Here is a 1153433-nt window from a genome sequence, read left to right on the forward strand (position 1 = left end):
AAGTACCAATCGCTCTCACCTCTGAGACTCCAGCCCTAAAAACAATAAAATGCTTCCATGAAGCAAACTGGGAAGAATACAGAAAACACATCGAAGAAAACATTGCCAACCTTTCGGTGGAACAAACCCCAGATAGTATAGAATATTTCAATAATAGACTAACAGCAATCATAAAAGAAGCCGATAAACTGCACGTCCCAACAAAAACAATAAACATAAGAGAGAAACGTCTCCCCAGGCGAATAGTAGAAAAGATTCACCACAAACGTTGGCTAAGAAGACAATACACCAAATACCGAGATCCCCATACCAAAACAGAGATAAACAGATTGGATAGAGAAATAAAAAGAGACATTATAGAGTACAATGAAGAAAACTTCATCACCCTATGCACCAACCTGAACGAAGCCAGACGTAAGACACCGCGGCTCTTCTGGAATGAGGTCAAAAGATTCAACCACAAACCCAGTGGCAGTATCGCCAGCAACATAGACGAACAACAATTAATAACCACAGCAGACAAACTACAATTCTTCGCGAAACACACGCAAGAAAAGTTCAGAAGCAGTCCACCCCAGACACATGAACAGGAACAAATTCAAGATCGAGCCACACATATCAGAAACATCATAAATCACCATAGAGACCTAACCACAGCAGACCTGCAAGATGTGCACCCAGGAAACACTACAATACTAGTAAACGAAATAGAACCGTCAGAGATACACAAGGCACTAAAGAAAAAGAAAAACACGGCGCCAGGCCCGGACAGAATAAGAAACAAACACCTGAAGGAAGCTCCCCCCACGCTGCTTAACAAATTGGCCTCGCTATACACAGCGAGCCTCAAGACGGGATATATCCCCTCCTTCTGGAAAAAAGCCGAAACAATCATTATACCCAAGCCAGGAAAGCCAAAGAGCAGCTCCAAAAGCTACAGACCCATATCCCTAACATCAACCATCTCGAAACTCATGGAAAAAATCTTAGTAAATAGAATGCACAAATACTTCAACATGAGCAAACAACTTACACCAAACCAGGCAGGGTTCCGGCCTCAATACTCCACAATAGACCAAGTCCTCTGTATCTATAACGACATGGAAATAGCTCTTCGAAAAAGGCTCAGAGGGGGAGCAGCATTCCTGGACCTCACCAGCGCCTTCGACGCGGTGTGGCATGACGGACTGCTGAACAAAATCACAGATTTCAACCTACCTACAAGCATTATCAGATGGATAAACAATTTCCTCAGCAATAGAACCGCCCAAATTAGAATAAACAACCAACTCTCTGAAACCTTCTCAGTGGACAGGGGAGTCTCCCAAGGATCAACCATAGCCCCTCTCCTCTACATCATGTACGTCAATGACACACCAGTACAACAGCACCTCAACACCAACCTCGGCCTGTTTGCTGATGATACGGCATACTGGACCTCCGGCAAAGCGGTTACATACATCCTGAAAAATCTCCAGACCCAAATCGCCCATTTCCAAGCCTGGTGTGAGAAATGGAAATTAGATCTGAACCCTACGAAAACTCAAATCATCCTTTTCTACCCTGCAACAAACCACAGAGACATTTTCAGCGACCTAAAAAGAACCATCAAAATAGGAGACCAATACATTCACCCCAAACCAACCGCACAATACCTCGGTATCACCATAGACAGCAAACTCACACTCCAAGAGCACATCAAACAGCTAAGGAAGAAGGCAATACGCACTACACTTGCCCTCCTCCCTCTAACCAGAACCGGATACCTCGAAGAAGAAAACAAGCGATACCTATACAAAAAGGCAATAAGACCCCTGCTCATCTATGGACACCCCATCTTCTCACGCAACAATATAGAAGACATTGTCAGAGCAGAAAGATACTGGATACGACGAACGTACAAGGCCTTCAACGAAACAAAGGAACAACAATACCGGCTGGCGAAACTGGACCCCATAGATCAAGAAATCCAAACACTGAACAAGAACTACAGCCAACAACTAAGAAACAAACCATTCTACGAAGATCACTTTTAGAAATACGAAAGAAGAAACGACAACAATAGCAACACAACCTTACAAAACATCTTATCCGTAACCTAGTAAGAAATAATAATAACAATAAAAATAATAATAATAAAAATAATAATAAAGTGAGACGCACGACGCCCGTCGAAATACACTAACCTACAAAATGACCACATTAGATACAAAAGACGTACTCTCACACGAAAACAACTCACAAAGAAGAACACGAAAAACACAAACATAATAAAATCACACACAACAAAGAAGAACTCACACAAATAAAACAGCTCACACATGTAACAGAAGAAGAACACAACAATTAAACCATACCACAAAGAAGAACTAGAATATAAAGGCAAAACAGAATAAACACCACACAACAAAGAAGAACACAAAAATTAAATCTAAACACAGGTCAGCAAACAAGGAACATATATACGAGAAACATATATATGTCAGCATACAAGGAACAAACAAGGAACATATATGTATGTGCAGTATATGTTTTAATACAAAAAATAAATAAAAATAAAAATAAAAAAGTAAATAAAAAAAATCCAAAGCTCTAAAATTCAAAGAAAAACATCAAAACATATAAACAACCTCCATCCTTCCTCGATAGGCAAAACACTCTAGTAGCTAAATAACACCAGACAAAACTCACCACTGACGAGACAAACAGGCCTGGCATCCTGCCCGGACACCTGACTCCCTTTCTCCGGGCTGTCGTTTCGGTGGGACATGCTGGCTCACTGCACAAACTTTTATTCAAACAAATAATGTTTCCTACACTGGACAAAGCAGCCTAAGGCTGGACGTCCTTTCATCTCCACAGTGAGATGATAAACAGACTCTTTTGCTTGCTTGCTTGCTTGCCACATTTAACATTGATACCCAACACGGTTACCAACTGAAAAACAAACCAAACGCTTCAGTTTCTCTTCAAAGTCCGCAGCACTCAGATGAAACGTTTGCCTCAAAAGTTACGGTTCATTTCGTTCAACAGAAAAAAGAGGAGGGGAAAGAAAGGAAAAGGACTCCCTAACTATAAATAAGTTATTGCAAAGAATATGAATTTTAATTAAGAATATATATATATACACAAAGGGTAGGTAACTCCACCGACAAACTTTGGGAGGTGATTCCTTATATGAAATGAAAGAAAAAAGTTCTAAAAAAACATGGGACGAAAAACGTCTCCATTCAGAGTTATGAGCCGCCGCACATTCATGTTTCGAAACTCTCTGCCTTAGAAACTAACTTACAGGACCGATCCCAAGCGGTTTAAGGAACTACAAAGGAACTAGTATGCGCTCTATCTAAATATCCATGTTCTACCGTAGTCCGTTATCGGCTAAACGAACTGTAAAAAGGAAGTTGAGGTATAGGGATACTCCTTTAACTACTAATGGTGCCTTTGTTTCGCCTATAACGGAGGATGTTAAAACATGGATATTTAGATACGAGATTCACTACAAAAGTTTTGAGATACGCATTGTTGTGGCATAGTATTTGAATTCCAACAATAGCGTTCGGTAGTGGTATCCAGAGCGAAAAAGCGAAGCAAGTTTCAACTCGCTTCGCTTATCGGCGTGCCCGTATCGCCTTGACCTTGCTCCTTCCCGTGCTACAATTTTTCGGTGGTTTGGTGAATTCAGAAGAGGCCGGACATCGCTTAAAGAAGAAGAGAGAGCTGGACGTCCGGCAACAGCTGTGTCAGATGAAAACATTGCCGCTGTGGAACAAATGATTCGAGAAAATCCTCGAACAATTTTCAAGGACATTGAATCTACAGTGAACATTTGATAGCCAGCATTAACAAAAATTCTTCATGATCATCTTCGGCTCAGGAAGGTTTCATCTCGTTGGGTTCCTCACACTTTGACTGAACAGCAGAAGCGCATGCGTGTGGAATGTTGTAAAGAAATGCTTGCAAGATTTGATGGAGGCAATTCTTGACGCGTCTGTGACATTGTTACTGGTGATGAGACTTGGATCTATCAATTTGAGTCTGAAAATAAACGCCAGTCTACAGTTTGGATCTTTCCAGACGAAAATCCACCCACGAAAGTGGAGCGACCGCGAAGTGTGTGGAAGAAGATGGTCGCAACTTTCTTCTCTAAATCTTCCATGTTGCAACTGTTCCACTTGAAGAACAAAGGACTGTTACACGGTTTTAGGACAAAGGCACACACGGCCAACATCACAATTCAGTTTTGAGAATCTACGGAGGTCAAAGTTATGACTCATCCGCCGTATAGCCCTGACCTGGTCCTGTGTGATTTTTTCTGTTCCCCAGGATCAAAGATCGCATGCGTGGGAAGAGATTTTGCAGCCCTGAAGAAGCTGTAGTGGCTTACGAGAATGAACTTTCAACACTTGAAGAAAAAGACTGGCAACCCTGCTTCCAAAAGTGGTTTTTGAAGATGCAAAAGTGTGTACAGTGTAATGGTGAATATTTTGAGAAAATGTAAGTGTTAAATTGATTTTTTTAAGTATGTATTAAGTTATTTCACATCTCCAAACTTTCGTAGTGACCCTCGTAGATCGCATACTAGTTCCTGTCTAATTCCTTAAACCACTTGTAATAGGTCCTATAGTTTCTAAGGCTGAGCGTTTCGAAACATGATTTTTCGAATTTTCGGCGGTTTATAACTCTAAAAGGAGACGTTTTTCGAACTATGTTTATCAGAACTTTTTCTTTCATTTCATATAAGGAATCACCTCCCAAAGTTTGTTGGTGAAGTTACCTACAACCCGATATATATATATATAACTATGGATATGTGTCCGTAAGATACAAATGAACACGTAATTATAATACTATTACTATTATAAAGAAAAATAAAAACGGAGAAAACCTTACCTGATGTACAGAACTTAATATTCGTTCTCCCTATCTCATCATCATTGCCTCCTAACGATGTAATTAGTATGTTGACATTTTTTGAAAATCCCGACTTTAGTCCAGGCCTCTTATTATTATTAGGTATTATATCATATGCATATCTCACTACATTATTCGATATTAAAATAGCCCTTTCCTCTGGTCTAGTAGCTACCGCGCGTGGCTTTGGTGCACATAGTCGCGGGTTCGATTTCCAGTGAAAATACAAAACCGTAATTTTATAATTCACTTTCATCGACCATCCGTTTCATTTAGCCTAAAGGACACAATCGTGAAAACCTTTTTTCATAATAAATTGTACACTTGCTATTGCGAGGTTTCTCAACCTTGGACTCGCGAGAATATGAGAATTGAAAAAATGAAATCTTAAGTTTACGTCCTACGATCATGCCGGATAGGCTAAATAAGACTGTGAGGATGAAAAATGAATTAAATGGTAGAATGAAGTAGGAGGAGGAAACGGGAGAACCTGGAAGAAACAGGTGCACACGATGTTTGTCCACCACAAAGCTCATTTGGCCGGATCTGGGATCGAACGAAGGACCTCATGCACCATAGGTGAACGCTCTACCATTTTTTTTAAAGTTCGTCCTAACTGGGATACTATTTGGCATGGACATTTCATTCAATCTCTGCGTAATCCAAACACGACAGGGACACGAACACAGAAAGGTCCAGGACAATTAAAAATCCGACCCTGCTCTTCAGAGGGATTCGAAGCCCCAGTGGACTGCACCTCATGATCCGAAGCCGAACAACCGAGACCACTCGGGTATTGCCACAGACTTGCCACTGACCCACTGCAGCCCGATATGAGGGTGAGAAGGAAGATGTAAATGATAAATGTAATTAGGGTCTAGTAACAGAAAAATATTTTTTAAAAATATTTTGAACTTCTTTTGATAGACATATTTTTATTTGTAAACTTGTTTCCAAATAGAAAAAAGCATATTGAGGAATTACGAGAGTCGTTTTAAAAACAATTGGAATTAAAAGAGGAATGAAACTCGTTAAAATCTGCGTATTTAAATACAAAAAAGTACAAAAGGAACTTACAACTGTGAGCGATGAACAGCAATAATAATAATAATAATAATAATAATAATAATAATAATAATAATAATAATAATAATAATAATAATAATAATAATAATAATAATAATAATAATAACTTATAAACATAATTGTAAGGGTCGCAGGCAAGAAGGTGTGATAAAAGGGGGCGGTGTTGAGGAAGCCTAGTCTTTTGCATCATTAAGTCTTTTCGTAGTCTTTTATATTCCGTGGTCTTTGTTTTAACGAAGTGCAAGAGAAATTAAATCAATTATAATAATGGAACAGCAGAATGCATACCTAAACTTGCCGGTATATAAAAAGAGTAAAGAGCTCATACAAATGCCTATACGGAAGCTAGATACTAATAGGCGTGTGCTAGTCTGACAATAGTTTTACAAAATAAACAAATTTTGTATCTACTACCAACACAATATTAAATGATCCTGAGTAAAAAGACTCTTTCTTCCTATTTTTTGACGTTTAGGTAAAATGAAGAGGAAAGGGACGGGGAAGAGGGGTAGGGTGAAAATGTGGCAACAGCGGCTTGCCAAACAGAAAGCGGGAAGTGTTCTGACCGCCTAGTTGATCCTAGCGCCACCACTGAAATTGGAGTTCACAGGAGTTCACACATCACGTCATCTGTGTTTTACTTGAAATAGTATTTATTCGTATGGCTTTGAGATTTGTCAATGTTGTCCCCTTAATTAATTTGTCATCTATGGAACGGTCCCAGAGGTGTAACTTACTGCTCCGCAGGCCTTGCCGTGCGGGAATGCCCAGAGGCTTCGGGGGCCCATAAAGAGTAAGAGAAAGATAGAAAGAGGGGGACCAAGAATTAGGAAAACAACTTTTTATGGGGCCCAAATATGCGTATTAATGTTTGTCGGAGGGCCCATAAAGAGTAAGAGAAAGATAAAAAGAGGCGGTCCAAGAATTAGAAAATACTTTTTAGGGAGCCCAAATACGCGTATTAATGTCTGACCCCCTCTAGAAAAAATCTAAGCTCTATATTCTCTTGTTCGACGTAGACGCACGGCAAATCGACTCTATGTAGTTGACCCAAACAGTCTTTCGATTATTTCAACCAAAATTGAAGCCTACTTGTCGATTTGCTCTTCTTCGGTCGATTCGAAAACGACCAGCAGTTTCAATTCAAGAGAAAAGAGTCATTTTCACTTCGTAATCACTTGAATTGAATTTCTGGGTCGATTTGATCAGATTGACTATGTTGCGTAGTTTAAACAGCTCACTTGTTGCTGGGTAGAAAGTAGAATTTGCGTGCCTTTGAAATGGTTCGTTTTTCAACTAATGAGGTTACATTGCGTACTAGTGGAATGCTTCAAAATAGTCAGGTACCAGTGCGGTGACCATATACCAAGAAGAAATTATTTGGTCTCATGAAACTGTTTTTACATCACACTATACAAGGATGAAAAAGCTCCAAAATATTAATCGAACTCGTCGAGATTCATGACCTGTCGTTCAAAAAACGCTACATTTTAGTGCTAAAGAAAGCTTTCTATTTTATTAGATAACTTATGGTTACACTCGTCGTTGTGAAGTTAAAGTATGCGTGCCTACAGATAAGTGAGTAGATATCTTTTATTTTTAAAGCTTTTCATATTGTAGTAAAAACAAATACAAGTTCTCCTATATTAATACACCTGCTATTAGTATAGATCCCTTTACAGACATGTAAACAATGAGAACATGTTACTGTACATAATGACAGAGATTGGGGTCTAAAAATGAAAGGATGGGCTCTACTACAAGTCACTAGGGCCAGTAGCGTAGCTAGGAATTTTGTTTAGGCGTCCTTAGTGTTGATACACACGCACACACACACACACACTCACACACATACACACACACACACACACACACACACATATATATATATATATATATACAGTGACGGATCCAGAATATGATCAAGGGAGGGGCTAAACCATAATTTGCCGTTTTATCCAGTGTAAAGCTGAATTGAAGTCCATTTTATCCAGTGTAAACCTAAGCGTCAAGGGGGGGCTATAGCCCCGTAGCCCCCTTAGATCCGCCCTTATATATATATATATATATATATATATATATATATATATATATATATATATATATATATATATAGTAGATGTTTCCAAATATGTTGACTTTTCACTCCTCATTGGTTGATCCTTTTCTCCTTTGTTCTAAACGATTTCTGATTGCCTGATGCAACCTGTACATGCTTCAGACAGGAATCCATGTTACACATATGGTAGATCCAGTGGGAATGGATGTTACATAAAAGAAACGACAATTTGTATTGCCAGACTGATTTCTATGTAGCTGCTTTGAAAGTTCTGAAAAAGAAAAGCATTTTATCACCAATTGGAGATAATGTTGACCAATTCCTACAGAGTACATGTATAATGAAAAATGAATGTGTCTACCTAATGAGAATTTATATGTGCTCCGCACAGATGTACAGGAAACTGACCAAAGAGTAGGAAACCAATTATTTGGATCACCCAGATTTTTGTGTGTATATGTGTATGTGTGTGTGGGCTCTTGCACAGAAGTACAGGAAACTGAGCGAAAAGTGGGAAAGCAATTATTTCGAATACCTATGTTTTTTTGTGTGGGGGCTTTTAACGAATTTCAGTGTGTATGGGCTTTTGCATAATATGTAGAGATAGAAAATGTCAATGATTTGTTGTTTTTTTATGTAGAAGGAGGTTTTCTAACTGTGAGAAAAATGCTGGGTCTTTTAGTAAAAATTCTGGATAATTCGTTTTGTTTGAGAGAGAACGTCCAGATGTTTTTTCTTGGGGAAAGAAAGGGTAAAAAGAGACCAGTTGCATGCTGATTTTTGTTAGAAGTGAAAGTATAGCTTTGAAAGGGAAATGTGATTTACGAAAAACTGGATGTAAGTCATACATTTCCTCCGCCCTTTTAGAAAAAATGTGAGGAGAAAATCCTTTTTACGTTTTAATTGGGAAGACCCCCGTGTTAAGGAAAAAAGATAACCTCCCAGTTTGCCTGTATTGCTAGTAAACTGTGAGAAGAAGTGATTTTTATGTTGGAATGACGACGCAATGAAAAAAGGAGGGACCGAGGGTTGACTTGGAGAAGAACTGAGATTTTTTTGAGGGAACATGTTGCTTATAAAGCTGGCGCAGAAAGCATACCCATCTTATTATTATTTGCTTAGTATTGCATTCTGGAGTTCGTGATTGTTTTTTCGGCGATTGATTTTATTGGTGCTGACAAACTGATTGGTTCTGCGAGTAACTCATCATTAAAGTAAGAATTTTTATTAATTTTTATGCACATGAAATGTGAACATATTGAGGAGGTGTACCCCTTAGCGGTTATATGTTTGCATGAATGAATATTTGTTGTTTTGTGTCAGGATAATGAATCATTGAAACTGTGTATTAGCGAGAACGGAATTTAACTGCGGTGAAATGAAAATAAATATATTGATTGGTTAATAGCACAAAAAACAAACAATTTATATACGTATGTTTGTGAAATAGAATTCGGATAATACTGTAGACGATACATTTATCGTTTGTAGGAATCGATGACCGAACTGTTGTATTGAAGATATACGTGTTAGGTTGCAATTTTTTACAAAGTTAGAATCGTAACTTAACAGTTTTTTCATTGTAAACATGGATTTTATAAAAGACGACTAGTATTATGACGGATATATATGTGTGAGTTGTTGCCTTATTATAATCCAGTGAAATTAATTGAAATTAATAGAATAGAAAAATGATATTAATTATGCTCATTTTATTCATTTTATCTTAAAATATATAGGAATTTTAGGCATTTTCTCTATCTTAGATACCAGGCTGCAACAAATCAGAAGTAGGTACTTCTCTTTCTTGGTGAAACAGCTATAAGGGATGAATGAACCAATGAATATATATACGAGTTGTTTAAACTACAAAAAAAGAAGAAAACTAATATGGAAATCTTGAACGAACTGAGTACAACCGCCTTTCCGAGGAAAAAGTTGTAACTGGCTCGTAACTTAACAGTTTTTTTTATTGTAAACACGGATTTTATAAAAGACGACTAGTATTATGACGAATATATATGTGTGAGTTGTTGCCTTATTATAATCCAGTGAAATTAATTGAAATTAATAGAATAGAAAAATGATATTAATTATGCTCATTTTATTCATTTTATCTTAAAATATATAGGAATTATAGGCATTTTCTCTATCTTAGATACCAGGCTGCAACAAATCAGAAGTAGGCACTTCTCTTTCTTGGTGAAACAGCTATAAGGGATGAATGAACCAATGAATATATATACGAGTTGTTTATACTACAAAAAAAGAAGAAAAAGAAAACTAATATGGAAATCTTGAACGAAATGAGTACCACCGCCTTTCTGAGGGAAAAGTTGTAACGGGCTGTCAATGAATGTCGGTTTCTGGTTACTTTATTGCTGTGATCCTTTTTGGGTTGACAGGGCACGTTTTATGACATCAGGTAGACGAGGAAAAGACGTTTCCTGTTTTTATTGAATAAATCGAAATGGGTATTCATTGAACTGAATATTTTTTTCTTTTAAAAAATAGATTATCATTCATCTGCAAAGGTGTAGCAAAACATTTTCAGGGAGTGGAATTGGTATATTTATAGCTTACATGTATGTAAAATAAAATGTATCAGTTTATCGTCCCAAGAATATGCATGTTGAGCTAAGGGATACGACTGATTAAAAGTAGTGAATGAAGAATGGGGAATGAGAATAAGGGAGGAAAGGGGGATGCAGAGAAGTTCATATCGTATTATGTATGAAGTTTCATTGAAATAGTATATGTATGTGATTTAGAACAATTTTTTTATATTAAACCTTTATTTTCGAAGGAATTTAGGTTTTATGTTCGTATATATATATATATATATATATATATATATATATATATATATATATATATATATATATATATATATATATATATATATATGTCTGTCTGTATCGATGTCTGTATATGCTATATATATGTATGTATGTATTTGTGTGCGCGGGACGTATGTTTGTCTTTGTGTGTGTGTGGAGTTACATTATCGTGTTTTTGCTACAAAAACATACATTCCTATATGCTTATATGTCTCTGTAAGAACGTGAGGCGTATGTGTCTGTGTTTGTGTGTGGATGGACATTTGTATGTATGTATGTATATGATCGGATCCATCCCTGTATAGTGTGAGTGAATGTCTGTAGGTCTGTATGTATCTGGTCCAGGTGTGTATCTGTACGTGGGGCGTATGTTGTCTGTATATGTGTGTGGATGGGTATTTCCATGTATGTATGAATGTGAATGGGGGTATGTCTCTGTGTGTATGTGTAAGTGAATCTCTGTAGGTATGTATGTATTTGGTCGGGAGTGTATGTGTCTTTGTATGTACGAGGGGCGTATGTTGTTTGTATATATGGATGTGGATGGTGTTTGACTGTATATGTGTGAATGGTTATTTACAAGTATGTATGAATGCGAAGGATGTGTCTGTTTCTGTATATGTGTAGGTGGATCTTTGTAGCTCTGAATGTATGTAGAAGGGATGTATATGTCTCTGTATATGTGTAGGCGTATGTTTGTACGTATGTATGTTTATGGATGGTGTTTGTCTCTGCATTTGTGTGGATGGGTATTTCCATGTATGTATGTGGATGAATGTATGTTATTGTTTATGAATACTGTACAAGTATATTGGTAATGAAATAAGAATGCATGTACACTTAAATACACTTTGTGTATGCAAGAAAAAGAAAGTTTTGACTTACCTAATGATGGATTTCCAATGTATGTCGGCAGAACACTTTATGGAGAATGTACGTAATATTTCAGCGGGAACTGTACACGGTATTTTGGAATAAAAGCACACGGTCACTTTCAGGAAAGATTTGAATGTGACCGCACACAGTAAACGCTTGACATATGTATGAAATATGTGGAATACATTTTTATGAACGATAAACAAAGAAACAAATATGGTGGCTTATTACTTAACAACCAAATGTTAATGTGAAGCCGTTTTGCTCGACACTTTTTTCGCGTACGTGATTGCAAAGCCTCGGCCGGCGCGGAGGAAGCGCGAAATAACCGTACTCGCCAAGCGGACGGCCTGCGCCGAGCATCCGTTACTAACAATGTGCGTGAACACGGGATGGTGCAGATACGCGGATCGAGACAGTAATTATGGTTCGTGGATTGGCGAACAGACGGTGCTGATTGAAAAGATGAAGATGGCGCTCAAGATCGTAGATATTGGCAGCTTTTCTGCATAACGGCATAGCATTAACGGCAAGCAATGTTATCTTGTACATAGTATGCAATACTGCGCATACATGCATAGGGGAAATGCATAGCGGTAGTAAACGCAAAGAATAACATAACATTAGCGGCAAGCGACGTTACCTTGTACATAGTATGTAATATTGCGTATGGACGCTGAAAATAGCACCACTGAGGGTAGTGAACGAATGCTAACTTGCACATAGTATGCAATACTACGTATGGATGCATATAGCATACAATACGGCGTATAGTTGGTGAAAATAGCTGCACTGAGGGCAGTAAACGGTTGTTATCTTGCAACAATGCCATACAAACAGTATCATACAATAATGCTTATAGATGGATAATAAATAACAGAACAGTGCCGTCAGTGGCTGTTAGGATACGTAATATGCAGTGGTATACAATATTGAAAATAAAACATGGTGAGCTTCGCATCATAATTATTTCCATATACTGCATAGCATACATAGCGGCTATCACTTAGTTTATGCGTGAGAAAAATATTTTACTCGGTTTTTATGCGTTTTATATGAGATATGCGTGGAGGACGGCATACTTAGTGGCAAGGAATAAGTATATACATTAGCAAAATATTTTAATTTTTATGCGTTGTATAGCAAATATGTACGGTAGACGGAAAAAGTGTTGCTTGCCACTCAGTAAACGTAAAAATACTCATCTTACATACGTTATGCATACCGTGTTGCACATCAAATATACATATCTAGTACATGTATTTGAATTGATTATTTGGCTTACGATACACATTTAGTGATACTATACCTCAGAGAGAACATAAAATTTCACTTTGTTTTTATATTAATATAAATGTGAAATGTGTTAAGGGAACTCGGAATAAAATTTTGACGACAAGTAAAGGTGTCCTTAACTGATAAACTAAAATGTTAAGTTCCCCGCTAGTATTAAAATTTTATCGCTTTTTTAAGAATAGTACATTTTTCCCGATTTTCTGGAATTCCCATCATGATTTCAGCATAGTATTTTAACATTCTTATTACTGATGTTCAGATGAATGTGTTCACGGCTTTTGTTTTTGTTTTCCGGACTTTCTGGATTTCCTATGATTTTTTTCAGCATACTATTTTAGTATTCTTGTTACTGAAATTGCGTTAAGGCCAAGAAAAAATGAAGAAATAAGAAATTCTGAGGTCTCTATTGAAAACTTGATGAACTTCTCATTCAATAATGTACTTAGCAATGCGAGACCTAATGATTTTGTTGGAATGTACATTGATACCTCGAATATTAAGGATAACATAGCAGTCTGTGTTCCATGGAGACACCGCAAAGATATTTCTGCAAACTCAATACTACCTTCCATTACTAGGGGTTTAAATAGTAATGAAGACTTCCTCTTAGGTGATAATGTCCTCTTTCGTTTCCAACTAGTAAGTTCGATGTTTGGTTATGAAAGAAGTACAACCAACCATTCCCCACCAAATAAATATTTACCCTTAAATGAATTTTTGGTACAATTTTTAGGTAGATCTTCCGGAAAGAGATACTGACAAACTTTGTCTGGGCATAGATAAGCATACTGATTCTCGTTTTAATTTATTCCATTTAACAGCCCCAGTTAGTGATACATTAACACAAAGCTAATGTCCTCTGTACACGTGCAGGTGTTAACGTTAAAGGGGAAAATGGCTGTGATTTTAATGATGTTGAATTATTTCAAAAATATTTGAACCCGAACTATCAAATTAATATTTATCAAAAAGTTGCGGAAACGAAATGAAAATTTAGAGTGCGTTATCCAGAAACGGGAGTACAACGACCAGATTTGCAGGGAGCAAAACTGTTTATATATAAGTTTTCGTATTATGATAAAAGGTGAACTATTGGAGATTTTCGTCCTATTAGAACTATTACTTAATTTTTAAGAAGTTAGAAGTATTGTTTAAATTTTTAATGAGTTTTAATGTCTGTAATCGTTCGCATAAGCGTGAATTAATGTGTTAGCCTTCTGAACAATTTCACGCAATAGACGTTAGCATATATAAAATGAAATGCAATGCATACAACAGATATTTTACTAGGGGTGAATATTTTGACAATCACTTAAATGGCAACACATTTGGCAAGAGGCTGTGTGAATATGTTAAAGTTTGCACCAACTGTATTCATTCTATATATTAAGAAAACGGATATCGGATCATACATGTGGTGAATACTTTTGCAGTACATGTGAACATGTAAAGGAGGGTTACTCACGTTATATGAAGAAACTGAAACCTACTCATATCCAGAGGTTTCTTTATATGTTTTATGACGTAGAGACCATGCTCAAATTGGAAAATGAGCATGGGGGGAACATGTTGTATGCCTAGGGTGCCTTAGACCTGTTTGCCATGAATGTATAAACAAATATATTAATGAGCCCTGCAGTACATGTGGTGATGAAAACGGTAACCGCAAGTTTACTTTTAAAAGCATTGATGAGTTTATTACACAAATTTTATTAGATAGACCTCTAATTAATAAGCTCTGTATAGTTCTGCATAACGGTAGTCGCTTTGACAACATCTTCAGTTTGAGATTTCTCATTGAGTCCCAGCATATTGTTTCGAAAACCTTAATTCAGGGTCAGAAGATTTTTAGTATATGTCTATTCATAATAAAATTATTTTCAGAAATCCTTATATATTCCTCGGGGTAAAGCTGTCAAAACCGCGAACACATTAGGCCTTTCTGGAAATGTAAAGAAGGGGGATTTCCCATATTTGTTTTATACTTGGAAAAATCAAAATTATGTAGGACCCTATCCGGGAATAGAATACTAGGACCTTGAATCGCGAAGTACTGAAGAAAAAACAGCGGTTGGGGCTTGGCACGAAGAACCTGTGCGATTGGGGGAGCAATTTAATTTAGATTGGGGGAGCAATTTAAATAGAGAAATGCTAGAGTACTGTGAAAACGACGTGAGAAGTCTCACAGAAGCTGTTATCAAATTTAGTAATATTATAGAAGAGAAAACGGGTGCCTTACAATGTTTTCTTACTTCGTAAATGACTGCAAGTTTAGCTATGCAATCATATCTAACATCATATCTTACAGAAGAACGTATCTCTATTATCCCACATTTGGGGTTTCTCCATAAAAAAACAAGCGAGATAACAATGAAATGGCTAAAATACATGGAACACCAAATGGGTATAGAAATCTAGCATGCTGGACGAAACGGAGAACATTCTTTTGAAAGGTATAATGTTGTCGGATACGACGCAGAGCTCAACGCTGTCTTTGATTTCATAGGTGTGGCTGGCATGGTTTGCCGGCTTTGTTTCCAGAATAACCGTAATGCCGTAGCAGCTAATGCGCATGGTTCGTACACCACATTCAAAAAAGGTACGAACACACGGAACTATATCGAAAATATTTCACAGAAATTATAAAAATGAATTTGTATGAAATATGGGTGCTCTAGGGATGATAAAGTGCAAACAAATGTAGAGTTGCAAAAGTTCCTTAAATAACATTGCACTACTGCAGGCCACTTTTATTCCTAGGAGTTGCTACAAATGAGGACGTACAGAAGTCTTTCGTTCGCATGTGGATTGAGCGGACGATGAAAAATATTTTGTACCACGATATCACGTCGTTATATTCTCACGTCATTGCAAGGAACCCTCTTCCGTTGGGACCACCTAAGGTACATAAGGGGCCGGTTTTCCCAAGTGTGGGATTGTGAAGTGTACCGTATGGCCCCGAAACAACTCCTTTCCCGTTTTACTGTATGTGACGCAAGGTCGATTAATATTTGGCCGTGGCAGCTCATGTATGGAAGAAGAAACTGACAAGAATTGCATACATAGCGATTCTGAACGCGCACTGACTGGAACTTTTTGTACACCAGAACTTCACTCTGCTGTTACAGTTATAAGATCTCCAAAATATACAAAATATTTTGAATTCGAACTTATTGGTTCTGATGATCGGAAATCACCTAGTTTATTCCGGAATACGTTCCTTCAGATGAAGCGGGAGCCTTCAGTATTTCCTGCTTGGTGTAAGATTGAAGAAGACAAGCAAAAATATATTGACGATTATTATGGTCATGAAGGCATAAGATTAAATAAAAATAATATTAGAACGAACCCTGTACTTAGACAAGGCTCGAAGTTGTACCTCAATTCCTTATACGGAAAATAGGGGCAGCGCACAGATATGACGCAGTGTGTGATTGTTGATAGTGGTGCAGAGTTCCATAGGTACCTTACTACACCGCGGTATAAAGTTCATAGTGTTATTCCAGTTGGTGAAGAACATCTCATTCTCACATATAAAGGCCTGGAAACTGAGAATGTACCTCTGGAATTTTACAACGTCATACTTGCCAGGTTTATTGCCTCATGGGCCAGGCTGCAATTATGTGGCTTACTTGTAACTGTAGGTCCTGATGTAATTTACTGACACAGACAGTATTATGTTTACGTGCAACAAACATAGGGGACCTCCGTTGAAGCTTGGAAATTATTTGGATGATCTGGCTGACGAAAGAAAAGAAGGTCACGAGTCTGTAGTGTTTATATTGTTACGGCCAAAAAATTATAGTATGAGGCTTAAGAATGCCTCTGGGGAGTTTCGTTACAAGCACAAAATTCAGGGAATTACACGAAATAGTAGGACCTCTCAAAGAATAAAGTTTGATTTTCTATGGATTAGTGACAGGACAAATTTATTCAACAATCATGGAGAATCCAAATAGTATCGTGCAAAAAGAGGCCTTAACTACCTTTTCACATAAAGAACCCCACCAAGAGATAAACAAAATCGAAAACGAATTTACGACATACATAATGACGGACCAATACTAAAGACACGAAGTTTACCTTATGGTTATGTACAAAAATTGTACCTATAAGTAATAATGTGTGAGTGTGCATTTACAAAAATTTGTTTGCTGTGCAAACTCTTTAGGAATCGTTTCCTGTGGAAGGGCGCCGTTAAATGTATGAGTATGAATTCTTAAAAAATAATTTACTCTTAATTTATTTCATTAATTTATATTTCTTGAATGCGTATGTGTGAATATGTGTATATAAAGTAAAGTATTTGTTGTATGCAATCATTTTAATGCAAAATGTTAAAATTTCAACATCCTTCAACCATATTAATTGCTAGTTCTTGACATGCAGGTAAAACTTCTTTTGTAAATCGATTATTAAATGAACGTGATCAAATGTTTAGTATGAAATTTAATGAAATTGTACGATGTTACGGTGCAGTCATACCAAATTTAGATGCAAGAGCAAAAATCGATTCATATAAAGAATTCCAGATATCAATAATTTTGAACTACACGAAAATTCATTATTATATTAGATGACTTAATGTTTGAAACCAGTTGTAATGTTGCAAAGTTGTTTACAAAATATGCACATCATAAAAAATTAACAGTAACATTCATTCTTCAAAATTTATTTCGAAAAGAGAAACATGCACATGATATAATTTTAAAAGCACATCATATTATAGTATTTAAAATTCACGTGATGAGATACAAATACAATATTTAGCAAGACTAATTATGCCACGATATAGTAAAGAAGTCATGAATGTGTTCGAAGATGTAACACATGAACCTCACACTTATTTGTTGTTCGACTTCACTCAGAAACAAATGATGCATTACGATTACGTACAAATATTTTTGCTGATGAACACTGTATGTCTTCGCAAATTTAAAAGACAATAATTCAATCGTTTACGTTTAGTTTAGTCCAAGATGTTGAAGTTGAAACAACACATTGATGCTCTCCGTGATTTGTGCAAATGCAAAAGTGCAAATCGTAAACAAATTATACGACACATATCCAGTGATATAATACGTACTATTTCACAAGTTGCTAAAGACAATAATAAAAGTGAACATTCCGTTGAATTCGCGTCAGAAGCAACGTTTAAGTAGACAAAAAGATCTTGTGTGCTTTATCTGCCCAACATACAGCACTTAAGAAGAAAAAGAAAATTTTATTACAAAATGGTGGTGCGTTTTTACCATTAATTTAGGACCATTACTTGATGCAGTACCAAGTAGTTTATTTGGAAGGTAAGTATGTTGGTATTTAGTAAAATGACATTATTTCCTGAAAATGTAATGCAACAAATGCATGCAAACATGAAATCAATAGATTCACATCCATCGCGTTTACATGAAGAAATGAATAGTATTTTACAACGTCGTGATCTTAGTATTGATGAGAAATGGAAATTATATCAACTGGCATTACAATAGTATTTAAATTATACTTCATCAATTTCAAAAAATCCTCTTACGTTACCTATTATTGAAAAAGATGTTCCGGGAACATCAACATCCTCATCTGAAGAAAAGAATAATTCTACTTTACCCTTTGTATCGGACATTTTAGAATCAGTACCGAAAACACAACGAAGGCAAACAGATCTATTATTATTGAAACGGTTAACAAGTTCTGATAAATTCATTGGGATCAAACGGGAACAGTTCGTATTCAAGGAAAATCAATAGCAGGGTCTAATATTATAGATTTAATAAATGTTGTTCGTACACGAAAATAAGCTAGAAATCCCATAGGCATTCAGTAATTTAAAAGTTTATTAGATGATCTTAATGTGCCGCGGGAATGTATTTCTACACCTATAGTAAAATCACATAGCAAAGTTGAAAAAAACAAGAATTTCGTCATTCGTAGCAAATATATTTAAAAATTAGAAGGATTATAAAATGTAAAAAATGGTAAAATTGTCAAAATTATATTATCATTATACCAATCCTGCTTCTTTATCAAGTATTAAAACATTACAACGTAAAACAAAATTATAAAAGTAAATTAAAGATTGATTAGCATCTCATGATGCATATACATAACATGCACCAGCAGGTAAAGCCTTTGAGCGTAAACTATATTATGATAGTGCACTAAATGAAACATTAAAAATTGATTTAACAGATGTGCAAAATATTACAAAGTATTACAATATATATATATATATATATATATATATATATATATATATATATATATATATATATATATATATATAATGTTGTATTGATATTTTTGACGGCACGCGTATGGCTGCCTTAAAACAAAAACGAGTCCTGAAATGGCAAAAGCAGTCAGAATTTTTTTTAGAAAAATTTAAACAACCCGTCTTTAATGTACAAACTGATTTAGATAGAGAATTTTATAATCGTCATGTAAAACATTTGTTTAAATTATATAAAATTAATCATTATAGTGTACATTCAGAAATTAAATGTGCATCAGCAGAACGATTTATAAAAATATTAAAAGACAAATTGTATCAATATTTTACTGCTAGAAATACATATCCATATATAGATGTTTTAGATCAATTTGTAAAAAATTATAATCATAGTAGTACCATCATAGTATCATAATCATAGTAGTATTTAAATGTTACCTGCTGATGTAAATCATTGTAATGTTGATCAAGTTTGGAAGACGTTGTACGGGGATAAAATGAATAAAAAGGAATTAATGTGTAAATTTCATCCGGGTGATTATGTACGTGTCAGTAAATAGAAAGATATGTTAGGAAAGGGATATTTACCAAAATGGTCACAAGAAATGTTTATCGTTGATAAATTAATTCCAACAAATACTATTACGTATAAATTAAAAGATTTGAATAGGGAAAAATTTAAAGGTATATTTTATACACAAGAATTACACAAAGTAAATCTGAATTCATACAAGACTTTTTAATGGAAAAAGTTTTAAAACGAATGAAAGATATGATGTATGTAAAATGGTTAGGATATCACAACTTATTCACTTAAGTGAAGGTGAATTGTATGTTGCAATAACAGAAATTAATATACCTTTTAGTTTTTGTAATGTTCGTGAAAATAAAAAATGCAATTCAAAGCATCGTTGATGATGAACTTGAAATTAATGACATTGATATTAAACCAGGATATTATACTTCTGTTCATTCTATTTTAGATATAATTCCTGAAGATGTACGCATGTCAGAATATTATAAAAATAAGAATCAAATTTTAATTAAACATTTTTTAAAACTAGAAGATTTTTGTATAATTCGGATGACAGAGAGATTACAACATTTACTTCGATTTATAAATGAAAATACAACCGAGTTTCAAGATACTGTTTTTCGAAAACTTGCCAATGAAGAAGTTCCAGTAATAACTCGTGGAAAATTTCGTTGTAATTTAATTATAATATTCCAAACTTAAGTAATGTTTCTTTTGATACTGTGAAACAACAACAAAATATTGGACCGATTGTTTGTAAAGTTAGTGCATATAATATTGAACATGGACACGTAAAATGTTTTCTATTTCACTCACCACATTATTGTAAAGTCGAAAAATGTGATTTTGACACGAACACGTTTATTTTGAAGTAAAGTTAAAAGATGAACGCTTTTTAAAATAGCCATTTGAATTTGGAACTTCAAACTTGACACATCACTTTAAACGAAAATGATTTCTAAAAGTATAGATGATACTTTTTACATTACACTTGTATCAAACGCTAGTATTTATGAACATCCTACAAATAATGCATCACATTTTATAAATCAACTAAAAATAATATTCAATTATCACAAACCGATTGGTATGTAGGATTAAGTAAATTACAAGTTCCGTTAGCATGTTATAATGTTACTGATAAGGAAAAGGTTATTCGGTATAAACTGAAAATGAAGAACTACAAAAAATGTTAAATTGTAAATGGATATTATTCGTCCGTACATCATATTGATGAATTAAATAACGTATCAAAATATATAAAATTTTCTGTTTTAAATATTGTACAAGTAGATTGTACTGATCGTGTTGAATCATTTACACTTTCACCAACATTAGCATTACAATTAAAATTTCCTGAAAATAAAAATCTTGTACTTCATTCTCGCGGGTTTACACAACCGTATGTTGACATTGGTTATTCACATCAATTTTTTATATATACTATCATACAATTCTTAGATGATACAAAAGCACCATTATTACGTATTGCAAAAATAGCAAATGTTAAATCCGGTAAAGTGCGAACAATAACATTTCAAGATATTCATTATCCTCCGCTTGCAAAATTTAACACAATTGAAATACTTTTAAAAGAGCATGCAGGGCTAAATTTGCTATTTTATTCTGGGACACTAAGTGTTAAACTCCATTTTAAGCGCTCTTCTTATAAAAATTAATTAATTTTATTCAAAATGAATTTTAGACGGCAATACGGTCATGGTGGCCCTTACTTTTCAGGACCTCTATATCAACGGCGACATGGTATAGGTAGTTTCTTGGAAGGATTATTTCATTTTGCACTACCATTTCTTAAACAAGGTGCAAGAACATTATGTCGTCAAGCATTACAAACAGGAATAGAAGTAGGAAGTGATGTCCTAGAAGATAAACCATTTAAAGAATCTGTTCGAGCACGTGTATAAGAAAGCTGGTGAAACATTAAACAAAAGCTGCTAACAAAGTTGGTCAATTAACTAGAAGGGGTAAGAGGGCCACGCAAATATAAAACTCCTTCAATTCTCCGTTTTGGTCCAACAAAACGTAAGCGCACAAACAAAAGGAAACGCAAAAGAAAAAGAAAAGTAAAAAGGAAAATAAGTCGTGTTAGAGATATATATTTTTATAATGGCATTACTTAATTCAAACAGTTTAGAATGTTGCATCAACGATCTTGATTTATTTAGTACTCCAATGACACTAACTGCAATTGAATTTTCCGACCAACTTCAATATTAACTTCTAATAGTCCTATTGAATTTTTTTATTCTGGGTGAAACAAGCGAATTTATCATACTGCATATGTTTATCTTTACATACGTTATAAGAATAGAAAACCTGATGATACGCCTTTAACTCACAATGATGTATCACCAACAAATAATTTCTTAGATTCATTATTTAGTCAAATTGACTTTTCATTAATTGATAAATTAATTACTTTTTCATAAGGATTTTATCCTTATCGTGCATATGTTGAAACATTATTAAATTATTCCCGTGATGCTACTACTACTTTTATACTTTCTTCATCATACTGTACGCATGTTTAAATTTATTCAGAAAAAATAATCTTAGACAAAATGATAAAATTGTATTTAATCGTGTAACGAATATATTAAGAATAAAAAACAAGTAGATTAGATTAATAAAATGTTTATTTAAATTTTAAATCTTGTGTTTTTATTTACAAGAACAAATCATCATATATAATATCTTTTTACAACTTTACAAATGTATTAGTTAATGTTATTGAACGACGATACTTCCACCAAAAACATAATTGTTGTGCATTACGATATGCACATTCTGATTTTTCTCAAGTTTGATATTTTGTTCATCAGAAGTACAATAATCATTTAATATTAAATACGTTCGCATGGAACGTGTTTAATGGTTGACATTGTTTACTTTCCATATCAATAGCATTAGCTACTGCAAAAATATTTTTAATCCAAAGTGATTTTTCTCCCCCTTTGCCATAAAAAGTTGTATCTTGTTTACAAACTTCATTAACAAGGTTACATATGTGTGATACAATATAACCGCATTTATCATTCCAACTTAGTCCGCGTAAGTTTAATATTAACCATTCAATTAGTTTTGACAACATGACGGAAATAAAATGTATTCCATTAGTGATTTTATTAAACAATGCAAATTTACTGTATCATCACAAGCAGTTAAACAAAATTCACGAATAATAAATCCATGATTTGAAATCTTAAATCTTGTATGTCAATAATGTATTCATTAACACATTGTGAAATTTCATGCTCACGTTACACGAAAAACGTAATAGTTTGTCCAGCGAATTCCGTGTTGTTTAAACATTCACGCGCTTTTCGTACAAAGTTTATACTTGAGATTTCACTATGCTGTTCTTGAAACACTTCAAGCAAATCAATAAAAGATATTTCGGTGGATAAGTGGTCTACAGCAAAACTTCCAATATCATGAAGAAATAAGCAATGATGTTGAAGATTCAACGTACATTGTTCACAAGAAATATTGTTTAACGTAAATATACACTTATAGTATTTAAAATACAAACTTCACTAATATGTTCTTCACTACATAATACACAAGAAATATTATTGGAAAACATTTTGCTCAGTACGTTTTCTTAACATACTTCACTATATGAGTTCTGTCTTTTTCAAGTAAAATACGCAGATCTTCTCTTGCATGCATATCAATTGTTCATCATATGTAATATTAAAATAGTCTCTTGTTAATGGTCCAATAGTATGCATTATTCCGTAAATGTCAAACATTCGTCCTGTACACGAGAACTCACCAGCACAAACCAAACACGTATGACTAAGATGTCATCATCACAGTAAAAACATTCATGAGCTCATTGAAATGTCTCATTCCAATAACATTCATGACATAAAAACAATAATTAGAATTCCATTTTACAATGCACTCTCTAATACAATTCACATCCACATAGTTAGCACAACATTCACGGTTCCAGCCTAATACCGTTGAACAGGTGAAGGTGCTGATTCACCTGTACCCATATTTGATACCAGGGCTTCGTTTGATTGCGCCTCAGAATCGAAGTTATCCTCCTAAAACTCGTACACTTCGTAATCGGGTAAATCGCGTGTATTCACTATCAGATAATAAATATGGGTAAACTTCTACATTATTATTTTCATATCTTTCTAATTCCGTTTCGTTGAATGATGAATCCAGAGAATCTGGATAGTCTTCTATCTTTACTTTCTTTTTACAAGAAGTATCATTCTGAGCGTCTGACTTTCGCTTCTCAACAACGCCTTCTACAAACTGACGGTTCTCCATGGCTAACACAACTATACATGTAAATTTTAAGACTAATATTTAAACAAAAGTTTCAAATTACGTCACGCGCCCGCGCATGCGTATGTTTTTCGTTAGCGCCTGCGTCCCGCGCCGTGTTTCTGCTACTGGCTGTGGGGATGCGTGTTCTAACAAATTTTCCAAACATGTCAATAACCTCTATGTTTGCAGTTCATGGGCGGCTTTTTCATGGGAATAATTATTTTTCTTTAAACCATCCACCTGCAAAGCATTGTATACACGTTCTCTTCCCCCACCCACACTATCCTCTACTATTTTTGTTTACACTCTATATCCGTCCCCACCCCACCAGCAACAACTGCTACTATTCTTTTGTTTACATTCTACATCAGTTCTCACCCCCACCAGTACCATCTGCTGGTATTCTTTTGTTTATATGCTGACCAGGGAAACTATACACGTTCTTACCGCCTCCAAAACATGTGTGGCATGTACAGGTGGCATCAACCAATCAGAAATCGTTTAAAACAATTGAGAAAGAGATCAGCCAATGAGGAGCGAAAATTCAACATATTTGGAAACATCTACAATATATATATTCAGGGATACAAATAAGCAACAAAATTTTACTCGCCTAATTAAAACGCTACCAGGCACATCCCACAATAGAAAAAATTAACTTACCTTCGGTATGATGTTAAATACTTGCCCGCAGCGATGAACCACTTGCTCTGGGTTATATATATACCCTTATATATATATATAATGAACGTTGGTTACAGTTATAAGCCATCTTTACTAGGCTAAATTAAGATAAAAATAGTAATATCTTCTGTTAGTCAGTTATTTTTACTATTATTAAAGCGCTCTCTGATATCGGTCATTTTCGATTATTTTTATATGTCTCCTCACTCCTCCTCCCCATGTTGCGTGGTTGAATTTGCATTTACACGGCATCGGAAGTGTTACGGCTCATCTCACCGACTCCGAAACCTATGGATTCAATACTGATATTGATCGTTTTCGATCGGTTTTATATATATATCTCCTCCCTCCCTCACCCTCAAATTGGGGACTGAATTTGGATTTAAACGTTGTCGTAAGTGTCACTTTTCATCTAGGAGGTCCCGAGAACTATGGATTCGACACTTATATTGTCCATTTTTATATAATTTTTGTTTCCCCTCCTCACCAAAGTTGTTGAGCTGAATTTAGATGTAAATGGGATCGGAAGTGTCACTGTTAAACTCAGCGACCCCGAAAACTATGGACTCGCAATCGACATTGATATTGATCATTTTCGATCATTTTTAAATGTCACACTCTTCCTCTCCCTAAATTGCACCGTCAAAATGATATGATACAAATCATCCCAGGTCTGAACCTCATCTATGGTAATCGAGATCAGCAGGGTGATTCAAGAGTGGTGAAGTCCCAAAAACTGTTATTTTAACTTCTATTTTATATATATCCCCTCTCATGCCCTACGTTCGACCGTCAAACTAAAAAATCTTCGTAGGCCCGAACCTCATCTATGTTGAAAATTTGATCGATATAGGTTGGGTTGTGCAGGAGTTATTAAATTTTATTTATTTTTATGCGTCTCACCCTTTCGTCCCTGCCCTAAGTTCTACTGTATAAGTGAAATTATATATATATTGCAAGAATCCCCATATCACGACAGACGCATGTGTTAACTCAACACGTGCTATTATTTATAAACAACCTATCAGACAGCAAGCCAACACGGAGGACACCGAGGAACGCCGAGAGCAGACGGACCTCACGGAAGGACCCGAGGAGGACAAATAAAAGGAAGAACATCGAGGGATCCAGCATCAGTCGTCCAACTATTAAATCGCCTACACCGCCCTGAGGTCGCACTGGACTAGAGATCGTCTCAACAACAAAGCCTTGCGAAGCTGCCTTGAGCTGAGGGGGCTATCCTTCCAAACTCACCAAACCGGCAGGTGCCTTGGAGACTGCCTTGAGAGAAGGGGCACCGTGCAAAACACCTATACTCATCTACTTGGAGATTAACGAGAAAACAGTATTGTTCTCTATGTAATAAAAGACTTTTGTATTTATCAAATTTTATAATAAATTGGTGAAGGGCTAAATCTTGGTCCATTATTGACTCTATCAAAATCATTACATGGTGATAAAAACCGGAGTTTTGTTCGGGACGCTCTTTTTATTAACTTTTTAACAGGCACGAGGTCAGTATCAGAATCTAAGTTTCAAAATTCTAAGTTTAATTATCAACTTTTTCACTCTTCCTTTCCTTAAGTGCGATTTATGCCGGAAACTAGATCGGGTAAACAGACATATAGATCAGGAGAGAATAACATGAATATGACAGAGGGTGCATCCAATTTATCCTTTAATATGCCACACTTAACGAAGTATGCGGGAGACATGCACGAGGATCCGGACAGGTTTTTTATGCTATTCGACCAGCAATGCAGGCATGGCAGCATATGGCAGCAATGCAGGCATGGTCACCGGCTAAGAAAAAGGAAATTTTACCAATATATTTACAAGACATGGCACTAGATCTCGTATTACAGCTTAAAGATCAAAATCAATTTGATCCAATGACATATGACAATCTAAAATCTAAGTTAGTAGCTTTATGTAGGCCAAAGTTCCCATCGTATAAAGCAGAACAGGAATTGTTCGAGGTACAACAGGGAATGGACGAGCCAATACACTCGTACTTTTTACGTAAACTTCGAGCAATAAGGCAGTTATTAGCGGAAGCGACTGAAGAACAAAAGATTCACCTTTTATCTTTGGGTTTGCAGAGGAATTTTTTTAATAAGATAGCATTAGAAAGGTTTGCAACAGTAGAAGCGCTACAGAATAAATTAAAGACACTGGAAGCCGCTAATGACCTTATAAGGAAAAGAGAACATGCAGAGCTATCACAAAAATTGCATATGCTATACGGCCAGAATAATATACCTAACCTGCATAATACATCCTATGGCCTATCAACCCAGCCAAAGTCAATATATCCTGGACAACAGTTATATCATCATACCTATCCTGTACAAATGCAACCTGTTACACAACAAATGAACAGCTATATACCTGGATATCAACAACAAAATAATCCTTCCATGTCAATTCCTCAACCCAACCCTCAAGAAATTCAAACCCCAAGCCAGGAACCTAAAACCGTTCCCCACCAAGAGCAAAATCCTCCACAAAGTGACCTCTCTACCTTGGCCAATAAAATGGCAGAATTGTCGCTGGTGATAACCCAGACGAATTACAAAAGCCATCCGAGGAATAGGAACCAGGGAAACAGAAGGATAAATAACAATAATAATGGGAAGAAAAAACAGAGACAAGCCCGGAATAATCAACAAGCTGCTCCCACGGAAGATCAAATTTTGGTGTGCGCAATATGCCGGAAGCGGGTGCAAGGGGCATCGGATTGCTACAAGCGTCAGAAAAACGCATAAGGCAGCCCCTTGACATGGGGGCCGATAGTTACCATCACACGAAACGAGGAAACCTAAAAGAAACTGGCAAAAACTACGAAATTCCTGTAATAAACAAACAATTAGGACAATTCGCAGAAAGAAGGGAAAATATTGCGCTAGAGGACAGAATAACAGGTCGCATCTAACAATCAAATCTAAATTAGGCCTTGAGAATGCCATAATTGATACAGGAAGTACGGTTTCCCTATGGCCAGCCCAAACCGTTCCCCCTGGGACAAGTATAATTCCATTTCAGACAATAATAAAAGGAATTTCAGGCAATAACATTCATTTGAACCAAATAGCATTAATAAAATTTAAAATAGGTCAGACAACATTCACTCATTACTTTAGAGTAATTGACAAGGCAATGCCAATAATAATAGGAATCGATTTTCTCCAACGTTCGCATTCCACCATTGATTTAAACAAGATTACAACCGAGGAAACCGCAGTTACCAGTTCAAAGTACAGAGAATATATTGTCAGCTTTAACGACTCAGGTAGTATCGCAGACGGACCACAATTGTTTATACCTGACTAAGCAAATAACTTTGCCTCCAAGATCGCATACATATGTACAAGTAGCAGGAAAGAAAAAATAGCTGACAGAGAATTTCTATATGCATCATTGCTTCCTGGATTACGCGAGAAATAAATTTTAAATGCCCTCGATCAAAAGATAGAAACAAGCAAAATGACAATTTTAATTTCTAATCCAAATGGCAAAATCGTAACTATAAAGAGGAACACGCCAGTGGCGGCTCTTGAGGAAGGCCACGAAATTTCTTTTAACGCCCTAGAAGAACCAGATTTTTTTGCAAAAGCATATCAATTTAAGACAAAAGAAGAAACGGAAAAACTTTTAAAGTACACAAAAACACTTTTCAATAAAGAGCTCTTTGACGTCAATCCCGACCTAGACAGAAAACAAAAGCAAGCAGTTTACGACTTGTTATTTAAATATAGAGACGTTTTTACATATGCACCTGATGATATCGGATATTTTAGGGGATACGTTCATAAAATCAGAATTTCTAAATCTGCCGTGTTTCACGACCGCACCCTACCTATTCCATTGAATATCAGGAGTCAAGTAGATAAGCAGATTCAAGACCTTATCAAGGCAAATATAATCAGGCCTACTGACAATAATGAGTTCTTTTCTCCACTTCTTGTGCTCAAGAAGCCTAATACGAAAAAATTTCGAATAGTTCTCAATCTGCAGAAACGTAACAATTACATCAAGTATTTGTCGGTGCCATTTCAAGCAACAGAGGACGTTCTAAACTCCATAAAGGGGAAAACTTTCATAACGACTGCCGATCTTTCGAATTCGTACTTCCAAATCTTGTTGCATCCTAAGAGCCGTAAATATATGACTTTTGAGCTCAATCATAACAGAAAATCATACGAATTTTTTAGATGCACAATGGGGGCCAAAATAAGTTCCCAAAGTCTCAGTGTCGCCACGAAAATGATTTTGGAGGGACTACCAGATAGAATTACAAATTTTACCGACGATCTTGTTACTAGTTCGTATAATTTTCCACAGCACTTGCAGGATTTAGAATTATTATTCCAGAAGCTTAGGAAACACGATTTTCGAGCATTACCCAAGAAGACACACGTTGGATATTAGGAACTTAATGTATTAGGACACCTTGTTAGTGGGGAATCCATTAAAATATCCCCAAAGATAGCTAAAAAGATAAGAAATATTAAGGGACCAACTACAAATCGGGTTCTCAAAAGCTTTATAGGCCTATGTTCATATCTAATGGCCTACATTAAAGACTTTACGTTAAAAATTGAACGTTTCCAACAGTTAGTAACATCTAAATCTAAATTTAAATGGACAGAGAATCACAATGTTCTCTTTAAACAATTAAAAGAGGGTATACTAAACGCTCCATCACTTGCTCACTTTGACGGTTCGCTAGAAATCCGCGTCTATAGCGATTGCAGTCAAACTCAGGCAGGAGGACTACTCGCCTGCTATGACCCAAAAACTGACACGGAGAAGGTGGTTGCTTATTGTTCCCGGAGGCTAACGAAAAGTGAAAAGAAAGGTAGCATTTGGCAAAAAGAGTTGTACGCTTTCATATACACATTGCGCAAATTTCGCTACTTTCTTCTAAATAGAAAAATTAACCTGTACAAAGTGTATCGGGACGATGAACACCCAGCCGGACAAAGTCGGGAAGTACACAAGATATAAGCTATTTCTAGCTGATTATAATTTTGATATATAATATTTGCCTGGATCCAAACACCCAGCAGATATAATCAGTAGGCTAGAACAGGCCCATGATATTAAGAAAGAAGGTAATAAAGAAGAAAATGACGAAGAAAAGGCAGACGACTACTATGCTTTTAAATCAAATAGTCTTCAAGTTAATACTATAGAAGCAGGAAATAACGAGCCTTTACCGAATATCGCAAGAGAGCAGCGCAAAGACGAAAATTACGAAGACATCATTTCCGTTTTAGAGGGAAGGGAGCCGGAAAAGATTTCCAGTCAGATCAGCAAGATTTTTTTGTCTTAAAAACGGGATCTTATATCGAAAACAAAACCACCCCGATTATGGATTACTTACTACATCTTTTATGCATACCGAATTCCTTAGCTAATTTGTGGTTCACAACCTTTTACCGCCAGGCAACCAATCCGCATTTTGGATTTTCAAAATCATACAAAACCGCTATCAAGAAATGTTATATGCCATATCTCAAAAATTATCCAGTTCACAAGATACGCACGTGTACAGATTGCCAACATCTGAAGAAACTAGCACAAAAGAAACAAGCCGAAGTCTTACATCACCCAGTGGGAGAGATAGAAACAACATGGATGTATGACGAGCTAGGGCCCCTCCCAAGCAGAGAAGGAAGAAATAAGTACATACTAGTAGCCACGGAACTAGCCACACGATATGTCATTGCAAAGACAGTAGACGCCATAAACGCGGAAACATAGAGAAATTTCTGGAACACGATAGTAGCCTCAAATTTGGAGTTTTTACAACATTATATTGAGACCGACACCCAGTACATGGAGGAACTCCTTTACAAAATTTGGCGCAGAAGTACGATTTCGTTTATAAGTACTCACCCGCATATAATTATGCTTCCATAGGGTTAGTAGAACAAAGTAATAAAATCATACAGAATTGCCTAAATTTTTTCGTGCAAGAACACCATACGAGTTGGGAAAGATGGTTACCGCACGTTATTTTTGGCATCAATACGTACGTACAAGGAGGGACCAAATATTCAGCAAGTTTCTTATTGTTTGGTTATGAACCCAGGACACCGCCAGAATGTACGCTCGAATCAAGAAAACATATGCAAATTGACAGAGATAAACTAGCGGCCATCAGAGAGAAAGTACGAAACAACCTGGAACAGGCGTATAACAAACAATAGCAGTTTTACGATAAACGCCATAGACAGGCAATTTATAATCCAGGGGACCTTGTTTTCGTATATTATCCCACAAGGAAAGTAGGTTTACCCGAACACTTCACAGTTCACTACGACGGCCCGGCACGCATCGTGGGGAAGATTAATTCAAATTTATATCGAGTACAATTGCCGTCTAAATTCAAGGACAGAATTCAAGAAATTGCGATCGACCGCTTAAAACCGTTGCACGAGGTTCAAACAGAGGGAAGCAGAGGTGGCCATTTTCCAATGGGCTCGCTCGGGCTCGTGCTCACCTGTTTCAATTGGATTCGCGCTCACTTCTTACAACTGAGCTCGCACTCACTCGGGCTCGCGCTCGCCAGTCTGAACTGGACTCGCGATCACTTCTTCCAACTGGGCTCGCGCTCACTTGCGCTCGCACTCACTAATCTTATCTGGGATCGCGCTCACTCGGGCTCGCGCTCACTTCTGTCCACTGGACTTGCACTCAGCCGGGCTCGCGCTTACTTATCTCAACTGGACTCGCGCTCACTTCTTTCAACTGAGCTCGCACTCACTTGCGCTCGCACTCACTAATCTTATCTGGGATCGCGCTCACTCGGGCTCGCGCTCACTTCTGTCCACTGGACTTGCACTCACCCGGGCTTGCGCTTACTTGTCTCAACTGGACTCGCGATCACTTCTCCCAACTAGGCTCGCGCTCACACTCACTGATCTTATCTGATCTCGCACTCACTCGGACTCGCGCTCACTTCTCTCCATTAGGCTTGCACTCACCAGGGCTCGCGGTTAGTTCTCTCAACTGAGCTTGCACTCATTCAGACTCACGCTCTTGTCTCAACTGGGTCCTCGCTCACTTGGGCTCACGCTCTCTTCTCTCGACTGCGCTTGCGCTCGGGCTCATTTCTCTCAATTGGTCTCGCACTCATTCGTGCTCGGGCTCAGATCCCTCAATTGGGTTCACGTATTTCATTAGGGCTCAAGCTCACTTGTACTCGGGCTCACTTGTCTGAGTTGGGCTCGCACTGACTTGTTTCATTAAGGCTCGGGCTCAATTATTGAGCCCGAGCCCAGTTGAGCGCAAGAGCCATGCGAGCCATGCTCGCGAGCTTCTACACCTTAATGGGCTGATTAATGGCGTATGCCTCCTCCAATTTCAACCCCTGATGGAGTTGTTACAATTAATCGGAATTTTCTAACTTTTCCTATTTTTGCGGCAGCCCAAACTATTATCTAAATCGATTTGTTAAAATAATGTGAGCCACTTTTATATCGATTTTCATTGTTTTTGTTTGCAGAATCTACGTGGATAGAGCTATCAGTTACAAAATAATGTTTTTTTCTTATCTCATAGAAATATCTGACACGTTAATACTAAACTTCGTTAAAAAAGCTGCTTTAACAAAATGAACTAGTCCTACAAGTCATAGGTTGTTTATGCAGCTGAAATTTGAAATACTGTTGATTGATTAATTGATTATCTTACACCGTCCCCTTTCATCAGCGAGGCCATATGAGACATGGGGACCTGTCACCAAGGCATTCAAAGTGAAAGTGCTAGTGCTCTGAAGAATGTTAACCCTCCCCCCGTCCCAACCCCATTGTTAAGAAACCAACTATCCAACCCCGAGTCAGTAAAGCGGAAATCGACCTTGGCCGATGATAATTTTGTGCTCAGGAACTGCATGAATTAGTAAGTACAACAAAATTAGTAAATCCCAGGTATGTTAAAAGCAGACCTTCACCTTTAAGCTTTATTGTATTGCCAAGCCTCGTGGCTCATTCATTGTCGTGCTCTGTAGATAATAGCTATGTATCCGAACCACGCTTCAAAACCATACACTGAGAAAAAAGTGTACATGGCGTACGTAAAATCGTATGTTACATTTGTAAATCCTGTAGTTTTTGGGCTGCAAACGTACTACAAACGTGCTGGAAACGTATAACTGAAAACGCATGTTTTATAATACTTTCTGTAAGCGTTCCATGTGTACGTACTTTCCGAATGAAACAATATGGGCGGTTAGGATCTCATACAAATGGACGTATATAACATACACATATATGTACAGGACCGGATTTAGAGGTGAACCAGTGCACGTGCACCGCCTTCGTTGTGAATATACACTATCTAAAATGAGAAACTAGCAGTGAAAATAGCAACACTTTCCGAAACTTCATGTTTCCGTTTGGGGATTAAAAGAAAGAGGAGTTTTGCAAAAGCAATAGTTTAAGTTGATTTTCTGAATGTTCAAGGAAACGGATTCACCAAGCAAAGCAATATAACATTTGTCAAGTAGGGAAGAAACAAGCCAGGAAGAGAGAAGAATTTTTCCTGCATATCGTTTGCGACCCTCTTTAAATGTCGCGGACATAAGCTTACCTATGTTAATGCAAAAGCAGACATAAGCGAGCAGTTTGTATTAACAAACAAGCAATATTTTCTAAAGTTAATTCTTCAGTAGTTTCTATATTTCTTTACGTTTCCAACTTCTGATGAAAAAATAGGCCTATTAAGTGATATGACACCTCCATGAGTACCGGGATGGTATAGTCTTAATGCGATTTCTTTACATATTTTTCTAGAACCTGAAGCCCCACAATAGTGTTCCCATTTGGGACTGCATCTTCTAAGTCCATTAGATTACTTTTTCCCCTGACTTTGAAGCAAGAAAACTTTAATTTTTTAACTTTGTGACTTCCCTCAACAGCAACCTCTACTTTTAATTATGTATTTGAAAGCATATTGTTCTGCTAAAATACATTAAATATGAATATTTCTTAATTTAGGCCAAGTTTAAGAGTATTAAAACTGAAAATTTGAAAGTATGCGTTGATTATAGCCTGTATTTTGTTAAAACAATACCAAAGAAAATTAGAAGTTAATGAAAGCTCAATAAAGATGTTTATGAAAAAAAAATTTACGTTATAACATCAGTTTGAGTCGAGAAGTTGTGTGTAATACTTTCGAAAATGGAAAGCATATTGTGGTTCTAGTTTTCAATTCATCTTTACACTTCCTTATGTATATTAAAAACCGGTTCTTTAAAGGCGTAACATAACGTAAAAATAGTACATATATAAAATGAGGTCATATTAAGGACTACGTTAAAAGAGGAAATGTAATTATGTCAATTTACGAAGCTATCGTGAAATTTAGAATGTTTTGTGTTTGTTTGTTTAGAGCTTAATATTCTTTTTCATCAGTAAGGTTATATGAGACCTCGCTCGTCTGGAAGATGAGAATAGTTAGCACTTATTCACAGTGAATCAATATGAATAAGCTGGCAACCCTTAGCTATTTCGTCAGGTATGTGCTAATCTTCACGGTAATAAGATTTGATAAATCCGCAATGAAAATATTGTGTCAAACAACATCAAAATCGAGTTGTAACCAGGGGTAAAAATGAATCTGAAAAGGTTGGGGAACGCATGACGTCATGCCGTCCCTTGTGCCTATCTTTGCCCACTATATTTTTTAGGAAGTGGAGGGGCGCCACAGATATTTTTGGAAGTGGCGGATGACGTCCCCCGTGTTTTCCCTCACTTTTAACTCTGGTTGTAACAAACGACACGCCATCGTTTCAGGGTAGCTTTCGAAAAAAGACTTTAATGAAAGGAGGTTGTGTGTGTCTTATTTTTTTGGATGTTGAATTGCTATCTTTTTTTCTTTTTTTTTAAATAGCCCATTGACTTATATGATGAAGTATTTTTCTTTTAAATAGGCGAGATTTTAATCATTCAATTTTACTAATTTCTTCTTCTGGTCTATTTAAGAGTTCCTTGCTTTAAAAACATTCAATGTAATATTGTTTTAGTTTTTATTTATACCGGTATATATTAAAATTACACAATACAGTGGTTAAATTTCGTATAGAATACATTTAAAGATCTCAAGAAGAAGTAGTCAGTAAAATTAACAGGCTAAAACTCTTTTATTTCAAAAAATTAAAACAATGTTTCCTCATATAAATTAATGGGCTGAATGTTGCAAGTTACGGTGCAAGTTATCAACATTCTTAAGAGCTACTCTTGTTTATTGTGATTTAAAGAAGCTACCATTAAATAATACATAATTATTTCCCTCGACTTTTTTACGAATGCACAGCTTCATTAATTGCTAGCAAATAAATTTCCTACTTCGCAAGGTCAAGTAATTTCCTTACTCTATGATCTCTCACACAAAAAAGAGACTTAGATTATGGAAGTTGTTACTAAAACAACAAAAATAAATATCTGCCTCAAACATTATACCATTCTTTATCGAAAGGTGTTTGAAGTCCTCTGGGCAATAAAATGACAGCTCAGACCTCAAGAATGTGCGTATTCTTTTTGTAAAGTTGTTTCATTCTTCCTTTACAATTCTGCACATGGTATGAGTTTCCTATTTTTTTGACTCTAAAGCAAATGAGTCCATGTGAGTGTGAAGTGAGCGCGGGCTCGCACTCAATTTAACTTGCGCTCGCTCAGGCTCACGTTCACTTCTCTCAACTGAGCTTGCACTCACTCGGGCTCGTGCTCACTTTCCTCAACTGGGCTCGCGCTCACTCGAGCTGGCGATCACTTCTCTCAACTGGGCTCGCGCTCATTTCTTTTAACTGGGCTCGCGATCACTTCTGTTAAGTGGGCTCGCGCTCAATCGGGCTCGCACTCACTGCTCTCGATTGGGTTCGCGCTCACTGGGGCTCGCGCTCATTAATCTCAAGTGGGTTCGCGCTCACTCGGACTCGCGCTCACATATTTCATTGGAGCTCGGGCTCCCTCGGACTCGCTCTCAATTATTGAGCCCGAGCCCGATTGAGCGTGAGTGCCGAGCTCACGAGCGTCGGGCTGGCGAGGTTGGACACCTATGGAGGGAATACGAAATTAAGGAGAAAGAGGCACAAATCTAAAAAGAAGAATTTAACAAAATTCCTAGTACTTATCAGGAACAGAAGAGGAACTAACACCAGAAGAAACGAAAATAAAAATGCACTGACATAAATTTGCACTTCTTTATTTCAAGTATAAACTATTTCTCATTCTATTATTCAACTTCGTTACAATTAGTGTTTCCGTTCTCGCAAAGTGCAAGATCAACATATTTTTCTCTTTCTTTTTTAGTTTCAAAAGTCATTAATTCTTGCAAGGTCGAAATACAATGCTTTCTTGTTTCTAACATCTTCTCTTCAGTACGAACGTACATGAATGCTTATTACGTCACTTCTTCTCCTTATACAGGATGTTCATAAAATCAGGCTCTTGACAACATTATACAGAGTAACCAGAAATTCACATTCTCTATTTTTTTTCTTTTTTTGAAAGAAAAGCTTACTAATTCCAAAACCGATTATTCTCTTTTCATTAGGTTCTCATAATAATTAAAATGTGCCTCAACCTTCATAAGTCTCGTTACAAAACAAAACTTGACCGATTGGCTAAACATATCTTCACCGTTAGGAAAACTCAATTCCTGGCGCCTATTAATACAACGAAAGAGACTCCACCGACATAGACTACCCATACCGAATGTGACCGATCCTTAATAAACTGATATATTTATTCATCACAGTGATGACACTTCTGCCCACTTTGAGGGAAATGATAAACTGTTTTTGATCCTGCTTACTTGGGACAGAACTACAGTGTTATTACCATTATGTGTATATTTCACAACATGTTTTTCATTGTGATATTGGTGTATTATAGTGTTTATAGTGTTTTCTTGTGTCTAAACAGTATCAAGTGTGTCAGTGATGGTGCAGTTACTTTTTACTAATTACAATTGTGTATTTTCTCAAAATAATCTTCCAGATTATTTTTCCCAGTGTGGGGGTGCAAGGATCCCCACATCACAACAGACGCACGTGTCAGCCCAACACGTGCTATTATTTATAAACAACATAGCAGACAGCAAGCCAACACGGAGGACACCGAGGAACGCCAAAAGCAGACAGATCTCACGGAAGGACCCGAGGAGGACAAATAAAAGGAGGAACACCGAGGGACCCAGCATCAGCCGTCCAACTGATCAAATCACCTACACCGCCCTGAGCTCGCACTGGATTAGGGGTACACCCATCCTTCCTGAGGTCGCACTGGACTAGGGATCATCTCAACAACAAAGCCTTGCGAAGCTGCCTTGAGCTGAGGGGGCTATCCTTCCAAACTCACCGAACCGGCAGGTGCCTTGGAGACTGCCTTGAGAGAAGGGCGCCTTGAGACTGCCTTGATATATATAAAGTTCCCAGTCCCGAACTTCATCTATGCTGAAAATTAATTGAGATCGGTCAGGTGATTCAAGAGTTATTAAGTCACAAACAAAGTTACTTTCATTTATATATATATACCCCTTCTCTCTCTCCCCTATGCTGCTCCGTCCAAGTGAAAGGATAAAAACCTTTCCAGTCCCGAACCTGTCTATGTTGTAAATTTGATCGAGATCGGTCGGGTCATGGTGGAAAGACTACAAGGTGGTTGCATGCGCATGTCGCCTCGAGCGCTGTCGTGGCTGTGACGTCATCTGGTTTGCAAGAAACAACTAGTGATGTGAGGTGGAAAATTTTCCGCGGAAAATTTTCCATTTCGGAAAATTTTCAGGAAAATTTTCCGCTATATTTTTCCGGAAAATTTTCCGTTTTAAAAAAATATCAGTAATCAAGCAACAATTCCTCAGCAATCAAAAAATTGGTTGAATTCATATGCAGAAATGTAAAAAAGTGAAAGATCGTTTAAAGAATCTGAAAATTTTCATGGCTCAGACAATTTTCAGTACTATGTAGGAACAAGCTAAACAATTTTTTCTGAATCGAAATATTTTCAGTCTTATATGGAAAAATTGAAGAACTTTTTATGAGTCGGAAAATTTTCATAATTTTGAAGCAAAAAGTAAAACAACTTTTGTGCATCGGAAAGTTTTATTGCTCTGTAGAAAAAAGTGAAAGGATTTTCATAGATCGGAAAATTTTCATCACGATGTAGAAACAAGTGGAAAAACTTTTCATAAGCTGGACAATTTTGGATATTATGTATAGTGGTGTTAGGTGGAAAATTTTCCACTATATTTAACTGCACATTCAGCTACAAAATTGAATTTCTGTAGAGGAAAGTTAGTCAACAACAAATTATTTGGTCTAGGAATTAATTCGTGCGGTTGGTACGCACACATTGAAGCTGTAGTACAAACACAAAATACATAAATACCTTAAGAAAAATATTGTCCATCGCTAGCCACTACTTTCGCCCATCTGTCAGGCAATGTACGGATTCCGTGGCGAAAGAAGTCCTCATCCTTGGAAGCGATCCAGTCAGAGACCCATGTTTCGATATCTTCTGAAGAAGTAAACCGCTGTCCAATCAAATCATTGTTCATGCAATCGAACAAGTAGTAGTCCGAAGGAGCAACGTCTGGTGAATACGGCGGGTGGGGTAAAACTTCCCATCAGACATTTTCTAAATAGGTTTTGACCGGTTTTGCGACATGTGGGCGAGCGTTATCATGTTGAACAATAAGTTTATCATGTCTGTTCTCCCATTCTGGTCGTGTTCTGGCCAGAGCTTGCTTCAAACGCATTAATTGTCGTCGATAACGTTCTCCATTCATAGTTTCACCCGGTTGCAGCAGCTCATAGTACACCACACCTTTCATATCCCACCATATGCACAGCATAACCTTTGCACAGTGAATATCTCGTTTTGGTTGTGATGGACCTGGTTCACCTGGTTTCACCCAGGCCTTTTTTCGTTTAGGGTTCTCGTAATGGATCCACTTCTCATCACCCGTAATAATTCGATGCAGAAACCCCTTTCTGCTCTGTCGTTGAAGCAGCAATTCGCAAATGGTTTTTCGTCTTTCAACGTCTCTGTCTTTCAATTCATGTGGAACCCAATGTGACATCTTTTGAATCATTCCCATGGCTTTCAAGCGTTTGGAGACTGTTGTTTGATCAACGCCTAATGCTGCTGCAAATTGTTCCTGCGTTTGACACGAATCCTGCTCGAGCAATGCTGTCAATTCTTCGTCTTGAAATTTTTTTGGCTGTCCAGCTCGCTCTTGGTCTGCCAAGCCGAAATCACCACTTCTAAACCGTGCAAACCACTTCTGACACGTTTGCTCAGCTAGAGCATGGTCACCATACACTTCCACCAAAATACGATGACTTTCAGTCGCACTTTTCTGCATGTTAAAGTAATGCAGCAGAACACCCCGCAAAAACACTTTATCAGGCACAAATTGCGCCATGTTCACTTAACTACAAACTGGTGTTGTTGACGCTTTAATCCACTGCCCTATACTACGAACGATACGCGATGACAGGGGTTTGCAACACATGTGTGGATACACGGAACTGTGGGACGCTCCGTTCGTTGCGCCATCTCTTGTCCACCCACACGAATTAATTCCTAGACCAAATATAATTTTCCAATTAGCTTTCGGGAACCGGAAAGTTTACTAATATTTCAAGTTGGGAAGTAAACTTTTGCACAGTTTTTCTCTCTCTCTTCATCTACGAGCTCCTTCGTTGCTAAGCGGCTAGCATACGCGCCTTTGGCATGGAAGACCTGGCTTAGATTCCCAGCGGAAGCTCATGTAGTTCGGATTTCACGTTAATCAGTTGGTCCCGTCTTATATAGTCTCGCTGCTGAAAGGGACGTTAAACTCAAAATCAACTCAATTCAACTCCCCTCTCTCTCTCTCTCTCTCTCTCTCTCTCTGTGTGTGTGTGTGTGTGTATGTGTGTATGCAAAGTGCAGAGGACATGCGTTCGTAGAGTACAAACATCCCATTCTATTATTTAAAATTTCAATTTATTAAAAGTCATGAATGTTTTCCGATTCATAAAAACATACTCCACTTATTCCTACATCGTTGTTTAGCCGTAAAGTTTATTGGTGATAAATATTGTCTTAGAAAGTTTCATGAAGTGAAAATCTAACGATTCTTCATTTCAAGAATGTTTGAAAAACTTCAATGCGTTCTTCCTTCAGAATCCACCTTTGATCTTACAATATTAGATTTCGTGAGTTTAATACGCATAAGACGGTTTTCTCATAGCTTTACTACTTTTATAGATTTACATTCTGCAACATTTATAAATAAGTAGATATAATAGAGAAAGAGAGAGAGGGGGGAGAGAAACACTATGTAAATTTTTACTTCCCAACTTGAAATATTAGAAAATTTTCTGGTTCCCGAAATCTAATTAGAAAATTATAATTTGTTGCTGTCTAATTTTCCTCTACAGGAATTGTATATCTCAATGTGCAGTTAAATATAGTGGAAAATTTTCCACCTAACATCACTATACATAATATCCAAAACTGTCTGGATTATGAAATGTGTTTTCACTTGTTTCTACATCGTGATGAAAATTTTCCGATTCATGAAAATTCCTTACATTTGTTTCTACAGAGCAATAAAACTTTCCGATTCACAAAAAGTTGTTTTACTTTTTGCTTCAAAATGATGAAAATTTTCCGACTCATAAAAAGTTCTTTCATTTTTCCATATAAAACACAAAATATTTACATTTATGAAACATTGTTTCACTTGTTCCTACATAGTGCTGAAAATTGTGTGAGCCATAAAAATTTTCAGATTATTTAAACGATCTTTTAATTTTTAACATTTTTATACCCGAATTTAATCAATTTATGAATACTTAGTAATTGTTACTTGATCACTGATATTTGTTAAGAACGGAAAATTTTCCGGAAAAGTAAAGAAGAAAATTTTCCACCTCACATCACGGCTATACACGGATGTAGGAATAAGTGGAGTATGTTTTTATGAATCGGAAAATTTTCCGGAAAATTTTCTGGAAAATTTTCCGGTAAATTTTCCGTTTGAAAATTTTCCGGAAAATTTTCATCACTGGAAACAACGAAGCGGCGCGGCTTTAAGTGACCACAAGTGGAAATTCTTTGTTACTTTGTTCTTTTAAATGATATCGAGAATGCCTAACTGTGCAGTGTACGGCTGTAGTAATTATTACAAAAAAACTAAGGGAACTAATAAAAAATACTTTAGATTTCCTCAAAAAGAGGGGGAATGTCTACAGAAATGGATTTTAGCTTGCAGGGGACAGGACAAAATAAACCTAAAATATGGTAAGTTTTACATAAAAGTAATAAATAAATGCAATGTTAAATGAAATTATAAAAAAGCGATTTCATTATATAGTTTCTTTTTAGTATTAATAGTATGTAATAATAGTATATAAGGCTACAGTAGCTTGTGTTGATTCTGCATACAAAAATCCAATAGTACGATTTAGAAAGACGAACTTTGGGGCAAGACCCGGATTCGAAATGATGAGGGTGGAGAACCGACAGAGGTGATCATTTCTATCATCATTTCCTTCTACATAAGATACTGAGATAAAATTTTCCCCACAGAGGCAGGCATGTAACTCGAGAAGGGAGGCACGATGATCTAGGAGGCTTACCTCCCTCCAGTGGCGTAGCACACTTTTGCGGGCCCCCCTGCGAAGTATAGAGAAGGGGCCCTAGTTGTAAAGCCGATAGAAGTAATGTTGAGGTTCTACTTCTTTAAATCTTTATTCATCGCAAGACTTCGGGGGCCCCTATATCTCGGGGCCCCCCCGCACTGCGGGGGTTGCAGGGGCAGCTGCTACGCCACTGCCTCCCTCGAGTTACGCAAATGGAGAGCATTGAACGCGTTAAAGTAGCTGAGGTCTGCATTCTCTGTAGCCTCGGTGCTAAAACGGGACGTTGCACTTCAAATTAACTAACGAATGGAAGGTTCGTAATAACGATTAACGGTTACAAAGATATATAACAATGTATTAGATCAAGAGAATAAAGTATCCACCTACCATGTCAGGGCGACATTGTCGGGACATTTTTACACTCAGATTTTGAAATTTTTGTTCATTTGAATCATAACTTTGGATACATATTTAGGGGTTCCCTCCATAATTACAAAATTGAGAATGACTGCAGTAAATTTAAAAATATGGTAGATTCTCAACCAATCAAGGAAGCACGGTGGCTCAGTGGCAGAAGGCTCACCTCTGGAGCAAGGGGTACTGGTCCGCTTCTCGGTCAAGTGAGTTTCTGGTGGACAACATCGTGTCCGTGAGTTTCTTGGGGTACTCCCTCATTCTCATTCCACCAAATTCGACATAATCATTCATTTGCAATTATCTTTTGTCTCCTTTGGTCCACGGAACAGAAAAGAGAAAACTTATCAAGAAAATTAAGAAAATTATGTAATTTTATGGTTTATATGTTTGCTAGTCTAGCTGTTACACCCTACCCTAGTACTTTGTTTCTTGCTTTAGTCATGTTGCAATTTCTTTGTTTGAGGTGCTTTGTATATACATATTTATTTCTATATATTTTTAGAACACAATAGTATATGTAACGTTTTATTTCGTATAAATGTTTAATAATACAGTTTGTTATGGCGTAAATTTTGACACTAATATTCAGAGAACTGTCAGTTTCACAAAACCTTTTATTCAGATACAAATTCTATAAATAAGCGATCAGCGATTTCAAATAAAATGTTTTTTTTATAAATTAAAAATTAAAACGATGTTTAAAATATTAAATACGTGCGTCCCTGCTCAATAAAATGTTTAACCTCCCCTGAAATTCTGACGAAACTTACATGGGAGCAACGTCTTAAAAAAAAAAAAAAAAAAAAACTGTCCAAGCATAAGGAAAATATACGTACGTGCATTTCTGTTTACAAAAACCATGAATTCTCCCTTGAGATATTCTCAAAATTTATATGGGGTCATCAGTAAAGAATTCTCTTTCAAGCAAAATAATAATAGTAAATCAAAAATCAATGTGTTACGAAAAGATATTTGAGCATACATAAATGTATAATAATGAAATGCATTAACGACACATTGTGTTATAGATTATTCAGGCCTATACATACTCGAGTGTATTACTTCAGATGTTTAAAAAAGAAAAGAAAGAGAAAAGGAAAAAAAGAAAAAGCAGAAAATGTAGTTAATAATATTGGCTTGTTCAAGCTTCAAAGTTGTTTAATATGAACTGATATTGCTGTTTCTTTTGCTATTGTATATCTTCCTTTGAATTCACTTAGCTTAAGCATTGATTACATTACGTTTATATAATTATTGTTTGTACTAAAATTTAAAAGATTACTATAAATAGAAGAGAAGTTTGCGTGTAAGATACCAGCGAGCAAGCGCTTGTTAAAAGTTCATCTGACTCTCGCTGGCCACGTCTGAGAGTCTTAAGACTTAAGATGACGTCATGCGCCAGAGCGACAAGAGTGTAGCACTGCATTGCATCCACCTTGTAGTCTTTCCACCATGGGTCGGGTTATGTAAGGGTTATTAAGTTCTATTTATTTTTATATATCTCCCTCATTCTCCCCCACCCTTAAGTTCTACCGTGAAAATAAATAGATAGAACCCAATCCATGCCCAAATCTCATCAATTGTTGATAATTTGATCGAGATCGGTCGGGTGGGTCAAGGGATTAAGAGTCACAAACATAGTCACTTTTAATTTTATAATAAAGACTAGCCTTTGACTAGGTGGAGGCTATGCGCCCAGATCCCGTGTTTACTCGGCCTACGACCTCACATCTATCAGCCTTTGCATCAAGAGTGAATTTCGCATGTTTCTCTTAATATTTTCTGAATTTGGCCAGCTGGGGGTTTTGCCCCTAAACACCCGCGTTTGCTCGGTCTACGGCCGATCACTTCTTAAGTCCGCAATTCTACCGAATTTCAAATTTCTTTTGCTACTTTAACTACTTAAAAGATAAGCTTTTATATCCCAAGAAAACATCAATTTAAATAACATGAGAATTTCTTCATCCCCCTTTAGACTCAAGAAAAACTAAAAATATTCACTTTTGGCAATTTTTCCTGTGTGTTAGTCCCAAAAGGCTACAATCAATCCAAATGTCACTGTTCTAATCTTGCTGGAAGTGCATAAACACAAGCACGTAGCGAAGGGGGGTCCGGATCCCCCCTTCGAAACTAGAAATGAAAAAATTAAGGAAGGATGAAACAAAAAGATACGAGAAAAAGAAGAATCCGCTAATAAATAGCTACAGCAAGCTTTTGGTTACTCTTTCTTGAGGTGATTTGTATTACTTGCAATACATGATGGTGAATAAGCGGGATATCCTTTAAAAAATCCGGGAATTTGAAATTTCTAGAAAAGTTACGGAATTCTCAGAATTTCTGCTACTAGTCAGGGAAATTTCAAGCTTTCGAAAGCATAATGTCGTTCTGTAACTGTGTGGACATTTTTCATCATAGTTTTTCGTCATCACTTCTCTGCAGAATCGAACATGTTATTTCAGAAAGAGTGTTCCTGTAACCTGTCATTTTGAACAGACAGTGGTTGACGGAATAATGAAAATAAAAAGGCTATGTGGAAAAATTTCTGCAAACATTTGATTCAACAGAGAAAGGAACGGAGATATTGTAAAATATTTACAAGACATTATTGAATATGTATAATAGTGGATATGTACTTTTCATAATAGTTGAGGTCATAATGAAATGAAAATTGTTATATTTGAATGAACAGAGCAAGGAACGTAGATTTTGTAAAATCTTTTTCGACTCTCGAGATTATTCTTTACTCGATATTTAAAAGAGTTTTATATTCTTTTACTCGAGATTTCTTCAGTTTGTTATTAAAAATACTAACCTATCCTCATTTTATTCTCCTAACAAACCAATTCAGACAATATGTTGTCAGTAAAGTATTTAGATTGATCGAGCTTCTGGGCCTTCAGTATTTCATGTCACAATCCCCCCCCTCCTTCCCGGTTACGAAATCCTGGCTAAACGAACCAATATATGTTGCAGTAAAATAGTTCAGAATGATTGAGCCCCTGTTCCCCTGTTGTGATGACCTCAGTATCTTATGTCACGAACCCCCCTTTCCGAAATCCTGGTTACGTGCCTGCTAAACATTTTGCAGTGCCCCATATAAATAACGTGGGAAAGATTTTTCAGTTCCCCATAAAACCACATGAAAGTTGAAAATTTTTATTCTTAGTTATTTACTTGGATAACGCTAACGAAAACGTACAAAGCATACCGAAATTCAAGTTTTTATTCCAATTCCATGTACCTAAAATATAAGATTATAGGTCCAAATAAGGTAGATTTAAATTAGTGCTGTCGAAATCGGTTTTTGAAAAAAACGAAAACCGGTTTTTGAAAAAAGTGAAATTTCATAAAACCGAAATGTCGGTTTTGAAAACCGCATTTGCGGTTTCGGATTTGAAAACCGCATTTGCGGTTTCGGTTTTGAAAACCGTTTTTGCGGTTTCGGTTTTGAAAACCGCACTTGCGGTTTTCGGTTTTCAGAAAACCGGTTTTCTCAAAAAACGAAACCTGCAAAAGTCACAAAAATTCGACAGCACTAATGTCAAGTAACGACGAGAAAACAGCAAAGAATCTTTCCCATCTTCGACTCACAGTTGCCAGATGGAGGAAAAAAATGCTCAAAATTTGCAGAGGGGAAAGAAGATATTTTTTCTTAAAATGTCTTAATGTGTAGGGAAATTCTTGTTTAGTATACTTTTACAATTGGCAGAATAAAAAAAATAAGTTGCAGTTTCTCACAAAGAGGCACGGCTATCGTTATTGGGAAGTAATATGATATACGCAGAATAAAATATGATCGGTGTTCCCTTCACGTATGAACTATTGCAGGTATCTGGGACTTGCGATAAGAAAGCAGTCAACACATACAAAACCACAACATTCTCATTTATCGGAGTGGCAACAAATCAACAATAAAATTGTGTATTGCGATCTATTTTTTCTTTTCTTTTTTTTAAGAAAGGGAGGTGGTGTTTGTTTGTTAACATAAGAAAGAGTGGCAGTACTGTTTAAAAACAAGGTGAAAGAGTAATGATAATATAAAAGATCTTAATCACGAAAAACCACCCGCATTTTGGGATTGAAGAAAAATCTAAGACGATTTAATGGATAAAGTCTTGGGATATTCAACGTAAACCGCTACAACTCTGACAATCTTAACCGCTACACCTCTGATTTTTATATATTTCGTAAACTAGATCACAAGGAACACGAATCTGAAGGATTTTTGACAATCCGACTTCCGGAACTCGAGATATTAAAACTTTAAGTTTAATATAGATATATTCTCTATACGAAAAATATTATGTCCTGTGAGATATATAAAGGTAACCAAGAAAGTTCTGTCGCTTTTTGTGGAGTCTGTGTTCAACTGATCCTCACACCGTGAGTTGAATGCGAATGGAGAAAAGGCGAAGGTCAGATGTTGGTGTGGGTATATCCAACACTCTACCTGCTTGTGGCAGTTCAGTTACAACGTGAACTTGTGTAAGGACAGAGTGAATATGGAACCTCCACAGAGCGTCATAAGGGCGTGTATGCTGTACGAGTTCAAACTTGGGTCAAACGCCACTGCAGCGGGGCGGAAGATATCTCAGGCCTTTCGTGAGGGTGTCTGATTACGCAGACAGTGCAAGGGTGATTTAGAAAGTTTAAGGACGCTGACAAAACACTCACGAAAGACGCACCACGTGCCGGAAGACCAACACATGTACAAAATGAAAATCTTCAGGTAGCAATTGAGGCGAACAGCGGAGAGACCTGTGAGAAACTGGGGCTAACATTCAATGTGAGTGGAGAAACCATCCGGCAGCACCTCCATCAACTTGGGAAGCAGTACAATTTGAGTCTATTGGTCCCACATGAATTAACTCTGGGCCAGAAAGCTACGCGAGCAGACACCTGTGTTTCTTTGCTGTCTCGTCTGAGAAAGGAGCCATTTCTGGACAGGATGTTGACATGTGATGGCGTCGTCATCATTGGTTAAAATCCCATGAACTGGTTCCAAAACAGCTGAAACCAGTAATGCAGCAGAAAGTCCTGCTGTGTGTTTGGTGGACTGCTCGTGACATCGTGCATTGGGAACTGTTACCGGCTAGTCAGAGCAGAACATTAATGCAACTGTTTACTGTCAGCAGTTGAGCCGTGCTCAAGAAAAACTCAAAACCCTGGAGCCAGCACTTCTCAATCGCTAAGGGGTTTTCTCGTTACGGGACAACGCTAAGCCCCACATGGCTAGATTGATCCGGGACACCATCCTATGCCTTGGATGGGAAACACTATTGCAACCGCCATACTCCCCGGACATTGCACCGTCCGAATATCGCCTGTTCCATTCCTTGGACACTCACCTTAGAGAACTCCAGTTAAACTCCGTAGTAAAAGTGCAAAATACACTTGATACCTTCTTCGCTTCACGGTAAACCAAGTTCTACCGCGATGGAATCCATGCCCACCCCGAACGTTGGGAGAAGGTCGTTGATACTGATGGGTACTATTTTTGATCTTCCAGGTACGTCTTAGGCAGGGATGTAGCCACGGAGGGCCCATCGGGGCCAGCCCCCCCCAAATGATTTCCTGGCACTCCTAATGGCCAGATGTTAAAACATCATCGTGAATTACTTCGCTTCAGTCGTTTAAAAATAACAAAGTTTACATATAATTAATAATTTACGGTAAAATAGTATGGAAAAATAGTATTTTAACATACCGATCACAAAATAGTATGGTATTTCTTCCTTATAGCCATCCGAAAATAGTATGGTATACTTTTTGTGACAGCAGATTACACAATTTACGGCGATTTGTATTTGACAGTTTGAAGACAAACGTTTTGACAAGGTACTATAAATTCTACCATAAAACAATGGTACTAAATCGTAAGTACATTATATTATTTATATGCTGTAATTAGTGTTTTAAGAAAACTTTTTATCAGATAGAAAATTTGGTGAAAAGCAACGTTTTTATTCAGTTTTTCAGTTTGGAATTCATTCGCTTTTTTAAATGCTATTTCGTAAAACAGTAAGTGAGATATAGCTGTTAATCAAATAATTATGTCTTTTTCGTCACGAATAATAAATAACATTTTTGTCAGAGAATCTTAAATAAATTAAGTGCAATTTCAAAGAAAATCAGTCCTATGTATAAAAGTAACCAAGAAAGTTCTGTCGCTTTTTGTGGAGGTCTGCGATAATTGGCCCTCACTGGCGGCAGGGTTTCGTCGAGTCGAAACATATATCTCGTGTCGGGGTGTTGAAGTTACCACCGCGTAGCAGCGACCAGCGAGAACTTTGTTTTGGTCCGCACTTCTTAGATTCTTTGCGGAGAATCTTGAAGGAGCCAACACGAACTATCGCCAGTCATGTGCATGCGGTTATTATTATATATTATTTTTTCCTTGAGAATTGTTCCTAAAGTGAGCTCCGGGGGTCAAGAATAACCTCTGCCTCAACATCATGAAGTGAAAAATCTTGAGATAAGTGCGATAATTGCATGAATTTAGATGGCAACTGTCGTCGATCATTAGAAAGTGAGTATGGGAGAACTATGAAATAAAGTAAATAGACACGCGCGATTTTGTTACAAAATTACACCCATTTTATCTAATTCCAAACAGTTATCGTCGAATATACACGGTTAAAGGAGCACTCTGATTTACCCAATTAAAAAGATCTTAACGATTTATCCCTTTACAAGCGACGTTTCCTTCATCGCCTTCGTGGCGAAGTAGGAAGAACACTTGCCTAGTAATCATATGGTTGGTGGTTTGAGTCCCCTGCGGGGTAATTTTTTGATACTTTTTAAAGTGTTTTTAGACTCACCTTAATGTAAGTAAATCACACATATAGCCGATTTAACATTTTGGGGGAGTAATTTTGTGGTTCGTTGGCGCTTTGTCGCGTCTCTGCCGCTGGTGGTATAATTTTCAAAACGGTAGAGGGGCCACCGGGAATCGTCGCTGCGGCGTCGCCAATGTTTGGCGAGATGTCGCTAATTGCCCATTTGTGGTCCACCGACGCTTACGGCATGGGGACAATTCAGTGTGAATGGCGAAACCATTCAACAGCACTTTCATCAACTGAGAAAACACTAGAAGTTGGGTCGATGGGTCCCACATAACTTGATTCCGGGTCAAAAGGCAACGCAAGCAGAGACCTGTGTTTCTTTACTGTCTTTTCTGAGGAAGGAGCCATTTCTGGACAAGGTGTTGTCATGTGATGAGAAATGGGTCCTGTACGAAGTTCCACGGCGCCGTCATAATTGGTTAGCATCCCATGAACGGTTCCAAGACAGCCGAAACCAGCACTACACCAGAAGAAAGTCCTCCTGTGTGTTTATGAACTGCTCGCGGCATCGTGCATCGGGAACTGTTACCAGCTGGTCATCGCATCAATCAACTGTGTACTGTCAGCAGTTAAGCAGTGTTCAAGAGAAACTCAAAACTCTGGAGCCAGCACTTCTGAATCCCAAAGAGGTCCTTATGTTACAGGACAACGCTAAGCTCCTCGTGGCTAGGATGACCCGGGACACCATTTTACGCCTTGGATAGGAAACACTATTGTATACGCCATACTCACTGGATATTGCACCGTCCGATTATCATCTGTTCCCTTCTTTGGACAATCACCTTTAAAGGATGCCAACTCGAATCCCAAGTAGAGGTGCAAAATGCACTTGATACCTCCTTCGCTTCACGGAACACCAACCTCTACAGCGATGGAATAAATGGCCTTCCAGAACGTTTGCAGAAGGTTGTCGATGTATTCTTAATCTTCCAGATACGTGTTAGGTGACATATGAATGGTAGTGGGTGAGAAAGCAATAGAACTTTCTTGTTTACCTTTATAGATCGGTTCTGTGTATTGAAATAGTTATGAACAAAGGTATAATGTTTGGTCGGGGGCAGTAGTTCTTGGTTAAACATAATACAAACTATCTGTAATATAATTTATGAAATTATTATTATTATTATTATTATTATTATTATTATTATTATTATTATTATTATTATTATTATTAATAATAATAATAATAATAATAATAATAATAATAATAATAATAATAATAATAATAATAATAATAATAATAATAATAGTAAGAAGAAGAAGAAGCAGCAGCTAAAAACAGTGTTTTTAGTTTCCTGGAAGAAAACCAAAATTTTCCAGTTTTTTTCAGGCTTCAAAAACACTAGCTGCAACACATCTTTTTTTTAGATTGTAGCTCGCCCCCTTCAAAAACGACGAGCCTCTCCTACAGAAACCTGCTGGCTACACCCCTGGTCTTAGGTGACATATCGATGCTCTAAGGTGATAGGTCAAAAAGCGACAGAACTTTCTTCGTTAATTTTATACATACTATGTAAAACTACTGTATAAGTTCTAGTATCTCGAGTTCGGGAAATCGGAATGTCAAAATTCCTTCAGATTCGTGTTCCTCGTGGTCTAGTTTACAAAATATATAAAAATTAGTTTTGGCCCAGTTTGCTTCCGTGGTCACTTTATGTTCGAATATCTCGAGTTCCGAAATTCGGAATGTCAAAATTCCTTCAGATTCGTGTTTCTAGTGGTCTACTTTACAAAATATATAAAAATAAGGTGGGGTCTAGTTTGCTTCCCTGCAGCCGAAAAGTACATTGGAAGTGTCATCAAAGAAGTAACTTTAAAAAAAAGTGCGAAGGATCCAAGGTCAGTATTTGTAAAACACAAGTTCACATCAGTACTTACGGTTTAGAACTCCCCACTTTTCTGACTAAAATATTTCAACCCTAATTTATCTGTGACTTGTACAACCATCGAACAATCCCTTTCGCACAGTGCTGCATATATTACCATAATAGTCTTGGAGCAAATAAAAAAAGTTAAAACACAGACATAAATCAATACAATTGTCTCGACCAATAAATGCTTTCACAATTGTTAAAAGGTGTAATTAAAAACATCAAACATTGTTTCTGCTTTGAAAAGGACAAACAAGGTTTCGTTCATAAAACCGCAAACACGGTTTCGGGCGGCTTTCGCTTTCGAAAATTGCTTCTGCGGTTTCGGTTTTGAAAACCGCATTTGCGGTTTCGGTTTTGAAAACCGCTTTTGCGGTTTCGGTTTCGAAAACCGCTTTTGCGGTTTCGGTTTTCTCGCGGTTTGCTCGCGGTCTCAAAAACCGAAAACCGCAAATGTCACAAAAATTCAACAGCACTAATTTAAATAACATGGAGAATTTCTTCATCCTCCCACCCTTCAGACGCCGTTAAATTTTAAAATATTCACTTTTGGTAATTTTTCTGTTGATTAGTCCCGAAAAGCTACAATCATACGAAATTTAGTTATTGTAGCCCTACAGAAAGTACCCTATAATTTTGGAGGTGTGAGGATAGCCCATTTAAATAACATTGGAAATATCTTTCAATTGCCCATAAAACTCCACTTAAATTGGAAATTTTTATTTCTAGTGATTTTCTTAAAAAACTCTATGGAAAACGTACAAACATACCGAATTTCAAGTTTTTATTTCACTCAAAAGTAGCTAAAACATGAGATTATATGTCCAAAAAAAGGTCAGTTTAAATAGCATAGGGCACTTCTTTATGTACCCTTTAAACCCCCTAAAAATTAAAAATATTAACTTTTGGGAATTTTCCTGTGAGTTATTCCCGAAAAAGCTACAATCATGCCAAATTTTAACTTTCCAGGTCAACGGAAATACCCGTTATTTTATGTCAGTTCATGTCATGTAGTTTTATATATAATTAGGATTAGGATATATATATATACCAGAGATGGAGTGGGTCAGTGGGTCAAGTTTTCTGGGTGGGTCAGTGGGTCGTGGGTCAACAGCATGTGACCCACTGTGACCCACCACCCACCATGACCCACTGCAATCCACCGACTCAGTATGATCTACCGACCCTCTGCTCACTGCATTGTAGACAGTATTTTCTGAGGACTTTCCGTTCGAATTTGTTTCCGTTTTACTTTCAAGACCTTCATTTCCCTTTCTTTTCCACTTGTTTCTGTCTACTTACCTGAGGTGAGTAAATCTAACCAAGTGAAAAAAGAACTACAGGCACTTTTGGATATTGATATTTTTAATTGTAATAGTAGCAATACGACTTATACTACTACTTGGCTTTCGAGACTTGTAAGTTTTTAGAGCTAACTACTGGAAAAAATACATTTTTGAATCACTGTAATATATAAATTATTATATAAAAAATTGAATGTAACTATGTGTGCCTCATCATCACGGTCAAATTGAAAAGTCAAATGAAATTACTTTTGGTATATAGTTAGGTCTTAATCCAAATTGGGATGTTATATTGCTTTTATTACAATGCATAATATCCTAAGGAGGTAGTGAGGATCCGAAATTTTGCGGGAAAAAAATGAGTATCTCGCAAACCGTTAAACTTACGGAGCTGAAATTCAGTATATTAACTCTTTATTGAAAATAAACAGAGTGTGTCCTAGCATTTTTAAAATTCTCCTTTATGTGGGAGGGGGGGGGGCATTTTCTATAAATGGAAAATTGGTAGTGAGTTGGTTTGTAGAAATGATCGAAAACGATCGATGTTATTTAAAAAAAAAAATTAGAAACAAAAAATACAGTGCTTGCCTTCATATATCCATTGCTTTCTGCTATAATAATTGCTGAAGCTTATGTTTATTATATGGAGCGCTTACAGCACAGGGCAATCAAAAACGCGTGACTAAAATAGGCATAAAATTTGTACTGTAAGCTCAATTACACGGAAATTTGAAGTTTGGATTGTACGCATAATTGTATGGAAAATTTTACACTTTTCCTCCCTTTACGTTGGTCTACTTACTTTGATTTGGAACTTTGAAATTTCATCCTTTTTCCCACTGAAAAGTATTGATAATTCAACAAGGAAATAATTATACTATGATAATTAAATTGAAACTCATCGTAATTTGGCGCATGGCAAACAGCAGTGTGATAATTGAAGTTGAAAAAGGAGGGAAATTCCCATTCACCTCTGAACACTTTCCAGGAACCTCGTTTCCTTTCGCTTTCTAGACGGGGGAGGGAACTTGGTAATGGTATCAAACCTTCATGTGTAATTACAAAAATTAAATTTATGAACAAATAAGAAATCATCAGTTTATCAGGCTTTAATTGATAATTTATTCACAAGATTCCCTATCAAAGGCGTGGTAGATGAAGTTTCTGTTCTACATGGGTCGACATTGCCAACTGACATGGTCGATATGGAAAAGATGTTGTATGGCGATAGAGAGATTATATTTCTTGGTGAGTATTTCAAACCTGACCAAGAAAAATCGTTATCAGACTTAAATCTAACAAGCAGATTGTCGATGAGAAGTTGCAGAAATCGGGTAGAAATATTATCAATTTCCACGACAGAGTGCGAACGGGGATTTCCTCTTATGAATTTACAGATGACTGATATTAGAAATACACTAAGTGCTCAAACATTGTCTAATTTGTTGTTCATCAATGTTAATGGCCCACCGCTAGACAAGCTCAAAGTAGACGAGCTAGTTATTTCTTGGCTGAAGGATGGACATCATTCCACTGCGGATGATTTACCGCCAAAAAGTTACCAACAGGAAATAAATCCGATTTCAGATTTGTTTTAAGGTGGAAAATTACCAGTTACGGAAAATGTTTACTTGTATTACTAATGGCTTATTTGTGTTATTCTACTTTATACCAAATTTTTAGTAAGTCTCTTCTTTGCTTTAGGTAAACTACTTTGAATAAATATTCATAATAATTGTAATTATGAATATTTGTAACTTGAATTTAACGTGGTGTTTTAGTGATTACACAAATTACAATTATGAGCATACTTTATTGAGACGCTCTCACAGAGGGTACCCGAGCACCTTTATACCCTATGAACAACTGATTTTTCAAGTCTTTTGTGAGAAAAATACTGTGAACTGAGAAACCATAACCTTTTCCATATTGTACAGGGGTATTTTCCTGCGAATAGAAGTTTCTTTTGGAATGCGTTCAGAAATTAACACTTGAAAGAATACTCTCTTAGTACAAGTATATTTTAGGCACACACTAATTTCCCCCCACCTCGAACTGTTTCAATTTCCTCACTGACAAACACTTTACCATTTTATATCGTAAAGGTCAGATCCACTGTTATTGTAACAGAGTGGTGCTTGAGCGATTGACTAGAAATTTAAACTGCGATTAGTGACAATTTCACAGTCTTGTTTTATTACAAGTGTAAATTCTTTAGTCAGTTCAGAAGAGGCCGTGGATCGTGTTCAGAGTTGATGACGATGGATTTTGGTGAGTCAGAGTAGGTCAAAGTGGATGAGAGTGGTTCCTGGTGGGTGGTGGGTCAGAGTGGGTCACGGTGGGTGGTGGGTCAATGGGTCGTGGGTCACGGTGGGTGGTGGGTCAGTGGGTCGTGGGTCAAGTTTTCATTGACCCAGGCCAACTCTGGATTCCTGGTAACACCACCGCCAAGTAGAGAATTACCAGCGGTATATTGGAGATTATTCAATGCAATTGACAACAAAAGACATACAACCCCCCTTCAATACAACAAATAATGAGGATAGGCGGATTACAGAAATGCATCTGATTCTGTAAGTACTTATCGACAACCTCTTTTATAACATTTATCTGCCCCATGACCTTCTTCAGGTTCAAGGTATTTTCCTTCCTTCTCTTCGGAAGTTTGGTTCCTGAAAAAAAAAAGAAAAAGAAAACAGTGAAAGAAAGTACGGCTCTTTTTTCATTTAACATTTTCCATTTTCTTTTTCCACCAAAATTCAAGAAGTTTTTTCTTTTTCATTTCTTTCTCACTTAGTTCCCTTCCATTTACATTAAAGCCTAGCCTCCAAGCTAATTTAACCAAATTTCCTTCCTTTTTCATTTCATCGTTCCATTTCCATTTTCCCCTGATTTTTAGAGTTTCTTCACATTTTAACAATAAGTGTTCTAGTGTTTCATCTCCTTTAAAACATAGTTGACATTTTTCGTTCACTTCTTTAAATTTTTTCAATCTTACCCTTGTTTCAAGGCTCCCTGACCTGGCTTTGAAAAGTAAAATGCGTCGTAAATCGTTGTTCATATAATTTATTTTCTCATAACGCTTTTTATATATGTGTATATTCCTTTCAAACTGCTCTTCCTGACAACTTCTTCATACCATTTTCCTGCGCTTTCTCTTTAATTGTTTTTTCTGTGATTTTTGCCCAATTTTTATAATTTTCTTCTCTGTGCCAGCGGGTAGTTTGATCATACTTTCTTTCTAATTTCCTAACTTTCCTAAACCATTTTGTGTTCTCCCCTTTTCTCATATGTTTAGTGGCCTCATGCACTACTTTTACTAATCTTGTTTTTTCCATAAATTTTAATCTTCCAAGATATTTTGCTTTACTCATAACTTCTCTTTTTTCAAAATCACTTCATCCCATCTCTCCTGTTATTGTTACGTTTGCACTTAATTTATTTGCTCCTACGGCAAACCTTCCTTTTTGATTTTGTGCTTGTTGTAAAATACTCCTGGTTTTTTCCGTTAAAGTTATTACTTCATTTGCATATGTTAGCGCCGGTACCGCTACTTGTTTCCATAGTATTCTTGACACCTCATATCTATTGTATGACCACATTGCTTTATTTCTTATAAATGCTGTATATTTTTGTAGTTTATTTTTCAGTTTTTTCTCATGTTCAAGTAAGTTTTGTTCTCCATCTTCAAGTGTGGTTCCTAAAAATTCTATTTTTTCAGTCCTGCTTATTACTATGTTCCCTGCTTTTATATTTTGATCCTCTATTTTATTATTATTTTTTTGCACATTGTATCTAGGAAAAAATGAAACCACGAGCAAAAGATTTTTCCGAACACGAGAAATGTATTGCAATTTCATTAGTGGAAAAATGCAAAGACACTATTGGATGTAAACGGACTGACTTGGATCAAAGAAGTTTAAACCCGCAAATTCGGCCGTTCAAGCTTAAACCAAGTTTATCCACCATTTGACCGAGACTTAACTATGAACGTTGTTGGTGCAATAGACATTTACACCGACCTTGGTTATGACCCTCGTTCAACAGTTGAACTTCGTTGGTGCACACGGCCGTATGTCTCCACTAAAAACCATGAACTTCCTTTTTTCTTAATTTACTTTTAAATCAATTTCTTCTCCTTTTCTAACTACTGTTTCTAACATTTCCTTAATATCTTCAATATTAGTACTCATTAATGCTACATCTTCTGCAAATAGAGTGCTAGGGATATTTCTTACTTTTTCTTTTCCTTGCAATCTTAAGTCTAACCCTCTGTTTGTTTTGATGAATGCTTCTTCCACTTCATGTATGTATATCAGGAATAGAACTGGTGATAGAGGACATCCTTGTTTCAAACCTTTATTACTGTCTATCCATTTTGATTTTATGTTTCCCATTTCATATCTGTATTTGTTATCCTTATATAGTTACTTAAGAAGCATAATACATTTCTTTGATATTCCTATGTTTTCCATTACTTCCCATTATATATTTCTCTATTGTTTGGATATCATTGAAAATTGATTACTCATCATGTGTATCACACACCGTCTTGTTTTAATATTTTCTTTCAGCATACACTTTCAACCCGCCTTATGGCATATGTTCCAAGGTGGATATAATGAAAACATGGCGAAAAGAAGGTGGTTGACACGTTATCCCACCAGTCAACGAAAATATGCCTTGGCTAGGCTGTGGCAGGAATAAAAAAATATGCAGCCCGGTACAAGCAATCAAGACATTACAACCTTCCCCTCAACCTGAAGAAGAAGAAGAGCATGATGACATATATTTCTGTTAGGGGAGTTTTCTCTTAATTTTTTTTATTATAGGAACCGAATTTATTTAGCCTTGTCTCAGCGCGGAAGATTGCTTTTTTTAAAAGCCATTTCTGGTTATTTTTAGGAATTGATTTTAGCGACTTTTCATAGTTTGGTGTTGGCAGCACTGATTAAGAGGAAGAAGAAGAAGAAGAAGAAGAAGAAGGTGGTACTGTTACTCAAAGTTTATATCTGTAATATCGAAGCGCATGTTAATAATGATATAGCTAGCACGTGGCAGTTGGTAATTAACGAGAAGTGAGCGTGTGGAGTCTTGGAGGAATTCTTACAGTGTTTTCATATTTGTGATATCTGTGGTGCTGGTGGGTACCTTACTTTAAGGCATACGTGCAGTTTTAATATACGGATCCGCAGTACAAGTAGTAGTAGTAGGAATGGGATAGAAGCCCCGCAGGGGTTAATTGGGTTCTGTTCTCTACATAAAATGCGCAAATTAAAGACTTGCCCAAAGTTTTCTGTACATTTTACAATCTGTGGATCCGTATAGTAAAATGCATCTTTAGTATTTGTTAGCATGATAGACGTACGAATGTTTTGCAAGAAATCATGCCGTGATTACATAAGCTCATTCGATTATGCATATTAATAGTGGGGTAACTAGCGGGCCCACAATAAGGGAGACCCCAGAGCAAAATAGAACACTTTTTTTAAGTTTTGATTATGTTAGGATGTTAAAATTATATGTTGTTAAAACTTACAGGGCAAGTTTTTGCACAGCACTCGAAATAATTGTTAAAAATCATAATTCTTTCACTAATTACCTACTTATTGTCCCCTAAGGCACTAACGCTGCGTGACATGAATGTTATTGCTTGGCATAGATGAGGTTCAAGCGGGCCACAAGAAGCAATTGTTCAAGAGCTCCAACCTGTGGCAGGTGGGCACTAAATAGCAGGAATGCTATGTAACCAAGTCAGGTCTAGGTGAGGCTAGTTGGCTCTCGTGGAGGTGCGTCTGTAATTCGTAGGCGCGTCAGCGATGGTGAGCATATGCAAAAACTACTATTTACGAGTAAAGCACTCACATTTTCCATGTGACTGTCACAATAGGGGTTCACTCGAGCAGACGGCTCTATTAAAAATAAAATTTATACATAAAATACGATGTCAAACGCTTTTCGTACTTGACTTCAACCGATTCATCTGATCCGGTTACAATTACTAACACAGTGAAAGTAATGTACGATGTTAAGAATTATCCTATAAGTACAAGGGCCACAATGTTACTAAACATCAATTCAGGTGAAGCGGTGACTATGAACTTTGAGATCTAAATGGGGGGCTACCGCCCCCCAACCCCCCCGCTCAAGTACCATAAAAACATCCAAAATAATAATAATTAATCACACCACTACTATAAAGCTAAGATAAGAAGGGAAAATTAAAAAAAACAAAGAAAAGGCTCTAATCATAAATCAGTGCATGACAAAAAAAAAAAAAAAAAAAAAAAATACATCTCAACAAGACAATATGACAAGCAGCAGCGAACCAAATACTCTGCCTAATACTCAAATGCAAAACAAATCAAGAATAAAAATAATATGAATTAAAAAAAGAAAACACTCACCATTTCGCCATAGGAGAACACTCATGAATAATGAACTCATAACTGCTGATTCCACACACGAAAAAATAAGATACCAAGAACACATGTGCAATACTCAACATTACTGAAAAATGTTCCTTTCCGCACAAACGTCGTTTTATTAAACCGAGCACACTTGCTATTATTACAAACAAGAAACCAATAAACGTCCACTTTTACAATACGTCGAAAATATCTTCAGTTTAGACCACAACTATGATAGGTTTTCTCTAACTCAATTCAACCAATTCAATTACGAGCTTCCCGCATGCCATAAACAGCAGCACACATATATGCACACAAAACATGTGACATCACACTAACAAACTACCATATGACTACACAGACACCTAGTGGGAAAAATATGAATTAAGACGTCACACCAAAGCCACGAACAATTCCAAAAAGTGACTCACGCACAAACAGTTCGAGGAAGTGACTGAACCTATAAGAACCGATTAAAGTCACAGTTGGAGTCAAAGTAAAGACTTGCCGAAGTGAATTGTGAATATAAGTAATTTCTGTCATTATATATCATATTGAAATACGTTTTGAGTGGGAGTGAAAGTATTCTAAGTGTGACTATTTACTGAAGCGGAAGGCATAAGAATACAAGAATGCGAAAAAGGTGGAAATAAATGGAGGGAATGTTCTGTTCGTGTTAGCAATGGACATTTGCGATGGATATAATGTAAACATACGATTTTATTACAAAGAATTATGCGATAAAGAGCGTCATATTATAAAGTTTTAGCAGCGTCATGGTATGTTGAAACGTAAAATCAACTATGCGAAGTGTGGAAAAGAAGTAAAAATTAGACGAATTTCTCCTCGCAGCGGGCCATTTGTACCCGGGAAACTAGTGAAGCCATTTTGAAAGTAAGAGTTGTTTCGATTATTTAAGTGTTTTTGAAGGTATAAGTTATTGCGGATGTTTTATGTATTTTTCCACTATCTTTTTTATGCGTATGCCCACCGTCGCTGACGCGCCTGCTCCCTACGGACGGATTCCCTGCTGCGCTCCTGCCCTCACTCGGTTGGATAGCATTCGTGCTTTTTAGTGGCCACCTAGCACAAGTTGGTTCGTGGTTTATGTATTAGCTCCTGATATAGTGCATGCTCTGCTAGAAGAAATCGGAAAATGCAGTAAATGTGTGAAAATTTTAGTAGAGCCGTCTGCTCGAGTAATGCCCACAAGAATTATATACGGCAAGAATCTTAACACGCAGGTCCTCCTCCCGGTCCACGACTCAGAGGACAAGTTAAGTGAATACGACAAAGTAAACTATTTCGAACTAATAACTAACTAAAGTACCACTTGCATAAAATGATTTCCTCCAATAATCTACTTGTAAGATAGAGTTGTTGTGAGCTGGGGTCAGCACCCCCTAACCCCCAAACGTATAGTATTTTATAATATGTTAGAAGGAATCCTTCAATGCAAGTGGAATTTTCGTTAATTAATAATTTTGAAGATAACTCTACTTTGGCCAAGGCGGTGATATCCTATCACTATTATTCACAGGTTGTCACTGGTTCCTTGCTGTTCCTCATTCACATGGGTGTAGTTTGTATATTTTCTCACTAGATGTTGTTGCAGTTCGATCTCCATAGTATTGCCGAGCGAGCGTCAGCGAGTGAAGGCGGGTTAGAAACCCGCAGGCAGGGTTAAAAAAAAAAAAAAACAGGTATTTTTGAAGAAGCAACTCACCTGGGCCCATGTGGGTATTTTCGGGTTTAATAGGGTTTTTTCGAAAAATATTTCTGTCTTTGGGGTAAAAATGTTAAAATATGATTTACATATCAAGATTGTCATTGTCACAACCTGCAACAATTTTCTATTCAGTGCTGTTTTGAGAAAAATGGCCGCCATTTTGAAATTTTATATTGGATAGCCGAAAAAATTATACAGCAAATTTAGAATGTCGTGTGCTTCTACCCTCAAAATTTCAACTTAAAAGGTCCGAAAATTGCACCATGTAGCATCAGGGTTTGCCTAAGTGGGTCCAGCCCGAAAAAACCCGCCGGGCGTTTTCGGGTTGGACCCACCTGAAAAAACTCACTTCAAAACCCACCTGGGTTTTTGACCTTTTTGTTAGTATATTATTGGTACAACTAAGGTGATCACATTGAAAGTGGTTTTTATCAGATATTGGACTTTCTTTGGGCGAATTAGATGCTTTCATGTTAAAGCATACAACAACATTCAACGTTAGACCTATATAAAGTTCTGAATGTACTGAATGAATAAAATAGCTTACCTTAGCTTGAGATAATTATAGAACAAATTAATGAATGGATTGTGTTTATAGCCTGTTTAAAGTAAAATATGCAGTTTTATATTTTAGAAAATACTTTCCGTGAACAGTGTGCTCGCCGGGGGACGTTATCCGCCATACATTTGACGAGTTTAAGGCGGTAGGTGCCAGTATCAGCAGCAAATATGTAAATACATTTGTATTATTTCATACATTTGATGGTAACACAAGTATTCTTCAGTAAAATTTTGTTTTCCAACAACAGTAGTGTAATTCCGTCATTAGTTGCTACTCTTCAAATAAGCATCCTGTAGGATCAACACCAGCAATAGCGTAAGAATTCTTGTCAGATTTAAGAAGCTTAATGCTCGGAGTTCCGAAGACTATGTAACTACTATTTCAAGTGCTGAATTCAAATTTCCGTACTGGTGGAAGTGTCGATGTACAGTAAAGAAAAGTACATTTTCGGGAAAAACACGTCGTGAAAGAAGTGCTCGGGAAATTCTCGCAATTGAATGCACAAAGCATCGGAAGTGAATACGTCAACAATAAAACTATTTATTTTAAGCTGGAAGATATTTAAATTCATTTAAGGCAGTTTGAAACACTTACTTTATAAAATGTGAATTATCTCTTTGTTAATTGTTTTAAATTCATTTTCAGGAAAGAACCGTCTTGCTAGTACTAGGGAAATTCCCGTAATTGAACGCGCTAAGTATCGGAAGTGAGCTTCAAAAACAAAATCATTTATTTTACGCTGTAAAATATTTACCATGAATGATATCTTTGTTTTAAATTAATATATTTGGTATTCATATTTGGCGAACGTTACTAAGGCTCCTGGGATGACTTGATCTACACTTGTTCGTTTGCCTGTACCACACACACATTACAGGGTACAACTTTCGGTCTTTTAAGTTTAAATTTTCAGGGTACAAGCACGAGTCACACTAAATTTCCTGTATAGATTTTGGCGGCATATCAACGTAAAATTTCAAAATGGCGGCAATTTTATTTAAAATAGCGGGTATCCACACTACAAGGCGAAATTTTGGGTCCGCAGTTCATGTCTTTTTTTCTGTCTTTCATTAATGGGAACTGTAACTAACTGCGGAAACCGGTTCAGATGAATCGGTTCCGGTCACTGCCTTGCCTAAAGTAAAGACTTGCCATTTTGAATAATTTATTTTGTCGTAATTCACCCAACTTGAAAAAAAAAAGCCACATAAAAAAATGTAGAGCCATAAAACGCAAACACAACGGATCAAGAAGTAGAATACTAAAAGAAACTATAAAATGTACGCAGAACACACGAGGTTAAAGCAATATATTACCATTAGACAGATTCACACAATACAGTCGTATTCCCCGTCTATCGCCAATGAACAGTTCAACATCGACTCCGAATACGAAAATGAGACTGAAGGGAATTTCGGATAAAATAAAAGGCAAACTAAAATAAAATTTATGCGTCACGTGAAATCAAAGGAACAAAAAAAAAAAAAAAAAAAAAAAAAAATTATCTAAAATTATAATTAAATAGAACATTATTATTATTACTTTTGTGTATAAAAGAATAGACTTACATATGACTAGTGTGGTTAAGTAAGCAAACTTGGTAATGGACTGTTCAAAGATTAAAGTTCAAGGCTTTGAGTTTCGGTAACAAAATATTTCAACGATAACAAAGTCCAAAAACTGGATGGAAACAACACAGAAAAGAATAAGGAACCGTAACAAGGTACTTAAAATATATTTCATTAGTTCTATAAAGGGGGCCTGTATTCTATTGCCTTCCCGTTATATAGTTACACTTTCTCACTGCCTCACTTGGTGAATGTCAGCTTCTTTCTACCAGTTCTTGGCTTGTATGATGTTGAGAAACTTGGTCATGATGTGTCTTTTTGCTACAGTCTCACGTTTGAACATAAATGGAGCTAAGCATAACGAAAAATCCATTTGTCTGTTGCATGTTTTGGAGACATTTCTTTGCGGTTCTTCAAGTGCGGTTAGTTATCCTTTCGTTTCAAATGTCTATCTTTCCCAACATTGGGAAAGATCACGTTCCCTTTTAATATAACTTGATACTCAATTTCGCATGAACACTGCACTCTAAACATCGCAAACGTTCAATTCGGTTCGCATTCGTTTTCCACAATTATTAGTGTTGTATCCCGATCTTTCCCCAAGCAGCCAAGATTCAGTGCACTCGTTTGGCGTTTGTTGTTTCAAAGTGCTACTGTTTGTTTTCTCAAAGTGCTACTGCTAGGTAGGGATGTACCGATATGTCGGTATCAGTGATATCGGCCACTTTTTGGAGTATCGGTATCGGCAAATGGACCTGATATTTACCGATACATTTTCCTAACTATTTGGTCTAGGAATTAATTCGTGCGGGTGGACAAGAGATGGCGCAACGAACGGAGCGTCCCACAGTTCCGTGTATCCACACATGTGTTTCAAACCCCTGTCATCGCGTATCGTTCGTAGTATAGGGCAGTGGATTAAAGCGTCAACAACAACAGTTTGTAGTTAAGTGAACATGGCGCAATTTGTGCCTGATAAAGTGTTTTTGCGGGGTGTCCTGCTGCATTACTTTAACATGCAGAAAAGTGCGACTGAAAGTCATCGTATTTTGGTGGAAGTGTATGGTGACCATGCTCTAGCTGAGCGAACGTGTCAGAAGTGGTTTGCACGGTTTAGAAGTGGTGATTTCGGCTTGGCAGACCAAGAGCGAGCTGGACAGCCAAAAAAATTTCAAGACGAAGAATTCACAGCATTGCTCGAGCAGGATTCGTGTCAAACGCAGGAACAACTTGCAGCAGCATTAGGCGTTGATCAAACAACAGTCTCCAAACGCTTGAAAGCCATGGGAATGATTCAAAAGATGTCACATTGGGTTCCACATGAATTGAAAGACAGAGACGTTGAAAGACGAAAAACCATTTGCGAATTGCTGCTTCAACGACAGAGCAGAAAGGGGTTTCTGCATCGAATTATTACGGGTGATGAGAAGTGGATCCATTACGAGAACCCTAAACGAAAAAAGGCCTGGGTGAAACCAAATGAACCAGGTCCATCACAACCAAAACGAGATATTCACTGTGCAAAGGTTATGCTGTGCATATGGTGGGATATGAAAGGTGTGGTGCACTATGAGCTGCTGCAACCGGGTGAAACTGTGAATGGAGAACGTTATCGACGACAATTAATGCGTTTGAAGCAAGCTCTGGCCAGAACACGACCAGAATGGGAGAACAGACATGATAAACTTATTGTTCAACATGATAACGCTCGCCCACATGTCGCAAAACCGGTCAAAACCTATTTAGAAAATGTCGGATGGGAAGTTTTACCCCACCCGCCGTATTCACCAGACGTTGCTCCTTCGGACTACTACTTGTTCGATTGCATGAACAACGATTTGATTGGACAGCGGTTTACTTCTTCAGAAGATATCGAAACATGGGTCTCTGACTGGATCGCTTCCAAGGATGAGGACTTCTTTCGCCACGGAATCCGTACATTGCCTGACAGATGGGCGAAAGTGGTGGCTAGCGATGGACAATATTTTTCTTAAGGTATTTATGTATTTTGTGTTTGTACTACAGCTTCAATGTGTGCGTACCAACCGCACGAATTAATTCCTAGACCAAATATTTTCAATTTGTTTAGTATTAACAGTGAAGCTTATATTTCATCGATTTCTTTTAGACTTAAAGTTGATCTAAATTATTACCAATTGTACAATCACTTTCTTTCTGCATGTGTACACCTTTAATTTGCACTACGCTACTCAACTGATATTTTTAGTCCCTCTATGCAAAATAGTGGTGAAGAAAAGCCAAAGGTCCTCAGTCAGGATCATGGGCGCCTGAAGAAAATTTTCTAAGGAAGGCCCATTCCTTGATTGCTATATTACGTCTGGTATTTAATATACGTGGTTTGCTATATTACGTATACATTTTCGTGAGTCAAGGGGGCCGGACCCAACCTGCCTTCCCCCTTCGGGCGCCCATGGTCAGGATAAGAGACCCGTCATTCTGTCCTAAACGGGACAGAGGTTTCGATTCAGAAGAAAATGTTATGGAACAAGCCCACTTTGTCGTTATTTTCTCCTACTTACTGGTTAAAAACAATTAGTTCTAAAATTAGTTTTATCGTTTTCGACTTCGGTTAAATAACCCTCTTATTTTTTTAATGATATACATAACAACACCTGGTTCACCACGCATATTTTTTTTTTTAAATAAAAATTTGTAAGGATAGTATCCGTTTGTAGTATTCTATATGTATGCAGAGTTGGGAGGGGTTAGGAGGGAGCAGTTGCCCTCCACTTTTTTGAAGTGATCCCTTAATGTATATGGTTTCATTTGGAAATGTAAAGTTTTTGTACGTATTACTGGTTCATAGAAAAAAAAATGGTGCCATATAATATTTGCCGTGGCGTGAGTACGTACTGGTTATTTGTCTTCCCGTGGTGTTAAGAAAGCTACATGAATTGCGTTTTAATTGCCATGGAAAATGGCCCAAAAACTAACCTTTTGGAGCGCAATAATTCCAGCGTACTTTCATTTCTTCTAACAAGGGCTCATATGTTAGTCAGCGGCTTTGAAACTAATTGAGAGAACATTTCGCAAAACAAGAATAGTCTTTCACAAGTTATTCTTTAATTGCACAAAAATGAAACAGTTTTTAAAATGTCTTTTTTTTTTCTTTTTAATAGTAAGGAATATTGATTAAAAAGAGAGTAATAAGAATCAACTTCTAGTTTTCTGTTGTTTTGCCTACAACATTTATAATATTCCACAGTTACAAATTGGTGGCGAGAGAAAAAAAAATGTTAATTTTTTTACCAGCAAACACAACAATGCTCTTTTCCCAGGCACAACAAAGCCCTTTTCATTGGCTTTTTTCTTTGAACAGTAAACAAGAAAGAAACAGTTGTGAATGCTCGAAGAGCATTGCCAAAACGAACTTTCAAAATTTATATGTAATTGTATATTAAATTTATTTGATTAAATTCAACTTACATATTTGGAACCTACATATTGGGGGATCTGTTTAATTAGCTATATTGAGCTGTCACTTTTTATAATATGTACTGTATATATATATATATGAAGAAAATGAAGATATAACCAGTGGCTACCGGTTACTATTTGTTAACAAAAAGGTTCACATCCTTTTAGGTATTGATCAACATCAATATCATCTTTAATACACAATAACACTGAGCAAGGCTATGTGATAATATGTATTAAGAAAAGAAACTATCACGTAACAGTTTCAGCACAATAACTGTATCTTCATCAGACTTCCACTCCAGTTCTTGTGTTGAAACTGTTACGTGATAGGTTTTTTTTTTTAAATATTATCACATAGCCTTGCTCAGTGTGTTATTGTGTATTAGTACAAAATGGAAGCAAGGCCTGATAGAATAATCATCTCTCTATGACTTACGGTTCGTTAGATATGGCTTCTTAAATCTCCCGAAATCGGAACATTTTTGCCCATATCTGGGGAGCGGTGGCCGGTTGGCCAGTGTCCACTGGTTATTATCTAGTACCAAATGTTCACCATCCTCTTATGCATTGATGAATACCAATATCATCTCTCTATGACTTACGGATCCCGAGATATGGCTTTTTAAATCTCCCGAAATTGGATTTTTTTTTTTTTTTTTGGTCAATATCTTGGGAACTGTAAGTCATAGGGAAATTTAGTGTTGATCAATACCTAAGAGAATGGTGAACATTTTGATACCAAATAGTGACCAGTGATCACTGTCTAACTGGCCACTGGCCAAATCACAATTTTCCAGACAGTATTTTACGATGTTCGTGAGCAAGGAATCGAATCTCTTCTTGGATCTTCGTTGTTTAAGAATACAAAGGGCTGCTACCTACCTGCGTTGCTCTTGTCAATTTACTTAATAAAATATGAAATACGATATACGGTATTTTAACTGAAAAATAGTATCCTATTAATTATACAGCCTTTAGTCAAAGTGTACAGCCTTTATACAAGAGACAATCAGGAAAACTAACATTGATATACAAATATATACAAATATTCAAATCATGTCCTACTCCCTTCCCCCCACTTTTAACTTCCTATCGCTGCCACTGTATGTATGTAATAGAAACTAGTAAATGCAATGTAACTATCAAAGTACACTACCACTTTAAATATCAATCTCTCACTCTTTACAATTAAGTTTACACTATATAAGTATTTGCTGCTTTTTAGTTTATTTTATGTGAGCTGGATTAAATTTAGAGGAAATATATTTTTTATGTGGAACCTAATATGAATTTCTGCTTTTGTCTTTGTATGTTAAATTTTGGCCGTATATCTAATATACCCTATTACAGTGTTGATCATTTCATTTATTCTGAAAATTCCTGATAATATATAAGAAATGTGTCGAAAAGTATGGGTATCGGCAGTATCGATCTCTTCAGTATTGGTATCGAGTATCGGTGAAAAAGCAGCATCGGTACATCCCTACTGCTAGGTCCGGATTCTAACCCAATATGAGTCTGTGACGCCAAACAGTAATCGCTGATACTACACTTCAACGAGATTTCACGTATGTTCATATGTCGGTTCCTGCTTTAATAGTTTGTTTCATTTTGTCACCTGCAGAAATTTCTTCGTTATAAATATGCCTTTTCATGCAGAGAATTTTACCTCTATATATATATATTCCAGAATGTGGTGTGCGAAAACTTGACCAGCACCGTTAAGAAATTGTGAAGTTGCAGCTGTATATCATATTTTGGCTGTGACGACAATATCTGAGCTACCAGGTATTATTCAGTAAACTAAAAGCCAACAAAGCATACACTGATCAGCCGTTACTTTTTGAACGAAATCATAGCTGGCGTAAGACACACGGGCCACAGCAGAACCGCTCGCCAGTCGGTGATAGGGATCCCACTCGATTAATGAGTGTAACGCGTATGCGTGGAATGGGAAAGGGCTTGATAGGGTGATCAGAGGGCTAAGAATGGCATTTCAGAAACAGCGCGACTTAGGCGGTGTCTGCAATCTACCGTGCTTCGTGTCTTCCAAGGTTAGAAAAAGGATCGTCAGATCATCATCAAAAAGCAAACCACAAAAAATGGGAAGGCCACAACTAATTAGAAATATTTGTCGTCGGAGACTTTCGAGGTTGGTACAGCAGGATAGCGCAAAATGTGTGATACGGTTAATAGCAGACTTCAACTTCTTCAGCAAATCATGCAGTTGCAACCTTTTGGATGCAACCCAAATATTATTTTTAACTATTATCCCTATTATTTAATCAACTCATGTTAAAGATCCTTGGTTTCATTCGTGGTAAAGTCCTATGAGGAGAATTAGTAAGAATGTTAGTTTAACGAGGGATCATGATAATATATTAGTGTTGTTGATGGTAATTGTTATTGGTAAAAGAAGGGCAATTTCTACATCAAAAATGAGGAAGATTGCTGCAGTAAGGAAGAACCATAGGGAGAAGGGGATTCGAGCAGATGATTTAGGGTCAAAGCCACACTCAAAGGGAAAACTTTTTCCTCGATCATTAATGACTTTTTTTAGAGAGAAGAGTTGAGATGTCTATAACAATTAGACAAATAATAATGGGGTCATTCCATGTGAAATCAACAAATTAAACAGGGATTTCTGACCCGACCATCTTAATTTTTTACCAAATTTTAGTATTTCGTAGGGATGGTCGAGATATGGAATTGTGCAAAGTTGTAGCTTCCTGTGTGGCGAGGTTTCTGAATTATGGGGGCTCAAAAGTACGAAAAAATCGTCCACTTTGGTACATACACGAAACTTTCGGACTACACTGCTCTTGATCTAATTGATGTAGAGAGCTGATTCTTGTTTTGTTAGAAAGAGCATAAAATAAGCTTTCCAACAATATATCGCATGCCTAATTTTGAAAGAATATCTGTTTAAGGTCACCCAGTGTGACCTTGAACTTTTGCGGATGCATATCTTCGATTTTTCTAAAACTTGCATATAAGTTACACATAAGCTTACTCTATAACATAACGGAAATACAAGTTGGGACAGTAATGGGAACTTTCAATAAAATTGTGTTTTTAGTAACAATTTGTTTGTACCAGACAGAGTTTTCATGTGTAAAGCAGTTTGCAACACTGTAGCATTGCACAACAGCATGATAGATTGCGCAGTCATCTGCTACAGAAAGGTTTGGAAGATTGAGAGGTGTGGACACGTTAGTTAGAGGAATGTGTTGATAGGGGACTGAGTCCACACGTTCAAATGTACGATTGAGGTGTTTATGTGCTGGTGCTGACTTTGTACTTGAAAATAGAAGTTTGATTGTGGTGTCTGTTAAGTCAATGTTCCAATGGTCAGTCTTATTTAACGAATTGTTATATCAGAATAATGTCATCCTCAAGATTCAAGAAGACAGTTTGCTGCAATGCATTTAATATAGAAGGTCAAAAGAATTTGAGAAATATGTTGCCGTGGATGATTTCAAAGTGTTCATCGCTAAAAGATTAATTTTAAATTTGTGACTCCTGTCGTAAGAATGTAGCAACACCTTGTGATACGAGTGCGACTCCTGTAATAACAGAGAATGTGATGATTAGCAGCACCAATACTGGAAATAGTGATATTGAGCAGTGCGTCAAAGAAAGTGCGTTGGAATCTCTGAACCACAGCCCAAAAGATCACAAAATTATTAGACACTTCTACAGAGTATGGGAAGCAAAATGCAGCAGAAAGTGCAATTATAATGCAGTTGAAAGAAAAAAATCGAACAGCAAATAGAAGTGTGCAAGTAAAATTGCTCACTGTACTTCCAAAATGTTGACCTGTCAGAAAACATCAGCAAGAATTTCACTGCACTAACTACATGGCTTGTAAAGCAAAAGAACTTACTCATCAACAATTTTCATATCTTAAGGATCTGAAAGAAAAACTTTTGATAAACAGTGCATTGTTCTCTCCGATTTTGCAGAAAATTATTCGTTCGTTTTCCTAGAAGCGTCACAAGGTTTCCACTGGAATAATGGTCAGGCAAATATTTTGCTTATACTCCAGAAATTCCCAGACGTCTACAGTTATAACTGACAATGTGATCGTCGAATATGACTGTCTCAAACATGATACAATTTTAGTGCAACTATTGCAGAAAATAGTTATCACCTTTCTGAGAGATAAATTCGGTTCTGAAGATTTAACAAAAATTATTCTATTTCTCCGATGGAGCAGCAGCTCATTACAAAATTCACAAGAACTTAATCAATATTAGATATATTAAAGCGATTTTTCCGTACCTGCTTTTTTTTTTTTTTTTTTTTTTTTTTTTTTTTTTTTTTTTTCCGCCGCCGCACATGTAAAAAGTACGTGTGAGGGTCTCGGGAAACTTGAAAGAGACTTGCTGCAAGACCAAGTTTGAAAAGGCCTTATAGTGACCAGATAATAACACCAAAATAATTATATGATTGGGCAAGGCAAAATATAAAACATATGGCCTTAAAATATGTCACTAATAAGGAATACGCAGCGGAAGTGTCACTCCTGTGGCTTTCGTGGTACGTTATTTTTTTAAAAAAACAAAATCTTTTCCAGCTTGTTCACGATAGCTATTGCTTATTATTATTATTATTATTATTATTATTATTATTATTATTATATTAAATGCAGTGTTGCAAACTGCTTTATACATTAAAACTGTCTGGTACAAACAAATTGTTACTAAAAATACAATTTTATTAAAAGTTCCCATTATTGTCCCAACTCGTATTTCCGTTATGTTATAGAGTAAGCTTGTGTGTAAATTATATGCGAGTTTTAGAAAAATCGAAGATATGCATTCTCAAAAGTTCAAAGTCAAAAGGTCATACTGGATGACATTAAATAGATATTCTTCCCAAACTAGGCATGTGATATATCGTTGAAAAGCTTATTTTATGCTCTTTCAAATAAAACAAGAATCAGCTCTCTACATCAATTAGATCAAGAGCAGTATAGTCCGAAAGTTTCGTGTATGTACCAAAGTGGACGATTTTTTTGTATTTTTGAGCCCCCATAATTCAGAAACTTCGTCACACAGGTACTATACGACGAAGTATTTACATATAAAATTTTACCAATATTTACCAACTTTGCACAATTCCATATCTCGACCATCCCTACGAAATAATAAAATTTGGTAAAAATCTAAGATAATCGGGTTGTGGGCTTTGTTGATTTCATATGGAATGGCCCAATGGTTAGTAGGGCGGTCGTTAGAATTGTGTTAATTGCCTATTTCATTTAAATGATCATTTTGATTGAAATTCAAATATACTTTATATATTAAATAGGCAAACCTCTTCATCAATAGATAGAAATATAAAGGAATAATCATACTACGTCTGCAAAGTGTGAATACCAGGCGGCAGCTTCAAATCCCAAGTGGTGTGTAGGAGAAAAGTGTGATAGGAGATGGCGTAATAGACAGGTGGCTAGAAATGTAGAGCCAATAATAACATGAAGGCCATGAAAGCCTGTTGCTATAAAGAATGTCGAGCCATAAACAGCATCTGCAATGGTGAGTGGAGCTTCATAATATTCGTATGCTTGTAGTGCTGTGAAATATAAGCCTAAAAGGATCGTGAGTAGCAGTGGGCAAATCATGAATGTGTCTGAGCATGCATTTCCTCCGTACGTTGTTAAATATGGGGCTCCACACCTGACGTCCCACATGTATACCATATTAACCACACAGCATAATTGATAGCAACTGGAATGGGACATGCCAACCGTTATTGGACCTTAGAGCGATGGCACAACATTACATGGTCCCACAAATCACGATACTGCCTTCGTCACATTGATAGCAGGTCAGAATCCGCCGTCTTCCAGGGAAATAGCTACTCGAGACAGGTAGAGCAGAGTGACGACAGACCTGTAGTGTCTTGGTTATAATTTGAGGAACTTCCACATTGTCACTCATGTGCTTCGTAGTGCTTGCGCAGGGCACCACGTCGGTTCCTAGCTATCGGCTAGTCACCGATGATTACGTACACCCACTCATGTCGGCTATATTTCCAGCTTGAATCTTTCAGCAGGACAACGTCCATTCTCAAGGCTATCCGTATGCGGTGGTTGGAGGATCACTGATGAATTTCAATTGCTTTAGTGGCCCACAAATTCAACCGATCTTAACCTAATTGAACACTTTGGGGTATCATTAAACGTAAGATCCTAGCTCATGGACACCTTCTGAGGAATTTACGGTAACTAAGTGACTTGTCTGCGTGTGCAGTAGAGACCTGCACGGGCCGAATTTTTCGGCCCGAACCCAATCCGGCCCGAACGTACCTAGGCCCGGACCAGCCCGGGCCCGAAAAGTTTTGGAGATTTTCGGCCCAAGCCCGGCCCGGCCCGATAAATTAAAAAAAAAAAAAAATAGCTCGAGCCCCAATTTTTCTCAAAATTTAGTACTAAATTTGACCTAACCCTCAGAAACATTTTCTAAACTCTGGTTCACAACCTGACGCTTGCCTCCCGAATGGTACCATTGCCTTCTAGAACTTTGCCTGTCATAGAGAGAACAAAAACTCCATTCTCTGTAACAAAAATCTAACTTAATTGATTTTTAACATAAAGTGAAGATGGCAATATTGTTTAGCGACAGACAAAACATTCCCACCCCTTCTTGTTATATTTTGAGTTCAGTGAAGGTCAAGGTCAGAGCTCAATTTACCACATAATGCCTGCAATCCTCTATAGTGAAAGTAGAGCCGCTAAGCAACACAAACTGTAAATAGCTATTGCATCCTTTGTAACATTTTTCACGTACACACTTCTTCAACGTTTGGCTTTATTCCAATTATCGTTTAACGAAAGTCAATAATTATTAAAGAATTGCAATTGATCGGCCCCAGCCCGGCCCGACCTGAAGAGAAATCAGTGTCGGCCCGCCCAAGCCCGGCCCGGCCCAAAGAAATAGCAGAGTCGGTCCGCCCAAACCCGGCCCGTGCAGGTCTCGAGTGTGCAGATGTGCTGGGCCATACCTCCAGCCACCTATCAAGGTCTCATTGTTTCCATGCCCAACCACATTATTGCTGTCCTTCAAGACGAGGTGGATGTACCAGATATTTAGTAGGTAGTCATAATCCTGTGGCAGATCAGTATATATTCATAGCATAATCTCGCAAATGATTTAACTTTTTCTCAATCTTGAGCATTGAAAGCCAGGAAAATTGCCTTGTTGATATTAACACTTGTCAACAAATTCCTTTTCCAAACGGTTCACCGGTTTGGAAAGTTGTTAGCAGCATCGAGAAATTTTGACGTTTCCATATATTAGTTATGAACGTATTATGTGTTAATTTATTTAGAAAGATTGTTTCTCTTTAACCTTTTTAGTTCTATGCGATTACTTCAAATAGTAATAATAATTGTAATATATGCAATTCTTTCCATAATATGGGCATTTAGTGACTCACTAGACGGAACATTCATGGCCAATACGTTGTTTATAAATTTTACGTGCTTTATGAACATGAAAAGAAGGGTCCCTTTTTGATATTTTTACGGGCAGGTCCATGCATTCTTTCTTACGCTGCTGCGTGTTAAGGATTCGAAGGATTGAAGTATTTCATATAGTTGTGAGAGCTATAATCAATGTTATAAAATTATTTAATGCAGATTCACTATTGGAATCCATATATAATTGGGTTATTTACATTTTTTTTTAACTTTAACATGTAATCTTTAATATCTTCTAGTTCGTTGTGGGTGGAGTTGCATTACTGGGTGCAAATTAAGAATAGGTGGTAAATTTTTAAAAAAGAAAATGCGTGAATTTTACGTTTTTAAATGATTCTCTTTGTTACGTTTTTAAATTAGTGTTGGACAGTTTCTAGTGTGCCGTAAGCCAGAACAAAAGAATCAAATTTGGAGGTCATTTTTACTTTCCTTTCGCCCTGAGGCCAGGGTTCGCTGAATGTATGTGCCATGCGTTTTCTGGATCTTCGTTGTATTCTTCGTATCCTGCTTCTTGTTTTATATGTCTATTAGAGCGTACGATATGAACATTTGAAAGTAACTATACCAATTCGCAATTTTTTTTTTTTTAATCGATCTGGTCCCAATGCCGTTACCTTGCAGAGAGGGTTGATAGCAGAAAGTTAATGATTATTAGAATCTCGATGATTCGACAATCGCTTTTCTATTTTTCTTTTTAAATTGCTAAAGGATTTCTGCTGGTGACCAGTTTTTACTTGAGTCATTTCATTCAATGAATCGATTCCTAAGGAACTGGGTCTTAATTTCGTAGATATAACGAGAAACCAGTTCCTCCGAAATCGAATCGGTTAGAAGTATCTAACTAACTAACTAACTAACTCTATGGCCTATGGAACCCGGAGGTTCAATGCCGCGTTCACAAAAGCTCTCCACTGACTTCTGTCCTTAGCTAACTGCATCCAGTTTCTACTTTGTATTCCAATCTCTGCGAGATCCATCTTAATATTGTCCCCCCATCTGCGCCTAGGTCTTCCTAATGGTCGTTTTCCGATTGGTCTTCCAGTCAATACTTTGAAAGCGTTTCTACTTTCTTCCATTCTAGCTATATGACCCGCCCACCTAAGCCTCCTAGACTTGACGACCCTAACAATGTTGGGTAAACCGTATAAATTATGTAGTTCCTCGTTATGAAGTTTCCGCCATTCCCCATTCCCGTTTCTCTTGGGTCCAAATATTCGTCTCAAGATCTTGTTCTCAAATACTTTCAGTCTATGCTCTTCCCTCACAGTAAGTGACCATGTTTCGCAGCCATAGAAAACAACAGGCATGATTATCGTTTTGTATATTTTAAGTTTCAAATTCCTCGGCAAAATTCGTGACAACAAGAGATTTTGAACCGAATAGTAACACGAATTCCCTGCTTTTAGACGACATTTAATTTCTTCGTGGATATGATTTTCCTCTGTTAATATTGATCCTAGATATTTGAAACTATCCACTTTATCAAAAGTATTATTTAATATTTTAACGCATCTATAATTTGCTGTATGACGGTCCCGACGCACTTCCATGTATTTAGTTTTCTCTGCATTTACTTCTAAACCCATGTCCCTACAAGCGTTTAATAAGATCTCTGCATTTCTTTCTATTGTTCTCCTATCATCCCCTATTAGGTTATCCCCGGTTAGAAGTATCTAGAGATTGTATTGATCGTACCAAACACATGCCGATTCTCTTTCTACTCTTGTTGAAGGGTAATAATAATAGCTATACCTGGGAGAAGAAATTCACTGGAAATGCACGCACAAAAAGATTCTGAGTGAAGAAGGCTACAGTACTCACCAGATTATGATTAGCACAAAATACCGTTGACAGATCAATAAGTAATTTCAATACTATTGGAAATTGTGGCTATAGGAAGCCAAAAGGATGTCAAAAGTGCACAAATAATCGTCTGGATGACGCCGTACTTTTGCCAGCAAAGAAGTCATACAGAATATCAGTCAAGAACAATCCACAGGAGGTTACTATGTGCCAATTTCTGATCCTATATAAGCCTGCCAAAAGGTCGAAGCTGTCGGCCAAGAACATTACCGACCGATTGACACTTTGTAAAAAGTGGGCTGTTGAACAATGGAACAGAGCTAAGTTTTCGGATGAAACCCAGGTATCGCAATTTTATGCTTTGTGTAGACATATACGACGGCCTTCCAGTACAAGGAATTCTCAGCACTACATCATCGCATGGTTTGGGATGCGATTTCTGCTAAAGGAAGATGCGAATTGTGGTTCATACTTGAAGGAACATCAATGAATGGAACTGTCTATCTCAGTGTGCTTAAAGGGAAGTTACCAGTGTTTATGAAAATTAATCAGTGCACCCACTTCCGACATGATGGAGCTTCATACCGCAAAACAGAAGCTGTTAAGGAATAGCTTGAGACTAGCGGCTTTCAAATTCTTAGACCTTGGCCCGGAATTTCTCCTGACATAAATCCCATCGAGAACTGATCGGTAATTTTAAAGCGAAAAATGGCTAAACATAACCCCAGTTCAGTTTCTCAATCAAGAGGGAAGCTGAAAACAAACAAACAAACAAAAAATAACCCTGGTACAGAAATTATACCAGAATACTGCGAAAGAATGTGTTTGTCCATGCCTTCTCGAATCCAAGCTATGTTAGAAAACAAAGGTTTTCACACCGAATATTGAACTCGCTGTCAAGCGTGTATGCTTTACTATGTTTCTATCACTGAAATGTATCCTTTCTATGTATTTTTAAACTGAAATATATCATTTATATCAATGATGTCTATGAAGTTCGTAAAACTTCAATTTTTAAATATTTTCAAAATGTCTTAACACAGTTCTGAAGATAATTACAGACATGTAATTACCGAAAGCTTGAACTGGACACGCCTAAAAGCAATCGACATATTGACAAATAAAGAACGAGACCATAGAGTTACGGAGTTTCCGTATTAGAGAGTAAAATTTCTGAAACTAACTATTGAAGTTTAATAACAACTTCAGAAGTAATTTCACACAAAAGTAAATAGGTATCCACTGGTAGAAGTTACAGGGCATATTCATAAGAAAAGTGATTTAGCATGTGCTCCGTTTTTGTTCCTCATTGAATATTTTATTCCTTGCTACGATGTCGTGAGTTTTTTTTTTTTTTTTTTTTTTTTTTTTTTTAAATTTATTTATTGCGTCTCCAGATTGTTACCTGTTACCTTCTATGTCCTATTGTAGTTTTTCGTTTTCTTATAAACAACAGCTTACGCATAATATTTCGTAGACCTAATTTTGGATTTTAATTACCCCTAATTATTATCACTGTATTTAACAGAATTCCACAATATTTCTTCCAGTTTGATTGCTCTAGTGTTGTTACCATTAAAATTCACTTTGTTTGCTTCGTAATTACTGTTCGATTTAGGAAAGCGAAATAGCTTTGACTTACATGCTTTAAAAGATGGAAAAGATAAGCATGCGACTATTACACAACAATAGGAAAGTTGACAAAAAACAGGTTTCCTTACTCTCAAGCATTTCTCAAAGGTTAAAGAAAAGTAACATCTTTGAAATTAATTTTTCAGTAAAATCTGGCACTAGTTTCGAAAGTAGTACCAACATATAAACTACCTCAAGGATGAATTGGCTTCTCCAGTTATCTATGGTATTTCATGAAAGTGAATGTTACTGTAACAAGAGGAACATTTCAACCAGAGTTGGAGCATGTTAGAGAAGCGAAACACCTGCAGGATACAATACAGCATAGAACGCACAACATTTTTATATTCATGTTCCAATAATACAGAAAGAAATATTTTTGAGTCCTTTTTTAAATCAGGGTCAAGATCATGGGTGGAACAATATAATCAACATCATTATGTAAAACAAAATTAATGTATAATATTTTTCATTGTGTAGTTTCAAATATTTCTAGTTTACACACTTTCACCGTTAAGAAAATTGGCATATGTCCTTAACGTTATTTGTAACTTGTTTATTTTTTATTTTAAGCTTCACATACGTTGTTTTATTATTTCCTTAAGGCTTTTTTTTTTTTTTTTTTTTTTTTTTCGTTTTCCCGGTGTATTTTAGATCACAATCCATACACTTAACTTTATACACTACACCTTCATCCTCCTATCTTGTACTCCTTGTTTTAAACCACGTCCAGAACTCTGTCTTCGTTTTACGTACATCTTTATTCCACCACCTCTTAATAAGGTCTTCAACACTTCTGTCTTTACTCCAACGCTCCTTATTCTGTGCCATTTCTTCCTCTCTTGCTTTTCTTCTTTCCCTCTCCTCTTCTATTCTGCTGTTTCTTTATTTATTTCTCTTTGTTGTTACCGTTCGTCTCTAGTAGACATGTAAAACTTTGTCCTCCTTATCGGAGAATAAAATTAAGATTAATCTGGTAGTACATCTAGTGGATGTAGTTGGCCAAGGACAAAAATCAATGGAGAGGTTTAATAAATGCGACATTGAACTTTCCATAGGTTCGCCGGTTCCATAGGCCATAGTTAGTATAGGAAAGCCTTTTTAGTATTGGCCTCAAAGGACAGATTTCATCATAGAGGTGAGGTGTGTAATAAAGCTTTTGTCTACATGTTGTGAAAAAGATGTTAATATCGATCACCAGTTCAAAGATATTCGTGTGGACACTGCCCTTGCTGTACTGTATAGAAATGCATACATGAATTAAAGGGAGGAGGGGTCAACTGCGGGTCTGCCAAGGTTCGGAAGCCCAACTTGTGTAACCACCACAGAAAACATTGCTTCTCGTTAAGCCTTCGTCATGGAGGACAAAAGGCTGATTATTGAGGATAAGTATAACCTTGCAGGATTCTCTCATTGCATCGTGGAAAGAATTTTGACTACTTGACCATTTAAAGTTGTCCGAAATCGTTTTACGTTACGTCCTCGACAGCTTGTTGAAGAGAGGAGGGTTTCCCAAAGAGGAAGAAGATCACTAGGATAAGAACATCGAAGTGGCCCCCCTCATCCATTCTGCTCTCAAGAACTATTCCGAAGTGATCTCTGTTATTTGAGACTGAATGATTTATTGCAACGTAGGCGTTTTGAGTCTTGAAGTGCCCTGGGAAGTGTCATATTCTAGTGTCTATGGTACTTCTCAGACATTTTTGATAGATACGAAAATTGGAGTGATATAGATTTGGACGGAAATTGAAGAGTTATATGGTTAACATACATATCTTAGACACAGAAGACTCGGATTCGATTTTCAGCTGGAGTTCGTGTGGTTCGGATGCCACTTTAAGCTCACGTCTCATGTAGGCTCGCCGCTGAAAGAGACGCTAAACTCTAAAATTGAAAACTGCAGGTGTTGTGGAAAAACGATACATAATTTTTGTATACACCTCTCAACATTAATAAATGTTCCCTACGTTGTATAAGCAACATTCTACAAATATATCGTTGATATTAGATGCGCAGATCACGTATCAAGAATGTTCTTTCATTGTAATAACATTTTTCTCAAAAAGATTGTTCGGTGAAACCACTAACTACATTAAAACGTGGTTATCTGTTTATAGTAACCAGTAACTACATTAAAATTTTGGTAATAATATTTTGTCCAAAATAGATTGTATGGTTTCATATTGTAAAGTTTCAGAACGCTACTTCGGTATACATTGTTTCAGGTTTCTCAAATCCTATTGTTTAGCATCGTGAAGCTGTTCGGTAGCTTTGTAAGTGAAGAAAATAATAAAAGTTAAAAGTATGCTGTTAGAATTTAATGCATTAACCACATACCAAGTACATTTTCATTGTAATTTTTAATTCATTTCGATTCCTATTGCGAGCACACGTTAATTGTTCTTGGCTCGGCATTGTTAAGAAATAGCTACCTAATTGAGGGTAAACTATACTTGGTCAAAAGTAGTTAAATTCCTGTGATTTATGTGAGCATCTATGAAAGTGAAAGATCAATTAACGTATTAGTATTGCTTGAAGGACATTGACAGAAATTTAAAAGAAAAACAATTTTTATTTTGCAAATCTTTATACTGTGTTAATAGTTTAATGTTTCAAAAGCTGAAATTACTTATTTTTAAAAGTGTTTACGACGGTCTATATAAACGACATTTACTCAATTTTCTCTGAGTGGGAGTGTATACTGTTGCTGTTCCAATGAGCAACTATTAGACATACATAGAGACGAAATTTTTTCGCAACAATTTTGATATTTTGTAGCATTAATTATCACAATTTTCCCATTTATGTCGCATTTATTTTTTTAAATGTAGCACTTTTTTTTTTTTATGGTACTTGTAAACAGTATATTTTTGGTAGTAAGGTGTATCTAATACAAAAATGAAAATATATCCTAATAAGGTGCACGTTCTAGCTAATGTATTCACTGAAATATAGAATGTAATGCAAAATTTTAAACACTTCCTCTAACCTCATCCTTAGTTAAAGGATAACATGTAACAAGACATTACCAATTCTTGTTTTAAGTGTGTTCTTCTGTCAGTAAAATCGTATTATATTTGGAAAAGAATCTCTCGGCATCAACACTCGTGATTGGCAACCATATTGAACGTAACGAGCTGACAGCAATGACCTGTGGTTAACTTTTAAACTGTTTAACAATGATAAAAAGTCAACTTCCTTAAGCTCACCGCAGAGAACTTCAATAACCTTACTTTTAAATTCACCCTAAGCAACCAACAGATCATGAACATTTTCACTACAAAACGAAGTCAGCGATTTAAACAACAGTTACAGTTTTGTTGATGTCTACATCTTTATGAAGTGAAACAGTTTCTGGATCAATTAACTTGCGGAGCTTTTCGTACTCTCCACACAGAATTGTTGTCACTTGCTTTCGTGTAATTTTGCAGCTTCATCAATACTTTTGACATGGAGTTTTCAACTTAACTTCAGCCTGGTGAGAAGCACTACCCTTTTTAATTAACGCTGCAGTATATAACGACTCACCAAGGGTAGTCGTCAACCTGGTTCGATCGGTGATATAAAGAACTTGAGTGGTAGTAACTGTTTTCATGTAAAAATATCATTGATAATTATATCTAATATTATTCTCACCTTTTCTATCAGAATTATAAAGTTGATGAACGGTTTTAAATGGTTTATTAGTTGATACACTTTTAATGTATTTTCCATTCACACTATCGTGCACACATCCATGATAATTAGGTATCCATAAACAATTACATAGCAACGAACTATATAATAATCTCTATATCTTACAGATATTAAAAACCTTCTTCTTTTGTTATTATTAAATTAACATTCTATAAGGTATAGTGCTTATGTATGAGCACTTTTTACCCAAGGTACAGGTAATTATTAACCTATCCAATATTTCGTTATATAAAAATGTCGCCCGACGATGGGACTGAATATAAAAGTCATAAACGAGCTTGGCTTTTATCTTCAAGAATCACTGGTCCGTTTACAATAGTGATCTTACATTACATATATCTTTTACATTTTGATTGCCCCTCGTATATCTTCATTACATTTCATATATAGATACATTTATAACAAATCTTTCATTTCATTAATATTTATATTTTATTACATTAATTATATTCATTTCATTATCATTTATTACATTATTATATTTTATTATTAAATGTCGTCGCTTATATAATTTTTGAAGGGTACGAAGTCAAAATTGTAAGAATCAATTACGTTTTAATACATGAGTCACCGTGATGCAGGGCGCATTATATATATTAATTATTTTAGATGATATTTCAAAATAAACATTGGATCTATAGGGCATCTTAATAATGAAGAATCTTATTCAAGATAGTCGTTGAATAATTAACTTAAAAGAATGAATCTTATACTTAACATAATCTTTGACAATTAAGTTTTCAACACAAGTCAATCTAATATAAATAATCTTTGCTTTTAATCAATTATGAACCGAATTATAATTCCTCATATTGCTTGTATATCGAAGCTATAATAATTGTTTTCATTATTGATATTAACACATAAACTTAAAAATAAAAATTCACAAGAATATATAACTGATATGGGTTTAACCCTAACTTCATTAACTAGAGTCAGTTTAAATTTGTACTAGCATATGATTCTAATAAGGTACATTGTACGGCACAATCTTGATTAGGTTCCACAATATGTTGTACATGTATTGCATCGTGATTCTGATTTTGATACGAAGTGCCATCTCTTGAACAGCGATTATGTCTATCCACGTAATTTGTCGTATTCCTGGAATTTTGCCATATCTTTCGATTGTTTTTATGTCTACTTCGATTGGGTGATCTGACATAATTATTGTTGTGGTTGGTTAGGTTAGGTTGATTTCCTACATAGCTTTGCCTATTTTGCTCGTTTGTATTACTAGAATTTACTCGACTTCGGTTGTATTCCGTATCGTTCATACTACGGATATCTAGATTCCTAACAGGTACAAAATGATCTGAATTATTCTTATTTTTACTCACACCTGCTTGTTGATTCAAAGCATGGTATTGAGTTTCATAACATTGAACGAGCATTAACAAATGGTTGAAACTCATACACTGTGTAGAAAACAAGATCTGTTGTAACTTAAATGGGAGCAAATTTCGAATGGATGCTATTATTCTAGATTCCGACTGCAGTGGATTAACAACCTTTAATTCGTTGTAGGTATTTACAACAAACTCGACAACAGATTTGTGTAAACGAGGATTGAAATGTTGATTTCTAATCGTGGCATCTCTATTTGCAAGCAAAAAATCATTTTCATAATTGGCGATCAGCGCTGCCTTGAATTCCTCATATGTATTGATGTGATCACGTATTGCCTTAAACCATAAGGAACATGGTGGGAGTAATAAATGAGGGATTAGCTTCATATATTGTGATCTATCTATACACATTATATTGCATTCGTCCTGAAATTTTTCCAGGAACGAAGTAGCATTCTCATTACATTTACCACTGAATTTACTCATGGCGCGTATTTCACTCATCTTAACACTTAACTTTACCTTCCTTTTATCATTCCGTGTACTTATTGGGTGACAATTCCTATCCATGACGTGATGTGTTGTTGCACCGTCTCTTATCCGCCCATCTGTACTCTTCGGATGAATTTCTTCCAAAATAATGTCCTCATCGGATACGGATGAAGGCGAGGTCATCTCTGGTGTATGGGGAAACTCTAAACGATCACTAACCGTATTATTGTGGTGCGCGTTGTCCTTGACCTGTAGCTTCCTCATTTCCTCCTGTAGAGTAGCTATCAGTTGCGTATTTGCACGTATGTTGTTTGAATTATTGGTGACCTGAACCTTTTGCTGACGAACAGAAGATTCCATTACTTCTAAATCCTTTTTTACACCACTGATTTCTTGGATAATGTGGTCGTGATTATCCTGACAATCCTCAGATATTCTTTTTAATTTTTCCTCGAACTGCGAGGTGATGTCATCCATCGCCTGGATAATTGATTGTTTCGTTTCATCTGACTTCTGTTCCATTCGTTTACTTAATTCCTCATATCGCTTGTTGGATTCTTCAAACTTCTGTTCTATCTTCTGTTCTATCGTCTGCTTCAATTCCTCGTATTGCTTGTTGTTTTCTTCGGACTTCTGTTCTATCGTCTGTTTCAATTCTTCGTATTGCTTGTTGGATATATGAACCAAATTTTGTTCCAGTCGCTTCATGGCTTCCGAATCGTCTTTACGATATTGTTCTTGCCGCTGTAAGGCTAACAAGATTCGGTCTTCTAGTGTCATTCCTGGTGTTACACTATGTTCACCGTTGTCACTATCATTGGGTTCATTCTCCATAGCGTTACCGTTCATTTTTCTTATTATTATTCTACCACTTCTCAGTCTTGTGAAATTTGTATTCATTAACTTTATTACAAAAGTAAATTCACCCTTACTTTGCTTCGGGTAGTGAATTTACAAGAAATCCCGGGTGAGGTAAACCAAAATTTTTATAACGACTCACCAAGGGTAGTCGTCAACCTGGTTCGATCGGTGATATAAAGAACTTGAGTGGTAGTAACTGTTTTCATGTAAAAATATCATTGATAATTATATCTAATATTATTCTCACCTTTTCTATCAGAATTATAAAGTTGATGAACGGTTTTAAATGGTTTATTAGTTGATACACTTTTAATGTATTTTCCATTCACACTATCGTGCACACACCCATGATAATTAGGTATCCATAAACAATTACATAGCAACGAACTATATAATAATCTCTATATCTTACAGATATTAAAAACCTTCTTCTTTTGTTATTATTAAATTAACATTCTATAAGGTATAGTGCTTATGTATGAGCACTTTTTACCCAAGGTACAGGTAATTATTAACCTATCCAATATTTCGTTATAAGTAGCAGATCCAAATTTTCCTGCTTGAGCTAACTCTAATTTATTTTGAAAGTTTTCGTGTTCCCGACAATAAGGTGTGCATAAAGTTCGCGGCTGGCCTTAGTGACGCACAAAGAGGCGTTGAAAATCCCAGAAAGTGACATCACGGATTTTATAGAGAACTTAATTTAGCGTCATGCACTTCGGTAAAATGCAACGATTTTTAAGTTAAATAATATTGGAAATGCAATTTTTAGTTATTATTAACAATAATTGGCAAGAATTCCACTTTTTCGCTTTTATTCGCATTTATCGTAAGTAATGCTTAATTTCGCAAAAATTCGCGATAATATAAACGTGATTTCTGGCTCAGAAACGAAAAGTTTGAGGTTTCCTGAAACATATACGCGTTTTTTTAACGTTTCGCACATATCGCATTTGCGAAAATGTTTCGTCTCCAGACATACGGAACCATCGTAAACAATTTCCAAATTTGGTATTTTTTATCTTTTAGAAATGATAACAAAAATATGAAGAATTTCAGAACATGTGAAGCATGTTTCCATTTCGAATTTCATTTCATTGACCTCCTGCGTCAATATCTTTCAGTCAGAACTAAAATAATGCTTCATCTTTCGCACTTTTGTTTATATTATTAAGGACCTATTTCAAATTGTCTTTTTGCGTGTCCAAAGAATGATAATTAAATATAATTCTTCAGTTTCTCTTACACGGAATGTACTTGAACCTGAACCCACAAAGTGGGGGTGATGTATATATTTCCTGAAAGCTTGGGTCAAGGTAAGATCAAAACCAGTTACCAAAATTGGGGAGGTCTCAAGCATTCCGCTTGAGGGCAGCACGTTACTTATTTTTATTAACAACTTTAAGAGTGTCTTAAAGTCCGTTGCAACCCCGAAAAATCTGAAACGGTGGGACGAATATGAAACACACGACTTCATTTCAAAAGTATAATGTATCAAAGTAAAATAAATTGTCCCAAGGTCCCCCGCAGGATCCGAAATGGGGTCCAACTCAAAATTTTTAAATAGAAAGGGGGGTCAACTTGCATATCGTATGAAAGTTGGTGTTAAATAAAAGAAGATAAATCAAGTCGCGACTCTCTACTAGAAACCTGTGCAAAATAGCGGTGGGTCAGATATCAACACAATCTTTATTGCAAAGTCTATGGCCATTTGTATGAATCTGAAACGGTGGAATAGGTGTAGAAATAAAAACATGGATATGTCATTATTTCAAAAGTATAATGATTCAAAGTAATAAATAAATAAATAAATAAATAAATAAAAGTTCCAGGGCCCCTCGCAGGGTTCTAAACGGTATCCAATTCAAAATGTTGAAATGGAAAGGGGTTCAAGTTATGTATCGTATGAAAGCTTATGTTAAGTGAAAGAAGAGAAAACAAGTCTCGACTCTTGATGAAAAAGTCTTGTCACTCCTATTAATCTGAAGCGGTAGACAGGTGCAACAACAAAACAAAACAAAAACTAGAATGTATCAAAGGAAATGACTCGTGCCATTTTGCAATGCTTATCGACAGTCGAGACTTGTCCAATGTCCCATTCTGTATCATTTAACACAAGCTTTCACATTATGTGCTTATTTACCCCCCTTGGCACTTGAAACTTTTGAGTTAGACCCCGTCTGGAATTCTGCAGTTGGAACTGGGATATTTCTTTTTTCCTTTGATACATTCTAGTTTTTGTTTTGTTTTTACACCTGTCTCACCGTTTCAGATTAATGGGAGTAGCGGGAGATTTTTTTTTTTTTTTTTAAATGAAGAGTCGAGACTTGTTTCCTCTTCTTTCACTTAACATAAGCTTTCGTACTATACTCAATTTTAACCCCTTCCTATTTCAACACTTTGAGTTTGATCAGTCTGCAACCCTGCGAGGGACCCTGGAACACTTTTTTTTTTTTTTTTTTTTTAAATACTTTGAATCATTATATTTTTGAAATAATGGCATATCCGTGTTTTTGTTTCTACACCTATTCCACCGTTTCAGATACATACTAGTGACCATAGACTTTGCAATGAACATTATATTGATATTTTGACCCTCCGCTATTTTGCACAGGCTTATCGTAGAGAGACGCGACTTGATTTATCTTCTTTTATTTAACACCAACTTTCATACGATATGCAAGTTGACCCCCCCTTTCCATTTAATAATTTTGAGTGGGACCCTGCGGGGGACCCTGAAAAATTTATTTTACTTTGATACATTATACTTTTGAAATGATGAAAGACATGTGTTTCTGTTTTCATATCTGTCTCACCGTTTCAGATTTTTCGGGGTTGCAACGAACTTTAAGACACACTTAAAGTTGTTAATAAAAATGAGTAACGTGCTGCCCTCAAGCGAAATGCTTGAGACCTCTCCAATTTTGGTAACCGGTTTTGATCTTACCTTGACCCAAGCTTTCAAGAAATATATACATCACCCCCACTTTGTGGGTTCAGGTTCAAGCACATCCCGTGTTAGATCTCGATCTAAATATCGTCAAATATTATGCTTTAGATAGGAGTATTTGTGAGAGACAGCGTCAGATTTCTTGTAGCAAAACAGTAGGTCCGCCGTAGATACTCACTCAAATCGGAGTGTTCTAAAACTTTTGACCTTTACTGTAAATTTGAGTGAGAAAGTTGAAAGTACTTTGTTGATATTGGATGCTCTGAACGCATGTATAATACATTCATGCCATATTTTCGTATTATTTATTTTATCGAAAACAAATTCGTATTATTTATTTTATCGAAAAGAAATTAAATGAAATTTCTAGTTTTACGTTGCAGGGCTATGCCCTTATACTAAAGGAAACGAATGAATAATGAAAGTGAATGACTATAAAATAATCAGTGAAATGAGAATGGGAAAGAAAACAGAAGACTGCCGAGAAAACCTACGGACACTGTTATCTCCACCAACTTACGTAGAAGAGAATGAAACCATCTCTCTCTCGCACCAGATGTGCGTGCTCTATCGCTGATCCACCGTGCTCCCTTTTATTTTATCGAAAACAGGGTTCGTTGTAACCACAAGCGATATGCAAATTGGATGACGGTCAGTTCAATGATAATTTTTTGTACGAAATGGTCACAGACATGGCGGAGAATTTCCCGGATTCACTTCCAATATTTGTGGTACAGGGTTTATTTCAAAATTGGTATCGTACCATCAGGTTAAAAAACAAAATTATCTTCAGAAATTAAGAAATTTGAGGAGCGCCGGAAGGTGTTAAGAAGTTCGAAAGAAAAAGAGCAAATTAAATCAGAAATTCAAACACTACAGAAGTAGTATATGAGTATATTTAGACTGCCGAGATATTAAAGTTCCGTTAGTGTATAGTTATTGTTTGGTACTAGCGTTTTATTGTATTCCAATAAATAAATAAATAAATATTTACAGTAAGAAAGTAAGCTTATAGTGTATTTTAAAAGATAAAAAGGAGGGCATTGGACAGCTGTACGGTGATGGAGATCGATTAGGAAAATTTTTTTCTAAACCTAACCGTAAATAATACTTTTCTCGGGTCGGGGAAATGTTTTTTTACTTAGTGATGGAAATTCAGGGAAATGAATACCAGAACTTCAGGATGATTCCTGTTCTCAAACAGTTGATAGCAACAACTGACAAATTCTCGATTTTTTTTTTTTTTTCGATAGAATCATCCAAAAATTATTTATTTATACCTTTTCGTATTTAACGGAATCGTACAAATGTTATTGGTTTATACATTTTCACTTGATTTACAGAGTTGGCTGGTTTAAACAAAGATGGTTTAAACAAACAAGCAAACAAACAAACAAAAAAAAAAAAAAAAAAAAAAAAACGAAAAAGGCTTTAAATCGTGTGAACTGCATGGTGACGTTTCCACATATTAAACCATTTGTATTAGTTTAGTCTCCTTTTTACTTTTTAATCAAGGCGTCCCATGTTCAATTCTCGGTCGAACCACAACTTTTCTTTCAAGTGTAAACCAAGTAGCGGTTCGGATGCACTTTAAGCGAAAGTCCTCTCCTTGATAATCTCGGTATTACATAAGAATGTTAAGCCTAAACATACGAAACGAAACCAAATTGTATATTTCTGCTTGCCTGAATGCCTATTGTTTTATAAGGAAACCAGGTTGCTTAAATATATTGATAAATATTGGCAAATTTATCGACTTCGTAGCTTCCAATAGCTTGGATTGGACTTAGTTTTAGTTTTGTTGAATGATATCTGCATACTAAATTTGTAATTTAATACCCCAGTTTTAGCGTATTGATTATGATACGTTGACCATAATATTTTACATACCAGGCAATAACGAGAGTTTTCCGTTATTGCTTCCCGATTGCTAAGGCGGGAGTTTCCTCATATATAATTCTGTATAATGGTTTCACTTGTGCAACTTCTGAACTCTCGACAATTAAATTAACAAGTATGTAAAGATCAGACTTTTTTTTTTTTTTTTAATCAGGAGTCCTTCGTTAGTGAGTCGGCAGGCTCATTGCTTTTGTGGCCCATTAACTCCTGTTTCGAGTCCAATTTTTCTCGGATGTAAGCCGAGAACGGTTTGGATTCCGCTTTTAGCTTATGAGACCCCTTTTAGCATAACCCCGTTGTTGAATAATAACACCAAAGCGAAACAAACTTATTTCTGTTCATGCGTAATATAAATACATAGAGAAAATTATTTAAACCAAAAATCCTGGTGTAAACCAAAAACACCAGGTTTAAACAAACAAACAAACAAACAAAAACAAAAAATTTAAAAGGAACATCATTTTTGCCAACCCTGTTTATTTATCACCTTTTCTCCTTCGTTTTGTGTGTAACACATTTGTTTCTGGTGGATGTATTCAGGGTCTGAGTTTCCGGTGAGTTCCCTGCACAAACTGTAGAGTTGGAGTTGCCTGTAAACTATTGCTTTTGTTGTCTGTAGCATTATAACTGGAAAGGAATATGAAAACAAAATAATAAAATAATTACTGTTTACAAAATTTTACATTTATCCTATGTATGTCCTGCTTTGGAAAACTATCAATACAATTTTGATCGCCGTAGAAAGCCTATGAAGAGGATTCTGCGGATCCCATCTGAGTAACCAACACTTAGCATTTGCATTATAATGAAGCAGCTAGTAGCTATACTACAATTTTTGGCTTAAAAAATGTGTATATTCAATGATTCACTCTATTCCTCATATTTCTCCCTATAGGATTAGGGTTAGGAATTAGGTTTCTGTGCTTTCGGCATCTATGGCCATGTTAGCCCGTCACGTATGGAGGAGGAAGTCCTTCGGCAATCACACTATCTGAGGAAAGGGAAGGAAGCGGTCTGGGACGTGTATGTTAGGTACCATGCTGGCATTTGCCTGGTGTGAATGAGGGAAACAGGAAAACCTCACTCAGGATGGTTGGGCTGAAAAACTTTTACAATTTTTCGACCGAGTGCCCTCACTGGGAATCGAAATTTCTTCCTATACAATTAAAATGGCTCCTATTTGATGATACTGAATTCATTGAAAACTATGTAACATCGAGTCTTCGGTCCTCACAACAAATAGCCTATGGAAATTGTTTCATCATTCGTTAGTTACATCATGTTGTTAGTTGTATACTATTAACTTTTTTAAAAAACTTCTATTATATTTTCAGTAGCTAAAGCGCTTATTCTTCGTACCGAAAGAATAATGTTCATGCAAAATCTTTGAAAGTAAAGAAATATCATAAAAATGTAGCAACGAGCAATGACCTTTGCATTGTCTCTGTTGATTCTCGGACCAGCTGACATTCCCGTTTTTCGTACGGGAAGAATAATGTTAATGCAGAATAATTCAAAGATCTGAAAGGTAAGCGAGTTGCATCACCAGAAAAATGGTTTGGTGCCTACCTCACATGCACAGTGGTTTCATTGTATAAATTTTGCTTATAAATTTTACTTCCCAATCCCCATCGAGTCAAAAATGGGTTTCGTATGCGATTAGATCTGGTGAATATCTATAGGTGTACAAAATTTGGTTAAGTGTGTTTTTCCTGTGTGAAAATCTGATGGCAGAGACACACATTATCTTGTATATATTAAATATAGAATTTCAATTACCTTATTTTGTCGGAGTGTATACTGGTATACTTACAATGGTGTGCAAAACTTGAGGACGAAAGTAACTTTTACATGCTGTCACACACAAATGACATAAGTATATGAAACTTGATCGTACATAGAAAGTAGTGTTACAGTATGGTACAGGGAACAACAGACAGAAACACATGAGTAGAACAAAAATTACATTTTTATACAGAGACAATAACTTACATTGAAGGGACTGCGATTCATGATAGTCTCTCTAACAGAAGGGCATGTGATCATCACGAACAGCTATGTATGCTCTGCAATATGCTTCCGTGCTGCTCAGAAGGTTGGTAATGAGTTTTATGGTATGGAGTTCTATTCCTCACTAGCGCTGTTGACAACTGTTGGATGGCGTGTTGCCAGCCTTTCCTTATAGCATCCCACACGTGCTCGATGAGATTCAAGTTAGAGGAATGAGCAGACCAGTTCATTCGGGGTCTAATATCCTCTCGTTCGAGCTTCGTCACTTGCACTGTTCAATGCGGTCGCGCATTATCATCCCTAAAGATAAAGACAGGGAAGACTGCATCTCTGAATAGACGCACGTGAAGAAGGAGTACAGAGTTACAATAATCTTCACCATTGAGTGTACTGAGTTCAAAAATTTGAGGTTGATATGTCCATGCAACATTATGCCACCCTTTACACAAGAACAGCTGGATTACCAAAACGATCGTGTTCGACATTTCCATGAGTTCATTGCGTGTTCCCACCTCCCACAGATGAGTGTATGTCCAGAATCACTATTCAGACTTAATCTGGTCTCATCTGAGAAGAAACCGCGACTCACTCTTCTTAGAACGATGTGTTTGCCACCACCACAAACTGTTCTGCCAGTTTGCGGGTGTTAGCGAAATAAAATGTAATGGGAATCGGACAGGGAAAGCATCCCCATCCTGTCGACGTTGCATTGTAGACCGTAGGATTGGGTGCATAGCAGTTCTGTTAACCCCTTCCGGATCCTATGGTACAATTTGTACCATACGCATTTTTCATGGTACATTGCGTTATTTCCTTTCTATTTGAGCTTTCTCGTCCGGTTTTTTTTTTCCAAGTCCAGAGGCCTTGTAGAAGACATTACGTATGGTTTCAGACCGTCCTGCGTCCAGACATAGGAGGTGATGACGTCATAAGTCAAAAATTTCTTTTCTCATTTTCTAAGCGTATGTTCAATATTTTTTGGTGGGCTTATTTTTCTACGTAGAAGATTGAAATTTTGCACAAACATTCAGTCTACCGAGTAGTATTTACCAGATTTTTTGTTCCGATGTCAGTGCTAAAACAGAGGGGGAACCAGAGGGGCAAAGGGGTGAAAAAAGGGATTTTTTACCCCCAAAATCCCGTTTTTCGTCATTTTTCCGCCTCACATACATGATGGGGACACTTGAGTCATACTGTCTGAAAGGCAGTTCCATTCTGAAGAGAATGACGGTCGAATCATTGTCCTAGGGTAATTAGGGACGTCTTAGGAATTTTTTGAAAAATATACTTCTATATAGGGGAAAATGGGACATGCTGGGTATATTTTTTTTGGCGGGCTTACTTTTGCACCTAGAAGATTGAAGTTGTGCACAAACATTCAGCCTACCTAGTAGTATTTATCAGATTTTTTTCAAGTCTCTGCATTAAAACAGAGGGGGTCCAGAGGGGAAAAAAACTGAAAAAAGGGACTTTTAGACCCAAAAAATCCCGTTTTTCAGGATTTTCCCGTCTCACATACATGATGGAGACACGTGAGTCATACCGTCTGAAAGGCAGTTCCATTCTGAAGAGAATGACGGTCGAATTATTATTCTAGGGTAATTAGGGACGTCTCAGTGAATTTTTTTCAAAATGTACTTCTGTATAGAGTAACATGGGGAAATTTCTGAATTTTTTTTTCTGGCAGGTCTATTTTTGCACCTAGAAGATTGAAATTGTGGACAAACATTCAGTCCACCAAGTGGTATTTAACGGATTTTTTTTCCAGATTTCTGCGTTAAAACAGGGGGGTCCAGAGGGGCTAAAAGTTGAAAAAAGGGAAATTTAGACCAAAGAAATCCCTTTTCTCTGCAATTTCCCGCCTTAGATACATGGAGACATGTGAATGGTACCGCCTGAAAGGCAGTTCTATTCAGAAGAGAATATGGGCGACACATGACCCTAGGGTAATTAGGGATGTCTCAGGATTTTTTTTTCCCTGAGATCATAGTGTTTTGTGGTAATTTGGGGCATTGTGGGAAATTTTGATAAAATTTTTCCCTCCCTTACTATTCAAGATAGAAACTTGAAATTTGGCACACACGTTCAGTATACTAAGTACTATTTCTTTGATTTTTTTTAGATGGTTACGTTCACACAGGGGGGGCCAAAGTTCGAGAAAAAAAATTTTTCCTCCAAAACTTTCACTTCGACTTTTTTTTCCCGCTTCTGGTATATGGTATGAGCATGCAAGTGGTACCATTTGAAAGCCAGCTCTATTCTGAAGAGAATGAGGTATGAACCATGATGCTAGGATAAATAGTGACGATACAGTAGCTGCTTGACTGAAAGTCTAAAAAGTAGCCCAAAAAGCCAGGATCCGGAAAGGGTTAAATGTGTTTACAATTGCACTCGCTGTGACCTCGGTCCCTTCTTGGCTGTTTCACAGTGTAGCCGTTTTCCGGTGATGTAGTTGACCATGGTCATTTTCACTTCATTTTCTTCGCACAGCATTGCTTGAGATTCGGAATGCTTCTCATGCACTTGAAACAGTGCCATGGGCAATATCAAAATTCTGGGCCCCACACGTCATACTTCGTAATTCTCTGGTTTCCTATGATTCTTCCCTTGTGAAGTCATCTGAATGTTGTCTCCCGGTGATGAGTTTGTAACACCACCTCAGTTTACCTTAATAGCTCTCTGACGTATACTGTCTTGCCGCTTTCATTCAACGGCTTGTTGGGGAAGCAAACTTATTCGGTGATCACGCTGGCATCACACCGTGCCAAGTCTTTCTCCCTGTGCATGAGTGGGAGACAGCTGGCAACATGCTTTCGGGCTTTTTTATTTTCAAGGTCTATGCAGTTTTTTATGTTATTTATTTCGTCCATAAGTTTAGCACACCAATGTATAATAGATCTGTCATGTGCCACTGGCTGATTTATGTACTGATCATGAATTAAGAAATGTACGAATAGTTAATGAACATATTATCGAAACATCTTCTTGAAGAACTTTTTAAATTCATGTTATAAAGAAAAGGGCATACATGCCATTTAGTTATGGTATTATCGGCTATACATGACAGGTCGCTCATGTGAACCAAATGTGAAATGGTGTTTCAATGTTTTGAAGGATATTGATTAAAGGCCCTAGAACCAGGAACCTAAGCAATTTATTGAAATATAGTAATTTTAGACGCGGAAGACTGTTTTGAATTGTAACTTTCTCTATGTCATGTCCAAAATTATATGATGAACTCTGCTACCTTGTAACCCTACTAAATTGGTTTCAGTTTTAATATTTATGAGACCATTCTTAGTTTAGTTCCCAAGTAGTTTATCTTTTTTCCAGAACGTGTCCGTGTATAGGACCCTAGCTGAACAGCATTTACGTCTTTCATTCAATTTAAGTAAAACATGTTGCAATGTTCATAAACCTCCAGCATAAATACTATTGTTTTGATGTTCTATCAGACAGTTTCCTAATGATTTTCTCATGTAGGCATTACCATAATTCGTTTTCATGTAGGTATTACAAGAAATTTGATTTCACTAATTTTAAGGAATATTCATTAATAACTGTAAGTGATCACTGTTTTTATTTATAAGAAAATGTGTATTTGAATATTAATAATCATTGTGATTCATTATATTTGCAGATTTTCTCCAGTAAGATGGGTATTACACAAAAGAAGTCTCAAAAAAGAGGGAAACCTGGCCACTCAGCACATAGTATGAACCCTGACCGAAAAAAGGAAGGCCTGAAAGGAGTGGCTAAACCACGTGATAGGTCAACCATCAAACGCCTTCAAATGTATAGAAATTTTAAGGCTAAACGAAACAAAGCTGGTGAGATAATTGTTCCTGCACCATTTCAGGGAAGACTTCCGTCAGGTACAATGGCAAGAGTCGAACCCAGTCAAAAGTGGTTTGGTAACTCTCGAGTGATTGGGCAGAACGCGTTGCAACAATTCCAAGAACAACTAGGCGCAGCTATGAAAAACCCGTATCAAGTAATAATGAAACAGACAAAATTACCTATTTCACTATTAAATGAAAAACGAAAATGTATGCGAGTGCATTTGCTTGACACAGAACCCTTCGAAACAATTTTTGGACCCAAGAAAACAAGAAAGAAACCAAATTTGAATACAACAGACTTACAAAGTTTATTCGTGAAAGCTGAAGACTCACAGACTATGTATGATAGTTCGAAAGATCGGGATCTGGTGAAAGAGGATGAAGGTGTGAAAGATGCTCCAAGAGATTGGATAATGTCTGCAGGACAAAGTAAAAGGATTTGGAATGAACTGTATAAAGTTATTGATTCTTCAGATGTAATTTTGCAGGTTCTAGATGCACGGGATCCTATGGGAACAAGATCCACTCACATTGAAAACTTTCTGAAGAAAGAGAAGCCACACAAACATCTTATGTTTATTTTGAATAAAGTTGATTTAGTGCCTACCTGGGCCACTCAGAGATGGGTAGCGATTTTAAGCCATGAATACCCTACCATAGCATTTCATGCCTCGTTGACACATCCTTTTGGTAAAGGTGCACTGATTAATTTATTAAGACAGTTTGCAAAACTTCACTTAGACAAAAAGCAAATTTCTGTCGGCTTGATAGGCTATCCGAACGTAGGTAAAAGTTCTGTAATTAATGCCTTGTGTTCAAAAAAAGTTTGTAACGTAGCACCAATTGCTGGCGAAACAAAAGTGTGGCAGTACATAACACTAATGCGTAGAATATATTTGATCGATTGTCCAGGAGTTGTGTACCCTTCTGATGAATCAGACACCGAAAAGGTTCTAAAGGGAGTTGTCAGAGTTGAGTTAGTGCAGGATCCTGAAGATTACATACCCGCTGTTCTCGAAAGGGTAAAGAAAGAGTACTTAATGAAAACATACAAAGTAAGTGACTGGATAGATTCTGAAAACTTTCTAGAGAAGTTAGCACAACGCATGGGAAGATTGTTGAAAGGTGGTGATCCAGACATACCTGCAACTGCTCGTATTGTACTGAATGACTGGCAAAGGGGTCGTTTGCCGTACTATATTCCTCCTCCTGGCTTTGAAACTCCTTTGAATCAAGAGCAAGGTGAGAATGGTTCGAAGAATTCGACTACAGATGTTGAAGAATCATTGCAAGGTTCTTTGCCAGAGTGTACCAAGGTATGTCAGAATTCTATCCCAGGCTCTGAAGAAACATGTTCTACGTCTTCTGAAAACATCTCGCCGAATAATCCCTTAAGCGTTTCCCAAGATTTTAGCCAACTTAAAGTGAGCTTTGATTATGAAGTGGATAAGTTGAACAATTCCAGTGACAGTTGTGATAAAAGTGAGTGTAAAAATTTGAGATTTCAGGAAGACTCGAAACCACCTCAATGTGATGTTCAAGCAGGATGTGAGAACGCAGCCAAAACTCTGTTAAAAAGTTCCTCGTTACACATAAGCAAAACTATATATTCAAGAAGTGGTGCAATTTCTGTCACTCCTATGGATAATAAAGACAGTTGCATTACGATATTAAAAGACCAAACAAAGGCAGCCAATGACAAGAGAAGACGTAAACACAAAAAAGGAAAACAGAAAAGTTAAGTTTTGACATGTGATAAAACTGAAAGAACAAACTTAATTCTCTTAATAGACGCTACTGGGGGTTTGTTGTAAAATAAGCAATAATTAAAAAAGAAATTCTGTAGTTTAATAGGCACAACAGTATGTTCCAATCATGTATGAAAATACTTTCGGCCAAATGCTACGCGATTCTTGATATTATGCTATTAGTTTTCCCCTCAAGATGATGCTTCATGTCGTGACTGATGTATGATTCCGTCGTTCAGTTCGTCGATGGTTTTGGTGTGTAGTGTTAAGTTTCCAAGTAGCCCAAAAGAGATAATTGAAAGCTGTCAACTCGTATGATCTTGGCGCCAGGGAGATTATCATTGCGTGACAAGCTCCTTTGTGGCTATATGGTTAGAGTGCGATCTTCTAGCGTGGGAGACCCGAGTTCGATCCCCGGTGGGAGCTCACAGTTCGTTTCCCGGTGGCTTATTCCATGTTAAGCTGTAGATTCAAGTCTCATATAACCTTTCTAGTGAAAACACACCAAACTCCAATCCAATCAACAGCCTTTGCGTCACAGTATTCTGCACTTTTAGTAGGGTGCATTTCTGTTTGTTAGTGTCAAATTTTGCAACATAGATTTCACGTATTCATACTAACTAGAATTGTAAAATTTTGTACAGATATGTAAATCCGATGAAACTACAATATTTTCACGTAGCTTTTGCTGTTGCTTATTGTGTTGCTTTAAAATAAATTCAGTTATTACATATTTATTTAGATTGCATGTATGGGTAAGAGAGTTAATTAAATAATTTTTCAATAGATGCAAGAGTTATTCAGTACAGGTTTGAGACCTTTATGTGGCGCATTTAACTGAGAACTTAGAGACTCTTGCCCTCTACAGGTGCTATATATAAGTTTTGAATGAATTGTTAAGTCTTATAAAATGTTCTTAAAAAATATAATATGATGTTTACGCATCAAAATTGTGTATAATAGTATTTTCAAGTTAAGGAAGTGAGACGTAAAGAATTGATTACAAAATATTGAGTAAAGGTTTAAAAAGTAACAAAGTAACAACAACAACAAGAAAAAAAAAATGCTTTACAAAATGCATCAAAAGGGGATTTTTTGATTTAATTTGTTTTGTTCAGCGTCCCTTTCAGGAGCAAGGCTATATGAGACTTGAACCTACAGCTTAGCGTGGAATCCAAATCACATGAGCACCCAACGGGAATCAAACACGGATCTTTCATGCCGAAGGCACGTATGCTAATCGCTTAGTCGCGAGGTAGCACGGAAGGATCTTTTTGGTGGGAATACAGGAGGAGATATGACAAGACTGAAAGTGCCAAAGCTTTTATGGATGAAACATTAAACCGCACCAAATGCATCTAATATTAGTCCCGTTTTTTTCAGTTAACCTCTCTCCTGAAAATATCGTTTGTAGTGCATTTTATAAAAACATTGATTTTATTTTTTATTATTTATTTATTATTATATTTTTAACGGTTATTATTTCACCAATGATCATTGTGCGGTAGTGGTGGTTAGTCACTATGCAATCGGCCAATGTCATTTCCTGAAAAGTGAGAACTAATCACATCTTCGACCCATTAACTGTGTAAGGAGTGATGTGTTGTATAACACGTCGTATTTCAAGAATTTTACTCGAAACTGCCGCGTGTGAATTTTTGATGGATTGTTACTGCATTAGATGCACGAAAAACGAACTGAAAGACGGAATTCGATGGGCCGTTGACGAGACGGAGTAGCAAAAACTCGTGAAATTACCTTGCCGACAAACTAGCCATTTTGCTAATATTATCTTCCGTATATTGCTAGCTATGTTTTATTTATACGAATATCCAGTGGCTCTTATTGAAAGCTCCTGTAAATGTTCATAAATATATATACTTGTACTAGATGGCAACTGAATTGAAGTTTAACACGAGTCATTGATGTGCAGTGTGCTATTGCCCAACCTCCCGTGAGAAAGCCAGCTTTCAGCGGGTGAATGTTGCGTGCTTGACAACGTACGCGTGTCTTAAGAGTGTACATGTATGTTCTTACTATAATGTGTGCATTATAATTAATGCAAATGTCTTCACAAGTATGGTAGAGGAAATGGTGATATATGGAGTTCCTACTTTCTTTCCCTAGCGTAACTCTGACAAATATGGTAATTGCAAACTAAAACTTGGAAAAACATACTTTGGTATGTCTCTTCCTATACTGCACTGCATTTGTAGTGATAAATAAGTTATGAGTTAATATAAAAATATTTTTGCAAAAGATAACACTTTGTAAAATATGTAACATATGTAGGTAATATGAGCCACCTAATGTAAGTTGGAATCTGTGGTGTCTGAAGGTCTGCAATTCAACAAAAAGTGAACCATTGCTGAATTTTCTTTATTGTGCAATACCTTCAAGAAATTGACTTAGAACGTAAATGAGAAAACCAGATTTGAAGTAGTGTATCAAAAGTTAAACTCAAAATATGCTGGGAATGTGAGCTCCCATGTTTAAAAATGAATGAAAAATGAAAATCGTTAACATTACCTAGAACTTTAGTTGTACAAAAACTTGAAATGTGCAGGTAATCGTTGCAATTGGGTGTTAACAAGATCTATGTTCAACCAGTTGAGAATGCTTCAAGAGCATTGCCAGAACGAACTTAAAAAGAATGGAGAGACGGGGCGGGAAGGATAACTGTGATTGTTCGTATATGTAAAAGTAAATCTTTTTATCCGCACCTTCTGTTTCTCGCAAAAATTCGGAAAATATTATCTCTCTATGACTTACGGTTCCCGAGATATGGCCCCGTAAGTCTCCCGAAATTCGATGGCCAATACCTGGGGACGGTGGCCAGTTGGCCAGTGGCCATCATTACTATTTGGTACCAAAATGTTCACCATCCTCTTAGGTAGTGATCAACACCATCCTCTTAGGTAGTAATCAACACTAATATGATCTCTCTATGACTTACCGTTCCCGAGATATGGCTCCGTAAATCTTCTGAAATTGGATCTATTTCTTGGACAATATTTTGGGAACAGTAAGTCATAGAAAGATGATATTGTTGTTAATCAATACGTACGAGAATGGTAAACATTTTGGTACCGATATTAACTAGTGGTCAGTTGGACAATGGCCACCGGTTTCTATTTAGTACCAAAATATTCACGATTCTCTTAGATATTGATCAACACCAATATCATCTTTCTGTAACTTATGACTCCGTAAATCTCCGGAAATCGGTGATTTTTTGGCCAATATCTCGGGAACAGTAAGAGTGACGCAAAAAATTCCACCACTTTTTCAGCTTGTAAATTATTCATTGTAGCTTTGGAAAATTCAAGATTATTAATAAAACTCCAACTGACCAAAGCAGTATATATATATTTTAAGATTATATATTTGTGTAACACAAATATATAATCTTAAAATATATACACTTTTTCAGATAGTTTTTGATGCTTTATCGAATGGAGGACCCAAAATTGAAAAATCGCAAACAACACACACACAGATTGAGAATTCAGTAACAAACTTTTTAAGTTCGTTGAAAATCGCACACGTAAATGTCTTTTTCACAGCTAGCGCATTCATTACGTATCCACAAGCACTATAAAAACAATTTACCCATGGTTCACTCATCGTGTCTTCAGAAAAGAGCCCTGCATAAAATAAACATACTGCGTCACCATTCATCTGGTTTCTGAAGATCAAAAGAAGGTTCGAAAACAGATTTTCCAGAATCAAACTGAGTCACTTTGATCATCATCAGAGTTCCCCAAAGAAAGCACACGTTTAGGTCTACACGACAGTTTAGGTTTCTTTTTATTTTCTCTAATCTTTTCCTCCTCTTCTATGTGTTCTCTACTGTGATTCCTATTCTCAGAACTTTCTTCTCTTGTGCTGCGTCTAAAGACTTTCTGAAGGAAGAAGTTGTTGTTAGTGCTGATTTTGTAGGTTTCCGTCCTCTATTAGTCATTTTCTTCTTAGGCTTTGGGATCGGCCAGGTATCCTTCGGTGAAACTACTTTCTGTTGACCCCTGAAGGTGAATATTACTCACCACAAAATCCAGATGATCCTGCCTCACCAATATCATAAGCACTTGGGCTGGGATATGAACTTCAGTAGGATTAGGTATATCTCCTGTTGGGTCATTTAATGAATGAATAGAAATAGGTGTCGTGTTGCAAGGAAGAATATAACAGAATTCATGTCACAATTCTTCTGGTCATCAGTATCCACAGTTGCAATAGAATGGGTAGGAGGTTTATGAGATGGAACTGTTGCCGTGTTTGTAGCATCTAATAGGGTACGCACATCCATGTCCTCGGTCACAGAAGGTGTAAAATCGGCATCGATGAATATTTTGCGGTTGCAGGGGATTCAAAGTGGAAAACGTTAGATCCAGACCGAGTGGATCCTCCTTAAGTGCGCTTCTGATGCATACAAAATCTATATATATTTAAAAAGTTACGAATTTTGGGGGAGGGTTGGGTTCCGAATCCGATTGATTCCTGTGGGTGCGCCTGTGGATTGAACCCTCTCAACCCACACTATATTCTTCTAAAAGACTCCTTCCTGGAGTTTCTTGATGTGTCATATATGCCGTTAACTGTTCGATTTACTTTACGTTTTCACTTATATTAGTACTTTATAATACGGTATAAGTTAAGAAATATTATAACGCGCCAATTTTCGTAATATTCTGCATAGTATTGTCAAGAGGAAGATTACTATCAGAAGCAGTTATTGTCCCTTCGAAAAATTAGTTCCTTTTTCACTTGAAGCGTCGTATTTCAAGGCTCGGGACTGTCGAACTGAGTGCTGTGTGTTTGACGTTGCAGGTAACAAAGGGCCTGTGACACATCCATAAGGTAGGTGTCTGGGCCACAACAACCGATCTTGATTAAACTTGGTAGACTAATAGGAAACCTTGCAGAACTAATGTAATTCGCAGGAATTTGTCGAAAAAGCTGTAGTTTCTGAGATACAGTCGATTCATTAAAGATGACATTTGTCGTGATATCTCGAGAACAGCTCCACCGAGATCAAGCAAACTTTGCAAGCCATAGTAGATACATGATAGACTTAAAACGAAATTAAAACGAATTGTCTGCACCTGCGCAGAACCGCAAATAATTGTGCGCATGTGCATATCTCGAAAACATGAAGACTGCGATATATTTTTCTCTTGCTTAGTTTGAACTACATGAAGAGTATAACATAATGCAAAAAAAGCTAGTCTCAAAGGTTAGCGTTTTCAAGCAACTGAGGTGAGATGGTGTTGGGGTAGTCTGCTCCCGGATACCCCGTTTAGCTACGGCACTCTGTCTGGCTTCTCAGTCGTATATTTCCATTACACCTGTGTAGAAGTCAAATACTTAACGTTAATAGTCGTCATATTCGGGTCGTAGTAATATCAAGTACTGTAAGTCATCAATGTTGCACAACAGTAACACAGTATTGAGAGAACGTAAGGATAAACTATCGGGCCTATAGTCGCGATCTATTGAAACTAGTGGTAGGCACAAGAACAGGTTTTTCGTTTTTAGGAAAACCGAAACCGGGTTTTGAAAGTTTCAGAAACCGACTTTTCACCGAAACCGGTTTTAACCTAAATCAGTTCGGTTTTCGCCGAAACCGGTTATCTGTTTTCTACAAAGCAGGTTGTTTTCTTCAAACGCGGTTCCGTTTTTTTTTCAAAATTGGTTCTATTTCTGACCAGAATAGTATCCGTTGTTCTCCGGAAATAGATTCCGTTTCCTTTCCAAAAATTTCACAGAAATCAGTTTTGGTGAGAAACCGAACCGGTGCCGGTGTTGGAAAAAACGAACCCGGTTTCGGTGGAAAAACGAACCGGTTTTGGGAGAAAACCGAAATGTCGGTTTTCCGGATTTCGTCTTTTCTGGAAACCGGTTTTTATATTAAAAAAACGGTTTTGCCCATCCCCAATTGGAACCAGCCTATACTTTTGTGACGAGACTTTCACGCGACGAGATGAAACAACCCCAAAGGTCTCGTCTCATGCCACATTAACTATATATAGGTAACCCTATGGCCTATGATTTTGCAAGTTTCTTTGAAGCATAGATGCCAGCATCACACTGACGTGTTTCAATATACCGCTAGAATATTCCTGATAGTTTATCCTTACGCTCTCTTAATACTGTGTTACTGTTGTGCAACATTGATGACTTATAGTACTTGATATCACTACGATCCGAAAGGGGGCGCGGTGGCTCAGTGGTAGAGCGTTCACCTCCGGTGCTTGGGGTCCCTAGTTCGATCCCAGCTCGCGCCATGTGGACTTCGTGGTGGACAAACACCGTGCTCGTGGGTTTTCTCGGGGTTCTCCCGTTTCCTCCCATTTTCATTCCATCATTTCACTCATCCTCACCGTCTCCTTTAGCTTAACCGGCATAACCGTGGGACGTAAAACTTAAAGATTTCATTTCATTTTTTCACTACGATCCGAATATGGCGACTATTAACGTTAACTATATGACTTCTACACAGATGTAATGGAAATGTACGACTGAGAATCCAGACAGAGTGCCGTAACCAGGGATGGTATCCATGGGCAGACCGCTCCCAACATCTCACCTCAGTTGCATGGAAACGATCACCTTTGAATCTAGTTTTTTTTTGCATTGTTATACTCTTCATGTAGTTCAAACTAAGCAAGAGAAAAATATATCGCAGTCTTCATGTTTTCGAGATATGCGCATGCACACTATTATTTGCGCGGTTCTGCGCAGGTGCAGACACTTCGTTTTAAAGCTATCATATATCTACTATGGCTTGCAAAGTTTGCTTGATCTCTGTGGAGCCGTTCTCGAGATATCACGACAAATGTAATCTTTAATGAATCGACTGTATCTTAGAAACTACAGCTTTTTCGACAAATTCCTGCTAGTTACATTAGTTTTGCAAGCTATTAGTCTACCAAGTTGAATCAAAATCGGTTGTTGTGGTCCAGACACCTTATGGATGTGTCTCAGGCAGTGATGAAAATTTTCCAGAAAATTTTGAAACGGGAAATTTTTCGATTCATAAAAATATACTCCACTTATTCCTACATCGTTGTTTAGCCGTGATGTGAGGTGGAAAAGTTTCTTCTATGCTTTTACGGAAAATTTTCCGTTCTAAACAAATTGTAAAAAAAGACCTGCGTGCAGTTAGCCCCCCCTCATGCTAAATTTAAAATTATTTTTATGTCAATCGTTTGATCATCGTTTGATCAGGTATGATCAACAATTTTTAACGTTTGATCAGCTTTACTAACAGAAATATAAGCGATATTTAGTAGGGGGGGCTAACTACACGCTAGCCCCCCCTTCACGTCAGATTCGAAATTTTTTGATGTCAATCGTTTGATCAGGTTTGATCAACAATTTTCAACGTTTGATCAACTTTAGTAACAGAGATATAAGGGTTCCAAAATGGGGGGCCAGCCCCCCCTTCACCTCCGATTCGACTTTTTCTTATGTCAATCGTTTGATCAGGTATGATCAACAATTTTTAACGTTTGATCAGCTTTACTAACAGAAATATAAGCGATATTTAGTAGGGGGGGCTAACTACACGCTAGCCCCCCCTCACGTCAGATTCGAAATTTTTTGATGTCAATCGTTTGATCATCGTTTGATCAGGTTTGATCAACAATTTTCAACGTTTGATCAACTTTAGTAACAGAGATATAAGGGTTCCAAAATGGGGGGCCAGCCCCCCTTCACCTCCGATTCGACTTTTTCTTATGTCAATCGTTTGATCATCGTTTGATCAGGTTTGATCAACAATTTTTAACGTTTGATCAACTTTACTAACAGAGCTATAAAAGTGAGATAAGTTTGAGAAAGAAACAATGATAAATTGCCACCTACCAGGGGAAACATTCTGTTCTTTACCCAGCGACGCAAATCTGTATTCAACATAGGGGGGGAGGGGGGGAGTGACGGATAAGACCGTTAGCAATTTTTTTAAGATGTTTAAAATGTTTATGAAGTTGAAAAACAATGCTGTGGAGTATCAGAAAACTAGAATTGTCTTTAGGGATGCGTACGAGACAAGATTTGTGGCTGTCTCGTCTCGAAAATGTTCTGTCAAAGTGATGTCTCGACTCGAAAAACGTATATTTTTCTATTGGAAGAGCCGTGTCTTTACTCGAATTTTGTCAGGAAATTCCTGTCTCGACTCGTCTCGTGCGCATCGCTAATTGTCTTCAACATTGGGAGACCTGCAGGGACAGATTTGAGGCTATTCTGAGAGGACTTAAATTTCTTCTCTTTCCTTTGTGGTAATCGGACACAAATAATCATATTTTCCCCAAAACACATTTCAAATCGAATTATTGGGGGAACAGTCCGCCTCAGTTCTAAGATTGGAGGGGACTCATCCCCCCGGAGTTTTGCCAATGTATCCACCTATGCAGAAAATTAAAGTAAATCGTAATTCTGTATGCTAAGATGATGGACCAATAAAAATCTCTTCCCTGAAGGAAAATGAGTGCAGAAAGTTGGAGAGTATAAATTCTCTTCTTTTCGTTTCAAGTGATTCAAATAGCGCGTTGTTCGTTGTTTCACAATAATGAGAGAAAGGGAGTCAAGATAGGTATGTAAAACTAACATGAAAAGTTCTTTTTTTTTTTTTTTTTTTTTTTTTTAACTCTCTTGGACCATGGAGTAGTGAAGAAACTCCTGAATCAGCAACATCAAATAACAGCTGAAGCATCTTCATGCATCAATTTACGGTAAGTACCGTATTGTGATCTTTCGTGTACAGTCGGAAACAATAATAAGTAAAGGTAGAGGTATAAGAAACAATAGGTCCAACCTATACTTAATATTGTTTCTGACTGTACATCTACTCTTGCTTACTTCTTACTTATTTCTGTATAATTTCCTTGTGTGGACTGCTAACAAACTTTAAACGTTTAGATACTTGTGTGTCCAAGGACGTAAACATTTCGAGACCTTATTCGACAAATATTTCGGCGTCGCTTGCTCCCCCCCCCCCTTCGGTGCCCTCACCTTGATGAAACTTACACCTTTCTTAGTATCTGTTAATAATTATGTTTGCAAGTTTCTACAAACATTGGAAATTATATGTTAACAAAAATACATGTTATTTTTGCTATTTTATTTCAAAACTTAACTTTCATATTGATGTATGTAATTTATATCAGATTGCACTACTGTAATACAAAAGCAATGCCGAAGGCGTTATTCAGAGGTATATATTTTTATGCATTTTGTACTTTTAAAGATTTTACATAAACATTATTCTTCTCGTGCTAAGCCGAGTACTTCTACCAGTATATATAGGTATATAGTGTATTATAATTTATACACTATGTTAAGTGTGGCAAGTGCAAACCATCATATCTTTCACTTACGAGCCGCCACCGCTATCAATTTTAATTCTCCTCTACCTAGGACATTGTTTAGCTTACTTGGGAAGAACTAAAATATATTTAATTGTTATTTATTTGTAACGGTGTTCGTCCGACGGCATTTTCTTTGATAAGGACACCAGTGACCGCCATGACGTACAAAGCAGCCGCAGGTTCCCGTGTAAGCTATTTTTAAAATACCTGTATATATGATTAACATTTTTCGAAGGCAAAAGTAAGGTAACTTTTTTTGAAGAGATCAGGGGTGTAGCCAGCAGGTTTAAGTAGGAGGGGCCCTTCGTTTTTGAAGAGGGGCCAGCTACAATGTATAAAACAAACAAACAAAACAAAACATGTGTTGAAGTTAGTGTTTTTTGAGACCTGAAAAATCGGAAAATTTTTGTTTCCTTCCGGAAAAGTAAAAACACAGGTATTTAGCTTATTATTATTATTATTATTATTATTATTATTATTATTATTATTATTATTATTATTGCTTTTTCTCCATAAATTATGTTCCAGGTAGTTTTTATTATGTTTCATCAAGAGCTACTGAACCGGACCAAACATTATACCTTTGTGTATAACTATTTGAATTTAAGCCCTTGGACACACAACCTATCTATAAAGGTTACCAAGAAAGTTATATCGCTTTTTCACCCAACACCTTCGAACATCGATGTATTATCTCTGGCTAAGACTACCTGGAAGATTAAAGCTAGTCCCCATTAGCATCGACGATCTTCTGCCAACGTTCTGGGAGACCATGGATTCCATCGCGGTAGAACTTCGTGGAGCGTGAAGCTAAGAAGATATGAAGTGAATTTTGTATCTCTACTAGGGATTTGAACTGGCATCCTCTAAGGTGACTGTCCAAGGGATGCAACAGGTGATAATCGTACGGTGCAATGTCCGGGGAGTATAGCCGATGCAATAGTGTTTCCCATTCAAAGCGTAGAATGGTGTCCCGGGTCATCCTTGCCACGTGGGGCTTAGCGTTATCCTGTAACAGGAGGGCCCCCTTGTGATTCAGAACTGCTGGCTCCACATCTTTGAGTTTTCCTTGGACACGGCTCAACTGCTGACAGTACACAGTTGCATTGATGCTCTGACCAACTGGTAGCAGTTTAAGATGCACGATGCAGCGAGCACTCCACCCAACACACACGAGAACTTTCTTCTGGTGCAGTGCTTCTTTCGACTGTTTTGAAACTGGTTCATGGATGCTGACTAATGATGGCGGCACCGTGGAGCTTCGTACAGGTCCCACTTATCATCACATGTCAACACCCTGTTCAGAAATGGCTCCTTCCTCAGACGAGACGACAAAGAAACAGGTGTCTGTTCGCATTGCCTTCTGGCCCGGAGTTTAATTATGTGGGATCCATCGACCCAACTTGTAGTGTTTCCACAGTTGATGGAGGTGCTGCCGAATGATTTCTTCAATTATATAGAATTGTAGTCCCAGTTCCTCACACGTCTGGCACTGTTAGCCTAAATTGCTGTTTGGAGATCTTCATTTTGTACATGTGTTGGTCTTCCAGCATGTGATGCGTCTTCTAGTGTTTCGTCACCGTCCTTAAACTTGTTAAACTACCACTGCACTATCCGCGTACTCACGACACCCTCACAAAAGACCTGGCATATCTTCTACTTCACTGCAGCGTCATTTGACCCCAGTTTGAACTCGTACAGCATACACGCCCTTATGATTCTGTGGAGGTCCCATATTCCCTCTGTCCTTACACAAGTTCACGGAATAACTGAACTGTCACAACCAGATAGTATGTTGGATATACCCACACCAACAACTGACCTTCGCCTTATCTCCATTCGCATTCAACTCACGGTGTGAGGGCCAATGGATCACATACCTCCACAAAAAGGGACAGAACATTCTTGGCTACCTTTATACATAAGACTGATCTTTGGAATTGCACTTAATTTCTTTAAGATTTCCTGACAAAAATATTTATTTATTATTCGTCACTAAAAACATAATTATTTTATTAACAGCTATATATCCTGTTACACATCAAGTAGCATTAAAAAGAGCGAATGAAATCCGAACTGAAAAACTGAAAAAAAAAAACGTTATTTTCCACTAAATTTTCCATCTGATAAAAAAAATTAAAAAACATTAGTTACATATAAAAATATATAATATCGTTACTAATTAGTTTAGTACCGTTGTTTAATGGTAGTATTTGAAGTACCTTGTTAAAACATTCGACTTCAAACTGTCAAATATGAATCGCAGTAAATTGAAGACTTCGGGGCAAAAACTCGTCAAGTCCAAAAAGTGAGAGTGTAAAGGAGATAGCTTCACAAGGTTTTCTCGCCATCGGATTTTCTTCAAATTTGGCACATACTAGACCGAAAATAAATAGACACTTTTTTTGTGTCTTTCGGGAAATAAGTTAAGGAGGCCAAAGGGCCCCTTTTCAAAAAGGGCCACATTAAAGGAAGGAAACTCTGCCGATGGAAAGATGACTTAGAAATAGGAAATACGTGTTTTGTCGTTTTTGCGAGAATCGAGTTATAGAGGGCAATGGCCCCCTTCGAAATGATAAAGGACACAACCCTTAGGAATTTAGATTTCCGTGAAATTGCTTGAAACCGTGATATGTTCTAGATGTTATATTCCTAAGAAAACGTCTCAATAGGCACAACCCCAAATCACTGACTGTTTGGCCACTACAGGGCCACTTTTTTGAAAACAGCCGAATATAACCACATTCTGAATTTTGGTAAAGTGACTAAAGCCGTGATGTGTTGTGGATATTGTGATCCTGAGAAAAATCTTAATGGGTATAACCACCAATCATTGATCGTTTGGCCACTCAGGGTCACTTTTTTGAAAGCAGCCGAAGATAGTGATATTGTGGATTTCGATGAAAATGACTGAAACTGTAATATGTTCTAGATGTTGTGATCCTGAGAAAAAGTCTCAACAAGCCAAGAAGCACAACCACCAATAACTGACTGGTTGCTACAGGGTCGCCTTTTTGGAAAAAGAAGGTAACGGTATTCTGAATTTAGGTGGAATTGCTTGTAACCGTGATATGTTGTAGATATTATGACCCTGAGGAAAAGTCTTCACGGGCACAACTACCACTCACTGACCATTTGGCTCCTACGAGACCACTCTTTTGAAAGCAACCGAAAATATTGATATTGTGGATTTCGGTGAAAATGACTAAAACTGTGTTATGTTATTGTGATCCTGAGAAAAGGTTTTAATGGACACAACCACTAATCACTGACCGTTTGACCACTACGAGGACACTTTTTTGAAAGCAGCCGAGCCGAAAATAGTGATGTTCTGGATTTCGGTCAAAATGACAGAAACCGTGATATGTTGTAGATATTGTTATCCTGAGAAAAAGTCTCAATGGACACAACCACAAATCACTAATCGTTTGTTCACTACAGGGCTACTTTCTTGAAAACAGCTGAGTACAACGATGTTCTGGATTTCAGTAAGATTGAGTAAGACTAAGATATGTTGAAGATCTCATCATCGTGATTGTTTGGTGGGTGCGCACGTTGAGACTTTTCTCTGGATCACAATATCTACAACATATCAAGGTTTCAAGCAATTCCACCGAAATCCAGAATAACGTTACCTTCTGCTGTTTTCAAAAAAGTGGTCCTGTAGTGGCCAAACGGTCAGTTATTGCTGACTGTGCTTATTGAGACATTTTCTCTGGATCACAACATTTACAACATATCAGAGTTTGTCATTTTGGTCGAAATCCACAATATCAGGATATTCGGCTGCTTTTAAAAACATGGCCCTGCAGTGGTCAAACGATCAGTGATTTGTGGTTATATTCGTTAAGACTTATTCTCAGGACCACAATATCTACAGCATATCACGGTTTTAGTCATTTTTACTGAAATCCAGAATGTCGTTATCATAGGCTGTTTTAAAAAAAGTGGCCCTGTAGTGGCCAAAGGGTCAGTGATTTGTGGTTGTGTCCATTGAGACTTTTTCTCAGAAATATCATATCTACAACATATCACGGTTTCAAGCAGTTCCACGAAAATCCGATTTTCGTAAGGATTGTGCGGGGTCCTTTGTCATTTCGAATTGGGCATTGGCCCTATAACCCTTTTCTCGCAAAAACGACAATACCGGTATTCCCTACTTTGAAGTCATCTTTGCATGGGCAGAGTTTAGTTTCTTTAAAGTGGTCCTTTTAATCAGGGGAACCCTTTTTTGAAATGGGGCCCTTTGCCCCCTTCAACCTATTTCCCGAAAGAAACAACAAATACGTGTCGATTTATTTTCGGTCTTATATATAAGTGCCAAGTTTGAAGGAAATCTGATGAAGAGAAACAGAAAATTATTATTTATATATAAGCATTAAAGCTGTCGTTTGGGGGGGAAGGAAGTCATTTGGGGGGCTGGCCCCGTTGGGAGCCCCCGTGGCTACACCCCTGGAAGAGATAAAAAACAATGCAAGCCGTTCGCACTATCATGGCACCCAAGCAGGGGGTTACTCACACCCTTTTTTATGCTAGTCACTTTGACCCATGTGGATGAAACAAAGATCAGCAGTGTGTCAGAAATATAAACATCTACAGTAGAACCGGTTTTCTTTTATCTTCATTAAAATAATAATAATAAATACAAATTTACACTTGTAGAATGCAATAATTCCGCGTGAGTCGATGAATGCTTTAACATTGTAATTGAATCTGGAACACTATCACAGAAACCACAACTTTAAGGACATTTTCTTCGAAATACAGGGGTATACAATTTTTTAAAAAGGTGTACAAAAGTATACAAAATTCGTAGATTATTTTTGTCTACTTAAGTCTTTCATATGAACACTCCGTACTCCAACGTGATCGTTGAGTTAGAAACCCTGACGGTAATTTTCTCGAAACACAGAAGTGTACAAAATTATTTTAAAGGTGTACAAAATTGTACGAAATTCGCATATTATTTTTAGCTACCTAAATCTCGAATCTGGTGATTCCGCACTCGAACGTCAAGTTGGAGTGCGGAATTTTGATCGCAAATTTCTGGAAACACATGGGTGTACAAATGTTTTTAAAAGATGTACAAAATGTGTACAAAATTATGAACATGTTTAATACGTGATTTGCCGATTTCCCCCTAATAAATATTGCTTATATTTCTGTTATTAAAGCTGATCAAACGTTAAAAATTGTTGATCATACCTGATCAAACGATTGACATAAGAAAAAGTCGAATCGGAGGTGAAGGGGGGGCTGGCCCCCCATTTTGGAACCCTTATATCTCTGTTATTAAAGTTGATCAAACGTTGAAAATTGTTGAACAAACCTGATCAAACGATGATCAAACGATTGACATCAAAAAATTTCGAATCTGACGTGAGGGGGGGCTAGCGTGTAGTTAGCCCCCCCCTACTAAATATCGCTTATATTTCTGTTAGTAAAGCGGATCAAACGTTAAAAATTGTTGACCATACCTGATCAAACGATGATCAAACGATTGACATAAGAAAAAGTCGAATCGGAGGTGAAGGGGGGGCTGGCCCCCATTTTGGAACCCTTATATCTATGTTATTAAAGTTGATCAAACGTTGAAAATTGTTGATCAAACCTGATCAAACGATGATCAAACGATTGACATCAAAAAATTTCGAATCTGACGTGAGGGGAGGCTAGCGTGTAGTTAGCCCCCCTACTAAATATCGCTTATATTTCTGTTAGTAAAGCTGATCAAACGTTAAAAATTGTTGACCATACCTGATCAAACGATGATCAAACGATTGACATAAGAAAAAGTCGAATCGGAGGTGAAGGGGGGGCTGGCCCCCCATTTTGGAACCCTTATATCTCTGTTACTAAAGTTGATCAAACGTTGAAAATTGTTGATCAAACCTGATCAAACGATGATCAAACGATTGACATCAAAAAATTTCGAATCTGACGTGAGGGGGGGCTAGCGTGTAGTTAGCCCCCCCTACTAAATATCGCTTATATTTCTGTTAGTAAAGCTGATCAAACGTTAAAAATTGTTGATCATACCTGATCAAACGATGATCAAACGATTGACATAAGAAAAAGTCAAATCGGAGGTGAAGGGGGGCTGGCCCCCCATTTTGGAACCCTTATATCTCTGTTATTAAAGTTGATCAAACGTTGAAAATTGTTGATCAAACCTGATCAAACGATGATCAAACGATTGACATCAAAAAATTTCGAATCTGACGTGAGGGGGGGCTAGCGTGTAGTTAGCCCCCCCTACTAAATATCGCTTATATTTCTGTTAGTAAAGCTGATCAAACGTTAAAAATTGTTGATCATACCTGATCAAACGATGATCAAACGATTGACATAAGAAAAAGTCGAATCGGAGGTGAAGGGGGGGCTTGCCCCCATTTTGGAACCCTTATATCTCTGTTACTAAAGTTGATCAAACGTTGAAAATTGTTGATCAAACCTGATCAAACGATGATCAAACGATTGACATCAAAAAATTTCGAATCTGACGTGAGGGGGGGCTAGCGTGTAGTTAGCCCCCCTACTAAATATCGCTTATATTTCTGTTAGTAAAGCTGATCAAACGTTAAAAATTGTTGATCATACCTGATCAAACGATGATCAAACGATTGACATAAGAAAAAGTCAAATCGGAGGTGAAGGGGGGCTGGCCCCCCATTTTGGAACCCTTATATCTCTGTTATTAAAGTTGATCAAACGTTGAAAATTGTTGATCAAACCTGATCAAACGATGATCAAACGATTGACATCAAAAAATTTCGAATCTGACGTGAGGGGGGGCTAGCGTGTAGTTAGCCCCCCCTACTAAATATCGCTTATATTTCTGTTAGTAAAGCTGATCAAACGTTAAAAATTGTTGATCATACCTGATCAAACGATGATCAAACGATTGACATAAGAAAAAGTCGAATCGGAGGTGAAGGGGGGGCTTGCCCCCATTTTGGAACCCTTATATCTCTGTTACTAAAGTTGATCAAACGTTGAAAATTGTTGATCAAACCTGATCAAACGATTGACATCAAAAAATTTCGAATCTGACGTGAGGGGGGGCTAGCGTGTAGTTAGCCCCCCCTACTAAATATCGCTTATATTTCTGTTAGTAAAGCTGATCAAACGTTAAAAATTGTTGATCATACCTGATCAAACGATGATCAAACGATTGACATAAATATAATTTTAAATTTAGCATGAGGGGGGGCTAACTGCACGCAGGTAAAAAAAGTGAAAGATCGTTTAAAGAATCTGAAAATTTTCAGTACTATGTACGAATAAGGGAAACAATTTTTCATGGATCGAAATATTTTCTGTCTTCTATGGAAAAATTGAAAAACTTTTTATAGTCGAAAAACTTTCATCATTTTGAAGTAAAAAGTGAAACAACTTTTTGTGGATCGGAAAGTCTTATTGCTCTGTAGAAACAAGTGAAAGGAATTTTCATGAATCGGAAAATTTTCATTGCGATGTAGAAACAAGTGGAAAAACTTTCATAAGCCGGACAGTTTTGGCTATTATGTATAGTGATGTTAGGTGGAAAATTTTCCACTATATTTAACTGCACATTGAGATATAAAATTCAATTACTGTAGAGGAAAATTAGACTGCAACCACCGCCCGTTGGACGGAAGGTTCGCTCGTTGCTGTCATTCACTGTCTGCTCAAAGACCTTTCTTCCTATTGTTTTCCCCGAAAAATGTTTTTCGAAGTTTGACGCTAGGGTGCAGCACAAGCACACCCTACTCCAAACTTCACAACATATATCACCATACAGAGTGAGATATATTTCTGTCGTTGGTTTACAATGTATTGGTACTTGCTAGATATATTTTGAAAAATGGTATACTGCTGTGTTTCTTTTTGTAAATCAAAACAATGAAACCCGGGGTTTCGTGGTGTATCTTTTCGTGAAATACCTTCAGAAACTGAACTGAGGCAGAAGTGGTTGTAAGCAATATCAAGTGTTGTTTAGTGCTGTAAGAATAGGGAGTGGAAGCAATGACATGACTGATGCCAGAACAGCCCGAAATGCCATAAAAAGAATTGTAAGATCTGGATTTATTCTGGCATCAAAAGATGCAAATATTGCATGCCAAACAGACTGATTCTACCTCAAAATCCATCAATCTGAATTCGAATAATATAATGCCGCCAACATATGAACTACTAGGTTCGTTTCTGGTAATCTTAGAGTAAATTTAAGAGCCAAGAACGCCCTTTTAGGTAAGTCTGGAAACTGCAGCGCAGGCGTTGGTTTCAGAATATTTGGTGCACGTAGCTGAGGAAAAAATAGGCTGCACTACATGTGTCGAAAATATTTCGGCGCCACCAACTAGAACACCGATTAATGGATGTGAAATGCAGTCAGGATAGAGGACGACTTCGTTATTCCATTTCTCACTTTCTGCGAATTGTGAAAAATATCCACTCATTTGGTGAAGCGGCTTTACCCTATTGCAAAAACGCCAGACTGCCTTTTTCCAAACTTGAGTCATTATATAGCTCCAGCGTTATGCCAATCAACTGCGTCCAGATGCCCAAAAGATACAACCCATACATCTCAAGTCGTACCTATAGTGTTACAGAAATTCGTAAAAATCTGCTCTTACAAACATTGGCAAGAGACAGTCGGAGGAAGTAACACGAATTCGTTTCAGATCAAGACCTCTTCACGGAAAATATTAAAATTGTGATTTGTAAACTTCAGAATGAATTAAAAAAAAAAAAAAAAAAAAAAACACTATGGAAACAACAGAATATCAAGTGTTTAGTGTTGTTCTTCATATGGCTCTTCTCACGAGATCAGAACACGAAATTATACTCTCGAGTGTAAGTATGTTTTAAGTTCTGAAAACATTATGAAAATATGTCTATTTAGCAGTGGTGGCTTTAGCGGTAGGCCGAGTGGGCACGGAACTACCCAAAAAATTTGAAAATATATAAACGCTAAATGATACAATAAAGAGTAAATATATTTTCCACTACTTATATTAATGGCAGATAATTAAACATTAACACTACTGTAAAAGAAATTTTCTACTGGCATTCATCAGTTAAATATGTATATGTATCTATAACCAAGGGAGCGGGTCTACCCAAAATTACAATCCTAAAGCCGCCCCTGCTATTTAGGTATACATGAAACTCTTAAGTGAATTTATGTGAACTTTTGTGTAGATATTGCTTTATATTTGGTGTGTGAGTGATAGCATCATAAGTAGATGAACGGCGAGACTTATTACCGGTCTGGAACGGCATCGCAAGAAGGTAAGTAATTTAGTATTTAGTAATTTCGATTTTATTAAAGAAAATAGAAACAAGCACACAAAACAATAAATACTTTGTCAGACGTAGCCTAACAATTTCACAGAAATTTCTTTGAAGTGTACCTTTAAACAAACATTCAAGAAATAACTATACTCAAACATTTAGAAGCCAGAGTTCTGGGGTGGTATAGTAGCGACGCCAAACGGCGAAATCTGGCGCTACTCGTGTACGTGAAACCTCATGGAATGATCGGGCGGTAACGACGAGCGAACCTACCGTCCAGCGGGCGGTGCTGCAACAAATCATAATTTTCCAATTAGCTTTCCGGAACCAGAAAATTTTCTAATATTTCAAGTTGGGAAGTAAAAATCTAGAGTCTCTCTCTCTCTCTCTCTCTCTCTCTCTCTTTCTCTCTCTCTCTCTCTCTCTCTCTCTCTCTATATATATATATATATATATATATATATATATATATATATATATATATATATATATACAGGGTGTTTAATAAGTAATGGTCATAAATTAAACCGTAGATAGTACATGCCAAAACTAACAAAAAAGTCTTAGTAAACAAGTGTCCGCAAACGCTTCGTAACAGAGATAGGGGCTGTCAAAAGTTTGGGAAAATGAAGTTTAGAGACGAATATCTCAAAAAGTATGAATCGGACAGAGGGCGGTCCAATGAATGACTATCGAAGTCAGACATGCGCTATGCAGAAATGCATGGTTGATAACTCTGCAATGCGCGCGCAAGGGATTTGCCAAAGAAACGGAAGGAATCCCGGAAAATTGTCTAAGGAAAGGGGGCTCGAGATGAACATCAAGGGCGAGTCGATCCACCAGTAATTTGTACGTCGTGGTACCAGGTCGAAAGCTCGAAAAGATTCAAAATGGCGGACAATGTTTACGTGCCGTGTGTGGTTGCATAACCAGCAGGAAATGACAGAGGTAATCGAAGTGTGGTGATGTACGTTCAAAATTGCTCCAGGAAGAATTCCGACAACTAATGCATACGTACAAGTGTGGCAGCACTTAGGTAAATCAAACGGTATGCAAGGCACTGATGAAGCATTATGTGCTAAGCAGTTAACGTAACGAATATCCGCAAACTGGATTGCAATGGGAAAAGCATGACAACATTCGAGTATGTGGGAGGCGAATCTGAAACATTCCGCATGTTGAACGCGTAAATGTATTACAACAAGCAAAAAATGATGGACATGTAGTGTTTCTCCATATCAACAAACAGAAATCGTTATGTTGGTAATGTGTACAGCATTAATCATAAGGTAAACAGTAAATACCCAGATGTGTAACCACAGAAGAGATGCATGAGAAATTAACGTACCTCTATCATTAAAGTAAATGTTGGAAGTGTCGTCCATTCATGCGAATGCATGCTCGTACTCGTTTTCGCAAAGATCCACGTACTCGTGATAACATGTCGGCATCCTGTTGAATATGTCCGCACCATTGTTCCACCCTTTCTCGAAAATCTGAGATCAGAACCACTGCATTCAGTGGGCACTTCAGCGGATTTGAACCCGTAACATCATGCACCCAAGGTGAGCTCAACGTCTGTTGCAACCCCGATTCAGTATTTCCAGCTGGCTTGCATGTTCTACCAGTGTTCCTTTCGGCCATTCCATTCATTTTCGCGCATCGTTTGTTTTACCTTGGTATTGGTACAGTAAAGGACTACTCTGTACATGTGCATTCGTCTTAGGAATGTGCTCTGAAGTAGTTTAGAACATGCACCACCACCTTTCTTCGATTGCCTCTCTCATTTCCTGTTGGTTATGCAACCACATACGGCACGTAAACAATGTCCGCCATTTTGTATCTTTTCGAGCTTTCGAACTGGTACCACGACGTATGAATTACTGGTGGATAGACTCGCCCTTGATGTTCATCTCGAGCCTCCTTTCTTTAGACAATTTTCCGGGAATCCCTCCGTTTCTTTGGGGAATCCCTTGCGCGCGCATTGCAGAGTTACCAACCATGCATTTCTGCATAGCGCATGTCTGACTTCGATAGTCATTCATTGGACCGCCCTCTGTCCGATTCATACTTTTTGAGATATTCGTCTCTAAACTTCATTTTCCCACACTTTCGACAGCCCCTATCTCCGTTACGAAGCGTTTGCGGACACATGTTTACTAAGACTTTTTTGTTAGTTTTGGCATGTACTATCTACGGTTTAATTTATGACCATTACTTATTAAACACCCTATATATATATATATATATATATATATATATATATATATATATATATATATATATATATATATATATATATATGTATGTGTGTGTGTGTGTGTGTGAGAAACAAGAAATCGAAAACAAACCTTTGTGAATTTATCAATTATTTGAAAAACAGAAAATCCCACTATTTCTTTACATATAAGCCTGCCTACGTAATGAAATAACTACATAAAAGTTCCTTATGAAGATTGTTTTTGTAACATAAAATAAGAAATGCTTTGATTTTATTGTGTTTAATACTCGTAAATCATAATTCCAATATTGGAATTTTGTATAATCAAAATCTTAGAGCAGATATTTGTATTGTAAAACTGTCATTATTATGTATAAAAATGTATTGGAAATAATGACGATTCGATAGAATAAGTACACACATATATAAAACGAAATATGTTTTTTTTTTTAAAAAAATTTTGTAAATTAAAATGAAATTACTCGTTGCTTTTAGAACGCAGCACTAAGAGTGCAGCTTTTTACGTTTCTTTTATTATTTTATTGGAAGAACAAGTACACAAATCAGCTTCCTTATTAGTTATATTTCACTTTCTCTTCTGAATGAATATATGAATAAATAAATGTTTATTTTCAGAAAATGATCAGTATTTGTTTTCGTGAGTTACTTAAACTCGAATTTTGGATAGTCAAAAATTTACAGTAGGCACTTTATATTATCTCTACTTATTTATAAATGTTGCAGTATGTAAATCTGGAAAAGTAGTAAAGCTATGAGAAAACTTCGTCTTACGCGTATTAAACTAACGAAATATAATTTTGTGAGATCAAAGGTGGATTCTGAGGGAAGAACGCATTGAAGTTTTTGAAACATTTTTAAAGAAATTACGAATCGTTAGATTTTCACTTCATGAAACTTTCTAAGACAATATTTATTACCAATAAATTTTACGGCTAACCAACGATGTACGAATAAGTGAAGTATGTTTTTATGAATCGGAAAATATTCATCACTTTTAATAATTTTAAATAATAGAATGGGATATTTGTACTTTACGAACTCCATGTATGTTCTCGGTACTTTACATATATACATACACACACACAGAGACAGACAGACAGAGAGAGAGAGAGTTGATTTTGCGTTTAACGTCCGTTTCAGCAGCGAGGCTATGAGACGGGACCAAGTGATTAACGTGGAATCCGAACCACATGAGCTCCCGCCGGGAATCGAAGCAGGTCTCGCATGCCAAAGGCGCATATGGTAACTTTTAGCAGCGAAGGAGCTCGCAGAGGGGGAGGAGAGAGATAAACACTAAATTTTTACTTCCCAACTTGAAATAGAAAATTTTCCGGTTCTCGAATGTTAATTGGAAAATTATAATTTGTTGCTGACTAACTTTTCTCTACAGAAATTCAATTTTGTAGCTCAATGTGCAGTTAAATATAGTGGAAAATTTTCAACCTAACCATTATATATAATAGCCAAAATTGTCCAGCTTAGGGAAAGTTTTTTTCCACTTGTTTCTACATCGTAATGAAAATTTTCCGATCTATGAATATTCCTTTCACTTGTTGGTGGACAAACCGCGTGCGTGGGTTTTCTCGGGGTTCTCCCGTTTCCTCCCACATTCTTCATTCCACCATTTCATTCATCACTCATCATCACCGTCTCCTTTAGCCTAACCGGCATAACCGTGGGACGTAAAACTCAAAGATTTCATTTCATTTTTTTTCCTTTCACTTGTTTCTACAGAGCAATAAAACTTTCCGATTCACAAAAAGTTGTTTTACTTTTTGCTTCAAAACGATGAAAATTTTCCGATTCATAAATACTTTTTCAATTTTTCTATAGAAGGCAGAAAATATTTCGATTCATGAAAAATTGTTTCGCTTGTTCCCACATAGTACTGAAAATTGTCTGAGCCATGAAAATTTTCAGATTCTTTAAACAATCTTTTACTTTTTAACATTTCTATATATGAATTCAATCAATTTTATGATTACTGAGGAATTGTTACTTGATTACTGATATTTTTAGGACGAAAAATTTTCCACCTCACATCACTAGTAACAGGCCCTTTCAATGTACAATATAGAAAGCCTACTTTATTCATTCAAGATAACAAGTCACGAAACTTTCATAATACGGTAAACAGATAAATCTAAAATTTAATTTAGTTAGCTTAAGAATTACCGAACTTATTGATGATTGAAAATGGAACTTAACAAGACCGGAGATCGAACACCTCACCCTACAAAACTCAAGGTTAAATATCAATTCGGTTTTGACGCAGGGGCGGCTTTAGGATTTTAATTTTGGGTAGGCTCGCTCGCTCGCTTTATGGATACGTATACACATTTGATTGATTAATGACACTAGGAAAGTACTTTTACAGTAGTGGATGATGCTACTTGTTAAATAATTATCTATCATTAATATAAATTTATTCTATCTTTTAGTTTTTTATATTTTTCAAAATTTTTGGGTAGGCCCGTGCCTACCCGCTAAAGCCGCAACTGTTTACACGCACAGTAGAACACGAATCACTTTTATGATTATTGTTATTATTCAGTCGAGATATCCTTGTGAAAAGACATTGAATTTAACTTGATTATAAAGTCTAGGCAAAACGATATGTTACGATATTGTATAAAGTATGATTTGTAAGTGCTCTCTTAGCACTTTTGATGCATGACAGGTAACTTTTAAATGTTTATGTAATTTTCAAAGGAACTGTATTGTTTATTTAGTTAAGCACAATCATACAGTTTCAAAAAAAAAAAAGTTATTCATTACTAATACGTAAATATTGTAATTTTAATTAACGAAACTTAATTTGTGATAAAAGTACTTTTATTATGCAGGCGAAGTAAAGAGAACTTTAAGTTCAATTCCAATAAATGAAATATATTCACGTATAAATATTGTAATGAATGGATCAGGTAGATATTTCTTTTCTTATTTACTAGTAGTGTTCGTCTTTGCGCTTGTTAACTTATGTAGAAAGCTGATAAATAGCTTCTGCTGCTTTGCAAGCGTATCTCAGAGTACCCGTGGTCATAGGCATGCGCACGTGGGGGCGCTCGCCCCACCTAATGTTTTGGCATTGCTTTTTTTTATTCGATTTTTTAAAATAATTTTGTCAGCTAATAAGGATTATACGTATTTCACTAAAACGGACCCTGAAGGAGTCTGTAATCATCGTTATACAAGTAACACTTCTAACTTTGCAATACTCGACCAGAATTTCCCGATTTAATTATATTTCAATCTTTTTTCCGTTTGTTTCCTCCCAGCAGTATATTACACACACACACACACACACACACACACCTAACACACTATCTGTAGACGCCGACTTTAAAAGGGGAGGGGGCTTTTCTGTTTCCTCTCTCCAATCTAAAAGCAGAGGAACAAATGAAAAAATTAAATTATAAAGAAAGTAATGATTACAAGGTGATTGCATATCATCAGGTGTACCGCTATTGATTGCCCCCCCCCCCCTAATCCAAGAGTCTGCGCACGCCTGTGTCCCTGGTTTTATTGCGCTTTCACTTCTGGTTGGTTTTGTCGAACAAAAAGACAGAAAAGTGCTTTTTCTTGTATCTTCGAAGTGAATATTTATGTTATTCTCAGCATTATTTTTAACATCACTAACTGCTGCAAGATATTTTTTTGTGTAAGTTCGATTTTCATTTTAATTACTCTAAATTGTGGTATGATGAGACATGCAGACATTTTTTCGCGTGACTTTATTATAACCATACATCAGTTAAATGATAATCAGATAAAAAAAATGAACCGAATAGTCCAATTTTGCCCTTCTCGTTCGTTTAATGGCTAGTGCGGACCTTCGTTGTTTTTGTTCTCAATTTAGATTCCAGGTGGGACTGCATTGAAATTTAAATACATTTCTGTGGTTCAAATTTCATTTTACATTATAAATCCACGTTTCATATAGCATTTGTGCTAAAAAGGAACACTAAACTTCAACAAACGTACAAACCGAGAGGGAAGTGACTAATGTACTATGTGCTAAATATATGAATGACATCCTTGTTATGGGAATTCCTTCTGGTACTTCGATTGCTTCTGTGACGAATGAATTTATTTTTAATGAAATGAATTTTGTGATGAACCTGTTTACCATAACCTCAGACTAAATACATCTCATAGACAACACTAGTCGACAGAAAAAATACTTTTTCTCTGGCACACGGAAGAAAATACCTGATTGTAATAGAACGTTTCACGTAGAATTCAAATCTGCAATCAGTTTTTCTCCATCACCCTCAGTTTCCCCGTGACAGAAGGATTTTCGGGAAATTTCCCTTTTTTTAATACCATTTTCATACCTGTAGCTCGGGAATCCTTAGATATATACACACACAAATTATATCGTAAAACTCTGTAATTTATAGAAAGAAAGCAAAAATAAATAAGAACGAGTAAAAAGGAAAAAATCGGAGAAAAACGCAATTATTCCAAATTTTCATTGCATAGAAAAGATTACTTTTCTTACTTCATTCAATCGGCCTTCAGCATTAGCCGGGAAACAGAAATGCAGACAGAGCAGAAGATTGAAAAAAAATCAACGAAACTGTAAACCTAAGATAGAAACACATTGAGGAGAGCTTTCCCATCGTCAAGAAATCGATTTGCTGAGGTATGGACGCTTCATCGCTCGAAGAACGCCATACAAAGTTACAAATAGGACTAACGATTTGTAACATTAATCTTTTTGCCTCTAAAACTCTGTCGCGCAAGATCTCTGTGTGCGAGCTCATCCTATTTGCTTTACTTCATCACCGAAAAGCAAATTAATATGAGGAAGAAGACATCCAATATGTAAAAAGACTGTTTTATAAACGTTTGGATCGTACCCTCGACGTCCTCCCAAAAAGAGGGAAGTCGCCGAAAACATCGCCCTCACAAGAGAAGGGAAGAGACGATTGCTAGCCGACTACGATGCTGGGACCCTGACTCCTTATTGGTCACCGCACAGGACTGATTTTCTAGCAATTTTGATGTCCAATGAATTAGAGGACTTTCCATTCTTCTTTATAGACTACAAACTGTGTTAGTGAAGTGTTCGTGTGTTTGTGTTGGTGCCAATTACGACGAACTGGAATGGAAAAATTTAAGTCTGTAAGTAGTAATCATTTATTGACATACATCTGAATCTGTTGCAGTTTCTTTACAAATGCCTATAACTGTGCTCTCCCGTCTGAATGTCTGTTTTTAGGCTAAGTGTTGTTTTCAGTCCGACACTAATCAAAATTTTCCTAGAAACTAAATCCCAAATTAGATTCATTTTAAAAAACAAAGGTCTCGCATTGAGCCTCACACACTACCTTTGCTATTAATGGATGTTTCCATTTGCTCACATTTTCCTCCACGAAATTTGTGTACCTTTTATTTACTCAAATAATCTCCCTAGTAGAATAAACATGAGAATATGTTCTAGATTTGTAGGTATAGAAACCTCATCTGGAAAAGAGCGTTTAGTGTGCGCTATGCCTCTGAGCCCAGGTAAGCCTCAGTAGCACAGTCACACAACGATATTGTATGTTAGCTTGATTTATACTTAGTAAGCCGTCTAAGTTTCATAAGAATCGCATTATTCTTTCTAGAGAAATAAACATATTTATATAAAAAATATGCTAAGTGTACCGTTCATTTTACCATATTCATTAGTGCAGATAAAATCACATTTAACTTCCACGAAATTTACAATATAAGCACGGTTGATACCTCATTGGATTTGAAATAAAACATGTTTTCAATGATGTATACATCGTGTCACTGTTTTTTGTATGAGGGAATTTCTAGAGGGATTGTGTGGGAAATTCCCCCCAAAAAGTAGTTTATAATATTTTTTTGTCTTAAATTGCTCTTTGTATATAGTGATACAGAAACAGGAACTACATAATTTTATGTCTAGTAAATGAATAATACAAAAGAAGTGAATGGTATTTTCTTAATAAATGAACACTTACTTACCTTAAGAGTCTTCACTACAGCGAAATTAAACTACCACTAATTTTAAAGTTTTTCTGTAATATCTTCAAAACAAATAAAAATACTCGAAAAGCAGAAACGTAGTGAACTAGATAATACGATTTTGCATGTGTTACCGTTATCACAATTCATCTACCTGCATTCGATTTGTAACTGCAGAAAGATTTTTTTTTTTTTTTTTTTTTGCGGATTCTGTAAATAGCAGGATACCAAAATCGGATAGATGAATTGTGGTAAAGGTATCACATGCAAAATCGTAGTGTCTAGTTCACTACGTTTCTGCTTTTCGAATATTTTTATTTGTTTTTAAGATATTACAGAAGAACTTTAAAATTAGCGGTAGTTTAATTTCGCTATAGTGAAGACCCTTAACTAAAATGTTTTAGTTGTCGACTTTCTTCTGTTTGGCTTCTGGAACATCTCTTTTGAGTGTTCAACAGTAATCAGCTAGCATTTTTGAACTCCTGTCCCTGGTATCTCTTCTCCATGGAGAAAATGTCCTAATGAAAACGTTTCCCATGCTCATCACTAACAGCACCAAGGTTTTCAGGAAAGAAATCCAGGTGGGAGCCTAGAAAGTGAACTTTAAGGGATATGTTGCAACCCATTTCTTTGAATGATTGCAGGAAATCACTCACAATTTCACGGTAATTTGGGTCTTTCTGGTTTCCTAAAAAAATCTCTGTTAAACATTTAAATGAACACCAAGCTGCTTTCTCAACCGGAGTTAAGATAGATATCCTCAAATTTTTGGTCACGAATCAAACATCTTATTTGGGAGCCTACAAAAATCCCTTCCTTGATATTAGCGTCACTAACTCGAGAAAGTTTTTCCTTGAGATGATAAAATCCAGCCTTACTTTTATCCATTGCCTTAACAAAGTTTTTGAAGAGCCCCAACTTTATGTGAAGAGGGGGTAGAATTATCAGGGCTCACCAGTGAGGAATAAACATTATTATTCTGTCCAGGAGTTAATACACGCTTTGGCCATTCCTTCTTGATGTAATGTTCCGCTTTGTTCCTGCTGTCCCATTAGCAGATGAAACATTATTTCGTATAACCAAGCTGCAAACCCATTAACGAAGAAACAACTTTTAAATCACAGCAAACGGTCCACTTGTATTTCTCATACTGAATTCTTTCTAACACTATTTTGATGTTTTCATAGCTTTCCTTCGTATTAGTTGAATAAGCCAAAGACACTGAAGGAAATTTGTTGCCATTGTGCAAAAGGACAGCCTTGAAGTCAATAAAAATCTCCACTCTATACTTATATGTGCATGTCCGAGTGTATCCATCACAGCACAGACATCATTACAATACACTAAATCATTTTCTAGAGAATAGTAGTTTTGAAGCTCTGTATGAAGGTTTCGAAAAATACACACTTTAGTGTCACGATGGAGCAGATTCCAGCCTTTAAGTCTAGAAGCAAGAAGTTCTGCCTGTATCTTGGAGAGTTTTAAATCTCGTACGAGGTCTTTTAGTTCACCCTGAGTTATCAGATGGGGATCCAATGTAGATGTGCTTCTTACATAAGTAGGATCATCTTCATTTGGAACTTCAGTAGTTGCCTCAAGTACGTAATCCTCATTTACCGTAAGATGAGCAGGAAGTATACTGCACTGTGTGGTTCAAGTAATTCTGCACTGTGTGCAATTGCTGATGGCAAATTAGGGTACCGTACTGTGTGCCTAGATTTACTGGTTATTCCTTCTATCTGTGTCATACAAAAGTAGCAGTCTGAAGAACGATCTTTTGGTTCCTTCCAGATTATCGGTACTGAGAAGATCGTTTCGTTCACCATTTGCCCACCCAGTCAGACGTTGCACGCAAGTACAAAAAATGTAGTGAGAAGCCCAATTCTTATCTTGGTCTCCTGCATAGCAACTAAAATATAACTGATAACACTTCCTCACAAGTGGAGTAAAACATCGACGTTGCGATTTAAATGTCAGCTCCCCACATACATAACAGAAATTGTACGGGTGATTTACACACTTCTTCGGCATCTTGTATCCTGTAAGGTATCACACACACGAATCTACACTCCATCAATCATGAAGCAGCACAAACTTAATTCAACTCAGTGCATCATCACACAACACAATCTATTCGAACTCCACAATGCACGAACACTTCAGCTTACACGCGGCGCATCTAAAACACGTCCGGCTTGGACCGTCACTCAACGCTACTAACAGTCGTCAGGCTACGTGAGTCATCATTTTTTTATGCATTGTTGCCAGATCAAAATATTAAAAAGGACTTATTTTACACAGAAAGCATGCGTGTATTTGTGCTTGTATTTGAGTATCCATCTATGTGCCGACAATAATACGTCAACGTTAGTTTTTTGTATTTGGTAAAATCTTGCATAGTATATTCTTTATTACCTATAAATAGACACAATAGTTTATATCTATAAACAATAATGTGATTCATATGAAATTATTTATTAAGTAGACATAAAACTGTTTTAGTGCAGTTCCTGTTTCTGTATCACTATACGAATAGCAAGTTGAGACAAAAAAATCTTATAAATTACTTTTATGAAGGAATTTCCAACAAAATCTCTCTAGAAATTCCCTCATACAAAAATGGCGACATGGTGTACACATCATTGAAAATATGTTTTATTGGAAGTCCAATGAGGTATAAACCGTGCTTATATTGTAATTTCCGTGGAAGTTATATGTGATTTTGTCTGCACTAATGAATATGGTAAAATGAACAGTATACATAGCATATTTTTATATAAATATGTTTATTTCTCTAGAAAAAATAATGCGATTCTTATGAAACTTAAGGGGATACTAAGTATAAATAAAGCTAACATATAATACAATTTGTGTGTTTATATACCTAACATTGTAAAAAAAAAAAAAAGAAAAAAAAAAAAGAAAAATTTGAGGGGAAATATCCCAAAAATCCCTCTGTCACGGAGAAACTGAGGGTGATGGAGAAAAACTGATTGCAGATTCGAATTCTACGTGAAAAGTTCTATTAGATTCAGGTATTTTCATTTCTGTCCCAAAATCTTGTTGACTAGTGCAATTAAGAGTAGGGGAGATCGGGGGCAATTGTAACAAATTTTACGTTTTACTTTTTTTCTCACATGTTTATGCTCCAATAAGTCTTAAAATTATACAGTATCTTAAGTGAAGCTTTGTTGCTCCATTCATTTTTTTTTTCATCATGACAATTTCTAATATAGGAAACTACGAAGCATTTTATGAGGGGCGGATCCAGGACGGACTTATGGGCGGGGGGCGATGGGTTGTAATACTTGCTACTTAGAGCTACTTTTAAGAGCTCCAAACTTTGGGATGGGTTTTATTTATATATAAAATAAGAAAGTGTCCTTTTCTGGAAGGGCAATCGTCCTCCCCTGGATCCGCCCCTGCATTTTATGCTAGCATCTGTCTTGTTACAAACATCCTCGTGCCCAGGTCAATTGTAACAAGGCTTTGGGACAATTGTAACATAATACTTTTAATGAAAAGTACAATATATATATATATATATATATATATATATATATATATATATATATATATATATGACATGGCAAAACAATATACATGGTTAAATAATACTGATAGTACTAAAAAAAATACTGATAGGTTTAACAACGGGTAGGGACAACAAACTAAGAATACATCCTCAAATTTAAAAGTAGACCTATTTAAAAATACAATTTCTACGCCGTCAACAAGATACATGAATGGTGAGTTCTTGTTACTGGTACCGTGCCACATTAGGTCGAAATAATTTAAACACGGACAAGCAAGCCAAGATTAAAATGTGACGTAATATAAAAATTCGTCAGTAACGTAACAATGGCATTGGTGTTCCTAGGCAAAATCCGTAGTGGCGCCCCCATACCCCCTAATATGCCCAAGCGCACTGCGCCCCTAGGTAATGCCTACCCTATTGCCATGCCACTGTTTCAAGTCATAATGATATTGTACTAATCGACACACACACTGCATTTGTAACCCCTATATACATCCCTCATACAACGACGCGAACAGAGAATGCGCTACTAGTAAAACAAGTGAAAAGTTACATTGTTGATTATTTCTGATGAATCAGAAAGGGACCCTATTTGACAAATGAGTCTTTAAAAACTTATAGGATATTTAAATACATCACAAGGAAGGAGTATATTGAAAAATTAGCCTATTCTGATACAACATCGAAAAGCAGTGATCCGCAGCCAGCCAGAAACGTTTGTGGGAGAGTATAGAGAAGTTAGGAGTGGCCTCATAATGAAATATGGGGTGAAAGTCTTTTCTTTCCCTATAGTAACCATAATGATATACACTAAGGATGCCAAGGAATTTTTGGAGGGTCGACCCCTCCCGTACGTGCTTGTGGCCCCGTAAAAGCTTCCATGATACGTACATTGTTTTATTAATTAAATCAATTGTATTCGGTTATATCGGGCCTTATGCAGAGTCATTTTGACGTATAAGTCTTAATTATCGTCATACTAAATGCCTGACTACTGCAGGCAACATATTAGTACAAAAGCTTTAGTATTGCACTAATCATGCGTCAAAATGACTGCATAAGGCCCATCTAGTTTATTTTCATAGTAATTTAGTACCAGTGTTCGATTTGTAGGGGGATGGCTAGGATTTCCCCCCCTCTGGAAAAATCATCCCGGCTTCTGGTTTAGCTAATGTCGTCCTAACCAGGAATAGTGGTTTCCCCTCTCTGTACATAGTTCCTTTATCATGGAAAATATTTAAAATCACACTCTTATAGTATTCTGTTTACTAAGTTTGGATAACGCTTCTACTGTCTCACTTCCCTTTTCTTCTTTCCCGTACATGAGGCTGTATTTGTTTGTGCTAGCTACTGGCATAAAAATACCGTTTTGGGGAGTTTTAAACGAATCTTGCAAGAAAACAAAACTAAAGATGCGTGTTGTTTCCAGGGGCGGATCCAGAGGGGGGCGATCGGGGCGATCGCCCCCCCCAACAAGAGGAAACTTTCTTATTTTATATATAAATAAACCCATCCATAACAAGTTTGGAGCTCTTAAAAGTAGCAGTATTACCGCCGACCGCCCCCCCCAGAAGTCCGTCCTGGATCCGCCCCTGGTTGTTTCAAGGTCTGTAGTATATTTGCAAGGTCCCATTCCTCTTTGTTACTAAAGATGAAGAGGAAGATTTGATATTTAAGCTTACCATTGAAACTCGGAGCACCCGACATCAATATACCAATAATGCGTTTCTTCTTCCGCCGACAAGTTAAGAAACAATTGAAGTACTAGCAAAAGCACAAGTGGACCAGTGTTTTCCCTCTTTCCCCGTGCATCACATTGCAGAAGGAAGAAATGTTTATTGGTCTTGCGGCCAACATATGTTTGAAATTTTGGACCCTACAGCCTCCCCAACCAAAGGTAAGAATGAATACAAGCTGTGTTGTCATCTACAGTAGTCTTTTTTTTTTTTTTTTTTTTTTTTTTTTTTTTGTAATAGCTAATAAAGGAATAGAACTGGAAAATTTGATCTCAGGAGACCACTGGAAACCTACACTATCACTAGAATAGAATGATTGTTGAGAAGGAATAAAGGCAATGGGGAAATTACAAGTATAGACAGTGGTATAATACTAGTGTAATAATAGAATTTTTGGTAGGTATATACTCGATTGTTTTCAAAAGTATAGCGTATACGCAAGACTACTTGGCGTATACGCACCAATGTAAGCTTATTCTTTCTTACATTTAAGGTGAGTATACGCTGGACTATAAAAATTTTAGGTGGATATACGCCGTATACACCCGTATACACCCCATTATTTCCCTGAGTATAGAGGAAATTCAAGTTACTATACAGTCGCGCTTGCGCGGTCAATGCCATATTTGTTTTTTAGTCTATGGCTGTCGCCGTGACAGATCCGTTTGGGACATCAAGTTTAATTGCTCTTGGGCGTAGGAAAACATAGATGCTTTCCTCTATCTATCGTATCCACATAGGGGTCAGCGTTAAATCGACAACAATACACCACTTTGGTTAATTTCGTTTTTCAAGCAATCGAAGAGTATATAGGTTCCATTTGGGTTTAAAGAAAAAGAAAAGAAATAGGCAGGGCCAAGACTTTAGAGTTGTTCGCAGCAAGTTAGATGTGGATGACCTCTAGTGTTCTCTCGTGTTGAGTTGATGATAGCTGTGCGGTCATTCTTGCGCGAAGTGCATTTTACACCGGTGTAAACCGAATACTCACATCGATCCATTCTGATAGTTTCTTTCTCTCTCTCTCTCTCTCTCTCTCTCTCTGTCTCTCTCGCTCCATATATATATATATATATATATATATATATATATATATATATATATATATATATATATAAAGAAACTACCAGAATATTTAAAATCAGGGCCGTGCCGTGGGGGGGCGACGGCCCCGGGCGCCGAAGTAAGGGAGCGAAAAATTCGGGAGAAAATACGAAAAAAAGATAGGAAAAATGCTTGGAATATATGTATAGGGGCGCCGTCATATACTCTCGTCCCGGGCGCTGATTTTCCACGACACGGCCCTGAATATAATATAATATTTATGAAATCAAACCTATGCATGTGTATTATTTTTGAAGTGAAAGTAATACCGTGGAAGTAATACCGATATCAACGGCAGAATGTGAACGTGGGTTTAGTGCTATGAATCAAACATTGAATAGTCTGAGGAATCGTATGCAGATTGTAACACTCAGCAAGCTCCTTTTTGTATCTATAAATGGTCCACCTTTGCGTTTCTTTAATGCCGAAAAATATACAACAATGTGGATAAAATTGAAGCATCACAGTGCTACAGACAATCCTACCGGGAAAGCAAGAAATGTCGAAGAATGTTCACATGCATCTCGCCTTTTCAACTAAAACGTAAGTAATGTTTTTCGTTTAAAAAAGAACAGCTTTAGTTTGTTGTGTGTACGTAATTTTTGTATTACTCTACTACATTTTCTGTTATTTTGATACTTTTGATAATTGAATGTTTTGTTTAGATATATTTTGAATTTGAACATAAAATATTACTCTGATTAGAGAAGGCTCCAGGAAATATTTTTGGCCATCTCACAACTTTGAAGCCCCACTGTCCCTAATGTATATACAAATGCACTACACATTGTGATCCACCTATCCCCCCACTGGTAAATTAACAAATCGAACCCTGTTTAGTACAACTATATCTGGGACGATTGTAACGTGTTACAATCATCCCCGATCGCCATGGGGCCGCGGTGGCTCAGTGGTAGAGCGTTCACCTCTGGTGCATGGGTTCCCGTGTTCAAAGCCTACTTCCGCCAAGTGAACTTCGTGGTGGACAAACACCGTGTGCGTGGGTTTCCTCGGAGTTCTCCCGTTGCCTCTCACTTTCTTCATTCCACCATTTCATTCCTTCCTCATCATCACAGTCTCCTTGGCATATTCGTGGGACGTAAAACTCAAAAATTTCATTTCATTTTTCCCGAACGCCATGTTACATTTGTACCTGTTCAACGGTCAGTGATAAATACCATGATTTCCCATAAGTATATTGAGTCAAAGCATCAATACAAACGCAATATCCATGTTGTCAAGGAAAGAAAATAGATTACACATGCACAGGGTATTTGTTTACAGTATACGTATATCTATCCAGAGAAAATAACAAGCCAGTTAAAAATTTACTTACCTCTGTTAAAATCACGTTTCTCCTTGTCCAGTCTTCCACACTTTACGAACGAAGCTTTTTTGTTTTCTTCCCACATACTCCTTTCATGAGTGACCGATGACATGTACAAACGATATTTCGAAACTGACTTCTACAAGTAATGGCCAGTCTTACAATTGACCTGCGTTACAATTATCCGCGGTCTCCCCTATACTATTATTTTTACTGGACTCTCATTGACAATCTGATTAGTATTTGAACGAAATAATTGAATTATAACCACGCTTTCAGAGCATATTCAGCTATATGTTCTGTATGTTTCACACACTATATCTATTATAATATTTTTTTATTAACTTTAAGTATTTAGAAGAGAGCATATTGAAAAGCAACTTACAAATAGGTACAGTTAAACTACCCCTTAAGGAACACCTCTCAGTAGCAGACCCCTCCATAATACGGACAGTAGGGGACACATGTATGTTCTGCAGACAACTTTCCCCCTCCACCCCCTAACTACCAAAAAATTATGAAGCCGCCACTGGCTATTGTACTTTAACACAGAGGGATAACCCAAAGTGAGATTGCATAGGCTTTTATGACATTTAAAATCATAAAAACTTACATCTAAAACTTATAACTTATAGTGCTGTCTTTGATTGAAAAAGTAGTTTTTGTTTGATCGAAATCGGTCCACAGATGGCTGAATGATGATAAGTTAAAGTTAAGTATGTTGATTCGCTGGTTACATACATATATACACTTACACCAGACGTACATACATATATTCAGCTTACAAACCAGTTTCAGTTCAGAGAAGCAAAGAGTATACATATATGTATTTGTTTTATAGCCTCTCTCTTTCCTTCTTAGAGCGTGACATACAATTTGATTTTCTTTTCCTACTCCTCACACCAACACAACTTCTAGCTAGCAGTCGAGAGGGCGCTGTATATGAATGACGTAATCCCACGGGATGGGACTACGCAATAACTATGACGTAATCCCACGGGATGGGACTACGCAATTGATACACGTCATATATCCTTCCACCTCCAGCAAGAAAGAGAGAGAATGACTTACATATAGCTCAACATAATTTCCTCAACATCATTTCCTCAAATAAAAGAAAGAAATTCACAACTCACAAATTGTACATGCTGTTCTCACTAGATCTCTTTTTTAGAATCAGTGTCTCCAACTCAATATTTTTTTCGGAACGTTCCAGGATTTTAATTTTTCAAGATATCGCTTTAAAACATATAGGGATGAATTCACCCCATTACTAATAAATATGATAATTGTTAAAAGTGAGTTGGCAACACTGGCAGCCTCACCCCCAAATAACTTTAAAATTCAATAGCTCGGTCCCTAATTAACCGATTTCAAAAATTCAAACGGCAAATGAATACTAATAACATAACCAATTTTATAAAATGCATAAATGGTTGCATAACCCTGAGGATGTTTCCCTTTTTTAATATCTCTACAAAGTTTCATAAAATCGAAAACATAAAAAATACTACCATAATCACAATAAAATTCTAAGACTTTTTTAAAGAATAACATTTTCCTGAAAACTCAAAAATAAACCCGTAAAAAATTCCCGAAATTTCGAATTTGCTATAACTTCATCAAATATTAACCGATTTTCAAAATTCAAACGGCAATCAATAGAGAAATAAATATCTATCGAATTTCTTATACATTGCATAACTCTAAGGATATAATTATAAAAAACTCAAATAAATCCCTTATTTATGCATGTATCTTTAAAATTTAAATGATATTATGTTCTCTATATCCAAAAGTCTTAGTTTTTTATAGTCTTGATACTATAAAAACACTTATACACTTAAAACATACTTAAAATTACAAGTTCGGATATTGATAATGAAACCATAAAAACACTTATACACTTAAACAGTTAAAATTACAAGTTTTATTTTTGTTATTTTTTGGATTCATTTCTAAAGTAAAACTGATGTATTTTATAACCATTATCTAAATATTTCAAACCCTCATACTTAACAAACAGCTTATACTTTTTCAAATCTTTCAATACTTGCTCAGTTTCGTCATTATATCTTTGTGGTAATAACGTTTTATATTTCTCATCTAAATGTACTAAAACTCTTTGACCATAACGCTGTGTTTGAATCAATTTCCATAATGTTATCTCGTACGCTTTACCTTTTTGTAACTCATCTATGCGAAGGAATCTCAATGCTTTAACGTCATTTTTTTTATTCAAATAAATAGGCATAGCTTATTTATTATAAGGAAAATGCTCGTTTTATGAGAAATTCATAAAACCGATTCTCATTTACATACAGAAAATTTACATAAAATTTACATACAGAACTCAACAGTTGGATAATTATCTTTTAGACCAGTGTATTTGATTTTTATTCCATCTTTAACGATCTCATCAATCATTTTATCTGTTAAGTGTTTTGTAAATCTAGGTGGAAGAAAGACCTTGAACTTCTCACACTCAACTAAAATGCTCTTTCCAAACTTAGTTTTAATCTTTTCCATTTTCACAATCTTATATTCTGTACCTAATTCTAATTCTCTTAATCCAATAACTTGTTTTTGCTCAACACTTCCAAGTTTATTTAAAAGCTCAATATGACTCGACATCGTATTTATTATATAGAAAATCAATGAACACTTCAATTTTTATCTTCAAAAATATTTAATCATTTTTGTCAATTTCGTTTATGGAAAACTCTTATAAACAATACAAATATACGTTTAACTATCTAAAACTCTTCTACTACTTTATCATTCTTAGGATCATATGTAAAGTTCTTTTGTCCAATTAAAATCGCATAGCATATAGTATCAGCAGCCACAGCTTCTGCAAAGTCTACTACAATCTTTGTTCTCTCATTTACCGATACATTCTTCCTCTTACTACAATTAATCACATACATTGGTCTGTTGTCTATAAACTCTTTAGGATCATAGTACATTTCGGTATTACCACATGTTATTCTCTTAAATGCAGTATAATCTTCGTACATCTTAAAATAATCCTTGTTAGCAATATCTAAGTTTCTTGATTCTTTTGGAAATACCTCATTCCTTCCATTCTTAAGTTAGATATTCTTTACCTTACAATGATCGAACTTACTTGCCTCTGCTGTTTGTTTACCTCTTCTATCAGTTTGGAACATTACAACTACGAAATCAGGCATATCAAATTGTCTAGAATTAAATTGAGTAGTAACATCAAACTCCAAGAAAGAACCTACAACAGTCTTCTGAACACATTGATAAGTATGGAATGAAAACATGATTTTAGGTTCTTTAAGAATATTCAACTTTAACTTGTTTTCATAATTAGATTCGTATTCAACAATAGGCATTCTTATCTCTATACTTTTTATTGTTATTTTTCCATCATGAGGAGCTGCTGCACCTGCTCCTGATCCAGTCCATTTGTACAAGACATCGTTATTGTTTTTAGCCTTTGTAAATGTTATTCTCAATCCACCTTTCCACATAACCTCTTTATAATCACTTGAAAAGCCTGGAATTAATCTTAATGGGTACAAAACACTAATGTCCTTTCTTAGACCAAGTTTATCATCTGTTTCAAATCCTGCTTGTTTTAAATATTCAACTTCTGGCTTAGAAATCTTTAATGTTCCAATAGCTGTAGATGTTATTCCTGGTAGCTCAATCTTATCTATAACAACACCATGCTTTCTTACCTCAATTTGAGAAAAGAAGAATGGTAAGAAGTTATCTACAAGTTTTATAGTATCGTTTGCACCAAATGTTCCTCCAACTGATGCACCAACAACTTCAAAAGTCATGTGACAATCTGCTTTGTGTGGATGTATAAAGCCATTCCCCACATCGAAATCAAACTCAATATCTTTGTTAGCTTCATTCAAATTATTAAATGTTCTTATGTTAGCTTTAAAACTGTAACTCGTAACTCTCAACACTATCCATTTATTATAAAGAAAATCTTGAAACAACGCTTTTATGGGATGTACCCATAAAAGAATTATACATGATAACATTTAAAAACTTATAATCCCCATCCTAACTTAACCTTAGCATTCATAGCAGTACCAACCCCAAAAGCAGCTAATCGTTCACCAATTGACGCATCACTACTAAATGCTCTTTTCCATGCTTTAGTTTCTAGTTCCTTATCTGCAATGTCTTGACTCTGTATCTTTATTGTCTCTGTAGTATATATCATGTTCTTTACAAGCCTCATCTAATGGGTTAATACCTTCATCACCTCTCTCTAACCTTTCTTGAAGCTTCGTAAAAGGCCCGCAAAATCTGAAGCCTGGTATATGTAACTCTGGTATCCCCTTCATGTTTAAAATCTTATTCATTAGTCCTTTTCCAAGCTTCTCATCATTCCAGAATGGTGGTGGTAATGTATATAAGATCTTAATCAAATACCCTATACCTTTTGGAACATTAGGAATAAATTGTGAAAGCTTATTATTAATCATACTTACTATACCTACTTTTTCATTATAAAAGTTATTATTACCAGTCTTTTCTTCTCCATCTATAATTATTAACCGATCAATTAACTTTCTCACATCATCCATCCATATATATTCTTTAGGTATCTCTGTACATTGTTTAATTCCTTCACCAGTCCTTTTAGGAGTTGGAGGTAAAGATGGTTTAATATAATTATCCCAAATAGGCTTGATAGTATTAATGTACTTAGAACCTCTATTAGATGCTACTTTTATCTCGATTATATTTTTGGAAGGCAGCATCTGATTGTTATTATTTCCTTGTACTGTTCAAAATCATCATCATAATCTTCAATGGTTTTATTAGTACTCATGGTTAATAATTCCCATAGACCTTCTGTTCCTTTATAAGTTTTACCATTAATTATCAAATCATTACCATTCACTTTAACTTCAGAATTTCCTATCTTATTTATTATTTTTCCATCTTCTTCTACAGTTCTTATTCCAAACACACTATCATTTCTTTTACTATAATATTTTGTTGCAATCTTACCAAATGATTGCGCTGTTGTTAAAGGTTCTACTCCTTCAACTTTGTCTTTAATTTGTTTTCTCATTTTTATTTCTGGGGCCGCGGTTGCTCAGTGGTAGAGCGTTCACCTCTGGTGCTAGGGGTCTCGGGTTCAAACCCTGCTCCCGCCAAGTGAACTTTGTGGTGGACAAACACCGTGTGAGTGGGTTTTCTCGGGGTTCTCCCGTTTCCTCCCACTTTCTTCATTGCACCATTTCATTCATTACTCATTATCACCGTCTCCTTTAGCCTAACCGGCATAACCGTGGGACGTAAAACTTAAAGATTTCATTTTTGTCTCACTTCGACCACTGCGTCGAGGAGTTGGAATTTCATTTCATTTTTTTGTTTTATTTCTCCCGTTATAGGCGTATCACTACTACTTGGAGAACTATCATAAGTTATCTTTTTAGGTGTTTCTAGTAGACTAGGATCTATTGAAGCCGACTTATGTACAACTGGAACAAGTTCAGTTATTAGATTTTTATTTTGTTTTGCTACTTCTTTGATCTCACTTCCCAAGTTTTGAATAGCATCTATTACAGGCTGCTCTTGTGTCTTAAATTTATCATATATACCTGCTCTCTCTTTCTTCCAAGATTTGAAGCCCTTTATCAAGAACTCCTTTAACTTGATATTCTTATTAATATCTTTCTCATCCATTTATTATATAGAAAACGAATAAACTTCAATAAACGTGAAAAAAGTCAAACGTTTATAAAGTGTTTTATCTTGTTCCTATACTTACCATTGTGTACCTTCCTTGTCATATCAATTACTATAAAACCATAATCTTCTTGCCAACATTTTGAATATATCTCTTTAAATGTATCATAAGACATATCTCCTCCAACAAACTCATTATACACATGTTTAAGATTAGTATCATCTTGTCTCAATATGCATAGAAAGTTAACGTTATCTCTTATAAGCTGTTTAGGTACTTTTGAATATGTTTGTGCAAGATAGAAACAGTCTAAATGTCTATGTCTGCCTCTTGTAAAGTAATTTCTAACAGAATCTTGATTCTCCAAAATGTAATCGTCAAACACAACTACAGAGTATTTTTCACATTCATCAATAGGTACAATACGATCATTACCGCTTAAGAACGTTGCTATTTGCTTCTTAAACTTTAGTTCTGCTTTTTCAAATCGATCTTTTAATTGCTCATACTTTGGCTGATTCATGCTTTTAGAATATATATAGAAGTAATTATTGTTTAACCAACCTGACTGTAATAAAAAATTAAATAACAAAAAAGTTTTACCACACCCAGATGGACCCACTATAAGGCATCGAATATAATCAGGTATAAGTTCTCCATTTCTTTTCTTAACTGTTGTTTCTTTTATCATCTCTTTTACATCCCAATTAATAGTTTTCTTACTCATTTATTATAGAGAAAATCGTCTCTTTTATGATCTTATATCTTTAAGTTCTCTGATCTTAAGCAACGTATCTTTTATATATTCGTTATCCATTTCACCATTTAATGTTATTATCATCTCTAACTGTTCTTTAAATGAGTTAATACAAGTGACAATGGTTTGGTATTCATCTTTTCTTTTGCTTATGTTTAACTTAGAAGATAAACCTGTTATAATAGCACTTCCAGTTGCAAGAGACGTTGTTAATATTGCGTAAATTGTTACAGGTATAAAAATATTAATAAATCCAGTTGTTGCAGAAAGTATAACTGATAACGTGATCAAAGTGTAGTATGCATATTTAACAATTCGTAGTTTTCTCTTTTTCTTCTTTAAACTGTATTCTAACTTTTGAATGATATCTTCTATTAACTTGATTACTTTTTCTCTTGGAATATCTCTAGGTAAATCAAACTCATTCATTTATTATATAATAAATGGCTGTGGTATTTAAGTTAACGAGTGATACTTCTGTTTTAAAGAAGAAACTCCATTACGAATTAGACAACAGTAGCAACTATTTAAGTATAGGACTAGTTGGGTTTTACACAACATACTTAACTCCAAACATAACAACAGAAAAAACAGTTTCTCATATGGTGATAGACAAGTTTTTATACCAGAAGGGCAATATAATTTAAAATCACTTAATGAGTATTTAAAATCTCAATCCATCAACATAACATTATCAGAAGATCATTTAAGAAATAGAGTTAAAATAGAAACTGATAGTAATGATGTTACAATTGGGGGTATAGGTACTGTCCTCGGGTTTAATGTTCTTGAAGTTTTAGAAAAAAAACAAAACACATATTGGAAGTAAGTTGCCAAAGTTTCACCCATTCGATACAATTAATGTTCACTGTAATATAGCAGATGGTATGTTTGTTAAAGATACAGAATACACACATAGAGAAACAGGAATTATAGCATCATTTAAAACAGATGCCGAGTTTAAACATAGTATTATTTATGAGCCTACTTATCCATTATTTTTCCCTATATCCAAAGACTAGGTTGACAATTTTGAGATAAGGATAACAGATGAGAATGATTCCTTAATTGAATTTGGTGGAGCAACAACAACTGTACTTTTACAAACTAGGATTTTCTCTTAAATAGGAAGATGTGTTCTATTAAAGGTTGTATGTTTAGTGTTCCTTATAACGAACTAAAGGATTTAAATATTGATCATGTATTAACAAAGAAACAACTTAGTGATAAATCTAAGAAAATTAAAGAAGGTAAAGGAATGGATTTAACTTCAACTACTGCACAAATGAAAGATTAAGAAAGAGCATATGGGTGGTTTTATTTTTACAATTGCAGCCACTTTGGCAGCTTTAGGTGCAGTCGGTTCATTAGCAGGTGGTGCAGCAGCGATTACTAAAACTACTTGATGCTAAGAAGAATAAACAAGAATTAGAAGAACAAAAAAGACAATATGGCTATAGAAGAAAAACATGGAGCAGGTAAACCAAAGGAGTCAAAAAACTAAAACCATTGACCAACTTCGATATAGAGAGGTTGGTTAAAGAATTAAAGTTAAAACGATTTAGAGGTGTATTTATGAGTGATGAACTTTCACAAAAAACCTATGTAAATGAGTGTGGTGTAGTTAACCTCGATAAATCAGAAAACATTGGTACTCATTGGATATGCTATTGGAAAGATAACAGCATAAAGTACGTGTTCGATTCTTATGGTGGTGTTCCTCCTAAACAACTAGTACAATATCTTGGTATTGAAAACTTATTTTACAATGACGAACGAATACAAGACTTTAATTCAGTTATATGTGGTCATCTTTGTGTTAAGGTTTTAAATCTTCTAAATCAAGGGTATTCTTTTAGTGATGTTATGTATATGATTAAAAATGATTAAATATTATTAAGTTTAAGTACTTTTATGGTTTATATCCATAAAAGTTTTAAGATAAATATGGAAGCTATACACAATAGATTTTTAGATTATTTTGAGAAGCATGAGGATGAACTAGATGCACTAGTTAGATTTAATTTTAATTGGTGTTTTCGAGATGTTAGTAAGATAGACTTATAAGATAAAAACAATGTATATAATGTTACTGGTTTATGGAAAATGTTAATACCTAAATTTTTGTATACGGAAGAACAGTTGGTAAAGTTATATCCAATAATTACCTTAAAGGATATGTTATCAAATTATAACACCAGACCATTAAAATGCAGTAATTGTGGTAGTAAGTCATTAACAAAAGGTATGAGCAGTTACATTTGTGATGATTGTTCTGTAGCGAATGGTTTTGTTTACAGTACTAATGAAGGAATGAGAGCTGCTTGTGTAAGAAAACCATGGTATGATACTATAAAAAGATTTAAGTTACAGTTATCTCGTTTGCAAGCTTTACAGGATAGAATTATTCCTGAAGATGTGTTCAAGGTGTTAAATAATGAATTTAGAGGTATACCAAAACATTTAATATCAACAAAAGATGTTCTAGAAGTACTAAAGAAAAATAAATACACAGAATATTATGATGATGTCTATTTAATACACTATCACGTTACCGATCAAAACCCATTAAACTTACGACATATGGAGGAAACACTTATAAATGAGTTCGAAAACTTATACGAAACCTTTAAAGAACTGTATCCGAAAAGAGTATTGTTTATTAACTTAAAATGTGTATTGTACTATCTGTTGAAAAAGCACGATGTTCATGTTGATATTGATTTTAAACACTCACCTAAACAAATAGAGATGTTAAAGAAATGCTTTGAAAAATTAGGATGGGCATTTTCTGTATAATAAATGAGTATGGATATATGTGGTAATGTTAAAGATGGAAAAGGTGATATTGATATTAGTGAAGAAAAATTAAAATTGTTGGAGAATTTAAATGATGTTAGCGTAAGTCAACTTAGATCAGTAGAAGCTCAATTAGAGAACGATAGAAAACGATTTGAAGATGCATTAGAAACGTTACAAGACACATACATAAAGAAAGAAGATTTTGAAAAGGCTAGAATGGATACTACTAAATTGATTATGCAGAAAGAAACTATACCTTTATTATGTCGATTGAGAATTAAAAATGTTAAAGATCCAATCTTTAAAATATTCAATGTTTCTAATTTTTACAAATTTCTCTATAATGGAAAAATAATGCACATAGAATTAAGTTTGGATAAATAGTTTTTAGAGATATATTTAGGTGATACTTTGATCGAAAATGTACCTTTTAACTTTCACAAGAATGATATAATTACAATTAAACCAAATAAAAATTCAGCTATGGAAGAAGGACAATTTTTGTTTGTTGTAATGTATATAGGAAGAGAGCTTTCATAAAATTACCATTTGCTATATAATAAAATGGATATTTTTGGTAATGTTAAAAGTAAAAAAGAAGCTAGAGAAGTTTTTACATCCTGGGTTGATTTTAAGAACAAAAGATTGGGTAATGTATCTAATGCTATTGATAAACAAGATGTTGTAACATTAGAGCAGCTTGAATCAGTAAAAGAAGAGTTTAATTTACTTACACGAGAAAAAATTTTTGAATTACCATGTCGATTAGCAGAAGATGATCTTGGGAAACCGGCCTTTTTTGTATATAATTTAGCTGCTGCCTACAAATTTCTTTATAGAGGTAGGTTAATACATAGAATCAAGTCTTAATAAACATCTTATAGATCTATTTTTAAATGACGCTTTAGTTGAAAGTTTTCCATTACACTTTAATATACATGATCAGTTAACAATTAGACCAACCAAAGATTCTGAATTGAAAGAAGGTAAGTTATTATTGATTATTATGTATATAGAAATAGAAGATGAAGGTGAAAACGAATCAAGTGATGATGATAATGTTAAAATTATAGTATTAGGTAGTGATAAATTTTAATTTTTTTTGTTGATTTTCTATACAATAAATAATGATGATGTATTGTGTTAAATGTAGGAAATTGATAGATACGGAGAAATATACCATTAGGATAGAACAAACAAAGAATGGAAGATATCTAAAGAAAGGTATTTGTTCTGTATGTGGTGTTACTAAAACTCAATTCGTTAAAAAGAATGATTGACTATATGATGGTAAAGGTGTTAGAGAAGACATTATAGAAGAAATTCACAAACCATCTAGAAAAAACTTTGACAGACTAAGTGTGGTTATAAAAGGTATCGATGATCTTGGGCAAGCTGATCTTGTAGAAATGGATAGTGGAGTATTAAAAGGTGTTTCCAAATTAAATCAAGGCTTTAAGTATTTGCTAACGATTATAGATGTGTTCTCGAAATATGCGTTTGCTGTTTCTGTTAAAGATAAGAGTGGTAAGAATGTTACAGAAGCATTCGAATCCATATTAAGAACGAAAAAACCTAGTAATTTACAAACTGATCAAGGCAAAGAGTTTAAGAAGTTAATGGATGAAAATAAGATTAATCATTACTCAACCTATAGTGGTAAGAAAGCTTATGTTGTTGAGAGGTTTAATAGAACACAAACAAAACATGTGGAAAAGGTTCACAACACAAGGAAATTATAAATGGATAGAGATATTACCAACATTGGTTAGTGAGTATAATAATAGAGTACATAGAACAATTGGTTTAAAGCCTATAGAAGTTAATAAGAAGAATGAGCGAACAATATTGGAGAAAGTATATAAGAAAGAATATAAGCGTGTTAAACCAAAATACAAATTAGGTGATTATGTTCGTATAAGTAAATCGAAAGGGTTATTTGAGAAAGGATATACACCTAATTGGTCAACAGAAGTATTTGTTATTAGCGAAGTTATTCCATCTAATCCACCTACATATAGAATTAAAGATTTAGAAGAAGAGGATGTACAAGGTAGATTTTATGAACCAGAACTATTAAAGACGAAACAAAGATGAATACTTGGTGGAAAAGGTGTTAAGAAAGAAAGGTGATAAAGTATACGTTAAATGGTTAGGTTTTGATGATTCGCATAATAGCTGAATAGATAAAAGTAATGTTGTAGTGTAAATATAAATGTTTGTCTTTTATGGAACAATAATCATAAAAGACTGGTTTAAGAATTAAAAGAACTAACGCAATACTATAATGAAAAAGATATGCTCCGGCAAAAAAATCAACATTTTCTATATAATAAATATGAGTACTATGGATAATTCTCTTAGTTTAAATGATATTTGCTACGAACAGATTAAAGACAATTATTGGTATGGTATTTTTGGTGATTTTAAATTGCTTATAGATAAAAACACAGGATATTTCAATGCAACAAAACTATGTAATGATGGAGGTAAGAAATTTAAAGAGTGGTTGAGAAATAAAGAATCAAAGCAATTAATACAATATTATAATGAAAAGATTAATACAATAGAAAAAAGCACTGGAGAAGAAATACGCACCTGCTCTTCTACATATCTAATAACAGGAGGAGATAAAGAAACAACATCGATCATCTCAGGAACATATGTATATAAGAAAATATTTCTCGCTATTGCTTTATGGATATCACAAGACTTCCATGATAAATGCTATGATATTATCGAGGACTATTTCGTTTCTAATTTTAGACAGATTCAAAAAGACCAAGAAGAGTTGCAAAGAAGAGTATAAGAGATAGAACAAACAATGGAGAGATTGAAAATTCAAAACGAGGGCTTAAAAGAAATCGCAGCACCATATACAAGCAATAATTTAAAAGATAATTGTCTGTCTAATCATATATAAGAAGAACAAACCTAATGATCCTTTCCTTTATTATGTTATCAGATGCCAAAAGAAAAGTCTATATAAGTCTTTTAATGAAGCAGAAGAAAAATATCCTAATCATGTAATAATATATGAAAAGTTTAGAGATCCTAACAGTATTAAGCTATTCAACCTAATGCAGCAAGAACTAGATATTCGTAAAGGTAAGGGTAATGAGTTTTGGACATCACTATCAGAAGAAGAATTGATTAACAATATAGATTGTTTGTATGATCAGTTATTATCTTATAATTAAGGCTACAACTTTTATGATATAATAATCATAAAAGTTAATTAGTTAAACATTAAACAAACCATCAGTTGTAACATCGAAAGCTAAATTCAATATACCACCTAAATCAGGATTATTACGTTATTTTCTTATTATAACTCTCCAATCTACGTAATGTCTAAATAAATATATAAACTCTACAGAGAGGTTTTGATAAATTGAAATGTTATGCCAATGAACTCTGTCTTTGAACTCTGCAATAAATCCTTCTGTTAAATTTTGAAATATTGAAATTATTTCCCAATCTACTTTGTCAGCGTAATCTCTTATAAGGTTTTCTGATAATTGTTGAGTTCCAGATAAGCGCCCCCAAGAAACTTTATCTGCATGTTCTCGTATAAAGGCTTCAGAGAGTTTGCTTCCATAAGATATAGCATCAAAATCAACTTTGGCTATAAACTCATTAATAAATTCTTCAGATAGATTTTGATTATACGATACTTCTTTCCAATCAACTCTATCTGCAAATTCTCTTATAAAGTCTTCTGATAAGTCTTGGCTTCCTGAAATAATCTCCCAATCAACTTTATCAGCTAATTCTCGTATAAACTCTTCCGATAACTTTTTCCATGAACATATTTCGCTCAAATTAACTTTCTCCTGATATTTGCGTATGAAATCTTCTGTAATGTGATTATAATTATATTCCTCCTCATAATCATCATAACCTATAGATAACCATTGTTCATCAGTCAGTGAATCTAATATCTCATCAGACAAATTCATAACGTTTGCATAGAGAATGTTTTGTATAAGAAATGAGTTGTTTTCTTTAGTGGCTTTCTTGAACAAATGATCTAACATACCTATGGAGATGCTAAAATTTATTTTGTCTTCATCATTATAACCACCAATATCTAAATATTTACATACACAATCAAATATAGGTTTGTAAGATAATATTTCCTTAGCACTAGTCATGTTCATTTTTATTCTTAGATTTTTTAAAATTTATCTCATTTTAGTTGGTTTTCTATATAATAAATATGGAGAAAGAATTTGATTTATTACATGATAGACTTAAACTAATTCATCATGATCTTAAACTCTTAGCAGCACTATTAGAGAAACAAATACTGTTAAAGGAAAAAGAATTATTAATAATGCAACAAAAAACATCTGATTTGAGTAGTGATGATGAATATAAATATGGTAGTGATGATTATGACGATGATGATGAGTAAGTTTACAAAAATGATTTAATTTTAATATGTGTATATGTGACTTTGATGGGTTATTCTCATCAAAGTCGTGTTCTAATACAACGCGTAATATGTAGACAATGGCAGGAGTGTACAATGTTAAGTGTTGTATTAGGATAAATGGAAGTAAAAATAGTACAAAAATGATTACGAATAATCCGACTAAGATAAAAATTGAGTTATAGTAAGATTTTGTATATATTAAATGAGTAATTATAGTAGATTTACTGTAATAGAGTTAAGACGACAATGTAAAGAAAAGGGGATCAAAAGATATTCCCGATTAAGAAAAGCAGAACTAATAAACCTTCTTAAACAATATGATGATGAACAAAGCAAAAGACAGATTAGAGATATATTCCCATTTAAACAAGAAGTAATTGAAGAAGTGAAACCAGCACGTATACCTATAAAAGTAGAATTAGAAGAAACAGCATTAAAGAAAAGTTTACAAACTATTGAAGTTGAAAATATAGGAGGATATAAAGACCCAATAAAATTTTTAGATACAAGTGGAAGAGTTGCTATTAACGAAATCAAAGAGGAATTAAAATTTCACCCTGTTAAAGTAAATCTCGTTTTCATTTGTGACTATATTAAAGATAAAGAAATTCAAGAACGCAATTTCAAAACATCAAACGAGAGAATATTAGAATCAACTGACTTAAATGAATATATATCTTATGCAAAACAAAAACTTCGTAGAGAAATGGAAGAGTTTGAAGGTAGAGGATCAGGATGGACATTGCATCAAATTAAATATTTACAAATCAGATTAAACAAGTATGTACCATTAAGAGCTTCTTCCTATATTGAACTTCCTAAACCAATTAAAAATAAGAAAGCAGTGATTAATATTAAAAATAAAAACAATAAATCTTTCTTGTATTCTATTGCAAGCTATTTAAAACCTATAGACAGATGTTCTCAGTATCAAAGACCTTCACATTATAAACAGCTTGTTAATGAGTTGCAAAAGAAGTATTGTGATGACATTGAATTTCCTGTACAATTAAAAGATATTCCAAAATTTGAAAGAAAAAGTAATATTTCCATCAATGTTTACAGCTATGACAAAAACTATAATATATATCCACTTCAAATCACAAAAAATAAGCAGGAAACTCATATCAATTTATTATATATAAAAGATGATCAAAATAATAATAATTTTTGTTGGATAAAAGACCTATCACGATTAATAAGAAGTCAAGTGACAAAACATACTGAGAAGTTATACTTTTGTGATAGATGTTTAACAAGACACTTTCGAAATGAGAAGCAGTTGCAAAACCATATGCTATATTGTAAAGAGCATGAGGCTGTTAGAATACAACTTCCAAAACCATACGACAATCAAATAGAGTTTCAAAACTATAATCGTTCATTAAGAGTTCTATTTGTCATATTTGCCGACTTTGAATGTATCTTATGTAAGTTAAAAATAGAGCATAATTGTAGTAAAACAGTAAAATATCAAAAGCATGAAAAAATGAGTTTTTGTTACTATGTCAAATATTCAAATGGGAACTATAAAGCCCGTGTTAGTTATATAGGTCCAGATGCTGCGAAAGTATTTATTGAAATGTTACAAAAAGAAGCAATAGAAATTATGGAAATATATAACAGGGTAGTTGATATGACCCCGCTTAGTGAGGAGGAAACAGAAGCTTATAACAATTCGGATACTTGTTATATATGTGAGAAAACCTTGAATGACTTACCACCAGCTGTTGAGAAAAAAATAAATATATTAAAAAAGAAAATAGAGTTCTACAAGGATAGAGATGATATGAGTGAAAAAAATAAAAGAATGGAAGCATGACTTTAAAAAGTATTTGTATAAGATAAATAAAAATAAAGCAAAAGTAAGAGATCATGATCATTTAACTGGAAAGTTTAGAGGTGCAGCTCACAGTTATTGCAATTTAAACTATAAAAATCCCAACTTTGTTCCTGTATTTCTTCACAATTTAACTGGTTATGATACGCATTTGTTCATTAAGGAATTAGCTTATGATACACAGAAAACTAAACTGATTGCAAACAATGAAGAAAGGTATATAACATATGAAAAATATGTAAAAACAGGACCAAAAGAAGATGGAATAAATTTAAGATTTGTTGATTCATTTAGATTTATGCCAAAGAGTTTAGCAGAGTTAACTAGTAATTTAAAACCGGAACAATTTCGAGAAACATTAAAGTTTTTCCGAATTGATAAACTTGATCTAGCTAATACTAAAGGTGATTATCCATTTGATTATGTTGATTCATTTGAAAAATTAGAAGAATCTGTTCCATTATCTATAGACAAATTTACAAACAGATTAACAGGAGAAAAAATGAGTCCTGAACGTCATAAGCTTCATGTGCGAGTTTGTAAAGAATTCGATCTGAAGTTAGTGAGGGACTTAACTGAACATTATAACAAAACAGATGTCCTTCAATTAACAGATATATTTGAAAACTTTAGAGATGTGTGTTTAAAGGCATATGGATTAGATCCTGCTTGGTATTATACAGCACCGGGTCTATCGTGGGATGCAATGTTAAAGATGACTAAAATTAACTTAGAAATGTTGACTGATTATGATAAAATACTAATGCTAGAAAAGGATATACGAGGAGGTATCTCACAATGTAGTAAAAGATATGTAAAAGCTAACAACAAATATATGCAAGATTATAATAAAGATGAGTGTTCAACATACCTAGCATATCTAGACGCAAACAACTTATATGGATGTTCTATGAGTCAATACATGCCTTATAAAGACTTTAAATGGATTAAACCTTGCATAGATATAATGAACATTCCAGATGATTCAGAAACTGGTTACATATTAGAAGTAGATTTAGAATGTCCGAAGTATTTACACAACAAACATTCTGATTTACCATTAGCTCCAGAAAATATGTGTCCACCAGAATCTAAACAATCGAAACTACTAACAACACTTTATAATAAGGAGAGATATGTAATTCACTATAGGAACTTAAAACTATATATGCCACTTGGAATGAGATTAAAGAAAGTGCATAGAATATTAGAATTCAAACAATCAGACTGGTTAAAGAAATACATTAATTTAAATACAAATATGAGAACGCGAGCTAAAAACAAGTTTGAAGAAGATTTTTATAAGCTCATGAATAACTCGGTATTTGGAAAGACTATGGAAAATATTCGAAAGAGGCAGCCCATACAATTAGAATGTGATCCTGAAAGAGTAGAAAAATTAATTGCAAAACCAAATTTTGATTACAGAACAATATTTACAGAGAATGTATGTGCTATACATATGAAAAAAGAGCGACTAACATTTAATAAGCCAATATATGTTGGTATGAGTGTATTAGAACTATCAAAACTATTAATATATGATTTTCACTATAACACTATGAAGCCGAAATATGGAAACAATATAGATTGATGTTATATGGATACTGATAGCTTTATATATGAGATTGAAACTGATGACTTTTATAAAGATATAGTAGAAATAGTTGACCAGTTTGATACGAGTGAATACGGGGAAAATAACATATATGGACTGCCACTAATAAGCAAAAAAGTAATAGGTAAGATGAAAGATGAGAATAAGGGTAAGATAATGACAGAGTTTATTGGATTGAGATCAAAGATGTATGCTTGTAGAGTAGAAAATAAAGAAGAGAAAAAAGCTGTAATATCAAAAGAGTTGCAGTTTAATGATTATAAAGAAAGTTTATTTAAAAATGTTAAAACATATAAAGACATAAACCTCATTAGGAGTTATAAGCACGATATATATAGCATAACCGTTCATAAGCTGGCACTAGATTCCTCGGACGATAAAAGATATATTATGCGAGATGGTGTAAATACATTAGCTTGGGGTCATTATGGGATAGAGTAAAAGTGTAGTTATAAGTGGTGTAGTGTAGTGTAGTTTTAGATGTAAGTTTTTATGATTTTAAATGTCATAAAAGCCTATGCGATCTCACTTTGGGTTATCCCTCTGTGTTAAAGTACAATAGCCAGTGGCGGCTTCATAATTTTTTGGCAGTTAGGGGGTGGAGGGGGAAAGTTGTCTGCAGAACATACATGTGTCCCCTACTACGGACAAAATTTATTGTCCTGGCAAAGATATATGTATTGTTATAGGACATAATGCTATCTTTTTAGGACACTCACTTGTGAGATGTCCATCATTGTTCATCGTTAGTAGGGTGGGGTCACTTGCGGGTGTTTTTTTTCCTACTGCGCATGCGCAAACCCTTGACGCTGATTGGCTGGCGCAGGTCACGTGACACGGCCACGCCCCCTGACGCTGATTGGCTGACCACGCCCCTTCACGCTGATTGGTCGGCGCAGGCCACGCCCCCGGCCACGCCCCTTCACGCTGATTGGTCACGCTCTTTTACGACCTCCTATCTACTGCGCTGACTGGCTGGTACCGGACCTCGCCCCCTTAACGGCGATTGGCTGGCGCGGGACCCCCGCCGATTGGCTGGCGTCGGACCTCGCCCCCTTAACGCCGATTGGCCGGCGTCGGATCACCGTCCACGCACATGCCACATAAGATTCGTTCCCTTTTATGACCACTTTACGAACACATAGCAGATCGATAACACATTCTCCATCCACCTATTTAACGCAGCACATATTACATAAGACTCGTTCCCTTTTATGAGCACTTTTAACATAGCAGAAATTACACAGAGACTACGAACACATAACATAGCACATATAACATAAGACTATATAGCTTAGCAGGGGTGCACTCATTCCCTTTTATGAGCACTTTTAACATAGCAGAAATTACACAGAGACTACGAACACATAACATAGCACATATAACATAAGACTATCTAACATAGCTGGGGTGCACTCGTTCCCTTTTATGAGCACTCTTTTTAAACATAGCAGAGAATAATGGGGGAGTATTCGCCCTCCATTTTGAGACCAATTTTTTGACCTACTGCGCATATGCGCAAAACTGTTCCGATTCCGCCGTTAAAAAAATAACAACACACACACAGCAGACCGCAGATTGTTCCAGTTCAGGAGCAGACTACGGCTATGCGCAGAAACATAAAATAAGACATAACACCCCGTTCTCTTTTACGAGCACTTTATAGCAACATAATAGAGCAGACCGCAGATTGTTCCAGTTCAGGAGCAGATTACGGCTATGCGCAGAAACAAAAAATAAGACATAACACCCCGTTCTCTTTTACGAGCACTTTATAGCAACATAATAGAGCAGACCGCAGATTGTCCCAGTTCAGGAGCAGACTACGGCTATGCGCAGAAACATAAAATAAGACATAACACCCCCGTTCTCTTTTACGAGCACTTTATAGCAACATAATAGAGCAGAGAATAAAAAAATAACAACACACACACACACTTGATTGCTTATGCGCAGTAAAATTAAATTTCCAATTAATTACACATCGCACGCATGCGCAGAAAAATTACACTAGACTACAGCCTGTTCCAGTTGCAGTGCTGGTTCCGGTTCAATAGAGCAGACTACGTGCAACAAGCAGGTCATAAAAGACTATGACCTATTTTTCATCCCCTAAATAACATAGTATACACCCACACTTGGAAATAACACGCATGCGCAGAAACATTTATATTTCCGATTCGACCATGCTGGTAAAGAATACCACACTTATTTCTACCTGGGTCTTATAGTTTATGTGGGATACGCCCTTTCTATGACAATTTTAACCGATTTGGATGAAACTCGGTATATGGCGGTTTTCGAACATGCTGATTACGAATATCATACTTATTTTTACCAGGGTCTTATGGTTCATGTGGGATACGTCCTTTCTATGATAATTTTAACCGATTTGGATGAAACTCGGCATATGGGGTTTTCGACCATGCTGATTACCAATACCACCCCTACTTGTACCTGGACGTCGTTTGTATGACACTTAAAACCTAATAACTCAAAAACGGGTCCACATATTGAGGTCGTGTTTCCACATTTAGTAACGGGTCACCAGCAACCACAAGTTCCAAAATAATGACCATCGAGGTCAAAGGTCAACATACTTAAAACCTAATCACTCGAAAACGGAGCCGCATATTGAGATGGTGTTTCCAAGTCTGGTAATTGGTCATCAGGTACTACAAGATCCAAAACATTGACCATCGAGGTCAAAGGTCAACCTACTTAAAACCTAATCACTCGAAAACGGAGCCACACATTGAGATGGTGTTTCCAAGTCTGGTAATTGGTCATCAGGTACTACAAGATCCAAAACATTGACCATCGAGGTCAAAGGTCAACCTACTTAAAACCTAATCACTCGAAAACGGAGCCACACATTGAGATGGTGTTTCCAAGTCTGGTAATTGGTCATCAGGTACTACAAGTTCCAAAATAGTGACCATCGAAGTCAAAGTTCAACATACTTAAAACCTAGTCACTCGAAAACTGAGCCACATATTGAGGTGCTCTTTCCACATTTAGTAATTGGTCATCAGGTACTACAAGTTCCAAAATAATGACCATCGAGGTCAAAGGTCAACATACTTAAAACCTAATCACTCGAAAACGGATCCACATATTGAGATGGTGTTTCCACATTTAGTAATTGGTCATCAGGTACTACAAGTTCCAAAATAATGACCATCGAAGTCAAAGGTCAACATACTTAAAACCTAATCACTCGAAAACTGAGCCACATATTGAGGTGCTGTTTCCACATTTAGTAATTGGTCATCAGGTACTACAAGTTCCAAAATTAGTGGTCATCGAGGTCAAAGGTCAAAATACTTAAAACCCAATCACTCGTAAACTGCGCCACATATTGAGGTGGTGTTTCCACATTTAGTAATTGGTCATCAGGTACCACAAGTTCCAAAATAATGTCCATCGAGGTCAAAGGTCAGCATACTTAAAAGCTAATAACACGAAAACTGAGCCATATATTGAGATGCTGTTTCCAAATCTAGTAATTGGTCATCAGGTACCACATGTCCCAAAATAATGTCCACCGAGGTCAAAGGTCAAAATACTTAAAACCTAATAACTCGAAAATGGCTCCACATACTCAGGTGCTGTTTGCACATTTAGTAATTGGTCATCAGGTACCACAAGTTCCAAAATAATGTCCATCGAGGTCAAAGGTCAGCATACTTAAAACCTAATAACACGAAAACTGAGCCAAATATTGAGGTGGTGGTTCCACATTTAGTAATTGGTCATCAGGTACTACAACTTCCAAAATAATGACCATCGAGGTCAAAGGTCAACATACTTAAAACCTAATAACACGAAAACTGAGTCACACATTGAGATGCTGTTTCCACATTTAGTAATTGGTCATCAGGTACCACATGTCCCAAAATAATGTCCACCGAGGTCAAAGGTCAAAATACTTAAAACCTAATAACTCAAAAATGGCTCCACATACTCAGGTGCTGTTTGCACATTTAGTAATTGGTCATCAGGTACTACAAGTTCCAAAATAATGACCATCAAGGTCAAACTCGAATACGAAGCAACATATTGAGACGGTGTTTCCACATTTAGTAATTGGTCACTAGCAACTACATCCCCCAAAAAGGTCAACATACTTAAAACCTAATCACTCGAAAACGGAGCCACATATTGAGATGCGGTTTCCAAATCTAGTAATAGGTCATCAACTAGTACATGTTAAAAACGTACTGACTTTCGAGGTCAAAGGTCAAATATTTAAGCCTTAATAACTCGTAAACGTAGCCAGCAAGAGATTTCTGTGACCTATTCAATTTTTTGTTCCAAGCAGAAAAAGTGAAGAATGAATAAATTTTAGTGACTTATTTGCTATTGTACTAACGAGAAAAAATCAAAACAACGCCATTTTTAACTAGCTCAGAATTTCTGTACATTTTGGGTTATTCAAAATTTGGATGGACTAACGAAAAAGAAAGCAAAGATATGCCATTTTAGCTAGCTGAGAATTTAAAGAAACAAAGGGAACCTACTCAATTTTCTATCAACGAGAAATGCCATTTCATCTACCTCAGAATTTATGTGCCTTTTTGTGCTAAGGTCTGTTTTAACTGCTCTTGACTAATTAAATAAACGAAGGAATATTGTACCAATGAGAAATGCCATTTTTTCTAGACCATGTTCTAATATTTAAACAAACGAAGGGTGAATTTGAGTGACCTATTCAATTTTGCACCAATGAGAAATAACGTCCTATTTTAAATAAACAAACAATCGGATAAATTTAACCGGCTTAGAAGTGTACTATTTAAACAAACGAAGGTCTCTTGAGCGAGATTTCCAATTTTGTAGCAAAAAGGACTATTTTCTAACTAATTCTGAAATTTGGATGGAGTGTTTAGTTTTGTTCGAACCAGAAAAATTTGATTGGATTATTTCCTTATGTACCAACTGGGAAAAGTGAAGGGCCATTAATCAAATAAATGAAGGAATAAATTTTGGTAGAATATTTAGTTTTGTACCTAGCAAAATAAGAAAAAGAAGTGAAGAACGAATAAAATCTGGATGGACTATTTTCTTATGTACCAACAAACAAAATGGAGCACCAGCGACAAAAAAGAAACCGAAGAAGGAATAAATTTGGGTGACCTATTCAGTTTGCAGAATCAGCATTCTATACTTTTTTCTGCCATTCATTGGGGCTGTCCTATTTCTTTTTGTGACAACGAGACCATTTTTAACCGACATAGAATTTGTACCAAACAGAAAAGAGGAGCTACACGATTAAACAAAGCAATCAATTTTTAACTAGCTCAGAATTTATGTGCCTTTTGTAACGAAGAAACAAATTTGAAGAAGGATCATTTTAACTAATCCTGCTGCGAGAGATCAATTAGTACGTAGTAAAAAAATAAAACAATATGGCATTATTGAGACTTTCATTTTCGAATACATACGGATTAAGCCACTATGGCAAAAAAATACTGCTCTCTCTTTGTGCTTATTTGGAGCAGACTTAAGAGGACCAAGCATTAGAAACCCGCTAGTAGGGCGTCGATTCAGTAAACTCTACATCTAGTAAAAGAAAACGAATAGATAATTTTGAGACAGTTCCATATGGGTAAATACAGTATTAGTAGAAACGATAGTTTTTAATTAAGTAGAGATAAGGAGAGAGAGAAAAAAAATGGAAAATTAAATTTTAAATCATTATTATTATTATTTTAGAGGTCAAAAGGAAGAATAAATGAATTTGAGTGGCATATGTACGGATTTTAGTTTTGTATCGGGCAAAAAATTTGAATGGAATATTTTATTTTGTATCAGCTGGGAATTTAGTGTTGTACCATTGTATCAACTTAAGTATTTTGTACTATTTAGTACCACCGATAAGGTGTAGGATATTTAGTTTTGTACCAAGCAGAAATTTGTTGGCTTCTTTATTTTGTATTAACGACTAAAACCTTTAACACATACTCGGTTGTGTGCATTATAATGGCCGAAGTTTTCCATTTCCCTGTGGTACAACGTAATGGTCGCCGCGCTTATTCTAGGTCTACAGTTAGATATTTTCGATTGGATAATGGTATACAACCACGTTTTGTTGAGCACAATGCCCACTATAACGATGTGGTAGACAATTATTTGATGGATAGATATTTGTTTAATAGTCGCTATAACAAATGGTATATGATAGAATTTGTTAAGCATTTATCGCAGGTAGATATTAAGATAGACTTTTTGTCGTTGGTTACTCGTTTAACCGCACACAGTTCTCTTTTCCAATCAGCTACCTTTTTTGCCATGAAAACTAAGGGTAATAGTTATACTGTGACAGCTTTCTTTCGCTATGGGGGAACGCAGGACACTTTGGATGAGTTATTAAAGTTTTGGAATCATGTGTGCGAGTTCAGGCCAAGTATCCAGATTGCAGATTTACTTGGTTGCTTTACACGATGTGGTAAAACTGGCCTTTTTGCGGTATCTCCTGATACCTATCTGTTGGACCTCGCGGTATTTGGAATCTTGGTGAAAAAGAATAACAAATGGTTTTTCTCACAATAAAGCTATACATACAGAATAATCCATTATGGCAAAAAAATACTACTTTCTCCTTATGCTTAGTTGGAGTAGACTTCGATAACAAGAACGATACATTGTGTAAGAATTTCCAAATAATAGCGGCATTGCACTGTACTTATAATAGTCTGTAATAGTGCAGTTTATTTTTCGAGTGAGAGTAGGTTTTAAAGGTGTATTGTAGTCTACCAGCAATAATGATCTCTAAGAGAGTAATTAGGTAAAGATAACAATTTGTTAGTGGCGAACCAATTACACCGCCATTCTGCGAACACATTTATACGATCCAATTTCTCAGATTTAAACAAAGAAAGACCATATTCTGCTACTCAAACAAACGAAGGAATAAGCTCAGAATTTCTATACCTTTTTGTGCTATTCAAATAAATGAAGGAATAAACCTATTCACTTTTATACCACCTTTTAGTTTTGTACCATCCACAAAAAAGGGAAGAAGGACCATTATAACAAGCTCACTATTTTTATACCATTTTGTATTATTCTATTTCATTTTTGTAACAATCAGAAGAAAACAGCTCAGAATTTTATACCTTTGTGGCTCCAATACAAGACTGTTTAGAACTAATTTTACACATCAAAGAATATTTACAAGCAACGTTACGAATGCGTTACCTAACATTTGTATTGCTAGTATAGTGAGGGTCCTTAGGTACTGCCTATAGCTCAACGATACAATTATATTTGATTAATGGAATTATTTTTTAAACTTTCTTTCCTCGTCTAAGGTAAATTATATGATACTTATTAAGTCCAAAAGACCAATATATATTTTTGAATTTATGTATTTTATTATAATGGAATATAAGTTTATGGACAATATTTGGAAAATAATAGAACATATATCATGATGTTATATTAACGAATTATTTTGCATTGCCTTGAAACATATTATTAAACACGGGGAATGCATAGAATGCTTTTATTGTAGGAATATAAGTAGATGTGTCACACTTGATTTGTTTTTGCTGAAGAGCAGAAAAATGACTAGCATGGAAATTGTTTATGTTTCACCTAGAGAAAAAGAAATTCAGCGTGAAAACGAGAAACCTATACTGTTAATTCACCCATCCGACCCCGATTTGCCAGATGAATTACGTGATAAAGTGAGAATCATATATCCAACACAAGAAATAGAAGAAGTGTATTATTTTAGACGCTATAATAGATATAATGATGAAATACTCCCGGAAAGTGATGATGACAGTGTTTCAAATATTACCTGTTTTGAACTGGAAGCTAATGAGTGCGAGTGTACTAGTGAAAGTATTAGTCATACATGTGTTATACAATTATTTAAAGAGTATACACCAAATTCAGTATTATTATGTGAAGCATGTTCTAAACATAATGAGAATGAAAAAGATCACAACTGTTTGCTGCAGCATGATTACGAATTATTGCAAAAGGTGTGGACGATCTTAATTAAACGTGAAATGAGAGAAAAAATCTATAAACTTTATATAAAGAAGCATTTTAAAGGTTGTAATATTAAGAACACTTATACTTTGGAGAAAAAATTTAATCTGGTATATGAATACATTACAGAGTGTGATTATTATATCAACAAAATAGTAGAAATGTTTTTAGAGAAAGATAAACAATTATTTAATTCTGTAAATGAACACTGAGCCCACTGTAGCATATGCATTTGATTGTGTAAAAATAGAAGAACTTGAACTGTTAAATGGATCAATCTGTAGTATTGTAATATTACAAACATTGGACTCCGGCAACTGAATTGTCGGTGAGAGTCAATTTAAATTGTTCTCTGGATGACACAAACATATACAAAATTTAACACCACAAAGGTATAAAATTCTGAGCTGTTTTCTTCTGATTGTTACAAAAATGAAATAGAATAATACAAAATGGTATAAAAATAGTGAGCTTGTTATAATGGTCCTTCTTCCCTTTTTTGTGGATGGTACAAAACTAAAAGGTGGTATAAAAGTGAATAGGTTTATTCCTTCATTTATTTGAATAGCACAAAAAGGTATAGAAATTCTGAGCTTATTCCTTCGTTTGTTTGAGTAGCAGAATATGGTCTTTCTTTGTTTAAATCTGAGAAATTGGATCGTATAAATGTGTTCGCAGAATGGCGGTGTAATTGGTTCGCCACTAACAAATTGTTATCTTTACCTAATTACTCTCTTAGAGATCATTATTGCTGGTAGACTACAATACACCTTTAAAACCTACTCTCACTCGAAAAATAAACTGCACTATTACAGACTATTATAAGTACAGTGCAATACCGCTATTATTTGGAAATTCTTACACAATGTATCGTTCTTGTTATCGAAGTCTACTCCAACTAAGCATAAGGAGAAAGTAGTATTTTTTTGCCAAAATGGTTTATTCTGTATGTATAGCTTTATTGTGAGAAAAACCATTTGTTATTCTTTTTCACCAAGTTTCCAAATACCGCGAGGTCCAACAGATAGGTATCAGGAGATACCGCAAAAAGGCCAGTTTTACCACATCGTGTAAAGCAACCAAGTAAATCTGCAATCTGGATACTTGGCCTGAACTCGCACACATGATTCCAAAACTTTAATAACTCATCCAAAGTGTCCTGCGTTCCCCCATAGCGAAAGAAAGCTGTCACAGTATAACTATTACCCTTAGTTTTCATGGCAAAAAAGGTAGCTGATTGGAAAAGAGAACTGTGTGCGGTTAAACGAGTAACCAACGACAAAAAGTCTATCTTAATATCTACCTGCGATAAATGCTTAACAAATTCTATCATATACCATTTGTTATAGCGACTATTAAACAAATATCTATCCATCAAATAATTGTCTACCACATCGTTATAGTGGGCATTGTGCTCAACAAAACGTGGTTGTATACCATTATCCAATCGAAAATATCTAACTGTAGACCTAGAATAAGCGCGGCGACCATTACGTTGTACCACAGGGAAATGGAAAACTTCGGCCATTATAATGCACACAACCGAGTATGTGTTAAAGGTTTTAGTCGTTAATACAAAATAAAGAAGCCAACAAATTTCTGCTTGGTACAAAACTAAATATTCTACACCTTATCGGTGGTACTAAATAGTACAAAATACTTAAGTTGATACAATGGTACAACACTAAATTCCCAGCTGATACAAAATAAAATATTCCATTCAAATTTTTTGCCCGATACAAAACTAAAATCCGTACATATGCCACTCAAATTCATTTATTCTTCCTTTTGACCTCTAAAATAATAATAATAATGATTTAAAATTTAATTTTCCATTTTTTTTCTCTCTCTCCTTATCTCTACTTAATTAAAAACTATCGTTTCTACTAATACTGTATTTACCCATATGGAACTGTCTCAAAATTATCTATTCGTTTTCTTTTACTAGATGTAGAGTTTACTGAATCGACGCCCTACTAGCGGGTTTCTAATGCTTGGTCCTCTTAAGTCTGCTCCAAATAAGCACAAAGAGAGAGCAGTATTTTTTTGCCATAGTGGCTTAATCCGTATGTATTCGAAAATGAAAGTCTCAATAATGCCATATTGTTTTATTTTTTTACTACGTACTAATTGATCTCTCGCAGCAGGATTAGTTAAAATGATCCTTCTTCAAATTTGTTTCTTCGTTACAAAAGGCACATAAATTCTGAGCTAGTTAAAAATTGATTGCTTTGTTTAATCGTGTAGCTCCTCTTTTCTGTTTGGTACAAATTCTATGTCGGTTAAAAATGGTCTCGTTGTCACAAAAAGAAATAGGACAGCCCCAATGAATGGCAGAAAAAAGTATAGAATGCTGATTCTGCAAACTGAATAGGTCACCCAAATTTATTCCTTCTTCGGTTTCTTTTTTGTCGCTGGTGCTCCATTTTGTTTGTTGGTACATAAGAAAATAGTCCATCCAGATTTTATTCGTTCTTCACTTCTTTTTCTTATTTTGCTAGGTACAAAACTAAATATTCTACCAAAATTTATTCCTTCATTTATTTGATTAATGGCCCTTCACTTTTCCCAGTTGGTACATAAGGAAATAATCCAATCAAATTTTTCTGGTTCGAACAAAACTAAACACTCCATCCAAATTTCAGAATTAGTTAGAAAATAGTCCTTTTTGCTACAAAATTGGAAATCTCGCTCAAGAGACCTTCGTTTGTTTAAATAGTACACTTCTAAGCCGGTTAAATTTATCCGATTGTTTGTTTATTTAAAATAGGACGTTATTTCTCATTGGTGCAAAATTGAATAGGTCACTCAAATTCACCCTTCGTTTGTTTAAATATTAGAACATGGTCTAGAAAAAATGGCATTTCTCATTGGTACAATATTCCTTCGTTTATTTAATTAGTCAAGAGCAGTTAAAACAGACCTTAGCACAAAAAGGCACATAAATTCTGAGGTAGATGAAATGGCATTTCTCGTTGATAGAAAATTGAGTAGGTTCCCTTTGTTTCTTTAAATTCTCAGCTAGCTAAAATGGCATATCTTTGCTTTCTTTTTCGTTAGTCCATCCAAATTTTGAATAACCCAAAATGTACAGAAATTCTGAGCTAGTTAAAAATGGCGTTGTTTTGATTTTTTCTCGTTAGTACAATAGCAAATAAGTCACTAAAATTTATTCATTCTTCACTTTTTCTGCTTGGAACAAAAAATTGAATAGGTCACAGAAATCTCTTGCTGGCTACGTTTACGAGTTATTAAGGCTTAAATATTTGACCTTTGACCTCGAAAGTCAGTACGTTTTTAACATGTACTAGTTGATGACCTATTACTAGATTTGGAAACCGCATCTCAATATGTGGCTCCGTTTTCGAGTGATTAGGTTTTAAGTATGTTGACCTTTTTGGGGGATGTAGTTGCTAGTGACCAATTACTAAATGTGGAAACACCGTCTCAATATGTTGCTTCGTATTCGAGTTTGACCTCGATGGTCATTATTTTGGAACTTGTAGTACCTGATGACCAATTACTAAATGTGCAAACAGCACCTGAGTATGTGGAGCCATTTTTGAGTTATTAGGTTTTAAGTATTTTGACCTTTGACCTCGGTGGACATTATTTTGGGACATGTGGTACCTGATGACCAATTACTAAATGTGGAAACAGCATCTCAATGTGTGACTCAGTTTTCGTGTTATTAGGTTTTAAGTGTGTTGACCTTTGACCTCGATGGTCATTATTTTGGAAGTTGTAGTACCTGATGACCAATTACTAAATGTGGAACCACCACCTCAATATTTGGCTCAGTTTTCGTGTTATTAGGTTTTAAGTATGCTGACCTTTGACCTCGATGGACATTATTTTGGAACTTGTGGTACCTGATGACCAATTACTAAATGTGCAAACAGCACCTGAGTATGTGGAGCCATTTTCGAGTTATTAGGTTTTAAGTATTTTGACCTTTGACCTCGGTGGACATTATTTTGGGACATGTGGTACCTGATGACCAATTACTAGATTTGGAAACAGCATCTCAATATATGGCTCAGTTTTCGTGTTATTAGCTTTTAAGTATGCTGACCTTTGACCTCGATGGACATTATTTTGGAACTTGTGGTACCTGATGACCAATTACTAAATGTGGAAACACCACCTCAATATGTGGCGCAGTTTACGAGTGATTGGGTTTTAAGTATTTTGACCTTTGACCTCGATGACCACTAATTTGGAACTTGTAGTACCTGATGACCAATTACTAAATGTGGAAACAGCACCTCAATATGTGGCTCAGTTTTCGAGTGATTAGGTTTTAAGTATGTTGACCTTTGACTTCGATGGTCATTATTTTGGAACTTGTAGTACCTGATGACCAATTACTAAATGTGGAAACACCATCTCAATATGTGGATCCGTTTTCGAGTGATTAGGTTTTAAGTATGTTGACCTTTGACCTCGATGGTCATTATTTTGGAACTTGTAGTACCTGATGACCAATTACTAAATGTGGAAAGAGCACCTCAATATGTGGGTCAGTTTTCGAGTGACTAGGTTTTAAGTATGTTGAACTTTGACTTCGATGGTCATTATTTTGGAACTTGTAGTACCTGATGACCAATTACCAGACTTGGAAACACCATCTCAATGTGTGGCTCCGTTTTCGAGTGATTAGGTTTTAAGTAGGTTGACCTTTGACCTCGATGGTCAATGTTTTGGATCTTGTAGTACCTGATGACCAATTACCAGACTTGGAAACACCATCTCAATGTGTGGCTCCGTTTTCGAGTGATTAGGTTTTAAGTAGGTTGACCTTTGACCTCGATGGTCAATGTTTTGGATCTTGTAGTACCTGATGACCAATTACCAGACTTGGAAACACCATCTCAATATGCGGCTCCGTTTTCGAGTGATTAGGTTTTAAGTATGTTGACCTTTGACCTCGATGGTCATTATTTTGGAACTTGTGGTTGCTGGTGACCCGTTACTAAATGTGGAAACACGACCTCAATATGTGGACCCGTTTTTGAGTTATTAGGTTTTAAGTGTCATACAAACGACGTCCAGGTACAAGTAGGGGTGGTATTGGTAATCAGCATGGTCGAAAACCCCATATGCCGAGTTTCATCCAAATCGGTTAAAATTATCATAGAAAGGACGTATCCCACATGAACCATAAGACCCTGGTAAAAATAAGTATGATATTCGTAATCAGCATGTTCGAAAACCGTCATATACCGAGTTTCATCCAAATCGGTTAAAATTGTCATAGAAAGGGCGTATCCCACATAAACTATAAGACCCAGGTAGAAATAAGTGTGGTATTCTTTACCAGCATGGTCGAATCGGAAATATAAATGTTTCTGCGCATGCGTGTTATTTCCAAGTGTGGGTGTATACTATGTTATTTAGGGGATGAAAAATAGGTCATAGTCTTTTATGACCTGCTTGTTGCACGTAGTCTGCTCTATTGAACCGGAACCAGCACTGCAACTGGAACAGGCTGTAGTCTAGTGTAATTTTTCTGCGCATGCGTGCGATGTGTAATTAATTGGAAATTTAATTTTACTGCGCATAAGCAATCAAGTGTGTGTGTGTGTTGTTATTTTTTTATTCTCTGCTCTATTATGTTGCTATAAAGTGCTCGTAAAAGAGAACGGGGGTGTTATGTCTTATTTTATGTTTCTGCGCATAGCCGTAGTCTGCTCCTGAACTGGGACAATCTGCGGTCTGCTCTATTATGTTGCTATAAAGTGCTCGTAAAAGAGAACGGGGTGTTATGTCTTATTTTTTGTTTCTGCGCATAGCCGTAATCTGCTCCTGAACTGGAACAATCTGCGGTCTGCTCTATTATGTTGCTATAAAGTGCTCGTAAAAGAGAACGGGGTGTTATGTCTTATTTTATGTTTCTGCGCATAGCCGTAGTCTGCTCCTGAACTGGAACAATCTGCGGTCTGCTGTGTGTGTGTTGTTATTTTTTTAACGGCGGAATCGGAACAGTTTTGCGCATATGCGCAGTAGGTCAAAAAATTGGTCTCAAAATGGATGGCGAATACTCCCCCATTATTCTCTGCTATGTTTAAAAAGAGTGCTCATAAAAGGGAACGAGTGCACCCCAGCTATGTTAGATAGTCTTATGTTATATGTGCTATGTTATGTGTTCGTAGTCTCTGTGTAATTTCTGCTATGTTAAAAGTGCTCATAAAAGGGAATGAGTGCACCCCTGCTAAGCTATATAGTCTTATGTTATATGTGCTATGTTATGTGTTCGTAGTCTCTGTGTAATTTCTGCTATGTTAAAAGTGCTCATAAAAGGGAACGAGTCTTATGTAATATGTGCTGCGTTAAATAGGTGGATGGAGAATGTGTTATCGATCTGCTATGTGTTCGTAAAGTGGTCATAAAAGGGAACGAATCTTATGTGGCATGTGCGTGGACGGTGATCCGACGCCGGCCAATCGGCGTTAAGGGGGCGAGGTCCGACGCCAGCCAATCGGCGGGGGTCCCGCGCCAGCCAATCGCCGTTAAGGGGGCGAGGTCCGGTACCAGCCAGTCAGCGCAGTAGATAGGAGGTCGTAAAAGAGCGTGACCAATCAGCGTGAAGGGGCGTGGCCGGGGGCGTGGCCTGCGCCGACCAATCAGCGTGAAGGGGCGTGGTCAGCCAATCAGCGTCAGGGGGCGTGGCCGTGTCACGTGACCTGCGCCAGCCAATCAGCGTCAAGGGTTTGCGCATGCGCAGTAGGAAAAAAAACACCCGCAAGTGACCCCACCCTACTATCGTTGTTAATCCATTTGTCTCGGAACTATTCCCAAGACAGAAAGTGCAACAAAATCTTACCTCAATTCTTATAAATATTTTTACAAAGTTTGAGATCCACACACCCCGAACCCTTCCCCTGGCTACCCCTGCTTCTAGAGATGGCTTTGGTATCTTAATCCTATAGTACGTTTTTCCGTTGGTAATATATGCGTATGCTAAATGTGTATAAAATTCCTCCAGGGGTTTGTGGTGTATCGTACGAGCTACCAATTTTTTCTTCTTACAAGGTAAGCTATCCAACTCCTCGACGCAGTGGTCGAAGTGAGACAAAAATGAAATCTTTAAGTTTTACGTCCCACGGTTATGCCGGTTAGGCTAAAGGAGACGGTGATTATGAGAGATGAGTGAAATGGTGGAATGAAGAAAGTGGGAGGAAACGGGAGAACCCCGAGAAAACCCACGAGCACGGTGTTTGTCCCCCACAAAGTTCACTTGGCGGGGGCTGGGATCGAACCCGGGACCCCAAGCACCAGAGGTGAACGCTGTACCACTGAGCCTCGAAGTGAGACAGTATGCGGTGGTATGCCATACCACCTCTGGTTTTTCAGTGATGAAGGCATACCGTCTCTGTTTTTCCAATGATTAAAACATACCGTCACTGGAAAGTAGATGCTAAATACCGTTAACAAATCCATTTTTATACACAGTAATTGACGAATAGCTTTGCACGTTAAAGATTTTATTTTTTATGTAACAGGGTTGTTTTGTTCAAAACAAAATGTTTAAAAGAAATCATTAAAACTTGTTTGAAACAATTGATTTTGTTTAAAACGAATTTATATACGTTTTAAACATTTTGTTTTAAACACGTGTATTTTTTAAGGCTTGTTTTAAACGTATGTTTATTTTTATTTTATTTAATTTTTGTAAATAAATCTTCCACAGAAAGAAAATCACCAAAAAGTGATCCCATTCAGAATGCTATTTTCTTCCCGTATACAGTGTTGCCACACTTGGTACAATTGTCAAATTCAGCCCTTTTTGTCATTCATCGATCCGTTGGTACCACGCTGGCTTTTTCACCCCCTTTTGTGAAAAAAGTTGGTACAATTCTATCCAATTCAGCACGATTTAACAGATACTTCGCACATTTTCAAAAGTGTCAGTAAGATTTTTCCTACATCTCATGATTGATTGATTGATTGATTGATTTGTTCCTCGTTTCATATGATAAAGGAACAAAGAAGTTCTGCGTCATTCACTAAACTTTGTTGCGTGATTCGGTGTCGTGAACATCGTCCTAGCGTTCTCTAAAACCATGAAAATTGTTTCACTGGTAACATGATATTGTAGTGCACTAGTTACAGTGTTTGTGTGAATAACAATGGAGAAGTCCTATTACAGTAAGGACCGTATTAAATGTTTTGATTATTTTAAAAGGCATAAGAGAATTGTGTACACAAAGAATTCTTGGCATTTTTTTACGCCTGTGAAGTTGTCCCGCGCACCTAACGATTTTTTCTTTTTCTTATCTACATCGTTAGTTTACGTTAGTTTTGCTAAAATTATCGTTAGTTTCGAAAAAATAAAATTTTTATTCAACAAATAAATGGGCAGGCCAACTTCACGGTGAATTTCAAAAGTTTTTCATATCACATCGTTAGTTTACGTTAGTTTTGCTAAATCTAACGTTTGTTTTGCAAAAATAACGATTTTATTCTAGAAATAAGGTTTCCCGCCAAATGTAAAGTTAGCCCGCCCATAATGAATTACCATAAATTTCCATCTCACATCGTTAGTTTATCGTTAGTTTACGTTAGGTTTACTAAAACTATCGTTAATTAAGCAAAAATTACGATTTTATTCGAGAAATAAATGGGCAGGCCAACTTGACGATTCGCCACCCGCAGGTGATGTGGGGGAAATTGTGCTTCATGTGATGTTCACAATCATTAATGAACACCAAATATCAAATAAAATCCACGTAGTGTCATTTGGAAAGAAATAAAAGTTCTACCAAGTTAGCATCACTGCCAACCGAATTGCAACGCACGTAAAAATAATCATATAGATACAAATTAACTTTCTGAACTTCATCATAACTTTAACACACAGTTCCTGATTTAACACGGAATATATATTTTATTTTCTATTGTCGCGAGCTGATCTTGTGTCCCAAGTTGGAAACCCTGCAACTCGAAAACGAAGCGGAATTCAGTTCATGTTTATAGGAACTTTTCTAGTTGATTTGATGTCAGAATTCATCTCTCAAAAGTTTCGTACTCCCTTTCAATTCGCCTTGTGTATAGGACCTAAATATCCATAGGAAATATCTACATTTCAAGTACAAAAATCAAATTTCAATAATTAATTGCGAATGTTAGGGACTGCAGCCCCATGAACGGTTAACGGTTAACTCTTACGATTCGCAACGTCGTCGAACCGGGAGTAGAATGATCATTGCCCCATAGACCCTGAAAGTTATGTACTTTGGCCATACATGCCAGAATGTGGTACAATGGAACCTGTTTTCTCGCGAAGATAAATATTGCTCAAGATGATAACAGTCAATAGTGATTGCGATCTCTACTACGTCACTGACGCGAACCGATGTCAAATGGAACACGATACAATACACCGATTGTAAGTTTCAAACGAACACGTTTACCTGGTGGAGAAAAGGGACACGCTGAAACCACAACGCAAAAATGGTTTTCTACGGTTGTCTTTTATTGTTATTAGTATAATTATTATTAGATTAGCATTATTAATATGAGCTGTATGATGAGTAAAAATAATAATAATGAGAAGAAGACAACAAATAGGCTGTATTGTTGGGGCGTTAAATAACGAAGCACTTCGGCCCGTCTTGAGTGTCCCTTAGCACTGCTATAAAGGTTTTAAAATCTACAAACAACCATCCCCAACCGGGATTCGAAGTCGGGACCCTTGAGTCGCTGGTTAACGCCTCAACCAACACGAACATGATGTCAGCAATAAGACGAAGACGACAAAGAAATAATAATAATAATGATCCTTTACCAGTGGTTCTTAACCTAATTCCGATCACGACCCCCCATATTATCACATCCTATTACCAGCGACCCCCTTATAATTTCTTATTTGTAATAAGCTTGTGTCGGATTTTTAATATACCTATTGCGGAGATCTCACTATAAACATCTATTTCTACAGTATAATAGTAGAATCTATTTCTTGTATATAATGGATACAGTAACTTCCCTAGAAGCCAATGGACTTAAACCAAATTTGGTCCGTTCACTCGTATTACAAATATCGAATCCGATCCGTCATACTGTTTTAAAATGGAGGCCGTTTGAAAATCTTCAAACTTCATAACTCCCTTAATTTTGGGTCATGTGATAAAAAAAAATAAAGTGTATTTGTATTCTGTTGGTATTTCAATGTGCAGTTCTCATTAATTTCATATCGTACCTCTTTCATTTAAATTTATTTTTGACCAACCCTTCACCTTGCTGAAAATGTTTAGCAGACCAATTTTTTTTGCTGTTCTTGACAATATGTATACAAATAAAAATTGTCTATCGGAACAAAATTCAAAATAATAATTATTTAAAAATATTTTCCGATATTAGATTCTAATTTATCTCTCGCTTATCTTCACGGTCCCCAGGAGAGAACCCCTGTCCTATACTATTTCTTCTTGCAGACCTCGTGTTTGTGTGGGTTGAGGCGTCAAGCCAGCGAATCAAGGGTCACGACTTCGAATCCCAACTGGGGTATGGTTGTCTGTAGATTCTAAAACCTTTATAACAGTCCTAGAGGAAACCCAAGACCGACCGAAGTCCTTCGTTACTGAAAGGGCCCCAACAATACAGCCTATTTGTTGTCTCCTCATTATTATTATTTTTACTAATCATACTGCTCATATTAATAATACTAATCATACTACTACTACTACTACTACTACTACTACTACTACTACTACTACAGGGTGATTCTTTTAAAACCAACGGATTTCATTTGGGTCTAGAATTTCTAACTTTAGTCCGATTTTCATGCGGTTTGTGGCAAATGATCAAATAAGGTTGGTAAATTTATGGGACTATGTGTCCTGGGTTAAATTTATCCGAGGTAATATTGATCACGCCTCAAGAAAAACAGCAAATTTTCGCCAGTGTACCTTACAATTGGAATGAGGTTTTGGTTTTTTTAAAGGGAAATTGCAGAATACAAATTAAGTATTAGTCAGAATACAAATTATGTGTTAGTAATACCCATAAATCACTTGTGGATAGCTACGGCCGGTTTCTTGCCACAAACGCCAGAGATTTCTTGGGCGACCTAAGGAGCCGATAACTGACATCTTCCACAACAGGCGCCTGCGGGGTTTGATACGTCCCTGTCTCACTCAGAAGCGATCCTGTTTCATCCAATTTATTTACTAGCGACCACATTATGCTCCTGTCTGGGATAGAACATGAAGCAAATTTGTTTCTGAATGCCCTTTGCATAGCAACAACAAATTCCGTTCTCCAAAACTTTTAACGACAAACTCCTGTTGTTCCAAAGAATACATTATTCTCACTGTGTTCTGATCATACCCACACAGTAGCACAGAACAGTACAGCACAATTCCCAATACAGCGGCCCAGTTTCCTTCTTCTTCTTGACCTTGGTGATGTTGCCATCTAACGAAAATAGCTCAAATCACCACACCGCACCACATTTTGTTCTAATTGTAAGGTACACTGACGAAAATTTGCTGTTTTTCTTGAGGCGTGATCGATATTAACCTGGATGAATTTAAACCGTAAAGGTAGTCACATAAATCTCCCAATCTTTCTTGATTTTGTTGCCACAAACCACATGAAAAACGGACTTCACTTAGAAATTCTAGACCCAAATGAAATCCGTGAGTTTTAAAAGAATCATCTTGTACTACTACTACTACTACTACTACTACTAATAATAATAATAATAGTTATACTAATAACAATAATAACCATAAAAAAAAAAACATTTTTGCGCTATGGTTTCAGCGTGTCTCTTTTCTCCACCGGGTACACGTGTTCGTTTGGAACTTACGATCGGTGTATCGTATCATGTTTCATTTGACATTTGTTCGCATCAATGACGTTCCAGAGATCAAAATCACCACCGACTGTTATCATCTTGAGTTTGCAATATTTGTCTTCGTGAGAAAACAGGTTCCAGTGTATCACATTCGGGTATGTATGACCAAAGTACATAACTTTCAGGGTCTATGGAAGAACGATCATTCTACTTCCGGTTCGAGGACGTTGCGAGTCGTAAGAGTAAGCATATTTCCATCTTTCAATATGTCCTTCCACTTGTGCAAGTTCCAATGCGATACTCGTTGAGGAATTGGATAACTTTCGTTGTTAGTTACAATTTCGTACTATATTTAAATATATTACAGTAAGAATGGCATATTGTATTACCACCCGACTTTCGTCACTGCAAAATTTCATCATAATCTGACGTAGGACAATGAGTGGAATTAACGTTGTAAGATTTGATATCAAATTTGAAATATTGCAAGTAGAAGAAAAACATGTAATAAGAAGTCTCATATTTGAAAATAAATTCGGCTCAAACTGCCGAAGAAGTCTCAAAGGAATTTGTGGAATACTCAAAACAACTGTAACTAAAAAACAGGAAACTTCTTTGCGTGGACTGGAACCTGTGACCCTATACGTAAAGTACAGTACGCTAACCACTCCAAGGGCGCGGATTTCTCTGTAAATTTGGGGGTGGGGGTGGCACTCAGATGCAGACGGCATATATATATGAGGATTTTAAGACAAATTGCATTCAAATTATGCCAAATATTGTACATTCACAAATGCAATGAGGGGCCCACATGAGCTTTGGGGGGCCCGGGCCCCCTGGACCCTCACGATCGGCGCCCTTGAACCACTCATCTAAGAAACCTAACGGAAATCATTCCTTTGTTTAAATTTATAATCGAGGGACACTATTATGTGTAGATCTTAATTTTTTGTCCCCCTTTCTCTATGTTTTACAAATATCACATGTTTCGGACATTTTTCAATATTAGCTGTCTATTTGGTAGTAGTTTTTAGCAGACGGTTCTTCCAAATAAAATTTAATAACACAGTAGTAATCAATGTTTTCTTTACTGATATTCTAGAGGGGGGAGAATTTAGAACCTTGGCTAGCTCTTGGCAACTTAACCCTTTGGGGATGTTATCGTACATTTTGTACGATACGAATTTTTCATCGTACATTGCGTTACTTCTCTTCTATTTGAGCTTTTTCGTCCGGTTTTTTTGTTTTTCAAGTCCAGATACATTGTAGAAGACACTACGTATGGTTTCAGACCGTCCTGCGTCCAGACATAGGAGGTGATGACGTCATAATTTTGAAATAGAAATTTTCTCTTACGAACCCTATGTTCATTATTTTTTGGCGGGCTTCTTTTCTCACGTAGAAGACTGAAATTTTGCACAAACATTCAGTCCACCGAGTAGTATTTACCAGATTTTTTGTTCCGATGTCAGTGCTAAAACAGGGGGGGAACCAGAGGGGCAAAGGGTTGAAAAAAGGGATATTTTTACCCAAAAAATCCCGTTTCTCAGGATTTTCCCGCCTCATATACATGATAGGACCACGTGAGTCATACCGTCTGAAAGGCAGTTCCATTCTGAAGAGAATGACGGTCAAATCATTATCCTAGGGTAATTAGGGACGTCTCAGGGATTTTTTGAAAAATATTCTTCTATATAGGGAAAAATGTGGCATTGTCGGGATATATATTTTTTGGCGGGCTTATTTTTGAACGTAGAAGATTGAAATTTTGCACAAACATTCAGTCCACCGAGTAGTATTTACCAAAAGTCTTTTTTTCGATTTCTGCGTAAAAGCAGGGGGGTCCAGAGGGGCAAAAATTTTGAAAAGGGATTTTTAGACCCAAAAAATTCCTTTTCTTCGGCATTTTCCCCCTTTACATACATGATAGAGACACGCGAGTCATACCGTCTGAAAGACAGTTCTGTTCTGAAGAGAATGATGGGCGAAACATGACCCTAGGGTAATTAGGGATGTCTCAGGAAATTTTTTCCCTGAGATCATAGTGCTTTGTGGTAATTTGGGGCATTGTGGTAATTTTTGATAAAATTTCTCCCGCCCTTACTATTCAAGATAGAAACTTGAAATTTGGTACACACATTTAGTTTGCCAAGTACTATTTATCAGATTTTTTGGAGGTCACTACGTTCACACAGGAAGTGGGCAGGGGGGCCCAAAGTTGGACAAAAAAATTCCCCTCAAAATTTTCCCTTCGACATCAATTTTCCCTCTTCTGGTATATGGTATGGGTATGCAAGTAGTACCACTTAAAAGCCAGCTCTATTCTGAAGAGAATGAGGTATGAACCATGATCCTATGATAAATAGTGACGATGCAGTAGCTGCTTGACTGAAAGTCTAAAAAATAGCCCAAAATGCCAGGATCCCCAAAGGGTTAAGAATTGCAGCCCCCCATCCTGAGCCAGGGGTGACCATCTTTCCAAGTACTTGGACGCTTCCACATTTATCATTCTCCCCATTCCCAACAGAAAAAAGAGTACCTATATTGTTAGCGAGATTTCTCCCCTCCTCTAATGAATTCCACACTGATTTGCATGTCACATACATGGGAGAGTACATCATTTGAGAGCAGGAGCGTAGTCATGATTTGATTTCGGGGGGTCGCTGGCTACACGTTCATTTGGGGGAGTCCACCCCGAAATTTTTTTTAATAAAACAGCAATCTTAGACCTAATTTTAACAACTTTTACAAATGCCGGCGGGTCCAGACCTCCTGGCTACGCCACTGCTTGGTAGCATCCATTGTTCCTAAACATCATCAGTCCCTCTTCACTTCCACTTTCAGCCATACTTTTATTCTTTCAAACCAAAGAGAATACATACATTCTCCTTGCATTTGGCGTTCTTAAAAGTATAATTATGGTATAACTAAACGTGCGATTTTGCCATTTTGGATGTAAATTTATGTCCCCTCCTCTTCAAAACAAATCTAATGGGCGCATCCTGCTCCCTAAACCCCACGTGTGTGCTCCCCTGTTCCAAATAGAAAAATGGAATTTGGATATTTTCTAGAACACTATTTGCGAGATACGGAATTTCATATGCAGTACTTCTGTTTACTTGGTACTGGAATTCATAGAGTTGGAAGTAATTAAGTAATTGTTTTGTGTAAGTATAATTATGCAAAACAGCCATGGGTAAATGTTTTGTATTGATAAAAATGTATGAAAATTGTTAGGAAATTAGTCGAGTCAAAATACTAAAATTGCAACCTTTAGTTTTACACCTGTATTTTGTTTAGGTACCTCACCTGATGAAAATATCCAAAATCCGACAAAATCGGACCACGGGAACACCCCCAAAAAACGGTTTCAAAATGGCGGAAAATGGTTTTTCGAAAAAATCGTAGACCTTTACGTTGGCGGCTCTAGTAGCCCTCTTAATTGACACAGAGACATAAATGATACCTCGATGAAACGCTCATAGACCACAAATTCCAACGAAGTGACTTTTGTACCCATCATGCCCAACCCGTAGAAGAAGAAGAAAGTCGATTTTTTGTTTTTTAATTGATATTTCTTGGGCCCTGGCAATACTGTACGTCCACATACGCCGGCGGAAAACTTCCTACGCGTAGACCAGACGTTGGTAACAATAATATTAAAAAATGAAGGACGTAGGTTCAACAGTAAGGGAGATAAAAATTCGGAACCGCGGAAGAAGGAGGGTCATTCTGTATATTTTTTACTGTGGTCTAACTTCTGTTTCTTAGATCTAGCATCCTCCCTAATTATCACAGAGACATGAAGCATACCGCGTTGGAAAGCTTATGGAACCACCTTGCCAACGACGTATCGTTTGTGCCCCCTGTGCTCAACCTGTAGAAAAAGAAGAAGAAGAATCCTTTAAAAATTGGGAAAATCTACACTTTTACCTTTCTTGGACTCTGGCAACCCTGATAATCGTTCTGCGCATGAAAAAAATCTTGTTTCTTTCTTTAAATCAAAGGTCGCTTTAATATAAGTACTATACATAAAACAAAAATATTTTTAAGCAAAAGAATGGGAATAACGAAAGACTTTGGGAGTCAAATTACACATCTACATCGTCATTGCCTACGCTAATACTGTCCTCACCATATTCGTTTAAACAGTTAAAACATTCAGTTTCTTGGCATACACCACAAGCAACAGCAAATAGAAGGTCATACCATAATACAGTGTACAAGACAATGCGTTTTATAGAAACATAACACCTATATATAAAGCAAAAATATTCTAAAGGAAAAGAATGGGAAGACGAAAGACTTTGGGAGGCAAATTACACATCTACATCGTCATCGCCTACGCTAACACTGTCCTCACCATATTCATTTAAACAGTTAAAACATTCAGTTTCTTGGCACACACCACAAGCAATAGTATACGGAAGGGCATGGTTTCTGCAAGTACAATACGTTCTTGCACACCCGGTAGCGCAGTTGCAATGAACAATGGTGAGCAAATTCCATACCCATCAAACACGATGGTTGATGTACCATATTTACGAACCGTATACTCAGCAAATGATGCACCAATATTGTCGTACGAACTGCCTTTACACCATGGCAGTCTATTTAACTGAGATCCTCCGTCTAAGACATACAGAATATTGTCTGGCTCCGTTTCCTCAAACTGTGCGGTCTGCTGCTTGCTGAACTCTAGTATCGCATGGGCCAGTGGGTCTTTGTCTGCCTTACGCATCATGTTGGGTGACTCAAATAAAGCTGGTGGGTAGGCACATTATTCATGCGCTAAGGTCTCCTCTAAAGATGTGCTGCCTACATTAGCGACAACGAACAGTCTTTGAAACAAAAGATTCGAATCGACGGAGATATCGCTGCTGATTTTAACACTACTCGGAAATGCTAGAGTTTTGGCTTTATCTGCACGTTTCCACTTCACAGTGAACAGGTCTTTGCCAGATAGTTTCTTCGCAAGCTCTTCTCCAACTGAAAATTAATTATGGACGTTGACCGGGGAATCCGCTGTGATGCCAGTGGCAATGTTTCTCAACGATTTGTCTCCGTCAAGTGGTGAAATGGGCTGCAGTCCTGCAAGAATGCGACGTGTGTCACTGATGTCACGTGACATTCTTGACGTTTCGGCCTCTTTATGTTGTTCGCTAGTGACATATGCTGTATGAGTAAGAGTTTGCATCGCCAGATTGTACTCGGAGCATGCTGGCATTGAGAGCACCCACAGAGATCGTTGCATCTCCGACATTCCACTCCCATGGGTTAGACCTCCAGTGGATTTTAGCGATCTCATCAGAACCTGCTCTATGACTAGATCAGAGGACAACTCAGCCCAATAACAGTTGCTTCTTCTAATAACTCTGAACCCATTTTGAAAGCTTTCGTGAACTGTTGGATTAACCGATGGCAGCGTTAACATTGTTTGCAGGTAAAAGCAGTCGACTTCAAATAATTGAAGTGTCCTACTGCAGCGAATATGGGAATGTGCTCTGCTATAGCATCAAGGCGATCCTCCCAGCTTCCTGTTTGGTCTGCTGCCACAAATTTCCTTGCTGTAGTCAACATACACTGGTATGCAAGCCACAACTGACTTGTTTTTGATGTCTTAATAAGTTCTGACTTTCATGCTTCCATTTTTTCTCGGGCTTCTTGAAGAAGAGGTGAAGAACTAGCTCCAGTTACAGTAATCTCGCCCGACATCAGACTCTGGTAGAGAGAGTAAGCAACGTTGATAGTTCTGTTTGTTCCGTTGTCGGTCTCCAGAAAAACATTCTCCACAAGCAATGCACTTAATGCGAGGTCAACCATCATGTGCGCACGTAAGGCTCTTGCTACGGACTTGCTACTTAACATACGTACAACAGAATTTTCTCCATAAACCTCATGCAAGATTTCACGTGAGCCTGAACCATCCATCGGGGAACCAATTGCTCCTAGAAGGTTCATCAAAGTATGAAATGAGCCCAACAGGAGAACCGTGTCCTTAATACTGGTGTTATGTGCTCTGTCATCCAGGATACGTGAAGCTTTCCAAAACAGTGGTTGTCTAAGATGATGATTGGTGTGACTATATTTTCTCGCAAGATTATTCAGGTACACTAAAGTGGAATAGATGCATGTCATTTCAGATGGATGGAGGTCAATAATCGGTAAGCAAAGAACAGTGGATATCCCTGAATGATGAAGAGATGGATCTGCGTGAATGGCCTGCATCATTCCTGACCAGTTTGATGTGCGTGACGGAAAGTGCCAGGAAAGTTTCCACAAAATGTCCAGGGAGCTTTCGTTCGGTGATGAAGCTGTTACCATTTCACAATTGACCTTTTCAAGAATAGCCCTGGCTTCAGTGTATGCGTGAATGGGAACACTGGCAAGGAACTTCACACCAGCATCAGAGACGGGCTTCCGAAGAATAGTTAGACTGGTAGTGGATGGAGTAATCGCCGCCAACATTTCCATACAATGGAATGTGCCTAAACCACTCAACGTTTGGAGATTATGGTCTACATTATCCGCTGCAAAGAGGAGAGTCTGGTCTGCTGGGATTTCGATCACATGATTACCAAATGTACTTGCAGCACAGCGTTCAAACCACTGCACTTCCGCGTATGAAGAGCAAAATCTCAGGTGATGCAGCGTGTCAATCAGGTGTTTCGATCGATAGTGGTGGTGACGTTTTACTTTTTAGGGCAATCGCAATATCTTTTTTATCAATATAACGTTTGCGACAAGAGACATGAACCACCATACTTGTAGCGGCGAGAATGTTACTACCGCGAGCCTTACTGGCATTGTTCACTCCTTCACCTCCCTTTTCTTGAAGTGTGATGAGGTTATCATCAGGATCTAGGCTTCTGCAGATGATACACAAACGTGTAAGGGAATCAGCCATGGTTTTTCAGTGCCTGGGTTCATGCAAGACTATGATATGTATAAAAGCTTATGGAACCCCATTTCCAACGACGTATCGTTTGTGCCCCCTATACCCAACGATTATCAGGGTTGCCAGAGTCCAAGAAAGGTAAAAGTGTAGATTTTCCCAATTTTTTAAAGGTTTCTTCTTCTTCTTTTTCTACAGGCTGGGCACAGGAGGCACAAACGATACGTCGTTACCAAGGTGGTTCCATAAGCTTTCCAACGCGGTATGCTTCATGTCTCTGTGACAATTAGGGAGAATGCTAGATCTAAGAAACGGAAGTTAGACCACAGTAAAAAATATACAGAGTGACCCTCCTTGTTCCGCGGTTCCGAATCTTTATCTCCCTTACTGTTGAACCTACGTGTTTCATTTTGTATATTATTGTTACCAATGTCTGGTCTACGCGTACGAATTTTTCTGCCGGCGTATGAGGACGCACAGTGTTGCCAGGGTCCAAGAAATATCAATTAAAAAACAAATATCGACTTTCTTCTTTTTCTTCTTCTACGGGTTGGGCATGATGGGTACAAAAGTCACTTCGTTGGAATTTTTGGTCTATGAGCGTTCCAACGTGGTATCATTTGTCTCTGTGTCAATTAAGAGGACTACTAGAGCCGCCAACGTAAAGGTCTACGATTTTTTCAAAAAAACATTTTCCGCCATTTTGAAACCGTTTTTGGGGGTGTTCCCGTGGTCCGATTTTGTCGGATTTTGAATATGTTATTCAGTAGTAATTCCTGAATCGAAAACTGTTTTAAAAACTTGTTTTGCAATTTTGCCCAGGTTGAGGGTAAAATTGCTCTAGACTTCCTGGACTAAATGTTCTAGAGGGGTGGAAAATATTCTTTCCAGGCTGATACAACAATAACTGAGTGCCAGGAAAAGAAAAAAGAGACGGGGAATTTCTCTAGCGCCCCTACAAATAAATCACTGGGTAACAAACGTTTTGTGTTGCTCCGTGGATGAGTGGGTAAAATCGTTGCTTGGTAATCGTGAAGTTCATGGATCGAATCCCGTCCAGGAAAGTTGAAAACTTTTTCATTCTTCGTTTGCCATATCTTAAGATGTTTCTCTTCCTCTGTAATCATCTGATGCTCTCGACTGAGTTCTCACTTGAATTCAACAATTGGTAGTGGGATACTCTCAGGTTCGGGTGAGCTTTTACATGAGTACTTACAAAATCAAAATTTGCGACAAAATATGAATGCTATCCGATCATTTTGTCTCTAATTATAAATTTGCACGTGTGCACTTTATATAGTATGGGATTAAACAATTTGATATATTCTTTGTGATCTTGTCTGTCTATAAGTTGATAATAGTAGCACATTCGCCCTGAACTCCATGTGTTTTCAGTTATTCTGAAGAAGAATGGCAAAAAATAAAATTAAATTAAATTAAATAAGCCAGTCAGACAAACGACAATTGCAACAATAAAAGGGATTCCTTTTTTGAAAAATCGAAAATTCTGTGTAACACACTACGCATAAAACGAAACTGACATGAGGACGACAAATTTCATCGAAAATAGCTGCTATAAAACCTTTCAGGTCAAAGAACTGCAGCAAGAGAGTGACACTGCAAAACAGCACCTGTTAACATCAATTTGTATTCAAATTCCTACAGAATACGACACAAACAAACACGGTCTATCGCTGGGATTACCAGTTTCACTAAACTACGATTGCCACGTCAGTCTGTTGAATCATGTGTGGGGGAAAATTGTACACTCTTAGTGGATAATTCATCATATTTGTAGCGTACTGCTATATAACAGTATGTCGCAGACATCATGTTTAACGAGGAGCAGTGCTTTTTTTTTGGCCAAAAATAGAGTCAAAAAGGGAATCTCACGATAAAACGGAAAGGATATTTCATGAGAAATTCTAGTGACAGATGTCACTAGAATAGCTGAACGTGCCATTAAAGGATCACCCATTCGATAGAAAGATGAATCTCTACTGTTACAGATTCAAGAAGTAGATTTCATAGTAGCCGAAATGAAGTGCCACAACTTGTATCAAGTCGTCAAGCTGAAATTGTTCATGGAAGAAACATACCTAAAGATAAATTCGTTGAAAGCGCACTCTGTGCAGGTGTGTCAGTAAGTTTTTTGGTTACTGAAGCAGCTTTATTGTTACTGCGAGCTTAGACTTGCCTCATCTTTATTTTTAGTTTGTCTATCCTTTTAGCTGCAAGTATTACAGGCCTGTCTTCGGAAAACCCATGTCGCCAAATTTTTAACGCAAGATGTTTGTCCAGCTGATTCAGGTGTGTCATTAGGGCGTGTCGATTTTTTCAATTTTCAAAATCCTAAAATGACGGGTGCTAAAAAGTTGAGACCTGACATTGTATTTCGAAGCAGATATTTACAAATTCGATATAGTATTGTTTTGCAAGGTAAATATCAGTCCAAAGTTTTGTCATTTTCGTTCTTTTTTTTTTTTTAACAAATTTACTTATGTTGTTCATAGATGGCGCCAGTGTTGTATTTCATTTATTGAGCAGAAATACATGCTTGTTAAGATTAGTTTTATCTGTTTGCACATTGCTGAATTACAGTTTTAATATTATGTCAAATTTATATTCTACAATCATTAAATGAGATACATTTTCAATTTTAAACAGGTACTAAAGTTTTCACATTTATTATACAGGGTGGTATGTAACTCCATCGACAAACTTTGGTAGGCGATTCCTTATACGAAATGAAAGAAAAAAAGTTCTAATAAACATGGGCTGAAAAATGCCTCCTTTCAAAGTTTTCGAATCCATTGAAAATTCGAAAAATCATTTTTCAAAACTCCCTAACTTAGAAACTATAGGACCTATCCCAAGCGGTTTAAGGAGTTACACAGGAACTAGTATGTTCTCTATCTAAATATCCATGTTTTACCATCTTCCGTTATCGGTGAAAGGAACTGTGAAAAGGAAGTTGAAGTATAGGGAGACTCCTTTAAGTACTAATGGTGCGTTTGTTTCGCTGGTACCGGTGAATTCTGAAACATGGATATTTAGATAGAGCGTATACCAGTTCCTGTGTAATTCCTTAAACCGCTTGGGATAGGCCCTATAGTTTCTAAGCCAGGATGTTTTGAAACGTGATATTTCGAATTTTCGGTAGTTCATAACTCTGAAAGGAGACATTTTTCGACCCATATTAATTAGAAGTTTTTTCTTTCATTTCGTATAAGGAATCGCCTAATGACTTCTAAGACAAAAAAAAAAAAAAAAAAAAAAAAAAACGTAATACATTTAAACATAGGAGTAATTTGATTGGAACCGGCAGAGAATTGTTACCCGCTGAACTTACCGTCATTAAACTATGTGGTCATGCAGAGCATTTGGTATGATGTTGGCTTGCGTGCCACAGCTGCCATATCTATTGCCGCCCTTATGAATATTGGCTTGATGACCGACAAAGACCAAAGGCTTGTGATTGATCACAATAAAGTGAAGAGAGCACAAGAAAAAGTATTGAAATCCGTGGACCAAGAATTTGATGAGTTTTGTCAGCAAGATATAATCGACTGCATCTTCTTTGACGGCCATGAAGATATTACGAACGTTATGTTGGTAGTAGAAAATTCAAATAAGCAGTTTCGTGGGATTATATGAGAACAAAACTATTCTGTTTACAGCGAACCAGGTAGACGCTATCTTTATAATTTCACTCCTCAGAAAGATTGTGACAATAAAAAGCAAGCTGAAATTTTTGCTGATAATCTTGAAGATTTTAGAAGGGCATTGATAAAATCTTACAAGCAATTGGAGGTGATTCTACTAACGTCAACACTGGTTGGGAAGGTCGTACTATGTATTGGGTAGAAGTCAAACTCGGTCGTAAGCTAAATTGGTTAGTGTGTGCTCTTCACACTAGCTGGTTACCTTTGCGACACTTAATCACAACACTGGATGGCATAATTTTGTCTAGCAATCAGTCGAAAGGTACTATTGGAGATATGCTAGACGCAGTTTCTGGACTTGAAATCGATCCTTCATAGCAAAATCTCCCAATTGGAGAGCCTCTTATTGCGCTGAGTGAAAATATCGTAAAAGATTTATCTACAGTTCAAGCATACGGATAACAGATTACACAGGCCATTCTCACTTTAAAATCTCCATGGAATCTGGCGCTTCTTGAAATTGGTCCAGTCAGTCATTCCAGATGGTTGATTACAGCACATAGACTGCGTCATTTCTGGGTTTTTAAACATAAACTTCACGTCAAATATCTCATAAATCTTAGGCGGATAGTGAAATACATTGTTAATGTCTATTACCCTGCTGGTTCAACATCAAAGTCAAGCATTGCTGGGAAAAAGGGCCACGCCACATCTTGTTTCAAGTGCAGTGACTTCATATAAAGAAGAAAATTGTTGTGGATGATGTACTTCAAAAGATATTTAACTTGATAAGTGAGGCAGTACAAGGAAATCTCTCTGTACGTCCGAGGAAAACACCTGCTATCGACCCCAATGCCTCGTTCGTGCTAGATATGATCTACTGGTCTAAAGGTGTTTATGAACCTCCCTTGACATGCAAACTTTCAACAGTAGTAGTAAAGAAATTTGTAGACGTTCCGATGAAAGTACCACAGTGGCCAAATCATCACGCTCAATCTATAGAAAGATGTATGAAACAAGTCACAGAGGCAGCAGCAAAATTCGATACGCATGAGAAACATGAGGGGTACATGATAGTTCAATAAGCAAGTCCACAGATGACGTACGAAAATGAATCAAAACAGGACATAATGAAACTTGTTTTGTGAATGACTTGTGCGTTAATGGTATTGCTTACTTGTTGCTGTTTCTTGAATACATTTGTATTAAGGAAAACAAGGACAGCTTTATTACAAAATGTAACACAAATGTAGCATATATATATATATATATATATATATATATATATATATATATATATATATATATATATATATATAGTAATACTATAGTAGTAAGTGAGAAGTGTATGAACTGTATGATGCAGTAGTTACAAAATAATTCATTATAATTGAAAATTAGTAGTTTGTCAATGTGGTTGAGTAAGGTATTTTTAAAATCAATGAAAAATGTGTTTCTCAATATTTGTAACAGAAGCTACACACTTCAAACATGGAGAATGTTACATGTTTTTTTCTAAAACAATTATAAAGTATAATAGGACGTAATCAAAATAATGCTTTCTGTTCTTAGTAGCAGCAATGCAATAATATAAAGTCTAAATACAGTATTTCAGTACGTACGTCTATGTATGGAGAAATTTTATCGAGTGTTTTATCAAAGTATTCGTTATATATTCTTTCTTACTGTACCTCTAGCTTTATTAATATGTTTGATGATTAATAAAGTGTTTCATACGGAAAAATAATTTATTTTATAGCATTGCATGGCATTTTCGAAAGTATTTCAGTATGAAATTTCGAAAACAGCTCTTGTGCTATATTCAAATCTAAATTTACCTAGCTAGAATTTCTTTAATCACAAAACTAAGTACGGATTTGAATTTCTCATACATAAAAACATACTTTTAAGACCCCTCATGAAAAATTGAAAAAGTATATTTCACTCTTAAAAATGATACGCCCTAGTGTACCATGGTTGATGTCAAAACAGATGCTCCTAGGTATAACAATCAGATATCTCACAAGCAGTACAGAATTAATAACTGCAAAATCGTACGGACACTCATCTTCATATTCACATGTATTTGAATTAGAAACAGCAATGTACACCTATGATTGTGTTGTCGAAAGCGATTATGACCTCCAGCCATGAGTCTTTATAAAATCATCTGTGTTCTCCCTCTTTTGATGGGATAATTTCCAGGGATTTGCGTATCGCTTCCACTTAAAAGGGTAAATGTAAACTGCATGAGAGATATACATCTGAACTCTTGGAATGTAGCATTCTTGCCCTGAGAGATCATGAAGGAACTCACACCCGCTGGTGATTAAGAATAGCTCGCAGTAACAGTAAATCTGTTTCAATAAGCAAAACACTTAGTGGCATACCTGCACAGAGTGTGCCTTTACCTGCACAGAGTGTGCCTTCAATGAATTCATCTTTAGGTATGTTTCCTCCATGAACTATTTCAGCTCAACGATCTAGTACAAGTTATGGTACCTTATTTCGGCTGTTAGCGTACGTGCCTTTAGCGTGGGAGACCCAGGTTCGATTCCCGGTGGGAGCTCATGTGGTTCGGATTCCACGTTAATCAGTAAGTCCACGTCTTATATAGCCTCGCTGCTGAGCGGAACGTTAAACTCAAAATCAACTTAACTCATTTCGACTGCTATGAAATCCACTTCTTGAATCTGTAAAAGTAGTGAATCATCTTCCTATCGAATAGATGTTCCTTTAATGGCACGTTCAGCTATTCTACTGACACAAGTAATACAGGTTCCCATGGAACATCATTTCCCTTTCTCCGTGATCCCCATTAGCTCCAATTTTGGCAAAATACGCACGGCTCCTTGTTAAACAGGATGTCTGCTACATACTGTTATATAGCAGTACGCTACAAATATGGTGAATTATCCACTAAGAGTGTACAATTTTCCCCCACATATGATTCAACAGACTGACGTAGCAATCGTAATTTAGTGAAACTTTGGTAATCCCAGCGATAGATCGTGTTTGTTTGTGTCGTATTCTGTAGGAATTTGGATGCAGATTGATATTAAGCGGTGCAGTTTTGCAATGTCACTCTCTTGCTGCAGTTCTTTGATCTCAAAGTTTTATAGAAGCTTTTTTCGATGAAACTTGTAGTTCTCATGTCAGCTTCGTTTTATGCGTAGTGTGTTACACAGAATTTTCCATTTTTCGCAAAAAGCAACCCCTTTTGTAGTTGTAATTGTAATCTGTCTGACTGGCTTCTTTTTGTTTGCCATTCTTCTTCAGAATAACTAAGAACACATGGAGTTCAGGGCGAATGTGCTACTATTATCAACTTACAGACAGACAAGATCACAAATATATCAAATTGTTTAATATTACGGCAATTAAAGAACTACATATCCCATACTATATTAAGCGCGATTATCTGTGTGCACATGTAATAAGAATACATGCCTTAAGAAATGACCTCGATAATTTTTTTTTTTAACTTCATATACTAGCAGATATGTTTGGAAGTTGCATTTATTGTAGAATACCAGAACAATAAGTATTTACAATAGAATATAACGTAAGCGCACAACAGTAAAATTATTACTTTGAAATATTTTCTATTATACCATGGATCAACAAACCATAAAACCTTCCTGGGGGATTTCTCGGTACTGGGAATCTGTCATAACATAACGAATGAGAAAATGAACTTTGTTTTCTATAGAAAAATAAAACGGAACACTGACACAAAGTCATACCCGTACTTAAATGAAAATCAATTATTATGAACACTGCGAGTATTATAAAATACGTATTTCCTCTGCTGCTGTTTGATCGATGAAACGAAAGTTTTAGTTCGAGTTGAATATAATATAGGACACATAAATACAGGGTGTCCAATATACAATGCAACCCAGAGTTCGGGATAGTAGAACTTTTGAACCTGAAGCGGTACACAAATAATGGTTATACCAAAATGAAGCCTTTTTCATGCATACATTTTTAAAATAAGAAGCAACGATTGAAGTACACTAGGCACTACACAGTGTTGTCAGATGTAACCGAAGGTGTAAATCAATTTTGTTTACAAAGCACGTAAATTGGCTCATAAGTATGGCTGTTTTATCGTTAATTTTCAATTTATTTAGTTGGAGTAGTTTGGAAACTATAGAGCAGAAAAAAGAATTTTTCATTTGCACCGATAACTAATCGGATGGGGCCTCTGTAAAGGGCAAGTAAGGAAATCGTAGTTTTCATAAATCAACACTGGATTGTCAACTCTGCTGATGTTTCAGTGCATCAAAAGGTGTGTTAAGGGTCTGTCTACATTATGCAATTCCTGAAAACAACGAAAAAGAAACTTTGAAATTATCATGATAAAACTTGTACTTACATATACTCGGCAACACTCCTGTTCATTTCTATGGGGCTATGTAAAGCAAGAGATATACAAGAACAATTCTCGAACTATACAAGACCTGGAAACGAAAATTCAGTGCTATTGAGAACATTAACACTTCTACTCTTCGTAAAGTTACTACTAACATGGTGAAACACGAGCCAGGGTTTGAATCAAAACAGGCGGAAATTCCAGTATCTGCTATTGAGCTAATAAGTCATTTCGTGATAGTAGCAATGTTGCTGGGTGCATGTAAGTAAAAGTTTTCTCATGATAATTTCAAAGTTTTTTTTTTCATTATTTTCAGGAATTGCATAATGTAGACAGATCCTTAACACATTTTTGATGCACTGAAAGATCAGCAGAGTTGACAATTCAGTGTTAATTTATGAAAAGTACGATTTCTCTGCTTGTCCCTTACAGAGGCCTCATCCGATTCATTATCGGTGCACATACATATGAGTTATGAGTCAATTTACGTGCTTTGTAAAAGAATTGATTTACACCTTCGGTTACATCGTGTGAGCGTGTGGCCCCCCTCACCCTCCTTCCATTTTAATTCTCCTAGTTTCTCTTGGCTGAAGTGGAATAAGGCTCCATGGATTATACGTCGACGCAAACTTCGTTAGTTTTATCCTTTTCTATGAGTTGGCAGTGCTGTGAGTAGTGACTTGTATTTCCGGTTGACCGAACAAAAAGGATGTGACATGGTGATGTTCCGAAATATAGTGCCATAGTTTCAAAAGTAATCCTAAGATGTTTGTATTAATTTCAATATTTTAATTATAATATGTTAATGGCAAGATCATTTAACGCCTTATGATATATATATTTCTTGTAAACAATATTGCTTATGGATATTTTTTTTTAAAAAATAATCCTTTGGTGTGATTGGAGCAAGCTTACCGACGCTAGAGAAAGAAGGCGGGAACGGTGTGCAGGAAGACGCCATTAGGAAGGAACGACGTAAATGACTCCGAAAAGAAATCAGTCGTATATTTAGTCATCATTTATGATAATGTACTCAAATATGGACGAGTGAAGTGTGGAGCTTACATGATTTCGTCACATACATATTTTAATGTGAATTTCAGTGAAAACGCTTCAAAACAAATTAATTTGTCTACGATTGAAGACGTCACGCCGTAACACTTCTTTGTAAATGTTACCCTTTTAGAACAAATCCAAAATCCATTGCTGAGTTTTACTCATATTAGCAATGAAGTAACGTAAGTAAAAGAAAGGATAAATTTACTTCTTAATTGTCGATCAGCGTACCACAAGTAATTTTATTGTCGACTATCCAGCCGTACGATGGAAATTGGAGTTAGTCATGGAAATTCGAAACCTATTCGAAATTGGGAAGAAGAATCCAATAAGTTATTGCCCTCCTAAATAGTCCACCAACCCTCCTCTTCTTCTTATGATTTCACCAGAACCACAGTGTTAAGTGATGTAGTGCTCTGCGATTTAATGTGTGTAAAGTGATCATTTTTATTGTCACGTAATGAGCCGGCTTCGTCGTCATATCATATTTTGAGTTGATCTTTTAAAATTCCTTTTTTTTATTTTTTTATTCTTCTATTAATAAATACAAGGGCTAAATTCACTATGTTCATACGATAAAAGAAAAAATCTGAAGTACAAACTTCTAAAGGTGTCAACGATAATCATATTAACAAAATGCAGTAGTAAGTATGTATATGAAAAGTGTAACATTTTGTGCTTGAGTAAAACCATTTTTGTGCATATTTCATGTTTTTAGTTGCAATCCATGTTTCTCGCATCGATCACTACCAGAACGGTAAGAATTCTGTACTTAATATCATTGCACTTGATTGTATGCGGAACAGGCGTGTCACTGAAGGTGGGTACGCGCATATACAACTTTGGTTCGGACTGATCTCAAGTCGCAATCTGATGCAGTTCCAAATACGAATTCTAACCACTAAAATCACTATTATTAAGGCGTACCGAACGAGATTCGAACTCAGAAGGTCATGAGAGTGTCTTCCCGAAAGAGGACAACCGAGAATCGAACCCGGCATGTTATAAGGATGGCCTTCCCGAACAAGAACACGAACCACTCGTGTTACAAGAATGGCTTTGCCGAACAGGGACAAACAGGAATCGAACCCTTCGTGTTACAATCGGTCAATACTGTGTGGTTCCTAGTGTACTTCAATCGTTGCTTCCTATTTTAAAAATATATACATGAAAGAGGCTTCATTTTTTGTATAACCATTACTTGTGTATCGCTTCAGGTTCAAAAGTTCTACTATCCCAAACTCTGGGTTGCATTGTATAGTGGACACCCTGTACATTTTATTAAGTAGTTTGCAGTGTTGCCACGTAATAACTGTACATTGACACAAAGTCGTACTCATACTTACATGAAAATCCATTATTATGAACCCTGTGAAGACTACAGAATACCTATTTCCTCTGCTGCTATTTGATGGATCAAGATGAAATTTCCAGTTTAAGTTGAACATAAAATAGGACACACAAATACATTTTATTATTCACGTAGTTTGTAGTGTTGCCACGTAATAACTAAAAGAATCGCAAGAACGAACTTTTTAAGGGAAATTTTCTTAAATATCCCTCAATTAGTCTTCTTTTGTAGACAGAAATGTCCCATTCATTATGTAAATTAAAAACCTACACCCTTACAGATCGGTCGAGCTATAACTTGTTCCAGTGTTGCACTAACGGTCTGATCTACGGTCATTTAAAGAGATCGCATCGATGTCTGTAAATATACATGGGTTAATGGCCCCTGGACCCAGGTGTTGCACTTATATGTTGACCAACAACTATTTCTTGATTCTAGGGATCCTAAGGAACATTTCTAATATAGTGGGAAAAGTTCCCAAGTAGGGGAGTTATCACTCCCTTGGCCCTTGGTCTGGTTTCTCCAGGCTGAGATGAATCTTTATTGTTTGGAGTTCTCTGCCCAATGAACCCCATATATCACTGACATTATAATTAATTGTGTATGTAATGTATTTGCTTATTACATACTGCATGCAAGAAGAAATAAAACACTGATCATATATGAATTAGAAACTCTAACCGGAAGTAAGTTCAAATCTTGCAAACGGTGCGTGATATTGATAAATAATCGAAAATATCTCCCCTTTATGCTACCCTTTGCAGATTTTTTTTTTTTTTTTAATCAAGATACACTTGTGTCTATAAAGGGACATGTACAGATGTTGTGAGGAATGACAAGGAGATTCATGCTCATTTACGAATGATACGCTGTGTAGAGAGCGCAGGTTCAGCTAGTATTTCATTAAAAACCTAACGATATGGCATAACCTATTTGTTTTGAAAAGTCTACCGGAAATATTTTATGTTTAGTGTTTTTTCGAACGATTTTTCTCAAAAGTAATTCAGATAATGCTGCATAAATAAATATTTAATTAATAACCTGACAATATGAAGTAATTCATTTGTGCTGAAAAGATCTACGAGAGATAGTTTATTCTTGATAGTGAGTGCCCTTTCAGACGACTTTGTTAAAAGGAATTCAGGCAACTTTGTTCGTATTTCATAAATAGATATTTCATTAATAATCCTATAATGTTGCATTAATTCTGCGCAAAAAAAAAGGCATAAGCAGATATGTTTAATTTTCTAATTTTACAGGAGAAGAAATTAAAGTTTAAAGTGTTCTGAAAAATAAGACTAAAATCTAGGAAACAGATTTTATTTATCATCATCTTTGTATACAACTATATAAAATTTGAAATTAATTGGTCCCACAATTTTGGAATTTTGAGGATTTTTTGTATATATATCTTGTTTTGCCATCTCTTACTATTGTCCTTTTTCAACTGTTTGTTTGCCTGATCACAATACATATTATGGGAACATTATAGTAACTGTGATTTTTTTTGTAAAAGAAAAGATTTTACAATTTATCAGTTCCCATAACAGCGTAATAATGTACTGTAATGTCAGAATTGAGGAGTTTTATTGAAAAAGGGTCCGAGTTGAATGCATTTATTACGGAACTCGGACCCTTTTTCCATCCAACTCCTCAAGTATACAAGATTACAACAACGATCATAATAAGGGCATTACTCATCCTCATCCAGCTGATTAATATCATCCACTTCGTCAAATTCTCTGGACCTGGCATCAACTGGAAGATTACGATAGAAGTCATGGCAATCACGCTGGTCTTCTTCAAAGGATTAATGCCTAATAGACCATTATAGGATTTCTGTACAACAATATTGGTAAGATTCGTTGGTCTACTTTTTGCTTTGCCTCTTCTTAAATTTAGTACTCTGAACGGTTCTTCTTCGTCTAGAGTGTACCGTACTTAAAGTACACTTTGCCGAGTTCTTCGGTGTATCTCAACCACTCTATGTTCAGCCACTGTACTTGCTGCCCGTCTTCGTCAATTGTTCGTTTCACCAATACGCCTGTCAAAAGTTTCGAGAAAGCTAAGAAATCTTTTTGTGTCATTTCAACAACATTGAATGACTTTTTACCTCTGATCATTCGCACAAATTGGAATCAGTCTCGTGGAACCATTATCTTGAACTCATCCCCCATTTGCTTCTTGGCTTTTTCGATTCGAGCATGGTCACTGTCACATTCAAGTCGTGTACGACCTGGCAATAAAAACTTTTGGTCAATAACTTTAATGGATGGTCTCTTCAGAATTGCGTAGCTGGACATGCCATGTTATGTTTCTATTCTTACCGCCGCATGTATCTGAATATGTAATAACGTGTGTTATTGGGAGTTGCAATAACTGCTTTAAAACACATGAGGCGATTTGATCAGATCCTCTACTAGCTACAAGTTCATGCCACATGAAGCACGTTGATGACTCACGAAATAGAATAACAGCACGCTACAAATTATACCTATTTTGAAGCGCGATGGAATAGACTGGTGGTCGATGAAACACATGTTTAATAGTACTGACGAACAGAGAATACCGAAGGGATTGTTCGGATATACGTATATATATATTAGAAAAATGATATAACCTGGTACATATCAGTTGAACACCCAAAGTGGTTCGGATTCTACTATAATCAGCAAGTCCACGTCTCCTTTAGCGTAGCAGGCATAAGTGTGGGACGTTAAACTGAATCAAACCAAAAATCTATTTTAGGTAATTTTACATGGTCCATTATGGTGTATTAAGGTTTCTGAATCCTATTTCATTTTCATTTATTGTAGAACGCTTTTCATAAAATCTTTGAAACATCGTTCTCAGGTTTCCAAGTTCGGTCTGCATCCGAGTCATCTTGGTTAAGAATATCACCCTGAAAATAAACGTACAGTCGATTTTAATAAGATCCTGAAGTGAAGGGGTCTGAAAATTTTGTACAGTGTAAACTACAAAATTTATTTCGTTTACCTGTTATTCTTAAACGTGAAGGAATAAATCTGCTTAAACTCAACATGAGTGAATTCAATATCAAATTAATTCCTCACATGTCTATTTTTTATGTAGGCATATATTATAAAAATTGAAAATACAACAATAGCCATTTTACATTGGGTTTAACATACAAAATGATTTATCAAGACTAGGCTTGAGCTTTACTGAGGGCAGACTATGTCTCTAGTAATTCCTAATGAATCCAGAACTTTTACATTTTTATGGAATGCATTCGTGTTACTGAGAAACTCAACATGAGAAAGAGGGTCAATTTTCTTTCTTCATTGTGAGAAAAAGAAACATTCCAGGCGTTATGAATCACCATATATCTAGATTGCCAATGTGGTTTCAAAATTATTTTAATACAATTTAACTGCCAATTCTAAGTTCAGTAAACCACAATCATGCAATAATAATAATAATAATAATAATAATAATAATAATAATAATAATAATAATAATAAATTATTGTTAGAAAATCAACTTACCAATACAGTCGAATCATCACTCCAGTTGTCGGTTTCCCAGACAATCTATAGTTTCGGGTCTTGTTTCTTGAATACCTTCAATAGTAGTAACATTAGCATCATTATCATCACTCCTTCTAGTAGCTACATCTGTGATTGTCTCCTTGGCAACCAATTGAGCATCGTTACTCACTAGATCCAGAGAGTCATATCGATAACATCCTTTATTCACATCCAATTCAGTACATTCGTTGAAATCCATCGCATTATAACCTGATTGCCTTATAAGTTTACAAGTATGTGATAAGAAGTGTACTGGTACATATGAATAGAAATGGTCAGAGCACTCCGTACACGTCAGCATCTCGATTACAAATGAACTGCTGGTCTTGAAACAATATCAGCAGTATAACAAAAGGTGTCAACAACAAAGACAGCAAGCCGAAGGTGGGAAAGGCACTATTTAACAACAATATCTGGCCATAACCGGCTACTATTCCTTCCGTAAGGAATACGAGCCGGCTATGATCCAGCACAAAGAAAACATAAGAGCGGAATTGACGATATGTTGACAAAACAACTTGCTTTCGGCATGAATAATAGTTTTTTTTTTTTGAAAGGCATAAGCAGATATGTTAACATAACTTATATTGCCAACTTTGAGAAAAAGAATCACCTTGTTAAATTAAAGATGGCAAAACCAAATATGTTACTACTAGCCACCAACAAAAGTATCTCCTCCCTAAGTGCTCTAATTCCATTACTTGGGGTCCAGGTCATTTGCAGTTGTGAGAACGCCTAGACAGATGCAACACAACTTATATGAAACTTTACTCGGCACTGACAGCAGTTGGAGCACTGATTCAGGTATTTATGCAGGTAAAATTATAAAGTAGGTGACTAATGAAATAGTTCTCCATTACGCTCAGTGATATTGTTCAACGCATTACCAGTATTGTTAACTGGTTTCTTTGGCGTGGTCACGTCTTTAGAGTTAAGCGTTCAGAGATGCTTGAGAATTTCCGCCCTTTCCTCCCTTCAATTACCACACTGGTTGCAGTGTACGTGAGAGGTTCACATGCATTTATTGGAGGTAAATTACGGACAATGTCTTGTCGTTTCCTAAATTGTACTTTTTAAGCTGAAAAAAGTAACGTTTTTCATATGTATTAATAAAACTCGCACTGACCAAAACATCACACACGTTATCGATTATACAACCTCTGTATAGAAAGTTTGGAGAATGAAGTCATACTGCTCACAGTCGTAAGAGTGCTTCGTCCACGCATCCCACGCCGGACAGATCAAAACGTCTCAACAAATTCTTGAGTGGCGGCGCTGCGAGTGTGCGTATCGTATGTAAACAGCATATTGTAGAATGAAAGTTTAGTGAGCGAGGTCGAAACCAAAAATGGATATCACATTGGAGCAGTGAACGAGTATGCTGTTCTATTTCAAACTTGGAAAATCAGTGAAAAAGACTCGTGAATTGTTGAGAAGCATTTACGAAGAACCTTCTGCCGCCTTGAAATGTGTTTATGAATGGTTTTTATGTTTCTGAGAAGGGCGGGACGCCATGAAAGACTCCCCCTAAACTGGCCGGCCTCCAACTCCACGCACCCCTCTCAACGTACAGCTAGTGAAAGATGTTTCAGAAGGTCCAGGATCATCGTGTGACAGTGCGAATTATAACAGAGGAAATGGGAATTGCTCGTAAGACGGCCCACCTCATAGTGACGCAGGATTTTCGTAAACGCAAGCTTTATCACTGGGACTTGTGCCCCAGACTTTGACGCCACAACAAATGGAACCGGTTTGATGCCTGTGGAACCTCATCGACATGACAGACGGAAAAATAAATTTCCTGAAGACTATCGTTATGGACAACGAGACCTGATGCCTGAGGTACTGCCCCAAAGGCAAGCATCAAAACAGAGTGACGGATTCTGGGTTGCCGAAAAGCAAGAAGGTGCGAAGTGAGAGATCTCGTATCAAGACAATGCTCCTGATATTCTTCAGATTTTGATTCTCTAATCCATAAATGATTTCTCTCTGAGGGCATCAGGCTAAATGGTGCTATGTACCTTGAAATACTGATATGTCTGCCGCAACGAATCAAGCGAGTGCCCGCAATACAGCAAGGAAGGCGACTGGATCCTGCTGCACGACAATGTCTGGCCACACACTGTCTTTTTCGTGCAGCAGTTTCCTGCCAACAGAGGAGTTGTGTCATTCAATCATCCACCCTACTCCCCGGACTTTTTCTTATTCCCTAAACTGAAGTCAGCCCTGAAGGGTCTAAGGTTTTTGGACATCCAACGTAATATTACGATCCAGCTGAAAGTCATCCCTAAAGAAAGGTATACCATGAGTTTCCAGGATTTGTACCTCCGTTGCCAGAAGTGCATTATCATCAACGAAGATTACTTCAAATGACAGTTTAAGGTAAGACAACAATCTATTAGAAATATTGACACATTCACAGTACTTCCTGGACAGAGGTTGTACACTAACGAAACTGTTATTTAAATGTTTTAAATATATATCTAGCGGTTTGGTCAGTGTGGGTTTTATTAATACATGTTGAGTATATTCAAAACTATTATCGTCAATGTACATTTTTCATGTGGAATTTCTAGTAATGCTGAATAGTGATGTACGAAACGGGAACTTTGGGTTTTAAACGTTATGAAAAAATCAACATTTGCTATAGCAAGTCATTATGCTTGTCCTGAAAGAATACGGGATTGCGTGCTTGGCATTCTGCATATGCGACTGGTACTGTAAATAAGGAATTATAAATGAAGTTCGTCTCTTTTCTAGTAAAAATTAAACATCTCTGTCGATAGGACTTTTAAAATGGAAACTAATAATACATAATAAGTTTCATCATATGAGTCGAGACCAAACTTCTGATTACTTGAAACACGTGTTGAAACGTAATTATATCGAACCATTCACGTAATTATATTCGAACCATCGAAAGGTAATTATATCGTATTCATTTTTAATGAAACTTTTCATTATATAAGAAAGAAGAAAAATTATTGCTGGTAAATGTTTATTACAAGGAAATAAAGTTACATTATAAACCTAATATACAAGAAAAAGTTCTCATTGTTTTTATATGTATATAATAGTAATTATTATAAAAGATACAAATGAAAACGTATCTTTCACAAATATTTCCCTTCCTTTTCATTCTACAACCCTCTTGGACACTATAGCACTGCACAATACCTGTACTATTCTTCTAATATCTGTCATGTCATTGTCCTTAAACGTCATCTGAACAGCACCTGTAAAAATGTTATATCCAAAGTCACTACATGGCCCTTCTTTTATTAAAAACAAACATGTATTTGGACCTAGGAATTTCAATATTAACACAGTGAAAGCGCTGTTAATGGATACCTCTATAGTATATACGTTCATTTTTTGTTACGGTAAAAATATATGTAATATTACGGGAATGGATACAGACAGTATTGTTTCTCTTGCTCACATGCTTTAGTGACCTCTTCGGAGCGGATAGGACATATTGTCTTTTCATACGTATTTGAAACAAAAAAAATGCATTCCGCAATTTGAAAATAAACCTCTGATGCAGTACAGTAGACAGAGTACCACCTCCCTACAAAATATTGTCATAAGCCATTGATATGGAAACCCACCATACACAACAGTTGCAACCTGTGCCTGTTTAATCGTGTATCAGTTGCATGGTTAAAGAATTCCATGTGAAACTTCCCCCATTTCCTAAAAAATTCTCTCCTCTTTTCCTTTAGAACTGGATCGTCTATAATTTAAGAGATACAGAAGTAAATGTCGCACATGCCTACGCAGTACGCAGACGTTTAAAATCATTTTTGTTTCTTTAAAGAGGATGATTTTATCAACACCCCATCAGTAATTGAAACATTGAGTACGGATTTCGATATTAACATATATTCACATTTGTAATATATGTTATGCAATGCAATGCATCGACTATGCAGTGAAATATATGAAACAGGAGAGTGGCCAAAAGACTTCCTAAAGACGATCATGATACCGATGGCCAAGAAATCGAACCCAAAGAGATGTAAGGATTATATAACTTTTAGTCTCATATCTCATGCAGCTAAAATTCTGCTGGGAGTACTAAACAGAATGTTATGTGGAAGAACAAAAGAAAAAGGTGAGGAGGAACAGTTCGAGTTCAGGAGAGGTAAAGGCACAAGAGTTGCTATTGAATCGGTAAGGGCGATCGGTGAAAGATTTATAGAAAAAGGGAAAGAGGTGTATGAAAATGAAGATATGAAAAATGAACGATAAATAAAAAGCATCACGAGAACTGTTAGAAGATCTTTAAGACTATTGTAATAACAAAGACGAGACGCATATCTTGTGAGTGACTGAATGAAGAATTACAGAAAGGAGTCATAAACAAATGCTAGGTATTGTGAATAATAGTATAAAAATGTATTTGAAAGTAATTAAAAGATATTAGGATATTATTGGAGAAGAAAGTGTATCTTGAGTAACATGGTAGAAGATATGGTGGAAGGAAAATAATGAAGTGGAGAAAGATTAAATAAAATAGTATTAAAATATAACTACTACGTCAAGACGAAGTCCCCTAAGGGTCATGACATCTAAATATGTAGTAAATGTTAGGGTAATATGTTAGACGGATAGTATCATCGAAATAATCACGTACTGGTAATTGCATATTACTAGATGAGGATCTGTGAGAAGAGACTAAACACAACAAGATACTAGAATATGTCGTAAGGACGTAAGATTATTAAGAATTATAAAAGGGATAAAAGTAAATGATTATGAAAATAGTTTTATATAACAAGAGAGACGAATAAAATGAAGATATAATAAAGAAAATAAGTGTATTTGGGATTCTTTTTAGAGTGAGTGTATGTAAGGTATAAACTGCATTTACTATTCCGAATGGCTTTAGATAATAAGAAATAACTGCAACATTTTCTGTATCCTAATAGATATTTTTAAAGAACCAATAATGGCGCAGCGTTTCTAAAGCAAAGCAAATCTTAGCTCTCATCTTGGTGGAAACATCTGCAACAATTGCTGGATGCAGATATTAAAATTTGGATCTTATCGGAATTACAACAGTGCGACAAACAAATTGCCTTGTTGAAGGAAGAAATTTCTCTGCTAAAACACCGTAATCAGTGTAATCAGCCACTTATAACACTCGGACGAAAAACGAACTACAAAACTTCAAGCGAGTTGAGTATTGGTGTATCTTCCCGATCATGTAAAAAAGTTGTCGTAGTGCACACATAGATATGGCTTTTTCTACAGAAACTAAGAGGTATTTCCGATGTTGGTTTATTGGACATTGTGCAAGAGCCTGATTTTTCAAAGAAATTAAATCCTTTGTTTCAATTGAAACAAACAAAAATAATTAGACTGATGTTCTTTCTACATTGGTATCCCAAGAAGAACACAGTACTCCTCTGATGTTGGATGGAAAACTAATTAACAGGAAAACTTCACCTAATGTAACTAAGTTACCATCAGATGTTGCCAAAGTATGACGGTCCATCAGGAAATATATACCTTCATAAGTCAAGTCACAGTCACTTCCACTCAAAATGAAAAAGGAAGGTCTGTTATCTGTAACTACTTTGAGGAAAATGAAAAAGGTTGAGAAGGAAGTTCAACAACAGGAGGAAGAAGTGAAGAAAGAGGTGGAAGAGAAGAAGCACAACTTTGATGGTTTCTAAACATATCAGCAAACGATCGGAAAATCAAAATCGTCAGTTGTACGTAAGAAAAATATCATGCAGTGTGACGAAAAGATTTATACAAATATAGACAGTGATTCGGGAATTACAAGGAACACCGATGTTCTGGAGCAGTTAACTTCAGATGACAGTTACTCGCGGTTGAGGAACAGGGTGGGGGTTTCGTGTATACATGGTTGGAGATTCATGATGATGTCCAGCGTACCGTGTCATGATTAGAAGAAGAGGAAAGGAAAGACAAAAGATTTTGAACTGTGAATTTACAAGCAAAATGTAAATCTAAGAAGTCGGTTATTTATATCTTACGAGTAATTATATTTTTAATGTGTAAAGGGGGGGGGATGCTGGGGTAATATATGAGACGGAAAGTATCATCAAAATAATTACATACCGGTAATTGTATGTTGCTAGGCTAGGCGAGTAACTTCACACTTACTTAAGATTTTGAAGTAAATTTAATTGGGGTCTACCAGCATTCTACTCGTCCCCCTCAATTCTGTAATGCCAGAGACATGTATAAAGTTATTCCTTGATGAGACCTCTCTAAAAGTTCAAAAAGTTTCGAGTGCCTTAAGCCCATTATAGACGAACAAATATTCTATCAAATATATCACCAAAGTGGAATTTGAACATGTATGATATCAAGTTGTATGCAACTTTTTGGTTGGTTACAACATTTGATGCAACTGTTGTAAATTAGTACTTGTACTATTTCTATCCAACATTGTATCAAAGAAAAGAAACGAAAATCGCTATGCGGAGACACTAAAATCGAGTATAATGTGGACACGGAATGCTGATATTCTTTTGATGTATACTAGCAGTGATTTGTGTTATATAACTATAAAATTAAAGAATATTAGAGCTAAGTACCGCAGGTGACTTCCCAAAATTGGCATAGATTGAGAATATTCCGTGAAATTAAAAAAAAAATTCTTTCACTTTTCTTGATTTAAATGATTTCTTAAGACGTTCTGGTATGTTATTACTTTGGCGCATGCTCAGATTATTGCGTACAAATTGACAATATGCCTGCATACGATGTGTCTGGAATGATAATGTGCTATCTTATTATATGTAGTTATTTCTTCACGAAATTCATTCGTAATGTCTTAAAAATTGTTTCTCAGGGTAGGAGTTGAGTTCATGAGCGCAGATTCATTTTATGAGGACTTTCTTTAAGGTATAAATACGCATCGGACGAATACCATTTAAAAAGAGACTGCAGAAAAAAAAAGCAACTTACGATAGGTGGTCATTAAAAGCGAAGATGATATATAACCGATTCAGAGCAGGAGTACAGCATGGAACCTACGAGTTAGCACAGGGTTGGTTCGCAAGAGACAGCGGTTCGCAATTTAATATCCTACAGAACCCTCTTTAATATGTACTCTCTCATTTTAACTGTAACACCTAACATTTGGTAATTGTTTAGTAATAGGGGGCCACCACTAACGAAGTCAGAAAACGTGCTCTGCGGGACTCTAACCCGCCTCCAATCGCTAACGATCGATCGGCAATACTGTCTGAATTAAATGTAATTAACTGTGAATAGAATATCTTAAAAAAGTCAATTAAAAACCTGCCCCCCCCCCAAAGCTAAACAATAGACTAACATTTTATGACGGACTATTTATTCTTAATCAGTGTCCCAAAGTTACAAAAGTTACTCGAAAATTAACTGAATTAGACCAAAGTTAAGCATCGGGGCAATAAATAGAATATAGATTCATACGTATTTACTGAACAAGAAAGGAAGCATGAAAATAAGATTTATTTGGGAATAGCAATAAAGGAGGGAAATGAGACAGAAGTAACTGTGAATAGTCATTCCATTCATTTCTACGACCTTATTCATTATGGTTATACCAGCAGGTACTACCAGAAAACTACACAGATACGTTTAAGTAATCTAACAATTGAATCAAGAAATATAAACAAATGAGCAAGTATATTTATCTTTAGGGTTAACTTTACTACGCCCGCTCCAGCAGGTATACTTACTCGGGAACGAGAAATTACACACTAATAATTTTATGGAAATGGATCAAAACTTACTTAACCTTAAGCTAACCCGTTCCTAACCCCTACCATACTTATTTATATCTTACTCTATTCTACCCTACCCTACTCTACTGTACTTTTAAAAAGGGCCTTACTTACCGATGCGCAGCTGGAGCGTGACTGGTAAAGTTTACCCCATCTTTATATTCGATCGTTTATAATGGGAGCGAAAGTTTTAGCTAACTTATTTGACCAAATTACCATCAAAGAAAAGTTTGATACAATATTTGATGGAAAAGTATGACGATGTATAATAATACACGAAACCAATTTCCTACCTTGACATAATATACTGCACCTGTCTATTACTAGTTCCAAGCAAAATTATCTAGGATGTCACTAATGATATAACGGTTTCATTGGCAAGGCAGTAAAAGGTTTGTCAATCACAAAACTTGTCAAGTATGATACTAGATAGATGGGAAGCTTTACTCAAGAAATTTGACATTATGAAAGTTATGAGAGCTCAATTCTTTTGCAATACCCATATTAATTTAGATTTATTATAGAATATCATGACGCTTTTCAAACAGACCTTTTTAACTGTAGGTAATTTTAAGAAAATAATTTTAGAAAGATGACATTGTTTCAAGAACATCATTCGAGTGTCTACTCTCTTCATTCTATGTCTAACTTCTTTTATGAAAATCAGCAATTTTGATTTAGGCTGACTAACAATTGTTATAGCTTTTAATGAGTTGCACGTCTACGTGACCTCTGAAATTCGATTAGGACATGTTAATCAATTAATAGGCTTAAAGAATTACTATGTTCGTTGTGGTTCCGTCATGTTTGAAAATATTGTTTTTTCACGAATTTCAGATGAACCATAGGTGTGTCCCGAAATACTATCCTTTCTTGGTAAGATATTCCTCATTTGATCAAATAGTATAAATGTGATAATAATCAAAACAATGAAAATAAAACTAACTAGTAAGATAATTTCACATTAATACCACATAGCGATATAATATGTAATTGCATTACCTTCTGAAGTGCCACTTTTATTCATGGATCATATACTGTACGTGTTTAGCTCTCGCATTAAGGTTCCTTTCTTAATGAGGCATATACTTGAAGTCACTGAGAAAATAAGTATTGAAGTATTCATTGTTGTTTCGTTTTCCTGACGTTTCTAATTTACGTTGTTGAAGGATTGCATTCCCATATCTCATCTGGTGTAAACGACCCAACGTCGAGCTGCCAGTGGATGTGATAGATATGTCAGGTCTATTTTGACACATATTCGAAGTCCTTAAAGTTATACATATATCTGCAAATAAAAGGCAAATTAATATCGTTAATTCAAATTAGCTTTATTCTGTTTTTAATAACAGCCATTAGTGCACCTTATAATTTCCATAAAGTACACTGAAGGAAATAGGCAAATTTTGCAACCGATGGTAGCGTTCAACTTATTAGTGTTTAAAAATACCTTTCGTTGAGAGCAGTATAAAACTTATTTGCTACACAAGCATAAAATCAATTATACTCACTAAATGGAAGTCGCGGCTTCCATAGTTGACAAACTATTGAAGTTTTCAATGTGAGAAGTGAAAGAATATTTTCAAAAACTATGATCATTTTGAGCCAGACATCACATTGGAAAAGTCTTGTTCTTATCTGCATCAGGATTCGCGACAAATGATAAAGGCTTAATATATACAATAGTGTTATATATATAAATGGTGAATGAACTAGAGCGGCAAAATGAATCACGGTGAATGAGCGGTGATTCCTCACATCAATCAAAATAAGGAAAAAAGTTCATATGGACTTGTTGTCAGAAGTGCACAGTTTCGTAGCTACAGCTGTCCAAAACAGTGGGAAAATGAACTTTGGGATCTAATATCTCCAAAACTATTAGCCATTGAGCTAAGTCGGCATGTTATTGTCTTAGATTTGCAATCTGCTCTATCCAAAAATGCATGATTCGAAATCATTTCAATGCCGGCGCAAGGGACTCCCTAGAGGAAGTGGGGGTCCCAGATATTCTGTTAAGACAGACGGATCCGATTCATGACAGGAAGAATGACGTGCCGCAAGTAACAAAAAGTTGTTGATAGACCATTGATATTTTGAACAGAATCAAAATGGCGAAGGATTTTTGATATGTTTTGCGTAGTTGCATAACTATAGCAGGGACTAAATGTCGTGGATAAAATAAAATTCAATAAAATCATTACACATACAGGTTCGTGACCCACAAACATGACCTGAGTACTAAAGGAGGCAGACATTAATAATATTTACTGATTTTGTCAGAATTGGTGCAATGGAGATTTCCGAAAAAAAAATGAAAGTATCCCCCGTAATGAAACGAATTAAAGAACAATTGATACAACGTTCTTCATCACAAACTCACTCGGTCGTGAATCTAAAGTGAGACCCCACGCCATATGAGTGCAAATTATCACTGAGTTGCCATGTACTCCTTTTCCCCCTTCCACGTAGCGAACAACAAATTTTTGACAACATAGGAAGTGATGACACATAAAAGCAACAATACTGGTTAAAAAAATTCTTAAGAAGGTAGATATCGCGAAAAGAGTTGGTAACGTATCCTTCCAGATTTGTTTTAAAGAAATTAACTTCACAGTGTTGCCTCTCAGGCTGAAGGACGCTGATGATTAAAGAAAAATGAAAAATTGGGGGAATATGCTAGACAAGGGAGAAACCCATCGACACTTCTGGAAAGATACCTGTGCATATTGCTGATCAACATAGAAAGTTTCTTGGCCATGTGGGTGACGTTGTTGGTAGTAGTAGGAAATAGGATACGTGGTGTTGTCAGGCAGTCACAATGGTGAGAATGTCATTGAATGGATCAGAGACTATCAAAGTAGCACTTTGAAAGTATCATGGAACAGCACACGGACATGACTGGGAACAATAGTACGATTCATACTGACAATAATCCCCCTCTATTCACCTCTACTTTCCTCTTTGATTTATAAACATATGTGATTATCGTAGGAACAGCGAAAACAAATTGCAAGTAGTTGAAAACTCATTAACGGGTACACTCACATTTGCGACACCGGATGAATAATATCACGAGCCACCTGTAATCAAGGGATTCCGGGTGCGCTTCCTAGGGGATGGAAGGGATTGAAAGCCAACGGGAGGTCATGACCATAATTTTAGTGGTATCGGTGTTGAGAAAGGTCATAAGACTATAACATAACGAGTGATGTAAGAAACCTATCTGTACCTGAGGCAGACCCTAAAAGTGTAAAAATATGCAACACGTTTTATTTCGAACATGAGGAACCGTGCATCTGGTAGTCTATAACATAGATTCAATCATATATAAACTGTTGAAGTGCATATCAGCAATGTGTGATTGGTGTGCAAGTGATTCCGTAGAATACGTAAGGGATTCTCAGATATGCTCGGACGTAACGATTTGTCCAAACTATGGAAAATGTAAACCTTGACGAAATGCGTCAATGTCAAGTAGATTTAAAGGACATATATGGTTATTATGTCAGTTGTGCTTGACTGCGTGACAATAAGACAATAAGTCACAATAGCAATGAAATGATGACATCACTAGATATACAATAAATAGCTTTATACACAACTCTATAGAAGCTGCTGAAACCGTCGTCCTCGGACTTAAATAAAGGCATTTCAAAGGCGACGCAGTGAATCCTCAACACGTGTTAACATGTGTATGCCTCCCTGATGACATGGCTAGGGCAAAAATTCTTGCAGCTAGCCCTTTTTCAGACAGTAGAGGTGTTTCATAGACGAGAGTTTTCATATGCCCTCAGAGAAAAAATAATGAGTTTAGGTCCGATGACTGAGCAGGCCATCTCGCAGAACCACCTAGCCCTATCCATTGCTCCGAATACACATGATTCAGGTATTCCCGGACGTCATTTGAAAACGGGACTTGACTCCGTTATGTTGGAACCAAATATGCTAATGAAGTTCTAGTAGAATCTCCTCCAAAAGTTCTAGTAAAACGTTTGGCAAGAAGTAACGAAAAAGCTGCCCATTTATTCGAGCTGGTAAAAGAAATGGAGTTAATCTTCCAAAACACTAGCACAATTTTTTTTTTTACAATATTTACAATGGTACAGATTGAAAACGATCCGCATTAAAATTGGAAATGTTAGGGTAAAATATATTACTTTACAAAGATAGAATACCCGTGATGTATAATGGACTTATTTATAGAGCTGGAAGATCTGTAATTACAATAATAAGGTAGAATGTGACCTCCATATGTGCCTCCATAAGAGAAGAACTCCACACTCTAAAAACGGTATAGTGGGAACAACCAGAAGTATGACTGGATGCAACAATATGGCTCCAGCAACACTTATAGCTGGGAACATTTGCTAACAATAAATGTATTCAAAGCATTAAGAGATTTTTTTGGTTAAAAATAAACACTATTTTGAAACCATATTTTGTATACTGAGCAGTTCTTAATCTGTACCAAATGGTTAAATCCATCCACGTAATGCAAGGTTTCCAATACTAGAATAATTGCTTTAAAAATGGGCCAATCCATATGAAGTTGCTTTCCATCAATGAGGATTGCTTCATCATTTTTAATTTTTTGTTTATATACTGTTGACATATACATTGGCAGCATAAAACTAGTTTTTAAGAATTTTAATCTCGTCCAGTTATGAGTAGTGGTCCTTTTTATGAGTACTGCGTGCCAATTAGGGACTTTGCAGATGTTAGCATAAACTTCAATATCTTAGGACTTGGCTTTTCAAAGACATTGCAGCAAACTCCATTTTCTTAAGCACTTTCTCTACTTTAATTTTGTCTCGTAGCATGAAAAGTATAATTGAACCCTACTATGCTATTGCTCCCTAAGTTAAATATCGAAATTTAACAAATTCTACATTTTAAAACCTAGGTTTGTAATGAAGGAGATAATGAGGGGCTGATCCTCAAATTTGATGAGTGATGCCTCTGGTGCGACGTGAAATAATGCCCCATATATAAAAAAAACTATAGGATAAATTTCAACTTTGATATTTGACTGTGGATGAAGTTGTGAATGGGAAAACGCATGTTTATGGCACTCTCAACCATTTGGTTCCGAACTAAATACTTATATCGAAGTAACATTTATAATAACACTTAATATCGTGACACTACACATAACTAAACGAGTTTTATAATGTAATAAGAGTAGTATAGTGGTAGTGCTAGTAATATTTCTACCTGTCACACATACGTTAATAAATTATAACACCATACCAAATATTATTCATTTGATTACTTAATTACATAACTTATTCTAAACACGTCAATTACCTTATTATATGAGAGAGATCGGGGATTTTGATAGTGCTATAGTAATTTAATAATCACAACGATTCCTAGTCTGTTTATTTGAACATATTGACTAATGAAACAAAACAAGCTGGATTGGTCCTCACAACAACTAAAATGCGTATAGCAATGATGCTTGACACGAGTGCCAGCATGGTAACTGAACCAATCAGCTTTAGTGATTACATGAATCTTAGCACAATATTAATAATACATAGGTTTACTTGAAATATTCAAATCATGTTACTCATTAATCTTACTCATACTAAATGAGGCGGGCGCGGTGGCTCAGTGCTAGAGCGCTCACCTCCGGTGCTTGGGGTCCCTGGTTCGATCCCAGCTCGCGCCGTGTGGACTTTGTGGTGGACAAACACAGTGCTTGTGGGTTTCTCGGGGTTCTCCCGTTTCCTCCCATTTTCTTCATTCCACCATTTCACTCATTTCTCATTATCACCGTCTCCTTTAGCCTAACCGGCATAAACGTGGGACGTTAAACTCAGAGATTTCATTCCATTTTCATACTAAATGAGTTATCCTATTTTACGTAATTTTGACAAATTACTAATAATACATATATAAGTGAAGATGAGAAAACATGTGTAAACACAAGTAAATGTAAATCTGAGTAAATATTAATCTGAGTCCTGGCGCAAAGGCCTAAGTTGCTTGAGGAAAATTAATCGGACCAATGCCACTATTGGTAAACATTTTATGCTAAAATAGAGACAATAAAGAAATGATGTCCAACTTACATGTCCATGAAGGATTCCAATAATAATATTACAATACAAAATTATGTATTCGCGACTACCAAAGTCTCGTCTCCTTGAGGCTGAAAGACCGTATCGAATCGTGAATAAACCACGACTGATAGTATATCAATTTACTAGCAAAAGAACTAGCAAATGAACCCTCTGGTTAAATTTACCATAGATTATATACACACTTGTTTACCACTTTTAGATCCTTCTGTTCTCTATTTCTGGACTATCCTGACCGCTAAAAGTTGATTTCTGTGGCGTCGATACGGAAATTCTTACTTCTCTTGTCACAAATCTTTTGGTGAATCATGTATATTTTTGCTACACAAAGAGTTTCTTTTCCCTTTCACTTCAGATGTTTACCATTGACAATAGCTTGCATCCTACTTGTATCCGTGAACAAACTTCCTAAACCATTTTAAAATAAATTGTTTTGTTGAAACACTAAAAACTTTTGGTCTAGTCTATATTCACGCTATACTCCTCCACTTAGAAACATACTTCTGAGTGATCCTGAGTGTTCCAGAGCGACTGAAGGCACGCAAAAGGACGAAAGGGGGTCCAACAAAATACTGACTATTCGGTAAGTATTTTAACTTTTATTTTGTGGTGTGTTCGGTGTCTTTTTATTTGTGGTTCTAGCTTTCACTTGTATCGCGTCAATATTTTCCGCGCCAACCACACACACACACACACACACATATACATACATATATATATATAACATTTTTAAGTTCATTGAAAATTTCAACAAAAATTGAAATAAAAAGTTTTCACTAAAGAATTTTTAGCGAGTGCAAAAATTTTCAAAAATTTAATATTTCAAACAAATTTTAAAAGGCAAATCTGAAAGTAAAATTTTTCCAGAGGACTAACATTTTTAAACTAATATTTTTACAGTTAGTGCAATAATCTTCATGCAAAGATTTGCAACCAAAAACTGAGAATTCTAAAATGTTCAAACTACCATTTTTACTGATTACAGAATTTTCAAACCAAGTAATTTTCAGTGAATACAAGAATGTTCAATGTAGAAAATTTTCAAGCGAGTGCAAACTTTTCAGAAATTAAAATCTTAAATTTTAAAACAAAAATGCGGTCTAAATTGTCTTTCAGCGAGTTCAAATTTTTCCAAGTAAAAAACTTTTCAAACAGAAATTTTCATACGCATATTTTAAAACAAAAGAATTTAAAGAGTAAGTTTTCAGTCAGTGCAGAATTTTGAAAAAGTATTTCAAACTATTTTTTTAAATTAAAAATTGTTTTCAGTGAGTACTAGTCTTTCTAACTAAACAAAATTATATTGAAAAAATTTCAGAGTAAAATTTATGGATAAGTGCAAACATTTTCAAACTAAAGTATTTTAACAAGTGCAAAAAGTTTCAAATTAAATTTTTTCAGTGAATGCAGAATATTCAAACAAAAGGTTTCAATTGAGTGTAAAAATTTCAATTTGTACTTCAAACTAAATATTTTCGAAGTTAAATTTTAAAAGAATAAGTGTTTAGTGAGTGGGAAATTTTTGAAACAGATTTTCTGAGACTACAGAAATTTTCAATCTGAAAATTTTCAGCGAGTACAATAATTTTCAAAGAAAAGATTTTAAACGAAATTGTTCAACAAGAAGTTTTAAACAAAACATCTTTTTAAAAAATTCCAAAAATTTTAAAGAAAAATTTTAAAGTGATTAGGCACTCAGATTGCACCTGGATTAACTTTACACCGATTTACTTAGAATATGAGTTATGACTAAGGTTGAAAATATGGAATTGTTATTATTGGATATCAATTGGTTTTAATAATTACCTATAAGATTTGAAGTCTAAAATTTTTCATCTACGATCTTAGACTGGGTTGTAACTACAATTTTTGAGTTCGATGTGTGAAATCGTTTATGTATATCAATAGGTGTTAAGTAATTACCTATTAGTTTCTAGTTTTTGAGAGGCAGGGATAAACTGATTACATGCATCAAACAACTTTTCATCAATGATCTTAGACTACAACCTCTAATGTTCAAAATGTGACACTGTCAATCTGAGGCACAAATCAACTTATCAGATTGAAATAAGGATCTTATGTCACGAGTTGTCTCAAAGATTCAAAATTTGAATTGATGAACCATGCTTCTTGTAATATTTAAGAAAATCAGTTCCTATATTGATCCGTATATATGTTGTAATAAAGCATAATCGTAAGAAATAAATTAAATCAAAAAGTCCGAAATTTGAAATTTTAGTACCTTTATGAAATAAGATAGATCACCTAAACTTTCAGAGACATATATCAAGGTCCTATGATACGTACACAAGTCCTATACACATCATCCTAGAGAACGAGAGCCTCATAATACATCATCCAAGAGCAGACCCACATATATCACACAGGAATCATAATTCTAGGACCAAGAGACCCAAAGGTACAAAGCTGGGACCATGGCCCCTGATTCAAAATCCGATGTCCTCCGAATGAAAGTGAACCCATATATGTATTCATGAATTCCATCTGTTGTAATAAAGCCTCATCATAAAAGACAATCTAGGGTAAGGAATCTGCTAAATTTGATTTGTTTTTGGAAGTGTTATACCCATATAAGGAAACGAGGTTAAACGAACCATGATCTTGAAGCATGGACCGATTCAAAAATCCTGTGCCAACGTGACCCAGGGAGGGACTAATTTTGAAGACTACGACTAAGACTACGTGATCTCCGAGGACCAATAGGAATCGTCATGTGATCTAAACCCTCCAATTAGCGACGTGTGAGATAAGAAACTATCCATACTATTGAAGTCCGTGAATGAGATTATGTGACTATGTTCTTGTGAAGTTTAATGTCCCAAGATACAAAGATATTTCCAATATTGGAGAAGTGGTATAGCAAAAAGGTGGGGAGGATTGTTGCTTTTGTTTATGAAAGAGCAACAAGCAGACTGTAAGTTAATTAGGCATCTTGTTGAATACTGTCCTTCTATTAATCTTAATGAGATCAAAATGAATCTTCCCAAACTTACTTTATGGAGGCGTACTAAAATGAAAAATAAGCTATTGATCTCTTACTGTTGATTTTCCACTTGTTTTACAAAACAGTTATATTGTAAAATTATAAGTACGAGTACGAGCTTCTTTAAAAAATATACACTCTCATATACTAATATTTATTTCCCTTCAGTGTGATGTTGAATTGGCAGTTCCTCAAAAAGGTTAACCATTATCATTGTTCCTCATCTATTGTTTCATAGTGTCCCGTTATTAGGTCCACGTCTCATACAGACTCGGTTCTGAAATGGGCACTAAACTCTAATGCAACCAACCAACCAATCTGTCGGAACACTATGAAATAATCACAATTTTTTTCTCAAAATTGTGTTCCCTAACTTTTTGTTTTGAGTTATATCAATGAATCTGTACAGTGTACATAGTGTAAGGATGGTTCTTTCAAGGCACACTTTTTTCATGAATATATCAGGGAAATAAATCAGATATTGTAAAATATAACATTCTTATTTTGTGTCCCAGTTTCCCTTGTGTAGTCTACGTATAAAAATCAATAAGCACAGAAATTTCAATTCTGATTCATCGTTGGAAGCAATAGAGGGAATACTAGCATTAAAATGTAGCAAACACATTCAAGAACGATAACTATATAAACATTTATGTCGCCATTTGCTTCATAAGAGTCAAATAAGCTGTTTGGTTCCTGGCGGGAGCTAATGAGGTTCAGATCCCACGTTAAGATGTAGATTCATGTCTTATATAGTATCACTGCTGAAAGGAACGCTAAACTTAAATCCAAGTTCAAAATGGTACCACAATCACATTACGGGCCTTCAATATCTTCTATGTTGTCCTGCATTGTTTCCCAAAGCCGTGCAGGCCGTCGTATGACGTTGGTGACTTTATTTATCTCTGCGACTGACCACCTTAATGTGTACCAAGGACGGAATATCTGAAAAGCTAGTACCTCATATGGGTTCTAACCATGGAAGCAGGAGACTCATAAAATCCTACTGGCTCACGTCTGCGAGTATGATGAACATCCGGAAACCAACTATGCCACTAAATTAACGAAGCTTGGAGTTTAACATTAAGAGTGTGCTACACAGTTTGATAACTAAATCGACCTATACCTTTAAACTCCACCCGTTCCTCAGTAACGGACGCCGCTATCAGTCCTTTCTGCTGATTCATCCACTTGGTCTGAATAATGCCTGGACCCATCGCTCAGCCGTCTGATATGGTAGTGGTTTGTTGCCACATGGTTAAGTAACCCTTCTTGACGCTGACGTGAATTTGCATCACGAACCTCTTGCATATTTTATCCAAGAACACCATTCAATTTTCATAAACACAGTTTAGTGCATTTCATACTACACTGGCCTCTTTTTTCCCACGTAAAACACCATAACTACTGGTTTTACCGACTGTTTTGGACATTCCACACTTCGATAATGGTTCAAACTATAAATGTCTATACCTTCTTGCTCATAATCACAGGTATATTCATCTTCCAACAGTGTTATCAGTATTTTATTTACAACCCTTATAGCAAAGACTTACTCACCATTGAACTTCTGATGTTTTTTCTGTAACTTCTGGAAAACAATATCCCTAAGAAGATTCCCTTCAGTGACATCAGCGAAATTAAAAGCCGCCATGCATTCCTGAAAATACAATAGTTGATATTTGGACTTAATAATAGTTGCACCAGAGAGAATATTTGCTTATGGTTGTTTATTTGTTGAATTTAGCGTCCACCTTCAGGACTAAGGCTACGTGAGATGATCACGCACTAATTAAGGTTGAATACGAACTACCGTCATGTTCTCAAAATTTCAGAATGTTCTCTCGAACTCGGGACTACGTGCACTAAAGGCGCACACTCGAGCCAATAGAGCAGCTGGTAGGTTTATTAGCTTAGTTTATGATATCATATATAATATCAAACTGCATATTACAAACTTACATGCATAATAATAATAATAATAATAATAATAATAATAATAATAATAATAATAATAATAATAATAATAATAATAATAATAATAATAATAATAATAAAAGCGTAGGGCTAAGTGGAACTTTGTTTTCGTCGTTTATTTCAAGTATGATCATTTCGTACGTGACCAATAACGAGTACTTTTGACGTGCTTCGCACTTTTGCTCTGTTCCCATTAGAATTACTGTTTGTATTTTGAATTAATCTTTGAGATATATTGTGATGTAGGTTTTCGCCCTGTATTTAAGCCAAAAAATGTCCTTAGTTGGCGACGGATTCAATCAAATGTGGGCACTGAAGTTGGCATAGAAGAACTTGGTATCAATATTGATCCAAATAAACCAAAGTCGGTTTTAATCTATGGCTTTGACCAATCTAACTGAATTTTATAGGCACTTACGTAGAAGAACACTGATCTTCACACCGACCTTGGTCTACAATGATAAAGTCTTATCTTAAATATTCACAGACAAACGGACGATATGATGGAATACTCTAAAAGCTTGTTGCAGAAGCTAAATCCCTGCTCGATTATGTATCCTGCGTTTACTTGCCTCTGTGGGTGACCAGGTTGTTATGAACAAGATGTGTGTTACTTCAAAGTAATAAACAATATTAAATATGTTTATAGCACACATAACAAAGTAAAGAAGTTTAACATATTCAAAAATATCCGAAGTAAAGAAAAAATATCTAAAGTAACCTGAAAAACAATATTAAAATTAAGCTAAGAGGTGCGAAAAATGAACCATAGGTAATATAATAATAAATAATATGATAGGTATTGATTTCAATCTGGTTCTGTTTGTCTTTCAAAAGCAATCACTCTTGTCTGTTTTACATGACGTTTCCTGTATACCAATATGAAAACAAAAACAAATTATTTGTCATAATGTTGTTAGTTTTATGCTCAAGAACTAATGCACAAGAATTCTGCTCAAATAATCGAGATTTTGCTGAATATATACAGTAATAAAAAAAACACACCAACCTGAGCTTCAAAAGTGTGAAAATATGTTCTTGGAACACAATATTGAAGATTAGTATACAACTCTTGCTCCCAGACTAAGCATTGTTCACCTGGTGAGAACATTTGGAAAAAGTACGATCGCCTTCTGAAATCCTTTACAAAACAGATTACTCCACAGCAAACTTTATACCAACGGTCGTGGTAGGGTGGTTCTGTCAAGTAAAGTTCAGCCACTGTTGTTACCAGCGCCTAAAGAATTGTAAAAGAACACACATTTGCTATAATTGCTATTAATACTCATTAGAGAGAGATGAAATAAAATAGTTCAATAAATATATAACTTGTGATGTTTGGACTTTTGCTTTCCCCATCGCCATCTTGATGACCATAGAAGTCTTTTTATATTTCTTTCTTTAAAATTACAACACTGGCAACTCAGTTTAGCGGGAAAGACCGACTTCGATTCTGGTGAAAGTTTACATGGTTCGGATTTCACGGTATGACATATGCACATGTCACATGGCCTCAGTGACGCTTAACTTGAAACTAACGGGCAACTCTGGAAATGTAAAATGTGTAACTTAATCTTCATAAACGCCTTCACCTTTACGACGAACACACTGTTTTATGTCCAAATATTTCATTAAGGTTTTAGATTCCCATCGAAAAGCTTCTGGTTCGAATTCAGAATACGAAGTATGGGATGGGATATTGCTTTTTCTGCCGTTGAATATAAATTAATAATACATCCCGTTTTTTGACAGAAAATGTTGATTCAGGGAAGGTAGACAGAGAAACACTTTAAAACGATGCTTTGGAGATGGTCTTCATCCTTGCTTACTTCATTATTTAGACCAGTGAAATTAGATAATGGAATTTAAGATTTATTCTTTCAAAATGAAGAACACAACTATTAAGGTCGTAGCCAGCCTTCAAGATTTGGTCAGACAGGCCCTTCTTCTTGTCGGCTCTAAGTATTATCGTAATAAACATAGGCGCCCAAAGGGGAGGGCAAGATGGGGCCCGAACCTCGCTGGCCCACCAAAATGTATTAAATATCTTAAGCTTTTCTCAATACAAAAAAAAAAATACCAAACGTAATATAGCAACCAGGAATTTGAGGCCCCGCCCCATAGAAAATTTTCATCGGGCGCCCATGGTAATAAATAACAGAAAAGTAAACGATCGTGTTTTAAAAGTGCAGAAATCAACTACAAATTATGTTCAACCTTAATCATCTTTGATTTACTAATACAGGGTGTCGAATATACAATGCAACCCGGAGTTTGGGTTAGTAGAACTTTTGAATCTGAAGCGATACACAAATAATGGTTATACCAAAATGAAGCTTTGTTCATGCATATATTTTTAAACTAGCAAGCAATGATTGAAGTACACTAAGAACCACACAGTGTTGCCAGATGTAACTGAAGGTGTAAATCTTTTTTTTTGTAAAACATGTCAATTGACTCATAACTCATAGTGTGGATTTTCTGTCTTTAATTTTCAGTTTGTTTAATTAGAGTAGCTTGGAAACTATAGAGTAGAAAAATATTTTTTCATTTCCACTGTTAACTAATCTGGTAAGGCATCTGTAAGGGGGAACTAGGGAAATCGTAGTTCTCATAAACTAACACTCTGAATTGGCAACATTGCTGATGTTTCAGTGCATCAAAAAGTGTGTTGAGGACATTATGCAATTCCTGAAAACAACGAAAAAAAAAACTTTGAAAATATTATGATAAAACTTTTCTTTACATGCATCCGGCAACACTGTTATTCATTTCTATGGGGCTACTTAAAGTAAGAGGTATACAAGAACAATTCTCAAACTATTCAAAACCTGCAAACCAACATTCGCAGTGTCATTAAGAAGATTAACACTTCTACCCTTCGGAAAGTTGCTGCCAACATGGTGAAACGTGTAAACCAGTGTTCGAATCAAAATGGGGTTACTTCCAGCATCGCTGTAGAGCTGATAACTCGTTTCGTAATAGTAGCAGTGTTGCCGGGTGCATGTAAGTAAAACTTTTATCATGATAATTTCAAAGTTTGTTTTTTATTGTTTTCCGGAATTGCATAATGTAGGTAAATCCTTAACGCACCTTGTGATGCACGGAAACATCAGCAATATTGCCAATTCAGAGTGTTAATTTATGAGAACTACGATTTCCCTAGTTCCCCCTTACAGGGGCCTCATTAGATTAGTTATGGGTGAAAATGAAAAAATATTTTTTCTGCTCCATAGTTTTCAAGCTACTCTAACTAAACAAACTGAAAATTAACGACAGAACATCTACAGGTATGAATTATGAGTCAATTTATATGTTTCGCCCAAAAAAAAATGACTTACATCTTTGGTTCCATCTGGCAACACTGTGTGGTTCCTAGTGTACTTCAATCGTTGCTTCATAGTTTACAAATATATGCATGAACAAAGCTTTATTTTGGTATAACCATTATTTGTGTATCGCTTCAAGTTCAAAAGCTCTACTATCCCAAACACCGGGTTGCATTGTATATTGTATGTATAATTATACTGTCACAAAAGAAATGCAACCCAAATTTTGATCGAGTGTATTTTTTGAAGTAAGAATGATAGAGACATGACTTTTGTGACAATGTTAGCGTTGTCTATGGAGATATTTTGATAATAAAACCAATGAAACAAAGAGTAACGTTAAATTCTAGTAATTGATTAAATGACCAGAGGTGTAATTAAAAAAAACTAACAAATTGCTTATGATCAATTGCGAGGATTAGAACTAAGAATTAATAGTGGTAATTCTTAATATAAATGTTTAGTACGTATCAATATTTATCGAATGGAACAAAAACTGCTTGTTGTTTTGCAGTGTTATCAGTTACAAAGGCCAGGGGCGTCGCAACCGAGAGGCAGTCGCCCCCCTGAAATTTTCATTTAGGGCAAGTTACTCGTTTTTCCCCTCCACTTTCAGACTGTAAAAACATCACACAGGAGTGATTAAATGAACTACTTTTTAAAAAATGATAATGTGAAGAAAATTCTCTATTCCAGATTCATCTTTGTCTTTGAAATAAGAGACCAGGCAGTTTTTCTGACCTCATGTTAGGCAGAAAGATTTAGGAAAATGAATCGGAAAGTCTATATCCGTTGGTGTACATTCTCAAATCATTGTAAATTCTTTAAGAATGGTTGTTTAAGCAATTGTAAGTCTGTAATATGGAACGAGTCGTCAAGCAAGATTTTAAAGTTTAAAAAAGATAATAGTCTAAATGCATAACAGGACATTTAAATATATATATTTTCTATAAATTTAAATTATCCTTACAAACAATATTCAGAGTGCAGTGACGAAAAATGTATCCCTTGTGAGCACTAACGAATGAAAGTATTTAGGACGTTCTTGCTTGAAGAGAGAACAGTGCAGGGACACGTTCACAAACGTCAGCAAGGACACTTCCGACGGGGATGTATGCAGGGTGGGTCCTGGGGCCCGGACCTCCCCGAAGTCAGAGATGGAGTGGGTCAGTGGGTCAAGTTTTCTGAGTGGTCAGTGGGTCCTGGGTCAACAGTATGTGACCCACTATGACCCACCACCCACGGTGACCCACTGTGACCCACCACCCACCATGACTCACTGCGACCCACTACCCACCATGACCCACTGCGACCCACCGACTCAGTATGATCTACCGACTCACTCTGCTCACTACATTGTAGACAATATCTTCTGAAGACTGGTAAATTTGTCTTCGTTTTACTTTCAAGACTTTCATTTCCCATCCTTTTCCGTTTGTTTCTGTCTACTTACCTGAGGTGAGTATATCTAAGCAAGTGAAAAAAGAACTTCAGGCATTTTTGGATATTGATATTTATAATTGTAATAATAGCAATAGGACTTATACTACTACTTGGCTTTCGAGACCTGTGAGTTTTTAGAGGAGCTAACTACTGGAAAAAATACATTTTTGGATCACTGTAATATATAAATTATTATATAAAAATTGAAAGTAAGTATGTGTGCCTGATCATCACGGTCAAATTGCAAAGTCAAATGAAATTACTTTTGGTATATAGTTAGGTCTTAATCCAAACTGGGATGTTATATTGCTTTCATTATAATGCATAATATCCTAAGGAGGTAGTGAGGATCCGAATTTTTGAGAAAAAAATTGAGTATCTCGCAAACCGTTAAACTTACGGAGCTGAAACTCAGTGTATTAACTCTTTATTGAAAATAAACAGAATGTGTCCTAGCATTTTTTAAAATTATTCTTTATGTGTGTGTGTGGGGGGGGGGGACTTTTTATATATGGAAAATTGGTGGTGAGTTGGTTTGTAAAAATGATCGAAAACTATCGATGTTATTTAAGAAAAAACTCAAATAAAAGTACAGCGCTTGGCTTCATATATTCATTGCTTTCTACTATAATAATTGCTGAAGCTTATGTTTATTATATGGAGCATTTACACCACAGAGCAATCAATCCATAAAGTTGTGAGAAAAATAGGCATAAAATTTGTACCCTAAGCTTAATTACACGGAAATTTTAAGTTTGGATAGTACGCATAGTTATATGAAAAGTTTTACACTTTCCCCCCCTTTACGTTGGTCTACTTACCTTGATTTGGAACTTTCAAATTTCATCCTTTTTTTCCAATGAAAGTATCGATAATTCAACATTATGATAATTTAATTGAAATTCATCATAATTTTTCACATGGCAAACAGCAGTGTGGTAATTGAAGGGGAAGAAGGAAGGAAATTCCCATTCACCTCTGAACACTTTCCAGAACCTCGTTCCCTTTTTCTTTCTAGACGGGGTAGGGAACTTGGTAATGACATCAAACCTTCATGTGTAATTACAAAAATTAAATTTATAAACAAATAAGAAATCATCAGTTTATCAGGCTTTAATTGATAATTTATTCACAAGATTCCCTATCGAAGGCGTGGTAGATCAAGTTTCTGTTCTCCATGAATCGACATTGCCAACTGACATGGTCAATATGGAAAAGATGTTGTGTGGTGATAGAGAGAGATACTTAAGTCTAAGAAGCAGATTGTCGATGAAGAGTTGCAGAAATCGGGTAGAAGTATTATCAATTTCCACGACAGAGTGCAAACGGGTATTTCCCCTTATGATTTTACAGATAACTGATATTAGAAATAGACTAAGTGCTCAAACATTGTCTAACTTATTGATCATCAATGTTAATGGCCCACCGCTAGACAAGCTCGAAATAGACGAGCTAGTTATTTCTTGTCTGAAGGATGGACATCATTCCGCTGCGGATGATTTACCACGAAAAAGTTACCAACAGGAAATAAACCTGATTTCAGATTTGTTTTAAGGTGGAAAATTACGAATTATGGAAAATGTATACTTGTATTACTAATGGCTTATTTGTGTTGTTCAACTTTGTACCTAATTTTTAGTAAGTCTCTTCTTTGTTTTAGGTAAACTACTTTGAATAAATATTCATAATAATTGCAATTATGCATATTTGTAACTTAAATTTACCGTGGTGTTTTAGTGATCACACAAATTACAATTATGAGTGTACTTTATGGAGATGCTCTCACATAGGGTACCCGAGCACCTTTATACACTATGAAAAACTGATTTTTCAAGTCTTTTGTGAGAAAAATACTGTGAACTGAGAAACAATAACCTTTTCCATATTGTACAGGGGTATTTTCCTGCGAATAGAAGTTTCTTTTGAAATGCGTTCAGAAGTTAACACTTGCAAAAATACTCTCTTAGTACAAGTATATTTTAGGCACACACTAATTTCCCCCCACCTCGAACTGTTTCACTTTCCTCACTGACAAACACTTTACCATTTTATATCGTAAAGGTCAGATCCACCGTTATTGTAACAGAGTACTGCTCGAGCTATTGACTAGAAATTCAAACTCCGATTAGTGACAATATCAGTCTTGTTTTATTACAGGTGTTAACTCTTTAGTCAGTACAGAAGAGGCCGTGAATCGTGTTCAGAGTTCATGACGATGGATTTTGTTGAGAGTACGCCAGTAGCTTGTTAGACAAAAGTAAACACTCATGAATATTCATGAGTGAGGACTTTTTTTTGACATGGTAGCACTTCGTAATACACGGCCAGTTGACAGTGTGAAAAATGGATACACTCTTTTTATCGCATATTAATGACACATAATGTATGTAAGTGCGGCCGGAGGTTGTATAGAGAACATGACATATAATAAATGTTTCCGGTGAAAAAGAAATGTTAATTGGACAAGCAGAATACAGAAAAGACCTTTCGGAAATAAAATATGCAGATCACACACGTAGAACAATTTAATATAAAGTTGGATTCATTAATATGCATCACATGTAACGCGACAGCTGTTGGAGAATATTCTGGAATTTTGATCGTCGGAATGAGTGAAAGAAAGCAGTGGAAACTTCGAGATCTTTTTCCAAGCTTATTATTGTTGGAATAGAGGAAAGAACACTCTCGAAACTTCTGGAAAGATTTAAGGGTATAAAAATAACGATTTATTTGCATGATTCGTACAACGTATAAGAGATAAGAAACGCAAATATACTGTTGGAAGAAGAAAATTGATACATAGAAGGCACCGGAAGAAAAAAATCATTAGTAGGCACTAACTTTGTAGTTTTCTTGTATTATACTTGTTCATTTTTATATGGGAAACTGACATATTGTAATTGTTTGGAGTATAAGGGGATGGAACTGTTTGGTTTTAATCGGGAATTGATTGCGGATTTTCCGGCATTGAAAATGATATGACTCGGTGTACTTTTATGGAATTATAACGTGACTAAGATATAGTATAATGTAATATGGAGGGTACAGGGATCAACATTTTTTCATTGCACCGGGACTCGAATTAGTATTCTCCCACGTGCAGAACCGCACGCTAAACATTTTGCTTAGCAGATGTTGTTACTTATATGTAGCTATGAATTGTGTAAGACATAACAGGTATATATAAATTATATTGTACAGAAAGTTAGCAGAATGCGCCCCCGGAAATTGAACCAGAGCTCTTCCACGTGAAAAGCCGTACGACAAACATTATGCTTAGCAGATGTTGTTACTTATATGTAGCTATGAATTATGTAAGACATAACAGGTATATATAAATTGTATTGTACAGAAAGTTAGCAGAATGCGCCCCCGGGAATCCAACCAGAGCTCTTCCACGTGAAAAGCCGTACGACAAACATTTTGCTTAGCAGATGTTGTTACTTATATGTAGCTATGAATTGTGTAAGACATAACAGTTATATATAAATTATATTGTACAGAAAGTTAGCAGAATGCGCCCCCGGGAATCGAGCCAGGGCTCTTCCACGTGAAAAGCCGTACGACAAACATTTTACTTAGCAGATGTTGTTACTTATATGTAGCTATGAATTGTGTAAGACGTATAACTGGTACTTAGAAAGTATATGGTAAGAATTATTATTATTATTGTAAACTGTTGTGTTTTGTTTCATAAACGCTAGTGTAACAATGAGGTTATAGGGCGACAGAACGTTTAACGTTACCGCAGATTGAACTTAAGGGTTTTTCATGTTGAAAGCTAAAAGAGGCCCGAGATTGTTTGAACATATTACCTAGGATGAAATGTAGTAGTGAAGTTAAAACGGAAACTTTATACTTATATTTTGGAATTTCAAATCGTAATACAGCAAATAATTAATTTTTAATTCTTTTATTGTTTTTGGGTGGTGAATAAAATAAAAAATCTTAATAGAAACACTGGAGAACAAATCTTATTTTCCTGAATTGTTTGTTGTTGAAATATAGCGGAGGTTTTTTAGTGAAAAGGAATTAAAGATTGGTCTTAAAATATGGATTTACTGACACCGTTGGATCTTAGTTGTATGAAATATCGAAAATATTGGATAATGTGTGATATGAATATTGAATACTGAAATATCGACATAAAAGTTATTATAAGTGTTACATCCAACGAATATACTGGCTAGACTAAATGAGACTGTGATGATGAGTAATGAATGAATATGGTGGAATGAAGAAAGTGGGAATAAGCAGAAGAACCACGACAAAAACCCACGCACATAGTGTTTGTGCACCAAAAAGCTAACTTGAAACAAGCTGTGATCGAACCAAGGACCCCATGCACCAGAGGTGAACGCTGTATTGCGTACCCACCATAGCTTTTTCTATGTATTATATTTGGATTAATAAAAGTACGCATGTATAAGTAGGTGGAACGAGAATGTAGGCGGAAACGGGAGAACTTCACACACAATGTTTAAACTAGAAATACACTTTGAATGAGGGAAAGCATTTTGTTTTAAAAGTGACTTATTTTTATGATCAGCGCTATTTAATGTTTATGAACGAGGAAAGAAACTTAAAATTGCTTTACTTTAGAACTCATACCATTAAGTACAAGGTAACCAACACCATTGGCGATAACTATTAGCAGGACGGTGAGCGATGGGAATTAGCGTGTTGAAGAGACAGATACATTTTGCGTACATAATAATAATGAGTATGAATATTTGACTTTGGCACCTAGAAGATTATGCAATCAACATTTTATGAATGTTTTGACGGTTGCATATAATATTTACAGACAGTCTGATACGATTTTGTATTTCATTTGAAGTGTGATTAATGTTTGTTTGAATTAAAAAGGGGATTTTATTTATAGGCCTTGTTTGTAAGTTAGAAAAACAAGAAAATATTCTTGTAATGGTGTTACAGTCGCTAGAAGCGAAATAATTTAATACCTTCTATTACAGGTTGTAGCTAACATGTCCTTTTTACAGTTGAAATTGATATCTGTCAATTTAAACTTTAATAAAAACTAGTCTGAATTTCGACAATTTTAAACTTTATTGTAATTGTTACAAATGCATAAGAAAATAGTATTTTAATGTTTTAGTTGTCTGCATATACAGTGCAGATATATTTGTGAGTGAATACATGACATACAGTTATAACATATCAGAAGTGATGTACTCCCGAAATTAGATCTTCCTAAACCTTAAAGAGATTATATTGTGCAGTTTTCACTTATTGAGTTAAATTTGGTAATTAAAGACGAACTGTGGTTTTGCTCTTTACCCACTGCAGTTGTATTGCATTGAAATACTGAACTTACTATATCTGGATTTTTAGTTACTGTTTTACTGGTTCTATGAATGATTTGGGAGGGCTGTTGTTTAAAGTGGAATTTGAACCAATACTAATGCTTGTAACGAGAAATTATATATATATATCTATTGGGAAGTGTGGACTTTCTTTTACGCAGATGAGAAGTAGCCTGTGTGTAAGACAGCAATACGAAAACGAATATTTGCACAACGAATTGAATTACTATTGCTTACAACAAAATTTATTTTAACTGTACCTGGACTTTTGATTGATAAGTAAATTAGTAAATTATATTTTAAAGCGGTGTTGAGATTTATTTTGTATTAGGTTATCGACTACTGTTTGGATTATTTTTAATTTATGTTTTATATAACAACAAGGTTATAAAGAACAATATAACAGTAATATGGGTTTTCGAACCACAATAGGGATAACTTTAATGCAGTTGCTGTGTACATGAACTGTTATGGAACATTAATCACTTAGTATATAGCATTTTTTATACTATTGTAATTGCAAGAGAACTGTATTATAAGACTACCTAACACATGTAAATAATAGTTAGAGCTAAAATACTGAATTACTGGCGACTGAATTGTCAGTGAGAGTAATGTATTTTAAAGAAATAAACTGATATTAGAAAAAATAATCTTAGTTGTTTGTATGCTATATAAAGGAACTAGTGTTTAAGAAGCAGTGCATTAAAAGAAAAAAAATAATTGTTTTCGAAGAATATGGTAGGAAACTGAAAATATTTATTACTTTGTTTTAGATTTTTAGAGTACCAACGTAAGTAAATGATGAACTACTGTCGATTGAACGGGAATCACTGAGCTTGATACCTTGTGTTTAGTTTATATGAAGACTTTAACATTCTTGTTTACACAGTTACTTTTAAATGAAAACAACATATAATCTTGTATGCAGAATGGATTGAATTAAGGGCGTACCTACGCGAGGGATTTATTGGATGCGGACCACATTTAAAACTCTATAACGCAACAAACATTTCAACACTTTCTTAAGAGAATTATGCTTGCAGTAGGAGAGAAATGTGTGATATACTGTAGAAAACTCGATGTTACAATACCCTTGTACTCTTTATGTCTTATAAAAAGAAGTTAGTGTACTCTTTTGCTGACAATATAGATGACAATATTGTAAAATTACGTGTCGTTTTATTGCAACTAGAATAATGTTACTTCAATAATACTTAAACGCAGTGACTGTTAGTGCAGAATCCACCCTCCAACAAATTTCAGGATGTGCAGATCCTTATTTGGTATATGATTTTAAAAAGAATAAACATTGTACGGTAACCTCTTGAAACTTGTAGACCCACAGTGAAGTATAATCGGATATGGGGGGAAGGCACGGTGACTCAGTTTTAGAAGAGATTTTGATGTTTGTGATTTAAAACCGACCAAGTGAACTTTGTGGTGGACATCTTTTTTCTCCTATTACTTCCATTTCCTACATTTATTTATTGGCTTAATTAGCTTATCCGATCTTTCTCTCTTGTAATAGAATCATTGCAAGGCTATGATCATACCTTATAATAATTATTAAATAATCCTTATTGAAGGTTTAATTTACTTCACGATTTCTTTGGAAACAATAAAATTTTTTGCTTGAGATGGATTGTTTTTCAGGGAGGAAATGTCAGAATCATGAGAAAACTTGCTTACATGCTGTATGCCAAACATAAGCCCTTGGCGGGCTAAGATCGAACCATGGACCCATCACGCGCCAGAGATGAATGATTTGAAGGCGATGAAGAATATTTTATAATTCCACAGTAGTATTAATAATTGTTTGAGATTCTTAGTATACTATGTGATACACAGGTTACACGAATTTTATTTTGTTCTTTTTGAACTAATGCTTGAGAGGACCAGAAGGATAGATTTCAAGAACTACCTATAGTCCAAGGGTTACAGTTTTAATTTTACAGCTTTATACACATGCATTCAAATTATAGGGCCATTAGATGGTTGTATAAGACTCTTGTTGGACTTGACTTGATTTTGAGTTTAACGTCCCTTTTCACCCGCAAGGCTATATGAGACGTGGACCTATTGATTAACGTGGAATCCGAACCACATGAGCTCCCGCCCGGAATCGAACCTGGGTAGATTCTTGTTGGAATAAATGTTTTCGCTGGAACCCTTTTTAAAATTTAATGTAAAACTTTAAACATAATGAAGGAAATAAGAACATGCTGAGGTGAAATAAACTTGAAAACTCCCACCGTGCAAAGGAATTAAGGAAAACAGCCTCCCCCATATCCGACTATACTTCACTGTGGGTCTACAAGTTTCAAGAGGTTACCGTACAATGTTTATTCTTTTTAAAATCATATACCAAATAAGGGTCTGCACATCCTGAAATTTGTTGGAGGGTGGATTCTGCACTAACAGTCACTGCGTTTAAGTATTATTGAAGTAACATTATTCTAGTTGCAATAAAACGACACGTAATTTTACAATATTGTCATCTATATTGTCAGCAAAAGAGTACACTAACTTCTTTTTATAAGACATAAAGAGTACAAGGGTATTGTTACATCGAGTTTTCTACAGTATATCACACATTTCTCTCCTACTGCAAGCATAATTCTCTTAAGAAAGTGTTGAAATGTTTGTTGGGTTATAAAGTTTTAAATGTGGTCCGCATCCAATGAATCCCTCGCGTAGGTACGCCCTTAATTCAATCCATTCTGCATACAAGATTATATGTTGTTTTCATTTAAAAGTAACTGTGTAAACAAGAATGTTAAAGTCTTCATATCATAAACTAAACACAAGGTATCAAGCTCAGTGATTCCCGTTCAATCGACAGTAGTTCATCATTTACTTACGTTGGTACTCTAAAAATCTAAAACAAAGTAATAAATATTTTCAGTTTCCTACCATATTCTTTGAAAACAATTATTTTTTTCTTTTAATGCACTGCTTCTTAAACACTAGTTTCTTCATATAGCATACAAACAACTAAGATTATTTTTTCTAATATCAGTTTATTTCTTTAAAATACATTACTCTCACTGACAATTCAGTCGCCAGTAATTCAGTATTTTAGCTCTAACTATTATTTACATGTGTTAGGTAGTCTTATAATACAGTTCTCTTGCAATTACAATAGTATAAAAATGCTATATACTAAGTGATTAATCTTCCATAACAGTTCATGTACACAGCAACTGCATTAAAGTTATCCCTATTGTGGTTCGAAAACCCATATTACTGTTATATTGTTCTTTATAACCTTGTTGTTATATAAAACATAAATTAAAAATAATCCAAACAGTAGTCGATAACCTAATACAAAATAAATCTCAACACCGCTTTAAAATATAATTTACTAATTTACTTATCAATCAAAAGTCCAGGTACAGTTAAAATAAATCTTGTTGTAAGCAATAGTAATTCAATTCGTTGTGCAAATAATCGTTTTCGTATTGCTGTCTTACACACAGGCTACTTCTCATCTGCGTAAAAGAAAGTCCACACTTCCCAATAGATATATATATAATTTCTCGTTACAAGCATCAGTATTGGTTCAAATTCCACTTTAAACAACAGCCCTCCCAAATCATTCATAGAACCAGTAAAACAGTAACTAAAAATCCAGATATAGTAAGTTCAGTATTTCAATGCAATACAACTGCAGTGGGTAAAGAGCAAAACCACAGTTCGTCTTAAATTACCAAATTTAACTCAATAAGTGAAAACTGCACAATATAATCTCTTTAAGGTTTAGGAAGATCTAATTTCGGGAGTACATCACTTCTGATATGTTATAACTGTATGTCATGTATTCACTCACAAATATATCTGCACTGTATATGCAGACAACTAAAACATTAAAATACTATTTTCTTATGCATTTGTAACAATTACAATAAAGTTTAAAATTGTCGAAATTCAGACTAGTTTTTATTAAAGTTTAAATTGACAGATATCAATTTCAACTGTAAAAAGGACATGTTAGCTACAACCTGTAATAGAAGGTATTAAATTATTTCGCTTCTAGCGACTGTAACACCATTACAAGAATATTTTCTTGTTTTTCTAACTTACAAACAAGACCTATAAATAAAATATCCTTTTTAATTCAAACAAACATTAATCACACTTCAAATGAAATACAAAATCGTATCAGACTGTCTGTAAATATTATATGCAACCGTCAAAACATTCATAAAATGTTGATTGCATAATCTTCTAGGTGCCAAAGTCAAATATTCATACTCATTATTATTATGTACGCAAAATGTATCTGTCTCTTCAACACGCTAATTCCCATCGCTCACCGTCCTGCTAATAGTTATCGCCAATGGTGTTGGTTACCTTGTACTTAATGGTATGAGTTCTAAAGTAAAGCAATTTTTACCCAAACTATACGTTCAAAGTGCTATCTCTTATTTAAAGCAATTGTTTCCATTAGCATATAAGACTAATCTGCGCTGTCAAATAATTGTCCGTCTCTTGTATTGTCTTAACAGTCGTTACCTACACTGCTTAAATAATGTCAAAATTGTCCCTAACGTACATTACGTGTTATTAAATATATCTTATTTACTAGTATGTATGAAGTTATATAACCACCTAGTTTTGTATAAAGAGTTTCAAAGTGTCAAAGGAATTCTCCAATAACTGCTACATTAAGTTTCTTTCCTCGTTCATAAACATTAAATAGCGCTGATCATAAAAATAAGTCACTTTTAAAACAAAATGCTTTCCCTCATTCAAAGTGTATTTCTAGTTTAAACATTGTGTGTGAAGTTCTCCCGTTTCCGCCTACATTCTCGTTCCACCTACTTATACATGCGTACTTTTATTCATCCAAATATAATACATAGAAAAAGCTATGGTGGGTACGCAATACAGCGTTCACCTCTGGTGCATGGGGTCCTTGGTTCGATCACAGCTTGTTTCAAGTTAGCTTTTTGGTGCACAAACACTATGTGCGTGGGTTTTTGTCGTGGTTCTTCTGCTTATTCCCACTTTCTTCATTCCACCATATTCATTCATTACTCATCATCACAGTCTCATTTAGTCTAGCCAGTATATTCGTTGGATGTAACACTTATAATAACTTTTATGTCGATATTTCAGTATTCAATATTCATATCACACATTATCCAATATTTTCGATATTTCATACAACTAAGATCCAACGGTGTCAGTAAATCCATATTTTAAGACCAATCTTTAATTCCTTTTCACTAAAAAACCTCCGCTATATTTCAACAACAAACAATTCAGGAAAATAAGATTTGTTCTCCAGTGTTTCTATTAAGATTTTTTATTTTATTCACCACCCAAAAACAATAAAAGAATTAAAAATTAATTATTTGCTGTATTACGATTTCCAATTCCAAAATATAAGTATAAAGTTTCCGTTTTAACTTCACTACTACATTTCATCCTAGGTAATATGTTCAAACAATCTCGGGTCTCTTTTTATTGCCTTAGCTTTCAACATGAAAAACCCTTAAGTTCAATCTGCGGTAACGTTAAACGTTCTGTCGCCCTATAACCTCATTGTTACACTAGCGTTTATGAAACAAAACACAACAGTTTACAATAATAATAATAATTCTTACCATATACTTTCTAAATACCAGTTATACGTCTTACACAATTCATAGCTACATATAAGTAACAACATCTGCTAAGTAAAATGTTTGTCGTACGGCTTTTCACGTGGAAGAGCCCTGGCTCGATTCCCGGGGGCGCATCCTGCTAACTTTCTGTACAATATAATTTATATATAACTGTTATGTCTTACACAATTCATAGCTACATATAAGTAACAACATCTGCTAAACAAAATGTTTGTCGTACGGCTTTTCACGTGGAAGAGCTCTGGTTCGATTCCCGGGTGCGCATTCTGCTAACTTTCTGTACAATACAATTTATATATACCTGTTATGTCTTACACAATTCATAGCTACATATAAGTAACAACATCCGCTAAGTAAAATGTTTGTCGTACGGCTTTTAACGTGGAAGAGCTCTGGTTCAATTCCCGGGGCGCATTCTGCTAACTTTCTGTACAATATAATTTATATAAACCTGTTATGTCTTACACAATTCATAGCTACATATAAGTAACAACATCTGCTAAACAAAATGTTTGTCGTACGGCTTTTCACGTGGAAGAGTCCTGGTTCGATTCCCGGGGCGCATTCTGCTAACTTTCTTTACAATATAATTTATATATACCTGTTATGTCTTACATAATTCATAGCTACATATAAGTAACAACATCTGCTAAGCAAAATGTTTAGCGTACGGTTCTGCACGTGGGAGAATACTAATTCGAGTCCCGGTGCAATGAAAAAATGTTGATTCCCTGTACCCTCCATATTACATTATACTATATCTTAGTCACGTTATAATTCCATAAAAGTACACCGAGTCATATCATTTTCAATGCCGGAAAATCCGCAATTAATTCCCGATTAAAACCAAACAGTTCCATCCCCTTATACTCCAAACAATTACAATATGTCAGTTTCCCATATAAAAATGAACAAGTATAATACAAGAAAACTACAAAGTTAGTGCCTACTAATGATTTTTTTCTTCCGGTGCCTTCTATGTATCAATTTTCTTCTTCCAACAGTATATTTGCGTTTCTTATCTCTTATACGTTGTACGAATCATGCAAATAAATCGTTATTTTTATACCCTTAAATCTTTCCAGAAGTTTCGAGAGTGTTCTTTCCTCTATTCCAACAATAATAAGCTTGGAAAAAGATCTCGAAGTTTCCACTGCTTTCTTTCACTCATTCCGACGATCAAAATTCCAGAATATTCTCCAACAGCTGTCGCGTTACATGTGATGCATATTAATGAATCCAACTTTATATTAAATTGTTCTACGTGTGTGATCTGCATATTTTATTTCCGAAAGGTCTTTTCTGTATTCTGCTTGTCCAATTAACATTTCTTTTTCACCGGAAACATTTATTATATGTCATGTTCTCTATACAACCTCCGGCCGCACTTACATACATTATGTGTCATTAATATGCGATAAAAAGAGTGTATCCATTTTTCACACTGTCAACTGGCCGTGTATTACGAAGTGCTACCATGTCAAAAAAAGTCCTCACTCATGAATATTCATGAGTGTTTACTTTTGTCTAACAAGCTACTTACGCCACAGTGGATGAGAGTGGTTCATGGTGGGTGGTGGGTCACGGTGGGTCAGAGTGTGTCACGGTGGGTGGTGGGTCATGGTGGGTCACAGTGGGTCATGGTGGTGGAGGGTCAGATTGGGTCACTGTGGGTCATGGGTCATGGGTCACGGTGGGTGGTGAGTCAGTGAGTCGTGGGTCAAGTTCACATTGACCCACGCCAACTGCCCGAAATGCCGACTTTTATGTATATTTGATTAATATTATCTATCCTCGTGTTGGATTTTGACCCTCGAAAACATTTGGACCCCTTCCGAAATAAATTCCAGCGTACGTACCTAACTTCCGAAGAGAATTTACAGCGCAAAAGCTTGTTTTCGTGAAAGGGGGCGGACGGGGTTTCGCATGTTCCAAGTCCCGTTCTTCTGTGAAAACATTTACTGTCAACATTTATATAAACATCGTAATTTGGTAATGATGTTTCATGAATAATTATTAATGACTTTTATATTAAAAGTGCAAGCATGAGATGAAACTTAGGCCTATGATATATACTTTTGGACAAAGAAAGACTACAATAAAAATACAGAACTGGATGTAATTATTTTCAGAAAAATTAGTAACCTATATTCATTCTTAGAAAATAGCAAGTCTATTGTAGCGTTTGTGCAAAGGACTTTATTTAAACAGTAATTGTTATGTGTTATGACTTAATTATGTACGAGTAGTATGAAAAATATCAGAATCAATATTTTTCATTATCATTGGGTAACGGTAATGGAATAATAGCAATAATCATACCAGAATTGGAGAGTACTATATTTTTGAGTAAACCTCTATAGCATTTTTGAGCAAAAGGAAACAAAGGGTGGAAAAATTGCCATTGCATAATATATACAGTATAGATTTGAAAAGAATATCGTAACATTTAGAAATTATATACTGTAGTATACTTGTTAGTAATTGAGTTATTGAGTTAGTGCACCAACCGCTTTGGTGTAATAATACTGTTTGTTTTTGTGTTCCTCTTTCATGAATTTTGTTTCCCCATGTTTGTGTGCCTTTTTAAATACAAATACGGTATAATATTTTGAGGCACAGAGTGCCCTATATCTAACAATCAATTTATTTTCTTCATATTACCCAAAATACACAAAATCAGCAACTTTTTTTTTTTTTTTTTTTTTAACAGAGATGCGACAGCTCTTCTAAATTTTAAAACAGGTAGAAATATTTCCTTTCATGTTTAATTTCTTGGATTAAAAAATCAAAATATAGGTATTTCTCTACATAATTTCCTGCTTGCTGTGAACCCAATGATTAGTGATTATAGAATATTGCAACCATTATTATTATTATTATTATTATTATTATTATTATTATTATTATTATTATTATTATTATTATTATTATTATTATTATTATTATTATTATTATTATTTTATCAGTCCCACAAAATTGATAACGAACAACCGTGGAGCAGTGGTAGCGTTATGGCTCCGCATTTGGGAGGTCCGGGGTTCGATCCCCGAGGCCGACCATCGTGACTGAGGTTATTTCACGGTTTTCCTCAGGCAAATGCTGGGATGGTGCATTCTTTAGGGGCCATGACTCCCTCTTCTAATTACTTCCTTCTTTCTTTCCTTTGTTCCTTTCCCGAGTTTTATGTTCACCGAGGAACGTCATCTCTCAATCACGTGAAGGACTGATATAGCCAAACCTGCAGAATGACCTATAAGAATTCAAATCCTATCTCATCCACAAAGTCGATGGTCTAATTACTAGTTCGCGAACCTTAGCAATGATTTTTCAGTGCACAATTTACTAATTATTAACCGAGTTGAAATTTTGGTCCAGGTGATATTTGTGTTTGGGTTCTTTTATCGTTGCTTTATCAACACAACAAAAACACTGATTAAATTATCGGAAGGGGCACTCAGTTTACGCATTAACGATCGCCTGAACTCCTTAACTACCCAAATCAGATAACGTTCACTTAGGCCTTGTAGGAAACAATGCTGACCTCTCTGACATTGAAATAAAAGAATTAACTTTGCGTTACTAAATCGTTTGCTGTTTAAGTAGGGATGCAAGGATATGCATATGTTACACAATGTTCCTTTCTTTATTCCTTACTTTATATCTGACCGAAAAAGAACTCTTTTTGACACATCATCAACAAAGAAAGTTTCGAAAAATATAAGGTTTATGGAAAAATTTCACCAATAACCAGTGCCAGCATTGGTACAGAAAGTTCACAACAAATAAATGCAATGTGCCTCACTTGAAGTACGGATTCCACGAGCACCTCCAAGCAGCAAATTTAGCAAAGTGTCGTCAGGCAAATTGCGACAAATTTCCCCAACACTCCCACACAGGAATGGTTTTATACTTACCTTAGTTACATTATGATACAGTCAGAGATTACGTTTTGTGTTTTGATTCTATAAGGCATATCATTTGACAGGTAAGATGCTGATGCAGAGACCTGAATTGACTTTTCTCGTCACAGGGCTCAAGAACTGGAAAAAACCCACAGACAAATTCAGAGCACATTAGAAAAGCGAACTTCATTGTCCGAATAATGTCCGTGTGGGCATTTCCAACACAATTAAAAATATGTATATAAAATGGTAAAAACTGTAGTTACAAACAGCCATTTTTATGTAAGTAGTGCAATTTTTACTATTTTATTTGCTCTTATCTATGATTTAAGTAGTGGGAAATTTCTGGGCCATACCAAAATCCAGCACAAAACTGACACTGGATTAACTAATCTGAAAGATGTAAACCAATATGCTTCTCATAGATAAAAATTTTACCCTCATCGCTTCTTACATCTGTTTTATTATTATTATTATTATTATTATTATTATTATTATTATTATTATTATTATTATTATTATTATTATTTTTATTATTATTATTATTATTATTATTATTATTATTGCACAACCAAATCCAATTATAGTTACATTACGAACATATATTCGTGTTATAACACCTATGTTACATTCCCGCGTCTATTTTCAAGACAGTAGTTCAAAATCAGTTTGCCCCCCAGCTGAAAAATACTTCAGACGCCACTGGCAAAGGCTAATTTTTACATATTCAGAAAAACACATTTTTTTTATAAATTGATAAAATAGCGCATTTTGGCAACATGTTCCATCAAAAATACTACTACAGGTGTAACTCATCCTTCCATATATTAGGCAATGTTATTCAACAATAAAATAATAAATGGCAGGAATAAAAGTACATAACTTTACTCGCGGTGGAATTTTGCTTTGGGTCAGATGCTTGTGGAATTTCATTGTGTGTTGTGTTGCGTTGATTATAGACATTTTTTTTGTTACAATGCTGTATTCCGTCGAAGAGAGAATACGCATTATTAAGTTTTATTTTCAAACCTATTCGTACGAAGCGGTTAGAGTACGATTTCAAAAAATCTTTCCCAACTCAATAGTTTCAGACAAAAGCAAAATATGGCGCCTTGTGCAACGATTTCTTGAGACTGGTTCTGTTTCAGAGAAGACTCCCCCAGGAAGACTTAAGATACTAATTGCAGAGGCTCTTCACAATGTAGAGATACGAATGACAAATTCTCCAAGGAAGTCAGTTCGAAAATTTGTAGCTCAATCCGGTTTACCTAAAACTACCGCTCACAGAGCCATGCACAAGTTAAAAATACCCATACAGAATTTATGCTGTACAAGAACTAAAGGTAACTGATAATGAAGCATGAGGTGTTCAACTCCACTGGTTCAATTCCAGGTGTTGATATATTGGATAAGGTGTTTTACACCGACGAAGCGTGGTTACGTAAATAGCCAGAACTCTCGTTATTGGTCCATCGAGCATTTCCATGTGTTAATGGAGTTCCGCTTCATTCTCAGAAGGTCGGTGTGTGATGTGTGATAACAGGACGATGAATCGTAGGTTCTCTCTTTTTCAATACAACAATAGATGGCATTGTCTATCGAGATTTTATTATGCAATTTATTTCCTTATTAAAAGACGATGAGTGAGACTGCATGTTCTAGCAAGACGGAGCCACGTGTCATACCTCCAATGAAAATTTGGAAATGTTACAAGAGTTCTTTGGTGGTCGCATAGCTTCCCAAAACTTGCGGCCTGCTGGTTCTCCAGACTTAACATCGCCTGAGTTTGTGGCCTGCTGACCCTCCAGACCTAACATCGCCTGAGTTTTTGCGGTAGGGTTTCTTGAAGGGAAATATGTACCAAAACTACCCCAGAACGTTAGAACAATTGAAACGAGACATTGAAACAGAAGTGGAAGCAATTACCAATAACACCTTTCAGAACGCGCGTAAAATTTTGATTTCAAGAACCTGTGAGTCGTTTTGAGCACTTACTGTAAAGCATCTTGTTCTATTCTTCGAGCCAGTAAGGGCTGCTAGCTGCGGTGCGTAATTATCGTATTTTTTTTCTTCGAAAAAATCGATTTTTATTTTATTGATATATCACATTGCCCGACATGTGTGTGGATGAGTTACACCTGTAGTAGTATTTTTGATGGATCATTGTTGCCAAAATGTGCTATTTTATTTTTTTAAAGAATCAGTTTTTCTGAATATGTAAAAAAAAAAAAAGCCTTTGCAACTGATAACGCTGCAAAACAACATGGAGTTTTTGTTCCATTCGATAAATATTGATAAGAACTAAACATTTATATTAAGAATTTTCCGCTATTAATTCTTAGTTCTAATCCTCGCAGTTGATCATAAGCAATTTGTTAATTTTTTGAATTACACTTCTGGTCATTTAATCAATTACTAAAATTCAACGTTACTTTTTGTCATATTGGTTTTATTCTCAAAATATCTCCGTAGACAATGCTAACTTTTGTCACAAAAATCATATTTATCATTCTTACTTCAAAAAACATACTCGATCAAATCTTAGGTTACATTTCTTTTCGGACACTCTGTAGATATAATAATTACAGTACATTGTTAAACTAAAAAAAAAAAAACTATTTGTATACCACTGAAGAATCATGCATTTATTTTTTCTTTTGTAAAGAAATCGATTGCGTTATTTGATTCTTCTTGTAAGTAATAAGTTCTAATAGATTATTGTAGAGTTGTAATGATTTCTTTAGTGTCCGTCACTCCACATAATGACAAATCTAAACGATTTAGGGTTCTATCGTTCCGCTCTCATTTATTAACGTTTTTCTAAATTTTGCAAAAACCAAGGAATAATTTTATAATTTCCATAAACCTTCGTGATTACAAATCACTACCTAATAATGTAGTCAATGTTGTTCAGTATTGGGCAGTTGGGCACATAAGATTATTGTGTCATAATTAAGTTGAACACGTCGTAGTATTGGGCAACGAGAAATATTTCGCTGGTGCTGATACAATAAATAGCATTTTTCAATTACTAAACAACGATAATGAGAATTTTTAAACAATAATGATGAGCTCGGTTATTCGTTTAATATGACAGCACTGACAGCGGAGAGCGAAAAGGACTTGCAGGAAGCAGTTTCAAACCTGAAAAAAAAAAAATAAATAAAATAAATAAAATGAAGATAAATAAGAAGAAAACCAAAATGATAGTGCACAACAGCAGGTCAGGAGGAAAGAAATTTATTGCTAGAGGGAGAGAACATCGAAGACGTTAAGACATTCCCTTATTTAGGAAGTCTAATATCCTCGGACGGAAGCAATGAAAAAGATGTAAGTTCAAGAATAGTGCAGGCTAAACAAGAATTCAACAGGAAAAAAGAACTGCTAACATCAAGAAATGTGTTGCTGGACGTTCGTAACGATTTATTAAGACACTGGTATGGAGCGTGACGCTTTACGGATCAAAGGCGTGGACATAGAGTGGTGTTGGCGCAGAATGCTGCGCATATCATGGACAAAAAGGAAGAGGAATGAAGACGTACTAAAGGAAGCTAACGAAGGACGACATATCATGAAGATAACAGAAAAAAGTAAAAACAGCATGCTTGGCCATCTCATTCGGCACTCCGATTGGATCACCGTGTTGATAGAGGGAAAGACAGAAGAAAAACCAGGAAGAGGAAGACCAAGGATAGAATATCTAAATGCAGTTAATAAGAAGAGACCTTAAAGTATAAAACAGCTCTCCCAAGGGAGAGAAAAATTTTAAAAATTCCATGTTGCCCACGAACCTATGGTTGAGGTTAGAAAGAAGAAGATCAGCGGAGAACATACTCTGGAATCAGCCCCTAGAATGAACATAACGTATCTAAAAGAAAAAAGCTGCTACTATCAGAAATGAGTTACCAGCTCTACAGCGGATGCTGGGAGTGTCCCCTGTTTTGATTCACTGGTTCACACGTTTCATCAGGTTGGCAACAACTTTACGAAGATGAGAAGAAATGTTCTCAATGGCACTACGAATGTGCGTTTCCAGGTCTTGAGTACTTCGAGAATTGTTCTTGTATACCTCTTGCTTTAAATAGCCCCATAGAAATGAATAGGAGTGTTGCCGGGTGCATGTAAGTAAAAATTTTATCATGATAATATCAAAGTTTCTTTTTCATTGTTTTCAGGAATTACATAATGTAGACAGATCCTTAACACACCTTTTGATGCACTGAAACATCAGCAGGGTTGCCAATTCAGAATGTTAATTTATGAAAACTACGGTTTCACTAGTTCCCCCTTACAGAGGCTTCATCCGATTAGTTATTGGTGGAAATGAAAAATTCTTTTTTTCTGCTCCATAGTTTTCAAGCCACTCGAACCAAACAAACTGAAAATTAACATGAGAACATCCATACGTATGAGTTATGAGTCAATTTACATGTTTTGCAAAAAAATTGATTTACAGCTTCAGTTACATCTGGCAACACTGTGTAGTTCCTAGTGTACTTCAATCGTTGCTTCCTAATTTAAAAATACATGCATGAACAAAGCTTCATGTTGGTATAATCATTATTTGTGTATCACTTCAAGTTAAAAAAATTCTACTATCCCAAACTCCGGGTGGCATTGTATACTGGACACGCTGTATTATGTTGTTAAGGCAACCTTGACAGGTGCATGGGAGCAACCGATATAAAACCTTAAGGTGTCAAAAGTTCAGAAGTAAGTAGGACTAATCTTGGATTGACAACAGATCTTATGCAAGTTCAATTGCATCTGTTGTGTACCTTAAGAATGATTGTGTGGTTAATAGAAAAGTGGAACAATAGTGAGCACATCTGAAGAACGATAAAGATAAACAAACCCCTACAATCTTTATATTTCCAAATTACATTTTCTTCTGAATATATAGTACAGTATGTCTTTCCTCTCTGTGCATTCCCGTTAATTACAATCCTGCACATGGTTGTAAATGAACACTGCTGCTAAAAATAAAATATACCAGAGGTGACCACAATCATATAGCAGAAGAGCACTAACGAGTGTTGGAACCTGTAATTGTAGGTGGAATGGGTCATAAGTACACAAGGACTCTGCATGCGACAGGAGTCGTGTTTTGTAAGGTACTACGCCAACATTTTGCGGTGGAAATACCCAAATTAGGTTACAGCTTCAAAACGCTATTCCCTATTAACACTAATTACTGTTGGAATTTAAGCATCTGTAGTTTCCGCCTCATGAGCAAATTTCTCATATAGCTGTTTCGAGGATCCTTAAGGTGCTATATTGATGGGATTGCATGCACCTTTCAACCTTGATTTAACAACATAATAATTCCTCATCCGCAGCAATAACTCTAACACTGTACCCACACTCACAGCCCTATTTTGATCATGTTTCTGGTTCATGTTGAATCGACTGAAATGGCAGAAGACACTAATTTCTCCTATTATCCCCTACCATTAATTTCTCCTCTTCAAAATTTCCAGCATCCGTAACTAATCAACACATAAGGGTTGGTAAAAACTAACTTCATATTTGAATTTCTGGGAAAAAGCTAGCCTAAATTGATATGTCACATTGATTTCCTTCAAAGTAAGCGACCATGTTTCGCAACCATACAGAACGACAAGAATGATTATCGTTGTACATATTTTAAGCTTCAAATTCCTCGACAGAATTCGCGACGACAAGAGATTTTGAACTGAATAATAATACGAATTCCCTTCCTTTAGTCGACATTTAATTTCTTCGTAAATATGGTTTTCGTCTGTTAATATTGATCCTAGATATTTGGAAGTATCCACTTTATCAAAAGTATTATTCGATATTTTAAGGCATCCATAATTTGTCATATTACGATCCCGACGAACTTCCATGTATTTAGTTTTCTCTGCATTTACTTCTAAACCCATGTCCCCGCAAGCGTTTAATAAGTCCTCTGCATTTTGTTCTCCTATCATCCTCAATTAAATTTATATCATCAGCATACGCCATAACCTAGTGAACACCATTTAACTCTAGGCCTTGGTTGCCATCTTGGATTTTCCTTATAGCGTATTCTAGGACGAAGTTGAATAATAATGGTTACAACGTATCTCATTGTTTCAGATCATTCTCGACGCAGGCCAAAAATTTTCCTGCCTGGACTTTACTTTGGGATTCATTTAAACATATCTTAATTAATCTAATTAACTTTTTCGGTATTCCAAATTCTGTAAGGAAGTTGTACAATGTTTCTCTCCTAACCGATTCGTAAGCCTTTCTAAAATCAATAAGTAGTTGAGGTACGGGCTATTGTATTCTCAGTTCTTTTCGAGTGTTTGTCGAATGGTAAATATTTGGTCGATCGTTGATCGATTTCGTCTAAATCCACACTGATAATCTCCAATAATTTCATCTGCGTATGGGGTCAATCTTGCTAATAGAATTTTTGAAAGGATTTTATAGAATGTTGACAGAAGAGAAATGCCTTGATAATTATTACAGTCAGTTTTGTCGCCTTTCTTGTGAATTTGAACAATAATTGATTCTTTCCATTCTTGTGGCAATTTTTCTTTGTTCCAGATGAGGAGAATGAGTTTACCTCTCTCATTATGAGTGAGTGAGTGTATCTTGTTCCACAATTTTTGCCCCCAGCTAAAATTAACTCAGCCGGAATTTCGTCTACATCCGGAGATTTGTTTCTTCAATTTCTTTATAGCGATTTCTATTGCTATTCGGTTAGGTTCTGGAATATACGGTTCTGCGGTGTGTATATCCCTTTCTCCCCGCACATTAGATTTTGGCTGCGTGTTGAGCAAATTGTCGAAGAAATCTTTCCATGTATTTAATATGCTATCTGTATCAGTGAGAACTGTTCCGCTATCTATCTTTAATATATAAGCACGAGGTTGATAGCCTTTCTTAAATTCATTGATCAACTTATACATGTCCCGAATGTTTTTATTTTTACTGTTATCTTCAAGTTCCTTTTTTAGCTTTCAAAAAATCTGACTTCTTTGTTCTAAAAGTTTTGGAAGTTTCCGGCCTGATGTCTACGAAATTTTGTATAGTTATTTCATTCGGATTTTGTAGAAAACATAATTTAGAATGTTTTTTCTTCTCTGTTGGTTTAATGCATTCCTGGTCGAACCATGGTTTGTTCCTACGTATTTCCGCGTGTCCCAGTTTTTGTTTTGCTAAAATTTTAATGCTATCTCTAATATCAATCCAAGTATCCTCAACACTAGTGAACTCCGAATCTTCTAAAACCGAGAATCTATTCGGAACTTCAATTTGGTATTCCTCTCTTACCTGGCTCTCTTGTAATTACTTTAAATTAAAACTCCGTTTTCAGACATTAAGTATTTCCTTTATTCAACGATAATCTATCTCTTATTATCGCTGCTACCAGGTAGTGATCAGTGTCAGAATCAGCCCATCTAAACTACCGAACATCAATTATGCTAGATTGTCTTCTTCTATCTACAAAAACGTGATCTATTTGATTATATGTTTTTCTTTCTGGTGAGGTCCAAGTTTATTTATAAACGTCGCGATGTGGGAATTTTGTGCTCTTCACGATAAGGTTTTTGGATGTGGCAAAGTTCACGAGTCTAGCACCATTGTCATTACTTTCCTTATGCAAACTTTCGTTCCCTATAATCGGTTTGAAAATATCCTCTCGTCCTATCTTCGCACTGAAATCCTCTAATGGAATTTTCATATTATCTCGCGGGAGTTGGTCAAATATCCGTTCCACTACTTCGTAAAAGCTGTCTTTTATATCGTCATACTTATCTTATTTTGGGGCATGAAGAGCTTAGCGAATTATGTGATTTCTCGTAAGTGAATCAAGCAACACTTTCACGTACCTTTCAGTTGAACGCTGCTATTACAGAACAAATGTTTATTGTTTGTTTACATATTATGAGCTAATATTCCTCTTTTCTCGAACCAGTCGCAAATTAACTACAATCAGTGCCTACAAATGTCTACAGTGTTCTGTATCCAAAACGACACCATTTCTATATTTATTTATTTATTTATTTATTTATTTATTTATTTATTTATTTATTTATTGAACAAATTCCCAGATACAGCATAACTTTGTCATTTTACACAGGGAAATGTTAAACAACAGGAAACAACAATAACAACAACAACGAAAACAGTGTCAACAAATAGTACAAAAGTATTATTTCGCCAAAACTCGTTTAATTTGCTCTTTCAAACACCGGGTAGCTTGAAAAATGTCCACATCAGTTGTTAAATAATTGTAACAGTTCCATATTCCGTAAAAAAGAGACCTCTGTATAATTGCCAACCTAGAACGGGCAAGATGGAATAGGTGGGTATCCCGGGTTATGCAGGGAGGGACATGTAAGGATAGTTCCTGAAGTAATGTTTCCGATCTTAAGTTTCCATTAACTATTTTGTGAAGAAATTTCAGGTCAGAGTACTTCCTGAGTCTGGATATTAAGATATCGCAAGAATTCCTCCTTAGGTACTATTCGAAAGGAGGGAGCACGAAAGCGTAGTATTGCAATAAAGAAATTAAGAATAGAATCAAGTTTAGAGAGATGTGTAGGTGCAGCCATGGCTGATATGAGAGAGCATTATTGGATCTTGGGCGCTATTAGAGTTTTATAAAAAGTTGCTAATGATGAAACAGTGCGTATTCAGTAAATCGATAAAGAAGCCCCAACGTGCACATTGAATTCTTAAGTATTGAGGAGATGTGGTTAAAGAATGTGAGTTTAGGGTCAAAGATGACACCAATATCATTATGACTAGCAGATTGTGTAATAGTGGAATCGTTGATAAGATATGTCGAGGGAACAGGAGACTTTTTCACTGTCACATTTCTTGCTGTTAAGTTTCAAGCGCCCCATTTTACACCAGCCTATTAGATAATTTATGTCTTTCTGCAGGGCAATCATGTCTTGGAGACACCATTTTTCCCTGTATAACTTACAATCGTCAGCAAATAGTAGAAGACCACTAGCATGACCTGATAAATGAGAGTAGAGGTCATCCATATACAGAATAAATAGCAGGGTCCCAAGTACACTCTCTGTGGCACCCCTGAGATCATGGGTAGGGGGGTTAGAAGTCGCCCCTGAAATAGCAACTCTCTTTTTATGGTCTTTCAAGTGGTGGGGTGCTGATTGCCACGGGTGCTGACTGCCACAGCCAATTATTGGTGCTGATTACCACGACTGACGCTGATTGCCAATATCAAGGTGCTGATTGCCACGGTGGCGTGCTGACTGCCACGAGCCTGAGAGAAAGTTGCTAGACGTAACATTACCGGACGCGAAGAAGCATAAAATAAACGTGGTGAACCTTAGGATCGTGTTGTTCAGACCAACTCCTAACAAAGGTAAACAGGTCTCTGTATGTACACTCATGTCCAAAATTATTGTCGCATGACTATAAATATGTTGTTCTAGTAATATAATTTGATAATGAATTCGCCCGGTATTTCTTATAATGTTGGTATGTGTATAATCGGCAAAGACAAGTATGTGGTAAATTTCATGTCAAAAGAGAAGTAAATAAGAACAACAAAAGGCAAATAAAATTCATTACATTTACATTTTATTTTACTCATTATGATTTTCGTATTTATAATACTTTTCCTATGAAATTTACCACAAATATACATTTCCTGATTATACACATAGTATCAGTATTAAAAGTACTCTGCAAAATCCTTATCAAATTATATTCTTACAACAAACAGTTATAGATATACGACAATAATTTTGGACAAGAGTGTACTTTAGTTTTGTCAGGGAGCGGTGCGTACAAAATTGGTAGGATTTATGTGTTCTTATTTGAACTTCCTGTATCAACATGAACTGTGTATATCTGCGCAAATTGTTTCGAGCAGCTCTTGAAAGTTCCATCAAAAAAGCGCTGCTCTCTGTTCCTCACAAGGGAAGTTCAGGAGAAAGCACTCGCCTGCAGAGAAAATAAGCATGCCCTTTGAAGCCCCATTTCATGCTGATTACAACAAGCTAATAAGATTCCTGTACGGTTGAGAACGATTCGAGATATTCAACTTGGAAGTTTATATGAGAAAATGAGGATATGCGCATTTATACGCGTTCAGTACAACATAATTAGTAACGAATATTGACATACGAATTGAAAGATATCGGAAGTAACAGAAAAAAATGTTTCGCAATAACTAATGGGTTTGTTAGATACAATTATTCATTACAAATTGATGAAAATTGGGAGATGAAAATTGATCACTGTTCTTCTGTTTGATGAAGAAATGACGCAGGCAAAAGACTTCCTTTGCACCATGAACATTTTATATGTGCAATTGCGTTGCATCCGTCAAGGGGACAGTTCACAGAACCAAAGCACAAAACAAATTCAACAAGCGATTCAAAAGTTATAGGCCTATAATTTGTTCGTAACCTGCCTTGTAGAACGCAAACTGAAACAATCCAATGTATCGCGGTGATTGGAAGTGATTCGTATGGACACGAACTTTATTTGATTGTTTCGTTGGTACATTATAACGTCCGGATGAAGAAGTTTCATACTATGTACAAATCTCCTGCCATAATCTTTGATTGATCTGAATCAAAACACATCAAATGGTTGCACAAATCGTGTGTAATTCTTCGGTATCTTCTCACCCATTACGTCTTTGCCATCCGTCATGCAACTTGTAATGGACAATTTGTCTGTGAATGGACCCCAGTGATCAAGCACTAGCAAGTTCAAACCATCAGGCTTCGCCATGGGAGAGAATACTTAACACGTTGAAACGTACATCCACTCATTTTCTCATATAAACTTCCAAGCTGAATATCTCGAACAATTCTCAACGTACAGGAGTTTTATTACCTGTTGTAATCAGCATGAATTGGTCCTTCAAATAACATGCTTATTACTCTGCAGGCGAGTGCTTTCTCCCGAACTTTCCTTGTCAGCTGGCTTCAGACCATCATATCCATTAAATAATACAATAAAACAATATGAACAATGAAATGTGCAAATTGTACATATGACAGGAAAGACAATTCCTTTATAAACATCCAAGTGTAGGCTATATCGTTGCACTTAGTGAGCAACTTTGTAACTTATAGGATGCCACATAAATTTGCTGTGATGATTACTAAATTAATCCCTACTAAATTAATTAATAATCATAAATTTAGTATGAGGGATTAATTCCTCTCTTTCCAAATATAGTTTCTCCTAGGCTCGTGGAAGTCAGCACGCCGTCGTGGCAGTCAGCACCTTCATATTTGCAATCAGCAACAGTCGTGGCAATCAGCACCAATAATTGGGTGTGGCAGTCAGCACCCGTGGCAATCAGCACCTATCCTTTCAAGTAGATGGTGATCAAAGAGAGAAATTTGCCATGCATATTAAACCTATTGGAAAGCTTGTGGAGAAGATGAATGTGACTGAGAGAATCAAAGGCGTTGGAGAGATCAAAATAGATAACATTTAATTGAGTATTGTTATTCATACATTTAACTGCACAGGAAAGAAGAGTGCTTAAGTTTGTGAGACTTGAACTTTTCGGTAGTATGCCGTGCTGAGAATTGTGAAAGTAAGGTGATGTGAATTTAAGTAGCCTGTCCTTGATTATTTTTTTCGCAAATAATTGATATTACAGAAAGAACAGCATAAAGTTACATATCGTAACCATTCCACTGGAACTGCTGGAGCAACTGTTGCGCAAGCCATTTTGCAGATGCAACATGTCGTCGATGTGTCTGGTGGCCATATGGAGCATGTTATGTAAATTTGTCACTGTAACCGCAAATGTTAATAAATATATTTCCATTTCACCTTTTGTTACCATTAAATGGAAACAAAGTTTCGTACTTCGTTATTCTTACGTTGTTCCTAAAGTTGTTGCATTTGCACTATTTGTTACAGTCACCTGGCCTCCACCTTGTTTGCAGTACATTTATTTCACCTGTTTGAACTCTTCGACCTAGATAATCGTCTTATCCATACATTCAGGACCACTTCCATGAGGGTATAACCTGTGCAGAGCCACATTTTCACCTGGTGGCTGAAAGGGGAACTAATATTTTCCCAGCGTATCTCAATTCCGCATGGACTTATTAGCACATTTACCAAATCACAATGAATTATGTTGATTACAGCCTGTGCTAGACCGCCGCGGATGGCGGCACTTTAATTGTAACCTTCCTATAGTTACTATCGACTTGTGTTTCTGATAAATACATGTTTAACTTTTATTTATGTTTATTTGAATAAAAGGATATAAGGTAACTTGTGCCAGCGTAATATTTAAAATGACAGTCATGCAAATACAACGCCTGCCGTTGGCTCCCCGTCAAACCAATCATACGAACGCCCTTGATGCTGTACGATAACTACGTCACTTAGTAAGGTGAAACCATAGGCGTAGCCATGGGGTGTGCCGGGTGTTCCCAGGCGCACTCTAATGGCCTGCTTAATGATAGGGAATTAGATAGATATTTCAGTCTCCGTCTAATTTCAGAGCATACCTCCGAATTCCACCTTCCTTGCTCAATATTGGTTTGAAACTTACCTATATTTGCAGACATGTGGAAACTGAGTCTTTCTTTCCCGAATTCTCGAAATTAAAAACTGATATAATACAAGGCTTCTATTTCCAAGCAAGAACAAAAAAGTCTATAAAATCTACAAATCATGGAGAGGTTAATAAACGTAATTCTTTGTCCTATAAAAGGACGCCGCCCATTGAGAGGTCATAATGAGCATAAATAAGCATAAGATATGAGGTTATTTCTAGATGTACTTAATTTAATTTCAAATCATGACCCCGTTTTGAAGGAACACGTAACTAACGGATCAAAAATTGCAGTTACTCAAGCCCAGAATTTCAGAATGATATAATCCGCAGTTTGAAAAATATATTTGTAAGGAAGTTGAAAATGCCATTACTTTACAAACGTGTGCATCGTCGCTGATGAAACGAGTGATTGTGGTCATCATGAATAGCTCTCTATAGTTATTCGATTTTTTGTTGGTAATAAACAGTCACCTGTTGAGCATTTAGTGGTTCTTCGTAAGTTATCTTTTGTAGATGCACTAGTGCTAATAGTGTCAGATTTCGGTGTTGACTGGGAAAATGTTCTTTCAGTTTGCTTCGATAGAGCCTCAACAATTCCTGGGACACTATCTGGGGTTTAAATGAAGTGTAAAGAAAAAAACAGTTCAGTCATGTATGTTCACTGCTATGCTCATTGTTTGTATCTTGTACTTATGGACTCATGTAGTTCGTGACCAGAAAACAAATTAATTTCAAATTTTTTCGGAACAATTCAATCCTTTTATTCTTTCATTGAAGGTAGTTCGTCAAGGCATGCAGTTTTTGAAAGTGTATATCAGCAAATTGTTCTAAGTATGAAAACACTGAAGTATTTGTAAACAACAAGATGGCCGTGCCGTGCTGAAGCTGTTTCTGCAGTGAAAAGGAACTACTCTGCAATATTTTGATTTTGGATGAAATCACTCAAAGCAGTCATCAGGATGATGTGAGAGCTAAAGGGAATGGACTAAAACAACAAGTCAGATTGTTTGAGTTCGTCTTTTGTCTGACAGTACTACATCCAGTCCTACATACAGTCCTACAAATGATCGTGAAAGCTAGCAAGTTACTCCAAAGTCCAGATGTAAATCTACTTTCGGCTGTATCTAGTGTCAGATCGCTTTGCAATTCTGTGCGATCCATGAGAAACTTATCTCAATTCATGGAACCTTACAACGAAGTTATTAAGAACTCTGATAGACTGGAGATTTCAATTTCTCCAATGAAGATACCCAAAATTGCAGTCTTGATTAGAACATTCATATTTCAGGAGATGAATTGGCAGCAGAAGTAAGACATCTGAAAGAAAAATCGCCTGTACCTAAGGGAAATTGTTCTGTTACGCTACAGCAGTGGTTTCAGTGCTTGGATAAACAACATAGAAAGAAGATATTTATTGCTTTCTACTCTGTAATGCAGCGCTTGTCTTCTAAACCTGCCACAAGCTGCATGTGTGAGAAAGTTTTCTTCAAGCTTATTCACGTTAAAAGTAAATTAAGAGCAACTCAGAAGCAGGATAGATTGGAAGCCCTCCTCTTGATGTTTGTGAATGAAGATGAAGTTAGATCTTATTCTATTGATGTAGATGAAGTTATTGATGAATTTAAGAACATTGCACCTTTTGACAGATGTCTTTTGTTATAGATATGTGCATATTGATATATTTGTTTGTAATATTTACGAAAATTTTGTGTATGTGTAGTTTCTATGCAATTTCATTTTTGTCCAGAAATTTTCAACTCTGTTTTTAGTGAATTTATATTGCGTTAAAGCCATTAGTGCTGTTAAAAAGCCAAGTGATTGTACTGTGAAACTACAAAGGCATTTAAAAAGGCACAAGACCAAATTTTTTCTTTGTGCACACCCAAATATAAAGTTTTAGTTTTAGCTACGCCTATGGGTGAAACAGATACTGTCGAAAGATAAGTAATATATCAAGCTCTTTATCAAGAGCTGAACAAAATTATATGTTCAAGGGTACGTCGGCCAGGGAAAAAACTTGGTGAGTCGGCTTTCTGTAGTCAGTACTACTATTAGGGTCTATACTGGTAAATTAGTTTATCACATTATGTATTTATGGAAACTTCCAACGTAGAGTGTATCTTACACTTATTTACCACATTATTTACCACGGATTCCAACCGTAAATTATAGACTTAGTTCTGAAGGTTGAAGGAAGGTACATACCATGTTTCATTGAAATCGAGAAATTTTTAAAGAAGTTATCGTTAGTTAGTTGAATGATTTGAAGTTTAATGTCTAATTCAACAATGAGACTATAGGATCTACAGCTTAACGTGAGATCCGAACTACATAAGCTATCACGGGAACTGAATCCAGAGTTATCGTAGAACAGACGGGCAAGTGGACGGTTCTCCACTGACTTCTGTCATTAGCCAATTGGATCCACTTTCTACTTCGTATTCCTATTTCTGTGAGATCCATCTTAATATTGTCCTCCCATCCGCACCTAGATCTTCCTAATAGACGTTTTCCGATTGGATTTTCAGTCAAAACCTTGAAAGTGTTTCTACATTCTGCCCATCTGAGCATCCTAGAATTGATTACCCGAACAATATTTGGTAAACCGTATAAATTATGCAGTTCTTCGTTATGAAGTTTACGCCATTCCCCATTCCCGTTCCTTTTGGGTCTCAGGATTGTATTGTCAAACACTTTCAGTCTGCGTTTTTCTCTCAGCGTAAGGGCCATTTTCACAACCATACAACACAACAGGCATTATTATCGTTTTACATATTTTAAGCTTTAAATTCCTCGACAGAATTCGGGACGACAGAAGATTTTGCTCAGAATAATAACACGAATTTCCTGGTTTCAGTCGACATTTAATTTCTTCGTGAATATGGTTTTCGTCTGTTAACATTGATCCTAGATATTTCAAAGTATCCACTTTGCCGAAGGTATTATTTTATGTTTCAACGCACTCATAATGTGCAGTATTACGATACTGATGAACTTCCATGTTTAGTTTCCTCTGCGTTTACTTCTAAGCTAATGTCCCTGCAAGCGTTTAACTTCTGCATTTCTTTCGATCTTTCTCCTATCATCTCCTATCAGATTTACATTAGCATACGCCATAACCCAGTGCATTTTTTAAGAAATCGCTACTGGGTATCCAGGCACAAAAGTGCCCTTGACACACATGGCAGAGTTTTTAAAGTGCATTTTTGTATAATGTACACTTTTGAAATAATGACATACAAAATGACGCATTTGTCAGACTTCTGATAACCGTTTTATTTTCGATTCAACACATCGTCATCAATACAGGAACATTGTATGTAACCCTGCTTTTCCTATGAAAATAGAATGAATGCGGTGTATTGGAGATTTCGGCATTAGATACTATTAGGACAGTCTATTAATTATGTAACGCTACAGAGCATGAGAAAGGTTTACAATTTGTTACGCTTTGTGTCATAAGGGATTCTTTTTAACAATTTAATTGTCACAAACGTTCAATCATTTAGTAGCATCTCACCGATTGTAAAATTACCAAAGAAAAAGAAAAATTTCTGGCAATATTTAAGAAAACTCGAGCTGAAGAAAAAACGGGAAAATGGACAGTGACTATAATCTGAGTAGTAGAGATTCTAATATCTGAGTATAAGGAAAAACAGGGGAATGAGCACAGAGGTAACCAGCGACAAGTTTAGAAAAATATTTTAGTAGGGGATTCTCTTTAGGAATACTTTGTATTTAGAAATTTTAAATTTTAACGGCAGGAGCTTGAAGGTTATGAGGAACATTTGATTCGTTTTCTATAGAAATCCTAAAATTTTGGGGGATTTCAGCCCTTCCCACCGGCGTAAATCCGCCACTGAAGGTAACTGCAACAAATCGGGTGAAAAATTGTTAAAAATAGCGCTTTGTATTTAATGGACAATCCCTTATTTTCTTACAACTTTGTGCCATCTATTAATTGCGTCAGAAAAAATGCGTGAACAAATATCAGTTACCGATATTGCTCATAACAGACACGAAATGTTTGATTGCCAGGAAATGTTAGGCCAGGATAAAACAGATTAGGTTAAAGCAGGGATGCAAATAACCACTCGCCCGAGGCGAGGGTTCATCGGTGCGGGCGAGTATTTAATATCATACCGAAGGTAAGGTGAGCTAGTAGCTTTCTTCTTGGGCTAGTAAAATTTTGTTTCTTATTTGCATTCCTGGGTTAAAGAGAACAATCTTTGAGAAGACTGGAATTGGGCGATAATGAGAATTGGGAATTTCTGGAAAGCGAACCAAATTACGAATGCAAGAGCGTAGCTCAGGAATAGCTGAAAGTTAGCCTGAACGGGCTTCTAAAATAATAACTTCAAAATTATGTATGCACTCAATATGACCCAACCTAAAAAAAATCAAAATTGCTTCATCGAAGTTTATAACCTAATATGCGTCGCATCAAATGAATATCAACAATATAGTGCATAGTAAATCGGTGTGATGGTCAAGGGCGAAAATTTCTCTATAAATTTGGAGTGGGATTCAGATGCAGAAGGTATATATATATATATATATATATATATATATATATATATATATATATATATATATATATATATATATATATATATATATATATATATATATATAAGGATTTTAAGACAAATTGCATTCAAATTATGCCTAATACTGTATATTCATAAATACAATAGGGGGGCCACATGAGCTTTGGGGAGGGCAGGATCGGTGCCCTTGGTGATGGTAGGATGTGCGAAACAACCACGTTATGGTAAAGAATAAAACTCTCGCTCTACTTTCTTCCATGCTCTTCAACACTTGACAATAACCTCCTCTTCAATAGGCAGGTTAGCTTACCCTCAAATATGTTGTAACACGTGGGCCTACCTTATAGATGACAGACGACAATCCTGGATTTGACTTCACGTAGCTACATTAATCATTTGGCATGAGAGATTTTTCACTAAAAAGCCATCGGCGTCGGCACTGAATCAGCAGCTCCTTCTTGCTCTACAAATTGCCGATTTTGATCTAAGTGGCTAACGTCGCAACGCAAAGTGTTCCCCAAAAGTGTTGTAAATGTTCTATTCTCAATATTTTATCAGAATAATGAGTCTTAATTGTAACAAACCAAAAGAGTATTGTAAGCTAAGGATAAGTAAAAATTCAATTTCATAAAAATTAAATATCCAAATAGCAAGTTGTTTTTTTTTCCTGTTATTTTTTCTCAGAGACTATACAAAAGGTGTATAATCTAAACGTCATTTGGATCGTTACTGATGCGAGAGTTCGGCTTCAACCTTTCTACCTCTTCAGTCGATCCATTAACTTTCTCTGTAGAGTAGAATGAAAGTGTAGACGAATGAGTAGGACAAATCTAGAAGTAGACAAATGAGTACGCGAAACGAAGGAAAGAGGAATAGCTGAAATTTGAAGAATGAAGCTCTACAATTTTATACCTATCCACAGAATACATGCTAAAACATGTAGTCACAAAACTAAAATATATTGAAGTAATTTTAAATTTACAGTAATTCAACTAATTTATTATTCATGTACTTTTCCATTATTTAAAGATTTGTGAAGTGCACTGGGTATCCAAAGGGCTGGGCCTGGGTATCCAAGTGCTGGGCCCGGGTATCCTTTTGGATACAAAAAGGTAGCTTAAAAAATGCCCTACCATAACCTGGTGAATACCATTCAGCTCTAGGCCCTGGTTGCTGTCTTTGATTTTCCTTATAGCGTACTCCAGAACAAAGTAGAATAATAATAGCGACAACACAACTCCTTGTTTCAGGCCATTCTCAACGTGGAAGCCTCGTGGACAAGAATTTTCCTACTCGAACTTTACCTTGGGATTCATTTAAACACATTTTAATTAATCTAGCTAGCTTTTTCGGTATTCCAAGTTCTGTAAGAATATTTTATAGTGTTTCCCTCGATGTTTCATAAGAATCAAGGATTTTTTTTACAAAATTTTCACGTAATATCTCTATATTAAAAAAAATGAGGGGAAGGAAATACATTTTCTTATTCTTGACTGAAAAAATACACCTTATTGCAGAAAGTGGAATGCTATGTATTTTATTTAATTTTTTAACGGATTATTTCGTGAAATGTAGTTTTAAATTTTGTAGGGAGAGATAATTAACCGAAATGGCTAGGAATGCACACGAGTCGAGTCGAGTAAAGATTTAATTAAGTCTGTCTGGACTGGTTTCGAGAAAACGTCTCGACACGAAAACGTTTCTGTCTCGACTCGACTCGAATTCGAGATGTCACGTTCAATCACATCCAGATGTGTTCGATTGGGTTCAGATCCGGCGAGTTGGAGGGCCAGCACATCACTTGGAACTGGCCCCTGTGTTCCTCGAACCACTCCATCACACTCCTGGCCTCGTGACATGGACTTAGTGCTCTCAACGGGTCGGGTCGGGTCGGTCTTCAACCCGAATTGACTGACCCGACCCAACCCGAGTGACCCGACCCGTGATCCGATCCGATTGACCTAACCCGACAACCCAACCCCAGCTGACCCGATTGACCCGACCCGACAACCCGACCCGAGCTGACCCGACCCGACAACCCGACCCAAGTAGCCTGACCCGACAACCCGACCCGTTTGTGAGCACTATGGTCACGACACTGGGTGAACGCCAAAATGCACTCCCATTGGGAATTAAACCCGGACTACGTGTACCGAAGTCTTACACGTTAACCACTAGCTAGATCAAGCGGGGGATTTGTATATGCATCTTAATGAATATTTGGCACTTTTGAGGTTTGGTTATTTTTTTTCATAACTGATACCAATGTCCGACGTGGGAGAAATTTATTTTTTCTTGCTTTAGTTCTATGTGACGAAATTTTTATTCAAGGTCAGTGTTCTCACCTGCTCGGACGGCAAGGGGTCTTCTCGGAAGGCAGTAGCAAGAGTCTCTTGGCGGAGACAAAAGGAAATCGTTTAACTACAATGATAAGGGTTGAGGAAACGGGAGAACACCTGTGATTTTTCCAACCCTTCAACTTTCATTCCAAAATAGGTTCTTATAATTCCGGGACCTGTGCCACTTTGATTTTTCTTTCTCGGTAATTAAAACGTATTTTACAGTATATATAGTTGCAAGTAAGAAGATACATAATATGAATTTTGTAATTTAAAATTTAAAAATACATTATGATAATTAATTATAAAGTACTAATTTTATTTCATCACTTTCAGCCCAACAAATGAAATTCAAATAATTCGCACCCTGGGTCTTAGTCATCAATACTGCGTCTTATTCTTTGTCTTGCACAGTCAAGTCTTGGCCCTGCATTTCGTAGTTTTGGTGGTTTTTCATGCTATACAAAAGCCAACAATGCTCGCCTCATTGGTACAAATGAAGACCAAGTGTGATTTTGATTATGGTCTATCATACTATACGGAAAGGAAGAAAATATGCTCATCGCTACTTGGTGATCACCAAAACAAGGCCAAGAGCAAGATTACTATCCACTTCGTCTTGCATATCAAATCTTTATCTTATTCTTGTGTGGATGTTCTTGGGCTTGGTGAAATAAAATGAAATATGCAGTTTAAGGTCCCTCGATTCTGCACCGAGGCTAAGAGATATGGTGGCCATGAGAAATGAATGCAATGGTGCAATGAAGAAAGTGGGAATAAACAGGAGAACCTAGAGAAAACCCACTACACAACGATTCTCCACCACAAAGCCCACTTAGCACAAGCTGGGATCGAACCATGGACACCATGCAAGAGATGAATTCTCTACCATTGAGCCACCGCGGCCTTGCTTGGGCTTGGTCGTCCCTATCCAATCTTTCTTTTGGCCTTACTTAAACAACTTCTAGTTTTGTTCTAAATCCAGACTCCATATTGGCGTAGATATTAATATTACAGTCGATTGGTAAAATCAATCTTCCACATTTAAAAATTAAAGTACACACAAGTACAAAAATAAGCATTTACCATAAAAACACTAGCTGCAAGTGTTCAAAATAGATTTATGGTTTCTATGAAATCAATTGAAAATTGCTATTTTTAATTAGGCAGCTAGTGAGAAACAGCAGCTTTCGACTTCAGCCGAGTTTAAGCTCAACCTAAACTCAGTTGACCAAAGTGAACTGACCCGACTGACCCGACTGATCTGACCCGACAACCCGACCCGAGTAGACTGACCCGACAACCCGACTCGAGCTGACCCGCCTGACTCGACCCGACCCGTTTGAGAGCACTAGACATGGTGCATTATCTTGTCGAAAAATGCCACTACTGTTGGGAAACTTGGTCGTCATGAAGGGGTGTGCGTAGTCTGGAAGGAATGTGCGATACGCCTCGGCAGTCATGGTCCCTTGCTCGATCTCCACTAAACATATGATGCTCACGGGAATTGGTTTCAAGGCTGTTTCTGAGTGAATACTATCCTCAAAATAATATTAAAAAATATAGAAAGGTTTTCGATTCATTCGCGTCGAATCTAGAGTTTTACGAGCAGTCTCGACTCGACTCGAATTTTACAAAGTGTGTCTCGACTCGAATTCGAGTCGAGCCGATTCGAGAATCGAGACATGTCTCAACTCGTGCGCATCCCTAGATATAATAGGGATGCATTCGTGCGCAATCCTAGAATAAATTCACCACTCATTCTTGACAGATTTGAATTCCATACAGACATAGTTGCTAAGTCGAATGTATGGCAAAAGTATTATTTCAAATACTTTTTTTTTTTTTAAGATTACAGGGCGGAGGGAAGTTACGCTTTTATTTAAAAGTATAGTGACAGACATTAGTATAGTATGACGAAATTTGTAATTATAAGAATTTATTATGCATCACAAAATGTGGATATTTCCCCGTTATCAGAAAACTACTTTCTGGAGTTCTTTCTCTAATATAGGCCTAACAGTATTCATTTTAATTTAACTAAGTAAGAATTTCACAATAGTATTGTTACACAGAAGCGCAAGTGACTTAGCGTCTAATACTTGAATATTGATCAAATAGGGTTAAGGATCGAGAAATTCCTGTAACAGTCTCTAAAAATCGTGTAATTTGTGAATTTGGATATAGGATTAGGTATTTACGGATTTAAACATCTTTGTGGTATCATATTATGTTGTCTGCCTTTACATATTTGATTTATTTTGACTAAAATCTAATATTTTTACTATATAGACGAAATAACAAAAATGAGACTATTATCACCCTACATTTATCAAAACATTTTTGCTTACTTAGTTCTTGCTGTGAAAATATTTTGGGTTATTTAATAAACTTAAACCACAGGGAAATAAATATAACTGTCATCTTAGTAAACAAAGAAAATTCCAATGCATTACCTGACAATTTGGTCCGATTCTCAGAGAGACAAGTTCGTTTTCTTGTGCGGAAAGTAGGCAAGAACTTCTATGTTTTTTACTAGACATGTGGAAAGATGGGAAGATCAGCTTGCAACCAACAATAAATATGAACTGAAAAGATTATTTTGAAGTTAAGCAATGTAATCATTATCATATGTGTTTGTCAATCAAGCATGTGATCTCATTCTTTTCGTATCTTTGCGTTATCTTAAGATTAGTTATCTTTAATGCAAAGCCGATGATTTGGGTTGTACTTCTGAGCACTTTAAATGATACTTTAAATGATAATATAGAAGAAGACGAGCTCCTCCGTGGCTATGCTGTTAGCGCACGCGCATTTGGCGTGAGAGACCCGGGTTCGATTCCCGGCGGGAGCTCATGTGGTTCGGATTCCATGTTAATCAGTACGTCCCGTCACATACAGCCTCGCTACTGAAAGGGACGCTAAACTCTAAATCAACTCAACTCAACTCAATTAGAAGAACGTTTATAGAAGTTACTTGCTCCCCACAAGCCTTCATCTCTCTTCTAAATTGCTTGCACGCTAGCAATATATTTGCGTCAGAGAAGAGGCAGCGGAGCTAACGACAACTTTTCTTCTGCACCATTATTTTTATAAGGATAGATCAAATTTGTAATTCTAAACTTCAAGGCGGAAATTTCGAGAAAGGAAAACATTATAATAACAATAAAACAGTTCACAAGAATATCAAAACTTTATGTTCACATGAAGAAATTATGTACCGTTGAAAATTCTTGTGCTTTTTCTTTCTTTTCTACCTACTTTCGCAAATGAAATCTTCGATTTTACGTATTTACAAGGGTCGTTCAAGGTTGACCAGGATTTTCGTACGTAAATCATCGATGAATAGCCGGATTATGATGAAATTTGCTGTATTCATTCTCGAGTAACTAGCGCCCGGCATGACGTATTTGGCGCATGCGCAGCAGTTGCAGCGAACATGGCGGCAAGCAGTGTCCCTGTGGCTGTGGAGCAGCGGTGTGTAATTAAATTTCTTGTGAATGAGAAAATTAAACCAACTGAGTTTTCAGAAGATTGCAAGCACAGTATGGTGAACAAACGATGTCACGGACAAGAGTGTACGAACAGTGTGAACAGTTTCGCGAAGGACGGGAGCAGGTGACAAATGAAGCACATGGACACATTCGCCCGACCGCAGTCACACCAATGAATATCGCACATGTTGAGTAAATGATTCTTGAGAACTGGCGAGTAACAGTGCGGGATATTGCTTCCGAGGTGAATATCAGTGTCGGTAATGTTGAGATAATCATTCACGACCACTTACGCTTCCGCAAAATCTGTGCAAGGTGGGTCAGTGGTAGAGCGTTCACCTTCTGTGCTTGGGGTCCCTGGTTCGATCCCAGCTCGCGCCGTGTGGACTTTGTGATGGACAAACATCGTGCTTGTGGGTTTTCTCGGGGTTCACCCGTTTCCTCCCACTTTCTTCTTTCCACCATTTCATTCATTTCTCATCATCACCGTCTTTTTTAGGCTAACTGGCATAAGCGTGGGACGGTGCGATTTTTGGGTAAAATGATTTCATTTCATTTTACATCCCGGTTATTGATATAGAACAACACTAAAACAATACACTGTCCTCGCTGAACTATACTTAAAATTATAGGTCGCAAAATAATTATGAAAATAGCTACAAGAGAGGAATTTTCAGATTCTCGATTTGTCTTAGATTTTTTTAGAGCCTATCTATATCAGGTGTGCCCTCGGAAAATATGCGAAACATGCTTCGGCTCACCCCCGCCATCCTCTGATGGACGAAAGCCTTCCTTAGCTTAGGGGAAAGAAGTGAATGACCTGAGCTGTGTTGCCAATTTGTCATTCAGTCCTTTGGCCTTGACGAGTAAAGATCGTAGGCTTCTTAGAATGGCTAACAAGATAGAGCACAGCGAAGTCTGTGAAATAGTTCGTTGTGGCAAAGCTTCCACAACCAACAAGTGAAAGATCTCTGCCGCAGCGATTTGTCCCTCCTCTTTCGAGGGAGGTACGGGAAATCACGCATCGACAGCAGTGCCAGAAGGAGCACAGTTGAATTAGAAAGGCTCTAGTAACTGAGCATGATAAATGAGATATGTAGGCTAGATTGTGGTTGTAATGTAAGTTGATATATTAGTAAAATAGCAAATTATATCATTCTGTTTTTAACTTAATCTTCATAATTTTATTGAAATTTTGATCTGAAAGATACTCAATTCGGCTAAGCACAAATGCTTAGAATTGATAACTTCGAACACAGAATTGAAAATGAAATCTTTCAGTTCTACGTCCCACGTTATACCGGTTAGAGTAAAGGAGACGGTGATGATAAGAAATGAATGAAATGGTGGAATGAAGAAGTGGGAGCAAACAGGAGAACTCCAAGAAAACACACGCACTCGATGTTTGTTCATCACAAAATTCACGTGGCGCACGCTGTAATCGAACCAGAGACCCCTTGCACCAGAGGTGATCGCTTTTACTACTGAGCCACTGCGGCCCCTGAATGCACAATTAGCCTGTTACAACTTGTATCTAAACAACATTTTTACTGGCTAAATGTCGTATGAAAGAGTCCACTCTGAAATAGATTTATCCATAAAATAACTAAATTAGCAACATTGATAGACTTATTCTCTATTAAAACATTTTAACTTAGTGTCATTCGTGGCGTTCCCGTACAAGATAAAGTATTCTACTGTCAGTTAATTACCTTATGAAATTCAATTTTAAGTTCCTTCGTAGACCACCACAAAAATGTTAATTTCGTTATATTCAATTTTTTTCTTAGCTTTGCCAAAATTGTAAGTGGAGGTTTTTCTTTATTTTTTATTTTTTTATTACTGTACAGATTAATTTTTACTTTGCATTTTGAAGTCGCAGTTTAATTTTGTTGAAGTTTTAGAACTGTAAAAAATTAATGAAATTTTTGCTTGTTTCATAATATTGAGATAAAAAAAAATCCGAGCAAATATGCTGATGGATTTATGTTGATGATTGTACAATAGAAAGTGTATTAAAATAAACTTTTAACAGTGATACTATTATGATGACTTCGGAAGGCAAAGGATACCAACATAATAACCAAGCTCAGAAATCGAACTTGGAATCCGTCCAGCCCGTATGCGTTGACAGCCTCGGCAAAAGCAACGTGCATTCATACAGGACTATCTACACGCAAACACTGTTACCATGCAAATTGAGATATGATTCAAACAAAATGAAGTTTTGTTCCAAACTTCACCACAAACCGCAACAACCACAATATAAGAGTTACGTTAAAAACACTATACTTCAGAAATTTGATTCTATAGATATCATAATATAAAGAAACCTTTCATAGGCGGACTATGCACATTAACAATGAAGAAATTATTGAATAAAGTGCATCCTCAGTTCAATTGATTGCATTTGAGATGCTTGTAACAATTTACTCTACTTCTTGTAGGTTAAGAAAGTTCAAAAAAAGATGAATGAAAGAATAATAAATAAAGTAACTGAAAATTTTAACATGCACAACACAGGGTTTCACAGTATTGCCATCTTGCAGAGTACTGTCTCCTTCTTCCCGCTTCCTTGACGAAGCCCGCCATTGGGTCTAGAACCAGGTGTAAAGTGAAGTCTCAGAGCCCTCATAACATACGAATTGTTATTCATTTTGTCTGCACATGTACTGTACTCTCATTAGCTGGAGCATTATCATGACGTATAAGCAAGGTACCGTATGTGGGAGTACGTTATCATAGTAGTTCCCACGGGCGAGGTTCAAACGTGAACAAAGAGTGCATTGTCACGTAAAATGAAAGAATACACAGAATTGAAGGGAAATTCACTTCTTTAAGTCAAAAGCATAATAAAATGAATATTCTCAAAATTAGTTCATACTAAAGATCACTAGAAAATGACTCCCAACAGGGTGAATGGGTCGTTCAAGACAAATGATATTTAATGTAAAAAATGACTGAAAAATTTACCACTTTCCGTCGCTTAAAAGGAACGAGATTATCTGAAGTTAACAAGAAAATTAGCGAATGATTATAGTGATAGGTTGATACTAAAGAAAAAGAATTATCATATTAATATTACTTATACGCAATGTTCAACTCTAGCAGGTTAGTTATTTTTGTCATGATTGTAATACAAGCTATGTTGTATTAGTTTGTAAAATGCATAGTTCACAGATAGTGTTCAATATGGCTCTAGCAAGTAGTTATAGGAAGTAGTCTCTCTAATCATATGTCACAACGCACGATATCTAGAGTAATTTGAACACAGCTTGCCAAAGTATGTTAACTAAGTTGGGCCACCACTTGAATTTTGTTACTCTACACCATGTCCTTTAAGAGTAAAATGAAGAGATAACAAGTGTAGATTTTTGGGTGAAACTCAACCAATTTTCGTTGATCACTCGAATGTCCAGGAAACTGGAGGTCCAACTATGGATGAACGTTCTCACTGTATGCGCTGGTGCAAAGTTTTATTGAAAGAAAGTTGCAAAATTCCTGTCTGAATTAAAGAATAGTTAAAATGTTTCTTCCAGGAGCGCTATTAAATATTGTCTAATCAAAATAGAGGGAATCAATAACTCGGTCATTCCATATGTGAAACTTGATCCAGAAGAGATAATCACTTTGAGTTTTGAAGGTTGCCTAGATGAGTTTTCCGATTCGACTATGCATAACAGTCAGTCGACCTAGATGTAAGGGTGTTCGATAAGACTAGGGACTTATTGAACTACGGGAGTGAACATTTATTGAGTTATCATCGGTTATTCGAAACCGTTCGAGTATTTGAAATTATCGAAATTTCGAGTATTATCGAAAGTTCGAATATTATCGAAGTTTCGGGTATTATCGAAGGTTCGAATATTACCGAAGTTTCAGGTATTATCGAAGTTTCGGGTAATATCAAAGTTTCGAGTATTATCAAAAGTTCGAACATTATCGAAGTTTCTCGTCTTTCAAAGTTCTAGTGTTATCAAAATTTCAGGTAATTTTGAAGATTTGATTATTACAGAAATTTCGGGTATACTCGAAACTTCGGGTGTCATCAAAATTTCGAGCATTATCCAAACTTCCAATATTACTGGCATTTCGGTTATTGTCGAATCATTAACGAAATTTCATTCATTGAGTAGTCAAAAGTTTTCAAATGTCACCAAATTTTGTCAACCATGATTTCGTTTTTAGAAGTGGTTTTAGGCTCGCCTCTTATGCGCGAGGCTAATGGGCCAATATATATATACAGCCTGACTGACTTTCAAATCGAGGACATTCAGAGTGCAACTCCCTTTGCTAGCAAGGTCGGCATGAAATCTAAAGTGCGGTAAGAATACGGAAATCAATATGATGTCAGGTATGAAGAAGAAAAGTATTTATTAATGCTCGATATTTTATCTGTAATTTGAAAGGTTTAGAGTTTATAAATGTCGCTCTATAGGAGATTGGGTAGGTGCTAGATGTTGACATGGCTTTCCAAAAATTTGGGTGGTTCAGATTCAAACCTTATAGCTATCCAGCCGTCCACTCTGACTCATTTTCTTATGCCCTGTTTAGCCGTCCTATAAGAAGGGACGGACTAATGCGATGACTCGCTCTGTATACGTGTGTGTCTGTGCTATACAAAGAGAACCAGATAGAGCGATGCGTTTTCGCACAGACAACAGAACGTACGCGCCAAAAGTTGTTAGTTGCACCATTTCATATCAAGATGGTGGCCAAAAGAAAGTGAAGGCAACGAGAAAGTGACGAAGTATAATTTCGCTAATATTCTAGACTGGTGAATGGATTCGAATAATTCTTTGCATGATTATTGACCTGAGTCACCTACAGGTCACAGGCTTATAATTTCATGGGGTGCGGGCTCCGGCGGGTGCCAAATGGAATGTTCAAAAACAGCAAAACTGGGGCTTCTTCTCCGACCTTCTCATCGGAGGGGTGAATGGGTCCGATTACTGCGGTACGTGGTCATAGGCATTTCAACATGGCAGCAAAACCAAAACTTTTGGTCATAGTAAGGCGCGCTAAAAATAGAAGAGCGGACTCAAGTCTCGATTTCTAATCGTTACATACTACTGCAATACGTGATCGTAGGCATTTCAAAATGGTAGGCAACAAGATGGTGGCAAAAAAAAGTGCGAACACTGGCGAAAGGGCGGGTCTAGTTTGTTTTCTTAGTCACATGCAGCAAGTATTTGATGGAAAGAGATCTTTAGTTTTGCAATGAAATTTAGTTTTCTGTCACTATCCCAGTATTCACGTTTTTTTATTGTAATTAAAATTTAATTGGGTTGTATAATTTTAAATTATTCTCAAATATATAATTTGGTGTAAAATCTACCTACTTCACATAGCCTACATAATATCATGAGTCCACAAAGAAGGAAGAAAAAAGGCTAAAATATAGTACTGAAACGTTGAGTTGAGTTGATTTTGAGTTTTAACGTCCCGTTCAGCAGCGAGGCTATATGAGACGTGGACCTACTGATTAACGTGGAATCCGAACCACATGAGCTCCCGCCGGGAATCGAACCCGGGTCTCCCATGCCAAAGGCGCGTACGCTAACCGCTTAGCCACGAAGGAGCTCTGTACGGAAACGTATTAAACGACAGATGCAAAAATGACAGTAAAAGATTATAGTGGTAATAGTAATAGAAGTAACAGTAATATTAATAGTGAGAAAACAGTAATATTAATAATAGTCGTAACATCACGAACATGCTCAAAGTAGGAACAAATACTCTTATTTAAGGGAGTTTCCTTTGCCGTAAGGCAACCAAAAACAATAGGCGTATGACGAAAGCAAAGAGGAACATTTTAAAGTAAATTCCATCAAAATCGGGCAATCTATTCGAAAGTTATCGTCGGATGTTACATACACACAGACATACAGACAGCGCGATCTATAGGGAACTTCGCGCCCAAAATCCTCAAAGTTTGTTTCCATGATACTTGAAGTTTAGATATTACACGAAATTTCGACAATCTCTAATATTCGAAGGGTTTCGAGTGCCGAATAATAAATTTTCAAAACCGAGGTTTGATAAGTCGTCAGCCTTATAGAACTTCTTTACCTCTACCTATATGAGAAGTTGTCTCCATCCAGATCTTTAATTTAAATCCTCGGAACCAGATTCAGATTTCTCTCTTTTCTGCCTGTCCTGTTGGCGCAATCGTTAAAGTGAAATTTGTAGGCTAATGGTGTCTTGGATTTGCAATCCCGTTCGGGTGATGCATATTTTCTCTTCCTTTCTCTCTCTCTCTCTCTCTCTCTTTCCGTTTCCTGATAGACTATTTCAGCCTTGTACATGAACATTGGTCTTAAACATCTGTGGGAAGAAACTTTTGTTTCACTTCATTTCAAGGGAGGCAACTTTTAAAATGAACACCCTGGGTATATGTAGTACGTATTATGTGCACCTCTGATAACCTTGATCGCATTGTTTCTTCCAAGCTCTCCGATAATCTCATACTTTCCAAAATATTCAAACGACACGATAAATTGCGAGCATACTGAGATATTTCAGTATTTGCTGCTTTCAAACAATTCGAGACTCACGAACAGTTCGCGTGCTTCAAACCCCTTGAATGTTTCTAACATTTCTAATGTCTCGAATACTTCGAGTGTTTCGAACACTTTGAGTGTTACAAACATTTCGAGAGTTTCGAACACTTCGAGTGTCTCGAACATTTCGAGAGTCTTGAAAGTTCGATAATTTCATAACATTAAAACTTTTATCGACGAAACGGTTGTCAAATATTATCGAATTGTAATCAATTATCGCTTATTAGAACAGCCCTACCTGGATGCAGTCGATGAGTGGCTTCTCTCTGGTTGCAACTTCCCAACAAGCAGGATCATTTGGATGTGCTCCCCATAACTCAATGACATTACTTAAGTGGCGGAAATATATGGAAGGAGATAAAGAAAAGTCGGGCATTTCCTGTAGTTTAAAACTTATGAGTCACGCTGAAGGGAGTTTTATTTGGAAATTAATATCATTGGATTAGGTTATGCAGAATATAGGTCTAACCAGGATTATCATGACATAAACATGTAACACATCAAGGTATTAAGAAAATGTAACATTTGAAGATATCTTTATTATGGAAACTTAACCATTCATTACTCTACAATATATATTTCTAACAACTTCTACAATACAATTATATTTATATACATGATTTCAACTTTGGGTAATTTCCGTCAATCCGTCAAAATATTTACTAGAATAAATCTAATAAACATTAGAACGTTTATATAATAGTTAAAGACCACTATTCACGACGTTACATATAGTTATTTAATTTACAAATGCTCACTTGCCTCTTGCTCACGTACATACATAATTCAATTTTCAATTCTTAATCATCTTTAAATTTATATATTGACCTGACCAATTCATTCTAGTATTTGAGGTTTCAATCTATTTAATTTCCTTGTAATGTTCTAATCGCTGTATTAGGTTTCGTATTTAACCTATTTTCTGTCCCTAAATTTACACTTCTCCCAGTATATCATATTGGAAAATTGCGTTAACCAGTTCATTGATATTACTTTCTGATAATCACTTGTCATTAGATATATTAATGCTAATAGGGTTGTTATATTTCAACTCTAATCTTAAATTCATTCCTTGATCACTTTTCACAATTCAATTTAAAACACATGGTGATATAGTGTGTTTTACTTGTAAGTAGAAGTTATTGAACAAGTAAGGCAATTCTTACATGTAATATTGGCCAACCAATATCTACTTGCAACTTATGATTAGGAGTTCTGTCATAAAATATATCACGGCCTGTCAAATGTCACTATACTTAACAGCCATATTTACACAGATAGATAAATATATAAATACATTTTCCTAACTCATTTTGAACTCTAACAAACTGTGAAACCACTACATACGTACTTGGAAGGCGAAGTTTTGTTCAAGTCAAACTTCATTTTTATCTCCATACTTTTAACATAAGTATCTGTATTAAATTATTGTTTGATTAAACTAGATGCACCCTACATTGAGATGAGTATATGAATAACATAGAAAAAATACTCTTCTGAATGTGTGCTAATCTACATTTGCATAGTAAACCCTCTCTTTCTTCTTTTGACAGAATTAAGGCGTATTGCTTTTAGCACTAGCTTAATATCTTAAAACAAATTAAATTATTTTGTCATTGATGAATTCACATTCATAGTGCATCCTTAAGGACACAACTATATTACCGAGTAAGTTCTGTTTCTTCTTTATATGTTTGTTTAATCAACATGTTTAAACAGAATGATAAAAGCATGGGAAATGTATACATTACTTGTAAGCCACGATTGATTCTTTCACCTTAGTATACATTCATTCTCCATATTCTGTATGATGGCCAGAGTAACAAACCTGAAGAAAATTAAAAAAAATAAATACTATATTAGTAACACTAGTTATAAGTTATTGTAAGTAATATTGTACCGAAACTTTATCTATGAAAAACAATACTATAAATACTTTTGCTTTTGTAAGTAGTTTCAAAATCTCGTATTTTACTTCGTATTGCAAACATAGTATCAGGAACAACATACGAGTACATAATAGAGGTTGATTTGGAGTTTAATTAATATCTATCATGTTGAGTAAAGGTGCTTTGTGTACAAGGTGTAAGTGAGTTTTTTGTGTATGTTTGGTGTTTCCGGGGAACTCTCGTAAAATGCATTCAATTAGAATCAAACTTGGTATGTATCTTCTATCAACTCTAAAAGGGTTATTGTTGAGGGTTGAAATCCATTACGAATAAGACTGTCAAAGAAAGTAAAATCCTCATCATGTTAGAAGTTTTCGCATATAGTATTGAACATAGTGAGATAATAAAACAATTTTCCAGCATCCTTTTCTCGATCATTTCTCACTTGTGAGGTTGACGTTTCTTATACGTCTTCTCTACAAAATCTTGTCTCGGAATTCTTCCCATTTTAGACCTTTCCTCCATGAAATCATTCTTCACCAATTACATCCATTTCATTCTCGGTCTCCTCTCTTTCCATTCACTTACATTGCCATTAAGCTTCTGACCCATTATAGTTTCTCCCACTCATTAGATAGCCATATAAGTGCTCTTCTTTGTTGGACCTTCTTAGATATCTCTACAACCTTGGTTGTGTCCCTTACTCTCTCATTCTTTACTCTACCTCTTGTTATCTCACACATCTTGCGTAGCATTCAATCTTTCTTCACATGCATTCCTTATTTGCCATGATTCTGCTCCATTAATCATTGCTAGCCATTGTTTTGTAAATAATATCTTTATTATTTATTGTGATTTTGCGGTTACACAGAATTATACATACTTTGTTTCGATTTCGCCATCTCTCTTGCATTCTGTGTGCTATTTTTACGTGCAAGTCACCATTTTTAGCAACAGATGAGCCTATATATTTATAATTTTCCACTTCATTAAAGTTTTCTTCTCGTAGCCTTAATTCGCCATTTTCTTCTTCATTAAAATAGAGATATTCATTTCTAGGGCTCTATCTCCCAGAGTTTCTCCAACTCTCAACTTTCCTATGTTCTGGGCGCACTTTCAGGTGGCCTTTTAGACCCTTTATGAACATAATTGACATTGCAGCACTAAATTCATTCGTCATTTTGCTCCTCCTCAAAACTTACTAATATTTCATTAATACTTATTCTGTACTGAAAGTGATGTTTCTCAGTATTGAGGGTAGTACATATAGATGAGTAAAAGAGAGGCACTGAAGGTAGTATACGGTTAATGTCTTGCATATCGCATACTTTATACCGTATGGATGCGAAAAATACTCCAACACCGGGTAGTAAACGCTTAATATCTTACCCAGACTGGAAAAAGAAAGAGCATAATAGAAGATGCCACTTCTTGTTACAGATGGGAAAAGAACTAATAAATCCAAACATTGTACGAAAAGCTGCTGATCCCATTGGGTTACACACTCATGTGTAAAAGTCCATAGAATCAACAGGAGTACAAGCATCCCAAAGTCGCGTCGCAACTAACCCAAAAGTACAGAAGCAAAAGAAACGAGGACGATGCTGTCTGTGTCCCACGAAATTCGGATCGGAAGGTATCGGTAAATACAAAGTATGATAATTGGAATCGATTTATGTGCAAAAATTATAGGAAAGTTCAAACTTGCGGTTTTGCTCGGAATGTTGTTCAAACTCGTAAAATGCAAATTTCATGTTTAAGCTTTTTTTCTTTTCTGTAGAGTAGAAATTACTAAATATGTCCCATTATTGTAAAATGTAGCGTTGTATAGTATTCGATTTACAAACCATGTAAGAATCTATTGTATAGATAGAACAGTAAAGCATAAAATACATAACCCTAGGAACACCAAGGTGTTTTTCGGTTACATGGAACACCAACGGGGGAGCCTCTGAGGCCCACAACATAAAGCTCATTATTTCTCACAGAAAATAATTTATCTTGTTTGATATGAACTTGGGATGTCTAAGACATCATATATTTTTATTCTCTATTATTACTAGGTCTCTAAGTACAGTGTTGCCAATTATATGTGTGAAATTGTTTAAGTTAATATTCTTTATTTATGTCAGTAACTAGGACCTATTTATTTTATTTGTTTGTGTAGAAAAATATCAAATAGATCAATAGCGACTTGGTACAGTGTAGTATGTGTACAAAGGCGGCTTCTAAAAAAATTTGGTGGTGGTGTAGTAAAGTGGGGTAGAATGGGGAAGAGTGGGGTACACTTCAGTATTCCAATGAATTCAGGATCAATATGTTATAATTCCATCCCGGTTATCCTTGGAATGGCTCAAATTTTGTTTCCGCGAAAAGACAAGACAGTGTGAGGGACGTTCATTGGACACTATATGAGATGTCACCAGAGAAACAGTGTTGCCAACTAAACATAAGTTACAATTTTTCTCGTAGCACAACGTCAGGTTTTTGTAGCTATGGAATGAACATGTAGAACGTAAGCAAACAAGCTACGACATGCCTGTCAGTTTTGTAAACTAACACCATTACAACACCATGAATGTTACAAGGGATTCATTGAAAGAAACGTACTACTGCTTCCGTTTGTTCTACTTCCTTTAACAAATAAAACGTTCAAATCACTGCCTTTTGCATCCAAATCTGACAGGGTTATTTCCACCTTGCTATATTCGAGATTCTTTTAATAGTTCTTTAAGATCTTTCTCAATTGAACTTTGGCGAAGAGCACGATTTGCCATTGTTCCAATGCTGATGTAGATTCCGACATACAGTCACAGTCACAGAATAAGGAACTGACAATTTCCTATGAAATATGCGTCAAGGGGGGGGGCTATAGCTCCTTAGCCCCCTCTTGGATCCGCCCTTATATATATATATATATATATATATATATATATATATATATATATATATATATATATATATATATATATATATATATATGTGTGTGTGTGTGTGATTATAATATAAAGTGACATTTAGGGGTTAGCAGGTTAAACGGAATAAACTAATAGAAAACAAAATATTTAGGTCCAAAAAATAATCAGAAAAATGTATATACTAATTTTTTATAAAGTCTGTTGGCAACACTGCACCAGAACAATAGCTCACAGTGTCCCTGCATGTTTTAATATCACAATTGTTTCAAAGGAAAATAAAATCAATAGCCAAAACACTGGAATATAGGAGTTAGCGTATGCAGTGAATAGCCCCTTAGTACTCCCACTGAGGCCCACAGCACTTTCTTTATGTATATGTAGAAGCAAGTACGTTTTATGATGAATGGTGTCAAGCTTGACAATATTATTTTTTTCAGATTTTTTATGCAATCAGAAATGTTACAAAATGTATCAAAAATAATTTGTGGGCCTCCGAGCTCCCCTCCCCCTTGGTGTTCCTAGTTATAAGAATGTAGCACAAATCATCACTCTTTGTATAAAAAACGCTAATATGTACAATAAAGAAACTATGAAAAATGATCAAAATTTATATAGTAATATTTAAGCTGTAGATGTGTTTCTTGAGATACGTTTTGACACACCCTGTATCTACCTACTTATCCACTATTTATGTATCTTAAAAGTAACAGGCTAAACTAAGTGTTTAGGTGTAACAATTTACAAACGGTGATCGATATTGATGCAGTAGTATTGACGTTCTTGTTTAATTGTTAGGTGTACACTTTTTTGACACACACACACACACACACACTATATATATATATATATATATATATATATATATATATATATTCTAGAATTATAAAACTGAAGATCTTACGAAGCCTAAGGCTGAAAAATGAAAGAAAAAGCATTAAAGTGACACAGATGAAACAAATCTAGTGTGAAAAAAATCATGGGGTCCCTTAGAGACCCTCCTTGGTTAGGAACGTTGATCAACTTACCTTGGTATGATAAGGGTGAAAATAGAAATGATTGAGTATTCAAACTATTTAATATCTTAATGTTTTACTTGGACGCGTGTTGGTTCATATTTCACGAATAATATCCATATTAACTTATGATAAGAGTTAAGAGGTGTATTACTTCCTTTCTTTGTTTACTGTGCTTCCGTTCGTCTGTGAACGGTTAATATTCTCGAGTTCAGATTTGGAGTATTAGGGGCTGAAATAACGCAACTAGACACCCGACTAACAAAATTCTTCAGTGACCATGAATTAATGATTTATTCCTGTTCCGCCTACTAGCCTCCAATCAATATTTATAAATATTTTTAAGTTAACAAAATTGTAGGAAGACAAACGGGAAATTTTTGAATTCAAGATTTTTCTTGGGGATTTAAACTTTATATGAATTCAGGATATTGATTTAATGCAAGTTACCAAAACGAAATAAAAATGATTTAGCATGAAATAAAACAAAGTAATCAGGATTAAAAGAAATGAAAATTAGAGAAGAGATATGTTATTTTACATGTTCATTTATTTGTACTTTTTTTTTCTCTCATACACTCATACTCAGTTTTCCAAATGTATGCAATAGGATACAGTATCAATGTAATCCATTAAACCCATAGCTCTAGATTTTATTCTCTTCTTCAAAGTATTAGTTCGCTGATCTATGCGTTTGTACTTCAATTTCTGCACTTTTGTCCGCTCTCTACCTCCTGCAACAATATTAGACTTTCATTCTTCTGCTGTTCTTATTTCAATAACTCCAGCAATGTAAATATATTGGAAAGATCATAAGATAATTCTCTATTCAGTTTTGAATGTCATCCTTCAACACTGTTAGTCGTTCTTGCCCATTTGTCATATTTGTAAATATTCCATACAATACAATAAAAAAAATGGGTAAGTAGAGTGACTATGAAATTTTCTTCACTCTTCCACTTGGGAGCTCCTCCGTGGCTAAGCGGTTAGCGTACGCGCCTTTGGCGTGGGAGTCCCGGGTTCGATTCCCGGCGGGAGTTCATGTGGTTCGGATTCCACGTTAATCAGTAGGTCCACGTCTCATATAGCCTCGCTGCTGAAAGGGACGCTAAACTAAAATCAACTCAACAACTCTCCCACTTGGCTATTCCACTGTTCATTAGTGAAATCTCACAAACCAACTCTGTGCTTATTATACGGAAGTCTGTAGCTTGCTCTACGATGGCAATATCCTCCCTGCGAAATAATAAAGAAACTAAATGCCACTGTGTTGTGTCTTACAATAAAGAAATGGACGTATCTGTAAATCTTGGGAAGTAATTGAACTGGATCCTCGATTCCCGTATTCGTCATTTTATTCACTAAATGTCTGCTTCAATTGACGTTCTTTGTGGCTCGTGCAAATATATACCTGACGATTTTATGGGCTTATCTCCAAGAAGAACAACAATGGCTTTGCATCCAAGTGTATATTTCATGTAAGTCTTCTCATCATTACGCCAATTACGCCTGTTAATCCGATATAAATAATCTTCAATATTTAAATAATTTATATTCAAACAGTTTGCTAAACACTTAGTTTTAACTAAGTTCGACATATCTGTGAGGATAAAAATACTTGTTACAAAAATATTCTCACAAAACACACAGAAGAAAATTCTATTTATAATTTTAAAAGATATGCGGCACGGGCCCAGGAAAAAGCTTAGGAAATTTCTGAGCTTTTACGTGTACCTTTCTTGGTTGCATATCTAAATGAATACTGTCTAGAAAAGGTTAAGAGAAATACCATAAGAGTGTAAATGTGTTGAAACAGATTTTAATTGGTATACGCCACATCTTAATTCACAACGGGATAGACTAATCAGGTTACATATTACACTGTGCAACAAAAATTTATACTTTTTTCTGTTCTTCAAATGAAGTTATGTGCTTTTAACTAAGTAACAGATGCTGAATTCATTGGTGGAAACAAAAATGTTCCATCACGTCACGTTTTTGTTGGGCAGACTACAACACATTATATGCGAAATGTACATATTTACGTATATTTACTATCTAATGTAGGCTGGGAAGGCGTATTATACTAACATTGAGGTTTGTTGACTTACCCTTTAAAATACTTCCTTTGGTCGCTTACGCTTGCAGATATCTTCTGGAATCTTTCTAAAGATAAACTAGCAATATTCAGCAAGATACTTTCAGTCCATTTTCCACTGTAACGCTTTTCAAATGTGACAGTTCTTATGAAATCTTTCTCCATGTTCATCACTTACTACGCGGAAGTTTTGAGGGAAAAAGTCAAGAAGTGAGTGCAAAAAGTGTAATTTTAATGATATGTTGCATCCAATGAGTTGAAAACTCCGCATCATGTCACTAATAATAGCTTCATAATTTTCAGCTTTTACATTTCCAAGAAAACCTGAACATATCGGTTTAAATGACAGCCAAGCTAATTTTTCAATTTCAGAGAGTTTGAAAAATGAAATGAAATCTTTAAGTCTTACGTCCCACGGTTATGCCGGTGAGGCTAAAGGAGACGGTGATAATGAGAGATGAATGAAAATGGTGGAATGAAGAAAGTGGGAGGAAACGGGAGAACCCCGAGAAAACCCACGAGCACGGTGTTTGTCCACCACAAAGTTCACTTGGCGGGGGCTGGGATCGAACCCGGGACCCCAAGCACCAGAGGTGAACGCTCTACCACTGAGCCACCGCGCCCCCCTTCAGAGAGTTTATTTCAGTATTCATCCTGCATGACTTTTAATCTGTGGACCAAGAAATACTCATCCGTAAGTTCGGGGATTTCTCCTTAAGATGTGTGAAAGCAATACCTTCTCTATCTAGTCCTTTAACAAAAATCGCCATCAACCCAAGTATGATATGTAGTGGTGGTAAAAATATATATTAAGTTTTCACAATTGGTGTACGTGATATGTTCCTGGTACGAGGAATGAAATCTTGTTTTTCAGGCTAGTATTTAAGGACGTAGTTGTTTACTTTGTCACGGCTGTTACACTTGCATAAAAAAGAAAAAAATACTGAGCTTGTTACATTCCTGTGAGAATACCAATAACTTTCAAGTCCCCCACACATGCGATTTGAATTTTTTATAGTCAGTGAAGTCCAATATCGCACTCATAACTTCATGCGTCCTTTGTATGAGCCGTGTATGCTACAGAAGCAGATGGATTAACATTTCCGGTATAGAGAAGCACTGTCTTCAGACTTATTTCGACCTGTCAATAAGTGCCACTCGGTGGGATTATGTTTATGTGCCAAAGACTGAAAAAAGCCATCTACATCTTTGCAATAAATAATGCCTCCGTTTACAACAAACTAGTTCTCAAAATGACTTTGTCATTTTATAAACAAACTGATTTTAATATCTTGAGATAAAAGATTCCAACTTTTACGCCTGGAATCCAACAACTCCGCTTTTCTTTTAGGAAGATTAAGTCTCGTATAAGATGGTTAAGTTCTTGTGCGATCAAGTAAGATGACGTTGATTGAGATGCAGATGGGTGAAAGTCTACACTTTCACCGTTGCTTCGAATGTCTGAGGCATCATCTTCTGAATCAATAGTGTAAAGTTCTGAAGCTTTAGGTACTGGAAGACCTTTACTGTGGGGTCGAATAGCTGACTTTAAATTAGGGTACTGAATCTGATGTTCAGAAGAAAAGTCCTTTACATCTGTGAAGCAAACGTAACAGTCAGTACATGATCTATATGTTCGCGCCAAATCATAGGAACAGGAAATTTCATAGAATTACTTTTTCCTTGTAGCCAGTTTCTCAAATTCCTGGAGCACATAGTGCAACATATGTGCGGGGCCTAAAACTTACCCTAGTCTCCAACCCTCAGCTAAAGTACAGTTCATAAACCTTTTTAACTAAAGGTGCACATTTATTCAACATTTTTTGCAACCCAGATGCACAGCAAACACTACCACAAAAATACACAACGCGGCAAATCCGACCACTCCTAACGAAACACCGCTCAGCAAATAACAATACAATCGAACCTAAAATTACCCAAATGCTAGAACATGTAGCAGCAGGTTTAGGCAACACAAATCTGAACTCGTTTATTACTAGGTGTTTATGGGATACTAATTGAAATGAATATAAAGAGTGAGGAGAAATATGAGAAACTAGTGCTCCCTATTATAACACAGAAAAAGACTCGTATGCAGTGGGAGAAAATTGGGGGATGAGGAGAGCCCCTCTTTAAACAGCGTAATTATTCCTTCTGTAAAGAAGGAAAAATTGTTGCTTGCATGATTTTTAAATGAGAGTATATTTTAAGGTATACTACATATGCAACAATTTTTACCTTAAGCACATTTTTGCGCTCCCCGATGGTCTACTGGGTAGCACGCGCGCTTTCGGTGCATGGGATCTCGGGTACGATTCCGGTAGGAGAAAGTTGAACGACACGATGGCTCGGATTCCAAATTAAACTGTAGGATTACGTCTCATATAGCCTCGCTGCTGAAAAGGTAAGCTAAATTTCAATTACCAAACCAATCATTAATCATATTTCGTCACCACCTGTAAAAATACGCTATTTCACAGTACAAAATTTCAAACTTTTCATTTTTCCCAAAATCAGTATGTGATACATAAAAAGTAATTACAGATTCGATTTTCTCATGCAAAAATACATAAGAAAAAATATTTTCATGTAAAGGACAGATTTTATGTTGCACAGTGTTATTGCCAACACGACAGGATTAACTAAACTAACTAACTTTATGGCTTATGGAACATGGAGGTTCAAGCCGGATTCACAAAAGCTCTCCATGAACTTCTATCCTTAGCCAACTAGATCCAGTTTCTACTTTGTATTCCTATCTCTGCGGGATCCATCTTAATATTGTCCTCCCATCTGCGCCTAGGTTTTCCTAATGTCGTATTCCGATTGGTCTTCCAGTCAAGACTTCGAAAGCGTTTCTACTTTCTTCCATCCTAGCTACATGACCTGCCTACCTAAGCCTCCTAGACTTGATGAGCCTAACAATGTTTGATAAACCGTATAAATTATGTAGTTCCTCGTTGTGTTGTTTCCGCCATTCCCCATTCCAGTTCCTCTTCCGTCTGAATATTCGTCTCAGGATCTTGTTCTCAAATACTTTCACACGATTACCGACTGATAAAGAAATATATAAAACTGCTAAAAAGATATACAGGAAAGAGAGATAAGCAGCAAAAATTATTGCAAATGAAAACATGATAAATAATTCAAAGAATAAATGTACAGCAGCTTGGTCTATAATTAATAAGGAAATTGGAGAACGTTTTGTTGGAGATCCCATACCAATAACCGTAAACGAGTTCAACAAATATTTTGTGTGATAATTTAGAAGATGAAAATTGTATCTCCGAAAATCAAAATTTTGACTTTAAAAGTTTATTAGCACAGTAAAGTGTAATCAACATTGAGTCTGTTTTTTCATGGACTGCAATTAATATCAGAAAAGTTTTATCAGTCGCCAGTAAACTGAAATCTTCAAATAGGATTTATATGGATTTTCTAACAACTTGTTTAAAAAAGTAATTGATGTTATAATTAAACTTTTACTTTACCTATTTAACTTGATGCTTTTAGGGGGAAACTACTTTAACTTCCTTAAATTGATTAGCACTGTAGTCATACATAAGAAAAGCGATAAAAGTAAACCTCATAACAATCGCCCTATATCCTTAGTGCCAATTATATCCAAGGGTTTTGAATAATGTATTAAAAATCAATTATTAAATTATCTAGAAACGAATAAATTGATCCACACTTTTTGGATTCAGACCGGGGTTTTCCACGACTAAGGCTGTGGAAAATATAGTAACAAACATATTAGACAATTTTGAAAGTAATTTATATATGTGTGCAACACTGGTAGATCTGAATAAAGCTTCCGATACAAAGTCACACGATTTATTGATTGCAAAGTTATGTTATCATTGTATCATGGAATAGAGTTCTGATTAATGAAGTCCTATCTTAGTAATAGATGACAGGCTGTCCGTATTGCAATTGAAAGATCAAGTTTTTTGAATTCAACATCAGGGATGCCTCAGGGGAGTGTCCTAGGACCTTTACTTTTTCTTATCTGTGTAAATGACTTCCCAAATTTTCTACCTTGTAAATGTTTTATATGCTGATGTGAACACTAAGGACAGATAAGAGCTTAGTGGGAGATAAAATTAAAAATAATGAAATTTTTGAAATGTCATAAACATGGTTAAGGTATTACAAACTTTATCTCAATGAATCTAAGACAGAAACCATTCGTTTTTATCTTGGTAATCACGTGACTGATGTAGATGGAAGTTATTCTGTAAAGCTTCTGGGATTCTATCCATATCCAAAGCTAAACTGGGATGTAATATTAAAAATTTATATAAAAGGTTATCTAGAATATTGTTTTTAATTCGCAAACTAAGGGCAACCGTTACTGAAACCGTGCTTCTTACAGCATATTATTTTTTCTTTCATTGTCATTTTCACTACGGCATATTATTATGGGGTAATAGATATGGTGCTCAAATTGTCTACCAATGGCAGAAGAAAGCTATATCAGCAATGAAACGTTTACCAGATATTATGTATCATGTACACCGTTCTCTAAGGAAATGCAGATCCAACAGTTCCTTCTTTGTACATTTTTAGATGCCTTATGTTCGTTAGAGAAAATCAAGTTGGTATTGGTTATCCCAATAATTTACTCATATAATACAAGAGGTAAAAATGATTTAAATACCCCACATGTAAGGCTAAATACAACCCAAAGAAGCTATAAATATACTGGCATGAAACTGTTTAATACATTACTAATATATATTCGAAGGTTGTGTAATGTCGATTTCGAAACCCAATGTAAAGTACTTCTTGTAAATAATGTTAGTCAGGGGTAAAAGTGGATCTAAAATGGTAGGAGTACGAATGCCATCACGTCGTTCCCCGTGCCTATCTTTGTCCAGTTTTTAGGAACTGGAGGGACGCCGTAGATATTTTTGTGCAAGTAGGGGGCCGGCGTCTCACCGCGTTCCCTCTGACTTTCGTCCCCTGTTTATAGTATTAATGAATTTGAAGAAAAATGTAAATTATAACAATCTGATTTTTGAATATTATTAGCGCTGTCTATTGCAACATTCCTTGTTTAGTGACAATAAAAAAATTATATTCTATTCTAATTATATGATACATACGGAGTTCAACACAAGACTAACACACATGTATATTCCTGGTGACTCATTAAAAGTTTCGATTCAAAGGTAGACATATTCTGATATTCTGATTTGTTCTCTCCGCAATGAAACACCTATCAGAGCGAAGTATTCATTTCGACTAGTTAAGATGATTGTCTTGAAAGTGAAAGTACGTACCTCACACCTTTGTTGTTCGTATTGTAGTTGTTTAAATCGCGAGTATTGATGCATTTTCGTTAATATTAAATTATTTTACGAAATAACTGAATTCACATTAAAAATAAAATTCCCCCCAAAATTCCAAATTCAATAATACCCCGTTTATATTAAATTACTTTACGAAATAACCGAATTCAGATTACAAATAAAATTCCCAAGAAAAATCCCAAACTCAAAACTCCTTTCCTTAACAGTAGGCGAAACAGAAATAGCCAAACCAGGAATTCCTGTCTTTCCTACAATCTTGATAATGTAGAAATTTTGGTAAATATTGCTGGGAGGCTAGTAGGTGGAACAGGAATAGGCGATACAGGAAGACACCGAATTAATACCGGAATATAAATTTAAATATTTTGTACTTTTTAGCATTCCCCACACATAAATAATACTTTCAGAGTAAAATCGAACAATACTGACAGCACTTAACAATAACTATCATGTGTATGTATTTTATCCCTATAATTCCTTTTTAATATTTTAATAACTTTGTTAATATAGGGTGGGGAATAAAATTGAGTATTTTTTTTACAACTTGTTTCCTGCAAAACAAAAAAGTTTTTTTTTATCGATTTCTTTGCAGATGAATGCTCCCTACAATTGTGATGGGAAAGTTTTGAAAACGGAAAGTTGATTTTTGACACTTCGGTATGCTTAAGTTCGGAAATTTCCAAAACTATCTTTCTACTCTGCAAAACTTACAGCAAAGCTTGTTTTCTACTTATGAATAAGTCTACGAAGAACATAGAACATGCTTTGAATGAAAATTAACAATGGCCATTTTATTTTCCAACACAGAGTTTTCTTTAACTTTTGAGAATTCTTTTTTGTCGCACTTTGGTTCTCGACCGTACGTGATGCAGGCATTAAAGTTTCTGTGAAGTGGATGAGAAATATTTGTAACATCTGCGAGCTGCAGAACGAGGAAAGAAAAGCAGGAGAGAAAGTGAAAAAGGACCCAAAAGTATGAAGTATACATAAAATAAAGCAAGGGAACTCGATATTATCTGCGATCATTTATCAGAAGAACATACAACCAAACGAGGAACGAGATGGTGATGGTTGCTTTGTTTTTGAACTTTCTTATGAAGATATGGACAATCTGAAACATATGGTGGTTCATCAACCGGTAGAGACCCTAGTGGTGCTAATGTCCTAAACAGGTATCCATAAGAAATTATGTAAGAAGCAGGGTCGTAACTTGTTGGGGCAAGGGGGTAACTGCCCCCAGGGAAGCTCCCCGCCGTTCGAGGAGGGCCCATTTTAAGACAAAATTTTCTTACTTCATGTACGATACCAACATGAAATTATAAATGAAGCATCAAACAGGTTGACTACATTACATAAACAAAACAGAACACAAAAGGTAAATAAAACAAAAATGAGTCGTGAGTCCATATCAGTAAAAATGTCTACTATTAGGAGCTCTAGAAATAATATTTATTCGTATGGCTATGAGATTTGTCAATATTGTGCCCTTAATTAATTTATCACGTATCGAACGGGCCCAGAGGCGTAACTAACTCGCCGTAGACTTTGACGTGGGGGAGGACCCACAGACCCCGAGGCCCCCATAAAGAATAAGAAAAAGATGGAAAGACGGAGCCCATGGATTATAACTTTTTCTAGGGGGCCCAAATACGCGTATTAATGCTTGCTCCTCCCCCACAGAAAAATCTAAGTCACCGCACAAGAGAATATGATTTGCGTGTGAACAAAAACTTTTCAAGATATAACACGTGTGTCTCATTGTAAACTTTGTCTCATTGAAATGCATGCTTAAGTACTAGGAGATTCTTGGGGACTCAACAAACCAAAGAATAGAAAAAAGCAATACAAGACATATATTTAAACATATTAAAACATGCGAATGCAGGAAAAGTCACTATCTGGGTGCAGATCATATTTACCATCTCAGCTAGATATTAATATTGCGGATAAGCGTTTCTGTTGGGAGCAAGATTAGAAAGGGCAAAATAAGGACTCACTCGCAAAACTTATTATTATTATTACTATTATTATTATTATTATTATTATTATTATTATTATTATTATTATTATTGTAGTGAATTCAATCTCAGCTTTGGAAATCCCGACTCAGACACCTGCTTTAGTTTGCTAAGCATTATGAGTAAATTTAAATATTTCTAAAACAGCAGATGTTATCTGTAACAGCATTATTGTACATATTTCCGTTTAATACACACACAAAATAAGTAGTCAAGTTTTGTAAAATCTGTCAGAATGTAAATATTTGGGAAAAGTATGATTTTGTAACAAATCTATAGTACATTAATCCTATAACACTCTCCCTTTGAACGTCTATTGAAAAATAACTTTTTATTAGTCTTTCCTGATTTTCTTTTTTAGAAAGCGAGTTTTGCAAAAACGGTCCTCAATTATTATTGTTAGTATCATTATCAATATGTATAACTATCGAAGGATTTATTCGTCCTTCCGTATGTCGTTAAGTATCAAAACCAAAACGGTTGAAGTAATGAGGAAATCTTTTATGATACAGATTCAGTGTGAAAATCTCTTATTGAAATCACTACGTCCTTTACTTTCAGTTCCGAAGTGATCGCTATAGTTTGGAAGTCTACCTACTTTCAGAACAACGGTACATATTCCTTATTTGTAGAAAATTCGTACACGCAGTTTTTTTTTTTTTTTTTTTTGATATCACACTGTTACAAGATTTGTTTTTCATTTTTTAATGCAAGTTACATACATATTGGAATAATTTACACTGAAAATGTACTCTTCACATTTACTTCTAGCACTAATTAAATAAGAAATTTTATGAAAATGAAATATTTGTTAATTCAGATAGTAAAAATTATCCAACCTGTGCTCTGTTTCTTATCGAACGCAAAATTAAACATTAATCACTCAAATAAATTAAAAAACAAATTGTTGCATTACGGTTACTGTAGACATTACTACCCAAAAGTAGGTATATAGTACCATACTGATCAGCTCATTGCATTTTAGATCATTTCTTATTGTTATCCATCAGGTAGACTTAGTTTATTTATTATTTGTTCTTAATTTGCTTTTACTTACATCTTAAGTTCGGAAGAGCCGAATATAATAAACCCATAAACTAGAATGTTATATTTGATCAATGCAGGGGTGTATACCTACTTTTAGGCTACCCTGTATATGGCAGAAAAGCATTTTATTGAGATAATTGTACATTCATGTTTTAATTAGTATCTGCTTACCTTTTAATATGTTTTTTATTAATCTGCCTTATCCCCTTTCTCCCATTCTTCTGGATCTTTCAGTGTGTGCCATTGTGCAATTGGCCTCCTTGGAGCTGCCAACATGTCGGCCCAATGTCGTCCCTCAGTTCCAGGCTTGCCGGCTCCTACAACTACTCTTCCGATTGGATCTGATGTTCCAATACGATCATAATCCACAACAGTTACAACAAGCTGCACTTTCTGTAAGGCACAAACATACAGCAACATAATAATTCACACTTACACAATGCATAACTTAAGCTTAAAATTATGAATTTTGAGCTTGAGTGCAAAAGTGGTCTAACCAGCATTATCATGATTTTTGAGATTTTTATAGATTTTAAATGTCAAATCTATAAAAGCTACGTTCAAGTGGCTGTTTTAAATTTTCAGAAAATAATGATAATACAAGGGGTTGCAATTCTGTCGAAAATACGAGTACAAATATTGTTTATTTTTTCCTCAATGGCCAATCTACAGGTAAGTACCATGTTTTACGAGAGCAAGTAGAAAATAATTACTCAAGAACATATGAGTATCTTGTGCTCTGATCGTGTGATTCAAACATATAGTAGCGATAGTGTAAATGCATTTGTCTCCTTATTACCGCACTGTAGTCACCTCTGTACATAACAAACGAAGTCCTGGCTGACAGATCAAAGCCTAGGGCACACTACTTAAGCTGGAAAGTTGAAATTTGGACAGTACATTAAGGTACAAAGGATTTTGGAAAATTAGAGGAAGAGGTAGTTTTTAAATATTTAACTTAGAAGGAAAGGAAATCAGTTGGGAGTGGCTCACTAATAGTAAGATGCTCATAAGACATATTTGAATTTCGTGCAAGACTACGAGTTCAAACAGTCTATAGGCAGTATAAATGAAGGACAAAAAATAATGCTCTCTATAACACAGTGAGACATTTGTTAGTTTAATAATATTTAAGCTGCTTTCTAGGTGAACAACGTCATCAACTGAAAGTGGTAGTGAATTTGACATTACTGGAAATGAATTTGACACGATGAATGACTTCAGTGTGAAACGAAAAATCAAACAAAGTAAACAGAAGTAGGACACACAATACAACATCTTTGGTATTCGTTTATCGTCAAGCAAAGCCTATAATCGTGTTGTTTGGTTGGATTGGAATATAGCGTCCCTTTCAGCACCGATATTACATGAGACGTTGACCTATAGTCATGCGTGCAAAAACCAGAGGCGCATGTGCTAGCTACTAGAATAGCAAGGAGAGCTCCTAGTCTGTGAAAAAAATATTTGAAGTCTTATCCTGGATCCTGAGAATTGCATATTGAAACAAAGGCAGAATAAGAATGCATAAAAGAAGTGACGTAGATAATAGCACGAAAAAGAATTTCATAAGAAATATGGAGAAGAGAATAGAAGATATAGATAGTGAAGAAGAGAAAAAGAAAGAAGACCTAGAAAAGTTTCACAATCTTTTAACATTGTGGTTATAACATAAAGACTATAAAGAAAAGTAGAATCAAAAAGGACAGAAAGAAAAGACAGAGAAAAGAGACAAAGGAAGAGGAGAAGAGAAAATGGCATGGGATAGAGAGCTTTAAAGAAAAGACAGAGATTAAAGAACTTATTAAGAAAAGGAAGTGTGAACACATGCAGAAAAGGAGGAAGAAGAATCCTAGAAGTGATTAAGAAGATGAGGAATGAGAAGAAGGACATAAAAGATGATGATGAAGGAATAGTATATAAAGTGAAATGTAAGGAATGTAACATAAAAGCTTAAAGAAAGAATAAAACAACATAAGGATGACGTAAGACTTAAAAGAGAAAATAATGCGATATATAAGCATGTAAAAGAAACAGGACATGATATAAATTGGGAAGGTGTACAAGGTTTAGAAAAAGAGAATAGAACATTAATAAGAAAATGGAAAGAAGTGATATATATATAGTGTTAATGAACTACACCGACAAACTGTAGGAGGTGATTCCTCACATCAAAATAAGAGAACAAGTTCATATGGACCTATGGCGTAAAGTGCATAGTTTTAGAGTTAGGGCTGTCTAAAATCGCGAAAAAGCCAAATTTTAAGAGGCCCTATTTCGAATTCGAGAGACTGTGGATGGTGGTCCTTATCAGTAATGTCCGGATTTGAATGTAACTACATATTTTTTCCTTCATATGTAGGTTCGTCAAATCCTTAAATGTTTGTGATTCACACCTGTAGGGTGCTTCAAGTTTCATATTACATATTTTTACATATTTTGACCAATATTACATATTTCTATGGTTTCTACATATTTTTTTTTTTTTACATAAAACTGTCTTAAAATTTTGCGTTTACTGAATTTTTAATTTAAAATAAAAAAGTAAACTCTCCAACTGTGCAAGGTTTGCATCTAGATTCAATTTTGTCATGTCTATCTTTTCATTTTTTTTTTTTTTTTACCGAAAGAGAAATTTCCCCATCTCTTTTTTATTCGTCAAACCATGTTTCGCAGTATTTTCGCCTATACCAAAAAAAAAATATAAAAGAAACAAGTAAAAATTCTCCCTCCGGGATACATTAGCAGCGTCCTTTATTCTCAACTCTGGAGGAAGACAGATCACGTGCCTGACAGGCGACTGGCCAGGAAATTCCTAAAATGAAGTCTATTTGATTGTTATCGGAGGTCGGACGGGAAAAAAGATGAAAGCAAATCGTGCAATTCAAGTTAAAACCGTATGCTATTGTGCTTCCAGGAAATTACTGCAAGAGTTCGTTCCAAGAAGTTGGCGACAATGGCAATATCATAGCAGGTAATCCAAGCTTTCAAAGAACTTCGCTTGTTCAACTGAATGATAGGAAGACAGTACTCTAGTATTGCACGTGTTCTGTATTGACCGTGGAAGGTTAGGTATGGCTCCGGTTGCCTCAACTTTATTCGCGAAATTGCCGTCGTGGGTAACTAACAACATGTACGAAGTGCACTCCATGCAAGAAATAATAATTTGCGAACTGAAAAAAAAATACTCGACCCAAATGCATCAAGATACTTCAGTGAGTGAGTTTCTCAAATCTTGTACCAAGCAATGATAGCAGCAAACATTTCTTGGAACAAAGTTCAAGCGTCAAAATACCGTGCTTTTCTGGAGAAGTACTGCGGGCGTCGAATTCCTGACGAATCCACTCTTCGAAAGTGTTATCTCGAAGTTTGTTATAGGGAAGCCATAGATACCATTAAGGCAGAAATAGGTAATTCATCTATTTGGATTTCTGTGGACGAAACAACAGACGTTTTGGGACGTTATGTAGCAAATTTAGTGATTAGAAAGTTAATTGAAGATGCTCCATCTAAATCCTATCTTATTGCGAGTAAATTGCTGGAACGCACGAATCATTCCACGATTGCTCGCTTTATAAACGATGGTCTTAAAGTGTTGTGGCCGGGTGGAGCTCAGGAAGAAAAAGTCCTTGTTCTGTATACAGACAGTGCAGCGTACATGTTAAAAGCGGCTAGAGCACTTACAGTTTTTTTTTACCCTCACTTAATTCATTTCATCTGTATAGCCCATGCTCTTCAGCGTGTTGCTGAAGAGGTGAGAGACAACTTTTACGAATTAAATCAACTAGTTTCTTCCACGAAAAGAAATGTTTGTTAAGGCGCCACAACGTGTTCAAGTTTACAGAGATCAACTACCAGACGTGCCACTTCCTCCAGAGCCTCTAGTAACGCGATGGGGCACTTGGATACAGGCAGTATATTTCTACAATGAACATCTTCAAAAAATTAAGCCTGTTGTTCATTCATTTCCATCGGAGTCTGCTGTGCCAGTTGGCATTGCTCAGAAACTGTTTAATGACTCAAAAGTAGCGTGTAATATCGCATACATAGACATCAATTTGGTTGGCTACCTACAAACATTAAAAACGTAGAGACTGTTGGGCGGCCTCTTCCGGAATCCATGCAAATCATAGAGGATGCAAAGAGACTGCTGCAAGATGTGTGTGGAGATGTAGAAGAAAAAGTTCGAAAGAAACTAAATGCAGTGCTGGGAAGAAATCCGGGTAATGACAGCCTATTGGCAGCGTGTGAGATTCTCAGTGGTGAAACAAGAACCTCCTCTGAAGATATTTCCCCCAACTACATCCCCCTGTTGTAATACGCTCCTGTTACCTCATGTGATGTGGAGAGATCATTCTCTGCATACAGGAATATTTTATCCGATCGCCGACATATATATATATATATATATATATATATATATATATATATATATATATATATATATATATATATATATATATATATATATATATATATATTTTTTTTTTTTTTTTACTTCTGATCATTTGGAAATGTACCTTGTAACCCATTGTGACACAACACGCAGTTGAACTGCAGGCACATCTTTTGTTAAGTACTATATTTCAAATTAAAAATGTTCATTAGTGGAAATATTCTTCAATCTTCGTTCAGCTGGTATTGTTTAAAATATATAGGACTGCTTTTCCCTGCATGAAATAAATATATATATAACAATACATTTAGTCTTAAGTTGCTTTTAGTATTTAAATTTTTATAGTGTGTATAATTCATTTCAAGATTGGGCCGTGGTGACGGATGCGCATTTAGTGTAAAAGATTCTAGATTTAAACAGGACCACACCACACCACATGAGATTTCTGAGGTACAAATGTTGTATGCATTGCTTTTCTCGGGGCTTTCCTGTTTCTCTCTAGCCGATTCACATCTCCCTTCATTCACGTCTGATTTTTATTATCCTGCAATTAGTCACGTCAGTGACGTATGGGTGTCTCAGCTGTTCAAGCATTTCACTTCATTGAAGGACTTGCATTAAGCAGGATGAAGTGTAGTAGATTTTCCTTTTTATTTTCATAATTCGCTTAAATATTGCAAACTCATACGCGTGTTAATATTACGTTTTCATAAATATATAATATATGTAATATTACATATTCTTATATAATATTACATACTTCTTACATTTTAAAGGGACGTTGTTATATATTTACGTACATATTTAGGGGGGTTGATATTACATAAAAATCCGGACTCTACTTATCAGTGTAAAGGAAGCCACACATACGCAAGCGAAAAGTGCGTATTTCATTAATTTTCAATAGGTTGTACAGGGTATTCCCTACACTGAGAAAAAAAATTGTAGGTGGCGTACTTAAAAAGATAGGTTACATGCGTAATTCCTGTAGTTTTTGGACTTAACGTACAGCAGACGTATAACTGAAAACGCATGTTTTATAATACTTTCTGTATAAGTGTTCCATCTATACGTACTTTCCGTATGAAACAATATAGGCCGTCAGGATCTCACATACAAATGGACGTATATAACATATAGCTGACGAAGGTAACATAAGTATATGCATGTGATATACGGAAAATTGTTAGATGTCAGACATCCTGCAACGGCATGATGTAACATCTAAGTCCAGTGCCTAAGTGGCATACGGATAACGTATGCTCCGTACTGATTTCTATAGTAAGCAAGAGGATACCGTATATTTGTACAATATACCGCTGTCCGGAGAACGGATTTTTCTCTTTGTACAGGGTGGAATTCTGAGATATGCTCTCAATAGAATTTTCAGATATACACAGATTTCAAGGTGGGTCCAAAGTAGGCAGGAGGTAAGCGTGTACAGCAATGGACATCCAATGTTTCGGAGGGAAATTGGAAGTGTTAGGAACCAGCAGCTGCATGTTCTTTTGTGTTCGGAATAACGTGTGATGGTATGTATTTCCTCGTGGTATATTTCACGTTTTCTTCACTTATAAGCGTGAAAGAAAACATTGCAGCACGCCTTTCCCCGAGTGCGAGAAACCGTGCTGGTGACGATCCTTAATACTTCTGACATTGCGCCAAACGGTTCCGTGTTCACTGCTATCAAGGTATATTGTTTGCCTACTTTGGACCAATCATAAAGTCAGAGCATATCTCAAAATTAGGTTGATGGCATATCTGGGAATTTCACCTTGCAGGAAATATTCTGTACACCCATTGAATATTAATCAAATATGCATTTTTGGATTGTGTATGCGTGACTTCCTTTACGCTGTTAAGGACCACCATCCACAGTCTCTCAAATTCGAAATAGGGCCTCTTGAAATTGGGTTTCTCGCAATTTTGGACAGCACTAGCTCTGAAACTATGCACTTTTCGCCATAGGTCCACATGAACTTTTTTCTCTTATTTTGATGTAAGGAATCACCTCTTACAGTTTGTCGGTGTAGTTCATTAACACCCTGTATATATACAGGGTATAATACTATCGTATTGTTACATAATTTAAATTTAAAATTATAAGCAACAACAATGAATATAAACAAATTAATATTATAATGTTCCTATTACCTACATTAATATGAACATACATATTAAAGTCTGAGGAAGATAACGTTACGTTATGGAAACTGTTACGAAATAATTTATTTTTAATAAAGAAATATATACTCTGGTCAGAAAAATATTAATTATTTAAGAATACAGTGTTTGGTTATGTAGGTATGACTGGAAGAAAGATAAAAGAGAAACTTCGAGGAAATTGTTAATGCAAATTGAAACTATTGACGAAAAATGTAAAAATACGTAATTTCTCGTCATTTTGGGCGTTAAGCAACTTTTCAGTCTTTCCTGAACATATATGCCTAGTTGTCTTACAAGGAATGGACATGAACTTTCCAATCAAACCTAGTCCATTCGATAAACATAGCAATGATATGCTCATGCGCAAAAAATTAGATGCCATGGACAAGGAGTAATTCCCTCGGGCCCATTAATCCTGTTAGTATAAAGAGAATCGTAGACTCGCAGTGAAATAGCTATTGCATCAACGCCGTTCATTGGAAAGTCATGGTTTATACTTCATTCTCTTTAGCATGAAACAAGCTTTCCAGAGGTCTATATATTAGGGCCCATAACGTACTTGAACAGGGAAAATTGGGTGAATGTCGAGAAAATTCCTTTCAGAAATCCCTCCCATCAACTTTTGACACCTCTGGAGTGGCTCCGAGTAAAAGCACACAACCCACATGTAACTCGAAAAATAATATAGGGGATAAGAAATGTGTGTACCAAATTTGGTATTGATAGGCAGAATAGATATGGGGGAAAGCGTGTATTGATATAAAAGTTTTCCCCTTATATCTATTCCGTCCAGTTCCAAACCAGCACTTGTCAATTGAAAATCTCGGAAAACTGAGAAAAACTGTAGGATTGATATGTTTTGTAGAACTGGATATATCAAATTGATCACGTTTTAGTAGATAGAAGAAGGCAATCTAGCATAATTGATATCCGGTCGTTTAGAGGGGCTGATTGTGACACTGATCACTACCTGGTAGCAGCGATAATACGAGAGAGATTATCGTTGAATAAAGTTAATATTCATTGTCCGAAAACGTAGAAATTCAATTGAAAGAAATTAAAAGAGAGCCAGGTAAGAGAGGAATACCAGATTGAAGTTTCGAATAAATTCTCGGCTTTAGAAGATTCGGAGTGCACTAGTGTTGAGGATACCTGGATTGGAATTAGAGATAACATTAAAATTTCAGCAAAAGAAAAATTGGGACACGCGGAAATACGTAGGAACTAACCATGGTTCGACCAGGAATGCATTAAACTAACAGAGAAGAGAAAACAGGCAAAATTACGTTGGCTACAAAATCCGAATGAAATAATTACACAAAATTTCGTTGATATCAGGCGGGAAACTTCCAAAACATTTAGAACAAAAAAAAGCGCGATTTTTTGAAAGCTAAAATTATGGAACTTCAAGATAATAGTAAAAATAAAAACATCTGGGACATGTATAAGGGAATTAACGAATTTAAGAAAGGCTATCAACCTCGTGCTTATATATTAAAGAAATCTGACGGTACAGTTCTCACTGACACGGATAGCATCTTAAATAGATGGAAAGATTTCTTTGACGATTTGCTTAACACGCAACCGAAAACTAGTGTGCGTGGAGAAAAGGAGATACACACCGCAGAACCGTATATTCCAGAACCCAACCGAATAGAAGTAGAAACTGCTATAAAGAAATTAAAGAAACACAAATCTCCGGGTGTAGATGGAATTCCGGCTGAGTTAATTTTAGCTCGAGGCGAAAAATTGTGGAAAAAGTGGGAATACAATACCCCGGTACATCAACTATTTATTGATTTTAGAAAGGCGTACGACTCGGTTAGGAGAGAAACATTATACAACGTTCTTACAGAACTTGGAATACCGAGAAAGCTAATTAGATTAATTAAGATATGTTTAAATGAATCCCAAAGTAAAGTCCGGGTAGGTAAATTTTTGTCCACGAACTTTCATGTCGAAAATGGCGTAAAACAAGGAGATGCGTTGTCGCCATTATTATTTAACTTTGTTCTGGAATACGCTATAAGGAAAATCAAAGATAGCAACCAGGGCCTAGAGTTGAACGGTATTCACCAGGTTATGGCATATGCTGATGATGTAAATTTAATAGGAGATGATAGGAGAACAATAGAAAGAAATGCAGAGATCTTATTAAACGCTTGCAGGGACATGGGCTTAGAAGTAAATACACAGAAAACTAAATACATGGAAGTGCGTCGGGACTGTAATACAGCAAATTATGGATGCGTTAAAATATTAAATAATACTTTTGATAAACTGGATAGTTTCAAATATCTAGGATCAATATTAACAGAGGAAAATCATATTCACGAAGAAATTAAATGTAGACTAAAAGCAGGGAATTGGTGTTACTATTCGGTTCAAAATCTCTTGTCATCGCGAATTCTGTCGAGGAATCTGAAGCTTAAAATATACAAAACGATAATAATGCTTGTTGTTCTGTATGGTTGCGAAACATGGTCGCTTACTCTGAGGGAAGAACGTAGACTGAAAGTATTCGAGAACAAGATCCTGAGACGAATATTTGGACCCAAGAGGAATGGGAATGGGGAATGGCGAAAACTTCATTACGAGGAACTACATAATTTATTCGGTTTACCCAACATTGTTAGGGTCGTCAAGTCTAGGAGGCTTAGGTGGGCGGGTCATGTAACTAGAATGGAAGAAAGTAGAAACGCTTTCAAAGTTTTGACTGGAAGACTAATCGGAAAACAACCATTAAGAAGACTTAGGCGCAGATGGGAGGACAATATTAAGATGGATCTCGCAGAGATAGGAATACAAAGTAGAAACTGGATGCAGTTAGCTAAGGATGGAAGTCAGTGGAGAGCTTTTGTGAACGCGGCATTGAACCTCCGGGTTCCATAGGCCATAGAGTTAGTTAGTTAGTTAGTTAGAACTGGATATATATTGGATGGTTTTCAAGTTATTTACATGAACACATTCAAGTCTTTCCAGTTCTACAAAACATAAAGATCCTACCTTTTTCCCCAGTTTTCCGAGATTTTCTGTAAATGGACAAGAGACGGTTCGGAATTGGACGACTCAATTACAATGTCAGTTAGTGAAACAATCTGCCAATAGAGCTCGCTTAAATAAATCTAAATATTTGTGAAATTGAGGATTGAAATCGAAATCCTTGTTTTGACATGTAAGATTATTGCTGGTTGAACATATTCTTGTTATAAATGAATTCTTAAAATGCTCTTTTTTAGATTTTGGATAAACCAAAATTGGTATTGATTTTAAATTAACCTTTTTCGTATTACATCCAATTAGATTAAATAGGTCGCCAGTATCAATATCATTAACAAGGAATTTATATAAAAATATTTGGTCAGTAGAAATTCGTCTGTTCAATAAACTATTATATTCGAATTCATTTAGTTACCTTTTACGAGATGTTCTGTTCAGAAGTGCATTTGCATGATGTATATTTTTTAAGCATAGAAAAAGCAGAAATCTTTCTAAAACTTGTTCTATTTTCTCAATATGCTATTTATTGGCAGATGACCATACAATCGGCGCATATTCCAATCTTGATCTGACAATATTATTAAAATGTACTTTCAGAACATATCCATTATTAAGATTCAATGCAAAACTGAACCCTAATTGCTTATAAGAATTATCAACAGCATAATGCAAATGTTCGTTGAATATTAATTTGCAGTCTATAATTATTCCTAGGTCTTTAATAGATTGCACACAATCCATTATTTGTTTATAAAATGTGTTGGACTAACATTGACTTCACTTTTAGTTAGAACTATATAACAGCAGTTTTATATATTCATTTTGAATAAATTTATTAAGCTCCACTCCAACTGCGCATTGATATCTTTTTTGAAATTGATGATTATCCTCTATGTTCCGAATATCTTTATAAATTTTTATGTCGTCAGCATACATTAGATAATCGACATCTTGTAAATTTGAAGGCAATTGAACCTAGGGATACACTTGATTTAGCAACGTATTCATTTGATTTAAATTGCTTATATGTTTCCGGTTTCTTAAATATGAATCAATAAGTTCCAAGAATCGGGCAGAAAATTCAAAATTACTTAGCTTAGAGAACAAAATATTATGGTTAACAGTATTGAAAGGTTTAGAAAAGTAAAATTAGATAGAATGAAGATATGAACGAGCATGTTGTAACACAAAATATGCACTTTGTACATTATTCACGAGATTAGTAATTGCAGATTAGTAATTGAAGAATAGGGAAAAAAATCCATGCTGATTTTCAACTACATAATATTTAACATTTGAAGATACGATCATATAAATTTACTAAAACACTCTTCCAGGTGACAAAGTATTGCTATTGGTCTGTAATTTTGAATATTATTTGTATCACCAGATTTAAATCAGGACAAACCTGTCTTAATTTCCATAATGTTGAGAATAAATTCAGTCTGATATTACATTAAATATTGAGGACAGATGTTTCATAAGTGGTTCCGAACATCATTTTAGTACATACGGAGGCACCCCATCAGAACTAAATGCTCATTTGGGTTTTAATTTCTTTATTGCATTTTTATAATCTGTATAAGTAGCTTCTTCAAGGAATAGGATATTAGGAAGTTACTAGTTACAATCATTAAATACCACATCTGCTTCAACATTGTCACCATAGAAGATTTACAATATTTAGCAAATCTATTTCCAATATCAGTGTTAGTTATTAAAATATTATTTTCAAATCTCATACTACATTTATCATGTTCATGTTTATCATTTTTCTTAAAATTATGTATTTATCTTTAACTTAATGTAGGAGATATACAATAGGGCTAGGGGCAAGCCTTTTGGATGATGGTTTGCGGACGGCCGCTATCTTGAATTTCATTTTTTAAATTCACACGATAGGTTGGTCATGTGACTCACGACCTTAGGCTAGAATTTACTCAGGATATCAAATCTGAAATCAGATTTCATGTATCTTTATTTGGTGAAAGGCTATTGCCAACTGAAAGTTACGTTTACCACTTTCTTGTAGGTGTTGAGCCATGCCGTTAACAACTGAGGAACGCATCCAGATCGTCAAATTGTGGAGTGGGAGAAATGCCTTCAGTAGGAGCTGATGTCGATCAGCGTCATCCACAGCGTCACCTTGTGTTACATGTTGCAGTGGCACAGTTATTAATCAAATTTAAGGAGACAGCAACGGACGACGCAACAGCCACGGCAGTGCTGGTGTTCTTCTCTCTGTCACCACAACGGAGCACACGTTGTCTCTCCATGCAATGTCTGCAACATGAGTCTCAGTTCAGTGTACAGGATGCTAAAGAGGCACAAGTGGCATCCTTATAAGGTGAAAATGCTAATCACCTATCCAAGGACGATCCAAATCACCGCCTGAAGTTTTGCGAGTGGGTAATCGAGCAATTACGGTTAAATCCAAACTTCGCGATGGAGATACTCCATTCCGATGAAGCCTACTTCTTTGTAAATGGGAGGCGAATAGGCAGAACATCCGCTAATGGTCGCCTGAGAACTCTGCATGGACAGATCCCTTCAAATGATCGGTGCAGAGAAGGTTGTGGTGTGGGCGGATGTATGAGGAACACGAATTATCGGTCCTTTGTCCTTTTCCTGCTGTCCGAAAATGGAACATTTCACAGTTTTTTCAAGAAGACAATGCGCCTCCCAACTTTGGCAAACTGAACAATTTCCTGGGGCATGGATTGATCGCCGTGGACCATCTGATTGGCTTGCCAGATCACCAAACCTCACTCCAATAACTTTTACCTTTGAGGACACATTAAGTAATGGTGTATAGTCTGAAAATTCGTGATCTTCGTCATCTTGAGCAACGTATCATGAGTGCTTGTGAGCAAATTTCCATACCTATCAAACTCTGTGTTCAGAGCAATTGGGAGAGGCGTCTGCGCATGTGCATTGCCCAGCACGGAGCACATGTGGAGCACATTGTATAACAGGTAAACGTAATTTCTCACTAAATAAAGATACATGAAATCTGATTTCAGATTTGACATTCTGAGCAAATTCTAGGCTAAGGTCATGTTTAACATGATTCACTTATATTTTGAAATAAACAACTGAAATTCAAGATGGCAGCCATCCACGAACCAGCATGCAAAATGTTTGCCCCTATCACTATTATATATTTCCTACATCGAGTTCAATATAAATACATCCGTACGGATTTTAGAAGGGGTTGCATGGGACTTTTGAAATACCCTGTACAATTTCCCATGTGGAACGGTTTCGTCAATCATAGTATTAACAGTCTTATAAAATGTAGTGAGTGCATCGTCTACATTAGTACTATTTAATAAACTAGTAAAATCGGCACGGCAAAATGCCATAGAACTCTAAAAAAATCTGCTTTTCTTAAAAAATTTCGAGTTATTATATATTCACTCTTAACGCTAGTGTGGTGAATAGTAATATAACAAATAGTAAGTTGTCCTAAGTAACCTCAATATATTCTTTTACATTAATCAATAACAAATGTAGAGTTTTACCATTTAAGTTCCTTATATCATTTACAGACTCTAAGTCATATACATTCATAAAATGAGATAATTTCCTGTAAGAAGGATTATACATATCAAACATAAAATTGGAACCAGTAATTAATGATAAATTAAAATTGGTACAATTATTAAATTACTGCTAAACATCTTTTCTAGTTCAAATAATATAGAAATTTGATATTTTCTAATTTGATCAAAGATGTAAAACAAACTGCAAATAAATATATTACATTTCGTATAGTAAATCGAACAGAAAGAGTTTCATAATCAGTTGATAACTTTACTCTGTTAGGCATTATATCTACTGTAATAGCAACCAGAACAGCATTTCCTTTTTTATATACCACATCGATCCTGTCTATATACCCAATAATTCTTATTAATAATTCATAATCATACACGCTATCATGTAGTCACGTTTCAGTGAGAACTACAGTATAATATCATAATCACTGTTAGTGGAATATGAAAAATCACTCATTAACCCTTGTGTTCAATTCTCGTACAGTAAATAAAAATGCTATAGATAGACAAAACTTACTTAACTTGGTAATATCATCAATTGACATTAATATAATAATATATCTGTCCTTGTTTATCTCCTTTAGTTTAAAAGTAACCGTATTATTTACTCAAAAATATTCAAAATCTTTTTCTTTCTTGTCTTTTCTCGCTTGGCAAAATACCCAAGAAGCCTAATGTGCATCTATAACGTCACGTTCGTTTTTGTAATTTTTTCACCCAGACAATTTAACTCACAAAACCTCTAAAACTTAAAAGATTTGTAAAAAAAATGAAGACAATACTGCCCGTTTAATTGTTTGTAAAAATTCAACTATCAATGTGGGCCAACTAATGACAAGGAGTATTATGAAGAAGGCGATTTAGGAAACATGGTAATGTTTTAAAGTTTTTTATTATTCAACTTGAAATTGTCCTGGATAGAATTTTTTTTTTATTCGACCGTCGGATATTATATAGCCCACCCAAGTGTTAATAAAATAGGAATTGTAACTTATAATGTAACATGAAGTTTCATTTCGTTGTTAATCTTGAAATTCGTTCATAGATGGAAGCACTGAGTCGCCGCTGGTCTGTAACCCGTGGAATTATTCGCATATAAGGTTTCAATCGAGATGACGTCACCTATTGATTACCAGCTGACTGTTATCCTATGACTAATTGCAGTGTTTTGCAGAACGGTAAGTGGGAGTGAGGTCCTAATGGACTTTTGAGTAATGTTGATTACGTTTCGTTATTAAATTGGTATAACATATTTTTGAGGGGAACTTTAAAATTCTGTTTTGCTTATAGATATATTTAATATATGATACTTCTTTAAAATATTGTTTAACGTCGTACCTTAAGTGGCTAGAAGATATAAATGAAAAATCTATATTGAGAATGCAGTTCTTGAACTTGTTCAATAACATGTTGAAACATGTTTCAGATATTAAATGGCCTATTTATTGTTACTGATACTTGAATACATTACTTTGCTTTGTGATTTGCTAATTTGGGACTTGTCGAACATTACATTTTCATTACAAGGATTTAACGGGGACTTGATGTTTCATAATCTAACCAATACGTGTTAAATATTACCTTAAAAAGAAGTTGTAATTTTCCCCTTGAATGCCATTTGAGATTACATTACAAAATTAAAGCTAGTGTTTCTCAAACTACGAAGCTCGGCACCTTTACGCATTCGTCTTGTCAGTAGATAGTGAATCTATTTTACTTGTAAATTAGAAAAATTCGTTAATTTTCAGTTATTGCTCTATTATCTACGATTTTTTCGTTAGTTACTTGTTAGTTGTTTTCTATATGTTTTATTATAATAAATGTTACGTAGGTATATGAATATGATTTCATGTTTGTCTTCACAAGTAGTGCATAGAACATTCCCTTTGTTATTGATCAGAAGTATTATTAAATATTCTGAAACTGCTCTATTATAATACAGCCCTATTCGGAATATTATAACTCAACCCGCGGTGTCACCAATATACTTAACCGTAGGGGAATGACATTTTCCTTTCCTTTCACAATTTTCTTAGTTTAAAAGGAGAAAACAGTGAAGCCTCTTCCCGTTAGGTTTTGGATATTAGAGACATCATTATATAGGCCTATGTTTCGTCTTCACCTTACAGTACGCAACAAAGTATTAATACCTGTTATTCAATTGTGAGATCCTGGTCTCTATTGAAGACCTCACGATCAACGAACAGTGTTGGGAAAGTGGTTAAGGGTACTCTTTTGTTCTTGAATGTTGTGATGGAATTGTCCCGGAAAAATTTGGATCACTAAGACGTTCCTACCATAGGCACTTTCTTGCTTGCCGCCCTAGTCTTGCAGTGACAATAATTTATTTATAAGCATTTTCATTCATAATTAACTTATTTACACAATATAATTATGTTTGTTGTATATAAATTTTATGTAAAGTCATTTTTTACTTTGAGTTTTCAAACAAAAAATAGAAACATTCTTTGAATCACAATATGAAAAACATAAATGAGTTTCAAAATAAATGGGTTGTCTATTACGAATTACTTATCATATGTTGTGCATATTTTAGCTTTGAATTGCATGTGGAAATTCTATCTGAAATTTACTTTTCTAAACATTTGGGAAAACAAACATTCTTTTCTACTGTCGGAGCATCGTCTATGGCCACTCTCGTAAGTTAAACCTGTCTTGCTTCAGATGCCTTGTAAAGAAAGTGCCTGCTTTAGAAGTTGTCGTTTTCTTTTCATTGACTTCTCATCGTTCATAAATTCTATGAAGTATAGTGGATATCGTCAACACAAACACCAAGAAAGTTCTGTCGCTTTTCATCCACCAAGTTGGAACATCGATATGTCATCCAAGAAGTGCCTGGAAGATCAAAAATAGTCCCCATCAGCATCGACGATCTTCTGCAAACGTTCTGGAAGGCCATAGATTCTATCACGGTAGAATTTGGTGGGCCGTGAAGTGAAAACGTATCAAGTACATTGTGCACTTCTACTAGGAACTTGAACTAGCGTAATCTAAGGTGATTGTCCACGGAATGGAACAGGGGATAATAGGACGGTATGTCCGGGTAGTATGGCGGATGCAATAGTGTTTCCCATCCAAGGCGTCGAATGGTGTCCTAGCCACGTGGGGCTTAGCGTTGTCCCGCAATTGGAAGATCCCTTTGCGATTCAGAAGTACTGGCTCCAGAGTTTCGAGTTTTTCTTGAACACTGCTCAAATGCTGACAGTACACAGTTAAGTTGACGCTCTGACCAGCTTGTAGCAGTTCCGGTTGCACAATGCCGCGAGCAGTCCACCAAACACACAAGAGGACCTTCTTCTGGTGTAGTGCTGGCTTTGGCTATTTTGAAACCAGTTTATAGGATGCTAACCAATGATAACGGCACCGTAGAGCTTCGTACACAACTCACTTCTCATCACATGCCAACACTCTGACCAGAAATGGCTTCTTATTCAGACGAGGCAGCAAAGAAACACAGGTATCTGCTCGTGTTGACTCCTGGCCCGGTATCAAATCATGTGGGACACATCAACCCAACTTCCCAGATTGATGGAGGTACTGCCGAATGTTTTCTCAATTCAGAGTGAATTGTAGTCCGAGTCCTCACATGTCTGGCTACTGGTCGGCTCAATTGCTGCCTGAAGATCTTCATTTTGGACATGTGTTAGTCTTCCGGCACGTGATGCGTCTTCGAGTGTTTCGTCAGCGTCCTTAAACTTGTAATCCACAGCTGCATTGTCCACGTAGTCACGACACCCTCACAAAAGGCCTGCATATACTCCGCCCGGCTGCAGCGGCCTTTGACCCAAGTTTGTACTCGTACAGTATGCACACTCTTATGACGCTCTGTGGAGGTCCCATGTCCACTCTGTCCTTATGCAAGTTCACGGTGTAAATGAACGCCATAACCAGGTAATATGTTGGATGTACCCACACCGACAACTGACCTTCGCCTTATCTTCATTCGCATTCAACTCATGCTGTGAGGGCCAATTGAACACAGAACTCCACAAAAACGACAGGACGTTATTGGTTACCTTTATATAACAAATATGGTGAAGAATATTAGACGAGATCGTGTACCAAGTTATTTCTACCAAACAATTTTAAGGGAGAAAACGTTAAATGCATACGTTTGCATTGCTACATTCTCTGCTAAATACATCAATAACAAGATCGTTATGAACACTCAAACTATGTAAATTAAAATTTAAAGACAATGAACTAATATCGGGAAAGTAATAGTGCGCACCCTCTTTTCACGCGCTGTTTTTATTGGCATGTTTTATTGCTACTTTTCTATTCATTCTCCTCATTTCTAAAGATACGATAATTCTAAATTTAGAATCATCCTGCTTTTACGTTCCCGTAATACTCGGATAAGAAAGCCATTATAATCTCATCTATTTCCTTTGTTCATTCAATCCGTCAGATTCCTACTTCAACTACATTTATTCTTTTCTTCACGATGACATATACTGAGTTTTCTTCTTGTTCTTCCTATTGACTCAAGGATCTTTGTCAATACTTTGTAAATATTGAATTTAACCACAAAATTATGTTTTATTAAAACTTTCGACGAACACTGGAATTTTGTTTTCTAATATTTTACTTGAAAATTTAAAAGTGGAAATGGACAAATGTTAAGTGGACATAGTGGGTTTGAGTGAAGTGAGATGGCCAGGGAAAGATAATATTCGGAAATTACAGAATGTACTATTCGGGTGGCGATAATGCCGAGGATGGTGTCGCGATAGCAATGTAGAACGAAGTAGCAAGAAGTATAACCAAAGTGGAATGCTGCAGTGACTGGGTGATGTTTGTAAAACTACATGCAAAACCAGTGGATATTGTGATAATACAAATGTAAATGCCAACAACCGACCATAATGATGATGAAGTAGAAGTAATGTATGATCAGATTAGTGACATATTGCATCAGGAACGAAGAGGTAAGGTCAACGCCATAGTAATGGGAGACTTCAACAGTAGTAGAAGGAGCTGCGAATAAGGTACTGGGACCATTTGGACTAGGTAGAAGAAAAGAACGAGGTCAAATGCTTATCGATTTCTGTAGGCAACATGATCTGGTGGTGATAAACACGTGGGTTAAGAAAAGAAAAACCAAGCTGTACACGTGGAAAAGTCCAGGAGATAAGGAACACTACCAAATCGATTACATTCTTGTGAAGCAACGTTTCAGGAATAATGTATAAGGCATGAAGACACTACCGGGAGCGGATATCGATTCGGATTACAACTTCCTAGTAGCGGAAGTGCAAACCTGGTTAAGGACAATCCATAAAAGTGGGAGGGATATCGAAAATGAAACTTAGAGCGACTAAGAAGTATAGACAATGATGTGAAAGAAGAGATTGGAAAAACATTCTGTGCAGTGGAAGATATTGTTGACAATATAGAGAATAGTTGGGGAAAAGTACATGGAGCAAATATGTGAAGAAACAATGGAACTTCAACTGCGCAGCAGATATGATCTAACTTACCAGAAAGCAAAAGAATTAGGAGGAAAAGCAAACAAAAGTATACGAACGTTTGGAATCGAAAATCGACAAGGTTATGTGATCACTGACCATCAAGAAATCCTCAGAATTTTGGAGGAATACATACAAGATCTGTATGATCAGAAGAACCGCCCCAAAGATATTGCGATCGAAGCAGAGGAAGAGATGGATGGTGATGGAAAGGACCCAGTATATTGAAAATTGAAATAATACAATCAATCAAAGACATGCGAAGGAGAAAAGCCACTGGAGACGACGACATACCAGTAGATTTGCTCAAAGGATTAGGAGACAACGCAATAAAAGTACTGACTTCACTTATTAACAAGATCTACCTGTGTGGAAAATGGCCAAAGGAAAAAATGAAATGAAATCTTTAAGTTTTACGTCCCACGGTTATGCCGGTTAGACTAAAGGAGACGGTGATTATGAGAAATGAATGAAATGGTGGAATGAATAAAGTGGGAGGAAACGGGAGAACCCCGAGAAAACCCATGAGCACGGTGTTTGTCCACCACAAAGTCCAAACGGCGCGAGCTGGGATCGAACCAGGGACCCCAAGCACCGAAGGTGAACGCTCTACCACTGAGCCACCGCGCCCCCCAAATGGCCAAAGGATTTTCTTGATATTACAATAATTGCATTGCCCAAGAAAAAGGAAGCAAAGAAGAGCAGCAATTACAGAAACATTAGCCTGATTTCTCACACTGAAAAGATCATTGCACGCATTCTGAACAGGCGACTGGGAAGTAAGATACATGAGAAGTTAGAAGAAGATCAATTGTATTCTGGAAAGTAAAAGGCACCAGAGATGCTATTGGATTGATGAGAATTATATCAGAAAGAATTCTTGCAGTAAAGGAAGAGTTGTGTTTGTGCTTCATTGACTTGCGAAAGGCTTTTGACCGAGTCAATTGGACAAAACTTCTGAAAATACTTAAAGAAATCGGAATCAACTGGAGAGATCGATTGGATAAGAGAGAGATCGGATTCAGAACCTGTACATAGGGCAACGAGTGAAGTTGCGTTTGAATGAAGGAGAAAGCAATAATGGGAGATTGGAAGAGGAGTCAGACAAGGATGTAGTTTGTCGCCCTAATTATTCATCATTTACAGGTAAAGTTTAGTGAAGGAAGCATTAATGGGAATTGGAGAGATCAAGATTGGAGGGCAGATCATTAACTAGATCAGGTATGCAGATGATACGGTTATAATAGCTAAAACCGAAGGAGGACTATAGGAGATGATTGACAGAATAGTTGACAGTGGAAAACTGTATGGGATGGAAATTAACATTGAAAAGTCGAAAGTCATGAAAATATCCCGTGGAAACACGCCCTTACGGATCAGAGTAGAACAAAGAGAACTTGAGGAGGTCGATAATTTCAAGTATCTTGACGAGAGAAGCTTACTGCACTAAAAAGATCAGGTCCAGAATTGCCATAGCTAAAGAAGCATTCAACAAGAAGAGATCACTCTTAACTATCAGGCTCAACATTAGACTTAAGAAAAAATTGGTCAAGTGCTATATATGAACCATTGGACTGTATGGTTCAGAGACTTGGACATAACGGAAGTTGGAGAAGAAATATTTAGAACGTTTCGAAATGTGATGTTGGAGGAAGATGGAGAAGATAAAACGGACAAAAGAGAACAACAAACGAAGATGTTTTAAAAAGGATAGGACAGAAGAGGACACTTCTAGTCACCATACTTCATAGAAAGGCCAATTGGATTGGACACATCTTGCAAAGAAATTGTCTTCTTCACACCGCCATAGAAGGAAAGATGGAAGGGAGGCGAGGAATAAGAAGAACACAGCTGATCGATGATTTGAGAGATAGCAGAAAATATTGGGAGTTAAAAGAGGAAGCTGAAGATCGAGAAGAGTGGAAGAAACATTTCCAGGCCCAAATTTAAAATTAAAAAGGAAGAAAAACTGATTAGTCCCAGAACCTACCAAAAGGCAGAACACAAAATAATAATAATAATAATAATAATAATAATAATAATAATAATAATAATAATAATAATAATAATAATAATAATAATAATAAATTTTACACCATTCTATTTTTTATTGCCAGAGATTTTATTTGATATTATTTGGTCTCGTCAGTGTTTCCTTAGCGAAATATATAATTCCGTATGAACAGAATTAATTATAAAGATTCCTCTCTCAACTTTTTGTATATTTATTTTAATAAATAGATGAAAAACTATTTCCATTGTAATATTTTATATAATAGTGATTTAAAAATGTTAACTATCGTATTATTGAAAATATGGAGAAACTAATGTAAAAAAAAATACAATATTTTTCTGGTATTGGTATTGCAGGATTCTGGTATTGTAGAAAAGTACAATAAAAAAGAAGAGAGTTATATACGTAATAGTAGCAGTTTGAACGCGATTGCAACAACCCTAAAACATGTACTTTAGAGCCGCTCTCACTCTATGATAAAAGCAAAACACTAATTTTTCGTTTTGATATGTCATCAAGTTGCAGTGTTCTGTATGATACTTCTCAGAGACTTTACAGTCTAATGTATACTTACCTGCATCTGTTCAAATGGCACCTCAAATGTGAATGATTCATTGAAATATGGATTCAGCGTGCATTTTTTCACACTTGTTTTCTTCTTCTTAAGACGCTTTCCATTCATCATTAGATAGATCTTCACATAAGGATCTAAGAAAGAGACAAGTTGCAAATTAATTACATGTAAAGTTGGTTTATTAAAGACCACGTTACAGATCTGAGCTTTAGAAATCACATAGAGAATAATTGCTAATCGCAGATTTCTGACAAAACGAATGGTTTCGTAAACATACATTAACAGAACACATACCGTACAAAAATTCAGTAGGCTGATACTAAACGGGAACAGTGTCATATGAGGCAATAATGATTTGCCAGTACAAGTAAAACTTTGGTGCTTTGGGAAAAATAACCAATCACTTTTTAAGGTAAAAAAAAAAAACGAAGAAAAAACAGACATACAAATTTACAGCTAGTGTTAACTTAATATTAAACCTTAAGTAGTGTATAAGAAATTGTAAATATAGCATTTAAAGGACATTCCTCAAACGCGAAGCGAGTTTCTACATTATTTGCTCTAGGTTTCTGTTTAGAAACTACAGTACCAGTGGAAGGCTTATTAAAACATACAGCCGCGTTAGGTACCAGAGTTAAGGGAGATAGATCACGATGACACTCGTCACTCGCATCCTAATTCTTGAAAAAATAATGTTTTATAAAATTATTTCTACACTTAATGTTTATTGTAAGTAATTGAGGTCTATAGAAATAAGCACCATTCCCGTAATAACCTTAGTAAAATGATAACACACAAACCCTGTTTAACTATACTATCAATGAGTATATTCAAAGTACATAAAGCCAGTTCAGCTTAATTGACCTGATCAGAATCAAAGACAATGATGCTATCATCATTTTCCTTTGAAAAACAATTGATTCGTCTACGCCCTTCGCAATGATGAAATACTTTGACGTTTTAAATAGATATTAATTTTATCAATTTTCTATCATGTCTGCTAGAAAGGACACGAAACCTCAAGAAACAGTTTTCATATGACTGTGATTATCAACCTATACAAATAGGATCAAGGAAGCTTCTTTTAAAGTTAACTTTTTTCATGTGATTTTTAGACAGCCATTAGCTCGATGTTCGACAGATTTAAACAAATGCAAAAATAAAAAGTGGTTACTTTAAAGAGCACGGAGCAGATTCTTCTACGCTAGATAAATCGTTTTAGACGTGGAGTTCTTGGACACTAATGGTGGAGCTGGAAAGGTTAGAAGCCATGAGAACAGCGGCGATGACAGAAATCGGGTCCAGGCCCAGAAATGGGATCTCAAAATTTTGGGCACGGTTCTATTCTACTTGCCAATTAAACACGGAGTTGTAGGACGTGGGTGGTGATGTTGGAAAAGTTCGTATTCCTTGAGCACAGTGGTGATGTCAGAAATCTGGCCAGGGCCCGAAGTCCCAGAAATCGGATCCCGAAGTTTGGGTTCAGGTCCCTTCTATTTGCCAATTAAACATGGAGTTGTTGAACATAGGAAGTGAAAGGTTCAGGTGCTCTAAGCACAGTAGTGATTTCAGAAATTGGGCCCGAACCCTGAATCTACAGAAATGAGTTCCCAAAGTTAACTCGTGTTCCTTCTATACGTTTATTGAACATGGAGTTGTTGAACGCAGGTGGCGGCATTGTAAAGGTATTGGTTTCTTTAACACGGTGGTGATGTCAGAAATGGGGCCTGTGTCCCAAAACTCTAGAATTGTGGTCCCGAAGTTTTGTGTTCGTGTCCCTTTTATTCGCCTATTAAAAATTGAGATGTTGGAAGCGGGCAATGACTTTGGAAAGATTAGAGTCTCCTGACTACATCGGTGGTCAGAAATCAGACATGGGCCCCAAGGCTCAAGAAATCGGGTTCCGAAGTATTTGGTTTGGATCTCTTCAATTCGTCTATTAAACATGAACTTAACGGACGCGCGTTATGTCATTGAAAAGGTCCGAGTTCCCTGAGCACAGCTGTTATGTCAGAAGTCGGACCTGGGCTCCGAAGTTTCGGATTATGTCGCAAACATTTGCTGTAGCTTAAACTCATTACTTGATTGCGCTAGATAAAACAATCATTAAGCCGTATACTGTTTATACTGTGCATACAGTATATACAAAGTATATATTGTATATGTATACAGATGGTGATCAGAAAAATGGAAACACCTGTAGTTGGTAACACGTCAGATGTATGGGTTGGCAGTGGTGTCGTGGAGCCCGCAACACCGGACCGCTGGTGGTGGTGTGTTAGGTCGGTCTCCATACTACGTCAGGCGCAGTGGAACAGCAGTGTCCAGTGGCTGCAGCAGACGGACGTAGTGTAAAATGGGAGACCTCTCAGATTTTCAAAGAGGGCAAATTGTTGGTGCGCGGTTATGTGGAGTGAGTGTGACGGCAGTGGCTACTGTGTTAGGTGTGTCTCGTGGGACAGTCTCGAAGGTGATGACGGCCTACACAACACACGGGAAAACCCACATCGGGGAAGCGGAACAGTGGGTGGAAGAAAATCATGAGTGACAGGTCACGCCGGGTATTAAAGCGCATTGTCACGCAGAACCGTCGTGCCACTGCGGAGCAAGTGACGGAGGAACTCAATCAGCACCTCCCCCACCCTGTTTCGACAATCAAAGTCCGCAGCGAATTACATGACATGAACTTACGGGGTCGCGTTACACGGGCCAAATCGCTCATCAGGGACCATAACGCTTTCGCACGCCGGAAATGGTGCCGCGACCATGCAACTTGGACCGTTGAGGACTGGAAACGTGTGATATGGTCGGATGAGTCATCCTTTACCCTATTCCCAATCACGGGCCGTGTTTGTGTGTGGAGAACGCCCAAACAAGCTTATGATCTGCAGTGTCTCCGCCCAACTGTGAAACATGGCGGCGGCTCGGTGATGCTGTGGGCCGCCATATCATGGTTTTCATTGGGTCCTGTGGTCACACTTAGCGGACGAATCACTGCCAACGCTTATGTCGCAATTTTAGGAGACCACTTGCATCCTATGGTTTGGATGTTGTTCCCGGACTATGACGCCATCTTCCAGGATGATAATGGACCCATTCACACAGCTGGCGTTGTTGCAGCGTGGTTTGAGAAACATCGGGATGAAGTTTAACACCTCCCCTGGCGCGCCCAATCCCCAGATTTCAACATAATTGAACATCTGTGGTCCGTCTTGGAAACACGACTCCGGCGACGATTTTCACCTCCATCCTCTCTCACAGAACTGGCCGATGATTTGCACCAGGAATAGTGTAAAATTCCACTTGCTACCATTCACGACCTCTATGCCTCAATCCTACGTCGCATCAAGGCTGTTTTGAAGGCGAAAGGTGGCCCGACACCATATTAATCTGGTAAGTTGCAATTTCGTTCAGGTGTTTCCATTTTTCTGATCACCATCTGTACATACAGTACAAAGTGTGTACTGTATACAAATACTATATATATATATATATATATATATATATATATATATATATATATATATATATATACAAAGAGACCAGCAATCGAAACATAAATATCCATCAAATGTTTGTCATTACATTGGTTAGTATGCACAGATTACGTGTCTTCGTTTTCCTGTGCGAATTGTGATGTATACAATCGAGTGGTGTCATTTCTAACGGACGACTGGTGGTTATGCTTGGTCCATACTCTGCAACCCTGAGTGATCCCTCCATTCTTAATAATATTCTCCAGAAAAAAACACCTACCTTTCAGGCAAATAGACGAGAAACTGGTCGCGAACCGTGGTGTTCAGGATGCTAGGACAAGTCTGGAGGCAATGTCATCCATTTTTATATTCCGCAGAAGAGGACCTTTGGAGCGGCCCAGCTGTCGACTGAGCAAGCCAACGAATCAAAGCAAGTCATCAAAGTGCGATTCCTCATCGAGCAGCTCTTTGGTCGGATGAAAGCACTTGCTATCTCACTACTTTGCTATCTCAGTTCTCAACGTATTGCTGACACATGACTTTCAGGCGATCGAAATTGCTTGTGCATCGCTCAATTGGTTTGTCCTGACGAACAATGAGAAGCAGGGCAATCCAGCTGTGGCCCAACGCCCACTAGATCGCATGAAAACGAAGAATAAGATGGGCAAGTTGATTGTGGAGCTCTTGGCCCCATCAACTCTAACGCGGAAGAATGCACTTGGTTACACGCATTTCCCGTTGCCGATATCGCCACAACTTTCCCGTGTCTCACTAAAGATGACCTTACGACGTTAGTCTCATTTACCTGTGGCTTCTATCAACTGAACAATACGATCTTATACCTTGGGACTAAGCAATGCTGATGTTAATGATGATTAGGATCGTGATGCTTCTATGGATCTGCAAAGGAACACGGACCAAACGAATAGCGATTACTGCGCCGTTGGGATCGAAATCGATCAACCCAACGCCATTCTGATAAAAGGCATTCTTCAATCACGACACTTCGGCCAAACCAACTACGAAAGGTTTTTCTGTTGTTCCATTCGGACACCACTCTAGCTGAATTTGATAAAGTGGTAGAATATTGGTGTAGTTATGACAGCGGACAAGGCTGTGGGCACATCACGATATCAAGCTCCGGCATAGCCCATATAACCATTATATGGATATAATGATTGATCATCGTCATCAGTTCGGGTCCTTTGTGGTCTTCAAGCTTGACCATTAATTATTTTGTCTTCATGATCACATGCATAGTTAAGTACCTCGTCGCAAATCAACCTAAGTGATGCTACTGCAGGGAGCAAATCAAAGAAAACTGAAACGCGTTTCTGCTAAAATAAAAATAATGATTTTTTAAGTGTTAAGGCGTTTGCACATGTTACAAAGTAACAGGGCTGATGAGGAGGACAAATAATATTTTAGAATTAATATCCGATTTCGCAAGTGCTGCCGTGGTTGGATGTTCATTCGCTCATTTCGACACTACGGAACCATCTTTACTACTTCTAATTGATTTGTCAAACGCAGTACTGCAAACGTTATGTGCCCGAGTCCACAGTTGATTTCAGCTGCCATTACACTAAGCCCAAAACTTCGCGACCAAATTTCTAGGCTTTCGAGGCCCATTCCCAATTTCTGAAATCACCGCTCTGCTCAGATTTCCAACGCCACCACAAGCGCCCAACAACTCCATGTTTAATAGGCGAATAGAAGGGACCCCACACTAAAACTTCAGGACTCTATTTCTTGGGTTTCGGGATCCGGCCCAATTTTTTGACATCACTGCTGTGCTCAGGAAATCTAGACCTTTCCCACCCGACCATTCGCTTGTACCACTCCATGTTTAATAAGTGAATAGAAGAGACCCGAATCCAAAATTTCGAAACCCTATTTTTGGCGCTTCGGGGACCGGGCCAATTTTTAACACTACTGCTGAGCTAAGGTCACCTGGACCTTTCCAATGTCACCACCCGCATCCAAGAACTCTATGTTTAATAGGCGAATAGAAGGGACCAAAATCCAAAACTTCGGGACACTATTTCTGGGGCATTGGGACTCGGGACCGATTTCTGACATCAGCACCATGCTCAGAGTATTTTTCCCACGCCATCACCTGTGTTCACCAACTTCATGTCTAATATGATTTCCTCGTAGGAGGATTTTAGTGGAATATTCTACACTCTCCTTCCGTATGACATCCCCAGTCTTATTGGGTAAGAAGTGAACTTAGAAAGTGTTGCATCAATCTGCAGTCGGTTCAGAGTCACACAAAAAAGTGAGATATGTACGGAGGTGAGCACGTAGAAGAGATCTTGATTTGAAATCAATGCTTCCCCGCAAGAACTTCACATAAATTGTGTTCTTCTACGTAATTTCAGAAAAAATTATCGACACTTACCCAAATAGTTCTGTTGGCTTAGGAATCTTATTCCAGTGCTAGTTGCTAGTAGCAAACAAGCATAAAATAAAATATGAAAAGTATCTCAGGCCTACCATTGACAACAACGTCTGAACGGACTAAACAGTAAGGCAAGGCTTTGTTAATTCAAAACAATGGCATGTGTTACGGAGTTGTGTTAAATTTTGACTAATACATGATATAACTTCAACTCATCGCACTTTGGAACAAATTGCTGAAATGATGGTAATTAAATCAACCACTTCACAGGATGAGGACTTATTTTAGTAACACAACATTCATATTGTTTTACTTTTACAAGTACTTTTACAAAAATAATTTTCTTCGTACTGAACGGACATGACTCTTATGAGGGAAAATGAGCTATAATATAAAGGATTTATAAGCAGTTATGAGGAACGAAATATAGTCGGCTACGAAGAGAAACTAGTGAATGTAGGAACAACAGATGACAGTACTTATATTCCGCACTGCCAAAAAAAATTAAGATCACCAAACAATTTTTGCGGAAGATTACAGGCAATATAACAGGAATTGGTATCAATGTGAAATTATCAGTGTTAATTACTAGATACTTATGAAATCCTTGGAAAGCAATGTGCCCGCTTAAAATAAAAGTATATACTATCTATCTGATACACGGGATTTTTAGGTGGCTATAACACCTTTGTTAAGTCATTGTTCTTACCAAATGAAAGGTTTCGCTCATTCCTGACGAATAATAGTTATTAAATATTCTTCACTAAGCTCACCTTATTTTCTTTGAATTTTAGCTTAGAGACAGTGAAGCATATAAAAACATAGAATGTAAGCCTGATAGTATCTACAGAATGCTATTAAATAAACTATTTTTAAAACTTCACTTATAGACGAGAAATTTGGGTTCGAAGTTTATGGCTTTATAATTATTGGACGCCCAAGTTTATACATTTTACGAAAGGTTTTGACGTCGATTATTAATTCGCTTAATAACATTTTGTAGATTTTACTTGATTTAATTTCTACGTTTTTAATATTCTTAATTACCTTTAAGCTATGCACTAAAATTAAAAAATTGCAGCAGATAGCTTAGCGAAGAGCCCTGATATTAGTATCTCAAAGGCTTGCGTTTACCATGCTAATATGTTACTAACAACACAACGCATAAATAGAAATATGACTGTGTCGTTGTTCCTATTTTATTGTTCCTTCCTTCAATCATCTGGTTCGGAACACCGCTGCAGACTTATTTTCACACTGCTCGGAACACCGTTTCCCTTTCAAATCGTTAACACAAGCCTGCCTTAACCCTAAAAACGCCGTGCTCGCATATGCTACGTGAAGGACCAGGGGAGGTCAAATTTGCCCGCGCTGGTTTTAAGCAACTTTCAGAGTATATTTGTTCTATTTGAGTTAAAATGTTGAACTAAATTTCAAAAAAGAAACTTTCCAAGGATTTTTGCTTTTTATTTGTAAAAAACGAACTAACTATAGTGCGTAAAACTGCGTATATATTACAAAAAATTTATTATAATACTATGCAGAAAACCAGCATTAAAACTAACACTCGCCAAGTTTATATAAAGGAGAAAAGTAAGTTTTTTTTAAAAAAAGAAAGGTAATAGAAGTTTTAGACAAAAAAAAAAAAAAAAAAAAAACAAACGAAAGGAATTTTTGGGGAAAGAAAGATGGGTAGCACCTATGCCCAAGAGCGGGTAAAATTGGCCCGCACAACATTAATTATTTTTTTTTACAACAAAAAAATGATGTATATTCCAGTTGAAAAAGGCGAAATGGACCTTTCATCAACAGGAACAATAACAAAAAACAAAGAATCCTTAATTTATATTAATCCATATAAACTAAATAAAAAAGCACTTGCGGGCAAAATTGACCCCCTAGGTCTTTCTAGGGTTAAAATCGCAACCCGTACCCTCGCTGTTGAAATAACACGCTAAAGTACTAGTCATGCTAGGACCACTTAACTATATTAAAATTGTACTAATTTAACACCATCACTTTTGTCTGTGAATTATCAAACATGATTCTCAGCTTTGAGCTGGATATTCTATAGTAATTTTCATTTGCATTTGAAGAAGGTCAGTTGTTTTTCTTTACATATTTTTAAAAGTAATGTATGAATTTTAAAAGAGTTGCAAGTCCTACAGTAAATGACCAAAGTAATAGAATTTACTGCTTTAGGAAAATTAGCAGTGTATTTTATGCGGCTAGTATAGGGGCACATCCACGTGCAAAGAAATTTTGTTCATACTTTCTACATGGGGGCAAAGGGGGCACCAAGTCATAGACTTTGATTTGCATACATGGATTTCCCTTAGAATAGGCTCTAGGTGATTATGTAATCGAAATTCACAGATTTCACACCTCATAAATTCTATTGTTATATTTATTGTCTGGGGCACAATGCTCACAGAAAAATGCAGGGTTTAATTTCATACATTTATAATTTCAATCCATTTTCTATACTTTTGCAATGCATATGGTGTTATCTAGCTTGTTGTTATTCAGCATTGGTGAAAATAGGTAAACGCTATTGTAGCCATTCTACTAATCATACAACTCTAATTAGATTTTCGTGATAGCATATTGCTAATTATTCAATTGTAGAAAGACAATCAGGTACAGAAATTTTCTACAGGAGAATAAGTGGTGTAGTTACAATTACTTTATGAGGGACTGCCAGTGGCGTGATGTGGCACTTTCAAGATTGTTACCGGTTATTAATATTACAAGTAGCTCCAGTTTCTAAATATCAGAAAATATAGCGTTCACCTTTTCTTTCAGAGTATTAACAGTGTCAAAATATAGATGTCGGAAATGATTTTTGTTAAATCCTACTTCATTTGCTCTTTACCCTTTTAAACAGTGTCTCTGCAGGTTCTAGAGTGCTTTCCATTTTGTAGCACATATAATCGAAATTGCTTGTCAATTATCTTTTGTCATCATCAACATAAAGCTATACAGTGCATCAATTATCCTACTTCTGTAGTTTCACCTTGTATTTGAGGCTGTTGTGATATTTTTGATGACTGGAGAATGCACAGCACTTGTTCTTTTTGAAGATGTCCAGAAAAGAAAGCAAATCCCGACATAATTTGAAAAGAACATTTTACACTGTTTTGTGCAGTCAACGAACTTTTGTAAGACTAAATTAAGCTTATGGACATAACATTGAACAAATAAGACTTGTGTGTGCCTTTGTTTAACAAGTACCTGCAGCGTCCCAAGTTCACCAGTCTCATCGTATGATTGAGCAACAAGTTTTCTCCCGCATTGAAAATCAGTCAGATAAATTTGGGACAGCAGTACGGTCAGCACTGATCTTCATAGAAAACCTTTTCAGATTTTGGGCTTCAGACGCTTCTTATATATATATATATATATATATATATATATATATATATATATATATATATATATATATATATATATATATATATATATATATGTATGTATATAAGAAGACCAAACCATTCATTTTTCAAAGGTAATACACGGGGAACAATGTAAAAGTTATTTGTGTTTAGCAATAAATGTACCAATCTAGCGTATTTTAAACGTTCCTTTATCGTAAATATGTCAAAATTCTTTAAAAATATGTATAATTTTACAAAAAATTTATTATTGCTATTTACATTCATATTTTTCTGTTTGCGTATTCATGTCCCACTAAGCATCTTCTGCATACTTTTCTTTAAGCATTGACCACTTATCAAAAGCATGTCAATAAAGGCTCATATTTCGGTTTAGTCTGTAAGTTTTGCATCACAGTCACGTACAAATCTCTTTCTAATACTGTCAATGTAAATATTCGTACAATCAACTATAAATCTCAAATTGTTTGCATCTGAAAGCAGTTCTAGACATTCAAGTTGCGACAACGCAGACCTACCCTCACCTTTAGGTCCTGGAAAGCGAAGCATAATATTATGAGCATGAGTGCTAATATTACGAGTAGGAGTGTCTTTTTTCCATTTGAAATTGTCTTTTGCTACGTAATAACTTACTTCACACCTGTCTTTACTACCACTACTATCAACAGGTATCATTGATTCCTGCCGCCCGGAATTCTCAGTCACATCTTATGAATTTTCACTATTTCTGTGTCCGAAAAATGTACTTCTTCGATCTCAAAATGTTCTTCACCATCATTATCGCCATCTAGAAAACATTCCTCGTAAGAACTGGCATTTTGCAAACTCATTAATCATTTAATCAGCACTCAAACTATGATGAAAAACTTTCGAGGAGTTGGAACACTCATGGCAGCAATAGTCGCGCGAGCCACAGATCTAGCACATATAACTTTCAAGCAGAATAACAACGAGCTTCTATCGATTTAACGTTCGACCACACACTAAACATACCGAATGATAGTTGATAGAAAGGTACACAGACACCCCTTGTGTTAGCATCTCGAACTACTTTGTGACGAGAAAAATAACGCTGGGCTACAATAATAGCCCACGCGCGTATTGCAGGGTTGTTTAAATCCTTTACCTACTGACTAGTCAATTTTTGTTGTCCCGAATAACATGTAGATGCAAGGCCAGAAAAGCCTTGAAATTCACTAAATGACAACCTGTTAGCCGACAAAGAAGGAGTGATGACATTAGAGGGGGCAAGGGGATGGATGTTCCCCGGTAACATTGTCTGCCTTCTCCCGACTTCCCCCAAACATGTTGTAATGAAGGTAATATAAAACTATTATTTTTGGTATAGTAGAAAATATCTGCCCCACCAAAATGTTTCAGTACCGCCGCTTGCCCCTCAAGAAACTAATGCTGACGTCGTCACTGTAAAGTTGAAAATAGTGTCTGATGAACCACACGATAATATTACTGCTAAATGACTTGTAAAACCTGTTTAACTATGAAGAGCTTGAAATGGAGAACGTTCAAGAATGGGTTACCGGGATGACAAACTTGGAACTGAAGTTTCGACCGACGACAAAATCGTTCATACTCTACTGAAGCAAACTCAAAAGGAATGGTTCCCAACTTTGTTTAGCTTGCGCCTCCTTCATAAACCTTGCATACTTCACGCTCCCTCCCCCGTTATTTTTGTTCGTTAGTCATACGTGGTTTTTGGCTAACCCCTTCTGCGATTTCAGATCCAGAATTCAGATAAAGAATTCCGAAATCTTCAATAATAATAATATTCTATTTTCACCAAGTTTATATTTGTTTCCAGCAAGACTTCTGCTACCATTCTAGTGCAGTGTTATTCTCATTCTTATTCTTATTATAAAATTAGGGATGCCAACTCTGAAAAAAAAAAAAAAAAAGACACTCCTTCAAAATTCCCTATGATATAGGTCTAAGTGTGAAGTATCTCTGTTCGGACCAATCCATGTGAAGGAAATGTACTATCGTGAACAAAAGTGCATTAGTACCTATATTGTGCATATCCTTAGTACATTCATTAATAAGCTTAGACCCTAATAGATACATTGTGCTATAAATGAGAAACTGAAATCGGCATTGATCATTTTATTGTAATTACGAGTTACTTCTTTAAAATTATCGAAACAGATGAACAAAAATACAGGTATTAATCTTTACGTGACATTTTTGGATTAAAGTATAAGTATAATTTATTCTTTAAACTTATACATGAACACTGGCGCAAATCCCGGGGGAACGAGGGGGACATGTTCCCCAATCTTGGACCTGGGGGGACTGTCCCCCCAATAATCTGACGTGAAAAGTGCTTTTTGGGGAAAGCGTGTCAATTTGTGTTCGACTGCCACAAAGGAATATAAAATGAAATTGATTTCTCTTGGCTTTTCCATCTTTCAAACTGAACTTCATGCTGTAGTGCGTTTAGTAGTCTCACCAATATGTATTAATTCCAATTCCGCTACTTGGGCACAAATTGTAATAAATGCCAGAGGAGGATATGCCCCTCTCCTCCCGCTGGAAAGTTGTCTCAGCTGTACGTACCTGCACAAATTCCGGGGAAATGGGGGGACATGTCCTCAAACATTGGAATTGGAGGCTCTCCCAATAATCCGATTTGAGAAGAGCATTTTGCAGATCAGTGTGATGATTTGTGTCCGACTGCCAGAAAGGAAAGTGAGATGAAATTGGTTTCTCTTGGCTTTTCCAGTTTTAATGAAAATGAAGGTATGCGAGTGTGCGTGACGTAACCTCATGTGAAATCTTATCTCCTCCTCTCCCCTAGGCCCTAGCATGTGAAGAGTATATACACTACCCAATGTCAGTAGAACCCATCTTTTCAGTAACTGCGCATTTCATCTATTTGTAGTATCAACCTAGGCATCTACTCATGCTTCGTAAGCTAACTAACTCTATGGCCTATTGAACCCGGATGTTCAATGCCGCGTTCACAAAAGCTCTCCATTGACTTGTATCCTTAGCCAACTGGATCCAATTTCTAGTTTAGATTCGTATTTCTGCTAGATCCATCTTAATATTGTCCTCCCATCTGCGGCTTGGTCTTCCTAATGGTCGTTTTCCGATTGGTCTTCCAGTCAAGACTTCGAAAGCGTTTCTACTTTCTTCCATCCTAGCTGCATGACCTGCCCACCTAAGACTCCTAGATTTGATGACCCTAACAATGTTTGATAATCCGTATAAATTATGGAGTTCCTCGTTGTGAAATTCCGCCATTCCCCATTCCCGTTCTTCTTGGGTCCGAATATTCGTCTCAGGATCTTGTTCTCAAATACTTTCAGTCTATGTTCTTCCCTCAGAAAAAAATGAAATGAAATCTTTGAGTTTTACGTCCCACGATTATGCAGTCAAGGCTAAAGGAGACGGTGATGATGAATAATGAATGAAATGGTTGATCACGAAAGTGGGAGAAAACGGCAGAACCCCGAAAAACCCATGCACACGGTAAAGTTCACTTGGCGGGGGCTGCGAACGAACCCGGGACCCCAAGCACCAGAGACCCTCTACCACTGAGCCACCGCGGCCCCACGTTCTTCCCTCAGAGTAAGAGACCATGTTTCGCAACCATACAGAACAACAGGCATAATTATCGTTTTATATATTTTAAGCTTCAAATTCCTCGACAGAATTCGCGACGTCAAGAGATTTTGAACTGAATAATAACACGAATTTCCTGTTTTTACTCGTTATTTAATTTCTTCTTGAATATAATTTTCGTTTGTTAATATTGATCCTAGATATTTGAAAGTATTCACTTTATCTCAAAGGTATTATTTAAGATTTTAACGCATTCATAATTTGCCGTATTACGGTCCCGACGCATTTTCATGCATTTAGTTTTCTCTGCATCTACTTCTAAACCCATGTCCTTGCTAGCGTTTAATAAGACTTCTGCATTTCATTCTATTGTTCTCCTCCCTGATTAAATTTAAATCATCAGCGTACGACATAACTTGGTGAACACTGTTCAACTCTAGACTCTAGTTATCATCTTTGATTTTCCTTATAGCGTATTGCAGACAAAGTTAAATAATAATGGCGACAACGCATCTCCTTGTTTCAGGCCATTTTCGACGTGAAAGCTCGTGGACAAAAATTTTCCTACCTGGGCTTTACTTTGGGATATATTTAAACACATCTTAATTAATCTAATTTGTTTTCTCGGTATTCCAAGTGCTGTAAGAGCGTTGTATAATGTTTCTCTCCTAACCGAGCCGTATGCCTTTCTAAAATCAATAAATAGTTGATGTACCGGGGTATTGTATTCCCACGTTTTTCCAGTATTTGGCGAATGGTAAATATTTGGTCGATAGTTGATCGATTTCGTCTAAATCCGCACTGATAATTCCCAATAATTTCATCTGCTTATGGGATTAATTTTGCTAATAGAATGTTTAAAAGGATTTTATGGGATGTTGACAGAAGAGAGATGCTTCGATAATTGTTACAGTCAGTTTTGTCGCTTTTCTTGTGAATTGGAGCAATGATTGATTCTTTCCACTCTTGTGATAATTCTTCCTTGTTCCAGGTAAGGAGGATGAGTTTGTGTATCTTATTCCACAATTTTTCGCCTCCAGCTAAAATTAACTCAGCCGGAATTTCGTCTACACACGGAGATTTGTGTATCTTTAATTATTTCTTTATAGCAATTTTTACTTCTATTTGGTTGGGTTCTGGAATATACGGTTCTGCGGTGTGTATCTCCCTTTCTTCACGCACATTTGTAATATAATATAAGCTTTCTTTAATATAAGCACGAGGTTTATAACCTTTCTTAAATTCGTTGATCCCTTTATACATGTCCCGAATGTTTTTATTTTTACTATTATCTCCAAGTTCCTTAATTTTAGCTTTCAAAAAATCGCGTTTCTTTGTTTTAAAAGTTTTGGATGTTTCCCGCCTGATGTCTACGAAATTTTGTGTAGTTATTTTATTTGTATTTTGTAGCCAACATAATTTTGCCTGTTTTCGATGTTATTTTAACGCATTCCTGGTTGAACCGTGGTTTGTTCCTACGTATTTCTGCGTGTCCTAATTTTTCTTTTGAGAGATAATGCTTCGTAAGCAAAGAAAATAATTTAATTGCTGGAATATTTTTCTTCATAATCTTAAGGTTACGTTAACTAAAGAGTATGTGATATACGTCAGATTTCTATAACGATTACTGTAATGCTATTAAGATTTTCATGATTTTGCTCAAAGAGTATTGTTGCGTCATACATAATTGATATTCTTTCTTCATAGTTTTAGGAAAGTTATTATTTATATTATTATATTATTATAAAATAATTTTAACGTGGATCTTTGTGGATGTCTTCACTGCAGTGATTTTTAATACTGATATGTACTACTACTTAATCTACATCGCCTAATATATAATGTACTCTACAACAGGTTCACCTCAGAAATCAGATTCATCTACCGTAATATGAGTTTCATCACCCTTCCCTAGAATAAGCCTGGAACACGGAATGCGAGAAACTAACAAATTTATTTCGGGAGCTTGAGCCCGAAAGCCCCCTAAATGCGCCACTGAAAACGATTCTGCTCCCTGATCCTTCACAGCATTGTTTTTCAACTTCATAAATATTTTGAGCATCTCTATAAAATATGGGAACGGTCTTATGACTCAATGTTGAAGACAAATTTGCGGCAATGTACTTGAACTACAGGCAATTGCTTTAAGAAGTCCCTTTTCACTCGCAATAAATGTATAAAATTCCTTACAAGTAAATTTCAAATCATTCCTGACATAGTTCCTGTCATCCTTGTAAAATTTTCTAAGCTCTTGAACAAAATATATATTAATCGTTGATAGATGGTGAAAGGTGACTGTTTTGGATTTACAGAATGAAAGTTATTTTTTTTTAATCTATACTTCAAATTAGATGAAATTGCTTCGAACTACATACAATTAAAAAAAAAACGGTCATAAAGTTGCTGGTAAGAAGTTTGTACCGCTCACCATCTTTAATCAAAATAACAGTAATATTTCCGGCCAGACCGGCGAAAAACCGGCCAGTTGGCAACCATATATAAAATTTTGTATTTATGAAACCATAGTTCTTACTGAATATTTATTTTGCGTTGTACAATATTTAATTTAACGTCTCTTTGTTACAACATTTATAATATTCGTATGTAAGTTAAGTAATCTTCATAAAATATCCTAATTTAGTATACATTCTTGGCTCCTTGTAAATCAGTTTTGAATTGTTTAAATGTTACTTTTAATTTATGTAGTACTTTGAAACACGCCGACAACCATTTCAACAATTACAAAGATAATTTAATTGTTAACAAATAGCTTTAAAAACGAAGAGTTGCGGGAAATGTCGAAAGAAAGCAGAGCAGCATTTAGTATTTATTTTCGGCACTGTTGGTAACAATTAAATACTTACAAGATTTGCGACATAGATGTCCCGCCCCTTTTGGGACCAAACTAGTGGACATTGTAGACCTTGACTCCCGATGTGCGGAATGGGTTGGCATTCGCCAGACTAAAGCCAAGCCAAGGAGTCCGCCAAGGCCGACCGGCATGCCTGTGGCTACAGAGAAACTGACCGTAGAGTTAGTTTGTAAAAGCGTTGTTTTGTGCTGTTTCGCGCTGGTTCTTGCTGTTTCTTTGCAAGTGTGTGTTTTAACGCTGTTGTAGTCGTATGGCAACAGCTGGGAAGAGAGTTTTGTGTTACATTAGCAGTGCGTTTGGACTGATTGTGTGGACTCTGCATCCTGTGAGTGTGGATCAAGAGTGACTGATTATAGTGGATTCTCCTTTAAGCGTAATATGTTTGACAGATAGACTTGTGCGGGATCCGGAATAAGCAACATGGCTACCCGAGTGACGAATAAAGTCAATCCTGCGAACATTGTTCAGCTCCTCCAGGAGCGCCTGCGCACACGGGACACGACCGAATCAACAGGAATATCGAGGAATATTATTTGGGACACGGTCTTGGCTGCAAACTGCAGTGATGTTTATGATGTCGAAGTCATGGAACCATTGGACATTGGATCTGTTGGGCGTGACATTGATGAGAATTTCCAGATTGTGGTTGAGGATTCGCATACCGCAGCAACTTCTGTCCATTCTCCATACAAGTCATGTCCTACAAAGCGGCGTAGAGCATCTAGTGAAGGTCCTACTGCCAAGCCAAAGCTCAAAGTCATTTCCTTGAGAAAGAACGATTTTCACCAAGACAAGAAGACTTGGAAAACTGTCAAGTACGTCATCTCAAAATGCTCGTTCCTTGGCAGTAATGAAGATGCGGCTCGGAAATCACTAAACCGTTGGCTCGAAACACATCAAAGAGGAGGTAGTCTGGAGGAAAAGCTGCGAGATGTCTACGAGCATGTTTATGACAAGTTCATTAAAGCCAGAGACAATCGCGAAATCATCCATGACACTCGAATCAAGTACTGGGCAAATGCAAGAGCGAAAGAACTCGGTGGTATTCCGAATTTCAAAGCAAGCGATCGCTGGATTCAAAGATTCAACCGCACCTACGACTTGACATCACGTAAAATCACGAAAATCATCACACGTTCAAAGTTGGTCAAAGAACCTAAACGAACCGAGGAATTGGTAGCATTCCGAGTGCAGGTCAATGGCAAGATCGAGCGGTACGGAGTCGATAGCGTTTTCAACATGGATCAGTCTGGTTTTCAACTGGAAATGCACACAGGGCGTACGTTGGCAATCAAAGGTTCACGGCACATCGAAGTCGGTGTCCAAAACGTTGATTCTATAAAGCACAGTTACACAATTCAACCGATTCTCTGTGCTAACGAAACTTTACATCCAATGTTATTCATCGTACTCAGGGAAACATCTGGCAAATTCCTGCCAATCCAAGACTACCCCTCGCAACATTTGCAAATCTTTACGTTGTCACCTCAAAGTCCGGGAAAATGACCAAGGAGCTCCTGGAAAAGTGGTGCAAAGATGTTTACCCCAACGCAGCACCTCGAGATCGAGTGTCGTGTCTGATCATCGAGTCGTGGAAGCCATACGCGGACATACGCATGTTTCCGACTGGAATGACTGTTAACATCCAACAAGTTCCCGAAGGATGTACGGACGAAGGACAGCCGCTTGATGTTCGACACTTCCGTCAACGTAAAGTTTTTCAACGATACATCGAGGACCACATATTGTGCAACGAGCCTGACATTGATTTGAAACAGCTGAATCAAATAATGAAACGGCAATCTTCAATATATCATCTACTGTGCTCTCCTAGATTTCGTGAAATGAATCGATCGGCTTGGACAAAGGATGGCTTCGACGTCGGCGATGCTGGGGAATTCATCACTCCCAAAACGTTCTGCCTCGATCAAATTACAGGTGAATGTTTCACTTGTGATGTAGCTACTTTTATTGTATGTGCTTGGTTGAAAAAGAACTTGTGTTTCAGGCATTTTTATTATGATCATAATTACCATGACAATCTTGAAGATTTTGTCGAGTAGAATTACTATATGAAATCCTGTACTCATTTTTTTGGAAACCGAAAATAAATGGTTTATGTTAGGCCCAGAGTAGCCAAAATGGTCGTGTCGGTTAGCTATAGTGTACAGCGGTGGACACTTCTAAATGGTACACCTTAGCCGTAAATTTCCATATGGCTGTACCATTTAGAAGTGTCCACCGCTGTACAACATCCTATGACACCTACATTGTTAACTTGCGCCTTCTAGGGTTCGAGAAGGAAGAGTTAGAACTTTTCCACATTTATTCTTGCTCCACCTGAACCGGAAGTCGGACGGGGTCAAATTGGAGGTTACATTACTGTACTCATAGAGTATTATTTGCGGATATATAGAAATGAACCCTAACCACCCTGGGGAGGTCAGAATCGAACAGTTCTACAAAAGTTCCAACGACGTTTACTCCTAAACCATGTTTTAGTCTGGCGAATGCCAACCCATTCCGCACATCGGGAATCAAGACCTACAATGTCCACTAAGTTTGGTCCCAAAAGGCGCGGGACAACTGTGTCGCGAACCTTGTTAGAAGTTAATTAGTGATCGATTGATAACGGGTTCTTTTTTCTTTCTTTTTTGTTTCAACAGTGCGGGTATTGTACTTCAGAATAATAAACATACCACAGACTGTCTATATCGGCAGTATTAAAACTATTCACAAGCTATTTTTCATTTCATTAATCCTTAATCACAAATTTGTCATAATTTTTACGAAACAGTATGCCCAACATTACTGCATCTAGCAAACTATGCATGCGCGGGCTTCCCTCTTCCCAGTACTGTCATAACTTGTATTGCAGTTCTGGTTTGACAACGAACGAACGAGCGAAGAGTCAATTTACCACTTCACAAAGTGTAATGGATGGACGTTCAGCCATTGGCTGATTTACCCTGAGAATTTATTATTATTGTTTTGTAGTTATTGTTGGATTTAAATGGTCGACATATTCTCAGGTGTGAGCAATTTTTAATTTTTAAAATTTCTTCCTTTGTGTGCGGAGAGTAGGTCTTGTTGCTGGAATGTCGAGCCTTCATTTCGTTCTCGTGTTTAAGTTTGCTATAAATATACCACATTGACTTGATCCCTAGTCTTCCGTTGCAAGCGCTGCTATCGGCTGAAGGAATTCCACTCGCTTTCTCTTGTTTAGCAACAGCTGAACCCTTATTGGCTAAACGTGTGGGTGTGTGAGTTTTAGTTCGCATTTTTGCCACGGCCGAAGACATTTTGGCAGCACAATAGCTGCGTCGTCTCGTGAAAAGTTGTTTCTCGCTTTTATTAAAGAACAGTGCTGTCTTGTTTGATAATCTTTGTGTCTGTGTGTTACGTTGGCATTAATAGGTGTAGTTGGTTGGGGCTTGTATGTGTTATCAATAATTTGTGCTGTGTCCGCGTCTTGACTTTCTTTTCGTCTCTTGTTTGTTTTGTGAGTGAGTGGATTTTTTAGCTTTGATTGTGATGAATTCTGTTGCTTTTCCTGTGGCTTGGTTTATCTTAGTATCAATTTCAGCTTTGGTATCTTGGTCTTCTTCTTGTTTTTCTTTCTCTGCAACGGCTGTGTGATAAGGGTCGGATGCTGGCAGTGGTGAAAATTCTATTGAATTTAGAATATTGGGAATGGCTTGTCTGATTTGGTTTGCCGAGGTCTCTGGAGACAATCACTGCTTTCTGTTTTGTGTCCAATTCTCTTGCAAGTGGCACAGAATCATCTGTTTATGTGCTTGTCGCATGGTGTTGAGTGACTATCTCCACAACGGAAACAGACTCTGGGGCGGTTGCAGGCGTCTGACAGGGTCAAAAGTTTAACAGTTGTGGTATGGACTAGGTTGTGCGGTGGTTCTCGATGGTTCTACCTTGGGTTTCTTGTTGGATGCTGATACTGTCCTGTATGAGCTTGCTGACTGCTTCTGAATTGGTTGAAAATATTCGGAAGACGAGGTCTGTTGACGACTTCAACCGAGTCACGTTGCAGAAGTCGAAACACGGTGGTACTTATATTATACCACCTTTTAGATAATGTTCTAGAAACACCATGACGCAAAGAGTTAACTACACAGGTGTAGGTATATTGTTTAGGTCGCCTCTCAGTATGTCGTGTTTCTCTTGTTGGTAGCACTCTACCTGTTCTTTTGATGTCTTCTTCTCTTCTCACTATAATTAATCTGGAATTTGGTCCGAAATCGGCTATTTTGAATTTACGTCCGAACTTGTCCATTGGTGCTTTAGTTTCTATGACCAGCTGGAAGCCTCCGCAATTTAAGGCCTGTCGTCCTCGCAAACGTTACTTGTATTCGGTGATTCTTGATGCCAAAAATCGAAGAAAACATTGGGTTTGTAGTAGTGTTGTCCATGTATGTGAAGATTTCGTGCGTGATGCTTTCATCGTGAGAAACTGGTTAAAACATTGGCTAAGAAGGAACTGTATCATAGGGGATGTGCTAGAGAATATGGTGGCAGTATAGAGATTGAGGAGGCAAAAGAGACTACAATTAATAGATGATATAAAACAGAGAAATCGTACGTGAAGACGAAGAGGTTAGCGGAAGTTTGTGGAGCATGGAAACTTTTCAGTTGCGGCAAGCGTCCTGCCAACAATAATAGAATTCCTATGCTGATGATTGTATCAAGGTCAATTTGACTTCTGAACTCTATGAAGATATACTTCGAAATCAAGTAGTACCAGCGATCAGAGAGACTGTAAAAGACAATTTCACCCACACATGGTTCCAATAAGATAGTACAGGACCACACTACAGTTAGCACACATTTTCGCCACAATCGATTAGCAGGAGAAGAAAGACTAAGTGGTCCGCTCATTCTCATTTATTCCTTTGGCCCACTTTTCTGGTGTTACCTAAAAACCTGTGTCTACCAAACAGTGCTAACCACTGTGGATGATTCTTGTCTAAGGTTAATGATGAAGTTGCACTTATTGAACGTGTTCATCAGAAATGCTGTAGTTGGCTTTCACCACTGAATTGGTCACTCACATCGGGAAAGATGAACAATTTGAGCACATGCTGTGAAACATCAATTACACTTTGTTCATCTACAAATCTTATAGACAACCAGATCGTGAGAGGCAATAGGATTCACGGTAATCAAGTACCTGGAAAAGAATAGAAAACATTACGTGGCTGGCAAAGCTGATGTTTAGTTACGCATTCTGCCGCTACGGTAACAGCAGTGTTGCCAAAACAATGACACAGAAACTCGCTAAACGAAAGATGAAATGACTCCAATTTGGAATTAAAAGTCGCTAAAATGTAAAGCCATAACACTTTCGACAAAATTAACACTATAAAGTACTAACATTATAAGATTTTTAAAAATACACAAAAATTAAAAGTTGACAAACAAAAAGTCTATCATTAGTTATGATTTCAGAATGGAATTATTTTGTTAGAGAGAAAGGGTAACAGAAAATAAATTGAAATTGTGGGAGAGGTGGTAACGTTGTAAATTTGACAATCTCCTACTTCCTCGTACTGATTAAAATAAACAAAATGGAAAAGAAAGTAACATATAAAAGAAGTATCAAACTAATAGTGCTTGATTACAGAAATATAAGTTGTTCGCAACACAAAAGTCGCTATATCTATAAGTAACTCGCCAAATCATCATTTAAAAATCGCCAAAAAAGTCGCTATTCGGAAAAACGATTTTGAGTCGCTACGTTGTAAGTTGATTCCCCTAAATTTAGCGACTTTTCCCCCAAATTGGCAACACTGGCCGACAGTAAATCAAGATTGCAGGAAACGAAGACAACAGAGTTCAGTATTCTATAATTATATGTAAAAGAGTCTGTAGTTAGTGTTCAATGAAGTTAGGGTTAGGTTAAAAACCAAATGTATCAGTCACCACTACCTAACAATTTACCTGAACTTTGAGTACATATTCAAGAAGTAGTGGGATCTATTGACTCTGGGATGTTGCAAAAAGCGGATGAATTATTAGATTGATGTGTGTCGAATTACAAAAGGTACCAACATTGACCATCTTTGCCGTGGAACACGTATATATTTAAAAGCATAAACCGTTTTGAGTTTTTCTCTCATTTAACATAAGTTACATGTAATTGTGACTAAATAAACGTTAGTTATTAAACTTTGAAATCGGGAAAGATCATTTATAATAGAGCTGTATATCAATTAATTTTCTTTGTGCTTTATCCACGGTTTGTACAATTTTTCTCTTGTGACATTTCCTATCGTAATTTGTGCTTTTACGTGTAGGTGTGATTTTTTTTAACAGTTTTATCCGTATCACGCGATATTTTACGAGCATATTCGTCTATTTGACCTTTATACTTCTAGGAAGGTTTTTACACAGTAATGGTTTACCACGGTTGTATTGAAGGTAAATGAGGGCAATTTCATTTTATATTAATTGAATAGATTGAAAATGTATTTCGTTTTTTTTAAATTTCAAGTGTATTTCTCAAGATATTGTTTATTATCAACCTCAGGTTATATAGGATGATATTCCTATTTTTACGATTATAGCGCACTTAAGAAGATAATGAACGAGTGCATCCAGTAAAAGTTTCGTATTTTCGGTTGCAGAACCGGAAACTGCATTTAAAAAATAAGGCTTTCCATTTGAAATTTTAAAGTTGCTCCTCCTCCCTCCGTTAGGGAGACAACTTCTTCTATGTTTGTTAAATAGATCACTTTAAAATATTGGACACCTATTTCCTAGATTTATTACTCGTTAAACAGTCTTTTTTGACGATTATCAATTAAAACTAACTTCCTAATTTTTTAAAAATTTATCGAAGTACTTAGCGACCTAATTAATAGTTAATATTTTGTAATTCATAAACAATTCTTTTTTGTAATCCCTTTACCTACACCAGCTTTTGGGTATTAGTGGTAAAAACTAGGGATGGCCACAAAGTTCCGGTTCTGGCGATCTTAGGAACCGGTTCCAGACCTGGATCGGAAAGTCCCCAAAGACCCGTAAACGAGGCACAAATTTCACCTTCAAAACACTGCAAAGAGGACCATGCGCTTGTGCCCTTCCCGCCCAGACTCGCTTGTGCCCCTAGAAAAAAATTTTGGACTATTAGTGTTTTTTTTTTATTATTTTGGTCCACCAGTGGGTGTTTAACCAAATGAGTTGACCAGTTTGCCTGTTTAAACTTTGAGTTTGCCATTTACCCAGTTTATTTAGCCAAATGAGACAAGCGGCCGCCGCCTGGGCGCCTGCCTGTCGCTTCCACCATTTAATCTAGCACACTGTTCACAGCCTTCCAGCAGCTCGGGTTTAGCGTAGGGATCGTCACAAAGTTTCGGTTCCAGACCTGGATCTTGAGAACCGGTTCCAGGCCTGGATCCGAAGAACCGGTTCTAGACCTGGATCTGAAGAACCGGTTCCAGACCTGGATCCGAAAAACCGGTTCCAGACCCAGATCCGAAAAACCGGTTCCGGAACCGGATCTTCTAGAACCGGGTCCGTTCAGACCCGAAAACCGGTTCCAACAGGAACCGGTTCTGGCCATCCCTAGTAAAAACCATGTTTAAAACTAGGGAGTGGTACAAGGATTGTAAGAATAATTTAAGAGTGTGCGGGTCACGGACCACAAACGGGATCGACACTCATGGTGTCTTCGTATGTATTCGCAACTTTAAACTCATTTATCCATGTCTTAATGATAAAATAAACATCAAAATTTTACAAAGCACAGACACCCGCAGATAGGGAGAGAGAAAAGCTACGAAGTTGAACAGCTTTGAAAAGCAGAAAAGCTTAGTGTCAACAGTTTACCCATCGTCTCCGTTATAATTTGTATGATTTTCTAGACATCAATCAGTATGTCACAAATCTTTCGTTTCTTTCTTTTGAGCGAAAATAGGGGAGATGATAGTGAAAAAAAGGGAATTAGAGTTCTCAACCGATCTCGTACTTGTTGCAAGGTCAAACATTCTTTTAAAAAGATATATATATATATATATATATATATATATATATATATATATATATATATATATATTTTACGTTCGTCAGTCGTCTATTCTTCCTTTTGTCCCATTGGTGCATATATACGTGGGTAGATGCCAAATTTCAAGATTTTAATAAGACTCAATAGAGTGGGTTTTTCCGAGTTTGATTCCAGACAAATCAGGAAAACAATTTAAGGGAAATTTTACTGTATTGTGGAAATCAAAATTCTCTTTACTCAAAAACAATTCTAATAATCTTATTTTTGTTTCAAAAAGTAATCTCTCAGTAGCAACCTTACAATATGGCATCAGTCATATGTTTTGAAAAGTCCAAAACGGATAGTTCTCTGGTAGAATTTTTTTTTCGCGCAAGATTTTCATTAAAAGTTTGATAATTTTATTTACTTCTCACAAATAAATATTTGATTCACAACCCTACAATATGAAATAAACATCGTCACAAAATATCAGAAAAGGCAATTTAATAACGAAAATACGTTTTGTTCATTTGATCTTCTAAAGAAATCGGCTCTAGGATGTTTTCTTCAGATATGTTTATCGATAAAGTGATTTAGAGATTTTGTTCATATATATATATATATATATATATATATATATATATATATATATATATATATATATATATATATATATATGGTGATTTGTTGGTAGAGATAATTTCTTTCTGAATTGATGCTTTTAAGATATAATCAGTGTTGGGCAAAATCAATTGAAATCAATTGCAATTGATCAATCAATTGAAAGTAATTGCTCTGAAAATCAATTGCAATTGATTTCAATTGCAATTGATTTTAATTTATAATTGACAATTAATTTCAATTGCAATTGAATTCAATCATAAAATTTGCAATTGAATTTTCGTCAATTGTTAATTGTTAATTGGTCACCAGGCAATTGAAACTTTTAATTGTTAATTGTCAATTGCAAAGGGTGCAATTGAAACATTCAATTGTTAATTGCAATTGACAATTGAAACATGTAATTGTTAATTGTAATTGTTAATTGGAATTGAAATCAGCAATTAAAATTGAAGATAAGAAGATGTGTGTATATTGTATTGTCCACTTGTTACTGTTTCACATATTTCAAATAAGGTACTTATAAGAAATGCTGGATACCTACCATCCCTTTCCCCCCCTGGGAAGAAAGCCGTGAAACTAAGTATTTTTTAAATATATTATGTTTATGGTTCTATCCCCCTCGAAAGAACTCTATATGCCCGTCATGCATACAATAGGAATGAGCACGAGCGAGTTCAAGCGAGTTTTCTTTAAAACTCGACTCGACTCGAAGCAGACATCTTTGAGTTCGACTCGAGATCTCGGCTCGAAAAATTTCCCCCAACTCGACTCGAATTCGGATCGAGTTTCCAGTCGAGTCGAGCAAATTCGAGCTAAATCCTTTGTGTAGTTCCAAGTACTACTATCTTCATCCTACATAGACAATATAATTATCAATGATACTACTACTACTACTATAACTAATTATTATTATAACACCGTGTGCATGTATAAACATGGAATATAGGCGGTTTATATCGGAATACTAAAAATTAGTTAACTGTCGATCTCGGTAGTCAACAAATCTTCAGGAGGCAAGGACATCGGTCACGAGGTTCTTGATTTGAGTTCAGGAGGAGCAAGTATTCGGGCTCGAGCCAAAAATTTTTAGAAGTTATGGGACTCCAGCCAAAGATGTTTAAAACTGCTCGACCCGGGTTTAGGGTTGTCAACGACTCAAGCGGCTCGCTCACAGCTCATTCACTTATCGAGGCGAACCGAGAAGTGAGCCGAGCCAACAGCTCATCCAACCGAGCTAGCTCGAGCCGAACCGAACCGAGCTGATTGCCCCAACCGAGCCGCTTCGAGCCATTGGCTTAGTTAAGGTAACTCGAACCCAGCCTATGGACTCGTTTCAACGGAGCTGGTTCAAGCCATTGGCTCCAATCGAGCCGAGTCGATAACTCGTCTTTACCGAGCCGGTTCACGCCATTGGCTCAATTGAGCCCAGTCGATGGGTAATCCCAACCAAGCCAGCTCAAGCTGTACGCTCAGTTGAACCGAGCCGAGCCCGTTGACATCATCACTATTCCGGTTGGGCTTCTACTTTGGCTAAAAAATTGGACCGTGAAGTTCTCAGCCTTGATGGTAAGAACTACAAAAAATGATATGAAATCTTTAGTTTTACGTCCCACGCTTATGCCGGTTAGGCTAAAAGAGACGGTTATGATGGGAAATGAATGAAATGAAGAAAGTGGGAGGAAACGGGAGAACCCCGAGAAAATCCACGAGGACGGTGTTTGTCCACCAGAAAGTCCAAACTGCGCGAGCTGGGATCGAACCAGGAACCTCAAGCACCGGAGATGAACGCTCTACCACTGACCCACCGCGCCCCCTGGTAAGAACTACAGTATATACTTATATTGGTGCTCACGGCGTCATTAACTTGTTCCACCACCAACGAATTTCGAGGTACTTTGCATCTTTTGCATCTTTTGTGCGTGTTTTGTGTCGCTTTGTGCGCCTATTCCCACATTTTGTGCATCACCGGAAGTGGGTCAAAATGGGCCTTCAAATATGGCGCAACAAATTATTGCTCTTCCGCCACCAATGAATTTCGAGTCGTTTCCTTCACATCGTTTTGTGCCGTTTTGTGCGTCTACTTCCGTTTTGTGCGTCACCGGAAGTGGGTCAAAATGGGCTTCCAAGATGGGACGAAAATGACCAAGAGTTCCGATACTATCGAATTTCGAGGTCGTTAATTTCACACCGCGTACCCTTTTGTGCGCCTATTTCGACGTTTTGTGCGTCACTGGAAGACGGTCAAAATGGCCTCGAAGGTGGGACGAAAATGACCCACTTCTCCGCCACTAGCGAATTTCGAGGTCCTTCCTTTTGCATCGACTACTCGACTACTGAATTTTCGTGCTGTTTCGTTTCATTTTCACGTTTTGTGCATCACCGGAAGTGGGTCAAAATGGGCTTCCAAGATGGGACGAAAATGACCAAGAGTTCCGCTACTATCGAATTTCGAGGTCGTTAATTTCACACCGCGTACCCTTTTGTGCGCGTATTTCGACGTTTTGTGCGCCACTGGAAGACGGTCAAAATGGGCCTCGAATGTGGGACGAAAATGACCCACTGCTCCGCCACTACTAAATTTCGTGGTCCTTCCTTTCGCATCGACTAGTGAATGTTTCGTGCCGTTTCGTGCCCTTATTTCCACGTTTTGCGCGTCACCAGAAGTGTGTCAAAATGGGCCTCCAAAGTGTGACCAAAATGACCCATTGTTCCGACACTATCGAATTTCTAGGTCGTTTCTTTCGCATCGTTTAGTGCCTATTCGGTCTTGTGCATCACCCGAGGTGAGTTTAAAGGGGCTTTAAAGTGGGAGTTGAATGGCTCACTGTTCCGCCACTATCGAATTTCGGGGTTGGTTCTTTCGTATCGTTTAGTGTGTATTTTGTACCGTTCTGTTCATCTACTTCCACGTTTTGAGCATCACCAGAAATGCGTCAAAATGGTCAATCAATGTGTGAGGAAATAGAGCCATTGTTCCGCCACTATCGAATTTGGAGGTCGTTTCTTTCGCATCGTATAGTGCTTGCTTTGTACTGTTTTGTGCTCCTATTTCCGCTTTAGTGCGACAACGAAAATGGGTCAAAAGGGCCTAGAAGTATAGCGGAATAACATAATGCTGTTCCGTCACCATCGAATGTCGAGGTCGTTTTCTTCACATTTTTTATGCATGATTTGTGTCGCTTTGTGCATCAGTGGGAGAGGGTCAAAATGGACCTTGAAAGTGGAATGGATATGTCTTTTTCTGCCATATTGGTAGGTCGTCTTTGACCCACTTTCGTTGGCCTACAAAACGTGAAAATATGCGCAGAAACGGTAAAAACATGCACTAAACAATGCGAAAAAGCGACCTTGAAATTCGATACTGGTGGGAGAGTGGATCATTTTTCTTCCCACTTAGAATGCTCATTTTGACCCACTACCATTGATTCACAAAACGTGGAAATAGGCTTCCAAAACGGTAGAAAACACGCACAAGATGATGTGAAGGAAACGACCTCGAAATCGTTCCTGACGGAACAGCATTAACTTGTTCCGCCATATTTGTAGGATAACATTGACCCATTTCCGGTGACGCAGAAAACGAGGAAATAGGCGCACAAAACGACACAAAAAATTCCATGTAATTAAGCTAAATTTCCATTTAATTATATGGAAAATTTTATACATTTTCCTTTACGTTGGTCTACTTTACATTGATTTGGGACTTTTAAATTTTATTCAGTTTTCCAATGAAAAGTATTTATAATTCAACAAGGAAATAATTATTAATTATAATTATTATCTATATAATTGAATTCATTGTAATTTGTTCCATAACAAACACTTTACCATTTCGTACTAGCTGTTGTGCCCGTTCTTCGCATGGATCCGATAAAATATCAATGTAAACAAACTGAACAACAGGAGAACAATTAAAAAACCTTTCTAAAATTAGATATATTTTGTGTGAATATATATCCAACAACGTACATGTGTTTTCATTGGAAAGGCCGATGGGGGCTGAAATTGAACGTATGCACTATCGGGGGTGTCACTATACGTCTGAGCAACCCCAATAAATATGGATTCGACACAAATTCTATTGCTTTTGCATGTCCCGGTGAACCACCCCTCAGACCTCCTTGGTTCGTATTGTGAAAAAATCTCCTCTGGCCCCCACCAACCCCCAACCAATACCGCGAAAACTATGAATGTGACACTAACATCTGCCATTTTCTACTACTTTTTTCATATGCCGGTAAAAGTCCCTATAATCCTCTGGTTCCAATTTTGAAAAAAACAATGCCTCTGGCCCACAGCCGATGGGGGCTGTATTTGGAAGTCAACGTCTGTGGAAGTATCACCATTCATCTCAGCGACAGCGAAAACTATGGATTTGACACTAATATCGGTCACTTTCCATTATTTTTACATGTCTCGCAATTCCCCACCCCCGGTGACTCCTGGCCTGCATACAATGGTGGCTAAATTTGAAAATCATCGCTAATGAAAGTATCACCATTGATCTCAGCCACCGCGAAAACTACGGATTTGACATCGGTCATTGTGGATTATTTTTACATGTCTCGTGATCCCCTTTATAATACCCCCTTTCTTAGCTGATGGGGGCTAAATATGAAAGTAAACGCGGCCTTGAGTTTCACCATTGAGCTCAGCTATCCCGGAAACTATGGATTTGACATTAATATCGGTCATTTTGGATTACTTTACGTTTCGGTATCCCCCCTCCCCGTTGACCCACGGCCCGCAGCCGAATACGGTGAATTTGGAAGTTAATGCAATCGGAGTTTCACCATTGATCTCAGCGACCGCGAAAACTATGAAATCGACACTGATATCGTTCTACTTTTACATGTCCCGGTAAACGCCCTCCTGAGACCCCCTGGTTCGAATTTTGTTGAAAACGCTTTGCCTTGGTGTGGGACCTGGACCAAGGTATCTATGACCAAAATTTGGTAGCTTTCGGACGACTTTTCTGGTCCCCAGGCCGGTCCCGGTAAACGTCCCCTGGAGACCCCCTAGTAAGGAATTAAAAAAAACCTCTTCGTCTTGTTCTGGGGCCTAGATCAAGCTACCCGTGACCAAATTTTGAAAAATTTCAGTCCACTCGTCTCGTCCACAGGCCGCACAAAGATAGACAGACAGACACACGAATAAACTCTATTTTATTTATATTAGAAAGGTCAGATCCGCCGTTATTGTATTAGTGCGGTGCTTGAGCGATTGATCGTAGAAATTAAAACTCCGATGAGTGATAATTTTATAGGCTTGTTTTATTACAAGTTTAAACTCTTTAGTCAGTAGAGAAGAGGGCGTGAATCATGGGTCAGAGTTGATGACAATGGGTTTTGGTGGGTCTGTGGGTCAGTGGGTAAGAGTGGTTTATGATGGGTGGTGGGTCAGAGTGGGTCACGGTGGGTCGTGGGTCACGACGGGTGGTGGATCAGTTGGTCGTGGCTAAAGTTTTCATTGCCCCACGCCCTCTCTGAACTACAGTGTTGAAAATTAATCAGTGAAAATCAATTGCAATTGATCAATCAATTGAAAGTAATTGCTGTGGAAATCAATTGCAATTGAATCAATTGCCAATTAATTTCAATTGCAATTGAATTACAGAATTCAATTGCAATTACTTTCCACTGCAATTACTTTCAATCAATTGATCAATTGCAATTGATTCTCCTTTTTCAATGGCCAACTGCAATTAACAATTAACCATTACTTATTTCAATTGTTAATTGCAATTAACAATTAAATTTACAGATTAATTGTTAATTGTTAATTCAATTGAAATTTGCCCAACACTGGATATAATGCATCTTTTAATTGAAAATAATGGTTTAATCCAATTTCGCACGAAAAATTTATAAAAGATGGTTTATTGAATGTTTCTTAGAATGATTTGTTGAAAAACGATTGTTAGTGTTACAAAAATAATTATTTCAAATATATGTAATTAACTATACTATAATACTGTATAGTAAAATCAATTTTTTTTTACAAAATGGCAGATGATAATTTATTTATAGAAATAAATTTTTCGGATGTTTTCGGAAAAGAAGCTTTAATGATGTTCTTTATGTTTAAAAAATAAATATTTCATTTACAATTTTACAAATACGCCAGTAGTAAGAATGTTTTTGAGAAGTAATAGCTTAACTTTTTAAGTTGGTTCTTCTTGAATGACATTTTATAAAATCTACAACGATTTCACTCATGTTTCATAAATACATATTTCATTATCAACTCTAAGATTACCATACCACAAACCATTCCTTCACGATTTGCCACAAAACTGCGTTTAGAGAGAGTATCTCATAATTTTTTCTCGGAAAAGCATTCTCGGAACATCTAATAATTTGCATCATATTTCATAAGTAAATATTTTGATAGTAATCCTATAGTATGGTATACTATGGTATCATTCATTATGCATCTGGGAGTGAGACTTCCAAAGGAGACCGAAAGCGACCTATTCACATCTTAAATAATGTTTTTTTGTTTTTTGTTTTAATGGATATGGAAATTTTGATTCTGGTTAGCAATTTACACAAGAATTTAAGAAGCTTTTGTCTCAAACACTTACATTTAAATTCTTTGTTGTCAAGTGATATTGAAAATATAGTCGAAAACATCAATTAAACAAATGAGCCACCACTCGTGTATCGCTTTTAAGGATGAGAAAATGAATTGCCAAAATAACTAGATTGTTAACACGGTATTGAAAGGTTAAATTCCAAACTCCCTTAGTAAACCAGAACCCGATTTTCATTAATGAATCTTGATTTAAGTTAAAATTTTCGCAAGAAACTAAGAAAAGAAGAAAATCATTTTTCCTCCATGTTGTCTTCTTTGTTTATAAAGTGAAACTGAAAACAAGTTGTTCATATAAGTTTTTTCGTCACACTTTCGCCATTACTTGAATAGCAAAGACATTACACTCAAATATTTGCTACACAGTATCCTTATCTTCTTCTGTTTATTTAAGACTTAACAAAACTATCATATTTCATTTAATAACTCAACTTCTGACCTGAACAGACCACTGACGGTCTGTTGTACGTGACAGAAGTTTTAGTTTAATAGAGCATTTATCATTTATCATTTAGTTTTCGTAATATTTTCTACTTTCAATAAAAAGAGGACTGCTATATAAGTTTCTGCAAACTCCTACTAAGATTCGCACTAGTGTTCAACTTTTATAAAATTCGGAAGAATATAGCTTTTTATATATTTAAATTATCTTTGATTGTTTACGGCTATTTGTTTATTTTTCACTTTCTCCACAAGTTTGAGAAAGTACTGAGAAACTACTGTTCGGAATGCATCAATAGCTGCTTCAGGAATGATAAATCGCTCATAACACATCTTATTTTTCATATATGTGAAAAAAGTTATTACTTATTCAATCAGGTAAATACAACTAGTCATTAATTCGACATTTTTACTGGACAAAAAATCGATAGTTTAATGTATTGAGTGAGAACTGCCCTTGGGGTTGTACAGCACGAGACGACAATTAGGTTACTTTTATGCAAATTAAAAGTACACCACACAGCATTTGCAGTCCTTTGACCTTCTAAAGCTGTGGTTGCCATATGTATCGTATAATCGAAGAAACATTCAGTCATTCGTTCAGCAGCATCTCGAAACTAAATAGCATGTTTGTTGGTTTCGGTTCACTTTGACACATCGAAACAGTAGACTGCTGTTTAGTATCGGGCTCGTATGAATAGATCAAAGCTTTGTGTCCTGTAACATATCTCGGTTAAATTTCTTGAGCATTTTCTTTTACATCAGCTGACACAAACCGATTTTTGAGCTTCGTCAAATTGTGTCGGATCCAACGGCTTAAATTTCCATGTGTTCAGGTGACTTTGGAAAATTGTATTTATTGTTTTCATGTCAATGTTCAAAGATGCATGAATCTCACGATATGTCACATCCCGATATCTCTCAATAATTTCACGCATGGCAGCAACATTACTGGCAACAATAGACATGGATGGACGACCTTCACGAAATTCACTGATGAATGTGCGACCACCCTGGAAATCGGAAAACGACAGTTCTATTAGATGGTGCTTAATCACCAAAAGTCAAGTGAAGCCGTTAGATACATTGTTTCGACGTAAAACTACATTTGAAACTATAAAAATATTACTGTCCAAAGTGCCCACGAGAAATTTATCTTTCTTACACAACAGCATTTCTTAAACTGCACTGAAGAATAAACTGGGTGCTGTGACTTGTTCTACCGTTAGTGAACATCAACCACTGTTATCGAACATTAGCATACGAACATTGGACTTCATTTAACAACTTTGCTATGCAATGATACTGACACACTCTGACTTATTGAATCCTCTGAAAGGAAACCAACTGCCGTTGCTATACAGACGCGCTTCTGGACAATATAACACGAAATCAAACTATGCTAAGAATTTCGGGCTTCTAGACTCTAGAACCTTTCGATTTAAATATCCTCCAAATACAAAAGCACAGTATTCTAACTCTGTGTAGGTTTCTTCATAATAGAATTATAAGATGGTGATAGCGATAATTTATTTTGTTTTATCTGCAATAAACACTATCTTACAATTTCTACATTTCATTTTGCAAGCTTAACCACATGCTCTGTTAATTTTGATACTCCTATCAAGGACTTCGTTGCGGCTTACCCATGAAAATAAAAGCACCTCGCTTCATTCGAAGCACTGCGGTATGGTTGTTCTTTAGCAGTACTATGTTAATAATTAACTATATTATTGGAATGGTAAAACAAATCCCTCCTTTGACGATTTCTTCCAAGGTTATGAAGTCTATTTGCGCCACTGAACAATGACAAGTTGATTACAATAGATCTTATAAGGAAGTGCAATATAATATGTGAGTTTAAGGCTATGTTGCGCAAAGCAATAAATGAACAAGAATTGTTTCACACTGCATTGATGCTCATACATCAGCTGGGAAGAAAATAGGATTTAGACAATAAAGTTTAGCATCTTATAACGCTTTCACCAGTGTGGTACATTATTTCGACATGAGCTTTTGACTTAATTTGACGGGGAATTCGTTGGTTGTGTATAGAGTGATTGACGTTAGCCTTTGTTTCCATTGGTAGAACACGTAGTTGCTCAATTTAATAACTGTGAAAATTCACAAAATGTTCAAAATTAACAGATAGCCCTCTTACAGTCATTTTCTCAACCTAATTTAAAATTAGTATAAGGAACGCTTATTTCAAGACTTAAAATAACATATTTTACAGTTAATCATGTTTCTCTTAAAGTGAATTACAGGAGATTGAAGAATATGCTATTTACATTTCTTGAAAACATTGTACAGTGGAGTCTTTTTAATTCGAAATCCAAGTGGACACGAAAAAAAATTCGAATTAACCAAAAACTCTCACTTTTAAGTAAAATCAAGAGAATAAAATAACTGTACTGTATATGAAAGACTAACTAGCATGCAATGCACCTTATTTTTAAAGCACCACATTTTCTGCGTAATCCAATATTGCCGCACACGAACAAATTTATATTCACTGCACTCACATAAATTAAACCACATTGAGAAAAACAATTGTAGGTGGCGTACTTAAAAAGGTAGGTACATGAGTAATTCCTGTAGTTTTTGGCTTAACGTACAACAGACGTATAACTGAAAACGCATTGTTTTTTTATAATACCTTCCGTATAAGAGTTCCATCTATACGTACTTTCCGTATGAAACAATATGGACTGTCAGAATCTCACATACAAATGGACGTATATAACATATAGCTGAGGAATGTAACATAAGTACTGTATGTGCACGTGATATACGGAAAACTGTTAGATATCAGAGATCCTGCAACTGCATGTTCTGACACCTAAGGGCAGTGCCTATGTAGCATGCGGATAACGTATGCTCCGTACTGATTTCTGTAGTAAGCAAGAGAATACCGTATATTCGTACAATATACCGCTGTCCGGAGAACGGATTTTTCTCAGTGCAAACGTATAAAGGAAAATACATTTATATATACAACAGTACCGCATACACAAGTATCAACTTTAAATATCTATTATTCTCTCAGTGAAAAAGACTTCGTAATTTTCGTTTGCTTTCTTTTCTTTGTTTTCATATAATCAATAAAATCTTCAATTTCATTAATTGCCTGAAGCACGTCGTTGAAAGTCACATTTGGTTGAAATTCAATAAATCGTCTTAATCTTTCAACGATTTCGAAACTTCCCCTGATGTAACACACGTTCTTTCGTTAGTTCATCGTCAATCTCGTCTTCATCTTCTTTATCATAAACAAATGAATCGTACAATCTCTTCCTCTGTCAAGCCTCCTCATACAGTCAATTCATGATCCGCTACTACAAACTCGTCGTAACTGGTATCAGGTGCCACGTCTCGCCACTGCTCCAAAACCACAGATTCCGATTCTTCTGGAAAGACTTCGGCATTGGATTCTTGGTTGTAAAACCCAGCTTTCCAAAAACAATTTGTAATTGTTTGTTGACTAACCCGCCTCCATGCTTTGTCCAATATACGACTAGCATCCAACAAATTAATGTTTGTTACGTCTGTAACATTGTCTAGGATCTTGAGAACAACTTGCCGTCGGTATAAACGCTTCAAATTTTGTATTATCCCTTGATCCATAGGCTGCACCACTGATGTCATGATGGGAGAAAAATAGATTATCTTGATGCACTTGAGTTTATGGGTCTTACAATGAGCCGTGCAATTATCAAGAAACAATAGTATTTTCCTGTTAGATGTGTGCAGTTTTCTGTCAAGATTTGTAAGCCAGTTTGTTACAGTTCACTTGTGATCCACACCTTTTTATTAGCCTCGTACTGTACTGGAAGATTTTTCACAGATTTGAAACTCCTTGGTTTTGCAGATTTACCTATCATTAGTAATGGTAACCAGTTGAATTTGCATTGTTCTGTTTACAATCTGTCGATCACTGCAAAATTTTCGACTGTAAATACTTCGAATTATCCAAACAGAAGGTTCAGAAGTTCGATTTACCCACGAATTTTACCATTATTTTTAGTACAGTTTTCAAGGGGAATAATTTTTTTTTCAAATTATCCAATAATTCGAATTATCCAAGTTCGAATTATAAAGAGTCCGCTCTATATGTTGTTTAACAAATCATTTTAACTAAACATAACAAATTCGATATTACTTTAAACTTACAGTAAGAAATTTAATAGGAGCAAGATAATAATATTCCTTATCGTTAAATATGGAAGTAAAGTTTATGTTAAGAGTATCAGAAAACAACTTTGACAATAGGGACTTTGACGTCTTTATCTTAGGTGTATGTTGCTGAACTGTGGTTTTATTCAACTTAGAACAAAATTTGGTGTTCATAATATTTTCTCCATATTTATTTCACTTTAAACATTGAAATTTAAGTATCGGTCAAGAATATATAAAAAGAAAGCATAACTGGTAATTATTGAATATTCTGAAAGGTTGCATCCGATCTCAGAGAGACATCGTTCTTCATTTAATTCATATGTCTCAAGCAAATGTTTCTTCAAGCTCGAGTCAGCTCCGCCCCCCATTCTCGAGCAGCATCTCTGATGTTATCTGATTTTGTCCCTTGCCCGAAAACTTCATCAAACTACTCTCACGAAATGACCCTTCAAACGAAAGATGAGCAATGAGGAACGTGCAGAAACCCCAGACCCCAGTGTCGCTCTTGTGCGATCCCTGCACGTTCTTGCCAGACACATTGAGACGCTTACCTAGAATCATCATCAGCAGCAGCAGCAACAGCAGCAGCAGCCTACGAGAAATTACGGAGCCACCTTCGATGTCGACGCCGCCATGGTTTAGGTGGCTCCGTAGTTTCTCGGAGGCTGCTGCTGCTGATGATGATGATGATGATTCTAGGTAAGCGTCTCAATGTGTCTGGTAAGACCTTGCAGAAATTGCACAAGAGCGACACTGGGGTCTGGGGTTTCTGCACGTTCCTCATTGCTCATCTTTCGTTTGAAGAGGAATTTCGTGAGAGTAAGACTAACACGTTCTGATCTCAGGGGGACACCATGGAAACTGACATTTTTTGAGAAGCCTTAGAAGAGGCAATATATTACTACTGACTATAGATTATTTAAGTTACTAATTAATCTATTACTAGTAAGTAGGAATTGAAGAATATGGACGTTTTAAGCAATATCACAAGTCTACGGGCTGCTATTGAAAGGAATGGATTAAGAGAGTTTCTTCTGAACTGGAATTTCGTAAGACCTTTTGAAGTCTGCAGCTTGTGAGGAGGTAACACCAAGATTTCCGAAAATGAAAATGATAAGTAAGATAGTAGTTCTTTATTGATCACAAATCGTAATAATATAATTGTTAATTTATATGCTATAAATGTTCATAATGTGATGGAAAAACCAAGCCTTGTAAGATCCTGCAAAGCGTAGGGTCTCATTTTGTAGTGGTCTGTGTGAACATAATGTAAAATTTCCGTATTAGTTAGTGGTAATTGGCACAACGATTATAATTGATTGTTGCATTATCTACGCTGCGTTGCAATCAACAAATTTTGCGAAAACCAATACGGAATGAAGCTCTGATCTTTTTCTTTTTTTGTACTCAAGATAGAAGACGATTGATTATTCTCCATATATTAACTAATTGCCACTTCTTTTACTTTTTTACTCGGTTACTGATACTACTGATCTGAAGTAGATGTTGGCTTTTTCTTAAATATACAGAAGTACAGCTCACAGAGCTTATTTTTTCAAGACATATTGCTCAGTATAAAATTCTTCTTTTATTGTTTTGAATAAGCCTCCCAAATTTCAAGACTAGTAAAACTGGACATTTTTTAAAAAAATATTTACAGTATATTCATAGTTATGCACTTGTTTATTATTCAGGTGTAATTGAATAAAAGATCAACACTCACCAAATTGAAGACATCCTTCGAGCTATTGAATATTTCTACCCTAAATAGTTCGACTGTGGCCATAGCTAGACGGCCTAAATTATGACAATGAAAACTATCCAGCTTTTATATATTTCATATGTTTCTGTAAAAGACTTTGACAAGGAGACTCAACTGATCCGTAGCTTTTGTATATACCGTATATGTAAAGTTATATGACAAGGAGACTCAAAAGTGCTACACATTTTTTAAACACGCCAATGTAGAAATAATTTCCACAATGTGAATTCTAAGCCTGAATAAAATGTGAAGGAAAACTACGAAAGTTTTTTTTAAAAAAAATGCGTTTACTTTCTCAATATTGTTTTAAAGTTTCATATTATGATCTGAATTTCATGTGTTGATTATGATGACCCCCTGAGATCGAAAAGTGTTAGTCTTACCGTCTGGGGCAAGATCAGATAGCATCAGAGATGCTGCTCGGGAAAGGGCAGCTGACTCGAGCTTGAAGAAACACTTGCTTGACAGGTATGAAGAAAAAGAAGAACGATGTCCCTCTGAGATCGGATTTGACCTTCTGAAACCTTCATTAACTTTCTTCTCGAAATTACACTAATGTGGCATATCATTATCTTACTCCGAGTCCATCTTTTATGGACTCGTTATTACCATAGGCACTCAATATTGAAAAGTGTATTTATATTGTTGGAATAGACTACAGATTTACAAGTGTACATACATAGAATGGAAATTAATCACTTGTAAATAATGCAGTAATGTATTCAATCATTCAAAGTAGCGCTGCCATGAGTCACTACTTCTGTAAACATTTATGGTTCTTTTTCGTATGCACTTATTGCGTTCAATATGCCACAAGAATAAGTGTCTCGATTCATCAAATCGCAATCTGCAGTATTAGAACACAATGCCTCTAAGGATTTATCTACATTGCATGTTATTCAAGAGATGATTGCATAATGGAATACAGTATTTAAAAAATATTCTTTACCCTGTCTATTAAAATTTATCTACGAAGAAGTTTGAAAAAGAAATTGAGAAAAGGAATATAAATTAATTAAGTCTTATAATTGAAAGTAAACTGTCTGATATAATTATGTTACTATTTATGTTTTAGTATTTGCAATATTCTTTTCTAAAAGTTAAAATTTTTATATTAAAGCAAATTTAAGTTTACCCTTTGAGATTTCATACCTCTTAAATACAAGTTAAAGTGATAGAGGAGTAAATAACTACAGTAAATCATTGGATTCTTTATCATATATTAAAGTGACCAATCTTCTTCATAAATTGTGACAGGACGTTTAATAGCAACTGGCTATTTATAATCTTTCCAATCAAGTGGCTGTGCCCCACATTTTTATCAATGATGCGGCGTTATGTTTCATTAAACTAAGCGAAAACTTTTGTAATACAGAAAACATTATTACTATTTATTGAGCAAAACCAATGTATATATTTACCTGATAAGCCACCGACATCCATCTTCTTCAAGTTCTTGGCCTCAAGTATCACAACTGTCAATTTACCAGAGGTTGGAACGTATCGCAGAGAGAAACATATGTCACCCAATTTTTCCTACAGAAACAAAATATATATGAGCTCAATATGAACTTGCAACGCACACAATATTGTACGACCTTAGTTTTTCAGAAGATGAAAACTAAATCCCATACATCTAGGGAGTGGCGGATCCAGGGGGCGATCGGGGCGATCACCCCCCAGAAGAGGAAACTTTTTTTAATTTTATATATAAATAAAACCCATCCCAGAGTTTGGAGCTCTTAAAAGTAGCTCTAAGTATAAGTATTACAACACATCGCCCCCTCCCCAGGAGTCTGTCCTGGATCCGCCTCTGCATCTATGAAGAGAAAGTTGTTCTATATGTTAATAGCAATTGTATACCCTGTATTTGTTCATCTACATATTCAATCTACATTTTCGTTGCTTTACAGATGGAATTTAAAAAGTCACTGCTAGCAAATAGTCAAACCCCTAAATGATTATATCCACATTTGACAAAGGACATTTACCAGAAAAATAGCGCCCTTTAGCTGAGTTGTAAGAAACGAACTTAACAATCTCATTGTTAATGCAACACCAAAGGGAGCTGTTGTTCTTAATAAGTAAATATTAAATCATGAAGTTCGAGAACTTTCGCAAGGGGATTTATTGGAGAAACAGAAAACTGACATATTTTTAAATTGAAAGATTTGCTCCAGTATCCGGTAAATTATGTACACGACGCACAGGAAATGCCAATTTTGCTGAGTAAGGCCGATGGTATCAATTCATTTGTTTCTAAATGCTTATATCATAGTTACTTTCAACAGTTCGTTGCTCAGTTCTTAACTGGCCTAGAAACATGAAACAGAAAACAGCAAAATGGAATAAAGGTTGAGGTATAACTTTGTGGACATTCAACAATCTATCACATCACAAGATAAAAAAATTGACATATTTTTTTAAAAAAGAAAAAAAATGTGATTTTCCTCCTATACCCAGCAAACTATCTACACAACACATCACAGAAAACGGCATAAATATAATTCCTGGGACGTTGGAATAGGTTCTAATTGTACTATTGTCATTTGATTAGCACAATGTGACTGTACTCCCCTAACAATAATAGGTTGGTTCGGGCCAAATTACCTTTGTGTTAAGTTTGGAGTATTTTGAACATATTTCTATACATAAAGTTTTCATAACATTTTTGCACGTGGAAACATCTAGCACAGTTATTCCCACCCTTGTTTACCAGCAGCCTCCCTTCGTAAATCCTGCATACTTCACGCTCACTTATTTCCATGGACAAAGAGAAAGTGTCAAACATATAGTGTCGGTGAAGTTTGATAAACCTAAACTGTGAATAGTCAGTATACTGGTACTTTATTCATAATTTCACATTTTATTTCTGCCTGTAAATTGTACTTCTCTTGCTTCGTGTTCGCGCCCTCAGCGTGGCGCATTCCCTACGTTGAGAACCACGTAAATGGTTATTTCTCCGCTTTTCCACAAAAACTTCCTACCTTTTCACAGCTACATTTCTCAGAATTTGCACCGTTCTATTATGCTTTTTGGATATGCTGAATCCAATGTTATGCTTTCCAATTTGATTTTTTTTTTTTTTTTTTGTAAATTATTGTATAGTAGTTCTTCCGTTTTTTTAAGCAAAAGGACTACATAAATACCTGAACCTATAATTTATTATTTCTTTTATTTCAGAATGATAGAAACAGAAACATGAAGCCATTTATAATTTAGAAAGACCTGCTTGTGTACCATCATCTTTCTATAATTTGTCAATAATCCAAAGGTGACACTCTATTCGATGCAAGTCCACAAACGTTCAGTTCTGAGCTTAAACCATTACTGGTTTGGCATTAATGATTATACCCACAACGGAAAAATTGCGAGACTCAACTCATGTTACGAGCTTACCACTTCTATTTCGAAATGTGATATTCTGCTGGCAAGACACTTGTCTTTAAGAAGTTAAAAAGCAAGGAACTTGAAATTGTGCATATTTTATCGGGACATCAATATCAAGAAGAAGACATTTGATGTTACCATTGAAAGTATGAATAATTAGATTCTTTCAGCATGCAAATACATCGAGATAATTATTGTTCGTGTGGCAGGTGTGCTACAGAAGTAGTGCTAGTGCTACAGAAGGTTGCTACCACCTAAACTGTTTAAGAAATTTCTGAGAGACACAAGTAAGACTGCAACTGAAATGATAAAAGTTGATTTAACTTGGATAGTAACGAAAGGCAACAAAAAATATCATTTGTTAGAATAGAGCAAGCTTTAGATACGTTATAAAGAACTATTTATATTATCTATTGAAATCTCCAAATCACTTGACGTTCAAGGATAAGATTGCAGCACATTATAGAGAACACTTATAATTTCGTTGTATTATGAGATCAAGCAACACCTGAACCTATGAGATCAAGCAACACATGATAAACAAGCAGTACTAGTACCAGTTAAGTTTTGCCATTTGCCATCTGTGTTTTGGAGATTTTCCTTTCCTCTTCTTACACTAAATCATGAAGAATATTTAAAACTTTAGATCTCTTACTTGATTCTTCCTTATTCTCAACATTAGGGCCGCGGTGGCTCAGTGGCAGAACGTTCACCTCTGCTGCATGATGTTCTTGGTTCGATCAAGAACAAGTGAACTTTGTGGTGGACGAACACCGTGTACGTGGGTGTTCTCGGGGTTTTCCAATTTCCTTCCACTTCCTTCATTCCACCATCTCATTCATTTCTCATCATCATCGTCTCCTTTACCCCAGCCGGCATATTCGTGGGACGTAAAACTCAGATTCCATTTATCCTCAATATTGTATTCATTTGGATTTGCATTGAGAAGTGGATGACTACCAAGTACCAGGCGGAGAAATATGTAAGCACTCGCCGGAACACAATCAATTAACGATTTTTCAGATGAATCCAAAAATTTTTGATCGCAGTTTTAATGCTATATGAATAATGGCAAGAAACTCTTCATGGTCTTTACATTTGAACACAGAGATATTGCTAAATTCTTCAAACTCGTCTTCGTTATTATTGCTCCATTAAGAAATTGGCTAATTGCAAATCTTTACTAGTACCAGTATTGTTTATCTATCACATGCTTCTTCATCTCTCAAAACAATGAAATGATAATCGTTCTGTACATGTGCTGTAATCTTTTCTTTTAACATCGATAGCCGGCTAGTGAATGATTTGGAAATTTCAATACATAATGATATTATAGTTCTTTATAATTCATATAAACCTTGCCTAATTATAACACATGGCCATTCTCTGCCGACTGCTTCAGTTATCGTCCGAGCTCAATCATAGCTAAATCCATTTTTTTCATTTCAGTTTCAATCTTATTTGCATCTCCCAGAGATTTCTTTAGATAGTTTGGGTAGTAGCAACCTTCTGCGGCAAGATCACTTATGCCTACCACAAATACCAACTGCCTCCATGTATTTAGATGTTGAACGAATTTGATTGTTCACATTTTCACTTGTAACATCGCATGTTTTCTGCTTGATTTTAGTCTCCTGACAAAATATGCATAATTTTGAATTCCGTGGCTTTGAGCTCCTTTGTCAAATGTCTTCCTGGCAGAACATCAGATTTCGGAACAGAAGTGCTAAGCAACCTCGAAATTTTTCCGTTGTGGGTATAATCAGCATACCATGATTTATGCTGAACCAATAATGATTTAGGGTCAGAACTAAACCCTGTTTCCAATCTTTCAATTATTTCTCTGTAGCTGACATAATATAACTTTTCTCGTGTTGGTTGCCACTTGCACTGAATTAAGGTCTTCTGTCAAATACCCTTCTATTATTGACAAATGATGCACCGTGTACAAAATGCAGATCTTTTCAAATTAATAAATGGCTGCATGGTTCTATGTTTCCACCATTCTGAAATAAAGAAAAAATATATATTGTAAGTTCAGTTACTTTTGTGGCTCTTTTGCTTAAAAAAGAACGGAAAACAACTATGCAACAATTAAAAAAAAATCCGATTAGAAGCAAGATTTAGCTTCAGCGTATCCAAAAGCATAATAGAATTGTACAAATTCTGATATGATTGTAAAATGTCTAGAGAACATATTTGAAGGAAAGGAGACAAACAACATTTTCTGAATGTACTTGATGTGCCGATTTCGAACATGAATTGACAAAGCCGTCAGTTTGGTTTTTAGTGACTTGGAACAAATAGCTTAAAATTTCAGATTAGAAAGCATAATATGTGGATTCCAAAAACATAATGGCAGTCATTTTGGATGGTTGTCATTTCCTATTTTAGCAATTAGAATCCCATAAAACGAAAATCGAGAGGCAAACAGAATATTTAGAATCAACACATTAAATATATTCAGGAAAGGTTGTTTGTTCGCTTTTCCTCAAAAGTTCTTCCTAATATCAAATTTTCGAAACCTTTCCTAGTCAACATTGCATATTCCGGAAGTTTCACTTTCTTTATGTTGATATATACCGCCACTCCACGATTTTCTATGTTCAAAATAACACGTGGTCACGCTTTAGATGACCCTAGCGCTGATATTATACACTTTTTATCACAGGTCCATACGAACTATTTTTCTCATTTCAATGTAATCATCTATTACAAGTATTATTATTATTATTATTATTATTATTATTATTATTATTATTATTATTATTATTATTATTATTATTATTATTGCTGTATCTCGGTTTAAACCTATTTCAGGTTAATAATCTGACGGCTGTTTCTGGCAAATGCAGATTATTTGAAGAGTTCTTCTTCTCCTAAGAACTTGCTGACCATATGATAGGTGTTTAGTATTACTGAGTTTTGTAGATTTGTTAGGAGGTGTTTTGCGTTTATCTGTTCAAGTTGTGTGACAGTATTTTAAGGGACAGTTGCTGCAGTTGAAGTAATGATTGGTCTTACTGTGACTTTCTGACATTTCAATAACTTTTCTCATTTCGTCTGCCATTTCTTTATATTTGCTTATTTTCGAACTGAATGTTGTGAGTCAACCTACAACTATGAGGGTTACTTCTTAGTCCATTTTATTGATAATAGAGATGCCGGGTCCATTTGCAGGTACTGTTACATCCGTTCTGATTTCTCGATCGCAGTAGAGTTTGTATTTAGCATTTTCAACTACTGGATTTGGCTGGTATTTGAAGTATGGCTTTGTATCGGTGATTAGTTCCATGTTATGTTCCCAAAACTGGTAAATGCTTTTGCAACATTGTTTTGTCTTTTAGATAGTCTGTTGGAGCCATTACGGCATAAGCCTGTGATATGTTCAATTGTTTCTGATGTTTCCCCGCATTTTCCTCATTTTTCATGTGGTATTTTTTGCTGCAATATGTATTTACAGTAGTTTCGGGTTGGTGTCACTCAGTCCTGGATGGCCATCATAAATTCTATTGTTTCAGAAAAGAGTTTTCTTGAGCCAGGCAGTTGATTGTCGTTTATCTTGTTACTGTCATCTAAATGACTCTTAAAAGTTGCGTGGAGCTCTTTTGAATTCCATTTGCTATACTTTTGTTCATCTGATTCATATTTTATGGTGAACTCTGTCATGGCTAGATGGAGTAATGTAGCTTTTGTGTCTGCATCGCGTATTACATGAAGTAGATTATTGTTTTATTTTCTGTTCGTGAAATGTTGGAAAAAGATTTTCAATCTGTTCTTGGTGGAATTTTGATATATCTGCGATATCAATGCCACCTTGTTCTGTGGGGAGTGTCACTCGCTATAATGCAGCTTTAAGATGTTTCATTCTGAATTCTGTCATTAGAGTTCGGATCTTCGTGTCAAATTAACTAAATCAGTCTCAATTCATTCGATTAGTCGAAATGAATATATAGTGAGGTGTACTGCAAATGTGTTATGGCTCTAATTTTGTTACCATTAGTAAGCAAAGTTTTGAGTGTCGCTTTAATTCTTGACTGGAAATCTTTCTGCAATATGTGTTTCATGTTCAATGACCCCAAGCTGCATTATTCCTAATTATTTGTATTGTTCTCCTTCTTTTAAATCTTCCATATTGTGATGTTCATCAATTGAGAATCCTTTGATGTTTGCTATTTCCCCCCTTTGCAGATGCACTAACTTACATTTGATAATTTTTAAATTCATACACATATCAGAGCTAAAAGCTATTACTATTTCTAGTATTCTGTTTAGTTGGCTTCAAGAGTTGACATAGAGCTTTAGGTCATCCATGTACAGCAGATGGTCGATTTTACGAGACGTGTTGCATGATTTTACCTTAAAGTCGTACGATGTGTGTTTGCTAATGATCTAATAAGAGGGTTGAGAGCTATGCAGAACCATAGAGCACTCAGGAAATCGCTTTGGTATATGCCTCTGTTTATCGTTATTTTCCGGGATACTATCTTGTTCTGTTCACACAGTTTTATGGAGCATTGTTTGTTAGGTGGTTATAAAAGTTCGATGATCGTAGGATGTATTTTATACATTTGTAGTACCTCTATTAGATGTGAGTGTGGAATTGGATCGAAGTCCATTTTTTTAGTTTGTAAATGTTACACTTAGGTTTCTTTTCTGAGATTTAGTCTGTTCACTAAGTACTGTACTTATTATGATCTGGTCCTAGCATTCTTTGCTGACCCTGTAATATCCTTTCTGTTCTTCTGTCATAATTCTGTTCTTATGCAGATGAGATTATGTATTTTTCAATTAGTATTGATGTTATGTATTTGTACATTGTAGGAAGGCACGTGATCGGCATGTACTTTGTCGGGATTTTAGTGTTTCTATTTTCTTTTTCGTAAGAGAAATGTCTTTAAGTTGTTAGAAATCTAGGAATGTCCCCTGTAGTTTGAAGGATGCAGTTATAGTATGTAGCGATGCTACTGTGTAATGTTGTGAATTTTTGTACGAGAAATTGTGAATATGATCATGACCTGGAGATTTCCATTTTGCTGATTTTCTAATTGCTTGTTTGACGAATGTTTCTGTTATGTAAAATGGCTCCGTATCTTAAATTGGTTGAGATCTGATTGTTTCTTCTTTAAGAGTATTACTTTTGGTGTCATGTGCTTGTTTGTTCCCAAATTTGAGACCAGTAACACGTGCTTTCATTGGTCGTTGGCAGTTATGTTTGATCAGTTTCCTTGTTCCTACTATTTTGAATTTTGTTGAAAATCATTATTATCTTTCTTTCGAGCAGTTGTTTTCTTTTATCTGAGGATCCTTCCTGTGTATACAGTTAACTATTGTGTGAATCTATCCAGGACTTGCGTGATGGTGTAATTAGTTATGTTCTATTTCTAATGGTTTAATTATGTGTTCAATCATTTTCTTCAGATTGGTTGATTTATTTTACTTTTTGTATTGTATCAGCTGGCCGATTTATATCCTTAATAAGTCTATCCGATTTTCAAGTCGAGTTTGCCATTTGAGTGTCCTGTCCGCTTGGCTCCTTTTCGCCGTGTTTGTACGTGCTGGCTTCTTGGATTTTTCTGTATTTCTTTCGTTTATCTGTGTTACGTTCATCACTGTAGCTGCAGCACAATAAGTGATAGGGTAAAGGTGTTCTAGATTTTCACATTCAGCGGTATAATTTGGTTAATCTGAGTGTTTATGTAGTGATATCTTTATTGAATCTCACGTTCATGTGTTTTGGTTTCCTTCATGGAAGTTTCTCATTCGCGTTCATCATGCATATATGCTGGTCAAACAATGACTGGAGCAAGCCAGTAAACGTCAAAATGAACGAAGATACTCAATATTGTTGACATATTTGATTGTAAGAAATTGTTGCTGTTATCACTGCAACATAATTGTGCTGGATACTCAGTACGAAAGAGCTCTGAGTGATTTGTGCACTTGAATGAAAAATTCACTCAAGAAAGCATCACAAAAACATGATTGTACTTGACATATGCATAACAAAATATACGTTCAATAATGTGTGTGGTCTCGCCGAATGTCTGCAACTGCTGCATATTTGTTTGCCATGGGTTCGACCAGGTTGTCGATGTTGGTCTGTTTTTTGGGGTTTTCCACTTCTCTAGTAGTGCCACTTCCAGCTGTTGCAGAGTTGCTGGCCTAGCTGGAACGCGTTTGCTGAGTGTGTTTCACAAGTATTCATTGGGATTTGGGACTGAGAAGGACGCCATTCATACCATACATTTGATACGCTCTGCCTGGATAATCATATCTGCCACACGTGCTCTGTAAGGTCTGGCATTATCGCCCATAAAAATGAAATAATTATCAATTGCTGCAGCTATAGGAAAAACGTGAGGTCTAAGATTCTAGTTTCTGCACCACTACACTAGAGTTTGTTCAGGATAATTTAAAGGGTTATGCGTCATGAAGTACTGATTCCTGTCCACATCATTATACCATTAGCTCCATATGGAGATATCTCCTGCACACGGGATGAATAATTTTGGAATCTACGTTTCCTCCAGATGAGAATGAGTCAACTGTAAGCTGAAACGTGACTTGATCGGGCACAAAACAGTGTTCTACTCAATATGCTCCTACTTACAATATTCAGCATTTCAGTTTCTTTGAGCTCTATGGTGCTGAGCGGTCCAAAGGATATATATCATCGGCCTTTACGTATAAAGGCCTCCTCCTCGCAGCCGATTGCGCACGGTTTAGGTTGGTACCCTGCGTCCTGTTGCCAGTACAAGCGCACGCTGCAAGTTATTTGGATTTGGCCATCTGTTTTTCCGAGCCGATAACACCAAGTAACGGTTTTTTCTTGCTGACGTCAGTAAGAAACCTTGTACAGGCCTCCAACGTCTGTTGAAAGGATGTCTAGAGTCTGAAACTGACACAAAAACACACTCCGAGGGCTTCAGCTTCCACAAGTTGTGTCTGCCCGGGATCCATCTTTCCTAAAGCTCTCCATGCTACAAATTCCACAAAATCGTGTTCTGTTGTCACTGTTCCTATGCAACACTACATCACAGTAACCCACGTCTACTTACTGCCTGTCAGAACGACACTAGTAGCGTTCCGAAGTGGTCTGATGATTTCACGTATTATACCAAGTTGTACCTCGTGACGCATAAAGTAAAACTGCGTTCGTTGGCGCGAACCACGCAGCATAGTGACAGTGCAGTGATGAAGGCGGCAGTCCCCATAATTAAATATATCGAAAATTTTGATGTCCGTTGACGTTTTAGATTTTTCTGCCTAGTTCCTCTAGCTCCTATATTGGTGGCGGTTCATAGCCTAGAAATATACTATATCACACACACACACACACACACACACACACACACACACACACATATATATATATATATATATTACATTTCTAGGTCATAGACCACTCTCTTAATACAGTAGTTGAAACACAATAGATAATTCCACATGAGTAGTATGAATACATAGTTTTACGGTTTCCGGTAACAATCGCGTAATAGTTATGTGATACTGCGGGTACTTTAGCGAGTTTCACACAGACATATTAAATTTGTAAACTGAATGTTTACTCTTGCTGTGCTCAGGAACAGAAACTCTTGAACACAATATTTCTCAGTAATTATGATCGGTAGAGTTGAACTTCAAACATTCCCCAATTCAGTCTCAGGGATCTAAGACACTGGCATGTCTTTGAAGAGTGCTTACTCACCCAGAGAAAAAGAATGTGAGAGAAACAACTGGAGAGAAAAATTAAACAGAAATAAAATAACTCAATTCGAAAATTATACATACACGCAACGTTAAAAGAAGGAAGGTTAGGAAATTTGAAAACGCAGACGTGAGAAAGTAATCCAAATTTGATAGACGTTTGTAATGATTAGTGTGATTAATGAGATATTTCATAATCTAATATGATGAGAGAGGTCCTAGTGCTGAGAAAGTAGCTTCTTGATAATCATCTGAAGTAATGTGGTGAAAGTAGAATTATTTAATGGGAAACGTAAGGAATTAAAATAGTTTGACACTAGTATAGTCTTATATAGTTCACTTTACATTCAACGGAAAAGTTACGTTGATAGTAGAAAGAAAAATAGTACATACAGGAGATTTTGTAACAATAGACTTTCATGTTGTTATGGTGATAAAGCAGGAAAGTAAACAACATGAGAGAGGAAAGTTGTATACTGAGTTTTAAAGGGAAATACTTGATTCTACTAGAACAAGGAAGCTTCATGAAAATAACCAACAGAAAAAGGAGATATCAAATTTGTTATATTGTGATTTTAAAAAAAATCAATGTAGTTTATAAAACGTGGAGACTCTCACCTCACTCAACATCTTCTGAGATCATAATCTTTGGCGGTCGAAGTAGAAAGATGGGTATACAATTGAAAGTGAATCTGAAAGAATTAAGAAGAAAATGTTGGATACTAAAAAACCTGAAGAATGAAGGGAAAAATTCTTACGCAAATTCAAAGGAAAGAGTTCATGCAGAAGTTTAAGCGAAAAGAATGACTTGGAAACAAGGAGTTACAGGTTGTTGGTGAAAATGGGGGTAAGAATAGTGCTAAATGATAGTACTAGGTGGGAAAAAAGTTAAAGAAAAAATTTTAAGTTCAACGGTGTACAGAGAGAATAAGGGCAGGATTTTGCAAAAGAAAATGGGTGAAAAGAGGAAAAACATATGAGGAAATGTTCAAGAAACTTAAATGACTAAAACTTTTTATGAAACGAGAGAGTTTTTTTTTACAGCAAAAATAGAAAAGTAAAATGGAAAAAGAGAGAGAGGAGCGACGTTTTAAGATGAAAATAATATATATTGAGAGCGTGTATGAAAAGAACGGTAACCGCGTTGTCTCGATGTTTATCAAAATAAAACACGCGAGGTTAATAAACAATTTACGGTTTATCGGGAAGAGCTTGAGATAGTGATGTGGAAGAGAGAAATGGGAAGTAAACTCTAAGTAATATACTAGGTGAGTTTATTAAGAACATAGGAAAAACAGAAAAACTATTTTCACCTATTCTGTAATTAAATATTTGAGATGGAAAGGCGATCAAGAGAAGATATTTCTTCAAGACGAGAAAAATTAAAATTGACTAAAGAATAGAAACCGAATATACTATATGTGAATGCTGCAATATCACATACATCAACAATAATGCTTCGGATACTGAACAAAAGGTTGTATGGGAGTACAATTGGAGTTGAGAAAGAGCATGCTGAGTTTTCGGAAGCTAATGGTAGAACAGATGCTATTGGCTTATTAAGAGTGATGAGTGAAAAATTTATAGAAAAAAATATGAGAATATATGTGGTGTTTATTCACTCAAAACATTGTTTATCTCTTGAGCTAAGATATATTCATAAGAGAAACTTTAGTTTGGAATTCAAGGATCGGAAAATTAGCAAAGTTTTCTTCTTTCTATGAATCAAAAATAAGAGTTAGAGATGAATATGAAATCAAAGAGGAAGTTTTAATTAGAATAACAATTCGAAATTAGTATATATTTTACCCAATAGTGTTTAATATACATTTTGAATAAATAACTAAAATGTTTCTACGTAGGAAGACTGTAGTAGAATTGTTCACATAACAGGCTCTAGTTGAGGAATCTGAACCGAAAATTGACTTTTTTTTTTTTTTTTTGTAGAAATGAAAAAACGTTGAGGAAGGTTGTAAAGAACATGAAAAGACAATACATTTATTTTGTTACTGTTCAAGTTCTTTTGATTTCAATATTAGTTTACTATATTTTATTTTTTAAAAAATAAAAATAATTCTCAATTTCAACTAAACACTGTACTGCTCGGTTTGAAGACATGATCGCTGTTTTCCAAGATCAAAATCACGAAAAAATCCCAAGAATGCAGTTTACGAAGATTTAAAATATATATATATATATATATATATATATATTGTGTTTTTATTTAGTTTGTAAGTATCAGTTGTCAGCCTTGAGTTAGTAAGTTTTCATTATTAATAGTTTGTAAGGTTTTCGTTTGTTAATAAGTATTTCGTTACTTTATTACGTGAATGTGCTTACTTATACAGGGTGTCCCAAAAGTAACGGTGAAAAATGAAACCACAGATTCCTGGCACCAAAACAAGAAAAAAACTAATATGACATATAGTCCGGAAGTGGACAGAGGCGGCGCTAGATAGCTTCGAATGAGGGGAGAAAGGAACTTCACACTTAAGGAAAGGAACTTGCCGATTTACAAAACCGCATTGAAGATGCATGTGAACAGTTACGCAACACACCGGGAGTGATAGAGTGCATTTGAAACTCACGATTATCACGTTGCATAGATGTGAGAGGACAGCACTTTGGATATCTTCTGTAGGTACTTTATTGTTAGCACGTATGATCTAGTAGTTTGTAGTGATATTGTGTGTAAGATACCAGATTAAAAATACAATACGACGTTGTGGATTCTGCCTGTTATTTCATTAAATGACACGACTAGTTACACTTGTTCTTATTTCTACCCTCTCTCTGCAAGTTTCTATCTAGTATACCACTTTCCATTGCCCCCCGAGATTATGCAACTATGCTAAGTGATCTTTGCTTTGATTACCATTGTAGATGTACGTGCAATCGTGTTATGGATAAGAACTTTTTTTCTGTATGGTTTCCATCTTTACTGCACCGTTTAATTACCCCTGCCGTACAGACATTTGGTGAACCCCTAAATTACGTATGGAGAATCTCTGTCGCAGTTACGTAACATGCGTTTAAAATGTCAAGCTGATATGATGTTTATATTTTTCTGAACTCCCTTCCTAGCTCCTATCATTCCGCTGGCAAGTATGAAGTTCCTTTACCTCCACATTCGAAGCTGTCTAGCTTCGCCCCTATTCATTTCTGGACTATATGTAATATAAACATTTTGTTGTGTTTTGGTGCCAGGAATCTGTGTTTTCATTTTTCGCCATTACTTTTCGGACACCCTGTATACATATGAACTAGTTGAAAATAAAATCCAACAAGAAACGCAAACAGTTGTGATCCCGTCGCAGTTGCGTTTCCAAAAATAATGAAACTGGAATACAATGAAAATGCAAAAAATACAATTTAAACTTGAAATTTCCGGATGGATAAGTTCTGAATGTAATCCAGATACCCAGAAATCCGTATAATTGTAAAAATCATAAAAGTAGAATATGTCGTGAGATAAAAGAAAGAATCTGTCAAATCGCTTTTAATTAATGTGACAATATATGTTGAAACTTTTAATACAAATCATTAAGAAATTCAGAAAATTCCAATTAAATTTAACGTTGATTTAAACAGAATTTTCAAAGAAATTATAATTTTATAAATGGATACACAGTGTTCGCATTTCATTTTTTAATCTACTTTTTTTTTATTTCCCTACATCGATCCCGATGATTGCAATTCGGATAATTCAAGTTATGTTGTACTTTGCTACGACGAGAGTGTAAAGTACAGTAGCACAGATGACTAACTGTGGTTAACTATAATGAGTATTTCGGATAACTATGGTTTTATTATTTGGTAACATTGCTAATGGAGATAACAGAAGCAAGAAAGGAAATGGCAGAAGAAGAAAACACAGAGTGACCTAATAAAAATTGAGAAAAACGATTTATAGAATGTTCGGTATTATGTACTGAAGTCTACAGCAGAGAAACACGTACAATATGGAGAAAGGAGTAAAGTTTTTCGAAGTGTACCTGTAACAATAATTGAAAAAGTTACTTGGATAGATTGAAAAGAAAATATAATATACTAGGATAGACAAGAAAATCGTAATTCCGGAAATAACTAGATACAGGTAAGGAAATTAATTAGAATATAGTTCGAGAAAGAAATTGCACTTTAAGGAACGTACTACAGGTGGAACGTAAAGGACAAAAGAAGAGAAGACGATACAATTCAACTACGGTATGAAATGCGATAACTGCTACGTCAAGGTGAAGAAGCTAAATAAGCAATATAGAGCATACATACTCTTTTATACTCTCTTTTGCTGATGCATACTGCAGATTTGTAGCAAATGATCTGACTGATGACAAATACTTATGATATATTTATTATGTCAGTGTAACGCTTGCTAAATAACTATTGTAGATAATTATTTTATAGCCACGTCACCTCATAGCAGTCTTGCTGAGACCCAGAGAGTTAGAAAGTTACACGTAGCGCTCGTCGAGAAGTAAAGTTGTTAGCAATTCCGAACAGCGAGAAAATGAAATGAAATCTTTTATTTAACGTTATAATTATGCCTTTTAAGATAAAGGAGACTTAAGTTTAATGAAAGTGAATTATTATGAAAGAAATAAACATTGGAATGAAAATGTGCTAGGAAACGGGAGAATCTCAAGAAAGACTGTTATCCATTACAAACACAATGTGTGTCTGTGAGTGGAGTTGGCACTACTAGCACCAAAAGTGTAAAAATGAAAAAAATGAAATCTTTAGTTTTACGTCCCACGATTATACCGATTAGGCTAAAGGAGACGGTGATGATGAGAGATGAGTGAAATGGTGGAATGAAGAAAGTGGGAGGAAACGGGAGAACCCCGAGAAAACCCACGAGCACGGTGCACCAAAAGTGTGTGCTACACAACTGAGCCACCGTGTCCCGTAAATAACGAAAATATTATAGAACAGATACTACTATAATGTGACCAAAATAGACCAAATACTATTGTATTTTTCCACATAACATGAAATTTCTAGTTTTCTTTACCTTCGAGCTACAATGTGACATTCGCCAAAGAATAATAAGAATTTCTTATCCATTTGATATAAATTTAAGTAAATATATTTGCCAGGTTTATAAAAATTACAAAATATTCGCACAATATTCTTGCATAATGAAGATCCAAAATCAAGTTTTGACATTATAAGTGAACCAAACAGAGCAAATACAACATTTACAAGTGATATTAATTACACATAACTCAAAAATTATATTAGGAAATGATACTGTTACCTTTATGATACAGCAGAGAAACAATAGGAAGGCTTATAGAGCTGAATGTACTCAAGTCAGTTAATACAAACTCTGAAATTATATACTGAATAATAATAAAGTTCCCACCATTAACAATATTGTGATTTTACATTGTTACGGATGTACCAAACCGGACTAGGAAAATTTTGTGATAGCCTAAGACAACGTTACACCAAATATCTAACAGGCTAAGTACGAGTACAACACCAAAGCACATTTCTCTATTTTCTACAAATTCATTTTGAGAAAGCCTGTACTTGAAATTTCTATTTAATGATCAGGGAGAGAACATTCGCCTTATAATACCAAAGGAAACTAATATGTATTACAATATTATGTTGATATACAGTATTTGGTGCACACGGGAGGTGGGAATGTGTGACAGTTACATTAATTGTGCACATGAAAAGCTCTACTTACAACATCAAATTAATTAGTTTTCTTCATTTATTAAATTTTCGACAGCTGAATTTGGTAAATTCCATACCTTATATGTAAGTACCAAAAAATATGCGAAAGCTGAATATGTGTCAAGTAGGCACTACTTTTTTTTTTTTTTTTCAAATATTTTAATTACACCATGAATAAATTTTCTCTTATAATAACAGATTATTGATTTTTTCAGTTAATAATATTTTGTGAACGTTCTTGTTAAAGGAACGTATTCCATCTTCTTCAGTTATTTCTATTTATATATTCCTAAAACTAAGATTATTCCTCCGATGTTGTTTTCGAAGATATATTCAAATCTTGCAATATTTCTTGCAGTGCTTAAGCAAGCGTGTTGCATGCTCAGTAACCAAACACAAGTATAACGTATGCACTTAATGTGTTCACTACATTCCAGACAGCGAGGCTAACATTTAATAATGCCAAGTAATAAAAGGTGCCATAATACTTACATGTAGTCATTTGAACCAGCATGCAAATGGGTCGTAGGGCACAACCATAAATACAGGCCAAAAGCAGAGTAGAGAAAATTTGATGAAAAAAAGAAAAGATATATTCATGAATAGAGTAACTTAAAAAGTCACGTTTGTTCAGTGGAACTGTATATCCTGTAAGAAACTGTTCAAGTTTCTGTCCTCTTGCTATAAATTTATAATTTGAAACAAAAATGTAAATTGAATATAATGTTCCGAACACTGAAATAAAAATAATACTTTAAAAATCGTTCAAATAATTAGTCATGTCTAAATAAAAATATACATTTTTCTAACAATTCCAATTATAATAAAAAGAAACTTATGTTAAATTTATATATATATATAGTGCTAAGTACATCTTTGTGATTGCCCGATATATGACGACGCTATGTTTGTGTAATACCAGAAATTACCACATATATTTTAATACTAAAAATATTTGATAATATTGCTGTCAATATGTATTGGACATATTGAAATGAACAATCTTTAATGAAAGTTGATGGTTTTGAAGGCAATGGTCATATAATATATTAAGCAAATTTATAGTTTCTTATGATTGTTTTGAAGATTGAAGACTCAAATCCAACTCTTTTTTAAAATTACAATATTCCCTTTGGCATTATTCAATAGCATCTGAAAATAGTGTGCTAGAACTATTTTTATGTTTCTAGTTAGATGCAATTGTAACTTGGGCAGGTAATTCAAAAAGTTCTGTTTAGTCTATATGCAAGAAAGTAGGAAACACTGCTATGGAAAGATTTTACAACGAGTCTTATAGAGATTTTAGAGGTGATGTTGAACTTCCATTAGTAAATAAAACAATTTCCGTTAGACCGAAATTCAGTCAAAAAAAAAAAAAAAACGATTAAAGTAATAACATCCTTAATGTATATTTTACTCATATTCTCTTTACTTTTTGTTCCTAGTCTTTCTATCCACTGAATTTACATATAGTTTACATTTATTTATTATTTGTATACTTTACGAGTGACATTTATAAGATGAGTCTGTGTAACCGAAACAAGCACGAGGGTCTGAACTCGATTTTGGGTTTGACACCAGACTTTTCTGCGTTGACCAGCATCGTGCGGTAACATGTAATTATGTGTGTCAAAACTAGTGAATTGTGTGTTAAGAGTGAGACCAAAAGTAACGGAATAGGACCCAATGTACTGGCTACACTTATCTAATTAAAAACTTCGCTTCTGGAAGGTGATAGTTTTTCTTGGATTGTAATGATAACGAGTTTAGAAATATTTTTAGTAAAAATTGGTAGATGTGGGGAATTAATCCCAATCGACGCATTTAATTTTCTTTTTTGCCCAGCATTTACTCCAAATGCTGTAAATTTTTGCCATAATGCTATCATAATAAATAATGTCAACTTAATTTGCTGCAAAAGTTAGCCAAGCCAAAAAAATATTAAAATTAATAAGTGTTTGTGTCTAATGATTTACTAATTTAATCACAGCTCAAGTTTGTCAATGTTATTCCTATACAATTATAAGAAACTATTTTAATTAAGAACTCTGGTGTTCGACAGAAATACACGTAGCCTAAGGAATAATAATGAAGTAAATTTTACAATCAAAAAATCCTAAAATCTCACTACATACATCACTGAAAAAAAAACGAAATTACAATCTGCATTGAGAACAGATAAATATTACCATAAATTGCAAAAAGAAAAAGAATCCTGACTTTCTTTAATATCAAGTTTCTCAATGTATTAGGTGGAGAGGATTGATGCTACAGTGAAATTTAAAGCTATGCCGGCGGTAGTTGACTACTAATTGAATTGGTCCTACCGAATTGGTCTCGATGGACTAGCCAGACGAAGAGTGTTCTGGGAGGAGGCAGCAGTTCTTAAATAGCCAAGTTGGGAAAAATCATAGTGATTTATATAGCAATTTGAACATTAATCCCAGGTGTGGTCAGAGTGACTTTAACAGCTGAAATACTATTGGCTGGAAGGCAACGGGAAACCAGCACTCTATTTCTTTCGCAGGTGAAAATATAGTTCCAGTGGTAAAATATACCCCATTCGGATCTCCAGGAGGGGCATGTTTTGGGAAGGACTATTGGACGAGAAATTAACAATGTGGGGAAGATATATAGAGAAAATCAGTCATGCAAGAGCAAAAGGTTTAGGACAGGAACGTGGAACGTAGATACCATGTTACAGAGAGGGAAGTTAGAAAATCTTAAAGAAGAAATGAAACAAAATAATCTATACTTGGTAGGAGTTTGTGAAGTTAGATGGGAAGGCAACAGGGAGTTGAACAGCGAAGAATATATAGAATGTTTACTCAAGTAATAAAAAAGCAGTGGGAATAATTCTTGGTAGGCGCTTAAAGGAGAATTTGCTGATGGTAGAGTTACGGTGTGAAGACTTAAGGGTAAAAAAAAGAGAAGGAACTAGTAGTGATACAGACACCGACGACTTTGCATACAATTGCAGAAATAGAGGAAAATTATGAGGAAAATGAAGAGATTATAGACTGGGAGAAGATGAGTGTATGTGAAATTGTTGTGGGAGAAAAACGAAGTTAATGTCGTAGGCAAATATGATTTAGGTAAAAGAAATGAAAGGGGAGAGGGACTGGTTAATTTCTGTAGACAAAATTCACTAGTAATTGGGAACACGTGGTTCAATCAGCACAAGAGAACAATATATACACGGGAATTCTTAATAGACGGCTGAAGATATCAAATAGACTACGTTATTATTCGCGACAGGTATCGGAATAGCTTATAACACGAAGACCTTTCCCGGGGCTGATAATTTCTCTAATCATAATCTTGTGTTGGCCGAAATGGATATGATGAAAATGTAGACAGAAGGAAAGTAGGCAAGAAGATGTTAAATACTGAAAATTTGAAAACGAGGAGGTAAGAAATCATTTCGTTGAAAAATTCCAAGAAAAGGACTCAAACGAGGAAAGGATAGATGCGAGTAGTAACAGCTGGTGAGAACATATTAAAGTTCGCATAGAGGAGGCTGCAGAAGAAGTTACAAGTTACCGTGAAGACGTAACCGCTAAGAAACCATGGGTTGGGGGAAAAGAGGGGTAGAAATAGGTTAACACAGAAGAGAGCAGAACGATGTACAGGAAGTTAAACAATGAAAGACTGTGAATTTCAGTTCAAAAATGATTTTATTCTTCGACATAATCTCCCTTAACTTCAATACACTTGGTCCAGCGTTTCTCCAACATCAGTATTCCTTCTCATAAATGGGAGTCTGGAAGGTTGTGTAAATAGTCATTCACGATCCTCTCAACTTCTCTGTTCGATGTGAAGCGCTACTCATCAAGAAATTTCTTCAAGTTTTGGAACAGATAGAAGTCCGATGGTGCCAAATCAGGAGAATATGGGGGATGGCAGAGCAAATCCCGCAACTTTCCCGTCGCTAACGCACCCTTGTGCACAAGTACGTTGTCCTGGTGAAAGATGATTTTGTTCTTCTTTAAGACAGGCCTCTACTCGCGAATTTTCGAATCTAGCTGCTCAAGAAGGCTGGAGTAATATTAGTCTGTAATTGTTCTCCCTTAAACCAATCAACTAATGGTAATCAATTAACAGGATTCCTAACGCATTTTAAAACACACTGGCCATGCCCTTTCCGGCCGATACGATCGTCTTCGCTTTCTTCGACGCTGCACCACCGCCTTCCACCCACTACATGGACAGCTGTTTCATTTCTGGCGTGTAGTGGTGAACTCATGTCCCATCCATTGTCACAAATCGCCGCACAAAATAGGTCGGATCCCTTTTGAATCGGTCCAAAGATTGCTGCGAAAATCGTTTTCGTATTTGCTTTTGGTCGGCAGTCAGCAAATGAGGCACCCATCTTGCGCAGAGCTTTCGCATCCCTCTTTGTACAAGATGTTTCGCACTCGTTCCTCCGATATCCGCACACTTTCAGATATCTCACTCACCTTCACTCGCCTATCGTCCAACACGATATCATACACTTTTTCGATTGTTTGCGGTGTGGTTGCGGTTTTTGGCCTTCCTTCACGTGGGTCATTTTCAAGGGATATGCGACCACTTTTAAATTCAGCTGCCCACTTTTTAACGGTTAACATGGAAGGAGCAGAGTCCCCGTAAAATTTTGTCAACTTCGGATGAATTTTCGTAGGGGTTAATCCATCCAAAACAAAAAAAATGTTTACGGCACGATATATGTTTATCCATTTTCACAACTAACAAGCAAGACGTCTAACTGCAACAATACCTGCACACAACCTATTTGAAAGAACAAGTTGACACTTGTTATTCGAACAACTGGAAAGCGCCCCCAGGCAAGAACAATAAAATTTTGCTGATTGGAATGCCATCTCTGGGTCAGGCCGAGAACTTTTCACCTCGACCTCATATATGTATATTGTATATGAAAAAAGTCACCTTCAGACTTTCAAAAATTTCTTCCGACCTCAGTTTTCAAGATATAAGATTGAAATTTTTCACACGTATTATGTACATAGCAATGTATCCTTTTGAAAGAATTCAGATCCCTACGTGAACTCAGGCCTGGGCCAGAGGGGCGTAAAAATTGTTTTAAAAAATTCGAAAAATCTCCCGGTTTTACCCGATATTCCCATTTCTGGTGTATAATACGGACAAGCAAGTAATGCCATTGGAAAGTATCCTCTATCCTGAAAACAACTAGGTATGAACCATAATTCTACAATATATAGTAAGGAAGCAGTACGTGTTTGAGTGAAAGTCTAAAATTTAACTCAAAAAGTGGAAATCATAAAAGGGTTAATCAGTATCATATAGATAGATATAACTTAATATAGGTTTAGATATGTAGGTTTGTTAAGCCGTTGCTTTATAATAAACTAAAATAAGCACTTATCTTCCTATGATAGATGGATTATTTTCTACGTTTTACGTTTTTTCTTAATAAAAACTGTTCCTAAAAACCCTAATCCAATGATAAGTTAGAGGTAGCAGAATACTTGATTATGGAATTGCATAACTTACAGTTTCTAATATAAAAATTATATGTGAAAAGAAAAAGAATAACAAGGGAAGCATTCGTGAGAAAATCTTTGGTAGTTTACACAAGGAGGTGGAATATATATATACCGAGAGAAACAAGAGTTTCTTTGATTAGACAATAAAAGAAAAGAATAAAAACATATATATTAATATAAATATAGAACTTTTGAACAATAATTTGTTTACAAAGATCATATATTCTGATAATAGTATAAGCGTACTGGTGCTTTTCGTTAGTTTAAAATTTGATCATTTTTATATATTGAGTAAGATTGCATTTACTTTAACGAGTAGATGCGCTTGAGCTTTGAGCTCGAGCGTCGTACACTGTAGATTAAACTTAGAAGCTCGAATTGTTTGTATTTAACAGATCTATTTTCTATTTATCATTATTATTATTATTATTATTATTATTATTATTATTATTATTATTATTATTATTATTATTATTATTATTATTATTATTATTATTATTATTTAGTTTGCCCAGCAACCAACATGCGGTTACATAAATAATAATATTCAAGTCCTAATATTTGTACGAACCTTGTCCTATTACTAAATAACTAAATTGAGATAATACAGCTCTTAAGTTAGAATGAAATCATATTAACATTTTAAATCGGCAACTTGCTGCACGCTAGTGACATTTATTCGCATCAGGCAAAACAAGCACAGATAGCGACATATATTAGCGTGACACACTGAGACGTTAAACTTTTATAAATAGGATACTAAAGGTGTTTTAGTTATTTAAAATTTGAAGCTGATTTAATTACTTATATGTTGAATAGTATTGCATTTAACACTTTTATATATGAGTTTGTAGTACATATTTTCTAAACCACTGGCACTATCGTTGAAATATTGTAAGTAAATAAACAAACACAGCCTTAAGGATCTTTTATGTAGTATATTTAAAAATTCAGCAAGGATTTTTATTTCGAAGATCAGAATTTTTTCTTATTCTTGACTTTGATACAGATGAGGTTTTTCTCTTTTGGCATGTTGATCAACTTGGTTAACTGAATCGAATTGTCTTGTCGTCACCATTCCAGTTAATCCTCCACTCTATCCAAATCCTGGTTTGTTTAGTTTTTACTTACCATCTTACTTGCGACTTAGAGAGTTAGAGCATATTTCTATGAGGTTTAAGTCCCATATTTAAAGTCTGGTAACACCACTGATAAAAGATCAGGTGATAGAGCAAATCGAGTTCGGTTTAATCTGCCGAATCATGTTCGATTTTCGCTCTCGTCTGACTTTTAATACAAATATTACGAATAAAATTATTACAACATTACTATGTGAATTAATAAAAATAAATTAACACTATGATGAGAATGGGAGAATAATAAAGGAGAAAAGAAGCGAATAATAATATTACAATCGTATTGAATCTAATTTTAAAAACCATTTTCGTAATATTCATTTTAGGTTCGTGATTATGCTGGAAGTTAAAAATATTGAAGTGAATTTAGAACTGTTCAAAGAAAAGCAGTATTTCCTACTATCGTACATAAAGACAAAGAACTAAAGAACCCAGTTTTACGTTTCACCTAGACCTAGATATTTTATTCAAAGCTCAATCACCCATGAATTTAATTATATATAAGCGCAGTAGCGTAGCCAGGATGTGTGTTTGGGGGGGGGCCAAGTGCTGTTATAGGCACATATAGAAAAATTACAAACAAAAAAATATATAAACATAAAAATATATAAAAAATTACAAACATCAAAGTACCAAAGTACATTGTCGGACCTCTTTGGGGGGGCCCGGCCCCTCCGGGCCCCCCTTCCCTACGCCACTGTATAAGCGTATTCTAAAAGCACTTCACACTAATTCAAAATTTCTAAAAATAAGAAGTGCTAAAATTTATTTAAAACATTAGTCAAAGTTGCTATTTTTTTCAAATGTGGAAGATAATCATGCCTCCAGGAATGTGTTCTGTAGCCAAGCATGGAGAAATTTTCTAGGCTTCAAGAGCGATCCGGGACTGTAACCTTAACCTATAGGTTACAACAGTGAAACCCCACTATTAGATATAATTGCACTTTCAAACAATGTTTTTCTAACAAATTATTTATATTAAATGGATCAAAGACAGAAAACGTTCCCATATACCATGCAACCAAAATTCTATCATATTGTACCCATATCCAAACTGAAAGGAAACGAAAATATTAAGCATCATGCACAAATAAATAAATCGAATTTATGTATATTGAACAAGCATTCCCTGTCAGTATAACTAGCGCACCCATGAACGTTGCGCTCCAAAGTTCATACGAATTTGTACAACTAAATACGTGATTAATAGATCTGATACATAATAATAGACTTAAGACGTTCAAGAATGTCCAGTTTCACTGACTATAGTACTAAGAAACATTATATATTTTCAACATTACCTAAACACTACTCGTAATTCCCATTTTGTTTCTTAATAGTAACATGTAAACTTAAAATGATTTCCTGAGCTTGGCATAAAGGGAAAAGACTTTACAAATATTACAATACATTACCTTAAATTGAAATAAAACATCTGATACGGCAGTTAGAACATGTCCAAGAAACCTTATTTGCAAAGCCATAACAAATTATATGCAAATGCAAAATCAAAACAAGCAATCAGCCAAACAGAAAATCTGTTGTGTAGTTTTCTCAGTAGGTTCTACACTTGAACTTACTATAATATTTACAAGATCTACCAACCTAGAATGCATTATTATATCCAATTTACATATAAAAGACACATAAAAACAAAACAGTTCATACTTTAAGTTTATGATAGAAACTGTGTTGTGAAGCTATTCTGTTAAAAATACATTTAAAATTATTAAAATAGTATAATGCCATCACAGTACAGTTTAAAATGCAAGTATCCTACTTTACAACGAGAATTGAATACTAACAAAATTTCAACATATCGTTAAAACTTCTGTAATATATGTATGTTTAAGTATTTCTGTAAATAAATGATGAGATCGACTACAAGTAAATGAAATCATTCGAGTAACTGAAACAAAATTGTAAACTTTATACGTGCTTTACTGGAACTCATAAGAAGTGAAACAAATAATGAAATTTCTCTCTTTTAGTTTTCAAATGCTTTAAACTATTGACAAAGTAATATTAATTTATGAAGATATCCGTGAAAATCGTGTTTGTAAGAAATAAAACTTTATCCTTTGTTATTAGGAAATTAACTTATGTCAACAGAAGAATGAAAAAAAGAGGTTTTTATTACTTCAAATTCTTTCATAGTACTATGATTTATAAAAATAACCAAATTGTATAAAATGAAAATTCATTTTTCACTCGGATTCAGGTAAACATATGCAAAATAACTGTACGTTTTTTCAACAATAAACTAGAAATTACATATACATATATACTGATTCATTTGTACGTAACAAGAAAACTGAATTATTGCAGGATTTGAACCACATAAAAATGCATGCACACTGCAGAACATTCTCACTGGTGATGGCGATCAATTTTTTTCTCTAATATTCTTTGAACTAATTTTCGTGTCATCCAAGTGATGAGTGCTGTAGCGTGATTCAAATTATTGAAATGAACATTTTTGTCTTAATATACATGCCGTGGAGCGTAAGAAAAATATCTATTTTTGTTTAAACTAAGAACTTACAGAATAGTAAGCAATATAGAAATTTATTTAAAATGGTTGTTTTAATACTATATCTCATTGAGTATTTACCATATAAAACTGATATGAAGATATAGAATCTGTAATTTTAGACTGTGCTGCTTAATGAACCCATAACAACTTACCGGCCCACCTTCTCCTTCTACACTCTGTAAATCTCTCCATTCTTCGATTGTTTGAGCGAGGTCAACTTGGCACAGTGGCACTTTTACTTCACCAATCTGGTCATGTTTCGAGAAACGATCATAGTCAAAGATTGCGAATACTAATGTCATACCCATTGCATCAGCATAGGTAATATTCTGAAAAGAACGTAAAAATATTTTTAAAATTATTTTCAATCACATAGAAAGCATTGATTTAATAGTGAAGCAAAAACGTGCTTACAGTTGGTATGATTATGAGGGGAATTGAAATATTACATCCAAACGTTTCACTTATGGCCGTTACTTAGTTACTCACTTTTCACTTCTGTATTTTTCATTTGTATGCAAATTTCCTTTTATGCTTCTGCCATATAACTTTATGTATTATGAAATGTTTATGCAATCGTCTACATCAGTGGTTTCCAATCTTGTCTCTCTTTTAAATACCGTCCCCCTTCGTAAGCCCTGGATACTTCATGCTTCTTCCTTCCAGCTTATTGGTTAGTGCTTTTTTCTACCCCTTCTGTGATTTGAGACACCACTGAAACCTTAATTCTCCATTAATACTTATAATAATAATAATAATAATAATAATAATAATAATAATAATAATAATAATAATAATAATAATAATAATAATAATAATAATAATAATAATAATAATAATAGTCCACTGACTAACAAAAAAGTTAAGCACCTGAAAGGAATGGTCCAATATCGACATAATTTCGTACATGTGCATACCATTCGCGGATACAAATGATTACAGTTGCAATAAACTGTTACGTTTGGAATGGCTACCAGATGATTAGTGTTGTCACCATGAGACCATGTTATTAGGCCTGATAGGGTATACCTAGGTATAAGTAGCGTGCGCAGCCTCAGACAGTTCTTGAGGATTGTGAAGGACCACTGAAAAAGCTGCGTGTAAATGTGTAACAACGTTACCACTACTTGACAGGTTTTGAAAGGGGCTTCAGTGTGTCTGCATATGGTCGGTTGGTCGAATCATGCAATCTTTAGGCGTGTAGGGCATTCAGATGTGGTAGTAGTCCGAAGTTGAACTTAATGGCAAGATATAAGAAACCACAAACGTAGTCAAGATTCTGGTCACCCAAGTTTCATCACACCAACGGAGGATCCGTGTATTGTGTCCCAAGCATACCATAACCCTTTCACATCTGTGATTGCCAACTGGACGTACATAATGGACTGATTACAACACCCCGTGACATCTTGCACCATTGCTCGTAGACAAGGAGCAGCCGAATTGCTGAATCGCCGTTTCATTCGAAGGCTACCATAATAGTGTAACTGCTTTTGGAATGCTACCATAGCAAGGAGCATGGATTATTGAGTAGTGGTGTCCCATTTTGAGCCACGACTTTCGGGTCAGCACTACCTCGGATGATCATCGTCTCCAAGTATGGTTGTACTAAGGGGAAAATACATCTTGATGTTGTTCCTGGCATGATGATGTGAAGAGGCATAGCGTATCACTTAAATCAATCTGGTAGGTATTCAGGGAACCCTGACGACACAACGATACGTCATTGAGATCCTACTTCCTCATGTGTTGCCTCAAATGAGACAGTATCCTGCTACCATATATGAACAGGGCAGCGCTCGTCCACATACAGCATGTGTCTATATAAGTTATTTACATGATATCGTCGCTTTCAATACATAAGGGCGTAACTTACATTTTTTGGGATTTTGAGATTTTCAATTCTTCCGATAGATGTCAACCGTGTCTAGCTGCTGGGAAATTTTTGTGGCTGTATGGCGAACCGTTCAGCTGTGGGGGGTCATTTTCATAAGGGCATTAAGAGATATAAAAACAAGTTGTTCAAAGCATAAGGGCTTAAATGACACATACGCACTTCTGTATTAAACGATCTGAGTACACAGTAATATGGCCTGGCGCTCATACGCCACAATGAGTACCGCATTTTTTGGTCTCTTTGTATGTAAAAGCCGCCATGGATTGTTTACGATTGTTGATTTGGATTTGGTTAGGGGTTTGGTTGTTAAAAGAGACATGGCTATTGACATACAAAGAAGTTTTTTTCTTTTGTTTTGCGAAAGAGTTCAAAAGCAATGAATAGAGAGGAAGCAACACAGTTATTGTGTCAAAAACAGGAGAGCAAGAAAGTCATAAAAATGAACAGGCGAAGCAAAAGTATTGCTAAAGGAGATATTTGCCGGTTACTGACATACAATGACGATGATAGTGCTTCAGAGTGTACAGAGCTGAAAGATGACAGTGATGGGGATCCAGAGTATTTGCCTGAAAAAGGTATAGTATATTTTCCTTAATTTAATATTTTTTCTACAGATGAATATTTTAAATTAGGAATATAATAGCAAGGGTTTATCGATTAAGAACACCCTTTAAAATCTTTATAACAAAGGAGTGCCATTAAGTTTAATTAGTACTAAAAAAAACTAACTCTATGGCTTATGAAACCCGGAGGTTCAATGCCGCGTTCACAAAACCTCTCCACTGACTTCTATCCTTAGCTAACTGCATCCAGTTTCTACTTTGTATTCCAATCTCTGCGAGATCCATCTTAATATTGTCCTCCCGTCTGCGCCTAGGTCTTCCTAATGGTCGTTTTACGATTGGTCTTCCAGTCAAGACTTTGAAAGCGTTTCTACTTTCTTCCATCCTAGCTACATGACCCGCCCACCTAAGCCTCCTAGACTTAACGACCCTTACAATGTTGGGTAGACCATATAAATTCTGTAGTTCCTCGTTATGAAGTTTCCGCCATTCCCCATTTCCGTTCCTCTTGGGTCCGAATATTCGTCTCAGGATCTTGTTCTCAAATACTTTAAGTTTAATTAGTACTAATAAAGAATATCTATAATACGCATTTAAGATGTTGAGAGTAAAACTGCTGTACAGTAGGATAGAGTCCCAATAATCTCACACAGTCTCAATAAAGTATGTGTCAAGTTTAGTAAGTTGTCCGAAGATGGAAAAAGAGCAGAACTGCAAAATTACGAGGAGCACTAACAAAGGAAGAATGAAGCAATTGAAGAAAAGAGACTAGACAAGGAGAATGCATTGAAAGATAGAACTCATAAGGTGATTTGTTTTCATCTTCAGCATGTGTTAACAACGCCGTCCTGCAAAACAGGAGTTTTGTATTGCGCGGAGGAAACTAAACGTTTACAATCTTTTTATTTACGATGTTGCTACTCCTCAGGGCTAGTGTTATTTTTGGGACGAAACAAAGGCAGAAAGGGGCACAGATGAAGTTGCATCATGTGTTCTTATATCCTTACGCGAATTATCAACAGAAGTTGAACACGTGACCATGTATTCCGACTGCTGCGGAGGACAAAATTTAAATAAGAAATTCGCATCAATGTGTGTATATATGCGGTGAGTGGTACTCATATAAAAATGATTGATCATAAATTTCTTGAGCCGAGACATACGGAAATGGAAGTTGATTCCATGCGTAGAACCATTGAGCATGCGAAGAAAATGTAGATGTGTTCGTTCCAACAGAGTGGTTAAACTGTTGCTCGAATGTCGCGCAAAAAGCCGTTTCCATACGAGGTACACTCGATGACAATAGATGATTTCTTTGACTTCGAGGAAGCACGAAAAACTTTTCTACCATGCAGCAAAGATCAAAAAGACAATGAGATTGATTGCAAAAATTGCGTTGGATAAGATTCAGTCAAGGCGACTTGGCGACAGTCCATAACCCGAATGAGAAATGATTTTTCCAGATTTTCGGTACGAAAAGGTACCCCGAGAAGCTGTATACTAAACCATCCTACACTCTTACACCGGTATTATTCTGCTCGACCTATATCTCAGCAAAAGAAGAAAGACTTGGAAAATTTGTGCGATATACGCGTAATACCACGAGACTACCACGCATACTTCCGAAATCTACAAAGTGATGAAAATATCGAAGATTTTGTTGAGGTCCTTTGTTAAAAGGACTTTCCTTTGTGTCAATACAGCCATAATGCTTACCTAAAAACATATTTTTTTATATTCTATAATGTGTAACCACAGTTACATTTTTCATACGTAAATGTTATATACAACATAATAAACACTCTTATAATTATAACAAAAGAAAAAACATTAACTGTAGTATCAATGCTCATTACGTACAAAACTGTAAAATATGTGAAAAATAAAGTTACTAAAACATACGCCATTATTGTTATTTTAGAACTAGAATTTAACATATATCTGTTCACAGCATAAGGGCGTAAGTTAAAAACTTTGCAATTTTATCAAGACATACGAACAGCTGGAAAGTCAACTCTACACGGAAAGGAACATTTGTCCCTCGCCAATAAGCGTCCAAAAAATTAAAGCTTTCCTGAAAATAGTCAAAAAGTTATGTTGACTTGAACATACTACAAAATCTTCTTTCGCTTCTCCTGTAAAATTATGAAAATGTTAGTTACGCCCTTATGTATTGAAAGTGACGATATTCAGGTACTTCATTGGGCAGCAAAATCCCTCAAGAGAGAATATAACTTGTCTCAGGAGAAGATATAATGGCCCTTCTCAATCAAATCAGAGATGCATCCAAGCCAGAGGGGATTCTGGAATAAGATTATACAACCACGTGATAACAGTAGTAATGAACTCCGATAGACCTTCTAGCGCTAACAAATCATTGCAACTCTAATCGTTTACATACCTGGAATTACGTTGACATCGAACTGTTTTTTACAGGTAGTTAAATTTATTGATAGTCACTATAATAATGACAATAATTCTCTCCAGTTTACACGTATTTCCTGTAAGCTTCCTGCATACTATTGTACAGCAGCATTATTTTTACCAGCTTTCTTCTTAATAAAACCACAGGCCTTAATCAATAGTTATTTTGTGTTTCTACGGTACAACATTCGTAATAGTACTTATTAAATAACCATAAGAAACAGCGTCATTAAGTATGCATTCTTGGCTACTTGTAAATCAGTAAAAAAAAAAGAAAAAAACTGATTAAATGTCACTTTTTATTTTTTTTAAATATTTCAACCAACACCGACAACCCTTCCGAAGCAGAAAACAAACAATACTATTTATTGTTAACCAAAATCTCAAAAATGAAGAGTTAGGGGTAATGTAGAAAGAGAGCAGTATGTAGTATTCAAACCTGTAGCGAATGTAAAATTAGCTAAACCCAAGTTGTAAATGTTCATTACAGGTGATTTATGTTCATAATTTCGGGCTTTATTTCTATCAGTAGTTCGCGCTTCTTCATCTCTCTACTATTCCCCCGTGGGGGCCTACCCCCAATTTGCAAACCATTCCTCTAGATCATCAACCAAAATATAGAGAATCCCAACAGAATTTAATAATAATAATAATAATAATAATAATAATAATAATAATAATAATAATAATAATTATTATTATTATTATTATTATTATTATTATTATTATTATTATTATTATTATTATTATTATTATTATTACTATTATTATTGCTATTATTGAAATTAATATGTTAGACTGGAATTTAGTTCCTCTTTCCGCATCCAGATTATATAAGACATGAAGTTACACTTTAAGATGGAATCCAAACCTCAGTAATGGATTCAAATGTCAAGGCTCTCCCAATGGGAATTAAACCCGGAATTAACACATCAAACTTGCCGACAGTAGTATTAGTGACAGTTGGGAAAACTTTTCTTTAATTGGCTGAGAAACGTGATGTAACCTAACACGTAGTATATCGTCATAGATGTCAATACCCTCTTGATTTTAGAACGAGTATCTTGACCCACCTGTAAATAGGGCCATCCCTTAAATTTTGGATATTGCCAACTTTAAAAAAAAAATTGGTATGGTAGTATAGGATCGGGGTATGTACCTTTGTAAGTTTGGATGGTCCATCTTGTTACCTTTCGTATGTAAAAAATTTCCAAACATGTAAATTTCGGAAGTTTTGACTTATTTTGTTCTCTTTGATGAGGCCTTATTACTTTAAATGGTTATATGGGTGAGTATAAATATTTCATAAGACATTATTGGCACATTGAAACACCACCCTTAAATTTTGGGAAGGGCACATAAGCCCGCCCCTTAAACTGGGAAATTGTCAAAAATAAAACTTGATAAATGTTTTCTACGACCCAAATAAGAAATAAAAATAAAAATAAATAAGAAGAAAACCAAAGTGATAAAGTGCACGAGAGCAGGACAGGAAGAGGCAAACGTATGGTTAGAGGGAGAAACAATCGAAGATGTTATGGCGCTCCCCTATTTGGGAAGTCTAATATCCTCGGACGGAAGGACTGAAAAAGACGTAAGTTCAAGAATAGCACACGATAAACAGGCATTGAATAGGAAAAGAGGACCACTAACATCAAGAAATGCGTAGTTGGACGTTCGAAAACGATTTATTAAGACTCTGGTTTGGAGCCTGGCGCTTTACGGATCAAATACGTAGACATTGAGAAAATCTGATATATCTAAGCTGGAAGCATTTGAAATGTGATGGCGCAGAATGCTGTGCATATCATGGACCGAAAGAAAAAGAAATGAAGACGTACTAACGGAAGCTAAGGAAGGACGATAGATCATGAAGATAATATGAAAAATAAGAAATAGCATGCTTGGCCATCTTATTCGGCACTCTGATTGGATCACCGTGTTGATTGAGGGAAAGGCAGAAGGAAAACCACGAAGAGGAAGACCAAGAATGGAATATAGATGCAGTCACGAAGAATACATCTTATCGAAGTATAAAACAGCTTTCCCAAGAGAGAGGAAAGTTTTAAAATTTCCATGGTACCCACCAACCTATGGTTGAGGTGAGAAAGAAAAACACGACCTAAATATATACCACTATAAATGAAAAAATACATCTTGTTTCCTTTTATGGGAATAAAATTGCTAAAAATTCAAAATTTCGAGGTTTTTGACCCAATTTATCCCCTTTGATTTGCGTTTGTCCTGTTATATGGTATATAATTGAGTATAGGATCCCGTTTCCTTTCTTAAGACACATTCCTTTCAAAATTTCGAAGCGATATATTGGCACACCCTTAAAATTTGGGAAGTTTCAAAAAATAAAATTCGGTAAATGTGTTCTAGGAGTGAAATATGTATCATTGTAAATTTGGGTGGCAATACTTATTCCTTTCTGTGGGTAAAAAGTGCCTGCGTAGCAGTTTTAGTCGTTTCGGGTTTCTTTGGTATCTCTTTGTAACAGCGAAGAGACACGAATTCTTTCATTCCACATTCTGCTGTATATGTTCCGGTAACATGTCTCCTTAGTGTTGTGTTCTACAAATGCTTACTGTACTGTACACATTTCACTGTCTTCGATTTTGGGAGCATTGTGCCTAACAGTACTATACCCACATGCTTTGTATGACAACGTTAAGTACTAGTTTCAGTATCTACATTTTTACACTCCAACACATATTGTCCTCGAAGGAGGACTTTTGTTGACTAGTAGTCTATACAAAACAGAAATGAACAACTTAATTGGTATTTACACTATCTACACTATAACTCTAACACACACTAGGCTATATTCTTATACAGCACACTGACATTATTCCCATCGTCCTTTTGACTCCTGGTTTGAACTAAGACTAACCGACCACAACGACACCTGTGTTCAACACACACTGTTACCTACCTCAAGGGCACACTTGAAGTAACATTTTCATACCACAATATTCTTAACAACAGCAACTGCCCATTTGTCGAACGTGCCCTATTTGCGATATTTATAATACTACGTTGTGAGCTTATCAGAAAGAACTTCTCCCTCCTCCCAAACAGCACGAGCAGAAGAAAATATTAAAGCGGCGTTATGGATGGATGGCGTTACGCCGAAGATGCCCAGCATAAGGTGGATGATGACTGGACTGACGATGCAGAACACGATTAAGCATATTTCATAATGATATTTAACTCCAATGTCTTCTCATATTTTCCTTTGATAGTTTATTTTTCTGCACAAATTATTTTTTTATTGCTTCACTGTGGATTAATATCTTACATGCGAGTTATATATAATAATGATTTTCAGAACAACCTGAGTTTGTAGTATGTTCAAGTAGACATATCACACTACAGTTTGACATAGTTCCGGTGTTGTTCTGGGTGTCCGCTCTATTGTTAATACAACTTCAATAACAAATATTGATGGCAAAATACAGGTTTGACGAACACGCTTTTTCCTAAACAAATTGCTCTTATAATGTAACAAATAAACCTGTGGTCTTACTATTTGGTCATTTTATGTGTTTTTATCAGTGCAACAAAACATTATTACGAATTTTCCCGTCATGTTGCCATTTTTCACGCAAATTCGTTTATCATGCACCCACCTCGATTTTTCAAAGGTTTGAGTCAGGGGTAAATTCCGGGCGCTCTACAGGCACAACCGGAAATGATTTCAACATAATCTAAACGACCTTTCAAGTGGAATATGGTGTAGATTACAGGTATCAACTTTCATAACAATCCATCGATTTGCAGAAAATGGCCCTTATCTTGACCTTTCTTTTAGTTTAAAACTTTTCGTTTGGAAATTGTTATTTTTCGTAATTTTGGTTAGGAAATGTTTCAAAAATTTTAAGTTGAAAATTTTGTTTGAAAATTTTAATTTGAAAATTTGGTTTAGGAATCTTTTGTTTGAAAATTTTGGTTTGAAACATTTTAATCTGAAATTTTAGTTGAAATATTTTCACTTTAATTATTTAGTTTGTAAATTTTTGTTTGAAAATGTTTTTGGTTGAAATTTTTAATATGAAAATTCATCCAGTCACTAAAAACACAAAGCTTTTGAATGTCATGAAATCTGTAGTACAACACTGAAAAATCTCACAACATGCAGTAAACATGGCTAATATGAAAATTACGAAAATATATATTCGATTCCTAAAGAACATTTACCAAATTTTGTTTTCTTCGTATTTTTTTTTCAAATTTAAGAGTGGCCCTATGTACCCTTCCCAAATATTTAAGAGAACTGTATTAAAGTACTTACCTATGTTTTATGAAGGAGAATTCTCTCCTATGTTCAACCACATAACCACATATCGTGATAAACCCTCATCAAAGAGTATAAGTTATGTCTCTAATATTCCATGCGGTACAACGTATTCGTTAGGTTACAATTTTTGGCAATTTTTCCCATAGAAAAGGGTCTTCAGAACCAATGATATGGGTCTATATATATATATATATATATATATATATATATATATATGTTCTAGAGAATATTTACTAAATTTTGTTTTTGCAGTTCCCAAATTTAAGGAGTGGAGCAACACTCCCTTTTTAATTTTGGGACGTTTGCTTCAATGTACCCATGTCTTATGAAAAACAGTGCTTCCCTGAACTTAATCATATAATCATATATAGTGTTAAAGACTCGTCAAAGAACATAAATTAGGTCAATAACCCAACACGTGGTAATAGTAGTATTTGGCAATTTTTACCCGCAAATGGGGATCAGTAAGACATCCTAAATTTACAGTGATATATATCTGATTCTTAGGAAACAATTACCAAATTTTATTTCTGACAATTTCCAAATTTTAAGGGTGCGCCAATATATCGCTTCCAAATTTTGAAAGGAATGTGTCAACCTAAAGTCCGGGTAGGAAAATCTTTGTCTACGAGCTCTGACGTCGAGAATGGTCTGAAACAAGGAGATGCGTTGTCGCCATTATTATTCAACTTTGTCCTGGAATACGCTATAAGGAAAATTAAAGATAGCAACCAGGGTCTAGAGTTGAACGGTGTTCACCATGTTATGGCGTATGCTGATGATGTAAATTTAATAGGGGATGATAAAACAAAGAAAGAAATGCAGAGGTCTTATTAAATGCTTGCAGGGACATGGGTTTAGAAGTAAATGCAGAGAAAACTAAATACATGGAAGTTCGTCAGGATCGTAATACGACATTTTATGGATGTGTTAAAGTATCAAATAATACTTTTGATAAAGTGGATACTTCCAAATATCTAGGATCAATATTAACAGACGAAAATCATATTGTCGAAGAAATTAAATGTTGACTAAAAGAAGGGAATTCGAGTTACTATTCAGTTCAAAAACTCTTGTCGTCGCGAATTCTGTCAAGGAATTTGAAGCTTAAAATATATAAAACGTTAATATATAATTATGCCTGTTGTTCTGTATGATTGCGAAACATGGTCGCTTACTCTAAGAGGAGAACATAGACTGAACGTATTTGAGAACAAGATTCTGAGACGTTTGTTCGGACCCAAGAGGAACGGGAATGGGGAATGACAGAAACTTCATAACAAGGAACTAACTAACTAACTAACTAACTCTATGGCCTATGGAACCCGGAGGTTCAGTGCTGCGTTCACAAAAGCTCTCCACCGACTTCTATCCTTAGCCAATTGGATCCAGTTTCTACTCTGTATTCCTATCTCTGCGAGATCCATCTTAATATTATCCTCCCATCTGCGTCTAGGTCTTCCTAATGGTCGTTTTCCTATGGGTCTACCAGTGAAGACTTTGAAAGCGTTTCTACTTTCTTCCATTCTAGCTACATGACCTGCCCACCTAAGCCTCCTAGACTTGACGACCCTAACAATGTTGGGTAAACCGTATAAACTATGTAGTTCCTCGTTATGAAGCTTTCGCCATTCCCCATTCTCGTTCCTCTTGGGTCCGAATATTCTTCTCAGGATCCTGTTCTCAAATACTTTGAGTCTATGTTCTTCCCTCAGAGTAAGCGACCATGTTTCGCAACCATACAGAACAACAGGCATGATTATCGTTTTATATATTTTAAGCTTCAAATTCCTCGACAGAATTCGCGACGACAAGAGATTTTGAACCGAATAGTAACACGAATTCCCTGCTTTTAGTCGACATTTAATTTCTTCGTGAATATGATTTTCGTCTGTTAATATTGACCCTAAATATTTGAAAGTATCCACTTTATCAAAAGTATTATTTAATATTTTAACGCATCCACAATTTGCCGTATTACGGTCCCGACGCACTTCCATGTATTTAGTTTTCTCTGCATTTACTTCTAAACCCATGTCCCTGCAAGCGTTTAATAATATCTCTGCATTTATTTCTACTGTTCTCCTATCATCCCCTATTAAATTTACATCATCAGCATATGCCATAACCTGGTGAATGCCGTTCAACTCTAGGCCCTGGTTGCTATCTTTGATTTTCCTTATGGCGTATTCCAGTACAAAGTTAAATAATAATGGCGACAACGCATCTCCTTGTTTCAGGCCATTTTCGACGTGGAAGCTCGTGGACAAAAATTTTCCTACCCGGACTTTACTTTGGGATTCACTTAAACATGTCTTATTTAATCTAATTAGTTTTCTCGGTATTCCTAGCTCTGTAAGAACGTTGTATAATGTTTCTCTCCTAACCGAGTCGTAAGCCTTTCTAAAATCAATAAATAGTTGATGTACCGGGGTATTGTATTCCCACTTCTTTTCGAGTATTTGGCGAATGGTAAATATTTGGTCGATAGTTGATCGATTTCGTCTAAATCCGCACTGATAATCTCCAATAATTTCATCTGCGTATGGGGTCAATCTTGCTAACAGAATATTTGAAAGGATTTTATAGGATGTTGACAGAAGAGAAATGCCTCGATAATTATTGCAGTCAGTTTTGTCTCCTTTCTTGTGAATTGGAACAATGATTGACTCTTTCCACTCTTGTGGCAATTCTTCCTTGTTCCAGATAAGGAGAATGAGTTTGTGTATCTTGTTCCGCAATTTTTCGCCTCCAGCTAAAATTAATTCAGCCGGAATTTCATCTACCCAAGGAGATTTGTGTTTCTTTAATTTCTTTATAGCGGCTTCCACTTCTATTCGATTGGGTTCTGCAATATACGGTTCTGCGGTGTGTATCTCCTTTTCTCCACGCACATTAGTTTTTGGCTGCGTGTTCAGCAAATCGTCAAAGAAATCTCTCCATCTATTTAAGAGGCTATCCGTATCAGTGAGAACTGTCCCGTCAGATTTCTTTAATATATAAGCACGAGGTTGATAGCCTTTCTTAAATTCGCTGATCCCCTTATACATGTCCCGAATATTTTTATTTTTACTATTATCTTCAAGTTCCTTAATTTTAGCTTTCAAAAAATCCCTTTTCTTTCTTCTAAAAGTTTTGGAAGTTTCCCGCCTGATATCTGCGAAATTTTGTGTAGTTATTTCATTCGGATTTTGTAGCCACCGTAATTTTGCCTGTTTTCTCTTCTCTGCTAGTTTAATGCATTCTTGGTCGAACCATGGTTTGTTCCTACGTATTTCCGCGTGTCCCAATTTTTCTATTGCTGAACTTTTAATGCTATCTCTAATTTCAATCCAAGTATCCTCAACACTAGTGCACTCCGAGTCTTCTAAAACCGAGAATCTATTCGAAACTTCAATCTGGTATTCCTCTCTTACCTGGCTCTCTTCTAATTTCTTTAAATTAAATCTCTCCGTTTTCGGACATTGAGTATTACCTTTATTCAACGATAATCTCTCCCGTATTATCGCTGCTACCAGGTAGTGATCAGTGTCACAATCAGCCCCTCTAAACGACCGGACGTCAATTATGCTAGATTGTCTTCTTCTATCTACTAACACGTGATCAATTTGATTATGTGTTTTTCCGTCTGGTGATGTCCAAGTGTATTTATGAACGTCGCGATGTGGGAATTTTGTACTCTTCACGATTAGGTTTTTGGATGTTGCAAAGTTCACGAGTCTAACACCGTTGTCATTACTTTCCTTATGCAAACTTTCGTTCCCTATAATCGGTTTGAAAATATCCTCTCGTCCTACCTTCGCATTGAAATCCCCTAATAGAATCTTCATATGGTATCGCAGAAGTTGGTCAAATATCCGTTCCACTTCTTCGTAAAAACTATCTTTTATATCGTCATCCTTATCTTCAGTTGGAGCATGTACATTTAAAACAATAATATCACACCACCGTCCCTTAAGAGTAATAAAAGAAAGTCTGTCAGTAACAAATTCAACCCGTTTAATTGCTGGTAATATTCGTTTGTGAAAGAAAAACCCTGTTCCTAACTGGTGATTTTTATTTCCTTCCCCGTAAAAGAACGTAAAATTTCCGGAATTCTCAGATCCATTTCCTTCCCACCTAACTTCCTGAACTCCTACTAAATCCATCCTGTATTTCTCTAACTCACTCGTTACAGATTTTAACGCGCCTGCCCTATAAAGACTTCTAATATTCCATGTTCCAAATCTCATGTCCATTTTCTTTTGCTGATGTCGTGCCAAGTTATCAGTCCTTGTCCGAGGCTTTTGTGAATGTTTCTGAACAAGTACCTTTTTTTACAGGATGAGGGTGTTAGCCTTACCCAAACCCCCAAGCTGGAGGACCACTCCTAGTCGTCTGTCCGCGACTGCTTATTCAGTATATTCGCAGCTAACCTCTATATCTAGAGGCCTTCTCCTCGATCCGCAACCTGAGGACGCGCCATGCCGTGGTGACAGGAACCCACGTTACACGGTCCCATCTGCGCCTATGTCTTCCTAATGGTCGTTTTCCGATTGATCTTCCTGTTAAAACTTTGAAAGAGTTCCTACCTTCTTCCATTCTTGCTACATGACCTGCCTCCTGATCCTAGATTTGATGACCATAACAATGTTTGGAAACCGTATAAATTATGTAGTTCATAACTAGGAACTACATAATTTATACGGTTTCCGAACATTGTTATGGTCATCAAATCTAGGATCAGGAGGCAGGTCATGTAGCAAGAATGGAAGAAGGTAGGAACTCTTTCAAAGTTTTAACAGGAAGATCAATCGGAAAACGACCATTAGGAAGACATAGGCGCAGATGGGAGGACAATATTAAGAGGGATCTCGCAGAAATAGGAATACAAAGTGGAAACTGGAATCAATTGGCTAAGGACAGAAGTCAGTGGAGAACTTCTGTGAACGCGGCATTGAACCTCCGGATTCTATAGGCCATAGAGTTAGTTAGTTAGTTAATGTGTGAACCTACCCACGTCTTATAAAGGGAATGGATTCCTATACTCAATTATATAACTATACAACAGGATAAACCTATCTCAAACGGGATAAATTCGATGAGAAACCTCGAAAGTCTGATTTTTTGGTTATTCCCATAAAAGGAAAGAGATGTACCACTTAAGTTTACAGTGATGTATATTTGGGTCCTATGCTACCATATCGAATTTAAATTTGGCCATTTCAAAATTTAATAGGTAATCGATGTTTCGCTTCCAAAATTTAGGGGTGGGCCAAGGTACCCATTGCAAGATCACTTGGAGATTGATGCTATGAGATCATACCACGTGATCAGAGCACATGAAGTCCCTCAGCCAGAGGACACTTTGCTTAACTGTCGGCAATGCAAATTAAAAATATTGTTTTAATGTAAAGAAGGAGCATGGTGGCTCAGCGTAGAACGCTGGCGCGAACAGTACCAGGACATATGAATTTATGGTGTCCGTGAAATCATATTTAGGTTCTCCCATTCCCCTCTACATTCTTATTTCACCATTTATCTCATAATTATTGACTTCGATTAACCATCCATTTTAGCGTACAGGCCATACTGAAGGATTTACTGCATTTTTATTTGGCGCGGAAAAGATTCCCAAGTTCGTTAAAAGATAGCCTTCAGGGGAACAAAATCTAAACGTGGTACAACAAGGTAAAGGCAAAGGAAACCGTAGCAGATTTACCACGTAGCGAGAAACTCAAAATAAACGAGGTAGTAAATGTAATGCAGAAAAACGCAGAGACGAACCGATGATGGTCTGTAGATCTAGGGATGTCGACTTGATATTACATAATATATTACGCGAAAAGTAATGTAAGTACTATGTGTGGAGATTTGTACGATCTGCTAAAAGACGACTGTGCCATTAGGAAAGAATTTTAATAAAGAATAGCTTACTACAAAAATGGTGATAATGCATTTATGTCCCTTCTCTTTTTCTGATAACTACGTGTCAGTGGGATGGTTTCAAGACTTAACTGGGTTAGTTTCAAGATCAGTCTGGGCTACGCTGTTTCAATAACCTACATTATTCATCCACTCTTCTTCCAGCAGGACCACCTATCTTAAAATGTTACAGACATTTTTTCTCTTGGAATTTTAAAAATCACTTATCACTCATGATGTCCACCTTCAGTAAGATGATCCTCCACATTTCTTTATCTATAAAGTTCGTTTGTTCCTTGCTGATCACAATGGTAAGCCAAGAATTAGTCACAGTGAACCATGTGATTATTCGCTTTATGATCGCGTCAAGACGATTCGTACAGATGATTCACCTGCGTGGTGGAAGAGAAAACAGTTCCTATATCCTCGTCTTCTTCAATAAGCGAAAATTAACTATTCCGCCCAGCACTCCTACGTGTGAGCCAGCGTTTTCGAAACCCAGACAAATACTTGTTACAAGACGAAATAAACTGTCTTCTCAGAAAGCATCCATGCTCGTGTTTCTTCACGTAAATATATAAAATCCGTGATGTACAGTGTAAATAGTACTTTCTGCAAATATTTTAAATGCACAGTGAACTGCTTAAATGTGAATGTATTTTGAGTTAGGAATAAATTATAAGACTTGACATTATTTGTAACTAGTGTAGTTAAGGATGACTAGAAGTAGTTTTAAACAATGAATATTATCTTAATTATCTCTCAAAAGCATGTTGAAATTAACATTGAAATTATATTACACGTGAGTAATACTGTCAATACTCTACGATCTGAGATAGTCAACAGACAGACATCGTGGCAAGCATCAGGTAACTTTATTTTAAAATTACTTTGTTTCTAGCAACGCGACTTCCATCCTTTTAGTTTCTACGAAAACACAAAGAAAAGAAGCTCATGCGTTAGCTTTACATTTTTTTCTTTCCCTCCCTCTTATTCCTACTACCTTCTTTTATAAAAGATCTGTAAAAGCAACACTACCGATTCGCTCATTTCAGTTGGCTGCAGTTTGTAATTCACAGTTCATACAATTCGATCACGGCAAACAATTCAGTGAAAAGTAACAATAATTTATTTGAAGAATCGATTCATGTCTGGAAAAATCATAATTCATTTGATTCACACCATGATTCGTTCATAATGGTCAAATCGTTCATGATCGGTACAGCACTAGTTAGGAAAATGATATCTTCACACAATTAAAGTAACTACCAGGTAAATAAAGTTGATACTGCTGATCACTTAAAATAAATAAAGTGGTACCTTCATTCACTGAACATAAAAGACTAGTAAAATGATATCTTCCGTCAATTAAAATGTGTAAAAAGTTCGATTAAAACTCTATTCAGAAAATAACGGTACATCATGTAAGGGTTTCGATGTTAAAGGGTTACTTAAATTGATTTGAGGTTCAATTAATTTGATTAAAGAGATAATTGAAACGATATCAAAATATCCTAAATCAACCTAATTTAAGATAGTAACACGGCGAAAAACAGTGTAAAAGTCTACGAAATACTGAAAATGTATTACTAATTAACTTTTTCGTTTAGATACCAAACAATGGCAGCACTGAAAAATACAGATTCAGAAGTATGTACTATATATCTACGTGTACACTTGTAATTCGAGACCAGGCCAATTCCAGTTTCCATAGTATCGGTTTCGCATCGAACACTGACAACAAACTACTTAAATCATTTCTTTACTGAAAACTCCCTGTGTTGTTAAATTATGTGTAAGGAAGTGGAACGATTGCTCTCGGACGATCATAGTCAACCCCTTAGAAGGCTTTGGTCCCTTTTTTACGCTTTGGAAATCATGTAGAGTAAATGAACCATATACAGTACATTTATTAATAAATTTGAAGTACATCTAGTGATAAATACAACTATTAAAAGATTGCTGGCTATTATTTAATATTGTGTGATAAAACTTACATAAAATATACAAAGTCTTACCTTGAACACAAAAGTCTCGTCGAAAACGGGACATAAGGTTTTCCTATGAACTTTGGTTTCAAATTTCTTTTTCTTGTCTGGAAGCAGATAAACTTTGACGTAGGGATCAGATGTTCCACCCATGTCCAACGCAGGAAGATCTTCGGCTTTTATTACCGTAACAGATAAGCTGTTTCCATTGAAGTCATATGTCAACTGAAAAGAAATTTACGCATTATACATTTTTATTCTTTAAATACTGTGCTTGCCATAAGCGGCCCATACATGTACACACTTGCATGACCAACATTCATGAAAGATTTGTCTCATCATGTATGTTGGAAGAATTTTTTGCCCACACACGCACCAACATGCTGTTCAACTTACTAGAAGTTGTTTGAGAAATGTGGAGGACGGAGACCGTGAAGAGTCGAATGGTAAGACAATATGATTGCTACCAACTAGTAGTGACCATCGAGGTCTCTTAATTCTACATGCCAGTACACAGGAATAAGTGTGAAAATAAAACTAGTTGCAATAATATTTTATTTTAATTACCTGTGGAGATGATTCATCAGGCTCTTCATCACTGGTGTATTCTTCTAGGTTGCTTTTGCTTACACGTGTTTCTTCCTAATCCGATAAAAATTAAAGTTAATCGTAATACCACAGGGGTGTAGCCATGGGGAGGAGGGCGTCAAGGCCAGTCCCCCCAAATAATTTCCTGGACCCCCTAAACGACCAGTTTTTAAAACATCATCGTAAAATTATATCGCTCCAGTCATTTAAATATAACAAAGTTTACATATAATTAATAATTTACGTTAAATTATATACCGATTGAAAAATAATATGGTATCTTCTGTGTAAGGAATGACCAAATGCACAGGCTGCTACCACATCTACTACAATCGATTGATCTAGTGCTCCTGTGCGGATCACTTCAAATTGGTTGAGTTGATTTTGAGTTTAACGTCCCGTTCAGCAGCGAGGCTATATGAGATGTGGACCTACTGATTAACGTGTAATCCGAACCACATTAGTTCCCACTGGGAATCGAACTCGGGTCTCCCACGCCAACATGTCCAAATTGGATGGAAATGGTTTAGATAATGGAACTAAATTATTCTACACAAATTATAATATTTTGTGTAATTTTTCTTTAGATTTGTGTCAATAGAAACTCATAACAAACAAATGGACTTCGAAATATATATATATATATATATATATATATATATATATATATATATATATATATATATATATATATATATATATATATATATATATATATATATACTTATTTGTAACAGCAGATTACACGATTTACTGTGATTTTATATAAGAGGTAGCTGTCTCTCCTCAAAAACGACCCCCCTAGATAAGCCTGCTGGCTACACCCCCGTAGTACCATAACTTTGGCATGTAAATTTCATGAGCGGCAGAACCACTTAATTTCCTTTTTCTCACTTTGATGTGCTCTCTTCTGTAGTTGGAGCGCAACGTATTTATCCTCCTTTTAACAACTATCAAGTGTGGAGTGAGGTTGAAATTCTCTCAGCTTTTCTAGATTTTCAAATGTAGAATTCTTTACGTCATTCCTCACACAGTATTTTTTTAAATTTTTATTTTACCTTCCAAAAACATGATACTTCTTTGTATACCTGAATAAATGCATGCACAGAATCCCTTGTCATGTAACGCATCTCTCTCTCTCTCTCTATGTTTTGATGCTCCAGGAATAACGAAGATCACCCATCTTGAACGACCTTGGCATGCGACGGAGGAGAGAGTCACGTGATTTCTTCCGCTGTCGTGATTGGCGGACCTAAATATAAAACAGCCACCTTGCATGAGCGAGCCCATACACGGTAAACATGCATGCAGAACGGCAAAAACATTAAGCATGTTTTCAGAAGATTTTGAAAACTTTCAACATGAATGAACGAGGCCATACACGATCAACTTGCCTGTGGTTTTATCATTTTTCATACAAGTCGGGCTGTTTCTTCAGGCATGTGTTTACGTGTATGGGCTGCTATAGGCATTATAACCAGTGTTTCTTCCAGACATGTTTCTTTGGAGGGCACTGCCCCCCGGAGCGCTGAGAGTGCCCCCCGGAGCGCTAAGAGTGCCCCTCCGGAGGAGACCAAAATAGACGTTTATAATATAATAATAAATAGAAAAGTAGCAGTAGTACCCCCGGAACATTTTTTCTGAAAGAACGACTGATTGTAACACGACGAAATAAAATAGTTTCTAAGGCAAAATTTGGTAAGTAATTAGTTTATGGCAAGAGTTATATTATTACTTTTCAAGTCTGTGCATCTTGCGATGGGGCATCGAGAACCTAACAATGACACAAGTCGCCAAGTGGTCTTCAGGAAAGGTTATTTCTAATTGAAATGTTCTCTTGGACCATCACAATTTGTGTACGCTCCAATGTGCTTCCAACGTACATTGCAATAGCCACTGGGTGTCTCTAGGGTGCGAGTTGTTTTCTGATCCAGGCACGTAGCCAAGGAAGGGGGGTCCGGAGGTCCGGCCCCCCTTCAAAACCAGAAATGAAAAAAATAAGGAAGGATGAAACAAAAAGAAACGAGAAAAAGAAGAATCAGCGTTAAAAATAAAATGCTGCAGCAATCTTTTGGTTACTCTTTCTTATGGGGAGATTTGTATTACTTGCAATAGATGGTGGCGAATGAGCGGGATAGCCTGGAAAGATCACGGAATTTGAAATTTCTAGGAAAGTTACGGAATTCTCAGAATTTCTGGTACTAGTCAGGGAAATTTCAAGCCTTGGAAAACATAGTGCCGTTCTGTAATGGTGTGGACATTTTTAATCATAATTTTTCGTCATCGCTTCTCTGCAGTATCAAACATGCTATTTCACTAACAGTTTTCTACTGCTCCTTTAACCTGTCATTTGGAATAGACAGTAGTTGACGGAATAATGAAAAAAAGGTTATGTAGAAAGAAAATTCTGTTAAAATTTGATTCACCAGAGAAACGAACACAGATATTGTAAAATATTTTAGAAGATATTATTGAATATGTACTTTTTATACTAGTGGATATGTACTTTTTATAACAGTTGACGTCATAATGAAAGGAAAATTATCATATTTGAATGAAAAAAGGAAGGAACGTAAATATTGTAAAATCTTTTTTAATACTTTTTTTATTCTTTTACTCAAGATTTCTTCATACGGTAGTTTGTTATTAAAATACTTGCAAACATATCCTTATTTTATTATCCTAACAAACTATACCATATGTTGCTAGTAAAATAGTTTAGATTGATCCAACTCCTGTTCTGATAACCATAGTATTTCATATCACCCCCACCCCCCATTACAAAATTCTGGCTAAACGAACCAATATATGTTGCCAGTAAAATAGGTTAGAATGATCGAGCCGCTGATGTAGTGACCACAGTATTTCATGTCATAGATGTTTGCGAAATCCTGGCTACGTGCATGTCTGATCATATGCCACAAGTGTTTAATAGGCAACGAATTAGGTGAAAGTGAGGAATGAGAAAGTACTGAAACATGGCACTCATCTAGAAATGGCACGATGTTGTGTGGAGGGACACCACTTTGGAACTCTAGGGGAAACTACACTACCCACTAAGTTTGAGATTTTTAAAATAGGATAATAAAATTAGCGATAGGCAAAACTGGTTTTTCTAAAAACTAGAAACTAGTTTTTAGAAAATCGAAAATACGACATCTCTGTTCTCCAAAAACCGGTTTGATCCTTCGCCGAAACTAGTTTTCGCATTGTTCAAGAAAATTTTCGGTTTTTCATCGAATCTAGATACTATTTTCTCGAAGACAGTTTCGCCCCTTTCACTGAAACTAGTGCATTTTTCAGCGAAGCAAGTACTGGTTTTTAAGCATACCGCTTTCAGTTTAGACTTCTTTCTGTTGAAAACTTATGTTTGAGGTTTTCCATGTATATATAGGGATGAGTTTGCAAGGGCTATATCCGCGATTAGGAATGAAAAGGCAACCGGAATAGATAGTATACCAATCGAATTAATTAAAAATATTGGAGACAAGCGAAAGAAAGTATTGTTCCGACTATGCAATGAAATATATGAAACAGAAGAGTGGCCAGAAAACTTCCTGAAGATGATCATGATACTGATGGCTAAGAAATCGAACCCAAAGAGATGTGAGGAATATTGGACTATTAGTCTCATATCTCATGCAGCTAAAATTCTGCTCCGAATACTAAACAGAAGGTTATATGGAAGAACAAATGAAAACGTTGAGGAGGAGCAGTTCGGGTTCAGGAGAGGTAGGGGCACAAGAGATGCTATTGGATTATTAGGGGTGATCAGTGAAATATGTATAGAAAAAGGGAAAGATGTGTACGTTGTATTTATTGATCTAGAAAAGGCTTTTGAACGCGTGAATTGGAAATTGTTGTTGGGAATTCTAAAGAAGATTGGGTTGGAATGGAAAGATCGAAGACTGATAAGAAACTTATATATGAATCAACAAGTAAGTGTTAGAATAAGGGAAGAACTGACAGAAGAGAGAGTGCAATTGGCTAGTGAGTTCGACAAGGATGCTGTCTCTTGCCAACTGTTTGTTGTCTATCTAGAAGAGATAGTGAAAAAGAGTTTACATAACGATGACGGCATTTCAGTAGGAGGTAGAATGATTAGATGCATAAGATTTGCAGACGATATGGCGCTTGTTGCAGAATCTGAAAAGAAAATCAATAAGATGTTAGAAAAGCTGAGGAAGGGCTTTGGAAAATATGGGACGAAAATAAATGTTAGAAAGTCAAAAGCCATGGTGATTGGAACGAAGCGGTCTGTGTCAAATATAAAAGTGGGAGGGGAGAAAATAGAACTAGTGAATAGCTTTCAATATCTGGGTTGTATTCTTAGTAATGACATGAAGTGCGAACATGAAATAAAAGCAAGGATAGGAATGGCGGAAGAAGCCTTTAAGACTCATAAAATGCTTCGTGCGGAGGGTTGTATTGTATGGTGCGGAAACATGAACATTACGTAAAAGTGATGAAAACCGACTTTAAGCCTTCGAAATGTGGGTGTGGAGAAGAATGGAAGAACTAGTTGGGTCGAGCGGAAAACGAATGAGAGGGTGTTAAGAATGGTGGGGGAGAAAAGGACACTTCTAGATATGATTGAGAAGAGGAAGAGAATCTGGTTGGACATTGCCTAAGAAGAAACTGTATCATGAGAGACGTCCTAGAGGGTATGGTGACAGGAAAGAGAGGGAGGGGGCGAAGAAGATTACAATTAATGGGTGATATAAAAACAGAAAGATCATACGTGAAGACGAAGAGGTTAGCGGAGGACCGTGGAGCATATATGGAAGCTTCTCAACTGCGGCAAGTGGCCTGCCAATAAGGGCAGAACACTTATGAAGATATATATATATAAGCCGATGCATTGATATGCGTGACTGGCTGAACACGTTAAGTATTTTGTTTCCGTACAAAGAAACGAGCCGAATTGCAGGGGAGATGGATAACAAATAAATCTTATAGTCATAGAGTTAGAAATACTGATGCCATGGAAATAGGAAGAAGTAGACCTACACAATTCACTGCGGCTACAATGCATGAAAGTCTATGGCTAGATGCAGGTTGTTGCAACTCCAGTGAAACTAGCTCTTTTATCTTTATTTCTTGATATCCCTTCTACATCTCTTAATTAAAAAAAAAAAAAATAAAAGACTTGTTTCCACATTCAATGATAAGGAACTTGTTTGTGACAAAGACAAGATTAACTTTTATGTCAAAACTGTGATAACTAACTAAATGGAGCAAGTGTTTCCTACTGTTCGAGAATTTAGTTCTTGTGTTTGACATCAATTAAGCAATTCATGCTGAGATTTGTTTGACTATTTGCTTTTGCACTGTCCATGTGATCTTAAACCTAACGCGACCTAAACATGATTTATGAATGTAATATTCAAATAGACCAACTTAGTAAATTTAACTACCATCATCATAAAGTCTGTTTCCAATAAGAAATATTTATTTTAAATAAAATACCCATGACAGATTTTGCTGACCCTCGAAACTTGGCGCCCTGCAAATGCACGTGTTGTACATATGGTAGAGCCAGTCCTGGTTATTGAATCAATTGGGAATAGAACCAGGGACCACATACTATGAAGTCGCGTGAGCTAACAATTCGGCTGAGAAGGTGAATAAAATTTAAAAAATAAAGTTTGAGCAACCTCTTTCTTTTCTAACGTTCTTACTCGCACTCGCAGATGGTATATTTTGATGGTTATGGTGATGAGCCCCTGTCCCCAAAAGAAGAATTCAGTACATAGCCAATTTGTTGAAATCTTATGTAGGGTTAAAAGAGCTTTTGTGAAGTAAGTTTTCTTTAACACAACTGTAGAATACTTGTGATACATAATAAGAAAAGTCCATTGTCAGGGATCGCAAATGAAATATATTGCATATTACCATAATAAATTTTTGATATCACTATACTAAAAGGGAGCAACCTTAAGCTCTTTTTTTTTTTTAATTTTTAAAACCAAGTTTCTTTTTTCTAAAAACGGAAAAATCGGAAAACCGTTTTCTGTGCCCACCACTACAATGAAAAAGTTTACTTATATCAGTGGTCTTACCTCCTGCTACCCAAGCAAAATCTGAAATGACGCTGGTGGTTACATGCGACATTCGGTTTCACACTATCCTGCTGGAAAATGGATTCATTCAGAAACTGCAGAAGTAGAATCACAAGACCGTTACGTACCTCAGTGCTGTAACAGTAACTTGTCAATATTTGGTTGCTGCGTATAAGGCGCAAGCGAGGATGGAACCTAAAGACACCACATATCATAATGCATGGGGCCGAAAGTGTGGCCATACAAAGTGAATGCCTTCGACATTCTGTTCCCGTGGTATCACCAAAGACGTGTGTATACGTTGTAATACTACATACGGAAGTGAACTGAGTTCGTTTTTTAAGTTTTAATCTACCTGCTATACAGTTTACTGTAATTGTATAAAGTAAAAAAACACATATCTTTTTCTTAGAAGCAAGACAATGGCTATAAAAATAAGTATTGTGCTATTAGTACTGAATTATGATAGAATATTAGATGTATAGATTACAGAAGCAGTATTTTGGCAAATTTTAGAAGGGATAAGTTTGCATGTAAATTTATGTCATGAAGATGGTTTTTAAAATATCCTACAAAATTAAAGAAAAATTACCTTGAAGTTTCCAACTTGAGGGATTAACACAAATATTGAAAAAGAAATAAAAGTTCAAATCACAAAATATTTATAATTTCAAGCTAGCTACATAATAAATGTACCTTTAGTATACTTACATCTTTTTGTATAATTCACCTATCCTGCCTACATTCTTCACTTGCAGGAGAATACCAATTTAACCTGTGCTACGTCTACGACTCGTAGGATACGAGTTCTACGACCATTTTTATTTCCTTCATCACATCAAAAAACATTTTTTTTTGTTTCAAATCCAAATTCTGAATTACAAATTAGTCTTTTTTTGACAAAACAGAAATATTCGTTTACTTACAATGACCAAGACACTAATTAGGGTGCAACACATTTTTCCATTAATAGATATTTGGTTACTATTCTTGGTAAGATGTTTTGTAAAATACCAAATTTGTACCAAAGGATTTCATGAGAAGTATCGAAGGATGTATAACCTTTTCAATTTTCTTATTAATGAATATATTTTTATGTTCTTCAGGTATCCTTTTAAATGTAAATATTCCTACAAAAACTCCATTTCTATGTAGTTGATAGTAAGCTCACACAAGTTTCTTACTGATTTAAATAAGCTGTTTCCTACTTTTGTTAAAATCAAATCAAACATTCCTGAATGCTCTTTGAATATGGTAGTGTGTTTTCCTAGATCATCACATTGTATAGCCTATCATTGAAACTTGATTCTATTCGGTTGTCCTTTCCTTATAAGTATAATCACAGTACTTTCATAATGTGTTTCGTCATTATTTGAATCAGATTCATCAAAAAATGTTTATCCTTTTTCTCTTTCTGCAAGGAACTTGAACTTCTGAAGACTCATCACTTTTCGCTGTTGAATTTTTAGTTTTCAAAGCCTCTTCATTCATTTTTTTTCCTCGATCGAACAACTCTTTCATGTCTTCAATGTAGCAAACCAAAGACTTCTACAGCATGTTAAATTCAGAGACACCCGTGTCTTCTATTTGCAACTTCGTCATCATCTTTACATACTGTTCAAAAAACGGACTCAAAACTCAAAGAAAAAAATTACACCTTTTAGACATTCAAGTAGTTTAATAAATTAAGAACTGTTTCAAAATACTTTGGCCTACTTTCTATACAAGCCTTTTTAGTTGTCATCGTTGGAGAATTGTTGCAAAGCATTGCAGATAGCTTGCCAATTTAAGTTCTCTAAGTTTATTTTTATCTCAATTTACTTCGTTTAATATTACAAAGTAGAGAAATTTTCATTTTAGTTTGTGCAATAAACAGCATTATGAAATTGGCACTCTTAAAAAAATGTGCTGGCTTGGGCCTGGGCTTTCTAAGTTGGGCCTGAGCCCCCATTAAAGGCGGCCCTGGGAGCACCGCGACATCACTCGATTTGTCCCATGGCTGTCCTATTTGAGTTTTTGTTCGGTTCATTTATGTTCAACCGTTTTCATATTAGTGGTACTGGATGTTTATCTGATACAGGTAACATCTTGGCGGCCATTTTGAACACAGTGACCGAATTAAAAAATCTTTTGCCGCTTTGCTTTTTAGTTTATAAAGATCTATCGAACGAGGTGTCATTTGTCCCATGTTTCCATTTAAAATTTTGAAGTTGGGTCCCGGGCCCCCCTGAAGTGTGGCCCTGGAGGGCACCGCGACATCACCATTCGATTTGCCCCATGGTATTTCCTATTAATCTTTCCACGGAAATATCTCGAAAATAACGTAAATGAACTGAACAAAAACTCAAATAGGAAATAGCATGGGGCAAATCGAATGGTGATGTCGCTATATATATATATATTTGCTGTGGAACACACACCGTAAAATAGGAAATGTGTATCCAATATATAATATCTATATCTATATCTATCTATCTATATATATATATTATTTATAATTACATATTTTATTCAAAATACAAAATATTTTAAAATTTAAACAATTTACACACTTTCGATCAAAATTTATTGAACAGAGAATATGTATAATGTATATGTATAATGTATAAATTACACAATACTGGAGTAATGAGCTATGTTACTCTTTTCCTAGACACACTAATTTCATAATAATTTACTACATTCACTTTTCTGTTAAATATAGTATTCCTTTCGAAATTAAGCTGGAAAACATCTAGAAGATTTAAAAGTAGAGATCTGACTACCGATTAAGTACATAAAATGTGATTTGAACATAATACCATATTTTCTTTAAAACCTTAGTATTGGTGAAGTTTTACAACAGGCCATCACACTAGGACTATCTAAGATATTCTTGATTGTATTAATTAAAAAAAAAAACATTAATTTTAAAATTTTAACAATAACTGATAATCGATTTCGATGTCATTGATAAGTGAATCTTCATTTTTATGACAAAATCACTATATTTTTTATCAAAATATTTTGGGACTTATTTTAAATAAAAAATTTCATCCATTTTGTGTGTGAATGGGAATGAATTTAAAACACTTATTGCGTTACCTCTTTGAATGGCAAGGCTTACCCGTTGAAACAGGGAATGTTTGCTTCTAGGGTCTCCTGATTTATTAATGAAAGCTGACATGAAATTTGTAAAAAATTTACTTGTTTCTTTACTAAAAACACCCATGGTTTCAGTAGCAAAAGCAATGAAAAAATTATCTTCTTTTAATTTGGAATATTTCGAATGCTTTCGTTTACTAGCTGCCTCGGCTGCACTTCCTGCTTCCTCGCTGGTTAATGTTATGTATGAGGGTGCGAAAGTGTCTACGCATGTAACATCCCACTAGACTTTGGCCTCTTTTCAAGGGAATTAAAGTAATTCCGTCTGGTCTTTTGCCATCATCCCGTAACATTCCTCTTGGTTCTAAAATGCTAGGAATGTCTTTGCTGGCGAGAGTTCGCTTTACTATTTGGTTTAATTCTCCGTGGCGTGAAAATCTCCCACTGCTTCTAATGCAACTCAAAGTATGAAGACCTTTAGCATCCATTTGATTCTGACATACACATTTGAATTCATGACAAATATTTATGCCAAGGCGTAAGGCTACACTTATTAGAAAGATATTATTTTCCATAAATGTTTCTATATTTTTTGAGGGTGTAGCTTGCAACCATGCTCCGGACTCTTTCTTGTGAAGCGCTTTAAGTATCAATAGAATATATATTGGATACACATTTTCTATTTTACGGTGTATCTGGTTTGAATTTCTTTGCTGTGGAACTTGTGTTTGTGCTGAATATTTGATATTCACTTTGAAGTGCCGAACATTGTTACATTCCATCGAACTTGATAATATGACTCCATGTTCGAAATATCCTGATGAAAATGGCCCTATGTTTATCGCTGACAGAACTCGGGAAAGAAATCAATTTGTGAATCGAGAAGGCTAATTTTGAAGATATTTTGTAATTCTACGCACTATTATACTAATCTACAACATTCACGTAAGATTTATAGCTTCGCAGGAAATTGGCTGAGTGCCATCCATGCATCTTACTTGGCACACCCAGTAAGTTTTGGAAATGACTGTCAGCCATGATTCTCTTTATTTGTGAACCTATAAATACACCTTCCCTCACTTTCACATAGCTTAAAAAGTCTTTGAGTCGTTGTCTAGCGTATTCCCGAAATTGTTAACGTACCCCAGTTTTAAATGAAACAATGGCATAATAACTTTATCACCCTCAAACAATGGCACACGAAAGACTTTTTTGCTTCCTGGTCACACTCTATCTCCGACCGGTCACTTTTTCTTTTGTAATGCTGCTTCGTACCTCTGCTGTCCCATTCGCAGATTTAGAAGCAGTATTTGTGTACGCTGTCTGCATTCTCATGAGAATAGTGATTAAATCAACAGAGTCACGACAATTGCACTCCCGATAGCAACTTTTTAAAGAAGTAGCAACATGGTTTTCGTACATCCTTTTCATGTGGTCAGAATATCCAACTGCTACTGACGCATATTTGTTCCCTTTGTGTAACAATATTGCCTTCGCACTTCTCTAAAATGAATACATGAATATCTATCGCCATTCTTCAATGCCATGTTCCACCCTGAAGCTTGACAGATCATGCAGTAGCAAATATTGTAAGTTATTCCAAAAATCTGCTCAAGATTTTATCATTTCTTTTTCTGATCTATGCCAAAAGTGAAAATTCTCTGCACCAGTGCTGAAAACACATTTATTCATGCATATGTCTGCATATATCAGCGCATATATGCATATATAATTCCACATGTATTTGCAAACGTCCCCTTGGAAATTTAAAATAGAAGTCGCATAAAGAGTTAAGTTTCCACGATATCTTTCAAATGTGACGTGGTAAAGCAAAACGATTTTCAGATTTGAAATCAGCATGAAAAACTGCATTAGAAAAGGTAAATACTATCAGATGCATAAAACTTGTTTTTCAGTAATATTCAAAATCACATTTTCAGTATATGCCGTCGTATTTTTCAGGAATTCATATTTGTGTTTTCCATGATCACCATATTGTTCTCCTATTGTCGCTCGGAAGGAAAAAAACAAAAGAAAAAAGTAATAAATTAAATGTATGATATAAAATACTTTCAAATAACTATTTAAAACGTCGTAAATAGTCAGCGCTTGTGTAGCATGAGCACGGACGTCTCTGACGGGGGAGACGGGGGGATGCGTAACCCCAATATTTTGAAGTGCAAAATATTCAATATTTTATTCTAATTTAATTAGTTACTAACGACAGAATAACAAATAAATAATAATTATTATATTTATTTGGAATATAATATTCCCCATTAGGAAGTCCTGGTCGGAAAGAGGGATTACCGCTGGAGGCTCCCATCCGCGGCGGCACGACGATTTACTTGTTCAAAGTTGCCGACCTTTTGCCGAGGCGGCAAGCGGTCGAAAATCGTAACATAAAATGACCTTTGCCCAATCTTTGCCGACTGTTGCCGACCGCCAGAGTCGGCAAAACATTCGGAAAGGCCTCTTTACGACCCTCTGCCAACTCCTTGTGCCGGCCTCTTTTCGACGGCGGCGCCGGCACATTTAATGCTCATTTCCGGCAAGGCAACTATTCGTAGCAGTCGAAAATCGTGCCGAAAGACGCCGGTGTCCGGCGCCGGCAATCCGACCGTGACATCTGGTCAGCATGGACAAATTGTTCGACTGTATGAGGCAGGATCCTCATGGCGTTCAGGCTGGGTAACGATAATTATTATATTTATTTGGAATATAATATAATAATTATGGCTGTGAAACGATTATAACAGAGTTCTTGATATATCTCAGGGGGTCCGTGAAGATAAGCAGAAAAGTAACAAATGGAATCGAAGATAATAGGCTAAGCAGGTTAGGCTAGGCAGTATCATTTAAATCACTTTCTTTGATGCCCCCCAGATGCCAGTGAGAATGAGAATGTGATTGTTTTAATAACGTAACATCAATATGCATTGACGGAACCCGTAATATTCTATTTGATATAATAAGTTTGAGCCATCGAATTTTTTCAAGAATACATCATACTATGACTATATATTGGTAGTTAAGCGGCATCGGAAGTGCCACATCTAAGCGATCCCGAAAAGTATGAATTTAACACTAATATCCGTCATTTTCCATTATTTCTAAATATCCCTATTTCTTGCCCGTCCTCTGAGTTGATCGTCAAAGTGAAATGATAAAACCATCCCAGGCCCGATACTTCGTGGCAAATTTGATCGTTATCGGTCTCGTGGTTCTAGAGTTATTAAGTTTTATTGATTTTTATATATCTTCCTCCCGTCCCCCTCCTCTACGCTGTACCATCAAAGTGAAATAATAAAAACACTCCGAGTCCCGAACCTCATCTATTTGGAAAATTTGATCGACATCGGTCAGGTGGCTCAAGCGGTGAGATATTAAACATAACTTTCATTTATTATACAGTATATATGAAATCGTGAAGTCATTATTAAGTTAAAAGAAGCTTTATGTTGTACTGCAAATACGCTATTATAGTTTGTTATTTGTAGAGTAATAACAAAACATTTTAACATTATTATTATTTTACTAACGAGATACTATGATTTGTGGCAGTGGCGGATGCATAATTTCTTCAAGAAAGTATTCAAGCACTCTTTTAATGCTTGAATTTCATATCCTTTAATGACACGCTTGAGTTTTGTACTACAAAACTTAGGGAGATTATTCTAGACTTGATGGGCCGCGGTGGCTCAGTGGTAGAGCGTTCACCTTTGGTGCTTGGGGTCCCGGGTTTGATCCCAGCCCCCGCCAAGTGAACTTTGTGGTGGATAAACACCGTGTGCGTGGGTTTTCTCGGGGTTCTCCCGTTTCCTCCCACTTTCTTCATTCCACCATTTCATCCATTACTCATCATCACCGTCTCCTTTAGCCTAACCGGCAAAACCGTGGGACGTAAAACTCAAAGATTTCATTTCATTTTTTTTTCTAGACTTGGAAACAAGGAAAAGTGTCTATGTAACACAAAGCCGAACACCGCATCTTTTCGGAGTTACGGGCATCTGAAAGTGTGAAGAAATGAACGTACACTTGGAATTGTGGCAAGACGACGAATCATAGAACTGCAGCGTCAGGTGACTCGCAAAGGAATAATACGCAGAGAATCTAAAGGTGCAGTAGTCGGTTGTGTACACTAAGGGCGGCGCAAGAGGTCCCTCAAAGGAAGAGAGGGATTTCCAGCAATTTTCTGATGGATCCATGGACCAAAATAGGCGAAATGTACAGCTTGCCTGCAATATGTAGGACATGCTGTGACATATGTAGATAGCGTAAGCTGATTTAAGATGGCGGACAAATATGATGTGCTGGGTTGCATACCAACACGCAAGAAGTACACGCACACATCAAAACTGCGAGTGACAACACTACATACCAAATAAGGACAGCATTAACGTACACAGGCGTATCGATGTGCATAATGATCTCAGGAACTGGACACACATATTTCAAACACTGCTACGCAGTAAAAAAAAAAAAAAAGAGTTTATTGTAGTGTTGAAACTGTCCATCATTCATCTCAATACACAAATGATACCGACGAAGCAGGTTTTGCATCGTACGATCAAATACTCCTGCCATGTCGGAAATAAGCCCGGTAGCTGCGACAACTCGGCCAATGAGATCCTGGGCTTTTGGGACACGGGTTCCATACACAAGTTTTTTCATCTCTCTCCACAGAAAGAAATCAAGCGGTGTGATGTCAGGTGAGCGAGCTGGCCATAACACAGGTCCACACTTGCCAATCCACCGCTCGGGATTACGTATCAGTGAGGAAGTCCCTGACATGTCGGTCAAAATGCGCAGGATCACCGTCATGTTGGAACCACATTTCCCGCCTAAGTGCCAAAGGTACGTGTTCTAAAATTCCGGTAAGATCTCACGGAGAAATGTGAGGTACGTGCCACCCGAAGGCAGTTTGGGAACACGTAAGACTTAATTAGATGGTCGTTTAAAATGCCGCATCACACATTGACTGCAAATCTGTGCTAGTGGTCGTTCACCAAAGAGGCATGTGGATTTTCCACATCTCACACATGACTGTTGTGACCATTGGATACAAACGTCTTGGTAAATATTGCTTTATCGGTCCACAAAATCACAGTTGGAAAGTTCAGAATGGCGATAGTTTGACGAAAGTATCAATGGCAAAAGTCCACTTGACAGGGAATTCCCTCAATTTGAATAAGTGCATCTTTTCAACGCAGAACGCGCCACACACTCATATGACTAGTGTGTAGTGTCTAGGTCAGACCACTTGTGCTGGATTGAGGACGAGTCTGAATTACCGCAACAACTTCCTCTTTAAGCTTAACAGTTCGCATCTCGAATTCGTCCAATATCCCCTTGTGGGTCTCAGAGATCCTGTTTCTCAAAGACAAAGATCGAGCCATTGAAAAGAGACGTGCGACGATAGTCGTCGATTAGGGAATCTATCACTATACAACCGCCTCGCCTCTCGGCTACAACCCTTTGCTTCCCCATAAATGAGATGCATATCAGCCATCTCGAATAGTGAGAAATGTGCCATCCTGGCCACAATGTGATATCACATACAGACAACTACCTCAGTTAACACCTGAGTACTGTCTTCCAGTTGCGGTATTCTTTCAAATCGCACGTTCCACAACTGTCCAATTTAACTCAAGAACGTAATTTGATGTAACTCGCAATCTACCGTATAAACACTGCCTGCAAAACGAAGCACTGCGATCGTTCACACAAAACTAGCTTGTTAAGACCTCTAGCGGATTACGTACAAATCTTCTGTACCTGTGGTGTGCTTGATACAAGTAGGAAACAAAGCGCTGCTCTTTATTTTTCTGTTCGGCGCTCGTTTATGGGAGACTTGTGTAAGTGATTTGGTAGCACTCGTCACCTCCCCCTCTAACCCGAAATGTATGTATAATTCGTACATTGAAAGTGATGGTATTCCTTCAAGTATGTACGTCTTATACCCGATGAAGTTAGCTGACGTCATGCATATGTCTCCTTATTCACCTCACAAAGTTGACGGTAGGCCGCCCTCATTCATTTAAACGCTCTTTATGACATTGCAGCAACTTTGACGATGCTGTGTTACGGAAAGGGAAGGGATGCAGGAAAAGTGTTGTCTAGTGTTGGCATTGTCTACTGTTACTGATGAGAAACACTGCAAAACCCTGGTCAGGGTGGCCGCCGCAAGATATCGAACGCCGGCGTACCGACTGGGAAAATGTTTTTACCTAACTAATAATATTCCTACTATTGCAACGAGCAAAATATTTTAATATCATCACTGCGAATGTGGTTAATTACATGCTCCATGTACGCATGTACTTCTTCCTGTATGTGGGTATGAAATTCCGCACATCATATTTCATCCGTCATCTTGAATCAGCTTACGCTATCAAGATATATCACAGCATGTCGTACATATTGCAGCCTACTCTTACATTTCGCCTATTTTGATCCATGTATCCTTCAGAAAATTGCTGGAAATTCCTCTCTTCCTTTGAGGGATCCCTTGCGCCCTTAGTGTACACAACCGACTACTGCACCTTTAGATTCTCTGCGTATTGTTCCTTTGTGAGTCGCCTGGCGCTGCAGTTCTATGACTCGTCGTCTTGCCACAATTCTAAGATGTACGTTCATTTCTTCACACTTTCGGATGCCCGTAACTCCGGAAGGATGCGGTGTTCGGTTTTGTGTTACATAGACACTTTTCCTTGTTTTCTTAACTAGATTCACCTCCCATGTGTTGTAAACAACGATCTGTTACACCCCGTATATATCTTAATATAGTAATGTTTATTGTTTCATTATACCTTCCTCAAAGAGTTGTTGAAACTTCGAAATCTCCCTTAACTACGCCACTGTATGTGATTATATAATTTAACGGGGTTTACAAATAAATATCCTTCTTATATTGTTCTACTGGCAATGGAAACGGGATCTTTCTAATCTAAACGTTATTCTTTGTTTTCTTTTAGATTAATTTAAAAGAAAACCAGCAAGGCAATTCAATAAGTATCAGATGCCCTAGATGTAAAATCGGAAACTGCACCTTTACCATTAAATCTTTTTTTTTATTTTTGGTAAGAAAATAATATACTAACCTTGTACTGCAGTCTGCCAAGCTTCACTTCACTTTGTTTGCTCTCTCCTTCATCAGGCTGATCTTCCATATTCTCTGTCAACTTTTCTTTATCCGCCTCCTACAAAAACACATTATGTATAAATATGTTTAAAAAAACTACAGAGTAACATTACGAGTAACTTAAAAACCTGATTGTTTTTTATAGACAATATGTAAATTAATGCATGATGATTTAGTGCAGCACTTCATTTTCTGGTTGTCACAAGAGAAACTACAACACTCATCAACAACCATTTTGAGAAATACCCACAGTTATCAAAATAGCGCCAAACAAACTCTTTTTTTATTTATTTAAGTATGCTTCCGAACATCAATAAAACAAAGTTCGTTATCATGTGAAAACAATAATAATTTGAAGGAGAAGTGCTCACTTTTCTAAATGGGTAGCTTTAGATTTATTTTACAGAATATCTCAGCATATTATTGTATTCTCTGTCCAAGGTCTTACATTTACTGAATTTGAGGATATCATGACTCTCCTAACGCTCAGCATACCTATGAGGTAACTAGAATTGAAGGAAACGAGATGATAAATTGAAGCGATATCTTTACATCTATGTCTCTATCGGAAGTCGATTCGTAGCTTCCTTTCATAAAGACCTATTCTTTTTAAGTCCTTGAACTGTCTGTGAACCGCATAAGAACGAAGAACAGATGGAGTGAAAAATAGCGCTGTCTACGATACCAAGAAATGTGTTTTCAAAACTCAACGTATTAATATTGTAGCCTATATTATTATCTTCCTTTGAGCCAAATCACCTGGAAAGAACTCCCTAAATGTAGACTTTCGTTGTCATAAGCAATGACGAAGTTTATGTGCCTCATAATCACACTAAAGTTATGGAAATCAAAATGTGTTGAAGCTGCCTAACTCCTCTATTAACCATTATTATTGGAAACTATTGCTTTATTATAAACGTTAATCCGAACACTGCCAGGAGAAAAGTCACAACATATAACATGTATGCATAAATAATAGCATGCTTAATCGGAATTTACATTGTATCTGATGTTGCAAGTATTCGTAACGAAATTCCCAGAGAAACGTGTATTCATGGTTTTGCTTATGCCGGATATTTTTATACCTTCGTGCAGTGCTTGAATTCTTTTTGTAGACTTTTGCCTTTATTATTTATACTGTGGCTATTATTACAGAGGCTAATATACTTCCATATAAACTGCTTTGATGTATTGTTCACTCATACATATCATTACATCTTACTACCAGTTGTGTTCTATGTGACGACAGCACGCTTGACAACTTCTGACTGCGCACCTTCCAATGGAGAATGATTTTTGGTAAGTGTGCAAAGGTATTTATCCCCTCTTGTTGGGACCCTGTTGAGAGGCAAGAAAATGTGAATATATCTTCGAGAGGCAAGGCAGTGTTTCAAAAGTTAATCCATTAGATTGGCGTCGGGGCTCTTCCCTGGGATGTTGAAGGAATTCGCACAAAATCTAGGTCTGGCTACTATCCGTGTGTAGAATACCAGAGATGATTTGGTGAATCGACTGTAGCCTTGTCCTGGAACAATTTCAGCCGGTTGGTGTCAGTCCAATATGGTGCGTGGATTTCGTTGTTATAAATATGAATAAAAAAATATTGCTGATAGTGCGCATTCACAGCGGAGCATCTAATAGCAAATCCGTAAATCGGGAATTGTTAATTGTAGCTTTCTAAGAATCGATTCAGTTTTGACGCCATTAGACTTCACACAATACGAGAACACGTCTTTTGACATTCTTTACACATTACACACTACCGTATCAGTGGACGTTTCACGTTTCTACATAGCGAACGCACGTATTTCATCTATATGGAAGTTCATCAGCTTTTGTATATGTCTCTTCATGTATTCAACATTAGCTTTTCTCTGGCTGTAATATTTGTTGCTAGTAATGTAATTTACAGCATCTTGAAACATTTCTCTTTTCCATGGAAATAGTTAAAATAAAAATGCTAGTGATATCGTTCCTTTAATCTGTCTGACGAATATTTCTCACTGTAAACTTTGACAACTGCGGGAAATTCTATGATTTTTCATACAATACAACAATATCCTTATTCTACCAATCAACATTGTCTTCCATAAAGTCTTCCATAATATGAAGACTTAAACTTATTGAAATTATCTTTCCGATCACAAATGTAATCCTAGAAGCATTACAAAACTAGGTATTAGCTACAAGAATAATTCATTCTAGACGGTTATTGCAAATTATTCTACCCAATTAGAAACGTTCATAACTGTCATTTAACGACATCCAGAAGCATAAAAGAATTAGTGTATCAATGGAAAGGTAAATTGAAGAAATTTTGTTTTACTATGTCAACATTCTTGTTTTTTTTATTTTAGAGATGTTTAATGTGGACTCCAATTGATACATAGATATCGAACGTATCAAGTTGAGTACTTGCTATACTATCTTGTAACTTACGACGATTGACTGTTACAATGGTTTTTGTCATGTGCACTAGCAGATCGTGCGTGATTGAAGAGTATCAACATTGCTCTAGAAACAAAATTACAGTGCGTGACTTCAAGTCTTAGATTCTACCGCATCGCTCATATATTTCGATTTTGTAGTAAAATATCGAAAAATTGCATTATAATATGCTCGAAAAATATTACACGCAAAGATTTTCCGATTTTTCCGCGTATATCAAGGCACTGTGTGTCTGATTTAAATGAATATTTGTGCATAATAGGTTTTTTTCTTTAACATGTAATCCTTCATTCCTGTCATCTAGTTGTCAACTTATAAACTAGAATTCTCAAGTCTGAAAGTAGGTTATTTTGAAATGGTTTTTAAGATTTTCCTCTGTGTAGATGTGGGCGGGCTTTAGGCATTCTACAGCATCAAATAGTAAAAATTGTCCCAATATTTGGTCTAATTTTGTATCAGTGCAGTCAGATAGTTCATGCACGAAAAACAGAAACCTTCGGTCCATATATGAAACAAAAACTTTAAATTTACTTTTTTAAGAAGGTAAATGCAGTTTTATAATTGGAAAATGAACATCGGAGGAACATTGCAGAGAACAGAAAGTTAAGTACAAAAATGTGCTGCTACAGTTACCAATGATGATAATCGTGTTTATTACTAGGGGTAAGTTGTATTCCCTCTTTGATACTTTCGAAATAGTTTCAATGGAATATGATTATTAATTACAGGAACGTGAAATATCAGCAGCGCACGGCTCAGCAAAAATGTTACGAGATACCTTAGGAAATATGAAATTTTCAATAAACGTTTTCTATTGAACAGGAAGTCCTTAACATTAACTACTTTCTCTTCAGTCATATAATCTATAAACATATAGAATGGTAAGTACACTGACTCAGTCACAAATTCACTCATCAACAGATTTCCGAAACTACTAAACGTACAACATTGAAATTTTGTATAAATACATTGGAGCGTAGACTGTAGATGACTTTAAAAAAAAAAAAAAAAAAAAAAAAGAAAACGAAATACGACCCCTAACGGTGGTAGGGGGCCTGAATTACTTTTTGCGGAAACTATCTGAAGAAGAAACTTGAAATTTGATATAAAGGTTCTCTTTGTGTCCTACGCTCCATATTAGACAGGATTATGCCAAATGTAGCTCCTGAGAGGGGAGTAGAGCTTTTAATTTTTATACATTTTCACCACATCTCCGAATCTATTGCGCGCAGAACCACGAAATCGTGTATGTTTTATTCACTTGTATAATAACGAATTAAAGAATGTTGTCTTGCAAGTTACATGAGAGGTTATAGGAAAATAGTCGTAACCCTATTCACGTGATTTAACTCCATCGAAAGACCTGGTACTTTCATGTGAGCTTTGCAGGTAGATGGGTCTCCGAAGCTCACCCGCTAGTGCTTTTAGATAGAAAGGGAGAAACGTTCTTCAATTTATTTTTGACGAAACTAGTTACAATAAATTTACACATGAAAATATTTACGTTCTATCCCAGCAGTGCCCATATCCCCCAAGTGTTTGGGTGCAATCCTCCAAATTTGCCACTCTTGCGAAAAATACGTAGGAGAATACTTCACTTGGTGGCCTTTTAAAATTAGTATATATTCGCGTACGCCTCGCATCACAATTTTGTCCCCGAGAAACCCTATGCACATGATGATTGTCCACCACAAAGCCTCGTTGGTGTGAGCTGGAATCCAACAATAGAACCACGCACTAGAGGTGAACACTGTATCACTCAGCCACCGCGACTTAAAAGAATTCATACTTTGCTATGACAATTAATTATTACACTCCAAAACTGTGTTGTACATAAGTGTCGGAAGTCTTATAGAATGGCTATGTCTAGCCGTCCGTATGTCGACAGGTGTAAATGCAAAAATAGTTGTTTGCAGTATCGACAGGTATGGGGACGGAGTTTCTTGTAATCGATCTAGCATTTTAGGATAGGTTTCATTTCCTATTCGAATCGGAATTGGTGAAAATCAACCTCATCCGGTTTCAATGTTGAACCCCATAGTACAAAAGCTGTAATAGATAACGACAAGCGAATTTTTGAAATCAATTAAGCATCTCAAGAAAATATATAATCTCTACCCGTATAATCTCAGCAATAGATATACAGAATCTGTTTTCGGATTAGATTTAACGTCTAAAATATAGGTTTCATTTTGGAATGTAACATTCAAGTAAAACCGCAAGTGGTAGATATTTACTCATACTTCCCGATTCAATATTGATATGCATAGAGCCATACAGTAGTAGATATCAAGAAGTGGTTTTCCGAAATAAATTTAAGTCCAAAAATAGGATTCATCTTCTCCATAACTCTTTATTCAAATCGGAAGTATAGAAATCAACCATCCTTGATTTGATCGTTGATCGCCATAAAACGGGGAACATTAATATAAAACGACATATTATTTTTCTTGGGGGATTCATCTTAGTGTCTTTAGAGAAGATTCTATCTTCTCCTATATTTTTCTACTAAGTACGGAAGTGGTAGAAATTTACTACTAATTCCGATTTAAATATTGAACTCCGTACAACGAAAGCAGTCAGATATCGAGAAGCGGTCTTTTCTGTCCAAAGAAAAACTTTCAATTGAACCTTTATCCGTATATGTCAACCAGAAGTGGTGGAAATATACTATTTCCTGTGTCAATACTCATCACAATAGTGCAAAACGGTAAGCGGTTACCAATATGGAGTTAATTCAGTAGGAACAAGTTCCATCTTCGACTTTATTTTCTATTGCAACTGAAAGTGGTAGAAATATAATACTACTTCCGATTTTATTATTGATTCCCATAGAGTGAAAACGGTAACAGGGACCCATATACAGGGTGTTTCAGATAAAACGTCGAGTGCTTATAAATAAGAAAGGGCTGGGAATAAAAGGATGAAACAAAAACTGAGATAGGAAAATGTCATAGGACACAACACATGGTGTTGTTGTGGTAACCCCCAGGGCCATCCTTGAAGGGGGCCCAGGAGCCAACTTCAAATTTTCAAATGGGAACATGTATTGAATCATACCTCATTGGGTAGGACTCGAAAAACGAAACAACTTTTGTAGGAAACAATTTTCGATGTGGGCCACGGTTTTCAAAATGACCACAAAAAGTGGGTCCTGTTGGTCCACGTGATGTGCCCTATGACATTTTCCTATCTCAGTTTTCGTTTCATCTTTTGGTTCGTAGCCGCTTTTGATTTATAAGCACTGGACGTTTCATCTGATACAGGACCCACTTTTTGCGGCCATTTTGAAAACGGTGGCTTAATTCGAAAATTGTTTCCTACAGAAGTTGTTTCGTTTTTCAGGGACTACCGAATGAGGTAACTGTTCCCATTTGAAAATTTAAAGTTGTCCCCTTTCAAGAACGGCCCTGAGAATATATAGACTATTACATAGATTTAGTGTTCAAACAATAGGTTTGATCTCAGCTTTATTTCTATGCTAAAATTAGAAGTTGTAAGCAATAGTGGATATTTCTGTTCAATTGTAACGGTATATGAATATACTGTATAGTAGTATTATAACATAGTCTATACATATAAACCTATTTGGCTATAGATTCAAAGCCAGGTGAACAGTTTCGTTTCTACCTCTCACATTGTCCTTCTCTTGTAGCCGGACATTTCAATATTGTTTATACATCAAAATGCTGTTTCAAAATTGCATTCGCAATTTCGGAAGTCTACCATGGGTTTACAACTATGAAACATAACTCACTCATTTCTTATTCATGCTAACTTTTTTTTTTTCATATTTCGAGTATTTATAGGAAACATTATGTTACAATTAGAATTCACTTGTGCCACTTTGAATGAGGAATTATGCCTCCTCATAAAACCTCATCGCCACATCCAGAGCCCTAAAACTCACCTGTGGATATCCCTGTTCTACCCATAACTAAGTTTTATCAGTCTCTAAGATGTAAACAGTAAAAACTGATTACAGAAACACAACCAAGTCTTCTTACAGAAAATTTTATCCGCAGGAATAAATCAAAATGTGAGGGGAAAGTAATTGGATAGTAGTTACTACAAAACATGTCTTGAACAAGAGTGACATGTAATTCCACTTTAATTTATAATAGTTTGGTAGGAGGAGCAGTTAGCCATCTCCGGGAGGGTTTAACCCCTAGAAATATGCCCTGAAACAACATATAATTCTCATACAATAAAATATCCATACGATAATCTTGGCTTGGAGTGTGGATATTTTATTAGTCTAAATTATTTTTTTAAAAAAACTTTCCTCTTAAATTTGAAACATATTTTGTTCAAAACTAGTACTAATATGAAAATTCGGAATACTTAAGCGTAGAACGAAGAAAGAATTTACGTTTTAAACAAACGCAACTGGTAAGAAAAAGTGAAATATTTTATCTTTGTAAAATAAGTATTACACAATTTCCTTTGTATTTTTTAAAGGAATTAAGAAATAGATGTTCCGAACGTTACGGTAGGTTTACAATGCTAAACGTCAAACACATAAATACAATATTTGTAATCTCTTCGTCAAATATGTGCTATATATATTTTTCTTACTCTTTCCCTTCACGATGAAGGTAAGCAAAACCATCGCTAGTATCTACTTAACCGTCTGAATTTGCCAGAAGGCAAAACATTACACAGCAATAAAGAGCCTTTACAACGTGTAAATACAACAGGTTGGACATTTCTTCTCTCATTTGTGTCACTAGACACGCGACTGCAATTAAGAACTGATGACGAATTTATACAGAGGGCTCACCGCGTTGGAAGAAAGTGTCAGGGCAGAACAAGATCCATAGTGTGTAAGTTTTCGAGTGACAAGAAAAAGGAATACATCTTAAAAAATAGAAATAAACTTCGTGGAACAAACATTTACGTGGATCAAGATTACTCTGATTCAGTAAGACAAGAGCGTAAACAACTACAGTACTATTTAATGAAAGCACGCAAAGAAGGGAAATATGCAAATATCAATTTCCGGTATTTGTATATTGAAGGGAAAAGATTCACGCTTACTGAACTCCAGAACAATGAAGAGAAGTATTTGCAAGAAACTGACCAGGCCGAGGCAGTTTACAATCAGCCACTTGAATCGCATAAGCACCCTCCTCCAACCCTTCATCGGGACATTCCAAGGTAAGAAGAAATCAACATGAGGGGGGTGCACCAAGGACACTTCCGTAAGTACAAAAACATTCAACGTTTGAGGTGAAAATGATAATATAGTTAGGGTAAAAGATGATAATTTTAATATATATGTTCAAAATGTAAGAGGAATTCGTACCAAGCTAAAATTACTGATTGAAAATGTATTAAGTAACAACAAGGCAATTGCATTAACTGAATCTTGGTTTACTGACAGTCAAAATGACTCTGAACTATTTGATTCGCGGTATGTCATGTTAAGAGCTGACAGAAATAGTATTAGTTCTGGTAAAAAGAAAAAAATGGGTGGTAGTGTTGTATTAGCAGTAAATAAAAATATCGAGTACAGAAAATTCCTTCCCCAAACATTTCTAGTGTGGACTGTATTACAGTAAAAGTTTTTGTAGATACGGTTACTTGTATATATATACGAGGGTCACTACGAAAGTTTTGAGATGTGAAATAACTTACACACATAAAATCAATTTAACACTTACATTTTCTCAAAGTATTCACCATTACACTGTACACACTTTTGCATCCTCGAAAACCACTTTTGGAAGCAGTGTTGCCAGTCGTTTTCTTCAAGTGTTGAAAGTTCATTCTCGCAAGCCACTACAGCTTCTTCAGGGCTGCAAAATCTCTTCCCACGCATGCGATCTTTGATCCTGGGGAACAGAAAAAAAACACGGGGCTATACGGCGGATGAGTCATAAGTTTGACCTTCGTAGATTCTGAAAACTGAATTTTGATATTGGCCGAGTGTGCGGAACGCGTTGTCATGATGAAGCAGGATCTCACTCAATCCAGTTCTTGGACGCCGTTCCCGAAGCTTCTGGAACACTTTTGTTTGGCAAACAGTGGTGTACCACTGAGCAGTAACAGTCCTTTGTTCTTCAAGTGGAACAGTTGCAACATGACCAGATTTGGAGAAGAAAGTTGCGACCATCTTCTTCACCACACTTCGTGGTCGCTTCACTTTCGTGGGTGGATTTTCGTCTGGAAAGATCCAAACTGTAGACTGGCGTTCATTTTCATGGTCAAATTTATAGATCCAAGTCTCGTCACCAGTAACAATGTCAGAGACGCGTCGAGAATTGCCTCCATCAAATCTTGCAAGCATTTCTTCACAGCATTCCACACGCATGCCCTTCTGCTGTTCAGTCAAAGTGTGAGGCACCCAATGAGATGAAACCTTCCTGAGCCGAAGATGATCATGAAAAATTTTTGTTGCTGCTGGCGATCCAATGTTCACTGTAGATTCAATGTCCTTGAAAGTTGTTCGAGGATTTTCTCGAATCTTGCTCCACAGCGGCAATGTTTTCATCTGACACAGCTGTTGCCGGACGTCCAGCTCTCTCTTCATCTTTAAGCGATGTCCGGCCTCTTCTGAATTCACCAAGCCACCGAAAAATTGTAGCACGGGAAGGAGCAAGGTCCCCAAATGCCCCCTGCAAACGCTCAAGGCCTTGTGTCTCGTTCAAACCACTTTTGAAATCGTAAAAGATCATTGCCCGAAAATGTTCCCTTTCGAGCTCCATTCTAGACAGCCGTATACTGCTCACATCAACAAACAAGTGAAGGCGATACGGCCACGGCGATAAGCGAGGATATAATGTACCATTACAATCACGTAATGTGGTCTCCGCTCGGAGGGGCCCACTATTTTTATCACCGACTGTACCATACTATTTTTTCCGAAATAGGTTTCAAGTTATATATGATATTTAATTGATTATAATTATACTTGCATTCAATGTGGAAATTCAGGATAATTCGGTTGTAACTATATCTTGGAGAATAATATCTTTATTCATACGTTATTTCATGATAATATTCAGTATATGGGTATTTCAAATAGGGAAATATTGAAATCATCACTTTAATGCTATACAAAAAACTAGGCCCGTTATTGGGCAGGAATTTTCAGAAAAAATACCAATCGAAATTTTGGCAGAATATTTTCGGAGCCCCCTCGTCCTTCTTGAGATGCCCATATCCTCTCTGCAATCCGGTTTGATACAGATTTTACCATTTTCTATTCGTTTTGTACTCTCCGCCGCCAAAAATCTCTGCTGTGGTTGGGACTATTTCCCAAACCATGGTATTACGGAGAGTCTCTATTCTAGTTCCAGACAGGAATTGTATAACAGCACGCTAATCCAGTTCTTCTAAATTGTGTAATTTTTTTCGGTCCACAGACATCAAAAGGAGGTAATATTAGTCCATTTTAAGTAAAGAACTAAGTAATGAAGCAGACGGGAGCTCTGAACTGCAAAATGTTGCTGTAAAAGTAATCAAAAAAATTTGAAATAAGGATCGGATTCAGCGACGCCATGTTTATGCATAGGAATGATTGTGGACAGGAGCAACATAAAATTGTATCGATTTCGCTGTTGAAAATTCGTCAAGTTTTGTAAGTGGCAGTGATTTAGACCAGTTTAAATTTCCTTCAAACCCCTCTGAAAACTATTCCGGTTAAGGTTATAATCTACAGACCTGTCCATATAAGTATAGTTTGCTTATGCATGTAGCAAGTGTAATTTTTTTTTTTAATAATAAGTAACATGGCGACAGGTGTTTCTGTAGCTAGGGTAATGTTCAATATGTCAGTGTAAACAAACCTAAGGGGCTCCCATCTACTCCTGAACTGAATATCGTCTCAGCAGAAATGTGTTGAACTGACTTTTTAGAGATTTTCTTCCTTACGGGAAGAGGGTCCCTTTTTCCATTGATACCTGCACAGTTCCTTAGACAATCATTTAACGAACCATGAATTAATTGGTCGAAGGGTCACTTGGACCCTTATTCATTTCAGTCTCTCCTCTTCGATATACAGAGCAGATTGAATATGATAAAATCTGGATGTTATTTATTTGAAGTATCGTGTAATTGTGTTGATTAGCATGTAAAATAACTTGTATTAATATGTGTCTAGTAGCTTATGTGAAATGTAGTGTACGTGTCAGTGATGTAGTATAGTAGTAGTAGTGAGTGATTGAAATGTGTGACATGTTTAAATAGGAACGGTGTAGTAATTATTATTAAAATTTTCCATTTCCGGTTTATCATAATATATACTTTGTCATAATGAAAAGTTATAGTTATTCCGTATTGCGATTTATAGAGTACAAGAAATAATTAATAGTGCACGGTTTGTTTGTAAATTCCTAGCGCCGCAGTGTTCGATTTCAGTATCATCCGCTGCTCTCATTTCAGTTACCCCAAGGTCTTAGTGATTTAGGTTTGACGAAATTGGCCTTTCTTCTACGATTAACAATAAGTAAATATTATTTCTGGCCTATATAAACAAATAGTTAGGCAAATTGATTACAAATTGAAATTTCCAGAAAATTACGATGTTCTGCATGGACCAGTAATTAAAATATTAACGAAAATAAACTTTGTGTTCCTTATTAAGCAGCAGCTAGAATATATGATTTTTCCCGTTCTTAGATTACGAACCAAAATTTCTCTTCTTTTTTATTCGTGCTATACAATAAATCTCATTGTTGTCATCAGAATAGAAACGTATTTAATTAATATTAGAGTTGATAATATTGTTCTTTGAACCTATGTGTATTTCTAACCTGTGAAGTGGTCTTTAGTTTGGATTTGATTGCAAAAGATCTGGGTTCGTGAGATATTTTCGTGTATTGGTCCGTGTGTGATTAATCTTGTAGTGACATGTATGTCGTAATTATATAATAAGACTGCTTTGAACAGTCTCTAGTATATTTAAAGTATAGGGTGTCCACAAATGAATATACGTTATAGAGTGTAATGAAGATAAACAATATATATATATATATATATATAGATAGATAGATAGATAGATATAACAATTGAATGTGAAACAATAATAGGACACCCCTCAATGTATGTGTGTATTTATGTACCGTAAGGTAAAGCGATGAGTATTTACGTATAAAGGAAAGATATTTCAGACACTGACTTCTACACGAAAACCTCTCGCGCGTATAGGTGATTTAGGGAATGGACTATGTTAGCACTTCGCAGTTTGGCGATCGGAAGTAATAGTACCTATTCGTTGAGAATCAAGTCTAGCGGGGTAAATAACATCATCAATAAATCATTCGAAATATTTTACAATTAATCACGAAAGTACGATAGTTAATTTAAAATGTGGTGCCGTAGAATTACATGCATTCGTCTTGAGGTTAACTTGCAACATTGCATTTTTTCCAAGTCACCTATTCCAACCAAATTTCCTTGTTTGTAGGAGTGACAAAATGGATCAAGTCAAACAATTTTGTAAATTAATTACATTAAACTCCGGTACTTTTGTACCTAGGTGTCGACCCTCTCTCCCCTGCAAATATTTTTCATTTTTCTGTTAGTTTTAACTTAGATAGCTATTCAAATCATTCGACACCTCAAGATGTGGCGTTCTTGCGAAGAGGGAGCCACTGATGAGATTTGGCAAATAACTCACCAGTACAAAATTCTAATTTATTTTTTTTTTTTATTTTGGCAAATCCTTAGATAGGATTTTTCTATTTTAACGACTTCACTCTAGTTTTCCATACTGTCCTCGGAATTGTTAGTTTCTGAGGGGTCGGATATTTTTTTTAAAAAAATCCTAAATTACAGACTACGCCAACCTTCCGGCTGGACCGGCCGTAATCTGAGTGAATTGGTATCGGATACAGTTAATAGTCAATCATCCCACAGGGCTTATTCCTTGTGAGATGGTTGCCTAGAAGGCACGGACTCGTACTTAGGCACTCAGAGACCCCCTTGGGCCACGCATTTGAGTAGGCCACTTTTTCGGCGTATATAAATATATTTGGCTATGGATTGTTCTGTCAAAATTCGACCACTTATCTTTGTAGTTTTAGTGTTGTAGCTTATTACTTTGGCGCCGCTTTTCTCTCTTCTTTCAACTATCTCTCTATTGTCTTCCTCAAGTTTTTTTTTAATTTAACCTCCCCCCCCCCAAGTATTGAACATTACAAATATTTGATCATTCAGTATACAGCTCTTGAACCTAATTCATGGACTGAGATATCGTGAGACATGATTCATGGAGAAATTCATCGACGTGAAGTATCGAGGGTCTGTTTTTATTTTTTAAATAGTATTTGATCCACTGCGGAGTGAATGATGGTCCTGTACACAATGTTATTCTTATTCATTCGTAATTATCCGTTTGCAGTTCTATGTTAAACCACCCGCTATTTCTACTTTTCTGCTATCAGGTATAATAAATGTTAAGGTTGGAGTAGTTTGGGCCCAATTGTGAAATTAACATTTTAGGTTTAAAATTATGTGTACGTACCTGCCTTACATATCAAGGGTCTACTGTTTAAACAGAATTATATATATATATATATATATATATATATATATATATATATATATATATATATATATATCAAAATACGAATGTTATATTTATGCTCGGAAAAATCCGTTGATTATAAGGGATGACAGATATACTCGTTTATGGAAAGTGTTGCAACCTGTTAGTGAATTAGATGTCGGGGTTTATTTATTTATTTTTTATTTAAGTATAATGTGTAGATTATTATTAAATATATATATATATATATGATGAGATGTGAATGTATATGAAACGTGAATATGACGTCGAAGTAAAATGTATAATTGAATTGAGAAAATGAATATGTATAAAGGGTTTAGTACTTACCCCGGACGATTATTGGTTGCCGTAGTTCGAGACATCCGACAAATACGAAAGATAGATTTTGGAAATACCGCCACATATAAAAATTTTGTTTATGTTCTGTAGATTCTCTGAATGCTATATGTGATTTTTCCTAACCTCATTTTTCTTTTAATATTAATTGAATGTAATATAAGATAGGGGCAGGTCGCATTCCATAATCCTAAGGTACCGTTAAGTCAATTTCTATGTTCACCAACATAACACCCTTGTACCAATCTTTCATCTAAAATCCGTTCCTCTTATCCAAATCTTCACAACCTAAACAGTGTGTGCTTTTACCTTAATCTCTGTGCGTCGAAATATACAATCTCCAAACAAAAGAAGAACAGAATAGTAATAACAATATCATGAATGTCTCATGAATTATGAATTGACAATTTAAGTTTAGAAGTATGTGTGTAGATCGAACGACCTAGTGACTTAGAGCCGGTTTATATCCCAGCTAGTGACGACTAATCGAGAATAAAAAATAACCGTTGTAATTTAGAAACCATAAATTTGTTTTATAGCTCGAAATTTAAAAAAAATCCTCAATAAATGTATCGAGTTTACGAACGGAACTTGTACGTTCAAAATAACTAATATAATTATATGTGTGCATTAGCAAACATGATAGCAAAAGACAAATGGACGCTGTGAAAGTGCCTGATAGGTAATGTGACGTTGACAATCATCGCTAGTAGCGAGATAGGACTCTTAAACTCACCAGAAAAGAAAATAAATAAATAAATAAAAATATAATTTATATAATATACATAAAGATATAGATATATGCGAAGAAACTCACTTCAAACCTTATACATTATTTTTTTCCTTCTATAATTTTGTAAGATGTAAGAATATATTTATATATGTTAATATTTTTTGTACTATGTAACTCAAACAATTTATCTAAATCCGTATTTAGATACCCCAGCCAAAATGTTTTTTAAATTTTTTTGTGTTAATACATAGATATACGTCATCAGGACGTTATTGTGTAATTTCATATGTATATTACTTCATTTTTATATATGTTCATAGCATTTTCTCAACAATTTATATTGTTTCTTTTTTCTTTCTTTAATAGATGTAATAAAATGTATAGTAAAATGTAGTTAGATGGTTTCTTTTAGACTAATTTATCCATGTTTGTACGCTGTCCCGTGTGTATATGTGTGTGAATGAGTAATAACTCTAGTTGTAAGTCCTAACATTAACGTTATTTTATTGTAATGATTTTAAAATGCATGGCTATGGTTATAAAGGATAAAGCCTAAAACTAATTATAATCGGCTCTGGAAAAAAGGCCAAACTAACAGATATGCCCGAATAAACGACGATGTTCCAGGAATATCAAAATTTTCATTTGTGACAAAGTATGCAATACTCGAAATAATATATTCTTTTTCTCCTGGTTGATTCAAATGTATGATCGATCTCTGAATTTTGAGTTCCGAGACTGGATACTAGGTAACCTTCGTTCTAAAATAATGGATAAACAACAGAACTAAACTTTCTCATCACCAGGGCTGGGTCGGGGCAACTTCCATTGGAGTAGTTGCCTGGATCCAGGTCGGGTTGTATGAGTAAACATGTGTCTATTGCGGATCCCTACAACATCGATCGTTGAGTAATAACATTCTGAATACAGACTACTCTTTAGAAATTATCCAAGTTTCTTCACCATATTCCCATAATTATCCAGTAATACGTTTCTCCTCAGATTTCCTTCCCTCTCCCTTTCCTTCTTCACCTTCCCTTTTCCTTCCTACCTTCTTTCTCTTCCTCCCCTTTCTCTCTCTATTTCTACAAACACCTGAAAGGAGGGGTCGTTACTGGGAGTTGTCGCTACTCACACGGTCATTAAAATAGTTTGATATTTCTTCGGAAGTCCGATATGAATTAGTCAACCCAACAATAAGCATTAGAAGTTAGAGTTGAGAAAATCCATTTATTTTATTCATATTTAATTAAATTATTCTATATTCAAAATTTTTAAGACCGTTTTAAAATTCGAAAAGAGGGACCAGCGACACCCCCCTTTTTGCCCCAAATTTAATAATTTTTCTCTTTTCAAGGCGAGTTGAAACTTTCTTCGTTCTGGATACTACTACCGAACGCAATTGTTATAATTCAAATACTGTGCCACAACAATGCGTATCTCAAAACTTTCGTAGTCACTCTCGTATATATATATATATATATATATATATATATATATATATATATATATATATATATATATATATATATATATATATATATATATATTGTGTATATTGCACCTGGGTCAAATCAATCAACATATAGATAACATTTTGAATACATATTTAGAGTACTACAACCACGGAGTAACATTCTTCTGACAGGCGATTATAATCTCTCACATGTCACGGGAACTGATTTCAATTTCTTAGCATCTACTGGAACCTGTCAAGAATTATTTCATTTAATGATTTTTTATAATTTACGAACTCCCAATAATATTAAAAACTCATACGGCAAAACGCTTGACTTAATACTCTCAAACCTTACTAGCGTAGAGGTCATACACGAACACCCTCCCCTTGTATCCAAGGATGCTTACGATCCAGCCCTACTAATTGAATATAAATATATTAACTTTAAAAATACTAAGTGTACAACGAAAAGCGTAGTAAGAAATATTTTTTTAAAGCTGACTTTGATAAACTGTACCGCGAAACATCACAAACCAATTGGGAACCTATCACAGATAGTTTGACTGTGGACGGCTCTGTGGATTCTTTCTATAATATACTCTATTCTATTTTTGACCGGTGCATCCCGAGAAAAAGAGCTAAATTCAATTATCCAATTTGGTTTTCAAGTGACATAATTAGATTAATTAAGAGCAAATCATATCACCATAAGAAATGGAAGTAGGGTTCTTGGGACGCACTGTATCACTACAATAAATTTAAAGAATTGAGAGCTCTTTCGAAATAAGAAATTTCCAATGCATACTTAAACAACTGTGAGGCTAATATTATAAGTAATCCTAAGGCTTCCTGGACGTATGTTAAGAATAAAAAGAGTAATTCGGGATGTAACTTGTTTCATTATAATGATCAAACTTTGAGTGACGATGCTGCTATTGCAAATGCATTTATGGCAAATTTTCAAGTGACACACAATAAATCAAGTTATAATCTTATTCCTATGGAGCAATACAATAATTCGGAAATCCTGGATAAATTAAATATTAACTTTATAGACATCGAAGATGTTGAGAATGCTATTTAAAAACTTAAACCACGGTCATCTTGTGGGCCGGATAAAATACCACCATATATCATTAAAGGCTGCTCAGAAATACTGAAACATCCCCAACAGGTTATTTTTAACAAGTCAATAGCTTTTTCTACGATTCCTATGAAATGGAAGATGTGTGACGTCTGTCCCATTCCCAAAACAGGTTGTCCTACCGACCAAATAAAAAATTATCGATCGGTAACACTGTTATCTGCCCCATCTAAGGTATTTGAAATTATTATATCTGAAAAAATTTACTCACATGTACGGTTAGTAATATCTCCCTTTCAACATGGTTTCATGCCAAAGAGGTCAACTGTAACTAATCTCTCAGAACTTACACATTTTATAGCTAATCAAGTTGATAAAAAGGAACAAGTAGATGTAATTTATACAGATTTCTCCAAGGCGTTCGACGTAATTAATCATGATATACTTGTAAGCAAACTTGTGACATTCAATTTTTCACAAAACCTTCAACAATCTATAGCGTCGTATCTTTGCCAACGCAAACATCGCGTTCGATACAAAAATATTTTAACAGAGGAATATGTTGTAGACTCTGGTGTGCCTCAGGGATCGAACTTAGGTCCTCTATTATTTATATTATTTGTTAATGATTTACCACCTGTAATAACATCCTCCCACAAACTATTGTGTGCTGACGATTTAAAAATCTATCGTAGTATCTCCACGGAATTACACGCTATTTCTTTGCAAAGCGACATAAATTCTATTTTCCAATGGTGTGAATCAAACAAATTGCTGTTAAATATTAAAAAATGTAAAGCAGTATCATACACCAGGAAAATGAACTATGTGCGCAATGTGTATACTATTAATCAAACACCAATTGAGAGAGTGAATTATATAACTGATCTTGGAGTCACTCTGCAGTCAAACCTATCATTCGATATGCATGTCAACAGAGTAGTTGGTGAGGTCTTTAGGAACCTTTTTGTGATGAGATTAGGAAGTGATTTTTCTAACACCAATGTCCTCAAAACACTATACATTGCCTATGTAAGGTCTAAGGTGGAATATGCAGCCATAGTATGGGGTTCTGATAGTAAGAAATATACAAATAAAATCGAAAATATTCAAAATAAATTTATGCGCTTTTTAACTTACAAAGAGACAGGAATATATCCGAACTTTGAGAAGTCTGAAGATCTTCGAAGCAAATATTCATTATAATCACTTGAAAGCAGGACTCACTTCATTTTATCTTTCTTACATAAAATAATTCATAGTACAGTAGATTCAGAGTATTTATTAACAGAAATCAAACTTCACGTCCCACATAGAGCAACCAGACCCCATAATAGCATATTCCATCTCTCAGCGGAAAGGACTAATACATTGGATGTATCGCCTGTCAGAAAAATGTGTTTATTGTATAATAAGATGTCAGAAAAGCACCTAGAGATTGACATTTTTAGCTATAGACAGAATTTTGTTCTAAATAAATAAAGTGTAGATCATGTTATATGTATTTTAAACTATTTTGCTATCATGTTATTATGTTATCATATGTGTATTTTAAATTATATTATCGTGATGGGAAACTGTAATAGGCATCCGCCTTTTGTTTTCTGAAATCAATATATAAATAAAATTTTGTTCGTGACTGTACTATTCCATATAGGAGACGAAGAGGAATGGGGCGCAGGAAAAGGAAATGAGTTAGGGTGTTTCGAAACAACAATGACAACGTTTGGGAGGTGATTCCTGACATCAAGATAAGACGAAAAGTATATACCAACCTGGACGCACAAATGCTTCTTTTCGAAGTTATAGGCTGCCGAAAACATGAAAACAATGGATTTTAAAGGCCCATACCTCCGAAACTATGGGACATATAGTAGTCGGTTGACGACTTTATTTAGGAATTGGTATGTACCCTATCCAAATATCCATGTTTTAGAATCCTGCGGTACTTCCTTTTATAGAGGTGGTTTGTAAGTACTTCAAATTATAAGACCGTAGCCAAATTCCTCCAAAAATTGTTGTGTGAGTACCTTAGAATTCTGAAACATGTATTTTTGGATAGCACACATATTAGTTCCTCAGTGAAGTCTTCATCCGACTACGGTAGGTTCCATAGTTTCGGAGCTATGGGTCTTAAAGTTCATATTTTCATGTTTTCAGCAGCGTATAACTCCGAAAAGAAGTATTTGTGGACCCAAGTTGGTCTATACTTTCGTCTTATGTTGATGTCAGGAATCACCTCCCAAACGTTGTCGGTGTTGTTTCAAAACACCCTGTATATATGACATTAACTATGCAAGAAACAATACATTATTAGCAAATTACTTGATAGGCTCGAAGAATCCAAAGAATTGCACAAACTATTATATATATATATATATATATATATATATATATATATATATATATATATATATATATATATATATATATATGTATGTATATATCCCTTTCCGGTACCCGGCTTTTTGGGCTATTTTTTAGACTTTCAGTCAAACAGCTACTGCATCGTCACTATTTATCCTAGGATCATGGTTCATACCTCATTCTCTTCAGAATAGGGCTGGCTTTCAAATGGTACTATTTACATGTTCATACCATATACCAGGAGCGGGAAACATGATGTAAAAGGGAAAATTTCGGAGGGAAATTTTTTCTCGAAGTTTGGGCCCCTCTGGAGCGGCCCTGTGTGAACGTAGCCACCTAAAAAAAATCTGGTAAATAGTACTTGGTATACTGAATGCGTGTGCCAAATTTCAAGTTTCTATCCTGAATACCAAGGGCGGGAAAAATTTTATCAGGAATTCCCACCATGTCCCAAATTACCGTAAAACACCATGATCACAGGTAAAAAAATTCCTGAGACATCCCTAATTACCCTAGGGTCATGTTTCGCCCATCATTCTCTTCAGAATACAACTGCCTTTCAGGCGGTATGACTCACGTGTCTCCATCATGTATCGAAGGCGGGAAAATCCCGAAAAAAGGGACTTTTTGGGTCTAAATATCCTTTTCATCAAATTTTAGCCCCCCTGGACGCCCCCTGTTTTAACGCAGAGATCTGAACAAAATCTGGTAAATACTACTCGGTGGGCTGAATGTTTATGCACAATTCCAATTTTCCAGGTGCAAAAGTAAGCCCGCCAAAAAATAATACCGAAAATGTCCAAAATTCCCCTATACAGAAGTATATTTTGATAAAAATTCCCTGACACTTCCCTAATTATCCTAGGGCCATGTGTCGCACATCATTCTCTTCAGAATGGAATTGCCTTTCAGGCGGTACCATTCACTTGTACCTATCATGTACCTAAGGCGAGAAAAGTCCGTGAAAGGGATTTTTGGTAAAAATTTCCCTTTCTCAAGGTTTAGCCCCTCTGTACCCCCTGTTTTAACGCAGAAATCTGAAAAAATCTGGTAAATACTACTCGGTGGACTGAATGTTTGTGCACAATTTCAATCTTCTAGGTGTAAAAATAAGCCCGCAAAAAATAATACCGAAAATGTCCAAAATTCCCCTATACAGAAGTATATTTTGATAAAAATTCCCTGACACTTCCCTAATTATCCTAGGGCCATGTGTCGCACATCATTCTCTTCAGAATGGAATTGCCTTTCAGGCGGTACCATTCATTTGTGTGTCATGTATCTAAGGCGGGAAAATCACGAAGAAAGGGATTTTTTAGTAAAAATATTCCTTTTTTAAGCTTTTTCCCCTCTGGATTCCCTTTGTTTTAACGCAGAAATCTGAAAAAAAAAATCTGGTAAATACTACTCGGTGGACTGAATGTTTGTGCAAAATTTCAGTCTTCTACGTGCAAAAATAAGCCCACCAAAAATACTTTACATAAACCCACCGAAAAAATATTACACGAAAATATATATTTTAGAATTATGACGTTTTCACCTCCTACGTCTCGACGCAGGAAGGTGTGAAACCATACGTAAGGACTTCTACAATGTCTCTGGACTTGAAAAAAGAAAAACCGGACGGAAAAGCTCAAATAGGAGAGTTATAACGCAATGCACCATCAAACACCCCGTATGGTACAAAATGTACCATGGGGTCCCCAAAGGGATATATATATATATATATATATATATATATATATATATATATATATATATATATATATATATATATATATATAGTTCTATAAAGTATGCCAGCATTCTTTATTGCTCTTTTGAGGGAAAAATTTTTAAGTCCAATTTCGGGTATGAACGGAAACCAGTAAACCAAGGATGCTGCTTCAAAGCTCCAAGTCAACCTTACCAATTTTGAAAAAATGTTCAGATGTGTTTTCTTCTTTTAAAATACAATAAGATATGTTGGAATGGTATTGAGTATAGAAAAAATAACATTGATTAAAATACTTAATGATACAATATTTCCAAACTATGTATTCACATGCTCGTTTTGTCGTTTTGATTTCCATACGTAAACGAACATTTACATATGTAAAAGAAGAATGAAAGGAAAAACATCGAACATAATTCTCGCATGCATAATAAAATAAAAGGGAAAGAAGAAAAAAAGAGTGTTTACAGTGGATATGAATGTCATTGTCTTGGAAATCCAGTTATATTTCGTTAGAAGGAGCTCGCCTAGAGTTGTCTTGTTAACTCAGTGGTAAACCGTTGGAGTTCAAATCATAAGCTCGTAAGTTCGATTCCCATTTGGATCATTTTTGTATGAAATTCTATATTCCGCAATGCATGAAAAATTATATAAATAATTTAAATCAAAATATATCAGTTATATATATATGCTGATTTCAACGGAATGATCGAAAAAGTTCTATCACCTTAGGTTTTTTCCACAAACGCACAACTTGCTATAGGCTTTTGCTCTTTCTCTGAAAGCTGAGTTGAGTGCACATTAAATACGTTCTCGTTATATAACAGAAAAACAAATGATAATGCAATTTCAAATTTACAAGGTACACGTACAGGAAACAAATATAATATACTTCCTTCTAATTAAATGTTTTTGTTAAGCAAAATTCAGGCACCACTCTGTTAAATTAAGCTTTGTTCAATTCTAATGGCAAATTACGCCATTTCTTATTATTGAATTGTCAGTTTGTCTATATCTATGCCAGAGGTGAATTGACTTAGCTTTGAACATAAACGTTGTTTGGTGTGCACTACAAATTCTCCAAAGTGTTTGTGAAGTGGTCTAAATGGCTCCAACGCTTTGTTGGAATACACGAGATTCGTTTTAGTATATTTGTGGAGAATATGTAGTGAAGAAATATATGCAGAACAAACTTCATTAAAAAAGTGTATCGCGCTTATTTTGGTGTAAAACTAGCTGACGAAGATAAATCCTGGGCAGATAAGAAACACCTATTCTAACCCATTCAAAAATATTAGGTTCTGATGAAGATGATGAAGATACAAATTAGTTTCAAGGTATTACAGGAAACAATGAGCCTGAGCTATTTTCACAGGTAGAACTTAATTATTTATTTAGGGATTCGGTTTTTTTTTACATGAATGCGCAGAATTACTGCATTTTCGGCTGAAAGAAAAATCTTTGCACAAGGTACTTTTTTCTTGGTTTACAAAAAGAAAAAGAGAATACAAGCAAACAAATACAAGAAGAAACCCCACTACACGGCTAGCATAAGTGATTCAATCATTTTGAAAAAGCTATATTTTCAAAAGTATTACATCTACACGCATGAAATATACATGAAAAGAACTATAAGCTCAACAAGTTTATATACCCTCCACAAATGTACAATGTTCTCCTTTGGTGACACGACACACCTCCAGACGATACTCTAGCTCATTTCATACGTGTCTGCACTGCAGTACTCATGCGTTCTTTGAGCTCGACTAAGGATTGCCACAGTGGGGATACGTAAACAAGGTCCTTAACGTACCCCCAGAGGAAGAAGTCGCAGAACGTTAAATCGAAAGATCTGGGAGGCCAGGGGAACAAAGCTAGGTCGTTCTCACCAACACCCCAATCCAGCGATGCGATTAGGTAATTACAAACTGAGGTAAGCCAATGAAGGGGTGTCAAACTCTACCCAATACAAATTTGGTGAGCTTGCGGTTCTTTTCATATATCTCTCATGTGTGTACGTGTGATACTTTGGAAAATATATCCTTTTCAAAACGAATGAATGATTTATGTTAACCCTGTATATTGTTGCAATGTCGTCGCTGAATTGATGGAGAAATTCAATAAAACATACGAGGTTAAGGACTGGAGAATATCCATCGACTCTTTGAAAGTAAGCACTAAAGCAGTGTCATTACGTAATGGTAGTAGATACGCCTCAGTTTCAATTGCTCACTCTGTTTCTAAAAGAAAGATAAGAAAATCTATCTATAATCCTCACGAAACTTAAGTACAATGAACAATATGCGGTAATTTAAAAGTTATATCCATGATTCTAGGACAATACGCAAGTTTCACAAAATATCCATGCTTCCCCTGCGAATGGAATAGCAGGGATTAAGCTCATTTCTGGATCCAGAAAGTTTGTCCACCTCGAACATTCTTCCAGCCTGGAGATAAACATATAGTATGGGAAAGGTTAGTTGATCCAAGTAGAATTCTGCTCCTGTCATTCCATATTAAACTTGACGTCATGAAACTGTTCGTAAAAGCTCTGTGAAAAGAGGGAGATTCTATTTAATACTTGACTGAAAAGTTTCCAGAACTTTCAGAAGCCAAATTGAAAGAGGAAACCAATTAATACACCCTATTTGGTCCAGACAGAGATGATGGATATGGAAATGAAATGAATATATTAATGAAAGATAAAGAGTTCGGTGATACGATGACCATACCTGAGCAAGAGGCTTGGAACGTGTTTAAAGAAGACATTTACAAATTTCTTGGAAACTAAGGAAATCCTAAGTTCAGGACCACTGTACAAAAAATGTTAGTAAAATTCAAAGTTTTTGGATGCTTAATGAGCGTAAAACTGCACTTCCTTAATTTACATTTAGATTACTTCCCAGAGAATTTAGGTGCAGTAAGTGACGAGCAGGAAGAGCAATTCCATCAAAGTATCAAGGATATGGAGTGAAGGTACCAGGGAAGATGGAACGTCAACATGTTAAGAGAGTACTCTTGGATGCTCCAGAGAGACCTTCCGCAATTAGCCCGGAAAAGAAAATGCCGAAGACGGAGTTTTCACGCAAGAGGGCAAAGGATCCGTAAACATATTTGTTCCACTTTTATTAAAAAACTGAAAGGTAAACTTTTCATAAAGCATGTTCATATAGTGGTAAAGTGTTTCATAAGGTATACTTTTCATAAAGCATATTGGCTATAAGCTGTTTTTTCTTGCAGCTATGACCCTCTTTTTATACAGAAACCTTACGTGATACAGAAATATTAATGTTAATTTTGGAATTAGCGTACCAAAATACATAAAGATCAGTAGTTATATTTCAAACACTTTTTAGTGACCTTAATTTTGCAGGCTAATTTAATCATTCCAGAACATAAGTAATTATTATGTTTAAAATATAACTTCTGAGGTAGATGCTCACAGAATGTCGGTATAATATATGGGAATGTTAAATACAAATTAAGAAAATCGCGCAATAGCAATAAATAAGTTATGTAGTGTATTTATTTGCAGCTATTTTTCATATAGAGGTTACTTCTCAATATTCTCATTACAGCATGCAATTTACGTTCTTGAAATATATTCCGAGGCATAAAGAGAGAGTATAAATAGAGAATATCTAAAGTCGGATCGTGGTTTCAGGCAAACAACTCAATAGCTCCAAAACACTCACGACAAATTCCTGATCCCCAAAGGTCACGTGAAAAGACTGAAATTGTATTTTATAAGTAAGACAAAACATATATTCTTAACATAGGTTTTCAATTCAATACTCTGAAATGCTTTTGTATATGGAAATGGGACGCTTTGGACGCTATCTCTCTCTCTCTCTCTCTCTCTGTGTGTGTGTGTGTGTGTGTGTGTGTGTGTTTGCGGAATATCCTAAATTTAATACACTATTTGCAACGGATATGAGTATCATTGTCATCGAACACCGGAAATTCAGTCATGTTTCTTCACATTGGGCGTGTTCATGTTAGCTTACTGATAGAGCGCAGAATTACCAAAGTCAGGCCTAGAGCTCAAGTTCTGCAGAGAATTTTTATTAGCAGAATTGCATAAAAATCGGATACAAAGAGTAGTTTACTCCTAGAAATATTTTCAGAAGGATTCTTTTCGGGAGTTAAGGTGGGGACACTAATATTGTGTCCAAGACCCCTCTGAATTTATTACATTCCATTCTTCTGGGCACGGAATCTATTAAATGGGTGACAAGTCTATCTCCTTCCTCTACTACCAGCCATAACTCGGAAACAAGGTAGCACAGATCATCCCGGGTTCTTGGTGGATCTGCCTCAGGCCAACTGATCCTTAGAATACGTTTCACTTCTGCCCACATATTTTCCATTGAGTTGAGGTCTCCTTGACGAGGCGACCAGCGACCAGTCGATTATATCAATCTCAAGCTGCTCTGCTAACCATTCCTGAACCACACGGGAAGTATTATTGGTGACTGGTCTTTCTGGAACTGAATTATACCATCAGACTAAAGTACACGTACGGATGGCACCATGATGTTACTCATAATGTCTAAGTACTGAGTACTGTCCAGATATCCTTTAGATCTGTGAACCTGTCCTGCACCGCGACTGGAAATCCAACTCCAACATGAAATAGATACATGGCCACTGCGATTGCAAGGCCAGGGATATATAGCATGAATCTCGGACGATACACAAAACAGCGTCCGTCATTCGATGTTGTGAATATGGATTAATCTGAGAAATACGTTTTCCCAGTTGCGATGCACATTCACATGTGCAAACGCGAGACGGTAAATGTTGTGTTAGTCTGGGAGTTTTTCCTTCACGGAAACAACATGGCCACGTAATCCAGGATGACGTAGTCTTCGAAGAGCTGTCTGCTTACTACTAGGAAGCTTCCCTTAGCTGTCTAGACGTCCTTAGTGGGTAGGGTCTAACTAGGCTTCGTTTACTAATCTTGCATTTTCCGCGTCGTAGACACATGAGGACGACCAGGAGATCGTAAATTACCAGTTTGACTTGTTGTACCATATTCCCGAATCTCGCCTTCCTCTAAAGGTCGGGATGCCTACTCGCCTGCTAGCTGCAGTTGCAGAATAGCCTTCCAACTCCCATAAGTAATTACTGCTCAACAACTATCCATAGTTACCGATGCTCTGAGTTGTGAACAGAAAGCAATAGATAATAGGCATGCGATTTTTTTACTTACACGACACGTCTATTGTGGGGAACGAATTGGTAAACGAACGCAAAAGAAATCTTGAAATAGTGGGAGAAATATAATATTAACAGTAAAAAGTTTTTTTCATAAATGAATATTAATTTAATACGAAAAGCTGTTTAAAAAAATGAATTGTTATATAGGTATTGCCTTTACACGTGTAAAACATATACCCTATTCCAAACAGATTGAGCGATATGATGATGGCTGTTTTGAGGCAAAAATGTTTAAGTCCAACTTCGGGTATCTTCGGAAAACAGTAAACTAAAGACGCTGGTTCGAGCCTCCAAGCCAACCTTAGCAATTGGGTAAAAGTGTGTAATGTGCTTTTTCTTCTTTTAGATATTATAAGACATGTTGAAATGATATTAAGTGTAGAAAAAAGTAACCTTGATTGAAATACTTAATGATACAATATTTTCAAACTATGTATTCACATGCTTGTTTAGTCATTTTGATTTCCATATGTAAAGGAACATTTACATATGTAAAAGGAGAATGAAATGAAAGACATCGATCGTAATTCTCGCATGAGTAGTAAAATAAAAGACAAAGGAGAACAAATAACAGCGTTTGAAATGGATATGAAAGTCATTGTCTTGGAAATCCAATTATATTTCGTTAGAAAGAGCTCGCCTGGATTTGCCACATTAGCTCAGTGGTAAACCGTTGGAGTTCAAATCAGAAGGTCCTGAGTTCGGTTCCTATTTAGGCCAAACATTTTGTATAATATTCTATTTTCCCGAATGCATGAAAATTATACGAAATAATTACATTAAAATGAATAATTTCCATATGTATGCACATAATCATTTCACGACATAAGAAATAATTATGTTTAACATGTAACTTTTGGAGATATTTGTCAGGTAAGTGTTGACAGAACGTCGGTATATTATATGTGAACGTTAAATACAAATTAAGCAAAATATGTAATTGCAATACGTAAGTGTGTTGTGTATTTGTCTGCAGTTATTTGTCACACGGAAATTTCTTTACAATATTCTCTTCACATCATGGGATTTACGTTCTTACATAGAAAATTATAATACAGTAGTTAAATGTGATACTTTGCGTCTGGTGTTTAATTCACTGTGACATTTGTGTATTATTATAAATGCACTTTATTCGCCTAATGCAGTGGTTTCCAACCTTGTTTATTTGGCACCCACTCCGTAAAACTTGCATACTTCACACCCCCATCCATAGTCCTTTTTTATTCTAAGCCATGTGTTACTTTTTTCCTGACTTCTGTGATCTCAGATAAAATTTGATTTTAGTTGATTTGAGTTTAACGTTTCGTTCAGCAACAAGTGTATATAAGATGTGGACCTACCGATTAACGTGGAATTTGAACCACATGAGGTCCCGACGCGAACCGAACCTGAGTCGTCCACGCCAGCTTTGAATTCACAAATCTTCAATAATAATAATAATAATAATAATAATAATAATAATAATATACTGCAGATAATAGTATGTAGAAATCTTTCCTCAAACAAACATGAACTCGTGAGAATATGATATTACTATTACTGAATATTTGATAATTCAGTGTTACATTGGAGGTCGCACAAATCATAAAAATAACACGTGTGATTTAGAGTAAAAAAGGGCGAAGGATAGGGGCGTGAAGTATGCAAAGTTTACGAAGTGGACGCCAAGTAAACGAGTTTGGAAACCAATGCATTACACGAAAAAAGTTCGTTTGTAATAATACACAACTATACCAATGACTTAAATACCACGCACAAAGTATCATATTGAACTATTATAATTCTATATTTGTGAACGTAAATCAATGACGTAAAGACAATATTGAAAAGTAATTTCCGTATTAGAAATATTGGCAGACAAATACACAAGATATACTTCTGTATTGTCATTACACGTTTACTTAACTTATATTCAAAGTTCGCATACGATATATCGACGTCCTATCAACACCCACCACATTTCAGAAGCTGTATTTTAAACATAATAATTACTTTTGTGTTGAAATTATGGTGCGAATATGTACTACATTATTTTAATAATTTTATAATTTTATATAAATTATATAAAATATTATAAAATATTATAAAATAATAATATATATAATTTTATATTATATAAAATTAATTATAATTTTATTATAATTAATAATTTTATATAATTATTTATGCATTGAGGAATATATTATTAAACACTAGAAAAATGAACCAAAAGAAATCAATTCACCCCTTTCCAATTCAGGGGCGAATCCAGAACCGACTTCTGGGGGGGCGGTGGGTTGTCATACTGCTACTTTTAAGGGCTCCAAACTTTGGGATGGGTTTTATTTATATATATAAAATAAGAAAGTTTCTTCTTCTGGGGGAGACGATCGCCCTCTGGATCCACCCCAGTTCCAATTAGATGCCCTCTCTTTAAAACCGAGCTTACATGGACATTCATTCAAAGCTCCTTCTGACGAAATAAAACTAAATTTCAAAGACAATCACATTCAAATCCGTTGCAATGTTGTTTTTGTGTTTTGTCTTTTTCATTCTACTATGTATGAATCATTTAATATGTTTGCTGTATTTACTTCTACTGAAGTTCTTTTACTTATGGAAATGTAGCCGATAAAGAAAGTATATGCTCACCTGTATACATACTGTACTTTCGGAATACTATATTATTATGTATTTCAATGAACGTTACTTTTTTTCTACACTTAAGAGGAGAGGCTCCAAAGGTGTCAGTCTGCGATTTGACTCAAATTTTGCACATAGAAACTACCCTATCAGAAAGCAATAAATCTGGAACGGTTCAGCGTACCACGTAATAAAACTCGAGATACAGCGTTTTGTCTGATTGGCCAATTTAAGACCTCAATTATAGGCTTATTACGTTACTAATGTTAAATTCTACGTTCCATGGTTGTGTCCTTTAGGCTAAAGGACACAGTGATTATGAATTATGAAATTAATGGTAGAATATAAAAATGGAAGGATGGTGCGGCAAGATGAGTTTTATTTACCAGTAGAAGAGACAGTTTGGCATAAACTTTGGCAATATCTACAGTTTGTTTTGTTTGTTTTGCGTTCACCTTTCTCAAGCACTTGGTCAGCATGATTGATGTTCCAGCATTCCTTTCGACCTTATTATTGTAAAGTAGTACCTCTTTACCAGCACCATCTCTTCTTGTTTTTCATTATATACGTATATACACACACTTTTATTTAGTCGAATTCAGAATGAAGCTTATAATTTATCAATTTCTGTTTGATCTGGAAGATGAAAGTACAAGAAAACATTCTGCAAACCACAACGGTAGCATAATTTTCCCAGTGTATTAGACCATTTTTACCTTCTTTGAAATGGTAGAAAAAAGATGATTTCATTGAACAGGTTGTTTTCTATATTCAGGTTGGTAATATGTAAACTCATAGTTAGTTATGAATAATTCGATTAAAGTTTTTGAATTAACTTCAAACAATTTCAATTTCGCATCGACAATTGTGCTCGTTATATCTTCTGATCAAAGCCTTGAGATCAGGGTGCGAATTACCGGGGGGGATGAGGGGGATTTTCCCCCTCAATCACATTTTGTTCCCCCCCAAAGAAGTCAGCTGAAGTATCCCCACCGGGGATGCCCGCTTTCCCCCTCAAACTATGCTTAGTATAACTCCAAATTTCACTGAGTTTTGTTATTTCTTGTAAATTTAATCTTCTAGCTGTATTTCGAAATGATCGATGTAAACTGTTCAGTTTTGATCATTTCTACTTACCACCTAATTACCCACTATTTTCAACGTTGTTTAGTAGAACTATATTATTATGACTACGGTTGTTACTTGCAACTGTACCTTCGTACCCTTCAGTTCGTCATCGTTTGTGAATTTGAATGTACTAATTGCGTATAACAAAGCCACATATAGATTTATAAATGTTCTTAGCGGTTGGCCAAGAAGAAGTAAACAAATAGCTTCTTCTACCATACTTGTCATATTCATCCTCTATATTTGTATCGATTATCATCTTATTTTAATTTTTGTTGTAACAGGTTATTTCATTTTCCAGTGTACTCTTTGTTAGCACATGGTCTTCATTCCCTAGTAGGTTGTGTGTATGCAACTCAAAAGTTGCATTTAATTTGTATTTGCATGTCAAAAGTTGCATTTGCATGTAATCACTACTTTTACAGTTTACGGAAATGAACTTTTGAAACTGTACTCAAAATCTGAGATATAGGTATTCTCTCGTAAGTATATGTTAACGTACACGCTGGGGGATACGCTCCTAGTGAGCAGACATGTTAATGAAGGTGATTTTTAGGTGAATAAGCGAATAATTCAAGATTTGTTTCAGCATTTGTTAATACGACTGGTTCTCCGTGTCATTGTCCGTGTCTGTATAAGCATTTCAACTGGAGCGGTTTTTTTTGTTGTTTTTTTTTAAAGTTAACCCTTCATTTTTCCATCTTTTCGCTGTACAGTTTGCTGTCCACGCAATTAATGTTGTCTGAAAAACTTCAGTGTAATGTTTTACTTTATTTGAATAACGTAGCCCATAGTGAATCAACTCATCTTCAACCTAACAGTAAAGTAATTTTTAAGTGTTGACTTTCCGTGTCCATCACGGAATCGATATTTGGAGAAAAAAAGTCGTGATGAGCACAGCTTTAGCGGGAAGTAGAAGCACAATCTCGAAATTTGAATTGAGAGATTTTAAATATTTGGCCTTCGATTTGACCTTGATGTGAGAAATCGGGACCAGCAACAATCCATTTCTTATTTGATAGGCTAATATCTAGATTTTCTTTAAAAAAAAAAAATGTCCGGTTTAACTGATAATTTTAGTGGTTTTCACAAGACTGAAGTTGGTTTCTTTTCGCAACCTGTATGTATTAATACAAAGTGGAAGCTTTCAATATGAGTGGAAAAATTAACATATGCTTGTGATCATGGCTATCGCTCGAGCCAAATTATTAACTAAATAAACCTTAGAGAGCTACGGGGACAAGAGTGAGTACAACATTAAAACACGTTCAGAAAGGTTTAGTGGGGTGTGTGTATGTCAGACAATATATATGTGCATAGTTATTGTCGGTAGATTTATTAAATTAATAAATCTCTTATTTATTACAGATGTCACACACACACACACACACACACACACACACATATATATATATATATATATATATATATATATATATATATATATATATATATATATATATATATATATATATATGGGGGATAAGGCATTTATTGTCTCATTTTGAAATTTGAACATTCAGACTGTCCTTTGGCCTAATTTTATCCCCCCCAATATAGATTATCTAATTCGCACACTGCTTGAGATCCAAAGTTGGAACTTTAATAGTGGCAACTATTTATTAACAAGTGTTAGAGAAAGAATCCTTTTCTGAAAGTTTGCTGTTTTCAATGTTGCCCTCAGTTTTCTGTGCGAATTGCTGCTAGAAATGTAGAAACCGTAGTATATCAGTAGTAATGTCTGTTTTGTTTGATAATTTGAATTTGGTTGACACTATACTGCTTGGAGAACACCTGAATCATTTTTGAAACCGCTAGTTCGGAATCAAGAATGACAGGAAATGTTTATTTCACCTTGGAAATGAAATTACAGTCACAAACTCTTACATTCGAAGAGTATATGAGATGGTGGAACATTTCCTGGTCCATCAATCAAATAAATCAGCCAATGGCTGAACTACTTGCCACCGAACATTGTCCTGCCAAGTGATGAAAGGACTATGCAGAACATATCTTGCCATCGATTTTGTTCCTAAAAGAAATACAATTCTGTTGCGGGCACAATCAAACTTTAATATCGCTGTTGCAATTTTAGACTGCCAGCTTACATGAGACTTTATTCTTCTCGTCATTGCGCATGCACATTGTGTTTGAAACGAGACCCAAATTTGTTGTGATGTAGGTTAGATATTGATCTAATATGTAGTATAAGTAACAATCACATTTCCCTTTCATTATGCATATATAACATATTGCCACTATTAAATTTCCAACCCTCGTACAATGAACTTCCTCCTTGGGTACCAGCAGGGACTCTGCTGTTGATCTGGCACTGAAACATTAATGGATCATCAGCATGTCGTGCACTTTTGTACCACATCATCCATAGTTGTTGTATTAAATCACTCTGAGGAAAATCGCCTTAAGCCTTCTCACTGTAATATTAAGTAAATTTCGGCTGTCTACCATTTTGCTATGGTATAATGAAGTACCTTCATATAAGTGTTTTCTATAACTCCTTGTCGGAAGTATGTATCACGCGCCTCAAAGAAAATATGTATCATATTTAATCAAAATCGAACATAGTTTTAACGAAAATTATCATATAACTTTTTTAAAATCGGGGAAGGAGTAAATTCATCCCGTCATACGTACTTGACAGATTTCGACCTTAAGAAGTATGAATGATTAGAAATTCCCAAAGAAAATACATGCCACATTGCGTCACAATCAAATAATGTTGGCTTAAGTTGTCGGGGGAAATATTTTACTGAATTAATATTTAAATAAAGAAACTATGAAGTTCGGATAAAATTGCCCAGGTGAACGATTTCAACCACAAGCAATGGAATCGATCGGGAAGTTCCAAAGAAAAGTACAGTGAAATTCCTATTATCCAGAACTATGATTCTGTACTCAATTCAGATATGTAGAAATCCTGATAATTAGAAAAACAATAAAAAAATATTGTGCGATAAAAAGAATCTCTAAAATCTTCTTTGTTTAATGAAGAGGTAGTTCTAATGGGTACAGAAAAAGAAATTACATTTACTACAAACAATTCTTAAAATAAAAAATTCAGATAAAAATAAATGTTAACTCTGATTTAAGTAAGAAGTTCGGATTCAATAAATAAGAAGTTCGGATTAAATAAAAAGTTCGGTTCGGAATAAGACAATTCAATATTTTTTCTCTGAATGTCTACCTTTTTATTTCCTGATATTGATTCGGATATTTGGTAATACGGATGAGTGGAGTTAGAATATTGGAAGCATACCGCATATTGTATATAAATCGAATATTTTTAACAGATGTTATGTTGGAAAATTGTTTGGTTATCGCACTATATACATATCGAAGCCTGAAACACATGATTGATGTTGCCTCCATATGTTTGGTGGATTTCAATCTTAAACAACAGAACTAATTCCGAAGGTTGGAGAAAGATATACTGTATACCTAGTTTCATTCAAATCGGATAAATTTTACAATATTTATCGTGGAATAGACAGGCAGATAAATGCTGGTTGAACGAATGCTAGAAGCTCGTTAGCCTGCTTCACTTAAATTGCAAATCAACAGTTCTAATATTCCAGAGAAAACGCACAATAATAGTTTTGAATGTCTATGCATGTTCAATCTTCTATTATTATGTTAAGTGTTCAAATAGACGTATTTACCTATATATTTTTTCTTTACAAGATACTAATCAGATACAAAACGTTCATCAAATGATATCTACAAGATTTTAAATTTCATGCGTTGCAACCTTTTACTTCTTATAGTATTCATGAAGTACTTCCCTAGCTATTAGGAAAAAAGCAGTGAAGATCAGAAAATGGTAGTAAAAGTAAAATTTTGCATTGCTTTTTCAATACTTCTAATCACGTAAAAGAATATACATGCTCTCATAAATCTAAGAGTTGTAATTATTTTATGAAGTAAACTCGTACGTACGAAAAACAGAAAAAATGTCTTTTGTAGCAACTTAACTCAATTTGAATTATCTTGCTCATGCATACTATGTTCAAACTTCTATTCCAAAAGATTAAAGCATGCAAATGAATGCGATCATTTTGGTAGAAAACGTAGCTTGTAAAAATGTACTAAATGTGGCGTGCTCCTACGTACATTCAAAGAAAAAAATATTAGACTTCATATACGAAATAACCTAATAAATTATTAGTTTCTATTCTGGATGCCTGATGAAAGTTAGATAAAAAAAATAGCATGCGTTAATTAGACGACTAGAAACTCTGTGCGTTTAAATTAAAGGAAAAATACATTCGAGATATAATCCTTCGAGATAAATTTTATAATTATTAAAGGTGTACCAAGATTACATAATTTGACCTTCTTTATTGCATTAACGTTGGATGTTTCAAGCATCTAAAAAAATACGCGACCATTTCAACGTAGGAGAATAATGGATAAACTGTTATTTATTCATTAGTAATTCAAATAAACAGAGATTAAACAAATGATGAAGTATAGATTCTTAAACATAGAAAATTGCTTGATATATTTTCTTTTAAGGTTTGTTTATCTTTGCCTTTGCTTATGGTTCATTATTATCGTAAGTTATCACTGAATGAATACTTTTAAAACAAGTTAAAACACCTACTTTTCACTTTCTACTTTCGGCCTTGTTCTTTATACTGTATTTTGCGATAGTAGACCTTTCTAACAAGTTAACAAGGGCGTTCATATGTATATAGGATATTTTTAAGATAAAAGACCAGGGATGTAGTGCGGCGTAATCCAACTATTTTTATGGGAGTATACGGATTATATCCACCTAATATTTTTACAGATCAGCAAATACTCACCTTAAATTTACGAAAAAGCGAGCGTATAGGAGGTGAGCATACACTACGTTTTTCAAGACAGCCGAGTGTATACCTATCACAAATTTTAGCAAACCTGTAAGTGACTAACAAAAAATACTCAGTAGAATGTAACGTACTGAATTATTTCCTTCACTCAACTATACTAAATTATTTTCTTTTCTTAGCCCTCAGAAGCCTTTGTAATACAGCAACAATCTATATCAAATCCTTCTAGCTCTGTGAATAACTATATTCTAGGGATTTTGTTTCATTTATACCATAGAAACGAATAATATTAATTGGAAAGGAAGATTCCTCTCTTTCTAGTATGAGAGGCGCGGCAGAGGTGAAAAATGCAGCAAACTTAGGTTCTCGAATTTCCATTTTCTTTCCCTCTACAAATGATGCAAATAAATGTTCATCCATTTAAGTATAAAGCTACTTTCAATTATCTTTCAGATAAAGTATAACTCATTACGGTAAGATTTATAGGAATTCAACCGCAAAATTTAAATATAAGTTCTGAGTATGGAAAACCCAGAAATCAAATCACAGATTTCATGTTTTCCTCGCCTTGAAATAATTCAAGTGATTCCTCTAAAAACAATAAATGGCGCGTTCTACAACATATTAAAAAGCTATACAAATTCCTGTCATTCCTCTGAATGAATACAAATTATTGCTAAGTAAGGCATTTAGATTAATTATTAGAACGCTGTTTGTAACGTAATCAAAACTTAAAAATATTCCAATTGTTACTTCTAAGAGGATGAATTCATATAACACATTATTATAGCATTTTAATACTGACTAAAGGTGTCATACAATATTATTGCAAGACATGCTTCAATTTGCGTGTTTGCTCCATGCCAAATTCTCTGCAATCATTTTTTTAAAATTCATGGTCAAATCGACAATTTTATAAGGCCAAAACTTTAGAAAACATACATAATCTACAACATTTCAAAATTTTTCCCATGACTTTTACTTTACATACTGCATGTTAGAAACAAGTGTTATAAATATTCTGAAAACTTGTGGGCTATGTAAATTCAAACAAATTATAGCCAGCTGCTTTAGATTATTAATATAATAGTATTATTAATAATTACAATATCTTAGTGAGATAAGTTGTGTTTTCACTGAAAACTCTTTAAGCCTGTGTACACTATGTTCATAATAAAATCCCCAAATATTCGTCGTAAATTTAACAAGTTTTAGATATTTTCGTTTTTAAAAGATCCATCTACGTAACCTTAGGAATTTTAACAACTATCTTTGGCGAAGAGAAACAAATCATCTGAATAAAGTATTATAATAACCTATTATATTAGAAGAGTAAAATGTACAAAAATCGCGTCAAGAAAATTTAAACTATTTTCGACAATTTTGAAAGAGTGTCAAAGCCTTTGAGTGTTTTACTATTTATTATACGAAGATGATTGTTGTTTTGGGTCTTCGTTCAAATTAACCGGAATCATACAAAAATCATACGAGTCAGTAAGTGGGCATATTGAAGTAAATAATTTGTATTATATCAATAAGTGTATAATCAGTAAGTCTATAGTGTATCAATAAGTCATTTGTATTATATCAAAGTTTATTATATTATTTTTCCAAAGTATTTCACACATAATATTGGAAAGAAGGCTTTTTGTTAGTATAATTAATTTCTGTTTAAGAACCTTGAACTTACGGCTACGCTTAGTAAGTTTATTATTATTATTTTTTCAGCTCGTAAAAGGTTTCAACAACAAGAAGAATTTGCAAATAAAGAACATCGAAGTTCTTCGAGTTTAATATTCTTATGAAGTTGTGCTTTTGGAGTGAAAATGTTATTGTGGCAACCAAATCATATGTTTAAAAAGTCACATATCATATTCCGCTCATTGTATAATTTAATGAGAAATGTTTTCACTTTTCTTTGAGTTATTACTTACATTTACAGAAGAAAGTATTGTGAATGTTTTACGATTGAAGAAATGGTCTACTACCAGAGTTATTACTTTAATTGAAGAAAATAGCTATCTCGTTAAATTGAAATCTAAATTAATTTGATTACATTTGAAGGCAAAATAGAAATCACATGTGTTGTAAAAATGTAAAAAAAATAAGTACTTCATAAACTTATTACTTAGTGAACATACAGCAGAAAATTTCCAAAGTTATTCTGTAGTTTCTCGTCGTGATATTTAACTTTCTGAGGTTCATTGTTGAATTCTCACTAGTGACACAAAACCATAAGAAATCTCTTGAAAATCCTAAGTTGGGTTTCTTTGAATACTCTAAAATAGAAGTCATTGATAAGTGTGCCTATCTTGTTGAAAGGAGAGTATAATACATTTTACACTGAAACAGTATAACAGAATAACACGTTTTAATATATTGACCACATAAGATAAATTCACGTTAGTAATGTTAGCCACAGCAGAGAATCAGTTTAATATGCATAAGCAAAGTTACATGTAACTCATTAAAGTAGGGTACATTTTGACGTTAGATTACAAATCTTTAATCCCATAATTTCTTCCTGAATTCCCTTGTGTTCCCTTGAAAGACAATTTTTCCTCTTGATATTTTAATAAACTGAAAAGTCGAAGTAAACTAATCTCAAATAAGTAATGAAAACTTATGACTGTAATAACTACAATGTGTATTACACTATGCGTGTCTACTAGGTTAGTTATGAAGAATTGAACATATTGTATGCTCACCACAAAAGATTTTACGTGACTGTCCATTTTTAAATACCATTTATTTGGAAGGCACCAATTATAAAACTGTTATCAAACGTTAATGAGGAACAATATCAAATAAGAATATGTTAAGTAATTTTTTGGCTAATTTTTGTTCACTACCTTCACCATTCAACATTAAATTATTTTCATGCAAGAAACAAACACGTTTCATATTAAAATTTTTGTATATGTTTCCCTTATACAGTAGGATATTTTGGCTTCCCCTAAACATATCAGATCACAACATGGAAATCTGGTATTTGAAACCTATATATATTCACTGTAGCAGAAAATGATATTTCCAGTATAATCGTGAAACAACAACTATCAATTTTAGTTCCTGTATTCAGCAGTAGATAGCAGGAACATCACATATCTTTACTGGCATAGCTTTTCAACGACTATTTTTTACGAAAATGAATAGATATAGTAGTTTCGTTGTTTGTTCACCACGAAATTCCACGTTGTTTGTTACTAATGATGATTATCTTTTAAGGCTACGTAAAAGATGTGTATCCAGTAACCTGACCACTCCGCCTAAGAACAACTAACTAAAGAATGTTTACCAAATGTCGATTGAGTTGATTGATTTGATGTCTATAGGAGTGTAAGTGGTGCATACAAACAATCCTTTACGCTTCAATATCTTATGGCGTAAATTTAGTTGAAAGTCTCGGAATCCTCGGCTAAGTATATATATATATATATATATATATATATATATATATATATGAATTATTATTTCTACGATCTGATTATGTGTACAGTATATACGACATGCGTTATCATTTTGATCAATTAATTTCTCTTAGTTTATTAGGATTTAAGATTTAAATTCAGACAATAGGAAAAATCCAGGACCTCTAGGGCAACTGAATCAGATCCGATAACTAATCTAATTCACATCAAAATCTCACTTACGAAGTTTAACAAATGCAATAGATTTATAATAAAAACTACCATAATCTTTTGTATTGATTTCTAGTACTTTTAAACTTGAGTATAAGTTTGGGTATAAATGAACAGCAAATAAGTTGCATTTAAAAGTATAGGATTTGCTATTAAATTGATCATCCAATAAATTCAGAGCTCAATGACATTTCTCCTCCAGATGTATACCATTTTTAAATATTGCAATTCATATTTAAATTTGTTTCAACATATACCTTTCTACACGACAACTTCTTAGTTTTTTAAAAATCGGACTTTTGCTCAGCACAACTTACTTCCATTGAACTGTACTTTAATTAATGCAAAATCATTTAATGATCTACATAAAGAAAACCTTTCTGTGTTATACAACATATTCCAACGCACATAAATTAGAACACTTTTAGCAAAATATGTTAGTTATAGGTTAGATTGTGATAAGTGCCTACTTCTGTATTACAATTATTGAAATCTTAATATCGGCGATTCAAATAAAGCAACAAAATATCTATACTTCGTTTTCTTCATTGCTATGCTTGGAATTTAATTGATCAGTAATTTTATTAATTCAAACGTCATATACACTTGATCTTAGCACACCTTTAATAAATGCAAATACATGAACTTTAAGACCAGTTCTATAAGTTTATCCATCATTCCTGAATTTCATGCAGAAAAATTGTTTTATGTAAATCGAAAAATGAAAGTACCAAGCTAATTATATTTGTACCAAAGTACCTTTTCATCTGATCCTACAGGTTGCATGAAGTTTCCTAGGCCCCCCGGCAAGCTACTTACAATACCGGGTCTCTTCTTTCGGCAGCAACGTATTACACACCAAATACATATAATAAGGATGATCAAACAAATACCTACGAACAGAAAGATTATGGAATCATACCTAATTCAATGGAATCAAAAGGTTATGAAAGTTAATGTTCGTTGTTTTGCTTTGAATGCAGTACAGAATATTAAACATGTTTTAAGTTATTATGTTTTCTAATCATTAATCAAAATTCAAAGCAATAATTATGATATCGAATATATTCACATAAAGTTCTCTTTCTTCCAATTAAAAGCTAAAGAAGTCTTATTGCTACTGATATAATCTGCTCTGAGAGATTTCCTACGAGGAGAAATTCATAATTTAAAAAAATGCCTTCTGGCATCAAGGAAACTATCACAAGATATCTCCTGAAAACAAAATATAGTTATATTGGGTACATTATTATACTTTATGAAATATGTGAAAGATTTAAAAAGGATTTTTTTATTTTCAAAAAGAGGATTGTGATGAATTATCATAAGGAATGTAGTTACTCGTTATCTTAGAATGTTTTGCTGAACTCATGAACTCGTAGAATATTACTTAATATTTTCTTATGGCAATACTTATCAAGAGTGACCATGAAAGGCGACCATTAAAATGTATCAACAGTCTAAATCGTTCCTTTATTATGAAAATAACGTAAATCAAGTTCATAATTTTGTGTAGAATGCCACTATGTCATTTATGAAGAAATTTTTTTAAATTCGTATTTTTTCACATCTATTTCTCCTCGTCTTGCTCGGCTGGAATAGGAATCAACGATTTCCTTTATGTCCTCTCGCGAAAAAGAAAAATCAAACATTTTATGGCTTGTATTACTATATTGAGTAGTAGCATTACATATAGCAGTAACATCACTTTCTTTTCTGCGTTAACAGAGACTATGATAAAAATGGGTATTTATGTTCATATCTTTGTCCAACTATTAATGATAAAATCTGATATTAGAGGCTTTCTGATATTAGGGATAAAATCTGATATTAGAGGCTTTCTGATATTAGGGATAAAATCTGATATTAGAGGCCTTCATGTTGAAACTTAGTAATGCTAGTTTTTTCTACTCTGTGTTTAAATAGCTTTATATATGGTAAACTTAAACAGCAAAAATATAAGCTTCAATTTTTTGGTTAAAGCATCAGTTATACAACTAAATCATTTTTCTCTAAATTAACGTTCGTGAGCTTAACTGAATTCTGTTTCTGTCTACCGTTAAATTTGAAAGTACCCATAGAACAATCTTAGTACTTAATCTTAGTAAAGAAACTTGCAAATGTCCGTGGTATATGTCAATCTCGTTCTTACTTTTACTTTACAAAATATTGCAGAAACCAAAGACATTATACTATAACTTCTCTGCGTAATAATCTTTTAAGCAAAACTGCTACTAAGTAAGCAAGAAAGTAATTTTCAAATAGCTTCCTTAGTTCATTCATCATTTTAGCCAGTGACATCATAACTTACTTCAAAACATATACTTTGAAAATGAAAAGCATATAAGAAAAACGCTTACTATTTCACTAGGTACTATTTTCGAACTACTAAATAATTTCAGAGAACAAAATTAATTTTATTCACTAAATTCTGCAACATCTCAGTCTCATCTGGTTTCTTCTTTTGGATTTTGTTGATTCCCAAATTTTCTGCTTCATACGATATTCAGGGTGTCACTATAATCTGGCATATTCGTGTTTCACTCTTCCGCTTATCCTTTTGTCGCAAAGAACCTAAAGTTTTCCTTCAGCTCGTCGACTTCCCCTTTGAAAGTTCAAAATACTACAATGAAATTTAGCATGTGCTTTTTGATATGTCGTATTTTTGTTTCAAGACTCAGGAGGCACGGTGGTTCAGCGGTAGAGGGCTTACCTGTGATGTGATGGGGTCCCTGGTTAGATCCTTTCCCCAGTAAGTTTGTGGAAGACAATATTGTGTCAGTGGCTTTCTCCGGTTACTTCCGTTCCCTCACGCATCGTTCTTCCACCGACTCTTCCATTATAATTCACTTATCTTAACCATCCGTCACCTTAGTCTAAAAGGCCAAACGCGAGACTTTAAACTGAAAGATTTCACTTCATTTCATTTAATGTTTCAGGACTATTTACAACACGGTATGAGTTAATGGCTTGGTACGAATTAACAGCCTTTCTGTATATGTCTTCCTCTCTCACCTCTACAGTATATTTAGAAATTCAATGACAAAACTCTGGCATGTGATCCCTAATATCGAATGAAACAGAAACATTCTACTGAATATGGGTCGGAAAACGCCTGAGTTGTAAACAGCCGAAAATGAGAACATCACGTTTCAAAATGCCCTACCATGGAAACTATGAGACTAATAGGAAACTGTTTAAGGAATTGAACAACGAGTTAGCATAAGTCCCATCTAATTATCCTGTTTCAAAATCCTCCGGTATCGGCGAAAGAAATTGTATAAAGGAAATTGGGGTACGGGATTATACTTTTAAGTAATGATTGAGCACTAACAGGAATACTCAAGCAAATGACCTTTAACAATAATTTAATTTTTCCGTTAGTAATTAAAATGAGTAATATCACTTTTGTCCTTCATGTAATAGCAAATATCAATTTCAAGAGCTACACATTTCATACCAACATATTTCATCCAAATAAGTTCTTTATGATAAAATGGAATCAAATTTCGATATTAAAATATGATTTAGAACGTTTTAAGGACGTATTTACTATCTTCTTCATGCTTAAGAATAAAAGAATCGAACATATGTTATATCACAGAGTTAGATAATCATTCATATCTGGAAATACTTAGGATCGTAATTGTTTATAATAGGAGCGAATGATTGTAACCTAGTTGGTCTTTTTTTTTAAAGAAGATACCACGTAATCAAAATGGTGGACCCAATGTTTGAGTTGATTTTTCGTGCCCAGAACAACTTTCAGCTACAAGCATTTGGGTAGTCAAAACAATTCATTTAATCCAACGATTTTTTTTTCATTTTTGACTCAACTATAATTTAGAGGTCGGTCAAGATGGTGTCACACTACCATTAACAAATAAAAGTTATTTTAAAGTTTTGTACTGCTTTGCAACAACAATAAAACGATCTGTTTCAAACTACCCTAAATTTCAACATCCAGTGTGACACTCCAGTTTGACCTCTGAGTGCCATATACGCCGATTTCTTTCAAAATAATTTTATTTCATTAAGAAAGTTTTGTGTTGTTTGTACGAACATAAGAAAGTTTTGTCCTGCCTCAAAATGTCCCAAAGTACCAGGCGGAGCACCAGTTGGACCTCTGGGTTCTACATACAGTGCGGCAATTTGGAATCGAAACTGATTATTTTCTTCAACATGTGGCGCAGCTGTCTTGTGAGCTGTGATGCAAACAAAAGAGGAATGTTTCATAAGTAGCTGATAACAAGCACATTGATTTTGACTGTCAGTTACATGTATGTTAGTGGTGAGTGTGAACAAGTGTTGCTACGGAGTTCAACATACAATAAAGAGCGAACATCAATTTTGTGAACATCTAGGTAAGACTGCTACTGAAACTTATCAAATGTTGCAACAAGTGTATGGGGTCATTTGTTTATCTCGTGCGCGTCTATTTGCATGACACAGGCGTTTCAGGGAGGGACGGGAGTAAACTGAAGATGACGTACATCCAGGTACAGCAAGTACAGTGAGAACACATGAATTAATGGAGAATGTGAAAACATTGATCACAGACGACCGAAGTGTGCCACTACGAATCCTTGCTGAAGACATGCACATAAATAAAGAAACTGTATGACTAATAATAACTCACGATTTATACAAAAGGAAGATCTGTGTCCATTTCATGCCTTATTCCTTAACAAATGACCAACAAAGGAACAAGGCTGCAAAGAAGTGATTGCTACCACCAATAGAGACCCTAACTTCCTCCTGTATATCGTTACTATTGATGAGACATGCGTTTTTCAGTATGGCCCGTTCACGAAACGTCAGAGTGCAGAGTAAAAGTTCCTAACTCTCCATAAGCCAAACAATTGTGCAAATCAAAATCCAAAATCAAGCTTTTGCTCGTTGTTTCATACGATAGTAAGGGCATTGAGCATAAGGAATTTGTGCCTTCAGGACAAACAGTTAATGCCTCATTTTACGATGAAGTATTGAAGCGGTATCACACGTGTATTGCGGTGATGTTCAGTGGCGCCTGATCCATGATAATATCCTAAGTCACAAGGTAGTGATTGTGCAAGACTGTTTGCCCTAAAAGGGAATCTATGTGTTGTCCCATCCCTTCGTATTCACCAGATCTGGTTCCGGGCGATTATTTTCTATTTCCTAAACTCAAATCTGCACTCAGAGGTTTGTTCTTTGATGACGTAACGGCCACCAAAAGGGTTATGATAAGGCTTTTCAACAGCTTAATACAAAAGGACTTCCAGCAATCCTATGCACTGGCAGCCAGAGCGCAATGATGTATGGATGTTGGAGGTCGTATTTTGAATGATCCAAGGTAAGAAGCTTTTTATTTTCACTTTCTTTTTTCTACAGTTCCAGTCTCGACTTCAAATTGCGGCACTGCGTACTCGATTTCTTTCAAAATTATCTCATTTCATTAAGAAAGTTCTTTACTGTTTTGTACCAGCAATAAAAAGTTTTGTATCTGTTCCAAAATGTCCTAAATTTCACTTTCAATGTTGAGTTTCAAATGGACCTCTCAAACCCACATATTCCGTTTCTTTCAAAATCAACTCATTCTATTAAGAAAGATTTGTGCTGTTTTGAACCAAGAATGAAAGGTTTTGTACGTATATTTCATCTATATCCCTTACTCTGTACTAAAACGAGAAGGTGTAAAAGTCCACTACAGTTTTCGGTTTCGGTATTGATCTACATCAGACAAAATATTATAAGAGAGCAATAAGCGTTTCATTTAAAAATCGATTTAGCGTCTTAAGAATAGGAAATATCTTCTGTCCTTATCCTATTGAAACCGAAAGTTTCAGATATAAACGACTTTCGAATTTAACATTGTTTGCTATAGAATTGAAACCCATAATAGATAGCAAAATGCGATTTCCTGTGGCATAAAAATTGTCCACTTCTGGTTTTAACAGTCATTGCTACAGAATAAAAGCGGTCATACATAGCAAGAAGTTGTTTTCTGCAATCTGACAAGAATCCAGAGAATATCACATATAATTATGCCATCACAAAGCACCCTAACCTTCACTCTAAGCTTTCTACTACAACTGGAACTGGTAGAAATCTACTATCATTTCCGGTTTCAATATTGAGAAAATTTCACGCCACACAAACCACTTCTTCATGTAGTGTACACGTGTTACTATACATAGATCGAAGAAAGTGTATGTTTGCGATCAAACTCTTACAATTATACGTTATGAAATAGTAGTTAGACGTGTATAACCCGCGAAGGGTTGGTTTGTGATGGCATAAATATAATATGTGATGACTGGACATATATGGGTGAATTCATCCTCCCTGGGTAAAATTCAATTGGCACACTGATTCTCCTGCATTTTTAGGTACACGGACGTTGTGCCAAACAGTTGAACTTTCAGTGAGTTCTTCATCATTCTCCGTTCATTTTCACGTTTCAGTCCGCCGGACATTACTGCTGCCATGAGCCAGTTAAAATCAGAAACTCGTAAATTTTGTGCCACTATTCCCTAGTGCTTCTTGATAAGTTTCAATAGACTCCACAAATCATTTAATTATGTAATTACTAAATTATAATTAATGTTTTTGACGCAAAGAAGTTGTTAACTATAGCTACTCTTCTCTTATTTTTAAAATTTATACCTAACCAACCCACATTATACATTGAGGGATCTGTGTTCTGACTTTCGAGCAGTGGTAGAATCTTAGCGCATTGGAAAGAACGCCTATGTTAACTTTATTCTTGATACGTTTGATACAAGGACTCTGCAGAAATATCTAATATACTAAAAAATAACCTACTTGATTTCTAGATTGCCACCAAACGAAATAGTTTGTGATCTTTGACGGATCACTTTTGGATGCCTGGTGCCAAATATTGAGTAAGTTGCATCTGTGCATCCCGTATGTGAACCAAGGGGAATATTTACCCCAATCTCCGCGCTATATGGGTCCGACGCCATAAGAAGAGTCAGGTTGTTTAAGAAAAGTAACAATTTACTGTTTCTGATCCATTCTTGAAAATAAAAATATTTAGAGATGAACTATCATTTTCCAAGGCATCTTTACAAGTGTTACCGTTAATATCGCGAAACGTACTGATATTAAATGTAACTGTGATGCATATCCAATTTGAACCTTAATACTGCGAAAATTTTGTTAGAAAATTCAGGTGTACTAGATAAGAATTTGTAGTATTGAACGCTAAATTTGGTTGTCCTATATTCAATAAAATAGAACACTGCGTAAAAGAGGGTTTTCAAAGGTAATAATAATAATAATAATAATAATAATAATAATAATAATAATAATAATAATAATAATAATAATAATAATAATAATAATAATAATAATAATAAATGCCTAAGAACCTATACAAAGCAACAATGCTTGAATGGACTGACTAATGTCTTTTCAAAGTGAAATAATAAAGAATTCCACAAATATGAATTGGTATAGGATTTATAAAAAGATGACTACGACGAGCAGTTCTTTTCTTTTAAGGTTAGGCCTTCTTGAGTCAAACAAATAATACAGTGGGATTATAAGAGCAGTACCGGTAATAGGGGTAATGGAAGTAAATAGCCTATTTTTTTAGAAGTCCATTACACGTATAAAATTAAGCACACATACACACACACAATAACATGATGGATACAGAATTCTCATATCAGTGTCTCTAAATTTTATTTTTGCTCCAAGCGCGACAAAATGTCCCTGTGAATAGGCGTGACCAAAGACAAGCGGACGAAAAACTAAAATGCTGTTCAGTACTTCAACAAGAAGGATATGATTCCAAAAATCCATCTTGATCTGTGTCAATCGACGAGGACCCGTGCAACTCATACTGAACACAATCGGCAGTTAATTCAGTGTTCTTTCCAGGTATATTTCGTTCAATCTTCCCTCGAAATTGAAACATCGCCCTGTTTGAACCTGAGTCAAAAGAGGTTTGAAAGTAGAAGCCAACATACTTTTTCACCACTCCCAAATTACTATATGAGATTGCTCCGAAGGTGATAACCACTGTTTCATGGAACCCTGAGAACATTCATTATGATAGACTCTCTAGCAAATGATGAAACGTGACTGGCATATACCATTGAGAACTAATAAAGCGTTTAAGTAAAAAAGTATGAGATCACCGTGAAAAGTTGCCTAAATTCGTTCTGATGCACCAAGACAACATGAAATTCATAGGTGTAATAACAAACAGCGAGGAAATAAGATGTTGTGTCATCAATATTAGTACCCTCATACTTTCTTTTGTTTCCTACTTTAATAATAATAATAATAATAATAATAATAATAATAATAATAATAATAATAATAATAATAATAATAATAATAACAATAATAATAATAATAAACTACATTCTAGTGTGATGAAGAAGTTACGGCTAACAGTATATTACAGATCGATGTAAGAATTTATTTGTACTGATGAATGACATTGGGATATATACAAAAGGTTTTATGCCTACACGACTTATTTTTTCTGGATAGGTTAGAGAGTTGTAATCATCTCCGTGTAATACATGTACTACAAAACTGCAAGACAGCAAGAATAACTGAAAAGTTACAAAATAAAAATAAATAAAAGCATCGAGTGGAATTCGAACCAGGTTCAAAAGCATTAAATATCCACAAAAAAGAAACGACTTATCACGCATGGCTATCGAAACAACAAAATGCTTTTCTCGTTGTATAGAGAACGAATATCTCAACAACTTTTCGTGTTTTTTTAAACAATTTTGTTGTCGAAAACCGTGTGTTTTTACTTACAACCAAGTTTTCAGCATTTGTCAAAGTATTATTTTGTTCTAGTTGCATCCTACATTAGATAACAAAAGATAAGCTGATTATTTCCAACAGCGAACTATGAGCTATGTTCGAAAGTCTCGTTATTTTTTCCTATGACTTCCCGTCCTGTATTATTTTGTTCTAGTTGTATCCTACATTAGATAACAAAAGATAAGCTGATTATTTCCAACAGCGAACTATGAGCTATGTTCGAAAGTCTCGTTATTTTTTCCTGTGACTTCCCGTCCTATTACTTCGGACGTGTTATTGCCAAACCGACAAGGAACTTAAAAAAATCAGGCGCGCATTTATGTTTTGGAGAAGTGTACATGAGAAAACATAATGGTTTAGATGAAAGTAGTTCCAAAAAGGACTATCCTAACCTCGAGTATGAAAGTATATAATCTGACTCAACAGTGTTGTCGAAATATAAAATTACCTTTTATAAATTTTGTGAAGAATATTCCGAACCGAATAATTTTAAATCTCATATCAAAATATTTGAAGCATACAAATCATAGAATATCCCAGTGAATTAAACATGATAGTTATCAAAGGAAGAGAGAGTGAAAAAAATAACTAGAAGGAAATCCATTTAGTAGTTCTCGGGATGGTCTTCTGGTTGGCGTACCGATGTATCGCGCCGCAAATTTGGATTCGATTCTTACGCTTTGATTCGATTCCTAACTACTTTTTTCTTAGACATTTTATACTATGGTTTTTCTACTCGGAGGAAGGGGGGGGGGGAGAAACTGGAGAACAATAATCTTCATATGTATGTGATATATAGTCAAATACTAACATCAAACAAATAGTGCTATAAGTAATGGTTTTGCTACTACCTTATTCTATAAGTAATAATTTTGGTAGAGAGTCATTGCCATAGTCTTGAACCATATGTTAGAACAATTGATAGTTTTCAATTGAAGTAGTTTTGAAGAGGGGTATTCTAATTTCAAGTAAGTCTACAACACTGCTACGTAGACACATTCCTTTTCACCGTTATCTAACCATCTTTTTTGTGTATCCCAAGAAACCAACTGAAATATCTGGACATACGCTCAATTTCAGGATATAAAGCTTGTTTATGTCACATCTGGAAAATTTCCAACGCACTGATTGGCATTTGAATCACAGAATGATTACTCCTATTTCTTTGTCAAGGGAAAGCATTGAAGTGTCTTGTTCTTTTTCACTTGCACATTAGATAATAGAATGAAAACGTTTGGGAACAAAATTACTAGAATAATTTAATACTCAAAGCCTGAAACGCATGGAAAAGTTCACTGCTAACAAATATTAGACGTGAGTTTTCAGGCGATATCAAGTTTATCTTGAAACGCATTGCCGACTACATTGTCATTAAAGTAATTCCACATAATGCGTATTAACGTAAAAGAAAGTTGTGTTTTGGCTTACATTGAATTTTCTCGTACTTTTCAGTCTCTTGTCCATATGAATCCAGACTTCACGCTGCTGAATAGCTTGGCTATGTGACGCCTAGGAATGAACTACATGACGTTTCTGCAAAATGTAGTACTTTGTGATTTGAATACTCTAATATGTAGTTTTGACTGTGAAAATATATTTATTAGTACCTTGTTCAAAATTTAAATCACCACTATATCTTTACATAACAACGTAACAAAGTAGTTACTTTAATTTAACGTTATTTATTTGATTATGTCTTGCCTGTGCATTAAGTTTTCTACTGTTTTCCAATGTTTTTCGATATATAAAGAAAAACTAGTGTGTGAGGCTAATATTTGAATCCAAATCTGCCGCGTGAGAAAGCGTTATTATAGCCGCAAGATAAATCAACAAATTAGCAAATAGATTTCACTTTAGTGATTTTCATGTCACTTTATCTTCCGGGTCTGCTTCTTTGATGACTATTAATTAACTGATATATTCTAAGGTTTGTATGCTTGAAATATTTTGATATGAAAGATGTGTTATGTTAGTTTGGAAATTATTTCATAGGAAATACAGTGAAACCTCTCAACAGCGGACACCAATGGGACATGAAGTTTTGTCCGTTACTGAGAGGTGTCCGTTATAGAGAGGTTACAGAAATTTAATTTCTCATAAGGGTAATTGTATGCAGTAATATACAGTAAATACATTTTGTATGGGCGTAAATACGTAAAATTCAATATGAAAATAGTCTTATTTAGTACAATTTGAATTACTGGGAGGGATGAAGGAGAAATTCATTTCTATTAAATCATAGCCTATTATTGCTGGGCAATGTTTAACGAAAAAGGCATACTTTTTTCTCTACAACGGTAATAAAACTCACTAGCAAGTGTCCTCTAAAAATCCTCAGTACGATTGCAGAAGAAACATGTGTGTGTGTGTGTTTGTGTATTGGCGCGGCATCTTCGTTGACAGAATGGATGAAAAGACAAGCTATTGGGGGTGCATATTTATTGACCCAGGCTCAGTCACAAAGAATATCCTTTTAGAGATAGTAAAAAAGGAAGCCGGGAAAACTCCAACCCAGACTTGTTCCAGTATCATGAGTAAAAGAAAATTGTTTCTTTTCCATAAAATTAAGAGAGGTAGCATTGCTCGTTGAAAATGTTATTGTAAAACAAACAATGTTTGTTTCGTTATATATGAAATCGTCGGTAAAGATGCAAGGTCCAGACGAAAAGGATTAAATTTGTTAGGGAATTTAAGATTTTTCGCATAGAATTCCTGGCCTTACGACTAACCCTGCATGAGTGTTATTGCTTATTGAAAATTTTCTAGGATTTCCGCCAGAAAGCAGTTTATTGCGAAAAAAAAAATCAAGTTCAGCTGTTCTGTTCGATGGTTCACCAGGTCAGAACTCATGAGAGATACACTTATGGGGAAAATACTTTTCTGTCTACTGTAATATATCGCAGAACCGAGAACAATTCCTGTCCATTATGAAGAGGTTATTCAAACATTTTTGGGGAAAAAGACTGTCCGCGTCCGTATCGGAGAGTGTCCGTGAATGGGAGGGTTTTGTTCCGTAAGAGAACATATGTTTTTGCCGGGACAAAAAAATCTGTCCGTATTATAGAGGTGTCCGTTATTGAGAGGTGTCCGTTAAGGGAGGTTTCACTGTATTCCAATAATTACAGAGTTATAAAAATATAATTTTATATTCTGACAACATTGCTGAGTCAGTGTACATATTTTTGTACTTGAGGTTATTATAGTCCTCTTTGAAACTACTTTGGTCAAAACCTATTATATTCTCGTGATTGTAATAAAGTTCTGGCAATTAATCTCCTCCAGTAGCTTTTACAGTTTCCAACACTGCTATGCATTAGACATACTTTTGTTCACCATCAAACAGATATCTTATATACATAATGATAATGTAATATTATTTGAAAATAAAAACGTGCATACCATGTTAATAACACTGTGTAGGTACAGCATTGATGGTAATGTTTCTGAATATTATGTATGGTATGCACAATATTACTAAAATTTCTATACTATAAATCGCTTACATATATTTGAAACTTTAAAATTATCTCTAAATTTAAAATTGCCTGGGCTCACTTTTCTCAAATTTTTATTGCGCAAATCTTTATTATTTCTGCCCATTGGCAGCTAGACCTTTGGTATATGTTACAACTTTGGAAAGGCTTCCAATTTTATATTTTGCAAAGCCCAGTTTACAGTTATGAAGCATTCCAGGTAAGTTTATTATAAAAAAAAAAAACACTAAGAATACGTTCAGTTATTCTCTACTATTGGCAGAATATTTGTTTCTTTTAAGAGGAAAAAACAAAAATCAATAGTCTCAGTTTGAAATCCAGATTCCTTATTTCCGATTAATAATTACATAGGGGAGAATAGTTTTAAAATATTTGAATCTTTTTGCGAGAGTTTTGAGACGAGGCGAGATAAAACATCATCTCACGAGAAGTGTAGTTTTGCGTTTCGTCTTAAAAAATTAAGAGAAGAGATAAATTACTCTGGACTCGTTTCGATTTCTATGAAGTATATCTTGTTTCGTGGGCAAATCTCTTCAAAGGAAACGACATTAAACCCATGTTTACTTAAGTCGTTATGCTTTTTTTTTTCGGATGAGAGCTATCATCCCTTTGATATATTTTTAACTTTTTTTTTTAAATACCCTATGAATGTTATTTATCTTATCTGCCCGTGTCAGCCACAGTAACGAAAGAATACATTCACATAAATATAAACTGGTTCTATTTAAGCTTAATACTCACTAATTTAGCTGACAAATTTACTGGTTACAATGACACAAAGAAAAGTAAAAAATGAGAATGATTGCGGAGGAACATCATTCATGTATAGTTTGGTTCCCAGAAACCACCGACCGTGATATGTTGAAATGATGAAGAATGTGTGACTTAATGATGTTGGTGAAAGTTTACCCTTTTTTTATTTCTCGTAGAACTAACATTTTATGGAGTCATGGGACACAATTGCTCTAATTCATAAATTCACTAAAGTTTAGTTGGAATTAATATAGATTATACTGTTTCCTGATATACCAGTATTGAATTAAGTGTTAAGTATAGTGTTGTTAAAATGTACATTTCCACTGATCTTTTATTATATTTATCATTGTGCTACAAAAATTTCAGAGAAAGCTGATTACGATGAACGCTTCCTTTCTCCCATGCGATGATTCTAACTAGTACAAATTTACGATTGAATTACGGTCTACTACTCGTGCGCCTCAAACAATGACCACCATGTGTACGTCATACGTCGGTTCAGTGCAAACTGTGCCGCTCAGTACGGAAACGGCTTAGCGAAAGACGTGATGCATGTTTTTCAAATCTGTATTATGTTGCTAATAAAACAAAGAATGAGAAAACTAACAGAATTTAAGGCTTCTTTGAAAAGTAAATTATTTGTCTATTTATTTATTATCAATATATTTGAATATATTTGAAAATCTAAAGACAAAATTGTAGTGTACTAATTTGCAATAGTAATGGCATTGCAGCCTGAGCTAATAAACTCATTAAAGTTTTAATGTTTGGGTCACTGACCAACCTTACGAAGCGAATTTTATTCATTCTTAAGAAAAAATCATGATTTTATAGTAGAGTGCTATTTTCTTGTATGCAAATTAGTCGTGGATTCGATAGCTATGCGTTCATCGAAGATCTCGAGGAAATTAACATATGAGAAAACTCTTCCCCAAGTAAAAGTAACCTAATTTTTTTATTAAGTTCAACACAAGAACGCACAAACTTAAGATGAAAATCATGTCCTTAAGCTTTCTCAGAATTCACCACTGCTATTATCGAACTACTTTACACATTAACAATATAGTCCAGTCAATATATACATTAACCCGGAAAAAAATCATATCAAGCTGAAATTTTGTACATACCTTTGGGAAGGTGTATATAACCACATACTAAAAGTTCGGAAATATCCGGTGACGGGTTTGGCTGCCATATTGGAAAATGGCCGCCAAACAGTGTTTTTTTGTTTTTTTTTTTTTTTAAAGTAATAACAGGTTCTTACTTTAATAGCTATAACACGTCGAATTCTCACTATTGATATTATTTTTACATCTTTCGGATAGCAAAGGACTAAGTTTACAGACCATACATCACACTTACCACTTTACTACCTATACATACGGGAAGTAATGGAGAGATTTCTTTAAAAGAAATCCCCAAAATTCTCTACTTCTGTTAAGTTTTCTTATACATTGACTCAAAAAAAAAATCACAACAAGCTAAAACTTTGTACATATCTTTGAGAAGGTGTATATAACAACTTATTAAAAGTCCTGAAAAATCCGGTGACGGGTTTCGCCGCCATGTTAGAAAAGGACCGACAAAGTGTGGTTTTTCAACGTAATGACAGATTCTTACTTCAATAGTTATAACTCACGTTGTAATGCAGTATTGATGTTATTTTTACTTCATTCGAATAGCAAAGAACTATTCTTACAGATCACGTATTACACTTACCAGTTTACTTCATATGCGGGAAATGACGGAGGGATTTCCTTTTAAAAATCCCCAAAATTTCCCTTCTTCCAATAGTTTTTTTCCCCCAAACCAACTGCATGTGGCTGTTTGAGAGAGAGTTCTATTGCTGTACGCAAATCTGGGTATGTGCATCTCCAGAGGCTTGAAGAACACTGGCGCAAGCAGCCGTGAGATGATTAGAAAGTATTCCAATAAATCTAGATTTGTTCTTCAGATTCACAAAGAACTTCTCTGAAGACGTGACAACTAGCGTTGAAGAAGTAAACATCACAGTAAAGTGAGAACCTGTTATTACCTTTAAAAACCACTGGCGGCGATCTTCCAATATGGCGGCCAAACTCGTTACCGTATATTTCAGGACTTTTACTATGTTGTTATACACACATTCCCAAAGGTATGTGCAAAATTTCACTTTGTTATGATTTTTTTCTGGGTTAATGTATATGAAAACTAATGTTCAGAAGGGATTTTTTTTAAAAAAAAAAAAAGAAAAGAAAGCCCTCCGTTACTTCCCGCGTGTCGAGGAAACTGGTAGCCCTTTGTTATTCGAATGAAGTGAAAATAAAATCAATAATGCAAATACTACGTGAATTATAGCTATCAAAGTCAGACACAGTTATTACCTTTAGAAACCACTATTCGGCAACCATTTTCCAATATGGCGTCCAAACCCGTCATCAGATATTTCAGGACTTTTAGTATGTGGTTGTATACACGTTCTCGAAGGTATGTGCAGAATTTCAGCATCTTATGATATTTTCTGGGCTAATATAGATATATACGTATATATAAAAAAAAACTATTTGGAAGAAGGGAAATTTTGGGAATTTTTGAAAGGAAATCCCTCCGTTACTTCCTGCATATGAAGTAAACTGGTAAGTGTATTATGTAATCTGTAAGAATAGTTCTTAGTTATTCGAATGAAGCTAAAATAACATCAGTAGTGCATATACAACGTGAGTTATAGCTATTAAAGTGAGAATCAGTCATTACGTTGAAAAACCATACTTTGTCGGTCCTTTTCCAATATGGCGGCCAAACCCGTCAGCGGATTGTAGGTTGTTATATACACCTTTCCAAAAGGATATGCAAAATTTCAGCTTGTTATGATTTTTTTTCTGGGTTAATGTAGAAAAAAACTTAGGGGAAGAAGGGAAATTTGGGGGATTTTTTAAAAAAAAGATCCCTCTGTTGTTTCCTGCATGTGGAGTAAATTGGTAAGTGTAATACTTAATCTGTAACCGTAGTCCTTTGATATTCTATTAAAGTAAAAATAACATCAATAGTGGAATTTCGACGTGAGTTATAGCTATTAAAGTGATAATCAGTTATTACTTTTTTTAAAAACACGGTTTCGATGCCATTTTCCAATATTGCGGCCAAACCCGTCACCGGATATTTCCGGACTTAGTATGTGGTTATATATACCTTCCCAATGGTATGTACAAAATTTCAGCTTGTGATGATTCCGGGTTTATCCTTTTTTTTTTTTTTTTTTTTTTTTTGTCTAATTTGACTGGACTAATATTATTTCATCACCTTCGCGCTTAGAGTAGTTTTCTTTAGCCCATGGGACATACTCGTAAATTGTTTATATTATTCCATGTGAACATTTACAGATCGAGTGAAGTGTTTTGAACACATGAGTTAACATTTAAATTGTCCAATAAACAGATATAGTAACACAGTAACGAAAAGAAGCTACACTGAAAAAAAACTTATGTGGCGTATGTAAAAACGTAGGTTAGGGTAGGATAAATGCAGTGGCGGCTTTAGAAGGTAGGCAGGATAGGAACAGGCCTACCCAAATATTTTTAAAAAATATATGAACGCTAAAAAATACAATAAAAAGTAAATATATTATCCACTATTTATATTAATGGTAGATAATTGTTCAACAAATAGCATCAATCTTGGTATTAAGGTAATTCCTACTGTCCTTAATCAACCAAATGTGTATATGTATCCGTAAGGGAGGGAGCGGGCCTCTCAAAATTAAAATCCTAAACCCGCCCCTGGCCTTACAAATCTTGAGTTTTCTTCTGTAGCAAAAGTCAGTACAACCTAAAACATTTCGAGAAAGTTTCTTTGCACTGACGCAAAAAGGTACATCGGTCTTTTCTATATGTATCTCTATAAATGATGATCCGAAGTCTACCATGGTCAACCATGATTCATCCATTGTCACAACAAATTGTTGTATAAGCGACACCAGTTAAGTGGCATTTGTATGACCTTTCATCTTCCACTGCGTGGCATCCGTTGGTGTCAACATACGTACGCACACTGGTCATGCAATTTGCAGCCTCAATTTGTAATAGACTGTACGAATTACTGCTGATTATGTCACATGTAACCTCTGACCAGAACACGCTGTGGTAATGGAATCGAACAGACCACCATATCTTGCATTTTCTTTAGCATAGGTCTTGTGAGTTTAGGTGGTGCTCTCTTTGGATGCATTTCTTTTGTGATGTGGTTTGTGGGGGAGGCTACTGTGTAAAATGTTTAGTTAAAACACTAACAGTGGCATGTCTTAACATAAAACCATTGTTCCAACTTTGTTCTATTGAGCGTGAAATGTTAACGTTTACAATGGAAAGAGCCATGACATAACCTTCCTCAAAATTATTTTTGACAGCATTTGGTCCACTGCAACATCTTTATACTGCTATGAAAGAGCTGAGAGACTGATGAACATGCACGTTCATTTTTTGTGTTCTCTAAAACCCAATTTGACAGTTGTTGCTGTTTGCAAGTTGTTCAGATGGAAACACATAAGCCTCTATATAGTTGTAATGAGTGTTATTATTAAGCACTTCTTCACTATAATGGACTGTCTGAGTACTGAACATCTGAATTTTATTGAATCAAATATTTTGTGTAATACATGAATTTTGTGGCTCCGGTTTCATCATTGTAAATTAAGTATTAACTCTCATACAAATTACTATATAAGAAATATGCATGTTTTTACACTTTGTTGTAATTTTTGTTATTTTCAATAGGGATGCAAATAGGGATGCAAATTTTGTTATTTTCAATAGGGACGGAGCTAAAGACGTTTTCAGTATACAATGTAGTTAGCGTCGGTTTGGCTTTGTTAATCTTTAGTAATGAAAATATGATTGCTTTCTTGTTAGACTCATCTGCCGTCTCGTGGGTGGTGAAGTGAACGTGTAATTTCCAATCACGGCCACATACTTGAGTTCCTATTATGGGCACAAAAATTTAGTGCTCTAGGTCTCTTCATCGTCAGAAATGTAGATCTACCATTACTACAAGGCTACTGTAAGGATACGGAAGAACAGTCGGAGAAGTGTATGGCTGGATCTTCTACTCGTATGGTAACCAGAAAACTATCTAAGGCAATTGAAGATTTTTGTGGACTGTCTAACGCTTATTATTATTATTATTAATCTGGAGATAATACAGAGTGGATTTAATGTACTGTATAGCTATGTGAAACCAGTACCCAGTTACACGGACGAATGACTAAGACAAAATAATTTTGTGGTAACAGCTTTGATGACTAGGTAAACTGTCTAAACTACGTAAGCATATTTACTTCTAGCTAGGCCATAGTCATAGCACCTGTTCATATCTTTAATCACTGAAACTATGCTCGCAAAGCCTAGTTTGTTTTCGGATGTTTATACTTGTTTTACCATATGCACATGATGTCTAGAGCAACATTTCAGTCTTCTTAGATATAGACGACGCTAATTGTATTTGAGCAGCTCGGGCGAACATAATGATAAGCACTACATCTGATTAAACTGAGTTATTAGATGAAGTGGCTGGGCATCAAACCACAGAACAGTATGTAGGTAATATAATTTTGGAAATGTACCTACACATGGCAGGGGAAGCTTACTTGGTACATACCATTGCATAAAACTGCGTGGAATGTTGAACCTTCTGCTCCACTTTACTTGAAAGTTAGAAAGTCCATTATGTTTCGCCGAGCTGCTATGAGCGCAAGAGTCTTGGTCTTGCAGGTTTGCAAGAGTCTTGCATGCAAAACGAACACCAAGACCAAGACCAAGACCATACCCGCAAGACCAAGACCAAGACTCTTCCGCAAAAGTCTTACACAAGTACCGGCTGAGCGGCAGAGCGTTTACTTATGGTGAATGGGGTCCCTGGTTCGATCCCAGCTTGCGCTATGTGAGCTTTTCTGGTGGGCAAACACCGTGTTTGTGGGTTTTCTCGGGTTTTTCCTGTTCCCTCTTACTTCCTTCATTCCATCATTTCATTCATTTCTCATAATCACCGTCTCCCCTAACCTCGGTGCATAATCGTGGGACGTTAAACTGGATATTTCATTTTATTTCAAAACGATGTTTTAACAAAACTAAAGAGAAATAGAGAAATGTAGTATTGAATATCGTTGATTCCACATACCATAGGTGCCGACAACATGGGCATGGCCTTGGCTCCGAGACTCAAGCATCCGTTGGAAACTTTTAATGTGCGCTCATAAAATTAATATCGAAATAACATTTTCATGATATTGCACTTTGTGCATGTGATCACAAGTTTGATTTCATGGACGGATGCTTATACGTTGAATAATTGTTTATCAATACAACTTTTATCCTCCTTAGGTATACGGTACATCGAGGATTGAGCGATATAACATTATACAACAATAAATAACATGCCGTTATTTTGTATTTCTAATATAGTCGAAAGTAATTATATAAATTGAGTTTACACAAAAGACATAGACAGTTGAGTCGTTTTCAGTTTTCACTCAAATTGTTTTAAAATATTTAAGATCTTTATTATAATCATTATTATTTTATTTTTTTCTCTCTTTTTTGGCCCAATATTGCTAAATATACAATCATCATCATCATAGCTATTCTACTATTATTGGCAGATAACTTGCTGCAATTGAGAAGCTTCGATGTACTGTGGTCCCCAGCTAGTCTCTTTGTCTTGACGTAGCAATTTTCTGTTTTAATACCTTCCTTCAACTACCTTCTTCTTCATCGCCCCCCTCTCTTTCCTTCCACCATACCCATGTAGTCGGCAAGTTCCTCATAATACAGTTCCTCTCTTCTTTTCTCTCCAACTGCTGCTATTTCTAACACCTTCTCATTCGTTTTCAGTTCAATCCAGCTAATTCTGTCCTTTTTTTCCTCCATGCCCATGTTTCGAAATTCTCCATTTTTTGTCATCGATTTTGTGTAATGTCTATGTTTCCGCCGTATAGAGTACATATTGGAATCGGTAAAACCAAATCTCAATATTTAATTGGAAGTTTGTTCAATACAAAGATTAGCTAATAATTGTTGAAAAGAAAAAAATCTGACGCTTTTACAATGTAAAGATAAATTTGCAATTCATGGTATTTGTAATCTCTGACGTCTTGATTTTCTTTCATGCGTCTCAGGAGTAGCCTCCCAAGTTTGGGAACCAACGGAGTATTGAATCTGTTAAAACACATAAAAGGATTACGAAACGTTATGATTTGAAAAATGAAATGAAATTTTGAGTTTTATGTCCCACGGTTATGCCGGTTAGGCTAAAGGAGACGGTGATAATGAGTAATGAATGAAATGGTGGAATGAAGAAAGTGGGAGGAAACGGGAGAACCCCGAGAAAACCCACGCACACGGTGTTTGTCCACCACAAAGTTCACTTGGCGGGAGCAGGGTTTGAACCCGAGACCCCTAGCACCAGAGGTGAACGCTCTACCACTGAGCCACCGCGGCCCCCACGTTATGGTTTATCTTATAAGTAGTGAACCGTGGGCACCCTTGAAATAAAATAAAGGTAATCGCCTATGGTGTACATTATCATCATACTTACACGAAGGTAAGCTATATTACATTTAGAAACATACGTTGTATTTCCGTTATGATTGGCGCATTGTAGAATTTATTATCTCTCATATCCATAGTAAAATTTACATATGAAAAGCGTAAGATTTCTTAAAAGCAAGACTTTTGCAAGCAAGACCAAGACCAAAGGTTCCAGTGCAAGACCAAGACCGAGACCAAGACAACCCGGGTCTTGGTCTTGGTCTTGCATTTGCTCCTCACTAGTACTCATTTGTGTGCTGTAATATAATTTAGTAAAATCTATGTATATTAAAAAGTATAGATTATTCTAAATATAATGCAAAAGAAATAGTTTCCAGAAAAATAAGCAAGTTCGCTTTCAAGGAAGTGAAAACAAAAGATAAATGGAAACATCAAAACAATTTATACAAAACAAGAAAACATACAGGTGAAAGGTCAAAACAGGAAAATAAATAAATCGACCAAAAAATAAACAAAAGGGTCAGACTAGATCGGACTTAGTTAACGATTGGATCGTCTTGAATCTCTTCAATCCTGAGTAGTTCGAAGCAGAAGTTATAGTCAGTTAGTTTCAACCTACTCATCCTTCGAATTGTAAGTTACACTCTTATTCGTTTATAGTTATGTGAAAGATATTTACAAGAAGTTCATTATGCATGGAGGTCTGTCCCCTTGACAGGTTTTCTTATTTCGAATTCTAAATTATGCAACTGTAATATTTCATGATTCATGAATTAATTCAATGCAAACTTTTTTACTTCTTTAAATAAATTGAAAGATGCATCTAAACTTCTGTATTTTTTACTTACTACCGAGATTTCAATTGCTTGCTTGTATTCAAGTATTTCTATTGCTTTTAACATGCTCAGAGAATTTAATTTCATATACGAAACAAAACTCCTTTCTTAAAATAACAAAACAGTGGTATACGTTACCTGAAAATAACACAGTTAACTAGTAGCTAATTCTTTGGATATAATTTGAGTTTAGCTTCCCTTTCAGAGCAGAGATGTAGACCTATAACTTAAGTAAAATCCAAACAACATGAGCTACTGCAAGAATCCAGCTGGGATCTCCTGCGCCATAGCGTTTGCTTTCACATAGCCACGAGGAAGCTCTAGTATAGATGGTCTTACTCGTGTTACTCCGTATTCAGTATTCTCTAATAAGGCCCATACTAGCGAATTCAATTTAGCCAAATTTGTACATGAAAAGGATGAGGGTCCATAAGTTGTTTTTTTTATCTGAAAATCTAAAAAATGAAGTGAGTACTACTAAAATTTAAATTAAATATACAACATACCTACGTAACGTTGTCATAAATATTTGTTTCACGCTATCCATATTTACGTTTATTTGAGTCCCAAACTCGACTAGTTGGAGGATTTTTTCGAAAAATCGCTGAAGTTTCGGTAGTCTCGTGTTTGTTAAACTATGAGCGCGATGTTGATACACTTTCTTAGTTATATAATATACTAAGCATGTAACAACACATAAGATATATAAGTAACAAAGTGTATTACGATTGCGCTCATAGTAAAAAGAAGAAAAAGCGTATTAGTAGGTAGTTGCTACACTGACGTCATGTACTAGAAAGTTGCCTGTGAAGACCAAACGAAACCGTATTTGATCGAACGGAGTGTGCATTTGTGCGAAGTTGTAGGGATGTATGTGTGGTGCAAAATATTGAAGAGTCAAGGGAGACTTATTCCAAAAATGCCATACTTCTTACAAAGCAAGAAACAGCATATCGCAAATAAATCGAATGAATCACGACTGGTTACATGTATTAGGTGGGTGATCGAAACTATCAACGGTTTAATCAACGATGGAAAACTCTAGGACAGGTAATGCCGAACATACAGATACCCATGATTGGCGAGTTTTTTTTGTTTTTTTTTTTTCGAATTATTTGTGCTACGTGCAATGTCTTTCGACTTCTCGTATCTGAAGTGATAGGGAAGGCGAGATTTATCGCCGAATGAATGCTAACCTTGGTGAACCAACCTAATCATTTACAAATACTAGTAGAATTCGAAAGCTGGTCAAAAAAGCAAGAATACTTGGCACAAAATGTTCGCTGACACTTCATTGAACTTTCCACGATTGACCATTCAGGAGTTACGCGATATGACGCTTGGGGTGTATCAAATTAAGCAAGCCAAGTCTTATATAGTGGAACATTTGAATGAATTGGGTCTTTATGAACTGTTTGTTCACAAAGAGTGTGATGATATTGTTCGTGTCCAACTACAATCACATCATACGTCTCCCAAAATATACAACGCGTGGATTCGGTACTACAATGGTGTTTCATCGCCAATTCGTGTCCGGTATTGCGAATGCAAGGTTGGTGCACGGGTGGTTGGGTCTTATACACATATAGCCACTGTATTTGTTTATTTGTTTATTTATTTAGTTCAAGCACAACACAACAGGCTCTAGGCCCAATTATTGTGTTGCCTTTGACAACGAAATACATATTAATACAAAACAATGAGATATACAAATAATTAAAAGAAAAACACATTACAAAATAAACAATTAAAAGAAAAACACATTCATATTGTCTTTAGCATATGAGCTCCTTATATGCCGTTTTCAAAACATGCCTGTTTAATTGTTCTTTTGTACACACTTTCCGACATGCTAAATATATCAATATTGAAGTCTTTTTCGACTTCATTGTGGAGAGTGCTTATCCTCCATATAGGAGATTTCCGAAGGATATTTGTTCTTGCCTTTCTTTGATAAAACGTAGATGTGTTTCCTATCCTCGTTCTGGTTGATGGGACTTGGAAACAAAGCAACGAACGCAGCTCAATAGAGTCAATTTTATCATGTATTAATTTATATAAAAATATTAGATCATTATATCTTCTTCTTTCGTATAAAGTGGGTAGTTGATAATTTTCCAGTAACTCTCTGTAAGATTCATATTTCGGGTAAAGCCCAGTTTTCCTGTACGTTAGAAGTCTTAGGAATTTTTTCTGTATTCCCTCAATCATATCACAGTATTTTTGCATATTTGGTGTCCATACAACAGTAGCATATTCTAACTTTGACCGAACGTAAGTGAAGTACAATTTCATTAAAGTTAAATCATTACGAAACTCTTTACCTAGCCTCATGATAAAACCAAGGTTTCTATAAGCCTCGCTCGTTACTGTTTCCATATGATGCTTAAAGGTTAAATTTTGATCAAAGAAAATTCCAAGATCTTTGATATACTTGGGAGAGCTTAATTTTGTCCCATCAATCGAATAAGTATAGTCTACATAACTATTCTTACGTGTAAAACGTAGGAAGTTACATTTATTTACATTCATTTTAAATTTATTTTTATTACACCATTCCATAATGTTAGTTAAGTCTTGCTGTACTTTCTCGCAATCATCAATTGAATCTACCTTAATATATATTTTGAGGTCGTCTGCAAATAGAAGACAGTTAGCATGTTTAATTCTAGTCGGCAAATCATTCACTGCTAAGAGAAACAAAAGCGGTCCGAGATTTGAGCCCTGGGGAACTCCTGACAAAGCATTGAACTTTTCAGAGATGCACCCTTTATAAACAACTGATTGCCTACGGTTACTTAAGTAGGAAGATATTAACTGTTTGTACTCTTGAGAAAAGTGGAAAGAGTTTAGTTTGGCTAGTAAAATGTCATGATCCACTAGGTCGAAGGCCTTAGAAAAGTCAGTATAGATTACATCCACCTGATTACCTTTATCTATCTCCGTTGAGATGTAGTTAGTAATTATGGCCAGGTTCGTGGATGTTGATCTATCTCGTACAAAGCCGTGTTGATATGTCGATAGCACGGGTTTCACATGATTTAGAACACGCTGATAAATAATCTGTTCAAATACCTTTGAAAATGGTGACAATACTGATATGGGTCTAAATTTATCTATATCTCTAGTTCCATTGGCCTTCGGTATCGGACAGATTATGGTTTCTTTCCACTTTTCTGGAAAAATTCTTGTCTTTACTGAGATATTCGCTATAATATGTATGGGATATTTAAGAATGTCCATACAACCTTTCAGTATATAAGGTGGTATGCCATCTGAACCACAAGACGTTTTTGGCTTCAATTTTCTTATCGCTTCTTCTACTTCTTCCATTTTTATTTCATTGAGTACTAACAGATCTAATGTATCATATACAGGCTTGTCAGGAGTGTGATGTTGTATATTATATTTAGCACCGACATCTGAGTATACTGACCGAAAATAATTAGCAAACGCATTAGCAATATCGTTGTTGCTTTTTAATTCCTGACCATTAAAGGTAAGAAACCCAGTTGAAATATGTTTAGTTTTACTTTTAATGTAGTTCCAGAAATAACAAGGGTCCGTGCCTATTTTATTTTCCGTTTCTAATATGAACGTTCTAAGAGCTTGTGATATTTCTAGTTTTATTTCCCTGCGCATTTTGCGAAACTCCTCCCTGTGAAATGAAATATTCCCCTTTCCACTTTTCCACTTTTCGTGATGATATGATTTTGCTTTAAGTTTTTTAATGATACTAGCCGTAAACCAGCACGGATAATTATGGTTAGTGAGTTTCTTAGGAGGAACACTTGCACCTAAAACGTTATGAAGTATTTCGTAAAATTTATCTACTACAACATCAACATCATTTGAAAGCTTAAGACAGTCCCAATTCACATTTGATAAATCATTATACATTTTTAAGAAGTTAGCCCTTCTAAAGTTGTAACCCTGGAAGTTATTTTGGGATTTCATTTTTGGTGGTCGTTTATATGACCATAAGATTACCAGTGCTGGATGATGGCGATCTTCGGACACCAATGACATTTCCGCTTTTTCAACTTTCACTCCTTCTATGTTAGATATTACTAAATCTAATGTACGATTATTTTCGTTTTCAACATTGTTATATGTACTTAGACCAAACAAGCTCATGAAATTATACAAACTTTTACAAGTACCAGTTGAATGCTCAAAAGAAAATGCCACTCCTGTTATTTCTGGAATATTAAAATCTCCAATACACAAGACAGCACTTCCCACAGAAATGTTGCCCTCAATGAATTGAAAAAAGTTTTCGTAAACAGCCATGTTTGAATCCGGTGGTATATAAACAGCACATACATATACGTTTGAAGACCTTATTGCTACCTTTGCTATTACACATTCAAATCCCCTATCATATGAAGCAACATTATAAACAGAGTGCACGTGCAGCCCAGCTACAACAACTCCCCCTCCTTTAGCCCTCCCAGTCAGTTCAAGATTCCTATCTTGGCGAAATACGGTATATCTTGAATCAAAGAATTCCGCGTTGTGTATACCATCACAAAGCCCACTCTCAGTTATTATAATTAAATCGTAATTATTTGCTAATACATTTGTATAGAATTCAAATTGTTTGCTACGTAGTCCATTCGCGTTTTGATAATATACAGAAAATTGTTTATTTTGAGCACTGCTTTTGTTATCAGATTTGCTGGAGGGACTAACAATGCAGCAAACTGAGTCATCCTTCTGTCAAGGTCGCCCCTTTCCCCTTCCCCGAGACACAGTTGATGCTCTTGTTTTTCTTGAAGGATGAGAACTAGAGGGTTGATTGTGGGGGGTAACTGGTTCACTCACCTGTGCTTCGGAATGACATTCCTTTGCCACTGTTGGCATCTCCAGATTCTGATCCTCTTTTGGACTCCACACACTTACTGCGGTATTAACAGACACTTCACTATTATTCACACACACTTCACTATTACTCACACGCACTTCACTCTTCGCAGCCTTTAATTCATTTAGTGTGTAAGGTTTGTTGTCTATATAGAGTTTATCAAACCGAAGCCTAACGTTCTTTCCGCGAGATTTCTCCTCCTTTAAAAACATGTTAAGTTCTCTTCGAGTCTCTCGAACGGCTCTTGAAAAGTCTTCCGTTATAACAACAGGAGAACCTTTTGCACGAAATGCATTTTTTAGAATTATTGTTTTGGTCTTATACGAAGAAAGTTTAGCAATGATTGGAGAATTTTGACCCTTCCCTAGACGATGTGCCCTTTCAATATCATGCGAACTAAGTTCGATTCCCAATTGTTCCTTGCAGAATGCTCTCACTAGGTTTTCAGATTCTTCCCACGTTTCATTGGGTTCTCGTCGTATGTTACGGAATATAATGTTGTTTCGTCTCGAGTGATTTTCCAGTTTGTCGATAGTTTCCCTATTTATTGCGACCTCCTGCCTTAGCATTTCATTGTCCTTCCGTAAGTTAGTTACTTCCTCCACTACATTATCCTTCTGCTTCTTGAAATCTCCTACCACGTCATACAGTCCCGTAATTTTCTTATCCATTTCTTCTAATTTCTTGAATAAGTCGTCCGTTGAATAAGGCCCAGGGTTTGTCTCAATGCCGCTAATAATTAGGAGAATCGCTACTACCGTAGTTACACTTATTATCACACCAAACGCAGCGTCATAGCACGGACCGGTTTCTAGTTTGCAACACTTCCCACGAGCGATACCTTGAAATAGGCCTATTCTTGCTCTCCAGCACTCCACACCAACACCCATATTTCACACCTGACTGATTTCTGGAGCTCAAGAAATACACGTCCGTCACGTACGGTGTCCAAAGCGTGTAACCTGTATTGAGGTATTTGGGTCACCAAAGATATTTACAAGCATCAGGTCCTACTTCCACACGCTTCCTATAATTATCATGAATGCAAAAGTTTCTCATTGGTATAAAAATGCAGAAAGCTGTGAAGACGGGTTGAACTAATTACTATGTAGGTTTTCACATAGTTTATTTGGTTATTGTACAAACCGCAGCATTGTTCTACGTTTTTGTGATTTGTTGCACTAAGAATGTTTCAGTGTATTCAGCTAAGTTATTATAAACTTTTGACTTTAATTTGTGTATATTTTTCTATACTAACGATCCTACTTTGTAAATACACAACTCATAATGTTTAACTCCTTAGAGCAAAACACCCCTTATGGACCCTAATCCTTTATCTTGTATTTTCTATTTTAATGAAAACAACGTAATTATGTCGTCATACCTGAATGGACATAACCATCTTGCTACCTTTCCACACACTCTATTCACTATTACCGATCATAGTATAGGAAAAACCGTAAAACACTAGTGGCCATATTAGGACTACACTTGTGACCAACAATGGACTAGTGTTTCAATGATGGACACTTTGCATTCTTTTCGTTTCTTTGAAATAACTTTGAATCTACTTTCTTTTTCTATTTATATGGCTGTTTATACGAAGCATGTCACTTCACGTATATAAACCTTCATGGGTATCATTGCAAAATCTTACATATTATCAAAACACAATAGATTAGCCGTTATAGGACTTTCTCCCCAAACTTGTATTAAGTAAGAATTACTTTCATAGAATATCCTAAAGAAAGGATAAAACAAAGTAAATATTTAACTTATAGCCTTAGAACCATGCGCTTAAGGACAAAGAAGAGGGATGATTAATGAAAGTGATCGATTACAAAAGAATTGATAGACTGATAGCATCAGAGGATGGAAGAACTCTGAATAAACCGACGAACACGATGTTTTCTACCAACCATCGACCTACTGAACTTAACATATGAGGTGAGCATTCTACTACTGAGCTACCGTACTCCTATTCTGAAAAAGGAATGAAAGCATAATTTACCTAATAACTAGCGTATTATTAAATAAAGAATTTACTTATTGAATTGACTTATTGAATAAAGAATTTACTGAAGTATTAAATAGATTCTTTGATAGTCATTATAGAAAATATGAGTTATCGAGCAATTATTTTGGCAACTTGAACTTTCCGATATTTAATATAAATTTACAATTCTAAAGCATGCTGCAATACTACTGATAGGTTACAATATGTGTCAAAGTTCATAAATCGACCGCAAGTTCATTACTGCAACAATAAGACTTAATCGAAAGTCTAATAACAGTTCAATTGCTAGCCTAAGACATTTCTTCTGTCTAATGAAGACTTACCTACAACAATGGCCACTAATCCCCAGAGGGGAATACCAATTTTATGTGCAACTTCATCTGCTAGTTCTTTTATTTGTTCCTTTGCCTTTTCTGCAGGGCTCATCGTCGGCGCCTCGGAGGGAACCACCTCGGAAGGAGCCGATGATACTCCTTCCCCTGAAATAATAAAAAATAATTATTTTCTTCTCAAATTTACACAAAATATTTGAATGTACACTTAAGAACGAAGTGTAACATTAATTGCAACATTTCAATTATACTATAGTTTTAATATATACTAGGTCGTATCAAAAGCAGAGGTCTGATTGAATTTTTAAAAAATGAAAAGCGAACATGCTTCTGTTTCGAAAGGTTTGCATAATTTCGATTTTCTATGTAATTATCAATGACCCATGAAATTTCTCGAAGGATATTCCAAACATTAGGTCATTAAAAGTAGTAGGGCTCCGCGAAGGAAATGGGGCTATGAAACTTACATATTTCGGTAAAATATGAGAAATGATGATTTGTGGATATACTAGACTTATTCGGATCATGGAATAGTTATGTCATGAATAGCTAAGATGTTCAGCGTTTTGTGTATTAATATTGCTCTTTATTGGGTTTAGTTTTACAGATTTCACAAAATATGGCGTGGGTCAATAAAACTTGACCCGCGACCCACTGGCCCACCACCCTCCATGACCCACTGTGACCCACGACTCACCATGACCCACTACCCACCGTGACCCACTCTCACCCATGATGCACCACGAACCACTGACCCACCAAAACACATCGTCAACTCTGACACATGATCCACGGCCTCTTTACCGACTAAAGAGTTTACACTTGTAATAAAACCAGGTTGTGAAATTCTAACTAATTGGAGTTTGAATTTCTACGGTCAATCGCTTAAGCACCGCTCTGTTACAATAACCATGGATCCGACTTTTACGATGTAAAATAGTAAAGTGTTTGTCGTGCTCAAAATTACAATGAATTTCAATTAAATTATCACGGTGTAATTATTTCCTTGTTGAATTATACTTTTCAGTGGATAAATGGAGGAAATTTGAAAGTTTCAAATCAAGGTAAGTAGACCAACGTACAGATGCTTAGATTACGAATTTTATATCTATTTTTCTCACAACTTTATGGGTTGATTGCACTGTGCTCTAAGCACTCCTTATAATAAACAAGCTTCAGCAATTATTATAGTAGAAAGCGCATGGTAAACATATATGGATATATGATGCGAAGCACTGTGTTTTCTGTTGAGTTGATTTTGAGTTTAACGTCCCTTTCAGCAGCGAAGCTATATGAGACGCGAACGTATGGATTAACGTGGAATCCGAACCACCTGAGTCCCGCCGGGAATCAAACCCGGCTGTATTTTTTCTCAATTTATTTCTCAACTAATATTGATCGTTTTCGATTATTCTTACAAACTAACCCACTATCAATTTACCATATATAGAAAGGGCCATCCATCCCCATAAACGAGAATGTTAAAAATGCTATGAAACGTTTTGTTAATTTTCAATAAAGTTAATATACTGAATTTCAACTCGATAAGTTTAACGGCTTGTAAGATACTCAATTCTTTCGCAAGTATTCAGATCTCCACTATCCCTTAGGATATTATTATAATGAAAGCAATATTATAACCTCAGTTTGGTTTAAGGCTTAACTATATGCCAAAAGCCATTTTATTTGACTGCAATGTGGCCGTGATGATTAGGCACGCATAATTACATTCTTTTTTATATAATAATTTATATATTACAATGATTCAAAAATTTATTTTTCCAGTAGATAGCTCCTCTAAAAACTCACGGACTGTGTATCTCGAAAGCCAAGTAGTAATATAAGTCCTATTACTATTATTACAATTACAAATATTAATATCCAAAAATGCCTCAAGTTCTTTTTTCACTTATAGATACTCATCTCAGGTAAGTAAACAGAAACAAATGAAAAAGAAAAATAGCAGCCTTGAAAGTAAAACATAGGCAAATTCACCAGTGTTCAGAAGCATATTTTTAATCACGGTCGACCCTACTCATAGGAGTCAAATACGCGGTTCTGGTTAGTTGGAGTTATCCGCTTCTCGTCACGTAGCATGAATATAGCAGAAATCAAGTGCATGTTACTAGCGGCCTTCGTGGGGAGCGTACTAGTGCAGTGGGCTAGTAATTATAATTGCTTTTGGTATGGATTGAAACGCGGACCAAGAAAAGTGTTTTAGTTTTATATTTTATTTTCTAAATTTTAATAACACGTTTTTCATTAAACTAAGATTAAAATAATATTCAAAAAGTGATTTACTTACGTTACGTTTGCAGTTTCGCTATACGAATCTACAGTAAAAGTAATAGTAATAGTATAATAAGAGTAGTAGGAGTAGTAGTAGGAACGGGTTAGAAGCCCCGCATTGCTCGTTTTCTTCCACCTTGACTGCCATGATATAAATTCAACCTCAACTGCTTCTTCAATTTTCTTCTTCTTCAATTCCAACAAAGTGACAGTTTACTTCTATTAGTACTATAATACACAATACATACAGCAGAAGGTTTGGACAATTGCAAACCAATCAGAAACGTGTTTTTAGTTTCTCTGGCTAGGGTCGAGGGTAAAAAAGCTATACTGTCCAGAAGATGCCTACAATGCAGTGAGCATAGTGGGTCAGAGAGGCTCATGGTGGGTGGTGGGTCGCGGTGGGAGATGGGTCGCAGTGGGTAACATGCTGTTGACCCAGTACCCACTGACCCACCGACACACTGACTCACTCCAACTATGGATTTGACAACACATAGAAGATGGAAGACTAAAAATTGCATGCTCACCATATGTTATTGTTTTACTTTAGGCAAGGGAAGCACGCGCGAAGAGTGTTTCTGATTTTTACTGTCCTCAGTGTTCCTCAGTGTTTTTTCCTTGTTCTTAAAGAGTTACTGGAAAAACTGTAAAAGTGAATAAAACGCGTAAAAATAGGAAACATAAGGTACTGACGGAGGTTCGTTAAATTAGTTAACTATTAAAAAAATAATCCAGTGTCCTGAAACACCAGATTCCAATCATTATGGGTATCTATGATGTCTTAAGTGGCTTAAGCGTTAGCTTCATAATGTTGGGGTCGTGGGTTCAATTCCGGCTGAGACAATTAAGAAAATATTTGTAATTTGCAATATTGATACTCCTTATGTATACTAACGAAAAATATTCCATTTCTCTAGATCTCAACTCTGACACGACTTCCTTCACAGGTGAAATGCCAACAACACAAAATTACATCATCCTTATCAACCTTGATTCGTACTGTTTGGGAACGTAATGTGTTTGGACAAAAATTGATGAATACATAAGAGCTAAACACGTGCTGCTGTAGCATGGGCCAAAAATGAGATTCTACTAATTTTTCCAACCTGTGCACAAATTGCAAATAGTGATCGAACTTACAACTCTAGTCACGAGACTGACCCTATTTAAAATGTCATCTCACCTTTCTACCTAGAAGAAGGGGGAAAAATGCATTATTGTTATCAGCTAACGAATATTTATTTTCCATTTCTTCTTGTCATAAAATAATAAATCTATCTGTAAATCCATTCATCTGTAAACCAAAAGAAACATCTGACATACTGTATATCTTTTCTGTTCCTATGAATATATTCGACTATGTTACTTTTTCTTTTCTTCTGTGGTAATAATAATAATAATAATAATAATAATAATAATAATAAAGGAATAACAGAATTATAATACCAATTATATAAACATTGCCTTCCCATACAGAAAAATTAAGAATTGCCACGACGGGATTTGAACCCAGCTAGTTGCAATGGGAGTTTCCTGCTTTCACATTTTTTTTAGTACAAATCGCCCCACTGGCACCTCATGCTCTTTCGACGTATTCCAAATACTACAGGGACACGAACACAGAAATACTGAGGACAGTTAAAATTCCTACTTTGCTCTTCAGAGGAATTCGAACCACTAATGGTTTGCGCCTCATGATCAGAAGCCGAACGCCCGAGATCACTCGCCAGTGCCACCGGTTCAATTTGCCACAAATTCCTCATAGGTATATAAGGAAATAAACTAGTAGTTATGGAACATAAACATAGAACTGTCTATTTCTACACGTGTTGATAGAATTCGAAGAATGTGAAAATAATTTCTGTCGTCTTTTCTTCTTTGGAAGTTAGAAATTATGGTAAAGAAGAAATGTAATGTAAATCGGAACCATCCCTGAAACCAATGACGTAGCCTCAATTTGAAGAACGTGTCGTGATATTTTCCTCATTGAGGAACGTCTCTATATTGTTTTTGAGTTAAACAAGGAAATCTCGAGTAAGTCATTAAGATACTCACACAAGCATTAGTATCTTGTTTATATTTTTCCATGAAACGATTGCAATTACGTATTAGTTTGGGTGGACTATGAAGTGGCGCGGTAGGTGACTGGTTAGTGCATTGAACTTCAATTTGGTAGACCCGGGTTTGAATCTCGGCCAGGCTGAAACTTTTTCAAGTGTTTCAATTTCAATGCACACTTAGTGTGACAAGCAAGATCTTCTCTTCCCTAGAAAGAAAAAGATGTTGGAATAAAGAGAATTGGAGAAGATCTGTCAATGGAGAGATTCATTTACAAACTTATTTCCATCAGTTGTTCTAGATTTGATATTTTCATCTACTTTCTAGTATTTTCTGATTCATGTGTGATCAGTGTTTTTATTTCTTTGAAATACAGTATATAATGAAATAATGCATTATATACACAGCAATATTGAGATTAGCATATGATGTTCATTGGACAACACACTCTGAACCAGAGAGATTCATCTTAGAATGAAGAAATGTTTCGTGCGTCATCTACTTACAAATTTACTTGCATAAAGACCTGACTCAGTGCTACCAACCGAGAAAAGTTACGTGTAAGTTGGATTGCATCTGTCTAGGCTTTCTCACAATTGCAAATGACCTGGACCCCAAGTAATGGAATTAGAGCACTTAGAGGGGAGATACTTTTGTGGTTCACTGTACGCGATATCTAAAATTCTATTGTAAACATTAACCTTAAATCAAGCCTCTGTGTCCGAAAACCGATGATTTACCAGTTCATGGAAGTGTTTTTTCACTTTGGGTTGTTTTTTTCTACGAACAGGGTTGACTTTCCACTTCGCACCTACAGATGTGACCTCTTGGTTTATTTGATGGCATTCTTCTCCTTTTTTGTTCAATTCCTCTCGGCTGTCTTTAAGAGTGCATAAAGCTTTCTCAAAGTCAATTTGTTTGGTTTGGAGACGTTGCGATGCAATGTTCAGTTGTGAAAATATTTTTGACAGCACGAACCTCTGAAACGCAAAATCGAAGGAATCCATTACTTTCGCCAATCGCTCTGCTTCTGATACATCGTAAGTCTTCTTACTTGTCAGTGAAGGTTTTCGGAGAGTTTTCATTACATCAGCACACCTCAAATTGATAGCTAAAATAGACTGATACCGTGAGGTCCATCTGGTTGGATTGAGCTTTTTTCAAAGTAATATCTAATTCTTCTGTTAATGATGACAGAATATCCCGTCTATTTATACTTTGGTCAAATATATATATATATATATATATATATATATATATATATATATATATATATATATATATATATAAATCCTGAAGCGTTGTGAAGTACCTGGGAACTTCTTTTACACCTTTGACGGCATTATTAATGACAAGATTTAGGTTTTGTACCGCGCAATGAATCTATATAAATTGTTCCTCAGTTTCTTGAGGCCTCTTCTGAATACCTGAGTAAGCACCATTCATCACAGCTCTGCCATCATATCCCTGCCCCCTGCATATTTTCACAGACAATCTCAATTTCTTGAAATGACTTTACACTAGAGTTGCAAGTCCGGATGCAGTTGGATTTCTTACATGTGAAAATCCTAAAAACATTTCTTCAATCTCGACCCGTCTAGAAACTTCGTTTTCTAAGTTATCGTTTACTTCTGTAAAATTTACATACCGAACAATGAAACTCATTTGATCTTTCTTTCGTACATCTTGAGTCGTATCAATGATTAATGAGAAAAATGGCACTCCTTTAATTTCCTTCAACAAATTAACTTCTAAGTTTGAAGACAGGCAATGGATGATTTGAATTTGAATATCGAGGTTGAGATACTTAGTCTGGCCTTTGGGTAGACTGATTACCAACGCCATTGTAGGATCATATTTAGCTAACAACTGTGCGAAAGAAAAAAGGCCATCGTAGCTTCCATCATGCTCTTTACTGCCTCAAAATGCTCATTTGTGTGGGTGTTAATGTGAGTGTAATATCGAAAAGTCTCTCCTAAGCCTAAGCCCAAAACTTTGCTTCAAACTTCCTTTCAGTCTCCAGTGAATCATCAGCGGTTTCATCCATTTTCCACTTATCAAAAACCAATCATGCTGAAATGTGGTTTTGAGATTTGCAGTGCTTTATTATTATTATTATTATTATTATTATTATTATTATTATTATTATTATTATTATTATTATTATTATTATTATTATTATTATTATTATTATTATTACCAATCTCCGATACCTGTTGTTCATTCACTTTTACTTTAAAAGCCCTTGGACCTCTTAGAGTCCTGGCCTCCTGCACCGCGGGGTCTTGTGGTTTATATAGTAACACTGATAACAATAACAACAAGGCTCGTCATTGCATTTGTAATAGTAAATGGCAGTGCATACAACTGAGTTTTGTTTCGTCAAATATACAAAGTTTAAGCAGACTTTTAAAAATGCGTGCAAATGCCTGTCTTTCTCCATTGAACCTACTACAGAGAGTATCATTTCTCCTTTCATTTCTATGTTTTGTATTTTGCTATTAGTTGCAATCTTCTAAAATAGCTCTGTTTTTCTTGCAGAGATCCATACCTCCCAGACGCCCCGAATACCAACTGATATGGAAAGAGAAGAGCTATGCGACCAAGTATTTCCCACCATATCATCTAGTGAATGATTGTATTGGTATGTAGTGGCATAGTATAACCTAGAATATTATGCTATGGAGACATTAAGGAAGAATTAATATAAGTAAGAATTAATATGCTTTCAAGGTTAATTTCTACAGAAGTTAGAAACAGGGCTGTACGAAGAAAGGTGTTTTTCTAAGAGAGTTTAGTGCCTGACGTGATGGAAAAGTAAAAATATATTTTGAGAATGATTGCTATGCATCCATGAAACTTGGTCCTTCAGGAAGGGGGAGACCAGAAAAGAAGTTTAGTACAATTGCAGAGAAAACAATGAAAAAAGGTATACAGCCTCTGATAGAAGAACATTCTACAGAAGAGATCCTATTAGCAGCTAAGTTTTCCGTTAGATCTTCAAGTAAAAAGGATGTCGCAGAAATTGTAAAAGGTATTATGCAATTTTCCCCGCGAAGGACAACAATATCTAAACAAGCTTTCAACTCATTTCCATCTGTACTCACGCCATACAGTGCCAAAGAAGCAATAGGTTTCCTAAGAGATAATGACTTACCAATATGTATATTAATATACGTATCGATGTAAAAGTATGATAACGATGTTTACCCTGCAAAGAAGCAAATTCAAGTGTTATCCAGCCAAAGAATCTATCACAGTTACGGAGCTCTCCGCTGAAATAAGACTTCAGGCTATCATGAACCACACGATTCAGCAACTAACAACTTGGCAATATAATGTCTTCTAACAGCGTATAAAAGATAATGATACACTGAAATCCTTATTCAACTGGGGTTGTGAGGGCGATAGCAACCAGAGGATGTATAAACAAGCATTCCAAAGTCAAAGCACAGTAATCAGTAATGTAGATATATTTGTTATTTCTTTGGTACCTCTACAGCTATACCTTCTTTCTAATGAGGAAGAAAAGAAGAATTCTATTGCAAAATCCTCGTTTCTCCTCTCCAAGATTTTGCCGACAGATTAAGTTATTATATGAAAAGAGCCAACAGAAAACGTGTAGGAGAGAGATTAGTATCATTAAAAGACAAATTCAGTCTTTGGAAACTTATGGTGTATGTATTAGTATCATCCTTAAACTTGTTTTGACGTTGATCGATACTAAGATATGTAGTTCTCTAACTGAGATGTTGGGAGGGAAATGTTATATTTGTGTAGCCACACTTAAAAACATGAACGATGTTGCGTTAAGATAAACAGTATCGAACATGAGACAATATGCATTTGGACTCTCACTACACATCAGATTTTTAAATGCCTTTCGTATCCAATTGATGTGAAAACATGAGAGATTAAAAAAGAAAAAGAAGACTAAGTCAAAGTTGTTGACAGGACACAAAATGTATAAAGGAAACCAAGAAAGTTCTGTCACTTTTTCACCTACCACCTTCGAACATCGATATATCACCTGAAATGTACCTGAAAGATCAAAAATTGTCCCCATCAGCATCGACGATCTTATGCCAACATTCTAGAAGGCCATGGATTCCATCGCGGTAGAACTTGGTGGGCAGTGAAGTGGAGAGGGTATCAAGTGCATTTTGCACCTCTACTAGGGATATGAACTGGTGTCCTCTAAGGCGATTGCCCAAGGAGAGGAGCAGGCGATAATTGGACGGTACAATATATGGCGAGTATTGCGGATGTAATAGTATTTTCCATCCAAAGTGTAGTATGGTGTCCTGGGTCATCCTAGCCACGTGGGATTTAACGTTGTCCTGTAACAGGAGAACCACTTTGCGATTCAGAAATGCTGGTTCCAGAGTTTTGAGTTTTTCTTGAACACAGTTCAATTGCTGACAGTACACAGTTTTATTGATGCTCTGACCAGGTGGTAGCAGTTCCCGATGCAGGATACCGCGAGCAGTCCAGTAAACGCACAGGAGAACCTTCTTCTGGTGCAGAAGTGGTTTCGGCTGTTTTGGAACCGTTTCATGCTAACCAATGATGACGGCACCGTGGAGCTTCGTAGAAGACCCACTTCTCACTACATGTCAACACCCTGTTTGGAAATGGCTCTTTCCTAGAAATGGCTCTTTCCTCAGACGAGACAACAAAGAAATACAGGTATCTGCTCGCGTTGCCTTCTGTCCCGAAGTCAAATCATATTGAACCCATGGACCCAACTTGAAGAGCTTCCCAAGTTCGTGGAGGTGCTGCCGAATGCTTTCTCCACTCACAATAAATTGTAGTCCAAGTTCCTCAAGTGTCTGGCCACTGTTTTCTCTTCAATTGCTGCCTGAAGATCTTCATTTCGTACACATGTGTTGGTATTCCGGCACGTGATACGTCTTGGAGTGTTTCTTCACGGTCCTTAAACTTGTTAAACCACCGTTGCACTGTACGGATATTCACGACACCCTCACCAAAGGCCTGGCATATCTTAAGCCCCGCTGCAGCGGCGTTTGACCCCAATTTGAACTCGTAGAGCATACACGCCCTTATGACGCTCTGTGGAGGTCCCATGTTCACTCTGTCCTTACGCAAGTTCACGGTGCAACTGAACTGCCACAACCAGGTAGTATGTTGGATATACCCACACCAAGAACTGACATTTGCCTTATCTCTATTCGCATTTAACTCATGGTATGAGGGCCAATTGAACACAGCCCTCTAGAAAAGCGACAGAACGTTCTTGGTTCCTTTACAGTAGGCCGATTTTCCTCTGAAATGAGCTTAAATGTTAATCAACCTAGATCTGGAGAAGTGGGGAATTCGAATGACGGAAATACTGCTAGGCGAGTAGTAGTCAATCCAGTCAAATCAGCTGAAATCACAGGAATTAGTGAGAACTAGTTAAGAGGTTTGGTATTATTTTGAGCGTAATTGCAACAGGTCTCCCTGTGGATCTGGCAACATTTGATCTACTTGGTGGATATTTCCTTCCAATATTTGTACACAAGCTTCTCAAATATGAAGGAAGAATAATATAATTTGCTATGCTTCCTATAGATATGTTTAGCGAAATATAAGAGGCGAGACATAAGCATATTAGAAGATACAGAGAGTTTCATGCAAGGAAGTCAGCTAGAAGTTACAATATTAAAGATATGTTGAATCGGCTTCTGTTAAATTTTATTCCATTAATAAGAAGAGTTCCTCCAGAAGCTTTGCCACCAGAAACTTGACAGTTAATATGGGAACCATAGCATCATCACATACCAATTCCTCAGGAGGAGGAGGCAGATGATGAAGATGATGTTACGATGTAGATATTTTTTTAGTAAAGAGAAATTTTATTATATTTTGCTTGGCTATTTGATCATTTATGAATTGCCATTCCATTCTTATATGAACAAAATTTTAATTTTCAAAATTCGTACGTGTGCTCTGTAAAAACTGTCACACTCAATTGCTCTGAATTTGTGCATGGAACTTCATACGTCAATGTCTGTTAAGCTTACGAAACTAAAGTAAAGAATTTTCATCATTATGTAATTCAAATAATTACATTTCATTACATTCCCAAAAGAAAATGAGCTAGATTCCATTTTTGTCTCATTGTGCAGCGGCTGGAATAATATTCATTACTATATAGAGACACTACTTCATATAAACTTACAGATTTACATTATTGAGTTGAGTTCATTTAGAGTTTAACGTCCTTTTCACAGCGAGGCTATATGAGACGGGACCCACTGATTAAGGTGGAATCCGAATCACATGAGCTCCCGCTGGGAATCGGATCTCCCACACAAAAGTGCGTACGCTAACCGCATAGCCATGGAGGAGCTCAGACTTACACTATTATAATTTATATTATGATTAATAATAAAATAGAACAAATGTCTTATGACGTCTAAGGCGTTCAGTAAAGTGTGTTGTAGAAGTTAAAAAGGTCGTGAACCACTGATCTATGGCGATGTATACAAAATAAAACTTTTAGCTTGTAAATTAAGCAGTATTATTATTATTCTAATTAAACATATATGTACTATCAATTGAAGTTACCATCAATTCATTGTAGGCCATAAACTGACATTGTGATTCAGATACTTGTCATTTGACATTGAATTTTCCAACATTTTTATTATTAAAAATATTTTAAGAAAATTGTTATTAATGCTGATCACCTATCCAAGAATAATGTTAGAGCACAGGTCTCTGAGGACAATTACAACCTCTATGAATGATAATTGAGCGTAGGCTCTTCATTTTTAACAGGTTGAACCCTCAGGCCAGGCAAAAACCCTGAAAGCCAAAACTCCAGTCCTCCATCTAGACAGAAATCGGGTTTCTTCACACGGATGGGCACTGGAAGGAGTAAATACGCAACCCTCTCAGTTAACCAAATGCAGAGCAAAAAAGAGAATGACCTTGGGTCACCGAAAAACCATGAACAGTGTGTTTTCTCTTTTAAAAGCTTGAAGCATAAACTAATGTAGATGAGAAAAGTTCCACGCTAGAGAGGAACGACGTATACCGTAGCTTGAAGACCTCTCTCTCAAGCTGAGATCACACCTTATGTATTGATCGAAGGTAGCTAGCCCAATGATAAGGCGGTAGGGCGAGTTTCGGTTAACTAATTAGCAATTAACTTAGTCAGATGGTCAGAGCAATCGAGGATCGTACAAGTGCACATGGAGTTCACACTCATCTCAACATGTCTTAGCTAGGTTTTCAAGTCTGAAAATTGTCACTAATATACATTGGAGATATACTCATATCGGTAGGAAAACTATTAGCCCAGTCAAATTACATCAAAAATAGGCCAAAGCTAGACATTTAGAATAAAAAGATGGAACCTTCTGGAATTCCTTCGTGATCTCTTCCACATTAACCTTCAGAAAATCCCAAAAAATCCAGTTGCGGGTTTTCCGCCATTTTGAATAAATAGTCTGCCATTTTGGATTTCTCACATGCACTTAGTTAATGCCATATAACTTCTAAACTAATTAACATAGAACGATCATTCTTTCTTTATTATAGTTCTAATATTATAAGCAATGTATCAAGTTATTATCACTTTTCTCCGAGTAACCACTTTTGCATAACTTTAGGATAAAGTGAAAAATTGGGATCTGTATTAGGGGACACATTCTTTTCATTGCCTCATACAACTTAACAGAATAGAAATATGGAAACAGTGCTAGAATAAGAGTTGTTGGAAATTTCATAAGCTTTAAAACGATGTATATATTGTCACTATATACAATGTCAGAGATGCGCAATGAAGCTTCAAACGTCATAGAACTGCGCACAATTTCTGTAGAAACATATGAAGGAGTCATTTAACATAAAGGAAAGGATATTTAGTGATTTGTGACGGCTTTTCATTGCAATTTCCGGTAAGTATCAACAGGTTTGGAAGTCCGGCTAGTTTAATAAACGTATCCAGTGGCGTCGGTAGGGAAGCGCAAGAACTCTGAAAGTAGACTTTCGTGATATCTTTCTGTATGTAGACCTATGTGTCCATTGAAATTAGTGTTTGAGATAAACGTTTTAAAAGATGAAATCTATTGAAATATGTTTTACTGATGCTGTTATCTCGCAAAATAATCCAGTTCCGGGTTTTCCGCCTTTTTGAATAATTAGCTCTACTCCAGTGCAATTACGACAAAAATCGATCAAACTTAAAGATTTTTTTCTAAAAAATTAAACCTGTTAGAGTATGTTATATGTATTGATATTATACTAAAACAGTCACAAAACACTAGTTGTTGGATTCCGTAATTCCTGCGGCCAATTATATGAGCAATATGTGATGTTTATCACAAAACACTATGGTAAATAATGTATTGCATTTGATGGTTATGATGGTGGACCTAGCGTAAAAGATATAAAACACTGGACATGAACAAAGAAGCTATGAATACGCGTAATCGTTGAGGATCATGTTGTTCGTTTATCTCAACCGGAATTTCTTTCTAACACAAAGAATAAATCCGAATTGATATCACTTCTAACGAAATATCTCGAAAAATCTGGTTGTACCGTACATCAATCACCTGGAGATGCAAACGCATTAGTTGTGTTAATCGCAACAAATCTTGCAAAAACTGGCTCGTCAGTAATAGTGGGTGAAGATTAAGATATTTTGGTTCTGATGGTAGCACTCGCAACAGCTGAGACTTATACGTTTATTCCTGGCTCGAAGCCACCACATAAGATATGCAGCAGTACCAAACTTCAGAGAGCATTGGGAGATATGTTGAACTGCATTTTATTTCTACAAGCCTTTACTGGTTGTGAAACAACTTCTGCTCCACGCAGTAAAGGGAAGAAAGTTGCGTACAAAATACTGAAAAAAATGAAGAACTGCGTCGAGAAATGGCTGTTTTCAACAACCAACATCATCTGCTGATGATCTGGCAGCTGCTGGAGAAAAAAATGTTCTTAGCGTTGTATACAGGTACAGAGAAAGAAAATCTGGATTGTGCAAGATTCTGCATGTACAAAAAGATTGTATTCAAACAACGCATTAGTGACACTTTCAACTTAGCAGTACTATCTCCAGCAACAGCTGCTGCAAATCAGCATAATCTCCATGTGTCCTATCACGTTCAGCAGTGGAAGAATCACGAGATGACTCTAACTGAATGGGAGTGGAGAATTTGTGGTGGTGGCCTTCTTTCTGTAACAAGATTTGAACAACCTGTTCCAAAAGATACATATGTTAAAGTTCATAACATGCAACTGCCAGTCAATCTGCGGAATCAGTTGTGGGTGCAAAAGAAGAGAGCTAGATTGTACATTTTGTGAGCACAGTAGTGGACGCAGACGTGGCCATAACACTACTTTAATTGAAGATGCAGATGAAGGAAGTGATGATGAGGCTGTCACCAAAACCAACTTCTTTGAGAAGAAAGTTAACGAGAACTGGACATTCGACGTCATCGAGAAAAGTAAGACTCAAAGTGCACTGGTATATTTAGAACTTTAGTTTAAGTTCATTTATCATCTCAAGGCTTTATACGGTGCCATATACACTGATCAGTAGTTGAATTAGAGACAGCAGGACAGTTGTAGAAACCACCTTGCAAAGGTTCCACCAGTGCATGTGAATGAAACGCATCGTGAAGGTACTGCTGTGATGTATTACCTCTCTCGGTATCCGTGTCAGTGCAGTGTGTGATGGGCAAGACGAAAAACCTGAATGCACTTGACCGTGGTCAAATCATAGGGGCCAGATGACTGGGTGACTTGATTTCGGAAGTGGCTGCGGCACTCGGCTATTCAAAGGTAGCTGTGTCGTGAGTACCTGGCTTGCGGTAAAACCGCACCCATACGGGCAAACTGTCGCGGTCAGGAGCGTGTCGACGAAAGGGGTAGACGCCGATTGCAGGCATCATAACAGCCGATAGACGAGCCACAGTGCGTCAAATCGCGGAGACGTTTAATGCAACGTTGCCTGGACAGTTTCACATTGGTACATGAAGATGAACCGGTAAGGGTGCGTCGCCAACTGCAAGACGAAGTGGATCCATCGTGACAGCAGGGAACTGTGCAGACCGGTGGTGGTGGTATATTCATCTGGGACATGTAACGTGGACTGAAATGGGTACCCTAACACGTGTAACACAGTACCTCACAGGTAAACATTACCGCGATATTCTGGACGACCATGTCGTGTCATTTGCTCGGCTGCAACATCCAGGTGGTGACCTCATTTTGCAACAGGACAATGTGCTTATCCACCGCTCTAGGATGGCAGCAAACTGGTTTGATGAGCACTCCTCTGATCTGGCAACACGGTCATCGGACCTCAATCTCATCTAACACATCTGGGACAAAGGATATATCATTTGTCTATGTGTGGGACGCCATGGAACGACGCCCTCGGCTGTGGACCCTTTTCTAAGTAACCTGCAAGCTCTGTGGGAGACTTTGCAGCATATATGGATTGAGATTCCACAACAACACTTCAGGCACCTCGTGCAATTCATGCTGCGTAGGGTAGCCACCGTTATCAAAGCGAAAAGTGGTGTTTCTCCCTATTAGGTAGGTGTCTATAATTCAACTGGTGATCAGTGTATATTGTCATCTTTTTATAACTACAATACTTTTAACTTTGGCAGTTTAATAGATGCGCAGAAGAATCTAAGCACAATTATAAAAACTAGTACGAATAGTGAATCATGAAACAGGATATGATGGTATTTGCTGTAAATCGGATACAAAATGCATTCAAATAATTCCGGTAAGTATATTTTTTATAATTAATCCCTTGTTTAAATCATCATTTTCATTTTTTCCTAAATTTATATTTTCAAGCGGTAATAGATAGAACTTTAAGGCGTACTGTACTTTTGGTAACGCCAACGCGGAGAAGTGATCACTTATTATATAACCTATAATATTAGAAGTATAATAAAAGAATAATACTTTTACGTTTATTGGCTTAGGAGCCATAAGGCAAAAAATACGTTCTGGGAAAAATTTCAAGATGGCGTATTGCTTATTTAAAATGGCGGGAAACCAGCAACTAAAGTTTTGAAACTGATACTCTTAATCTTTTAGAACAAAATCTTTGTTTGATCAATTTTTGTCGTAATTGCATTGGAGTAGGGCTAATTATTCAAAAAGGCGGAAAACCCTCAACTGGATTTTTTTGCAAGATAACATCATTAAAAGATATTTCAATAGATTTCATCTTTTTAAAACGTTTATCTCAAACTCTAATTTCAATGGACACATAGGTCTACATACAGAAAGATAGCGCGAAAGTCGACTTTCAGAATTCTTGTATATCCCCTGCCGACACCACTGTTTTACGAACTATTTATTAAACTAGCCGGGCTTCCAAACCTGTTGATACTTACCGGAAATTCCAATGAAAAGCCGTCACAAATCACTAAATATCTTTTCCTTCATGTTAAATGATTCCTTCATATTTTTCTTCAGAAATTGTGCGCAGTCTCATGACGTTTGAAGCTTCATTGCGCATCTCTGACATTGTATATAGTGACACTATATACATCGCTTTGAAGCTTATGAAGTTTCCAAGAACACTTATTCGAGCACTGTTTCCATATTTCTATTCTGTTAAGTTGTATGAGGAAATAAAAAGAATATGTCCCATAATACAGATCCCAATTTTTCACTTTATCCTAAAGTTATGCAAAAGTGGTTACTCGGAGAAAAGTGATAATAACTTGTTAAATTGCTTATAATATTAGAAGTTTAATAAATAAAGAATGATCCTTCTACGTTAATTAGTTTAGAAGTTATGTAGCATAAACTAAGTGCATGTGATAAATCCAAGATAGCAGACTATTTATTCAAAATGGCGGAAAACTCGCAACTGGATTTTTTGGGATTTTCTGGAGGTTAATGAGGAAGAGATCATGAACAAATTCCAGAAAGTCCCATCTTTTTATTCTAAATGTCTACCTCAAACCTTATTTTGACTGCTCTATATTTTATATGAACAATTCATTGTAGCATAAATTGGCATAGAATGCTCTCATTATACACGATTCCATTTCCAACATCTCGATTTATGTTGTTCGGTTAATCACTAAAATGCATGAACTCGAGTTATTATGTTATTACACAGTGCTATTAATTTGGAGCAGTATCACATAGAGTTTCAAGAAGTGTTTCGATTTGTTTAAGTTATTAAGTGATCGAGAAATGATGTAAAGTCCAACTTCTACAATATGTTGCGTTTTGGAGATGTGGAAATCGGTAAGAAAATGAAAAAATAAAAAGGAAATAAACTGATGGAAATGATAATGAGAAATAAATATTTTTTTTTTCAATATGTGATATCACTATCCATCCAACAAATAGTGATATCTTTCCATTACATTGAGTTTCAAGCAGTATTATCGAACAATAATCCCTGTATACAATAAGCGGAGGATCCTTGTAAACGTTAAAGTTAACTAATATTCATTAAAATAGTCGAAAATGGCAAAAGGGAATAAACTATGTATATGTCTTCACTGCATTCTAACTTTGCTTAAAATTTCATAAAAAGAGGACAAATACGTGAATGCGACTTCGCAAATAGTAAGTCCTGGTTGTACTCAAACTGTGTCCAAGCCCAACAGATCTTGCATAAAACGAGAAAAATTATAAACACAATAATACATTGAGCAAGGTTATGAGATAATATGTAAAAAAAAAACACAATCACGTAACAGTTTCGACTCAATAACTGTGTCTTCATCAGACTTCAACTCCTTCTGGCTTTTTGGGAGCTGGTCACCTCTTGTATACTCTTCGGAGATCAACTTTTAATTAGGCTTCACCCCTTCATTAAATGTAACACGTGTGTGGTTTTTACTTTCACTTTTTAGCTGCACACATATCCAATTAAAAGTTTACTTTTTTCGCTGGATACATTCTGCCTTTAATTATCATTTGTGGGAGGAAAAGTTCAAAAGAAAAGAAGAAGAGAGATTAAGAGAGAAATGTAAAAGAATAGACTGGAAACAAGAAGAGACAATAGACGAGAAAAGAGTGACAACCATAGGAGATATTGAGATTACTGAAGAAGAGAAGCAGTTTTTAAGTCTAGGATATAAATTCAGAGTTTCCAAAGAAGAGGTGGATAAGAAGAAGCAGTTTGTGGGATAGAAGAACTTAAGGAAATAAAAGAACGAAGAAGATAGGAACAGAATTCAGAGAAAACTAGTAAATATAGTAAATAACAACTCAAGAAGACAAAGAGGCAATCTGAATGACAAAGAGAAAATAGGAATGAAAAGGATAAAAACAAGAAAGGACATAGTACTGGGAGAGGCAGGCAAAGGGAGTGCTATAGTTGTGATGAATAAAGTCTGGTATGAATAAAAACTTCGAGATCTGAAAGATGAAACATATGAAGATGTGAAGGATAGAGGACAAGTAGAAAAGATAAAGAAAAAGACTATAGAGAACTGTAAAAAATAGGGTCCAATAAGTTAGTAAGAGAAGAAGGAAAGTTGCCTAGGATGAAAGGATTTCCAGAAATCCACAAAGAAGTAGTGAAGTTGAGGCCAGGCCCGTATCCACGGGGGGGCTAGGGGGGCCGGGCCCCCCCAAACTTTGGCTGGCCCCAGTAAAAGTTTCACGGTAGGCCTGCAAATGAACTATAATATAGTGATGAAGTATAATATGATTGGGTCGGGCCCCCCCTAACTTCGACCGGGCCCCCCCTAAATTTTTGGACTGGCTACGGGCTTGGTTGAGGCCAGTGCTTAACTGCAGAAATAATATGTTAGAACTGTTGGAGAAAAAGCTTAAGAGGATAGCCAAGGCAGTGAGAGGACAGGAAAGTAGGAGAGTAGAGAATGCGCAAGAGGTTAAGAAGATGATACATAGATTAGGAAGAAGAAAGGAGAGCACAGTGTTATTTAGCTTTGATGTTAAGAGTATGTTCCCGAGCCTTAGGAGAAAAGAAATATTGAGAATAATAGAAGAGGAAATGGGTGGAAAGAGAATAGAAAACTGGGACAGTAACAAGGTAAGAAAAGGATTAGAGGCATTGTAGGAGAATGAATACTATATAATCGGAGACAGGATTGTTAAAATGAAGGAAGGACTTAACATAGGATCTTATATGAGTCCAGTACTATAAGATATAATAATGAATCGATGGGAGAAGGAGACGATAGAAAGAGGAGGAGAAAGGCTGCTTCGTTTTTGGCGTTATGTAGATGACTGTTTAGGAGTATGGAAGGGAACGAAAAGGCAGCTGGAGAAATTCATAAAAGACGTGGAAGATGAAAAGAAAGGAATTAGACTAGATAATGAAATAGAAGTAGATAAGGAGATAAACTATTTAGATGTAAAAATAAAGAAGTCAGAAGGAGGAGAGTTTATTACATCCTGGTACCAAAAAGAGTGTGCAGCAGGAGTGTATTGCTACAACGAAGTTATGCGGATGAGGGTACAAAGAAGAATTTCATAAAAAGCATAGAGGAAAGAATAGGAGACCTAAACAAGTGAAACAGACGAAAACAGACGAAAAGGGATTTAAAGAAATTCTGGATACAACTAAGGAGAAATTGATACAACGAAGATGATAGGATGACAAGAAACATAGCAACAAAGAGGAAGAAGACAAGAACAAAAATGGTTTGGAATAGAAAGCCTAGGCAAAGAAACAGAGAAGATAAAGAGAATGCTTCGGAAAGCAGGAATAGGGACGTAAGGAAAGGAGGAAGCAGAATAATTGAACTGGTCAGGAAAACCAAGAGAAAAGCAATAGCAAACAAAGACGAAAAGGGGTAATACATAGAGTAGGATGCGCGGAAATTAACAAAATGTACATAGGAGAAACAAAGAAGAAGATGGAAGAAAGGATAAAGCAGCACAAGATGATGTAAGATTGAAAAGGGATAACAATGCGATATATAAACATCAGAAAGAGACAAACCACAGAATAGAGTGGGAAGGAGCAGAGGTCATAGAGGTAGAGAAGAGAACCTTGGTGATAAAATGGAAAGAAGCCAAGGAGATTATGAAGGCAGGAGACGGTGATGAATTGGAATGCAGGATTCTCGATAAATAAAGAGTGGGAGAAGATTCTGCTTAAAGAAGAAAAATGAAAAGGAAAAATAAAGAAAGAGAACAAACTAATAAGAAAAACAAGGATAATTAAAGGCAGAATGTATCCAGCGAAAAAAGTAAACTTTTAATTGGACACGTGTGCAGCTAAAAAGTGAAAGTGAAAACAACACAAGTGTTACTTTTTAGTGAACTGGCGAAGCCTAATTAAAAGTTGATCTTCGGAGAGTATATAAGAGGCGACCAACTCCCAAACAGCCAGAAGGAGGAGAGTCTGATGAAGACACAGTTATTGTGTCGAAACTGTTATGTGATTGTGTGTTTTGTTACATATTATTACATAGCCTTGCTCAGTGTATTACTGTGTTTTAGTAAAAAATGGAAACAAGTCCTGATAGAATAAAAATTATGAGTCGCATTAAAGAATGAAAAAAGCTGAATAAATTTAGGGGGGGCTTCAGGGCTTAAGCCCCTTCCCCCCGAAATCTTACTTACTATAGTAAAGTATATGAAATATCTTGCAGAATTTTCACAATTTCAGGCAAAACTTCCCCGAAAGTTAGCAAAGCCCCTCCCGAAACAAAATCGTAAATACGCCACTGAGTTCAACTAATCTTTAGTAAAACGAGAGAAATTCTTAACGCCGAGGGTGGTCTATGCTTCTGAGGGATCAATGCTTACAATGTCAGCTTGAGGTCAGAAGCAATCTTTGGTAATAATTTATCATGTATTGCCCAGAAATTAAGTTTTTACTTTATCTTGCTATAATTGCTGCTCGGTTGTTTCTTTTAGTATATGGAGGAGAGACAGTTTTGGCCGAGAAGGGTGCTTAACTGACTCAGGTAAATGTCGAACTATTACTCGCCAGAATCTATCATTTGAGGAAAAAAGGGTAGAGATTTTTAAAAAATCCATCAAAACTGGTCGTCCAGAGAGTACATTGGAGGCTTTTGTGCATATCAGCTGTTTAAACCGTTTACCTTCCAATGTTCTCAATTGGGGACATGCTTTTAGAAATCCTGTTGAGAGGTTGTGAACTAACGATATGGATGAGAGTTGGCTTTTATACAGCAGGAAGGTTGAATCATTTAATTTAGCTGAAATACTGTGTTGTTGAAACATTTTAAAGACTTAAAAAAAAATAAACTTTACTATTTTGGCACTCTTCGCCATTCTCTAGTAAAGGATTTCTAATTACGAATCCTTATTATGAAATATTATGAAAATTTATGAAATATCAACTGAAAAACATCAATCTGCATAGTAAATGCCATTGTATTTGTATAAATTAAGAAGAAACGGAGTAACATATATTTATTTTTCCATATTCCCAAATGAAAACATTGGCAGTTGCCATTTACATTACGGAGCTAGAAATGACGAAGAAGCTTTGAATTTTCACATCAAAAAGGTGACATTACTACTTTGATGTTCAACAATGCTGCCTTCATTACTAAATGTAGTAGTGTTTGCTATTCCTGTCGATGTTATATATTGCTTTCAGTACTAACAAAAGTAAGAATAGAGACTTTTTTTTAGAAAAGCAATTTTTTTTATTTACTATATACTTTTTGAAAAATAGAATCATTTTGTTAGTTACTCGTGTAAGCGCTAGTGTATTTACCAAATTTGCTCTTTTCTTCAGCCGGAATTCGTGATAATGAATGAGTGCAGTATACAATTATGTCTAACAAAGCTTTCCGCAACCTACAAGATGCCGTAAAAAGTTTTATGATTCTTAGTAAGTCTGAAGCACAGGATGTCTTCGAAGATGATGTAGATTTATATCAAATTTCTTCAGATGAAGATGGTCGCCCCACAGAAGAGGACATACATGATATCATATTGGAGGAAGTAACCCCTATAGAAATCTGTGGACAAATTGAATTGCACTTTGGTTATATATAATGCAGATAAGGGGCGCTTTGATGTATTTGACAAATTATTGTCAAATTACCGCCCTAAACTTCGCTACAAAAAGTGGTGGTGCAAGCTATTTTCTAATAACTTGAATATTGTTGCGACAGTTAGCTGGTTTGTGCATCGGGAACTTCATGACAGTGGTGAAAGTGAGCACCTTGAGTTCAGAAGAAAATTACCGATGACTCTTATGGGCCAGAAGATGAGAACCACAACAAGACCAGAACCAAGAACACCAATCTCTGCATCACGGAGGAAAACTGATGGACATTTCATAATGCAATGTGATCGAAGATGTGTCCTATGTGGAGAAAATGCTCGTTTACAGTGTTTCGAATGCAAGAAAAGAATTCATATCAATTGCTTACCTAAATATCGTGGCATTGATTCAATATTCACTGTATTTCTGTAGATAGTATATTAATAAAATTGTATTGAATTTCCAGTTCCACACTATATATTGTGTGCTGTTGTATTGCACTGCATTCAGAACTGTATTGCAATCTTCTTCACAATAAATGAGTATATATAGATTCAAAATTCATTATCATTTTAGACTCAAATAATAAAAGACTAAACTCATGTAATTATGCGTTTTACAACATTTTAAAAGCACAAAGCGCCAATGTTCCCAAATGGGAACACGACATATTTCACACATGCAAAACGATTTTTGTAAATAAAAGCACATAAAAGTAAATTAACTTCAATTTAAAGGAAAACAAAAAAAACTGGCAGGTAAATGGTTAAGTCTGAAATCGAGCTGTCCATATATATTTTTTTTCAATCGTCGAAATTGAGCGACACACTCACAGCACCGACTTCTGTTCTTTAGGTGAGGGGTCCTGAGATGATTATATGCATAGTTTAATTCCTGAAGGTTAAACTCCCTGCAGGGGTGAGAATATCTGCTTTCTATGACTTCTTAGTTCCAGCTTACCAAAGGGAAGGGATTACTACAGAGCGGCGTGATCACTTAGAGTCGTGAACACCTTTAGAAGGATGGGTAAAACATCAATGAGAGAAACTGTCTTCGATTGATACTATATTGCATAGTAGCACTGACAGATTTCCTCACGCAACAGACGGGAAAACATCAAAAACAGATCAATTTTTATCTCTCTGCACAGAATGTAGTGAAAATCTGGTCTCAATTAGTCATAATTAATCCTTAAATTAAGAATTACCATGTTCTTACTACAAGGTTATTTTCTTAGCTTAACAGTGCACACTGTTCATTCACTGTATTAGTCTCAAATTAAGGTGGATCACTAGGTTCCCAGTGCTATGCTAAACGCTGCTTAAATAGTGTGGCGTTGCCAGATTGAGTCGAGTGTTTACTGATGCCAGATAATAAAGCAAATAATAATGGAATTCTGCTTCGATACTTACTAGAGAAATTAGTTTTCAACTCTTACCGCAATTCCGCTTCTCAAACTGCAACGCTAGAATCCAGGAATTTTCTTATTGTGACTACTACAGTAAACGTACGAATTTGGCAACAACGCATTATGGAGTACTGCGCAAGTTTCGTCTCAGAATCTATTTCCTTAAATGTAAATTAATATTTAAGTAAAATATGAAATACAACACGAAAAACAGTCAAAGAGTATATCTATTTCTTAATAAGATCATTACTTTAAAATACTTTACACATACAAATAAACATTTCGTAAAACTGAGCACTTCTTGTAAGATCTTAATGCAAGTGCCATCTTGTGTGGTCATTGTAAAACGAATCAAATATTTTCTTTTATTTGTTATATTTTCCGATATCAGGAGTCAACAAAATGAAGCAGTGTCTTGTGCTGTAGCTGAAACATTACTCTATCTTATAGTACAATATTTATACTATGTAATGTTTCATTGCGCAGTAGTTAAGGCATTGAGCTAAAATATGTACTGCCTTCCGGGTGGTGATCCACCTTAAGACCTAGAACCCCGTTCAGTCGCCTTACAGGTGTTTCCACAGGTTAAGAAACTGACAGGTTAACTTGGAAAGTATACAACTGTATAAACTCTTCTAGAGGTTTCCCATCGATTTTATATAATTCTCTTATCAGATTTGATACGGTATTATCCGGTAGTCAGTGATCTGGTACGGGCACATTCACACAAAGCTTGCGAGAAAATTAATTGTGCCTCAGTGGTTCAACACTCATTCCACCTTGACCGAAAAGTTCTATTATCAGAAGACTGGTTTGTTTGACATGAAGAAATAAAAAAATAATCGTTTTCTTTTCTTTTCTTGTAGCTTTTGTTCCTCATGACAAAAATTAAGAAAAGGAAATATATGCGTGGCCGTAAGTACAGAATGTTTTCTGCTTGCTTGCTCTACTTATCTGTAAATAGGATTCACTTCCGGGAACTCCCAATATTGCTATTCTTTTATGTTCCACTTTCTGAGGGACATGACAACGAACGTGCAAATCTGTCAGGTAATTAATCCTTTTGATTTCTTCTATAATCGTTAATGAATCGGTCTATAGTTATGAACATAAACGTCCTTCAGAAGTACAAGAGAGGCATTCGCCCTTCCTTAACAACTTAAAACTTTTAAGTACATACACAGAACAAATTTAAAACTTTCTCGGAAACACATAAGAAAATCAATAATTTTTATTATATTAGTTAGAGTAGAAAACTAAAATAACAACTTCTATGATGAAATGGATCATAGCCTTCAAAGGGTGCTGTGAATTTGGTAGATACCCTAACTTAAACATTTTGATTGTAGTATTATACTCGTGGATGGAGAAAAATTCGTCATTCTCACTCTATTGGCATTACACATGTCAACTCTCCTTACCGATTAAATAAAATGTGTTCCAAAATTTTTAAATTCCTACACTCAGAATAAGCAATAACAAGCATAACAGATACTTTTATAACAATTCGGAAATAAAAGGTTAATGTGACTTGCCTGTGTTGGGTGCCTCCACATTTTCTTCTTGTACAACTTCCCGTTTGGATAACCTGAAGTTGTACCATAACTCGCTATCTCCATATGAGTTCGCATTGATACTAGGTGGTGCCATGGCTCTGTAAAATAACACAGGAAATTGTTATTATTATTTTCAAGCCAAAAATTGCGACAAACTTTCAACATCTATTAAGCAGACGTTATTAGCTTATTAACATGATTATTTATAAGGAATATTCCCTTTAGCACTTTGTAGCTTTTAGAAGATAAATAATACGTTGTGGTAAGAAGTTCATTTTATTCGAATTTCCACTACAATTTTCATTATATACAACCTCCTGTTCACACTTTAAGATCCACATTGAGACAATAGAAGATACAGTCCCGGGAGAATTTCTCCTTCTTCCGGGACCATCCCTTGAAATCATAACTACCCATGAGTGTTCCTCGATTTAAATGTATTCTACATGATTTGACAATTGACTTAAATTTACGATAAATGTGATCTTCAAACTAGTAATTTCCTTGTAATTTCTTTTTTCGACATTTTGGTATTCTCTACTTATTGGTATCTTGTAGTTATTTATTGGAATTAAGACCGTAATGTTTAAATGCATGAGTTGAGTTGATTTTGAGTTTAACGTTCCTTTCAGCAGCAAGGCTATATGAGACGGGACCTACTGATTAACGTGGACTCCGAATCACATGAGTTTCCGCCGGGTCTCCCATGCCAAAGTTGCGTACGCCAACAACTTAGCCACGAAGGAGCTCCATTTACATACATGTCTGTAGGTGAGCATATAAGCTTTCACGGTAACATTTCAAAGGTAAATCAATTTAAAATGTAGCTCAAGAATGTTCATTCATTTTTAAGAAAAAAAAAAAAGTTGCAAAAAAAAAAGTTACGTGCACATATATCAGCTGTTACTACACTGAGAAAAAAATTGTAGATGGCATACTTAAAAAGGTAGGTTACATGCGTAATTCCTGTAATTTTTGGACTTAACGTACAGCAGATGTATAACTGAAAACGCATGTTTTATAATACTTTCCGTATAAGTGTTCCATCTATACGTACTTTCCGTATGAAACAATGTAGGTGGTCAGCATCTTACACACAAAGGGACGTATAGAACATATAGCTGAGGAATGTAACATAAGTACATGCATGTGATATACGGAAAACTGTTAGATGTCAGATATCCTGCAAGGGCATGATGTAACATCTAAGAACAGTTCGTATGTAGCATATGAATAATGTATGCTTCATATTGATCTCTGTACTAAGCAAGAGGATTCCGTATATTTGTACAATATACCGCTGTCCGGAGAACGGATTTTTCTCAGTGTAGGTAAATTACGGAATGGTAAACAGGTTAAAGCCAGCGATGAGCGTCGCACAGCAAAGCAATCCTTCGAAAACTTCTCGCGCCCTTGAAACAATATGAGTCAGCCTTTTTCTCGAGAGTACCAGAAATACTTTCCTTTCGAGTCCCTACTTCCCTTTCACTCAGCTCTCGATTAGCACAGAACTCGCACACTTTTCTCTTCTCCCGTCTGCTGCAAGGAGGTAGGAGTTTTCCAGTGATCTGTCTGACGCATCTCAGTGTTTGTTTTGTGGAGTAACTGTTGTAGTGTTATTATGTTGTTATTGGTAGAAGGAGTTATCGGGTGGGGGGAGGTATGAGTCGTTTTCTGTATTACTTTCGAGCGTGGCCAGAGCATTAAAAGTAAATACACACTCCATTTATTGGTTTCTTATGTTATAATATTACTAGCAGCGTTCACCCCGCTTCGCTGCGGTCACCCCGGAACGCAATAAACTTTGTTACTTAGATAATTTTTACTTTTTCGCTTTCAAGTGATATGATAAAAACCATAGAAGATTGCACTAAATGTTAACATTATATCGCCTGTCATTTATGTTAACCCGCCCCGCTTCGCTGCGGTCACCCCCGAACGCAATAAACTTTGTTACTTAGATAATTTTTACTTTTTCGCTTTCAAGTGATATGATAAAAACCATTATAACGCCTGTCATTTATGTTAACCCGCCGAGTGACACGGTCATGCGGGTTGCATATAAATACGTTTATTTTTATACCTATGATGAACTAACAAAGGATTTGTACGTAATGGACACCTGAATGGTCAATTATCTCAAGACACTGGTAATTGAAAATTAAAGTGATATGATAAAAACCATCTAGGGTCCAAATCCTAATAACCCCCCAAAAATAAAAGAAATTGGTTCAGCCGTATTAGCGTGATGAGCGGACAAAGGATTTGTACGTTCTCTTTTATATATATAGATTGCAGTCAATGTTGTGCTTTGAAGTGGAAAATATAATCATCACACAAAGTAATGCATTCCGATATTAGAAGCACTACATATAAAATGTTAAAACTTTGCAGAAAAGTAAGAAAAATAGTGTACTCATATTGCATTTAATAAAAACCAGAGAAAAGATCTGCTTGTACAGTAGACAGAAGTGTGAGAACTGCTATTAAAATTGGAATAATTTGTTCAACCATACTATCCAAAGTATACTATGCATAAAGCCAAACAATGGACCGGTGACTTAAGCAAAGGTCTAACGCTCTCAAGCCTACTCCCTCTTAGCATAGTGATACCAAAAATTAATTCTGCTAACATGCACTATATTTCATTTCAAACCAATAATAATTAGTGATGAACGCAAGAGTCTTGGTCTTGCATGCAAGACCAAAACCAAGACCAAGAATACCGATGCAAGACCAAGACCAAGACCAAGACCATACCTACAAGACCAAGACCAAGACCCTTGCGCAAGAGTCTTGCACAAGTACCGGCACTACTTGATTGTTTTTAAATGTAAAAAGGAAGGGGAGAAATCATTACATCTTTAACTTGAATTTCTTGGCTTCTGTAAAAATGCCACTGGAGTGAATGTTTTCCCAGTACTTTATGCAATCCGTGAGAGCTGATCTTCCCCTGTAGAATATAGCTACAGTATGTCATTTTCTGAATCGGTTGTTCGTGTTTTCTGAAGTTATTACCCGTTTTCAAGCCCCACAGGTGTCACCTTGTGCCATGTGAGCTGTTTTTGGTGGACAAACACCGTTGTGTGGCTTTTCTCGGGGTTTTCCCGTTTCCTCTACTTTCTTCGTTCCACCATTTCATTCATTTCTCATCATCACCGTCTCCCTTAGCCTCGGTGCATAATCGTGGGACGTTAAACTAGATATTCATTTGATTCCCAAACATATTACTGTTCTTCCAAAACTAAAGAGAAATGTATTATTGAACATCGGTAATTCCGTACACCATAGGTACCGACTACACGGGTACGGCCTAGACTCCGAGGCTCAAGCATCGGTTGGAAATTTTTAATGTGTGCTCATAAAATTGATATCGAAAATAACATTTTCATGACATTGACAAAAACCTAGCGCATCTGACAGCAAGTTTGATTTCATGGACGGATGCTTATACGTTGAATAATTATTCATCAATATAACTTTTAGCCTTCTCAGGCATACGGTATATCGAGGATTGAGCGATATAACATTATACAATAAGCAATCCATGTTCACAAGTGAAAATGATTTTGTACAGTTATTTGAAATAACTTGGAGTTTGATGTCGTTATTTTGTATTTCTAATATACGTCAACAGTATTCATATAAATTGAGTTTACACAAAAGACAGAAAATTGAGTCGTTTTCAGTTTTCACTCAAATTATTTTAAAATATTTAAGATCTTTATTATAATCATTATTATTTTATTTTTTCTCTCTTTTTTTGCCCACCATTGCTAAATATACCATCATCATCATCATCATAGCTATTCTACTATTATTGGCAGATCGCTTGCTGCAACTGAGAAGCTTCGATATACTGTGGTCCCCAGCTAGTCTCTTCGTCTTGACGTAACAATTTTCTGTTTTAATACCTTCCTTCAACTACCGTCTCCTTCATCGTCCCCCTCCCTTTCCTTCCACCATACCCATGTAGTCGGCACGTTCTTCATAATACAGTTCGTCTCTTCTTTTCTCTCCAACTGCTGCTATTACTAACACCTTCTCATTCGTTTTCAGTTTAATCCAGCTAATTCTCTCCTTTTGTCTCCATGCCCATGTTTCGAAATCTTCCTTTTTTTGTCATCGATTTTGCGTAATGTCTATGTTTCTGTCGTATAGAGTACATATTGGAATTGGAGTAAAACCAAATCTAAATATTTGATTGGAAGTTTGTTCAATACAAAGATTAGGTAATCGTAGTTACCTCTACAATGTAAAAATAATTGTGCAATTCATGGTATTTGTAATCTGTGCCGTCTTGATTTTCTTTCATGCGTCTCAGAGGTATCCTCCCAAGTTTGGGAACCAGTGGAGTATTGAATCTGTTAAAACGTATAAAAAAAATACGAAACGTTGTGATTTATCTTATAAGTAGTGAAGCGTTGGCACGCATTGAAATAAAATAAAGGTAATCGCCTATGTTGTACACTATCATCATACTTACACGAAGGTAAACTATATTACATTTAGAAACATACGTTGTATTTCCGTTATGATTGGCGCATTGTAGAATTTATTATCCCTTATATACAGAGTAAAATTTACCTATGAAAAGCATAGGATTTCTTAAAAGCAAGACTTGCAAGACTCTTGCAAGCAAGACCAAGACCACCTGGTCTTGGTCTTTGTCTTGCATTTGCTCATCACTATCTCCCATTGTCATTATCATTATCGTGTCCAAGCCATAACAGTGGACGTAAAAGTGAAGGATTTCATTTCAGTTTTTCATCATCATGAGGCAATTAGAGAACTATATAAATGAAGAAGTAGCGAACTCAGATCCAGAAAGTCACAAATAATGAGATCTGAGAGCTGATGAGTTGACCGCTCATCGCTCAAGTTGAACATGCTTCATCTGACTAGCTCTAGCCCTTCTTGACTTATGGCGCAGGGAATATAGTACTTCTTTCTACCTAATTTCAAACTCGTAAGATTAAAGAAAACTGAAAAAATGGTACTTGCTTCTTATTTACCTCCCTTTATCTCCCTTGTAATTTGGCCTACCTGTGTGTACTGAAATAAAATACTTACGTGATGTAACAAGAGCACATGAAAGTCTGTCCGGCAACGCAGCGAACAGTTCACTTCTGACGCATGGTCAGAGCATTCTCTTATAAATATTAAATTACGTATTAAGTTAATGTGTTTTTAAAAACTTTTCAAATATTATTTCAGTGTTATTTCCATATGCGTAAATTAAGTTTGTAACCATCTACATGGTTTTGTGTTTGATTTCATGTCTAATAGTTTTAAGGAGTCAAGTCAAAAAGATTTAAAGTACTAATCCTTCAGTTCAGCATATCCTTTTCATTTCCTTTGAAAAACCACATATGATAGAAATTTCAAGTAAAACTAACACTTCCTGCAATTCTGCCATGTGGCTGATGTCACTTGTAAACAATAAAATTTATTCATAATTTTGTCACATGCAAAAATAAATCATACACAAACATTTAAAGGTCCTGTCTGTAAGGCGTGGTGGGGTAGACGAACATTAAAAAGTAGTAAGCTAGACCACAGGAATAGACTAACTTAAAATGTTGCCACATTTTTCATAAGCATTAAGTAGGATTGCAGACTCCTTATACAGAGGTTATTCAGCCTACGTTTAGCCGATTTCGTTCCTTCCCCCTCCCGGGCTGAATGGACTCACCCGACGTGGCTCGTGGCGTCCTGCAGTGTTGTGCAATGGCTTCCAGGGAAGGGAGTTGTTTTTCTGCGCGGACGACAATAACGCACAAAACAGGACCATTGTTGTGAGTGTTGTGTTAAATGTGTTTCCAACTGTGTGGGTTTCCGCTCTGTGACCAAAGGCCGCCTAAACTAAGTCGGTTTTGGGAAGGCTATGTTGCGGCTCTTTATGACGCCCACTTTAGTGTTTCTGTCATTAGAAAACAGTGCAAGAAGAATGGTTGCAACATTAGTTTTTTGTGGAATAAAAAATGTTATTAAAAAGTAGAAGGGCAATGAAGCTCCACCATTTGGATCACCAACGAAGTTGCCTAGGGAGCAGGAATGCACCAAGGCCACCTCCACCATGCAGAGGAAACTTCGCAAAATGGCAATGCAAGAAAATCCGCCAACACAAAGGTGTATGGCTAATCATCTTGACGTATCTTTGGAGACTGTGAGCCGGACGTTACACCATCAACTCAAGCTGGAAAAAGTCATGAATGTTCCCGACCATCTTCTCACGGATGCTCACCAAAAGGAACGAAAGTGTAACGCCCGGAAGCTGTACGAACGGCATCTGGCAAAACAAAGGTAGATGTACGTCGTAACGCTCGATAAAGCAAGGATTTACCTTTCCGACTGTGGCAAACCAAGAACCATCATGTACCGAGAGAAAGGCGCCAAGAACTTCAGAAGGTGGGTCCGTGTCTGTAAGGAATCCTTTCCAAAAGCGTTCATGGTCGTTACTGGCTACAGTTATCGAGGTAAACTGAAGATTAGTGGGGCGGCGAAGAACTGCAAAATAAATTCGCAATATTTCCAGGAGCAGATCATGCGGCCGATCCTCGAGCATGAGATTCCGACAATGTACGGAAATGACGCCAATCTGGTGCGCATTCCCATGGACAAAGCCTCATCACATCATACCTCACGATCATCCCTCGCATTCTACATGGAGATGGAGGAGGCAAGTGGTATACAGGTGATACCTTTCAAGAGATACGTGTTAAATCTCCAGATTCAAGTCCTATGGACTATTGCGGATTTGGATTGCTGAAGCGGGCTTTGGGAAAACGGCATGTGACAACTGTGGAAGGACTTTGGAAAGTTGTGCAAAGGGAATGGGACAAGATTTCCCCCCAGTTCTTAAGAGTAGCCTATTACAGTGGAAATTACGCTGTCGGGCTATTGTTAGGAACCAAAGGAAACACATCAAGCACTTACGCACCTGGCGTCATGGATTCTTCTAAATTTTTAGGTAAGTCGAAATTGGCCAAATGTAGACCGAAGAACTTCTGTAAAATAATTAAAAGTTTTGTTTCGTCGTTCCATATTCGTATTTCTAACAGGCAAAACCGGATTTAAAAAAAAGAAAGGACGCCGGTTTCCAGAAAAACCGAAATCCGATAAACTAACATTTCGGTTTTCTCTAAAACCGGTTCGGTTTTCCAAAAACGGTTCGGTTTTCTCCAAAACCGGTTGGGTTTTCTCAAAAAACGGTTCGGTTTCCACCTAAACTAAGAACCCAAAACTGGAAAACACATAAAACTATTTCTGTGGAAACGGAATCGGTTTCCGGAGAACAACAAAACACTGTTCTGGTCAGAAATACAACCAGTTTTGGAAAAACTGAAACCGGTTTTGAAAAAAACCGAAACTGAATTCGGTGGAAAAACCGAACCGATTTGGACGAGAGCCGGTTTCGCCAGAAACCAGTTTTTGAAAAATTTTCGAAAACCGGTTTCGGTTTTTCTAAAACCCGGAAACCGAAAAACTGTTTTTTGTGCCCACCACTAATTCGTACTGTATACAAGAATTGATTGCTTTTTTAAAAAATATTTTTCTTTGTATTTATTGAAAAAGCACACTGACTACATTGCGCAGTCGTCTCTGGAAAATCTTGGTGAAGCACTTCTGTCAGTGCAGCGTATGAGCTGTGCGATAGTGTTTTTCTTTTCTCGCTAGGCCCAAAATCCCGCAAAAACTGAGCCTCTTTTCGTAGGAGTACATTTTATAATTTTCCAAGTGTTTGTGTTTACTCGTTAAACCAAAAATAACACCAAAACTGGATCACTTTTGGGAGGGTTATGCTGTTGTCCTTTACGACACAAAGTTTAGGTTTGAATGATCAGGGAGCAGTAAGACATTAACTTCACCTTAAACAAGTATGTCTTCAGCAAGTATAAAGATTTTGTGTTCCAGCATTCTGTTTTGCAAGAAGAAAAGGAAAACACGGCCGTGCACACAAGCCATCACCAGCACGCAGGAAATATTTCGCAAAATAGCCATGAAAGGGACTGACCCAAAGGCAAATGGCAAATGTGTATCTGGGAACTGTCAATTATACCTTGTGCGAATAACTAAATCCTGAAGAGATGTTGAAGACTACTGGATATCAGCGAGCCAATGCCTCCACGGGAACGCAAGTGTAACATTCGAAAGATGTGCAGATGCCATTTTGAAAATCAAATGTGACGATACGTCGTTACATTCGATTCTGCATGGATGTACTTTACCTTTCCGACTATGGCAAACCAAGATCCATCACGTATAGAAATAAAGGCGCGAATCGCATCGCAAAGTAATTCAGTGCATGAAAAGAGGCTGTCCCAAAAGGGTTTATGATGGTCAAGTCAAACTGGAGATTCGCCGGTAAAGAAGAATTGCAAAATTGATTCACAGTACTACCAGGAGGGGGTTCTGAAAACAATCTACCAGTAGAAGCTGCCAGAAATATACACTAAGAAGCTACACATGGTCCACATCCATCAAGACAAAACTTCAAGATCGTATCTCTCATTCTACTAGGATATAAAGAAGCTAACGAAATACTAGCCATACTTTTCAACGAGACATCTGTGAAGTCTCCAGTTGTAAGTTTTCATAGTTTTTATAAACCCACCAATTTGAATAGGACAACTATCTGATAGAGTAGTAAGAAAAACTATTCGAATAAGAACAGACACGGAGTACAAATGATATGACGATATAATAAATATTTCAGACATCTGAACACCTTATACAATAGACATTGCTTTCTGAATATAAAATAAGCTATTTAGAATTATTTTCAGGTGCGTAATTAATCTTTGTAAAATGAGAAAATAATACACTAAGCGGAATATATTAATGTGCTGTTTATATGAAATATATTAATCTACAAGCTAATTAAATAAAATATACTGTATACTTCTACTAAGAATAAGTCAAAAAAATCGTTAAAGGAGCGTTAATTAACGTATGTTTTAACTGTCACGAAGAGAGAAGGAGCGAGGGAGGCTACAGTTGATTTACAGTATCAAAATAGCAAAATCGTACGTGAAGACAAAAAGATTAGCTCAATATCGTGGTGCATGGAAGTTTTTACAGTTGCTGCAAGTGACCTGCAAATGCACGTTGCTAATAATAACAAGAATATCTATGATGATGAATAGACCTATTCTAATACTGTGCCATTTTGTCTTATTGAAAACTTTCGGGATTAGATGATTATACTATCTTGGTATACTGTTGAAATCTGATTTCCAGAAGTGTTCCACAAATTGAAGCTTAATGTGCAAATTACGTGGAGGATGAGAGGTAATCTCCGTTTATCAATATCATAATAAAATGATTGCTCCAGGGATGCAAATAAGTAACACAATTTTATTAGCCCAAGAAGAAAGCTACTAGTCCACATCCCACAATAGAAATCATTTACTTACCTTAGGTATTTTAATAGTGATATTAAAAACTCGCCCGCACCGATGAACCACTCGCCCCGGACGAGTGGGCGAGTGGTTATTTCCATCCCTGTATTATACCGTTCCCCCAAAGAGTTCTACAAATTAACAATATTTCTACTCCTGAACATCTGGTTAAGAAAATGAATTTTGCCGTTTAAATAATCGCAAGTAACATTTAAATATATTAAGTTACTTATTCGTAATGTAATTATAATATTACAATTAGCGAGAATGACAAACATTGACTCATCTTAATTAATAATTATACCACATCGCAAACACAATTTTAATAACAAATTGTACACATCTAAATATTTGATCACGTGGAAAAAGTGTCCAATTGAACATTGTGAAATGTAAATAAATAGCATATTTTTCTTTCACGTTCGGCCCTAGCCACCTGTTTTAAGTTGGTCACAAGGAATCAGGTGAGGTTAGATTTACATAGAAGTTGCACCACCCGAGTGTGACATATTATCATGGGGGTCAAGGTGGACCAAAAGAGCCCCTACGGGCTTCTAACCCCCTTCGCTCGCTGACGCTCGGTTAGCTATGTTTCTTAATGTACGTAAATCACTTTTTTATCAATAAAGTTGTGTGTACAAAATTTATGCATTATATATAACGTACAAGCGAAAAAGAGTATCATATTCATCTTATTTTAATGAAAAAAGTGTTATGAAAATTTAAAATATAAAAGAGAACTTTTCTTGGGCCGAGTTTAAACCCACGTCAAAAGCGATTTTCATTACTAGCGCGCCCGCTAGCACGCTTGACTGCAGGTTCGGACAGCATCTGGCGTTTGCTTTCTGCTATAGGTACGCTACGTGGCAAGAAACAGATAACTCCAACCAATCACAACCGTGTATTTAATTCCAATGCCTAGGATCGAGCGTGATTAAAACATACGCAAATAAATATCACAATTTAACCTTTCATTTGTTTACATTTCAAGGAATACAGAGTGAAGTAGAAATGAATTTGACAATACAAATCATTTTGAATTCTGCAACAAATGTAAATAATTTTGGTTACGATGCGATATAGCTATAAACGTGGGGAGGAAGGAGAGGAATAAGCTTCAGTAATTCTTTCAAGAGATGTAAAAATCAAACTTTGTGTATTTATGTTTTCTGAATCTTTCCTAACGCTTCCTTTATGTGAATATATTTTATACTGGATCTAGAACTGTAAATGGAAAATGTAAGGGATATTAAAGAGTGTATGTGGAAATAACTTAGACGTAAGAAAAATACAAACTAAAATTTGAGTTAATAACTTCCACCAATTTTTCTACACTATGAAGTTCTCTGCTCCCCATTGCTACATTTGTTATGAATGAGATTTTTTTTCTTACATTGACTTAAACCTAAGCTCTTTTATTTTAGTCAAGATGTTTTTCATTTTACTCACTTTATTCGGGAGTAGCAAAATTTCGTAATTTGAGCAAGTTATTACATTTTCGCTGTAGTATTTACATTCTCTGCAGTTTAAGCGAGACCAGGAAACTTTTTTATTTTCACCTCATCCTTCCTGAACTTCCACTTTAGTATACTTTCTACTACTGTACGTTACAACATATTATGTATATATTATTATAAGCAAAATTATGTATATGCTTGTAGATAGTTTAAGAAAGTATTAAATGAAGTTTAATATTAGCAAGGAAATAGAAAACCGAGACCTACATTGGTACAATGTATACAAATAACTAATGAAAAGTTAAGATTTGGCGCTTATTTGGTGAAGGTTCATATTGGCAGAATTTGCTGGACATGATTCCGAGTTTGGGACCCCAAAAGTCATGCGGTAAACTTGAAAACATCCTTTTAGCAACTCCATGCCAAATTCTATGATTTATTGGAGCACCAAAATTTGTAGCCCTAGTAATGATTTAAGAAGGTTTCATCCAAAAATACTCGAAATAAGCAGGAGCTAAAACTAGTACTGCAAAAATACTGTTTTGTAGATTGAGTCCGATCCGAGAAATATCCGAAAGGATTTCTTTGCTACGGGGAAAATTTTCCCCTCGTGCACCTCCTGTATCATCAATGCTTAGAATTATTCCTTTACACGATATCGTTTGAATAAATTAGTAATTCGTAGGTCATTAGATTGCATGGTTACATTTTTACTTGAAAGAATTTAAAATTGAAATCATTATTTCTTAACAAACACCAAACCAATTTAAAAATACCGTTACATTTTTTTTATTCTAGTGACAAGTTACTTTAGTAAAATCAACACACAGAGGTGGCTCTTGAAGGAAGTTACATAGGGAAAAATTAGAGTTATATCACTCAAACTAGCCTTCGACTAACTGGGTACTTCGACCCCAGACTCCAACATTTGTTTGGCCCAAAGTCTTGCTCTTATCATTTCCTAACATATCTCTAATCTAAAGGGATTTCGATGTATAGTCTTCTTATTTTAACAATTGCAACTCCCACCTTTCCCCCATGTTTTACATCCTTGTAGGGGAAATATCAATAAACACTGAAACATGTCTTTAATTATTTTAAATGGACATTGTAAATACTAAATTTCACGTCTCTTACCTCCAGGAATTTCGAGTTATGACCATCTGATTTTAATAATTGCAACTCCCACTCTTTTTCTACAGTCTTTTTTCTCCCTTTTCAGGGAAAAAATCGAAAAACGCCTAAACACATCTTTAATTATTTTAAGTGTAAAATCTAAATATCAAAGGGTATAGCCGGATAAGGGGGGTGAAAAGTGCCCTAACATGGATTGCTGTGATATTTATACCAAGGCACCTAATATCCAAAGGTAACTTTGGTCAGAAAATGAACTTCAAATTCCTTCGAATTCCGAAATTATACTTGAAAGTTCGAAAATCAAAAAGTGTTCGTAACTTGGAAACGACTTAAGTTGCAAGAATGAAACAAAATATGAATATACTTTGCTTGAAGGACCTTACCAAAATTAAAAAAAAAAAAAAAAATGTATTTCGCTCTTCAAATTTCTAGCGAAAAGCGCATCGAAAATATTCGAATTTAAATATTTTTGCTTCCTATTTAGATGACCAACTTGTATTTTCCACCATAGAAGCAGCATCAACCCACCTACTTGCGTCTCTAGCGGGGAGACATGGAGAACGCGTTCCCCGCAATATTTTTAATACGAGAGAAAATGGATCAATGTTGAAAATGTTCAGATCTATACGGAAGAGGTAAAAACATAGGTAGAACAAATGTTTGTTGTCTATATTTAAGCATGAGATCGGTGTGATTAAAATATTCGCCTGACATGTGGCAGTTTCAAAGAAAGATTTTTTTTTTTAAAAAAAAAGCTACACTTCTTTTAGTCAAAGTAGTCTCGGCGGCAAGCACTCACTTTTCTCATTGCTTAACAAACCAACAATTGGATTCCATCACGTAGAAAGACTAGAAAAAGGAAGGAAAGAATGAATAGAAAGTTACTCTGAGAATTAAGAAGGCAAATCTACAAAGACAGGGAAATATACAATAGAAGAAAGGTAACAAAAGGAATTTTTAAAAAAACATATAGTATACAGAAATTTGAATACTATATATCAGGGTAAATTTCAGAGGAATTCTGTAGAATAGTAGGAAGGGAGATCTACTGTGACAATATGGAAAGTAAATGGAGATGAAAATGAGTTTTTAATGAGCGAATTGCAGCTTGAGGAAGTTGGAAAGAACAAATTGAGGAGCCAGATGACAGCAAGAGAAACTATACATTTTAGAAATTACAACGGAAAACGAAGTAAACGAGGATGGTAATTGAAAAGTTCAAATACGTATAGCGAAATGAAGAACGAAAAGGTAGATAATATATCTTTTGAGTTTATTAAGAATACAGAAGAAGAAGACAACATTCAAAATTTACAATCAAATCAAGAGTGTCATCCTAAGACTTCTTTCAGAGAGCTAAGATTTTGCTAGCTAAAAAAAAAAAAAAAATATCGAAATATATGAGGACTATAAAACTGCACTTCTGCAAATGCATTTAAGAACATTAAGTAGAAATTAATGGGTTTGGCCCAAAGTTGTACACAAGAAAAAAGTGATTGTACGTAATACTGTTCCCGACATAGCATCCATGGAAATCTTGAACATGTTAAAAAGTATGTTCAGGAACGTATAGTATGGGGAATATATTGATTGTAGGAGATTAAAGGAGTAATAAAATTACTTTAAGATGAAATGGTTGTTATTACAGAATCGAAAATTAACATGATATCAAAGAACATAAGGAAAGGCTCTGAAAATAATGAGACGGTAGTAAGTATGAAAAAGATTAAATCAATGGTGTTTAGATTATTCAGGCTATAATAGATGTTTGAGCAAAGCAGTAGAATAGGTGTCTGTTTTCAATATCTAGGTAGTATTATTAAGGAAGATATGAAATGTGAACTTCAAATAGAAGCAACGGGAAAAAAATAGTGAAAGATCTTTAAGATGATTGTGATGATTATGATGAGAAGCATATCATGAGAGTTACTGAATGAAGAGATATAGAAAGGACTGAGATGAAAAATATTCCATAGTACGAGAAGAAGCAGAAGAAACGTGGTATTCCAACAGGACAAAAAAAAAATACTCAAGTTCTCGAAATTTGTACTTTGAAATGAACGTAAAGCTTGGAACAAAGAATTAATGAGAGGCATTGGAAATAATGGGTGTAAAAATTTAATTGGAAGCAATTACAAAATATTACGACATTGTTGGAGAATAAATTATATTCCGAATGACGTGTAGAAGATATGATGGAAGGAAATCGAAGAAGGTAGATATATCTTAAATTAATATATAGTATTCAAAGTATAATTCCTATGTCAAAGTGAAAAAAATATCTAAGAAGCATATTACATATAAGTTTAAATTTTTAAAAGTAGCCTACCAGTGATGAAAGATAATTATGATGAATTTTGTTGTTAAAAGTAGAAAGAAGGGATCCCGTCAGGGAAGTGGGTTCCAATTTACTCATAATTTTGACTTCACTTTGGTTGGGGGTCTACTAACATTCTAGTCATTCTCGTCCCCCCAATTTTAACATGCCAGAGACGCCCATGAACCCACCTATAATATATTTTAACCATGGTTTGATACTCGAAGTAGAACTTGGTATAAAATGAGGTAAACCAAAGTCTGACTTACCTGGAAGATATGCAATCCACGTTACGCCATTAACTGTTTTGGCCGGAATGAATACTGTCAGAAGTCAAAGATAGTTGAGTTTGAGTTTGTGACTCATCATGAATTGTTCTAAGTGGGAATATCATTCTCATAATCGTACCTCTTCCAGAAACAGTGGGCTACCTTGGTAAGATAGGATGGTAATATTTTAAATAGTGATTTACAGAAAACAACGTTTTTGATTATCCTAATCCTAATCCTAAGTATATATAAAACTACATGAACTGACATAAATTAAAGGGGTACTTCTGGCTGACGTAGAAAGTTGAAATTTGGCATGATTGTAGCTTTCTGGGACTAACCGACAGGAAAATTGCCAAAAGTGAATATTTTTAATTTTTAGGGTGTCTAAAAGGGGGAAAAAAGAATTTCACCATCTTATTTAAATGGGTCGTTTTTGAACCTATAATCTCATGTTTTAGGTATATTTAATTGGAATAAAAACTTGAAATTCGGTATGCTTATACGTTTTCGTTAGCATTTCCTAAGTAAATCAGTAAAAATAAAAATTTCCAACTTTAGAGTAGTTTTATAGGGAACTGAAAAATCTTTCCCATGTTATTTATATGGGACACCTTTTACTCCCCAAAATTATTGGGCACTTCCTGTAGGGCTACAATGATTAAATTTGACATGATTGTAGCTTTCCGGGACTAATCCACAGGAAAATCGCCAAAAGTGAATATATTTTTTTTTTAATTTTTAGGGGATCTAAAGAGGAGATGAAGAAAATTCCATGTTATTTAAATGGGCTTTTTTTAACACATAATTTCATATGTTAGGTACTTGGAATTGGAACACGAACTTGAAATTCGGTATGCTTGTACGTTTTTTGTTAGTGTTACCTAAGTAAATCACCAAAAATAAAAAAAAAAAATCCAACTTTAGAGTGGTTTTATGGGGAACTGAAAAATCTTCCTATGTTATTTATATGGGACGTGTTCTGCACCCCAAAATGTTTAGGCATTTCGGCAGAATTAGAATTATGAAATTTGGTATGATTGTAGCCTTTCGGGACTAATCGACAGGAAAATTGCCAAAATTGAATATTCTTAATTTTTAAGGGGTCTAAAGGGCGATGAAGAAATTCCCATGTTATTTAAATGGGCGTTTTCTTAGGATACAAAATCTTATCTTTTAGATAGTTGAAATAGGAAAAAAAACTAAAATTCGGTAGAATTGTGGGTTTAAGAGGTGCGAGACCGTAGGCCGAGCAAAGGCGGGGGTGTGGGGGCGAAGCTCCCAGGTGGGCAAATTCGAGAAATATGAAGGGCAAGTGCACGAAATTCATTGTTGATGCAAAGACCGATACATAAGAGATGCAAAGCCGTAGGCCGAGCAAAGCCGTAGGGGGGAAGGCTGCGGGTAGAACCCCCAGCTAGCCAAAGTCTAGTCCATACATAATGTACAAAATATTATAATGCACAAGATGATGATAATACAAAAATATCCAAAATATTTTTGCAATGTTGTATTAGAAAACATTACAAGGAAAAGGAAGGACACGGTATGTGAAACCTTCAATCTTCGTCACAATGTGCGTTTATTACTGGAGTGGCAAGACCGGCAACACACAATTTGTTGAAAATCTCTGTACGCTGAACGATCTTAGCAAAGTATCGAGCACGTGAAAGGTAATAAATGTTTCCGAGGACACATGAATATTAAACTGTTTAATTCTTATGTGCACAAACGTGGACCTATTGATTAAGGTGGAATCCGAACCACATGAGCTCCTGCCTGGAATCGCACCTGGGTCTCGTGCGTACTTTAACCGCTTAGCCACGAAGCAAGCTCTCGTTCATCATTTCAGCCGAGTAGGACAGTGCCTGAAACAACTGAGTACCTGAGATAGGAACCTGTAAAAAGAACTTTTAGGTATATTTCTGTCAACTCTGGGAAGTTCAGGATGTCCGCAGATGCTACTTTTGCGAAAAAGCGTCAACAGCCGTCCCAACCATGCTCTTCTATTTCTAAGCTTAATGTGTTCTCTGCGATGCGCTGTCGTTCCATTTATTGAACTTCCTTGTCGAGGCCATCGTCAGAATTAAGACGATTATCAAAAAGTATTATGTAAAAAAGAAAATATCCGGCAAATTCAACTTGAGGAAGCAGCTTGTTGTCTAGTTAGTAACGTAGAAGACAATACTTGTCCAAGAATACCATGAACGGCCTTAACAACCCAGTGAAGTTTGGTAACTTAGCGGGAAAATTTTGCCTCAGTCGTTGTCAATTGCTTGCGCATACCTTTCAGTATAAGTATTAGAACTATAAGTCCTCTTTCTTCCAAGTATTCAGTTGTATCCCGAAAGCCACGATTCACACAATGAATATCAACTTGTGCCATGGGAATCGCTAGCCTGTTGGGATCTTGAAAAACAGAATTGACTATTCCTGCGTCATTTGTGATTGCAGTATATGGCACCAGCATATCTACAATATAACCAGTCGTAGTATAAAGAGTAAATGACTTACATAGAGGCAACCTTCTTCTTGTACAGGGCACGATTTTCATTCATACTCATTATTCGATCTCTAGCTGTGTGGAATATATCATCCATCAAAGATTAGTACCAAATGGTAAACAGTATTGTGAGGTTTCGTTGCCACAATAGCTTTTGCAATTGTTATGAGCTTTTCTCACGAACAGAGCGTGACTCCGAATTTAGGGTAAAATGATTATTTTCGAAGGACGTCATGACAGACCAACCCTAGAATTCCAACTACATTCGAATTGCCAGTGCACAGTTTAAACAAACAGTAAAAGTAGTTGAATTATTAGTTGACAGTTGAATAATCAGCGGCACTAGCGCTCTCATGCGGTTTGTGACAGAGGTACGATTATGAGTTATAGTGTCATGTAGAGCCATTCATGACAAATCAGAAATTCAAACTCAACCATATTTGACTTCTGACAGTATTCACGCCTGCCAAAACATTTGTGGCGTTACACGGATTGCATATCTTCCAGGCGTATCCAATTTTGGTTTTCCTCATTTTACACTTAGTTGCACCGCAGATATCAAACCATGGTCAAAATATACTATAGGTAGGTTGGTGATGCTCCTATGGTGGAAAGTAGAAAGTGATCACTCAAACATAAAGCAAAAATATTTAAATGCGAATATTTCCGACGCGCTTTTTGCTAGAAATTAAGGGCGAAATACATTTTTTCTTGTTTTCGGTAAGGCTCTTCAAACAAAGTATGTTCAAATTTTGTTTCATCCTCGTAACTTAATTCGTTTCCGAGATATAAACACTTTTTCATTTTCAAATTTTCAACAATAGCTTCGAAATTCGGAGCACTTTGAAGTTGATTTTCTGACCAAAGTTGTCTTTGGATATAAGGTATGTTTGGTATATCACAGTAATCCGTGTAACGGCACTTTTCACCGCCTTATCAGGCTATCCTTTTCATGTGTCTAACATGGACATCTTGTTATAATAATTATAATTCCCACCACTTTCCTCTTCACCCCCTTTTTCTCTCGTCTAGATCAAATATTAAAAAAACGCTTAAACACGTATCGAACTATTTTAAATGAAAAGTCCATATACCGAATTTCATGTATCTAATCTCCAGAGATTCCGAGACATGTGCATTTTAAGATAATAATTGCCATCCCTCTTTAACCTCTTTCCCTTTCTAAAAATCTTCCCTTAATTGGACCTTACATCACAAATCCTGTGCCCTGTCCTAACTTTAAGTTTCTGGCTTAAGCTGTCTGTCCTGTACGTTGATCAACCTGTTAAGACTTCTTTCATACAGTATATAGAGATTAGGGAAGGAAAGTAATCTAATGTTCTCATTCTTGTATACGATATTTTGAACACTAAGTAACTTTTCTTGTTTTTGTTTGAAGCGATAAAATTTTAATCTTTCCCTCACGACCCACGCATGGATATTATTATTATTATTATTATTATTATTATTATTATTATTATTATTATTATTATTATTATTATTATTATTATTATTATTATTATTATTATTATTAGTTTTATGAAGGTATAGCATAAGGTTAAGGAAGGTTCAGGTATTTTTTCATGTTCTTCAATATATAGGAAATTATAGTCTTAATTAACGATTTTCACATAAAGTGCAACTCCCCTTTCTTCAAGTACATTTTGTAGATGCCGTAGAAACGATGGAATAAGCGAACTATTTGAATACAAACTGTTAAATTTCAAAAGGGACGTGACTTTAACAAAAAACTGAATTTAAATAAAAAGTAAAAATTCCCGTTTAGAAACAACAATACAGGGTGGCGAAAAGTAAGTATACACCCCTGCATTGATCATACATTCTAGTGTATGGGTTTATTTGCTTCGGCTGTTCCAAGCTTAAGACGTAAGTAAAAACACATTAAGAACAAATAATAATAAAGAAACTAAGTCTACCTGATGAACAAAAATAAGAAATGATATAAAATGCAATGAGCTGACCAGTACGGTACTGTATAGCTACATTTGGGCCACCCTGTATATAAAAACGAAGTTCATAATGGAAAATGAAAAATGAAAATTTCATAATATTTTAATAAAATCACTCTAAAAAGTGAAGAAATGTAAGAAATTGTAACTAAACCAAGTTTTGTGTACAACTCTTTTAAACGTCTATTATTTTATCTGTTCCGAAAGAAAAATCACATTTCCTTTCTCAAAACAATTTGTATTTGCACATTTCACACGAATGTTGTTGCACAATTTTTCCTTTATATTTTCTTGATTCCATTTTTTCTCCACGTTTTAATTGTTCCCTTTATTTTCATTGAAGAATGGTAAATGAGCTATCAAAATCTTGAAGAATTTGATAACGTCCATGTTTAAGGCGTCTGATTGTTGCATGACGTGCGGTTTAAGTTTAATGTGGGATCCGAATATACGCACCATACACACATTATAGACAGCATTTATGGAAGCAATTTTATTATGCTTATACGTATGTGAACCCTTTCCGTACACTGTCGTTCTTAGCCAGCCTCTTACAATGAAATTTAGTCATGCTAAAATAGAAGACCCAGAAACCCAGTAACAGAACGGAGTCGGAAATCGATCGCTGCAGCTTGATTCCCCGTCTCTCTCTTCCCCCCTCTCTCCCTCCCTCTCTCTCTAAGGGTTGTTCTCTACAGACATTTGTAACACACACGAACAATATAACCCAACCAAGTATTTTATATTTTTTCAAGCGCTTGCTATAAATTGAATCCTGCGTACTTCTGTTTTGAAAATATTTATTGTAATATTGACGATCAGAAGGTAGATAACTAGTTAAACAAAATTTTCAGTTTACATAATAAAAATAAGTATATCCCTTACGAAGCTGTAGGGCTACGCTTTTTTGAGAACAAAAAATTTAATGGAGTACATCTAATAAGTTTACGGTAATTTTCTACTTTGGTGCTGCAAATACCGGATCGATTTTCTATAAGGAACTATTAAAAAAAGATTAAACTATACTTAAACAATAACATGCACGAAAAACGTTACGCAATTAAAACAAAGTTTTAAATATTGAGTAGAAAATGACAATCACAGTTTGTATGCCCGAAAAACATAATGAGTTACATTAAAAGGAAATTTTGGCAATAAATAGAAGTAAATAATAATAAATCTATTTTTATTAAGTAATTTATTAACTATTTTTTATATTTTTCTCTTTTCACTGCAAGATTGACAACTAAATAGCAGAAAAACGACATTTCTTCTTTATGAAAGATTTTCAATGCCACAAAAATCAATGCTCGAAGTCAATATTTCCCAGGAACAGCATAACTACGTACTGTTTGTATGAGATACTGTTCTGTATTGATAAATGCGAGAGTATATTATCTCAGAATCGAATTAATAACCTACGCAAGTTCGTATTTAAGAGTGTAAGTCAAAAGCTTTTAGTAACAGCATTTTGTAATACCACAACTTTTCCTCCCCCAGAAACAAAATTCTGAACATACCTCTAGATTATGGTTTATTTTTAGAATATAGTTTTGCCAAATATCGAAGAGCCCAAACCCCACCATCAACTTCTCAATAGAGTTCGCATTGTGATTAAAACATTTGTTCCAGACTTCTATCACGTTAACATTGAAAGTATACGTTAACACTAAAACCATAGGCTTTTAGAAGATTGCTGAATGATGTATGTCCTTTTGAAACTTAACTTATTACTTTTTTATTTATTTCTTTGCCATGAAAACCATTTCTGTAAAGAGGGGTTGTTTATGCTCATTCATTGAAAATAGTTCAAATATGGTACCTAATTTTTAAAGAACATGGAAATATGAACAATAGCATTGCGTTACGTACAAGTTGTAACAATACAATTCACTTACCAGAAATTTTACTTCATGCATGCACAATTGAGAAAGTCAATAAATAAGACTCCCCCGACGTGTTGTGCTACCACGAAATTTTCACTCCGATTCAAGCATTAATGATTTATATTTAAAGACTATATAGTGACTATGAATATCATATATTCTGTGGTTAAACACCATACACTTTCTTTCACATGCAACTTCACAAAATTAAACTTTTCATAACTTCACCCGGCAACCTTAAAGAGTTGTTGAAGATAAAACTAGTAGCGCCTCTTCAGGCAGAAGAGTGCGTTACCACAATCCCAAGTCTCTAGCGCAGTACATAGTTGCCAACTGAGCATAGTTTCCTCTTTTCAAAGTACATTTCTTTACTATCAGTAAAGTTGATGCACAAGACCTGTTGTATTGCGTGAAACAGGATTTTTCAAAATTCTCGTTCAATCTATAGAGTAGATCCTAAACATTACCCTGTCGGTTCTTTCTCATATATGTTATCTTCAACATGTTTCGTTATCGATTTAACAACGAAGTAGTTTGTAAGAGTGGACTTTTATACTGAAAAAAATGCAAAAGGTTATTGTCAGATTTCTGAACAGCTATCACACTTTCTCCGCTAAAGGATGGGGCCAGAAATACAATTGAAGGATGTATTATTCTAAAATGAATTAATAGAAGTGCAGCGAAAAGGGAAACTATTTGAAATACTTCCACAAAAGGGACAAAACACAAAGCAAAATAGTAGATACTTTTAGTATTGATTAGTAGGTTTAAAGGTTGGTTGAATTAGAGTTTAATGTACCTTGTAACATTGAGTTCATGTATGGGACCATTGGATCAGCTTAACATTGGATCAGAACCACATTAGCTTTCACTGGTAGTCAAACTCAGATCTCATGCACCAAAGACATACACAAGGTGTCTCAAAAGTCCCCTGGCATAGGGTAACTGGTATTAGCAGAGTTACAACAAAATGTAAGAGACAAAACCGTCTTCAAATATGATGTTTTCAACCTAAAGTGAAGGATTTTTTTTTTTTTTTAATCGGACGATCCGTTTTTGCTGTACACTCTTTATGCGCTCAATGTTATGATAAATGAAAATGCAACGTTGCCATTTACCTGCACCCACAACATAAGTGTATGAAGTTACTGTCTTTTACGCTAACATGTCAATGGCCAGCCCCATTTCAAACAGCACCTTCATTTACTTATGTTGTGGGTCCAGGTAAATGGCAACATTGCATTTTCATTTAACATTGGGTACATAAAGAGTGTATTGTAGTTAAGATAGAACTTGGTAACATTAATATTTGATACAATAAGTATTCAAAGTCATTGCTGGGGTACAGCTGTAGTACTTGCGGAAAGATAATATTTTTAGTTATTGGATACCCAATATAATACCTGGGGCCGCGATGGTTCAGTGGTAGAGCGCTCATCTCTGGTGCTTGGGGTACCTGGTTCGAACCCACCTCGCGCCAAGTGAACTTTGTGGTGAACAAACACCATGTGCTTGGGTTTCCTCGGGACTCTCCCGTTTCCTCGCACTTTCTTCATTCCACCATTTCATTCATTTCTCATCCTCACCATCTTCTTAAGCCTAACCGGCATAATTGTGGGACGTAAAACTCAAAGGGCCTTATGCAAAGTCATTTTGAAGCGTGATTAGTGCCATACTAGGGCTAAAGAGTGCGACTAAGATATGTTTCCTACAGTAGTCAGGCCTTTAGTATGACTCGAATCATACTTCAAAACGACTCTGCATAAGGCCTATGGATTTCATTTCACTTTCAATATAATACCTTGCTTGTTAACTTGGATGACATGTCAATATTTTCTACACAGACTCTAGTGGGGTCGCGGTGGTTAAAGAGGTAGAACGTTCATCTATGGTGCGTGAGGTCCCTGGTTCCATCCGAACTAGTGCCAAGTGGGTTTTGGGTTTTGTGTTTAACAAGAAGCGTGTGTGTGGGTTTTCTGAAGTTCTTCCGTCCTTAAGGTTATCCAGTTTCTTCATTCCACTGTTTCACTTATGCTTATCATTTAGCCTGTAAGGCATAACCGTGGGACATACAACTGAAAAAAACCATAGTACACATTTTTTTAAAAAAATCAAAATACGATGTCCTCCATAAAACAGTCTGGTGACATTGTGATTTGTATTCTCGAATCTAGTGTCTGACTGGACAGGGTGGCGAGGCAGAGATCTCCGCCTGTGCCCACCCTCTTATAGCGCCCTTTTGTCACAATAAAACAGCCCTTTTGTCACAATAAAACAGACTTAGTTGTATTGAACTAAGAAAAGTTAAAATTTCCATTATTTGCATTACCGGCCTGCCTCACGTCACTAACTATGCACTAAAAATTCGCTACACCAGTTGAGGGTTAAAGGTTATAAGCTGTCAAGTCGCCGTGTTCTTTTCGTTGCGGGTGCCAGCACTGTCAGATATCCTAGCTGATATGGAACAACTCGGTCTGATCTAGTATTATCACAAGCCGCATTGTGACTGCTGTATGGTTCATGCTCTCGTTGCGTTATTTGACTGTTGTTATGAACTATAGTGTTAGCGTCGAGACTCAACGCAAGGGCGCCTGCGTGTTCTGAAGCAGAAAAGTAGATGTTAACTAAGGCAAGAATATTATGTGCTATTGTTTATAGTGTGATTTTATTATTAATTGACTTTAGTAGTCGTAGATGTGTAGATAAAAATGGAAATATATTTTGATAAAATTTTCTTCAGAATTTTAATATCTAAATTATGCGTAAATGAAGTTTAACATATCTAAAAACATATTCATATTTCGTCTGGCTGAATTTTCAATAGTTACTCGTATGAAATTATAAGTTTATTTTGGTTAAAAGTTAACAGTCGCTCTTTTAACTAGATCAATGTATCGTCTGCATCAGAGGCGGACTGGGAGTACAAGGGCCCACCTGGAGAATGATGCTTAAGGGGCTTGATGAATAGCGAGTTGGTCTGGAGTCTGGACTGCCCCTTTAGGAATGAACCCTTAACTTTGACTTACATCTCTAAAACCCCGCCCGAAATGTAAAGTTGTGTATCTATGCGTATCTGTAGTCAAGCATTTCTCTTTCTTTATTTTCTACAGCCTGAAAATATTTGCAATGAATCGTACATGTGCCTTCAAAGCAGCGACTGTTCATATTGAAAGAGATCTGAATATGATAAATTCAAAATTCAAAATTATGAGGAATTCAACTTTTATAAACGGTACATACAAATGAGTGAATAAATTAAAATAAACTTATTTTTATTGCATAAAATAATAGTCTATCTTTGTAGATTTGTTTACACCATATATAATTAATAACATTGAATAGCCACTTGAATAATTATGGAAGTGAGAAAAAAGAACGTAACAAAACACAGAAATATTAGAGAAACAGTTTTAAAACATTTCTGATAAAACATGCTGAACTTGATAAGAAATAATTTCTGGTTGACTTCTTAAACACTAATTAAATTAGAACATTTCTACAGTATATTAACTTTACAGCCTAAATTTTTTTCTACTAACGGCAGTCAGGAATCACTTTCTCAAAATCAAGAAAGAAAAATAGAACAAACAGCACGAACTTTTGATGTAAAAAACCACATATTTATTGACAACACATAGATGATAACGCATTTGTTAGTCATGTTTTTGATGCGTTTTGTACTTGTTATAAAATGCGTAAGTAATGAAGTTCATTTATCAAACCAAATTTTACAGCAGCATTTTTCTAAAAACAGAGGAAGATTTCCCAATTTCATCGATAATTTCATCATTAGAGATTTTTTTGTAGAACATCCCTTTCAATGGACATAAGCATAAATGATTCCAGAATATAACTGAATGCTCGCTCACATGATACTTGAGTAACTGAAAGAGTTATCAAATATTTGCATACAGTAAACAGTGTTTGGAAAGCGGAAACATGCATTTTATATCTTAGTAGCAACACAAGTAACACTGTTTACACGGATTATTTTCGTTGCACATCTTATAAGACTGGCCTTCTGAAAAAGAGGCAATGCATTGCTCAGGTTCACTTTCGCCCTCCGAGCACTACACTCAGTAGAACTGTCGCATTCTGCAACATCTACGTCGGGTTGTATATCAGTACAGTCTTTATTATTTGCTTTATAGAGTTTCTCGAGTTTTCAAAACTTTTAGCAAAATTCAACAATTCAAATTTCAAATTTTCAAAATGTAGATGGCAGTGAAAGCAATCAGTGTGATTTTATGATTGTAAAATTTATTTTCTAGAGATTGGAAAGGGTGAGATTATGCTTTATTGCTAAACGCGGTGAAATGAAATGTTAAGAAAATACCAAACGCTCATCGTTAATCGGGTTCCAAGTTACGACACTGATTAATTGTAATATTTGGTCTAGGAATTAATTCGTGCGGTTGGTACGCACACATTGAAGCTGTAGTACAAACACAAAATACATAAATACCTTAAGAAAAATATTGTCCATCGCTAGCCACCACTTTCGCCCATCTGTCAGGCAATGTACGGATTCCGTGGCGAAAGAAGTCCTCATCCTTGGAAGCGATCCAGTCAGAGACCCATGTTTCGATATCTTCTGAAGAAGTAAACCGCTGTCCAATCAAATCGTTGTTCATGCAATCGAACAAGTAGTAGTCCCAAGGAGCAACGTCTGGTGAATAAAGCGGGTGGGGTAAAACTTCCCATCCGACATTTTCTAAATAGGTTTTGACCGGTTTTGCGACATGTGGGCGAGCGTTATCATGTTGAACAATAAGTTTATCATGTCTGTTCTCCCATTCTGGTCGTGTTCTGGCCAGAGCTTGCTTCAAACGCATTAATTGTCGTCGATAATGTTCTCCATTCATAGTTTCACCCAGTTGCAGCAGCTCATAGTACACCACACCTTTCATATCCCACCATATGCACAGCATAACCTTTGCACAGTGAATATCTCGTTTTGGTTGTGATGGACCTGGTTCACCTGGTTTCACCCAGGCCTTTTTTCGTTTAGGGTTCTCGTAATGGATCCACTTCTCATCACCCGTAATAATTCGATGCAGAAACCCCTTTCTGCTCTGTCGTTGAAGCAGCAATTCGCAAATGGTTTTTCGTCTTTCAACGTCTCTGTCTTTCAATTCATGTGGAACCCAATGTGACATCTTTTGAATCATTCCCATGGCTTTCAAGCGTTTGGAGACTGTTGTTTGATCAACGCCTAATGCTGCTGCAAGTTGTTCCTGCGTTTGACACGAATCCTGCTCGAGCAATGCTGTCAATTCTTCGTCTTGAAATTTTTTTGGCTGTCCAGCTCGCTCTTGGTCTGCCAAGCCGAAATCACCACTTCTAAACCGTGCAAACCACTTCTGACACGTTCGCTCAGCTAGAGCATGGTCACCATACACTTCCACCAAAATACGATGACTTTCAGTCGCACTTTTCTGCATGTTAAAGTAATGCAGCAGGACACCCCGCAAAAACACTTTATCAGGCACAAATTGCGCCATGTTCACTTAACTACAAACTGGTGTTGTTGACGCTTTAATCCACTGCCCTATACTACGAACGATACGCGATGACAGGGGTTTGCAACACATGTGTGGATACACGGAACTGTGGGACGCTCCGTTCGTTGCGCCATCTCTTGTTCACCCGCACGAATTAATTCCTAGACCAAGTATCTTTCCATGAAATGTTTGCTTCGGGGGGGCCCTTCGTATTAAAGACCCATATGACCTGTGTAATACGCACATTTTACTAGGATGAATTATTCCACGTAACACACATATAAATACAATTCAAATTATATTATTTTTAATGTTACTATTAATAGCGTAACTAAGATCCCGTGCTCCCCCCCCCCCGCAATATTTGAAAATGGGTCCTCGTCAATGTTCGTGCGCTATTGTTAGAAACCCCATCTTGCTATCCCGTTTCTCTTTATCGAGTCGAACTTTTTTTTTTTTTAAAAAAAAAAGCTATGATTGCATCAACAATGAAGACCTCCTTCTACCCGAGTTTTGAAAACAAGTAAAAAATAATAAAAAAATAAAAATCATATGTACAAAAATAAAGATTTGCAAGAAAGAAGTGCTGCGTTTCATTGGGGTTTCAATCTCTGCGAGATCCATCTTAATATTGTCTTCCCATCTGCGCCTATGACTTCCTAGTGGTCGTTTTCCGATTGGTCTTCCAGTCAAGACTTTGAAAGAGTTTCTACTTTCTTCCATTCTAGCTACATGACCTGCCCATCTAAGCCTCCTAGACTTGACGACCCTAACAATGTTGGGTAAACCGTATAAATTATGTAGTTCCTCGTTATGAAGTTTCCGCCATTTCCCATTCCCGTTCCTCTTGAGTACGAATATTCGTCTCAGGATCTTGTTCTCAAATACTTTCAGTCTATGTTCTTCCTTCAGAGTAAGCGACCATGTTTCGCAACCATACAGAACAACAAGCATGATTATCGTTTTATATATTTTAAGCTTCAAATTCCTCGACAGAATTAGCGACAAGAGATTTTGAACCGAATAGTAACACGAATTCCCTGCTTTCAGTCAACATTTAATTTCTTCGTGAATATGATTTTCGTATGTTAACATTGATCCTAGATATTTGAAACTATCCACCTTATCAAAAGTATTATTTAATATTTTAACGCATCCATAATTTGCCGTATTACGGTCCCGACGCACTTCCATGTATTTAGTTTTCTCTGCATTTACTTCTAAACCCATGTGTATGCTTAATAGTGAACAAATTAAAAAGTCATTTTAAAACCCAAAATGTTTACGTAAATTTCTCCATGAGGCGCCCCTCTAAGTTTCCATCTCCGCTTAGCTCTGACACCTCGAATCCGACACTGCTCAAATCTCTACAGAGATGTGAGCTTTTACCATTACACAGGACTCTTAGTATAAAACTTTGTTTTGCAAAATATAAAAGAATATTATCTCAGAATTCATCATAGTAATATTTTATAAATTGAACATTTTTCATTGATTTCATAAAATGTTATTTTTCTTTGAAATTCAATTTGTGTCACTGTTGACAGCAGTTGAATATATAAATGTAAGTTTGTTTCCAGTCCGAAACTTTTTTGGCAATCACAATTCCCTTAAACAAGACGCACTAACAGTAACTATTTGTGAATTTCCAAAGTGCAAGTGCGGTGCAAATTTGTAGTTGTTGAGATGGATTCGTTGTCATATAGTGTTTTCATTATACTTAAGCACCTAAAAAATAAACGAAATACGAAGATTGAAATTAAGAGGAACATTTGGAAGATCATACTTTATGAGTTGTTGAAAGTCACAGTGTGTATTTCTTTTAAAAATACTAGTTGTTGTGCCCGAGCCCTCGACTTGGTGTATACTATGGGATAAAATTGTATTTAACTATAAGCTCTAATTGTTTATAGTTAACGAATTTGTTCTTTTTGAATTGGCCGAACACCAAATACTTAGTTATGCAATATTAATATTCAAATCTAAGTACGGTTATGGCCCTTGTCTTAATAATAAACAGAAAAGCACGTTAGTGTTTAGTATCATCAGGGGCGTCATTTAGGGGAGCAGGAGGGGGCAATTGCCCCCCCCCCCCCGAGTTTGAGAAATACATATACTTTAATCGATTGTCTACTAATATACTAGTACAAGACGAAAAAGTCTTATGTCGGTAGCGCTCTTGCCCCCCTCAAGCGAAGTCTGAAATGACGCCCCTGAGTATCATCACTATCGATTTTGAAATTTAAAAAAAACTAAATTGAAACAGTATATGTTACGCTCTAATAAATCGTAACATTGTAGAAATTTACAAATATTAATATTTAAATATAAATATGGTCACGCTCCTTGACATATTTTGAAGTAATTATTGAAATAATACAATTTTCAATTTCCAAATAAATAGGCATAATATTTTAAAATCGGGAAATTCCCTGCACACAAGCGACATCTATTACCGTCAAGCAGACAAGCGATAACCGAGATAGCCATATCTAGTAGCGTGACTGTTTATTATTTGAAATTGGAAGGACGCACTGGGACGTTTGCCTTTTATAAAGAGGGTTAGCAATTAGATTACTGGGCTTTCGGCAGCTATGGTCATGGAAGCTCGTAACGTATGAGGGATGACGTTCCTTGGCGATCACACTTCGCGGGGAATTAGAGAGGAAGAAAGGAATGATGAGGGAAGGAGATGGTCTGGGACCTTTATGTTAGGTACTCTAAGCATTTGTCTGCTGTGAGTGTGGATGGCTATAAAAAGCTTATATAATTGTTGAGTTACAGCAACTTCTTAGAACATCTTTCTTGATGTCAAAAATTGTCTAAGTTAAACATTAAATCTTTAATAATTCCGAAAAACAAACGAGATAGTTTTCCGAAACGTATAGAAAAAGTATTTAAAATCAACTACAATATGAATGAAGCACCAAGTGTTATACGTATATAGGTCTATATAAATTCCGTTCAATAAGTTTTGCACTGGTGGGTATTTTTGTTAGTTGCAATATGATGATGAAATTTTAGGTAAACATACTTTTATCCTTTGTCTTCAAAATGGTAATAATTGTAGTTTCCTATTATTCTCAGGTAAATAACAATGAATGCTGAAATAGAAATCAGAGGTCGAGGGTCGGAAATGGAATCCCTGTTCAAAATCGGTGATAAATCAACCAGATCAATTCATAGAAACTTGCTTCCAGTTTATAAGGATCACACACAGTGGACTGCGCCAGTATCCAACGACTGATGCAGTCAGGGGCGGATCCAGGATTGCCTTCTAGGGGGGAGCGGTGGGTTGTAATACTGCTACTTAGAGCTACTTTTAAGAGCTCCAAACTCTGAGATGGGTTTTATTAATATGTAAAATAAGGAAGTTTCCTCTTCTTGGGGTGGGGGCGATCGCCCCCCTGAATGCGCCGCTGCTGGCAGCAGTTTAAGAAATCTAGACTTAGCAGACCAGGCCAGACAATTGTGGCCTCCTTTTTCTTTTTAAGATCAGTGCGATGTCATTTTTATATACTTCTTGGAATATGGCTCTACAATTAACAAGAAGCGTTATCTTTTTGTCTCTGGATAAGGTACGATGTGGTCTCCAGACCAAGAGAAAAGAGATGCAAGGTAAGGTCATTAAACTCCATCATGACAATATCAAGTCTCACAGTGCCATGATGGCACAGCAGAAAATGTTGAAAATGGGATGGGAAGTTGTCCCTCAGCCTCCCTATAGTCCGTACATGGCTCCTTCGGATTTCTTTCTCCTTGGTACTCCGAAAGCCCACCTGCAAGTAAAAGCATTCGACAGTGACAAGACTCTCATTTCTTGTGTGAAACAATGGTGTAAAAGTCAGCCACCAGAATTTTACCAAAGTGCATTCAAGGCACGGAAAAACGCTGGATGAGATGCGTCACAGCAGATGGAGGTCTTGTAGCCAAAGGATCAAATTATGTTCACCTAAAATTCCATCATCATGTTGCAACTAATAGTAATCATATAGCCATGAGTGTAACACTTATTGAGACCCCGTTAAATAGGTCCAAATATTTTGTTTATCTGTGAAAATCTCAGAAAACTGTATACAATACCGTTTCAATTTATCTCAATACAACTTTTGGTTAGCTGAGGGGAAATGGAAGTCCACAATACTATTAACGTATTAATGATAACTTGCGTTGTTTGTATTGTTACAATAATCACCGCTATTCTCTGTAAAACAGAACAAAAAAATTATACTAGACAAGCCGAGAGACTATATTCTAACGCAGGACCGATCGAGGGTCCAATTGAAAGCAATCGATCCAATCAGCTTAAGATCGGCGTAAGTACGGTTCAAATAAACAAAACAGTGGTAAGTACGTGAATGGTTAGCACACCCTGCGAGCTATTACACTGTAACCTGCCAATATTAACCTGTAAAGCATGGTTGCAACCATGTTCAATTGTTAATCTCTTCGGCTTGGTTGCTAGTACACACGATTTTGTTGTCCCTATATTGACAAACTAACTTGGTTACTGTCCACCTTTTTCTTGTTTACTAGTAACCTTTCTTTCTTTTACATGCAAGTTATCTGAAAAGTATTGAGCCTTTGGAGGTTAAAATTAAGAATACATTTGTTGTTGTGTGAAAACATTATGAAACTACATATGCACTATATTGTTCGATAGCTTTTGCCATTTTTTTTCGGCAACGCCACAAGACCATTACTATAGAATTTCCTAGTTTCTGGTCAAAAAATTGCCACACCTGCTTTTCACAGACCTCTTTCGAAACTAGCTTAATACTATTAGGGAGTTCTGCGGAGACCGAAACAAATAATAGTGTGACAATGCCAGGTCCGGGTTACGCGGTGAATGCACTAGAGCAGCGTTTCCCAACAGGTATGCCGCGAGGAAATCGAAACAAAATTATTAATTCTATAGCAACCAAATTGCAAGACATAGGGAAAAATGTATATTTTTGTATTTCACATTACTATGAATTTCTACCATGGAAAAAATTATTGTAATTGTAATATATTATTCTACATCTATTATTGTGTAGCAGACAGTATTTCGGCTCGTACACATTTCCACGGTTAGCTGCTATGTTACGTTTCAATTGAGAGTCATACTAACACCGAGAAATGGAAGCACTTGTACAGTACGCGTCAAGTGAACGTTCGTAGAACACTGATTCGCATTTGAATGACAGTACAACACTTTGTTCAACAGGTGTGTTTTGACTTCGACGAATCGCAAGCTGTGTGATTGCAATAATATGCACTGGTTTTGGTTAAAACAGCAAAGTTAAAAGTACAGAACATTTGTTTGTTCGTTCGTTATTTAGTGATCTTCGTTCTTAATGAAAGGTTGGATACAGTTTTCGAAAAAGAAAGCGTATATTTAACAATCTGAGTCCTATGTTTCATTGCAATTGTTTTCTATGTTAAAATTAGAATAAAAAATAAGCATAATGAATTAGCATAGGGGAAAACCAGTGATCGAACTTTTATGTCTGTGAGGAGATCAGTAATCACAGAAAAAAATTACCATGGTATTTTATATTTGCAAATAATAATAATAATAATAATAATAATAATAATAATAATAATAATAATAATAATAATAATAATAATAATAATAATAATAATAATAATATCTATGAGTGTGCCGCGACAATTCAAGTTACACCCGTAGTATGCCGCAAGTTGAAAAAGGTTGGGAAACGCTGCACTAGAGCTTCGCACCCAAGTTCTCTTAATTTCTGACGAGTCATTAAAAATGTATGAGGTCTGGTGTTGTCAGGGTGTTCAACACCATTTCTGTTGACAGTTGTATTCGGGCTAATTATCAACAGTATAGAGCGTCTTGGACATCGAAATTTTCGAATAAAAGCTACTGAACCATTTGATAACGTATCTTGCCTATAAATAGAACAGATTTCTTTATGAGTCTCTACAGCACTTGCACCTTCATCCAAATAAAATTATAAAATGTAGCACAATTCGCGGAAAGCTCACTCAACTTCACGGCGCAATACCTTACGTCTGATTATAAGAGTTCTACTGGTTTCAACACTTTCTACACATCTACTGCTTTCAACTGTCAGTTGCCAACGTTAACTCTGATCCGCTGCGACCCGCATGCCCTGAAATTTTGGACACTAACGCCATCTATAGCGCAAGAGCTCAATACTTTTTAGACTACTTAATATTTATATTTGAATAGTTTAGGTAAAAGGGTAAAAATGTAGGAAAAGGGATGATGTTTCGTTCCTACATTGACGTAACCTCTGTCAAACTATGAAATGAAGTAATTATTTCAAATTTGTGAGCGATCTTCAACTGAGATACCACTGCGGTGAAACAATTTAAACCGCTACAAACGAGTATTATTGAATTACGTAGAAAAGTATGTCTGAGTGAATATACAGGCATACGTAAAGGTGCACGCACAACTTATGCTGAATATCCAAAATGCAATAAATTTTCTCATGGTAGATTATCAACTTTTTTTTTTTTTTTTTTTTGTTGACGACAGATCTCTTGTGGCCATCATTTTTTTTTTCTTTTTTTGGCTCGAAAATGTTTCGGAATAAAACCACAAAGAACAGTAAAGAGTACGACGGGTCGAGAATGTACCGTCTCCATTCTACAAGCCCCAGCTCAAGTTTAAAGTTAGTTTAATTTTCAAATATCTTCAAAAGAATCTACTATATTCAAATTGTTACTAAAGATTAAGTAAGTTGATACATTAGGAAAGCCACGAAAGTCGTTAGGAAACAAATTTTGCAAATTGCCAAGACGTTGACTGCTAACGTAATCAGTCATCGTAACTTCCGTGTATAAGCACACGAACGAACACTTAAATAATCGAATATTATAGGTAAGCTTACGTTGTGGTTTCCTCTTATACAATTATCTCTGATACCTATTCATTGCTGAGAATGTCTGTTCTGCTGGCATTGATTGCAGTAGAGAGCCGAATGGATGGCCATCGATGAGAATTATTTCCGTTGAAGGCTGTGCACGTAACCGTAGACTTGCAAATAATTGGAAAATTCATTGTGTGTTCCCACTACTGTACAGGACTTACACCTGGCATTCTGATATAGGAGTAGTAAAACACATATCCTCCTCGCCTCTGGCCTACATTGAAGGGTATGACAAATGTGTCGTACATTCATAATGTCGTCATTTCTGTCCTGCAATTTTAACTAGACTATAGGATTCCATTTTCCAATAAGATAATCTGTATCCCCATACAGACAGGGTCACTGTGGTTCTCTATTCATTGTACGCTTTCTACAGTGGCCTGTTACGTATACGGCCATAAGCCATACCGGGGCATATGTGGGACATTGTAGGACGATGCCTTATCGATAACTGGGCTCCGGCAATGGCTATCCAGCTAGACTAAAATCTACATAAGTATAATAGCATAACCCTAACATTCTTAGCATCTACCTGGCCGAACATTTGGTGTTGTGTGACCAATTAGAGTATAGACATGAATACACGTGCTATTAAGATGAGTGTTACATGCTCTTGAACACTCTAAGATGTCTACCGTTCAAATGTAATTTTAAATATAGCATGAATGAGAAGTGGCAGGCTGAAACACCTGGATATTAGAATGATTTCATCAAGTGGTTGTTTCATTGTTTCTCTGAAAAACACCCCATACGATTGGCGTTCGAGTGAAAAGACGATTATGTCTTGTTGATATTGGAAATTACCGGTGTTTTATAGGTGATTCCGTTTCCTTCGTACTGTGTCTCAGTTGCAATAAACTTCCAGGTACTACTCATTACTTATATTTAGACTGCGCTTCATTTAGCGTGTTCGTGGATATATATAAGGGCGGATCCAAGGGGGCTAAGGAGCTATAGCCCCCCCCCCTTGACGCTCAGGTTTATACTGGATAAAATGGGCTTCAATTCAGCTTTACACTGGATAAAACGGCAAATTATGGTTTAGCCCCTCCCTTGATCATATCCTGGATCCGCCACTGTTTATATATATATATATATATATATATATATATATATATATATATATATATATATATATATATATATATATATATATATATATATATATATATATATATATATATATATATATGTGTGTGTGTGTGTGTGTGTGTGACATCTGTAATCTGTCATAAATAAGAGATTTATTAATCTAATAAAGCTACCGACAATAACTATGCACGTATATATTGTCTGACATACACACACCCCACCAAACCTTTCTGAACGTGTTTGAATGTTGTACTCACTCTTGTCACCGTAGCTCTCTAAGGTTTATTTAGTTAATCCGACCCGAGCGATAGCCATGATCACAAGCATTTGTTAATTTTTCCACTCATATTGAAATCTTCCACTTTGCGTTAAGGGTTGAAAAAAAATACTTCAGTCTTATGAAAATCACTAAAATTATCAGTTAAACCTGACATACTTTTTTTAAAAAAAATATTAGATAATAGCCTATCAAACAAGAAATGGATTGTTACTGGTCCCGATTTGTGACATCAAGGTCAAATCGAAGGCCAAATATTTAAAATCTTTCAATTCAAATTTCGAGCTTGTGCTTCTACTCCCCGCTAAAGATGCGCTCTTCACGACTTTTTTTTCTCCAAATCTCGATTCCGTGACAGGGCTCAGGAAGTCAACACTTACAATTACTTTACTGTTAGGTTGCAGATGAGTTGATTCACTATGGGCTACTTTATTCCAATAAAGTAAAACATTACATTGAAGTTTTTCAGGCAACATTATTAGCGTGGACAGCAAACTGTGCAGCGAAAAGAAAGATGGAAAAATGAATGATTAACTTTTAAAAACCCGATCCAGTTGAAATGCTTATACAGACACGGACAATGACACGGAGAACCAGTCGTATTAACAAATGCTGAAACAAATCTTCAATTATGCGCTTATTCACCTAAAAATCACCTTCACTAACATGTCTGCTCAAGAGGAGTGTATCCCCAGCGTGTACGTTAATATATACTTACGAGAGAATACCTATATCTCAGATTTTGAGTACAGTTTCAAAGTTCATTTCCGTAAATTATAAAAGGCAGTGATTATTATGCTAATTATCACAAATTAAATGCAACTTTTGAGTTGCATACACACAAACTACTAAGGAGTGAAGTCCATGTGCTAACAAACAGTACACTGGAAAATGAAATAACATGTTATAACAAAAATTAAAATAAGATGATAATCAATACAAATGTAGAGGATAAATATGACATATCCGAACTTCTCCTATAGTGGAAGAAGCTATTTGTTTACTTCTTGGCTAAACGCTAAGAACATTTATAAAACCATATGTGGCTTTGTTGCACGCAATTAGTACATTCAAATTCACGAACGATGACAAACTAAAGGGCACGAAGGTACAATTAACAACCGTAACAACCGTAACCGTAACAACCGCAAGTAACAACCGTAGTCATAATAATATAGTTCAACTAAACAATGGTGAAAATAGTGGGTAATTAGGTGGTAAGTAGAAATGACCAAAACTGAATAGTTTCTATCGATCATTTCGAAATACAGCTAGAAGATTAAACTTACAAGAAATGACAAAAATCAGTGAAATTTGGAGTTATACTGAGCATAGTTTGGAGGGGAAAGCGAGCATCCCCGGTGGGGATACTTCAGCTGACTTCTTTGGGGGGAACAAAATGTGATTGAGTGAGAAAATCCCCCTTCCCCCCGGTAATTCGCACCCTGAGTATCTATAAATATAAATTGATGCAAGGTCGCACTTGACAGCAGACAGCTAGGATACATGATACATGCAATGTTGAACAGAAACCTGCACTTGTGATCCTGGAAACCTTACTATCCGCGAACTACTGGAATAACTTCATGAAATATGTAGAAATTGTATTTGCGTTGTACAATGGCTAACAGATCACTTAGTAAAGTTATTTTTAAATCATAAAGTAGTTTCCGCATTGAGGCTTCCTGATACAACACCATTGTTTTTATTCTAAACCGAAAAGAACTGTGAATGAAACGTAAAATGTCCAAAGATGTGAAATAGCATAAGCTCGGGATCTGTCACTGATTCTGTTCCCTTGCAAAACAAATAAACAGCTACTGGTACCTAAATATACCGCATGAAGAAATGTGGTCAGTGGTCTTCAAACCCAACAATGTTAAGATGATATTGTAGCAAACGGGGTTGGACCGACGGAAAAGTTGAATTTCAATGTAGCATAAATTATCACTTTCTCGATTTTAATGTTTTTCAATGTTTTAAGATCCTCATAAATTGTTGTGTTTTATTTCATCAACAATTCCCTCACTATTCTTTTGAATTTATTTTCCTTTTGAATCTCTGAAGTGTTATAGCGATCTGACGCTAAACTACAGATTTTGCTTTGAGGTTAGGTATACAATGTACTGCATATGTTTACACAAATTTATGCAATGATAATGCAGCGATTTTACCTGTTTTAGCGGAGTAGTTAAATAAATGTGTTCAGGTCACCTTTAACAGCTTAATGAATTTGACAGTTACGTTTAGGGCAAGAATGGTTCATTCCCACATTAATGAAAAATACTAGTATTCACTGCAATGTCCTTAATATAATTTATACCATTTTATTTTCACTTGGCTTACCTACTTATAATTATGTTTTGTAAACATTTCACTAGCATTGTGAACGCTAGTGAATTTAGCTAGCAACATAAAGATTGTGATCCTATTTACTCATATTATAAAACAGTAAATTTAGCAGTTTTGTTGGAGAATTTATTGGTTAGCGCCTTTTCTTCTTCTCCAGTTTGCAACTCTTGACCCTACCACCGAACAATCAATAATTTTACTTTGTAGCGCTTTTCTCAGGGTTGTGCTGATAGAACGCTACAGATTTACATGTGGTTTGGTTATTTATGCATAACAAAAAGAGAACATTTTCAAAAGCAGTTAAAATAAGAGCAACAAATATATATACGATGATTTTAAATAAATTGATTCCAGGTACATCTTTTTACTTGTAGTTAAAAGTCCTGAATTTATTTTTAAAATACAAAAGAAATGATTTTGAAAAATATCGATTATTTTATGAATATTTTCTAACTTTATGAAAGAAACTAGACTGAAGTTTACTACACAGTAAAAATATAATTTTGTTATGCAAAACTAGTTAGGTAAATATAATGCAATTTCATCCTTCTAGTGACTTTTAATTTTATTATTTTATTTAAGTAACACAAGGAAAACATAAACTTCTTATTTATTTAACATTGTTGTATTAGCCATAATTGCCCTGGAGCGACAATTTTTGTTGCCTTTTTGAACCATCAAATTTGTAATCTTCAGATTTAATCTCATTTTCGGCATATTTTTATTATTCTGAAGTACATACTCTCCATTATGTTGAAATATGATCAAAAGATAATGTTTGTATATTCGTAAAATTGCAAACAAAACTTTTACCAAATGTTCCATTATGTTCTTTTGCCATTATGTTTAAATATTCTATTTATCAGGATTATGCTAGTAGGTCTTATAGAATCTTATGTTAGTATGTACGTATATACATTCACACAATAGCTCTTGAACGAAAGCAAATTGTTGAATCTGTTTTACGCAGTAGACAGCTAGAACGATTATTTCGCCGAGTTCGTTAATGGAGTTAATCTGCTAACATCTTCACGGGCAACGTTGACTTGAGCAGAGGCTAAGTCATCACACTCATTGATCAGAGGCTATGAATATCACACTCATTCATAAATGTGCGTTCCGCGTAACGTTACTATGCAACCCTTAAAACATTTATGAGTTACGGGATGCATTACCAGCTAGGCGAAAATATTCACATATTCTTTATCCTTATTATAAACAAAAGCCCATTCATTCATAAATGAACGTTTGACATGATTCTCTTTGCTGTTTTTACCAAAGTTTATTTATAATTGAGGACATAGAAGGAAAATGAATTGTTTTGTAATATCTAAAGAATTGGTATAGATAAACTATTAAATAGGTATTTCTTTTAATAGGGGCGGACCAAGGGCCGGGCAACCCAGGCGACTGCCCGGGGCGCCACAGTCAGGGGCCGCCAAAACGAGCCTCAAAAAGTAAAATTTATAACGTGTTTTCTACTGACTTCTTTAGTTTTTATTCTTGTAAAGTAGTGTCAATTACATCATCTTTTTCCATTCCACCATGGCAAATGAGAGTTTCATAGTACTAGGGAGGGGGCTGTCATGTGAACTTTGTGGTGGACAAACACCGTGTGCGTGGTTTTCTGGGGTTTCTCCAGTTTCCTTCCACTTCTTATTCCACCATTTCATTTATTTCTCATCTTTATCGTCTCCTTTAGCCTAACCGGCATAAGCGTTGGACGTAAAACTCAAAGATTTCATTTCATTTTTTCTTTTAAAATGGCAGTGGAGGGGAATAGTATATACAGCACTTACTTTTGATTTCTTAGAAACGACATCATGGAGTCAAACTGTCGGCCTTTGTTGAAAGTAGTGTTTAGAAGATGTTATTGTTTCGCTATGTACAGTTCTTGCAACATCAATGAATTCGACACTGTTTGTGAAATTGAATACACCACTCTGCAACAACATAGAAGAGGGTTAGAAGCTGTTCTACAGAAAAAAAAAAAAAAAAAAAAAGATTCAGCGACTACCTTTGAATCTTTTCTCCCGCCATCACATGTTTTCATTGTTACCAATAACAATGACCGATAAACTTGAACTTAAGTTTATCAGTGGGTAAAACATGTTCAACATAGTGTATGTGAAAAGTATTTATTGTTATTTCACGTTATTAGAATAGATTATTATTAGAATAGATTGATATATGATACAATGACTCCTGATGTTATTGATAAACAAAACCATTTACAATTGTAAATATAGCAGTAATCATGTCGCCAGTAGCTGTTGACATTGTTTTTCTTTATATATATTAGTACATAAATAATAATAAACACAATATAATATATACCGTATGTATATTTTTATTACTAAATATAGCTATATCAAGTATTTGAGTATTAATTTTTCTTTTTGAAAAAAGGGTTTAAACTATTAAAATCATTGTCATAAAATGTAAAATATAGTCTAGGACTAGGGGGGCGCCAAAAATGTCACTTTCCTCAGGTGAAAATTTTGCCCTGTTCGCTCCTGTCTTTTTTTTAAAATTAAAGCTTTTCCATATTACAGAGCCTCAAGGAAAATCAGAGCCGTTTTGAAGGACCTAGCTAGTTATTAATGGAGCCATGGATATGGCCTATTATGAAACAAATATTACAGTATAAAATGACTTGAAGATTTAGGTTTCTAGGTGCCAGAAACATTTCTTCAAATTATTTGAATAGTATTCTTAAATAGACATAACCAATTGATTCAGTTTTCGAACCATTTGACATTGCATCATGTGCCTATTACTGTCATTGCAAGAGGATAGAAAAACTTTCATATACACTTACTTATTTCTCTTTACCATAAATAAAGAATTTATTTCTAGTAGTAGTCGTCCAGTCAAATTAGACAAAAAAAGAGCTAAACCCGGAAAAGAATTATAACAACCTGGATTTTTGCACATACTTTTGGGAAGGTGTCTATAACAACATATTAAAAGTCCTGAAATATACGGTGACGGGTTTGGCCGCCATATTGGAAAACGGCCGCCAAACTGTGATTTTTAAAGGTAATAACTGGATCTCACTTTAATAGCTATAACCAGTGGCGTATTTAGGGGGGGGCTTCCGGGCTTAATCCCCCCCCCCCGAAATCTTACTTACTATAGTAAAGTATATGAAATATCTTGCAGAATTTTCACATTTTCAGGCAAAGCCCTCCCCGAAAGTTAGCAAAGCCCCCCCCGAAAGAAAATCGTAAATACGCCACTGGCTATAACCCACGTTGCAACTGCACTATTGATGTTACCTTTACTTCATTCGAATAACAAAGAACTACGCTTACAGACCATGTATTATATTTACCAGTTTACTGCACATGCGGGAAGTAACGAAGGGATTTATTTTTTAAAATCCTCAAAATTTCCCTCTTACCGATTAATTTTCTTATACATTAACCCAGAAAAAAAATAATATCAAGCTAAAATTTTGTACAAAGCTTGAGAAGGGTGTATACAACAACATACTGAAAGTCCTGAATTATCAGGTGATGGGTTTGGCCGCCATATTTGAAAATGGCCACCAAACTCTGATTTTTAAAGGTAATAAGTGGTTCTCACTTTAATAGCTATAACTCACACTGTATTTGCACTATTGATGTTACTTTTACTTCATTCGAATAATACACGACTACGCTTACAGACCATGCATCACACTTACTAGTTTACTCCACATGCGGAAAGTAACGGAGGGATTTATTTTTAAAAATCACCAAAATTTCCCTTCTTAAGATTAGTTTTCTTATAACTTTACATTATAAAATAAAATCATAAGCGAAATTTTTGTACGTATCTTGGGAAAGGTGTAGACAACATACTAAAAGTCCTGAAATATCCGGTGACGGGTTTGGCAACCATATTGAAAAAATGGGCGCCAAACCGTTATTTTAAAGGTAACAACTGGTTCTCACTTTAATAGCTATAACTCACGTTGTATTTGCACTATTGATGTTACTTTTAGTTCATTTGAATAACAAATGACTACGCTTACAGACCCTTACCAGACTATTACGGCGTCCCTCAAGGAAGTGTCCTTGGCCCTCTCCTTTTTTGTTTGTACACCAATGACCTTCCTTCTGTCTTACAATACTGTAATTATCACTTATACGCAGATGATTTTCAAATATATATCTCAGGTCAACCCGAAAACTTGGACAATTCAATTCAACAAATGAATGACGATTTGCACCGCGTTTACTTATGGTCAATTGAAAATGGGTTAATCATAAATCCACTTAAATCGAAGTGCATTTGTATCTCCTCTAAACGACTTATACAAATGCACCGTTCGAATATACCAACAGTAGAAATAAATGGAACAATTATTCCATTTTCTGAAACTGTTACAAATCTTGGTGTAATAATAGATTAATTCCCTGAGTGGAAACCTCACATTAACGCTGTATGTAAGAAAGCATTCTGGTCTTTGCATTCACTCACTAGACTAAAGAAAATTCTACCCACTGAAACAAAGCTACTACTTGTAAAATCTCTAATATTCCCTTACCTTGAATATTGTGATATAGCTCTATCAGACTTAAATGAAGAATTAGCGTACCGTTTGCAACATATCCAAAATGCCTGTATACGGTTTGCTTATAATCTCAAACGATCAAATCATTTAACTCCATATTATAGAAAGCTGAGCCTTTTGAAACTTGCCGATAGGCGTGATTTGCATCGACTCACACTTCTCTTTAAGACTTTGCGCTTTCAACAACCTTCCTACTTATTTCAACGTTTGCAACCACTAAATGCTCACCACGATCACAATACAAGATCAGGTGTAAACAAACTACTTTATCTTCCCCCACATTCGTCAAAATTCTACTCGAATGCGTTCTTTGCATCCACTATCCGTGCGTGGAATGACCTTCCATCCAACACAAGACAATCTCAGTCAATCAACCTATTTAAGAAGTCGGTTGAGCAGATCCTTCATAAGTCTACTAAGCAGAGGATTACTAATATCTGAAAAAAAAAATGCTGGTTTTTATACTTCCTACTTTTTATTTCTTTTATTCGCTAAATGTATGTGATTATATTATGTGGTTATTTGAAGTAATCTAAGTAATCTATGTGTGCATGTGATGTGATGCGCGCACGTGTGTGTACGTTTGATTGGGAGTGTTTTATATATTTTATTATTATTATTGTATTACTAATTATGATACTATTGTATTTCATAGTCAAGTGGGAGACAAGGCAGGAGCCTTAACTCCGCCATGTAAAATAAGACTAAATAAATAAATATTACACACATGGGGGAAGAAAGGGAGTTATTTTAAAAAATAAAATTCCCCTTCTTCCGATAACTTTTTCTTAATCTGTTGACAATCTCGTCCTCTGATGTGAGCAATTTTACTTACATTAAATACACCATAACATACACCATATAACATCAAAGTTTTATTGGAATCATAGTGATATAATCTGAATAACAAATAAAACTTCATTAAGTACTACTCGTTGACTATGCGTAGAGCGAATAAGGCGTTCTGTCAAGCTACATTCCCCAACTGTTATATTTACTTCTTCAACGCCAGTTGTCACATCTCAAGAGAATAAATATCCTTGTGAATCTGAAGAACAAATCTAGAATTATTGACATACTTCCTAAGCACCTCACGGCCGCTAGCGCCAGTATTCTTCAAGAATCTGGAAATGCAGATACCCAGATTGTGCGTATAGAACTCTCTCTCAAACAGACAGACCCAGTATCAATCATTGTTGAAGACATTGATCTGCTTGTACTTTTGACCTCATTAGCAAGTGAGGGAATAGATATTATATGGACTAAAACTTTCAGGGAAAAATTCCTTTCTAAAATCCTCAGTTCAAAAAAAGTATAAGAAAATCTTGGAGACATGAAGACACATTTACTATTTTTATAAAGATAACCAAGAAAGTTCTGTCACTTTTTCACCCACCACTTTCTAACATCGACATGTTACCTAAGACGTATCTGGAAGATTAAAAATAGTCCCCATCAACATCAACGACCTTTTGTCAACGCTCTGGAAGGCCATGGATTCCATCGCGGTAGACCTTGGTGGGCCGTGAAGCGAAAAAGGTATCAAGTGCATTTTACACCTCTACTAAGGATTTGAATTGGCATCCTCTAAGGTGATTGTCCAAGGAATAGAACAGGTGATAATCAGACGGTGCAATGTCCAGGAAGTATGACGGATGCAATAGTGTTTCCAATTCAAGGCGTAGAATGGTGTCCCGGGTCATCTTAGCCACGTGGGGCTTAGCGTTGCAATGCAACAGTAGCTATTCAGCAGTGCTGGCTCCAGGTAACATGTCTCTCATCAGGAACAATTCAGAATTTATTCTCGAATTATAAAATTCGAATATGAATCACCTTTTAATATTTATTTAAGCTTTCTCACTATATTTCCATAATTATCAAGTACTTCTTCATTTCTAGTTTCCTCTTTCTTTCTTCTATTCTGCTTTCTTCTCCTTCTCTCTCTTCTATCTCCCTCTGGACTTTCATATATCTCTTTCTCAGTTTTTCCTACCTTTAATAAAACTGAAGAGAGGTCGTGATTGGGAGTTGTCGCTATAGACACGGTCAATAAATTCAATTAGATTTCTCTTCGGAAGTCCGATATTAACTAATAATGAGACATACGTAAAAACAAAACTAAAATTTATCTTAGTTCATTTATTAAATTATCAAATAGAAGTTGGCGACAACTAGAAGGGTCACTTCACTTCCCATGAGCGACGTCACTGTTCGCCGTCACAAGTATAATTCGGTTGGAAGCTTTGCCATCTATCACTGCAGCAGCTCATCAACACTTATTTCGGGTTTACCATCAGCTACAACTCTGGAAGGCTAACAAGGTACCCCCTACTTCCTGGGGATCTAAGTGGAATCAAATGTGTTTGGAACCAATCATGACAGTGAAAGCTCCAGCTCCGGACTCTCTATTTTAACTTATATACTGTAACTGCACGATGGAATATGAACGCGTACTTAAGTGCAGAAAAACATAACTGAAATGTACCTCGTTATGTGGACCACCAATCCCTAAACTGAGGAAATCTCCCCGATGGAAATACGAACATGGACACTATTGAAACGTAATAATCGTTATTGAAAATCCAGACTGAATTTAGAAGCACTGTGTACTGAAAAAGGCACATAGTCTTGTATTCAATTACAGATGAGGTATCATAATTTTTTGGGGGGTGGAGTCCAAGTAATTTTTTACCGTACATTGTATAATTAGATTCTACTTTACAATTTTCGGTTTACGTACCGTATTAAATCTGTTTGTTCTTGGTTAAAATCAAAATTAACTCAGGAGCTTCAGAATAATTAGGAAAAAATATATTTCGGGGAATAATTTCATTATTTATACATTATTTCATCGTGAATTTCTGTATATGGGCATCTCAATTGGATGATTATTGAAATTATACATTTTTAATTCAATGTAAATCATAGGTTAGTAATTGGGTAGAATTTTCTGAATTTGTCCACCAATCCAATATTTGGTAGAATATTTTAGACCCCTTTCATCTCTCTGAGATGCCCATATTCTACTAAAATCTGGTTTGATCTAGGGATGGCCGAATCCGGATCTGGTCGGATCCGAAAATCCGGATCTGATTGGGTCCGGATCCTTTGGATCCGGATCTCGGATCTGGATCCCGATCTCGAATCTCGGATCTGGATTCGGATCTGGATCCGGATCTCAGATCTTGATTCTTATCCAAACCCACATCCCCCCCAAATTGTGATTAACTTGAATAGACCCCCTATCTAAAATTCACCGAAAGTAGTTTCACGAAGTCCTGACAGTGAAAAAGAAAATAGAAAATTAAGACTAATATTGACAAGTCTATTTGTCTCCTTCATTCTATACTAAAGATCAAATGCTTGCCTTACTAAAAAAAATCTGATTTGATCCGGATGAGAGTTCGAATGTCGAATCTAGGTCCACCCGGTTGCAGAACCGAGATTAAATATACACATATTTATATTTGAAACCGGAATACAAAGCTCGAATATTTGAAATTCCTCAATACACCTATTTCATTGACAGTTAAGAAAACATAAACAGTTAAGACAACTATTGACTAGTTTTTACGTATATTTACAGGCTTGCTCTGTCTGCTCAAAATATCAAATGTATACCTTACAATTAGATTTAATAATTATTTAGTAAATCACAATATGAGCACCGAGAATAAACTATGAATTTTGGTGCTCCTTATCTAGATTTGATATTTCGGATTCATACACAGAATCAGGCTGAAAGATAAATATTTGAGATCTGGAAACCGAAACAAGTGCTAGTACCAAGATCGTAGCCGTTTGTACCTAGGTAATGCGAGTGGAAGGCACTTGCACTAATTCCGCATGAACTTCGGGGAACACGAGAAACTAAAAACGGATAAATATTCTTTTTCAGGGGCAAGTCGCGCTTTAACATTACTTTTCATGAGTGTTGTGTTCAAATACGAAAACTGTAATGGCGACTTGTTTGAAATAAATGCCTTTTCTTTTTTAGCAATAAAGTTAGGTACTTTCACATTAAATAAAAATTAGCAAAGCACATTTCACGGATTAGAGTGCTGTTCTTATGGAAGCTTTTACACTGAACCGAAGATTTCCTCATGTGGGTATCGGATTGCCACAATTCACCTTTCTGAAAGACGTGGTTTATCAGGAGGTCGGCCAAGATTCTTTTGGACTTAGCCTGTGGACTGCTTCTGGTCTCAATTATTCCCATATAACAAGACTAACCATATATAAAGTTGGTTCGAAATGATTTAAAATATCACTAATTGACCTTAAGAGGATAATCGCGATTTAAATATTCGTAAATCAGAAGAGATGTAAAAGTTAAGCGTTAAAATAAGTCCGATAATTCCTAATACAACCTAATGATAGCAATAAAACTCCTTATGTAACATTTTCAAAGCTAAGATTAACAGTTATGTTCTTGAAGAGGGTTTATGGGTAATATTATAAATCCAATTATTATAAGTAGTACCTCTGACAGCCCCGAATTTCACATCACCATCGCCCTTCATCCTGAGAAGTGGGCAATTCACTTACCCACAATGACTTCTCAGGTGTTCCAGTAACATCAAAATCTGTTTGGGTTTGGGATCATCCTTCGGTGAACCTTGACTATCACTATCAGCAGCTATTAGAGAATCAGAACTTATTTCTGTATTAGATAATGTGGGTAACTATAGCTTTTCGTCTATAGAAGACGGAGAGTGTATGGTATTATCGCAGGAAATATTTGATACATAAGACTTAGCTTGTCAGTGTTTAGGAGCAACTTTTAAAATAATCAGTTACTTTAAATGTGCTACGGATTAGCCGAGAAAATCAGACAGCCATAATCGAGTGGTCTGCGGCATTGGGCTGTGCATCGTTTGCTGTGAATGTCTTGGATTCAAATCCCGCTTTGGGCATAGGTGTTTTTAATTGTCCTCGTTTACTTCTATGTCTGTGTGGTGTCATAATGGTTACAGTGTAATCCGTGCAAAGCGTTCAACAGGTTAAATAATCTGATAAAAAGCTGTTACTTTTTTATGTATAAAAAACAGTGGTTAGCGCGTGCCTTCGGTGCCCGTGGTCATGGGTTCAATTTCCGGAGAGGCACTCAACAATTTCGATGTTGACCCAGCATCGTAAAGACAATTGGGGAGTTATCTTAAATAAGAGGTAGCGGACTCCAGTCTAGAAAGCTGGCATTAGGGACTTCGGGTGTCGATGCGTTGACTACACATCCCCACTTTGAACGTAAGCCCACTGGTAGGAACCAAAGGACTGTCGTGCCGAGAATTTAGTTTGTTTTAATTATCATAAATGCCTTCTTTATTATTAAATTTTATCCAATATTTTCTTTTCAACTAGTTTGCGAAACTCAGAGCTAGCTACTCCAATATTTTCTTTTTAATTCATGTTCATAGTTAGCACAACTAATCACTAAGGAAAAACAATCTTTTCAATAAAATTTGCCTCGCGTCTTTCGTAGCTCTGTTTAGTTATTTTTAGCTTTTTTTTTTTAAGTTGAAGGGCGGTTTATCATTTTCCCCTCGCTTTCCCTATTTTTTTTCTAGTTTTACCTATGTTTCTTTGCATGGACATTGCGCCTATACGCACGTGCTTAGTGTGTTCGTTTACAAAAGCGGGCCATTTTCCTGCCACTATAGAAAGTAAGAGTGCACTTTATCAGAAAAATATTAATTGACGTATGTAAGTGAATATATCTGTGATGAAGTCATAATTACTCAGTTTTTGCATCGTACATAGTTTCCTCATCCTCATTAATCTCTTCACCCCCGCTTCCTGAATTCCAGTTCTAGTATTCTTTCTTGATGGGGGACTGATGTCTCATGTAGGCTTATTGACTATAACATCAGAAATAAAGAAAGTACGGTTTAATTTGCACTAATTTTAAAATATTACGTTAATTAAATAATAATAATAATACGGAGAGAGCTCAGGCTACTTGTTAGGATTCTTGCTTCGCAATTGGATAATACCGGGTTCGAATTCGGAGACCAGCTATCCTGACTGAGGATTTTCCAGGGTTGTTCCTCAGTTATACTGGGCAAATGCTAGGTTAGTACCTTGATCTAAGGCTCTGGAGACCTTCCTTCCATTCCTTTTCCAATTTTCATCTGTTGATTATTACAGTGTAAAGTGGCCTCTGAGGATGTATCTGGTAGCTTATAGTAAATAAACAGTAACGACGTAATATATCTTCACGAAACGTGTGGGTTAATTTAACTACAGCCTTACAGTTTCAATAGATAGCTAAAGTTTTAATATCAATTTCCTGACTTTTAAATTCTATTTTCATTTTGTTTCAGCTTTCAATTTTATCATGATGTTCCCACCGAGAATTGAACCTGAGATCACATGAACAAATGCGAATATGTTAAATATTTTTGAACACTTTAATATACAAAACACAAAACGCTTCAATGATATGATGCATGGATATGTTTTGGTTACGTCCTGCAATGTATAATTAAAGAAACCTGGAGGGTGAAGAAAAAATAACAGAAATCTCTTTTATATTTACTCCTTCAACAAATTCCCGACCTCAGAAGGGCAAGCCATAAATTAGGTAACAAAGTCATACAACGAACACAACCATATCGCTCTCCTGAAATTCATCTGTGTATGTTTAAAAATCTACTGTTGTTCCACGCCAACCAATCTATATTTTTTGTTGTATATACCTTCGAAGTGAAGGATATTCATTATTACATTTGTTGATGATTGGACTCTAGTGAGTCAGAAACTACTATTAATAAAGAGTTTGTTTTGTCTAGTATTTCTGCGATTAGAAGGGCCTTATCTAAAAGATATTTCATTTGTACATGAGAAAAGAAGAAAGTTTATGTTCTAAGAATAAAATAAATATTTTCAATGTGAAGCTAACATTAAGTTTCCAAGAGGAGCTAAACAGAAGAATTTGTTACCATTTACATAAGTTTTCAGACAATTCAGTATACTCTGAAATGAGAAGAAGTCAAACTTGGAAACATTTTACTAAAGAGAATTCGACAAAAAGTGCAACATGTAAATATTGCAATGTTAAAATAAAATAAAGAACAAAGGTAGCACAAACGTGTTATGGAAACATTTAAAAGCACAGAAACCTTCTATAGGCCTATTAGTGAATCCGAAAAAAAGTTTTGACTAATTTTAGATATTCAATTTTATCATCACAATTTCAGATGTAGGTTTGGATACGAATCAAGATCTGAGATTTGAATTTCGGATCCAGATCCGAGATCCGAACCCAGATCCGAGATCCGGACCCAGATCCGAGAGCCGGATCTGAGGTTCGGATCCGAAATTCGGGATATCCGGATCCGAAAATATTTGGCCATCCCTAGTTTGATCCAGTTTCCACCATTTTTTATTCGGTTTATATTTTTCGCCGCGAAAATTCCCTTGCTGTGATTGGGAATTATATTCCACCTCAGTATTCTGGCGTGCCTTTACCTCGTGTTTTTGTGTGCAAACATCGTAGAATAGACTGCAACTACATCACCTCCGTGAAAAAATTAGATATTTTACAGGCAAAAGGTACAATATGCAGATAATCTTAAATAAAATAGCCATATAAACAGTTTGGAAGGTTGTGGATCCAGGCAATTTTGAGAATCGGTCCAGTAAGTACGCCAGGAATTTTTACTTGGGGGGAGTGTTCAAAATCAAACGGGGGTGCTCTCAGAATAGTGATATACATTTTTAAACAAACTCAAAGAAAATAGTATATTTTGTTACGCAACTATTGCAATACTACTACTACTACTATTACTACTACTACTACTACTACTACTATTACTACTACTACTACTATTACTACTACTACTACTACTACTACTGCAAGTACTACTACTACTACTACTACTAATAATAATAATAATAATAATGCCAACTCGTCGCAGTGGTAGGTTCAATAAAGAAAGTTCACACATTTGATCATTTATTATTATCACTGCCGCAAATCCCGGGGGGGGGGATGAGGAAGACATGTTCCCTTCAATCTTGGAACTGAGAGGGACTGTCTCCCCCAATAATCCGATTTGAAATGTGTTTCTGGGGAGAAATTTGATGATTTTTGTCCGGTTGCCACAAAGGAACGTGAGATGAAATTGATGTCTCCCAGAATAAGCCTCAAATCTGCCCGCCTCCCAACGTTGAAGACAACTCTGCTTCTCTGATATTTCACAACATTGTTTTTCTACTTCATAAATATTTTGGACATCGCAAATATATACATATATACAGGGTGTTAATGAACTATACCGACAAACTGTAAGAGGTGATTTCTCACATCAAAATAAGAGAAAAAGTTCACATGGACCTATGGCGAAAAGTGCATAGTTTCAGGGCTAGGGCTGTACAAAATCGCAAAAAAAAAAAAAAAAAAAAAAAAAAAAAAATCAACAGGACCTATTTCGAATTCCAGAAACTTTGGATGGTATTCCTTATCAACGTGAAGGGAGCCATGCATATACAATCCAAAAGTGCATATGTCATCAGTTTTCAGTAAGTGTACAGGGTATTACCTACAATGTGTAATTCTCAGATATGCTCTAAATAGAGTTTTCAGATACACTCTGATTTGAAGGAGAGTCCAAAGTAGGCAGTAGGTAAGACGTGACAACACTGGACATCGAATGCTTCGAAGGAAAGTCTGAAGTGTTGCGAACCGGCAACTCCATGTCTTTCTGTGTTCGCAATAACGTGTGATGTGATGTATCTCGTCACGTTATATTTCATTTTTTTTCTATTATAAGCAGGAAAGAAAATATTGCACCATGCATTTTCCCGAGTACGAGAAACTGTATTGCTGACGATCCTTAACACTTCCGACATCGCGCCAAAGGATTCTGTGTTCACTGCTATCAAGGTTTATCATTTGCCTACTTTGGACCAATCATAAAGTCAGAACATATCTCAAAATTCGGTTGATAGCATGTTTGGGAATTTCACCCTGTATGGAATACTCCGTATACCGACTGAAAATTGATAAAATATGCATTTTTGGTTTACGTATGCGTGAGTTCCTTTACGCTGATAAGGACCAGCATCCACAGTTTCTGGAATAGGAAATAAGTCCTCTTGAATTTTTCTTTCGCGAATTTGGATAGCCCTAGCTCTGAAACTATGCAGTTTTCACCATAGGTCCATATGAACTTTTTCTCTTATTTTGATGTGAGGAATCACCTCTTACAACTTGTCGGTGTAGTCCATTAACACCCTACACACACACACACACATATATATATATATATATATATATATATATATATATATATATATATATATATATATATATATATCGGGTGTTGCAAAATAAGTGTTACAACTCTTGGGAGATGACTCCTGACATTGAGACAAGAAAAAAGTTCTCTTGAACTTTCGGCTATCGGACATAGTTTCGGATCTACAACGTGCCGAAAACGTGGGAAAATGAATTTCGGACGCCAATAGTTCGGAAACTATCCAACGTAAAGAAGGCGGGTAAAAAATTCACTGAAGAAGTCATACCTGCTGCATTGAATTTTACATGTTTCTCAATCCTACCATGCACGCGCAAGGGATTCCCCAAAGTAATGTAGGGAGTCCCAGATAATCTGCCAAATGAAAATTGGTCTAAATAGATATGAATTGATGGGGTTTCTACCGGGTAACAATAATTCGTTTGTATTAAGTCGATATCTGGAACAAATACCAAATGGCTGACACCTTTATGCCTGTTGTATGTGGTTGCATAATCGCTAGATACGGATGCTTGCAAACAGTGACGTTCTGAGTATTAAGTGTAGCGAATTTGTACTCAATGCTCTAGAAAGACATCTGGAGAGTCTGTAGAGCACAACAGATGAAGCAGGGTGATTCACATGTGTGGAAAACTCTTAACGAAAAATGTTTAGAAATGCACTCATACTAAGTAAACGTGAGTTCAAAGCGTCGGAAATGTAAGGAATAGCATTAAGAATATGAAAGCCATTGCCGATTCACCAATAATATTCCATCAATCCGATGCAATATGATCTGCACAGTTGCATATCGATAAGGATGCAACAACTGAGTCCAAGTTGAAATTGTGTAAGGGGATTTAAAAAGAAACTGGGTAAACTAAAGAAATGTCACTAGTGGGATCGCATGATCGATATTGAAATGTGGCGAATGTTTGTATTGATATCAACATGTAGCTAATGGACAAATGTCAACATGTCCCACTACTGCTGGGACACGGTCCAACGTGCAAAAACTATTAAAATAACGTTGTACATTCTGCTATTACATCTGGTGCACTTTTTGGTAGAACGTAACTAGAACATGATTGTGTCAATGTCTCTTTTTGTTTGCGACTTTGTCCCATAGTCGACACATATGAAAATAAATCTCTTAATCCATGGTTCAAAATCTAATAGAGCGTAAAAATAATCTTGTATCATGTCCCACGTCTTCTGGGACATGACATACTCAAAATATAGGGAAATATCTCCAGAAATTCGTATCTTACACAACAGTGCACATGCCAAGACAAAGACAAAAATGAACCAATTTGGAACATTTGGAACCAATTTGGAACAATTTGGAACACTACTGCTGGAATACCATACACATGGAAAATAAAACGACATGAGAAATAGGAAGAAACGTCTTAAAGCTCTGATTGTTTACAACTGTGCAGTAGGAATAGCAAAATGAAACACACAAGCATGTCGGGATGCTGTACAAGAGCGCTTGCCAAACAAAGTGGGTACTCCTCAAAGAAATGAATATAGAGAAAGTAAGTCTCCCTCGAAGCCTTAGGGTGATCGCAGTTTCCAATCTTACCTGGAGCCCACGTCCTTAGATTCAAGACCCGAGTAGTTATTTTCCTATTTTTCGCACGTGGGACGGTGTCCCAGCAGTAGTGGGATATGTTGAAATATGTTCATTAGCTACATGTCGAAACAACACACACATTCGCCACATTTCAATATCGATCATGTGTCCCCACTAGTGACATTCATTTAGTTTATCCAGTTCCTTAGTGAGTCCCCTTGCATAATTTCAACTTGGCCTCAGTTGTTGCATCCTTATTGGTATGCAATTGGGGCGCGGTGTCTCAGTGATAGAGCGTTCACTTCCGGTGCTGGGGTCTTTGGTTCGATCTCAGCTCGCGCCATGTGAACTTGTGGTGGACAAAAACCGTGCTTGTGCGTTTTCCCGGGGTTCTTCCGTTTCCTCCCACTTTCTTCATTCCACCATTTCATTCATCTCTCATCATCACCGTCTCCTTTAGCCTAACTGGTATAACCATGGGACGTAAAACTTAAAGATTTCGTTTCATTTCTTATTGGTATGCAACCTTGCGCATCATATTGCATCGGTTTGAGGGAATCTTATTGGTGAATTGGCAATGGCTTTTATGTTCTTAATGCTATTCCTTACATTTCCGACGCTTTGAACTCACATTTACTTAGTATGAGTGCATTTCTAGACATTTTTCATTAAGCGTTTCCACACATGTGAATCACCCTGCTTCATCTGTTGTGCTCTACCGACACTCCAGACACTTAATACACAGAACGTCACTGTTTGCCAGCATTCGTATGGCGATTATGCAACCACACACAACAGGCATAAAGGTGTCCGCCATTTTTAACTTGACAATTCTTAACCATATAATACATGGGCGTCGTTAGGGGGGTCGAAGGGTTTGTTGACCCCCTGGAAATCTAGTTAATATTACCTTGATCTTGAAGTAGTCAAGTATATATATTGAACTTAGAAGGAGTTTCCGGAGACAGGATAGTATGTTCCCTCCGTAGCACTTCACGATATATCCTGTTCTCAAAATCTCAAACGTTGAAAGAATCAAGAAAGTTATCCTCAATCGTTCCCATAGAAAATGAAGAGCCACATCTTTTAATACTTCTGCAGTGGTTTCCTTTGTAAAGCAGAATAAAAGTGTTTCTCTGACTCATTTGTCTGACCTTTGCAACAATCGGAAAAGTATAAGTATTTAACACATATTGATGTTAAAAATAACTCAAGAATTCTGTTTGTGAAGGTAAAAATGTCATCGACTCGTCTGTAACTGTTTGTCATCTGGCTGTAGCAAGGTGATCCTGAATGACCCCGCCTCCTTTTAAACCAAGAATCTTGATGGATTACAGAGAGGGGAAGAGGTCGAGAAGACAAAACTGCAAATGGAGCAGCAGGGACAATGATTCTAATGCTATCAAACATTGTCTTCCTTGTTCTTAGTAGCGTTCTGAGCAGAAAGACATTGAGCTTTCTTCCCTATGAGATCCGGTAGTTTAAAAGTACAATGTTATTTTTAGCGAGGAGGATGGAGATTGACCCTTTTCAAGAAGAGAAAGGTTTAGTTTTGTATAGTTGGTTGTGCGCAGTTATTGGAAATCCGTATTTCTGGTGTGTCATATAGGCGGTTTCGTTTTCAAAACTTCAAAGTTGCTCGGGAGTGTCGGAAAGTGATAAATGTGTGCGGTTTTCGATCTCTGGTCTCTTTCAGAGTTTAGTGGGTGTTTTCCCCTTAGGTTATAATTCATTTAATATCTCATGTGTCGGTGAGTGAATTAGAAGGAATTGCTTTCTAAAAATTAATCATGCATAAGCATAAGCAAATGAAACTCGATGTTTTTCTAAAACAGCAAGTGCCCTCAAAATTGGAAAACACCAAACGTGATATTCTGTGTGTTGAAAATCTGAGCGAAGAAAAAGAGTTACCGGAGGGCAATATCGTTAGCGTACCTTCTCCCCAAATGTCCCCTGGTGCAACTTTGTTAGGTGAGAAGAGGTCCTGTGACCCAAAAGACATTGGCAATTATGTAGACTTAAATTTGCAGTCAAGTTTGACGGACACTGGTCGATATGAAATATTGAAGTCGCCGTGGCACCCGACCGAAACATATGATTTTAAACAAGATGTTATGCCAGGAAAACGCCCCTTTTTGTATAAGTGGTTTGTTGAATTTCCGTGGCTAGCATATTCTAGAAAGTTGCGAGGGGGATTGTGCAAGCAGTGTGTTCTTTTTCGATCTCCGGTAAAAAGAGGATTGCAATGGTCTTTTATACTAACACCGTTTAGAAATTACAATGATTTTTTGCATCTGCTCGACAACACGAACAATCAGAATGGCATCGGGCGTCCACAAAACGTGCTCAGTTATTTTCGAATGTTATGTCTACGAAAAGTTTGCCGTTGATTTGAAAATTAGGTTATCTTGTTGAAGCGGCTCGGAAGCAAGTTGAAGAAAACCGAAAAAAACTGTCATAAATCATTGAGACAATTGTCTTTTGTGCGACACATGATTTGTCTTTAGGAGGAAAGAATGCTAAATCTGGCAATTTCTACTATCTTCTCCAATTTAAAGTAGATTCAGGAGATATAACATTAAAGCAATACTTTGAAACTGCTGCTCAAAATGCAAAATACTTATCTGTGCAGACTAAAAATGAATTGATATCAGTTGCAGGCAACACTTTATATGAACAGTATATAAAGCCTAAAATTGTTTCTTCCCACTATTAAAGTCTGCTTGCAGATGAGACAGCTGATATTGGGAGTGTAGAACAATTGTCTCTAGAAATTCGGTTTTATGACACTGTTGAAAATCAGATGCGTGAAGATTTCGTAGGTTTCATTCCATTAGGAGCGTTAAACGCCGCATATATTGCTAGAATAATTCTAAAAGCATTGGAAGAACGTGGATTATCTCAGTGTGAACTTGTAGGACAGGGTTTCGATGGTTGTTCCACCATGGTTGGATGTAGTAACGGTGTACAAAACATTATCAGACGACAATTCCCAAAAGCGTTTTTTTTACCATTGTGCATCACACAAGCTTAATCTTGTCGTTAATAAGCTATGTTGCGTTTTTTTAGATACGAAACACAGTGGATAGTATCAAAGAAATCACAATTTTCTTTCGCGAGAGCCCATTAAGAAGAAAAAATATTCCAAATATCCCACTTCTTTCTGAAACCCGCTGGACTTCTAAATACAGCAGCAGCAGAAAATTTTCTGAACATTTCATAGAAATAGTGTGTGCGTTAGAAGACCTGTCATTAAATTCTACAGTTTCTGAAACTAGAAGCAATGCTTATCGTCTTTTTTGTGCAGGAACAACAGGAGCCTTTATTGTTTCTTTGTCAGTTAATATTCCTCGTACCTTGAGCCAGTAGCACAAATTTTGCAAGGAGTTCAGTTGAACTTAATGGCGGCAAAATCACACATTTCAGAGTTGATTTGTATGTTCAAAGAACAGAGAGATACAGCTGAAGTTACTTTTCATTCGATCTTCGAAAAGTGTATTCGTGTTGTTGATGAACTGAATATTCAGCTGTCAGTTCCAAGACTTGCATCTCGACAAGTTCATCGTGCTAATCCTCCATACACAAATGGGGAAGAATATTATCGTCGAACCATATTTATACCGTACATAGATTCTTTGTTACAGTCGCTAAATAATAGATTTTCGGAAGAACATAGTCAAGGATTTTCACTCTTCACACTGTATCCCCGTGAAATAAAAAACATCTCTAACAAGTAGACCTCACCACTTCGCCGTTGCGTTAGCAAAAGGAAACAACTACTGTCCTAGAGTAGGGTTGAATATAAGATATTGACAAAAATTTTAGCTGCTAATGAGCACTAGAAATATGGGAAAACGAAATAGAAATATGAATGTGGGAAAGCCATCTACAATATAATTTGATAGTTGCAAGACCGATATTTTTTCGAAATAGGTGGAGGAACAATAGTTATGACTTCAACTATGTAAATCGAGTTAGGAGGGATGTTTTTATGGCATTCCAGATCATGGCCGCCATCTTCAAATCCGTAATATTTGATCGACGTCAATTTTTTCAAATGGAAGGAGGGCCATGTGAGATGTCAAACAACAATGATGTTTTCCACCCAATCTCATACACAAATTAGTTTGTCCATATCTAGAACGGTTTACGACTTACAGTTCTTTCAATGTTGAAAAGTTTGTTGTTTGTAGCAGATAACAGATAACTATAGTGACAATGAACATAGCTCCAGAGACAGCATTCTTCCAGAACAGAATTACGGCAATGCAAGAAATGAAAGTCCTCAGCATTCATAAAGTGGTTCTGACCTCGCCACTTCGTGTGTGCGTTTGTAGATTCACACTGAAACTGTAAGCAGTTGGGGCAGCACGATAAAGAGAATAGCAATATTAATTGCCAATGGCATGCGTGGTCGTAGCAGCGTATAAGGTAGAAGCTTACGTGCATCGTGTACCATTCTACAGCGACAAACTCTTTGTAAGGAGACAAGTGCAGGTATATTATTCTCACTGTGAGTTCTACCCGTGAACTTGGAAGTGTTTGAGAAATAGTTATTTCGTTTATTGCTTTAAGCCTGTAATTTTATGAGGTGCGTGCGTGTGTGTGTGTTAGGGAGTGTGTGTGCAGGCAACAATTCTAGACTAAAAGACGACACACCATGGCGTTAAATAAGGCAAACATTGCTATGTACTTCCTGCAGCAGTTATAGACATTACGGTTCAAGCACAATGCAACAAATATATCAGAACAGGAAAAAGTAATCGCAGATGACATAATTAGATTCCTAGTGGATGAAGAATTGGAATTCGAAATGGAATACACTGTGGATATTCTAGAGGAGGCACATCATGAGAAAAACAATCAAGAAGCTAGTGTGGAAGCGGAATTATATGTGAATTGCTATCGGTCGAATACAGGGAGCAGGAATTTACTTATGCACGCTTTCAATATTTCCGGCATTAACTTTTGTGATATTTGTGACGCTTCATTTTTCATTAGGTGCTCATGGTACTCTGCAAAATTCTGTTTTGACCATTTTATGAATGCTGAGAACTTGCATTTCTTGAATTACCGTAATTTTGTCCAGTAAGAATGCTATCTCTGGAGCTATATTCATTGTCACCATAGTTATCTGTTATCTGCTACAAACAACAAACTTTTCAACATTGAAAGAACTGTAAGTTGTAAACCGTTCTAGATATGGACAAACTAATTTGTGTATGAGATTGGGTGGAAAACATCGTTGTTGTTTGATACCTCACATCGCCCTCCTTCCATTTGAAAAAATTGACGTCGATCCAATATGGCGGATTTTAAGATGGCGGCCATGATCTGGAATGCCATAAAAACATCCCTCCTAACTCGATTTACATAGTTGAAGACATAACTATTGTTCCTCCATCTATTTCGAAAAAATATCGGTCTTGCAACTCTGAAATTATATTGTAGATGGCTTTCCCACATTCATTTTTCTATTTCGTTTTTCCATATTTCTAGTGCTCATTAGCAGCTAAAATTTTTTGTCAATATCTTATATTCAACCCTACTCTAGGATAGTAGTTGTTTCCTTTTGCTAACGCAACGGCGAAGTGGTGAGGTCTACTTGTAAGCTACAATTCATGAAGATGATGGATGAAATAAATGAAATTTATGAATTTGACAATTTCTTTCCTCAAGCTGAATGCTGGTACGATTTATGGAAACACAGAAATCTAGATGCAGACAGTTTAGAGAAACTCTCTCTTTTTGATTTGATGGATCACGCCACATTTTATCCGGCAATAAAGCAAAGAATACAAGTAATGGTTACCCTCCCTGTTACAACATGTAGTGTTGAGAGTAGTTTTAGCACCCTAAGACGTGTGAAAACGTGGTTAAGGTCAACTATCTCTGAAGAAAGATTGACAAGATTGTGTATGATGAGTCTCCGTAATATATATAAATAAAAATAAAACACAATTCATATCAGACGTGTTGGATGCTTTTGGGAAAGAACCAAGGCGTATGCAATTCTTGTTCAAGAAGTAGTCCTATATGGCACGTAATAGTGCTTACCTATATATAGAGATTTTTTATGTGCACTTTCCTTTATATTGTTCGCTTTTTTTTTATAAATATAATTTGATTGTTCTGCGTTTCGTAAAGTGGTTACGGAAGAAAGAAAGATTTTGTGCATTTTGTGTGAGCTTTATGAAACAAGACAAGGAATTATTTCTACCTGGTGGCTTAGTTATTTACAAACACGAAGATGACGACGATTTTATCTTATGAAATCTCCTCTTTTCCTGTTTGGTAAGTAAAACCGTAATATTTTCGTAAATACATTTTTGCATGTGTTATTTTTTAAAATTTCTATTTATGTGAAATGATTAGGTTCTGATTTTCATGCACAAAAAATATTTTCTTGTATTTATCGAGATCCCGAGAGCAGTCTCGTTGTTGCATGACTTCGCAAAGGACTGATAAATAAACATCAAGAAACACAGTACTGTTATAAAGTTTTCTCTTTTTGGGTTGGTTTATTCTGAGTTTAGTGTTCCTTACAGCCCCGAGGGTGAGATGTGGACCTAAAGCTTCATATGGAATGCAAACTTCATGAGCTCAACTTCTACTGAGAATTTAACTCGAATCTCCGACACCAAAGACACGTACGGTAGCAACATAGTCACGAACATGCATTCTTTCTTTCTTTCCCTGTCTCTCTGTCTCTCTCTCTCTCTTTTTCTCTCTCCTTGATTCTTTCAACGTTTGAGATGTTGAAAACAGGAATTATTATGAAGTATTAAGGAGGGAACATATGATTCTGTCTTCGGAAAGTTCTTCTAAAGTAAACATAGTATATGTACTTGCATGACTTCCTAATTATAATATTATGATTTTGTTTAATATACATATATATATTAGGGCGGAGTGAAAAATCACTTTTTTATATATCGAAAACGCAATAGTGCGGAAAAGTTGTCAATTGATGTTGATAAAATACTGTAAAAATTTCGTCGCTGAAATCAAATATCTTCGGGTGGCGAATCGCCCAAAAAAGTTTTTGTGTCTGTATTGGGTATGCAAACCCGCCATACACAGCACTCTTTTGTGTTTCTACGGTAAATGAACAAAAGTATTACCTATATTTCTTCACTTAAGAGTCTATAAAATTGAAGAAAAATTTCTAAATGATTTAAGCAGATTTGGAACCGTAAAATAGCCGATTTTAGCAAAACAAAGTTTTTTTTGTTTTAAATCATATATTGTACTTGTGGTTTCATATAAGGTTCTATCATTGAATTAATATGCCGATAAATGTGTTCATTGTTCATTATAATTTTTCCTTCAACACTCTTTTTCCTTTTAAATAGTTCTCGTACTGCTTTATTCAGCTAACCTTCCTGCCCTACATAAGAATTCAATTTGGACTAGTCCAATTGATAGTTGCAGTATTAAAAAGAAACGTTAGTATTCGATAACTTTGTTCGAGTGCGGAAGACGATCTTTCCAAGGTAATTTTGAGGTGTTAACATTGCGTTTCAGTGTTTACTTCGTTGTACGTAGTTGGTAAGTATATAAACAGTGTGTATTGTGTATTGTAAATTAAACTTTATGTGATGTGTGTGAGAGAGATATTTTATATCAATATTGAAACTCTTACCATGCCGAAGATGAGAACGAAATTAAGAACGACTTACACCGTGTTTGGACATTCAGCTGAGCTTCCAGGTGTACAGTTACTCACAAAATCAGATGTAATGAAGCATTATTTTCAATTAGTAGAACTTGAAAAGTATGAGAAACTGTATGATCGATCTGTAAAGAAGGTGGCGAGAGACATTGCTCAGTGTGTGGAATCTGTTTAGAACAAGGGTTCCATCCCTACTGTGTCGTTAGAGCATGTAGCTCAGGTTCCACTTGCCCTGCATGAACAGTATACAAGAAGTTTGTTAAATCTGAGAAGAAAACGAAAGCTTCTTCTAGTTTTCAGAAAAAAAATGGATATATTTAAACAAGATTACACGAAATTCTTTGTTATATGTTCCTGTAATGTCATGAACTTCCCATGTACTGATGGGAATTGAGAAAGAAAGTACCTAGGAAAGAGTGGACATTTCTGCAAGATTAGAGAACAACACGAGTAGACAGACTACGAAGAGACTTTAAAACTAATCGTACGCACTAAAAGGAAATCACGAGAGACAACCCGCCAACAGTCTTCTTACACATCACAAACGAGTACTTCTAATGAACTCCAGGCATCATCTTCTGATGGCGATGAGTCAAGTTGTACTGCTCCACAAAAGTGAATCTGTACACTTGTTATGTCAGTATCATTTAGTATTGTATGTTGATATTCTGTCAGTATCATTTAGTATTGTATGTTGGTTTTCTAGTTTATTTCATTTACTTTCATGTTTTAACTGTTTAATTTTATAATTTATACCAAGGAGTTAGCTTTTTCCTTAATAATCTTGTTTGAAAATTTGGGTGATTCTTGTATAACCGTTGCACCTGAATAATAAGAAGAAATATATAATATAATATAATTTATATACTCGAAATGTTTTCAATCAAATGGAAAAGTGTAATAATTTCATGAAAGTTTAAATTTACGGAATAATCCGTATTTTTAGTGTTTTTTCGTTTTACAAAGGTAAAATATAAATCTAAGCTGCTTAACAACGATATTTTTACTTTCAGTTCATGTACTTAATTTGGTATTTCGGAAGAAGAAAAAAAATCATGTTTAGCTAAATATTGGAATCTTTTTCAGGAGGTGAAACCTCCTGAATTCAAATTTCCCCTAAAATCAAATGGAAACATTCTAAATTTATGTCCTATTAACATCAATATTTTCTAGGTTTAGGCCTATTTACTTTCAAATCACCAGTTTGGAAATCGTAGTATACGTACTTTTATATCCTACTTAAAGATTCTCCACGGCTATGATAAGTAAAGAAATGCCATATATATATAGGCCTAGGCATTTATTACGAAGTTGGGCTTCCGCTTTCGCCACGTTTTTTCGCTGTTATCTCCTTTCCACATTTCCTGCAATTTGTTATTAGGTTCATTAATCCGTGCTCTTCACAAACTTTTAAAAGATTTTGCTCGTTATCAACGTGTTGCTTCACAAATGTTAAAACTCTTAGTTCATTGCCCTTGTACACCTTGTCTCAAAAAGGTTGAGCGCATTCTTTATTGGTGTTTTGAGGCAAAAATTTTCTAAGTCCAGCTTCGGGTATCTTCGGGAAAAGTAAGCCAGGTTCGAACCTCCAAGCTAGCCTTTGCAATCGGGAAAAAGTTTGCAGATTTGTTTTTCTTCTTTTAAATATAATAAGACTTGTTACCAAGTGTTTAAAAAAGCAACATTGATTGAAATACTTAATGATACAATATTTCGAAACCTTTTTTTTTAATGTCAGCACATGCTTGTTTGTCATTTAGCTCTCCATACGTAATGGAACATTTAAATACGTTAAAGAATCTTTCCATATGTAAAAGAATGCTCAAAGTTAAGAAATAGAACATAATTATCGCCTGAGTACTACAATAAAAGTCAAAGTAGAACAGAAACAGCGTTTGTAATGGATATGAATGTCATAATTATCTTGAGATCCTTATACATCGCTAGAAGCATAGTTCTAGAAGTCCTTGCGTTAGCTCATTGGTAAGCTGTCGGATTTCAAGTCTTAAGGTTGAGAGTTCGAATCCCGTATAGATTAGTCCTTTTTTTTTAAATTATATTTTCCGCAATGCATGAAAAATTATATAAAATAATTACATTAGAATACATAAGTTGTGTATATATAACATAATCATTGCAGAACATACTAATTATTATGTTTAAAATATAACATCTGAGATAATTTTCACACTAGGTCGGTATTATATATGAGGATGTAAATACAACTTAAGAAACTCGTTCAATAGCAATAAATAAGTTATGTAGTGTATTTATTTGCATCTATTTGTCATACAGATGTAACTTCTCAACATTCTCATTACAGCATGTCATTTACATTCGTGAAATACAATATATTCCTACGGATATAGAAAGTGTATAAACAGAGTATCCAAAGTCGTATCCTGCTTCAAGACACATAACTTTTCCCGATCCCCTTAACGTCACGGGAAGAAACACAAACTCTCTTTAGAACGGAATGTCGTTACTTAGAGTCTCATTCGAATACGTTGAATATGCTTTTGTATATTCATCTCTCTCTCTCTCTCTCTTTCGCTTTGTTTATGTGTGTGTGTGTGTGTGTTGCGGAATGTCCCAAGTTGAATACAACATTTGCCAAGTATATGAGCATCATTGTCATCGAATACCAGAAATTGAAAGTCGTGTTTCTTCAGGTTGGGTTTGCGTGTTCATGTTAGCTCACTGGTAGAGTACGGACTTGCCAATAAAGAGGTCTTGAGTTCAAAGCCTACAGCTAATAATCATTCTTTTGTTAGTAGGATTGCACAGAAATCGGATACAAGGAGTGGTTTACTTCTAGAAATATTTTCAGAAGCGTTTAGGTAGCCCTGAAAAGGGCTGTTTTCGGGAGTTAAGGTGGGGACATTAATATTGTGTCCAAGACCCTTCTGAATTTATTACACGCTCCACTCTTCTGGGCATGGAATCTATTACATGGGTGACAAATCTATCTCCTTCCCCTACCTCCAGCCATGCTTCGGAAACAAGATGCCACAGGTCATCCTGAGTTCTTGGTGGATCTGCCTCAGGCCAACTTTCCCTTAGAGTACGCTTCACTTCTGCCCACATATTTTCCATGAGATTGAGGTCTGCTCCACGAGCGGCCAGTCGATTAAATCAATCTCAGGATGCCCTGCGAACCATTCCTGAATCACACGGGAAGTATGTATTGGCGACTGGTATTGCTGGAACTGAATTACACCATCAGGCTGAAATACTCGTACAGATAGCACCATGATATTACTGATAATGTCTAAGTACTGAGCATTGTCCAGATGTCCTTCAATTCTATGAAGCTGTCCTGCTCCGCGACTGGAAATCCAACCCCAACATAAAATAGATACATGGCCACTGCGATTGCAAGCAGCCACATATCCATGGTCATATCGGGTGCCTTTCGGACGATACACAAAACGGCGTCCCTTCTTTGATGTTGTGAATATGGATTCATCTGAGAAAACTACGTTTTCCCAATTGAGACCCACATTCGCCTGTGCAAACGCGAGACGGTAAATTTTGTGGTCATCTGAGAGTTTTTCCTTCACGGCAGCAACACGGCCACGTAACCCAGCATGACGAAGCCTTCGCAGAGCTGTATGCTTTCTACCAGGAAAGAGAGAAACTTCCCTTAGCTGTCTAGACGTCCTTAGTGGGTCTAAACGGGCTTCGTTTACTAATCTCGCATCTTGGGCTTCGGTTGACACATGCGGACGACCAGGAGATCGTAAATTATCAGTCTGATCTGTAGCACCATATTTCCGAATCCATCGCCTTCCTGTAGAGGCCGGGACACCTACTCGCCTGCTAGCTGCAGTTGCAGAATAACCTTCCAACTCCCATAAAGTAATTACTGCTGTACGTCTATCCATAGTTACCAATGTTCTGAGCTGTGAGAAGGAAGCAATAGGTAAAAGCTAGTACCTGACGTGTGATTGGTTACTTGCACGACACGCCTATTGTGGGGAACAGCGTTGCCAGATCTAGCATAATGATGCTAGATCTAGCATAATTTGCATGTCTCTAGCATCTAGCATCTTGCTTTTAGCATCCTGCCCAAATCTAGCACAATTTCAGCAAGTTTATCAGAAAGCCGTAAAACCTGGAGATGAGAAAGAAGTTGGTCGTGGGAAGAAAAAGAACGGCAGAAATGTATCCTCTTCCATTGATTCATACAGTCGGTAAACCATACAGGCAGTCTTATTTTCCGAAGTAAGTTCGAAACGTCTTTGGGATTTTTTATGGCTCCACCCAGGGTTTTCTAATCCTTTAACTCCGAGGCATGGGCGGAGCTATGGGGGCCATTCTCCCCCCAACTTTTTGACAACTTCACCATCTTTATTTCTGACTTCATGATCATATTTATTCCTGAAATGACAGCTCCGAGACCGACCAAAAATCTGCCGCCCCCCCCCCTAGCAGACGATTCCCAACTCCCCTTATGCTGCGAAGTAATTTTCTTTCAAAATATGTAAACAAAAACTTTGCATTCATTTATACGATATATACGCCATTGAGTCTGGCAACGACTGCATTAATTTAGCTGAGCTAAAATTTTGGTGCGTGAAGTATTGCATTCTTGCTCTCTGTGTATTTTAAGTTACGTTATCGTATCTCAACTTCGTTTTTTTAAACTCCTGAATTAGTAATTATGAGGATCTAGCATAATTTGAACGAATCTAGCATAAGTTCGATCAGGTTTTGGAATAATTCCGAGCTGTGAGTCTGGCAACGCTGGTGGGGAACGACTTGGTCAACGACTCGCGAAAGAAATCTGAAAATGGTGTGCCGTAATAATAATATCAAAAACAGTTTTATAAAGGAATATTAATACATACGAAAAGCTGTTTAAAGAATGAGTTGTTATACTGACGACTTTACACGTATAAAAACATATACCATATACCAAACAGATTGAGCGATATGATGATAGCTGTTTTGAGACAAACTCTTTCGAAGTCCAACTTCGGGTATCTTCGGAAAACAGTAAACTAAAGCTGCTGGTTCGAACCTCCAAAGCCAACCTTAGTAATCGGGAAACGATGTACAGATATGTTTTTCCTTCTGTTAAATATAATAAGACATGTTGAAATGGTATTAAGTGTAGAAAAAAGTAACATTGAAATACTTAATGATACAATATTTCGAGACTATGTATTCACACTCTCGTTTCGTCATTGTGATTTCCATACGGAAAAGAGCATTTACGTATGAGCTCAGTTATATTTCAGAAGCAGCTTCCGAAAAGCGGTCATGTTAGCTCAGTGGTACACCACCGAGCGTTTAAATCGTGAGTTCGATACCCGTTCAGGTGAAATTCTTTTATGATATTCTACTTTCCTCAATGCATGAAAATTATGTAAAATAGTTACATTACAATTCATCAGTTGTATATATCAGTTGAATATATATATTCATATCATCAGTTGTATATATCAGTTGAATATATATATTCATATCATTTCACGACATAAGTAATTCTTATCTTTAAAATATAACATCTGAGGTATTGACAGAACGTCGGTGTGTTATGTGTGAATATTGAATACAAATTTAAAAAATCGTGTAATAGCAATAAATAAGTTATGTAATATATTTATTTGCAGCTACTTTCTTCGCAGATATCTTCTCAATATTCGCATTACAGCATTTAGGTAGAGCATATCGAAAATCGGATCATGGTCCAAGACAAAAAACTAGCTAGCCCCAAACTGTCACGTAAGAAATTCGCGAATCGCAAAAGTAAAGTGAAGAGATTGAGAGCGGTAATTCCTTAATCGCTCTCTCTCAACTCTCTCTTATCTGCATTTATACACATAAAAGTGTATGTATGTATGTTCCAACATAACTCATGTATGCCTAGCGCAGGGTTTCTCAACCTGGGAGTCGCGGCCCCTAGGAGATCGCGAAGATAGGCGGAAGAGATAAATATAGTTAGAATCTAATATTAGAAATTATTTTTAAATATTATTTTTAATTTTGTTCTGATAGGCATACTTTTGTTTTTTATACACACTGTAAAGAACAATAAAAAATAAGTCTACTGAACATTTTCAAAGGGTGTAGAATTCGTGTAACTATTCGGTTCAAAGTCTTGTCGTTGCGAATTCTGTCGAGAAATTTGAAGCTTAAAATATACAAAACGATAATCATGCCTGTTGTTCTGTATGGTTGCGAAACATGGTCGCTTACTTTGAGGGAAGAACATAGACTGAAAGTATTTGAGAACAAGATCCTTAGACGAATATTCGGACCCAAGAGGAACGGGAATGGGGAATGGCGGAAACTTCATAACGAGGAACTACATAATTTATACGGTTTACCCAACATTGTTAGGGTCGTCAAGTCTAGAAGGCTTAGGTGGGCAGGTCATGTAGCTAGAATGGAAGAAAGTAGAAACGCTTTCAAAATCTTGACTGGGAGACCAATCGGAAAACGACCATTAGGAAGACCTAGGCGCAGATGGGAGGACAATATTAAGATGGATTTCGCTGAGATACGAATACAAAGTAGAAACTGGATCCAATTGGCTAAGGATAGAAGTCAGTGTAGAGCTTTTGTGAACGCGGCATTGAACCTCCGGGTTCCATAGGCCATAGAGTTAGTTAGTTAGTAGAGTTGTTTAAAAATGAATTTAAATCAAACAGGTATGATATAAAATTAACGAGAACTGTATATAGAAATACTAGAAAAATACTCATGCAACAAAACCTGCACATTGAAATACAATTAAAATTAAAACCTAATGAGACACCTAAGCATGGTGTAATTTCACTAGTTCAGCAATGTCCGGTTCAATCTTCATGACGAACATTATCAAGCCATTTTCAACTGATAAGCGATTTCTTATCTTTGTTTTAATGTTTACCATAAAAAACACACTTTCGCACAAGTACGATATAGCAAATGGAATTATTACTTTTAAAGCAGCATCCCCAGACCAGGATATTCTTCTCTCCTCATCAGGCAGAACTTGTCCAAGTCTTCGTTACAAAAAACCAGTTGCAAAGACTTGTCGCATGATCATTCTATTATTTGGTCAAGAAGTTGTGGGCTTAGATCGGATACGTTAATGGCCTCTTCAATGAAGGAGTTTAACATCCATCTTGAACCAGCACCTTCGTCGTTGGGAATATAGATATTACAGTTACTGTATCCACTGTCAGTGCCGGGCGCCGAAAAAAGGAGCCACACATTTCGGAGAAAGTGTGTTACTAATGTTAGGAAAGTGCATGTGCACATGTGTAAAATAGAAGTAAAAACGTAATAAAATGTGCTCAAAATTAAGGAAAGGTAGGGTTTATTTTGAAAATGTTATTGAGCTTCGTGCCAACCATGGTGGCGCTTCGTAGCTAGTCTGTCGACGTCACTCATATATACGGTGACATCGTACTATACTCTCGCCCCAGGCGCTGATTTTCCATGGCACTGTTCACTATAAACAAAAAAATGGATTCTACTATTATAGAAATAGGTATGTTAAAAATCCCACACAAGCTTATTATAAAACAAATTATAAAAGGGTCGCTGGCAAGAGCGTGTGATAAAAGGGGATCGTGATAGGAATTAGATTGAGAACCACTGGCCTAGAGTAATTTTAACCACATTTCTTATAGTTTCGAAAAGAGTGCTGTCGGGTTACCTATGGTGAATGGGAGGGGGATACATATAAAAGATTGGTAGAAAATGATCGATATTAGATTCATAGTTTTCGGGGTCGCTTAGATAAATAGTGAGACTTTCAATTTCGCTTAACTCCGATTAAGCTCTCATTAGTAGGGATGGGCACGAACGACTTTTCTTTGAAACTCGACTCGACTCGAAACAGACATCTTTGAGGTCTACTCTTGGACTCGGCGCGAAAAATATCTTCCAACTCGACTCGGATTAGAGTCAAGTCGAACCAAAATGAGCAAAATCCTGTGTGTAGTCCTACCTGGACAATACATAGACAATAATTATTCTATCATCAATTATACTACTATTACTACAAATAATAATAATAATAATAATAATAATAATAATAATAATAATTATTATTATTATTATTATTATTATTATTATTATTATTATTATTATTATTATTATGACAACACCGTGTACAAACATGAACAATAGATGGTTAGTAAAGGAATACTAAAAGCTAGTTGACTGCCGACGTCGGTAGTCATGAACTCTACAAGGCAAAGACATCGTTCATTACTCTAAGCTGTAAGCGTCGGTGGACTACAGATGGTCAACTATTGACCTCTCCCCAGAAATTGGTGGCCCCGCAGCGACGATCCGTGGTGCCCAAGTTCCATTTTGAAAACTTTACTACCAGCAGCAGAGACGCGATGAAACGACAACGAACCACAAAATTACTCTCCGAAAATATGTCAAAATGCCTATATGTGTGATTTGTTTATATTTAGGTGAATCAAAAAACACAAAACAAATACCCGGGGTGGACGCAAACTATCAATATTACGATTACTAGGCACGTGTTCTTCTGACTTCCCCACGGAAACGATCATAAAAAGCTTGGTTGTTGAAGGATAAATCATTGACGTCTTAATTTAGCCAATCAGACAAACCCCTACATCTCGAGTTCTAGAAGGTGATACCGTGAACCGTTTCAGATTTATTGCTTCCTGGTGGAGTACTATCCATGAGCAAAATTTGAGCATAATAGCCGACATGCATCTTCGGTGCCTCTTATCTTTAGTACAATTTTAACCAGAGATGGTGTGGGTCAATGAAAATTTGATCCACGACCCACCATGACCCACTATCACCCACCACCCAAATGCCCCATTGGCCCGCTCTGATCCATCAACCATCGTGATCCACTCTGACCCACCACCAACTATGAACCACTCTGAACCATTGTGACCAACTCCGACCCACCAAAACCCATCGACATCAACTCTGACCGATGGCCCACGTCCTCGTCTCCATTGGCTAAAGAGGTTACACTTGTAATAAAACAAGACTGTGAAATTATCACTTATCGGAGTTTGAATTTCTACCGTTAATGGCTCAAGCACCCCTCTGTTACAATACTGGTGGGTCTGACCTTTACGATATATAATGGCAAAGTGTTTCTCATCTTCCAAATTAAAATGAATTTAAATTTATCATATATAATTATTTCTCTGTTGCCTTACAGACACATTTCAGTAGAAAATAGGGTGAAATTTGAAAGTTTCATAAAACTGAAAAAAGGGGGGTCGTTGCCACAGCAACCACTGTTGCCATAACAACGAATCCTGTCACCGCTCGTCAATCCAAAACTGATTGAGGAAAAAGGAAGCTGCAACAAATGTGATGCACAGAATAAGTCGTGAGTGGGAACCCTTCACCCCTGGTGGGGATGTTCATGAAGCTATTAGCTTATGCCTAATTATATTGGAATATAATTTCCATTTCTTAATTTCTTAATTTCGAACATACTAGGTTCAATCGAAAAGAGAAAACCTTTCATCGGACTTCTAAAGAAAATAAAATCAAATAAATACATGACCGTGTTTATTACATATAGAATTCCCAGTCACGACCCCCCTTTCAGTTTTATTAAAAATAGAAGAAGAAGATGAAGAAAGGAAGAGGAAGATAGAAGAGGAAAAAGGTAAAGTAAGAAGGTGATAAAGAGGGAACTGTTACTGGATATTTTGAGGAATATGGTAAAGGAAAGTGAATAATTATCTAATTGTGATCATTTCCAATAGCTATTGGGTGAATGTCTGGTATTAGGGTGATCAAAGGTAGACACATGTTAACTCATACATCCCCGATCTAGATCCATTTGACCCCAACTACCGAATTATCCCAATCTAGCTCGGAGATAGATGAGAAAGTTTAATTTTACCGTTTATTTAATATTTCCAGAAGTTTTAGACTAATATTCAATATTTGAAAAATGAACGACGCAGTTGATGGCATGTTAGAAACGACCACAGAAAGAAAAAAAAAAAATCAGAGTATCACATATGTGTCGAAGATTTTGACTTTCACAGTTCTCTCATGATGATCATTCGTTCAGGCTACTTCAGTCCTTTTTACTTCCTTCATAGAGCCAACTTAAGTTAGTATTAACAGTCAATGAGTTCAATTGATAACTACCAATAATTATAATAAATTACACATGTATGACAAGATAATTGGTGCACTTAATACTAAACCTACATTTCACTCACACACACATTCATACAGGACAATGTATACTTCGGGTTGTATTTGGTTGAATTAAACTAACCTAACTACATTGCTATAGACATTTATTACATTTCAATAGAAGAAGATTTAGTTTGACATAACAAAAAAATTTAATACATGAAAAGAATGTTTCATAAACATGCACAGAAATTCGCTACTTGCAACAAGATCAAATAACACATTTCCCTTTTATATATATATATATTAAAAGTTGAATTACATGAAAAAGAATTAAACCAGAGACGAAACAAGAAAAAAGAAGAAAAAAAAACTTCAAGGGTCAAGATATATTTAAAATTCAGTGCAATGAATACATATCGTTGCAGGCAAAAGAGAAAAAATAATTGGTTAATCATTCAAAAAAAAAAAACACTTTAGTAATATTTTATTGAGTCTTTGTCTCAATAGGAGACATATCGACAGTTTTATGAGTCTTTGTTTTTACGTCGATAATAGCTCCTTTTTTTTTTTTTTTTTTTTAACTCTCTTTACGCACTGTGGTTTGTGTCCATGAGAGTATTCAATTGGTTTTGTTTTAACTATAGACAACTAACTGCTTCATATCACATATATGTTTATATTTTTCACTTTGTCACTCGACGCACTTGATCTAAAATTTCAAAGTTTGTTAATATTAAAGAAAAATTATCAAATCCAGTCACAGATATTGGGAACATATTTCCATATTCCGGTATTCACATTAACTTATTAAACAGATTTCAGTTCGTTGAATTTAAGATCACTAATTTTTTTTTTTAGTATAGATCTTGTAGTCAAAAGATTCTAAATATTGAATAGTTTGGTTTCCGATCGTAGGGGAAGGATTTGTTTCATGGTTCACTAATGGAAAGATTCGTTGAAGGGGCGCACTGTTTCGTAGGTTGCTAATTTCACTCGCAAAGTAAATTTGGGTAAGGATTAGGGTTATTCTTATTTATCTTACGACCCGCTACTTGTTTTATTCACATGCAGTAGTTAACATTATATTCCACTTTAATAGTTACAAAAATTAATAACAACTCAACAAAAAGTAATTTATGACAATTTACGCGGTAATACTATATATCACAAATAGTTAATACCGGGTGTCTAAAATCTATGGCAACCTAACAAGACCAGGGTAAATATCGAGCCCATTACATACATACTCGTATATATATATATATATATGTATTCATATTAATCAATACAATAAATTTCACTTTAATATCTATCTTAATATTTCATCGACGTTTAAATTCTACATCACCGTTCATATTCGACAAGTATTCATATTTTATAAATATTTATATTTATTTGGCTCAAAGACAAAACAAAAACCCTGACTATCAACATTCACCTTTTTCCTTCATAAGGTTGCAACATTGTATTTCATATGAATAAACCCGATAATCAATAATCATTTTCAGTTTACTAAAGATCCGCGTATATATACAAAAAACAAAATAGCTGGTGTTATTTAATGAGTTGACATAAGAGGTGGAAAATGCAACAAATAGAGCAGGCACGTAACTCTTAAAACTATGTAAGTACATATATATATGTATATACAAAAAAAAATCAATGTTATTCGAAACTAGTGGGCCCAAACTATTAATACATACACACTATATGACCAATCAATAGAAATAAAAACCAGAAATCAGTAATCAATTGATATAAGTTGTATGATCAATGAATAACGAAGGTTTCTAGGAATCTGAAAGCATAGTGTACCTTCCCGTCAATTTCTCCCGTGGTGGATTGAATATCGCGGAAATGGTCCTGAGTTGTGCTGCAATACCTCCACGAATTGCATCCCTCGATGTCTCAGTTAGTACATACGATCGAAATAAGTTATATGAATATTGTACGTTTTCATGAGTTTCAGAAACCGGGGGGGGGAGGTTAAAAAATTTGGAAAAAAATCTCGAAGTAATGAAGACAGAGAGAGAGATAGAGAAGAAGGAAGACGAAGAATAGGGGCGCCAAAGAATTAAGTGGGAAATAACTAACGCTACAAAGTTAGAAGTCGAATTTCGCTCTCAACAAAATCCATAGCCAAAATATTCTTAACATGCCAAAAAGGGTTCGGCTTACCAAATAAATAGCCGATAAAACTGTCTGCGAAGATGAGACAAGTCTGTGTCCACAATGGGATTTTCGGAAAGACAAAGGCTTTAGGGAAATCCCACCACTCACCGTATCCGGTCAACACCCTTGCAGACCCCGAAATCCTCCGGAAGGTTAGAGACGGCGTTAATTTAGGATTTCAAAAGAAAAAAAAAAATCATCCGACCACTTGGAAACTAGAAGATTCCAGAATAGTAATGAAATTAGAGTAATAGCTAAGATATCCCTAATGAGAATTTGCCAAAATAAAAAAAAAATTTAAATAAACTGAATTTTGGATCGGTGATCTCAATAACCAAAACATCACCGATGGCTACCCCGCGCAGACACGCCACAGTCTGGGATGTCGTTAATTTCCCTCATCTAATTAAACTAAGAAAAGAAACGAAAATACTTAAGGGGACTAGGGGTCGACATCCGGGTACGCTATAACATAAATATTAATTTAGTAGCAGTTAATTTAATCGGATAGTCCGAACTGAGTTATATGAACACTGCACAATAAATAAATAAGGTAAGCAACAAAAAAAAAAAATCTCGGAGAGGCAATGAATGCTAAAGGTACAAATGACCGAAACCTGTACTTTTCGATGATCACAGGATATAGCAGTTGGTTTTCTTAATTATCATTTCTGTCATCCTTTAGAAGTAATTCCCACATGATGCTACCCTATCTATTGAAAGGCTTAAGATCCGGGGCTGTTATTATGAGGTACTTAAATGCGAAGTAACACACAATTCCCAACTACAATTTACTATTCAAGTAGCAAACTCGGTTGGATGAATGCACTGGTGTGGAAGTCAAAACGCGAGAGATTTTTTTTTTCTCTTTCTTTCTTCGTAAACATATTCATATTTTCACTATATAAAATTCACTAGGCCTATCCATTTAAATATAGGGGTCATCATCTCATTCGTATTATATATCATATTATTAACATATCATTACATTCATTCATTATCTACTAATTTTCGCACGAAGTAATATTTTATAAACACCCTATTTCGTACATTTTACACGCAGGCCATACACATATTTACGTTACGCAGTAATAAATATATATATATATATAACTATCACAATCTATCACGCTCAAACCACCACACGATCACATTCATCGAACCACGTACTCTTTATTTCGAAGCACCCAAATTGTATTTACCTTGCAGGTTTAAAAAAAAAAAAATCATACATGGATTTACGGAAAGTTAAATTGTCAATGATTAATCTATTTCTGATTTGTTGATAAAACTGAAGCAACAATGGAATTTTCTACAGCTACGGGAAAAGAGAATTTAATACTACATTTTTAAACAAACAGTAACAGCATATGGGCTTTACTTCTATTAAGAAAATAGGTGTTCTTTATTTCAGCGGATTATTCATTAACTACTGGACCTAGCGAGCTGAAATTTTCAGTACAGTAAGATCTCATGCTATTTTATATGAAGGTATACTCATCCGAACCGAAAACCATGTCCACGGGAAGTAATTTGAGAATAAATGTCCAAAATCAAACAATCTAAATCACTAAGTCATGCGATGTCGTACTGTCAACAAACAATTGACTACCGAAAACTGACGCTATAGCGCTGTAGTGGAGGCATAATTTACCGTGTACTGAAATGTATACTTGTACTCATTAATCAGAAATTTAATATTTACTCTGGTTTATTTATGTTAGCAAAATGGTACTAAATTAAAGCATATTTATACACTGTCCAAATCGAAAATTCACACACTCACACAAAACTACTAACTACATACACCACTGTTAGTACTATACATAAAGACAACTAACTAAACTAAACATGCACCATTTAGTTACATGCATGTTGACGAAAATAACCTAACACATTAAATTTAAAATACATTACTCCCTCGTCGATATATACAGTCGGCTCTATTTAATTTAAAAGGGGTCAAAAATGAGAAAAGTAACACTAGGTCTAATTGACCTGACCACTTGTTTACATAATGATTGCCAAAAATTGATGCCCTGGGGGCACCTTAACGAGGTTTATGGAGGGACCCTTCCCCTGAAAGGGGAAAAGGCCCTAAAACGAACAATAACTAACCCATTCCCCCGCTAGAACTGGTTCAATTTGTAAAAGGGGATAGGAGCCCTTTTAAGCTAACTTAAGCTGCCATTATGATTATTTACAGTACTATCAAACCTACTACATACATGCAATTACGAAATAAATAATGATAAATCACATTTACTGTATACACGACCAACATGCACTAATCAGGTCGTAATTTCCCTAATCCGTAACTGAGTTTTTTTAAAAAGGTCAGACAATCACTCTCATAAACTGTCTATGCTTTGGCTTGGATGATGAGCAATATGGCGTCAGAAAAGCTGGTTCCTATTTCTGCTTTATTTTACAGTTCACTTGACGAAAAATGGAAGTTTGTCAGCTCCTAAATCATTGTCAGTCTTTAAATATTAAGTTACATTAAATGTTACCTTAGTTTTCCTTGAAAATTTGAGACCTTCCCGAAAAATATGTGGCAAGAAAATCACAAGCTGCTCCTACTAGTGTGTCTTCAATTATTCTGATAATATTGCGCCGAAAAAGCCAGAGGTAGGAGAATTCCTCCAATCAGAACGAAAACTTTAGCCGCGGAAATTACAAAGCAAATAGAAATTTGGCAAATCCAGATATAACCGGATCTGAAAGCGACTATGGACTAGTGAGAGGGGGTGAGGGAAAGATTAGGTACCTGGCCAAAATCTACATTGGTCTGAAATTAAGGAAATTTATATCCAATAACGGAACTATGTTTCGGTATGACGTCAGAATGGTAAACCTTGTAACTATTCAAGTTATATATCCGGAAATGGGATTTACACTTAATCAAAATATAAATAAATATATTATACAGTGGGAATATGGTTACTAACGAAACCTTTGGGTTCATTATATTTAATTCGAAGTAGAGAGAGTAAATAAATTGTGTAACTAAACCGAAATTGAATTAAAAAAAAAATTACTAGGTACAGGGTGCGTAAAAAAAATTGCCATTACTTTCAACTGTAATGGTATATTACAGTTTTCCCCGGCCCATTAACAAAATTTTGTTAGAATAACAAAATTTTGCTAATTGGGAATACTAACTAATGATGCTTGTTAAATTAACACACTCATTCATCCCATTCAAACGTTACCAGTCACTCTAGGACAGTGTATTATATCTACTTGGGGTATTGCGCGAGTAATTCATTACGTTTATCTTCTGTACAATTGAAAATCTTTAAATTTCGAAAATTGTGAGTTCCGATACTTTTACCTTTAAGGTTATGCAAAACAGCGCAGTTTTTTTTTTTTTTCAGTAGTGTTCATATAGCAATAGAACGGACAGAAGTTATAACTGAGAAATCGACAGAGACAATTCGTAAGGCTTCAGCCGTCGACTAGCATATCAGATGACATTAGGCCGCAGTTTCCCGTCTATCACTGCCATTTAATATTGTTCTAGGCTCACCGTTACCACGCACTTGCGAAGGGACTGAATTCTGGGGTCGATTTACATTATTGTTACTATTATTCTGACTATTACCGTTCTCCCTTCTTCCGTACGTCCTGTTAGAATTCCTCCTGGTGTTATCGCCCCTACCCGGGTTCGATTCCATGTTGGTACGGTCATAGGGACGATAACTCCGGCGATTGTTGAACATGGGCCGATTCCTAAATAGTCGCCGGCCATTATTGTTGTTTTCTGAGCCATACCCACTAGGATAACGAGATCCAGCTTGGGTATAACTCAGGAAATCTGTCTGGCAACTTGCCGTTACCTTCGTCTTCGTCGGTTTTAGAATTTTTGCCTGTCGGGCGAAGTATCGTTTTGGTGGACCACCAACTTCCTTGCCGCACAAGGCAGCTAAACGTGAGGTGACTTCTCGTACCGTTTGGCACAAGTGGGACGCTATGGCCCGGGACTCATCGGGTGGAAGAGCGTTAACTATAATATCTACAAGTTCAGCCTGAGAGGGATGTTCAGCTATCTGATAATATAGTTCGATAATTTTCCAAGCATAGTCCAAGAGGGACCCATACTTGGAGCGATCATACCGGAGTGATTGTAAGTTTCTCTTTTGGAGCCGTTCGATGTGCTCATTACAATATTCTTCTTTAAAAAGAATCAAAAAATCACTAAACGTCCGGATTTGGTATTTAACCGAAGCAAACCATGCGCCCGAAGCGGCGATCAAACATTTTTCAACTATCTGTAGGCGTTCCCCATCTGTAAGTTTGTACATGTCTAAATATTGCTGCAGTCTCCGCAGGAAAACTCGAGGTAACCCGTTAGTAATGTTCCCATCGAAAGTGGGAAAACGTTCAATATCCCGGAGGGAAACTTTAGAGCTCATACTATGCGGGGCAGGAAAAGAATCCAGTGGAATCAACGCGTTATCCTGAGCAGTTGGGGTTGTCACCGGATTTGCCACCGACGGAGTGGTCACTGAACTGAACGCTCCCATATGACCAAGAGAGGTTTTGTAATTTGTGTTGACCATGTAAGGTTCAAACTTAGGACCCACCACTGCAGTAACTGACGGTCCGGCACATCTCCTTTCCCCTCCTGGCAGCACGCTGTAAGATTGTACCATTCCAAAAGTAGAGTGAGCATTTACGCTAGTGACTGTTGTAGTCACAACACTCGACTGCATCGGTACATCGAAATTACTCAACCATGATTTCGAGGTTGGCTGATGCGGGGGACAATACATGGTTGTGTCCCGTGCATCAGGCAACACTTGACTCTTTCCCGGGAGGACGTTACTCGTTTCTGGGAAATTTTTCCCTATAGAATCGCTATCAGGAAAAGGATAGGAGATGTCAGACTTGACGATTTCCAGTTTAGTAATCTTCCCCTTAATACTGTCTACCTCAGTTTGAATTCGACTAATTCTTTGATCAACCGACTCTAGTTTAGTTTCTATTGATAGGTCTGATATTACAACATTCAATCTACTTATTTCAGCCTGCTGCTGTTCAACTTTTTGTTCGATGTCACCAAATCTTTTGTTCGTACTCTCAAACCTTACATCTATTTCGTTTAATTTCTCATTTGTTTCGTCTCTGAGCTGCTCGGTAGACTGTTGGGCCTGGTATCTAACCTGCTCCAGTTCAGTAGACGTTTGTTCTTTCAATTTACTAATCGAAGAAGCAAAGTCTAAACAAATCTGGTCAAATTTGTTGTTTAATACCTCGAATCGAGCGTCGGTCTCTCGTTTCGAGGTATCAAACTTCTCATTTATCTCACGCCTTAAGTTTTCACTATTCTGGTCTATTTTAACTTCCATGTTAGTGAATTTTTCATGCATCATTTCCATCATCTGGCGAATTAATGCAGACGTGTCAGACCCTCCAGATGACATTCCTTCCTTCGGGTTTGCCGTCTGATCCCGAGAATCACTGTGATTTTCATTTTTTTCCTCATCGTCGAGGTCAGATATCTCCGCTGGAGATATTTGGCCTCGGTCCTTTTCACAGTCCTCACAATATTTTTCTATTTCGCCGGTTTGCACCTTTTCTGCATTTTCCGCAGTATCATCTAAATTGGAACAAGCAAAGTGGATCCATTTTTGTCCACAACCGGTGCATCTTATAAGTCTCCGCGGGGCGCGAGATCTTTTCTCTTTTTCGTTTAATGTGCATTGAGTGCACGTGACATCACACTCGTCCTGTGACACAACAACCTTTTTTGTTGCCATAGTTTTGAGACACTTTACACTTTACAAAAGACAAGATATATATCAGAAATACACATATACTATAAAATACTTATTCGCTATCCAGACAAGTATTATTCATAAATTAAAGGACTCCCATTCTCTTTCCTTCCTTGAAACCCTTCTAGCGTTTAGTTCTATTTTAGAAAAATTTTGATACTCCTTCTCTTTTTCCCCCTTAGAAAAGGAAACAAAAATGACAAAGTAGCCAACGACTCTACTTGTTTCACTTGACTATAAAATTTCTCGTATTAATTTCAATGTTGTAATCAATTCAACATGCCTTCAACCTCACTCTTTGACATTCTTAAAAAAATTTCAAATCTATCGGTCGCCATTTAAACGGAGATCCGTTGCCATGGGAACAAACGTTGCCATGACAAACATTCTTGTCGCGGTTCACCAATTCAAACTAATTGGCATGACAACTGGTATTATTCAATAAGCATTTTCAGATCCGTTACCACAGTAAACATGGTTACCATGGCAACAATCTTGTCACGTGTCGCCATTCTAAAACTGAAAAAAGGGGGGTCGTTGCCACAGCAACCACTGTTGCCATAACAACGAATCCTGTCACCGCTCGTCAATCCAAAACTGATTGAGGAAAAAGGAAGCTGCAACAAATGTGATGCACAGAATAAGTCGTGAGTGGGAACCCTTCACCCCTGGTGGGGATGTTCATGAAGCTATTAGCTTATGCCTAATTATATTGGAATATAATTTCCATTTCTTAATTTCTTAATTTCGAACATACTAGGTTCAATCGAAAAGAGAAAACCTTTCATCGGACTTCTAAAGAAAATAAAATCAAATAAATACATGACCGTGTTTATTACATATAGAATTCCCAGTCACGACCCCCCTTTCAGTTTTATTAAAAATAGAAGAAGAAGATGAAGAAAGGAAGAGGAAGATAGAAGAGGAAAAAGGTAAAGTAAGAAGGTGATAAAGAGGGAACTGTTACTGGATATTTTGAGGAATATGGTAAAGGAAAGTGAATAATTATCTAATTGTGATCATTTCCAATAGCTATTGGGTGAATGTCTGGTATTAGGGTGATCAAAGGTAGACACATGTTAACTCATACATCCCCGATCTAGATCCATTTGACCCCAACTACCGAATTATCCCAATCTAGCTCGGAGATAGATGAGAAAGTTTAATTTTACCGTTTATTTAATATTTCCAGAAGTTTTAGACTAATATTCAATATTTGAAAAATGAACGACGCAGTTGATGGCATGTTAGAAACGACCACAGAAAGAAAAAAAAAAAATCAGAGTATCACATATGTGTCGAAGATTTTGACTTTCACAGTTCTCTCATGATGATCATTCGTTCAGGCTACTTCAGTCCTTTTTACTTCCTTCATAGAGCCAACTTAAGTTAGTATTAACAGTCAATGAGTTCAATTGATAACTACCAATAATTATAATAAATTACACATGTATGACAAGATAATTGGTGCACTTAATACTAAACCTACATTTCACTCACACACACATTCATACAGGACAATGTATACTTCGGGTTGTATTTGGTTGAATTAAACTAACCTAACTACATTGCTATAGACACTTATTACATTTCAATAGAAGAAGATTTAGTTTGACATAACAAAAAAATTTAATACATGAAAAGAATGTTTCATAAACATGCACAGAAATTCGCTACTTGCAACAAGATCAAATAACACATTTCCCTTTTATATATATATATATTAAAAGTTGAATTACATGAAAAAGAATTAAACCAGAGACGAAACAAGAAAAAAGAAGAAAAAAAACTTCAAGGGTCAAGATATATTTAAAATTCAGTGCAATGAATACATATCGTTGCAGGCAAAAGAGAAAAAATAATTGGTTAATCATTCAAAAAAAAAAAAACACTTTAGTAATATTTTATTGAGTCTTTGTCTCAATAGGAGACATATCGACAGTTTTATGAGTCTTTGTTTTTACGTCGATAATAGCTCCTTTTTTTTTTTTTTTTAACTCTCTTTACGCACTGTGGTTTGTGTCCATGAGAGTATTCAATTGGTTTTGTTTTAACTATAGACAACTAACTGCTTCATATCACATATATGTTTATATTTTTCACTTTGTCACTCGACGCACTTGATCTAAAATTTTAAAGTTTGTTAATATTAAAGAAAAATTATCAAATCCAGTCACAGATATTGGGAACATATTTCCATATTCCGGTATTCACATTAACTTATTAAACAGATTTCAGTTCGTTGAATTTAAGATCACTAATTTTTTTTTTTTTAGTATAGATCTTGTAGTCAAAAGATTCTAAATATTGAATAGTTTGGTTTCCGATCGTAGGGGAAGGATTTGTTTCATGGTTCACTAATGGAAAGATTCGTTGAAGGGGCGCACTGTTTCGTAGGTTGCTAATTTCACTCGCAAAGTAAATTTGGGTAAGGATTAGGGTTATTCTTATTTATCTTACGACCCGCTACTTGTTTTATTCACATGCAGTAGTTAACATTATATTCCACTTTAATAGTTACAAAAATTAATAACAACTCAACAAAAAGTAATTTATGACAATTTACGCGGTAATACTATATATCACAAATAGTTAGTTAATACCGGGTGTCTAAAATCTATGGCAACCTAACAAGACCAGGGTAAATATCGAGCCCATTACATACATACTCGTATATATATATATATATGTATTCATATTAATCAATACAATAAATTTCACTTTAATATCTATCTTAATATTTCATCGACGTTTAAATTCTACATCACCGTTCATATTCGACAAGTATTCATATTTTATAAATATTTATATTTATTTGGCTCAAAGACAAAACAAAAACCCTGACTATCAACATTCACCTTTTTCCTTCATAAGGTTGCAACATTGTATTTCATATGAATAAACCCGATAATCAATAATCATTTTCAGTTTACTAAAGATCCGCGTATATATACAAAAAACAAAATAGCTGGTGTTATTTAATGAGTTGACATAAGAGGTGGAAAATGCAACAAATAGAGCAGGCACGTAACTCTTAAAACTATGTAAGTACATATATATATGTATATACAAAAAAAAAATCAATGTTATTCGAAACTAGTGGGCCCAAACTATTAATACATACACACTATATGACCAATCAATAGAAATAAAAACCAGAAATCAGTAATCAATTGATATAAGTTGTATGATCAATGAATAACGAAGGTTTCTAGGAATCTGAAAGCATAGTGTACCTTCCCGGCAATTTCTCCCGTGGTGGATTGAATATCGCGGAAATGGTCCTGAGTTGTGCTGCAATACCTCCACGAATTGCATCCCTCGATGTCTCAGTTAGTACATACGATCGAAATAAGTTATATGAATATTGTACGTTTTCATGAGTTTCAGAAACCGGGGGGGGGGGAGGTTAAAAAATTTGGAAAAAAATCTCGAAGTAATGAAGACAGAGAGAGAGATAGAGAAGAAGGAAGACGAAGAATAGGGGCGCCAAAGAATTAAGTGGGAAATAACTAACGCTACAAAGTTAGAAGTCGAATTTCGCTCTCAACAAAATCCATAGCCAAAATATTCTTAACATGCCAAAAAGGGTTCGGCTTACCAAATAAATAGCCGATAAAACTGTCTGCGAAGATGAGACAAGTCTGTGTCCACAATGGGATTTTCGGAAAGACAAAGGCTTTAGGGAAATCCCACCACTCACCGTATCCGGTCAACACCCTTGCAGACCCCGAAATCCTCCGGAAGGTTAGAGACGGCGTTAATTTAGGATTTCAAAAGAAAAAAAAAATCATCCGACCACTTGGAAACTAGAAGATTCCAGAATAGTAATGAAATTAGAGTAATAGCTAAGATATCCCTAATGAGAATTTGCCAAAATAAAAAAAAAATTTAAATAAACTGAATTTTGGATCGGTGATCTCAATAACCAAAACATCACCGATGGCTACCCCGCGCAGACACGCCACAGTCTGGGATGTCGTTAATTTCCCTCATCTAATTAAACTAAGAAAAGAAACGAAAATACTTAAGGGGACTAGGGGTCGACATCCGGGTACGCTATAACATAAATATTAATTTAGTAGCAGTTAATTTAATCGGATAACCGAACTGAGTTATATGAACACTGCACAATAAATAAATAAGGTAAGCAACAAAAAAAAAAATCTCGGAGAGGCAATGAATGCTAAAGGTACAAATGACCGAAACCTGTACTTTTCGATGATCACAGGATATAGCAGTTGGTTTTCTTAATTATCATTTCTGTCATCCTTTAGAAGTAATTCCCACATGATGCTACCCTATCTATTGAAAGGCTTAAGATCCGGGGCTGTTATTATGAGGTACTTAAATGCGAAGTAACACACAATTCCCAACTACAATTTACTATTCAAGTAGCAAACTCGGTTGGATGAATGCACTGGTGTGGAAGTCAAAACGCGAGAGATTTTTTTTTTCTCTTTCTTTCTTCGTAAACATATTCATATTTTCACTATATAAAATTCACTAGGCCTATCCATTTAAATATAGGGGTCATCATCTCATTCGTATTATATATCATATTATTAACATATCATTACATTCATTCATTATCTACTAATTTTCGCACGAAGTAATATTTTATAAACACCCTATTTCGTACATTTTACACGCAGGCCATACACATATTTACGTTACGCAGTAATAAATATATATATATATATAACTATCACAATCTATCACGCTCAAACCACCACACGATCACATTCATCGAACCACGTACTCTTTATTTCGAAGCACCCAAATTGTATTTACCTTGCAGGTTTAAAAAAAAAAAAATCATACATGGATTTACGGAAAGTTAAATTGTCAATGATTAATCTATTTCTGATTTGTTGATAAAACTGAAGCAACAATGGAATTTTCTACAGCTACGGGAAAAGAGAATTTAATACTACATTTTTAAACAAACAGTAACAGCATATGGGCTTTACTTCTATTAAGAAAATAGGTGTTCTTTATTTCAGCGGATTATTCATTAACTACTGGACCTAGCGAGCTGAAATTTTCAGTACAGTAAGATCTCATGCTATTTTATATGAAGGTATACTCATCCGAACCGAAAACCATGTCCACGGGAAGTAATTTGAGAATAAATGTCCAAAATCAAACAATCTAAATCACTAAGTCATGCGATGTCGTACTGTCAACAAACAATTGACTACCGAAAACTGACGCTATAGCGCTGTAGTGGAGGCATAATTTACCGTGTACTGAAATGTATACTTGTACTCATTAATCAGAAATTTAATATTTACTCTGGTTTATTTATGTTAGCAAAATGGTACTAAATTAAAGCATATTTATACACTGTCCAAATCGAAAATTCACACACTCACACAAAACTACTAACTACATACACCACTGTTAGTACTATACATAAAGACAACTAACTAAACTAAACATGCACCATTTAGTTACATGCATGTTGACGAAAATAACCTAACACATTAAATTTAAAATACATTACTCCCTCGTCGATATATACAGTCGGCTCTATTTAATTTAAAAGGGGTCAAAAATGAGAAAAGTAACACTAGGTCTAATTGACCTGACCAATTGTTTACATAATGATTGCCAAAAATTGATGCCCTGGGGGCACCTTAACGAGGTTTATGGAGGGACCCTTCCCCTGAAAGGGGAAAAGGCCCTAAAACGAACAATAACTAACCCATTCCCCCGCTAGAACTGGTTCAATTTGGAAAAGGGGATAGGAGCCCTTTTAAGCTAACTTAAGCTGCCATTATGATTATTTACAGTACTATCAAACCTACTACATACATGCAATTACGAAATAAATAATGATAAATCACATTTACTGTATACACGACCAACATGCACTAATCAGGTCGTAATTTCCCTAATCCGTAACTGAGTTTTTTTAAAAAGGTCAGACAATCACTCTCATAAACTGTCTATGCTTTGGCTTGGATGATGAGCAATATGGCGTCAGAAAAGCTGGTTCCTATTTCTGCTTTATTTTACAGTTCACTTGACGAAAAATGGAAGTTTGTCAGCTCCTAAATCATTGTCAGTCTTTAAATATTAAGTTACATTAAATGTTACCTTAGTTTTCCTTGAAAATTTGAGACCTTCCCGAAAAATATGTGGCAAGAAAATCACAAGCTGCTCCTACTAGTGTGTCTTCAATTATTCTGATAATATTGCGCCGAAAAAGCCAGAGGTAGGAGAATTCCTCCAATCAGAACGAAAACTTTAGCCGCGGAAATTACAAAGCAAATAGAAATTTGGCAAATCCAGATATAACCGGATCTGAAAGCGACTATGGACTAGTGAGAGGGGGTGAGGGAAAGATTAGGTACCTGGCCAAAATCTACATTGGTCTGAAATTAAGGAAATTTATATCCAATAACGGAACTATGTTTCGGTATGACGTCAGAATGGTAAACCTTGTAACTATTCAAGTTATATATCCGGAAATGGGATTTACACTTAATCAAAATATAAATAAATATATTATACAGTGGGAATATGGTTACTAACGAAACCTTTGGGTTCATTATATTTAATTCGAAGTAGAGAGAGTAAATAAATTGTGTAACTAAACCGAAATTGAATTAAAAAAAAAATTACTAGGTACAGGGTGCGTAAAAAAAATTGCCATTACTTTCAACTGTAATGGTATATTACATTCAAATCAAGGAAAAGTAGACCAACGTAAAAAAAAACAGAGAGAGAGAGAGAGAAACTAATTTTCTATATAATTAAGCATGCCGTACTAATTGAAAATGCCCATGTAATTAAGTTTAGAATACAAATTTTATGGCCATTTTTCTCTAACTTTATGGCTTGATTGCCTTATGCTCGGAACGCTCCATATATTAAACACCAGCTTCAGTAATTATAAATAGAAAGCAGTGGGTATAAAATTCAAAAAGAACTTTAATTTGCATTACTCAATTTGTTTCTCAACTAATATCAATCGTTTTCGATTATTTTTACAAATCAACCCACTACCAATTTCCAATATATAGAAAATGCACCCCCGTCCCCCCGCTCATAAAAGATAATTTTAAAAAATGCCAGGACATATTCTCTTTATTTTTAATAAAGAGTTATATGCTGAATTTCAGCTCTCAGTTGAACGGCTTGTGAGATACTCAATTTTTCGCTCATGTGGTTCGGATTCCACGTTAATCAGTAGGTCCACGTCTCATATAGCGTCGTTGCTGAAAGGGACGCTAAACTAAACTCAACTCAACTCAATTTTTCGCAAAAATTCGGACTTCTACTCCCCCTAAGGATATGTATTATAATGAAAGTGACACGCGTATGATAACTTCCCAGTTGGGATTGGAGCCTAATTATATACCAAACGTCAATTTATTTGACTTTGCAATTTGACCGTGATGATTACGCAGACATACTTACTTTCAATTTTTTATGATACATATCCTTATTTCATATGTTACAGATGATTCAAAAATACTTTTTCAAGCAGTTAGCTCCTGTAGAATCTCACAGGCTGCATCCCAAAATCCAACTCCTACTATCCTATGACAATCCAAAAGTGACTGAACTGTTTTTATTAGGAACAAATGACAAAAGAAAAATGGAGATCTTGAAAGTAAAATGTAGAAAAGCTCGGTGCTCCCAATAACTACACATTTCTCCGCCTCTTCATCCCGAACTTAAAAATAAAACTTAATTCGAATATGGTTAATTAGTGAATTTATTACAGTTAAATTCCACTCACTACATGCTACAGCTACAACTATGTAACAAAAAATAACAACTGTGAAACATGTTCTGAATTACTATTAGATTTCTTACGCTATTATTAAACATATTAGAATAGTAAAAGAGGATTGTTTGTGAAATAGTATATTTGCTCTTGATTTATAACTTTTTCATACGGAAAAAAATAAAATATTATTCAAGTTTTAAACTTTGCACTCTGCACATATGTTGCCCTCTAGGCAATGGGACTAATGTGAAATGTGGACTATTGTGGACTAATGGGAAATGCTGCACTGTTAGCGGCGCTGAAAACTTACGATTCGATTCTAATATCGAATGATTTCGATATCTTTATGTCGCTACGTAACCACCCTGGGTGCTAATGGGAGCTTAGTTGGACTTGAATTGAAAGTAGAACCATTCACCTAAGCGACCACGAAACTATGGATTCGATACTAATATCGACCCGTTTCTAGCATTTTTGATATGTATCCCGACAGTTTTCTTTTTCCAGACTGTGAGAAATATAGTTAAAATTGCTCTAAATATATCAGAATTATGTTGAAATACACACATAAATCCACTTTTATATTCTGTATAAATACAGAGTGAGCGAGCGAGCGAGCGAGAGAGGGCGACTGAAGGAATCACCACTTCCACATTGCAAAAGCATATATCAGGAATTGAATTGAAAATCTATGTAAAGACTTTCTGCTGTGGCATGCTTCATAAGGACAATTCCAGTCTGCTCACGTGACCTTTGGGGTTCATGAATTTTTTTGTGAGCGTTCCGACTTGGGATTCTCTGTTTATACCTTCTGTTTATGCATCGAATAACTTTTCAAGAACATAAATGACATTCTGTATTAGGAATGTTGAGAATTACCCTCTATATGACAAATAGCTGCAAATAAATACACTACATGATTTATTTATTGCTATTGAACGAGTTTCTTAAGTTGTATTTACATCCTTATATAATACCGACCTACTGTGAAAATTATCTCAGATGTTATATTTTAAACATAATAATTACTATGTTCTGCAATGATTATGTTATATATACACAACTTATGTATTCTAATGTAATTATTTTATATAATTTTTCATGCATTGCGGAAAATATAATTTAAAAAAAAGGATTAACTTAAACGGGATTCGAACTCTCAACCTTATGATTTGAAATCCGACAGCTTACCAATGAGCTAGCACAAGGACTTCTAGAACTATGCTTCTAGCGATGTATAACGGATCTCAAGATAATTATGACATTCATATCCATTACAAACGCTGTTTCTGTTCTACTTTGACTTTTATTTTAGTACTCAGGCGATAATTATGTTCTATTTCTTAACTTTGAGCATTCTTTTACATATGGAAACATTCTTTAACGTATTTAAATGTTCCATTACGTATGGAGAGCTAAATGACAAACAAGCATGTGCTGACATAAAAAAAAAGGTTTCGAAATATTGTATCATTAAGTATTTCAATCAATGTTGCTTTTTTAAACACTTGGTAACAAGTCTTATTATATTTAAAAGAAGAAAAACACATCTGCAAACTTTTTCCCGATTGCAAAGGCTGGCTTGGAGGTTCGAACCTGGCTTACTTTTTCCCGAAGATATCCGAAGCTGGACTTAGAAAATTATTGCCTCAAAACACCAGTAAAGAATGCGCTCAACCTTTTTGAGACAAGGTGTACATTCGCCATGTTAATAACATAAATGCTCGTTATTATCCCACAATGAACTGTTCGGTCACCTTGCGCCAAGTAGTTCCGTCCGCTCACCGTATTGTTATGATTATTTTATTGAAATATTAAAAAACTTTTTTTTATATGAATGTACGAACACGAACTTTTCAATAGTGTAGTACTAGAGAAGAATAACAAAATACGTCAGGAGACAAATAACAAAATACGTCATGAGACAAATAAGTTGTTTGTCACGTAGTTCACTGTCTCCAACCAATATATAAGCTTCAGAAAATCAGAACTTTTCAATCGACATCGACTCAGATCTTACATCATACTTTGCGTCTGTAACCTGCGTCTCGCATTTTGGACTAGAAGCTACGACGAAGATGGTCAACATTGAGTTGAGAGAGAGACCTCCGAACTACACATGTAAGTTTTATCCTTTGAATAATTTCAGTCTCTAAGAAGAAGTAATTTCTTCTATGGCAGTCTCCTGCTAAAGGCCTCATAGATAACAGACTCTTAAATTTTGCTTTATTGTTAATCTCACTATTGTAAATCACTGCAGACAAACCTGAGCTCATTTAAATATTAACATTTGATTTGTTATGTCTGCATATTGTAACATGACATTTATTCTTTGTAATAAATTTATATTTTGAAGATTCTTTCTTTTTCACACATACTACTGAATTTAGTAATTTACTGTTATCATGAGAAAAGATACTAACCACTATACTAAATGTAAATTAAAACTATTAAATTAAACATGGCTATCCTTGCAAGAAATAGAGACTAAAATATTCACGCAGCACATTAGCTTTTGCTATGCTGAATAAAAGGGGCCTAGGTTACGAAACTACTTCTTCATGAGCATTGAAATACAACATATATACGATTTCTCCATGTCTTAAGGATTTCTGGCTTATATTTTCTTTGGTTTTAAAGTACTTTGTAAACAATGGCTCGTAGACAACAAAATAACAATACTTCATCAACTCCTCCTTCTATAGGTTTTCCCATGTTCATAGATACCTTTGCAAATTCCGAAGGTCAAGATGCGGAAACATTCATTCAGAAATTTGAACGATTTTCTTTATTGCATAAGTTAAATGAGGATACCCAAAAGCAAGTCTTCAAACTTTCGTTGACCCAATTCCCAGCACTTTGGCTTAACAGAAATGAGTAATTTCTAAATTTATCGTGGTCAGCCTTGAAAGCCAAGTTTTTGGAACAGTTTTCTCCTTCTTCTTCCTCTCTTGAGGCCACACTTTTGTTTCAGAAACGGCAACAAAAAAAAGATGAAAAACTCATTCCGTTTTTGTATGAGAAATATGACCTCTCACAACGCATTACACCTCCCATGCCTTTTAAATCGTTCTTATTGCAAACGATTATATCTCTACAGCCTAGATTTGTTCCTTTGTTTGCTCAACATCAGTTTGAAAATTTTTCACAGTTAATAAACAAAGCTCAGATTATAGAACATTCAGATGCTTTATTACGATACAGGACGGAACAGGAACACAAACACGTTGCATTCCAAGACTCTGCTACCTCCCCTCCCTCCGCTTTGTCTTCCACGGATGAACAGTTAGAAAAAATATCAAAACAACTTGAGGCATTGCAGGTAAATTTAGCAACGCGTGCAGAGGACAGTCAGGTTATTGCTTCAGTTTCTCAACAACAAGGAAATCACAAACAGTATTACAGGAAATCCCGTAGTGTTTCTCCTTACAAGAATAAAAATCAAAACACTGATCAAGGTAGGAAAAATAACTCACAACCCAAAAATAAGAAGAAACATAAGTTTTCCAATGGAAAACAAAATTCTAAGAGGTTTTATCAACAGTATTATGCTGTTCCCCCTTTTCCATATTACATGCCACCTTTTGGACAGCCATATGGTTCCTACTTTCCATCTTTTACTCCACAAAATAACTATCCTGCGTTAGAATATGGACCATTATCAAAAAACGGGAATCAATAGGGGATGGGCATAGTAAGTTTTTTCGGACTCCCACCCCGCAATTTAATGAATTAATCCCAATATATTCTCTGCCAACTAGAACAAATTCTGTATATTCCACCTCAAATTTAAATCCGGAAGCACCATCTTTTATACCTACTGCACACACAAGCTTGCACGTTCCTAGAGAAAGTGCCGATACTTTTCATGAAAGGCAATCATTTCACTTGCCGTTCAAGGCAACAGCAAGTCAAGAGTCACATACCAGTTTCTTATACTCACAAACTAATTCCCTTGCAAGTGATATACATAATGCTACTACTATGTGTATAAAACAAAACAAGCATGATACACATGCCGTTCAGCCCCAGCAATCACATACTAAAGTAACAGTCCCTTTAGTATTTAGAAATCAACTTCCTTATGTAACTGGTACCATATCGAATCAACAGTATAACTTCTTACTGGACACAGGCGCTATGACATCTCTGATACATTACTCCTTAGTGCCGCGTAATTGTAAGATATTTCAACTAACTACTAAAGTATATGGCATCAGTTCTACTCCATTACATTTAACAAAGGCAGCATACATTCCGATAGTTATAGCGGGTAAAACTTTTCAAGTTTTATTCCGTATTTCCCCCATTGCCAATATTCCTATTTTACTTTCTAACAGATTTTTGACAAATCATGAGGCTAATATTTCATATAAAGCTAACACAGTTACCCTTACCCACTATGGGGACACCCATAGATTTCCTAAAGAAAGTGACAAAGAAACATCATTGTCAGCTAAAGTGAGTAGTAACTGCAAATTCAATTTCTATGTTAGACAAGGTACAGCCATTCCTCCAAATTCAATAAGGTATGTTCCTCTTACTCTTGACACTCCAGTCTCGAATACTGAATTTATTGTTCAAAATCCAATCATTAGAAATATGCAAAGTTGTGTATTCATGCAAACAGCAGTAAATTCCAATAATATGTATTTACCGATAGTAAATCCGGGAAATACTAAGAAATATTTGCAGAAAGGAACACATATAGCTCAGGGCGCTTTATTACCAAAGGACACACAGAAGGCTCATGTGTATCTCATACGTAAACTTTACGAACCAACGAAAAAACAAACACGTGATAGGGTGGCCAAACGTCTTGAAAAAATCAAACCATACATAGACTACAGTAAATTTAATATTAATCCTGATTTAACGCCAGATCAACAAGAGAAGATACTTTCAGTTTTAAAAAGACATCCAACATGTTTTTCTTGGCATAATAAGGATTTCCAAGTTATAGACTGCTACTCTGCTACACTTAATGTAGTAGACAGAGAACCATGGACAGTTCCTACATATACCATTCCTTTTCGTCTTCGTGCTAAAGTCAAAGAAAAGATACAGGAAATGATTGACAATGGAATCATATCAAAATCAGACAGTTTCTATAGAAACAATCTCATAGCAGTTCCTAAACGAGATTCGAACCAAGTACGTCTCGTCTTAGATCTCAGAGAACTTTCATCCCGTTCAAAACCGGTCAGCGAATTATCCCCTGGTGTTCAGGACATCTTAGACCAATTAGCACAGGCTCGTTACTGTATAAAAACGGACATGGAGCAAAGCTTTCATCAAGTCAAATTAGACGAGGCCGATCAAGAATTAACCAGTTTCAGCGTGCATCAATTAGGGTTACCTGACAGCCTCTTTAAAATGAATACTTTACCCCAAGGTTTTCGGACATCAACCTTAATTTTACAGATATATATATATATATATGTGTGTGTGTGTGTATTATTAGCGTTTGTTCTTGACCCCCTGCGAAAGTTTCTGGCGACGCCTATAACATACTTTATTTAAACTCGAATATTCAATTGAGATATTGCAAGATACAATTCGTGAAGTTACTTACTCTCGTCAGATATCAAGGGACCGTTTCCACCACTATTTGACACGCTGTAGTCGTGATCAATCGCATCTAACTTTGATTTCGTTTTCCTTTACCATTTTCTGATCGAAGTTTACCGTTGTAGTACTCATCGTCTCCTTTCTTGTTTCTATGAAGTGACATAGAGATTAATTTTCGTGTAGATATTTGGGCCCATAAGTCTATGTTAAATTTTGAGGTTTTATCATCCGGATGGCAAACTGTCAAATAAATATTTTGTATCGTAATTCAGTTTACGTACCTACCCCAAATCTTGAATGTTCATTAGTTTCGAAATCGTCAAGGATGTAAGCGTTTACAATATTTTGCGGTTATTCGTTCATGGTATAGTCGAATTTATTTTATTGTACATGATGTAGCGTTGCAACCTAAAAATTTTATTGAGCGGGTAATTAATTTGAAATCGTAAAATAATGATTAAATATATGTATATTGAATTATAAATGTGTAATGAATGTAAATGTGATATTGAAGAAAAACGTATAATGTTGAAATACTTTGATAAATGTGAATAAAGGGTTTTGTTATCTACCCCGAACGGTTACGTTGGTTGTCATACTTTCATAAAATTCGACAAATTTTAAAGTGTAAATTTGGAAGATACCGCCCTATGTTTAAACATCATCCTTAAAATCGTAATGTGATTAACTTGTATATGTGTATATTAACATCTCATATTATATTATATTAACATCTCATGTGTATATTAACATCTCATAGTATATTAACATCTCATACTAATTGCATGTTGCATGTAAACAAGGCAGGTTATCGTAACCCTAAGCTACCATCAAGTTTATCCTTATGTCCATGAACGTGAAATCTTCCCATACAGCTGTTTCTCCATCACCCTGTCATATACAAAACTTCAAACCCATATAGTGTTTCTATCTTAGTGATCGTGGTCTTGGTGCGAGAATGAATAGCAATATCTATATATCCTACTGATTATCCTTCGGCAGTTGTAACGAAGTTACGAAAATTTTAGTTTCTTTCAATTTGTACTAATATAACTACAAATGTCTGTGTGCAATCTAATATAATACGATGATAACTTAAGAAATATAGTGCTAACTAAATACCAAACGAAGTGATTAAATAAATGATTTAGTTATATTGAAGTTAATAACAGAAAATTTTGCTTTCTTAATTTATGAATGGGAAAAATGAGTAATTCTATAAACTGAATGTGTGTTATTTGCAAATGCATAAATATTATTTCATGTATGTACCGATATAAAGTCGAATTACGTGCACGGACACCAAAAGGGTGTATTATGGACACGTAAAACAAAATCTTATGTGAAACGACGAGAAAAGACTCGCTTCACATTTTTTTAAAAACTCATACGAGATAGAATTTGATGTAACTAATTTTTAATCCATATTTTATTTTTTTCGTTTCTATCATCCTTTTTAACATTAGATATATATTGACATAATTTAACATTAAATCTATTAACATCGAAAACAAACTCAACGATGGAAACATAAGAGGTGCAGTCAGATTATTGCCAACAGATGACGAGAAGAACCCTAAAACAGGGGTTGGCGGGGAAAGGTCAACGACACGGTCAAGTCCATTTTCGGTTTTTAAGGTGTGGTCTATACTTAGATGTCGTCTGCTATTCCGGGTAAAGTTATCTGTGTGCTAGTCCGTGGTGTCATTTGAAACGCGCGTTGTGCTTTGTGTTTCGTGCTTAGTTTCGTTGTGTTTTTCGAATTAATGTGTTTTTAATATTATAATATACTGTGTTTTAGTGTAATGGCGAGCTCTAGGAAGAAAGGCGCGACTATTCATAGTGATTGTCGTGAAATAATAAGCAACATTGTTGAATTCTGTGACCGCGAATCAAGAGAGAAACAGTGTTTAGTACCTCTTTGTCAAGCCACAAAACGTGCTTCTAGAGCTACAGGCTTGTCTGAATCAACTATAAAAAAATTCGCAAGGAGTCTCTTACACGAAAAATGCATTCTCCGACACGAAAATTGATTTCTCCCGGTAAACACAGGAAAAGACCCGATCATAGAAATGTCATTGTAGACGATTTTGATTTGTGTGTTATAAGAAATGTTGTGATTGAAATGAACGGGTCAGATTGTACCAACGTGTGCTAAGCTTTTAACTGTAGTGCGGCAAAAAATTCATTTTCCTTGGAAAATAGACTCACTGCGCCAGGTATTGAGACAGTGTGGCTTCATTTGGAAGAGATGTAACAATAGGAGAAAGATGTTGATTGAAAGACCAGATATTGTAAAGTGGAGGAGTAAATATTTAAGAGCTGTCAAGAAATATCGGGGAGAAAATCGCGCTCTGATATATCTTGATGAAACTGGAGTCGACAGCAACATTACAACAAAGAAGTGTTGGCAGTCAGACCATGTCGTAGGGGTCCATGCGAACGCTAGTTCTGCATATCGACTCATAGTTGTGCATGCAGGAAGCATTAATGGATTTGTGCCGAACGCGTGTCTTATATATAAGGCAGGTAGTAGTACAGGTGATTATCACGGTCAAATGAATGGTGAGAATTTCCAGAAGTGGGTTAGAGGAAAACTTATCCCAAATATTCCTCCTCAGTGTGTCATAGTAATGGATAACTCTCCTTACCATTCAGTACAAGCAGAAAAAGTTCCTTCAGGCTATAGCTTGAAAACCGATATGCTCTCCTGGCTAAAATCTCGACAAATTAGCTGTGATGAAACCTTGAGGAAGGCGGAATTAAACGCTATAATTCAAGCCAACAAACCTCGTGAGAAAACGTATCGTGTGGACAAATTACTTGAAGAACATGGCCTTCATCTTCCCCCGTACTCGTGTGATTTGAACCCGATAGAACTTTCGTGGGCCAAGGTGAAAAAATATATACGTGACCATAACACGACAGGGTCACTTTCATTCACAGCACTACAGGAACTTACCTCAATTGCAATATCATCATGCACTTCAGAAGATTGGAAGGGTATCTGTCAGCATGTCGAAAAAATAGAAAAAACAGTATTGGGAGCGGGACGACTTGATGGAAAATGAGGTAGAAAAAATTTTGATTTCGTTTGGAGGAACAGAAGATAGCGACAGTGAGCCGTCAGATGATTCGAATGGTGCATTCGAGGATGAAACAGATAATGACAGTGACGAATTGGCACAACCGTTATCACAGTAAAGGGTAAGTACCCTATTCATTTCGTTTTGTGTCTAATTTTTGTTATACTTGTTATACTTGCGTTGCAACGATATTCCTTGGTAAAACATGAAGGTGGACGTTAGGGATACGCACAAGATAGGATTTGAGGCTGTCTCGACTCGAAAATATGTCGCGAAAGTGGTCTCGTATCAAAAAATAAATATGTTTCTATTGGAAGCACTCTGTCTCGACTCGAATTTTTTGACGAAAATTCTGTCTCGACTCGAATTTTTTAACGAAAATTCTGTCTCGTCTCGTCTCGAGCGAAACCCTAGTGAACGTTGCTTAAATGTAATCACAGGTATCACTATTCATCTCAGCGACTCCGAAAATCTGTGGAATCGACAGTATCATCGGTCGTTTTCCGCTGGTTGTACGCATATCTCCCTCCCGTCCCCCGCCCTAGGGGTGTTAAATTCACAGTATTTCTTTCTAGGGTATAAGTGACATTTGTACCAAGTTGATTGGAATTGCTCGAAACCTATGCTGGCACATGCACACATACACACACATACACACACACACACACACACACACACACACACACGGATACATCATATGATCAAGAGGGGGGCTAGACTGTATATAGTCTTCAAATTGTCCAGTAAAGGATAAAATCAACTGCCATTTATGCCGTGTAAATTTTGAGGTAAAGGGGGAGCGTATTATAGCCTCTATAGTTCCCTTGGATCCGCCTATATGTGTATATATACATATATAAGATATATCAATTACTCGTATTTGTAAAATACATATTTAAATACAGAACTTATACGTTGCGCGCAAGAAAAGGAATGTATTAATTAGATAAAATGAGAACTCGTATAGGAAACGACTTGCCGAAACCCCCGTGCGAAAAGTGTGTGAGCCCATACCTACGTCACACTACTTCTGCTAGGGTTCTTCTCGTCATCCGTCCACTGTACTAATTTCTGAAGATATCATCGCCACACCTAATGCATCTGTTTTAGAAGCCCTTCACATTCAGACACTTTTTCATTACCAGATCCTCCTAAAGAATACCCTAATATACCAAGAGTTTCAGTTTCTGAAATACGATACGCTGTAAAATCCTTCCCATCTGGATCAGCTGGAGGTATTGATGGTCTTCGTCCTTCGATTCTTAAGGATCTACTACTACAACATGAGTGAGATTCAAAAGAAAGATTAACTACGATGAGTCTAGAATTACTTCATTAAATCCTTTCAGGTAATATACCTCAGAAAATAAAACTAATCTTTTTCGGAGCATCACTTATTGCGCTTAATAAGAAGAGCGATGGAATTCGACCAATTGCAATTGGGAACATTTGGAGAAGAATATCAGCAAAAGTTATATGTTCCAGAATTAAAGAATACGTCGTAAGTTTCCTTTACCCTCACCAATTGGGAGTATGCGTCCCCAATGGAGCCGAAGCCGCAGCACATGCAGCTCACATTTACTTTACTACTCCCCATTCACAACAAAAGGCTTTTCTGAAATTAGACTTTCGTAACGCTTTCAATGAACTGAACCGAGACGCAATGCTACTCACAATTAAAACTAATTTTCCATCGATATATCACTATGACTATCAATGCTATGCGCAACCAAGTAACCTATTTCTAGGTGATAAGATTATACTTTCGCAACGTGGAGTACAACAAGGCAATCCCTTAGGTCCTGCTTTGTTCGCCAATAACAATTAAGTCCATAGTGTCTAGGATTAACAGTGAATTAAACATCTGGTACTTAGATGATGGTACTATAGCAGATCCTGACACAGTTTTATGTAAGCTACACAATATTCGAACTATGCCAGCAGACATGGGCTACATTTAAATTTTATGAAGTGTGAAGTATGATTTTTAGGAATTTCGCAATATCAAATGGAAGTGTTATATTCACAATTTAAAAATTCAGTACCGGGAATACAACTTATCACAACCTCTTCAGCCTTTCTACTTGGTGCAGCCCTTTCGCCTGAGGCAACACGTAATCTGTTAGTTGAAAAAACTAAAAAATAGATTTCTCTTGTCACGTCTGGCCCTAATATTAGCATATTCAGCTTTTTATCTCCTTCGTGCGTCGTTCTCAATACCAAGAATAATCTACTTTTTAGGCTGTTCTACTTGGCGTGAAGTCGATTTACTAGAGAAGTTTGACACCGTTCTGAAATGTGGACTGGAATCGTTACTCAACTGTAACCTAAATAGCAGCGCATGGATACAGACCTCCCTTCGAGTTGATTCTGGAAATCTAGGTATTCGTCGGGCTGCCGATTTGGCGTATCCTTCATTTTTAGCGTCATTCTATGGATCCGGGCATACCATTGAGATACTCATCAACCAACTGAATGAGCCTCACATAGAATCTGATGTCCAACACTGCATATCTTACTGGTCTAATCTAGTCGGTTTAAGTCCTCCTGAAATAACGGACAGAAGTTCGCAATCAGTTTGGGACAAGCCAATCATCAAATTATATCATTCAGTGTTATTACAAGAAGCAGACAGTCAAGAGGATAAGGCTAGACTTCTCGCCTCCTCGTCATCAATTTCAGCTGCTTGGCTACAGGGATTACCTTCACACACCCTAGGACTACACCTTCCAAACGAAAGTTTTCATATTGCAGTTGCACTTCGCAGGGGTGCCCACAAGGGGGGGCTATGACGCAAAGTGAATCATTGAAATATTTGGAGGGTGTTAAAATCTGTATAAATATGTTTGAAGGAGTGTAAAAATTAATCGAAAAGATTTTTTTCATGGAAGAACACCTACGGGTAGACAATTGGGGCGGGTGTGTCATGGACATAAGGAAGGGGGCACCACTGGCACTTCGCCTAGGAGGGGACATCTGTGAATCACACAACTGCTCTAAATGTGGTGCATCAGTCAAGCAGAATTGTCTACACGGTCTGTCTTGTATAAGTAGCTCCGGAAAACATGTGAGGCATTCGAACGGGAATGACATCATCTGGAGAGCACTTACATCGGCAGACGTTCCACTTGTTCGTGAACCTGCGGGGTGTAATAGATCTAATGGCAAAATACCAGATGGCATGACGCTGGTACCATGGAAGAGGGGAAGGATTCTTCTCTGGGATTTCACCTGCTCTGACACTTCCGCGTCATCTAATCTCACTCTTTCTCCATCTCGAGAAGGAGCTATTGCAGCCCGCAGAGAATGCGAGAAAACAAGAAAATATAAAGATCTCTTCGATAGATACATGTTCGTGACCGTAGCCATTGAATCGAGCGGCATTTGGGGCCTCGAAGGGCTCAATTTCATCAAAGGAGTAGGCCATCGTATTGCACACCTTACTGGTGACAAGCGGGCTACTAGTTTTCTGATACAACGTATCAGCATAGCAGTTCAATGAGGAAATGTGGCTTCCATTTTAGGTACATTACCTCCTGGAAAATTATTAGAAGAGGTTTTCCTTTTATAACTAACTGTTCAGAATTTGCTGTTTTGCACATTTTGTACACACATCTGGGACATACTTTTACAGCAGTGCATCTAAAAGATGAGAATATTTGTAATCTGGAGGTGTTCAAAGGATGTCGATAATGTGTAAAGTGTCCTACTGTGTGTAATTTGACTTTTGAACAGATATTTAACATTTCATGTATAATAATATAACTATATGTATACTTATTCGCATGTAATTCATATTTTCTTTGTGATTACCTTTAATAGGCATAATAAATGTTACCAAACTGTAAATAGGGAAAATCCTTTCAAGCAAATCTAAACCTAGTTACCTGTACCAATATATTGTCCTGTTTGCTTGTGTGCGTGAATGAGTGATAACTTTAGCTTTAAGTGGTAATATGTATGTTGGTCTAGAATAATAACATTTCTTATGTATGTGTATGACTATAATATGTGTGTATTGGTGCATATCCGAGGTCATGAAGGATAACTAATTATAAATTAATCCAAATCGGCTCTGAAAGGCAAGCCGAAACAACAGAATAAGTTGGAGACGATGACAGTTTCTTCGAAATTTCAAGAACTCCGATTGGTGGAAAATATGTGTATCATTTAATTTTTTTTCTTTCCATGGCTAGCTCAAACGTGTCTTCGACCTCCACTATGTACAATCAGTTGCTGGATGAAAGTTATTTAATACTCAGAAATAACAGATATTCAAGTAAATTAATACTTCTCATCATCTGGGCTGGGTCAGGGTACCCCCAACTTGTGCAGTTACCTGGATCCAGGTCGGAGTAGTATGAGGGAACATGTCTTTCATCAGGAATAATTCAGAATTGATTCTCGAATTATAAAATTCGAATATGAATCACCTTTTAATATTTATTTAAGCTTTCTCTCTATATTTCCAAAATTATCCAGTACTTCTTCATTTCTAGTTTCCTCTTTCTTTCTTCTATTCTGCTTTCTTCTCCTTCTCTCTCTTCTATCTCCCTATGGACTTTCATATATCTCTTTCTCAGTCTTTCCTACCTTTAATAAAACTGAAGAGAGGTCGTGATTGGGAGTTGTCGCTATAGAAACGGTCAATAAATTCAATTAGATTTCTCTTCGGAAGTCCGATATTAACTAATAATGAGACATACGTAAAAACAAAACTAAAATTTATCTTAGTTCATTTATTAAATTATCAAATAGAAGTTGGCGACAACTAGAAGGGTCACTTCACTTCCCATGAGCGACGTCACTGTTCGCCGTCACAAGTATAATTCGGTTGGAAGCTTTGCCATCTATCACTGCAGCAGCTCATCAACACTTATTTCGGGTTTACCATCAGCTACAACTCTGGAAGGCTAACAAGGTACCCCCTACTTCCTGGGGATCTAAGTGGAATCAAATGTGTTTGGAACCAATCATGACAGTGAAAGCTCCAGCTCCGGACTCTCTACTTTAACTTATATATTGTAAGTGCACGATGGGATATGAACGCATACTTAAGTGCAGAAAAACATAACTAAAATTTACCTCGTTGTGTGTACATTGTAATGGCAGTGGTTGCACCAATTCCTATTATGAAATGAAAAAATGAAATGAAATCTTTGAGTTTACTTCCCACGGCTATGCCGGTTAGGCTATCCCGATCCCGATGAAAATCCCGATGAAACTGAGGAAATCATCCCGATGAAAATATGAACATGGACATTATTAAAACGTAGTAATCGTTATTGAAAATCCAGACTGAATTTAGAAGCACTGTGCACTGAAAAAGGCACTTTGTTCTTATCAAATTCTATAATTATTCTCTCGAGCTAAAAAATTTCCTTCTTCGGGGCCTTATCTTCGATCGTGCTCAATGTGAACTACACGTGCTCTCTCCTCCACATATTGATAACCTCGCGGAGAAAATCTTCTGAAATCACCGCTGTTTGTAAATAGTTTTTCGTTACAAATCAGAGGATAATAATGTAATAGTGAACATTCTTACTCAGTATAAAATGGTTGTGTTAATTCAACTCAATTTTAACACAGGACAGTGCTTCCAGTGACTACCACTATGCGGATTTAGTTTAACACAGACCCCGCGGTGTTGGCGTTTAACACAGGAGGTGTGTTACGTTTTTAACACACACGGTGTTGAGCGGTGTTAAATTCAGATCTATGTTAGTATTTTCGGTGTTGATTCGACACTATGTTAGTGTCTTCGGTAGTGTAGAGAAAAGTGTTGAGTGTTACTTGTGGCGGTGTTGCACCAACACAAAGAAAGTAACACAGTGTGTAGTGTGTTAATATTTCACCATGTCAAGTATCAATATAACACAGTCGCTGTGTTACTTCAAGGTCAATTCCGTGTAAGTAACACCATTTACATGTTAATTTCAGCACTCCCTATGTTACAATTCAAGGTCAGACCACCAAATTAACACCGTTTTTGGTGTTAGTTCGACTCCACTTCTGAGTTAATACGACACTTATTTCGTGGTTGAAATATCTCCGTGTGTGGTGTTGATGTAACCATTTTTCTGTTGGAAAACCATGTGGTGCGCACGCTTACGTTTACCGTAGATTCTAATTTTAAAATAAGAATATTAAACTACAGAACACTTCATTTAGAAAATCTTCATAAAAAATTTTGTCGTCCTCCCCAACATTTATTGTGAAGTATTTCTTGATGGTGCGAAACACAATCTTCACCAACATCTTGTTCAAGAATGATAGGAAACTCTTACCTATATCCTTATAATATGTTTGCCTCTTAATCGTAATTCTACTTGTTTTCAGCCATTTTTGAAGCACAATCCCCAGTGTTGACTGGTGGGCTTTAGTACAGTGTAGAAGTGACACAGTAATACGATGTTGTTTCTCGCTGTTGACATATTTCTTCAGAAACATTATGTAAAACAATTGAAAACACATCGCGCGATTTGCGGGTTGAAATTTTGCGTATCCTGGATTTGTTTAAATATTTCTTTCTACTGTGTTTGTCTGAAGCTTCAATTCATAATCCTTTATAATTAGATGTCCAACATATTTGGCAATCACAGAGAAAATAACACCGAAGATTCTAGACTTGTGTTAATTTAACATACAGGCTGTGTGCCATTTCAACTGCCGTCATTTGACACACAACTCCAAATGGAAAGTGAGTTGTTCTAACTACCTGTTTGTGTTATATTTTAACACAATCGTGTTAACACATAGGCATGTCGTTGAAATAACACAACGGTTTTCTACAGTGTACTATTTTGTTTTCAGGTATGGATTTTAAATTTGAAATTCGTGTATTGCTCCTTTCTAATGCATTTAAGAGGAGTTGTCAGAAAGCTTCAAGGAAACGTTCTCACTCTCTGGATGAAAATAGGAACACACTCTAAAAATGACTTCCTGCTGGATTTGAACACACAAATATCTGATTGCGAGAGTATTCACCCAAAGCGCCTGACCACTTCATATCCAGTCAAAAATCTTTAACTTTTGTATAAAGTAGTTTTCTGCTCCACACTTGCTATTGTTTAGTCCGATACGAGTTTGCGTTGATTATTTGGAATTTACAGCTCTTGCAATACATAAAAGGACTTTCGAATAAACCGCATTCAGTTTTACGTCCTAATAACTACTTTAAAACAGTTTGAATCCGTGAAATGATTATGGTTGGAGTGATTGTGTAAATGTTTTCATAGTTAGGAGTCTCGACATGAAAACCCACTTAACATGAGGATTTGCTTTCTTGAAATATAGCAAATATAGTAGATATCACAATACCAAACACAGCAAACCTGCAGAAAGCACATAGAGAAATAATAGAAAAATACTAACACTGGCCCAAATTATAAAAGAACAATCGACCAAAAATGTGAAAATAACACCAGTAGTTATATCAGATACCGGAGTGGTCTACAAGACATTAAAAAATGCAATTGTAACAATGGGAAGTGAAGGAAAAAGTCATAAAGAAAATTCAGAAAAGCGTAATATTGGACGAATTGTAAGAAACTTCCTGGAACCTTAGAGCAAAGGGGAAAACAGAAAGAATAAATAATATACTTTTGTGACTCGTCTATTAGTATATTGCCTGCTCAGGTAGTAGTAATAGTAATAATAAATGCTACCACAGTATGAAATTATCTTTCTTGCTCGATAACTATTACCACCGCCAGGCTTACTCACAAAAGCTGCAACAGCATGTGTTGGAAAAAGCTTGTTGTTTACAGTCTTCATTTTGTGCCATGTAAATATAATAAAAAGTGATTTGTTTTGAGTTACTTTTGATTCTCTACCAGGAAAGGAAGAAGCAAGAAAATAGTTACAGTATTACTGTTAAAAATGTATTAATGCTTTCGGATTTAAGAATGTCATAATTAATATTACACAGGGAAGTGTAACAAATGAACCTTACAAGTATTGTAAGAAAAATAATTAGTATGTTAAAAAAGATAACTAACATTTTAATTAAAAATAGATTCACTTTCGCATCCCAACTTCACTTGAAAGAAGTTGGGATTCGGGCCTTAAGAAAAGGACTTTTCGGACTAAATTAGGAAGTCTTATAGGCTTAATCTAAGAGGAGTAACCGCCAAACATCATTTCTTTATTTTCCATATTAGGAGTGAGTGATCTACTATTTCCACAATTACATGCACGCATGAAGAGCGCACTCGCAGAAGTTCGGCCTATTTTTGGCCAGTTTCCGCCAAACAAGGCACACGGCAAATTGTTTCACATACTTGGTCCTCGGTCCGAGTGCACAGGCACTGTCGAGATTTGTCCCTCAACCTTGGCGCCGAAGCATGTAACCCCTATTCACTAAGGGAGTTGGATACGCTTACTGCGCGGCAGAACCAGAGTCCTGCCTAAAAGTTGCCTACTAGTGGAGGCGGTCCTGGTAGCGATTCAGGCCCTACCATGCTCTGCAGGCATAATACCCGAGCGTTTCAAGGCAAACTGACCTCCCGCACATACTCAATGTTATCCAGGTTCTTGGGATTAGCTCCCATATGCTACCGAATCCCACGGTATGACCACAGCACGGCAGAGTCCAACCCAATCCAGGAACCTCAGGCAGTGCTCGAGGGGCTAGCGTTCCCCCTGCCTGCCTACCTCTATCGTTCAACTGGCAACCGCCTTCGCGTGTAGAGGTACCACACACACGTCGAGATGCTTCCTCATCTCTTCGCGGATCGAATGATACGTGTTATGTCACCATTTGACTTTGGTGCCGGCCCATATCCTACAGACTTTCCTCCCCTCCGCGGAATCAGAGCCGTTACACAGATTCCTGGGATTGACCCCTCCCCCACTTCCGATCAGTCCTCCGCAGGCAGGAATCCGACACTCCCCTCCTGGTAGGATCGTCTAAATAATACAGGACTACCTCTCTTTAGCGTGTTGAGGTACCACCAACACGTTGAGATACTCAGTATCTCCTCCCAGACCCAATAGCACGTTTAAGTCGCCATTTGAGAGAAGGGCCGTAGCCACTACTCAGTGGCGGTTCTAGAAGAAACAAACTGGGGGGGAGCAGGATTCAATATCGAATATATATATATATATGGGTTGTAATATAAAGTGTTTCTATTTTGATGCTGTTATGCTGTCCATAATCTACATTCTCTTTCTTAGTCATTTTTTTAATTGCTTGTTAATTCCCCTCAGGTATATCTATGAAGGAAATACAAATATGTACGTTTAAAACCTTTTTCAGTGTAAGAAAACAAGAATTAGTTGAAGCAAACGAGTGAACATTTTAATATTCAAATAAACATTGGATATATGTAATGTTTGCAATACGTTTCAATGAAAATTCATAAAATAAAGCTGCACATAATGTGCAACATAATTATTATGTATGCTATGTAATATGTAATAATTATATGCTATGTAATAATTATTGCACAAAATAAATTCCAATAAACCTAACATTATATTTTTACAAATGTAAAACATTTTTCTCAATTTAAAATAGTAAACGCTATTTTATTTTTTTTACCACTGAATGACAATAAATTATTTTTTGATTTCCATTGTTTATAAGCAAGTTTTATCCTGATCGGAAGCTTAGAAGAAAGAAGTCCTGTTGAAAATATTAATTTTGTGATTACTCTGAAGTAAAGCCTAACAATGGAATATTACTTTGTTTTTTAGAAATAAAATAAAAGCAAACCTAATAATATTTATAACCAAAGAAATATGTATTTATATTGTGAGCAATCAGTAACTAAAGATTGATTCTATAGTTTCCAATATTAGCAAAGTGATCCACTACCCCAGATGGATCCTGTAAAAGTGTTCCACTTAACTCCCTCTCAATTTATATGAGAGCAAGATTAGAAAGTCTTTTCGCTGAGATTGTAGATCTCAAATATTGCTTTACGCGCTTCATAACAGAGAAACTGCGTTCAGCAGATGCAGATTAGAAAGTCAACAATTCAGGGAAAGCCAATTCCATAGTTTGTAGCTGAACGAAAAACTCCATGACACCTACGCTTTTCAGTTTACTGTCGTTAGCAAACACACTCTTAGCCAAATCCAGTTCCGATTTTAATTTGTTAATATCCTGGAAAAAGTCCTTGTACTTCTCCGCGAAGATCGGAATGAAAGATGGATTAAGGAAAGAACCACTTCTAGGATTACATGCGTCTATAGCATCACACACAAAATCATTTTCAGTAAATCTGCGCTTCAGTTCACTGGTCATATTATCAACCACTTGAAATACGACCCTTTTATATTCTTCAGCCAAAGGTGTAGATTGGTCTCTTCCTACGTTGGAAATAAGGTCGGTCAAGATGGAGTTCCACATCGCCATTTAAAAAAATAATATATACCAGAGTTTTGTACTAGTTTTGTACTGTTTTGTACCAACAATAAAACGTTTTTTACCTCTCCCAAAATGTCCCAAATTCAAACTTCTAATTTGGGACACACAAACAAATCTCAGTTCCATAAACACATATATCAATGATAATGGTCTGATTAGATAAAGAAAGTTTTGTACTGTTTTGTACCAACAATAAAAAAAATTGCATCTGTCCCCAAATGTCCCAAATTCCACACTCTAATGTGTAACACTAAGGTCAAGTTGGAGTTCCACATAGCCCGATTTCTTTCAAAATCGTCTCATTAGATAAAGAAAGTTTTGTACTGTTTTGTACCAACAATAGAAAGTTTTGTATCTGTCCCAAAATGTTCCAAATTTCATCTTCTAATGTAAAACGCCAACAGTCATATCAGTTTTCTAAATAAGAATTTACAAATAAAAGTTGTACCAGAGTTTTGTACTAGTTTTGTACTGTTTTGTACCAACAATAAAAAGTCTTGTACCAGTCCCAAAATGTCCCAAATTTTAGGTTTTAGTGTGCAACTCCAACTTCACCTTTGAGTTCTACATTCGCCGATTTGTATCAAAGTGGCCTCCTTACATAAAGGAAGTTTTGTACTATTTTGTACCAACAATAAAAAGTTTTGTACCAGTCCTAAAATGTCCCAAATTCAAACTTCTAATTTGGGACACATAAACAAATCTCAGTCCCATAAACACACATATCAATGATAATGATCTCATTAGATAAAGAAAGTTTTGTACTGTTTTGTACCAACAATAAAATATTTGTACCTGCCCCAAATGTCCCAAATTCCACACTCTAATGTGTAACACTAAGGTCAAGTTGGAGTTCCACATAGCCAGATTTCTTTCAAAATCGTCTCATTAGATAAAGGAAGTTTTGTACTGTTTTGTACCAACAATAAAAAGTTTTGTACCAGTCCCAAAATGTCCCAAAATTTTGATTTTAGTGTGGAACTCCAACTTGACCTCTGAGTTCTACATTCGCCGGTTTGCATCAAAGTGGCCTCATTACATAAAGGAAGTTTTGTAGTATTTTGTACCAACAATAAAAAGTTTTGTACCAGTCCCAAAATGTATCAAATTTTAAATTGTGCTGCAGAATTCCAACTGGACCTATGAATTCGACACTTGCCTATTTGCATTAAAGTGGTGTTATTAGATAGAGAAAGTTTTGTACTGTTTTGTACCAGTCCCTGTCTACTTTTATCTACTATCTAAAAAAAAGTTTCGTACTTTCCCAAAATGTTTTAAATTGCATCTTGTAATGCGGAACTCTAAGGTCAAGATTGAGTTCCACATACCCCGATTTCTTTCAAAATAGTCTCATCAGAAAAAGAAATTTTTCTATTGTTTTGTACCAAAAATTAAAAGTTTTGTACCTGTCCCAAAATATTTCAAATTTCATTTTTTAATGTAGAACGCAAACAGTCATCTCAGTTTTCCACGTAACAATTTACAAAAAAATATATTTGAGGTTTGTACTAGTTTTCTACTGTTTTGTAGTACCAATAAAAACTTTGTACTTTTAAACCTTCTAATTTGGAACGCATAAACAATTCTTAGTTCCACACAACTATTTCACTGGAAATATTTCAATATATCAAGAATGCTTTGAACTCTTTTCTAGTATTTGAAAATGGTTTTACATGTCCCAAAATGTCCAAATTGCATCTTCTATTGCGGAACATTAAGGTCAAGATGGAGTTCAACATAGCCCAATTTCTTTCAAAATCGTCTTATTACATAAAGAAAGTTTTGTACTGTTTTCTACTAACAGCAAAAAGTTTTGTACCTGTCCCAAAATGTTCCAAATTTCATCTTCTAGTGTGAGACGCCAACAGTCATCTCAGTTTTCCAAATAAAAATTTACAAATAAAAGTTGTACCGGAATTTTGTACTAGTTTTGTACTGTTTTGTATCAACAATAGAAAGACTTGTATCCGTTCTAAAATGTCCATAATTGCATCCTTTAATGTAGAACGCCAACAGTCATCTCAGCTTTCTATGTAACAATTTTTAAAAAATTGTACTAGAGTTTTGTACTATTTTGTACCAACAATAAAAAGTTTTATACCTGTCCCAAATGTCCCAAATTGCATCTTCTAGTGTAAGACGCCAACAGTCATCTCAGTTTTCCAAATAAGAATTTACAAATATAAGTTGTACCGGAATTTTGTACTAGTTTTGTACTGTTTTGTATCAACAATAGAAAGATTTGTATCTGTCCCAAAATGTCCCAAATTGCATCCTTTAATATAGAACGCCAACAGTCATCTCACCTTTCTATGTACAATTTACAAAATATTTTTCTAGAGTTTTGTACTGTTTGTACCAAGAATAAAAAGTTTTGTACCTGTCCCAAAATGTCCCAAATTTGAGATTATACTGCGGAACGCCAACTTAACCTCTGAGTTCCACATTTGTCGATTTTGATTAAAGTGATGTCATTATATAAAGTTTGTACTGTTTTGTACTCAGAATAAAAGTTTTCTACCAGTCCCAAAATGTCCCAAATTCAGGCTTTCTTTATCTAATGAGACTATTTCGAAACAAATCGAGGGATGTGAAACTCCATCTTGACTTTGGTCTTCCACATTAAAAGATGGAATTTGGGACATTTGGGGAAAGGTACAAAACTTTTTATTGTTGGTACAAAACAGTACAAAACTTACTTTATCTCATGAGACCATTATCATTGATATATGTGTTTATGGGACATATTTGTTTATGCGTTCTAAATTATAAGTTTGAATTTGTGACATTTTAGGACAAGTACAAAATGTTTTATAGTTGGTACAAAATGGTACAAAATTTCTTTATGTAGTGAGGCCACTTTGATGCAAATCGGCAAATGCAGAACTCAGAGGTCAAGTTGCAGATGAAATTTGGGACATTTTGGGACAGATATAAAACATTCTATTGTTGGTACAAAACAGTACAAAACTTTCTTTATCTAATGAGACGATTTTGAAAGAAATCGGGCTATGTGGAACTTCAACTTGACCTTAGTGTTCCGCATTAGAATGTGGAATTTGGGACATTTTGGACAGGTACAGAAATTTTATTGTTGGTACAAAACAGTACAAAACTTTCTTTATATAATGAGGCCACTTTGATGCAAATCGGCGAATGTAGAACTCAGAGGTCAAGTTGGAGTTCCAGACTAAAATCTAAAATTTGGAACATTTTGGGACTGGTACAAGACTTTTTATTGTTGGTACAAAACAGTACAAAACTTGTACAAAACTCTGGTACAAATTCAATTTGCAAATTCTTATTTAGAAAACTGATATGGCTGTTGGCGTTTCACATTAGAAGATGAAATTTGGGACATTTTGGGACAGATACAAAACTTTCTATTGTTGGTACAAAACAGTACGAAACTTTCTTTACCTAATGAGACTATTTTGAAAGAAATCGGGCTATGTGGAACTCCAACTTGACCTTAGTGTTCCGCATTAGAATGTGGAATTTGGGACATTTGGGGACAAGTACAGAACTTTCTATTGTTGGTACAAAACAGTACAAATTTTTTTTATCTAATCAGACCATTATCATTGATATATACGTTTATGAGACTGAGATTCGTTTTTATGTCCCAAATTCAAACTTCTAATTTGGGACATTTTGGGACTGGTGCAAAACATTTTATTGTTGGTACAAGCAGTACAAAACTTTCTTTATGTCATGAGGCCACTTTGATGCAAATCGGCGAATGTAGAACTCAGAGGTCAACTGGGAGTTCCAGACTAAAATCTAAAATTTGGGACATTTTGGGACTGGTACAAAACTTTTTATTGTTAGTACAAAACAGTACAAAACTAGTACAAAACTCTGGTACAACTTTTATTTGTAAATTCTTATTTAGAAAGCTGATATGGCTGTTGGCGTTTCGCATTAGAAGATGAAATTTGGGACATTTTGGGACAGATGCAAAACTTTCTATTGTTGGTACAAAACAGTACAAAACTTTCTTTATCTAATGAGACGATTTTGAAAGAAATCGGGCTATGTGGAACTCCAACTTGACCTTAGTGTTCCGCATTAGAATGTGGACTTTGGGACATTTGGGACAGGTACAAAACTTGTTATTGTTTGTACAAAACAGTAAAAAACTTTCTTTATCTAATGAGATCATTATCATTGATATATGTGTTTATGGGACTGAGATTTGTTTTTGTGTTCCAAATTCAAACTTCTAATTTGGGACATTTTGGGAGAGGTAAAAAACTTTTTATTGTTGGTACAAAACAATACAAAACTTTGTTTATGTCATGAGCCCATTATCATTGATATGTGTGTTTATGGGATTAAGATATGTTTTTGTGTCCCAAATTAGAAGTTTGAATTTGGAACATTTTGGGACTGGTACAAAACAGTAGAAAACTAGTACAAGACTCTGGTACAACTTTTATTTGTAAATTCTTATTTAGAAAACTGATATGGCTGTTGGCGTTTCACATTAGAAGATGAAATTTGGGACATTTTGGGAAAGATACAAAACCTTTTATTGTTTGTACAAAACAGTAAAAAACTTTCTTTATCTAATGAGACCATTGTCATTGATATATGTGTTTATGGGACTGAGATTTGTTTTTGTGTTCCAAATTCAAACTTCTAGTTTGGGACATTTTGGGACAGGTACAAAACATTTTATTGTTGGTACAGAACAGTAGAAAACTTTCTTTATGTAATGAGACCATTATCATTGATATATGTGTTTATGGGACTGAGATTTGTTTTTGTGTCCCAAATTAGGTTTGAATTTGGGACATTTTGGGACAGGTACAAAACTTGTTATTGTTGGTACAAAACAGTTCAAAACTTTCTTTATGTAATTAGGCCACTTTGATGCAAATCGGCGAATGTAGAACTCAGAGGTCAACTTGGAGTTCCAGACTAAAATCTAAAATTTTGGACATTTTGGGACTGGTACATAACTTTTTATTGTTGGTACAAAACAGTACAAAACTAGTACAAAACTCTGGTACAACTTTTATTTGTAAATTCTTATTTAGAAAACTGATATGGCTGTTGGCGTTTCACATTAGAAGATGAAATTTCGGACATTTTGGGACGGATACAAAACTTTCTATTGTTAGTACAAAACAGTACAAAACTTTCTTTATCTAATGAAACGATTTTGAAAGAAATCGGGCTATGTGGAACTCCAACTTGACCTTAGTGTTCCGCATTAGAATGTGGAATTTGGGACATTTGAGGACAGGTACAAAACTTTTTATTGTTGGTACAAAACAGTACAAAACTTTCTTTATCTAATGAGATCATTATCTTTGATATATGTGTTTATGGGACTGAGATTTGTTTTTGTGTCCCAAATTCAAACTTCTAATTTGGGACATTTTGGGACTGGTACAAAACTTTTTATTGTTGGTACAAAACAGGACAAAACTTTCATTATGTAATGAGGCCACGTTGATGCAAATCGGCGAATGTAGAACTCAGATGTCAAGTTGGAGTTCCACATTAAAATCTAAAATTTGGGACATTTTGGGTACCACCTTTTTATTGTTGGTACAACACAGTACAAAACTAGTACAAAACTCTGGTATAAGTTATTTTTTTAAAATGGCGATGTGGAACTCCATCTTGACCGACGTTTGAAAATCGATGTTGTGACTACATAATCATCCAATTTCTTTGATGTAGTTTGAATTCTTAAGCAAGCATCAACTTGAAGATCGAAAGATCTGAATAGCTCTTATGTTTTCTTCCAAATGATAGAAAAATAATCATCATCACGTTTATCTTGCAACGAACAAATTAATCCATTAACTAATAGTTTTGCGCTGCCGAAATCAACGTTTTTTTGCTGTAATGTCAACGATGTACCATTTGTAAGGGCAAAAATATCGTTATGCAGCTTCTCTTTTGTTTGTTGAGTTTGAAAAATACTCAAGGGCTGTTTTAACTGATGCAAAGCGTTTTATGAAATACACAATGCCCTTGTATTTACATACCCAACGTGTGTCACTTTGAAAAGGCACTTCTAGAACTCGCCCTTCAAGATAAAGTTCATTCTGCACTTCAATAAATTTTTCGTGACGTAACGTCGACACCGAGCGGAAAGAATAGATGGCTTCTAACAAACCTAAAGTATCACCAACCACATCAAGTCTTTTAGAAACGTCTACTAGCACTAAATTTAATCTATGTGCATAACAATGGACATAAACACATGGATTTTTAACTTTCTGATGAAATACGTTCTGTACACCATTAGCACATCCTGGCATTACCAATGCACCATCATAGGATTGGCCGATATTTCTTTGGGTCTAAGCCTACAGTAGCAAGATGTTCCAAAGCTTTACTCGCGAGTGATTTTGCATTCAAATCTGATAGTTTTATGAAACCGATAAGGCGTTCTTCTATTTCATCATGTTTGACGTACCTAATGCAGACAGACATCTTTTCCGTTTTACTAATGTCTCTTGCTTCGTCTAGTATCAAGGAAAAAATACAATTGCTGTGCTTACAAATCTCTTCTGCAACATGCTTTGTAACTATTTTCGCAGTAATTATGAAGATACTGATTTTGAGAATCCTTAGATGTGTATGTTGCACTTTTTGGCAAGTTCCTTACATTGTTTCTAGCTGTATCACTCTCCAAAGTAACCAGATTTAGAATCTCCAAAAAGTTTCCTTTATTTGAACACTCATCGCTCCTAGTCTCACGATGACCTCTAAGTCCAATGTCTTGTCGCGCACATACTATAGCTATCCGCGCCATTGTTGCCACTACCGAACGATTTCGTGAAATATCTGTTTTATGTTTTGTACTCAGCATAGATGTTACAGTCCCGTGACATTCAGTGCTTGTAAAACTTTTCCATTTAATTATTGATGTTTTGTGACACTCACTTTAAGCATGTCTTTGAAGTTTTTCAACAAATTCCTTCCAATTTGAAAAGTCAACTTTCACAAAAGTGGGATCTGCATTACCAGAGGTGGGTGGGAAATGGCGGCAAGAAAAACAGAATACTGCGTCTCTCTGTTCCGAATATTCTGTAAGTTTGTATTTATCGTACCAGCTACTGTTAAAACTTCTTACCTTATTATTTATTGTAGTTTGCTTGTAAATAGTCCTTCGACGCTGAGAAGGTCCATCATACACTCACCGACTCAAGTCATGTATAAGTGGAACGGGACTGTCTTCATTCACACTATTTGTTTGATCACTGTACACAGATTCTGGTAATAGTTCATGTTGTTCATTTCCATCCAACACCACTCCACTTGCATCACTTGAAACTGATACATACTTATCTGAATTTGAAATATTTGAATTAGGATCATTACTCACAGTCTCTGAGGCAAGTTTGGATCGTTTACAGTCAGAAGATTCACAATTGTTCGAAAAAGGAGATGAAACTAAGTTTTCTGTAATTGCACGCTTTTTCGCAAAATATTTAATTATTGTACTTTGTGATTTAAACATTTTACCAAAGCATTACGAGCACACACTGTCATCACCAGCAAAGACACACAGCAAAGGGAAAACTTATTATTATCACAGATTAGAATACATACAGACGAGCAACTTCCTATATGCGCTATTGAAATCAGTTTGGATCGACTGCACAGCGAATGAACCAATCAGCGCTCTCAGAGTGTCGTCGTGACTGGATGGCGCTGCCATCGGTCTTGGAATGTGACGTCATGGGTTGTCATAGTAACCGGCGGATTGTTTTCGTCTGCTTCGCATCTCAATGTTAGATGTAGTACAGAAAGATCAGAGAAGCTAATGTTCACTTTTTCTTGTACTGTCTCTGAAATGGACGTTTCATTCCAGCTTTTCTTATTTTAATAGATTTTTGTTTCCTTTAAAGAGTTCACTTTGAAAATATCTAAGTTCCGCGAAGTACGTCAACAGAAAAAGGTGTTCCCCAAATGTAACTAAGAGAGCCGAAAATCTAGTATGTGGTTACTTTCGAAATTTCCACGTAGGTAACATCAGATCGATTGGTTAGTTCCGTCGTCGCGTGTTAGAGGCGCTACGGTCGCCAGATTTCCAGTTTTTCGCTGAGTTTGCGGTTTGTATCTTCTAGTCTGTGATTATTACACTAAGAAGTAGAATTTAATTCAGCGAATGATCGTTGTTTGGGATTATTTGTGTGTTTAACAGTGTGTGTGCCTTTAGCTGGCAACAGTGTTCAAGTTGCTTAACGCTTTTCTATTGTTTGGTGAAGTGGGTGTGAGTGTGGAGGCAAGAACATGCAGTTTTGGTGGACCATATATCATGGTCGAAGATCATACAATATAGCACAAACAATAAGCCATCGTATCACAATCATTTACAACTAAAGACCTTGTGAACATGTTTATTCTCGTGTATTATTTTTGTGTGCAAACTGAAGTTGTAATCATTAAATACAGAGAATTTATATTTGGTTGCATTCATGTGGTGTACGAATCAAGCCTTACAGTCCACTAGTATGAATATTGTTTTTAGCATTGTCATTGTACTTTAGTGAAGTAACATACATATATATTCAAATTGTACATTTGGTCCTATCCGGGCCACATGAGTGCAAAGATTTCTGAGAATTGTTCTGTGTTGTTGTGAAGAGAAATGCGTTTGTGTCGGCCTATATGAAGTGCTATCACGTACGTTGAACAATAATCACGTTTTTTGTGTAGGCGGACAGCTGTTGTACCAGGACCAGGCTTCTGGAGTATATTTCGTAGATAAAAAAAGAAAAAAAAACATCATCTGCAGGTCAGTAGTTTTTTATTCTTCATATTTCTGCGTAGCATTTAATCATGACTGAATCACACCAGCGTCTTTTAAGGCAAAGATCTGCATACAGAGGCCAATTAACCAGAATAAATACCTTTGTTCAAGCCTTTGATCCAAATGAAGGCAATATAGAAATACGTGCACGCTTAAAACATCTAAATAACGTCTGGTCAAAGTTGCAGGAGGTGCAAGATACTATTGAAATTGATCAAATCGAACCCGAAGCGGATGCAGAAAACGTTCGTGCAGAAATTGAAAACATGTATTTTTCTTTAGAGGCTCAAATGCAAGCACTTGTTTTAAAACATGGAAATAAAGAATCAGCTGTTAATAATAGCACTAGCAGTAGCGCACAAGTTAAATTACCGGTCATACAGTTGCCTGCATTTGACGGGAATTGTAAACATTGGTTATCATATAAGGATACTTTTATATCTCTTATTCACGAGAATAAAGACATTTCCACAGTACAGAAGTTTCAGTACCTCCGAACTTCTCTTACGGGCGAAGCGTTAAACCGAATTGAAAATTTACCAATTACCTAAACAAATTATTCAGTAGCATGGCAATTACTCGTTGACTGGTATTCAAATAAAAAGCTAATTCTTCTTCTTACATTCACGAAATACTACAGATCAAGCCAGTGTATAAAGAAAATGTAAGTGAACTTCGCGCTTTTATAAATACAGCTACTAGCAATATAAATGCGCTACATGTACTTGAGCCAAACGTAAACCTCACAGACCTAATTTTGACCCAACACTTTGTATCAAAATTAGATGCAACTACTAGAAAGTCATGGGAGCTTCAAAATACGAATCCTAATTTTCCTGCTTTATCAGAATTCTTTTCGTTTCTCGAGAAACATTGTCAGGTGCTTGAGAACATGAGAACTAAAGTTCATTCTAAACAAGAAGCAAATTGACAGCTCAAAAACACGTGCAAGTTTGTTTTGAAGAAAGGAGTCTACGTCACACAGTTATTGCGGTCACTCAGCGAGGGTCGAATCATAAACGCCCTTTTACCAACAGTGGGTGGAGGGTTTCCTTGGCCACAGACCTTAACATTCCAATGTTGCCGCTAGTAAACACGTGTTTTCAGAAAGAAAGAAGATATTTTTAGTGTTTCGTTTTCCTTGTGTGTGGGAGTGATTTCTAGATTATTCTTGTGCATTCGAGTTTTATCTTTGTGTACAATTCTGTAAATATATTTGTATATGTGAGATATTTTGTTGTATATATCGTGTGGTGTTGTGTGTTTGTGTATATATATTTATATTTGTGTATATAACGAATATATAGGCTATTTTAAATAATGTCCAGTGAAATGGAGGACATTCTCCCTGCAAAACGGCCGAGAACACATTCTTCTGAAAGAAAGAACGTTTTAGAGAAAGGTATTCCTATTAAAGGACAATCAAGGGAAATTATTTGCTCGGTTCGGGACTATTTCGAACAGGAAAGGGACAATGGAGGACCGATTATCCCTGTAAATAAGGTGCTTGACAGGACTGCCGCTGCTGTAAAAGTAAATAAATGTACCATCGTGAAAATTGGCAAGGAGAAGTTCGAAAATGAAGAAAATCAATCCGGGTCTTCAAAATTAGAAACTCCAGGCAAGAAGAGAAAAGTAAGTAAACGTGTGACGAATTTGGATACTTTCCAAAAAGACGCTATACGGCGACATATTTATTCTTATTAGCAAAAGAAGGAGCACCCCACTCTCCTGAAATTACACGCGTCACTCCAAGAAGCCGAACTTTTTCAAGGAAGCAAAACATTTTTGTATAGTATTATTAAAAAGTTGGGGTTTTCGTATAAGAAAATAAATGGAAGGATACTTTTAATGGAGAAGCCGGACGTTTCTGCGTGGCGATGTAGATTTCTTCGGGAAATATTAAAACATAATTTTGATAATATAGTGTGGCTTGATGAAACCTGGGTGAACGTGAACCACAGCGTTAGTAAAGGATGGACCGACGACACGCTTCAGAGCACAATGGGATTGCCGTTAGGTAGAGGGGGAAGGATTATACTTCTTCATGCCGGTACGTCTTCTGGGTTCCTCCCAAACTGTTCCCTTCTCTTCACATCGAAGAAAACAGGAGATTATCATGAGGAAATGAACCAAACGAAATTTCTTCAGTGGTTTCAGGAATCTCTTCTCCCCGAACTGCACACTCCATCCATTATTGTTATGGATAACGCAAAATACCATTCAGTTATTGCTGACAAAGCTCCTACTATGGCCACTAGAAAAGAGGACATTGTTCGTTGGTTAATTCAACGCAACGTGGAGGTTCGAGATGATTTGAGAAAAGTAGAATTAATGCAACTCGTGCAAAGATACAAACCCCAATTCCCCACATACGTCATTGACAAAATCGCTACTCAACATGGACATAAAGTAGTGAGACTTCCCCCTTACCATTGTCACTTCAATGCCATAGAACTTATTTGGGCACAAATTAAAGGGTACGTTGGCCGTAAAAATAAAAGTTTCACCATGTCGTCTGTTGTAAAATTAACAGAAGAAGCCATAGCCTCAATTACGCCAGAAAACTAGAGAGATGCAGTTAACCATACGTATAAAGTTATTCAAGATGCATGGAAAAATGAAGGTGTGCATGAAGAAAGTGTAGAACAATTAATAATAAGTGTTGGTGGTTCCAGTGATTCATCTGATGAAGAGGAACTTAGTAGCAGAGACATCAGTAGTAATGATGATGATGACTTGAGTGGAGTCTATCCACTGGAATAAATTACATTTCAGGTATGTCTGATTCTAAATTATGCTTGCATTTACCTTTCTAGGCCTATACTGAAATAAAATGAAAATAGTAGTTCTTTCAGAAAATGTGTTCCGGGGGGAGGACACATGTAGTATTCTGGGGGGCACTGCTGGTACTATTTTATTTATTATTATATGATAAGTCGTATTATTTTGATCTCGTCCGGGGGCAGTCTCAGAGCTCCGGGGAGGGGCAGTGCCACCCCAAAAACATGTCTGGAAGAAACCCTGAATGACAAAAGCAAACTTTTTTTTTGGACAGCACAATATATATAATATGTTCCAGTGACAAAAAATTGAAAAAGCAAAATCGTCGCGGGAACCAAAAATTGTTTACTGATCTCATTGCAGAAATACTTGTTTCTTACGTTTAGTCAGTATAGTACCGTAGAACGGGGTGAAACAGAACACTAGCACACACCTACATTGAAAGAGTGCTGTCACCTAACGTTTCAAATTGAGTGTAGGAAATATATCATGAAAAGAAGGGTGATTAGACACGAGTTCTGTGAGCATAGAAAGTTAGAGTATGATGCATGCAGATTGTGTGTATAGTGCAAATTTGCTTAATGGTAAAAACGTAATTATTGCAGAACCCTGTTTTCGTTATATGGTGTGACTACAGTACGCAGTTATAGCTTTTAGCATCTGCTAGAGAAACAACATAGAAAACTAAAAAACTAAAGATCATTTATTTGTAAATATTTGTTGACAAATTTCTAACAAATGCATATTTCTACCAGCCCCAAATTTCAGATGAATCCGGACATTCAGAAGTGTTTTGTAAGTTCTTTTTATCCTCATGATTTGTTTATGTTTTTCATTTATTTTTTCCTCATAAGCATTTAAAAGATGTTCTACTGTTAAAGAAAAAACACATTTAAAAAGAATACTTTCTTTACAATCACAAGCAAGATTTCATTTCTCTCTCTCTCTCTCTCTCTCTCTCTGTCACATAAACACACACACACACAGCCCTCCCCCTACCCAACATGCAGAAACTGGGACGACAAACATATCTTTTCATCCATCCAAACAAATCAATATTTAGAGATTTCCTTTTTCGTTGACTCACAAGACAGTTCTAGCCCGAGAACTAACCGGGATGCACACGAAGTGGCAACAGCGTACCACGTGCTTCTCCAAACGCCAATTTGCTTCTAGTTTAGAATGGACTTTAGTATTGATGGTGTGAAGCAGGGTAGTAGCGTACAAAACAAGCAAACAAAAAGTATTCAGTCATAAAAGACTTATTTATCAACATTTTCAAATGCATGCGAATTTTGTAATTTTGTAATCCCTTATATTCTTGTTCGTCTTTTGTGAATGCGGGACACAGCCAAAAATTAGAGTGCATTCGTAAAAAATAAATTATGCATGAATTGTTTGAAAAGTAATCATTTTTTGAAGAATTGTAAATCGAGAGGTTGTAAAGTGTTCCAAAAAGCACAATACATAATTGCATGTAGACATAACAAAGGACAAATCAGTGCGGTTTCCAAGTGTAAGCAGTGCCGCGGTGCAAGAGCGTAGTAACAACTCAGATTCCAGTGAAAATTTAGGGCAAGTGTCATATTGTGCATTAAAGGCTAGGCCTAACGCAAGAGTGTTGTTATCTACTGCAATAGTAAAAGGGATAAGAATGGAAATTTGGTTCCTTGCAGGGGCGTCATTTAGGGAGGGCAGGAGGGGGCAATTGTCCCCCCAAGAGTTTGAGGAATACATATACTTTAATAGATTGTCTACTAACATACTAGTACAAAACATGAAAGTCTTATATTGGTGGTGCTCTTGCCCCCCCCCCCAAGCGAATTCTGAAATGACGCCACTGGTTCCTTGTCGTGCGCTTCTAGACAGTGCTAGTCAGACCAATTTCGTAACAGAGAATTTGGTGCAACAATTGAACATCAAACGGTATAGACAGTATACTCCAATTCAAGGTATAAATCAAGCAATATCTAATACAAAGTACTCTGTAGATATTTGTGTCCATTCATGTGTTAACACATTTTCATTGAATATAAATTGTTCAGTTCTCCCTCACATTACAAGTAAAATACCGGAAAAAAGAATTAATTATGACGATTGGAACATTCCCAAGGACACTGTTCTAGCAGATCCTACTTTTAATACGCCTGGAGACATAGATATTCTTTTAGGTGAGGAAGTATTCTACATAATTATGAAGTCAGGACACAAAACACGGCCAGGTGATTTTCCAGTGCTTCAGGAGACAAAATTGGGATGGATCGTGGCAGAACGTGACCCCCATATTCCATTAACAACATGTTTTGTGAAGACAAACATAGATCTACAGCAACAACTACAAAAATTCTGGGAACTGGAAGAAATTACTGTTACACCTAGATCAAGCGAAGAGCTTGCATGTGAGCGACATTTTGTTCAGAATACAACAAGAGATCATACAGGGCGTTTCATTGTACGATTGCCTTTGCTTGAAGACCGTACAGTTTTAGGCGATTCTTATCAGCAGGCATTGGTTAGATTAAAGCAATTGGAAAGAAGATTCGATCAACACCCGGACTTTGAAGCTAAATATACGGAATTCATGCAAGAATATGAAGATCTTGGTCATATGGTAAGGATAGATGAGCGTAAAAAGGAGGACGTCAGCGTTGCATACTATTTGCCACATCATGCAGTTTTTAAGCCCACAAGCTCTACAACGAAGCTCCGTGTGGGTTTGATGCTTCAGCAAAATCTGACAGCGGAAAAAGCCTCAATGACATTCTCTTAGTTGGTCCTACAATACAGTAAGATTTGTTTTCTATCATTTTGCGCTTCAGAACTCATTCGGTAGTATTCACTGCAGATATTGCTAAGATGTATCGCATGGTCAATGTTCATCCAGAAGACACGCCATTACAACGTATATTGTGGAGAAGATCTAGAAATGAACCGATTCAAGTTTTTGAGTTGAAAACACTAACGTATGGTACGGTATGTGCTTCATTTGTGGCCACAAGATGCCTACAGCAATTAGCAGACGAAGAAGAGCATAATTACCCTGTAGCAGCAATAATATTACGTCGAGATTTCTATATTGACGATGTTTGTAGTAGCATGAGCAAAATACAGCAAGCTCTAGAGGTCCAGAAGCAATTTATAGAGTTACTGGGAAAGAGAAGTTTTATACTTAGGAAATGAAGTTCGAATGATCCAAGGTTATTGGAATCCATCTCGCCAGAGCTTCGAGAAGTGCAGCGTCCAATCCAGTTCTACGAAGGCCAAGGCGTCAAGGCATTAGGATTGTCATGGCATCCAGACAAGGATATATTTCTCGTTGAAAGCAAGACGTCAGCAATGAAGGTTCAAGAGTGCATTACTAAACGCCAGATTGCTTCAATCATTGCCACTATATTCAATCCATTAGGAGTAATTTCACCAGTTGTCATTTCATACAAAATATTTTTGCAAGAATTGTGGCGGCAAAAGGTTCAATGGGACGACAATATACCAATGGAATTAGCAAAGAAATGGACTCAATTATACAAGCAGCTTCCATTAATCAATCAGATTAAATTCGACAGATATGTACTCGTTGAAGGAAACATAGCGGAGATTCAGATCCATGGTTTTTCAGATGCTTCTCAAAGAGCATATGGAGCTTGCATTTATATGCGATCGATCAATCAGCAAGGACAAGTATCAGTTAAGTTATTGTGTGCTAAATCACGTGTGACTCCAGTCAAGAAAATTACTCTCCCACGTCTGGAGTTATGCGCAGCAGTTGTTTTGGCAAAATTAGATCACAAGATTTTACCAATTTTAAAATTGAACATAAGTAGCGTTCATTTATGGACCGACTCCCAAATCGTGTTGGCATGGCTAGCTTCTCCGTGCAACAAATGGAAACCTTTCGTCGCCAACAGAGTAGCTCAAATTCAAGATTTAACTGACGTTAGCTGTTGGAAACATGTAACTTCTTCAGACAACCCTGGAAATTTGATTTCAAGAGGAATAGGTGCAGTTTCCATAAAGGACAATTCATTATGGTGGCACGGTGCACAATGGCTTTCTAGTTTAGAATCTAATTGGTCAGTCACAAGTAAGGATTCACTGCAACCAGATCAAGTTCCAGAGAGTAAGGGAACCATAACATTGACAGTCACTTTAGACAATTGGTGCAATGAAACCATAACAAGATTCTCAAAATTGTCAAAGTTAGTTAGAACAATAGCATATTGTAGACGTTTTGTTCATAATATTATTATACACAAACAAAATAAACTAACAGAAGGTCTTTCAGTACAAGAACTCCACACAGCGCTCCATGTTTGCATCAAATGGACACAAGAAATTGGATTTCACAGCGAATTACAGCATCTTCGTGATGGAAACATTGTTCCGCCAAGAAGTAAATTGAACAAAAAAAAAAAAAAATTACATCCATTTTTAGATAGTGAAGGCATGATCCGAGTTGGAGGAAGATTGGAGAGTAGTCAGCTTCCGTTTGACGCCAAACATCAAATAGTTCTGCCTTCAAATCAACACTTAACAAAACTTATAGTTGAAGCAGGCACTTAAGATTACTTCATGCTGGACCCCAATTATTAATATCATCACTACGCCAGAAATATTGGATCATCAGGTGCAAACAGGTAGTAAAACAAGTGATCCATCATTGCTTCACGTGTTTCAAGTTAAAAGCCAGTGGTTCAAAACAACTTATGGGACAGTTGCTAGCAGCTCGTGTGCAGCAAACCAGACCATTCCTAAACGTAGGCGTGGACTACGCGGGAGCGTTTTACATAAAATCAGGAACAGTTAGAAATAGATCTGTACGTAAGGCATACGTTGCGTTATTTGTTTGTTTATCCACCAAGGCAATACATCTGGAATTGGTAACAGATCTTAGTGCGCAGCCATTCATAGCAGCTTTACGCAGATTCATAGCCAGACGAGGAAGATGTCTCAATATATACAGCGACAATGGCACAAATTTCGTTCGAGCCAACAACGAATTGAAAGAATTGTATCAGCTGTTTTCATCAGATCCTTTTAGTTCTCAAGTTCATGATTTTACATCGACCGAAGGAATTCAGTGGCACTTCATACCCCCAAATTCGCCGCATTTTGGAGGACTATGGGAAGCCGGTATAAAATCAATGAAATACCATCTAGTTCGTATTACAAAAGGTGCAGTGTTAACATATGAAGAGTTTGCAACATTACTCACACAGATTGAGGCCTGTCTCAACTCTCGACCTCTTACAGTGCTATCAAGTGAGCCTAACGACATCAGTGTTCTCACCCCTGGACATTTTTTAATTGGACAAGCACTTACAGCTTTACCAGAGCCTAACCTCGCCGATCTACCATACAACCGTTTACCTCGTTGGCAGAAGATACAACAACTAAAACAGCACATTTGGAAGAGATGGTCCCGAGATTATTTACATGGTCTTTAACAACGCTCTAAGACAACTTCACCGCAACACAATCTCAAGGTCGGAGATGTAATTTTGCTGATTGAAGACAACGTTCCTGCATTGCAGTGGAAATTGGGCATCATTGAAAAAGTGTTCCCAGGAAAGGATTTCTTAGTTCGTGTAGTGACGGTTCGTACTACAACTGGAACATATAAATGTTCCATCAAGAAACTAGTTGCATTACCATATAACAAGGATTAGAATTTAGATTTGAGTAATAAAAAATAAGTACAGTTGTAATATTGCTTCAAGTTTTGTGTTCGTTTCGTTTTTTATATGTATCATTTTGTTTTATTTGGTCAGACCTTAGCTGACCAACAGGGGGGAGTATGTTTGGGATTATTTGTGTGTTTAACAGTGTGTGTGCCTTTAGCTGGCAACAGTGTTCAAGTTGCTTAACGCTTTTCTATTGTTTGGTGAAGTGGGTGTGAGTGTGGAGGCAAGAACATGCAGTTTTGGTGGACCATATATCATGGTCGAAGATCATACAATATAGCACAAACAATAAGCCATCGTATCACAATCATTTACAACTAAAGACCTTGTGAACATGTTTATTCTCGTGTATTATTTTTGTGTGCAAACTGAAGTTGTAATCATTAAATACAGAGAATTTATATTTGGTTGCATTCATGTGGTGTACGAATCAAGCCTTACAGTCCACTATAGCACGGCCAACAAGAGATGGTCTCTGACGTTTCTTACCACATGTGTGGGACATTGCAGACCCTAATTTGATACCAGTGTTACCAACCACGATCACTCTGTCTTATACCATTAATTAAATTGCCACTACAGTTGCACCGAAAAAAACCTTGACACGCGAGTAGTGGCAATGTCACTGCGAGCTGTCAGAGACGTTCTCTTACTGGACGCACTATAGTATGAATATTGTTTTTAGCATTGTCATTGTACTTTAGTGAAGTTACAAATATATACATTCAAATTGTACAACCGTGTTGTTTTCATTTTATTTAATTGGTAATTTCTTTCAAGGCGGTATAAGGTCTCAAAGAGCAAAACCCCATTGTTGATGTGTTTTTGAATACTATATTTTTCTCTTTCGTTATACACGGTGTAGATTTCTGCTGCCACACAGTACAGTACAATGTAGTTATAAAACGTAAATCAAATTCCATAAAAACAAAAGAAGAAGGTGAATATTCAAGGTGGAATTTAGCGGAGGGAAGGGGAAAATTCCCCCTTGCTTACTTTTCATTCCTCTCACATATAAGATTTTTTATATCTGGGGGACAGTATAATGGAGGGAACATTGTTCTATAATGAAAGTCTATTTTACATCTATTATTTTTGTAGTGCCCTAACCATCAGGCTACAGAGAAGCTCATCGGTACATGGAATTCATGGAATTTACAGACGGAAACTTATAGTTAGCTTCTAAATTTACACTGGATAAAATGACTTGATTGGATTTTACACTACATAAAACGGCATTAAGAGTCCCTCCCTCTACACACACAAGAATCTATAAATACACACTGGATGTATTTGTATAATTTAACAACAGTTTAGACCTAAATAAGATGATTTTAAAAACGCCAACTTCGATTTCTACTTTTTATTTATAGGTTAGAGTAGAATTTCCTATATTATTTTTATGATAAGAAGTAAGTCGGACAACGATTAGCGTTCTGTCGTTTTCGGTATAAGCTATTAGTGGTATAATTTCGATATAACACCGCATTCTGTATAAGCAATAAATTAAATTTTCAGATGATGTGGTCTTCCCTTTAACACAACGTTGTTGATAGTGAAGACTTCTACAATGTTTTAAAAAGTAGAAATACTGTGTTACATAACCAAAACACAATAAAATAACTACTTGAAACTTGCTCTTAAACTACAAAATCATTTAATACTCAACAAAGTGCAGTTTCTAACATACTGACTCCTTCCCCCACCCCATGTTTATACAAGAAACTTATCACTATACACTTCATTGCATGTTCAAGAATCGATAACATTATACTTCTTGCGAAATAAATATTAATTATCCTAAATATTGAAAGACAATTGAGGATATTAGTTTATCTTTACAGCAAAAAACTGGGGGGCCCAAGCCCTCCGGCCCCGGCCTAAAACCGCCACTGCCACTACTCTCCCCCGGTAGGGTCGTCCGAAGGGCTACTCTCTTTTTTCGTGAGGTACCACACTGAGAAAAAAAATATGTAGGTGGCATAGTTAAAAACGTAGGTTACATTCGTATTTCCTGTAGTTTCTGGACTTAACGTACAACCGTATATAACATCCTGCTGCAAACGTATAGCTGAAAAAGTATGTGTTATACGTACTGTCTGCATAAGTGCAATGACGTCATTCGTGTGACGTCATCTGCAGTAACAAGTATATACGGAGGTGATATCTAGCTTTGTGACGTCAGGACCGTATGTAGCATGTGGGTTAATAATGACGACATACACTGACTATCAGGACGGAGCATAATTTCAAGAAGTATGCAATATACGTTCTGTACGTATGTTTCTTGCGTTCAACCCTGAGACAGCATCTATATTGTACTTATGCCCCGTACGCATGACTAGATACAGTATACGTATTGTACGTATGTATTATACAGATTTTCCTTATGTCGCACACACTTGTCCAGATACAACATACAGAATATCCGTATGCACCATACAGAGTTCACATATGTAGCTTACAGACTGTCTGCATGCAGCATATAGATTATACTTATATCGCGTACAGGTTGGCCATATGTAATGTATGGATTGGATGTATGTAGCTAATTGATTCTCTATATGAAATATACGGATTTTACCTGTATCGCATACGTATTGCCTTCTTGTAATATATGGATTGGACATATGCAGGATCTAGATTGTACGTATAGTGCACCATTATTAAAGTGCTGCAACATACTGCAAAATGCATGATACATTCTTACTGTAATGTTGTCAAATATTGTTTTACTCTGTAAGAAAACAAAAATAGCTTAAAATATGGCTGATCTCCTTTGTGCCAATAATAATAAAATTTACAATACTACTCTTTTCAAATCTTAGTTTGGAGCAGTGAAACTGTCCAAAGGAATGTATTTACCTGCAGGGTGTCCTATAAGTTTGGGCTTCCTGTTAATTCGTTGAAAAGCTACTGCAAAGCCAAGCGTTGAAAAGTGACACAAGCGTTAATTTTAAAATTATGGGCACAAAGGAGGTTAACCATATGTTAAACTATTTTCGTTTTCATACAGAATAAATCAATATGTGATATATTACTGTAAGAATTTATCATATGGTTTGCAGTTAGTTAGTTGCAGCACTTCAATAATAATGCAAAATGCACAGCCATATACAATCCTATATTCAAACTCAAACAAGATTTACGTACAATCATTTATTAAGCTGTTATCATCCATTGCTTGTACGATATAAAGATTATTTTACCTCATTCTTTTCCTTAATAGTATCTTCTTCTAAAGTGCAGTTGTTACCACAAGAGGCCTGAATAGAATTTTCCAGAAATAACTTCTCTGTACATTTTAATTAACAGGTATTTTTTTTAATGTCGCAATAATTAAAAGTATGGTGTCAGCGTGTTCGCTCAAAAGATGATTCCTACTCAGTACTCGCCATTAAAAATGCAACACCAAGAAGGAGACAAAATAGCTGCGACAAAGTTCCCAGGCCGATACCTAATAGTAAGTGCAGAATACTCTTAACATCCGCTGTATTTGCTGTGTGACAACGTGGTGACAGCGGAGGTGTTGTGCAGCCATCGACTAAACATATTTATCCTTCCCTGCTCTAGACATTCTACAAATTTGGACTTTCCTGGCTGCATCCTTCTTAGTGCAACATTTTAAGCAACGAGCAGTTTAACAGTCTCATACATTGCTTAAAGAAAGAGCAATGATTCTCAGAATTACTCGGAAGATATATATACAATAATTTAAAACGGTTATTTCAAACTTTGCAATTCAGAGCACGAAAAGAAGTATAGCTAAAGGAACACTGATTTTAGCCAGATAGTAACTAGTAAACTCAATCACACTCAGTACCATTAGTTGCTTGGTGTTATCCGTAAGTCAGAGATCATGGTATCTCATTTCGTGTAGATTTTTGCATTTGTTTAATGCTAAAAATGTATTTTATCGCTAATTGAACCCAGTACCATATATATACCGACAGGACGTACCTTAGTCACAAGGTGACATGAGTGAAACACTAAACTGTTCGATTGACACCTGCGGCCTTGTCAACACTAGAGAAAGTTACAAAGTGATTAAGTAAATACGGAACATAGTTCATACAAAGTATAGCGATGTATGAAGTCTCCGTTTCATACGACTTGGATAAAATATACATCTGAAAATAGCAACAAAGAAATATATAATGGTTTCTCTGGATAATTTGGATTAGTCCAGAATTCGAACACATATACGTTGGTAAGTCCAACCTTTTTTTTTTTTTTTACTTCTTTCTTCGGATTCCCAATAAAGTTGACTACTGAAAAGCTGAGTTATAGATTCTGTATTAAAACAACACTTTCGCTAGACATGTTCAGTATACACATTGTCTTACATACAGAACAATACATTAGTTATTAATGCATGTCTGAAATAATAGTGCTTCGTATAGAATTTTACTTCATCCAATCGTAATAGCACAAAGATAAAAAATATTGCGAGGGATAATCTTATTACAGAGAAAAAGTTGAGTTGAAAAGAAGAGTTGAAATGACTTAACACTAACAAACATTTTCTTTAAACAGAGATAATATTTTATTCTAATTTATGGAAGAAAGAAATAATTTGTAGTACAGTATCTTTATTAGGGTTATATATTCGTACAAAAAAAATGTAAGTACAATTGGGTCTCTCTTCAGAAAGGACGTACTTTTAGCCACAACCTACACTGCTTCTTTTGACTGTCTTTCAAGCAGAATCCTGGTTTGATGCACGAAATACCTGAAACAAAAATCAGAAAATATTTAAAATGTTACATTCGGTGTGCTTAACTTGGTTGTACTTAACAATACAAAGTATCTTAACATTTTTGAGATTAAATGGACAAAATCTGTTCGGTCAGGTATGGACTTTTGGGTTGCACGTAGAAAAACTATGAATTGTTTATTGATGCTGAACAACAACTCAAAATGTATTACTATTCAAAAGTAAGTGCGTACCCCAATGGTGTTCGGGGTACCATGGGGTACCTAATGTCTGTATTTTTTAGATATATGAAAATATATGTATCTAAAATGTAAGGAACTGACATCTGTTTACCGAAAACCTCAACTCGGTAAGCCTTATGAATATCGAGATATGGGAAAATAAAGAGCGACACTACAGAAGTGTGGAGTTTGCGTACTAGATGGTGCAGTTTCGGAAACGTAATTACGAGGGCTTACAACAACCTCAAAAGTAGTTTCAATTAAATACACTACACACACGTCCTGATGGGGGTTTTCGGGTACCATGACATTCGCAGAACTCTCATTTCTAAACATTCTAAAATATGTCTTAATAACATTTTAAAGAACGTTAGAGATGTGTGTTTACCGAAACCGCAAGTCGGTACGCCTAACAGTTACCGAAATATGGTGAAATAGAAAGCGACACCATAGGTACGTGGTGCTTGCATATTAGACAGTACAATTTAGAAAATTAATTAAAATATGACTAATAAAGGAAGGATCCATACAGTTATGGGGTTTTCGTGTTAGGTGGTAAAATTTCCAAAACCGGTCATGGAAAGTTAATAAGCATCAATAGCAATTTCATCTTAATGTAATTAGGTATTTCCATAGAGTTTAAGAACATCATGGGGCCTACCAAGATTAAATTTTAAAAGCTTTGGAAAATATATTTTGACATTTGTAAAGAGTATTAGAAATATGTATTTACCTAAAACTTCCAGCTAGTACATCTAACAGCTAGAGAGACACCATACAATAAAAGCGTAGATCTTGATTTTAGCTTAGATCTTGAAATTTCAGAAAACAATTATTGATCCTAACCAAAGCTAAATAAGATGATACTTCTATGGGTTAAGTGAGTACCTCAGACAGACTCAATTTTTTTGTCAATATCTAATATAGCAAGCGAGATATAAGGAATTGTGTATTTTATGACGTCGTAAAAATAGAGACCCACATAGATTTGTACATTTGAGTCTTTGCTGTAAGAAGAAAAAAAATCAGAAAACAACCATATATAACTTAATAGACAAATAAATGGGCAGGGGGCACGGTGGACCACAGGTGTATTGGGTTCTTGGTTCGATCCGCGGCCGTCAGTTTGTAGTGGACATCGTATTCGTAGGTTTTCTCGGGGTACTCTCTTTCCTCCCACCTTTGCATTCCATCAATTCTGTCAACAACATTCACTTGCTTTAACCATAATCTCCCTGAGACTAAAATGCATAATCGTGGGTCGCTACTCTGAAATATTTCCTTTTATTTAATTTTAAAATTAAATAGGGACTTAAGTATGATCTATCTCTATGGGTTAAGTGAATACTCCAATAGTTTCTGCAAAAAAGATTAGTTAAACACCCTACCACTAAGCTACTGTGTCCCCGCCCATTGAATTGTCTATTAAGGTATATACAGTAGTTTTCTGAATTTTTTTCTTATAGGAAAGACCCAAAAGTAATAATCCATAAAGATCTCTATTTTTACGTCATAAAATATATAATTCCTTATATCTTGGTTACTATATTAGATATTGACAGCGAATTTTCATTCTTTTGCACAGCTCGATGAACCCTTGGAATTGCCTGAAGAAAACCTAGGACTGAACTAATCTTTCGATCGAAATTGTACTGAGGTACTCATTTAACCCATAGAAGTACCATCTTATTTCATTTTGTTGCGACCAATAATTGTTTCCGAAATTTCAAGATCTCATACGCTTTTATTTCACAGTGTTTCTCCAGATGTTAGATGTACTAGCTGGAAGTTTTGGGTAAACACATATTTCAAATACTGTTTACAAATGTCAGATTATATTTTCAAAAGCTTTTAAAATTTAATTTTGGTAGACTCCATGATGTTCTAACACCCCATGAAGATACCTAATTACTTTAAGGTGAAATTGCTACTTGTGTTTATTAACTTTCCATGACTGGTTTCGGAAATTTTAGCATCTAACACGAAAATCTCGTAACTGTGTTGGTCCTCCCTTTATTTGACATCTTGATAGCCTTTAGTCATATTTTAATCCATTCTCCGAATTGTAGCGTCAAGTATGCAAGCCCCACATACCTATGGTATCGCTCTTTATTTTCCCACATATTGGTATCCATAAGGCTTACCGAGTTGCAATTTTCAGTTTAAAAAAAAAACAAAAAAAACAGTTCTTTACATTTTAGAGACATGTATTTCCAAATATCTAAAATGCAGAAATTAGGTACCGCATTGGAACCCCATTGGAGTACCCACTTACTTTTGCATAGCAGGGTAAAAACGCCAGTGGTTGTCACTTTAAGGTTGAAAACATACTATTTTGTCTCTTCTCTGAGCATCGTGCATCTGTCGGAGATGTACCATAGTTGCAAAGACTCACTGATCCTTCCTATAATGACCATGTAGTCAGAATTAAAAAAGAAGTAGCCGTTGAAGGAAAAAAAGTATTTTAAAATCCTTGCACCAGTAGTCGTCACCTTAAAATCAAAATGTTCCAGTAGTAGTCAGGATTTTCTACCAGTGTTCGTCACTCAAATAACTTGACATAATTTATTCAAAAACGCACTGTGTATCGGTTTAGGGTTAAGAATACAATATAATGTAGTAAGCTTAATAACTTTGCATCACTTTTAGCACTCAAGAAAGAAAATAAAAACGTTTTTACATACTTTTAAAGCAATTTTAAAAAGAAAAATGTTAACTGAATTCAAAAGTTAACTGTATATCACTTTCACGTTAAGAGTACAATATTAAATACTATGTTTAATAACTATACGCCACTTTAAACACTCAAGAATGAAAAACGTTTGTACATACATTTTAAAAACAATATGAGAAACAAAATAAGTTAACTGAATTCAAAATTTAATTATACATCACCTTAAGCTTAAGAATACACTATAAAATACTGAGATTAATAACAATGCATTACTGAAGAATGAAAACAAAAATGTTTTAGCTACCTATATTGTATTTACATTTTTTTTTTTTTTGATAACTCATGATCGAGTCTAGGGATGCGCAAGAGAAAAGATTTGAGATTGTCTCCTCTCGAAAAGGTGCAGTGAAAGTTGTCTCGTCTCGAAAACTGGATCCGTTTCTATTGGAAGAGCTCTGTCTCGTCTCGAATTTCGTAACAAAAATTTTGTCTCGTCTTGTCTCGTGCGCATCCCTAATCAGGTTCATAGCGAAAAACTTCATTTCGGAGGGGGTTCGATAGGGCTTTGCGATATCCGAATTTAGATATAGATAATCGATATCGACAAACTATCGAAACTTGGTCGAAATATCGAAAAATACAGCAATATCGAAATATAAACAATATCAAAAATCGAAAATATAGAAATAGAAAGAGATAAAAAAAATATGGATATATCGATCAAAAATTTCGATGTCGATGTTTTGATATTTGAAAATATTAACCGTTCGATCTAAATATCACACAGCCCTAGGCTCCAACTGTTGTCACCTTTAAAATTAATGTGAAAATTGCTGACTAATCTTCTGTAAGTACCATAAGACGGGATTATTTTGCACTTCAGGATTAACTTTGAACAAAATACGGCAAAAGTTTCACAGTCCTCTGTCGGTAAAATGATGGACTGTAAAGAGAAAGTTTCAACTGTCACCGTAAGATAGAACATCTAACTGGATTTTGACTATTTGGTTGGCTGTTAACATCAGTTCTAATTACCTGAAGGGTTTGTTGTTGTAGAGGTATGGAAAACAGTCATTGTAAAGGCCGACAAAATTTGAAAGATATCACCTACAAGAATTTTCGTCAAAGTCAGTTTCGTAGAATACTCTGTGTATAATGGGACTGAGACAATAGTTGAAATTGAAGTGTGAAACGTTTTAAAGTCATAGAAAAATAAAACTGGGAGAAGGTTGTTTCAGCCTCTAATCGGGGCTACTTTGCACCGATCAAACGTAACCCCTCAGATAGGAAATTATTACTACTAGTACCTCCTGCCATCTAACTTTAGGAAAATTTCCTATTCAGGTAAGTGTCGGGATGGATTTCTTGTTGGAAAATAAATTACGAACAGCGGCGGATTCAGAAAAATAGTTTGAGAGGGACTTCACACAGAAAGACTTCCTTTATTTAGAAACGACTAGACTTTTTGAAGGGCTTGAAGCGTAGACGCATAGGAATGACTAACATCAGATTTTTTAAAAAAAGAAATCCTGCAATTTGGGTGAGCTTCAGCCTGAAAGCCCCAAATCCCGTAAATCTTCCACTGATTACGGTTGGGATGATATTCTTGAATATAAAGAGCAACCAAGGCAAATCACATCTCGAAGATTTTTGCTGTTCTTGAGTTGCCATTTTTGTGGGACATACTAAACTATCAGAATGTGGTTCCTATGTCGGTACCAGAAAATACATAATTTTCTTTACAAATATCAATAATTCGTACTAAGTACTGACACCGGTACCGTAAGTCCAACCTCAATATTTGTAGACTGCATGCAGTTTTGTGTAGGAAGTGAAATGTATAAATAGAGGAGAGAAAACACTGCACAGAAACATTATGTTCGTATGTTGAAAATACTTTTTTGTATGTGTTGCAAAGTATCTTCAGCTATCAGGTTACTTTGCAACAAAGTTTGTACGAAATGAAATGAAATAAAATTTTGAGTTTTACGTTCCACGATTATGCCGGGTATGCTCAAGAAGACGATGATGATGAGAATGAATGGAATAGTAGAATGAAAAATGTGTGAGAAAACGGGAAAACCCCGAGGAAAACCACACACAGTGGTTCTCCAACACAAATCCCATTTAGCACGTGCAGGGATCGATCCAGGAACTTCACGCAGGAGAGGTGAACGCTCCACAACTGAGCTACCACGTCCCCCAAAACACAACCTCAGAATATATTTCATATAGAGTAGAAATAACAATATGTTGTTTAAAAAATGGCCGGTCTGAAAGGCATGTAAGCTAAAAAAAATTACAATTGCTACTCGATTTGTTTACTAGCATTGTTTAATTATCTACGGTACTGAACATCGCAACACCAACATCATTATGTTATGTCACATCCTTTCAAAACTATGCCAACTGCAAAGTACCTGCTTTGCTTCGTGACGTCCGAAGAGTAAGACGACTGAAGGCGAAAGCAGGCAAGTGGCATACAAATTAATGATGTTGAAGGCATTATTTTTCACAGCTATGGACGTATAACGAAATCTTTGTTTTACGTCCTACAAATATGTTATGTAGGCTGACGGTCACAAATGAGTAATGAAAATGTATGATCTTGGAATACGATTTGGTGGAATAATGAGGGAAAAAAATAATCATTGATTAAATATTAAATTGAAAAGAAATAAGAGCCTGACGCTCAAATACTTATCTATCCGGCACCTATCTTGATCCACCTAAAATATCATGAAGTGCTTGATTGATTCTAAACCCAATAATAGTAATAGTAAACACAGAATATATAATTTACGCACCTTGAAATGTAGAAATTAATGATTGTAATTCCCAGCTTTCCAATAGACCTTTGATTTCTCCAAATGAAGATTCGGATATCTTGTTTCTTCTCAAGCAATAATGGGTTACAATAATCAGTTGCAGTCCAAAGCCAAGCAACTAAGTTAAGCATGAAAGTAAAAGAATTCATTAGATAGATGCATACAAAATCCTACGCATGTAAATCCGAATCTACTTGTATTAAATTGTAAATTTAAACAAACTAAATTATACTACAGTTATAGTGACATCAAACATATATTAAATAAGATATACAGGGTGTCTCAAAAGTCCCCTGACATAGGGTAACTCTGTTATTATCCGAGTTACAACAAAATGTCGGAGGGGAAAGCATCTCCAAATATGATGTATCCAATCTAAAGTGAAGGAATTTTTAAAATCGGATGGCCCGTTTGCGCTGTACACCCTTTATGCGCCCAACGTGAAATGAAAATGCAACGTTGCCATTTACCTGGACCCACAACATAAGTGAGTGAAGTTACTGTCTTTTACGCTATCATGTCGATGGCCAGCCCCCGTTTCAAACAGTAACTTCATTCACTTATGTTGTGGGTTCAGGTAAATGGCAACGTTGCATTTTCATTTAAAATTGGGTGCATAAAGAGTATACAGCACAAACATCTCGTCCAATTTTTTTAAAAAGTGTTCACTTTAGATTGAAAACGTCATATTTCGAGATTTTTTCCTCTTACATTTTGTTGTAACTCTGATAACAGAGTTACCCTATGTTAGGGAACTTTTGAGACATCCTGTATACATCAAAAGAAGTTCCTTTCTAAATTCTACACGGATGTGGTTACATTGAATGTGAGGTGGGTGATACACATTAGGCCTTTTGGGAGTACGTCACACGGACGACCGTAATTTTGTGTTCAAAATTTTTATTATGAACTGGTGGGATATATGATACATATGGCCACGGTTTCGAATTTTCTCAGTATGTCAAATATGCAATCATATTTCATGCAGCTTAATTTGGTGAAAAGCTATTGCCAATTGAACGTTACACTTACATCTTTCTTGCAGATGCCATTAGCACGTGAGGAATGGATCGAAATAATCAAACTGTAGGGCGGGAGGAGCATGTGTCGAATGGTTGCCGATTGCAGAGTCATCCACAATGTGACTCTGTGTCACATGTTTCAGTGTCACAGTAATTAACTAAATTTGAGAAGATGGGCACATTCGTGGACATACGTCGTAGCGGTTCAAACTCGCGGGCCCTTTTTCCTTCCTCATTTTGAACCGGTACATGAAAATGCTATTTTCTGCATGTTTGCCTACGCCGATTTTGAAAATTCCGTTACTAATCGATTTCTCTCGCCGAGTACTACAAGAATCAGTTAAAATCTCGCGCGCCCTTTTTTCTTCCCCATTTTGAACCGGTACATGAAAATGCGATTTTCTTCATGTTTGCCTGCGCCGATTTTGAAAATTCCTTCACTAATCGATTTCTCTCGTCGAGTACTACAAGAATCAGTTAAAATCTCGCGGGCCATTTTTTCTTCCCCATTTTGAACCGGTACATGAAAATGAGATTTTCTCCGTTTGCCTGCGCTGATTTTGAAAATTCCTCCACTAATCGATTTCTCTCGCCGAGTACTACAAGAATCAGTTAAAATCTCGTGGTCCTTTTTTCTTCCCCATTTTGAACCGGTACATGGAAATACGATTTTCTCCATGTTTGCCTGCACCGATTTTGAAAATTCTTTCAGTAATCGATTTCTGTCGTCAAATACTACAATAATCAGTTAAAATCTCGTGGTCCTTTTTTCTTCCCCATTTTGAACCGGTACATGAAAATACGATTTTCTCCATGTTTGCCTGCACCGATTTTGAAAATTCTTTCAGTAATCGATTTCTGTCGTCGAATACTACAATAATCAGTTAAAATGTCGTGGTCCTTTTTTCTTCCCCATTTTGAACCGGTACATGGAAATACGATTTTCTCCATGTTTGCCTGCACCGATTTTGAAAATTCTTTCAGTAATCGATTTCTGTCGTCGAATACTACAATAATCAGTTAAAATGTCGTGGTCCTTTTTTCTTCCCCATTTTGAACCGGTACATGGAAATACGATTTTCTCCATGTTTGCCTGCACCGATTTTGAAAATTCTTTCAGTAATCGATTTCTGTCGTCGAATACTACAATAATCAGTTAAAATCTCGTGGTCCTTTTTTCTTCCCCATTTTGAACCGGTACATGGAAATACGATTTTCTCCATGTTTGCCTGCACCGATTTTGAAAATTCTATCAGTAATCGATTTCTGTCGTCAAATACTACAATAATCAGTTAAAATGTCGTGGTCCTTTTTTCTTCCCCATTTTGAACCGGTACATGAAAATACGATTTTCTCCATGTTTGCCTGCGCCGATTTTGAAAATTCTTTCAGTAATCGATTTCTGTCGTCGAGTACTACAAGAATCAGTTAAAATCTCGCGGGCCCTTTTTTCTTCCGCAATATTTTTGTATATTTTGAATGTATTCAAGTATGGAACAAAAGTATTTAATTAATTCCCTTAGCCTCTCAACTTAATATTTTTCAACTTAAACTTTATTTTTTTAATTATTTAGTTTCTTGTGACTCAATATTTAATTGCAATCGTTGATTGGGGAGAAGGGTGACCATTCTCAAATATATAAATATATTATTCTTAAAATTTATAAGTTCTCGTATTGTTAGTTTCTTCCACTATACCTGGAAATTACAAAATTAATCCTGGAAAACCTGGAAAATTCAGGGAAATTGAGTTCCATATTTATGTATGAACCCTGCTATTTACAGGTTTTTCGAATAGGGAGAACTGTACAAAAGGGTGTTTTGGGAATGGTATAACAGTAGGTTTTTGGAGGTGTTGTTCGAAATGAAATGAAATCTTTAAGTTTTACGTCCCACTATTATGCTGGCTAGGCTAAAGATGTCGGGGTGTTGTTCGGTGGGGGTCAATGTTGCCAATTTTGGGAAAAGTCGCTAAATCAGGGGAATTCGACCTCCACGATAGCGTAGGGTGACCATAAAATTTTCAGTTAAAAACGGGACAGGTTCTGGCAACCCTAGACTTTTAGATCTACCTTTGTTCTTATCAGTGCCTTGATATCAGTTCCCCCCAGTTGTTACAGAGCGGGCACTTATGAAAAACGAAAGACACGTTGAAGTTTGTTCAACACACAAACTGCTAAAGCCTGTGCTGCCTTTCGAGCAGTACTGCGAACTATAGAGTATATTTAATATAGGGAATTTCAGTTCAATTTTTGCCTCTTTGTTGTTATTAATTATTAATACTTTTAAAAGGAGTAAATGTACTGGGTTTGTTATTTACTTCTTTCATTTGCATAAAACGGGACGAATACTATTTTCCATCTACTGACGGGACGACCGGGACACGCTCCTAAAATAGGACTGTCCCGGTCAAAACGGGACGTATGGTCGCCCTACGATAGCGACAAAAAATATTTTTTTTCCGATTGGAGACTTTTTTCGGTGATTTTTAAATGACGATTTAGCTACTTGCACATTTAGCGACCTTTTGCTGCAAACAAAATGTTCATCTGTAGAAAAAAAAAAAGTTTTTACGTTCTTTTTTTCTGTTTGTTTGTTTTAATCAGCGCAAGTGATGAGTTTGGAAATACAGCGTACTCACTGCCCCACAATCCTGCATTGTCATGTTACCCTTGCCCTCTAACGAAGAACAACTACAAACTTGATGTCCTTTAGTTCATAGAGTTTCCGTTGAGAGACACACGTAATACATCATTACCGATAGCAACAAGATTAGCTATAGATGCGTGAATAAAGGCGAAGTGGGTGTTTGTTATATTTGTCCTTTGGGGTCTTTTAATTATTCTGCATTTTTTTTTTTACAAAAAATTGCTTAACGTAAGTACTGTAGTGTTAATTATTTCGGAACTATTTTGACTCCACAATATGAACAAAAGTACCCGAAACAATCTGAAATGATCCCTGAATTCAAGGATTGGTTGCACTCTGTTTACAAAGATGTGAGTAGAACCAGCGGAGCAAATCTGTCTTCAACATTGGGGGGAAAGGGTAAGACCGTTACCATACTTTTTTTTTTTTTTGCAATGTCCAAAATACTTATGAAGTTGAAAAACAATGTTGTGGAGGATCAGAGTTGTCTTCAGCGTTGGGAGGCTGCAGATTTGAGTCTTATTCTGGGAGACGTCTATTTTATCTCACGTTCCTTTGTAGCAATCGGACAAAAATCATCAAATGTCTCCCAAAAAACACATTTCAAATCGGATTATTGGGGAGAAGTCCCCCTCAGTTCCAAGATTGGAGGGGGCATGTATCCGTCATCCCCCCCAGGGATTTGCGCCAGTGAGTAGAACATATTGTTTAGTTTACATCTACAACTTTAAAACAATGCTTATAGATAATGAATTTCTCGATTATTTTTTATAGCGACTTTTCACCCAAAATTGGAGTCGCCATCTCTCCTTTCGCAAACTTGTTGTCAACATTTTGGCAACACTGGTTGCGGGGAGAGCTAAAATGAAATGAAATCTTTGAGTTTTACGTCTCACGGTTATACCGGTTAGGCTAAAGGAGACGGTGATGATGAGTAATGAATGAACTGGTAGAATGAAGAAAGTGGGAGGAAACGGGAGAACCCCGGGAAAACCCACGCACACGGTGTTTGTCCACCACCAAGTTCACTTGGCGAGGGCTGGGATCGAACCCGGGACCCTAAGCACCAGAGGTGAACGCTCTACCACTGAGCCACCGCGGTATATTAGTACTTTTCCTGGCGGTATTTATACTTTTCATCAGAGTGTGAATTCATGAAATCAAAGTGAGAGGAGACTGGAGGAGTGGAGAAAGAGAGAAGAAAACGCTAGCACTTTTACACTTCAAAGTAAATTAAGTCTTATTTATTTTTTTCTGTCACCCTCCTCCCCTAAGTTCTACTGTCAAAGTATATAGCTAAAAACACTCCCAGGCCAGAACCACATCTACCTTGGAAATTTGATCGAGATCGGTCGGGCGGTTCAAGAGATTAAGAAAAAATGAAATGAAACGTTTGAGTTTTACGTCCCACGGTTATGCCGGTTGCGGTGATGATGAGCAATGAATGAAATGGTGGAATGAAGAAAGTGGGAGGAAACGGGAGAACCCCGAGGAAACCCACGCACACGGTGTTTGTCCACCGCAAAGTTCATTTGGCGGGGGCTGGGATCGAATCCGGGACCCTAAGCACCAGAGGTGAACGCTCTACCACTGAGCCACCGCGGCCCTAAGAGATTATGAATCACAAACATAGTCACTATATATATATAGAGTCACTGACTGATAACTAAAATGCTTGGATTGTATATATAAAAGTCGCCCCCTGCCCGGACTCGGAATCGAACCCGGGTGTCCCACGCCAAAGGCGTGTACACTAATCACTCGCCACGAGGGAACTCATCTGTAAGGCAGTGTAAGCAACAACAACAACAACAAAAAACACTGGATGTTTGTGCAACTGAGGATAAAACATTCTCAATGGAGTATGAAAAATAGTAAACGTCAATCAAAGTGTACTTTTGCTTATTTATTACTTCGTTAATACTTAATTCCTTCTAGAAATAGTGAAACAATACTATGAAAAAACACTAATTAAACTAATAACTATTACGTTGTATTTCTTACTACACCACGAAAGTAATATACCGTTTTTACCAGCCATAGAATTTGAACCTAGTACTATACTGCATTAGTCACGCCGTAACGAAAGGTGAAATTCAAACCCCTGGCACTCGTAGCTGTTGAAGCTGTTGTATCTACATCACGGGGCCTGCGTTGGTACTCCTCAACATAAATACGTCACAGCCCAAAGCCAGGAAACATCACAGACAGAAGACAGGGGCACAAGCAGTGCCTGACACTTCACGAACTCAAACCCGGCAAGATTCAACTCAACATGACCTTCAATTACGTTCTAGAAACCAAACCAACGCTAAGGCACAAACACACCAACTTCCTATATGAAAACACAAGAAAAAAAAATTCTAACTTTTTGGTTCCAAAGTGATGACGTAACAATGATACTAAAAAAGGTTTTAATTCTCAGTAACCTAAACATTGATTAACTAGGGGACATAACAAGCAAAAATAAATAAAAATAAAATTAAATTAAATTAAAAAAATAAAAACCTGACAAGTAAGCTCTCCCTGACTACTTTATTTTTAAAAATTTCCGTGAGGCTGTAAAATATGTCAATATCTTCGTAAAACATATATATTTCAATGTAAACAAGTTCTTTAAACAAAAGAAAGCTCTGTAGTAGAGCGCTTACCTCTGACCCGTTAGGTCTGTGGTTCGATTCCTGCTCCCGACAAATAGGCTTTTGGTGAACACTGTAGGTATGGTTATTCTTAAGACTTTCCAGTTTCCTTACATTTTCTTGATTCCACCATTATCATGTATCTCATCGTCACCTTCTCACTTACATTTATGTACAATCATGGGGCGTTAAACTAAAAGCAAAGAAAAACAAATTCTTGCAAATATCCTAGTAAAAATGAGTTTTCTAGACTACACAAGTAGCCCCGCGTAGCGTAGTCGCTAACGCTCTCGCCCTCGGTGCGAACGGTCCCGGGTTCCATCCCGGTGGGGGAACTCGGTCGAAAAAGTATCAAAAGATTTTAAGTCCAGCCATCCTGAATGAGGTTTCCTTGGGTTTTCCTCATTCACAGCAGGCAAATGCTGGATTGGTACCTAACATATAGGTCCCAGGCCGTTTTCTTCCTTCCCCAATCCTTTCTTCCCTTCCTTTCCCCGGATAGTGTGCTCACCGAGGGAAGTCATCCCTCATGTGTGACGGGCTAACAAGGCCATTGATGCCGAAAGCCCAGAAATTTAAATCCTAAATCTTCACTACAGAAGGAAATTTTCGCGCTGGAAACGGTTTCTTAGCAATTATGATAAGCAGTCCTGTAGTGACTCTGCACCAAGTACTAAATCGTCACATATAAAACGGAATGAATAAACACATAACATTCATTTCCCTACCTTGAAACGTAAAATGTTTCAAAACATTAATATTCAAAGATTTCTCAAAATTCAGATTCACCCATTCCATTCTCCTCAATCATTAACGAGTTACAATAGTAAGAATTGTAGTCATAAACTATATTACTTACTTAGTACTATATTAAAGCAAGTTACACTAAAAGAATATATAATTAATGGAATATTTAACTAAAGTAATAGTTAACTATTGTACTTACCCAGGCTTTTGTTTCCTTCCTCTCTTCATTTCCGTTTGTAAACAACCTCGTTTCGCAAGCAAAAGACGGTAGTTCAATGATGTCAGCCATTTCGAAAGAAAGAGTGTCCATAGGCGGTCTGGATCTCACACACAGATGGACATATATAACATATAGCTGAAGTATTTAACATACGTATACGTATGTAATATACGGAAGATTGTTAGATGTCAGACATCCTGCAGCGACATGATATAACATCTAAGCGGGTAAAAGGCAGTACCTCTGTAGTATATGCATAAAGTACGCTCCGTACAGATTTCCTTAGTAAACATAACGAATCCTTGTATTTGTACAATATACCGCTGTCCGGATAATGGATTTTTCTCAGTGCACGTACACTGCCACACCTAATGGGACGTGTTAATCCCCATTTGGGAGTCAGCGGGAGTCCCGCAGGATTCCCTCATCCCCTGGCAGGGTATAATTTTCAATATATAGATGTTCCACGGCAACGAATGGTAATTGAATGATCACCGTAGTAATACGAAACATTAATTGTGCAGTTAAGATAATTTATCGCCACTATAAAATCGTCCAAATTAGTTTAAGAAATTACTTACATTTTAATTTTACAATGTACATGTCTTTACAAATAATTAGCTCTCGCGTTATTTCTATTTAAAAGTGACGAAAGTCTTCATAATTATTTTAACTGCTTTCGTTTACTATATCTCACGGGAAAAAAGGATGAACAAATTCGAAACTATAATTGCCATATTTCAATACAGCAATTATATTACTCTCAATTTCAATCGTAATAAACTGATTATAAAGTTTTGATTAGCCATATTCAGTCTTTATTTTCTTAACACCGTAAGAGTTCCACAGAATGAAACATTTCACAAACAAAAACCACCTACAGTGCTTTTGTTATAAAATCTAGAAAGTATTATAGTAAAGTTTGTAGTCCTAAGTGTATAGAACAATAGAGGAAAAAAATATACAGACATTAGCAAACAATAAGGAAACTTCTGCACACTATGTTCCTCTAATGTGTGTTAATTGAATCAGAAACACTGCTAAAATATAAGCCGTAATGTGTTGGAAATGATGAACTTTTCATGAAAGAATCTACTTTTATGGCTTTCTCTGCTGATTCTTTCTCATTTAAGGCATAAGTTTTATTATTTATAATAAGGAAATAAAATGCTCACTAAAATTTGTCATGGCATCCACGGAATCGTAAATTAGGCGTAGGCTGAAACTAATATTTCAGTCATTAACCATCGGAAGTAGTAAGAATATTTGTTAGTGCCACAATACCAGAATTTCAATACCATTTTCTGCTAGAAGTAACATAAATATGAAGCTGTTGTTGCTATTGTTAATGTTGGCCATTATAGAGGTAGGAACTGATTTTAACACGTTTAGTGACTTTTCATCACAAAGAAATTAAATATTTCGTTCAGTCAAAACTAAAAGCAGATAAGAAAACACAGAGGTAATCACTGATGCTAAAACTTTTAGAGTGTTATTGGTGCATGTACTCACTGATTAAGTGTTGAAGTGCATTGTGAAATGGTTCGCCGAATTCCAAATACAGTGAAACCTGTCTTTAGCGGAATCGAGCGGGACTTGCAAAAGTTTCCGTTAAGGTCAGGTTTCCGCTTAGTGGAGGTAGACCTTTCCTTTCTTTCTTTCTTTCTTTCTTCTTCTTCTTTTTTTTAAATACATGCTTATAAAGGGGCATACTGAGGAAATATATTGCTGTACGTACATTGTTCGATTACAGTACTTTTTTCTTCTACGAATAAATACACACACCCACAAAATGAATAGAAAATATACCATGCACACGTTTTCTTTATTTTTCTAATAGCCAAGCAGGGTTTTCTGTGTACATTGCTGCTTGGCTGCTTGACTTTCCGGATACACTTTAGCCTGAGAAATTATACTAAGTGAATCAGAATCATTTTTTCGTAAGGCAAATTTTTGCAGTTCCTTTAAACTTCTGAGAGAATCTTGATATGTATTTATTCTACACTTTTCTTGGAACTCTGTATCGTATTCCTCTTCTTCCTCTATCTCTTTTTCTTCTTTCCGACATTCCGTATGATTTTTGATTAAGTTGCGGGGATTAAGGACAACTTGTGGGGGTGAATATGAGTAGTGGTTGGGGAAGGTCAACACTGTCCAGAAATATTTAACAAAAGAATGAACATTTTATCGCAGACAGTGTAATGTATATGTCTCACAGAATGTCTAAACATCTTCTAAACGCTGTAGTCCGGAACTCAGAATTTTCCGTTAAATGTTTATTTTTCATTCCGTTGTCCGCGTAACACAGTTTCCGCTTAATGAAGGGAGTTTTACACGTTTTGTTCTCCAAAATTCATGAGACCGTCAAATATTTCCGTTTAAGACAGTTTTCCGTTTAATAAAGGGGCCGTTGAAGACAGGTTTTACTGTATATTCACGTCCCTTGCATGCAGATGTGGTTGTTTTAATTTTCTATTCCACTAATACAAATGTCAATACTAAGAAAGGATAAAAAGAACTCCAAACCAGTTACAGTAAAAGCTCTTTATTGCGGGGTATATGTTCCATAAATATGCCGCGAATACAGAAACCGTTGATACGGAATGGTAATTTATATGGGATTATAGGAGATACGTTCCTAGGTGATAAAATAAAAAAACAAATACATATATAAAAAAATCAATTTACTGTAATTGAAGTTTTGACCATATTGATTAATTATTATCTTCAGGCTTAGGCAATGGTTTGAAGAATTTTGTAATTTTTTCTTGCTTGGCAGTTTTTAAAAGCTCCTTCAATTCACTGATATTCAGCAGTGGCATTAGCAATTTGCCTCTTAAAAATAAGGCTTCGTTCCATAGACGGATTAATTTTCATAAAGAAATCACAAAGCTCATTTGCCACTCTTAAACCTTCACTAAGATTTTTCAAATTAAATGTTACGTTTCCAGTGCTTGTTGAAGCCTCTTCTTCAATGGGCTGTGAATTTAACATTTCCTCCAAGTCGGTTTCAGTCAAATCTTCATCTTGCGATTCAAGCAAGTCCTGAATGTCACTTGATTTTATCTGTTCGAACCCATCTCGTCCTGTTCCATTCGCAATTTCGGCTATGTTTGCAGTCAAAGTTTGAATTTGCACACATTCTTCGTCATTTTCCGCAGTCAGAGCAGGCCACAGCTTTTTACAGCATGACTTTAATGTGTGTGGCTTCAGTTCTTCCAATGATTCTTTTATGTTTACGATGCATTTTGCTATGTCAAATTTCTTCCAGCATTCCATAACATTCATATCAGCAGTGGCAGCGGTTAGAAGTTAAAAGTGGGGGGGCAAGACATGATCTGAACAATTGTATATCAGTGTTAGATTTCCTGGTTGTTTCTAACACTGATGAAAGGTTGTATAAGTAAAAGGATACTATCTTTTTTCACTTAAAATATTGTATATCGTATTTTTGTTTTATTAAGTAAATTCATAAGAGCAATACAGGTAGGTACTAGCTCTTTATACTCTTAAACAACGAAAGTGTAATAAGAAATTTGAGTTCTTGCTCATGAACATCTTAAAATTCTGTCTGGAAAATTGTGTGACAGATTATTTAATAAATTTACAAAACAAATAAATAGAAGGGATAATATTAATCGTAGTAATGAATAATGACGCTTATTTTGAAGAAGTTATATTGAAACTGGGAATTAATGAAGAACTTATACTTTTAATTCCACGCATGCCATTAAATGAATGGTTTTACTTTTAGAAAATGAAATATAGTATGTACTGCAAGCATATGCTATGACATTTAAAGAAATATGCAATTGCAATATTAATTGCTTTGAATTGCAATTAAAACACAATTCTGTAGTTTTCTTAACTCCACGGGAAGAAGAATAACCAATACGTACTCACGCAACGGCAAATATCATATGGCACCATTGCTTTCTATGAAACAATAATACATTCAAAACCATTACCAGGGTGTCCACATTCTGGAAAATAAGTCAAAGTCAGGTAAGTAAAAAAGTATCAGGTGAAGTCAGGGAAATGCCAGATTGGCCAAGGAAAGTCAGTGAAAAATCGATTTAGGTCCATTGTTCAATTACTGAATTTATGAAATAGGGTTGATTTCTTTACTGTTACTATGTAAAATGGGGTGTTCTTAATGATGATATTGAAGGAGTCAGTGTTCTCTGATATAGTTGTTGAAACTAATTTTCTGCGAGAAACACATCTAACTGCATCCTAGCACATTTGCTCAAAAGGGTAAAGGCTGTTCTAGAGGAATTGCATGGTGCCAAGAGGATACCTGGACAAGTGACTGAGAACGGGAATAAATAGTATCTCCAGCTCACAGTGAAAGCTCAGACTGAAGAATTTAAGGAAAATTCGAATGAATTCATAGCTAACGACAGAGATGGTATTGAACTTGATGAGTTTTTTTTTTTTTTTTTTTTTTTACTTAATCTCAGGAAATGGGAAGAACTTCGTTGACTTATGGCCAGTTATGAAATGTGTTTTATCTTCTTTCACGGAAACGTATTTTTTGAAAGTGGTTTCACAATAAATAAAATTCTCATTGCTGACAACTTACAAGAAAAATCTCTGGTGGCTCAACGGATCATATATGATTCTGTGATGAGAATAGGTGGATCATCAATGAATTCAATGAGAAGTTCAGTGAGACAATATCAAGTGTATTTGGAAAAGAAAGAAGATTCAGCAACAACTAAAGGAGCTAGAGGAAGAAGAGAAGATAATTAAACTGCGGAGGCAACAAGAAGGATATTCATATTCAGATCAATGAGAAGAAAACTATGCGAGAAAGGATAAAAACACATTTCTAAATGGGTTACATTTAACAACTGCACCAGCAAAAATATGTTACATAATATGTTTTTTTTAATAATCAGTAAAATCATGTATGAACTGTTTATTACTATAAGCAATATTATAATGCTGTGTAATTGGTATTATAATGTGTAAGCATATAATGTGAATTTTTTTTTTCATATCGTAAGTACTCTGTATACTGTACACTTTCGTTTGTAACTTTACATTTTGTGTAATAGGTAGGGCTAATCAATATCGGCACAATGTACATGTTTGTAAATTTACATTTCTTTGGAAAGAAAATTGAAAAAAGAAAGAAACAGAAGCGGAAGAGAACATGGCCAACTATGGGGAGTGTGGAAGCTGGGGTTTCTTTCTTTTTTCTATACTTTTAAGTTATCCAGGGGGGTAAGGGAAATCTGGAACTTTCGTCATGGAAAGTCAGGGAAAAGTCAGAGATTTTTTCTCCAAATTGTGTGGACACCCTGTTTACATTTCCAAATGAAACTATATAAATTAGGGCGTCACGTCAAAAAAGTGGGGGGGGGCAACTGCCCCCTCTTACCCCCCTAATCGCCGCCCCTGCATATCAGGATTACATTCCATATTATCCAATACGATTTTGAAGGTTCGTCTAATGTAATAGAGCTTAAAGGCCTGGATTATTCCTTGGTCCATAGGTTGAAGCAAAGCCGTCGTGTTGGGAAGTAAAAATGTCACTTTTATATTTGGATGCATAGTTTCAAGTTCGCGAGGATGACCTGGTGCATTGTCCAAAACTAGAACTGCTTTAAAGTCTAAATTCTATTTTTTTAAAAATAAGTTTCAACTTCAGAAACAAAACAATCCCGGAACCAGTCTCAAAAAATAGCGCTTGTAACCCACGTTTTCTTATTAGCACGCCAAAACACTGGGAGGTCGTCCTTGTTTTGATTTTTTAAAGCCCGAGGATTTAACGATCTGTGAAGCATAAGTGGTTTAATGACACAATCTCCAGATGCATTAGAACATAGCAGCAGTGTAACTCTATCCTTTGCTGCTTTAAATCCAGGAGCAGACTTTTCGCTTTTAGAAATGAATGTTTTGTTTGGCATTCTCTTCCAAAACAGTGCAGTTTCGTCTGCATTAAATACTTGCTTAGGTTTGTATCCTCCATCAGCTACTAAGTTTGCAAATTCTTCTGGTTATCGTTCTGCTGCAGCAGTGTCTGCAGATGCAGCTTCTCCAACGATTTTAATGTTATGCAATGATTGTCTCACATTAAATTTATTGAACCAACCTTCCGATGCTTGAAATCCTCCATCTGTACATTCACCACTACAACTATCAACAGGTTCTTTAAAATGAGCGTAAAGACGCTTTGCCTTCTCCCGGACCATAGGATTACTCAGGGGCACCCTTTTTTGGTTGCGGTCTTCGATCCATAATGACAACGCCGCTTCCATTTTTTCTATTGCTGGATCACGAACAATTTTCGCTGACAGTCAAGTTGAAGCTACAGACGACCTTGTTTTATCTTCGGATTTTTTTATTTATCGATCGTATAGTTGATTCGTTGACATTGAATGAGCGTGATATGGATGCAAACGACTTTCCAAGGCGTAAGCGATCAAGCATTTCTATTTTCACTTTAAGTGGTAACACGGATTTTTTTCGTGTCGAAACTCGTTTCTCATTTTTCTAGTTGACATTACTATATAAATTAGGAAGACAGCGATAGAGACGTGTTACTCGATCACAAATTTTGTAACGAATGGAAAGACGAAACAATAAAACACGCAAAGCGGCTCTTACCAAAGGACGGAACGTCTAATAATGTGGCTACATTTAAAAATATACTTTATTCACTGAGTAATAAGGTTGCTTTCATTCTGCTTGTTTACATTCTCAAAAACACCGATCGCAGCCATGGTGGAAAGACTACAAGGTGGATGCAATGCAGTGCTACATTCTTGTCGCTCTGGCGCATGACGTCATCTTGGTCGCAGACGTGGCCAACGAGAGGCAGATAAACTTTTAACAAGCGCTTGCTCGCTGCTATCTCACACGCAAACTTCTCTTGTATTTCTAGTGATCTTTAACAAAGTGAAAATTTTAGAACAAACAGTAATTATGTAAACGTAAAGTAATCAATGATTAAGCTAAGTGAATTCAAAGAAAGATATTTACAATAGCAAAAGAAACAGTAATATCAGTTCATATTAAACAACTTTGAAGCTTGAACAAGCCAATATTGCTCACTACATTTTCTGCTTTTTCTTTCTTTCTTTTCTTTTTTAACATCTGAAGTATTACACTTGAGTATGTATAGGCCTGAATAGTCTATAACACAGTGTGTCGTTAATGCATTTCATTATTATATATTTAAGTATGCTCAAGTATAATTTCGTAACACATTGATCGGTTTCGATTTACTATTATTATTTTACTTGAAAGAGAATTCTTTACTGATGATCCCACATAAATTTTGAGAATATCTCAGGGGCGAATTCATGGTTTTCGTAAACAGCGATGCACGTACGTGTATTTTCGTTGTGCTTGGAAAGGTATTTTTTTTTTAAAGTTGCTCCAACCTAAGTTTCACCAGAATCTCAGGGGAGGTTAAAAAGTTTATTGAGCAGGGACGCACGTATTTAATATTTTAAACATCGTTTATATTTTTGATTTATTTACAGATATTACAGCTAGACTAGAGAACATGTAAACCATAAAATTACATAAATTTCTTCATTCTCTTGATAAGTTTTCTCTTTTTTGTCCCGTTGACTATAGAAGACAAACGATTAATGCAAGTGAATGATTATGTGGAATTTTGTGGAATGAGAATGCGGGAGTACTCAGAGAAACTCACGGACACGAGGTTGTCCACCACAAACTCACTTGGCCGGGAAGTGAACTAGTACCCTTGCACCAGAGGTGAGCCTGCTGCCACTGAGTTACTGTGTTTCACTGATTGTTCGAGAATCTACCATATTTCTACATTTACTGAGTCATTCTTAACTTTGTAATTCTGGAGGGGCGCCCTAAATATGTATATATAATTATCCAAAGCTGTGATTAAAATGAACAAAAATTTCAAAATCTGAGTGTAAAAATGTATCGACAATGTCGCCCTGACATGGTAGGTGGATGCTTTGTTCTCTTGATGTAATACATTGTTATATATCTTTGTAACGTTAATCGTTATTACCAGTGGCGTATTTACGATTTTGTTTCGGTAGGGGCTTTGCTAACTTTCGGGGGGGCTTTGCCTGAAAATGTGAAAATTCTGTAAGATATTTCATTTACTTTACTATACTAAGTAAGATTTCGGGGGGCTTAAGCCCGGAAGCCACCCCCCTAAATACGCCACTGGTTATTACGAACCTTCCATTCGTTAGTTAATTTGAAGTGCAACGTCCCGTTTCAGCACCGAGGCTACAGGGATGCAGACCTCCAGAATGAAATGGGACCTGAACTACTTTAACGCGTTCAATGCTCTCCATATGCTTAATTCGAGGGAGGCAATGCCCGTTAGAACATCGTGCCTCCCTTCTCGAGTTACATGCCTGCCTCTGTTGGGGAAAATTTTTCTCAATATCTTATGTAGAAGGAAATGATGATAGAAATGATCATCTCTGTCGCTCCCCCTCCCTCATGATTTCGAATCCGGGTCTTACCTCGAAGTTCGTCTTTTTAAATCATACTATCGGACTTTTGTACACAGAATCAACACAAGCTATTGTAGCCCTATATACTACTATTACATACTATTAATACTAAAAAGAAACTACATAATGAAATCGTGTTTACAGAAATTCATTTAACATTGTATTTATTTATTATTTTTATGTAAAACCGTATTTTAGGTTTATTTTGTCCTGTTACCTGCAAGCTAAAATCCATTTCTGGAGACATTCCCCCACTTTTTGAGGAAATCTGAAATATTTTATATTAGTTCCCTTAGTTTTTCTGTAATAATTACTACAACCGTACACTGCACAGTTAGGCATTCTCGATATTATTTAACAGAACAAAGTAACAAAGAATTTCCACTTGTCACTTCTATCCGCGCCTTTTCCCGTTGTCCCTTGCAACCCAGATGACGTCACAGCCACGACAGCGGTCAAGGCAACATGCGCATGCAACCACATTTTAGTCTTTCCACCACGATCGCGGCGAAGGTGGCTTATGTCAAAATCCGAACCAATACAGCGGCGATATCATTTAACAACATAGGCAAAGTTATAATAAGGTCTATTTTACATTTTATTGGTCCATTTGACGACGTTTACAAAGAATATCTATTGGAATCCTTTTTATTATTATGTATGTACGTACTGATTAGATCCGCGAATAAAGAAATCTTTAGCCGCGAATATAGGAATTGGTTCGCATTTTTTTAATCCGCGAATAGTGAAAACGCGAATGAAGGAAGTGCGAATAAGGAGCTTTTACTGTAAATATACTTTGCAGTGGGAGAAAATTATACTCTTTTTGCATTGTCAGATAACCAATAAAGTTCGTTTGTCTTATTATTATAATTTATTTTTAACTTCGGCAGCCCTAATTTAAGAACATGTATTTCGAAAAATACATTATGTATCATATCGAAGAGGAACCAAGTATTACACAAGCCAAATAACTTTATCTTATTCGTCAGCAGCTAACACTATAATTATGCATTTATAATTATCGTAATATATATATATATATATATATATATATATATATATATATATATATATATATATATATATATATATATATATATATATATATATATATATATATATATATATTACGTTTTCAAATAATTTCTCTGCTTTCAAATAATTATATATTCACAAACAAAGGGAACCTCACAGTCCATTGGCACAGAAACTAAAGGGCGCCATTAGATCTTGCACAGTATGAATAAAATCGAATGAGATTCATAGAATTTATCTTGTATTATTCTTCAATTCTTTTCTTTACTCTACTCTAATTTCTACTAGAGCAGAGTAGATTAGAATAGAGTATAGAATACTAATACTCTAATTTCAAAACATGTGAGCTCACGATGTCAAAATTCAGTAAAGTAACCAGAACATTTTAAGTAACTCCTCAAGATTTTAATCATTTTAGAAAGTTGGGAAATATTAGATATAATTTATTTCCTTTGATTAGACAATCAAAATTAATTACAATAATTTCGCTAAAAGAGAAAACCACTTATAGGCTTTATATTGCTTTCAAAGGAGGGGTGGGGCCGCGGTGGCTCAGTGGTAGAGCGTTCACCTCTGGGGTTTGAGGTCCCGGGTTCAAACCCTGCTCCCGCCAAGTGAACTTTGTGGTGGACAAGCATCGTGTGCGTGGGTTTTCTCGTAGTTCTCCCGTTTCCTCCCACTTTCTTCATTCCACCATTTCATTCATCTCTCATTATCACCGTCTCCTTTAGCCTAACCGGCATAACCGTGGGACGTAAAACTCACAAATTTCATTTCATTTCAAAGGAGGGGTATCGATAAGGGCCGATTTTGGTCCCCCTTTGGAATGAACTGATTCTCAGCTATTTTGTAGTTGACCATATGTATTTTATGGAAACCAGCATAACTTGGCTCTTGCACTCTTCTATAGGTACATAATTGTGGCGCAACCTTGGGGGTAATGGCGAAAATTGCATGTTTTCGACATTTGAGGGCTGATTTCATACAGAGCGCATGTGAGTGGCATGATTTCCACTGAATATGTTGTGAAGGGATATAAGAAGCTCATGTTGGGCTAGATTTGATTAGGTTGCTGCCTTGCGCTCATAGTAAGAAAAAATCGCTTTCTGTAATATCGGGAGTATTTCGCGAATATGGTAAAAAGCCAAAGAAAGATGGTGCAAGGCGGGTAATCTATACCAAACGAGAAGAGTTATTTCTTAGGGCAAGAGAGAAGAGGACTAGGGAGCCTTTGACAGCCCATTCTGATACATGTTAAACACGGAGAAGGCCCCCTTTAAAGTCCATAGCCATGAGAAAGATATGAACTTATGTGGTTGATATGTGATTGTATGCCCAACTCGTGCCGGGAAAATAATCGCCCTTGATTATGTTGCCGATTGAGATCGCAGACACACTTGGGCTGATTGGTTGAAAAAAAAGTGCGTGTTTGAATACAAAACGAAAGCATATTTACTATTTGTAGGACTACAAATGGCATGGACGCGAGTATTGTCCTTTTCTGTCATCTACGCTTTATCCTTCCACGTTATATGTGAATCAAGATGGCATCGTTTGTATTATACGTAAATTTAAACAAGGAACAATAAAACTTTAAAACGAAAAAAGCGTTTAACACAACGCTAAACATGCAAGCATTATGCGTACCGTTATTAGACGTCGTCCTCCGCTTCCTCACCGTCATCGGACCAGTCGTTCGTGACCACCCTCAATGAGTCCTATAGAAACGCGTCACAGTTGTCGGAGTACCGTGTTATTGTTGCTCTTTTGGTGATGTGCTTGTAGTACCCAAGGTACCACAACACGGAGGCTACATGCGCGCAGCAGCCGACTACGCGAGCTCCAACCTTGCACTGACAGTACCACCCACTTATGCCACAGTAATGGTACTCGATCCACAGGAAATATTTCTTGGACATCACATGGCGACTTTGAAGTAATACCCGTAAAACCCCATCGCACTCCTTGTGTGTATACAGCTTGTACATTCCATCGTCCGCCTCGTGCTCTGCAGTGTAGGATTGAGCTTGCTTCAGTTGATAAACGCCCATAGTGATATTTTTTGACGAGTTTTCACGGAGCACTCTTTCCTGCAATTTATTCGGGGATTGCGAGAGCCGTAACATTCTCTGTGCGACTATGTTGGCGTTTTCTGCATCTTCCAGGGTCCTTGGAGGTCTGAAGGCATTAATTATGCTGCACACTCTTCTCGCATAATCCCCAATAAATGGTATGTGTGAGTTGGGAAGTACATTCGACAATGCTTTAAATGTCTATGAGCCCGTTAGCAGCACATCTAACGGACGTTACTAACCTAGACTCGTTGGCTTCATGGCTGGTATGTTGGCTTTTGTTTTGCAGAAAATGTAGCATTTTAACAATGAGATCCATGTCTTCCAAGAATCGCACAGCATCTCTGAACCCCATGTCAACAATCAAAACATTACCTGTTCTCAACCAGGATCTCAAACCCTCGGCAGATGACTTCATGTGTCCTGTTATAATAGACGAGTCATTGTTTTTACCATCTGCATAAAACGACCCTAACACATCAAGTATATGCCCTGTTGTGCTTACAATGAGGAAGGGTTTGACAGCGGGCGACTTTTGCGCAATGGGAAAGTTATTCTCTGGAACTTATAATTTAAACTCTTTTCAATATAAATATATGCCCCATCTAGAACGAAGATTGCCTTGTCTTTCCTGTCCACAAAAACAGTCTTGGCAAAGTCCCTGGTATGGTACTTAATTAAATCGTCTCTGGAAAGATGTTGAAGTTCTAGATGTTGTGGAACAAATGCTAACATGAGGGCTTTACGAACAGAATGAACACACCTTTGAATAACACATTTCGGGAGGGCAAACAGCGTCGAGAGGACATGGTAGGACATCCCAGTTCTAAGTCTCATGAGGGAAATAGCAATAGACGTCCTAGAACTCCGATTTGAGGTATTTCTCAAATGGCAGTCCACACTGTTCAATATAACACCGAACTGCTCAATTGTCACTCCTGTTAAATTCCAGTAGTCTGCACTAGTTAAAACGCCAGGCGTATCAAAATCCATTCCTTTGCGGAATGCAACTGATCTCAAGCCATCCAGCAACTCCTGTACTTCTCCAGCATTAACGGGGCATTCGTTTGATGTTTCTTCAATCACAGTCCCAGGTTTAAAATTGTGTGAGTCCAAATGATCGTAATACCAACGCGCACCTTTGGGAATAATAAAGCCGTTGTCAACATAAAACTGGCATCTAACTTTTGCAGGTATTAATGAAAGACACGTCTGAGATTTGTTACAAACAATACATTTTTTGTGAGACAGGGTAGCTCGTCCAACGTTTAGCTTGAGTTTCTCCACAGGCTTGACAGTTTCTAAATTGTCACATGTAGGGGAAGTTTTTCTAGAGGTTGCTTCAGCACAATGAGGCTGTGCGTTTTTATCACTGAGAGTGGTTCTCGCAGAGCTCACCACTCGAGAACGCTTGCGAGTTAGCCCTTTCTTTGATGGTTCTAAGTGACATTTGGGGCATATCCGGCTACCTATTACCAAGCTCGCTTTTTCCCTTCAAACATCGCAGAATTGTGCCACTAGCAATTCGAATTAATTTCGATTTACGTACACGAGCACCGCACGCATCACAGCATACCTGCTTAGGCATATTCCACCACAAGAATGTAAGCAAAATGCAGTAGAGTTCGTATTCGAAGCAAATGAACTTGTTATTTTCGAGCACTAGTAGCAGTAAAAACAAAACAACACTGCAGTGACAGCACACGGGAGAAATGTACAAACAAAACACTAACAGAAAACAACATCTACAAGCACTACAAAGAATTCACTTTTCAGAGACAGAGAAAGGAGCTCGAAAGACGTAATAACCCAACTGAGGATTCAATACAGTCTGCAATGTATCGCACAAGCGATATGAGTCACGCGATATTCAGACAAATAGTAGGATCCCTCTGGTGATAATAGGTTCACAATCAGTCTTGTCTTATTGAGAAGCCCGTTTGTTTGCTTTGTTTCTTATGTTTCATGCAATAGAAACATAGAGAAACAACCAAACCAAACCAGCGTGTTTATCTGCAATCTCACTAAGCAACCTACTCGCAGCCACTTATTTTTCCGACACAAGTTCGGTCTACACTCATCCATACACTAATTACAAAATCATTGTTTTCATGATTTTGCATTTCAAGAGGGCCTTCTCCGTTTTTAACATGTATCAGAATGGGCTGTCAAAGGCTCCCTAATCCTCTTCTCTTGCCCTACGAAATAATTGTTCTCGTTTGGTATAGGTTACAAACCTTGCACCATCTTTCTTTGGCTTTTACTATATTCGCGAAATACTCCCGATATTACAGAAAACATTTTTTCTTACTATGAGCTCAAGGCAGCAACCTAATCAAACCTAGCCCAACATGAGCCTCTTATATCTCTTCACAACATATTCAGTGGAAATCATGCCACTCACATGCGCTCTGTATGAAATCAGCCCTCAAATATCGGCTGATGAAATGCAAATTAATGGCTGATGACATGCAATTTTCGCGAAAATCGGCCATTACCCCCAAGTTTGCGCAATAATTACGTAACTATAGAAGAGTGCAAGAGCCAAGTTATGCTGGTTTCCATAAATTACATATGGTCAACTACAAAATAGCTGAGAATCAGCTCATTCCGGGGGGGGGGGGGCAAAATCGGCCCTTATCGATACCCCTCCTTTAGAATATAATATAGTTTAATGAAGATAATAATTCGCGGGTTGAAAAAGGAACAAAATTTTAAATTTTCAAAACTTTCTTGAGATGAAGTAAATATAAATGTATCTCTTTCTTTTAGTTTAACAGCAGAAGAATTCCAATCTTACGTGCTTATAATATGAATACTTCTTAGATAATGAGTCATTTGTGCATAAGAAACAAGTTTTTTCTATGCAGTGAGGAACAAATCGTCTTTGGAATCCATAACTTCGTTAGAAAGTTCTGCTTTAACAGCTGTTGATTTTCGTAGTGTAGCTAGAGAAACTCGAAATCTCGAGACTGTAGAGACAACATTGGATAGTTCGAGTCAAACTATATTTTCATAAAAGATTATTTCTTGTCAACCCCTACTTTAGGTATAGAAACCTTTAATAATATTAATTAGTTTACGGAAAAAATCAATGAACTTCTTTGTTTTTAGCAAGAATATTGAAAGTTCCAATCCAAGACAATTTAACGAACTGAAAGAAAAATCTAGCGAACTGAAGGATGTGAACACTATAAAACTATCGATATTAGTATATAGCAAATGTTTTGTTTTGAATATGGAACAAAATATGTGTCAGGGCTCCCGTGTTGCTACATTGTTAGTGTTCGCGCCTCACTGCGAGAGGTCAGAGTTCGATTCCCGCTTGAAGCTCGCGAGCAGATGTGATTCCACATTAAGGTATCGGTCCACACTTCATATAGCGTCCGTGCTAAAAGGGACGGTAAACTCAAGAAACTACAAAAAGAAAGATGTCTTTGCTAGTTGAGAGAAGATTTTCGTTAGGAGGGTAAACTTGAAAAACTTAATGGCGGTATTCAGAGAGAATTCGTTAATGAAGGTTTAGCTACAGACTCGTTAGTGGCATACTAGCTCTTTACTAAGGAAGGTGTACTTTTTGGTATTCAGAGTCTACTTTGAATACAACTAAAAAGTTGATTTGGGTATGATTAACTAATATAACATCAATGCATTGGGTGAGAAAACTAAATGTGGCAACTACGGAAAAGTACATGAGCGAATGCGTAATCTATAAACGTGAAAATACATGAAATCCGAAATGTTGTGTCGCACAAGCTAAACCGTGGCTAAAAGGGTACCCTCTGCTCTAGATTAATTAGTGACATGTGATTAACTTCGTCAAATACTACGTCCTAATCAGAGTCTCTGAATAATTACACTTATATATATATATATATATATATATATATATATATATATATATATATATATATATATATAACAAACCTTTAGTCAAACCCGAAATAGGACATTAATCAGACGTCAAAACGACTCTGCATAAGGCCCAATGATATTAGTAAAGAAGTTTGGGAATGATTAAAGAATTCAAAAAGATAAATTTTGACATGAGATTGAAGTTTTAAATAAAATCGCCTTGCAGATGTTATGATTTTTATTAAACAAACTGAATCTAAAGTTATCAGCATCCAGAAAATTTATATCCGATTTTCACGTAGTAACGCTGATAACGCTCCTACTCGATACGTTATAAAATGAAGAAAGAGAGAAAATGTATCATGTTTCCTTCTCCTAGATCGCTGCTTCAGGGAACTACAGTTAAACGGGAATGTCAGTACAATTAGAAGCCCATACCATCATTGACGACTGTACCCTCACGTTGCCAGTGTTAAGTATGAAATGAAACTAAAGTATTAAAAAAATATAAAAATTTCTTGATTTCTTAGACAATTTTAAATTATTTTAACTGATTTTTCACAATGTTGTCATCGAATATAACCAGATTTCTGATAAATTTGGTAACTAGAAATTGTAAATACTAATTATTGACCTTTATTTACTCTCATTACTGTAATTGTTAATCTTACTTGCACTTTTTGAATCATTGATCATCTTGAAATGCAGGAAACGTACTTAGAGCTTTATTTATTTAATCCTTTCACTATTACTAGAGCAACCCAAAAGCATAAAAAGCATAATAGCAATTTAGACATATGGTTGGTACCTTGAACGTTGTTGTGGCTATTTAAGGGTCCAGAAGAAACTAATTTTAAAAGCATAATAAACCATAATTTTAGAAAATAAAGCATAAAGCATAATTTAAAATATATAGCACAATTCTTGTAAAATTCTGTTTAACTGCAAGTTTAACATACTATATTAATATTTTTTTAAACCAACATTTATAAAGCACAATCATTGAGAACATAACAGTGCAACAATGAAAAGCTAATTTTTATTTCTGTAAACTTTTCGGTGTAATCCTTTGATGTGGAGAAAAGAAAAGGAAATGAAGAAATCATTCCGCCAACATTGAATAGTACACAAGAACTCCACACTATATTGTTATGTGCACCTCTTGAATTTGAGCACTTTTTGTATTTTTTGGTGATATCTTTTACTTTCCATTTCTGTATATCACCTCTAAGGCGCACACTAGTGAAACAAAAACTGCATAGCATATCGAGTAAAGCATATCTCTTTACAATGAATTAAGTAGAAATTTCATTAAATATGAAAGAAACTGGCTGCATAATATATTAATAAATAGATCAAGATATTTAGAATATTTAATGTATAGTAAATATTTTACATTATACACGATTAACATAAAACAATGACTGAAATTAACAATAAAGCATAATAAAGCATAATTTGGATGAAAATAAAGCATAATTACACAAAAAATAAAGCATAATGTGGATTGCTCTAATTATTACGAAGATTGTATGAAGACAGGGACTATAAAGTGGCCAGGGCGGGTAAAGTGGTCATCGGTACTGTTCTTGCCTATATATACCTGACGCCTATCGCAAGTAGGTCCAATCAGTTGCGCTAGTTGCCATTGTAGTTCTAGACGACAAAGAGGCCAGACGCAATTGTTGTTCATCTTGCATGAAGAAATAGGTGTTTTCATCTATTGTTGATCTAAGAGTACGTAGTAGTTTAACAATGATTTTCTCCCAACTATATAGAACTTGATGAAATGCTTCTTAATAATTTTTCTATTATTTTGTGGTGTTTAAGTTTTGTTGTTCAAAGCGAAAAAATAAATGCACAGTATGGCGTGCAATGGGTCGAAGTGGTCAGAAGCAGAGGCGGGTGAAGTGACCATCTCACTGTGCCTGTGGCCACTTTGTCCGACGCTTGCAATTGATCCAAATATTGCTAAATTATGTAATAAATTAGGCTTAAAATTTTAATTGAAACAGCGATTCACCTATTATATACATGCAATGCTGGGTACGCTCATATAGACTTAGATCTATATTCTTGATCGAAATAATATAGAAGTTATTAAGCTATTTTGTTTTGTTAGCAAATACATGCATTTGACTATTTTGAAAGGTGGGATTTTGGTAACTTCTATTTGAATTCTCTGTATTCAGGATTAGCTTATTTCCTTATGACTACAGGTAACCTAGTAGAATAACAGTTTCTGCCAGTTTTTTAGATTAGGTGGACTCTTACTCTCTGGCTCTAACCTCTTGACGTTTAAGGCGTGGCCTCTTTCTTACAATATTCAATGAAAGTTACACGAGGTTTTCTAATAGTCGACACTTAAGATAATTTTTTTTTTTTTGCTAGCCAGAGGCTAGCATCCTCTTAGAGGGCTACACCCTCTTCTAGGGGGGGGGGAGTTTATGGGATAGGGCTTAAGGATTAGCAGGTTGATGGGCTAAGTGATTTTTGTATATTTATTATTATTTATTTATTTATTATCACAAACCTGGACATTATGATCTTTGCGATCATAATCATAAAATTGTGGTAAGGTAAACATTTATATATTAAGTAAATGATGAGTTGTTACGTTAAGAATGAAAGGAACCTAAAGAAAGAGATGAAAATATGAAGAAAGTAACCACAAAAAATAGATAAATAAAGAAATATAAATATATCGAAAGTAACATGGAGAAATATAGATATTTGCATACACATAAAACAAACTTCGAAATATAAGTATAAAATATTGATGGTGTAGAGATTAGTATATGTTCAGCTATGCTTTAGAATATAATGAAGGTGAGTGATGGAGTGAGGTGCGATACACAGGACAACACAGGAGATGTTAGCAAGACAGATGAAGTTATCTTCTGCCTAGGGGCTGCTCTAGGCTGGTGAGGATATAAGGAGCCCTGTTAGAGACAGAAGGACTTACTGTGCTGAAAATGATGGAAATAAGTGAGGTAGATGGGCATGAATTTGATAGTCGTCGAGTAACAGTAAATCTGGGTGTGCAGGTGGCAGTGTATAGCAGTAGAGAGTGAATAGCAGACTGAGTGGGGAGTAGGCATAGCGAGGACGAACAGGATGAAGAGCATGATAGTGCATTGTATCGAACTGTTTTAGCTTGTAGGCCCCAGGTAGTGCCAGTTAGGCGCTTTAGGAGGTTCAGGCGCTGATAAGCTTTGGCCGCTACTTTCTTCAGGTGAGGTTTCCATGTGAGGTGTGAATCGTAAAGAATGCCCAAATAGGTAACGGTTCGAGTTGGAACAATTCGAGTGTCATTAACTGTGAGGAAGAGCAGTGACGGGTTGCGGTGAACCCTAGAGCGTTTTCGGGGTGGTATGAAAGTAATGGCCTGTGTTTTTGCGGCATTTATTGTAAGACTCCACTTCCGACACCAACTAGTGAGCCGATTAATGGCTTCCTGGAGAACGTGATTGATCTGGTGGATAGTATTTCCTAAGGCCAAAAAAGCAGTGTCATCTGCATATTGAAATAAATATACAATAGGAGGAAGTACGGGGAAATCGGCCACAAAGATGATATATAACAACGGTGAAAGAGCAGAACCTTGGGGTACTCCTGACAGAAGGAAGATAGGATGAGAAAGTTGATTATTGATGCTGACGTAGGAAAGACGACATACAAGAAAGTGATAGATGAAGCGAATATATGTAATGGGAAACTTGAAATGTAGAAGCTTATGAAGAAGTGTCAGATGCCAGACTTTATCAAAGGCTTTTTCAAGGTCGAACAGAAGTAGACAGGATGGTTTAATGGAGTTATAATGATTTGTGATGAGACTGGTGAGGCGAAGGAGTTGATCATTGATAGAGTAAGATGGGCGAAAACCTGCTTGGTGAATAGGAAGGATATTTTTTGATTCTAGGTACGGGTGCAATCTTTTAACGATGATGCGTTCTAGAATTTTGCTAAAAGTAGATGTCAGTTGAATAGGTCTATAGGAAGATGTGACAGTGGGTGGCTTGTTTGGCTTCAAGAACATGAGTGTTTTAGAGGTTTTCCAGTCCATTGGAAAGAATCCGGTACGGAGAATGAAAGTATAAATGAGGGCAAGAAGTGTCAGGAGTATAGGAGGATTTCCTTAATGTGTCGGTAGGTTATATTGTCAAAACCTGGAGCAGAGTTTCGTTTGCGATAACAGTGACGATTTCAGCTGTGGAAATGGGTGTTGTAAGTGGATGATTTGGAAGCGTATGTGATATATTGGGCTGTAACTGAGGAGAGTTCAGAGGTAGGTGGGAAACAGGATGCTGAGCGGGGATGTCGGAAAGCGGTGTGGGTGTGAAAATTTCCTGCCAGTAGTCTGCAAAGGCGTTGACTTTTTCCTGATCACTCTGAAATGGTGTGTCATTATGGAGTAGAGGATAGTGAGGTTTAGTGTATTTACCGCACAGAGCGTTAAAGCGTTTCCAGAATTTGGAAGGGTGACTAGTGTCATTGAGGTTGTTACAAGTTTTCACCCAGTTTCTCAGTTTATATGCCTTGAGATAATTTCGAACAGTGCGTTGCAGTTGATGATGGTGAAGAATTGTTTCTGGGTTACGAGGACGTACATATTCGCGATAGAGCTGCCGAGAGCGGCGAATCATAGTTAAGTATTGCGGTGGTAGTTGTGGTTTGTATGGAATAGAAGCTGAACAGGAAATATAGAGTTCTGATGCATGAGAAATGGTAGAACTGATTGTAGTAATGCTCTCGTACAACTGCTCTTCCGTAGCTGGTGGGCTTTGATTAGTAAGAGATTGGGAAATATGATCACGATATTTGTTCCAGTCGGCTTTGTCGTAACGAAGTGTTAATCGAGGAAGTGGTGTGTTGGCAATTTGAGGGGCGTGCGTGTTTTGATAAGTAAGTTTGAGAGGTGCGTGATCGCTTCCAATTAGATCGATAACTTCGACTGTGCAGCGGGAAGTTATAGAGTTGGAAGAAATGACCACGTCAGGCGTTGTCTAAGAGACAGGACGAGACGGTTTTTGTAGATGATGAAACTTTCCTGTTGTATGCGATGTAAGAAACTGTAAGAACAAAGTACGTTCATTATCTGTGCGACTATGGAAATTAATGTCTGCCATGATGAGATAATGTTTATAAGTATTTGAGATGTGTTGAAAAAAAGCAAGAGGGATCTGATGTCCAGGTCGGATGTAAACTGTGATGAGAATGATTGCGATATTTGGGAAATACAAAGTTGTGATAACATGTTCTGGAAGGTTGGGAAGCGGACAGGTATGGCGCCGAAAGGGCAAAGTATGGTAGAAGCCAATGGCTGCTCCGCCGTTAGCTCGTTGAGCAAGAATCTGGCTATCACAGCGAAGGATGTTGTAACGGGGAAAGCGGATGGTATCAGTAGGTTTTAAAAAAGTTTCGTTGAGAAGGAAGGCATTCACATTTTCTTCCAACAGGAGCGTGTCAAAGAGCAGTTTGTGTTTGGATAATGATCGAATGTTCAGGAACAGAAAGACAATACCCATGATAAGAGGTAGTATGTGGAAATAGTTATTGGTTGGACGAAAGATTTGTGGTATGAAAATATACATCAGTGTTTGAATAGGTCGCATTGAAGGAGGCGTGGAAGATGATGCGGGCAGCATGAGTAATTTGTTGTAAGATATGTGGACGGATAAATGGATGAATGTTTTGTAATGCTAGAGTTGTAAAAGCTAGAAGTTTATCAATAGTGACGGGGGTCGATTCTACGGGAAAGTCGGTATTGGTGGATGAATCATGTGTTCGCAGTGGGGCTACTAGTTCTGGATGGGATGTTTCTGGCGCAGGTTTACCCTTGCATTTGTAGCTGTAAGTGGGATGTTGTTCCTTGCAAGTAGCGCACCGAGGTGGCTGAGTTAGATTCGTACATGAGCGAGTAGGATGTGTGCCAGTACAGTAGCCACATACAACAGTATTACGGCAATTGACAGTAGTATGTTGGTTATATGCTTGGCACTTCTCACAACGAATGGGTAACGGGGGTGAGGACCGAGAGGGTTCCACACGATGTCGTTGCTTATAGATGTAAGCTCCATTAGCAAGTAAGATATCAATGGTCTCTTGAGAGGCACTAAGGATCCGCACCATATATGTGGGTCCTTGATCGTTGCGAATGCGAAAGGATTTTGTGATGGTAAGACCCTCTGCCCTTAACTCATCTGAAATTTCGTCGTCGGTGTACGACGGATCGACACCCCTTATAACCACAGAAAGGAGAGGAGGTTTCTTAGGTGGTGGAGGTTGTTTGCGCCGAGATGAACTAAGAGTTTCTATGGTGGCGTTCTTACCGAAAATTTCAAAGGAGGCCTTATTACGGACAGTGATGGCAAATTTTGGATCATGCGACTGCAGTATAATTCCGTTACGGGTTTTAACGACTCTAATGAGATTGATGCTTGGAAGATATTTGCGTAATTGCAGAACTACAAACTTGACATTTTCGAATTTTGGGTCAAACTTTTGGAGTAAGAATGAATGAAGCTGATGATCGGATGTTGAGGGAGTGCTTAGAGATGACTCTGAAGATATATTCGCAGTTCCCAGGTCCATGGCGTTAGCTGTTGACGGTGATGGTTCAGTTACATGCAGTCTCTTTGCTGGCGGTGAATTTCTGACACGGTCAGCGTAGTTCTCCGTGCGAATGGGCGATCGTGATCGGCTGGAGGCGTTCGAGACGGTGGAGGCATTGGAGCGCTCTGAGGCTCTACGATGTCTGCCGCCCTCCTTCCGCTTTTCCACCTTTGTGGCATGTGCCGGTGGAGCGAGAAAGACTGGGGGTAATCCTCCGTGACGACCATCCATCGAAGCCCCAGTGATCGGAAGAGGATCCGCCATGGAGATGAACAGGTGGGCCGAAGCCCTAACTTAAAGCACCAAAGCAGTGTCCAATGATGTGATGAGTGATGTTGAAGGTGAGGTGACCCGTTTGGATAGCCACCAAGGTAGGAGGAAATTTCCGGACAGACCCGTAGCTCTGCACACCCTTGACTTGATCAGTCTGGAGAGCAGAGCTCGTAGGAATGACGCAGAAAAGTCTCCGGGATATGGAAAAGGAAGGTTTCCAAAAAGCACAATAGTCACGCTATTGCGGTTGTCGCTAGCAGAGAATCGCTTGCGACCGAAAGTATGTTATGCTTAAGATAAACATTATTTGCACTCAAAAACGTCTTTGTTCATATAATGTTAGTGTATGTTTACGAAAAAAAAAAGAAAATCATTCCTAAACAATTAGGGGAAAAAGCATGATTCTACGCGCAGTGGTTCGTTATTTTATTATACGATTGTTTCTTTGTACACAAGTCAATTTAAAACACTGTTTATTCTTTCGCCTTCTCGGTTTGAAGTATTTATTTCGTTCTCCCATCTGTGTTTCAAGAAAGAAACGTTTCACGTCATACTTGTACACGAAAGGAAATGTAATCTGATAACGTTGCTCTGAAGCGCCATTGGCTTTAGCCAAACAAGTGGTTTGAGCAGGACAATAATCGATTATTAGTGGATATAAAGATGCAGTTTAACTCCTTAAATTAACAAGTCAATTGTAATCCATAAATTCTCACACCGCATCATGAATGATATCCCAGAAGCAACAGACATTGAGGGAAAGCGTGTCCACTTTGTCTGACTAGGTCAGGTAAAGCTGACATTTTGTATAACTTGAAATTATCAATAATTACTCCGTAAAGCTTCTTTAAAACAGGTTTATTTAAATATATCTTAAAACTTGAGGACATTACAAAACTTTTACTTACTTGCTACCATGTTTCTATAGGACAGAAAAAAATAGAATTCCTTAGGTGGCCGCTTTACCCACCCTTCCCCTAATGACTATGAGCCTGTAAGACGACTCCCGCATAAAATTATTTAAATGAATGGAGAAAAAATAAGAGTGAAATCTGTAAAGCACATATGACACTGATGCTTGTTACCTAATAATTTACATATGCTTCCTTTTTTATTGTGGATAGTGTAAATATATTATTGAACTATCTAGTATAGGCCTATATATTATAGATAATTCACTAGAACTATACTAGATAGTTCACTATACTATATAGCTTATCTTATAATTTATTGTAAGCTAGGTCGAAAACGGGTTATAGGACTTTTGACATTTTAACTTCGAAATTGATGTTATTCGAATCTTCACTTCTTACTTAGTCTACACACTAAATTTCAACTTGCGCAAATAAAGGGATCCAAAGTTATGGGGGTCAAAATTTTGTCAAAAATATAGAGGGTTTTAGGACTATTTATTTTTATCGTTTGAAATTTTGAATTGCGCAAAGTAAACCCGGTCATAAGTTAAGAGGGAGTCATTCTGCAAATTGGTGTAATATTTAGCTTATAAAGATTAGAAAATGAGTTCACGATTTGGCAACGCTGCTTTGATAATGCATAAAAACGTGAAGTTTGTGTAGATTTGCCAACGCAATTTTTAAAGCTACTGTTGTTCGCGTGATTGTAGAAAACTAATACTGTTCTGAAAGAAATCACATAGCGACCACACTCTGTCTTCATTATACCTAGCTCATTTTTTTTTTCAATAATGGAACGGTGGCCAAAACTAAAAGATATTCATGAAACCAATTTCAATTATTATTTCAAGAATAAAGAAGATGAAATTGTATTCCTTGCACAGTATATCCTTATTCCGACAAGAGAGAACACTGAAAAAGTGAAATGTAATATATGTGGATCTGATACCCACATAAAAGAAAGATAAATACAAAATTGGCTTTGTTTTCATCTGTAGCAAAGGAATGTGGCCATGAGAGAAAAGGTGTAAATCGTGCAAGAAAACAGCAGGAAAAGCTGCACTGAAGAATGTAATAATCTAATCAATCCGCTCTCGAACACCACTTTCCTAAAACCCCCTATATTTTTGGCAAAATTACAGGGGCTGCGGAGGTTCAAGGGTAGAGCGTTCACCTCTGGGGTCCTTGGTTCGATCGCAGGTCGCGCCAAGTGAGCTTTGTGGTTGGCAAATGCTGTGTACCTGGGTTTTCTCGGGGTTCTCCCGTTGTGAGCGGAGGACTGTGAGTTTGCATAATCTGAATAAATTACTAAAATCATTAATATGCAAAAATGCAAATGTGGGAGGAATCTTAATATTTAAACTGATATTTACTTTAAATTACTGTAACCTCCTGCCACAAAGTTAATTTAGTGAATTTAGTCAGTCGGTAGAGTCTTAGAATGAATAAAAGTTAAAATTTTGAAAAAAAGTAAATAAGATTCCTGCTAAGCATGACACTCTAATTTACAGGTTAATATGGTTTTAACACCCATCCTGTATGCGAAAGATACCCACAATATGCTCATCGCAATTACGATCCATTGATAGACCCAGCTTCTGGCCTGAAAAGCAAACAAGAAAGACAAAAAGGGTAACACATTACCTTGCGGCCAACTGCAACAATAAAAGAAGTCAACATTCCAGTGGTAATCCTGCTTTAATGCACCACTTCCGTAATTCCAGAGCACACAGAAATTATATTTACAAAAAGCACTCGCGCGCGTGGTCTTGCTAAGAGACCTGAGAAAAAAAAAATATTTCTTTTAATATTTCTTTCTCACACTTTGAGCTCTCAATTAATACTGTTTGTGCACTTTTGTTTTCATCACGCCGCACTCTTCTTTCTTCAAGTGTCTCTAGTTTCACGATTGAATGCGCTTCCGGGTCGAGTTTCTTCCAAAGTTGTGGACCATCCTCTTCCTAGGTTCTGCTAACCGTCAGGTTTCCTCTGTCATGGAATTTCAGTAAACACCAGAGGCGGTTCAACTGGGTAGTCCTTGGTGTGATACAACTATAAAATACATTTGTTATTTGACGAAAGTTCTCATGACGTTCTCTTGCACAAAACCCGCCTACTTAATACAAGCAAAAATAGCTCAGTTCTTGTATTTAATGGGTTTTAATTAAACTATACTATACGATAGCATTGGAGATTTCCTACTGAACAAGGCAATGCTTTTTCTTCACTAAGACAGTTACTCGCTTTCGATTTCACTGTTAGTAGCGTGAACAAGTGATATAGCGTGTGACGTAAACATGGCACAAAATTGATACCGGTGCGAAGCACTTTACGAAATATGATGTAAAGCTTTGTCTCTTCTCACTAGTAAATGGTGATATATGTTGCACTTGTTCTCATATCACTTTTGAGAAAACACACTTTTAAATATATATATAATCGGTATCTCCAACTCTCCCATTCCACCACGAGAATGTTAGTCCGGAGAAAAAAACGAGGAAATACTGAAAGTAAACTAGCTATGATTGCCCATTCTACGGCACACACGCACAGAATATCAGTGTGTAACTAACGCACTATTCTTTTACACACATCTCTGAAAGGTAAGAGTACCAAATAGCTGACGGTCAACACTATTACGACTTGCAGTGCTTTGATCCGCACTCTCTCGCGATTTAGCAATAACTAACTCCTTGGTTGTCCCGAGTACTGTTCTATTCCTTTGCAGTTTCATTGTTTCTTTCAACCGCTGGGTTGGGCCGAACCAAAGTAGCCCGCTCCACTGGAATAGGGGTGAAGGTGCATCCCTCACCTGCGAGTTTCCAGTGACCTAGATAACTTTAAAAAAAAACACTTGTTCACGTTCTTTTCCACTTTGTCTATCACCTCAATGGCATCGTTGTCTGTCACTATGTTTGTTAACTTGCTTAATAATCAAGCTTCAATTTAGTATCTGTTATGCACACACACTGTGCCGTAATTACGAGAAATATTAACACAAACACCAACATTATTTAAACTCTGTCACTTGACATGTTTACTTAAACACCTTTGTCAGGTGACACCAGGAACTGCTTGAACAAGTGACATTGAATATGATGAATTACAGAAACGGACGCATTGAAGGATTTGGTTTCTGAACAAATTAATGGTGTTAATTAAACAAATTAAATGAACTATGCAAAATGCAAACAAATTAAAATGACTCTAGATAAGGCTGAAGTAGCCTGACACATGATAAACAACATAATATTACTGATTGGAAGGTCGCTTTTCCTTTGTAACAGTATTGCCTTCTCGGTTATATTAAAAAAAAAAACGGTATGTGTTCGTCTCCCTGCATACCTTCCACAACCACAAACTAGGCCTAAACTGGTATTAGTACAAGCCAATTAGACAAAACAAAATATATATATCGAACTACATATGTCTAATACTACGGGAACACCCAGAAAGTTTATTTACATAACATAACACATATTACCATTCAAATCATATCAGCGGTGCAGACGATAACTATATTTTTACAGAGACATCTAGCGGATGTCATGGAACCATTACAAACAACGTTCTAGACGGCTTCCCCTCTAGTTCAAGTGGACTCGTCAATAATTTTAAAATAGTCAACTTTTCTTTCTCTGAGAAAGTTCCGTTGGCAAAACGACGCTTCACAAGTCGAACACGCTAAAAATGGGCGTGTTTAAAAAAAATAACACCTCTTTGTATTCGGATTTCTCTCGTAGACATGCTAAAAATTTTATGATTTTTCAAGTATTGTATCTGCAGGATTTGTGTCTCGGTAGTGATAGTGTATGCTACTCCCTATAACAACACTAAGAAATTCAACTAGCAATACCTCTAAGCAAAATCTGAATCTCATAGGTTTTCTATCCTTATTCGGATGGTTATATTGATTTCAAAAATCTTCTCAACTTGGGTGTCCTACGCTCCGTTAAGTACACCTGCTTTCTTTGAGTTTTTTTTTTCTGCGAAGCTTTCTCTGCCTCTATCCATGCAAACTAGCATATCAAAATACAAAATTCGCTATCTTCTTATACGTTAATATTAAGTAATATCAAATTCTCATTGCTTCTCACTTAAGTCCTGCCCTGTTGTTCATTACTATTCATTTACATAACACAATAAACCATAACTATACATAGAAATATTAATAAAAGTTATATGCTCCCGCTGGTAATTATTTAAATCTCAACATTCTTTATATGCAAATTCCTAATTAAATTGAAATATTATTCATAATTTCACGAAAAATTTAAATATGCAAATCATCTTATAACACAGATAATGTGACGTTCACATTTATTCCCCTCTTAAGGAAATGCAACCGTTAATCGCTTAATCGTTGCATTTTCTCAGAAGTTGTACTAATCTACTTTACGTAAATCACATACATATTCCGTATATATTAACTTTATACAAGATTTCCCTAAACACCTCAATATGTCCTAACAATCATAAGATAATAAACTAAACACTAATAACACATAAAAATAATCCCTAACATGTCATAATCACTTTATCATCATAATTCTATACAAAATTCATCTCTTTCGTAATATCCTGATTCAGCTGTTGTATTACACTCTGCGCAACTACTCTCTTGAAGGCCAGACATAAAGAGGTGCGTCTGGGAGTGTTTCTTTCTTCTTCAGCTCTCCATCCTGTATGACGTGCTGTGTTTATTTCCTGCCTTTCCTACGTCATCAGGTCAGCTGTGTCCTGAGGAGGCGTGGCTTCACGCTGAACGTATTTTTTCCGGTGGAACACGTTTCTCTCCATCAATGCTTCTCTAGTCTCAGGATCGTTTATCTTACGGCAATGCTATCTCGAATACTGCGTACTGAACTTTGCGCATATCCGACGAAAATGCGTTAATGATATTCATTTGTGAGGAGCTACTAAGACTTAATTTTCCGATATATTTTGTTGACACTTTCTTTACTCATCAACCAGGATGGTTGAGAGGCACACACACGAGCGAAGCTCACCACGGCTTCAAGCTCTTAACGATTTCTTCAATTTTCTACGCTATGCTATCGTGCAAGGAAACTTAATTTTTACTGGCGAATTTCTTCTATTACAGTGGTGCAATAATTCATTCTACTTTCGCACTCAACCAGCGGACTCTAAAACGAAGTGGTATTCTTCAGTACTAATCCCCACGTCAACTATCAACTAAACGTATCATTAGCGGCGGATCTAGGTCACAGAGGGTAAAATACATCCTCGTCTTCATGGTTCGATCATCGGTCACCTCAATGGAATGCTGGTAATCCCTAATGGTACCGGGCTTCTCGTCAAATATGCTTCGATGTTTGTAGAGCATGTCGTACAACTTTTGCTTTTCCTCCCCACTCAAATCAGTATACTTTTCGACATGATCTCTTATTTCTTCTAGGGTAGCCTGGGTTCGAACCTTCGCCCATTCCTGTGGCGAGTATACGACGTTTGCAAGTTCGGCTGCAGTTGGGAACTTCCCATCGTCCAACTGGCTGCGCAGGGTAGCCAACTCTCCCTGGTGGCCTCCGCCTGCTGACGCTCGCTCGAACTGCTCTGTAGTCAGCGGTCCTCTCCTCGACACGCACATACTACTAAGTGTGGGATTCTCACAATCGACCACATCCTCTTCGAACTCCCAGGATAATTTTCTTATGAAAAGGTCTTCTTCCTCTATTTCGATGTCTCGAAAAGAAACTTCTATATGGTGGGGATGGTTAAGCGAAAGGACGTTTCTTTCATAATCTAGGATCGCTCTACTTTCTACAAAGAACTGTGAACCCAAAATGAGTTCACGGTTCAGCCCTTTCACTACTATTGCTGAAGTATAGTACTCCTTTTCTGCAATCACTAATTCTAACAATACTTGGCCGATGATCGAAGCGACGGCGCGACCGAACGCTGAACTGACTCTAATGTTCGCTGACTTAATGAACGCTGGTGGGGGGTCTCGCTTACGTATTTCTTCCCAACATTGCAATGAGATAGCCGAGATGCTCGCGCCACTGTCCAATAATGCCAGAATTTTGCTATTAAATAGACCTACTTCTTCCTCTGGAAGTGTTACTAAATTGTTATTGGGTAGCTTTTGGGTCGAACTATCTAAAAGGTTCCTAAAAATCGCATTCGTCTCATCAAACAACTCTTTGTTTATTTTAATTTTGTCCCCATTTCTCTGTAAAAGCATAATTTCGGGCTGACGAATGTCGTTATTTCCTTCACGATCGAAATGTGTCGTGCTGATTATACGTCTACAAGTTTCACAATCCCCATTCTCAAGTGTCTCTAAAGTCTTTACAAATGTCTCACTACTTTCTTCTTTTTCTTCTTCTACAACATTGTTGCATGCAATAACACAATTACGCATATCCTCAGAAATACATTTCGCCGGTTTATCCTGAATATTCAGTACTCCAGTATTCAAGTCACCGCTCTGAGAACATGCGGACAGTTCTCAGTGGCGTTGACTAGTTCCAGGGCTATTCGAGCGTGAATTCCCACGAGACGAGACTTGTCTCGTGGACTGTTCAGTCCTATCGTTATGAACTCGGAGCTCATTAACCTCCGCAGCATAGTCACTATTTCTATTATTATTATTACGAGTTTGTGCACGACCCCTATTCCTTCCACGTCGTTGTCCTCGATTGTTTTGATTTCTCGTTCGAGAATCTCCAGTGTCACGCTCCTGACCACTGGAATTTCTCGAACGCCAATTGCCACTATTATTTCCATTTCTGTTTACATTGCCTCTTCGTGAACCCCTATTATAATAAGGCCCATTGTCCCTGTGGAACCTCCTGTCTCTTGTGGGGTTACTCGGCCTACTGTTTCGTGGGGGGGGAAGATCGTCCTACATCTTCTTCTTCTTCCTCTACAGTAAGTGAATTTATTCCCCTCCTATTGTTGTTGTTACTTGGTGGCTGATAGGTGGACTGCAGCTCACCAACAATGTTCAACAACTCATCTATAGATCGTGGTTTAGATGACACAATACATCTATAGATCGAGAATGGCAATTGCCGTGGAAGAACTCGCAATAGTACCTGGGGCGGTAACGGGGGGTCGAGAATACTGTTGGTATGCAGTAATTCCAACAAGTATTCTGTCGGCTTCTTGCTTCCCCGTGTCTCGAAGCGTGACGTCAAAATAGAGGCACGAAGATTAGCAAGTTTCTCCTCGCTAAGATAGGCGTTCTTGAAATGTCTAACGAGATCTTGGTAATTAGCGCATTTCTTCAGTCACCTGCATCCACTGGCGTGAGATGCCACGGAAGCAGTGGGAGGAAAAGGCCAACCGTCTCTCTTCTGGTACACCCGTTAAATCGAAATAATTATCTAGCTCTACTAGAAAATTATGGGCCTGTATTTCTGATTCAACTCCTGTAAAAACAGGAAGTGACAGATCTCGATGTAACAGCCCTAAGGCTGACGCTACCTGGCAATTCGCAACACTACTATTGCTACTGCTGACGTTGTTTATGTTTGGAGGGGGAGGGGCAGCCTGCTCGTCTGAGTTCTCACGCCTGGGAAGCTCAGGGAACTGTCCCGCATGGCTCGGTCCAGCGACCGGCGTTTCGATTCTCTCATGCGAGACAGAGGCTGTGTTTTGACAACTGGAACTGTTTTCTCGCACCGACTCCTTTAACAGTTCCAGCTGTTCCTCCCATCTCAGTTCTGCTCTACGCAACTTAGATTGTAAGTGGCCCACCGAACTATCTACTGTAGCTTTTACTCTGTCAATTTCTGTAGAAACGGCGGCTACATTTTCCCCCACTCTCTCCATGTCACCACGTAAATGGTTGACATCTCGAGAGACCTGAGCGAGGTCTGAACCAAGGACCTCAGATATCTCGCCTATCCTGTTTTCGGTATGTGCCTCTAGTTCGCTGATTTTATTCTCGGTTGCCTCTACTGATGATTTTAATTCTTGGCAGGATGCTGTTATCTTGGATTCCAGAGCTTCCGCTGAGGAATCAATCCTGGCCTCTAGCTCTGTCACGTTTTGCATCATTTCACGCCGGAAACTGTCAGTGATCTGTTTTTCAACAGCCTCCAACTTATCTAGCATGGTTCTGCTAGCGTTCTCCTGCCTACTTGCTAATTCCGAAAAGGTTCTCTGATGCGTCTTTTCTTGGGTTTCTAATTTACTTGAAATTTCCGAAAGTGACTTTTCATGAATCTTTTCTTGGTTCTCAAGCTTATTCGCAATCTCTAGAAGTGATTTATCCTGCTTCTTTTCTTGACTCTCTAACTTCTTTTCTTGTTTCTCAAGCTTATTCGAAATGTCATTTAATGATTTCTCTTGTTTGTCTGCCATTTCTTTTAACATGCTAAACAAAGACGCGAGACACGGGTCAGATACAGATGTGACTTGCGCTGAGGTGCTGGGAACCGGTTCCCTAACCTGCTCCGATTCATTAGCCCTCTCATTACTAACTGTACCTTCTCCAGGCGGAACTACTTCCTGGAGAGAGGTGTTTACATTTCCTACTGAATCGCTTCCGGTGTCCTGAGACTCCGATGGAAATTCCATTATTTGCGCAAATTGATCGTCAATAATGTTGTCGCCTACAAAGCCTTCCATCGCTCTAGCTTGACTTCGCGTTACTACCATCAAGTGATTATGAACTCTAAATAAGTAACTAGGTTCTCTAATATGCCTAAACTTGATTCGCTAAATGTTATTCCCCTCCAAAAGGTTTAATATTTGGCAATACACTTCAACAAAATAAATGCATATAACACAACAATAATACACACAGAAATAATAAACTTTCTGGATGGCAGCGCGACAACCTGAAAGAAAAACACATCTACTGGTACCCGCGTCTGGCTTGCACTAAATATCGTAAAAACGTTGGGTATCTTTCATTTCTTGTGGCAACATTCTTTACTGACCAGAAAATGAAAAAGAAAACAAGACTTTACTTTATTTCTCTTGCCACAAGATTTACTATCAAAAGCAAATTTTAGCAAAGGACATTTCTAAAACAAAACATACATCCAGGATGGTGTGTGTGTCGTGCCCCACGCGTAAGGCAGCCAAGTTCTTTGTGAGCGGAGGACTGTGAGTTTGCATAATCTGAATAAATTACTAAAATCATTAATATGCAAAAATGCAAATGTGGGAGGAATCTTAATATTTAAACTGATATTTACTTTAAATTACTGTAACCTCCTGCCACAAAGTTAATTTAGTGAATTTAGTCAGTCGGTAGAGTCTTAGAATGAATAAAAGTTAAAATTTTGAAAAAAAGTAAATAAGATTCCTGCTAAGCATGACACTCTAATTTACAGGTTAATATGGTTTTAACACCCATCCTGTATGCGAAAGATACCCACAATATGCTCATCGCAATTACGATCCATTGATAGACCCAGCTTCTGGCCTGAAAAGCAAACAAGAAAGACAAAAAGGGTAACACATTACCTTGCGGCCAACTGCAACAATAAAAGAAGTCAACATTCCAGTGGTAATCCTGCTTTAATGCACCACTTCCGTAATTCCAGAGCACACAGAAATTATATTTACAAAAAGCACTCGCGCGCGTGGTCTTGCTAAGAGACCTGAGAAAAAAAAATATTTCTTTTAATATTTCTTTCTCACACTTTGAGCTCTCAATTAATACTGTTTGTGCACTTTTGTTTTCATCACGCCGCACTCTTCTTTCTTGAAGTGTCTCTAGTTTCACGATTGAATGCGCTTCCGGGTCGAGTTTCTTCCAAAGTTGTGGACCATCCTCTTCTTAGGTTCTGCTAACCGTCAGGTTTCCTCTGTCATGGAATTTCAGTAAACACCAGAGGCGGTTCAACTGGGTAGTCCTTGGTGTGATACAACTATAAAATACATTTGTTATTTGACGAAAGTTCTCATGACGTTCTCTTGCACAAAACCCGCCTACTTAATACAAGCAAAAATAGCTCAGTTCTTGTATTTAATGGGTTTTAATTAAACTATACTATACGATAGCATTGGAGATTTCCTACTGAACAAGGCAATGCTTTTTCTTCACTAAGACAGTTACTCGCTTTCGATTTCACTGTTAGTAGCGTGAACAAGTGATATAGCGTGTGACGTAAACATGGCACAAAATTGATACCGGTGCGAAGCACTTTACGAAATATGATGTAAAGCTTTGTCTCTTCTCACTAGTAAATGGTGATATATGTTGCACTTGTTCTCATATCACTTTTGAGAAAACACACTTTTAAATATATATATAATCGGTATCTCCAACTCTCCCATTCCACCACGAGAATGTTAGTCCGGAGAAAAAAACGAGGAAATACTGAAAGTAAACTAGCTATGATTGCCCATTCTACGGCACACACGCACAGAATATCAGTGTGTAACTAACGCACTATTCTTTTACACACATCTCTGAAAGGTAAGAGTACCAAATAGCTGACGGTCAACACTATTACGACTTGCAGTGCTTTGATCCGCACTCTCTCGCGATTTAGCAATAACTAACTCCTTGGTTGTCCCGAGTACTGTTCTATTCCTTTGCAGTTTCATTGTTTCTTTCAACCGCTGGGTTGGGCCGAACCAAAGTAGCCCGCTCCACTGGAATAGGGGTGAAGGTGCATCCCTCACCTGCGAGTTTCCAGTGACCTAGATAACTTTAAAAAAAAAAAACACTTGTTCACGTTCTTTTCCACTTTGTCTATCACCTCAATGGCATCGTTGTCTGTCACTATGTTTGTTAACTTGCTTAATAATCAAGCTTCAATTTAGTATCTGTTATGCACACACACTGTGCCGTAATTACGAGAAATATTAACACAAACACCAACATTATTTAAACTCTGTCACTTGACATGTTTACTTAAACACCTTTGTCAGGTGACACCAGGAACTGCTTGAACAAGTGACATTGAATATGATGAATTACAGAAACGGACGCATTGAAGGATTTGGTTTCTGAACAAATTAATGGTGTTAATTAAACAAATTAAATGAACTATGCAAAATGCAAACAAATTAAAATGACTCTAGATAAGGCTGAAGTAGCCTGACACATGATAAACAACATAATATTACTGATTGGAAGGTCGCTTTTCCTTTGTAACAGTATTGCCTTCTCGGTTATATTAAAAAAAAAAACGGTATGTGTTCGTCTCCCTGCATACCTTCCACAACCACAAACTAGGCCTAAACTGGTATTAGTACAAGCCAATTAGACAAAACAAAATATATATATCGAACTACATATGTCTAATACTACGGGAACACCCAGAAAGTTTATTTACATAACATAACACATATTACCATTCAAATCATATCAGCGGTGCAGACGATAACTATATTTTTACAGAGACATCTAGCGGATGTCATGGAACCATTACAAACAACGTTCTAGACGGCTTCCCCTCTAGTTCAAGTGGACTCGTCAATAATTTTAAAATAGTCAACTTTTCTTTCTCTGAGAAAGTTCCGTTGGCAAAACGACGCTTCACAAGTCGAACACGCTAAAAATGGGCGTGTTTAAAAAAAATAACACCTCTTTGTATTCGGATTTCTCTCGTAGACATGCTAAAAATTTTATGATTTTTCAAGTATTGTATCTGCAGGATTTGTGTCTCGGTAGTGATAGTGTATGCTACTCCCTATAACAACACTAAGAAATTCAACTAGCAATACCTCTAAGCAAAATCTGAATCTCATAGGTTTTCTATCCTTATTCGGATGGTTATATTGATTTCAAAAATCTTCTCAACTTGGGTGTCCTACGCTCCGTTAAGTACACCTGCTTTCTTTGAGTTTTTTTTTTTCTGCGAAGCTTTCTCTGCCTCTATCCATGCAAACTAGCATATCAAAATACAAAATTCGCTATCTTCTTATACGTTAATATTAAGTAATATCAAATTCTCATTGCTTCTCACTTAAGTCCTGCCCTGTTGTTCATTACTATTCATTTACATAACACAATAAACCATAACTATACATAGAAATATTAATAAAAGTTATATGCTCCCGCTGGTAATTATTTAAATCTCAACATTCTTTATATGCAAATTCCTAATTAAATTGAAATATTATTCATAATTTCACGAAAAATTTAAATATGCAAATCATCTTATAACACAGATAATGTGACGTTCACACCGTTTCTCCCACTTTCTTCATTCCACTACTTCATTCATTTCTCATCATCACTGTCTCCTTTAGCCTAGCCGGCATTATCGCGGTACGTAAAACTTAAAGATTTTATTTATTTTTTTCACTTCATTTTTCGCAAAAATTTTTATCTCCCATAACTTTGGATCCCTTCACTTGCGCAAGTTGAAATTTAGTGTGTAGACTGGGTAAGACGTGTAGAATCGAATAACATCAATTTTGAAGTCAAAATATCAAAAAGTCCTATAACCCTCTATATTTTTGGCAGAATTTTAATCCCCTATAACTTTGGATCCCTTCATTTGCGCAAGTTGAACACTCCAAGACTGCAAGACTGAAATAGTGTCAACTCAATGATCTGAACCTTAATGTAAATAAATGTTTTGTAATATCATACTCGCGAAAGAACACACTTCTAAAATTTAACTATTGCATTGGTAACGTCAATGCTAAAAGGGTCGAAGAGTTTAAAGATTTTGGGGTTACTTTTGACACAAAATTAATGTTTTCCAACCACGTTAAAAAAATCGCAAGCGAAGCTTATAGAAATTTCGGGTATACGATATAAACTGGAAGGGATTTCAAGAAACAAGACACATTAAAAACTATATATAACGCAGCCATTAAATCGAAACTAGAATACACTGCGAAAATTTGGAACCCTGCAAATGAAAAATATAGCCGCAAAATAGGAATGATAGAATCAAAATTCCCAAGGTACTTAGTTTTCAAGGAAATAGGCATATATACTAAATTTGAAACATATCGATGTTTAATTAAACAACTGAACATTGTATCCCTCGACAGCAGAAGAAAAGTTCGGTTAAACTGCCTTCTATATAAAATTTTAAACAACAAAATCCAAGTGTCGCAATTACTTGAAATTCTGAAATTTAAAGTTCCCAACGTTAGAAGACGTCCAAAAGCTGGCTTATTTCACTGTAGAACATTAAGAACAAATATGATGAAAAGCTCACCTATTTGGAGCATGTGTGACTTCTACAACAAACTTTATGTGGTTGACCCAACTATTGATATATTCAGAATATCCTTCACTAAATTTAAAAAAATAGTAAATTCTTTAAATGCCAGAATCGGTGATTAACCACTCATTAAAATTATCATTTGTCTGTTTATTTTAGTGTTGTTATGTTTATCTGTTTTTGTGAATACTGTAAATGGGTATCTTTACCTAGGAGACATTTATTTAGCTCCCAGGGCCACTGAAACATAAATATTAAATATGTTTGCATCGTAATTGCACATTTTGTCCTTTTCTAAACTTGCTTTTTCCCTTCATGTTTCAGATTCAGATTTAATATATTTATCTACTTCTTGTAACAAATATATATATATATATATATATATATATATATATATATATATATATAATTTTCAAGATAAATGTAAATATTTTATTAACATACTAGTTATCTAACTTTTTACTACGGCTTGCAGATAGCTTATACGAGTTTTCGACTCGGAAGCATTTGAATTGTCGCAGATAAAAATCACGATTTGACGTGTTATTGTATGAGGTGTTTTTAGTTTGTTGTTCATGTAATACGGTTCGATACTTTCATTATATTGAACAAGACATGCATATGACTGTTATTTTCAACCCCCAAGGCTTACAGTTTAAGATGTACTCACTTTCCCTCTGATGAGCATTTTCTTGATTTAATGTTGAGTTGATTTTGAGTTTAACGTCCCTTTTCAGCAGCGAGGCTATATGAGACGTGGACCTACTGATTAACGTGGAATTCGAACCACATGATTTCTTGATATAAATGTATATTACATACTATACATGTCTTACTTCGGTTGTGTGCCCGAGCTTGTTTCTCGAGAATTTTATTTTTATTTTTCTATATTATACTATACTATACTATGATGAACGCTACTGATTAGTAGACACATTGGGAACGTAACTTGAAGTTTTGTGTGGAATAGGCACTCACTACGTAATATAAATTTAAGTATTTTGAATGTGGAAGGAAACAGGAAAATCCCTATAAAATCTACGTACGCGATGTTGTCTACCGTAAACACGTATGACTGTCGGATGAAAGCAGGACTGTTTTGTACCACAGTTGAGTGTTCTGACGTGAATTTACGAACACTTCTGCAGATATGATAGTATTATCATTAAGACAGTATACACTTTTGCTACACCTTTCAGTTTTATTAGGTTCAATAATTTCATCTTTAAACTAATTATAAAATTAAAGAATGAAAGGAGAATGAGAGAGGAAAGGAAAACTATCAACATGTCGATATTTACTTTCGTCAGTCATAGAACGTATTATTTGAACTCTTTTCCGACGGAATTGTGGTTTAATATAGAAACAAGAGGGTGTCTAGTAGAGCTTGTTAGAATTTTTGACTGCAAATGTACCATATTACTTATTATTGAGTTTTATTAGGCAAAGAAGTGCAGGATTAAATTTCATATTGCGTGGTATAGAAATGTCTAGACTTAAGGGGATGTCTACCCACTTGCAAGTGTTTCAGGATCCCTATAAGATAACACGTAGATATTTCTATGTGAATATTTAACAAGATATTGCACTTACCGTCTCAAAATTTTCCATGATATTTTCCAACAGCAATACCTATATGTTCATGGTTTCTGTTTTTGATTTAATGCCCCAGATCAATTTAGATTAATTATAATGTATACTTCCGTTTACACTTGGCAACGTAGAGGATAGAATTTCTCCAGGAATTGAGAGCTCTCTGCTGAACCTCTAGCCCTAATAGTCTTCGCGTCACGTGGTAGTGATTTATGAGCGCTTCTGGCTAAAAACAAATGTTGTCTCTGTTTCTTCCTTTTTTTTTGTCAAAAACTTGTTTTGGGCAGCTTTGTCCTCAGTTTTGTCTACTGCCTCTATCGAGATAGCAGTTATACAATGGAGATCGTTTGCAGATCTCATAGCAGATAATGTAACATTCTTTGAAGAAACTCGAAGACTGACATACGAACCGCGTGACAATTTGGGTAGGGAATCTGGAGCGTTGCAATTTTGTGTTCTGAAGTCCGCCTTATCACACAAGACGAAATGACCATAAACAAGAGACTTGTGAAGGAAGAAGGAAAATGATCTTAGTAATTGTATCCAATTGTTTCCACATTTTTCACCTTTCCCCCCGAAAGATCCCTTCGAAAAGGGAAAGAGGGGAGGGTGATTTTGTGACCCTTGAGTTTTAGAATAGTCTTGAAACGAACTGCAAAGTGCACTTACTGGAAATTCTACTGTCGTTGTGCTATAATATCTGTGTTGCAAGAAGTGTGACAAAATGAAGGAATCAAAGAGGAAAAGAATTTGGTACTCTCTCCTTCCAAAAAAGAAGTCTCGCCAAGCTAATTCATATGTGTGGTCGATCTCAGAGTATGGAGTTCAGAGACTGGATAGTTAATATTTACCATTCATGATTACCTTACAACCAATTAAATTCCATTTTCACCTAGCTTGGGCTGGGTTTGGGCAACTCCCTCTTGTGCAGTCGCCTGGACCCAGATCAGGCTCGTATTTATGGACATGTGTCTATTTCCGGATCACTTCGGAATTGATCCTTCGTTAATAACCATTCAAGTTCATTACTCTATTTCCTGAATTATCCAGTAATCCTTTCTCCTCCAATCCTTTATCTTTCTTCATTCTTTCTCTTTTTCCTTTCTTCTCTGCCTCCCTCTGCTACTCTTCTTTCTCACTCTTCTTTTTCCTAACACTAACAAAACTGAAAAACGGTGTCGTGACGGGGAGTAGTCGCGGACCGGAATTTTCAGCCCGGGCCCGGCCTGTGAATTTACAATGTGAGGCCCGACCCGAGTCCAAAATATGTCTTAGCATTTAGGCCCTAGCCCGGAATGCAGAATCTGGCTCTGTGATAATCAAATGAGCCCGAAATAAGCCCGGATTGCAGAAACTTAATTATTAGTGCAAAATTGTATTTTTATTTACAGCAATTCGAGGTTTCATTTTGCAGTTGTGTTTTAAAAGTCCTCCAGAAAGAACGGTGCAATTTGTATCGTTTTACACTATATTTACAAAGTTAGGCCCGAAAAAGACCGAGAAATATGGTTGTATATTTAAAAATTCACAGCCCGAACCCAGGGGCGTCATTTAGGAGGACAGGGAGAGGCATTTGCCCCCTCCCGAGTTTGAGATTTATATAATTTTATCAATAGCATAGTAGTAAATCAGTGAAAAACGCGAAATTTTACATATATCAAGGGGTCTTGACCCCCCAAGCCAAATCTGAAATGACGCTACTGCCCGAACCCCTCCCAGGCCCGAAGTGATACATTCTTTGTAGGCCCGAGCACGTGCAGACCTCTAGTGCAGAGGCGTTTCAAGTGGTGGGCGACTGCCCACGGCCTTGCATCTTGAGGGACCTCGCAAAGACCAACGAGCCTAAATCGATTTAGCACTCACTTTTATCGATGCAACAATAGAAACAAATATGAATTCGGACAGAAAAACAATACGCTTCAAACTAACTTTTCATCTATTCGTATATATTAGATCGCTAGCATACGCGACAGGCGGCGAGTTTATTTTAAAATTGCAATAATGAATGTGTATAAGTCTTTATCGTTGAGATGAATTGTTTTCGATAAATTTTATTATAATTAGCAATTTTTAAAAAAGGGGGCAGGAAGGACTCGTAAACCTTATTCGCCTTCTGTGCAGACGGTATGGTAAAAATCAATACTGGATAATGAAAGTGTAAGTGTAAAGGCTAATATGGAACAGAGAAACAAAAGAGAACTTCTTCAGAAGGGAATTGGGAGGGGAGGGGATGAGAGTACAATGCTGTGGCACTTAAAATGCGTCTTGATTTGTATACTTCAACAAACTTTTCTTATTAGATTACGCAATTTCTAGTTTCTTACTCCGATTATTCAAAGTATTCAAATGTTCTCGGAGGGAGTGACCGCCCCTCCCTTTAATCCGTCCGTGGTGTCATTCAGTTTGGCTTTTCGCTACTAATTCAAAGTGCTTTCCGAAACAAGTTGTCTTCTTGTGACAGCAGGGGGTGGAAGAAACAAACAAACCGTGAAAGGAAGAAAGAAGAGGTTTTGGGCTCTTCCAGTCCAGACCATTCTAACCACTGAGAAGTGAGAATCACAACGTGATTTTTCTGGTAAGAGCGTCCTTTTAAAAGCAGCTAACAAGCAAACAGATGGTCAGCCCTCTCCCCTCTGCAGCATACTTTTTATTCACTGTTGCCAAACTTACTGAAGAATATATTGCAATTAATCTAACGCATGTAACGTAAATTGGAGACCGTGGTTGGATTTATATGGGTCTTGTGTATTTGTATTAAAAATTTCAAGTTATTACCTGCAATACTTTGTTAGAAATTACCATATTAAATTTTACATGTTATCAAATGGAGAGTTAGAAACCTAAGCGGAGATGGTAGGAGATCCCCTTAATTTGCCCTGAAGTGAATTGCTTAAAACCAGCATTGATCATTTCAATATACGGAAGGGACAGGGGATGAACAAAGATATGGAAACACTTGAAAATTGCACATTACCTTTAGTAATAGCGAGTAGGACCACCTCTGGCACGTAGAACGGCCTGCAATCGACGGGAAATTGAGAAATGGGGGTCGCGTATGGTTGTCAAAGAGATGTTGCACCATTCTTCCCCCAAAGCAGCTGCAAGTTCTCGTAGAGACGACAGTGGTGGGTAGTGGGCTCGCACCTTGGTGTCCAAAATTGACCACAAGGCTCAATGATATTGAGGTCTAGCGATCGTGGAGGCTATGGCAGATGTGACACGTAACCTTCGTGCTCATCATACCAGCCCTGGACGAGGTAATCTGTATGAACAGGAGCTCTGTCATCTTGAAACACGGCATTGCCTCTAGTTTACACCATCGGATGCAGCTGGTTACTCAAAATGGTTACGTAGTCCGTGGCAGTGATATGTTGATGCAGGGTGATGATGGGTCTGGCAGAATATCAGTATACGGATGCTCAAATTGTAATGTACTATTACAGATAATGGAAATTTTGTTTGGAGGGGTCCAATATTTTTTTTACCCACTGTACTATGTGATTTCTAAATATAACTTCGGCCCGTGTAGTATATTCATTTGTCCCTTATTCAAACCAAAATCAATGTGGAAGCTTTGAATAATCTAGTAGAAATTATATTTTGGGGAATAATATCTTTATTTATACATTATTTTATTATGAATCCCGTATATAGACATTTTAGGTGGATGAGTATTGAAATTATCATCTTAACGCTATACGAAAACATAGGCCCGCAATTGGACAGAAATTCTTGAAATTATTCACCAATTTGATTTTCGGCAGAATAATTTAGACCCCTTTCGTCTCTCTAAGATGTCCATATCGTACCAAGATCCCGTTTGCTATTCTTCATTCGTTTTATAATTTTCCGCAGCCAAATCTCTCTGTTCTGATTGAACTATTTTCTGACGCTCTCATATCAAGGCGCGATAATCCTCATTCTCGACCGGGACAACGATGAAGCAACAGCAGTTTAATTTGTTCCAAGAATATCTGGGTTTTCTTCGGTTATAAACACCAGAAACCAGGTAAATATAGTTTTAATTAATCAATAAACTTACTGGAAGCAGAAGGGAGTCCTGATCAGTTAATCTCAGCAGTGAAAATAGCCAGAAAACCAGTGAGATACGGAATGTTGCACGACTGTCGCCAAGAACAAACGTAAACGCTAAGAACAATGGACAGGTTCTTCAAGGTAAAGTGATTTGGCTTTCGGATAATGTGGCAGCTTCAGACTAAGATTTAGTGATCAAGACATTTTGAATATCCTGCTTATCCCTCCGAATTTATTTAGGGTTGCGGTAGCCTGTCCTGACATACTTTTGTCCGTGTACTTAGTGTCCATGTTTTTTTAACATGGCAGTATATATTTTTACTGTAGTTAGGGTAATTATTAATATGGTAGTGTAAACGAAAAAAGGGGGCTTTCATTTACCCCTGAATTGACTCAAGCTTCCAACCGAAATGGGTTGAACGATTTTTTGTTAGGGTTCTTTCCCTTCAGGAAAGGGACCCTTGCCATAGTAGTTTTGATATGTCCTTTTAGTGACAACAATAGTATTCTGAAAACATGGTTTAGTTGGTAGAAGGGCTACTTGGCTCTGATTATTTCGTTTACCCCTTTTTAGTTCATAGTTCCGATTGGGTGAAATTCAAAAATTTTGTTTGGTTCATATATAGTTAAATGGTGTGATAATATGTATTAGTATGTATCAGTATTTGCTTTCTTAGGTATGTGGAATGCAATGTGCATGTGTATAATTGAGTATGTAGATTTTAGGAGTAAGGTGTGAGTGAAAATATGTTATATTTATTGATGGACAGTGTATTGTTGTTTATTTATCTCTTTGGTCCGCCATAATAAGTACGTTACTCCTTAGTAAAGAATTTCATAGTAGGTCCGTACCGTAATTACATAGTACATGGCTCATATTTAACAATAATGGTGGAGAAACATGATTAGCAGTGCAAAGAGTATTCAGTCGTGCAAAGAGTATTCAGTCGTGCACAGGTTGTTTTCGTATTACGAGCGCCACCGCGTCCGAATTTAATATTATTCGTTGCTAGTGTTCTGTTACTCTAATACTTAGAGATCTGGTTTATACGAAGTTGACCTTTCCTTTACAATTAACTACGAGTAAATATTAGTTTAGACCCATAAAAATGGATTTTTAGGTAACTCACATCGCAAGCTATCTCTCTGGAAAAGCACGGTCATTTATATAACTAAGTAATCAGAATATTAATAATAATAAACTTTGCCTTCCCACTTAACTCGAAGTTTTGTCTATATGGCATTATTTTTGTTGCCAGGCTGCATTTACGAATCGTCTTTATCCGTTGCTTTCTGTGAGCAATTGCATTGTTGACAGTTTTCTGATATATAGCTGCATGCTATTCAGAACATTGAACTTTCATTGCATACAGAATAATTTTGAAGCCCTCAAGTGAATTATACCGTAGTTTGTTACGAAAGAAATTCATATTCCGTTCATATAGGATCACACGTGTTAATTAATGGACTATGGAAATTGTTGATTTAATGTAGTTCGTTAGACTGCTTTGAACAGTCTTGGGCTTATCGAGAAAATATAGGGTGTCTAAAAATAAATCGACGTCTTAGAGAAAAGTAAATAAATAAATGAATAAGTGAACAATGATTATCTTATTAATATATAACTGTTTATAGTAAAGAGTATGATTAAATAGTAGGACGCTCAAGTGTATATGTGCCCAGTCGTAAAGTTTGCTACAAAGTATAGATTATATATATATAATAAATTTCTTATTGCGTTAATTCTCACGTTAGGATTTTATATGAGAATGGTGCGATACGTAAAAACGATGGATGATATTTTTACTTAGTGGCTCGACATTTCCATAGTAAATATACCTATTAATTGATAAACCGACCTGACAATACCAACAATAGCCATATAGCAAACAATCCCATTTCGTCACATCACTTTGTATTAGAATGCTCTGTAGGTCTCCACTTGTCGCAAACAGTAAAAATTTGCTCTTTGAAGTACACGTTATATATTGCTAAGAGAGGAAACCAATTCCACCAAAAGCACCCCTCCTCGCCCCCAGTAAATGAGGGTAACGAGGCTAACTTTGAAATGTCAAATGGAAACATGGGTCGAGTAGTACCTCGTTCGAAAGGTCTTGGAAAACTAAGTAACACTGTACCAAAAGGTGTTCCATATGGAACACCAGTTTCAAAATGGCCGCCATGAAAATTCACCGGCCATGTTTTTTAGTCACTACAGCGTCATCCTTACAAACAAATGTTTCAACCACACCATACCTATTTTTAGCGTAGCCTTAATTAGCGAATTAGAGTTCTCATTTGAACTTTCACAGTTACTTTCCACCCCACTCACATACAGAGCACAGGGAGAGATTATTTTGCAGGACTTCGATTTCTCTCTATACATTATGACAATTTTACTCTAACATTTTTATCTCTGTTGTATCATTCTCGAGCCATGGAATGCCGTGATTTTCCTATTTAATTTTGGTTATTTTCATTTATCTCTAACCGTATTCATACCGTTTTCCTAGACACAGTCATCATATCTTGCCGATCATTTTGAAAATGTGTCTCATGTCGAAAATATTCTTACAGAAGCTGTTTAATATTCCTTTGTCTATCTAACGTGATATTACTCGCTTCAAGTTGCTATTTGAAATTTTAGAGTTGGCCCCGGATACCCTTCAGTTGGCCCTTGGAGTCACCTCGACAACACCTCTCGATGTGCCTTACGTCAGTTACTTACTCCAGTTTTTCTTCTGCTGATTTATCTTCAATCGCTTTCATACTACGGGTACTAAACGTTTTCTCTGACATGGATACTATGTTTCGGCGGCCTTTTGAGAACAGTACCATTTCACCTCAATCGTTTTCTCCTGCAAGATGTTTGATTTTGCGAGATTTATCGAACAAGGTACCACTCGACCCATTTTACTATTTGAAAACTTAAAGTTAGTCCCCAATACCCCTTCAGGGAGGCCACTGGGATCACAGGGACCACACCATTCGATATTCCCTATGATATTTACGTATTTCAATTTTGTTCCATTCATTTACCTTCCATGGTTTTCATACTACGGGTACTTGAGTTTCTGAACCATATCATGGCGGCCATTTTGAAACTGGTGTTCCATATGAAACACCTTTTGCTACAGCATTACTTAGTTTTCCAAGACCTTTCGAACGAGGTATTTTTCGACCCATGTTTCCATTTGACATTTCAAAGTTACCCCCGTTATCCCCATTTACGGGGGGCGGGGAGGGGTACTTATGGTGGAATTGGTTTTCCCGTTAGCAACATATAACGTTTACTTCAAACATTTCTTCTATGTTTTATCATTTTTCAGATATTTTCGTGGATTGATTAAAATGGCCCACCCTGTTTATATATATATATATATATATATATATATATATATATATATATATATATATATAAAGGGTGTTAACGAACTATACCGACAAACTGTAAGAGGCGATTTCTCAAATCAAAATAAGTGAAAAAGTTCATATGACCTGTGGGAAAAAGTGCATAGTTTCAGAGCTAGGGCTGTCCAAAATCGCGAAAAATTCAAATTTCGAAAGGCTCTATTTCGAATTCGAGAGACTGTAAATGGTAATCCTTATCAGCGTAAAGAAAGTCACGCATATGCGATCCAAAAATGCATATTTCATTAATGTTCAATTGGTATACAGAGTATTCCTTCTAGGGTGAAATTCCCAGACAGCCATAAACCGAATTTTAAGATATGCTCTAACTTTATGATTGGTCCAAAGTAGTCAAATGATAAGCCTTGATAGCAGTGAATACGAAATCATTTAGTGCAATGTTGGAAGTGTTAAGGATCGTCAGCAGCATGGTCTTTCGTACTCGGGAAAACACATGTTGGAATGTTTTCTTTCATGCTTATAAGTGGAGGAAACGTGAGTTATACCATGACAAAATACATCGCATCACATGTTATTCCAAACACAAAAAAAAACATGGTGCTGCCAGTTCTTAACACTTTCGACTCCCCTCCGAAGTATTGGATGCCCATTGTTGTCAAGGCTTACTTTCAGTCTACTATGGACCCTCCTTGAAATCAGGATATATCTGAAAATTCTATTGAGAGCATATCTGAGAATTACACCCTGTAGGGAATACCCTGTACACTTATTGAAAATTGATTAAATATGCACCTTTGAATTATGTATGCGTGGCTTCCTTTACGCTGATAAGGACTACCATCAACAGTTTCTGGAATTCGAAATAGGGCCTGTTGAAATTTAGCTTTTTCGCGATTTTGGACAGCCCTAGCTCAGAAACAATGCACTTTTCGCCATAGGTCCATATGAGCTTTTTCTCTTATTTTGATGTAAGGAATCACCTCTTACAGTTTGTCGTTGTAGTTCATTAGCACCCTGTATATATATATATATATATATATATATATATATATATATATATATATATATATATATATATATATATATATATATATATATACAGTATATATATATGTACTTTTACAAGATTTATTTTCAGAAATTTGTCTATATCTACAAATTACAATAGCTTATTGTTATAAATTTAAAATTTCTGTTTGATCATTGCAGAACATAAGTATCTTCTTTTTTAAAAAAAAATGATAGCAATATATTACTTAATTTACATTTTGGTACATGAATTAAGCTCTCTTTCAGCTCAAGTTTCATCCGGTAAAACTGTTCTCGGTAAAGCGTTCTGTACAATAATGTCCGTTAACAGTATATCGTTTCATACTTTAAATATACATACGTATAATCTCCCAATATACAAAATCATGTGTTAATTGTGAAAGACATGAAAGAAAAAGAGAGAATTTAAAAAATGATAAAAGATAAAACGACGGTGCATAGAAAAGGAAGAGCGAAAAATGATATGAGAAAACAACAAATTCTGCATAGTTATAAAAGGAAAACCTCTTCTAATAATTTGGCAGGAGGTAACGCACCTAAAATGGAAGCCACATTGCCTCGCTGAATTGCTTTGCTGATACGTTGTATCAGAAAATTAGTAGCCTGTTTATCGTCAGTAACGTGTGCAATATATTGGCCTACTTCTTTGATGAAATTTAGACTCTCGAGGCCCCAAGTGCCAATCGATTCAATGGCCACGGTCACGAACATGTATATATCGAGCAGTTCTTTATATTTTCTTCTTTTCTCACATTCTCTGCGTTCTTCAATAGCTCCTTCTCGTGATGACGAAAGTGTCACAGCAGATGAAATCCCAGAGAAGAATCTTTCTCCTCTTCCATGGTATCAGTGTCATGCCATCTGGTCTTTTGCCGTCAGATCTGTTACATCCCGGAGGTTCACGAACAGATGGAACTTCCGCCGATGTAAGTGCTCTCCAGATAATGTCATTCACGTTCGAATGTTTCACATGTCTTCCGGAACTATTTATGTAAGAGAGACAGTGTAACCCTTTCTGGTTGACTGAGTACCACATTTAAAGCAGCTGTGTGATTCACATATGTCTACCCCTAGTCGAAGTGCAACTGCAATACGAAAACTTTCATTTGAAAGATGTAATCCTAGATTGTGTGAATGTAAAGCCTGTAGCCAAGCACCTGAAATTGGAGATGAGGAGGTGAGAAGTAGTATCTGCTTCTTGTAGTATCACTGGTTGATGCAATTTTATGATCGGGTTATAGAGAGATGATATTTGTGTTAATCAATACCTAAGAGGATGGTAAACATTTCGGTACCTATATTTATGGTGGCCTCTGGCCAACTGGCCAGCGGCCAGTTGGGCAGTGGGCACCGGTTACTATTTGGTATCAAAATATTTACCATCCTTTTAGATATTGATCAATACCAATGTGGTCCCTCTATGACTTACGGTTCCCAAGATATGGCTCATTAATTCTCCGGAAGTCAACCAATTTTTGGCCAATATCTCGAGAACGGTAAGAGTGACGCGAAAATTTTAACCTCTTCAGTGTGGATGGCGAGTGAACTCGTGTCTTCAAAACGCACCTGCTCTATGGATGGGTATATATACGCTTTCATTTTGCTTTGGCTATTTTGTATTGCGTATGGCGAATATACTTGCCCATAATATGAGTAATGTTATTCCCGACAATATTTAGCGAGTTTGCGCTCATCTAGGAACACACAGACCCCAAGAGACCACACAGAAAAATTGGGCTTGATCTGTTGAGGCATTCCCAAATTTTGTGTAACCTAACCAGATGATGATGATGATGATGACGATGATAACCATAAATACGACAATTACAAGTTATAGTAGCTAATTAGAAGCAAGAAAGACGATAATGCCGAAATTTCCATTGTGATTGCTTGAGAGGTTCAAAAGTTATTAAAAGGTAACAAATTCCAGTTCTTAAAAAAAAAAAAAAAAAAAAAAACACTTTTTACAGCGGTTCGCATCTGAAAATTACACACTGAAGGGGTTAATCACTTTCTCTGATAGTTTTTGATGCTCTATCGAATGTACGGTTCAAAATTGAAAAAATCGCAAATAATAGACAGATGAAGAGACGGACAAACAGACAGACACACAGACACAGAAAATTCAGTAACGAGCTTTTTAAGTTCGTTGAAAATATTGCTACCAATAGCATTGTGTTAATGAATTCAACAAAATATTTGTATGAATCTTATAAATTGTAATGTTATCGTGCTGTATTCTATGAGGAATTGTTATATCAGAGAAATTCTTCATTAAGAAATTCTTAATTAGGTTAATTTATTCTCACATTTTTCGTCAAAGTAATTTTATATACAAAAACTTATTTGTGTTACTGAATGAAACTGTATATAATAATGAAATATATGCATTTTCGTTTGAAAAGATGAACTTCAAAATTATACTACGTATTCTTTGTAATCATGAATGACATTCTCGAACAAAAAAAAACTTATGATTACATTTCGAGAATGTTTGTGTAGTTGTGATCGATCAATGGGTGATAATGTCAGGAAAAATTTCTACGGAAATTTATGATAAATACACTAATAGGAGTATTATTGAATCTTTGCTCACTGATTTCAACTCATCAAAATAAAGAAATAAAATAAATTATTTTTTTCTCTAATGTAAATATTGATAAAGGCTATGTGCGATATATGACACTATTTGTAAATCTATTTTGGGTTGAAAATTTTCATTTTCTTCCAGCCTGGCAATCTATTACATTTTTTTATTTCAGCGAAAAATTACTTGATTAATTTTCGTAAAACTACAGTGTTTCTAGCGGAAATTCTCATTACTCAAGTGATATTTCATGTGCATATAAATGTTTACATTCAAGTAAGAGAATCTGTACAATTTGATTTTAAATTTTGTTTCAGGCACGAATATTTAATACTCGCCGTAGAGATGTTAAAAACCAGAAGTCAGGTAAGACCTTAAATATTTATTGTAAACAATAAAGCAACAAGAGTTTCAATGGTTTGCAGTGGTGGTTCGTGACAGCCTGTTACGGGAATGCAGGAACAAAATATTTCAAAATAAAACATAAGTGAAAATGCTGTATATTAAGGCGAATGTTCGCGAATAAAATGTCTTTATTTCAATTTTTTCAACACAAAATGAAAAAACTCAAATTCTCTTATATTTCACCAGCATCAAGTATGTCGCTAGCAACAAGTCTACAATTACATATTCCTTTGTTAATTGCACAAATAAATTAATTTTCACTGCTACACATAGAATTATAATCTCATTATACACTGTAAAAAATCGTTGTGTTATTTCAACGACATGCCTACGTGTTAACACGATTATGTTAAAATATAACACATACAGGTGGTTAGAACAACTCACTCTCCATTTGGAGTTGTGTGTCAAATGCCGGTAGTTGAAATGACACAGATTGTGTGTTAAATTAACATAAGTGTAGAATCTTCAGTGTTGTTTTCTGTGTGATTGCCAAATATATTGGGCATCTAATTATAAAAGCTTATAAATTGAAGCTACAGACAAAGACAGTAGAAGAAATACTTAAACAAATCCAGATATACGCAAACTTTCATCATGAAAACCGCACGATGTGTTTTCAATTGTTTTACATAATGTTTCTGAAGAAATATGTCAACAGCGAGAAACAACATCGTATTACTGTGTCACTTCTACACTGCACTAGAGCTCACCAGTCAACACCGGGAACTGTGCTTCGAAAATGGCGGAAAACAAGTAGAATTACGATTAAGAGGCAAACATATTATAAGGCTATAGGTAAGAGTTTCCTATCATTCTTGAGCAAGATGTTGGTGAAGGTTGTGTTACGCACCATCAAGAAATACTTCACAATAAATATTGGGGAGGACGACAAAAATTTTTATGAAGATTTTCTGTATGAAGTGTTCTGTAGTTTAGTATTCTTATTTTAAAATTAGAATCTTCGGTAAGCGTAAGCATACACACCACATGGTTTTCCAACAAAAAAATGGTTACATCAACACCGCACACGGAGTTATTTCAACACCGAAATAGGTGTTGTAGTAACAGAAGTGGAGTCGAACTAATATCAAAAGCGGTGTTAATCTGGTAGTCTGAGCTTGAATTACAACACAGGGAGTGTTGAATTAACACCAAAACGGTGATGCTTATACGGCTTTGATCTTGAATTGTGACACAGATTGTGTATTGAAATAATAAGAAAACGATGTTGAACTAACACAGAGACAGTGTTATATTGATACTTGACATGGTGTAATATTAACACAAAATAATAACACACTGCACATTGTGTTACTTTCTTCGTGTTGGTGCAACACCGCCACAAGTAACCCTCAACACTTTTCTCCACACTACCGACCTTGACATGGTGTCGAATCAACACCGAAAATACTAACACAGATCCGAATTTTACACCGCTCAACACCGGTTGTGTGTTAAAGACGTAACACCCCCCCTGTGTTAAACGCCAACACCATGGGGTCTGTGTTGAACTAACACTGCATAGTGGTAGTCACGGTGGAACCACTGCCCTGTGTTAAAAATGAGTTGAATTAACAACTATTTTTTACTGTGTATCAAAGAAAACATTTCAAATTGATGGAGCTATTTTGAACTTAATGACATAAAGAATATTTATGTATGTATAAGCATTTTGCTAACATCCATACACGTGTATTAAGCTCTCATTGTGTACCAAAATTGAGAGGTAACAAATTATTTAACAGTACATGTCCATCCGTTGTAGATTGAAAACATGGTGTGTATACCTAGTGTTCAAAATCATACTGTAATAGAAAATGAAACTATTTTCAGTGGGCATACAATGAGTCGCTCAGAATGCTGAATGTCTATAGTATCCAATGTTTAGTGTATATGTTGTAGCTGCTTGCCGAAGTTCATTAGGTAGTAGTGTTGCGAACTTGACGAGAAATAATGTTTACTCGTTTTGTCCAGTAAATTTTGTAGACTTCTTATCTCAATTCTCGAATTATTCCTCTTCTTCTTGTCTCAATTCTAAAAAAAAAAAAAAAAAAAATCTTGTCTTCTCTCGTTTTGTAAATTTTTGACGTACAAAATTTATGTCCTGCTTTATTCCCTAATTTCATCTCGATGTTATCAGAATCTTTCCACGTCACGAGAAGTCCACGAATGGAGTGATATAAGAAAATTTAATCATCCATTATTGGAGTATATTTTGTAACGACTTGCGTATCTTTAAACGTTGATAACTGTGCCCTTATAATCCCTACAATAAATTCATAGTTTTTATACTATGAATCATGACAGTGATTGAGATATAAGACAAATGAAATAGTGTTGCCTACCTGCCTTGTGAAATTTATAGTCTCTTCTCGAATTTGACAATGTACTTCTCAACTCTTGAGGAACACTATCTGGTAATTAGCGACTATTCTTTGGTGCCTCACAGTACTCGATGGAGACTAGGGATGGCCAATTCCGGAATTTTTACTTTCCGGAATCCGGAAAGTAAAATCGGAAAATTCCGGAATTCGGAAAAATTCCGGATTTCGGAAAAATTCCGGATTTTGGAAAAATTCCGGAATTTAGAAAAATTCCGGAATTCGGAAAAATTCCGAAATTCGGAAAAATTCCGGATTTAGGAAAAATTCCGGAATTCGGAAAAATTCCGGAATTCGGAAAAAATATTTTTTCTTTTTGTAATCCTAAGAATTTTGTTCAAACGCAAACGAACAAATTTCCTTTTTGTAATCCTAAGAATGTATGATGCAAGTTAAGCTGAAACTTACATTCTAAAGTATACACTACTCAATCTTCCCATGGTTAATGAGATGTAGTCCAAAAGTACGATGTACTTCTAATATTTAATTTTTGTTTTACTGTGATATTGTCCAGAGGTAAGACATATATCACACTGAGATAAACAACTTGACATAATGAAGATGTTATCATACGTAGTTTTCCAGAAAATCGTGAGAAACGAATTTTTATGAAGTTAAAATATGCGTCGCTTGTTGCCAGTGTGATGCAATTGATAACTTTTATGCTGGAATAGTATTATTATTATTATTATTATTATTATTATTATTATTATTAATCGTTTATGTACTGTAAAAGAAAAATGTGAACCGTTAAGTAGTAGATTTTATCTGTTGTTTTTTGATATCTTCTAACAGTAATATCAAACTCCTTGTAAATACGCAATGATTATCAAGGACAATGGCATATTAATGTAAGGTCTACTCTGCAGACTAGCAATAAACAATAAACAACAACAGATAAACAATAGTTGCAAAAAAAAAAAAAGTAACTAACTTGGGCACGTCAGAATGTTCGCGAGAATATAGGGACGCATTGAGACTAGTAAAGAGCGTGGTATTATTATTACTCAAAGGACCGTACGATGGAGGCATTAATGTTAATGGCACTAATGAGCACTTACTTGCTCTAACGGTTAACCTCATTTTCGAGATGATTCTTAGAAGTGGGCGTGTTGGCATGCAGTTAGAAGACCTATACCCATTATTTAAAAAGCACACGTTATCTGTGGAGTACTAACGATTTGCGTCACTATCGAACACCAACGTAGCACTAGCGACGTTTAAAGTCGAAATTGGAGTCCGACATAAGTGGCTTGTCGACTTCATGGACATTATATTTTCCTTGAATGAGAGAATTTTGCGCCCAGGAAATTTGCGCCCTACCACAAAAATAGGAAAAAATGCGCTCGCAATATATTTGCACTGGGATGTTTGCGCCCTACCCCAAAAAGAGGGGAAAATGCGCCGGCTATATATTTGCACTGGGATGTTAGCGCCCTACAATTCAACTTATTTTTGTATTGTATAAAGTAACTTCCACTCACACTTGAACTAGGCTTGCCTCTCATCGTCTCAGAGAGTTACTCCATCCGTTATAATATTCCGAACAAATGAAAAAAATACAATTTTAGTTCACTAAAGGGCAATACATACAAATACAATTTTTCATTATACTACAAAATTTACAATAAAAGTATAAATGACTGATATATAATTATTTACTAATATAATCAAAGAGTATAATTTAATCTACAAAAGGCTGTTTGGCTCTACCCAGTTATCTCTGTTCACAATCCTTGCGAGTTGTTTGGCTTTCCAGGACACAAAATATAGAAAAGAAAATGTAAAGTGAATGTAAAATCAGTTCAGTAATATTATCAAGAAAACTATGTACAGTGTGTTTACTTGCTGGAATTCAAACACACAGTTGCGTTCAGTCGTTCTTTCAGAAAAAAATGTTCCGGGGGGCACACTTAGTATTCCGGAGGGGGGTCACTGCTGGTACTATTCTATTTATTATTATATTATAGACGTATTATTTTGGTCTCCTCCGAGGGGGCACTTTGAGAGCTCTGGGGAGGCCAGTGTTCCCCCAAAATCATCTTTGGAAGAAGCAGTGATTGCGTTGATCCGTTGTATTCTTTTGGCTTATATTGAAGTTTATTCTCCCCTTATATAGCCACAATGAAAATAAATCACAAATGGCATGGTTGTGGGGGGAGGATTGTTTATGCTGTAATGTCAGCCCCTCCGAGCAAATGCATAAGCTCCAATAGGTTCTTTTATTTCGCAGGGCTCAAACTTCCCGGTGGAGGTACATCGCAGGCGCAATTTTCCCTGTTCTTGAGGTAGGGCGCAAATTTCCCAGACGCAAAATTCTCGACACCGTTCGAATGACCTCGGAAGACTATATCTTTTTCAATACTTTTTTATATTCTTTTACTCGAGATTTCTTCATAGCTTCTTATTAAAATACTTACTAATATATCCTCATTTTATTGTCCTAACCAATCAATATGGGTATGTTGTCAGTAAAATATTTAGATTGATCGAGCCTCTGGTGTGTAACCACAGGATTTCATATCATCACCCCATTAGAAATCTTGGCTAAACGAACCAATATATGTTGCCAATAAAATAGTTTAGAATGATTGAGCCCCTGGTAAATAACCACAGTATTTCGTGGCAGACCCCCCCACTTCCTATTACCATATTCTAGCTACATGCCTGACTCAGCTAATTCTCTACATTCTTTACCAAGCACACATTTTCTAAAGCGGAAAATGCTCTCTAAATACCTAAGCTCATTATTTTCAGCAGATGCACAAATTGGGTAACATTCTATCTACATGAATGTTATATATGTAGATTACTGGAAACCGCTTCTCGCTATCTATTACCTTATTTACTATATAATGATTAACGTTAAAACCGGAAATGGTTGATTTGTACCGCTTCCGGTTTGAATATTACATTCATCAGGGAACTCGATTCTTAACTATTGACTCTGTACATCATGGCCAAAATTGATTGGTAATCCATCAGATAGACTGTTTGTTTCATTGACGGACAGAATGAATATATGGCTATAGAGTTTTGATAAACTAAATTCGTTAATGAGTGATGATGGAACAAATATAAGAAAGGTAGGCCTTCCACCGGGAAAATTTTCGAACACAAAATTAGCCATCGAAAACCCACATGTCCTGGGTTAGAATACCATAGATGAAAACTCTACCACTGAGTCATCAATCACCCGCTTATTAGTTTTATTAATTATTATATTAATATAAATTAATGAATGCCTGCTTATGTTAATTATTGAACAATTACATTGTATACTTCGTAAAGTCAAAAATTATAAATTTGTATTTACTGTACATACAGTGAGCGCAGAAAGTGTTCGTACACCTATGCTATTGAAACGAGAATGTCTGTGAAAAAGAAACAGAAAATTTAAGAAGTGTAATAACACACACAATATGAATAATGAAAACTAAACTTTATGAATAGATCAATAAAGAACCACAAAGACAAGTTTAATGGTCAGAAAGTAAATAAATTCCGTAGAAAGTGTATAGAGTAGGCGCAAAAAGTGATCGTACATCTGACGTACGGATACGAAACAAAGATACCACAACTGGGGTTCACTAGTATTTACCTGAGTATACACCTCTGTATAGCATGACGAGTAACAGAATGAGTTTAGTTGTGAATAGGAGTGAAAAAACTGCACGGTGGGTTGTCAAAGTGGGAAGCAACCGAACAGAAACTAATGAGGAGACAAGAAAAGTAATTATTAAAGTGCATAAGAAGGGTAAGTCTTTGAGAAAGATAGCAAACCTTGCAGACAGGCCTCGTTCAACAGTACAAACAATAATTGCGATGTATAATGTTTCTATCACTGTGCGAAACAAAAACAAAAACAAAAAGAAGAAGAAGAAGAAGAAGAACTGGAAGACCAAGAGTGTTGAGTGAACAAGATAAACGTTACATTATTAGGGAAAGAAAAAAGGTTCCAAAAAATAGTGCTGTGCAATTGGCAACGGATCTGGAAACACGCGGTGTTAAAGTATCAGCCAGTACAGTGCGGAATATTTGCAGGGTATCATGGTCGGATAGCCAGGAAAATGTTCTGGGTGAACAAGACAAATCGTATAAAGAGACTAAAGTTTGAAAAAGAGTATAAAGATAAGGGATCAGGTTTCTTTCTAGAATAGGGTCATATTTTCGGACGAAAGTAAATTTAACTTTATCGAGTCCAATGGGAGGCGTATGGTATGGCGCAAGGTGAATACAGAGATGAATCCTCAAAATCTCGTCCCTAAAGTAAGACACGGAGGAGGGTCCGTGCTCGTCTGGGGTTGTATGAGTGCCTCAGGAGTGGGTCGTCTCCACCTTATCGATGGAGTGATGATCCACAAAGTGTATATTAACATATTAAAGAAAAATCTCCATACTAGTGCGCAGAAGATGGTTCTTGAAAACAATTTATTGTTCAGCAAGACGACTCCAAACATACAGCGGAAAATACTCGATTGTGGCTACTCTATAATACCTTGAAACAGCTTCGCACACCTCCCCAATCCCCAGACATGAACCCCATAGAACATCTATGGTCTGTTCTAGAGACAACAATCAGAAGGCACAGCTTCTCTACTCAGGGCCGCCGCTAGCAATTTTGCCGCCTTGGGCGGTGCTTTCACATGTCGCCCCTTTAATCCGCAAACCTTATTTTGACAGATAACGTTCAAGTGTCATTTAAAAACATGCATAAAATGGAAAAGTAAACAAAAAAAAAAATGAACTACCTTTCTGGAATGTTCACGTAATATTTAAACGACTCTATACTGACACAATATTCAGTATGCTCGATTTCGCTGTATATCTGTAATATAGAGTAGCGCATACAGAAAATAAAATTTTAAAAATATACTTTAGTCATGAGTAAGAATTTTAACTTTTAGGCTTATTTTATATCAAAAGGCGTTTTCAATAGTGTATGGAGCAAGAAGATAATACAGGAAATCAGATATTATGGTAAATGTAAGTGATTAGCCTAAGCCTTATAATGTACTAAAACACAATAGACATAAACTAACTAACTAACTTACACTATGACCTATGGAACCCGGAGGTTCAATGCCGCGTTCACAAAAGCTCTCCACTGACTTCTATCCTTAGCTAACTGCATCCAGTTTCTACTTTGTATTCAAATCTCTGCGAGATCCAGCTTAATATTGTCCTCCCATCTGCGCCTAGGTCTTCCTAATGGTCGTTTTCCGATTAGTCTTCCAGTTAAGACTTTGAAAGCGTTTCTACTTTCTTCCATTCTAGCTACATGACCCGCCCACCTAAGCCTCCTAGACTTCACGACCCTAACAATGTTGGGTAAACCATATAAATTATGTAGTTCCTCGTTATGAAGTTTCTGCCATTCCCCATTCCCGTTCCTCTTGGGTCCGAATATTCGTCTCAGGATCTTGTTCTCTAATACTTTCAGTCTATGTTCTTCCCTCAGAGTAAGTGACCATGTTTCGCAGCCATACAAAACAACAGGCATGATTACCGTTTTGTATATTTTAAGCTTCAAATTTCTCGACAGAATTCGCGACGATAAGAGATTTTGAACCGAATAGTAAACGAATTCCCTGCTTTTAGTCGACATTTAATTTCTCCGTGAATATGATTTTCCTCTCTTAATATTGATCCTAGGTATTTGAAAGTATCCACTTTATCAAAAGTATTATTTAATATTTTAACGCATCCATAATTTGCTGTATTCCGGTCCCGACGCACTTCCATGTAGAAACACAATAGACATACATAAATTTAACATACCTTAATTGAAAGAAACTTTTCTTGCTTTGATATGAGCAAATTCCTTTATCATATCGCGTAGTGCAATGTTTTAGCCAATTTGTGTTCTATTGATATCGTCGCTAGACCACTCAAGCGTGTTTCAGACATAGAAGAGTGTAGATAGCTTCTAATAAACTTAAGTTTCCAAAAACTTCTTTCTCCACTTGCCACTGTTACAGGCAAGATTAACAAAATTCTACGTGCAATACTAACATTGAGAGCAAAGTCGTGTTCCTTAATTATTATTATTATTATTATTATTATTATTATTATTATTATTATTATTATTATTATTATTATTTATTTTATTTTTTTTTGTGAACTTTCACCTGCTTAATTATATTGGATAACACTTTCAGTTTGTCTTTCAAATCACTGGGGTTAATATCTTTCAATTCTTCGTGTGTTAAAATGGTGGTAAGTTTAGTACACTTTTCAGACAAAAAGTTCAGGTGGTAGGCTATATCTTTACGATTACTTATATCGCAAAGAAAATTGAAATACTCGCTGTGATGTTTAAGTTGCTCAAATCTTTCTCTTAAAAGCTAACACAATCACTTGTAGAACTTTGTAATGAAAATCGATCTTCTATCTTGTTTGTGGATGTTTTCAGTAGCTTCATCCTCTGCCTCGTACTGAAACTGTCTCTTCTTTCGACTTCGAGCTTGCACTGTATTACGTATCAGTGGATCACCCGTATCTAATGCTGATGCCAGGTCCATTGCATCAACTAAGTAAGATTTAAACTTTGCATAATTTCTGCTCCTCTCAAAGTACCCAGATATATTTTCAAGAAATCCTACTGCATCCAACACATGAGAATCAATGCTTTAAAGTCATATCAGACAACGAATGAGTAAAGGAAGAAAAGTAACTCAGCTGGTTTGCTATACACAGAGCATCGTGGACGATCATTCTATCGGTTCTATTGTCATTACTTATTTGAAGTAAGGCATCATAAACTTTCTATATTTGATAACTGAGTCAGAGCATCAATTCGGCTGTCCCACCTTGTGGATAATGATTTTAAAGTGAGACTACTAATATGTTCCTTTAGTATGGCCTAACGTTGAACTGGCGCAGAAAAAAATGCCATAAACTTTTTTTTTAGCTATACAAAAAATGAAACATTTCTCAAGAAATAATACGCTGTACGATTTACTATATTCGGAATGAACAATTTGTAAATTGGTCAAAAACTCGCTATTAGAACCTAAATGTCTCTAGATGCTACAGGCCAGAACGGCCTGTCTCAAGTGGGAGTGTACCTTTTACATACTTGTAGCGGAGCGTTAGAACATTATTGAATAGAAAAAAAAATATAAAAAGACACCGTGATAATCTTATGCACTCTAGCTCAAAACCCTATCTACACGGCTGCAAGGGAAATATTGAACGAGATACCTGTGGCTACTAGTTTGATAATTGAAAACGTGGAGGAATGCTCTGAATTTCCTGAGAGAGTATTTTCTTGAATGTGAGTGAAGTAAGTTCAATTACATTCTCAGGTTAACACAATTTTATATTTCCATGTGGGCCTATTACGAAGCATCATATTTTGATAATATACTTTTCTTTTTCAAATTTTGCCGCCCATTAGACTTGCCGCTCTGGGCGGTGGCACGGCTCGACCCCCCCCCCCTCGCGCCGGCCCTGTCTCTACTAAAGAAGGCCTAAGTGCGTTTGCACACGGCAACGATAATATCGGTGGAACCACCGATAATGTCGGCGGTGAAATCGACTTCAATGTATTCAAATCGTAGCTTGCACACGCCACCGATATTATCGGCCGATCCTCCGACACGCAGATGCTGTCGGCCAAGCCCCCAATACTGTCGGCGGTACCGCCGACACCGATTTTGTCGGGGGCATTGTTTTCTTATGATTGGATGCACACGCCACCGATAATGTCGGCCGGCCAGCGGGTTAGATGAAGAGAGTGACAAAGCGCTGTGTATTTTTGTTTCGTTTCTTGTCTTTGGAATTTTGTTGTTTCTATTTTTTCTATTACAATTGTATAATAATATTATTATTATCTTGTCCTACAAACAACTTCGGAACAGTTTATTATTTTTATACAGTCTCTGTTTTGGAGTAGCTAATTCCCTTTATTAAAAATAAATATAAAATGTGGGAAGTCTGAAGAGTACTGATTTCTCTCTAAATACCTATTACCAAATAGAATATAGGAAATTTAGATAACCAATTTCTTGATTATTTTCCACTCCTTTTTTATTTTTGTTCTTTCTCTCTCTCTCTCGCACACACACACACACACTCTTTGATGGTATATTTTTTAATCTATTAAAGCTTTTAAATACATTCTGGAAATTAATTTAAGCGTAATTTTCAAAGTTTGATACACTGTGAACATAAGCATATGGAAAAATATCCTGATTATTAATACTTTCTTTTATTTTCATCAGAATTGTGTGCAGATCACTTTTCCCGGTTCCACTCAATAAGCAATGATTGAATAGAATATTTGTTGACAAATCAAAGTAGAATTATTATTATTTTGAAACGAAACCAGCACAATCAAACACTCTTTCCAAAGCTCCAAGGACAGGTTACTCATTTGGCATTTTCTTGATTGTGATCTCAACAATAGGGATGTGACTTCATGCTTCACTTGTTGCAGATTTTTTCTCTCATTTCCAAAACTATCTCAAATCCCCCCTTTTAAAAAATAATTTGTGGAATGGCAATTGAAAACAAAGACCAAAGCTATGTATCCAAGTTTTCCCTCTCCCCTTTGTACCGGGATCGACCCCCTGATAGAGTTCTGCAGTTTAGCTACAGTGACTGAATGAAAAGGTTGCGTATTATTGCATTCGTATCTTTCTAGTTTTGCTTAGATTTTTAGAGATGGCAGGAATTTTTCTATTCGATATTTTAACCCTTATTGAACTTGTGGAATGTAGACCTTGCATATCGGGTAAGATAACAGACTCTTTCAAGGACAGAATTGAAAAGCAAAATGCATGGCGAAAAGTTTATGCAAGCCTTGCCCAGGATTTTGAGCTCATGGACAAAAAGAAACGAGAAACAACAGGTATATATGCAACAGCGCAAATCTGTCTTCAACATTGGGGGGGTCGGGGGTAAGATCGTTCCCATATTATGCATATAGCGATGTTCAAACTATTTCTGTAGTCGAGAAACAATGCTGTGGAGGATCAGGGGAGCAGAGTTGTCTTCAACATTGGGAGGCGGACAGATTTGAGGCTTATTCTGAGTGGACATTAATTTCATCCTCACTTTCCTTTCTGGCGATCGGACACAATCAAATTTCTCTCCCAAAAAACACATTTCAAATCGGATTATTGGGGGGGGGACAATCTCCCCAGTTCCAAGATTGGAGGGGACATGTCCCCTTCATCACCCCGGGATTTGCGCCAGTGTATGTATGGAGCAATGTAAAACAGAATTACTAATTCGAATCTTATCATTTAATCTACTATGACATTAATGTTAATTGCATGGAAAACAAAATAATATACATACAATATGTAACAGTGTTCCAACAAAAATTAAAACTAATATAGTTTGCAATGTACCGCAGCATCAATTCTCATCGAAACGAAAATAATATGTTTACAGCATCTATTTAAAACGGCACTGTTAAATCTAAACATGTTTAGGCATAGGGCTATTTTTTCTAAGTTTTGTACCGTCCTCCACACCTCTTCAGAACAGGTTTTGTAGTCCTTGTTTTAAAAAATAATTTTCCCAATTATTTTTTTATTTGTTTTCATATATGGAGAAGATTTTTTTGTGTGTGTCGCTTACTTCGCTCATCGCCGGCAACGATATTGTCGGGGCTTCCACCGATATTGTCGGCGACGTGTGCAAAGTACGCCGACACCGACACCGATATTATCGGGGCTTCCACCGATATTATCGTTGCCGTGTGCAAACGCACTAAGAAAAGCTATTCAAGAAGAATGGGACATAATCAGTCCCGAAGCTACAGAACTACGAACTACTACAGGTGAAATCAATGCCACGAAGACTACAGACAATCATTAACGCACAGGGTTAATATAATATTAAATAACGTAATATACTTCATAAGCATTTAATTCAAGCATAAGTGTACGGTGACTTTTTGCGTTTACAAAAAAGGAATTCTCTCTTTTCTTCTGAACAAAACAGTGATTGTGTTTGTTTGGCCTTTCTCTTGTATATAGAAATAAAATGTATGAATGTGCAGTCTTAATTAGTGCTGTCGAAATCGGTTTTTGAAGAAACCGAAAACCGGTTTTTGAAAAAAGTGAAATTTCATAAAACCGAAATGTCGGTTTTGAAAACCGCATTTGCGGTTTCGGTTTTGAAAACCGCTTTTGCGGTTTCGGTTTCGAAAACTGCTTTTGCGGTTTCGGTTTTGAAAACCGCATTTGCGGTTTCGGTTTTGAAAACCGCATTTGCGGTTTCGGTTTCGAAAACCGCTTTTGCGGTTTCGGTTTTGAAAACCACTTTTGCGGTTTCGGTTTTGAAAACCGCATTCTGAAAAACCGAAAACCGCAAATGTCACAAAAATTCTATAGCTCTAATATAAAGTAACGACGAGAAAACAGCAAAGAATCTTTCCCCACACCGGCTCACAGTTGCCAGATGGAGGGAAATTTCCCTCGGCGGCGTAGGGAAAAAATTATCAAAATTTGCAGAAGGTATTTTTTCTTAAAATTGCCTAAAGTGTAGGGAAATTCTATACTTTTACAATTGGCAGAATAAAAAAAAATAAGTTGCAATTTCTCAAAGAGGCACGGCTTTCGTTATTGGGAAGTAAAAAGACACAGAATAAAATATGATCGGTGTTTCCGTCTAGTATAAACTATTGCAGGTGTCTGGGACTTGCGATAAGAAGCCAGTCGACACATGCAAAACCACAACATTCACATTTATCGGAGTGGCAACAAATCAACAATAAAATTGTGTATTGCGATAGAGATTTTCTTTCTTTCTTTTCTCTTTCTTTTTATTAAGAAAGGGAGGTGGTGCCTTTTTTGTTAACAAAAGAAAGAGTGGCAGTGCTATTTTTAAAAATATGGGGAAAGAGTAATAATAATATAAAAGATGTCAGTCTAAGTGGATGATATTTCAAATTGAATTTCATGAGTTGCATGTGTAGTGATCTTAAATAGGGGTATACCTTATTTCTATTGAGCTTAGTGTTGGCTTATTACCCTATTTTAGCGGGTACCACCCGATTTTCAGGTTATATATTCGTCCCCCGCTTAAACATATCTTAATCACGAAAAACCACCCGCTTTTTGGGATTGGAGAAAAATCTAAGAGGACTTAGTTGATAAAGTGTTGGTATGGTATATTCAACGTAAACCGCTACACCTTTGACAATCTCAATCGCGATTGAGTTAAATTTGGAGTCAGGCTCAGGCTCTGGGCTGTCTGAGCAGTGCGCGTGTGCAGAATCATTTGCTAATAAGAGATCTGCTCTAATGCACAATGGTTTTCTTTGTATAGTTCATGTGTTTTCTATGTAATGTATTGGAGGTTCTATACGAATGAATATTCGTTTGTAGATGTTGTAACAAACATACTTGAATTATTCATGCCTTCACAAGCTACAAGAATGCCGAACGACAATTTCAAGTGTAACTTTAAAGACTCTTATAGAAGCGAATTTACGTTTCTTAGCCAGGGCAGAACTCAGTTTGAAGCAAAATGTACACTCTGGAAAACTGTTTCGTTTGAAAAGTAGGATGCAGGGAAGCAAATTGAACCTCCCCTGATTTTTTTATATTTTTTAAACTAGATCACGAGGAACACGAATCTGAAGGCGTTTTGATATTCCAACCTCCGGAACTCGAGATATTAAAACTTAAAGTTTAATATAGACGCTATATGAAAAAAAAAAAAAAAACACACACACACACACAATATTCTCTATGCGAAACATATTATGTCCTGTGAGATATATAAAGGTAACCAAGAAAGTTCTGTCGCTTTTTGTGGAGTTCTGTGTAAAATTGACCCTCATACCGTGAGTTGAATGCGAATGGAGATAAGGCGAAGGTCAGTTGTTGGTGTGGGTATATCCAACATTCTACCTGGTTGTGGCAATTCAGTTACAATGTAAACGTATGTAAGGACGGAGTGAATATGGAACGTCCACAGAGCGTCATAAGGGCGTGTCGTGTATGCTGTACGAGTTCCAACTTGGATCAAACGCCACTGTAGCGGGGCGGAAGATAACTCAGGCCTTTGGTGAGGGTGTTGTGATTAGGCAGACAGTGCAAGGGTGGTTTAGCAAGTTTAAGAACGGTGACGAAACACTCACGAAAGACGCACCACACGTGCCGGAAGACCAACACATGTACAAAATGAGGATCTTCAGGTAGCAATTGAGCCGAACAGACATGTGAGGAACTGGTGCTAACATTCAATGTTAGTCGAGAAACCATTCGCCAGCACCTCCATCAATTTGGGAAGCATTACAAGTTGGGTCTATGTGTCCCAGATGATTTGTTTCCGGGCCAGAAGGCTACGCGTGCAGACACTTGTGATTCTTTGCTGTCTCGTCTGAGGAAGGAGCCATTTCTGGACAGGATGTTGACATGTGATGAGAAGTGGGTCCTGTACGAAGCTCCACGGCGCCGTCATCATTGGTTAAAATCCCATGAACCGGTTCCAAAACAGCTGAAATCAGCAATGCAGCAGAAAGTCCTCCTGTGTGTTTGGTGGACTGCTCACGACATCGTGCATCGGGAACTGCTACCGGGTGGTCAGAGAAGAACATCAATGCAACTGTCTACTGTCAGCAGTTGAGCCGTGTTCAAGAAAAACTCAAAACCCTGGAGCCAACACTTCTCAATCGCTAAGGGGTTCCCCCATTACGGGACAACGCTATGCCCCACATAGCTACGCCTTGGATGGGAAACACTATTGCATCAGCCATACTGTCCGGACATTATACCGTCCGGTTATCACGTGTTCCTTTCCTTGGACACTCACTTTAGAGGACTCCATTTCAACTCCGTAGTAGAGGTGCTAAATGCACTTGATACCTTCTTCGCTTCACGGCAAACCAAGTTCTACCGCGAAGGAATCCATGTCCATCCCGAACGTTGGCAGGTCATTGATACTGATGGGTACTATTTTTGATCTTCCAGGTACGTCTTTGGTGACATATCGATGCTCTAAGTGATAGGTCAAAAAGCGACAGAACTTTCTTCGTTACTTTTATACATATCACATAAAACTACTGTATAAGTTCTAGTATCTCGAGATCGGGAAATCGGAATGTCAAAATTCGTTCAGATAATTGCTAATTTTGGTCCAGTTTACAAAATATATAAAAATCAAATAGGGTCCTTTTTGCTTTCTGGTTACTTTATGTTCGAATATCTCGAGTTCCGAAATCCGGAATGTCAAAATTCCTTCAGATTCGTGTTTCTCGTGGTTTAGTTTACAAAATATATAAAAATCAGTTGGGGTCTACGAAATTCGGAATGTCAAAATTCCTTCAGATACGTGTTCCTTGTGGTCTACTTTACAAAATATATAAAAATCAGGTGGGGTCCAGTTTGCTTCCATGGTCAATTTATGTTCGAATATCTCGAGTTCCGACATTCGAAATGTCAAAATTCCTTCAGATTCGTGTTCCTGGTGGTTTAATTTACAACATATATGAAAATCAGGTGGGGTCCAGTTTGCTTCCTTGCAGCCGAAAAGTACATTGAAAATGTCGTCAAAGAAATAACTAAAAAAAAGGCTAAGGATCGAACGTCAGTATTTGTAACACAGAAGTTCACATCAATACTTACGGTTTAGAACCCCTCACTTTTCTGATTTTAAAATATGGCAACCCTAATTTAGCTGTGACTTGTACAACCATCGAACTATCCCTTTCGCACTGTGCTGCGCATATTACCATAATAGTCTTGAGCAAATAAAAAAAGTTAAAACACACATATAAATCAATACATTTGTTTCGTTCGATAGATGCTTTCACAATTGTTAAAAGGTGTAATTAAAAACAGCAAACATTGTTTCTGCTTTGAAAAGGACAATCCCTTATAAAACCGCAAACACGGTTTCGGGCGGCTTTCGCTTTCGAAAAGAGCTCTTGCGGTTTCAGTTTTGAAAACCGCATTTGCGGTTTCGGTTTTGAAAACCGCATTTGCGGTTTCGGTTTTGAAAACCGCTTTTGTGGTTTCGGTTTTGAAAACCGCTTCTGGGGTTTCGGTTTTGAAAACCGCTTCTGCGGTTTCGGTTTTGAAAACCGCTTCTGCGGTTTCGGTTTTGAAAACCGCATTTGCGGTTTTCGGTTTTCAGAAAATCGGTTTTCTCAAAAACCGAAAACCGCAAATGTTACAAAAATTCAACAGCACTAGTCTTAATTCTGATTATATATATATATATATATATATATATATATATATATATATATTCCACCTCCCGTTCTCATGCTAGCTGTTTTCAATATAAAGTATGCACGGTGTACGAACACTTTCTGCGCTCACTGTAGGTATGTTGACAATAAGCGAATGTTATTAGAATATTTGTTGAGATTTCTTTTCCTTCACTGCCTTTCGACTGGTTAAAAAGTAGTTTGCAGTGCTTTGGAGCAGCTGCAGGTGGGAACGCGATAATGTTTGAGACATACCGGCGACTTTTTTGTGTGTGAAAATAAGACCTTCCTCATAAAGCAGTAAATAACTGCAGTAGCAATTGTCTACGTAAGTGATAAAAACATATGCAACTACAAGAAACTAATACCGTATATATATTCATTATTGTGTTTCTCTTTTAACAGCTACTAGCTAAGGATGGTCAATTCCAGAATTTTTACTTTCCGGAATCCGGAAAGTAAAATCGGAAAAATTCCGGATTTCGGAAATATCCGAATTTTTACTAAATTCCGGATTTTTTCCGAATGTCGGAATTTTTCCGAAATCCGGATTTTTTCCGAATTCCGGATTTTTTCTGAATTCCGGAATTTTTCCGAAATCCGGATTTTTTCTGAATTCCGGATGTTTTCTGAATTCCGGATTTTTTTCCGAAATCCGGAATTTTTCCGAATTCCGGAATTTTTCCGAATTCCGGATTTTTTCCGAAATCCGGAAAGTAAATTTTCCGATTCCGGAAAACAAAATTTCCGGAATCCGGATTCCGGAAAATTTTGGCCATCCCTAATGGAGACCTAACAGGTCGGCGTGGAAGACGTATGCCCAGTATGAAATCACGATTTACTCAAAGATAGGGTAATTCCATAAGAATGTGGGGTAGTTTTCATTAGAATCACACTAACGATCCTTATAGTGTTGTAATGATAGTACCTGTCAAACAAGTAAATGTGCATATGTTCGTGAGTCTGACATACTTACACCGATTAGTATGGGTAATATGAGAATTAAATTAGACAAAACTATAGTTTTCTGGAGGGGCAATTACAGTCTGGAATACATTACGTATGAGGACAGGAGTTGTAAATACAAATAATACGTAGTGTAGATAACTCACAACATAAGAGAAATATGAAAAAATCCATGAAACAACGAAAAGTATCATAGAAGATTCGAAGTAGAGACACAGAATTCAACTGCAGTAAAAACATGAGTGATGACGTACTTCGGGAAGTGTCGTGAACCTAATGGTTAAGATAGCCTACTAGAATCTCGAGGACTATAATTTGAATCCTCTCTAAGTATTCTTTCGTTTTTTATTTTTACGATTCTAGTGGGGTGCGCTATGTCTGAAATTACGTATCCGTGTGCATTTCTTGTTAAAATTGAACTAACATTTGATTTTTATCCTTTCGGTGATGCTTTAAAATCCTGACACGGTTGCTATTTTTTCGTTCATCCAAATCCAATATGGCGCCTCTCAAAGATGGTCGCCTTCGCAAGTCCACAAGGTTGTCTTTAAAACCCTATATCTTCCAAACTAATTGACCAATCTTAATGCAAAAAACACTAAACGACGTAGGAAATAATAAATGTTTAAAAATTGAGAACAATTATTACTTATTAATGCAAATAATAAGTGAGAAATAATTTTATTTCAAATTTTGCACATTTTATGATGTGTTTTCTTTATATTTTTTTAAAAAATAACAAATAAACGTCAAATAATTGGGAACAACGTTGTGTACCTTTTAAAAGAGTAGTAAATTATCTTTAAATTGTCATGTATATCACTCAGTTTGGGTAAGAAACAACGAAATTATAACAAATTAATATTTCCTTTTTTGCTTGATTTTCTCACATGAGTAGAGGGAGACAGAGGCCTATAGGAAAACCAACCATGAGTCCATGATTTACTCTCCAAGACAAGTATTTTGATATGTCACATGCTATAGACTGACAGACACCCCTATTAGCGCACCTCAAGCATATCACCGTTTATGCAAAACTAGAAAGTTCCAGAAATAGCCATAAAATTCTAATGGAGAGTTCTGGGAGGCCCTAGAGGCTTCCATGGCATTTTATTAAAACGTTCTAGAACTTTCTGTACTTTTTCTAACATTATAGAACTTTCTAAAACTTGTCCGAGCATTTTAGAACTTATCCGAAAATTCAGGAACATTTTAGTACTTTCTTGAAAATTATAGAATGTTCTCGAACTTTCGGCACCCGTTGTAACTCAAGTCCTCCAAGAATTTGAAATGTTATATGGTTCAAAGAAATACGTGCAGTCACATAACCATCATCGTCTCATTGGAACTTCGAAAACTCAAATGCTGCAAAATGCAGACGAGTTGAGAAAGATTTTAATTCACTACGGTAATCCTTTTGCTGGAACAGGACAGCTTGTAAACTCCGCAACCGAAGCAGTTGTTCCCGAGAAAATAAAAACAGATATTCTTCTACGTGATGACAAGGGGACAGAGCAAGCAGACCAGTCCGTGAAATCTCGACTTCACGGTTCCGCGCAGACAGTGTTTGATAAAATGAGGAAGCTTAACTTGGGGTCCTTCAAACATCTGGCGAAGAAGCTAACGAAACCTGTAGCCGGTAAAATCATCAAACTGAAGGAAGAGAGAAGTTTGTTAGCGCGTTTTGTAATCATCTGTCGTACACGCAATAACTTAGATATAAAAGAAAGTGATTGGAGAGTTTGAGCTATCTACGATCCCTCGAGCACTCTTTGCTGGAGATGGTTCGCTCCTATTGGGCACAGATAAAGCCACTGCCACTATTATTTGCACTTTGGAAGGAATGCTATATTCACGCAACAATACCGAGCCAGAAATTGACGAAAACAAGAACAGGAGTGTTCTAAGTAAAAATATCATTATAATTGATGGAATGTCAATTGTACAAAGCATGAAGAAGACCCCGACGGTGAAAATCTGCGGTGATTTTGCAACCGAATTTGTGAAAAAATAGTGGTTCTCACGATCATCAGACGAAATTCGCATTATACTATGTATTCGATAAGTACATCGAAAATTCCTAGAAAGAAAAAATGCGAGCTAAGCAAAGTGGAAGTACATCACTCGAGTTCCGTGTGGATGCTTCAACAAACATCAGTAATGTATCTATGAGCTATTTTCTTTCACATTCCAGCACAAAACGACATTTAACAGCATTCTTGATAAAGAGACCATCGATTACTTCCGAAATATGGCTTCACAGAAGCAGGTCATCATTGTGTGGGAGGATTGCGCAGAAGCAGCATCAGGTTTGCTGGAAGACGAGTTGAAAAAGTACAGTCATGAAGTCATTATTCTCCATTCAATCCATGCTCGAAGAAAATACTCTGACGTTCACTTGACAATACATTTACCAGATACAGACGTAGTATTGCTGCTGTTGCATTGCTTGCGTTGCTTTGAAGAAATTGGCCCACAAGTCACCTTTGTCGGTGATCTCCAGGGAAGACGCGTAATTCACCTTTGAGATCTCTATTCAGCTCTCCGAAGTGATTTGTGTAGAGCACTACTAAGTTTCCATGCATTCACTGGCGCAGATGTTTCTGGAAAATTTGATGGAAAATCGAAAAACACAACATTTAAAATCTATCAAAACAGCGACAAGAAATATTAGAGTTCTTTACCTCTTTAGGACAGAAAGTGGACCTACCAACCGAGGAAACATGCAGTAATTTAGAGCGATCTGTTTGTGGTATGTACTTAACAGGCACTGACTCCAGTAGCGACCTCTCGGAGTTGCGATGGCAACTCTTCTCACGCAAAAATGCCGAAGGGGAAGGACTTCCAACAACATGCGCAACTTTAAAACCTCACATTTGGAGAGCCCATTACGTGTGCCTTGTGTGGAGAAACAGTCACCTTCCCCATCCTGAAGTTCCACACCCCAACAAATTACGGATGGACAGAAGGACAGCATCATTTTCAGCCTATTCTGTGTTTGCAGCCACCGGCGCAGGACGCAATTTTGTTGAATGTTCACTGTGTCTGTAAAACTGAATGTAATGCGTGCCGTTGCAAAAAACGCAAAATACCTTGCACAAAATTGTGTCAGTGTGAAAATTCAGCAGATCATGTGTTAGACTATGAAGGAAGTAATTCTGAAGAAGAATCAGTGTAACTATGAAACAGTTTCACACTGTTTGAAGGGAAACAAAAAAATCCTGAGTCTTTGATAAACACTACGGTCACAAACATTCGCTACTCTATATTTAAGTCTCCACATTCATATATTTTGCGTTTTAAAATATTTTTATAATTAGACAGCGTTATTTTTTAAATAAACATATTGATGCATATACCAACAGAGAGATATCCTACGTGGGCAAACTTTTTTTTTAAGCAACAAATGGTGCTTATTCCTGATGATGCATGTTACCATATTGCGCATAACGGCTGCTGTATAACGCTGTCCAAAATACTTTCTATTTCAGCGTTATCTTAGCAAAATATAATTATAATAGGTATACAATATAATTATATATATTTTTGCGTTCACAAAGTTAGTAACTTTTCAAATATTTGTGTTGTCTGAGCAAACTATTTTCACCGCCCATTAAGTATTCTTCTTAAGTTTTATTAAAGATGTTGAATTATTATTATGACATCTGTTAAAGCAAATAAAATTGTTGAGTTGAGTTGATTTTAGTTTAGCGTCCCTTTCAGCAGCGAGGCTATATGAGACGTGGACCTACTGCTTAACGTGGAATCCGAACCACATGAGCTCCCGCCGGGCAAATATAATTGTGTTTTACAATATTTAACATGATTGAATTAATACCAAAAGAAAACATGAGCAGGACATAAGAACAGAGGATAATTTATTTGCATGTGCTTGCACGCTCTGAATTCGGTTGTCAAGGTAAAAGCAATAACTAGAGTACCAATTTTCGCTCATCAGAATTTTTTTTTAAGGCTCAGGCCCGTCTTTCAGAACCGGTATCTGAAAATTAAAACCGGCACGGGTTATCATCATTGCCTTTTATTTCTTTAATTTATTTGTTTTGCATTTTGGAATAGGTAAAAGGGGGTTTGAATCAGAAATATCATCCACGGATCAATATAATAGGTGCTTACCAGATGTAAGCGAGAACAATGTTTTCGCTATGTTCATGGCCGAAATATTGGATTCGGCCAACCTGTCAGACTGGGACCACTTCAATTCCTCTTTCATCGTATCATAATATCAACACATCCAACTGGAAAGATTTCAGCAAAGTGTCTCTTTGGTTATTTTATTAGTCTTAGCTCCTCTATTCATGTGGGAAAATCAAGCAAGAAAGGAAATAATTTGTTATAATTTCGTTGTTTCTTAACCAAACTGAATGATATACATGACAATTTATTACTCTTTTAAAAGGTATACAACGTTGTTCTCAATTATTTGCCGTTTACTTGTTATTTTAAAAAAGTATAAAGAAAACATATCATAAAATGTGCAAAATTTGAAATACAATTATTTCTCTCTTATTAATTGCATTGATAAGTAATAATTCTTGTCATTTTTTTTTAAAAAAATATTATTTTCTACGTCGTTTGGTGTTTGTTGCATGAATATTGGTCAATTAGTTCGGGAGATATAGGCTTTTAAAGATAGCGCTGTGCATTCGCGAAGGCGGCCATCTTTGATAGCCACCATATTGAACTCGGATGAACGAAAAAATTGCAACCGTGTCAGAATTTCAAAGAATCAGCGAAAGAATAAAAATACAGTGATAGTTTAATTTTAACAAGAAATGCACACGGGATTACACAATAACCCCACTATTCTTTATAGACCAAGCGTTTTAATATTTTATTCTAAAGAAGGAAGAAATACCATTATCATTGTCGGTATAATTTTGACGATAAAAGCTAAGTTTGCATAATCATGAAGACAGAAATTTCTATTTAAGGCATGGATAAGGATCCTGTGGCCTTCCAGTCATGAAGTGTGACCTTATGAACCTGTTGTGAAAAATGTTAGATTATGTAAGGAATATCGTATACAGTATATTAGAAATATATTTCTGGAAAAGCAAATGAATTACAACATTTCTTATTTTATCTTTCTAATATGATATAGTATGATATATGATAGAGTTCAATATTGTAAATTAATAATGTAACTCTATTAACTATAAAGTACCTACAAAAATTAGGTATATTAAAAACTATCATGTGCGGCCTCTTGGGAAACAGGCTTTGTCAAAGTGGCTTATGAAACAAAAAGGCCCCATCCGTGAATTAGGAAATAAAAGTAAGGGGGAATACACAATTATTGCTAAGAAGCATGGTAGTAACGTCGTGCATGTTGTTTACAGAATATCGATCAAAACATTCGTTCCGAGAAACAAAACCAAGCTGTGTCCGCGTGATTATCAAGAATTGACAGTAGATCAGGGTGGTGAAATTGTGGGTTGTGTATCACAAGGCTAGAATGCAATTTTAAGTTGCTAGAGCACTTGGTTGTTGCTGATGAACTTTTCGCAAATATTTGGAATTAAATAAGATAAATCTTAACCCAGATTAAGTAGACCTAGGCAGCAACTACAGCCCAGGATAAAGTGCTGAGAAAAGACGTCGAGAACAATCAAATACCATAGAGCCATCTTCCAGGACAAGACTATAGACCACAGTTGTTCTTCCGAAACTGACGTGCACAAGGTGAAGCGATTGTAATGGGCACAGTGGGTGGATATTGAACTACCACAGATATACTGGGATCCAACTATATGGAGTGATGTAAAGTATTCCTGTCTGATCAATAATGAAGATTTGTCCTCTATAGATCCGAATTGACAAGGCATGTGCTTCATTATGTAGTGCAGACAGGACATCCGGACGGACTATAGCAGGCTTCTAGAGCTACTTGGCAGCCATTAGCCCAGACGAATTGGTTGAAGTATCAGGTTGAATGACTATCCTGGTTTATATTGCTATCCTGGAAAACACCTTGCTACCTCCCTTCTTGCAAATTATTCAGACGAAAAGGAGTTTGTGTTTCGCGTTTTCGACAACAATGTTTTGCATACATCCAGACATACCTAGTCGTGGCTTCAAGAACACTCAGATATCATTTGCATTGATTGGTCTCCACGGTCTTTAATCTCAACCCATTGGAACATATATGTGGTTTCATGGTCCAAAATGACTGGAAAGGCGGAAGGATAATACCAAATGCTTCTAAAAGTCCGAGTTCTAAAAGCATGGCAGTACTATCGTAGCAACTACGGTCACTTTTCTGCACTTGATGCAAGCATGCAGGAGGGACTGCGTGCCGTAATTACAGCATTCCGAGATTACATTATATTTAATGACTGCCACCATATCTCTTGATCGTTATCACCTGTACACGTCTGGAAATAGTTCGTCAGTAATACTTTATTTTCACCCTTTTTAGGTGCATAAATGTATGATATTCTTTGTGTATGGTTTTCCATATACGCGGTGTGGATATTAAATTTTCACATACAGGGTGTTTCAAAACAACGCCGACAACTTTTGGGAGGTGATTCCTGACGCCAAGATAAGACAAAAAGTATAGACCAACCTGGATGCACAAATGCTTCCTTTCGGAGTTATAGGCTGCCAAAAGCATGAAAAAAAATGAACTTTAAAGGTCTATAGCTCCAATGCTATTGGACCTATCGTAGTCGGGTCAAGACTTAGGAATTAGGAATTAGTATGTGTCCTATCCAAATATCCAAGTTTCGGAATCCTGCTACTTCCGCAACAACTTTTGCAGAGGTAGTTGGTGACTACTTCAAATTGTATACCCGTAACCAAACTCCCTCTATAAAAATTGCTGCGTGAGTACTGCAGGATTCTGAAACATGTACAGGTATTTTTGGATAGTGCACATATTAGTTCTTAAGTGAAGTCTTCACCCGACTACGGTGGATCCCATAGTTTTGAAGCTATGGACCTTCAATTTTTTTTCATGATTTCGGCAACCTATAACTTCGAAAGGAAGCATTTGTGCACCCAGGTTAGTCTATAATTTTTGTCTTATCTTGGTGTCAGGAATCACCTCCCAAACGTTGTCGGTATTGTTTTGAAACACCCTGTATATGTAATTGCGTACACATCTATAAAACAAACGCGACAGAAGTGCAAAGTATTGTTTGTGTATGGAATATCATACAGGCAGCGCTGAACGGGAGAGTCATGTGTATGAAATTCCATACACATGGCAGTCTATGTGTTAAATACGGATGTTTTCTTGCCTGTATCTTTATTGATGTAATCATTCTATGGGGCATTTCGGTCGTCCACGGAAGTTTGATGGTAGTCTAACATCGTCATCATTGTTTTTACCAGGTTCTTCTGTTTTCATCCACTTCATCATTCTACCATTTTCCTTGGTCATCAGTCATTTGCATTTATCACCGTCTTCCGTAGCCTTAGTTGAGTTAGAGTGACATGTTAAAGAATTTATTTTATTTCACGCTCCTTCCTGGTCTTTCGTTTCTCCATTACCTAATTATTACAGCAACAACACTGGATGTGCGGGGAAGAAGTTACCGCTACTCTGATAAAAATATTATTATCTTTTGAAGTTCTACTCACTCCTTGCAGAGAAGGAAATGAGTAATATATATTATCTTTTTCTGTTTCATTCATGATTTATTTTCCAAGCTACTGTGTGAATTTTATATTTATCAATATCTCACTGAAAACCCCATTTTAGAACGCGGCGAACGACTCCTGGAGTGTATTTGAACTGCTTTCCGCTCCTACGATACGCATCAGAATGAAAGTGTAATCATAAAAACCCATAGTAGAGTTGAGAGGCGTATAACTCATCGAGTGAGCAAAAGTTTACAGATGGCCCGGGGGCAATGACCTAGGGAAACATAGGATCACCCCTCTAAATTTTAACACGGGCACATTAACCCATCCGTAAATTTCTAGAATGATACATATTACCACTCTCCTTAAATTTTGAAAATTGTAACTAAACTCTAGGTGTGGAATAGGACCAGGCTATGCATCTATGTAAATTCGAGTGGTCCATTTAATTCCTTTTATGGATAAAAAATGCCAAAATTGCAAAGGTTGCTTCCAAATTTCGGAGGTTATGACTTGTTCTATTCTCTTTGATGAGGCTTTATTCCTTTATAGCGTTATATGGGTGAGTATACGAATCAATTCTCTTTCATAAGACATGGGAACATTGATAAAATCCTTTTAAATTCTGTGAGGGATACATAGAACAATCCCTTAAGTTTGGGAATTATCGAAAACGCAAAATTTGGTAAACGTTCTCTAGGACCCAAATATGTACCGCTGTACAGGGTGTGATTGAAAAGTACCGGAACCTTTCCCGCCGCGCGGCTCCCTGGCGTTCGAAAAATGTGAGGAGTAGGGGGAAATGTGCGCGGGACCTTCCTCTTTCAAGCGGAACTTGGCCCAGTGCGCTGCGAGCAGCGGTTGAGAAGGCATCGCTGTCCGCGCGAACGTCGTTTTGGTCGTCGGTCACGTTTTTTGAGCGCTGAGAATGGAGTCAAAGATTGACCAACGCTACGCCATCTAGTTTTGTGTCAAACTAAAAAAGACGTTCACCGAGACCCAGGACCTGCTCAAGGAAGCCTTTGGGGAAGATGTGATGTCCCGTACTCGGATCTTTGAGTGGCGCAAGGCCTTCAGGGAAGGGCAGGAGGACGCCGATGACGAACCACGCTCTGGGAGGCCGTCGACGTCGAAAACCGATGAAAACGTCGACCGAGTTCGCGAATACCTGAACCTGGACCGTCGGACAACCCTCCGGGAGATCAGCGAAGAACTTAATTTGACATACTATGCAGTGCAAAAAATTGTGACTGAAGCATTGAACATTCGGAAGGTGTGCGCCAAACTGATCCCCAAGGTGTTGACCGAGGAGCAAAAAGAACTGCGAGTGAAAAGGAGTCGTGAAGTGCTGGATTGTGTGGAAGCCGACGAAGAGTTATCAGACACTGTGATCAGTGGAGATGAAACATGGTGCTACGAGTACGACCCCTCGGTGAACTTGATGGCGTAGCGTTGGTCAATCTTTGACTCCATTTTCGGCGCTCAAAAAACTTGACCGACGACCAAAACGACGTTCGCGCGGACAGCGATGCTTTCTCAACCGCTGCTCGCAGCATACTGGGCCAAGTTCAGCTTGAAAGAGGAAGGTCCCGCGCACATTTTCCCCCACCCCTCACATTTTTCGAACGCCAGGGAGCCGCGCGGCGGGAAAAGTTCCGGTACTTTTCAATCACACCCTGTAAGTTTTGGTAGTCCATCTTGTTACCTTTTATGGGTCTAAATTGCCAAAGTTCAAAATTATGAGGTTTCCTTTACTACTTCCGTTCATGAGAGTTTACCACGTTATTTCGTTATACAGTTAAGCATAAGGGTACATTCTACTTTATAACATATGGATACTTCCATGTACAACGATAACGTGTATTTTCTTTGTTTATTTCATTTATTTATTTGAGGCAAAAGTACTTTACTAACTAGCACAAGCTATTTAGTATAAAGGTAACCAAGAAAGTTCTATCGCTTTCTGTGAAGGTTTGTGCTCCATTGGCCCTCACACCGTGAGTTGAATGCGAGTGGAGGTAAGGCGAAGGTCACTTGTTGGTGTGAGTATATCCAACATACTACCTGGTTCTGGCAGTTCAGCAACACCTTGAACTTGCTTAAGGACAGTGAACATGGGACCTCCACAGAGCGTCATAAGGGCGTCTATGCTGTACGAATTTAAACTGGTCAAACGCCGCTGCAGCGGGGCAAAAGATATCCCAGGCATTTGGTGAGGGTATCATGACTACGCGGAAAGTGCAGCAATGGTTTAACAAGTTTAAGGACGATGACGAAACACTCGAAGACGCATCACGTGCCGGAATACCAACACATATGTACGAAATGAAGATCTTCAGGCAGCAATTGAGGCAAACAGTGACTAAATGTGTGAGGAACTGGGACTACAATTCAGTGTGAGTGGAGAAACCATTCGGCAGCACCTACATCAACTTGAGAAGCACTAGAAATTGGGTCGATGAGTCCCACATTATTTGACTTCGGACTAGAAGTCTACGCGAGCAGACACTTGAGTTTCTTTGCTGTCTTGTCTGAGAAAAGAACCATTTCCGGACAGGGTGTTGACATGTGATGACAAGTGGGTCCTGTACGAAGCTCCACGGCGCCGTCTTCATTGGTTAGCATTCCATGAACCGGTTCCAAAACAGCCGAAACCAGAAGAAGTTCCTCCTGTGTGTTTGGTGGACTTCTCGCGACATCGTGCATCAGGAACTGCTATTAGCTGGTAGGACCATCAATGGAACTGTGCACTGACAGCGTTTGAACCATGTTCAAGACAAACTCGAAACTCTGGAGCCCGCACTTCTGAATTGCAATTCTGTTACAGGACTACGCTAAGCCCCACGTGACTAGGATGACCCGGGACACCATTCTACGCTTTGAATGGGAAACACTATTGCATCCGCCATACTACCCGGACATTGCATCGTCCGATTATCATCTGTTCCATTCCTTGGACAGTCGCCTTAGAGGACGCCAATTCAAATCCCTAGTAGAGGTGCAAAATGTACTTGATTTCTTCGCTTCACAGCCCACCAAGTTCTACTGCGATGGAATCCATGGCGTTCCAGAACGTTTGCAGAAAATCGTCGGTGCTGGTGAAGACTAATTTTGATCTTTCAGGTACATCTTAGGTGACATATCGATGTTCTAAAGTGGTGGGTGAAGAAACAGGACTTTCTTGGTTACTTTTATAGAAGGAGGAGAAGAAGAAAATGTAATATTTAACGTCATAAAAAGATAGATTTTGTATGTTTAATTTTTTGAGTTGTTAAGTAGAAATGATTGTTTATCCGGTGTCATGACATTGATTTGGTTACCGAGGAAACAGTTTAGTCACTGTATAAAAGTTGATACATAGCACGCAGGATTATTACAAACCACGATGCAATGCAAGACTGACATGTTACAGAATTGTAAAGTAAATTACAATTTTTGTTAATATAGGGTGTTAGATGAATTTTTAACGCTAGTGTATAATTCTACAAATGATCTTCGTGTCAATAGTTAATAATTTTTCTCTGGATATTCTTAAAACGAACCGTGGCGTTACATGTTTTATGGTGTTTTCGCCCGAGAGATACCTTTCAATTAGATCTGAAGTATAGTAAGACTAGCCGAAACGGAATATTTGTTATTGAGAAATCGGCGAAAGATTACAACGATATTGTATATCTGACATCTGTAAATTACTTTCATTTCTAATTTGAGCTATTATGGGCAACGGTGCTCAAAAGTGCACAATATGTTATGAAGAAGAAGAAGAAGAAGAAGAAGAAAATGTAGAATATATGTTGAGATAGATTGATATTCATGTAATGATAGTTACTGTAACTAGAGATAGTTATTTCTTTCGTGTTGCTATGACAACGGAAAAATTATTCATGAAAGTTTGAGAATAAAAGTAGTTGCGCTATGCATTTGATGTGCCTAATTTTCAAGGTATGCAGTTATTAGAATTTGCAATCTATATTATAAAATTGAAAGTGGCTATGTTTGTGACTCAATCTCTTGAACCGACCGACCGATCTCGATCAAATTTTCAACGTAGATAAGGTTCTGGCCTGGAAGTGTTTTTAGCTATATACTTTGACGGTAAAACTTAGGGGAGGGGGAGGAGGGGACAGAGAAAATTAAATAAAACTTAATAACTCTTGAACCACGAGACCGATCTTGATCAAATTTTTAATGTAAATGAGGTTCGGGACTGGGAGTTTTTTTATCATTTCACTTTGACGGAGCAACATCGGGGAGGGAGTGGAGGGAGAAATGTACAAAAATCAATAAATATAAAAATAAAAGTGATAATGTTTGTGAATTAATAACTCTTGAACCAATCGATCTCATTCATATTTTCAACATATATGAAGTTCAGACCTGGAAAGTTTTTTATCATTTCATTTTGACAGTAGATCTTAGAGGCGGGGGAGCAGAGGAGGGGAAATGTGTCAAAAGGAATAAACCTTAATAACTCTTGAACCACCCGACCGATCTCGATCAAACTTTCAACATAGATAAGGCTCAGGCCTGGGATGTTTTCGTCATTTCACTTTCACGGTACAACCTAGGGGAGAGAGAGGGAGGAGATATATGTAAAAAGAATAAAAATAAAAGTGACTGTCTTTGTGATTTCATCACGCTTTAACCACTTGACCGATCTTAATCAGATTTTCAATATGGATCATGTTCGGGCCTGGGGTAGTTTTTATCATATCACTTTAACTGTAGAACTTAGGGGAGGGGGAGGGGAGTGAATAAATCTATAAAAATAAATAAAACAATAATTCTTGAGCTACCAGACCTATCTTGATCAAACTTTAATCATACATAAGGTTCGGGCCTGGGATATTTCGTTATTTCACTTTTACGGTGCAACCTAGGGAAGGAGGAGGGGAAGGAGATATATATGTAGAACGAATAAAAACAAAAGTGACCGTCTTTGTGACTTCATCACGCTTAAACCACCCAACTGATCTTTAAAAAAAATTCAATATGGATGAAGTTCGGACCTGGAGTGGTTTTTACCATATGACTTTGACGGTAGACCTTAGGGGAGGAGAGGAGAGGGGACAGATATATAAAAATATATAAAACCTAATAACTCTTGAACCACCCAACCGATCTCAATGAAGTTTTCAACATAGATGAGGGTCGGGCCTTGGGTGTTTTTTATTGTTTCACTTTGACAAGCCAACGTAGAGGAGGGGGAGGGGTGAGGTATATGTAAAAAAATCAAAACAAAAATGACTGTCTTTGTGACTTCATCACTTTTGAACCACCCGACCAATCTCAATCAAATTTTCAACGTACATGAGTTTAGGGGAGGTATTACATTAGGCTATTCACTTTGACGATGCAACGTAGGGGAGGGGGAGAGGGAGAGACATTTTAAAAATGATGAAAAATGAACAATATTAGTGTTGATTTCATAGTTTTAGGGGTCGATGAGAGAAACAGTGACACTTCTGATGCTGTTTTAATCCAAGTTCGGGTCTGATAGTTGGGGAGGTGGAGGGTACAACGTAGGGGAGGGGGATGAACATTTAAAAATGATCGAAAATGACTAAATTAGTGTCGAATTCACAGTTTTAGGTGTAGCTGAGATTAACAGTGATGATTCTGATGCCGTGTGCCGCAGCACGAAGGTGGGGGAGGGGGACCTATAGGGGAGAGGGGGGTACATTTGAACAGGGGGTACCTTTGAACATTTAAGATAACAGGCTAGAAATAATAGCATATCTAGTGGTTTCAAAATTTTTAGTTTGGCAAAACTGCGTTGCGTGACGGTCAACTGTCATCTGCCATTTTAGTGTAACTGTTGATGAACAGCAGTACTTTGTCACATTTGTGGGGTGTAAAGTTGGAATTTTTGTGAAGTTTTGTAAGATTTTTGACAGAAGCCTGTGTTTTGATATTATCTGCCATTCATTGCAGAAGCAAGTACATTAATTTACTTATCTAATGTTGCCCTTTGTATTTCACAATAGTTTGTACTATCTGGGTATTACCAAATTTTGTTTAGTCATGCCGGTTGGGGCAGTTTTGAACAAAAATTAGGGGGCACATTTGAACATTGTTCTACCTCTACTTTTCTGAAACTTATAAGTACCAGCAACATGTTTGTGTTCTCAGACAAGGAAGACAAATGTTCAGTGCCAACTGCTGATATTGTGTATAGAATTTCTAACCCCACAACTTCTGCAGAGACAAATCTTACTGCAAAAATTCTGATATTTCATGTTGATTTGCAGAATTTTAGGGTAGAATAAATTTCGTGTCCAGTACCCGGTTAGTGGTGAAAAAAATGTAATTTCTTAGATCTCTTAGTTTGCTAGTAGTAATAGGTTTTCCATTAAGCTTATCAGGTAAGACGAGCAAAATTAAAAAGTGAATCATAATAATATTTTCACAGACATGCTACGATGATCATCTTCTTTTAAAGTTTTCTTCAGATCACACCTACACCTATGGATATATTGTCCACATATCCTTTTGTGTGTGTGTGTGTGTGTAACGTATAACGTACAGCATATATACAGGCCTATATTTAGGTAATTACTATTCTGTGCTCGAACACAGGACGTCACAATTTAGAGGGTGGCAAAATTTTGGATTAAAAAAAAAAGATTCACAATAAAGTTATATTTAACACACTACCACACTTAGAGTCCCGCGCAAGAGCAAGAAAATGTTTAATTCGCTCTAATTACAGTAGTTATTAATTAGCTAACTTATCTGATTATTTTTTAAAAAGTCATCCTCTCCTACTCCCACCCCAAGGGGTGAGGATGAACTTGAACATCATGAAAACTGATACCGTTAAACTCAGCGACCTCGAAAACAATGAATTCAACACTAATATCTGTCGTTTTCGATTAAACTCTCGCCCGCCTCACTCGGGAGTTGAGTATGACCTTGAAGTTGAATTGGATTAAAACTGTCACTATTCATCTCAGTGACCCCAAAAACTATGAATTCAACTCAATTCAGACGTTTCCGAAGGGGAGGCAAATTATTTAGAGCACAGAGGCGCACAATCTACAAATACGAGCCTGCATATATGTTACAGCAATTATTACTATTATTATTATTTCCTTCTCATACGCGATTGGTTAATTCTTGTGCCTTAAACCGTTAATGGTGCTTTGTTACATTAGCCTTGTTGTTCGTAAACGAATTCATCCTGAAAATAACGATTATTGTAGTAAAATAATGGTTTGTTCAAAACTGCCCCACGTATGTTCAAATCTACCCCATGCATGTTCAAATCTACCCCCCAAGGGGGTACATTTGAACGACAACCCCTGTGCCCTTGCACAGAATGACAAGATCAAACAAAGTACTCTATTTTATGGCATATATAATGTATATTATATTTAGCTTTTGCTACAGTTCTATAAGGAAATTTACTGAGTGTTTGGAAGCAAAAACGAATATTCGAAAACAGATGTTCAAATGTACCCCCCTCTCCCCTATATAATAATGATCGAAAATGACCAATATTAGTGTCTAATCCATAGTTTTCGGGATCATTCAAATGAACAGTGACATTTCCGATCCAGCTTAAATACAAAATCAGCTCCGCCACTTGGGGGAGGGGGAGAAATATATATGATCGAAGATGGCCACTATGAGTGTCAAATTTATAGTTTTCTGGGTCCCTTAGATGAACAGTGCTACTTTCGACCAGGTTTAAATTCGCGATTTGGGGGAGGGGAGGATGATATATTTAAAAATCATAGAAAATGGCCGTTAATAGTGCTGAACCCACATTTTTTGGGGTCGCTGAGATGGACGGTGGCACTTCCGATGCCATGGCCCGCAACATGAGGACGGGAACTATATATATATATATATATATATATATATATATATATATGGTCAAAACTGACCGATATTAGTGTTGAATCTATAGTTCTTGCGGATGAGGAGGAACATTATGGTGACACATTAAAATGATCGAAAATTAGCAATATCAATGTGCATTTAAATTATTTATTTCAACCCAGCGAAGCGGGTAACATATGCTAGTTACATATAAAAATTAGTGCTGAATCGTGTTGACTTATGTAGTGATTCGAATTGTGGGCAATATATGTAACATAAAGATAACAAAAGGAATCATAAATAACGTTACATATTTTTAGATGGTGTTTTCCGCCAAGGAACCTTGAGATTTACAAATTACGCAGCAAATAAACACTAAATTAGAACGAACAGACTGTAGGATGGAACAAATTTTGCACAGATTTACAATTGTACAAAGTTCGGTGGAAGTGGTTGAAATCCAAGTTAATGAGCATAGCAACCAAATTAAAGTATTACAGGAAGAAATAAACACTATCAAGGAAATGATCATTACCATAAATGATAATTCTGATCAGATCACCAATAACAACCACAGGCCAAATGAACCCAAATTAGCTTTGGAAGAAAGTGATGTACCGGAAAACGGTACTGAGAGGGATGATAGTGCTTCTACCACCGAGAAAGAAGAAAAAAGACCGTATTGATCACATCGCCGGAAAACCAGATACGTAAAGTCTAATTATTTGAAACAGTCTTGTAATCATCATCATTTCAGATTTAGTGAAATAAGGCCTTTAACGAAATTTAGTGGAAGGTCAGAAAATATACCTGCAGGTGTATTTTTAGAAAAGTTCGAAGAAGAATGCGATTTTATTGGGGTAGACAGATCCAAATTTCTTAAGATTTTACGACACGTTTTGTTACCACCGTGCTCTGTTTGATTCAAAGCGATCAGGGGAAGTTTACGCAATTATTTAGATTTTCAGAACGCACTGCTTTCCAATTTTGAGAATGATGTTATGTTGGCAAACCGAGACGCTTTGGTTCGAAACACGGTATGATCCCAAAATTGATAAGTTCGGATCCAGAGAGTCACAAGGAGAAGGAAAAACCGATTTACGTAAAATCTAAAAAATTAAGATGTATAAAAATCAAGCAATACGAAATTTTTTAATGTACCGGTAAATATTACGTCCTTAACTAAATTTAGTGGACGGGTAGACGACATTCCTGCGAGTATTTTTATAGAAAACTTGAGAAAGAATGTAAACTGATTGGTATTAATAAGTCTAATTTTCTTAAAATCTTATCTCATGTTTTATTGCCTCCTATAACCTAACCTATTGTATCCTGATAATACGAATCACATTTTACAATTTTATATTAGTTTTGCCCGAACGGAAGAACCTGTTACGTTGTATTTTAATTTATATTGGCTCTAACAATAACCACTGTAATTGACTATTAAGAAAAGGATCTAATTGTGGGCCTGATTAAATAACTAAATTGTCAAATTTGAATTTGACTTTTCATGGCGATTACTAATGTAATTGATTATTATAAATTGAAATATTGAAATGTGATAATGAAGTAATATAAAAATATAATGTATTAATGAAATGTAATTTTAATATATGTGGGCAATTTAAAAATAGCGTGACTATATATATGTATTATGCAAATTGTATATATTATGGGACCAGAATTCTTTCTTCAATTGCAAACAATTAAGAAGTCCCTTAGTTTGGTAGCCATTATACAACAATAACGTATATTTTCTTTGTTTTATTCTCTATTTTTTTAGTTGTAAAGTAGAAATGATTGTTTATTCGTTGTCATGACATTGATTTCGTTACCGAGAAAACAGTCTAGTCACTATGTAAATGTTGATACATTGAACTTAGCATTATTATGAATTAAGACACTGACTGACGTATATTACAGAATTGTTAAGTAAATTACTATTATTGTGAAATATAGGGTGTTAGATTAATTTATAACGCTGGTGCATAATTCTACAAATGATCTTCATTTAATAGTTAATAATTTTTGTCTGGATATTCTTAAAACGAATTGTGGCATTATATATGCACTCCTTAAAAATTTGGAGGGAGAGTACATTGGCCCACCCCCTAAATTTAGCAATTGTTAAAAAATAAAATTTAATGTGTTTTCTAGGACCAAAATATATACTACTGTAAATTTGGGTGGTCCTGCTTATCCCTTTCTGTGCTAAAAAATTGTCAAATATTAGTATTGCCACATGTTCGCCACGTCGTCGATTATTGGCCAAATTTATCTTTTTTGATGAATCTTTATCAAGTTATATAGTCATCTCGTTAAGTATAGGGATCCATATTTTTATGCGACATGGATACATCGATGATTCCTTCTCAAAATTTGGGAGGAGTACATAGGATCATCTACTTAACTTGAGGATTGTCAAAAAAATTTGGTAAACGTTCTCTAGGACTCAAACACACAACTTTGTAACTTTGAGTGATCCTGCTTATCCTGAATATCTATATCTATATCTATCTATCTATCTATCTATCTATATATATATATATATATATATATATATATATATATATATATATATGTGTGTGTGTGTGTGTGTGTATGTGTGTGCGTGCGTGTGCGTGTGTGTAAATGTTCTTTTAGGGCTTGTAATATATACTTCTCTAAACTTGATTGCTTCCGCTTAAATTGTGGAAAATATATCTTGAAAAGTAACACTTGAATTGGGATTTTATATTTTGGCGGGAAAGTTGAATTAGCTAGAGGCACGAATTTTGAATGTTATGCTTAACATTCACTAAGACAGATTGTAACATATAATTATATAGGTGAATACAACGTACCACTGTATTTCATTGAATATGAGTGCCTTGAGACACACTTCTTAAGTTTCGGGAGAAGTACATTTGGCCCGCCCTCTAATTTTCGAATTGTCAAAAATAAGAATTCGTTATTCTTTCCTAGGAATCAGGGAAAAGTAGCCATATATATATATATATATTTGCCAATGACGTGAAGACGGATGGGCGAGAAGACAAAGCTAAAACGTTAACACATTGTTTAACCTTCAGAGAATGCTTATATGTATTCAGCATGCACCAAACAATCTTTCAACTTTCACTTAGGAGGATATAACATCTACAGGCTACTGAACTAACTATGATACTAAAATAAAGTGAGGAGCGCATTTATCTTACAGTACACCATTTGGCCACCAAGTAGTCTAACTACAAAATTGAAATTTTCCAGGAGTGATAGTTCAAGTTCAATATCTCATTAACGATCCATATTTCTGTTATCTTGGCAACCAAAACCGTAACTATGTAGTTCATAGTTTTATAATTTACTTTTTATATATATAAAAAAAAAATTGAAATGGTACCTATCTATAGAATCGAATGTAAACATTACTCCGTTTTTCCATTATTTTGCAGTTAGGATGCCACTTGGCACAAAGGCGGTTAATTTACTGTAATATACTACGTAAAACAGTCATAATGTGTCTATCCATATCATAATTTGCGCTATACAACAAATGTTGCATTATATATTTTTCCATAACTAATTATACGCTACAAAATATTAAAGCCACAAAATAGTTGGGGAAGCGAATAGTTAAGAAGGTATTATGTAGGTCTATTGCAGTCATGAAAACGAAAAAACAATAACTGTAATTATGTTAAAATACTACACACTGCAATTTATGAAGTTTACTTTCTCGCAATAATTTTATACAAACTTAATATCGGGATAGATACATCAGTTTTGTAATATATTGGAAGTACTATCAAATATTATGACATACAATTATTAGTTTTAATTAACTGAAATGAGATGAAAAATTAAAAATTAAAGCTTGTTGTCGAAAGGTTAACTATTTTGTTTAAACATGCTGTATCTTACTAAAGTAATAAATGCTGGTATTGGTTTCAAGGCAGATAGCTGTATCCGAGTGATTAGCTTCTTTGCAATAAGTTTTAAAATTCTGAAAAGATTCTAGACATTCGAGACGGGTCGAGATTTCTACTAGCAGTCCCGTCTCGACTTGAAAATTTGAGTTGAGGAAGACATTTGTCTCGACTCGAATCTCGTCTCATTTTCGACTCGTGTGTACCCCTAGAACTCATAGTCTAAAGTTACTGGTGGAAGGTTATTGTAGAGTAATCTGACAGGTAAACCACTATCAAAACTTGTTTAACTTCTTTCAAATGTTTTTGAAAAGATTGTTTAAATTTTTAGTTTGAAATTACTCACAATCACTGTTCGTTTTTTAAACGTTAGTTTTAAAATGTAGAACAGTAGTATTATAGTTACGACTCATGGTCTAAGGTCATGGTGCAAAGTTATTCTTGAAGCTTTTTGATTGGTTGATCACTTTCAAATCATTGTCTATTTTTTTTAAAAAGGTTCATTTTCTTTTTACTTAAAGTTGTTCGATCATTGCTTTAAGCTTTTAGTTTAAAACCCTTTGAATCTTAGGATTGTAGCCACGGCACGTAGTGTAAGGTAACTGATAGAAACATTTAGGACTTGAAACCTGATTAGTAATTATTAACACATTTTGATATGTGACAACAACAATTTGACGTTTTTAGCGTTACTCATAACTCATAGCTAAGGCCATTAGTAGGAAGTTATTCTTTTTGAAATTTGATTGGTTGAGCAACTCAAAAGCTATTGATATTTTATATTTAAAATTGTTCCGATCAATGTTTCAAATTTTTTGTTTGAACATTTTTGTTTAAAATTTTTCAGGCTAAAAAATGTTGTTCTCGTTAAAATTTTAGAAAAAATTGCCATTTTTTTTAAATTTAAGATATTCTTGCAACCATTTAAATTATTTTGAATTTTGTTACTTTATTTTTTTTCTTGAACCAGTTCCTTTATTCGAATTACATGGATTTCCCAGTTTATTAACTTCCTGTTGCTACCAAAATCCATCGAAATCATGGTTTTCTGTATATACTTAATGGAGATAAATTTTAATTATGGCTTATTTTTATATTCTTTTCTTTAAATTTCCGTTATATTACACAAAGTGTAATGTCATTTAATTTACACTCATTAAATTATAATTCTGACAAACAGATATAGTCATGCTAATTTAACAGAAACATACAATAACATTCAATTTTTTTCTTTCTAGTAGTAGATGCACAATCTTAGTGGCGCAATAAGTAGACTAAATCTGGTAGAAATAGAAATAACATAATGAAATCTCTAGAAATATAAATAAAATTGAGCATATTTGTTTTGGATTATGTTACAAAAAAATTCTGAAATAACTTTTACATTAAAAGTGTACTTAACACTTGTAGTTATGATATTGTTCGGTTGTTTCTGTTGTACTAGAGAAGAAACACCTTCTCCAGTTGCCTTCCAGGCGGCAACGTACCAAGAACTGGTGAAACGTTGCCACGTTGGACCGCAATGGATATACGTTGGATTAAGAAGGATGCTGAACGAACAACTTCAGAAACGATAGATATGCGTCTGCCTACCTCTCTGATAAAATCAAGGCTTCTAAATCCCCATGCCTCACTGGTCTCGATGGCTATTGGAGCAAAAATTAATTTATCAAGGAGATTATTGTATTTCCTTTCCTTTGCCTCTTTACGTCTAGTAACTTCTCCAGCATTCATAACAGTGAATGGGAAGCTTGAATGGGCAAATATGTGTGAACATGTAAAATATCATGAATGTCTGGTGTTTCTGACAATGCTCTTTACGCATGAGAGGCCATGCAGGTCGCGTTGGGTAACTTGATCCCCGCAAGCTGGCCAGCGATGTGGCTCACAAACAGCTTAACCTAGTTTTAAGGCTAATGCGATTCGAAAGGCGATGTTACTTTATAATTTAAATTTAAACTTTTAAAACTTTCCGTAAACTTTTAAAAGTTTTGACCACTATTTTAAATCTTGTTTCAGGATTTATCTTTAAAATTTTTCAAGTTTGACAATTTTTGAACTCACTCAAAAATTAATTAAAAACTTTTGAGAAATTGAAAAAATATTTTCAATTTTTAGTTTGGAAATTTCGTTAAAATTTTTCACTAGCTAAAAATTAGTTATTTAATGAAAAAATTTACATTAAGAAAAATTACGAAATAAAGAATAGTTTCTTAAGATTCAGGACTTTAAAACAAAAGCACCTGGAAACACTGTACACAAGAATTGCATAATCATAATTCAATAGTATTATCTGTCACCAAAGAAAATGCATGTTTTTCACAGGATAGAACTTTTAGCCCCTTATTATGGGAATGAAATCGGTACGAGTACTTTTCTACCACCTCGCAACTTAATTAGATGTTTTAAAGCTTTTAAGGCCCAATACCTAACAATATCGATAAATGTTATCTTTCTCTTTACATTTACTTCGTATGAGCGCTGAGAACAGATTAAAGTTAAACTTGCTAGAGAAGGAGTATCTTTAGAGAAAACTAAATGTTAAATGACGCATTATAACGTAAGATGATGTAGTGAAAAGTTTGCTAATGATAAAAATAGTGTGGTACACTTCCTTTATTTCCGGACTTGACACTTTTAAGTTAACTTATACACATGAACGTAACCGTATGTATATAATTATTAAATATAATACAATCTTAAATTACATGTATCCTTATTATTAAGTTAGATTTACACACATCACGTGAATCACGTCGTGATAATGATGTCATTAAAATTTTTCTATAAATATGAAAGTAAAGAGAAGTTTGATACACATTTAAGCAAGATTCTCGTTTCCACATTGAAGCCTTAGATTTTAATATAAACTTTATATTAGACGATTCACTACGTAAAAAACAAGTAAAAGATCGGTTAAGAATGATACATTATATCGTTCTTTAAAGTGTTCAGATTTATTAGTTGAGCAAGGAATTATTGACTTGACAAAATAAATTCTTCTTAAAAGAAAAGAAACAACCTCAAAACTCACTAAAAAATATTAAAAAAAAAACAAACCGACTTGAAAAAAAGACACTAAAGGCAAAAATACTAGAAGTGCTAAAAGCAGACGACAATAATAATAATAATAATAATAATAATAATAATAATAATAATAATAATAATAATAATAATAATAATAATAATAAAACGCCTGAATGCAGAAGACAATTTATTACTATTATCTAGAAAAATTTTTGAAGTCGTGCCAAGCCGAACAAATGATTGCCTAATATAAAATATTTCGATGGTTATCTTATAAGTCATTAATATATTTGTCATGCTACTTCAAAAATTTTTATAGATGATTAGCTGAACCTGCGCCGTCTACTCAGCGCGTCGTTCTATTATGACCATGAATCTCCTTCTCACTGTGCATTTCTCCTTACTCATATAAGTAAAGGACAGGAGACTCACAAAGGAAGTGAATAGCTATGTGTAGATGTTGGAGTGAGTCTGTAGCAAATATGTAGAAGTAACAAGATATCAAGTGGAAATATTTTTTCTAATAAATCCATATCCGTCCGAGTATGCCTCATTGCGTTTCTTCAGGCCTTTAAAGTTGCCAGCATACAATAGGTTTTACAACTTAGATTTAAGCAAAACGCCTACAATGTTCATCGACCCGCCATACGTAACTTCTCTACTGGTTGCCTAACACCGTAGGTTCCGCCTGCAACAATGTTAATCTTAAGGGCTTAAAACGGCCTCTAAAATATTGAATAGAACAATAACGACACGGTTTTTGAAAATTTGAATAAGAACTGAACAATCTACACAAAATTTGGAATTCACCAGCGAAAACGGCACGTTTCTAGCACTATGGTTTTTGGGATCTCATTGTCGAAAGGATTGGCGACGAACATATAAACCTAGCAATTTAATATATAGACTAGCAACATGCGCTTTACACAGCGCAGCATTCACATATGAGCATGAATCTCGTTGTCATTCCTCACACCATCTGCACATGTTCATTTACAGACAAAAGTGAAGGACGTCTTGATAAAACAGCAAGGGGTACCATAAAGGAGAGATTTTTTCAATTATTTTTTCAATATCTCGCACCGTTTGCAAGATTTGAGCCTAATTCCGGTTGGAATGTCAAAATCATGTATGATCAGTGTTTTCTTTCTTCTTGCATGCAGTATGTATTCAGTATGTATTAAGCAAATACATTATATACACAATTAATTATAATGTCAGTGATATATGGTGTTCATTGGGAAAAACACTCCAGACAATAAAGATTCATCTTAGACTGGATAAATGGTTATCCTTCCTTTTCATTATCATTTGACCATGAAACAAACGTCTGAAAGATATACAACCAATGTATATAACTATGTGGTTTTGTAAAAAATTCAACACTTTGCTTTCAATGCTTTACTTTTTAAAAAATTCAACACTTCCAGTATACCCCTAAAAATGTAATAAAGAAATAACGGCCATGTTTTTTTTTAAATATTTAATTAGTACTGAACAATCTACATAAAATTTGCAATCGACCAGCGAAACTGGCACGTTTCTAGCACTTGTGGTTTCGAGATCTCATTGTCGAAAGAATTGGCGACAAGCATATAAACCTAGCGTTTTAATATATAGATAGTAATAAATTATTTTTCTGCTTTCAAGCTCTTTATTATTATTATTATTATTATTATTATTATTATTATTATTATTATTATTATTATTATTATTATTATTATTATTATTGTCGTCTGCTTTTTAGTGCTTTTATTATCTTTTTCCCTTTTTAGTACCATTTTCAGTCTGTTCATATTTTTGAAAGATGTAATTGTCTACTTTTTAATGAGTTTTTGAAGTCGGTTGTTTTTCTTTTAGAAAGCTCTTATTTTCTGCTTTTAGTGCTTTTTGAAGACAGTTGATTTTCTAATACGTTCTTTTTCGTTCTTTTAATTTTCCGTTATATATTAGTTTAGTTAAGTACTTAAACAAAAGGTAGGACAAACTCCCTATAAACTGATTCTCCCTACGAAACGTGAGTGAAGAAATGCGCAATAATTAATTATCAACCTATTGAAATATTTTTATTATATTGAGCAGCTTTTGTTGACATTAGTGAAAACCTGAACAAATGATCACGTAGTCCAAAATGTAGTTAGCACATGAGACGGCGTTAATGTCCTAATTACAAAGTATATCAAACGCAACGGGTCAGCCTAATATGGATTTAGAGTTGATAGTTGATACAAGTAGATGTGCAATCGTAATTTTAGAATCAGATGTAAGGTACGCCTACTTCGCCGAAGATAAGTGAACTTTCTGAAAACTGTGCTACATTTTACAATTTTATTTCGGTAAAAATGCAAATTGTCTAAAGCACCCATCATCAACTCATTGCTGCTGTGAAGTATTATACTCCTTTATTTAGAGATAAATTCACTTAGACGCATTTACTTACAAAGTACTGAAAGAAATGAGTGTTCTAAATTAACTAACTCAATAGCCTATGGAACTCGGAGGTTCAAAGCCGCGTTCACAAAAGCTCTTCATTAACTTCTATCTTTAGCCAACTGGACGCAGTTTCTACTTTGTATTCCTATTTCTGCGAGATCCATCACAATATTGTCCTCCCATCTGCGTCTAGGTCTTTCTAACGGTCGTTTTCCGATTGGACTTCCAGTTAAAACGTGAAAGCGTTCCTATTTTCTTATATTCTGGCTACATGACCTGCCCACCTGAGGCTCCTAAATTTGATGATCCTAATGACTGTTCTTCAATGGCTAATTTCCTTTCCTTCTCAGTAACTACATGCAAATGTTCATACAATTCTTGAGTATCTTTGATGTATGTTATGTCTATTATGGCTACTTCATATGTCTGTTTTTATTTATTGTTTTGCTAATCTTTTGTCTATGTCTCCTGTTTGAGGTGCCTAAATTTCCACAACTTGCTAACAACAAACCTATAGGTAAACATTACTGTCCATTAGTAGAACGCTTACATATGATACCATAATTCGGAGATTTGATCCCAGGCCATGTGAGTTTGTTACGCACCGAAACGGGCCCTAAGCGTTTGTTTCTATTTCTTAGTTGTAATTTATTATTGTTCATAGATGTAGTTGATTATTTAAGGTGTTCATACAGGGGTGTAGCCAAGGGGGGGACCCTCGGGGCCAGGCCCCCCCAAATGGTTTTCTGCCCCCCCCCCAAATGACCAGCTTTTAAAACATCATAGTAAAATTATCTCGCTTCATTCATGTAAATGTAACAAAATTTATTGACAATTAATAATTTATGGTAAAATAGTATGGAGAAATATTGTTTTTTTTATACCGATCGAAAAATAGTATAGTATCTCTTCCTTATACCGATCGAAAAATAGTATAGTACCTCTTCCTTATACCGATCGAAAAATAGGATACTTTTTTGTGACAGCAGATTACACAATTTACTGCGATTTATATTTGACAGTTTGAAGACAAACGTTTTAACAAGGTACTACAAATACAGCCATAAAACAAAGGTATTAAACTGATTTGTAAGTACAGTTTATTTTTATATGCTTTAACAAGTGTTTTAAAAGACATAGAGGATGGAAAATTTGGTGAGAAACAATGCTTTTATTGAATTTGGATTTCATTCGCTCTCTCTTTTATTTCTACTCAGTGTAATAAAATAATTATGCTTTTTTAGTCACGAATAATAAATAAATATTTTTGTCAGGAAACCGTAAAGAAATTAAGTGAAATTTCAAAGAAAATCAATCTTGTGTAGATAGGTTCTGTATACAAGGTCTTAAATTTAAATATAAAGGTAAGCAAGAAAAGTTTTATTGGTTTTTCACCCACCACCTTCGAACATCGATATGTCACCTAACCTGGAAGATCAAAAATAGTCCCCATCAGCATCGACGACCTTCTGAAAACGTTCTGGAAGGCCATGGAATCCATCACGGTAAAACTTGGTGGGCCGTGAAACGAAGAAAGTATCAGGTGCATTTTGGACTTTTACTAGGGATTTGAACTGGCGTCCTCTAAGATGATTGTCCAAAGAATGGGACAGGTGATAATCGGACGGTGCAATACCCGGGGAATATAGTGGTTGCAATATTCTTTCCCATCCAAGGCGAAAAATGGTGTCCTGAGTCATCCTAGCCACGTGGGACTTGGTGTTGTCCCGTAAACGAGGACCCTTTGCAATTCAGAAGTGATGGCTCCAGAGTTTTGAGTTTTTTGTTGAGCACAGCTCAACTGCTGACACTACCAGTTGCATTGATACTCTGACCAGCTGGTAGCAGTTCCCGATGCACGAAGCACCAAACACACAGAAGAACCTTCTTCTGGTACAGTGCTGGTTTCGGCTGTTTTGAAATCGGTTCATGGGATGCTAACCAATGATGACGGCGCCGTGGAGCTTCGTATAGGACACAGTTTTTATCACATGTCAACGGACTGTCCAGAAATGGCTCCGAAAAAGTAAATAAACACAGGCGACTGCCGCGTTGCCTTCTGGCCCGGAGTCAAAATATGAGAGACCCATCGACCCAACTTGTAGCGCTTCACAAGTTGATGGATGTGCTGCCTAATGGTTTCTCCACACACTGAATTGTAGTCCCAGTTCCTCTTTGTACAAGTGTTGGCCACGTGGTGTTTTCGGGTGTTTGCAATGTCTGCGTCGTCAGGACACCGTCACCAAAGGCCTGGCATATCTTCTGTCCCGCTACAGCGGCGTTTGACCTTCATTTGAACTCGTTCAGCATACATGCTCTTATGACGCTCTGTGGATGTCCCATGTTCCCTCTGTCCTTACGCAAGTTCACGGTGTGTCTGAATTGCCACAACTAGGTAGTATGTTGGATATACCCACATCAACAACTGACGTTCGCCTTATCTCCGCTCGCATTCAACTCACGGTATGAGGTCCAGTTGAACAGAGACCTCCACGAGGGGATTTAGGATTTGGATTTCTGGGCTTTCGGCATCTAAGGCCATTGAGCCCTTCACGATTTGAGGGATGACGTCCCTCGGCGAGCACACAATCCGGGGAAAGGGAAGGAATAAAGGATTGGGAAAGGAAGGAAGCGGTCTGGGACCTATAAGTTAGGTACCACCCCGGCATTTGCCTGGTGTGAATGAGGAAAACCCAGGAAAACCTCATTCAGGGTGGCTGGCCTGAAAAAGCTGTTACACTTTTTCGACCGAGTGACCCCACCGGGAATCGAACCCGGGACCGCTCGCACCGAAGGCGAGAGCGTTAGCGACTACGCTACGCGAGAGACCTCCACGAAAAGAGACAGAACTTTCTTGGTTATTTTTATAGTTATGCACAAAAGTGTAGCGTTTGGTCCTGGGCAGTAGTTCTTGATTAAGCATAATAAAAACTATGTCGAATGTAATTTATGGATAAATAACAATAATAATAATAATAATAATAATAATAATAATAATAATAATAATAATAATAATAATAATAATAATAATAATAATAATAATAAGCTAAAATAGTGTTTTTAGTTTCCCAGAAGAAACCAAACTTTTCCTTTCTTTCAGGCCTCAAAAACACTAGCAGCAACACATTTTTTTTTTTTTGGTTTTGTATATTGTAGCTGCCCCCCTAAAAAACGACGGGCCCCCCTACACAAACCTGCTGGCTACACCCCTGTGTTCATATCATGAAATTCCATAACGTATATTTAATTTGTCTGAAGCTGGAGCTTCAGATTTAATTAGTTAATAGATTACGATATTATATATCTACACAAGATGATTATGAACTATTATTTTTAAACATTAAATAGCAAAGGTGCTTCTTATGATTATTTTCCAAATTCTCGTATTCCATAAGCATCGGTTCGGTAGAAACTTAAATACGGTAATTGGCCTAATAGTAAACTTCTATATTTTTTATTTGTGTACTAGGCGTAACCACAAACACACCCATGGTATTTCATTGGCACAGTATGTGGAATAAACCGTGCATTTTTATTATACGGATTCATAATATAAATAGTAATAGTAGTAAAGTTTAGTAGTAGTAGTAGTAGTAGTAGTAGTAGTAGGAACAGGTAAGAAGCCCAGCAGGGGTTGGTTGGATTCTGTTCTCGACATGAAATGGGCAAATTAAAGATTTGCCCAAATTTTTCTGTACACTTTACAATTTATGGATCCGTATAGTAAAACTGCACCGAATAAACTTCATTAACAGTATTTTTTTAGTAATACTACTTTCTATACAAACTATTCAACTTGAGTACGCTACAAACAATTTTCTATGTAGTTATGGTGCCAGGCGTTGCTTACCTGCATCAAAAATAAGGATTTAAGACATAGGAAAGGTTCTGTTTATTATTCAAGATTTTAATAACGATTATGAACTATTACTTTTAAACACTAAATGATGATAGTGCTACTTATCGTCCGAAAAAGAAGAAAATTTATATTTTGAACTTTATATCATGTATATGTATGATAAGTAAATGGACATATTAATAATTATGTTTGATGAAGGAATTACCATGGGAAATACTTTGCTGAAAGAATTTAATTCTACAATGCTTACTGGAGTAGAGCAGGCATCAAACCATTCTTAATGTAACGTAAACGCAGGTATTTCTCAAAATGATATATTGGTGTATGTTATTTTTCAAATGAATTTCATTGAAACATCACGGCCGATAAATATCCTGATAGTGATAACTATACACTAAAGAATGAATGAACTATAATTAATTGTAATAATCAGTGGCGTGTTTAGGGGGCTTCCGGGCTTGATCTCCCCGAAATCTTACTTACTGTAGTAAAGTATATGAAATATCTTGCAGAATTTTCACATTTTCAGGCAAAGCCCTCCCTGAAAGTTAGCAAAGTCCTCTCCGAAACAAAATCGTAAATACGCCACTGGTAATAATAATAATAATAATAATAATAATAATAATAATAATAATAATAATAATAATAATAATAATAATAATAATAATAAAGAATTTTATTGTCGTTAAGCTATACATAGCAATAGACAGCGTCAAAATGTGATACAATATTGATACGTAAGTAATGATCTATAACTAAATTAATGATGAAATGACATTACAAAATAAATTACAATAACAATATGCATTTTATATACAAGCTCAACCCGAGATTACAAAGTACGTTACACTTCTATTGAACAATTAAATTACTCCTGTAAAGAATAAAAGGGCGTTGCAACTAACCAATTGTGTAACATACTTTTAAATCTATCTATATGTTCATCTTTTAGTGATGCAGGCAATTTGTTATACAGTTTTATTCCAATTGTCTCATAACTATTTACATATGTAATAGATTTATGATATAGAAACTTCAGGTGAATGACTACAGCAATAAAATTTGATAATATTGTATGCCAAATCTAATTATCGACACTATGAATCATGCAATATGTAAGACTGTGTCATTCTGATAACTGTACTCAAATCCAGATACTGAAGCTTTATAAAATAATAACAGTAAAATCTGTATTGTTAGTTATTTCTTATAACTGAATAAATTACTAATTATACAATCCACATAAGAAGTCAGGGTAGGGGTGCACTTTGTGCAGAATATTCATAGGAATCATAGCGATACGAACAATTACACTCTATTAATTTTAACAAAATGGATCTAACCTTCCCTAACCCTAAACTAAAACGACCCTACTCTACTTATTCCTACCTTGCGTCATGTCAATAATGTGACAAAATCATTTGTTCTGCACAAAGTGCACTCTTATCGAAGTCAGTTGTTATTTCGTCCCGTGCAATGTGATTAGGAAATCGTTGTACTCACCTTTGTTACCTTATCACCGGTCTTGGATCTTATGAGAAGAGATGTTCACGTTTGTATACGTAGTGATGGCCCAGAGAATTTTAGAAACTTGTCACATGATTAAACTGGCCACATCAAAAACTAGTCAGTACAGAAGTAATGCGTTACAAAGTAAAACCTTTCAGTCAAGAGTGGAAGTTTAAAAATTTGAAGGAGTGACATTACAAAGTTTTTCTTCCTTAAATATGAAATCTCTGTATAGCTGATATATATCTTTGACCTGTTGTACTGGTCCAGACACAATGTTATATTTAGATTTTGTAACAGGGGATATCTTTTCCTCGCAGTCTCCTACCCCTGATTCCGTAGACCGCGGTATTAATTTACCGATTCAGAGTTTAGAACCGGATTTTGTGTTACAGTCGCAGTAGACGAGGAATTCTTGTTATCCGATTCAGGATTTTCTATTGTTTTACTATTTGAGGATGTCGATTTGTTTCCACGTACTCGATAGCTTTGACGTTTATTCTACTGCGATGCTGGGGGGCCATATGGATATTGGAACTATCCTTGATACGGTCTTCCTTCCACTGGATAATTGGATCGAGAGTTATAGAAACGACTTTTCCACCTATGTTTCAGTATTTCATTCTCTCGTTGTGAAATTGTAGACTTTTGAGTTTCAACATCATTTACTTCTGTTAGAGATGCCGAATTCGTTTTTATGCGTTCTGCATAATTTACTCGAGGTGGACTTGTAAATATTCGACGGTTTCCTAGATTGTTCATAGTTGATGGGTCAGTATAAATCCAAGGTTCACGATAATCCTGCATACTCGTAATTCGAAGTAGATCATCGATATGCCGACTGCGATTAGCACGAAAGATTTTGGCATCTTCCGGCGGAATGCTATCTAAAATAATGTCCATTAGTTTGTGTTCATCATGCTTCTTTGTCATAGACTGGGAACGTTCCACCAATGCCCAGTCGGAGTCCGTCAATGATAAATATTTATCTCGGTCGAAGTTCATACCCAATATTCGTTTAAAAAAAAAAATACGAAACACGTATTCCCTCATTTTACTGGGAAGTGTGGTTGAATTTAAATAAAATTCAAATGTTTCTAATTTTGAAAACTGACTAGTTGTGGGAAATAGATTAGAGAGAGAGAGAGAGAGAGAGAGAGGTTTTAACTAAGGTAAAGGAATGAGCACTAGCCTGATAATTACAACGAGGCTGGCGTCGTCCTGGTCATCTGGAACGATGAAGGATTTGCCCTGGAGGAACACGGATGTTCTGGTATTAGCCAACAACTGGAACTCAATCCTGTTGTACTGCTAGGGGCGTCGAATCCTCTCTGTGATACGTCTCTGCAATAATGTTCTTCTTCACCTTTATACCACTATTTTGCTGTCTAACTCAAAAGTATCTGCGGCGATAAACCGGCAGAATGATATTCTTGGGACATGGAGTCATTCGTTCTCCAATGGTGGGATCTGCTTGTCTCCGATGATCCTGCACCTTCCTCAGCTTCGTGGCGAATACCCCCAGTTGATGTGTCCTCCGTGGTTTTGTTTGGCTGAAGAATGCTGACTTCGGAATTCAATGAATGGGGAAGTATCAGGCTATGCTTGAAGGTATGCGGAAAGGTAATCAGGAAGCTAGTCGTGTTTATTAACAAATATGTATTTACAGAGACTGTCTGAGAATGTACAATCTTAATAAAAGTTTTTATTCCTTTGGATTTTCAAGAGTTCATGATTCTGTCGTTGATAATGCAATTTAATAAAATAATTGAATTTAGCGAGTTAAGTTAAAAGTTTGCACAATTATCACATGGTCACTTCACATCTAATACACAGCTACTTCACACCTCCTCGAAACTGGAAATACACGAAAATTTCAATTTTCCGTGGTATAAAAAATATTGAAGAAATTTTAAAAAATGTTTGTTGGAGATTAAGAGTTCTTTATATAACATATTGTCTGTTTTGAGTTAATCATCCATCGCAAACTGCTGAGTGTGTGTTTCTGAGACAGTCCATGTAGTTCGGTTGGTGTCCTTGAACGTGTAACGACAACGTATCTGGGAAGATGGAAAGTAAGAAAAAGAAAAAGAAACATTAGTACTTGCATAATATCATTGTGAGTGACATGTGTTTTAAAAAGTTAGTGTGGAGTTCCGTTAGACTCAGGGATGGGAGATGAAAGGTAAGAATAATAATTAATTCAATTATCACTAATATAGATTATGAAAACTTAGATACGTATAATAAAAAGTATCATAAACAAATAAATAAATATTTTATAAATGTAGCGAAATCCAATATAGACCTATATACAGTGGCGGCGATTGGACGTTAAAAGTGGGGGGTGGGGTGGGGTGGCAAAGCATGATCTGAATATTTGTATATCTGTGTTAGTTTTCCTGGTTGTTTTTAACACTTTGAGGAAAGATTGTATAACTAATAGGATATTATCTTTTTTAGTTAAAATACCATATATCGTTTTTCATATTTTATTAAGTAAATTGACAAGAGCAACGCAAGTAGGTACTCATAAAGAACGAAAGTGTAAGAAGAACATCTTACAATTCTGTCTGGAATAATGTGTGATAAGACTATATTTAATAACAAATTTACAAAACAAATAAATAGAAGGGATAACAGCAATCATAGTAAGAAGTTATACTAAAACTGAGGATTAATGAACAACTTATATTTTTAATTTCACACATACCATTAAATGTATTTTATTACTCTTACTAGAGATGTACTTGAAGCTGAACCCACAAAGTGGGGGTGATGTATATATATATCCTGAAAGATTGGGTCAAGATAAGATCAAAACCGGTTACCAAAATTGGGGAGTCTCATGCATTTTGCTTGAGGGCAGCACTTTATTCATTATTGAAATCTTTAAGCGTGTCCATAAAGTCGGTTGCAACCCCGAAAAATCTGAAACGGTGAGAGAAATATAAAGAAAAAAGCATGTCTTTCATCATTTTAAAAGTACAACGTATCAAGTTAAAATAAATTGTCCCAGGGTCCCCCGCAGATTCCAAACGGAGTCCAACTCAAAATTTTTAAATGGAAAGGGGGGTCAACTTGCATATGGTATGAAAGTTGGTGTTAAATGAAAGAAGATAAATAAAGTTTCGATTTTCTGTCTCGATATATTCCACTTTGTGGGTTCAAGTTCAAGTACATCCCGAGTTAGTTAATGAAAGGCAGTAAATACTACAGGCATACCTGTGCCCTACGACATTTAAAGAAATACTCGAATTGCAATATTAATTGATTTTAATTGCAATTAAAACGCAATTACTGTAGCTTTCTAAACTTCACGGGAAGACAAATAACCAATACGTACTCACGCAACGACAAATATTATATGGTACCATTTTTTCTATGAACCAGTAATACATACAAAAACTTTTGATCTCCAAATGAAACTATACACATTACGGATCACTTCAAAAAAGTGGGGGGGGGGGCAACTGCCCCCTCTTGTCCCCCGAATCGCAGTCCCTGCCTATATATATATATATATATATATATATATATATATATATATATATATATATATGTGTGTGTGTGTGTGTGTGTGTTCCTCTAATGCAGAAAATAACTTCAATATCAACCGTGACTAATACGCGAGAACAAAAAAAAAAAAAAAGAAAAAAAATACGTTGTGATACTATCTAGCTAACCAAAGATAGTAAAGTTAAACTGCACAAAAAGGGTACTGATTTCAGTTTGAGAAAAATGAGTTTTAAGTTATTTAGGCTTAAAGCGTCCGTAGACTGGAAAATAATTTCAAAATATGGTTATAGCCCCATATACTGGCCGTAATCAAACTATATGAAATCAGCAGAATAGAACTATTCACAACATATAACCTACAACCCTAACAAACATATAAATTCTTCTTATGTTCTTAAATCTTGTCCTCTTCGGGCATCAAATGCTGGACACCAATCATGGCATCGAATCCTGGACATCTAAAAGGGATGGAACATGATTCTTGCAATCTTGATTTCAATCTTCTTACATCTTCTTTATGTATCCATCGAAATATCTATTTATATGCGTGTCGTTGATTTTTTTCATTCTTCACATACTCACATTTCAAAAGAATAAAAGTAAAAACTTCTGTAGTCATACGTTGTCCAATCAAAAGAAATGGTGCAATTCTTGAAGATACCAACGTGTTCCAAATTAGTTAACGAGGCTAGCTGATCGTAAATAACCTGATGATTCGAAAATTTCTTGTTCAACTGTTTGAAGTACTTCAAGTTTCAAGGTGTTCTACGTTTCAAAGTGTTCTACCGGTAGATTTGGATGCACAATTCAAAACCAAGATAAACTAACTTCTAAGTGGCTAGTGCTAAAAGAAAGTTCATCAACCATCTACAAGGTGTTCCTATCCACAATCCAATTGACTGATTGATTGATTTTAGTTTAGCGTCCCTTTCAGCAACGAGGCTATATGAGACGTGGACCTACTGATTAACGTGGAATCCGAACCACATGAGCTCCCGCCGGGAATTGAACCCAGGTCTCCCACGCCAAAGGCGCGTACGCTAACCGCTTAGCCACGAAGGAGCTCTCCACAATCCAATCTTCAAGAAAAGTAATCCTCATACAAGTTACGTGCGGACAGACGGACTAACAGACTCTTCATCAATGGGAAAATATATGGGGAGTAATCCCTGATAAATGTCCCAATTCTCTCTATCATAAACACAAAATACGACACGGTCTACGTCATCAAGATGTTTCTCTAAAAATATTCTTGTTCTAGTCAAGGCAATTTTGGCAGCTTCTAACTTCGGAAATTTAAAAGCTCCAGTAGAAATGTCAGAAATGTTAGGCTATAGAGCTAGTTATCTTGTTTTGTCATCTGCGCAACTCCCCATGACCGAAGGAAGGCCCTCACCACTGGTATTATGCAAAATAAAGTCTTAGATCCTCCTTACTGGCGTATTTACATATTTCTTACGAATTATTTTGCAACATTCGATTCTTCTATTGCGAATAACTAATTATAGAAGAGCTAGAATCATATTTATGAGAAATTTTGCATATATCTTTCAGATATTGTCTATACTCCAAATTCTTTCAGTGTGAAGAACAGATATTCTTCTAGTATATCTATGTTTTTAATTAATTAATACGTAAATTATATATCTGCACAAATAATATTTTTTAATGTTATGTTACTAATATGCATTCTGTCTTTCTAAATCATTTTAAATTGTTTAATATTTTAATTACAGTTAAAAACCCTATATGTCTACTACCACCTGAACGAGGACCACTCGAATGCAGTGCATTGTTCATAAAATACACATTCAACAAAGCAAAAGGTATATGTGAAGAATATGTATATGGAGGTTGCAATGACAGCGGAAATCTGTTTGATACAATGAAACAGTGCAGCGAAACATGTGTAGATGAAAAAGGTAACAACATACATCAAACTTTCATAAGTCAAATATATTAATTCTTATATGTCTTTTCGAATTTTTTGGTATTCAACTCTATTTGGGTGAAATTTTATATTACAATACATTATATCTGACTTCACAATATTTCTAGCGGAGCCGAGTAAGTTAAATCAGAGTGCTTCAAATTGAATCAAGGTAATGACTTAAATGGAATGATTTCTTTAAAAGAATATTTCTCAACATCTGTTATATGAATTACACAAATTGTACGTGTCCTTATGTTTGGGTCTGTTCGCTAGACGCCAAAACTTCTAATGTATTCGCTGCTATGTTCAAGTTTGGTTCAAGGGATTTGCATCTCAGGTCCCTCCATTGAGCACTCAACAAAGAATCGCAACATAAAATGATCTGCGGCACTTGGAACCCTACTTTCTTTGTAGTACTACAGAACTTTAGAGGGACCGAGATTTTAGTTTATGACTAATGTTTTTCGTATCTCTGGAACGGTTTGAGATATCAAATTTCCGTAAACAGCATTATTTTTATTTCTGCCGAAAAACCATCTAGCATACGTGATATGCTTTTCCGAAAGAAAGTTAATTTTACTTGAAAAAGTCAAATGTTCCATTTCTTGTAACTAATATTTATTCGAAATACGACAAATCATGATCACTAGGATACTTACGGAATGTATTGCCCCGTCTGTCTCATTAGCATTACTACTATTCTAAAAGCCTTCAAAGTTTGAAAATGAAATGAAAAATGAAATCTTTGAGTTTTACGTCCCACGCTTATGCCGGTTAGGCTAAAGGAGACGGTGATGATAAGTAATGAATGAAATGGTGGAATGAAGAACGTGGGAGGAAACGGGAGAACCCCGAGAAAACCCACGCACACGGTGTTTCCTTCAAAGTTTGGTTCGTTTCATGTGTTTGTGATAGTGTAGCGACTTTAGTAAGTAACATTGAGTAATAAGTGGGCATTGCAAATTTTCATTTAACATATAATTTGAAATGTGTGAGAACTTGACGTAGTGTTATTTCAAAAATATAACTGTTGGGTTGGCAACATTGTCAATCTAATGATATTTCAGAGTATGTCAAACAATTTCCTCTTGTTAATATTTACATGATAAATTCCAGCGTCTTTTATCTATAAGTTTATAATTTACAAGGGCGGTTTAAGATAAATAGTCCACTCTATATGCAGCGTTATTCAAAAATAATGGTGCAAAAATAAAACATCTTTGTTTTGTACTGAAACGACATACAAATGCAAAATTTATCATAAAGATGAAAGAAAGGTTGCAAGTTAGTGTATAGGCCTACCTCCTAAGCTTGATATGAGCATCCCTGGTAATATGGCAGACGACCAATTAATAATCTAGTTCATGCCAGACCGGTATCAACGCATTCTCTGTAGTCTGCTTCACTGAACTAAAGATGGGTTCAGTATTTCTTTCAGAAAAAATGTTCCGAGAAGGCACACTTACAAGGGAAGTAGGTGAAGTGGTACGCGGGAATCTGTATGTGTTATATATCGTTTGAAAGGTCACACCGAGTACACTTCACATGTGAAAATCTCGCTTGAATGGATCTTGTAAGGGGTGTGGCAATCATCTGAAAATCTGAATCAGGCACGCTCTGAAACACCAGAAAACATGGACAAAATATGAAGCTATGATGAAATTGTTTCGAGACATGGTATACATAGGTTTAGAAGACAGTAGACGGCGAATCTGATATCAAACGCTTACAAATCAAAATGGCGGATCCAACATGGCAGATATAAATTACAAAAACAAGCTACGGATCTAAAATTGGGCATTAAAAATATTCGACTTCGCTATGTATGAATTGGATACCAAAAGTGTACAACTCAAAATGGCGGTCAATGGTATAATGATGTATTATGGTTTAGCCCAATATAAGTTATTTTTCGGGATAAATTAAAGCTAAAACATTTCTTTTACGTTTAGTGAACTCTCCAAATATTATAATAATAAATGAGAGAAAAATAAATGTTTTCTTAAATACAGATTATTATTATTATTATTATTATTATTATTATTATTATTATTATTATTATTATTATTATTATTGTTGTTGTTTACAACATAGTAATTTATTTATGCACTTGAATTTTATCTCTTAATCTCAAAAAATCTAAACTTGGTATATTTTTATTACAATTACATAGAATTTACCCTATCAGATTTTCTTTTGCATTGACTCTTTTTCTCACAGTGTTAACAGTTATTTAGAGATACAATCTATTTATATACAAAATCACATCAGTCTGTGAAGGCTAATTCCTAGTAATTATTAATCCTTACTCCGGTACGTTCACTGAGTGCCCTTATTTGAAAATGGATAGTGGTAATGCTGAATATGAACGTATTTTGCTATTTATTATTCAGACAAGAGCTTATTAAATGCAAACACACTAAGAAAAATCCGTTATCCGCACAACGGTATATTGTATAAATATAGGTCTACAGATTCCTTCTGTTTACAACAGAAATCAGTACGGAGCATACAGTGTACATTTATCCATATGACACATACCCACTGCCCTTAGATGTTACATCATGCCGTTGCGCAATGTCGGACATGTAACAGTCTTTCATATATTACATACGTATACGAATGTTACATAGGCCCTACGTCAGCTATATCTTACATCCGTCAATCTGTATGTGAGATCCTGGCCACCTGTATACAGTTCTTTCGTTCGTACGGAAAGTACGTTTATTTGGAACACTTATACGGAAAGAGCGTATAAAATGTACTTTTTCGTTGATACGTTTGCTGTACGGTAAGTCGAAAAACTACAGGATTTACACCTGTATTCTACGTTTCCACGTACGCAACATACGTTTCTTTTTCTCATGTTGTAATCACTTCAAAAAATCTACAAGTATTTATTCCATGTCAAGCACAATATCCCTTAAAGGATCCTGGCTTTTTGGGCTATTTTTTAGACTTTCAATCAAGCAGCTACTGTATCGTCACTATTTATCCTAGGATCATGGTTCATACCTCATTCTCTTCAGAATAGAGCTGGCTTTCAAATGGTACCACTTGCATGCTCATGTCATATACCAGAAGCGGGAAAAATGTCAAAGTGAAAGTTTCGGAGGGAAATTTTTTTTCTCGAACTTTGGCCCCCCCTGGACCCCCCCCTGTGTGATCGTAGTCATCTAAAAAATCTGATAAATAGTACTTGGTATACTGAATGTGTGTGCCAAATTTCAAGTTTCTATCTTGAATAGTAAGGGCGGGAGAATTTTTATCAAAAATTCCCACAATGCCCCAAATTACCATAAAACACTATGATCTCAGGGAAAAAATTCCTGAGACATCCCTAATTACCCTAGGACTATAATCCGACAATCATTCTCTTGAGAATAGAACTGTCTTTCAGGCGGTACCATTCACATGTCTCCATCATGTTTCTAAGGCGGGAAATTCCTGAAAAAAGGGACCTTTTGGGGCAAAATTTCCCTTTTTTCAACTTTTGCCCCTCTGGATCCCCCCTGTTTTTACGCATAAATCGGGAAAAAAATTCTGGTAAATACTACTCGGTGGACTGAATATTTGTGCAAAATTTCAATCTTTTACGTGAAAAAATAGGCCCGCCAGAAAAAATTTCCCTACCATGCCCCACCTTTACCCTATACAGAAGTATATTTGGATAAAAATTCACTGAGACGGCCCTAATTACCCTAGAATAATAATTCGACCGTTGTTCTCTTCAGAATAGAACTGCCTTTCAGACGGTATGACTCACGTGGTCCTATCACGCACGTAAGGCGGGAAAATGACGAAAAACGGGATTTTGGGGATAAAAATCCCTTTTTTTTACCCCTTTGCCCCTCTGGTTCCCCCCTGTTTTAGCACTGACATCGGAACAAAAAATCTGGTAAATACTACTCGGTGGACTGAATGTTTGTGCAAAATTTCAATCTTCTACGTAGAAAAATAAGCCCGCCAAAAAATATTGAACATAGGCTTAGAAAATGAGAAAAGAAATTTTTGATTTATGACGTCATCACCTCCTATGTCTGGACGCAGGATGGTCTGAAACCATACGTAATGTCTTCTACAAGGCCTCTGGACTTAAAAAACAAAAAAAAAACCGGACGAAAAAGCTCAAATAGAAGATAAATAACGCAATGTACCATGAAAAACGCGTATGGTACAAATTGTACCATAGGATCCCCAAAGGGATATAAGTTAGGAGGAATAAGATGAACACAGTATAGAAACTTCAGATAGCTGTTACGGTTTATTTTTAGGATAGTGCAATATCTAAGAAGCTTTACCACCAGCCTACATCAAGTATAGGGGAAGGCGTTGTACCTGTGAACACCTGTGCTGTTCTCGAATTCAGAGCTATCTAGGTGTAGTGATTAAAATACATTTGAAAGATTAAATAATATAAAAAAAGCACTACAAACGCGTTTGGCTGTTGTTTACTGAGTGTTGTGTCGAGTAATGTTCCTTTTAATTTTTTCACCCCCAAAACGAAAATTTTTTGTAGTTACCTCTTGAGTTTTGTGCTGTTCGGTTTTCGCAACTTGTGATATTTATTTGTCCAAACTTGGGGTAGAATCATTGGTGAATACAGTAATATTTTTATCTTTAACTTCTGTTCAATATTTAAACTAGTGGAGAACTTTTTTTCGTAATGGTGACCCTCTTGTATCTATGAACATTAATGCATCGTGTACCTTTGAACGATAAATAATACTGTTTAAAGCTACACAATGTAAGTAGTTAAAACAATTGATATATTTTATATAGGTTAGGTTAGGATGTAAAGTTATTAATTATAATTTTAGGTAGTTTCTATATATTCGCTTATTATATAACATAATATTAAGAGTTGTATATGTTCAACTTTATTGTTCACAAGTTTTTTTTAGAACTTCTCTTCAATTTTTAATTTAATTGATAAAATTTTAATTCTGGGGAACTTTTTATAGTTAAACCTTTTATTGCAATTTATAACTGTTAATATTTGTGGTTTCTTTTTATATTATTGCCGCAGAAACATTGTAATTACAACTGTTCAAAGGTACAAGAGGGTCTGTTCAAAGGTACACGACCATAATGTACCTGTGAACAAAACGGATTTGTTCTTATTTTATCTTATAAAAGCTATTGTAATTATGTAACACCTTTAAAAATCATCCTATCTGATAGCAAAGAGATGACTCTTCAAATGTACGACAAAAATTGGGGAAAAGGTGCTGAATATTAGCACCAAAATTTCAAAGACTTTAAAAGTGTTCACAGGTACAACGGGTGCAACACAGGTACAACAGGTAATGAACGCCTTCCCCTACTATAAGATAAATTCCAAAAATATATTCCTCTGCTGTAGCCCCGAAGACATTTCTTACTTTGGTGATTGTGTTATGCAATGCTCGAAACGAGTTATACATTCTGGAGTGATTCTCCGACACATCTTTCCCGTTTAATTATTATACCTGCGTCTTTCGTAGTGACATTGTACATTTTAAGTTTTTAATTGTACGGTACACTTGGATCTTAATATACAAAATATATAGGCTACCAGTGCTAGCGTTTGACATTTCTCGTTTCGACCACTAGTTATGTAGGGATTGTTTTGGAAACTAGGAAATATAATCTTAAAGAAATCGAGAGAAAGGGAATATTGTTCTTCCTAATTCGAGCACCCTTATTTGCGTGAAGGTATTTTTGTAATGAACAGATGATCAAAATAGTCAGTTGATCATGGGTTTTGAAACCATTTTCTTTATTTCAAAACCAAAATTAAATTTTGATTTTTATAACAGATGTTTGATTTCAAAACCTTAAAATCGGTTTGGGTTTTCAAAATCGAAAAATTGGCTTACAGTTTTTGAAACTGGAAATGATTTCCAGATATTCGATTAAAAGAAAAAACCGAATATAAGGTGTCATGAAATGTAAACAGCACTAGAAACTACCTTGTACTGGGTTCTCATCATGTTATCTTGAAAAAAGTGCGTGTCCTAAAGAGAAAGAAGGGATTGAAAATGTATGCTAAAACCAGAGTATCTCAAGAGTCCTTCATGTTAAAATTAATTTTAACGTCCAAATAGTTTGTGTCTAACACAGACGATGGTGCCACCGTCACAAATGTTAACATATACAACTAATAAAATTAGAACAATCAGAAATGAATAATTCAAAAACTAAACAAAGCGGATACAATCTGATTAATGGACGTTACAAAATCTAGGGAACGGTGCATGCCGATTTCACATATTATTGTTAGTTTCATTGTTAGAGGCCACAATTGTTAAATAAACAACTTTATCTGTCATACTTTTTACCAGAAACTGAACAAACTTGGCACATCATTTACGATTGACATATCTAGAAAATGGTGCATGCCGATTTCACATGTTGTTAATTTCATTGTTGGAGGCCACCATTGTTAAATAAACAATCTACTTTACCTGACATACTTTCTACAAGAAACTGAACAAACTTGGCACATCATTTACGATTGACATTTCTAGAAAATGGTACATGTCTATTTCACATGTTGTTAGTTTCATTGCTGGAGGCCACAATTATTAAATAAACAATCAACTTAATCTGCCATACTTTCTACCAGAAATTGACCAAGCTTGGCACACCCATTTACGATTAAAATATCTACGGAATGATACTTGTCGATTTCAGATGTTATTGCCAATTTCATTATTGGAGATTATCGTTGTTGAAAGAGATAATCAACTCTATCTGGCACACTTCCAACCAGAAACTGACCGAACCTTCCGCATTAACGATTCAAATATCTGGGAAATTATACATGCCCAAGTTTTACATTGGTGCTAGTTTTATTTTTAGAGACTAACGTTACTAGAAGAGAGAATCAACTATCTCCCACATTTTCAACCAGAAACTAACCAAACTTTGCACATCTATTAACGATTGAAATATTTGGGAAATTATACATGTCCACGTTTAACATTGTTGCTAGTTCAATTGTTGGAGACTACCATTGTTGAAAGCCACACTTTAAACCAGAAACTGGCCAAACTTTGCACGTCAATTTACGATTGGGATGGGGAATTATATATGTCCACGTTTTACATTCTTGCTAGTTCAATTGTTGGAGACTACCATTGTTGAAAGAGAGAACCAACTGTATCTATTTACATCTATTTACTCATCTATTTACATCTTTGCACATCTATTTACGAATCACACATTTGGAAAATGGTATATGTCGACGTTTCAAGTTATTGTTAGTTTCATTCCGGAGTCCAGACTTCAAAGTAGGAGATTACATTCTATACGAAGCAAGCCGTGTGGCATTTTTTAAAATACGAAACACGCCGAAGGATTTTTCCTCTGGTGAATTGCTATATTGTTTGTCCGCGTTATTGACAAAAACGAAGCGGCCAAGTTGAGTGTGAACCATACAGCGTCACGAATCACATATCTGGGAAATGGTAGGTACCGACGTTTCAAATTCCTATTAGTTTCATTGTTGGAGGCTATAGTAGAATAGAGGGGGTTCATCCCCGTGGGAAAATTTTGGCCGTGGGAACGTTCCCACGGGGCTTAAACCGGTGTAAACCAGTATGTTGCTATGCTAGTATAAGGAAGTATACTCTTGGACGCCTACCAGATGTAGAAACAAGATAAAACATGCCTTTTTCGTGTTCTTGTCGTGTATTGGCTAATAATTTGAATCCCCAAACCCCCCACCCCTCCTGCGAAGAGCGTAAGCGGAACGTATGTGCTTGTGTAGATCATTCAGTTAGCAGCTGTTGCAAAGGAAGAAACGTCAAAAAATTTAAAGATGTCATCGTCAATGAGTTTATTAGATAAGCTTAATAAGCCATCAATGGTACCCTTTACAAAAATGCGAGATTTGGAGATTGGAGTACCATTTCGTATTGTAAACTGTGAGATAATTACAACGGTATATGGTAGGAAGGCATGTGTGACATTTGAAGGAGGCGAAAAAGTGATTTTACCTGGACGTTGTACTGAAAAATTGGAAGCAGATAATGGTGCATTATTAACGTATTTACAAATTGGGAATGTCTGTTTAATATATAAAGGAATGAAGATTAATGTATCTGGACGTAACATGCACGATCTTGAATTTACTGAACTGGTTTACTCATCGTAAGTGTATGGTAGCATGTACAAACAAGATGAAACATGAATTTTCCTCTTCGCCCCTTCCTCTTCATGCATACACAGTCATATGTATGCATAGTGTCGTTATTCTGTGCTGGGCAGCGACTGGAGTAACATGTCTTTGAGTGCTTGTGCATCAACTATGGACACCAAGAAAGAGTACTTGTTAAATGTTGAATATGGACTTAATTCAATGAAAACCAAATTAATTTGTATTGGACTGGATAGTGATACATTTGAACCAGTGATTCGTGTTGGCAAAGGACTTGTGTTTGGAGTGGAGTTAAATTTGGCAGAGTGGGAGAAACTTGTACATTTAACCCCATTTGTTACGGACTATTTAAATTCTCAAATGGAAATTACATTTATAAAATCTCTTGGTCGAAAAAACGAACTGGTGGTGCGAAAACTAATGGGTGAAAAATTAGTGATGTTAGAGAAGAAAGGAACACTTCATGCTCCTCGAAACACTGTGTACTTAACTTCAAGTGATTGGCTTTATTTCTTGGAAATATTACCAAGTATTGAACATGCTGTGAAAAACAGTAAAGTTTGTAGTGTTGTGCTACGTGAATATTTTGACTTGTGTACAGATACTATTCGTAATCATGTACAATTGCAGTGTCTTACATGCAGAGGACTTGCCGGAATCCATACCTGTGTAGACGAACAGAGTGTTATTAATGGTATGAACATCAGTTTTCCAAGTGTCTCTCTTGATAAGAACAGTGATGTGAACATTGATGGTGAACGATTAAAATTGAAAATGAAAGTATTTTGCAAACAAAAACTCATAGATTCAATTATGGCTGATTTATTTGATAGTGTATCGACACAGCTATGGTGGGAAGAAACCGATACTCAGCCTTCGGAGGGTATCAATGAAGTGAACGTCTCTTCATAAAGAAGAACAAAATTGATTTGTTTTTTTCATGTATACTAAACAACGTAATATCAAATGTAATAAAAATATATATAGTGAAAAGTGAAATGTTTTATTTGTGTGTGTGTTTTGTGTTCGTTTCATAACCTCAATATGATAGGATTTTTAATTTTTTTTATAAGAAAAAAACCCTAACATGTTTTTTCCTCGTATACGTGATACGTATAATAATAATAATAATAATAATAATAATAATAATAATAATAATAATAATAATAATAATAATAATAATAATAATGAATTCAAATTCTTGAAATGAATGTTAAAATAAAAATTAGTATTTGAAATTATTAGGACTTTTTTAATTTTTTTAAAAAAAGGAACTAAAATAATTAATATTAAAATTTTAAAAACAAAAGTCCTATCATAATAATAATATTGAATTCACATACTTGATTTAATTTACGAAAGAATAACTGATTAGGTATTTGAATTCATTATTATTATGTAATTATTAATATGTGATTACATCATTGAATTAAAAATCAGTTTTAGAATTTTTTTTAAAAAACCACTATGAAATTCTTTAATTCAATGACTTAAAATATGTTTTATGATATGTGTATTTAATTACATAATTGATCATAAAACATATTTATTTATTAGGAAACGGAGAAAATAAGAAATAAAACATTTGTTTTCAAAGAGAAAAAAGAATAAAAAGTGTTTATAGCTGATGAACTATTTACACAATTAAAACGACGGTAAGTATAGTACATTTTTAAAAGAACGTTAGACTTTTTCATTGTTCAGGTGATGATAACTTCATAACTGCCATATACTGTTCACTGATGATGACTATACACAGTTCAATTATGATACTACTGCTGTTGATGCTGGTGATGAAACGTAGATAGATGGCATAGTGTACAATGATGATGATGTCCATACACACGATGACGATCTTTTACTCTCTGAAATGAAAAAAATTGAAAAACAAACTTAAAATTTATTTTATCTATAATCATGAACAATAAAACAACAAATGATAATACATACAAACACATTATAATAAATAAGAAGAAGAAGAAGAAGAAATGACTACCTGCAATAATATGAAAAGAAAGTAATCAAAACAAACGAAGAAGAAGACTGAATGACATGATTACCTGTAAAAGTAAATACAGCAAGCGACGATCATTTTTTCTGGAGTTGATGAGAAAGTGTAATGAAATTCATTTAAGGACTTTCCTTTAGCTTTGAAGCATAGGAAAAGATATGAATAGTGACCACATAGGGACGATTTCACACTTTGAATTTGTTTATTATTAAATGTATAAGAAGTGGAATTTCTACGTAGAAATTGAATATGTTGCATTACATATGGAGGAAATCCAAATGTATCGAAGTAGTGGGCACGTCCATCAGTATGAATATATACGGAAATCCAGTGTGTGCCAAGTTTGTTCGAGGGATCTGTATTTATGATGATAGCTGCAGGTAGTGGAACATGTATTGGTAATTGGTTGGCTGCATATACGCCAACGAAGTGATTGTGAAATAAAGAATTTGTTTGCAAAGCATTCAATAAATCTAGTGTAGAGGACATCATGTATAAAAATGCAGACATGTACATATATGATATGATATTTAAATAACGTACCTTTAAAAATCCATGATGATGTTCCTCTGATGATCCACTTCTAAGAGAGATTGGAATTCTCCATACGTTATGCAGGAGATAGGTGCTGGTAGAGGCTTCGTATAATGAACTTCCAGACGAACACAGCCGTGACGTATAAGGTTCCAATGCTGCACAGCGCTGGCTTCTCCATCTTGAGTAATGTCGAAAACAAAGATAGTGTATCCTTGAGGAAAGTCAGGGCGAGGAATATTGTTGCCATGATTGGAAAAGTGAATACCTGACCCACAGAATAAGGTATGATATGAGGAAACATAGAGGTTGTTTTCGAAATTTGGTTGTAATGGTTTTGAAGGTACAGGTTTTTCATCAATGTATAGAGAGAAGAAATTGATGTCAAAATGTTTGAAATGAAATGGATTTGAAGTTAATGTTCCTGTATAGGCATCATTTTGTGTAAACGCCACAATCACTCGAGTTGGTAATACTCCCATAAATAAATTATCAATTGTTTTTGATTGAAGATCCTTTGGAATGACGAATGATTTCATTTGCACTCTTGTGAGAGGATATTTGGCTGTTGTTGATTGTAGAAGCTTGTTATGTGCTAGTTTTATTGTAGGACTAACATTAATCTTTTTAATATGTAAAGCAGCGTCTAAAATATTCACTTTAGCCTCAACAGACGCATCACTAGCGATGAGACAAAAGTTTGGCTTTGCAGGAATTAACTTGAGACGTAATTCTACTCCTTGGATTAAAAATTTATTTTGATTAAAAATATCACAATGATGTCCAAGCATGTCGAATTTTGCACTTTTTTGTTAATTTCTAACGTTGTTGAAATCCTCTATTACCACTAAATGTTGCATCCATATGTCCAGCAGTATCTTGAAACCAGAATGCACATTGAAGATGAGTATTTTTAACAGAATCATCATAATTTAACAGTTTTTCAATGTATGATCGATATGGATGATTATGAGATGGAAATGAAATCAGTTTGTTATTTAAATACACTTCCACTTCACTGAACATAGAATTTAAAAAGTCATTAATAGGAGCCACAGCTTTATCACTTTCACCAAATGCTGATCCATCAGGCTTAACGATTTGAGCTTCAATGTAAAGAAGAGTATGTGGTAGATCTATGTATTCATCACTTGTTCCTGGGATGACAAACTCTATAGGAGCATTATCAGCTAGTGAACTGATTGGTTTGTATGTAACAACATGATTATCCAATATACTGGTTTGCGTTGGTTTTGTAGAAAAAATATCTAGTTCACTTTTTACACACTCGCAGGATTGATGATGTAAGAAAGCCATGATGGTGATGATTTAATCAAAGATATCGTGTGATAACTTCCTCTTCTTATAAGACTGATTTTTCTTTGTTTTCTGTGTACGTTTCCCCTTGCCCTTTTTCTTCTTGCGCTTGATGATGTGCAATGATGAAGGGTTAAAGATGGAATGATGTGTAATTCTTTTCCTTCGTTGATATCCAGATCCTAGCATATATTTCAGTTTATTTTTTGCTTTGTCTTGCAAGACGGATCTCGCTTCACCCATTCGTTGATGAAAGGATTCGTTAATAGGTTGGTTATCGATGATGACATCAGTAATAACGTTTGCTCTAGATTTTAATAATTCCTTACCTACTGTTTTAGCTCCTTGTTTTACTAGCGGCATGACAGAACGAAATAATCCTTCAAGGAAACTTCCAATACCATGTCCAACTTGATAAGGGGATCCAACATAAACGTTTCCAGTTCCAGAAAGAGCTTGTTTTGGATAATATTGTAACTATGGATTATTCATATTTGTCGATGTTAATGCACTGGTCGAAAATGTAGTTTAACGCGTACAGTTCCGAAAGTGAATGCCAGTGGAGAGCCTGTACTATTTCTTATATCTATTTTGATGTGTTCAAAATGCATCTTCTCTATAGGCACATAATGTGGAGGATTAAAAATTTTTATAGCACTACTTCCAAATGTATGGTTAACAGGATTCATATTTATGATACGTAGTAATGGTGCTACTGTATCTCCAACAAATACAGATTGAATTATATCACAATACACATACATTGTAGATGGAAGTCCTAAACGTAAATTTGGAATGCTTTGGCCTTGTTGCATATCCTTTAAATCAACGCTTGGATCAAACCCCAACATCGCACTAACACTTGGTGATAATGCAACGTCTACATCTATGTCTTTATGAAGACGTCGTATAAAATAGGTATTACTCTCACGAGTATAAGAAATATGTAAATTTGTGAATCTGTTGTATGTGTTTATTATCTTTATCAATTCTGATATGTCAGTGTAATAACGTACAGGAATAGTTATAAATTTCCATTCATCACTTTTTGCAGGTTTGTAAAAAATTTTATTATTTTCTTCATTAATATTTAATATTGAATGAGGATAATGAATTTCAAAAATAGCCACTTCCCACTTTTCATGGAATTCCATTCTTTGATGAAGTTTCGTAGTGTATGATGTTAAGGTGTTGTCAGGAAAATATTCCATAGAACTATTACTGGGAAGCGTAACGTAAAAATCTCCATCAGGTTCCATTGTACTTCTCGATCTTCTTTATGGATGATGCAGGTATCCAAGAATCGAAAGGATATTCTTTCAAATGAACAAGATATTCTTTTCTGCTGCCTTTTCTTCTTGTACGTATGATTTTATCTATGTAAAATGTCTTTGATAACGTCACAGTTTGTAATTCCTCTCTGTAAAATAATCCATCCAGTGGTTCCTTGTTTAAATCTTCAATTTCATAAACAGGTGGATCTCTTGGTATTATCTTCTTCACTTTAAATATTTCCCAAGTCCAATTTTGCATATATCCTTTATCAAATGTACGTTTAGTTTTACTAATTCGTACTGTATCACCAATCTTAAGATGTTTTGAGAAATTTGTATTCTTCTTCTTCTTCTTCTTTATTTTATTATCATATTGATTATGCCATACTTGTAATAGGTTATTTTGAGAAACATTTGCAGGTGACATCTTTATGCTTGAATGATAACCTTCACTGTATGATTTCACAAGAAGAGGTAATACATTTAAATAATTATACGTTTGATACTTTGTAAAATACTTCAACATTTTTTCTTTTAGAGTTCTGTTAAAACGTTCTACAATACTAGCTTTTATATCAGGATTTTTAGTTGTAATATGTTTTATTTTGTTGTCCTCTAAGTACTTCTGTATTGTTTTATTAGTAAACTCACTTCCTTTATCTGTTCGGAATGTAATTAGTTTTCTGTCTTTGAACACAAGTTTCAATGCTTTTAAGACATGATTTGTACTTTTAGATTTTAATGGCACAGCCCATGCATATCGACTGAACACATCTATCACTGTAAGAATATAACGATATCCATCATTAAATTTATGAAGAGATTGAAGATCATTAATATCACTTTCCCACTCATCATCAATGTTATTCACTACATAGAAATCTCTTTTAAAACGACGACGTACAGGTTTGTGTAACGTATATGTTGTTTGTTGCAGTAACCATCTTCTTATACAATGTATAGGAATTTTCTTCTTTGTAGCTATCCACAATTTTTTAACAGTTGAAAACGAGGCAGAATGTGAAGGGTTGTAGTAAATCTTGCTTAACTGTTTGTTTACGGTTTCCACCTTGACCATACTGGACGTTTACAGGTACGTTTCCTTTTCCTTATAGGAGATACTACTTCTTCCTTTTCTTCTTCTTCTTCTGCTTCTTCTTCGTCGTCTTCTGAAAACGATGTCAGAGGTATTTTTCCCTTGACGATGATGCTGTTGGTGATGCTTTAGTTCGTCGTAAAATATATGACAAACGTTTTGGATTTCCAATAAGTTCTTGAGGTGTGTTATTAGAAGATAAATAATTACAAAATTTCTCCCATCCCGGTGGATTTGTGTGTTTCCGGGGTCGCGACACATCAGAAATTAAATCTACAATGTGAGGTCCTTCTAGTTTATCACCTCTGATGTAAACAGTTCTTTTATTATCCCACGTGATATTATCATCATGTTTCATTCTATGTAGTAGTAATTCAGCTCTTTTACGAAACATTTTGGGTATAGATAATAATATTTCTTCTTCTACTTCAGGCTTCTCTGATTTAGTTGACGTAATTGAAAGTGTCACAGGTTCTTCTTGTTTTCGTATTAAATGTAAATATTTTTGAAGAATATTATTATACTGATTCCACTTTTCTTCATCACTAAGCGATGATAACTAAAATCTCTTGCATTTCTTGATCCAAATTAGATTCACGTTTCTCCAGGGCTGATCATGATGATGATGCTGGTGTTTGTATACGATTCAGAACTTCAGGTGGAACTAAAATCATCTTCTTTGCGTTTTCCATTGTACTAACGGAATAGTAAACTTGATAATGCACCAGTTAAAATAGGAGCTAATAGTGCCGGTAGGAATCCACCCTGCTGCTGCACTAATAAATGCTTCTTCTTCTTTTGGATGGAGTTTTCTTTCTTCACAAGATATCGAAGCGTCCTCTTGTATCGCTTTAATCTTGCTTTCTGTGTCTTTGTAAGAGGTACATTAGCTTTTAATACATTATAACAACATTCGCAAATACTTCGAATCACTGAAGAGTCTGCATTGGCCAGTATAGCTTTACGTAATTTAGGATTTGCTTTGCTCAGCGTACGAAGAAGATCTCCGTGTTTTACTCTTGGAGACATATTGTCAGAATGAAGAAACACAGTTTAAAACAAACATTATAAACATCTTCTATTTCGTTGGAACATAAACGTAATGATAAATATCATCAGGAAAGATATTTGTTTGAAAACGAAGTTCATCTGACGTATCCTGTTTTAAATCAATAAACAAATATCCATATGGTAACTTTGTTGCGTCGTTAAAACTTTCTTGAAGAAATTTTGGATTCTCAGGAGTTAGTTGATAACTTAAATGTTTAATTTGTGATTTATCTCTTGGATTTTTAAATAATACGAGATAAGAACAATTCAAGCTCATATCTCTGCTTCCTTTTCCCTGATGAAATATGTTTTGTGTAATAAATAGTACACTAAGATTTCTATGATGAGAACCCTTTGTAAAGAAATCAACTATATTGCGGTTCAATTCACACATTTGATCATCGATAATAATAAGATGTGGTCCAGTTTCAGGTAAAAAGTCTTTTGTTCGAGGTAATCCTTCAATAAATTGTACTTTTGTCGAAATTTCTCTGTATGCATTTTGCCATTCTCCATAGTACCAATAAATATTACAAAACGATGTATTAACCATGCGTGATAAATTGGACACGAATCGTATTACAAAGGAAGTTTTTTTACATCCACTTGGTCCGGCAACAATACATGAAAAGGGATGTTTCCACGTCGTGTCCATGTTAAAGAGTATGATCATTCTTTCTTCATACGTATATTTATAAAGGGCCTTATTACATTTTTCTTCTTCTTTTGTTGGAAGTAGTGTAGCCATATGGAAGAGTATCATATGAATTTGGTATTCTACGTCGTTTAATATAATTTATCTTATAAATTTTTGTTTCGGGCATGCTGACAATAGTATGGTCTTTCCTGCGGCATTTTTTTTCTCATTGGTAATTTTGACTTCAGTGGGACGAGATTCTTCTTCTTCTCCCGCATTCTCTTCACTATCTACTATCATTTTCTTCATTACATCAAAATTTAGGTGTTTTGAAGATTCATAGTTTAATGAAAAGCCCCGTATCTTGCATACTTGAAACTCCTTCGTGCTGGGATCAAAAATACGTAACCCATAGTTATTGGGTCCAGCCGAGACGTATTCTGAAATATAGGCCTCTTTACCATACTCGAGTACTTCATTTGTTAAATCGCCTAAAAAGTCACCAGTTGGAATTGTAGTTTCACCAGGTTTTTGCGTATAAATGACTGAATCTGTATCAAAATACAATACTCTTTCTTGCAGTTGATCTAAATACTTGTACAATTCTAATCTTGCTTGAGCTGTTGTGTACGCGGCTATGACGACATTTACTGTTGGTAGTGAAACAGGAACTTCATCTATCTATTGCCAATATACATATATCTTATCATCATTTACTGGAAATATTTGATGAACGTCTATATTATGAGATGTTAATTTCTCATATAATTCCTTGGGATCATTAATAATGCTCACATGCCCCATGTTCTCACGTTGTCCAAATTTTCCCCAAAATGAATTTAACATTAATTTAGCTAAACTCCTAAGTGCTGGATTATGTTGAATTTTATTTTCATCGAGACGTATTCCTTCCTTTTCATAAAATTGCTGAATGTACTTCTGCTTTAGATCATCTGTTTCACACCATGATGGCCATCCACTAGCTTCCGTTTTTGCTTTCAGGAAGGTGTTTATGTACTCTGCAAATAAGCCGCCACTTTTTGTTTCTTCATCATATTGAACATCATATGCCCAAATTTCATGAATATCTATTATTTTGTATCCTTTTTCTAATGCTTTTGTTACTTCATCTGCTACTCATGTACCATGAGAACTCGGTCTTCATCGCTGTGATTACAAGATGACTGGTTTAATTCATCACAACATGTACGACAAAGTGGAAACATCAATCTATCATTTGACTTGTAAGGAAGAACTGGGTGTAAGAGATTTTCTGGAGGTAGAACACTTAGTTTAACTAATCCTTCAATTTCTTCAATGGTGGGAATATTTGAATCTCCAGGCAGATAGATAGTAGGATGACGAATTGGAAACTTCTTAGTCTTACAAATATGGAGATAAAGCGAAACAACATCTTTGTATTGAATGGTTTCTCCTTCAGATTTTTGTGCTTTATGATACAAACGTATGGCATTCACACGTCCTCCATAAAAAGCGTCACGAGGATTTAATGGTGTTTTCTTTGTATACGGATGATTAATAACATACTTCTTCATCTCTTCATTTCCTGCCAATTGTTTTTTAAATTCACAGCCTCATATTTCATGCACTTCACAGCCAAAATCTTTTAATTTTTGGATTTTCTTCTTTGTTGCTTCATATCGATATTCCATGGTATCTGTAGCATTGTTATAGATGGGTTTATCTCTGTCGTTAGGGTAGCAGTAGATACAGCCATGTGTAAAATCGCCTTCATACTCCCACACGTGTATTCTTCCTTTATTGAGATCTGTCCATACACCATCTACTTTCATTGAAGCAATTCGTTTTTCCTTACTACGAGCAGCATTGGTAATTTGTATGTTTCTTGTTTTTTTCTTCCCAAGCTATCCATTGTACTGCTTCAATTGATTGGACATCTCTCCATCGATACCCGTTCTTTGGTATGATACCAATCGTATTTTCCTTTAAGAAATTTCTACGATACACCAAATTACATGCACTGGCGATTGTAATGCATTCCAGTAAGGGATTTACATTTGTTTCAGATTCAAATGTATTCATAAAGGAAATATATGCTTGGCGTAATACTTCAACATCCTGTACACAATATTTGATGAGTTTTTCTTTCATTTTAAAGGTATCGTTTCGATGTTCAGTATACCATTGGAGAAACTTGCGTCTTTCGTCTACTTTCATGGTATCTGCTCCATAATATCTAATGTCTGGAAGTGTACCTTCATATGTTTGGTTCTCACGTCGATTGAAAAAGTGTGGGAAATATCCTTTGCACGATTGAAGACCAAATGCACCACTTAATTTACTTAAGGGCATAGGAAGAAAGCTTAGTGAATCAATGAATGTTACGTTCCCTATTTTAATAGATAGAATTTTCGACCCATTCATGATTACTTCTGGAGTCCAATTCATCTTCTCAACCATGGTCTTAATGATGAAATGTGCATCATAGCCCCCCTTAGAATTATGGGCCACACATGTTACTGATTTAATGTTTGGACGTCGCTGTTGAAGGTGTTTTAGAAAGTCTTGTATTACATTTTCTCGGTCAAATATATTTTCTCGTTTTCCACAAACGACACAATTATTTTTGATGTCGTTATCTTCATAACATCTGTAACATGTATGCTGACTAACCAAGACATTAGGTATATGCTCATATATGTTTGCATCCTCATCTTTTATTTTCGTGTTTTGTGTGCATTCAATATCGTAAAACACAATCATAGCTTTCTTCTCCATGATAATTTTTTCATTGGCTTTTTTGATTTCTTCTTTCATTCACTTTCATGTAACACTCATGATTGGGTGGTACTATATCATAGCAAATGTTGCAATAAGTTTCTCCACATACGTGAGAACGTTTTTCTTTCACTACATAAATTTTCAAACACCGGGCACAACATTTCACAGTTGAACATAAAGGCTTTCCATTTTGATACGGCGCTGACTTGTGATAGTCATAGCATGACTGGCCATAAAATTCTCGATTACAATCATTGCAAGTAATATGAGTTTCTTTAAAGTCACATGGTGGCTTCTGATGACAACGATAACATACAGCTATACAATGTTTCAAATGTGCATGCTTGTTTTCATATTTCTTATGATAACTTTCGCAATAATAACTACAGCTAAAACATGCTGTCAAGCTTTCAATGACGTTGTAATGGTTATCTACGAAGAGTAAGTTTAAAGGTGTTCTTTCATTATCACTTCGTGGTGCTTCAAACATAACAAAGCCCCTATACACTGTAATTTTATAATCCTTTAAGTATTCCTGAAATTTACGAATTTGAGGAATTCCACCACCATGACTGAGATCTACATCAGCAGATTCACATAGGTCTTCTGCTTCTTTTCCAATTCTATATTTATATTGTTTTACATATCTTCTGTATTCGGCTTGATTTCTTCCCTTGTATTTTTTTAATCCAATGGCAATGACGATTGCATGTGCTAAACACCTTGTACCTTTGTTCTTAATTGTAACAATACCACGTTTTGCCTTTACATATTCCTCGGTATTCATAATATGTTGTTTCAATCCACCTTGTCCTCTCGGCATACGTACATGATGAAAATTTACGATGCAATCTTCATTTATAAGAAAAGCCGCATTACTTTGCAGTACTTTTTCATAACTTGTCCATAGAACTTCTGCTGAGAGATTTCTTGCTTCTCTGAACAACCAAAAAGGGCGATGTCCTTCTCTCTCATTTGTAATTGTTATTCCTACGTAATCATGCTGGTCCACATTACGTAGCAAATAATCTATTAAAGCCCATAGACTTGTTTCAATTGCAGTAAAAGGATTTTCACCTGCACGCACGGGGGCTAGACGGAATCTTAGCATTGTACCAGCCATATTATATCTTCTGTATTGTCTTCTACGTTCTTCTATTATATGAAATCTATTGTTTTCATCATTACGGCTGTTATTTCCAAACCCTACTTGTACATTTGAGTTTCGTTCTGCTTCAAATACGGATAGCAACTCGTCCATTCTTTTTTCTATTTCGTCTAATTCAATTTCTATTTCTGTATGTTCTGTATTAGCCTCAGCTAATATTTTCATAATTGATGGATATATTACTTCTTGCTGATGTTCTTCTTCTTTTTCAGTATTGGGAAATAAATTGGTAATCCATTTTTCTAGCTCAGTTTCGTAGAACTCATCTTCTTCTGTCTTCTCTTCCTCATTGTAAGTCTCTCCTATTATTTGGGAGAACGTTAAATTTAGCAATTCTTCTTCTTCTTCTTTTTCTATTGTTCTTTCTTCGACGTTTTCTTCTTCTTCTTCTTTTGCTCCTTCTTGTAACCATTTTTTAATTTGGGCAATACGTTCGGATGCTTCCTCTTCTTCTTCTTCTGTTATCATTCTATTACCTGCACTTTCCAATATTTCTAATAGTTGTTCTTCTTCTTTTTCTTCTGCAAATTGAATTTCACTAGCTGCATCTCTTTCTTCTTCTTTTTCTTCGGTATTGATGATCATCTCTTCTTTTCTTCTTCTTCTTCTTCTTCTTCTTCTATGAGTTCTTCCTCCTTTTGTGTACCTTTCTTCATTTCATCATCTTCTTCCTTCCTCCCCTGATGATCTACTTCTTCTTCTTCTATTCTAATTACGGCATCTATTTCTCTTAGAAGAACTTGCGTCTCTAAATTTACTTCGATTACCTCTTCTTCTTCTTCTTCTTCTATGTCTTTAATAAATGCGGTAATCTCTTTTAATAACTCTTGCGTACACTTCTTTTCCATTTTTACTCCCCGGATGTATATACGTAATGCAAAACAAAAATTTTCCGATATGTATATGTAAATAGTGGATATATAAGTATTATTTCAAATAGAATATAAATAAAAGCGCTTTAAAAGAATATATGAATAAATAAAAGAGGCTATATATATATAAGTTATTAACAATGGGACAATAATGTCGGTAAGGATAAGGAAAGTCTCATACACTTATCTTTATTTATATTCAACCTAAAATAAAAAAAGAAATGAACTGGTTACTTATAAGCATATTCCAAATAAATATAAACAGTATATATACACATAAATTTCAATTCGTTATACGGAAAAAGCAGAAGTTTCAAGGGAAAAAATAGCATACCTTTTAAGTAGTTAAAATGAATTGTAACTTTTTTCGTATTCTCTGGGAGTGAAACAAATGTATGTTCACAGTTTGCTTCAAGTGTATTATCTAATGTATAAACAATCTGTACGTGAATTTTATACTTATTCCCCTGGAGACCCCTCAACTTTAACCCCCTTAGATGATGTGTTATTAAGTTCAGAGTATCATTATTGAACACAGCGACCCCGAAAACTATGTATTTGACACTAATATCATTCATTTTAAATTAGTTTTACGTGTCTCGATATCAACCCTGGAGACCCCCAACTTCAACCCCCTTAGATGATGTGTTATTGAGTTCAGAGTATCATCATTGAACACAGCGACCCCGAAAACTATGTATTTGACACTAATATCGTTCATTTTAAATTAGTTTTACTGTCTCGATATCAACCCTGGAGACCCCCAACTTCAACCCCCTTTGATGATGTGTTATTGAGTTCAGAGTATAATCATTGAACACAGCGACCCCGAAAACTATGTATTTGACACTAATATCGTTCATTTTAAATTAGTTTTACGTGTTTCGATATCAACCCTGGAGACCCCCAACTTCAACCCCCTTAGATGATGTGTTATTGAGTTCAGAGTATCATCATTGAACACAGCGACCCCGAAAACTATGTATTTGACACTAATATCGTTCATTTTAAATTATTTTTACGTGTCTCGATATCAACCCTGGAGACCCCCAACTTCAACCCCCTTAGATGATGTGTTATTGAGTTCAGAGTATCATCATTGAACACAGCGACGCCGAAAACTATGTATTTGACACTAATATCGTTCATTTTAAATTATTTTTACGTGTCTCGATATCAACCCTGGAGACCCCCAACTTCAACCCCCTTAGATGATGTGTTATTGAGTTCAGAGTATAATCATTGAACACAGCGACCCCGAAAACTATGTATTTGACACTAATATCGTTCATTTTAAATTAGTTTTACGTGTCTCGATATCAACCCTGGAGACCCCCAACTTCAACCCCCCTTAGATGATGTTATTGAGTTCAGAGTATCATCATTGAACACAGTGACCCCGAAAACTATGTATTTGACACTAATATCGTTCATTTTAAATTAGTTTTACGTGTTTCGATATCAACCCTGGAGACCCCCAACATCAACCTCCTTAGATGATGTGTTATTGAGTTTAGAGTATTATTATTCAACACAGGGACCCCGAAAACTATGAGGACAAACATCGTGTACTTGAATTTAATCCTACTATCTCCTTTCCAACATTTCATTCATTTCTCACTATCACCGTCTCCATTAGCATAGCCAACATAACTGTGGGACGTAAAACTTAAAGATTTCCCATTAGCCTAATCGTCATAAGAGTGGAACGTAAAACTCAGATTTCATTTCATTGTTTCTCTAGTTAGATTTTAGCTCGGGGGGGTTGGGGGTGACGGTGGTTCACTGGTGGAGCGTTCACCTCTGGTGTATGGGGTCACAGGTTCAATATCGTGTTCCCATCAAGTGAACTTTGTGGTGCACAAACACCGTATACATGAAAGGTCGTACGTTCAAAATCCTGTTCCAATCAGAATGAACTTTGTGGTGAACAAACACCGTGTGCGTGAATTTCCTTCCATTTTTTCTGTTCCAACATTTCATTCATTTCTCATCACCACCGTCCTGGCGGGAGCTCATGTGGTTCGGATTCCACGTTAATCAGTAGGTCCACGTCTCATATAGCCTCGCTGCTGAAAGGGACGCTAAACTAAAATCAACTCAACTCAAGAACTCATCACCACCGTCTCCATTAGCATAGACGACATAACTGTGGGACGTAAAACTTAAAGATTTCCAACCGTGGAACGTAAAACTCAAAGATTTCCCATTAACCTTGTTGGCATAATCGTAGGACGTAAAACTCAAAGATTTCATTTCAATATTCAAAGATTTCATTTACAGACAGAAAGACAGACAGACCTTGTTGGCTTTATTGTGGGAGGTAAAACTCTTCATTGTTCAAAGATTTCATTTACAGACAGAAAGACAGACAGGTATGCATCATATTATCAAAATTAAAACACCAAGTCTACAGACACTTCTTGCGTCAGCTGATATGTAATTGCAATGCGAGCCAGAAAACATTCAAGAATTCCATCTTATCATTTTCTTAGAAATCAACGTACAGCGAACAGAAGCATCATACAAACTCGCTTATATGTATGTGTTTTTAACGTTAGAATTTCATCTCTATGGAACACGGAAACGCAGAGTAAATACATTGTCTAGAGTGCATCTTAGCTCGGTGGACGTGTTTCTTACCATATTTTTATACTTTTTTTTTCATCAGGGACCTCGGTGGCTCACTGATAAAGCGTTCACTTCTGGTGCATGGGGGAGGGGTCCCAGGTTCAATATTCTGTTCCAGCCAGATGAACTTTATAATGAACAAACACCGTGTACGTGGATTTCCTCTGGGTTCTCCCGGAGCGTTCACCTGTAATGCATGAAGCACCGTGTTCAAATTCTGCTCCAGACAAGTGAACTTTGTGGTGGACAAACACCGTAAGAATGGATTTCCTTGGGAGTTCTCCCGTTTCTTCCCACTTTCTTCACTTCATCATTTCTCATCATCACTTTCCCTCTTCACTAGTCTAGTAGTCAACTATAGGACTAAAACTCATAGAGATTTCATTTCTTTTTTTCTCCCGTTCCACATTTTTTATTCTATTATCATTACTTAAAGGTGAAGTGAATCGATGTTCCAGGGGCTCCCCCAAGCACATACTACAGGCACATATAACATTTTAAGATATAATATGATTTAACATACAATTAAATGTACTGTACCTTTTATCATTCGTTTAGCAGGACTGTAGGTAAGTCTGTTATCTAGTTGCAATACGAACCATCAAAACATTTGACAATGTTATCTTATCTGTTGCTCTTGAAACTAAACTATTTTAAGATGGAGTTCAATGTGCTAGCAAACAGAGAAAGAAAGAGACTAGCAAAACAGACATTCACATATATGTACGTATGTGTCTGTGTTTTTTTAATGTTAAAACCTGAACGGAACTATGAATAAATACACTTGTTCTTTCAACTGCCTTTATAACTAAATGAAGAAAGAACATATATATATATATATATATATATATATATATATATATATATATATATATATATATATATATATTACTTACCTATTTTAATAAGAACAACCGGTATCACAAAACACACACTACAGTTTTAGGCTGAAAACACAATCAATTGGTAGGCTTCAATCGTGATAACTGAAAGGACTCTGATGAAGATCCGGTAGCCGTCCAAGAGTCTTTGCGGAAGGGGGCGGGGCTTGGGAATCCAAATTAGCTAACCAATACAAGACGAATAGAAAAGGCATGTTTTTTCATGAACCTATAGCTGATGGTAACCCTAAAAGGCCGAAAAAGGCATGTTTCATCTTGTTTCTAGCAACAGACTGTTCTCACAAATCATCATTTTCCCACGCGCTCCTGTGGTATAGCCGTAAAATGGCTATGAACATAACAACTAAACAGGAAATGATATCGATTTACTTGTCATAACAGACATCATCATGTGAATATCCATATAACACATTTCACATCCTACGTTTTTAAACAATATGATATGCTATGAGAAGCTTCCGCTATTAGAATATGCTCAATCATTGGAATCCATTCGCAGGAGGTCTGGGGGAGGAGTGTATAGGTATGTGTTTCGTTATGAGACTCATATATTGTTTCTTGTCTCACGTCTTAAAAAATCGTGAAATACAATATTTACCTTAGCAACTAAGTCAATTTCGTGAGAAGCTTTGATCATTTGAATATCACGTCTTCGGTTCATAATCTACAGACACTTTGTGGGAATAGGGCCAAGGGGCTAAGCAACATGATTTTTCATGGGCATGTGTTTCGTTATGACACTCATATATTGTGTCTAATCCCACGCTTTAAAAAAATCATGAAATATAATATTTACCTTAGCAACTAAGACCAATTTCATACAATCTGCTGAGAAGCTTCGATCATTTGAATATCATGCTTTCAGTTCATAATCTACAGACATTTCGTGGGAATAGGACAAAGGGGCTAAATCGCTTATGCTCTTTGGCTTTCCAGGAGGAGTAGGGGGTGACGGGAGTGTCGATCCCAGCTCCCTACCTACGCTAAAATCAATACGTGAAATTATTATTTTTTTTTCATGCAAGGATTAATTCAACTCTAAATCGTGAAGTAATTGTCTTGCGCGGGGAAGACGAAGACCAATCAAATTGGAGTGCTTCGATCACTGAATATCAAAGGATTGGGGGTAAAGGTCTAAAATAGCTATTCAATACATAACGAAAAGACGAAAATCAATCAATCAATTGGGAAGCTTCGATCGTGATAACTAATAGCACTCTGATGAAGATCCGATAGCCGTCCAAGAGTATGAGCATCCAAGACTATGAGCATACGCTCTCACAAACCAACATTTTCCCACGGGTACCTGTGGTAGCCGTAAAAGGCTATGAACATAGCAACTAAAGGCTTGTCGAAACTTGACTCCGACATATTCGGCTTTCCAGGAGGAGCAGGGGGTGGCGGGGGTTCAAATAACTAAACAATATAAGATGAGGAGACGAAAAAAGCATGTTTTATCTTGTTTTTACATCTGGTAGGCGTCCAAGAGTATACTTCCTTATTCTAGCATAGCAACACACTGGTTTAGGCCAGTTTAAGGCCAAAATTAGGCCAAAATTTTCCCACGGGGATGAACCCCCTCTATTCTACTGCTATTACCTTTGAAAAGTCATATTTTCCATGTTTTCTACCAGAAGCTACCAAATTCGCACATTACAATACTTACAAGCAGCATACCTACAAAATCGATTTTGCGCATTGGTGATAATTTCATTATTTGTGACTAGCATTGTTGAAAAAAATAGCATTGTCTGTTACATTTTCTAGACTGACAACAGAGCCGTAGCTAGATTAGAGCGTCCGGGGCCAAGTAGGATTCGGCACTCCCTACATCCACCTTACCAGGCTGCTTTTTTTTCTTTTTTCTTTTTTCTTTTTTTTTTACATATAAAAGAAGTAGCTTTTATTGTTATGCTATGCTGAATTCTTATTAAGCTCCTTCGACAGAACATTGCAACAGCCAAGCGATCATTATGTATTCTTTTACAAATAAAAGCTGTTCTCAAGGGGCTTATTTTGGACTTTGTTGACTTGACAAAACTACCTCTGGTTGTATTCAGGTCCACTTGGAGAATATTTGTAGAAATTTACAACTATTTAAAATGTTTTATACTATCGATAAGAAATGATTTTTCAATACATTAGAAACTTTTTTTTTAATGTTCGAAATAGGTGACAGCCCAATTTTCCAGTAATATTTGGAAACTTTCGGTATATGACCACACCAGTAGCTTTTTAATTTCGATTCATTTACGGTATTATGTGAAATGTAACGGAAATTCAAAAGGAGCCTTTTTGCGAGTTTCTCAATATTGATCAGTGGAGGTGAAGAATATGTTTAATATTTGTATTTAAAATCCAAAATATAGTTTGGCTACTGTATATGTTTGAAATTATAGTAATTACTTAATTTCTTAATGAATGAAAATTCTGAATTCTTGGCCAGGTTGTACGTGGGGCCTCCTATGGTATTAACAATGGGTCGTAATGGAACTTCTTCTTGTGTATCTTCGGAAGGCCATAAATCCTTGGTGGTATTGAACCGGAAGGTTTAAGTTTCTTCTTTTCTTCTTCATTTAGAAATTAACAGGGCTGCTACAGCCACCAACAGGAGAGTGTACGCACCATATCAGAAACTCCAGCCATTTCGTAGAATTACTACAAGCATCAAGACAAACGCAGACTTTCTTAGAATTACCAATATCATATGATTTTTTTCTGAAGTGTATGATACATGAAAAATTGATAGAATTAATTCTTGTTATCTTTTCTATTTGTCACTACTCTTCTGACAAGTGAATAGAGAGAGTGTAAGGTACAATAATAACACCAATATATATACAGGAAGTTTCAAAACAACACCGACAACGTTTGAGAGGTGATTCCTGACACCAAGATAAGACAAAAAGTATAGACCAGCTTGGGTACACAAATGTTTCCTTTGGGAGTTATAGGCTGCCGTAAACATGAAAACATGAACTTTAAAGGTCCATAGCTCTAAAACTATGGGATCTACCGTAGTCGGGTCAAGGTTTCACTTAGGAACTGATATGTGCGCTATCCAAAAATACAGGTTTCAGAATCTTAAGGTAATAACGCAACAATTTTTATGGAAGCATTTTCGCTACGGGTATATTTGAACTACTCACTAACTTCCTCTATGAAAATTGTTGCGGACGTACCGCAGGATTCTGAAACATGGATATTTCTATAGGGCACATACTAGTTCCTAAATACAGTCTCGACTGGACTATGGTAGGTCCCATAGTATTGGAGCTATGATAACTTTAAAGTTAATTTTTTCATGTTTTCGGCAACCTATAACTCCGAAAGGAAGTATTTGTGCACCCTAGTTGGTCTATACTTTTCGTCTTATCTTGATGTCAGGGATCACCTCTCAAACGTTGTCGGTGTTGTTTTGAAACGCCGTGTATATATATTGGTGTTATTATTTTACCTTACGTTCTCTACTCGCTTGTCAGAAGAGTAATGACAAATAGAAAAGCCAACAAGAATTCATTCTATCCATTATTCGTGCATCATACATTTCAGAAAAAAATTATATGATATTGATAATTGGAAGAAAGTATTAGTATTATTTGTTTGTTTTCTGTATACAAAGAACCATTTGTGTTATTTATCTCATATTCTGGTAAAAATAGAGAAGGAAAAAGCTTTATGCGATAAACGGACGAAAGAAAACTTGTCAACGCGAGTTACGGAGAATACCATAAACGAAATTCGATGCGAATGACCTTTTCCTGCTACCTAATTCCCGCTTTTCTTTCAAAAACTCTACTTCTGCCTGCAGAAAGAGAAGACTTATGTTACCTGTTAATGGTGGACGTTTTACCCTACAGGTGAACACTGCTTGTAAAAATAGACTCGGGCTGACTGCGGGTGTACAAAAAAAAAAAAAAAAAAACTGTTGGATTCCTCTCCCCTACTCACTTCAAGTGTGAATATTTCAGTCATAGGGGATTTCCTGGACACATTCAAACTAAGATCTTTTAGTTCTTTCCAGTAGAAGCGCTAGTAGTGATTGCTAGATGAAAAAATGAGCGACTGGTGGCGAAATAGCGAAAAACTTGGAGAAAGGGTTGGGAACCAGTGTTGCCAGACCAGTCAGTTGGAAAAGCAGGAGATTCGAAGATAAAAAACAGGAGAAAGCAGTAGACACATACAGTGTAAATCCGGGGAGGAGGCAATAAAATTTGCCATTATTAAGGTGGCAGTAGTCAAAACAAGCAGTCCAGAATTCATTTCCGATGAACTACGTTGAGCAAATGAAAGGGAAAAGTCCCGATTTATATTAATATTATTTGATACACATATTGTTATTATTTGATACACATAATATTATTTGTGTGAAGTAAAACGTAGTGAAAGAGCAAAGTGGAGTGGGAAAATGTTTTTCATGCACGTAGAGATAACGTAGCTATATGGTACAGTCACACGTCATCGTGGCGTAAGACGATTTCTTGCTGATGATCGTGGAGAAATGATCTAAGCCACTCTTCCAATCCAAGTCCCAATCTAAACAACACTTACTTGTAAAACGCAAACCATAATGCATATATAAGATGACGTACAGTTGTATTCTTTGGATTCATATTATATACATTAAAGCTCTTTAGCCATATGCTCTACAGAGCTTTGTGTATTATAATAGAGAAATTTCATCTTTTCATGTGGGGAAACATTGAAAATTCAATATTAATAATAATATATTTATTTAACTTCTCGAAGTAAGGAAAAAGCAGGAGATTGTTCACTTTTCATTTTCTTTCGCAGTAGATCAGTAGAACGTAGAAAAAGCAGGAGATCTCCTGCAAAATCAGTAGATCTGGCAACGCTGTTGGGAACAGCCACCTTAACTAAAAATGTTTTAAAAACATATTTTACGAGACTTTTCTTAAACCAAGCAATAATTCAGAACTGAAGTATATAGGCCTACTCTGTGCAGTGCATTTTATTAAGAGTAGGACAAAAGCCCACAAACCTCATAAGACCTAAACGGCACAAGAGCTAAAAAACATTTGGCGGAACAAGACCTAAACGGTGAAATACTTAAAATTTAGGTCTAGTGCCTATATTTTCAGATCGTATGCATTTTAAGACTTATGAATACACGGATCACATAATATAACTTATTTATATTTACATAATATAACTTGTATGAATTAATTGAATAATTGATCAACAAATTCGTTTCATCGTTGGAGATACGAGAATCCCATCATAAATTCCTAAATTAGACCAGACAAGTTCAATGACGAGAAAGAAAAGAAGGGAAGTGTATTGAAAAGTTTTTTCTTTTCTACGAGTTGTTCATTTTACATTGTACACTACAGTTACGTCGTTTAGAGCAAATACATTTATTTGACGAAGAAGAAAATATATGTTTCTCTGTGGTACCTAATAGTCAATGTGTGCAAGTTGTTCTATAGGAAATGGTATATGTCGATTTTCACATCCTTGTTAGTTTAGCTGTTGGGGCCACTAAAGAAAAAATATCACACACTTTACAATAGAACTGACCAAACGTTGCGATGCTAATCACAATCAGGATATCTGAAGAAAGACTTGTTTAAATTTTTGCTATTGATGTTGTTCGGTTTTATTGTTGGGGCCAACCATTGTTTAAAAACAATATTTACTTCCATATTTTCTACCTATGTGGTCCATGGGTTTTCATATGTAACACACTTATGTATTTGTGTGTGTGTATGTAAAATATAAAATATGTTTGACCCAGTGTCTTCTATGCAAATAACAGGGCCCCAATCGACTGAATATGCTTTTCAAGTTTCTAGCTCATTTCCTTGGAAAGAGAATGCGGAAGACTCTCTAGATATACCAGTAAAAGGAATGATAACGTCCCTCACGGAGCACGTGTTAGCTCTCAGCCTCTTTCTTTCACTGATTCTTGTTTACATAGTAGATGAATAGATAGAAAGTAACAAAGGGGTGAAACATGCAGATTCCCTCTGAAGCCAAGTTAAAATTGAAGAAGTGTTTAGATCTTGTTACAAATCGATTTACCATAGAACTAAAATAAGTCTTGGAACTGATCATATTGATGTAAAAAATCCGAAAGAAGTAAAGACGAAGAGCTGAAATCGTGAATTTATTTTCAAAATACAGAAATCTAGAAGGAATATCTATTTAGCTGACTTTAACTGTGAACGAATTTTGAATATACTTGCATTCACTGAGCTCATATATATATATACAGGGTGGGCCATTTTAATCAATCCACGGAAATATCTGAAAAATGATAAAATATAGAAGAAATTTTTGAAATACACGTTATATATTGCTAAGGGGGAAAACCAATTCCGCCAAAAGTACTCCTCCCTGCCCCCCGTAAATGGGGGTAACGGGGGGTAACTTTGAAATGTCAAATGGGAACATGGGTCGAGTAATACCTCGTTCGAAAGGTCTTGGAAAACTAAGTAACGCTGTACCAAAAGATGTTTCATATTGTGCACCAGTTTCAAAATGGCCGCCATGATGTGGTTCGGAAACTCCAGTACCCGTAGTATGAAAACCATGGAAGGTAAATGAATGGAACAAAATTGAAATACGTAAATATCATAGGGCATATCGAATGGTGTGATCCCTGTGATCCCAGTGGCCTCCCTGAAGGGGTCTTGGGGGCTAACTTCAAAGTTTGAATGTCCGACCGGACAACGGTTCGGGCGTACGCTTGACCTACCCAATGCTGTTTGGAAGGCAGACTTCATGGATAGAGAATTGGTGCACTGAGTTAATGCGGATGGCCACAGTTACATTTTGATTAACTATTAGCACTCATGTCATATTGTGAGCTTGAGGGACGAAACAGTGTGTATGTATATTCCCGAAATGCTTTCTGAATAACCAGCACGCATTGCATAAAAGTTTCTGTGGCGACGGAGATTAGCAAATTCACACGTTTGTAAGTTCCAGCAATTGCATTATTCTACAACTTCTTTCGTATAACGTTCCTTCTGTTGTTCTAGTTGTTCAAGTTGTTCAAGTTCCCTTCTTCAAGTTGTTATTTGAAATTTTCAAGTTGGCCCCGGATACCTTTCAGTTGGCTCTTGGAGTCACCCCTACAACACCTCTCGATGTACCTTACGTCAGTTAGCTACACCAGTTTTTCTTCTGCTGATTTATCTCCAATCGCTTTCATACTACGGGTACTAAACCTTTTCTCTGACATGGATACTATGTTTCGGCGGCCTTTTGAGAACACTGCCATTTCACCTCAATCGTTTTCTCCTGCAAGATGTTTCATTTTGCAAGATTTATCAAACGAGGTACCACTCGACTCATGTTACTATTTGAAATTTTGAAGTTATCCCCCAAGACCCCTTCAGGGAGGCCACTGGGATCAAAGGGACTACACCATTCGATATGCCCTATGATATTTACGTATTTCAATTTTGTTCCATTCATTTACCTTTCATGGTTTTCATACTACGGGTACTGGAGTTTCCGAACCATATCATGGCGGCCATTTTGAAACTGGTGCACAATATGAAACATCTTTTGGTAGGGCTACTTTTGGCGGAATTGGTTTTCCCCCTTAGCAACATATAACGTGCACTTCAAAAATTTCTTCTATGTTTTATCATTTTTCAGATATTTTCGTGGATTGATTAAAATGGCCCACCCTGTATACATATCCTTCTTTTCAGGCACGAATGAGATGCTTTAGGAAATTAGGTCAAGATAATTAAAATGATAGTGTCCTCTACAAAATTTAAGGGGAAAAACCATAATCGAAAAAGCATCAGTCTAACTATAAAGATCAGTAGTACCTTTTGTCATTTTTTGCGACCATTATATGCCCCTTGTAGCGAAAAAAAATATTCATATTACAAAACAAATACCGTCCAATAAATGTCATAAATTTAACGGATCTTGAGAGATGAAATTACAAAAATTGTCAATGAGTGTGTCGCATAATATATTTTAGCTATGGAACCATGTCATCATAGGAATTTTCCGGTAACTGATCAGTAGAATATGAATCCCAAGTTCAAAACGAAAAGAAAACCGGCTGTTCGCGCTTGACGTGACCAAAATGGTTGAAATTATCATTTTATGTTGCTTTACGAGAAAGAAGAATAAAAATAAAAATTGGAGTAATTTTAAGCATGTATGCAAAAGTCCGCTATCTTCTTCAAATAGCTAAATTAACTTCAAGTGTTTCAACCATTTCTGACACTGATATCTCAAAAACCAAAGGTGCACACGCTAGCCAGTAGATCAGCATGAAAGGCTGTTAAGAAATTGAACAATATAAGGATTGGTTTAAGTTGGAAGTATAAAATTCAGTACATCCCCGCTAATAAGGAAGGAAAGGGGACAGTTACTGCAATATGCAAATTTTCGATACTTTGTTGAAAAATTGTCCAGTGTGAGGATTCGTTTAAGTTAAAGGTGTGAAATGCATATACAGTCTTCATTGAAAAAGACAGAATAGTGTTTCAGCGTGTTTTGAAAGTTTGCTTCTAAGGGAATAAAAAGGACATTACTATAATATTCAAATTTCGACTTTTTTTTTATTGAAAAAGTGCTCAGTGTGAGGGTTCGTTTAAGTTGGATTTGTAAAAATCCATTAATAAGCACTTCATTAAAATTAAGGAAATATGTATTTTGGCATTTTCGAAAATTCCGTTCCTAAAGAAAGAAAGGGAAGAAATTTCAATAATATTAAAGATATTTCTATAATATTCAAATTTCCGGTTTTGTGTTTTTGAAACACTATTCTTCTCGCGTGAAGAATGGGCACTTCTACTGTGTACATGCAATATACTTAGAAAATTTTAGTCATTTAAAATTTCTTGGTAATATATCTAGAGTTTACAAATATAAACAATAGGACGTGAAATCGAAACAAGGTTTTCCCAATTTCTTGGAAACTTGTCTTCATCATTACACATCACTTGATAAGCAAATTTAACAGAAAGAACTCACACTGAAATTCAATAAAATCAGTAAGTTAAGTATTAATTTTGTGTTTCTTTCCTGAAAAGAAAGCCTTCTATATTTTGACATTTGTTTCATCTTTTATACAGGTACAGCTGTGTATAAAAAGTCACGATCGTCATTACGAAGAACTCGAATTGACGGCTGAAATTCACTGCATTTAGCTTCATCAGCACTTGAAGAGCGACTAGCTGTAACTCTCTACGATGTTAGGAAACATTCGTATTTCGAAAATCTGAACTTTATAGCAAATGTTAAAGAAATAATTATTGAGTATTTAAATATGTACGTTACATTGTAAGTCTCACAATTGATTTTCCAATTCAAATATCTTACAGAAAATTTAATTTAATTTGTCCAATTATAACAAACTGAAACATACATTAGAATTGATATTTCCTTCATAAATAGGTATTTGCAGTTAAATATTATGACGATAAATCTATAAGGCATAAGTTAATAATCTGCTAATGCGCTTTTTGCTCTCGAGTAGACATATTTTAGTGAAATTGTCCACACTAAAACTGTGTGCTAAATTGTAAGTTAAGTTTAGAATGTGTTTGCTATTATAGTGCTTCCTCAACCATCACGGTATATATCAACGTTATAGCCTGAAGAATATTGTGATTTAGACTCTGCTTCGTTTGCTTTCTGTGGTAGAGTTTTTAAGGATACAATTCTACCCCATGTATGTTTATTTGTTCAATTTGTCGATGTTTTTTTTGTGGAAAATAGTACTAAGTATGATTAAAAATTATGATGAAAAATGTGTGATTTCTTCAAAAGTATTTGATCTGTGACCAGGTAAATACGTTACGCTTTGAGTTCTGAAAACGTAAGCCTATTTAAAGTGGTCCTGTCGTCGTTGCTTGAAGCATTTCTGGAATACATCTTTTGGGATGGGGTATAGCTACGCTGTTCAGTTGCACTAATACGTCTTCTCATGATTCAAATCAACCATTGGAGTGGTATTACCCAAAGAAGTTGTATTTGCCCTTATCAATAAACGTGGATTTGACTAAGAACCCTCGACTCTATGTTGTTCTAATAAGGAGCTGCCAAGTTTTCACTGGTTACGAATCTGCTCATTTGGGCTGCACAACATTACAAAAGTGGCAGATGATTTCCGGCTAGTACACTTTAGACGTATATTTTGACTTTGTGGTGCCTACAAGTGACGGGATGGATCAAACTTCGTAATCTGTGACTGCAATAGTTAAATCTTGTATTGAATAGATATCTCTTTGTTTTGATCCTTAATCGCAAATGGAAAGAGATACTACACTAATTAGACCAAAAGAATCAAACTGAGTTTGAACAAAGTAACCTTAAGAGTTAATATATGCTACTGCCGAAAGGTAAATATATTACTGTTCGGAACAGAAAACTCTTTAAAAATTACACGTATTTTTGTAATTTTATTAATAATAAATTTCAAAAAAGTAACAAATTTAACAGTAAATATGGAAAGTAAATTATCACAAATTTTTCACTCGTTTTTTTGAATTATTAACTGAACAAATTTTCCAAAGATTTATGAAGTAAACCTCTTCATTCCATAGGTACACATATGTGTACCTCTGGTTTTTATTTTTTTATTTTTTATTTTTTTATTTTATTTATTTTTTTTATTTTTTTATTTTTACTTTATTTTTTTTTTTGCTTCTATTCTGAGGCTTGCATCGTAGTAGAAACTGCTTTGTAACGTTTGTGCACTTCCCATCTGTGTTTATTACTTATCTTGTTCATTAGATGGCATCAACAATCATCATATTTCAAGCAATAGTTACAAAAAGAAAATGTGGACCGCTTAGTGCCAGGGCTGAAGAGGTTAAAAAAAATGTACAACTTTAGCACAAACTGTATATTCAATTTTACGATTTTTTTTTTTTTTTTGTCAGAAAATGATTTATAATACAGTGAAACATCCCTTAACGGACACCTTTCAATAACGGACACATCTATAATACGGACAAAGTTTTTTGTCCCGGCAAATTTATATGTTCTCTTATGGAACAAAACCCTCCCTTTAACGGACACTCTCAGATACGGACGCGGACAGTCCTTTTTTCCCCACAAACGTTTCAATAACCTCTTCATAACGGACAGGAATTATTCTGGGTTCTGCGATATATTACAGGAGACAGAAAAGTTTTTTTTCCCACAAGTGTATCTATCATAAGTCTAGACCTGGTGAACCATCAAACAGAACAGCTTCAAGCTGAACTTGAAATTCTTCTTTGTTTATGCCCGCAATAAACTGCTTTCTGATGGAAATCCTAAAAAAAAAAAAAAAAAAAAAAAAAAAAAAAAAAAAAAAAAAAAAACCTTCAATAAGTAATAACACTCATGCAGGTCAGTCGTAAGGCCAAGAATTCTACGCGAAAGATCTCTTCCCTAACAAATTTAGCCATTTTTCATCTGGGCCTTGCATCTTTCCCGACAGTTTCTTAAATAACAAAATAATGTTTGTTTTACAATAAGATTTTCAACGAGCAATTTTCCTCTCTTACTTTCTTGGAAAAATTACAATTTTCTTTTACTTACGACACTGGAACAATTCTGGGTTTGGGGTTTTCCCGGCTTTCTTTTCACTTTTACTAAGAGGGCGGGCCGACTCTGCTATTTCTTTGGGCCGGGCCGGGCTTGGGCGGGCCGACTCTGCTATTTCTTTGGGCCGGGCCGGGCTTGGGCGGGCCGACACTGTTATTTCTTTGGGCCGGGCTGGGCTTGGGCTAACCGACATGATTTCTCTTCAGGTCGGGCCGGGCTGTGCTGGGGCCGATTAATTGCAATTCTTTAATAATTATTGACTTTCGTTAAACGAAAATTGGAATAAAGCCAAACGTTGAAGAAGTGTGTCCGTGAAAAATGTTACAAAGAATACAATAGCTATTTACAGTTTGTGTTGCTTAGCGGCTCCACTTTCACTATAGAGCATTGCAGGCATTATGCGGTAAATTGAGCTCTGACCTTGACCTTCACTGAACTCAAAATATAACAAGAACGGGTGGGAATGTTTTGCCTATCGCTAACCAATATTGTCATCTTCACTTTATGCTAAAAATCATTTAAGATAGGTTTTTGTTACAGGGAATGGAGTTTTTGTTCTCTCGATGACATGCAAAGTTCTAGGAGGCAATGGTACCATTCGGGAGGCAAGCGTCAGGTTGTGAACCAGAGTTTAGAAAATGTTTCTGAGGGTTAGGTCAAATTTAGTACTAAATTTTGAGAAAGATTTTGGCTCTAGCTAATTTTTTTAAAAAAATATCGGGCCGGGGTCGGGCCAAAAACTTTTAAAATTTATCGGGCCCGGGCCAGGCTTGGGCCAAGAATTTTAAAAACTTATCGGGCCGGGCCGGGCCGGGCTCGGGCAGAAAATCTCCAAAACTTTTTGGGCCCGGGCTGGGCCGGGCCTAGGTACGTTCGGGCTGGATTGGGCTCGGGCCGAAAAATTCGGCCCATGCAGGTCTCTACTAAGAGGATATTCTTTGTGATTGGGACTGGGTCAATAAACATATGCACTTCCAATAACTTGCCTTTTCATCCAAAGAACAAATATATTAACACATTTCCCAGTAAAAATATTATTTAACAGGAGTATATTTCTCCTTCATCCCTCCCAGTAATTTAAATGCGTACTAAATAGAATATTTTCATATTGAATTTCACGTATCTGCATTCATACATAATGCATTTACTGTATATTACTGCATACAATTACCATTTTGAGACATTACATTTCTGTAACCTCTCTGTAACGGACACCTCTCAATAGCGGACAAAAATTCATGTACCATTGGTGTCCGTTATTCAGAGGTTTCACTATATAAAGGTAACCAAGAAATTTCTGATGCTTTTTCAGCAGGTCTGTGTTCCATTGGTCCCCACATCGTGAATTGAATGTGAACAGGGATACGGCGAAGGTCAGTTGTTGGTGTCGGTATATCCAACATACTACCTAGTTGTGGCAGTTCAGTTACACTGTTACTTGTGTAAGAACAGAGTGAACATGGGATCTTCACAGAGCGTCATAAGGGCGTCTATGCTGTACGAGTTTAAACGGGTCAAACGATGCTGCAGCGGGGCAGAAAATATGCCAAGGCTTTGGTGAGGGTGTCGTGAGTACGCGGATAGTGCAGCGGTGGTTTAACAAGTTTAAGGACGATGACGAAACACTCGAAGATGCATCACGTGCCGGAAGACCAACACATGTACAAAATGAAGATCGTCAGGCAGCAATTGAGGCGAACAGTGGCCAGACATGTGAGGGACTGGGACTACAATTCAGTGTGAGTGGAAAAACCATTTGGCAGCACTTCCATCAACTTGGGAAGCACTACAAGTTGGGTCGATGGGTCCCACATGATTTGACTCCAGGTCAGAAGGCAACGCAAGCAGAAACTTGTGTTTCTTTGTTGTCTCGTCTGAGAAAGGAGCCATTTCTGGACTGGGTGTTGACATGTAATGAAAAGTGGGACCTGTACGAAGCTCCATGGTCCCGTCCCATTGGTTAACATCCCATGAACCGGTTCCAAAACAGCCGATACCAGCACTGCACCAGAAAAAGGTCCTCTTGTGTGTTTGGTGGACTGCTCGCGGTATCGTGCATCGGAAACTGCTACCAGCTGGTCAGAGCATCAATGCAACTGTGTACTGTCAGCAGTTGAGCCGTGTTCAAGAAAAACTCAAAAACGTGGAGCCAGTACTTCTGAATCGCAAAGTCCTCCTGCTACAGGACAACGCTAAGCCCTATGTGCCTACTATGACCTGGGACACCATTCTACGCCTTGGATAGGAAACACTATTGCATCCGCCATACTCCCCGGACATTGCACCGTCCGATTATCACCTGTTCCATTCTTTGGACAATCATCTTAGAGGACGCCAGTTCAAACCCCTAATAGAGGTGCAAAATGCACTTGATACCTTCTTCGCTTCACGGCTCACCAAGTTCTACCGAGGTGGAATCGATGGCCTTCCAGAACGTTGGTAGAAGGTCATCGATGCCGATGGGGACTATTTTTGATCTTGCAGGTACGTCCTAGGTGACATATCGGTGTTCGAAAGTGGTAGGTGAAAAAGCGACAAAACTTTCTTGGTTTCCTTTATAGATATGGATTACATTTTCGTAACGTAGCACTTTTTAGTTCAATCTCCATCGTGTCGTAAAATGTAATTCAATTTGAGGTTATTTAACAAAAAAAGAAAATTGTTACAATTTACTGTTATTAATACATTATTGACACAACGATTTAAATTGCTGATAACGAATTTGTAATTTGTGAATTGTATTTCTTATTGTTTGTTCAAATTTAACGTTCCTCGCATTTTTACTAAATAATAATATGATAATTAAGAAAATAGAAATTCTTCTGAATAGCTATGGGTTCCTTATATCGGGTGTTGCAAAATAAGTGTTACAACTCTTGGGAGGTGACTCCTGCCACTGAGACAAGAAAAAAAGTTCTCTTCAACTTTCTGCTATCGGACATAGTTTCAGATCTACAAGGTGCTGAATGCGTGGGAAAATGGCTTTCGGATGCCAATAGTTCAGAAACTATCCAACACAAAGAGGGCGGGTAAAAAATTCACTGAAGAAGTCATACCTGCTCTATTGAATTTTGCATGTTTCACAATCCTACCGTGCACGCGCAAGGGATTCCCCAAAGGAACATAGGGAGTCCCGGATAATCTGCCAAATGAAACTTGGTCTAAATGGATATGAATTGATAGGCTTTCTACCAGATAACAATAATTCGTTTGTATTAAGTCGATATCTGGAACAAATACAAAATGGCGGACATCTTCATGCCCGTTGTGTGTGGTTGCATAATCGCCAGGTACGGATGCTCGCCAACAGTGACGTTCTGAGTATTAATTTTAGCGAATTTGTACTCAAATGCTCAAGAAAGACATCTGGAATGTCGGTAGAGCACAACATATGAAGCAGGGTGATTCACATGTGTGGAAACACTTAACGAAAAATGCCCAGAAATGCCCTCATACTCAGTAAACGTGAGTTCAAAGCGTCCGAAATGTAAGGATTAGCGTCAAGAACATGAAAGCCATTGCCAATTCACCAGTAATATTCCCTCAAACCGCAATATGATGTGCACGGTTGCATACCAATAAGGATGGAACAACTGAGGCCAAGTTCAAATTGTTCAATTGGACTCACAAAGAAACTGGGTAAACTAAAGGAATGTCACTAGTGGGATATCATGATCGATATTGAAATGTGGCCAATGTGTGCATTAATATCAACATGTAGCTAATGGATAAATGTCAACATGTCCCACTACTGCTGGGACACCTTCTCACATGCGAAAACTAGGAAAATAACGTTGTACCTTCTGCTATTACATCTGGTGCACCTTTTGGTAGAACGTAACTAGAACACGATTGTATCAATGTCCCTCTTTGTTTGGGACATTGTCCCACAGTCGACACATATGAAAAGAAATCTCTTAATGCATGGTTCAAATTCTGATAGAGCGTGAAAATAACAAACTTGTATCATGACCCACGTCTTCTGAGACATATGACGTACTCGAAATATAGGAAAATACCTCCAGAAATTCGTATCTTACACACAGTGTACATGCCAAGACAAAGACGAAAATGAACCGATTTGGCACATTTAACACTACAGCTGGAACACCATACATATGGAAAATAAAACGACATGAGAAATAGGAAGACACGTCTTAAAACTCTGATTGTTTACAAGTGTGCAGTAGGAGTAACAAAATGAAACACACAAGTATGTCGGGAGCTGTACAAGGGGGCTTGCCAAACAAAGTGGGTATTCCTCAAAGAAATGAATACAGAGAAAGTGAGGCTCCTTCGAACCTCAGGGCTAGGGCGCTCGCTTTTGCTCGCGTGGTCGCAGTTTGCAATCCTACTGGGAGCCCACGGCCTCAGATTCAAGACTCGAGTAGTTATTTTCCTATTTTTCGCACGTGGGACGATGTCCCAGTAGTAGTGGGACATGTTGATATTTGTTCATTAGCTACATGATGATATCAACACACATACTGGCCACATTTCAATATCGATCATGCGATCCCACTAGTGACATTCATTTAGTTTATCCAGTTTCTTAGTGAGTCCAATTGTAAAATTTGAACTTGGCCTCTGTTGTTGCATCCTTATTGGTATGCAACCGTGCACATCATATTGCATCGATTTGAAGGAATATTATTGGTAAATTGACAATGGCTTTCATGTTCTTGACGCTAATCCTTACGTTTCGGACGCTTTGAACTCACGTTTACTGAGTATGAGTGCATTTCTGGGCATTTTTCGTTACGTGTTTCCACACATGTGAATCACCCTGCTTCATATGTTATGCTCTACCGACATTCCAGATGTCCTTCTAGAGCATTTGAGTACAAATTTGCTAAAATTAATACTCAGAACGTCACTGTTGGCGAGCATCCGTACCTGGCGATTATGCAACCACACACAACGGGCATGAAGATGTCCGCCATTTTGTATTTGTTCCAGATATCGACTTAATACAAACGAATTATTGTTATCTGGTAGAAAGCCTATCAATTCATATCCATTTAGACCAAGTTTCATTTGGCAGATTCCGGGACTCCCTATGTTCCTTTGGGGAATCCCTTGCGCGTGCACGGTAGGATTGTGAAACATGCAAAATTCAATAGAGCAGGACAGGAGAATGACTTCTTCAGGCAGGAGAATGACTTCTTCAGTGAATTTTTTACCCGCCCTCTTTGTGTTGGATAGTTTCTGAACTATTGGCATCCGAAAGTCATTTTCCCACGCTTTCGGCACCTTGTAGATCTGAAATTATGTCCGATAACAGAAAGTTGAAGAGAACTTTTTTTCTTGTCTCAGTGGCAGGAGTCACCTCCCAAGAGTTGTAACACTTATTTTGCAACACCCGATATAAGAAAGATTTCCTCTAATTTCTTATCAGTGGGTAACGTACCCAAATGACTGAAACGTTCCCCGTTGAACGCTGATACTGATCCGTTGAATAATGATTTTGATCGTTTATCTCCCGATATAAGTGGTATACGATGGCCTATTTTATTAATAAAATTAATTCCTTTGACCCCATGCATCACTTGACTCGATGGCAATTGGAACAAACCAACATTTATCAGGGAGATTAATATATTTATTCCTTTTGTCGGTCTCTTTACAGGCTGCTATGGACCTGCGCGTCATAACGAATGTGGAAGGTTGGAGGGAACATAAGTATCTGTACAGATGAAGTCCCAAACTAGAGCTTTCAATTTTTTCAAGGCACTAATGTCATTCTATCTGGACTTTTTTCTCTGAACGACTGCATCCGTTTGGTTCTCGTACTGATGGGACACCTGCAAATGTGAGAGCTCTCAAAATGATATCGTTTACGTTTGAGTGCCGTGATTGTCTACCTATGCTGCTCTTGCATGATAAGCCATGTAAGCCCCTCTTATCGAGAGCATTACAAGCACGACAACGGTGTGGTTCGCAATATATGCTCCTAACCGCAGAGTTGTAGCTATACAAAACTCTCATTGCTTAGATGTAGACCAACGGAAGATGATGGTAGGGCTTCAAGCCATGTACCGTTTCCAGGGACGAAACAGCGAGGTATCTGGCCTTGTCTTCGATCTTATGAGTTGAAAGTAATAATGAGGAGCAATGATGTTTTACTATAGCTTCGTTCCAGGCTGATTGAAGATTTCCTTTCTCTATTAGCTGGAGGAGCAGACTCCACTAAAGTAGATCAATTGACAATACAATCCCGTACATCTGAATCGGTGTCAAATTCGACTTCTCGCTGTAGCAGACTTCCAGTTAATTGACTTGAGCCATAGAAAGAAGCAAGAAATCACGGCATAGTAACATCTGTGGCTCCACGGATTCAGAGACCTCTATCTCTTTCTTCTTCTAACTGGTAATGATGCTTGTAACCATGATTCATTGCTTAGGGTGCAGTTAAGGATAGATTTCAATCCTGTTCTTATAGTATCGTCAAATTTCTCACGTAAATCAACTTCACGTCAGGATGTAGAACATCGCAGGAAATACTGTTATGTTGGTATTGAAAATGAGGCTCGCAACAAACAAAATGCTGAATGAGCTGATAAGTTTGATAAGCATGACAAGAAGAACTCTAATTTCGAAATCTTCTCTAACAATATTTTCTTCCTAGCTTCTGATGATAGAACTGTGCCTAGGAGTTCAGCATTAGTTGATATCAATAGTTGCATACCGGGTACGGATTCCTTAAATACATTCCTCTTCTTTAGCGCCTAGAAAACTCACTTCGCATTTTGAGTGGTTGAGATGTAAACCGATGGATGATGCCTGTGTGCGAATGTTGTCTAATCTATGTAGTACTGCCTCAGTATTTCCGGCTGTGGTCACCAGATACCACACATTTCACTCTGTGTTTATGTTATTGATAATTGGTTGGAAGGACAGAGCAAACAGTGCTGGACCTAGGGATCGCCCTGTTAAACATCTCGTTGAGATAAGATATTGTCTCCTACGAAAAGGTTGCTAGGTTTAGAATAGCACTGAAAAACATAGAGACAGAAATTCGGGAAATGATTTTTACTGCGACTAGCATGGAATCTCGATTGACTTCACTGAAAGCATTTCGAAAATCGATTTTCAAAAACGCTTTCACTTGTGAACGTGGAAAGAAGTAAAACATTTTAGTAGCATGTACGACAGCTTCAGCTCCAGAAGGTATGCATACGCCAAGTTGAAATGTACAGAAGCTGTTAGAAAAAGGCTAGAATGCAGTGAAACCATCTCTAGTCAGCTTAAGAAAAGGTCTAGCACTTCCTTGAAATCAAGAAACTAGTTGGCAAGAAATTTGGATGTTACGCTGTTTAAAGCGATAGGCCTATCAATACTTGTCATCAGTTGCCCACTACTTCCAGGTATCTGCTTCACAAATATGGAAATATTTTTGGAAGAAGAACAACTTATGACAATGAGACAGAGACGAAATGAAAAGAAATATGAAGACAGAGTTGTTATAATTCGTTTCCTTGAAGACGACTTGCATTCACAAATTTTATCGGGGAAAAAAATCGAATAACTAAATCAAAACTAAAAACCAGAAGAGTGATTCATTAGATACAATACGAAACCACAAAAAGTTTTGCAGCACAGTCAAGAAATGTTCTATCATATTTTTCTGCTATGAAGCCTTTCTGGATAGTCAGAAAAGAAGTAAAAGATGACTACTGATGAGTGTGTGTATTCCTTCAAAGAATCCACCAATTTCAACAACCAGAAAGGAAAGATTTTTTTTTTTAATATATTTAAGAATCTCTTAGTAATTCCATTTATCAATATTAATTGCTTGAACGTATAACATACTAAATGTATTACTAAATTATTTTGAATACTAGCATGTGAAAAATATAATCAAAGAATTCTAGTATACATTTAACTTTTTTAACTGAATATTTTTATAACAGAAATAATAAAAGATATTTTAAAATAATTTTGAAGAAAGTAGTGTGAAAAGTACATTTCAAGATTATACCTTATTGGATGAAAGTGACTGTAGTAAATGTAACTGTAGTACATAGGAAATATAAATTTCAGTCATATAGCATGGAATCTATAATTTATTTGATACTTACTAAACCCAGGTGTCGTGTTCATCAAAACTCTCTATGTTACGACCTATCTGTAAGTAGTTACGACCGTCCCTTGCAAGTCAAGACCCCTCTTGAACAAATAACTCGTAACTCTGAAAAATAGTGTAAGAGCTAACACCTGATGTGCTTCAATCATACTGCTGTCAGCATACACCTATATAATACTGATAATATTATAATCTTTTAAAATTATTTTGTACTAAAAAAAAAATCTCAATGAGTTCTTTTGAGGGGAAATGAAGGAATCCACGAGTTAACGTACTTCACTAATTTTATCATTACTCACTGCGATCTAAATTGAAAGCTCGATCCTCTCTAACTTATTTACATTCGTAATAGTTCAGATCACTTATATATTCATTTTATAAAAATGCAAAAAATAAGAGGGACGGTTTTGACATTTTCTCCTACTATTGTGTAACTTGAGACCATATCAATATTACAGTGAGACAATTTCGTTGGTACTTCGCAGCATAATTGCAGACATATGGCCCTATCTTAAAACCATAATGGCTTTATATCCACATAAAGTTCAAAAAATTAGTTTTGATGAAGCCAAAATTTAAAAAAAAAAAATAGCGACGAATTACCCATATATAAGTTGTAAAATTATTGTACGCGTATTCTAGTTGATCTAAATTATCTGTACTTGTATAAAACAACCTGATAGTAGCATCTTTGCAGAAGTTGTGTTACGTATTCAACCAATGAACTCATAGTTAAATTGAAGGTTTATTCTTTTAGAATAGGGAACAAATTTGACAAACAGGGTCGTGGCCAGGCTTGAAAATTTGATCGTATAGGCATCATTGCGGGTCAGACTCGCAAGTATTTAAATAAAAACAATAATGAAAAATAGGCAAACGTATTTTAGGAATATAGAAAACACTGCAAATTATGATTAAACATAATTTTTCTTAGATTTTGTAATCGCTTACTACTTCCCAGTCCTTGGAAGAATAATACTAAGTAAACACAGAACTCAAGTCACACTGGTAACAAAAAAATTACGACCTGGCCTGGAAGAATAGTAAATACATACCTCGGTCAAGGTAATCTCTATTCGAAAACCTAATATGTTAATAAGAAAAAAATCAAAGAATATCATGAGTGGTCGGAAAGTTATACATTTTTAATACTCGTAATACATAGGAAAAGACTGTAGATGTAAATGTTTTATATGGAGAGACTAAGATTCTTTTCTCTCCGAATTGGTAAATGTCACATATGCAACGATGTGGTACGTGGCTGAAATGTCAACCACGTAAAAGAAATTGGATACATTACCTGGATAGTCAATACTTAATGTATATTTTCAGAAAACGATATATGAAAACAGAACAAGTGAACACTTTCACGAATTAATCGCGATATTAAGATAAATAATTAAAACATTTAAATTTTTATCATTATTATTATTATGCCCTTTCAGTGGTATTCTCACACTACGAATTGGTGTCACTTAAACATACTGATATTTCGTACATAAGTGAGGGCGGTATAATTCAGGGGATCACTGGCTTAGATGGAATTGGTGACTATCCAAGACTGCGATGAATTTTACTCCTTGTTATGATAATTCTACTAGCCCTCCAAGCGGTTTGAAGATGAGTGTCTGGACCACTACACTATTTCATTACCAATATAAAGAACCTCACAAGGTTGCTATAACAGGACACATACATGTGCTGTCCTATGAAGTACAGTTTCTCAGCGTTGCGGTGGAGCATTATTTTTATAACTGGAAATTTCCACTGTTGATAGTACTTCCATTAAGATGTTATTACAAGAGCTATATGAAAATCTATATATGAATGGAAGATGGTTTCCTTTGGGCTGATATACTCAGTTTGAGCAACATTGAAATTCACTATGCGCTTGAGAATAGGGCTAATTGGTATTTCTCACAGTTCACAGTTTCCTGTAAATATTTCTAAATAATTTTATTGGGAAATGTAATGACTTGATTAAATATTTTAGGTTGCCGATACACAGAAAACAGTTCGAGAAATAATAAGTTGGTAATTCTGAATATTATCATTCTTTTGGCTTTCTGTCCAGTTACACTTTCAAATTCACAAAAATCCTTGCGTTTCCACTTTCGCATCTTATCAAGAGTTGTTTGGCGACGAGCGGTCTGGAAAACATTTGTTTGCTCTTTTGAATAAAAAGTACATTGTTCACTGCAACAATAAATGATTTCAGAACATTTTAACTTCTGCGTCAGGAAAAAATAAATGCTGATTAAAAATGCATTGTACACTAAGGTAAAAAGTCATGGAACTGTGGATCGGTTGCAATTTATTGATGTTACTATATAATATTTACGTCATAGTGTTAAACTAAAGATAAAAATTGATTGATCACTCAAGAGTTTTTATGTTATGATTTCTTTTGTAAATAAATCAATTACTCTTATTTGATGTTTATTTCTAAATGGTAAGTCTAATACAATTTTTGTAAAGTTATAATATTTCGTTAGTGTGTTTCACTTCACATAATGACAAATCCTAAAAGATTAAGTGTTCTATCGTAGCAATCCAACTTCCCATGTTTTTCAAAATTTTGCAAGAACCAAAGAATCTCTTAACTTTAATAGTCACAAATTACTATTTAATAATGATGTTCATGTTCTCCATTATTAGGGAGTTGGGGATCTAAACTTAGTTGACATCATAGTAAAGTTAAACAGGTCGTACTAATGGGCGATGAGAAATATTTCGTCAGTGCTTTACGATAAATCCCATTTTCTAATTAAACAATTAGTTCTTTCATTTACATAATACGAGTATTTTGGAAGAAGTGAAAGATGGGATGGCGAAACTAGAGAATGTTCTCAAATAAACTTTCTTATAAATAAATGCATACTTTACTCACTTTTATAATTGGTTACACTCTTCAAGAAAATAAAAATTTATATTTAGTGATACTTTTCTAATTTAAAATTATGAAATATTATCATTTAGATTGCATTAAATTAGAACTAATTCACGAACTACTGCCTCAAGTGAGTTGAACGATTTCTAAACATTGCTCTAAAACAGGTCTCTCCCTTCGATTTCTAGAGCCTGAAGCGAAGTAAATTGCGGGGCCAGTGAAGTAGGTGAGAATTCCATATCCAGCATGAATGCATTATTTTGTACCAACTTTGTCTTTTTTATAGAATGATAGTGAGTACAATTCATGACATTAATATTATGTAATTGTGAAAACGATTTCCAGAACGATGGATCATATCTAAATATTTCGAAATTCAAAAATGAATTAGAAATACTAAAATTGTTACTTTTTCTAAAGAGCTCCAATCTTTCTATAGAGCGGGACCTGGGGCTCACTATTTCTGAATAATTAGTTGTGAGTCAGAGCTGTTAGTAAGCTCTAACCGTATGAGGTTAATGATTGAGAGTTTGAACTAGCGAGAATCTCACTGTGAATAGCGAGCCAAAGCTCAAGCTAGTGCAAGTCTGGGCTAGTGTGATCCTCATTGAAATCAGCGAACGCGAGCTCATTTGAGAATAGAATGAGTCCGAGTAAGCTCTGGTTGCAAAATGACCATTTTTCCTTCTTTTCTTCTTTCTTACTTCCTACTCGAGTGCGCAAGGTTTATAAACAGAAGTGCTAGCAACACTTAATCAGTACATGCTAGAATTATCGTCATAAATTGTTTAGATATCTGATGGTACTTGTATTCGCGTCTTAATTCAAATTGTAATCAGAGCCCGATACTGAGCAAATAATTATCCCTAAACAAATACAATTATAAGGTATCTGAAGCGACTACAGTTGAACTGAATGAAAAGGCCAACATGTATCCGAACTGTGTAATATATCGTTTAATTATTATTATGAATTGGAAACACGATTTTTTCCCCTCCTTTTTCTCACAAATTGCGAAAGGCGAACATATTTAGTTAACCCAAACGATGAGTACTCAAAGAGGAGAGCCAAAGCTCGTACTTTAAGCCTCTTTCCCAATACATTGAACAAGAAATACAATAGCATTAAATTTACAATTGTGTTGTTCAGAAAACTCTTGTTTTATGACTGGCATAAAAACTCATATGTGCATTTTTAGAAGACATGTACATTAAAATCAATGAAAATGAACAAACAAACCTTAGTGTTAATTTTAAATTTTGCAACGTTTTGTAAACTGTAGAAAAATAGGGGCGCGACTGATAAACACCGAAGAATCAACATTTCACAACGTATAAAATATTTGTTGCCTCACAGTCAGACAGTTAAAAAAAAAAAAAAAAAAAAAAAAAACCGAAAAATATTGCATCCACTATCTGTTGTCTTGTCCAAATATCAATTGCTGATTGCCATAAATTCTAAAATTCCTGCAAGTTAATCAGAATGTTGGAATTTCCTATATTTTAATTAATTATTGTATACATATTTTATCTCGTCTCGAAAACGATCGCATAGAATTTCGTGAAGAGTTGAGACAGAACCCGTCGAGTCGAGACAAGAATATATTTTCGAGCTGAAAAAGCATATTCTTGAGACAAGCCGAGACAATTCTAAATCTTGAATCGACTAGACTCGTGCGCATCCCGACTGAAGATCATATTGTTCAGTACATAGGCCATCAAAAGAAGACACAAACTCCCGAGACGATAATAGTGGACACAAAGTGAAAGTCTGTTTAATACCAAGCAAGAGGGTGGTCAACAGGTTAAAATAATTTTGTAATTCACCACCTTTCTACGTAACAATAATGATAATGGTAGTGAAAAAAAAAAGTACATAATGAACTCCCAAAACAAATAGCTGATGAATTGATAACAGTTAAATAATTATTTAAAATATTTTATCGTCCCGTTCCCATTCCTTCTCTTTCATTACATACATACATACATGCATGCATGCATACCCCCCCCATATTATATATATATATATATATATATATATATATATATATATATATATATATATATATATATATAGGGTGTCAAAAAATTAAGCAACCGAAGGTGAGTCCTCTTATGAAAATAAAATACATAAAAAACCTCACAAGGGAACCTTCCGAAAATGATAGATGCAGTGAAAGATGTGACCTATGCCAATTGAAAGAGCTGTAACAGAGATGAGCATTCCCAAAAAATTAGCTGCCCATAGCAATAGGTTCAAGAAATATAATGGGTGGAAGTTCGGGAAACAGCAAAGTTGGACAAGGGGGGAAAAGTGCAAATTCCGCAAAAAAGGGGGGCACGGCAAAATACAATGCTGACAAGTGATGTATAGAAAGAGACTTGCCACAATAGGGAACAAATGAAGGCCGCCAATGGGGTTAACAGTGTTGCCAACTGCAATGAAAAGTACATGTTTTGCAAAGAGCACTATATGAAGTGAGTGCAATATTCAGTGTCAATCTGTCATGTAGAACATAAGATATGACGTGTATAATCAGTGGTACAATCTAACAAAAGAAAATAGAAAAATCAGAAGTACGAAAAATATGGAAAAGACGAAGTTGGCCATAACGCGCCACATTTAATCACGAGCTGTGCATATTAGAATGAACAAAGCAAGAAAGCACCAACTATGCAGGGAACCGACGTACCTAGAGTCGAAAAGAAAAACGAGTTCCAAAGTTGGCAGCACTGACCATGAAAATCCAGACAATTTTAATATAGTTAGGCCACTCGCTTCACAAAAAGAAAATTTCGGCAACAGGCATTAGCCTTCGCATCATTTGTACATGCTCGTCCACATTGTACGTGCAATTGTTCGATGAGACTATGGTCCAAACAGAAGATACATTTGCAGTGAACACAGCGGAATACTGTCAATCCGTCACACATGGTACAATGATCGCCTGTGAATGTCTCGAAACAGTACTCTAGAGGTGTCGGAACCTTTGGTGGTCTTTCTATCACATATCCACACCTGTAGAAAGCAAACATAATCAGAGGCTTGATCTGCTGTGTGTTGCTGTCTGCAGTATTATCACCGCCTATATGATACATCCAGAGTATCCCACCTAACTCTGCGACTGAAATAGTTTCAAAGCAAAAAAAAAAAAAAAAAAAATGTGAATGTACCCATGTCAGCGGGCGACAAACTTTTGTGAGACGCAAGTGCCCCCAAGTCCCCCATCATAGGGTCCCAGGGGCCAACTTAAAACTTTCAAACAGCATCATCGGTAGAGTTATATTTCTTTCGATAAATCTTGGAATATGCAACAACGCATATCAGAAATATTTACTATATGGGATTTCAGAATGGCCACCAAAAATATCTGCTGGGTGACAAGAACAACGTGCATTTTTGGCGGCCATTTTGAAACCCGTGCTTCATATAACAAATGTGTTTTTATACACGGTGTTGTATCTATCCAGAGAAATATCATCCGCCCCCTGTTCCCATTTGAAATGCCTCGGTTGACCCCCTTGGGCCTTATGATGGTGGCCCTGGGGGACTTGCTTCTTACAAAGCTCTCTTGGCCCTCGACATGAGTACATTCCTGTGAAATTGGATTTTGCAACATCTCTTTTCGCTTCGCAGTAATTTGAGATCACATTGTTCGATGCCATGTTAAGACAGCATATATTTGTGGCGGCCATTTTGAAAAACATGCTTCATATAGCAAATGTTTTCTATATATGTTGTTGCACATTCCATGATCAATCGAGAGAGGTAACACTCGGTCCCTGTTTCCAATTGAAAATTTGAAGTTGGCTCCTGGGTCCCTATGTTGGGGATCCTGGGGGGCACTTGCTTCTCACAGACTTTTATCACCCCCTGACATTGGTACATTCCTGGACAACTGGATCCGTCACATTTTTGTTCGTTTCGCAAATCTTTCAGGTCACAAAGTTTGGTGGGACACCCTGCATATTTCCACATACGACGCAACCATGACATAATGTTCACTACTTCTATTATCGGTTGTTGGCTCAACCCAACCATTTCATGTTCCCCGACTTGACATTGCCTCAATCACTCTAACATTGATGCATTCCGAGTGATGCCTGTTGCCGGAATTTTCTTTTTCTTAAGCGAGTGGCCTAACTATATTAAAATTGTCTGGATGTCCATGGCCAGTCTTGCCAACTTTGGAACTCGTTTTTCTTTTCGACTCTAGGTACGTCGGTTTCCTGCATATTCGGTGCTTCTTGTTTTGTTCATTCTAATATGTACAGCCCGTGATCAAATGTGGCGCATTATGGCCAACTTCGTCTTTTCCGAATTTTTCGTATTTCTGTTTTTTTTTTATTTTCTTTTGTTAGATTGTACCACTGATTATACACGCCATATCTTATGTTCTACATGACAGGTTGACACTGAATATTGCACTCACTTCATATAGTGCTCTTTGCAAAACATGTACTTTTCATTGCAGTTGGCAACACTGTTAACCCCACTGGTGGCCTTCATTTGTTCCCTATTGTGGCAAGTCTCTTTCTATACATCACTTGTCAGCATTGTATTTTGCCGTGACCCCTTTTTTGTGTGGAATTTGCACTTTTCCCCCTTGTCCAGCCTTGCTGTTTCCCGAACTTCCACCCCTTATATCTCTTGAGCCTATTGCTATGGGCAGCTAATTTTTTTGGGAATGCTCATCTCTGTTACAGCTCTTTCAATTGGCATAGGCCACATCTTTCACTGCAGCTATCATTTTCGGAAGGTTCCCTTGTCAGTAAACATGACACTTACAACGTGTAGTTTCACGATATAAGTTGCGGAAAGTGTGCAAAAATAAACTTCAGAGACGTATATTTCAAAATCTATGCACCTTAGAGTGTGTGGTTCAAAAATAACTTTCGAAGTCAGACCTGCTCTACTTAAATATGCATCTTTAAAACCCTGTAATGCATGGGCAAACGATCCCCAAAGGGACATAGGGACTTTCGGATAATCTGCCATTTAAAAATGGGTTGAAAGGTTTCCCACAAAACGGATAACAATAATTCCTTTATATCAAGTCGATATCGCAAACGTATACTTAATAGTGGACAATTTTATACGCGAGGTGCGTGGTTGCATAACTGCCAGGTACTGACGGTAGCCAGCCAACAGTGAAGTTGTAAATATGAAATGCAGTGGATATCCAGCCGAATGGTTGTAACGAGACATCTGCAGTGCAGGTACAGCACATCACATAAAACAGGATATTTCAAAAACGTGGAAACACGTAACGGAAAACAAAAAACAAAATTGATGTGGAAACAGAACATGAGATGGCAAAGGGAGACAACCACATAGGACATGCCAGCTGCAAAGTGGCAATCGGGAAATCCATCATCTTAAAGAAATCTGTTACAAATAGGAAAACCGGAATATGATTATAATCGTATGCGAGAATGTCTCCGGAAAGTACGTGTATCTTAACATACGTAACAATGGCCTGGCGTTTGGTGTCACTGGATCATCAACAATCTGATGCACGTACCACTAGTGTTAAGATGGCGGTATGTAATGTAATATTGAATAATATCACGGCACGCGTACGTGAAAGACACAAAGCGTTAGCAAAAAAAGAGATCATACAATACAGGAAATGATACTCGTAAATAATTTACTGACGTACCTTACATCTTCACAAAAAGGTACTCGAAATATGAACCTTCGATCTCAATACGTAAGTGATAGTGTCGAAGTACTTTCCATCACACAAGAGGATAAATGTTACGTGGTTCCCGAATTCCTGCTAGTGCCTGAATATTGTGGCCCAGAAGATCCATTTTATTCTCCACTGGTGTTACTAAATCAATTCCTTCATGTGGCCCCATAGATAAAAGTCCATAAGTTTTATATCGCGTGTTCAGTAAGGCCATACTACAGACTACTATGTCTGATCCATCGATTTCCAAAGGTTGTAGTATGCACATTTCTAACGCGGCATGCTTATGGAGTGGAGTCTGATAATGCTGAAACCACATTCGTCACTGGACTGCAAGAATAACATCTTTGAAAAAGTTTGAAAGAACATCTGAAAGGCTCATACTGTAGGCACCCGCGTTAAATCGTTACGTTAAGACATGGGATCCTATCAGGACACCATCTATATTACCTACCGGCCCACACATTAACTGCAAAGCATTCTCGATGTGCCCGACGAAACTGGCATGTGGATTGTGCTCTGACCACACATGCCTATTGTGTGGGTTATAACACCCATCACGATGAAACATTCATGAGTAAATTAAACGTGTCGTGCGAACTGCAGGTCCTGAATACAATGCATTAAGTACCATCGTGCAAACCCAGTGTTGGGTAAGTTACTTGTAAAAACGTAACGCGTTACTTTTAGGTCCGAACTTTGAATATGTGAAAAAAAATCTTACTTTAATTTTCCGTACTACTACTAGTACCACTGTTATTATTATTATTGCAGGTTCTGAATCGCTTTATGTAGATGCAAGAACAAATTCTTACTTAACAGCTGTATGAACCTTTTCATATAATGTAACACTGACTAAAATGCCATACTGCGTTACTCGTAGGGATGTGCACGAGCGAGTTTTCTTTAAAATTCGGTTAGACTCGAAACATACATCTTTGAGCTCGACTCGAGAACTCGGGTCGAAAAAAAATCCTCCAGGTCGACTCGAATTCGCGTCGAGTTTCGAGCCGAGTCGAGCCAAATCCTGTGTGTAGTTACAAGTACTTTCTTCAAGTATCCTACATAGACAATATAATTATTATCAACGATACTACTACTACTACTACTACTACTTCTTCTTCTTCTTCTTCTTCTTCTTCTTATTATTATTATTATTATTATTATTATTATTATTATTGTAACAACACTGTGTATAAACATAAAAGATAGGCGTTTTATATCTGAATACTAAAAAACTAGATGATTGCCCACTAGGAACCAAGGACATTGTTCACTAGGGTGGAGCGTTTTGCACTTTTGTTGGAAATTCGATGACAGCTAGTGCGGAAAAGGTGCCATTAGTGGCACCGACCTTACTGATTTTTAAATTTTTTTTGGACAACCCCTTACCCTGCCCCAACGGACTTAAAGTTTGTTAACTGTTGGTTAGGCAACACGCACAACACCAATGACAGAAAAGCTACTTGTGGCCGTTTTTTAGAGTTACCTGATGGCTATAATAAAATTATTTGATTAAAAGAAACTTGTAGCAATGCCAATAAATAATTTTAAAATGTTTATGAGTCAAAGTACAGCCATATTAGCTCAGTTGTTGGAATTAATGTCCCGATTTTGTTTGGAATGCCACGTTAACAATGATTATAGGTATAGCTCTTGATATAACACGATTTGCTTTTGGCAACTCTTCGCTTGCTATGTAACCGACAGCAAATGCCATCTAGCGGCAGGCTACACAACTTCGTGGTTGCTTACTTCGGCCACGCTCTTCGAGCGTCGTCGCGACGTCCGGCTCCGTCCAGAAGATTCGCGCACATCCAGCTCGCCTCGTTGGCTCCGGAATCTACGCCGACGTTTCTAGAATATTCTCGCTCGAAATTCGGTGGTGGTATAAATATTGCGTACTTCGGGCAACCAATCTAACAGGGGAGTTTATTGCAGCTTAAGCTTTAACGGTTTTAGTTCGCTACTGTTTCTGTTAAGACAGAGAATTTGTGCATTATACCTAAAGTAACAGTCTTCTTAGTGCGATTCGATTCAGAGACATTTTGTATGTATACTTTGGTTTCCAAGTTCGGAAGCAATGGAAAGCAAAATAAAGAAAAAGCCTCATAGCAGACCAACGCGGGAAAGTGTGAAACGAGGCTTATTTGGTACTCCAAGTGAAATGAGTGAAGTGTAGTTACCCATGTACGCTGACGTTATGCGACATTATCATTGGTTTTGAAGTAGTTTAAGTGGTGACGAAAGTGTAATTAAATTACCAGTGACTGACATTTTTTAAACTAGTTTAACAGAGTTGTACATATTTGGCGTAAAGCAAGCATTCCTGTGGTTTCAGAAAAGAGAGTTTTTGACATGCTGAAAACATTTTATAATAAGTGTCGCACCAACGAGAAACATTTCAGTCGACAAGGACAAGAAGCAACACTTGATGCAGGTTTTGTTGCACACACGGAAAATTCTTTTTTTGATATTGCGTGTTGCAAATGTAAAACCACCGAAGATTGCAACTGTGAGAGGACACGCAAGATTCCAAAACGAGAATTCAAGTTTCTTTTGGACCAGAGAACATCAAGGAAAATGATCATTGGTAACATTGACTTCCGAACAAGCAAATCTCTGTCAAAGATGCTTTCCCGTAAAGTGAACAGATTTAAGGGGCAGACAGCCAAGAAAGACGCTGGATGTGTTGGAGCAAGTCCATCGCTTCTGCCGTACTTGAGGACACGAGACTCATAACGCCAGAGGACAAAATCTTGTTGTTGACAGATCTAAGGTACGAAGAGGAAAAGATAAACTGAATGAGAAGATCCAGAAAGAAAAGGCTCACCTAGGCCGGGTGATTACAAGTATCTACTTCGACGGGAAAAATGATGCAACTCTTGTGCAAGAAAAAAATAACGGCAAACTACAAAGACGAGAGCTTACAGAAAAGCATATCACAGTTCTATCGGAGCCCGGTTCAGAATACCTGGGTCATGCCACACCTAAGTCAGGCACTGGCAAGGATATTGCTGACTCTATATTGGAGCTTTTAGAGAAGAGCCAATACGACGTGTCAAGTCTTGAGGCAGTCGGCAGCGATGGTGAAGCCACGAACACAGGATGGTATAACGGCGTGATAAGTCAGATACAAAGATCCCTAGGTAAGGAACTGCAGCATCTCATTTTTCTTCTTCATACCAATGAGTTGCCATTTCGACACCTGGTTACCAAATTGGATGGTGGAACGACAGGACCCAACGCTTTTTCCGGCCCCATCGGAAAGATATTAAAGGATTGTGAACGTTCACCGATCGTCTCCTTTACACCCATTCCAGTTGAACGGGTGTCTGAAATGGAAAAACCAGATGGTTTAAGTAGCGACCAGAATTATCTCTTTGAAATTTGTAAGGCTGTTGCTACAGGAATGTGTACTACCGATCTAGCAAACAGAAAACCAGGACCATTATCACATTCACGATGGCTTACATTGGCCTGTAGGATGCTTCGCCACTACATCAGTACTAATAAACTTAGTTCAAGTTTGTGTCTACTTTGCCAGTACATTGTTAAAGTATACGCTCCCGTCTGGTTTTCGATACGGCGAAATCCTTCGTACGAAATGGGCACCATGCATCTGTTTAGCATAGTTAAGCTGTCACGTTTTCTGCCAGAAAATCTACAACACATAGTTTATTCTGTTCTACAAACGAACGGATACTACGCTCATCATGAAAACCTGCTGATAGCGATGACAGCAGATGAAAATCCGCATATTCGAACGTTAGGCTGGAGAAGGATAAAAAAAAGTGCCGCAGCCAGAAGTCTCCGAGATCAAGCCACCCATATGACTTCATTGTTCCGAAATTTAATTTTGTAGCTGAAAATTACTACAACATTATTAATTGGCCTAAATGTACTTTTAATACTTTTAATACTGATACTAAGTGTATAATCAGAAAATGTATATTTGTGGTAAATTTCATAGGAAAAGAATTATAAATACGAAAATCATAATGAGTAAAATAAAATGTAACTAAATGGACAAGAAAATTTTATTTCTCTTTCATTGTTCTTATTTACTGCTCTTTTGACATGAAATTTACCACATACTTGTCTTTGCCGATTATACACATACTAACATTATAAGAAATACCGGACGAATTCATTATCAAATTATATTACTAGAACAACATATTTATAGTCATGCGACAATAATTTTGGACATTACTGTACATCCAACGAAAATCGAACCTAGACCTCCAATGTTATTTTATCAAGACAAAATAAGACGTTGAGCTAGTGACGTATAGTAAACCAATAACGTACAAAACTTCAAAGACAACTGAGGGGTCAATGATTAACAAAAAGCTAACCCTACTCTTTTATATCACATTAAAGTGGCGCGTGCTAAGATAAAAAGGGGACTTACTACTCAAACTTAAAAGGCTCCATCTATATATGGCGAAAGGTCAATGACTACCAAAAATTACCCCTATTCCATTCTATTAAACGAGGTATGTGGCACGCCAGAAAGAGCTATGCTTCCCAAACTCATAAGAGTCCATCTGAACATGACAGGTCGTCATTGATTGCTAACAACTAACCCTGCACTCTTTTATCATACCAAAGGGCCAGAAAGTAGCCTAAACTTAAGAGAGACTACCTCTACACGACAAGAGGTCAATGGTTACCAAAAATTAAGACTACTTCTTTCTAGTAGTAAAAGAGGAACGTGGCTCGCTAAAGAGGGAGTATGCTTCCCAAACTTGAATATGGCAAGTCAATACTTACCAGAAGTTTACCTTATTCTCTTCTATTATATTAAACTAAGTGCGTGGTGGGCCAGAAAGGGAGCTATTTCTTCCAAAATCAAGGCGAATATACTGATCAACCAAACGCGCTCAAATGCGGAAAAACATGGTACATGGCTAATAATTGCCGAAAATTAATCTCTCTCTCTCTTCTACTATATCAAAGGTGGTATGTGGTGGGTCATTCTTCCGAAAAGCAAGGAGAACCACTAGGGAACGTGGCACACACCAAAACCCGTCCAACAACCCTAAAATAATTTTAACCCCCTTCAAGATGACACACCTTTTCAATAGATATCACGTCACCTGATTCATACGTCATGTGATCTCCAAATAAACGCTTCACAACACCCTTGGCAACTAACACAAGTAAAAAGGCACTGTCTACCAAACATACTGAGTCGGAAAGGTTCACAGGTCAGTTTCAGATAAATTCCCTTTTTTAGACTACTTTTAGGATATTACATTGAGTCAAGTGAGTATGACGGCGGTACTAAACAGCATTCCAGAAAAACACCTTTCCTAGAACGTTCCGGACTCTCTAGCACGGTCACGCGAATAATGGCGCGGGAAAAGATGTATGAACAAAACTAACACGGCAATATTTTTTTCCTGGTATCGTTAAGTACATTATTCTGAAACTTATTGAACTGACTGTGTACACCAAATGCTTCAAAATTAAGAGGATCTTCACATTGAGCATTTCTTGAACTAAGAATTGGAAATCTGAATATTATAACAATAGTCGTCTTTTTCTCCTTTAGGAGCAGGTGTTCACGATTTATTTATTTTAAGAGGAATCTATACGTCGACTTTCGTCTCCTTAATTTCACAAATTCATATGATACTGTAGAACTCGAACTCTCCTTCTCTCCTTTGCTGCCCTCATTGCTTATCCTTTCATGCAAAGGAGTAATATTATATATATATATATATATATATATATATATATATATATATATATATATATGTGTGTGTGTGTGTGTGTGTGTGTAGTGTCCTCTCTTTCTAACCCCATCTCCGCAGCTTGGAGTACCTATCTCGTGAAGTATACTTAGCGCCCGCAGATTTAGCGCCCACATATAATATCGTGTACTTAGCGCCCAGAAAATATTTGATGCTTATCAGTGTGCTAGGGTTGACCAAAGAAAGAACTAGTTTATATGTATAGATGTAATTTCGTACTCATATAATCTATCCCCATCTCCTCTCTTTTGACGACTAAAGAACAAAGATTTTTCACTTGAAAGATCCTGCTATTCTTGCTGCACAATTGTCATGTCACTTTTAAAACCCTTAGGCAAGTTTAAAGAAATGGGTTCTTTTCTTCCTCTTCTGATCACCACCGTCAGCTATAACACTGACTTTTCATGTACATCTAAAATTACGTACAATTTAATTACGACTTAAGAGCATTACCAAATCACCTATGAGATTTTCATATAGCTATGAATATGAATTCATGTGCCAGTGTTATTTTAAAATTTATATAGTTTTAAAAAATAATAATTACACGCGCCTTAATGCAAATACTACTGCATGGAAAACAGCAATTATTTATGCACATTGCATAACTTCATTTCCTATCGTAAATACAGGGTGTTAAAAAATTAAAATGTCAAAATTTGCTGGGTATTGTTTATATCAAATTAAAATAAAACGTTCTAATAAACATGCGTTATAAAACGACTCCTTTCAGTGTTATAAGCCGCCCTAAACGCAATCAACTACATTTTAAACCCTACTTTGAAAATAATGGAACATATCGCAAGTAGTTAAAGAAATTCGGCAACAACTAGTATTTCCTCTATCTAAATATCCATACAAGAATACACTTTTAACCCTAGGACTACCAGGTGGGTCCATTGCACTCGTAGGCATACTTTCTTTAATAATTACCAAGGCTTAGTAAGTATTGATTGATTTTGAGTTTTACGTCCCGTTCAGCAGCGAGGCCTATGAGACGTGGACCTACTGATTAACGTGAAATCCGAACCACATGAGCTCCCGCCGGGAATCGAACCCGGGTCTCCCGCGCCAAAGTCGCGTACGCTAACCGCTTAGCCACGGAGGAGCTCTTAGTAAGTGTTGAGATTCTATGACATTTCCCTGGTTGTGTTCTTGTATTACGTCATTTAAGTATTTTTTTCATTTCCGTGAGTCAAGTGATAGTTTTTAAAATTTATAGCATTGGGTACAGAGTGGGTCCATTAAACTCGAGCCTTAATAAAGAAATATGAGGATAGATTGAGATTGTGGCTCGTAGCGGAGTTAATGTTCTGATAATCTACTAACTGTCCGAATGAAGTCAGATATAACATATTGCAACTTTATGTGTTATTATGTAGTTTGATTGATTTAATTATTTGCAATTTTGCATATTTTAGTAGCAGCTTTTATTTATTCACTTATAAGTCCATTGTCAGAAGCATAATGGTAGCTTTTGTCTATCAAACTGTATTAATTTTGACATTGTATGCAGTTGCGTATCCAGGGGGAGTTTCCGGGGATCTGAACTCCAAAGAACCAACATTTTAAAAAGTTGCTAGAATAAAACCTAAATCTGCGCTTTCAGTCTCCACATTGACAAAAAAGAGTTTTCCGGAGTAGGACACTGACCCCTCGAATAGAAATCCTGGCTTTGCCACTGATTGTATGTAGTTTTGTTGATTGTTTACCTACTAAAGCTTCCAAACTTTCAAGTTTAATTTGTTTTCTACCTTTTTAGTAAAGATTTCCTTCCTATATTTTCTTCTCTCCGATAAAGTCAATAAATTATTAAAGCGGCAAATATTCCAACTAATAAATTAAATAACTTTCTTACAGCCAAAAAATATTGTTTTCAATAGTTAAATTACTAATATTCCGACGCCTAAGACTCGAATACCAATTCTGAGCAAATTATTTCCTCTCTCCTTTTATTTTTAATAAAAAAGGCAATTAATTCCTCTTTGGAATAATTCCTGCCTTCAATTGACTTTGGACTACTCCATGCAAACAAGAATAATTTTCATTTATGAGGAGGAAATAGCATAAAGATAAATCACAGGGCCCGAGGACCACCGGAGTCCAAAATCAGATCCACTTAATATTCCAAGAATGAAACTAATTAGTTACCTCTCTTGCATATAGTTCCATTACTAATTAAAAAAATATATTTCAACACGTCACTCGCAAAAAAAATATTTAGTCAAACCACTCTAGGGCAACAGCAGCTACAACTAACGAACAGCAATTAACAGAAACACACGAAAAATTGCTTAAATCTCATAATTCAAATATGTAATATATTAACTCGAACAACACTTCACTCCTCATAACACAAATTATTCTTGATTTGCACTGTGCTTTCCAATTAATAACATTTCGTCGAAAAATCCAATAATCTTTATCAACCGACAGGATTCCTATTTCACTGCAACTCCATTTTGACAAGCATGGAAAGCGAGACCACATTGAAACATGCAAGCACACAAAGCGAGGTTACAAGCACTCCCAACAAGTACGAATCCGTAACGAGAACAGCAATCCTTAACCATGATCCGATCCACAGGGCAGCTTCCTTCCAAGTTACCACACAAAGGTGGGAGCTTGGAGAAGTCAGCTGCGGTCATGCGCAAAGAACCAAAGGTCACCACTCGCAATCCTAACTCGACCGTAAGGTCGCACGGGAGAAAGTAACTCGACCGTAAGGTCGCACGGGAGAAAGGAAATCTTTTTACATTTTATATTTTTTCTTTTTTCTTTGGTAAGCCTTGATAATGTAAATTAACAGTAGTTAATTTCCTTAGTGTTTTTAAATACATAATACAAACTCCGACAAAGAATATTACTTTTTTTAAAGAGTTTAACGGTACGTTACAAACTCGGCGGCCAGGAAAAAGAAAAATTCTGACTCCGGAATTTTTCGTCAAATCACTCCTCCTCTGGCAAGCTACGAAACCTAAAAGAAACATTATAATTATACATATTTACATATTGACATACATATCTTAAAATATATAACTCATTCAAGTTTTAATTATACACAATTTATTATTCAATTATTTTATCAATATTAAATTCATATTAAATCTAACTTTCACTATGAATAACTAACTATATCTAACATATGTAATTTGATTAATATGAATTACTTTCACTCCACTAAATAAATAAAATTTTGATTACTATGGCCATAGTAATTAAAATAATCATTTAATCAAATATATATATTACAATTGACACTTATTAACAATAGAATCTGACAAACTAACATTTAGCAAACATGAAAAATTTGCAAATAACAAATATCTGATTAAGACTATCGATTTCTATTTTCTTCAAAGGATAAGCAAGGAGTTAACCTAGACAATTTAATTTAAAATTTTTTTAAGGTCTTCGAGATCTATAGATCTTAACTTCCGAAACGTGAGATCTACGGTAGGTTTTTGCTGCATCTGCTTCATCCGATAACAAAATGGTATCGGGAGTCAAATATCTTCTAATAATAAAGGGACCTACCCATTTTTCAGCCAGAGATTTTGTAAATTTATCCTTTAGGGATGATTTCGCATGGGATTTCACCAGAGCCTTGTCTCCAATATTCAACGTAACCGGATTTCTCCGACGCATCATTAGTACTCGACGTTTTTGCCAACTCTTCTCTAAATTTTCCATTGCCTGTTTCCACATTTCTGCTGAACTTTTACCACCAAAATCAGAATCTACGATGTCCCATCGATTTTCTAATGGTGTGTACGGACGTCCATAAAATATTTCGAATTGAAACATCTTCAATCCTTCATGCTCACTGATGTTTAGGGTGAATTGCAATCGTGGAATGAAATTTGACCAGAGTTGTTGGTTTCCAGATATATAGGAGCGTAACGCAGCCTTCAAGGTTTTGATGAAGCGCTCTGCTACATTTCCCCCTGGGTGATACGGGCTCAAACGTATTTGTTTGATTCCTAGCCCAAATAAAAATCTCTTGAAGGTCTCAGACACAAAAATGGATGTGTTATCAGTCGAAATGGCTTCCGGAACCCCAATTCGGCTGAATATGTCCATCAACTTATTAGCTACCAAATTTGAAGTGATATTTCGTAATTTTTCAATTACAACATATCTACTTGCATTGTCTACACCAATTAATATGTACCTGAAACCATTTGAGTTGGGAAGAGCTCCTACTATATCATACATCCAGTGTGCCTTTACACGATTACTATATTCAGAAGCTAAATAACCCATCTTACGTTTGTTAGATTCCTTCATCTTCTGGCAAACATCACATGTTGGAACAAACTAACTTCTTCCTTCATCTTCTCCCATGTGAATTTTCGCATCAGTTTTCTTAACGTTCTGTATGTTCCAGAATGTCCACCCACTAGATTATCATTGTGGTGATATTCTATGAGAACTCTTCGTAATCTTTTCGGAATTACTATTTTATATGGATTAAGAGCAGATTTAGTCCTTTTCATAAGAATCTTATTATTTAAATGATACCCTACTACTTGTTCTCCATTTTCAATCTTCTCAATAATCATCTTCAGTTCTTCATCCTCCCTTTGTAGTTCGTCTAACGCATTCTTCACTATTGGTAATTTCCAATGGTTCGCAGCTCTCATATTTCCTTTGAACACAGCCAGTCCAACAGGTACATCAATAATATTGAATTCGAAGGGATCATACATCCGCGTTAAGAAATCTGCTACGGTATTGTCGGCTGATCTAACATGCTTAACTTTAAATTAAAATTGGCATAAGGTTTCAACCAAAGGTCCGTATTTCAAGTCTCTTACTATTTCCCAGGATCCATGTCAAAGCTTTGTTATCGGTCAGGACATCAAATTAATTTATAAGATAATGCTTGTACCTGGATATCGTTTTCACAAGACTAATGAACTCGATTTCATAAATGCTTCTATGCCTGTCAGCCTCTGACAGGAGTTTACTGAAGAAAGCGACAGGTACCAAGTTCCCTTTATCGTTTTCTTGTGACACGCATCCAGCTACGCTTTTCCCTTATCCGTCGACGTTAACAACGAAGCGCTTGTTTAAGTCCGGAATTTTAAAAACATTTTCTATCAAGATGTTCTTCAATTTATCAAGAATTCGCTGATGCTCTTGTTTCCATTCTAATTTTACCTTCGGCGATTTCAATGCACTTAATGGCCCCATTAACTCCTGGAATTCGGACGCGAATTTAGAATAGTAGTTGAATAAACCTAAAATTTTCATCAACCCTCTTCTATTTCTTGGCGGAGGGATGTTACGAATCACAGAAACTCTACTGGGGTCGATTTCCATTTGATCTCCCTCAATCAGATAACCCAAATAGTTTATCTTTTTACAAAAGAAATGACATTTATCAGGTAACACTGTAATGTTGAATTCTTTAAATCTTTGTAATACTCTTTCTACTAGAATCATGTGTTCTGATAAACTACGTGATGCTATTAAGACGTCATCAAAAAAGTTTTACACCATCATCTATCATGTCTCCAAGTACCTTCTCCATAGCCCGGGACAAAATATTACTACCTGTTTTTATTCCGACTGGTAACCGCGTATAACGATAACACCCTTTAGGAGTAACTATGGTAGTTATATCCTTTGACTCTTTATCCAGTAAGCACTGGAAATATGCACGGCGCAAGTCAATTTTACTGTATACGGTCTTATCTGCAAGCCCCGTGAGACATTCCTCTAAATTAGGTGAAGGAAAAACATCATTAACAATGAGAGAATTTGCCTTAATATAATTTCCTACAATTCTATGAGTATTGTTTTTGTTTCGCACCAAAAAACAACTACTTGCGAAATTTGAATGATCAACCTTTTCAATTATTCCTTCATCTAGTAACTCCTCAATCTGTTCATAGAAAATTCGTTCTTTGCCCTTTGGTATCGGAAAAGGTGTATCTTTAAATGGCTTATTTTCTTTCAAATACAATCTAGCAACAAAATTCTTAATACACCCAACTTTCTCAGTTATTACATCCTTATACCTCTCCTTCAAAGAATCAATGAATGCCAAGATCTCCGGCTCGGTGAATTTCCAAGAATCATTTTCAATAAATTGGGTTTTCACCTGTATATGTTTATGGTCTTTCACCTGTACAGGAGTCTGATCCTTTCTTTCACTAGATTGTCTAATATCCTCATCAATGTACTTCTTGTTTCGTTTAATAAGTTTATGAAAGTTCTCAGCTTGATCCAGGTCGATATCAGACGCCACTGAATCACTTTCACTCTTGGATGTACAACGTTGTTTTGTATTAGCGGCTAATCCATCACTCCTCTTAAGATCTTCTGCACAATCCACCAATTTGATTTCCGATACATCAATGACCTTTTTGGAATCACGTGTTTTCCGACGCTTCTTTCTTGATTTAGGTTTATTTGCATCTTGAACAGGCTTTCCATCTTCAATCATCTCCTTAGATTTTAAGTTGTTGTCGCAACCCAAAGATTCTTCCTTGTTGTCAACAGCTAAACTATCAGACGATGTCAGTCCAACCACACATGGTACATTCACTCTGTCTGTCGCACTGGACTCCTTAACCTTAGATGGTTTCATAGTCTTTAATTTGGTTTGTATCTTGTCGACACTTTCCAAGGACATTTCACTTGCACGACCTCCATAATTTCCTGAATTTTCAATTACTGATCCACAATCTATTCTTTGGGTTAGTCCATCAGTCTCCGAACATCTCGGTTCTTGAACTCCTAAGTCATCTGTCTTAATAGATAGCCTTTGATCACCACTACTTCGAAGAGCTCCTTCACATCTCACCTCAATTGAATTCTCAGGTAGATCAGCCTTGACTTCAGAATCAATCAAAGATCTAAGTTCCTTTAACTGCATTACACTCGGTGCACTTATTTCAAGCATCCTTAATTCAATGTCCCGATAGTCCAATTCACATTGAATCGCTGCATGACTATACCTAGAAACAAACCCATCCTCGCATATAAATAATGACGCCATGAAGCCAGATAAAACTATTAAATCCGCCTTTTCAACAGATGAATCCCCAAAAGATTTTTGGTCCTCAACGTTCTTCATATCTTTTAACTTACCATTTGGTTGAACCAATCTCTTGTAGTTTAGCTTCAATCTTTTTAGTCCACCACGCAAATTCAAGCAATTCCTAAAATAGTCAATAACCGAGTTCGTCGATCTCAAAAACGGTGTACCCAGTAAACACGAACAAGGTAACTCTTTAACCACCTCAAACCATACCCTCTCAAAATGACCTGAGAGATTTACGTTCACTAGAATTTCCATGTTCGTATAAAAATTAAGTCCTGATGGCGCATTAACCAGTTTCTCTGGAGTAGATTTAATAAATCTCTCCAACCCACAAGCTTGAACCAAGTCTAAACGTATTATATTAAAGCTTGATCCACCATCAATACAAATATCGGACAAGCGTCCATGAATCCTCCCAACTACAAAAGAAGCCACAGTGTCATTCATCTCACATGGAATGGTTATTGGTGAATTCTTAATTTTTTTCGAATGATCAGACTTTTCAGAACGATCCTTGTATATTCCTCGAGCCTGAGACCTAACCTTCATCTGACTGAACATCAAATGAATTAGGTTGATCCAAATGTACATTAGTGTTTTGTTTTCCAGATTTTTCAAAATTTTTGGAATAACTAACATCAGGATTTTGGTTAAACATTACTAAATTCGATTTCCTTCTAGAAATGCCCATCTCATTATATTCCGTCTGATTTCTAAATTCTAAATCATGCCTTTCGGCAATTTCCAATAACTCTAACCTAGACACTGGAACATATTTATTTTAAATTTATGATTAGGGTTCATCCCACTAATCATTACATTAACCATGTCGGACTCATTTACCCCGAATTGCAAAATATTCATAGCAATAAATACTGATTTGACATACTGATAAACCGATTCTGACAATCGCTGACGCCTATATATTTTCTCAGAAATAAATTGATGTAAACAAACTTGGGTAATAAACAGACCCACAAGCCTACCTCTTAATTCGCTCTAACTCACTTGATTATTTAAGGCAAATAATATTTCTTTCAAAAAAGCTCCTTGACACTTTCCAATTAACAATGACAGAATCATATTAAGAGAATAACTAGTGTCTAGTAAAGTCTCTTCTATTTTGGACAAAATGTCAAATACAAGTACGCTATCGCTACCATCGGTTAACTTAACATCCTTAAATTTACATTCAAGAAAGTCGTACGTTCTCTTAAAGGTATATTTCAACAAAAGATTATGTTCGAAATGCGAGTCTTCATTAATATTACCAAGAGTTGGCAACCCTGCATTTGCATCACTCCGTAACGGAGGTTCTCTAATGTAATATAAATACTTATTATTATGACCTAACCTAGGTGTTGAATTTCTCATTAATGAAACTCGCCTATAATAATCCCTTAAATTTATATAACCGGATGGCGATGATAATCTATTAGGCTCTGACGATCTAAATTCAGATGGAACACATCGACCTAATTGTCCTGAATTACCAAAGGGCTCACTAAAATTTACCTGTCTGTGATCACGAGCAGTTTCATTTACACTGCCAACATTAGCTAATCTACTAAAATTACTAGCAAAATACTGAGGGCTCATTCCAAATTCTAAATCAACATTCAAGGTTGATGAGCGTCTTCTAGCAAAGCTATCATAAATAGGTGGAGTCAAAGACATATTCACCTGACCACAGTCAGACCTCGTCTCAAGGTCCATAAAACCGGTACGGTTGAGGGTTACAAATTCTGAATTCTGTTCAGGAATGTCAATAGATACATAATCCCTTGGACTACACATGATATTCAATAATAAATAAATAAATATCACTTCAAACATTTAACAACCAATTATCATCACAAATGTACCCACTAACTACTGACACTACAGTCGAACCAAACATATGATCAAATGGAATCAACCTATCAACCACCTTCCTTGCTTACCTTTGCTAATAATGAAAACTTGTTACAAGTTTCTTTCTTTATCTATTCATTTACAAATCACAAAGTCTGTATTACTTAAGTTGATGACGAAAGATACTCAATAACACATTAAAAATTTTCATATATCGAAAAAGAAGTTAATATTGAATCAAAAATTTATTATGATAACGCTGATAACTGTATTAACCACAAATTAGACGCGAACTATAACCAAACTATATAATCTAATTACCAGACTTGAACATCACAAAAATTATTTTTGAAATCGGAACAATATGAAAGTTGTTTTATAGAACTTGGAACAGCACAAAAGTTGTTTTTTTGAACTTGAAAGGAAGCCACAGATGTAACGCCCCTATCCAGGCCCAACCACAACAACGCGGGAAAACGTCGAGCGATCTAGCCAACAGAAAGGGCTTTGCGCGGCCAAGATACACGCTCAAGGATTACTGGTGGAATGAAAATCCAGAGGATTGGCAATATGGCAAAATATACATTCAAGCAGTATAAATTCAATGAGAAACACAACAACTCAGATTTATAAGTTTATTTACAATTAATAATACAGACTCAAAAAATTCTTCTTCCTGGTAAACATTTAGACAAAAAAAATTTAAAAAATATGTATCGAAATAATTATGTCAATTCTTTCTTGGATGAAAATTCAATTAAGATTGGATACAATGCAATCAAAGGCCAATCCACGACCTCTCCCATTAAAGGTAACAAAATTCCAGATTTCTTTCACAGACGTCGGAGGCCAATCTAGGACCTCACCTTCTTCAGACCAAATTTTTACCTATTAAAGCTTCCGAACTTTCAAGTTTAATTTGTTTTCTACCTTTTTAGTAAAGATTTCCTTTCTATACTTTCTTCTCTCCGATAAAGTCAATAAATTATTAAAGCGGCAAATATTCCAACTAATAAATAACTTTTTTACAGCCAAAAAATATTGTTTTCAATAGTTAAATTACTAATATTCCGACGCCTAAGACTCGAATACCAATTCTGAGCAAATTATTTCCTCTCTCCTTTTATTTTTAATAAAAAAGGCAATTAATTTCTCTAACTCCAAATCGTAATAATTCCAAGAAAATTAACAAATTTAGAAATCGCAAATTCTGGTAACCAAACCTCAAAAAGACAACATTCGTATAACTGAGGTTTTGGGTCCAACCCCGCCACCTAACTTTCCCTGGATTTTCAGTTGGAACAGGGCCAAACCTTAGTGAATTCTTATTCTTTCGAGAATTAAACAAGCCAATTACTCTATAATTTGGAGACAATAAGACAACCAACATCAGACATCACAAACACTGGACAAAAAAACAGGAACTAACTTAATACAAAAAATTTAACACTCACCTCATTTATTCTTCAGTAATATTTTACCTCTTTGGAATAATTCCTGGCTTGAATTGACTTCGGACTACTCCATGCAAACAAGAATAATTTTCATTTATAAGGAGGAAATAGCATAAAGATAAATCACAGGGCCCGAGGACCACCGGAGTCCAAAATCAGATCCACTTAATATTCCAAGAATGAAACTAATTAGTTACCTCTATTGCATATAGTTCCATTACTAATTAAAAAAAATATATTTCAACACGTCACTCGCAAAAAAAAAAAAAAATATTTAGTCAAACCACTCTAGGGCAACAGCAGCTACAACTAACAAACAGCAATTAACAGAAACACACGAAAAATTGCTTAAATCTCATAATTCAAATATGTAATATATTAACTCGAACAACACTTCACTCCTCATAACACAAATTATTCTTGATTTGCACTGTGCTTTCCAATTAATAATAACATTTCGTCGAAAAATCCAATAATCTTTATCAACCGACAGGATTCCTATTTCACTGCAACTCCATTTTGACAAGCATGGAAAGCGAGACCACATTGAAACATGCAAGCACACAAAGCGAGGTCACAAGCACTCCCAACAAGTACGAATCCGTAACGAGAACAGCAATCCTTAACCATGATCCGATCCACAGGGCAGCTTCCTTCCAAGTTACCACTCAAAGGTGGGAGCTTGGAGAAGTCAGCTGCAGTCATGCGCAAAGAACCAAAGGTCACCACTCGCAATCCTAACTCGACCGTAAGGTCGCACGGGAGAAAGTAACTCGACCGTAAGGTCGCACGGGAGAAAGGAAATCTTTTTACATTTTATATTTTTTCTTTTTTCTTTGGTAAGCCTTGATAATGTAAATTAACAGTAGTTAATTTCCTTAGTGTTTTTAAATACATAATACAAACTGCGACAAAGAATATTACTTTTTTAAAAAAAGAGTGTAACGGTACGTTACAGCATAAAGTTATGAAATATGTATCAGGCTTAATGCGGCTAGCTTGTTAGATGTTTTTTCTGAAACTGTGTAATACCATATGATAATTTGACTTTCTTTCTTTTTTAGTATCGAACCCGATGTTGTTATATAGTCAGAGTTACCATATGTCAGGTTTTTACCGGGACAGTCCCGATTTGGAACCTCTTGAAATGAAATGAATCTTTGGATTTTACATCCCACGATTAAGGAGCTAGGAGTAGGATAGAGGAGACGGTGATTGTGAGAATGAATGAAATGGTGGAATGAAGAAAGTGAGAGGAAACGAGAGAATCCCGAGTTCATCCATGCACCCAGCGTCTGACTACTACAAAGCCCATTTGACGCAAGATGGGATCAAACCAGGAACCCCATGAACCAGATGTGAGTGCTTCTACCACTGAACCACCGTGGCCTCCATGAAGACTCTTATCCCGGTGTTTCGCCAGTTTACATTTTGTCCCGGTTTTCAGTCGTGAGAATATGTTCACCGTTTTTGTATGCCTTATCCTCATTGCAGTATTCTAGATTACGTCTGTTTTACATATTTTTCACATTAAAAGCTACATATGTAATCTTAGTTTATAGTACATTTAAATATTGGTAGAGCATTGCATACCATGGCGTACAGTTATACAATCTTTGGATCTAATATGCTCGTTACTTTCCTAATCATCATCATTGATACATCCAATAGAAATTAAATAAATGTCTCTTAAACTGCTTCTGTCGATGAAAAGTGGTGGCAAATAGTGTGCTTTGTCGAATTTTAGTGGCAAATTGTCCCTCAGCCCCCGTTCTTCCAGACATGTTGTATCATAATTTATGTAAAGTTATAATAACTTATAGTTGTGGGTATATATATATAAAAAAACTACTGCCCTCCTAAAATTTTCTCTGCCTCCCCCCAAGACGTTAAAGCTGGCGTCGTTATTGGTCGATCATAGCGCCAGGAAATTATAGTTTGGTTACTAGTTATTGATAATTATGCCCATAAACTTCTCTTGAGGTCCCGCTGGCCCAGTGGTAGAGCGTTCACATCTGGTGCCTGGGGTCCCTAATCGATCCCAGCTCGCTCTAAATTGTCGTTTGTGGTGGACAAACACCACGTGCTTGGTTTTCTAGGGGTTCTTCCGTTTCCTCTCACATTCTGTATTCCACTATTTCCTTCTCATTTTACCATATCTGGCATAACCGTCGGAAGTAAAACTCAAAGATTTCATTTCATAAACCTCCCTTCACACTTTCTCCAGACTTAGGACTGGTTACATTCCTTACAGGAATATAGGCTTGTTTAGTTTGTTTTGTTTTTTTAAGTGAACCTTGCCATGCTATTTTGATTATTGTTTTAGCCAATCAAAAACATTTTCTTTATATTTATGTATTAATTTTCTTAAAATAATTTGCTGATATTACCCTTGTCAGTGATGATATTCACAGGAAGCGTGCTTTCATTTGTTACCATACTGTCTCTGACTACAGTCAAAATGAAATTACATAGTTAGCAATTTGTTCGAACTTCTGGACATAAACCAAAGCAGTTAAACAGATCCTTTGTTTCCTCGTATTTCTCTAGAATATTCTTTATTCTCTTGTCGATGTTAATATACCTTTTTGCTCTTTTGGTGCCTGGCTCTCCAAATTTCATTCTCCTCCGCAAAAAGGTAGTGTTTACAGCTTCCTCTTTTAGCTTCTTCACCATCAAAAATATGTTCGGATGTTTTCTCCCTATGATGCAATTACGTTTTCCATTCCATTTTTCCACAACGTTATTTGTTCTATGCTTTTCTTTATAGAAATTCCAACTCTCAATTGGCCATGTAGTGTTCTCCAAGCGCTGATCTACAAAATAATTTACAATCTCTACTATTTTCGGCGAGTCAGGTGCGTTCGACATGATTATCAACCATCCTTCATCTATATCTTCTTTGGGTATAAAACTTAAAGCTCTACATCTTCTACAAAATAATTTAAGTTCTTCACTTTCTCTATAATCTTGTGTAAGTCTAAGCTCTTGAATTTTTCGCCACAAGCATTGCATGAAATGGAAATTACATCCCAAAACTTTTGTTTGTGGGACGAGATCATTAAGAACCTTTTTTACAGCCGCTTCAAAATCAATTTTTAAAAGCTGAAGACTTCACTCTGGAGCCTAACTCTTAAGCAAATTGAAGAATCTCCTATATATTAATTCGGTTTTGCTTGGTAGTAACGCGAATACAACGGGGAAAATGCTGTTTACTTCGTTAGTACTATCTAGCTCCACATGGATGGAATATAATTGTTGAAATTGTTGGGAGCAGTTACTGAAAGTTCCACCCATAAAAAAAACGATTCAGCAGTATACTGGCGTCCTCAACCGCAAATATTAATATTCTTTGATCTTCAAAAACGTCGTCCACTACAAGAAAATTACCGCAATCAGGTAGACTTAAAAGTTCGTCCGGAAAACTCATGACCAAACTTGTTGCAGGATTTTGATCTGTACCTAAAGCTTCTCTTCTTAATTTGCAGAGACCAGACTTAACATTTTCATATCTTTAAACTTCTGTCACCAGATCAAAACCCTTTTCTTTCAATTCCTGAACCAAGTGAAGAAAGAAAACCTGTATTGTTAAGTTAGACGATACCAAATACAAATAAAATGATGAACTGAGTACAGGCACACACACACACACACACAATATATAGGGGGCAGGGTCCTCCCAAAGCTTGCCTTCTCTCTCCAAATATTTATTGAAAATTATATATTATTCCATATGTACATAAAATTATTATATATATCGGGGGTCATTAAGGGCTTGGGACAACATAGTGCTATGCCATATTTATGTTGTTTCGAGAAAAGTAAAATTCAGCAGCAGGAATATCACACAACTTAATGGAGGCAAGAAGAACACTATGATGTTTTACTGCCGTCTAACTCCGATTATTGCAAGCCTGTCTGCGTGTCACCCTCTCCCCCGGAGGTGATGATTCATTGAAGCGTCATAATCAGTGCTATCGGCTGCTCTCTCTCTGTCTCTCTCTCTCTCTCCCTCCTCATAACAGTTTTACTTAATGGACGCTAAGTACACTGAACATGGATGTAAGAAAATAACAGGAATTAACGACCTGTGGAAAGAGTGGTAAAATGAACTGGACATCCCTGATTATGAGATAAGATCAATAGAAAATTCCTTCTGTGAGCCAGAAACACTGGGCGCTACATGCACGGAACCACCTATCTTTGCCTATGACTATATGATATGAGATCAAAAGCGAACTACTGTTGTGTCATGCAGTAAACAAAATGATAGACTGTTTCCCTCGCACAAAGTATCTCACTTCCGTAATGAATTACAATCATGGAGCATTGCATTAGTGGCGAATTGTGATACGATACCACTTAAGAAAAAAAAAAAAAAAAAAACTTATCTGTCTCAAATTTCTATTTTTTTTTTTTTTTATTATATATTTCTGTGAAATGTAAAACTGCAGATATTAGTTTTTTGAAATTACATTTTTGAAACTTTTCTTTTTCATATTAGTACATTTCAATATGATTTACATTTATGTATCATCTCCATATTTTTCATACGAATAAACACATTGGGTTCCCGGTAGAAATATAGAATTCCATTTCTTAGTACTACTGGTTGAATGTATCTAAGACAGTCAAATTTAGCTACTGACAGTTATCAATTTAATGGAAACTCATGCAGTTACACCATCTCAGTGTTTGGATTGGCAACGATCAGGGAACGATTGCTGCGCCGGGTTGTTAGTGATTATGTGTTAGGGCGAACTCCGTAGTACGTGAGAAACAGTAGAACGGCAGTTGCAGTGAACTAAACAGACGGTGATAGCGGAAAACAGGCGACATCTCAAACTTCTAGAGAACAAATTGTTGGCGCTCGGTTATATAATGCGAGTGTGACGAAAGTGGCAAGCGTGTTGGGGTGTCGCGATAGACACTGTACAAAGTAACAACGACCTACAAAACTCACGGCAAAAAACCTCATCGGTGTAGAGAAATAGTGGTCGAAAGAAAACTGTCAGTGAAGGTCTTGCCGAACATTAAAGTGGATTGTCACTTACAACCGTCATGCGACTGCGTTGCAAGTAATGAAACAGCTCAAGCGGCAACTTCCACAGACTGCATCGACAATCACAATCCGCCGTGAGTTACAAGACATGGACCTTATGGAGTCGGTTTGCACGGACTAAACCGCCGATAAGCGACCATAACGCTTTAGCGCGACACCAATGGTGAAGCGAACATGCAACATGAACTGTTGATAACTGCAAAAGTGTCCTATGATGGATAAATAATAGTTCACCTTATTTCAAATCACGAAATATGTTTATGTGTGGCGGACGCCCAAGAAGTGTATGATCCCAATCTGAAATATGGCGGCGGCTCTGTGAAACTGTAGGCTGCAATATTCTTGTTTTCAGTGGGTCCTGCGCTGACGCTTACCGATCACGTCACCGCCAATAATTATGTCACCATATTAGAGCACCCAGTGTATCCTATGGTTCAAGCGTTGTTTCCAAGTAATGACACCATATTCTAGCATGATGAGTCCATTTACACAGCTCGAACTGTTCCAGCGTGGTTTGAGGAATATTAGATGAAATTGAACATCTCTCTGGACCCAAACATAATTCAATAATTATAGTCCGTGTTGGAGACACGAACCCAGGGCAGGTTTCAGCCATCATTCCCTTTCATGAGACTGGATGATATGCTGTGTAATATTGAACTTCCTACCACTCACGACCTCTGTAACTCCATTCCACGTCACATCGGAGCTGTTCTGAGGGCTAACAATGGTCCAACGTTATATTTTTCTGGTAAGTTGCATTTTTAGGTGCTTGCATTAAATTAATAAGTATCTGTATCTACTAACGTAAAATTATTTACGTAATAATTATACTCTAGACAACTCAAAACATCTGTTTTTAATTCTTTATTGTAACTTTATGCTTTAATGTACAAATGTGACCTTAATTTTTCTCCTATCCATTATTTCGGGATTTGGGCTTCTTTTTCACGAATCCCACGTAATAAAGATGTGATATTTTCTCATGTTAAATAGCTATTGTGAAACAATGATTATTTCTGCATTTCTTATTCAGTACATAGAAGAAATAAGATATTCCGATCATATATAGTCGAAGGAAAAAGTGCATACCCTTCTATGCATATTCTTTGCTTAATAATTTACAAACAAGTTTCTACTTAAAGTGTCAATTTTACTACCTATATAAAACTGAACTCTTCTCACATCAAGAAAATAATAAAAAATCACTTACTCGGAAATAAAGTACTAAACATGTTTGAGTGAATTTGCACTTTTACTGAAAACAATACACAATTTCTTCTATGGTTTGAAAGATAAATAATTACTTTGAGCATATTAACATATGACAAAAAAGTGTCTTAAAAAATAAAAAAGATATTTCTCCCATCGCAATTTCCAATACAATTCATATAAATTAAAAGGAAATAAGGATGTTAGAACTGAACTGAGGATATAGTGAACTCTTAACACATATCACTCAAAGCCACGTCACAACTTAAAATGGAAATTCTATTAAAGCACCAACTAAAAAAATTCAAAGATTTAATACATTCTATACAAACATACAACAGTAACAACTCTCGAATCTGAGATCAACATGGAATACCAACAAACAAATTAAATTTGGAGCGATATATTTTTTGTTATTTAAAAGCATGTATTTATTAATTGCAACAAGTTGGCAACTATGAAATAGATCTATCTTTATCACGTATTTCTTTTACACTATTACAGGAATTATTTCTTTATTAGTGTTAAAATGCCGTAAAACACGTATCAGTATAATATAAATGCACTGGTCTCTTTAGTAAATTAATTGCTAGATTAAGAATTAGTATTTAACATATTTTACACACTCTTCACAACCTTCAGATTTCTTATAATTGCTATGATATATTGATTTAAAAATCTACACAGATAATTGCTTTGCTTCATTCCTAGTCCTTCCATAAAGCCAATGTGGCCGCCTCGTTCTGTTACTACAACTGCTACATGCTCCGATTGGGATATAGCTTCCAGAGGAATTGCTAAAAAAGATAGAGAGATCTTCATATATACGATTTCTTTTTCAATTAAACCTTTAAAACATATAACTCTGACAGACAGACAACTCCATCAATTACAAAAATTAAACTACATAAACGTGTAAAAATTCTAGTATTATTGAGAGCTAAATTTTAATTTCAGAAGAAAGAAAACTTTTATTATGTTACTTGAAACAATCTCGATTACAAAAACAGCAAATAAGACCTTATTTAGAACAACCATAGCAAAGGTCTTTCAACTAAGAGATTAGTGAGACAAATTTAATGAATAAATCGAAAACATGATTACAGAGACAATGTAAGCTAACACAAAGAACTTTTCAATAAATAGACAATACGACTTACAAGGGTTTTCAGTGCTATGTTCGTTCTTCAAGTTACTGGTAAGAAACAAAAATAAAAGCAAATTAAACTCAATTAATAATAATAACAATTCCGCTAACAAGAAAAGTAAAGAATGTTTAACATTAATAAATCTGTGCTTAATTAATTTGGAATTCATTATTTTATGGATCTGAACGAAAATAATAAAGTACATGAAATCTTCGCGTATTTGAATGTGTTTAACATATTAACCATATTTTAATACAACTTATGTCTCTTTTAAATAAATTATACGCAGTAAAATGCAGTATCTTTTAACTGTAATACGTAACACGTTCATTAATACATGACAGCTAGAAGCAAATTTCCGATAACACTATCATCACATCGTTTATGAACAAGTAGGGCGTGTACCACGTTTAGGGAAAGAAGATGTTGCTCTACACATTTCAGTATCGCAGTGCAATGCGTGTATATGAACGTTTAACACGCACCCATATAATGCTTTGAAATCGTATCTCCCTTAAGCAATATTTTTTAAAAGTAATTTACATGGACTAGAACTGAAGTCTGACGTGGCAGGAACGAGAAGAAAAATCATCATACAGGCCTCCTTCAAACCCGTGTAAAGAAGCCTTACTTTATTGGACGAGGACCCATTAAATGTCAGTATTTCGATAAGGATACTAATAGTTTGGATATGGTATGACATATACAGATCATCCTCATCTTGTAGCGATTACTTTGATTTGATTCTATCTACGCCTCAACTCCTTTTAACGGTATATGGTAAAGCTTCACTGCTAAAGGCTCTCAGAGAACCGAGTAATATTTTGCACATGTTTGCCACGCATCTCCTTAAATTTACAACTTTTGCTAACTCAAAACGTCGCTCTACGATCTATTTTTACGCCATTACTTGACGCCTTTCTTCTACACACGTCAGAAATATGACCACAGGAGAAAATCTGTTAATGGATCACTCAAGGATGTTATAGAATAGAGGATGTGCCTATAAAACAAAATCTTAAAGCCATACGTCACAATTTCACCACTTTCACTCTGCCCACTCCGCCCAATAAGATCGCAATGTTTCTAGCAAACATCCACGGCAGGAAACGAAAGTAACCAATCAGACGTACCGATCCTCGTTGTTTTTTGGCTTCACCGAGTTAACAGGATGAAGATAGATATAGGCAGATCCTCTATTTTATAACATCGTTAGAATTGCTACTGTAAACTGACTTATGGTCAATAATGTTCAACTTTGGTGATTGAGTGGGGCATGGGAGTTATTGAAGATCATAGCCATGCTGATCAAACCAAGTCTGAACATATCTGATTGCGTGTATTCGTGAATTCTCATTTCTGAAAATGTCATTGTTAGGAAACAACATCTGTACCCACACAATGCACCTGTTTACCTCAAAATGTCTACATAATCACTAGCAACAATCATTCTTTGAGAGTAATAATAGAACAAACAGAATACAATGAAGTTGAGACCCACAACTGCAAGAGCTGTCGTTGTTCTCGGTACCAGTTTTCGCGCTACTGCGTTGATGGCGGACCTTCACACTGAAGTTGATGATCCCACCTATTTAACCACAAGGGATCACGCATATATCTGGAGAGGTTATGAACGAGAACAACTTCCTTAAAATTTGACTTCATTCTTTTATCTACGGGGAGATTTTCTTCAACAATTTAGTTCCTCCCTTGTATGTTGCATCATTTCCAAGTGAACTCTCCATTCTGAATGTTTCATAAGGAAGCTCTCTCAAACAGTTCTTTCACTCGAATTTATTTTAAAACGTGGGAGACCTGAGTTCGAATCCCAGAGAGATCAAGTAAGCCAGATTCCACAATAAAGTGTATGCTAAAATCTTACTGAGCCTCGGCACCACGCTGCTACGTTAAGATCCTCCTATCGCTAGTAGCGCCAAAGAAAGCATCGGTAAAATATTGCCAACACGCCCGGCAATTACGCTTCATATTACTAACACAGCGAACACAGGACTTGAACATATTTGTCCCTTCTGCATTACGGTTTTATTCCTGGCGGAATGTGTTATGTACTGCCTCTCCCCCTTCTCCATGCAGTGGTATTGATCTTAAAATTCTTTTCCATCATAGATACTCGATGGATACTCTCTCTAATAAACATAGCTGCTCTAAAGGAAGAACGCAGGCTGAAAATATTTGACGATAAAATCATGAGACGAATATTCGATCAAGAGGAACCGGAATGGGAAATGGCAGGAACTTCATAGCAAGGAACTTCATAGTTTATACTATTTACCAAACATTGTTAGGGTCATCAAGTCTAGGAGTCTCGGGTGAGCAGTTCATGTAGCTAGAATGGAGGAAAGTATGAACGTTTTCAAAGTTTTAACTTGAGATCCAATCGTAAAACGACCATTAGGGAGATCAAGGTGCAGGTGGAAGGACAATATTAAGATGGATCTTGCAGAAATAGGAATATAAAGTAGAAACTGGACCCAGTTGGCTAAGGACTGAAGTCAATGGAGAGCTTTTGTGAACGCAGCACTGAACATCCGGGTTCCATAGGCCATAGAATGAGTTAGTTCTGCGATGTGAAGACTTTCAACACACATAATTTTTCAATCAGGAAACTAATATCGACAAGCCAATCTTGCAACGTATATCACATTACAATGTTTATCTATCAATGTGTGAAATTTTTACAACATGACAAGAAATAGCGAACAACCGACGTGTATGGAAGCCTATAAATGTAGGCAGGTATTCTGCTAGTAACCGTAAATGATGATCTGCCTATTAATATATCCATCTGGCTGGTGCAGTGGCTAGCGCGCGTGCTTCTTGTGCATGCGGTCTCGGCTTTGGTTGTGAGACAACGAACGCACTACAGTAGTTCAACTCTTAATCCATAGGTCCACATCTCAATAGGTGCGGACGATATCAAGGAAGAAATACAAAATTTGTGTTACCCATTGAGCCTATAACAATAATAAAAGTAGATACAGAAGCATTGTAACGGCAATTTCTTTGCACATGCACTTATTACTACTTGCTACACAGGACCCTCATTAGCGGGAGCTTGAGTGGGTCCCATTTTCCCATTTTTTTGTCAGAAGAATGGTTATAAAGATATAATCTGAATAATGTCTGCACTGAATTTGAGTTTTTTTCTTTTTTAAATCAAAATTTAAGATCACTTTCTCGTTGATATTAGAAAAGATTTTTAAACTATGTTTGACGTTTCAAATTGATGAGGTGCATTTCCCCATTTTGAACTATTCAGTTTGGCATGTTTTGCTAATAACTCTCTATGAAATGAAAATGTTTCCTTTAATTTAAATTTATAATTTCCTGTTAAAAAAAAAATCAACTACATTCGATTTTGTGTTTCTCATTTCAGACTTGCGAGGGAAAAAAATGTCAATAAAAAAAAAACAAACAAAAAAAAAAAAAAAGAATGTTAGGTAGTAAAAATTTAAACTAGTACTTTATTTATTTATCTTTATTTCAAACTTTATGCCTGATTTTACACGATGAAACCTTGTGAAAAAAGTATTCTAAATTTTCAAATTAAGACGAAAAAAATACGAAAGGAATCCGACAATTTACCTTTTCATAATACGACATTTCATTTCAGACTACAAGAGGAAAACGAAGTATAAACTAATCTACATTTCTTTCTTTAAAATGCACCATTGTACCTGGAGAAATAAATTTATTAACTATTTTTACAGTGAAGAAAAAATAACCATAATCAATTCTCACATTTTGTTTATCGTCTTTTAAGTACCAAAGATCAAATGCTCTACCAGGTAAGACGATAATACCAATAATAAAAAAATGTGTATTTGAAATGAAGAATCAATAATATTGTAACAAAAACTAAATAATACTGATTTGAAAACACAGAACATGTAACTTCTGTTTAACTCACACATCGATTTACCAAAGACAAGCAACCATCTCAACATATATTTATTGAGAAAAAATACTGACAGATGAAACTCTGGTGAAGTAAATTGCAAATGCTGAGCTACTCATTTATTTAAATATTTAAAGTTTAACTTTCCTGTTCCAAGAAAACATCGTTGCCAGGAACTACTTTAATGGCAAAAGTTATTTTTATTTTCAACAGTAATGATGATAATAATAATTATTATTATTTAGTGAAGAAAATTGTTTAAAAACAAGTGATTCAATGCCATAATGCTTTAGTTTGACATTTGAATAACTCTTTTGTTCCAGTGATGGGGAGATACAAAATTCAAATGGGCCACCATTGACAATAAAGGAAGTCAATATTGAATTCAATTGTGAGTCTAAAATGAAGTACTTGTATCGTTTACCTAGGCCGAAATCCAAATATCTTCATTTTATATTATATTATAAAGAACCTGACAACTCTAGATTGTAGATAGAAGTTCTCTTCAAATCGAGTGCTTAAAAATATGTAACTGTGTAATTTTTGTGGTGTTGGCTGTGATATCTATATGCTGAAACTATTCCGTAAGTAATCGTGAACATATTCAATAAATAACTATTGATATATATAAAGAATATTTACTTGTATATTAAAAATTTGTGTGACTAAATGTAAACAAATAAGCAAGGCCTTGTAATCGTTGCTAACTCACTTTACTCTTATAAGCACTTTCGATACATCGAAGAACTGAAATCGAAATGAGTTGTGGGGAATCAGAAACCTGTCCCACGGCAGGAAGCTTTAGGTAAAATACAGTGCGGAGCTTGTTTAAATTATTGGCATGCTAAGTGGTTCGATTAGAAGAATCTAATGCTGACTACTTAAAAAATGAAAAACATTTGTGGTTTTGTTATGCATGCTAAAAGTCAAGACGTTCCAGTATGCATGGTGATACAGAATCGGCAAAGTATTAAACTCTCGCGGAATAACTACAAAACTTAAAGAAAGGAGTAGATGATTTTAAAAAGTGTAATACTGAAAGAAAATATGACCTAGATAAATCGTTTAGACTTTGCGCATGAAAAACTTGACGAAACTATGAACGTAACTAAAATCAATCCGAAAGCATGGGTGAATGTATGAAAACAATAGAACAGTTAAAGGAAGAAAATATGTCTCTTTAAAAATGATTAAAAGCAGCTGTTCGAAGGGGATGAAATTGAACAGTACGGAAGAAGAAACACTATTGAAATATATGGTATTCCGGAGAAACAGAACGAAGATATTTACGAAACTGTAAAAAGTGTAGGTAGGGTGTTAGATTACAAGTCAATCCATTGATGTTTGTCATATACTTAAGAAACTTTTGCATCAAACAGATAGTGGCGTTATTGTCAAATTTGTAAGAAGGGAAGATAAAGACAGATTTCTAGCTAGAAGGAAAGTAAAAAGAAATCTGAATATAAATTAATTAGGCTTATGAATTAATTTATGAAAGAGCTAAGCTGAGATTAAACAGAGCTTAGCTACATGCCGTAGAAAAATTTTTGGAAACGTGAAAAAGTTATGCCTTTTTATAGGCAGATAATGTAGAGCGAATATTGTTTGAGAAAAAGTCAAGGTCATTCTGTGGTACAGTTAAAAATATCACAAGATGTAATCGCATTGACGTAAAATAGGGTTTTTTGTATTTTTTTTAATTACGTAGAAACTGATAGTTGGTGCTGATAGAAGTACGTTAAATGTCTACTATCACAATGTTAGATGATTTAGGACAAAAACAAATTATCTATATCTCAACACTGCTCAATGTGATTATGATATAATTATATTAACAGAAACTTGGCTTAAACCTGATATTATCGACTCAGAAATGTTTGACCACAATTATAAAGTATATAGGAAGGATAGACTAAATAAAAAGAGGTGGTGGAGTACTCATAGCAATTAAACAAAAGTTTACAGCGATTAATATTGAGATACATAATAACCTTGAAAATATGTGTGTTAAGACAGTTGCACATGGTAAACCTTTTCATATGTAATTGGCCCCGGTTCATGTCTATATCATTATCTAAACTTCTTTCAAATATTTGAAGAAAATGATTTGTTTCAAGAAAATAACATTTTAGCGGGTGGAGACTTTAATTTGCCATTAGTTACTGGCACAGACTATAATTTCTTGAACGATGGTGAATGCTACCGCTCATTAGCTAATTTTTTAAGCCTATAAAATCTTGCATTGTTTAAATAATATAATAGAACATTTTTGTAGAACTTTAGATTTATTATTTGGTAACATATCGAATGGTATTGACGTACAAAGAAGTGAATTGCCAATTATAAATGAAGATAAACATCATCCTGCAATAGAAATCGCTATTCCGTATAAAAGGCACAGTTATCCACTAAAATATGAAATACAAGTTGTATTCAACTTCCAGAAAGCTAATTCTTTCAGATAATATCAGTCAATTCGAAATGTTAATTAGTCAGTTTTAAAACAATTTAATAATGTTGATGATGCAACTAATGCATTTTATGAGTTAATAAATAATCATTGATACAGTACCTAAAATGCAAAAATGTAATATGAGAAAATATCCATGCTGGTTTATAAAAGAGCTAATAAACTAGCTAAAAATAAAAGAATATTATAAAAAATACATGAAAGACTCAGAAAATAATACAAATTTCTGTACGGAAGTAGGAGGGATACAAAGAAAATCATTCGTAAGGCGTACAAACATTGTATTAGAAAAAACGAAACTGAGGTTAAGAAGGATGTAAAAATTTTCTGGTTCCATATAAAATGTAAATAGAGTAATAATATTGAAAAGAATAGTATGACGTTAGATGGTAATGCATTGGACACAAACAAACTAATTGCTATGGTTTTGCAAATTATTTTAAATCGGTATATTATAAAAACACATCATTCTACAACTCTCCAGAGGGAGAACATATAGTGGTAAGCAACTGTTTAGTAATTGATAAGGTATCGAATGAAGAGTATAGGAAAGCCATTAAAATGTTAAAACTTACAAAAGCATGTGGACCAGATGGAATTCCTCCATATATGATAAAAGTATGCTAGGAAATAATACTAGAACCACACTGTCTATACTTTCCAATTTACTACTTAAATGCCAAATGTTTCCTGAAATTTGGAAAATTACTAAAAGTATCACCAATCTTTAAAAAGGGGAATAAATGTTAAATAGAATTTTATCGGCCTATAGCTATAATTTGTGCATCAGCAAAAGTTTTCGAACAAATAATACATGATCGTGTTTTTAAGCATGTAAAAATCTATATTTGTGAAAACCAGCATGGATTTTACCCTAAGCGATCGACGATAACGAATTTACTTAATTTCACTCAATTCGTTCATGAAGCTACATGATTGCACACGCGTATACACAATATACAGAGTGATCCATTTATAATGATAGTAAATATCTGATAAAATCGTAAAGGTAGAGAAGCGAAATTTTGCACCAAGAAACTATAGGGAAGGGGACAACGTTCTAAGTATTTTGTAACATCGCCGGATGAACAGTGTTGCCAACACAATATAAAGCTATATGTTTAAAATGGCACTACGTCAAATTATTACATATTTCAAATCAACAACGCACACGAAAACTTAAAATACTACGTTTATTATTCTGTGTTGCAAACTAAGGATGTTATAGTATCACAAACATCCAATGCTTGTAAGCCTCTAACACATATACAGCACAACGCAAATGGACAGGATAATACATATCGAAAGTACATCAGCGTTGGATACCATGGTCATGGTATGAATTGTTTCGAATGAATAGGAACTAAGTTACCAGGGTTTGAAAATTCGAATTTTATTAAAGTGCTTTATTTCGAAAAAATGCTTAGGTAAGTACCATATGTAGTTACTTGTGTGGTTTGCAATCGATGTACAACTTATTTTGCCGTTCACTGCACTTGGATACCTCAAACGGTTCCGAAGATATGATAAACATCGTAAATTTGACCATCAAGTTTTGTATTCATTTTGTAAGTTACTTAATGAATTTTTCAAGCATCCTCTATATATTTTAATAGTCCTGAAAAAGATATATTTAAAAAAACTTTTCTATATGACTGTTGGATTTCTGGAAACGGAAACTTATGATACTAAATTTTTGTCATACCATGTTTAATTCCATATTTTTATTTGTGTTTCCTTTTCTTTTTGTTCTTCTCTTCCTTTCTCTCTCTCTCTCTCTGTCTCATTTCTGTACGTCTGTCTAACAAACAACTATTAGTTCCAATTTTTCACTGTGTGTGTTTAATTTTCTCCCTACATCAATTTATGAATCTTGTTTTGTCTCGCTTTTATTCTTTCATTTTATCGATACTAATACATGTATATCTTGAAATTAGAATTGCGCTTATGTCGTTTGCTGATTTCAGTATGCGAGAGAGGAAAGGAGGGAGAGGGGTGTCTTTACCAGACACGATTATCGGATAATGTATATTGGGTGGCCTGGCTGCACGGCGTTAGCTGTCGAAATTATTTTGATGCGAAGTGTACAAGGATTTTCCTTTATAAAATCAACGAGTTCATAAAGGCTTTCCTATTTACATTTGCTTCTTAGAAATATAAAACAAAGATATATATACATATATAAAATGATACCTTCACGCGGCTGAAATGGATCATCTGACGCACTCAGACACAACAGTGGAAGTTTAATTTTCTCAATTTTGTTATGAATCGTAGCCACACTGTAGTATTCATTAACATCCTTGTACCCAAATTGCTTTACTGTATAAGCAGAGTCAAACTGGCGGATTGTTTTACTCTGAAAATAAATAAATAAACAATATTAATCTACTAGTCTTCTTTTGATAGCAATATCACAGAAAATTTCTGCAATAAAGTAACGTACAAAATAAATGACAGATAGAGTTACACAAAAAAATGTTTATCAACCCAGCGTACAGCATGTATACAATTTGAATTAAATGTTGAACAGTGATTGCTGGAATATTTTGAAATATACTGAGGGAAACGACCATCTAACAGTTATCAATAAATTTCATTTTGCAGTAGGAGTAGAAAAAGATGAAAAATCCATAGTGACATTTAGTACTGTGCCTTCGATTTAAGATCCGCTACGTTAAGTCTAACATACGATATTTTCGCGTAAGTGCCTACAGAAAAGATCGACATTTATTCAATATTTTAAAACTGTATTCTCTATTTAACAATATAAAATTTAATATTTAATGTGCCTTATTGTTATTATTAATCTCCTTTATTTCCATGAAAAATACATTCAGATAATAGTATTTAGAAACACACGTGCATCTTCAACAGCAATACATTTTTTTTTTTTTTTTTTTTTTTTTAAGAAACGGAAGAAGAACCTTATGCCCACAAATTAAAATAGCTCATTTTTTCATGGTTTCTCAAATTCTACAAGCTCAAGACTTAAAATATGGAGCTTGTAGACATTAAGCCTAGCTCTAGCAAAATGGTTAACTTGATTTCATGTAACTGTTTAGGTCAATTCAGAATCAAATTTAACTTGTTAATATATATAACCTTCCAGATCATACACAACGGTAGGGCGGTCCAGTATTGTTCTGTCCTTATACTCTGGTTATAGAAACCTAGACGGCGAAAAATAACTAAGTTCGAAGAAAAAAAAAAAAAAAAAACTAAATCCTTTCGTTCCTCGGATTTGTGCTTACACGGAAATCTATTTTTTCTCCATTCCGCTGGAGAGTAACAAGATCATTTGGACCAGCGATATTAATTGTCTGGGCGTTGTTCTCAAGTAAATACGTAATTGTCTTATACGAAAAGGTAATAAAATATATATATATATAAAAAAAAAAGAAAAGAAAGAAAAAAAGATAAATGAAATCAAAATCTGGCTTACTGGATGATACAGGGTGTAGAGCAGCATGGTAATAATATACACAGATGGACAACTTCTAGAGTGAACTCTCCTTGATATACTAGTTAGCATAACGGAGTTGCGTGCAGAACTTCATTTTAGCATAGGTTCGAATCCTGTTTACGAAAGTTTATTATTATTAATATTATTTTAACACAGAATCTGCGTTCTATTGCAAAACGTACGGATGTAAGAAAATTATAAACATGTCACAGCTATGTAAGATAGTACATTACATCATATATATTAAACAAAAATCATAAATCCTTTTCCTTCTATTATTAATGTATATTCTTGAGCCGAAAGTAACATAGAAACATAAACAATCTCAGTGATTTTCTATTTCCGTGTGTTTTAATGTTTGACAGAGGATTTTTTTTTTTTTTTTACATATCTTAACTATTTTTAAATAGTCCTTCACCTTTTTTTTTTTTTTTTATCCTTTTTGGAGTCCAGCACAGGCTGAAGAAGGGAATAGCATCTTCCGAAAGCGCTAACTGTTGCATGTAGAAGAAAATTCTGCTACATATTTTGTGCGGTGAGTAGTAGCCTTTCTGCTTTTTCTCATTGAACATAAAAAGTGTTTATCTAGTTTTTCAATATTTCGCGCAAAAGGGGTTCATTATGTATACTTCTCCAAAATATAAATGCACGAGTAAATTTTTATGTTTCTTAAAATTTTCAGTTTGGCAACAATGCATTCGGAGTAATAGAAGCGGAATTAAAGAAAGAAAGAAATAAGACTTATGAACACAGCTCACAGTTTGCTGTTTGAAATTCTCAGTTCCTCTTTTGTCACTTCTTATAATGATACTTTTAAAACAAAACAGTACCTTAGCAAATGTAGAAATCTTTGTTAAAGAAACACACACACGCTTCTCAAAAAAAAAAAAAAAAAAAAAAAAAAAAAAAAAAAAAAAAAAAAAAAAAGATCGTGAAAGAAAAAGGTTGGTAAGGAGTTTGTTATCTATCAGCAAAACTGGAGGTGTGTTCTTCAGCTGTTACGATAGCCATGCGTATTTAGTAGTATATTTTTGTGAAGATGAAATACTTTTTGAACCAAGTTTAAATCCCGCTGGCTGGTTTGAGTTTTTCGACTTTTTGCTATTCTTTCCGTACAGTTTTTTATTATTAGTATTGTATATTTAAACGGGAGTGACTGACAACTTTCTAAGCCAAAAATAAGAAGTCGTACAAACGTGTAGCTTCTTCTATATTTCCTAATGTAATTCCTTCCCAATGCATGTTACTTCTTACAGCGATCCATGATTTTCGTAAACCTGAAAAAAATCTGGAGTTCCAGTGTTCAGGAAAATTATCATAATAATAATACCTCCATCAATACTAGAACGTAGTTCATTATTGTCATAACAGAATATCCTCACTTTTGTTCCTCTATTAACTGAACGGTAAAACATTTTTACTTTCTACACTGATCACCATGAAGAAACACGATAACAGATAGCTAGAAGTAGTCTCATTTTTCGGATTCAGTATGGTAGAAATAATTCCCATTTCCACCTTCACATTTACAGAAAAAACTGGAAGCTGTAGAAATCTATATAAGTATCAATCTCAATTCTGTTCTTCTTGGATCAAAAATTGCACTATATAGCGAAAATACTATCATGTGGATTCAGTGTCTGAAGGACAGGTTTCATCTTGGATCTTATCCCTCTATTGCAAATAGAAGTTATAGATCTACCATTTCGGTTTTAATACAAAAACCCATAATTTGGAAATCTACCGTTGTATCACAATATGCAACGCAGATCATTTGTTCACTGAAGAGGAAAACGTGGAACTGAATAATAGTTTAAGTTGTCAGCTAATAACACTGATAGGATTAGAAAATATTAAACTCTGTAGCGGATTTCTAAGAAATCGATTAATTATTACAATTATCACTATTACTGTTTTTATTATCGTCATGTATTGTCTATTAGACCCAAGAGGACTTAACCTGAAAAGAAAGAACTTTTGCCGTAGTTGTTGTTGTCTTCTGTTCAATAAATCTTACACCAATTCAGCTTTATAAATATATTTGTTTATTTCATTTTGAATAAAAATTAGTCAGCCCATTCAAGTGTTGTTTTCTTCGTGGGTGCTCGTAAATATTATTAGTGGTGTAACGCGACTTTGGCGTGGGAGATCCAGGTTCGATTCTCAGCGAGAGTTCATATGGTTCGGAGTCCACGTTAAGATGTAGAGGGTACTCAATTTGGTGAGATAACATTTTATTTCTTCGCAGTTCGTTGTCACACCTATGAACTTTATATTGTCTTGGTGCATCAGAACGATTTTAGACAGGTCTCCACAGTAATCTCACATTTTTTTTTAATTTTTTATCTTAAACGCCATTATAGTTCTTAATAGTAAACTCCCGTCACGTATGATCCTTTGCTGGAGAGTCTATCATAAGAATGCCCTCAGAGATGTATGAAGCCCTGGCCATCATCATATCGTGAACGATCCATATGAGCATTTTAGGAGCGGAGATGAGGTATGTTTTCTACTGCCTGCAAACCTGTTTTGTTTCAGGTTCAAAGGTGAATGTAAGTAATATCTTCAATTACAAATTTTACTAAGACCTCTTTATAAAGATAAATTATGTGATTACAAGCAAGCACTCGCTCACGTTTTTCTATAGAAAAGTTTACCCGGGTAGAAATCAAAATAACTTGGGGCCACACATTAATACTATTTGATAACGCCTTAGCTCCTGCTCAGGGGGATATTTCAGCTCTGAGGGGAGAGGGGAAGAAGTATATCTGAAAAGAACTCTGAACTCGCTACTGACTGTGTTAAACATTCAGCATTAGTAGTGATCTATCAGGTAATCCTTAAGATGTTTTCGTCTTGCGGACGGACGGACATACGGACTGTGTAAATATATAATGGAGTTTTGATAAACAAATCTTCTTAACATGATTTGTTCCTAATTGTAATACTTCCGCCTACAAAATAAAAGTTCTTCCTTGTTTCTACCCTCCTGAAGATTCAAAACCATTCTAAAAGGGGAGAAAGTTAACCGTGCCAGGGTGAAAAATTTCTTCTTCAAAAGAGCACATATTTTTGTCAGGTGAAATCCCTAGCACTCCCTCGTCAATACGCACACTGGGAAGAATAAATGCTTTAACCTATTTTAGTAACAATTTATTAGTATCTACGTAACTTTTAAAAAAGGAAAAAGAAAAATTGCTCAGATTATTCATTTCCTTAGTGTTTTGGAAATCTTCGGATACAAACGGTAATCCGTTAGCGACTTTCTGTATGACTTCTACTGACGAAAGAAAGAAAGAAGGAAATTAATCCAAAAGTCAGAAACTGTAAACTAACCCAAGAAGAGCAGAAAAAAATATTTAAAAAAATTAAAGTACCCAGTGGGATTCGAGTCAGGTTCAAAAGTTTTAAATTCCAATAGAAAGAAGGAACTAAGCACGCACGACTATCGAAACACACTGTACAACTTTCAGTTGTGTTCATACAGATGGAATTCCTTAAAATACTGTTTTTTTTTTTTTTTTTTTTTCAATTTTCTTTCGGATAAAAACCTTGGATGTTTTCTTTAACTAAACACAGTTTTCTGCATTTGTCAAGGTACTATTTTGCTCTGAAACTAGCACTACATTAAGTAATGAAAAAGGATCTGAAATATCTCAAACAGCAAAGAAGAAGGTGTATTTTGAAGGCTTCACTATTATTTTTTTTCTTACGACTTCCCCTCTTACAACTTCAAGCGCGTTGTCAAATTCACAATTTTAAGGGACTTAGAAAATTACACATGTGCAATTTTATATTGGAGAATTGTACATACAATGGTATGAGAATCAGTAAGTAAGAGATCTGTAATCATTTACTACTTCCCAGTGCCTTAGAAGGCTGAATGAGTGTCAGACTTAACCTCCTGGTAACCTTAAAACTGCGATCTGGTCTGGAGGAGTAGTAAATATTGCAAACCTTGGTTAAGGTGGTCTCTGTTCGGGAATTTAGTATGTTAAAATAGAAATTTAAAGAATATTGTAAGTGGTCGGACAATTGGACATTTAATACCGTAATACAGAGAAAAAACAAAACTGTCCATGTAAATATTAAATTCGGAGAGGATAAAATTCTCTTCTCTCGTAACGAGTAAATGTAGTACATGCAATGAGGTATGTCAACAACCATATAAAAAAAATACGAATACGTTACTTGGATACTAAATACTTGTTGTGTATACATCCAGAACACTATATATGAAAATACACACGAACACTTGCACGTATTAACTGCGGTATTATATGTGATTAAAACACTTAATATTTTATCACTATTATTTACACCCTTTCGCGGGTATTCTCACACTTTACATCACATACTGATATTGATTTCACAAGAGGAAATAATTCAGGGGGTCGCTGGCGAGACTACCTAAAAATTCCACTCCTTATGGCTCCTTGCCCTCCAAACGGTTTAAAAATGGGTAGGTGATAGCGATTTCACTCCGTGTAGCTGTAGTTGGCGAACAACGTAAGAAACGATTTAACGTTTCCCCCACTGCACAATATTAATCGCCGTTTCAGTGTGTATTACAAAAGACAAACGCTGAACATTACTGCACTGTATGCAATACACCAACATCAAAACTAACTTAACCAGGCTTCTATATTAACGAAGGGAAGGATGCACACTGTTTCTTGAGAAACATGAACTTTCTCAGTGTTGGTTTTTGGGCGTTTTCACTAAATTGGAATATCCTGGTGTGGGTAGTAGCCTCCTTGAAAGGAAAAAAAAAAATCGATAAGTACTTCTCAAATTCACAATTTCCAAGTTTCCAACTAACTTCGATGGAAAATGTAAGGATTTAATAAATGTTTTACATTAACGATACACAAACATATACAGTTCGAAAAATAATTAAAAATTGGCAATTTTGAATGTGTTATCATCACTTTAGCTTTCTTGCCTAGCTACGCTTTGAAATCACAAAACACTTTTGTTCCCATTGTATTTTCGCATCTTATCAACGTTCTCTGCAGACGAAATATTTGGTGTGAACACTGGCTAGTTTCTTCAATAGAAGGTACATTGTTCGTTGCAAAGAGAAAACAAAGAAAATTAATGATTTCAGAGTGTTTTAGTTTCTACGTTTCTCACAGAAAATGAGAAATGTTACGAACAAATAAACGCTGGTTAAAAATGCATTGTACTGTCGAGTAAAAATTCATGTAACCCTGGATCGGTTACAGATTATTTTAATTTGATTTCAAGATAGTCATGCGTCATTCCTAAGGACGGGTATTTACCTAATCGTGCAACCCTAATCGAAGCTCGGAGAAAATGTAATGATTGCCTGAGGCACTGAACCATTTATTCATTACATATACGGGAAACCCGGGTGCGTCCTCGATTAACGGTTTCCCACCCAGGAATTATATTCCCAGGATTTCCCAGGATGAGACATTGTGTCTGACGTAGAGCCAAATCAAAATACTTTTTTGTATAGAGAACGACAATCAAATTGCCGGATTCTAGACAAACTGACGCATATAAGGTGACAGAATATCGGGGTCTTATGTTTGGAATCCGAATATTAATGTAGGGAGGAGACGTTTATGTGGAAAGGGACAAGAACAGAGAAAGAAATAAACATGTATTCTACGAAACAGTAAGGAGAACATTATTCCTATTATTTTTACGGTTTGATTTTCTCATTCTCTTCTAAGCACTGTGATAAATCGAACTCTTGACTTGTGACATATTCCTCCCTCGAATATTACTATCACGTTTTGGTTGACATTCATGTAAAGATTATTAGATTTTAAGATCTCTCAATCTCTTGCTTATTGTGTACAAAATACTATTGTGTTCAAGTCTAGCTTAGTTAATTTCAGAAAAATAATTGCTCATTTTTCTATTTAATTTCATTCCATCGAATTTCCATTGCTGATTATGAAACAACTTTTAATCTTCTATTTAGATCCCGATACCTGGTAACACAACCAGTAATGACGCTAGCTTTATTTTCTTGAGGTAAGTCAAAAAGACAGTCTTTTTTTAAAAAAAATACTGAAAAGGCTAATTTCCTACTACTTCACCAACATAAAAAGCAGTCAGCGATTACCCTTCACACGGGAGGCGCTCGTCTCATTTCCCCTCATCTGCCCTTTGTTCCTTGATACAACTATTAGTTCCGTCTGAATCTTGAGAGTGCAAATTGACCCATTAAACTCCTTTCGGTTTTGATAGATGGACGCCACTGGCTGGTTGGATTAGGGTTTAGCATCCTTTTCACCAGCGAAGTCATATGAGACGTGGACCTACAGCCTGACGTGGATTCGAATCACTTAAACTCCCACTGGGAATCAAACTCAGATCTTCCGCGCCAATCGTATGGAAGATCAAATCTCCGGAATTTGAATCTCCGACTGGAATATTTTGAGCCGGTTACTCTATAGCTTCAAGTTCAGAACAGTCAACTATATCAGCCAATTCTAGTCATCATGACTTGGTAAACAAAGTGCTTATAACTTTATTAATATCAAACTATTATGAAAAATACATAAATATCAATAATAAATGTTAAAATAGTCATAGTTTTAGAGTTGAGTTGAAATAATGCCTTTGCTGAGTTTAAGTTTACTACCAAATCAACCGTGGAATAAATTTAAATATTTACCGTGATAGCCTCACCATTGACTTCGAAAGAAGTTTAATTCACGAATTACTTAATTTGATCGTTTATAATTTTAAGAAATGTATCTTGTGTGTTTACACACTGACCGCTATAACTGTTTTGATGACTACTTGGAGATTAAGATACTACCAGTATTTATATTTCGTTAATACTACTATATTATATGATGGCAGAAATTTAGTAGTGAAAGTCTCGTTTACTTCATGGCTAATGTTTCTCTTACATCATCATGGAAAAAAAAAAAAGTATGAAATAATTGGACATTTGGCTCGAGCGAGTTTTACCATGCCATTGTCATTAAAATAGATTTCCTAAGAGGGGAAATGAGTTCAAATGGTTTACCAAAAACATAGCACCTGAAGAGTTTCTGAAAAATTGAGGACACGAAGCTGAGCATACGAATTTTTCATTAAAAATAAGTTATGCTCCTCTCTCTCTTTTAAAGAAAGTAACTTATTTGTATGCATATTTTAAATCATTCTTCTGTTTGATCGCTAAACCTTACTTGCAAACTGAGACAAGAAATTTTCCGTTTATGCTATAAAAATAGTATTTTCTTTGATAAGATTACTCATTGAATGGAAAAGTAGTAAAATACCACAATTACGATGCATCGCAATGTGCAGTGTTTCGATAAGTAATTTGTTGATTATTAATGTACATTTATGATAACCTACCACGTGTATAAAATTTAGCAAATGATTGCCTTACATACTGGAATTTAAGAAATTTTATCTTGGCACTGATCTTAATTCAATGGTGATACCTGAGAGCAAAACAAACAAACAATAAACAAAGGGCGAAAAGCGCGTCTTTTACGTCTTAAAGGCTGCAGAAAGCGTGCGAAAACAAACCTTAGAGTTAAATATTGCACAACTACTGAGCGTAGACGTGATGCGGAATGCTACCGTCAAAGGATCCTAACCTACTCTATAAAAATTTGCAGTTTTCAAATTTGTGCAATGGCGGTGCAAGGAATTCATCAACATTCTATGACGTAAATTGAGTGGACAAGAGCATGTAAAAGACGTCTCACTTCCTGGAAATAATACTACGTGGCAGGTCAATATTCATACACGCAAATCAAAGATGACGGATGAGGTAATAATCACTGTGCGTGGTTGCGTATCTCCTTATAATACTAATAAAGACGTTGTACAAGAATTAGCTGGAAACGTCACGTCGCTACAATGTAAAAATACGTACAACACAAGCCGATAGGTAACACAAAAAAAGAAATTTCGATTGCTGATCTGCTTATATTGAGACATCATAACGCTTTTAATGACGATCTGTTATTCCTGTCGTTTATTCGTGTTTCGCAATATACATACTCGTCTGTCATTCTCTCCAGTATCTTTGCAAGAAACAACGGAACTATGGCAACTTGATATTTCTTTGGTTCTTTGGCTATTCCCTTTCATTTACCTGTTGAACTGTGCGTGAGCTGGAGTCACTGCACATGAATGAATGAGCTGGTTTCTTCGTCGAGTGCGGAAGAATGGGGATCGACACTATGGAAAGTTAAGTGAATCATCCATTGACGGCTAGTTCTGCTCGTCTGTTTCCCATCAATTGTTTCATAAACGAAAAACCACACATTCCATTTCTGTTAAAAGCTACGTTTATTTATTTGGGTTCATTAAAGTGCTTTGCATCTCTAATTTGGATGTATTGTGTTGTGTGTGTTTCTTTAATGACTGGAACCTCGTTGGTGACATTAAGTGTGCCTTGGAGGAGGGCGATACGATATTTGTGAATGTGTTCAATAAGACATTAAGGTACTACGTCTGTCGTACTATGGTATATACACTTTGGTATCTTCGTACTATGGTATATGGTGTGGTATCTTCGTCACGGTGTAGATCTCGTACATTTGCTAATCGTTACACACAAATATCATTCGCTCACCGAACAGTTGCACTAAGTTGCAATTTCGCTATCTTCAATTATGGACAGTGACTACAAAGGCGGAGGGAACATCCACCATTTCCGACTTTAATTTCACTTCGTTTCAGCGCCATATAGTGTGCATGGCCAACGTCTGTGATTACAGAGGTAATGAAGCAGTACAAGCGTGAGAAATTAGTATACGGGAAAGCGGACGGTAATGACCGTCTGGCACAACGGTTGTACAGACTACAGTTTCCGAATAGTAGAATTGCACACCACGCAATTTTCTCCAGTGTAGATCGAAGACTGCGAGAAAAGGATTGCTGGAAGCACACAGGCCCAATGCTGGACGAAACAGAATGGTACAGACAGTGACATTTGAGGAGGATGTTTTTGCTCAAGTTCAGAGTAACACGTTCACCAGCACACGCATAGTAGCTGCTAAACTTAACGCCCATTATCGGCAGATGTTGAACGTGCTTCACGAAATTCAGATGTAGGTCTACCATTTCCACGTCCACGTTCATACGAAGTGGTCCAAAGCAGGTTGCTTGTCTACCTCCGAAAATTATAGAAATTGGAGAGTAATGAAACTTGTGTATGAAAAGGTCAATAACATCATTTACGTTGTCGTATGTACAAGTGTTCCGGAATGTCGGCGGAGTGCCAATTTTTGCATTTGCAATCATTTACGAAAACTACAGTTGCTCAGGACATACGAATCACACGAACACCAAACAAAAAAGAATGTTTAGAGGAGAGACTAAGGTACACGGAGAATATAAACTTTTGCTTTTAAATAAATATGCAGGGTTGCAAATCAATACATGAAATCACTCGAAAAAATACAGAAAATTACACTTTTAAAGCGGCTATATTTTGTGAATGGCATAAAGTGGGGATTCGTAAGTTTTGTGCTGAATACTATTGCATGTAAAGAGTTTGCAGAAATATCCACAGCTACGATACTACTGGTACCGTAGATTTATGAGGGTTCGAAAGTTGAAGTTTGTGATTTTGATGCCATTTTTGGGGCGTAATATCTTAGGAGGGCAAAGTACTAAAAATTGCTGCTTAGGTCACAAAGTAATTATGTATATGAATAAACTACTGCAAGAAAATCATGACTGATATTACAAGGAGAAAAAAGTGAGGACATGGTAAAAACGTGAAGAAAGCATGTACGTGACGATGGTCATAGCCCGGAAAAAATTAAATGTTTGGATATATTTCATGCTAGATCTCAACAACTACGCATGGTGCAGCAATTAGGCCCGCTTTTGTTTATGTTCAGTTGTGCAAAAGCTAGCGAGTGGCGTTCGTTCGATCTTTCTAGCTCCATGATCATTGCCACGTCTATACGATAAGGAGGTTAGCTTCCCCTTGCACCCACGACACCCATCGTCGAACTGGACCGCGGTAATGTATCAGCAAAGTAACATTGAAATCCAATCCCAGTTACGGAACTTAATATGCCCACAAGGTTGCGTTATATAGGATAGACTACCCTTTGGCTAGCTGGGGGCTCCGCCCCAGACCCCCACGTCTGCTGGGCCTACGGCCTCGAACCTCTAAAACCTACGATTCTACCAAATTTCAAGTTTCTTTTCGTATTTCAACTATCTAAAAGATAAGATTTTGTATCACAAGAAAATACATTTAAATAACATAGGCATTACTTTATCTCCCCTTCGGACCCTTTCTATATAACTAAAAATGTCCACTTTTGGCAATTTTCCTGTGGGTTAGTCCCGGAAGTCTACAATCATGCCAAATTTCATCATTCTAATCCTGCCGGAAGTGCCTAAACATTTCGGGGTGTAGAAGATTCTCACATAAAGAACATTCCGAAGATTTTTCAGTTATCCATAAAACCTCTTTACGGTTGAAAATTTTTATTTTTGGCAATTTACTTGGCTAATGCTAACAGAAACGTACAAGCATATCGAATTTCAAGTTTTTATTCCAAGTACCTAAAATATGAGATTATAAGTCCAAAAAAGAGCACATTTAAATAACATGAAGAATTTCTTCATCCCCCCTTTAGACCCCCATGAGCATTAAAAATATTAACTTTTGGGAATGTCGGTTCAAAAGATATCAAAGGAAACCCATCCGAAGAATCCAAATATGCATAAGTGATGGCGAAACAGTGGCGGCGCCAGAGGGGGGCACAAAGAAAGTGAATGAAATTTGGAGAAAAGTGGACAATTTAGACTGAAAAATTGTAGCAGGGTATGTTACATGGAACATGCAACAACAATGAAAGGTAAGGAGTAAAAACAAGGAATGTCACAAAACTGCATTTTCGAGAAAACGGCGTTTTAATATTGAAAATCGCATAGAAAGAATAGGGTTAGTTAAATCTTTTGCCCCTTTTTACATAGACATTTCTACACTACGCATGCATGGCATATATTGTCAAATAGTACCAAGAGTCACCATCAGATAGGACAAAACACCCGAAAATGTACATACATGGACATTCCTTGTTTTTTCCTCTTACTCTTAAAATGTTAATGAACAAAGGCAACAATGGCTACGCAATAGGAACACTATGGGAGGCGGAATGTAGGCATACAGTATCTGTGTAACGAAAAGAAATAGGAATGCCGGGTAAGAAGATATCAAAGGAAACCCCACCCGAAGAATCAAATTATGCGTAAGTGATGGCGAAGCAGTGGCATCGCAAGGGGGTGCAAAGAAAGGGAATGGAATGCGGAAAAAAGTTCTAGCATAAATGTATTTCTCGGATGAGGCATTCATACGGGATGGCATCACAAATGTCCACAATGACCATCGATGGGCACTCAAAAACCCGCATGCAATTATAGAGACAAAGCATCATCAGCGTTTCCAATTGCATGTGTGGCTGGTAATTTTGGTGACAACGCTGTGGAACAACACTTCTTACCACAGAAATAGAACGCAAGCAATATCGTATCTCCAGTTTCTGACCCAGGGCCTACCTATTCTGCTTGAAGACGTGCCACTGAGAACACGAAAGTGTGTGTGGTTTATGCATGATGGCGTCCCATTCCATTCATGCCACACTATTCGTGCAGATCTGAACGAAACATTTCAGCGCAGTTGGATAGGTCATGGTAGGAAACGAGCATGGCCCCCACGTTCACCCGACCTGAATACCCTAGATTTTTTTCCAGTGGGGTTACGTGAAGAGTCTCGTGTACGCACGGTCCGTGTATGACATTGAAGATCTAAGCCAGCATGTATAAGCTGCATTTGCCACACTACGGCCAACGCCAGCGTTATTGCCACCAGTCACAGAAACCTTACGGCATCATGCATAAACTGTCTATTTCGAAGAACAATTACGACATACTGAACACCTTCTGTAGGACGGCATTGTGTTCACCACGACAGTACCTCTTGTTTTCACAGTACACTGGGTCTCATCTTCCATACGTGTTTTGTAAGATCTGCATGTTTCATTACCACGAATGTTTAACAGTTCCTTTGTAGCTCCCATGCGCCGCCACTGTTCCGCAGTACGTGTGCATAATTGGATTCTTCGGATGGGGTTTCTTTAGATATCTTTTGACCCGATATTTCTATTTCTGTTCGTTACACAGATACTGTATTCCTAAATTCCGCCTCTCATAGTGTCCCTACAGCGTAGCCATTGTTGTCTATGTTCATTAACATTTGTTGCTGCATGTTCCATACCCTCCTAGTTTGTCAGTGTAAATTGTTCATTTTTCTCCACGTTCCATTCACTTTCTTTGTGTTCCCTGGCGTCGCCACTGTTTCGCCATCACTTATGCATATTTGGATTCTTCGGATGGGAGTTTCTTTGATATATTTTGACCCGACATTCGTATTTCTCACCGTTCTTGCGATATTGCAATTTGCCGCCTAGGAAGGTGACATTTCAGATGCCTCTAGCATCCAAACGAAGCCGCATTCACCCAATGTTTATATGACATTTCTGGCTTGTTTTTACCTGTAGATTCACTTCTCAAATTTTCCGTCATTCATTCATGCATGACCACCCTATATTATATATATATATATATATATATATATATATATACATTATCCGAATAGTTATTTTATTGGAATAACGAATATTCGAAGATTCTAATTTTCGAATAATTAATTATTTGAATTTTAACAGCACTACTACGATCTTTTCAGATCAAATGGTCACTAAATATATCTTCCAAACTTCTATGTTGTTGTTGGACGTATGGGATTGCTACATCTTGCTGCAGTAACAATAGCTCTTAATAGGCTGGAGAGCACTGGCGCAAATCCCGGGGGGGACGAGGGGGACATGTCCCCCCAATCTTGGACCTGGGGGGGACTGTCCCCCCCAATAATCTGATTTAAAAAGTGCTTTTTCGGATAAGTGTCATTATTTATTTCCGACTGCTCCAAAGGAATGTAAGATGAAATTGATTTCTCTTGGCTTTTCCATTTTTTTTTCTAAAAAAGAATCGTATTCTGTAGTATTTCAAACTGAACGTCGTGCTGTAGTGAGTTTAGTAGTCTCATCAATATGTATTAATTCCGCTTCCGCTATTTGGGCACAAATTGCAATAAATGCCAGAGGAGGATATGCCCCTCTCCTCATGCTGGAAAGTTGTCTCAGCTGTAGATACGGGCACACATTCCGGGGAAATGGGGAGACATGTCCCCCCCAACATTGGAACTGGAGGCTCTCCCAATAATCCGATTTGAAAAGTGCTTTTTGCATATAACTGTGATGAGTTGTGTCCGACTGGCACAAAGGAAAGTGAGATGGAATTTGTTTCTCTTGGCTTTTCCATTTTTAATGAAAATGAAGGCGTGCGACTGTGCGTGACGTAACCTGATATGAAATCTTATCTCCTCCTCTCCCCTAGGCCCTAGCACACGAAGAGTATATAGACTATCCAACGTCAGTAGAACCCATCTTTTCAGTAAATGCGCATTTAATCTATTTGTAGTATCAGCCTAGGCATCTACTCATGCTTCGTAAGCTAACTAACTCTATAGCCTATGGAATCCGGAGGTTCAATGCCGCGTTCACAAAAGCTCTCCACTGACTTCTATTTTTAGCCAACTGGATCCAGTTTCTAGTTTGTATTCCTATCTCTGCGAGATCCATCTTAATATTGTCTTCCCATCTGCGCCTAGATCTTCTTAAAAGTCGTTTTCCGATTGGTCTTACTGCTAACACTTTGAAAGCGTTCCTACTTTCTTCCATCCTGGCTACATGTCCTGCCCACCTAAGCCTCCTAGACTTGATGACCTTAACAATGTTTGGTAAGCCGTATAATTTACGTAGTTCGTCGTTATGAAGTTTCCACCATTCCCCATTCCCGTTCCTCTTGGTCCGAATATTTCTCTCGGGATCTTGTTCTCAAATACTTTCAGTCTATGCTCTGCACTCAGTAAGCGACCATGTTTCGAAACCATACAGAACAACAGGTATGATTATCGTTTTATACATTTTAAGCTTCAAATCCCTCGACGGAATTCGCGACGACAAGAGGTTTTGAACTGAATAATAACACGAATTCCCTGTTTTTAGTCGACATTTAATTTCTTCGTGAATATGATTTTCGTCTGTTAATATTGATCCTAGATATTTGAAAGAATCCACTTTATCAAAAGTATTATTTAAAATTTTAACACATACATGAATTGCCGTATTACGGTCCCGACGCACTTCCATGTATTTAGTTTTCTCTGCATTTATTTCTAAACCCATGTCCATGCAAGCGCGTCTAATAAGACCTTTGCATTTCTTTCTATTTTTCTCCTATCATCCCCTACTAAGTTTACATAATCAGCGTACGCATAACCTGGTGAACACTGTTCAGCTCTAGGCCCTGGTTGCTATCTTTGATTTTCCTTATAGCGTATTCCAGGACAAAGTTGAATAATAATGGCGACAACGCATCTTCTTGTTTCAGGCCATTGTTAACGTGAAAGCTCGTGGCCAAAAATTTTCCTACCCGGACTTTACTTTGGGATTCATTTAAACATGCCTTAATTGATCTAATTAGCTTTATCGGTATTCCAAATTCTGTAAGAACGTTGTACAATGTTTCTCTCCTAACCGAGTTATAAGCCTTTCTAAAATCAATAAATAGTTGATGTACCGGACTACTGTATTCCCGCTTGTTTTCAAGTATTTGGCGAATGGTAAATATTTGGTCGATAGTTGATCGATTTCGTCTAAATCCACACTGATAATTTCCAAACATTTCATCTGCGTATGGGGTCAATATTGCTAATAGAATGTTTGAAAGGATTTTATAGGATATTAACAGAAGAGAGATGCCTCGATAATTATTGCAGCCAGTTTTGTCGCCTTTCTTGTGGATTGGAACAATGATTGATTCTTCCCACTCTTGTGGCAATTCTTCCTTGTTGTAGATAAGGAGAATGAGTTTGTGTATCTTGTTCCACAATTTTTTGCCTCCAGCTAAAATTAACTCAGCCGGAATTTCGTTTACACCCGAGATTTGTGTTTCTTTAATTTCTTTATAGCGATTTTTACTTTTATTCGATTGGGTTCTGGAATATATGGTTCTGCGGTGTGTATCTTCCTTTCTCCACGCACATTAGTTTTTGGCTGCGTGTTAAGCAAATCGTCAAAGAAATCTTTCCATCTATTTAAAATGCTGTCTGTATCAGTGAGAACTGTTCCATCAGCTTTCTTTCATATATAAGAACGAGGTTCATAGCCTTTCTTAAATTCGTTGATCCCTTTATACATGTCCCGAATGTTTTTATTTTTACTATTATCTTCAAGTTCCAAAATTTTAGCTTTCAAAATATCGCGTTTCTTTGTTCTAAGAGTTTTGGAAGTTCCTCGCCTGATGTCTACGAAATTTTGTGTAGTTATTTCATTCGGATTTTGTAGCCAACGTAATTTTGCCTGTTTTCTCTTCTCTGCTAGTTCGAACCATGGTTTGTTCCTACGTATTTCCGCGTGTAACAATTTTTCTTTTGAGAGAGGATGTTTCGTAAGCAAAGAAAAGAATTCAATTGCTGGAACATTTTTCTCTATAATCTTAAGGTTACATCTGTTAAGTAAAGAGTATAACATGCGTCAGATTTCCGAAACGATTCCTGTAATGTTATTGAGATTATAATCATTTTGCTCAAAGAGTATTGTTGCGTCATACATAATTGATATTCTTTCTTCATGGTTTTGGGGAAGGCGTCATTTATATTATTATATTACTATAAAACAATTTTAACGTGGATCTTTGTGGATGCCTAATTAGAAACATACCAATTATAAATATGCATGTATTCAGATTTCAGAATGTTTTCACATCAGTGATTTGTAATACTGATATGTACTACTACTTCATCTACATCACCTAATATATAATATACTCTACAACAGTTGATCAGATTCATCTACCGTAATATGAGTTTCATCTCCCTTATCTAGAATAAGCCTCAAATCTGCCCACCTTCCAATGTTGAAGACAACCAATGGCGTATTTAGGATTTTCTTTCAAGGGCTATGCCCAACACAAGGAAGGAAGTGGGCAATTGCCCACCTGAGTTTGAGAATTAAATATATTTTAATTTATGCATTTTGAAGTTATAATGGCAAGAATTACAGATCGATAAATCCTATATGATATGATACAAAAATTTAGAGGTGAATCTAACCCTTTATTCTATTCATACAAGAAAAAGAAAACATCCTCTTGGCCGTCCTAATTTCCCGGGCTAATTATTCCCCCGTTTTGATTTTCTTTAATGCAAACATTTCCTTCATTTAAAAATAACTAAACGATATAATTGTTCCTTTGTTATAATAACTAAAGTCCTGTCATGTTGATATCCACGCATGTTGGTGTGGTACATTAGTTTCGCTTATCAACTCTTCTTAGTTTTGGTGTTACTGATGACGGCCAACTTGAACCACAACTGACAACGGTCGATAAAGTATGATAGGCAAAATGAAAGTAGTAACGTCAAGAAAAAGAAACAGAAAAATAGAAAGGATGACAGAAAGAACTATTAAGGACGCAGTTCTTATATGGAATGAAATTTGACAAATACAGTATTATTTCTGAACAAAAAGCATAAGAAAATGAAAGTCAATGACATTCTTAAAAATGGTAAGAAGGATTATTGTTGTACGTGGAATGCGTAAAACTAACAAATTATTTCGAGGGGAGAATGAGCCCGATAGCCTCCTAAATACGTCACTGAAAACAATTCTGCTCCCCTGATCCGTCAGAGCATTGTTTTTCAACTTCATAAATATTTTGAACATCGTATATATATATATATGGGAACGTCTTACCTGTCCCCCCCAATGTTGAAGATAGATTTGCGCCTTTGCTGGAGAGGAGCTACAAATTGTGTAATTATATTCTGGTATGCTAACTTTGTAGAGTTTCGAAACAAAATAGAGTTCGCTATTGATTATCGAAAATTTGAACACCGAATTCCTACCTTCTGTGAGTGCAGCGGCGATTCATGTGAAATGTGTGTACATTTTGTGTTGATCAATATCTGCAGTTCTGACTATTAATGTAACGGATAAGATGAAAACTTCCATATCACACACACACACACACACACACACACACACACACAAAAAAAAAAGAAAGAAAGAAAGAAAAGAAAAAAAAATACTATCTAGTATGCCCATCACATTACTTTACACCTGATTGATAAACCAATTCTTTTAACAGTGTCTGCTGCTTTCAGTTGCTATACACAATATATTCGATATGCATATAGAGCTAAATTTTGTGATCTTTCATGTATTCCTATACGATATTCCTGTCTACGGTGATAATTTACGCAAACTTTTCCTTGGAGACTGTTCAAGAAATGAATTTACCTCGTCAATTTTGGTCAATACTGAAGAACGCCTATTCTTCTTGTCGGCAACATTTCTGGTTCCTCGAAAGCGACTGATGGTTCGCGATACTGTTCAATTGTTTGACACAGTGCAATTCTTCTGTGAAAATATATGTTTAAAACGAAAATGTTCTGTGGCCCCGCGTAGCGTAGTTGAAAACGCTCTCGACTTTGATGCGAGCGGTCCCGGGTTCGATTCCCGGTAGAGACACTCGGTCAAAAAGTATAAAAGCTTTTCCAGACCAGCCATTTGAAACCCAGCGAGTGAGGTTTTGCTGGGTTTTCCTCATTCACACGAGGCAAATGCCGGGATGTTTTCTAACACAGTGATCCCAGACCGCTTCCCCATTCCTTTCTTCATCCTCGAGTCCCCGGGTAGTGTCCTCGATCGCCGACGTATGTCATTCCTCATACGTAACGTGCTAACATGGCCATAGATGCTGAAAGCCCAGAAATTTAATTCGTAACCCCAATAATAACACGAAATTGTTCTTTAATGTAATCATATGGCTTGGTTCCGAAGTTATGGTATGGTTTATTATTACCTTGATAATAAACACTCCCTGAGCTATTAAACACGGCACTATTATTCACAAATAACACACACACCATACGTTCTGTAGTCAAACTGATCATGTGCTATCTACGTGCAGAAAACGATTATTGCATATTGCACGCTGATGCTACGTACCGACATGATAGCTGCTAACTACGTCGTCAATACATATAGGAACATCAACTAACTTTCAAAAATTGCTGAAATGTGGATACTCAATGTCAGGTGCTCAAGATAAATGATCTACACGATAAAATGATGACTACTTACAGAAATTTTAATACAGTGTCGTATATTTGCAACACCGAGAATAAAGTTATTATAATATATACGTTCAAATTTCACATTCGCTTGGAAAATAAGAGTTGAGAAACTTTGCGAAAACCTACAAATTTTTAGCAAAATTTTACTTTATTTCGCTTCTGCTTTATTAAAGAAAGTTATGAAAACCTTAACGCTGAAATAGATAAATTGGCAATGGCAGCTCATTGACCCAAGATCATGAAGTGCCCTTTAATAAATACACCTGCACTAGATCAAATTATAAGATCATGCAATCGATTAAAACGCTTACGACGCGCTTGGAATTGCATACCCAAACGATGAAGGAAGAAGGGTAGAAGCTTAGCAACATCTGCGTTACATTTACTGCAACTGTTCAGTTCTAATAATACCTTCCTTTTATCCTTTATGAGGAATGAACAATGACTAAAATGAAACGCCTTGCAAACCCATTGCACTTTAAAAACGTGATTAGAGATTACATTATTAGATTTTTCCTTCCCTTATTGCCTCACCACAAGCTCTTTTTCCTATTTTCTTTGCATTTACTTCTTATCTCATATATATATATCGCTGGTTTATTTAAGCAGTATCGCATCACAATTTACAATACAAAATCCTATAAATGCGATGCAAACGAAAAATTGTAATCGCAAAACGCGATGCTTCTATAATTATAATGTGTTACAGAAGTGAGCTATTTTTGCAACAGAAAACAGTCTGTTATTTGTTATTGTCTTCATGACAAAACGGATTTCTTTTGATCCTACATACACTTAGATCTCACACGGGAAGGTACCACAAGTTGTCGCTAAAATCTGACTTCACATAGCACATCATGAGAAATAAAAATGAGCAAAATTTAACGTGCTATGGACCAGAAGTATAGGAACTACGGGCCTTCAAAATTTGAATGTCCAAAAAATTATATCAAGGAATTATGTAGGTTTAAAGTAAATATCTTGAAAACTGCGAAAGCAATCAAAACAAAAGTTGCACAACATAATGAGAACAGAATGCCCTATCGAAAACCACAAACGATGTTTCCATAGATGAAGCAGTGTTGCCAACTCAGTATAAAAATATTTTGTTTGAAATAGCACCATAATATACAAGCATGCACAAATTTAAAATGCACTATTATCACTAAACATAACAGTGAAGTGTAGTGGTACAGTGTTGCACACTGTTGGAGCTACGTGGGCTGAAAATGTACAATGGAGAAGTCTAATATGTGGCAACAGATGGTAATAAAGGAATCTGGGTCTTATACTATGAATTTAGTTCAAATGCATAACACTGATAGTATAACATAGCAAAATGTTAGCAGTGTCTCAAAATATTGATGCATTTGAAAACCGAAATTGAGCGATACCATTTTTACGTCCTTTGTCAGCTCCGAAGCTATATAGGACGGGATCTATAGTGTAAAGTGGGATCCGAACCACTATGACAGAGAAAGATAACAATGAAATGTAAGGTGAAAAGTACAACAAAAATATATCTGACGTGGGATTGGAACCCGCGATCCCTAGTATGTCAGCTGTCTAGCCTTCTAGACCACACGGCTATCCGGGCCGACTAAAATCGAAATAAGGTAGTAATAAAATATTTAAATTTCCAATGTGAATACTGTAATATTACAGTGTACAAACCTAATCATATGATATGTAGGAGAGAAAGTAAAAGAATATGTCACTTAACACGAAAGACACAAACCAAGAGAATACTCTTCCAAATATTGATAAGATAATCTGGAGAACCAGTTTAGAGAATTAGAAAACACGTGTTTCTTCCCTCACGTGTATCGTGAGTTGTCTTATTCACCGGGGTTATGGAAGTGTAATGAGATTCCTCACTCTTTTCTAGTGCATTCCTTTATTACTCTCTGTTGCCACATATTAGACTTTTCCATTGTACATTTTCAGCACACGTAGCTTAAACAGTGTGCAACACTGTACCACTACATTTCACTGTTATGTTTAGTGATAATAGTGTATTTAAAATCTGCATACTTGTATATGGTGCTATTTCGAACAAAATATTTTTATGCTGAGTTGGCAACACTGCTTCACCTATACCAACACTGTTTGGGTTTTCAATAGGGCATTTTGTTCTCATTAGTTGTCCAACTTTTGTTTTGGTTGCTTTCACGGTTTTCAAAATATTTACTTTAAACGTACATAATTCCATGATATAATTTTTGGGATATTCAAATTTTGAAGACCCGTAGCTTCTATCCTTCTGGTCCACAGCACCTTAAATTTTTCTTATTTTCATTTTTCATGATGCTCTATCAAATGTGCTATGTAGCAATCAGATTTCAGCGACAACCTGAGGGACCTTCCGTGTCAGTGATGCATCACTACAGAAACCTGATATTTCCTTTAGATATCTCTTAGGTTCTCATGAATATTATCTACTGCGGACTACTTGCCAAATTCCTGAAAACTGTGGAGCTGATGACGGAGACCATATCCGCTTCCATACTTTATGTAAAGAAAGCGTATTAATGGTCTCTCGAAATCCAAGATCCAGAGTATACTTTACAGAAATAGATTAGTAGCTAACACATGGAGCTTTCTTCTGCTTTCATATCTTTTCATAGTTGTTTCACAGCATAGGCCCAGAAATATATTAATTTGCTACACTTATCCGTTATATATAGAAAACCAGCTTACGCAAATTCTAGATTGTCAAATTTATAACATTTTAAAAATTAATAACTGTTGTCACTTTTTCCCTACTTTCCCTTCATTTCCTAATTTAGGATACACATTTTTTAAAATTATTATTTCATGTCTACATAAAAGAATAAAATAAGTAACAATAATGATAATAACGTTATTTTTTTCGCTCCCGAAAATGCGATACAAAAAACATAAATTGGGATGCAAATTTGAATTCGTATCGCAGTTTGCTACGCAAAAACCAAAATCACATGCGGAACATTAATGATTTTTCTTTCATTTTAATGTTATTTGCCTATGTTAGACAATAAGGTTGCTTTTACCATAAAGTGAACGTCTTATATAGACGAAAACTGTAACTAGCTAAACTTTTTCTTATGTTATATGGAATACATAATAAATATTACATGTATACAGGGTATTTGAAAACAACACCGACAACGTTTGGGAGGAGATGGCTAACACGAAGATAAGACAAAAAGTATAGACCAACCTAGGTGGAGAAATCCGTCATTTCGGAGTTATATGCTGCCGAAAACAGGAAAAAACCTTAAAGGTCCATAGTTCCAATACTATGGGATCTACTGTAGTCCGATCAAAACTTCATTTGGAAACTAATATGTGCGCTATCCAAAAATGCATATTTCAGAATCATGCTGTATTCACGCAACAATTTTTATAGAAGGAGTTTGGCTACGGGCATATAATTTGAAGTACTCATCAACTACCTCTATAAAAATTATTGTGTAAGTATCGCTGGATTCTGAAACATGGATATTTAGATAGGGCACATGCTAGTTCCTACGTGGAGTCTTGACCCGACTACGGTAGGTTCCATAGTGTTGGAGCTATCGACCTTTCAAGTTAATATTTTCTTGTTTTCGGCAGCCTCTAACTCCAAAATGACGGATTTCTGTACTCAAGATGGTCTATACTATTTGTCTTATCTTGATGTCAGGAATCTTCTCCCAAATGTTGTCCGCCCTGTATATGTGAAGAGTTTTCAGAAATCCCCCCTATATATATATATATATATAGAAACATATTTCTGCTGATGAAAAGAAACAATTACCAGATTTTGAAAAAATCCTAGTTTTAACAACACGACAAACAAAACGGCTAACATTTTTTCAAACGCAAAGAGAATGGATTTGAAAATAAAAAGGACACGAATGAAATAATGAAAAAAACCTAATTCTTTCTGTTGAAACTTTAAGACATGCATAACAAGAATACTGCTATCTGCATATATACTGCATAGTGCTATTTGCTTTAATGATGACACATACCTTCCATATTGTATCCAGATCCCATTTACTTTTTCCTTCTATATAATGCTTATGTCTGTAAAATAAAAAGTGTAAACTTCAGATATTAAGTTTACAATAGTTATCTCTTATATAATACTAGGAAAACCTGAAGAATTAAGATAATGTATACAATATTATGGCCAAGTTATTAAATATGTTCTATATATTAAAAAAATATATATTAGTCGAAGGTAATGTGTTCAAGCTCCGCTAACACATATAATAACTGAAAATCAAATAACGGTTAAATATGTTGAAAAACATGTCTATATTTCTGATATGAAGTTCAGTACACAAAAATTACAAGACGAAATTTGTAATTTTTCATATGAGTTTCATATGAGACATCCCCAGGTACGGAAGGTGATGCACCTTCTTAGTGAGAATCAATTCCGAAACAACAAACACAGAAATTACGCATCTTTTCTATTTATTTCTACGAGGATCCTGATAAACAAGCGTTTTAAAGAGAAGAGCCATTCAACTAACTGTTTTTACAGAGTGAAATTCATGCTAAACTTGAAAAATAATTGTAACAATTTTTTAGCTGAAATCACGTTTTCTGCCTGCCTTGTCACAGAAATTACTTTGAGAGCCTAAGTTGAAAGAACAAGTGAAATACAGGGTGCGGCACGTAAAACCGGCCCGTAAAGTGAACACATAAAATGAAATGTAATGTATTGAATATGATTAACTACAACACATAAATGAAATGTAATGTATTGAATATGACTACTCACCTTCACAGCAGCCTTCACAGCAGGTGCTGAAAGTGTCCTCCGCCCACTTCCACACACATGTGAGCACGATTGAGGAGATTCATATATACTCTTGTCAGTTCTTGTGTTGTAATGCTATTGGTGACATCCTGGATCCTGGTCTTGAGTTCTTCAATTGTGTGTAGATTTGTTTCGTATACTCTTCCCTTTAACAGTCCCCATAAGTAAAAGTCACACGTGGACAAGTCTGGTGACCGAGGAGGCCACAAGCCTTTGCTGATTGTCCTCTCTGGTGTAAACATCTCATGCACAAGGGACAATGATGCAGCTGATGTGTGGCATGTTGCACCGTCCTGCTGAAAGTAACATAACTGACGCTCCTCTTCGATCAAGTGTGTATAAAACTCCTCCAGGATTCCCATATACACGTCACTGTTCACTGTCGTCTCAAAGAATATGGGCCCAATAACGCGTGTGGCGGAAATGGCACACCAAACACCAATCTTCTCATCATGCAAGGGTACCTGGTGGATTGCGTGTGGATTTTCTGTCGACCAATACCGGTTGTTTTGGGAATTTACGTACCCAGACAGGTGGAACCACGCCTCGTCACTCATGATGAGCATTAGTGGATCCAAGAAACCACTGGCAACATTGCTCAACAGCCATGAACAGAAATGCACCCTCTTCTGCAGGTCAGGCTCCTTCAGTTCTTGCACAACACTTATCCGGTACGGTTTTAGCTTCAGTCCCCTTAAAACACGTCTGCAACTTCTCTCACTCGCATGAACCTGTTGACTCAATCTCCTGGTTGACTTTCGAGGACTTCTTGTCATGATCTCCTCCACCTGCATCTTTAATTCAGGTGTGCAGACAGATGGTCGTCTGTTCCTGGGAGCATTTTGAACCGATCCTGTACGCCACCATTTTTTAATCAATTCCTGAATGGTGCTTTTTGCTGGCACAGAAAGTCCTGGAAATTTCTCCCGAAACAAATTCTTTGTTTTCACAAAAGATCCAGTGAGAATGAACCCTTCAACAATGGCAACACGTTCGGGTATCAAATACGGCATTATCACACACTGACATTCACCCGGCTTAACACAACGAGGCCTTTTTCTCAACTGGTTTCGACAAGTTTCACTGGCTGCGGCTGCACGTGACTGCTGCAGGTCACGTAAGTCGACCCGACCTCGACACGCCATCTCTTGGTAGGAAGGTAGATTATTTAAGTGTTGCTAAAAACACAATATACCAGAATATTACGACGGGCCGGTTTTACGTGCCGCACCCTGTAGAATACATAGATGGAACAAAGAAATTACGAAAAAATGTAAATTTAATTACACCAAAAAGTACTAAAATAATTACTAATCACAGACATTACAAAAAATTCACACTATTAGTACTTTCGCTAAACCTACATTTGATAAGGAAAGAAAGAAGCAGAGAGAAAAAGCAAGAAATAAAAGATAGTTTAGAGGTATCTAGTAAAATGTTATATTTAATTCAGAATCCCGTGCAAGTGTTCACTGGGGAAGATAAAATTAATGAGACAAGAGGGGTTGGTAAGGGTGCACGAAAGCGAACAAATAACAGATAAAGGGAAAATCTTTTATAAATAATATACAGAGTTGAAAAATAAAAATGTATAAATTTAAAAAAAAAAATAAAAATAATTGTGTATATAATTTTAAAAAATAACAAAAATAATAAAATAATTATACTTAAAAATAATCAAAATAATGGGAGGCAATGGCGAATGAAGGATAAAAACCAAAAAAACAAATTGACAAATATACAAAATTTACGAGAAACGGACTAAGTGTAGTGAAGTAAAGTATCATGGATGGTTACTGTCACGGAAGTGATTCGGGGATAAGTAAGTAATTTGTCGTCCTGTCTCTTTCTCAGAGACATAGAGAATTTGGCGATGTTTACAAATAAGTTATTGGAAAAAAAATATTCAGCTTTTTAAATTTTAGAATTATTGTTATATACAGAACATGCACGCAAAAAGTACTTAGTTCAGAATCTTTGCTAAAGTTCGTGCTTTCTTAGGTTTGGCCAATATATTTTTGATTCTATTTTAAAAAGAAAGAAAAAAATGTTTACTGACATGATTAAACAGGTACGGAGAACAAAGAAAATATTTGAAGCGTTAACTTCAAATTTCTTTTGTAGTAGCATCTAATAGAATTTATACAAATTGACTTTAAATTATGCGCTTTTTTCTGACTTGACTTTCCAGGAATTACTGAAACAAGTATTTATTTTTTATTTATTTTATTTTATTTATTTATTTTTTTTTTAACTTTCTGCGCGTCATTGGTCATGGTTTTATTTTAACAAGCATGAACGATAAAATGTAAGTATGATGATGATTCTGTTCTACTTAAGATTTTAGAAATAAGAAGAAATAGAAAAAATAAACATATTATTAACAATAAAATATAAATATACGTACGTGTGAACGACTTTTTTCAGATTTGAACACAGATAATAATTGAAGAGCAGATTAATTAGTGGTTTCTCTATATTCTCTATACCCTTAAAAACGTTCCATGGAACTGATATGATCATGCCAGCAACGAGATTCTTCGATGCATTACGTCCTTCATGTGCCAAATAATTCCCTAGAAGTAACCTGTAAAGGCAAATTCATGTATATTGTTTATTGCTACGGCGCACTTGCATGCTTTACTGACTAAATATTAAGAATATAGCACAACCAAGAAAAAATGTTAACTATCTTTAATTTTTGTTTGTGTAACTTCTATTACGACCTTAAGAAGAAAAAAATCCGTCATGCTAACGAATTACGTCAACAATAAAGTGTAAGTGAAATATTTATGTAACAAGAACATCTCTATTTTAGGTCAGTTAACCCATACCGATCAGTGGAGAAATAATCAATCCGCTGGCGGTGAACTCAATTACAAAACCCCATTTCTGTGAAATTTTGCATTAACAGAGCTGTAATACTGAAAATGAGCATTTATCATTTCATTGTCATGATCGTTTGATATGTGCCAGCACAAGACGACTCTCGTTGGTAAATACTTTACTTACAGCTAAACACTTGTCCCAGAGAAGAATATCCGTTGCTGGATTATGACAGGTAACATATTAAAGCCTGTCCAAGGGACTAGAGATCCTCAGTATGATTTAAAGAGTAATATTAAAATTAAAATTAAAATTAAAATTAAAATTAAAATTAAAATTACAATCTTCAAGACAATGCAATGAGAATTACCTAGAGCTATGAAAATAAATGTAAAATTTAATGGATAAAATTAATATAATAATATAATGAAATATATGTTGAAAGATAATAATATTGGTAAATGTATGTCACATCGGTTTCATACCATAGGAGTACATACATACAATAATCGTCAAAAACGGCTTTTCATTGTTATAAAGATTATGACTTGTCCGAAATTAATAGCATAATAAACGGTCAAAAATGGCTAGGAAAACTCAAAGCGGCAAAAAAGGCAAGCAAAATGAGAAACTGAAATTCGAGTAAAACTATTTATAAATATACATATACTGGTACTTATAAACATACATATATCGGAATTCAAACATTTAAAAACTAGAATATAATGGACACAGAAATCGAATAAATAGTTTCGATAATATGAAATAAAATATAATTAAGTTTGCAGTTAGTATTTACAGCTTAAAATTTCTGAAAACTTGTAAACCGTCGAATCCACATAAGATAAAATGGTAAATGATAACGTAATTAATCAACATGGTAAATGCATGCACACTTTATTCATACTCAGTTAAATAAACAATTTAGAAAACATTTAATACACATGAACTATTAAAATTAAATCCTTTTACACCATGCTAGCAGTTCATTTTCGCTTCTACTCTCCAGTTTATGAAATAATCAATGCATTCTCAAGATTTTCCAACGAAAGGCTTTTTCCTTTGTCTAAAAGTAAATACTTTGGATGTAAACTTGTGTTTCCACATCTACAGATGTACCGGAAACATGCAATTTGAGAAACGTTCATGTCGATGTCAACAGCATCATCAACTTTCCATAATTCCAGTAACGTTCTCCAATTATGTCAGACCTGAATTAGCACTTACAGCAAGAATAAACTTATGCCAAATGTGCACGCTATTCTCCCCAGATAGAATATTCAGTTCACTGACAACATCGTTAAGATTTTGTTATTTATCTCAAGGTTGCTAATAGTGGCTAAAGTAGCAAACTGTGTAACAAAGAAAGCTAGGTCCTTTTTAAATTATATATATATATATATATATATATATATATATATATATATATATATATATACTGAAGTAAACCTTGAGCAATTTTAACTGAAGATGAATTGTTTTCATCGGAAGTATCACTAATTCTTTTGATTCATTCACAGCTATTAGCATAATACAGAGCAGCTCTAAGAAAGTTCTCACTGTGTTAATATAAGAACACACATTTCTGCAATTTTATGAAGCGCATGTGCTAGATAGGTGAAAGAAGTATATCCAGGAAGAGAACCATAATTGCTTTTGCTGTGCTTTGCATGTAACGGTTTCATCTCTGATGAAAAGAAACCAAGCGTGATGAAAAGAACTTTCTTGCCACATCCAGTCACGAATTTTGTTTTCTTGAACTGTTGCATATTTTACCTTCTCGAGAACTTTTGATATAATCACGTACCTGTTTCTGCCTTCCGACACACTGAAATTACCAAGTACAAATGAAACAACGGAACGACCTACTACATCGCACGTTTCATTAACTGGAATTTACACATTTCTATCACCAACGCTCACGGATTTGGTTAACAGTTCTGTTATGCACACTAGCAATACATTCATGATTTACCTTTCTTAAAGACAATTCGCTCGGAAGATTTTTCTCTGCATTTCTCTACAGTATTTCTTTTTTTTTTTTTTTTTTTTTTTTTTAAATCTAAACTTTAAAAAATCGGCATTAAATAGAGCTTCGGACATATAATTCAAAAACTGTTGTTACTACGAGACGCGGAATTCGTGAATGTTTGAAGATGGTTTTACAATACGATTTATTACATGTCCCTGCAGATTTATGCTCTGCAGTGCTTATATGCTGCGACAAAATACCGTTTTTCCGCTAAAATCACACTTGCACATAGTTTACAAAACAGAGCACTACCATCCGTTAAAAACACACTACACACAAACTCATTCACCAAGTTTTTCCATCATCACTTTCCTAGAAAAACCTACTTTAACCTGAAATCCAAAAGTCAGTACTTACTCACACCAAAATTACTGGTACCTAACTTAATCTTCATTTCTCTTTGTCATTCAAACTTCCAAGAACTGAAGATGCAACACGTTCCCCATGCACTTGCCACATTAGAACACCAATTAACTATAGAAAACTGTAATGTCAACTAAGAATGAAATGAAATCTTTGAGTTTTACGTCCCACGGTTATGCCGGTTAGGCTAAAGAAGACGGTGATGATAAGTAATGAATGAAATGGTGGAATGAAGAAAGTTGGAGGAAACGGGAGAACCCCGAGAAAGCCCACGCACACGGTGTTTGTCCACCACAAAGTAATGTCAACTAACTATATAAAACTGTAATGTCAACTGACTATAGAAAACAGTAATGTCAATTGACAATAAAAGATTATAACATCAATCGACTATATAAGACTGTTTATTTCTACTATTAAATGCTTAGTCCACAAATAAGATTCAGTAAAGTCTTGTTTGGTATAGTGTCACTCACGCATGAATAAGGCGTAGTGGGAGACGATAAAATTGAGAAAGAAGCACATAACTTTTACACTTTGAAACTGAAGTCTTACAAGGGACGTATGCGAATCGTGACAGCTAAATATTTATGAAAATTTGTACCCTGACTAATCATCGCTAATCATCGTGGTGATACTCACTCAGTGCGGAAATGCCTTATTTACCCGCTACGTATAATACATATACCACGCAGTGACCGGGTGAAGCTGTGCCGAGTTATACCCTAAAAACTCCGGAAAAAGCAGAAAAGGAAAAATGTGTGCAGGTAACCTGATACCTATGATAGAGGGACACGAATCCAACAAAAAGGCAGTAGTGTCACAAGCAGCGTTGCCACCCCAACACAAACTTATATTTTTTTAAATAGAACGTATATAATTTTATGGCATTAAAATAATTGAATAAAACGTGAAAGAAAATAAGCAAACGGCGGGTTGTCAGTGTTGTCAAATAAGGGAGATATGAGGCTCTAAAGCTGAGAAATCATGGGGCCCGTACAGAGAAACAAACAAATGTACAACAACAAGACTGTAGAAGGAAATGTACAGTAGGGAGTAAACCATAGCATAAACAGCATCCAGTGACCAACAGGCTTGATACAGGACTCCCCCAAAAAGGGCAGATGTTAGAGTAGCCGTCCTCAAAGTCTCACAGATTCGTTAGAGTCAATAATGTAATTAATCAATTAGGATGAGAGGAGATTGGTGGTAATACCAGATAACTATATACGAGGAGCATGCCGGAAGTTTTCAGATACTCTTTCAGAAATTACAATTTCTCAAAATAGACCCTACAAGCATCAATACACCTTTGCATTCTTGAGAACCATGAGTCAAATATTTTTGAAAATTCGTTTTATGAAATATCAGAAATGTCATTATTATACGCTACGATAGCCTCTTCACTTGTTTCAAAGCGGCGTCCTCGAAGCTTTTTCTTGAGTTTTGGGAAAAAGGGAAATCACACAGGGCTAAATATGGAGAATAAGGCGCGTGCGGTCGAATACGGACCCTACTTTCCTGTAGAAACTCCGAAGTTTACACTGCCGTGTGTGGCCGTGCGTTGTCGTGATGAATAAGAATGTGAGACAATGGAAACTTTCGGTGGGCAGATCTCTCAGTTTCAAACGACACTCGGAAGGTAATAAGTAACGTCCACTCTGCTGCCACTGTATGTGAATCATTTAACTGTATAGTTGCTATATGGCCGGTCTTAGAGAAGAAAGATTCCACGATAACTTTACCACGCTCCGTGTTCCTTTAACTTTCGAACGTCGAGTTTTTTGAAAACAACATACTGTCGACTGCTGTTTTATTTCAAGGTCATAGTTGCAACTTCAGGTTTCGTCTCTAGTGACGACATTATCAATGTCTTTGCCCCTACGATTTTTTTTTTTTTTTTTTACGGATATTGCAGCACCACTCCACGTAGTAATCTTTTTGCCAACGCGTAAGCACATGTGGGACCCAGCGACTACTGCAATGTAATCTCCGTATGACAAATACACTACACACACTTATTGATTGCTATTACATGGTTTATTTAATTTGTATTAACATTTACATATACTATGCCGACGTTCTGTCAACACCCACCACATCTCAGATAATGACCCACAACTTAATAATGACTTATTTCTTAAAATGGTTGAATATACATACAACTGCTTTAGTTTAATTTAATTGTTTTATATATTCATGCACTGAGGTATACAGCATTCTACACATCAAAAAGTTTGATCCAAACGTGAATCGAACTCACGATCTTACGCTTAGAAGTCCCGCGCTTTACCACTGAGTACATGAACACCCCTGCTAAGCTCCTCCTGAAGAAATATAATTGATTTTCCAAGACAATGGCACGTACAAGAAGAAAAGCACATCTGTACTTTTTTCCCCGATTGTGAAAGTTGGCTTAGAGACTCCAACTGGTCACTGTTTACTGTTTCCGAAGGTACCCGAAGTTGACTTAAAAAACTTTTAGCTCAAAACAGTCATAATCAATGCGCTTTTTCTTTTTGGAATAGGGTGTACGTACATACATACTATACATACATAACCATATATACATCACTCACTCATTATATACATATACGAAGGGTGTTCCGAAAAATTGTGGAGTGAGATTATTATTGGGAGTCAAAAGTCAATTGGAGGGTTAGTATGGGTTTTCTTTTTGAAATAGTTTCCCTCAGCTTCGCGAACATATCCGGACCTTAAAGGCAGAGGGGAGTAAGTCATTTTTGTTAAATTTTGAGGAGAGACAGAAAACAGTGACTTACTTCTTTTTGCCTTTAAGTGCCTTCGGACTTATATACAATTTTATTGTTGCTATTTGAAAAGTATTCATAATACAACTACAAGTTTTCTAAGAATAAGAGATATCAGAACACTCGTTTCAAATCTGGCAATAACTCATTTTCAGAAAAAAATTACTTACTCCCCTCTGCCTTTAAGGTTCGGATATATTGCAGACCATTTTCAGAGTCGGAGTAAAGTAGTGGATGTGGTAGCTTTCTCTATCTGGTTCGCGCTAAACTTCCTTCTGTGTAAATTCTTAAAGTGTTCTAAAAACCTAGAAATCACAAGATGCGTGGTCTGTGCTATATGGAGTGTGAACTAGAAACTGCCCACCAATTTTCCCCGTAGCTACCGCAGCCTGCCTTGCCACATGTGACCTAGTGCTATCCTGTAGGAAAAAGCATTCTTCATGAAGTGTCTTTTTTTTTTAATTGCCCCTTTAAATGCACATTTAAAACATTACCATAATAACCTCTTTTACAGTTTGATTACCTGGAACACAATGCTACAGTAATATTAGATGGGTGCAATAAAAAAAAAAATCAACATTAACTTCTTTGAGCAACTAGAAAGCAGAAACTTTTAGGGGCCAATGAGTTTCTGTATTTCCATACGTAAGATTGCTGCTTTCATTTGGGATTATAATGTCTGCTCTAGGACTCGTCAGTGGTGATAATTTTGCTTAAGAATTGTGGGTATTTTTCCACTCGTTGAAGAAATGCCTGGCAACACTGAACGTGACGGAGCTTCTGTTCTTTACTCAACGAACGTAGTACCCATCTTGCATAACCATGAAACATTTTCACATGTTCCTTAACTATTTTGTTACATCTTGCTACACCAACATTCAGTTTATCTTCCAATTCACGAATCGATAAACGTCTATTCACTTTCAAGAATGTCTCTGCTTTCACAATGTTCTCATCGTTCACTGATGTTCATGGATTCTTACTCCTCACTTTATCCTACACATTGGGTTTGCCTTCCTTAAAATGCCCCCAGCACTTGAATCGGCCAATTTGCCCATTGCTTCTTCACTGTACGCTTGTTTGATCATCTCAATGTTTCCTGCTGCTTTAGTGTAACTTCACACAAAATTAAACAAAATCCTTTGTTTGAGTTGATTTTGAGTTTAACGTCCCGTTCAGCAGCGAGGCTATATGAGACGTGGACCTATTGATTAACGTGGAATCCGAACCACATGAGCTCCCGCCGGGAATCGAACCCGGGTCTCCCACGCCAAAGGTGCGTACGCTAACCGCTTAGCCAAGAGGAGCTCCAAAATCCTTTGTTTAACGGCTTATCATTCTCATCCGACACTGTAATACACACTGCAGTTTGACTTCTATAGCGAGCGAACAAACAAACTACACGTTAGTTTTACTTACATTCAGAAAGCACGCACACAGTATCTTTGCGTGTAACAAGCGCAGACTTGCTTACATAGAATCGGCGCAGTGCTGCCAATTCACGAAAATCCAACCTAATTATAGATTTCAAAATAATTCCAACAGCCTTGGTAAAATCTATCAAATCCAACAGATTAATAAAGGAACTTTTGAATCCTGTTCTTCTCAGTAATTTGTTTATGGGAAAAAGTGATAAAACTGCTTCTATGCCTTGTTGCTTATATATATAGGTCATTACAAGGATGATCGACCCCGTTCGTTTTGATAATTTTAGTAACAGGTACCAAACAATGTTCAGTCAGATTTTCACCTTACAGAAAAAGACGATAACATGAAGCAATTCTTACCTCTACAAGAAATAGTCCACGTCGGGAGCAATTGCTTTTCACCAACACAACAGACACACTACAGAGCCAGCGGTGGTAAAATTCACTGGAATGTGCACCAAAAAGTCGTCTAGTGCGTCAGTTACCTAGCCAAGGTTTTTCGAATGGCTGTCTAACGAATGGAACAAACAGTAATAAAACGCTGCAATATCCAGGAAATATAAAGAATATAGACGATAAATTCGCGTTTCCCAACCAAGTTGGATAATGCTGTCATGGTTAATTTTAACAAGTGATATTGCAGCAAATACGCAAAATAAGACACCTGCGATTCACAAGCATTGACTCCACAGTTTTCAATTTTTTATTCATATGTCCTATTCATTGTGAATACATAGTTGCATTTCTAGTCTGGTAGGGTGGCAGCATTTCACGATGCACGATACAGGGAATAATTCACCAAACGATACACCGAGCTATTCATCGAACACAGAGCATAGATTTCTAATGATATGATGATGTTTATGATTACTGAGTATGCTTCCTATAATGTCAACCCATGAAGGTACATTGGAGTATTGCAAAGAAATCACCTCTAATCTCACATCAACATCCTGTTCAGAAAAGATAATTTTCCTCAAGACATATTGAAGAAACGCAAGCATTTGCTCCTATCGGTCTTTGAGTCACAATTACGTCACGTAAGACACCTCACCCTCACTTTTTTTTTCCTTCAATATGAGGAGGTGTATCAAAAGGTTACTGAAGTACAATGGAAGCTACCCTCAATGCCTAATATGTTTAGCCATTACAGCCACCTTGAATGCCTCGCTGTTTATAGCTTGTGGACGTGTTTTACGTAATGTGTCCAGGAGAGATTCGTTACCGTTCTTAATCTTCCAACCATCATTGTTTTGTCCACTTATTTAGCATATCCCTACAAAATGACTACATATTGCTATTTCCATTTAACTTGCATTTGTTTCTAGTTTAATGACAAACCATAAAGACCTTATAAAGCTTGAGTAAAATTGCTTACTAAGCTTTTTTACTCATACCTTTTTTAAATATACCCTATAAAGCTGTATAGGAATCCTATGCTCGACTTGCTCCCCTATAACTGTGGCGACCTCCAAAAAGAAACTTATCTACATGTTACCTATTTTCGAAGCGAAAATAATAGAGAGCGCGTGCACGTCCAACAGAAGTTTCTTGGATACCTAATATGGTAATTAATGTTTTAAAAAACATAAGGTAGTTTCCTTATAAAATATGAAATATTGTATCATACAAATACAATGACAATTAGTACAATTAAAATGAGAAGTCACTCTTGGCTAAAGAAACTGTTCAATGTAAACCCCTGTCGAAATAGTGAATTTTGTAAGATTGTTGTGCATGTTTCTTAATTTATTAACTGAAAATAGTGGAATACTTGAAATCAAGAACTGAGGTTCGTTCATTTCATGAAAAAGAAATGTTAATTTTACTTACCCACCCATCGATACTGCAACAGCCATTAATGGTGCATTCGGAAATTTTTCTTTTACATGCTCAATAACTACTGAAAGATCCTCGAAGTTGGAAGCACAGTAAGTCCTCGACGTCTGAAGAAAAAAAAGGACAAATTATTCGTGATTACAGGTGTGTTTTATTTGTATACTAACTGACCAGTCAACCCATCAAAGCTATAAAAGTACTTCTAAATTTGAGGGTAAATATTCGGTCATTTATGAGAGATTTTCATAAAGTTTCAAGTAAAAAACGAAATGCAAACAAAAATTCACATTTTATCACCAACGAAAAGCCATAACAAGCAGAGAGCCACTCGAAATAAAGATAAAGAATGGAACATTCATCTTAGATTGACTCATCTCACTTCAAATTTTAATTCCTGAACACTCCTTGCACTCTCAGGTTTTCAACTTTCATTATTTGCATACGGAGGAAAAAAAAATTAGAGCAAAATAAATAAAATCATCGAGAAATTAAACGGAATATCCTGTCGAAAAATAGTGGAGAGACACTTTCTCCTGTGTTGCTATGATTCACTCAGCACGTGATGATGTACTACTACTCTTGGGTGCGCTTTTTTTTTTTTTTTCGATATATTTATTTCTTTTATCTCTACATTTTATTTAGAAAGACAAATTTGAAGTAATATTTCTGTATCTAAATGCTGTCTATAGTGTTAAAATTTACTGAGTTCACATCAGAAGCGCACACCACTATTCTCCATTCAAAGAACTATATCCAGTCACTGCCATACTTTTATTATTGCAAGGCTCATTCAGTGAACAGTAGAAAATATGCTTTTGTAGAATATTAAAAGAAACAGAATAATTACATTAGTATTTTTCAACAAAATCCCCCTAGTTCAATGCATCTATACTAGCGCTTGACAGTATGAATTTCACAGGGGGGGGGGGACCTTGTGAATGCACTGGTCACATTGTTAAATACTCATACATTGTTGCCTGTATATCTTTGTCATTCTGGAATCTGCATTTACTTAATATATATTTAGCTGGATCAAAGATGTGGAAATCTTAAGGTACGAGATCCAGGGAATATGAAAGGCGGGGTAAGTACTCAAATATAGATTCTCGATCGTAGAGAATGTGACACTGACTATGTATGATCTCACAGTGTCAGAGCTAACACGCATTTTCGACACCAGACCATGTCGTCTCTACTGAATGGTTGGTTTCAGTTTCTTGCGCAGAAGGTTGGATTAAATCTTATGTTTACATTATGGCATCTGGCCATGAAATGTTCAAGAATTGCCCTGAGGTCCTAAAACAACTTTGTTTTTGGACACTTCCCCAGCACTCTGAGGGGCACGCACCTTCTTCGCTCTCCTGGACACTGATAATTTTAAACATTGATTATGTCCTGTTTCAACTACTCGTAAACTTCTATTAAACTCATGCACTTGTTGAAGTCTTGAATTACGATGCGGCGATATGACTTTCTATCGAGCTCACATCTTGAGTTAACAGAGATCTAATCACACTTTGCCGCTCCAACTTAAAGTAACAATACAAAAGTGACCCATCCTATTTAACTGTCCCACTATCTCATGTGCACTGTGTAAGTGCCATCTTCAGCTACGAATAGCTCTCGTTTGCGAACATAAAATAAAGATAAAACAATCATGGCCTTATTTTATATTTTTTACACTATTCTTCCGGTTATTAAGGGGTTTAGTTTAACAAAACTCCGTCCGTTGGGAGCCAAAAAAAAAAAAAAAAAATCTCAAGAACAGTTTGATCGATGACCATCAATTTTGCCACGGATGCAAAGGATCAAATGTTATAAATCGAGTTCGCTGATGGAGGTGATATTGAAACTAGAAGAAATTAACGATTACCGATTTCTAAGTTGAACAGTATACAATAAAACCGATAGCTCTTCACGAAAACCACTTGAAAGAAATCTAGAACTCCCGGTTTTATTATTGATCTATACAGAGCAAAAACTATAAGAAACAGCGACAAGTGATCTTCTCGCATCGATTTAACGTTCTAAGGATAGATATTATTATCTTCCTTAACTCTTTATTCAAATCACAAGTGGTAGAAAATAACCATTTCCAGTTTTAATGTAGATCGACAAAAAGTAGAACGGTAATAGATAGCGAGAAGTTTCCTGCAGTAAATTAAGAGTCCCAAGAATGATTTCCATCTTCATTCTTACTTCTCTTCTAAAATCGTTTTTAATATGCATTGAAAAAGTATCACGATATAAAACCAAAACTCCTTCATGTGGTGTACACATGACATTGCTACTTGATTACTAAATGAGACTCGTATTATTACTGTCGTACAGAGAAACAATTTTAACACTTTAAAGAAAGAAAAAAAATAACAATATTCTGTCAATGCCATTGGAGAACAAGGAAAGCAGTCACCATCGTAAATGTTGATTTGTAGCATGCTATTTTTACAATGAATTTACTTCCCGTTTAGATGCTTTTGTTTGGCATACCTTGCATTAAAAACGCACTTGTACATTAGCGTCCTTACGATGATGAATTTAGAACATTTCAGAAACTTACTTTTCCTTTCTCAAACCTAAAAACAACTACTGGGGTGCCTGGAAGTTCCTTCAAAGCAGCATGTTTACAACGTTCTGACTTCTACACAAAAAGAATGTTCTAGTGAAAAACACATGTAAGCATTTAGTTACTCTAATATCACACTAACTATTAATAGCTAATATGTTGATACGCGAAAAATATCACTAGTCTTCATATTATGTAACTAAACTCATGAAAATTTTTCTTTCTTATTATCATTGCATAAAACAAACAGAATAACAAGACCAATTATAATACATACGAACTCAAAATATGAAATTCAAATACATCGCAAATACACATGAAATACAGAATTTAATAACTACGAAATAATATAGTCTGCACATCGGCAGTTTTTCATGATTTTGTTTGTAGATTTCATTAGTTGCAAGCGGAAACGAAGTCAATTTAGCTGAAGAGTTTCTTAATTATATGGAAATTTGAACACAAATCGTACGTATAATGTATGTATCAGCGCTTCTTTTTACATTTTGCAGAGCAAACTATTAGACATTTAAATTTGCATAGAAATTTGTAAGTAATTGTAATTTGCATAGTAATCTCACAAACGAGAATCATCCTAGTCCAGCTTATAGTCAAATCCCTTGCGAATCAATTCGTTTCTCTATTGGCAAACGTTCTAAATGCAACACTAGTTTACATTCTTCACTCCGTGAAAAACAAAGAGGCCCTAGTAAACTAATATTTATAGGCCAATCCTATTAAACAAATATATATGTCATTCACGAATTTAACAGAAAGACTGAAACAACTTGGAAACAATACAAGTGCAGGAAAGGGTGCACTAGAAAAATCTTGTCTTTTACTTTGATTTAGTTTTCGAAAAGACATCTGCCCCTTACATTTTGAAACATGGTGTAAATCACATTGATCCAATAAAGTACCGAATGTTCAAGGTTTATGTTGTCAATTCTACATCACATTCCAGCAATGTGTGTGTTTTTCACTAGATTGGTGTGTGTAGCTAAGAACCTAAAACACGACTAAACTGACAATGGAAATAATTTTAGTTTTTCGAGGGGACAATTCTTCATGATATTTAAGTATCTGGGAAGTAAAGAGAATCATTCTGTCATGAAGGAAAGAAAATATTCTATGCTGCAATTCACATTGCTACAATTTTTCATTTGCATGATATTTCTACGTGTATTCAATTGTATTGCGATGTGATGTCATTTACTGGAAGCTGGTAGGTACAGTATTTTTGAAACCTACATTCTATCGTTTGTCTAAATTTTACTTGTTCAAATTTTAATTTAATTTACCTGCTTGATTTTTAGTTCTAATTAATTAAAGATTCAAACACTCTCCTCTCCTGGGGGCACGGAGGCTCAGAGCGTTCACCTCCGGTGCCTGGGGTCCCTGGTTCGATCCCAGCTCACAGTGTGGACTTTGTGGTGGACAAACACCGTGCTCGAGGGTTTTCTCGGAGTTTTCCCGTTTCCCCCACTTTCTTCATTCCACCATTTCATTTATTTCTCATCATCACCGTCTCCTTTAGCATAACCGGCATAATCGTGGGACGTAAAACTAAAGATTTCATTTCATTTTCACTCTCCTCTCCTAATGTGACTTAAAATTTATCATGTTCTGTCCAGTGATAAACATACTAAGACAAACCTGAAACTGTCACTTATCCTTCCTCCGAATCCCTAATGAACTCCTTAACTTCAGTACCGACGTTCCGCTTAGCCATGGCAGTTTTTGCAAGGTATTTTTTTTCTCTGTTTCTTTAGTATTTTTATGAGATTTATAGCTTGAACTATAGGGCATGTATGACCATAATGGAAGTGTGACATCAACTTACCTCCATGCCCATTGGATTTTTATGTCCTGCTATGTCTCTCTCTCTCTTTCACACACACACACACACACTCTCTCTCTCTCTCTCTCTCTCTCTCTCTCGTTGATTAACATTTCTCAAAATATCAATATTATATCCAATTTTCTGACCCATGTAAAAATCACATCTGTTTGATTCTTTAAATCTTCAGAAGATAGGTACCTATACGCTATCCAAAAGAAACTGACACGCACGTTCGAGTATGATGCCTAGTTGTTATTTAAGAATTACTGGTTGCATGTTTCCTGTAAACTTTTATACAAAATTATTGTTACGTTTCTACAATGTTAAAAGTATAAAATTTTATAGAATTATCCTTAATGTTCAACACTGAATTTTAAGTTCGATCTTATACAACTCATCGAAAAGAAAAAATGAAATGAAATCTTTAAGTTTAACGTCCCACGGTTATGCCGGTTAGGCTAAAGGAGACGGTGATAATGAGAAATGAGTGAAATGGTGGAATGAAGAAAGTGGGAGGAAACGGGAGAACCCCGAGAAAACCCACGCACACGGTGTTTGTCCACCACAAGGTTCACTTGGCGGGGGTTGGGATCGAACCCGGGACCCCAAGCACCAGAGGTGAACGCTCTACCACTGAGCCACCGCGGTCCCACCTCATCGAAAAGAAGTTGATACTGTTCTTCCTCTTGTTAAATTATAGAACAGTCATCAGTAAATCGTTAACACTTTATATACCTAAACTGTTCTCTCTGCAAGGTTAGGAACTCATAGAGTTCATGACTGAAGGGTAAGGGGAAAAAAGAAGGAATGTCACAAAACTGCATTTTCGAGAAACTGCGATTTAATATTGAAAACCGCGTAAGAAGAATAGGGCTAGTTACATCTTTTGCCCCTTTTTACATGAACATTTTTACATCTACGTATGCATGGCATATACAGTCAAATAGTACCAATAGTCACCAACAGATAGGACAAAGCACCCGAAAAAGCACATACATGGACATTCCTTGTTTTTTTCCGTTACCCTTTAACTATATTAGCCAACTTAATACAAAGATTACCTATAGTCAAACTCTCCTGTTGCTTGTATTACTTTCGAATTTGAAGCAATTTGTCTGTAGTCATATTTCCGAAGTTCTACAAATATCATATACTTAAATGTCATTAAACTTGTTCTATTTTAACAATTCCTGAATTCAGTTCATCGCTATATTCTATGGAGTATAGACAAATGAACTAACTTCCGTTTTTCATTGAGAAGAGAGACGGACAAAGCCAAAGAAAAGTATATGGAATGGATATGTGAAGAAATAATGGAAATTCAACGGCGAGCTAGATATGATCTCATGTATCAGAAAGAACAAGAATTAGCCACGAGGGAGCCCTTCAGAATTAAATAAAATTTATGATAATTGCTAGTAAATTAATACAAATATACTGAATAACTACACATTTTGACACAAGGTGATCGCTGAGATTTAGTTCGCGATTTAAATTTGTCTAAGCAGTAATCTGAGCTTTTAGCTTCGCGATTGAAAGGATGGAATCTTCTTTCTCTCGATGCAAAAGTGAGTGTTTTTCGTGACCGCCATTCTGTTTTTCTGAATATTTCTCGAAGAAAAGTGACCTGGTTTTTTGTAACAATATCGAATCTGTTATGGAGACTCTTGGCCATGCATACAGTGTAAATGAGTGGCGTCTGTTCATAGATTCTAGTATACTTAGTCCCAAAGCAGTTCTCCACAACGGGAACAAATTTCCTTCTGTTCCAATTGCTCATGCAGTTAACCTTAAGGAGATTTATGAGACTTTTAAACTGCTTCTCACTGATATACAATATGTAAAATAAAAATGGAATATATGTGGAGATCTAAACGTAATTGCTATTCTGTTTAGCATGCAGCAGGGTTACACAAAGTTCTGTTGATTTCTATGCGAGTGGGACAGCAGGGACAGAAAGAATCACTATTGTGAAAAAAAATGATCTGCTCGCAATAAACTGCTTTCTGGACATAAAAATGTGGCGAACACTCCTCTTGTTGACCCTAAATATGAGTATTTACCTCACTGCACATTAAATTGGGACTTATCAAACACTTTGTGAAATGTATGGACCAAATATCGCGTGCATTCATATACTTGCAACAGAAGTTCCCAAAGATCAGTGATGCTAAAATAAAGAAGGAATATTTGTAGGACCGCAAATCAGGAAATTAATGAATGATGAGAATTTTGTTGACTTGTTGAATGATGTTGAGAAAATGGCATGGCTGTCCTGTGTGCAAGAACGTTTTAGGCAACCATAAGGTAGAGCATTATGGCGATATTGTACATGAACTAGAGAGATCATTTTACCGTATGGGATGTAACATATCACTTAAACTGCACTTCCTGAACGACCATTTGGACTTCTTCCCGGATAATCTTGGTGCCATTAGTGACGAGTATGGTGAACGCTTTTACCAGGATATTTCTCAAATGGAAAAGCGTTATCAAGGGAAGTGGTGTGCAGCACTGTTTACTGACTATTGCTGGACCTTATGACGGGACTTTCCTGAAGCAAAGTTTCGCAGGAAATCGGGTAAGTTTTTTAATTTTTACTTACTTCTATGCTGCTCATTCCTTTGATTCTTTGTGTACTAATACCGATTTTTAAAACCATATATGTAAGAAACCATTGTTGCGAAACCATGTCTTTATGGCAAATACATGTAATACGTAAGCTGCCATAGGCATGCACAAACACACTTTCATATGAAAACTGAGGTCGATGGAGAAATTCTGCAATTTGATCTGGATTCAGGGCCAAATTATCTTCCAGAAACAATTTCTTTTGTTTTTGTGATTTTTTAAATATTAGTGTAATTAGCGCAAGAGCGATTCAAAAGGAACGGCCGGAACTGGCCAACAGAAAGGGTCACGTATATCACGCTGACAATGCTAGACCGCATACATTTTGGACAACCCGTCAGAAATTGAAAAAACTTGGCTGAGAAATTTTAACACTCCACCGTATGATCCCGACTTTCCACCGCGAGACTTACAATATGTTTCGATTTCTGCAGAATTCCCTAAATGGTGTGAAGTTAGTTTCAAGAAAGGCCTGTGAAAACCACTTGTCTTGATTGTTTGAACAGAAACCACAAGTTCTATTAGCGACGGGATTCTAGTATTACCCGGATGACAGGTTATGTAGAATTCTAGTAAAATGACAGATCATCGAACAAAATGGTACATATGTGATTTCATGATGTTATTTTCAAACAACAATAAATGTATTCTAAATCTTGACCTCCAAAGGTTCATTACTTTTAGATAACCTAATATTATAAATATTATTTTAAATACCCAATCCACATTTACGTGTTAATTTGTATCGCAATTTCACACGCACGAACAACGTTGCTACTGCGATGTAAGAAAATTCTTTGTGCTTGCCAGTGTGGCCACAGAAACAGCAGCAGCGAAGTTGTGATTTTGAAATTTCTGCAAAACATCTTCTACATACAAGTTTTATGTATGTAACCGCTATGTCGCTTTAGTAAAATGATTTCATGGCTCTCATTGTTTTTCTTTTACAAATATAAATGTTTAATGTCCCAAATACAAAATGATAATTACTTATTAAATCATATACCAGAACTACAATACCAAAGTTCTCTACACAAATGCCTCTTTTTTTCCCCACTGAAAATTTTTACAATATTACATGATATTGTACAATAGGTTTTTCACACGGTGTTACTTAGGAATTCTAAGAAAGGATAATTAATTGTGAGATTACATTATTTGTTCCAACCCAATTGTCACGAAGTTTCGGGAACATGAAATATATATGCAATGTTTGGAGTATATCTGTTCCAATTCCAGGAAAGTTTTATTTATTAGAAAACCGGAAGCATGAATCAATGATCTGAGTAATAACCTTTTACAATTAAACAGCTCAAAATTGTCTTCAGTTTATATCAACTGATGACAGAGGAGAGGTGAGCAGGTAATGTATTCAAAAATCAAACAGTAAAAACCACATGAAAAATCAATGTATCTGTGAAGCTTCTTACGATCGTATAAAATCCCGAGCTTATATTTTCTCTTCCAACTTTGTTTCAGGTGCGGATGCCTATATTTGTCAACGAGAAAAAGAAAAAAAATACTCTAATTGACGTCTGGAATATGCTCTGAGGGTTTAAGGAGGTTGACGCGGCTTGCTATGCTGTTATAGTGTCTACCAGTACTTCCTCGACAACACGACCTAACATTTACATTATCACATACTAGTGAATCGAAAACCACGAAACGTGGTTTGGGCAATCACATATATACAAAAAAGTTTAGTGATGTTTATTTAAAGTAATTTGAACTTACTGTAAAAACACTTAAACACTAAAAATTTTACCAAGATACATGTTAAATTTTCCAATTCTTACCTTAAGAACAGTTCCACCCAAACCTCTACTATTGAAAACAACACAGCGAACACCCAGTTGTGACGCTGACAAAACCATAGCTCGTATATAGTCAGCCTCGCTTGACCCAGTTATCCCTGGTAAAAAGAGTACTATAGGGTCACTGTTTTCGCAATTATTGTGTAACCAATCTATTCCTACTTCGCCTCCATCCTTTAAAGACAGGAGTTCCCTAGTACGAAAAGGAACAAAATATAATGTTTTAAAATGGCACCAAAAAATTTCAAATTCAAACGTTAAACAAATTAATGTCCTACGGTCATGCCATTTTAGGTTAAAGGAGATGGGTAACTAATGAAAGTGAATGATTGTAAAATTATTATTATTATTATTATTATTATTATTATTATTATTATTATTATTATTATTATTGTGCTTTCCTACCGGGAATCAAACCTGGGATCACGTAGACCAACCACTAGACCGCGCGGAGGGCTAAAAAAAAATGGATCATCATTTAATCAAATGTTAACGAATAAATATAGTGTAACTTGTTCTCTTCGTGATCACCTTCGAGTATAAGTGTCAACAGCTTATGGTGATCGCGAAATATAAGGAAATTTCTGAATAAACTTCTCGAAAATCCCCTCTTATCAAATTAATTGCGATCACCTCCCCTTATTTTGATCCCTAGGATCTAAAACAGAAAATGGCCTCTAAATAAAACAGTTGACAAATTTTGTAAATGTCAAGTCAACTCAAAATTAGGACGAGAGGAGAAACTTCTTACGTACAGAATTAGAACTCTTCTTCATATCACAAAATGACGGAAATGTCTTTTTTTACTTCCTTTTCTTCTTTCTTTGTCTCTCTCTCTCTCTCTCTCTCTCACACACACACACACACAACCAGAGAGGAGGGAGAGAGTTTTGGCTGCAACTCAGAGACTTATAATACTAAAATTATACAAGTATGAATGAGTTGAGTTGATTTTAGTTTAGCGTCCCTTTCAGCAGCGAGGCTATATGAGACGTGGACCTACTGATTAACGTGGAATCCGAACCACATGAGCTCCCGCCGGGAATCGAACCCGGGCCTCCCACGCCAAAGGCGCGTACGCTACCGCTTAGCCACGGAGGAGCTCCACAAGTATGAATGAGTGGAATATAAACATCGGGAGATATTAGATTACGTATTTGATAAGATCCTATGAATATTCCATCCGTGTTCTGACATACACGATCTATAGAGTTGATACCAATTAGTTGAAGGTTTCCACGTTTACGAAAGTATAACAAGAACTATTCGTGGTAATTTTCTAGGTCCTTATTATGTCTGCCAATGAGAGGACTAAATACAAGTCTTATGATTTTGTGTAACATGGTCTTTTCTATGAGTCTAACTTAGAGACTGGTTGAAAAGCTGTATGATATGTTTTCAATAATTAATGTTTACTGAAAGAATTTTCTGTCCCTCACCCCAGTGATTACAATAAAGGCAAATGGTTGCAAAATGGAATAACTGTGTGATCTCTCAATTATTAAAAAAAAAAAAAAAAAAATCTTATTACCGCCCGATTTACAAGTTTAATACCGCTAACACACAATGTTATTTGAAAAGCTCTGTTATTACAAGTACAATGAAATATTTTGTTATCGGGCAATTATAGTCAGTACAGTCATAGAAATGGAAATTATTTATCACTATTTGGGAAACGTAGGTTTTATTTCATTCTGGCGTATCTCCAAAACAATATGCAATGTAGTCCTGAAGCATAACAAAATGTACACTAATTATAGTCGGACTACAACTGAATGAACTGAATGAATAGAACATAAATCATATATTGGTATGTTCAAACTTACTAATTGTAATTTTAAAATAGGGAGAGTATGCATATCACATACGTAAACACATCATATTTGTAAAACAACAAACTCATTCCATTCTCATTAATAAGAATATACACTACTTGAAATTCTAAATCCTGCATTATATGCAGAGAAACAAAATATTGAAGCTGGAACTAAAATCTCTTATCATACTATCGATATACGCGTCTTTATCGACGTCAGATCTGAAGAAATTATTATACAGGATGTTTCAAACAACACCGACAACGTTTGGGAGGTGATTTCTGCCATCAACGTAAGACAAAAAGTATGGAACAACCTGGGTGTACAAATGCTTCTTTTCGATGCTATGACAAGCCACAGATTTGTCGCAAAAATGCAAAACCAGCCAAACTCGAGAACAAACTGTCGGATCAAAGTCGGATAAATGAAAATGTCTATTATTTTTAGTAATAGATTCCATTAATGCACAATTATATGTGGTGCAGGTGTAGCTTACGCATGACCTCAAAAGAAACTGGCCAATTCTTGGGGTATTTTATCAAAAGTTCAAAGAGGAAAATAAACAATACAAATTTACAATATTTCAACGAATAAAAATTAATGTATATAACATTGAAAATTATTTTATATTAAAACACTTATTTTTATCAGAGGCAAAGTTTCTTTTTTTTTAAAAAAAAAAGTAAACATCCCTTCCCCTAACCTCCGAGAACCGTTTGCCTTGAATCGACCACCCACTTTCTCTGAAGAAGTGCCAGAAACGTTCCCCCCTACTTTGGCTATGAGAGAAGCACACCACCCAAGTTGAAAAACGTATTACAAAAAACAGTGGTCATCTAGTCGAAACCACGCTATCCGCCATCCTTCACAACGATGTTTTTTTTAAAGGAAGTAAACCAACCACTAACACAGAGAGATTTCAATGTTTAAATTTTCAAAGAAAAGAAAAAAAAAATATATTTTTGTTTGGAGCTAGTTGGAAAGTGTCAGGAGAAGTCAGGAAGTCCGTTTTTTTTCCAGGCCTTTACAACACTAGACAAGACTATAATATTTCAATTATATCTATAATAATAATATATTGTATTCTTACACACATTGATACATACACAGAATATATATATTTATATAAATATTCATGCTGATAATTAGGGAAATTAAACTAGTATTTCGCCAAGTACTCCATGGAATGTCGACATTTGAATTTTTAGATACATTAAAAAATATATATTTATTTCGTAGTAACGATAATAAGGCTGGATAATTTTTGTTTTCCTAGATATTTTTTTTTCGAGCGATTTGGCTCAGCCTAAGATTACTAACCTAATTTGAGTCACATAGTAATTAATAATTTGATGCCTTAATATTTTATTCTACTTATTTATGTTTTTCACTTGGTCTCTATAAACTACGGTTGGACATAGCAACTTTAAACTACATATTCTTGTCACTACAACATGGGTTAGACATCTAACACTACTCCTATTCACTTCTTATATTACCTGGATATATATATATTGTTGACACATTTACCGTATTATTAGCAACAGTAGTGCTTAATATATTGAGCCTAGAATTACATACTTCCGCATTGAGGGAGAACTTTTCTCTGCAAGAAATGCACATTCAATAATTTAAATTTAATATTTTTGCAACACTGATTAAAACGAATACAAAAAAATTGATAAATTTATGTTACAGTAAAAATGTTGCAATGCTGACCTGAGATATGAAACATTTGTTATTTGGTAATGTATTTGGTAACTTCTTTACACTAACAAATATATCCATTTCCCAATATATGATGTTACGTTAATTAATCATATCACAAACTGCAATCACATTCTACATGGTCATGATAATAATAATAATAATAATAATAATAATAATAATAATAATAATAATAATAAAAAAACAAACTCATCCTGGCTATTGGTGGCTATCATATGTAAATTAAAAAAATTAAAGTTTATAAATCGTTCATCCCGACCAACGACAGAAAATTTGAATGATGATCATTATTCCGACCTGATGATCCACAGAGTTTATAGATAAGTGGATGGGATCGGCCAAAGTACTCCTGCTTTGGATTGTAACAGGGGAGAAAATTTTTTTAAAACTACTTCTACCTTCTCGCGGTTGCCTTGCATCTTTGGATTGTCCACTATAGATGTATTTACCTCCTCATTGATGCGAATCCATCGCACTACACTGCACGGGATGTTGTTCCCATAATTCACTCCACCGTGGATCATGGATGTCCTTCCTTCGTATCCTGAAGGCTGCATCTCTGGTAGATGAGTCTCTTCTGATCGTCCAACTACCTCCTCTCGAGACTTGGCTTCTTGGAAAGTTTTGCACACCAATACTTTAATCTCCTCCTGTCCATCTAGTCTTTTAAGTTAAATTTCGTCGCACACCTTCACTGAGTTTCTTCGTATTAGTAGTGCTTGTCTCACTACTTACAGTGTGAATGTAACTTTGCCCCTATACTACCTTATCGGTTCTTACGTCGTTAATTTTTTTTTAATAAATTGCGAACGATATAGGTTATATATATATATATATATATATATATATATATATATATATATATATATATATATATATATATATATATATATATATATATATATGGATATTATGACAATATGGCCTTGTGTCCATCTTGAATAAAGAAAAACACAGCTTCCTTACAAGGCTGGCTAGAATATTTATTATAAAAAATAAACTAGAAAAGTAACGGTTTCGGAAGTATAGCATTTCCTTCCTCAGACTACACTCTACAACTGAAATCGGAAATAAAATTATATACAATAAAGAAAGGAGATCATTAGAAGGCAATTGGAGAGCTTTATTAGAGATCTGAATGATGAAAGGAAGGGTATTATTTTGAAGAGGGAAAAAGAAGAAGGTGTGATAAATTTCTTAGATATGAAAGTAACGAGAACAATGGAAGGCAATTTTGTAACGTCGTGGTTCTAAAAAGACCGTGCAGCAGGCGTATACTGCAATAAGAGAAGTGATGTTGATGAGGGAACAAAGCTGAATTTCATTAGGAATATGGAAGAGAGGATTAGGATGATCAATATGGAGGAAGAACAAAAAGAGAAAGATATTGAAAGGCTATGGGAACAGCTGAAAGGGAATGGTTACGGTGACGAGGACAGGAAAAAGAGTAGGAAGAGAAGGACGAAAAGCGATAGAAGAGGAAGAGAAAAAAGAGAACAAGAAGAAAGGATGGCACGGCAATGAAAGTGCAGGGGGGTGATCACAAAGAAGATCAGAAAAAAAAGATGAGAGCGTCAACGGATTCGTGTAAAAGCGGGGTTATATATGAAGTGCCGTGTGGGATGTGCGATATGGTGCATGTAGGGGAAACCAAGAAGAAGATGCTAGAACGTTTAAAGCAACATAAAGATGATGTCAAATTGAAGAGAGACACTAATGCTATTTTCAAGCGCGTCAGTGAAACCGGTTATGAAGTGAACTGGGAACGAGCAACGGTAGTGGAGTATGAGTGGAGACAACTGGTTAGGAAGTGGAAAGAAGCTAAGAGGATAAAAGAGGTAGCCGATAAAGCTATGAACTAGAATAATGTTTATAGTATTCATGAAGAGTGGGAGGACATTTTGAAAAAGGAAGAACAGAGAAAGAAGAGGGGTAAAATACAAGGGCACTATAAGGTTTATTTGATCTATGTATTCCTTTATATACCTTCATTTATTTATTTAGTTATTTACTTATTTTTCATGTTTTCATTATTTACTTATGGTTTTCTGCATTGTTAATGTTTTTAAAATGGTCACAAGCTTCATAAGTTTTGATTCTGTTTAGCTCTTTATTTCAAGCAGGTGTTTCCAAGTTCTTGTTTTCACGGATTTTTATTGTTAGAAAGCTGTTGCCGGCTATTATCAGTTCATAGTTGTTTGTTATTTGTTACTCATCAATTTTGCCAGGTGAAAGGTAGTTATGCTCACCCCCGGAGGGGAGGTAGTGTTAAGTGAACTTTTGATGAGGAGTGATTCCTGATTGGTGGAAAGAACTAATGATCTCCTTTCTTTATTGTATATAATTTTATTTCCGATTTCAGTTGTAAAGTGTAGTCTGAGGAAGGAAATGCTATACTTCCGAAACCGTTACTCTTCTAGTTTATACCTTATAATAAATATTCTAGCCAGCCTTGTAAGAAAGCTGGTTCTGGAGCGCATGAGCATAATTTGGTTACCGCTACAAAGCACCACTATTTATCCACTTAGTCGCTCATGCTTATTTTACACTTCACGCACAGAAAAAAAATATAAGTCAACGAAATGTTAGTGGGTTGTAATAGGTTGTTTCTTCGGAGAATCCTCAGCTTACACTCCCTGACTTTTCCGGGTACTTTCCAACTAACTCCAAACAAAAATCTTCTCCTTATTTTTTTTCTTTTCTTTGGAAATTTAAAAATTGGAATCTCTTTGTGTTAGTGGCTGGTTAACTTCCTCAAAAACGTTGTGAAGGATGGCGTGGTTTCGACTAGATGACCACTGTCCAGTTTTCTGCTTTTTTTTTTTTTTTTTTTTTAATACGTTTTTCAACTTAGGTGGTATGCTTCCCTCATAGCCAAAGTAGGAGGGAACGTTTCTGGCACTTCTTCAGAGAAAGTGGGTGGTCGATGCAAGACAAACGGTTCTCGGAGGTTCGAGAAGGGATGTTTACTTTAAAAAAAAAGAAACTTTGCCTCTGCGAAAAAATAAAAGTTCTAATATAAAATAATTTTCAATGTTATATATTAAAAATACCTAAGAAACATTGCTCATGGGAGCGAATGTTACAAGTACACTGTGCAAGATTCAAGAACACTGTTAGAATTTGAAAGTAGTAGAGATACACATGTTTTATTTACTTTGTCTTGTTTTCCATGCCTTTAATTATATATTGCGTAAGCTGCATCAATAAAGATAATATATATTTCCTTATTTACCAAAAGTTATATAGTTTTAACGGTTCTAATAAATTCAATTAAGCGACAAAGTAAACTTACGTTGTGTGAACTTATTTTCTCTTACCTCCCACTGCTACAAGAAGCAGTAGATGCAACCCGCCGAGAAACTACATTCTTTTTTGTGACTCATAATTCCTATACTATTGGAGTAGTGAACAAGTGGAAAATGAAACAGAGCACTCCTAAAATGTGTATACACTGACTTTCTGTCGTCAATTTTTAAAAAAAAAAAGTGATAGTAAATAAATGAATTCGGTATTTCAACGGATATACACTCTTCATGGTCCCTACAAGTTAAGTAAAAGGTACGGACAACCCCATTAACTTTTCTCGTTTCTATTTCTCGAACTTGAATCGTGTCATGGAGCAGTTATTAATAAACTTCTATTTACGAATCGTGAACAAATAATGAGCATTTTCGGAAAACGTTCTCCGAAGAAAACTTACTGCCAAGAGCAAACTATCCCTTCTTGATTTTTTTAATGGTAAATTGTTTACGTTACGTTTTAGGATTGTTAAATATTTTTTAAAAATTTATTTACAAAATATGAACGAAAAAATTGAACTATTTTCAGGAAACTGTGTGGAAATACCTTACTTACCGAGAGTAAATTACTCTTGGGATTTTTTTTTGAAATGAAGAATACCTACACAACGTTAAAGGGTTCTTAAAGAAATATTTATTTTTGAAATCACACTATAAAAGCAAAACAACATTTAAACACTTTTGCAACAAATTTTGAGGTGAAAATGGGTTGAACAATGTTGAGATAGTAGTATATGCTCATCCAGAAAGCGCTAATTTTGACCAGTATTCCAATAAGACGTATTTATGACACTTATTCTTGTCGAATACTTTGAAAACAAAGGCGTGTTAATTTTTGCACAAATATCTGAATCAGAGAGAGAAAACACACTATAACAATTACATTTTGGCCTCTAGCTATATAACGAAAGCATCATATAAATGAGTTTGCAGGTGATAGTGCACTGATGCGAAGATTTCCAGACTTTTGGGCTCAATAGGCCTCGAGGTTAATAATTAGGCTCGAGCACGTGTGTAAGCATTAGTGCTATAAGTCAATAACGAGCAAAGAAAGTCCGAGCAAACGTTAGCCCCAATAAGAATTGTGAGCGCGAGCATGAATGAATACGATTCCCTAAGTCTTATTGGGGATAGCGAGCACGAGCACAAGCGAGTATAGCGAAGAAAATGCGAGCAAACGTTAGCCCCAATAAGGATTGTGACCGCGAGCATGAATGAATACGATTCCCTGTAAGGTAAAAATATATATATATATATATATATATATATATATATATATATATTATTACTATTATTATTATTATTTATGCTCTCCTTCTGATCGCTACGGATCTGATCGCTTTATTTCTATTGGAAACGATAAACCTAATCGAGGTTCTTTATCACAACACTCTTACGAGTCTGCCATTTTTACCTTACAACAAAAAAAGAAAGAAATTCCAAAAGAAATAATTCGTCTGCTCTGCTCGCTGTTGTCTAGGTAACAGGTTCAAAAATACGATTGAGTTAAAAATAACAAGTCAAAAGATTTACGGAGAATAACTAGATTTATTAAGCTTAATATTTCTCTAATTAAGGTAAGGTGTGTTGACTAGAAATTGAGATTCAAAGGACGTTACTTCGCCCTTGTAAATTTAATCTTTAAAATTTTGCTCGGCTTCCCAAAAACTCATCATGAGAGTTCAAGGAGCACAAACTCTAATTTAAATATCACTAAACATAAAAATAGAAGACTTCTCTAATAATTCTATGGGAACTGCGGTAATATGGAAACTAGTACTCTCTCTACTCTAGGTCCATATTCCTTACTTTCAAGGACTGCTTAACTTCACTTAGTAACAGTCCGGCCTACACCTGATTTGGACTCTCAACACTTTGAGAAATCCAGAAAAGGAAACTAGCTAAAAACTTAAGGATTGGTGAACTTAGGGAATTAGGAGTAGCAGCCGTCACTCATGCCCAGCTATATTACGTCTTCCATTCAAGACTCTAGGTTAAAAGGTGAACACACACTCTAATACTTTCAAACACGAAAGTCGCAGTGTGAAAACAAAAACACCAGCCAAGCCTCACTATTGCCTGACTGTACGGGGAACAAAAAAAACAAACAAACAAAAAAAAAAAATTGCAACTTGGATTCTATTTTAATGGGAAAAACCTCCAGCACCTGGAGAGTTTCAAAACCTAAGTGCCCTGGGTTCACTCTCTCCCTAGGGTCACCCCAAGAGCAAATTACTTTTCACTCCTTCTAACCAGTAACTAGAGCCCAGTTAAGTCATTACTCTGACGTAGAGCTCAAAAATCCTACTTCATTCTTTAATTCCTATTCCTAACTCTGGAATTCACCTAAGTTACGGCCAGAGACCACTTTCTCTAGCAGGACTGGAAGCCACGGACTAACATATCCACTGGACAACCAGTAACTAATCTAAAGGACAAACTCCCAGGAAAAAGCTCTCTTGCTAATTCCCTTCGGACTGAACAGCCACCAGCATAGCCCTCTACTCTACAGGCCTCCTTAGCTGAAACAGCGAAAGCCATTTAAAAAATCCGCCTTTTTATATGTTTTGCCGGGGACAGAAAAAATGAAGAAAAAATTTAAGTATTAACGGTTCTAGAAACTTCGACAGCAGTGGAAAATTACTGGAAAAGCATGAAAGAAAAAGAGAAATCTTCAAAAAACTAGCCTCTCTACCAGGTCTATAATCAAATGGAAGCGAGAGTAATAGTCTATCTAACTAACTGAATCTTAATCTTAAAAGAAAATTTGGCTTATATAAATGATTGGGATAATGCACTAATTGATATTTACATACACTTACACATATTAAACATAGTAAGATTATATATTACGCTATACTTATTATATAAATAGAACCAGATAAATGCATTAGATAAATACGTGTCAGGCCTGACTTATTAATACACACAACTTAATTATGTATAGATAGATTTAATATTAAAATATATAACTGAAATATCAAAGCAAGGTAACGAAGTGCCCCTTGCATATACCTATTCCAATAAAAAACGAAAAAAGAAAAAGAAAAAAATTCTTGCCTCCATACTGGGCATGTGAGTTTATAGTCTCGAAACAGTCACTTTGAAACTCTCACTGATCAAAAAATCACATTTTCACTGTAAAAATAAAATGAATTTACACTTATTTTAAAAACCACTTTAATTCTCTTGAGGGATAATATCCCTTCACTGTTTATTGCCTCGTACTGTTCTAAATGAAAGAAAATAATTAAAACAAAAATCACTTTAAATAATTCTCAAATACAATTTGCACAAATCACTCTTCACTGTTCTCTTTAATTTCTCAGAAACATCACTATTTCACTCAGAAATTCAATTTCTTCTTGACTTCTTCTGCACCTTCAGAGGGAATTGAAAACACCAGATTCTTACCTGGAGTATCTGGGAGTGACTCACAGTCCAATTCTTCTCCATCAGTATTGAGATCAAGTACGAACTCATCCTCGACGTGGGCTACGCTCAAGGATCCACCACCTGACGTTTCACCAACTGCAGCCTTGTTAGCCTTTTCCCGTAAAAGGCTTTGGTAGTATTCCGAGCCGATTTTTGGAACTGAACAGCTCGTATTTCCTTCAAGGTATATTCCGCTTCGTTTTTCCGAAATTTTTTGACTTGCACCTCACCAGACTTATCACTTAAAAGCAACCTTCGTTTATTGTTCTCTGGTGCATCTACGTGGCACAAAAGCTCTAATTCAAAACTTGAACCAGCTTTAGGGCGAGCTGCCACGAAAACATTTCTCGAAGTTTTTGGCTTCTTAAATAATCCTGCCATTTTATTTTACTAAAAAGAATCTTATAGTGTCTACACCAAAAAAGCAACTGTTCAACTGGTGGACTGCCAGGCTAAATCCCTAACCTCTAACTAATTTCAAAAGATATATATATATATATATAAAACAAACATGGGTGAAAGAACTTTAAATAACCTCATCCGTAGGATGTCTTATTTTTCCCCCTGCCCTTGCGACCTTTTCATCTGGAAAAAGTGTCCTCGCAAACTCTGGTTGTAATTCTTTTACAAGTTTACAAAATTTGGGAGCTATAAAAATCGGTTTGAGCATGTCGGCGTTCGTCTTTACTATTCTCCCACTGTCCTGATTCCTTACTAAAAATGTGTTAGCAGCAATCTGCTTCTGTATTAACCAAGGTCCTCCGTACTTCGGCAATAATGAAGCACTAACTTTGTTTGTAGGCGAAGATAACCTTGTTATTCTTAACCATACTCGCTGACCCTCTTTAAATGGATTGGATTTTCCACCTTTGTCGTAAATTCTCTTCCTGGCGGCATGTTGTCTCTTCTGAACCTCGTTCGCGCGGTTGAAGGCAGTTTCCATCCGATCTCTAATTTCTCTGACATACTTCAGGTAGTCTGGGTCCCCCTCATTTTTTTCTTTCCTCGAGAGGTTCCAAAATAGGGTGTCTAAATGGCCTTCCGAAAAACAAATGGGCTGGACTAAAACCAGTAGCAGCACAAACTCTTGAGTTTATTGCAAATTCTATCAATTTTATGTCTTTTGACCAATCCTCATGCCGTTTTGCATATTTTCCCAGTATCGTCTTGACGTCCTTAATCATTTTCTCACTACGGTTTCCTTTTGGTCTATATGAACTAATGAATTTTCATCTAGTTCCAAGCATCTTCATTATATCTCTCCACAACTTTCCAGAGGAGATAAGAGTGATTATCTGAACAGATCTGAGGGAAATAACCAAACTCTGAGAAGAAAGCCATTAAACTATCGACCATTACTTTGGCAGTAAGTAAAGGAATGAATAAGTGGCTTGCGGTGTACTTATTGTGTGGTTGCCGTAACAATGTTCACAAGTCGTTTCTAAATGTGTACTCATTTGACACGCGTACATAGGGTACGCTACAGGATACTTTTTGGCATATTAATAAACAATTATCAAGAGTGGTTTCTAGAAACGTCCAAAGCATGTTCAAAAATTGATTTCTTCTTTGCAGTGCACGTTTGAGAAAATCGTCCGTAAAGAACTCACTCCAAGAGTAAACAACCTCTTGTGGACACTTTTATGCAAAATTATTGATGCCGTATTGTAGCTTGTGACTAATAAGCGTCGACGTGAAGCAAACATTGAAGGCTCAAGGTTGTCCAAGAGACGAGACGAAAAGAGACAGTTATTTCAATAGGAAAGATGTACTTTCCAAGATGAGGTATAAAACACACTTATGATATTTTAAGAGATGTGATGGTCTCAGCTCGGGTCCCGTATATGTTGAAGCAATACAATACTAACCTGCCATTATAATTGTGCGATTCAGTTGTTTTAAGAAAGTTTTGTGTTATTTGTTGATTTACAACAAACAGTTCTGTATGAATATTTGGAACAAAGAAGCTGGTGTAGTAAGAATAATTAATTCTTTTATTTATCACTGCAGATTATGCACCAAGACTAATGGAACGGTGATGATGAGGTGGAATAATAAAAGTGGAAGAAAATGCAAGAACCCCAAGAAAACATGTGTATATGGTGTTTGCCCATCTCAAAGCCTACATTGCGGGAACTGGGAACCTGGGACCCCACACGTTAAACGTGAACGCTCTACAATTGAGGCATCTCGGTTTCCATAATAACTAAATGTATAACTTGAAGTGATAGATAATTTTTTGTTACACAAGTTAATACGTTGTTGAATTCTGTTAATATTATCAATGATTTGAACTCAGTAAAATAAATTACTGCAAGATTACGCTATGGCTAGCTCTTCCATCATTTGTTTGATTCGTACCTAACATAACGTCACTCAGTACCTTTTTCATTCTTTCTACAAATGATTCATTTTTCAAATTTACTCAGTTAACAAAGCTCACCTTTAAATGACTAAAAATAAAATATTTCATTAAAATTCATAGTTCTCCTTCAGAAAATCAAAGCAGTAATAAATTATAACAATAACATTCTTCTTTTCAATACTATTGGTAACCAGAACGCCGAAATAAGAAATATTGAACATCCCTCGGAACAAGAAACAAGCAAGCCGTTGTATCTTAGATACTAATAAATTTTAAAACGACAGAAATGATCACCAGTAAACAGTTGAAGCTGGAGATAGGAGAAAGAAAAAAAAAAGTCTCCCTAGTAATAAACATTCCGAAAGAAAGAAAATAACTTTTAGGGAACATTAATATTTAAAAAGTAAATACTATGCATCCAAAATAAAAATGCATTTGAGTAGTCATTTTTAGTGATTACAAAAATATTTTGTAGGAATAAGATGAAAATGGCACTGAAACATTGGGGAATCAGCCCCCTCAATGACTTTATTGCTGGCTCAAGAGATCAGTGCCCCCCAGTGGCGGATTATCAAATAGGCCCACTAGGCACGTGCCTAGGGGCGGCAAATCTTCTCCAGAATATATATAAAAAAAAAATGTTTTACGTACACAGTAACAATTTAGACCTTTGAAACCAATGTTTTAAATCAATGGTTTGCAATACTTTCGCTTCATACGAAAGAAGCCTTAGTGTATCGTATTTATGTGTTATCGAGAAATGTTTCATCTGCTCTGCTTCCTTCAGATTTTGATTGAGGCGTCAACCACTTTGCTTTTTTAACCCGTGCCGTGACTTTTATCGCTTACAATGACAATAATGCAAGCCGCCCACCCAACTTTGCTGGTTTGTTTTTATGAATAAACCGTAGATCTCTCACCACCCTTGCGAAACCAATGGCGAGGCAATAAAGAAGGCTGAGTGTTTGAAACTGGCATAGTCGCATTGCCTGCATAATGTCAGTCTTTAAAAAAAATAAAATAAAAAAATAAAACTAAAACTAAAAATAAAAATAAAAAGATAGAGCGGAAGAAAATACAGTCGGTCATTTTTGAGACTGCTGTTAAGTGAGTCAGTGCATCTTTCGCATGGGCCGCAAAAGTGGTTGTTTTTGAACCGTGTTGTTATTCTACTCGGAGCTACTTCTGTTATACGCAGACGAGTATTTGAGCTTTGCAATAAATAATTGCGCAGAATTCGATGCAACTAGTTTTTGTCTTACTGTATTTTCTGGTGCATTCAGTTGGTTGCTAGTACATTCGCGATTTGTTATTATTATTATTATTATTATTATATTTTATTTTTAATCCAGCAGCATGAAGCGAACAAAATTAAGTGAGGCGGTTTACCGTAAACTTGCAAACGAAAAGCGTGAAAGAGAAGCAACCTTACAGAAAAAGCTTGGTACAATGGATACATTTTTTAGGCGAAAGGAACAAGTGATTTCCGAAAGCAGTTCAGTAACTGAAGTGGAAGTGGTTACATCGGGTGAACTCTGTGAAACGAAAAATGTTGACAATATTGTGGGTTTAGTGGAAGAAGAAAGTGCACTTAAAGTAGTGTCTCCTCAGTTCGTAGAAGTTAGTGATTGTGACAGTGAGAGTGCAAATTTTGTTAGTGACGATCCTGCCGAGTGGTGTCTGAATGAGTCTACAATTGACATCCTTCTAAGACGTAGACTTAATCAGAATACTGAAAACAATTTTTCCTAGATCGCAAAGATTCATAGCACGTAGGACAAGATTTTCAAATAAGAGTGCTTTTTTTTTTTTTTTTTTTTTTTCGTAAACTTGTACATGGCGAATCGATTTTGAGGAATTATTTGGTATATTCGTGTAAGACTGGCGCCATTTATTGTGCATCATGTAGGTTGTTCAAAGCAAAACAAAGATCGCAACTCACGGCATTTCAGACTGGAAAAACATTTCAAATATTCTAGCATCACACGAAAATTCTGAAGAACACAAAAACTGCGAGTTGGCACTCTTAACAAGACAGAAATTCATTGGGACCTTGAAGAACCATTTTCAATCACATATTCAGACAGAACATACGCACTAGGTTAGTGTCTTAAGAAGGTTTTTTTTCTGTCGTAAAGAAGTTGACAAATCGCGGGCTTCCCTTACGTGGTCACGAAGAAAAATTCAATTCTCTGCACAACGGGCAATACATGATGTCTTTAGAGCTTATTGTCTAATTTGATCCATTTCCTGCGGATCACATTGAACAGAATGGAAATCCGGGGAAAGGTTATACAAGCTACTTATCTTCTACAATTTGTGATCAAGTTATTGAACTGCTTGCTGATAGAGTGAGAAAAGAAATTATTAATGACATAAAACAAAGCAAATATATCTCCGTAATAGTTGATTTAACTCCAGATATTTCGCATACTGATCAGTTAGCTTTTGTGTTAAAGTATGTGAATGAAGAGGGTGAAAAAGCTGTTGAAAGGTTTCTTTCATTTCTGTCAAATCCAGGTCACAAATCTGAAAATCCAGCCGAAGCTGTAACAGATATTTTGGCCAGACATTCTATTGACCTTACTAATTGCAAGGTTAGTCGTACGACAATGACAGCAATATGTCGGGGGCATATACAGGTTTACAAGCTCGAATTAAAGGAATAAATTCTAAAGCGTATTATGTGCCCTGCGCAGCTCATTCTTTGAATTTGATCGGAAGTAGTGCAGCAAGCAGTTGTAGGAAAGCATGTTGTTTTCCCACTATGCTTCACAATATTTACGTTTTTTTCCAGTTCAACAAAACACTGGAACTTACTTGCTTCTTTCAAGTATCCAGGAACGAAAACACTAAAATCTTTATCACAGACATGTTGGTCGGCACGAGAGGAGGCTTGTAATGTATATATGAAAACTGGGATAGTGTAATTCAGATCCTTACTCATGTAAGCGATGATCCTTTTCAGAAACCTTTAGTTCGAAATGAGGCCTTAACCCTTTTGAATCAACTAAACAAGCTGGAAACAGCTTTCATGATCACTTTTTGGAATGATATACTGCAGATATTCCAGAGTGTCACCTTGAAATTACACCAACATAGATTTAACAATAGTACATGAATTATTTGAATCACTTGTGAACTTTATAACTTCTCTTCGTGACATGTTCAACTCTTATGAGCAAAAATCCATGGAGAGAACTGATATGGATTACGAGTGTAGTTATAAAAGTTTTAGAAAACGAAACATTTAAGCCGATGAAGTAAAAGACAATGAGGTTGTTCTAACAGGAAGAGAAAAAATTAAAGTTGGTGTTTCTTCCTATTCTTGATAAATTGCACGTTGAATTAATTATAAGAAAGGAAAGCTATAAAATAATGTTGACAACTTCATGGTTTTTAGTAAGTTTCTGCAAAGTTATTCTTGTGTCATTTCTGAACGCGCAGCCAATCTTCAGGCTGCATGAGACTTCTGAAAACCAGAGGAATCTGTGACTCACGAGCAGAAATGTTAGCATTTATACGGAAAGAAAAGTTGCAGTCTGTGTTTCCAAATGTGGAGATTGCATTAAGAATATTTTTGTGTACTGCTGTAACAAACTGTTTAGCTGAAAGTTCGTTATCGGCTCTAAAAAGACTGAAGACTTATCTCCGTTCAACCATATGTAATAAAACGGAGTTATCTATTCTCCACATCGAAGCAGACATCTTGACTGATGGACACATCAACTTTGAAGAACTTACAAACGAGCTTGCAGCAACCAAAGTGAGCTGGAAGCAGCTTCATTTAGGACTGGTGAGTGGTGAATTTAATTTCTCAATACATTAAATAATTTTAGGTATAGCATATACATAAAATGAATTGTTTGCATTACTTTTATTATTGATTTTTATCCTTCGCGTTTTATTTCAGTATGTTCACTAATTTTATATTAGCCTTAAAATACTGCAAAAATTATTTTTCTTTTGGGGTGCCCCCAGGTTCCGACGCATATAGTATTACTGAAATATTTATTTATGAAATATGAACAAAGTCCACTGAACAGTTTCTGAAATTTTTTTCTGAAAAAACTGATTAGATTCGTGGTTCATACGGTGGTGACTTCAGCATAATACGAAATTTTGAACGATATAATACACAAGTCACGAACAGTAACGTAAGCACAATTTAATCAAGAGGGTTGAAGCTCCAACGTTTGTATCACTTCAGATATTTTTATATATACATATATAGACATTTTTGTATTACACAAGTGAATTAATATATTAAATGTTTATTTTTACATGTCTTGCCGACAGGGACTAAAACCTAGAAACTATCCCTTTTCGTATCCCACTGGTCATAGATCCCTAAAGTGCCTTTGTTATTGCACTTGTGCAGTAATGGCTTCAAGAATAAATTTTTAATATTGGTAACTGAATAAGAGATTTTATCAATTATGATGAAATTATTTGCCGAAACATATCCGATTTTTTTTTTTTTTTTTTTTCTAGTGTGATATAACCAAGAATATTACCATAAAACCTATACAGCAAATTGATCATACAAATAACGAAAAAGGCGTATCAGTTGCTCTAAGTATATTCCAGAAAAATTATATCCAAACATCATCTGTATTAAATAACCACTCTAACTGTCAAAGATTTTTAAAACTCAATCCAGTACTTCCTCAGATTGTTTCTTACATATATGAAAAATGGCTGCTCAGACGCTTTCCGCCTAGCATTCTGAAATAAAATATATCCTATCACCATCAGCATTATATAAGCTTTTAACAGAAACACCAGGAGGAATTTTCAAGGGGAGGAGCCAAAGACTGACACCCAAAAATGAAAAGAACTATTTTAGTTTTACGTCCCAGGATTATGCGGTGTAATCGTGGAACATGGAGGAAACGGGAGAACCTTGAGAAAACTCACGCATTCGATGCTTTTCCACGAGAAACTCCACTTGGTGCGAACTTACGACTATACACATTTTGATACACATAATAATTCATGTAAAACAATTAATATGGCCGCACATTTCAGAAACTGAATTACACATTAAGTCTGAAAAGCCCCAATATTTTCTGATAGGATTAAAATACAAAAGAAATGACAATGCCGTATTCCATTGATTTGAGAGGATTTCATTTGCAAGTAAATATGACCAGAGGTGGACACAGGACACTCAAGAATTTTAAAAGGTAAAAGGGTTGAGTTTGAAAGACCTTAAGAAGAATGAAATTGTAACTACCACGTCATCATGTGGAGAGATCTACACCCAATGGCGGGAAGAGGTCGATTTTAAAAACTAAATTATACATTAAGTCTGAAAAGCCCCTATATTTTCTGATAAGATTAAAATTAGAACGAAATAACAATCTCGTATTCCACTAATTTAAGGTGCTTTCATTTGCAAATAAAATTTGACCAGTGGCGTTAGCAAAAAAGGTGGGCATAGGACATTCAAGAATTTTAAATGACAAAGGAGTCGAATAATTTACCGTTTGAAAGACCTTCAGAAGATGGAAATGAAGAACTACTGTATGTCCGAAAAAAAAGAAAAGAAGTCCAGTTATGCCATTTTCATTCCTAAATGAAGGATGTAAAAAAAAAAAAAAAAAAATCCTGGCATAGAGGTTACTTACCAGGAAGGAATACAAGCTTCTATACTAGAATAATAACATGGCTAGCATTTTGAAATATTCCATATAAACTTTATAAACTTTTTAGTTTTGTAATGAAAGAAAAATACTAGGTTAAGTATTAGAGCTTCATAACTGTTTTCAGACTTGATAACTCGTACTTCTATTTCAAGAAAAGCAAAGTAGATTTAAAAATCTCATTTGGCCACCATCGTTAATAAAGTTAAAATAAATCCTATCAAAAAGTTTCGTTGAATTTGCATCGTGACATTTCATATTACAGTTTGATTTTGCAACATTTTCAAGCGATGAGAAATGTATCTTATTTCGGAAGTATATAGTTTTCTGGCAAAACAGCACTATCCTTCATTATATTACTTTCGATAGACAATACCGTCACGTGGATTACTATTTGCTTCATTTCCTTCTCGATCTAACTACGTTTATAACTCTCTGGAATAGCAGAAGACGTAGAGGGAATAAGTGGTTTTGACAATCACGGCTACGCGGGGTAATTCTATAGCTAACGAAGTCCTGCAGACCATTAGGATATAAAGTAAATCATAGTAGCATTGTTTTTGTTAAAACAAAGTAACAAAGAGAGTGATGTTCGACAAACCAGTCTCTACTTGTTGCAGCAATGTCTGCTTCAATTAGAAGCTAGTAAGAAAGGGCTATTCTGTAACTGCTAACAAGCGTCTATGACCCGAAACCATTCCGTTTTACTCTTGAAGTAAACTACGATGAGATTCAGCTACTGTTTCTTACGGTAAATAGTTCTTGTACGGTAAACATGTCTAATTCATGGGAGTTGCCCATAATAGAGTTTCACATGCACTTTATTTATATATACGAAGGGATTGTCACGCATAACACTATCACGCGCCCTATACATCTGGTTCTGTACAATAATAGGGGATTAACAATTGGTATCTCCACTAATAGTTCTTTCATATATAAATAATAAAAATAAAGAAGATTCAAATAATATTACGTGAGCCATAGTGTCTAAGTCAAGGACATCCGCTATCAACATCAACTGACCAACGCTAGGCTTAAACATAAACCTGTCATGTCCACATTCAAAGAGCGCAGGGCATAGGTTCTAAATCGGCAAATGTTCCTTCTGGATGATATTCTGGATCTAGCGCCGTTTCTAAATTAAAGCGCAATATGGAGAATATTTTCAAATTTACAAGCCAATGGCAACAATACATAAATACCACAAAAAATTGTCAATGCAATGGTTACATACATAATTTTCTGCATGACTCCTTGCACTTTTTACCACAGCTAATTGCGCAAATATCGCCTGCATTTTCTTAAATTCAAAATTAAGACGACCACTCGAATGTAACGTATAACGCAGTAATAAATGTGAGATTTTTCCACCACATGACTGCAGAGACAACTTGGTATGCTAATGAAGAAAAGTTTTTCAAACTATTTAGAAACTATTACCTGTTTGGTTACTATTAGGAACATGGAGGTGAGGAAATTTATTTTAAACAAATTAACGCTAATTATGCTCTATAAGTAATCTGAGTAATTGTAATTTTCCAATTACTATGAACAGAAGTAATTTTCCAATTACTCTGAACAGAAGTAATTTTTCACCAGCCACTTCATGTTAATAACAATGAACACAGTGCGGAAAAAATAACAAAGTTGCAATGAACAAGCAAATACACAGAAACTCTATATGAGAAAGATTCACACAAATAAAAACACGAAAGATTTGTTATAATCTATGCATTGACTGCTTCAAGGTGTTCACTAATTTTACAGCCTATCTCCATATATTTTAAAATATGTCAAAAATACAGATATTGAAATTTTACATGGTAATTTTTTAATCATTTTTGGCAGTTACAATCTGTACTATAGTCTAAAATAGGTTGTGCTTTTACAGTAATATTTCCCAGTAGCAGGTTTTGAACCATGTTTTTGTGATGATGAAGCTCCAAGCTAAGCCAAGATATGTAATCCAGAAACGATCATCACAAGATTGCTTCCTCCTAATACACGTTATAGAGATCCAAACTTAATACAAATATTTTAAGTCTTCCACAAAGGAAAAAGGCTAAGAAATACTTTATATTAGAACAAAATAAAAGAAATAATGTTGAACAAAATATTCAGCAAGATTGATTACTTAGTTAACAAAATACATATATATGGCGGCACACAGAAATGCAGCACAGGAGAGACAGAAACGAAACAAAATTACATAAACACTATTAATTTTAATTAGGTCTAATCACATATACAAAACTTTGCTGAGGACACAGGAACGTAATAAGTAAGTAGCAATCACATTCTAAAATTGAAGCACCTTTCAATAATAATTACACGGGAAGTATTAGTAATACCACAGATTAAGGAACTATCAGATATAATCTCCCCATTTAAAATCTCTTCGCGGCTTTAGTCGTCTTTAATAGTTTGTCTGATGACCTAAAGATGGTGCCACTGGCTCATTGAATTTAATAGGTCAGCATCTTCTTAAGGTCAGTAGACAAATTGTTTGACGACACGGCAAAAATCGCGAAGAGATTTATGCAATAGGAAGGTTATCTGATAATTCCTTAATCTATGGTAACGCATCTTGTCTGTTTAATAATTCCAGGCAGTAAAGCATGCGGGAAACAACCGAGCACGTGAGCCGGCGTAGTTTGTGATCACTCGAATAAGTTCGACTCTCATCGCAGCCAAGCAGAAGAAAGAAGAAATTCCAGGGACAGACCGAGCTAGAAATACTGACAGGTGGGCAGGGTCAAAGGAGACGTATGAGCTGACTCAGACCACTTTCTGAGGAGACTGATGAGATGATAGCAGAAATTAAAATGGATGTTCAATGAAGTTAAGAATATATTCTATTTTGCTGTCCGCTTTCTGAAACTGCCTAAGAATAAAATATGAATAAAATATCTTCTAATAAAGAATGTCACACTTTCACGAAATTCCTTATTATTGAATACTATATCACAACGCACATTACATCATAATAAACTAACAGATGTACTGCTCAAGATGGGGTATTTCCAGAAAATATGGTGAATTTAAATTATAGCATTCCTTTTGCTTAACATTAAAACAATACACTGCAATTTTACACAATTATCTCAATTAATATTTTATGCACTAAATACAAGCAGAAATAGAACAAAAATAAAATATTACACGAAGTTCTGGCAGCTGTATTAGAAGGATCGGAGGATACTGTATCGTTCAGCTGTAGCATAACCACATTTCATGTATTCTGGAGCTTATTGTAAATTCTTAGTATTTAATATTTCATCGTTGTAGTTATTTTAATAATACGAGGTGTGACATAAGAAAAAAACGAGAATAAGTGTGTAGCTTGAAAAAAGAGTGGAGTTGGCAACAACTGTTTTGCTGACATCATCCTACACACACCCTCTATTCATGTGGCCAGTTTCGACTTAACCGATCACGCCAGTTGGGAGTAATGGGTCATTAAGTAAACATGTGCAACTGCATTCTGCCGGAAAAAATGTCTAATGTAGAAACCGAACAGCGAATCAACATGAAGTTTCTTGTAAAACTTACGAAATCAGCCACAGAAACATTTAAAATGTTAGCCGAGGCTTATGGAGATTAAACTTTGTCTCGTGCACGTGTGTTTGAATGGCACAAGCGGTTTTCAGGAGGTTTTGATGCCAAAATCAAAATTCAAGGCAATGTTGTCTTCTTTGACATTAATGGAATTGCAATAATTGAGTGAGTTCCCAGTGGTCAGACTGTTAATCAACACTACTACATTGAAGTACTAAAGAGACTTCGTGGAAAAATTAGGAAAATAAGGCCACAGTTGTGGAGTGATAGATGGCTGTTGCACCAGGACAATGCACCCGCTCACACGGCCCTATCTGTCAAGCAGTTTCTGACCAGCAAAAACATTACTGTGATGGGGCATCCTCCTTATTCACCTGATTTGGCTCCATGCGATTTTTTTCCCCTAAAGTTAAATCTTGCTTACAGGGAACCCATTTTACCTCAGTTGAAGAGGTCCAGGCAAAAACGAAGAATCTTCTGAAGGGCCTTCCAAAACCTCGTTCCAGAACTGTGACCAGCAATGGCAGCACCAAATACAGAAGTATATGAATGTTGAAGGGGACTACTTTGAAGGTGATAATGTCATGGAGAATTGATTCTGTAAGTGCAATGATTAATTGGACTAGTCTCTATCTCTCTTTTTTTTTTAAAAAAATATTTTGTGTGTGTGTGCGTGTGTCACACCTCGTACACCAGCCCTGTCCAACGCTGTGCCCGCGGGCGCCATGGCGCCCGCCAAGCCTTTTCCTGGCGCCCTCTGAAATCGAACTCAAAATACGCAATTTTTTTGTTTTCAACACTAGATTTTCTTTTATTTCTGTTATTTCATTTCGAAAATAGTAACTTGCACTTCTGGCTGTTCTGAACTCTGGGAAAAAGCATCCAACAAAATCGCAGAAATAGTTTCACAACATTAATTTGAACATTTGTTACTTTACACTTGGATAAGGCTACTGCTACGCTATGGCAAGCGCGGTAGCTCGCACGCCTGCTGCTGGCGGCGATGTCTGTCTTTACCCGATCGTCTTTTGTCATATCGCGCCTTGAAAATTTTCCATTGTGAGGATAGACTCGCTCTCTCTTGGGGAATATTTTTGGTGTGAACTCGTGTTTGTTGCGAAAATTTGCAACTGTACTAGTGACTCCTTTTTTTTCAGTGCTCTTTTTGCCATGGCCAAGAGACAAAGAACGTATAGTTTTAACTGTGAATGGGAGGAACAATATTGTTTTGTTGAATACCGATGAAAACCCGTGTGCTTACTGTGCAATGGAAGTGTGTCTATTCCTAAGAAAAGTAATGTAGAGAGGCATTTCGGGACGAATCGCAAATACTTCGATACTGAATTTCCTATAAATTCTGAACTCAGGAAACACAAAGTGAGAAACCTAAAATCTAAATTAACGCTGCAACAAAATGTGTTTCAAAGGCCTGTTCAACAAGCTACTAACGTAACAATTGCCTCTTTCAAAGTGTGTTATGTGTTAGCTAAAACGAAAAAGCCTTTTAGTAATGGTGAAGTAGTGAAAGAAGCAATGATTAGTGCCGCTGAATCTCTGTTCGATAGACACAGAGATAAACATACAATTGTGTCTTCCATCAGTGCACTCCAGTTGTCTCACCAAACTGTTGCTAGAAGGGTGGAGCAGATTTCGAATAATCTGCAAAATCATTTGCACCAGAATTTGCAATCGTGTGATTTTTTTTTCGCTCCAGTTAGATGAAAGTACTGATATGTCCGACACTGCTGAGTTGTGCGTATTTACTACAGCGATTTTTGATGATTTCACGGTAAAAGAGGAATTTCTCAAATTGCTGCCACTTCATGGGCATACTAGGGGGGAAGATATATTTAACACCTTTCAAAAGTTTGCTAAGGATAGCAATTTGCCTCTTTCTAAACTTATCGCAATAACAACGAATGGGGCACCTTCTATGACTGGTAGGAGTAACGGGTTTCTTGTTCTTTGTGCTAAGGATGAATCATTTCCAACATTTCTATCTTACCACTGTATCATTCATCAGGAAGCTTTATGTGCAAAAGTTTTAAAATTCGACCATGTCATGAAAATAGTAACTCGTGTAGTAAATTACATTAGGTCATCTTCCACTCGTCATCGATTATTCAAAAGTATTTTGAATTTATCAGATGCTGAGCATGGTGACGTCGTTCTTCATGTAGACGTCAGGTGGCTGAGCAGGGGCAAGACACTGGAACGATTCTGTTGTCTTTTGGATGAAATCAGGGACTTTCTTAAGTCATCTAAGGGTCAGTATTATCATGATCTCGATGAAACATCATGATTGCTAGATTTAGCTTTCTTGGCAGATATCACTTTCAAATTAAATGAGTTAAATCTAGAATTGCAATGCAAAGGCCATAACATTTCAGCCATGATAAGTACAGTTAATGCTTTTCAAAAGAAAATGAAGCTGTGGATTGCTCACTTAAACAGGAATTCCCTTTCTCATTTCCAAACTTCAAATCTATGGTGGAAACGGTAAATTGTGTTGGTTGTGATCTTTCAGAATTTTCAAAGCATTTGGAAATTTTCATTCTTGAGTTTCGGAACAGATTTGCCCACTTGAACCATTTTTTTGCACTTGAACCAGTGGTTCTGTTCATCAACAATCCATTTGTCTCTGTTGATGTTATTGATCTTGGTAGTAGGATATGTGAAGTGTTTGGAAATTATAATCTTGAAGATTTAAAACTTGAAATCCTAACTATTCAAGAAGATATAGTTTTGAAATCTTCCTATTGTACTTGTACTAATATATGGATTCTAACAGAGTAAAATACCCCCTTCTGAGCAGTGTTGCTAAAAAAATTATTCCTGCTTTGGCGCAACTTATCTTTGCGAAGTCGCATTTTCTGCCATGAACATGATCAGAAATAAGTACCGAACCTCCCTGACACCCTCTCACCTGGATGACGCAATAAGAGCAGCCTGTTTCAGCTACACACCAGATTTCCCTCAACTGGCAGCAAACGTGCAGTGTCAGTCTTCTCACTAGGTATGTATCAATTTTCAAAAGAATAATAATAATAATAGTGATGATGATAATATTAATAACAAATAAATAATAAGTAGTAGTTGTTGTCTAGTAGCAGTAGGCTTATTTCTATAGTAGTTTTGTATTTTTTCGAAAGGCGCCCGCACATCGAAAAACAGGAACCAGTTGCGCCCGATAAGGTGAAAACGTTGGACAGCGCTGTCGTACACTATAGTCCACAACAAGCATTCTTACGATCGATGAGTGTCAGAAAAGTAGTCAAATCACTGTTGTCAAGTTAATACCACTAGCTTGTTTAATCTACATCAGTGTGCTACTATTAAACCACGAGCATTAAAATAAATTTTCATATAGACATGCTCAGAAAAACTACTTACACCTACCTATCATATTTAATCTCTGGAAGATATGAACGAAGAAATGTGGCTAGGAGTGTCTGTGCTCGTGATTCAAAACACCATACTGTTGGCCAATATGCATCTTTAAGAATTGGCATATTTAGTTCTAGAAAGTTTCTGAACTTGCCATCCTTACATACAAGAAGAGGTTTCTGAAAATAATAGTAGTAACAATAATAATAATAAGACGACGTCATTAAGCATTCAAAATATAAACAAAGAGTTCAATGATACAAACTCAATCCATATTGCATACTACTAAATAAATAAAAAGTTTAAAAAAGAACCAAATTTCATATGTTAATCAGATGCTTGTTGTGGTCAATTTGTGAGTTAGGTTCACCACTAGCGTACTGTACTGTTGAGTTCAAAAAGTTTCCGAGATTTGGCAAATTCTTATTCAAAACCAAGCCTAGAAACAGTCTATGAACGTAATTTCTATTCACTGTTATCTGACACATACAATGGATGATGTAATATTCAATGATTTTACAAAATCACTTCGACAGGTTTGTTTGTTGGATTGGAGTTCAGCGTCTTTTTCAGTACCAAGGTTATATAGGACGTGAACTTCAGCTTAACGTGGAATTCGAACTAGTTATGCTCCAGCCGGGAATCAAACCTAGGTTCCTTACGCCGTAGATACGTACGCTGACAATATAGCCAAAAGGGATCTCAAAACCACTTCGAAATCTAAGGCGACACTGTTTACCTAAGATACATACTGCTGCAATTAGGGAACGGGATGAGGCCTATAAGGAATAATAAATTAATAACAAATGGAATCAACTTCTTACGGTTTATTTTACGTACAAGGGCCATTCTCAGAAAAATCAGGAATTTCATTCCAGAAATTTTTAAAATTAAAATTTATTCAAATTTGTTGAAACTTGATTTGAAGGTAGGTCTTAGCTTAAGTAATAAGACTGGTATAGTGGTTCAGATGAAACTTGGAAATTTTATTAGTTTTTGAAACTGTAAAAAAGGTCATGTCCACAGACGTGACGATCTGATCCATGGATGTGATACTTTGTTCTACAACTGTGACGAAATAAGCCACAGACATGACAAACAATAAAAAAGTATTTAGACTGTATAAAATGTACTTCTTAGTCTAGCCTACATGTAGAAAACTTTTTTTCATAAACCCGTAACATATAAATATGGTCTAATGTAATTCTTCAAAGGCCTACGAGAGAAAAAAAAATGAAAAAGCTACTAAAGAATCACAAATCACGCCCTGAAAAGTACCCATGGCCTATTGGCACTGAACCAAAAATGTAGTAACAAAAAAATTTCAATACATATTTTTGAACTTGGTAAGGTCCTCTGTAAATATATACTGATGACGTTTATTTATTTGAGGTTGCGCCAAAACTTTAATCACAGCACTTTTGTCAACAGTTTTTACATTTGCATTTTCAGAAAAAATAAATTTGTCAGTTCCAGTCGATTTCCTCATAAAATTGACAATTAGCTCTCCTCAAGAGTCTACTCTTTCCATCATACCAACATGATGCTGTACAAGGTTCCTATCAGACTTAAACTCTACGACTGCATAGCTGTTAGGTGTAATGGTCTGTGATGGTTCTTGATCATCTTCCTCATCGGAATAGACTTCCTGCACCTTTAAGTGCTTCAAATTTGCAATATCTAATGTTCATTAAGGAAACTAATCAATCACTTGAAGTTATTAAGTAGCTAATAATTATGAGAAAAATGGCAAAAGGAAATAACAAACATCTAAAATCAGCTAATAATCTATATGCATGCAGGCTACTAAGAACAGAGAGGGACAAAATACCTAGTACTAATTATCTTCCATAAAGAGAGAGAGAGAGAGAAAAAAAAAAAAGGATACACTTTGGATCATTAATTTTCACTTGTCCAATCCCATAGTGAAAACAAGTTTGCCCAGCATTGCACTTATTGCTACAGGATCAGGTTTCAGGTGTGCATATATTGCTACAGGATCAATGTCGTGTGTTTTCAGACAAAGTGCAGGATAGTCGTCTTGCCTGAATATTGGTCCTGTTGTTCTTACTCCATGTGATCTCGTGTACTTTCATAGTTCCTTGAAAAGTCTGTAGGCCACTTGGGAGAAGTTTATCCAAACCCTCTATCTCCTCTGAATTTTCTGTGAATATCAATTGTGCCGCTTTCTTTCAATGCTGATACAAGAGCATCGATATTTGGGATGTCTTTGCCATGACTCACAATACTGTCTGATAACCTTTTGACACATCCACCTATACCATCGGGTGCCCCTTTCCCATGTCCTTTCTCCGAATAGTGCCAAGGAAGGCTGTCAACCTCCAGTTCCTTTGCTGCAAAAGTAACAGCTAAGTAAAACATTTTCTTATTCCTATATTGTGTATTGGGTCCAGTGGACTTTCGTGAGATCAGGCACTTCTTTCTTGATTACTGCAAATACAGGTTTCAGGTGTGCATATATTGCTACAGGATCATGTGTGTTTTCAGACAAAGTACGGATTGGCTTGTGTTTAACGGATTCTTCTCTTGCAGTTTTGTAGTATATGACAACAGTATGAAGTGTGACCTGCTTCCTACAACCTCCAAAGTGTACGGATTGAACCTCTTCGCCATATTTGCATTGATAATTTTCCGAGAAGTCGATGTGTACAAAAACTTCATCATCAGCCAAGGATTTCTTAATACTGCTTGTAACATAAAACTGATGTTTAATGTTGGCTACATGTTGCCTATACTGTTTAAGAAGCATGGTAAACTTCAAAACCAGTTCACGCTTAGTACAGGTGATTATCTCTTCGCATGTCTTTTGTATAATTCGAGTTCCATCTTTGGTGCCAAGATTTTTTTTTAACTCATTGCTCGTACTTAATTTTTTCATCTTCAAACTCATTAATAAGAATTGGACTATCGTTTGGGCAGCATTCCAAACATGTTTTCTCCAGGCATTTGGTGATTTTTTCACATGTTATACTTTGCAATAGTTCATTAGGAGACCTTTCTGTAATCATTCCTAGTAACTTTATTTTTTTCACAACCATCCCAAAGTTATCACACAAATTACAGTTGCAAGTACTTCGCTTTTGACAATCCGGGAAAACTATCCAAAATGGGCGTTCACGACAGAACTGTTGGTAACTGAGATCTTTGTGTTCCGGGAATGAGGTTATGAACTTTAGGTGTAAATTTTTCATTGTGTCAGATAATAATCTCTTTTGCTGTTTCTGCTTTGACTTTGTTATTGTGTCTTTTTTCCCAGGGCAGAGCCGGCTGTTGTCATCTTGCTCAAGGAATGTTATTATGGCATTTCGAAGCTTTTGTTTCTGGAGCTTTCTCGCTTTTCGAAGGCCAATTTTTGATTTCAACATATTTTTAGAAGTCAAATAAGAAATAATTTGGCAATATCTATACTTTTTAATAATATTTTCTGTATCATTTTCACTAAATTCCTTTTCTTAACCAAAAGTGGTTCTTTCTTGAAGTTCACAGCAACCTGTCTTTTTAACGCTGAGCCAAATGCAAAATGTCGACGAACTGTAGGTGGGACCTTTTGGCCATTGAGCATTTTTTAACTTCTTTCATTGGTGTGTCAGATTTTTTTGATACTATCCTATAGTATCTTTGTTTGTACTTGCTTACTTGTCTCTTCAATGACTTGTTTTCTTTTTTCACTTTCTTCTAATTCTTTTTTTCAGCAATTTTCTATTTTTCCTCCTTTTTTGCCGGCCACTTTCAACTCGTGAGCAAGATGGAATGTGTTCAGTTTCATTCTGTTCAGGACTTCCAGATGGTGTTCCAACAACTAATAGTGACTGTTCCATTTGTTTTTTTCTTTTTTTTTTTTCCTGTATTTTCTAGTCTGTTCACGCTAACCTTTCCTTATTCGTCTATTCGCTCATTTCACTAACTTTTTTTCCTGGATGCTTTCTTTCTTTCCCTATCTTTCCTCTTAACTTCTTCATACTTCTCAGGGTCAGATTTTAATTTTTCCCTGGCACGCCTCATACTTAGCTTTTTCATCTCTCTTCTTCTCAGTATTTCTTTCTCGGACTTTTTTTTATTTTGCATTTTTTTCTACATCTTACTTCTGTGTTCTCCATTTCAAGACTGGAAATAAAAATAAATAAGAAAAAAAAATATTTAACATTTAGCATGTAAACGCCACCATGGGCTGCGGTGGCTCAGTGGTAGAGCATTCACCTTTGGTTCATGGCGTCCCTGGTTCGATCCCAGCTCGCGCCAAGTGAACTTTATGAAGGACAAACACCATGTGCGTTGGTTTCCTCGGGATTCTCCTGTTTCCTCTCACTTTCTTCATTCCACCATTTCATTCATTTCTCATCATCACAGTCTCCTTTAGTCTAGCCGACATAACAGTGGAATGTAAAACTCAAAGATTTTATTTCATTTTCAAAAGTCAACATTTAGCCTGAAAACAGAGCAATTCACTGAAAGTTATGATTTCTGTCACCTCCTTCCGTACGGTAAAACCTATTATGAAAATTTGGTCAGATTAAGCTTTTCAATCCAAAGCTGAAAATTTTACACACGCGGTGTGTGGCATGATGGTGGCAAAAATCTGAATTTTTTCAGACATGTTTATATACATGTATCAGTAGTATGTAGCAGTAAACATGACTTTACAATTCAAGATTCGTCACGCAGTGTCGGTGCTGCTTGAATCACTTTTTCTAGAATTATAAGCACTAACATGAATTTTTAAAAAATAGAGTAACTTTTGTTACGGTTTTTACTTCATTATTGGTGAAAGAAACCTTCATGGGTTATAATTGCTGTTAGTTTTTGGCTGCAAGATACTTTGTCTTTCTTTACATTTCAACCAGAAGGGCACGTTGTCACATCTGTGGACACAGTGTCACGTCCATGGACAGTGTAAAGACAGTGTCCACAGATGTCCACGGATGTAATGTCCACAGACGTGACAAAACTTACATTCCTTTGTTTTAAACCATGTGCTTTTTGAGATTATGGTATGTATGTTGGGCATCAAAACTTTTACACCTAATACTATTAATTCATTGAATTATTTTTATGAACTTACCTTATTATTTAAAATCTACTTCCACGACAGACGTGATGCGGTTATCTTTACACTGTTACAAAAATGTCTACAAAATTTAAAAAATAGCCAAAGAAATGATAAAGTTTGTACTCCCATGCGCAAAAAATATTGCGCGTATACTGTAACTCACAATTTTTCGCAATTATTCCATTTTCCATATGTTTATTGGTAAAATTCAGTTATTAGTACGTGGAGATAATAGAAAGCAATCCATCTAAGGAGATATTTCCAAAAAATATAATAACATAATAAAAATATAAGCAAAAAACAAAATTATGTTCGGTTTTGTGTATACTGGCAATAATGTTTTCGAGGGAATTTTTGGAGTAGCACAGCACGATTGCAGAGGGAATAACAAGATTAGTAGGAGAACAGCTGAATCAAGGAACTGGAAATTGGAGCAAAATATTGCATTTATTGGCTTAAATCTAGGGTGTAAATTGTCTGCCAAATATAAATTAGCTTCTGTAAGCAAGATGTTATACGGAAAATATAAACAAAGAGAAAAACTGTTGTTTTAAGTTTGGAAATGACATGCTCTATAGCCATGAGCATTTATTTCTTAAGAAAAAGACAGCCAACAAAAGAAAATCTGTGTGGACAAGTGGGTAGAGTGACGGACTAGTAATTCTTATACTGTTTTGACACAAGATCGAATCCCATCCGGTCCTGTTCAAATTTTTTTTTCTTTACAAAACATTGTAGAAAGTGTATAAATTTTATGTTAATAAAACTGAAACAATACAATTAGGAAATAACTTTTTGTTTCCTCTGATGACGTATTTATTTAGAATTAGTGTACTATTAGTAATACCGATTGCTTTCAGTTTATGGTGTTGTATAGCTTCCTTTATCATCCTCTTTTCTTGAAAAAAAAAAAATTGTCTCCAATAAAGTATGAAAAATATATATAGTCAGAAACAGACATCTTAGTATCAAACATGATTTATCGTGATGAAATAAACAAGTTTCCCGTTATTAAAAAATAAAACTATAGAAAATCATTGAATTTGGTCTTAAGGTTTTTATTATGCTATATATATTCTTTATAAGACTATACTTTATAAGGCAAGATGAGCGATCATACCCTCAAATTTAGCTAGTGAGTGAAAGATGTTTTCGGCACAAATATTTTACAGGTTTAGGTGCATGAAACACCAATACGCCATGGTCTTGACCTTCGTTTATTTCACATTATTATCCGACATATCATAGCAGGTAAAAAGCAGCATCAATCGGCAAGAAGAACTGCAAGTTGTGCTCTTAGTCTGTTTCTGATGCTCCGGACTCGATCGCCTAGCACGCTCGTCTATACCTTGACTCATACGTCTATCATTCAGTGCAGGCACATATCCAGCTTTTCTTTTCGGAGGGGACCCGACACGAATCCTCGTAAGCACGTAATTCTAATGTTTCAAAAATATCAATAATAATAATAATAATAATAAAATAATAATAATAATAATAATAATAATAATAATAATAATAATAATAATAATAATAATAATAATAATGCAACAGTTCTGTATTTCTCTTAAACGTTTCTTACTTGTCATTTATGAACCGGTCAAACTTAATTCTAACTCACACGAAATCAAAAAATATTTTCTAGAGACATGTAAGGAAAACTGTCTGCTACGTATATCACATAACAAAAATAGCAAATGGCAATGAATGTATCGTTCTAATACAGTAATGTTATAAACAGACCGGAAACGAAATTGTAATCCCATTTAAAAGTGTTCTTTAATTCCACCTGGTATCAATGGCATTACGGTATATTCTTACAAGTAACACTTCCCAAGTGTAACACTCCGATTTTGATAAAATTTGACAGGCAGATACTACACATAAAATAAACGAATACATGTTTTTTATTTTCTGCGGAAAAACTGTTTTACGGGGGCAAAAGCACTCACCCAAAATTTTGAAAGTTGACGCCCGAAAGACAAAAACAACTGGACCAAAGTGTACGAAATTGTGCACAGATATGGCAGACGTAAAATGAAGGAATACGTGTTTTGTATTTTCCTGGAAAAAACGGTTAGGTGGGACGCAGACCTCTCCAAACATTTGATCATGAAATATCAAAAGTGCTAGTAACAATATGTCTGATGTGTGTAAAGGACGAAGAATTCCGATGACACTTTGTGTATGGACAATACGCAAAAACTAAACGAATTATTTAGGGGACAAAATCCCCCATCCAAAATGATGAAAGTTGACGCCCGAAAGGCAAGAAGAAGTGAACCGAAATGAATGAAATTGTGCACAGGTATTGTAGACAAAAAATGAGGGAATATGGGTTCCGTATTTTCCTGAAAAAAAAAAAAAAAAAAAAAAAAAAAAAAGTTTCGGTGGGACACAGACCCCTCCAAAACTTTGATCGTGAAATATCAAAAGTGCTAATAACAGTATGTCAGAAGTGCTTAAAGGACATGAAGAATTGGAACGACACATTGTGTAGGGATAATACGCAAAAAAAAAAAAAAAAAAAACCGGGTTTATTTTCTGCGAAAAATTGGTTTAAGGGGGCAGAATTCCCCACCCAAAATTTTGAAATCGTGCACAGATATTCTAGACGTAAATTGAGGTAATTGTGTTTCGTATTTTCCTGAAAAAAAAAAAGCGATTGAGTGGGGCACGGACCTTCTAAGCTGTTGATTAGGAAATATCAAAAGTGCAAATAAGTATGTATATGTCAGAAGTTCCTAAAGAGTATGGAGAATTGCAACGAAACTTCGTATAGGGACAATTTGCAAAACAATAAATGAAATGCATTTTAATTTGTATGAAAAAAACAGTGTTGGGGCCTAGAGCCCCTCCAAAAAAAAGTTAATATTACCGTAAAAGTGCAGGAAGGAGTGGACCGAAGCAAATGAAATTGTGTGTAGATATTGTATAGACTGTATGTAAAATAAGGACTTTCGTGTTTTAAAGATGTCCCTATCAAATTTGGCACATCAACAGCAAACAGGAAATTAATCGGCACGTGTTTTTGTTTATGCGGAAAAACATTGTAAGGGTTAAAGTTGCCTCGTGAAATACTACAAAATACGCTATACTGTTTGTGCTTGATGTTGATCTGCCAAATTTGAAGAAATCTGATGGAGACACTTGTGAAACACGAGAGGCTTTATTTTTCATATCCAATATCTACAGACAATTTCATTCGCTTCGGTCCAATCCTTCCGACACTCAACGCCTCGGTCCACTCAAAAGGTTTTTTTCTCTTTTCAGGAAAATACGAAGCACGTATTTCCTCATCTTACCTCTACAACATTTGTGAACAATTTCATTCAGTTCGGTACATTTTTCTTGCCTTTCTTGCGTCAAATTTCAAAATTCATGCGGGGGACCTTTTGTCCTCTAAAACCGTTTTTTCGCAGGAAATAAAAAAGCCGAATTTGTTTATTTTTTGCTTATTGTCCTAACACAAAGTTTTGTTCCAATTCTTCATGTAAATTTACGCACTTCTGACATACTGTTATTAGCACTTTTGATATTTCATGATCAAAAGTTTGGAGGGATCTGTGCCCCACCTAACCGTTTTTTCCAGGAAAATGCAAAACACGTATTCTCTAATTTTATGTCCGCAATATCTGTTCACAATTTCGTTCACTTTGGTCCACTTGTTTTTGCCCTTCGAGCGTCAACTTTCAAATTTTGGGTGAGGGCTTTCGCCCCCTAAAACCGTTTTTCAGCAAAAAAATTAAATAAATAAATAAAAAAGCACTTATTTGTTTATTTTATGTATAGTATCTACCTGCCAAATTTTATCAAAATCGGAGTGTTACACTTGGGAAGTGTTACTTGTTAGAATTATAACAACAACGCATTGTCCACAGTTTGGACACCGACTCAAAGTAATCTGACATAAATAAAAAAAAAACTCAAAAGGGAAAAAGTAGGTTTATTAAAAAGTGCTTGAGGTTTGGTAAGGGACAGCTTCCAGGACCTCACGCTGGATACGTCACTGAGCCAATGCATTATATTTGTTTCTTGCAAAGATGATAATTAGATGCGTAATGTGTAAAATTATATCATAGTTTGACTTTTTATAGGTCTTTCCTTAACACATCCATATTATCCGGCGTTCTGCCTGCCTGTTTTATGTCGGATAAGCGAAACTCTACTGTATTTTCAGATAGCATATACACAGGAGCTAGAGGTCTGCACGGGCCGGAATTTTTAGAACGGACCCGGACCGTCCCCTTTAATTTATAATCTATAGGCATTAGCGGATTAAGGGCGGAGCCAATGGAGCCCAGGGCCCCCAGTTCAGGGGGCCCTTTAAAATCCCTCTGTTTAATACTTACGCTCGCGGTATCGCTAGATTTAAGTCTTTACATCAGCAGCATTTACTTGTTAATAATGAATGCAATTATTTAATTGTTAATAATGAATTTAACTAAACTAATTATTGTAAACTTGAAGCACATTCAAATATTACAGCATAGTTCTCGGTAGTTCCATAAGTAATTTTAGAGACCAGGGTGTTTCAGTGGTAGAGCGTTCACCTTTGGTGCATGGAGTCCTTGGTTCGATCTATGCTCGCGCCAAATGAACCTTGTGCTGGACAAACACTGTGTGTGTGGGTTTTCTCGAGGTTCTCCCGTTTTATCCCACTTTTTTCATTCCACCATTTCATCATTTCTTATCATCACTGTCTCCTTTAGCCTATCCGGCATAATCGTTGGACGTAAAACTTAAAAATTTCATTTCAAATCATTTCAATCAAAAAACAGTTGCAGGAAGTATGTAATTTCGAATAAAACAAACTACTATATACAATTCTGAGTATATTATTCTTTTATGAAATTCTCGCGAACCTTATTTCTAAATTGAAGGGTAAGAAGACTAAATTCATTCTCTTATTATTATAGATCCATTTCAATTGAAGCAGTTGGAATAGTTGAAAAAAAAAAAAAAAAAAAAAAAAAACAAAACAAAACATACCCTATATTCCAGTGTGCCACAATCGGTATAACGCGCCACACTGGTGTGTCCAGCAAAGTGAACAGTGTGACGCAAACTTTTTCCTATTATTTGCAAGAATATTTGTCGAGTTCCTGTTATTTATTATTATTATTATTATTATTATTATTATTATTATTATTATTATTATTAACGATTTTTCCATGGATCAGCTGTCTGTATACGGTTAAGCAACCACAAGTATCACATTGAAGGAATGAGTGTAATTATTTACTTTAATAGTAATACAAAAGTCAATTTGCTTGTATATTCTACCGGTAATAACTGCATCCGTCTAGAAAGCTAGGACTAACAACAAAGGGATACCAAGTTGTGACCACACACCGCCCCAAATCGTGGGTGCCACAAGTTCTCTTCTACGCGTTAGAACAATAAGGGCTGTAGCGTTCAGGGAGAGAGAAAAACAACTTAATTCCATTGCAGTTATATGCTTATTAAATGTTAACTTATATTTATAAATTATGTAAGTGATCGTATCGTTTTCTGTTTATTATTATTATTATTATTATTATTATTATTATTATTATTAATAATAATGATAATAATAATAATAATAATAATAATAATAATAATAATAATAATAATAATAATAATAATAATTCTTATTATTATACATTTCTTAATACGTTGATTGCCATGTGTATGGAATTCCATACACACGGCTGTCCTGTACAGTAGAGCGTGATTATTTTCCATACGCAAACAATGTAGATATTCCAAGTTTGTTGTGTTCGTTCTATAGGTGTGTATGTAATTAGATACATATGGCGTAGAAATCAAAATTTAATGTCCATGCCACGTATATGAAAAACCATACACAAAGACATTTATGAATAAAGACATTGAGTTTGAGTTTAACGTCTCGTTCAGCAACGAAGCTATATGAGACGTCGGCCTACTGATTAACGTGGACTCCGAGCCACGTGAGCTCTCGCCGGGAATCGAAGCCGGGTCTTCCACGCCAAAGGCGCGTACGCTAACCACTAAGGAGCTTATGAACAGAGACATTTAAAACAAAGGCGAAAACAAAGATGTGTGATGTGATTTTGAGTTTATCGTCCCTTTCAGCAGCGAGGCTATATGAGACGTGGACCTACTGATTAACGTGAAATCCGAACCACATGAGCTCCCGCCGGACGAAAACAAAGACCTTTGGAATTGACAATTGTTTGGACATTCCAGTCGAACCTACCTAATATTAACAACGTTTCTACGATAATTTCGTAACATTGTATTATTTCTTTTGTTGATTAGCTTGGTTAGGCTTATTTAAACACTTTCTTCTTTGCACCGACGCGTCACATCTCTTGGATGAAGATACACTAGCTCTCACTGGAAATCTAATTCAGAACCAATGCACTTGAACCATTTGACCACAACAAGGCACATTTAAAAAGAAGTTTCAATTTTGTTCGGAAAATTGTGATTAGGTGTAACATTTAAAAATATATTTAAGAAAGGGTACGGAGTAAACGCACTATACTTTCTCGCTCGAATATTTTACACTGACTTATGTTAGGCTGCAACTGTTATTGATACATTTATTTGGGAAATTGCGAATAAAATAATGTTTTGGAAAACTTTGCTAGAAGAAACTTCAGGCCCAAAAGTAAAGTACCCATTGGTCATATTTTGGTTAGAAATAACTTGATCCATATATTAGAATTATAAAGGATATAATTGTATGTGAACTATAAACAAAAGCGTCTGAGTAATTTCTGAGAAAATTATGCAAAAAGTCACCCCCAAGAATAAATTATCCCTTGTGGATCTTTTCAGTATAAACGAGCTATGCTATATTGTTAGTGTTTTCATAAAACATTTATTTATGAAATACGAACACAATCGCCTGAGTCGTTCTTGAGAAAATTGCAGGGTAAAACTTACTGTCAAAAGTAATATACCATTTCTAGTTTTTCCGGATGAGGGAATTATACCATATAGCTAGGTTATTTATGTAATACGTATTTATAAAATATGAACAACAAACATCTCTTGAGTTGTTTTTAGGAAGGTCATCGGCAAAAGCTTACCCCCAAAGGTAAAATCTTCTATCTGTAATTTTGACAGTATATCGAGTAATTTTTAAGCAAATCGTCGGGAAAAATTTCACTGTCAAAGTAAACTATCTCTTTTGGATTTTTCTTTTCGGAACAAGCGAGTTATACCATATTGTAAGATTATTACAGAAAATATTTTTACTGAAATTAGAACAAATTTTAGTAAAAATAGAAATTTCAGTAATAACTGAGACAATTGTCCAAAAAAAAATCAACCCTTGAGAAAACCACTGCTTCTGTATGTTATCGGAATAAACTATTTATGCTCTATGTTAGTTTATTAATGAAATATTTCTTTACGAAATATGAACAAAATTGCCTGAGGCGTTAATGGGAAAACCATCGGGGGATAGCTCACCCTAAGATTAAGCTACTCCTTCCAACGAGTTGACATATTGTTAGGTAATTAATGATACGTTTATTTATGAAATGTGGTTGAGAAAATTGTGCAAAAAGAACGCATACCATACAGTAAATTACACCATATATATTTTTTCAGAAAAATTATTCATATGTGGTGGAGATTTGTTAATAAAATATATATTTATCAAAAGTAAATAAAATCGTCACAGCTTTTTTTATTTGAGAAAATTGAATTATTTTAAATTTTAATCCTTCAGTAAATTACCCTTGCTTTTAGGTGTCGAAGGACATAAAATTCGAAAGATATTATGTTACTAAAACGTTATGTCTAGAATTCGGTGCAGATACGTTGAACAGTATGGCCTTTATTTGAGTGCGTGTAAAAGCGTGACGAACCGAGAGACAAATAGATGGACAGACATCGAAAAATCATTTTTTTCGCTATGTAGGAGCCATGTAACTTGAATTTATTGAAATCTGGTATTCGGTTTTTATAACTATCACCACACTTTCTTTTTTCGTCGCTCGAATGTGAAAACGAATAGGCCTACACCGACACGTAATGTGATAATTTGTAATCCCAAAAATTTAATTTGTTATGTTTAATGTGTGGTTACTCTAAAAAAAAAAATAATAATAAAAAAATAAAAAAAGCTTATGCATGTTACATCATTTTGTTATCAGTTTTTCACGCTACTGTATAATTCGGTACGATTATAGTTAATATTCATGGCATCTTTTGGAAGCATTCGCGTTCCTCACAAAGAGAGCTGTAAAATTTAGTTTTGTTGAAAGAAAGCACTCTTGATTTTTTTTCACACAGACTTGCATTTGTTGCACTTGTGGATATGAAACAAAAGGAGAGAGAGTCAATACTTTAAAAAGAAACACACACACAGAAACACTAGAACAGTTTTTTTCTTCATGACAACGAGCTATCGCTGTGACTGTGTTCCTCACGCTGTGTGTAAAGCTGCAGGTTGCTCTTGTTTTGTTTTTTTCCTGTTCCTGACTCACAGACACTCGCAGTGAGTTGAAGCTGTGTAAAAACGGAGAGGGAACGGTTAAGCATACCATACCATAAACTAAAAACAATCGCTATTAGTAATAAATAGTAAGCTAATTCTGAATAAATACGTCATCAGAAAAACAAAAAGTTATTTCATTATTATATTATTTCGTTTCTTATTAACATAAAAATTATACACTTTCTACAATGTTTTGTAAAGAAAAAAAAAATGAACCGGACCGGATGGGATTCGATCTGGTGTCAAAACAGTATAAGAATTACTAGTCAGTCACTCTACCCACTTGCCCACACAGATTTTCTTTTGTTGCCTGTTTTTTTTCTTAAGAAATAAATGCTCATGGCTATACAGCATGTCACTTCCAAACTTAAAACAACAGTTTTTCTCTTTGTTTATATTTTCCGTATAACATCTTGCTTACAGAAGCTAATTTATATTTGGCAGACAATTTACACCCTAGATTTAAGCCAATAAATGCAATATTTTGCTCCAATTTCCAGTTCCTTGATTCAGCTGTTCTCCTACTAATCTTGTTATTCCCTCTGCAATCGTGCTGTGCTACTCCAAAAATTCCCTCGAAAACATTATTGCCAGTATACACAAAACCGAACATAATTTTGTTTTTTGCTTATATTTTTATTATTTTATTATATTTTTTGGAAATATCTCCTTAGATGGATTGCTTTCTATTATCTCCACGTACTAATAACTGAATTTTACCAATAAACATATGGAAAATGGAATAATTGCGAAAAATTGTGAGTTACAGTATACGCGCAATATTTTTTGCGCATGGGAGTACCTCCTTATGTTTCTCTGAACTAAATGGCTGCCTGGGGGCTGTTTACAAATTATAAACAGTATGGTGCTGCTACCTGGAGGTATTTAGTGACACTTTATTTTTTGTCCACAGACGTGACCTATTTCTATGGTTACAGCTATTAAACCTAAAATTCAGTGAGCATGAAAACTAAGTTTAACTTTACGGTCCCGAAAAACGTTTTTCAAATGTTTCTTCAATCCAAAAATGTACGCTAACCACTTAGGTTTACGTTAATGTGTGAAATATAAAACTGGAAACAAACAAAAAACAGGAGTAGTGACAGTCCACAGACGTGACAAATCACACTCTGTAAACAACATTTGAACAGTATAAAAATATGTTTATCTCAGTTTTAGTTCATATGTTTTCTATCAGTTATATTCAGTTTTTTTTTAATATTAAATTATTCTTTTTAAATCTTTAATTTTCATAATAAAAAACAGATACATAAATTCCTGATTTTTCTGAGAATGACCCACAAACTCCTTTGTCTACAAACAGATTTGCACGACAAAATAAGTCATGAAATGACTCCTGTTGTTCAATGTCCTTATCACTAATTTCTGGATGATAGAAATATATACAAAAAAAGTAACTCTTCAACGGTACTTATACTTTTTCGAAAAGAAAGTAAACACAGGAGAACAGCTCTGGCAGTATGTGTGGTCTGGTACATACAAACACAATTTGTGCAACAATTTAATAATCATCGTGTTGTTTGCTTGGGCACTGTCACCGAACAGTTTCCAATGGAGGTCACTCCGGCCTCACTTGTGTAATTCTTTGCAACAGACGTTTCAGAATTCCATATAAAAGGCCTCAGTAGTACTTTGATCTCTCGCTACAATTTCCCAGCGAACAATTCCTTAGACATCGTAAAAAACAATCAAGAGCATATTGATTTTCTATTTTGACTGTTGCGATTTTGGGTTTTAGGACCAATCAGGGCCCCTTACACGCAGCACTCTTATGAATGGTTTCCAGATCGTACATGAAAACCCAAGTTTCGTCCTCTCCAATGATGTTCTTCAAAAGAAAACTGGGCTCCCTTTCAACGGCCATTATCTTGTTAAGGTTTGTTTTCCTCAACTCGTAACATTATGTAATATGTTTATAATATGCACTGACCCTTGCACTCCTTGCATTATGCGATAACCGTTGTGTTAAGTTGCACAATGGCACTAATGGCCTTATTTTTGTTCTGTGCAAGTTAAATGGTTAAGCGTTTATTCGACACATTATTTAAAGTTGTTTGAATAATTTATATACAGTACTTGATAATACAGTTGCATCACAGATAAAGTCATATGCCTTAAAACATTTCCTGCTTTGAACAATTATGATTTAATTATTGCTATTATTATTTGTTTTGGACGTTTACAGAATACATAATAGTCGATAATTCACTCTTGGAAGAATAGAAAACGAAATTTTTCTAGTGTATTCGGCCTACACTACATGCTCTGCTATTTCTCTATCTTCAGCTTTCTCTTTTAACTCCCAATATTTTCTTCTAACTTCTAAATCATCGACTAGTTGTGTCTTCTTCAAATTCCTTACTTTTCTCCCATCTTTCCTTCTATGACGGTATAAAGAAGACAATTTCTTCGCAAGATGTGTCCAATCCAATAGGCCTTCCCACGAAGGACGCTGGCTAGAAGCGTTCTGTTCTCTCCTATCCGTTTCAAAATATCTTCATTTTATCTTCTCCATCTTCTGTAATGTCAAAGTCTCTGAACCATACAGTCCAATGCTCCACATACAGCACTTGACCAACATCATCTTTAGTCCAATATTGAGACTGCTGGTTAGGAGTGATCTTTTCTTGATGAAGCATCTTTGTCTATGGCTATTCTTGGCCTAATCTCCTTGGTACAGTAAGTGTGTCTAGTCAAAAATATTTCCCAGGTAATTGAAATTATCGACCTCTTCAAGTTCTCTTTGGTCTACTCTGACCCGTAAAGGCGTGTTTCCACGGGATATTTTCATGACTTTCGATATTTCGATGTTGATTTCCACTCCATATAGTTTTTCAGTGTCAACTATTTTGTCAATCATCCTCCGTAGTCTTTCTTCGATTCTAGCTATAATAACCATATCATCTACATACCTGATCTTGTTAATGATCTGCCAATCTTGAAATCTCCAATTCCCACTAATGTTTCCTTCATTAAATATTCACTGTAAATGTTGAATAATTGAGGCGATATATTACATACTTGTCTGACTCCTCTTCCAATCTTCACACTATTAGTTTCTCCTTCATTCAAGCGCAACTTCACTTGTCCTACGTACAAGCTGCGAATGAGTGGTCGATGTCTCCAGTTGATTCTCATTTTTAAAATATTTTTAGAAGTTTGCTTCAATTGACTCGGTCGAAAGCTTTTCACAACTCTTCCTTTACATCAAGAACTCGTTCTGATATAATTCTCAACCCAGTAGCATCTCTGGTGCCTTTTCCTTTCCGAAATCCAAATTGATCTTCCTCTAACATCTCTTCTACCTTACTTTTAAGCAGCCTATTTAGTGTGGGTGCAATAATCTTTCAGTGTGGAAAACAAGGCTAATGCTCCTGTGATCGGTGCACTTCTTTGTTTGCTTTTTTTCGGCAATGCAATCATTGTAACATCCAGAAAATCGTTTGGCTATTCTCCCGTTCGGTAGATCTTGTTAATAAATGAAGTCAGTATTTTCACTGCATTGTCTTCTAATCATTTGGGCAAATCTGCTGGTATGTCGTAGTCTCCAGTGGCCTTCCTTCTTCGAATCTTTGACGGCTTGTACGACTTCACTTCTCAATATGCTGGATCCTTTTTCTTCATCATCTACCTCTTCCTCTGCTTCAATTGCAACATCTTTGTGGCGGTTCTTTTGATCATACAGTTTCTTTATGTATTTCTCCCAAATTCTAAGGATTCTTTGATGGTCAGTGACTACATGACCTTGTTGATCTTTGATTCCAAACGTGCATATTAGCTTTCTCTCCTAATTCTTTTGCTTTCTGATACATCAGATCATATCTGCCGCGCCACTGAAATTCCATTATTTCTTCACATATCTTTTCCATGTCCTTTTCTTTGGTTTTGTCTATCTCTCATCTCAATTCATTATCTAATCTTCAGTATTCTTTGATGTCCGTGTCTTTCGCCCTTCTGCGTTCCTCCATCTTCTTAAGCATCGCTTTAGTTACCCATGGTTTTCTTGGTACTCTTTTCATCATCCCAATATTATTGTGGAGTGTATCAAGTAGAATCTGTTTAATTTTCTCCCAACTACGTTCTACATTGGCGACCATATTGCCCATTGCACAGAATTTTCTTTCAATCCATCTTTCACATCTCTGTCCATACTTCTTAGTCGCACTAAGTTTCATTTTCGATTTCTCTCAAGCCACAAAATATGCGAAGCGATCAGGCATTTTTGTGTCAGTGATTTGCTTATTTACGTTAACCAAGATGGCAAATTTTAACTCACTTCCGTACAGTAGTTGTTAACATACACTCTCTAGGCGCTCCACTTATTCCATGATTATCAGTTCAAGTCCCATTGTTTAGAAAACTCTTTTTATTTCTTTTTTTTTAAAGCTTGTTTCTTTCTTTTCGTTTAAGAACAATCTTTTTCTTCAAATATGTTTCTTAATTATTCGCTTCATTCTACTTTATTTCAATATTTGAAAAAATTCAGAATTATGTCTTTAAAAATGTTAAAAATATCACGAATTTTATAAAAAGAGGAAACTTCATTTCTAGTTACCGTCATAAACGGGAAAGGAAACTTAAATATTTGAAACTTTAATTAACACATGACCAAAATTAAGTTAAACATTAATAAAATAAAACATTTACTCCGAATAATCTTTGCACGTAATATGTAGAAAATGGACAGAAATGAAATGAATTTTTTAAGTTTCACGTCCCACGGTTATGCCGGTTAGGCTAAAGGAGACGGTGATTATGAGAAATGAATGAAATGGTGGCATGAAGAAAGTGGGAGGAAACGGGAGAACCACGAGCACCGTTTGTCCACCACAAAGTCCACACGGCGCGAGCTGGGATCGAACCAGGGACCCCAAGCACCGAAGATGGACAATCTACCACTGAGCCATCGCGCCCCCCTACAAAAAGGACAGAAAACTATTGATTGTCGATTAAAAGTACAGTAGGGATAATTCTCAACCAAAGTAGAAAATTCACCCTTTGCTTCATAAAGGTAATAAGCATTTTACAAAACCAATTGTAGAGAAATAATTTGATTACGTTTACTGAGTGAATGTAGGTTAGTGGCGCTTCTTGATTTGGAGTCCGCAAGTTCGAATTTCGACACCAAGCACACTAACTAGAGACTTTTCAGTTCCACCAGGCGAATGCCGGAATACCCTTAATACGTAAGCCTTGGCAAACTTTTTTAAAAGTTTATTCCTTTGTTGTTATTGTTTGAGTGTAAAATTACCCTTTTGCTCCACTTAAGATCTTTCTGATAAATAAACAAATAAAATACATATAACATATAATACAATCATCTTGGCTTAATAGCTGATTCAGTGCGAAACTAAAGTTAAAAAAACATTATTACGAGCAGTTATACTAATAACTGAGGAGAGTAGTTAAGTTATTTATCTAACTAAACGGTTGCAAATAAGTGTGAATACAACATTGTACCCTCAAATACATTATTAATTTCCAAACTTTTCCCGCTAACTAGAGCGCGCGCCTTTCGTGTATATGGCTCTGGGTTCGATTCCCGATGGAATAACAGAAAAATTTAATTTAATTTTCATTCCTTTTCCTTAACTGTAAGCTTTCTTAGCCTTAAGCGCATAACCGTCAGACGTTAAATTAACATAATTTCATTCCATTTTTCATTTCAATAATTACCAATGATTTCAGTCTTAGTCATCATTGCTGTGATCGTGTTATATATGATCATCTGACCTACAAGTGGCTTTTCGCAGTTGGCCCAAATTTGAATCTGATGTTTTAAGATAATATGATCTGGTTTGTTCAAAGAGTCGACACTTATTTGTAATAATTTCCTATCTACCATTTACAGGGTGTCTACTAAAATTCCAAAATGAAATTTCGTGATATTTTCTTTACCAAACCATAAAATTCCGGAAGATTCAAAAACTAATAACAGTACCTATATTGCTATATTCTTCAGCACTTATCTAGGCTGCTTCCTGGAGCGATAGAAACTTGGTGTTTTCTCACAGTTGAATAAACTGGTTAGATGCGTAGGTGACTTCGGCGATGCGATTTGCATCGCCACTACCCAATGATGTCAGCTGAAAAACAGTCTCAAGAGCGAATTTAGGTGCGAATTACGCCGAATTTTCATGCATGCGATAGAACCGTGCTTTGCTTGCGATTTGGTAATGTCTAAATTCGACCATAGACCTTTTTGGTGGTGAATTTTGACGTTTTATAGAACAAAATATTAAATTCTCTACTTATATTTGTACAGATAAAAAAAATCGTGACCAAAAGCTAAATTTTGTGACTTTTTCTTGACTTTCCTGACCGATAGACATCCTACATTACTATGCGAAAAGCCGTTTATTCTTTAAGGCATTATCTGCGTGACATCTTCTGGCCAGTTCTACGTTATATGCCGTGCCTATGTGTTCTGCAGCTTGTTTAGCAATGTGCTCTTAATAAATAAAGCCAATTTTACTTCCTACATGTCGACCACACAAATCAAGTATATAGACAAATGTCTTCAGAGAAGTCGCATTTACCATGTGTCATTCACTACAGACGAACTTCCTATTATGCAATTTCGATTGGTGGCGGAAGCAAGTGTTTTATACAGAGAATTGGCGCTGTCAGAGAACAAGGGAATGAAGTCCATTTTTGGTATTTCGAATATAATTTACCTACTTGAACCTCTTTTCATAGCTTCAAAGATTCATATCAAGATATTGTAAATAACTATTACAGGATAAAAAAAAATGTCAATTTTTCTGTGTACTTAAGCGTTTCTTTATGAACTTTATATCTATTTTCGTCAAAGCTGATCTGACTCGATTTCCTTGTGCTCTGAACGTGCCAGTTGTCTTACTGAATACCGTATTAGAAAATGAAGATATGTTTACTTTTCTACTTTATATTAAGATGTGAATGAACTGATTTTTCTGCGGGCGATTCAGTAACTAGGCACTATTTGTGGATTTGTAATAGCTCCTAATTTTCTTATTATTTCAGTCTCACACATTATCATCTAACATACTTATAAATTAGTTGCTGAAAGTTTAACGTCTCCTAGCAACACTGTGGCTTTATAAGGCCTGGACCTACAGCTTAACGCGGAATGCGCAACAAATGCACTTCTACCGAGAATGAATCCGAAGTTACAGCACTTTTTTCACCAGGATACCATTTAGCCGCAAGTGAATGTAGCATACATTAACGAACATTTAAATCCGCTTATACCTGAACTATTTCTGAATTTACTTTGTAGCACTCACATGCGATTCAATTTACATATTCTATTTACGACGATAAAGTACATACAACAAGGATGAATAGTATAATCTACAAATAAGAATGCATTTCATATTTGTATTCCTTGACAGAAATGTAGAAAGTTTCTAGATTTATTCATTTTATTTAATAGCAGAAATATCCGTCCATCGAACGGGAAGAATAAGTTTATTGTAAAATATTTGGAAGGTTTATCTGAATCTTCTTTCCCACTTTAGGATGCGTATTTGAATCAAAGTGAACTGATTAAAACTAAACTCAAACTAAGGATTATGTTCGAAAGAGATTTCGTTATCGCAATGCAGACAAAGTCTATTTCATTTTCTCAATATACTATTTGAATGCCCATTCTAGACACAAGAAGATTAGATTTACAGAAAATATCTGGAAAGTATCTTTAAGCACTCTTTTCCCCTTAGGATATGTCTATGAATCAAAGCGAAAAAAACAAAATAGGTCAAATTACAAATCCGTTTTAAACGGTTTAACCATTTTCTGTTTAGATATTTTATGAATAGAAAACTGGAAATTAAAATAATGTAGAAATTAATCTTCTTCTCTTCCTTAAAATCAAAATTTTCGAAAGCGCTGAGACTAGTGTTAACTTTCTCATATACCGAGTTTGACCTAACTTAAGTGGCTTCTGAGATATTAACGTATATATTGAACCCACTCCCCTTTTAGGATAAGCAATGTAACGCAAGTAAATTATAGCAAACGGTTTTGTACCTACGGTAGTCTTCCAAACTACGCGAATTCAATATTTAAAGCAGATCTGCAACTTTCAGCTCAAATAGAAAGATCATGTGAGAAATGGAACCTGTTCGTCTGACGCTGAATCCGTATCAAAATCTGTTTATTGCTGTCTCTCACAAATATTACTATACAGAAATTAATTCTGAAATCGAAAGTTCTGCTATTTCTTACTACTTCCGGTTTTAATAGAAGATTAAAGCTGAGATAAAATCTATTCTTCAGACACTGAATTATTTTATTTATTTTTTTTAAATAGCTTGTCGAATCATACTTCCATTTTCGTTCCATGGGAAATAATATTAAAACTGGTAGTAATATTAGGTTTCCACCATTTCTGGTTGGAATAAAGGAATCAAGTCTGATATGGAAACTATTCTTTCTGTATTGAATCCATGTCACAAACCTGGTTCTAGCTACTAAAGTTTTCTACTATAGTGATCAGCCCTGAAATTGGAAATCACATTTCCACTGTTTTCGGTTTCAATAGAAGTATAAGGAGGAGATAAAACTTATTCTTGGGACACTGAATTCACATGAGACAGCAATAACCCACTACATTTTACCGATTTTGCTCTATGATGATAAATATCGAAATCGGAAGTACGGGTATATATCTACCATTTCAAGTTGTAATAGAGGAATAAAGTCCAAGATTAAACGTACTGATAAAATATAAACTCCAAATTAGAAAACTGTTTATCTATTACTGTTCTGCACTACTGTGATCAGTGTTGAAATACCAAATCATGAATTTCCAACATTTCTGGTTGACAACCAGGGATAAAATTCGAAATGTATGTATTTATTATTTTTTCGGATGGTTCAAATTCCGAAAGACACCTCCTCGCTGTCTCCTATGGAGTTAAACGCGAAGTAACAGTGAATATTTACCGAGTTAAACGGGAAGTAACAGTGAATATTTACCGTTTCCGGTTCTAGTAAAAACACACGGTGGAGAATGGTTTGTAATTTCTTAAGACAATAATCGAATCCAAAAAACTGTTTGTCATTTCTATTAAGATTTTTGTTCTACGGGAATCAACAACGAAGTCGGAAACTATTTGTTTCTACCACTTCCGGCTTGGATAGTGGGTTAAGGAGGAGACTATCCTTGGAAAGATGAATCAACTCCAAAAAATTCACTTCTCGATATCTCTTACCATTTTTGCTCTGGTACCTGTCGACAGACGAAGACTTGCGATATTTAAGCATAGCATAGTTTGCAAGCCTAGAAACCCCGCTCGAGCGAAGTGCAAACTATGTTCATTTCAGACGGTTCAGCCGTGTTCTTGTCAAGATGAGACAGACAATTTCAGAGTTCATGTTTATATTGTAATATCCCACGTGAAGTTGTTTGTAAACAAATACACGCATCAAGTGTTTATAAACACCACCACGTGTTTCATTAAGAGGAATTTCCACCAGGAGGACCTGCAATCACCTGCAGACGACGTTTAGTCCCTCCCACGGAGCAGAAGACAAAATCGCAGCAGAAGCGCCACCGCCACCCAAGGGACGCTATAAATTGGGCAGAAGAATTCAGCTCAGTACCAGTTTTCTGGTGACCCTCCTACTGTCTGCTTCGGGACTTTAGGAGTAACCTATCCCAGGGCCTCTAGTCTGCTACGGGACTACGCTTATCCTTTCTCCTGGCTTTGCCTGATTCGGGGCTCTGTTGGCCATCTAACCTACCCACTGCTTGCTTCGGAGCTTTGGGAACCTAATTCCACTCCACTTTGCCTGCTTCGGGACTCTGTTGGAGATCCTGTCTGCGACCTTACGGTCAAAGACTACCTTTTACTTACCCTTTAAAATAGAGAACAAATTGTATAGTATTCTGTACAAATACTCTTATAGTGGATTTTTATAATAAAAACTGGTAGTGGAAGTCGATTCCGGACACTCTTTTTATTAACTGCTCTACCTCTTCCTTATATGAGACGAAATTACACAAAGTTTTACAATATATTGAGAAAAATACTGTATATCTGTATATTTTAATATCTACGATTATATACTTAGGCTAAAGGAGACGGTGATAATGAGATGGATGATACTGGTACAATGAAAAAATGGAGGAAACGGAAAAACCAGGAGAAAACCCACGCACAGGAGCTGAATTTATAACAAAATTGGGACATATGACCACTTATTGTTAATAAGGAGTTTACATACCAGTTTTCGTCTTCTTAACATGAGTGGATTCTGAGAGACTCATTTTTGACATAAAAAAGTTTTCTCTTCTTTTAGGATACACATTTAAATGAAAGTAACGTGATAAAAAATCCGGCTCGAGAAGCATGTTAGTTATGTTCAAAAATTAATTTTAAATGGTTTAGCCGTTTCTACGTTATTACGTTACAGACAATGTTAACTATAAATTTACACACACACACATAAGTGCCGGTATGCTAGACCTCAGGTTCATAATGGGTTAAAATAATTGCATACCTTTCAGGGTATAATAATAACAATTATTATTATTATTATTAATAATGTCCAGTAACATATCACTGCAGTCTTGTAACTAAAAATTCTTACGTACATATATATAAAGATGCTTTTAAAAGGTTTGATTCTTACATCTTAATTTTATAATACAATAAACGTAATGATAATATTTCTTAGTGATTTGTTTCTTGCTTTTTTTCTTTCTGTAAAGGGGTGAAAGTAAGCTGCTATTGTTTGTTTTTAAAAGGCATCTAGAGTTCCACAAACACAATTTCAATAAGAGCACACACAGAATATACTGTTCTCATAATGTTCTTTAGAATACCAATCATGCTAACAAAATGATGGATAAACTTTGCGGAAAAAATCTAGGGGATATTTTCACTTAATCCTCTTCCTAATAATGAATAAAACCAATTAATTGGATACATTACAATAGGAAATGAGCATAAGCTTCTCTACGGAGAAAGTACAGAGGTGGAGTCCCAACATAAATTTTGTACTGGCTTTCAGTTTAGTCCAACTTCAGCAACAGGCAAATTTTTGGGGATTATTTCGTTTCGGGAGGTCAGTCAGTTGGGAGTTTTCTGTGGAGGAAAAAAAAAAAAACACTGATCGGTTCAGAGCCTTTATAGTTTATATTACCGTGAGAAAAAGGAATGAAAAAAGGGAGATACGAGAACGTGCCAGCGAGCGAGAGTTAGAAGGGCCAAAATATTTCTAGTCCCTGAATACAATCAAGAAGTAACAAAGATTTGCAACTCTTCCTCTAGAAAGAAAAAAAGGAAAACGAAAACAATGGAGAAACTGATCTTCAATAAAACTATATGTTTACTATTTGGTATTTTCGAAGTTTCTCGTCAATCCCTTTTAAAGAACAGGAGTAAATATTCCCTTCTCATTAAAAAGGTGTCGGTACGCCATACCGTTCCGTACTGCCAGAAATAAAACACTATATATATATATATATATATATATATATATATTGGTTCCAATAAATTGATATTCTATTCAAACTCCTTTTGTCGATAGCATTTGACTGTTTAATGAACTGTCAGAACAAATACATTGGATACGCAGTGCGAAATTACACGATAATAGTCGTCACTAGACGAAACAGCAAAATTAACCATCTTCCGGAACTAAACTTACAATTTGCACGACGAATGTGCAATATTGAATATATCCTTTCTTATTACTATTACTAGTATTAAAGCGCGCAAAAGACCATTTCTATTATTAGATGAGACCTGTATTTCTTTGTGTGTTAATTTTCCCAAGAGCACTCGCAAAAATTTCTGAACTTTGATTCAGCGTTTTCATACTTCTGAATTAAACTGTTAGTTAGAACTGAAAGAATAAAAACGGCGCCAACTAGGATGGATGATTGCACGTGACCGTACGGATAAAGATAGTCCTCGATAACTTGATGATTGAGACGATAAAATAGGCCTTAATTGAAAATTTTCTGAAGATTGAATACAGTCGTATTCCCACTTATTTGCTATAGTTTATTTTGAATAAATAATTTCCAGTTAGTCTCATTCATTTAACTGTATAAAGGCTTGTAACAGCATTTTTTTAACTCCATTTCAGTACTCAGACATAATATTGTGCATAACTGCACGGTGTTGTATTATACATAACTGCACTTTATTTATTTATAGAAAAGGCTTTAGATGCAGCTAAAAGGCATTTTACAGGGAAATGTTAACAACAAAAGAACAAAATTTTAAAGGTTTGCTAAGGTTTATGTATTAAGGGCATTCGAGCATTCGCCTGGTGGAACTGAAAAATCACCAGTCAGGATGCTTGTATCGAAATTCAAACCTCGGAATTTCCAATTATGATGCGTCAATGCTAAGAATTCACACTAGTAATCCTACACCTGTATAGGGTTACCTAAAATACGGGTATATTATGCTGTAATTAATTCTATCGCACGCAGAATCTTGTTCTTTATAAAGATGTCTTTTCATCCAAAGTATTCAATTTTATCTGTAAAACTTCCAAAATGTGATGTGGCAAAAGTAAACCAGCACCAAAGAATTATTGGTAATCCTTTAGAGATGCGGGGGCAAAATTAGTGAAAAACAGGGTGATTTACAGAAGAAGTGAGTTGATAGTGGTGAGAAAATATGGTACACAATTTTTTAAAAGCAGTAGGGGACATGTACAAACCGTAAAGGTAAGTGGAAGTGCTTTATGTGAGAAAAAAAAGTGAACTGTTTGTAACGAAGAAAGAAAACAACGTGCACTGCGGGGGCTCTAACACGCCTTAGCTCGCTTGCCAATACTGTATAAATTTAATGGTGATAACCTAATATAACGTATGAAACCATAAAACGACCAGATCGGAATAGAATATCACAAAAAAGTAGGTGAAAAAGCTGGCCCCCACATCGCTAAATAGCCGAATTGTTAATTTTCAACAATTATTTATGCTGGCTCCCTTAAATTTTACATATGCTAAATGGGGTAATGTCATATCGCCCAGCGCGAATCTTTTAGTGACCAATAGGACGGAAATCAGTGAAAGAATTAACAGGTTATGTTTAGCAGAAGGGGGCCAGAAACATGTAAAAAAACACAAAATTTACAGGAGAAATAGACGATGCAAGTACTTAGACTTAACATAACGTAACCAATCTAACCTAACCTAAAGTAACCTAATATAAGCAGAAATAAGCGAAAACCGATCAGTTTTTGGAAAATTATGCTGGACTCCTACACTAACATAATCTGAGAAAACTAACCTAATATGAACAGAAATTACCGAAATTGTAATATATTTTAAAAACAATTGCTGGACCCCTTCTGCTAAACATTAGCCGAATTAACAATTATTTCGAGTGGTATGCCAAAACTTAACCTGCACATTTGCCACTTCTATCATCACTTTGCACTCCCTTTACATAGCACTTAAATTAATCACGTTATCCTTGTACAGTACATTTTACATTTCGAGGTAAAATTATATGTATTGTTATTATGTATGCAATCCTATTTTTAAATCAACTGACATATTTCTTCCTATATTTTACAAATTTTAAAATACGAGAGCACCATAAATCTGCACCGGCCTCTTTTTGAATAGGCCTTGAACTTACCTTAACGACGTTATGCAGATAATGATGAAAAAATAGTGAGATTGCGATCACGACTAATATAAACTGTGAGTATATTAAATTCTTCAGTGCTTCAATTTGGTGTGTCCATAATAAAGCAAAATCCATTTTGTGTTAACTTACACTATTTACGACACACCAAAACACATGAAGATTATATAATCAGTTATCGTCTTGTCTTGAGACCATTATCGGTCAAATAGTTAGGTACACCAGCATTAAAGTTACGTGTGCTACAAATGCAAAACTGTCTGATGTGTACCTCACACGGAGGATTTATGTTTCAGGAACAAAACTGAATAAAATACAGGACACAGTTGGGAAGAAAGCACACATTTGGGAAAAAGATTAAAGTCAGGAAAAGGTCAAAATCGAGAAAGAAATTCAGACAGTGAAAGAGGGCTGAAGGCCAGTAGGACAGGCCAAAAGTTACAGAATAGTGGGAAAAGTAAAATGAAGAAAATTGTAGAAGAGAGAAGGGAATATATGTACATGCAAATGTAAAAACAGAGTGTCAGTATAGTATAGGTGTATGGGAAGGCCCATTCAATTCTCTTCCTCACAGGGCACCCAACAAACGATGCACTCGCCGAAACGGACACTGTCGAACTGTAATTATAGCGCGTCTCACTCTGCAGTACAAAGTAAATGGAGCGCGCTGTTACCACATTTCTTCCGCAGTATGTTTTTTCTGAAGAAAGAACATGACTGAATGAGTGCCTGACTCTGTAAATAAAGCCTTTCTCAAATTGATATATTTGCATCACTTTTGCCATTCCATTTGCGCAAATTCATTTGAAACGTCCAATTGGAGGGTACGAAACAAAAGTCTAATAATTGTGTGTTAGGTAGAGGGTTTCCTGTTATGATGGTTTATAAATCGTTTCAATAAAAGTTTAATGGCAGAAATTCGAAATCGAGAGACGAATAGAAAACATACGATTGCAATAAATAGCAGGCTAAACTGTTTCACACAGAAATTTCCTATACCGATTGTGCGGCAAGCTAAGAAATAGCAATGAGTATGATACTGTTACTGAACCTGGATAAGAGTGTTGGAGTAGGAGTGATCGTAATATATGACGAGAAAATATGACGTATGAAAATGCTCATTTGTCTGTGTACGCAAAATATCCACAAAACTAATTTAGTTTGTCAAACAAAAGTTACATTGTAAAGAATATTGTGAAGGCGGCTGCTCCCCACTTCCGATGGTTTAGATCTGATTTTCCCAGCGGAACAACAGTATGATGTTTAACAAGTACCAGGAGGTCTAAATGGAACGTCGAACTATAATAGAAATTATAAATGCATTTGTGAATATAAACGAAAGATTTGTAAATTTAAAATTAAAAAAAGAAGAAAAGAACGCATAGTTAATGCCTTTTAATCACTTCCGCTACTTCCGCTTAAAGGTGAAATCACTTCCATGTATTCAGTCTGTAGCTGAAAACCCAAAGAGCATGTATGGAATAAACCCGAAATGTAAACGTGAAATAAAAGCAAGGATTGGAATAGAGATAGATAGAAGCCTTTAGGAGGAAAGAAAGTGTTTTGTGCCACCTTGAATAAAGAGTTGAGAAAAAGACTCATAAAATCTTTCGTGTGGAGTATTGTACTGTAAGGGTCAGAAGCATGGTCATCATAAAAAAAAAAAAAAAAGATTTAAAACGACTGGAAGCTTTTGCAATGTGAGTGTGGAGGAGAATGGAGAGAATTAGCTGGGTCTAACGAAAAACGAATAAGAGAGTATTAGAAATGGTGGGGGTCAAAAGAACAACTTTAGATAATTAAGAAAAGAAAGAGAAACTGATTGTGACATTGGCTAAGAAGAAAGTGTATCATGAGGATGGTGCTAGACGGTATGGTGACAGGTAAAAGAGGGAAGGGACAAAGGAAACTACAATTACTGGACGATATCAAAATAGAAAAATCACACGTGAAGACGAAGAGGTTAACGTAAGACCGTGAATCATTGATGCTTCTCAGTGGCAGCAAGTGCCTTGCCAAAAATGGCAGAACACCTATGATGATGATGATGATGGTGATGATAAAGTGTAATGGTGAATAGACACTGAACCTCGTGGTTGGCAAGATGGCGTAGAATGTTTTACATCATAGAGCGTCATGCTCTTTAACTATTTCAATTTAATTATTAACAACAATTTCCATTCTGGACATAATATAGTGCATTACAATTTTTATAGTGTTTTACATAATTTTTTGTATGTTCTACGCTTCTGCCTTCCTTTTTCAATAACAAACTAGTGTGGAAACAGAACTATCTGAAACAGGCCAATTCGTCCATTTTGGAACGGGCCATCTTTTTACAATTATAATAACAACAAGAAGATTTAAGACAATTTTAGTGAAACAGTCAACTTGGCCTTAGTGCTGTGACTTTAATTTTAAAATCTTCCACAAGGGAGATGCATAGATAGATAGACACTGAACCTCCCTGGTTTCTATACTCACAGGGGACTCTTGATTCAGCTTTTCTGCTCTCATTTTTTCCAGGATACTTTGAGGCCGGTGACGTCACGTGAAGGTATCGCGGTATTTTTGAACAGAGCAAGTGAAATACAAGATAAACATTTACGATACTGTTTCAAGATGGGCAAAATTCATCTTAATTGCGCAGCAGCTCATTTTAATAACAGAGGAAGCAATACAAATGAAATAATGTTCCATCGATTCTCTGAAAATAATGAACTTCGAAGAAGATGGATTTCCCGCTGTAAGCAAAATAACACTTTTATTATGGATAACGCACGAATATGTTCTGGTTACCTTTCACAACAGGATTATCAAAGGGTCTGAAAAATGAGCTTCTAGGTTCCCCGCCAAAGTAGTGTTTAAGATCTGACGCTGTTCCTTCATTATTAATACCAAATTGGCATGGGGAAAAAATAAACCAGACATTAGTCAAGTTGAAAAACAGGTGTGTAAAACAATAACTTATTTTACTTTATTGACATTTGTTTCTGAGGGCTGAAACTTAAGGAGTTTATGAATGTAAAGCGAGGTGGAAGGGGGTACCAACAAGAATATAAATGCATACTCTCATATTAGTATCAAGTTGGCCCCACCACTTTTGGACGGAGAAGAATAAATAATGCTATTCGTTTGTGCTACGTTAGTGCTGATTAGTGCCCAAATTTCAGCGTTTGTGCAATCAAAATAACAAAGGTATGAACAATTTAAATTTCGGGGCCAACTTGACGTCAAGTTGGCCCCGCTTTTTTCCCTAACTGAGATAGAATGGATTTTCTAACGTCAAATGTTTGTGCAACGTTAGTGCTGGTTAGTGCCCAAATTTCATGGTTAGTGCTGTTCAAATAACGCCGTTATAACGAATTAATTAGCGTCAAGTTGGCCCCGCCTTTCTTCCCTAATTGAGATAGAATGGATTTTCTAATGCCAAACGTTAGTGCTACGTTAGTGCTGGTTAGTGCCCAAATTTCACCGTTAGTGCTGTTCAAATAACGCCGTTATAACGAATTAATTAGCGTCAAGTTAGCCCCACCTTTTTTCCCTAATTGAAATAGAATGGATTTTCTAACATCAAACGTTAGTGCTACGTTAGTGCTGGTTAGTGCCCAAATTTCACCGTTAATGCTGTTCAAATAGCGCCGTTATAACGAATTAATTAGCGTCAAGTTGGCCCCGCCTTTTTTCCCTAATTGAGATAGAATAGATTTTCTAACGTCAAATGTTTATGCTACATTAGTGCTGGTTAGTGCCCGAATTTCACCGTTAGTGCTGTTCAAACAACGCCGTTATAACGAATTAATTAGCGTCAAGTTGGCCTCGCCTTTTTTCCGTAATTGAGATAGAATGAATTTTCTAATGGGAAACGTTAGTGCTACGTTAGTGCTGATTAGTGCCTAAATTTCACTGTTAGTGCTGTTCAAATAACGCCGTTATAACGAATTAATTAGCGTCAAGTTTGCCCCGCCTTTTTTCCCAAATTGAGATAGAATTGATTATCTATTGATAAACGTTAGTGCTGGTTAGTGCCCAAATTTCACTGTTAGTGCTCTTCAAATAACGCCGTTATAATGAAATTAATTAGCGTCAAAATGGCCCCGCCTTTTTTCCCTAATTGAGATAGAATGGATTTTCTAACGTCAAACGTTTGTGCTGGTTAGTGCTGGTTAGAGCCCAAATTTCACTGTTAGTGCTGTTCAAATAACGCCGTTATAATGAAATTAATTAGCATCAAAATGGCCCCGCCTTTTTTCCCTAATTGAGATAGAATTGATTTTCTAACGTCAAACGTTAGTGCTGGTTAGTGCCCAAATTTCACCGTTAGTGCTGTTCAAATAACGCCGTTATAACGAATTAATTAGCGTCAAGTTAGCCCCACCTTTTTTCCCTAATTGAAATAGAATGGATTTTCTAACATCAAACGTTAGTGCTACGTTAGTGCTGGTTAGTGCCCAAATTTCACCGTTAATGCTGTTCAAATAGCGCCGTTATAACGAATTAATTAGCGTCAAGTTGGCCCCGCCTTTTTTCCCTAATTGAGATAGAATAGATTTTCTAACGTCAAATGTTTATGCTACGTTAGTGCTGGTTAGTGCCCGAATTTCACCGTTAGTGCTGTTCAAACAACGCCGTTATAACGAATTAATTAGCGTCAAGTTGGCCTCGCCTTTTTTCCGTAATTGAGATAGAATGAATTTTCTAATGGGAAACGTTAGTGCTACGTTAGTGCTGATTAGTGCCTAAATTTCACTGTTAGTGCTGTTCAAATAACGCCGTTATAACGAATTAATTAGCGTCAAGTTTGCCCCGCCTTTTTTCCCAAATTGAGATAGAATTGATTATCTATTGATAAACGTTAGTGCTGGTTAGTGCCCAAATTTCACTGTTAGTGCTCTTCAAATAACGCCGTTATAATGAAATTAATTAGCGTCAAAACGGCCCCGCCTTTTTTCCCTAATTGAGATAGAATGGATTTTCTAACGTCAAACGTTTGTGCTGGTTAGTGCTGGTTAGAGCCCAAATTTCACTGTTAGTGCTGTTCAAATAACGCCGTTATAATGAAATTAATTAGCATCAAAATGGCCCCGCCTTTTTTCCCTAATTGAGATAGAATTGATTTTCTAACGTCAAACGTTAGTGCTGGTTAGTGCCCAAATTTCACCGTTAGTGCTGTTCAAATAACGCCGATATAACGAATTAATTAGCGTCAAGTTGGCCCCGCCTTTTTTCCCTAATTGAGATAGAAAGGATTTTCTAACTCCAAACTCTAGTGCTACGTTAGTGCTGGTTAGTGCTGTTCAAATAGCGCCGTCATAACGAAATTAGCGTCAAATTGGTCCCACCTTTTTCCCTCATTGAGATAGAATGGATTTTCTAATGCCAAAGGCTAGTGCTATGTTAGTTCTGGTTAGTGCCCAAATTTAAACGTTAGTGCTGTTCAAATAACGCCGTTATAACGAATTAATTAGCATCAAGTTGGCCCCACCTTTTTCCGCTAATTGAAATAGAATTGATTTTCTAATGCCAAACGTTAGTACTGGTTTGTGCCCTTTTGCCGTTAGTGCTCTTAAATAACACCGCTATAACAAAATTAATTAGCGTCAAATTGGCACCGCCTTTTTTCCCTGATTGAGATAGAATGAATTTTCTAATGTTAAACGCTAGTGCTACGTTAGTGCTGGTTAGTGCCCAAATTTAAACGTTAGTGCTGTTCAAATAACGCAGTTATAACGAAATTAATTAGCGTCAAATTGGCCCGCCTTTTTTCCCTAATTGAGATAGAATGGATTTTCTAATGCGAAACGTTTGTGCTGCGTTAGTGATGGATAGTGCCCAAATTTCGCCGTTAGTGTTCTTCAAGTAACGCCGTTATAACGAAATTAATTAGCGTCAAGTTGGCCCCGCTTTTTTTCCCTAATTGAGATAAAATAAATTTTCTAATGTGAAACGTTAGTGCTATGTTAGTGCTGGTTAGTGCCCAAATTTCACCTTTAGTGTTGTTAAAATAAGACTGTTATAACGAATTAACGTCAAGTTGGCCCCGTCTTTTTTTCCCTAATTGAGAGAAAATAAATTTTCTAATGTGAAACGTTAGTGCTGGTTAGTGCCCGAAAATAACGCTGTTATAACGAATTAATTAGCGTCAAGTTGGCCCCATCTTTTTCTCTAATTGAGATAGAATGGATTTTCTAATTCCAAACGTCAGTGCTACTTTAGAGCTGGTTAATGTCCAAATTTAATCGTTAGTGCTGTTGAAATAACGCCGTTATAACGAAATTAATTAACGTCAAGTTGGTCCGGTTTTGTTCCTTATTTGAGGTAGAATTTTTATAATGCCAAGCGTTTGTGCTATGTTAGACTTGGTCGTGCTTCCGTATGTTCTATAGTTGTGATGAAATTTCACGTCAGTGAACTTGGCCCCCACCTGAGGCATTAACAATAAAATTAGTGTCAATCGTTGGTTCATCTTAGTGTACAACCCCTAACGTTAGTTCTTCATTAGTGTACATGCTACAAGTAAAAGAAAACCTTCATGGCTCCAACTTCACGCTGGCCTCCACTTCAAGCACTAGCTGAATAATTAGTCATTCCTTAATGCATCGTCAGTGCGTGTAGAAAATACTAATCATTTCGTAAAGTTTCAATATTAGTGTTGTTATGGGAATCACATTTCAGGAAACTTCCCTAAAGAAATACATGAGTAATTTTTCATTGCGTCAAATTCCCGGTAAATTCAAAAGCACTTATGATCTATTCTAGTGCAATCGTTAGTGCTTCTTAGTGTACGAACCCCCAATGTTAGTTCTTCATTAGTGTAGGTTGTACAAGTAAAGCATCTCTGGAGGGCTAGCGTGAACTTGGCCCCCATTTTAGGAACTAACGAAGAAATTAATGACATTCGTTAGTGCATCGTTAATGCTTCTAGAAAACTGTGATATTTTCGTTAGTGCTCACTATTAGTGAGGTTATGGCTAATTACATGTCACGAAACTTCCATAAGAAATGCATGGGTAATTTATGATTACGTCAAACTCCCGCCAAATTCGAAAGCACTAATGCTCTGTTCTAGTGCGATTATTAGTACATCATTGGTGCGTTTTGGTGCATCAACACGTAACGTTAGTTGTTCATTAGTGTAGGTGCTACAAGTAAAACATATTTGGGGGGCCAGTGTGAACTTAGCCTCCCATTTAAGCACTAACGAATAAATTATTGTCATTCATTAGTGCATCGTTAGTGTTTCTTGAAAACTCTGATAGTTTCGTTAGTACTGCATTATTAGTGTAGTTATGGATAATTTCTGATTGCAACAAATTCCCGCCAAATTCAAGAGCGCTAATGATCTCCTTTTGTGTAATCGTCAGTGCATCGTTAGTGCTTCTTTGTACAGCAACCCCTAACGTTAGAGCTCATTGGTGTATGTAGGTGGTACAAGTAAAAACCCTTTGGGATCAAGTTGACACTGCCCCCACTTCAACCACAAACGAAAAAATACTGCCGTTTGTAGTGCATCGTTAGTGCTTATTAATGCACCAAACACTAACGTAAGTGCTTATGAGTGTAAGCTTTAGAACCAAAACAATAGTAGGGATTAGTGGGGCTAAAACCTTCTGCCCCACTTCTAGCACTAACAAAAAGGTAGTGTCATTCGTTAGTTGATTGTTCCTGTTTTTTAGTGCACAAACTCCTAACGTTAGTGCTTCATTAGTAGGGATGGTACCGAGACCGAGACTAGTCTCGGTCTCCTCTCGGTATCGTCTCGAGACCGAGACCGAGACGGCCTTTTATATACTGAGACGAGACCGATACCGAGACGGCCTTTTATCTACCGAGATGGGACCGAGACGGAGCTCTGTAAATCGAGACGAGACCGAGACGAGACTTAGGTCAGTCTCGAAAGTCTCGGTCTCGTCTCGAATATTGATATAGACAACTATTAAGATTGACCTTTACTCAAAATTTCTTTGGTTGCTCTATTAGGTAATGTGGGAACGGTTGACTAATGTACAGTGGCGTATTTAGGGGATGGCTATCGGACTGAAGCCCTCCCGAAACAAAATCCACTGCTAATGTGTATAGTCATCTCTGTCTCTCTCTCCCTCTCTCAACATATATATATATATATATATATATATATATATATATATATATATATATATATATATATATATATATATATATATATATATATATAAATATACCAGCGGATCCAGGATATGATCGAGGGAGGGGTTAAACCATAGTTTGACATTTTATCCAGTGTAAAGAAAGAAGTAGTATTGAAGCCCATTTTATACAGTGTATAGCTGACCGTCAAGGGGAGGTAACCCCTTTAACACTCCCCTTGGATCCTCGCCTGTATATCATATCTAATATAAGTAAAAGGAAGAGTTTGTTTGTCTGTGTGCCTGCGTGCCTGTTTTTCTGATTGTGTGCGGCCTGGGGACCAGACGAGAGTCCAAGAGCTACGAAATTTGGGTGACAAATATCATGTCCCAGGCCTCAAACCAAGAGGAAGCGTTTTTTTTTATTATTATTTTGAATCAGGAGGGGCGTTTACCGGGACATGTAAAAGTAGTAGAAAATGACCGATATTAATGTCGAATACATAGTTTTCGCAGTCGCTAAGATCAATGATGATACTTCCATTAGCGATGACTTTCAAAGTCAGCTACCAGTGCATGCGGGCTGGGGTTCACCTGCTGGGGAGGGGGTACCGAGACATGTAAAAATAATACAAAATGACCGATATTAGTGTCAAATACATAGTTTTCGCGGTTGCTGAGATAGTGATACTCCCACAGGCCTTGACTTCCAAATACTGGTCCCATGCGAAAAATGGGTATTTCATCTAGTTATATATAATAGTCATATATTTTAAAAATGCTGAATTTTTTAACATGCTGTGTGAAATATGGAAGGGGAAATTCTTCTGGATACCCTGCAATACCACTAGATAAACAAGCAATGCTGCCAACGCAACATAAAGTTGTAATTTCTCAAATTGCACTACGTTTGATATTACATATTTCTGTTCAGTTAATTTAGTTTAGTGCGTGGGTTTTCTCGGGGTTCTTCCGTTTCCTCCCACTTTCTTCATTCCACCATTTCATTCATCTCTCATCATCACAGTCTCCTTTAGCCTAACCGGCATAACCGTGAGACGTAAAACTCAAAAATTTCATTTCATTTTTTTAATTGAGTTTAACGCCTCTTTCAGCAGCGAGGTTATATGAGACTGAACCTACTGATTAACGTTGAATCTAAACCACATGAGCTCCCGCCGGGAATCTAACCCGGGTCTCTCACGCCATAGGCTAACTGCTTAGCCACGAAAGAGCTCTACATATTTCTAATTTAGATATTAAATTAAACCACAATACCACATATATTATTCAGTGTAACAAACGACAATACATATCACTAACATCAACATTTTGGAGATCTCTAATAACTCAAATGGCAGGAACATTATAACATTAGTGTTCAGTAGTTTTAATTAATTACAACAAGTCTCAGTTACATTATTTTAATCAGTGTTGCGAACTTAAATAAATTGCTAAATATTATCATAAATATAGTGCAAATAACGCAGCTAAAGTGCAAAATATTTAAAAATTACACGTAATTTGTTTTATGGTGCAAGAATGTTTTCAAAACACGATGTTTTTCATAGTCTTTGGGCAACTTATAATGTTAATGTCAAAGTTTTCGTTCAAGCAATACATGTAAAAGCAAATTGTAACTGAAATTAAACGTAACTGACAACTTTTCAGTAGCACTAGTTGTTCTCCCTAAGCCTTAGGCCTGGTATTTTTTAGATTAAAACAGTGCTTTATTAAAATTTTAATTACACCCTAACTGCATTTCATTTGTTATAGTTTGACCACCGACCACCTCAAACTCGATCCATACCATATAGCTATATGCAATTTTCAAAGACTTATAGTTAGTAATACACAAGTGTTGATTTTTGGTTTGTTTAGTTTTAGTTTAACATTTCACGATTATGCTAGGGCGGCTAAAGGAGACATGGAGTTACTGATCATAGTGGAATCCGAAAAACTTCGGTCGTTGAACATTACCGCCACCGGGAATCGAACTCGGGACCATGCGAACCAAAATCAAGCGTACTAGCCATTACAGCAAATGGGGGTTCTTACATTGCACAGTGGTCCGAAAGGCATGATTTTGTGAGCGAAATTCAAATCAATGTGTATGTTATTCCTATGTGGAAAACATGGTACTATAACATAAACCCAACTAAAAAAAAATCGTAAATTATGTCCGAGAACCAGGTCCGTAGCCATGGCGGAGGTACGGGGCACGTGGCCCGATATAGGAGAAATGAATAAAAATAAACAGAAATAGATATATATGTATCTAAGAAGTTTGGACCTACTTACTTTACCTTAATCACTCTCACTACTGTGAGAACTGTCTGCAGAGAGGTGTGTATCCATTACGTCCACAGAATTGGAACTACATGCATCTGTACTTGTCTGCTCTGTAGGTGAAATTAGTAGCTGAAGAACATCAGAAGAAAGTGTAGCAAGCTTCTTATGGGGTAGCTTCCAAAGAGTGGAAATAACAGGATCTGATGTTAAAAGCAACTGATGAAAGAGGTCCACATTTCCTTCCGTTCTTGATGTCTTTCTGGTATGGTGTTCTCTGAAGCTTTTGACATTTTTGTGTCGCGCTTCCTGAGCGTCCTCTGATAACTGCCCAATTGGCAGTAGAGCAGATGTGATAATATTGGGGCAATGGATAAGAATCTTGTGAACAGATATTGGCATGTAGTACCATGGATAAAGGTTGACAAATCTTTCTGCAGTTTCTTGTGCATATTTCTGAAATGATGAGACGTTTATGTCATAACCAATAGACATGGCGAACAGGATGGAAGAAAAGCGACGAATTAGAACTTCATCTATGCCTGTTATTTCTGCAGACAGTTTTGGATCAGCGAAGAATCTATGTGCTGTGTTTCCGTCGTTAGCGGTCCCACTTCCGCCAGGTTTAGGCAGACATTCAAAGAACCGAATCCATGCATGAAGTGTTGATAGCCCAAATTGGAAGTGCAACGGATTAGCATGTATCTTCCGTACCTTAGTCATGTCATTCATCTCGTTCGGGAGAGCACCACAAATGTAACATCTCAGAGATGATGATGTGTCCGTTAAAGCGTTACATACCTTGCCATCAACCATTGTTAATACCAAATGATGAGTGACAGAAATATGTCTATCTGCACACGTCACATCCATTGATTTGAGGGATGAAATTTGCTGTTCGATGTACTCCTTTTCTTTGTTGCATATTTGAGGAGTTTCTTTAAGAAACTGAAGCCGCAGAGTTCTGCAGAAGCGTACAGATGATGGACTGGGATTTTGCCAAATGATTGTTTTCTGCTTTGCGTTTGATGACGTAGCGTATAACTGCAACGGAACAAGAGATGTGACAAATATATCACTGTCAATTATAGTCCCTTTAACACCTTTCTGCTTGTACGCAGATTGTCCACTACTACCATCGAAGCCCCATTTACAGAAAAGGGTGAGATTTCTTACTTCACTCTCTTCCATCTGAGTGATAACAACCATCTGAACTTGCAAAAGTCGATTAGCTATGTGATCTAAAAGATCTTGTAGATTGACTTCAATTGCAGTGTCAGTTGCAGAGACAGACGGAGGATAGCATTCGTTTTTTTTTCTTCGAGAACTTAGTGGTAGGACGGATACAGGTCAGCAGCTTTCGCCTTAGCTTGGGTCCGAAGTAAGTTGTATTGGTGTTTGGTGAGCTTTGCTTCTACTATTAGTGACAAGACGTCATCTGGGGTATACGATATCATTCGCTGATCAGCCGTAGCAGTCTTCCAAGCCTCTATTATTTTCTTCTGTCTTGTTGGCGATGATAGTGTTATTTCTTTCTTCAGGTTTGATGCTGTGACCTTTCCTTCTTTACGGAGTTTCATTTGTGTTGCATAAGACAGAACGTCAGAACCATACGACTCACGAAGTTCAACGGTTTTCCTCCTCTTAACAGATTCACTACTTTCTTGAAAACATTTAACAGGTCTCCTCCTGCCAGACGTAGTTGCACTTTCTTCAGCTTCAGTTGCCAGCTCCAGAAATGGTAACTTTGCAGGTGCATTAAGCCAATCAGAATATCGTTCAAGAAACCTATCAACCATTCTGGAACAACTATCTAGTCGCTGGAAAATCTTGGTGCAGAACAATTTGATAGCTGTCTTTATCTCCTTGCACTTTTCTTCATTATCCTGAATTCGCAGCTTTCCTATAATGTCCTTTTTGTTCAGAATGATGTTTGCCAACCTTTTCCCGCATTATGTTAAAAAAGGTCTCTTCTGGTAGTCCTAAACGCCATTATTCCTGAAAAAAGCAGATAATGAACATCACTTTCTGAATTTAACAAGCACATTGGGTATAATCACAGAGACTAATGTGTACAATATCAAAGCAATTAGGCCTGAAAAGAAAATCTACGTTAGATTGCGATTTCCACTGTTTCACGTCCTGTACATACTGTTCTCAAACCATTCTCCCTCGAAAGTACAGCGAACGACGTGCGGTTTAGTAATTCACCTATCTTCCTTCTGATAAAGACCAAATGAAAAGCGAAACGTGTCAAGACAGTACATAATGTGGATATAGTATGGGTCAAATTATGCATTGTTTTATGTACTGACCCGTGTTAACAGGTGACTAGTCTGAAAATGTGCAAACATGTGCAACAACTTTTGTTATGTACGTTACCTATACATGTTGTCCCTCACACCCATGCAGGAATCTTACTGGTACCTCTTGGTACTTTTTTTATAACTCAATGATTTATCACCACTACAGTGCATTTCTCCTACTACTTATATGCTGAGATTTTGTATGACATTATTCCTCCAGGTTCGTTTCTCGAGAGCAGTTCTATACTTCCTCTCATTGCTACTTCCCTACAGTTTCTGTTTCATGGGGTTTCCCTTTTCGTTCACTTGTGTTCTCAAACGGAGACGCTGATTGGTGCTGTAGTATTGCTTCCAGTTCTTGTACAGCAAACTTCTAATTACACATTACACGAACTTTACTTCTCTACATGTTCGTTCTATTCGTATTTAAAAAATACTTAATGCTGTTTTTGAATGCACTATTGTATGGACTAAACGTGTATGATACTCATACTCCATACTCCAGTACTTGACATTTTGGATTTTTGCGCAGGTTTTGCGGCGTTTCGGACCACTGTGCATTGTGTTGATTTAAATAATTGAGTCAGTGTTGCCAGATCCGAAGATCAAAAAGTAGCGTGTCTGTGCTCCAAAAGTAGAGGATATGAACTATTTGTAGCCCAAATATATAGAAATGAATTATTTGGCAACTAATGACTGGTACTAATGAAATAATGTTTAAAATAGATCGGAAAATGTGATGGACATATTGCAAGATGAATTATGATCGATAGACAAAAACAATTTTAGATTGGATACCACGTGACAAAAACAGCCTAGGAAATGTTCGCATACAAGAAATTGTGACAAAATCAGGAACAACTGGGGAGTAACCTGGAAAAGAATTACCCAAGATAGATAGTTGTAGAGAAAACTTGGGAAGACTTCATCCAGCAGTGGATTGATAATGCTTGATTATGATGATGGTGATGATTTTATATCGAGACCTCAGAGGTAAACTAAACCAAGTCATAATTTCGTAATTTTACAGGAGAAGCGAAAAACCGGTTCCTTAACTAAGATCTATAATACTGTTTTTCAAACTATACTAAGTAGTTACAAAGTAGTAAGATGGCTTTAGACTTATTACACCACTTGAAAGAACATAGTCTATTTAAAAAAGTATTCTAACTCAATTTGACCAAAAAATGACTTAACATAGTCTACCACTAATGTGAGAGAGAGAGAGAGATACATACTGTATAAATTTAAATTTACTAGGTAAGGTAGAGTAAAATTGGATTCAAAATTTAACGAAAGTCATACAGCGAAATATATATATATATATATATATATATATATATATATATATATATATATATATATATATATATATTTGACTATTTAATACTTCATGTTGCTGCAAAACTACGAAAATGAATACAAAAGAAAACTAGAAGGTTAAGAATCACTTGTTTTGGCGAGAGAGAGAAAATAGATACAGCTAGCTCGAATTGTCTATACTTATATAATATGTATGTTCATGTTTCGCAAGTAATTTTCAATCAATATAAAATTTCAACGTAATGAACGCACGATTGGTTTTCTCGAATAAAGATCACATGCACCGCTAAGAGCTCAGGAATAAGCTTAATCTATGTTACGACAGTGGATATACGTATACGTATGTAATGCATTACAACTTTAGGAACTTGTATAAGAAACAGAATGTACTTAAATTTAGACGCGAACTATGTGAAACATCTGAATTTGAATCTAACTTGTTTCGTGATGCAACCCGAGGCCACACATAGCAAAGATGAGTGCCGTAGCTCCCACCACAAAGTTCAGGAATTTCGTGTTATAAGGTGTCAATTAAACACGTAGATGTGAAACGGTAATAAAGCATTTGATCAATTTTAAACAAAATATATTGTAGTAATAATTTAGCCTATTTGTTCAGATAATGAACGTTATATTATGCTTTTAAAATGACAGTCAAAACAGAATGTATTAGATAATAAATGAGAAATTGTAAAATTTCAATTTCGGTATGATTAAATATATTCATGCAGCTATGTGTTGCGTTATCCGTTAGAATGTATTGAACAATTCTTATTCTAAGGAAGGAAATAAACTATTGTATAGTACTGAAGTTAATTTAATAGAGTTTAATTGTATAGGTACTACTGAGGTCATATGAGAAAGTCTTTTGCTGAAAGTGAAATATGGGCTACTATTAGAATTTTATCCCAGATATGATATACCCACTGATGATTGAAACTGGAACACACGCATGGAAGGCATCAGGGCTAGCAAATTAGCTCTGAAGAAGTACACCATACTATAATTCTAACTCAAGAATAAGGCCAAAAATAAGAAGCAGAAACGACAGACTTTACAATAATAATACTTTTACAATTTTAATTTCACCTATTTATTTCGAGACTTTCGAGACGAGACCGAGACGAGACCGAGACTGAGATCGAGACAAGCATTTGTTGACCGAGACGAGACCGAGACGGCGATTTTTGACTGGAGACGAGACCGAGACCGAGAGAGCTATTTTTAAACCGAGACGAGACTGAGACTGTACAAAGTCTCGTCTCGTCTCGTCTCGATACCATCCCTATTCATTAGTGGAGGCTCTAAAGCCAAAACATGATAGTATGTAATTGCACTCTGGTCGCCACTTCAAACACTAACGAAAAAATTAACGCCATTCGTTATTGCATCGTTGGTGCTTCTAGGAAACACTAATAGTTTCGCTAGTACTTCACTATTAGAGTAGATATGGCCAATTGCATGTCACGAAACTCCCACAAGAAATACACTGGGAATTTTTCATTGGCTCAAATTCAAAAGCACTGATGATCTCTTTTAGTGCAATTGTTATTGCTTCGTTAGTGCTTCTTAGATCACCAACTCTCAACATTAATGCTTCAATAGGTTGGACGCTAGAAGCGAAAAACGTTAGCCCTTAAGAAAGCACTAACGATGAAACCTAGTGAAATCGATAGTGCATCGTTAGTATTTCTAGAAAACTCTAATAGTTTCATTAGTGCTGCGCTATTACTGTAGATATGGCCAATTTTATGTCTCGAAGTTCCCGTAACAAATACGGGCAATTTTTTATTGTCTCAAACTTCCACCAAATTCAAATGCACTAATAATCTCTTCTAGTAAAATCGTTAATGTTTCGTTAGTGCTTCTTGGAGCATTAACTCCCAACATTAATGGTTCAATAGTTTGAATGCCAGAAGAAAAAAACTTTGGGAGGTCTAAATACATGTTAGTTTCCCGAGAGCACTAACGATGAAACCCAGTGCATCGGTCGTGCTTCTAGAAAACATTAATGGTTTCGTTAGTGCTTCACTAGTAGCTAGTGTAGAATGGCAAATTATATAATGAAACTCCCATAAAAAAATACATCGGGAATTTTTCATTGAGTCAAATTATCACCAAATTCAAAAGTAGTAATGATCTCTTCTAGTGTAATCGTTTGTGTTTGCTAGTGCACCAATTCCGAACACTAGTGGTTCTTGTCGTGAATGCTTTTGTGCGGAGGGGCTAGTCCTAGCGTGTAGTTAGCTTCCCCCAAGTTTCACCTTTTAGCATCCATACAATTGGAGCACTAATATTAGGAGTTCTGCAATAAAACCTCCTAATGTAATAGTTACCATTACACTATATATGTTCATTAGTGCTTTTATATTTGGCGGGGATTTTACAATCTGGAAAATGCCACTTGTCTAAATTTAGATTCGCACGCATCTGAATTACTACCAAAACAGTTCACATGGTTAGTGCTTCGTTCACTAAACACTAACATTAGTTCTATGTGAGTTTAGGAGTTATTAGTGAATACCTCTCGTGGGACTAAATTGAAATTTATTGAACTCTACAATAATTGTCCTTGAAAGGTGGGATAAACATCAAACGTTAGTGCTCTCATAGTTTAGGAATTATAAGTGAATAACTCGCTCAGGACTAATTCAGTTTCATCGAATTTTACAATAATCGTCCCATACAGGAGCAGTAAACGTCAAAGGTTAGAGCATCGTTAGTGCTCCAAAAGATACTAAACATTACCTTTACTGCTATCGTAGTTTACAAGTTATTAATGAACAACTCGGGCGGGGCTAATTTTAAATCTTTCAATTTTTATACAACTTTACACTAATTGTCAGACAGAAATGAGACAAAACCAGAGGTTAGTGCTCCATAAAGTAAGCACTAACGTTAGTGCTATCTCACTTTAGAAGTTATTAATGAATAACTCGCGCGAGGCTAAATTTAAATTTATCGAATTTTACAATAATTGTCAATCAAAAGGTAGTGTAATCGCTAAATATTAGTGTTTTGTTAGTGCTCTAAACATAGTAAGCACTGACGATAACGATATCATAGTTTAAGAGCTATTAGTGAATAACTCGAACGAAATTAAATTAAAATTTATTGAATTTTACATTAATTGTGTAAAAGTTGAAAAACCTGATTTTATCCCTGCCGAGTTATTTATTAATAACTCCTAAACTGTGATGGCACTGACGTTAGTGATTAGTGTATTATGGAGCACCAACAGTGCACTAAGCTTTGGTGGTTATCCACCTTTGTGGAACAATTAGAGTAAAATTCGATAAATTTAAATTCAGTCCTGCCTGAAGTATTCATGAAATTACAACGATAGTGCTTAGTGTTTTATAGAGCTTTAGAAATGCACTAAACCTTGGTATTAGTTCCACTTTTGTGGGACAATTAGTGTAAAATTGTGTAAGTGAGAAATCTAATGTGAATCTAAATTAGTGTAAAATGAATAGCCTCGCTTGAGTTCTTCATTAACAACCACTAAAATGAGATAGTACAACGTTAGTACCTAGTTTTTTTGTTTTTCTTTTTTGACTGCTAAGGATGCGCTAACCTTCAGTTTTTGTCCTACCTTTGTGAAACAATTAGAGTAAAATTCGATAATTTTAAATTCTGTTTTTCATTGGTATCTCCTAAACTTTGATAGCACTAACGTTAGTGTTTTGAGTTGTATGTAGCACTAACAATATACTCATCTTTAGAGTTTGTCCTATCTTTATGGGGAAATTAGTGTAAAATTCAGTAAGTTTCAATACTGTACCATCCGTGTAATTCAATAATAACTCCTAAATTATGACAACACTAACGTTAGTGCTTACTGTTTAATGGAGGTCCAACAATATACTGACTAATGTTGTTGATGTTGTTTCTATCTGACAATAAATGTAAAATTCTACAAAAACTGAAAGATCTAAAGTTAGCCCCGCACGAGTTATTCATCAGTAACTCCCAAACTATGATAGCACTAACTTTACAGATTAAATATCACTACCGTTAGAATTTTTTGGAGTACTAACGATGTACAAAAATTCGACGTTTATCCTATCTTTGCGAGACAATCATTGTAAAATTTGGGCACTAACCAGCATCTCAATTACACGTACACATTTTTTTTTTTTTTGCTTATAACCCCTTTCCCTCCTTTGAATGGTTTCAGTGTCTTAGCCCCCACAATAGATTGTTGAGATGGTAATTTATACGTATAGTAAATTCGTTTGAGATTCCTCCGAGAGTCAATGTTGCACTACACTTTTTTTCTGAGTCAAACTCTCTCTAAATATATATACATACATTACAGTAAGAACTGAATTTTGTATTAACGCCTGGCTGTCGTCGTTGTGTAAACATTCATGATGATATACCGTAGGGAAATGAGTTGCATTAAGGTTGTAAGATTTAATATCAAGTTTGAAACATCGCAAATTAAAGAAACGCATGTAATAATAAATATCATATTTGAAAATAATTTCGAATTAAACTAGCTGTGACTACATTACTTCAAAACTGAATTTGTGGAATACAGTGTGAGCGTAGCTGAAAGAAAATAATCAATAAGAATGGCTTTGATTCGAAGCTCGGACCATACACGTATGAGTAACTCACATTAACCATTCACCTAACAGACAATGACGCACAGGGTTTGGCACTACTTTATCAGATGGTTCTATCAATTGTAATTTAATTAACACAATAGTTACAAATTTTAATGCCCTAAAAACTGTTCTGAACAAGGAGAAATTCATTATGCACATTGTAACTAAGTTACAAGAGGTTTATATCCTATCAGAACGGCGCATCCACCAAGTCAACTTTTGGAATATTCCATTAAGTTAGCTTTCAACGTAGCTAAAGGAAACGTATGTGCATGTGTACAGAGTTCTCCGTAGCAGAATGGATAAAGTCATGGTTCGATAACTACAAGGTTCGCGGTTCGAAACCCATCTCGGAAGCTGCAATTTTTCTTCATTCTTAATTCTTCAGTTCTCAAGATCTTTCTCTCCATTCGTAATCATCTGATGCTCTCAAAAGTGTTCTCCACCTTAATTCGACAACTGCCTAATGTGATCCTTGCAGTTCGAAACCTTTCCTGCTTCTGTATCACAAAATCACAATTTTCGTCATAATACGAATGCTGTCCGATCATTTGCCCCCAGTTCTAAATCTGTGTATATAAACCATTCCTCTCTGTCTCCATATTTCAATCTCTCTCTCTGTCTGTCTCTCTCAATGTCGCCCAGGGACTCATATGGCATGAGATCAAACCTTCGACTCTTGAAACCAAATGTAAGCTCTCTAGCAATGTGCTATCGTAACTCTATAAGTTTGTTGCTAAAAGCAGTGTCATTTTAGATTTTATTCGGGGGAGGGGGAGAGTCTCCGCCGACAAATTTTTTCACTTTTTTATTAGTGTATTACTATATATTTGCTCAAACAATATATATTTATGTATTTCAAGGTAGGCGAAATTACACCCTCCTGTCCTGCCCAAATGACGCTCTTGGAACATTTGCTTGCAATTACTGAAAAGAAATGAAATGAATCATTGAATAACATTCATTTCTGTTAGTAGATATTCTCGAGCTCTGTGCGTGCATTACAGACTTTAGGAAGCACAAAACTTACTGCCGTTATTGGCAATTTCCATAGATTTCTTAGGGAGCATCTTACTAGCTTGCAGTCTTTAAAGAAGGGAAAGAATGAAACTAAAGGTATTAATGAAGCTATAGGAAGATTGTATGACTTTTTTTTAAAATAGGCTCTTAAAAGATATTTCAGAACAAACGAATGAAAAAGGCTATTTTAGAGCTGTAACATTGTAAACTTGATTCCTTTTTTTTTGGGGGGGGGGTCTGAATGGAAAGAGTGTACTACGTCACGCACACTGCTTTAGACAAGGAGAGGTGGAGGAGGGAGGGAGTTGGATTGAAGACAAGAAATAACTAATTGATCGAGACATATGTTTCTGGATTGCATAAGAAAACGGGGCAAGAGTTTGTTATTAATTTGGACTTAGAATTTTTGTAACAATTTCTAAGCCGCGAACTGTACAAGCGAAAGAGTGTTATTGTATTTTCTAACTAAAAATGCAGATTTACTTATGTCACATCCCATTAGGCAAAATAAATTCTGAGTCAACTCCCCTAAAAGAAAACCACATATGTGTATTATCTTATTGTCAGAAACATTTTTTTTTTCTAAAAATAATGCCAAATTTTACATTGTAAAAAAATGCTTCTGCCAGTAGGTCTTTGCGTAAGAATAATCATATTGAATTTATGATGCTTTTCAAAGATAGCTGTAGTAACATAGTCACTGGTACATAAAAGCAGTATGGAGTATTAATTTTGTGCATCTTGCAACTAATTAGACACTCATGAGCACTCCCAAAATAAAATTTGGAATTTCTATCAGTCCTCCCCCTATGACCCCCAAAGGTACCAAATTACCCTCCGTGCCCTGTGCCTCCTATTACCAAAATAATATTCCAGATTTTTACTAGCACAACGTCTAATTTCACATTAATTGACAAAATATAGCTTCTTCCGTATGTCCTTGCTAAGGATATTTATTATAAATTTTTAATGTAATTGTTGAAAGGGGAGCTGTAGATCAATATCAGTCACTGGCACACGCAAAGAGCATCGGAATATTAATTCTGCATTATTTGTGATCAATCTGACACACACTAGATTTTCCAAAATAAAATTTGAAACTTTAAAAAGATCCAATAACTTTTACTTCAGCGCCTGTGCCCCCCTAAGTTGGTACATTAAACGCATAACTTTTTGCTAACCCGACTCCGAGTTTCACATTAATTGAAAAAAAAATCATTCTTCCCGTATGTCAATACTAAGGATATTTATGATGATTTTTTTAAAATTTTTGAAAGTTGGCTATAGCCCCATATAAGTCACTGGCACATGCAAGGAGCATTAGAATATTAATTCTGTGACATTTGTAAATAATCTGACACACACTGGCATTTCCGGAACGAAATTTTGAATTTTTATCAAGATCAATCATCTGATGCTTCGCCCCCTGTGCCCCCCTAAGGCGGTGGTTACCAAAATAACATTCCAGATATGAAAAAGTCATACTTTTTTGCTACAACGACGCCAAATTTTACATTAAAGGCGGATTTTCATGCCCGCGTTAGAACGGAAGCATCACATGTAGCGTATTCACCGTAAATTATTTTCGTTTTCATACATCCGTGCGTGTATTGCGCCAAATTACTACTCCCTAGCTAATGCGCATGCGTAAAATAGAAAGTTTGCGACTTCCGCCATGTTAGTCAGTGAATACAATAGTGTACGCGCGCTACTTCCGTCAGAATTCAACAAATTTCTACTCTGACGCGAGTGTAGCGCGCCATCTCCGATGCGTGATTTCATTGGCTGTTTAGCACAATCGCTCGCAACTCACGGAGGTAAAGGACACATGAAAATCCGCCTTAACAAAAAATACCTTCTTCTCATATGTCCCTACTAAGGACATTTAAGGTATTTTTTATTTTTGAAAGAGGGCCCACATAAGTCACTGGCACATGCAAGGAGCATTAGAATATTAATTCTGTGACATTTGTGAAAAATCTGACGCTCACTGTCATTTCGGGAACAAAATTTTGAATTTTTATAACTATCCAGTGGCGAAGCTAAGGGAGAGCCAAGGGGGGCCAGCCCCCCTTGCTCAAATTGTTGGCCCCCCTACACAGTGATATTGCTATAGGTTGACAAATGGTGAGTGAGTCGTTGCTACAAGTGAAACTACTACCAAAACGTCTCTCGACAACAGAATTACCAACTGCAGAATACCGTATGTTGCAATAGTCTGCGTTCCGAATAAAATATCTTTCCTCGTTTTTGCTTGTAGTTCAGCAAGATCTAATTCACCAAAATCTGTGGGGTGCATATGCATTGATGCATATGCATTGACCTCACCACCTGAACATTCCTTTTAACCTCTGTCCCTTATCTAGTTATCTCCTTTGTTTTGGACAAAGAACCAGAAAGAAAAATCAAATCAGTCGGCATTCTCATTCGCTTCAATGTTGAAAGTCATACTAAAATATGAGATGCTTACTTACAAATAACACACACTACAGAAAAGCGTTACACTTGAGTTGGACGAGAGAAGTTTTCGTACATTACTTATAATTTGTACACCAAGTAATTAATTCCCATTGATTATGGCGACTTTGAACAAATGCATAGCATCCATTAAATAATTTGGAATTATTTTTATTTTCAAAGCATCTTAATATCGACCTGTCTTGTTTAATTAACAATAAAAGAAGAGAGTAGAAGTTTTTATTACTTGTGAAATAATCATTCCCTCTGTTGTTCGCATCCCGATCGTTTGAGAAAAATTAGATGCTGAATACTACGAGCAAGTACTATTTGCTACCGATACTAGTTCTCCCGCTCGATTACCTTCTGGTCTTGTCTTTAGTACGTCTAGTTTCCTAACGCTCTTGGCCATTAGCAATTCTGTAGAATCCTTCTGGTACAATGTTAACAAACGATACGAGCGGCCTTCAGGAAAACAGAGTCAGCGCTTGATGGACCGATACTACTAACTAAAGCCTGGGGAAATGTAATAAAATTCAGTGATTCTTTGTAAATAAATCGTTCAGAAGTATTTTCCTTTAAAAATTTCAACTGTAGTTTAATCCCTAAAATGCTGATTTCTAATACTTCATAGAGAAATTCCAAAGTTTATCACAGAACCAGTGTTACAATCCCCTGATTACTAATAATCAGGTAAGATACCGAGATGATACAAGTTGGTCGCGGCAGTAATGCTATTTTGTGTAAAAGCTATAGTTACTCCTGTGACCAGGTTGTATCATCCCGTTATCTTATCTGATATTTAGTAATCAGATAGATATTAGGAGTTTATGGAACTGGTCTATAAAGACTCCATTCAGTGAGTTCAGTCACTGAATACCAAATTTTATCGCAGATTTATATTTATTCTTCGTCAAAATATGCTTAACCATTTCCGAGAAAATTACATTGTAGGAATTGTACAGAACAGTAAATCAGTGGTGACGTGAATTTTGAACAGGATATAAGCCTACTAGTTAATGCTGTGCCTTCATATCCAATCTCGAAACTAACAATATTAATTTAGCATCGACTACAGGATAGTAACGTTAAGTTACTTCAACTACACTTGAATTTATTTTAAGGCTTTGAAACATCCGAGGCTCAGAGAATAGAAATGAGGGAAATGAGTCAATTGAAACATAAACATTTCGCTAGTGAACTAAGGAAGAATCTTGGTAAACTTCTAAGTCGAAATATTTGCCCGCGAGGGATCGATCACATCATCTTCCGAATCTGAAGTCATTGTAATACCGCTAAGCTCAAATGCACATGATTGATCATATTTTTGTTTTTGTATTCATATGCAGTTTTATTAACTACCTAAGTAAACTACATACTTTTTTTTGTAATGTAAACTTTTACAAACTGATATTGATCAATGCTTCTATGTGTTACAGCTGTCAAGCACACAAGTGAAATTAGCTATTTTAACAAGACAATATAAACGAAGCACTGTTTTTGTTGTTTATAATCTTCCACCATTTCTGAAATAATACTGTCCGTTCTACCGTTTAACACAACATAAAACAATTTGCCTTGTCACGTAATAATACTTGTTTATTAAAATTTTTAGAAAGGTAACGAAAGTATATAGTTTATACAAGTGTTTGAAGTGTTATATTTAATATTTTTGTTTGTTGTGAGAGTGAGGAAAATCATTACAATAAATAGAATAAGTTCAGCTTTCTTTTAATGGAGTTTCCAGTAGTCTGTTTGTGAACCTAACACAGCAGTATGCATATCAGCTTGATTCGAAAGTACAGCTAAAGTTCTGGTAGCTCTGCTTTCGTATATAATAAACAAATTCCTAAAATAACTAGCATCGTGATATAAGTGCAAATTTCAACGAGGCACTTTGTTCCATTTTGATTTTGAGTGTGTGTGTATATATTTCTCTGCTTCTACGTTCCACCTAAATCAATCAGCCACACATATTTTAAATGCCATGATTAAGTAACTACTTATATTAGAATGGAAATCAATTGTATAAATGTGCCCTAGTTGTTTGAGGTAGTAAATTCTTATGTTTTCGCTGTTTTGAAAACAGTAAACGCATTAACAACCAAGATGGAAACATTCATCTTGAACACACACACAGGCACCCCCCCCATATATATATATATATATATATATATATATATATAATTTATGTGAGTCAAGTTTTTTAGTCATTGGAGATGGCCTCCTCAAAATTTTCTTGGGCCCTTCGTTGCCCCCCTGAAAAATATTCTAGCTACGCAACTGTAACTATCTAACGACAATTGGGGTAAACCTTCCATCTCTCACTGCGAAACAATAAGTGTTCGCTTTGAGGAAGCCATCTAGCAAAAACAACGTTCAGTAATGGAAAAATCTAGGAGGATTTACTCTTAAACACAAGTCACGCTCCCTCACACTACAGTGCATTGGGTTCTCTTTTTGCACCCCTAACAAGATATTCTAGAACTAAATATGGTTATCAAAATTGTAAAGCAGAGGCTAATGTTTTACTCATGGTTTAGCGTGCAACACAATATTTCGTATTTAATTTTTTACAGACTACGTTTGCAATCATTTACTTTTCTGTAGTTGCAATATTTATTTATTTTTCTCACTTGATACATTGGGGTTATCATATTCAAATCATGTATTTACTTGTATTCAAAGCAGTACACCTTCCTTAATATAGAGTTAGTATGTAACAAGTAACCAATGACTAGCACAGATTAACATTCTGAATATTACCCCCACATGTTTAAAATACGCAACTTCATATTTCTTACATTTCTCAAATATATTCCCAATACTTATCCAAATATAAACCTAAGAGGTTGATATCGATTCTTGGAAAGCTTTGCTAATCAATAATTTAAAAATTGATTATATATGTGTTGATTTCAATGTCTCTCATAAGATCTGGGGAGCGAACAGAACGGACACTGCTGGTCGGGAATTTCTCAACATCCTCAATGACTCTCCTTTTTTTTCTTAAACAATGGTGCTCCTACTAGAGCTCAGAAAGATTCTTTCAGTGCTCCAGACTTAACCCTTGCCTATCACGCCCACTATATAGAAACTGAATGGTCTACATACTTTCACACGTGTCATAGTGATCATTTTCCCATAATCTTCAGAACTCATACGTCACAACTAACGTCTAGTATGAACCAAAGTAACAATCTAACCTTCCGATCTAAATTACAGCATGTTTCACAAAATATTAATTGGTCTGAATATCAAAACATAATTCAAAACAACCTTCATAATCTCAGGAACGATTCGGACATCTTTACAATCATCAAACAGTCGACATCTCAGTCAACACCAAAAAATCACCTTCGCAGAAGATCTACGTCAAGTAAGAACACCAATATACAGCAATACTCTCCTAAACCTATATGGTGGAATACAGAATGCCAGCGAAACATTAATAAATGTATTTTACTCTTCAAAAATTTTATTACTACAAAATCTCCAAACAACTTCAGACTATTCCAGGAACAGAAAGCTATCTCAAAACGTGTAATTAACAATGTGAAACGTCAACATTGGCAGAATTTCTGCAACTCCTTGTCTGAAAGAACCATCGTTTAAAATATGGAATTTTTGGAAGAAATTTAAAAATAATCAATCCAATGATACAAATAATATATCAATGTTTTATAACCGCCACCAGGTTATAGAAGTATTTTTTGTGGACGCCCTGTATATTTCGTGAAGACAGTGATTATTATTTTCGATTTATACTTTATTCTGCAACGCATATAAGTTCTTTCTTTGGTGGGAATTGCTTCTTTCCCACACAATTGGACAAAGAAGTCTTTCATCGTTTTTTTTCATATATATATTTAAAACGTTGTTTTCGCTGAGAACATTTCAGTTAGTGACTAACCATTTCAGTGTTTCTCCCTGACTCATTATATGCATAGTATATATTCTATAGTTAATGGGAACTGAATTAAGTGTTTTCTTTAATCGCTTATGGAAACATTATAATAGATTGGAGAAATACGGACTGACCAGATGTTTCAGTAACCAAAGTGGCACCAACTGTGTTGTTTCGTAGCCCGTTATCTGTACTTTCTCACGCCAGTGTTATCGCCGTGTCTAGTGCATTATGGGCAGTTGACTAAAATTAACAGAAATTGTTTTCTATATTCTGTTTGTATGTGCATACAGGTGAGTTAACTGAGTAATTTTTGAAATGAACTGCCAACACTTTTCTGTTGACCATTGCAACCCGTAGCTTGAGCTTGGACGCTCGAGGGAGTTTGACTCCAGGTCTGGAAGATGCAACCACGCATCTCGCGTTGAACTTCAAACATAAGTTGTGTTAAGGGGCACAAGCTATTTAGCCGGTGAAGGACGATTTCTTACGGCTAGCCCCAATCAGTGAAATCCCAGGTCCTCAGACCTTGTGCGTTTAAAACGTTATATACGCGCCCTCCAATATCAGAATTCAACTGTGAAGACCTTCTTTTCGTTTATTTACTCAAGATTTACTTTTACGCTGCAGGACTGTTCAGCGTAACAATTGGGTTCATCGTGGGACGATCCAGACAACTTTTCCCCAGTGCGAATCCCCCAAGTGTGTTCATGGTGTGAGCAAAGTGTTTCTAGTGATACCTGAATTATAATCATATATATATAGAAAGGGCTATATTTCCCGTAAAGGGCAAAACGCAATTTCAGCGGCAAAATTTATTAGTGTCCAGTGTTGTATTCATTTCTCTTCGTTATTTTTTTTTCAAAATAGTGTTCTAATAAATAAGTATAGTGTCAATTAATCCAGTGTGTTTTCGTTGTGTGTATGAGTGATGTTTGTGTGCATTATGGTCTAAATGACCGTCTGATCGTCCGTGAGGTTTTCGAGACGAGACACCCGAACCTCTCGGCGCCTAATGCTCATATTATTGAGACCGACGAGCTTTTTGGGAAACAGTTTGTAATCTTCTTCGGAGAGGTCTTCGTCGTCCTGTCCAGGTAAGTTAAAGTATCAGGAGTATACTCATTGGTAATACCACGAGCCAAGGACAGCGATCAGATCAGAACTACAGGCGGTTACAAATAAATAGCTGCCCGAACATGGACCACGACCTTTAATCGGTTACAAATAAATGACGCCCGAACTACCGACCCGAATCGAGACCGTTGGTGCTCGAATATACATATAAGATTAATATTTTAATATATCATTTCTCTTTCAGCTTAGTACCAGTAATCTGAAAAAAAAAAAAAAAAAAAAACTTCTCTTTCAGGTGATTTTAATCATACTGTTTTGTGATAGTATATTTTATCTTAATCATATGTTTTAAGTTTTATCTTTGTCCAAGATGGCACAGGAAGTAGATATGATTACTAAGATGAATTCATTTCTTGAAAAGAATTTTGCTCAATTTAAAGAGAATTTCGCTAGGTTAGAACAGGGAAATAAAGAAACTCGTGCTGAAAATAAGGAAAACCTAGATAGATTAGAACGAAAACTAGATAAAAATAATGAAAGAATTGAGAGATACATAAAGGAAAGTAAAGTTGATTTTAAAGAGACTTTTGCTGAGGTAAAGAGCGAATTAGGGCAAAAGATAGACGATTTACGGGACGTATTTCGTGAAAATAGTCAGCAAACGGAAAATGCTGGAAACAAAACACCGGAATGCGAACCCCAGTTACAGTCAGACGTTCCCACTGGATACGAAACACCGGAATTTGAACCTCAGTTAGTGACTCATATTCCTAGTGTAAACAAAACATTGGAATTGAAACCTGAGCTAGAGACTAATATTCTTAATGAAAAGGAAACGCAGGAATCTGAACTCCAACCAGAGACAGGTAGTCTAAACCAACCTCGTAACAAATCTGGCAACGATTTTATCTATTCAGAATCTAGTGACGCCGCTAATAGTAGTAGTAGTGACAATTGCGAACATATGATTGTACACGACAGAGGTCGTAAGCGCACAAGAATAACTACCACAAACCACAGAGAGAAAAGGCGCAAACGAGATTACAGTTATAGCAATAGGCAAAGATACGCAGACCGGAGCGTAAACAATACGAAATTTAAAGGGAATCAGAACCAAGACCGCACACGAAAAGGTAGTAACAGAAACAGAAGGAGTCGTAAATCACGGCCACGTAGCCTGAGTTATCACAAACGAGATAGGAAACGCAACTTGTGTGAGAACATTAAGAGTATTTCTGTACGTAGTAGTAATCACTGTAAGAATAGACGAACAAATCGTGATTATCAAAGTCGAAATAGTAATCATAGAAAAAAAAAAAAAAAAAAAAAGGTAACCAAGACTGTATGTTGATACAAAATTTTCTCCCAGGATTAGCGACTCATTTCTAGGCAATAAACATTCATTCATTTTTCTTCCTTTTTGCTTTTAGTTTTGGATCAGAACACCTGGATACGAAAAGGAGAACTACGCATTTCTTTTAATACTCCTTTTTGCTTCCAGCTTTTAACTGCTCGGCAAAGAGCAGATAACACGTTTTTCTTTCTTTATTTTGATAAGATAGTCGCTGCATTCTCGACCACCTGTGCTTATGGTTACGAATGACGAACGACACACAGCTGATTCTTTTCCGCTTTTGGTCTTTACTCCGTGTCGCGCCTCACAATTGAATACTAATGTTGCAAACCTTATCACTGACTTACTATTAGTTTAATGTTATTAATTTTTTCTTGTTTTCATTTCAGATGTTTGAGTTTAGATCTTTTAGTAAATAATTAACGTAATCACATACGTAGAGGGACCGTACTTCTCCAAAAACGGTTTGATATCTTGGCGAGATATCCGTACCTCAGCTAGTGGGAAGATGTTTTGGCGTTATAATATATATTTTTATTGTGTCTTAAAATTTAAAAAAAAAATCTTTTAGGATTTCTTCCCACTTTCGAAATTCTTAAATAAGTTATTACATGTTATTTAGAATTAATGTTTGATTTTCTTTTAGAAAAAAAAAATGTATCGAGATGCCCAGGATAAGAAAATTTTTAGTTGTTAGTTACGTATATATTTCTGTATTTGTAAATGAAACTTAGTACGTAATCTCATGCGTAGAATATGGAATTTTACACTTATAATCAATGTTAAATTTATTTTTCAATGTTAATCTTAGATTTTCGTTTTCATTTTGATAGTAACCCGTAATTAAGCATGCGTATTCTTAGGTTAAATATTTTGAGTATATTTTATTGTCTAGTAATATTCTAGTGAATATTTTAATGTTTATGAATCGTAACTATATTGTGTACTTGTATGCTAATGAGTTGTAATGTTTATTTTTCATGTTAATTCTGAGAAAGTTATATTTTAGTCACAGTATGTCCCAAAACTATTTGGAATTTTTTTAGTAAAATTGTTATTGTTATGGAGGATTTTTTAAATCAACATGGCCAAAGGTTTTGAAATACAGACCTTTAGGTTTCAGCCATAACAAACAGTATGGAGGATTTCCTTCAGAAATCAACATGGCCAAAGGTTTTGGAATATAAATCTTTAGGTTTCAGCCATACTGCAAATGACGGATGATTTTCTTCAAAAATCGACATGGCCCATTATTTATTATGAGGTTTCAGCCGTCTTAGAGATATTGATATAGATCCCGAAAAATAAACTTATTTTCTTTTTTTCCGACAGTATGAAGCCATAACGTTTTTTGAGAATTACTTTCTGTCAATTATTTCATATGCTCGATGACTGAATTTTAATATGTTAATAAGACCATTTTGAAAATTTTGTAGCGAAGATGCCTAAGGAAGCTTGTTACAGCTGTTTTGTAGGGAATTTAATTGGATGTTTCAGACCAACCAGAAAGTTGTAATGTCGTTGACTATATTCTTGTTTGTATCTCATGTTTTTCTCTTAGTAGGTCTCATGTATTTTGTCTTATAGAGACATATCTTTACGATGCTACGAGAGCATTTGTATTTTGTGTGTTTACACATTTTTTCTAGGTGGAAGACGTATGTTATGTTCCAGGGAACATACGCGTAGTTTACTGAATATTAATGTTTATATTTCAGTTTTGTGCAGAAACAATTTTGTAAGTGCCTAGGGTTGCAGGCCTTCCTCGTTTCTAGTTTTTTTTTGCCTCGCAGGTGTCGATGGCATATTGTGTGTGTAAGTACGTGTAGTATTACACATTTTTCCCACCTATGGTTTTGGTCAATTCATGGTGTAATGACCATTTATTTTCAGGAATGTTTGGACTAGTGAGTCAACTTCCTTGATTCAGACCTTTGAAAAACTTGGATCAACACCGTATAGTTTTCAACGCTGCATTAATAAGTTCTTTTGCAGATAATACCCATATGTTCTAGTAACCCTACAATGTTTACGTTTATGGAAGTGAACAACAACCATTATTTTAGGCTTAAGCTAATAATAACTTTGTTTCAGAATAAAATCATTTGTTGTATTGAGCATTACTAAATTAAAGTCTCGATTTTCACGACGAGCAGATGGCATTTGATCTTATGGCGTGCCGAATTTTCTTCATACATGTCAACGAAATCACGATCTTTTCTTTGATATGCAGAATCATGCTTATTTCTTGGAATTACTATGAACGTCAATTTTGACACTTAAGTTTATTTTTTTTCTTATTTTTGAAAAACGATTTTTCGTTCTTTTCTGCCAAACAACACGAGGCACAGTTAAAAAAAAAAAAAAAAAAAAAAAGGACATACAGGTGAAAATCTTATTTTGTTTATATATTGTCAGTTTATCATGTGTTTATATTTCCATTCATTTTACTTTTTTAATGATTTTCATATTTTTCAAATATATTAGAGTGATATCGAAACTTTAACAATAATTTTAATATTTTAGTACCTTTAACATGTTTTGCTATTTGCTTATTCATTCACAGTTTGATATTTTAAATACAGATATCAGTATATTTACTAATTTTTATTGAGATATTTGATAATTCTTCAAGTCGATGTTTTCATGAATAGTTATCGTGTGTGTATATTTATTTCATATTGCACAAAATGTAGTGATCGAAACGGAACACTCAAACATTTTACGAAAAGAATTTATTAGTGTTAAAAAAAAAAAAAAAACATTTAAATAGCCCTATAACGTATTTACTTCATATTATATCAAATAAAGTGATCGAAACGGAACACTTAGACATTTTACAAAAAGTATTTGCGTGTTAAAAAAAAAAAAAAAAAAAAAGGAATTTTAATAGCCCTACAAACGCTTTCTGCGAACTTAAAAAAAAAAAAAAAAAAAAAAAAAAAAGTTATCATACAGGTGTTTCAACCGTACCTCGTTTCTCACACCAGTGTTAAAAAAAAAAAAAAAAAAAAAAAAAAAAAAAAAATCTCCCCTTCTCCCCATCAACTCATCGTTGGAGAATCATGGAGGATACTCACACAGGAAGACAGCATGGTTTCAACATGTGAAGTAACGGAAGATAAGGAAACTCAACTGCACCAATTGTTCAAGAGGATCTTATTACTTCATGGAACATTTGGATTGGACATTGCTCATGCAGGAACCTCATCATGTTGTAGTGAGTGAACAAGATATTTAACTATTTCAATAGCCCTTTTTCAGGTGAAAAACCATACATTGTTTATACACGTAAGTCTCACACCATATGACAGTGTTGCCAACTAACTTATTTTAAAATTTTGGTGAAAAACCTAATTTTATTCATACTTCGTCAGACGGCCAAGGGTTCTCAACCTGTCTACGTGTGCACTTGACAGGTTGTTCCACTTTCGGACACCAATCTATAACCGCCACCAGGTTATAGAAGTATTTTTTGTGGACGCCCTGTATATTTCGTGAAGACAGTGATTATTATTTTCGATTTATACTTTATTCTGCAACGCATATAAGTTCTTTCTTTGGTGGGAATTGCTTCTTTCCCACACAATTGGACAAAGAAGTCTTTCATCGTTTTTTTTCATATATATATTTAAAACGTTGTTTTCGCTGAGAACATTTCAGTTAGTGACTAACCATTTCAGTGTTTCTCCCTGACTCATTATATGCATAGTATATATTCTATAGTTAATGGGAACTGAATTAAGTGTTTTCTTTAATCGCTTATGGAAACATTATAATAGATTGGAGAAATACGGACTGACCAGATGTTTCAGTAACCAAAGTGGCACCAACTGTGTTGTTTCGTAGCCCGTTATCTGTACTTTCTCACGCCAGTGTTATCGCCGTGTCTAGTGCATTATGGGCAGTTGACTAAAATTAACAGAAATTGTTTTCTATATTCTGTTTGTATGTGCATACAGGTGAGTTAACTGAGTAATTTTTGAAATGAACTGCCAACACTTTTCTGTTGACCATTGCAACCCGTAGCTTGAGCTTGGACGCTCGAGGGAGTTTGACTCCAGGTCTGGAAGATGCAACCACGCATCTCGCGTTGAACTTCAAACATAAGTTGTGTTAAGGGGCACAAGCTATTTAGCCGGTGAAGGACGATTTCTTACGGCTAGCCCCAATCAGTGAAATCCCAGGTCCTCAGACCTTGTGCGTTTAAAACGTTATATACGCGCCCTCCAATATCAGAATTCAACTGTGAAGACCTTCTTTTCGTTTATTTACTCAAGATTTACTTTTACGCTGCAGGACTGTTCAGCGTAACAATTGGGTTCATCGTGGGACGATCCAGACAACTTTTCCCCAGTGCGAATCCCCCAAGTGTGTTCATGGTGTGAGCAAAGTGTTTCTAGTGATACCTGAATTATAATCATATATATATAGAAAGGGCTATATTTCCCGTAAAGGGCAAAACGCAATTTCAGCGGCAAAATTTATTAGTGTCCAGTGTTGTATTCATTTCTCTTCGTTATTTTTTTTTCAAAATAGTGTTCTAATAAATAAGTATAGTGTCAATTAATCCAGTGTGTTTTCGTTGTGTGTATGAGTGATGTTTGTGTGCATTATGGTCTAAATGACCGTCTGATCGTCCGTGAGGTTTTCGAGACGAGACACCCGAACCTCTCGGCGCCTAATGCTCATATTATTGAGACCGACGAGCTTTTTGGGAAACAGTTTGTAATCTTCTTCGGAGAGGTCTTCGTCGTCCTGTCCAGGTAAGTTAAAGTATCAGGAGTATACTCATTGGTAATACCACGAGCCAAGGACAGCGATCAGATCAGAACTACAGGCGGTTACAAATAAATAGCTGCCCGAACATGGACCACGACCTTTAATCGGTTACAGTTTGATACATCATGGTATGACCAGTTTCATAATAAATTAACTCCATGTACAGTAAACAATTATAGATTATTATTAACAAAATACTTATTTGGTAACACAAATACTTTACTGGACAAAAACTTCACTCTGACTGAATTAGAAATAGTAATTAATAACCTAAGGAAAAATACAACACCTGGGATTGATGGGATTTGTTTTAATCATTATAAAATCTTACCTCCCTCCGGACTCACTATATTGCTCAACTACTTTAACAATATATGGAATTCAGGCAAGATACCAGCACAGTGGAAAAAAATTTTGATAATTCCTATCCCGAAAGTAAAAGTATCTCAAAACTCCAATAATTTTCGGCCAATAGCACTACTGACATGCTCATTAAAAATCTTCGAAAATTTATTATTGAATCGGCTAATTTGGTTCCTAGAACACAATCAAATTTTGCCATCAAATATTACTGGATTCAGGAAAAACTACTCAACATATGATGCCTTATCTCTCCTTACGGCAGACATTTACAAATCCTTCTACTTAAGACAAAATATTTTAGTTGTATCACTGGATATTCAAGGAGCTTACGATAATGTGAACTTAGACTTACTACTGCAAAAGTTACATCAAATACAAATTCCTGGGAAGATGATCCGAATAATTCACAATTCATTAATTAACAGAAAAGTTTATATCAAGCTGAATAATTCTTACTCATCGCCAAGATAAACTTCTCTTGGGCTCCTTCAAGGAAGCAAACTCAGTCCAATTTTATTTAATATTTACATTTTGGACTTAATGGGAAAAAATTGGTCTCCATGTAAATTAATAAGCTTTGCGGATGATATACTAGTAACGTTACCATCTATTAACATCAAAGCAAGTATCCCAAAGTTAGAACAAAATCTAAAACAAAATAATTCTTGGATGTATCATAACGGTTTGGATCTTAACTGGAATAAAACAAAGTTCGTAATTTTTACAAGGAAGAAGTCTTCAAACCATTTTAATTTAAACATAGATAATGTAACAATTACTTCGGAAAACTCACTTAAATATCTTGGAATAATTTTAGACAAGAAATTAACCTGGGACCATCATGTACAATACTTACTGGCCGAAGCAGTGAAATACCAAAAATTACTAAGATGCTTATCATCAAAAAATGGGGTATCAATCCTATCTCCTTAAATACCATTTTAAAACAAGGATATATAGCAAAAATCTCTTACGGTAGCATCTTTATGTCACATAATCAAACACAACTCAACAAACTGGATCAAATTATTTACTCGCTGGCGAAACTAATTTTCTCACAGCCTTCCTTTTGCCCCAAAAAAGCCTTATTAACAGAACTTGGATGTAACCCAATCCACTTCATCATCATGAAGCAAGCCTACAATTTCATCTTAAATATAATGGGAAAATCTTCTTCTCAAACAATTAAAAATCTAGATTATATCAATGACATATTGGGAAAAAGAAAAACTCCATATAAAAAGAAACAACACTGGTTCTTTCAGGCTTTCAAGAGATTGAAACACATCAACGCTCACATTCAAAAGGTTCCGTCCATCAACTGTTTTGTCTGGGACTATCAAGTCAATTTAACACAGATTACGCCCATCCTTCCAAATTTCTTGAAGATACACCACCCAGAACTAAGAAAAGGAATCTATAAAAATATTTGGCAAACGACACTTCAGACTTTGGAAGATGGTACAACTTTAGTCTACACGGATGCTTCGAAATTCCCAAATTCTAATGTTGGAGCCGCAATATACATACCTGACAAATCAAAAATCATAAAATATAAATTGCCGAAATTTACCTCAATTTATGAAGGAGAAGCATTTGCAATTCGTCAAGCCTTTCTCTATATTCAAAGACATAATCTACCTAAAACAGCAATATGTACGGATTCATTAAGTGTACTATTAGCATTGAACTCAACTCATTGGACGAAAAATACCTCTTGGACCATACTAAATATTAAATATTTATATACAAAAGTGAAGAACAATAATTTTAATATAACTTTAATATTTGGAAAAGCTCATGTTGACCTGGATCCGAATATGACCATTATTGACTTAGCTGCTAAACATGCATGTAAGGAAGGTCTTGCTACTTATATTAAATTGGCACCACGCAACTTTAAAAATGTAATTAACCACTTCATAAATTTCAATTTCACACAATGGAGAATTAATAATAATGATCTTCCTGGTAAATTATATTGGGAAATCAAGGATCATAACAACTCAAGTCGAATACAGCAATTATCCACATGGTCGAGACGTGAAGTCATAATATATTATCGCTTATTGTTCAACACGGCCTTAATACCAACAAAATTATACCAAATCAAGAAAAAGAACACATACCATTGTTGGTGTGACAAGGGCATTGGAACATTGAATCATATATTATTTGAGTGTGATCTATATAGAGACATCAGATCAACATTACTTCATCAACTGATTTCGACTTTGGGACATTCCCCATTCTCCTATAAATTTATTCTTGGTACTAACAACTGCAAAGCAATAAAAGCAGTGGTTCAATACTTAATAAAATCTAGCATTAACATATAAAAAAAATCAACATAATTGCATGTTAATTTAATAATTTTTTCCCCCTTATTTTCACAGGTGTAATCAACTAAACATCATGCCTTATCATACATTTGTTGCACAAAACTTGGTGGGTGCAAAGTGATCGTTCAGAAAACACCAATAAGGGTTTAGAAGACAAGACAAGAAACAACACAAAATGACTACCACTTTAGCTTGTTACTTGTGTGTTAATTCAGCACCAAGCACAATGGCTTCCGAGCATATCAGAAATAACCCCTTACTACCCGAGAGAATTTGCATTGGTATTTGTCGTTTAATATGAGCAGAGCTTTGCAAAATATATTTGGTACTTATGCGAAGTGACGAATTATGTTCTATGTTTTCTGTAATCGTTCTTGAAATTTAGAACTTTCTCTACTTCCATTACCATGCGCCCTTTAATCAAAGTAACACAAGAAATATGTAAGTAGCAATAACTTATGTTCCATAATTCATTTCGAACTGTTCAAACGCTTTCCCTTGATGCGATCACAAACACTATGCAACATCACTTTCAATGTAAACAGAGGAATAACAGAAAATCACTCCCTCTCCTTGAAACGAACAGTTTCAAAAACGTTGGAACACATGCCCACACTGTAAAAAATGAGGTGCTGAAACAACACAAAATGACTACCACTTTAGCGTGTTATTTGTGTGTTAATTTAGCACCAAGTACATCGACTTCCGAGCATATCAGAATAGCCCCTTACTACCCGAGAGAATTTGCATTGGTATTTGTCGTTTAATATGAGCAAAGCTTTGCAAGATATTTGGTACTTATGCGAAGTGACGAATAATGTTCTATGTTTTCTGTAATCGGTCACAATAATATTGTTGTAAACATCTGAAGCGTCTGATAACAGTTACACAGGTAACAGTTCTGCCATCTTCTGTTCACACGTGCTAAGACAAAAGAATAACAGATAAAGAAAACAGATGGAAGCACTGCTATCTGTGTAACTGTTGTGAGATGCTTCACAGGTTTACAACAATATAATTGTGACCGATTACAGAAAACATAGAATGTTATTAGTTACTTGCTGTAATTGCGAAATATATTTCGCAAAGCTTTGCTCATACCAAACAATAAAAAAACAATGCAAATACTCAGAGCCAGTAAGGAGGTATTTCTAATATGCTCTGGAGGCGATGTGGTTGGTGTTGAGATGCTTAACCAAGAAGCCTAGCCTCTCTTGTGTTTCTTACTGTGTCAGCGAGGACGAAGTATTGCAACACGTACTTGCGAGCATAACACAATTAAAACACTTAGGGGATTGACTAAAGTTTTCACTTTAGGAGGGCAAGCTTGCTTTTTGAACATAATTTAATCATCTTCCTTTTCGCTTCCATCTTCATTTGGACTTCGGCCCTAGGCTTGTTACTCATCATGACTGACCTTGGCAATGCTTCCGGACCACTGTATCTCGATCAATTACTTCCTGTTAATATCGGACCAAATGGACGCCAGGAAACTCAACCCCGGATTGTTACCGGCACTCCACGATCAGGACTCAACACCTCTGGTTCGCTTAATTACGCTGATTGCATTAGTAAAGGCCATCGCATTCGCTCTCGGTTTCTCTCGGATGGAGAACAATCTCTGGATCCCAAGAAACAACGCATTAATCCTATAATCGATCAGAGTAGCAGCTCCAACATGGATTGGGCATCAACTTCAGTCGATACTTCTAACACACGCAACCAACCAGAACCCGTATATAATTTTCTGTTAACAGATTATGACCAGAAGTATGATACAGTTCGCGCATTTTTCAGCAGCTTGTTAAATATGTATCTCGTCCTGAGGTACGTGAAATAGTCAAAACTCGCAGAGGCATAATCCTAAAGTCTAGCAATTCAAACTTTGTATCGCATGTGCGTAACAAGGCCACTTTTGAAATATTTGGGCCAAAGGCTAAACTAACAGCACTAACTCCTACCACACGCAAAACTCCTCCTCCTCCTAGACGATCGCCAATGCTCTTAGTAGTTATACGCGGAGTAGAACCGGACCTCACCGATGAGGAAATTTGTGAGGAATTACATCAGAAAGGATTCCCTATAAAACGATGTATCAGGATAAGGAACAACAATGGTGCAAGTTATCTTGTGAGGGTACTCACAGATCAGCTACAATTAATAGACCAATTGTTATCCATGGGAGCTTACATTTATCGACGACGTTATAAGGTCGAACCCTCTCGCACACCTCCTCCTCTACCGTTACGATGCGAGAGATGCCAACTCTAATGCACATCCCACATCCGAATGTACAAACGATATTAAATGTGGATATTGTTCATTACAACATTCTAACAAGGATTGTCCCAATCAAAAGGCACCGCCACAATGCAGTACATGTCCTGAGAAGCATCCAACTTATAGCTACAGATGTAAGGCTAAGCCACAACCTGAGCCATCCAAACCAGAACTTGTAGCACCCATAAGATCTGCTGACCGTCCAACTCCACCTGCTAATTCTTTACTTCATCCGGTTACTGTCGAAGATCTGCTCCGCTTTCTCACAATTAGTTTACAGAATATCCATCCGTTTCTTCGCACTCACATTCTCAGCCAAATCATTCACGCAGCTAAAATCTTGTTTAATCTCCAGCTACATGCCACCTATTCTGGACCAACAGTCCATTTTCAAATTCAACCTCTTGAAGTCTACGTGTAATATGGCAGCTCCTATTTGCTACTATTTCTGTATTTTTGCGATGACTTACAACTTATTATTTATGAACATTCGTTCTCTGTTGACACATCAAGTGCTGTTTACGCAGTTATTACAGGAAGAACATATCTCAGCTTTTGCGCTCAACGAAACTTACCTGGATCCTTACCTACAGTGTTACATACCAAAATTTAATATACTACGCCATGATGCTCCTTCTGGACCACGACTATACGGGGGTACAGCTCTCGGCATTAGTAGTCGTATACCATACCGCACTGTTACAATACGTCACGATTTCAATCTGCCTGAATACAATATAGCAACTATCTACTTTCGCGGTCGCACAATCACATTTGCTACAATCTATGTTCGCCCCGGAAAGATTATCAATTACGATTTCTTTCGTTTCATTGATACACAATCTAGGCATTATATTATCATGGCTGACTTAAATTTCCATAGTCGAACACAACGCGACAAGCAGCTCTTCCTTGTTTTTATACATACTTCCACTACTGGGGAATTTCACAATTTGCCACAGCCTACGAGACCAGCTAGTAACACGACTCCTGACGTAGTAATAACTTCGTCTTCTTTATCTCCTCTTATCAACATTACTGTACTGGACTCAATCGGTAGTGATCATGTTCCTATTAAGCTGGAACTACAATGTACAGCAAAGTCAACAAATCCCTTACCAGCTAGGAAGATTTATCTCTATGATAAGGCTAATTGGGATCAATATCGATCTACCATCGATGATACCATTACCGCACTCACTGTACCTACCTCGCAACATCGTCTTGATCACGTCATCACGGAACTTACTGACGCAGTTAAAGGTGCAGCGGATCATTCCATTCCATCTACTCATGTCCATCCGAATAAACCTACCTTGCCGCCAAGGTATCTTACATTAATTTCTGCTTCACGTCGAGCTTATCGAGAATATCGAACAAGCGGCAACTTGGAGGCACTTCGTTTACACCGTCAATATCTCCGAATAACACACAACTATATTATAGCCTACAAGAAAAGACAGTGGATTCACACGTGTAACACCCTTAGCAAGGAAACTCATCAGAGAAAATATTGGCGTAAATTCCATCAACTCACTGGCAAAACGTCTCGCACGCCCTATCCTCTAATTCACAACAATCAAGCTCCTAATACTGACATCGAAAAGGCGAATCTTTTTGCTGTATTTTTTCAAGATATCTTCACTCCGCTTCCTGGATGGCACACACCGCAACGCCTTCAATCTTCGATCAACCGTCACGCTGATCCTTCATCTGCTCATTTACAACCATCTGACCAGCATGTTCTGGAACCTAATAATCCACTAACTCAGGCTATAGACCCAGATGGCATCAGAACTATTTTAGGAACTAAACGCAATACGACGCCTGGATTCGACTCTATTACATATACTCTCATCAAACATGCACCTCGTTCTTTCATTCTGATTCTCAGTCATATTTATACGTTCATCCTTCGAACTGGCTTCTTTCCGCTCGATTGGAAATACTCCAAAGTTCTTTTATTTTCTAAGCCAAAGAAACCGCCATCTGATGTTCAGTCGTATCATCCAATCCATTTAACAAACTGTCTTTGCAAAGTATTCGAACGTATACTCGTTCGACGGCTTCACGAACACCTCCTTACATACAATCTTCTGTCAATCCATCAAGCTAGTTTCCGACCGCGTTTCAGCACACTAGATCAATTATTGCGACTTACCACTGCCATTTATAACCAATACAATAAGGGATTTCCTTCTTGCTTAGTTACACTTGATTTGGAAAAGGCATTTGATAAAGTCTGGCATCCTGGCTTGATATACAAATTGCATAATTATCTGCTACCCATATCTTATATACGCTTAATCAATACCTTCTTAACCGGACGTATTGCATACATCTCTATCAACAACGCTCTATCACACCCAATTTTCTTACACTCTGGCGTACCTCAAGGTTCTTCTTTGTCTCCATTGCTGTACTTACTTTACGTTGCTGATCTCAGAGTCACTCCTCACGTCCAAGTCTATCAATTCGCTGACGACACACCATTTCTAACAACGGCTAGTACTATCCAACGTATCAACAAGCTAATGCAGCCAGCCATCGACACATTTGTCCACTGGTGTGACGTATGGATACTCAGTATTAACTCTGCGAAAACACAATCTATGTATTTCTTCCACCTGGTAGACGATCCAGAGTGCTTCGCAATCCAAACCTATTAAACATTCATGTGGACAACACGCCAGTTCCTCTTTTATCTTCTCTTACCTGCCTTGGGGTGATATTTGACACAAAGTTCACTTGGACACCGCATCTTAAGAAAATTATTACTCAAGCCAAGAACAGACTAAATCTCCTTAAACGCTTAGTTGGAACCAGCTGGGGTTTACGAGCACCTACTGTCCTCCATACTTACAAAGCTTTTATGAGGACTACTTTAACTTACGGCTATACAGCTTGGGCCGCTGCCCCCGACAAATTTTATAAACATATATCAATAATGGAGCGACACGCTTTCAGATTGGCCTATCGAATTAAATTACCAAGTCCAACTAGGCTCCTCTATGACCTCATAGATTTTCCACAATTGCTTACCCATCTAGAACAGCTTCGCATCCGTTATATTACGCAACGTTTTGACTTACAACACCCCATGCATCAGGACGTAATACGCTATGACGGAGACAATGATGCACCACCACGATACGTCGATTCTCCGCTACAGCACTATCTTACATTGTACCACTTGCAAATAGATCCTGCCGACCGCGATCCAGAAGTATTTGCTATATATCTTCCACGTCATCTATCATCTTCCATATATCCATCATATGCACAGTAAATACCTACTAATATGGACCTCTCCTGCCTACATCAGTTCCTGAATAGCCCCAGGAACAGAAGATAACCGCATCTGTTCACTACCAGAATCTCGTGTTGTGGCATCCAGAACAATTCATCCTCATTTCATCATCATTTCAAATAATTATTCCTATGAGTTTTATTATTCCTGCTATGTTTTGCTATGAATTGTTATTCCTTTTAATGTTTTTCATATTTCTTGTTATATTCACGCACTGAACCTAATGCACTGCACTAATTTTGCTATTTTCTTGTTTCATATTACTCATCGCTTCCCTGCACATTTTCTGTTATTATTATTTTATTTATGTATATCACCAGTTCAAGTTTATTTCTAATGAATATATGTTCATGTCTTTAAAATAAAGAGAAAAACCCTTAGACCAACCATAATTGTTATAGCCTCTACAATATCAATGCAATACTTCCCCGAAGAAAGGGCTCAACCCTTTAAACGGGTAGACTGCAAAAAAAGTTGGTGTTGACAAAGTTTTATTTGAACAGCTTCTTCTTGAGGAACATGTTACAGTCTTCTTATTCAATCAAACCTTTCTAACAAACTCTCGTACTTGCCGTTTACCACGATATACCATGCTACATTCTGCAAATCCTGTACCTGCACTTCGAGAAATTTGCATTGGTATTTGTCGTGTCTGTCGCTTTTGCGAAGTGACGAATAATGTTCTGTTTTCTGTAATCGATCACAATAATATTGTTGTAAATATCTGAAGCGTCTGACAACCGTTACACAGGTAACAGTTCTGCCATCTTCTGTTCACACGTGCTAAGACAAAAGAATAACAGATAAAGAAAACAGATGTAAGCACTGGTATCTGTGTAACTGTTGTGAGATGTTTCACAGGTTTACAACGATATAATTGTGACCGATTACAGAAAACATAGAATGTTATTAGTTACTTGCTGTAATTGCGAAATATATTTCGCAAAGCTTTGTTCATACCAAATAATAAAAAAAACAATGCAAGTGCTCAGAGCCAGTAAGGAGGTATTTCTAATATGCTCTGGAGGAGATGTGGTTGGTGTTGACAAAGTTTTATTTGAACAGCTTCTTCTTGAGGAACATGTTACAGTCTTCTTATTCAATCAAACCTTTCTAACAAACTCTCGTACTTGCCGTTTACCACGATATACCATGCTACATTCTGCAAATCCTGTACCTGCACTTCGAGCAAATTGGGGAGTAGCAGTAGGGATTTCCCCTCACAACCCTTATTGCCAGCATCAGTACACTGCAACAGCTCGTCCCAAATATCTCCTTGCCACAGTTTATTTCAAAAATGTCATCATCACCCTAGCAACTATATACATCAGACAAAATCATCCATTACCTCAGCAGTTCGTACAATGTATCTTCAATACTTTTAATAGATACATCATTATGGCCGATTTCAATATGCATAGCCGCAGCGATAGTGACCGGACAAATTTCATTAACTTCATAACAACCCACACTACTGGGGTTATTGTTGATCTTTCACAAGCTACACGCCCAATCTCCAACACCAAGCCTGACATAGTCATTGCTTCCACAAATCTTATCTTACATTGCACTGTGGAAATCCTTGATCTTCTTGGTAGTGATCATGCACCCATCAAACGTGTTTACAAACCATACTCAGCTACAACCCATTCCTCTTTACCAGTACGAGTGAGCTTGCGCTACGATAAAGCTAATTGGGATTAATATCGTTCACATATTTTAGACCTCACCAGGGATCTAACAGAACCTGCCACATGCGACGATTTATACCAGACTGTAGATCGCATTACATCCGCAATACAGGAAACCAGCAACTTGTCTATTCCAACAGCACAATCCGTTACATATCAGCCTAAACTTCCGCCACAATATCTCTCCATGATCAAACGTTCACGTCAGCTCTATAGATACTATCTACACACTCGCAACCCAGAAGCACTCCGACATCACAAACAACTTCAACGTACAGTGCACAATTACATCAAAGCATATAAACTGCGGTGCTGGGTGAAGACATGCAACAACCTGTCTGAAATATCGCATCCTACTAAATTCTGGATCCGCTTCAATGCACTATGTGGCAAAATCACTAATACACTCTACCCCATTTTATTGGGTGACACAGCTGCTAGTGCCGATAGCAATAAAGCGAATGCCTTTGCAGATCACCTACAAGGTATCTTCACACCGCCATTTGAGAAAGCACATCACCCTGCAGACAGACTCAGTACTTCATCACCACAACTGCAACCCAATACCACTCATATTTTACCTCCTAATACTGCTGCTTCCGCCCCAATCACCACTCACAAAATCTCTCGTTCTCCATAATAAACGAAATACTGGACCTGACATAAATAACGTGACGTATCGACATATCAAGGAATGCTCTATTTCACTATTACTACTTCTTGCGAATATCAATACATTCATATTGCGAACTGGCTTCTTTCCTTTAGCTTGGAAAACATCTAAGACGCTAATGTTTCCCAAACCATGTAAACCTCCTCAGGATGTTGCATCCTATAAGCCTATACAACTTACATCCATATTCAGTAATATCTTGGAACATATCGTTGTTAAATGGTTACATATTTTCATCTCAGATCACGGCCTACATCCAATCACACAAGCAGGTTTTCGACGAGCTTTCCCTACAAATGATCAACTACTTCGAATCACAACGCTCATTACTCAACATTGTAATTCAGCTAATCCTTCCTGTTTAGTTTTATTTGACTTGGAGAAAGTGTTCGATAAAGTCTGGCACCATGGGTTCTTATACAAGCTTCTGCATTTTCAGCTCCCTATCTCCTACAGTCGGCTCATTTATCATTTTATTACAAATAGTATCACCTATATCTGAGTACGAGGCAGCTTGTCCCACCGCATCTTTTTTTTTCTCTGGAGTACTACAAGGGTCAGCCTTGTCTTCTTTACTATACCTTCTGTAGGTAGCTGATATACCTCGACTGCCAGATCAGGTCCATCTCTTCCAATATGCGGATGACACGGCCCTTCTCCCACTTGAAGCAATTATCCAGCAGCTCAATATTAAGTTACAGACTGCTATGAATCGCTTTCACACTTGGTGCACTCTTTGGCGGCTTACTATCAACGCAGCTAAAACCCAAGGCATCATATTCTTACCACAAAGAAGAACTTCCAAAGTCCGCAGAAATCTACGCAATCTCTCTCTATACGTTGATGGGGTGCCTATTCAAATCAGTAATACTGTCCCATATCTGGGAATTACCTATGATCCCCATCTTACTTGGTCCCAACACCTGAAAACCATTACAAAAGCTTATAATAGACTCAATCTATTGAAACGATTGACTGGTACCACCTGGGGCCTTAAAGCACACACCATCCTAAATACCTACATGGTATTCTTACTACCTGTCCTTACTTATGGATTTACTGCTTGGATAGCTGCACCCACTAAGTTCTACAATAAACTTTTAATTCTAGAACGCCATGCTTTCCGTACAGCGTTTTGCGGTCTAAAATATGTGAACGATATTAATCCCAATTAGCTTTATCGTAGCGCAAGCTCACTCGTACTGGTAAAGAGGAATGGGTTGTAGCTGAGTATGGTTTGTAAACACGTTTGATGGGTGCATGATCACTACCAAGAAGATCAAGGATTTCCACAGTGCAATGTAAGATAAGATTTGTGGAAGCAATGACTATGTCAGGCTTGGTGTTGGAGATTGGGCGTGTAGCTTGTGAAAGATCAACAATAACCCCAGTAGTGTGGGTTGTTATGAAGTTAATGAAATTTGTCCGGTCACTATCGCTGCGGCTATGCATATTGAAATCGGCCATAATGATGTATCTATTAAAAGTATTGAAGATACATTGTACGAACTGCTGAGGTAATGGATGATTTTGTCTGATGTATATAGTTGCTAGGGTGATGATGACATTTTTGAAATAAACTGTGGCAAGGAGATATTTGGGAAGAGCTGTTGCAGTGTACTGATGCTGGCAATAAGGGTTGTGAGGGGAAATCCCTACTGCTACTCCTCAATTTGCTCGAAGTGCAGGTACAGGATTTGCAGAATGTAGCATGGTATATCGTGGTAAACGGCAAGTACGAGAGTTTGTTAGAAAGGTTTGATTGAATAAGAAGACTGTAACATGTTCCTCAAGAAGAAGCTGTTCAAATAAAACTTTGTCAACACCAACCACATCTCCTCCAGAGCATATTAGAAATACCTCCTTACTGGCTCTGAGCACTTGCATTGTTTTTTTTATTATTTGGTATGAACAAAGCTTTGCGAAATATATTTCGCAATTACAGCAAGTAACTAATAACATTCTATGTTTTCTGTAATCGGTCACAATTATATCGTTGTAAACCTGTGAAACATCTCACAACAGTTACACAGATACCAGTGCTTACATCTGTTTTCTTTATCTGTTATTCTTTTGTCTTAGCACGTGTGAACAGAAGATGGCAGAACTGTTACCTGTGTAACGGTTGTCAGACGCTTCAGATATTTACAACAATATTATTGTGATCGATTACAGAAAACAGAACATTATTCGTCACTTCGCAAAAGCGACAGACACGACAAATACCAATGCAAATTCTCTCGGGTAGTAAGGGGTTATTCTGATATGCTCGGAAGTCGATTTGCTTATTGCGGAATTAACACACAGGTACCACGCTAAAATGGTAGTCATTTTGAGTTGTTTCAACACCTCATTTTTTAAAGTATGGGCATGTGTTCCAACGTTTTTGAAACTGTTCGTGGGTAATGATTTTCTGTTATTCGTCTGTTTACTTTGAATGTTGTTTGTGATCGCATCAAGGGAAAACACAATTCATGCCAAAAATAGAATATCTGAGGGAGTTTTTATTGCAATACTTTCTTTGATATGCGTGTTTTAAGGGGCAGAGAAGGATCAAATATTTCCTATGAACCTACTTCTCCCCGAGGAAAGAATGGGCATTTCAGCTAGTATAGAATAAGAAGTAATGCGACTACATTTCCTTTGTTTTTTAGTGCACACTTGTGTATTAATATAAAACTTAATATTAGTATATTACGTTTTAACATAAACAAAAGTCTTCCTGCATACATCAGTGAACTTTTCAGTTGAAAAAGCAAATTATTAAAGTTGTACCGGTACCTCTATCTTCTCAGCACTAACGGCAGTCATATCGCGAAGCTTCCTAATTCTTCTGGTTTATCTGGTGGAGCATGTGAAGCATAGTGTACCTAGTAATTATTGTGTCACAAAAGCCCCTCAATCGTAAAATCTAAAAGCAAATCTGCAACTGAAAATAAAAAAAAAATCCATTTCCAACATTTCAGTTCTTAAAAAATGCCTTCTTTTAAAATTTCTTTTAGAAAGACATTATCGATTCAATAGAGCCATTTTTATCCCTGACTCCTGAACTTGAGGTACTACCCCAGTATTTGCCTGGCGTGCTTTGAGGGAAAATAAAAGAATCTTTAGTCAGGACGGCTGGCTCAAGGATTTGGATCCTGAGTGTAAGAGGGGATTTTATTCCTATTCTATATTACATAAAATTATCCACCACTTTGTTACTCAAGAAATCGAAATATAACTGAGTTAGATTAGGAATTAGATTTATGGGCTTTTGGCATCTATGGCCATGATAGCCCGTCACGTATGAGGACGACGTTCCTAGCCGATCACACTATCCAAGGGAAGGGTAATAACAAAGGATTGGGGTTGGGTTGGGACGTGTATGTTAGGTACAATCCCGGTAGTTGCCTGGTATGAACGAGAAAAACGCAGGCAAATCTCAGTCAGCATGGTTCACCTGAAAAAGTTTTTACACTCCCAAACGAGTGTCCCCACTGGGAAATATAAGCTAGTGTCAGTGGTGCAAGGTGTGTCCCACGAAACGCGGATTGACTTCGCGGATTTCGCGACATTTTTCTTTGTTATTTTTAAGTTTAGTAAATATCCCATGACTATGCACCGGGTCTAAGGAGACTGTGATGATGAGATGGATGTTAGTGATGGCATTAGGAAAATGGGACGAAACGGAAGAGCCCCGAGGAAACCCATGCACACTGTATTTGTCCAGCACAAAGCGCACTTGGCGGAAGTTGGGATCGAACTGAAAACCCGCAAGAGAGGTGGATCGCCCAATTTTGCCCAATAAAACCCAATTTTACCGAATAAAACCCACTGGATTGGGCTTTTTTTATATAAAAAACTGCGTTTTTCGCAACCCTGAAGTGGAGTTCTTTTTGTTTCATTTCTTGTATTGTTAGAAAGAACTTACATAATGCCAAGAAAGTGTTTGAATCATTCGGACAATTTGTGCTACATTTGTAGTGAACTAGCGTTTAAATCTCAGAGGCGAAATTTTACGCCACCTGTAAAAAAGTGTTACGAGCTTTACTTTGGCTGCAAAGCGGCTGATTTTGATAAACCATAGGCTCCGAATATATGTTGTGTTACATGTGTGCGGCTTCTCAGTGGATGGAAAAAGGGCACTCATCATATGCATTTTGCAATTCCCATGATCTGGAGGAACAAAAAGACCATTCCAGTGACTGCTAGTTTTGTTTAACAAACATAAAAGAAATTACAAAAAAAATAAATCTAAACATACTGTTACATATCCAAATTTGCATCTGCCATGAGACCTGTATTACATAGTGACGAGCATCCTGTGGCGAAGTGTCCAGATTTTGTGACCGTATGTGAAGACTGACTGCGAGGCAGTGCATACTGAGGAAGAAACTCATTATAGAAGTGATCCTACATCCGAGGCTTCTACATCAGAACCCCACCTACTAACTCAAGCAGACCTCAATGATCTCATTCGGGATTTACAGTTGTCGAAACAACAAACCGAACTTCTAGGTTTCAGGCTCAAAGGTTTGAATCTATTGCACAAAGAAACAAGGATATGTGTGAATCGTAGTCGCGATAGTGATTTCAAAGAATATTTTTCGACAGAGGATGGTATCGTGTTCTGTAATAATGTTAGTGAAGTTATGGAGGCTCTTGGACATGAACACCAGCCACATGAATGGCGATTGTTCATAGACTCCTCGAAAATTAGTTTGAAGACGGTGCTTCTGCATAATGGAAATGAATTACCATCAATATATGTGGCCCATGCAGTTGACATGAAAGAGACATATCCGAATATGAAATTGTTGTTAGAAAAACTCCAGTACACAAAATATAACTGGAATATCTGTGGTGATTAAAGGTCATAACTTTACTTATTGGCTTGTACCCTCCCCCCTTCGTATGGAATCAATGAAAACAAACTCCATATATGATATGACCTTTGTCCTTCCACTGACATCAACATTATAAGCTTATGTTAATAAAATGCTGAGCTATGCCGCTACAAACTCATGGATGTTTTAAGAAAATATCGCAGCGGCAAGACGCCCCTGAGGCTTACCTGAGCTCAGACGCACTGCACGTCCTTTCACGCTCTTGTCCAGATGAGGTTTCAGTACCTACAAATCTAGAACGTATCTTCTTATTTAAGTTTTTAGGGAGATTTTTCAGGATAAATGAAGGTACACGTATTTCGTTGGGAAATATTTCACAGAGATAAAAAGGAAACATTTATCAAATCAAAGAAACCGCGGTTTGTGTTAAGCTTTCCAATGTGAGTCCCGTTTCTTCCCATTAAAATTGAATCTAATTTGAAATTTAAATTTAGCGAATAAGTGTCGGACTGAAACAACACTTAGCAACGGAAAACAAACTTTCAGACGGGAGAGCAGATAGATTGTTGCACTCATAAATGAAACTGCAAGAGGCTTGATGCGTGTAAATAAAAGAGTTACTACTTACGGAAGAGTCGGATCTCCATTTCAGTTTGTAGTAATTTGCACAAACACACAGATAAACACTCCACTAATAACACAATTGAAAGAAGTTGTCTGGCGGGCACTTGGTTAGTCCACAAAGTAGCACGGAAAGTCCTCTAAATTATTGGACATCGAAATTGATTCAAGAACAGTTTCAGGCGATGACCGATGAGAAACCGGGACTCCGGCATCGTAGTCGGCTAACGAGTGCAGCTTCTCTTCTTTTCTGCGAGGGCGACATGTTTCAGCGAAACTTTTTTCTTTTTGGAAGGCCACGAGGGCATCTTCTGAATATTTTGAAGGAACCCACGATGTCTAAACTAGTCCTAATTAGTCCTTTTACATGTTAGTTGTCTTCTTCTGAATCTTAATCTCATTTTCGGTGATACAAAAACCAAGCAGAATGAGCGCTAACACGGAGCTATTGCGGTGATGGGTTTTGCAGCCAAAAGCGTAATGTTACAAATTGCTAGTCCTATTTGTAACTTCGTATGGCGTTCTTCAAGCGGTAAAGCGTCCATATCTCAGCATAATGACAAATCGATTTGATAGCAATGGGAAAGCTCTTCTCGAGGAGTTTCTACCTTAGTTTGCAGTTTCTCTATTTTTTTTCTTTATATATATCCGTTTTGTCTGGATGTTTGTATCCTTGCTAATGTTGAAGGCCTATGTTATGAAACACGAAAGCAATCTCTTTATAACAAAGAAATATAAAAAGTTAATTTGGAATAATCGCGTTTTCCCGAATATTTCCTTTTTGCTTGATTTTTAGTTTATTTCGCTTTCTTTTTATATTTCTACAAAATATTACAAATTAAAGGTTTTTTAAAGTTCCCCCGACGAAATTTTAATTTCTCTTTAAAGAATATTTAAAAGTTGAATATATGTAATAAAATATTCAAAACTGATTAATATTTTTCAAAAAAAATCATAAAATTGAAGTAAAGTTGAATACGAGTAAATATATGAATATATACTTAGGTCTATATATCTGAATATAAATTGAAATGCGTATTCTTATGGAATACCCTGTATAGCATGAGTTGTCCAAACATGTTTCTTGAGTTGAAAAACATGCATATTACGTAATCAAAAGAAAATTAAAATCAAAGTTAAAATTGAAAATGAATATAAAATACTAAGCATGTATCATAAAATGCAGTGAATGAGCTAAATCGTGATTAACTAAAAAGAAATTAATTATGTAAACATCTAAGATATGAAAATGTATCAAACTTTTATGCTCAAATAATATGCAAAGTAACACATAGTTAATAAGCAAAGTCGTAGTAAATATTTCAATGATTTGTAGTATTCATAAGCAGTAAAATTGAAGTCATATGTAAAAGTCAAATATGTAAAATTATATACTCTGAATAAAATCGGAAAAAGAAAAATATGTTAATGTACTATTCAGGAAAATGCAAATAATCTTGTGTAGTAAACGTAAATAAAGTATATCAAAATAAAAGTAATTGTAAAACGAAATTAAAATCTAAGCTAGCACATAAGTAAATAAACGGCTGTTATGCGCATTTGAGTCCTGTGTTGTAAGAAACATGCACAAAACACAAATCTGACGCTAAATTCAATTGTAAGTTGTTTTTATTTGTACACTGTCATTAAGCATATGTTGTTTCGTACCACGTCTGTTTATTTTATTTGTGTTCATATGAGCTGTTCGTCTTATGGACAACTACAATCTTATAGTAAACCTTTTTATAAACACTCATCGTTCCAATAATCTCTCTGCAATTTCAGTATGAATGGAGAGGGGAAGGGATGTGAGAAGTAGGGATGCGCACGAGTCGAGTCGAGTCGAGATTTAAGTCTGTCTCGACTCGACTCGAGAAAATGTTGTCTCGACTCGTGTCTTGACTCGAAAATATGTCTCTGTCTCGACTCGTGTCTCGACTCGACAGTATCTGTCTCGACTCGACTCGAATTCGAGTCGAGACGTCTCGAAATTCGAGTCGAGACAAAATATACGAGTTAAAATATACGCACACATCAGCCAGAACATTATGACTACCTACCTAATTGTCAGTATGTCTACCTTTGGCACGGATAACAACGGCGAATGCTCTTGGCATGGACGTAATGATCCTTTGTAGGTCGCTGGAGAGAGTTGCCACCACATGTGCACACACAGGTCACCTAATTCCTGTAAATTCCGGGGAGGGGGCGATGTGTTCTGACGTCACATTCATTCACATCCCAGATGTGTTCGATTGGGTTCAGATTCTGCGAGTTGGGGGGCCAACACATCACTTGGAACGCCTCCCTGTGTTCCTCGAACCGCTGTATCACACTCCTGGCCTTGTGACATGATGCATTATCTTGTCGAAAAATGCCACTACCGTTGGGAAACATGGTCGTAATGAAGGCGTGTACGTAGTCTGCAAGCAGTGTGCGATACGTCTCAGCCGTCATGGTGCTTTACTCGAGCTCCACTAGACAAATGGATGCATAAGCATAACCCTGGCCCGTATGGCCCCATATATATATATATATATATATATAATTCTCAACCTTTGCCGACCCTCTTCTGGATGAAGGTTTCTCCAATTCTATTTCACACGTATCTATTTTTGGCAGTTCGTTTCCACGTTACTCCACAGTGCTCCCTAATTTCGTCATACCACATTGTATTACAACGTTTCCTGGATCGTTTTCGTCCCCTTAGGATGCAGTCAAGGATTGCTTTTGTCCACCTATCGTCAGTTCTTCTTGCAATATGACCAGCTCACTGACACTTGAGTCCTTTTATTTTCGCGATGATATCGGTCACTCCTGTCATCTTCCTTATCCATGTATTTCTTTTTCTATCTCTCCGGGTTATTCCAAGCATACATCTCTCTATGCTTCTTTGAGTTGTATATGCTCTCTCCCTTTGGAAGAAAGAGCATTATACATTATCAACTGATCATAGAAAGTTGTGAATTCAACCAAGCGTAGATTTTAATTCCTACTTTTTGATTGGAAGCAGCAACATATTTCACATTATTGCTTTTGGTATAAAAATCGATTACAAAGTTTGAATTTGCGGTGGCAGCTACATGACATGAGTGTGAACTGCGATTCTTCTTTTCTTTCATTATTAAGAGACAACAAGTTTTATTTATTGACTTTAAGATTCACAAGCTGTAATTAGAAGTATATAGTATACATTACTCACTTATGCACGTTAAACTTTTCTTTGCTTCGACAAAAATATATTCACAAATTTCCACTTGGGCAGGTAGTCTTTGACCTTAAATTGTCACTTTTTAAAACCAACCATACATTTGCTTCTAATGTTTTAACCAAATATTTAGTACCGTAGTTTCGAGAAACCCTCTCTGATTTTGGATCACCATTGTGTAGTTGGAGTGTGTGAATGATATAAATACTACTCAGGCAGATATCCAGCCTAACTTTACGCCAGTTTTTGAGGATGAGACCTAAAATTAAGCCTTTGCCTCTATGCTAAAAATTGTTTTACTCAATAGCCGGAACGCCTTTCCCTAGAATAATTTCGTGGAACACAACGACGCAGATCGAAAAGTTCTAGATTATTTCTTTAGCGTGCTTTAATAGGGTATTAATCTGCTTAAAAATATGAAAATAATAAACTTAAAATATACAAATTTGGAGCGAGACAAGTACAGCACAGGAACTGCATTCGGACAACACACTGACTTACTGAAACGCAGAACTGGTGCGTTCCGGCCCATTTTAAGCCCCGCTTAGCCAATCTTTCCCTCATCTTTGCCCAATCCCTCATATTGACCTGAGCCTTAAATGTTGTTAAGGAATTACCTGGAACAACCTATCAGCACAACATCCACATATTAATTTACCCCAGCTCATTAATAGTGTTTCTTTCAGAAAAAATCTCCAAGGAGGGTTTTTTAAAAGTAAAGAGGGGAATTATAGTTAAACAAATGTTTCTTGATATCCTGATTTTCCCTGAAAATTTGCCTGAAGCGTATCTTGCACTTGACTGTGTGTGTATAAAGGGGAAAGCCCCGGCTCACCCTCTGAAAGAAATACTGCTGATCAATAATACAAGGAAATCATAATATTAGGAAATCCAAATATTAGCCAGTAAATATCACATTTATAATTTTGATTTAATAAGTTAATATTTCACTTACCTCTAAATGTAATGATATGGAAACTGGACTTGAACTGTTAATGGAGCCGCAGCCGCCTTCCTCGAAGTGTTGCTTCTGAATCAAATTTGTCGATAATCTGAGAAACGTTCGTGTCGTAAGACCTTTCTATGCACAACACAGCTAAACTACGAAATTTTTCTTGACCCATAGTGCAACGAACGTATGTTTTTAGCCGTCTCAGGCACGAAAAGGAACGTTCATTGGTTGCGGAACTGACAGGCACCGTTAGAAAAGTCTCATAAACTTGATTCAAGTTTGGGAAGCATGCGTAAAGGTTCAATTTTTAAAACAAATTTAGAAGCGATGAAAAATCATTTTCAGTCTATCTCTCTGCACACAAATTGGAGAAAACTCTGATGTCAGCTCAACTTTAGGGATTTTATAGGTGTTGCTGACAATTGTGATACTTTCTGGTGATGGCTTGTGCTGATTCAACACGTCGTGCAGGGAATGAAGAACCTGCATATCATTTGCGTTGAACTTTTATTGCTAATATCTGCTTCCGCAAGATTTTCAATAACGGAATAATACACTTCGCGTCTGTAATATTCAGCTGCTGTCTCACACTCGAAGAAGTATCACCACCATTCAATGCTCGTGGGATTCGTCTTCGCGGAACTTTCGGTGCACTGAATCCCATGGTTTCTGTAATTTCTTCTGTTTCTGTCCACAGCGTTTTGAAACTTTTCTCACTCCGTAAGGACTGAAAGCTGCAGATATTGGTTTGCGACAAATTTTTCACAGTAGAAAAATTGGTACGTGTATTCTGTAAGTGCATGGACAGTTGATTCGTGTATTCAAGAACACGTCTCATCAGTTTAAGACGAAAAAAAAATTTAAAAATCATGAAAATTTCTTAACAGGGAGTGCGCATCTGGACCGTATATTTGATAGTGCTATTTCCTCTAAAGTTTCAACTACAGGTCCAAAATTTTCTAAAACTGCACGAATAGCTTCCGATTTACAGTTCCATCTAGTGTAGCTCAAAGATTTTAATGTTATCGAATGCTTTAAGTTTTCTCCTTGATGTTGAACATTTTCAAAAATAGCGTGCTTTTTTGACGGCGCTACTATGAAGGAATGCAACTGCTCAGAACACCAAACATGTTTCGAATCGTAGACAGTTTTCCGCACACCCCTGATCCTCTTTGAAACGCCAGAGTACTGACCACGCATAGCGGCTGCACCATCATAACATTGTCTTCGGATGTTATCTACGCTCAGACCCAGTGATATTAACACATTTGTTAACAGTTTGTCCAAATTGTTTCGCCGTATTTGTCTGTATTGTAAAACCCGATAAAACTTTCGTGAACGTTTAATGTTTCATCACAGTATCGCAAAACAGTCGCTTAAAACTTTGAGTTTCATCCATGATGACACCATATATACCTGTAGTCTTCACACAATCGATTATTTTTTCTCAGCACATACTCGCATATTAAATCTAGAAATTGATTTTGGTATTCGGGACTAACGTATCTAAATGTTTTCTCTTTCTTAACATAATACCGAAAAATCACGTAATTGTCTTTGGATCTTAGCGATAAGAGTTCTTTCGTTATTTTCCTTAGGGTCTCTAAGAGAAACACATTGGCGAGCACAATACAAAATACTATTTAGAAGTGCTTCCAAATATATTCTATTGCCGTTAACTATTTGGTTCGTCTGCAAATCTAATTTACGCGCAACTGATCCGTGCAATAGTGTGCATTTCGGAATTCCGCAGCCTTAGAAATACAAGTCTTATAAGCGTTACTTGCCTCATGAGTACCGAATTTATCTACGACCTTCTTCCTGTTATGGAAACCCTCTTTAGTAAAAGTGTCTTCAGATTTCGGAATATTTTCGAAGAATGCGCGACAATAAAAGCAAAAAGCACAATCTCGAGAAATGTTATATTCTAACCAACTAAATTGCCTATACCAGTGGTCGAAGTGAGACGGTATGCGGTGGTATGCCATACTGCCTCTGGTTTTTCAGTAATGAGGACATACCGTCTCTGTTTTTTCAGTGATCAAGACAATATTTAAATAACAGGTATGTTGAGTCAACATCATAATAAAACATACCGCCTCTGCTTTTTTTCACTTCGAACACTGGCCTATACCACTCAGATCGGAACTGGCGGTCATTTTTATTGGGGTACGTTTTCAATTGCGGTTGGAAGGGACCTAGACCTACTGCCAGAAATGTCTTTGCCTTTTCACAACCTTTGACTGGATCACGATCTTCTGAAACTTCATCTTGTGACACTGTTTCCAAAGTAATACCGTCATTTGAATTCTTATCTTCTGAGACTTCATCTTCTGAGACTTCATCTTCTGACACTGTTTTCACACTAGCACTTGAATTCTTATCTTCTGAAACGCAAGAAGTATATTGTGTAGTCACTATTTCAGTATCTCCTCTGGCACTGTCAATATCGCTAAGTTTCGGCTTCTTACTAAAATATTCCAATAAAACTCCTTTTTTTTTAGCACTGCATATTAGTCACAACAACTTCCTGTGAAACTTGAGAAATGTTCAAATACCCCAGATAAAATATAAAAAATGAAACCACTATACACCGATACACGTGAAGGCTATATATGCGGAAAAAACCTTCAAACGAACTTCTCACTGCCAAGGAAGCCGATTTCTTTGTAACTTTCGGGGGGGGGGCATTCAGACGTGGGTTTGTATATTCATAAAATACATATAACAATACAAAATACATATTCAGAAAAATACATGGGGGCACATATGAGCTTTGGGGGCCCGGTCCCCTGGCCCCCCAGAATCGGCGCCCTTGCTCACTGCAAACACAAACTTCAGAATAAATCAAGTGTGTTATTTTTGTTTTGGGTGCCAGGGTGGCTATTAATAAAAAAAAATCGTTGTTTTAACCTTACAATGCTCCCATTCCACTTTACAACAATACCAGATGTTGCTATTTTTGTGACTTACAGGGAAAGCAATAAAATATCTTTTGTATTTAGGACCATAAGATTTCCGACAAAGAGCCGAGTTCTGAATATCTCTGCTTATCCTTATAAAACACTTCCTGTATCCCAGACAACACACCGACCTGTTCTTCCTTTGACCATCAACGAACACCACATCCCCTTTCTCCAGCACGCTCAAAGTTCACTGACCTTTATTAAGATGGATGTGGCAAAACATTTATTGCAAGACATTACCAGATATGGTTAAAATCAGAGTTCCACTCCCGTTGTTATTCTAGAACTTTTTTCAGACTTAAAGACAGTTTACAGTCGAACATTTTATAATAATATCAGCATAGATACCGTAAGACAAAATTTTTAATAACTGTCCATTGCCTAAGAAACAGCCAGAATCAGTAAGGGAGAAGGTATATGAACATCTCTAAATATTAGCATTTTTAAAAAAAGATATATTCAATCAGAATTTTTCACTGCCTCTGTGATCCTCCACCCACTCCCCCCAAAAATGTTCTGAGTAAGTCCTGTATTTATTCTAATTACAAGCATTTCTGATGTAACAGAAAAATAAAGAAATCATGACAATACAGTTTATAAATTATTATTACCGTCGTAAAGGAACATGTAATGTCTAAAAACGAAAAAAGCAATAAAGTGAGGTGTGAATCAATTCAGAACACATGCATCGAAAGTGAGTGACAATTACCCAGCTAGTAGTAGAGAGGCAGTGTCAAGGCTTCAAGTGAGCCGGAACGCTCGGCACTAAGTTCTGGCAAATCAGCCTGTTGTCAGAATTTAGTTCGTGTACAACAATTGTCACTTTACAAACATTGTGCATTAATTTTAATTAATATTTTGGTTCCGTCTATGAAACGACTATTAATATGATCTATCAAACCAGATCTGGAACATGGATCAGGGATTATTTACTCCCATTGTTGACTGCGTTCTCGCAAATCACTGTGGATAAGCATTCTGGTGAGGTGCCTTTTCACTGAAGCCACTTTAAGCCCTGGGCAGTGTGTATGCCTAACAAGCAGCATTTTAAAGGTGGAGCATGGCCACGAACTCTGTTCCGATCGCCCATCCTGACTGAGTGACTGAGGTTTAACCTAGTATCTTTTGTCAGGCCAGGGTCGCTGTTTTTTCACTTCCTTGCCCTTCCTTTTTTTCTCTTGGCCTCGTTAGTCGCCTAAAGACCTTAATACTGTGAAACAAAACATAAAATTAAGCAAAATGGTGTTGTATTCGCTTCAGCTCAGTTTATAGATAACACTGGATGACTATCCTAATAAACTTCAGAAATGTGGGGGCAGTTGCCTCCCTTGCCCCCTCTAAGTTACGTCCATGCATGGCTGCTCACTTGAATTAGTTTCAAGACTGTTTCTGAGTAAGTACTTTCTTCAAAATAATATTAAAAATTATACAAAGATTTTCGAGACATTCGAGTCGAGTCGAGATTTTTACGAGCAGTCTCGACTCGACTCGTGTCTCGACTCGAAAATTCGAGTCGAGAAATATGCCTGTCTCGACTCGTCTCGAATTTTATTGAGCGTGTCTCGACTCGAATCTCGACTCGAATTCGAGTCGAGTCGAGTCGAGATTCGAGACTTGTCTCGATTCGTGCGCATCCCTAGTGAGAAGTGGTCAGCGGTGCCAGATCTAGCAGAATGATGCTAGATCTAGCATAATCTGTATGTCTTTTAGCATCTAGCATCTTACTTTTAGCATTCTGCCCAAATCTAGCATAATTTCAGCAAGTTTATCAACAAGCCGCAAAACCTGGAGATGAGAAAGAAGTTGGTCCTGGGAAGGAAAAAGAACGGCAGAAATGTATCCTCTCCCATTGATTCACACAGTCCGTAAACCACACAAGCAGTCTTATTGTTCGAAGCAAGTTCGAAATGGCGGGAGGTCATCCCTTTACCGATGCTTTTAGAGAAGCAGTGTAAGAATATAAACAATTTAGTTAGAACGAAATCTGAAAATGAGTTAGCCTATTCATAAGCTAACTATTCATAAGCGTTCGCCACGCGTTTTTATTACTGATGCGTAAGCTTGAAATTCGCTGACCATGTATTTAAATGTGGATGGCTAATCACAAACGCTAAAGCAATAAAAAATGCGGAGAAAACGTCAGCTCGAGTGTATTTGGTGCGTTTCGGAACAATAGACCGCCTGCTGTTTAAAAGATGTATAAAGGAAGGACAAAAAGGAAAGACGTGTTGCTAGGCAAGGGAATTTTAGCAAGAATCAGCTGCTTGGAAGATGCTTTTTGCAGAGTATTGGAACTCTGCTATTATAGACCTGGACCTGGCAAAAAGACCTGGGAACCCTGACTGGTTCGCAGTATGATTTATAGCTCCGGAGAAAGTAAAATTACCGAATAGCTACTTTGGTCGCGTTCGCTAAAGGGTTTAACGCTTCGAAAACACATTCTCAAATAGCCAAACCCTTAGAAAACGAGTTTTATTGGATACTATAGCTTCTTGACGTTAAGGTGAAACATATAGCACACAAATGCAGGTGACTCCCAGGCTTTTCGCCATGTGTTTAATCCAGTCCACCCTAGAGATGCACTTTTTTTAAGCTCCACCCAGGGTTTTCAATCCTTTGACTGCCAGGTCACTTTCTTTCAAAATATGCAAAGAAACACTTTGAATTCATTTATACGACATATTTTTCTTTCCTTATTCTTCTTTGAAGCCAAGCTTTTCCTGCTCTTAAAATGAATGATTATTCAGAATAATTCCAAGCAGTGAGTCTGGCAACGACTGCACTAGTTTAGTTGAGATAAAGATTTGGTACGTGAAGTATTGAGTTCTATCCTCGCATTCTTGCGCGCTGTGTATTTTAAGTTACGTTTTTGTATCTCAACTTCGGTTTTCGTTTCTTTAAAAACTTCTGAATTAGTAATTATGAGGATCTAGCACGATTTGACCGAATCTAGCATAATTTCGATCAGGTTTTGGAATAATTCCGGGCTGTTAGTCTGGCAACGCTGTTAGTGGTTAGCAACACAACATTGGTGTAATAGGCGGAGAGAGAGCAGGGAGGGATTGTTTCACTCCATCTCCATGTCAGTGTCAAGCACGTGAAAAGACTATAATGGCTGTCTGCGCATGCGCTGAGAGCAGTGCCTGTGGCACAAAGGCACTGAAATTGTGCGGCGAAAAAGCTAGAGAAACAAGTGGACCGCGTTGCCAATGTGTGTGTAATTACGCAAAATGTGTGCAATTTTGTCCTGTGTGCATTTTGTGTGTAATCCCAGTCTGTAGTCTGTATGCATTTTGTGTGTATTTTGGCACAATTCAAAATTTTGATCATTAATGTTTGCAAAGTTCCTTTCATTCATATATTCATTATTTCCATTTTTTATGAAAATTGCCTTCTAAAATCTACGAGCGTGAACGCTTGACTCCAGGACGGCGGTGTCATGACCAATAGCACCTCCAAGCAAAGCCACTTTGTTCAAGCAAAGCAATATGAATGAATGCTGACCCTTAATGCTGGCCAAAGCATGAAGCGGAGGGGGTAAGAAGTGTTTTTTCTGTCTTCTCACCACTTGTCAGGAAATGCGATTTTGCAAATAGCTGAACGACAGAGTGAATGACAGGGATGGAAGATTTTTACTGAACGAGAAGGTGACGATATTACTATAATAATAATAATAATAATAATAATAATAATAATAATAAATCAAACGCTGAATCTTTGAACAATGGCTAATCGATGTATGTATAGGTGTGTACATCATTAGACATAATACACATAAGGCCTATAGATAGCTAGCAGATCCGTAGCCAGCCCCGCAAAATATAGGCGGGAGTCGGCTGAAGTTAGGGATCGGGGTATGAAAGCATGTATACAAAAGAGGATAGTAGAAAATGGTGATGTTGGGTGGTGGTGAGAACGGATGTAAACAAAAGAAAGAATAATTAGAGTAAAAGAGAAATCGTGTATACAATGCTTTGCAGCTGTATGTTTTAAAGATTAATTGAGAAAAAGAGGTGGGTTTGGGAAAAGGGTTGTTGTTGACTTCCGAAACTTGAATAGTAAACAAAAAGAAAGAATAATAGAGGGTAAAAGAGAAATCGTGTATACACTGCTTTGCAGTTGTATGTTTAAAGAATATTTGTATAGAGAAGAGCTGGGTGGGGGAAAGGGATTGATGTTGTTGTTGACTTGCGAAAGTTGAGTTGTAATGATGTGGGGTAATAGAAATTGTGTATACAGGGCTTTCCAGGTGGGATGTTTATGAAAATAATAATCATAATTATTTCGATATGGACTGCACACGCATAGAGGTTATTTTTATAATTAAAAAATCTTGTTAGAATGCGCATCACGGCGGTCAGTGGCGGAAACGCTACGCGACGCGGTGGTAGTCGGCGTTCGCAAATGGAAAACACCTGCATGTGCGGACGCGACTAGGATTAAACATGAAATGGGAGTAGACACGTCTATATCAAATTATGAAAAAGAGGAAAGTGCTAACCTTGAGTTTACTCACGCAAACCTAGGAAAATGAAAAGCAAATGAATGTTGTTTACGATTGTTTAACCTTGAGTAAAGACAAGTACACATTGAATTTCCAAGAAAAGAAAAGTATTGGTTTAGAATGGACACATGAGAAGAATTTTGGGAATTTTTCGTAAAGAATTGGTTGCTTGTATAGGGGATGAATTGTTTTGAATATATTGGAAAAATATGCGTGGTACGAGAAATAAAAAGAATCTTGTCTTTGAACGGAATAGGAGAGTAGTATGAACATGGTGTTGTTAGGACGCCATTTTGTTTGACGTAAGCGTTTAAATACTGGGTTTAGGAAAATGATATATGTATTTGCTGCTCTGGCTCCCGTACGCAAGCTAGTTTTTGAGGAGGACGAAGACACTTTACGGTGTCCACCATCACCGTTGAAAAAGATGAAGACAGGAATAATGGATTTACCAGGGAAAAAGTCAAAACACAGGCCAGATTCCCCGGACTGCGTCGAAGTTGTGTATTTATCATCATCTTCTTATGGTGATATTATTTTATCATCAGATTAAACTGATTTTGAATAAGAAGGTCGCCAAACACTATCACAAACAGTATCACCTTCTCCACCATCATCTCCAACGTTATTGGCAAATACAGGAACAAGATTTTAGAGTTTGGATTGTACCTGCGGGAATTTTAAAGTAGACCCAAATTTTATATTGAAATCGAATAGAGAATGGGAGCCAGACAAAATTTTAATCTGCCACGTATGTGCTGAAGGTGTTGAGATCCGAAAGGACGACCACTGCCTTTCCATGTCTGAAGAAGAATTGGTGGAAGGAGAGGTAAGAAATTTAATAGAAAAAGAAATTGATGAACTGTTTTATTCCTATGCAACATCGGATATGATTGGTACATGCACACAGGAGATCTCTTACGAGACATACTATCATCTCAAAGAAGAGAGGGACAATAATTTTTTAATGAAGTGATTGAGATTTTTAAATGTAAAGACAGAAAGAAATCATATTTGAAGTAAGTGTTTACCCATGTGAAAATAGATTAAGAATTCGTGAAGTGAACCGTGAAGTGAATATACATGAAGAAATTGAAATGCGTTTGTGTATATAGTTTAAAGACCAAGAGAAAGTGAAAGGTGAGTGCGTAATTACTTTTAAAATAGAAGAAAAAACATATTTAAACTATTTGGCTGCGTTTAATCATGTATTTATGTTTTAAAATATATTTTGCATATTAATGAACTTGGCGATGTTGAACATATTAGTGAAGTTTGTGTTTTAAAAACTAAGTGTATACTTGCATTTAAACAATATTTCTTCATGATATTGGAATTTTTGCAGTAGAAAATTTATCCAACTAAATAACTCTTATTGCTTTGCTTGAAGAAAGACAGTGAAATCTCAAGTATAAACTTTATACGAAAAGTGTGTGAACACAGAATTTGTTGAACCGATTTTATTACAACGTAAACATGAATTTTTAACATGTGTTAACGACATACATAATTATTGACATACAAGATTCTTAAGATTTCAAATCATGAATTTATTATTCGTTAATTTTGTTTAACTGGATGCGATGATACAGTAAATATGCATTGTTTAATAAAATCACCAGTAGAATACAATGTACTTCCGTTAGGTTGTCAAAAACAAATTGAATGGTTAACATTAAACTTTGTATAATCAACCATTTATTGCAAAGGTGCAGAAAAAACACTTTGAATTAAAAATATTTTTGCACTAACTAATATTAATAATTTGCAAAATAAACAATGCTCACTATAAAACACACTGTATGCGTAAAAATATGTTTGCTTGGATCGTTCGACAACATTAACTATTGCATTTTGAATGATGAAATTTTATTTTTTTTGTAACTGAATGATAAATGAAAAATATAATCAAATAAACTCATTACAGCAATATATGTTGTTTTTCTTTTTCGAAAACTTTTAACATTCAAATAAACAGAAAAAAATCTTTTACGAAGTAAAATGTGGGAAAGTAATACATGTTTTATATTTATATTCTTTTGCATTTACATATATTAGTTGATGATTAGTATTATTGCACATGTGTGCATTATTTTCATTTTTCGTTATATCGTTTTATCTTTTAAGAAACTATTTAAACAAACTTGAATATAATAAATAATCTTAGAGAGAAGAAATTTGAAAGGCAAAACTAAGTAAGTAATTAACTAACTAGCAAAGTATTACAACTTGAAAAATAAATGTATGATGTTTTAGAGAACGAGAGTGTTCTAGAACACGAAATAAAAGATTCACCGCTGGAGCGCAACATTTGTAGAGAAAAAGAAAAAGAAACAGTGTCTTGATACTGTTTGTTAGTTGTGAGTATAAATTCTTCGTCTAAGACGCGTTTGTGCATTAGCAAAAGTATGAATTGCACATGTAAGAAATCACGTATTGACACTAACTGTATTAAGTCAGGTTTCATTAATTGGATACCAAAGTTTTTCTTTGCCATGAATGTTATATCGGTTTGAAAAATAACAATATACATTGTTGTATCTTAAAAAGCAAGCATGTATTGGACTTGAAACTTAGGAAATTATGAAAGTACATATGAAATCACATAATATTCAGAGTAAGAAGGATTATATTCTTATTCAATATATTTTAATAAACATTATGAAACCGTTGTATTTCAGATGAAACTTTCTGATTACGATTTTCCAAGACATATATTTTTGCAGAAAGATTTTTACACCACATGAATATGATTGGAGATAAAAAATGTTAACTTTTGTACAACGCATGCGCATTCGTTTGTATATTTGTAAGAATGTTTAAGTAGACAATATTCGCTAAGATGTGTAGTAGACGCGTATTTGTTTCCGTGTATATTTGTCCGAGAGAAAAAGAAATTAAATTTTCTAATAGGCATAATGTTATTTTTGTAGATGATGATATTTCTGAAGAGCAACAAGATAAACTGAAAATATTATTTCCTAAGAATAAAAATATTGATACATTTAGAAGATTTTTCCATATGATGATTAAATTCGATTTGAAAAAGTGTATTATAATTTGCATATTCAAATTCCTGAATTTGATATTGTGAACTGTAAGTGCAATCAATTTAACATAGTGAGTTGTGCGTAAAACAACTTTTTGAAAATTATGAGCTGAATGAACCACTACTTTGCTTTGCTTGCTCAATAAGAATACCAGATGAAAAACTTCATTCATGTACATTAGCGTGTGATAATAGTTTGAAACGTGCTCTGTGGGAACTTGTAATTAAGAAAACTCGTGACATAGTATTTGAACTTTACTTCAAGAAACATTCTTAAACAGTACTTATACAAAAAATAAAACGCTTTTAAATAGATTTAATTTATCATACGAAGGCCTTTAATTTTCTGATACTGATATTTCTCAGTTACTGGAACTGTTTTAAAGAAAGATAAAAATGTTTATAGATAATAATCAATGCGTGTATAATTCTATTTCTTTTTCTGTGAATGAACACTGTGTTAGAATGTACTTCAAGATGGAAGCCACAAAGTAGACTTGTGTGTTATGACTGTTTTGAAAATCGATGTATTTTAGATGGACATGAATACATTAGTTTAGACTATATGTTATGCTATAATGCATGGCGTGGTATGGTGAATATACAAAATTTTGACGACTTATATGAAGTATCAATGCATAGTGATATTGAAATCGATGAATGGACATTTAATTATTCGTTTATAATATTTTATTAAACAGAAACTATATTCACTTAATTTTGGAGTTACTCCTCGGAAAGGATTTCTTTTATAATTTTTAATTTTTTTGTTCCTTTCTGTTAGTGAAACATGCACATTTGAATGAAACGCAACACTGAAATGTATAAATTGTAAATACACTTTATATTGCTTATTGGAATTTTTACTATGGTAAAATCACTTACATTGCGTTTAGGGAAAATAGTGTATACCATTGTATATCTTTTCATATCATATCATATACTTTACTAGAATTTTATTCATGATTCATAATCAGCTTTACCATATTTATGTACACGGTTTTTAAATTTTATATTATGTGCAAAAAATTTTCTTTTGTAGATAAAATATTCGTTAAAAGTATTTTTTCTCTTATTGTTATTTCTTTAAAATGTTTTAGTTTTTGTTATTTAAAAAAATATTTTCACTTTTTAAAATCTGATATCATACCCAGACATTTAGTTTTTAATTTCATATTCAGATAGTTTGAAAAACACGTTAACTTTTTAAAATTAGTAACAGTAATATTACGAAGTGTGTTAATTATATTTCATGAACATTACATAACGTTACATAATACGTTGTAACACTGAACAATTTTTAGTTGATTCGCTTGTTACTTTTATTCTTACTCATGATAAGCATACTTCGTAGAGCAGATATACTGTGATCATATTAAAATTGCATAGGAATCTCTGAGCAATCTTTGATTGCGATTACTTTATTCGTTAGTATTTATTTAAATAGGATAATTTGCGTTGCAAATTCAGAGCAACTATTATATTAAAATGCCAAAGGAAGCTCAGCATGTATGTTGGTTCGTATTTATTTAAATAGGATCATTTGCATTGCAACTTGTATTTTGATGGATCGATTTCAATGAAATCTCGTAAAGAAAAACTATCTTTCGAAAATACTAAAATGTGTGAACGTATTAAGTACTCGAACACTCTTTGAGTGTGATTATTTTATTCGTATTTACTTGAATAGGATCATTTGCTTTGGAAATTCAGAACAGCTATGCTCTGATCATATTAAAATTCCATAGAAATCTCATAAGAACAGTTATGCGGTGATGGTGTTAAAGAACTCGGTGTTAATTGTTCATATTCTATTTTTAATTGATCGCTTCCAACTTTAGTTGGCTTGTATCTTTTCAACCTATCGTAATTTTATTCATTTAATTCTGCAAGAACTTTGTTGTTAACTATTGATTGGATCGCTTCCTATGGAAGCTCATTTATTTATTAGATCATTTCTTATAGAAACTTGTTCTTAAATTTGATTGCGAAAATACTAATTGTTTAACGGCTCACATCCTATAGAAGCTGAATTATCTATTGGATCGTTTCTTATAGAAACTCGCTCTTAAATTTGATAGCGAAAATACTAATTACTTGAGGCTCGCTTTCTATAGAAGCTCTGCGAACATCATAGTTGCGAAAATATTAAAATTTCTAATAGAAACTCGTTCTTAAATTTGATTACGAAAATACTAATTATTTTACGGCTTGCTTCCTATGGAAGCTCTGCGAGCAACATAGTTGCGAAAATATTAAAATTTCTTACAGAAACTGAGAGCAAGTACACTGTGATTATTTTATTCGTTCGTTTTTATTTAAATAGGATTATTTTTTTGCAACTTGTATTTTGATGGATCGATTTCAATGAAATCTCACAAAGAGAAACTTTCAAAAATACTAAAATGTGTGAACGTGTAAAGAAATCGCTTCTTATAGAAACTGTGCAACGAACATATAAAGAATTATATTTTTCATATTGCAAATTACATTTTACAATAAAATAATTTTCATGTATGGAATTATTTTTGTAAGTTCACATTCTACGAGTGATGTGTTAAAAGAATTGATTCGATTTTGCAATACAAACGATTTAAATAAAATTGCAAAGGAATTTTTAATATACATACACCGAAGTTGGTCTTAGAGATTGCTACGCAAGCAAAGCAATGAATAAACAGAATTTCATATAATGAATTATTTATACGTTCACACTTTTTGATACTTTCGGAATATTTTTATCGGCTTACAAACAAATTTAAAAAAACGAGAGGAAACGAGAGAATACAAAAGCAAAGCTTCTACAAGAATCTTCTTCTTTAGCAACTATTTTAACGAGTGTTATTATTATAAATAACACTACTTACTTGTACGTTCGAAGCGTAGCTGCGCTGAGTTTGCCACGCAAGCGAACGAATACATAACCAGAGTTTAATGTTTGAAACATTCAAAGAAAATAGTGATAATTGCATTTTACATTATAAGTAAATTAGAAAAATGAAAAGAAAATTTTATTAATACAAATCTTAATTTTAACCAAATTTAAATGAGTATCAAAGTTGAAAAATCATTAACTAATACTGAATTATTATGTGCAGAAAAAAATTTAAGTTGAAAGTAAGAATAGTGTTAAGAATAAGGAAGAAAAGAATATTATTTTGAAAGAATTTTTAGCGGTGCATATACTTCATCGGCTAACAACACTCACACTTACCTTCAGCATTTTATTTCTACTTCCCCTATAAAATTTACATCAGTGAGAAAAAAAGTTGTGTTTACTAGCTATTACCCAGTATCTATATTTAATCATTATATTTGCCATGCACTATTCTATACTTTAATACGTACAACACGAAAAAAATCATCCGTTTTCTTACATAGTAATTGTCGAACATTGTATTTCCCCACCAAAACCTTTAACGTCGAGGAACTTGTCTATATATTGTACTTCCATACTAACATATGTATAATGGAAATACTAACTGGGAATTATGCTATTTCTATGCACTGTCCTATATGTTATTATACCCAACGCATAAACATCATTTAAAATTACATGTATACTAACTTTTTCTTACAAGGATACCGTTCATTGCTGATATTTTTATACAACGCATAAAATCTCATAATATTAACTCTTAGCCCTTAACTATACCGTTCACCGCATATTGTGCCTTTACATTGCATACACTAATTGCCAGCCGTCACATATGCTGTGCAATGCATAGCAATACATTTCATTGGAAAAGTTAGCCATGTTTTAGTTTTCAAATTTAGTAACCCTGACCCGTGTTAGGTGCAACTTTAAGACTGTAGATTCAGACAACTTTCGTACCCCTGTGGGGGATGGATGAAGCAAATAACACTAGTTAACAAAGGTTTTGTTACATAAAAGGAAATACCTGTTCTTAAAGGAACTTTTTGCGCTGAATTCGAATATGCACTCGGTTTTTCTCCATCACGTACGATTTCCCGTAACAGAGGGATTTTCGGGAAAATCCCTCAAAAATTTCCCTTTTCGTTTATTTTAATCAAAGGCCACCGATATTAGTATGAAATCGCTAACAGCACAATTACATAGCAGGCATATACCTATCATGTTTCCTTAGCTACATGAGAATGTGATGTGTCATTTTTTGCATATTTTAAAACAGTAATGTGTAATATGTGTAAGATATTAAGCGTTTACTACCCGGTGTTGGAGTATTTTTGTATCCATACGATAAAAAGTGTACTATAAGCAAAATATTAACCAAATACTACCGTCAATGCGTCTCTCTTACTCGTCTATATGTACTACTCTCTCTTTTACTCGTCTGTATGCAATAATGTATAAGATATCGTTCATTCTAAAACAGTATTATTATATGCTATATACAAAATAACAAGCTTTACCGCTGATGGTTTATAAATTATGCAGAAAAAATGATAATATCTATCATCGTCAACGCCATTTTCTTTTTTTCAATCAGCGCCATATGTTTTCTACTTGACGCACCACTACTACCATTAGTTTGCGCGAGCGCCGCATACCTGCACCATCCCTACTTGCCCCGTGTTGTTAGTCCCGGATGCCGGGGTAATCCGCCCGCTACGATTTCTCGCCTTGTGCCGTTCGCGGCTTTTCCATTCGCGTGCGCGTGAAAAAAACCCGGACGCGGGAAAATGGTAGACAAAACGGCTTCACATTATCATTTACATGTTTCCGCCATATTTGATTTGCGTACACAAAAAGTGTATTCCACACACCTATAATCAATATACTGTGTACATTGATATTCAAATGTTTCCTGAAAGTAGTCGACAATAGTTAAGTTCAACTTTATAACAATTATAGACCTCAATATATGTATATAATGTGGAAAATGTAAAATAAATGAAAACAAAATGTCTATCGATAAAGGATTTTATTATCGTATATATGTCCTATTTATAAGTTTTTATATTACTATTGATATATCCTAATTTTAAATTTTGACCAGATTCTGCCATAATTCTACTGATAAGCGCTATTTTTAATTTTGTTCGCATGTACTTGAAATTCTACTCATATGTCATTATTCTAATCATATGTCCTATTTTTTAGTTTGTACTAGTAATATCATTTGTAAATATGAAAGTTAGTACGACATAACTTGTACATTCAAATATGTATATTTTTTAAGTATTATATGAAGTGCCAGAACATCTTTTGGTTTTATACTGAATGTAAATTTCCACTTTGGAATCTTTTTCATATGCGTAGGCATCATTATGATTGTATATTCCGTTAGTTTCTATAGAATCGTGTTTTCAAAAGTTATCTAATAAACGTACATGTGTTTATTGAAGTATTGTGCTAGCAGTATAAATTACTTCCTTCATATCAGTCGGATGATTAAGTAACTACTACAGACATATCATCTGTTAGCAACAATATGAGCTTAAAAACTGTTGTGTTTTTAAGAGAACACTTGTAAAATATTCTAATCTTGTACCTTAAGAATCAGACACTGTGCCCATACAATTATAATTTACCCAAAATATAGGAGAAAAAGGTCAGTTCTTTTTACGTGTTTATCCCTGATGTGAAAATGCTAACATTGCACAGCATTGAGGACATCTATTTCTCTCTCTCTCTCTCTCTCTCTCTCTCTCTGTGTGTGTGTGTGTCTTTCTATCTCTGTCTGTCTGTCTGTCTCTTTCTCTCTCCTTCTCTCTCGCTGGTTGCTTTCATTTTCCATATGCATTTCTATTGACTATCTCCCTCTTATTTACACTAACATCATACTTTTTTAGTTCATAGTGTACATATAGATTTCAAAACTAATTTTCAATATATATATATATATATATATATATATATATATATGACGCATGCATTTTCTTCTATGTATCACATGTTCGTTGGCAAGGAGAAACCCTAAAATTTTCACGATAGGTTCCCCTACATTTTTTACTTGATTACTAATTTCATGTATCACCTAAGAATTATACTTTATACCTCATTCCAACTGATAATTAAATTCTTTGAATGAATGTATCATATCTTATTTACACAGTATATTTAAAACTAACAAAGTTTATGGGTTATGGAATCCACAGGCTACGTCATTTTCCACTTTGCATCGGTATTTTTTCTCTGAAATCCATCTTAATATAGTACTACCATTTATTTCTAGAGCATCCAAAATTCATTTTGCGTACATGACCTGGCTATTTAATCCATATATATATATATCTTTTATTATCTATTCCTCTACATATATTTGAGAATAACAGATATGATTTTAAGCTTCAAATTCCTTGACAGAATTTGTGACGGTAGAAATTTTCAAATGGTCAAATTCTCTCCTTTTAATCTACATTTTAGTCCTGCGTTCTTATAGTTTACACCTGTTCCTAGATATTTGAAAACATTCACTTTATCACAAGCGAAAATAACTTTTTGCTACTATCAACACTCCAAATATATTTATATTAATGTCTGATTAATGTTTATCTTTTCATGTATGGGTGCGATATATTAATGGAAGTGTTTACTTCTGCTAGTTACGGCCCATCATAGCACTGTGGTGACTCACTGTTTTTTCATAGAGTGGTTTAATTTTCACTGTAGTGGTTCAGTGGTTCCTCATTGAATTTTCCAGCGCAATGAGTCAGTGCTACACTGTTTACGTGTTACCTCATTTATTCTTCACTACGTTCACTCTGCAATAAAGTATTTCCTTGTGATTTATGAGTCATACTCCCATCCCTCTCAATTTCCATTTAAAAATGTTGTACTGTCATTAAGCTTTTCATATGATCCATGGCATTATAAAAAGCCCCTCCAACCCGATGGATGAAACATTCAGATATTTTCTGTTTTCTTTGAATCCTACAGGAAATACGTGTTAGTACTACATAAATCCTTTGTAACATATAAGGCTTCATTATTGTGCTCCTTACTAGCTCCCTCAAGAAGCTAACGTTCATAAAAAGACGTAACCAAATTGCAGAAATATTCTCATTTACCGTCAATGTAATTATCAATACATTTTCTTTTCTATCAAGATATTTCTCAAAATGAGCTGAATAGTGTCAACATAATATACTGATAAACATAAAACAGTATAGAAGACCGTGAAAATATTCTGTTACATATCATTGTACAGTCCGCGGCATAAAATTTGTTACAAAAATTCTAAGTCCAAATTAATAACAAACTCTTGCCCAGTTTTCTTATGCATTCCCGATATACATGTATCAATCGATTAGTTCCTTCTAGTATTTATTCCAACTCTTCCCCGTCCTCCACCTCTCCTTGTCTAAAGCAGTGTGTGTGATGTAGTACACTCTTTCCATTCAGCTGAAAAAGGAACAGTAATCAAGTTTACAACGTTATAGCTTTAAAACAGTCTTTTCCATTCGTTTGTTCTGAAATATTTTTAAGAGCCTAAATTAAAGGAAAGTCACACAATCTTCCCAGAGCTTCATAAAAGCTTTAGTATTATTCTTTTCTTTCTTTAAAGAGTGCAAGCTAGTAAGATGCTCCCTAAGAAATCTATGGAAATTGCCAAGAGCTCTAAAATATCTACGGACAGAAACGAGTTTTATTCAATGATTCATTTAATTTCTTTTCAGTAAGTGCAAGCAAATGTTTCAGGGGCGTCATTTGGCCAGGACAGGAGGGTGTAATTCCCCCTCTCTTGAGCTTCATAAATACGTATTTTTGATCAAATGTAAAGTAATACACTAATAAAAAGTGAAAATCTAATGTCGCCGGAGAATCTCTTCCTTCCCCCTCCTCCCCGAATAAAGTCTAAAAGACACTGGTTTTAACAACAAACCTATAGAGTTACGATAGCACATTGCTAAAGAGCTTACATTTGGTTTCAAGAGTCGATTGAACTCTCTTTTTTACCTCGAAAAGGTAATGTAATATTTATACTAAGGGGGTTATAGTTATTTTATATTAAGAGATGTTAACGGTCTAATCCGCTAAAGATAAAAGTTAGCAGCTTCTTCTTGATTAATTCACATCTCCTTAGTTGGGGCAGGGAATCCCAATGATATCATTAACAGTGAAATGCCTCTTTTTGGCTTCAACTAAAAAGTAGGGGCCAAGAGGCCAAAGGCTCAGGTCGAAACTGAGTGCAATCGTTTGCTTCCTACTTATGAGATAAGTTGATAGCAACACCTTTTGGATTCAAACCAAATATTATACTTAACTATTATCCCGTTTCATTAGTCAGCTCATGTTAAGGACCCTTGATTTCATTCATGATAAAGGCCTATTAGGAGGATTACTAAGAATATTAATCTAACCAGAGATCAGGATAGTGTGTTAGTGTTGTTAATAGTAATTGTTATTGGTAGTAGAAGGGCAATTTCTACGTCGAAGATGAGGAAAATTACGGCAATGAGGAAGAATCGTAGGGAAAAGGGAATTCGGGCCGATGATTTGGGATCAAATCCACATTCAAAGGGAGAATTTTTTTCTCGATCGTTAATAACTTTCTTGGAAAGAAGAGTTGAAATGGCTATAACAATTAAGCAAATAATAATAGTTAGTAGGCCGGTCGTTAAGACTGTATTAATTGCCTATTTCATTTAATGATCCTTTTGATTGGAAGTCAAATATACTATATATATTAAATAGGCTTAACCTCCTCATCAATAAATAGAAATGTAAAGGAATAATCATACTACATCTACAAAATGTCAATATCAAGCAGCGGCTTCAAATCCAAAATGGTGAGTAGGAGAGAAATGTGATAAAAGGTGGCGTAATAAACAAGTGGCTAGAAATGTGGAATCAATAATAACGTGAAGACCATGGAAGCCTGTTGCTATGAAAAATGTTGAACCATATACAGCATCTGCGATGGTGAATGGTGCTTCATAATATTCGTATGCTTGTAGGGCAGTAAAATATAAGCCTAGAAGGATTGTGAGTAGTAGGCCTTGTGTAGCCTGAGTGTGATTACCCTCTATTAGTCTGTGATGAGCTCATGCTACAGTAACTCCTGAGGCCAGTAGAATTGCAGTATTAAGAAGAGGGATGTGTATTGGGTTGAATGGTACAATTCCTGCTGGAGGTCAGAAAGATCCAATTTCTACTGTTGGTGCTAGTCTACTATGGAAGAAGGCCCAGAAAAATGAAACAAAAAAGAATACTTCAGAGATAATAAATAAGATTATACCTCACCGAAGACCTAATGTAACTTGTATAGTTTGTAATCCTTGATATGTTCCTTCTCGAGTTACATCTCGTCATCATTGAATTATAGTTAATAATGTGATTAATATGCCTAAGAAGAATAAGGAGGGATCATATTGGTGGAATCATTTAGTGAGTCCTGTAGTTGTAATTAAGGCACCTAAGGCCCCAGTAAGTGGTCAAGGACTTTGATCAACAAGGTGGTAAGGATGATTTTGTGGTGCTGACATAAGTAACTTCTCTTGAATATAGTGTAACTAGGACTGCAAATACATATGATTGAATTACTGCGACGGCAGGTTCTAATATTAGGAGGGCAATTTGTCCAATTATTAGTAATGAGAGTATGGAGAGAGATAAAGAAGGGCCTGTATTACCTAATAAGGTTAAGAGGAGATGGCCCGCAATTATATTTGCTATTAGTCGAACAGCTAGGGTTCCGGGCCGAATAATATTGCTAATTATTTCAATGCATACTATGAATGGCATGAGAGGGGCTGGAGTTCCAGAAGGAACGAGATGGGCGAATATGTGTTGAGTGTGATTGATTCAGCCATAGATTATGAAGCTTATTCAAAGAGGGAGGGCGAGAGTTAGTGTAAAGGTTAGGTGACTAGAGCTGGTAAATACATAAGGGATAGGCCTATAAAATTGTTAAACAAGATGAAGGAGAATAGGGAAATAAATAGGAAGGTTCTTCCTTGATAGCTAGTGGGACCGAGAATAGTTTTGAATTCCTTATGAAGAGTTAAGGTAATTTTATTTCATAGAATGTTTGGTCGTCCTGGTAAGAATCAGAATGGAATTGGAATAATTAGAAGTCCAATTACCGTTCTAAGTCAGTTAAATGATATATTTATAATTGAAGTAGAGGAATCAAAGGTTGAAAAAAGGTTTGTTGTCACTTTCAATTTATGGTTGTTTTTTGATATTAGTGTCGCTTAAGGAAGGATCAGGTGTATTTGAATTACAATATATAATAGATGCGAATAGAAGGTAGGATAGAGAAAATATAATAAATAGGATGAGTCATTTTAGGGGGGATATTTATGGAATAGAAAAATACTATTGGGTAGTAATTTAAGCTTGACATGCTTACGTTATAATTAAACTAATTTTTCCATTGGGAGTAATTGTTATTTTACTATCTTTTGGTTTAAGAGACCATTGCTTACTTTCAGCCATCCAATGAAAGTTCTTGTATTATTTTTGTTATTCATTTAATGAATACTGAATGAGGGCAGGCTTCAACAACCGATTTGCATCTTTATTATTCTCTTACAACCTCACGGGATCTGGTTTTTTTTGTTTTATGCTATTACTCTAGCCTGGTATGTAGAAAATATTGAAGTATTAGTTTTGTTTCATCAAGAACTCATTGCTGATACGAAGAAACTTTTTTTTTCGTTTGTTGGAATTATAGTGCGTTGTATATAAAACTGCAATATGTCTAAACGTAAAAGCACTGTGAAACCACGTAAATTGTTTGTATAACCATCAAAAATTGAATATACACTTTATGAGGACATGTCTGATGAGAACTTCAATACATCTTCCGACGATGATTCAGATTATATACAAAGTGTTTCGGATGAGAATTCTTGGTGTACATCAAGTGACAGCGAAGCTGAAAGTGGTAATATAAGTTGTAACGTAAAGAAGAAAGTACATATTTCTCCTCCTGGTGGATCTGATCTTTTCTCCTCTGCCTCTACGTCTCAAGGAGAAAATATACGCAGTATATCGCCCAACAGTTGTATATCTTCAACGCCAACAGCACATAATCTTCCACGTTATCATCAACGAAGTAAGGAAGTAAGACCTGGTACGTACCAGCAATGGACACGACCTACGGGATGCCAAGCGCAAGTAATACAATTTATGGAAAACGAAGGTGTGAACCCAACTTTTGCTGCAGCTTTAGCACAGAGTGAACCTGGTGAGTTTTTCTCTTGCATGGTGGATGATAAGGTGATAAATTTGATAGTTCATTAGACTAATGTGTATGCCACTCAAGTGTTAACAAGTGTCTATGATGTAGGACCGTCGTCAAGATTACACGATTGGGTACCGACTGACAAAAATGAAATCAGAAAATTTCTAGGTCTAGTTGCGTATATGGGAGTAGTGAAAATGCCATCGTTGTCAGATTATTGGAGCCAGGAAGACATGTTCAGAAACACTTTCGTGCCTTCTATCATGTCAAGGAACAGATTCGAAATGCTTCTTCGTATGATCCACTTTGCTGACAACAATGCGTGTCCTCCAGGAGACCCGCTTCATAAAGTTCAGGGCCTGATTGATTTGTTAGTTGACAATTTTCAGAAAGCTTACACACCATCTGAAACAGTTTGTATGGATGAAACTCTTGTACCATTCCGAGGGAGACTTATTATGAGGCACTATATCAAACAAAAGAGACACAAATATGGTATTAAAGTGTTTAAATTGTGTTGTGGAACTGGTTATACATATAGACTTTTAGTATATGCTGGTAAAAACTTGGAACACACCAGAACAACTCCTACATCTGTTGTTATGTCTCTTTGGGAAACCCCTTTTGCACACCGGAAGAACAGTTTGCACGGACAATTGGTATACAAGTATTAAATTAACAAACAAACTTTTAGATGCCGATAGACATGTTATTTCTATTTTATGTAAGCATTATGTAACACAATATTGCTTCAAATATGTAATACAATATGTAAAACAATATTTGTATATTGAATAATGTATGGAAAATATAAATATCTCGCTCCGAAATTTATTGTGTTCTTGAAAGCAAAAACAGTAATTGGGGGAAAAGTTTAGTAGTGCACATTCTTCTACAATCCATTGTGTGTACTCAGAAGCAAATTTAAAGTTTGTGCAGTAATTCAGTTCTATTGTTGAAATAAATAAAGAAACCATTGTTGTGTCGGTCACCAGTGACCGACGCGGCGGGTAGGGATTTCTTAGAATCGGGCACACGTGCCCGACGCGGCAGTCAATGTGTTAAGCGCCCTGGAGTAGCATCTGCCTTAATACCAAAGGCGGGTATAGCCCATGAGTGAAGAACATCGGCAGCGGTAATTAGGATACGAATATCAATATTAATAGGCAATACAATACGGTTGTCTACATCTAGTAGGCGAAATGAACTAGGATTTATTTCATTGATAAGGATTATGTAAGAATCAAATTCTGTTAAGGAGAAGTCAGAGTATTCATAACTTCAGTATCATTGATGCCCAATTGTTTTAAGAGTGATTGCTGGCTGATGAATTTCATCTAGTAAGTATAGGAGTCGTAAGGAGGGAAGAGCAATGAAGATTAACGTAATGGCAGGCAAGATTGTTCAAATAGTTTCTAAGGTTTGCCCTTCTAATAAGTTGCGGTTAATATATGTGTTTGGTAGAAGAGAGGCTAGTAGATAACCTACAAGAACTGTAATTATGGTTACAATGAGTATTGTATGATCATGAAAAAATATTATTTGTTCTATTACGGGGGATGCTGCATCTTGAAGACCTACCTGATTTCAAATGGCCATTTCTAAGGAAGACGACTATTCTTATATTTGGGGCTTAGACCCAATGCACTTATCTGCCACCTTAGAAGTTTGTTAGTAAGGGAAGTTCTGCATAACTATGTTCTGCAGGCGGTAGGTTCTGAAATCATTCTAGAGATGTTGTTTGTTGATCTGAAAAGATTACTGGTCGAGCTCTTGCGAAGGCTTCTCATATAATAATTACAAGCACTAAGACGGCGATGAAAGAGAGGAATGAGCCAATGCTTGATACTATATTTCATGTAGTGTAGGCGTCTGGGTAATCTGAATATCGACGAGGTATTCCTGTTAGGCCTAAAAAATGTTGAGGGAAGAATGTGATATTTACTCCTATAAATATTACTAAGAATTGAATTTTTATTCATGTGGGGTTTATTGTCGTTCCTCTAAATAAGGGGAATCAATGAATAAGTCCTGCCATGATAGCGAATACGGCACCAATGGATAGTACATAGTGAAAGTGTGCTACTACATAATAAGTGTCGTGGAGAACAATATCTAAAGATGAGTTTGCTAATACAACTCCTGTGAGACCTCCTACAGTAAATAGGAAAATGAAGCCTAAGGTTCATAAAATTGAAGGTGAATAAGTTATTTGTGCTCCGTGAAGTGTGGCGATTCATCTAAATACTTTAATTCCTGTAGGAACAGCAATGATTATTGTGGCTGCAGTAAAGTAAGCGCGAGTGTCAACGTCCATGCCAACAGTGAATATATGGTGGGCTCAGACAATAAATCCTAAGAACCCAATTGCTAACATTGCATAAATTATTCCTAAAACACCAAAAGTTTCCTTTCTTCCACTTTCTTGGGTTACAATATGTGAAATTATGCCGAATCCTGGAAGTATTAAAATGTAAACTTCGGGATGACCGAAGAATCAGAATAAGTGTTGATATAGAATTGGGTCTCCTCCTCCTGAAGGATCAAAGAAGGAGGTATTAAGATTTCGGTCAGTTAAGAGTATTGTAATAGCTCCTGCCAATACGGGAAGAGATAAAAGAAGTAATACAGCAGTAATTACTACAGATCAAACAAATAATGGTATTCGTTCTAAAGTTATTCCAGGAGTTCGCATGTTAATTACAGTTGTAATAAAATTTACTGCTCCAAGAATTGAGGATACACCAGCTAGATGGAGGGAGAAAATGGAGAGATCGACAGAGGCTCCAGCGTGAGCAATGGCTCTAGAGAGAGGGGGGTATACAGTTCATCCGGTTCCTGCACCACTCTCTACAATTCTTCCTGTTAATAGCAGGGTTAGTGAGGGTGGCAGTAATCAGAATCTTATGTTGTTTAGGCGGGGAAATGCTATGTCAGGTGCTCCTAGTATTAAAGGCACTAATCAATTACCAAAGCCTCCAATTATAATTGGCATAACTATGAAGAAAATTATAATGAAAGCATGAGCAGTAACAATTACATTATAAATTTGATCATCACCAATTAAACTACCTGGTCGACCAAGTTCTGCTCGAATAAGAAGACTTAGAGATGTTCCTACTATTCCTGCTCAAGCCCCAAAAATCAAGTATATTGTACCAATATCTTTATGGTTTGTAGAAAATAATCATCGTTGCAAGTGAAATTAAATAGGGTGGCCGAAGCATTAGGCGATAGATTGTAAATCTATTTATGGTTAGTAAACCTCCTATTAGGTTTTATAGTCAATATTTATGATATCGGACTGCAATTCCGGAGTAGTAGTTAATATACTAAGCCCTAAAAGATCGCCTTTTATTTATAGCTTTGAAGGCCATTAGTTTTTTTAACTTAAAGTCTTTGTTTAAAGGATGTTGACAGTTAGAGGTAAAATAATTATACCTCTTAATGAAGTAATAATGAATATTGATCTAATTGATGTTTCTTGATTTTTTTTCATTAAAGATGTTCATGTTTGGTTATGGTGATTAATAATGAAGGCAGCGTAAGCAATTCGTATGTAATAGAAAAGGGTAATTAGTGCTGTTATTACTATTAGGGTGAGAATAATAAATGATATTTGTTCGGCAGTTTTTATAATGATGATTCATTTAGGTAAAAATCCTAAGAATGGTGGAAGGCCACCTAGAGATAAAAGACTAGTAAAAATAGCTAATTTTGTTGTTACAATGATTTTATTAGAAAAGGTTTGGTTGATATGGAATATTTTGTTTATTGCGAAAAGAGTGACTGCTATTGCTGAGAGTAAGGCATAAAATAGAAAGTAGAGGGATCATGCTATATCACTTAATAGTAGGGCTATAAGTATTCAGCCAGTGTGATTAATAGATGAGAATGCTATGATTTTACGTAGTGATGTTTGATTTAAACCTCCGATTGATCCTACTACTACAGACAAAGTTAGGGTTAGGTAAATTAGATTCGTAGGTTTTAGGCTGTAAGAGAGTAGACCAAGAGGAGCTAGTTTTTGTCATGTTATTAAAATAATGCAGTCTATTCAGAGTATGGCTTCTATTACTTCGGGTATTCAGAAGTGGAGGGGAGCTGCGCCTATTTTAAAAAGTAAGGAAATAGTGATTAAATAGTATGTAGTTTGCAGCCCTATGTAGAGTAAAATGATTGCCATTAAAAGTAAGGATCTTGCAATGGCCTGTATTAAAAAGTATTTTAGAGCAGAGTCGGTATGACGTTGATTGTTGGTCTTTGAAATCAGGGGGATGAATGATAGGAGGTTAATTTCAAGACCAATTCAAGTACCAAATCATGATGAGGAGGTTAGGGAAATAAGGGTTCCTAACACAAGTGTAGTAGAGAATAAAAGAGTTTTAGGATTAGTGAGCATTAGAAAAAGAAGAACAATCTTCATATGCGGGGTATGAGCCCACTAGCTTATCTTAGCTTATCTTTCTACGTCTTAGTGTAAGGTGCACGTTGATGTGGAGAACTCTTTTCAGAGCATCAGATGATTACGAAAGGAGAGAAAGATCTTCAGAACTGAGGAATTAAGATTTTAAAAAATCTGATTTCGGCGACTGGTTTCGAACCACGAAACTTGTGGCCATCGAATCATGACTTTATCCATTCTGCTACGGAGGATTCTATTACTCGTTCACATACGTTTCCCTTAGCTGCGTTGAAAGCTACCTTAAGGGAATATTCCAAAAGTTGACTCGGTAGATGCGCCGTTCAGTTAGGACGTAAACCTCTTGTAACTTAGTTACAATGTGCAGAATGAACTTCCTCTTCTTCAGGACACTTTTTAAGGCTTTAAAATTTGTTACTATTGTTTTAATTAAGTTACATTTGATAGAACCATCTGATAAAGTAGTGCCAAGCCCTGTGCGTCATTGTCTGTTAGGTGAATGGTTAATGTAAGTTACTTTTACGTGGATAGTCCGAGCTTCAAATCAAGACCATTCTTATTGATTATTTTATTTGAGCTACGCTCATACTGTATATTCCACAAGTTCAAGTTTGAAGTAATGTAGTCACAGCTAGTTTAATTCGAAATAATTTTCCAATATTATATTTGTTACTAAATTTGCATGGCACTCCTCACTTGTTTGTAGCCCTGCATAAATGCCAAATTGTTTTAAAAGTATATTTTACTTTCAGGTATTATTGATTTTTTAAAATTGTCCTTCAACTTTATTTTATAATTATTTTCTATTTCTTAATTATAAAATATTTTCTATTTATATTGTATTTTATGTTACACGTTTATTATTTAAATTTTATGTCTTACCTTTGAAGAGGAGCTTTTGACAATTCAGAGCAGCAGGGACATACACAGGATGCAGGCCTTGGCAATCCAGAGCTTTTGCCCCCACGAAATCACGACTTTTTTGTTTGTATATATATCTAATATTATAGATGGTGATAGCAGGGGCGGATCCAGGGGAGGGTGTTTGGAGTGATCGCATCCCCCAGAATAGGGAACATTTTATACTATGTATTTTAAAAATAAAACATATCCTAAGTATTTTTCATCTTTGTATTATAAACTTAAATTAAAACCTAAAGTAGATAGGCCTTACTTTCTTAAGAAAGTTAATTCTGCAGAACAGCTACTTCTCCTTTTCTAAATTTGTTTTTTTCTTTTCTTTTCTTTCTTTCTTTCTTTCTTTTTTTTTGCAATCCGCTCTTACCTTGATTTGACTTCGAACGACCGCCTCTCCCAAACAATCATCCTGGATCCGCCCATGGATGATAGACATTTTAGGAAAATATGCCCTCAATCGCTGAAATAAATTCCTGTCAAGCTTTCGATCACTGAAATAAATTTCTGTCTACGGCCCTGCAAAACAGTGTCGATTTTAGGGAGTGATCAGTTAGTAATGCCTCCCTGGAGCAACGACACTTCCCCAGAAGTCATATCTCCGATAATTCAGAATGTGATTTCTGCATTATCACTTTTCACTCTCAGTGTCTTGAAACGCACCAAAAAGGAACTGTTCTGAAGTATTTACTGGTTCTCCCTATGACCCAATTTCAATATGACCAACCTTGGACATATACACATCTGAAATATCACCTTTTATGTCAGTGATCCCGAAAACTATCCATTCGACACAAATATAGGATATTTTCGATTCTTTATTCCTGTCACCCTCCCATTGTCAACTCGAAGCCAACCAAGGCTTATTTTGGACTTACGCAGCATCCACAGTGTCACTTTTCATCTTTGCACATGAAGTCGACACTAATTTCGTTCGTATTTGACTACTTTTATATGTCACCTTTACCTCTTGGTAGGGATTTTTTCAGTATCTCGCCCCCACAACTATGGAGAAATTTCAACCAACTAAGTATAATTATAAATTATCATCTGAAACACAACAGTACGGGGGATCTTTTTCGCAGAGGAATTCGTTAACTACTGTTTCATTATCAATGTACTGGCTTTTTTTGCTGTCCATGCTGAAGATCGCCAAAGGGCTAAACTTCATCTGCACTATTGTGCAATGAATATAGGTTTTAGTGGTTTAATTTACTGAATACTCGCTTAGATGATGCTCTCGTCACAGAAAAAGTGATATACAGTTAGAAAAGAAAAATGAAATAAAATATCTAATTTTTACGTCCCACGATTATGCCGACTTTGCTAATGGAGAGAGTAATGGTAAGAAATAAATGAAATTGTTTAATGAAAAAAGTGGGAGGAAACGGGAGAAACCCGAAGACACTTATGAACACGGTGTTTGTCCATAATAAAGTTCATTCGGCGAGAGCTGGGATCGAACCAAGGACCCCATGCACCATAGGTAAAGTTATAAAAGAACATGCGTCTAAACAAGTACGGAACACTACTATCAATGAGAGTTATATAAGATTAGATATTTAGTTATTTCATTCTAAGTTAAAATTTCAATCAATCTTGTTCTTCATTACTGTTGGAAAACTTAAAGTTGTTGCTGCAAGGACGTGATAAATCTTTTCAGTAGACTTCGCAGTCCCCTCCACAGCTTCTTTTTCATATAAGGCTAAAGTAGTCTCATTTTAGACATCGAGAAAAAATAGTGGAATTACAAATTTTCAATGGGCCCCGTTTTACTCTGGGCTCCCTCAACGCACTGCCGTTAGCAGCAGATGCAGTTTCTGCTTTTAGGAATACTTTCTAAGGCAGTAGGAGTTTTTTTTTAACTGCTGTATGAATTAAGTTGTATTTGCTAGAAGTGTTGGTTAAAGGAAACTAAAGATGCTACACTCAAACACAAATAATCTCTTTCGAAACTCTAATGGAAAACGAAACGAATCGTCCTAAACATTTTACGCTTTTGAAGAGAAAAAGAGCAAAGCAGTAATTGCACATACGCTTAATGGTGTTTCTTGGATACAAATTTATAACTTACAAAAGTCATGTTCACGTCATGGTTTGATAGATGAAGGGTTAGTAAAAGGAATTCTTACGCTGGTGGTCGTGGGTTCTACTTGTGGTCTACTTTTTACTTTTTTCTCTTAGCTACACTTAGTTTGTGCATTCCAAACCTCAAAGTTTCGTTTGGATTATTTATGAAAGCAGGTAGAGAATTAATTGTAGTCGAAATTAGTTTCAAATATGAGATTATAATTACATATTTTGTCTTTAACTTATTACGTATCAATTTTTATATCAAAGTTTCCAGTCTTTATTTAATTCATCTTCCGGTGTAATACAATGAACATTTGCAGAGCGATGTCAGTCGGACGAAAGTACTATATTCCATTGTTACTCTAATATACCTAGGTATTTGTTCATATATTTATAAATTGTTTACTAAGTAACAACTTATGGCGGTCCACATTATGTGTCATATAATAGACCGTACGAAGGCGCACATAGCAGAAGGCGTATTGCAAATATCCCTGGTGATAAAAAGTAGGGTCTTCTTCACTAGATTCGAACCACTGTTACAGGCGGTTTTGGTTTACATAGCAAGCATAATACCACTCGGCCACCAAGTCTCGCACGTTAGCCTCTTTATTAATGCAGAACATACTGAGACACTTACATTCACTGGTGTCGCGTAATGTATTTCATAAAATTTTGTTAATAAGTGGGTCGAATTAGGTAGCCCTCGAGAGGGCTGATGGTGTTGTGGGCGAGCATTTATTAATAGTGTGTATAGCCCCTTGGGACTCGATTATAGCTGCCATACGCCGTGGCATTGAATCCACCAGGCGACAGATATAGTGTTGGGTGCAACAGATCGACCACGCATCTTCAAAACTCCCAAAGATCATTATATGTTCGTGGAGGATTGTTCGACCAGGTTTCCCTCAATGTTCTTGCAACAGAGGCCCACATATTTTCAATAGGGTTCAGATCTGCTCCATGAGGAACCCAGTCAACTACTTCGACATCAGGTTGCCTCTGCAACCATGTCTGAACCACATTTGAATTATGTATCGAGCTATTGTCCTGTTGCAAATATAATATGCCGTCACCTACATGAGCTTTTATTTCCGGAAGCGTTTCATCCAGATGTTCCACATACTTGTGGGCGTTTAGGCGACCAGGACTCCTGTAGATTCCTCCGAAATTTGCAGCCTTGCATATCCATGCCCAACAGTGGACAGTTACATGTCCCATTCAACCAGAACGGGAAACGTATTCAGAGGCATACCTTTTTCCAGGGGGGGGGGGCGGTAAACACGCTTCGGCCCTAAGTTTGCACTGGAAAATATTTTTTCGTGTGTGAAAACGACCTCGTCCCACACACGTGCAATATTTAACTGTGCAAACGCCAGACGGTCAACCATGTGGTCTTCTGTTAGTCGCTCCTTAACAGCTGCCCTGTATGATCCCAAACCAAAGGATTTGAGTCTACGACGGACAGTCGTAACATCGCCTGGGAAATCGGTTTCCTCTCGTAACTGTCGGGCAGACATGAAAGGGTGCTCACGGCATTGGGCAATTACACTCTGGTCTTCTTCGGCAGAGGAAACTCGTTGTCGCCCACTTCCTCTTATACGTCTTACATCTCCTGTTTCCTCATATCTCCTCCACCAACTCCGTGCTGTAGCACGGTTAACGCCATATCTCTCGCCTGTCTCGCTATAGTTCATGCCCGCATGCTCAATTAAAGCAATCACGCTGCTTTTAACAGAAGCTTCGTAGTGAGCCATTTTCACACCAGAAGCAAAATGATAGCTTTGCTTAGGTGTTTGAACGGAACGTGCTTCATGTGACGTCACGTAATAAGGCGGAGTTCCCTCTCATTGTTGTAGACGATATCGTACGCCCTCTGCTGGGTGTTTCGTGACGGAAAAAGTGCTTTTGAGCAGTTCATGGCGACCGCTTTGAAATCAAATGTAAAGTATGAGAATTAAATTTGTCATATCTGTAGTTTGGTGTAGAGACAAAACAAAATTGGAAACCAAAGGTTTAAGAACAACTCAGATTATTAATATAAAACAAGTCAAAGATTATTAACTTGTATTATCATACAAGAAATGCGAGAATTTTGAAACAAAGAAAAATAACTTAGAAATTTGCAACTGAAGACAAAAAAAAACTAACTTAAACACACTAAAGGTATGAGTAGGGGGATTAATGGGGACGTCAGCAATGAGGCTATATGTCCCCGTCTCAATTAACGCGAGGGATGGATTTTACCATTTCACTTTCACGGAATAAGTTAGAGAATGGAGAGGAGGGGGAAGATACATAACAGCTATAAATATAAAAATAAAAGTGACAATGTTCGGTGGTGAATAACTCTTGAACTACCCGATCATTCTCAATCACATTTTGAACATAGATGAAATTCGAACCTGGGAAGCTTTTTGTTATTTCATTTTGATATTAGAACTTGCGGAAGAGGAGGGGAGGATAAATATATGAAAATGAATAAAACTTAATAACTCTTGAACAATCCGACTGATCCCAATCAATCAAATATTCAATATAGATAAGGTTCGGACCTGGAATGTTTTCATTTTTTGCCTTGACGGCACAATGTAGGGGAGGGGGAGGGGGGACTATGTACAAAAAATAAAAATAAAAATGCTGTCTTGGTGACTGCATCACGCTTAAACCACCGAACTGATCTTAATCAAATTATCAACATAGATGAGGTTCGGACCTGGGGTGGTTTTTTATCATATCCCTTTGATGGTAGAACGTAGGGAAGGAGGAGGGGAGGGGAGATATCTATAAAAATGAATAAAACTTAACAGCTCTTGAACCACCTGACTGATCTCGATCTAATTTTCAACATGGACGACGTTCGGGCTTAGAAACTTTTGTTTTAATATTTTCACTTTGACGGTAGAACATAGGAGAGGATCAGAGAAGGGGAGATAAATATATAAAAATAAATAGAACAACTCTTGAACTATCCAACAGATTTCGATCAAATTTTCAACGTACATGACATTCGGGCCTGGGATAATTTTTGTCATACCGTGCCCCCAACATGGAGAGGGGAGAGGGATACATAAAATCATCGAAAATGACCAATATCAAAGAGTGCTTTAGTAATAGTAAAACCATAACATATTACTATTTTTCTTTAATTTAGCCCAGCGAAATCGGGGTGCGACTTAGATTCGAGGACGTCTTAAGTTCAAGTAGTTATCGAGAAATAATTAAAGATATTAACGTGTTATTGAATTACTTTGCTAATAATAATAATAATAATAATAATAATAATAATAATAATAATAATAATAATAATAATAATAATAATAATAATAACTATTATTATTATTATTAGTATTAGTATTAGTATTAGTATTAGTATTAGTATTATTATTGAAGATTTGATCATTCCAATATTGAAAGATCAAAATATTCAAATACCTTAAGACAATTAAACGTGTGTCATCGCCGACTAATGATCACCAAAAATTCTAAATTTAAACAAAATATTCACACATGGTTCTGACTTGAGAACCTCCAGATTATCAGCTAGCGCCTTGAGCACAGATCCACGCTCTATATGCGCTAAATTGTATGTTTTAGTATGTTTAAATTAGATTTCCTTGCCTCCAGTTACAAAATTCTAAGTTAGTATTTTTCGTTCTTTCAAAATTTCTTTCGATTTTTTAAAATCATATAAGTCAATAATTTTTGGCATAGTTTATATTAATAACGTGGTTGTTCTTAAACCTTTCGTTCGCTATTTGGTTTCTTCTTCACACCAAACTACAGATATGATACGTTTAATTCTCATACTTGTCGTTTGGTTTCAAAGCAGTCACCATTATCTGGTAAAGCAATTTTGTTCGCCACGATTCATGAGTATTGTAACAAAACACGTCAAGAAATGAGTTAAATGAAGGCTGCAAGAGTTTATATCAAAGTTGAGTATTGTGAGCTAGTGACAAGCATGTAATAACGTCTCGTATTTGAAAATAATGTTAGCTACTTTTAATTCACTAACTGGTATTAGATTTAATTCAAGCTTAAAGAATTGGAATGAACAAACTCAGTGTAGCTTAAAGAAACAAAACGTAAGAAGAACGGATGAGATTCGAACCCTGGACCACCAGTACAAAAATCCTGTTTACTAACCCCTCACCTAACAAGCCATCAACTTCTATAAGTTTTAAATTTTCAAGCAAATGATACAATTTTACGTTTGTGCAATCAATGTTTTGCTGTTTTCCTCTTCAAGAACGTAACATGTTTACGACGATTCTTTTCGTTTTCCGTTAGAGCTTCGTAGAGAGATGATTTGTGTTTGAGTATAGGATCATTTGTTTCCTTTAACCGACAGTTCTAGCAAATACAACTCAATTGAAACAGCTGTAAAAAAAACTATAGTACTGTCTTAGAAAGTATTCCTAAAAGGGAGAAACTCCATCGTGCACCCTGAACCGTGACGGGAGTGCGTTGAGCGAGGCCAACAGCAAAATGGGGTCCATTGAAGATTCGTAACTCCACTTTGAAGGGTTTTAATTAATTTCACACTTGTTCCTCAATGTCTAAAATGTAACTACTTAGCCTTAGATGAAAAGGAAGTTGTGAAGGAGCTATAGACTGTGAAATCTACCGAAAAAATTTATCACGTCCTTGCAGCAACTATTTGAAGCAACTATTTCCAGCAAAACGGAATAAGTACATCAGACCTAAGTTTTCAGAAACGCTAAAAAACCTTCCCGAGGCGTATTTGTATTTGTTTCAACACGTGTATAACTGATTAATTGTAGCAAAAGAACTGACAAACTCTAAGACAACAAGAAGAATCTTGTATTGTTGCACTGCAATTGGTGAGAAAAGCTTAAAAGTGGAAAAAATATTTTTATGTAGTTATTACCTTTTTCCAATCAGTGGTTTAATTATGAGCCTATATATTTGAGGTGTTAAAAATAATAATAAGAAGAAGAAAACGTATTAACTGGTAGGTTACGCTAGACTCTTAATTCTGTATATGGAATAATGGAACGTGGGGTTATACAGAGGATTTTGGATTTCAGTTGGCGATCAATTAATCTTTACCCTAGTAGGGAACACTGGTTGGTCCGGATTTCGAAGAGTAATAATGATCAAGATTGATTGAAATTTCAACTTAGAATGAAATAAATAAAAATCTAATCTTATAAAACTCTCATTGATAGTAGTGTTCCGTATTTGTTTAGACGCCTATTCTTTTATAACTTTACCTATGGTGCATGGAGTTGTTGGTTAGATCCCAGCTCGAGCTGAATGAACTTTATTATGGACAAACACCGTGTGCATGAGTTTTCTCGGGTTTCTCCAGTTCCCTCCCACTTTCTTCATTAAACGATTTCATTCGTTTCTGACCATCACTGTCTCCATTAGCGTAGTCGGCATAATATGGGACGTAAAACTTAAATATTTCGTTTCGTTTTTCTTTTATAACTGTATCTCACTTTTCCTGTGACGAGAGCATCATCTAAGCGACTATTCAGTGTACTAAACCACTATATTCATAGCACAATAGTACAGAATGAAGTTTAGCTCTTAGGCAATCTCCAGCATGCAGAGCAAAAAAAAGCCAATACATTGATATTGAAACAGTAGTTAACGAATTCCTCTGCGAAAAAGATCACCCGTACTGTTGTGTTTCAATGATAATTTATAATTATACTTAGTTGGTTGAAATTTCTCCATAGTTGTGGGGGCGAGATACTGAAAAAATCCCTACCAAGAGGTAAAGGTGACATATAAAAGTAGTCAAATACGAACGAAATTAGTGTCGACTTCATGTGCAAAGATGAAAAGTGACACTGTGGATGCTGCGTAAGTCCAAAATAAGCCTTGGTTGGCTTCGAGTTGACAATGGGAGGGTGACAGGAATAAAGAATCGAAAATATCCTATATTTGTGTCGAATGGATAGTTTTCGGGATCACTGACATAAAAGGTGATATTTCAGATGTGTATATGTCCAAGGTTGGTCATATTGAAATTGGGTCATAGGGAGAACCAGTAAATACTTCAGAACAGTTCCTTTTTGGTGTGTTTCAAGACACTGAGAGTGAAAAGTGATAATGCAGAAATCACATTCTGAATTATCGGAGATATGACTTCTGGGGAAGTGTCGTTGCTCCAGGGAGGCATTACTAACTGATCACTCCCTAAAATCGACACTGTTTTGCAGGGCCGTAGACAGAAATTTATTTCAGTGATCGAAAGCTTGACAGGAATTTATTTCAGCGATTGAGGGCATATTTTCCTAAAATGCCTATCATCCATGGGCGGATCCAGGATGATTGTTTGGGAGAGGCGGTCGTTCGAAGTCAAATCAAGGTAAGAGCGGATTGCAAAAAAAAAAAAAGAAAAAAAAGAAAGAAAGAAAGAAAAGAAAAGAAAAAAACAAATTTAGAAAAGGAGAAGTAGCTGTTCTGCAGAATTAACTTTCTTAAGAAAGTAAGGCCTATCTACTTTAGGTTTTAATTTAAGTTTATAATACAAAGATGAAAAATACTTAGGATATGTTTTATTTTTAAAATAAAAAGTATAAAATGTTCCCTATTCTGGGGGATGTGATCGCCCGCACGCACTCCCCTGAATCCGCGCCTACTATCATCATCTCTAAAATTAGATATAATTTACAAAAAAAAAAAAGTAGTGATTTCGTAGGGGCAAAAGCTCTTGATTGCAAAGGCCTGCATCCTGTGTATGTCCCTGCTGCTCTGAATTGTCAAAAGCTCCTCTTCAAAGGTAAGACATAAAATTTAAATAATAAACGTGTAACATAGAATACAATATAAATAGAAAATATTTTATAATTAAGAAATAGAAAATAATTATAAAATAAAGTTGAAGGACAATTTAAAAAGAACAATAAAACTTGAAAGTAAAATATACATTTAAAACAATTTTGTATTTATGCAGGGCCAAAAACAGTGAGGAGTGCCATGTAAATTTAGTAACAAATATAATATTGGAAAATTATTTCGAATTAAACTAGCTGAGACTACATTACTTCAAAATTGAACTTGTGGAATATACAGTATGAGCGTAGCTCAAATAAAATAATCAATAAGAATGGTCTTGATTTGAAGCTCGGACCATCCACGTAGGAGTAACTTACATTAACCATTCACCTAACAGACAATGACGCACAGGGCTTGGCACTACTTTATCAGATGGTTCTATCAAATGTAACTTAATTAAAGCCATAGTAACAAATTTTAAAGCTTTAAAAAATGTCCTGAAGAGAGGAAGTTCATTTTGCACATTGTAACTAAGTTGCAAGAGGTTCACGTCCTATCTGAACGGCGCATCCACCGAGTCAACTTTTGGAATATTCCCTTAAGGTAGCTTTCAACGCAGCTAAGGGAAACGTATGTGAACGAGTAATAGAATTCTCCCTAGCAGAATGGTTAAAGTCATGGTTCGATAACCACAAGGTTCGTGGTTCGAAACCCGTCGCCGAAATCAGATTTTTTAAAATCTTAATTCCTCAGTTCTGAAGATCTTTCTCTCCTTTCGTAATCATCTGATGCTCTAAAAAGAGTTCTCCACATTAATTCGACAACTGCCTAATGTGATCCTCGCAGTTCGAAAACTTCCCTTCTTATCTTTCGCAAAATGGGAATTTTCGTCATAATACGAATGCTGTGCGATCATTTTTCCCCAATTCTAAATCTGTGTATACAAATCATCCCTCTCTGTCTCCATACTTGAATCCCTCTCTCTCTCTCTCTCTCTCTTTCTCTCTCTCTCTCTCTCAATGTCACCCAGGAAGTCATATGGCTTGAGATCAAACCTTCGACTCTTGAAACCAAATGTAAGCTCTTTAGCAATGTGCTATCGTAACTCTATAGGTTTGTTGTTAAAACCAGTGTCTTTTAGATTTTATTGGGGGGGGGGGTTAGGAAGAGATTCTCCTGCGACATAAGATTTTCACTTTTTATTAGTGTATTATTATACATTTGATCAAAAAATACGTATTTATGAAGCTCAAGAGAGGGGGAATTACACCCTCCTGTCCTGCCCAAATGACGCCCCTGACACATCTGCTTGCACTTACTGAAAAGAAATTAAATGAATCATTGAATAAAACTCGTTTCTGTCCGTAGATATTTTAGAGCTCTTGGCAATTTCCATAGACTTCTTAAGGAGCATCTTACTAGCTTGCACTCTTTAAAGAAAAAAAAGAATGAAACTAAAGATATTTATGAAGCTCTGGGACGATTGTGTGACTTTCCTTTAATTTAGACACTTAAAAATATTTCAGAACAAACGAATGGAGAAGACTGTTTTAAAGCTATAACGTTGTAAACTTGATTCCTGTTTCTTTCTCAGCTGAATGGAAAGAGTGTACTACGTCAGACACACTGCTTTAGACAAGGAGAGGTGGAGGACGGGGAGGAGTTGGAATAAATACTAGAAGCAACTAATCGATTGATACATGTATTACGGGAATGCATAAGAAAACTGGGCAAGAGTTTGTTATTAATTTGGACTTAGAATTTTTGTAACAAATTTTATGCCGCGGACAATACCTGCGTGCTAACACAGATACATGATGAAAGCAATGTCTTTTCTTAGCTTTATGAAAATTTACTCCCTCCTAAGCTTACTTCAGATTGCTAAGATCAAAGCCAATTTCATTTTAATGGTTTTAGCATTCTTAACGAAATAGGATTTCTCCATAAAATTTCAAATATTGTTTATAACAAATAATAATCCAAAGCCATAGAATATCTGCCTTTTATTATAGCAACTCGAAAGCATATACAGTATATATATATATATATATATATATATATATATATATATATACTTAGTTATTAGAGAAAAAACAGCATGAAATATTCAACTGTGTGGGCCAGCTTGTACTAATCAAATGTTTTTATTTGTGCAACACGAAGCGCATGGCTTTTTTCATTATTCATATCTCTCCGTGTCATTTAACGAAAAATAGACCTTATTTTCTAATAACACAGCAAGTGTGATAAGACAGCTTGTGTTGCATCTGCTTTTTTGTACAACAAGCTATTTTTTATATCTCTAAAATTACAGTGATCCTCCGTCAAAATTTTTACCAAGATATTATAATATAAAAACAATATGTTGTAATCCAAAGATCATATTTCTTCGATGTTATATTTGAGAGAGTAATGATGTGATTAGAATAAATTTACTAAGAAAGTAATGTCAAAGATAAGATTATCCACAACTTTTTCAGAATTTCATAAACTTGCTTCTACTATTTACTACTCAAAAGACTATTTTTAAGATATTTTGACTTTTTTTCGTGAAAAGAACGAACCATTGTAATATAAACTATCGCTTATACTTAGAGAGAGTTCCAAGAATTCTGAAAAACATGTCCACCCCTCTAAATCTTTTGCTAACTAGTCTGTACGGCACGTGGTATAAATTTATGATTCTTTCTGGCTAAAAACCAACGTTGCCTAGATTCCTCTTCCTTTTCCATACTTGAAATATAAATTTATATATATAATATATATATATATATATATATATATATATATATATATATATATATATATATAATTTTTTTGTTAACTGGAAATAGTAAGGAAAGCTTTCTCATTATTTTGCTGGAATTTAAGTACCCAAGTGGGGCGGAGGTATGGCAACACTGATATCAGTTACAGCTTAAACGCTCAGGAGGACTAATCGCCGGTTGTGCGGGGTGAAAAGAAGCAATGGTTGAGGGAAGAGCCCCTTAAGGCTGTCTCGAGCTCTGTTCCTAAAAAGAACATCAAACAGTGAAAACCGACGCATAGAGGTAGAGGAGTATTCAAGTAGGGGGTGCTAAAACTTGTTTGAGACTTCCAAAGACCTAAGCGGTTGTCAAACACAACAAAGAATATTTCCGTTACCAGACAAGATTTTTCAATTAGATTACTGAAATGTTTATACTTTTACGTAAGATTATCGGTCATCACCAAATTCTACAATTGTTTTTTTCTTCGCCTTTAAAAGGATCTTAGCTGATAACAAAAGGAAAAATCATAAATCTATCTTACGTGTGAATTCAATGTTTTCCAGTATTAAACTTCTAACTGAATAATGGAAATCACTTTTTCCTTCTCTACATCATTAACTAAAGATTTAACATACATTAGTAACAATTATTCGTGTTAACTGAAAAAAACAAAATTTCCTAAAATTGGAATCAGGTCTCATATGCATACGAAATCAGAACAGCCATAATATTATTTATTATTATTATTATTTTATTATTATTATTATTATTATTATTATTATTATTATTATTATTAATAATAATAATTTTGGAATAATAAATCCAACTTCAATTTGCTTAGGTTGTTCGAATCCTATGTTAAACTGTAAGCCCACGTGTCATATAGCTTAGGTGTTATCATTAGATTGTACCATAAATCAAATTTCTGTAATGAGAAAACAATCATCTAATCATTATACTTGGTCAGATATCACCCTCTTGTTCATTTTCTTCATCCTCTCTGGATGTTGGTGGCTTCTATTACAGGATTTTCAAAATTACTTACCTTCAGTTCTCTTATAGACTGTAAAATAATATTTTCTTCCATTTTTTCTAAATGTATTGTTCAGACATGGTATTTTCAATGTACATTTTAAGTGGTTCGGATACCATGTTAAGATGTAAGTGCAAGTCTCAAATAGCCTTATTACTGGAAAACAAAAACAAGTCACAAACTAACTGGCTCAATTTATGCTTTAGGTCCATATCTCAAATAGCCTTTAGGCTGAAAAACAGCAAACACAAGACACATTTTAAGTTATTGAAATCCCACGTAAATCTGTAGGTGCAAGTCTCATATAACTGCGCTGCTGTTAAAACCACGATTTTTTAAAAACACTCACTGCCATATTATAATAATAGAAAGGAGAAAAGAAAACACTTCACTTTTACCTTCACCCAAAACAAACTTTTATTATTATATATGTATATTACATTTTTTCTTTTCACTTTTATTTTTTATATTTTTTCAGTCTTAATTTCTGAGGAGCTTCTACCCTTTTAACATCAATAACGATATTAACTTGAGCTTCCTCTTCTAAGGGGAAGAGAGCCCAGAGCGCTTCTTGTTCTTGTTCTTCTCTTTCTTCGTTCTCATTTTCATGAGCGTTGTCTTCTTCTCTCTTTCTTTTGTGGGTGTCATCTTCTTTTTCTTCTTCTACCCCAACTAACATTCTATTCTCGCACTTACTTACGGCTTTCTCTAATAATTTTAGATGGTTTTCCCATCTATTTTCGCATACATGAGGCATTAGTGGATCCACTAGTGCAAGCAGGCATTGATTTTTTCTACAATTTTCACTATTTGATTCCATCCTTCTCGAAAATAAAAGAAACATACTAATCAATAATATGAATTTACAAACATACAATTCAACTTAAGTATTCTTATGGCTAACCAATTATTATCAAAGAGCTAATTTTCCGTTCCCCCAGGAATAGCATAATCTAATTTTTAACCCTATGGTAATTACCCCTAAAATCAAAACAACTTTTCCTTTTCTTATATTATAACCTAACATTTACCAATACTAAGGGCGCCGTCGTTCAGTGGTAGAGCGCTTACCTCCGGTACTTGGGGCTCCATCCCAGCCCGCGCCGTGTAGACTTTGTGGTGAAAAAACACCGTGCTCGTGGGTTCCTCCCGTTTCATCTCACTTCTTCTAACAGCTTTTATAATGCGAAACTAGAAAAACATCACCGTCTCCTTTAGTCTAACCGGCATAACCGTGGGATGTAAAACTCAAAAGTTCTTTTTTAAAAGAACTTGAAGACCGGGGTTCAGTTCTACAAAGGTGTAAGTTTAATTAATTTATATTCCATGTATATATATTATCAGTCTTGTAATATATATCTACTTCATGCCTAAGCAAATAACGTACACGCCTTTCATGTAAGGTTACCTGAGTTTGATTTTCAGCGGAAACATATATGGTTTTGTAACTACAAATATTAAGCTCAACTCAACTCAAATGAACAGTTTTAGACGGTCCGATCAAGTTGTTTCGTTACCAAAACTATTATCAGCTTTCCATATAACAAAGCTTATTTTTCAAGTGTTATCATAGCTTTTGTTAGACTGATCAAATAATAAACTAGAAATATTTTATTTATTTTTTCATTCGCATTAAACTAATTTATAGTGTATTCACGTTTTCTTTTTAGTTGATGTTCTCCTCCAGATTAAATAATCCAACAGTGCATTCAAGCATATTGGGTTGCCAACCACTTAGGTACTATACAAAATTCTTCTTCCTTCCCTGGATTCTGTGCACTGCGAGGGATAATATTTCTCAAAAACGTGACGGGTTAACTGACCTTAGATGTTATATCTAAATCCTAAATCCTAAATCGTTTAGTGCTTGCGATCCGTTATCATGCAAAACTTATTTCATTTCATGTTAATAAGCAACTCAGCTATAAGAATTTTAAAAATGTTAGCAAATGGAATATAATATTTCCCACCATGTTACTTCTTAAAACTCTGATCTTCAGTACAAGTGATCCAGTTCGATTCCAAGTAGATAAATCAATTTCAGGATAGTTATCCTTCCAACCATGCATAAAAGGATTCAATTTCATCAATTTTTTCCTTTCAGGAATTTTCCTAAGCGATTTATACCCTAGTTAAACACTAAAGTACATATAACCACACAGGTCGCCTTAAAAAAAGTTATAATCTATAATCTCATTTTTCCATACGCGCATTCTCGTAAAATCAAGCATTAAACAATTATCAATACATTTAATATGTTTAGTAACTCTCCCGGCAAATATTTCTAAGTGTCTCCCTAACCTAATATTAACAGTCTTTCCTTATTCACAAGTTTCTTCCCTACACAAGATAATATCGTTACTAAGAAGTATGAATAATAATAATAATAATTCTACTTTAAGCTATGTATCAAAGTATGAATTTGTCTAAATCATTTTTACAAAAGCACACAAAAAATTCAAAGTATGCACGAAAAAATTAAACCGAACGCATGTTTAGCAAACACTTCTATTTGCGAAACTCGAAAAATAACATAAGACAATCGAAAACAATTGTTAAGATCGTAGCATAGTACTTTACAGCTCATATGTTTAATCAACTTATTTGTTAACCTAATTAAAGCAGTATGTTAATAGAGGAAACAGCAAACAGTTCTTCTCAAAGGAAATTCTTAATTCAATACAATTATTTATTTATTTATTTATTTATTGTATTTTGTGTAAATTAAGTGATGTATTCGCTAACGCTCTCGCCTATGGTGCAAAATTGTGTCTTGTTCAATTCCCACTAGGAACACTGAATCAAAAAACTATAAAAGCTTTTCACGCCTAGCAATCTGTGTGAAAAATTCCCTCATTCACACCAGAGAAATTTTAATAGGGTTCTTCCCCTTGCATTGAATAGAATGCTTGCCAATGGTGGGGCCCATCAAATTAAAAATCTAATTCCTCCATATATTAAAAAAAATTTCGTAAATGTATGCAGCATTTCTCTTCAAGTTACAAGAGAATATACAAAACTAATCTCTTTAGCTATCAAGTGTATACGTTTTTCAGGGCCATAGTGGTTTAGTGATAAAACGGTTACCTTTGGTGCATAATGGTCCATGGTTTGATCATAACCAAGTAAGTTTGTGATAAACAATATCGTGTCCATGGATTTTCTAATGATAGTCTCGTTTCCTCCCACTTTTTAAACAGTTTATATAAAGCGAAAGCTACAAAACATCATCCGTTTCCCTTCCAAGTTGTAATACGGAAACTAATTGTAGTTTTGTTTTTTTCTGTTCTAGGTGCTGAAGCAAATAATAAATGATAGAAGAGAGAAAAAGCAGAGAGCGACAAAAGATGTGGATTAGAATTGGATTATTAATTAAACAAGAGATAAACCAAATTTTGTAAGGATTATTATTATTATTTTGTAAGGATTATTATTATTATTATTATTTTCAAAATGATGTTTGTTTTTAGTTTTTTTTTCATTGTATACATATACTGATTGCACTTTTCGTCTTGTATTTTCACAGAAAATGGAGTTTTACTTCGAAGAAGTTAACTTCAATGATGAAGCAATTTTCCAAGGAAGATTGCGAGGCTTGGATAGTGCTGATCGTGTTTTACATACTTGGCAGCAGGTAGTTGATCTGCAAGCAGCAGGGTATATTGGGTCTTCTGAAATTTTAAGTTATCTATTATCGCTTTTGTACCTATATTTTAAAAATAATCAGTATATTATACTGAATAATGTTCGCTCAGCAGCGGACATTATAGCTGTCTTTGATCACGGTTTTTTCCGTGAACATTGATTGTATGATGCGACATTTGTGTCATATTTATGTTATTGTTCCTCTGAGAAGGGACAGTTAGAGCGAGTGATTGATAAAAGTGTATCCGAGTTCTTTTCATTTACGGGAAATAGTCAAAATGCTCAATCAGGACATAATGATGATGACTCATTACATATTGATTAGGCATTATTAAATGAAATTAATTTGGATGAACCATTAGAAATTCAAAATTCCGAGACAAGTAACGAAACTGACTCTACAGAGATGTTGTTGCAAAAATCGCAAGAAATTGAGGAAAAAAATGCGCGTGTAAATCGTCTGAATAATGCACATTATTCAGAAGATATGCGGCCTACAATTTCTCAGCACTCCCATTGCGAGGGTATGGAGGGAATGAAACAGACTGTGATATGTTTGAAATTGTGGGGAGAAATGTGAAAGAGTACCCGCGTTTCAATATGAAAGGGGTGGAAATTATTGTAAAACCAACGTCACGACATGTAATTACAAATCCCATGAATTATATTACATCCATGATGGATTATGTGCTCTCTACCGTTCTGAGGGATACACAACCCCACGATTTTGCCGGTTTAAGAATAAATTCCGACAGAGATCTTTTGAATAAAGAAGTGTTTGTTTCATGGCGAAAACGTCAAAATTTGAATACCGATGTGGTTCTTACAACGGTGGAGAACGTACTAAATAGCAACGAATCATTTCTTATAGGGAATCAAATAGAATTCCGGTTTAAGATTGTTGACGGATTACACGGACAGGGTGTACGTAAACGCGCAGCGGTAAAAATATGCAGAAATGAGTATTTTTTGGAGGATCATGTGGTGGTCACAAAGGCTAGTGATTTTCTTTGTCTGCCAAAATCCATAGTATGTTGGATTACAAACCATAAACAAAGTAAGGATGCACTATATGTTATGACCCTGCCTACGAGCAAAACATGGCAAAATAAAGCAGAAATGAACGTTGAAGAGCAACAGGGATTTGATTTGGAAGATGTAGTTGCTTTTCAAAATTATTTATTGAAAAAGAAATACCAACTTGTAGTATATGAACTACCGGAAGATTCAAGAACACCTGTGGTACGCTACCCAGGAATAAATGCGGAGAAAAAGATATTTATTTTGTATCAAAGAGGGTTATACTGTGTGTCATTTCCAGCCCATTAAGAATATTACTTCGTTTATGGGTAAGAGGAATTTTTCTTTTTGTGCTTGGAAGGATTTAGATCAGATAGGAGTGCTCACCAATGCCTGATGAGATGCTCGTACTGTGAACATTCTCATAGTAAAGAAACTAACGCGAAACTTGTACATTGTACACAATGTAGTAGAAACTTTGCTGAAGGCACTTGCTTTAATAACCATTTAGCACTAAATAAAGTAAAGAAATCCACATGTGATTAAGTGAAATTGTGTAACTGATGTGGTGTAATTTACGATATGAGAAAAAGAAAATTTATCATGTATGCGGGGACTACTATTGTAGTCTTTGTAAAGTGCACGTAACTGTTAGTCATCGATGTTTCGTTCAGAAGTGTAAATTAAAAAGCACTGAATGGTTTTTGTACATTATATTTGATGTGGAAACCATGCTATTAGCACCAAGTAAGAAAGGTGAACGGGAGCATGCTGTAAATTTGTGTTGTTGTTTGAATGTATGTTTCCACTGCATAAATACTGGAGTACATAGTTTGTGTTTCAAGCGCGGAGATAAAAAAACCGGAAACCGTATGTTTTTATTTACAACCATGGAGGCGTTTATTGAACATGTGATTATGTAAAGGCCAAAGTATCAGATCATTGAGGCACTTGCTCACAATAATTCGCGATATGATGTCCTATTTTGTGTTCGGACACGTATTGAGAAACAAAAAATAACTCCACAAGTTCTTATGCACGGTCAAAAGATATTTCAAATTAGTATCAGTAATCGATTTGATTTTCGGGACACTTTTCTTTGTCTTGGTGTAAAATGATCCAGATTACCGAAAACATTAGGATTGAATGTGGAATTAAAAAATGGAGATTTTCCATACCTCTTTAATACAGAGGAACATCAAAATTATGTTAGAGAATGGCCGGTATTGCATTACTATGACCCTAACTCAAGTAATACATCAGATCAAGCAGATCGTGTGCTGTGGCATGAAGAGCTAGTACGGAATGGTGATGTTTTTGATTTTCACAAAGAATTGTTGGATTATTGCTGGAATGATGTGCATATATTGGCGGATGCAGTGATTAAATTTACCTCCATGATTGAAGAGAAAACAAATGGTATTCAATGTGTTATTTCCAGCACGACGATTGCCAGTCTAACAATGTTGACGTAACGGTGTCATCATTTAATTGAAAACACAATTCCAGTTATTACTCCAAACGGGTTCCAACTTACTCAACAACAGAGCATTAGAGCATTAAAATGGTTGAAGTATATGGAACACGTAACAACGAGATCTATTATTACTTCGAACAATGCGTTGGAGGAACGGTTTGGTAGACATAAAGTCGATGGTTTTGACGCTAAAACAAACACTATATACGAATTTATGGGCTGTTACTGGCACGCCTGTAGAGCTGTTATAAAGATAATAGAAATAGCATTTTATGCAAAGAAAATGGCGCGTAGAACACTTTTGAGAAGAGATACGAACAAACAGTGAATTGCCGCAAATATTTGAAAAAACTAGGTTATAATTTAATTGAAATCTGTGAACGTGAATGGGATGCAATGGTAAAACGTGATAAACATATACCGAATATCCTCGAAGAACGGTGCAAACATATTTGTGATCCTCTCATTCCGAAATCTGCCTATCAAGGAGGTAGAACAGAAAATTTTAAGTTATATGTAGACTGTGCAGAGGACGAATATGTGGTTTATGTAGATGTCACTTCGTTATACCCCGCAACAATGTGTAAACGAGGCATGCCTGTGAATGTACCTAAAGTGCACAATAGCCCCAATTTCCCCAATGTGCGAAACATTCATGGGTCTGTAAAGTGCAATGTTCTTCCATCCTACGATTTATATTTTCCAATCCACCCTTATGTTAAGGGAGGCAGATTGATCTTTGGATTATATAAATCGTGCATGGATGAACAAAATAATGACGAATGTACACATATAGATCTTGAACGTATCATTACCGGTACGTTCTGTACCCCCGAACTGCACAAAACATTAGACAACGGGTATGAGCTAATTGAAACTCATGAGATATGGGAATTTGATTTGTTAGTCCCGGAAAAAGGTGTTTGTGAAGGATTATTTGGCTCATACGTAAAATGCTTTTTACAAATGAAACAAGAAGTTTCAGGTTTCCCTGCTGAATGCAGTACAAAACAAGAGCAGGAAAAGTATATTGAAGAATATTTCAGGCATGAGGGGATACAGTTAAATTATGAAAACATAGAATATAATCCAGGCCTGCGCAGTACAGAAAAAACTGTTTTTTATTCGCTGTAAGGGAAATGAGGACAAAGAACAGACTTTTCGAAGTACACAATTGTTGATACAGCAAAGTATTTTTTGAAAATTTTAACAGATCCAAAATACGAAATTCAAGCTGTAACAGCAGTTGGTGAAACTCATTTAATTATTCAATATAAAGACTGTGAGAGTGAAAATATCCCATTAACATTTTCAAATGTTGTGCTTGCGGCATTTATAACATCATGGACATGGCTGTGGTTGTATGACCTACTAACAAGTGTTGGAGAACAGAATGTAATCTATTGCGATACGGACAGTATCATGTTTATACAAAGAAAATATGAGCAACTTCCATTAAAATTAAGTTCGTATTTGGGTGGATTAACAAACGAAGTTCCCGAAGGTTGGGAAATACGTAAAGTAATAGCATTAGGTGCAGAGAATTACGCCTACGCTTTACGCAATGCTAGTGGGGAAATGAAATATGTATATAAAATTCGTGGAATAACATTAAATCACAGAACAAGTGATAAAATTAATTTTGATAGTTTTTATGATTTAGTGACGGGGAATCTTGAGGCAACTGTAATGGAAATCCCATCAAAAATTGATCAGAAATCTTTTCTCGAAGAGAACTAAAGACACATCGAATGGTGACCAGTAAACGCAGACGAATAGACGCTGACAGTGTGACTGATGTACCAAAAAGTGTTACTGTTCCGTATGGCTATAGATCTCATAAATGATTGGTCACTGACTCGTTTTTTTTTTTTTGGAATAATAAGCAGAGTTTCTATAACATTGTGTCATTTGCAACGAAGATGTTACGTTTTCAACATCCATGCACTATTCCCGTCGCCGGTCCACACGCGCTGGTAAAACTCATTTTGTTAATCGATTAATCAAAGGAAGAAATGACATGTTTAATGTTTCCCTTAAAGAAATTGTTTGGTGTTATGGCGCAGTTGTACCAAACTTGGACGTTGATGCAAAAATACGTTTTTTGGAAGGAATCCCCGATAAAAATACTTTTGATATAAGTGAAAATTCATTACTCATATTAGATGATTTAATGTCATAAACAAATGGCGATGTGGCCAAATTATTTAGCAAGTACCCTCACTATAAGAAATTAACCGTAATATTTATTGTTCAAAATTTATTTCCAAAAAACCGGCATGCTCGAGATACTAGTTTAAATGCACATCATATAGTGGTATTTAAGAATCCACGTGATAAGTAACAAATTGAATATTTAGCGAGACAAATTATGCCTCTGAAACCAAACATCTCGTGAATGTCTTTGAGGAAATTACACAAAAAGCACACACGTATTTATTGTTTGATCTTACATAACAAACACATGATGCCCTACGACTGAGAACAAATGTATTTCCCGGAGAAATAATGCATATGTACAGTAGTGTTAAAAACGCGGCCACACCGTTTTATGTTTAGTTGGCATCAAGATGTTGAAGGTAAAACATCATTATAATACGCTCTGTACGCTTGCGAAATGCAAGCCATCCGATCGGAAAGTTACTCTTCAAAACACACCAGGTGATTTGATTCGTACCATATCACAAGTAGCAAAAAATACTATAAAAGGAAATATCCCCATATCATTAATTCAGAAGCAAAGGCTCCGTAGACATAAGATCTTACGTGCTCTCTCCTCAAAACTTTCTCTTAAAGAGAAAAGGAATTACTACAGTAAGGTGGTGCATTACTTCCATTAATTCTCGGGCCACTCATTGGTGCCTTAGCCTCAACAATTTTTGGAAAACAACATGTCGGAATTACGTAAAATGCTATTAGTACCAGAAAATGCATTTCATAGAATACAATCTAATTTAAAGATGCATGAAGCACATCAATCAAGACTAGATAAAGATATGAGCGAAATCTTACATCGTACAGATTTGAGTAGAGAATAAAAATGGAAATTGTATCAGCAAGTATTACATCAATATTTACATTATAAATCAGGTCCCACACTAGAAAATCCTATTGCCTTACCAATTGTTGACTCAGAAAATGCAAGTAGTCGTACAGAGAGTGGTACTTTAACTCTTGTACCCGATATATTATAATCAGTACCAAAAACACTACGAAGGAAAACGGATTTATTACTTAAACAACTCATTAATTCATAGAAAATCTCGTGGGATCAAACAGGTACAGTGGCTATCGATGGAAATATAACTCCCGGTTCCAATATTATTGATTTAGTGAATGGTGTCGTTCGTACACGGAAATATTCAACACAACCAGTAGCATTACAGTCGTTTAAAACGTTATTGGATGATATTAATATTCCTCGGGAATTTGTTAGTTCACGTACCAGGACCGCCTTCACCTTCTTTTGCAACCCCGAAAGTGACTAGGAGTAAAATTCGAAAACGGCATTCTTCTTCAACCGTATCTCCCACAATTGCAGCTAACGCATTTCGGTATTGGAAAGAATATAAACTGTAAATAAGAAATGACAAAATTATCAAAAATCTATTACAAGTATTCAGATTATGCATCTTTATCCAGTGTTAGTATATTAGAACGTAAAACAAAATTATTCCGAGAGAAAATTAAAGAATGGTTAGCATCACAAGATGCATATACAATGCACGCTCCAATACGAAAAACATTTCCACGGAAACAATATTATGTTAGTGGTCCTAATGAAACATTACAATGCGATATGGCGGACATGCAAAAAATTGCAAAGTATAATGACGGATATCACTATATTTTATGTGCAATTGAAAATTTTTCGCGGTACTTGTATTGCATTCCTGTCATAATAAAGAAAGGGCTTGAAATGGCTAATGCAATAACTTCAATTTTAAACCAAGTGCCATTACTGGTTCACGTTCAAACTGATTTAGGATCAGAATTTTATAATCGTCATGTAAAGAAAGTGTTTAAAGATTTTGGGATTAATCATTATAGTGTACATTCGGATATGAAATGTGCGTTAGTAGAAAGAGTGATTCGTACCATTAAAATTAAAATATATCGTTATTTTACTGCAGAAAATATGTATCGGTACATTGATGTGTTGCATCAAATTGTACACAATTATAATCATACTTATCATTCAACTATTAAAATAGCACCCGCAAAAGAAAATGTTTCAAATATCAATCAAGTGTTGAATACGCTGTACGGAAAGACTGTAAATAAGAAGAAATTAACCTGTAAATTTCAAACAGGAGATTATGTTCGCATTACTGAATATAAACATAATCATGAAAAACGTTATTTGCCAAATTGGTCTCGAGAAATATTTCTCGTTGATAAGTGTATAAAATCAAATCCTGTAACTTATAAATTACAAGACTGGAATGGTGATGAAATTAAAGGAATATTTTATGCTGAAGAATTACAAAAAATTTCTAAGCTCAAACAAAATCTATTTAATTGAAAAAATTCTTCAACGTAAGAACGGGCGGGTTTTCGTAAAATGGTTAGGCTACCCAGAAAGTATGAATTCGTGGATTCGAGTATCTAGTATTCAGTCTGCATAATGAATTCGTCATTGAAACGCGGATTTTACGTGACGTTACCCTCCAATGCAAGTAGTACACTTTTTCATAATACAACATCCTCATTTCGAGTAAAACTTGCAAGAGCTATAGATTTAACGGACGGAGAGTGGGTTGTGGGCTTAACACAAATTAATATACCATGGAGTTTTTATAATGTTGGTCCGGGTGAACAAATTACAATCGATACATTTATTGATGGTGAATATATTGGATATTCTGTTGAAGTAACGGAGGGATATTACGCATCCATTAAAGCCATCTTAAATCTAATCCCCGAGAAGGTACGTATAATAAAATATAATTATTTTAAGAATCAAGTGTATATTCAACATTCCTTCCGGTCACGTGATCGATGTATTTTAGACATAACAAAAGGTTTACAACATATACTCGGTTTTATGAATGAAAATTTAAATTTTTATAATTGAGTGGTGTATATAAAAGATCAAAATATGGAACAATTTCTAAGACCTCAGGGAAAATATTCCTGTAATCTTGATTATAATATTCCAACAGAAGTTAACGTATTTGTGGATACTGTAAAACAACAAGAAGAAATTGGACCTTTACTTCGTAAAATTAGTATATTTTACGAGCGGTATGGACGAATCAAAAATATTTTATTTCATAACCCGCAGTACGTGAAAGTCGAAAAGAAATATTTTGATACGATAGAAGTAAACTTAAAAGATGAACACGGAATAAACTTACCATTTTGTTTTGGAACTTCGAACTTGACACTTCATTTTAAACGAAAATGATTTCTGAAAGCATATAAGACAGCTTCTACATTACACTGGTTTCAAATGCAAGTACAGATGTTTATCCTAAAAATATTCCAACCCATTTCATTAATAATTTGAAAAATACTGTACGTTTAACAGATACGGATTGGTGTGTCGGATTAAGTGAAATACATATTCCTTTAACGTGTCATAATGTCACCGAAGATGAAAATATTGTTTGGTACAAATTAGAAGGTCATGAAATTTATGAAAAGTAAAATTACTCCTGGATATTATGCAAACATTGAACACATACTGGAAGAATTAAATAAAGTTTTAGAATATTTAACGCTTCCAATATTATTCATGTTACTTCTGAACCAAACGTTGAATTCATAACACTTTCACCTACTTTGGCTATACAACTAGGTTTTCATGAAAAAAAAATGATCTCATTATTCAAAAACAGGGATTTAAACAACCACACTTAGATATTGGATATCCTTTTTAAATTTTTTGTATACTGATCTTATTGAATATCAATTGGTGGGAGATACGCAAGCTCCCTTACTACGTATTGAAACTGTTGGCAATATGAATTATGGGAAAATTTAAACGTTACGATATCAAGATATTCACTATATACCACTTTCTAAATTTTGCTTTAACAGTGTTGAAATACTACTAAAGGACCACGTAGGACGAAATTTACCATTTCGTTCCGGGACATTGACAGTGACACTTCATTTTAAACGTTCTCCTGGAAAATGAAAAAAAGCAACATATTTATTATCAGCGGGGACGTGGCCTCCCCTTCTTTTCAGGTCCAGTTTATCAACGGGGTCATGGGATTGGTAGTTTCTTTAAAGGTTTATTTCGTTTTGCATTGCCTTTATTAAAGCAAGGTGCCAAAGCTGTAGGCCAGCAGGCGTTACAAACGGGAGTACAAGTTGCAGGTGATGTACTGGAAGACCGTCCATTGAAAGAATCCGTTGTGTTCGCGTAGAAGAAGCTGGAGAAACATTAAAAACTAAAGCTGCAAATAAACTTAGTCAGTTGTTAACCGGTAGTGGTAAGAGATGTCCACGAAAACGTAAGGCTCCTGCTATTGTACAATTCGGTCCTCCGGTCAAAAGTAATCGAAAATATTCCGGTGATATATTTAGTTAATCATGGCTTTACTCACTGGACGTAGTCGTGAATGTTGTACAAGTGAACTTGATTTGCTTACTATTCCAATGACTCAAACTGCTATTGAGACATGTTCAACTGTTAAATATCGCCCGGTTTCTACTTTATCGTCAGAAGGACCAATTGAATTTGTTGTACCTGGTGAAACTGGTGATTTTATTCACACTGCATACTTGTATCTCTATGTAAAATGTAAAATTACAAAAACCGAATATACAAATTTAGTTGAGGCAGATATTGTTGCACCTGTAAATAATTTTCTTCATTCGTTATTTAGTCAAGTTGATGTTTTATTAAACGATAAATTAATTAGTTCATCATCTGGTTCATATCCGTACCATGCTTATATTGAAACATTATTAAATTATGGTAGTGATGCTGCTCGAACCCATTTAACTGGGGGATTATGGTATAAATATACTGCAAACCAATTTAATGTATTAGGTAATGCAAATACTGGATTTACAAATCGTGCCCAGTATGTTAGAAATAGTGAATCATTCGATATGTATGGCCGTATCCATGCTGATATTGCCGGTGTGAGATGTATGCTTCCTAATAAAGTAAGCTTACGTGTAAAATTACATCGTACAAAAGATATGTTTGTTTAATGTCTGCTGAAAATACAGCATATAAAATCAAACTTGAAGATGTAACACTTCACGTGCCGCGTCTAAATATTGCTGCCAACTTAGCTATGCAAATCAATGCTGGCATGGAACACATTACAGCCACCATACCTCTTACTAGTGTTCAAACTCGTACCTATACCATTAACGCAGAAGTAAGTTCATATAATCTCGATAATTTATTTTTGGGTAAAGTACCAAAAGGTGTCGTTATAGGTTTTGTATTGAACGCTGCATTTAATGGTCAACCACATGTAAACCCTTTTGAATTTTAACATTTTAACGTTAACAAGCTGCAATTACAAGTTGGTTCAAAATCATTTGCACCGACACCCCTCACTCCTGATTTTGCAAATGGATTATATGTTCAAACATATTCCACTCTGTTTTCCAGTATCACATACACAAGATCATTCACATACAATTTCTTGCGAAGAATTTCGACATGGATACACTTTGTACCCATTCATTCTATCTCCAACAGGAACATGAGATGATTCTACGAGGGATGTCATACGTGACTCCCCTGTCAATTTAAAATTATTATTTTCTCAACCTCTACAAAATTCCATTACATGTATTGTGTACGCTCAATTTGACCCTCTCATTCAAATCGATAAAGACAGGAATGTATATACTGATCACACAATGTAAAATTTCGTCATTTGAGTGCCATGAGGGTTATTGTTCACTTCTCCGCGTTCAACGATAATGATGGTTATATTATTATTAACAAACTTGCAATTGTAAATCCTGATATCCCCTTTCTACAAAGTTGGATTTTTAAACAACCATATCCATTACATGAATTATGTGTGCCGCTCATACTTTCGAATAAACATCTAGTACAACATGATAGTGGTATTGACTGGTACAATGGCGATGTAGATTACTCATTGTTACCCACTATATTGAAATAATATTGTGCTAATACCTGTACCTTGTATACTTATGGTAAGACAAGTCAGGACTATCTGCAGCATCTATTATAACGGAGTGTTGTGAATTTAGAAGATTTACAGTGCCCAAAAGCGTCTTTTTTAGGATTTCATGTTTACTCTTGTGCTTATTTAAAACACAGAATTGGACAATTTAAGTGTTGTGTGCGTGAAGCTTTATTATGTGCCGAGTACTTAAAAGTCTATGGTTATGTTTTATACGTAAATCCAAATAGTGCAACGTATGTTCCATCAAAAATAAAACAAAAGGAGGAAAGTAAGGATGAAGTAGACTAATAAACATGTATAGTGATCAATTATTACAAGTGTTACTAAAGGACTGTATTAGTGGTGCAAATGTGACTGGAATTTATCCCATTGATCGTTGACCTATACTTGTTCAACACCCTGTAGGGCTGATTATTAATTTGGACAAGTCTGATTTACCTGGTAGCCATTGAATAGCGATCTATATCAATAAAAATAAACATGGGTACTATTTTGATTCTCTGGCATAGGGTGTGCCTAAACTAATTCAGCAGTTCCTACAAAGGAATTGTAAACTCTATTTTGTAAATACTGTACAAGTTCAAGATAATCATTCTATCATGTGTGAATATTTTGTATTATATTTTCTGTATTATATGATACGTGGTGTTTCATTTGACAAATGTATTGCCATGTTTAATCATAAAAAAATTAAAAAATAATGATAAGCTTGTCAAAACATGTGGAAAACATAATGAAAAAGAAAAGAGTAGATGTTTGTAGATTTTTAGAAATAAATAAATACGTATTTTTTAATTTTTATATTTTTATTTCTCCATAGAATATCTCTTTCTTACAATGATTTTAAGATTACAATGAAAACATTAAACTTGCTATGCCCTTAGTAATGGGGCGTTTACACTTGGTCGATTTAGTCGCACGGCTAAATCGACTTGTTGCATTTGCGACTAAATCGAAGCAACTAGGCCGAACCAGATCGATGGATGTCTTCAATTGTTTCAACCGAAATTGAATGCTGCTTGTCGACTCGCTCTCCTCTGGTCGATTCGAAATCGACTGGCAATTTTAAAGATGTCCAAGCAAAAAGTAATTGGTACAATTTGCGGTGTTATAGCAGAAGAATTAAGGGACGAAATTAAATAGCAGTGGCAAGAAAAAAGAAAAGAAAATGGTGCTGGATAAGGGAATTTATATTAAGAAAACAGTATTTAGAAGCATAGTATACGTGTACTTTGATGAAAGAATTTTCAGTAGAGAATCTTTGAATAGGTTTAAGCACTTGTCATGGTTCGACAGTAATAACTCTAAACTTGTAAACATAAATATACTTTATACATTATAGAGAAAGACTTCGCCGGTGAAATTAATATATTACACAGTCGTCTTTCATATCGACTCACTCATCGTAACAGTAGTATACTACTTGTAAACATAAAATACTGCTTCCTACATTGTGCAAAAATGCTCCGCCAGTGGAAATCAATATCCTATTAGTCTTCTTTCATTTTTAGTCAACTCATTTTAACCACAAAATTACCATTTTTATGACAGTCTATTGTAAACTTGCACTATGCAATATATTAAGAAATCATTAAATAATGAAAAATGAGATTTTCTTTTTTAAAAAAAAAAATAATAATAACATCATAACAAATAAATAATAAAAAAAGAACATAAAAAGCTCTTTACTAGTATAATCATTAATAAGTGAAAACCGTGCAGTCTCAGTTTAGGTACACCTTGTCTCAAAAAGGTTGAGCGCATTCTTTATTGGTGTTTTGAGGCAAAAATTTTCAAAGTCCAACTTCGGGTATCTTCGGGAAATAGTAAACCAGGTTCGAACCTCCAAGCCAGCCTTTGCAATCGGGAAAAAGTTTGCAGATGTGTTTTTCTTCTTTTAAATATAATAAGACTTGTTATCATGTGTTGGAAAAAAGCAACATTGATTGAAATACTTAATGACACAATATTTCGAAACTTTGTATTAATGTCACCACATGCTTGTTTGTCATTTAGCTCTCCATACGTAATGGAACATTTAGATATGTAAACGAATCTTTCCATATGTAAAAGAATGCTCAAAGTTAAGACATAGAACATAATTATCGCCTAAGTACTAAAATAATAGTCAAAGTAGAACAAAAACAGCGTTTCTAGTGGGTATGAATGTCATAATTTTCTTGAGAGCCGTTATACATCGCTAAAAGTACCTTAGCAGAAGTCCTTGTGTTAGCTCACTGGTAAGCTGTTGGATTTCAAATCATAAGGTTGTGAGTTCGAATCCCTTCTGGGTCAATGCTCATTTAAAATTATATTTTCCGCAATGCATGGAAAATTATATAAAATAATGACATTAAATACATCAGTTGTATATATATAACATAATCATTGCAGAATGTAGTAATTATTATGTTTAAAATATAAAATCTGAGATAATTTTCACAGTAGGTCTGTATTATATATATGAGAATGTTAAATACAAGTTAAGAAACTCGTTCACTAGCAATAAATAAATCATGTAGTGTATTTATTTGCAGCTATTTGTCATATAGAGGGTAATTCTCAACATTCATTAATACAGCATGTCATTTATGTTCTTGAAAACTTATTCGATGCATAAACCGAAGGTTTAAACAGAGAATCCAAAGTCGCAACGCTCGCAAGAAATTCATGAACCCCAAAGGTCACGTGAGCAGACTGGAATTGTCCTTATGAAGCACGCCACAGCAGAAAGTCTTTACATAGATTTTCAATTCAATTCCTGATATATGCTTTTGCAATGTGCAAGTGGTGATGCCTTTAGTCGCTCTCTCTCGCTCGCTCGCTCACTCTCTATTTATACAGAATATAAAAGTGGATGTATGTGTGTGTTTCAACATAATTCTGATATATCTAGCGCAATTATAACTATATTTCTTACAGTCTGCAAAAAAAGTACTGTCGGGATACATATCAAAAATGCTAGAAACTGGTCGATATTAGTATCGAATCCATAGCTTCGTGGTCGCTTAGGTGAATAGTTCTACTTTCAATTCAAGTCCAATTAAGTTCCCATTAGCACCCAGGGTGGTTACGTAGCGACAAAAAAATATCGAAATCAACCGATATTAAAATCGAATCGTAAATTTTCAGCGCCGCTAACAGTGCTGCATTTCCCATTAGTCCACATTAGTCCACATTTCACATTAGTCCCATTGCCTAGAGGGCAATATATTTGCAGAGTGCAAAGTTTAAAACTTGAATAATATTTTAATTTTTTCCGTATGAAAAAGTTAAAAATCAAGAGCAAATATACTATTTCATGAACAATCCTCTTTTACTGTTCTAATATGTATAATAATAGCGTAAGAAATCTAAAAATAATTCAGAACACGTTTCACATTTGTTATTTTTTGTTACGTAGTTCTAGCTGTAGCATGTAGTGAGTGGTATTTAAATGTAATAAATTCACTAATTAAGCATATTCGAATTAAGTTTTATTTTTAAGTTAGGGACGAAGGGGCGGAGAAATATGTAGTTATTGGGGCGCCGAGAGCAAAAGTGCGTAGAGGCGCCGAGCTTTTAAATGCAACACTGGTCGCTAAATTAATTGGTAGAAATTTTAATGTCATTTAAGACCAAATTTAGTCCTAACGGTGGCAGTATCCGTTTGCTCTCCTAGGAGAAATGAAAGAGGCTGACATCAAAATTATATATATATATATATATATATATATATATATATATATATATATATATAAAGACCGACATTAGTGTCGAATCCATAATTTTCGAGGTGGATTAGATAAAGAGTGGCACTCCAAGTGCTTAATGATATAGAAAATTAGTTTTTCTTTCTTTTTTTACGTTGGTCTACTTTTCCTTGATTTGAGACTTTCAAATTTCATCCTATTTTCTACTGAAATGTGTCTGTAAGGCAACAAAGAAATAATTCTATATGATAAATTTAAATTCATTTTAATTCGGAAGTTGAGAAACACTTTGCCATTATATATAGTAAAGGTCAGATCCACCAGCATAGTAACAGAGAGGAGCTTGAGCCATTGACGGTAGAAATTCAAACTCCGGTAAGTGATAATTTCACAGTGTTGTTTTATTACAAGTGTAGCCTCTTTAGTCAACGGAGAAGAGGACGTGGATCATGGGTCAGAGTTGATGTCGATGGGTCGGAGTTGGTCGCAATGGTTCAGAGTGGTTCATAGTTGGTGGTGAGTCAGAGTGGATCACGATGGATGATGGGTCAGAGTGGGCCAATGGGTCATTTGGGTGGTGGGTGATACTGGATCATGGTGGGTCGTGGATCAAATTTTCATTGACCCACACCATCTCTGGTTAAAATTGTACTAAAGAGAAGAGGCACCGAAGATGCATGTCGGCTATTATGCTCAAATTTTGCACATAGATAGTACCCCACCAGAAAGCAATAAATCTGAAACGGTTCACGGTATCACCTCCTAGAACTCGAGATGTAGGGATTTGTCTGATTGGCTAAATTAAGACGTCAATGATTTATCCATCAACAAGCAAGCTTTTTATGATCGTTTCCGTAGGGAAATCAGAAGAACACGTGCCTAGTAATCGTAATATTGATATAAGTGAACAAGTTTGTAAACAGAACGCTGCAGCCTAGCTGTTGCGCACCTAATCCTACATTCCCCCACTCCCTTCTCCGCTACAATGATGTTTTGCAGTGTTGCAATCTGCAGGGAGCGGAATGGTCTGAGGATTTTCTACGACATTTGAGTGTAAATGCTGTATATTGACTGTTTTAAATTGTTAATGCATTTTAATATTTTCTCTTTGAATATTAAAAGAATTAAGTACGATTAGGGGAAATAATTAAGTATTTCTTACCAACGTAATATATGAATTAAAACCGTTGGAAAAGTTCGAAATTAATTTTAATGAAAAATAAATAAACGATAGAACAGAACTCACCTTCTAAATGTTTTCCATTTCTCCTTCAGTTTCACTCTCCCACTCATCTGAGTCTGTATCGGCCGATGAATCTGAGTCTGAATCGGTTTCACCAAGTCTAATTATCAGTTCATCTACACGCTCATCCATAAGTCCGTCTCTTTCAAAGTAAGAATCTTCAATTTTTTTCACATGTTCACAACATTTTACCCATTTCTGTGGTGAATATTCATTAAATAACTTTCCCAGTAATTCTTTCTTTGCATCCAGTGAATCGGAAATGCATTGCCTCGCTTTGGTCTTGATTTCCCCCCACACAAGTTCAATAGGATTTAAGTCTGCGTGGTAAGGTGGAAGTCTTATTATAGTGTGCCCCGCGTTTATAAATTTCTTGTCAATCGCGTATTGTTTCACATAAGGTACACTTTGAATTCTTAAGAACAGTTGTCTTTTGTTCATTCTCCACAATGTTTTCACTCTATTCTCCGCTTCAATTTCGGTTTCGTTTATAAATTTGTCTGTCGTTGATAGCCACTGTATCATGTCGCTTTTAAGTGAAGACATAGTTGGTCTTTTATTGATTTGAACATTGTGATAACTGGCATTATCAACGACAACAACGCTGTTTTCGGGAAGATTAGGAAGTAGTATTTCATCGATCCATTTTGAAAAATTTCTACTGTTCATGTCATCATGATAATCTCCACTTTTTTGCTTAGATTTGAACATTAATAAAGCATTATCAACAAACCCAAATTCCCCTCCTGCATGGACAATAATAAGACGTGGCCCTTTTCCAACAGTTTCTGTTACACCTATTTCACTCTCACTTTGCCAACACGCCGGTACTGAATGTGATGCGTGAATGTAGGTTTCATCAACATATACAATTGGCCTACCTTGTTTTCTGTATTCACGCAGGTTCCTTAAATATCGTGCACGCCACTCAGCAATGTTCGGATTTTCAATCAAAATCTTTCTCCTTGACTGACATTTTCTCCACCTAAACCCTATAGACCTTAAAAGACACCTTAAATACTCACTGCTACAATCTAATATGCCGTCCTCTCTTATAGCTTTAGTTAGTTTTCGTAATGTTGGAACTACTTTCTTTACTGTGTAAAATTCATGAATTTTTCGCCTAATTGCACCATTAGCAAAATCATCTGTTTGTATTCGCTTTTTCCTTGGATTCTTTTTACCTGTCGGTGTAGAGAAATTCAGCTCACCTTTAGCCAGCGACTGTTTTCCTTCTTTTAAAACTTGAGAAACCATCCATTTAGATAATCCCGTGGCGGCGCTTGTGGATTCGACAACATTATACTTAAGTTTATATAACTCTTTTTGATTTTGCAAGTACGTTGCAACATTGAAAACAATTTCTCTGGCTTGCCCTCTAAGAGGTTTTCCAGAGCACATTGTGGATTTGGACGGACCCGACATGATTTGATTTTCACAGTCAATAATCACGTAATGCGCCTCACACACTCACTACTGCTCAGAAACGCAAACACATGAAAGAAAGACACTACTTCAAAAACAGAGAAGCACCTCCGAGAACAACGACTTCTTCGACACGAATCAATCGGGTAGATGGGTGCCACACAAATGTCAGCAGTTTTAACAGATCACTGATTCCTCGCCTGAACTTCGATAATGTGCTTTTCTTTACGCTGACCTTTCTCAACCCTTAAGTGTGGTCATTGAACCGAAGCACACATTTTGTCTTTGACAGGGCGGAGCACCCTTGATCTATTTAGGAGCTGGATTTTTTTTTTCTGTGACAATGCCACCCAATGTATACGACCCGCTCGGGAGAGTAATACTCCCGGAAGTACGTTTTCCCGCTCGCTACTCTAGACAGCTGCTTTACGCGCTATCCTAGCCAGTTGTTTTAAGTTGGTCACAAAATTTATATCATGAAGTACAAGGGGAACGAAACGACCCTATATCATGGAGTACAAGGGCATAAGTACTACAACTACTTATCTGCATAAAAATAAATAAATCACTTTTTTAAGTATTATTTTCATATTATTTTAATTTAATAAGTGTTATAAAAACGTAAAAAAAAAAACTTTCCTCGGGCGGGGTTTGAACTCGTGCCAAAAAAGGATTTTATTACTAGCATATAGCGCTAGCCCACTCGGCCACTGAGGCCGACAGCAGCTAGTGTTTGTTGTCTGCTATTTGGATGCAATGTGGCAAGAAGTGGATAACTCCAACCAATCAGAAATGTGTTTCTCGTTTCTACTTCCGGGAGCATTACTCTCCCGAGCTAGTCCTCAATGTATTACCAACTGGTCCATTTCTGTTTCAAAGATATAGACTATTCGGCAATGACATCCTGAAGGCAGGTCGCGGAAGGATTGTTGGGGGAGAAATGAAGAGTTCGTTACTTTTGTATTTTGTGTATATGGTGAGATTATGGAAAGAATGCCGCCGTCTTCAGTCTCATTGCCGCATCGTATTGTCGCAAATTATTGGTTTAATAAATTGGAAAAATTCTCTTGCCGGTTCGTACGAATGAAAAAATAATAACAAAAAGAGAAATTTTCCCTTCAGAAGGCGTGAAGGGATCGCCTCGTTGGAAAGCGTCACTGCTTACAGCGTATCCATGAGGTAGTCTGCACGGGCCCGGCCCGTGAATTAATAATATGAGGCTCGACCAGAGAGAGATATGTTTTAGCATTTGGGCCCGATCCCATGTGATAATCAAATGAGCCCGAAATAAGCCCGAATTACAAAAACTTAACAATTAGGGCAAAATTGTATTTTTTATTTGCAACAATTACATGTTTAATTTTGCAGTTTAAAAGCTTTCATGATTCAGAGACAACAAGGAAATAAAGGTTATCCTTGACATTTATACGAATTCTATTTTTAAAAAAGTCATATAAATTCTCATATAATAGGCCCTATAAACTGACATTGTCTTGAAGAAAAAACCAAGACAGGTTGTTCCCAACGCTCTGGTTCCTTTACAGGTAATTCAGTGTAAGAAGCAGTATTTTCCCTCAGACCAGGTAAGCATATTTATTTCTGTTACTTTTAGTTTCTTTTTTTCTCTATTACACAACTTTTCTCACAATTGCACAGTGATTTTTAAGTGTGGCCGTCTCAAGTTACAAATTTAGGTGTGCGTTAAAAGTTCTCCAGAAAATATCGTTGTATTATGCCCGAAAAGGTCCCGAGAAATATGATTGTTTATTTACAAATTTACGGGCCAAGCCCGGCCCTAGGCCTAAGCTCGTGCAGACCTCTACCATGAGGTTGCTTACCTACTAAAAAAAAAGTAAGATTCGGACTTTAAACATTCCCAATTATGACAGTGGTTCCAAAATTACTCTAGGCCAGTGGTTCTCAATCTAATTCCTATCACGATCCCCTTTTATCACATCCTCTTGCCAGCGACCCTTTTATAATTTGTGTTTTATAATAAGCTTGTGTGGGATTTTTAACATACCTATTTCTATAATAGTAGAATCCATTTTTTGTTTATAGTGAACAGTGCCGTGGCATGGAAAATCAGCGCCCGGGGCGAGAGTATACGACGATGTCTCCGTACATATGAGTGAGGTCGACAGACTAGCTGCGAAGCGCCACCATGGTTGGCACGAAGCTCAATAAAATTTTCAAAAGTAAACTCTGCCTTTTCTTGATTTTGAGCACATTTTATTACGTTTTTCCTTCTATTTTATACATGTGCACATGCACTTTCCTATAGGGATGCACGCGAGACGCGAGAAGTCTCGTCTCGTCTCGCATTTGCGATACGAGACACGAGACGAGTGAAAATTTTATGCGAGACGCGAGACGAGACTAAACCATGCGAGACGAGTCGCTAGACGAGACTCGGTTAAGTCTCGCACGAGAAGTCTCGCGAGACTTCTCGCAGTCTCGCAACATTTATGAATTACATTTAATTGTATATTTAGTAATTTTACATTTATTGAGTTTTCTAAGTTGACCGTTAATGCCTCCAGGAACAAAAAAGTGATTGGGGCAATAGACATTTTATGAGATTTATTATTAATCAAGGTTAATTTTCAGAATTAAAGCCTTCTTTAGTTTCTAAAAAAGAAAAGCTTTGTAAATTGGAAATTTATTACAGCATGGATTTAGGACTTTATTTTGCGACACAAACATATACACGCGGGCGCGCACGAATACATGAACTTCTATTTTTGGTCTGAAAAGCGAATAAGACTCCCTATTGCTGCTAAATATGATATTTCTGTTGTTTCTGTCTTTTTCACATTACTACTAGCGATTAATGTTGGGGGATGGCGGGGAAATCCCCTCTCGTCAAAGTTTATCCCCGGCATGGCTCGCAGAAATAACATGATATTTTTACATGGAATAAGTATTTTCTTTCTATATATTTATCAAAAACATCCCCCTCTAGTTCGGAAGTTTAATTCAAATACTGGTTTCAGGATGTCCCTATAGGTTTCGTGGGAGATGGTAGGAATGGCCCTATATCTGTCAGTAATTTTATTTTCTAGTTCTGGCAACACTATATAAGTTGAAAGCGAAAGTTGATAAAATGCGATAATCCAACATTGCTACAAGCCCGAACGAACCAAAAGAATTGGGTCGTATTGTGTTGTGAGGAGTTCTTTTGTTGTATACAAGCGCTTTTGGTGGTATAAAAAACATCTTTATACTGGAAAATCACCCTTCAAGGAAACGAGCAAAACGTGTAAATGTTGATAGTGGCGACGATATTTTAGAAGAGGCAAATATTGCTGGAGACCTCTAAGCTGGAAAACAATGTTGGATCCAGGGCTGTAAATTATGCTATTAATTTGACGAAAATTAATGGTCCAGCGATCAAATTCCAGCACAACTTTTCTTTTAATTTGGAGCGGAGGGGACACAAGTTCGGATACCATATTGAACTCTAGGTTCCGTCTCCTTAGGATGTTATGAACATTCATCCCATGGAAAGCAATGGCAAACCACCATTCACCTTGCCAAGGGACTTTTAGGTCAAATACCTGCCTTCGGACAGAATATCACATCATTATTCATTAACAGCCATAGAATAACACATTGCAAAATTTTGACCTAGAATATATGCGAGACCATGCAAGAAAGTCTCGCGCGAGACGCGAGATGAGACTCAAAATTTTATGCGAGACGCGAGACGAGACTTCACATTTGCGAGACGAGACGAACGCTTGAGGTTGCGAGACGAGAAGAGACTTTTCCATTTCTCGTCTCGTCTTGTCTCGCGTGCATCCCTACTTTCCTAACATGAGTAACACACTTCCTCCGAAATTTGTGCCCCCTTTTTTCGGCGCCCGGCATTGACAGTGGATACAGTAACTGTACTATCTATATTCCCAACGACGAAGGTGCTGGTTCAAGATGGATGTTAAACTCCTTCTTTGAAGAGGCCATTAACGTATCTGATCTAAGCCCACAACTTCTTAACCAAATAATAGAATGATCATGCTACAAGTCTTTGCAACTGGTTTTCTGTAACAAAGACTTGGACAAGTTCTGCCTGATGAGGAGAGAAGAATATCCTGGTCTGGTATCTGCTGCTTTAAAAGTAATAATTCCATTTGCTACATCGTACTTATGCGAAAGTTATTTTTTTCATGTTAAACATTAAAACAAAGACAAGAAATCGCTTATCAGTTGAAAATGGCTTCATAATGTTCGTCACGAAGATTGAACCGGGCATTGCTGCACTAGTGAAATTACACCATGCTTAGGTATCTCATTAGGTTTCAATTTTAATTGTATTTCAATGTGCAGGTTTTGTTCCATGTGTATTTTTCTAGTATTTCTATATACAGTTCTCATTAGTATCATATCATACGTCTTTCATTTAAATTCATTTTTAAACAACTCTGCACCCTTTGACAACGTTCAGTAGACTTATTTTTTATTGTTCTGTACAGTATGTATAAAAAATAAAAGTATGCCTATCAGAACAAAATTCAAAATAATTTCCGATATTAGATTCTAACTATATTTATCTCTCCCGCTTATCTTCGCGACCTCATAGGGGCCACGACTCCAAGGTTGAGAAACCCTGCTCTAGGCATACATGAGTTATGTTGGAACATACATACATACACTTTTATATGTATAAATGCAGATAAGAGAGAGTTGAGAGAGAGCGATTAAGGTATTACCGCTCTCAATCTCTTCACTTTACTTTTGCGATTCGTGAATTTCTTACGTGACAGTTTGGGGCTAGCTAGTTTTTTGTCTTGAACCACGATCCGATTTTCGATATGCTCTACCTAAATGCTGTAATGCGAATATTGAGAAGTTACCTGCGTATTAAAATAGCTGCAAATAAATACATTACATAACTTATTTATTGCTATTACACGATTTTCTTAATTTGTATTTAATATTCACATATAACATACCGACGTTCTGTCAATACCTCAAATGTTATATTTTAAAGATAAGAATTGCTTATGTCGTGAAATGATATGAATATATATATTCAACTGATATATACAACTGATGAATTGTAATGTAACTATTTTACATAATTTTCATGCATTGAGGAAAGTACAATATCATAAAAGAATCTCACCTGAACAGGTATCGAACTCACGATTTAAACGCTCGGGGGTGTACCACTGAGCTAACATGACCGATTTTCGGAAGCTGCTTCTGAAATATAACTGAGCTCATACGTAAATAATTTTTAACGTATGGAAATCACAATGACGAAACGAGAGTGTGAATATGTAGTTTCGAAATATTGTATCATTAACTATTTCAATCAACTTTACTTTTTTTCTACACTTAATACCATTTCAACATGTCTTATTATATTTAACAGAAGGAAAAACATATCTGTACATTTTATCCCGATTGCTAAGGTTGGCTTGGAGGTTCGAACCAGCAGCTTTAGTTTACTGTTTTCAGAAGATACCCGAAGTTGGACTTCGAAAGTGTTCGTCTCAATACAGCTATCATCATATCGCTCAATCTGTTTGGTATATGGTATATGTTTTTATACGTGTAAAGTCAGTATAACAATTCATTCTTTAAACAGCTTTTCGTATGTATTAATACTCCTTTATAAAAACTGTTTTTAATATTATTATTACGGCGCACCATTTTCAGATTTCTTTCGCGAGTCGTTGACCAAGTCGTTCCCCACAATAGGCGTGTCGTGCAATTAACCAACCACGCGTCAGGTACTAGCTTTTACCTATTGCTTCCTGCTCACAGCTCAGAACATTGGTAACTATGGATAGACGTACAGCAGTAATTACTTTATGGGAGTTGGAAGGCTATTCTGCAACTGCGGCTAGCAGGCGAGTAGATGTCCCGGCCTCTACAGGAAAGCGATGGATTCGGAAATATGGTCCTACACGTCAAACTGGTAATTTACGATCTTCTGGTTGTCCGCATGTGTCAACCGAAGCCGAAGATGCGAGATTAGTAAACGAAGCCCGGCTAGACCCACTAAGGACGTCTAGACAGCTAAGGGAAGCTTCTCTTTTTCCTGGTAGTAAGCATACAGCTCTGCGAAGGATTCGTCATGCCGGGTTACGTGGCTGTGTTGTTGCCGTGAAGTAAAAACTCTCAGACGACCACAAAATTTACCGTCTCGCGTTTGCACAGGAGAATGTGGGTCGCAATTGGGAAAACGTAGTTTTCTCAGATGAATCCATATTCACAACATTAAATGAGGGACGCCGTTTTGTGTATCGCCCGAGAGGCACCCGATATGACCCTGGATGTGTTGCTGCTTGAAATCGCAGTGGCCATGTATCTATTTCATGTTGGGGTTGGATTTTCAGGCGCGGAGCAGAACAGCTTCACAGAATTCAGTGCTCAGTACTTAGATATTATGAGTAATATCATGGTGCCATCTGTACGAGTATTTCAGACTGATGGTGTAATTCAGTTCCAGCAAGACCAGTCGCCAATACATACTTCCCGTGTGGTTCAGGAATGGTTCCCAGGGCAGCCTGAGATTGATTTAATTGACTGGCCGCCTCGTGGAGCAGACCTCAATCTCATGGAAAATATGTGGGCAGAAGTGAAGAGTACTCTAAGGGATAGTTGGCCTGAGGCAGATCCACCAGAACCCAAGATGACCTGTGGCATCTTGTTTCCGAAGCATAGCTGGAGGTAGGGGAAGGAGATAAATTTGTCACCCATTTAATAGATTCCATGCCCAGAAGAATAGGGCGTGTAATAAATTCAGAAGGGTGAATTTTTTTTTCTAGTGTTTGTTTTAAATTGATAACATAGATGTAATATTTTATGTAAGACTCCTGTAATTGGGATTCTCCTGTTGGAGTCAGCGGATTTAAATAAATAAAATAAGTATTGGACACAATATTAATGTCCCCGCCTTAACTCCCGAAAACAGTCCTTTTCAGGGCTACCTAAACGCTTCTGAAAATATTTCTAGAAGTAAACCACTCCTTGAATCCGATTTCTGTGCAATTCTACTAACAAAAAAAAAAAAAAAAAAAAATTCTCTGCAGGCTTGGACTCAATACGACCTCATTAACAAGCCCGTACTCTACCAGTGAGCTAACATGAACACGCAAATCCAACCTGAAGAAACACGACTTTCAATTTCCGGTATTCCATTACACTGATGGTCATATACTTTGCAAATGTTGTATTCAACTTGGGATATTCCGCAACACATAAACAAAGCAAGAGAGAGAGAGAGAGAGAAATGAATATACAAAAGCATATTCAACGTATTCGAATGAGAGTCTAAGTAACGATATTCCGTTCTAAAGAGAATTTGTGTTTCTTCCCGTGACGTTAAGGGGATCGGGAAAAGTTATGTGTCTTGAAGCAGGATCCGACTTTGGATACTCTGTTTACACACTTTCTATATTCGTAGGAATATACTGTATTTCACGAATGTAAATGACATGCTGTATTGAGAATATTGAGAAGTTACATCTGTATGACAAATAGCTGCAAATAAATACACTACATAATTTATTTATTGCTATTAAACGATTTTCCTAACTTGCATTTAACATTCTCATATATAGTACCGACCTACTGTGAAAATTATCTCAGATTTTATATTTTAAACATAATAATTACTACATTCTGCAATGATTATGTTATATATATACAACTGATATATTTTAATTTAATTATTTTATATAATTTTTCATGCATTGCGGAAAATATTTTTAAAAAAGGCATTGACCCAGATAAGATTCGAACTCATAACCTTATGATTTAAGGTCCGACAACTTACCAGTGAGCTAACACAAGGACTTCTGCTAAGGTACTTTTAGCGATGTATAACGGCTCTCAAGAAAATTATGACATTCATATCCACTACAAACGCTGTTTCTGTTCTACTTTGACTTTTATTTTAGTACTCAGGTGATAATTATATTCTATGTATTAACTTTGAGCATTCTTTTACATATGGAAAGATTCGTTTACGTATCTAAATGTTCCATCACGTATGGAGAGCTAAATGACAAACAAACATTTGCTGACATTAATACAAAGTTTCGAAATATTGTATCATTAAATATTTCAATCAATGTTGCTTTTTTTCTACACTTGGTAACAAGTCTTATTATATTTAAAAGAAGAAAAACACATCTGCAAACTTTTTCCCGATTGCAAAGGCTGGCTTGGCGGTTCGAACCTGGTTTACTATTTCCCGAAGATACCCGAAGTTGGACTTTGAAAATTATTGCCTTAAAATACCAATAAAGAATGCGCTCAACCTTTTTGAGACAAGGTGTACATACTTAGAATCATAATATATCAATTTCCTTCAATGTCATTTTTTCTCTTGCAGAAGGGAAGACTTGCATTACTGGATGCAGATTTAGTTTAAAAAGGCTTACCTGTTATCAACACAAAGATAGCGTAGTGCCATAAAAACTAACAGTAAATACAAAATGTTCTAGGTAGCTACTAAAAAAAATAATGATAGAATTTAGGATTTAGATTTCTGGGCTTTCGGAAACTAAGGCAATGTTAGCCAGTCACGTTTTTAAGGGACGACGTCCGTCGGCGAGTACACTATTCGGGGAAAGGAAAGGAAGAAAAGATTGGAGAAGGAAGGAGACGGCCTGGGATTTATATATTAGGTACTATCCCGACATTTGCCTAGTATGAATGAGGAAAACAGGAAAATCTTATTCAGGATGATTGGTCTGAAAAATGCTTTTACACTTTTTCGACCGAGTGCCCCACCGGGAATCGAACCCGAGACCTCTCGCACCGAAGGCAAAGCGAGAATGGTATCTAAACCACACAGGATAGAAACGGCGAAACCTTTGCTTAGCACAAAATAATAGAGTTTTTATAAACAGGTCTAATCATGTCACATACCTTGCTACTAACGGATGCAGGTGTTGTTTTGGCCATTTTGGAAGATTTACATTAAGATTCAATACTTTACGTGAAAAATCATGTTTATAAGGAACAAATTTCTGCAGGCATCAGAATTTAAAAAAAAAAAGTAATACAAATGTATTTTAAGTTTACAAGTTTAGGGTTACCAGTGTAAAATTATTATAAGTGATTTACAACGGATAAAATAAGTGAGTGCATATGAAAGACGGCTCTATTAGGTGTTATTTTCCTCCGGTGGCATATTTCTGCACAGTGTATAGGACCTATATTTTATGCTTACAAGTGGGGCGTTACTAGTATGAAACCATTACAAGTGCTATTAAAACTCGTATCGTTGCCAAAATCAACTTCTTTCCACTACCCTCGATTGCACGCATACCTACCATCCCTGGTGCGCCTGTTCCCTTTGGACACCGCTCCCCTGCGCTACCACTAGTTTTGCCTTGCCCTGACTGGGATTGATAACGTTTGTTCTTGTCACCTAGCACAGGTTGGTTTGTGTTCACAACTGTAGCTTCTATTCTACTCATCCGGAAACCGTATTTACGCAAATCGTAAAATAATTGTAGTTTTTCAGCAATTACTTGTGGCCTCTTTGACTTTTATCTATGCCAAGTGAGATATTTTCATGTCACCCAGTGGAAATCTTTTAGGTGATAATAAGAAGAAAATTAGTAAAATATTTATAATTTTTCAACAATTCTTCCTAGTGGTGCGGCAGAAGTAGACCTGTACGTTCTAATGGAGCTTATATAATCTTGCGATCAGCTTCATAAACCAAGCTATCTTTTGTTGGGGCATATCGTCCACACCTGCACCTGATCTTTTCGAAGCTTTTTAATATTTTTAATTTATTACGTAGATCAGCAGTTGTGATTTTTAAATTCATTTAATGAATAAATCTAGTGCTGTTCCTCTAGTAGCAATATTTCTATAAAGAGTATTTTTTGTATTCCATAAGCATTCATTTTTCTCATATAATTATAAAAGTAATTTAATGTAAAATAAGCATAACCGCATGCCGGACACTTTTCGTTTCCCTTGAAAATGTTTTGGAATCAGGTGTTTACATTAGGCAATCTAGTCGTATTCGTTAGGCAATCTGATCGAATCGACCACAGAAAATAGAACGTCTTTCAATTCAGTTGGCAGTCGATTAGTCGCCTTTGATCAACAAGCGATTAAGTTGAAGTCCCGTTTACACGGTCGATTAAGTTGAAAGTGACGTCAATTCAACTGAATCGAACGCAAATCAACTAAGTGTAAACGCCCCATAAGGGTTATGAATCGCTCATTTTTCCACCAATAATTCAATTGTTGTGCATTTCGATATGCACATGCCGATTTTGCTTCTACTTGCTTATGAAATGAACAAATTTCATTACAAACGGTACTCTGTAATTCTGCTAATGGTGGACAACCTTTTCTTTCCAGATCTACAACGTTTGCTAACGCAAAGATTTTCTTTATCCAAATGGATTTTTCCCCACCTTTACAAAGGAAAGTTGCATCTGATGCACAAAACTCATACATAATATTCCGAATATGTGATACGAGATAGCCTGTCTTACTAGACCACGACAAGTCATGCAAGTAGTTTGTAAGCCGAATTGATTTGTTTTTGGCAACCTCTTGGTAAATCGTTAAAATCACATGGTACATTTACTAAACAATGGAAATTTAATGTATCATCACACGCAGTAAGACAAAATTCACGTATCACAAATTCATTGGGGGAATTCTTAAATCGCTGTATGTCTACAATATACATTTTATGGCAAACTGAAATTTCACACGAACATTCCAGGACGTTGTCCAACAAATTCAGTATTTTTTAAACATTCACCAGTTTTTAACATAAAGTTTGTGATTGAAATTTCACGATGCCGTTCATGAAAGATTTCAAAGAGTTCTACTAAAGTCTTATCATTCAACAAGTGCTTTTCAAGAAAGGTTCCAGGATTATGCTGCATACCACTTATTTCATTTGAGCGTAAGTATGCAGTTATCGTTTCTAACACACAACTTTCACTAATGTTTTGTCCACAATTTTCACTATCACAATACATGATTAATAATAATAATAATAATAAAAGGAAATCAAACAATTAAAAGTTGAAAACAATACACAATTTACCATATGTCCACGTATTCCCCATAATCTTTCTCTAGTAAAATTTTTAATAGGGTGGGTCTGTATTCAAAGTCCCACACAAGATCTCGGAAGCGTTCAATGAAATTCCATATCATCGCAAAAGGCTGTCCATGCTTTTTTCTGTAAATTGATAATAATTCTTCACGAACCTCACTTTTGTTACGGCATCTATAGCTTTCCGCTCAAGAGATTCCGTATCCAACACCAAACAATCATGTGTTCATTGACTGCTGTCTCCGAACCCGCAAGTAAAACAAATACATATATTGCCTGGTTTCCATTGTATTATACAGTATTTTATACAATCCAATGATGTACGTTCTACAGTACATTCACATGGTAAATTCAAAACTTCCTCCAACTCCCAATTCTGCACCGGGAAATTACTCACTGTTGGTGAAGGTGTAGGGGGATATTCTTCTATTTCATGATCCACATCAAGTAACGGGAAAATTTCTGTTTCCAGTGGCGGAGGTTGCGGGCTAACCACCGGTTGGGATGTCACTGATAAAGACGTTAATACATACAAGTTGACCGGGGTAACTTCTGTATCCAATGGCGGAGGTTGCTGGCTCACCACCGGTTGGGATGAAAACTCTGTTCGTGGTAAAGATGTTAATACATCCACTTTAGACGGAGTAACTTCTTTTTCCAGTGGCGGAAAGTGTGGAATGACCACCGGTTGGGATAAAGCCTCTGTTCCCCGTAAAGATGACGATTCTGCGAAATCACTTTCACCTCTTGTACTACAATTAAAAAGTTTCAGTAAATCCATGCTTTAAAACCAATCTATAACTCCTTTTCACTAAAAAAAAAAAAAAAAAAAAACACATGGTATTTAATATGCTTCATCCATCAGTGATATCCCATTCCAACGATCAAAATTCCAGAATATTCTCCAACGACGAACATCAGCTGCCGCGTTACATATGATGGATATAAATGAATCAAACTTTATATTACCTTGTTCTGCGTGTGTGATCTGCATATTTTATTTCCTAAAGGTCTTTCTGTATTCTGGTTGTCCAATTAGCATTTTTAACCGGAAATCATTTATTATATGTCATGTTCTGTTTTCCATTTACAATATCCGTCCGCAGGTGCATACATTATCGTATTTCTTCTGTGTCCTTTACAAGATCATTACTATGCGAAAAAAAGGTGTATCAATTCTTCAAATTGTCAACCGCCCGTGCATTAGAAACTGCTACAATGTTGAAAATATCGACACTTATGAATATTTATGAATGTCGAATAGTGTCCCCAGATCTACTAAGCTGGCCTAGGGATTTTGGAGTATGCTCTTAGATATTTAAATTGTGAACAGTGCTTCGCTGATATTTAGCATTATGATTATACTGCTTATTTATTTTTTAATAACTTCATTTACATTCACCATCTGGAAAAAAAATCATATTTAGAGTGCGTAAGTTACATGGTTATTGTTAGCAGGTAACACTAATAAGTCTGTATTCCCTGTCAAGAAATAAGTCCCTATTCATATTTCGAAAAGTAATAATAAGAAAATGACGTTTGTATCTACATTAACAATATATATTTCATTATGTGTAGATGTTTTCTTGTGTAGTAAAAGAATCCCTGATTCTACACTTTACTTTCTCCTACAAATGTGCTCTGTTAGAAGGGTAATGTGTGGTCAGTTCTTCAGTTTCCCAATTGTCTCACGATAATGAATCAATACTGAAAACTCTGTCATCATTAGGAATAGAATTCGATAGCATTCACGCTAAAAACATATTTGTGTAACAAAAAAGTTTATTTCTAAATTTCCTTCGTATGTGGTAAAAATTAAATTATTATTATTTAGCATAAACACTCTATACTAATATTCACAGTTTCAAATACATACAAATAAATAAATACATACATACATAATTATTCCAAAATGCTATATCCACTGGTTTACCTGTTTCCGTGAGGTTACAAAAGTCAAAGAGCACTGTGTTTGCAATGTGAAAATCCCACTGATGTCGACAGCGCGGTTTCCGTCAGTCTCCGGTCAGGAGAAACAAACCGGCAAGGAAAAACCGATGAGGTGACCACAAATTTTAACTAAGTTATTAGTGTCAAAGCTGCAGTGATATTCCCTGCTCGTTACAATCTTGTGCCACGGATTTATTATTATTATTATTATTATTATTATTATTATTATTATTATTATTATTATTATTATTATTACTATTATTATTATTATTATTTCACACAGGAAATTTGAAAATAAAATGAAATCTGTAAGTTTTACGTCCCACAATTATGCCGGCTAGGCTAAAGGAGACGGCGATGATAAGTAATGAATGAAATGGTGGAACGAAGAAAGTGGGAGGAAACGGGAGAACTCCGAGAAAACTCACGCAGACGGTGTTTGTCCATCACAAAGTTCACTTGGCGCGAGCCATGCACCAGAAGTGAACGTTCTAACACTGAGCCACCGCGGCCCCCAAACTTATCCGGTATCCAATCTTCTGCTAATTATATTTGTATGACCAATCATCAGGTGTAAGACTGAAATACGTGAGATGCAAGGGGCACCTTGTTAGGTTTGAAAGTAACCACAAACTCCAAATGAGACTGGACGTATATACTAAAAGCAATAGGTTCAGCAAAGAAAATAAAGAGCGCCCACTCCTTCTCAGTGCCATAAATCTGTCCTCGAAAAAGACGAGAGGGCTAGAAAATTTCATTCTACCGATGTGATATGGACAGAGTTTAAAAACCTGTTTTAAATGGCTAGCCCAAATTTTCCGCACGCTGCTAACACAAACAGGGAGAAGCAGAGATCGCACTGTTGCAAATCTGCACATGAAAAAAAAGGGGGGAATGAATAACTTAATTGGAGGCTTTTAGTAAAACTATAAGCTCATATAATGAATCCTTTATTATCGACCTGACTGCATGGAAATTTTTGTAAGGATTTTTTCATTGCTTGGTGAGAAAAACACGGAAAAAGTTCCAATGTTATTAGGTAAGGGAAAACTCGACTCAAGGAAGAGGTACCAACCGCCTTAACGATACATCTGAAAACAGGCTTGAACACGTGCGCTTGCGCTTTTCTATTGGCTGTACTTACAAAAGTGTTGAAAGTGTCACGCCCCCTCACCCTCGATCGTGAAACAGTTTATAAGTTGTGCATTCTGGCATTGAGCTGCCATGAAGACACGTCCAGTAGAAGTGATTACAAGCGTTGTCAACTCTACTCTCAAAATCGAACACACCGTAGTTGGTCAACAAGGTAAGTGCATTATGTTTTCCACGCTAGATTGAATATTTCAATGGTTGCGATTTACAAAGCATTGCTTTTGTGAATTAATGGTTTTCTATAGTTTAACGGCAGCTGTACTTTTAGAACTTCCGTGAACTTAATTTGAATGACCACGTTATCAGAAATAATGCATTGCATGTAAGGAAAATCATGACAAATCTCGTTACCGGTAGATTCAAGTACTTTCATATTTATTACGTTAATACTGGTGGAACTAATTATTTGAGAAGCAATGTTGAATCAGATACATCCGGACGCAGATTTTCCACGGCACGGTACTGAAACCATCTTGTGTCAGTAAGAAGTGAGAATGAAGCGTAGGAAGGGATTTTGAAAGAACGCTTATCAAAGTCTATATTTAATCGTACTAGGCTATTATTCACCTAGTCTGGAGCTAAAATTTCAGACAAGTTGTTCGCCCGCGGGATTCAAACCCGATATCTCTCTATTTGAAATGAGAAAGCTAAACGTTCAACTAGGATTGAGCATGAGACAAGACAAGACAAAATTTTCATAACGAGTTTTGATATGAGACAGCTCTTTCAATAGAAACTTATACATTTTCGAGACAATACATCAACTTACATGAAAACATTTACGAGAGATACATTCTTAACTCTTGTCTCGTACGCATCACCATGTTCAAATACTCTATCTGTAAAATGTGTAACACATTTGAGGATTGATTTTTAAAAATTCAATTCAATTTTTGTATTATAAGTTAATTTTTTCTAGTAGAAGTGGTTTTCAAAAGACTTGTAAGAGAATTATGTAAATTAAGAAATGTTTATAGAAAAGAGCTTAAGTGTAAGTGATAGAATAAAATTATAATCTAGCCTTGTACTGTACATAAGGTATCAACTGATTACAAATTTCACGTCATTAAATTTAATTATGAATTGGATGCACCAAAATAGAAACAAAATCTAATAGGCATAGGACAAAAAACAACCTTTTCCACAGCTATAAATTGTGGGAAATAAATTTTTAATTAAAACATTCATAGTTCGAAAGGTATGAAGGCTAGCGATTTGAAACATGATTGTTAGCTCTATCTATTAGCAGAAGTTCTAACTATCCATTCATGGTAGCAGCACAACCACTTTGAAAAGGTGAGACTGGAAAACGAAAGAATTTCCTGCTGTAACACCAATGGAAAAGGCTAGTACCGATATGGTTTTGCTCAAAAAGAGTCGAGTTGATTTTGAGTTTAACGTTCCGTCCGGCATCGAGGCTATGCGAAACGTGGGCCTACTGATTAAAGTGGAATCCGAACCACATTAGTTGCTCAAAAAAGGGGGGATTGTCTGTTCTATTTTATAATTTTACATCTCATGATTACATAGGCGGAACTAGACGGGGCCCAAAGGGTGCCGGCCCCCCTAGAAGCCAAGCTGGCTATCCCCAGAATTTTTCTACTTCACTGAGAAAAAAATTGTAGGTGGCGTACTTAAAAAGGTAGGTTACACGCATAATTACTGTAGTTTTTGGACTTAACGTACAACGGACGTATAACTGAAAACGCACGTTTTATAATACTTTCCGTATAAGTGTTCCATCAGTTCGTACTTTCCGTATGAAACATATAGGCGGTCAGAATCTCACAAAGAAATGGACGTATATAACATATAGTTGAGGAATGTAACATAAGTATGTGAATGCGATATACGGAAAACTGTTACATGTCAGACATCCTGCAACGTCATGATGTAAATGTGGGTTAGACTACTGTTGCGATCACCCCCTCAATTTATGCATAACAATTTTAGTGATGCTTATTTTCTACATTCGACATATTTAACAGTGTCTATACTCGTCCGCCCATCGTTTTTTTAAAATATGGTCTGGTGCCTGGATGTAATAAAATCGCTGAAATAGACGGAAAGGACATATATACACGGTAACTTTTGAGTTGGTCTCGAAACTAGGCAGTATGTTCGTGTGAAGCTTCGAGACGATACTCAACTATTTAAAAAGAAACATATGTAGCTTTAGAGATGGGACATCACCAGTGTTTCTTTCAGAAACAATGTTCCAGGGGATCACAGTTAGTCTTCTCAGGGGCACTGCTGATAATATTTTATTTATTATTCTATTATACGCGTATTATTTGGTCTCCTGCGTGGGCACTCTAAGAGCCCCAAGGAGGCAGTGTAGCCCCCAAAAACATTTTGGAAAAAACATTGAGCATCATTTTCGCGATATAGTATCCAGACGAGACAAAAATACATTTTGTCTCGCGAGAATAGTGTGTGCTTCAAACCGGAAATGATTGCAAACAATCTCTTTGTTTATACTAGTCGTTTAGATACATGCGTATACCACGTTTGAAGTCTATACCACAACTGAAAAAGTATAAGATTATAAATTTTAAGGAAATACACACACACACACATACTTACATACATACATATATACAGGGCGTTCCACGAATAACACTAAGGTCCACCTCCTGAAGAAACCAAGGCAGATAGAAACATGAAACCTTCTGGAAACTTCAAGGAACTTAAAAGGCAACATTATGCTGAGAAGGAGTATCCCCCACAAGGGGAGCTAAAGGGGTTACTGGGGGTAACTCAAAAATTTTACATATTAACCCCATCGTGTGGTACCTCGTTTGAAAGGTAATCACGAGTAAAGACCACTTGTGAAAATTGTAAGTCGCTAGCATGTCCGTAGCCAACATGGCGGCCATCCGTAAAGGACGGTCGAAGTGCGTTCAACGAATAACACTAAAGCTCGTCTCCAGAAGAAACGAAGGCAGATAGAAACATGAAACCTTTCGGAACCTTCAAGGAACTTAAAAGGCAACATTATGCTGAGAAGGAGAATCCCCCACAAGGGGGGCTAAAGGGGGTTATTTGGGGTAACTTAAAAATTTTACATAGCAACCCCCATCGTGTGGTACCTTGTTTGAAAGGTATCACGTGTATTGACCTGTTCTGGAAAGTGCATGTTGATTGCATGTCCGTACCCAACATTGCTGCCATCCGTAAACTATGATCGAAGAAACATTGCAAACCTGTAAGCAGAGAGTAACATAGTATGATTTGGAACATACCTCATTAATGCAGGAGATGCTCGAAGTGTGCACCGCCCACTTCCTGGCAGTAATGTAAACGTTGGACGAACTCGTCTCGAACACGGGTAAAAGTCATTACCGGTATAGAATGACAGGCATCAACTATGTGTTGGCGCAACTCCGCAATGCTGTTCGGCGGAACACTATAGTCTTCAAATAGCCCCAGAGAAAAAAGTCGGGTGGAGCAAGGTCTGGCGAACGGGCAGGCCATTCAATGGTGCCGCGATGACCAATCCATCGTCGCGGAAACTCACTAACTAAATAGTCACGTACAAGGCGGTGAAAATAGGCAAGACAGTCGTCATGCTGAAAAACGGGCGGAATCTCTCCAAATTCTTGCGGATTATCTTACATTGCCTCGACAATCAACGGTGCAATAAAGTCTTGCAGCAGCGCCAGGTACTTCTCACCCGTTAATATTCCATCGATGAATAGGGGCCCGATTATGTGCTTACCTAAAATACCCGCCCACACATTCAGCGACTCTGGGTGTTGAGTGTTGCCTTCACGAAATACATGAGAGTTTGTGTCACACCAATATCGGCAGTAATGCCTGTTGACCTTGCCATTCAAGTAGAACGTACTCTCATCGCTGAAACACACGTTTGTCAGCACAATGGTCTCACGTGCCAATGCCTCACACATCTGCTCACAAACTCAATACGCATATCGGGATCATGTTCGCTTAACTCCTGGACCATATGTAGTTTGTATGGATGGAAGGTATGTTTTTTTAAGATTCTGTATGTCGTTGTGCGTGACACACCACACGTTTGAGCCACAGTTGTTATGGACTGTTGAGAATGCACATTCAGCACCGCCAACACTTGTATCTGTGTTTCTTCCGTAGCAACACTAGGGTTTCAAGGCTTTGGGGCATTGGTCACACTGCCTGCCGTAAAGAATTTGATTAATAAATGGCGTACAGAAGAAACACTAATTGGGTTGCGCACATTTTGTTCATTGAACAACCGTGCTGTTGCACTGTACGAACGATTCGTAGCACCAAAGAGTAACACAATTTCAATTATCTGTTCAAGATACCACATTATGTATGCAATGTGGGATGGTCAAACGCACCAGCACAAACACACGTCTACGTTCTTCAGACCTACTGTTCCGGGTTGTAATGTAGCGCACTGTTGGTCGGAAAAGCACATCTGATAGTGGTGCACGAGTAAACAGAGTAGCTTTGCTAAAGTACATGTGTCCAACACCAAAGCGCCACCACGGGCAACTCGTCGTCATGAACTACATCTCTTCCTCCGTAAGAGTAGCAGTTCGACAGTAGCGCAATGGTAAAGTGTTGGTTCAGTACACGTGCGTTCCGGGGTTCGAGCCTCGGAGGGTTCAGATTTTTCAATAATATTATGGTACTCTCTTTTCTATCGGTTTCAGTTCAATTTGCATGTTTTGTATTTGCAATACTGTTATAGTGTTAGTTGTGTGGTATGTGTTATTGTGCATTCGTTCCGAACTAGACCTACGTTAGACTTTAGAGTTTGTTGTGGACACAGTCTGGTCTCTATACGCGATTACTTTTCCAGCGAGGTACCACAGGATGGGGGTTGCTATTCAAAATTTTTGAGTTACCCCCAGTAACCCCCTTTAGCCCCTCTTGTGGGGGATTCTCCTTCTCAGCATAATGTTGTCTTTTAAGTTCCTTGAAGGTTCCAAAAGATTTCATGTTTCTATCTGCCTTCGTTTCTTCAGGAGGTGGATCTTAGTGTTATTCGTGGAATGCACTGTATATATATATACGCACCTTTTGACAATTGTCCCGTCGGCAGCGTAGGCCTATATAGTTATAATATATGAGATACGTGGAAAGTGCCCCTTTCGGCTCAGTAGTTTGTGTGCAGAACCGGTTGCAATGAAATGCGATGTATAATAGACTCAAGCTTATAAGCAAACAATATATGCTATAAAAATAAACTTTCAAATAAAGAAAAAGTGAGAAGAAAATTGTTGGGAATCGAACCCTGGTCTCCTGCCCAGTAGGCTCACGTCAATCCCCTACACTTCCTACTTACTGCTCACATAGTACTGGTACGTAGCGGGCCGACATCTGTGGAATTACACCTCTAAAATCGGAATAGTAATCGGGTTATATATTCGTTTTTTAGTATCATTAAGGAAATGATGTTTTGTTATTTGATTGTAATAAGAAATCACAAAGACACCATTCTAATACACTGTTATACTACAATGCATAAAGTGGTATTGTTTAAAATGCTATAATCAAATTTTTAAAAAGTCTCCAACACAATATTCATATTCTAAATTAGCTAGTAAATAGTCGTCTTCATTGAAAATATAAGAGTAAAGATACAGGAAAACTGTATGTAATTGCCCTATATATATATAAAAATTTCAAGAAGTCTTGCTGCCTAATAAGCACATTTGTACCAAATGACACCATTATAATACAGTGTACTACGTTACAGTGCAAAAACTAGTGTTCAATCAAATGTTATGAACTAATGTCTAAAAAGCCTTAACAAAATTTATATTTGTAAATTGTCTACAAATTGTAATTTTCATTGAAAATACAAGACGAGATACAGGTAGACTGCAAGAAATTGTCCAGTAAATATGAAATATTTCAAAAAGTCTTGCCGCAGGTAATATGTACTACTATGCCGAAAGATTCCATTATAAGGGACTCTTCTATATTACAGTGCAAAAGTAGTGTTCTCTCAAATGTTACCAACAAATGTTTAAAAAGCCTCCAACAATATTCATATTTGTAAATCACCTATAAATTGTAGTCTTTATTCAAAATACAAGAATAAATATACACGGAGACTGCAAGAATTTGTGCAGTATATATGAAACTTTTCAAGAAGTCTTGCTGCAGGTAATATGTACAACTATGCCCAAGGTTTCCATTATAATCCACTGTACTACATTACAGTTCAAAAGTGGTGTTCACTCAAATGCTATGAAAAAAGTTTAAACAATTTCCAACAATATTCATATTTGTAAATTACCTAGTAAATTGTAGTCTTCATTGTAAATACAAGAATAAATATGCAGGAAGCCTGAAATATTTTCCCACTCTTATATCACAGATATAAATTACTTTTCCTGCAGGTAATATGTACAATTAACAACAACGGCACTATTATAATACATTGTACTAAATTACACTGCAAAACATAATTTGAAAAAATGCTACGAATAAATATTTAAAAGGCTGCAAAAATCCACATTTGTAAACAGTGAGTGTTTCCGGAAAATGCAAGGTTTAATAGGTAGGCTATTGCAAGACAGTCCGCTGTTTATGTTTCAGAAAATAAATTCTGTTATTGTCTCTAACATGTATATATGTGCGCAAAGCCTACATAATAAGCCATTTACATGATTACCAGAGTAGAAGTAGTAATAGAGTTCTTTCTAATAAATTGTGTGTTTGCTGTTTAAAGTTAAATGAAAGAAATAATACCGGTTGAATTGAAGTATGTGTTGGTAACAGGTGTCTGCTGTAAAGGGAAGTGAATTCCTCAAGGAATAGTTTTCTAGAACTTGATACCTCATGGCAAAGCCATGGCCAAGGGTCTGGGGGCGGAGACCCCAGCGAGCTTTAGCGAGTTACACCTCTAAAATCGGAGTACTGATGTCTCTATGTATGTGCTTTTTTGAGGATATTATTATGGAAATCATGTTTTTTTTTTTTTTTTTTTTTTTTAGCTGATTGTAATAAGAAATATGAGTTTAAGTTATTGAAAAATGATTATCTACTAAATTTTAGTCTTCGTTAAAAATACAAAAATAAACATGGCGACAGACTGCAAATATTTTCCTGCTTTTATATAACATGAAATACTTTTGCTGCAGGTAATATGTATATACGATTATCCCCAAGTGCATCATTATAATGTATTGTAGCATATTCCACGGCAGAACGTACTATTTACCAAAATGCTATGAATAAATGTTTAAAAGTCCTGCAACAAAATTTATATTTGTTAACCATAAGTGTTTGTGGTAAATGTAAGGTTTATCATGTAGGAGATTGCAAGTCAGTGACCGCTATTATGTGGCAGAAAATAAGTACAGTTGTTGTCTCTAATATGTATAGGTGTGCGCAATGCGCGCATAATAAGCCATTTACATCATTGTCAGTGTAGAGGTAGGAATATAGTTCTTTTTAATAAATTGTGTATTTGCTGTTGAAAGTGAAATGCAGGAAATAATACTCTTTGAATTGACGTATGTGTTGGTGATAATTAAGTGTACTGTTTAAAGGTAAGTAAATTATTCCAGAATAGTTTTCTAGAAGTTGGCAGAGTTCATGACAAAACCAGCTTCAGCGAGTTACATCCTACTGTGTTATGAATGTTTGTCAGCATTAGCCGATATATGCAACCCACTGCGCAGTACTGTCTCACTGGCTGCCTATATGAACGGCGTTTGCATCCTTCCTGCGTGTTAACCCATCTTCGTGCATTGAGATGAATCTGCGTTGTTTTTTTTCCGCATATGGGTGATGTATGCACCGAAAGCAAAAACACGTATTTTCTGTTTCCGTTTCTTCTTTCTTCCTGCTCCTTATAACATTCTTCCTTATTCGCTCATTTCCGTAACACATTGTGACAATGTTGTACACTTGAATAGTCCGTTTTCGGACGTTCTGCTCTCTTCTCATGGGTGCGTTCTACCTGATTGAATTGCGTCGACTATGGGTAGTATTTCGTACATTAAACATTTTCCGATATCTCTTCTCATTCTCACTATATTCCACATAATCTCATTTTGACCCCCTTTTTTATGCCCCTATTTGACCCTTTCAACGCGCTTGTTGGCCGATATTAAAACAAAATATGTGTCGCTTCTTTTTCAATGTTCTTTATGTCTGTGCAATCTTATCACAATCGGTGTGTTACAGCAGGGTACCCTGCCTTGTTAGATATATTTAAAATATATTTATTTAATACAAGAACATTACGTTTAATCAATGCCGCAACCATACTTGGAAAAGGGATATATTAAACTACGAATCATTGAAATAGTGTAGAAGCAATAGCTAAGGGTTACTTTTTTGAGTTTCTGAGTTTTGCGTTCTTATACAAATTCGTGATTACGAAGGAGGGATTCGACTTTGTAAAATTGCCAATGGCAAGAAGAAGTTGACCGAAGTGAATGAAATTGTGCACATATACTGTAGACGTAAAATGAGGGAATACGTGTTTCGTATTTTCCTAGAAAAAACGATTGAGTGGGGCACGGAGCCCCCAAACATTTGATTACGAAATATCAAAAGTGCTAATAACAGTATGTCAGAAGTGAGTAAAGGGCATAAAGAACTGCAAGGAAACTTTGTGTAAGGACAATACGCAAAAAAATAAACTAACACGGGTTTTATATTTTCTTCGGAAAAACGGTTTTAGGGACAAAAGTACCAACTCAATAATTGTGGAAGTTGACGCCCAAAAGGCAAGAAGAAGTAGACCGAAGTGAATGAAATTGTACACAGATATTGTAGACGTAAGATTAGGGAATACCCTCATTTTACGTCTACAATATCTGTGCACAGTTTCATTCACTTCAGTCCACTCCTTTTTGCCTTTCGGGCGTCAACTTTAAAAATTTTGGGTTGGGGCTTTAGCCCCCTAAAACCGTTTTTCCGCAGAAAATAAAAAAAAAACCTTATTCGTTTATTTTTTTCATATTGTCACTACACAAAGTTTCGTTGCAATTTGTCATGTTCTTTAGGCACTTCTGACATACTGTATTTAGCACTTTTGATATTTAGTGATCAAAGGTTTGGAGGGGTCCGTGCCCCACCGAACCGTTTTTTTTTATAGAAAAATACAAAACACGTATTCTTTCATTTTACGTCTACAATATCTGTGCACAATTTCATTCACTTAGATCCACTTCTTCTTGCCTTTCGGGCGTCAACTTTCAAAATTTTGGGTGGGAACTTTTGCCCTCTAATACCGTTTTTCCGCAGAAAGTAAGAAACATGGATTCGTTTATTTTATGTGTAGTATCTACCTGCCAAATTTTATCAAAATCGGAATGTTACCATTGGGAAGTGTTACATGTTGGTATTATATGTAAGTGAATTACAAAGGAGTTCTTCTTCTGTAGGAAGAGGGTGAAGCTTTTACTTGAAACAGTACTCCCTGCTTGTGTAGTTGCTAGCGCGTGTGACTTGCACACAGGGTCTCAAGTTCGATCCCCATTGGGAGTTTATTATGCAAGTTTTTCCCTCAAATTTACGAGTTTCGTATATAATTGGCACATCTTAAAAAAAAATTAAAATTGCAAGTGTACTGGAATTTATTAATGTGGAAAAAAAGAACAGTTTTTTTTTTTTAATAAACACGTCTCCATGTTAGAAATTTTAGTTTGAAGTTCATGATTCATTCCCGTTCTGCCTAAAGGCCCTCCAGCACTATGTAGAAAATATTTTAAATGATCTTATCTTTAGGTAGAACGGGAATTCCTGTTCTGCATAATCTTTGCAGACAGGGAATTTTATGCTTAGAGATTTATTAAAGGAAAATCTAGCACCAAAATGCTTGATTCTTAGCGTGTTTTTATGCACATCGGAAGTCATGTAGGTGCATATAATGGCTGTAGTAACGACAGCGGCGACAAAACCCAAGCGATAAAAAATCCAATAAAAATTCTGACAAAGCGGACAAAATCCTATGGACAGCTTGATTTACCAGTGCTCACCCTATATGATTATTTTCTCTTCAATTGTCACATTTTCTTTCTTTTAAAATACGGAAAACCGAATAAAACTTATTCCTAAAAATGATATAATAAAAGGGTAGATTGGCTTTAATTACTTTCATACCCACCCACATGAAAAGTTTTGGGTACTCCTATTTATTATACATTTAATACATTTGAAATACGTTCAGCATGTTATTGTTAAACCATACATTTTAATTGTGAAAACTAACTGTAATGTTATTTGATTATTTTTAAATGTTCATCTTCATGACGTGGCATATAGGAGTCTTATTTTGAGCGTTGTATAAATATTTATTTATTTGAATTCTGAAATACTGATCAAAATAATTTTTTTAGCAAAGATCAAAATGTGAAATATAGTCTATACTTACTACTGCACAACAGTTTTACGTGTTTTACTGAGTTTTCAGTATTTTGAAAAGGTTACTTCAAAAACGTGAAGAATTACAGATAACATTTTAGGTGCATGACATCATCATCATCATAGGTCACTTGCTGCAACTGAGAAGCTTCCATGCTCTACGGTCTTCCGCTAACCTCTTCCTCTTCACGTACGATTTTTCTGTTTTGATATCGTCCATCAATTGTGGTCTCCTTCGCCCCTCCCTCTGTCGAAGATGTGTGACAGTTGCAGAAAAGAATAATCATCCTTCTATTAGGCTGCGCCTATGATTCTGTCCCTTGATTTTAGTTCATTTTGTCAGAATTTTCAAAACCATGTCCTCTTGGATTTTGTCCTGCATTCGTAATAATCTGTTTAGTAATTCTAACAAAGTCTATAAGAAGATCTTCTAGTGGCCTAGATCTATAACCAGATCTTCAAGTTTCATCATAAATTTTAGATGTTATTCTACTTGTTCTTTTCAGAAAAATGACTAGGATACAGTTCTGTCATTAGCAATGTTATTCACATCTACTTTAATAAAAATGAATGTAATTTTTTAAACACCTGCAGGGAAATGGAAAATCGATTGATTCAGTTGCAGGAAAGTCGTTTGTCATTGCGACTGAAACGAACGTAAAACAAACCTAATTCGTTTGGCACAAGTCATTTCACATCAAGATTTTATTTAATTTTCCAGAAGTTCATTTCCAACATGCTAAGGCTCTCAGTACGTAAAATGTGTCACAGTTCGTATCCTCAAGAGATGTTTGGCCACAAGTAATCAATGCAAGAGAATACATAAGGAGGACCTTAATAGTCTTACAGTTAGTCTTCCTGTAGTAGTCCTGTTTAGGATTTGTGCCGTTTAGGGCTTATGAATGTCACCCACTACAATACTATAAAACAAGTTTACTCTGAATTTCAGAACATTTTTGGAGCATTGCGTGTGTTTTAAGAAAATATAACATTTAAAAATAATATTTAAGAATTGAAAAAAGACTAGATTATTTTCAACAACTATATAAATTTCAGAGAAATTTACTACATACAGTATGAAACATTTCAAATAGTAAGGACAAACAGGTGCATTTCGCCAGCCCCCCCACCTTGGAGTTTCAAAACAAAACCTATGCCAATCGTTTGTGCTACGTTTGTGCCGGAATGTACTGCAAAATTTTTCGTTTGTACCACTTCCGGTACGAAGTTATAATAGTTTTAAAGTGGGGGGCTGGGGAAACGGCAGCCCCCCACCTTGGAATTTCGAAACGAAACCTATGGCAATCGTTTGTGCTACGTTTGTGCCGGAATGTACCGAAAAAATTTTCGTTTGTACCACTTCCGGTACGAAGTTATAAGGGTTTTAAAGTGGGGGGGCTGGGAAAACGGCAGCCCCCCCACCTAGGAATTTCAAAACAAAACCTATGCCAATCGTTTGTGCTACGTTTGTGCCGGAATGTACCGCAAAAATTTTCGTTTGTACCACTTCCGGTACGAAGTTATAAGGGTTTTAAAGTGGGGGGGGCTGGGAAAACGACAGCCCCCCACCTAGGAATTTCAAAACAAAACCTATGCCAATCGTTTGTGCTACGTTTGTGCCGGAATGTACCGCAAAAATTTTCGTTTGTACCACTTCCGGTACGAAGTTATAAGGGTTTTAAAGTGGGGGGCTGGAGAAGCGGCAGCCTCCAAAATTGGAATTTCGAAACAAAACCTATGGCAATCGTTTGTGCTACGTTTGTGCCGGAATGTACCGCAAAAATTTTTGTCTGTACCACTTCCGGTACGAAGTTATAAGGGTTTTGAAGTGGGGAGCTAGGGAAACGGCAGCCTCCAACCTAGGAATTTTAAAATAAAACCTATGCCAATCGTTTGTGCTACGTTTGTGCCGGAATGTACCGCAAAAATGTTCGGTTGTACCACTTCCGGTACGAAATTGTAATGGTTTTGAAGTGGCGGGCTGGGGAAACGGCATCCCCCCACCTAGGAATTTCAAAGCAAAATTTAAGTCAATCGTTTGTGCTAGGTTTGTGCCTGAATGTACCGCAAAAATTTTCGTTTGTACCACTTCCGGTATGAAGTTATAAGGTTTTAAAGTGGGAGGCTGGAGAAACGGCAGCCTCCAAACTTGGAATTTCGAAACAAAAGGTATGCCAATCGTTTGTGCTACGTTTGTGCCCGAAAAAAATTTTCGTTTGTACCACTTCCGGTACGAAGTTATAAGGGTTTCAAAGTGGGGGGGCTGGAGAAACGGCAGCCTCCAACCTTGGAATTTCGAAACAAAACCTATACTAATAGTGTGTGCTACGTTTGTGCCGGAATGTGCCGCAAAAATTTTCGTTTGTACCACTTCCGGTACGAAGTTATAATAGTTTTAAAGTGGGGGCTGGGGAAACGGCAGCCCCCCACCTAGAAATTTGAAAACAAAATCTATGCCAATCGTTTGTGCTACGTTTGTGCCGGAATGTACCGCAAAAAATTTCGTTTGTACCACTTACGGTACGAAGTTATAAGGGTTTTAAAGTGGGGGGGCTGCAGAAAGAGCAGCCTTCAAAGTTGGAATTTCGAAACAAAACCTATGCCAATCGTTTGTGCTACGTTTGTGCCGGAATGTACCGCTAAATATTTCGTTTGTACCACTTCCGGTACGAAGTTATAAGGGTTTCAAAGTGGCAAGGCTGGAGAAACGGAAGCCTCCAAACTTGGAATTTCGAAACAAAAGCTATGCCAATTGTTTGTGCTACGTTTGTGCCGGAATGTACCGCAAAAATTTACGTTTGTACCACTTCCGGTACGAAGTTATAAGGGTTTTAAAGTGCGGGGCTGGAGAAACGGAAGCCTCAATACTTGGAATTTCGAAACAGAAATTATGGCAATCGTTTGTGCTGCGTTTGTGCCGGAATGTACCGCAAAAATTTTCATTTGTACCACTTCCGGTACGAAGTTATAAGTGTTTTAAAGTGGGGGGGGGGCTGGAGAAGCGGCAGCCTCCAAACTTGGAATTTCGAAACAAAACCTATGGCAATCGTTTGTGCTACGTTTGTGCCGGAATGTACCGCAAAAATTTTTGTTTGTACCACAGGGTTTTGAAGTGGGGGCTGGGGAAACGGCAGCCTCCAACCTAGGAATTTCGAAACCAAATTTATGGCAATCGTTTGTGCTACGTTTGTGCCGGAATGTACCGCAAAAATTTTCGGTTATACCACTTCCGGTACGAAATTGTAAGGGTTTTGAAGTGGCGGGCTGGGGAAACGGCAGCCCCCCCACCTAGGAATTTCAAAGCAAAATTTATGTCAATCGTTTGTGCTAGGTTTGTGGCTGAATGTACCGCAAAAATTTTCGTTTGTACCACTTCCGGTACGAAGTTATAAGGGTTTTAAAGTGGGTGGCTGGAGAAACGGCAGCCTCCAAACTTGGAATTTCGAAACAAAACCTATGCCAATCCTTTGTGCTACGTTTGTGCCGGAATGTACCGTAAACATTTTCGTTTGCACTTCCGGTACGAAGTTATAAAAGTTTTAAAGTGGGTGGCTGGAGAAACGGCAGCCTCCAAACTTGGAATTTCGAAACAAAACCTATGGCAATCGTTTGTGCTACGTTTGTGCCGGAATGTACCGTAAACATTTTCGTTTGTACCACTTCCGGTACGAAGTTATAAGGGTTTTAAAGTGGGGGGCTGGAGAAACGGCAGCCTCCAAAATTGGAATTTCGAAACAAAAACTATGGCAATCGTTTGTGCTACGTTTGTGCCGGAATGGACCGCAAAAATTTTCATTTGTACCACTTCCGGTACGAAGTTATAAGTGTTTTAAAGTGGGGAGGGGACTGGAGAAGCGGCAGCCTCCAAACTTGGAATTTCGAAACAAAAACTATGGCAATCGTTTGTGCTACGTTTGTGCCGGAATGTACCGCAAAAATTTTTGTTTGTACCACAGGGTTTTGAAGTGGGGGCTGGGGAAACGGCAGCCTCCAACCTAGGAATTTCGAAACCAAATTTATGGCAATCGTTTGTGCTACGTTTGTGCCGGAATGTACCGCAAAAATTTTCGGTTGTACCACTTCCGGTACGAAATTGTAAGGGTTTTGAAGTGGCGGGCTGGGGAAACGGCAGCCCCCCCACCTAGGAATTTCAAAGCAAAATTTATGTCAATCGTTTGTGCTAGGTTTGTGGCTGAATGTACCGCAAAAATTTTCGTTTGTACCACTTCCGGTACGAAGTTATAAGGGTTTTAAAGTGGGGGGCTGGAGAAACGGCAGCCTCCAAACTTGGAATTTCGAAACAAAACCTATGCCAATCCTTTGTGCTACGTTTGTGCCGGAATGTACCGTAAACATTTTCGTTTGTACAATCCGCGGCAAAAAACGTGCAACATGAGCATATAAGTTTATTGTGAAATGACGAAGTTTTTTGCTCCAAAATAAGTGTGCACGGGTGGAAGCGGAGGCTTATCCTGAAGTGATTCGTTCCACTTAGACGTTATGTTCATTCCCTGTGCTGTTAGGCGTAGTTTCACAATGAACTTACATCCTCATGTTGCAGGTTTTTTGCCACGGATTGTACCACTTCCGGTACGAAGTTATAAGGGTTTTAAAGTGGAGGGGGCTGGAGAAACGGCAGCCTCCAAAATTGGAATTTCGAAACAAAAACTATGGCAATCGTTTGTGCTACGTTTGTGCCGGAATGGACCGCAAAAATTTTCATTTGTACCACTTCCGGTACGAAGTTATAAGAGTTTTAAAGTGGGTGGCTGGAGAAACGGCAGCCTCCAAACTTGGAATTTCGAAACAAAACCTATGCCAATGTTTTGTGCTACGTTTGTGCCGGAATGTACCGTAAACATTTTCGTTTGTACCACTTCCGGTACGAAGTTATAAGGGTTTTAAAGTGGGGGGCTGGAGAAACGGCAGCCTCCAAAATTGGAATTTCGAAACAAAAACTATGGCAATCGTTTGTTCTACGTTTGTGCCGGAATGGCCCGCAAAAATTTTCATTTGTACCACTTCCGGTACGAAGTTATAAGCGTTTTAAAGTGGGTGGCTGGAGAAACGGCAGCCTCCAAACTTGGAATTTCGAAACAAAACCTATGCCAATGTTTTGTGCTACGTTTGTGCCGGAATGTACCGTAAACATTTTCGTTTGTACCACTTCCGGTACGAAGTTATAAGGGTTTTGAAGTGGGGGCTGGAGAAGCGGCAGCCTCCAAACTTGGAATTTCGAAACAAAATTTAAGTCAATCGTTTGTGCTACGTTTGTGCCGGAATGTACCGCAAAAATTTTTGTTTGTACCACAGGGTTTTGAAGTGGGAGCTGGGGAAACGGCAGCCTCCAACCTAGGAATTTCGAAACCAAATTTATGGCAATCGTTTGTGCTACGTTTCTGCCGGAATGTACCGCAAAAATTTTCGGTTGCACCACTTCCGGTACGAAATTGTAAGGGTTTTGAAGTGGCGGACTGGGGAAACGGCAGCCCCCCCACCTAGGAATTTCAAAGCAAAATTTATGTCAATCGTTTGTGCTAGGTTTGTGGCTGAATGTACCGCAAAAATTTTCGTTTGTACCACTTCCGGTACGAAGTTATAAGGGTTTTAAAGTGGGGGGCTGGAGAAACGGCAGCCTCCAAACTTGGAATTTCGAAACAAAACCTATGCCAATCGTTTGTGCTACGTTTGTGCCGGAATGTACCGTAAGCATTTTCGTTTGTACAATCCGCGACAAAAAAACCTGCAACATGAGCATATAAGTTTATTGTGAAATGACGAAGTTTTTTGCTCCAAAATAAGTGTGCACGGGTGGAAGCGGAGGCTTATCCTGAAGTGATTCGTTCCACTTAGACGTTATGTTCATTCCCTGTGCTGTTAGGCGTAGTTTCACAATGAACTTACATCCTCATGTTGCAGGTTTTTTGCCGCGGATTGTACCACTTCCGGTACGAAGTTATAAGGGTTTTAAAGTGGGGGGGCTGGAGAAACGGCAGCCTCCAAACTTGGAATTTCGAAACAAAACCTATGGCAATCGTTTGTGCTACGTTTGTGCCGGAATGTACCGTAAACATTTTCGTTTGTACCACTTCCGGTACGAAATTATAAGGGTTTTAAAGTGGGGGGCTGGAGAAACGGCAGCCTCCAAAATTGGAATTTCGAAACAAAAACTATGGCAATCGTTTGTGCTACGTTTGTGCCGGAATGGACCGCAAAAATTTTCATTTGTACCACTTCCGGTACGAAGTTATAAGGGTTTTAAAGTGGGTGGCTGGAGAAACGGCAGCCTCCAAACTTGGAATTTCGAAACAAAACCTATGCCAATCGTTTGTGCTACGTTTGTGCCGGAATGTACCGCAAAAATTTTTGTTTGTACCACTTCCGGTACGAAGTTATAAGGGTTTTGAAGTGGGGCTGGGGAAACGGCAGCCTCCAACCTTGGAATTTCGAAACAAAATTTATGTCAATCGTTTGTGCTACGTTTGTGCCGGAATGTACCGCAAAAATTTTCGTTTGTACCACTTCCGGTACGAAGTTATAATAGTTCTAAAGTGGGGGGCAAGCTTCAGAAACATCAAATTCAATACAAATAGAGATAGAAACATTGAGTTAACGGGAATCGTTAGTGCACTTATAAGCACTAAGCACTAACGTTAGTGCTATCATATTTTGGGATGTATTCAAGTTTTTTGGTGGGGGGGCCAACTTCAGAAATATCAAATTGTATACAAATAAAGGTAGAAACATAGTGTTAACAGCAATCATTAGTGCATCATTAGTGCACTTAAACGCACTAAGCACTAACGTTAGCGCTACTATATTTTGAGATTTATTCAAAAAATTTGGTGGGTTGGTCAACTTCAGAAATATCAAATTCTATACAAATAGGGATAGAAACATGGGGTTAATGGCAAATGTTAGTGCATCGTTAGTGCACTTAAACGTACTAAGCACTATCGTTGGTGCTACCATATTTTGGAATTCATTCAAGATTTTCGGTGGGATGGACAACTTCAGTAATTTCAAATTCTATACAAATAGAGATAGGAACATAGAGTTAACGGCAATCGTTAGTGCATCGTTAGTGCAGTTAAAATACTAAACACTGACGTTAGTGCTACAATATTTTGGAATTTATTCAAGATTTTAGATGGGGGCCAACTTCAGAAATATCAAATTCTTTACAAATAGAGGTAGAAACATGCAGTTAAAGACAATCGTTATTGCATCGTTAGTGCACTTAAATGCACTAAGCACTAAGGTAAGCATTACTATATTTTGGGATTTATTCAAGATTTCTGGTGGGACCAACTTAAGAAATATCAAATTTCATACAAACATTTAGTGCTTTCTAGAAGCACTAACGATACACTAATGAATGGCATTAATTTTTTGTTAGTGCTTGAAGTTGACGCAAGTTCACCGTGCCCTCCAAAGATATTGTACCTGTAGCACCTACACTAATGAAGTGCTAACGTTAGGGGTTGGTGCACTAAGAAACACTAACAATTGCACTAGAAGATATCATTAGTGCTTTTGAATATGGCGGAAATATGATGCAATTAAAAATTCCCAATAAATGTCTTATAGGAGTTTAGTGACATGTAATTGTCCATAACTACACTAATATTGAAGGACAAACGAAACTGTTAGTGTTTTCTAGAAGCACTAACGATGCACTAACGATTGCACTAGAATAGATCATTAGTACTCTTGAATTTGACGGAAATTTGACGCAATGAAAAATTTCCCATAAATTTATTATGTGTTTCGTTACATGTAATTGGCCATAAGTAAACTAATATTGAAGTTCTAACTAAATTGTTAGTGTTTTCCAGAAGCACTACCAATGCACTAACGAATGGCACTAAATTTTAGTTAGTGCTTGAAGTGGGGGCGCTAAGTTCACTCTGGAATCAAAAGGTATTTTAATTGTAGCACATTTACTAATGAAGCACTAACCTTAGGTGTAGATGCGCTAAGAAGCACTAACAATGCACTAACGATCGCTCTAGAAGAGATCATTAGTGATTTTGAATTTGGCGGAAATTTGATTCAATGAAAAATTTGCCTAAATTTCTTGTGAGTCTCGTGATATGTAATTGGCCATAACTACACTAATAGTGAAGCACTAACGAAATTGTTAGTGCTTTATAGAAGCACTAACGAATTGGACTATTTTTTCCGTTAGTGCTTAAAGTGTCGGTGCGAAATTCACGCTGACTTCTCCATAGGTTTTTTTTACTTGTAACACCTACACTAATCAAGCACTAACGTTAGGTGTTTGTGCTCTAAGAAGCAATTACGATGCACTAACAATTGCACTAACAGAGGTAATTAGTGCTTTTGAATGAGATGGGAATTTGATACAATGAATAATTCCCCATGTGTTTCTTATGGGAGTTTTGAGACTTATAATTGGCCATTTCTACACTAATGGTGAAACACTAACGAAACTACTTGTATCTTCTAGAAGTACTAACAATGCACTAACGTATAAAACTAATTTTTTCGTTAGTGCTTGTAGTGGGGGCTAAGTTCACGATAAATTCGAAAGTTTTCTTTCCTTGTAATATTAGTGCTTCCTAGTCACCAACACCTAAGTTTCGTGCTTCATTAGTGTAGGTGCTACAAGTAAGAAACCTTTGCGGGCCAGCGTGAACTTGGTTCCCACTTCAAGCAGTAACGAAAAATAAGTCCATTCGTTAATGTATCGTTAGCGGTTCTGCAAAATACTCATAGTTCCGTTAATGCTTAACTATTGATGTAGATATGGCCAATTATATGCCACAAAAATCCCATAAGAGATTCATATGGAATTTTTCATTGCGTCAAATTTCCGCCAAAATCAAAAGCACTAATGACCTCTTCTACTGAAATCGTTAGTGTTTCTTAGTGCATTAACACCTAACGTTAGTTCTTCATTAATGTAGGTCCTACAAGTAAAAAAAAAAACCTTTGGAAGCTTCCATGAACTTGGCGCCCCACTTCAACCAATAACGAAAAAATTAGAGCTGTTTTCGTTAGTGCTTCACTATTAGTGTAGTTATGGCCAGTTACATCTCAGGAAACTCACATAAGAAATTTAAGGGGAGTTTTTCACTGTGTCAAATTTCTGCCAAATTAAAAAGCACTAATGATCATTTCCAGTACAATCCTTAGTGCATCGTTAGTGCTTCTTCGTGCACCAACCCCTAACGTTAGTGCTTAATTAGTGTAGGTGTTACAAGTAAAATATCTTTGGTGGTCAGCATGAATTTGCGCCCTCTTCAAGCACTAACAAAGTAATTAGTGCATTCGTTACTGATTCCTGAAAATACTGACACTTTGTATGGAATTTGATATTTCTGAAGTTGCCCCCACCAAAAATTTTGAATAAATTTCAAAATGTGGTAACACTAACGTTAGTGCTTAGTGCATTTAAGTGCACTAACGATGCAATAACGATTGTCTTTAACTGCATGTTTCTACCTCTATTTGTAAAGAATTTGATATTTCTGAAGTTGGCCCCCATCTAAAATCTTGAATAAATTCCAAAATATTGTAGCACTAACGTCAGTGTTTAGTATTTTAACTGCACTAACGATGCACTAACGATTGCCGTTAACTCTATGTTCCTATCTCTATTTGTATAGAATTTGATATTTCTGAAGTTGCCCCCCCACCGAAAATCTTGAATAATCCCAAAATATGGTAGCACTTACGGTAGTGCTTAGTGTGTTTAAGTGCACTAACGATGCACTAACGATGCGCTAAGTTTAGTGAAAATCTGTCTGCATAAAGATGGGTGGGGGGCTAACTTCATATGAAGTAGGTCCCAAACCAAAATCTTCAATATCTCGTAAACGCTGATAGCACTAACGTTAGTTCTAAATGCACTAACGTGCACTAACGATGCATTAACGATGTGCAACGTTTGGTGTGATTTGGGAGAGGTGGGGGCCAACTTTAGGCACGTAATTTTTTTGCGGTACATTCCGGTAAAAACGTACCACAAACGATTGACATAGTCTTATCTCGAAATTCCAAGATGGGGGGTTCTGAAAACGGCAGCCCCCTAGTTAAAACTGTCATACTTTTGTACTGGAAGTGATACATACAAAAATGTTTGCGATACATTCCGATACAAATGTTGTTAAACGATTTGCATAGGTCTCGTTTCGAAATTCCGAGGGGGCATCAAAACGGCAGCCCCGTAGCTTGAAACTCTCGTATCTTTGTACCGGAAGTGGTACAGAAAAGAGTTTAGCGAAACGTTCCTGTTCAAAAGTAGTGCAAAGAGTGGGCATAGGTTTCATTTCGAAATTACTGGGTGCGGGGCTGCCGTTACCACAGCCCCTCTTAAAAACTCATATAACTGCGTACCGGAAGTGGTATAAACAAAAATTTTTGCGGTACATTCCGGCACAAACGTAGCACAAACGATTGCCATAGGTTTTGTTTCGAAATTCGAAGTTTGGAGGCTGCCGCTTCTCCAGCCCCCCATTTTAAAACCTTATAACTTCATACCGGAAATGGTACAACCGAAAATTTTTGCGGTACATTCCGGCACAAACGTAGCACAAACGATTGCCATAGTTTTTGTTTCGAAATTCCAAGGATGCAGGCTTCTGTTTCTGCAGCCCCTCCACTTCAAAACCCTTATAACTTCGTACCGGAAGTGGTACAAACGAAAATTTTTGCGGTACATTCCGGCACAAACGTAGCACAAACGATTGGCATAGGTTTCGTTTCGAAATTCCAAGGTGGGGGGTGCCGTTTCCCCAGCCCCCCACTTTAAAACTATTATAACTTCGTACCGGAAGTGGTACAAATGAAAAATTTTCCGGTACATTCCGGCACAAACGTAGCACAAACGATTGGCATAGTTTTTGTTTCGAAATTCCAAGTTTGGAGGCTGCCGTTTCTCCAGCCCCCCACTTTAAAACCTTATAACTTCTAACCGGAAGTGGTACAAACGAAAATTTTCGGGGTACATTCCGGCACAAACGTAGCACAAACGATTGGCATAGGTTTTGTTTTGAATTTTTAGGTGGGGGGATGCCGTTTCCCCAGCCCCCACTTCAAAACCCTTATAACTTCGTACCGGAAGTGGTACAAACGAAAATTTTTGCGGTACATTCCGGCACAAACGTAGCACACAGTATTGGCATACGTTTTGTTTCGAAATTCCAAGGTTGGAGGCTGCCGTTTCTACAGCCCCCCCCACTTTGAAACCCGTATAACTTCGTACCGGAAGTGGTACAAACGAAAATTTTTTTCCGGCACAAACGTAGCACACACTATTGGCATACGTTTTGTTTCGAAATTCCAAGGTTGGAGGCTGCCATTTCTCCAGCCCCCACTTTAAAACCCTTACAATTTCGTACCGGAAATGGTACAAACGAAGTATTTAGCGGTACATTCCGGCACAAACGTAGCACAAACGATTGGCATAGGTTTTATTTTGAAATTCGAAGGTTGGAGGCTGCCGTTCCCCAGCCCCCCACTTCAAAACCCTTATAACTTCGTACCGGAAGTGGTACAGACAAAAATTTTAGCGGTACATTCCGGCACAAACGTAGCACAAACGATTGCAATAGGTTTTGTTTCGAAATTCCAATTTTGGAGGCTGCCGCTTCTCCAGCCCCCCCCCCCACTTTAAAACCCTTATAACTTCGTATCGGAAGTGGTACAAACGAAAATTTTTGCGGTACATTCAGGCACAAACTTAGCACAAACGAATGCCATAGGTTTTGTTTGGAAATTCAAAGTTTTGATTCTGCCGTTTCTTCAGCCCCACCCAGTTTAAAACCCTTTTAACTTCGTACCGAAAGTGCTACAAACGAAAATTTTTGCGGTACATTCCGGCACAAACGTAGCACAAACGATTGGCATACCTTTTGTTTCGAAATTCCAAGTTTTGAGGCTTCCGTTTCTCCAGCCCCCACACTTTGAAACCCTTATAACTTCGTACCGGAAGTGGTACAAACGAAAATTTTTGTCCGGCACAAACGTACCACAAACGATTGACATAGTCTTATCTCGAAATTCCAAGATGGGGGGTTCTGAAAACGGCAGCCTCCTAGTTAAAACTGTCATACTTTTGTACTGGAAGTGATACATACAAAAATGTTTGCGATACATTCCGACACAAATGTTGTTAAACGATTTGCATAGGTCTCGTTTCGAAATTCCGAGGGGGCATCAAAACGGCAGCCCCGTAGCTTGAAACTCTCGTATCTTTGTACCGGAAGTGGTACAGAAAAGAGTTTAGCGAAACGTTCCTGTTTAAAAGTAGTGCAAAGAGTGGGCATAGGTTTCATTTCGAAATTACTGGGTGCGGGGCTGCCGTTACCACAGCCCCTCTTGAAAACTCATATAACTTCGTACCGGAAGTGGTAGAAACAAAAATTTTTGCGGTACATTCTGGCACAAACGTAGCACAAACGATTGGCATAGGTTTTGTTTTGAAATTCCTAGGTGGGGGGCTGCCGTTTCCCCAGCCCCCCACTTCAAAACCCTTACAACTGCGTACCGGAAGTGGTATAAATAAAAATTTTTGCGGTACATTCCGGCACAAACGTAGCACAAACGATTGGCATAGATTTTGTTTTGAATTTTTAGGTGGGGGGGCTGCCGTTTCCTTAGCCCCCACTTCAAAACCCTTATAACTTCGTACCGGAAGTGGTACAAACGAAAATGTTTACGGTACATTCCGGCACAAACGATTGCCATAGGTTTTGTTTCGAAATTCCAAGTTTGGAGGCTGCCGCTTCTCCAGCCCCCCCCCACTTTAAAACCCTTATAACTTCGTACCGGAAGTGGTACAAATGAAAATTTTTGCGGTACATTCCGGCACAAACATAGCACAAACGATTCCCATAGTTTTGTTTCGAAATTCCAAGTTTGGAGGCTGCCGTTTCTCCAGCCCCTCACTTTAAAACCCTTATAACTTCGTACCGGAAGTGGTACAAACGAAAATGTTTACGGTACATGCCGGCACAAACGTAGCACAAAGGATTGGCATAGGTTTTGTTTCGAAATTTCAAGTTTGGAGGCAGCCGTTTCTCCAGCCCCCCACTTTAAAACCTTTACAACTTCGTACCGAAAGTGGTACAAACGTAAATTTTTGCGGTACATTCCGGCACAAACGTAGCACAAACAATTGGCATAGCTTTTGTTTCGAAATTCAAAGGTTGGAGGCTTCCGTTTCTCCAGCCCCCCCACTTTAAAACCCTTATAACTTCGTACCGGAAGTGGTACAAACGAAGTATTTAGCGGTACATTCCGGCACAAACGTAGCACAAACGATTGGCATAGGACTCGTTTCGAAATTCCAAGGTGGGGGGGCTGCCTTTTCCTCAGCCCCCCAACTTAAAACTATTATAACTTCCTACCGGAAGTGGTACAAACGAAAATTTTGCGGCACATTCCGGCACAAACGTAGCACACACTATTGGCATAGGTTTTGTTTCGAAATTCCAAGGTTGGAGGCTGCTGTTTCTCCAGCCCCCATTTTAAGACCTTATAACTTCATACCGGAAGTGGTACAAACAAAAATTTTTGCGGTACATTCAGGCACAAACCTAGCACAAATGATTGACATAAATTTTGCTTTGAAATTCCTAGGTGGGGGGATGCCGTTTCCCCTGCCCGCCACTTCAAAACCCTTACAACTTCGTACCGGAAGTGGTACAACCGAAAATTTTTGCGGTACATTCCGGCACAAACGTAGCACAAACGATTGCCATAAATTTTGTTTCGAAATTCCAAGGTTGCAGGCTTCCATTTCTGCAGTCTCTCCACTTCAAAACTCTTATAAATTCGTACAGGAAGTGGTACAACCGAAAATTTTTGCGGTACATTCCGGCACAAACGATTGGCATAGGTTTTATTTTGAAATTCCTAGGTTGGAGGCTGCCGTTTCCCCAGCCCCCCACTTCAAAACCATTATAACTTCGTACCGGAAGTAGTACAGACAAAAATTTTTGCGGTACATTCCGGCACAAACGTAGCACAAACGATTGCCGTAAGTTTTGTTTCGAAATTCCAATTTTGGAGGCTGCCGCTTCTCCAGCCCCCCACTTTAAAACCCTTATAACTTCGTACCGGAAGTGGTACAAACGAAAATTTTTGCGGTACATTCAGGCACAAACTTAGCACAAACGAATGCCATACGTTTTGTTTGGAAATTCCAAGTTTTGATTCTGCCGTTTCTTCATCCCCACCCACTTTAAAACCCTTTTAACTTCGTACCGAAAGTGGTACAAACGAAACTTTTTGCGGTACATTCCGGCACAAACGTAGCACAAACGATTGGCATACCTTTTGTTTCGATATTCCAAGTTTTGAGGCTTCCGTTTCTCCAGCCCCCACAGTTTGAAACCCTTATAACTTCGTACCGGAAGTGGTACAAACGAAAATTTTTGCATTACATTCCGGCACAAACGTAGCATAAACGATTGCCATAGGTTTTGTTTCGAAATTCCAAGTTTGGAGGCTGTCGTTTCTCCAGCCCCCCCACTTTAAAACCCTTTTAACTTCGTACCGGAAGTGGTATAAACGAAAATTTTTGCGGTACATTCCGGCACAAACTTAGCACAAACGATTGCCATAGGTTTTGTTTCGAAATTCCAAGTTTGGAGGCTGCCGTTTCTCCAGCCCCCCTACTTTAAAACCCTTATAACTTCGTACTGGAAGTGGTACAAACGAAAATTTTTGCGGTACATTCCGGCACAAACGTAGCACAAACGATTGGCATAGGTTTCGTTTCGAAATTCCAAGGTGGGGGGTGCCATTTCCCCAGCCCCCCACTTTAAAACTATTATAACTTCATACCGGAAGTGTTACAAACGAAAATTTTCGGGGTACATTCCGGCACAAACGTAGCACAAAGGATTGGCATAGGTTTTGTTTTGAATTTTTAGGTGGGGGGCTGCCGTTTCCCCAGCCCCCACTTCAAAACCCTTATAACTTCGTACCGGAAGTGGTACAAACGAAAATGTTTACGGTACATTCCGGCACAAACGATTGCCATAGGTTTTGTTTCGAAATTCCAAGTTTGGAGGCTGCCGCTTCTCCAGCCCCCCCCCCCACTTAAAAACCCTTATAACTTCGTACCGGAAGTGGTACAAATGAAAATTTTTGCGGTACATTCCGGCACAAACATAGCACAAACGATTCCCATAGTTTTTGTTTCGAAATTCCAAGTTTGGAGGCTGCCGTTTCTCCAGCCCCCCCACTTTAAAACCCTTATTACTTCGTACCGGAAGTGGTACAAACGAAAATGTTTACGGTACATGCCGGCACAAATGTAGCACAAAGGATTGGCATAGGTTTTGTTTCGAAATTTCAAGTTTGGAGGCAGCCGTTTCTCCAGCCCCCCACTTTAAAACCTTTACAACTTCGTGCCGAAAGTGGTACAAACGTAAATTTTTGCGGTACATTCCGGCACAAACGTAGCACAAACAATTGGCATAGCTTTTGTTTCGAAATTCAAAGGTTGGAGGCTTCCGTTTCTCCAGCCCCCCCACTTTAAAACCCTTATAACTTCGTACCGGAAGTGGTACAAACGAAGTATTTATTGGTATATTCCGGCACAAACGTAGCACAAACGACTGCCATAGGTTTTGTTTCGAAATTCCAAGTTTGAAGGCTGCCCTTTCTGCAGCCCCCCAGTTTAAAACCCTTATAACTTCGTACAGGAAGTGGTACAAACGAAAATGTTTACGGTACATTCCGGCACAAACGTAGCACAAGCGATTGGCATATCACTCGTTTCGAAATTCCAAGGTGTGGGGGCTGCCGTTTTCTCAGCCCCCCAATTTAAAACTATTATAACTTCGTACCGGAAGTGGTACAAACGAAAATTTTTGTGGCACATTCCGGCACAAAAGTAGCACACACTATTGGCATGCGTTTTGTTTCGAAATTCCAAGGTTGGAGGCTGCCGTTTCTACAGCCCCCCCCCCACTTTGAAACCCTTATAATTTCGTACCGGAAGTGGTACAAACGAAAATTTTTGTCCGGCACAAACGTAGCACAAACGATTGGCATAGGTTTTGTTTCGAAATTCGAAGTTTGGAGGCTGCCGCTTCTCCAGCCCCCCATTTTAAAACCTTATAACTTCATACCGGAAGTGGTACAACCGAAAATTTTTGCGGTACATTCCGGCACAAACGTAGCACAAACGATTGGCATAGTTTTTGTTTCGAAATTCCAAGTTTGGAGGCTGCCGTTTCTCCAGCCCCCCACTTTAAAACCTTATAACTTCATACCGGAAGTGGTACAAACGAAAATTTTCGGGGTACTTTCCGGCACAAGCGTAGCACAAACGATTGTCATAGATTTTGTTTTGAATTTTTAGGGGGGGGGCTGCCGTTTCCCCAGCCCCCACTTCAAAACCCTTATAACTTCGTACCGGAAGTGGTACAAACGAAAATGTTTACGGTACATTCCGGCACAAACGATTGCCATTGGTTTTTTTTCGAAATTCCAAGGTGGGGGGGGGGGGGGGCTGGCGAAATGCACCTAGGACAAACTCAACATCTGGCCAACTTTTTTTATTTACCCAAATAATAATCATAACAGAAATTTCAACAACAATAATAACTAATTAAAAGAAGAACGTTTTGTAAAGTTCTTCATTGTGAAGAAAGATTAAAATGCGTCTTTCCCAAAGTGACTCTTTGTTAAGTTTACCATTACTACCCGGAATGCTTCATATGTTTTAAAATAGTGTATGTTGAGCATGTATTGAACGCTAACCAACTTCCTGATAGAGCCTGAGACTCCAATTTATACTGAAAACAGAAACAATCTATAACAATATAAGACGAAGTTGAAGGAAGCTGGCCAGTGGCTGCACTGTAAAATATCATTTATTTGCTTGATGGAACTTGAGCTCAGACAGGATAAATAGTCTTCGGATCTGTACCTGGGATCATCACATTAAGAAAGAAGATCGCTAACACTAGTCTATATTTTTGATCGATTATTTTTAATTTGATGTTTAGCGTCTCTTTCAGCAGCGAGACAATACGGAACGTGGACCTACAGGTTAATGAGGAATTTGAACTACATGTGTTCCCGCCGATAACCGCTTAGGCACGAGGTAGCTACTACCCTAATTTCATTTGTTCGATAAGCATTTCCTTTTTAAAATCTGTGGTTTTCCTTGCATTCCTGCGAGTAGCGTTTCCAAGCAGGTTTTCTAAAGGGAATTCAAAGGAACGAACAAAATCTCGTATAATTATTACAGTTCTATTTTGAAATAACGATTCATATGCTCATATATATATATATATATATATATATATATATATATATATATATATATATATATATATATATATATTATTATTTTAATGAAAAATATATTTTCGTTGTGAGTGCAGATTGTGGATAATCCTTTATCGTGTAGGACATTGTTCCATTTTATCTTACAAAAACAATAAAACACAGAGTGGAAGACAGCAGCTACACAGAAACACGAAATTCAAATCAACTTAAATCTTAAATTACTATAAACACAGCGTCTTTATTTTGACGTAACAAAATCCTGTTGTTCGCAAAGTCATTCAATTGTTGTATAATATCATGCACCTACTTAAGTAACTATTCCAGAGAAGCAATATACTCCATCGTGACTAAATGATTGTCTTCTCACATTGTTTTAATAGCTAATGGGTTGACTCTTTAAGGGAGCTTATGTTTTCAATCCTAAGTTAAGCTGCCTGATAATACTCGCTTGCCTTCCCTTGCTATAACGCTCGCTCAGTTCCTTCTGTTCTGTAACTAGAAAACAGACCTTGTTGAAGCATACTAAGTGAAAATAAAAAGTTACCTAACGATTAAGAGGGTTTAAAAAGTTCAGGAATCAGTTTTATTCATAACTCACTGAAGAACACCCTCGTGTCTATGTGGATAGTGTACGCGCCTATGGCGTGGTTCGGATCCCGAGTTAAGCTGTAGGACCACGTCCCACATACTCTTGCTGCTGAAACGGACGCTAAACTCAAATTTAAAAAATCATATCATAACCAATTTTATTTATATTCATTATATATAGATTTCCTCATTGTTTAGCCGACAAAGAAAAGAATATATTTCTCGAGTACGACTCAACAATGAAAGGGAAAGGAATAACATGAATACAAGAAAATTAAACATTTTTATCTTTCTGCATTAATAGCACAATATAATTCTTATAACAACAGTAACTACTAGAGTTCATAAATTTGCAACACTGTTTATAGTTCGCACATTTTCCATTGAACTTGTCATCTGTGGCACACTATATGAGCGTAATGTTTTAAATACATTTTCTCATTATTTATATAAAAACGATCAGAAAGTTTGAGAATTTACTATGTAGATCGATTTCTTGTTAAAAAGTTTCAGTTTTTATCTTTTTGAGCGATTAAAGTTCCATGTTGCACGAAGCCAGTCGAGGGGAGAATGTACCAGCAATTTTAGACACCCTTGATTATCATGTGATTAGCAGTGATGCCAATTTAGCCTATTTTTGGTAAAACTAGCCTATTTGGAGAGGAATTTAGCCATACAAATTTACGAAATGCTTATAGAATCAAATATAGCTTATTTTATGTAACTTTTTTGCCATTTTTTATTAGCAGTTAAATTAATTGTAAAAATAATTTTTCTTTCAAAATAAAATATTTTTTTTTTTAAAAAAAAAAAGAACCTATTTGTCATTATATATCATCGTATCAACTGATTTCTCTAGAGAGAGGGTATTTTATTACGCAACAATTTTTTTCATCCTTCATCTCTCCCCACCCACAGATTTGCAACTATTTAACAATATTTGTCGACTCAGAATTTCCATGTCGCTCCCGTAATGGCCCCATTGTTTGTTACTTTTTAATTATTTTAATTTTCACATTTCATTACAAGAATGAAAGTTTTCTAATACAAATTTAGTAAGCTGTTCGTTTCTTCAAGCTACAAAGACTGTTTTTGTTTATTAAGGAAACAAATAGGATATCTAATTAGCTTCAAAACTCTCAATACAATCATGATGATTCATGTGGATGTACGGAGAAATAAGAAGTATTTATAAAAACTATGACCTGCCGAAAGAAGTACTACTGAAAATTGGGACAATATCAGGCTATATAAACACAAACAATTCACAATCCAACGTTCGTGCATCCAGTTCCAGCGCCTCGGCTAGCTGCGATGTCATCGATGATGAGTTATTTCAATTAAATTGATAATATGGCTGTTGATTTTCACAAATCAGATGAGTTGATGGATTTTATTGCAATTTAATCATGTATGTTGCTTGTTAGTCTTCTGCGAATAAAATTCAACATTCCAAATTTTACTATAACTCACTTATAATCCTACACACAAAAAAGGAGGTCTAAAATCTACAATGTGGGTTATAGGTTAGCAGCTCAAAATCTAGCAATTTTTTGCGTAAAAAAGCTTATTTCTGAAGACCATCTAGCCTATTTTCTTCAGAGGCTGTTCGCAAAACTGGTAATAAGCATTTGATTCAGTTGTACTGTGGTGTAGACAAGCATGTATATTTTGGGAACTGAAGCTCAGACAGGAGTTTTAAAGCTATAACTATATTAAGAGTATACTATTTGATACCAATGTACCAATGTAATTATGTAACGCCCGTTACAATTCAGATATGTTTTTTCTATATAACTTGTACTAAAAGTCATAAATATTCTATCTTTTGCAAAAGTTAAATTGAACACATGGGCAATAGAACACTTAAGTGAATACCATTATATTTCTAATAGGTAAAAACTGCGTAACGGGTGTTACATTGCCGGTGTAACAGGTGTTACATGTGAATTATTAGCTTGGTTTGACAATAATATTTTGTGCACTTAGACTAGCTCTAAGGTTCTAAGGATTTGAATCTAGGGAATTTGAAGTTAGTAAAGTTATAGAGGGTTCTCTTCTGAAGACATGACTTGTGGTAAGGGTGAACAGTGTGCGAATTAAGGGACATTGTACCGGAGGTGATGAAATGCACTCCAGAGAATATAACATCTAGGAGATATCATGCGATGGGGGACTGCCTTTCACCCCACCCCCCATTAAGTTGCACACTCAGAGTAGTGATTAAATAGCATAAAAGCGCCTTATTTCAATTGAGTACTCATTACATACCAGAAGTCTACTTCTTCATTAGAAGCCCATTAAGCTACTATTGGAAGTCTTCGTTTAGCAAATCATTAGGGACTGCAGTGCAACAGACTTTGAAAACTGATAGTATTTTTCTGGTGCAAATATAAGTGCAATTTAATATTTGTACAGCTAATTGACTAAACAGAGTCAGCCATCATTCGTTCAGTATCATCCAGAACGTACGTATTCTATCTATTACAATTGCTAAACTCGACATACTTCGGTATGGATGCACCGAACAGCACATAATTTAATTTAGATGGCATATGTAACAGAGTAGTTTACATGTGTCTCAGTTCCAGGCGAAATTACATATTCTGCATTTTTCAGGAAAGAATAGTAAAATTAGAAATTCCAAAGAATGCTCAATATATCAGTTCCATTTCAATTAGAGCATTTATTTTGTTGTTCGTTTCAATCGATTAAAGAAAGGTATGCTTCCTCAACAATAATCAAAGAACATAAGTGAAGGAAATGATACTTCTGACATTTCCGAAACAGAAGAAAATGGCACAACAGCAACCATTTCAATCAGTACATCTGTAAACAGCTACCATCAAGAAACCAGAAAAACTCTACATGACGTGTACACAGACTCCGGAGATAAAATACACCCTACGAATGAAGTTGTGATCAGACCTTTGCGGAAAGATTGTTTTTGTTGGAATTTTTGTCCTGGTGACAATGAAAGATGAAACAAGTAACAAAGACTGTCGGCAAGTTGGAATCTGTCAAAGACTTCTGAACGAAAATAACAGTTATGTTCTTGAACTCTTGTGGCGAAAAAGAATTCGAACTACGCAGAAGTTTGGAAAGTATAATTCATATTCATGACGAGGTTGGTAAACTGCTAACTCCGATTATGAAAATTAAAGAATAATGTAAAGTTGTATATCAGTTTCGTTCCAAGTTAATGTTACTGAAGCTTAAAAAGAACTGACTTTTGTTGATAGTCTGTGTATGATCAGACCTATAAGTTTAATACTGAATTTTTCTACATTTTTTTATATATATTTTTATTATTTTGTTTTTTTATTTCCTACACTTTACTACATGTGTATCTTTTTTATCTATTAACAAATGTTGTAATATTTTGTTCTTTACATAATATGCTTATTAAAAGTGAAGGCGGTTTAAGTTCATTCGCACTGTGTAACACCCGTTTCAATTTGTGTAACACCCGTTACAGTATTTAACATTTTTTTTTAATAAAAGCTATTATACTTATGAAATTTCTGTTTGCAATATTCACAGCATCATACTTTCAGAAAAGTGCACAGATAATTGAAAACAAATTTTGATCTGGACATTCGCAGAGTTTGGCTTAACTTTGCATACATCTGAAAGTGCATGTCCAATTGCTGTAATGCCCGTTACGCCACATTAGCCCGTTAGCCCACAGCCTGAGCGCGAGTCCAAATTTAACTCAATCTCGATTGAGATTGTCACAAGTGTAGCGGTTTATGTTGAATATACCAACACTTTATCAACTAAGTCGTCTTAGATTTTTCTCCAATCCCAAAGCGGGTGGTTTTTCGTGATTAAGATAAGTTTAAGCGCGGTACGAATATAGAACCTGAAAATCGGCCGATACCCGCTAAAATCGAGTAATATGGCAACACTAAGCTAAATAGAAAATAAGGTATATTCCTATTTAAGATCACTACACAAGCAACTCATGAAATTCAATTTGAAATCTAATCCACTTAGACTGAGATCTTTTATATTATTATTACTCTTTCCCCTTGCTTTTAAAAATAGAACTGCCACTCTTTCTTTTGTTAACAAAAAGCACCACCTCCCTTTCTTAAAAAAAGAAAGAAAAGGAAAGAAAGAAAGAAAGAAAGAAAATCTAGATGGCAATACACAATTTTATTGTTGATTTGTTGTCACTCCCATAAATGTGAATGTTATGGTTTTGCACGTGTTGACTGGTTTCTTGCACGTGTGAATGTTGTGGTTTAGCACGTGTTGATTGTTCTTTTCTTCTTGCAAGTGTTAATGTTGTGGTTTTGCACGTGTTGACCAAGTCCCAGACACCTGCAATAGTTTATACGTGAAGGAAACATCGATCATGTTTTGTTCTGCATCTTTTTACATCCCAATAATGACTGCCGCGCCTCTTTGTGAGAAATTGCAACTTATTTTTTTTATTCTGCCAATTGTAAATGTATACTCAACAAGAATTTTCCTACATTTTAAGGCATTTTAAGAAAAAAATACCTTCTTTCCCCTCTGCAATTTTTTAGCATTTTTCCCTACGCCGAGGGAAATTTCCCTCCATCTGGCAACTGTGATTCTGAGGAAAGATTCTTTGCTGTTTTCTCGCCGTTAATTGATATTAGTGCTGTCGAATTTTTGTGACATTTTCGGTTTTCGGTTTTTGAGAAAACCGGCTTTCTGAAAACCGAAAGCCGCAAATACGGTTTTTAAAACCGAAACCGCAAAAGCGGTTTTCAAAACCAACATTTCGGTTTTATGAAATTTCACTTTTTTCAAAAACCGGTTTTCGGTTTTTTCAAAAAGCGATTTCTACAGCACTACTATAAACACGTTTTTCAATTGCCACATAATACGGTTTCAAACATACATTACATCGTCGTAACAAAACATTGGAAACTAGCTAGGAACGAAGAATTATACAAGAAAAACTGCGATTGTTGTCGCAGTACCAAAAAAAAAAAAAAAGTAAATTTCAATTTTTCCTTTGAGATTTGCAATATCATGAACAACTTAGAAACTTGGGAAAATTCTGGTGAGCACCTATAAACTGACCCTTTGGGTAATGCTCGTTGGTTCACTTTGTCTCCTCTCACTCTAATGATGTTGGAGCAGGTGATGTGTCTGGGAAAATTGTATTTCTAATGTATCCCTCATCGTTCATCTGGTTCAGGTCATTGAACCTTACTTGCAAGTAGCGGTAGGCTATTAAAAATCATCTTAAAGAGGTCGTAGAACTGTCAATTACATACAACTGAGGCAGGTAAAAGAATTGTCATTTGTATACGATATCTTTCGACAAGCACAAAAACATTTTTTTACTGTATACTAGATATACGAGTGACAATATACATAAATACGGGATAGAAATAATACATATAGAATTTCTTTTCCTATGGATAACATAGATATTATCTCCTCACATCACAGTTTAAGAAACTTTAGATCGCCCTAGTTCTATTGAATTTCCCAGCTTTAAAAGCAGATTTTTTTCCTTGGAGCTATTTGTAGAACATCTTTGTTGTTGTTGTATTAGAGTTCAGCTTTCCTTTCAGCATCGAGGCTAAATGAGACATGAGCCCAGAACTTAACGTGGAATCCGAAACATACGCGCTCGCTCCAGGTTTCCCGCGTCGAGAAAGCGGGCATTTTAAAGGACATGTAGGTGAACATTTTTAAGATGTCGTAGATTTATTGTTTGTAGTATTTATAAATTTGAATCAAGTTCATCCTAGGAAAGGATCAGAATAATAAAGTGTACATTGTTATTAGGGTTATTAGCACTTTGAATCTGCTTAAACGAACTTACATAGTGTGTGTGTCAAACTTAATAGGTATTTTATTGCATACTGTACTGCTTTTTTTTCATAAGCGATAATGCTGTCCCTACAATATCGAAATATCTACAGTAATTTACATTATTATTTTTTTCATTATTTAATAAGTGATGTGGAATCTAAAAGAACTTAAGTTTTCATATACTAGTTTCTGCTTTCTGAGATAGAAGTGGTTCCAGGAATAAAAATACTAAATAACATGTCCTATTCATACCGATGAATTCAAAGGATTTCAAGTACAACTCAGTAACAACATATCTCCAAAAATCTAACATTAAGGAGGTAAACGGCAAAAGTATTAAATGCTATCCCATTTCGTCATCCTCTAAACTCTATCTAGCAGCTTCAGCAATGCCTTTGCTGAACAGAGTTCTCGGTTCGACTTCCACTTAGAAACCTTAGAACATTGAACGTATTATATTGGTTTGGATTCATTCCGTGTTATTTGAGTCTACGTCTTATAAATTCTCAGTATTGAAAGGGAACGTTTAATCACAACCAACCAGTTTTATTCACCATGAAATTAAATGAAAAAGAATGTTGTTTTTATCTAATAATAACAAGAAGTATGAAATAGAGAGTAATAATAAAGATAACGTTGTCTTATTTTCCATTCTTTCTTCGATTTGATATCTCAAACAGACCAGCTCAGAAACGCTTATTTCCATAATAAATTGTCATAACTATTGGTATATCGATCGATTCATGGATATTTAAATAAAAAGCAGACAAAGGAATCTTTGAATAATATCTACAGTGAACGTGGTGAGAGGACATTAGCATTTCCAGAAAGCTAAGGCTAACCAAGAAGCACTGTCTCAGGGTTCTAACTACGGGTGAGCAAATAGGGAGCTCAAATGACTTCTTCCCAACAAAATGGAGTTTGTCTGCTAAGTGCTTATTTCAAGATGTTTACTGCAGCTAATGAAAAATAGAACAAGTAGAAGTACCTGTTCTTCGCACGGAAATAGTAAGGTTTAATTAATATAATACCAGAAATTTGAATATCGTGAAGATTTGTTCCTGTTTTCCCTTTAGAAGCAGAATTTTTGAAATCACTACTACACATGTTCATTCATTCAAACTGAATGAGGTAATAATATACACGAAATTAAGTGAAAAAGAAAAAAGTGTACATAGGTCAAAAAGGGCACCGTTTTACCGTTAGGGGCATTCAATAACCAGCTCAGGCACTTACATAATGCCGAATATCTCTGAACGTGTTGTCGGGTCAAAGCATCGCACAGAAGGAGTCAACCTTCATATATCCGGTGTCATACTGATGATAGCGGAGTGGTCGTTGAGCAACGGGAATCCTCACTGACGTGGAATATGTGTGAGTTCTTCATTTCTCTGTGGGTATTACCTAAAATTTCTCAAATTTTTTGAACCAGTTGTTAAAATTATCTCTTCGCTTTTAGATCTAATATTTATGGTAATTCCCTTCCTAACAGCATTTCAGACTTACAATGACCTTACTCAAGCCTTCAAGGCAAACTTGCTAGTTCCTCGATTGAAAGCTTGCTTCAGACTTGCTAATAATACATCATATAAGGCTAGCCTTAAAATGCATTTAAATTCATTTGTCAAGCATGACTTAGAATTTACATTTGGCAAAAGCATACGCAGACAGAATGTTTGAAGGCTAAGTCTGAGGCTCACTCGTGTTTTCTCAGCCTTCATTCTCACATTTGGTCTAATCGTATACAGCTTTATACGTCAAGGCTATCAAAACTCGAAGCACGAGTTAAAATGTAAACTTGGGAAAGCTATACACAGAGACAATACCTAAGATTAGGTCTATAAATTGAAATTAAGGGGAAATTTAGACTTACCGTAAACATGCTTGCTTTTGAAAATCAGGATTCAAAATGCCAATATAATAGATGACTTGATTCTACTTACATTTGCTGGTATCACTAGAGTGAATAATATATTCATCATATAGTAATAATATTAACGCTAAGTAGCTTACTTAACTTCTCATAGAACCAGTTGTTTTCAACCTGCCTCCAATCCTCCAATTTAAAGTAGTTGTCACATAAAGTTTCTTTGTATAAAGATTCAATTTTTAAAAAACGAACTTATTCTCTTTCCTCAATTCAGGGGCGGATCCATGATGGACTTCTAGGGGGGATGCTGGGTTGTAATACAACTACTTAGAGCTACTTTTAAGAGCTCCAAACTCTGGGATGGGTTTTATTTATATATAAAATAAGAAATTTTCCTCTTCTGGATCCGCCCCTGCCTTAATTAGAAGCGGAATTATAGAAAACGTCGAAACATTTATTGTCTTACTTTTAAGTAAGATCTTAAACAACGAATTTCACCTAAGTGAAAGCATGTATCTAGAAGTTTCACAAGAAACTATGAAATTTATCCTTTTCCCAATTTAAAAGCGAAGTTTTCCAAAAATATTAACTGAAATGGTGTTCAGTTATCTTTATTGGGAAGGTCTTATGCTGAGTTTAATCTTCCTAATCTCCCCGAGATACTTTACTTTTGGGACTTCCTTTACACTTCCTTAGAATACGAATTATCAGAATCGGTTGGTCTAGTGGCTAGCACGCTTGAATTTGCTTCGCATGGTTCTATGTTCGATTTCTGGTGAGGGTACAGTTGAACGACCAAATTGATGGCTATAATCACTAGGTCCACGTCTTCTTTAATCAAGCAGGCATAATCGTGTGACGTTAAACTAAATCAAATAAGAAACGAATTGTCAAAATATCCGATTTATTTATTTATTTATTAATGCTAGAAGATTACTCTCCAAAATTTATATTTCCAACTATAGTTGTATGAATTTTGTATTCTTAAGTGAGTCACCTTTACACTTTTATATCCAAATGTAATAATTAGAGCAATACTGATAACCAGAAATATATCATAAAGGACACTATTGTTATAAGGAAAACACGCAAAGCATGATGTGTCGTTATTGGCTGAAACGTGGGCCATGTTGTAGGAAAAAATATTTTATAAATTCTTGAGATACAAAGTTCGGTATTTCATTTCATTTTTCACATGTGAGACAAATTGCAGGAGACAGATAGGAATGAAGTCATATTTTTACAGTTTTCTTTAATTTCACACTGTTGAAATACTGAGTAAATTTGCTAAGAAGTACTGACCCATGAAGGCCAATGACTAAGCAGATAGCACACATTCAACTGGATGATGCGTGGCCAGGCGCCATTATTTTCGTGTTTCTGAATAGAAGTTCGCTTCTGAATAGAAAGGCTATCTACAGCAAATCCCAATTTCGATTTCACATCGTTAATGCTCGATAGTGCCAAAAATATTTGCGTCAGCGCTCCACACGTAACGCCTACTTATATATATATATATATATATATATATATATATATATATATATATATATATATATATATATATATATATATATATATATATATACAATCGCTATAAGCCTGCAAACTTCATACCAGCAGGTCCACATCGGAGAATCGTCCCAATTAAAATACATAATAATGAGTAAATTTCAGAAGAAAGGTAGTACTCCACCTGATAAAAAAACAGGACCATACTATTTAAGTCGCATTCATTAGCAATTAGACTAAGCAAAGAGCTTAATAATAATAATAATAATAATAATAATAATAATAATAATAATAATAAATGTAATATGAATGTAGTCAGTCTATTAATGTTTCCGCGTCCTGAAAAAAGACTTTCGGTTCTCTTCTGGTACATAAAAGTCTACCCCCGCCCCCAGAGAAAAGAAACATACATGGATCATTCATAACCGGTGACCTGTTAGCCCCCCCATGTAAGCAAATTTGATCCCAATTGAGTTAGATCGTCGTTTACGTTAATACGCGTGGCGATCAAACGCGATCAAACGACGATGAAACGATCTAACCCAATTCCGATCAAATTTGGTTTCATGGGGGAGCTGACAGGTTAACCTGTTAGCCCCCCTACGTATTTACCTATATTACGTTAATACGCGTGGCGATCAAATGATAATTGTGGGCGATCGAACGCGATCAAACGCCTATCAAATGATCTGACTCAATTGGAATCAAATTTGCTTACATGGGCGGCTAACAGATTAACCTGTTGGCCCCCTACATAATTACTTATATTACGTTAATACGCGTGGCGATCAAACGATAATTGTTGGCGATCAAATGATCTAACTCAATTGGGATCAAATTTGGTTTCATGGGGGGGGATAACAGGTCACCGCACAGTGGTCCAGAGACCCTCAAAACCTGGCCAAAATTACATAACGCAAATCTCGGAACTAGTAGTAGTGCTGGATAGGCATTGACCTTGGGCGTCATATCGATATGGGTGTTTCAAATAATAGCGTCCCGCAGTCTGTGACTGGCGTACAATTTAAGAGGTTGCCTGTGCACAAAACAGCAGTTGTGTATCATCTAGAGACAACAAAGTTGCCAGTGTTGTGTTATGTATGTCCTTCGTCAACTGAACAAGGGGGGTCAGGATATATTATATATATGTAAAGCTTATACTTGCTGTTAGTGTGCGTAGATGTGTGATGTGATTGCAGTGTTCTGTTGAAATGAGCGTTAAAGGTAAGCGTAGCAAAGGAAACAAAAGTATGCGTGTATTTTTGTGTTTCTAGACTTTTCTTTTGAGTGAAGCCAAGTGAAGCTCAGATGTTTCTCGTACATATGAGCCCAATATCCTCGGAGTTAGACACTACAAACAAACCTTGCTCCATTTTGTGTAAAATAGAGAGATGTTTGTGGGAAGCTGATAGTAAACAAAAGTGTACGAAGTGACTGAACAACAAGGGTAAACTGTCGTATACATGAAAATATGTTGTTCTAAAGCATTATGTCATGAGAAGTGTAAATTCGAAACCAAAAACATGCTAACAGGGTCAGTTTGTAGTTGAAGTAATGGAAATCAATGAAAGTAAGGGGTGGCCGGATCCTCTGGAAGGCAAACGTTTGATATTCATTCGTTTGCTATTGTCTCATAAACGAATAGAGATAATGAACAGTAACGTACCGTGACTATCGATAATGTTAGTCGACACAACGAGATGAAAAAAGCACCTTCAGTGTTGCCATCTGTAGATATTCAGTGTTGCTAGACTAAAAGTTTGCAAAGAAAGCTGGAGTAAGATATTGAGTAGACAAATGAAACCAACGGCATTTCATAACAGAGTATACGTCGAATGTGTGTTCGACTTTGCAAATAATGCTCTCATTGTGTTTGTAATAAAATAGTTGTGACATAAAAGCTATTCAAACTAACTAAAAGCATGTACAATTGAAACGATTGGAAATTGAAACCCTAATGAGAAGAAATTGTGCATGAAGGAGTAAATAGAGCTATATGCGATGTCAGCACATACATTGCAATACAAATCACAATGACAGACCTCAGCAATACAACAACAGTGTGTTGTGTGTATAACAGAGTTATGACTTACAGTATCAGTAATTATGATAATCGTAATGTGACGAACAGTATAGGTCATTAATGCTGAATGGTCTTTTTCTTTTCGTTTCAGACATGGCGTATCACATATCAAGACGAAAACTTGTCCACGTTTTACGAGCCACTGCAGGATGCAGGTCTGCAAAAAAGAAGCACCTTGTCGCGTTCCTGAGGGAGGAAACAGCAGCGGAACTAGCAGAAGAAGCGAAGCGAACTGCGAATGAGTTTTGCTACCAAATATTTCAGAAGCTAGATCAGTGGTACAGAAATTATGAAAGATTAGAAGCGGAACATGGGGAGTGGTTAAACGATGCTTTAGTGTTAGTGCTTCGACCGGACAGTGCAGCTGAGCCTGAACTTTCTTCGTCAATAGAAGGAAGGGGAAGGCCGCATACAGGCTTCGCGGCGAGCAGCGAGCGCTCGAAGCGGAGAAAGACGGAGTCACTACGATCGTCGGCAGAAAGTGATGAGTGTCTCGTATATGCGGCTGCTATGAAATACAGAGAGAAATGTGAGTTGGAAAAGACCAAACTGCTGCATGAAATGGCAAAATCACCAACCAGGGCTGCCAAAATGAAGAGGGCTTGGAAGCAGTCACAACAGACAACTGCAAAGTGTTATACTGCGGACGAAGCTCTGGCGTTGCTCCTTAAAGGAAATCTGACATGCCATCTGTACCAGCTGCTGCGAAACGGCGCAAAGAACTTATCATGTGATATAAATCCTGCTTATAATAGTGTGCTTGACGCAAAAAAGCGTGCTACCCGGAACTGATCGACGTTACCGAGTCCCAGGCGGAGGTGTCACTGCAATCACTGCTAGACCACACAGCTGTACGAACTGTACAAACACGGGAGCCTGTGCCAGAAAGAATCCCAGCAAAATATAGTATGTCACTTCAGCTCATCGCCAAATGTGGATGCGGATACTACTGGACACGCTGAATACAAACAAGTTGCACAAGAGGAGGGCTTTACAGACACTGACATTGTGTTCACGTCAATTGTACCAATTCAACTGTTCTATGAAAGGAAGGGATTACGAGTCGTAGTGTTGCAGAATCAGCGGCCATCATCCCCGAGATTCTGCGGGCCCATAAGATTGCAGTTTAAGAAGAAAACAACTGAACTGATATGAAAAGAATTTGAATGTATGCAGGGACAAATACGAGAACTGACGCAGGAAAGGTATTTGAGGTCACCCAAGCCTGCCTTTCACAATGGTTGACGGCAAAGTCTGTAACTCGATTACGCACACAAAATCAGCACAGACCTGCTATGTGTGTGACGCAACGCCAAAGGAGATGAACACATTGACAAAGGGCCCTAAGCCAGTAAAACTTGACAATCTTGGCGTCGGACTGTCTCCTCTTCATACATGGATCCGTTTTATGGAGTGGCTGCTTCATGTTGCATACCGCTTGGATCTTCGAAGATGGCAAATTCGTAAAGAACACAAACCGATCATGAAGAAGAAGCAAGCCGACATCCAAAAGGCCATGAAGGCCCAGCTAGGGATGATCATCGATGAACCAAAGCAAGGCGGAAGCGGTAGTTCAAATGACGGAAACACTGCCCGTCGTTTCTTTCAATATCTTGATAAGATTGCATTCATAACAGGTCTGAACCGGGATCTTATCGAGAAGTGTGCTGTGTTGCTTCACGCCTTATCTTGTGGGCTGGAGGTAGATCCACGTAAATTTGAAGCTTGGTCAAATGATATACTGGAACTGTACCTTCAACACTATTCGTAGTTCTACATGCCCGCTTCAGTGCATAAAGTTCTTGTTCATGGATCCGCAATTATCAGTCATTGCATATTACCGATTGGGCAGATGTCCGAAGAGGCCCAGGAGGCCCGAAACAAGCATATCAAACAGTAGAGGGAACATAATTCTCGTAAGTGCACACGAGGGGACACGTTGCGAGATGTATTTCTGCGACTCCTGGTCACAAGTGATCCCAAAATCTCGACGCTTCGCGAACCCATGGCACAGAAGCATAGGAAAAGCAACTGTCTCCAGCTGTACTCATGCTTTTGAAAGATATAGAGGCTCCGCACGCACAGTCTTCTGATGATCAGTCCGAATAACTGTGTTAAAGACTATTAACTGCCTATCTGCCACGTTGGTTATTGTTCTGAACAAAATACTTGTTTTGTATGTACAATGCAACACGGACTGAGGAGTGTGCACATTTTGCAACCAACGTGGTACATATTTCAGTTAGAAAATATATATGTTTACTTTATATATATATATATATATATATATATATATATATATATATATATATATATATATATATATATACACATCAAGTTTATATATATTGCATGCCATTATACACATTTGGTGACTACATGTCTTATTTGTTTCCACGATCCGCCATATTGCATCCGCCATATTGGATCCGCAATTTTTCATTTTTTCATTTGGATATCAGATTCGTATTCAGCGACCCCCAAAACCTTTATTTACCCATTTTCAGATCAATGGCTTGATTTGTTCTTTTTTGTCCGCCATATTGGATCCGCCATTATGAAGTTTCTCATTTGGATATCAGATTCGTATTCAGCGAACCCCAAAACCTTTATTTACCCGATTTCAGATCAACGGCTTGATTTTTTCTTTTTTCCGCCGCCATATTGGATCCGACGTTTTGAAGTTTTTAATTTGGATATCAGAATCGTACTCAGTGACCTCACAAACCTTTATCTGTCAAGTTTCATGGACATGGAACCACATCTTCCTATTTTGGCCACATTTTCAGGATTTCTGGACCACTGTGCACCGGTCTGAACAAAAGCATGTAGGGAAAAAACTAAAATATCCTAACCTTAAGTGACAAAATTTGCTAATTCAGGGAGAAACTCTCACTTTGGGAGGACAGAATTACTAAACAAAACAAGTGTGACATTTGAGATTACAAAGTGCTATAAAATTGACACGAACCTCTCAACACTCATTTCAGACATTGTCTTTGTTGTGTACCAATGTTGAGAAGTATTTTCCTACGCTTCAGTTCAATTCATTTTACTGCGTGAGGGATCCCTTTGAGCCTTCTGTCGTACAGTCAGCAGAATTAAATATACAAGGAAAAGGTCGATGTGAGGAATCAGTGGCGGCGTAAGGGCGGGGCGAGCGGTGCCACCGCCCCGGGCCCCACTTTGTGGGAGCCTCCGAACGGTAGGTAAAAGATAATACAAAAGAACCTTGTTAGAATGAGCCGTACAAGGGCTATCAAGGTTTATAATCCATACTCTCCCTAAGAGTAAACGAAAATATTACACCAAATATCGTATGAAACAACAAGTATCTGTCTAATAAAACTAATCAGTGTCGGATTTCCGTATAAGCTAAACAAGCTATAGCTTCGGGCCTCACTCTCTTGGGGACCCGCAAGAAAAGTTTAGAGGAAAATTGGAGGTAGATTAAAAATAAATAAAAGTTTCATATCTGGGGGGCTCCCATAGATATTTAAAGGAAAGAGCTCCGAATACAGTTGAAAAATAGTTAAAGTAAACGTTTCACGCTCTTGGGGCCCCCAAAGAAATTTAAAGGAAAAGGCTGCATGTAGGTGAAAAAATAACAAAACAAACGTTTCACTTTTTTGGCTCCCCCCCCCCAAAAAAAATTAAAGAATAAAGCTGAATGTAGGTGAAAAATACATAAAAGTTTCACTCTCTTAGGGCCTCAAAGAAATTTATAGGAAAAAATGTATGTGGATTAAAATATGAATAAAATGAAAGTTTCACTCTCTACAATAACCTCAGAGAAATTGAGCAGAAAAAACTGACAAGTAAACCTTACGTTTGGGTATATCGAGTTGCTGACTGAGACACATATAAGAAATTAGTACTAAATGTGGTCAGTATTTCAGTGAAGTTGTAGGTGCGAAGCTCCAGGGGCTTAGGAGATACAGCTACCAGAACATCACATGGAAGTACAGAATAGTCTTCATACAGTTGGATGTAAAAGCTCTGTAAGACCTCTTGTAATAACAAAAGGTGAATAACAAATATATGGGTACATATTAGGACTACGGGGAAGTCATATAGTAAGGGTATACCTGACGGCGGCCATCTTGAAATCCGCCATTTTGAATTAAGATTAAATTTTTAAAATAGGAATACGGTCATGTGATACATGATTTAAGGCGCAAATTTAATCAGAAGAACAATGGTGACGTTAATTTTGATTTACGCGCAACTGGTAAAATGTTACAGGGAAATTAAATATTGTTGCAGCATATGTATTAGTCCTTTACCACACCTTGTAAATCTTGTATTAATCATAATAATTAAATAAAAAGCAGGTGGATAAATATTAGGTCTATGGTAAGACTTGCCTTGATGGCGGTCATGTTCAAATCCGCCATTTTGAATCAGACAAAAGTTTTAAACAAAACGCATAACATTGACACCTTATTAATAACAAATTATCGCTCCTTACGACTACTACTTTGACGGAATTGTTAACGACAAATGTGTCAAGTGTAACTCGATTGCCTTTCTCAGGTGTGCTCACTGTGAGCAGAGCATTTGTGCAAGTAATGCACTCTTTTCTGAACTACATATTGATTGTACTAATTGAGGACTTTTCTGGAAGAAAGACCCAAGTTCAATTATGACTCAATTCTACTTTGGTCATTTTTACTTAAATTAGCAATTTGTTTATGCGATAACAAATGCTGATTAATGGTAAAGCAAAAATGGTTATACCGTTGAATTTATGGTAAAATTTGCTATTAATAAGGTGTCAATGTTATGCGTTTTGTTTAAAACTTTTGTCTGATTCAAAATGACGGATTTGAACATGGCCCCCATCAAGGCAAGTTTTACCATAGACCTAATATTTATCCACTTGCTTTTTATTTAATTATTATCATTAATACAAAATTTACAAGGTGGAGTAAAGGACTAATACATATGCTGCAACAATATTTTATATCCCTGTAACATTTTACCAGTTGCGCGTAAATCAAAATTAACGTCACCGTTGTTCTTCTGATTAAATTTACGCCTTAAATCATGTACCATATAACCCTATTTCTATTTTAAAAATTTAACCTTAATTCAAAATGGCGGATTTCAAGATGGCCGCCGTCAGGTATACCCTTACTATATGACTTCCCCCTAGTCCTAATATGTACCCATATATTTGTTATTTACCTTTTGTCATTACAAGAGGTCTTACAGAGCTTCTTTTTACCTCCAACTGTATGAAGACTATTCTGTACTTCCATGTGATGTTCTGGTAGCTGTATCTGCTAAGCCCCTGGCGGGAGCTCATGTGGTTCGGATTCCACGTTAATCAGTAGGTCCAGGTCTCATATAGCCTCGCTGCTGAAAGGGACGTTAAACTCAAAATCAACTCAACTCAACTCCTAAACCCCTGGAGCTTCGCACCTACAACTTCACTGAAATACTGACCACATTTAGTATTACTTTCTCATATGTGTCTCAGTCAGCAACTCGATTCACCCAAACGTAAGGTTTACTTGTGAGTGTAGATTAAAGTAGCCTATAATAAAGGAAAAGTCGAAATGTATTGTATTGTTTACATTCTAAGGTCTTATGATGCAAGTAATGGGGCCCCGCCTGCTAGCCTGTTTTCTAAAATATTGTTTATTTTTTTTATTTATCAGTTCAAGAGAAGGGTACGAAGAAGGGATCAACGTACGTAATGCTTTAGTATTCTGTTGCTAACTAAAAGCTCTTTAGTCTCTGATTCACTTGTTTTCCTTCTGTCTTTTTACTTTTGTCCTTTACAAGTCGAATTTTCAGCGAGCAAAACCCTTTGGCTTAGCTGGTTTACCCAATTTTGCTCTTGGTTTTTTTTTTTTTTTTGACGTTATTTAATAAGAAAACAAGTTTTCAAATACTTAAATATTCAAAATACTTCAGCATTATATTTGGTTCAACTCCTGATTGTTGTCAAGTGAAATAGTTGTCACAAATCATTCGATTTGTTGACATACAATGATTCTGTTCAAGTTCGGGAAACATTTATTGATTTCATCTCTGTCGAAGAAAAGACTGCTGAGAGTATTCCTGCTGAAATACCTACTGAAGAAACTTCAATGTGATAGGCTTGATATTAAGATTGAAGAGGCCAATCAGACTACAATGGCCGGGCAATATTCTGCAGTTAAAACTTTGATACGGAATATAATTGGCTATTTTCGTTCCTTGTAAATTCATTGAACCTTATGGCGTACATTAACATTCTGCGCACGTTAACATTCTGGCGGTCACTTTCTTTGGAGCAATGAAACGTTTGTTTTTATTCTTCTCTAGATCTACTCACCGATGGAATGTGTTGCAAAAGCACGTAAAGATTGGTCTGAAACCTGAAAATGACATCAGATGGAGTTCGAAAGAAGAGGCTGTGAAGGCACTTTCTATTCAATTGGATGAAGTATTTGATGTGTTGGAAGAACTGCGTAACAGCTCGACTGAAATGCTTGATACTCGAGGAGATGCTGGTCTTCTTCTTGCAAGCATCCAGTTATTTAACTTCATCGCTTTACTGTATTTCAAGTTTGAACTTCGCTCATATATTGATCGGATCCAAAAATGACTTCAATCTCAGGATATGAGTTTAAATCAATACTCTTATTCAGCTACAGAACCTGGTTGACATATTCATACCTGGAGACATGAGCTGGTCAAGGAAATCATATATGCAACTGAAGGATGTTGCAGGAACATAACTGGGTACACACAGTAGAAGAAGGAGATACATGCCTGGAGAAGCAAAGAATGAACCCCTGACTACACAGGCCAAAGTGAAGCGCACTATCAATGAAATTCTAGATGAGATAAGACAACAAATGTATGACAATTTTACTCACAAGGAACAGACATGAACGTGTCATTCGGACATCCGAATCAAACCTAGTCCATTTGATAAACATAACAAAGATATGTTCACAAAGATATATGCACAAAAAATTAGGTGCCATGGACAACAGGGTAAGTCCTTGAGGCCCATTACCACTAACTCTAACCAACTAACTCTATGGCCTATGGAACCCGGAGGTTCAATACCGCGTTCACAAAAGCTCTCCACTGACTTCTATTCTTAGCTAACTGCATCCAGTTTCTACTTTGTATTTCAATCTCATCGAGATCTATCTTAATATTGTTCTCCCATCTGCGCCTAGGTCTTCCTAATGTTCGTTTTCCGATTGGTCTTCCAGTCAAGACTTTGAAAGCGTTTCTACTTTCTTCCATTCTAGCTACATGACCCGCCCACCCAAGCCTCCTAGACTTGACGACCCTAACAATGTTGGGTAAACCATATAAATTATGTAGTTCCTCGTTATGAAGTTTCCGCCATTCCTCATTCCCATTCCTCTTGGGTCCGAATATTCGTCTCGGGATCTTTTTCTTAAATACTTTCAGTCTATGTTCTTCCCTCAGAGTAAGTGACCATGTTTCGCAGCCATACAGAACAACAGGCATGAGGCCCATTACCCTGTTAGTATAAAAAAAATCATAGACTCGCAGTGAAATAGCTATTGTATCAACACTGTTCATTCGAAAGTCATGGTTTATAGTTCATTCTCTTCAGCATGAAACAAGCTTTCCAGAGGTATTGGCGCCCTAACGTACCTGAACAGGAAAAATTGGAATAATGTCGGGAAAATTCCCTCTCATCAACTTTGGCCCCTTCTGGAGTAACTCCGGGTAAAAGCACACAACCCAAATGTATCTCGAAAAATACTATAGGGAATAAGAAATGAGTGAACCAAGTTTCGTTTTGATAGACGGAATAGGTATGAGAGGAAAGGTTGTATACCAATACGCTCTATGTATAGAAAACCGAACCTATGACCTGACCTATAAAGAGAACATAATAAAAATAAAGGCTTCATTTATAAAAAAAAATATAAAGGATATCAGAATAAATAGTAGTGCGTTTATATTTTATCTAATATGTTCTCTTTATAGTTCGGGTCATAGGTTCTGTTTCGTATGTACAGAGCGTATTGGTATACAACCTTTCCACTCATACCTATTCCGTCTGTCTAAAACAAACATAGTACACCCATTTCCTAACCCCTGTAGTATTTTTGAGATAAATTTGGATTATGTGCTTTTACCCAGGGCCACTCCAGAGGGAGGCCAAAGTCATTCGAGGGATTTTTGGAGGGAATTTTCATGATATTATCCTACTTTTCCCTGTTCAGGTCCGATATGGACGCTAGTACATAGCACCTTTCGAAAGCTTGTTTTCTGCTGAAGAGAACGAACTATAAACCATGACTTTTCAATGAACAGTGTTGATACAATAGCTATTTCACTGCGAGTCTTTATACTAACAGGTTAATGGGTTCCAGGGACTTACTCTGTTGTCTATGGCACCTAATATTTCGTGCATGAATATATATATCTTTATTATATTTATCGAATGGTCTAGGTTTGACTCGAATGTTTGGATGACACGTTCTTGTTCGTTCCTTGTCCGATGGATGACCTGAACGACAGATTTGGATTCCTGTGTCCTATCGTCAACTCTGTGCAGCAGCTAGATGATGAGAGCGAGGAAATGCTAAAAGCATGTTGCTCTGATTTGGCCTGGATGACGTTGCATTATTTCAATATTGTAAGGATATAATCCTTCGGTAAGGTGTGCTCAGAAAGCTAAAGAACAACTTGACTCTTCCCTACAAGGCATAGTGAAATATATATCTTCAATGGGGCTTGAAGTTTACTAAAGTTTGGCAACCGCTCTTTAGATTTTGATAACACTACCCGTATCTGCCGCATCATTTGAAGGGTCTTTCAGCAAAATGAAATTAACAAAAAACTGGCAAGATCTGTCCATTGACTGGTGATAGGTGGTAATGAAAAGTAGGATGGTACAAACCGAAGTAGAATTCTGTGCTCACATATTTAATCTATGATATATTTATGATATATAAAAATATATATAATCTATATTTTTTATTATAATATATTCAAGTACTAAGTATGTTAGTAAGTGGTAATGGAAATAGTAATAAGTGACAGAATATAAATATGACTGAATTATTAAATACAAAATAATATAAAACAAGTGTGAAATCTATAAACAATAGTAAAAAAAAGACACGCAGCAGAGAAATCTATTCTTGGCATTATTTACTAATAGTTAGGTTAAAAAATGTTTAAGCATCGTGTATGATCACTGGAGAGAAACCGAATGTTAAAGTGAATGGGGCTAATTGTAGGAGAAAAATCTAATCAAATAAAACCCATGTAGCGTAAACTCAGACAGATGAGAAACCATCAATAAACTTAACCATATGAGAAATTGCACAGGAAAAACACCAAAAGGCGAGAACCGAACAAGAAAATTCTAAAAAAACATAGAGTTTACATTTAGGAATCACATTGGTTATATTTTTATTTGCATTTGTTTCAAATATCAGCTCATTGTTACGTTTTGTACGTAAATTTGTCTCTAAATGCAGGGCTATTATTAGGAGCATTACTTACACTATTCCATCTAATTACAGTACGCGTTGAAATTAAGATAGTATAGGTGTAGAATAAATTCAGGATTCTTTGTTGTTACGTTTTCTTTGTTCTTAAGATTGTTATTTCTGTTGTGGGTTGTACTTTACGTTACACTGGTATCTAGAATACTTTTTTGTACCGTCCTTTGTTTAAAAATGAATAAAAAAGGAAACAATATGCAATGATAGTCTGGTCCAGTTTTATTTTTAAATACCAGCCTGAAGGCGGTTTTAAGCACTAAAAAAATAAACAGGAATGTTGAATTTCGCCCCCATTTATTTACTATATCCCAGATCAAGTTGGTTTAAACGCACACACCAACGGGAAAGGGGAAGAGTAAACAGAAAGAATGATTATGCAAATGAATGTCAAAAATAGAAATGTATAAATCATGATTTTTCGAAAAGGGGTCTGTGAACGGGGGGAAGATTTAATGTATGTGATGCATAAATTTGATAATTAATTAATTTAGTAAAATGCTAATGTAGGAGGAAACATCATACACAAGCTAATAATTACTTTGATTATGCGCACTCTTCCACTCACAAAGTTTAAACAAATGAAATTAAGTCAGTCGGTAAAGTCTGAAATATTAACAACAAAATTTTGAAATGATAATTTAGGGGATATGCAACATAAAACTCTTGATTACAGGGATACGCAGTTTTAACATCCACCCTGAGTGTGAAAATTACCCATATTGACATGAAACATGCTCATCAGATTCATGGTTTGTGTTTAATCCCTTCATCTGGCCTGAAAAGAAAACATAAGGACAGAAAATTTTAACACATACCTGACGGCAAAGCTGGGTGAAGAAAAGGGAATCCAAAATTTCCGCTCCAATCCTTTTAATGAGCTGAATGAACATTCCAATTGTGAAAATACATTTTTTACAATGCACTCGCGCGCAGACACGAAGATGAGAAAAAAAATAATTTTAACTTTTGAATCACTCTGATAATGAAGCGGAGCTCTCGCTTTTAATACCGTTTGTGCACACTATTGAACCACTTTTACCGATGTCTTCATTCTTGAAGTGTCCATCTATATGAGTTCCGATTCTACTGCAACGCAACGCTGATTCCTTCGGCTCCCTATAGTTGACGGCCAATGCAGGATTGGGTTACCATATCACCTCTTCTTCTGGATCTCTGGATCTCAGCTGTTCTCCTTCCGCAGGTGTCTGTCCGCAATAGCAGCTGTGTCTCGCTACTCCAGTGGCGGCAGTGAAGGCTGTACTTCGGAGCATGGAGCTATTAATAATACTTGCACTGGAAAGTCTTACTCCTTCGCAGCAACAAGAAATCACTTGAATATTATAACTATTTACACGAAGCATGAGTACAAGGCTATAGACTTAGTCTCTTGTACGCGTGTACTATGTGGTCGAATCGAACTGCGAACTTACTGTATAGAAACATTGGTCACGGGCCTAAAAATGACTTGCGCACTAAGTTCGTCAGGACCAATGAATCAATAGTTCTATAATATTCACTACGAATAATAATAAAAATTTGCTCTCCTGAGCTTAGTACATGCTCCCCATGTCTCGAATCTTCAATTCACTTCCACGGTTAAGTAAAAACTGTCACTTCAAACCGAACTTGTCGCAAACGATGTCAACACCACCAAAACCATCAAACAGCTGCCTCGAGTGTCATCCACTCTTTCGTTTTATCCAAACGGAAGTTCATTGTTCGTTCAAACTCCGTGTTGGGTCAAACCATTTCAAGCCACTCTAACAAAATAGGTAGGGTAGGATCCACCCTCACAGGAAGCCTACCTGTGACCTACTTAGCTTTTAAAATCAACAAGTTTGTTTGCTTTTCTTCGCATTGTAGCTCACACCAATTAAATTGTTTTATGTCACTATATTCTTTAGATAATTATTTAATAAGCTTTAATTTGACATATATAACTCACACGCACTATATCACGTTAATTCGCAATGTTTAAGTAAACACAAAAAATACTGAACTTGACACTGACCATGCTTGCTGACCTGTCGTGACGTGTGCTGCCATCTCGTTACGAATTACTTAAACTCTTGTCCAAGTGACGTTTAGAATGGCGTCAACCTGCAATGTTTACTTTTAATGTTTTTAACTTTAGAATGGTTTATCAGCGTAAATGAAATAACATAAGCAAACTACACATATTACTTAATCTGAGGACAGTCTCTCAAGGGCTGTCATAAACTGGCACCTGAAAACAAGGATTGTTTCTTGGTTTGAGAGTTCCCTTCTTTAGCATCCAGCACTGGTATATAAGTGGAGGTTTAAAAAAAACTAAGGTTTGTGTTTGCCCATAGGTCACCTCTCAAAACCATCAACCAGGCTTATGATTGTTATTAGTACAAGCCATTACTATCATAACAAACATAATAACGATTCAAAATATATCTAAACAATACGGATTCATCCAGAAAATTTATTTACACAATACTAAAACATACTCTTGTAGCAGACATGCTGGGGAAGGCAGACGAAAATTATCACACACCAGAGACATCTAACGGGTGTTTCTGAATTATTACAACTAGGACCAAAGTGGACTCTTCCAAAATATCAAAATTTTCAACTTCTCCATCCAGGCAGAAGTTCGTTGGTAAAACGACGCATCTTGTATCTGGGACGTGAAAAGTAGGCGTGGCTAGTAAAGTTCACACTCTATTGTGTCGTCGATTTTCCACCGACACGCTAAAATTTCGTTTGCTTCGAACCCATTGTCAACATCGACTTGCCGTCTACACAGAAGCAGTGTATGTTCCTCACAAATAACACACTAGGAAGTGTGACTATCTCTGCTTATAGACAAAGTTTGAAGCTCATGGTTACTATATCAAAATAGGGTGGCTACAGTGGATAACTGTACATACCCAAGCTTCAGTCAGAACAAAGCCCCATCAGAGAAGCAAGCTTTCTTAAAGTTTTTTTTTCTGAGGGCTTCTCTACCTCTACGAAAAGCAAACACTACCGTATTTCAAACTCAAATGTTGTATCTTCTCCATTATTATATGTAAATTATATTGAAATATCGCTGTCCCCAGTATCATGTCCAGTCCTGATGTCAATCTACATGTAATCAATTACGCTAAACAAACAATATATATTCATAAAATACTAATATGTCGTTTGTTCCCTCTGCTACATATGCAAATCATATAAATGGAATATGCTAATAGTCCTAATTAAAAGATTAAATATTCCCATAATATAGCAAAAATTTAATATGCAAATTATATATAAAAACACTGTTAATGTGCTGTTTACATTATTCCCCACCTAAGGAAATGCAACCGTTAATTACTTAATCGTTGCATTTTCTCAGAAGTGGAGACAATACATTTTACGAAAACATCATACATGAGCCGTATATTCCTAAAACTAAACAAAATATTGCTAACCTATGTAAATATATTCCCACAATAATGAATAAGAAAGAGAAAAAGAAACTTGTTATCAATACAACATAAACAATACACAACCAATCTATATACAACGCAACACTCAGCGCAACAATTCTCTTGTGCCAGCTGTGGGAGGTGCGACCTTGAGTGATGGGATCATTCAGCCTTCCTTCCTGGGTGACGCGGTTTGTTTACCTTTTCCTCTTCTACGACGTCATCGGGTCAGCTGGAACCTGCTGAGGCGCAGCTTCGCGCTGAACATACCTTTTCAAGTGGAACACGTTTCTTTTCATTTTTATCTCTTTAGTCTCAGGATCACCGAGAGTACACACATTGTTGTTGGATGTTGAAAGGATCGTGTAAGGTCCCGTGTAAAGGAGGAGCATTTTCTTAGTTATGCCCGAGGAAGCGTCAGACTTGGGAAAAGCTCTGACCAGTACTAGTTCTCCAACCTCGAAACGCGCTGGCTCGCGACGTTCATCAAAGGCCTTTTTTCTTGTCTGTGCAGACTTCAAATTTCGTGCTGCTAACTCTGCGTAGTACTGTAATGACTTTTGTCTGTCTACTTCTGGGATCTCAAATATTTTGGCCAATTCTCTTGAAGGTGATTCTCCCAGGTGCACTTGATATGGACTCAAACCAGTCGACAGATGTATACTTGAGTTGAGACACTTTTCTATTTTCTCTAGGTGTTTGGGCCATTCTTTCTGCTTGTCATGGCACAGTTTTCTTAACATTCTCACTGTCGATTTCACACCCACCTTGGCCATGTTTCCTTGAAGATAGTACGGGGTACTATAGATGGGCTTAAGGTTTAAGTCCGAGAGTTCCTTCTTCCACTTAGAACTTGAGAACTGCGTCCCATTGTCAGTCAATATAATCTCGGCGGACGGGCACAGTTTCAGGAACTCCTTCAGCTTCTTCAATGCTGTATCTGTGGTGGCTCTTCTGCAAGCGTATAATCCAATCAATTTTGAGAAAGCATACACACACACCAGAATGTAGCTCACGTTGCCTACCCCCAAGGGGAGAGGCCCCAACCAGTCCAGGCATATCATATACCCAGGACGGCGCACTAAAACTGGATTCCGAGGTCCCGAACGATATATGTGGGGGGATGCTTTCTGGCACAAACCACATGAAGCTGAGAATTTCTTGATGGCACTTCTCGTCTTCGGCCATACGAAGTACTCTGTTAGCATCGGCACGAGTTTACTAGCAGACAGATGTCCTCCCTCATTGTGGTAGTATTCCAACAATAGCTGCACAAGCACTTCCGGTATGCAAATCCGTAGACCAGACCGGTCACGTTTACATAGCCGTCCATTTGACAGTAAGTACTGGTAATGTTCACTGGCAGTTTTCCCAGAGTTTTCCTGACTGCAGCTTTCTCTTGACGTCGCCAAATACAGGGTCAGATGTTTGCAGCTCTGGCAACACTGCAATCAATTCTCTCATCTGACTAGGAATGTGCGTCAGAATGGTCATGAGAGACTCGTTCAAAACAAGCTTCTTCGCCTTGTCAAATTGCACACCTGTATTTGGTGGGTACCTAGAATGATAATCACTCAGGTTGTCCTTTGACTTCACATACTGAAACTCGAATGACAGCATACTCAAAGTAAGCACCCAACGCATGAGACGCTGTGAAGTCAACCTACATAATAGCAAGAAACGAATAGATTGATGATCGCTGTGAATTTTGAAATGGTTTCCAACTAAATAGTGTTTAAACTTGTTGACCCCATCTATTACTCCTGCCATTTCCTTCTCAGAAATTCCATAATTCCTTTCTGCCGCATTGAAGATGCGTGACGTCATCCCAATTACACGGACCTCACCGTCATCATCCAATTGATAAAGATGTGACGAACAGCTGACGTCGGATGCATCGCATTCCAAGATAAGCTGTCTGTCAGGGAGTGGCTTCTTTAGCACTACTTTTTCTCTAAAGACTTCACGTATCCTTTGAAACGCTTCGTCATGACATGGAAGCCATTTAAATTTCACTCCCTTCTTTAGCAACTGAAATAAGGGATACAAAATTTCTGAATACTGCGTACTGAATATTCTATAAAATTGGCAGTACCCAATAAAACTTCTTAATTCTTTGACATTTCTGGGCTTTCTGAACTCCATCACCTTCTCTAGTTTCTCCTGCGACTTCTCAATTCCAGCAGGCGAGAGATCATAACCTAAAATTGAAATCCTACGGCGCGCAAACTGACACTTTTTAAGTCTTAGTGTGAGACCTCCTAACTTCAATTTTCCTAAGACTACATCTAGGTGGCGCATGTGTTCCTCAAAAGAAAATGACGATAACGTAATGTCGTCCACATAGTGGCAGCAGAAATCACGACACTCATCTCCGAGAATGATATTGATCGCACGCACACATGAAGCTAAGCTCTGCTTTGTGCCAAATGGCAATTTCTTAAAAACATACGTTATTCCATCGTGAAGGAAATCCAAATATTTCTGGCTATTTTCTTCTACGAGGATTTGTTGAAAAGAATCCACTGCATCAATGGAGCTGAACCAGCGTCTTTCACAAAGATTCTGAAGAGTGCTAAGTGCAGGGATTGGCTGATCGAATTCGCAACGCGTAATTGATTCGAGCTTGCGCGCATCCAGACATATACGTAGTGACCCATTCTTCTTTGGTACTATGACAAGCGGACTCAGATAAGAAGTGTGATGCTTCTTTATGATTCCCCATGCCATCCATCGATTTATAGTGTTCGTAACGGCAGTTCTGTGACGTAACGGGTACGGATACATTCGGGTCTTCATTGGTCGGTCATCGGTCACTTCTATTGTGTGGTGGTAGTCCTTTACTGTACCGGACTTCTCATCAAAGATTTCCCTAAGTTTGTAGAGCACGGCGTACAACTTCTGTTTCTCATCCCCACTCAAATCAGTATACTTTTCGACGTGGTCTCTAATGTCATTTGGTGTAGCCTGGGTTCGAACCTTCGCCCACTCCTGTGGCGAGTATACAACATTTGCAAGTTCGGCTGCGGTTGGGAATTTCCCATCGTCCAACCGGCTGCGCAGAGTAGCCAACTCTCGCTAGTCGCATCCATCTGCCGACGCCAGCGCGAACTGCGGCGTAGTCAGCGGTCCCATCCTCGACGCGCACATACTACTTACAGTGGGATTACATAAATCAACCACATCATCCTCGAACTCCCAGGATAATTTTCTTATAACGACTCTTCTTCTTTGACCTTTATGTCACGAAAAGAAACTTCTATATGGTGGGGTTGATTCAACAAAGAGACGTTCCTTTCATAGTCTAGTATTGCCCTACTTTCTACGAAAAACTGTGAACCCAAAATGAGTTCACGGTTGAGCCCTTTCACAATTATTGCTGAAGTATAGAACTCCTTTCCCGCAATAATTAGTTCTAATAACACCTGACCAATCATCGAAGCAAGGGAACGACCGAAGGCAGAACTGACACGTATATTGGATGATTTAACAAACGCTGGTGGGGGGTCACGCTGTCGTATTATTTCCCAACATTGGAGCGAGATCGCAGAGATACTTGCTCCGCTATCCAATAATGCCAGAACTTTGTTTTCAAACAAGCCTACTTCTACTTCCGGTAGTGTCATTAAATTATTCGTAGGTAATTTCTCAGTTGACGTCTCTAATAGATCCCTAAAAATCGCATTCGTCTCATCGAACAAATTTCTATCAATTTTAATTTTGTCCCCATTTCTTTAAAAAAACATAATTTCTGAATGACGAATGTCGTCGTTTCCTCCACGATTGAAATGTGTGGTGCCAATAATTCTTTTACATTTATCACAGTCCTCATTCTCTAGTGTCTCTACAATTTTCGCATATGTCTCACAACTATCTTCTTCCTTTTCTTCTAATGCATGACTATGTTCCATAGCACTATTACGCATATTCCCAGTCTTAAAGTTCGCCGGTTCTCCAAGAATATTCAGCACGCTAGTATTCACGTGACAGTCCTGAGAACATGCGGACAGTTCTCAGTTTCTCTGACTGTTCCCTGGGCTATTCGCACGGGAATTGCCACGAGACGAGACTTGTCTCGTGGACTGAGTAGCCCTCTGCTCTTGAACACGGAGCTCGTTCACCTCTGCAGCATAGTCACTGTTTCGATTATTGTCTCGTTGCTGCTTATTACCACGACCCCTGTTCCTACCTCTCCTTTGCCCTCTGTTGTTATGGTTCCCAGTTCGAGACCCTCCATCGTCATGAGATCGACCATTGGAGTTTCTCGAACGCCAGTTGCCGTTTTGATTGCTGTCTCGATTATTATAGCCTCTCCTGTTACCCCTATCCTGATAAGGTCCAGTGTCCCTATGGAACCTCCTGTTTCTCGTGAGGTTACTCGGCCTACTGTTCCTTGGTGGGGGGGAAGAGCGCCCTGCTTCTTCTTCTTCTTCAATCGTGAGGGCATTGATTCCCCTCCGGTTATTCGAATTCGGTGGCTGGTAGGTGGACTGTAGCTCACCTACTATGCTAAGCAACTCATCTATAGAGCGTGGTTTCGAAGAAACTATGCACCTATAGATGGAAAACGGCAACTGTCTCGGTAATACCCTTAACAATACTTGGGGTGGCAAAGGGGGGTCGAGAATACTGTTAGTGTGTAGTAACTCCAACAGGTATTCTGTAGGTTTCTTGCTGCCACCTGTCTCGAATCTCGAAGTTAGAATGGAGGCACGGAGGTTAGCTAGCTTCTCTTCGCTCAAGTATGCCTCCTTGAAATGCTTTACGAGGTCCTGGTAGCTCCGGCACTTCCCTATCCTGACCTGCACGCATTGTCTTGATATCCCTCGAAAACAGTGTGATGAAAATGCGAGTCGCCTCTCTTCAGGCACACCAGTTAGATCGAAATAATTTTCTAGTTCAACCAAGAAATTGTGGGCCTGTACTTCTCATTCTGACCCAGAAAAAGTGGGAAGAGATAAATCTCTATGCAGTAGCCCTAGCGCAGATGCAACTTGACACGTAGACACACTACTATTGTTATTGTTGTTGGCGGGAGGGTCAGCCTGCTCATCTGAACTCTCACGTCTCGAGAGCTCAGGGGACTGTCTCGCATAGCTCGGTCCAGCGATCGGCGTGTCAACTCCATCATGTGAGACAGAGGCTGTGTTTTGACAATTGGAACTACTCTCTCGCACCGACTCCCTTAACAGTTCCAACTGTTCCTCCCATCTCATTTCCGCACGTCTTAACTTTGACTGCAAGTGCCCTACAGAACTCTCCACGGTGGCCTTTACGCGGTCTACTTCGCTCGACATAGCCGTTACATTTTCGCCCACTCTCTCCCACATTTTCGCCCACGTAAATGGTTGACATCTCGAGAGACCTGCGCTAGATCCGAACCAAGGACCTCTGATATTTCACCTATCCTATTCTCGGTATTGACTTCTAATTGGTTCACTCTTTCTTCTGTTGCCTCGACAGAAGTTTTCAGCTCCTGGCAGGATGCTGTGATCCGCGAATCAAGAGCTTCCGCTGAGAAATCAATCCTGGCCTCTAGCTCTGAGACATTCTGAAGCATTTCCTGCCTGAAACTGGCAGTAATCTGCTTCTCCACAGCTCCCAACCTATCTAGCATAACTCTACTAGAGTTCTCCTGCCTCTGAGCTATCTCTTCTAGCGTCCTTTCCTGTGTCCTTTCTTGTTTCTCTAGCTTCTGTTCGTGTTTTTATAATTTCTCGGTAATTTCTAACAGTGACCGTTCCTGTGCCTTTTCTTGTTTTTCTAATTTATCTGAAATTTCATTTAATGTTTTCTCTTGTATCTTTTCTTGAGTATCTAATTTCCAAGAAATCTCCTTAAGCATGTTAAACAGCGACGCGAGACACGGATCAGTGACAGTATTAGTGACTTGCGCTGAGGTGGACGGAATCGGTTCCCTAACCTGCTCCGGTTCATTTACTCTTTCAGTGTGTACGGTACTTTCTACAGGCGGAACTACTTCCTAGAGAGAAGTATTTACAACGCTATCCACTTCACCAACGGTGTCCTGAGACTCTGACGGGAACTCTATAACCTCAGCAAATTGGTCTTGTTGCAAGAAACTGTTGTCTGCGGAACCCTCGATTTCTTTAGCTTTTTTAGGCGTTAAACCATATATGTGTGATACTAATATTTCTAAAAAAAATATTCTCTAAAGTGCCTAGCTGTTCTCTAATATATTATTCCCCTCCAAAAGCTCTAAAGATATCAACACACTTTCAAAATGCACATAAAACACAAAAGCAATAATACAGCTAACGCACCGATAAGCAAATACTCAAATAAATCATAAACTTTCTGGATGGCTTCTCGCGACAACCTGAAAGAAAACATATACTGACTCGCGTTTGGCTTGTCCTAATATCCGTGAATCCGGTGGGTAATTTTCTTTTCTCGTTGTGGCATCATCATCCAAATAAACAGACAAATGAAAAACTTAAAACTTTACTTTCTTGCCACAACGTTAACTATCCGAAACAAACTTTACAAGGGACATTTATACAAACGTTACACTCAGGTTGGTGTGTGCCGTGCCCCACGCGAACGGCAGCCAAGTTCCTTGTGAACGGGGGGAAGATTTAATGTATGTGATGCATAAATTTGATAATTAAATTATTTAGTAAAATGCTAATGTGGGAGGAAACATCACACACAAGCTAATAATTACTTTGATTATGCGCACCCTTCCACTCACAAATTTTTAACAAATGAAATTAAGTCAGTCGGTAAAGTCTGAAATATTAACAACAAAATTTTGAAATGATAATTTAGGGGATATGCAACATAAAACTCTTGATTACAGGGATACGCAGTTTTAACATCCACCCTGAGTGTGAAAATTACCCATATTGACATGAAACATGCTCATCAGATTCACGGTTTGTGTTTAATCCCGGCATCTGGCCTGAAAAGAAAACATAAGGACAGAAAATTTTAACACATACCTGACGGCAAAGCTGGGTGAAGAAAAGGGAATCCAAAATTTCCGCTCCAATCCTTTTAATGAGCTGAATGAACATTCCAATTGTGAAAATACATTTTTTTACAACGCACTCGCGCGCAGACACGAAGATGAGAAAAAAAATAATTTTAACTTTTGAATCACTCTGATAATGAAGCGGAGCTCTCGCTTTTAATACCGTTTGTGCACACTATTGAACCACTTTTACCGATGTCTTCATTCTTGAAGTGTCCATCTATATGAGTTCCGATTCTACTGCAACGCAACGCTGATTCCTTCGGCTCCCTATAGTTGACGGCCAATGCAGGATTGGGTTACCATATCACCTCTTCTTCTGGATCTCTGGATCTCAGCTGTTCTCCTTCCGCAGGTGTCTGTCAGCAATAGCAGCTGTGTCTCGCTACTCCAGTGGCGGCAGTGAAGGCTGTACTTCGGAGCATGGAGCTATTAATAATACTTGCTCTGGAAAGTCTTACTCCTTCGCAGCAACAAGAAATCACTTGAATATTATAACTATTTACACGAAGCATGAGTACAAGGCTATAGACTTAGTCTCTTGTACGCGTGTACTATGTGGTCGAATCGAACTGCGAACTTACTGTATAGAAACATTGGTCACGGGCCTAAAAATGACTTGCGCACTAAGTTCGTCAGGACCAATGAATCAATAGTTCTATAATATTCACTACGAATAATAATAAAAATTTGCTCTCCTGAGCTTAGTACATGCTCCCCATGTCTCGAAACTTCAATTCACTTCCACGGTTAAGTAAAATTGTCACTTCAAACCGAACTTGTCGCAAACGATGTCAACACCACCAAAACCATCAAACAACTGCCTCGAGTGTCATCCACTCTTTCGTTTTATCCAAACGGAAGTTCATTGTTCGTTCAAACACCGTGTTGGGTCAAACCACTTCCAGCCACTCTAACAAAATAGGTAGGGTAGGATCCACCCTCACAGGAAGCCTACCTGTGACCTACTTAGCTTTTAAAATCAACAAGTTTGTTTGCTTTTCTTCGCATTGTAGCTCACACCAATTAAATTGTTTTATGTCACTATATTCGTTAGATAATTATTTAATAAGTTTTAATTTGACATATATAACTCACACGCACTATATCACGTTAATTCGCAATGTTTAAGTAAACACAAAAAAATACTGAACTTGACACTGGCCATGCTTGCTGACCTGTCGTGACGTGTGCTGCCATCTCGTTACGAATTACTTAAACTCTTGTCCAAGTGACGTTTAGAATGGCGTCAACCTGCAATGTTTATTTTTAATGTTTTTAACTTTAGAATGGTTTATCAGCGTAAATGAAATAACATAAGCAAACTACACATATTACTTAATCTGAGGACAGTCTCTCAAGGGCTGTCATAAACTGGCACCTGAAAACAAGGATTGTTTCTTGGTTTGAGAGTTCCCTTCTTTAGCATCCAGCACTGGTATATAAGTGGAGGTTTAAAAAAAACTAAGGTTTGTGTTTGCCCATAGGTCACCTCTCAAAACCATCAACCAGGCTTATGATTGTTATTAGTACAAGCCATTACTATCATAACAAACATAATAACGATTTAAAATATATCTAAACAATACGGATTCATCCAGAAAATTTATTTACACAATACTAAAACATACTCTTGTAGCAGACATGCTGGGGAAGGCAGACGAAAATTATCACACACCAGAGACATCTAACGGGTGTTTCTGAATTATTACAACTAGGACCAAAGTGGACTCTTCCAAAATATCAAAATTTTCAACTTCTCCATCCAGGCAGAAGTTCGTTGGTAAAACGACGCATCTTGTATCTGGGACGTGAAAAGTAGGCGTGGCTAGTAAAGTTCACACTCTATTGTGTCGTCGATTTTCCACCGACACGCTAAAATTTCGTTTGCTTCGAACCCATTGTCAACATCGACTTGCCGTCTACACAGAAGCAGTGTATGTTCCTCACAAATAACACACTAGGAAGTGTGACTATCTCTGCTTATAGACAAAGTTTGAAGCTCATGGTTACTATATCAAAATAGAGTGGCTACAGTGGATAACTGTACATACCCAAGCTTCAGTCAGAACAAAGCCCCATCAGAGAAGCAAGCTTTCTTAAAGTTTTTTTTTTCTGAGGGCTTCTCTCTGCCGTGTCGTGACAAAACGCTGTAACTTTGGCGAAGAAGTTTTGCGAAAATGAGCCTTAAAGTTTTCATCCGAAAATGTGATCTGTATCGTGTAGAACCAGTGTAACTAGGCAATAATAGTCAACCAATCAATTTTCACCAAATTTAATCACACAACATGCATTTACCTAACATTACATGTAACCACGTGTTTCCAAAGTCAAGATACACTATTTCTACACGATACAGATCACATTTTCGGATGAAAACTTTAAGGCTCATTTTCGCAAAACTTCTTCGCCAAAGTTACAGCGTTTTGTCACGACACGGCAGCTCTACCTCTACGAAAAGCAAACACTACCGTATTTCAAACCCAAATGTTATATCTTCTCCATTATTATAGTAAATCATATTGAAATATCGCTGTCCCCAGTATCATGTCCAGTCCTGATGTCAATCTACATGTAATCAATTACGCTAAACAAACAATATATATACATAAAATACTAATATGTCGTCTGCTCCCTCTGCTACATATGCAAATCATATAAATGGAATATGCTAATAGTCCTAATTAAAAGATTAAATATTCCCATAATATAGCAAAAATTTAATATGCAAATTATATATAAAAACACTGTCAATGTGCTGTTTACAGGTCCCGATCTACTTCACTGGCCCCGGGCGACAGTTTGCCTTACGCCGCCACTGTGAGGAATGACCGAGGTTTGGAACTCCAGCACTCGCAACAAAATATGGCATCATTCTAGATTTCTTTCCGGAGAGAATATCCAGCTATTCCTACAAAGTTCTTTTTTCTTTTTCTACATTCTACTTAAGTGAAGCAGGATTTTCTGCAATGAATACAATCAAGTGTAAGAACGGGTCACAAATGTTAACTCCGAAACATGACATGAGGGTGTGTTTAACAACTATCTGTCCACAATTGAAGAAGATTATGAAAGAACATCAAGCTCAAGTTGAACGTTAAATTTGCTTCGTGAAACAACTTGTTTTACTTATTTTTGAAAAACTGTAATCTTCATATATTATAATTGAACAATTACAACCTTCAATAGATAGTATTCAAAAATTTTACATTACTAATATTATTGAAGAATTCTAAATTTCATATAATATTTAAAAATTGTAACGTATATTAACTATGTTAACAAATTATAAGTTTCATGCTGTTGTACTTTTCTGTACACTTTTAACGTTGAAAAAAGTATTTGTCATTGTTATGACCATTATTGCTACATTATTGCTGCAGAATATTTCGTAACTTGAAATCAGTGGCGTAACTAAAGGCTTGGAGGCCACCCCGCAGACAGCGTGCAGTGGAGTCCCTTCTCTACGTCCCACTTCATGAGTTGGGGCCCCCTGATGGCTTGGGCCGCCCCGCAATGCGCGGTCTACGGGGCGTCCTTATTTACGTCCCTGCTTGAAATGTTAAAATATTTCATTTCTTTCGATAAAGCAAACATGTATACAAATTAAGTACATTTGTGTGTGAAAAGTACAAGAGATTTGTTTGTTTGTTCGTTATTTAATTATCTTCCTTCTTAGTGAAAGGTAGGATACAGTTTTCGAAAAAGAACGTGTATTTTATGTTTAATAATAATAATAATAATAATAATAATAATAATAATAATAATAATAATAATCTATGAGCGTGCCGCGAGAATTCAAGAAGTTACATCCGTAGTGTGCTGCAAGTTGAAAAAGGTTGGGAAATGCTGGTTCAGGCTTTTGACCCAAATGAAGGCAGGGGCCGCGGGTGCTCAGCGTTAGAGTGTTCACCTCTGGTGCATGGGGTCCCTGGTTCGATCCCAGCTCGCGCCATGTGAACACCGTGTGCGTGGGTTTTCTCGGGGTTCTTCCACTTTCTTCATCCCACCATTTCATTCATTTCTCATCATCACAGTCTCTTTTAGCCTAACTGGCATAATCGTGGGACGTAAAACTCAGATTTCCAAATGAAGGCACTATCGAAAAATACGTGCACGCTTAAAACATCTAAATAGCGTCTGGTCAAAGCAGGAGGAGCTGCAAGATACTATTGAAACAGATCAAATCGAACCCGAAGCAGAAAACGTTTGTGCAGAGATTGAAAATATATATTGTATTTTTCTTTAGAGGCCTAAATACAAGCACTTGTTTCAAAGCATGAAAATAAATTGCAGCAGCATCATTTGTAGCAGTAGCGTATTACTGGTATTATTGTATTACTGGTCATACTACTAGTGTTGCCTGCATTTGACAAGAATTGTAATCTTTGGCTATCACACAAGGACACTTCTAGATCTCTTATTCACGAGTATAAAGACATTTCAACAGTTCAGAAGTTTCAGTACCTCCGAAATTCTCTTACGGGCGAAGAGTTAAACTAATTGAAAATTTGTCAATTACCGAAACAAGTTAGACCTATTCAGTAGCATGGCAATTACTCGTTAGCAGGTATTCAGATATAAAGCTAATTGTTTCCTCTTATATTCATGAAATATTGCAAATCAAGCCAGTGCATAAAGAAAACGTAAGTGAACTTCGCGCTTTTATAAACACAGCTGCTAGCAATCAGAGCCGTAGCTAGAGATTTCGGCGCCCGGGGCGAAGTAGAATTCGCCTTCCCCTACACTGATCTTACCGTTTTTTTTTTTTTTTTTTTGCATATAAGACAAGTAGCTTTTGTTGTTTGTGCTACGCTGATTTTTTATCAATCTGCTTGGACAGACCATTGCAATAGCCAACAGCGATCGTTATGTATTGTTTTACAAATAAGAGCTGTTTTCAAGATGATTAATTTGGACTTTGATGTTCGGTCGTTTATAGGGGCTGATTGTGACACTGGTCACTACCTGGTAGCAGGAATAATACAAGAGAGATTATCGTTGAATAAAGGTAATATTCACTGTCCGAAAATGGAGAGATTTAATTTAAAGAAATTAGAAGAGAGCCAGGTAAGAAACTAATACCAGATTGAAGTTTCGAATTGGGGATGGTACCGAGACCGAGACCGAGACCGAGACGGATTTTATATAACCGAGACGAGACTGAGACAGGCTTCTATAAATCGAGACGAGACCGAGACGAGACTTAGGTCAGTCTCGAAAGTCTCGGTCTCGTCTTGAATATTGATAAAATTAAAATTACCTTCACTCAAAACTTCTTTCGTCGCAGTGTTAGATAATATGGGAACGGTTGACTGTTATACAGTCCTGTATTTAGGGGGTGCCTATCAGCCTCAAGCCTCTCCCGAAACAAAATCCACTGTTGATGTAGCCTTCTCTCTCTCTCTCTCTCTCTCTCTCTCTCTCTCTCTCTCTCTCTCTATATATATATATATATATATATATATATATATATATATATATATATATATATATATATATATATATATATATATATAAGGGTGTTTCAAAACAACAACGTTTGGGAGGTGATTCCTGACACCAAGATAAGACGAAAACTATAGACCAACCTATGGGTGCACAAATGCTTCCTTTCGGAGTTATAGGCTGCCAAAATCATGAAAGAATGAACTTTGATGGTCCATAGCTCCAATACTATGGGATCTACCATATCGGGTCAAGACTTCACTTAGCAACTAATATGTGCCTATTCCAAAAGTACATGTTTCAGAATCCTGCGGTATTCACGCAACAACTTTCATATAGGGGTAAATCCATATCAAGTGGTCCAATGCATGTTGCTCGACAATTTTTAAAAATTCTGATACTTTGTATGCTGTTACCTTAACATGTCGTTAGTTCAAAATTAGCATTATTTTAATTTTATTGGCTTTTGGTTTCGAGTGGCAGCCATATTTGTTTTCGAAGATGTGTCATTTTGTGGTGTTGTAAGGGGTTACAGAATCTGAAATATCTCAGCCCCTAATTACCCTATCGATGAGAAATTAAAACCAAAATGTTTCGAAAGTTCTACACTTGAAGAGTGAATATTAATTATTGTCATTCATAAATTATGAATGGGTAAAATTAAAATTTGAAAAAATAGGTGATTGACGTTAAAAATCCTAACTTTGACACCTTTTTCCTTTAAGAAGGGAAGGGGTCAGGAAGTTGAGCTTTACAGAATAAAGAGGACTGATATAGTTCTTATCACTCACTAAGTTTCAACTCTTAGACGTGTCCCCTATTTTTTCTAGAAATTATCAAAAATTCAGAAAAGTGGAAAAAGTGCATATTTCACAGGTATATATCTCTGGTGGGGGACCTGATAAAAATATATAATTCATACCCATAACAGGTCTACATGATATTATTCTATACTGAAAATTAGGAGTTTCAGATTAGACAATAAGTACCTTTATTATGAACACAAAGTTATACCTATAAATAAGCATAGGCAGAAGTACGGATAAACGAGAGTTTACTGTATATCCGTCAAAAATCGGTTGGCAATGGATGAATAATGCATAGAGTGGTTAAGCACAACATACTAGAACAAGTTTTATCCTGTTAACAAGCAAATAGAATAAATGTACTGAAAACACAATTCAGCAGAGTTCTTGTTTCAATATGCACAATTGTGTTCAGACATCATCAGATAGGAATTCACTACTGGTGCTTTACTCAGATGCTTAAGGCGCAAGAAGACGGTTGTGCTTCTGCAGATCTGTGTATCAATACTGCATCAAATTAGTGAAGAAAATGGAATGTGATGTAGGCAAATGTATTGGTGAAGAATGTCATAAATGTATGGACCGGTAGCAAGATGCATTACGTCCCTTAGTGACATCAGTGAAGAGAAGAGGAATCTTCTGCTAATCCGAACAAGCAGTGGCATTGCAAACATATGCAACTACCATAGAGTAAAGTTTTCTCGAAAGTGCCATCATCTTTTTGGTAATTCGTGTTGCGACCCTCTAAAAATCCATAAAAAAAAACTATAACCAAAGGACTTTCAGAAATTTCGAGTGCACATTTACTAAAGGACAAAAATTATGCAGTAGATCTGATTCCTGGAAAATAATCATGTACTACATGCTACACAAAAATCTTTGTTGTACAAGTAAAAAGCAAAATCGAAAACAATAGTGTTGAATCAGGAAATGAACCTGATTTTGTCCTTCCATCAGACAATATTGAAGTTTTGAATGCAACATGTTCAAAATTAAGCGTCCCACCTGCTTCGAAAATAAGGAAGTTAAGTGTTGAACAGAGACCAAAAGCAATGCGCAAAAAGTTAGAACAATTGAATACAGGATTGAAAAGAAGTCTTGAAGTTTCTTTTGACAGTTCGTTGCTGATGAATCACCGACAGAAAGTATGCATTCAGTGTCGCTGGGCGAAGAATATGAAGTGCTCATCGAAAAATTGAAACAAAAATGCACTCTTGCTGAGAAAGAACAAGTGAAAATAAGCTTACTACCCGAATCTTGGTCAAGAAAAATTGTGTGTGCTGAATTTAATGTTTCATAACGTTTAGTTAAATTGGCTAGGAAACTTACGAAAACTCAAGGAATACTGCCTGATGTATGTAAAAAAAGTAGTAGTAAAACTATTGATGAAAGTACTGTGAAGAAAGTGTTGATTTTTATACAAGTGAAGAAAACAATAGGATCCTTCCTGGCAAAAAAGACTATGTATCTGTCCGAATTAATGGCGTTAAAGTTCACAAGCAGAAGCAGTTACTACTTGGTACCTTGAACGAGTTGTACTTACACTTTAAGGAGACAAACCCAGATTGTTAAATTAAACGATCAAAATTTTGTGAACTGAGACCCAAGTGGTGTGTATTTGCTGGTACATCAGGAACACATTCTGTGTGTATATGCCAGTGTTGGGGAGTAACGTAACGCAAGTAACGCGTTACTTGTAAAGCGTTACTTTTTAAGTAACGTTTCCTAGTAACGCGTTACATTTTTTTCCAAAGTAACTGTAACGGTAACGCGTTACAAATTTTTAAGTAACGTACCTAATTTGCGTTACTTTTTCGCGTTACATTTCAGATGAGTAACTACAATATATGTATATTTTTTTCGGAAACAAATGTTTCCTGTAAGTGAATTTCTCAGAATGAAACAATCGAGCATGAACTACGCATGTCAGTGACGACAGTCACAGACACACAGAGAAACAGATAAGTTCGTAGTGCCACTTGCTGTTTTTTTAAGATGAAGACAGCCTTAGGGAAATCACGTGTACTGATTGCAAGCACCTGGAAGATTTTGTCGTAGATTTTGACAGCTCCAAATCAATACATTCAGTGAGTGAACTGTGAGTGCAATGATACCGGTAGTCTATTTTACTTTAATTGGTGTTCTTTTTATAAAGATGGAGAACGAAAATATTTTACCGTTCGAACATTTGAAAGAATACTTTTTTTCTTAAGAGCTGAGGATGATGGTGGACAGAATTTAGAAGTAAAGTGTCTGAAGTGCCTCGGCGGAAAATATTTATCAAAAACTAGGGTACCATAATTAACGATTTACAGTAAGGGGTTAATATGAATAAACTGTGTTTTGATGAGCAGGCCTACTTTATTCCTAGAAAATAGTTTGTTGATTGATGTAATATTGGAGTTCTTTCAGATCAGTTTGCTTATCCTAGAGTCCCGTTGATTATAGAGTATTGTAATGTTTCTCTATATTCTTTATTTTTAATTTTACATAACAACATTGTTATTATTATATAATTAGTTTAGCAGAATAATAATAAGCAACCATTTTTTCTAACGTATAGGGATGAACACGAGTCAAGCTAAAACTCGACTCGAATCCAAATCGAGTTTCGAGTCGAGTCAAGGGTAATATCCTAGAGTCGAGTTCCGAGTCGATTCAGTTTTTCGCGTCGAGTTTTGAGTCCAGTCGAGTTTGATAAATGGCTCGTTCGTTTCAGTCGTTTTGAAATCATGGCCTGATTACACTGGAAAACGAAAGCCATGGAATACTTTTAGTGTTGCTTACGAGAGGGGACACTGCTCGCATCTCGTCTCGTCTCGATAACGAGACCACAAGAGATTTTTTATAACAAGCTCAGCTCGGCTCGGCTCAACTGAGAAGATGGCTCGAGCCGGCTCACTTGGGGTGAACCATCGGCTCGAGCTGGCTTGGTAGGGATGAGCCATTTGCTCGGTTCGGCTCAACTAAGCCGAGGGCTCTAGCCGAGTCGGTTCGGTGAGCTGTTGGCTCGCCTCACTTTTCGGTTCGGGTTGATAATGAATGAGCTGTGAGCCGAGCTGCTCGAGCCGTTGACAATTCTAAACCCGGGCCGAGCAGTTTTGAAGATATTTGGCCAGTGCCCTATAACTTTTGACAGTGTCTGGCTCGAGCCTGAATACTCAACCTAGACCCTCAACCCAAATTCAGAATCTCGTGAACAATGTCCTTGACTCCTAGACTTCACGACTACCGAGGTTGGCAATCAACTAGTATTTTAGTATGCAAATACAAACCGCCTATCTTTCTTTTTATATACAGTGTTGTTATAATTAATAATAATAATAATAATAATAATAATAATAATAATAATAATAATAATAATAGCAGTAGTAATAGTAGTACGGAAAATTGAAGTCATAATTTTTTTCCACAGTATGAAAGTTTCGGACCTAAAAGTAACGCGTTAGTAACGCGTTACTTTCGAAGTAAAGTAACAGTTACTTTTTAGGGGCAGGTAACGCGTTACTATCGCGTTACATTTTAAGAGAAAGTAAAGTAACTTGTAACGCGTTACATTTTTACAAGTAACTTACCCAACACTGGTGTATGCGTACATCATCAGAATGTGAAGTTAATGATCGACGGTGCTAAATTAAATGTGGACTATAAAGATTTGCTTGAAATGTTGACCTGCGATCTCAACAATGAACAATGTATGATGGATAACTGCATCCAGTGCCCAGATCCTGAAAATCTACTTCAACAACTATTTCAAGACGAGTTAACATACAACCTTCCTGATAATATTATTTAAAATCAGTGAATAACAACAGATCTGCTGAGATGATCACCATAGTTAAACCAAGAGAAGACTTTCTTGAGGACCTTGCAGCAAAACTCAGAAATCTTAAGTCACACCACTGTGTCCAAAGTACAATCTAGTTTTCTTGCATACAAAAAAAGATGTCTTACACACTTTGAATGCATTGTTTTAGCTGATTTTTCAGAGAACTTCTCATTCGTTATTCAAGACGAGATTCAAAGTTTTCATTGGGTGAACAAACAGGCAACGCTTCACCAATTTGTTTACTATTATAAACCAAGTGATGGTAAAATCTAGAAGTCTTTGTATTATCAGTGATTATTTAGAACATACCACCACAGCAGTCCACACTTCCAAAGTTATGCGATTGCAGATGTTAAGTCACATGTTCCGTTGCGTGACACATATCATATGCTTCACGGATGGGGCTGCAAGTCACTATAAGAACAGGAAAAAATTCATCAATTTGTTTAATCACAAAGATGATTTTGGTCTTGAAGCGGAGTGGCACTTCTTTGCTTCCTGTCATGGAAAAAATGCTTGTGATGAAATAGGAGGGACAACAAAACGAATAGTAACCAAAAGGAGTTTACAGATGATACATAATGATCAAATTTTATCTCCACAGGACATGTATGATTATTGTGTAAAAAACATTTCTGGTATAAAGTACATTTATGTCAGGAGTGAGGAAGTAGTCAACCGTGAAGCTGAACTGCGAGGGAGATTTGCTACTTGTTTGCCTGTTCCTAAAACACGTTCATACCATAAACTTGTACCTCTCAGTAACGCCAAAGTTAGATGCTTTCGCACTTCAGTTTCTACTGACTTTCAGGAAGTAAATGTGAGAAAAGCGTCCTTGTACTCCTCCAAACAGGTGACACAGTTGCATGTATTTATGAAGAAAAGTGGTACATTGGAATTGATGAAGATATAAGTATCGAACATGATGACGTGAAAGTGCATTTTTACGAACCCCCCGGACCACGACCTTCATTCAAAATTTCAAGAGACAACAAGACATGAGTACCTTTCTAGAACATTTTACGAAAGCTTAGTCCCAATTAGCTACAACAGCAACGGGTCGGTGTCAAACTATCACTCCGCAGTTGTGTGATCAAATATCCAAACTTTTTGTGGAACAAACTGTTTAAGAGCCAGTATTGTTCTTGTATGTTGTGCTTAACCACTCTGTGCATTATTCATCCATTGCCAACCGATTTTTGATGGATATACAGTAAACTCCCGTTTATCCGTACTTCTGCCTATGCTTATTTATAGGTATAACTTTGTGTTCATAATAAAGGTACTTATTGTCTAATCTGAAACTCCTAATTTTCAGTATAGAATAATATCATGTAGACCTGTTATGGGTATGAATTATATATTTTTATCAGGTCCCTCACCAGAGATATATACCTGTGAAATATGCACTTTTTCCACTTTTCTGAATTTTTGATAATTTCTAGAAAAAATAGGGGACACGTCTAAGAGTTGAAACTTAGTGAGTGATAAGAACCATATCAGACCTCTTTATTCTGTAAAGCTCAACTTCCTGACCCCTTCCCTTCTTAAAGGAAAAAGGTGTCAAAGTTAGGATTTTTAACGTCAATCACCTACTTTTTCAAATTTTAATTTTACCCATTCATAATTTATGAATGACAATAATTAATATTCACTCTTCAAGTGTAGAACTTTCGGAACATTTTGGTTTTAGTTTCGCATCGATAGGGTAATTAGGGGCTGAGATATTTCAGATTCTGTAACCCCTTACAACACCACAAAATGGCACATCTTCGAAAACAAATATGGCTGCCACTCGAAACCAAAAGCCAATAAAATTAAAATAATGCTTATTTTGAACTAACGACATGATAAGTTACCTGTACATAAAAAATCAGATTTTTTAAAAATTGTCGACCAACGATTTATTCCTTTTCTGGACCACTTCACATGGATTTACCCATAGAGAGTTTGGCTAAGGGCATATAATTTGAAGTACTCACCAACTACCTCTGTAAAAAGCATTGCAGAAGTATCGCAGGATACTGATACATGGATATTTGGATAGGGCACATACTAGTTCTTATGTGAAGTCTTGACCCGACTATGGTAGATCCCATAGTATTGGAGCTATAGACCATTAAATTTCATTTTTTCATGTTTTCGGTAGCCTGTAACTGCGAAAGGAAGCATTTGTGCACCCAGGATGGTCTATACTTTTTGTCTTATCTTGGTGTCAGGAATCACCTCGCAAATGTAGTCGGTGTTGAAAAACCCCGTATATATATATATATATATATATATATATATATATATATATATATATATATATATAGATAGATAGATAATATAAATAAAATAGAGTTTGTGTGTTTGTCTGTCCGTCTGTCTGTGTGAGGTCTGGGGACCAGACGAGTGGACCGAGAGTTGTCAAATTTTCGTTACGGATACTTTGATCCAGGCCCCAGACCAAGACGAAGTGTTTTTTTTTTGTTCAAACCAGAGAGTTTCAGGGAGGGGGTCACTTCCAAATTCACCCGATTTGGCTGCTGGCGGGGATTACCGAGACATGTAAAAATATTAAAAACTAACAGACATTAGTGTCATATCCATATTTTCGAGGTTACTGACATCAATGGTGACACTTCCAGTAGGGATGACTTCAAATTCAGCTACCATTGTATATTCTATGGGCCGGGGGTCACCGGAGGGGATACCGAGACATGTAAAAATAATCCAAAATGACCGACATTTGTGTCAAATCCATAGTTTTCGCGGTCGCTGAGATCAATAGTGACACTTCCATTAGCAATGATATTTAAATTCAGCTACCATCGTATGCGACCCGGGGGGCCCTAACAACACAATTACATAACAGGCATATGTCTATCATGTTTTCTCAGGAACATGGGAATGTGGCCAGTATGTGCCTTATGTACCTCTGAGAGAGAAATCACATGTATGGCAAGTGATAGTCACAGTCCATGTCCGTCCCTACTCCCTAAAATATATATTACTCCCTAAAATATATTAAATCGCCTATATGCGTAATGTGTTTACATTAAGGTGAGTCTAAAAAACAGTTTAAACAAGTAAAAAAAATGTACCCCAGGGTGTAGGAGGCGAACCACCAACTTTTGGATTACTAGCCGCGTGCTCTTCCAACTTGGCCACAGAGACAATGAAGAGAATGCCGCTTGTAGAGGGATAAATTGTTGAGGTCTTTTGAATTTGGCTAATTAGAGTGCTCCTTTAGCCGCGTATATTTGACGATAACCGTTTGGGATCAGATAAAAACTGCTTGCCATGTAATTTTATAACAAAACTAGCTGAACCTGCGCTCTCTACACAGTGCATCATTCGCATATGAGCATAAATCTCCTTCTCATTCCTCACAACATATGTACATGTCCCTTTACACAAGTGAAAGACGTCTTGATTTAAAAAAAAAAAGCCAAAGGGTATCATAAAGGGGAGATTTTTTCGATTATTTTTCCTCAATATCTCGCACAGTTTGCAAGATTTGAGCCTACTTCTGATTGAAAAAAAACGAAATGAAATTTTTGAGTTTTACGTCCCATGGTTATGCCGGTTAGGCTAAAGGAGACGGTGAAGATGAGAAATGAATGAAATGGTGGAATGAAGAAATTGGGAGGAGACGGGAGAACTCCGAGAAAACCCACGCACACGGTGTTTGTCCACCGCAAAGTTCACTTGGCGGAAGCAGGGTTTGAACCCGGGACCCCAAGCACCAGAGGCGAACGCTCTACCACTGAGCCACCGCGGCCCTACTTCTGGTTCGAGTTTCTAATTCATGTATGACCAGTGTTTTCTTTCTTCTTGCATGCAGTATGTAATAAGCAAATACATTATAGAATAATTAAGTATAATGTCAATTATATATGGTGTTCATTGGGCAAAAGACTCAAAAAATAAAAATTTATCTTAAGACTCGAGAAATGGTTATCTTTCCTTTTTCACTACTATTTGGCCATGGAACAAACGCCTGAGACATATACAACCCCAATATACAACATTGTGGTGTTGGAATGTATAACACATAGGATATGATGTGTTTTTTTTAATTTCAACGCTTCCAGCGTACCCTTAAAAAATGTAATAAAGAAATAATGACCATGTTTTTTTTTAATATTCAATTAGAACTGGACAATCTACGCAAAATTTCCAATCGATCAGTGAAAACGTCATCTTTCTAGAGTCTGTAGTTTCCGAGATCTCATTGTCGAAAGGAAGACCACAAACATATAAACATAGTTTAAAAGAACTCGGAAGAAGGAAGCACAACTCACATGCATTGATTTTAGAGAAGGCTTATTAAAATACAAAGGCTTTGAACAATAATTTTATATGATAAACTTTATGAAAAAGATATAGATAACTAATTTAGACTATTTAAAGTACAAATACTTAAAATGTTTGTCTCTGTTAAACGTGAAATTACACATAACCGTAAATGAAAGATTTGAAAGCTAAAGTTATAGGTTGGAGCCCAGGCGCTTTTAATCAGAATACTTCGCTGGTTTCCAGCTTTCCCATTGGAGGCATTGTTTTCTCAGTGTCAAGTCCAGGCTGTGATTATCACGTATTTGTGGACGCAAGTACGGCAAGTCTCAGCAACGGGCGAGAGAGTGGGAGAGATCAAGGGTTTCACTCGAGTGGAGACTGCGTTACCGTACACATTAGTGTACATATTTTTGGAAGCTTAGCTTCATCATTCAATCATTCATTTCATCTTTTTCCTTTCGTCATACTGTTTCACTCATTATATTCACCGTGACTTATGGCGTCCCAACCTATCATTGGCCAACACTCTGGCTTGCCGCCTATAGCACCGGAACCTTCTTGCTCCTCCGGGAAACCGATTAGACGGAGATGCCATTCTTTGGAACGCATTTCTACCAGCCAGGGCTCTACTTCTCTTCAACGTTCCCCTGTCGCATCCACCAAGCTGCCGCCTGCTAAACGCCAACATAAGTTAAGCGATGCAAGCTCTGAAGCATCAATGATTATCGACCTACAGGATGATCGCCAGTTTCCGACCCTGCCTCCTCCGAATAGACCACCAATTTATTCTTTCTTGCTGCAGAATTTTGATCCTAAATTTTCCAATCCTAAGCTTCTTTTGGTACAGATTACGAAGTATATGCCTCGGGCTAATATTACTCAGATTGTCAGAACACGGAACGGCATGATTATTAAGACGCCGGATCCGGAATTTCTCCGTACGACCAGGAACAAATTCAGTTTTGAGATCTTTGGATCTAAATCAACTATGACCAAGCTCAGTGATCAACGCACGAAACAGCCGCCGCCACCGAGAAAAACACCCACACTGTCTGTTGTGATACGAGGGGTAGATCCGAGTTTCACTGACGAGGAAGTTTTTGAAGAACTAAAGCTAGAAGGTCATAATGTCATTAAATGCCTCAGGATCAAAAACGATCATGGTCTGACCTACATGGTGCGGGTACTAACTAACTCTCAACAGACTATCGATGAGTTACTAACTCGTGGCGCATACATATACAAACAACGTCATCGCATTGAACCATCACGCACCTCTGCTCCTTTACCTCTTCGCTGCGAGCGGTGTCAGGTTTATGGCCAGCACTCTACTTCCCAGTGCAAAAACCCGTTTAAATGCGGTTACTATTCTGGACCACATCCTACACGCAGCTGTACCAATCTCAAACTACCTCCGACCTGCTCCACATGTCAAGATCACTGTCATCCAACATACAGTTATAAATGTCGCTCCAAGCCAGCTCCAGAGCCATCGAAACCGGAGACAGTGGCACCATTACGTATACCAGAACAAATCCAACCCCCGACGAATCCTGCTTTACAAAAACCTGTCACTGTTCATCAGTTACTGACGTTTCTAACTCTCTCGCTACAAAACATCCACCCCTTTCTACGATATCACATCGCTCAACAAATTCAATCCGCGGCCAAGGCAATTTTCCATGCCAACATCTGTCCAACATATATATGTGTGTATATATATGTGGCAATAGTGTATATTATCATTCAAATGTCCTTGAAACCGAAGTCTAAACGCTATCCAGTCACAATCCGTATTATTCAGCATTACATTATGGCGCTCTCTTTCTTGTTTCTAAACATCCGCTCTTTATCACAGCAGAAGCCGACTTTTGAAGCGCTTTTACTAGAAAAACACATAAATACCTTCATTCTTAATGAGACTCATCTCACCCATAGACTGCCCTGCCTCATATCTCGCTTCCAACTGTTACGCCAAGATAGCACGATGCCAGCTAGACGAGCCAATGGGGGAGTAGCGATTGGATTTTCACCCTCTATTCCGTTTCGAAGCCATTCTCCAGCTCTCCGAAATCTTCCTGAATACCTTATTACATCACTATATTATCAAGCACTGTACGTGACTGTGGCAACAATTTACGTTCGTCCGGGTCACGATATTCCATTCAGCTTCTTTGAATATATCTCCAACAACTTCCGTACTTACATAATCATGGCAGATGTAAATTTACATAGCCGGACAGTTACGCAGCGGGATTCTTTCCTCAATTACATTATCAGTCATACCACCGGAGTAATTTTGCCACTACCCAAACCGACTCGTCCCACGAGTCAGACTACTCCCGATATAGTCATTGTTTCGAGCAACATATCACAACGTAGTTTCTGTTAATGTTCTTGATCTCATTGGTAGTGATCATGCTCCAATCAAATTAGTTATTCAGACTCATAGCAATACCAGTTCTCAAACGCCGCCGCCCCGTATTACCTACCGCTATGATAAAGCAGATTGGAATGCCTACCGATCATACCTTGAGAATCATCTTAATCATCTTCCTTCACCGACCACTGAATCCGACCTATCTCATGCTCTGGATTCTATCGTCACTGTTATGCAAAACGCCACAGAAAAATGCATCCCCAAATCAACAGTTTCAAATTTTCGACCCTCTTTACCTCCTCACTACTTACCGCTGATAAAACGATCTCGACAATTTTATAGAGATTATACTGCAACTGGCAACCTTGACTCTCTTCAGCATCACCGACAATTGCAACGAACAGTTCACAACTATCTTAAAGCTTATAAGTTGCGATGCTGGGTCAAAACATGCAATCATCTCGGCTCTCTTTCACATCCTACTCAGTATTGGAAACGTTTCCGGCAACTTACTGGTCTAACTTGACGATTTACTTTGCAATGGAGCTTTCATTTATAAAAAACGCCACAGAGTGGAGTCATCACACACCCCAGCTCCCCTCCATTGCGTTGCGAGAAATGTAGAATGTATAACTCGCATAGCACAGCGGAATGTCGTAATCCTGCGAAATGTGGATACTGCTCGCAACTTCACAACACGAAAACCTGTCCAAACCTCCAAAATCCGCCAGCATGTAGTACTTGTGGAGATGCTCATCCCACTTATAGCTACAGGTGCAAAGCACGGCCCCGTCCTGAACCAAGCAAGCCAGAACTAGTTGTGCCCTTAAAGGTTACTGCACCTACCGACAATCCTATGGATACGCCAACTTCCGTTTTTCAACCAATTCAAATCAACCAGTTTCTTTCCTTTCTCACCACAGCACTTCAAAATATTCTTCCCTTTCAATGGCAACACGTCTTCCAACAAATTCAACTGGCAGACAAAAGAATCCTCAATGTTAACTTCCAAGCTACTTACTCTGGTCAAAATGTATATTTTCACTCTTCTGTTCTCAACACTGACCTTACAACTGATCCACATTGAGTTTTCAGACATGGACTCTCATATTAGTTTATTGTTTCTGAATATCAGCTCCTTACAGGAACACAGGACTTCGTTCGAACAACTTCTTTTGGAGGAAGCCATACATGCATTCTTACTAAACGAAACTCACCTTACAGCTGCACGCTCTAACAAAGTTTCAAATTATCATGTACTTCGCCATGACAACACCATACCAGCCCGCAGAGCAAATGGTGGCGTAGCTATTGGTTTCCCTCGAAGCTTACCATATCGCATCTTCCATCCTCCAATACAAAATCTGTCTGAAAACTTGGTTGTAACGCTCTATTTTTCACACCTTTATGTAACCATTGCCACACTCTACATCCACCCTGGTCATGAGCTTCCTTATGGGTTTCTTCAATATATTTCCAATAACTTCCGAATGTTTGTAATCATGGCTGACATCAATTTTCACAGCCGTACCGATCATCAAAAACGCCACTTCCAGAATTTCATTACCACTCATACTACCGGCACTATTCTGCAACTACCCAAACCAACTCGACATGTTTCCAACACTACACCAGATGTCGTCATAGTTTCGCATAATCTCATAGACCGATACACTGTTCACGTACTCGATCCGATGGGCAGTGATCACCTTCCAATTAAACTTTCTATCACACGCCGAGTCTCCAACCTTTCCAATTCTACTCCATCACGTGAAGTCCCACGTTTTGATAAAGCAGACTGGGAAGCATACCGCATTTCTCTTGCACACAGTCTTGAACACTTAGAAGCCCCTAATACAGAAGAAGGATTATATCATGCGCTTGACGTTATCACATCATCTATTGAGGCATCCGCAAACTCCCATATTCCCAGTCAACTATTTCTCCTCATCATCCTCAACTCCCACCCCATTACCTTCCACTTATTCGTCGTTCCAGAGAACTCTATAGAGATTATCAACGCACCGGCAATGTCGAATCCTTAAGGCTTCATAGACAAGTTCAACGGACAGTCCTAAATTACATACGGGCATATAAACAACGGCGTTGGATAGACACTTGCAATAAACTTTCAGATACTGCTCACCCCACGAAATTTTGGAAAAGATTCAACATCCTAACAGGTAAAAAGACACATACACCATATCCATTAATTCACCATGACAAAGCTCTTCATACCGATAAAGATAAAGCGGACGCTTTTGCCGATTATCTACAAACCATTTTCACTCCTCTACCACCTACTAATCAGTCAAAAAGTCATCCAGTCGAAAAAGTTAATTTTCAGTCTCCTCACCTTCAACCAAATCCAACCCACTCTCTTCCCGCTAACCATCCACTTACAGCTCCTATCACCACAATCGAAATTCAAGATACCATAGCACGAAAACGCAATACTGCCCCTGTACTAGGTGAGATCATATATCGCCATATCAAAGAAGGACCGTATATTCTACACCTCTTAGCTCTCATTTTTACATTTATACTCAGAACAGGTTACATACCGTCTCACTGGAAAACCTCGAAAGTTCTAATGTTTCAAAAGCCGGACAAACCTGCCAATAGCGTTGCTTCTTACAGACCAATTTAATTAACATCCATCTACAGCAAAATTCTTGAACGTATTCTCGTTCACAGGCTCAATCAACACCTCTCTGTTAAAAACCTTCTCCCGAATCATCAAGCAGGCTTTTGTCCAAATTACTGTATCAACGACCAACTTTTACGAATGCTCACTATCATAACTGATCATTACAATACCATCAAACCATCCTGCTTAGTATTTGACCTTGGGAAAGCATTTGATAAAGTTTGGCACCACGGTCTCATTGCTAAATTGTTGAATTTCAAACTTCCTCTCGCCTACGTCCGTTTTATTTATAATTTTCTCTCTTGCAGATTGGCCTATATCTCAATCAACAGTGCTCTTTCACATCCCATCTTTCTACATTCCGGCGTGCCTCAGGGTTCAGCACTTTCTCCTTTATTATATCTTCTATATGTTGCAGACTTACCGCCACTTCCAGACAACATCCAGCTTTTTCAATACGCAGACGATACAGCCTTACTTGCCTTAGGGAACACAGTACAGCAAATTAATACCGCTATGCAGTCTGCTATCAACTCCTTCGTCAGCTGGTGCAACCAGTGGAGACTCAAGATAAATCCAGATAAAACACAAACATTATTTCTTCTTCCTCCCAGAAAATGTAGTAAAATTCAGAAAAATCCGTCTTATCTCAATTTAACCGTTGACGACACTCGCCTGAAACCCGCCAATTACGTTAAATATCTTTGTCTCACCATCGACAAACACCTTACCTGGCGTCCTCATTTAAAGACGGTTGTCGCTAAAGCTTATAATAGATTGAATTTATTACGACGCTTAACTGGAACGACTTGGGGCCTCAGATCATCTGTCGTCCTAAACACATACAAGATTTTTCTCCGGCCAATACTAACGTATGGGTTCGTGGCTTGGATTAACGCCTCTCCCTTTTATTACGAGAAACTAAATCTTCTTGAACGCCATGCATTACGTATTGTATTCCGCATTAAATTACCCAGCTCTACACCTGAACTTTATGAGCGCCTAACTTTTCCCCATATTTTATACCATCTCAAAACACTCCGACTGAAGTATATTACTAAACGGTTCGAGGAACGACATGCCCTCCTCTTAGATACTATGAAATTTGATATAGCTTATACCCCTTCTCATCCCCTTCATCATACTTCACTTTTCCTTCTATTTTCTTTATATCATTACACTTTACCCCCTGATCATCCCGATCTTCATGCCGTTGCTGCTTATAAAACCGACTATTATTTATCTCTCATCTTTCCATCCTATGTTGCACAGTAGTCCTTTTGTTCTAACAGGGTTCCCCCTGTCTCCATCATTGTCCTGATCCACCCCAGGACAGGAAGATAAGCTCATTCGTCCACTAACATATCCCACGTGTTTTGATGTCCGATGCACTTCATTTCCATCTCATATATTCCCCTCATTTATGATTATAGCATTAAAGCTATAATGTCCTTCATATGATCCCATAATCAAAATAAAGGCAATGCCATCGCTTGAAATAGTACCTCCATCCTTATGATTATAGCATAATGCTATAATGTCTGCAGTTGTATCATACATTCACATCTATTTCTATATTTATCTTCGTAATATACCTGTTTATTATTATTTTTTTGTTTGTTATTGAAGCTAATAAATAAAGAACGCACTCGTAGACCAGCACTATATACCTTCTATCCACAATCCTCTTCCTTCTCTTCCCATATAAAGGGCACAACCTTTTGGGAGAACTAGCCATCAAGCAAGCGCTTTTAATATCCTACATAGACTATTACCTACTTAGGCGTGGTCTTCGATTCCAAGCTCACCTGGAACGCTCACTTGAAGAGGCTAACAGATAAGGCTAACAATAGATTGAATCTCTTACGCCGACTCACTGGAACAACTTGGGGCCTGAAAGCGGATGTCTTGCTACACACCTATAAGGCGTTTCTCCGCCCCGTCCTCACTTATGGACATACGGCCTGGTGCAATGCTTCTGCTTCATTCTACGAAAAGCTCTGCATACTGAGACACGTGATTCGTCTAGCCTATCGTCTTAAACTACCATATCCTACATGGCTCACCTACGAATACATCTCCTTTCCGAAAATTACGGAACATCTTGCAGAACTACGTATTAAATACGTCAACTCCCGCATACGCACAGGTCATCCGCGCTTTTTAGACATCCTTCACTCCTACGCTCTCACCGACTCTACCTTTCGGTACAAACTTTCACCATTAAATATATTTATATCTCTATATATCAACAACACGCACCTGACATCGGACAAACGAGAAATCTACGACATTTATTTCATTGGCGATCACATTCTTCATCTTTTTCCACACTGAGAAAAATCCGTTCTCCGGACAGCGGTATATTCTTCAAATATACGGTATCCTCTTGCTTACTATAGAAATCAGTACGGAGCATACGTTATCCGTATGCTACATAGGCACTGCCCTTAGATGTTACATCATGTCGTTGCAGGATGTCTAACATCTAACAGTTTTCCGTATATCACTTACATATACTTATGTTACCTTGGTCGGCTATATGTTATATACGTCCATTTGTATGTGAGATCCTGACCGCCTACATTGTTTCATACGTAAAGTGCGTATAGATGGAACACTTATACAGAAAGTATTGTAAAACATGCGTTTTCAGTTATACGTCTGCTGTACGTTAAGTCCAAAAACTACAGGAATTACGCATGTAACCTATCTTTTTAAGTACGCCACCTACAATTTTTTTTCTCAGTGCATTATTGCACAGAGATCCTCACTCTTAACAAGGGCTTCCCCCTGTGTTCATCAGTCCCGAGCCGCTCCGGGACAGAAGATATAACCCTGCAAATGTCTGATTAACACATTTATGTTTGTGACGTTCTAGCACTTCATCTCATTTCTCATCTTCATTACTTTACAATTTCTCTGGCCACATGTTGCACATATTCCTTATCTTTGATTCTCTTGCACTATATCATATGCATGTTTTTTCCACTATATCATTATGCACTGTTACAGTTATTCTAGTTCTATATATTATGTTTATTATTTATAGTATAAATAAAAATAAATGTAAAATGATGATATGAAATTAAATGATGATGACTTCACAACCCTCTTAATAGATGTTCCACTTCAGCTGATAATAAAGAATATCCCTTAGCCCATCCCGCACTTTTCCTGCACCTATTTTGCATATAAGAATCACATGCCAAAGAGAGGGCGTAACCCTCTGAGAGGCAGGAGGATAAAATCTATTACCGATAGACTCGAATTCTCTAAGAGAAATATAATGTCTCTTCTTCCTTAACTAAAAAAAGCGCTTTTAATCACCACTTTCTCAGAGCTTGCTCTGAAGCGTTACCTTATATATGGTGATGAGTTTTGAATTATCCTTCCTTCTCCATATCCTGAGCCTCTTTCTCTGTTTTTTCTAGAGATCCATCCGTCAGACTCATCAAGCCAAGGGCGTCTTGATCTACGGATCGAGCTAGAGGAGCCGCTCCTCCTGGGCAACTATCCAAACGGGTTGTCCTACCTTCATCATATTCATCACTCTCAACACATCCCTTTAGAGTCTCACGGCTCTCTAGAAATCTATCGGTCTCTGCTATGGCAGATCAAGCTGCTTCTGGACCAACGGTGGATGGACGGCACGGTGGTCTTCTCCGGTATTTGTCACTCCGCCCGCTTCGAGCACGAAAGTGGTCAAGCGGAAAGAAACTGGTAACAGGCAGCGAACCATATCCGGCAGCTCTACAGCTTCATCAGCTTCAAATGTCTCCACCCGTTCTAGGTCTCCACGAAACTCTCAATTGTATGCTGATACTATCAAGCAGCATCGACATCAGTCGAAGAAGCAGCACAGAGACGACATTTCAGCAAATTCTGATATGGATGCAGCAGATGAGAATAGCAATACAACTATTCTAAACTCTCAAACATCTCTTACCAATAATCAGCCTCATAATCACTTCATTCTTCATTCGTTCCTACTGCAAAATTATGACACAAAGTACAGCAATGAGAAGTTCATCACATTACAACTCCAGAAATATCTTCCAAGCATTCCACTAGCAGAAGTCATCAAAACTCGTAACGGTTACATCTTAAAGTCCACAGACCAGCAGTTTGCTCTCACCGTCAGAAACAAGGCCTCGTTTGAGATCTTTGGGAAAAAAGCCACTCTCACATCTCTCTCCTCTGCACGACAGAAAAAAGCACCGCCACCAAAACGCCCACCATTTCTGTCTGTTGTCATCCGGGGAGTTGACCCAACATATTCCGACTCCGAAATCCATGAACTTCAACATGAGGGACATAATATTCACAAGGTCATCCGCATAAACAACAATCAAGGAGCAACATACATGGTACGCCTTCTCACCGCTTCACAAGATACGATCGATACATTGCTCACTACTAGCGCATACATTTACAAACGTCGTCACAGGGTTGAACCTTCACGCACTCCAGCTCCTCTTCCTGTGCGATGTGAAAACTGTCAACTATACAATGATCACAACACGGTTAACTGAAAAATCCGCCAGTCTCTGGACATTGCACAGGACCACATCATACGCGCCTTTGTACTAATCTTCAACAACCACCTCAATGTCCCACTTGCCACGACCAACATCCGGCCTATAGTTATAAAGACAAAAATAAACCTCCACCTGACCAACAACATCCTGATTTAGTCGTCCCGCTCCGGATGCCAGATTCTTCACTCCCAACCAATTTCCAAACCACAGATCCGGTTACCATACAACATCTTCTTCAATTTCTCACACTCACCTTCCAAAGCATTCATAATTTCAACGCAATCATACTCTACAACAGATTACAAATCTGTCTTCAACGTTAATTTCAACGCCACCTACACCAACAATTATGTTCATTTTCATACCTCACGTCACGAAACAACAGTTTAACTTACACGTCATCATGGATTTAGTCTTCCTTTTCATGAGTATTCGCTCATTGCCTACCAATAAACTCCTAGTCGAAGCACTGTTACTCGAAGAGTACGCATGTGTCGTTTTACTAAATGAGACATTTCTCACTAAATCTACCATCTGTAAAATTCCCCGTTACACACTCATTCGTCATGACAATACAGTTCCAGCCCTAAGGACAAACGGGGGAGTAGCAATTGGCTTTCGTAATCACATACCACATCGCCATCACATCTGTTCTGTTCCACATCTCCCTGAGCATATCATCATTACCCTATACTTCAAGTCCATCATAATTACTTTTGCTACTATTTATGTTCGTTCAGGCCATCCCACCCCACTTGATTTTTTCAGTCATATTTCTCATACCTATAAACATTACATAATTCTCGCCGATATCAATTTTCAGAGTCGCACACCAAATGATCGCACACCCTTTACAGACCACATTACAACTCATACGACAGGCATAATGCATATTCCTCCATCAGCTACTAGGCCCGTGCCAAATACCACTCCTGACATCGCTATCACCTCAGCTACACTTACCAGTAACAGTACTATCACAGTCCTTGATCTCCTTGGTAGTGATCACGCACCGATTAAACTTTCATATCATCTTGGTACTGCTCGACCGCAAAATGCACCTCCACCACTCCGAACGCCTCGCTTTGATAAAGCCAATTGGGATAAATATCGTACATATCTTACGACTGCTGTTGCAGATCTCCACCCTCCTATATCATCTGACGAACTCTATGCACACATCACTACAATCACTTCAGAGATCACCCATGCATCTGAATTATACATTCCAACTACCAGTTCCACTCCATACCAACCTAAATTGCCTCCGCACTACCTCGCTCAGATCAAACGCTCCCGCCAAGCATATCGTGACTACGTTCGGACACGAAATCCTGAAGCTCTACGCTTTCACAATAAGCTCCAACGTTCTGTAAAAAACTATCTTGAAGCATACAAAAAGCGCCAATGGATTAAAACTTGTAACACTCTCTCCGACACAGCTCATCCATAACGTTACTGGAAACGTTTCAATGCGCTTGGTGGCAAATTTACTAAAACCCCTTACCCACTCATCATCAATAATAGTCAAGCTGCTTCTGATCAAGACAAGGCTAATGCTTTTGCCGACTACCTCCAGGACATCTTCACTCTTCAACTTTCTGATAATATTTTTTCTCATCCAGTCGATAAAATAAACACAGCGAGTCCTCTCTTCCAACCTAGTGCCAGTCATACATTGCCGCCTAATGAATTCACTTCTCCCATCACTGTTGCCGATATCACTTCCGTTGTCCAGACTAAACGAAACTCTGCTCCAGGTTTTGATTCAATTACATATCGCCATATCAAGGAAAGTCCGCCCTCACTCCTTCTTTTATTAGCCTCTATCTTCACTTTCATCCTTCGAACAGGCTTTTTTCCTGCTGACTGGAAGATATCTAAAACTCTCATGTTCCCAAAACCGAATAAACCACCCAACGCCGTATCTTTCTACCGCCCTATACAACCCATTTCGACTTTTAGCAAAGTACTGGAACGCATCCTAGTCGATAGGCTTCATCCTTATCTCCGTGTACGCAGTCTCATTCCATCTTTTCAAGCCAGTTTCCGCCCGTCATATTCCATCAATGATCAGCTCCAACGACTAAGCACCCTTATCACAAATCATTATAGTTCTGTGCGACTATCTTGTCTTGTGCTTTTTGACCTAGAAAAAGCATTTGACAAAGTCTGGCATCTTGCCCTCATCTTCAAACTCATTAAACTTAAATTGCCATCACCATATATCCGTTTTACCTATTACTTTTTAGTTTGTCGCCTTACCTATGTTCTTATTAACAATCATTTATCACATCCAACATTTTTACATTCTGGCGTACCTCAAGGACCAGCTCTGTCCCCCTTGCTGTACGTGCTATTCGTTTCCGACTTTCCAACTCTGCCCGCAAACGTACACATCTTTCAATATGCTGATGATACTCCCTTCCTCGCTCTCGGCCGTACCATCCGACACATCAACCTAATATTACAAGAATCAATTGATGGTTTCTCTCAGTGGTGTCGAAAATGGAAGCTCACTATAAATGCTTCAAAAACACAGGCCATCGTCTTTTCTCCACCACGCAAACGCTCCAGAATCCATAGAAATCCATCACTCCTCTCTCTCTCCATTCAGGATTCGCCAATTCGTTTCAACAAAACAGTAACTTATCTCGGCATTATATTTGATCAACACCTTACTTGGACTCCTCATCTGAACTACGTGAAAACTAAAGTCTATAACCGTCTCAATCTTCTAAAACGTCTGACTGGCACGACATGGGGACTTACATCACACATCGTTCTAAACACATATAAGGTTTTTCTTCGTCGTGTACTTACCTATGGATTCACAGCCTGGATATCATCTCCACCTTCATTCTACTTCAAACTCGCAACCTTCGAGCGCCATGCCTTTGGTATCGCTAATCGTATTTCTCTTCCTAGTCCGACTCGCTACTTGTATTCTCTCATAATCTTCCCTACATTGCTTTATCACATTGAATCTCTCCGCCGAAAGTTCATCACCATTCGCTTCCAGCAAGAACAACCATTGCTTTTCGAAACCATGCATTACCTCGCTCTATCATCTGTTCGGCCTCGATATTACCATCTCCCTCTTAATTTACTCTTCACACTCTATTGCTATATCTTACCGCCTAATCATCCAGACTTCGCACTTGTGCAAGATCACCGCCTTCATGTCCATCTACCGCATATCTACCCGTCATATCAAGCACAGTTACTCCTCTGTCATCTAACAGGGCCTCCTCTGTCTACATTAGCCTAGCGTCGCCCCTAGGCAGAAGATAACCAGCATTTGTCTATATTAACAGTCCCTATGTGTTGTGGCGTGCATCGCATCTCATCTCATACCTCATATTCATTTATACAGATTTTAATTATTTCCACAAACTTGTTTTGTATTATTCTAATCATAATTATTGTACTTGTAACTATATAATTTTGTTAATTACCTAACCTGTAAAATGATTATAGTCGCAAAGACTATAATGACCCAATATATAAAGTAATAAATAAAGAAATATCTCTTAGCCCAACGATTATAACCTTCAATTCCTTCATTCCATTCCATCCCTTTCCTAAAAGAGGGTGTAGCCCTCTACAGGATAGCTAGCCCCAGGGCTAGCATTAAAAAAAACGCTTTTAATTGCTATTGTAGCATTTTAATAGGTAGATGACGAGTATCTACTTACTTTATTTTATGGTTCTTCCATATTCACTTTCAAATGATCGGTGACAGTTGCTATCTAATAAAGTTCATGCGTTTGTTGCTTCTAGTACACAATTGCTTAGAAAAAGAAGTAACAAATGCATCAAATGTGGGAGATAATTTAGAACACCTCAATGGCGCATGCCTAGCACATCGTGTGCTGTTAGGATATCTGAAACAATATGTACTCCCATGCGCAAAAAATATTGCGCGTATACTGTAACTCACGATTTTTCGCAATTATTCCATTTTCCTTATGTTTATGGGTAAAATTCAGTTATTAGTATGTGGAGATAATAGAAAGCAATCCATCTAAGGAGATATTTCCAAAAAATATAATAAAATAATAAAAATATAAGCAAAAAACAAAATTATGTTCGGTTTTGTGTATACTGGCAATAATGTTTTCGAGGGATTTTTTGCAGTAGCACAGCACGATTGCAGAGGGAATAACTTTAGTTGAATCAAGAAACTGGAAAGTGGACTAATATATTGCATTTATTGGCTTAAATCTAGGGTGTAAATTGTCTACCAAATATAAATTAGCTTCTGTAACCAAGATGTTATACGGAAGTATAGAAACAAAGAGAAAAACTGTTGTCTTAAGTTTGGAAGTGACATGCTCTATAGCCATGAGCATTTATTTGTTAAGAAAAAGACAGGCAACAAAAGGTAGTCTGTGTGGTCAAGTGGGTAGAGTGGCGGACTAGTAATTCTTATATTGTTTTGACACCAGATCGAATCCCATGCAATCCCATCCAATTTTTTCTTTAAAAAACATTGTAGAAAGTGTATAATTTTTATGTTAATAAGAACCGAAACAATATAATAATGAAATAACTTTTTGTTTTTTCTGATGACGTATTTATTTAGAATTAGTGTATGCTGTTGTATAGCTTCTTTTATCATCCTCTTTTCTTGAAAAAAATTGTCTCCAATAAAGTATGAAAAATATATATAGACAGAAACAGACATCTTAGTATCAAACGTGATTAATCGTGATGAATTAAACAAGTTTCCCGTTGTTAAAAAAGAAAACTATAGAAAATTATTGAATTTAGTCTTTAGGTTTTTAGCATGCTATATATATTCTTTATAAGACTATACTTTATAAGGGAAGATGTGCGATCATACCCACAAATTTAGCTAGTGAGTGAAAGATGTTTTCGGCACAAATATTTTACAGGTTTAGGTGCATGAAACACCAATACGCCATGGTCTCGACCTTCGTTTATTCCACATTATTATCCGACATATCATAGCAGGTAAAAAGCAGCATCAATTGGCAAGAAGAACTGCAAGTTGTGGTCTGTTTTCGATGCTCCGGACTCGATCGCCTAGCACGCCCGTCTATACCATGACTCATACGTCTATCATTCAGTGCAGGCACGTATCCAGCTTTTCTTTTCGGAGGGGGCCCAACACGAATTCTCGTAAGCATGTAATTCTAATGTTTCAAAAATATCAATAATAATAATAATAATAATAATAATAATAATAATAATAATAATAATAATAATAATAATAATAATAATAATAACAACAACAATGCAACAGTTCTGTATTTCTCTTAAACGTTTCTTACTTTTCATTTATGAACCGGTCAAACTGCATTGTAACACAAACGAAATCAAAAAATATTTTCTAGAGACATGTAAGGAAAACTGTCTGCTACGTATATCACATAAAAAAATAGCAAATGGCTATGAGTGTATCATTCTAATATAGTAATGTTATAAACAAAACGGAAACGAAATTATAATCCCATTTAAAAGTGTGCTTTAATTCCACCTGGTTTCAATGGCATTACGGTATATTCCTACAAGTAACACTCCGATTTTGATAAAATTTGGCAGGTAGATAGTACACATAAAATAAACGAATACATGTTTCTTTTTTTCTGCGGAAAAACGATTTTAGGGGGCAAAAGCCCCCACCCAAAATTTTGAAAATTGACGCCCGAAAGGCAAAAACAAGTGGACCAAAGTGAACGAAGTTGTGCACAGATATGGCAGACGTAAAATGAAGGAATACGTGTTTTGTATTTTCCTGGAAAAAACGGTTAGGTGGGGCACAGACTCCTCCAAACCTTTGATCACGAAATATCAAAAGTGCTAGTAACAATATGTCAGATGTGTGTAAAGGACGAAGAATTTCAACGACACTTTGTGTATATACGATACGCAAAAACTAAACGAATACCAGTTTCTTTTATTTTCTGGCGAAAAAATGGCTTTTGGGGGCAAAAGCCCCCATCCAAAATTTTGAATGTTGATGCCCGAAAGGCAAGAAAAAGTGAATCTAAATGAAAGAAATTGTGCCCAAATATTGTAGACGTAAAATGAGGGAATACGGGTTTTGTATTTTCCTGGAAAAAAGAAAAGAAAAACGTTTGGGTGGGACACAGACCCCTCCAAAACTTTGATCGTGAAATATCAAAAGTGCTAATAACAGTATGTCAGAAGTGCCCAAATTTACATGAAGAATTGGAACGACACATTGTGTAGGGACAATACACAAAAAACAAACGAATACGGTTTTTTTTCTGCGAAAAAATGGTTTTAGAGGGAAGAATTCCCCACCCAAAATTTTGAAATTTAAGGCCAAAAAGGCAACAAGAAGTGCACCGAATTGGATGAAATCGTGCACACATATTCTAGACGTAAATTGAGGTAATTGTGTTTCGTATTTTCCTGGAAAAAAAAAACGGTTGAGTGGGGCACGGATCTTCTTAGTTGGTTATTACGAAATATCAAAAGTGCAAATAAGTATACGTCAGAAGTTCCTAAAAGTATGGAGAATTGCAACGAAACTTCGTATAGGGACAATTTGCAAAACAATAAATGAAATGTGTTTTAATTTGTACGGAAAAACAGTGTTGGAGCCTAGAGCCACTCCGAAAAAAAAAAATATTACCGTAAAAGTGCAGGAAGGAGTGGACCGAAGCAAATGAAATCGTGTGTAGATATTGTATAGACTGTATGTAAAATAAGGACTTTCGTGTTTTTAAGATGTCCCTATCAATTTTGGCACATCAACAGCAAACAGGAAATTAATCGGCACGTGTTTTTGTTTATGCGGAAAATCATTGTAAGGGTTAAAGTTGCCTCGTGAAATACTATAAAATACGCTATACTGTTTGTGATTGTTGTTGATCTGCCAAATTTGAATAAATCTGATGGAGACACTTGTGAAACAGGAGAGGCTTTATTTATCATATCCAATATCTATAGACAATTTCATTGGCTTCGGTCCACTCCTTCCGACACTCAACACCACGGTCCACTCAACAGTATTTTTCTTTTCAGGAAAATACGAAACACGTATTCCCTCATCTTACCTCTACAACATTTGTGAACAATTTCATTCAGTTTGGTCGATTTCTTCTTCCCTTTCGGGCGTCAAATTTCAAAATTCTGGGTAGGACCTTTTGCCCCCTAAGACCGTTTTTTTTCACAGGAAATAAAAAAAGCCGTATTTGTTTATTTTTTGCTTATTGTCCTAACACAAAGTTTTGTTCCAATTCTTCATGTAAATTTGGGCACTTCTGACATACTGTTATTAGCACTTTTGTTATTTCATGATCAAAGGTTTGGAGGAGTCTGTGCCCCACCTAACCGTTTTTTCCAGGAAAATACGAAACCCGTATTCCCTCATTTTTCGTCTAAAATATCTATGCACAATTTCATTCACTTCGGTTCACTTTTTCTTACCTTTCAGGTGTCAACTTTCAAAATTTTGGGTGGGGGCTTTTTCCCCTAGAACCGTTTTTCCGCAGAAAATAAACAAAAACCGTATTCGTTTATTTTTTGCGTATTGTTCATACACAAAGTGTCGTTGCAATTCTTCATGTCCTTTACACACATCTTACATGTTACTAGCACTTTTGATATTACATGATTAAAGGTTTGGAGGTGTCTGTGCCCCACCTAACCGTTTTTTCCAGGAAAATACAAAATACGTATTCCCTAATTTTACGTCTGCAATATCTGTGCACAATTTCGTTCACTTTGGTCCACTTGTTTTTGCCTTTCGGGCGTCAACTTTCAAAATTTTTGGTGAGGGCTTTTGCCCCCTAAAACCGTTTTTCCGCAAAAAATAAAAAAGCACTTATTTGTTTACTTTATGTGTAGTATCTACCTGCCAAATTTTATCAAAATCGGAGTGTTACACTGGGGAAGTGTTACTTGTTAGAATTATAACAACAACGCATTGCCCACAGTTTGAACACTGACTCAAAGTAATCTGATATAAAAGAACCTCAAAAGGAAAAAAGTAGGTTTATTAAAAAGTGTTTGAGGTTTGGAAAGGGACAGCTTCCAGGACCTCACGCTGGATACGTCCCTGAGTCAATGCATTATATTTGTTTCTTGCAAAACATGATTATTAGATGAGTAATATGTAAAATTATATCATAGTTTGACTTTTAATAGGTCTTTCCTTAACACACCCATATTATCCGGCATTCTGCCTGTCTGTTTTATGCCGGATAAACGAAACTCTACTGTATTTCCAAAGATAGCATATACACAGGGGCTAGCGGTCTGCACGGGCCGGAATTTTTAGAACGGACCCTGCCCGTCCCCTTTAATTTATAATCTATAGGCATTAGCGGATTAAGGGCGGAGCCAATGGAGCCCAGGCTTCGGGACCCCAAGCTCAGAGGGCTCTTTAAAATCCCTCTGTTTAACAGTAAAATATAGTAATCAACTTATATTATAGGCTCCAGACCGATGCTAATTTTTTTCCGCTCGTTACGCTCGCGGTATCCCTAGATTTAAGTCTTTCCATCAGCAGCATTTAACTGTTAATAATGAATGCAATTATTTAATTGTTAATAATGGATTTAACTAAACTAATTATTGTAAACTTGGAGCACATTCAAATATTACAGCATAGTTCTCGGTAGTTCCATAAACCTATGAGGCTGTGGAAGGCAGCAAAGAAAATTTATGCACTGGAACTATTCTTAACATAGGGTCCCCTTAAAATAGTCGGCTCTAGGTCCCCAAAAGCCTTAATCCGCCCATGTCTATAAGCAATATTTCACGAAAAGCATGTATTTTTTAACAAATGTGTTTGTCTTCAAGTTTTCATAAAGTAGTCCCTTTCTCCTTTAAGCAATTTCATAGGCCACGGTGTTTCAGTGGTAGAGCGTTCTCCTCTTGTGCATGGAGTCCTTGGTTCGATCTATGCTCGCGCCAAGTGAACCTTGTGCTGGACACTGTGTGCGTGAGTTTTCTCGGGGTTCTCCCGTTTTATCCCACTTTCTTCATTCGACCATTTCATTCATTTCTTATCATCACTGTCTCCTTTAGCCTAGCCGGCATAACGTGGGACGTAAAACTTAAAGGTTTCATTTCAAATCATTTCAATCAAAAAACAGTTGTAGGAAGTATGTAATTTCGAATAAAACAAACTACTATATACAATTCTGAGTATATTATTCTTTTATGAAATTCTCGCGAACCTTATTTCTAAATCGAAGGGTAAGAAGACTAAATTCACTCTCTTATTGTTATAGATCCATTTCAATTGAAGCAGTTGGAATAGTTGGAAAAAATTAAAAAGCCATACCCTATATTCCAGTGTGGCACAATTGGTATAACGCGGCACACTGATGTGTCTAGCAAAGTGAACAGTGTGACGCAAACTGTTTCCTATTATTTGCAAGAATATTTGTCGAGTTTCTGTTATTTATTATTATTATTATTATTATTATTATTATTATTATTATTATTATTATTATTATTATCAACGATTCTTCCATGGACAGCTATCTGTATACGGTTAAGCAACCACAAGTATCACATTGAGGGATAATGCAAAAGTCTATTTGCTTGTATATTCTATCGGGAATAACTGCATCCGTCTGGAAAGCTAGGACTAACAACAAAGGGATCCGATGTTCTGACCGCACACCGCCCCAAATCGTGAGTGCTATAAGTTCTCTTCTACGCCTTAGCACAATAAGGGCTGTTGCGTTAAGGGAGAGAGAGAAACAACTTAATTCCATTGCAGTTATATGCTTATTAAATGTTAACTTATGTTTATAAATTATGTAAATGATCGTATCGTTTTCTGTTTATTATTATTATTATTATTATTATTATTATTATTATTATTATTATTATTATTATTATTATTATTATTATTATTATACATTTCTTAATAGGTTGATTGCCACGTGTATGGAATTCCATACACACGGCTCTCCTGTGCAGCAGAACGTGATGATTTTCCAGACGCAAACAATGTAGGTATTCCAAGTTTGTTGTGTTCGTTTTATAGGTGTGTATGTAATTAGATACATATGGCGTAGAAATCAAAATTTAATATCCATGCCACGTATATGCAAAACCATACACAAAGAAATTTATGAACAAAGACATTGAGTTTCAGTTTATCGTCTTGTTCAGCAACGAAGCTATATGAGACTTCGGCCTACTGATTAACGTGGACTCTAAACCACGTGAGCTCTCGCCGGGAATCGAAGCCGTGTCTTCCACGCCAAAGGCGCATGCGCTAACCGCATATCCACTAAGGAGCTCATGAACAGAGACATTTATGGGCTAAAACAAAGGCGAAAACAAAGATGTGTGATGTGATTTTGAGTTTATCGTCTCTTTCAGCAGCGAGGCTATATGAGACGTGGACCTACTGATTAAAGTGGAATCTGAACCACCTGAGCTCCCGCCGGCCGAAAACAAAGAATGTTCATTTCAATGCAAACCTATGTAGGCCTACGGACTTCAATATTCGCCCTCAAACGAAAGTGAAGACTATCCATGATTCGCAGTATTAAACTCTCTCTCACCTCTGTATTCTCCTAACATGTCTCCCAGCGATTACAACATTTTTTGGCGTCTCAATCACTTCTTATGTTAGTAGGATAGCTTTACCTAGAGGCCACTGATTAACCTGGCATTGTATTTTTCACTTTTTTACCTTTGGAATTGACAATCATCGTTTGGACATTTCAGTCGCACCTACCTAATATTAACAATGTTTCTACGATAATTTCGTAACATTGTATTATTTCTTTGTTGATTAGCTTGGTTAGGCTTATTTAAACACTTTTTTTTCTTTGCACCGACGTGTAACATCTCTTGGACGAAAATACACTAGCTCTCACTGGAAATCAAATCCATAACCAATGCACTTGAACCATTTGACCACAACAAGGCACATTTAAAAAGAGGTTTCGATTTTGTTCGGAAAATTGTGATTAGGTGTAACATTAAAAATACATTTAAGAAAGGGTACGGAGCAAACGCACTGTACTTTCTCGCTTGAATTTCTTACACTGACTCGTGTTAGGCTGCAACTATTATTGAAACATTTATTTGGGAAATTGCGAATAAAATAATATTTTGGAAAACTTTGCTAGAAGAAACTTCAAGCCCAAAAGTAAAGTACCCATTGGTCATATTTTGGTTAGAAATAACTTGATCCATATATTAGAATTATTAAGGATATAATTGTATGCGAACTATAAGCAAAAGCGTCTGAGTAATTTCTGAGAAAATCATGAAAAAAGTCACCCCAAGAATAAATTATCCTTTGTGGATCTTTTCAGGACAAACAAGCTATGCTATATTGTTAGTGTTTTCATAAAACATTTATTTATGAAATACGAACACAATCGCCTGAGTCGTTCTTGAGAAAATCGCAGGGTAAAACTTACTGTCAAAAGTATTATACCAGTTCTAGATTTTCCGGATGAGGGAATTATACCATATAGCTAGGTTATTTATGTAACATGTATTTATAAAATATGAACAACAAACATCTCCTGAGTTGTTTTTAGGAAGGTCATCGTTAAAAGCTTACCCCCAAAGGTAAACTCTTCTATCTGTAATTTTGACAGTATATCGAATAATTTTTAAGCAAATCGTCGGGAAAAATTTCACTGTCAAAGTAAACTCTCTCTTTTGGATTTTTCTTTTCGGAACAAGCGAGTTATGCATATTGTAAGAGTGTTACAGACAATATTTTTACTGAAATTAGAAGAAATTTGTCTCAGTTATTACTGAGAAAATTGTCAAAAAAAAAAATCAACCCTTGAGAAAACCACTTCTTCTGTATGTTAACGGAATAAACGATTTAGGCTGTATCTTAGTTTATTAATGAAACATTTCTTTACGAAATATGAACAAAATTGCCTGAGGCATTAATGGGAAAACCATCGGGGGAAAGCTCACCCTAAGAGTAAACTGCTCCTTCGAACGAGTTGTCATATTGTTAGGTTATTAATAATACGTTTATTTATGAAATGTGGTTGAGAAAATTGTGGAAAAAGAACGCATACCATACAGTAAATTACACCATATATATTTTCTCAGAAAAAATATTCATATACGGTGGATATTTGTTAATAAAATATATATTTATAAAAAGTAAATAAAATCGTCACAGCTTTTTTTTCTTGAGAAAATTGAATTATTTTAAATTTTAATCCTTCAGTAAATTACCCTTACTTTTAGTTGTCGAAGGATATAAAATTCGAAAGATAGTATGTTATTAAAACGTTATGTCTAGAATTCGGTCCAGATACGTTGAACAGTATGGCCTCTATTTGAGTGCATGTAAAAGCGTGACGAACCGAGAGACGAATAGATGGACAGACATCGAAAAATAATTTTTTCGATATGTAGGAGCATTGTAGCTTGAATTCATTGAAATCTGGTATTGGGTTTTTATAACTATCACCACACTTTCTTCTTTCGTCGCTCGACTGTGAAAACGAATAGGCCTATACCGACACGTAAGGTGATAATTTGTAATCCCAAAAATTTAATTTGTTATGTTTAATGTGTTGTCACGCTAGAAAAAAAAAGCTTATGCATGTTACATCATTTTATTATCAGTTTTTCACGCTACTGTATAATTCGGTATGATTATAATTAATACCCATGGCATCTTTTGGAAGCATTCGTGTTCCTCACAAATAGAGCTGTTAATTTAGTTTTGTTTAAAGAAAGCATCCTTTATTTCCTTACACAGACTTATGATTGCATTTGTTGCACTTGTGGATATGAAACAAAAGGAGAGAGAGAGAGAGAGAGTCAATACTCTAAAAAGAAACACACACACTGAAACACTAGAACAGTAATTTAACATCAGCTTTTTTTTTCTTCATGACAACGAGCTATCGCTGTGACTGTGTTCGCCACGCTGTGTGTAAGGCAGCAGGTCGCGCATGTTTTGTTTTTTTTTACTGTTCCTGACTCACAGACACTCGCAGTGAGTTGAAGTTACTTCTGCTGACGGAGAGGGAATGATTAAGCATATCATACCATAAACTGAAAACAATCGCTATTAGTAATAATACACAAATTCTAAATAAATACGTCATCAGAAAAAACAAAAAGTTATTTCATTATTATATTGTTTCGGTTCTTATTAACATAAAAATTATACACTTTCTACAATGTTTTTTAAAGAAAAAATTGGATGGGATCGCATGGGATTCGATCTGGTGTCAAAACAATATAAGAATTACTAGTTCGCCACTCAACCCACTTGACCACACAGACTACCTTTTGTTGCCTGTCGTTTTCTTAACAAATAAATGCTCATGGCTATAGAGCATGTCACTTCCAAACTTAAGACAACAGTTTTTCTCTTTGTTTCTATACTTCCGTATAACATCTTGGTTACAGAAGCTAATTTATATTTGGTAGACAATTTACACCCTAGATTTAAGCCAATAAATGCAATATATTAGTCCACTTTCCAGTTCCTTGATTCAACTAAAGTTATCCCTCTGCAATCGTGCTGTGCTACTGCAAAAAATCCCTCGAAAACATTATTGCCAGTATACACAAAACCGAACATAATTTTGTTTTTTGCTTATATTATTATTATTTTATTATATTTTTTGGAAATATCTCCTTAGATGGATTGCTTTCTATTATCTCCACATACTAATAACTGAATTTTACCCATAAACATAAGGAAAATGGAATAATTGCGAAAAATCGTGAGTTACAGTATACGCGCAATATTTTTTGCGCATGGGAGTACCTAAAGGACGTACCTAGAACATAACAGATATATGTCTCAAATAACGACATAGAAACAAATGACTGTTAGAGTGCGAAACTGAGCCACGTATATAAATGCTATATTTGTGTAACCTAGTTGCAAATATCAATTAAGTGTAACAAGTACCTAAAACTGTAAGTAGCTGAAGTATATATTTAGCACATGAATATCATATGTGCCAAGTGTCGGGTACCTAAAAAGTTGCAGGGACACCTAAATGGCATATGCCTAGCAAATCTTGTGCTGTTAAGGGCGCTTGCGGGATGGTTACCGATATATGTAAAAGTAGTATTGACTGATATTAGTGTCGAATTTAGTTTTCGCGGTCGCCGAGGTTAATGGTTAAACTCGGTTTGCATTCACTTCCAAATTCACCCCATTCAGCTTCGAGCCGGGGGTTACCGGGGAAATACCGAGAATTGTAAAAATAATCCAAAATGATCGATGTTAGTGTCAATTCATAGTTTTGGCGGACGCTAAGACGAATACTGATACACCCACAGGCGTTGACTTTCAAACACATCCCCCATCGGCTGGTAACCAGGGGGTCTCAGGGCGTGTTTACCTGGATATGTAACAGTAGAAGAAAATGACCGATATCTTTTTCTTCCGTTGTTCTGTTTGTTTACATACACCGTGTAGATATTTTATGTGACCCGTGCAAAGAATAGGTATATCAGCTAGTGTATAATTTTGTACCATGTTGTGTAAAATATTGAAGGGGAAATTCTTCTAAATACTCTGCAATACAACTAGATAAAGAAGCAATGTTGCCAACGTTACATAAATTTGTATTGTATTTTCTCAAATTGCACTACGTAAGGTATTACATATTTCTAATTTCGATATTAAATAAAACCACAATATCGCATACATTATTCAGTGTAACAAAGGACAATATAGTATAACTGTCATCAACATTTTGAAGATCTCTAATAACTCAAATGGCATGGATGGTGCAATGCGCATCAATTGTATCTTAGCGTCAAATACTATGATTATAGTATAATGTATTTCGAATGAATGAAGGAACAAAGTTACAATAAATAGAGAATTTCTTTTTCTACAGACTTTACTTCGAAAACGTGCTTACGTATCATCATCATCACGTCTCATCATGTAGATGCTTCCAAAAGACTTAAATGAATATAATGCCATTTACAATTGTTATTTCAAACCGTTTCAGAGGTACCAAATAAATGAGTAGTGATTGTTATACTGCTTAATATGACGTATTATAAATTTTTATAATGATTGTTGCTTTACTTTGTTTCTATAACATTACAGCAATAGTTTTTGGCAGTGGCGGCTAATGTTAGTGTTGCAGCGTTGCGTAACGACCAAAGTATTTCAAGAAAAAATATTATTAGCAATAGTAGTATAGAACAGAAAAAATACTTTCTAATACTCCCATATATACTTTAAATAACATATTTTTTTTACTTATGTAACTGTCCGTTTCGTTAATCCGTTTTAAAAAGCGAAAAATAATCCGTCACAGAGTCTTTAATTTATATTGTGTTGCAGCAAGCATACAACGACCAGATTCCTTCAGCGCGGGAATTGGAGCGAATGTTAAGTCTCCTTTCCCCTATCTCAGAAGTTAAAGGGTCTGGTGGTTGCAGCGCTTCTGCAACACAGCACGGTTTCCAGTGAATGAGAAGGTTTTTCACGCTAAATAAGCTTTCTGAATTTTATTTCACTAGGAATTAACAAATGGAATTTGCTTTTATGCATTCATATTTTTAAATTACGGTACTTATAATGAAGCAAATCAATATAATTACAATTAAAAAAAAGTGATAGTAGAATTACAAAATAAGAAAGAAAATATGTAGTAGAGTAGGAAACAAATGAAAGTAGATCCGCATTTACAAGTTAATTCTTAGCTTATATAGATAATGAAGGTTTCTTCTACAGTAATTTGTGATCCAAATATTAATAAGTTAATATGTAGAATCCCCACCCCCCTCTGTGGATAGTATTTTAGTATAAATATATTTCTTTTATAAAATAAGTATATTTTATAAAACTGTACGGTGGGGAACGCCACATTGAATTTGGGACTAGTTAGCAATGCTCAGGGACGTAGCCACGAGAGGGTCCACCGGGTTCGGACCTCGCAAAAATTTGGAAACTTGACTAATATTTGTAGACTTTCCTAACGAACTATACTTGTTTAACAGAGAAATGATTGATAGAGGCTAAATATTTTATTTTACGCCTCATCATGTATTCTTTCTCTTATAGAAATAATCGTTCTATCATTTTTTTCTAAAAATATAGGTGACAGTAATTAAGAATTACTTATGTTTTCGGGTACAGTATAAGACAGGTTCGTTATTACTTAGACGTATTGGACCTTCTTCAAATACTTTGGACCCCTCCCAGCTAACATGTTCCTATATCTGGCGGGTTTCAAGGTTGCTTTCCAGAACTATGACATTGATAAACAATGTTTCGCCTCATGTGGAAGTATATTGTGTTTATCGTGCATTGCGCAACAACCAAGACGGATGATTGGAATGTAGTTTTTTTTTTCTTTTACGCACATGTGTATGTCGATGTATGAATAGGGTTGCCAACTCTGCAAAATAAAAAAAAAACGGCACTTCCTCAAAATTCTCTATGATATAGGTCTCAGCCTGAAGTATCTCTGTTCGGACCTATTCATGGAAATTACATATACTATCGTGAACAAAAGTGCATTAACACATATATTTTGTATGTCCTTAGATCATTCACTAATAAGCTTAATAGATACATTGTGCTATAAATGAGAAACTGAAATTGATCAATCGGCATTAATCAATTTATTGTATTTACCAGTAACTACCATTTCTTTAAAATTATCGAAACAGATGAACAAAAGTATAATAATCTTTACGTGACAATTTTGGATTTGGAAAATGAAATTCACTCTTTAAACATATAGTCTGTACTTCAACTATGGGAAATTGCTTTAAGATGTCCTTTTCCACTCTTAATAAATGTATAAAATTCCTTGAAAGTAAATTTCAAATTTTCCCTGATACAGTTCCTGCCATCTCTCTAAAATTTTCTAAATAGGTGAACAAAATATATTAATCGTTGATAGATGGTGAAATGTAACAGTTTTGAGTTTACAGAATGACAGCTACTTTTCAATATCTATACTTTGAACTAGATACAAATTAACAAAAAAAAAAAAAAAAAAAAACGGTTATAAAGGGGCTGGTGAGAAGTTTGTATGCGTCAGTGGTTTTAATCAAAATAACAGCAATTTTTCCGGCCAGGCCAATGAAAGGCCGGCCAATTGACAGCACTATGTATGAATATGTAACATTCGCAATTCATATACCAGCATATCTTTTGTATCAGCTGTTTTGGTTATTAGTTATTAGATTTAATTTTATTGTGTGCGCTTTAATTCTGTACATAACCTACAAATTCTGAATGAATTGCATACCATGACTTCTGTGAGTAACTTACAAAACAATTGCTCAACTTTCAACTGAGGAAAAACTTACTATTAAGGCTTAGACAAAACAAGCAAAGGACAATTCAGGAGAGTGTTCGAAAAAAAAAATGGTTTAAATTTACAGGACCTCTTATGACAGTAATGTTGTATGCACTAGATACATTTCCACAATTTATTTTAAATTTTCCTAGATAAATTGTGAATAAAGCGTGTTCAATGTACATTATTTTATAACATTAATCTCAGCTACGAACTCTCTTCAGTCTACACTGAAGAGGAATTCGAATCACTGTCAGGGACTGAGTTTGTTAGAATGAATTGTTCACAATAATCTAGAAAAAATATTTAGTGAATCTACAAAGCTTCTGAAATTAATATTAACTGTATCTATGGCGTCAGTGAAAGAAGAAAAAAAATTTTTTTCACATCAAAAAGAATTGACACTTTCAAGGAATTGAATGTCCAAAGAAAGGTTATCACCATTGGTTATGCTTTCCATCGAAAAAGACCTGACAATAAGAATACTAGAGTTCAACCAGCATGTATTAGGCAGATTTGTTCCAATCAAAGAGAGAAGAATGGACTTACTAATTAAATAAGGTGATTAATCGGATTAAATGTTCTGCATTTTTTTATTTTTTACAAACAGAATTTTATTTAATTTAACATGTCACATAGCATTTGCATCTAAAGTTATGCTGATTAGTCAATGAGTCCACTTTATATCTTGTGTCTCCGATCGTTCGTACTGCAACACCCGAAACCACAATCCACCGGCCGCCACTGGTTTTTGGTGGTTTTAATTATAACAAGTTGCAGTTACATTATTTTAATCAGTGTTGACAACTTAAATAAATTGCTAAATATAGTCCAAATAACGTAGCTAAAGTGTAAAATATTTTAAAATTACTCGTAATTTGTTTTATGGTGCAAGAATGTTTTGAAAAGACGACGTTTTTCATAGTCTTTGGGCTACTTACAGTATAATGTTAATGTCAAAGTTTTCGTTCCAGCAATACATGTAAATGCAAAATGTAACTGAAATTAAACGTAACATGAAACTTCTCAGTATCACTAGTTGTTCCCTGTATGTCTTTGGCCTAGTATACACTTTAGATTAAAACCGTGCTTGATTAAAAGTTCTAATTACACCCTAATTACATTTCACTTGTTTTAGTTTGACCATCGACCGCCCAAATTCGATCCATACCATTTAGCTACACTGAAAGAAGCCAAGACCAGATATAAGGAGAAAACGATGATAAAATGTTTTCTGTTGAAAACACCATGACAAGACGGTGATGTCAATCGTAATACTGGGTGCAACACCCTTATTTCATGCGGCGACGTACGTCAGTAATTGAGAGCACCAATTACTCCTGTGAAAACAGTAATCACCACTCTCACTTACTGACGTACACTCATGTCCAAAATTATTGTCGCATGTCTATAAATATGTTGTAGGAATATAATTTGATAACGAATTCGCCCGGTATTTCTTATAATGTTAGTATGAGTATATTCTGCAAAGACATGTGTGGGGCAAATTTCATGTCAAAAGAGCAGTAAATAAGAACAATAAAACGAAAATAAAACTTTCTTGTCCATTTAGCAACATTTTGTTTTACACATTCTAATTTTCGTATTTATGATTCTTTTCCCATGAAATTTACCACAAATATACATTTCCCGATTATACACATAGTATCAGTATTAAAAGTACCCTGCAAAATCATTATCAAATTATATTCTTAAAAGAAGACAGTTATAGATATGCGACAATCATTTTGGACATGAGGGTGTTTCACCCAATATTACGATTGACACCACCGTCTTGTCATGCTGTTCGCAACAGAAAGCATATTATCCTCATTTTCTCCTTATATCTGGACTTGGCTTTTTTCAGTGTATGTGCAATTATTCAAAGCCTTACAGTTAGTAATACGCATTGTGTTCATTTTGGGGTTGGGTTGTTTTAGTTTAAGGTCCTACGGTTATGCTAGGGCGGCTAAAGGAGACGTGGACTACTGATTATAGTGGAACCACTTCGGTCGCTTCAAGTGTACCCACACCGAGAATCAAACTTCGGACCACGCGAATTGTAGTCAAGCTTGCTGCTTATGGCTCTGCTGTAGTCAAGCGTGCTGTAGTCTGCTTACGTCTCTCCGTGACATCATTGAAATTCTATGGTAAGTCAGAGCAACAAATAAATAAAAATAAAATAAAATAAAATAATATTAAATAAAATGAAAATAAATAATTAATTTTTAAAACTTTTTTATACTTCACATAAACTATTGCGAAGAGTAGAACAAAACAATAATTTGTTTCCTTTTGGAAATATCTTGTTTTGTCCTACTTAGATGAGTAACAATAACTCTGTGGGCCCCCAAAGCTGATTTCGTCGCCACCGAGGGGCGACATTTTTCCTAGCGTACAAAGAGATAGATCTACAGTATCCATGACAATTTGTTTAAATTATAGCACTAAATTCTTCAGTTTCTTAGGTATTATCCTTTCTTTAGTTCTCAGAGTAGAAATTTTGCAAGCCTGACTGGGTTTTTCGACGCCCTTATGGGTGAGAACCCCGGGACACTGTCCCAGTTGCTCCTGCCTAGTTACGGCTCTGGATATATGCTTATGTAATGTATTACAACCTAATGAACTTGTATAAGAAACAGAATGTATTTATACTGAGACGCGATTTATGGGAAATATCAGACTTTGAATCTAACTTGCTTGGTGATCCAACCCAAGATCACACATAGCAAAGGTGAATGCCTTAGCTCCCACACAAGGTTCAGGAAGTTCGTGTTATAAAGTGTCAATTAAACACGGAGATGTAAAACGGTAATAAAGCATTTGATCAATTTGAAACAAAATATATTGTATAATAATTTGTCCTATTTGTTAAGATAATGAACATTACATTCTGTTCTTAAAATGACAGTCAAAGCAGAATGTATTGGATAATAAATGAGAAATTGTAAAATTTCAATTTCGGTCCGATTTAATACATTCCTGCTGCTATGTGTTGCGTTATCCGTTAGGAGGTATTGATCAATTGTGATTCAAAGGAAGGAAATAAACTACTATATACTGTACTAGAGTTAATTTGATAGAGTTTAATTGTATAGGCAGTACTGAGGCTGTATGAGACAAAGTCTAATGTTAAAAAGTGAAATATGGATTACTATTAGGGTTTTATCCCAAATTTGATATACCCACTGATAATTGAACCTGGAACACACTCATGGAAAGCATAAGCGCTAGCAAATTAGCTATGAAGAGGTACAACATGCCATCAAGAATGAAGGCAAAAAAATAAGAAGTGGAAAGGACAGACTGTACGATAATAATACTTTCGCAATTTTAATTTCACACTATTTATTTGGAGACTTTCGAGACGAGACCGAGATTTGGTCCTCGAGACCGAGACCGAGATCGAGACAAGCATCTGTTGACCGAGACGAGACCGAAACGGCGATTTCTGACTCGAGACCAAGACCGCTATTTATCAACCGAGACTGTACAAAGTCTTGTCTCGTCTCGCCTCGATGCCATCCCTATTTCGAATAGATTCTCGGTTTTAGAAGATTCGGAGTGCACTAGTGTTGAGGATACTTGGATTGAAATTGGAGATAGCATTAAAATTTCAGCAAAAGAAAAATTGGGACACGCGGAAATACGTAGGAACGAACCATGGTTCGACCAGGAATGCATTAAGCTAGCAGAGAATAGAAAACAGGCAAAATTACGCTGGCTTCAAAATCCAAATGAAATAACTACTCAAAATTTCGCAGATACATCAGGCGGGAAACTTCCAAAACTTTTAGAACAAAGAAACGCGATTTTTTGAAAGCTAAAATTAAGGAACTTGAAGATAATAATAAAAATAAAAATATTCGGGACATGTATAAGGAGATAAGCGAATTTAAGAAAAGCTATCAACCTCGTGCTTAAATATTAAAGAAAGCTGACGGAACAGTTCTCACTGATACGGATAGCTTCTTAAATAGATGGAAAGATTTCTTTGACGATTTGCTGAACACGCAGCCAAAAACTAATGTGCGTGGAGAAAAGGAGAAACACACCGCAGAACCGTATATTCCAGAACCCAATCGAATAGAAGTAGAAACCGCTATAAAGAAATTAAAGAAACACAATTCTCCGGGTGTAGATGAAATTCCGGCTGAGTTAATTTTAGCTGGAGGCGAAAAATTGTGGAACAAGATACATAAACTCATTCTCCTTATCTGGAACAAGGAAGAATTGCCACAAGAGTGGAAAGAATCAATCATTGTTCCAATTCACAAAAAAGGCGACAAAACTGACTGTAATAATTATCGAGGCATTTCTCTTCTGTCAACATCCTATAAAATCCTTTCAAATATTCCTTTAGCAAGATTGACCCCATACGCAGATGAAATTATTGGAGATTATCAGTGCGCATTTAGACGAAATCGATCAACTATCGACGAAATATTTACCATTCGCCAAATATCCGAAGAAAAGTGGGAATACAATACCCCAGTACATCAACTATTTATTGATTTTAAAAAGGCGTACGACTCGGCTAGAAGAGAAACATTAGTATATACAACGTTCTTACAGAACTTGGAATACCTAGAAAGCTAATTAGCTTAATTAAGATATGTTTAAATGAATCCCAAAGTAAAGTCCGGGTAGGTAAATTTTTGTCCACGAATTTTCACGTCGAAAATGGAATGAAACAAGGAGATGCGTTGCCGCCATTATCATTCAACTTTGTTCTGGGATACGCTATAAGAAAAATTAAAGATAGCAACCAGGGCCTACAGTTGAACGGTATTCACCAGGTTATGGCATATGCTTATGATGTAAATTTAATAGGGGATGATAGCAGAACAATAGAAAGAAATGAAAATGAAATGAAATCTTTGAGTTGTATGTCCCACGGTTATGCCGGTTAGCTAAAGGAGACGGTGATGATGAGTAATGAAACGGGAGAACGCCGAGAAAACCCCCGCACACGGTGTTTGGCCACCACAAAGTTCACTTGGCGGGGGCTGGGATCAAACACGGGACCCCAAACACCAGAGGCGAACGCTCTACCACTGAGCCACCGCGGCCCCTAATAGAAAGAAATGCAGAGATCTCATTAAACGCTTGCAGGGACATGAGTTTAGAAGTAAATGTAGAGAAAACTAAATACATGGAACTGCGTCAGGACCGTAATACGGCAAATTAGGGATGCTTTAAAATATTAAATAATAATTTTGATAAATTGGATACTTTCAAATATCTAGGATCAATATTAACAAACGAAAATCATATTCACGAAGAAATTAAATGTCTACTAAAAGCAGGGTATTCGTGTTACTATTCGGTTCAAAATCTCTTGTCGTCGCGAATTCTGTCGAGGAATTTGAAACTTAAAATATACAAAACGATAATCATGCCTGTTGTTCTGTATGGTTGCGAAACATGGTCGCTTACTCTGAGGGAAGAACACAGACTGAAAGTATTTGCGAAAAAGTCCTGAGACGAATATTCGGACCCAAGAGGATCGGGAATGGAGAATGGCTGAAACTTCATAACGAGGAACTACAAAATTTATACGGTTTACCCAACATTGTTAGGGTCGTCAAGTCTAGGAGGCTGAGGTGGGAAGGTCATGTAGCTAGAATGGAAGAAAGTAGAAACGCTTTCAAAGTCTTGACTGGAAGACCAATCGGTAAACGACCACTAGGAAGACCTAGGCGCAGATGGGAGGCCAATATTAAGATGGATCTCTAAGAGATAGGAATACAAAGTAGAAACTGGATCCAATTGGCTAAGGATAGAAGTCAGTGGAGAGCTTTTGTGAACGCGGCATTGAACCTCCGGGTTCCATAGGCCATAAAAATCTTGAAAGGTTTGAGTTTTACGTCTCACGCTTATGCCGGTTAGGCTAAAGGAGACGGTCATTATGATGAATGAAATGGTGGAACGAAGAAAGTGGGAGGAAACGGGAGAACCCCGAGAAAACCCACGAGCACGGTGTTTGTCCACCACAAAGTCCACACGGCGCGAGCTGGGATCGAACCAGGGACCCCAAGCACCGAAGGTGAACGCTCCATAGGCCATAGAGTTAGTTGGACTTCCTGTTAAACTTGAGAAAACTACTTTTAGTTGTATACAAATCCACTTGGAGAACAACTATGGAAATTTACATTTCATACTGTCGACAAGAAATGAAATTTCAATACATTAGAAACTGCGTTGTTTTAAAATGTTCGGAATGGTCATTAATTTCCAGTAATAATTGTAAAGTTTTGCATTTTTATTCTGTATGTGACCACACAAATAGCATTTTAATTTCGATTTTTTTTACGGTGAAAAATATTATGTGAAATGTGACGGAAATTCAGGAGGACCCTTCTTTGCAAATTTGTCAACATTGATGAATGGAAGTAAAGAATATGTTTAATGTTTGTATTTAAAATCCAAAATATAGTTTGGTTACTGTATATGTTTGAAATTATAGTAATTACTTAATTTCTTAATGAATGAAAATTTGAATTTAAGATTACTTATTATTATTATTAACGTATTAAATGTACACTAACACACATACATACATACACATGCGTACATAGGCCTACTTATAATGTGTGCATATGTTTTGTATGTATGTAGATAGATAAAAATATCAGTCAACTAGATACTTATGCACAAACAAATTCTAGCGATGCAAATAGTTGATGGAAAAATGATCCCAATAAATTCATTCAAATTGGAAGCATTTCATATGTAAATGGAATAATTAATCACCAGTAATGATCAGTCTTTGAAAAAGACGGAATTCGTTGGGTTAAGTTCTGACTCCTGAAGTCCCTATTCTACAACTGCTTCAAATTTGAATATGTTATTCTTTCCTTTTATTATCTTCATTAATATTCCGGCGCAAATATCAGCTACGTGCGTCTCTACACCCCTCTTATTTTCATATCTTCATTCTCACTGTTCTGATTAATCCGATTGGGAAGAAAAGCATAATTAACTAAGCAAACTCATTACTATCAAAACGCCGGACACGTATTTCAGACCTTAACCGTTTCTAATTTTGAAAACGCTCCTGCGTACACTAAGTCAAACTCAACACCTTGTATATCATATCGTCATTAACTAATTATATATAACTTTCTTTAAGTAATAATTAAAAATTTGTTGTGTCTCTTATTAAAAATGCTTGGATTGCGAGCGTAGCGAGCAAGAACATTTTTAAGAAATCTATTTCTCTGTGAGTTTGTTTACTATCCGCCTCATTTATTCCAATACACATCACCATAAATAATAGGATGCAGCTAAGCCTATCAGCAGAAGTAAAAAAGAATTTCGAAAAGGATAGTTTACTATCTTGTTGTTGTCAGATGCTAGTCATTTCGAACAGTATTTCTATGAATCTTACGTTGCAATAGAGCATAAAATACAGTATTTACTACTGACGAATGAAATATATATAGTTAGCATAAATGATTACAAAGCCCCAAGACTGAAGCACAAGATACTTTTTTTTCTTTTTAAGTACTTTTTTAAATCTTCGGTCATACTCATAAGTAACATCTGCTGACGTAGGTTTCAGATGGTAAAATAATGTGGTACCAGTTTGTGTCATGCCTACACAGCTAGCAACACAACGAGAGATAAATAAAACATTTCGTTCTCACAGAGAGTAGTTTGCGATAATAATTCCAACTTGGTTATACGTACTAGGCAGGAAGATTACATTGGAAAGTAAATTACAGATTCACTAATGTCTTTTTTCTTTTGCTTGTTTTGAACATTAATGACTAGTATCGAATCTTAAGGAAAGTTGAGTTGATTTTGAGTTTAACGTCCCCTTCAGCAGCGAGGCTATATGAGACGTGGACCTACTGGTTAACGTGGAATTCGAACCACATGAGCTCCTGCCGGAAATCGAACCCGGGTCTCCCACGCCAAAGGCACGTACGCTAACCGCTTAGCCACGGAGGAGCTCAATTCTTAAGGAAAGTCCCAGATAAAAGTTATTTTTTATTACAAGGTAAGGGGAAAAATTACTCAGTTTAACGTCCCACAATTATGCCCTTACGGCTAAGGGAGAAAATTATTAAAGCAATTATATGATAAAAAATGGTGGAATGCGAAAATGGGAGGAAACGAGAGTACACCGAGAAAACTTACGCACACGACGTTGTCTACAACAAATTTATTTAACCGGGGATTGAACCACGCAAGCTAAACGAAGCAACAGGAATGTACGCAGGGCAGTGGCGGCGTAGGCTCGTAATAGTAGGGGTGCAAGAGGGGAGGCAAGGAAAATTCTGAGGAGGCCAAGCAACCACACCTGTTTTGCGTTAAATATTATTATTATTATTATTATTTATTTATTTATTTATTTATTATTTAATTCTGAGCTTCTACCAATCCAATTTATTTCTGACTGCACAGTTTTTATGCTTGTGAGTAGCAAATGAACATCGGCACGTTTCTGGACACACTTCTGGACAGCGGAGTTTATCTGGATTTCCGCTGTAACTTCAGGATTCTTTCATGATTCTTTTTGCTATTCATAAAACCAATTGTGAAATTCTCTTATTTCCAGAAATATAAAGATTGTTGTATTTATGTTATTTAACTTTATGACACACGTGGCTGCAGTTCATCAATAATAGACGGAAGTAAAGAGAGAGTTTAAAATGTTCAACGTAAGAGATGGAAACCTGGAACTCAGTGGTTAGCCATACTCAGAAGAGCTTAGTTAATTAGGGATCAGAACAGGCCCGTATCCAAGGGGGTGTAGGGGTGGCCGCCCCCCTAAATTTTTCCTGGCACCCCTAAAATTTTCACAGTGGGCTTGTAAATGAACTATAATATGGTGATGAACTATAATAAGGTTGGATCGGGCCCCTCCTAACTTCAGCCGGCCCCCCCTACACTTTTAGGCTGGCTACTGGCCTGGATCAAAGCCAGCATTAAAGAATGCGTTAATGAACAGAGGTAGCTTCTATATCTGCAAACATGTCAATGAACAAAAAAGATTTCAATTTCATATAGATTTCAGTGGCAAATTTTACAGCAGCAGTTAGTTTGTGATCATGAGTTCACAGGTTGTACATTGAAGAATGGGAGCAAAGGGGGAACGAGAAAAAATATTGGGTTGGCGGTTGCCCCTCCTCGCCCCCTGCAGCGCCACCACTAACGCAGGGTGGGTCTTAGTGGTCCATACTCCCGCCTAAAAAATCCAAATTTTCTGTAAATTTACTCTGATTCTCAACAAATTTTAATTTAACTTTAGCTCATATTGAATTTGGACCCCCGCCCGAAAATAAATTCCTATGTACTACCATGAGCAAAATAAATGACGCGTCTCTTTATTTTGAAGTTTTTTGAAAATATCTCGGTTTTCTTTATATGTTCGAAATTTCGGAAGGTTTCCCCAGCAGGACAGGTTAATAACAAACCCGTTTTTAATATTTGTGTTAGATATTAGCTTAAAATAAAGAAATTAGAAGCAAAAAACATTAAATCGACAGAAATCTCGAGAATTACCAACTCTGCTAAAGTGGGAAATTTTCAAGAACACGAGGGAATTCTGCATTTCAACACGAAGCAGCGACATCTATGTCATTGAGAGACATGTGGATTAAATCTACAAACTAAACTTATAACGAATATTTCTAGTATGTCTTATTATATCCATTATCTGCAAACTCCAAATATATGAATATATGCTAAGTATTAACATAAAGATGGAAAAGGACGAATTGGTAGGACGATCGTAATGAAATATCGTCTTTACCGGAACAGGCTCAGTTCACGTAATAAAACAAATAGCACAGTTAGTTAAAGCAACGAGTCTGTATGTTGAAGGTAGCGGGTTCGATCCCGTGGAAGTGCCGTTATCATTTTTATCACTACACTACGGTTATTTTTTTTATTTTTTTATTTGGGAAAGAATCAAATTGTAACGTATGTGTAAAACTCATGACGATACCAAAAAAAGAAAAAATGCTGTTGTGGCACTTGCATTAGCGTCCCTAATTTTGTTTGCAAACAGTTTCGTAATTATTTCCCCTGTGCTCACTGCTCACCATATGCTCGCTGGCGCATAACGAATGTTTCCCAGTAAATGTTAATTCTAATTTGGAGAATTTTATAAAGTTTCACAATATTTCTCACTAGATAGTCTTCTATCTACGTGTTTGGATATTTTGAAAACAAGTTTCCCTATTAAATGTTTAATTTTCCCTAGATGTTTAATTACGGAAAAGTTTTACAATGTATTTGTATTGAATTGAAATTGTTTTGAATTTACTACATAAGGTAAGTAGACCGAAGGAGGAGAACTCAAGTAATTGATATTCTACGTAAAAGCAACCTATTGTAGAATGATGATGCTTCTTACCTTCAGCACATAATCTTTACGTTAGAGAGTCAGAGAAAAATCCTGGTTTTCCTCCTCTATTGCCACCCATCTTAAACCTCTACATATTCACTCACAAAATTTCGGTGCTCAAAAAACATTCAAATAATAATAATAATAATAATAATAATAATAATAATAATAATAATAATAATAATAATAATAATAATAATAATCCTGAATATGCCATCCTTACATAATGTAGGATATCTTAGTTTCCTAGTTTAAATCTTAAATATCTTAGTTTAAAATGCTTTCTTTAGTACTTATTTGAGCAACCATGTAGGAGGGGGTACGACTTTTTATTCTGCCCCTCTCATTTCAGTAGCCTTCCAACACAAAGTAATTTTTGATAAGCAGGACAGACAAAATGAATAAGAAATATATTTACAGCATCCTCTCCCCTTTCATGATTGGAATATCACGTAATATTTTTTATTCTACGAAAGATGGCCCTGTGCGGTTAGGGGTAACTAAAAAAATACCTAATATATAGCGCCCCTTGATTGTAATATTACCGCTTCTTTATTTGTACGAGGGAGCCCCTACACAATCAAGGGTGACAAAAAGAATAGGAAGAGTGTCTATTGATTCCAGTGGTGGATCCAGCACGAACTCCTGGGGGAGGGGAGGGGAAGTGAAACATTCTTTTGATGATGTGAAGCTGACACAAATTACCACTTAACTAAACTAAACAATAGTGGGGGGAACTGGAACCCAGTCAGTTTAAATTGATGTAAAAGTTTAATTTTTGGATTCATATTAAAGTTTTGGTTTCAAATGAGAATTTCAGTCCAAGTGGTCAATGATCAAATCTCGTGGGGCTCTTCAGTGTAGGCTAATACGGCCCCCTTATGAGAAAAGGCAAAATTATTAACATGTTTATAACTTTCGAATTTTTCGTCTATTTTAAAGAAATATTTTGCTTCGTATTAAAGTGTTGGTTCCAAATGACAAACTCAGTCCGAGTGGACAATGATCAAATCTCCGGGGGGGTCTTCAGTATAGGGGGCTACGGCTCCCTTATGGGAAAAGGCAAAAATATGAAAATGCTTATAACTTTCGAATTTTCCGTCTATTTTAAATAAATTTTTGGCTTCATATTAAAGTCTTGGCTTCAAATGACAATTTCAGTCCGTGTGGACAATGATCAAATCTCGGAGGGCTCTTCGGTGTAGGGGTTTCGGCTTCTTTATGGGACAAGATTCACGTAGTTGATATTGCAAAATTGTTTTGTTTATATAAGTGGAAACTTGCACCATTTGGTTAATTTTACCTCTTATGTTTTGCAGATTCATATTCCAAGCAATAGTTACTTCGCAGAGCTAAAAGAAGGCACTTACTAGTTTCATTAAAATGAAATGTCTTTTATGAGAGGAGCAGACGAACGAACAGGCACCCAAACGTTGGTTGAGTCGTACGGTTGAAACTCGTTAAGCTCGCTTCAATTATTATTATTATTATTATTATTATTAATAATAATAATAATAATAATAAAGCATTGCAGGGACCTTTGGTGCAGGGGGTCCGTGGTTCGATTCCACTTCGTGCCAAGTGAAATTTGAGGTGGACAAAAACCGTGTGCATGGGTATGTGTTTTCTTGAGATTTTCCATTTTCCTCCCACTTTCTTCATTTCACCATTTCATTCATCATCATTCTCCCTTAGCGTAGGTGCATAATCGTCCAACGTTAAACTAGATATTGCAATTTCAATAATAATAATAATAAAAATTAATTCAACTGAAAGGACTGTAATTTATGTGGACAGCAATTATCATAAATATGCAACCATTATAAAAACAATGCTTTGAGTCGAAAGATAATCCTTCCCAAGTGTTAACGAATGCGCACGAGATAAGACATGTCTCGAGAAAGAGACAAGACGCGCTTTGTGACATCCAAGATAATACGAGGCAAATGTTTTGGACACGAGATAGCTTGTAAAATGTCTCGTCTTGTCTGGAATGTCTCGAAAACAAAAGTCTAAGTTTTAAAATTATTTTTCAAGATCTATTCTCTCAGAAGTAGTTCTCTGCCTTAAAATTAATAACGACATTTGTGATTTAAAAAAAGATAAACAATGCCTAAAGTTAATAGTTAACTTTTCGAAAAGAAGCTTCATTAAGGGTGAACCTGAAAGATGTCCACAAACTTCGGGAGGTGATTCGTGACATCAAAAGGAGACAAATGGTCCTCTTGCAGTTTTCGAATTCAGCTTCGTTGTCGAGATACAGGGTTGCCAACTGGTCATGTTTGAGAAACTCACCGGGAATAAATTCAAGTCCAAGAATAAACTACTACTCATATATTTTTCAGGTCAATTGACTTATACCATGTTGTAAGGTCAAATATTTATTTATGAAGTGTGTACAAAATTCGCCAGGGTCTTTTCTGAGAAAATCGTCGAGAAAAAGTCACCTCCAAGAATAAACTACCCCTCGTAAATTTTTCTAAGAGAAATATCTGATACTGCAATATAGGGTTGTTAATTAAATATTGATTAATGAAAAATAAACAAAATTGTTAAAACCATTTTTGAGAAAATAGCGTTTTTCGATTTTCGGCTGTTTGTAAACCACACTTATTTTAGGTGGTAGGAAAAAATGGAAAAGCTCCTGTAAGAATACTAAGTAAACCCTAAGTTTAAAATTTGGTGTAGATAAGTTGAACGGTATGGCCTCTAGGCGAGTGCATATAAAAGTGTGCCGAACGGACGGACCGGAAGGACGGGTGTCGAAAAGTCACATTTTCGGTATGTAGACGCCATGAAACATGTAAATTCGTTGAAATCTGAATTTGATATTATTTTCACAATCACTATATTTTCTTCTCTCTTTTGTCGCTCGAAAAAGAAAAGCCTGAGTTTACCACAAAAAGCTAGGGAGTTTCTCAAAAAATATTCAATTACAGGGCCACCGCACTAAACTTTTTCAATTCAATTTCTTAACTGTGTTAGGCCGCAGTTGTTACTGAAGTGTGTATTTGGATAATACGAATAAAATTATCGTATTATTCAAATACATCGAATGTCAGATTATCGAATAAAAAACTTCGATTGAAGAAAATCCATACTACAAAACTAACTCACACTTTGAGCACATTTTCATTAGACATATAATAGACCAATTAATGCAATCATTGTTTATGAAATATGAAAAAAATCAAATGAGTCACTTTGGGAAAGTCGTTCAAAAAGAACACGTCAGGAGTAACCTACCTCTTGTGAATTGTTTCGAACAATGAGTTAAGATATACTTTTGGTTATTAATGAAATATTTATTTGGGAAATTTGAACAAAATCGCCTGTCGTTCGAGAAAATTGTCGGGGAAAAAACCTTGACCCCAAAAATAAACTATCCGTTGTAATTGTTTTTCATAGAAATGACTTATACTAAAATATAGGGTTATTAATGAAATACTTATTTATGAATTATCAATAAAATTGTCCGAGTAATTTTTGAGAAAATCGTGAGGGAAAAATAACACCCGAATAAACTATCTCTTGAGGATTCTTTCAGGGTAAGCGAGTTATTCTATATTACTAGGTTTTTAATGAAATATTTATTTCTGAGTACGAACAAAATTGCTTGACTCATTTTTGAGAAAACCGTGGAGGAAAAACCCCCAAGAGTAAACTACCCCTCGCATATTTTTTTAGGACAAACGAGTTATGCCATATTGATAAGTTATTAATGAAGTCTTTATTTATGAAATATGAACGAAAACATTTGAGTCCATTTTGAGAAAATCACTGAGAAAAAACTCACCCCCTTAGTATAAACTACCCCTTGTAGATTTTTCTCAGATAAATGCCTTATACCACAAAATAGGGTTGCTAATTAAATATTGATTTATAAAAAAAGAAAGAAAACAAGATCGTTAGAACCAGTTATGAGAAAATATCTGGTTTTTTTTTATTTTCATCGTACAGGAAACTACCCTTGTTTTGCGAGTAGGAGGGAAATAAAAAAAACTATAGGAAATACTATGAAAATCTTAAACTAAAATTTGTGCAGATAAGTTGAACATACCGTAAATTTTTCAACTAATTTACGGTATGTTCAAGTATGGCTTCTAGGCGAGGTATGGCTTCAGGTATGGCTTCTAGGCGAGTGCACAGAAAAGTGTAGCAAACGGACGGACGAACTGATGGACATGTATCGAAAAATAACTTTTTCGGTGTTAGGGGCTATAATACGTGTAAATTCGTTGAAATCTCAAATTTGTTTATTTTTCGAACACCATACTTTCTTCTCTCATTTGTCACTTCAAAGTAAAAGGAACTCAGAACTACAGATAAAAGACACCTACTTTTACACATAGACATTTATTGATTTAAAACTGTTTTAGTTTGTGTCATTTCACTTCCAATTGAAAGACTTTACAATGATTAACGGCATACCAATGACGAGACGAAAGTTTTCAGGAAGTAAATGCATTCAGAAGTCTAGACTGCATTACAGCCTGTTTTTATTTCTGCAATTGTTAACAGCTGTACTTTCGTCCAAACGCTACATGAAATAATTTTTGGTTGACGTCATTGTATTACTATTTTAGTATTGTTCTCTTCAGACTTGGTTGAAGTTTTGTCTTAACGGTTATACATTTTTTCTTTCTTATTTCACCGTTACACATAAGAACAAAATGTTATGGTGAGTGGATAGATTCGAACCTACGAACGTTGAATTTATATTCTTCCAACACTTTACCAATGGACCAAGCTTTGTCTTCACGTTAACGCCCGGTTACAGGGTTTACTACGATTTAAATAAAATGGCTGGCTGTTAGAATTCCCTGCTCACATATTTCGATAAATAATTTTCATTGCTTCGTAGATACGTAGAGCAATGTTTAGGTACACATTTTAGGAGAGTGAATTTTGGTGTATATAATAATTTCATGCCAGGTAAAAGCTAGATAAGTTTTGATAAAATGTTTCATATGTAGTTCTCAATAATAAGCTTGCTGTTCGGAGTGAAGTTCCAAGGTTCAGCATTGCCTAGCAGTTTTTGCTATTAATATCCCTTCTAACAATATTGGCAGTGGACAAAAGTTAGCCCGTGTTGAAGCTTTTTGCTCCTAATTTAGTTATTTTACTTATTTAAGGAATATATTGAAAATTGTCAGCAGGCACGTATGCAGTAATTTATTTCGGGAGAAGTCCGACTTCAATATTAGGATAAATTATAATAAAATTTAAAAGATAATCCTTAAATTTAGGCTAAATTTACAGAGAAGTTGGGATTTCAGAGGGGAGTCCGGACCACCTGGACCCACCCCTAAATGCGTCCTTGTTTGTCAGTAACGTTTCCTCATTTTGAAACCCTCAAAAACTTCGGATATATAAAGGAAAATGAGTTATTTTCGATAAAATATCACTTCAGAAGACGCGACAGTTTTATTGCACATGGTGGCATCCCAAGTTCACAAGGGCAAGAATTCATTAATTTTGATTCTCTGTCATTGTGCTCTATCGAAAGGTTAGGTTTGTAACATATTACTCCTACGAACAAGCATGACTGGCAGATAGGAATACTAAACACAACTCCAGAGAAATGCATGCTGAACTTACGTTTATAGCTACGCTTTGGTGATTTGCCCTCAAGGTCAATCGAGTGGTAATTCAGTTCCGTCTCTGTTCTTAAGCCATGTTCGTATTACTTCGAACAGTTTTGATAATGAAAAGCATGCCTCTTAATATAACAGACTTCTTTCGCGTAAGAAATCGAAACTCAGTTGGTCAGAGCAACTAGTCTGTAAGAATTAGGTTGTTAGTTAGTTAGGAGCCCAGTACGAGTAAGGGTTTTTATTACTATTGTTTTTATCTTTTTTATGTGAGGAAAAATCAAATTGTGACATCGCGATATCAAATGTATTTGATTAGGTAGCTTTGTCTTAGCTAAACTTTAAACATCAGTAACCGTCGAAATTATTTCACCAACTGATCACTTACTGAACATTTCAAACACGTCAAACCAGTGGCATAACATGAAGGTTAACCTCTCCTCCGCAGTCCTTAGTTATGCGTCCGTACTTTCAAGGGCGGACTAAGGGCCGGGCGACTGCCCGGGGCCCCAGAGAAAGAGGGGCACCAAAACGAGCCTCAAAAAGTAAATTTTATAATGTGCTTTCTACTGACGTTTTTGGTTCATATTCTTGTAAAGTAGTGGCAATTATAAGATCTTTTTCCATTTAACTATGGAAGAAGAGAGTTTCATAGTACTAAGGGGGCTGTATCGAAAAATTGAGAGATGGCATGTAGAATAAAGAGTGCCGGGAATTAAGTATTGTTTGTTTGTTTGCTTGAGTTTAGCGTTCCACGGTTATGCCTTAATGGGCAAGGGAGATGTGGATACTAATTATAGTGGAATCCGAACCACTTTTATCGTTCAACAGTAATCCACCGGGAATTGGACCCGGTACCACAGAAGGCAGGCGTGCTAGCCACTAGACCAGGGGGGTGGAGTTGGTATTGTTTATAGCGGGCCATATTCTTTGTGAACTTTTCCTAGGTAATGGATTTCTTTTTGAAAATGGGTTTAAAACAGGGGCGTCATTTAGGGAGGGCAGGGAGGGGCATTTGCCCCCCGTGAGTTTGAGATGTATATAGATTTTATCATTAGAATAGTAGTAAATCAGTGAAAAACGCGAAATTTTACTTATATCAAGAGGTCTTGCCCCCCCCCCAAAGCAAAATCTGAAATGACGCTCCTGGTTTAAACTATTAAAAACACTATGATAAAATGTAAAATATAGGCTACTACTAGGGGAAGGGCGCCAAAAAGTCACTTTGCCCGTGTGAAAATTTGGCCTGCTCCGCCCCTGCGTACTTTCTGTATATTTTTTGGCCTTGCAGCTTGTGCGGTCCCCACGCCACATTGTTGCGGGGGCGCTATTTACGCCTACCCTTCGAACGTAATTCAATAACTGTTTAAGAAATTCTACCATCAGCGTGAAAACGGGAATATATTTTTCTAATAGTCCCATAGAACTTTCACTCAGAATGCCAGATGCAACTTTTCAGAGTGGGCTCTGGCTAAGTAGAAGGAAGATCTGTTTCCTAAGTAAGTTCCTTTCAGAAAGTTTGCTATTTCTTTAACAGTGATGTAAATAAATATACTTATCGTTATTAGCTCGACACCAAACCATCCTGAACAAATCCCTCTAGAACAATGATCGGCAAAAGTTATTCTGCATAATTTTATAAGCGACTCAAGGGTGAAACACTTGTTAACGAAAGCAATGTTGTGTATATACTGCCTTGTTCCTGACAAAATATAAAGTCTTTTGTCATCTTTAGACACTTTTCCTATTCTTTATGTCACCCTTGGTTGTGTAGGGAAGCCTCGAACAAATAAAGAAGAGGTAATATTACAGATAAGGGGCGCTATAAATATATTAGGTATTTCTTTTGTTACCTAACCATAACGGCCTAGGGTCGTCTTCAGTAGAATAAAAAATGCTACGTGATATTACATTCACGAAGGAGAAAAGGATGCTCTAAATATATTTCTTATTCATTTTGTCTGCCCTGCTTCTCAGAAATTATATACCTTCTGTTGGAGGGTGCTGAAAAGAGAGGAGGGGAAATAAAACGTCGTGCCCCCTCATACATTTTAAATTTTGTGACGTGGTTGCTCAAATTATTACTAAAGAAAGCACTTTAAACTAAGATGTGTAAAGTTACAGCATTATGTAAGGGTGGCATATTCATTAATAATAATAATAATAATAATAATAATAATAATAATAATAATAATAAATATGAATGTCTTTGGAGAGCCGAAATTATGTGAGACGAACAATGATATGTAGAGGTTTAAGATGGGTGGTCATAGAGGAGGAAAAACCAGGATTTTTCTCTCTCTGACTCTCTAACGTTAAGATTATGTGCTGAAGGTAAGAAGCATCATCATTCTACAATAGGTTGCTTTTACGTAGAATATCTATTACTTGAGCTCTCCTCCTTCGGGCAACTTTGCTTATGTAGTAAATTCAAAACAATTTCAATTTAAGACAAATATTTATAGAGAAAATTAAACATTTAATAGGGAAATCTGTTATCAAAATATCCAAACACGTAGATAGAAGATTATGTAGTGAGAAACATTGTGAAACTATAAAATTCTCCAAATTAGAATTAACATTTACTGGAAAACATTCGTTATGCATCAGTGAGCACAGGGGAAATAATTACGAATCTGTTTGCAAACAAAAATTAGAGACACTAATGCAAATGCGACGATATTTTCTCTCTTTTTTTTTTTTTGGTATCGTCATGAGTTTTACACATATGTTACAATTTGATTCTTTCCCAAATAAAAAATAAATAAAATAACCTTAGTGATAAAAAGGACAACAGTACTTCCATGGGATTCGAACCGTCTACCTTCGGTATACAAACTCGTTGCTTTACCTAACTGAGCTATTTGCTCTTTTACGTAAGCTGAACCTGTTCTACAGTAAAGACGATTTTTCATTACGATTGGGCTAACAATTCGTCTTTTTCCATAGGTAATTTCCACTATTTGCTCTATCTTTATGTTAATACTTAGCATAGATTCATATATTTGGAGTTCGCTGATAATGCATATAATAAGACATACTAGAAATATTTCGCTAAAATTTTCGTTTGTAGATCTAATCCACGCTTCTCTCAATGACATAGATGTCGCTGCTTCGTGTTGAACTGCAGAATTCCCTCGCGTTCTTGAAAATTTCCCACTTTAGCAGAGTTGGTAATTCTCGAGATTCCTGTCGATTTAATGTTTTTTGCTTCTAATTTCTTTATTTTAAGTTAATATCTAACACAAATATTAAAAACGGGTTTGTTATTAACCTGTCCTGCTGGGGAAACCT

At 36.2% G+C, this 1153433-nt stretch overlaps 5 protein-coding genes and 1 pseudogene across 11 annotated transcripts; 2 read left to right on the plus strand and 4 right to left on the minus strand.

Annotated features, from left to right (window-relative positions):
• Positions 1–56876: 56876 nt before the first annotated feature.
• On the plus strand, positions 56877–97758 carry Ns2 (nucleostemin 2). The gene is made up of 2 exons (XM_081755591.1): positions 56877–57058; positions 93447–97758. The coding sequence occupies exon 2, from the start codon at positions 93462–93464 to the stop codon at positions 95388–95390; it is 1929 nt and encodes a 642-aa protein (XP_081611717.1). The 5' UTR covers positions 56877–57058; positions 93447–93461; the 3' UTR covers positions 95391–97758.
• A 93073-nt stretch (positions 97759–190831) lies between these two features.
• LOC145683458 (actin nucleation-promoting factor WAS-like) lies at positions 190832–248311 on the minus strand. Its single transcript, XM_081754792.1, has 5 exons — positions 248191–248311; positions 207671–207898; positions 206245–206344; positions 196597–196882; positions 190832–191076 (listed from the first exon to the last, which is right to left on the minus strand). The coding sequence occupies exons 1-4, from the start codon at positions 248275–248277 to the stop codon at positions 196668–196670; spliced, it is 630 nt and encodes a 209-aa protein (XP_081610918.1). The 5' UTR covers positions 248278–248311; the 3' UTR covers positions 190832–191076; positions 196597–196667.
• Positions 248312–256310: 7999 nt separating this feature from the next.
• Positions 256311–502772, minus strand: LOC145683916 (synaptotagmin 1-like). Its single transcript, XM_081755592.1, has 11 exons — positions 502503–502772; positions 481527–481645; positions 457262–457417; positions 429412–429545; positions 390506–390604; positions 373699–373893; positions 356742–356918; positions 332041–332155; positions 293292–293425; positions 272264–272485; positions 256311–257619 (listed from the first exon to the last, which is right to left on the minus strand). The coding sequence occupies exons 2-10, from the start codon at positions 481639–481641 to the stop codon at positions 272282–272284; spliced, it is 1329 nt and encodes a 442-aa protein (XP_081611718.1). The 5' UTR covers positions 481642–481645; positions 502503–502772; the 3' UTR covers positions 256311–257619; positions 272264–272281.
• LOC145683917 (trypsin inhibitor-like) lies at positions 286268–759012 on the plus strand. 4 transcript variants are annotated; one of them, XM_081755596.1, is made up of 5 exons: positions 286268–286389; positions 464162–464264; positions 670814–670862; positions 723863–724048; positions 757535–759012. In XM_081755596.1, exons 2-5 carry the CDS (start codon positions 464253–464255, stop codon positions 757591–757593), a joined length of 306 nt encoding a protein of 101 aa, XP_081611722.1. In that variant the 5' UTR covers positions 286268–286389; positions 464162–464252; the 3' UTR covers positions 757594–759012. The 4 variants fall into 4 exon arrangements, 3 of the variants coding, with proteins under 3 accessions (XP_081611722.1, XP_081611720.1, XP_081611719.1); XM_081755594.1 differs by lacking the exons at positions 286268–286389; positions 464162–464264 and adding an exon at positions 622744–622863; XM_081755593.1 differs by lacking the exons at positions 286268–286389; positions 464162–464264 and adding an exon at positions 668940–669086.
• A 39701-nt stretch (positions 759013–798713) lies between these two features.
• Hydr1 (abhydrolase domain containing Hydr1) lies at positions 798714–905852 on the minus strand. 4 transcript variants are annotated; one of them, XM_081755598.1, is made up of 9 exons: positions 905646–905852; positions 878486–878652; positions 853213–853423; positions 844371–844483; positions 835526–835705; positions 832319–832373; positions 808804–808969; positions 800234–800268; positions 799732–799870 (listed from the first exon to the last, which is right to left on the minus strand). In XM_081755598.1, the coding sequence occupies exons 1-8, from the start codon at positions 905769–905771 to the stop codon at positions 800261–800263; spliced, it is 1026 nt and encodes a 341-aa protein (XP_081611724.1). In that variant the 5' UTR covers positions 905772–905852; the 3' UTR covers positions 799732–799870; positions 800234–800260. The 4 variants fall into 4 exon arrangements, 2 of the variants coding, with proteins under 2 accessions (XP_081611723.1, XP_081611724.1); XM_081755597.1 differs by lacking the exon at positions 800234–800268 and having other exon boundaries at positions 798714–799870; positions 905646–905850; XR_014131210.1 differs by lacking the exons at positions 799732–799870; positions 800234–800268; positions 835526–835705; ... (2 more) ...; positions 878486–878652; positions 905646–905852 and adding an exon at positions 833080–835515 and having other exon boundaries at positions 808887–808969.
• Positions 905853–983139: 77287 nt separating this feature from the next.
• Positions 983140–1019370, minus strand: LOC145683061 (cytochrome c oxidase subunit 1 pseudogene; annotated as a pseudogene).
• Between the last annotated feature and the right edge of the window lie 134063 nt (positions 1019371–1153433).

Source organism: Thermobia domestica, chromosome 4 (assembly GCF_964235325.1).
Source record: "Thermobia domestica chromosome 4, izTheDome1.hap1.1, whole genome shotgun sequence".
In the NCBI taxonomy this organism is placed as follows: Eukaryota; Metazoa; Arthropoda; class Insecta; order Zygentoma; family Lepismatidae; genus Thermobia; species Thermobia domestica.

What these genes read in the sequence shown, in the direction of transcription:
- LOC145683917 (XM_081755593.1), top strand. Translation starts at nt 668,970, where the DNA reads ATGTCTACCCCTAGTCGAAGTGCAACTGCAATACGAAAACTTTCATTT. An exon ending in TGTTAAAAACCAGAAGTCAG is followed by an intron (nt 670,863 to 723,862) that starts GTAAGACCTTAA and finishes TTTTAATTACAG; the next exon opens with TTAAAAACCCTATATGTCTA. An exon ending in AACATGTGTAGATGAAAAAG is followed by an intron (nt 724,049 to 757,534) that starts GTAACAACATAC and finishes TCTTTTATACAG; the next exon opens with GTACAGCTGTGTATAAAAAG.
- Ns2 (XM_081755591.1), top strand. Translation starts at nt 93,462, where the DNA reads ATGGGTATTACACAAAAGAAGTCTCAAAAAAGAGGGAAACCTGGCCAC.
- LOC145683916 (XM_081755592.1), bottom strand. Translation starts at nt 481,641, where the DNA reads ATGGCACCACCTAGTATCAATGCGAACTCATATGGAGATAGCGAGTTA. An exon ending in ATTAGTGGCCATTGTTGTAG is followed by an intron (nt 429,546 to 457,261) that starts GTAAGTCTTCAT and finishes TTCTGTTCGTAG; the next exon opens with GTATTTGTTTGATCATCCTT. An exon ending in GGATGTCGGTGGCTTATCAG is followed by an intron (nt 293,426 to 332,040) that starts GTAAATATATAC and finishes TCTCTTTCTTAG; the next exon opens with ATCCTTATGTGAAGATCTAT.
- LOC145683458 (XM_081754792.1), bottom strand. Translation starts at nt 248,277, where the DNA reads ATGTCTAGTAAAAAACATAGAAGTTCTTGCCTACTTTCCGCACAAGAA. An exon ending in TTCACACTTTTGAAGCTCAG is followed by an intron (nt 206,345 to 207,670) that starts GTTGGTGTGTTT and finishes TTGTATTTTCAG; the next exon opens with GAATGCATGGCGGCTTTTAA. An exon ending in AAAACATCAGAAGTTCAATG is followed by an intron (nt 196,883 to 206,244) that starts GTGAGTAAGTCT and finishes TTTTATTTGCAG; the next exon opens with ATATATGTATAACTTTAAGG.
- Hydr1 (XM_081755597.1), bottom strand. Translation starts at nt 905,771, where the DNA reads ATGGATTTTGCTTTATTATGGACACACCAAATTGAAGCACTGAAGAAT. An exon ending in CCAGAGATTAAATATGATAG is followed by an intron (nt 853,424 to 878,485) that starts GTAGGTGTAAGT and finishes TTTTCGTACTAG; the next exon opens with GGAACTCCTGTCTTTAAAGG. An exon ending in ATCTGGATACAATATGGAAG is followed by an intron (nt 808,970 to 832,318) that starts GTATGTGTCATC and finishes ATTTATTTTCAG; the next exon opens with AGTAAAACAATCCGCCAGTT.